At 36.6% G+C, this 1,153,433-nt stretch overlaps 3 protein-coding genes and 2 pseudogenes across 5 annotated transcripts; all 5 read left to right on the forward strand.

Moving 5' to 3' along the window:
- The first annotated feature begins 78,021 nt into the window (after positions 1–78,021).
- On the forward strand, positions 78,022–803,387 carry Mdga2 (MAM domain containing glycosylphosphatidylinositol anchor 2). 2 transcript variants are annotated; one of them, XM_041658245.1, is made up of 17 exons: positions 78,022–79,651; positions 396,158–396,297; positions 474,668–474,842; positions 542,877–543,073; positions 557,139–557,271; positions 583,111–583,380; positions 622,726–623,055; positions 649,562–649,855; positions 708,680–708,949; positions 733,164–733,312; positions 761,313–761,490; positions 763,290–763,310; positions 768,194–768,349; positions 768,777–768,935; positions 784,188–784,318; positions 796,193–796,298; positions 797,871–803,387. In XM_041658245.1, the coding sequence occupies exons 1-17, from the start codon at positions 79,579–79,581 to the stop codon at positions 797,957–797,959; spliced, it is 2,871 nt and encodes a 956-aa protein (XP_041514179.1). In that variant the 5' UTR covers positions 78,022–79,578; the 3' UTR covers positions 797,960–803,387. The 2 variants fall into 2 exon arrangements, with proteins under 2 accessions (XP_041514179.1, XP_041514180.1); XM_041658246.1 differs by lacking the exon at positions 708,680–708,949.
- LOC121452454 lies at positions 488,599–491,692 on the forward strand (annotated as a pseudogene).
- LOC121452261 (oxidative stress-induced growth inhibitor 2-like) lies at positions 776,871–778,280 on the forward strand. The gene has a single exon (XM_041658247.1). The coding sequence runs from the start codon at positions 776,914–776,916 to the stop codon at positions 777,535–777,537; it is 624 nt and encodes a 207-aa protein (XP_041514181.1). The 5' UTR covers positions 776,871–776,913; the 3' UTR covers positions 777,538–778,280.
- Positions 803,388–927,696: 124,309 nt separating the features above from the next.
- Positions 927,697–928,341, forward strand: Rpl10l (ribosomal protein L10 like). 2 transcript variants are annotated; one of them, XM_041658745.1, is made up of 2 exons: positions 927,697–927,780; positions 927,886–928,341. In XM_041658745.1, exons 1-2 carry the CDS (start codon positions 927,697–927,699, stop codon positions 928,339–928,341), a joined length of 540 nt encoding a protein of 179 aa, XP_041514679.1. The 2 variants fall into 2 exon arrangements, with proteins under 2 accessions (XP_041514679.1, XP_041514678.1); XM_041658744.1 differs by having other exon boundaries at positions 927,697–928,341.
- Positions 928,342–1,046,647: 118,306 nt separating this feature from the next.
- Positions 1,046,648–1,057,042, forward strand: LOC121452509 (annotated as a pseudogene).
- Positions 1,057,043–1,153,433: the final 96,391 nt, after the last annotated feature.

The raw sequence follows: 1,153,433 nt of genomic DNA on the forward strand, positions 1-1,153,433 counted from the left end.
TTATTTTATTAGGTTAAATTGTATTCATAAATTCCCCCAATGCACAAGCACCCAAGGGCATAGTAGAGTTGATACTACTATATTTCGACAATACATTTCTAATTTTACTGTATTCCTATTATTCAGGATACCTCTTAAATGCATGCATAGAAGCATATTAAAAAAAAGTAAAAATTCTTGCTTATCTCTGAGTACAAATACATGCATACTCATTAGTTAAGGTAAATACTCAGTGATTAAAATACTGATTGCTCTTCTGGAGGACCTGACTCACATGGTGCCTGAAAACTATCAGTAACTCTAGTTGCAGGGGATCCAATCCCTCTCTTGCTTCTCTAGGCACTGAAACTGTATGGTTTACAGGCATTCAGGAAGACAACTTATACACATGAAATTAAGTAAAATAAAACATATTTTAAAACATCTGATGAACACAAAGTACAGATTATAGTTATATCAAAAATAAAAGGAAAGGAGACAAATTTTATTTTGCTAGGTATGTGCCTGGTACTGTTACACCAATACTTGCCTTAAAACTCTCAATACATTTTTGAAATGGGTGGTTCCACGATCAGCATTCAACCTGAGTCAGACACTAGTAAATGTTTGTTTCAAAATAGGCTGTTGTTGATTTCTAATTTTATATTTAAAGGAGAAGCATTGTTATGGCAGGATCAGAAAGATAAATAGATGGGGTCTGACTTCAAAGACACTAAGTTTCTTCTAAAATCCCAGAAAACGGAGTTCAGAAGAGAGAAAGTCATCAAATAATAAAATTCTCTCAGGGACCATCAAATCAGCTCTTGGCCAGAGAGAATGGAGTACAAGCACACTGGCAAACTCTCACCCTGGTCATCTAACAGTGAAACAACTTGAGCTGGGATTGAAAATTACCAAGCCACTGATGCCTGTGGCTTGGAGAATCAATCAAATGAGGTATAAAAATGCCTCATATTAGAGCCAAGGGACTCTTTATAAAATAAACTTTGATTAAAATTCAGCCTAGAAATCAGCAAGAAGCTTGACTATCCCCCAGCAACACTCAAGGCAATGAAAGAGTTGTCTGAAATTTATATACGCAGCTACCAGATAGTGAAGAAGTAGGAAGACCTGCGATTTAAAGATACTGGATTGCCCTAAACTACCACATGTTTGGAAAAGACAACATTTTTTTTTCTTTTCCCAAACAATGACCTTCTTAAGCTACTGTCTGATGACAGTCATTAGGAAAGTAATTAAGAATCAGATTTAGATAGGTGAATATACGAAATTCAATCTAGGTATAATAAATCTTTGGAATGTGTATGTCTTAAAAATAAGGCTACATATTTGGATAGCATCTTTTATTGATACCATTAAATGTAAATATTTGAATAAAGTAATTTTGACACTAGAATTTATTATATAATAAACCACATAGTCCCTAGAAACAGATATTTTGTTTTATAAAATTTAAAACACACATTTAAGCACAATATATAAAACCAAGTGAACTAAATTATGTGAAAAGTATCCTACATTTTAAAAACTCTTTTAAATATAGTTTTGAGATAATTAGATTTCAAACCTATCTTCTAAGAAGAATTCTTCCTTCCCTCCCTCCCAACCTCCCTCTTTCCCTCTCCCTCTCTATTCCACGAGGTTATATCACCATACATCTCAGGTTGGCCTAAACTCTCAATCTGCACATCTAGAATGCATCAACCCCTGTTAAAAACCCAAGACCCCACAAAGTTGCCTGAAGCCAGGTATTGTGGATTCCAGAAGAAAAGCAGCTGACCCTTATTTCAGACACCCCTTGGATACAAAGACACAACGGCCCAAAAGTTGTCTGAGGAAAACTGTTGACCTCCTGATGCATCCTTCTTTCCCATTCTTTAGCCTTATCTACGAAAAGCCCACCTTGAATCATGCAGTCTCCCTTCTCTTGAGTTGTCATCATTGATTGAGTCCAATGACCTCACGCTCACATGGTCAGAGCTAGAGAACCTCTCTGGTATTAAGTAAAGCCTGTTTTAGCAGTTTGAGGTTCACCTTTATTGTTTTCCTACACGCTTAATTCTTACAGCACTTGCTCAGCCTCCCCGAGGACTGGGATAATCAACAGGTATGACCATACTAGGCTTAGAAGGTTATTTCAATAAAACAAACAAACAAAAAAAAAACTTTGCCTCTACACATCTGCTTCAGTACTAAGCGTTGGTGTTTTCAAGTATGATTCTACTACAACATGTATGCCAACATAATCAGTTCTAATACACTGTCAGTACTTGTTTCTTTTTCCTCATAGATAGAACTTTGTCTAAAAAATACTATTAATTGTACATGTTTGTGAATCTAACTGAAAATTTCATTTTGGAACTCAGGGGAATTTTCTCATACATAACAACAACAAAAACAAAAAACAAAGAACAAAGGACTTTCATTTCCTTTACCACTGAAGCAGCTCCTCTTTCATTATGTGGCTGACTGCAATCAGCATTCTGAGTTCCAATCAGTGTTACTTAAGATTAGTTTGGTATGTAAAGCACAGGGAGCCAAGGGTAATAAAAATGACTGTTAAACATGTACGTTTTACTCTTAATTGTAAAAAGATTCTGACAAAATTTCCATGATTGGAGCCGCAGTTTAGAGAATTAATAAAGCACATTCTTCCATGATGCCAGGTCACTTTAAAAGCTTCCATTATAGGCTGGCTGTGTGATAGAGAAGGATTGCTTTAGACATGGTCATGTTAGCTTCGTTCTGGAAAACATGATGAGAAATAAGAGACAAAGAAACAATTTAAAGTTGAATATCTCTGGTCAGAATTTCATAATTTGACAATAAGAATCCACTAGGGTTGACATACATAGGCTTTATTCTAAGCAGTCATTAGACAAAATAAAATTTGTTTCTACCAGTTATACTGATATATACTGATAGTATACCGATTATACTACTTTATTTCTTCAAATTTCTTCCTTTTGTAAACTATCAAATGACTCACTGCTTCAGCCACCACAAACTCAGAGGATTTCAATCAATAGAAGGATGAAGAAAGAGCTATCCTCACATACTCTCCCTTTGTACCTAAGAAAATACTGTTTTCAACTAAACCTCGGGGTATTTGTATTTGCAACTCATTGGGCATAACTATGTCTCATAAACACCTGTAATAGCAAGAACAGAACATATGTAAAAGCAAGGACAAATAAAGCAAAATGAATTTGCCTTGCATAGCTAAGTCCAACTAGTTTTAACTACTAGCTTAGGAACATTGGCGTTAAACTGAAATTTCAGCTCTGTTCATAAACAAAATTTAGGAATAGCTACCCGTTAAGGCAGTCATAGTGTTTACCACTGTAGCAGTATTTTGCTGGTATAATGTATAACTTTGATGGAATAGATACTAAAATAAGAAAATAGCAAAAAACTTTGTAAATAGTATAAGAACTGAAAATATAGCCCAGCCGCAGTGGTGCATGCCTTTAATTCCAGCACCTGGGAGGCAAAGGCAGGGAGATCTCTGTGAGTTTGGTCAACAAGAGCTAGTTCCAGGACAGGCTCCAAAGCTACCGAGAAACCCTGTATTAAAAAAACAAAACGAAACGAAACAAAGAAACAAAAAAGAAAATAAAATTATAAGTGAGAAAATATATTTCTAAATATTTACTGAAAAAGATGTTTATATATGTTATAGACTTTTCAAATTGTGATAAACCGAATATAACATAGAGATAATATGTGACATAGGTCAAATTTTTAAAAAAAATAAGTCAAATAGTTTTTGAGAAAGTAAATATAAGAGAAAATTAAATAACCTAAGAACTCATCTTTGGAATAAACATGCAAATAAAAGCAACAGAAGATACATGATAAGGCAAAATTAATTACCTTTAGTGAACTTAGGACAATTTGAGAATTAAGCATATTAACATAAATTAATACATTCTTAAATTGATTCAACCCTATGACCATGACCCTAACTTGCAGGCACCTGTAGAACACAGATTTCTGTGCCTCTTATAGACAGTGATATGACCTAAATTCCTACAATGCTGAACTGCCAACACTCAAGGAGTCCAAAAATTTATGAATGTCTTCCACATACTTTTGAGAATCTATAGCCAGCTATCTTCTAGCTCTCTCATAAACTTGCCTATAGCCTACCTAAGTGGTGGTGATTTGAAAGCCTATTCACACATCCACACTGAATGTGTTTTTTTCTAGTTTGTTTTTCTATTGCTGTGTTAAACACCACTACCGTAAGCAAGCTGGGATGAAATGGACTTACTTATTTTACAAGCTGCGATCCATCATTGCGGGAAGCCACGTCAGGAACCAAAGACAAACAATTGAAGCAGAAACCATGGAAGAATACTGCTTAGCAGCTGACTCGAAGGCTCACATTCAGCTAAGGCTCACTCATGCTCAGCCACCTTTCCTATACAGCCTGCTTAGGGATCGTACCACTTACACCTGGCTGCGTCTCTCTATATCAATACAAATCAGGGAAATATCTCACAGACATTATGGTGGGTCAATCTGGTGGACACAATTCCTTAATTGAAATTTCTTCTTCCCATTTATGCCTAGGTTTGTGTAAAGATGAACTAGACTAACAAGTACCTGCCTCATGACCGAACAAGTACAACTGAGCGGACCCCAAACCTTAAAATATGGGTTAACAGAAAATAGAAATTTAAAATTCTACCTAACAAAGGTGGGACAAACCAAAGACTCTGCAAAAGTCCAGAAACACATGTGCTGTCACAAAAATACAGGACACACACACACACACACACACACACTCAGAGAGAGAGAGAGAGAGAGAGAGAGAGAGAGAGAGAGAGAAAGAAAGAAAGAAAATATGTTCCTTCCAAAAATGTGGAGCTCCCATAATGAAGTTCCCTGAGGAAAACAAATTAAATGATATACAAAAAAATGAATACAAAATAGCAATTGTGAAAATATTTAAGAAACACAAAAAGGATAAAAATAAATTCAGTGAAGACAATTAGTAATAAGTAAACTGATGAATTAAACAGGAAATAATTTGAGTTATAAAGACAGCTTAATAAAAAGAAATTCTGAGGGAAACTGAAAATAAATCTTGAAAAAAAAACTCAATGAATGATATTAAAATCTCAAGGTAAAGCCAGTTTAGAATGTTACAAGTGGAATAAAGGATATTAGGAAGGATAAAAATGTAGAGGAACTGAATCACTCAGTCAAATGATAAAACTAGACAAACAAAAGCAGTAAACAGAATGGCCAGGAGTAAGCATATATTTGCAATTTATATACATATGTAAATTAGGTTAATAAGATTCTATAAAGCAATGTCTTTAGATGATAAAAATATTGATAAGTGGTAAGAAAACTTTTATTATAGTGAACACAGAAATAATGTCTGAGATAATCACTATTAACCACATACACTATAACTCAATTTGTTCCATCAAATATAATTTAAAATGATGGGTTTCCCTTGAATATGACCTTTACACAGTTCCTGAAACTCAAATCAGAGAGATTGTACAGATTACAAATAAATAACTAATCCTATAAACAACAAATGCCAATGTGTATCAAAAGATTAACATTCAAGCATTATGATGAGGCAAAATTATCCATGTTTTTCTTTATCCCCCCACATATAAACAAAATCCATAAATCCCATTGATACATATTCCATGAAATAGCTTGAGATAGAGCTACTGTTCAGAGTAGCTAACTCCTCTTGGAGAAATTGTAGGGATCATTTTAAGAATGAGTATCAGTTATCCTGAGCTAGGGCAGTTAACCAAATTATTAATGTTAGAAAAGTTTATTGTAGACCCAATAACAACTCTAAGGCAATTTTGAAAGAATAATTTGTTTTTATTTTATACGCATTTGTGAGGGCCTGCACTTGTGTCCGTGTGCCACACTCATTCCTGGTAGCCAAGGAGGCCAGAAGAGAGTGTCAGGTCAACTAGATCTACAATTTCAAATGGTTCTGTGCTGCTGTGTGGGTGCAAGGAAGAGGAAGTGGATCCTTTGCAGGAAGAGTGAGTGCCCTTGGTCACTGAGCCATTTCTCCAGTCATCTACACCAGTGTCTTCAAGTTGAAAAAATTATTCTGCCATTAGTCTGGAACATTAAATATGTAAATTCTGAGGAGTAATCAAGGAGAATTTCCCCAACTACTTAAACTGAGAAGCATAAAGGTATTTCAAATAAAAGTTTGAGCCACAGAGTGATACAAATAGATCAGTGGGATAAAACAGGGAGTCAACAAAAAAATTCACGAGAAAGTGCGAATTAGATGAACCTTCAAAGACAAAATATGTATATTATGGCTTAAATGTTTTTCCAAATCTCATGTGAAGATTGAGGCTGTAAAAGTATTCAAATTTGGGTCCCTTAAGAGATGATTAGATTACAAGGGCTCAGATCTCATGAGTGAACTAGTGCCTTGTAGGAACACATTAGACATTGTAGGAGCAGAGGCTGGACCAAAAGTATGTGGTTCAACCCAAATATGTGCTGATTCAATCTCTACCATGTACACCACCCAAAAATATTCTTCTGAGAGAGATAGAACCTAAATCTTGGATTTCTCTTCTCCAGAACTGTAAGCCAAATTAAGTATGGGTGTGTGCGTGCCAGTGTATGGCATGTGCAAACACACGTGGACTTGTGTGTGTGTGGGGGAAGAAGAAGTAGAGGCCAAAGGACAATCAGTGTGATGTTCCTCAAACAATCTTACATTTTTGAAAGGTTCTCAGAACTTGCCAAGCAGTCTAACCTTGCTGCACTAGGGAACTGCAGTGTTCTACCTGACTGTGGTCCTCCAGCTCTTCAGATACAAGCATGTACCATAAAATTCACTTTTTTAAAAAATTTTATTTGTTGAAAAAATTTCCACCTCCTCCCTGCCTCCCATTTCCCTCCCCCTCCCCCCACTCCTCTCCTCCTCCCTTCACTCCAATCCCCCTCCCTCTAGAGCCTGAAGAGCAGTCCAGATTCCCTGCCCTGTGGGAAGTCCAAGGTCCTCCCGGCTCCATCCAGGTCCAGGAAGGTGAGCATCCAAACAGGCTAGTCTCCCACAAAAACATGGCCTCTCAAGAGCAAACTCAGGACCTCATTCTTGTAAAGCACGCAATTTTCAAACTGAGCTATCAGATGGCCACAGATGAATTTTAATTGGTTCTAAATTATCTTCTTTGTAGTATTCTGTCATAGAAGCAGAAAATGAACAGTGACAATTTGTTCATAACATAGGACTAGTGTGACTAAAATTTTAAGGAAAGTATCCATTATATCTGTTCCTCACACTGTAAGCCAGATGTGAGAAACATAGACAGTGAGACACTAAATACTTCAAAAACAAAATAGAACATAAATTAATAGAATAAGATATATCAACTATTCTGAAAGTATATTTTCTAGATTTAATTTTATCAGAGATAATGAAGGAATGCAACAAATGGCTATAAAGCACACTTGTCCATAGCACATTGTTGGAAAGCTCAGAAAATCTTGGAAGTTTTGAGACATCATATTTCTCATGCATGTGTTTGTTTATTCTTTTTATTGAAACTTGACAATTGGAGATTTTTATCAGGCATTTAAAATGCAAATAATGTTTTCTTTTTATATATTATAAATTTTTAAATATTGATTCATATATTCATTCTACTTCTAGAACCAAAGTGAATAATATCTTTTTAAAAATAAATACCCCATATCATTTTATCACAAAATATATACACACACTCACATTTTAAGACTTTTTGTAGTTTTTACTAAATTATTTCTCTTTCTGATTGAATTGTCCTATATTTGTTTTATTATATAATGAAACTTACCATCATAAGCATATTATAAATCTGTGAGATAATTTTAGCATACACACATTCATTTCAGAATTTATATGTGTCATGCATGAGAAAAATGGGCCATTAAATTCATGCCCTTGGAACATCTTCTTTACTGAGTCAAGCTGAGGTGAGAGAATTGTGGAAAGCAGTCACATGAGCTAAACCCAGAATGTTAGAATAAAGCCAAAAGTGCACTGGGAACTGAGCTAACTAGTACCATTTACAGAAGGAACCTGGTTCCAGCACATATTTCTACTTAACCATTCTGTGGAATGCTGTTCATATAAAAAAAATAAGTTGAAAGAATGGTGTTATTGGTAATGTCCTCTAAATGATAAAGCCCCCCAACCACCTGCTCTGCTCTAAGCAACATTGTTTAGTCACTCTATGGACAGACCTAGTGATCAAGGTTCAACCAACTGAACTACAGGGTCTAGCCATGCAGCACATGCAGATTGGCCGATGATGGGAAATTCCTGGTAGACTCTATGGACAGACCTAGTGATCAAGGTTCAACCAACTGAACTACAGGGTCTAGCCATGCAGCACATGCAGATTGGCCGATGATGGGAAATTCCTGGTAGTATAGTCGCCAAAGAAACCCTGCAGTACATTGATCTCAGCTGGTCTTGTTGCCAGTGAACGTTTTACTGACTCAGCAAGTTGACCTCTCCTGTTTGCTTCCTTGCTAGCAAATTACATTTAGTCTTTTATCTCCAGGACAACCTCGGGGTGTTTATTGTTATTATTATTGTTTTAAATTTTATTTATTTATCTTTTTAGATTCCTGACAACTTCCTCCCTGCCATACTTCAGCTGACCCGTGAAGAAGTAACTGTACATCTTAAGAATGGTAAAGCTGGTTTTTCTTTTATTAAGGTTACTTGTGGATAAATGGCAGTTTAGGATGAAACCTATTCACATGCTTCACCTTATTTCTTAGTTATGAATACTTCTGTTGATATGTGCAAATTGATGAGTGTACTTGTTAGGGTTTTTTTTTTGTGTGTGTGTGTGTGTAATCTTGACACAAACTAGAAAAATGTGGTAGAGGTCACACCAGTTGAGGAACTGACTCCAAATATTGACCTCTAGACAAACCTATGAAGCATTTTCTTTATTAATTATTGTGGTGTGAAGACACAGCTCACTAAGGGTGGTAACTCCCTGGATGGGTGGTCCTGAGTTATATAGGAAACAAGCTGAGAGGCTATGAGGGCCAAGACAGTAATCACTGTTCCTTCATTGGTCTTTGCCTCAGTTCCTGTTTCCTGGTTTCTGTCCTGAGTTCCTCTTCTGACTCAGTATATTCATTCATGGTACACTATAAATCATAGGATTAAATAAACCCTTTCCTCCCCATGGTGTTTTTAGTGTTTCTGTTTTATCACAGTGATGATGATCTGGTACTCCCTTCTGTATGCTGTGAATACCTTTGTTTAATAAAAAAAAAAAAAAGGATTTTTCATAACAGTGGGACACATCTGTTCCTGACAGTACCAAGCTACTTCAACAAGATGATGGGTGTTGAAGATGCTCCTAATAGAGTTTGTTAGCCATTTGGGCAAGAAACTGCTCTTGCCTGGACTGCTTGATGAACTAGACATACAGGAACCATATAAAATAATTGCTAAATTTACCTAAATGAGAGAGATCCTTTGGGATTTCTGCTTCATGAAAGAGTCTGCTAGAAATTCTTCAGGACACAGAAGAAAGTGACTGACTGCCAATATTGGCAGAACAGTCTTTGAAATTTCCTGCTTCATAGAAAAATCTGCCAGATACTAGTGCCAGTAGGCTAAATATGGATGCCCCAATGGTACAGAGCTTTGAGTGACTATCTCTGTCATTTCTAGAGTTTTGGAACTTACTTACAATGCACTTCCTGTTTAATTAAGTAATATATCCTTCTGGAGTCTTTGATGGAGTTGAATAATTTATAGTTATAGTTTTCCTTAGTTATGATAAAAGATAAAGTAGATAGAAATATTGTAATTGTAATTATTGTTTGATACCAGTTTTGTTATATGTAATTTTACTATGTTAAAGTTAAAGCCTTCCTTTTTATTTAAACGGAAAAGGGGAGGTGACATGGGATTCCCCTCTGTATGCTGTGAATACCATGTAGGCAGAAGCAGACACATCTCTGTGAGTTCAAGGTCAATCTGGCCTACAGAGCTAGTTCTTGGACAGCCAAGGCTACACAAAGAAATCCTGTTTTTAGAAAAATCCAAAAAATATAAAAAGTAAAAATAAAGAAGTGTGTATTGTCCCTTCAAATGATTTACTTAAAAAAAATTCTTACAAGTGTACCAGTTGCTTGCATTTCAGTTAATTACAGATAAAGTCATTGACAACCAAGATAGGCATAAGAAAAACTAGCATATGGGGATTTTAGTAATGTCACCCACTTCCTGAATGCCTCTCAAGCACAAATAATAAAATACAATGACCACAGATTTTTTTTATAAACCTTTTGGCAACTAAATTTATTTAGACTTCAGATTTGTTGAAAATAAGAAACATAAAATGTTAGAAACTGAATTTTTAGCTTAGTTATTTGTAGCTCTACTGTCTTAATTTTTGGAAGAGCCACTTAAATTTTTTTAGAATGGATTTTATTTTTTTCAGATTCTGGTATTTCTTTTGTTTAATTGATCTATATATTTTTCTCCTGTACCCTCCCTTCCTCCCCACTCCACTTCTACCCTTCCCTATGACTCCCATGATCCCAATTTACTCAAGAGAACTTTTTCTACTTTCCATGTAGATTAGATATATGTATAGGTTCTCTTTGTTGTCTAGGTTCTCTGGGGTTGTGAATTGCAGTTTTTTTTTCTTTATTTTGTGTCTAAAAGCCACTTATGAGTGAATAAATATTATATTTGTCTTTCTGATGTGAGTTACCTCATGCAATATGAGATCCATCCATTTGCCTCTAAATTTCAAGATATTATTATTTTTCATGCTATGTATACATCATGTAAATATACTCACATTTTCATTATCCCTAGAATGGATTTTATTTTTATCCAGTCCATCCCTCTTTTTCCAGTTCTAAACCAACATGTTCTTCTAACTTTATATATGTATATGTATGTGCATGTGTATATTGTGTGTATAATATTCATTTAACTCGGTGAGCTCTGTGTCCTGCTCTCTGCCATGGTGTGTTACCGATTTGGAACTATATGGTTTGCTGTATGCCCGACATCTTTCAATTTCTCCCTGGGCATGGTTTGTTTTCCATTGCAGGGTAGTGTTTTACTTACAAAGTGTCTTATCTACACCAATAACTTTCCATCTGCATTTCAATAAGCTCTTGCTTTCTGTGGCATCTGGGCAACAAAATGACAGCTTCACTCTTGCGTGGACTTTGTGTTCTCTGTGCTCTCCTCAATCCTCTGAAATGTCAACATTCACTCTCTTTTATTTAAACCTTTGCCAATAAACGTTTCTCAAGTATCTCAATTTTAGCGTGCTTTCTTCTGGTTAAAATCATGGCTGAGAAATAGAGCAATGAGGATGTTTAAATTCTTTAGTAATTCGATTAATTTAATAATTTTACATGCTCATGTCTTGAACTTTAAGGTGATTTTTATCAAGATATTTTGAGGCTACCAGCTCAGTTTTTTCAATTTATGAAAACTGTTCATGATGAAGCTAATTAGCAAGGTCAGTTTTCATTTCTTAGTCAAGAATAAAAATCATAAATAAATTCATTTATTTTGTTGAAAAACTATAAAATTGTATTATATTTAATAAAAATATCAATTATGTATTATTAAAAATAAGTTTTGTATACAAGAGCAAGTTTGAATTTTGCAAATTAAACTCTTATACATATATAGTTGGCTGTCCATTCCAGTCATTAACTTAAAGCAGCTGAGAAGTCCGCACTAAGCCTGTGCAAGAATGGACTCAGGAATAGATAAAGGAGAGACATGTGACACTCTGTCTCTGAGTGCTGAAACTACCAAGTTCTGATATATGTATGGAGAGGGGAGACCTTGCTTCAGTTGTATATTTCATAGATGCCCTTCAGGCTCCAATGGATAATTCCAAACCAGTGGTCTCATAGACATCCTCTGATACACTAAATGGGTCACAAAATAGAACCAAAAGTCAGGAGCTTGGTTAACAGAGTGTTAGGAATGGGAAGGTTGATAAGGATGGGGGTAGAGAAATAAAAGTTGGGGAAAAAATAGTCAGGATCTCTTGTATACAAGTATGAAGCTGTCAAACAATAAAAGTAATAAAAAGTTGGCTGGTTTTTGAGACGTGATTTATGACTATTGTTTATTGTATATTGTTGATAAAAGTCATTTAACTTCCTTATTTAATGCAGTAAGGCCATAAATCTTTAAGAAATATCATTTGCTCATACACATTTTACCTTGATAACTTTACTATAAAACATTTTGGTTACATTTTAAAAGATCTTTATTTCCTGACCACATTGATTCTGTATTTTTGAAAATGCTTACCTTTTAAGAAAGGATACTGAACATAGCTGAAAGACATTGTTTAAGTTCAGATCAGGATAACAGAGGGAGACTAATGTTTTCATTGTCCAATAATGTTTTTATGTTTCCCTCACACTTTAAGAAATCTCATTGAAATATGATGCACTCTTAGTTAGTTGCTGGGAGTTAGAAAAAAATGTTCACACAAATTTTGCCATAATATCAATTTTTCCATATCAGATTGTATTTATTCTATTGTGCAATAGGTCAAATATTTCTTTCCAATGAACATTTTGCATGTCTCATAAAGTTTAGTCATAAATGACATATTTCTGACAGGAGTAAACATGAACCTCCTGTACTGCTATGTAGTAACTAAATCATTGCAAACTAGTCACTCTCCTTTAATATCGAAAGATTATTAGACAGTGTGTTTTCCTGATGAATACTACCTCAGAACTCTTATTATATATTAAGTGGCAGTCCACTAGGCAGACACTACAGTATGGAAGCTCCAGCTATCTCAACATTTGAAATTATGGTCTGTAGAGAGTGTTTCTAATTAGTAGATGTTTGCTAAAAAAGAATGTACTTTGAGCTTCAGAGGGAAAGTATTTATTAGAAATATTTGGATATTGTAGAACACATCTGTAATTCTACCACTCAGAAGATGAGGCAAGAGGACTGCAAGGTTATGGCCAGCATGGGCTTTACTAATAGACTCTGTCACAAAAATTAATGAATTAAAGTATATTGATTCAAATATGCAAACTTAACTTGATGAGTGGATATTTAATCACTTCACGACCTTGCATCTGAGTAGTAAATTTCTGCATATTATTTCTTTGTAATAAAGTATACTTGTACCAAGAATTTATTATAAATGATGTTTATTTATTGTAAATTTATTATAAATGATGTTCTGGTTGGGTTTTTGTCAACTTAACACAAGCTAGAGTCTTTTGGGAAGAGGGACTCTCTATTGAGAAAAATCCCTCATCACACTGAACTGAGGGCAAGCCTGTGAGCGTTTTCTTGCTTAATGACTGATAGAAAAAAAACTACCCCACTGCGGGAGGTGCTTTCTTTGGGCAAGTGGTCATGCATTATAAAAGAAAGCAAACAGAGCTGAGCAAGTCATGAGGGAAAAGCCAGAATGCAGCATTCCTCTATGGCGTCTGCTTCAGTTCCTGTCTCCAAGTTCCTGCCCTGCTTGCATTCCTGTTCCGACTACACTCCTGCATGTACTGTTACCTGGACTTCTAAGATGAAATAATCCCTTTCCTAGCCAGGTTTACTTTGGTCATGCTATTTTATCATAACAATAAAAGCGCCAACAGGGCAAAAATTGGCTCCAGATTAGTGGTATATTGCTGCAACAGATCTGACCTTCTCTTTTGAGTATAGATACCATGACGTTATTTGAACTCTGGGCTAGAAATGCAGGGCATGCTCACGGCTCATGCAGATGTGCTATAAGAGCTTAGAAGTTAAGAGTGTTGATTATCAATGTGGACAATGGAAGCCTGACTTGTGCAGTTTCAGAGGGAAGCAAAGACTATCAGAGCCATTTATATGATATTTTGAATTAAGAATCTGTGGTTGTGGTCATGTGGAAGTGAAAAATTGGCTACAGTTGGCAAGAGAAAAAATCCACTAAAGTGAAACCGTTGCTTGGCTTGGACAGCTCTTGAGTTTCTGGTCAGCTGGGACTGAGGAATCAGGTGTACTTAGAAGAGAGCATCATATTTGAGGCAATTATCTGGGAAATGTTTCTACGTGAGCTCATAGAAGCTGTGGTCCAGAGGAAACCAAGGTTTACTCTTAGTGAACAACGAAACTTGGTTAAGAGTCTTCCAGGGAGTACTTTTTTTTTTTCCAGAGGGGAATCTCTTTTTTTTATTGACAAATATAGATAAGTTTATAATGTTTACATAAAACCAAAAAGACCCAAATTATCTAAACAAATAAAACATGAAACAATAGAAAGAAATTGATAAATTTAATTGCAATTCTAGTTATCTTTCTATAACGACTATGAATTTGTGTTATCTGTATAAAGGAATAATACTAGATTAATGAGACAGAAAGGATACAACAAAGATAACTAATGTATCCGTTTAGTCAGTTCTATAAACTTTATAGTTCTTATATCTAGATTTATCTACATTATTTATTTTGAGTTAGTTTTACAATTGTACCTAGATAGGTCTTATAATTTTATATTCTGTAACATAAACCCACTATGGAATGATATGAAAATTTATATCAGAGAGTACTTCTTTTGAAGCCACGAAGAGGTCATAGAGAGCAGCCGGGGCTTGGTACCCTGTGAAGCCAGGAGGAGTCATTGGTGAGGGAGTGACCTCAATTGCAGTAGGAGCCTCGGGGTTGAAGGCATCGTGGAGAGAAGTTGAGTCTTGGCACCATGTGGTAGGGTGAGAATCTCTGAAGACAGACTAACGGTGAAGGGAAGGGAGAGTCCAGTTACAGCACTTTAGAGACGCTGAGAGAAAAATAGCAGCTGTAGCAAGGAGTCAGACTTAATTTAGGAGACGGGTTCGTGTACTTTGGGTGGCAGAACGGGAGAAAAAGAACCGAGCCGCCAAGGCCCTTTCTAGGCAGATCCCGAGTCCCAAAATCTGACGCTGACGCTTACACTGCTGAGCTCCTGTTTTGCTTTGATCTGACTCTAACTATGCCGTGATTCTTCCACATTGCAATAAGAACATATGTGAGTTTCTTTTTCCTTTCTTCTCTTTTATGTTTTTTAAAGAGTCCACAGTTGAGAGACTGGATATTTTAGAGAGGATTTACACTTTGAAAGAGACGTCAGATGTTTTAAAGACACTGAAATTTTTAAAGTGTTTGAATTTTTAAAGACTGTAGGGCTTTTAAAACTTGGAATGCATTTTCTATTGAGATAGTGATATCACAAGAACATGAGCTCTTAGGGATAAGTGAGAAAGCAAAGTTCATATTTAATAGTTAAGTGTCATGTGTCAAGTTCATAAGGGGTCAATTATCCTGTATTTGGTTTGTTTTTATTTGTTTATTCTTCTTCTTTTTTTTTCTTTTTAAGTTGACACAAAATAGTCACTTGGTAAGAGGACATTCTCAATTGAGCAAGCCATGAAGAGCAAACTAAAAAACAGCATTCCTCCATGATTTGTGCTTAAATTCCTGCCTCCAGGTTACTGCCCTGACTTCCCTCAGTGATATACTGTTACTTAGATATATAAGATGAAATAAATCCTTTCCTCCTAGTGCCTTTTAAGCCTTCTGTTTCATCAGAAATAATAATCCTAACTCAGACCAATATTAAAACTGTAGAAGCATGCCAAAGAAAATCATCTATGCTGCCTATCCAGGCTTAAAAGACACCCCTATAGGGTGACAAAAGATAACTTAAGGGCTATCAGATGGAGAGCAATTGAAAATGTAGTCAGTAGTTTTGTGTATCTGCTAGCACTAACACCCATGCTAAGCATTTTCCACTTATTGCTTTAAATAAAATTTAACCTTTGATGATATCAGACCAGTATGGTTATTTGTTGGAATACCCATTTGGAAGCATGCCCTTTTAACACATATTCTCTGGAGGCAGAGATGGCTGCCGGGATGAAGAGGTTCTTATTCTTACATTAAGTTTTCAAATTTGATGATCTTTATATTTTGATACAATTCTATGATACTACCTACAGGTTCTAGGTGTTGACTTACTTTAATTGCAAAGCCATAATTAGACAAAATACATGTTAATTGCAAAACCATAATTAGACAAAATACATGTTTCTAATGGTCACAATAATATTTTGAAATTTCTCCTACTTAGAGATATACTGCTATGAATCATATAGGTATAGTACAGAACATTAAACATATTTAAGGAACCCGGTAAAGAACTTTAGTCTAATATTACAAACAGGTGCTTAAATCATTGCATTTTGATGATAGATCAGCAGTAGAGAAATGAGGGGCAAGACAGAGAAGAGGCAAGAGAGAGAGAAGGAGAGAGAGGAGAGAGAGAGAGAGAAAGAGAGAGAGAGAGAGAGAGAGAGAGAGAGAGAACAGAACACAGAAACTGAAATTAGAAAGCCATCAACATTCCAGAAAGTAAAACATTTTCATTAACTTTCACATGTGTAGGCAAGGTTGTGTTATTTAACATACTAGTAAGGAAACAAATGGTTGTTATGGATGGTTGTTCAGGCCTTTTTCGGGGGACACAGAGCTGAGCACCTCTCCACCTCTCACCCATATCTCTGGGAAGCAGTAGCCTTGGAACATAACTCACTCCATCTGTGTGATATGTTTTGATCCTAGCAGTTGAGGGACAGCAGGCGAAAGACTCTGAAGCCCTGGAGAGCTGGAGCAGTCAGACAGCAAAGCAAATAAATATTCAACACAAACGATTCCTTCCATCTCCTCTGTTGGTTTCCATGATGTGCTGTGAAATGCATGTCATACGCTATACGTCACCTGACATTTGAAGCTGTTGCAGAATCTGGCTGATAGTTTGAACTTTTGTGACTCCACAATATTCGTAATAATATGCCTTTGATACTTTTTTCATTTAATTACACTGAACAACTCTGGCTATCTGATATGTTAAATTTTGCATGACTCATCCTGTATGCACAAACATGGTATCGGTATGAACATTTCTCCAAAAAAAAAATACTAAGATGAACTTTCAATAGATGCTGTCTTCAAATTGCTGATTAGCTGTTCACTTGTTATTGTTGCCTCTGGGAGTTTTTGTTGTCGATGTTGCTATTGTTTTTGTTTTTCCCGTGTATTTGTTGTGATAAATGAGAAGAGAATCGGGTGTTCTTACTTCACACTTTTGTAGCCTGCTAGAGTATTCAAGCTGTAAAACGGATATGATGTGGCAACCTTAGCATTGATAAGGGATCTGTATAAGTCTCTTAGGTGCTCATTTTTACTGATATTTATGCAGCAGATAAATATATTCAATATTTTTAGGGTATGCAGATTGAATTATGTGAAATAAAAATTCTGCTTTCCGAGTCATGAAAGATTGATGAGTTAATGACTGAGAAGGAAAGGGGAAAGAATAGCTGTAAATTATAGGTTGGTGATGGTGTGTAAAGGAGTAAGGAGCAGGCGTTAGGACTGGGTTCTCTCAAGTCATTTTCCCGAATGAGCTTGCATATCTGCAAGCGTTCCTCCAAGTATGCGTGATGAAACTGTGGGGAAGACAAGAGAGCCCTGCTTTCTAGGTTCATGACTGAAGTTCCTTGTCCAAACAGAAGGCTAAATATAAAATAGGAATATTAAGTTATTCGATAGGTAATACAACTTTATTTATGTTTTATTTAAGCTTTATTTATTTTAATTGTGTATGTACGCAAACCTGAAGAATGTGTGTGTGTGAACGCAGGCGTGCCTGCAAGCATGCGTTCGTGTGTGTGTGTGTGTGTGTGTGTGTGTATGTGTATTTGCATGTAACATGTTTATCTGTGTCATGAAGATCAGAAGGAGGCATCAGGTTAGAAAACTGTGGGCCTGGGAACTGAGTCCTGGTCTCTGCAAGAGCAGCAAAAGCTCTTAGCAGTTGGGCCATCTCTCTCCAGCCCATAGACATCTTTAGAAAGAAAGGTTTAACGATATGTGGAAAACCTATTTCATACTAAATCATTGACAAGTTGTAGAGAAATATGTCCAGATAAAGATGGTATGATGAAATAGTAATAAAGCAGGCAAGGATTTAGGAAAACATGTTTAGTTAGGTCCTTCTTATGTTCCTGTGCGACATTTCATGCAATATGTATCTCCAGGTCAGGTCTTATAACCTACTTTTAGGGGAAGATTAAATGTGTGTCGTGTGTCTACTTCAGGAGCAGAGGAATTCTTTCTAGTCAACAGAGTCCGTTTCATGTGTGTGGGGTCAGGAATGAGAAAAAGACCGAGGAAACAGTCAAGTTCTGTCAATATTTATTCTTTAGGTAATGTGATCCTCAACCACTGCATGAAGGTGGATGTATTTCATAGTCTGTGTACGTCCCAGGTCCTGCACATTGAAACAGGTGGAAAGGAGATTTGAGGAGACAGTTGTGAAATGTAATTAAGGATATTGTCAGCATCTCTGAGTCATATCAGATGCAGGTATGCTTAGGAATGCTAGCTCTTGTCATCATCAATTCCCTTCTCCAGGGTCACCATGTAATATAACCAGCTTATTTGAATTATCAATCCAATCACGAACTCCAATTCTTGGGATTTGGATTTAGAAAAATCTAATTTTGTTCAGTTAAGTGTATTTTTTGTGCAATTCATAAAATTTGCATCCAAGACTGTTCTCCCATTTATTCTAGTCCTCAATGCCTGCCATTCTGGTTTCAGGGAGTAGATGTGGCCTTCAGGAAGTAATAAGAGTCATGTGCAAACTGGGCAACATTTGGCAGATGAAGAGACTTGTGAAGTCTTTGATGGTGTTGGTACACAATGCCTTTTTTGGATTTAATTAAGGACTTAATTTTCTTAGAAGTACTCTTCTGATATCTGAATCCAGATACATTACAAACAAAGCTAAGTCCTCAGGAGAAAGTCATGTGTTTTTGGTCTATTGTATTCCTAACCTGGCTTTATGCACATATTGAAAAACAATAACAGTTATGAAATTTTAAAGAATTACAAAAACATCTTCACTTGTGCATCTGCTCTCTGATACTCAAGGCTTAATAGTCAGTGTTTTATTTTAGCTAGCAAGAGGCTTGTGTTTTTAAAAAACAGAAAAGATTTTTTTGTGCTGAATGGACGGAGTCCACTTTGCCTCTTTTCAGTCTTTATACTTCAAAGTGAATTCATTCTACAGATTCCTCAAGATTTCCAGGTGATTAAAAGGTGAAATATTATGGCTCAGTGCATCAGATTATGGTCGGAGCCCCGTGTGAAGTTGTACTTCACTAATAAAAACACTTAACATATTTTATAATTTCTCAAGTTCTGCTATTTTCTCCATCGGGGGCTTCAAAGCCACATTGACAAAAGAAACTCATGGGGTCACTGTACAGGAACACTGTTGGCAAGGAATGAATTCCAGTCAGTTAGGCTCACTGAGATATGGAAAAGAAATGGTGGCGTTTGGCGAGAACTAGGGCTCTCAGAGTTAGAAAGAATTGGGTTGTTTGTTTGTACCAGGCAGGAAAAATCTGAGGCTGAGGACAAAGAAAACTGAGTTCCCCTTTATGCGCTGATATAACACAATAACCCTTTTCCCATAGAAGCAAAGGGCAGAAGGCTGACGCACATGTACTCAGTTGTAATTCCAGAAAGTTTAGGTCTGCCATTGCAGATAAATATGGCTGTATAGCCAGAAAGGCTTGACCAACCTTCTAACATTGCCACATGACATGTCATCTAAGGTCACATCAGAAATATTATAGTTAAGTCACACATACCACACACACACACACAGAATTGTGAAAAAATACATGTTTTCACTGTCTGCGTTGGTTTGGCTTTTTTAAAAACATCTTATCTTGGAACAATACAATTTGTATCATTTTTCAAATCAGCTTCTTCAACTTAGTAATATGCATTTAAAGGTTTTATTAATTGAATTTACAATTGAGATCATAATTAATTACATAATACCCCTTCATTTATTAATTTCACTTTTGGTAAACATTGTATTAAAAATTATGAATCTTGTTGTCTTTCTGCCTCAGTTTCTGCTGTTCCCTTAATGTTGGGTTGAGGTCAGTTCTTACTTGCTTCCATCCAATTCCAAGCTTACCTGCGTCTCATCGGATCAATGTTAATGGATCATTTCTAAGAGATCATATAATATACAGAGTTTTATAAGGTATAGTCCACATTTTCTTCCTCTTCAAACTTTGTATGCATTCGTTCATGCTGTGCTTTTTTGCAATCATGAGCATCTGGTTATGATGCTGACTCTGAGCAGTGACATTCTTCATCTTTGTTCCAACTGAGGTATTTCAGGAAATATTTCTAAGATTTTTCTTAGCTCATTATTACTACAGTAAGCTGCCAGTGGTCATTTATCAGATTAAGGATGTGTCCTCCTTTTTGGCTGGGAGGTTTTATCAGATAACATGCCACATTTTTAGCAGCATATTTTTGTTACGAGACTGAGCAATATTTACCATTAGCCTGTTATTGGATATTATAAATGATTTTCCAAGACTAAACTACTATATCATTTTGTAGGCTTGATCTAGACCTCCCAGTATTTTATTTGAGATGTGCTGCCTTTCATCTGTATAAATTTTTCTTATTGCATTAGGATGTAGTATTTACATCAATACTTTATTGTACCAAAATTTGATAAAAAATAGTTTCATTTTTTTAAGTTCACGTGTTTTGTATATAGTTTAAATAACTTATTTCATAACATTTTGATGTTTTTTTCTGTAATGCCATTGATCGTGGTGTTTATAAGTAGATCATTAAATTGTAGTGCGGTTACTGCAGATATTTCTCTCCATTTTAAATGTTATGCCTCTACATAGTCACTCATTACTATTTTATTTCAAAACTTTTATTCCTAGTTTATAAATCCTCTTTTTCAATAAAGTCTTAGGCAGTGATTTGTGTCCAGGAGTGTAAAAGAGAAAGAGCAGAAGAAGGAAAGAAAAAAAGAAGGGATTGAGGAAGGGAAGGACGAAGAAGAAATGGTCTGTACCGTATGCTTTGGGGAAGGGTAATGAGGTCTTGACTTAGGAACTTGTGCTTGCCGGGTGAGTACTATTTATCAATGCACTATATTCAAGGCAACCTGTTTACTCTGATTTTGAGACACTCTATGTAGTAAAAGCAGACCTTAAACCAATAATATTCCTGCCTCAGACCCCGAAGAACCTGGGATTAAAGGTTCCCATAAGCATAGGTTCAGTTTCTATTACTGAAATTTTAATTGTTGTTGAGGAAAATTCTTCCTATATTTAATGCCTTCAAGACATAATGTTATCTATTCTCAAGTGTATGTTTTTATCTTCTCTGTCAAAAATTAAGTGGGTATGTCTTCTAATTTTGTTCACAAGTCATCTATCCTGTTCCACTGGAATACCTATGTGTTTTTGTGGTCTGGCACGAGGCTATATCTCGGTGGCATACTGTGAGTTTGTTTGGTTATTCCTGAAAAAAATAAAAACACAACTAGCATATGATCCAGCTATTTCACTTCTGGGCACATACCCAGAGAAATCCATATTCTACTACAGGTATATTTGTTCCCTCATGTTTATTATTGCTTTATTTTTGTTGCAAATAGGACCAACCTAGTTGTTCATCAAAAGGTAAATACATAATGCATAATGCTACATATATAAAATGGAATATTCGTCAGCTCTAAAGAAAAATAAAGTCACAAAATTTGCTTGTGAATAAATAGATATATAATGTTAAGTAGAGTCAAACTATCATTAAAGAAAAAACACCCACTTATCTCCCACCCCATATGTGGATTCTAGGATTTTCAGGATCATAGTATACCTACTAAGAATAAGGGATATAATTGTTCATAAGGAATAATCCCATGTACTGGGAAATGAAATTTCATGTTTATAGTTCAGTTTCTGAGTCAGGCACTACTACATTGGAACATTTAACTGGCCATCTGTTGTTCCACCATGTCACCAAAAATGGCTTATTGCTGCTGTCCACGTAGAAGAGTTCTATCAGTGGGAGGTGTCAGTGCAATAATCCGATGACTGACAGATGAATATTGGAATAGAGTCCATGGTATTAGATTCACAGACATGCTTCTTCACATCCCCATGCTTACTATGTTCATATCCTCAACAGCCTACTAGCATTTGGGAGATTATTAACTGGGCAACACATTCTTGCCACTGGGTTTCTGGTGTGTGGTCCTTTCTTTCATATTTACTTACAATGATCACTGCAAGCAGCTGTATTATGTAATCTGAAGTATGTGAACTGTAAGATCATCCTCAGATATGAAACATATTGTCCTTTTGATCTGAAGAGGATCTCCAAGTGTGTTGGTTCTGTTCTTTTGGCAAGGAGTACAACAGTAGATTGTCTCTTACTTGTATGTGGTCTATCGTGTTTTACATCACCAGGATTCTAAATTTCATTAATTGGACAGGAATCATCCTTTGTAACATAAGAGAGAACCATTTGGTTTTTCCCTTGCTGCTGTATCAGCATCATTTTTCTCATTAAATTATATTGACAAATTTGATAAAAATCCATGGATTACATATGCATGCACTTTTCTTGAATATATTGTTCCATCAATCCGAATGTGGATCCATATGCCAATACTTCACTCTCCATAGTGTATTATGATATGAATCTTGAGATCAGATAGCATAACTTCTTCAACCTGACTTTTAAAAGCACTCTGATGATGCCAAATGGTTCACATTTCATTCAAGCTTTAGAATCTGCTAGTCAATTTACATAAAAGTATTACTGATATTTTAATCAGAATTTAGTTTGTTTTGTAGTTCACGCTGAGAAAAATTTATTAGCAAAGATGTCAACATGTATACCTATTTTTAGGACTTATCCAATTTCTCCTGGTTTGAAATTAATATTGTATATTTTAGTATTTATTTTTATTTTATTTTTATTTTACTTAGCAGCTCTAACTTCTCACATTTTAATGTTGGTTCTCCTTTTTTTTTTTTTTTTTTGCTTTTCGAGACAGGGTTTCTCTGTAGCTCTGGTGCTTGTCCCGGAACTAGCTCTTGTAGACCAGGCTGGCCTCGAACTCCCAGAGATCCACCTGCCTCTGCCTCCCAAGTGCTGGGATTAAAGGCGTGCGCCACCACTGCTCGGCGGTGGTTCTCCTTCTTACAAAACATATCATATTATAAGTTAATAGTTTAGGAATATTACAAAATAATTTAAAATTTAAAAATCTTATACTCACATGATTCTCTTTCCTGCCTCTCAATCTTCCTTTTAATATTGGCATTCCTTTCTTTCCAAATGTTATAACATATTATTGTAAGTAGGCAATTAATTCCTATGTATTTTTAAAATGAAGATAAATATTTTAATTAGCCACACATATAAACAATATAACCCCATTGATTTCTGGTTTGGAAAGTTTCATATGAGAAACATCCTAATCTTCTAGTTTCACTTATTCAGTAATTAACATATAACTTTTATCCAGGTATTTTTTTAGGGGAGTGGAGTATGTTGGGAATGGTATACTCGTGCCCATGAAGGCAGAAATTCATTGCCATTCATCTATTTTATTTTATTTCCCCTTGTTTATCGACATATGGTCTCCTGAATCTGAAGTCCTACCAACTTAGATCACAAGCCCCTGAGCTTCTCTCGTCTTCTCTTCACCAGTGTTCGGGTAGCATGCTCACACCAACAGGCTTTTTACATGGGTTCTGACAGGTGAAACTCCAGTCTTCATACTTCTCCAGGAAGCACTTTTTTTTAGACTGAGACATACATGTTCCTTTGTCCACCTAGATAATTTTAAGATGTCTTCTTACTGAATGTTTCAATTTAATTGTTATGTTCTTCAATGAAATGTTGTCCTTACTCTTCTTGTAAGACATCTGAGTTTTTAGAACTTATGCATTTACAGGTTTTATTAAAGAATGCAATGATTGCAGAGTGGGGCTAATGATTGCATTTAGTGCTTATTGCACGTTAAATTGACTTGTTCAATTTGTTTTGCATTCTCCCCTGTGTCTATTTTGGATGGCAATCTTGAGTTCACTGGTGTTTTTCCATTTTCATCCATGTGAACTTTGAAGTCAGCAATCTTTTAATTTATGTGTTCTATTTTTAGATTTTTTTCACTTTTCTTCAAATCTGTGAACAACCATGAATTTTTTTAAGTTTTTCTCTTCTAAGACCACCGTATTTCAATTTCTGTTTAACATTGACTATGACTATTGATTTTTCTCGTGGTTATGCTGAAGAATTTTCTGCTACTTCTCATATATAGTTTCTCAAAGGCATCCAAATTCTGGGGACAATATTGCTGGTTATTTGAACTTTTATTTTCCCCTTCTTAAAAATGTCTATCTTCAGAGACCCACATTGGAGCACCGGACAGAAATCTTAAGGTCCAAATCAGGAGCAGAAGGAGAGAGAGCACGAGCAAGGAACTCAGGACCGCGAGGGGTGCACCCACGCACTGAGACAATGGGGATGTCCTATTGGGAACTCACCAAGGCCAGCTGGCCTGGGTCTGAAAAAGCCTGGGATAAAATCGGACTCGCTGAACATAGCGGACAATGAGGACTACTGAGAGCTCAAGAACAATGGCAATGGGTTTTTGATCCTACTGCACTTACTGGCTTTGTGGGAGCCTAGGCAGTTTGGATGTTCACCTTACTAGACCCGGATGGAGGTAGGTGGTCCTTGGACTTCCCACAGGGCAGGGAACCCTGATTGCTCTTTGGGCTGACAAGGGAGGGGGACTTGATTGGGGGAGGGGAGGCAAATGGGAGGCGGTGGCAGGGAAGAGACAGAAATCTTTAATAAATAAATAAATAATAAAATAAATAAATAAAATAAAAAATAAATACATTGTAAAAAAATGTCTATCTTCTTAATCAAGCTCAGAATTGTAGATCATCAGGATTTCTGGAAGGCCTCTTTTTAAACTTTTCTTGTTTATGATTTAAAAGCTCCTCTATCTAAGAAGTGTGTTAGTGCTCTCCAAAGGTCCAACCCCTATAATGCTGTCAGCTGTCACTGGATGCTCTGTAATGGCCCAATCCCTGGAATGTTGTCCCTGGGTGTTGTTCACAGCCCTGTCCCTGCAATGCTGTCACTGGATGCTCTGCAAAGGCTCGACCCCTGCAATGCAGCCCTTGGATGTCCTGTAAAGGTCTGAGCCCTGCAATGCTGCCACTGAATGCTCTGCATAGCCCTGAACACTACAATGATACCACTGGATACCCTGCAAACGCCTGACCCCTGCAATGCCGCCCACTGGATTCTCTGAATGTTCATTGTGTTGAGGATTATAGGAGATGCCTTCTAGCTCTGTTTGAACTCTGGGAATTACTCAGCTCAAATCTCTCAGCCCATTGAGTTCTCCATGAATGAACAATTTCACACTAACCCCCATGCTTGAGGGAGTCCTGTGTACATTCTAGGAGGTCCTCCTTAAGATATCTACTTTCTCATTGGTAATCTGTTCATAATTCATACTGTAGGTACCTTAGCCTTCCCTGGCTAGTCTGTTTCCTCAGTCCAGTGAGGTGAAAGATAGTCACATGATTATTTCCCTTTGCCTTAGATGATTCTTGTGTTATCTATCACAAAATTCCGAAAAAAATAACTCAAAGTATCCACATTTGTTACATTTTTAATATTGAAAAGTTCCATAGTCAGAAACAGAATAATGCATCTATTCATTCTCAACAATATTTTGTTATTTACTGGCTTTGTGACTTTACTTATTTACATTCATTTTTCTTCCATTTCTGGTCATTTCATCATCAGAAGCCCTTAGAAAAATTTTAATTATGTGTGTGCTACCTGTTGTTTCTTCTTGCTTGGTCACAGCACCTTCCTTGATTTCTCTCATCTCAAACTTTAAATCCTGAGTTCACATTTTGCTCTAGGAAGAATCTGTGTTTATTTCTGTTAGGAGTTTAATGTAGTGAGAAATGGGACCAATTGCAGATATGATGCTAAGATACTAGGGTCAGATGCTTTAGTATAATCTCCAGACACTAATAGCAATATTTTCTCAGTCTACCCACAAAGATTCAATTGTGTATTGCAGGGACTTTAATTCCATTTTGGATTCAGGTTATATATCTTTTGCATGTTTATTCTATCTTTTTTAGTGGGTGTACAAATAGATGTGTTTATTTCCCTGTAAACGATAACACATTGAAATGTAGATTTTCATGGAAAACCCAGTAGTTACTTACATAGTTTGTTCTTTGTTAATTTTGAGGAACTTCTTTCTGTCTTTTCTGCTTGGTTTTATGGCAGTGTGTGTGTGTGTGTGTGTGTGTGTGTGTGTGTGTGTTTGTGTCTGTTTATGTGTGTTTTTATGTGTATTTATATATGCTTTTATGTGTGTTTTTGTATAGAATTTCATTCATTTTATCTTCCTCTGCTTTTAGAATATTAACATTTATTTCACTTATTCTTTGAAGAAACACATCTGATATTAAATCTATCATATTTTATCTGTTTCCTTATTTTCTGTAATATTTTTATACCTCAAATTTGCTTTAATGTTTTTCAAATTCCTTAATAGTGTGTCCGTATTAATTGATTTAAGAACTAGTTGTCTTCTTTTAAACAAACCTTTAAAGAATATAATTCACCCTCTTTCATTCCATATCCACTTGCAATATTTAGCAGGTACAGGTTGTTCTTAAATATAGTTTCAAGCCTTCTTGGAAGCGTCTTATTTCTAGGTTCTTGGTAGATAAAGAAGTTGCTAGGGGCAGTCTATGGATAGCACCTTGGGAAGGAAAAGTGTGGAACTTCTCATCCTGCTAAGAATGGAATTCCTTGTGCCTTTCCAAATGTGTATGTTGAAACTCTTACCCCAGTGTGATGGTTTTTAAAGGGGATGTGTTTGGAAGAAGATTGAGTCATGGAGGTAACACCTTCATGAACTAGACTCATTTTCTTTTTTTTTTCTTTTTTTTTTTTTTTTTTTGGTTTTTCGAGACAGGGTTTTTCTGTGGCTTTGGAGCCTGTCCTGGAACTAGCTCTGTAGACCAGGCTGGTCTCGAACTCACAGAGATCCGCCTGCCTCTGCCTCCCGAGTGCTGGGATTAAAGGCGTGCGCCACCATCGCCCGGCTAGACTCATTTTCTTATAAAGCACAAACAAACGAACAAACAAACAAACAACCCAGTGGTGGCATAGTGCTACATACATAGAAATCCCAACACTCAGGAGCCAGGAGCTTGAGGAACAGAAGTTCAGGGTCATCATCCATATGGGAGGTTCAGTTTGGGGTCAGTTTGGGGTCAGTTTGGGGTACACAAGGCCTTGGATCAAAAAAACTAAAATCAGAAAAAATAATCAGGGAAGGAAGGAAGGTGGGAAGGAAGAAGGAAGGAAGGAAGGAAGGAAGGAATTAAGAATGAAAGAAGGAGAAGGTAAGACCCCAGAGAGCAACTATATACCATATGAGTATAGAGAGAAGGCTGCTCTCTGTAAATCAAGAAATAACTAAACACTGAATCTAGCAGATCTTTACCTTCCCAGTCACTAGAATTGTAATAAATGTTACTTAAGCCATTCAGTATACAAAGTTTGTCTGATTGCCTAGACTGATTAAGACATTCAGTTTTAGGGAATGCAGACATGACAGCTGGGTATGGAGTCATCATTCCGGGCATAGATATAGAAGCTTGTTTGGCATGTCAGAAAAAGTAAATTGTCTTGCTGCCAGTGTAGAAATCTTTTATTATCTGTGGATATCCTATATTTCTTCCATTTATTAAAAGTCATAAAAACATATTTGAACTGTGATTGATTTGAAATTTTGTCAGCACTACCTACATCCTAAGTACACCAAAGTAATAAACTGATACATGGGAATATTTTTCCATCATTTAAAATATTTTCATTTTTAAAATTTCTCTCTGGCCTCTTTTCACACGTATCTGCATTTAATGCTATTTACTTTTTATTGTAATCAATTTCTTCTTTTCTGCTTTCTTCAATTTAAAGCTACTTATTTTGCAATCTTTGGGTCAAAGCTTTATCCAAGAAATAGAAACAGTGGATTTGTTTATAATAAGGGATTTGTGTCATATGTATTTGTGGGTTTTGGGCTTAAAGCTTCATGGCCCTATTGTTTCTGTTTTTAGTACAGAAGACATTAGAACAAGCAAAGATGGGGGAAAGATGAGTGAGAAATGCTGATATTAGACATGAATAAACATTTAAAAGCTTACTGGAATTCATGCCATTTCCACTGCTTCCTAATGTTCATTTCCAAGATGACACAGTCTGCTAGTGTGACTAGTAAGAGCTGCAAAGTACCTGGCTCAGAGCACAGAAGTATTGAAAGAGGCTATGTGGCAGGATTTTGGAAGGAACCATGGAAGCCCCTCTTGTTTTCCTAGGTTCAGCTGATTTTAGCTATCCTGCCCTGAATTCTATCAGTGTTCATATAGAATTCCAAAACATAAGGAAACAGAAATCACCTCCTTCCTGTGCACTGAGTTCAGGCATCATCGAAGCTGGGGTAAGACGATCAGTGTTTACGCTACTAAGTAACAGTTAAATAGTATAACCTTCAATTCTCCATGTAGTTCACGGTTTGTTTTCTTTTTCTTATTAATTTTGTATTTTTAAAAGGGTTACTTGAAATATAAGTAGGCAGTTTTGTCTTTGAATGCTTACCAACAGCATTTTACAAATCTTTTCTCTTAGATGCATAATAGGACTTAGTGATATGAACATAATTTGACATCATTTCTTTCAGATTGAGGATATCTAGGTTATATGTACATTGTGTGTATCTGTGTGTGTGTATGTGCATGCATACTCAACTTCAGGTGTCATTCACAAACTTTTCTAACCTTTTCAGATATCTTTAGACAGTTTCTCACTGGGATCTGAGGCTGTTTGACGAGGCTAGAGGCTCAGTTGGCTAGGGAGTCCTAGGAATCGAGCCATTTACCCCTCCCCAACTCTGGGATGTAAAACATGCTTCACCAGACCTAGGTTTTATACATCTGACAAGGACTAAATGCAGATCTTCACGCTTGCAGGGCAAGCATTCTACAAACAAGCTATTCTCCAGTCTCCTAGTGGTAAAATTTTCTTATGGCTCAGATATTCATTGCAGTGTCTGTTAGTCTACCTTATTTTGTCATACCTGTGATCAAACTCAAGGCTTCTGATCTGTTAGACAACTGTTTTTTATTTAAGCAACATTCCCAGTTCTTCTGACTTTTTTTTTAATTTATCGTTTTTCATATCTGATCACATGAAGATATTCACCATATCTAGTCTAACACATTGTCGGAATGAGAACTCCTGATATTATCTGATTACAATGCAGAAGTTGTCTATGGAAATAGATGCTAAGTTTTCTATCATTAAATTAGGATTGTTCTCAATAGAGAAGAATTTTTGCATGAGACCACACTTAGAAGCATTTTTAATGAAAAATATTTTAATATAATATAATTTAATTATTTCCTATACAACAATTCCTCCTAGATTTTTTTCCACCTCTCCATCAACACAAATTCAAGCTTTTTGTCATTCTCTTTCCAAAAAATGAAGACACAAAAACAAATGAAAAAGCCAAGAAACACAAAAATAAAAATTAAAACGAACAAGCAAAAGAACAATAAGACAAAAATTTCCAAAACAAAGAAAATGAATCCAAAAGTCCACAGACATACCATTAAGTTAGTTTTTTGTTAGTCAGCTGCTACTAGCCATGGAGTCTGCCCTGATGTATTATTGATTTCCTAGTGAGACTAAACCAGAGAAAACTGAATTTTCTTTGCCAGTATCAATAGCAAGTATCTTCTTCTTAAGGATGGTCTTTGCAGCTGTTAATATTCCTTCTTTGTTCTATATATTTATATTTGAATTATATGCACAAAACATTTCTTTTCTGGTCCAGTTTGATGTTCCCTATAGTACTTAAATCTTTTTTTTTTTTAATTGAGAAAAGGAAAAAAAAGTTTCCCCCTCCTCCCAGCCTCCCATTTCCCTCCCCCTCCTCCCACCCTTCTCCCCCTCCCCCAACTCCTCTCCCCCTCCCTCTCCAGTCCAAAGAGCAGTCAGGGTTCCCTGCCCTGTGGAAAGTCCAAGGTCCTCCCCACTCCGTCCATGTCTAGGAAGGTGAACATCCAAACTGGCTAGGCTCCCACAAAGCCAGAACATGAAGTAGGATCAAAACCCCGTGCCATTGTCCTTGGCTTCTCATCAGCCCTCATTGTTCGCCATGTTCAGAGAGTCCGGTTTTATCCCATGCTTTTTCAGTCATAGTCCAGCTGGCCTTGGTGAGCTTTCAATAGATCAGCCCCACTGTATCGGTGGGTGCACCCCTCGTGGTCCTAACTTCCTTGCTCATCTTCTCCCTCCTTCCCCTCCTCATTGGGACCTTGGGAGCTCAGTCCAGTGCTCCAGTGTGGGTCTCTGTCTCTATCTCCATCCATCACCAGATGAAGGTTCTATGATGATATGCAAGATATTCATCAGTATTGCTATAGGATAGGGTCGTTTCAGGTTCGCTATCCTCATCTGCCCAAGGAACTAACTGGGGACATCGCCTTGGGCTCCTGGGAGCCACTCTAGGTTCAAGTCTCTTGCCAGCCCTAAGGTGGCTCCCTTAACTAGAATTGTGCTTCCGTGCTCCCCTATTCAGCCTTCCTTTATCCCAATCATCCTGTTTCCCCAAGTTCCCCCCATCCTCCCCTTCTCACTTTTCTCTCCCCATCTCCCCTTACCCCCAACCCACCCCACCCCCAAGATCCCACTTTTCTCCCCGGCAATTTTGTCTACTTCCCATAGGCAAGAGGATAAGTATATGTTTTTCCTTGGGTTCCCCTTCTTATTTAGCTTCTTTAGGTTCACCAATTGTAGACTCCGTGACCCTTATTTATGGCTAGAAACCAATTATGAGTGAATACATCCCATGTTCATCTTTTTGGGTCTGGGTTACCTCACTCAGGATAGTGTTTTCTATTTCCATCCATTTGCATGCAAAATTCGAGAAGTCATTGTTTTTTACCGCTGAGTAGTACTCTACTGTGTATATATTCCACACTATCTTCATCCATTCTTCCATTGAAGGACATCTAGGTTGTTTCCAGGATCTGGCTATTACAAATAATACTGCTATGAACATAGTTGAACACATGCTTTTGTCATATGATTGAGCAACTCTTGGGTATATTCCCAAGAGTGGTATGGCTGGTTCCATGGGTAGGTTGATCCCGAATTTCCTGAGAAACCAAAACACTGATTTCCAAAGTGGTTGCACAAGAAGGCATTCCCACCAGCAATGGATGAGGGTACCCCTTCCTCCACAGCCTCTCCATCAAAGGCTATCATTGGTGTTGTTGATTTTAGTCATTCTGACAGGTGTAAGATGATATCTCAAAGTTGTTTTGATTTGCATTTCCCTGATTGCTAAGGAGGTTGAGCATGACCTTATGTGTCTTTTAGCCATTTGAACTTCTTCTGTTTAGAATTCTCTGTTGAGTTCAGTGCCCCATTTTTTAATTGGGTTAATTAGCATTTTAAAGTCTCGTTTCTTGAGTTCTCTATATATTTTGGAGATCAGACCTTTGTCTGTCTTGATAGGGACCTTCTTTAAGTTAAGGAAATTTTCTTCAATGATTTTGTTAAAGGTATTTTCTGTGCCTTGACCAGGGTTTGTTCTCCTTCCTCTAGCTCCATTATTTGTAACTTTTATCTTTTCATAGTGTTTTAGATTTTCTGAATGTTTTTACGCCTGTATTTTTAGATTTAATGTTTTCTTCGATTGAAGAATTCTACTATTTATCTTAAGTGGTTTAGATTCTCTCTTTCATGACTTATCTGTTGGTGATGTTTACCTCTGATGTTTTGTTTGACATTCTAAATTTTTCATCTCCAGTTTTATTTCAACTTGAGTTTTCTTTACTGATTCCCTCTCTATTTTTGTGTCTGAAAATATTTTCATCATTTCATCCAGGTGTTTGTATGTTCAAGCTCTTTTTCTAATCCATTTATTCACATTTTCTTTAAGGTCCTTGAACATACTTATGATTGCTGTTTTGAAGTCCTTGTATCAAATTACATTTTTAGAGGCTATTGCAATAGTATTACTGAATGTGGGAGTGTTTGTAGTGTCTTGGCTGTTCATGATTGTGTTTTGTGCTGGGATCTAGGCATCTGGAGTTATGATATTTAAGGTGTTTTTAGTGAATATATCTGGTCTTATCTGGTTGTATAGATATTCTGTTCTTCCATAACGCTTACCCACCTTGGATCCTAGACAGGTGTGATAGCTATGGGGTCTCTGGTAGAGCATGCACCTTCAGGTCTGCAGGTGATACTAAGGAATAGAGTTGAGCTGGAGGGAAAGTAAAAACCTGGGGGAAACATGTCCTCTTCCCCTGCTATGAGTTGGAGTCCTTAGGGAGTGGAGTAGGAGAGGTTCCTGCAGGCATGCTGCTATTGGATTAAGAATAATTCTCTATAGGCTAGATTGGAGACTAGAAAGGTTGGTGAAAACCACCAACCTTTGTCCAAGCCCTCTATCGCCACTGGGGTGATCCTGGTCCAAAGTGTTTTTGGAGATCAGCAGATGACTCAAAGGAATGGAGATGGGCTGGAACAAAAGGTGGAGAGGTGGGTGAAAAAGAGCTAGTGGAATCCTGGGTCCTCACTAAGAGGCAGGGGATTGAGTTAGGATAGGAGGAGGTATTGCTGGAGAGACGGAATGAAAGTGGTGTTATTCTGAAGATAATACTTTCAGAAGCAGTGACTCTTCAGGGCTTAGTAAAGGCACACAGAACAAAACTTTCAAATTTGCATCTAAAATAATTTCCTGTAGTTTGGCTTAATGTTAAAACTTATTCTTAATTTTAGACAGTCATCTATCTAAATCTCACTAAAATAAATATAAATTTATTTCTGCCTATATTGTGGAGCTAGTCAAGGTCATTATTTTTTGTAGAGAGTTCACAGCACAGGTGAGAAGTTGCTTCATCATCCTAGATTTCTACAACTCTAAGTTGAATGTATTATTCTACTTTATGTCCCATGAGGATTTGGGCAAAATAAACACTTCTTCGAAAAGTCACTAAATATTCATGGAAACTTCTTGGAATCCTCTTCCTTTCGTAGCTAAGGACCTTAGGTTTTTTACTTTCTTATCTAAATTAAAAACCATCAATTGAGTCTTTGATTTTAAAAAGAAGATATGTATCTTCTTGATCCACTAAATTGATGCAAATCCACTTAGCAAGATTTTTCTCGTTCATTTTAGTTCTTACTGCTTCCAAAGATGTCCTGGTATTCAAAATATTCAGTGACTCCCAGGACTGGCTAGGCAACAAAGACTGTGCTACTGTTATAGAAAATTTCTTCACACCTAATCAAAATTACAGTTTATAATGGCGTCAATAAAATATTAATCATTTTAGTAAACTTTCTAAGATAAACCAGACGTATTCGGCTGAGGTTTGGTTTTCAAATTGTCAGTCATCAAATTAGAACTGATCAAATAAAATGATAAATGAATAAATAATAAATCAAGAAGAAATTTTAAGATTAAACTTTTTTCGACCTAATTCCTGGGTCCTGGTATAAAGCAATCTAAAATAAACTGGAGACACAGAGTTTACAAAAATGGAACAAACATTGATTATTCAAAAGCAAGGATCTGGTCACTACAGACAAGTAAGTTTGTTCAGGGGGAAACAACTGTGGGTACATTTAAACAGAGGAGTTTTATTTTGTGCTATTTTATTTAGCTCAATAGTGGTAAGACCAGAAAAAAATTATTTTTAATGCCATAAGAACATAAGCACATTTTTCCCAGCCTAAAATGTTTGTACTAGCAAGTTATTTTTTTTAAATTATCAAACAAGTTTTTATGTGAGCATACCATATACACTTTCATTTAGAGTTTACTACTTTAAATTTTATCTTTAACTTATGTTTTGACATAAACCATTTTCAGATATTCAATGTGAAATGTTTATCATATGTAGACACACAGGAACCCATAATCATATTCACAGTAGTAAACATACCCATTATCCCCAGACATTTCTCTGCCCTTTGGGATGCCCCCTCCTACTTCACACCCCTTCACAAGGAACCATGGATTAATTGCATTTTCTAGGTTTTTATGTAAATCGAATCCTAGGATATGAATTTTTTTTGCCCAGTTTTTTTCACTTAGCATAATTGTGTTTAGATTTGTCCATGTTGATGTTTCTGTCAGTAGTTCATTGTGTGCTAATGCTGAGTGGGAAACCTTTTAACAAATATACTAATATTCGTCTATCATTTCACCTACTGGTGAAAAATTAGATCATTTCCAGGTCAGTGGTATTACAATGATGCTGATAAGAATGTTGATTCATGACTTCATGGATGAATACCTTTCTTATTAGTTTGGATAGGTTTCTGATGTTAAATATTTATTTGGTTGTTAGTTTGTGCTTTGGTTTTGAGACAGCATCTCAGCATCATGTATGTGATAGGCTGGCTCTCATTTCACTGTGTAATCAGAGACTATCTGAGTCTTCCTGCTTGCACTTCGTGAGTGCTGGGATAACATGTGTACACTATCCATCCTTGTTCTAGCTCTTAAGCTTTAGAGGGTATCTTGTAGCTTTCATCAGATTCTTCATAGAGGAGTAGCTAATAATAAAAAAGTAAACTTTTTTCCTAATAAGTTTTTGTGCTTTTTTGTTTGTTGTTCTTTTACCACTAGCTATAACGTGCAGGAGGGTAATGTTAATGAGAAATGGTAGAAAATGTAAATATTTTCATCTTACCTTTTTTTATAAAGAGAAGCAATTGATATTTAATGATTAATTATGATATCTACTGTGAATTTCAATGCATAGAATTTTGAAAGGCCTTAGGTCTGCTTTTATTCTAATCACTAATATTTCTTATAAGTCATTATTCCTTTGGCTTTATAATAGTGATGTTCCATGGTATCAGTTGAAAACCATTACCTCCCAAAATTTAGAGTTCTTTGAGGATTAATATTAATATATATGATTTATATTATTATCTTCCTTTAGTATTTAAAGAGAATTCACCAGTAAAGGCATAGGAGGGCAATCTTTCCATTTTAAAGGGAAATGTTTGATGGAAAATTCAATTTCCTTACATTATAGGACCACTTAAGTTATCCATTTCATTTTCAAGATCTTTGGTAAATGATAGCTCTATAGGAATCAGTCCACTTTATTTAAATGCACTTACTGTTCCTTAATACCTAAGAACCTTAATCCATAGAACCAATTTTCTTATCCACCTGTTGTTAACTTCTCTCTCTCATCTATCTCTCATCTATCACTAATCATCTATTGATCATCTCCCCCAATACACAGACTACTTAACCAGTATTATAGTGTTCTAGTTTGCTTCCCATCTCTGTGATAAATACATTCTAAGCAAAAGAAATTTGGAAAAAGAAATGGTTTTATTTTGCCTGTCCCAGTCCATCACTGAGGGAAGAGAGGGCAGAAATTCAGCTAGGAGCAGAAGCAGGAACAAGAGAGGGCAGTCGCTTAATGTTTTTCTCATGTGCTTTTTCTCAGCTTGAACTACCTTCCCGGGTTTGGCACCACATACAGGAGTGGTGTGCCCCCCCCCACCTACTATTAAGATAATTCTCGACAGATATGCCTTTAGGTCATTCTGATGGAGGTAATTCTTCAGTAAAAGTTCTTTCTACCAGATGATTGTAGTTTGTGTCCATTTAGGACAAACTAGCCAACACAGTTTGTCTAGAATTTAGCCTGGTTAAGGCCTTACCAACTCAGTGTGTGAAAGCAGGATTTACAATGAGCACAATAGAATCATTAGATTTGAGAGATGTCTCAAAAGTTCTAGATGCTGATTCTATGTCAGGCTGGCCCCCAGAGCGGGTTGTGAGGAATTCTGAAGTCTCGTTTAAAGTAGGTTGAGAATGCTGGAATCTAGCCATGTTCACCCACTGTTTTTAAGGGATTCTCAGAGTTGAGCTGTGAGAAATAGCCTCCACAGTCTGCTTAGTTCTTCAACATCAGAAGATAGTTGGCTCCTTGCATGGTTCATGAGTTATCAGGCAGAATCCTTATGCTTAAGACTGGGGAGAGAAATCCTTTATATGATGACAGCCAACTAAATATAGATAGGCAGAGTCTTGTGCAAGGGTTGCCTTTTTGTTTTATTTATTTATTTATTTATTTATTTATTTTTGAGACAGGGTTTCTCTACACAGCCCTGGCTCTCCAAAAATTACTCTGTAGACCAGTCTGTCCACAAACTCACAGAGATCCACTTGCTAATGCCTCTCGAGGCAAGGATTGTTTTAAAAGACAAGGTTTGAGATATTTATAGAAAGAGATTAGTCGGCCAAATCAATGTATCACAGAGATTCTTGCATTTCAGTATTCATTGCAACACTATTCACAATAGTTAAGTTAAGAAAAAAACCTTGGTATTCAACAACAGAGGAAACCAAATGTATAACTCAATAAAAAAAAAGTTTAAAAATATAGTTACCTGCACAATGAATTTTTCACCAATAATTAATGAAATTTTATGCATGAAAATGGACTTAACTGGAGATAATCATATTAAAGAATGTAGCCAGTCTTAGACAATACTGTTTGCTCTCATTTGTGGGTGCTACATATAAATGCATAATATATGTACTGATGTCATGGACATAGAAGCAAAACTATGTGACAACAAAGAAAGGGGACTTACAGGAGAGAGGGGAAGTGAGAAGAGGAAAGATAGGAAAGGGGGATATGCTCAAAGTTCATGACATGTGCAGGAAAATGGCCTTCTGTAGACTATATAATAAAACTTAATAAAACATAAAAAGATATTACCTAGAATATATAAAAAAAGTCCTCCGATGAAACCCCACATCTAAGTATAATCAAAGAGCTCATATAAAAGGAACTAATAGAGATATTTAGAGGCCAACAGATATTTTAAAACGTAGGACTCAAGTCTATAATATATATAATATAGCCAATCCTTTGTGCCATAGATTTAACCACCTAAAGACCACAAATACTCAAAAAATTGCAAATATGTTGAACATATCAATTTAGGCTTTTTTTTTACATTTTGCTATTCCCTGAGAGATATAGCATAAAGAGACAGGATACTTGTACAATGTTGTGGGATAATCTTTTTGTTCACGGTGAAGATGTGTCTTTGCCAAAGTACCTTCTAATTGACTTAATGTAGAGTTGAATGTTAAATAGCTAGGCAAGGGATATTAGAGAGGACTTCCTGGCAGAGAGAGGAACATAGAGGGATATAATTAGGCATTCTGGAGCTACCAGCCACACATGAAAAGTAAATGCCACTAGGCAGTAGCAGCACACACCTTCAATACCATCATTTGGGAGGTAGAGGCAAGTGGGCATCCGTGAGTTCGAGGCCAGCCTGGTTTACAGAGTGAGTTCCAGGGCAGCCATGGCAGCTACACAGAGAAACCCTGTCTCGAGAAATCAAAAATAAAAAACAAAACACAAAAAAAGAAAGGAAGAAAGACAGGTAAAAGCCACGTGACAGAGCATAGATTAAAAGAAACAGGTCAATTTGAGTTATAAGAGCTAGTTGGGAACAAACCTAAGAGAAAGGCCAACATTCCATAGTTAATTATAAGTCTTTGTGTCATTATTTGCAGGTAGAAGGTCCCAATGAGAAAGTACTATTACATATGGTTCCCAACATCCAGCCACATATATCCACATAAGGTCCCAGAAAGTCAAAAGGCAACTAAAAGAATCAACTTCTTGATATGGCTTCCATGTGACAGGCTAGGCATACCGAGGCGTGGCTCTTTTAAGAGGCTCTGATGTGCAGTTGAGCATTTGAGCAACTAACACTCATAAAAATAAATAAATAAGACAGTTTAAAGTAATAAAGTCTTTAAGGAAAGAATAAAGTAATATAAAAATAAAAATAAGCTATATGAGGATGGGCAATAATGACTCCTGGATCCTGTATGTTGCTTTCTTGGCTTTTTTTTTTAATGCAGATGAGTGGAGGACAGATGCAGCTAAGAGACATTGGATTGTAGACAAATGCTAAATTAAATCAACCTATATATTTTAAGAATATCTTACCTTCAGCACGAAGTCAGAAAATACATTGTATTGGGGGAGAGGTTATTCTTTTATTATCACAGGAAACAAAATGTTATGGATTTCTTCAAAATTAATAAAGATACTATCAGATCAAAGGAGACCTCCTGAAAATCCTGGCTACAGACGAGAAGGAAAATAAAAGAAGAGCTACCAAACAGGTGACATGTAAGCTGATCCCTCTTCATGGGAACAACTCTGATACCAGATGAGGCATGAAAGATCTTGTTGGCTACAGTGACCACATGACTTAGTATTATACACCATCCATTCATATGGCATCAATGGAGGTTTGTTTTATAGTTTGATTATGCAGTTCAAGCAGATTTATAAAGTCGACAGATGTCCTTTTATTTGTTCATAAATAAAACAGAGAATCATCATTAGCTGATTTGTACATAGCACACATTCCATACCTGTGTTGATGTAGATATGTATGGGACATTTTAAATTTTGCATACTTTCAGAACAAAAGGACCAGCCATGAATAAAGTCAAGAAAGGAGCACGGATAATCCAACCCCTCAGAATCCCTCTGTTAGAGTTTAAAAAATGTCAGCTTGGCTAACTGAAATGGTCCAGCCTCACAGACTACTCTAAAGAAGACTTCAGATAAGCGCTGCACTTTCCCATCACACAGATACTGGACAACAGCTAATTCTCCCAGACCTGACCATTATCTCAATTTTCTCAGGGTCACCTAAAGATGCTATTGCCTTCAGACAATTGGAAGTCGTCTAGAAAACAAAACACCTACATTCCCAAAAAGTTAGGTAGGCATTTTTTGTTTGTTTGCTTGTTTGCTTGTTTTTGATATTCAGTGGATTATGGATGTGTGTCATTTTTTAAGGGTTGGTTGCAAATTGTCACTGGTCATGGTCAGGGAAGAAACTAAACAAAAGAGATTTTCAGGGATCTCATTCTGAAAAGGAAAAATGAGGGAGAAATGGTAGAAACAAAAAAGGTTCATTGAATCTCCTTTTAAACTAAAAATTTTACAAATAATTTACATTGGTATGGATTTTTGTATATTGATACAAATTTAAGATTATTTATGTTATACTGTATATATGTTTCTGCCCTTGTTTAATATATTTTTCTACTATGATAAAATTCATTGTTAGTTTGTTCTAACGTAGTGTATTATGTTTCTAGAGAAGGTGTAAACCATGCGGAAATCCTGAGATGTTATATAAGGATTTTGATATTGTCAGGCACTCTGGGACCAATGCTCTTAGATACGAAATGACCACTGTGCTGAAAAAGAGGTTCAAAATCTTACAGAAAAACAAATCAATTCAAGGAAAGTATAAAGCATTTACAAGTGAGCATGGGGTCTGAAGAAACCATGAAATCGGACTTAACCCTTTGTTGTTTGGAAAGGCGATTGCAGAAATACTGATGGTATCAGCACTGCACAGGCCTCCATAGATTGCCATCCACTCTGTTTATGGGAACTCAGCAACACCAGTGCTGGATTATTGTATGACAAACCTTAGGGAAATCAGAGGTAATGTGAAGACAGCAAAACAGGACATACAAATTGTAAAGAACATGTTATCTTGGACGCGAACCTTTGATTATATCAAATTTTGGTACTGGTCTTTCTTATCAAAGGTGAAAAAATATATTTGGCAACTCTTGGAAGTTTCCTGTGATCTTCTTGTCTAAACAATTCTCTTCATGGAATTGTAGAGACATGTTCAGCTCTATGATAACTAGCAAAGCACTGAAACAGTTTCCTTTCCTGGTTTTAGAATCATAAGACTGTTTTGAAATAGAAATACCAAAAATTATAGATACCAATTATAGATTCAGAGTGTCTACATGATATTGCATTTTAAACTTGTATAGAAACATTTTTAAATAATATTATCTTTTAAACAAACTAACCTAACTTAATTATAGGAAAATAGTCAATTTATGTGTTTAATCGTTGGGCTATTAGCATAGTTATTTCCTGTTAAATATAAAAGAGACCCCAAATGATTGAGCATTACCAGGCCAATTTTTAATTAAAGATTATTAAATTTTTAGCTTCACAGATCTGTTTAAAGAATCAGGAAGTGTCAGGTAGTGGTGGTATACACTTCTAATCCAAGCACTTGGGAGGCAGAGGCAGGAGGACCTCTGTGAATTCAAGGCCAACCTGAACTACTGGTCTACAAAAGCTAGTTCTAGGACAAACTCCAAAGCTACACAGAGAAACCTTGTCTCAAAAACCAAGAGAGAGAGAGTGTGAGAAGCAGGGGGGAGAAGTGCCTTCATTACTTACCTCATGAACATAAAAACTCCAGTTCCACCAAAAACACCACTAAGCAATACCTTAGCAGTGGGAAGATGGAAGAGTGGACACTAAGAATCTCTGCAATGATTTTTTTGCTGTTATTCTGAATCTCACACTTTATACTAGAACTATGCTTCTCTTTCTTAGAATACTTATTCTAAACATTTAAAAAGAAAATCTTCGTGTTTTGTTTTCTAATCATGACTTCAAGGTATAGCCAACTCGCCTCTAAAGATGATTATTGTTTTCTTTGGGAAATAAAACAAAGAGGCCTTTCTCTTTAGCTATACACACAAACTGTCATCTAATTTGTATCGAATTTAATGAGAAATTACTCAATGTGTTATAAGACAATCTGTTGTTAATGAAGAATAGCAATTTCTGTTTAATGACTATTAAATGGCTTTATTGCCAAAATGCATCATTAATACTCATTATTACATTGGCGTGAATCTGATACACAAACTACATTAATTGCTTCCTTTTCATCTCTGTATTTTCCCTCTCCATCACTGCACACAGGTAACACCCACAAAGAGCTGATTACATACTGGCCAACTTCTCTGAAAGAAATGTCCACCACAGCAATAGCATCACTAAAGCTGCTCTCACTGAGAGCATCTCAAAAAACTAATCCCAGAAGGTGAGAAAGCAGATAATTTTTAAAATTTATCCCTGGAAACTTAAGTTTACAAATGAAAGCCAAGGCACATTTTTGCCTCCTTCCCCTCAGAGTAAGTGAGAAGGCTAATCACAAAAATATGACAGACATTAAGATGACTCTGACATGGGACATTATAGGTGCCAACTGGCAGAAAGCTGCTTCCAAAGTATGGAGGTCAAAGTGAAATGAAGCTTAAATACTAAATTATTTTATTTCTATTGTGCTTCCTTTGTATTTATTATGTCTCAAAATTTATTTTAGAGATGTCATACTTCTGTAAAAATTGAAAACAGATGTGATACCACCATGAGAACATAAGTACAACCAAAAACAAAAAAATATGATGTCAGAGAATTAACGGGAAGTTCATCAATGCATACGTTATATAGGAAGAGTAAAAGAAGATTTTCCGTATACTGACCAGGAGGTATTCAGGTCACCCACATCATCCTCAAGATTAGAATAAGGAAAAGGGAAAAGAAAGGCAACACTTAAATTTCCACCTCTACATTTCTATTAAGTGATGGTCTATGCAGCAGGCTTTAAAAAGGGAATGGTTGTAGGGGCTGAAAGGATTGCCTAGTAGTTAAGAGCACTGGCTGCTCTTCGAGAGGACTCAGATTTGATTCCCAGAGTCTGAACAATGGTTCATGACCATCTACAATTATAGTTTCATGGAGATGCTTGTGCTTTTCTGGCCTTTGTAAGCACCAGCTAGGTACACACACAAGTGATGCGCAAATACTCACTTGAGTGGCAAACACTCATCTTCCATGACACAGTATGAAAATTGAACAATATATTCTACTCATGAAAGAAATTTAGAAACATAAAAATGGAAACTAAGACCACAGCAATCAAAGGTGTAACGTTTAGATGATTAGTTGTTTGCTGGAGATTTCACTTGTGTTCTCTGGTTTAAGGCTTTAAATAGTGTAACCGCGATGGTGTGCGGAAATATCTGTAAACAGTGGGATGCTACTCAGTCAGGAAAATACTTAGCATGCAAGTATGAGAACCTGAGAAAGTTACTAGATATAAGATGTAATTCTATTCCACTTCCTAAGATGTCTTTAAAATTCAAATTTCATGATCAATAGTGAAAAGATTAACTAGTGTAAATAGACTATTTATGTACCCCTGCATTATTACAAACAGAAAGCATTCACAGGGAGATTGGCATTTTCTTGGTGGCAGAAGAATCTGTGCAACCTTTCTGTGGTACTTGAGGTGTGGAGGAAACTATATCACTTAGGAAAACTAGAAGTTAGCAAATGAATTACTCTGAAACTGGACTATCCTACGTACTTGCATCTAAATTACTAGCCTTCTTCCCACCCTGCTCACCTGTTCATTTTCATTTTTCCAGTGTTTATATGTACATATCAAAACAGCTCAAGGCAAGAGGAAGTTACTTAACTTTTAATAGAGATTCGCGTTCCCATTAAAGAGTATAATCATTAGTTCCCCCCCCCCCTTTTTTATTTTTGAAAGCATGGGAAAAAAAAAGCAGAAAGTGCTTTCACCAAACATCAGATATTTCTCAAAAATCAGCACACATAGTCTTAACGATTTGGGTTGTAGCTTTGTTTAGCTACTGTTGGGCCATTTGGATTCTCAAACTGTATCTTGGATGTGTCACCTCAAACACCAGACACTGTTTACTATTCATTGCAAGAAGCTCATATCCGGAATCCATGAAAATGTGAAGATGATAGGTTTGATTCAGTTGCATATTTGTACACAGACTTCTGTGTTTTTCCCAAGCAGATGACTATTTTGTCTTCAATGGTTATTTCAATGCTTCAGTGTGACATGTCAGCTTCTCAAAGAAATTCTTACGAGGTACTTTGTGTTAGCCAGCTGCAGAAGTGTTCAAAGAATTTGAGTGGGATTTCTTAGTAACAGTTACCATCATCTCAGATCCATATTGTTCAAACGTTAAATTCATCAGCCACCGCTTGAATATTATCTTGCTTGAAAAATACCTTGTTCATGATTTCTCCCCTGAGTAAACAACATACCACCGGGACTTTGGTTACACATATCTGTGACATCAGCCATCAGACTCGGCAACAAACTGTGACAATGAAGCTAAAGATAAACCTTTAGGAAAAAAAAAAGCATTAAAAGCCTGTCAAACATCCATTAAGTACCGATTCCTCTGGGAGAGATGCATTCATAACATCCAGTTCCTGACATTGATTAGAAGCATGGGATCTGAAGGCAGTTCACTATTTGTTAGCCCCAAAATTACACTCTGGAAAGATAAACAGCATCTGGCTGAATTCTCCTATCACGAGTTCTTTTAAAGCCAGGCCAGAAAGAGAGATTCTGCATCTTATTTCGGTGTCCAACATGCTGCTAATTTCTAATCTGCTGCAAAGACCTGATTAGTCAATGAACGTATTTTGTTGATCAAATCTCCCCCAAACAATGAAAATGCAAACGACTTTATTTTGGAAACGATTGAAATTGTCTAAAAGATGTACATCTGGCACCCCAAACATTTCAACTCTCATCAAACTCTGCCTGTCCTACTTTTTGGCCATTCCTGCACATGATCATTCCCAATCTTTTTGGAAATAACCAAAGGACTAATTAGGTCACTTGTAGCTTGGCTTCCGGGCCAGTCCAGGATCCCAGCTGGAAGTGCAGGCCCTTAGGAGAGCAATCACCATGTCTAACACTGCTGCTTGGCTTTGGGGATGATTGACATTTCAAGAGCTGAACAAGCTTAACGTTGAATAAAATGCATTGAGGCAGAGCTGACACTAGGAAATGAACACATTTGTTCTACAAATATTTGCCAAGCATTTGCTATGTGCCAGCCATTGTGCTAGGTGCTGGATATAGAGAGAATAAAATGAAATTTCCTCTGTACAAAAAACAAAAACAAAACACACAGCCTATGCATTGAGACAAGTATGTAATTTACAATATTATATGGTACATGCTATCACTGATCCTAAAGTAGGGGGTTGCTAGAATATAAAGTAAGAGTCTGAAATGAATTTTAACTGGAAAAGGAGAAAGGTTTTGGAAGAAGAATAAATACACTGGCAGTATGAATATTTCTAGGAAACGGTAAATAAGAAAAGACACAAGCCGATAGGACACATGGCACCTTATTAGAAACTGAAACACTTAATATGCCTCATAAGCTCATCACCTTGAGTCTCAGTGCCATAGTGTCTGCTTCTGACTTTCCCTAGGATCTTAGAAATGATCCCTATTCATTTATTGTTGAGAAGGGGGATGTCCAAATCATAGATCATATGGTACCAAATAAATTCCCAATACATGGGTTACATCTTTTTATGTCTTTCACCGGTGGAACCTATAGACACCCAACTATCAAAAGCTGTCACCAGTACTGCGGGTTCCCCTCTATAACTTGACAATAACACCCCATTGCTGAAGATACCACATTCTTACGTCACACACATGGAGAAATCTAGCTGGTAGTCCACTGGAAATTTTACTGCGACTTGCTAGCATTCATTGAGTTGGAAGGTGTTCCATATGCTCGCTCTGGGAGGAGAACGGCAATCATCAGGCTCACACACTAGAAATGCTCTAAGATACAATAATGACATACTTGTGATATATGCCCACTGGTGCAATAGTTGCATGAATGCTATGGAACTGACCAAATACTTTTTAATTGGTTTAAGGACTGATCTATGAGATAGAACATCTGACACTGTCCATAAAGCCAAGAACCTTAGACTAGATGCTATGGGCCTCTTTCATGGAGTAGATAGCAAACAACACGGAAACTCATAGATGTATCTTATGCTTTAAATCTTCAGTTCTTTGTTTAAACCTTTCCCTACTCCAAGATCTTTCTAACCCAAACTATGTTTACTTGGCTATGCAATAATTGTACAGTTCTTATACTTTATTAAAATTTAAGTCTTTACTTTTACAAGACTCATGTAATTAAATGATCCCACCTCACTTTTATATATTACCATCATGACAACCTACAGAACACTGTATATTAATAGATGAAACAAATAACACTTGCTTATTTTGACTATACTTGTTTATTGTTTGTTTACTTCAAAATTCCATTTCTACTAAATGTTTTAATTTTCATGGTTTTTATGATATGAAAATTATCTTATTGGTATATGTGTATTTATCAAGCAAAGGAACATTGCCCTAGGATTCATGCTTACATTTCAGTATACCATGGCTATTATATGTCTTTATATCTTCACATGTTAGTCAGTTTTTGACCCAAAGTGAATATTCAGAAGATAGGTGTTAGTTGTTGAATAGATGCATGAAGTATAGAGAGTTGTGATGGGCTGGACGGTAGATGTGAGCAAAAAGCCATTTCATAAAGGCCATTTAATGCTTACCTAGAAATTTAAATCTCACATGAGAACAAAGTGTAAAAATGAACTGCTTAAAAATCTGACATAATAAAAATTTACATTAAGGTTGCCCAGCTCAAATGTCATATGAAATCAAAAATAAAATAAAGAAAACAACTGAAAAATTCTATTGGAAAATTTTCCACATCTATCATGACATCTTTGAGCTAAATGTAAAACATGCTAGCATAAGAATATAACTTTTAAGAACAAGGAGACAAGACACCAAGGAGAATGGATGGCCCAGATGCTCCAGCATTTCAAAATGCCTCTGTTACAGTTTCCTCAGAATTCTACAACCAGAATAAATTCAAGGCTGCTGGCTAAGATGATACAGGCTCACAGAATGCTCCAGTCAGGACTTGCACATAATCCTAAATTTCCCCAAAGTCCCTCAAAGATTACCAGCACACCAGTCAACAGGAAGTAGTCTATAAAATTATGCCCACATTCCCAATATAATGGTTTGTGGATGTTTATTATCATTTAAGGTGGAGGTTGATTACAAATTGTTATATTACTGGTCATAGTCAGGAAAAAGGTAAACAAAGGAGTTAAATTCCAAGTTTTTTTCTAAAGGAAAAAGGGGGTTCATATGATAGAATAAAAGGCAGATTATTGAATATACTTTCAAACTAAAAAAAAATGATAATACTATTGAAGAATGCTCTCCACATTGGCCCTCAACATTCATCTGGCCCTAAAGTGCTTGTAATACTATTTGTGTCAATATTTTTTTGTAGGGAGCTTCAAAGAAATATTTTGAAACTTTTAAGAACAAGGAGACAAGACACCAAGGAGAATGGATGGCCCAGATGCTCCAGCATTTCAAAATGCCTCTGTTACAGTTTCCTCAGAATTCTACAACCAGAATAAATTCAATTTACTGTCTTTCCTCTAACTTACCAGTAATTAACTATATTTAGAAACTGGCTTAATTATGCAAATTGAATTGCTTTATTAAATCTGATGTAGATCATATACAAATTGTAACATTTATATGGTGTTATGGGCCGTTTTTCATTCAACACTTTTTCATTCAACACTGGGAAAACAGACATCTTTACAGCTTATCTATTTTGAATATTACTGTGAGTATGAAGAAAAACTTAGAAGCTGGGCATGTGGCCCACGTATGTGACTCCGCCTCTCTAGAGACTGATTCAAGAGGGTTTCCAGCTCAAACATCCTTAAATAGTAAGACCATTTTTTTTGTTGTTCTTGCAAAACAAAAGTTTAAGAGAAAGTTGAATAGATATTTTTTGAACAGACATGTTTTATATGTTTTTGTTTAGGAGACCATGTATATTGTTGATTCAATATAGTTACTGCGTCAGAACAGCACACCAAATATACAATATAACTAAGTATGGAAAACACACTAATTTCCAGAGATTGTTTTAGTCTTCAGTGTCTTGGTTTCTTTTTATCTGTCTCTTAAATGTCTCCCAGATTCATCAGATAAAAAACAAATAGGTGCATGTCCAAGGTACCCCTTCCCAAAGAAATTTCTCTTCTGTTATAGATATCAGAGCTATTGGAATGAAGCTTCATGCAACTAATATTTGTTCATGTCTCATAAAAATTCATAAGTATGGCCCGGAGGTGGTGGCGCACGCCTTTAATCCCAGCACTTGGGAGGCAGAGGAAGGCGGATCTCTGTGAGTTCAAGATCAGCCTGGTGTACAAGAACTAGTTCCAGGACAGGCTCCAAAACCACAGAGAAACTCTGTCTCGAAAAACCAAAAAAAAAAAAAAAAAAAAAAAAACATAAGTATTCATATGTGATATGAGAAAATAGAAAACTAAAGAATGGAATGTCTAATAAATACTACGCAAAATTATGCAGCCTATATCCAATGAAATAAAGAAGTAAAAAAATTACATAGACAAAATAGAACATTTGAAATATTTTTAAAAATAACTACTATTAATTGAAGAAACTGGTGGCAAACAATATTTTTAATTTGTGCCTATTTTTAAACCAAATTTCTTTATTTTAAATTTGCATGAAATTAGCAAAATATTATGACTAAGGATTATCACATCCTATAACTTTATTTAAATGTTAAGAAAAAATGTTTCATTTACAAATTTTATTTGTACCTTCTTTATTTCACTTGACAAAAGTGGATCTATTGATTGAAATATTGACAATATGACCGTGAACTCCTTACGTAATATAGCATAATATTTAACCTATAGTTCAGACACAAAACAAATTCAGGAAATAACATCTTCATGACATGCTGGGGTCAAAGTACCCAAATTCATTGTATTTAGAGTTATTTCAATGATGGATTAATGAACACTAATGACCTTAACCCCCTCTACAGAAAATTTACATATCAAAATAAACAAAAAATATTGCTTAGAATATATTATATATTTCAAAATTCTATCTCTTTCATTGCAAATATAATAGTTTAATCCAAGTTAATTAATAACAAGTATTATAACATTTTAAGAAAAAATTGGTTTGCCAGAGTACTTTTAAAACTGTTTTAATCAGATAACTGTTTTCCTATGTGTATATCAATTCTCATCTTTTGATCCATAATTTATGGTTGAATTTTAAAAGCTACTAGAAAAATCTATTGATATGTGGTTTATTTTGAAAAAATGCAGATATATTATGAGTAAATAATATTCTCAAATATATGTTATCAATTAACAGACACAGTTTAAAAATATAATTACTATATAATATTACTAAGAGCAATAGTATAGTTTTATGTTCTAGGAAAAATTTTTTCAAATATGTTTTTTTTCTTTTATTTAAAATTTCCACCTTCTCCCCTCCTCCCATTTTCCTCCCCCTCCCCCCTCCTCCACTCTCTCCAGTCTAAAGAGCAGTCAGGGTTCCCTGCCCTGTGGGAAGTCCAAGGTCCTCCCCCTCCATCCAGGTCTAGGAAGGTGAGCGTCCAAACAGACTAGGTTCCCACAAAGCCAGTACATGCAGTAGAATCAAAACCAGTAAGACAGAATAATGTGTCTAAACTCGAGCGCAATAAAACTACTACAGTATGCCTGGATAAATGCAATATAGCTGAAACACAAGACAAGAACTTCCAAATAGATGCTATCAATATGTTCAAGGTTCTTAAAGAGGTTATGTATAATTCCATTGATAAGATCTATGAAAACACAAACTCACAGTGGAATGAAATGATAAACACTGTTGAAAAATATGAATATGGAAGTATAATCATAAAAGAAAACCCAAACTGAGGGGAAACTGGAAATGAGGAATTTAAGATATTGAACAGGAACAACAGAAGAAAGTTTCACCAACAGAGTGTAAGTGATAAAAGAGAGAATATCAGTTATTGAACACATGATAAAAGAAATAGATGTCTTCATCAAAGAAAATGTTTTTTTTTTTCAAAAAACCTAGATACAAAACATTTAGGAATTCTGAGACACCACCAAAAGTTCAAATCTCCAAATCATAGGCTTAGGGGAGTGTTGCAGAATATTCCTTTCTACTCTGTGAATATGTACCACTGTGACTGATTTAATAAGCAGTTGAATTACCATTAACTAGGCAGAAAGAGTTTAGGCAGGACTTCTGGGGACAGGAAGGACTCAGAAGAAAGAAAGGCAGTCAACAGTCAGACAAGGAGGAAGCACAATGGGCATTACACAGTAAAGGTAACCCGGTCATAGAAAAGAATGTAGATTAAAAAAATATGGGTGAATTTAAGCTATAAAAACTATTAAGGAAGAAACCTAAAATAAGACAATGGAAGAAGTCAAACTTTTGTTATTTACAGATGATATGATAGTGTACATAAGCGACACCAAAAACTCTACCAAAGAACTCCTACAGCTGATAAACACCTTTAGTAATGTGGCAGGATACAAGATCAACTACAAAAAAAAAAAAATCAGTAGCCTTCCTATACACAAAGAACAAAGAAGGAGAGAGGGAAATCAGAGAAACATCATCATTCACGATAGCCACAAATAGCATAAAGTATCTTGGGGTAACTCTAACCAAGGAAGTGAAAGATCTATTTGACAAGAACTTTAAGTCTTTGAAAAAAGAAATTAAAGAAGATACCAGAAAATAGAAGGATCTCCCATGCTCTCGGATTGGGAGGATCAACCTAGTAAAAATGGCAATTCTACCAAAAGCAATCTATAGATTCAATGCAATTCCCATCAAAATCCTAACAAAATTCTTCACAGATCTTGAGAGAACAATAATCAACTTTATATGGAACCCATTCTTGACAGGGAAACCAAGAAATATGCCAGATAGCACCTAGGAAACAGACCTTTGAAACACAGCAGAACTGATATAATTATGAACTCATAGACATTGTGGTAATATCCAAAAGGCCTATCCATGTCTGGAGCACATGGGATTGTAGTTCTGAGAGAAGTGGACACAAGACCGCAGTTCTAACCCGGAAGCTATCTCTAATTGATAATGCTCACAAATAAACAGAGTCTCAGTGGGGATACAAAACACTATTAAGAGCTGGCCCCATGCCCAGATGTATAGGGCCAACACAAAATGAACTCTTGGACGTATTTGAAGGCTGTTTGTAACATGATGTTTTATCCAGGGCATGTGTTTATTTTTTATCTTACAGGTCCTTCACATGTATGTCATGGTTCCCAGGTGTGTGTTTTCATGGGATTCTTGCATGTATGAATATGTGTGGTCTGCTTTTTCTTTGGGTCTTTTTCTGGCATTTGTCTGTTTGTTTTGTCACATTCTGATTTACTTTATCCTGTCTTATATAATTATTATTCTTTAGAGTACTGTTCTCTAAGAGACATAGAGAAGGTGTGAATTTGGATGGGAGAAGAGCTGGGGAGGATCCTACAGGTGTAGTGGGAGGGGAAAATGCAATCAGAATAATATTAATGAAAGTAATTATTTTCAATAAAAGAAAAAATCAAAAAATAATAATTCTGTTATTTAATAAAAACAGTGAATACACTTTTCCAAGAGAATTAACCTTTACAGTCAGTAATTCTAAATAATCAATTTTAGATCGATTTTTTGTGTTTTTTTCCTTGATGAGGACTAAGAAAGAGAGTCTAAATTGGATAATCATGCTGCATTAGAAAGTTTATATTCATGTTTTTAAAATAAAAAAAAATGACACAGGAGGAAAGGCACAAGTCTTCAGACAGACAGTGCCATGATGCTTCTTTGCTTTGGAGGGTGGGGCTAAGGATTGAACCTATGACCTCATGCATGCTAGTCAGGAAGACTGTGCATATGACAAATATATGTGCATCTGTGCAAGAAAACATATGCTATAGTGTCTCCCATTAATTTTGGAAATAACAAAATATTAATTTGTATAAAAATATTAAATTTAATTTATTTTTATTTTCAGTTAATTCAGATGTTAGTGAGTCATGGGATACTGGAACTATAGAGAGCAAATCTCTGTGATAACTCCATGATCTCACATGAGTGGCTTTAAGAGTGTCAGGATCTTAGCAAAGTTTATTTGACGTGCAGTAGATGTGGTTTTCGTAAGTGTGCAAATAAATACTTGTGAACCTTAAAATTCAAAAGATATGAAACAAATGGGAAATATGTGGCTTTCAAATGCATTTGACTTGAACAAATGAAGGTTGTTCAAAATATTTTTAATTATTTTTCATCCGTATGTGCATTGGCAAGAGAGATAAAAATAGTGACCTATTTATCTTCTGCCCTTAAATAGATTGGCAATCTATTATAACACATCTATAAATGAATATCCACGGTGTTCTCAAGACCCTCAAAGCTTGGGTGGGGAAACTATTTCCTTAAAATCAACAACAAAAAATATTGCTAAGTTTCGGTCCTCTTCATGGTCTTGATTTAAAGTACAGGGATGATTAAGGAGTTGGAAAGGGTTCTGGAGAGATGACTGGGTTTAAGTTCTAGATTATGGATCCTTATAAACCATGTCAGGGCCAGGAGGGCTTGCCAGCTGCCTGTAATTCCAGCCTTGGAAGGGAGTCTAAAAGAAGGCACATCCTCTGCCTTTGTGCACATACACGCAAACATGAATGCACACATACAAACACACATGAAAAAAGAAAGGAAAAATTCTATAAAGTATGTTTCATTCATAAAAATATCCACCACAAACCAAAGTATATAACTGAAAATGGTGTCAGATAATAGTTCTTAAAAAAAAAAACTGTGGCAAATAAATAGGGTTTTGTGGTTTGTATAACAGGAGCTCATTACAGGGAAAAGACGTTAAGATTGATCTGTGCTACAATTACTGCCTTACTGAAGGGATCATTCTTCTTTACTGGATTTTGTTTTTATCTGTACAACTGAGGGAAATGATTGAGCAAATAAATCATGCAGGAGCTCGGGAAAAGACTAACTGTGGAATAGACTTTACTTTTAGAGCTGTTTGGGACTGGACTGTATGTTCAACTCGCCTGATATTCGTCACAGCCCAGGGTCTATCCATGAGACAACATACGCTTACAACACACACACACACACACACACACACACACACACACACAGCCACACATGCTTATAAACACAAAAATAGATGATGATAGATAGTGAAAGTGAGCAAGAGAAAAGATAATTGTGGGATTTCTAAATTATTGCTTAAACATATTCAAAATTTGGAAACTTAATTCAATTCATTCTGAATTACAAAATCTGGTATATGATAAAGAAGAATTGTATTACATAAATTCCTATAAAAACATCTGCCAAGGCAATTTCTGAGAGTGTTAAGTCAGAGCCTAAAGTATAAGACATTAAGAATATTTATAATAAAGCATTTGGTAGTCGATTTTAAAATCTCACTGGAGATTCCGGGGTTTTTATTGGTTCCAGCAGCAGCAGTTTTAGACCTTGCCTATGCGTATAAAAACAAAAGCCGGGTTGATCAGTAGCCGTGAATTTTTCACCTTCATGACTCAGATGGTCACCTCCATCGACTATCAGCATAGCTGGAATCAGAACCAAGGCCAGCTTCGTCTGACAAGGTTCTCACGTGCTCAGCCCAGTATCTCAGGCCCTTCGCTTCTGCCGTAGAAACTACTCAGACTTACTTTGCCCTCCACACATTATCGACATTCTTCACACACTTCAGAATTACTGAGCACGGTAGAAAAAACTGCTTGCCTACTTGACAGTTTTGACAACAATTCAGGGCACAAGCCTCTGAACATGGCTAGGAGGAATTGTCTAACTTTAGTGGTCCTATGGTAAAAGCTGCCAGGGATTATCCTGAAGAGCTAACTGAGCTGAGAAGACTCAAATTAACAACTGGTAGCACCATTCCTAGGGCTGAGGTCCTGAAGTGCACTGTAAGGACAAAGCTAACTGAGCAACCGCTTCCTTCAGCGGCCACACCATGATTTCCCTGGCACGATCAGCTGTATCTAGAAACTGAGGCATCTTAACCCTTCCTCCCTTACCCTGCTTTTTTCAGAGCATTTTAATTGTAGCAACAGTAAAAGTAGCTGATACACGGGCACAGTGTTTGATTCTCCATGTACCCCAAGAAGCTAAAAATATCTTCGTAGTGTAGAGGCCATTTAAGCAAATATTTGTTGAATAAAAGAAGCGTATCCACCTTCATAGACTGCCATAACAAAATATACTGAATGACTCACCCAATAGAAATTTATTTTCTCTTGGTTTTCATGGCTGGCAAGGCAACATCACGGAGTCAGTAGGCTTGGGTCTTTCTGAGGCGTCTTTCCTTGGTTTTCACATGACTCTGCCACTCTCTTTCTGTGTCCCAACATGATCGTTTCCCTCTGCAGCTGTGTACACAAAGTAGGTAAGTACCTCTTACTTACTCTTCTTTACTGCACACTTTTCATATTAGATTAAGGTCTGCCATAAGAACATCATTTGAAATTAATCATCTCTTTCAAGGCCCTATTTTCAAATACAGCCACATTCTGAAATTCTGTCGGTTAATTCTTCAACATATAGATGATCTGCCAAGAGCTATGAGCATTTATCTCATTGCTAAAATTTATATGTTATAACTAGATAGAAAATAATACCTTATTTCTGAATAAGTTCTTTTTTATCTACTTACTCCCTAAATAATAATCAGATGCAAATAAATAACAGAAGAAACTAAAAAGCAATAAACTTCAAAAGAAATTTTTTTCCCTTTCATTGTTCAAGGACTTTATTAGTTTCCTTAAATCTCCTAAAACTCACTTCACAAAGTGTGATAGATATGCGGTCTTTATAAATATTTAATAATGAATATAAGTGAAAAGGGAGAAAAGTGAAGGGGTGCCTAAAGTTAAGGGCAACATCATTGTTGGATTTAGTTATATAACAAAGGATATATGTACCTGACTCCCATACTCAATGATGGTGATGTTTCAAAACTGTTATCCCTTTAATTAAGTGGTTGTTAATATCAGATAAAAATAAAGAAAACAAGTAAAACTCTTTGCATAGTGCCACAGCAACAGAGAATATTTAATAAATGACAGGGATCACAAAGCAGGCTGTAAAAGAAGCTGAGTACTAAATGTTAACTTACTCAGGTGGGTGTATGCTAATAAATATTTGGCTTGTTTTGCAAATACTTGGCATCCTTTTCAGACTAAACTATCAGACCAAATCATCACCTTTTTCTCCTTCATATCTATTATCAGCCTGCCTGTGACTTGTATGTGTTGAATGTTCCTCTGTGAGACCATCCTTCATATCTATTATCAGCCTGCCTGTGACTTGTATGTGTTGAATGTTTCTTCTGTGAGACCATCCTTCAAACATATTTTTAGAATGATTGTGTTTCAAAACCCCTCTACCCTCAAGCACACTCATAGTTTTCCTCAATTTTAAAAGAAAAAAGGCAGTTTCCCACAGTCATATATTTACCAAATTCCCCGCAGTTGCATAAAACTTAGCCTGGCATTCTCACTGTTAATCACTGACCAGATTGAACTCATAGAATCCAATTAAAGATCCATAATAATAAAATTATTAAAGAGATACAAGTTTAAAATAAATACGCACAATTTTCAAAAACACATTTTCTGTTTTTTTTTCTTTTACTTTTTTACAAAGGAGATGCAATTTCAAATTAAAGAAGATCCTTTTGGACAAATCTGCAAAACGTAGCTATTCTGTGTTCCATCCAAAAGAATTGGCTTTACTTCTCTTCTTGCCTGATGCTTTTGTTTTAAGATACAGTAACCCAAAGGGAAGACATGCTCTTCTCATGGGTGTCAATCACCAATGTGGGAAGGTATGATACTTAGGGCAGCATGACTGATGCTGGCATGAAAGCAGAATTATGATGATTTGAGAGATAGCACATTCTAGACTTTGGTTCAAAAGTTAGCAGAATGTTTCCATGAATTTTTTGAATTACTAAGCCTATGTAAGTCAGGTGTACATGCTGTGTTCCTCCTTTATGTTTGCTAATGCAGGTGCTTCTGCATGCTATGTGTGTGGAGATGCCAGGGAGGCAAGAAGAAGGGGTCACATCCTTGGGGGCTGGAATTTGTCAGTTAAGCTACCTGGCATAGGTTCAAGCAAATGAACTCACATCCTCTGGGTGAGTAGGACACACTCAGTCTCTGAGCCCTCTTTCCAGAAAAGCCAAAGGCTTGCTTGCCTTACTGGAATAAATGACAGATACTAGATAAAAGTCTTGAATTTTTAGAATTTGAATTAACTGTGAGAATTCTCCAGCTGATTAACTTTCCTCTAGGTCACATGTAAGCTTATTATAATTTTCCTAAGGAACTATAGATTGTAATTTTAGAGCAGAAAATAGGAAAAATTATTCTTACACAAAAACTGTTTATATCTATGACTAAATTAACAAAAAGGCCCTTGGCAAAAAAGAACAGTCCCAACATAGGTAATTTCACAAGCGATGATGAAAAATTCTTCCATGAAGTTGTTTTAAGGAGCACATTTCCCATAAATCAAGTGTTCTTTTCCATACTTAGACCTACGCCAGGGCAAATTTTAAAGAAAATAAAGAATGTCTGCTATCATCATTTGAAATGGTTGCGTTGCTTTAAAAATGCATTTACTTTCTGTACATACCCTTTCATCATCGTTGATATAAGAATTCACTCTATCTTTCTGCAGAAACTGTCAGACAATATATTCTCACTGGAGACTATTTATTCAAAGTCTGAACCTTGGCTGGCTGTGAACTGTGTGTAATGCTGCTGCTACTTGTGATATCCATGGCCTTTATTATCCCTGGAACACTTTCTTAAGTTTTTGAACTATCATCTCAGAATCACTCAGTGCTCTGGCCTCTAGTAATCTGTGCCTTCATGGAAAATTTCTCTTAAGGACAATAAAAAGAACAAGTGAAAATATTCCAAAGCCAAAGGAGATGCTTCTTTGCCCATAAGAGATGTATATCCCAAGATTCTTAAGCAGAACTGGGAATGTACTTGAATGGGAGGTATTTGAACTGATAAAGTCCGTCATTGGACAATGCCCACAAGCTATATAAAATATTGTTTTGTTTCTTAATGTAAATATCGAGTGATATGATGTTGCTGATTAAATATTCATGAGAATATATATGGTGGATCGGTATGAATATGAATTAAAATCATTACTTAAAATATTAAGTTTGATTATCTGAGTCTGAGCAAAGGACTTTCTTTTTATCTAAACAGTTTCCTAGTTTATCCATTGCTTTTTATTTCCATGTCTGCTATCTAGAGTTTTGGATTGAGTGAAATAATAGCAGTCAACATTATTGGGCATAGAGATTATAAAATAATCTTTTTCGACTGATTATGCACTAAAAATAATTTAATTTCTTTCTTAATATGTTAATTACTATATAATACTAGCTGTATTAAATGATAACTATAACATAAAATCTAAAAAAGGAATTGAGAGATCGAGTAAAGGTATTTCCAAACAAAAACATATAGTAAATATGAACTAATCAAAACTTGATGACACACAATATGTGGATTCTCATGCTGAAATAAGATATTTTATTCAGACAAGTTATGATATTAAACCTTTAGCTGCTTATAGTCGTTCCACAATTAATAATGTACAAAATACAGCAAACCAAATATAGAATCTAGTATATTTATTTATAGCTTGTTGATTTACATTTTCAAACTTGTTGGAGTGTTTATTATCTTAGTTATAATTTATAAACAAATAATTTGATTTTATAAAATGTTTGTAAGGTACTATATTCCTATCACATTTTCTTTCTATCAACACAAAAAGCTGTTTATTTTCTTTTTATTCATTTAAGAGAGTACATACGTACATACACAAACCAAAAGAAGAATTGACCTCCACATCGAGCTGACTTGTAGTGATCAATCTGTTTCCTTCTTACAGGAAAAGTCTACTTTTCATGATGTGCCACATTTTACCCAGTTGATTTAGATGATAAATTTAATAGTTTCCAGGTGGTTCGTTCTATTTAAGCTTCAGATGTGGAAAATAAACCTTTGACATCGTTTTTATTAATGCAGATTTTTCCTATAGTCTGAGTTTGATTACCTTTAATGTCTTCACTACAAGCTGGGCAATTGCGTTGCTGATGCAATAGAAGTCATGTTGTAGAGCACATGAGCAATCTCTGAAAACAATGTGAAGGCCTATCAGAAGCATCTCAAGAGGAGTTATAAATTTCACACTTTAACACTCCCCAGCTTGAAGGCCCCTGACCAAGTAGATCAGTTAGCTCCATTATAAGACCACCAATTCGATTTTTAAATGAGAATACTGAGGCACTTGTGAAACTCTTCCTGAAAAAGACTGAGGCAGAGTGGGGATTTTTTTCTATTTTATTCTTGTTAAAATCTGAAAATAGAATTGAATATAAATATAGAATTGCTGACATAAATTACCGAATTTAAAGGATACTGAAAATTAAAAACTCATTAAACAAAACAAAATCTTCATGGGAAAGCCTCATCAACAAAAGAGGTCACATAGAAAACTTAATGTCCATGTCTGTAGTAAGAGGCTGCTTGTTCATTTCTGGTTGCCAAGACTCAAAATAAGCACACAGAAACTGTATTAATTAAATCACTGCTTGGCCTATCAGCTCTAGCTTCTTATTGGCTAGCTCTTACATCTTAATTTAATCCATTTTTTATTATTCTGTGTATCACACGTGGCTGTGGTTTACCAGCAAAGCTTCAGTTCGACTGTTCCCGGCAGTGGCTACATGGCGTTTGCTTGACTCTGCCTTTGTTCTCATTCAATTTAGTTTTCCCCATCTACCTCTATTCTGCCTTGCACAGGCCCAAGACAGTTTCCTTACTAACCAATTGTATTCACGACATACAGTGGGGAATCCATATGTCAGAAGACTTAGTGGAAAAATTTTATCACTTCTAAAGCAAAATGTCAAAGTGTGAAAAGATATATGAAGGGAATATATAAATGCTTTAGTCACTCTGAAAATCCTAACCTTTGAATTATGAATCTCAGAACATGCTATGGTGATTTGAGTAAAAATGCCCCCATTAGCTTGTATATTTGAATGCTTGACCCTACTTGAATTGAATTAGGAAGTGGCAAATTGTTGGAGGAATTGTGTCAGTGGGACTGGGTTTCGGGGTTTCAAATGCCCAAGTCAATCCCAGTGTCATTCTCATCCAGCTGTTTATGGATCCAGAAATAGAACTGTCAGATACTTCTCCAGCACTACATCTGCCTATTTGCCACCATGCTTCCCACTATGATGAGAATGGACTAAACCTCTAAATCTATATGCAAATCTCAATAAAATTCGTTCTTTTTATAAGAGTCATGTTTATGACTGTCTCTTCATAACAATAGAACATTGACCAGTACAGAAGCAGAATGCAATACACAAAGCACAGCTAATGTTTTTATAACATCACAGAAGCAAAATTTTCAAATATAAAGAAAGAAATGCCCACATAAGTTCAAGTAGCTAGAAAAGAAACTGGCTATATCATAGTATCATTAAAACATGTTACAAATCACAGAATAAAGAAAGTTCATTGAATGCTTTTAGAGAGAACAAGTTAGAGGAACTTTGAAGTCAGAAATTCTTTGAAAGACCTATTCTGAGTTTGAGGGCCAACCTAGAATATTGAACCGAGCAAAACTACCAACTAAAATTGAAAGAGAAACAAAAAAATTACAGAATAGAAGGAATTAGGACCGCTAAATCAATTCTATAGAAGATGTTTTATTTCTTTCAGTTCCTCTTACTTTTGGTATTTTGTGATTTGAAAACTAAAAACTTGAGGGTATGAGGAGATGACACACAGGATAAAATGTTTGCCTTTCAAATATGAGAGATATAGTTTTGATCTGCATATCCCAGATGAAAGCACATGGGGTTTGTGGTCTGCTATAATTCCAGTACTCATTGGGCATAAAATAAGAATCCACAGAGCAAAGTATCTTGTTAGGTTAGTCAAATCAAACTGCTCACACATCAGACCCAAACACATGCACAGAGACACACACATAAAATTGAACTTCATGAAAAGTATATGAACTGATTTTTTTAAAAAAATGGCAGTTTAATAGCTTAAATAGGCTTGTAATGACTGGCTATGTTTATGAGGTGAATAAACCAAGATTCCACTCGGCAATCAGGTAAACAAATTTAACAGGATTTTTTTTCTCTGAACACACTGCTGTTAGACTTAACACACAATAGAAACTGAAGTTTTCTTACGGAGGCCAAAACTCAGTCTCTGGACTGGCTCTACCATCTCAGACAGAGATCTATGTCCCAGTATGGCAGATATAACTAGGGTCACATAAACACCAGCTTTGATGTAAGCCTGAGAAATACCTACCTCTTCTCCAGAATCCGTGTAGTCCCCTGTTAATATGAGACACATGCTTTCCTACAGCCTAAGTAGCCAACCAATATTTTCCCAATACTAAGTAGTAAATTGTAGGATCCCATTTGCTGGGCACAGGAATATACCCTAGGAATCAATGGAAACTGTGACGAGGTAAACCAAAGCAGCTCTGTCCCCTGAGCCATCTGCAGACAGGGCTAGGGGAGCAACTCCAGTGCCAAGAAAAGATACAGACAGGCCTAATTCAAAAGATCTATATTCCATCCAATACTGTACAGAGCTTGTTACAGCAAACCTTGTATATGTGTCCACTCCAGCAATAGAAAGCAGACACATTACTGACTATGAGCTGAATACAGTATTATGTTGGTCTTGGGTTATACACTTAGGTCTGACACAACTTTATAGCTATGGTGGCCACAGTTTTGGCACAGGACTCTGAATTTGATTCATCTCTGGTGACTCTGAAGATGCTTGCTGTCTCCAGTAACAGTTTAACCTAACAGGCAAGACATTTAGACCAGAGGCCCAGTAAGAGGAATATTTGATAAATTTAGTGTTTCAAAAAAATCTATTCACCTGATTCTGAACAGTACATCACTACGGTGTTTGGGAGAAAAGGTGAGGTTGGATATCCTTCTAAGTGTTGGGAGAAAAGGTGAGGTTGGATATCCTTCTAAGTGTTGGGAGAAAAGGTGAGGTTGGATATCCTTCTAAGTGTTGGGAGAAAAGGTGAGGTTGGATATCCTTCTAAGTGTTGGGAGAAAAGGTGAGGTTGGATATCCTTCTAAGTGTTGACACAACAGCATGCTCTTGGGAAATCTGGCGCCTCATCTAGTGCTGAAACAGTAAATGTAATTATATTTCCAGAAAATAACAACAGTGTTCTCAAATTTTCTGAAAACATAGAAGCAATGTCAAGAGTAGGAGAATTAGAATAAGTACTTGTTGTGCCAGTAACCAGATAACATACAAAGGTATCCAAAGCTTTGGAAAAACCTCGACTTCACTGATTTAGAAAATGGCTGGACAGCAATCAATGGGAGAGAACTAACAAAATATCACTATTATAGGCAGAGTCCTCTCTCAGTATATCTCAGTTTTCCCTTTAGGATGATTTCTCTGAGAATCTATATTCATGCTGGTAGTTCACATGTAGCTTCTTAATTTGAGAGGCTTGGATGAGCTCCAGTACTGACTCCAATCTCCCATCCACGTGAGAGAGCTGTGTTGCACAGTAATGGCTCATAGTCATCCAAGCAAAAATCATCTCCTGCTCCTTGTGAAGTCACAGAATCGTGACCAACAGTAATGAAGCATGATGTGATGTTATTCTGATAGGGAGGGACAGAAACTTCTGTCTACACTACAAAGTCGTGGAGTGTTTTGCTGTATAGTGATAGACACTTAAAAGCAGTGACATCTCAGGATACAGAAGACATTAGAAACCAAAATAGCAGTTTGTACAGAAGACTGTGTTAGGAAGATCCATAAGTAGGCAAAGATTGAAACATAAATACTGATACAAAGGGTATAAAAACAGCACAGAAAATGGTTCTTTTGCTAAGACTGGAAAAATAGAAACAAACTATTATGATTCCACACAACAATATGTAGAGATCCCTTATAAAAATAGCTATATTCCTCCTTTCCCTCAAAGTGAGGGTACACACCCTGTTGGAACATAAATGAACCCTCAGTTCATTCATAGTTCTATTAGATTTACTTTGAAATATATAAAGTTATATATTTTAAAAGGAAAAATTACGTGGTGTGTGTGTGTGTGTGTGTGTGTGTGTGTGTGTATGTTACAAAGCAAGGAAGAAATTTGCAATCTTGGAATAGCTGTCATCCTAAAATCCTTGCAGTCTGTTGCTACAGTGTCTTTTTCCCACAGAGCAAATGCATCCCTTAAGAAACGTGATAATGCTTTCATTGTCTCTGAAGTAATTAGCTATGAATAAGTAATCTCACTTCTATTTCCAAGGGCTACTTTATATTTTAAATGTTCTTTGCTTTCTATGTTAAGCAGTTGTAGTGTTTCATCTACTAGGGAAGACATTGTTAACAGGTTTTAATATTTTTTGAGACAAAAATCACACCAAACTGTCTAAGCTGACTTTGAATTTACTCTTATAACCCATGCAGTTTGTGAACTTACGATCCTCCTATACTGATAACCCAATTAGATGCGACTGCAAAATTATGCTACCAGGATTTCATCTAATATTTCAGAATGTTATTTTGTATTATAATATATCAAAATTCTTAGACGTATTCAAAAGACTTTTCAGTATCCTGAATTCTAGGAATAATCTTCTTTGGTCTATTATGTAGCAATGATACATAATTTTCCATAATAATTAGGAAAAAATATTTCACTTAGTAGAATATCTCTTTTGTCTAGTCATTTAGAGGCACAGGAAGATGCAAATGTTGTTAAGAATCTAATCTACACAAATATTTGAAATCTTTATGTACTTAGAGATAAATATCAAAAGATAAAGAAAGTGGGAGCTATAAAAATATGATCAAAGTGTATTATTGATAATGTATATAGTAGGAATAGAAATGATAGGAAGGAATTCTTAGATCTTCATAATGAGGCACTGGCAGAAAAACAGATTTAGAAGAAGCATGAAAGGACAATAGGGAATCATGTTTGGGGCCAGTCTTAGTGAGATATGCCTGTAGTCCCAGCATTGGGAAAACAGAGGCAGAAGGATTACAAATTAAAGGCTGACCTAGATTACAAAGAAAGACTAAAAAAGGATAAAGAAGAGGTAAGAAGGAAGAAAGGAAGGATAAATAAGGAAGAGGTAAGAGAGGAGGGAGGGAGGAAGGGAGGGAGGGTCGGAGGGACAAAGGGAAGGAGGGTGGGGGAAAGGCAACAGGCAGGTCAAAACTAATTTGGTATAGTAAATAAACAAAATGAAAATTAAGGCATGAATATGGTTCTATTTTATCACCTAAATGGAATAATTCTAATATATGGAAAGGATAAAAGATCATTTTCTTACATTTTTAAAGATGAATTGATTAGATGAATTGATAGGCTACTGCTTTTAAACTTGATTCTTAGTCAAAGTCCATCCATGGTCTCATATTCTTTCAATCCTATATATTCTCAGAAGAGAATACATGCAATCAGTGTTTTTTCCTGAGAGAAACAGGTACTTTGAGACCAACAGTCCATGAGGTTCGAGGATGAAAGTAAAGATCTGTGTTTGATATGTGAGGTAAACAGCAAACAAACCTGCTTTTTAACTTCGGTTCTCAGAGCTATTATTCTGCCATATGTAGAAGAAGAATAATATTGTTTGTGATTTAAGGAATGTGATAGATTCTCTGATATCACATGATTTTATAATAGTACCTTGTAATACATCATAAATGACTACTCAGCAAGACATCCACCCACTCCATCCAACTTTTTAGGTCAATCACTTTTAGATGACACATTATGTAATAAGCCCAATTAAATGAGTAAGATCACTGGAACTGAGAAATTAGTTGCTTGATCATATTCAATGCTGAGTGAAATCTCATCAGAGTGATTAAAGAACTGATTGCTAAAGATGGCACTAGATGAAGTATGTATATGGTCATGCAAGGATAGTTTATTTGCCGCAAGTATCTTTATCATGTTCTCATGAGAAAAAGACAAAAATTTCAAGTTACTTTCTAGAGGTGTGCTAACCAACATGAGTAAAGTTACCATAAAGGCAATATATTTTACAAGTTCGTAATGCCTTGGGTCATGGCATTAAAAACAACACCCTTGGTAAGAGGAGGTTCCTTCCATCGGTGTGCATATTTCAACTCTAACTCTGTGGATCCTCTGAGAAACGAAGCTGCTGATATGCACAAAGATATTTGTCTAGCCTATGATGCAGCCTATCCTCTAAATTAAATGTCCTTTGACATGCATTCAACATGGAACAAAAATGATGTCATAGTTCATTCCCTTTCAGAGATGTCCATCCACATACTTCTTTTTTAATTCCTTCTAAAAGACCACCTATTTCTATATTTTAAATTTCTAACTATCCAAACAAATTGCTAACAAGTAAACATCCCCAGTACAATTCTTTGTCTCCTTGCCTGTTAGTCCATCCTAAAAAGACAGCAAAGCATACTGTTCCAGTATATCTAGTATAACATCACACTTCACTGTTGCCATCCAGAATGACCACAGTATAGTATTACAAATCTCTAAATCATAAGAATTTCTCCATGAAGCCACCATGCAGGCTAAAGGAGATGGGGCAACTCAATGAGAACTGGTTTCAAATAAGAGAGATCGATTTGCTTATCTAATTTCTGTGTGCCTATGGAACCTGTCTGAGCCAACTCTCTTATCTATTTCTCTCTACTTGATATATTGACTTTGCTTACACTCATACTTGAGCCTGGGAGGTCAGAGACATTGAATTGATAATTGATAGCTCATCTTTTTGGTCTCCTGATATGTCAAGAGAACATTAAGTCCTTACCAGTGCCAATCACAGAGTCAGAAACTGTTTCTCGAGCAGAAAATGGTTGTCTGCCAAAGAAGTTATCAGATCAGTTTCCTGCAAATCCCCTGAGAGTCGTACTATGGTTTTTCTCAGGTTGATTCCACTGAGAATATTCTCATTTGCTCCAAAAATTCAAATGTCATTAGATCACCTAGACTGTAAGTCCCAAGGGGAAATTCATACTGTACTGAAGCTCAGACTCATTTCTGGTACCTTATTTCTCTCTGGGAGATCAACCACCGAAGCAATTAGTGTACAGATTAAAGTAGGATGCAAAAAATGAACTGCATTTCTTTTCAAATTTGCAGTGTCACCCCAAAGCACCTATCCTAGGTTTTGTGGGGGGAAGCTGGTTGGCAGTGTTGCAGTGTAAAGTATAAGATAGTGCAATTCACTCTGAAATGTGGATCTTGTGCTCCAGACCACTGGACTCTCAGGAATATCATAGCAATATTAATTAAGCCCAAAACTTTATGAAGTTTATCTTTGACTCTGATTCACATTACTGAGGCATCTAAAGTGTCCACTATGTTCAGCTCTTCCAATCCACTGTGAATAGTATCATCAATTTACACATTGATGTTGATTACATGAGCAGTGTAATATTTTTCAAAGGTTCAAGGTGATCAAGACTTAGAGACTATAGTTACAGCAGGGCAATGATCAAAGTCTAGATGTACAACTACTGAAAGGACTGTTGGGTGTGCCACAGAAAGCAAACTCATTCTCTTGATGGTCCTAGCACTTCTCTGGTGAACATCTGCAAATCAGATCCCACACTGAAATATCTCCAATAGGAGCACATGGCCCAGATGGTACCACATTTGAGAAGACCTCTGTTGGAGTTTCCTATGAGTTGTACATCCAGAACTGTCTCAAGACTGCTTGCTGAGATGTGCAAGCCTCACAGAATATTCCAGTCAGGACTTGACCAAAATTCTAAATTTTCTTTAGGTTCCCATAAGATTATCAGTGCCCCCAATCAGCAGGAAGTAGCCTAGAATCTACACCCACATTACCCTTAAATGGATTATACATATTTGTTTTTCTTTAGAGTGTCAGTTACAAGATGTTAAGGATAGTAGTCAGGAAGAAAGCTAGACAAGGGAGATTAGATTCAGAATTTTTGTTTTGGAAAAAAAAACGGGGAGAAATACTGTGGGACAATGGTCTTACACGCTGTAAAGATTTGTCACTTGTATTGGTTTAATAAAACACTGATTGGCCAGTAGCCAGGCAGGAAGTATAAGTGGGGTGACCAGAACAGGAGAATTCTTGGAAGAGGAAAGGCTCATCTGCAGTCATCACCCATAGGAAGGAAGATTAGAATGCCTCACTAATAAAAGGAACCAAGCCACATGGTTAACACAGACAAGAATTATGGGATAATTTAAGATGCTAAGATGAAGGAATTAGTTAATAAGAAGTCTGAGCTAATAGATCAACCAGGTTATAATTAATGTAGGTCTCTGTGTGTTTCTTTGTTTCTGAAAGGTTGCAGGGCTGGGCAAGATAGAAACCTCTGTCCACACAAGTCTACATGGAAAATTTCAACAAAATAACAAAACCAATAAAGGCAAATTTTACAATTCAGTGTAGCATACTGAATCAGAGAGTTAACCTTAGAAAAATTAAAAGTTTTTTCCATGCCAAATTTAGTCAATCAAAACTTCAAAACAATCATTACTGTATTTATAAAATTTTTTAGAAAGCATTTCAAGCATACAATAAAACAAAAATTCTCCAGTCAGTGCATTATTTATCTGTTTGCAGGCAAACACTAAATTCTTCAAAAAATATGTGAAGCTAGAATAAACTAAGTATTCAGTCTAACAAGGTAAGACTGGAATGCCAAATATATCTCAAGAAATCAGAAAGAAGAAAAATTACAAATGAAAGCCAAACCAAGAAAATTAATTAGGAAGTAAGAAAAGAATAGTCAATAAATTTATTTGAAAACTGGTTGTTTGGAGTACATAAATATTAAAAGCTCATGTAGCATGTACACTGATGAGTGTGTAAGTATGTGCATAGGTATGTGTGTATGTGTACATATGAGCACACACATATGTATACACATAAAAGATAATAAATATATTTTGAGAATGAGAAAATGCTGTAAACATGTATTTGCTCAAGTAAGAGGCTTAATAGATTTTATGTGTGTTATCTATGAAAATATATTTTAGTCACTGTTAGGAAATGCATGAACAGACTAACAGAGAACATATCCCAGAGCCTGCAGATCTAGAAGATTAACAAATTATTAAATTCTTTTGAAATTTTATGTAATAATTTATTTGATACTATGGAGATTATTAAAGTCAAATACCTAAGGACTACAGTATAAAAATAAATTTGATAAAAGTTTTAAACAAGTACAAGACATTTCTGAATAAAATTATGAGGAAATTCTATACATTATGAAATGCCTAGTGGATTACTACAGCCATATTTTCTTCATAGAAATATTAAAATACCTTAATTTAAGTTCTCTCTGCCTCAGGTTCCTTATCTTGAGACTATGATGGGTACTAATGTATTTATAAGGTGGCTCTCAATGTTGAAATATTGTAATGTATGTAAATGACTGAGACAGTTTATCATATAACATCTCAGTGAAGTGCTGTCATCCATAAATGGCAATAATTATTAAAATTAACTTATTTTAGTTAGTTAATATCCATAAGATGTCTTTGAATCAAAATATAATTTTGAAAACTCTTTCTCCTCATTTTTACCCAAATATAGAAATTTAAAAAATTGCGTATGTGAAACGATACTGTTCTTCTTGGAGTTTTGTAAATAAGTGATATATTTTGTATATGACATGGTATGTTTTATATGTATGTATGTATAATAAATATAAGTTTAGATATTGGTCCATACCTTTGGAAGAAGCCTCCTACCTATCAGAGGCCATGCCAGCTCCTTGAACACTAAGTAAGACTTGCCCTTACATCACCCATTCCCACCCTTAAGAATCCCAACCACCTCTCTTCTCCTTGTTATCATATTCCTGCCTGTGGCGGACCTCTTGACCGGAGAGACAGAACAACCACCACATCAGGATTCCACTCAGATCACGCTTTACTGGAGTACCCTTGATTGATGGGGAGCATGAAACAAGAGGGGCAGGGAGCGAAGGGGCAGGGAGCTAAGGGGAGAGACAGCATGAAGCGAAGGGGAGGAGGGCTCTTAGGCAGCTGCTTAAATAGGGAAATGGCACACGGGTCGCCCTGTGATTGGCTGCCACCAACAGCTGACACCAGACCGCATTGGGATAGGCTCAAGGATCCTCATCCTCCGAGCATGCGGGAAGCAGGGGACGCGCAGCTCTCAAAGGCATAGCCAAATATGGAGTTGTTTATTTCCAACAAGACAGGATGTCGGCGCCATCTTGTAATGGCGATCCTGTTCGGCTCACTACACCTGCCTACACCTCTGTCTAAAGCCTCCTAACCCGAGGTCAGGTCAACATCCCAAATCCCAGAGAATCCTTACCCAGATCTATGGTCACCCTTCTGTTGGACGAAAAGCCATTTAGACCAAATTATGGGTGACCCTCTACTCAAACATGGGCCACTCCATCTAGAAGACCAGAGAGAAAACTGAAGTCTAGGAAGAAAATAAACATACAACAAATAGAAGTCCAGAAATTGGCATCTAGAGCTAAAATCACTCCAATTCTACATACCTTGAATGTCAGAGTAAGAACACAATCAACAACATCCAGGAAAACATGTCACCACCAGAACCTAGCTGTTCCTCTACAGCCAGACATCAATATTTCAACGTAGCTGAAGCACAAGTAAACAACATTAAAAACAACTTTTTGAAAACAGTAAAGGTCCTTAAAGAAGAAATATATAAATCCCTGAAAGAAAGTTAGGGAAAGACAACAAAACAAAATTAGAAAAAAATCAATAAATCCCTCTAAGTGTGTCAAGAAACCAAGAAAAAGCAAACAACCAGTTAAAGGAAAAAAAATAAGTATGTTCAAGATTTGAAAATGCAAATAGAAGCAATAGAGAAAGCACTAGCTGAGGAAAATCTAGAAATGTAAAATCTAGAAAAACAAATAGGGACTAAAGATACAAGAATCACCAACAGAATATAAGAGATGGAAGAGAGAATCTTAGGCATTGTAGACACAGATATACTGGTCAAATAAAATGTTAAATCTAAGAAATTCCTAATGTCAAACTTTCAGGAAATAGGGACACCATAAAAATTCAAACGTAAGAATAATAGAAACAGAAGAAATTTCTTGTCTCAAAATCCCAGAAAATACTTTTAACAAAATCATAGAAAAAATTTTCAAAACCTAAAGAAGAACATACCTATAAAAGTAAAAGAAGCTTAGACAACACTAAATTGATTGGACCAAAAAAAGGAAATCCCCTCTCCACATAATAATTAAAATACTAAACACAGAGAACAAATAAAGACCACTAAAAGCTGCAAGAGAAAAGATCAAGTAACATATAAAGGCAGACTTTGAAATCTATAGTGCCTGGACAAATGTGTTGCAGATTATGAGACCACAGATGCCAGCCCAGACTACTATACCCAGCAAAACTTTCAATCACCCTAGATGGAGAAAGGTATTACATAATAAAGTCACATTTACATAAAATATATCCAAAAATTTAGCTCTACAGAAGGTACTAGAAGGAAGATTACAACCCAAAAGGGTTAACTACACACATGAAAACCAGACAATAAATAATCAAAAACCCAAATAACCCAAAGAATGAAAACACTAACAAGCACCACTCTCTCTCTCTCTCTTCCTCCCTTCCTCCTTGCCTCCTTCCTTCCCTCCCTCCCTTCCTTTCTCTTTCTCTCTTCCTCTACTAATAAAAACTACAACAAAATAACAATAATCAACAACCATTGGTCATTGATATCTTTCAAAATCGATGGACTCAATTCCATAATAAAAGGACAGGCTAACAGAATGGATGTGAAAACAAGATGCATCCTTCTGCATACATCAAAGATAGACATTACCTCAGAGTACAAGGTTGAAAAGAGATTTTCCAAGCATAAGGTCCCAAGAAGCAAACTGGTGAATCTATTCTAATATCTAACAAAATAACTTCAAATCAAAATTAATCAAAATATATGGAGAATGATACTTCATATTTATCAAAATAAAAAATACCAAAATGCTATTTTATTCTTAACATCTATGACCGTGGCAATTTGAAAGAAAATCACCCACAAATAAAGTGCTACTATTAGGAGATGTAATTTTTTTTTTTAAAGTAGATGTAGTCTAGTAGGAGGAAATACGTGACTGGGGGGGATGAGCTTTGAAATATCCTTTGCTCAAGCTAAGCTCAATGTGGTAGACAGTCTACTTCCTGTCACCTGTGTAGTAAGATGTAGAACTCTCAGTTCTTTCACCAGAACCATGGCTTCCTGTATGCCACCATGCTTCCTGTCACGATGAAAATGGACTAAACCTCTGAATTTGTAAGCCAGCCTCAATTAAATATTTTCCTTTATAAAAGTTGCTGTGGTCATGGTGTTTCTTCACAACACTTGAAACCCTAGCTGAGAAAATGCACCTAATTCAAGGACATTCACATTTGTTAAATATAGGTTATTATTACTTCTATGGAGAAGCTAGCAAAGTCAATGTCATAGAAGTAAATAGTAAATTATTGATTATCAGGGACTGAAAAAGGTTTTAAGGTGAGATGTTGAGAAGACGGATAATGAATGAGTCCAGGGTTACAAATGATTAAGTAGGAAGATTTCTAATGTTCTGTAGCATAATGGGATAACTAGTTGACATCTGAAGGCATATTATAACACAAGGGAATGGCAAATAATTGAGGTGATGAATAAGTCAATTATATACATTTATAATGCACTTATATTAATGTATTAAAATATTATACTATATTCATGAACATGTAAATTAGTTTATATTGCTCAAATTAAGATAATTTTTGAGAAAAATGCATCTGGTGAGGATGTTTGCTCTGTGATGAAAATATGGTGTGGATAAACCTGCTACTTCATATTCAGTAAGTTTATTATTGTACTTGGGGATAAAAATACAAAGGTTTCTCTTCTTGTCAGCAAGGATCAAGAAAACAGAGAAGAGGAATTGGAAGAGTGTGAACTCTTCCAGGCCACTTATAACCAATGGGCTCCTCCTAGGTCACAACTGACACTCCTTCTTCTGTGTTTATTTGAATATAACAGGACTCTTCACTCCTATGCAGAGACAGTTTTACTTCTTTTGAGATTTGTTTATTTTTTTATGTGTATGGATGTATTGCCTGTCTGTAGAACTCTGAACGTGCCTGAGTGTTCAAGGTCATAAGATCAAGGATCCTGGGACTGGAGTTACAAATAACTGTGAGCCACTCATGGGTGCTGGAAGTAGAGCCAGGGTTCGCTATGAGAGCAGTCAGCATTCTTAAACTCTGAGCCATCTCCCCAGCACTTCACCAAAGTTTTAACATGGACTAGGAGTCTTTGACTTTAGTTGTCCTGGTTCTTTGTAGCTTCTCTAGATAGTTATTATTTTAATGGTTTATTAAACTTTCTTCATTTGGGATCTCATGTTATACTGCAGTGAGTAACATAAGTTAAAGATGTGCAAGCGACTGTGCTACAGACACTATTTGATTTGCTCAGACTATGAAAGGCAGACTCTATAATGACCTAGATAAAATGCTCCCTGGAGAACTGCATTCTCTGGATGCCTCGGACAGAGTACCAATGACTGTTTCATTATGAGTGTGTGTAAGGCTCTGCATGTGCTTTTTCATGGATGTTGCAACATATAATCTAAATCTAGGTGACTTAAAGCAATGCTAGTTTGTTTTCTTACAATCATGGAAGGCCAACCATGGAAATTAAGCCATCTGAGAACCATGAGGAGTCCGGTTGAAGAGAGGAAGGGGAGATTATATGAGCAAAGGGGTCAAGACCACGATAGGGAATATCACAAACCCTGCTTACCTGAGCTAGTGGGAGCTCACCAACTCTGGGCTGACAGCTGGGGAACCTGCACAGTATCGAACTAGAGCATCTGAATGTGGTGACAGTTTTGGGCCTTGGGCAGTCTATGGGACCACTGGCAGTGGGACCAGGGCATATCCCTAACGCATGTACTGGCTTTTTGTAGCCCATTTCCTACAAAGGGATGCTTTGCTTAGCCTTGTTACTGCGGGAGGGACTTGCTCCTGCCTCAACTTGATGTGCCTGACTTTGTTGACTCCCCATAGGAGGCCTTACCTTTTCTGAGGAATGGATGGGAGTTGGGTGGAGGTGGAGATGGGAGTGTATGGGAGGAGGTGAGGGAGGGGTAACTGTGATTGGTATGTAAAATGGAAAAACAACTTTTAAATAAATAGTTTTGAGAGAGAGAGAGAAAGAGAGAGAGAGAGGAGAGAGGGAGAGAGAGGAGAATGGGTCTTTAAATTGCAAAAAGAAAAAAAGGAAAGAAGAAAAAAAATATGAGACATATGGTCAATACCATGTCACAATAGAATCTTACTTGCTACAGTGATATACACATTAGTCGTAAATTATAAGAATTATAAAAACAAAGTAGGCTATAAAGTAATTGTGTTCACCAGCTTTCCTTTCTCTCTGAAGTTGCTGGGAGTCCTTTCTGTTTTTTGACTGAAAGATTTGTCGCTTCCATCTTTACCCCTGCTGGTGAAAGATTTTTTTTTTCTCTGTGTCTAGACTTCTTAGTCTTTTAGTTTCCTTGCGTTTTCCTTGATGATCATTAAACCTGAAGTGCTGTGAACACTAGGCAAATACACTCCAAATAACCTACACTCCTACTCCTCTGCCCTCTTCGCCAAGAGACATCTGCAATTCTAGAATAAGTGCACACTACCTTAGTTTGATCTCATCCTAACTAACCTTCCTCTGCTACAAATTTATTTCCAAATAACATCAAACTCTGAGGTTCTGTGAGGGACCCAAATTTTGGGGGGTGCCATCTAGCCCAATCTTCTTGTCCTCTCCCACACTTTTCTTCCCATGCTTTTTTCCCCTTCTTGTTCGTTGAGAAACATTGGGTGACATGTTTGTTAGTCTTTGTTATCTTCGTCTCCTGATTTCTTCCCTGGATGTTTACCCCCAACCCGTGATGGTGGAGACTTTCATGTTTTTCCATGGAACACACTCTTCACCAAGCCGTGCACTTCTTTTGATCAGCTCCTGTATTGCCAGGACAATGCCTGCCTTTTGAAGGCCACCCTATATGAATAGTTCATCATAGTCCTATTTGCAAGTATATTTATAGAGGATTAGGATACTTATCATAGTTAATATTTAGGAAAATGTTTCTCTATTCAATGTATATTTGAGTTACTTCTGATTCCCTATAACACTTGTTATTCTAAGGCTTTTTGTTTATTAAAGTTAAGTATCCCTTCAAAGAAAGGACAGAAATGAGGGGGGAAGCAATGACAACACACACACACACACACACACACACACACACACACACACGAGGGTGGGGGGAACTCCCAGACTCAACATTTAAATGACTTAGATCTCTGTCAGAAGATTCAAACAATAGTGTCTCTATAAACTAGAGAGTGGAGGAAAAGGGAGCTTTGAATGGGAGGATTACAGTGAGAGGAGCAAGAATGGGAGAAGATGTATATGAGAGGAAACAGAGAAAGGGAAAGAGACATGTTCTTTATATTTCTAGAATTTCAGGCGCAGAAGGTTTCTTTGAATCATGCATTATCTCTGATACAAATGTCCCCAAACTGCACATGTGATGCACTTCAGTGGCTGAAGGGCTGGAGAAGCCTGGGGCTGAGAGTGGAGGGCATTGTGTAATTCTGATTCCATGGTTGTAGGTGAAGATGTGGGCTTCAGCTAGAGCAGGTAAGTGGGAAATGCTCCAGGTTCAAGTAGAGACAGTCCTGGGTGAGGGTGCAGGAGAACAGTTTTCCCCGGGACCACCCAACATAGAAAACTCAGCAATTATGTTTGAGCCAATGAACCTGTGAGCCCTTGATCTTGTTCTTTGCACCTTACAACCATAGATTCAGGTGAATAGGCTTTAGCAAAATAAATAAACTGAGGGAGAATGTGAAAAGTTACATTTCTCTGAGTATATGCCGTGATAGCAAATCAAACCCATTGTCTGTTTTGGAGTTAAATTTCCTTACCTTTATTTTCTATCACCTAAACATTTATCTGTACATGGTTTCAAATCTCATGAAATTTTTTTGTTAAACTCTATTTAAGTCCTTTATGCCCAATCTGTGGGTTAATCAAATCACTTATTCATTAGAAATAGTGGAATTATTTAGGTTTTCAACAGAATTTCCGATGTTATTTGGATGTTGGTTTTTAATCTGCCTTTAATCTGGTTTATTGATGGCCCTAAAGTCTTAGCTCTTTTTCAAACTAATGTGTTTTTGAAGCTAGTAAGTCAAGCACAGTGATATGCAGAAACCTCTCTTTATTAATATTTAAGCTGTGGCGTTCTCCAAGGATACAACAGGAAAAAGAACACTTGAAAAAAATAAAATTGAAGCAGAATTGTACTCTCAATTTTTTCAAGTTTTCAGGAGATCTTAAGATAGTCCTAAGTACTGCCCTACCAAAACATTTTAGATAAAGTGCAAGGAAATCTCTAGGATTCGATATGAACGGACAGAAGTAGGGCAGGCGAGCCTTAACTAAAACAAGGAATATAATGCTTAACCCTAATAGTTACACAACTGGAGATTAGAAGATGTCAGATAGGTAAGATGAAAATCACTTGACATTAACCCACACATGAAAGCTCTCACGTAACAAATATTATCAGAACAATAGCAAAATTAATTACTTCAATGCCCCTTGCCAGATTCTGAATATGATACCTCATAGATGCTATTTTATTTTAAGATCTTAAGATGTTCTTCCTCCTTCCGTTTTACATGACAAAGATGTTAGGGTCCCACTGTATAATTCACACCCAAAGTATGCGTATATCAATGCTGAGTCCTTTTCTTATTTGCTTTGTTCTCTTGCCCTGCACAGTACATTTATTTATTGGACTCTTATTATTCTGAAACTATTTCATGTACTCTCAAGTCAGAATACAAAGAAGACAGAATTAGAATTTATCTAGGACAGGCTACTAAAACTGCCAAACCATAACATCTAAGGGTAGGCTTCTAATCATGGGTTCAAGATTATAATTGGTATACAACAGAAATCTAGAGTAGGGCACAAAATCCTGGATATCTAGAACTAAGGACTAGAATGCTTGACTTTCAAAATGTATAGCATATAAGACAGCAATACTCTTTGCCAAATGAGTGAAAGCTCTCCAAATTATGCTACTGCTTTTAAGTCAAAAACAGAATGTGAAGAGCTTCAAAATTCTTGATTTTGTTAGCTAGCCAGACACCTCTTAGCGGCAGCCACAGTGAAGATGGAGGCACTAGCCCTACCATCTGCATCCTGCCAGACCACCAGGATCTGCATATACGTCTCTTTCCCAGGCACCTCTCTGTTTTTCATTTTTCTTTTCTGGACTTAGGATTTGCTCTGTCCAGGAATTTTTGTTTGGTGTTTTGTTTCTTACTCAGGCTAAGTGTCTCCCTTTGGATTGTTTTAGTTCAGGTCATTTAAGGGGAATTCAACTTAAGTCCTTTATTTCCAGTATTAGCCCTTGCCGTTCTCATTCTCTTTGTTCACACTAAAGTCTTGTTCAGGGTCAATTCTCTTTCCTCAAACCAGCCATTATTTCATATCTAACACTGTTAGGTAGATCTCACTGCTAAAGTGTCACTACTTGCCACCTGTTTTTGGAACCAGCAAGGACATCACCAATTCAATGTCGTGCTTTTTGTCTTCATTAGTCATCTGAGATCATCAGTAGAATGTGACGTTGCTCAGACTTTTAAGACTGGCATCTATTACTAAACGAAAAGAAAGAAAGCCCATTGAACAGGAATTTAGTAAAAGAAAAATTTTATTGGTGTAAAAGATTTTGCGAATTAGAAAGTTAGTTCCAGCATGTGGATTTTATCCAACTTTATTGTAATCTGAGCTATCTTTAAGAAGATTGGCCTTCTGGTCAAGGGATAGTTGGGTCTCAGGTGTATGACTGAGCTACTGAACAATTGAGCTTGCCAATTTTTTGGAAATACTGGAAGTGAACTTAAATGACTAAGGTAGGGGTTCGGATTTACAGTTAACTAGGCTAGCTGACAGCCATGCCAAGCTGTGTGGGGTGAGAAATCTGTGACTCAGAACATTAGAGCAAACACGGTTAAGTATGGATTTTGTCTGTGAGTAAAATTCCCAAAATATTTCATGCAGATCAATAATGATTCTTCTTATCCCTGTTTCCTTTTTTTGTAATCTGGCTAAGGGAGTATTGTGGATTGGAGTTTGTGTGCTATAACTGTCTGCCAGAGGAACAGGAAGTAGGATAAATATAGTATACAAGATCTAGTATTTGTATTATGATAAGAAACTAGATTGGAAAAAATTAAGACAGATTTGCCCTTGATGTTCTGCATTTTCCATTCTCAGACCTATTTCTAGAATTCGTATTTCATTTTTGGCTTCCTTACAGTACAGTTCATGCTGGACTTGAACTCACTGTCATCCTTCCTCATACTCCTGAGTCCTTGGGATTGCAGGTATATGCCACCAGGTCTGTCTTTCCTATCTAATATTTGTCCCACCGTCTTGAGTGGTTCCTGTGAGCCCCTCATTGACATTGTCTCACTCACACTATTTAGGTTGAAACATTATGCTCATATTAGAGAATAGAGATGGAAGTATTAGATATTAAATGAATACTTAATGTTAATGAAACTGTCGTTAACAAACATGCAACAGTTGACTAACATAATTCAAGCTGTCAGGGAACAACCACTAAGTATTTTATGATGCATCATCACACTCAGTAGTGTCCACAATTGTACAGGATAATGCTGACTGGCTCAGGCTAGCCGTGTTATGGAGAAGGATTACTTCAGGTGTTAAATTCCATATAACAGATATATTCCATACATAAATATAAACACAAACAAACAGGTGATCTAAGAAGTGACTCACACTGTTTCTGCAGGAAGTTCCTCTACACGGGCTACATCCAGTGTCCTGTTGTGGATTCGGTAACAAGTTCTCCGGCTGTTGTCTCTGGTATAGTACCTTCTATCTGCTAGCACATCTCCTGCCTGCCTTTCAGTTTCAGCTCAGGCTCACCACCTGGAGGCCTGAAGTAGCCAGTGCTAAGGTGTGACAACATCAAGCCAGCTTGGTCAGTGCAGCCTGAAAAAAAAAATGTTGAATTTCAAGAAGAAACTAAAGCTTAATTAAATAAGCTGACCAATTCTCTATATGTTTTTATAGGAAAGTAAAAGCATACATCAAGACTAGTGTAGCTTTTCTTTTTATGTCTGTAAAATACAATACAACACATAATTGCATGCAAAATTGTCCCTATTCTGTGTTCTAAGACTTTTTGGAAACCACTGGCAGTGACAGCACAGCCTGTCTCTTAAGAACCGAGTGAGGGGAAGAGTCATGTCTGCTGGTCCTTTATCTGTTATTTGCGACAGTGTCACAGTGTAGCTGTACCTTACCGTTTCACAAATTTTAATTCAACGATTCAAATAAATAGAAAAGGACTTTTTCCAAACTCCAAAACATTCACTGAGAAATTGTCGAGAGCTTTATGGTGACTTTAAAACCTATGCAGAGCTAAACATTCTATAGAAATAAACTTCCCATGCCCACGGTCTGGAGTGTGAACAGCCAACCACATCAGAACCACACACAGTTTTCTGGGTTTCTTTACCACAGGGACAGACTGACTGAGCAGGATGACACACTGAGTCTATGATTGCACAACGAAGGGTTAAATATGAGTATAAATACGGAGGTGAAGTACAGGATTAGAATAGTACATAGAACTCAACATAAGATGTATCCTGAGCTTGCATGTAAGAGAAAAGCACTCCCACGAAACCACTGTGCTGCAGTGTATAGGAACAAGATACTTCTAATAGGAGAAAATCATAAGGCTCCCCTCCACCCGAAGTGACCAGTAAGTAAACTTCAGTTTTTTCCTTTCAGAAATACCGCACATTGAATTTTGCTTCTCAAGTGAGTTTCACTCCATCTCGTGAAAGCTGTCTCTCTTACATGAAGGGTTCTCACCCCTGTGAGCCATCCTTGGGAACCCTCTGAAATTCATGGTTCTTCATTCCTTGTAAACCGAGAGAGATAGCGCAAGCTCATACCCTACAAAAATCGTATTCACAATTCACCAAGGGAGAGAAGGCTGGTGAAAATACTGAGGGCTATTCATTTCTAGTGCTTGGGAGTCCTCCCCCTCCCATTCCTCAGCACAACTACCGCGTGAATAGAAGGACCCCGCAGTGGCAGTGTGTTATACCAGTTTATCATGGAGACCGTTAAATGAATACTGTATTTGAGGTTTTCCTGATAATAACTTTTTCACATGTGTAAATGCACATATTTAACCATTTCACTCACTTCCTTACCATGTTTGAGCTAAGGGGAATGTAGATATTAAACACTACTTTGAGTAAGAAACATACCAAAGCAATTCAGATGATCTCAGATAATCCCCCATTTCATTTTGGTGAACTAGTTCTACACTTGTTCTAGTGTAAATTAAAGATGCTTGGACTTTCTCATCATTTTGTAATAGGGAAATTTTTAAGCACCTCAGAGCTGGTGCCATCTCATAGACAGAACCCTCAAAAAAGAAGGGCTTTTTCAGGCACTTAACTTTAGGGGGCAATTAAAAAAAACCGACCCTCTCTGAACTCTTGGTGTTCTTTCCTCCCCCGCGGACTTCCTCTGATATGATGACCATATTTCCACTAAAATATGACAGAGAGCGAAAAGCATGATGCGGCTTCCAATGCCTTGGCCTGTTCTGCCCTCTAGCCAAGCTGAGCGGATCCTGGAAGACCTTGGATGGTAGGAAGGGAATAAGGTGTCCTGTAATTACCGCGTGTCTAAGGACATAGACGGCCCTTCCCTTCCCTTTCCTTCCGCGTGCAAATGGCAGCGGCGGCATCGGAAATGAATTACCAGCCCTCGCCCCCATGGAGCTAAGGAGAACCAGGGAGGGCCTCAGCAGGGTAGAAGAGAGACTGGGTGCTGCTGCCCCACGGAGCCCCTCTGCGCTGTCCATGCTGATGAGCTCTAGGGCTGACCCCGAGCGAGCATAGCCGAGGAGGACTCCGGGAAGCAGAGGGGGCTCAAAGGAAGGCAGCCGAGCCGCGCACTCGGCTTTGACGTCGCCGGGCTGCGGCTAGCAGCCTCGCGCTCTCAGCACGTAGCGCACAACGTGACCACACACAGCCTTCCTCCCTGGCAGCCGGGCCGCCTGCGCTCCGCGTCGGCCGCTTCTCCATCCTCCTCCTCCTCCCTCCTCTCGCCTCCGCGGAGTGCAACCCCCCAGCGCCAATCCAGGGATCCCGGGCAAGCATAGGGCCCGGGGCGCTCCTCCGCCCAGCTCGGGCATCTCTGCCGCAACTGCGGCCCGCGAGGCAGCCACGCAGCTGGGGTGCCCTCAGCGGGCGGCCGTTCCTCCGTTCTGCTCTGGATGCCAACACTCCGGTAGCCCGGGTGGGGAAGCCCTTCTGCGGCTCCCCGGTCTAAACTCCCGCCAGTCCCGACCGCCCCCACCCCCCTCCACTTGGCGGGGGCGGCACGGAAACGAAGAGGACGCGCGGTACGGGTGGGCACGCGTGGACGGTGTGCGGATCTGTTCTTCGCTCGGCGTCTTTCCTCTCCTACAAGTGGCGGTGCTCGGACTCTGTTCTTAGCTCCGGGGATCGGTGCTGCAGGCAGGAGCACCCTTTTCGCTGGCGCGGCGCTCAAGGCTGTTGGGGAGAGCCGTGGCGGTGGCAGCAGCGGCTGAGGCTGGTGCCTGGCGAGCTCCAGACGGGCACTCCGCTCCCGCCTGGACCCTTTCGCCCTCCTCTCTCCTCCTCCTCTCCCTCTTCCCCATCCCCCGTTTCCCACTCCTCCTCTTCCTCCTCCTCCTCTTCCTCTCCCCACTCGGCGATGCCAGTCTGTGTCGTGTAACAGGATTGGCGTTGCAATGGCAACTGATGGAATGGGGGAAGGCAAGACAGCAGGGCTGGGGGCTCCGGACTGCGGGCGGGCGAGCCGCTGCCGCTGCTTGACGCTCCTCTGGGGACCTTCGCGAGTTACTTTGTAAAGGCGAACCCGGTCGAGGGAGCCCGGCTTCGTGGCTGGGTCAGAGGCCACTTCCTGCTCCCCCGGCTGTCCAGCGCGGTTTGCATCGCGCGGCGCCCCCGGGGCCCCTGCCTGTGCCTGCCGCTTGCCCGCGCTGGGAGCCCGGAGCCGCTTCCCCGAAGAACACTTCTCGCAGCTCTGCTTCCCATCACCGCCCCCTGCTCCTCCCCGGCGTCTGCGATTTTCCCAGGCGCCCGGTGTGAGTGCGGCTTGCGTGTGAGTGCGTGTATCGGGGTATTGTGTAGTGGGAGTGTGTTCGCGCGTGTACTTGTGTGTGTGCGTGTGTGTGCGTGTGTGTGTGTGCTTGTGGTGTGTGTGTGTGTGTGTGTGTGTGTGTGTGTGTGCATGAGTGTGGGGTGTGTGGGGCTCCAGCGCTCTGCTCGCGGCCGCCGCCAAGGAAGGACAGACGGACGGACGGAGCTTCCTTCCATCGGGAGCAGTTCCTGAGCACCTCATCTCGGCCCGGGCACAAGTGGAGCGCGCCTGACTGGCCGCTGGCCTCCGGAAGGTTCCACTGCGTCCCCCTTGGGCTGGATATGTTTATGTTCACGTGAAGATGGATTTAGTGTACGGTCTCGTGTGGCTGCTGACAGTCCTCCTGGAAGGGATCTCTGGCCAAGGAGTGTACGGTGAGTGGAATCGCGACGCTATCATGACCTTGTGATTCCTAGGCAAGATAGGCTGCTGAGCTAAGATGCACGACTCGCGCCGTTCTGGGGCCCCTCCTGGCGTGGCATTTGATTTACACTTCATCACGTTATTGGGAGCTGGAAGGAGGCAGCGAGCGCGCTGCGGATTGGGCTGTGAGCGGCTCCCCAGGCTCCTCGACTGGGGTTCTGAGTTGGGTCGGGCCAACAGCTTTGCACTCGCGGGAACTAGTGGCTTTGCACTTGATTTATCCCCGCGGGGGAACACGGGCTCTTGCAGTCTTGGAATTAATAATGGTTTGGCTGCTTGCAAGTCGCGGTGTCACTGCCACGGTTTCCCCTAAATGGAACCTTGGAATGTGACCCTCTTGAGTCCCTTTCACATTCCCATCCCTTAATGCCTGGGAAGTCCTGCTCCCTGCAGGTGCTTTCTTCCTTTCCATGTTTTTACCCTTAAAAAAAAAAAAAAAAGAAGAAGAACTCTTTTCCCCCTTTCTGGGAATGCCTACAGGACTTGCTTTTCTGGCTCAGAAAATGGGGTGACAGTTGAGTTGTATTCTGCACCAGCCGTTGCCATGAGCACTGACTTGGGGAGGGGAAATAGCAGGCAAGAGCCTCAGTGCCAGACACAATTAAGGGACATGTTTGTGTGAATGGATGAGCAAATGCATGAATGAACCAAAGATGAAGTCCGCGCGTCTCTGCTACAGGGCAGGACACCACTCTCTACAACCAGAACAAAATCTCAGCTTCAGAAAGCCCAGATCCAAGAGACTTGGGACCTAGGAAGGGCGAAGGGTGAGCTTATTAATTGGAAGGCTTTTGAAGTGCTCCTAAACAAACCCTGGTTCCTTTGCCTGTCAGCAGTTGGCACTCTTGTGTTTAGTCACCTAAGACTCTGACTCTCTTTTTCTCTCCCTCCCTCTCTCCTTCTCTCTCTCCTCTCACCCACATCTCTCATATTTTTCTTGGCTGGCTATAGTAAGTTAGAATTAGCCTTATCTTCTGGGACAAGCTGACAATGCCCCAATACAAAAGGAGCTTTTGTATTCTCAAGATATATATATATATATATATATATATATATATATATATATATATATATATATATATATTCCAAGGATACAATGAAAAAAGGGAAGATTTGAGGACAAAGCAGGGCCAGACTCCGTCATAACACACACCCTCATGTACTCAGAAAGTGCATGGAAAACTCATGCTTCTGTATTGCCTTAGATTCATTTTAGGCTAGGTCAGTAACTACCTGGGGCGAAAACCATGAGGATCTGTGGAAATGCCGGCAATTTCCCTTCTTTCTCCAGAACTCCAGAACTGCCTGCAGAGTGGTTACTGGAACCATGGACTTGAAGTCCTCAAACTCCTTGAGAACCCTATAGTGTGCAGTGGGTGGATGAGTGCAGCAGAAACCAATGAGCCCTTACTTTCTCCTCCATCTTCCATCCTGGGCAAACAGCTACATAGTGTGTGGCTGGGGCGCAGGGGGCAAAAAGGGGTGATCCTCAGCTGAGGGCTTTAGCTCTTCCTGTTGCCACTCCCTTTCTTGTCTTCTAGTTTTGTTCTAGGCTTGAGTCAAATCCCTTCTTGACTTTCTCCCACCTCTGAGCACCTTCATTTCCCCTGTTCTCCACTTTCTCCTTGCCAAATCAAAGCCACTTCTCTCGCTGCAGCAGAATCCCATGGTGGTCAGTGTTGGTTTTGGTGAGTTTAAATGTAGGAAAGAAATAGTCAATTTCCCCAACACTTGACTGGCACCAGGGGGCGGGGCCTGAAGAGAACTAGGACTCACTTAGAGTTCTTTTAAGGACTCTGCTACACTCTCTTTTGCCCTGAGAAGGAGAGAGAGGGAGGGAGGGAGGGAGAAAGAGAGAGAGAGAGAGAGAGAGAGAGAGAGAGAGAGAGAGAGAGACTAGAACCTGGGATTCTATCTAGGGTCAAGGATTGCTGGAGAGAAGAGCAGTTCCCCTGAGTTCTTGTCATCTCCTGCCCAATTTTGTCTTCCTTTCTAATTGGCTCAGACCTTTCCAGCTGAAAGGAATTTTTGATTTGTTTTTAGAAATATATGAAGTATGCCAGGTGGTGGTGGCACACACTCCTTTAAACCCAGCACTTGGGAGGCAGAAGTGGTGGAGCTCTGTGATTTGAAGCCAGCCTGGTCAGCAGAGTGAATTCTAGGGCAGCTAGGGCTTATACAGAGAAACCTTGTCCCTGGGGTGGGTGGTGGTGGGATAGAGAGACTCAGAGGAGGGAAGAATTCTGGAAAGGTAAGAGAGGAACTTTTCATTTTCCTGACACTCACTGTCTTTTGGGTTACTTAGACAAGCCCCCTGTTGGTCAGAAGAATGAGGTTACAACTTGGCAGGGTAGATAAGCAGGAATCAATAATTTAAATAAGCCTTGCCTATGTCACTTATCAGTAAGGAGGATGCTTTTCCATTACTGAGTTGGTCACTATGAAGAAGAGAGTGGCCTTTGTTTCATGTTATTATGAATGGGGCTGTTAGTCACTTAGCTAGAAAGACAGTTGGCCTTGTGTGGAAAATATTAATCAGCATCTCTAGCCATTATAAATGTCACAGCTATTAGGTGGGTGAAAATAGAACATTTATATATTACTTTTCAGATCTGTTTTATGGATCATAGGAGGTAGTCTTTCAACGAATGAACCTTAATCATCAGCCTAAACTTTGTCTTAGAACTTTTTAAAAGTGAGGGAGTCAGAACTCTCAAAATTCCTGCATCAGAATCTCAGAGAGTGGGCTTCAGCAATTCTTGCTTGTCACCTCCCTCCTGGTGACTGCCACAAAGTCCACTAAAGCCAGAGAATTCTAACACAGATTTACATTTCATTCATTTTATTTTGTAAATCAAGACCTTTCTTCACATAAAGTGATTTCATTTTTATGTTTTAAGTTTTCATGATAAAGAGAACACTTTATATTTAAACAGTTGGAAAACACTTTAAAGGGCGTGGATAAAAAAGGACCTAGATTTTGCACAATGCTATGAAATATTTTGAACATTTTACATTAAGATCTTTAAAAAATTATGAGAACTTTAAACACAAACTTTGAAAGAGTTTGTCTGCTATAATAACCTGCAAACCTGTAAATCCACCATCCCTTCATTTAGTCACAAATGTAAGGCCATCCCCACCACATGCAAAATATTATTATTTTTTTTTTGCGCTGTATTTTAGTAACTAGCAGCAAAAGGAGATTAAAAAGCATTTTCTGGCTAAACTGTGGGATTCCACTTCCTGACCGAGGAAACCTGAGCATAAAATTCAGTCTTTAAGTCCTAGTAAATTGAGATATTTGTTTTAAAGTATGGATTATATCATCATGATGAAGAAAACCTTCCAATTATTTTGTCATTTAGGCACAATAAGACTTAATTAAATGTAGAGGTTTTCTTCCCAAAAGTAGTAGCTTACTGACATCAATCTTGGGTGCTGTTTTGGGAATTAGCAGTCCATTATCTACTGCGACAGTTGATGGAAAGATACTGGCCCTCCACGGATAATTCTGATGGAATTTTATTTTTAAATGGGGTTGCCCTTTAAATTTATTCCAAATTTTGAATCTTATGTAACATTACACTATATAATTACATACACTCCTGGAAGAAAAAAAGTGCAAAAAGTTTCCAGTATAGTAACACAAGCATGTGAACTGTTTGGGATGGATATCTAACTGAGATAATACTATTTTGGCTTACTTGCATGTTTTTTAGTGGTTAATGTTTTTAAGATCATACCAACTTGAATTTTACAAAGTTACTTGCTTTAAAAAAAATTATCCCAAATACTGTTAGGAGGTTAATTTTGTTTCAATTCTAAATGGTCATTAAATGAACAATGACCTGATACCTCTTTTATCAGGAGTTATTAATTTGGTGAGTTCACTCGGCATTGTGCTCAGGAAATTTATTAGATATAGCATGAAGGGTCAGGATGGCAACCCCAAAATGTTAGGTGATTCCTGAAGTAATCTGACCTGTATGTTTTGAAGCATTTTCCTGCCTAATCATGTTTTTTTGTAATTATTAATAATGATTTTATACACACACACACACACACACACACACACACATATGTGTGTGTGTGTGTATTTACGGGCCAAAAAGTTGAAGAAAAATTGGTCCATTGGCCTCACTGCATGTGTACTTGTAATCATCCTTACCTTAACTTCAAGGAGTTTATTTAGTCTATCTTGATTATTGCATTAGCACAAACCAATCAACCAATCCCCACTACAAATGGAAAGTCTAGGTCTAGATATTTTTAATGGAAAGAAGTCAACTACTTAGTGCCCTGAAATAGTTAAAACACTATCTATGCAAAGCTTCCCAGATCAAGAGCCCTAAGTAGAATTTGTTCATTAAACACATGTACTTGACACATTACCCATCTATATTTACCCATCTCAGGTCATATCAGCAAATCTCACACAATTTACACATAACAGTGTAGGCAGTAGCTGAGCAGAAATGACTTGGCAGGATTGAGGGCAAGGAGATAAGTAAGACAGGAAGGTTCTGGAAGAAATTTCCAACTGTCAGTGGGTTGAAGCTGATAGACACATTGATTCCAATGGACAAGGCTGCAGCTGAAGGTCGACCATTCCTTATTCCCAGTCCCATGACGTTGCCTGCTCATAGCAATGTTATCTCAAGGTATGTTGTTTAGGGTTCCACTGCCGTGTAATGGATACTGCCTTTGATTGAACCATTTGAAGTCGTCAGCCAGTGGAAGAGGAGAGTTAACTTTTTTTTTTTTTTTTTGTGACTTAATCTGAAAGCACACGGCATACAATCAGGCTTAGACTTCACTCTCCCCTATCTTCAGCTACTGTCCATAGGTGCTCAGAGAAAAACACCACCGAAGAAAAGGATCTGGGGTGATCTGCTTATCTTGGAAATTTGGGGGGTACTTTTGGCATTATTTGGTGGCTACATTGGCAATATTTCACGTGGCAAACAGGCATATAATTTTACACAGTGACATGTGCTTATGTCCTCTATGTCCTCCCTGGGTAAGTCTTACAGATGACTCTATGTAGTTTAGATCAAGCAGGTCATACACCAAGGCCAAAAAGTACTTTATAGTGGATAAATTGATAATGGTGGCAGGTTTCAGACCACTGATGGTCAGAGGTGAAGACATAGAAGTTAGGTAATTCTTGTAAAGCCACGACGCCAAAGAAATCACATGAAGGCATTTTTTAATCATCTTAATTTCTTTGATGAATTTTATTTATTTTGGTTATAAAGCTTTATGTTTACTTTGTATGTAGTTTTTGTTTTGTACTGTAAGCCACCTAAAAACTTCTGTGAGAAACCAAGACAAATACTATTTTTTTTAATGTGGGCTTGGTATTCTTCATAAAATGTGTTATTTTAATATAATTTGGGTAGAGTTTATGGAGATGTGATTATGCCTGGGTCTCGTGGGTCCAGTTTGTACCTGATTTAGAAAGAAATAGAAAGTCATGGATTGCTTTCCACATATAGAGGTGAGTCATCACACATTCTCTGGCCTGGTCTCCCTACTTCTGGAAGATAACAGGAAGAGTGGGGCTCAAGGATTGTGCCCGTACAGGACTGCCAACAGCAACACATCCCAGCTTCATCCTGCAACTGAGCTTCAGAATCCTGTTCCTTGTCAGTTTATGGGGTGATGCTGGTGGGGAGTAAAGTCAGGGATGCTTTTCCTTTCCTTATTATTTCCCTAGATTGGTATTTTGGAAGAATATTCAAAGACCTCTGTTGAATGAATTTCAAGTATAAATATGTGAACGTGTTTGCTCATTATAATTGCGATTAACTGAATGGTCTCACAAAATCAATTTTTTCTTGTCTTTGCTTCAGTGACTGTCAATGTAAAGATATCACTGGGAGTAGACTGAAAACATTATCACATTCGTAAAAATCTATCCCACTTTTCGTTGTCAAATCTAATTTTATAAATATTGACAATGTAAATTCAAAAAGTTGTGAGAAGAGACTTAATATATCATTAAGTCTAATCTAGAACAAATTATGACAGATAGTCTGAGATACTATGCTGTGGGTGAAGTTTATTTTTCCAGGTTATGGCTCTTCATTATGAAATATTTTCTATTCAAAGTACAAAAACATTTCATGCTCCATTATCAAGGAATGTACTCAGTTCTTTTGGGGGAGGGAGTTTATTCCAGTTCAATTCTGTTTTCTTTTCTAACATTGCATAGATCCTGTGTAAAGTATCCCCTTATTGATTTCTTTCAACTTTTTTAACACATGATATTATTTATTATGTTAATTTAAAAACATTTCATTTTCTTTCTTACTGGTATCACTTATTGAATTAAGATAGCTATTTATATTTCACAGCACAGACCATATATTCTTAAGGAACTCACAATCACAGAAGACATATCAACTATTAGAAGCTTAAATTTGCGATCTTATATTTACTGTTGGTTTATCATTTAAATACTTATTATGGAATAGTGAATTGTATTAGAAACATTCAGAAAATTTATTTATTCTCTCTGTAAGTATTCTGTGTCTACAGTTTTGCTCAAAGATTGGATATTTCTTATTATTAATGAAAAAATCCATATTAAGAATTGGTAGTTGCCAGATAGGATCACATTAGAGACATTACAATATCATTAAAGAGAAATTATTAATATATAATTTTCTCACTGTAAATAGACTTTGGGATGTGCATAAATCTGAGTGATTTGGTGGCGTGGGAAACATGCCTCAATGGAAGAAATGAGTTGGTTCTCAGTGAGTTATCCCAGAGCTCGAACAGACAGCTTCTACGCAGCTGATATCTAAAATGAATGAGTAGGAAGTAAAAGCTGTTAGAGAAAAATCTATGTGGCCTTTAAATAATGTCAAAACAGAGAAAATCATAATTTCTTTTCCGAGATAACTAACACTTTGCTCAAGTGTATCAAAGCAGGTAGGAAAAGAAAAATGCCTGTTGTTTGACTGAAAGATGTTTTCAGGGAATTAATTAATTAATTAATTAATTACCTGGTTGGTTTCCTGAAAAGAAGGATGGGCAGATAATAGGCTACCGAAGGGAATTAGTTTCTCTGGAGGAGAGTGTTTTTCTGATTGTTAATTGTGCCTTATAGGACATGAGGAAAGTTAGGCTTGACACTAAGCATTGCTGCATTCCGTTTGTTACCTCTGATTGTATTTGTGAATTGTGTCTATCTACCTTGGGTAGATGTCCTATTCAGAAGGGCAAAGCTACTGTGCATATTCTGGGAAAGCACAGAGACTGTTTCAAGAAGGTATATGACATACATAAATTTGCAGTCCTGAAATTTTGTAGAGATTTAGCCTAAGTATGGGGCAAAGGCAGTCCATAAATCAACATACCTGCTATGTATGGTCAATGTAGTTATGTGGCAGACCGTAAAGTCATAGATAAGCAATAAAATTTATCGAGGGGATAAACTAATGGAAAACACAGACTAGGACTGTAAGAATTGCCCTGATGATTGGTTTAGAAAGGAAGAACAACCACAGATAGTTGCTAGAGGCAACAGAAAGTTGCTGTGCCATGGGTTGCACCATGAAAACACGTTAGCATGGTTCAAATAAAGAGGGAAGGAAGAACACTGCTACCTGACTTTCAGCTGGAGGGAAAGTAGCACAGAAAAAAAGTAAACCAGACATGGGTGCGTGACAAACCCAAAGAATTTCCTCTAAAGTTTACCTCCATTACGAAGAGGTGACTGTCCTCTAAAGCTTGCCATCATCCTCCAAAATTTTGAGCAGCATTGGTGAAATAAAGTGTCTGAAATTTACTTAGCTACATTATGTGCACCAAGATCCAGTCAGAGTTGGTATTGTATAAGCTGCCGAGCCCTTCTTCATACCGTAGGAGAGTTGTCTTAGTTTCTGGGAGTTTCTGAGCTCTCCCCAAATCTTGGCAAGTTCTTGAAGCCTACACCCAATCCTCTTTGGAGTTGGAGTAGAAACAGCTTTGCAAAGGTTCTTTAAAATGCTGAAGAGAAGTGTTGTTCAAAAGCAACAGAGCATGGGCCCGGGAAAGAGCTAGAATATTGTGTTCTTTTCATGTAGAGCCACCGAGGTGAGTTTGCTGGTGAGGGAAGATTGCTCCATGGTGCTGCATCACCTCTTTTCAGGGCAGTCTGCTCAGGTGGGAACCCCACAGGCAATGGGGCTTTCCTCTCTGCTCACTCTGTCACCCCAGTTTCCATGGGAAGCACAAAACGGGGCAGTGTGGAGAGGAAAGGCAATAACAACCAAGGGTTTGCTTGTGGTGCCTTTTCTTATTCATGGGACAGAAAGGAGCAAGTGTTGAGAGTTTCCATCCTCTGAAATCTAACTGCCAGTTAAAACCACTGGCAGTTGAACCACATCTGCCAAGAAGTTTTTAGGAAGGACTAAGAGATAGGAAGCTCTTTTTTTCCCCCTGAAAAGCAATTTGATCTCTCAGTCTATCTGAAAATGTCTAAAACTTTTTATGGTTATGGGTAAGTTTATATTCTTACGTCAGTATATGTGGTATATATACAAAATATACAGTATATATCTTGTTTTAGTATCAAAGTCTATAAATATTAATTCTTTTATTTTTATTTTATCTTTTATTCTGAGATTAATTGAAAAACTGCAGTATAAACATGATTAACTTGAATGGTAATAATATTATGGATATGATAGAAAAATATTTATAATTTTAATTTAAAGATTAAAAGAGGCAATTAGAGAAAATAATTACAGGAAAACCACAGATTTATTAAGGACATCTGATTTTGATTTAAAAAAAAAACAATATTGATTATTTACCCAGATGTACATACAGTTTTTCTTAAAAGTCAATAAATTATATTTAATTGAAATACTAAGATAAGATATTATTTATCTTTAAGCCATTATAACAGTCAGATACATGTAGAAAGTTGTTTTATTCAGCATGCTTTTAAATAAACATACATATGCATATATGACTGTAACAAGAATTGGTGATAAAGGAGACCATGAATTTGAAGGAGTATGTAGGAGGGTTTTGAGGATAGAAAGAGAAGAAGAAATGTTGTGATTATGTTATAATCTCAAAAAAATGAAATAATTTTATTTCTTAAAAATACTTGATTTCTGTTTTTCTAAAGGTGAATTATTCTCTTTTAGAACTCTTATTTATATTCATAAAATTAATGAAATGCATAGATCTCTTGATTTATGATTCCTAAATCTCAGGTTACCCATCTGAATACTAGAATATAACAGTTTTTAGTAGAATTTTATTTAGGACTTACTGTGAACACACAACAATATCATGACTTGTGAGGAATGTCTTCATTTTATGAAATGAACAATGTTGAATTTGCATCAGCAATTGAGCATGTCTGTACAGTAAGACTAAGTTATGAAGAGACACAACTGTTAGGTAGGTTTTGAGTTCATTGCCCATCATGTCTCAGATCTCAGAATTGGTGAGCTTCTATCTGAAGTATTGCCAAGAAGCAGCATGACTAATGTTTTCATATTGCTTTGTGTTTGTGTCTTTCTGCACATTCTTATGTAGACATGTACTGTATGTTTTCCTTATCCTTTGAGCCTTCCATTTCCATTATTTTCCAAAAATTTGTTTATTTTGCCATATGTATGTGTGTGTGTATGTATGTATGTATGTATGTATGTGTTCATTGATTGATGGGTGGATGGATGTATTGATTGTGTATATGTGTCTGTGTACAAGCCACACTCGGCGCTCAGAAGACAGCTTGCAAAAGTCACTTCTCTCCTTCCACCATGTGGGCTTCAGGGGTAAAACTCAAGTTACTGGTCTGGGTAGTATGGATGCTTACCCACTTGTTTATTATGTTAGCTTGTTTCTATTGCTTCATGTTTCATCTTAGTGTATCATTTCTGTGCCTCTCCTTCTGACATAAATGATACATTCCTTTAAAAAAAAATTCTTTTGTGTTTTAGCTCCCAGTCAATTAGACTTCAACCTTTGGGTGATACCATTCTTCCTTTGTGCACATTCACCTAACTATATATGGTCCATCTAGTGTTGGAGATAGACATCCTTCCACTATGACCATTCTATATTATATGGTCATGTGGATAGTGATGTGATTACCGTAAAGACTGGGTTAGAAACTGCAGAGTCGCTTCTTGATGCAAGGATTGTTCATACTGGACAGCAGCCTGAGTTACTCACCCTCACTCAGGCTGAGTATTCTCTGATAGTTTCCTGCCTCACTACCACATTCCTCCAGCCATTGCACCTGGCATCCAAAGACCCTTCCTTCCTGTTCACCATGATCCTGCTTTTGAACCCGTTTCTCATCACATTATTTTGGATAATGTTTCAAAGCGCATTTTCCTGCCATTATTGAACCCCACTTGCTAATGCCTTAATGCTTTGAGATTACTTATTGGGAATGAAACGCTTTGATACTCAAATGTTTAACCTCTCCAAGGGCGGAGAACTAAAAAATTTTTATGCACAAACACATTTGTATACTACAAAAATATTACTGTATTTTGTGTAGCATCTTTTCTAAAATAGATTCACAAAAATAATTCATAAAATACAAATGCGCAGAAGACAATTTAGAGACATATGCCATAGTCTTTCCTCTTCTATTTTAGTAGTCGAGGTAGAAGTAGTTCTCAGTCTACAAAGTACTGTTCTTTTACATCTTAGTTTATCTTTAGAGAGAAATGTGCACTTGGAATCCAGAACCACTGCCTGGTCAGAGGACCCTTTTTTCTATCAGTCAGAAGTTTGTCATGCTCAAACTCTTGTGAGTTTGCAGTTTACCAATCATTTCTGCAGTCCCCAAAAATACATCTACAAACAACTTGAGCAACTTAAATTATCATCCAGAGTAATTGTAGCTAATTTAACATAGAACACACCATTCTTTAAGGATAAAGTCACAGATACAAAAGAAGTGCTGTTACAAGCCACATCCTGAATTAGAAGTTTTATAAATATTGCACATCATAACCTAATTTTTGGATAAAGGTATTTAAAATATGAAATTTAAATTAATGAGGTTTTAATTATTATTGTAAAGCTTCCAGTGACTAAATTTAGAATGGAATATGACATGTATATAAAAATAAGCATTTGTTTAAACCAAATGAATTATGAAAGCTATACTCAGATACATGAATGCTTAGATTTCTTGTATTTAAACCATGCAAATCTTAAATAATATGCAAAATATAACTTGAGTGCTAACTTTTAGCTTTAACCAAAGACACACACACACACACACACACACACACACACAAAGGTATCAGCACTTCATAGCATGAAACTTTTATTCTTGGAGTTGAAAGATTTTTTAAAAAAGGATTGTTAAAATTTATTTTTGAACTGGTAGGGTATTTTAAGCCTATTCATAATTAGAAAGTATAGCATAATAACCTATAAAAAACCTGCCTCTGTTATGTATTTTGCAGATGATATCTTCTTCCATGTAAAGCAGTTGCATGTGGTTTTATATATAAAAAAATCCCTCTTGTCAGCTGTAAGACTTCATTTTCCCCCAAGCTGATGAACAATCACTGGCCCTGGAAAGATTGATAGTTAAATGTCATATTTGGCCTGATTTCTGCCTTGAGTTCCCTCTGGGTATGGCTGGAGCGCTTTTCACACCGAGTTAATTGAGGAGACTATATCAGTGGATTTCTTTTCTTGAAAATCTTGTTGTGCAGAAGAACGTTGATTACAAGCTCGGCCCTCCCCTTAGCTAAGCGAGTTCCTCAACCCTCAAAGCTTACAAATTAGTGGAGCTTAGAGATTTGTTTTAGGTGTTTAGCTACAGCCTTGCTGCTATAAATGTCATTTTCCCTGCGCTTTTGAATGCAGTTACTGTGTCATGTAGTATAACCCTGTGCCATTTTGACTATTGTGTGATTGATACAGAAACGGCTTCCATAGGAAACCGTTCCTAGCGAGAACAGGAAAGGTATTATGTTCAGCTTCACTGCCATGCATTTCTAAGCAGCTGATGTTTGCTTTAACTCCTAGTCACCCGTAATTTCCAGAGGCGATTAAGTCACTCAGAATGACTTTAACTCTTATTTGAATCTCTCTGTAAGAGAAGTACCCTGAAATTTACTGTAGAGCCATAGTTTATACTTGGAGGTTAATGTTTTCTAGTACAACTAGGTTCATAGTGTACTTCAAAGTCAGATTCCCTTTTTTTGTATTTTAAAAACATGGAGAAGTGTTGCCTTTGAGAATTCCTTCTCCAAAACAGTGACGGTTTTGCACTTAAACCAAATGCTTGAAAGATGTGGGATATGATGTTTTTTTGCACACTGAACAGTGTGGTAATATTACAGGGTGTAGCCAACCATTATTTTCTAAACACACACTTCAAATTCAAATGCAAGGGTATGTGAAAGAATAGAGTAAGAATGAATCAAATGTAAGTGAAGAGGACTGGTCTTTTTTATAGTTTTACTGCTTCCTGCATCTGAGATTACTTACAGAACAGTACGTATGCTTCTTATGTATTGCTTTCCTTTAAGTTTACGCACTTCACAAGATGTTAGACCCATGCTCTGTGTTGGTTAATGTTGAACAATGACTTTAACACTGAGTCCATAAAATTGTATACCTAATAATTAAGTGTATCTCAGTAATGATTTTTCTTACATCTGAACATAACATGCTATGAATAATTAGCAAAAAAAGCAAATTGAATGTCTATAAAAGCTATAATAGACATTTGTAAGCAAAATAAATGATGAAACATGTTATGCATTTGAAAAAAGATGGGATATTTTTGCTTCCAAATCTAAAAATCCTAGGTTTTCTTTTTCTTTTTTTCTTTTTGGTTTTTCGAGACAGGGTTTCTCTGTGGTTTTGGAGCCTGTCCTGGAACTAGCTCTTGTAGACCAGGCTGGCCTCGAACTCACAGAGATCCGCCTGCCTCTGCCTCCCGAGTGCTGGGATTAAAGGCGTGCCCCACCACCGCCTGGCCAATCCTAGGTTTTCTTAAAGATGGTTCTTAAATTGACCCAAAAATACTTAAATTTGGAGTTCTTTCCATTCACTTTCATAATGTCATCTTTCCAGAAATTATTATAGCATTATAGAGCTTTGCACAATTAGGGCAAGGCAGAGTGCAGTGTTTACATGCCAGATGTTTGTTTCCTCAGGGACAATTTATCTATACTATTTTACCGTAAAATTACCTAGCAAAGAATCTTTTAAAGAAAAGAGAGCTTTGAATAAAGAATTGAATAAGGTTGACTCATGATCAGCTGCAAGAGGGTTTTATGTAGAGTGGTTAGGATTCTGGATGCCTCTGGCCATCAGTTGGAAACTTCAATGGCCTGCATTGGAATTGTCAGTGGGTTAACTCTGAAGGACATGAGCTACTGGCCAGCATGCCTTTTCTGATGCCATTTGTTATTCATTTGAGTAAGGAAATACAGACAGATATATATGTCACCTTCATACCAGGACCTTCTAAAAACCACCAGCTTCAATTAGTCTTGCTTAAAGGCAGCTCCTCCATTTTTCTATTTGTTTGTTATAAAGAACTCAAGATGGAAAGGCATCAATGGACGGAGAGTTTGGGATGCCTACTGTTTCCTTTTGGGAGTCCTAGAAAACCTAGAACTTCATAGACAGGAAACACAAATACAAATGTGGCTCACTGGGAGCAACTGGGCCCATTTATGCATCTTAGTTCATAGATAAGAATATTCCACTCCACATTCATCCCACATCTGAAGCCAACCTAGGTGGACTGGACTGAGACTTGGTAGTTTTACTGAGCTTCCCAGGAACAAGAAGTATAAGTTGAGGGGAGTTAGTCATTGCATCATGGCAGATGGTCTCCTTGACATGTAGTTTTCGTGATCAGTTTCTTCTGATTTGTTTTCAGGCTCAAATGTATCGTTTTCACCTAATAATGACAGATTTCTGCAGAACTTGCCTGATCTTCCAAACTGACTGACCAAACCTAACTACTTTTGGTGTCATGGTTTCTTAATAGCTTTTTCTCAGGCACTCTTCCTAAAACAAGGCTCAGTTGCACACTATCAGTTGCTTCTAAATGTGTGTAGTTCTTGAAAGTGACTGAAACTTAATTAAAACCATTAGATATATTTAGGTTTTTTTTTTCTTTTTGGTACCAGGGCTTGCCATGAACTCTATGAGATATATTTACCCACCAAAGGTAATTTTAATGTCATAGAGTTTGTGTTCATAGATGAAAGCAGTAGATTACTTCAGGGAACCCTGTACTTTATATATAAAGTTGTTGATGTACATAGCCTCTCCGTTAGTCATTATTCCTTCAGTGGTATTCCATGAACAGGATAGACAGGGTATGTTCTGAACCCATTTAAACCTGTTGGATACTGTACTGCTTTCTTTTTTATTGGCAGTGTAAGATGTAATAATTAGTCTTTTCTTCCTCTTTAAATTTTATATTCATTAGTCTTTGATCTCCTTGTATGTCTGTGTGAGGATGTCATATACCCGGGAACTGGAGTAATAGGCAGTTGTGAGCTCCTATGTGGGTGCTGGGAATTGAGCTCAGGTCCTCTGGGCTCCTAAAACTTCCACTACCATTGTGTTTGCCTTACCATGGCTTCCCAAATTCTTGACACTTTGGACTTATCTAATTAATGCTATAAATCTGTAGATATAATATAAAGTAACATTCTTTTTAATATCTTGTAAATATAGTACATATTCTTTCATACTATATTATTATAGTAGACAAAGAAATTGATTGAAATCTTGTTTCTGAATAAGAGATGTGTGCTATTGTTTTTACCATAGGAAGGAGTGTTCTGGCTCTTATTTATAGGTGTGGGCATGAATGGTTTGTTAGATAGATTCCCATGAATCTTGAATTAATCTGTCATTGCAAAGATAACAAAGCCACCTTCTACCTATTTTTGGAACTCTTTACTCATGTGACATTTTTTAGTATCCATCTGCTTGTTCTAGTAATAAGATGAGCAACAAAGTGGAGGGCATATGGATACTAAAATATCTGCTTCTTCAGGTCATTAGAGTTGTGGTTATTGGTGTCTATTACCCTTGAATGAAACACTGGATTTTTCCTGCTACTTGTTTAATGATGGAAGAATAGGTAATTAAGAGAAGTGCCTTCACTTTTGTACCGCTTTTACTATGTAGCTTCTTACAATAATCTTTCAGCGTTGTTGTTGATCTCTGTTGCTTAGGAAACTCAATTTCCCACCATTGATGCTAGTCTCATTAATAGAAAACTTAAGAGCATTCTTGTGCTACCTGATACTTTTATTGCTTGTTATGTATGTATCCTGAAAGTTCAGGTTTCTTTGTGAATAATTTATAAGAACTATATAAAATTTTGTTCTCAGGAATAATAGATGAGAAGGATATTGGGCACATTCACATATTCTGTAAATAAGCTTCCTTATTCAATAACAGTCGAGATGTTCTCATAGTGCTCCATGGTAAAGGGAAACTGTAACATCTCCTAACAGAAAACTTAATTATTAGATGCTTCTTTATGACTGTGCTTTTTCCTTAATAACCACAAAATTAAGATCTCAAGAGCTCTACATTTGCCCTGTTAAACCAGTGATTCTCAGCCTTCCTACTGCTGCCACCCTGTAATACAGTTCCTCATGTTTGGTGACTCCCAACCATAAAATTCTTTTGTTGCTGCTTCATAACTATATTTTTGCTACTGTTATGAATCACACTGTAAATATGTTTTGAAGATTGAAATTTGCCAAAGAGGCCTTGACCCACAGGTTGAGAATCACTGTCTTAGACCCTCTAAATACCATGTCTGTCTGATGTTTTCAAATTTACATAGTATATTGAGATTTTTTTTTCTGTTCCATCTTCCCACCTTCCTTTTCTACCCCTACCCTCTCATGAATCCTTCTTCTTCTAAGACTGGTATAATTATTTAATATGATTTTTTCTAGTTGCATCAATGTTCTTCTAAAGGGCATAACTTCATTCTTTTTTATAGCTGAAAATTCTCATTTTTTATGGATATCACATTTTCCTTACCATTCATCTGTTGTTGGGCATCTATGTGGTTTCCGTTACTTGGTTTTCATGACGGATACTATAATAAATATTAATGTGTAAACATCTCTATGTCTCTCTCTTTCATATTTCTAACTAGAGAGCTCAAAAGAGTAAAAATTAATACTTTAAAAATAAAGTTTTGATTTTTTTTTTTATATAATTTTTTTTTATTAAGAAAAGAAGAAAAAAAAACATAAACAAAAAACAAGTTTCCACCTCCTCCCAGCCTCCCATTTCCCCCCCCTCCTCCCACCCTTCTCCCCCTCCTTCCACCCTTCTACCCCTCCCCCCACTCCTCTCCCCCTCCCTCTCCAGTCCACAGAGCAGTCCAGAAAAAGCATGGGATAAAACCGGACTCTCTGAACATGGCGAACAATGAGGGCTGATGAGACGCCAAGGACAATGGCACGGGGTTTTGATCCTACTTAAAGTTTTGATTTTTACATAATACTTTCTCTTCATATGAAAATCCTGCATCTTACAAAGTCACCCACCTAGAAGACTCGCTTGATTGACATTACACTGTTTATGACTGTAAAACCTGTCCCTCATTTTGATTATAAATAAAGTTTGAAAAATGGTCCTCAGATGCGCCAGTGTGATCACCATGATTGATTCCATATTTATGTCTATGGCTATAGTAATCCCTAATAAGTCTTCCTATCTCCTGTTTGAATGACTCTCCAACAACTCCATATGTCAAACCAAATAACTACAAAATAGATTTTTTTTCCTTTCTCTGTTGTGTGTAAAAACAAAACAAAAGAAAACAAGAAACTATTCAATGGTTCCCTTTGCAATGCAGACAAAGGCAAACTTTACGATCACTTTTGGGCATCAGGCTGCAACTTACTTTTACTGGTGTTTTACATAGGATTTCATTACCCACATTTAAGAATTGATAATGGAGTTGCAAAGCTTTTCATTCCATTCTGTATGAGCTGTAGACTCTTCCCTGTGTCCAATTTTTTGCATGCCCATGCATTGCTCTAAACAAATCTGCTCCAGGATTTTCCGGGTCCTCCAGAGAAAAAGAACCAATGAATGAAGTATGGGCTAGTGCATATGTACACATGTGTATGTGCATATAACTAGTGAATATTTCATGTATATGAGAGATGGTTAGTTCCAAGATCTTCACGTTGCCAATGGGAGGAACATCCATGGTTTATGGTACCCAGAAGACTAGTTTGAGATACTCATAGAGATAGGACGTTTAAATTTGAGTTTATATATAAGAATAACAGTGAAATTGAACCTCAGAGACACACAGGCAAGAGGTATTCAGGCTTATTTGTGGGAGATCAGTCTCTTATTCTATTCAGCTGACTGAATGAAGCTTGTCCATATCAGAGAAACTGTGAGGTAAATTTGCTTAACTTTTAAAAAATGTAAATGTAACTCAGATGTAAGCTCCGAACTCATGCCTTATTCATCCTTGATGTTTACAGCACATAGAACCTAACCTGATACAACACATTTATTTTGCATTTACTGGAGCTGTAGAATGATTGGATAGATACCCGAATAATTTTTTTTTTAGGTTTGATCGTCAATAACTTATTTTTATCATTCTTCTACTAGGAAATAAACCCAAGACTATGAGAGCTAATATAACACTGAGATGTAGTCCCTGACCTTTCATTTGTAGATGGGGTCTCACTAAGTTGGCTCCCATTAGCCTCTTATTGTGATTGATCTTTTAGCCTTAGTTTTCCAAGAAGCTACAGTTACTGGTTCTTTTCAATATTCTTGAACCTTTAGTGATATTTGAGGTGGTAATTAAAGCCTCAAAATAACATGACAATAGAAGTTTTATCTTAAAAATTTTAACGTATCCATTTAGAAAAGCAAATTCCCTAGTCCACCTATTGATACAAGTTCAGCTAGACTCGTAAATTTGGAAGTAGTCATTAAATATTCAATGTGCACAAACATTTTATGTTACTAATATTAAGCATTTCTAATATGCTGCTATTGCAAAATAAGCAAATGTTCTAGGTTCATATAAATCAGAAAGCATACACTGTCATTTACAGTAGTAATACAACATGCTATTAATATCCTTTGAGATAAAACTACATAAGCTTTTTTCATTTTTATGTGCATTCTTAAGAGAATATGCATTTAGAATATAGTTCAATAAAGAAGCATTGAATGTATAGGAAGAGATCATAAAATTAAGTGATCATGAGCATTATTTTATGTCCCATTTCACTGAGGTCAAAATTAAGTTATAAAACTTATTCTGCTGAATATATTATTATTTTATTTTTCTTATCTTCTTTTCCCTTGCCACCACTTCTACTTTTAGTTCTTGGTTGCCATTGTTCTTTTCCTGACTTTCCGGGATACTCACATGTCAGTCTGTGAGCCAAGCTTTCTTGTATTTCAGTTCTTCACGGTTTAGCAGTTAATTGCTTTTTTCATTATTGGGTGCAATTGTTCATTGCTGAATTTTATCGTGAGACATTATGTACACAGCACACTACTTTCTATACATGTAGGAAAACATATGAAGAACTATAAGAAGGGTCTTTGTCTTCATGTAATACATGTTGTCTCTGGCATGACAAGGGCATTTGTCATCATGCCCATAATCTATTTAGTGTGAATGTTCCTCTATGTATCAGGTAATTTGTTTAATAAATTCTTAAAATATTGTTTAAGTAGTATCCAAGAATTCACAGAGCCAGATTGTATAATTTGTAGAAAGACAAAAATATGAAGCTAGTAAAGCCCAGAGTAGGCTCCAGCAGCATCCTGTCTCTAAAGCTTGCCCCCAAGACTATTTAGCAGTGGAATACAGCACATCTTGGAGAAAAACACATACATAATGCAGGAGTGGATATTTGAAAATACATACAATTTAAGTGATCAGTCACAATGTATTGTTTTTATTGTTTAGTATTTAATAGGAATATTTATGTGATAACCATCTACTGTGGGATTAAAGACCAAATTAGATGAAGACAGAGATACCATGGTGTTTGAAGGTGAGTGTATGCTTCAAAACATCTCATACTTAATGTTCTAGTGTCTTAAACAATGAAGAAACATGTTTGGGACACATAGGAGCACACTTTCCACATATTTCCACACTAATATTACTCTCCTGCATGCATAGGTAAATTAAGTGCAAATTCAGGTGGTGTGGTTGCTTTGTCTACAAGAGAAGACGAGCAATATTTGCAGTGTTTGAAGACTTAGTTTGTCTCTATATTTAGGTTTTAATCATGTAAGATAAAAAATTTATGATTTCCACTCTCTGAGCCAAATAATAAATTTGAGTCACATCTTAAATGAATTACGATTTTTTATATTATTAACTTGTAGTTCATGTTACTATACATTATTATGGAGAATGACACCTCAAAATGGTGTTACAAGGGTGCATACTGGCAAAAAAGTGTAAGAATTCTTTTGAATAGGCCATATACATAACTTCTGATATATAATGCAGTTAATAGAGGACCTGTGAGGACACATTTAGAAGTTGGGATGCATGCGACGCACTTAAAATGATTTGGATAATTTAAAGTTTGTTTAAAAAAATCTTTGAAATGTGAAGCTCTCATTTCAGAGACAATTACCCAACTCAAACAAATTAACCAACTAACAAACAAAAAGAATAGAAAGGACAGAAAATAAGAGATAGAAAAAGCAAAGCAAAGAAAACTTTTCTAACTTATGGTTTGTGTAGTTTGGCAGTGAATAAAATAAGCATGTTCACTAGAGACACTACAGCACCAGAGCTGGCAATTAGGGCAAACGGTGCTTTCCACAGTCAGCACTCCTCTGAGAAGATGAAGAACTTCCTAAGTCAAGCGACGCTTCAACCCTCCTCTACAGCACAGTGTTCTAAAGAGCTGGCCCAGTGAGCACGGAAAATATAAATGTTATGCTTAGCTCAGTGGACATATGCTAACATTGTGGAATTAGAGAGCAAAACAATGTTAAATTGTTTTACATAGATTTTCTTTTTTTTTCATGTAAAATATGTTTTATTGTTCTTTAAAAGGGTTCAGGGTTTGGTTTTAAATCAGGCTGCACACCTTTCAAAAGTCTGACATTTCTCACCATGCCAAACTGGCTTTCGCTAGCAATACTTCATTAAATCCAAAAGAAAAAAAAAAGTTTTAATTTTGAGGAAAAAAAAAAGTCCAGTTCTGAGAACAATTAACATTAGTCTTATTTAAAGCAAAATGAGGGCTGTTTTATGATGTTTTATACACCCTTCTCCTCACACAGAACCATGAATGTAATTCTGTCCCAGGCAGGATCTGATACTGATGGACACCTACATGCACACACCCTCATAGGAGCACACATGATTTTCTATGATCAGAATTTATCCCTAAATACAAAATGGCACCATATATTGCTAGGCTTATGTCAGAATTTGTACTAAGTATTGCAAGACATTAAACAAGCTGTTTAACAATAAGAATCACACTGTGGTTGTATGAGCCCTTTATATGCATTTTTATGTACATTCCGCAAAGAAGAATACACTAATTCTGGTCTTCCCTAATTGATTAAGATGCTCAAGAAAATAACAGGTCCAAGTTCATAGATATTAGAGAGTTAATTTATAGAAACTCCTCAAATATGCATGCAAAATATAGTTTGATATTTAGATATGCATTTGAAAAGTGAAACAGATGTATTGATTTATATAATTGCATCTTGCTATTTGACGTAAAACACATTGTTTAATGTTATAAGACTGAGAAAGATAAGCTTAATTTTTATATTGGTTGTTATTGTCGATTTGTTTCAAAACATTTGATATCTACAAATAAGTACAAGGGTATAGTCTGGTTAAATCTTGTTTCTTCTGTTAAAATTTTAAATTAGAACTACTATGTTAGGTTTATGGAAACAGAAATTGTGAGAAAATAAAGACAGGTATACATAGCTTGCATTAAAGGTTTGTATGAACATGGTCCACATCACTTCTGTAACCATGGCATATTAGCTTCTCAGTGCCTGTATGACAAGTCATAGCAAATAACTTAAAGCAACCAGGTATAATTTCATGGTTTTGAGGCTGAAAATCTGAATTGAGTCTTAATGTCAGTCTTCATAAGGTTCTCTTCTTTCTTGAAGCTTTTGGGAGAAGCTGATTATTGACTTTGCCACTCTGAAAGATTGCTTGTATGTCTTTTTTGAGGGGGGATGAAAACATTTATTTTAATTTGGAAATGATACCTTTGAAATCTAACAATACAGGCAAGTAGTAGGCAGGTCTTGTGTCATGGTCTAAGAACAAAAAGGACCATGATATAAACTGTGGAGTCATCAGTACATAAGGTCACATTATACTGAGAGTTTACCAGAGTCAATTTTATACAACAGTGTTCTGGAGAAGATTGTGCTGTATCACAGGAAGTAGAAGCAGTAAGGTTAGCGAACGGAAGGACGTGGGGGATCAGCTCTGGAATTTGAAAGATCCTACACTCCACTTCCAAGCTACTGAGTCACCATTTCTTTGTGGAAACAAGCAATGCATGTGTTTAAAAGATCTGTGGTGAGCTCAGAGACAAGATGAAGTCTGATGTATGTTTTTGATTTAGGATCCCCACCTCTCCTTTTAAATACAGTCTAGGAGTAGCATTTTCAAATCTATTGTCCTAGTCTGAAACTCCTCCTCAATCCATATAAACCACTTTGATTATATTTAGGCCTTCCCCATAACCCAAGAGCATCTTCAAATCTTAAAATACGTACTGGGGACAAGTTCTTTTTCACTATAGAAGGCACATATTCTGGAATTAGCTGTGGAAATCTCCAAGGGACCTAGGTGCTGCCCATCACAGTCAGATCCCAGAATGTAGGGAGAGCATTCCCCTATGAAGTATACGCCCTTACTTTTCTTGGTATGCTGGTGCAGATGCTCTGGTGAAGTGGATCAAGCCGAGCTGTGAGAAAACTCACCTGCTCGGCACCCTGATCAATCCAATGACCTTTTAATAGCTCATTTCCTTCTCCTCACTATGCAAATTACACCCAACAAGGAGAGCCCTTCCTAATGAGCTTTCAGCTATTACTGTATTTTTAAAATTGATTCAATCAGTTCCCCTCTCAATTTTTATTTATTTCTCCCACTTTTAAATGAAAGTGAGCGAGAGACTCTAAACTGCTGCTTTTATTTCAGCACTGTTTGCCCCTAAGTTTATCTTCGTGAGCAAAATGAAAAGTGAGACATTTTTATTATTCAATCAAAAGAAGATTACACTGTATAAAGAAAACAAAAATTACAATTCTTTATATTTTATGTGCACAGTAGAACTCTCAAGGAGGGATTAACTGCTCCTGTCAGATAGGTTAACAGTTGATGCCTGCTTGTTTTTTTACGCCTGAATAGGCAGTCATAAAAAGATGCAAGGTTTCATTTCAGTAACTAGCAAGCTGTTCCGTTGCACTTAAACTATTTCTAAGAGATGAGAAATGGGAGCTATTGAGAAGCTATTGCCATTTCTGTTTGCTTCAGTAACCTCTTGGCAGTAAACCTGATGAACTTGAGTAACTCATTGATTTACATGGTAAAAGTGGTGAATTAACGACTTTTGCATAATTTTAAAATATGATTGATAGGAAGCACCAGGCATGCTAAAGCATCTTTAATCCATTTGGTAGACATACTCATGATTTTTAAATTTATATTTTATTGTGGACGTTTAAAATAATATTGCATAGGCTCTATATTTTTGGCTATTTGTTTAAGAGTAGAATATAATTTCCCAACATCTTTCAACCAATAAAACAATATTAATAATAGTGAATGCTTGAAAATTGCTTATTTTTTAAAAGCATAAAATTTTTAATAGCATGGAAAAATAAATTTTTGACAAAAAAGTATGTGCTGGTTATATCCTTATATATGTGCACATGTGTACACCCATACATATACATATGTATAAACATACATATATTCAAGCATATAGATATATACCCCCACATATATATGCACATACATACACACACACATGCATACACTTCTGCTCTATTGACTTGACAAGTGAGGAGATTATAGCAAAGAATAATCAAATCTATTTTCCACCACTAGTAAATACTTTTTGGGTCAAAAACTAATATATCTCCAGAATTAAAGTGCCCAGCATAAATTGAATTAGATCTTTTACAGTAAAAGCACAATCTTAATGAATTTGCAAATCACTAATCTCACTTAAAATTTTCCTTAGATTAAACTTACAAAATGGTCTGTGTTCACTTGGTTGCAGCTGGGATGTAGAGCTTAGAATGTTTAAGACTTCAGGTAGTTGTTTATGGGTGGCAGCCACGAAGAGTTCAGGATGCCTATACCAGTGATATGAAGCTGTTATGCTTAGCGGTATGTGTGTGGTTGAGTGAAATGTCAGTATTGTTTTTGTTTTCGTCTTTTATTCTGGTGTATCTGTAGTATACTCTACAAAAACAAGAACTTTCTCGAAACCCTCCCTCACAGTGTCACTGGGAAGGTGCTGAGCTTTTGTCCTTTGAGCCTGTTTGTGATATTCATAGGCATCTATGTTTGATTAACACAGGCAGTGGTGTTCTGCTTCCTGCCTTTAAGGTTCAGTTCTATGAGTGTGGAAATGTTAAATTGAAATAGTCTGTTAAGATAAGTAACAAAATCATCTCCATTTTAGCGTTGAGAGAGCTGAGTAATAAGAAATGGGCAAACGGCCCAAGGCCACCATGAAAATAAGGTGTAGTCATTGGATTGAAATTTAGGAAATTCTGTTTCCAGAGTCTTTTCATACACAAGTAGTTCAGATTCGAAATGTTTCCTTCGTGAGAGAAGTCTATCTTCTTGACTTCAGTTCAACTCACAGTATTTTTCTAAATTCTTATTCCAGTTGGGAAAAGGTAGTCTGAATCTTACCTCTTTTTGTTTCTTTTGGAGTTTTATCTTGTTCTCATAAATGTACCGATTTTTCTACTCTTGTTCTCTCCCCTGCTTGTTGCTCACTTACTCTGCCCTTCCAATCCTTCCACTCCCCTTTGCCTTTTCTCCTTTTTCCTACTTCTCCTCTCTTCTTTGTATTTTCAAGTGGGATCAAGAGACAAATGGACTGGTTAATGAACTTATATACTTCAAAACTGGCAGCTAGTGTGGCGGGCCTGACAAAACAAGACTGAAATATTACAGAGAAAAACTTTCCAATTATTTTATGTCAATGACATCGTTATTACAAATCTTCAACCTAAAATGTATTGCAAAGGATTATATACTCATGATGATAGATATATTATAATACAGACACTACTTATCAGCCTTTCTATTGACCTTTTATTGACACTGGTCTAGACTTTTCCAACTCTTAGTCATCTTTCAATCTCTTATTAGACTGTCATTTCCTTTCAGTTTCTTGCCCTGTATTGGTGTCCGTTCTCCTCCTCACCATTTCTGTAGTCATATAATCTCTGATGTATTTTTGTTTCTCTAAATTGTATTGTTGTATTCACACTTAAAGCAAAATATGTGAAATGTCATTAAACTTATTCACTGATTCAGTAAATACAGTTTCCAAGGGTGCTGAACAAGAGAAGAAATGATTGATACATGTTGTGAAATAAGATTTTTATATATTGTACAGAACACCCTTTAACTCAGATGTATTAATTTAAGAATCAAGGTAGTTGTATTTCTATATGCATATGTGTCTTTTATGCATGTAATATAAAATAATAATTAATGAAGAAGTTGAAAGACAGTGCGTATTAATGAGGGAGACTGTAGGGTAGAAAAGATGTTTAAAAAAACTACTTATGTTGACATTCTAAAAACAAAATTAAAAAATCAAAATAGTGGTCTGCATCTCTTGTTCCTGAACTTTTTGGCTTAATTGTCAACATATCAAATGTAAATATGCTTGATTTATATTATATGTATACATATATGTTGATATAAACAATATTTATCTTAAAATAAAACAAAGAATGTGTACTATATTTCATTCACTGAGAATTGGAGGAATAGTCTTTCTTGCCTTGAAAAACAACTTAATCATTATAAAGACAAATTAGAGATTTACTTATTTTTGGGAAATGTTTGAAATGTAACTCATAGGCATAAGGCATCTGTCTAATCTATGTAGTCATCTAGAGAAGATATACTCTGGCTTCATCAGGCTTATGCTGTGATCTCATAAGAAACATGCAGAGAGAAGGAAAGCTTGAAAAAGGTTGTTTGAGTGAGTCCTCATAGATCAGAAGTATGGGCAGAAGAGGATATTTTTGTCTGAGGGGGAGCATAAGCACTAAGTCAAGTTGTCTGATACTTGGTGGACTATAAGTGGGAAATCCATAGAGTAAAGAATGAAAGATGATGTCTGAAAAAGAAATAGGGTCCTCATAGGACATTGTATAATGCTAGGAAAATGGTTCTTTATCATTCTAGAAATATACAGGCGGCCACAACATACTTTCCAAAAGCATTATGATATGGTTAGCTTTACAAAGGAAACAAATAACAAACAAAACAACAACAAATGTATAAAACACCTCTATCAGTGCACAAGGAGATTTCTAGGACAAAACTAGAAGAAAGGAGGACAGTTAAGAAAGCATTTAAGTAAGTCTAACAAGAAAAAATAAGGTCATAAATGAACATAACTGTGACAGCATCAAATAAGGGTTTATTTGCTGAGGACACAGCTATAAGATGTTTAGAGAAACTAAAAACTACATGCATGTTTATGGCAAGGCAAATTCTAAATGTTGTCTCTTGTGAGTTCATTTTTCAGCATGTAGAATACAGAACGAAATATCATTTTGTATGGCATTATGTACGTAGAATACAGAACAAAATGTAGAATACAATATGTAGAATAAAGACCAACTATGTAAAAAAAATAAAAAAGAACAAAATACAGAAAAACAATAGGTAGAATAGAGAACAAAATATCAATTTGTATGGCATTTACATTTAGGGAGGTGAGATGAAAATAGATGAATTCAGTTTTGAGCATGTAAGTAAAATGCTCAAAGGCACTCAAAGTGAAATGAGCATGCCATTGGTTTGGGTAGACTTAAGTTCTGGAGGCAAGGGAAGGAAACTGCTTAGATTCATTCCAAGTCATCATCATTTACCCAGCACATTTTCGCTCATCTTTCTTCTTGTGCTAAGTACTGTGCTTAAAGCTAGCGATTCAATAATCAGCAGTGATTTCCCGAATTCCTCAAGGAGCTGAGAGTGAATTAGTCAATAAGGAAATCAGAGATGGTCCAAAAAGGGGTTTTCTGTTGTGACTAATATCACACATGCACATGAACTTTTAGGGAGCAATAACGTTTTGATGTGTTGGTATTAAAGCAGGCATCCTTGAATGAGACAGAAGCAGCAACCCATGACAGGAATCGAATGGGAAAAAGACATAGAAATAAAAGCATAACATGTGATATGAAATGCCATAAATGTCTTAAGAAGAAAGACAACAAAAACACATTTTCATTCAGTGGCTAAGAGGATATTGATGACCCCTGAGGAATCAAATGCAATTATGAGTAAAGATCAACTTGTAGTGGTTTGATGGGAAACGCAGAAAAGACCAGAGGTCACAAGTGATATATACACAATCCAAACAGATACCATCCCTATTGTATGCAAAGGGGAAGTAGGCAGAGGAAAAGGCTGAGTTTCTTTGTTGAGTCAGAGTGGGTCAATGAGTGACGTGCCAGGCATGATGCAGAATATGCAGAAGGAATCCTTAGATAACACATCCCTACATCTTGCTTTCTGTTTGTATCTAAATGTCATCAAAAAGATAAAAATAGTTGTCCTCTTAAAGGACAATTTGTGGGGCAATGAAGACAACAAAATTTTTTCTATATATGTACACACTGACAAAAGTATACATTATGTAGTAATAAGTGTTCTAAAGACAATAATTAAGATGAGAAGACCATAACTGAGAGAGGGCTCAGCAGTTAAGAGACAATGCTGCGCTTGCAGAGAACCCTAACTTGATGCCCAGCACTTACATCTAACAGCTCAAAACTGCCTATAACTCGAAGGACTCAATGATTCTGGCCTCTGTGAACAGGTGCACTCATGTGCACTTGCGCCCTGCACACACACACATGCATGTGCACACAAATTTAAAAGTAATCAAATTTTTAAAAGGGAAATAGCAGCTGCTTTCTATTTAAATGAAGTAGGCATTTCGTCAAAAATCTAAATTATACAAAGAAGATAAGAGTGGAGCTTCTAGCTTGAAGGATCTTGGATGATCAGGACTCTAAAGAAAAAGTGTGTCTGATATTCTGAAGAAATGGCAAGAAACTCCACAGAACTGGATACAATAATAGATGACAGGACCTAAGACCTAAGTAATATCTGACCATGTAAGCCTTGGTGCCAATTGTAAATATGTTTGTGTGTATACTGAGGAGATTTTTCTGGAGCCATAGTGTCTGGACCTAGCGGTGGGACTGTCATTAGAAGGGTCATTCTGGGTGCCGGATGGAGACTTGACTATAAAGCATTGACCTCTGCTTGCAGAGCGCTCTTAGAAAGCACACGCTGTGGGTGAGAATGAAGATGATATAGTTTTCCTGAAATGATGAAAAGAGTCACAATTCAGTTTGAAAAAGGTGGCAAACATAATTGCATTTTATACAGTGAAAGTTGTGAGAAAAGTGGCCACGATCAACTTGGGGATTTTAGTCAGCAACTGTGAATAAAGTAGGCTGAAGAAAACCTTAGGTGAAATTCCTTTGGGTTGTCTAACATTAGGGTTACAGATAACAAGAGTGTGCAGATACTAAGCATTTGATGAATAAGTTCCTTATACTCAGCTTCATTCTTAAGAAAAATGGAGAGAACAAATTGGGTTGAGGTGTTAGGAGTCACTACACGCTTCCATTGATGCTATATACTGTTGCAACAAAGCTAGATATCTAATCGGATATCTTTGAAGAAATTTTCTCTGTTCCTCACCTCTACTGCTTAAATTAAATTTATTTTGAATGAGTTTGATTGGAAAATGGTTTTGATGTTTATAATTGAGAAATGCATTTGTCTGAGCATATTATATAAGCAGGCATGCTCTGTGGTTGTTCACAGACTTTCAGGCACCACCCTCTTCAATATTGGAATTAGAATTGTGTCATCTCATCTCCTTGGGTAACCACATAGATACTAAATCTGTGCATGTTGACATTCACCTAGCCAAGGCCAGTGTGGGAATAGAGGTATAATTTCCATGATAATAGAGTCAGGAAGAACAATGACATAAGAACAGTCAACATTTAGTATGTATACACATACATAATATATATATTATATGTGTGAATTATATATATATATTATATATATAATACACACATGGAAAACAGATCATGTATCAAGAAATATGAGACTTTGTTTCATCTAAAACTGTCTTGCAGCCAAAATTTTTTTTTTGTGACGACTTACACTGGTTTGTATTTCATGTAGCAGACTATTTGAGGCCATTTCAGTATAGAGATATGGATGTTTCAGAATGAGGAATTTTGCATTATTAGGAGTGGAGGTATGTTTCTTGGAGATTTTGTCACCCTTAACTATTATTTTCTCAAATATCTTCAAGAACATTGTTCATAGAAAATTTCTTGAAAAAATGTTTTATGTTAATTATTACAAGAGACTAGGATTATGTTTATCTCAGAAGAACACAGTTATGAAAATTGAGATTTTAAAATTAATTTGCTTTGATATTGATATGCCAAAATTTATCTTTAAATATTGTTTTATTGAAATTGAATAGTGTACCAGTGAAAATAAAATTATTTTATTTGTCATTTCTCTCTTCCCCTTCGTGTGTGTGTGTGTGTGTGTGTGTTTAAGGTTTGAATTTTGGATTTATTCTTTGGATTGCACTTCTTATTATGATATATGCTACCAGTGCAAATTTATGTCCTATAGAACATATAGACAATAACAGATTCGAGATCGTTGTTTCATGGATAGAAATAAGAAAATGCCATACTTAGAATGCTTAGCCTGTTGTACGTACGCAGGCATTTTAGTCACTTAAAGTTGTTGAGTTTGTATAAACATGCATGCATCTAGTAATGCTGAATTCCGGGGCCCAGATAGTTTCAATTGCTGTAACTAGCTCTGACTTTACAAAAATTTTCATGGCGTTAACTCTGATGATCACTTCACACCCAGCAATCAGCAAAAGCTCTCTCCTTTTGTGCAAAGGCATGATTGAGTGGTAATGCAGTTTCATGTGTTTTCCAGTCATACTCAGTTATTGCATCCAGTGGCTGTCTTTGTTATCTTTTTTCTTTTTTTTAATTTAGGTATGCCTATAGGATTATACCTATATTTCAGGAGTCTTTGAGTACAGAGGATCAAAGTCCTTGAAAGTATAACATCACTATGAATAGATCAGATGCATGATAAGAATCTATGCTGCAAGAAATGGCTATTACTGGCAAGCCTTATTCCCCGAGGAGCTTTTTCAAAAGCATTTCATTTGATATTACTTCCTCTTATTTGTTCATTGAGAATTTTTGAACTGGAAGCTTTTGAATGAATATATTGAGTGAAATTTTGTGTCTGGCCATCCTTCTCACAGATTATGTTTTGCATAAGGTGTGCTTATTTTTAGCTCTTCTAATTTAACACCTTCCCACAGTATTCTTGAATATTTCACAGGCTGCCTTAGAGGAAACCTGTGCTCCCTGGAAGACAACAATAGGTGTGGATATTTTTCTTGACAGAAAATCGTCCTGGTGAGGGCATGATTATTTCTGAAGACTGTGTTGCTCCTGACTTCAGGGACCATTGAGCTTTGGAGATTAAATGTTTTCTATGATGACCATTGTCCTTAACACCTACACTGTGGCGTTTTTGACAAACTCTTGCAAAGCTCTTTAAACTCTGGTGTCAGAGAACATCAAATATGTAACAGATAATGACAATTTGTAACATTTTGCATGTGGAGTTTACATGTATAAATTAAATTCAGTTTTTTTTTCTGTAGAAACCTTTTTGTGCTACTTACTTTGTAAAAGCAAAATTTATTAGCCAGCTTCCCTCTTAGATCACATGATGTGCTATCTTAAATTTAGGGTATGATTAATTCATTTTATTGTTATGAATTCTATTGCAAATTTATTTATCCTGTCTCAAGCAAAACTTGTGCTGCAGTTACTCATTACATTTTAATTTTGAGGAACTTGATAGGGAAATAAGTAACCCATTCAATGCTAAAAGTTCTAGATGAAAAATTATGAACACTTCCTCCTTTGTAAACAATGTAAACCTTATTTGTTACCTGTCCTTTTAGACTGTGTTATATCTTAAAAAAGGCATAATTCCAGTATTTGAGAAATTTTAGATGGGTATAACTATACAAGTAGCAAACACCACACACCTACGTCAGGTGCTGTTTTAAATGGTTTCCATCCATAAACTATGCAGTGCTTGCCACTGGTCTTCTAGCTAGGTGTTATATTTGATAGTCTGGACAGGCATTGCGTGAGAAGTACATGACTGTTCTTGACTTGTTTACTGTCATGAAGATTAGTATTGGAGGAGCTGGAAGACAGTCTCAGAGTCAAGTATCCTTGAACTCAGCTTTCTTAACAGCCACCTGCTCATTTGAAGTTGATTCAGCTACTATGGACTTAATCATACTTAGGAGAAAGATTCTCAGAACAGTTTGTCTTTTACCTAACACCTCACATTTCTTCAATGTTACAAAACCAATAAATAGAAATAGTTTGCAACCTATCTAGAATATAACTCAAGAACTCAATAATCGAACTCAAACAACCTGACACAGAAATCAATGAATATTTATAACTACAGCCTATGGATTAGGCACATGAGGAAGCTATATTATTCTTTTCTTGGAAGTATGGTTTCATAGAAATATGAGAACAATGGCTGGTGTTGTAGCCCATTGGTAGAACACTTCCCTGGTATATATCTAGCTAGTCCTGAGTTTGATCACTGCACCGCATGAACTAGGCATGGGAACCAAAAGGTTGCAATCCTTTCAATCCTCTGCTCAGCAGGTGGAGACAGGGAGACTAGAAGTCCAACTTCTAGTATTCTTCAACTGTATAACAAATTTGAGGCCAGTCCAGGATACCTGAGACCGTTTTATAAAACAGCAAAGACATAATCTCATGGATGACTTTTATACTATGTAAAGTATGAGAATATAGTTTATAAAGCTTTGACTACAGAAGACCAGATTTAGAAAAAAAATTGCAAAAAATATAAATTTAGGGTTTAAAATCATTGATTTTTTTAAAATATACTGGTAACAGATGTATATATTATGCAGAATTCATTAGGAGTGTTTACTATTATGCAAGCCTAATTCGCTAATCACTTACCTGCATTCATATTTACTAATTGCTGATATACATATAGTTAACCTATAATAGAAACCAATACAAAACAGGTGCTATATTTGTTATTATAAGTTGGCAAGATACATGTCAGCATTGTGATCAGGATTTTATTTTCATGGGTTGCATATACCTGACATACAAAATATCTCCAAATTTGAAATCCGGATGGTTTTTATATTTCCTTTATATTTTGAGAAACACTGTAATAGGCATCTGGCTTCTTCCTTCTCTCAAATTTTTCTTAAGGTGAACTTCCAGAAGAAGGATTACTGGGTCAAACTATACAAACATTTTTCCAAATTGCTTTCTAAAAGACATGCACCTTATTTTCTTTCTTAAAGCGTCCATTTACTGGTTAGGTACATATTGCTTTGTATTTCCTTGTAGAAAAGGACAAACAATCTGGTTTTCAAACCTTTAACCTTCGCAGTATTTCAACAAGGAGAGGTCCTCACCTAAACCTTTCCCCGCTTATTTTAGTTGGCACCGCTCCTCAGGTATAGAGGCAGGCATCTAGCAGTCAGACTTGAGAGTGCTCCCTGGGAGCTACTTTCAGGAGGAGCTGATGGAAGAGGACCTGCCCTGTGATGAGAGCTGGTTTGATAATAAAATTTCTGTTGTTTTATCAGTAAGATTTGTAGAATTCTGTAGCTTTCATATAACGTTTATATTATGTTTAGTGTAGTTCATTGAGGAGATTATTGATATATCCCCAATATTTCAAAACACAAAAATTCCTTCAAGTTAAAATCTGTGTTTTCTGCTTATATGCCTTCTTTATCTTTAAAAATATATTTGGAAACTCTTTAAAAAAACTTTTATTTATTTTTTAAAATGTGTTTGGGTGTTTTCCCTGCATTTGTGTCTAGGTGTCATTTCTTGTGTGTGGTGTTCACAGAGACCGCAAAGGGCACTGAAACTTTTGGAGTTACAGACAGTTGTGAGTCACCATGTGTTCAATGGAAATTGAACCTTGATCCTCTGGAAGAGCAGCCAATGCTCTTAACTACTGAGTCATCTCTGCAACCCCTAGTACTATTTATCTTTGAATTCATTTACCTTTTGCACATTACAAAAATGTTTATGACATAAAATATCATCTCAGATTTAAGACTCATCCCAAATTGAAAACAAATTACACTTAATGTTATAATTTTCCTGACATGTTTAACTTATACACAGCTACACATGCATACATACTGGGCAACGTGGTGCTTTGAAAACTCCAGCCCTGATGTGGTTGAAAAGGATTCCTTTAGTTCTGAAGCCCTTTGCTTTTATTGCAGTGTTAACTGGTGCTGGTAAAGCGTCATCCCTGTGCTCGGTGTCAGATGCGCAGTAGTAAATAAAACAGATATCATCTTGAACTGAGAGCAATTCATTATGTAGAAGGCTCAGAACAATAAAGCATAATATATAGAGATTGCATAAACTGGGGACACTGACGGGAGCTGTACGGAGGGCATAATCAGAACAGCTGGGACAGTGACCTAAAATGCTTTTATTCAGCGATGCTGTTCCAGGAGCTTATGAACAATAACAGTTATTAATATCATATACTCAGAAGTGGGCCAGCCTTTTTGCAAGCATCATTTCATTTAATGATCACAAGGTTCTATGACATAGTCATTTCTATTATCTTTAAAGAGAAATGACTGCAGATCAAGGAAGTTAGCCAAGTGCCTCTCCTTAGCCCACACAAAAAAGGGCAAAGCCCCAATCGGAGTTAATCTGTGTCTAAAGTCTGAGGAGTTGCTTTCTACCAAAATCCCAAGCAATGACTCAGGCAGTATCCATAAGGGGGAAAAAAGAGAAAACAAGCAAAAAGCAAACAACCATAAAACACTACTGCTATGCCACAGTTACCTTTCAGTATCATAAATTCAAGAAAGTTTAAAATCTTTAATGTTACATTTGAAGGAAAAGCCCAGATGAATCTAAACTGTAGGGATTTTTAGAGAAGAACCATCGAATTTGAATTTTATTCTGAAGGATACCCTTTATTTGAAGGGTGCTGTTAAGGAAATTCTTACACTTGCCCATCGCAATGTTCTTCATGGCTCTTGAGTGTAGATTGGGGTACAAAGAACAAATCTGAAGACAGAGAACCGGAACAGTGGGGATAGTAATCAAGGCATCAGATAGCAGCTGGCAGACTGGATCCAGGATGCTGTCATAGGACATAATGGAGAAAGAAGACTAAGGGTTGATGTTGAAGGAAAGAGTCTCCAGACATCCATTTACATTTCTGGGACTGAGCTGATTCATGGTACCATTCATTGCTTTTAGGAACTCTGGGTGGGAACAACGATCTACTGGGAAAATTCTGACTTCATTCTTGGGCATATTAAATGCAGAAGCCTGTAGCTCATTTAGAATAGGTTTTGTGAATCCACACTTCAGGAGAGACTCAGCATAGCATTAAGAGCTATTTTAGACCAGAGTGCTGTTGATGTGGGCTTCAGAGCCATGCACTACACACTGTGAGAAAACTATGCGTCCTTCAACTAAACCTAAAATATATTGATATTTAAAAGACAGGAAACCTACATCATAGCCAAGAACGACCATTTTCATCCAAGAAGAAATCCCAGTACGCTGTAATGTTGTATAGAGCTAGAAAGAAATTAGAACTGAAAAGCACAGCGTTACAATCTAAACTTTAGATTTTTGTAGTAAGGGAATAAGCCACCCAAGACTTTTATTGCTATATATGGCCCATATTTATAAAAATGCATAACACTTTATGGTATGCATTATAGAAGCAGTTTTCATTTTCTACAAGTACTCATTCCAGTTCACTAGACTTTCTATGATGTGTTCATTTCATAAGTACAGTAGTTAAGCAGCTAAGTGACTCCTTCAAATCTTGTGCTATATTTTATATGTGTTTGTGTTTTTAGTCTTCATAAAGATGGAATCTGTACCCTTTCACAACACATCATAGGTAATCCCTTCTTATCTAATCCAACTCTGTGCTGGGCCCCATGTTCTCAGGGGTTTCTTTACTGTGCCGCTTATACCATGACCAGCACATCAGTAACACCAGGAAATGCAGTACCTTTGCTTTCAGTGTAGAACGTTTGCATTAGAAAGCGCATTTTAATGAGATCGTTCCATTGATTTGTGCTCACAGTGAACTCTGAGAAGCTGAAGGGCTGAAGGGCCACAGGAGAATCCTGCGTTTCCCTTCTAGATGCTTCTAATGAACTACAAAGCAGAATCTTTGCTTCCTCAGAAGAAAGTCTCTGCTTTATTTTACTTGCTGAACTACCAAATATGCAAAATTAAGTTATAAGAGGAAATAATAAGGGTTAAGTTTGAGCTAGCTCGCTAAAACAACTGCAAATGTCAGCCAGATAATAATTTTATTCTAATGAGAAACATGTCGTCTTTTTGGGTAGGATATCACTTCTTAGTCCAAGCTAATTGCATTTTTAGTCCTCAGCACTTTCCTTCTGACTAGCTTGTTTATAAAGACGCACTTTTTTTTTTCATCTCAGGTTAATAAAAATGGTCACATTGTGTCAGTATACCAGCACATCCACCCTCTGTCATTTTCTTTCTCAAAACAAGGTCCTTTATAGCAATATGTCTCCTTTAAGAAATAATGTAGTGCTTAGTGATATTTTTAAAATGTAAAATCCATAATATCAGTCCATAAGCAAGTATCATTTTTTACATAGCTATTAACTAACTGCTGTGGAAAGAGTATGTGGCCATCATCTAATGACTGACAAAATTAGTTGATAATAATATGTACAAATTCACAATACTGATATGCCACAAGGTCTTTACCAACTTTTACAAATCTATGCAGAACAGGTCTTGCTCTTATTACACATAGATGTGCTATGAAGCAGATCTTGAGACATGTTCTAATGTGTGGGCCTCCCAATAGAGAAGGCCTTTGTGTCTGTGCCTGTAGAAGTGAGAGAGATAAGTGTGCACTAAAAGAGAGGTTGAGTGACAACACAGAGACCTGCGTCAAAAACTCTGTCAATAGGATGGCCCTTCAAACTTTTCCCAAGTGACAGAGTCCCACACTCCCACTTTTAGCAGTCTTCCTGACTCAATCTCTTGAGTGCTGGGATAAAATCGTCCGTCTAGATCTTTATAACTGAATGATTTGAAGGCAGTGCTGTTCTTCAGCTGAGGCAATCTACAAAGTGCTCACTCTGGGCTGCCATCAACTGGGGCAGAGAAATCTACATTTCTGATGGGAATCAGAGGGAGTGATGCATTGCCATGTGCCCACTTCTTTTCACAGTTTAAATCCAAAGCAATTTATGGCCTTTCAGGATGTCCAGATAAGCAATGGAAGGTAAATACTCCTTGCAATAGTTTAAATGTTTGAATCCATACACTTGTTGGTGTAATATTTAGTGAGGATAATAAATGAAAATTTCTTCACTGTGCAATTCTTTTTTTTCAGAAGGCTGAAGACAGACTTCATAAGCTCAGAAAGGTACTCTGAAGCTGTTGAACTCAGGAGACAAGGCTTGATAGTTTTAATGAACATGTGGTTTGCATTAAAAGAGAAACATATTTGTCATGAGGAGAATGAATTTCAGCATAGATTACTGACTGATAGAATGAATATTCATAGGATGTAGTGAGAATGCATAGGAGAGAATCTAATCAAACAGGGTGAATGAATGCTTAAGCAAAAGCTTAACAACAAGTGGGCAGTGTTATCCCCAGGAGAGGAAGGAAAAAGATGCTAAGATGTTGAAAAATGACATTGGAATTTATAGACAGGAGCTACATCTCTTTGTCAGTTTTCTGTTTACCTGTAATGAGCTTTATAGAGATGGTAGATAATCCTAGAACTAAAGAGGGCAACACCTAAATTTTAGGGACCCTGAGATTGAGGCAACAGACTTTTCATTTAAAAAAAAATAAGTAAAACATTGTGACTGCTACAAAGCATAAAAATGCCATCCATAAGAGTATAACAATGAGATAATCCAATCTCCTAGAATAAGTATTGGAGAGTTAGTTAAGATTAGAGAGCAGCAAGTCAGGCCTTGTGAAGCACACAGGTGATCCCAGTTTTGGTAAGCAAAGACGGACTGTTCGGGATTTGAGGTCATCTTCAACTTCTCAGTTCCAGGCTATCTGTCCTTTATGAGATCGTTGTCTCAAAACAAGAACAATGAAACAAACAAATAAGCAAATAAATAGCTAAGAAATGTCTCAGAAGATACAGGCCTTGCTTCACAAGCTTGAGGATCCACATTGGGAGTGCCCATATTCACTTGAACGCTGAGCACTGTAATTTATACTTGTAGCTCTGTTATTGGGGACAGAGATAGATTCTGGGGGGCTCTCTCGCAAGCCATTCTAGCTGAAATAATTATATTCCAGTGCTCTGAAAGACACTGTCTCAATAAATAAGGTAGAGAAATGAAGAAGATATCCGACATGAATGTCTGACTTCTGTATTGGCTTTCAGGGTCACTTGATTATAACACACGCACACACACACACACACACACACACACACACACACACATACACACACACACTCAAAGGGAGGAAAGAAAGATTTAGAAGTGGGAGATATTTGAAGAAAAACGTTAATAGTCTAGATAATTGATGTTCTAAAAACTAATTTTAAAGGAAAGAAAATGAATATGGATGAACACAATCTAGGTTTAAATAATCGTGTGTTTATTTCAGATGTTAGTTTTATTTGATATCAAAAGCTATTGAAAACTTCTGGTAGCATGAAACCACAGTCACACTGTTTAGGCACTGAAAATACAATATGAACTTAGTGTAGTAGTGACTATTTTGGCTGTTAGCACTGGTATGTGATTCATAGGATCCATTTCAGCATGTATGTTTTAGAAAGAGACAGTAAAACAAAACTTTCAGTGCTAAGGATATTGTATTTTGGAGCTAAGGGAAATTATTGTTGTTCTTATGATTATGGGTTTGAACCTCATTTTGGATAATCTATCTTCTTTACCTAGATTCTTATTGCAAATAAGGGCAATTTGATTGACTACCTTTTAATAAAGATCATTATAGTTCTCAATGAAATCATTCAAAGATGAATTAAAAATCAATTTCAGAAACAAACTCTGCCATAACCAGTTGTTGAAGGAGGAGACAAAGAATTCAGGAGCAATTACTTATGATGTCTTGTGAATTTCACTTACTAATTACGCCTTTTTTAGGAAAATAACTTAAAAGTCATGACCAATGAATTGGAACTTGAGAGCATATGTTGGTTTGTTATTATTATGATGATGATAACTTCACATATAAAGTTGATGAAAGTATAGTTGTTATGTTTATCATATAAACAATTTTATAAGCAAACGTAAAAGGTCTTTGCAATTGAATTATCACTCGTTTAAAAACTGGTAGTGTGGCTTTATCCAGGGCGTACCTTAGTCATTTTAATTCTATTAAGTACACACATTAAATGAAACATGAAATCATTATTGGGCACAATGATTGCAGGCAGAAATGTATGTTTCTCAGGTTGAGATCAAAGGAATTAACTGGTTTTGACTTCTACCACTTCATTGTGACCTCAATTTTAACATAAAATTAGAAACTCATAGGGAAATAGTTTGACATTCATCTTATAACCTGGGGGCTTTTTGTTTTTGCTTGTTAAGTGTTTGGATATAACACTAAATTTACTTATAGGCACTGGACCCAGTTAATCCCTTTGCTCTACTTATGGGTTTATAATTTGTTAAAATGTCTAGAGGTTTTTTTTTTTTTCTGGAGATTAAATACAATTACTCAAGTAAAAACAAGGACATTCCAACTTACTAGTCTGTAGAGTTGTTCTTTACATTTTACAATGACTAATTTTTTAAAAAAGCACTTATGTTATACAGGTAGACTTTAAATAAACTCAGTGTCTCAGAGAAAAAGGCATGTGAAGACTTCACATCACCTCAGGATATAAGGCACCTGAGCATCTTTTCCAGAACTAACCACAATAAGCCAGTCATGAGCCTGAAGTTTCTGGGTCAAATGAGGGAACTTCTTTGAACTGATGGCTAATTTAGCATGTACTGGAGTTTCATTTTGGATTTTGTTTGCTTCTGTGTTTTACCCAAGAGGCAGACATCAAAAGAATAAATAGATAGGGCTCTGAGCTGAAGTCTACCACAAACATACCTGAGGAATTTGGACAAGTTTAGTAACACACAAAAAGTAAAAGCTTAATTTTTCTATATCCTACAAAATGAGGATATTAATGCTGGATTACATAACTCAAAAAGAGCATAAGGATAGACAAATTAGGCATTTTCAATGAATTGGAAAATGTTTGAGTGGAAATGGCATTCTGTGTAAAGAGGTAATAATAGTCATTTCAGCATTGGCATCATATTGGTACTGATGTGATGTTTGTTGTTTTCGACTTCATCAAGACCACCAGTTCCCTCAAAACTTGTTTTTGTAACAGTGATCAACAGAAGAACACTTATCACCAACCTTTTATTTTCCTGACCTAGACATCCCATTCTAAAGAAGCAGCCAGACTTCAGTGCCTGATTTCTTGTCCATAGTGCAACCATCTGGCCTCAGAAGCTCCCCTAGCAAAAGTGACTTACCTACTGTGGTCAGTCTGTGTCACCGTAGGAAGATCACCTGACTCAGGGAATCAGTAGTCTCTGTTTTCTGATAGATGCACCTGTGGCTCCCCACTTAGCTTCTTTTCTGTAAGGCTTACTATCAACCTCATTTAAATTCTGAAGATTATCTTTGTCCTCCATCTCTATCCCTTTTTCTGACAATGGATGGTTTTGCTTGCTTCTCTTGGGAAATAATCAGAGATGTGTGTCCAGCCTGAATGTCTTTCTAGACCCACAAACTCTGTTTCATTTGCTTAGGTCTCAATTATGCATGAGATTACAATATAAAGGGAGCTTCTTTGACTCTTCTATTAGCTTATAATGCACTGTGCTTTTCCCCACTGGCAACTCCCCTGCATATTTCCTAGAAATGAACTTACAAAATTGCCTCATTCAAATATTTCTTCTTAATATTTTTTATTGTTTCTGACTTATCATTTAATTTTCAGTAGATATTCACTCAATAAAATGATGATATTGTTTTTCTTCTGCCCCATCTCCAGATCTTATTTTCAATATTATGACTCATAGGTAACCTTGTCTGTTTTCCTTTTTTAAAATTTTATGCAATACATATTGAAAAATTATGGCCATATTTTGAGGTATAGTGAAATGACTCTTGAGGAAACATGATTATATCCTTTAAAGTTCATGAGGATATTTGAAAGATACCATTGAGGTGATAGATACTTAACTACTGATGAATTGAATCATTTCTGCATAAAGTACCTGTGACTGATCAGTACCCACAATATCTCCTATAGTCATCAATGTAAACATATGGGATATTCTGGCTTTCTTTATAGAAAATTTGTATACATAATGTCAGATGAGCTGGACTCTCACTGTTTTTAAAAAAAGAGAGCCTATTTCTCACCATATGTGTGGGACATAATTTTGTTGTGACCGTTCCCTCCGGTCTCCTGTCAAAAGGGACATTATCTATTTGAGACATGTCATAATGCATTAGCAGATAATAGCAAGATATGATGTTCTTATAAAAGAAGAACAAGCAGAAAGTGACAGAAATATTTGTTGGTGAATTCTTATCACATTTCATTGGGTAAAACAAATTGCATGTTCAATTGTGATTCCCATGTTTTCTTGCATTGTATAAATAAAAATATTCTTTGTTATACGTAGGTCTGTGACCAAGAGAGCTAATATGAAAATAAGCAATAATCTTTTATTAACGAATAAAGGATGAGAATAAATCACCTGTGCATATGTGAGTATTGTCAGAAATGAGAGAGATAAGAAGAAGTGGCAAAAATATTTACTAAGAATGACAATCCCATGGTGTTAATAAAGAGTTTAGAGAGTTGAGAGGAAGCTGGGGATTGTAAATAAAAAGGAAATAAAGTTCTAATTTGCACCAGTGTGTGTTATGGGAAGAACTATTGGCCACTAATTAATGACAGAGGCCAGTAATTACAAGCATATATATTCAGTTAGAAATATTACATTTGACAGCCAGCATAAGGATGATGAATATTTCAAAGGTGGGACATTTTTAAGTACTTTTAAAATGCTTGCTATTTCTGTCCGGTGCTCCAATGTGGGTCTCTGTCTCTGTCTCCTTTCATCGCCTGCTGAAGGTTAATATTCAGGAGGATGCCTATATGTTTGTCTTTGGATTCACCTTCTTATTTAGCTTCTCCAGGATCGCGAATTATAAGCTCAATGTCCTTTATTTATGGCTAGAAACCAAATATGAGTGAGTACATCCTTGTTCCTCTTTTAGGGTCTGGCTTACCTCACTCCGGATAGTGTTTTCTATTTCCATCCATTTGTATGCAAAATTCAAGAAGTCCTTGTTTTTTACTGCTGAGTAATACTCTAATATGTATATATTCCATACTTTCTTCATCCATTCTTCCATTCTCAAGGTCCAAATTAGGAGCAGAAGGAGAGGGAGCACGAGCAAGGAACTCAGGACCACGAGGGGTACACCCACACACTGAGACAATGGGAATGTTCTATTGGGAACTCACCAAGGCCAGCTGGCCTGGGTCTGAAAAAGCATGGGATAAAACCGGACTTGGTGAACATAGTGGACAATGAGGACTACTGAGAACTCAAGAACAATAGCAATGGGTTTTTGATCCTACTGCACGTACTGGCTTTGGGGGAGCCTAGGCAGTTTGGATGCTCACCTTACTAAACCTGGATGGAGGTGGGCGGTCCTTGGACTTCCCACAGGTCAGGGAACCCTGATTGCTCTTCTAGCCGATGAGGGAGGGGGACTTTATAGGGGGAAGGGGAGGAAAATGGGAGGCGGTGGCAGAGAGGAGGCAGAAATCCTTAATAAATAAACAAATTTAAAAAATAAAAAATAAATAAAATGCTTGCTATTTTAGTGCATGTTACAGATACATGACTGAGTGTAACTTATTATTATTTTGTTTTTTTCAAGACAAGGTTTCTCTGTATCTTTGGCTGTCTGGAACTCTCTCTTGTAGAATAGGCTGGCCCGGAATTCACAGAGACCCACCTGCCTCTGCCTCATGAATGCTGGAATTAAAGGCGTGCACCACCACTGCCTGGCCTGAATGTAACTTTTAACATTGAGTGAGGTTGCTCAGTTTTTCCAGTTATGATTGTGCTCTATGCAACAAATTGGTGTCCATTTTTTCCAACTTGGGATTTATGTTGTCCTTGTTGGAGTAATGATGTTCCTCAACCACCCTGACAGTACACACACATCTCCAGTGTTCTTCTGTTGATAAAAAGTCTCTTGTTTCTCTTTTACTTGTTTGTATGTTTAATTTTCATTTGTGAAAACCTCCAATTTCCTTAGAGCATCTTTGTTGACTTTCTGTTTGTCCAACTGGATCTGTGTCCTTGAACACAATGTAGTACACGCACTACTGATTATTATTCCAAATTGAAATCTAAATTACTAATATGCTTGAATCATACATAATGATTAATAGGATGACAAACATTATGTTGTTATTGGCTTCTTGATGTTTCATTTATTGCTAAAACTTGGCATCTACTTGTTGCCTTGGAATTCACACTCAATGACTGCTAAAGCTCATGAAATCAGTATTTAGCCAAGGATTACACTTATATTCATGAACCAGCAGCATCCTGTGAAACTAATTTATTTTCTTTTTTTTTCTTTACTTTAAGGCAGGGCCTCATGAGGTAGGCTTGTAAACATTGCTGATCTTGCACTCATGACAATTCTTCTGCCTCAGCTTCCTGAGTATTGGGATTATACCTATGACCCTTATGTTACAACCTTTTCTGTCACAAAGACATAGAGGATGGCTTTGGCCTTCAAAATTGAGTAGGCTATGGCTGTCTGTGGTCTTCTGTGGGTATAGCTATAGAGAAATACATTAGTCAATCCATTCTCAGTGTTGTGATTGGAGCAGTTGGAGATAGCCAGTTAAATTTTGAGTACATAGATCAGCATTGAAAAATCTGTTCCAATGCTGTGTATATGTGTGTTTACAAAAGGAGAACTGTTCATTAGATGACTGAATTTATGACTGGAAACAAAAAATCCACAGCCTTTGTAAAAGTCAGGGCCCTACTTGAAAAGGGCAGTATAGCTCCCTATTTTTGAGTGAGCACAGGGAAGACCCCACCATCTGTGTGGTGTCTTGAGAGATGCCAGGGCTATTCATTCTAGGATTCTATTTCTGCCATCTAGAGAGAACAGGTAGATCCCATTAAGAAAGGCCTATAGAATCAATATTGATGGATAGATAGGAAGCAGTCTAAAATAAGAGGACCAAGTAGGCATAGAATGAGGAGAAGAGGTAGTGGGAGGGAATATGAAGAAATACAGCTAAAATTAAGGGGAGTTTGAGGAGGAGGAATATGGAAGCCTAATGCAGTAGACACCTCCTGAGATATATGCATAAATATGATGGTGATCTAAGTGAAATTGCCCAGTAATGAGGGAGACAGAGTACCAGTTGGCCATCTCTTATCACCAACCAAAACTTTCAGTCCTGGGTTTATATATATTTAATTGAGTTGTTCACCAAAGGGACCACGGAAATATCCAAACAACCCGGGCTGTTGACAAGACTATAGGTTACTCTCTACAAGTTGACAGCAAGGCCCCATTGCTGACAACAACACCTGTACAACTCATTGAAAATAGTGATGTAGAGTTGGTTCCTACATGGAGGCTCTACTCCTCCATTCCAGCATGTTTGGTACAGAAAGGTACTCAGCACACTGTCACAAAAGAAATGTGAGTACTAAGCCAGCCACAAATACTTTATCTTCAATGATGTACTACCCTTCAACACGTGCCTGGGCAACAGTGGCACAAAGCTTATGGGTGTAACCAACCAATGACTGATATGACTTAAGGTCCATTCCATGAGATGGAACCCATATCCAACACTGCTTGGGTGATCAAGAATCTGAGACTACATAGCCCAAGGATTTAGGGCAGAACCAAATAATTGTGGTATAAAAGAAGAAAAAATGGAACTGATAAAGTGACTGCTAATGATATTCTGCTGTGCTCATAAATCAATGCCTTGTTAGCCATCATCAGAGCTGATGATTGATTCCTCCTGAAGCATATGGGTACAAATGAGACTTGCAGCCAGACATTATGCAGAGAATGAGAAACCTTGGAAATCTCATCTCTAAATGGGATGTTTCCATCAAATCCCTTCCCTTAAGATTCAGGGAACCCCACAAAAGTGGAGACAAAAAAAAAAAACCATAAGAGCCAGTGGGGATGAAGAACCACAACAAAACAAGACTCTAAATCAACAAAACAAAGTTCACATGAACTCACAGAGACTGAAGCAGTATTCATATGACCTGCATGGAACTGCACTAATTCCTCACACTTATAGAATAGCTTCTTGTTTCTTTGAATAGAATTCCTGAGAGTATGAATGAGTGGGGCTCTGATTCATGTGCCCTCTCTTGGGCTATTTGCATTCTGTTTGTCTGTCATGTCCAACTTCAATGTGATAGTTTTCATTTTATTTTATTTTATTCATTCATTCATTCATTCACTCATTCATCATCCTAAATATATCTAAATTCATTCACTCATTTAATTTAGTTATATTTACGATGACTGAATGAATTAATGATGGAGGAATGGATGAATGGATGGATAGATGGATGGATGGATGGATAGATAGATGGATATAAATCTAGCCACTAGGATGAACATTACAATAAAAATATCATTTTTATGGGATGGGAGATGAAAATTCAGTTTTCTTCAAAGGGATGGCATAGGAGTATATTAGCCACTCCAGGTCAATGGATTAAAAAAGCAAGAGAATCTGTTACTCTTATTGCAATTAACAAAAATAACCATCAAAATATGACCATTATCCTACTGCTTTAAAACCCTAAGAATACAGAGCATAATAAATATATGAAAATAATCTTTTTGATTAAATTGCTGGATTTTGGTATCGTTTCAGGAATTAAATTGAGTGTATATCCATAAATATCAGTATTTCTATTTCTTTGAACTTATTTTGAAGAGAAAACTTTTCTTTTTAAACATTTGCTTTCTTGCTTCTATTGGGAGCCATGAGTACCAGCCTCAGCACCCTCTAAGGGTCCAGCTAAAATTCTCTATGGCAAGAGAAAACTTGGCTCATTGGATCTGAGGGTAAATGGAATAAATCAACTCACGTATGTTACCTCTACATGTTTTTTATTCCTTTGGCAAAGAAACAGTAAAAGAGAAAAATGGGGGGGGGCGATCTCCACCAGGTTTCTAGCTTTTACAGGCATGGTTAAAAGAATTCCTTAGTCAAAGACAATGATGATAAGCATTTCAGAATCACAAAAATGGCAGGTAGAACCTGACAAATCAGCACTCCAGGAAGTGGGTGGCTCCACCCATGAGGGTTCAGCTTCAAAGGGGAAATACCTGACATTACAAACCATTAGATAAGGTTATTAAATGTCCCTGAACCCTGGACTGTGGACCCAGACCTGTTTGTCTGGTAAGGTCTTCCTGGCTTTTTGAAACTCCTACATGGGTCTGTTAGCAAGGGTAATAGTGGCAGACTGACTCTATGTAAATCTGACTCTTAGAACAAAGAGTGAATATTATTGCTCTAAGGCCTCATAGAAGTCATTCCTTTGCCCAGGCAGGAGGAGGAAGATACACTGATGAGGTATTTGGGGATACAATCCCATTTTAAAGGGAGAATCATAGCTTCACAAGGTTTTTACAGATTTGTCAGCAAGTTTTCCAGAAGACAAGTGTCCCTCAGCTCTGCTGAAGGGTTTTTTTTTCCATGTGAATATGTCCATATACACTTCCATATACACTTCCATATACACTTCCATATACACTTCCCATGGATTAGTCTAATAGATCTGCCAGCTCTACATTCACCTTGTAGTCTTGTGGGCTCTACCATGTTTCTCTCTTTTTCAGTTTCCCTTCTTAGGAAGTGAATGTTTATTTCTGTTATGTAGGAATTCACTGTTTTCCAATGTTGCGTTTTCTTTACATCTTTAATTTAATCTTTGTAACAAGTCTAAAGAATAATTGTGAAATTTGGGATTCTATTGGGAAAAAATATATCCCATTCATCTACTGAAGCCTTGGAAGCCACAACACTGTTCTTCTCACTCCCCTTTTTCTTCTAACTCTCCCATTTTTGACAGCCTTAAGTGTTGTTCCCCAGCCATTTCCCATCTTTTGTTTGAGGCAGTGGTTCTCATTGGCCTGGAACTTAGCTGGGTGGGCCAAGCTTACGGCATAGCAAACTCCAAGAATCTGCTGGTCTCTGCCTTCCCAGAGCTAAGGTTATGTGAGCACCATCGCCCTTGCGTTTTTACTCTCCTTCTGAACATCTGAACTCAGGACCTCAAAATTATGAGGCTTCACTTTTCTGGCCTAGAAGTTTCTCCCACTCTAATTATTTATCCTTTTAAGTAATTTACTAATTATTTGAAATAAACAGCCATTAGTTATGATTACTTTTCTATATTAAATTTATTGGCTTAATTAGGCTAACCCATGTAGTCCCATGGTTACAATGATGTCAACTGTCTTTGGTGTAGTACTTGAGTCGCTGCATCTTTGCTTTTAATAAGCAGTACCTTCATGGTGAGCTACCTGTCATTTAGAAATCCTGAGCCTGGGAAGCTGAGAAGAAAACCATGATGAAGGAAAAAAGTGATAGAGGGGCAATTCATTTCCTTCATAGGATATCAGAATAAAAGACACTCATCTTGTTCAATAAAGTTGACAATCTTGTGCCATGGACTGCATGATTCACAATTAGAGAAATGTATCTGCTCACAGTGATGAAGACTAGGAAATCCAATATCAAAAAGCTGCCATGAGATGAGGGCAGTATTTTCTCAAGGGCTCCAATGTGACCGGGGCAGAGCCCTAGGGAGCCTCCACTGCAGTGCAGTGGGATTGCTACTATTGATATAGAACATGTATAAGATGGACATTTGGACCAGCCTGTACCTATCACGGAAGTGAGTTAGTACTGATCACCTCAATGAGTTAGTACCGATTACCTCAATGAGTTAGTACCTATCATCTCAATGAGTTATGCTCTCTCATTCTTTCTTTCTTTTTGCTATATTTCTTCCTTCTTTCTTTCATTCATTTTAATTTTTTAATTCATTCTTTTTTCATATATTACTTCCTGACCACAGCTTTCTCTCCATCCATCCTTCCACTCCACTCCCCAGGTCCCCTCTTGCCAGATTCACTTCTCTGTTAAGAAATGAGTAGGTCTTCCAGAGATATCAACCAAATAAGTTATAATAAGACTAGGCACAAACCATCATATCAAGACTGGAAGAAGCAAGCCAGTAGGAGGAAAAGGGTCCTCAGAGAGATGCAAAAGAGTCATAGATACCTCCCACAGGAATACTAGGCTATGCAACCACAAAATATATGCAGAGGACCCACCTCAGGTCCATAGAGATACAATGATTGTCACTTCAATCTCTATGGTCCCCTATACATCCTACTTAATTGACTCTGTATTCCATGTTCTTATGGTGCTGTCAACCCCTCTGGTGTCTGCAACCTTTCCTTCCCCTCTTTGGTGGGATTCCCTGAGATCTGCCTACTGTTTGGCAGTTGTTCTTGGCATCTGCTCCTATCAGTTATGGGATGAAGTCTCCTATGATAACTGAACTAGTGACCAATCTATGAATATAACAGAATATCATTAAGAACTATGTAATTTACTTTCTTTCCCTGTCATGTTTGATCCTATCCTAGTCCTCTGTGCTATTCAGACTCTGGTTTATGACCATCTATGCCATATTAGGTGTGAGCTCCCTCTCCAAGTGTGGGCTTCAAGAGTACTACTCTTGAATATGTGAAAACAATTGTTCCTTTGGAGACCAGTAAGTTAGCTCTATCTTAGAGTCCTCTGCTTGTCAAGGGCATTTTGACAATGGAGCTCTGTGATTGAGCTATGGAGCATGGCTGGAGAAGATAGCAGATGTTCTCATTACTGCTGCTGTTCACTGGGTAGGTGAAAGATCACATTTTAATTTTGAGCATTTGAAATGATGGTAGTGAAAATGAAGGAGTGGATTTTGGTTTGGTTTAATCAACTTAAATTTAGTCAATGTGATTAAGGAACTTTGTATTGGATAGAATGGTTTTAAATGATACTTCAGGTTCTGTGCTTGTTTGGGGGTACAAATGTTTCTCATTAATATTCTATCTTAGAATTTACTCAAACATAAAATAATGTAACTATTTTAAAAACGTCTCAAATTCTAAAAGAACTGTTATCTTTTTACTATCTCTTTTCCAATGAGTAAATATTATAAATCAGTAAAGTTTCCCTTATCCCATTTGGGTGACAATCTCCTGAGTGGCGGAAGTCACCACAGATTGAAGACAGCACATTACAGTGAGCTTTGAGCAGAGCCAGTAACATAACAGGAGAAGGATAGGGAACGGTGTTGGAAACTCAGGTATTACTCAAGATGAAAGTTTTAAAAATTATGAAGTTTCTGCCTTAAAAACTCAAGTGGAAGAAGAGGTATAAAGAAGCAAGTTTAAAAACAATTGCAGCAAAAATTGAGTGCTGTCTATTCATGAGCAACCTTAGTGAAATAAAACCCTTCTAACTAGCCAATTCAGCATTTATTGTCAGGAACAAAGTCTTTGCAAGTGTTAGCAGTTCATCAAGGAGTCTCAGACAACTCGCAGACATCCATTCTATATCTCCTGCCAACTTTGGCAGTTGTTTCCCATCTTATTTTACTGTCTGCTTCATAATTTAGAGTCAAGTATATTTTTGCTGTAGCATAGGAATTTGTGACACGTTGTCTTATTCATGTCCCTAGTCATTTGTCTACACTCTCGTCCCTCACTCATGCTTCCCTAGGAATACTAAAATGCAAATAAAAAGCCTACACTTAAACACATATGCGCACTCATGAGGAAGATGGACAAACCCGCCAAAGAGTATCTTTAAATTAAATAAATCATTATACCCAGAAAAAAATAAACACATGCCAGTTATAGAATCCCCGTTGTGACCTAAAAATAACAATGATGATGCTAAACTTGAAGTATTTGTCACACATCAGATAGAGGCTGAATCCTTCCAAGATAGTGCCTGCTGTCACCCAACACACATTACAACAAAGTAGTATCACCAGCCCTGTTTTCTGATAGACAACACTAACACAGAGAGCCATTGCATCATAACAAAGCATTGGCGCTGTACGTGTTAATGTCATGCGATATAAAAATTGACTCATAGCTTGAATCTATTAAATAATTACTACATTTTTAACTTTATTTTTTAAGCACCAAAAAAAAAAAAAAACCCATGAGTCAGCAGCCTTGATTTGATCAGGTACAGTTTTAGAACCTTGTCCTTCAAATTTGCATTTATTCATTTATTTTACAAATAGGCATTGGTAAAGCACACTTTGTAGTGAATAATTTCCGTGAATGTGGAGCCATGAAACAATATTGTGTTAGAATTTATTGCAATTTCTCTTTGAGTTTGATAAAGGTGTACAACGTAAATAAAATGTGTATGTATGTGTACATGTGCATCAGTGTATATCTGCATTCCAGAGTGTATATGCATCTGTGTGCACACACGTGTTCATATGTTCATGTATTCATATTTGTGTCTCTGTACATGCATGTGTGTTGGTGTGTGCATGCACTCTAGTACTGACTCTATGATACATGTTTCTTACTTCATGAATCTATGTAGAATAGATGGAAGGAAAAACACTGGTTTATAGAGATAATAAACAACTTTTGGGCATTGTGAAAAAATGTTTTTAATAAGGGGAAACTTTAATTTAGGCTCTAAATGGCATTCATTGATTTCCTTAAGGGTGGCAAAAAAATACTGTCAACCCTCCAGCATAACTCTAGAACTTATAGTTAACAGAAAGCAAATATCATGAGAGTATTTTATGTTCAGTGATATCTGACGAAAAGCTGAGGAAGATTTCAACTGAAAGACACAAGTATCCAAATAAGAATATGAATATTGTACAGTATGATATGGAAACTCAACCACATGAAGTCTTTCTGGGCCAAAAAAATGGTCATATCTAATATTTCTAGAAAACACAATTTCATTCTTCTGATTCTTATCCTGTCTACCTTCCCTTCTGCAATTATCCCAGAGCCTTAGGTACAGAAGTTGTCTTGTAGATGTCTAATTGGGACTAAGTGCCACAACTCTGTGTCCTGATTGATTGGGAAATTTGTTGAGGGGAAGGGTGGAAAATCTTTCCAAGGAAAGAGAACACCAATTGGTTAACTATACAAAATGGTTGGCCCTGAATGCACACTTACAAAAAATATTATACAGACTGAGAAGGCTGTATTTACATATTTAGGAATATATATATATATATATATATATATATATATATATATATATATTCTTAAATACTCATGTAATTGAAGAAAAAAGAGGCCATGAATTTGAAAGAAAGTGAGTGGCATAAATAATAGTGTTTGGAGAAACAAAAGTAAAGGTTGTGTTCATATAATTATAATATTATATCAAAGATTAAAAGATTAACTTTGCATATTATATAGTGAATGAAGACAGAAGCATATTTTTCTTGAGGAATCAAGAAAGATACATTGTGTGTGAGTGTGTATTTTCAGATAGCATATAATTCTATATTATAGACTGCTTAAGTATTAGGTCTTACAGTTGTAGCTTTATTTCTGCTTAAATGATGTAATAAGTTTAGGTCTTCTTTTTTCCCTAATTTATCACATTATTTTTTCTATGTGTATTGTGTATGTATGTATATATGTGTGCATACATGCCTTGTGTGAGTTTCCTGTAAAAGTCAAAGGACAACTTTCAAAAGTCAATTCTCTTGCCACCATGTTGAACTGGGGATCCAACTGAGGCCCAAGGTAAGCTTGTGTCAGGTACCTGGTCTCACGTGCTGTCTTGCTTCTCAAATTTGTTCTTTTAAAGACTGTATTGTCTTCAAAATATCAATTAAGCAATTATCTTCATATATATAGTTTCCTGGCAAATGTTTGAAATCCACCTAGTAGCTTGCTTTATTTCTTTGACTTGATTCTTTGCTAATGTTTTAGGATGTAGCAATCAGTTAAATAGAAATATTTTAGACAGTTTGCCAAAATAATAAAAGACAGTATAATATGAAAGAGCTCTTAAGACCAGACATGCTGAAGTTTAGTAGTTCATGTGGAAGGTATTTATCCAGTAAAGGCTTCTGTTGCTGCTTTAAGGAAGAAGGATAACAGTAGATACCTAAGAATTGTTGGAAAGAAAATGAGTAAGCTATGGCAATTATCACAGTGAATAGCATAGGGAAGCTACTTAAACCCGAATGTAAGTGGCTGTCTGCAATCATTGCCTCACTAAAGCTTCAGGCTGATGCAGTGAAGAAAGCCAATATAACATCTGTTGGTCTCCAGAGCATGCATAGTGTCAGAGACCCACGGTAGAAGAAAGCCTGTGTCCCCTTGGACAGGCAGCTGCTGGAGGGGGAGCTCATGTTAAATTTTTTAGGGTATATTTAAGTAGCATAGCCCCTGTTGACATCATGTTTTAACTAGGTATGGATTTCATTTTGTAAGTTTTTAACCTGTGGAAATAGAATATGTCCAAAGTGCACTTAACTTTTGTGTATAACGTATTCCCTGTAAAAATCTATTTTAGTACCTTTTGTGAAAAAAAATACAGATAGTGTTTAAAAGCACCAAAATTAGAAGTGGAGAAGGCTTATTAACACTTCAAATCACAAAACAGTTACCACACTGTTTAGCATAGAGCCTGGTCTTCAGACTCCCCAAAAAGCTTGTTGGGCCACTGTATCATTCTGGTAGTTGAAGATAAGAGAAATGCTACAAAGCAGAGAAAGACTTAGTGTGGTCACACTGGGAAGAGAAAGTTTGGGTTTAAACAGAGAACAACACACACACAAACACGCACACACATGTGTATGCAAACATGCACGCGTGTGCACACACAGTCGTGTGTGCGTGTGTGTGTGTGTGTGTGTTAAGGATTCTTTGTCAAGGTGTGATTCCACTGTTAATGTCCCATCATTTTGTCAGACAGATTGATTCTCTAAGGGATAGATTCTTATCTTCAGGGGCAATTGTTTTCATTATTCGGTCTGTCATGTGAGGTTTTTCTCTCCCAGGAATTCAAGGCTATTCAAAGAGAAAGGTTGGGAACAATAACTATTTCTGTTTCCTTAAGCAAAAGAGAACACACACTGAAGGCAGGCAGGCTTTTATCCCACACTGAGTTTCCTTGTATGTTCAAGTTAAGATTAATACCTTCTAGCAAAATGAGCTTCTAAGAGACTCTTACTTAAATGTTTTTTTAAATATCCAAAAATGATTTTTAAAAATTCTCTAAAAGTAGTTTAAGGAGATTGTAGATACTCCACTTTAAATTTTAATTGAAAAATTTACAAGTATTGATTTGTTTAATTTCATCTTCATGTGTGTGTTCCTGTATTTATCTATACTATATGCATGTAGTAACCTGCAGTCAGAAGATAACAGATCCCCCAAAACTGGAGTTGTAGATGATTGTGAGCCACCACGTGGATGTTGGGATTTGAACCTAGATGCTCTGTAAGAGTAGTAAGCAGTCTTAACCTCTGAACCATAGCTAAACCATGAAATTCAAAATTTGCATGATAGTTACTTGAATTGTGGGTGTCTAGAGCAGTAAGTATTTTAACAAAGTCATTGAGGTGGGGCACAGTGTTGTACAATTTCAATTCCAACCCTTGGCAGACAGAGGCATAGGCAGGCAGATTTCTGTAGTTTTCAGGGTATCCTGTTCTACATAGTGAGTTTCAGGCAACCAGGGCTACATGGAGGGACCCCTGTCTTAACAATGATGAAAAAGTAAAAGTCATAGAATTTATTTTTAAATTATTTTTCATTATATTGTATTTTATAAATTATTCCAAAAATTCAAAGTATTAGTAATATAAATTAACAAGGAGTTATTTTACATGCTTTGTCTAATGGGGCTATATATTTTCCTAAACTGCTTATATTAATTACACACATTAATTCTTTATGTGGCATTCATTGAATATGGTACTTCATGATAGTCACTAATATTTGTTAATAAAGTAAGAAGACAAATACATGAACATGTGTTGTGTTAGGAGCCCGGCCGCCCGCCCTGCTAGCTTTACCCGAAATAATTACACGGAAACTGTATTCTTTTAAAAACTGCTTGGCCCATTTCTATCTAGCCTCTTCTAGGCTAGCTCTCACACCTGGACTAGCCCATTTCTAATAATCTGCTGTAGCCCACGAGCTGGCTTACCAGGAATGATCTTAACCTGAGTCTGCCTGGAGTGGGAGAATCATGGCGACTCCCTGACTCAGCTTCTTTCTCCCAGCCTTCTGTTCTGTTTACTCCTCCCACCTATGTTTTAACCTATGAGGACCAAGCAGTTTCTTTATTGCTTAACCAGTGAAATCAACAGACTCCCACATCAAACATGTACATCACATATGAAATAATATGTGGTAAGTACAATGGTGTAGTAACACTTTGGCACAAATTAAGAGAACCACAGATTTTAGATTAACTGTTCTTTTAGAGACATGAGAATTACGTTCAAATAGGAGTATCAAAGTATAATTCCCTCTAAAGGTTGTACTCAGGATCCCATGTAACTTTTATATTCATGGCTCTATGCTAAGGACTCTTTGCTGAGCACTTTCCTTCATGCCTGAGAGGTACTAAGCTGTGTTGCTTCCCTCTCGTTGGCCTTACAATGTAGGTTATCCCATGGTATTTTAAAAATATTCTGTGTTGTACTGTTGAACAAAATTGATCAGAGTGCATTGCCTCCCAGGTTCTCTTGCTTCCCTTGGATCTCCTTGTCTAGCTTAGGACATGCATCTCTAATCAGCTTATATTTGAGACGAACTTATGAAAACAGATGGCTAGCGTGACTCCACCGAACTTGCTAGTGTAGAGTTTTTCCCCTTCTCAGTAAATGCTTAGGGCAAAAACCGTGACTTCTTTAGTTTCTACCTAGACTGAATGACTGGGAATATAGCCTGACTGCCTCACCCAGCTTTCTGAGCTTCCACCTTGATTGCCTACAGTCTTTACTTTTTCTAATTCAAGACATGGTATTTGTACAATGTATGGAGTAGAAGTGACACAGTGATATAGAGACACATTAGGTAATGAACATATCAATGTAATTAGCATATACATCTTGTCCCGAGTTTATCATTTCATTGTAATAGGAACATTAAAAGGCCTTCTTCTAGCTGTTGTGAAATGTAAACTCTTATAATTTACCCCGTTTCCTGTGCAACATAGCACTAGCACCCACCACTTCTAAACTAGCTCCTGTCTCTTCACCTCTTTCCTATAGCTTATAGGAAATGGACTGTGATTTTTTTAACGTATATTTATCTTTTGTTTGTGATGTGAAATAACTTTTATCTTAGAAGGATAACCCTGTCTGAAGTTTTGTTTTGTTTTGCATAGTAGTATCTACAGACTCACATGCTTAGGCCTTTGGTGTCTCTCTGACATTCTCATATTCTCTCTCTCTCTCTCTTTCTCTCTCTCTCTCTCTCTCTCTCTCTCTCTCTCTCTCTCTCTCTCTTGTGTGTGTGTGTGTGTGTGTGTGTGTGTGTGTGTGTGTGTGTATTCCCCACACATGTGAGGGGAATGTGGGCATTAGAATGTTGTGGAGGAGTGTGTAGGTCAAAGGGCAACCTTGGGTGGTAGTCCTTGCCTTCTCCCTTGTTTGAGACAGGATATTTTGTTGTTTGCCAGGTATTTTTCCCAGGTTCAGTGGTCCTGGCTTTTGAGTATCTACCTGTCTGAGATTCCCTTTTCTCCTATAGAAGTGCTGGAATTACAGATACTGCCATTACATATTTAACTTTTTTTTTTTTTGTAGATTCCGGGGTGTCAAATTCAGGTCTCATGTTCATTTGGCAAATTATGTTAGACACTAAACCAACTCTCCAGCCCAGAACTTATTTCTAATAGCTGTTACTCACAGCTGTTGACACATAAGCTTTCTACACATTCTTCTTCAGATGCCCATGTCTACCATGCAGACTGAATGTTTTGTATTCTCTTCCTTTGAAATATCTCTTCTTAACTCCATCATTCTTTATTTACTTGAGTCAGCATGTAATGATCTTTGCCAACCACTTTGTTCTCAGTGTTTCTACCATTCCTATAGATGTGCATTCCCCTCACATAATGTTATTCATTATCATCAGATATTTATTAGCTATATCCTTGTTCCTCTTTCCTTTCACTTCTCAAATAAGCTTTATGAGAACAAAGACCATTTTGGTTCTTTTCACTGCCTGCTGTGCTTATAATTTTCTTTGATTATTATCTATACTACTGATAAGTGTGTATGAATTTGGCACAGCTGCTTTGGAAATCTATATTGTGATTTCTCAGAAAATTTGGAAACAACCTTCCTCAAGACCCAGCAATATCACTTTTGGGTATATACCCAAAAGATGCTCACACATACCCCAAGGGCATGTGCTCAACTATGTTCATAGCAGCATTGTTTGTCATAGTCAGAACCTGGAAACACCCTAGATACCGCTCGACTGAAGAATGGATAAGGAAAATATGGTGCATTTACACAGTTGAGTACTACACAACAAAAAAAGATAATGACATCTTGAAATTTGTGTGCAAATGGATGGATCTAGAAAACATCATATTGAGTGAGTTAACTCAGACCCAGAAAGACAAATATCATATGTCCTCACTCATAAGTGGCTTTTAGACATAAAGCAAAGAAAAATCAGCCTGATTTCGCAATCCCAGAGAACCTAGACAACAAAGGAACCTAAGAGAGATATACATGGGTCTAACCTATATGGAAAGTAGAAAAAGACAAGATCTCCTGAGTAAATTGGGAGCATGGGGATCACGGGAGAGGGTAGAAGGGGGGAAGGAAAGGAGGGGAGTGGAGAAAAATGTATAGCTCAATAAAAACAATTAAAAAAATAAATGCCAAAAAGAATGTATGAATTTGGTGATTGCAATCTATTTTGAGGGCCATTGTATATAAAAATAATTATTTCTCATGTTACTCTGAACCACTATAGTCTATGAGTTGCTGTGAGACAGTAATGAGCAAAAATGTGTGAAATATTAGTGTCTTGTGAGCCATGAACCAGTGATGAACAGAAGTGTGTGCTGGGCTCCTCTATGGCACCGTCCCCACTATGATGTCCAATAGTGCTAAATGGACAACAAAAATGTTTATTTATTGCATTTACACTGACTGTTTCTAACCATACCACCATCATTGTGGTGGTTGGATTGCAAAAAAAATATTTGGTAATTTAAATAATGGTAAGTATTTTAGATTGTGTATTTACCCTCATTAAATAAAACTAATTGATAAAATAGGAATAGAAAAGTTAGCCATCATGCAATCTAGAGTCTGGCTTCAATGCTTGATCTTGTCGCATTTATAACAACGTGTTCCCCTGGTGACAGATTAAGTCATTTCTTATATGTGTGAGATTAACCTACTCTCATTAATGAGATAACTATTGACTACTTATTTTAACAAAGTGAATTCTGTTTGAGTACTAACCAGGTTTCTAAAACACATATCTCATTCTCCCTCTGACCTACGTGGTTAAGTCAAAACTGCCTTTTTTTCTGGATTAAAGGCCCCTTCTTCCTTTACTGATCCTAATGAACTCAGCACTCTATAGCTTAGTAGGACCCCACCCTCTGTTTGCTTTTAATACTGATCATTGACTATAATTGGGCACACTGATATCTGCTGCTCAGTCATACAATATCCTGGAATGCTTTATGTTTAAACATGTACATCTTTCTTAATGTATAGGAAGTATACATTTGCAGTCCCAAGCATCAACAGATGGAATTATTAGAAAAAATACATTGCAGTGAAACATTTAGCAGAGCAAACATTCTACAGAGTAAAAGAAAACCTTTACCAGTTGAACATTAGACAAGTGACTAATATTCAGAATCTACAAAGAATTGCAGAAATTGAATACCAAGAAAATAAAATTAACAGTCAACAAGTAGGAAAAATGAATTGAATAGACACTTTAAAAACAAAAAGTAACAAAAATGGCCATTAAGAATTTTTAAAAGTGTTCAATATCCTTGGCTGTCAGGGAAATGCAAATTAAAATTGCATTAAGGTACTACTTCATCCTAGCAGAGTGGCTCTCATCAAAAAAAATCTGATAACAATTGTTGGAGAGCATGCGGAGAAAGAGAAATCCTAATTCACTATTGGTAGGGTTTCAACCTAATGCACTTGCTGTGTAAATAAGTTTCAATGTTTCAAAAAATTCAAAATAAAATATCATATGACCCCTTTATTTCACCTCTGAGCATACACAGAAAACTCAATATACAATAATATAAATATTTTTACACTGTATTCATTACTGATTTATTCACTATAGCAATGAATAGGAACCAATCTTCTATCCCATCAACAAATGAATATATAATGAAAATTTGATGTATTAGGAAAGTGGATGTACTTAGGATATATAATGCTAAACTAGTTCACACAATTTCAGAAAGATAAAAAACTTGTTCCCATATGTGAAATTTGTCTGTTTACATATGCATATATATTACCAAAGAGTAAGGACGTCACACAAGTTTAGAAACAACATTTATTTTATAATAAATGTCAAACACTTTGTTATCTGCTGAAGTTGCATTAAAGTAGAAAATCTTAAGCTGTTTCTTATACACTAATTTCTTATATGAAATTAACAGTTAATATAGACTTGACCTTTGATAGCCATTCCTGAAATAAATATCAACATAGAACAAATATATCTTAAAATAAAATTATTACCACTAATCACATTTTATTACAATCTGATTATTGTGCTGCATGCAGATTTATTTACTCAAACATACGCTTATTTTTATCCATTGAATTGCTAATAGAATGACAAAGTCTAAGCGATACAAAAACAGCAACAAATTAAGAATAATCCTCTGTGGTACTTGGGCATGGCTTTTGAGTTTGCACAAGATGCACACTTTCTGACTCACTCACAGCAGCTCTTTCTGTCCTACAAGCCGTTTCTTCACAGTGGGAAGCATATCATACCATCCGTTTTACCAGTGCACTGCACACTGTAGGGGAGGGCCATGCATTTTCAAACTGCTGTGGGTGGATCTGCTGACATCAGGAAAACAGTACCGTTAGTATTTTGTTTCAGATGAAGAACTTTGGCTGGAGGCTAAATTTTTGTGATTGCTACACTTACAAAATACACAATTGGCTCTACTGATGGAAAAAATAGGGGGTGGTTTTCTCCTGCCACAGCATGATGATTAATGAGCAAATATATGCATAAATTTATGTATGTGTATACATGTCTGTCTAGCTTATCTCTGTATGTATGTATGAATGTGTGTATGTGTCTATCTATCATCTATCTATCTATCTATCTATCTATCTATCTATCTATCTATCTATCCCCTGTGTATTTATCTATCTACAGAAATAAAACCTTTCATACTGAATCATTTTCTTTCCAATATGTATGATTTTAAAAGTTCATTCATTCTCATAAAAATCTACTTTTGATTTTTTTGTCCTTACAGAAACAAGAAGTAATTTCAGATTTACAACGATAAGAGATTAAGTATTTAGTATGACCAAAAAACCAACTCTGCATTTCTAAGTGGTTGATTTGTCCTATTTGTGTGTGTAGTGTATGTATTCTTGTTCTCGTAACACCCACAGCAAAGGACCCATTAAAAAAGGTCCTTGATCTCATAGACTAAAATTTAGTTGAGAAAAAAAAATAAGTAACAAACAAGCAAGGTAATTACAGTGAGTTATTTGTGCTATATATATTTTTCAGATTACTTTAGAGAACAATTACTTTGGGAGGGACATTAGTAGTCATATGTACAGCATTTAGTGATGACTTCTGTGTGATGGCACCATGAAGGAGGAGCCTCCCATAAAAGGGAACAGTAATGTATGTGTGCGGAGTAGGCACATTGAGGAAATCGAGTCCGCCACGAAGCAAGAGAATAGTGACAAGAAGGCAGATTGTTCAAGGTATTACTTAAGGAAGATAACTGTGGAACTGCTATAAAATTGTTATCTTTTTGTTAGGGGTATTAATCCCCATTTTGTCAGCCAGGATTTCACAAACTTCCTGTAGTTAGTATTGAAGATACTTGAAGAAATGCTGACAATTCTTTTCTTCATTCATGCCCATAGAATAGTGGAAACATTTGATTACTTGGTCTTGTTTTTTTTTAAAAAAAACCTATATTTAATTACTTTTGTGTATATGTATATGTATGGATATTTACATACATTGTGGTTCTCTTAGAGATTAGAAAATAATTTTGAGAAATCAGTTCTTTAATTTCAACGTGTGGGTTTTAGAGATCAATGCAGGTTGCCAGGCTTAGTAATTGTCTTTACCTATTAACCTAGCTTGCTGTCACTAGTTTAAATATTTAATAGGGCAATTTGATGTGATTTTCCCATTCTAGCAAGTGATATCAAGATCTCTGATATGCAGTCATGATAAAATCCTGTGAATGACACAGCACTGTTGCATTTTATGTCTGATGGTTGACTCACCATTCCCTGCGGGGCCATATGCCTCTTTCACTTAACGTATCATAGTTTTTTGGTATGTGAAATACTTTTAGTGGTAGTAAAATGTTCATTGTATTTGTGAACATGTGAAAACACAAGTTTTGCCATGTAACACTTGCTTATTTATACATAAAAAGTATAATGGCCTTCTTATGTTTTATTGCAAGATTCAACTGTTTAATTATTTTATTGTTATTTGTTAGTCATGAAAACAAGGTAATTCAATTAAATATAAAGAAACATTATGAGGAGCCGGGCGATGGTGGCGCACGCCTTTAATCCCAGCACTCGGGAGGCAGAGGTAGGCGGATCTCTGTGAGTTCGAGACCAGCCTGGTCTACAGAGCTAGTTCCAGGACAGGCTCCAAAGCCACAGAGAAACCCTGTCTCGAAAAACCAAAAAAAAAAAAAAAAGAAACATTATGAGAGTAACAAGTGTAGCGTTAATTTGTACAGAAATATGATGGAAGACAGAAACTGAAAATTGAATACGTAAGCTGTATGTGCTTATAATCCACCTCCAAATTTAGTGGTTTATAAGTCTAATTTAGGAATTGTGGTTTTATGGATTGTGTCATGATCCTTTTGTTCTCTGCAACACTCTTGTCATGATGAAGCTAGAATAGATAGATTAGCCATTATTGCCACATCCTATACAGTAAGGTCAGTGAAAGTACTGAGGAAAGCCAGTGAATGCTCTTAGGGTACTAAGAGGATGAAAATACAGTTCAGTTGGAAACAGAGCAATATCATTCTCTCTTTTACTTTGATAGGGGCTATGTAAATGTGAGGTCACTTTGACATCAAACTTATCCTAAGTTTAAAAGTAGAGTTGAGGAACCAAACTTGGTAAGGATGGTTGGAAGAGAGTTGGGGAAGAAAAGAGGAAGAGATGAGGAAGTGAAAAATAATTCTTGAGAATGCAAAAGTGGAAGCAGCTGCTAATAGGCCTTCTGTGTTTTACCCTGTTGTTGCTCAGTGAAATCAGTCACTCACATGGGTGTCAGCAAAGTCCTTGATGCTTTAGAGACTCTGGATATTGGACAAGAGAAGAAGAAAACAAAGAGTAAGGGGAAGAGGGCAGAAGGTTATGAAAAGTTTTTGTGGAGAGGCTGGGATGAGTTAGAGAATTGAAAGTAAACCTAGTCCAGGTTTTGCCCAATCATAGATAAGTGAAAGCGTTTGTTACTCAGCAGAGTGCAGGAGATCAATGTTTCCTTGGTTCAGAGAGGCAACCTGGCATAAGAGCACTTTATATGTGACATCAAATAGTGCCACTTCTGAAACAATATTTTGAAGAGTGATGATTTTATGTTTAGTGTGCATAATTTGAGGGTGTACTATGATATTTTTTGGCTAATACATGACTGTTTGGAAGTGTTGCTGATGGTGCTTTAGTTTGAGAAAGTATTCAAATTGACTCTGATAGTTTCATTAATGACTGGGAAAAGATTGTAAAGGCAGTATCAGTTAGTAGTGAGACAGAAGATTAGAATCTCTTTATTTAAATCATTGAAGACAGAAAATATGTCATGTCTGTGCAACTTGGCAGACAGAATGTATGACTGCATAGAGATCTTTGGTTGTGATTGCTGTTGAGATGTGACTCATCTGCCTACTCCCCTACATTGGTCAGATGGACTTACAAGGACAAGCAGCTCCTTGTGGGTTTGTGGAGAACACATGAATGAGAGTTTTACGGCAGATCTGTTTAATGTGCAACTTAGGATCTGTGTTGTTTTATTTCTTGCAATAAACATCAAGCTTTCCAAGTTACTGAATACCTCACTTGAACTCCTATAATGCATTCAATCAGAACAAAGTTCAAAAGAGTTATGTTGTGCACACCCTAACCTTTTGCACCGTCTAGACACTTTTATACAACACGACATATTCACAGTCTCTATGTGCAAAACTATGGAAGCATGGACTTTTGGGCATGCTAGCTTTTAGCCAAGGTTTCCCATTCACCAGGCTTGCACGCTCCAGATTAGACGATAATATTTTCCTGTCATCATAGCCCTTATGCAAGTACTCCACAGTTTCTGTTATCATTTTTTTTTACACATTAAAGGAGCAAAATGGAATTCCTGCTCTCACTTTTATTTTCTGGAAATAGTTTCACATAAAGAAGAAAATTAGCATATGCAAATTTCAACCTAGTAAGAGAGTACACAGAGGTGTCCTCTTTTTCTCCCGACTTTAGAGGCACTGTAGTTGTTTGTATTTTATAGAGCTCCGGAGTGCTGGAAACACGTTCTAAAAATAAAATAGAATTATTCTCCTGTTTTGATGAGCAATCCATCTGATCAAAGTTATTATTGCTTATGTTTTGGCATTACCTGATCTAAAAGTCAGCGTTCATTAAAGCTGCTGATGCAGGCTCCTTGTGCTGGGCTTCATGATCTCACATGTCATGTTGCTTGTCATAGACTGATTGTCACTGCTAAGCGGCCTCGTGAACAGGTTTGTTGGTTAGTTGGAATAGGCGATTAGCATGGTTAATTGATTAATGCCATCCTTTCATAGAAATATTAAGCTGATGGTACATCGCTGTAGGGAAAACATGTGCCACTTAGTTAAAATATTCCTTCCCCCCCCATCAAAGCAGTCACGGGTGCCTAAGGTTCTTTTTGAAGGAAACTTTCCTGGTTAATTACCAATTCTGTGTTGTTTTAGGCATTCTCTGTCTGAGTGAGTGAACTTGCTACACTACTCATACCTAGTTAAGTGTGATAACTTCAGGAACAAAATCTCAAAGCAGAACTCCAAGGCTGTAGGAGAGTTTCTTTTTTTTTTCTTCATGTTGCACAGATTCAGGAGACGTCCTTGGATTCAATGACAGTCTCAGTCTGAATTAATATCTGGTGCTGCAGACTAATCCATGCACTGACTTGCTTTCCTTCCATGAGCTAAATGTACACCAGGCTAGCACATCTAATCAGTGTGCACCCATGTAGTCGGCATTACCTCACATGTCACTAAATCTGGAAGTAAACCATCTTTACTCACATATGGGTTTTTTTTTTCTATTGCAACCATGTTTGTACCTCTGACAGAATGCTGCCATTTTTTCTTTTTCTTTTTTTAATAAAACCATGTATTTTAGTCTTTTGAGTAGTGAATAAGAAATGAGAAGAACTTGTTTATTTTAGAATAGTGAGTTCAATTATTATTTTGTTTGTTTGTTTGTTTTGAGTCCTGTCTGACTTTGCAGGCTAGGCTGAAAGGTACTTGACCTCCTCTGCCTCACCCTCCTGAGGGCTGAAATTGCAGGTGCATACCTTCATGCCTGCATTCAAAAAGGTTTGTTATTGTAAACGTACTTTATAATTTAAGGGTCCTCTCTTCTGTATTCCTGCATAATCTTCCAGAAGACGACTATCAGCTCTGGATAAACAAACTTAAAAATTTTCTTCTAGATCCAAGGGAACAGGTTTTCTGGAGGAAGTCACAAAGGTGGAGAAGATCCAGAGTGGACAAACAAGCAAAACAAAGTACATGCAAAGATGCCATCATGAATTCTATTACTTTGTATGCTAGTTAAAAACCAGAGTTCCAGGAAATGGTTCAGCAGATAAAGGAGTTTACTGCATAACCCTATTAACCTGACTTAGATCTGAGGAACGCACAGAAAGGGGAACAGAAACAACCAACTCCACAGAGTTTTCTCCTGATATCCTGTGATACATGTGTCCAAACACATACCTCGTGTACTTGCACATGTGTGTGCAGGCACACGCATGAACACACACATACACCCCACTCTCTCTCACACACACACCCACACACACACAGAGAAAGAAAGAGAGAGAGAGTTATTTTGAGTTTCAGAAGAATAAAAACGTTGATTTATTTTATAGTAGACTTACAACTCGTCAGGTTGATGATCCTTTATCTTCCCCTGTAACATGATGTTCCAACAGCCTCTCCTAGGTGCTTACTGTCATCATCTAAGATCTTCTTTATTTTGTTCATGGCACCTTGATGAATCAACATATGTAGGAGACAACAAATAGTATTCACCCTGCATCACAAAAGGAACATACATTCACTGTGCTGTCAATGTACAGCATGGCTGATGCTGAAGAATCTATGCTAAATTAAGATTCTTTGTGTTCCATTTTGACTTGATATCAAATATTCTGTCAGTCCGTATCCTTTGGGAAAAAAAAAACCCTGTGAAGAATGACTTGTGCTGTGGCTTCACAAAGCTCTGTAGTCTCTCAGACTTTTAAAAGATATTTAGTACTGCATATCCTTGCATGCTGAAAGAAAGTGCTAGCAATAACACCATGTAATTTTGGTATCACTAAATTTAAAATTTGTGTTAAAGTTGCCCATTAAGTCAGGCAAAACTTACTGGATGACAACTTTTTTTTTCTCAATGTTTGAAAATGGCTTTTATAAAAAGCTTTCAGACAGACGCTTAATTGAAAGCTGCCTTTTAGCTGTATGATGGGTATTTAAATTTAGATGTACGTGGTGTCTGTTCTTTTCTGTGATCTTTTTTTTTAACTTTTTTTTTATTGAGAAAAGAGAAAAAAAAAACAAATTTCCTCCTCCTCCCAGCCTCCCATTTCCCTCCCCCTCCTCCCACCCTTCTCCCCCTCCCCCCACTCCTCTCCCCCTCCCTGTCCAGCCCAAAGAGCAGTCAGATTTCCCTGCCCTGTGGTAAGTCCTAGGTCCTCCCCCCTCCGTGCATTTCTAGGAAGGTGACCATCCAAACTGGCTAGGCTCCCACAAAGCCAGCACATTACGTAGGTTCAAAACCCCGTGCCATTGTCCTTGGGTTCTCATCAGCCCTCATTGTTCGCCATGCTCAGAGAGTCCAGTTTTATCCCATGCTTTTTCAGTCACAGTTCAGCTGGCCTTGGTGAGCTCCCAATAGATCAGCTCCACTGTCTCAGTGGGTGGGTACTCCCCTCGTGGTACCGACTTCTTTGCTCATGTTCTCCCTCCTTCTGCTCCTAATTGGGACCTTGGGAGCTCAAAGGTAGATAGTTTCTATGATGTTTTATACACGGATTGACTGAGGATGTGGTTGTGGACCCCCAACCACTCTTATGTGTTAGGATGCATTCTTTTTTTTTTTGGACCCAACCAGCCTGAGACTGTAATGAAAAAAAGAAACTAGAATCTGGGGAATGGTGCAGGAATCATTTCTGTTAGATCCCAAAGGAACCTTGTAGTCATGAACTCACCAAGAATTAAGAATAATACAAGGATACTATCCTGTGACAATCACGCACAGTTTGAAATGGGAGAAACAAGGCTAGGAGTGAATCCTGTATGTTCGCAAACCACACATCTCCATTCTGCCAAGCTTAAATTTCCATCCTCTCTTCTTTGCACTGCTGTCTCAGACAGTACTCTTTTTCCCTTCGACACAGAGCAGCACACCAGCCAGTTGATCTGATAATGTAATTAGCAATGTCCTGGCCTGAGATACCTGACCAAAAATAAGCAAATAAACAAACAAACAAAAAAAAACAGGTTAAACAAACTTATTTATAAAATCCATTCCGCTTATAAATTAATATATTTTTATAGCACAGATTTGCAAAGAATGTAGCGGTAATAATCTGTTTCTCACATAGGGAAACTTCTGAAGGCAAACAAAATCAATAAAAGTCCATGCCTGAGCAAGAGGATAATGGACTTAAGTGAGCGACTCCTGCCTTGTTATTCCAAGCATGTTATGTCTTACTACTAGGAAGGGCGAGAATACCGAATTCAGCAGACTATTCAGGTGTGTGGAAGTGCTTTGAGCTCTAAGTATTCATGTCTTTGTGCCAACTTATGAATCAGTAATTATCCTAATATGATTTACTGCTATTAAAATGTAATGAAAAAAGTAACAAAACAGACAAAACACCAGCACTTGCCGCAGCTTCCCTCTGAATTTTTTCTTCCTTGGGTTTTTCTCGCTCACTTTGTTTCTGATAGAACACCTTGACAGATTCCTGTCAAGTTACAATAGTTGGCTGTGTGATGAAAAGCCTTTGTGCACTATGATATTATAAGATACCCAGAAGAAGGAAGGATGATGTTTTCCGATATGATCTAATGATCAAATTTAGCAGGTGATATAAACTTATGGGGAAAACATGGATTAACCCAATAGCGGTGAACCGCACAGCATCCATATTTTTTTCTACTAAACTGTGCAATGTAGTAAGGGTCTATTCTCCTGGCTCTTATCTTTTATGAGACGTATTTGAAATATACTTAAGTAGAGAAGACTCCAAAGATGACTGTAGCTTTTCAATTCTTCAAGTGTGGTGAGTATAAGGAATACACAGCTATTATAACTATTTAAAGAAAAACAAACTTAATGGCCGTGATTTCGCTATGAACTCATAAAATTAAAGTATAGCAAAGGTAACCATCAATAAACTGAAAAGGCAGCCTACCAAACTGGATAAAATCTTTGTCAACTATATATCCAACATATGTCTTACTATTAAGATGTTTTACTATTAAGATTCTAGATTAGTATCTAGAATATACAAAGAATGTACAAAACTAAACATCAAGAAAAGAACCAAAGTAATAATTGGGCCATGGAACTAAATGAAAATTTCTCAAAACAAAATTACTTTTCCTAAATTTTAAGCAGTCTATGAATTTATTTTAATGAAAATGTCACGTTTTTCTTAACTGCTTGCTTAGAAAGTTTAACCTTGAATTGGGCATTTTCACAATCTCACATCTTATAGTGGACGTGCTCCAGGAAAAGTTGATCAAATTTTCTCATGGAACCATCTGAAGTTAGTGGCTTTGGTGGAGTTTTCAGTGCCGCAAAGCAATGAGTCAATATGCCTTGGCAGGAGCCCTGTATTTTATTAGATACCACTTAATGCAAAGCAAGGTTCTTACAGAATTGGCTTAGGTACTGCATGTATTAGCTATGGAGACCAGTTCCCGATCTGGGCTCAACTCAGGCCTGTGAGTTACTTACTTTCAGAAACTAAAGAAGCTGCCTAAACTGTAATACTAAAACCTTTACCCATAGAAAAGAGGAATACAAACAATTTATCTTATAGTAGTATTTTAAAAATTCAGTAATCTCATCTAGAAGGGTATCTCATAGTGTCTGTATTAGTTAGTTCTTGGTGTCAGTAGTAGCAATGTTTTTATTGGGGAAGAGAGTAAGGGAGAAGAAAATGTGAATTGCTAGGCAATGTAGGAGATGATGAAACTGGAACTGGATAGAGATCAAAATCAAATTGCCCAATGATTCACAACCTTAGACACATGAAAGAGATCTATAAATAAGAATAGGCGTTTAAAATCACCTCTCCAGGATGACTCAGAGATAATGTCTGAGGACGGTGAGGAGAACATCTCTTTTCTGATTAAGGTTATTAGGGAGAATTGGTTGATTACTTAATTGATTATATTCACTTAATATCTCTACAAATCTTCTTGTGTTCTTTTTACTTAACTTTTAGATGAATTTTATTTAAAAACTATTAACATACAACTAAACATGTGTTCTATAAGTATGTTGGTGAATTTTGAGAAATACAAATACCTTCATAACCACTTTCTTCATCAAAATATGGTATAACCCCATCACCAATACTGAGTATTTTACTTTATAGCCAGACCTTGTGGCCCAACCAAAGCAATAGTTAAGCAACTTGTTATCTTTATAGATTAGTTGTGTGTGCTTTAAATGGTGTGACATAAAGGTCTATTCTTACAATTTGACTTGTTTCCTTTGATGTATGATTTATTTAAAGTCAAGTTTGAGTCTATAAAGAATATATATTGCAACATATACAAATACATAATACACACATATATTCATATATAAAACACATAATACATATATATGCATATATGTAGATATGTACAGAATACATACACATATATATGCACACACACACACACACACACACACACACACACACACACACACACATATATATATATATATAAAACCTCATGCAGAAGAGAATTGTCTGTTCCTTTAATGAAGTTTTGGAAAGTATCAAATAATAACAAAATTGAATCATGGGGCAGTGATCATTGTCGGCCCACACAAGCTTGCCTGGTGTGGGCACTGTCTCTGACTCATTTCAGGTGATAAGCTTTTAAGATGCATGGCTGAGGGTGGATCCCTTAGCATAATTAAAGCTTCCCACTTTATTATGCTGTCATGGCCCTGAGTCAGTCCTACATGTGTGCGTCCACATGGATGGGGATGTTTTGTGAGTTTCTCTCTCTCCCTCATGCCTCAGAATATAGCAGTTTTTCCAATTATTCTTTATTTTTGTCTAGTGTTGGGACCAGCCAAAACTACATGTTTGAAATGTTCTAATGGTCTTTTGAAACTGTAGATTCCTACAGTAAACCCTTACTGTGTCTAGAGTCATCATGCTTCTTTCACAGGATGCCCAGCTCTGTTAGGAGCATTCAGAATGACAGAGACGCTAAAGCTATGGTCTTTGTTCTGGAGAAAAATGTATGTGACCAAATGGAATCTGTAAAAGGAGCAGGAAAGTAGCCACACCTTAAAAGTAGGTAAAATTTCACTTGTAGGGAGTGTGAGGAATTCTCATTTAAAGACAATGGGTAAAATTAAGATGACGGTTGGAGGTATGTGGAGGAAATTGTAGACAAGCATAGCAATATTATACCATAGTTACCTAGAAGAATTACAATAGAAGTGACTTGAAAATAAAGCTTCTGTTTTACTCTGCTCTGTTCTCCGCATCTGGTGCAGTGCTGGCATCTTAGGACATATGTAACGTTTACCGTTTAGAGAATTGAAGAGATGAATGGAATCTCCTCACCACAACTGTACTAGAAAGATGAACCTTTTGATCAATTGTATGCACACAGCTAAAAACTACAGCCCTCCTACTCTTTAAATTATGAACATGGTTGGATGTCTTCTGAGAATACAAAGACCATTGAAGACTTTTCCTAACCTTGAGTCTAAACAGTTCTTTCTTCAGGGTGACTGAAACCCTCCCTTCCTCAGCCTAATACTTACTTATTTCTTATACTTTTCAGTTGTGGACATTGCTACAATCCTTTGGAGGACTCTGTAAAAGAATGTGGCCTTTCATGGGAAACTGGATTTGTTAATAGCGTCTAGAAGATATAGTATGTGCTCTAGTACTCATGATGGGATCTGAAACTAGGAATCAGCATCAGAGCATTAATTAGGAACAAGCTTTACTTTGAGGGTTAATTGTACTTTATACAGGGCTATTGTTTACAGTACACAGTGTTTCTAATTCCTTTTGGAGAGAAGAAATATATTGACTTTTGTTATAATAAATAGCTTATAAATTGTATTATTTTTTTCTACCTTTTGAATTTCACTAATTTGGGATTAAATTATATTTGGAAATGATTTTAAGTGGTAGACTGCTCTACAAGAAATACTTTGCAGTACTTCATTTCTAAAATAATCCAGCGGACCTTAACTAAACTTCTGCCTTAGCCTGGCCCAGCTTTGCATACAGTTCAATTCCTGCCAAACTTTAACAAATAAGTGTGAGAGCGTGGATGGCAGATCCCCAACCCCAGCAGTCAACCTAAGGATTTCTTCACACCAGGGATTAGCAGTTTTTCTTTGCCATAAAGACAAGTTCAGATATTCTGTTTTGTAAAACTGGCAGTAAAATTTAATGCAATTTCACAAAAGAGGCCATTTTTAGGGCTTGTGTAGTTTTTGTGCATTGCCAGTGTAATGATGAAATATCCTGTCTTGATTCAAAATTAGGTTATAATTGGGTTAAAAAGACTTTTTCCCCAACAGTTCATCATTATCTCTTGATTAGTCGTCATACTTAAAAATATTGCTTGGTGAAGTCAGTGGAAAATTTCCTTCTCTTGAGTTTAGGTAGCCAATAAATACATTACAAATATCATGTAATGTGATTTTATCCTAGGTTTTCTAATGTAATGCATATGAAAATATCTTGGTCTTGCTGATGTGTTGCATTACGTTAGTATTTAGCAAACAAATCAAATTAAAATATACTTCTATCTTCTGCGTTTTTAAGAATAATTAGTTATAGCAAGTATTATTATCACTGTAGTTCACATGGCTCCAATTCTCTTTGATAGTACTTTCATTATGTCTAGAATATACCTAACCTTATTAAACTCCAACTAATTCTTTAAGATCTGGTTGATGACTAAAATGTATATAGATTATAAAAGAAATGAAGGTATCTATCTTTCTCAAGATTTGTCTAAAGAGATTTTTATTAACAAAATTTATGCATGCAACATATAAAATGTATTAAAATTTATATTATACTATAAATTAGATTTTATATATTATGTATTATATTAAATAAAATTATAAAAGGCAAAATATAAAAATTAATAAAATAACAAGGTATTAGAGTATTAAATCAATGAATAAATGTCATCTGTATTTCCAAATACTATCAATGAACAACTCAGAATGAAATGAAGAAAGTAATTTAATTTATAATACTTTGAAAAATATCTAGGGTTAATTTAATAATGTGTGAAGATATGTATACCAGAACTATAGTTTTTAAAAACATTTTTAAGTAAACTACAGAAGACAGAAATAAACACATGGAAAACGTTTTATGTTTATAATTTGAAAGATTCCAAACTGTGAGACATATTGAATTGATGGTTTTATTGATTCAAAAAGACTTATTTTGCAAAATGTTGAAATTCTTCTCATTATTATCTTATTATTGCTATTACTATTATTATTTGACCACCAAATACAATTAGAGCTGACTATGCATCAATGACGTGGGAATATCCACAGGGGTCTGAAGAACATAACCGATGTCATAGTCCCTAAGGAATTAGTATATCTCTTACAAGCCTTCACCTGCCAGTATCTTCTCAGCTAGGATGTTGGGTTCCTACGTGGTTCATGATGTTGGAGAGAAAGAGAGGTAATATTGAGTGGATAAGATCCAAATGCACTGTATATATGTATTAAATGTCAGAGAATGAATTTAAAATATAAAATAAGGCATATTATTCCCTGAGATAAACTGTCAAACTTACTCTAAATTCAAAATGAAATCATTTGATATGTAACAGTTAAAACGATCTTGAAAAACTAAAATCGTTGTAGACTAATGATACCTGATGCTAATTTTACTTAAAAACTGTAGATGTCACAGTGATATGACATTAGGTAAATCACTAGATGAAATATGGCAGTATACTAACACTTGCATATTATTAGTATATTTACTTTTAAGGATTTGTTGACAAGGGTTCTAAGGTAATTACATGGAGAAACATAAGTCTTTTGAACGAATGGTTCCGGAACAACTGGATATGTTTATGGATATGAAACAGAACGATATTGGGCCTCTCTTTCTACAGGTCATTCACCTGACTCTATCTTCAGCACGTCAGTGCGCAATTGGGACTAAGAAAGGGCTGTGAACTTGCAGGGAGAAAGAGGAATTCAGAAATTGAAAATAGGCAAAGGTGAAGTAGAAATGATGCAAATATAACATTTATATATATATATATATATATATAAATTCTCAGATATATATTTAGTCTTGTTTTCATTGAAAATAGAGTGTTAATACAACATATTCTGATTATGGTTATTTTCATAAAAGGGGAAAGGAAAAAGCTATTTTTAGAAATCATCGTCATTACTGACTGGGGACAGAAAGTCCATCCTAACTTCAGGAAGCTTGGTTGTGCCACAGACCTGTAGACATAAGTCTCCGGGCTTTTCTGGGTTTTATCATTTGAATTCCTGAGCACTAATTGCCAATGTCAGACTGTTCACAGAGTAGGAGTGTCCCTCCTTTTTGAAGGATACTTGCCTTGTTCTCTAATTGCCCTTTACCTGCTGTTTTAAATTTTTGTACTCTTTGGAAGAGTCAACTCATACCATACCAGCATGAATTGGTAGGGGTGCCACTAAACAGTGGCTACTCTGCATGCTTACTTTAGTAGACATCTGTATTTTAATGTTAATATTTCTTGAGTAATATTGTCCATATAGTTGCTGTTTCTGCCTTGAAATATAATTGAAGATAATTGAAATTCTCTAGTGAACTCTGAGATACATAGTCTAAATGTATCTATTTTTTTTATTTAGGTGTATTTTATAGTAAGGACTGGATTGAACTTCTTACACAAGAAATGTCTGTGCTAAATTCATTCTTAATATGTAATCATTTTGTGTTTTTTGCATAATAAAGGTCTTCTTTTAGTATATCTTGTAGCTATCTTTAATTTTAGGACTAGAACTTGATTGAAAGGCAAATAAAAGTAAGAATTGTAATGGATATATCTTAAAGGAAAATACAATGTTAACATACACTTGAAAAGTTATTCAGTGTTTTTATTTGCATATTTAAAAAGTGCATTATTCAGGCTGGAAACATTTTAACCTTCCTTAGTTGGAGTGATCGGTCCCAAGATAGCCAATGGTAGATCTAGATATTTCAGAGAGTATTGTGTCTTATATTAATAAACAGTCACATAGGACATTTTTATTGATCACTAAAATACCTGGAAATGATTAATGATTCTATGTACATAATTGATCATATTCAATCATGGTTAGATATCCCTGTATAAATAAGCATTTTTGAAAGTATTTTAGAGTCTGGAGATAATTTTTGAAAGAATATTATATGTGATAAGGTACATTAAACTGGAAATAAAATTTTACTTAAATGGAGAAATATGATTTAGAAAATGCTTTACAATGCTTTTTTTTATAAAAATTCTGTATTTGTTTACTGATTCACTTCGTTTATGCTTCTCCCTTTTCCCACTCGTACTCCTCTTGTGTCCCAACTCCTCGAGTGAACGATCTCTTCTTTAGTGATTGTTTTATACGTACGGATGCTGTGCATATATACATTTGCCCCAAAACACATACAGAGAGACAGAACCTGTTCAGATGGTTTAGTATAGCTCCTTTATTATGTATGTAAGATTGAGCTAACCCATAAATAACAAGGGGACTCACCTTTCTGGAAGTTTAATTCTATGTCTTTCATCAGCCTTTTATTGCCTGGAGTTCTGCATCTGGGAGAGAGTCCCTGGGAGAGTTCTTCCAGCTGAGTTTGGCATGTGACCTGGTGTCATCACCACTCCTGTGCTGCACAGGCTACTACATCTTTTAAGGTTCTATAAAAGTAGCTTCTATGTCATACATAGAAGTCACTGTCTTGCAGAAGACACCCTGGATCTCTGGGCTTTAGAATCTTTCTACTCTCCCTTCCATGATGTTTCTGCAGCCTTAGGTATAGAAGCTGCATTTTGTATATATCCGTTGTCTATGGCCTGGTGCTTTGTGTGTTTTGACCTGTTGTGGATTTCTGCAATAGCCTTTTAAATAGTGAAAATAAAAATCTGCTTCCATCACAAAGGATGAGAGCTACACTTACCTGTAGGACAATTTTTTTGTTGTTGTGGTTTTGAAGTGCAGTTAGAAGCTATACTGATTTAGTGAAATGGTACTAGTAAGTTCTCTTTCTCATGGGGCATGGGTGGGTGGCCAGGTTTGCAATACCAGGCATGATTTTTTTTTTATATTAACTATGTCAACTGGAGAGCTTTTGGTTAACCCCAAGATATAACTGTCTTTATTGCACTATTGGGGATTCTTGACAAGCTGGTTATTGTTGTAGTTCAGAGGCTTTACCGCTGGCTAGAACTATTGATTGCTTATCTAGCTAGGCATCATGGATTCTATGAGAACTGGTCTTCTGGGTGGAGATTTCCGTATCAGTTCTATCAAGTCCTTTGACCAAAGTGTCAAATCTTTGGCAATTTGTTTTCTTTCTTTCTTTGTCTTCAACTTCTGTGAGAAAAAAAAAATGGGACAGCCTATTTTGTTTTGGAGTGCCTTGGATTTCTCTGACAAGCATCTCAAAGAGACGTATCCTGTTCTGGATATTTAGAGTATTGTTAATGGTTTATAATAGCTATAAAATTTATAATAACTCTTGTGGGGGGCATTATCATCCCAAATGCATTACTTCTTCACACACACACACACACACACACACACACACACACACACACACACACACACAATTTCACTCATATGTATACATATTTAAGTAAAAAGAAAATAATTTTCCAATATGGCTTTTTCACTTTTTCAAATCTTTTTAGTGGTATTCATCACTCCCTCTCTTTCTATGTATTTATTACTCTCCCTCTCCACTCCCAGCAAACCAATCTTTGTTTCCACTTCATGGCAGCTATGCCTGACTATCCTCCTCTCGATAGTTCCTTCCTCCACTGTGCTCCTGAAATAGAATATCATCAAAAGTTTCCTTACAGAAAAAGAAACAACCAACCGAGTAAAGAGAATGCCTGCAGAGTGGGAAAGGAATCTTTGCCAGCTATACATCTGTTAAAGGATTAATATCCTGAATATTTAAATAACTAAAAAAAGTTTCTAGAAAAACAAATGACCCAATTTGAAAATGGTCCATGGATCTGAAGAGAGAGTTCTCAAAAGAAGGAATATAAGTCACCAAAAAATACTGTTATAAAAATTGATGAATATTTTTAACAATTAGAGTTATTCAAATTAAAGTACTTACAGGTTTTATCTTAATCAGATCATCAAGACCAATATCAAGAAAAGTACTGACATCAAATGCTGGCAAAGATGTCTGGAGCGGTCCTTCAATAATTGTTAGTGGAATTACAATCTGGTGCAGGCACTATAAAAATCATTGTAAAGAATTCTCAAAAAAAAAATACCCGAAAAATAGAACTTCAATCTTGCCACTCCTTGACACATACCTGAAGATATCAGCATCCTAATCTACAGTCTAATTTGTTAGCTATGTTCATTGCTACTCTACTCCCAGCGAAAATTTAGATGTCCCTCAACTTTGGAATGGATAATGCAAATTAAGCTCATATACACACTAGAATTCTAGTCAGCTCATAAAAATTGAAAGTAAATGAAAGACCTAGAAAATACTATGACAAGTGTGGTAACCCAGGCCAATCAAGACATGTGCTATCTCTTATTTCAGTGAAGTTGAATACATGTCTGTCATTCAGACTGAAGACTAAGGCATTCTGAAGTAAAGGAACATATGGAACAAGCATGAATCAATAAAGAAGAATGGATGTTCTGGAACTATAAGTTTAGCTAGGCTGATCTGTGGGGCAGTGAATTTCAGCAGAAGGAAAGGAGGAGCTGTTAAATACATGTATTCACAAAGATGACCTAAGGCAGACTTGTATAAATTAGGACAATTTTGGCTTATGCAAGAAGGTATATTTAGGAAACATTTTGATAATAAAGCAAAAGGCTTTAAACTGGCAAACAAAGAGAAAGAATGAGGGTGACTGTTATTTTAGAAGCTACTGAAGAATTTCAGAAATAGGAAAGTCAGTGTCATGCACTCAGATTGCAAGAGCTCTTCTCCCTGTGCATAGCTTGTAAGCTTACTCTCATTTCTGTCTTCATACTGAGATTATATCTACAGAGACTAATATTATCCATCAGTTAGTGTTAATGAATATTCACTATGTGTCCGGATTAAAGGCTAATTTCTGATAAGAGAGTATTTACAATTTCACCATTTTCTTTTACTGGACAACACAGAAATTTAGAAATAAGTGATTTTTCAAAAGAGACCACATTTGATTTGTATTTGTATCACCAATGCACACTATGGTTGTAAAATAGAATTTCCACAATGGATGCTGTTTATTAGTTGCACAATTAATACATGTTTTTGAGTTAATGGATTACAATATCAAAACATTATATAAAAATGAATTGTTTAATTAATGGAGTTAGCATGTGTCGCTCAAGGAACTTGGACTTGAGAAGAAATGGACAAGACAATGACAATTTATCCACTGAGAGACTCTGAGAACGCATGCTATGGAGTTGTCAGAAAGTTACCAAATTGTTCAGAGTTTTAGTTTCCTCTTTAGTACAGTAGGGATAAATTCCACTAGTACAGTAATAATAAGTTCCCTTCTAAAGGCAGCTAATAATGAATTGCCTAAGAAAGGAATTACATTTTGGAGAAATAAATGCACTTTTAGAGTATTTTAAGCTAATATCTGAATAAAGTAATTTAAGTGAGGAGTGGGTAGTTATTAATAAACATGTATGTTTAAAACACTCATTCCTCCATTATTTTATTGATAGTGAAAGGAAGATGGTTTTGTTCCTAGAATTTAAAATATTCATCAATGTTTTGAGGTAGAGGAGATTCAACAAATTTTATTAAAAGATGTTTTAGTAAACTGTTAACTATGAAATACATTAAAATGGTGTGCCCTAAATCTCAGTAGATAAACTATATATCATTAAATGTGTTATGAAAGAATTGTCAAATGCAATTTGTCTACTGCAGCCAGAAGTAGCATTGCCTTTTTATCACTTGTTGGAGGCTGACTGCCCTTCAGAGCTCAGCTTAAGCATCATTTCCTGAGAGGTATGCTTGCTTTGATCATGTATTCTAGTGGAACTGCTTCCCTTTGCCTAACTCTTTCTGAAGTCTCCATATCAAAGTCTTCATTATCTACTTTCACCTAAGCCTTTTACCACTATACTAGCAAGTGCAGAGACTCTGTCTATCTTGTTTCTGTCTTTGGTGAATGACAGCAGACAAACAAACTAATGAATCCAAGTGTCTCGGCAACATTTATTGAACTGATGCTCTATGGATAATCATGGTTTTCATAACAAGATATTACTACTCATTGAAAAGAATAATGAGGCAAGCAGAATAGGGTGCAAAGTTGCTCATCCTAGTGAAAGGTTCCTGCAAATGAAAGACTAAGTGAAACCTGACATAGAAATTGAAATGACACTTTTTGAAATGACAGACAGGATTTTAAATAATGCTACAATACCAAAAGGCAATATAGAGTTACTTATTGAGACTATGAAGTAAGTTCAGAGAAAATTGCTGCATCTCCATGTGTAGTAATTGTTTTGGGCGGAACAGCAGGTGTATCACAGCGGTTTAGAGCTAAGTGCTGCATTCCACTGTGATTTAAACTAAATATATTATGTTCTCAAAAATTTAAGCAGTGATTTTATCCTAGTATCAGCACTGATGCCTATAAGGTTAAAATAGGCAACATTGTAATTACAGAAACAAAATATGGAATCAAAGAACTCATTAAATTTTCTTAAAGAATTATATACTAGGTAAGTCACAATTAGCACAAAATTTCAAAATATCTCCATTAAGATTTAATTTTTCAGTTAAAGAATTCATGTTCAGTCATGTATAAAATCCATAGTCAACACCACATTTTGGAAGCATGAAATTATTGTGATTCCATGCTTGTTTTTTTCTTCATTTTTACGTGAAAACTGTTAACTGTTGAGGTCCATCTTTGATACTAACATGTTAATTTATCTCCGTGGTAAGTTTACATCTTTTCCTTCTTCCTACTTCCATTTCCCATTTTCGACCAAACAACTTTAGGGCATCCTGTACTATGATAATGTGTCAATAATTAAAATGTAAATTACCAAAGGGCAACATTACAACAATCAGCATTTAGTAAGTGCTTACTGCATACCACATACTGGACTAAAGACTTTAAGTCTGTTACCTTATATATTCCTATCATAGCAGCATGAGACAAATGCAGTTCTGACAATTTTTGCCAATGAATGAGCTCACAGAAGTTAATTTACAGAAGGCTCCTCTTATTGTAAAGATTCCATGTACCTAGAGTAGTGAACAGATTGGGCATAAAGTAATGAACAGTAATGGGCAGATTGCAGGAAACAATTATAGAAACAAATTCCTGAAATGCAGTGAAGTAGGCTTATATATTAAGGATCCTCCCCCTCTAAGCTGTGGTTGCTCTTTCGGTTCACTGGCCCCTGAACATCCTATTCTCATCAAACTACAGACATGCTTTATACAAATGAAAGCATTTACCATGAATTTTCTCAGAGTCTATCATCATCATAGCCAACTGACCGTATCCAAGCACCACATGGGGAATGAAAGCATGAAACCCCCTCTTAGCGATGAGCATGGATGGTGCTGTTCACAGTATAACCTGCCAACGGTATAGCTTTCTGTATTCTGGTGGTGCAGGGCACACTATAATCTGCCAGTGGTACAGTCTTTTGTATTCTTGTGGCACAGGACACAGTAAAACCTACCAATGCTACAGCCTTTCCATATTCCTCCCACATTGCTCAGCTAAGCTTACTTTAAAGTTTATCCCCTTGATTTGCCCATATTTGAGCATAATGCCAATGCAAGAAAAAAAAATCCGTGGGTTTTAGCGAATCTCAATTCTCATACATACTAATTGTTTGTATAGTCATCTTTGATCAGGGATCGGTTTACTGGAAATGAGGAGCTCAAACAAGCTATAAATATAGCATAGAAGTGATGCCTCCATCATGGCCTAATCCTATTCCCCAGTTCTTCTCTGCACTACTCTTAAAAAAGAAAGGGGAGGCAAAGGTTATATGCTCACCATACAAACAATATATACCTATGAGAAGATTAAAAACTAAAAAAGACAACAACAACAAAGGAAGGCTACTTTTCCCTAATCAGAAAGTGGTCAATTAAAGAAAGAATAAGTGCACTCAGAGACAAAATGCCCACTATGGCTTCCCGCACTCTAAGCATAATAAAGGGATAACTGCTCTTCAAACAAATTTCTAAAGAAATAAAGGGCTTTGTGGCAACCTGGATTGGTTCCTGTTTCATATGATTCCATTGTGCCTGACCCAGTGATTGGACTTTGCTGATTTAGAAGTATTAGCATCCACTTTTCTCTTCTAAACAACACAAGTTGCAGAAATCCGCTCAGCCGGGCAACCACTGTTGACATGTGCCCTTTGATGTGTGGCCCGTGGTGAAAGCTTTTGTCACCAGGTTGGCTGAGAGGGCCCAGGCAGCATGGTGCAACAGAGGCATTATTCCTCATAATGGCAAACCACTAGCCAAGAACACTGGGGCCTATGGTTCCAACTTAAAATCTCAACAAAATGCAAATGCGTACTATTGAACATACACAATAAAGCAGGCCTTGCAAGAGACGTGCTGGCATTTTTCTTCCTGTACTGGAAATATAGACAGTCCACTTATAATCTTGTCTTTGCAGAGATTAGTAGCAGACAGAATATTTTCTTTCTGCACTTACATTTTCATAGTCACAGACCTTCTACTCCTACAGATCTTAGTAGTGAAGCATCCATTTTATAGGACTGTATTTTGTAAATATTAATATCCATGGTCCAAGTACTCTTGTTTTCTAAAATTCGTATACTGAAACTCGAATCCCAGTATGATAAACTATGAGGTGGGGCTTACGGATGAATAATACTGGGATAAAATAAGCCCCTCTGTGATTTTTACCCACTCTGTAAAGACTCATGCAGGGCAGCCATCTTTGAGGACTGGACGCTAATTAGTTACTGAACTTGCTGATGCATTCCTTTCAGACTTCTCAGCCTCCAGAGCTATGAGGGATATATTTGTTATATTCATAAATCACTGTCTAAGGACTTGTCTTATAGCAGCCCAGCTGGGCACAGCTCCTGCAGACGCCAACTTACATATGAAAGCTCTAGTTCTGGGGAGTAGAAAATAGAGCTGTGTTCAAATCCGTGCTCATTTGATCATGATGGAACTAGACAGAGAGAAACAACATCTTTGTATCTGCTTCTTCATCCAAACCATGAAAATAATGATTCCTTAATTTTTGTGCCTGCCAGGGAAGTTAGATGTGACTATACCTTCCACGGACATGTGCACACATTCGCATAATACAGTGACATATACGGTATAGGACCTTGATAGCTTTTGATTGTAAAGACTTTGCTTTATTCTAGACTGTGATAAATAGTGATAATATATTTGGAACATTGCTAGTTATTTCCATTCAAAGGTTTTGATTGCTGTCTCTTTTAACCAAAGTTGTTAGAAACAAGCACAATTAATGCTATCACCATTGTTTCGTTCCCAAGAATGTGCTCCCTTGGCATACGAGTGTACTTGTAAAGGCCAAGACATTAGAAATTTTTTTTCTAAATTTTTGAAGGTTTACACTTCCACTTAACAATCAACTGTATTTCTGAATCATTCAATTGTAAACTCTCTGGAGGTGGGTATTATTTCCAGTATTGTTGATCTACATAAATGCACTAATGTATTTCTTAGCTTGAATGATTTCAGATGGGACCCATATTTAGCAGTATAACCAAGACCAAGAACATGTGGCTAGATATGTCATGGTCCCAAGGGGAAAGCCTACTATTATTATATTAAATATATATATATATATATATATATAACATTAAAAATCTTAGTGTCTTGTTATGCTCATAGATCATGATGACATCTCTTTACACTCATCAGATGGTGAGGTTTTTTTTTTTTTTGGCTTGTTTTGTTTTCTTGCAGTGGATATTGATTAGCATAGAGACTTACAACTGTTCAGTTAATTCTAGAAAATAAGATATTTCAGATTTCTCAGCTGTAATGTAATGTATGTATCACATCTCTCACTTCAAGGCTCAGGGATCTTCCTGCAAGAGTTTACAGGAAGATTAGAGGAGATAGAGATGGCAGATGACTTTGAAAAGGCATTTGTCTGTGTGTGTGTGTGTGTGTGTGTGTGTGTGTGTTTGTGTGTGTATACAACAGTTGCTGAGAACTCACAGAGAATGTGACATCATGCATAAAACTTTTTAAAAGTCATATCAAACAAAATCCAAGCATGGTAGAGAAGGATATGTACTACACCTTCAGTTGAGAAGCTGCTGGCAAGCCAAAGTCGATATTCTTTAATGGTGTGACCTCTGGTATATAAATAATGCTCCATGATAGAGTCTGTTCCCAAGAATAGTTGTACAGTATGGATTGAAATTGAGGAGGGGAGAAGGAGAGAGGGGGTAGGGAGAGAGAGAGAGAGAGAGAGAGAGAGAGAGAGAGAGAGAGAATTGGGTAGATATTGGTAGGTGGGTAGGTATACATGTAGGGGTAGCCCTCAAAGGAGTTGGGGAAAGAAGAGGAGTATGGTCATAATACAATACATGAAATTCTCAAAGAAATAATAAAAATAAAATTCTTAAAAACTTGAATATGGACATTGGGGCACATACTTTTAATTTCAGCCTTATGGGAGGAAGAGACAGAAAGATCTCTGGGAGTGTAAGGCTAGAGAGATCCAGGCCAGCCAACACTACATCATGAAACTGTACTTCAAACAAATAAACAAACACGCTAAAAAGATATTGATTCCAACTCTATATTTTTATACATTGATGCATGTACTAGATAGATATATTAATTATTTTAAGGGTAAGATTCCTTTTCCATTGATCTGTTTTGGTTTTAATCACAGATATTCCACAAAACTGTAATATAGGTGGAAATTAATAATGTATTATAGATAACAGAAAGTAAATTGAATTAGCATTTTATTCCATATATAATGCATCAAATGATAAGCATCTAGCTAAACGAGGAACAGTCTGTATAACACACAACTTTGTCCTTATAAAGATTAGCCTTAAATATGCTGTTAATACATAGGACAGGGAATATATAACATATATATATATATAATATACATAGACATACAACCATACATATACAAGTTTTTCGGTAAATCCCTATTATTTCTTCCACAATGAATTCTGAAATCTAAAGATGGCTTTTATGTGCAATATATAAATTTAGATAATGCACCTTTGCGTTTTTGTTACATACATATTTTATATTTTTTCAAAATTAGGAGCACAATATTAAAATATAATTTTGTAAATGACTTTCTGAATAACACAACTAATGAAATTCAAATTGATGTCTTTATACTAGCCAATCTTGATCTCTGCTAAAATAAATACCCAGCCTCAAGAGGGAAGGATGACCCACAGTCCTTAAAACTTTCCTTCACATCCTTGATGAAACTGAATGCTTCTATTTTCCCACTAAAGTAATCATTTCCCTTCCAATTGAATTAAAACAGAACCATTAATCTTTTAACACTGAGGCAGTTGGGCCATATATTTTTACTGTTTGCTACTTTATTTGAAAGCATTCATGAAGATGGTGGAAATCATATCATCACCATTTAAAATAGAATTTCATTGTGATACTGTGTGCTTTGAACTGGATTTCTTAGCTATAAAATGGAAAGTCCTTCCGTGGTGTGTTTAAAGATGGATCCATGTACATGGTGAGGTGGTGCTCTCTGAAGAACTAATGTACAGAGTAGATTTTATAAAATGAGTGTAATGATTAGCAAACACTTTCTACCCCTTGGAAAGATGACATGGGTTCATAGATTCAGAAGTTACTTGCTTGAAACCGGCAGCTGGGGTGTTCAAGCAAACAAGGCCTGATTGTTTTCGATCCAGACTGACATGCTAGAGTGAAGAAATGTACTATGGTGATATGTGTTCCATGTCTGCATCCGTCTGCAGCAAGTACTGAGGTGGGGCCACATAGCAACCAGAATAGAGTGGTTTGGGTTCAGTTTCAGTTCAGCTCCATGCCTTGAAGCCAGTGTCAGGATCTTTGTTCTTTACCAGGGTCAGGGTTTTTATTCTTTATTGCCTCAGTGTCTTCCTTTTTAAAATAAGAAGCAAATGGCTACCACCTCAGAAAATTGGTGGTGAGCTTAAGTAACTAGTATGCCTAGGAAACTGACAAGTTTTTAGTCTATAATAAGCAATGAATAATTCTATGCGTTATTTTTACTCTTATGACTGAACTCTAAATAAAGATAAGGAACAGTCCCTATTTTTAGGAAAGACCTTAGATACTGCAGTTGTTGCGCTATGACTGAATTAATTAGAATTAAGTTACATTCATACCTAAGAAAACCAAAGCAAATTGTCCGGGAAAACAACAACAAACATGTTTTGGTGATTTTAGGCATGTCTTTGAACTGGCGTAAGAAACACAAAGTTGTTGTGATATGTGTTGTGAAGCCAGGGACATTGATATAAGTGCTGATATAAGGGAAGAAACCAGGCAGGAGAGAGGATTTGTGGAATTAGTTTATGATTAGGATTCATGCACCAAAACTTCAGCTAGAGACACAGGAAATGAGAATATAAAGAAATATTAACATGGCAGAGATTGGCTCATGATGTGGCTAGGACCAGAGATCCCCATCTCTTACAGAGACAGTTATTCTCACATGCTCAGGTATCTGCATCACTAAATATAAAATTTTCTGATCGTAATCGAGCTTGCAGAACAGCCCAAAGGCACAGATACCCTTTTCTTCCTTATTAGAAGTGGTTAATAGTAGCCTAATATTTCTGCTTTTACCTGGACATGTTATCTCAGTTTTGTCAAATCAAAGGGACAGGAACCCGTAGAGCTACATGCCTGTTTGGCTTCAAAAGCATCTGTGCATTCCATGGAGTTTCAATATTTGTCTCCTTATTGGTTTCAAAGTATTCGCATTTCATAGTTTTACCTTTCTGGGATATTTAAAGACAGCAGCATTCCAGAATGATGTCACTTGTTAATTTTTAGACAAGGCTAACAAACTCACGAGTTGTGAAACACTCCTTTCATTCAGTTTCCTCCAATCAGCTCTTCACATACTTGCTCTAAGCTCATTTTCTCTTGCTTATTAAGAGCAGCTGTGTTTAAGCAGCTGGCGCGCGTTGGCCAATAAATGCAGGCTCTATAGATATTTAATACCACTTGGTGCTTTATCAACGTTTGCAACCTCTAATTAGTTAAACCACAGAACACCCGACCACATTAGGTAATTATTACTTTCCCCCCATTTCTCAGCCTCGAAAACTGAGTATAAGAAATATTTGTTTTCTACTAGTGTTGACTTTGTTCAGGTTTTTGGTAAGAATTCTTGTTGAGGCTTCACTGGTGTGGCATCCCTGACATTTCTAAGAGATGTGATCTCAAAGCAGATTTCCTTTTTTATCTACCTCTTACAGTCTTTCTCCTTTACCATGGTATTCTCCAATACAATAATAAGCTGAAGGTAAAGGAGTTGTGTTGTAGATATATCAGATGGGACTGTTTATGCTGCATCCTGCTGGTTATATAAATATGAAAAGAAATTGAACACTATGTGTGAAAAAAAATAGTTCATTGGGACTCTGGAATTGATATGATAATAACATTTGTATTACCTTGTTACCTCATCAACTATGTGGTTATTCATAAGAAAATATTGTTCTAGGCCAGAAGGAGCTCTAGGTTTACTGTGCTGGGTTATCTATACAACAACTTATGCTTAACTGTTAGAAAAATGCTGGAGTAAGAAATATAAATTTGGACTATTGTGGGGGTTAGTATCTCTGTCCAAGAATAAGACTTACTTGTTTAGTACGGTGTTTGAAATTGAGAAGTCTATACTTCCATTATAATTTGATAGAATGGATATCGTTAGTACTTTTTGAAATGCATAATGAAGCAGAGAAACAGGCTGTTTAATTTTGTTACAAAAATATGTATTAAATTAGAGAAATAATCAGTTACAGAGAGTTGGTCATTGGAGTAATTTCATAGGGACCTGCTCAAAACAAACACCCAAAGAGTAAGCCATGGTAAATGAATTAAATTTAATCACCATGATTTCGGCTTGTAATTATTGCTTTGTGCTGTACTATAAGGAAATGTAAAAATAACCAACCACATTATAAAAGAATATAAAAGGGCATTGACTTAGAAAAACAACTGGGGAAACCTGATACTTCTGTAAGACTGGTTATCCTATTGCTCATTTGTAAGAGATGGTGCTGCTAGCTAGGCTTTTCTGGTCTCATTTAAGAATAAAAGTTTATTTAAAAAGTTTCTATGCATCACTGTATTTTCCAATGAGAAACGAACCTTTTCTGCTTTTTTAGTCTATCTCAGGTCCAGATAGATATCTCTATGGCAAGCATTGGTTTAATTTATACCTGGATGATTTGTTTCCTTGTAAATAAATTCAGCAAAAAGTTGAGTATTTTACTTAAGACTATTACTGTTTCATCATGGACCCATTCTTATTCATGACTGGGTTCAAATAAAAGAGTTTATGCAAATCAAGACAACTTTAAGATACCATCTTACACCTGTCAAAATGGCTAAAATAAAAAAACACCAATGATAGCCTTTGCTGGAGAGGTTGTGGAGAAAGGGGTACACTCATCCATTGCTGGTGGGAATCCAAACTTGTGCAACTGTTCTGGAAAGCAGTGTGGCGGTTTCTCAGGAAATTCGTGATCAACCTACCCCTGGACCCAGCAATACCACTCTTGGGAATATACCCAAGAGAGGCCTTATCATACAACAAAAGTATATGCTCTACTATGTTCATAGCAGCATTGTTTGTAATAGCCAGAACCTGGAAACAACCTAGATGCCCTTCAATGGAAGAATGGATGAAGAAAGTATGGAATATATACATATTAGAGTATTACTCAGCTGTAAAAAACAAGGACTTCTTGAATTTTACATGCAAATGGATGGAAATAGAAAACACTATCCGGAGTGAGGTAAGTCAGACCCAAAAAGAGGAACATGGGATGTACTCACTCATATTTGGTTTCTGGCCATAAATAAAGGACATTGAGCCTATAATTAGTGATTCTAGAGAAGCTAAATAAGAAGGAGAACCCAAAGAAAAACATATAGGCATCCTCCTGAATATTAACCTTCCTCAGGCGATGAAAGGAGACAGAGACAGAGACCCACATCGGAGCACCGAACAGAAATCTCAAGGTCCAAATCAGGATCAGAAGGAGAGAGAGCATGAGCAAGGAACTCAGGACCGCGAGGGGTGCACCCACACACTGAGACAATGGGGATGTTCTATCGGGAACTCACCAAGGCCAGCTGGCCTGGTTCTGAAAAAGCCTGGGATAAAACTGGACTCGCTGAACATAGCGGACAATGAGGACTACTGAGAACTCAAGAACAATAGCAATGGGTTTTTGATCCTACTGCACGTACTGGCTTTGGGGGAGCCTAGGCAGTTTGGATGCTCACCTTACTAAACCTGGATGGAGGTGGGTGGTCCTTGGACTCCCCACAGGGCAGGGAACCCTGATTGCTCTTCCAGCTGATGAGGAAGAGGGACTTGATCGGGGGAGGGGGAGGGAAATGGGAGGCGGTGGCGGGGAGGAGACAGAAATCCTTAATAAATAAATAAATTAAAAAAGTTCTGACGTCTCTGTAGATGTCATTATTATTGCTTGTCATAGGTATAAAGAGAGATATGGAGGTGTAGAAACACCGTGCTAAGTTGAAGACATACCTCTAACTCCAAATCATTTTATGGTTTATTGAATATCATACTGACAGTAAAGGCTTGAAAGTCACATTTAAAGAATATTTAAAAGACTTCAGAAAACACAGTGTTAAAAGTAACTGTTTCTTGAAATGGAAAAGCATTTTTCCTTTTATATTTACTAGCTTACAGGTAAATACTGTGCTATATTTGGGGAAAATATCAGCAATTTATGTTTCTTTACTAATATATTGGACAAAAACTGTTTTCCCTCATTTGTTAAATCAGATCAATACGTGGAAATAAATATAATTTTATTTAAAATATTTTTCATGTTCATCAATGATGAGATTTGTTTTGCTTGAAGGTATTACTAAACATTTCAGTCAGGTTTTTATTTGATATTTAAACTTGGCTTTATATTTTCTGATACTTATTGTTGATCCATTTATGAAGCTAATACTTTTGAATTTAAGACCTTATGAGTTATTCCTTGTACTTCAGTGGAGCATAAAACCAGAAAAGAGAGATCAGTATCTGAAATATACTTGTTGTGAGCCTCAATGGGATAGTTATTTTATTCCATTGAAATGGGATATAAGTAATGGAATTTCTGAAAAACTAGTGTAACCAATAAGGGGATTTCTTATGTCCAGAAGTTTTTCTCATTTTCTTTGAAAATAGATTTCTCTACCCACATGATATCCTGATTCTTTTTTCCCCTCCCTCTACTCTGCCAAGGTCTCCCCCATATCCTTCTGGAACCACCCCAATTTTGCCATCATTAGAAAATGAATAGGCTTCTAAAGGATAATAATAAAATGTAGCAAAATAAAAGGATAACAAGATTAAACAAAAGTTATTACATTGAAGATTGGGAAGACAAACAGAAAGAAAAGAGCCCAATAATCAGAGACCCACTCATTCCACAGTCAGGAATCCCTTCAAAACTTTAACTGTAAGTCATAATATAATATGCAGTAGAATTGATACAGATCCCATGTAGGCCTCAATCTTTGTGTCCATATGAGCTTTTTATCATTTTCATTAGAGGACCATGTTTTATTGGTGCCCTCTGTCCCCTCCACCTCCAGCTCTTACACTCTTCTTTCCCTTCTCTGTGATTCTTTGATCCCTGAGGGAAGGGATTAGATAGAGACATCCCATTTAGGGCTGAATGTTCCAAGGTCTGCCATTTCTCTGCCTGGTTGTAGGGGGTAGATCTCAGTATTTGTTCCTATTTGCTATAGGAGGAAACTTCTCTGATGATGTGGAAAAAAAGGCAACTGGGGATTGTGTCACCTTTTATTACTCTCAAAATTCATACACAATGATTACAAGATAGAATGAGGAATCTGGCTCGTGTCACTAGCTGCTCTGCCATCCCCTTTGGGGACCATCTCTCTTTTGCTGGTGTAGTAACCTTAATCCCAAAGGGCAATGGGGAAGTTCCAAGCTGAGACTGCCAGCTACTCCACCACCCAAAAGAGTAACCTTTGTTCTGCCCTGGTCGCTATGGGTCAGATAGTCCAAGGCCATGGAATACATGAGTACCCACTACAGTGTTCTGTGTTTTCTTTGCTAATAATTCCACCCCTTTGGTCAAACAGTCCCTCCCAATTGGTCAGCAGACCTGTGACAGAATTCTCTCAGTAGAAGGTTGAACAAGGTGTTGATCTGAGTGTAACAGAATATCAATAGTATTAGGAGTCATTTTGCCATTACTGTTATTTTGTTTGGCTTTGCCCTAGGTCACTGGGCTATCTATAGTCTCTGGCTCTTGGTCACACAAGTATTTTCAAGCATGGGTTCTATCTCAAAAGTGGGCCTTACGTCAAATGAGCCACTGCTGGGTTACCCCTATAAGTTTTGTATTACTATTGCCCTAGCATATCTTGCAGCCAGAACACCATTGATGTTTTTGGTTTGTGACCGACTTGTTTTTATCTATTGTTATTTGATACCTTGTAGAATACTGTCTTGTACCAACAATGCTGACACATAGGAGTGAAGGTTGAATGTAGGTACCACTTTAACTTCTTTATGATCAATGAGTTGTGTTGGTGTTATACTCGGCAAAGGGACCATGTTGTCAGTTTATGTTGAACAAACTATATTCTTGGCAATTGTCTGGGAGATAGGGGTTTCCCATGAGACCCCGTTGGCCAACAACTCAATTAAATGCAACCCAATCCCAGTACTGGAAATTTCATTTGGTGCCGAGAGATGACCAGTTTCTCCAGAAAGGTTTGAAGTTCAAGAATTGATGGACAGCTGGACCTCGTTATTAATAACGGCCTTAGTTATTATGAAGGATGGAGCATAAAAACTGCAAATTAATGACCTGCCTGGTCTGCCGAAGGAATTAAAATACAAGGTCTGACTGCTTAGGAGGAACCTCTCTCTTCCAAATTATAGAAATAAATGGACAAACTGACTAATTAATTAACTAAAAATTTTAGAAGCTGGGTTGAGCTAGCTCAGTGGTAGACAGCTTGCCTTACATATGTGAGACCTGACGTTCAGTCACTAGTACTGAAACAAGTCTTAGTTCTGCAGTAGACCAGACTGTTGGAGTTTTTGAGGTTGGTTTTCATGGTGGTTTTGACATGGTTGAGGGGAAGACTTGAGCATGTGTAGGGATGCGTTTACTTTTGCTGAGAGACAGAAAGCATGCTCTTCAACCTTGAGATGCCCCAGTCACATTAAAAGAGCTTTGTTGAGTGAATACCATACATTGATGCCCTGACCACACCAGCTTGAAATTTCTTTCATTCTGACTTTACTTTTAATAATAATGATAATGATAATAATAATAATAATAATAATAATAATAATTTTGAGCTTTTAAGTGTTATTTTGATCTTCTGATCCGTAGTCAGACGCGTTATCCATTGCGCCACTGGCCCGTCTAACTGTTATTTTGAAAATCAAATGAAGACATCAGAAATAAGGAAAAAGGAATTCGAATATTTTGCTTAATCATAAGTCATTCTTACATGGACTAAAACATGCAAAATGGAAGCATAAGGGAAGACAATTGATTCTAAAAAGATAAGAAAATTTCCCATTGAGACTTAACAATCATAAGTCTAAATAAAAGTCTTAAAAATATATTTTGTATTAGTAAGGTTAAATGTCATTTACAGTCTGTCACATGAAGATTCAATGTTTACTTTTTTAAACTCTAGTAATAATTTTAAATATGTCAACTCTACTGATATCAGATAATTTTGCCAGAATTGGTAGAATGACAATTTTACCAGAATGGAAAGACTTAACAACAGTTCTTTAAACCTTTTTCACTACTATTTTCTCCAGGGCATGTAAGCTTTTCTTGTTTGAGGCAGTTTCCATCCTTTGGACACTGGAGTCAATGATACCCATAATGTAGACATTCAGTAATCTGAGCTACATTACTTTCTGCACAGATATATTTAGAATATTTCTATGTTGGGTAAGGAATGCTGTTTTTGGTAGCATATTTTTGGTGAAATTTACTTAGTAGTTTATACCCAGTACTGCTGCAATCAATATTTAGATGCTGTTGTTACCAAAGCAAAAATTCAGAATGATTGCATTTTGTTAAGTCGAGATGATTCATTCTTGGCTCTTTCATTTTAGTGTTTCAAAAGACCTATGTTGAATACTTTGACTTACAGGAGTAAGGGAAGCTGAAAATCCTTAACACTCATACTCTTGGTACAGGTCTAAAATTCCCCAGAACAGCAGTAAGTGGATGACTTTCGTCTAAGTAGACAGCATGAGGTCCATAAAATCCACATGTGATTTGAAAACTTTTAACTTTAATAACCTTGCTTGTGTCATAACTCAGACAGGCTGCAACATAATCTTCACTATTAGAGCCCCAGCAGTATTGAAGAGCCCAAAAAGGAAGGGAAATGGGATTCTGCAGTGGTGACTGTGGACTGGAACCTTATTGGTTGAGCTAATAACAGCATAGCCAGGAGAGCTGGAGAATAGTACCTAGGTGCTTGTGACAGGTCTTCAGGCCAAGTAAGAAAAGGTTTTAGAAAATCTGACAATTTTTAAAGGAGCTCTAACCATTCCTGGATGCACAACCAAATGCTTTCCCCCTTGTTTCTGATAACTTTGATTTTCAAATATCAATCTTTTAACTAGCTGGGAATATATTCCAAACAAGTCACTCAGATTTTAAAAAAAAAAGGAATAAGAAACAAAGAACAGAAGAGTCAAACAGGTATATGACTGAATCCTTAACTAAAAGAAGCTGCTTGACTGGGTCAGTAAGAACAGGCATCTTAAGGAAATGAAATGGGAGGGGAGGTCGTCTCTGGGTTCAGCAAAGAAAATCATAACAACTCTCATCCAACAAAGTGTAACCCTGAGCCCTCCCACATATTCTAGGGACCCAGGATCTTCTAAGGCAAGATTCTCAATTATTCCTGACCCACAGAGTTCTTATCAAGCAGTTCCTAGTGTGCTTGGGATAGGCAGGGAAGGAAGATACAATTTAGCTACAAAGAGTTCCAGACAAATGCCTTGTCTGGAGTCCTCATAGGACTGCTGAACGATTGCAAGCATTTATACCTCAACCGGGGACAGCTTTATACAATGGTAAAAGTTTCCCTTTCATTTAAATTAGACCCTCTCATTTTAGATACGTTTGATGTTTTTTTTTTTTTTAATTTTAAACTTAAGACCGTATTGACAACATTTCATTGCTACCTCTGTCCCATACAGGTCCTCCCATGTCCCACAACCCTCCCTCAAACTCATGACTTATTCCCCAATTACTGTTTCTCACGCATACACACAGGCATACAAACAAGCATACATACACATATGTATAAATGAATACATCCTGCTTGGTATATATGGTTTTCAAACCTGTGTATGCTTAGTGCTGGCCACTGAGAACTAGTAACTCTACCAGGGAGTGAATCCTTAGAGAAGAATGCTTTCTTTCAGCAGTTATTATCATCTTAGTGTTTTCATTTGTGTAAATTGTCATGTCTCAATTTATTTCAGATAATTTTTTGGCACAGATTTGATAAAAAATAATCATACAAGGAATTGTAATACCATTGATATCTGAGTAGATGGTGTCTTTTAAAATATTTTAAAACAAAGCAACTTTTTTAAAACTTGTATCCATTACTTCCATAAGTAATAAATAATTTTACATTCCTGAGAAAAATATCAATGAAATTCCTTTAAAATTCTTTGGCAAAAAATATGTATAGATTTTAAATATATTTAGTAATTTTTAAGGAAAATGAAACAGATTTTCTGGAATGATAGGTGCTTCCTACCCTCCCTGGAAAAATAGTATCTATAAGCAGGAATGACAGCAAGTTTTATAATCAGTGATTTCTGGAAAATATCTTTGTTAAAATTATTAGTTTGTTTGTAATAAATTTACAAAGGGTTTACTACACTACCATTACATCTTTCGACAAGGAAACAGTTTAGTTTATACACACCTTATATAATACAACTATCACAGAGTTGCAAACAACAGTTTACTATAATAAATTTAAGAGATCTTTGAAAAGGAACAAATAAAGGGACATATACATATTCATTTTATCTCACACACACATAGTCACACACACAAACACAAACACCTTGAAAATAGGCTTATTACAAAATGATGCTCTTAAGGGCCTGCTTCTTTTGTTTATTTAGATCATTTATTTCTGAAATGCAGACATGTTTACTCATTATTTTTGGAATTTTGACAGTTGTTCCTCATTTTGTTTGGATACAAATATACAAACATAATGTGCTCCCCCAGAAAACTGCATGGTGTATCAGGAATTTTCAGTAAACACTGCTTCCTCCAGCTGCTGAGTTAAAGTCAAAGATGGTATTGTACAGTCTATCCTTAAATGACATTCTTCTAGGATATCAAAGTGCATTTTATTGCTGATTTTTTAAAAACCCAGGCTCACTGTTACAATAGATCTTTTAAATCAAGTATTAAAATTCTTTGAAGAGTAATTCTATTTTAGAAACCATTGCATTTTTGTCAGTAGGCATAAATAGCAACAGGTAGTCTGCTATTGCTATGAATATTGTTTCCTTAAGAATAGAAGGAGGGTTTCATTTATGATTGGCTAGGCTTTTTTTTTTTCTGGACTTTTTTCTTTGCTGCCAATGCTTCCATAGAATTATCTTTTTTTTTAAATTTATTTACTTATTTTTTTCTATTGAGAAAAGGAGTAAAAAAAACAAGTTTCCACCTCCTCCCAGCCTCCCATTTCCCTCCCCCTCCTCCCACCCTTCTCCCCCTCCTCCCACCCTTCTCCCCTTCCCCCCACTCCACTCCCCTTCCCTCTCCAGTCCAAAGAGCAGTCAGGGTTCCCTGCCCTGTGGTAAGTCCTAGGTCCTCCCCTCTCCTTCCATTCCTAGGAAGGTGAACATCCAAACTGGCTAGGCTCCCACAAAGCCAGCACATTACGTAGGTTCAAAACCCCGTGCCATTGTCCTTGGCTTCTCATCAGCCCTCATTGTTCGCCATGCTCAGAGAGTCCAATTTTTAAGTTCTTGGTGAATCCTAACTTTCAAAAAGTTAATGCTTTAGTCTGTTTTTAGAAAGTAGAAAATCAGGCTGATAATTCAGCTGTACATATAAACTAATTTTGATGAAAATGTGCATAACCTGAAATCCAGGTCACATAGTTTATTGGTTTGTACGTAAGCAATATATATATATGTGACAATGTGGAGAAGGGAATTTTACGTATACTAAAGAAGCAGTTGAAGCCAAATCAAACCTTTGATGAAGATCATTTGTTTGGTAAACACACAAACATGCACACCGGCACATATGAGTAGTAGACTTGGGTTGAAGGTTAAATATCCTAATCTTCTATGGTCTCTTGTACACTGTAAAGATATCACTCATATTGATTTAATGAATGTGGATTGGCCAGAGTCAGGTAGGAAGTATTGGTGTGGCAATCAGACTAAGAATTTCTGGAAAGAGGAAGGGCAAAGAATAAGTGACCAGTCATATGCAGAAGAAGCTAGATGTGAATGTCTCACAGAGAAAAGCTACTGAGCTATGTGGTTAAATATAGACAAGAATTATGGGTTAATTTAAGTTGTAAGAGAGAGTTAATAATAAGCATGAGCTAATAGGGCGAGCAGTTTATAATTAATAAAAGCCTCTGTGTGTTCAATTGGGACTGAACGACTGCAGGACCAGGCGGGACAGAAAACACTATTGATAAACATACTAACAACTAGATCTTCTGTTCATTGCATTGCCCATGTCTAATATAGAATGTGACATTGGTGGTATTCATGCTTGTTTCTTGATTAAAAAAGAAAGAAATGATTTTAATTTTACATAATTTAATACTGGCCACAATCCTGTCTCTGGAGGCTGGGAGAATGGATTGGTAGGCAAGATTGGTCCTGCAAGTGTGGGAGCCTAAGTTCAAAATTCCCAGTACCTACATAAAATGCCATTAATGGCTGCAATATCTACAATCCTAGCACTGGAGAATAGAGACGGGTATACCCTGGGAATATGCTGACCAGCCAATCTAACTGAAGTGGTAGGACCCACTTTCAAGGTAGTATGGTAAGGAGCAGTAAGAGAGAAACAGTCTATGTCCTTCTCTGGACTTGTGTACTTATAAACATGAGAACACACTTTTACAGCACACACGAACCTACACCAGAGACAGGGAGTATAGAGATAGACTTGGACGGAGTGAAAGAGACATGGAGAAAGAGAAACTGCACAGAAAAATTTCCTGATTGAATTGTGAATGTTGTCTCAAGTTTTGTAACACAGTGTTGATCCTGTTTTTTCCTCATCACAGTCTGCTTATATGCTATAATCCCTTTTCTCGTCTTGTGCTTCTTAAGATGTGGATAGAGAATGAACTTTCCTCCCAGCTAACTGATGAGCCGAGGTGTCAGAAACTTTTATAACCACAAGAATTTATGTAAGAGATTAGAAAACCAAACCTAGTTAGTTATTTTTACAAGGTACACTCAGTTTCAGATTTTTTTACATGCCCAGATAGATAACAGTTCGTGACCTGAGAAGTCTGGGGCCACTAGACTAATTAGAAGCAGGTCTCTACTAAGGTTGTTCCATCCTCTCACTTTTGTAAGTTTTGCTTTCAAATTTTGGGCTATAAATCTTCTACCTATCATGCTGCAGATGTTCTTTCTACCAATCATACTTATTCTGAAAAAAATTTAATTTACAACGGGTTCTTAATCTTCAAGTGTAGATTAGGTTTCTGGTTTGTTCTGTAGATAATAAAAAGACTCCAAAAAGCAGCACCTTCTCTCAAGAAAGCTGCATTAAGGTGCATGATTTGTGTGTGCTTGGTTGAGAGAATGACGTGCAATAAGTGTCTGTGTCATTGGCACTGTCAGCTCATCTATCACCATGTATTTCCTTATTTTGGAATAAATTTCAGGAAAATATTAAATACACAAAAGGTTGAATATCTCAGAAGATCTTTAAAAGTGAGAAAAACATTTTAAAATGTTCATCCACTGAGTGATTTATTTGTTTGCCTGTTTGCTGTTTGTTTGTGACCAAAGTACCTTGGTGTTACAATGTAGTGTACTTTTACTGGATATCTATTATGAAAGAGGAACTTTTTATTTTACACTCAGATTCACATCTCAATGATTCTGTGAACTTGGAATTCATGATTTCCACTCCATAGATGGCATCAGCTAAGGAAATATAACATCAACAAAGTTTTCTATATGGACAAGAGGGATTCAGAACAAGTCAATCCCTCTCTTTTGATTATCTCGCTTGGATAATGACATTTAAGTGGATAGACGCTTACAGATAAGAGGATACATGTTGTCCTAACATTTGGGATCCTTTTGCCTCAGTCTCCTGGTTTCAAAGATTGTGGATGGATTCCCCCATTTCTGGCTGAAAACGCACAACATACCAACACATGGAGATAAAGCTTACAAGATCCTGTCTGACCTGGAACATTCCATGAAGAACATGTAAGGGATGAGAAGCCGTGGACAGGTTTGGATTGCCTAGTGCTATTGTGTGGGGAGAAATGGAGAGGTAAATAATTGTTGACTCTAATATTTTGATTAGATCACACTGTTGAGTCTGAAATGCCTGTGGCTGGAGTTCATATTTGACTTAGTGAGAGGCAGGGCTTCATAATCTATACTGTATTGCACTTCCTTTGACAGAACTGACTCTGAAGCTAGAGTTAGGGCATAAACTAAGCTCAGGAGCCTAGGCTACTGTGTCTCATAAGTGAGCCTACTTACCTAAATTCAGCCAGGAAGATATCAGGGCTCTAACTCAGGTTTCTGCAGAAGTCTCTCAATAACAGAAACTAAGAGAACTTGAGGCCTTAAATTCAGGAACATTGATACATAAGGCAAACCAACCTTCCAGACATGGGAGGTGTTCTCTTCGGTTGCTATGTCTTTGAGGAGGTGCTTCTCAATCACTGTAGAGGGGAAGCATTCCCATGGGTCTTTCACATGCACATGAAAAGAAGATAAATGACAGAGCAATGTGTGTAGAAAAATCGATCTTACCCAGACACGTAAGATGGCGAACCTGGAGGGAAAGAGAAGTTAAACTAGGAACGCAGCATTATTTTAGCCATCTGAATGACTGCATTTTAAGGAAAGTCGAGAAGAAATAGAGAGATAGGCTCTCCTTTTCACAGACTCACTCGTTTTTCTTCCAATGTAGAAGTCAGTTAAAAGAAATCTTGGAATTTTGTTTTGAAGAATTGTTATTTGTCTTCTGAGAATGTAGGGTGATTATAATTTCTCATATGACAGCCGTGTGTCAACACTAAGTTTGAAACATCGTTTCCCACCACATATGATGAGCAGAATAAAATTGCTCTGCCTTTCCAATCAATCTTTCACATGTATCTGTGGACTATCTGCACCCTCACACTCTGAGTTTCATGAACATGAACCTCTAACAATTGAGAATGTTCCAGCATTGATGAAGATAAAGAAAGAAAAGATCAAATTTTCTAGTCTCAAATTCTAATGCTATTGTTAGGTTGCTAACCATAGATTAAAAGACTAGAACATCATTGCCTTCCATCTGTCTCATTAAGCCCCAAAACATTGACCATTCATTTTTATTTCCATCAGTGGGAAGGCACACACAGTATTAAGTTTGTTTCTTGCCTTCTGCTTTGAGGTAAGTGCTCTGTGCTCACAATCTCTTTTCCCATAACATTTAAAGAATAGAGCTTAATATTCATAAAGTATTTTTTTCTTTTGTTTCTTTAAAATATGTTTTTACCTGACTCTGTCTGTCATCAGACTTGCTCTGTGTCTGTGACTGATTCTCATGCCTTCACCTGCCAAGTGCTAGAATTATTGTATCACCATGCATGGCCTCAATATTATTTCTGACCCAGTTGAACACATTTAAATGTGTGGGTTGAACTTGAGTCTGTATCCTCTATGAGGAAAGTCAAGGAGAGAAATATAAACACAAGTAATAGAAAAGCATAATAGACAGATGGGTTGGGCTATAGAAGCCTTTGTTAGATGACTTTTGGTATCCATATTCACATCCACAAGCGAAAAAAACTGAAAGGAAAATTGCTACATCCATTTGAAATGAAAACTTCTAAGACTGTATTTAAAAATAGTTGCAATGCAGGGATGGTGGATTAGGATGGAACGTGTAAGATCGCAAGTGCTCACTAATGTATGAAACAGGAAGCCAATGTCTTTTATTCTGAGAACTAGAAAATTGAATGAATTCATTATCGAAACACCCAGGGATAAAAGTATTCTCTTCTTATGACTGTGCTTAAAAACAAATGTTCTACAAAAACATCTGTAATCAAATTAGCCTGCTTCTTGGAAGCTTTCCAAAAGAATGGTTAACACCTCAGTTATCTGCTAGACTGGCAGGTGGGCATTGCCATCCCTTTGGAAAATGTTTAGGGTTAATATTTGCAGACTGGTTGTAGAAGACAAGCTAATTTTTCCCTGTACTTCTGTTTATTTGAGGATATTTTCACCAGAAAACACAGTCAAAGCATGCCTGCACTTCAAAAAATAATCTTCAAGCTTTTTCTCCCTCTTCTTTATTTTTTTCTTTTCTACCCGCCAATTTTCTGTGCCCACGTTTGTATTTCTGTGGAATGAAATACAAACTACTAGGTTTGTGATATTCCCATCATCAGACAGTCAGATGGAAGAATGAAGTTCAGAGAAAGAAACACAGCCAAATCAATACCACCTGAAATGGAACTCCTCCCCCCCCCCCCCACTAACACTTAGCACACAAGCCTTCAAGACTCACGCACACTTCCATAATGGAGAGTGATTTCAGTGACTGAACCATCGGCAAAGGTAGATAGATTTCCTAAATGATAGCATAAAAAATGTAGGAAGGGTTAAAACAACAAAGCTAAAAGCAGAGATTATAAAATGACTATTTCTATCTTTCCATATGTCTGAAAGACCAAGGGGATATTTGGATTTCCTTTCCTGTATTCCTTTGTTATTATGAAAGCGGAAAATATTAAAATAGTATCTCTACTATAAATAAATAATTGTTGACCATCTTCTATGTAGAAAATACTGATAGATTCTAGGCAAATGATCGCATATATAACAATATTTAACCTTGTGCCTTATCCAGGTATTACATATGAGCCGGCATATAATCATTCTGAGTAAATGGAGAAAAGGTCACGGTGCTGTGAGAATAATTGGATAGAAGAATGAGGTAGCTATTTGTCCTCAGATAACTTGAATTCTAGTAATATGGAATTCCTAAATCATGCACTTGTATGTGTATTAGACTATGACCAAGCTACAAAATCTTTTGACAGAGAGGAATCAACTCAAGAAGTGATCACAATTCAAATTTCCCCTTGAGTCCCAAACTATATCTTAGACTGTTGGTGTTTTACACACATAAACACATTTAATCACAAGCAAATGCGTTCATACACACAGAGAGGACAAAGTGCTTCAGAATATAAAACTCTAGAGATAAAGGTAACACTTTCTTTTTCTTTTTCAGTGTTTCACTAGAACTTTCCTGTAGGCGCAGTAGAATTTGAACTTGAGTCGGTGAAACGATAAGAGATGCTCCAGGTTTATTTCAGTGGCGAACCCTGCATTTGCCAGGGACCTAAGTTTAGTTCCCGCCTCCTTGGCAGGTGGATCACAAACACCTGCTACTCCAACTCCAGAAAATCTGACATCTGGCTTCAGCAGGCACCTCCACGCAATAAGCAAACCTGTATAGACACACAGACACATAATTAAAAAAAAATAAAACGAACTAAATATAATAAATACCATAGGTATTTTAGACATTAGAGTTAATATTTTTATTAAATAATAATATAACTTACTTATTATGTAGTAGACCTTTGGGGAACAGAATATAACATACTTTATAATTTTTCAGACGTCTTTTCAGATTTTTTTCTAGATTTCTTTATCAGAATTTTAAAATGATAATCAAGTATTCTGAATCAAAAACAATTTTATTGATACTTGGAAGCAATAGAAAAGCAATGCATGCTATTCTTTGCCATGGGTCAGTTCCTATTAGGTAATAATCATGGCTGCCGAAAAGGTGTCTGTAGTCATCAGTTGCAAGCATACAGTGGTGATGTGGAACAGAGCATGCTGAGAGAGATCAGGCTTCACACTTTAAAATATGGCGACTAGGAAAGCATTATTTAAGATGGTGGTATTTGAATAAAAATCCGAGTGAAGTTAGGGAGTCAGTCTAAAGGCATGCACAGTGAGCTGAAGTATACAAAGGGACAAATAACCTCGTTTAAAAATCAAGGTTAGAAGTGCTAAGCTTTTGTGCACTTGGTCTTCCCTTATAGGACTAGGAAGATCTTTAGTCTTCCCATATAGAAATCTGGCTGTCACCTTTGATGAAAAAGACAAACCGGGCAGATGACTCAATGAGTAACTTGTGTTCTAATCTCTAGAACCCACGTAAACTTGGATATAGTAATATTTCTGCAATGCCAGGGCTCATATGGGCAGATACACATAGAATACGTAGTCTTCCGGCTAGCTAAACTGGGGTGCAGTGTGGCAGCCAGAAGAGATAGGGTCACAGGGAAAGTATGAGGAGGTGACTAACACCAGGATGGCAGCTGCAGTTTCTTTATGACCTTTGTGGGCTACAAGAGGCACAGTTCTGTATGCACAGAAACTTGACAATGATAGGGCCACCACGTTGGTACCAGAGCCAAAGGAAGCTTATGAGGACTGACATCAGAAACGGGAATAAATTACAAGTTTTAACGTTGAAATATTGTTTTAGTCTAATTTAAAAATTCACCTCAGTGACCATAACTATTTAGAAATGAAGTATACTTTCTTATTGGGGACCAATTTAATCTGGATCCTATTGTAAATGATACTTTTGTTGTTGTTTTGTTATTGATAGACAGATGGAATCTGGATCCTATTGTAAATACTACTTTGTTTTGTTGTTTCTCTCTTTTCCCTGCCACATATATAATTTTCTCTTATTTTTCCCAAAATAATCAAGATAGGAGATAATGAGGGGGACAAATCAAAACTTGTTTGTGCCACAGTATAACCATTCTATGGATGTGTAGACATTTCTTTTAAAAATGTGCTTTTAGGAGCAGAAGAAATGGTTAGTACTTAAGAGCATTTGTTGCTCTTGCAGCGGACATAGGTTTGATTCCCGGGAACCACAGGCTGGCTCACAGGTATCTGAAATTGCCTTTTGACATCTGAAGGAAACAATCCCACATGTTACTTTTCTGCACTTGCATGTGGACAGGACAAACAACCACATGTAAAACAAAATTACTCTCATGCTTGAGTTTTCTGAAGTTTTTGATTTGTTTTCTAACATATTAAAGGATAGATATGAATATTTTTAAGATCTTTGGAGATCTTTATCCATTCCTGTTTTGGAAGGGGCTTTAATTTCTGGGAGGTAAAAGGCAATAAAATTATGGAAATGTATGATCATAAAGAGAACCCTTCTTAAAGGATAAATATGATTGAGAAAAATGTCAAAGTGTACCAGAGACACAATTTTGTTAAAGCATGAAATTTTAAGTGTATCCTGGAGACTCAGAGCGGAAACATGCACACGGGAAGGTGTAAGAAGAAGCAGAAACATCAAGACTGTTCAGCTCAACTGCACATCAAGCCTGATGTTCAGCTGCATCTAGGAGAGATGTTTCGATAAAATAGAAATGCAAAGAAAGCAAATGTATTTATCCCCAGGCAAAGAGCAAGCTCAGTGTTTTCTGATGTGGTAATCAGAAATCACTGTATAAGTTAAAGGCTGGCTTGTGATCAAGTAAAAAGAAAAGCAACTACCTAAGCAATCTAAAAGCAGGTTGTTTTTCTCCATCACTTTAATAACATGGATTAAAACCTTGGCCACACTGGGTGAATTCTCCATTTCTGGATAGCTCAGCCTTTTTGGTACCTTTTATTTTGTGACAGTCTTCCCAACTTGCCCAGTTTGCCTTTAACTCACTGATTGACCAGAAAGGCCTTGAACTTCTATCTGATACACCTGCCTCATCCTCCGTAGTAGTGGTGAGGATTACCAGCTGGAGCCATCATCTTGATAATCAAGAGAGAATTTTGAATTTATGTTATGTGTTTGGCCTGTACGTTTGTGCACCATGTGCATCCCTTGGTCCTACAGAAGTGAGAAGAGGGTATCAGATCTCTTGAAACTATAGGTATGGACAGTTATGAGCTACTACATGTGTGCTAAGAATTGAACTTGGGTCTTTTGCAAGATATCTCTCCAAGACCTGAAATATTATTTTTTATCAGAACAAGTATTAATTTCTAGAGACTAGAAGATTTTTAAACTGGTTTTAATATAGTTTGGAAAGTATTACATTGTGCTTTATTGATAAAACATTGTATCTTAGAACACTCTTTCAATCAGTCAATATGTTTATCATTTTAACAGATACTTTAGCATTTATTTGAATACATGATAATTATAAATAGATGAGAATCAACCTCTGCCTAAAATGTAGCCAGGTTGGTTTGCTTCCTTCGTGTTTCAGCAGGATCAGTTTGACACAGTGGCCATCACGCAGTTCAAGTTGTGAAAGGATTTTAGGGAGCTTCTGTTACCCTCTTCGAGTGTAGTAGAATCCTTTTCAGAACTATAAATTCAACAAGGGAGTATTTTCTTTGTATGTTATCTGGTTATCAAAAAGGAGATTACCCAAGACAGAATTGGATATAACTTGTAATAGAGATAAAATTGTTGTTCCTTTTGGCAATGTTCATGCTATTTTAGGAATTCTTATTTACTTCTCAATGCAGGACAGTGTCTACTTATAAAACTACAGTCCCAGGAAGAATATTGTAAGGTAGGAACTTGTTCTCAATTTGCTTCAGAATAGTGAGTTTAAAAGCATAAAGGAAACCCAGTGAATGAGTCATATATTGACTTAGGAGACATCTGAGAATTGCAGTGATTGTGTTTCTCCTCCAGCTATGCCTGTTCTGATGGTTTGTTTACAGATGCAGTACATACAGATTTAAGTCGTGTGCACATTCTTTGCAGTCTAAGTGAGTTGGTAGTGGATTTCTATTCATAGAGCATGATTTTGTATTCTAGATGCTACTGATTTGAAAACTATTTGCATATAAGGGTAGATCCATAAACACACTTTCCTCAAACTTATAGACACAGTTGGGGGAAAATAAAATAATTCTATTCCCAAAGAATTTCTTAGTAAAGAAAAAAAAATATAACCTTGAATTTGTGGCATACAATAATTTCAATCTGTTTCTGCCCTCTTTTGACTAGTGACTCATACTCTTAGAGGGAAGGGGTGGGGTTAGGAAAGGTGCTGGCGGGCAGCTGTGAGTTCCAGTTGGAACATGTTGAGATTATAAGGAGGATTTAGAGGAAGCAGTCCCGGGCAAGAAACTCAATATGTATTGGGAGATTCATGGGTTTGCTTACAAGGTCAGAAATAGATTGAAAAGAGCATCTGTAAGTCAGTCTGAGCTTCTTCAACAAAATGCCACAGACAGAATGATTTAAAGAACAGACACATTTATCTTCCCACAGTCCTTGAGGCCAGAAGTCAGTCAGAAAATCAGTATGGCCAGTTTCATGATAGAACTGTCTTGGAGGAGTGTAGACCGCTGCTATTTGGCTTTATGCCCAAAGACACTTCTCTCTACCTGTATGGTGTGTCGTGGGAACAGCGGGGGTGATGGGGACAGATGTGACCGGTCAAAGAGAAAGGGATAGTATAATGTCTTGCCTCTGCTTAGGACACAGCACAGCCTATAATGTCAGAATTGCAAAGTCATCTTTGTTTCATCCTGTTGCAGTTGGATGCTTTCATAGACCCTACCTTCATATGGCACTGGCTTCCAAATTGTAGATTTGACAGCTCACTTCCATAAAAGTAGCCAAAGCCCATGAGTGGGAGAATCATGCATGCTTTAAGAATAAAGGAACAAGGCTCAAAAGAGAGTGTTTTGTAGTCCTAAATACAAGGATGAAGAAAGCTATTATGTCTGCATTTTTCAGAATCATCCTGAGAAAAGCCCTTCCAGTTTGGCAAAATGTAAGGAGCTCTCAATAAGCAGAGGCTTTCCTTTAATGAAGCAAATAAGAACGCTGGTCAAAAGCTTCCATCACAAATGTTTATTAAAAGATATTGGAATAAAACATAGGGTTACATTAGTCCAGGGGCTATTTAAGAAAAATAAATTTCAAAAGAAAAACTAGCTTTCTAACATTGTTTATCTATTAATCATCTTCTCTTTTGCTCCATAGTAATATGAAATTGATTAGCTTTCTGAACAGTGTCTATAGTTCACTGTCTATTTGCCACTATTAAGGGAAAATATTTTTGGAGTCCTATAAAAATGCTCATTCCATTTCCATCCATTTGCATGCAAAATTCAAGAAGTCCTTGGACAGCTGGCTTGGATCTGAAAAAGCATGGGATAAAACTGGACTCGCTGAACATAGCAGACAATGAGGACTACTGAGAACTCAAGAACAATGGCAATGGGTTTTTGATCCTACTGCATGTACTGGCTTTGTGGGAGCCTAGGCAGTTTGGATGCTCACCTTACTAGACCTGGATGGAGGTGGGTGGTTCTTGGACTTCCCACAGGGCAGGGAACCCTGATTGCTCTTTGGGCTGATGAGGGAGGAGGACTTGATTGGGGGAGGGGAGGGAAATGGGAGGCGGTGGCGGGGAAGAGACAGAAATCTTTAATAAATAAATAATAAATAAATAAATATTAAAAAAAGGACATAAATAAATAAATAAATTTTTAAAAAAATGGAAAAAATGCTCATTCCATGGAAGAGTCAGTGTTCAGTGCACCTAGCTCCAGTCAGGCTGCTTCTTCTTAGTTAGTGTCACTCACTCATGCTCTGAGGAAAGCCCTCTCACTGATTAATTTAGGAGAAACACACACACACACACACAAACACACACATCAACAACAACAAAAAAAAAACAAATTTTCAACATCAAACCGCTAGCTATAAATGTCAGCATAGACCTCTCTGAGGTGCTGCTAACATTCGTGCCAAGTAGGCTGGCCAGAAACTCCTAAAAGAAACCTCGAGGAAGAGATAATCCACAGGAAATATTTCTGCAATATCACCAGGAAACTAGAGGATCCAATCATATAGAGAGCTGAGAAGTTATCTGGATAGAAGTTTTTCAAGATTTGATTTCTTATCTCATGCTAATCTTGAAACTTTGCAGAAATAAGAATACTAAGAGTTTTGAAGTGCTGAAGTTTTGAAGGCGGGTCTTGAACGCATAAAAACATTGTATTCAAAGTCTGAGGGTTTTTTTTTCGTTCAAAGCTAATAAAAATGTATTTCTAATCATTTGTTCCTCATTATGAAAATGTAACAGAGACTCCACTAGATATAAATAATCAAGAATATCAATAGCTATACATTCTAGGGAACCATTAATCAAAAAGAGAGACAACCTAGATAGAATATGTGGGTTCTTAAATTGTCCAGTTTTCTACTTAAGGCAATCCACAAAAGAGAAGAAAAGAATATATATGCTTGAAAAGCTACCAGTGAAAAACGAAACTCAGTGTACTCACAAGTCAAAAACTTCATAGTAACTTTTATAAATACATTATTAAACTAAAGGAATATTTACTTAATAAAGTAAATGGAAATATAAAAACACTATGTGCAAGAGTTACTTATCTTGTTGCTGTGACAAAACACCCTATAAAGGCAATTTAGGGTGGAAGGGGTTTATTTTTCTCACAGTTCAAGGGTGCATGCCATGTTCATGGTGAGTCACTGGCAGCAAGAACCTAAGGCATCTGGTCACCCTGCATCCACATCAATGAATGCTGCTGCTATCCGTTTGTTCTTATTATTCAGTAGATGTTGCTGCCTGCATGTAGGACATGCATATGTGTGCTAGTTAATATAACTTAGAAAACGCTCGCACACAAGATCACATTTTTTTTTCTGTAATGACTTTAAATGCTTTCAAAAATCATGACTATCAAACTCTATCACATAGAAGAGACTATCAATAGATACTACTTTTTTTTTAGTTTATGTGTATAAGTATTTGCCTATATTTATGCCTTACTCTACATGCATGCCTGGTTCCTGTAAAGTCCTGAAAAAGACATCAGAACCCCTAAAACAGGAGTTACAGATGCCACATGGATGCTGTGAACTGAATCTGGGGACTGTGCTGGAGCAACATGTACATTGAACTGCAAAGCCACCTTCCATCCTCTACAAACAACATTTTAAAATATGATATGTGGTAATTTTGGAATTGAAAGTGAAACAGCTAAGATGAAAACATTAATAACTTATCTCAATAAATTAGACCTGGTACAGGCAATAAAACACATATATTAAAATACAGGTGAGGTGAGATTTTTTTTTAGTCTTTGGAAAATAGAAATGGAAATAAGAACTAACAGAGGCTCAAAGCCTATCAGATAAGGCATCTTTAGTTTTTATCAAGATACATGTATTCGTACTCTCAACAGAGAGCAGACACATAGAATATTTGAAGAAAAGATATCCACATCAGATTTGATGAAAAAATCTTAATCTGTATATCCAAAACACCAGAGAACTCTGTTTGAGAACAGCACAGTCAAACTGTCTAGTGTGTAAGGGTGTTACCTGAATGTATATATGCACATGCTTACAGTGGCTAAGGAGACAAGAAGAGAGCATTGGATCCCCTGCAACTGTTGTTACAAATGGTTGTTAGCTGATGGGTGATGGAAATCAAACCATGGTTCTCTGGTAGAATAGCCAATCTTCTTACCTACTGAAGCCTTTAAAGTAAACATTTAATACAACGTTATAAGGCACTGCCCATCCAGCACTTCCTCAGATTCCGGAATTCCCTGTTAGATTCACAGTCTATTTAACTAGGGAAAGTGACACCACATAGAGTATTGGCTTCAAAGTCACACACACACACACACACACACAAAAAAAAAAATGTTTACCAAGAACTTTATGTATAGGCAGGGAAAATTAATGCATTAACTTTTAAGGAAAATTAAGATTGCAAGATAAATCCAATTGAAGAAATTGTCAGCAGCTGTGTGAATAAAAATGGAAGCTATTAGAGACTTACTTAAAAGGGCATTGGACAGCAGCTAAGTTCTGCTTAACAAACAAAAGAATATGTAGTAAAGCACTTCTGCCTTCAAAAACAGCATAAGAATGTTTAACTTGTGTCAATATTTAAAGTGTAGCTATGTCATTTTAAAGCACAAATACCTACAATTAAAAGATATATTTTAAAAAAATTTATCAGCATGTCAAACAACAATGGCTGGAATAAACCCAAAACAATAAGAAAGGGAAAAATAAATTTTAGGGTAAAAATAAATGGTATGAAAATAGAAAAAAAACAATAAAAAAGGCCAAGAAAAGCAAAATTAGGTTCTTTGGAAGTGTCAAAAAATTAAGAGACCCTTAACAAGACATATGAGTAAGAGGGTAAAGTCGTAAACTGCTAAACACAGACTATGAAGAGTGGGCACCCTAAAAATTTTATAGAAGTAAAGGCTATTATCTGTTCATAATTGTAGCAGATATGTCTCATTATTGTAGCAGACAACTGCAAGGTTAGTGGCCCAGCAAGAGAAATTCATGTTTTGCTTTTATTTTATTTAAAACACTTAAATGGGACTCACTACTCCAAATCTGCATGTGTCCATTTCATAAACTGTGAGCTTGGGTGTGGAATCTTCCTTGCTCTCCCTTGTTTAGATAGGTCCATTTTTTTTTTTGCTTCCATTTTTCCCCCTCTACCTTCATACTCAGAAATATCTGGGAGAGTCAACTCTGGCATCAAGATAATGCTTCTCACTCTTCAGATGTCATCCCTTTTAATTATATTGGACTCAACCAAATAATCCAAGGTTGACTCCTATTTAAGCTTGGATAATTAGCTTTCTTAAGTCAGTTGCTCTGTCCTGTCTCCATTTTTCCTCCTCAGTTAAGGACCTAATGGTTACATTCACTCCAGCTCCATCACCCAGGAGACTGTCCTCATTTTAAGGTCAAGCAATTAGCAAATTTAATTCCATCTGCCATCGTTAGCCTTCTTTGCCAAGATACAGGTTCCGTAGATTGTGATTTGTTATTTTAGAGGCCCACGATTCTGCCTGCCAAAAAAATCCATGAATAATGTATGCTAACAAATTAGATAACTTAAGTGAAGCAGACATATCCCTAGAAAGATGAACACTGGAAATTATCTCAAAAGGAAGCAGAAAAATTGGAACAGATGTATAAGTTAAAGAGAGTTCATTTACATGAAAGGAATTATTTTAAACTTTCTACAAAAAGCTCAAGCATATATTGCATCAATGGTGGATAATGCCAAACTTTCAAGTAGAATTATTAAGAACCCTTTCTATTATGACCATGACACCACATTAATAATAATAATAATAATAATAATAATAATAATAATAATAACAATAGGAATACTTTGCATTTAGTTCTATTGGGATAATATTATCTTGTTGCTTCAAAACCATTTTACAGGGAAAAGAAAGTCCAAGGTCCTTTGCAGATAAGAATGAAAAATATAGTAAAACAAAAAATACTAACAAAGCCTATAGAGTACTCTAGGTGAATAAGGGCCAGTGTTTGCAGGCAGGGCTCATTAGAACTCCTTTGATTCATCTTCTACCAATCAATCAGTATTTAAGTGAATAAATGGTACCACATGACCATTTCAACAGATTCAGAAAAGCTGTTGAAGAAATACAAAACATTCACACTCTAGAGATAGAAATGAGATTTTTTTTGGGTCTGCACACTTGCAGAGGACCCTTACTGGACCACTCACAACCACTGCTGACTCCAGCACCAGCACATTCCATACCTTCTTATAGATACCTGCACTCATATGCCTGCTGAGAGTCTTGTGAGGAATAGAAAGGACGCATCAAAAGCCAAGACAAAGTTTTACGTAAGGTAAAAAGGATTTCATTTTCATTTAACACAAAGACATTCTTTCTAATTATGATTAAGTGCCAGTATTATTAAATTAAGCTACTTTGTTGTCTGGTGTAAATATATGAATGCTTTTCTGTCTTTCATGTCTGTGTGAAGTTATAACTGAGTTAGGTATTATTTAATAAATATGAGAACATGGACATCAACACAGAGCATGGCTGCATTAGGGCCTTGAATGCATACATGGATTCTGGTAGCAACCCTGACATCACCATCTCATGGTCGTGGGAGGCTTGATTGCCACCGTCACCACTCTCTTTCTTCAGATATACCTCTGTCTAGAGGACACGAGCCATTTCTCTCTCTCTCTCTCTCTCTCCCTCCCTCCCTCCCTCCCTCCCTTCCTCCCTCCCATACCACATCATGTATTTGCTCACCTTAATAGTGCCTGTCTACTTGGCACCAAGTGTGGGTGGCTTTACTTGTCCCACTCAGTCCCTACTCAGAGAGGAGTCCCAGGACTGATAGTGTAGCAGCAACAAAATGTCTTGAACCAGAACAATGACTCTTTGCAATTAACAGTTGCAAGTAAAGACATATGGATAAAGGGGTTTAACGGCATGAATCACTGAGTAACACTACAGCTTTCATAATGATATTAGTTTTTTTTTCCTTTTAAATTTTATTTTGGAGGGGAGGCTGCAAAGGCAGAGGACAGATACGAAGGAAGAGGGAAATAAATGGGATCAAGATACATGTTGTGAAATACAAAGAATAAATAAAAAGTTAAAAACGTTTTTATCCGAAACCTTATCACTCCTGTGAGGTACTAATTCCTGGTCAGTGTTTGTGTATTTTCACTTGGTTCTCATACTAACACATAAGCCTTCATTTAACTGTTATCAATGTTCAGACAATGTGGACTTGATACATAAAGACAAATAATTTCATGTTGGTTCGAATTTACATTACAGGGATGTTACTTTTAGGTTAATTTTAGACAAAAGGTATTGCTAGATGAATTAGAGAAACTGATATGTTTTTAGATATATTATTTTCACTGATTTCTAAAGCTTTAATCCCTTGAAATTTCTGTCAAGTATTTTTAAATGTTCTTAGTCATATTTTCACATTGATAGAATGTTCATTAACTCATAATAAAGCCATAGAGAATAGCACATGCATTAAAATTCTTCCCAAAATGATCATGTATGAATTGAATTTGGAAATAGTGTCAGTTGTGTTAATAGTAAGGGTATGTAACATTCAGTGGCCAGTACTCCCTCATCAATATTAAGCATATCAATTTATTCATATCTAAATAACACTTACGTGTGGTGGTTTGAATAGCAATGATCCTGTAGACTCATGTGCTTGAATGCTTGGCCCATAGGGAGTCCCGCTATAAGGAAGTTTGGCTTTGTTGGTGTATGTGTGGCATTGCTGGAGGAAGTGTGTGCAAATGGATGGAATTAGAAAACACTATACTGAGTGAGGTAACCCAGACCCAAAAAGATGAATATTGTATGTACTCACTCATAAGTGGATACTAGCAATAAAAAGGATATTTAGCCTATATTCATGATCCTAGAGAAGCTAAGTAATAAGGTTAACTGAAAGAAAAAGCCATATAGATCCACCTGGAAATTGGAAGCAAACAAGATCGCCTGACAATATTTGGGAGCATTGGGGCAGGGGGTAGAAGGAAGGAGAGAAGGGGAAGAAGAGGAGATAAGGTGAGGATTGGAGAGTACTTGAGGGAATGGGATAGTCGAGATAGAGAAAGGACAAATATGAGAGCAAGGAAAAAGAAATTTTGATTGAGGGTGCCATTTTGGGGTTAGCAAGAAATCTAGCTCTAGAAAAATTCCCAAGAATCGACAAGGATGAACCCAGCTAAAACCCTAAGCAATGGAGGAGATGGTGCCTTAACTGGCCTTGCTCTGTAGTCAGACTGATGATTATCTTAAATATCACCATAGAAACTTCATCCAACAACATTTGGAAACAGAGGCAAAGACCCACATTGGAACACTGGACGGAGCTCCCAAGGTCCATTGAAGAGTGAATGAAAGGAAAGAAGGGAGAATATGAGCAAGGAAGTCAGGACCATGTGAGGTTCGCCTACTGAGACAATTTGCCAGAGCTAATGGGAGCTCACCAACTCCAGCTGGACTGGGAGTGAGCAAACATGGGAACAGACTAGCCCTTCTGAATGTGGTTAAATTTGGGGCAGACTGAGGGGCCAATGACAATGGCACTGGGATTGTATCTACTGCATGTACTGGCTTTTTGTGATCCTATTCTGTCAGGATGTATACCTTGCTCAACCTAGCTGGAGTAGGGAGGCCCTTGGATTTCCCACAGTGCACGATGCCTTGCACTCTTTTAAGATTGGAGGGAGTGGGGGAAGGTGGTGGAGGGTATGGGAGGGGAATGGTAGGATGGGAGGAAGTCGGAATTTGGAGCGGTGTTTTTTAAAGTAATAAAATAAAAAAAAAACATAAATCTATAACTAACAAATTGAAATACACATCGCTAAATGTTTGTGAAATAGTTTGCTTAGTTTCTTTGTGAATATAGAAAAAAATCGGATTAAAATAAATAGTAGTGAGAACTTCAAACATTAGTCATTAAGATTTACTATGTACCTAAGATGTATCAGGGGCTTTAAAAAGCAGATTCAAGTGCATTGTCCTTTAGTGGTCCATTGACAGACGTGAAAGGACATCTCCAGAACTAAGGAGCAAAAGTTCTTCCTAAAATTCTAAAGTGATATGAAGATGCAGACACTTAGGCACACAGAGTTCCCCACCGCCGTTCTCTGCCAATGATTCCTTGTCACAACTAAACAGGTATCCTTGGGCTTTGGCAGATTTTCATTGTTGATGTCAAAGATAACTGATTTCAATTGGCAATGTGAATATAAATTCATATGAAGACAAATATACTTATGTGTGTGTATATCTCCAAATGTCTATGCACATTAATTTATGTTTATTGAGAACATATATTCAGATGTTAATATTACTCAAAGGAACTCCACATATCTAGTTGATGAATGTTTGAGTCTTCTAAGACTTAGCCATTATTGGGTATATTCTTGTATTTGTTAAAGGCTTTTGTTTATTAAATTTTACCAGTTCTATAATTTCTTATAAAAAGTAATCTTCATAAAGTATTTTTCTATGTTATATATATATATGTGCTCCTTTTCTGAATAATACACCGAGTCTGTGTGTATTAATTGAGCATACCAGTATCCCATTTGAGAAATAAATTTTGTTACCCTAACTACAATGTTCTTCTCCATTCCACCATTATATTAGTACTACAAAATGTTGAGATTATATTTTCGCTGTCTAAAAATCCCAAAGATATATGGTCACTGCATTAAGTCTTCGAAATACTGCATGTTTACAAGCTAGAATATACTGATCCTAGGCAAGTATCTCAATAATCTCATATTCTTTTTAAACTTTGTGATGTACTTGACAGATAGTGACACCAAAACCTATACATGCCCTCTTTCCCTACTCTTGTTTTCCTCAACAATTCCTTATCTGACACATGTCCTTGCTGTCATCGTCGTCGTCGTCATCATCATCATCGTCGTCGTTGTCGTCGTCGTCGTCGTCATCTGCACCCGATGCTCAATGTGAGGAATTAATATGTTTTCTTTTACCCTTTAAATGTTACGTAGTTTTAAAATGTTGTGAAAACATTATAATTGATATACATTTTAGGAAAAATATTTGTTGATAGAGGGTCACTCTTGTTAACAATACAATATTAGACATCATATTGCATAGTTCTTGTTTGCTTTTGATATGTGTAACCCTTTAATGTGTGGCTTCCAATTGTGCTGTTGGTGAATGCCAAATGATGAGCATACCCCATTTTTACAAACTGGAGTGTGTGCCCTGCTCCTCTCACACGATCCTTGCTCTTGCTAATCTATGAAAACAGCTTATTTTTCAGCCAACTATTGAATGATTTTACCACAGTTTAGAGATTTCCCCTTTAAATAGATCTATGTTGATTTACATAAGGTATGCACGTCAATCTATTTCGTAGGTTTTTACATTGGACACTTAAATATATCTTGAGGGTCATCATCACCTTTAAGTGGCATCATTCTTCCTCTTTTGTCCTTGGACTTGCACATTTACAAACAACAGTAGTGGCTTGAAATTAATTCATGACTGTGAAATTGGTCACAGAATTCTTCAGGTTTTGATAATAATAATACAAGGCAAAGATATTTCATTTACATATTGAATGTGATGTTTCACAGCTAAATAATTAAAATAATTATTCATCTAAAGAACCTAAAATCATAAGTCATCCCAGATAAAATATAGTTAAATTTTATACTCAGTTGTTTATATCCATTCCATTCTGTTTGCAAAATAGGTTAAATGCACTAAAGTTATATTTATTAAATAATCCTAATTTAAACCTGTAGTATCTTTTGTGACCAAGAGAATCAGCTCTCCCATGGTATTTTTACTTCTTTATATAGCTTATATCCCATTAAACTGTCTTCTGTGTATCCTTCCTTGCAGATCATCTAGAGACACTCATGTGATGTTTTTGCTCCTGAGTGTTGGTGTGTGGTGGAAGAGCAGTCCTCACAACTCTCAGCTTTAGAGGTCATTAATGTGTTGATTGGAAATTCAGGGCATGCTGCTTGATCCACAGTTCACCAACCCATTATGTAATAAATAAGCCAAGCTTTATCAGTAGCAGCAAAGCAAACACAAAGAATTAACAGCATAGCTGTTTGTTGTATGGGAAACTGTCTTACTAGGAAGATGCCTTAGACATCATAGATAGATATGTGTAGCACACCCATTCATTCAAGACTGAATTTAAAGTGACACTGATTACCTCATATGGATCTTTCTGACAATTAAAAACCTTCTGTAATTTAGGAAGCATATATTTTATTATAATTGTTAGCCCATGACTATACATTTGCAATATGCAAGTTGAACATTTTTACATTAGGAAAGTGAGTTAATGAATTGCAATTCATCCTACTAATGGGTTTGTAAAAATCAAAAGGCTTTAAACACAAATATCTGGTAACTTATTTTATTACTGATGGTAGTAACCCCTGTGCTTATTCCTTAACATACCTTCTAGCCTTTGTATTTTTAATGTGTGGATTTTTTATATTTAACTCATTTGAGTCTGCTTAGTCCCACAATTTTGTGCAAGCCAATATCAGTTTTTCACAATATTACATAGGCATAATATATAGTTTGGCTAAAAATTTCCAGATGAATGTAATAGTTATTAGATTCAATTAGATTGATGAAGTTAATCATGTTTGCTTGCAACTATTTTTTCTTTAAAACTTTCATATATTAATATGCTCTTGGACTGTTTCAGAGATGAATAGTCAGCTGATGTCCTGGCACTTTCATGGAAATTTCAGTGGATGAAGTCTTTGCACTATTCACTTTGTTGAGTGATAGTTTAGTTCTTAATCTCCTAGATAAAATCTTTCAAACACCTCTCTTTTGATGATTTATAGATTTCTGTGGAGTCTGGTAAGTAGATTAGATGATTTATGTCCTCAACAGTAGCAGAGTACATGAGTAAATGCAAGATATTTTTGAGCAATCTGAAAAAAATCATTTGGAGCGGCAAAACTAAGCAAGGGTCATTAAACTTATTAACCATGAGGAAAACGATGAAATTGATGATGTCCCCTGCTAAGAAATTGCCTTAAATACTCTGCTTTGGGTCATACCTTGACCGTTATCTCTCTTAAACCAGAGTTAAACCACTTGTCTCCCATTTCAAGACTTAGTGTTGATATCCAATTTAACACCTTAAAGCAATAGTAGTAAATCATAATCACCCAGAAGATAATTAACTTTTCCTCTTTATTAATCATTTATTAAAGAATTATTCTTAACTCCAGTTGTTATTTTATATATTTATTTTAATGAAGTCTGTGTTTTTATATCATGATAATACATTCCTTTTTTTAACTAGAAAATAAATAAGGTCATGGGTCTATTTTTGATATAAAATATACCATATTTACATCAAATCTTTGAATTACTCCTATCTAATGCCTACACATTAGTTGAACATAAACAAAAATAAGAATGAGATATTATTTTTATTTCAAAAGTTTAGAGACTTCACCTCATAAATGAATGTAAAGCTCAATCATGCCACAAGGAAATGTGATTAACTATGTTCATAGCAGCATTGTTTGTCATAGCCAGAACCTGTAAAGAACCTAAATGCCCCTCCACCAAAGAACGGATATGAAAAATGTGGTACATTTACACAATGAAGTACTACACAGCAGAAAAAATAGCGACATCCTGAATTTTGCAGGAAAATGGATGGAGCTAGAAAACATTATTTTGAGTGAGGTAACCCAGACACAGAAAGGCAATTATTACATGTACTCACTCATAGGTGGTTTTACAACATAAATCAAAGAAAAACAACCTACAAAACACAATCCCAGAGAACTTAGACAACTATGAGGACACTAAGAGAGACTTACATAGATCTAATCTACATGAGAAGCAGAAAAAGACAAGATCTCCTGAGTAAATTGGGAGCATGGGCACCTTGATGGGAGGATTGAGGATGGGAGGGGAAAGGCAGGGAGGAGAGCAAAGAAAAATGTAAAGCTCAATAAAAATAAATAAAAAAATAAATCTCAATAATTTTGTCCAATGCGACTGGGGATAGATGCTAATTTTTTAATTTTTTATATATTAGAATTTATTGTCTGTTTAAATGTATAATGGGGTCTTTGGATTCAACTATTTGAACACTTGGTCCCCAATGAGTGCTGGTGGTATTAGTGTTTGGAATCTTGGGACAAGAGTCATGACTAGTAAAGACGCATGCTAGGAAGGAGAATGGCTGCTGGAATTATATCACGGGGGACAGTTAAATGATTGTGGCCCCACCCCTTTAGCTACAAATCTCTTATTCTTTTATGCTAGTTCAGTGTGCCCAGCAAGGACCTCATGAATTCACCCTAGCTCTACTAAGCCAAAGCAAATTTTTCTCTCTTTAAATTGCTTCTGTTATGTATTTGTCACTGTAATTAAAAACATAAAACGCATACTAACATGCAAAAATGTTATATTTTCCATCAAGGAATAATATTAAATGCTACCCTGTTTACATTAAAGTGTGATCTGAAGGCAATGACAGTTTTGACTGAATTTACCCCAAATGGTAATCATCAATAAGGAGAAGCACAAGGAATGTCAAGTGGCCCAGCTCTAAGCAACCTTTCCTTCCACTGTTTGGTAGCTGATTAATTAACTAGGTTTCCCAGGAATTCTACAGAATATATAATCACTTGAAAAGTCTATTTAATTGCAACACTTTACAGAAATAAACATGAGTTTTCAAGCATCTGTTGACAGCATAATAACAGAAGACATTGTGAGCAGAATATCCCTCTTACTAACTTTTAAACAGAAACAACCACTCTTCTACAAACAAATTTTTGTTTCACAGTAAAACATTCCTTTCTTCCAACTGCTCATTTTGTTTGTGCAGACACAGAATGCTGGAACACAATGGGCACTGTGAAACTACACAATCCATTCTGTTAACCCAACATGGAACACTTTGGAGCAAAATAATTTTACTTCTCCTTCTCCTTCTCCTCCTCCTCCTTCTTCTTCCTTTTCTTCCCACTCGACCTCCTTTTATTCCTCTTTCTTCCGTTTGTTATTTTCCCTCCCCACTTCTCCTTTAAGAGAACGATGATAATGAATGAGAGTTTTGGCTGCTAGTAAACCTTATGTGGTAAAACAGATTTGTAGGTACTGTTTTTTTTTTCTCTTTTAAGAAGACAAATGAGCCTTCTGTGATTCTCCCTTTTAGGAAGAGATAGATTCTGGCTAGGTAAGAGATGAGTAGTCACAGGCACTAGACAGCACCCAAAAGAAGACTAAAAGGAAGTGGTGTCTAGCTTTACAAAGAATACAAGAGAGTGGTTTCCAGGGAACCTAAACACTATAAGAAAACTCAAAGTAGAAATTTATCTATGTTTTCACGGCAACTAAAGAGATTTAAGAGCTATAATTCAACTGTTGAGTCAAGGTTTCAAAGTAGATAGATGCTTCTTCTGAAATCTTACTTCATGTGGGTTGCTGGGGGCAGAAAGAATGAAGGATTTGAAGATTTGAAGAGGGCATGAGGCAAGGGTGAGGGTCTATTTGTCAGAAAGGGGTTGGGAACAGTAAGAATTTGAGCATCAGTTCAGAAAGAGAAGATTTTGAAACCAAACAAGGAATGTCTCTAGTGTGTCTGTTGGGGAACCACATGACTTCCTGGCACAAACAGGGTCTACGGTCTCCCTCCAGACGGATTTTATCTCACAGAACATTTTGGTTTTGTGCTGGGGCTTTTCTGGCTCTTAACTTGAATTACTGCTCCCATTTACAGAGTAAGATAATGTACTCCAAAGTCCTCTGTGTTGCCTGTTTTGAAAAGTCTAAAAATGACTACGGTTGATTCCTCTTCCTTCTGTGGCTCCAGATTTCAATAGAGCTGTCGAGTGGCTTTTCTCTTCAGCCAAGACACACATCCACTTTACCTAGCTTACTCTGCCTGGACTCACACACACCCACACACACACACACGCACAAACACGTGCGCGTGCACACACATACCCACACACACTGCTTGTTATAACAGCATTGGAATCATTTTCATCTAAAGTAAACAACTAGGAAAGGAGGCAAAACTTTTATTCCAGTAATGGGAAGACAGAGGGAGTGAGGTGATTGAATGATGTCTTTGAATTCAAGGCCAGACTGAATTCCAGCATAGTAAATTCCAGGCCACGTGGGGCTGTAAAGGGAGATCCTGTATTTAAGGGAGCGACCCATAGTCTGCCGTTAGACACAAAGTGAAAGTCATTCTATGCATATTCATTAGTCACTCATCTTGTCAGACACTGTTCTCAGATGTTGAAAACCAACAAAAAAATAATTCATTTGATTATATATTTGGATAGCAGACAATATCCAAAATAGTCAAATATAGAGTATATAGTATATACGGTATATAGAATGTTGTTGATAAATGTCGTGAGAAATTTATCAGTGAGTTGCTCTTTTTAGGCCATGTCATTAAGAAAAGTCACATCAAGAAGTTGACATTTAAAGAAAATGAGTAGACAAATCCTCTGACTCTTTGAGGGGAGATTGTTCTGGGATGAATGGGAAATTTGGTTCAGATCTTGTGGACTCACTAGGGTGATACAAGAGCCTCATATCTGCTGCACTGGGAGGGAATTTATCTGTCTGTGGATTTGTACAAAGGGTTTATATCTATAATGTATTACAGATGGTTATTAGAACCCCAAAATTCATACTGAATGAGAGTATGTAATAATAGATGAGAATCAGTTAAAAAAATGAGTTCATTCTCTAAGACTGTACCAGCAAACTGGGTGTAATTTAGCTCCAAATCTCTCAGCTACTAGTAAATAATTTGCTCTTTAAGTTATGTATATACTATACACTTCAGGTTTATTGGTTGTCAGAAAGCATTTAGGGAGGACCAACATTTGGATGATTATGTCCTAAGATGTGGTATTTCTCAGGATAAATATTCTAAGTCCCACCTAACTGACTTTTTAAAAATCTGCTACAGTATAATAAAAACCTTTAAGGTTTTCTTGAAATTGAGTTGTTAGTAGAGGACATTAAAGCAGGGAAAGAAGACAGTTTTTTTCCAATTCTGAAATAGTTTGATTTTATTTGTTGTGTTGAAAGAATATTGACATGCAGCTTCTGGTAAAATGCTCCTTGAGTTTTACACCCAAGGTAAATACTCTGGTTCCTGGTGTACTGTGTCTTTCCCGGTGGGAAGCTGTACACAGCTGGTATTCTGTTTTTCTGCTGACAAGTGGGCTCCAATGGGCTGTGTTCATCCAGAGCCAACCACAGACTGTGTGTACACTTGGGATGTGACCGGCATTCCCGGTCACAGCTGTACAGGTAGCAGCTGTAGATGATATCAAATGTAGGCAACACAGCAGAATTCGTCACTCTTTATTGAGCTATGTCATACCTGCTTCAAAGTGGTCTAGGTGCTGGACTTGAGAAGGTAGTGCCACCCAAATCAGTTGTTCCTTCCTCAGGAACTCTCCCCAGTCTTAGACATTTCTGTACATTTTCGCATTTGGTAAAACATATTTTGTAAATCTATTTTAAAGATATTTTGATATGATTAGTTACAATATATTAAATATAATTTATAATATTTATGCATATTACAAATATTGTAATGTATTGAAAACAACATAGCCATTACTTATTAAATAATTCATTATATGCATTATATATATAATGTGTGTGTATGTATGTGTATGTTCAAATAGTAGCATGATTTCTGATTCTTGGTTGGACCTTCAATGATCAGCTGGTGAGAACAGAAAAAATAACTGTAAAATTTTAAGACATATCACCACCTTTAATCCCAACACTCTGGAGGCAGAAGTACGTATATTCAGCCTGGTCTGAGAGTGAATTGCAGGGCAGCCTCAAAATAAAAATAAAAGCCAAAAACAAAACCAGATAAGACGCGTGACTTCCTTTTCAGGAATCTGAAGAACAGAATTTGAAAAGTCCAGTCAAAGGAGTAGAGATTTCTTGAGATCTCAGCGGGCTTCTACCATGACAGGTAGAAGAAAAGTTACAAGTGATATGAATGAAGCTTGTTTAGTTCACAAATTTTTGTTTAGTCAATAAATAATGCAAAGACAAGGTTGAATTCAAAGCTTTAAACATTGTTAAACAACTGCTATCTTACACAGTGACTGTGACTCCTGAAATAGACACCTTTAATTATAGTGTATGTAGAAGCAGAGATAATACCAATGTATTTTCCATATCTGTATGTATACATATATTCATATATATTCATTAAATGGTGGTATCTATGTAAGTATAGAATTGATTTGCAATTAGAATAGGGGAGGACTGGAAAAAGAAAAGAAATACAGACACACATACTATATCATGATGAGATAAGACCTGTGATGCAGAGAAGCAGAGTAGCATGTTATTGTGTGACTTGCTTTGGCAAAACACAGAGAAAAATCTATTCAGTTCAGAGGGGGAGCTGCTGAGAGTTCAAATATAAATTTCACTGAAGTCCTGCTAAGTGGACTGGTGAATTTATAGGGCTACTTACAAGATGTTAGGTGAGGGGTTACTTACTGGAATATGGATGATTCAGAGAGCTGATACAAACTGCATCCCTGAATCACTGTTATGTGACACTATCCCTGTGAAGTGTGAAAAAGTTTACTCATCCCAGTTAGAGAGCTGGTGACAGATCAAAGTAAGGATATCATCAAAGTCTTAGGATTATTGCAAGAATATAGGTAAGGGGTTACTTATGGGGAAAGAAATGATTTGCAGACAGTTACATAACCAAAGCCCAACCTAACATGGGTGTCACTTCACAAAAGGTGATAAAATGAAGTGCACCTAATACCTGCACGCAGGTCCACAGGTTGCATCTCGTCCTTTCCACTTAGTTCACCTGACCTGAGCCTCTTCTAGGCAGCTTGACAGCTCTCTTTCTGCTTCTAAACCTTTCAGCAGATCTGATTCTTCTAACCAGTTCATTTCGTCCCTTTTGGAAGCTCATCTTGCTGGATAATGACTCTCAATGGTCCTTATGACTATATGTTCTTACAGAAGAGGGTGGGGCAAGCTTAATGAGTTTTGTCACCCTCAAGAACTTCCTGAAGCCTGGGAATATTTTCCTTCCTGTGCTTAAAGAGCTTCCCTGAAGAGTGAAATGTTTTATTATCTCCTCTTAGAATGTGCTCTGCTTTAACCATATTTTTTGTTGCATGGTATATTTCTCTGATAGGCCCCTATTGCTTCAAGTTCTCTTTTAACATCCATGTTCTAAGGAGGTGCTTTCCTTCAAAATTGTAATTTTTAATCTCAGAGGAAACAAATATAAAACAATAACTCTGTGGTACTGACAAGCAACTCCAATAAATCTGAGGCTCTTTCCACCTCAACAATAATTGCTGCTTGTATAAATTTTGAGAGGATGCTTGTGAGTTGTCTTAAGTTTCAGGAACTTCTTTTTGCTTATGAATTGTTTATTTCCTGAAATTTATAAGTGTTGCGTACTTCCTAAGTTTTAAGGAGCCTCTCATAATGAACCAATGTTTCAATTTTGGAAGAAATTGCTATACAACAGATGTAGTAAGAATATCATGTGCATCTGTCAGGGAGAGTTAGAGACAATTTAACTGTGTGAAACACTGCTGTTAAAGATTTCCATGTGAGACGTTGCTATCTTGGCTCTTTGTATTAAACTTTCACCTGAATAAAAAAGATAATTTATGAGAACGCCTACGCAGGTTGTAAGACTAATGCACTTGATCTATGATTATATATGACAGAATATGTGCTGAGTACCATTTGCTAGTTTAGGAATGAACTTAATATCATAGACATTCACATGATACTGTTGGAATAATTTACTGACCAGGTACTATTGATTACAAGAAAAAAAGTGACAGTAAACCTGTCAAAATTTAGTAAGATATTGTGATGCTGAAAAACTTCTTGTTAAGTTCATTTCATCACTAACCCAATACCCAGCAAACATATTTGTGTTTAAGTAAACTGTGCATTCAGAGAGTCTAAAGAGTATACTGTTTAACTATCACTTCTCCCAAATAATTAACATTTACTTGAGCTGTTTAATTATAAGATAAATCATAGAGGATCTAAATCACTATTGTCTTACACATCAGGGCTAGTGGCACTGTTTTTCATTTAGCAATATTTTCCTTGTAGTAAAAAAACTATTTGAGGATAAAAATCTATTCACCTGTGCTGATGATGCTTATTATACATTATGTTATTCTTCGGTAGACTGGTTCCTCAAAATTTACTGATATGATCCATTCACCTGTTTCAGTCCTTAAAGAAACTGTTGAAATCATACCCTTGTTCTTTTGTAACTTAGCGATCCTGGAATTAATGTGCAATCTAAAGTAGTGAGGGGAGTTTAGACGATATTATTTAGCAAAAGATCAATGAATCAGGTCCAGTGTAAACAAAGGTTGGTTTAGTCAAATTAGCCACCTGTCTCTGAGGAATTTAAACAGTAACATGACAAATTTTACTACTGTAACCAGCTTTCCCCCCCTATTTTTAAATTTCTCTGAATTAGAGGAGGGAAAGAAGATAATAGCAGTCCCCAGGTTGCCTCTTCAGATTAATTCCTCAACTGCACAGTATCATGACACCCCTGCATCAACAGCTGGTGTATTGTGTGATTGTTGCACGTTAAAACTTCCTTTTCTAGATTCCACAGTTCTTAAATTCTGCTACACTGGCGTGACCTCTATTCCACTTATTTCTTCTCCATGGACTGTCCATGCTTTGTGGAATGATCTGTAATTCTGAGTTACTCGATTAGAATTAGTGCCACATTTTATTTCCTAACAGATGGCAAACAAGGTGTCTACCGCTGCTATGTAACTATCATTTGGACAAGATAATATATTCTTGGAATTTTGACAATTTTTTAGTAAGGCTATATGAACTCTTCATAGTGAGCTGTCAATATTGTTGATAATTTATCGACTAGATAGTCACTTTTTATCAATAGGTTCTTAGTAGCTTCTCATTGCCTTGTTAGAAAAATTTCACTTTACTAAATCTCTATTTCTTAAAGTAATATTGATATATTCTGGCTCTTAATTTTAGCATTCAAAATTGGTGGAATTTTGAGTAATGTAAATAAGTACTGACTAGGGTACTTGTGAACTCACACTCAGTGACAAAATGCTTGAAACTTCTTGATTCCAGCAGCATAAAACCACAAGGAACTCCTTCTTCAAAACAGGCTGAAAGAAGAGCTAGTCACTAGCTTGATTCTATTGTACTGATATTCATATTATGTTTGTACATGTAATACATGAGTGCATAGATATACTTCATAAATGCAAAACTACTGGCTGAAGAGCAACATACGTTGTGTATTTAATAATACATCTGTTTGTATTTCTTTTGCTAATTTCCATTTGCCTAAGTCCTTGTGGTAATTTAATTATTGGACCCAGTTGGTTGTCTTTGCCCTTCATCAACACCATTTGCATTTCCACAAGCTTGAGAGAGAAAACATTTCTTAACCTGCACAGAGCCGCACTATCTACATGCATCATTGGAACATTCAGAGATGTGGATACACCCAGAGCTTTCATTGAGTGATTGGCCATGAACTCTGTCCTTGCTACTGTCTCTGCTAGGTGAGCTTGTCATTCCAAGAAAAATGGGAACTTTGAAGAAGCCGTATAGCAGGCAAGATTAGCTGAAAGCATCTTCATTCCATCAGTTCCCAGCCCAACTGGATGAATACCTGAACACAAGATAAAGAACTGGTGCTTTAGACCATTGAGTTTGGTGCGATTGGTTATGCACCATTTCTGTGGCTGAAAACTTGACTCCTTCAGTGGCTTTATTATGAAGCTCATTGACTTTGCAACTATTGTGTATGAAATTCAAGATGAAAAATCTCACTCTGCCTACTTGATTTCCCCCCTAGTTGCTTTCCATATGCCCCTTCCCTTCTTTCTGTCTCTGCTAGGCGTATGAGATGCCACTGGTCCTAGGATCATTTCTCTGATTGGGATTCAGTCTATTGCTATATTGTTGAGTTTCACTCCCCACAAATAAGTCAGAACCACTCCTTGTACTTTATTCTAACACAGGGCTGATGAGCTGTGCCTAGGGTTTTGGAGGAAACAGCAAAGACATCACAACTACACATTCTTTCCCCTTCTCTAAGAAAACCAGCCCTTTCCACTGACTGCTAATGTAGGACATGACATTACTTCCATTGCATTTAAACTTTGGATTTTACTTAATGTTCCAAAATTAGGAGTTAACCTCAAAAAACTAAGTAACTGGCTTACATTTGAATGCTCCGGGGAGGAAAATGAAGCAGCTCCTTGAAGAACAAAGAATACCCGCTAAGAAGAAAATCCCCTTCTGAACAGTCGCAGCCAAACCAAATGATGCCCAGGCTTAGGTACAGCAGGCTGATTTCTGCTTCTATTTGTACATCTTCAGGAGTATGTGTGTGCCATTTTTAGGACATCTTGTTCACTAAATAACCCGTGTAAATGGCATGAATCAAACTCACTCGCCTGCTTTTCGTTTTACTTTTCTAGACATGCACTCTAATACTAGACTGAATGAATGTCACACTCTTCGCAATTCAAATAATGATAAATAAACCCTGCAGAGATAAACATGGTTTCATTCCAGTTTCTAATTTTGACTCTCAAACTGTGTTTTCTAGCATTTGACTGTATCCTTCTAGGACTGAAACAGTCAAAGAGGAGTGACAAGAGAGTAGATTTCAGATTATTTTCTACATATATTGATATATATATTATATATATAACATATATATATACATACATACATACATACATATATCGAGTATCTATGTAGGTAGATGTGGAGAGTATGAGTGGAATTGTATTTATGTAAAAGGAGACTATGTTTTGTTTCCGGCCACCCAGATCTAAATGATACACAGAAACTATATTAATTGCAACACTGGCCTATTAGCTCAGGTTTTTATTAACTAACTCTTACATCTTAAATCAACCTATTTTGATTATTTTATATTTTATGATGAGGTTTGTGGTTACCTTTATTTATTTATTTTTTACAGATGTATGGCATCTCTTTGACTCTACCTTTTTTCCCCCTACATTTAGTTTAGTTGTCCCATCTAATTCTATTCTGCTCTGTCATAGGCCAAAGTAACTTCTTTGTTAACCAATAGTGATAAAACATATTCACAGCATACAGGGGGGAATCTCACATCATATACATCCTCATATATTGACAATTTTCTTAGTTTCCTGTTGCTGTGATAATATTCCTTTGTAAAAGCAAGTTAAGGCAGAAATAGTTTAGCGCACAATTTAAGATACAGTCTTATCATGGCTGGCAAGCCAGTGTGACTGGGGTATAAAAATAGCTGATATCATCACATTCATACTCAGGAACAGAGAATAAAGGATTAATTCATACTAGTGCTTAACATCCTTTCTTATACAGCTTATTTCTGTGCCTTTCCCAAATCTTGTGTTTGGGAGAGATGATGGTAACTCAATCATTGTATGCCAATTTTTCTGGTTACAGACTGATTTAGTAATTTCATATAAGGTAAGCCAGGATAAGGGGAGCAGAATTCAATGTTTGTGTTTAATTGTGTTAAAATAATGCTGACTTCTCTGATAGGAAGACTTATATGACTGTTAGAGGCCCTCACAGGATGTACTCATGCTGAAGTCATGAGGGAGGCATGATATTGAAATTGTAACCATAGAATGGAACCAAAGATGCAGATGTTTCTGTGAAAATAGATCAGAGAACCACATAGCAGCATCCTTGACAATATCGGACTCCATAAAACCTCTAATCAAATAGAAGGTAGGATGAACTATTAGCTAAATGAGACAATTAATAAAATGTAATCATGTGTTTCTATTGTAAAGCACATTAATAAGTGTTTTTTTCACCCACACAAAGAAATATATTGTCTTATATGTGCTGGGTAAAAGTACTACTGCACCAGCAGTAACATAGATTAATGTTATGGATGGTGTAATAAATTGAAGAAGCTTTGGCTCCATTAATACCTGAAAATACAGTGGTAGAACAGGGGTGAAGAATTCTTGAAGCTAATCATCTCCAGATACTAACTAACAGATGGAGGTTTAAGTTATTAAAGATTAAGTCTAAGAATATAAATTTAATAAAGTACAGTTGACTTCTAGAGGAAGTCCAAGTGTTATGGCACAGATGTATGGTGGGAAGACAAAAATGAAGGCAAGAGAGAAGAAAAGGTCAAGTCACAAACTGTCTAGTTATAAGATGTAAGACGGGAGGCCTATTTACAATGCTAATTAATATAAGTGAATATGATATAGTATTGAATACTAACAACTCTAAGCTAAGTTGAATGTAACATGTAGGATAAAAACTTGAAAGCTGTTTGCTTTTTGAAAATTGTGCAGTTGGACAGGAATGTTTACAGAGGGAAGGTGCAGAGTTAGAATTTTTTTTTTTTGTAGTCCTTCTCCGGATTATAGTGTTAGAGAATCTGAATCTTGTTTTTCCATTCAACAATCTCTGCAGAGATAAATATTCTGTAATTTTGTTTTGTTAATGCTCATTTTTTGGTTTTTTTCTTCCTTAAATATTTTAAAGTTTCTATCTCTCTAAGCATATTCTAAATATAAATGCTTACTATGCCTGGAGCGACCTAATATATTTAACATTAAATGTAGATTGTTCAGATGTCAGTCAGGATGCATGACATAAAGAAGATGTGGTTCAGTCCTTAATTGTAAAAGGCAAATGCATTCTGTGTTGCAGGCCACATTTGACAAGTCTGTACAAGTCTCAAGTTGAAGGGGAAATCTCCTCAATTAGCATGAACTAATACTGCTTGGTCTGGAGTTTTAGAACGGCAGCAGTGACAGTGTTCTCCTACTGTCACCAATGACAAGATTTCATGTGAATCCACTTCTTAATCTTAACAAGTCTGTGTGGTAAAGTTTTCCTGTTGTTTTATCAAGGAAAGACTGAAGGTTTAATAGGTTAAGATGCTTCAAAACTAGATATATTGTATTTATCCAGTGGCAACGTAAAATCATCCAATGCTTCTTCCACTTCAGTATTTTAGCCTAGATAGCACTGGCTCTTGAAGGACAATGTGCACCATTGACATTTGTGAGCATGCAACATCCATTCTCATTTATAGCGTGCTGTTTGAAGTCTTGCTGAACAGGAGGTGCTATATCCAGTGTTACATCTTTAGTCCGAAGTGTAATGTTAATTTCCAGACATCTTTATCTCTTTTTGAAAATTAATTTTAGCCTGTCAAGTTAATGGAATGTACATTATGAGAGCTCATTAATTTTTTATTTTAGATAAGGTGACCCCTAAAAGAAAATTGGCCCTCTCTTTATTCTGCCTATCTTGTCTTTGTGGTTGTTGTTCCTTTGCATTTTTAAGAAGAAAAAAAAATTACAGATTCATGAAATCACAATTTATATAGTTTCTGTGAAGACCAAAAGAATGTTGATGATGAAAAGTGCTTGGGAGTGTATAAATATGTAGACACCATGCATGCCATTGCTTTGAGTGGTAAGACTTTGAATTTAGAAAGTCACTGTCAACGGCATGTATAAAGAGGCATAGTCACTGTCAGACAAGTTTTCCAAGTTTGTACAGTTCTAGTAGGAGAGGAAAGTCTCTAAAAATACAACTAAGCATTCTGGAAGTCAGGAGAGAACTCTTCTAGGGGCTACCAAAAGTAGGGACCAGTGGGGCCTGCTAGATGGCCCACAATTTAAAATCCCTTGCCAGCAAACTTGATGACTCAACTTTAGTCCCTGGAACCACTATGGAAAGATAAATGGACTTTCATGACCTATCATGTGGTCTACACACAGACACCATAATATATGTGAGTGTGTATGTGTATGAATGTGTGTGTGTGTATGCACACATGCACCTATACACTTAAAAGAAAGTAAATAACATTTAAAAAGAATTGGGAAAATGAAATGAGAACACTTTAGCATTCACTTTGCTAAAAATATATTTGTTAAACTTTACTAAACAAAATTTTTGCTATGAATCTACAAGGATGGGGTCATGGCAGACTTTTCTCTGGAAGAAGGCTTTTAGTAACTGTCTCTGCAAATTTTCTCGTATTAAAATTACCACCTTTGAGCTGCATAGACAGGTGCTCCTTAGGAAAGGTCTCAGCATTTTAGGGTTAATGATATCTGGCTCTATGGCGGAAAAGTTCATGAAATGGTTTCTTGGAATATATATTTTTACCTAAGAATGGGAGTTTGGATCCCTTTCTCCATAGTATATGGACCATTTAAAAAATCAAATGTACTGGAAATATTAGCTGAGCAATTGACACTTAGGGTATATTCAATCTTAGGGTATGTTAAATCAAGTTGGTCTAGAAACCCAATATATTTGTGGAAAATCAATGGCATTTAAGTAATGCTGAATGCTGGAGGAATATTCTTTCCTGGGAAAATGCACACAAATTGGTTACCCAAAACCAAAAGACCATCCATGAAAAACAGCATATAAGTAACATTATTCAGACTCTATAGGTTATATATATATATATATATATTTATGAATAATTAATTTTAAAAAGTATATGAATTTGAAAGAGAACAAGGAGGAGTGTATATAGTATTTGGATGGCGAAAGTGGAAGGGATAATCAAATAATGTAACATAATCTTAAATGCAGAAATTGTTTTTTAAAAAGATTTACTTATTTTGTATACAGTTTTCTGCCTGTATGCTGACCTACAAGCCAGAAGAGTGCTCTAGATCCTATTATGGATGTTTGTGAGATACCATATGGTTGCTGGGAATTGAACTCAGAACTTCTGGAAGAGCAGCCAGTGTTCATAACCACTGAGTCATCTTTAGTCCCCAGAAATAGTTTTTAAAAGTCAAAATATCCAATATTTTTATTAAACAGTTTGTTTAAAGCAAACTACATTTTCTTTTTGATGGCAGCCCATAGGCCATCAACTGTGTCAAGAAAAGGCTGAATATCTTCTTCACAGCCACTGTCTGTCAGAACTCCATTAAATGGACAACAAAGGGAAAATCTGTGTTTTCTGAGAACAGTATGTCCACAGAAGTTGCAGCTGCTGTTCCTGTTGAAGAGTGGAAGTGTAGTGTGCTCTGAATCAGTGGCTAGAATAGTAAACCAAGCCTTCCCATGAAGTAGTGTCTTGACTCAAGGCAGAGTTTACCTGCTATGGAATAAGAAGCATTCTTGTTAGAGACCAAGGAGAACTGGAGAAAGGGTAATTCCTTTAATTCAAATTTTAAAATTTCACTTATATTCTGGGGTGCATTTTGGGTAACAATCCGAGTATCTTCAAATTGGTTAATGACAAAGGAGAAAGGTATTCTTGGACTGCCAGGCAGTACCGCGCTTCAGTGGTGAGGGCTCAAAGGAAGCAATGTAATCTACAAACTGTAGTCTTTCTAAAGAGGATGCTGACCACCAATATTTTGTAAAAAAGGCTTTAAATGAAGAGAAAAAAAAAGTGTGACCAAAGTGCTCTAATTTAGTGTCTTGTTATTTCAAGTTTTCTACAAAAAGCACAATATACTCTTCTGAGGATCAATCAAACAAAGGAAATAGAAGGGAGACAGTGGACAGATGGCTCAGTACTTAGGAGCATTTGTTGCTCTTCCAGGGTAACTGTCTTTGTTTCCCAGGTCCAAATTCATGGCATAAAGCCACGTGGAACTCCAGTTCCAGGGTTATCTGTCCCCTTCTTATTACCTATTGCGGTACCATGTACACATGTGGTATATGGAAATACAGGTAGGCAAAATACTAATACAGCTAAAATAAATAAGTAAATCAAGAGAGAAAGGAAGGAAGGTAGGGAGGGAGGGAGGGAGGGAGGGAGGGAGGAAGGAAGGAAGGAAGGAAGAAAGAAAGAAAAAGTTGGTTAGCAGGATTTAGAATATGCTAAATTATCTTTTGGCCAGAGAATTAAAAAAGACTGAGAAAAAATGCCAAGAACAGATTTCCAAGAGACTTATGCAGTACTTGGTGAGAGCTTCTGCTTCTGTGTCTGGTAAAAACATAAGGTATAATTCAAAATTCCTTGTCCACTCTAAATCTCATCCTAGTACCCACAAGTAAGTATAGCTACAAACTCTCATCAAAGAAGCCTGTCTTTATAGTAAAATGATATCATCCCAGAAAACTACAGCCAGACACAATGCCAAAAGCAACAGATCATGGCACGCCCAGACATAACAACACACATCTAAATCTAAGGTTTAGGAAACTTGGTGAAAGAAGGGATGAAAGGACTGTTAGCAGCAAGAATCCTGGGAAGTCTGTTGTGAAGCCATCTCTCTTAGAAATAGCTTCATAAACAAGAATGAAACAATGCCAGTATCAATGAGCATGTGAGCATGGAAGGGGATAATTTTGTGAGGTCACATCCTTAAACAAAGAACTATAAGAAAATAATGGCTACTGGAATAAGGACAGTTACCACCCAAAGAGGAGTCTGTTGGTTGCTCAATGCAGAATGGTCAGCCCTGAAACCATATACGCACAAGCAACAATAAATGGACTCGGATTGTATTTGTATATGTTTGTACATGTACATACACACATATTTACATCCATCCATCCATACACACATATGTAAGCATATATAAACACACCACACACACACATATATATTATATATATATATTATATATATATATATTATATATATAATAGTCAAAGAAAAGAAACTGTCAATTTGAGAGCAGAAGGATGGGGCAGGTTTGAGGGAGGGTATCTTGCAGGTGCTGGAGGCAGAAAGAGAGGGAGAAAAATGATGCAAATCTCTTTCACTTAAAGACATATTTTAAAGGGTAAAGATAAAAAAGGAGACCTTTATTATCAGACCTTGAAAAATTAGAGGAACAAGCAAACAAACAAAAAAACTGCTCACATTTAACTTCAAAAACATGTATTTCATTAATTTTTTGCCACAAGTGTCTATACTTTTAGGGGCTGCTTATTTTCCTTTCTCATTACCCTAAAATGTACTAGAATTTGTTCCTAAACAGTGACAGAAAGTTCCATGACAATCGTCCTTAACAGTAACTATGGAAAGTTGCCATAGTTACTTTACCCAAACGGCCATGCTTTCTCCCTGCTATCAATATTCAGGCAGATTGATGGGACTTGTCACTAATGTTGGCACAAGGAAGATGAAGCCCACCTTAATTCTAAATTTTGTGAAAATGGCTTGGTGGATTTCTTCGTGTATTGTATTCTGGTTCTGAAGCAAGGATAAATAAATAGCTAGGAATAGTTATACCCCTATAACAACATCCAAACTAGAGACCTTATTTTGTTAGCACAATACTGTCTTGCTAGCATTTGCCTCTTAATAATGTTAGCCTTTAGTTTCTGAATGTGCCCAAGCCTCTTCACAATTTAAACTAAGAAAATGATTTTATCTTTCTGCTTTATCTTTCTTTTCCCTAATGTCACAGTTATTAAAAGAATAATTAATAGTCAATGTCACTAAGGTCTCTTATGGCTTTGTTATCCCCATTATTCCCAAAAGAGTTATATTTATCACCAAAGCTGATGTGGTGGGGACCATATGCTGGGGATTTATGTAATAAGTCTTTGTTATACTTGAAGCTCCTTCAATGTCTGCCCTTATGCTTTCTGAGTCTTTTATGTATTTTATTCTTCCAACCTCAAAGAAAACAGTCATATATTTTCTTCTCCCCTGCATTCTGCCCATACTACTGTTTTTACATGCAGTCTTACTTCATCAATAACTCTTTCTACAATGTGCGTAGTTCGAGATCCATATGATTCGTGCTGCTTTTCCACTGGTTTTCTATCTTTCTTCTGTGATTTCCAGTAACATTTATTTCACTACTTCTATCTATCAATTCCTGAAGGTGAATGGACAATAAAATAGTATATTCTGATGTAAATCTTTGTAGTTTATAATCTTTTGTAGTGTTTAGTTTGGATATTTTACAGTGAATATCAATTGCTTTTATAAGCTCCAGCAAAAAATTGAAGTTCTTCCCAATTAGAAACAACAATAAAAGTAATTCTTCTCAAGAAAATATTCTTTGATTCTTTCACAATCATGTCACATAACTTAACCTTCTTCCCTTGTAAAGTAAAGTAGCCTATACTTTAGTCAATTCAATGGACTGATACAATGTTTGGAATTTAGAAAATATTGGATAAAATTTTTAATCATCTCACTGCGTTTTGCAAATGTGCAGTCACAGATCAAAATCTTGGGAGATGCGGATGACAAACCACAAATGACAGGAATTTGGCTAATATTCAGAAAATAAAAGACCACTGTGTTGAACTTCAGGATTACTCTCTTATAGAAATTGTTTGTTTTGAACAATGCTGCAAGCCTGAGGAGAAAGCATCAGGCAGAACCATGGACTACACATGCTGATTTGTATAGTAAGAACAGCAATCAGGTCTGCAGAGAAGATCAGGCCATGAGGGTGAAAAAGCAATCTCAAGAACCGTAATGCAATGACCTGGAATGAGGGCCAGCTGTGGGCAGTTGACGACATGCATTTATTCTCACCAAAGGCTAAACTCTGCATTTAATGGAAGATGCTAGAATTCTACTTGTGTTCTGACATAAAGTATAATTCAGCTGTGAGAGACAGAAGACCAAGCAACTTTGTATTATTTTATGTACTGTAATTAATGTTCATTTAAAATTCCATTCGAATGAACAATTTATTGCAAACAGCAAGAATAAAGTGGAAACTTACTTAAAAGTTGAATGAGATAAGGGGATTATTAGGTATTCGTCAAAATTGATGATTTTCAAAAAACAGCAAAAATGAAGAGTTTCCAGAGAACTAGAATCTGAAAAATAAGACTGAATATTAGAACATGATAGATTAGCTGGCAACAAATTGGCAAATAGAGAGAGTAAGCTGGGCGATAAAGGACTCAAATGTCCACATTCAAGCTCAGAAAGAGAAAATGCTACAGCATAGAGGAAAACACACAATGTGTTGTCTCTAACATCATGTCTGGAATTAGAACATGAAAATAGGGTAGAATTGGGTATAAAATTTAAAAACTTGTAATTAAGTCACAGGTCCATCATCTTCAGATTTCCTCAGGGGTGGGAGCAGCGGCACTAGAAATATAAAACAAAGTAAACATTTTACAACACAGTAAAATTGCAATGAGCCTAATAAACAACGCACTTTAAATAGAAATCGGAGAACCTTAAAAGTGACCACACAATGTTTTAACTTTTCTCTGATTTGAGTTTTAGATCTGTAGAATATAATTGAAAGCTCAGATGAAGAGAGGGAAGGCTCCAGAGATCATAAAAGACCTATATTCAGAAATTTGAAAGTCATACAAATGTGAGAAGAGGGGGATCATTAAGCCCAGAATGTTTAAGAGAGACAGTTATAGTCGTCTTAAAAATTTGAATTTTCTCAGGGCAAAAGTCCATAACCTTCTTCTATGTAAGGACTGAAGACAACTGTGATGCAAGTTTCAAGAAACCAATTTTTGACTGAGCAAAGAAAATATAACAAATTGGTCTGAATAAAAATGGATGAAATAATAGCCACTCACTGACCTAAAGCTGGGATTTAGATGACCAAGCATTGCTTTTATAGATGGTATTCTTAAACTGAATGTGAGTTTAATGATCCCTCTTGGAAACTGCCTTATAATCCCAAGGTTTAATAATTCCATAATACACATTTTAGTGATGAATTGTTGTATTTTCATGACAAGCGACTTTCGATGTCTTTCATTTAATCATGAAATCAACAAGTATTATTGAGTGCCTACTTCATGGGAAGCCCCACTGCAGGTAGCAAAGCTACCAAGAGATGCAAAATGTAGTTCCTGACATCTTAATAACTATGAAGAGGAGAAATCCTTCTCTGAAGGACTCTGACTTATTCAGGTTTCTATGGTATAACTTAGGACAAAGGAAGTCAGGTCATACATTATTAAAATAGAGCTGAATTGTGAAAAAGAACAATTCACTAAATGGGTGTTTCACTTCTTTTCCAAAAGAAATTACATGCTGTTTGTTGCATATTAAAAGAAAAACTAACATGTCTCCTTTTCAGGTAATTCTATTGCACTCTACCTTGGTGCTCTAGAAGCCATGCTCGAGTGTTTTTCACTAAACAATCGTGAATTGTTCAGAGATTCCCAGTTTCTATTCTGGTTTCCAGTGTAATGATTTTTCAGGCATGGAATGATCAAATCAAGTCTTTATGTAGCAGCAGAAGAGAAATGGTCATGGTAATTTTCAAGTGCATTTGCTGTACTGTTAAGTTAAAACCCTCTGCACTTACTTCCTACTCCAAACATTTTCCATTACTAACTCTAATGGGTTTGAGAGTCCTTAATCCCATTGTTTTAATAACTCAGGCTACATGGTTGATTTATGCTATAATCTGGAGAGATAAGAATAGATATTTCCGACAACATGCCTTTCACGCCGAAGCCTGTTCTTAAAGCTATCATCCAGTGGAAAAGATGTTTTACATTTGAAAGCAGTTTCCAACTGTCAAGGTAAAAGACAATACCACATATCTCAGGTCTTTTTATCTATCCTTGATTTGCCCCCAAGCATCCATAAAAATATTGTCAGTTCCACTCCGTGAAGATTGTTTTGTGGGAAAGGCAACGTTTCATCTGTGATTCTGTGTTCCCATTTGATACACCTTTGTACCTGTAAACTCCTCAGGGAAGAGAGTGGCATTTTGTTTCCGTGACAAGCCAAGGCTCAGCAGTTTCAAATATGATGGATTGCAAAATAAAAATGTAGATGTCACCATGGTAGTTGTGTGTGGCAGGCTTACTACAACTACTCACTGCCAGGTCTGTACATAGGCAGGTGAATAGGCCTTTGGTTACCCACAGACTGAGCCTCCCTAGGGAGTATAGCAGAACTCATTCACATTGGCCCTACCTGTCTTCCTGAATGTCCCCTCTCTCTATCAGCCTTCAAAAGTTTCTTATGACCTTATACTTAGGCAACTTTATATTTATTCATCTCTAAATTAAATTGTAATTAAAATTATAGTTAATAATTTATAGCCAATATTAATTAAGTTTTAATAAAACCCTACTGTTGGATTTAATATTGATTTTTATACCCCAAGTTAATTTAGTGTTTTTGATAATCATATATTCTCTGCACTTACCAGACACTTTGTCACTTGAAAAAAAATAAGTAGGATGAATCAACTTATTGAATATACTTTAATCATCAACATTACAAGCATATGATTATGATTCTTATTGTCCTTGACCTCTGTTTAATTGACATACGTAAACAGGGAAGATGAGCTTCCTCCTATGTCAGGAACCGATTGTCTGTGTTTGACAACTATATAACAATACATACCAATACTGATGAGCTGAAGAAATTAAGCTTTGCAAAGGGCAGTCTTAATTTGGTGATCTGGAGCTTGGAAACATGGGCTATTCTGATATTAAGTAATACTCTGGCGTGTATAATGGGTGGCTCCATCTCCCTTGATTAGCCACAGCAATTTCCTATGCATATACGCAAGGATAATAACCAATTTTAAATCAAAACAGACTGAATTACCACCAAAATTATGAAGATACCCAACAAAGAATCAATCAATTTTGAGAAAATGAAATTCTGGCATCTTAATGAATAAACCAAGTTCTTGAGAAATACTATACAAGAATATGGGTTACAGAAATAGAAGATAGAAATAACTTTTTGAATGTAACAGTTACATTAAAATTAATGTAGGACTATATTGTTGTTCCTATTCCTCCACATTCAATTTCATATGCCTGTCTCTTGGCAGACCCTATTCTTTGTGATGAATGTTGTTTGAAACTTAGTGCATCACCCAGGGACTCACTGCCTTGCCTCTTTAAAACTAACCAGATTATACAACTTTTAATATTATCATTAAGCAAATGACAAAAAAGGAACAAAAATATTATTTAAATTATTTCAATTGGTTACTAAATGGTTAAATAGAAATAGAAGGAAACTGATCAATATTCAGCCCCCCAAAAAATGAATGACAAAGATAATTTATTTGGTGAGCATATCCAAGTGAATATAACATTTCTATTTATATCTGATTATACATACATATTATACATATCTGATTATTCTGGCTTCTCAAATATTGGATGACAGCCCTACACTGTTTTCATTAACCTATTTTACACATTCAAAACAAACATTTATACCGAGAACCGAACTATCACTTTATTAGTTTTCCTACAGAAAAGGAATGTGAATGATTCTGACTTTTTCATTTTAAAAATTAGTGCATGTGCTTATGTTTCAGTTTGTTATAGTATTTTAAGAAAGAGTGGATACAAAAGGAAAGCATGTTCTATTGATAACTCATTTAGGCTGGCTCAAGTGGTGCTTGCTTTTAATCCCAGCACTTGGGAGTCATGCGCAGGTGGATCTCTGTGAGTTCAATGGCAACCTGATCTAGTCAGTTCTAGAACAGCCAGAGCTACAGAGAGACCCTGTATTGAAAACAAAAGAAAAAAGAAAGAAAGAAGGAAAGAAGGAAGGAAAGAAGCAAAGAAAGAAAGAAAAAGAAGGAAGAAAGGAAAGAAGGTTGGTTTCTGTCCTGCTGGGTCCCACAGCCTTTCAGTCCCAAATAAACACACAGAGACCTAGATTAATTATAAACTAATTGGCCTATTAGCTAAGACTTCTTATTAGCTCTTTTAACTTATATTGCCCATAATTATTGTCTGTGTTAGACACGGGGCTAACACAGACAATAAATAGCACAGACAATGAACTTTAAATAACTTTAGAGAAGACTGAATATAAAGTTCCCTAAGTATAAGTTCATAAGAAACATATGAAGGCTGATACAGAGAGGGGACATTCAGGAAAACAGGTAGGGCCTATGTGACTGAGCTCTCCTATACTCCCTAGGGAGGCACAGTCTCCGGGTAACCAAAAGCCTTTTTTGGTGAAGCAGTCACATCTGCTTTGTGTCTGGACGATGACTGCAGACTGACCTTTCCTCTTCCCAGAATTCTCCTGTACTTGAAACCCTATCTCTACTTCCTGCCTGGCTATTGTCCAATCAGCCTTTTATTAAACAAATACAAGAAACAAATCTTTACAGGGTAAAACCATTGTTCTACAGCAGAATGAAGAAAGGAAGAAAGGAAGGAAGGAAGGAAGGAAGGAAAGAAGGAAGGAAGGAAGGAAGGAAAGAAAGAAAGAAAGAAAGAAAGAAAGAAAGAAAGAAAGAAAAAAACGAGCACAAACAGAAAACACATTTAGGAAGTGGAGACATTAAACAGTGGAAAGATAGAAGGTTTATCATGAGCATTTTATTTTTGAACATAAAAAGTATAGTATGCCAATGGCAATCAAGTTACAATTAAAATACAAAAATACTAAGAGGAGTCATTGTAGGATTTAGATTTTATATCAACCCATTTCAAATTTGAATTGCCTTCATTTCTAGCTTTTATATTGCCAAAACTGTTGGTCTCTCAAACTTCCAATTTTTCTACAAAAGAAGGCCAGTTATGGCTGGTCTGTTGGTGTTTGAGGACAGTGGTTGATCTAGGAGTTAAGGAAAAAAAATAGAAGGAACAATGGGGAACTATTGTACCTAACAGATGCTCTTTGACATAGGATGGGGTTGGGGAGAGGAAAGGGAAGGGCTAATTATGTAATTTCATTTTAATTATGATTTTTATAAAGAAAAATATTTTAAGTTTTCTTTTCTTGGGATGGACAATCATTATTGAAATCATAACCCTTTGAAGGCTGAAGTCATATATCCAGGAATTTGAAACCATCTAAGCCCTCTAGTGAGTTGCGGGCCAGGTTCTTTTGCAAACTGAGACCTTAATTTTTTTTTTATTAGCGTTGTTATTTTCCATCAATACACATTAACAAAGTAGTAGATGTCACTCCTCCTTTCCAATTCTCGTAACCCCTAGTCTATGTTCAGGTCAATATATCTCATCTGCACAGATGATAGAACATGCAGTACTTGTCTATTTGTCTGCCAGTTACTTCATTTATCAAAATGGCCTCCAATTTCAAGCTTACTCCAGTAATTATTTTATTTCATTTTTAATATTTGAATACTATCTCATTGTGTATATATAGCCTATTATCTTTAACTGTCTACTTTTTGATGGGAGCCTAAGCTGATTCCATGGTTTAACTTTTAGGAAGAGCACTATGTTGGGAGCTGTGAACCCCCAGATCCTGAATTTCTTGTAAACAAATTGTTTTCCCCTGATTTGAGTGCCTACAGCTGCTCTGAGCACGAGACCCTCAGGAGTTTCTGATGGCAGGGGAATGGTGTCTGGTGCGTTTGGCTGGGGCATAGCTATCCCTATATAAGATGCCTCTGAACACAATAAAAGGGGCATTCTTGGGGCATTCTGTTTCAAGGATAACCTGTGTCATTTTCTGTCTCTGTGTGTTTGTGTGTTTGAATCTCCAGCCCCTTGACCATTTTATGAACTATATGGAGGCACATAGAGCACAGACAGGCATTGTGCCCCACAGCACTATGATAAACATGGACAGGCAGACATTTTCACATACTTCACTTATTTCTCTCTCTCTCTCTCTCTCTCTCTCTCTCTCTCTCTCTCTCTCTCTCTCACACACACACACACACACACACACACATGCTTATGTATATATGTACATATCTGTACATATATATATAATATGTCTATCTAATTATGGGATTTTAAGCTCATCTCTTAGATCTATTTCTAGTTTATTGAAGAAGCTCCAGATTTTTCTCCATAATAGCTTTACTAATTTTATTCCTATCAACTTTGTTTAAATTTTTTAATTTTTTAATTGGTAGGGATCTAAAATTTAGTTGATTATGTCTCTTAACATTCTACATGAGTCAAAAATCCCATTTTCTACACATCTTTAACAAAAATAGTTATTTCATTGCTGTGCTTTTTAGATGATATTCTGCCTGATTGGAAAGAGATAGAATCTCATAGTAGATCTGTATTATTTTCATTTTCCTGATAGCTAATTATGCCAAGCATTTAAAATTCTTCATTGGTCTTGTTTTTCTTCTGAGAAGTGTCTGTTCAGGTCTTTCTTACATTTTCACATTGAATCACAGATTTTATAATTGTTACAGTTTCTGAGTTCTATATAAAACCTGGATTTGAACTCTTAGCTGAATAACAAACAGCTACCAAAACCTTTTTTCCCTTTTGTGTATTATCCCTTCTCAGCATTAAACTACTCTTAATAAATGCTGAGTCATGTAATTGTGGAAGTAACTTAGGTATCCTGGAAGAACAGTGTGTGAGTGCTTCGTAAAACAAAACTCCAGCTTACATAAACAAGATGCCTTGGGAGGTTGAAGCATGTCTTTTCATGAAATGGTGGAAATTGTTTTTGTGAGAAGCTATGTGTGTCATCCTAGGGGAAGTCACTAGGGGAACACAACTCTTATATCCATGATATATTGCTATCATTGAACTTAAACTAATGATCAAATACCAATGATCTTCACTCAAAATGAAAGGGTAAGTTCTTAATAATTTGCAGACCATTTTGAATTAATACTGTTTTATAAATATTAATAATTCTCTTTTCATTCTATAACACACTATTCTAGACTTTGGGGACTGCTGGGTCAGTATTAGCTTCAGTTGTATTCCTCTTTAACTTGAAAAACATCCATTGGAGTCTTTCATGTAACAAATCTGATAGTTTTTAATTGTATGTCCTGTTGAGATCCCGAGTTTCTTTAGGGTTTTGATGTGCACATTAGTTCCCAACATGTCAAGTGCTTAATTTAAAACTCTTATTGATATTCAATTTTTTGCTTGGCTGTGAGCTCATTTGTTTTAATGGATTGTTAATAAAATGTCAAGTCACTCCTGTTCTTTGTCCTGTATCTATTTTCTGACTATACTTACTTATGATCTGTCATTGAAAAAAAAATGACTGATATAATTTTAAGGCTTTGCAAGCTACTTACACTTTAATGTTCATATTATAGATTTTTACATTAGAAAGTTCATATGGGTTCATAGCATGCAGCTTCACTTACCATTGACATTAGTCTCTTCTGGGAAATAAAGTGTAGGCAATGCTTCTCATTGGATTGGATAAGAGCCCGAACTGTGCTTTTAGATGGTCATTACCAGGGTTTTAAGATTTTTTTATCACCCATTTTTCCCATAAATTCTGAGTACTCGAGCTTTGTTCTTACAAAAATAAGTACATTCCTTGAGTCTGAAGCATAATTTGACTTGCATAAAGGATGAAAAATACCATTAAAGAGAGAACATGTGAGGATGAATGTAAATCCTCATGGAGCTCACAGGTAGCATGAAGAATAAGCAGAGCATGCTTTGATGGTGTGGGTCTTAACAAGGAACATGACCAAGGGATCTGCCCATTTTCATATTTCATATCTAGAATAGATATATATGCTGAGCTGAGTGCCTGGATATGGTCTTTGCCAGATCAAAAATGAACAAGACTACAAAACATGTTTCCCGTTGTGCTCTCCTTGGCTCTGAAGACGCAGGCTCCCCTTCTGCTGGCAGGACAGATTGGAATTAAATGTTTTGGGGCTGGATTGGTTTTCAGGTTTCTCTTTAGGTAGCCTGCAGAGGACCTTCCTGCACCAAAGAACCTAGAACTTGGCTGTGAAGGCTTCATGCAGGCACCAGCTCCACCTCTCCATGTTCAGTTAGCTGCATGCATGTTGTCCTCTGCAATGAGGCCCCGCTGTAGGTTTGCAGAGAGCAAAACTGTCCTGGCATCATTCTGGGGTGTTTGAAAAATATCAGCAGGACCGCTTCAGGAAAAACAACTAAATCAAAGACCCAATCCCACCACTAGAAGACTTGCTTGACTACAGTAATAGACGACCAGTTTCTAGGTGTGAACCACTTTTATTATTCACTGTATGCAAAAAAGTCTTAAAAGAATTACACAATATATGCATATATGGTGTGTGTGTGTTTGTGTGTTAAAGTGGCTGAAATCACCTTTTCTCCAATGATAAATATAGAGAAGTAAAAACCTAATTGAGCTCATGATACTAAAAGCATTAGTGTGAATGAAATATGCGCTGGTACAAACTAATTTTTTACAGATTTATTTATTCATTGTATGTGTATGTCTGTGTGTCTGGATACACATAAGTGCCCAGAGAGATCAAAATAAGACATTGGATCTCCTGGAACTGAAGTTACAGGCGGTTGTGAACCATCTGATGTAGATAGTCGGAACTGAACCCAGGTCCTCTAGCAGTGTCTATCCTGCTGAGTCCTCTCTCAAACCCCACAGGCTGTAAAGTTTTAATTAACTATTTTAATCTGAAAGGATCTTAGCATTACTGTCCTGTGCTTTTGAAAATTCTACATAAAGTCAAAATGATATTCTGGGAAGACACATGGTAAAATATCAAAAAAAATACCTCTGATAAAGGCATTTGGATTTAGTAACATAGTTTTCGTTGTTACCAATGGGATAGGAATATCAGAAGAGAGAATAGAAAATAAAACTGTGGTTTGTCTCCTTTCTGTGTACCTACTGATGTGTGTTTGTCTGCTCTTCTTGTCATCAGAGCACATATACATATGAGTGGTGGTACAAATGACTTATGTGTCTCAAGCAGGTAGACTTCAAATCACTCTAAATGGTTTTTTCAACTTCCTTTTAGAAGAGCATGGATCTGGAGAGATGTACAATGTAACACATTATTAGACAGTATAAAAAACATAAAGACAGGTATAAAATTTAAAAAAAAATACAAGCACACTGTTTCCGTTATGTGTATGTTCTTTTCTGCTTTAATTGTTTATTCCTATTTGTTTTCTTGGTTTTTATGTAGATTGAGGAGAGAAATCCTAAACGAAAAAGCTTTGTCTTGACCTGTTCTATTAGTGTCACAGAACAGTATGTAACATTTTTATATATGTGTAAAATTTATATTTTATAATAATATAAAATTATATTATATTATTATAATGAAATTTGAATATATACTGCTTCAGAAATGCTTTACATCCATATAGATATTTTATAGTTGTACTTAGATTTTCCCCACTGAAATGAAATTTCACAAAGATCCTCTATCTCTGTGTGTGTGAAATCTGTTGGACTCATCCATCTGCTAGTCTACTTCCATAAATATAACTGTTTTATGAGGCTAGAATGTTCTGTTTGAGGAGACCCATTGCCAACTGCTAGGGAAGACTTCTCTCCTTGTCCTGCATGATGACATAATCTGTACCATGCTTACTTCACACACTGATGTACCTTCTGTCCACCTTACTGCACTAGACCGTGGTGGTGTTATTTTTATGATATTTTCTACCCAATTCCAGTTCACAACAATGTATACTTACATATGCTTACTATTTTTATCACAGCACCCATCATCTTAATTTGCTATAATATTTAGACAATTAAAAACACAAAAGCAAGGAAATATGAAATTATGCAGAGTAAGGCAAAGTCTCATTTGCTTAGTAAATAGGGATTTATGAAGTCCTATTTTTTAGGGGTTTAACCATGACTGCTGGTTCCAAACACTTGGGCTTCTTATTGTTCATATTTGAGTGAGGCTACAGCCTTATGTGAGGTAACTAGAAGTAGGAATGTCTGTGTGGCACGGAAGGTCACTCACTCAGCTGACTGGGGAGCCATCTCCAAGACAGCCCTTTGTGTCTGTACTCTAAGCATCCAGACAACACACATTTTGCAACGTGTTTTATATTGACTATAGATTTAATGTGTTTAAGTCTATGCAATTTACCTATTGAGAAATGTAGAAAGATAATAGTTTGGGAAGTTGACCTGCACTCTCTCTTCTGGTTATGTATATTAGTATATTATAGGATATATATGTGTCTGCACATATTCGAGCTCCATTATTGCTTAATTGCTTTTGCTAGATAATGTGCTTTGACTTTGTACTTTTACTTTGAGCTCTTGGGAGTCTTAAACTTGACTTACCTCGACTGTTGAAAGACATCCTGACTCTTCAGTCACCTGGAAGCAAGTTTCAGAGACTCATTTATTCAACCTAAGATGTCATCCATCTGATGCTTTCATTATCAAAGTAGGGTAAGCAGTCATAGGTGAAAATATTGGTTTGTATCTGTAAGTTAATTGTTGATATTGAAAGTATCCTGATTCTCAATCTGTGGTTCCTTCCAATTGTCTATTTTGTGGGAAATGAGTGGTTTTACATGATAACGTGTAATGCAGAAGAAAGAATGGCTCTTGATAAGTACTGTGGAGGTCTGTTGAATGAGAAAACTGAGGATTACTAGAGATATAATTCACCTGTGAGTCAAGTAGTTCTCTATTTCAGAAAAGAACAACTTAGGCATGCCAGTACACTAGAAAATGCACTGAGTCTTGAAATTGAGGTTTTAGAGCTATGGTTAATTTCCGCTGGTGCTGGGAATCAATCAATATTCATTGTCTTTCAGTCCCTGAGAATGGAGAGTACAAAGGGCAAGTAGCCTTTAATTTAACAAACGACTATGTGTCCTGTAAACAAAGACTGCACTTTTGTTTCCCTGCCAGCCAGACCCAAATAATCACACAGAAACTATATTACTAATAACACTGTTTAGCCAATGGCTCAGGCATATTTCCAGCTCTCTGTTACATCTTAAATTAACACATATCTGTTAGTATTGTCATGAGGCTCTTGCTTACTGGTAGTGCTGTGACATCTTTCTCCTTTGGCAACTACATGGTGTCTGGATGACTCTGCCTTCTTTCCTCCTCTATGTCTGCTTGGATTTCCTGCCTTAATATTTCTGCACTGCCATAGGCCAAAACAGCTTCCTTTTTAAACTAATGGTAAAACAGAATATTCATAGCATTCAGAGGGCCATCCCATATCAAAATCCAATATTTCTGATGGTTCAGTACTTGAAAGGAACATGTAGAATTTGGTTCTGTCTTGATCTCTGCATATATTACTGAAACACAATTAATGAAAACTCAGATATTGGGGTTCACCCTGAAGGTCAAAGAGGCAAAATTAGGCAGTCACTGGCTCTTACCACCACCTTAGTCCAAAATGGCGATCCTGCCTCCAGGAATCTGAGAATGAGACTAGGCCTAAGAACTGTCTCCTCTCATTTTACAATTTTCTCTAGTTCGGAAATTAAAGGTGTGCACTACTGGCATTAAAGGCAAGCACCACCCAGTTACTATGGCAACTGGTGTGGCTACTGGGATTAAAGGTGTGTGTTACAAATGCCTGGTGTGTAATGCTGATCATTGGGGCTGTTTTGCTCTCTGATCTTCATGCAAGCTTTATTTATTAAAATCCAAATGAAATGCCACTACATATTCCCCTTCAAACAAGACCTATATTTTATGTTTTTATCCTTGACTCCCTGTCTTATTTATCTCTTCACATTCCTAAGGAATTTTACTGAGATTTGAAGAATTTTTTTTCACATAGCACATAGATAGTAGATGCAGTGCTGTCTACCACCTGACTACAGCATGATAGATGCAGTCTATTCATTGCTACTCAGAGTAACAAAATTGAAATTCCAAGGCCACCACTAAAAATTATGATGCCCAAGCTGGTGTGGAAGGCATCCTAAATATTTGTTCCTGTCTAGTTCTCAATCTGTGCCTAGCTTTCTAGTCCCATATGAAAGTCTATGCGCTGGTTTAAATCCTAAAATAGACTCTTTTCTGTAAAAGGTCATCGTGATTACTTTCCACTGCTAACTGGCAGAGGCTCCTTTTCTCCTTCCCCCTTTTCAGCTAATCTTGTTTATTCAGTGAACTTTACAGGGAAATACAAAGTCATTATAGGCACAAAGGTGGAACTTTCAGGTGTATAAAGAGATAAAATATACTTAATTCATATTTTACAGGTAATTATGGGGTTGACTCAAGCTTTTCCTCACAGATGAGCCAGGTGCACCAGTCTCCTGGAGACAGAAGAGTCAAGGGGCAAATGAGAGAGTGGAGGGGACATTACTCTGCTGTGACCTTACAAACAAGTGTGACTGATAAGGGCTGGTGGGAAATAAAAGAAAATCACATTATCCTTGGCTTATCAGAAGAGACTCTCAGGACTCTTAGTTCTTCATTTTTAAGTATGCAGAAAAGTTTGCTTTGTTATGATAATAATATAAAATCTTATGATACTGTGGAAAACATTCCAGAAATATCCAGAGTTTTTATTTGTAAAACATGAGTCCCTCTTCTCAGGTCCTGAAAAATGTCAGCAGTAGGATAGAATTCGAGATGATGAATTTATTCTGGTATGACTTTTTGATAGAATTTTGTTTGATTCTGGAGTCCAGCTAGGATATCTTTCTGAAGAACTGCTTAAAGTAAGTAGCATATTTCCCAGAAAAGGGAGTATATATACGACATTTCTCTTAGACTGGAAGCTAAGATGCATACAGCACTCAAGGAAGGGAGAAAATGTATCAATTGTTTTTTTTTCAAACTTCAACTAGTAACTGTAGCAAGCATTCCATTCATTGTCAAAAACAAAACTAACCAAATCCACACTGCCTCTGAGGCCATCAGCAGTCACCTCACAGAAACGTTGTTTCCTTGTCATAAAGTTGGCAGCCAGTTGCTTTCCTGACAGACTCTGAGGGACAGTCCTCACTTGTGGTGTAGCATTCTATTTGGTGTTTTAGCTCAGGGACAGCAAGAGGCTGTTTTGCAATTACTGTTTTTCAAACATGGCTTATTCATCTTCAGCATAGCCCTTCAAGAGATGAGTAATCTAGTAAAGAGGAAAGGTACAAGAGAAATGCTTACTGAACAGATTTACAGAATGTTAATTTGGAGGAGCCACTTAAGATTCATTTTTGCAACATTAGAAACAGGTCAGTTCATCTTCAGCCCAGGGTGAGTGCTAGTGTATACTAATAGACTTTGAATTCCTTATATTTCAAACATTGGGCAACTAATTTATTGTTATTGTTAGTCTTCAAATTGCATTACAAAGTATATAGTCTTCTCTACTGGAATTTAATCCATATTCATTTGTTAGTCTTCCAACCCCTCATTTAGGGACAGCATGTTTTGGAAATTATTTTAATAGAAACTATTTGCACTATAATTTAGACCCTAAAATGGTCTGTCCCTTTCTACCTAGGTAGGAAAAGATCACTAATTCAAAGTGAGGAAAACATAAATAATTCTACTTTTTTTTTCAGTGTAGGAACTGTGACACAAAGTATCATATTACCACAGATTAATTGATAGCTCCAAACTGTGTTTGAAGTTTAGAAATCACATATTAGTGAGTGTGTTACGTTGGCCCTGATTTCTATCCATCCTTTGAAACAAGTCAAAGATGGCTACTGTGCTCACAGTGAACATGTGGACTTTGCATAGCCCTATCGGGACTGTGCTTTCTAGGAGACTCCGTCAATCATTTCAACATCATGCTGTTATTCCTTAAGGAAATCATTGGACTGTGGATTGAAATTAGCATTTCACAGCTGAAGTACTGTAAGTGTGGACCTTGGCCTGGGCTGAGATAGATTTATGATGTTGACAGAACAAGGCATCTCTTCATAAGTCACACAAATCTTTGGACCCAGAAAGGTCAATACCATTTCTGGAAATAAAATGGAGAATTTGATTTACGTAGGGAAACTTCACATCTTTATGAATGATTTTGAACTGTAATGGTTTGGAGGCCATATTGAATGTTTATTTCCAGTGGATTATTTTATATATAGCACATAGTTTTATTGGCTTTTCTAATTAAAGACAAATATAAACAATGGGAAGTTTTAAGGGCATCCATCACCTTTTGTTTCTGACAATTTTTCTCCGCTGTTAGAGAACTGCATCTTATGTAAACAGTCAAGAGTTTGCTCCTTAATATTTTTATGATTTGAGTACAGTTTGAAGTCCTTTAAAATAAATGGCATCATCTAAGACATTTTTCTGTGCCCTGTGAGATGGTAGCATGTGCCAGTCCTGTGACACTTTGTAAAGGGCTGAATTCTACTGAACCAAGGTTACATTGTTTTTCAAGTTGTTGTATTTATGTATTAAAATGGATTGAATATTTCATTTGGGGAGTGAGGGCTGTAGATAGTCTATATTCAAACAGAAAACACCAAGTGGCCTTTGTAGGGTTAGACCAGATAATATGTGGCTATAGCTTGTTCAGCTGCAGACTGTCCTTTTCTTGTCTGTCCCTTTCCATACTCTTCCTGCACATTCAACACAGTACAGATCCATGCTTGAGATGGAGGCTCCATTCGTTGAACTGGCATTTCCCCTTTAAACAAAGAGGAAATGTGTTCTACTGTGGATCCGTGGTCTATGTTGATTTTGTTTTCTTCATTTCTCATGTATAGTGCCTAATAGTTTTAATTACTACATTGATGAACGCATATTTTAAATTTTATAAAGATAGAATTCATGTTGAGGCTTATTAGATTTGTAACTATAAAATAGAACAAAAACATCAAAAAATTTTAAAAGCTTATGTTTTCACTAAAGCCACATAATAATTGAAAAAATATTAAATATATCATGGCTGTGTGTTAAAAGTATAAACTGTGATGCTCATTACTTCCACATTAAGAAACTGTTTCTTTATTGAATAGATGTTTCTTTTATTATAAAATAATACAGGAGTATTTTTTTTTTTTTTGGTTTTTCGAGACAGGGTTTCTCTGTTGCTTTGGAGCCTGTCCTGGAACTAGCTCTTGTAGACCAGGCTGGTCTCGAACTCACAGAGATCCGCCTGCCTCTGCCTCCCAAGTGCTGGGATTAAAGGCGTGCACCACCACCGCCCGTCCTAGGAGTATTTTTCTTATAAGCATATTTAGTGCTGACTTCATGGGACAGATTTTCTAAATTCATTATTTAAAATCAGTAGTGAGGTTCCTTCATACTACAGTTTGAATTGTTTTCATTAAATCATTAATTCATTTTAATGATGTTTATTTACAGAGAGCTTTCCATTCAGTAGGCATTCTTCCAAAATCTGAAGACCCCAGTTCATGAAATAGTCCTTGGTTCCTTTGAAAGTAGATTAGCAGATAGAAGATCTAACTAAAAACAGTGCGGACATCCAAAGCTACCATAATGGAGTAAAGACTGGGCAGTAGAGTTGTTAGTTCCAACTTGTCAAAAGATAGCTGTTGTGATCATAACAGTGATGTCTATGCTATAGAAATGAGATCTGAGCCCAGATCTAAGATATGGGAATAAATTCTTTATGTTTTTTGCTTAGTAGATGGGAAAAACAAAAAATCCCTTAGGCTGGAATATGCACAGGGAGCGTCAGAAAGAGGGTGCATTTGGTGGAAGGTAAGATGTGATGATATCAGAGAGGCAGGAGCCAGCTCTGGGGGAGCTTATCGACTAGTGCAAGGAGTTTGGGAAGTCCCTGGCTGGTGGCCCATTTATCCTTGCATCACCCTAGAGATAACAGCCCTTCACTGCAGAATGAAAGGGAAAGGACAATGATATCATGGGTTTCTGAGGCAATGGTTTTTCACATCTTCAGAGGGGGAGGCATCGAGTTAAAGTATAGAAAATAATTAAATTTGTATAAAACTCTTAAGATAATATCAAAAAGGTGAAAGTCAGGTAAGGGGAGCTACGTCCTGTTTCTAACTGTTCTTTCAATTAATAAATTAAACAAAAAAATATTTTCACATGCTTTACCTTGAATTATCTGATTCATTACTGCAGACTATCACTGTGTCTATAATGCACTGAGCCCTTCCTCCTATTTTCCAAAGGTTTCACTAGCTATATCCAAAGCTAGCCCTACCCATCTTAACAAAACCTTTACTAGTAATCTATTATTTTTTCCATGTTAGAGTCAATATTATTGTGTAGTACACACTAAATTCTTTCTCATCTAGCATTTTGTTTCTTCTTGGTTGACCTGTATAAATAACAAATATTGATGCTGTACCTGTGTGCTGTCCTCAGTAATTCAATTTTCTTCCCCAAGCCTGCTTAATCTACAGGCATCTCAACTCAGTTCTTATTCCCAAATTTAGTGCTTTCTTGCCCACTTTTATTATTTATATGTACATTTATACCATTTCTTCATATGCTGAACATGTCATGGTTTATGTGTTACCTACTAGATCATTAATCCACATTAAAAAATTAAAATTTAAAAATTAAAAAAAACATTCTTACCACCCTTATTTGAAGACTTAGTCTTCTTACCAATATTAACATTAATGAAATCAGTTTTTCTCCTCCTCCTTCTCCACTTGTTCCTCCTCTCTTCATTCATAGTGAAATAATCAGAAAAGGTAATGGTGGAAATAGGAATCAATGCAAGTAAAAATTTAAAAGACGTGTGCCACTAATTAATTCTTTATTGCTCAGATAATTAAAAAAATGCTTAAACACTAAAAAATCTCATAGTTTGTATGTTTTTTCAAGAACAAAAGAAATAATGACCCAGTGATGTGATTTCTTTACTATTACAGTTAAAGGTTTTGTTAAGACTGATAGTTTGTATTGTAGTTAGATGATTAATCGTTTTTAAGAAGAGACTCACATCTTGGAGCAACCTATCTTACAAGGAACGAATCACGGGTCAGGATATCAATATCTTGCTATTTTTGTTGTTGTTTATGTCTCGTTCTAGCTATTTTGTGTTAATTAGATAAATAAAAATAGAAAAACTACCAGTAGTAATGGATTTAAAAAAATTCAGCCTTAATATATTTTACAACAAAATGGGTTGATATAATTTTGAGGATGTTTAGTTTTAAAGAATCTGTGTCTAAATAAACTAAGCATGGCTTACTCTGATTTTTGATGCTATGAGCTAATACAATGGATTGAGTGATTTCTAAAGAATAGAGTTTTAATTGTTTCATAATATTGAGGACTAGGGAATTGGAGAACATGGTACTGGCATCTACTTGGTCACAGTGACCATTCTCTTGATGGGTGACAATGTGGCAGGAGGCATGACATAAGAAGACAGGACTAGAACCTCTCTGAAGAGGTCTTGGCTTCTCCTCTCTTAAGGTAGGATTACAGTACTGCCATTTTGGAAACACTCACTTATTGTATTGGCGGGGTGTAAAGAAAGCAGTGATGAACCACAAAGATGCACCTCCCTTCCCAATAGACGGAAGCAGTTAAAGGGAAATTTAATGGAAAACTAATAGAAAACTTTAGACACAATTTTGATTCACATATATACACTAGTGCTTTCTGAAAGTTTTTGAAGTGTTTTTGAGGACCATCTTATTTGTTATAGAACTTCTAATTTTGAGTAACTTTGGATTGTTTTTATTTGTTATTCAAAAGGATACTTTATCCTTACAAAATACCAAAATCATTTATTCCAATGGCTTGGGGATAAGATGAAAGTTCTGAATTCTTTTCTATAGACAATATTTAGCTTGGTAATATATTCTAGAGACCAACAGAATTAGGAATACAGACATTTGTTCCATAACATATGACTGAGAGTAGTAAGTGGGTCATAGGAGTGATGGTCTAAGTCTTCTGTTAAATGTTCAAACTGGAAAGAGCTACAGGAGAAAGCACTCTCTGCAAAGGTTTAGAAATGAAATCCTGTTGCAGAGGAGTACTCCTTATGGAGACGGTCTGCTACACATCCTCCCCTCTGACACTGTAGTGCAGTATCAGGAAGGCTTCTGAATGTGCAGAACCATTCCCAACAGAATTCTCTTTCTAATGTCAACACTATGTGGTAATCTGAGGACACAGGGAATGCTTATAAGCAGAGGTGTATAGATGGATGCCTGTGTGAGGATATGTTGGTCTTCCTTAGACCTGCAATCCCTGTTTTAGTCAAACCTTCAGTTTTCAGAATCTGTGCTCAGAGTCAAGAACAACCTGGCTAATCAGTTTGGTGATCTTAGGCCCAAATTTAATTTTCTTCAGCTACTGACATAATGATGGCAGAAACAAAAATTTTGTATGGATTATTTAAGCAACTCTGACAGTAAAGATAAGATCCATGTAAGCACTTTCTGGGAAGGAATAAAGAAATAAAAGAATAAAGCATTACCTTGATTACTAGAGAAACCTTGAAATCATTCCTACAACCCTTTCTTCTAGAGTCTGGTTATGTACAGCTCACTGGCCCTGCCTACTTCTCAACTCTTTCTTAGATCAAGCATGGGTCTGGGTAATCCTAACCCAGCTCTTTTGGTTGCTCTGCTTGGGACACCGTTTTGAGTGGCATTACTACTGAGCTTGTTTTCAGAATGATTTTATGACAAGGGTTGTAGAAACTGATGACTCAGTCTGTGCACTTGTTGACCTTTTCCCCTAAAGTTTACACATCCTGAGCAAAGTGGAGTTTGTTTGTTTGCTTTCCATATTTATTTGCAGGTCTTATTTCTAATTCTTGTTTCTTACCATGTTACACATTGGAATTTAGCACATTCTTAGTTTTAGGCTAATATTACAGAAAATTAGTCTTCTGTTAAAAGCACAGTTTTACATTCTGATCTTGACCTGTCCTCTTTCACATTATCATGTACAGTATTAATTGATTCGATGCTGTTGTCTAGCCTCATGGCAATTTGATGAGCTCACAGCTGTTAACAAAGTATTCTTGAGTTATAGTGAAATAGCTCAGAAAAACACAGTGGTACCTCACAGAAAATAATGGAAAATACAAAATGGCTTTTCTCTTATGTCTTCTTTCATCTAGCAAAGATCATCAAAGCAGGAAAAAGGTCTAAATAATTTAAAGCTGTCATAGAAATGCTGGATGTCAGAGATCTAGGTTCATAGCAGGTAATGCAAAGAGCTTACTTCCATCTCTCTTATGATTCTACACCATAGAGCATTGCTGCCACATGCATATTTAATTTCCCATGTCCTGTTAAAAATTTCTATACCATAAGATGAGGAGAAGAGAGACAAAGAAAGACAACCCAAGGCTAGTGATCTAAATCGAAGCAGAAAAACTATCTAGCTCGTGGTGCTTGTTCTTTGTCCTTGGATAAGAGCTTGCTTGCACAGCCATATTTATCTATGAAGAAGTTGCAGTAATAATGCCCCGATATGAGTGGCCAAGGGAAAATGGAGTCTTAAGAGGACCATTAATTGCATCTCATATTTTCTATTTCTTGATACCTTATTCTGTATCTTAGTCTTCAGTATTTTCTGTACTGTTTACTCATCATGCAAATCTTATTTTTTTAAATATCATCGTGACATCTGACCTCCAGTTGCCTAAGCATTTCATGTTCACAAGCTCCTAGAGAAAATATGGAGACTATCCTGATCTTTCTCGACCAGCCATCACAACTCACTGAACTCTCACAGTTTTACATTCCTCCATCAGTTTTATCACCACCAGGGGAGACAGAAATGTAAGTTAAAGTGAGAGGCTTATTGAAAATAAGGGATGAATTAGTCTATATGTTTCAAATAGTGGCATAAAATGCACTTTAATTTTGACTATGAAGGATTATAACAACCTTGGTAATTCTTTCGCACATTAGTTCTGTAGCAGGGATCATTCTTAAAACCACAGCTATGGCTGGAGTACCTCACATGCCTCCCTGGCTTCTGCCTTACAGTGCTTTCATGCAAGATATGATGGAGAAGTTATGCATTATATATGCACAGGAATATGATTCCCACCATTGTTTGTGATTTCTGTCAGAACTGGTGAAAAGTAGTAGCTTCTTTTCCCCAATTCAGTGCTCAAAAATAGTTTTCACTACCAGATAATGCTTATGCATCTTCCTGTTAAATGACAAACATTTTAGAATCAAAATGCAATAAACGTATCACTTGGCGACAAAACACAGAGTTCCTCAAAGAATTTAGTTAGACTGTCTTAGTATAAATTGTTCCATGAGTTTCTTTGACCTTAAACCACATTTATCTTAGTTTCATTATGGGGTAAGCATTTAATGCTGTGGTTCTCAGATCTGTAAAACAGCATCAGGTAGCTGCTAGGATTCTTGAGAGACACTTAGGACTGTATGTTTTATACATTTCATAATGTTCCATAAAGTCATGGAATCTCTATTCGTAGAGGACTCCAAGAACTAAATATTTTAAGTGGGATAGAGGTTAACCACTTTTTCAAGACAGTTACGTGTAGGAAGTAAAAGAGAAAAACTCAGTTCAGCCCTAAACAACTGCAATTTATCCATGATCCAGAGTCTGCATGGGAGTACTGAAAACCAATAGAGGACCAAATAAAGAAGACATAGGACAGAAGTCAGATAATGGGGCAGTGGTGGTGAGGAGCAATGACTCAGTTTGATTAGCATTATTCCTTATGGAAAAATGTGACTACACTGTGAATTTTTAAAAGGACACATAAAATATACTTTACTCTTGGACTCCTTGACTTTTCAGAAAACTTATTTGGAGCAAAAGCTCACCTTTCCTGATCATGACTAAATTTTAAAATGTCTTCACATTTCAAACATTATCTTTAAAAGGATGAGTCTGGCCATCCCACTGGAGATGGTCCAGTGGAGAAATGTCAGATTCTTTGGGGCATGGACTCGTTCCTAAGATACTCAAAGACTCCTTTGCTTTGTTTTGATTTTCAACTTTCCTTGAAATCTTAAAGTATAATAATCCCTTTCACTTCTCCTCTCTCTTTTTCTTTCCTTCTTTCTTTCCTTCCTTTCTTCCTCCCTTTCTTTCTTTTTTGCTTTGTTCTTTGAGACATGGTTACCCTGTGTAGCTTTGGTGACTATCCTGGAACTAGCTCTGTAGAGCAGCTGGCCTCAGACTCAGAGATTCACCTGTCTGCATCCCAGGTTGAGGGATTAAAGCCTTGCACCACCACTGCCCAGCTCAACCTCTTTGATTTCTAAGATGGTACACTGTAAACTTTTTATAAGGTACAGACGAACATTTTCTCAGGAAGCAATTAGAGATCATTCCTCAGCTATAGAAATGTGTGGCTTTAGATATAAGCATAATCATAAAATCAGCGAGTGGTTAGATGCTCTGCCTGGGTTCGTTGGTGTTGAACTTTGGTACTTTTAACAAAGGCAGAATGAAGTCTTTGTGGAAAGGAGAGAATATTTAAATTTAGTTGTGTTTATATTTAAACCCCAGAACTGATCTCATGGGCTTATTCACTTCTTTTAAACATTTCTTTTGGATCTTCTAAATCATGGCAATTCAGGCACATAGAAATTAACTTTCAGTACCCTTAATCCAGCTTTGGTAATTATGAGAATTACCCATTTTCTTCCAATTCTTTTACTCCTCCTTATTTTAATAGGTAATTGTACTAGGAATATTGCACATATTATTCCATGTGTAAATGCTCCAAAATATATTTTCAACTCTTGAGCATCGTTAAATAGTGTGTAGGTTTGCTGTGACTGCCACATAAGAACCTTAAAATGCGTAAAGAGCAGAAATTAGTGAGTAACATTTTAGGAGGCTGAAAGCCTCAAATTAAGAGGTTAATAGCCATGCTGCCCTTGAGAGCGCTGTGTAGAAACACCTCATACCTCTTCTCTTAGTCTAGGCATGGCTGTCTGTTTTAAGTGTTTCAGCGTATTTCTTCTATTTGTGTCCATCTCTCTTCCACTCTAATCCCATTTGAACCCACCCTAACGAATTCACATTGAGTTAAACTGACCTTATTTAACTCTACTTTGCTGTGCTTCTCTCCTAATGAGGCCACCTTACAAGGTTTAGAAGGTTAGGACTTCATACAATTTTATGATAATTAATTAATACTATATATGCCTAATCACAATGAACTAACAAATCCTTTAATGACATCGAATACCCAGTTTCTATTTAGAATTTCTTAAGTTTTATTTTCCTAAACTATGTTTGCTAACTTGATTTATTCAAACCAGGAACCACATGGTATGATTTAATGGTATTCACTTGTAATTCTTTTAAATGAAATCTTTGCATATATTTTTCTCCATTCGTTGTAGTTAATTGTTTTGAGACAAGGGTTCACTATCTAGCATTGTCCAGACTGGAACTCATGATTCTTCTGCCTCAGCCTTCCAAGTTCTTGGATTCCAAGTTCATGCACCACCACACAGGCTGTGTTGAACTGATACATGTAATCTAAAATTGCACGTGGAAATTTCAAAATGTTCCAATACTTATTTATAGGGTAGAGTATTTAAGATATGTTAAGCATATCACTACTTTTAATGACTTACCACTTGTTTATCTTGAAAAACTTTACAATAACTTGTTTTATCTTCCCGAAGTGTGCATCTCTAGTCAACCTGCTCCTACCAAAACCACAGCTTACCATTAAGTAATGAATCCTACCCTGCCTTTTTTTTTTGATAAATTTCATTGGTTTATCAAGAAACAAGCTTAATTATCCTATATGATTTTATCTGTTTTGTATCTGACTGCCCTGTTTCTCATGATGTCTGTTACTCATTCTGCTGACATGGATTGCCAGTGCACTGGCAGTTAGAGGCAGAGGTGGGAACACTTTCTTTGTCTTTAACAGAATATTTTTAGCACTTATTGGGAAATTTCATGTAATGCAATCCCATCACATTTGCTTCCCAATCCTTCCAGGTTCACCTTATCCCCCTTGTTTCCCGCAGCCCCAAATAGTACACAATTACAATTTGAACTTCCCAAATACTCCAATGAGCCCTGTAAAGATAACTGAGTCATTTTTTATCCCTTCCCGCCAGAAGCCAACAACTGTGAAGCTTCAGCATCTTTATCACAATTTTTAAGGACCATTTTCAATAGTTTTCTGCCTAAAATGTTTCTTTTTTCTTGTTGAAGAAGCCTTCGATGTCTCTCATTCTCAATTATGAGTCTGGAGTCTTTTATATCACTACAATAGATGCTTCCTTGCCAGTAACACCAAAGAATGCACAGATCACAGACATCAACATGAACTCTAGTGATTGCCCAGATTGTGGACACATACACGGCCTTTGACTGCAAGACTAATCGTGGACATTTACATGGCCTCAGGCAACATCATGTAATTTAAATATCAACATGGTCTCTGGTGGCAGATCAGGTCACAGACATCCACAAACAGCACAGTCTTCGGTGGCAGCACAACTGGTACCAACATGGCCTCTTGTGGATTCTCTTCTCATGGAATCAATGCCTTTCACAGTGGGCAGGTCGTCTCATCCCAATTAGTGTAAGCAAGGAAGAGGAAGAGGAAGAGGAAGAGGAAGAGGAAGAAGGAGAAGGAGAAGGAGAAGGAGAAGGAGAAGAAGAGGAGGAGAAGGAGGAGGAGGAGGAGGAGGAGGAGGAGAAAGAAAAAAAGAAGAAAAAAGAAAAGAACAAGAAAAAAGGAGGAGGAGAAGGAGGAGGAGAAGGAGGAAAAAGAAGAAGAAGAAGAAGAAGAAGAAGAAGAAGAAGAAGAAGAAGAAGAAGAAGAAGAAGAAGAAGAGCAGTGGAGGCTGAGACTTGGAGAGGCCTGAGGGCCTGAAGTCTTTTGGCAACTGAGAAAAGTCTGTCTAAAACCAGGCTGGGGTGCCTGGGGGCTTGGGCCATAGATGGTAGAGTGGCAGCAGGAGCTCAAAGGCTGGAAGGAATGTGAGTAGGGGTGTGCAGGGCCCATGAGTTCAAGGGGATCTGGGCCCAGATCCAGAAGCTGCAGGTGTTTGGGATCCAGATCAGAAATGCCCACAGACCCTCAGACCACAGGGAGATCCAGTGTAACATGGCCACTGCACACTGACTCCAACATCTTTACCAAGCATGCATGGCACCATGGAGGCACTGTACACACAGCTGTGGCAATGCTTTGTAGAACACAAGCCAGAGCCAGTAAGAAAGTCAGCAAAGAGAAACAGAGAGAATGGCTGTATCTGTGGTAAATGTGCCTGGGCACATCTGTAATTTCTTTTATCAGAATCTTTTAAAAATATTTGAAAATCAGCTCCAGGCCCCAGAAGGACCACTGAGCAACTCTTAAGGGCAGGCCATCAGTTCCAGTGGCCCAGCCCACACCATGGGGATGCTCACTGCAGGCACAATGGGCATACACTGTCACCCCTGCAGCTGCTATAGGGAACCTTTGATACTCACGTGTTTTTCAATTTATCATATTATCTGGAACCACATACTTCTAGTGTCTGACTTCAGTGACACCAAAATGTTTTTAGTGATTTTTAAATGAGGTTACTCTTATTTCAATATTATGTTTCTTCCTTCAACATTTATTTTAATGAAATTAATTGATAGACATTATCTCAACCAATTATTTAGTTAACATTTCTAAACAATGATTTTCTAATTTTATTAAAGGAGTCTTCCTCATTATTTTGATAAAAGGATAATCCATTATTGAGGTTTTCCCTTTTCTCTGAAATTTTGAAATAAAATATTGATCTTGAGTGGTGATTAATTGATGTACGAGCTCTGTTAGTATTATAATAGATATGTGAATTAAAAAAACTTGACATGTTTTGAGCATTTGTAATGTTCCTTTCCAGTATATCCAAATTTTTTCAGGATGAGCAGGCAATTTCCCTTCAACGGACTTTTAACACTGCTTGCAAGAACATGCCCTAAATATTCTTAAGTATTCTCTCACTATCCACACATCAGCACTTTTCTAGGCCATCTCCTTTAATTTAGTGATGGTTACTGTTTGGTTAACCTAGGCTAGGTGCTAGCTGTCACAATGTTCATTTTAATATAGTCTTATTTTAAAATTTCTTGCTTATATAGTAACATATAGATTCTTTTAGCAGTATTGAGTGTCTCTTATCTTTGATTTCTTATTCTCCATAGATAGAAAATAGTCTTACTTATAATTGCAATATGAAAATTAATCTAAACCTGAAAACAGTTTTATGTTACTGTTTGAGATTTTTAATTGTTCCTTCAATCATGGAATTAATTTTATATTTGGAAGACTTTTCAAATAACTGGAGACTGTGTAGATTATGCATGTTTCAAGTATTTTCATTATACTATTTTGTAACATCTGAAAAAATTAATGGAAATAGACATATAGATGCTATGATCCTTCATAAATACTTTATACATGTTTCATGTTGGCATATTTACCTATAATGGCTGCTATTCAATTTGACGTTTTCTTTCATCTTCAAGTTAAACGTAGACATAACCTTTGTGATTGAATGGAAAAAGACAAATACCAACCACAAAAGGAGAGTGTACAAACTCATGAAAAAGTATGCAAGGAAAACCTTTTTTTTTGCCGTACCACTGATTGTGGTCATCATCTTTGGAATATTCATTCTCTGTTCATCTCTGTTGCTTGAAACTCTAGGTGTGTAAGTTCTATATAATTCATAGTAAGAGAAAACTAAACTATAACTATGTTGATAAAGTTTAACAATGCACATTAAAGTAGATTAATTGAGTGCTTGCACTTTATAAAAGAAGAATAGGTCTTGCTTATGTCTATTTTGATTGTTGGTGGAAGGCATTACTTTGAATTGTTGTAAATCTGTATAAGCAGTAATATGAAAAATTATACTTGCATAAATGTTATGAAATCTTAGGAGATGCAATAATTTCCCATCAGTAGGAAACAGATACTCAATGTCCACAAAGAATGAAGCTCGTTTTTGATATTGCCAACAACTCTAAGCGATCATAGTCTAGCAGATAGTGGCCACTAGGAAGACTGCCAGAAATACGTTATTCAACTCTGTTCCATTACACTATGGCCTCGATCCAGCTAGAATTATTAGGAAGAAATATGCTCAAATAATGAACACACGCCTATGGTTTTAAGTATGAACTATCCAAGAGAAATGGAATAAGAGCAGGACATATTACAAACCCACCGAAAAGAAAAACCTACGTCATTACATGTAACAATTTGTGTGCTACATACCAGCTATTTGATTTATAAACTATGACTTTACAAACTTAAAATGTATCTAAATAAGTTAAGAAAATTAAAAATTTGCAGGGCAAAATACATGCTTGATCTACAGTGTCTTTATATGCTAAAATGCTATATTGAAATACCCATGGGAAGAACATTGTTTTTGAACTTTCAATCAGACAACATATTTAAAAATCTTTTTCTTTTGTTATATATAGGGTTTCTTTTGTAAGTGATACTGTAGAGAAAATACTTTCAAAAATAATGATTGTTTAAATAGTATTCTTATCTTTTACACCTTCAGAATTGCATATAATTGTGTTCTTTCTCAGTGAAATCTTGGTGGAAAGTTTTCTTATGCTGACTTGAAATGCTGAACTTTTTGTGCCTATAAAAATAAAAAGTTGCTGCAAGTATACATATTTAGTAACATCAGTTCATAAGGAGAACTACTTCATGATAGCCCAGATTTATTTGAGAATAAAGATTTTCATTGTTGAGTTTTCTTTAACATTTTATGCTTAAAATGTATTTGTTTGTCCTTGGCTTAAAATTTTATTGTAGGAACATTAACTCAAAGAACAAGTTGTAGTATAGAAAATTAGAATTGAGAATAGAATAACTGGTACAGAATACCACTGGACAGAAGATAAAGCAGAAAATTTGTATTTTGAAGATGTGGCTCTCTAGATATTGGTGAAAGGTTGGCAATCTATAAACAATATAATTGATTTTCTGCCTAGGGCCTTTATTTTCATCTATGCAGCTTTTGTTATTTGCCTTCTATCTTCCATGTGGAAAGATCTGGGTATTCATTTAACTTTCTAAAATGATATAGAAAATATTATATCTGATACTTATATAAAGAATGATTTCCAAGGCCGGGCGGTGGTGGCACACGCCTGTAATCCCAGCACTTGGGAGGCAGAGACAGGCGGATCTCTGTGAGTTCAAGGCCAGCCTGGTCTACCAAGGTAGTTCCAGGACAAGCTCCAAAGCTACAGAGAAACCCTGTCTCGAAAAACAAAAACAAAAAAAACAAAAACAAGAATGATTTCCAGAAAAATAATAAGAAAATCAATTACTATAAAGGATATTGTATTTTCCCATATATTCACACTAGCAATTCAGACATAACACACAGGACTATTAACTATAATTAGTCTCTGATAATTCAAACTATTTAGACTCCCAAATTTACTTGCACAATAATCTACTAATCTTATAAAAGACACTTTTTTGATAATACATTGTCACAACTTAAAGGGAACATTAATAAAGCAGTTTGAAAGGGAATGACACTCTAAGAACATGAGTAATAATATAATAACATTTATTTTGGTTTGGATTCCAATGTTTTGATTTAACTGCAGAAAATTCTATTCATAGTAGTATGTGTTGGGGAGATAGAGGCACCTTTATTATGTGGTTTCAAGAAAAGCCGTCACTTAGTCCGCATGGAGTCCTCAAGGAGGCAGTTGTTACTGAACAACTTAATTTTTTGAAGTTTCTTTTCTTCTAGTTCTGTCACATCTTTAGACTTCCCATTATTTACTTTTCATAAGTGTTTTGAAATTACCAAAGATTGGTTTTGTTAAGATAGATGAAGCAGTTAAACTTTTCTACAAGTGGGAAGGATAAGTAAATTTAACAAACATGAAACACGGAATTCTGAAAAATTTTCTATCAGTTAACCCCATGCCTTTGTTACTTTGCTGTTTCGGTGAAGAAAAACTGGGATCAAGACAATTTATAAAGGAAAGGGGTTGCTGTGGGTCAGAATCCGTGATCGTTATGGTAGGGAGCTCAGCGGGCAGACATGCAGGATTGGCACCAGATATTAGCTGAAGCTCACATTTCATCCATTGCAATAGAGAAACTGGAAATTTTTGGACTTTTTCGAACCTCAAAGCCTACCCTCAGTGACACACTTCCTCCCACAAGGTCACATCCACTAATCATTTCCAAATGATTCCACCAACTGGGGCCTGAGCATTCAAATATATGAGTCTATGGTGGTTGTTCTTGTTGAAACTACAGCACAACGTTCACTGGAGCTTGTGTAGGGTGAGCAGCAGGCACACCACACTGGACTCTTTGCTGTAGGCGCTCACTAAAAGCGAGAAAGGAAACAAAAGACCGTGTGTTTGACTCCTCTTCTCCATGTCAAATGTGGACAATTACTTTGGACATTTGGAATATTCAATAGTTTAAAACTTGGAAGATGATCAAAATTACCAAGTAGTATTATATCTATTGATAATTTGAAAAAAAAAGACTTTTCATTGTTGAACTTTTTCTCAAATTAACAAACATCTTTGAATTTCCCTACAAAATCTGTTTCATGCTCTTTAGGTGTTAATTGGTGACTCACTCCTTTTGATTTACATATTCACTTTAAAAGTTCTTCCTTTATCAATTTGAGGGTTGAACTTTATTTGACCTTGTAAAGCACACTTCTGTGTTTCCATGAAGAGAAAAACTAATGTGCATTCTTTTCCCTCTAATCTAGCCTAGAGAATTATGCCTTTAGGAATAACTAGATATTTATTTTAAGTTTCTGACCCATATTTTTGTATAATAATCATGATATATATTATAAGATCCAATGAGTGAGCTAAAACTTTGTAAAATTGATAAACTCAAAACACTGTAGAATGTATGAGGTAAATATGAATATATGTAAATTATATTCTATATTGTATATGTACCCATATATATCTCTATATATGTTTTCCTCCGATACATTTGTAGTAAATTAATTTTAAAACAACGTGGAAAATTTTATTTTTCACTAAGAGGCATTGATATGATTGCCAGTTAGAGAAAATTTGTTTACCTGTAGCTTTCTATTTTGATAGGAAGAGAACAGATTTATTATTCACCTGTAGAATTGTTTAACTAAAACCATCCAAACAATAGAGAAACTAAAATACTTTTCAGTAGCTAGACTATGTCCTGGACATTTGTCTGAATAATATCATGCTGTTTAGAAAATGGATACTCAGGAACTACTATGAGATGGAAATAGATGCCAGCCACTTGCTGCCTGCTGGGGTTTGCCAAGTGTGTGCGGAGAGTAAAGAGGGGTGTCTGTGGGAAAATTAGGCAGCTATGAATACGTTAACAGATGGAAGCCACTGTGAGTTTGACTTTGCAATGTTCTCACGAGCTTTCAGCTTTGTCTGTCGCCATCTGTAATTCCCAGTGCACACGTGGTGGACCTCGATGCTGTGACTGAGGAGGCTTAGAGCAGATGTATGCTGTGACTGCCTGAAACACTGGATTGTAGAGAAGTAATAAGAATGATGCCGGAGACTGAGGCTTTTGTGTGTGTGTGTTGAAGGTCAGTTTTGCACAGGAGAATGATGGGCTGAGAAGACTACAAAGAAACGAAAAGACAGCCCAGAGGTCCTGATCATGGTGACAGTGTATCTGTGTGAAGCAGGTTCTTGCTCCTGAGTGTTTGTTTATAGCATGAGCACGACAGGAACATTGCTGGGATGAGAGCAAAGAACCATATGGAGTATATGAAATAAATGGTTATTGAATGTAAGCGAAATGTTGAAGAGAAGCAAATAAAAATACCTTAATTTTTAAAAAACAAACAACAACAACAAAAACAGCTCCAGGGGTTTTGCAGAATTATGACAAGGAAAATACAAAGCCCATAAAGGTACATGCAATTATATTCTTTTCTAAAGTGGGGTGGGGTGGGGTGTGGAAGGCTTCAGGTATTTCTCTTCAGGTGCTATCCATCTTCGTTTTGAGACAGGGTCTTTGTCTGACTTCTAACCCACGAAGTAAATGACGCATATTGGCCAAATATCCCCTATCGTCCTCTTGTCCCATCACCTGGTGATGAGATTACAAACATGCCTAACACAACTGGCTTTTTATTATCTAGCTAGCTAGCTCTCCATCCATCCATTCGTCTATCTCTCTATCTGTCGAACCATCAGTCTGTCCATCTGTCTGTCCATATGTCTGCCTGTTTGTTTATACGTCAGGGCTTAGGAAAAGAAAAACACCTTACAAACTGAGCCATTCCCCTAGCCCACAATTTAAAGTTTAAATGGTGATTATCTGAAATAATGCAATTTTTTGAAGAACCCTTTTAAAAATAATTCTCTTAACTTTTTAAGCTTTAAAAGTATGTCACAAAATGTCAGTTCTATATTTAAAAATTCCTTTGGGAAAATGAAAAAAAAAATAAATGACTTTAGAGAAGAAAAAGTAAAATCAAAATCATGACAATGAAATTCTCGTCCCTTTCTTTTTTTTCCCTCTATCCCTCCCTGCTCCTTTCCTCCTTAACCCACTCCTGCCTCCTTTCTACACATTCAATCCTCCAGCAAATTTCAGTGCTTCACACGCGTGCGCGCGCGCGCACACACACACACACACACACACACACACACACACACACACACATACTCCAACCACTTGTTCTCCTCTTCTGGTGACAATACTTTGTCACAGAGAATCCCTATGGTCGCTAAACAATTCTCCTCGTTCCCACAGTATTCTCTGTGATTTATTAACACAGATAAGGATGGGTATTTCCAGACGGCAGGTAAGATGCCACCAATGAGTGAATGAAAAACGATTGAACAGAATATAAGATGAACAGATCATTCCTTTTTTGTTGTTCTTGTTTTGTAAGAGAGAGCCCAGGTTTGCCTAAAATTCTCCATGTAGCTGAGTCTGTCTTTGAATTCCTGGTCCCTTTTGTTTCTGTAGGTCTCAAATATTAGGGTTATAAGCACATGGCAAAACAGTTCTTTAATACATGTTTTCTTGTATTATAAGTTTGAAATGTACGTTTTCCCTATGTTTTATATAATAAATTAACTTTATATTTCTGATTAGAGATATGTAGATTCTTCAGTCCGATAGAACACTATTCAATTACTCTCTGTCTAGTGAAGAAGCTGAGACTCCATGAAAGATATCGTGGATAATACATACTGTGCCGCAGTTTGTTTGGAGTTATACCTTATTTCCAGTCTAATGCTCTTTCTATCTATGTGAACAAACCACCGTCCACAGAAATCTGTGCACTGGTAGCAGATGTGTCACATCTGGTACCGTGTGCCACATGTTCTATGGACTTGCAAACTGTGCCTCAGCAGGAACTTGAAATTTATTTTTGTCATTTTCAGATTGGGGTCATCTACCCCCTTTGTTTATATATTTATATACTTCCTGTGATCATCTTATTGCCTTCTACACTTTGGAGTAAAAGCATCTAGAGCTAGTGCCTCTGCCCTTGCTTACTTCCCATGAAAGAAGTGCCAGTGAAACTCTACTCTATTCACAGATAGGAAGTTATGAATGATTCTTACCACAACACCCGGGCAGCCTCTAGTGGCACCTGATGTGACTGATAGATTATGTGAGACAGGAATTCTGTATCATTGCTGCTATGCATCATTAGAATTGGGAAAATTGGGAGGACCGTCATCCTCATCAAAATTTATTTATTTATTAGGACAGAGTGCCTCAGAAGCCATACAATTTAGGTAATTTTTCAGAAATAAAGTGTGATTCATCTACTGAATTGCTTTTGACTTTTGTATTGCCTTGTTAACCTTTGAAAAAACAACACTGAAATGATATTTTATTAAAAAGTTTCAAAGCCAAATCTAAATTATTTCTTGACCATAAACATGACTCTGTTTGGGGTGGGCACTTGTTTTGTTTTTAGGTAGAGAAAAACAAACAAACAAAAAAAGAGAAACATAATCTCCCATCTGTGCTTAATTTACCTGATGAAAAAAGGACCAGAGCGTTTGCTGACTGGGAAGTAATTGTGTGACTCTGGGATAATTTGATTGCTTTTGTCTGTAGTTGAAGGTTAGATATTCCACAATCTGTCAAGACAGAGAGGCTTTATACCATGGTTCAGGATATTAGTGTTTCTCAGAATTCACTCATCTGGCCTTTTAATATGTTGAACAGAAACACCTTGTATCTATAAACCTTTTGCATTTCAGACAAATGACATCATTTACAACTCTCATTTCCTATAAATGGTTGTGTCTTGTTCAAACTATCAAAGAAAACTCCAATAGTCAACTCAGATGCTGGTTTTAAAGTCTCTAAGTTAAATTTGATTTTTTTTCCACCCTAGAAATAGTACAAGTTCTTTGCCAAGTCAGATTTCCTCCCACGTTTATTGCTGTGTGTGTGAGAAGTGGAGTATAGAAATAAGGCAGGAAGGCTGGTGTCTTTCCACTGCATCTTTTTAATTTAAGCAACTGAACCCTGTGGCCTTACACATGGGTATCTTTTAGGGATATTAGTTTACAATTCGTAGGAAGTTCCTGTATAAAGATGTCTTATTTCTCCTGGTTTCCCCTTCTTCGTTTCCACAGCCATACAATGTAAACAGTACCACCATTGAAATCTAGAATTAATTATTGCTATCAGAATGATTATGGTGTTTCTCATGTCAAGCTGCAAAAATAAATAATGATTTTTTAATTATTAAAGAAGAATTTATGATATGGCATTATTTAAGATTCCTATTTGAGGCAAAGTTCTTTTTTGGATTTCTTTTATTATTATTATATTGATGTTGTGTATGCATATATGTCTGAGTACCACATATGTGTCTGGTCCCAGTTGAAGCGAGAAGAGGACATCAGATACCCCTAGAGCCCACAGACTGTTGTGAACTGCCAGTAGGTTCTGGGAAGCTCACCCGGGTCCTCTGAAAGAGCAGATAGTGCTATAAACCAGTGAGCTCTTCCACCAGCCCCTTAGTTTGTTTCTGATAGTAGGTATTAGATGCCAAAGAAAATACTCAAGTTTCAGTTCTGACAGGTGGAATTTACCATCCCCTGCCATATAAACAGCAGTTACAAAAGTAACTATAACTTTATTAGTTTAAATAGGATAAACTCAAATCTAAGTTTTTGATGTTCCTTTTATTCTTCATAATATAAATGTTAGGAATAAAATTAATAATATATCAAACACCCAAGTTATATTTTGATACAAAATATTGGATTATTTGAACTTTCTACGTTAAATATTAATTAAATATTCTATTTATTTTGAGCAGTACTTATATATTCCTAATTTTAGTAAAAATATTTTTTGTAACTATTATTTTATTGGCATGATTATCACTTAGACTTGGCCAATGTATTCTAGAAATAAAATTATTTTGTGGAGGTCAATTTCTTTGATATATTTGACAAGACACTTAGTGCTAAATAATTTGGTTGAATTCATACATTTCATAGCCTAAATTCTGGCTGTATAACTTTAAGCACTGATATATTCAATTCTTTTCTCAAAATGCATACGTTCTCGTTGTATATTGCTTTTTTAAAATAATGTTCTTGTTATTTTGCTTTCTAATATGTCTGATAATAAAGTTTTGTAAAGTTTAATATGGTTCCAGGTTTTGGAAGTTGTACCCCAAGATTGTTGTTCCCACTGAGGCTGCTCCTGTTTCTAAGTTGTAAATAGTGGTAGCAGTAAAGAAGGAAGTGAAAGTGCTCATCTTATGGTGAAGAAAAACATAAGGGGAGGAGTCAAGCTAGGGTCTCACCACCCATTTCAACAGCGGGCTGAAAAGTCTTCACAAGTTGGCCCTGCTGTACCCAACTCTCGCAGATTCTATCTCTTCCCACTAATACCACTCTGGATATCAAGCCATAAACACATTCAAATTTTAGGCACATTTAAGGTTCAAATTCTGATAATATCATGAATTAATTGTGCACGAGCCAAAGTGTGACCAGTTTTTAATAGTCTATGTGAAATTTTGGATGAAAATGATTACATATGAAATTACCTCTAACTAATGAAATAGTTGAAGCTTTTATTCTTTAGAAAATCAACTTATTTGCAAAGTTTATGCTCAGTTTGCAATATAAAAATGGAATGAAGTTGAACAGAGGGAACAGAAAGTACATGCTGTTTGCGTAAAATCTAAAGTACTACGTGTGGAGGAGGTGTGCACTGCCGGGAGAGTAGAAATGGAGCACATGTGATGGAGTTCAGTATTGTGATAGAAGCTCAATAGTATTAGCTTAGGGAAACAGATGACTTTTAGGCTAGCTGTAGGCATTCGGGCTTGGGGAATCATCAATGTGTGCATATTATAGAGTATCTTCTGAAGTATATTGTTATAGTATGCCCTCTTTTTTTTTACTTGTGAAATAGTACATATTTTTCTATAGTTACTTAGAAGAATGTTCTGCGAAGATAATGTTTACTACCCTCTTTCAAACATTCTGTCATATTTGTAGAGCACTTTTGGCTTTAGAGTGTTTGTATTGTTGATGTGAGATGAGAAGTGAAGACAGGACAGCCAGATTGGTGTTTCCTAGATTCAACTTTGGGTTTTTAGATTATAGAATTAACAATGTGTCAGAGTTCCTGATCATGAAACCTTGTTATGGAAATGATTTAAAAACTTATTTGAAAATTAAGTCATTATGCCTAGCAGTGCAGATAGCCAGTTATCACCAAAATTTCTACCCATATCTCAGAAAAAAATGATGTTATCAGTGTCTAACTATTTCTGAGTTCATCTAAGGATTTGAATTATATGCCAGATTTTTTTGAAATTTTAATTTTAAAATGAAAAGCTGTTAGCACCAAGAGTGTGTTATTGTTACTGTTGGTTTTCCAGAAATCATTGTTTTAAGGGAAGAATTGGGTCCATTCCATTTATGAAGTAAAGTATAGAGAATATGACTTGCCAAAGAACACCAAAGGGGAGCCTCTATATAGAAGTTACAAGTTGAAAGGCTTCAATGCATGGAAATATTTCCAATGCTCTAAACCCATTTATTTTTTCTTATCTAGTAACTTGCCAAGCACGAGTTAAGTATTCTCTGCTGAATTTCTCATTTGCAAGTAGATTTTTAATAGTGTTCTCACCCTTTAGAGGACAGCTTCTAGTACTCATGACTCTTGGAAAGATGATACTCTTACATTTGAAATGACATGTGCAGATATATTGGCAGCTGGATGTAATAGCTTCTGCATGCAATCTCAACATGTTGGGTACTGAGACAGAAGGAATGCAATGTGTTCAAGATCAGGCTGGCTCCCTAGAGGGTTCCAGGTCTGCCTCGAGACTCTTTTGCAACACACATAACCAAACAAAATATCAGTCAATTCAAACAGTTTTTTTTCGGGCAGTTTATTAATGAAGTGTGAAAGAAATCAATGCTTGCTTGTACATAGCCAATCACTTTGCTGATTAAAAGTGTGTTTGCCGTGGAAATGTGCAGTGCATCTGCAGTATGAAAGGGACACCTTATACAAGAAACCTTTGCACCACAGTTTGCAAACCTAGGAGATGGAAGACAAAATGGAACATTTTAAGCTAAACATCTTTCTTCTTTCTTTCTTTCTCTCCCTCTCCCTCTCTCTCTCTCTCTCTCTCTCTCTCTCTCTCTCTCTCTCTCTGTGTGTGTGTGTCTCTCTCTCTGTCTCTCTCCCTCTCTTCCTTCCATTCTTTTGAGGTGGTGGAGGATATATGTAGGATTTTTTGCCTTAATCATCAAGAATGTCATTCCAGAGATTTTGCTCAGCTTAGAAGCAAAATCACTATATTTCAGCATCATTGTCTGTGGATTTTAGTACTTTAAAAGGAGTAAGCAAGGAGCAAGATCTAGTGAGAAGGAAGTGACAGAATTGACTCTGGTTCTAACCAGTTTAACAGTGAGCAGTTCATTCCTGGAAGGTGCAAAGTTCCCCTCTCTATAAAAGAAGGAAGTTGTCACCCATCACTACTCCGGATTATCATTCCACTTCTTACACATCCTTAGATCTTTCAATAAAGTTGTCGACTGGTTGCTTGATGAGATTGGTTGCTGTCATTAGTGATAACATTAATAATTGCAAACACATTACATAGATATTAAATTAAAATGCAAAACTGTATGCATATGCCAATAAATATATAATGAATATGTATTCTACTTTGTAGCAAAAATGTACATATAAGAAAAACACAAAATGAATTAAATGATTTTAAAATAATTGTGTTTTAAAAGCGGGCTTACACACTTTAAAAAAAATTTCTCTGACCATAATTACCTTTGATGTGCAGCTTCTAAAACTGAATAAAAATCATGTTTTCTCTTTTCTGTTCTACAGTATATTATATATTACTACCTTGGTTTTTATCCAAAAACCATTTGGATTAGAGTATACTGCAAACATTTTATTTGTGAAAACCTCGCCTTGTCCTAAAGAGATAGAAATGGTTTTTCAGCACTCATCTTCGAATTGAATAAATGTTATTCAAATGCTAATTTGAAGCTTATTGAGCACAAAAATTACTGTACTCACACAATTTCAAGTTTTTTTCTGCTGTCATTGAGGTTACTATTAAATTAACTCATAAATGATAGAGATATCAATAAAATATTATGCCTATTTCAAAGTTAGGAATTATTAGAAATTAATACCTAATATTAGTGGTTTTGTTTTAGCTGAATAAAAGGTTTATAACAGCTATAAAGCATTTTCCTCAAAAGACTAGTTATATCTCCCAAAATTAAGCTATTATGTTTTGATATTTAAAATAATACATAGTTAGATAAATGTATTTCTTAAACTTGTCTTTACACTAATTTTCCTTCTGATGTCTATTTAGTTGATTATAAACTTGTTTTTCACTCAGTTAAACTAGAGAAGGAATAGGGTGATGCTTTTTAAAATGTCAAGACAATTTTACAACTTTCTTACTACTCAAGGATAGAGCTCTTGAGTTTGTGTAAAAAATGGTACTGTGACAGCACACAAGGTGGTTAGTGATGGAGTGATAAAAATCCTCCTCAACTACTGCCAATCACAGGAACCCGAAGAAAACTCCAGAGATGCCTTCTTCCTCAAGTCTCTGTCCTGCAGTTATCTGAGATGCACCATGAAATAAACCAATATTTTATTTACCATGTTTTTTTTTTCTGTACTATCAACTTGTAAAGCACAAGCCCCAAGTCAATCAGTGCAACTTTCTTTCGTTTGTCTGTTCCTCGCCAGCCTGAGGTGACACTTGAAAACATGCACGGTACTGCTGCTGCTGCTGCTGCAGAACACGGATAGTGTGTGGCCTCCCTCTACTCTTTCTACTGTAGACTTTGGAGAGAAAGACCCATTTCCTTACTTGAGGTTATGCTTTTGGGCACGCTTTCATTAGTTAATGCTTATCTGGGTACAGAAAATAGCTGTCCTAGGGAACATTCTTCATTCTTAATCTTGACATGAATAGTAATCCATTAGCTGAAATTGCCTTAAACATGAGAAGACACTGTTTTATAGTGCAAAATAATGATCATAGTTAATGATAGCATACACCTAAAAAAAAATCAAAGCTGAGAGAAAGAAAAGGAAGGACCTTCTCTGCTTCCATTACAAAGAAATGATCACTCTTGCATAAAATGATGCCTCCATTATTTGAATATTAGCCATTGTATATCTATATAGAAAATAAACTTCACAATGTTCCGTGAATACATGAAATTATGTGTCACCTAAGATAAAAAGTTTGAACCACTCATAAAATCTGTTGTCGGTCACAGTAATGACCCTGAACCTAACAGTAACACTGTCTCTCATAGCACTTACTTGATTCACCTCATTTTTTTTTTTTATTGTCTGGGTAAGAGACCAGCGAAGCTACCCAGAAGACCTGTCTTACGTGTACTTTCATAGAGATTAGGTTTTCAGCTAGCTTTCTATTATAACATCAAGATGCTGATTTCTTTCTGAATCTAATTTACAATCATGTTAAAGAAGTCTATTAAAGGTAGCAGTATTTGAATATTTATATCATTATATCAGGTCATTGTATATGATTTTCACTTTCTCTCGAGTTTTCCACATATATAGCAATCAAACAGAATAGAACCATTTATTTCTAGAGCTTTCTCAATGATAGAAAATATGAGAAAATTATTTTTCTTATGTTTCCAGCCTTCAATATGAAGCAGCTTTGGCATTTCCAAGATACTTTTAAGTGATTATTATTTGCATAGCAAGTTCTCAAGATTCCCTATATTCTAAGACACTTTGCAAGAAGCTGAAGTCAATTTGAGAAGCAATGCACCTGGCGTTTATATTCAAAGAAGTGCCAAGTTTACCTAGAGTATACAGATTTTTAAAAATATATCCCTTTATCTAAATCTGAATTAAATACTGTTTTAACTCCTAAATTAAACCATGAGAAATTCATTTTTTCTTAGGTCAGGGAAAGCTTTGCTGGGGATAGATAAGCCTCTGGTTGACATTTAGTTTATCTTGATTTATGATGTATCTGTTAGAATTGGTTTAACTTGACCTCAGCTGCCTGTATTCATCATAGGGGAAAATGCTATTCAGCTGTGCTTCCTTGATGAGACTCCAGGAAGAGAAGCATATTCAGTTCTACTCTGACCAAGAGTTTATACATATAGAAAGGCAGAATTGGTGCTAGAGTGTCCACTTAGATCTCTCTGAGTATCCATCTATTTTGAAGCTGTCCTAAGAATATTCAGTTTCTAACTCAAAGAATGAACCTGTCCATCTATTCATTCTAGCTTTGAAGTATCGTTTTTTAGGTCACAAAGCAAGGCTCTACGAAACTGTACCCACTTTCAGGAGCACAGTTTGAGGTGAGCCTTGGTCACTGTCTCTACCTAGAAATATTTAAATTATTGAACTTTTGTGATGCTTTCTAGACTGCTTTCACCCCTTGGCTCTTCCTCTTTCCTGCATGTACTAACGTAACATGAACATTACTATTAATATTCGGTCTCTAAATGCTGCCACCCCTACCTCTGCCCATACTTATAGGACGGGCCAGTTCCCTGGCTTGCAATCTAGAACTTACTTTTGTCCCATGTTTGAGTGTGAGCAGTTCTACTTCATTCTTACCTTAAGGGTAGAGTTAAACTTTATTTTACATTGTTTTCTTATAAAAGCATTACAGAATTAAAATAATAAATAATACTAGGCAATGTATATGGTATTAAATGTGTGCCAAACTATATTCACACATTTCCATAAAGACATATGCGCGCGCGCACACACACACACACACACACACACACACACACACACACCACATAGAAACATACCCCTTATGAGACTGAAACAATTCCCTTCATCCTTCAGTTCACACATGAGGAAACAGTCGCTGAGGACTAGACACTTCAGCCCAGATCATATGACTACTATGGTGTGTGAGTAAAGCCCCACTCCGAGAAGAGCAGTCTCCTGCTGTCCTTTTAGCTACTTGTCATATTGAAAAGTATGTGTTGCTGTTACAATTACCAAATGATTCCACAGTTCATATGACTGAGGAAGAACATGCAGGTGATAGTTTCCCTCAGCAGAGCTTCATCTAGAGCCTACAGTGAATGGGATGATGCTAGAGGCAGGTTTTTCCACTTGTTCATTTCCTTTTGCCTAAAAAATTTGACATGTTCCTTTCACATTTGGGGAAAGCATAGATTTCCTTGGCTTTTGTTTTGATTTGTACTACCTACAACCAGTAGTTGATGAATAGCAATTCTTAGTCTTTGGCGAAGGAAAAAGAAGGCCTTCTCACTAAGAAACTCTGTCTTTGCTTTAACTGCCTACCTACCTTGGCTTCTGTTGCCTGTTGTAGCCTTTATCATAAATCTTTCTGGCTTATTTTGAGGAAGTAGCAGTTTATGATCTTGAGTCTGCTTTAGCGGACATTTCCTGCCGTCATGGCACCTCCACTACCTCTGTTAGTTGCAGCATCTTTGCTGAGGGTATGGTTCAAACATTTGGCCTTGTTCCTTAAAGTAGAAGCGGCACGCCCCCTCCTTCTTCCCCTTGCGTTGTCCCTTTACTTAATTCTACAGAGCAAATCGCAAGCATAGATAGTAGATGAGAACATGCTTGAAAAATGCACAGCAAATTGCAAGCATTGGTAGTGCATGAGAACATGCTTGAAAAATGACAGGATATGTATACATAATTTTATGTTGAAATGCATTCAAATCCTAGTAATATATTAGGACATTATATCTAAGAGTAATATGGTTATGTACACTGTCATGTACGCATGTGTATTTCAGAGGAGAAATTTGAAAGATTCACTTTGAAATAATATTTGTACGGCAGATAGTCCCATGAATAAACAATGAAACCTCATCCATTCTAATATATGCATTTTAATGACTATCAAACTCTCCTATTGCCATTCAAGTCATAGAGAGGAGACACGGTTTTGTAATAGAGAGGCAGGAACTGACATTGGGAAAACAAAACAATAGCAACAACCTACACGAAAAAGAAAAGCTGATTCCTCTCTGTACTTCTAGAGGATAACACCAGTGTCTTGTCTTTTTGTATTCTTTGCCCTCTGTCTCCCCATTTCCTCACCTCTTCCCACTCCCTCTCCCCATCTCTCATTCACTCATTATAAATATTCTCTTATTCTGAATATTCACTCTCCCTACTCCTTTATCTGCTCTCACATAGGTCCAAATGATTACATGTGTCCCAGGCTAAGCTTTCTAATAAGGATCACTGGGTGGTTATTTTTTCTTTATTGAGAAAAGTAAGAAGAAAAAAAAAACAACAACAAGTTTCCACCTCCTCCCAGCCTCCCATTTCCCTCCCCCTCCTCCCACCCTTCTCCCCCTCCTCCCACTCCTCTCCCCCTCCCTCTCCAGTCCAAAGAGCATTCAAGGTTCCCTGCCCTGTGGTAAGTCCTAGGTCCTCCCCCCTCTGTCCATATCTAGGAAGGTGAACATCCAAACTGGCTAGGCTCCCACAAAGCCAGCACATTGCTTAGGATCAAAACCCGTGCCATTGTCCTTGGCTTCTCATGAGCCCTCATTGTTCGCCATGTTCAGAGAGTCCAGGTTTTACCCATGCTTTTTCAGTCACAGTCCAGCTGGCCTTGGTGAGCTCCCAGTAGATCAGCTCCACTGTCTCAGTGGGTGGGTGCACCCCTCGTGGTCCCGACTTCTTTGCTCATGTTCTCCCTCCTTCTGCTCCTCATTGGGACCTTGGGAGCTCAATCCAGTGCTCCAGTGTGGGTCTCTGTCTCTATCTCCATCCATCACCAGATGAAGGTTCTATGATGATATGCAAGATATTCGTCAGTATTGCTATAGGCTAGGGTCATTTCCGGTTCCCTATCCTCAGCTGCCCAAGGAACTAACTGGGGACCTCGGCTTGGGCTCCTGGGAGCCACTCAAAGTGGGAAGTACCCTACAACAGATGGGTGGTTATTTTTATGGCTGTTGTTGGAGACTGCTTGTTTGTTTTTCGACCATCAGGCAGCTCAGACCCAAAATAACCACACTGAAACTGTATTAATTAAAGCACTGCTTGGCCTATTAGCTCTAGCTTCTTATCGGCTAGGTCTTACATCCTAAACTAGTCCATCTTTATTAATCTGGTATATCGTCACGAGGCTGTGGTTTACCTGGTAAAGTTCCAGCACCTGTTTCTGGCGGGGCTACATACTTCTCACCTACGTTGCTTTCTTTCTACCAGCATTCAGTTTAGTTTTCCCTGCCAATCATATTCACAGCATACAGAGAGGAATCCCACATCATACAGGTACCTTTTAGTTGCTATAAAACAATAGTATTCTTTCAAGGGGAAAGTGACAATAAGTACAAGAGTCTTACCATGTAATGATCAGATCAGGGCAATCTATCTCACCTCAAACTGTGTTAATTCTTAGTGTTGATAGCACTCTAAGTCCTTTCTGATAGCTACTTTGTTATAAGCAACTCATTTGAATGATGTACTTAATTCAAATAATTGCGAAGAACAAAACAGTTGATTTTTTCCCACAACTTAAATGCCATTTTCTTCTGAGTTTGATGTTCGGCTTTGGTCCATATTTGATCCATTCAGCTCTGGTGGGAGTTTGCCACTGATAACCAAACATGAGCAATCATCATGATCACTGAATTTATTCACGTGTGTGTGTGTGTGTACACGCATGCGCGCACGCGTGTTGAAATGTGTCTTCAGCTAAACCTGTTAGTTCATCTTGAAACATTTGCTCTAGGAGACACTAGTTGTTGCTATAGTATCCTTAGTTTATGTCCATTGATGACTTGTCTGAAGCCGTCCTCTGAAGGAGCTTTTGGCCTTTACACCAAAGTGTTATAGGGAACAGTAGAAAATGAAAATACTGTTACTAAGTAAAGAGTAGTAGGCGCTTTGAAGTTTCCATATGATTGTAGGGAACAGACACAATCAGTGTTGTGAGAACAATATAAAAAGTGCTTAGCCTACGCATCTGATTTAGATCAAACACGTTTGATCTCAGTTGTTACTTACTATGAGAAAACTTGATTGATCCTTCAAGATTCACACCCCCCAAACCTAATTCATTTTATTAGTCTTCATTATTATTCTTCATTAGGTGTTGTAATTGGATGACATTTGGTATTTCTGTAATGGATGGAATATTGTCTGTTACCGACTTTCACTTTTGCTTCTATGTCCCCCCTTTCTATACCAAAGTTATGTATTGTGATGATGCCAATGAAATTGCAATGGACAGAGCTATAAAAATATCAATCAGAGTAAGATGTGTGTGGGGCCAATTGTAGATTTATATGATCTGCTTAAAGAATTTGTAGAAAAACAAATTTAAATGACTTTTGCGGTAGGCTGAGATAAAGAAATGCAAAAAAATAATTTAATAGCATTTCAATTTAAAATTTAAACTTGCTTAAGCCTATTTTCTTTGAGTCTGTGGCATGTGGCAAATGGGAAGGTAGAGTTTCAAATAGCCCAGAAGGTCCTGGTATTTGACACGCAAATTAGGGTATACTAGAACTTTTGATTCTCTGCCTTCCACTCCAGAGTGCTGGATCTCAGGCTTGAGTCACCATCTCCAACTCAGTCATGTTTATTTCTAAAGAATCAGATAACTGCGGAAAATTCATGTTTTTCATATCTTAGATTTGATTCATTACTTCAGTACATATGAAACTGTGAGGTTTCTATCCTACCTTATCATTTACACCTCTAGAAACTTTTTTGTGTACACGTGGCACACGACAGCCATTTATGAATGTTTCAGATCTCCTAGTGAAGTTCAATGTCAAACTTCCTTCTTTTGCCTTGAACAGTGATGACTCATATGTTGCTTATATATTCAACAGTTTTCATGTGGGAAGTTGATGGATGGAGAAGTCTAGATAGCTCATCACTATCTACATATTCCAGACATAAAATGTAGTTGTGTTTAATCAATTACTTCGACTTTGAACATGACCAAATTTTAGCATGCATGGCTTCTTAAATAGCTTCACGTGTAATAATGACTTTGCTCACTGAACACAGCTTTCTATCCCTCTTGAGAGAGTCCAAATGATCTGCTCATAGGTGGGAACACTATAATTTTCACACAAATTTGTATTCTTTAATCATGACTTCTATTCTGGCAGAATTTCTTAATGTTGCAGAGTATCCCAGGCAACATTTATCATCCAGAAACTCTGGAGAAGCATCCATACAGAGCTTCCTGTGTGCTTCTGTCAGTGCTGGCTACCTCCGTTTGTGAGCATCCTTGAACAGCCCCTGGTTTTTATCAAGATGATCTTCTGCAAACTAGATAGAAAGGCAGCAAAGCAATTAGAGTTTATTAAGCTTCCTTTATTGGAAAGGAACATCACTCACCTAACAGTATTGTTAGCTGTTGAGTTATCTTCATGGCTTATATTTTTAATTAAATAGTTTACTGTCTTTAATCAATCGTGTGAGAATCTGCCAGATTAGAATTTGGGGACTTTGTTGCCAGCATGATTCTCATCTATTAGTTTCTTTTGTCATTGCTATTTCAGTCTTTTAAACGTGTTCTCCTATGAAATAATTCAAAGTTTTTTTCCTAGGAAAAGTGAACTGCTTTGACATACAGTAGTGTGTTCACATCAAAATAAGGAAACTGTGATAGCATATTGCTCAATAAACTGCTACCTTTGGCTTTCCTACGAATTCAGATGCTTTATTGTGCTTTTTAGTTTGCACTTTCCCAATAGTTCTTAGCATATTGTGTATGATATACATTTGAGCCCCAGAATATGGAGTCTGTGAATGAGTGAATGTTCACAGCAAGAAGACACTTTTCTGAAAATTAACTGTATCACTGAAAATTTAAATTATTTCCACTCTTCTTCACAGGGCTACTCTGTCTATAAAGTAAAGAGATGTTTTTGTTATTATTTCTAGGTTGAAATCTTATCAGGACTAAATCTTTTTAATTCTCTATCTTACTTCTATTTTGAGTGAGATTTTTGACCAAAGTTTGCCTTTGTGGAACTGTTCTGTTCGTTTGTCCTTGTTCCTGCTGTTTATCCCACTTCTTTTGTCCATACATATGGGTACCCCACCCCCAATATTTATACATGTATCTTTCATTTAATGGAATTTGGAAATACTCCATGAAGACCATGTTTAGTGATGTAATAAATGATCCTTGGGAATATTCTGCTGAGTCCCTATGTGGTTTCCACCCCCGTCATCCTCACTGACAGCTGTGTAGCATTACCATTGTGCAGGGAAAGTTCTCATGGTCGAGTTGTGTTTGATAAGCAGTTCTACACCTTTACAAACACAGTTTCTGCTCTCAACTTATAAATTCGAGGTTGAAGTTTCCTCTACTCCCTTTTAAAATAACTCAGATTACTGGCAGCTTCTTTGTGAAAAATAAATCTGCATGGAGAATGTACATTGTAGCCTTTCTAATTTAAGAATTTATGTTAAGTTTAGGGAAAGGCAGAGAGGGAGAGCCAGAAAAGAGTTATCTTGATAGAGGGAGCCAAATTATGAGGTTCGTGGGAAACCTGACACAAGGGAATTTCCCAAAAATCTACAAGGATGACCCCCAAAAGTCTAAGCAATAGTGGAGAGAGTGCCTGAACTGCCCTTCCCCTATAAGCATATTGATGACTACCTTAATTGTCATCGTAGATCCTTCATCTAGTAACTGATGGAAGCAGATGCAGAGATCCATAACTAGGCACTGAACCAAGTTCCTGGAGTCCAGTCACTGAAAGGGAGGGGTGATAATATGAGCAAAGGGGTCAAGACCATGATGGAAAAACCCAAAGAAATAGCTACCAAAACTAGTGGGACTTCACTGACTCCAGACTGACAGCAGGGGAACCAGAATACGACTGAACGAGGCCCTTTGAATGTGAGTGACAGTTGTGTGGCTTGGGAAGTTTGTGGGGTCACTGGCCACAGAGCAAGATTTATCCCTAGTGTATGGACTAGGTTTTGGAGCCCATTCCCCATAGAGAGATCACTTTCTCAGCCTAGATATAGCAGGTGTGGCAGAGTTTCTTGACCTTCCATGGGGGCCTCACGCTCTCTGAGGAATGAATCGGGAGTGGGGTTGGAGGAAGATGGAAGGAACAGGAAGAGGGAAGGGAGAAGCTACTGGGATTGGTATGTAAATCAAAAAAGATTGTTTTTAAAAAAATGAATAAAAAGAGTTTATTTTTAAAATGTTTCCTTTAAAAAATTATGTTAAGCTTTACCCTCACTATAAAATAACTGCATGCTGTCACTCAACTAATTGAATCACTTTAGTAGTGTGCAGATCCCTAAGGGACTTTTCATCCCTTAGGTCTCAATTTTAATGTGACATAGAGTGGAAATTATGAAAATGATACATGTCTTTCATAAACAGTTGGAATCAGATCAAGTGAACCTATTCACCATGCAAAGTTCACGTGTCTAAAAGCAGATTTAAATGAATAGACAGAGTCCTCAGGACATGTAAAGTCCATCATATACCATTTAATGGCAAATACTCACCGTGTGGAAGATAACCATCACTTAGTTCTGCTTCTTTCCACTCTTTTGAAAATAAATATGCTCCTTATTCTTTTGAAAAGAACTTCGGGGAGGTAACTGCCATAACTTGTAAATAATGGGTTTGTGCACCCACCAACTCTCATAATTTTAATATGGTAATTCATACCTTGAGAATTTCATAGGTGCATGCAATGTATTTTGATTATATTCACCTCTTCCCATCTCTATTTACTAACCCTGTGGCCATCTACACTCCTGCACCTTCCCCACTTCCTATCCCTCTTTCTTTCTGTGCTTTTTGAAAACACAGTGAAGTCAGTTTGTGAAGAACAGGAATGTAGAGTCATCCAGTGGAACATGGTCAACCTGCTATAGACCATACCGTTAAAAAAACTGACTATCCTCCCCCAGCATCCATCATCTGTACACAGCTCTGCTAGGGATCACACCCTAAAATATAACTGACTGCCTCCCCCAGCATCCATCAACTGAACACAACTCTACTGCTGGAGTTGCGTGTGTGATCTCCCTCTTCCACTCAAAAAGTTTGAGTGGCTTGAGCTAGGTAGGTCTTAAGTTGGTGACCTCACTTGCTGTAAGTATACAATTTTTTTAAAAGAATGAGTACATTGTTCCTATCCTATTTTGTCTGCTCCTGGCCTATCTCTGACTCATAATTTCCCACCATTCTGCAAAATTCTTGAGCCTTGGCAGAAGGAGTGTGATACAGATACCCCATTTATGGCTGCATACTCCACATAAAATTAGTTTTGACACTTAAAAAGTTTTGAGATGAAATAAAAATAGAAAATTTAAAAGTTTCTTCTTAATGTTTAATTTTACCTGAAGGAAATGAATTAATATCTGTATATTGCTCTCCTGAATTACCAACCACCCCCGCTACACACATGAAAGTCAATGGAAGTAAAATAAGTAAAGAAAAGTAATTAAAAATGAAAGCAAAGGAGATGTTTGATAGATGTATCACAAAATTATTTTTGAGAAAAGAAATTTAGGGTTAAACCATGACCAAATTATACGAGGAATTTTTCACTATTTAAAACAATGGATCACAATCTCAGTTATATTTATTTATTTTATTGAAAAAATTTCCACCTCCTCCCCGCCTCCCATTTCCCTCCCCCTCCTCCCCCTTCTCCCCTTCCCCCCACTCCCCTCCCCCTCTCCCCACTCCATTCCCTCTCCCTCTCGAGACTGAAGAGCTGTCCAGGTACCCTGCCCTGTGGAAAGTCCAAGGTCCTCCCACTTCTATCCAGGTCCAGGAAGGTGAGCATCCAAACAGGCTAGGTTCCTACAAAGCCAGTACATGCATCACAATCAAAACCCAGTGCCATTGTCCTTGGCTTCTCATCAGCCCTCATTGTCTGCCATGTTCAGAGAGTCCGGTTTTATCCCATGCTTATTCAGTCCCAGTCCAGCTGGCCTTGGTGAGCTCCCAATAGATCAGCCCCACTGTCACAGTGGGTGGGTGCGCCCCTCGTGGTCCTGACTTCCTTGCTCATGTTCTCCCTCCTTCTTCTCCTCATTTGGACCTTGGGAGCTCAGTCCGGTGCTCCAATGTGGGTCTCTGTCTGTCTCCATCCATCGCCAGATGAAGGTTCTATAGTGATATGCAAGATATTCATCAGTATCACAATCTGTTATTATCCTGTATGCAAAACCTTCATTGAGGTGAACACTAGGTATCTGCTTGTCACCCAGTCCTAGGACCTCTGCCAGTTTCCTACATGTGATTCTTCAGTAGAGTCTGAGCTGTTTTCCTTTTACCCATCATCACTAAGTCAAATACTCACAGACATCAGGGAGAATAGTGGAGCCTGAATTGTTGGTACCAACTTGCTTATAAAAGCATATTTCCAGCACATGTGGTTCTATAGAATAGTACAAGCAGCCTAAGCCACAGGGATTTAGGTATAAATTTTTCTGGTCAAAGAATTACAAAATATCTTAAATTCACTGAGACATAGATACTTCTCCTTCCCAGTTAAGGAAACAGTGGATAGCAGGAGAAAATATATTTCCCAACCCTTAGAGCATAATAGACAAGTTTCTACCCAGCACTGGGGAGCTGGAAGCTCTTCAGCCAGTTCTGCAGAAAAACGGTGTGTTTTCAGATCTAAAAAGCAGTAGCATTACAAAATGATTTCACCTCTCCTGTCTGACCAGACGGGTTATTTATCAACCCAAAAATAATTGAAGAAGTAAACGTATGACCTCAAATCCTAAGATTTTAGAAAGATGTGGCGAAAACCTTTAACATTCATCTTGGAAAATAATATGCGTATATACATGTACATACATATGTATACATACATATATTTCCTATGACACTCAAAGCACACCCAACAAAAGGAAAGGTAAATAAGTGATTCTATATCAAACCAAGAACCTTTTGCTGAGCAAAGAAAATAATCAACAGAAGAAAAGATTTCCTAAATGAGAAAATTATGTGCAGGCCATGTATCTGATGAGGCACTCATATTCTGCAAACATACAATATAATAGCAAAAAAACAAAACTGCCACAAAAATGTCTCCATTATAAAGTAGATAATGAAGGTAAATAGAGGTTTTTTCTGTAGAAAACAAAGTCCCAACAGGGAACTATTTCTCAGTATGCTTCTAATCAGGCTACTAGAAGCAGACAATGGAAGGGGATACAATTTAGTTGGTATGATATTAAAATTATTAAAAATTACCTCCATAAAGAGCAATAGAAACTTCACTGCATGAGGAAGAACGCATTTGTGAAAATAATTTGTTTTAGTAAAATGGATTATTTCAGAAATTATTTATCCACTTCAAAAGAAAAAAATCCATCAGTGTTCAAACCTGAATACTAATTACTTCTATATTCTTTTTCAGAAGGCATGTATCTTTTATGCCTAGTAGTGAAACACTTAGCTATTATGGTAGTTTTAATTTAAGTATCTGAGGAAAATCTAAACTGATTTTTATATTGTCTGTATTTATCCGCATCTATAGCAAGAGTTAATAGGAGTCCCTTTACTTCTTAAGCTCTTTCAGCATCATTTGGCCTATTTCTTAATGATACCTATTCTGACTGTGGTGAGCTAGTGTCTCCAAATAGTTTTAATTTGTATTTTCCTGATGGTTAGGGGTGAAGAACACTTTAGAAAACAGTTGTTGGCAATTTTTATTTAATTTTTCTGTTATTTTTAAATGTTCTATATAATTCATCTATTCATTTGTAAACTGGCGGTCTTATATTTTTATATTTAATTTCTACAATATTGTTTGTAAATTCAAGATAATAGTCCCCGGACTGAAATATGAGCAGTAAATCTTTTCTCCCATTTTGTGGGTTGCTATCAGTCCTTGGTCATATAGTTCTTTCCTACCATAGTATCTTGACGGCTATTCCCTGAAGGTTTTTTTTTTCTTGTTGCTGTTACTTGTTTGCTTGTAGAAGTTTCAGTGCTTCAAGTCTAAATCAAGATCTTTGATCCATTTTAAATGTATTTTAAAACTAGGTGAAAGTTATTAATCTACTCTCACTTTTCTATAGGGGGATATCTAGTTTTGTCAGCACCATTTCTAGAACTGGCTTTTCACAATGCCTATTTTTGCCATTTGTCAAAAATTTCATGAGTATATCTTTAATGGTTAATTTCCTGATCCTCTATTGTATTCTTTTCATCGGCCAGTCTGTTTTTATGCCAGTACTAGGGTGTCTTCATGAAGAAAGGTCTATAGTATAGTGTGAGGTGTAGTCCTAGGTTACCTCTAGCTGTGTTCTTACTCCTCGGATTGCTTTGACTTTTGTCATCTTTTGTGGGTCCATATGAATTTTTGGATAAATTTTCTTAAATCTGTGAAATATAACATCAAAAATTATATAGGTATTTTTTAAATATATAGATTAATTTTTATACTATACCAATTTTCATAATATTAATTCCACAAATTCAGGGATTTGTTAGTCTCTCATCATCCAGTTGGTGTCTCTGATTTCCCTTTTCAACGTTATGAAGTTTTCATTATATAAGTCTCTCTTCTTTATTTTGATATATTAAAAGATATTAAATATTTGGAGTAACTCTAAATAGATTATCTTTTCTTAATTGCTTCCTCCAAGAGTAAATTTTTGAATACTTAAAATAATGTACTTTTATATTGATTTTTGATTCTATAATTTTAAGTGTTTATTATATCTAAACATTTATAGTACATTCCATAAGGTCTTTTATGTAAAGGATCATGCTGTCTGCACATAGGGATAATATGCCATCTTCCTTTCTTATTTTATCCTCCTAATTTTCTTCTTCTTTAATTTCTATAGCTAAGACTTTCAGTATTCTGTCAAATCATAAAAGAAATAGTGGACATCATTATTTCATTGTTGATGTTACAGAAAATGCTGCCATCTTCTCTTTATCTAATAATGTTGGCTGTGTGTTTGCTGTATTTAGACTTTTTAAATTTTGATTTATGCTCTATGCAGTCCTTCTTTCTAAGACTTTTATCATAAAGGCAGACTAAACTTTGTCAAATGTCATTTTTAACATAAATTGAGATGATTATGTGGATAGTATCTTTAAATTTGTTTATATGCTGTATTACATTTATTGATTTACATAATGTTGAATGAACTTTCCCTTTCTGAGATTAATCCCACTTGCTCATACCATATAATCTTAATAGATTCCTGAATTTAGTTTATAAATATTATATCCTGGGGCTCATAGTTAAGATCTTAACTGCATCAAAGTTCCCCAGGAACTTACTTATTTGAATATTTTAAGAACTTCAGGTTTAGTTTAATATAACATACGTCCAGACATACCTAAAAGTTAGGAGTACCTTCAAATTCATATTGATTCAATATTTTATACAATATAAAGAATACAATTTGCCTTAGTATTTTCTTCCTTAAACATTTATATCTCTTATAATTGGGTGTTTATATCTTACAGGCATTCTGCAATACTGCTTTCATCTTCTGGTACCCTTGAGCAGAGCTGAATGAAGTATAATATTGTATTCTTATCTTTCCATTGGTGCTCATGTGAGCTTGTCAGTGAGATCGTCCCCAAATCCCCATTTATGAGACTCATTAACTCTTCTTATTCTTCACCTATTCATCTTTTTCATGAATCATTTTCTGCTTGGAAAAGGGTACTATTGCCTTCCTCCATCATTTTTCACTCTTACCCAGAAGTATGAGTTCCAGTTCTGAGTAGATACTGAAAGATACTTGCTTTCCTCTTACAGCTTCAGGTAAACTTTTAAGTACTCTGACCCAGGCAGGTATTTTATTAGGGGTTATTAACACACATCTCATGTGGAACTTTTTCCAGGCACTGCTCATGCTAAAGGTTGAGAAGTGAATATAAACTAAGAATGAGGAATAAATATAAAGCCATTTGTTACTGAGCATGTCTAAAGACTTATTTCTCATGAAGGTGAGATGAGAGACAAGTTTACAATAAAATAATGGAAAAATGGATAACTATTTTAATTGATACTTGAAAATATTAAGTATAATGGATGATATTGGTCTTATGTTTTGTAATATTAAAGAAATATTGAATTTGCAAATATAGCACAGACTAGATATTCTTCCTCCCTACAAAACTGAATGGTACATGGTAACAGCACTTGTCTCTTGTCAGCCACCTCTCCATCATAAATAAATATTGTCACAGTTTGGAAGTGAAGTGAAAGTCTAATATGAATGTCATCTGCTGTCAGACATCAGGAATTACAGGGCATACTGCCTATGATACAATCCCACCACCCTGTTGATAGGGAACAAGTCCATCAATTACACGGGTTGGCAAACAGAGGAATAAAGAGCTGTATTATTAAGGCCAGATCTCTCTATCAGGTCTCATTTTTGCAATTGTAGTAGCTGAGGGACCATATAGCCTATAAACTGACAAATCAAAGACTTCAATGGACTCTATGCTCTAATTTCAGCATGACATTTAGCATCTGTTACCTCGTCTTTTTTTAACTGTTCATCTATGTGACTTGATTTTCCATGAAATTAACACCAGGAGAAGCAGCAATTGGCCTTATGTCTCTATCTGTGAACACTGATTTATAGAAGTCTACACTGGATGTAAGCAAATAGCTCAGACCCTATAAAATATTTTCTGGTTTTTCCTCCTTTAGATCCTTCTGTGAACTACCTTCAGGCCAGATCATTATGCAAATATTCCTAAGAATTTCAGGTCTGCTCTAATTCTCTTACTAAAACAACTACAATGGGAGTGACTTCTTTAACGGCTATTGCCCTAATATTCTGAAGCTCTTTATTCTCTTTCTTTTGAAATGTACGTGACTTTAAATCTTATACATTTCAACTTGACCTATCGATAAGAGTTGGATGCTTAGGGAGGACATTCAGCAGGAAAGTAATCTCCAAACAAAAAGAGAAATCAGTAAAACAAACTTTGAGATTGCTCAACATTAATTTCAAATTTTATGAAACTGATTTGTAGTCTTTATCTTTTCTGACCCTATAACGCTTACGCGTAGTACCTTATCAAAAGTCAAACATTACTTTAAAATACAAAAATAATGAATTTATTAAAGATATTTTTTGTTTAGAGATTCTTCAAGATAATTTTCTCATGAAATTACTATTTTTTTAAAAAAAGCAAAGCAACTGAATTATAGGAAATATAACAGAGCTCAAATAACTAAATTCTAAAATAAGTTGTAACCTAGGTTAATTGTTTCTAAGTAGAAAAAGTAACTTTTACTTACTGTTATTTTGTTTTTACTTCTGTTGATACGTGTCTACAATAATAGAGCAGGTAATAAATGATTGTATTTTTAAAAGCCAAGCTAGGCAAAGTACTTTAAACATCACTAAAAGAGCAATTATTATAATTTTATTACCCAAACTTGGATAGCCTACCAGAACAAATTAATGTTAAATTATTGATGACGTATAAAGAGGATTTGCTTTCATTAATGTAACAACTGCAATGTGTATGTGAAGATGGTGGTATTCCAAAAATTAACAGATGCTCTCGAAATGCATTGTATCTCACTCTTTTTCGTATCCCCTAGAATCTTAAGATTATCTTTCTTAAATCGTGGGGGCAGGTGGGTGGACATACCAGATTCATAGCTATTAATGTTGAACTAATGTATAACCCATGTGTTAGTATTCCTTCAGAGAATGAGCCATAGGCTCTCTCAGGATGCAGTGAGTCTGAAAATACTCTCTGGGCTGGGGTTTCTTAGAGCAATTCTGTTATTAGAAGGAGAACACAAAGTTTGGTTATGTCTCTGGTCACTGCTGCAATTCAATGACACAATTGTTTGGGTCAACAGTATATCTAAGATCATCCAATCACTCTTTTAATAGCCTAAATGCTAGGAAATCAGGAAAGAGAGAACCTTTCAGAACACAGCTATATAAACCCAACCATCAGGACATAAGTTTTAGAGGATACTGTAAATCTAAAATGTGTGTCATAAAATGAGCAATTTTATTCACTACTGTCTTCATTCACATTCATTTGTATTGTTTCCTTTTCCTTTTTTTTTTTTGAGAGTATTTTTTTTTATTGAGAAAAGGAAAAAAAAACAAACATAAACAAAAAAAAAGTTTCCACCTCCTTCCAGCCTCCCATTTCCCTCCCCCTCCACCCACCCTTCTCCCCCTCCCCCCACTCCTCTCCCCCTCCCTCTCCAGTCCACAGAGCAGTCCGGGTTCCCTGCCCTGTGGTAAGTCCTAGGTCCTCCCCTCTCCGTCCATATCTAGGAAGGTGAACATCCAAACTGGCTAGGCTCCCACAAAGCCAGCACATTAAGTAGGATCAAAACCCCCGTGCCATTGTCCTTGGCGTCTCATCAGCCCTCATTGTTCGCCATGTTCAGAGAGTCCGGTTTTATCCCATGCTTTTTCGGTCACAGTCCAGCTGGCCTTGGTGAGCTCCCAGTAGATCAGCTCCACTGTCTCAGTGGGTGGGTGCACCCCTCGTGGTCCCGACTTCTTTGCTCATGTTCTAAGTAATACAACAGAAATTCTAAAAAAAAAAAAAAAAAAATACATGCTAGCTAATCCGTGCATTGGGTTCTTTCATCAAAATCTGGGGAATTTGTAAGCACATTGCAAATATCTGCATTGCAAGCTATTTGGGGACATTAACTGAGAAACTCATAACCTGCCCTCACATAGCATTCACATGGTAGAATTTCTCCACTCAGGATTGCTTTGTTTTTCTTTATTCAATTCTTTCAGAAATGTTTGTGTTGTTTGCTTATTTGTTTTATAATGCTTTGATCTGGACCAACTGAAAATGTCTTCCTGAAGATTGCGTTTGACTCTTAAATGTGTGCTATATTGAACATATCAAATGCTTTTAAGTATTAACTTGTCTCAGATATGTACCCAAAGAATTTTTACATTACTTAAGACCCTTCAAACTAACAAGTGAAATAGCTCAGAGAATTTCATTTTTCTCTTTTGTACAATGGCAATTCTTAGACCTTATCTCCTATTATCTTAGGGTATTTACTATTAAGTTTTATGTCAGAGCTTAAATGACCAAAAAAATTACTTTTTATTTTATTTTACATACTGACCACAGTTTCCCCTCTTTCCACTCATTCTCTCTCCCTGACTTCCATTTACCTCGCTCCCCATTACACATATTTTCTTTATTCAGAAAAAGGCAGGTCTCCCATGAGCTTGACCATAACACAGCACATCAAGTTGAATGAGAATCAAACTCCTCCCCATAAAGACTGGGCAAGGTAATCCAGCATGGGGAACAGGTTCCCAAAAGCCAGTTAAGTGTAAGGAACAGGCTCTGCTCTCACTGCTAGGAGTTTTACAGATAGGCCAAACTACACAATTGAAATGACAAAAATTTTATGTTATGCTGTGTTTATTTATGTAAATGATGATAATTAAATAAAATAACTAAAATTGGACACATCCAAATCTCAGTGCACTGAATAGCTAGCTTTTTAATGTACCCATCAGCCCCATGCATAGTTTATAAAGATGCATTGAAAAATTTTAGGATGCAAATGACTTACATTTTTGGTAGTATTATCTACGTTTTTCTGTTAGGTAGGTTGATAAAACTGCTTACCTCAATGATCCTTTATTTAGATTAATATTAGAATATGTTCTACATGAATTTCCTAAAGTAAATTTGGCTTATCTATATAATCTTCAATGGCAGGGAACGTTAAGGAGTCAAGAGATCTTTCTCCTTACAGAACAAAGGAGATGCTTGAATATTGCTTAGTCACAAGAAACACAGAACAACCTAATCTCACACTCAAGAATCCCAGAAATCATTAATGAGAGAAGAAAATGTAAATAAAATAGGATATTAAAAAAAAAAAGAAAAGAGAAGAGCATTAAGACAACATTATGAGACAGGGAACCTTAAAAGCTGCCATTGAGTTAATTTTTTGTTGTCCATCTTCTGCTGGCATGCAGCCTCCCTTAAGAGCAATTTAGTTCCCTAGTGAGACTCCCTTTGAGAAAACTAATTTTTTATTTGCAAGTAGTTATCAACTGGAGACAGCATGTGCCTTATGGATGGGAATGTGTTTACTCTCAGTGCTTGAACCCTATCTGTTCCGGATCCTTACAGGTCTTGTGCACACTGACACATTCTCTGTGAGTTCGTATTGTGTCAGTGCTACTGTGTTTAGACCTTCTTTCCTAGGGATTCTCCATTATCTCTGATATTTACAATATTTCTTCCTCTTCTATAGGATTCCCTGAGCCCAGAAAGGAGGGATTTGATTGACAAATCATGTGTTCAGGGCTGCGGGTTATAAGTCTCTCACTCTCTATACAATGTTTGGTTATGTGTCTCAGCTTCTGTTTGCATCTGCTGCTGGAGGAAGCTTATATGATGATAGCTGAGCAAAGCACTCATCTATGAGTATAGTAGAATGGCTTTAGGAATCACTTTATTCTTTTTTTTTTTTTTTCAAGACAGGGCTTCTCTATAGCTCTGTCTGTTCTCGGACTCATTATGTAGACCAGGCTGACTTCATACTCACCTGAGTGCTAAAATTAAAGGTGTGCACTACCAGAGCCAGGTAGTGTTTGGTTTTATCCAAGCATCCTAGACTACTGGTTCTTCTTCATTTTGTCATCTGAGCAGTGCTATGCATGCTCCGTCTCTTGGAGTGACCCTTAGGTCAAATCAGATATTGGTTGGTCACTACCGTGAGTTTTAGGTCACTATTGCACTAGCGTATCTAAAGGGAGATTCTAAATCAAAGAGTTTGTGAGTGGTTTGGCGTTCATGATTTGCCATTTGTAGTTCCTTTGTGTAGATCAACCTACAGTCTTTGCAACAGCCTGGGTTACCTGTGTTCTCCCATGAGACTGTCCAACAACTCTTTAGACATAAACCAAACCAAATACTGGAAGCTTCATTTGGTGACAAGCGATGTTTAGGTGTTTTGAAGTTGCTTAAGTAACAAGCCTTTCAGTTTTTACTCCATTAACATGCATTATGAATATCAATAGTAGGCATTGGAAACTACAGTATTCTTGGTTGGGTGCAAAATATATTTTCTTTTAGTTTTAAAATGTACTATTCTGATTCATTTTCATGACTGTGTTTCTTCTTTTGCCATAAAAACTGTAAGAAACTTTTGTTTCTGGTATATTCCATTGTGTGATGTTCCTGAAAATATCCCACTGCATGATCAAAAGGAAAATAAGAACCATCCCAAATAACAGCTGACAAAAGGAGATATAATTTGTCATTGGTATTTTTTCGTTTTCTTTTTAAACAATCTTATTTTACATACTAATCCTAGTTCCCTCTCCCTCCCTTGCCCTCACTACCCCCATCTTCTTGCCACCCTCACACATTCTTCAGAGAGGGTAAGGCCTCCCATGGAGAGTCAAGTAAGTCTGTAACAACACTTGAGGTAGGACCAAGATCCTTCCTCTGTATCTAGGCTGAGCAAGGTATCCCTCATTAGGGAATGGGCTCTAAAGAGCCAGTTTATACACTAGGGATAAATACTGGTTCCACCGCCCATCTTCCCACAAACTGCCCAAGTCACACAACTGTCACCCACTTTCAGAGGTCCTTGTTCCATCATATGCAGTTTTCCTAGCTGTCAGTCCAAAGCCAGCGAATTCCCAATAGCTTGAGGCAGCTGTTTCTGTGTATTTCCCCACCATGGTCTTGGCCCTTTTGCTCATAATATCACTCCTCCCCCTCTGTGACTGGACTCATGGAGTTCAGCCCAGTGCTTAGCTGTTGATCTGGATCTGCTTCCATCAGAACTGAAGGTTCTATGATAACAGTTATGATCGTTAATCTGATTACAGGAGAAGGGCATTTAGGTACCCTCTTTACTATTGCTTAGATTCTTAGTTGGGGTTATTTTTGTGGATTGCTGGCAATTTTCCCTGTGCCTATTTTCTAGTTAACCCAATGGTGGCTCTCTCTTTCATGGTATCTCTTTCCTCGCTCTCCCTCTCTGTCCTTCACACAACTAACCTACCCCATCTCTCATGTTGTCCTCCTTACTTCCCTTCTACCCTCCCCACTCCTCTACCAGCCTCCCTCATTCCCCCACAGTACCACTTTTCAAAACGATATTATCTTCTTCCTCTTTCCAGAGGAATCCATGTATGTCTCTCTTATTTTAAAATGTCATATTTATAATTGCTCTGAAAATAATCTTCTGTACCACTGATGATGCTAAGTGAATGATGTTGGTGTCTACATACCACTGCTGAGAAGTTACCTCTCGATTCCTCGCCTCTCTGCAACTTCCCGTCAATTAGAAATTGGTGACTCACCTTTTAAGTATGATTTAACTTTCTTGACTGTGAGTTAGTTAAAGGGTGTATTTCAAAGGACTTTACTCAGGGAAAGGAGAGCACAAAAGGGGAGCTCATCAGAGTTCTGATGAAACACAGCCGTAGGCTCATAACTGCTACTGCATGTTGAGAAGGTCCATGTCAGCAGGATAAAAATCATTTTCAAAAAGCAAAAAAAGGAGTTGCTTATTTGCAGATTTTCAAAGAAAGTTACAAATTCAGATCAGTGTGTGTGTGTGTGTGTGTGTGTGTGTGTGTGTATGCACATGTGTGTTTACTCTGTGTGTCTGTGAGTTGTGTGGGAGGGTGTATGTGTGATGCATGCATTTGAGTGTGAAGGTACATTAAATTCTGGTAACCTATGGAGCACACAGAACTTACTAATGGCTGTCTGTCCCTTGTTTACTCATTATGTTCCAAGGCCTATTTCTCCTGTGACAAGAAACTATTGCTCAGTGTGTGATCTCCCCAGTCCCAGAACTAGCTTTCAAAGTTTTTTTAGCATTTTAGGAGGGATGCGTAGAGGGAAATAGACTCCCTTACACAGATAAAAGACTTATCAATCATTGCCACAATTTTAGAAATATGACTGGTCTACTGCACATGCCTAAAGGTCAAGATTCTTGCTGACCGTCTGCTGCTAAGAAGGTAAAGAACAGATAGCAGTACCTCACGAAGAATGACAAGATAGCTCCTCCCCCCGATCATATTTGGGTTTCATCCAAAAGCACTTCTGATAGTGATGGAGTGGTTGCGTGTTTTCTTCCCACCAACTGGCTGTTCTCCAGTCCTCCAGAAACCAACTAAGTCTCTATCAATTAACTAAATACTGGCACTAATTACCTGGGGTTAGTATTGCATCCCACAATTTAGGGCTCAGTTGCACAAATTAGCCTCACTTCAGCTGTCAGTTTTAAGTCTTTGTAACAAGAAGATTTCTGACAGCTGGCTTACAAATTCAGGGAGTTGCCACCACCTCCTCCTGAGGTTGGACACTGTATTAAGATGGCTTAGACATCTCAGAAGAAATGTTGCCAAGTGATTATACATTATGAAGATCGGTTATCAGTTACAAGGTACACACGAGAGGTCCAGAGTCATGCAGTATATAGGATCTTCTTTCCCGAGGCCTTCTTGGTCTAAGACCAGTTCTCAAGCCAGGAAAGCTTTTGAGCCCTCAGAGAGGAATATCTGGAGGTTTCTTCATGTAGGCATATTATGTTATTGACTCAGCTTCTCCCACTTCCAGAAATAGAGAGAGTGGGTTTGAGAGAAAGTTCTAGACCTCGGTTCAAAACTCTATCTTGCTGGAAATCATAAACTATTAAAGGTCTAGCCAAACATCCTCTCACTGGAACATAAGAGGTCCTTTCAGTAGGAAGATTTTAGTGGGTCCAGCTGTTCCTCTGTGGAGCAGAGGGCTTCTTCGGTACATCTAGTCACTGGAGAAATAGAAATGTTTTCTATTGATGATTCTACAGATCTATAGTTGTACACTGAACATAACATATCATGGGAGGGGGGCACAGAAGTTTTAAAGGATTACTGTTTGACAAGGTTGTTGTTTGCAAATGGCAAGATACTGATGTAGACAGCTGTATTCTCTTGACCTCAGCAAGGTACTTCCTAGATTAACAGTGCCCAGCTGAGCTAGAACATGGCAGGGAGAAAGCACTCCACTGTGATAAGCAAGATATCCCCCCAAACTAGATATTTCCACTACTAAAATGATGATATTTAATATGTGAGCACAGCATGTAAACACTGTATTATTTGAAAATAATGGTAAAATATTTAGGGGTATGGGAAGAAGTAGTGAATGGGATGGAATTAGAGACCCATGAATAAAAGACTAAATTAATTTCTGCGTACATACTTTTGTATTTGGACCATTCAATCTAATGAGTAGAGTTGTGGTGGAGACTCAGTCATAGAGCATGAACAGAATGCTGGCTGGCAACATTTAAGTCTGCAGGAGAGGCAGGCTAAAATAGATGAGACATTAACATCTCTAACTTAGATTTAACTTCAGAATGTGTGTGTCTTCCAATCTGTGTGTTCCTGAACATCTTTGCTTTCCTTTCCCTTCATTTTCTTTTCTTTTTTCCCCCTTTGGATACCCAAGCTGCATTTATTTTATTCAGTTTAGTCCTGGGACTAAGCTACAAAGATACCAAGTGTAGACAGACAAATGCAGACAGACACGTAGAAAAAACTATCTTTCTGAATGTCACTTCAGTCTTTCAAGCCTTCATGAAAAGAACAAGTTAATGTTTTTTTTTTCCCTAGTCATCACAAATCTCCAACTTTTTCCAGGTTTTAGTCTGTTTGTTGCCAAATAATTATCATTTAAAAGAAACCTCTAACCTGCTTGTTTTTAATTTTTTTATTTCTGCTTCTCTCACAGTGAGTCACACTCCAAAGAGGGTGAGGCAATGCTTAGCTGCTTCATCAGCAGCTTGCCTCTTCAGAGTCTCATGACTTCCTTGGGGTTAGTGTACACCCTGGGTCAGAAGCTGACAGTCATCTTTCTATTAACCTCTGACTATATAATCTCCTGCTCATTTTCTATGGATGATGGAGAATTCCCAAAAGTACTTTTGTAGATGTTGTTATTTTATTAAATCAGTCCAGGACAACATGCACAAGTTCACATCTGTGACAAACTGTTTCTCGTAACACCAGTGCTATGCAAAAATGATTCTGTGATAATTAAAAAAACTGTATAAAATGTGGATAATGATTTTTCTATATTATTACTAACAGTGATTTAGGAAATTATGGCGACTTTACCGTTTGTATCCAGATTGAGGTGACATCGAAGAGGGGATGAGTTAGTGAGACTCTCTTGGAAAAGTAATTGTTAAATGATTGTGCACAACAGAAATACAAACTATGGACTTATGACATGAGCAAAGTATTGGCTCAGGCTGCCTTCCTTGTCTCTACAAGACTTATGGAGCTAAATTATATTTTGTGTCGTTGTGTTTTTCTTTTTATTTCTTCCCTGTCAACTGTCATACCTCTAGTATTATGTATAAAGAAATTCAATTTTATTTCTAACTCTTTGCCTTGCTTTTGCCAATTGTGCTTATCACTGTCTTGGCCCATTTACAAAGGAAGTGCCAAGCAGTGCTACCCGTCTTCTTGTGCCTTTCTCTTGTTCCCCAATATTGTCCTTCATTATATTATTTTCTCTATTTCTTATAGTCATCTTTTATTTGATTTTTTTTCTGTTTTACTATACTTTGTGATAAAAAAAAGAATGGAGAAAATGTATTAAAATGCAGTCTACAAAATTAGTTTTCCTAGTGTTTTTTTTTTCTCCAGAAAACCATTTCTTACCTAATTTTTAAAATGTTTGTGGGGATTTATTTTTCCTCCCCAGGAAAATCCATACATCTCATTTTGACTCTCCTTGCTACCTAGTTAGCAGAGATCTCCTGTAAAGTAGGGGCAGAAGGAGGGGGATTGAGGTATGGGAGCATGAGGAATCTGGTTTGGTGAGTTGGGGATGGACAAGAAGATAGATTTTTTTGTTATTGGATCCATCTGTGGGGTTGGGAAGAAGCCAGATGCCAGGAAAACTCCCAGGAATCCAAAAGAATGGCCCCAGCTACGACTCCTAGAAATACTGGAGAATACTTGAACTGGCTATGTCCTGCAATAAGATTTATGACTACTCTAATATTATCAGAGAGCATTCATCCAGTAACTGATGTAATCAGATATAGAGCACTGGGAGTTTTGTTGAAGAGAGAGAGGAAGGATTATATGAATCAGGCGAGTCAAGGTCATGATGGGGAATCCACAAGACCTCTGACCTGAGATCCTAGGAGCACACCAACTATGGACCAACAGCAAAGGACCCTGCATGAGACCTACCTAGGACCTCTGCATGTATGTAACAATTATGTATCTTGGTCTGTTTGTGAGGCTCCTATTAGTGGGATTAGTACCTGTCTTTGGCACTTGGCCTGGTTTTTGTGAACCAATTCCTCATGCTGGGTTGCTTTGCCCTGACTTGATGCAAGAGGTGGAACTTAATCCTCTTTCAAACTGATATGAAATGCTCTGTTGATTGCCATGGGAGTTTTTAAATGGAAACACAGGTAGCAGGGGTAGAAGGGAGGTGGAGGGAGGGAATGAGAGGAGAGAATAGAGGGGAAACTGCGGTCTGTATTTAAAATAAATGAAAAACTCAAAACAAACAAAATCGCTTGTTCTTTCAAATCATGAGAAAAATTCCAGGTACAATTTCTGATTTTAGTAGTTGCATTTGTTATTCTTTTACTAGATTTAAAACATGCATATTATTATTACTATAATGATGGTATATGCCTGTGTGTGTGCCACTTTGCACGAATGGAAGTCAAAGGGTTGTTTATCATTTTAGCTTGCGTTCCAAGGACTGAAGTCAGCTCATTGGGGTTTCCAAATAACCACTCTTACCTGACAAGCCAGCTTAGAAGTCCTGAGATTCTATTAAATTTCAAAGGTTGTACAAAGGATATATGAAGGGAACAGTTGCTTTCAGAGATTCTGGGATATATCCTGAACTAAGTAAAAGTCCATCCAAGTGACAGAAGATGAGGAAAGGATTGTCCCCCCGCCTGCCATTTCCTTTTCAGTACTTATTCCTTTCCTCTTCTTTTCCGTCTTTTCTGTCATGTCATTGTTCATCTGGATATTCATGCATTTTAAAAAGACACAATAGGTTATACAACATGATTAAATTAACTTTTGGTATATAATCATTTTGATATGTAATGTCTATCTTCAAATGAAAGAACTGAGATGTAACCAGTGGACCCACAAAGTAGTGTGTGATCCCTGTACTTTTAATGCCAAGCCCACAGGCCAAAAATTGACTTTTGGGGCTGAAGACTGTCAAATTGCCAAATGGTCTTTCCTTTTATCTAAGTGGTGAATGAACAAAGTTCTCATGTAAGATGACTCTGGAATATCTCAGAGGTCTTACATGTGCAATATAAGCAACAGTTTTAATATTCAGCAAAAATTTCAGGAATCAAGATTACCTTCAAGAGGGAACCTGATTCATTATTCAAACTTGCACGTATTAAGTATCTTGTGGGAGACTATGCTACATGAAAGAAAGATGAAGAAAATGCTTGCTTTAGTGAGATTATGATCTAGGAATTGTTAAATATAATTGATCAATAAAGGCAACCACAGGTCTCATGTAGAACATAATAAAGACATTATTGAAGGATATCCAAAGAACTTTCTATTCAGGCTTGGAGCTGTACCATGTTTCAGCCTGCATTCCAACACTGATATGAGACATCTCTATCAACCAGTAAGGTAATCCCTAGCCGAGTAAGAAGTGTCTTCTCTTGTTGGAAGCAGTTCAGTAACATCTCAGTTTTATTTCTGGATATATTTGTCATTTAAATAATATTGTAATAATTTGTATTTTCAATAGAGCTAATTGACATTGAAGTCAACTCAGGTTCAGTAGTGCTAGGGATGAACTTGCGAAATTGTAACTATATTTTATTTTATATATAAAATTATATTTATTATAAAACTAAAATAAGGCACAAAAATATAGATCATGGAGCTAAATCTGTAATAGGAGATTTTAGAACTAAATATACATAATATATTCACATATAAATATTCCATATATATACATATATATACAATATGGAGAGAGATTCATGTAAAAAAGTATTCCAAAATCAGGATATAATCATCAGAATTAGGATCACATTGGTATACAGACATATATAGAAAAAAAATGTTACACATATAGCCCAGTCACTCATGAACAGCAAGCCATTTCTTTTGTCAGACTGAGCAAATGTCTTAGGTTTTTGCTTGTGCATGTAGAAAGGTAGGATGTGACCATAACTAACTACAAGACAGAATCATGGTGAAGATAAGTGTGTTATCACAAAGCTCTTCCATTTACTGCTGCCTTACTGATTAGATTTCCTTCCCCTATCACAGACCATGCCCAACCAATTCTATGCTGGTCACAGTCATGTTAAACATGCTTCATGCTTTTCATGCCAAGCTTTTGGTTCTGTGATTCTGTTCACAGAGACACCAACCTGCTACATTCATTGAAATGTCCTCTCAGATCCTCAGAGAAGGCTTTTGTGGCCAGTCTGTCTGGATATGGATCTACTTTTTCACGTACTCAGCTGGGCTTTACTTCTAGTTCAGTTTAACTGGAATTGTGTTGTTCTGGCTTAATGGTCTTTCTGTCATTTAGACATGCCCTCCATACAGAGCTGGCAAGGTGGCAGTTGGGAAAACCTTTGCTTTGTAAACAACAGGACTGCAGGTCAGTCACTAGAATCCACTTGAACAATCCAGGTTGTTAGAATGGCCTTGCTGTCCTAAGACCTCAGAGGAAGAAACAGATGGGTCAGTCTAACCTACACAGCGATGCTAGACCAGGGGAAGTAGCTAAATAAAATAATATGGCTGACCCCTGACACACATTTACCCTTAATATCTGTGTACATGTGCATATGTACTACGCACACACACACACACACACAAACACACATATACACTCACAAAAGGGGGCAAGAAACTACAAGAAAGAGATCTTCAAGGACAGTATCCATTGCTGTTTGTTCATATGTTTGCAGCATCTGGATGGCATCTGGAATTATCTGACAGTAAGTTCAATGTGCACTGGAAAAAAAAAGTAAATGCTTATGAATCCCTTGGCATAGCTGTTTAACAATAAATGACTTAAAATGTGCCTCTATAATTGTGACCAGTTTATTACAATAAATTAATACACACTGCACTGAATTACAGGATAAGTACTGTATTTGATAATTTCTACAATATTCTCTTTTTTATCTTTTTCTCTGTACTCTACTTTAGTGCTCATCATTGTTTTTTGCTTGTTTATTTGTTTTTCCAAAGCAACCATCGAATCACTATGGTGGACTGGATTTCCTTGTTTGTTTCTGTTTTAATTTTTTGTGTTTATGGGTGTTTGTTTTGCATGCATCTATGTCTTTGTACTATGTGCATGCAAAGTACACACAGAAACCTCCAGAGGGCTTCAGATCCCCTGCAATTTGTGTTACAGACAGATGTGAGCTTCCATGCAGGTCCTTGGAAGCAAATCAGAGTCCTTTGGAAGCACAGCTAGTGCTCTGAAGTGCTGATTCCTCTTCCCAGCTTGACAAAGGTGTCTTACTTCAGAGAATGAATGCCCCTGGTTCTGATTTCTTCCAAGGCAAATGTGTGGCCACTCCTTTGAATTCTCAGCTTTTTGTTCCTGGGATAGTGTCTAACTAATAAGACTCATTGCAGCCAAAATTCTTCTACTAGTTGGTAAATTACAGCATGAAAACTTATGTGGTTGCTCTATAAATTACATATTCTGTTTTGTTACTCTGCTAGTCTGTAGCCATCACTAATCTGATGTATGGAAAAATACTGATACAATGGTGAGGGGAAAAGTCGATATGATTTATCAACATAACCATTCTATCACAAGAGTAAGATAGACTATATTGATGAAATATATAGCTATATATTTAGGTTGGCTGTTAAAATTAGTCTTTCTTTTAAGTTTTCTAACTGGTATTTTTATGTGTTTAAAATTTCTTGCTCCCATTAGTAATTTTACTTTTTAAAGTTTTGACATTATCAGATAATTTTATTACCATTTTTCAGGTTCTACTACTTTAGTTTTATATTGTGCTTGGATATAATTTCTTTAAAAATTTTTGTGTATTAATTTTAAATTATTAATTTTTTATTATCTGAAAAAATATACACTTAATGATAATAAGAAATATTCCCTAGTTCTTTTTCTACATTTTGAGGCAGTGTATTTTCTTCACATGTTTTGTTATGTTGTTCACTACCAGTTAGTACTTCTACAAATGCCTAGTCAAGGCTTTCAAAGATGTAAGTGTGCAAACGTTATTTTAGGTTTTCCTTACTTTTTCCACTTTCTTGCTCTGGTCTATAGTGGCAGTAACTACATCATATTATTTACCTTCTATCCATGAAACTTGGCTGTGAAAGCAAAATTTTTGACACCATTCCACAGAAGGGACGCTGAGAGTCTATTCCTTTGCAAATTTGTGTTTCTATGACCACCAGACAAGTGGAATATCAGTCACAGTGAAATTGTGACAAAGAGTGGGCCTTCATTGAATTCTACAAAATCTAGATTCCACCTTCCAAAAGGATCCATCATGGGGAACTTATTCTGCCTCTGCTCCCTACATTTGCTATACTGTCCAGCTGCTCTGCTTTCTATCATACTCTGCGTTTGGAAGGTGTTTGATTTAATAGTACTTGTTCATTTTTCTTTTATGAAAGGAATTTTTCATCAAGAGAATCCTGGCCACACGTATCCATAACTACTCTGTTCAGAATTCATACATCTCACTTCCTGGCACCCCTGAGCTTTTAGGTATCATTGTCTCTGAGTCAGGTGCTTTTGTCCTTCTCCTGCCATTGCTGTGCACAGATTGGACTGCACATTAATATAGCTGATGTTAGATAATTTCTTGAATTCTGTTTATGAAGTCCCCAAATCAAAGTATGACTTGCCATGATTGAACTATTACTATTAGTTGTGTCTCTGACATTATTTACACCCTTGTGGAGTAATAATTGATAAGTGAATTTTTTTGTATAACTGACACCCTGGGTTTCAGGAAGAAGAATCGTGTCTTTAGATCATTTGAACACAACTTCGGGAGCAATGGGCAGGAAGATGGTCTTGTTTGTGCTCTCATCTTTATGGGGACTCTCAGTAAGCCTGTGGACAGTGTGGTGGTATCATGCTGGCTGATATCACAATCTTGTATTAACATATCTCTTGTTTGTTGATGGTTTCTACTGCAAAGATTGTAGAGGACGCTAACATTTTATTCTGCTTTGGAGGAGGGAAAATGAAATTGCATGGTGATTTTCAAGGTTTTCTGCTTCAGGGTTCACCTTTCTCACTCAAGAAAAGACCCCGATTGAGATATCATGATATGACGATTAAAATATTTCTAGGAGTGAAGATAGCATATGGGAAGAAAGGAAAAAGACCCAGCTCCTCAGGAGTATAGATGCCATTGCTCGCAGATTTCAGAGGTATCACAGCAAGGGCATGGATCTTTTGTGTTTTTGCAGAGATCCAACTCATTGGCGCCTCTTTGTTTGCAGGTGAGGCAGCTTCATATTGCAGAGGGGCCAGAAGGGTGTCAGGGGGAGGCATCAGTTTGATCTCTTGGGAGCTGAGAGAGAGGGAGGAACTCAAAACCAGTGACTGTGACTTCAAAGGAATCTCAGCATGGTAGGGAGTGCAAAAGATGTGCTTAGAGCAAGCTTCCCATGCGCCTATGAGAAAGTTTCTACTTTGAATCCTTGCTCAAGCAAATCCTTGAGGAATTTTGTACCTCAAGCACTGACAGAAAACGGGTATGTTCTGTGCGGAACACTTATTGTAAAATAATGTCTAACAACACCTTGACAACAGCCTGTTTCTTATCATGTACCAACTGTTCACATGCCTGATACTGTAACATGTTCCACATCTTGGCCTTGGTGAACGTGCACACAGACACAGACACACACACACACACACACACACACACACACACACACATGTACACACATTTTCTCATAGCACACTCTCCTGGTCACTCTTAGGTCCTCAAGCACATTTTTTTGAACTTTGCTGTGTTTACACAATTCTGATTGAACAGTATATGCCCTTAAAAAAGCAATCATTATGCCTATAAAACCTCACCAACACATTATTTCCCTATACTTTTGAAGTATTGATAATGCTTGTGTGTTAATGAATCACCATAAGAATGGAGACTGGATCAGAAAAAAGTCAGAATGTTCATCCTAAACATGGTTTAGGAACCACACCCAGGTATATTCTGGACACTGATTGCTATACAAGCTATTTGATAAAAGGAAAGATAAATATAAATTATCCCACTATATAAATATATATTTATATTTATGCAATGAATATATATTTATATCCGTACACACTTGAACTATAATATTTAGGTCTATCTATAGTTCATTTGCTTGTTTGACTTAATACACTGTCCTGTCTATCAATATAGCTCAATACATACAATCAATTTTTTTATATAAAGGTTCTATTTATACCTGGAATGACTATTGTTATTACTATTATTATTAAAGCAGTTTGCTTCAGTAACTGGAGCAAGACAAAAGACCCTCATTCACTAGAGCAGCCTAATGGATAGCTAAATTCTGCAGATTATTTGCAAGTGAGTCAGCCTATTTACCAAGATAATTCAACTTGCAAATTAGTCATGTAGAAAGATTGAGTTGGCGAAGATAGAGTAGGCACATTTGCCCTAAAAATAGACACACTATGCTTGTTCCTAAAGCAGTACAGTAGCAGAACACAGAAAGAGACACAGTGAGGCAGCAAGAAATATTTTTTCCCTCTTACTCAAATGATCAATTCCTCTCCCTGGTCGAGCTGAGCATGCATTGCCAGGCTTCTGTGCCAGCTTCTCTCTGCCCTGGAGAATCAGCCATGGCCCATGCTAATGAGTCAGGCAGTAGCAGCACCAATTGCTCTGGTTCCCCTTTTGATTTTGCATTACTGACATTTCCTTCTTCCAGCTTGGGAGGTGCAGCTGCAGGAATAGAGCTGCTGCATATTTCTGGCCACTGTCTCCTTAAAATGGCATCCCCGTGCTGGAGAGAGAAAGTAGGCATGCTACTTCATAAGCATAAGAAGCGATTTAGAACCTGGTTAAGGGTATTAATTAAAATCCTTTGAAAAAATGCATGTGTTAGCCTGTAAGGTTGGAACACAGTGTTCCCCTTGTATCCAGTGATGCTTCTTTCAGGGTGTGCACTGAGCCTGGAGCTTGTTAGACACAGGTGCCACTCCTTTCCAGAGGGATGTCTAGAGAGATACTGGCTTCCATGACATCGTTGTGGATCTTATTTTCATCTTGTAGTGACAGTGAATTCAAATTATCTGTTTTAATTATTTTTTCTACTTTCAAATTTCCAGTATGGTAGGCAGTCAACAGTAGCTTAAGCACCAACAGTTCTTGAAGTGGAGAGGTCATGCCCAGCCTTGCCGTAGTGGTTTCAAATCACACCTTGAAGTAGAAAGGGTTGTAACAAGTGTGTCTAAAGAAAGCAAAATGAGTGGAGAGCATATCATGACTCTGTTTATGCGCAATACATTTCCTTATGACAGCAGAAGGTTCCTGACTACGAAGACTGGCACCTCCTGAGGAAAGGCACTGTTTCTATGGTGTGACCTTATGTAGTACTCAGAAAACCATGCCTCTCTTAGAGTGCAGCGTGATTGCTTGAAACACACAGAGGCTAGAGCTCATTAATGAGGCAGCTTCAGAAAATTAGCCTCACTGTGGATATGCTTGCATATTGCTGGACCAAAATACCAAAATTTGCATGTGTTTTTCCAGCTGTGCTTGTTTTTTTTTTTTTAATTTTAAAGATCAGCTGCAGAAAAAAAAAATACGATCATATTCTCAAATTAGGAGATGGCCCCAGATCCCCGATTATACCAGGAGGCTGAGTCATTTCACAGAGTAACTTCCTGTCATTTCTTGCCTCCACTCCACCCTCTACTCAGTTTTAGGTTTGGTAATCAATTTTCTTTACACACTGTGGGAAGACTTGGGTACAAACCTTGAGAAAATACATCTATTAAATAGATGTATTTCCCAGCATTCAGTTTAGTTTTCACCATGTAGCTCTGTTACCCTACAGCTCTGCTTAGGCCCAAAGCAGTTCCTTTATTAACCAATGATTTTCACAGCATACAGAGAAAAATCCCACATCATAAAGTATGGCTATAACATGATTTGTGGTATGCACCGAATACATATATTGAATCTGAGGAAGAGCCTTTAGTGATGAAGGCATATTCTGTCATGAAACATGACCAATTAGAGAGGGTTTGGGGTGGGGGAAGGGAGAAAAAGAATCTTAGAAAATATCTGGGTGTCTCAAGATGGGTCACTTGGGAACAGTAGATTTTCTAAGAAGAAATTGGAAACACTATTCGATGGGCTTCATTCTGCCAAATTCATAAAGGAATGGAGTAAAGATATATGAGCCCAAATGCATAGAAGGGGAACTTTCACAGCAGCTCAGTCATATGGAAATCAAACCATCTATCACTGTGTCGCTGGCAAGAACATAAAGGCATATGCTACAGAGTAGAAGAGTGAATTGGCAGCACTATTGCTTTTCATATCTGTTAATCTGCACTATAAATGACAATTCATGGTAACTAGAGAAAGTTTCAAAAATAGCCGAAATGCTGCTATGAATGCAATGGGAACCACACTCTGTAGGTCAGAAGCAGTATTCAGTCATGCAGCAGTATATAGGCAAGGGATTTCATGAGTAAAAACTACTGGTGTATAAAAGCACTGATTTCTGGGTTGTGTTCAGACTTGCAGCTTGAAACCTCCTTCAAAGCCCAGGCTCTGCATAACATGTGGGTTCAAGTGAAAATGTGCATAATTTAGGATATGACAGAAATCTGGGAAAAGTATATGGCAGACAAAAATACATGCATCGCAGAAATGCATTCAAGAAATATCTGGCAGAAAACAAAGAAAATCTTGGCTTTGCTAAAAATTAAGACACTGATAATTTTAGGGAGCTGCAGATGATCTTCCCCATGAATGATATTCCCCCAAAGATAGGTAGAGCAATGGTTGTATTGCCTGCATAAAGTACAGTTGTATTTTTCAGTGTTGGTATATCAGGGTCCAGGTCAAAACTTGTGTTCTTCATACTAAAACAATTTGAGTTAGAAGACAAGAATGGAATTAGCCATTTAAATATAAGGAACATGCGTATTCCACAAATATCTTAGTCATGCATTAAACCCCTTCACTATTAGGAGGTAAACTTAACATTTTGGTTACTTTTTAATTCATAAATGTAAAATAATTTACTATCTCTATGCACAATGAAAATGATATAAAATAATAATATTTGTCTCAGAAATATTCAGGAATTTAAATTTATTTCAGAATTATTTGATAAGATATGAGCTCCAAAGACAAATTAATCCAGGTCATGTTTATGTTCTGCTATTGAATGAATTAAGGGCAACATTGATAGCTCTAGTAGCAGAAAACATTGGTAATGGATTAACTATTTAAAATATATAAGTAATACTTTCAGTATAGCCTTCATATTGTGGCCATTGTATTGTGATCAAAAGTAAAAGTCCTATGTTCAAACATTTGCTTTTTGCCATCAAAGTTACCATTATAATTTGATTCCTTTTCAGATACCAAAACCCTCAATTTTTCTTTTTGAAAAGATGATTAAATTGTGTTCATTTTTGTATAGCAATGGTTCAGAATTAATTCGAGATTGTTCCTCGTGGATAACTGTCCTGATTTTATATTTGTCCACCATGATTAAATTTTCAGACATGCAGATACTTAGTAATGACTGATACTTGATTCTTGACCACATTGTACATGTGCTCTTGGAAGCTTCAACACTGTCCTGAACGGGAACATGTATTAGCTTTCTGCACAACTAGATGATATATTTAAATGGCAGAGAAAGCTCCATTTCTGCTTTGAATAACAAAGAGATGGTTCCATTTTTCTCATGGTGTTTATAATGCATGACTACAGCTTCATTCCATTTTCATGAAGTAACAACACAGACGGCAGCACCAGCCTCACATTTCAATTCCCCACTTTCTCTAAACTAGAATTACCAATTTCCTTTATTAAATGCCTTTCTAGAAGCCTCTTCAATCTGAAACTATTTCCATTAAGACATCAGGCTACTACTCTTTTCATAATTGACATTAGTCATCTTGATTATTTTATAGGGTATAAACATTTTCAAGGTGAACTTGAATTATTCTAGCTGTCTTATCCTCTCTCCATTTTCCTGCACTTTGATTTTGGGAGTACAAGTGTAGTTTCTCCAAAGAAACTCGGTCAGATGGAAGGTCACTTGCTCTTTGAATTCAGTGCTTTGTGTTTCCACAAAAAAGTCCTAATTAAAAAGCCAAGGACGGTGAAGAACTGTCTGTAGTTCCCAATGTGGCAACTGTTGTCTGTAAGGGTTCTGAGGCTAATAGTATCAAAATGCTTTTGATGAAAAGCTATTTATTGTGGTTATGATCATTTTATAATTACCCAAATTCATGTTCCCTCTCAAAAGTTATTTTCTATTTCCTGCCCTCTTTCCTTTGAAAAGGCAATTGTATATATAATCATTGCTTGCTGCATGTCTTTCTCATGTGCCCTTGAGGGCAGATCTCTCAGAACATGGAGACTCAAGTTTTTCCTTTCTATCTCTGTTTCTCTGGAATTGGCACATTTCTTAGTACACATTAAGTACTCTGAATAAAGAACTAGCAAATGAAATTAAATTAATGTTTTGGTCCTGATCTGCAATTAATTTTTAAAATAATCATTAATAAAATGGTGTTAACACCTCTTATGGTGATTACCTCATTCATGTTCCACATTAAAATATAAATTATTATTTCAAATTATAGTTTCTATAATGTGTTTCTTAAATCTATTAATAATGGTGCCCCATATATTTAATTGAGTTGTCTATATTTGTGGCTTCAAGACGGGGAGAACAATTTTCCAAATTGTTTCCACTTAAAATTTTCTTTTTCTCAGGCATCGTATTCATTATAAGCAGGGTTTTTTTTATGTCAGGAGTGTACAAAAATTTTAGGTAGTTACTGAAGCACTTATTTTTCTAAGCAAGTACACAAATCTTTGAGCCAACGGTAGTTTTATCTCTCTTTTAGCATCTATATACCAAATTGCCCTTCATATTATTAAGATAAATAGGAATCAGAAAGCATATATAGAATAATATTAATTCTTGTGTGAAGGCATAAGTGTAATTTTACTGATATATATAGGACAACATATACCAAAATTTTCATTAGTAGGACAAAATTTAAGCAGACAAAATTCAAACACCATATGTTAGTATTAGGTTTCTGTATCCACAAGGAAAGTGTGACAATTCAGTAAAGTCTTCTCTGAATATTAAATATACCTTTAAACCACAAGTTAAATTATCCCATAAGGAACCAAATTGCTCTATGAAATCTTTTATTGCAAAGGAAGACAGGTGCATAAGTGTATGAATGTGCTGTCATTGAGAATACTTGGACTTAATGAATATTAACTTTCCAGAGTAGTTCATGTATGTTCATTTTCTTTGGTCAATCAAATTAGTATGACAAAATGCCCCACCTTTGTCTAGTTTTCCCACATCATGCATTCCTTAAGGCAGAAACGCTCCAGATGTTAGTAAGTACCACTGAAGGAGTGTTTATTGACCAGTATGCCATGGAACATTCGCAGGCAGATTGAAATAGATCTCTAATGCCAAAGTTTTCAAGATTTCTGCCACTGAAGTGTGTCTGGGATATCCTGATGTGATGCTTACAGGAGAAAGAGTCAACTCAAGAGTGCTTCTGTGTAGCTAGGTACTGGCCTACACCCCATAAACAACATCATATGCAACTTTGAGCTTGCTCATATAAAAGTATTGTAACTCTGTGCTGCTCAGGACTTGTGATTGTTAGGATAAATATATCAATATATTTGCTTTTTGTAAAACTAAATTTAAAACCAAATTTAGAATGCTTTGAACTGGGCTCCCCCAGCAATTTCTTAATGGAAAACTTTCATTGAGTAGCTGATAGATGACTTATTAACAATGATAGTCACAAGCTCTTATTCTTTATCATTATTACTATACATACATTCTTAACACATATTAGAGTATATAGCATATATTTTATATTAGTGTATACACATGTGTAAGTACACACGAAATATTATTATATGTTATATAGTCACATAAAATGTATACATTGTGCTATGTTTAAATATATTTGATGTGTATATAGATGAGTTTCAAGCAATTTTATATTATATAAAATTTACTCATATATATCATGTATTTATATTAAGAATACATTTATATGTAAATATGTGTGAAAAAGACAAAATTGCCTATGCAATCTATCTAACTTCATTATGAGGTTAGGAATGATTCTGCCTACATGGGCCAAACATTCCCAGCACAAAGAGATAATATAAAAACATCTGAAAACACCTGTGAATTCTTCACACACAGTTCTGTCTTCATTTCTTCTTTTTAATAATAATATCTCTAGCTAAATATTTCTTTTTATTTTTTATTTTTTTCATTAATAATATCTCTAGTTAAATAATGTTTTTTCATTAATAATATCTCTAGTTAAATAATATTTCTTTTTGTTATTATTTTATTTTATTACTTTAAAAAATACCAATCCGAATTTTCACATCCCTCCCACTCCCTCTACACACCTTCCACCCCACCCCCTACAATCCTAAGAGAGGACAATGTACCCCGCCCTGTGGAAAGTACAGGGCCCTCCCTACTACATCTAGGTTGAGAAAGGTATATAACGAAAGAGAATAGGATCCCAAAAAGCTAGTACATGCAGTAGAGACAAATCCCAGTGTCACTAGGAGTGGCTCCTCAATCTGCCCCAACTGTCAACCACATTAGTGGAATTAGTTTGATTCCATGCTCGTTCACTCCCAGTAAAGTTGGAGTTGGTGAGCTCCCATTAGCTCAGGTAAACTGTCTCAGTGGATGAAATCCTCATGGTCTTGACTTCCTTGTTCATACTCTCACTCCTTCCACTCTTCAACTGGATTTTGGGAGCTCAGTCTAGTGCTCAGATGTGGGTCTTTGCCTGTGTTTCCATCTGTTGTTGGACGAAGGTTCTATGGTGATATTTAAGATAATCATCAGTTCTTGCTAACCCCATAATGGCTCCCTCAATCAAGGTATCTCTTTCCTTGTTCTCATAACTGTCCTTCCTCCATCTCTACTATTCCCTTCTCTCAAGTTCTCCTCAACCCTCCTCTTCTCCTCTTCCTTCTACCCCCCACCCCCCTGCTCCCAAGTTTTGTCAGGTGATCTTGTCTGTTTCCAGTTTCCAGGTGGACTTACATATATGCTTTTTTGGGGAGGGGGGTTCACCTTATTACTTAGCTTCTCTAGGATCATGAACTCTAGCCTCAATATCCTTTGTTTATGGCTAGAATCCACTAATGAGGGAGTACATACCATATTTGTTTTTTGGGGTCTGGGTTCCTGCCGTGGCAGCGCAAGCTGGAAGCAAGAGTCTCGGCAGAGGGTGTCCAGGTTGAATGAATACACAGAGAACGAGCTTGAGGTGAAACAGCTTCTCTTTATTGTCTGCTGGCTGGTTTTATAACATGGCACCAAATGAGGAGGGGGCTGCGAAGGGACTGTAACCTGAACCTTGCAGGGATCAAGGACCGGTCACCGTGCACTTAAAATTCCTACCTGTGGGGAGACCCCCCCACCTAAGACAGGGCATCGGGGGCGCTATGACGGGTAAGGGAAGGTACTTCTCTCGCAGGACCTAAGACAGGACCCCTCATTATAAAATAAAATAGGGGGAATTGTGGGAACTGCAGCCCCGAGTTAATATCCCTGCCCCCATTTGAGGTGCTTATCCGCAAGGAAAACAATAAATTCCCTCTGCTCCTGGAGCGGGGAAGGAAGGAATTTTAAGTGCATGGTGACTGGTCCTTGATCCCTGCCAGGGTCAGGTTACAGTCCCTTCGCAGCCCCCTCCTCATTTGGTGCCATGGTATAAAACCAGCCCATTCAGACAATAAAGAGAATCTGTTCCACCTCAAGTTCGTGCTCTGTGTATTCGTTCAACCTGGATACCCTGCGCCGAGTCTCTTGGTTCCAGCCTGCGCTGGTGCGGCAGGTTACCACTCTTAGGATAGTGTTTTTCTTTTTCTTTTTTTTTTTTTTTTTTTTGGTATTCATCTTTTTTTTTTAATTTATTTATTTATTAAGGATTTCTGCCTCGTCCCCACAACCGCTTCCCATTTCCCTCCCCCTCCCCCGATCAAGTCCCCCCCCCCCCTCATCTGCTCGAAGAGCAATCAGGGTCCCTGACCTGTGGGAAGCCCAAGGACTGCCCACCTCTATCCAGGTCTCCTAAGGTGAGCATTCAAACTGCCTAGGCTCCCACAAAGCCAGTACGTGCAGTAGGATCAAAAACCCACTGCAATTGTTCTTGAGTTCTCAGTATTCCTCATTGTCCGCTATGTTCAGCTAGTCCGGATTTATCCCATGCTTTTTCAGACCTAGGCCAGCTGGCCTTGGTGAGATCCCAATAGAACATCCCCATTGTCTTAGTGTGTGGGTGCACCCCTCGTGGTCCTGAGTTCCTTGCTCGTGCTCCGTCTCCTTCTGCTCCTGATTTGGACCTTGAGATTTCTGTCCGGTGCTCCCGTGTGGGTCTCTGTCTCTGTCTCCTTTCATCGCCTGATGAAGGTTAATATTCCTGAGGATGCCTATGTGTTTGTCTTTGGATTCACCTTATTTAGCTTCTCTAGGAACATGAATTATAGGCTCAATGTCCTTTATTTATGGCTAGAAACCAAATATGACTGAGTACATCCCATGTTCCTCTTTTTGGGTCTGGCTTACCTCACTCAGGATAGTGTTTTTCTAATTCCATCCATTTGCATGCAAAACTCAAGATGTCATTGTTTTTTTTTTTGCAGCTGAGTAGTACTCTTAATGTGTAGTTGTGTCGCACTTTCTTTATCCATTCTTCCATTTAGGGGCATCTAGTTTGTTTCCAGGTTCTGGCTATTACAAATAATGCTGCTATGAATATAGGTGAACAAATGCTTTTGTAGTATGATTGAACATCTTTTGGATATATTCCCAAGAGTGGTATTGCTGAATCCTGAGGTAGGTTGATTACCATTTTCCTGAGAAACTGCCACACTGATTTCCAAAGTGGTTGCACGAGTTTGCATTCCCACCAGCAATGGATGAGTGTTCTCCTTACTCCACATCCTCTCCAGCAAAGGCTATCATTAGTTTTTTTTTTTTTATCTTAGCCATTATAACAGGTGTAAGATGGTATCTCAGAGTTGTTTTGATTTACATTTCCCTGATACCTAAGGAAGTTGAGCATATTCTTAAGTATCTTTTGGCCATTTGAAATTCTTTTGTTGAGAATTCTCTGTTTAACTCAGTACACCATTTTGTAATTGGATTATTTAGAATTTTAAAGTCTAACTTCTTGAGTTCTTTATATATTTTGGAGATCATTCCTTTGATGTGGGGTTGAAGATCTTTTTCCATTCAGTAGACAGCCTTTTTGTCTTATTGATTGTGTCCTTTGCTTTATAGAAGTTTCTCAGTTTCAAGAGGTCCCATTTATTTATTGTTGCTCTTATTGTCTGTGCTATTGGGGTTATATATAGGAAGTGGTCTTCTGTGCTCATGCATTGAAGGCTACTTCCCAATTTCTCCTTTATCAGGTTCAATGTAGTAGGATTTATATTGAGGTCTTCAATTCATTTGGACTTGACTTTTGTGCATGGTGATAGATATGGCTCTATTTTCATTTTTCTACAGGTTGACATCCAGTTATGCCAGAACCTTTGGTGAAGACGCTTCCTTTTTTCCTTTGTATACTTTTAGCTCCTTTGTCGAAAATCAGGTGTTCATTGGTTTGTGGATTAATATCTGGGTCTTCACTTCGATGCCATTGATCAACATCTCTGTTTTTAAGCCAATACCAAACTGTTTTCATTACTGTATGTCTGTAATAGAGTTTTTCATTACTGTATCTCTGTAATAGAGCTTGACGTCAGTGATAATAATACCGTTGGCAGTTCCTTTATTGCACAGGATTGTTTGGGCTATCCTGGTTTTTTTTTTTTGATATGAAGTTGATTGTTGTTCTCTCAAGGTGTTTGTAGAACTGTGTTGTGATTTTGATGGGGATTGCATTTAATCTATAGATTGCTTTTAGTAGGATTGCCATTTTTACTATGTTGATCCTTCCTATCCAAGAGCATGGGAGATCTTTCCATTTTCTGCTATCTTCTTTAATTTCATTCTTCAAAGACTTAAAGTTCTTGTCAAATAGGTCTTTTACTTTCTTGGTTAGTGTTACCCCAATATATTTTATGTTATTTGTGGCTATTGTGAAAGGTGATATTTCTCTGATTTCCCTCTCAGCTTCTTTATCTTTTGTGTATAGGAGGGCTACTAATTTTTTTGAGTTGATCATGTATCCTGCCACATCACTGAAGGTATTTATCAGCTGTAGGAGTTCTCTGGTAGAGTTTTTGGGGTCTCTTATGTACACTATAATATCATCTGCAAATAACGAAAGTTTGACCATTATTATCTAATGAGGAAGCTCAACAGGATTAATTAATATAGATTAGAAACTAGAAAGAATATAAAAATCGGGGTTTAAATAGCAATAATTTTATATGGTTATTTTGCATTCAATATCAGATTAAAAATCTACCATATTTTAAAGATTTCGAAGCTCTATATCGAATAACCTTCTAGGTTTATTTGGCTAGGATTACTGTGTTTCAGCATAAAGAACATGAGTACCTGTTATTTGAGAGATAGGGTCTCTTGTAGCTCAGTCTGGCCTTGACTGTCATGAATATTCATCTGGGATTTTGACCATTTTATCATATTTACTGCATTTTTATTCCTACCACCCAAACTATAGGTATGCACTTCCACACGCCCTAAACTGTTGATTTTTGCTATGAAGATTAAGGTGAAGTAAGAATCTAATGTGTCAGAACGTGAAAGTGAAAGGGCACTTTTGTTTTTCTCTTCCATAGGGAGAATTTTTTTTTTCATTTGAACAGTTAAAATTTCCAACCTCCAATAAAAGCATTCTCTCAACCAACTTCATAAATATGTGCTATATTTAATTTAGCAGACAGCACAGATTGAGGCTAAGAGGTTCTTTGGAAGGTGACTGTTGACAGCACATGTACTGAGGACAGATGGGAATTTGATAGTGTTAGTGTTATTCCCCACTCAGTTCTTCAGGTGGAAACATTTACTTTGTATCCTCTTAGTTCATCAACACATCCTAATGGTTTAGCTTACACATGTTCAGTTCTCTGAGTTGTCTTGACTACTCAGATGTCTCCTAGCTGCTTATAGCTATGCAATGGGCTTCTGTAGACATAGCACACATAATGTCATTGTTTTATTTAAAATTTTCTTTATATTTTATAATTTAATGAAAATTTTTTTATATTCATTGTTTTAGCTGAAGCAACAAAACATTCATCCCTATTTCATCAAATTAATCTGTGAACTCACTGCAATTGCTACTCTAACCCTCTTCAGGGTCAATATGTTTTTTTTTTCTGTAGAAGTCTCCTTGTACAGCATTATTTCACCCCTAGGACAAGTAACCCTGACAGTTTCTCACCTCTTCTTCCCTATCTGTGGCAATCCCACACTTACACGTAATTCCTTGTTTTCCTGTCTTTCACACTAAAATCAAATCTTTATTATCTTGTCTAGTTTTCCAATATCATTCCAGGTATGTTGCTTAGAGGGGCTTAGTAAAAAGGCTTCTGAGGAGCAAATAAATTTTCCTATTATAGTTAATAAGATATATTGACACTGAGTGTTAGGATAGAGAATAAAGTGCACAAAATCTGCTTTAGGGGCTAGGTAGTTGATCCATGATTCGTATCCTGGCTGTTTAAGCCTGAGGATTTGACATCCAATAATGAACACCCAAACAAAAGTTGAGCATAGCCAAATGAACCTGTAACTACAGCACTGGGATGGAGACAGGGAAAATCTGGGTGCTTTCAGGCCACCTGGTATAGTTCAATGAGAATTGTTTCAAAAAATGAGGTAGTCGATGATTACGGAAGACACTTGAGATGGAACTTTGGCCTCTATATGTACATACACACACATGTAGACACACATTTACACACCATTTCCTCCCCCACACAGTCTCACTTGTTTTATAAAGATATGAAAAGTTTGAGAATTTGATATTTCAAAATACAGAGATACAGGAAATGACGAATGTCTTTAGACAAGAAAAAGACTATTTCTGGAGATTTTTCCAGGAGAGGGTGAAAGATGAGCACCATGAAAAAGACAAAGAGCATGATTGAAAGCAAAGGAAATACAGAAGACTTTTAACACCATGTTTGGGCTAGCCTAGCCGAAGTTGAACATAACTTCCTCAGTGAGGAAGAACTTGAACTAAATCTGCTCTCTCTGTGGTTATATTTACACATATTATGGATTTGTGAGATTCTTAGTTTTATTTAACAATATGCTATTCTTTTTTCTCTATTGAACTATTGAATGGGATTCAATATATGTTTATGATTAGTCTACATGATTGTCTCATGTAACATAGTGTTGTAAGGCCAACTGTTTGATGTTTGTGGATATAATACATATTTTAGAGAGATGAATAATAATAGAGACCTTATTTAATATATTCCTTATTTTTTGAGCTCACTTAACATGTTCTTTATATTGTGAAATTACTAACCTAGAAAAAACAAATTTGAAATAGCTAGAGTCAAATATAAACTTGATTCTGAAAATTAATCATTGCATCATCCAACCAGGATTTCCTTCTTTTGTGTTGAACTTCAGTAACAACTCATAAAAGAATCCTTTCTACTTTACTACTATAGGAGTAAATAGCTAGTTAAAACATAGAAAACAATTTTTAACCTGCAGTTATATGTGGAGAACCTAGGAATGCATATATTCTTTTTTAAATGTTAGGAGACCTTAATGGTCCTGGCATGGTATTTTCCAGAAAAAAATATGGTTACTTATTAGTAAAATTAGTTCACAAAATGTGATAAATGATTTGCTAATTTTTTTTGTATCCTGGTTCTGTGATCTATTATAAAGCCAAGAATCCCTTAGGAAAGTCACCCTGTGAATGGACCAACAAATTAAAAGATCTGATCTTAAAATGAAAAAAAAAAATCTGGTAAGATCAATAAATGTACTTTAGTGAAATCAAGGAATAATTTATCTTTCTTAAAATTTTAGCACCAGCTTATTTCTTTCCTATGTTGCAGCTAATCCATAGATCCTGACTAACTGCATAATAAATTTTAATCTTGACAAGTGCAAGAGATAGATCTCTTAATGATGAGAAACACCCCTTTCACACAATCTGCACTGAATCAAATGTTTAGCAGAAGCCCGGGAAGCTTGCCCCTAACTCACTCCTCATTGACACTTTCTCAGACAGGAAGACTTGCTAGACAATTGAAACACATTCACCATTGAGAAAGTGTCTGCCATCACTCTACATCCAAGTGAAGGACACATGGCTTTGTCATTTTGACCCTGTCTCTTGGCTGGAAAAAACAGCCAGGTACTCAGTTGCATATGGTTCTTCCTTCCTCTGAGAGTGCTGCAAAGGTAGACAAGGAAAGCAGAATGAGGAGGTGGTGTGTATTGGTGTGTGAACAAATAAAAAATTACCAGGTCGACTTGTCTTATAAGTTGCTTCATTATCCAGTTAAGTAGTAGAAGTGTTTAGAACACAGGAACTACAGTGATGTCTAAAACCATATGTGTATTATATACATTTTTTTCTGTGCAGCTGTAATTAGGATAAAGTTTTATTGCATTATCTTATTTGCATAACTGCAAAGTTTACATTATCCAGTATATCAAGATATTAATGGCAATGCAATAGAATAATTATGACTATATCATTATAAATTTTCTGGGTTTCTCCTTACTATTCTATATTTACCCTTCTTTCTTTAGTAAGAATGTTGAAGGATGAAAGAGAGCTCAGCAAAAACAAGACATTGCTATTATTGGGAGGCTGTATAAAGTCTATGACTTCCTTCAGGGGAACCTGAAGGAAACACATGAATACCACAACAATCTTTTAAGTGAGATTGCGGTAGAGTGACACAAGGAGGAAGCGCGTGTCGTGGGATTCTCTTGCAGACACGGTGGTGTAAGGCTGAGTGGCATTTCATCGTGCCATTCAGAGTGCCCCACCAATTAAATGTGTACCTTGCGTGGTCTTCAGAATTTCCAGCTAATATTTTCAAAGCACAATTCACCATCCTGGAACTGCAGGATGCAAAGTCAAGGACCAGTGGAGATGGACTACTCTAGTATTGATAACATCGTACTTGCATGTCTTTCCTTACATCTGATAACCATCTGTCTCTGCCTTTCCATTCCATTATCACAGCTCACTCTTCCTTTCTGTTCCACAGCCCCAATCATATTTATATATAATAGTTTATATTTATTGCCCACATTTCTATTAGGTTAAAGCTTTTTTATGGAGGAGTATTTACTTATAGTTCCAGATAACACAATAAAGCATTTTTTAAAAGAGATATGCAAAATTAATGGCAAAATAAACATTATATTGATGCTAATGACAGGGTGGCAATAGATAAACAATTTACTGACTTTGGTAGAACTAGGAAACATTGTCAATGTAAAATTCAGCCAAATTCTATGTTTTTCAAGCAGCCTTCAGTTTTGTTAATACTTGTTGTCATCAAACCTTTTTAAAATTTTTGTTGGAGAGAGTTTTTCTTTTTTTAAAGATTTATTTATTATGTATACAAGGTTCTACATGCATGTATGCATGCAGGCAAGAAAAGGGCACCAGACCTCATTACAGATGGTTGTAAGTCACTATGTGGGTTCTGGGTATTGAACTCAGGACCTATGGAAGAGCATCCAGTGTTCTTAACCGCTGAGCCATCTCTCCAGTCCAGCAAAATTCTTAAAGTGTCACACAATTCAAATATTACCTAACATCCACCAACCGGAGTTGACTATTATTATTTCAGTGGTTTTCAATACAACCCACTTCCCCTGTGCTTAAAATTAGTAACAAAGCACATAGAGAAATCAAAAGCTTACTTTTCTTTGCCAATTATTTTGTTGTGTATGCCCCTCCCCTTCTGCAAATATGGACTCTTAGTAACATAATTTAAAGCCCATGAATATGAAATGCCATACTTCAATCAACATAAATTGCTGAACAGCTAGGCAGTATCCTGTGTATGTATGTTTATGTCTATTTGCATTTTTTAAGAATTGCTTTCACCAAAGTATTAACTATTTTGCTGCAAAATGATTTTACTTTTTCTTTTATAAATGTAGGATCTGATAGTATAACAAAGCATTTTGTGTTTATTTTATTTCATGATTCAAAGAACCACTGTAATTCTGCAAAAATACAATCTGTGAAAAAAAACTAAAGGCACATTTAGCGTAAAAAAATCACTCTTCAGAAATGTAAGAGTATATGAAAAAGGGACAGGATCCACTGGGAATGGAATTATGATGATCAAATTATGCATAACTTGATCTGTAAATAAACTATTGACTATAATCTAAAGAAAAATCAATAACATGACTTCTTGCATACATAAAAACTGAAATAATAAATAAATGAGATAAAAGTAACAATTACTTCTTCAGTCAATATTTCATTAGTGAAATATAGAAAAACAGAGAGAAAACATATTATCTTTAGGTCATTGCTCTACTAATAATTGTCACAGAGCAGAACCTCTCGTGGAATTCAAATTAGTAAGCAGCATTCAGTGTGCAAAACAAGAAACCTATTAAAATATTTAGTGCAGAGGAATGGGGAACTGGCCCGGTGCATAAAGTAGCTGCTCTGCATCTTTGAGGGCCTCCGTTCAGATCCTCGGAACACATATTTAATCATGGCATTTCTTCTGGATTATCTATACAGACCCTCTTGCCTTGTAACTTCATTCGAGAAAAAAAAGCCCGTGTGAGAACCTGAGAGAAAGCTGTTCAAATGTTGCCTTCCTTGACAGAGATTCTTCCCTAGAAGCAGAACTAAGCTCTCCTGCACCCAGATTTTTTTCCCAATGGGACCTGTGTCTAACAGCACAGCCTTGAGGAAAGAAACACACACACACACACACACACACACACACACACACACACACACACATATATATATATGATTATTTATATATAATTTCAAACTGCATTTGTTGATGCAGCCTGTTTAAGAGCAATAGAAATTAGATAACGCTAACTACAAGAAAAAGAAAGTTTGTGTTAGAGAATCTTGGTGTCCTAATAGTCTCAATTATAAACTTGACACAGCCCAGAAGCATCTGAGAATGAAGTCTCCATTGACGGCTTGCCAGGATAATATTGTTCTATGCTCTCTTGGATAGATTAGTGTTCCCCCATTTTTAATTGATACAAAAAGGCCCAGTCCATTGTGAGTGGTGCCATTCCTAGACAGATACTCACAAGGTATGTGAAAAAGCCTTGTGACAGGCTAACAAACAGCATCATACTTGGTTTGTTTCTCAAACTCCTCATTCAGTTTTTGCCTTGGTTTCATTGAATAGAAGATCATTGCTTGTAAGTCAAAATAAACATTTCTGTTTCCCAATTTGCTTTTGGTGATGTTGTTTGCCATAGCAGCAGAATGAGATTACGGCACCGTGTAGAGCATGTTGAAAAGGTGATCTTCAATATAGATCACAGTCATGAACCATAATCAGCACATGATGAGCAAATATAATCTATGCAGGAGTCTCAATGATGAATGACCTCATGTTATATCATGAAAAGATAGTAGAGAAAACCAAACTAAAATATGCTTTGAAGATATCGGGGCTGTGAGAGCCAAAGTTCTTTCACAGATTGGAGGAGTGTTTGCTGAAGTAAAACCTAAATTCAGTATGGGGTCCAGGAATGTATCATATAGTATTAAATGGCATTAGCAATAAATCTACTGAATTCAATAAACAAAATAAAAAACAAAATCTATCATTTTTTTAATTCGGTATGATAATGTAGTCAATTTGCTTAATTTGTTTAATGGCTGATCTGTGGCTTTGTTATATTGTCAAGGGTGGAAGATGTGAGAATTCTATACTCCCTTTTAACTCATTCTGAAACTGAAATTATTTTAACATTTTGGTTGCTGCTGCTACTGATTCTCTCTCTCCCTCTCTGTGTGTGTGTGTGTGTGTGTGTGTACTAAGATATTATTTTCTTGAATGAGATCTTTAGAATTATATATCAATGAGCAATACCTTCATACTCCTTAACATTGATGAAAAGAATACATTGTTTCCTGGTCCTGGAAGACTCTAGATACCGAGCCCTTTCTGTGAATGGCCAGGTGTATGTCTTCTGTAAGTTTTGTTTCTAGCCATTTTGTTGACGCCCTTTCTTCTAGTACTCAGAGTTATTTATTTAGAAAGAATTATTAGGGTTCATGGTGATGTTTATCATCATTTTTGCCTTTGGATGATTTTTTTTCTATGTCTATGTGCCTCTGAAGTTAAGCAAGTGTTTAGTTATCTGAATTTTAATTCCTATTTGACACATTTCATTGTATAATACTGAAATTGATATCCTTGAATATGAAATTAATAATTTGAATGTCATTCATCATGCAGCCACTCCCAAGAAGACATTAACATTGAACCATAATCTTCAAGGACAAAGGATTTTCACATTTAAAGAAATGCACAAGGGAGGATAGGGGCTTATCAGATAAGCTAAATTTAAACTGCCTGATAATTTAAATGAGAAATTCTGTTTGAAGATCTATCGTGGGAACTGCTCCAATTCCCATATTACTTGACTGCTTCTCTGTGATTGCTCTGATTCTTTTCCTACTTCCGAAACTCTTAACTTTCTAAGCACAATCCATGATTCCTTCTTGTTCTCAGTAACACAAGATGCTTTTTTTTTCACTGTTTCCTTCAACATTAACAAATGAAACAAAAAGGAGGTGATTGATTATTGCTTGTTTTGAACAATTGGTAACTTGTTAATAAGAGTACAGTTGGAAAGACAAAGAAAATGTGTTAGTGAATCAAATCATGAGATATTTTTCAAGAAGATCATAATTGTAACAAAATCAGTTACTCAGGTGACAAAAGATTGGACCAGCATAGGATGCTTTATATAAGCATCTTCATTTCTACTCTTCAGCATCCATGCAAATTCAGAACTTCACTCTTTACTGAACTAATAGCTGGGATAGCTACAACTGTACCAAAAAGGAACATATTTCTTATGAGTTTCAGTGCTGATAAAGTTCTGAAAGACTTGGGAAAAAGTGAGGGATCGTTAAAAAGATGTATTCCTTGACAACCATTTTTAATGGACACATCTTGAGAAAGTTGATAGTCATTCTGGACCCGAGATGAATTCTTTATTTCTCAGTAAATAAGAGTAAACAATACAAATAGTGTGGGGATTCTCAGAACAATACACTCCCGTAAGAATCTTTTTGTCTTACTGTGCTTAATCACTGTGAAATTCAGTAGGAAAAGTAAACCGAGCTCCACCATAGTTCTTTACTAGCTGTGTAAGTAATGATGATGGGAAGACATTAGAATATTAGCAGAGAATCCTACTTTTCAGCGTGTGCCTGATCACTGTGGAATAAAGGGTGTAATGGGAATGAGCACAGAGTGAATTCAAACCGAGAGTGGCAATCCCTGTGTGATATTGGGAGTTTTGCCTAACAATTCTGAGCTCACCTCGGCTTTCACTGTCTAATAATTCACTGTGGTGATTAAATGTGATAAGTAATTGATAGAACATGTTGTTTACTCTCTTATGCAAGATTACAGTTTGGACAAGTATTAGTTTCCTAAACTTCTATATAAGCACTGGGTACAGCTATCTCAATATAAAAAGGTGATAAATTGACTTACCAAAATTAATCCTATAGTGATTGAAACTATTTTTCTATTTTTAATACTGTTCTCTTATATTTTACCTACAGTTTATCAACACTAAGAGAAATATTTAATTTATGATACTCCAAATGTTGAAAAATTTATTATGTAGACATCAGCAGCTATGTTACAAGTTTGAGACTCATAATTATCTTTACAAAATGAATGATTTGGTCTAGGAAAATAAGTAATGACCATGGGATGACAAGCTGTGGGTGTATGTGTGTTTGTGTAGTACAAATTTTAGTACAAGAAACTGAAGATATTATGGGAGACAGAACTACAGATATGGAACACATTAGAGAGAAGCCGGGAGTAGTAAATGGGGAAGGGAAGAAGCAACTGATGGGCGAGGAGCCGAGAATGCTGTGGTGCAGGGACACAAATCTCTATAAGCATGTCTAAAGATAACACAATGAAACCTAGTGTGTTGTATGTAAACCTCAAATCTTAATAACAACAAATAAATAAAAGAAAAATTCCCACCTAATACTTGAATGATGGAAATAGACCTAGTCAGGGTAAATGTTTTTTTCATCCAAGATACCTGTTTACTTCAGGTTTGTGTTTACCTGCTCCTCCAAGTTTGTGTCCTGACAGTAGTTTCAGTTTAGGGAGATGTGATTAGCCATATAATATATAATAGAATCATATGTAAGATATATGTAACATACGTATACAATATTTTCCTTACTTTCTCATTATTATGAGTCTCAACCATGTAACATAGCTTCTGATGTCTACATAATACATTTTTCAACATTTGGAGTTTCAGTTTTAACTTTTGCTCCTGCGGAAGCTAGAAGAACAAATTATGAGTGGTCAGGAGACAGGAGATGTATTACCTTGTTAGTCAAAAACCTGAAGAAAAATGCACGCTTCTTTGACTAGATTCTATAATTGGAAGGTCAACATCAGTACATCAGCTTTCATGCTTAATTCTTAACACATGAAGACCTGTCTCATACACACACACACACACAGAGAGAGAGAGACAGAGACAGAGACAGAGACTTATGTTTAATCTACGGCTGTTATATAATGTTGAGAATGCCTTACTGTGGAAGAGAATCTAGAATTTATGAGTTTGGAGATAAAAGTCAGAAATTATTGGCCTGGCATTTAGTAACAGGAGAGAGAAGGTGAGTGTCCTCCAAAGTACTTGTGGATAACTTCAGTGTTTTTTTTCATAATTTTAGTAATTTCATGGTAGTTCTATGATTTCAGAGGATACTTTAAAACTTGTCAAATGCTTTCTTACAGTAACGACGCCCATATGGTTTTCGCATACCTGCATTTTTGAAAACGTACATAATGAATTGGTATACCAATAGAATGAGGGCATGATTTAACGCAAAATCAAATTAAATTTTCTCAGTAAATTAGACACCCAGATATTTGAAGCAATGGGATAGGAAATTAACTTTAGACCACAGTGCCTCTTTATCCTCTTAATCAATAAAGGGCTTTAGACATCATGTTAGAGACTCTCTTAATATCTTTAATTTTTTTCTTCCTATCCTTACATCATTAGTTTGCCATGTCTGCTGGTATTCAAGTGCTTTATATGTAGGACTTGAAACTCCATTTTTTCACTTTATGCAGATCAACTATTTCCTCTTTCTGTTAGTTTGTGTGGTCTTGTTTTGCATCTTGAAAAACTGAAAGCTACATAAACCATACTTGTGCTTTAGTTTGTTAGTTTGGTTGTTTGTTTTTGTTTGTTTTTTTTTTTCCTTTCTTTTTTTTTTTTTTGCCTTTTGTTCAGGGTTACTAACGTTCATGAAATACATGTCACTCTAGGTTAGTCGTGAAGGTCCCTGGATCATGTTGGTTGTTGCTTGTGTTGGTTGGTTCTCTGTTATGCTCTCCAGGGAATCTGGCTTCTGCCCCCAAGTTTGGAGTATGGTTCTTTCAGGAATTTTCTCGATCTCACTGACTCAACTGATTTTAAATGACTTGCATAAAGTAACTTTTGGCCCTTCCTAGGCCCTTTGAAGAATAGATTTGAACATATCACAAGTGGAGCTTAGCTGAGATGTGAAAATGAACTTCATCCCTCTTATGTTAACGTCACACAGCGAATAGGTGCTTGAATTACAGTAGCAATGACTGAAAGACCAGGCAGAACAGAATCTTAGATGCAATCTTTGCTTGTATAGGAAGAAATTGTTATTTGGTTCTAATTTGATGTCTAGTCAGTTTGTCTTACTCTACTCTTGATTAGTTTATTCTTGAAACTGAAAAGCTTCCTTTGCATCTAAATTAATGTAAAACAAGAACCCAAAATATCTCCTCAAAGTATATGTTTATTCTTATTCCTGATAGAAGTAACAGAATTCTGTAATGTTATTTCTCCTTTAAAAACTGACTTTATCTCAGTTTTTCTGTCTTTATCATGTTTTCCTCCCATAAAGAGAAAATGAGAGTCTTCTCTCTCTCTATGTGTGAAGTGTGTGTGTGTGTGTGTTTATGTGTGTGTGATATTAAAGGCTTTTTCATTTTGCAACTACATAGAACAGAGCCACAACTACATAGAACAGAGCCGAGATGGAAAAGGGTGTTCTATAACATTCAGAGTCGTGCATACAATTTAACCACCTTGACAAATGTCTCTTTTCATCAGCTTAGAATTTTAATGTCTGTTTTTCATAGCACTGTTCAAGAAGAAGTGACATTGTATATTTAGGTGAATCGTCTTTGTTTTTTGGCTCCATGTTGCCCTCTTTCCACCTCCATGTTCCCTCTGCTCCCCTCCTACCTCATATGCCTTTTCTTTCTTTTCATTGTACTTTTTTATTCTCAGGGTTAATTTAAAGACCTTTTTTGCTAACTGAGTACCTAAATATTACTGAAATATTTAAATTTTGGATTCACAGTCGATCCTGACATACTTAAAATAGAACATCAGGAGTTATTTTAGACCCACTCTGTTTCTCTCCCTTCCCTTTGGAAGCCTTTATCATTCATCTTTGTCTTGTTACAAGAGCACATTACTATGACAGACTTATTTCTGAAAAGATTCCCTTGAATTGAAATGTCAGTTACCAAATTCACTTTGCTTAAGTGAATTTCAACATAGCATCATGATTATGAACATTGTATATTAAAGTGATTATACTGTATGTGTAAAAACTATATTATAAAGTTCATTAATTTACATGCCATTTAAAATTAATAAAATGTCAGTGGTGGCACACACCTATAATCCCAGCACTCCAGAGGCAGAGGCAGAAGGATCTCTGTGACTTTGAGGCCAGCCTGGTCTACAAGAGCTAGTTCTAAGACAGGCTTCAAAGCTACAAAAAAACTCTGTCTTGGAAAACCTAGATAGATAGATAGATAGATAGATAGATAGATAGATAGATAAAATGTATTGAGTTGTTAGTATGTATGTTTTCCATGAATGTATATGAACACAGGTGAATATTTTTATTACATCTTACCTTTTTATTCATTTCCCTGATTCCTAAACTACTACTTGTGCCATTTGAATAATAATAGTTATTAAGATTATCATACTTCATTGTTTTAAAAATGAAATTTTTAGTGCTGGAATTTTTTGCACCAGAAGTTTTACACACACACACACACACACACACATATATGCTGATGTTTTTAGTTTATCTTTCAAATTGTATTATCCATTTCTCCTTGAAGAGGATTCAAACTCTTATAAGTGTATCTTGCTCTACAGAAGTCAAACTCTTTCCATGAAAAGAAAAATAGATCTTCTGGCATTATAATCTTTATTCTCTTTTGGATTAACAAATCAATTTAACTTATATAGCCAGTATGCTTTATGGACAACACAATAATTTTCTGAATATTCTGATTTAAGGTGTCCTTTATTTACATCCTTACAACATAAATGGTGCTAATGTCAAATTATACCATGAATATGTAATTAATGAGAACCTGTGTGAGGAATATTTAATTGAAGCTTTGATCTGTGGATACAAAAATATGAGTATACTTAACCAAGAGAATAGAATAGTCCTCTCTTTTTCTATATTGATCTATTTTTAGAAGTATTGAAGTTATTTGTTTGTTATAGTTAGTGTACAGAAAAGTGTTTCCCTATGGCAATTTCATATAATCTTCTCTTTATTTGTTCTTCTTTCTCTCTACTTCTGTGGCCTTCTTCTCTTGTACATTGCACAAAAGCCATCCCTATCCCTATTTGTTTTACAGTGTATTCATTTATTGAACCTTTCTATCCTCTCCAAATGGCATTTTCTCTTGTTTTGTGAATTATATGCACATTGACAATTAGATCTATAAACAGTAATGAAAACTAAATTTCAGGATTCGCATATAAAAGAAACATCCTACAGGATTTTATGAATTTAAAATTTAAATATCTATTACTTATAATGTACTAATGTATGGTATTTTATAAAGTAGTCCAAATAGTCTAAGACAAAAAAAAAATAAAAAAAAAACCATTGGTACCTGCATTGGAATGTTTCTTAAAGAAAATTCTGAAAAATTTAGAAGTAGTTTCAAAATTGGAAATGACAGAACAGGGAAGATTTATTGGTATATGCTATAAGAAAGATTTGCATTTCTGCGAACAGACCACTAAAAGGGGTTCTAGAATGAGTCAGAGACAAAAAAAAAAATTGTGGAGAGAAGCTCAGCTGTTTCCGAGAAAATGCGCATCATCTGGATCTGGACATAAGAGAAACGTGGACAATACTAACCCAACTGACTTAGACGGAAGTGAAGAGCATGTTGTGAAAACAGTGGGGGAAAGGACATGGAATTAAAAAACCCCATAAGAGCTTAGCAGGTGATTCATATAGTTTTGTGCTTTATAGAAAGTAGGACTTGTGATACATGAATGGGTTACCTAGATAAAGAAATATCTACAAAAGTGATTAAAAATATAGTTTGCCTATTCCAAAATGTTTGCCTGTAAACATGTGAAAAATGAAATTGAAGATGGTCTTTTTTAATCAAATAAGAAGTAGGATTTTACTATTTGCAAATTTAGTAACTTTATTAATGTTCATAAGAGCGAGAAATTAGGCTTGATACGGGTGTGGCTAAATAATGAAAATGTATAAAGCCTGAAGTGGGTTTTACAGAATGATTTTAACTTTCATGTCACTGCATTCCTATGCAGTGTTTCTTGTCTTCCTCATATTGTTAGACCCATGTGAGGCACATGGTTTGGAGCATCCCTGAAGATATCTGACATTGTGAACCTTGCATGATGCCACTATTATGATGTGCACAATTTTTGCTCTGTGAGAATATGGCATGAGGTGGAAACTACAATTTGAAAATTAATTTTTAAAATTATAATAAATTTATTTCAAAATAAATAAAACAAACAAAAACTTGTGCAATTATTATGGAAAAGTGACTATAAATATTGGCATGCTGAATAATCTTAATCTAATACCAAAGAATTAAAGCACCTTTCTTGTTCCAATTGCCAGAGTCTGGATAAAGTCCCCTGAAGCACTTCATTGATCTTGTTCATTTACATGATGCTAAAAGACCATGTATTGAGGCTTTTTAACCATATTAATTAATAGGGTAACATTTATTCCGAATTAATTCTGGGATTATAGCGTCCAGAAAAGTGATGAGTTTTTATTATTATTATTATTTTATTGAAAAAAATTTCTGACTCCACCCAGCCTCCCATTTCTCTCCCCCTCCTCCCGCCCCTCTCCCCCTACCCCCACTCCTCTCCCCCTCCCTCTCCAGTCCAAAGAGCAGTCAGGGTTCCCTGCCCTGTGGAAAGTCCAAAGTCCTCCCCCCTCCGTCCTGGTCTAGGAAGGTGAGCATCCAAACTGGCTAGGCTCCCACAAAGCCAGAACATGTAGTAGGATCAAAACCCAGTGCCATTGTCCTTGGCTTCTCATCAGCCCTCATTGTCCGCCATGTTCAGAGAGTCTTGTTTTATCCCATGCTTTTTCAGTCACAGTCCAGCTGGCCTTGGTGAGCTCCCAATAGATCAGCCCTACTGTCTCAGTGGGTGGGTGCACCTCTCGTGGTCCTGACTTCCATGCTCATGTTCTCCCTCTTTCTGCTCCTCATTTGGACTTTGGGAGCTTAGTCCGATGCTCCAGTGTGGGTCTCTGTCTCTACTTCCATCCATAGCTAGATGAAGGTTCGTTCTATGGTGATATGCAAGATATTCATCAGTATGGCTATAGAATAGGGTCATTTCAGGTTCCCTATCCTCAGCTGCCCAAGGAACTAACTGGGGACATTGCCCTGGGCACCTGGGAGCCACTCTAGGTTCAAGTCTCTTACCAACCCTAAGGTGGTTCCCTTAATTAAGTTATGTGATTCCCTGCTAACCTGGAAACAACCTAGATGTCCTTCAATGGAAGAATGAATGAAGAAAGTGTGGAATATATACACATTAGAGTATTACTCTGCCATAAAAAACAATGACTTCTCGAATTTTGCATGCAAATGGATGGAAATAGAAAACACCTATCCTGAGTGAGGTAACCCATACCCAAAAAGAGGATCATGGCATGTACTCACTCCTAATTGGTTTCTAGCCATAAATAAAGGTCACCGAGTCTATTATTTGTGATCCTAATGAAGCTAAATAAGAAGGTGAACCCAAAGAAAAACATATAGTTATTATCCCTGAGATGGGAAATAGACAAGATTGCTGGGCAAAAAATTGGGATCTTGGGGGTGGGGTGGGATGGGGGTAAGGGAGAAGGGGAGAGAAAAGTGAGAAGGGGAGGATGGGGGGAACTGGTGGAAACGGGATGATTGGGGATGAAACAAGTGATGATTTTTATTGGCTTGAAATCACCCATTTTTTAACACAGTTATGTGCCTGAGTGCAATACACTACAATGCCTACAAAAATTCTTATCACATTAACAGGCTAAGGACTTCTAAAATAAAATAGAAATTTTCCAGAATTAAAATGTATAATGAGTTTTAAAACAAAATATCTAATCTTCTTTAGTATGCTAACTGTGAGCTTTTATGGTACAGATATATAATTATTTATGCTGTATATATAAAACATATTTTAAAGACGCTTTGATGAGGATTGAGGAGGAGGCACGGTTGATATAGTGTTTGCCATGCAAACATAAAGACTGATCTCAGTTTGAAAAAGCTAGAGGCAGCAGTGTGGATCTGGAAGGTTATCACTCAGAAAGTGAAGCATGAGAATTCCTTGGGCTTATTTGTTGGTCAGTATAGCTGAATTTTCAGCTCCAGTTTCAGCAAGTGACCATCTTTCTAAAAATAATGTGGAGAGCTGTTGAGAAAGACACCTGACATTGATATCTGTCCCCCAAATGGAAACATATATGTACAGACAAAAGTGCAGTAACAAATATATTAATATTTTAGAACATATGCTTATCCTAACTTTCTATTATTGTGAGATAAAGATACGTCATTCGGCTTGTCGTTTAGAAAGTACAATGTTTGGTCTCTGTTTCTTTGTTGCATGCTTATAGCCATAAATGTGTATATTAAAAGATTTATTCTTGTGCTAATTTATCTGTATTTGTCTCTAGTTTGATTTCCTCAATAGATATGTCAGAATAGCAGCATTAGTTTATTAGTTTTGAATGAACTAGATGCATCAAGTAAGCCATCCTGATGGAAAATACTCCAATTTATATGTAAATATATGCAACTATTAATATCCTTAACCAAAGATTCTTTCAAAAAATTGCTTCTTCCTTTTTGTGTTTTATTTGCAATGGAATTAAACTTGAATCTTTGCTGTGTTATTAAAGAGGTAAATTACATCAATTTTATGATTATTCTTTTGACTTACTTTTATGTCTTTTAAATACCTATTTTGCTGCATCTAAATTTTCTTTTGATCTTGGTTCCATGGTGTGAATTCAAATCAGTTCAGAATTTTGTAAATATTAATGATGTCCCAATGTTCAATGTGGTGCTCATACACAAAATGAAACCTGAATCAAAGATAATATTTTGAAAACTCCAACCTTAGTGGATTTTACATTCATAGATGCAAGTATATATGCACCGTATATGCAATCATATTTGTAGAACTCTGGCAACAATGTGGTTTTCTAGTTTTTACTTGAATTAATGAGTTAATAAATCTGGCCCAATTTTCATTGCCTTTTGCATGTGTTATTACATGTGTGCATAGATAATCCACAAACAAACAAACTTATTTATCAAGAAATGTATTTCTAGACACTGATCTATTGTATAACAAAGAAATTAATACCAATGACAGCTAACATTGGTATATAGCCTTATTATTATACTAGAAAGTAAAAATACATTTACGAACTCTATGTCATAAATCTGATGACTAGCCAATTAAGTGATAGTTCTGAAATGCAGTGTTGGAAAGGTTTAGTTATAAGATCAATTATGCCACATGAAGAGATTGGAACTCAATTATAGCAAGGTAATCTTTGTTTCTAGCCATGATAGAAGCTACAGTGGTCCTAAGACTGCAGAGGATTTACATCTGTATAATCAGCTGACTACAACTCTGAGACTATCATGTCATGTCAAAGCAGGTTTCTCCTCCCTACTCTAGGCCACTGCCCCCTCCTGTCTATTTCCACTGTGCCATTTTATTTGTCCATTCTCCAACAAACATTAAGACATGGTCTTGATCTTTTATGTATTCAGTCTTATAGTTTATGAATTTGAGAACTAGAGAGCCTGGATTGCATCCTCTTATTTCCTCATTTTTTGGAAAATAGATTCTTCTTTTATACAATATATGCCCCCCACAGTTTCACCTCTCTCCACTTTCTACTCTCCCAAATCTACTCCTCTCCCTTTATTTATCTTCAGAAAAGAGCAGGCCTCTGAGGCAACAACCAAAGATGACAAAACGAGATGCTAGAAGTCATGGCAAAAGCCCTTCTGTCAATGCTGGACCAAGCAATCCAAATGGAAGGAAAAGCAGAATGTAGTACTTAGGCATTGTGTTAAGGTGATGACACTGAAGACTGAGGTCAAGTATGACCTGTGTTCTTGAATCATTATGCATCTCTAATCTTAGTATTACCACAGATGCTTTAGTCAGATTTCTTCCTACACTACTTTAATATAATTTTGAGAATTACATTTATTTGCATTCAGATAATATGTGTTTAGTTTAGTTAAGCATTGATAAACTGATGAGTAATTTTGCCTTCTCAATTAAAAAAAATTCTGACCACTGCTTATAATGAATATGGTATATAAAAACATAGTTCATCTTTCTGTTTTACAGATACATTTTTGAAGGTCTATTACAGTATTTACTTTAGGAAGCTTGTTAATTTAACTTTGAGGCCTTCAATTTTGTTGAAGTGATAATTTTCAAGTCCTAGTCTCAGAAGCTTTGAGAATATTGAAAACACCTTCCTAATTCTTTTATTTAATTTTCCCATGTCATTTCTGTTTTTCTCATTGCTGTTCTTTTTTAAAACAGAGAAATTATTTCCCTGTTGAGAAATTCAAACAATAAATGTAATGCATGCTACAGCAAAAATTAGTAATGATTATTTAAACTCTATTTTGTTAAAATTTAGGTTTCCAATCTTGGAAATTTCACTGACCGCAAGTTGTTAATTAATCCAAACAAACCCAAAGAATTTCTGAATGCTCTTTCCTTGATGTCAAATGTTTACCCTCATTTAAGCATTTTGTAGCTGAGTTAAAAAAAAGTTTCATATTTAATAAGTGTTTAATTTTCTGGCTTTTAAAAATAGTCATTTCTAAAAACTTAATTAGTCTCAGATGCTTAGCTAGACATATGGAAAATAGTTCACGACCTTAAAAGACTTTTATATAATATTTTCTCGACAGAAAAAAATGTTTCTGAGTAAAATCAAATATTTTTTATGAGATGCTGGTTGTTTTTGTCACATTAATGAATTTCTGATGTATGTAATGTATTCAGAAAAGCATTGATTAAGGAAATTGAGTTTTGATTAGGATGAATGTAAAGATATATAACCAAAGACCTTTTCCTCTTTGAAATTATATGAACAACATGTGTCTAATGCATGTATACGAATGGCATTTGTAATCTTCAGGGCTGCTTTCCTGGGAGAATGTGGGAGGTGATTTGGTGGCAATGTGATGTTCTAGACACTTCTTTCATTTCATCCTGCCTCCTCTTCTAGACCAGTACCAAGATAGTTATGTAGGAACTGGAGAGATTGTTCAGTGGTTGAGCGATGTTGCTGCTCTTTAAAAGAACAACAGTTGCGCCATTGCCAAGGAATTTAAAACCTACTGTTTTTCATTTCAGATGAGAAAACTCCATTTCCTAGACTCTGCGGGTATGGTATTCACTTGATGCACATACAGACAAGCAAACACGCACTCGACACACTCAAAGTCAGTTTCTGCACATAGCTCACAAACCTAAGTAAACATCAAAGAGAACATCATATGTTTTTCAACTCCAAACATTCTAGACCAGTTCTGTAGAATGTTCCAACCCAAGGAAATGGGGAAGGCGACACAGTAAGATCTAAAAGTACCATTCTAGGGGGCCTCATTCTACTGATAATTGTTCCATATTTCTGAGATCTCCTCCCACTGGAAACAGAACTCAGAATATGTGTCTGACTTTCTCATCTAGGTGCCATCTACTTGTTTGATGTGGTCTACAGGGGGTTTGCTGTGCCATAAAGACATTACTCTTCTTAGCAATCTAAAGTGCACCCTCCATTCAGATTAGAAGCAAGTATGACAATGTTAATTTACCAGACTGTTACTATATTGTGTATTTGGGGTGATATAGTTAGTAACAACTTGTCATAATGTAAGAAATGTTCATTATTTTTGTGAATCCATTATTTTAAAGGCTTCATCACTTTCTGAGACTAATACCAGGTTAAAATCTTTGCTTATTCAAAATAATTCGAAAGTTTTCTTCCAAACTGATCCCAATTTTCTGTCTTGCCAATCTTTGGAGACTCTGTTCTTACCCTTGTAAATCCTTGCAAGTTAGCATCTACTCTAGCATTGCTCCAAACACTATCTTGTGTTTGGGCTATTAACACAGATCCTCTGTCTGAAGAAATAAGGAGAAATCAATGTTTTTGTAGCCTTACCTAGGCTTTGAAAGTTTTACTTTGCAAGATAAATTTCCTCACACTGGGAACTATTAGAAAGCTAAACCCAAAGTAATCTTTGATGGTCTCAACTGTTTGCCTTTTTCAGTTGTCAACTCTAAAAGTGCTGTTCCCAATGTGGAGCCATGCATGAACATAGAAAATGTTTGGAAAGATTCTTTGTAAAGGTGAATCTTTTGATTGAATTTAAGATTGCCTCATGTGTCATTTATACTCTGTTAGTTCAAGCTCTTTAAATCTTCCCTGTATTGTCTTCATGCTCCATGCACACAGAAGATTATGCATAATTATGTGACAAAAGGCACAGATTCTAAAAATAGAGCAGACAACTGTCAAAGTGATTTTGCTTTTCATAATTCAAGAAAGGTATTAGGAAGACTTTGAAATTGGACAGACTATTGCACCTGCCAAGTCGAGTACATAGCTGTTGCAGTAGGTTGATAGTTTCATTTCTTCTGCCATCAAGAGTAGGGGCAGTGTTTAATATTCCCACTCCCCTTATCTTCAAGAAACATGCAGATCATAAAAGACATGTCAGAAAGGGGAAATAAATGATTAATTCTCAGACATTTTAAAAACAACATACAACCATCTTTTTCATGGTTGAAGACTTTGTGGAACTCACAGATATGACAGAATATTACACTCTGGCAGTAATACATCAGAGTTTATGTTAATCACAAAAGATCCAAGTGCAAAAACATGAAGTGAGAAGAGACTTTATGTTTTACTTAGAACTAGAATTAATAAATGGAAGGTAAAGGGCATATCGTACTTCTAAGATTTAAAGACATTTTAATTACTTTGCTGCCTTGATAAGTCTGCATTTGAAGTATACTTGTTATTAATAATTTTGTATAAACAAAATATATCTATAAATTAGAGAAGATGTGCAAAATAAAATGCTTCAGGAAGTATTGTTTTAAGGTTGTCACTTAGCTAATTTTTGCTACACACATAATATTTTTTTTTCTATACTAACTTTTACATATAATAAAAGATTTTGAAAAAATCTTTGATTTGTTCTGTTGTTTGAGACAGGATCTTACTACACAGGCTGTCCTTTGACTTTCTATGCAGCTGACGTTGGACTTGAACTCTTGTTCTTCATGTTTATATTTCACCTGTGGGAGATTGCAGGCCTGCTGTAGCATGCAGGACAAAAGGTTATTTTTAATTTTTATCTAAAGTGGGCTGCAGTTTTTCATCATTGTTGTCCTGGGTAAAAATATATTATGATAAAGTGAAATAATATAATATTTGTTTTATGGGTAAGTAAAGACATTTAAATTCTTTAAAATATATGTGTCATAATCACTTCATCAAAATATGTGAGGGATACAAATGAACCAGAAGCCCTGTAGTAGTTGTATAAAACAATATAAAAATAGTTTTTAGAGAGAAAAACAAGTGTCTTCACACAACACTCTTTATTGCTAAGACCTCTAAAAGAGAACAGAGGAGGGAGGGGATGAGCAAATGGAGAGTAAAATGTGACCAGGATATAAAAATAATTAATTAAAAGAGAAAACACATGGACTTTGTATAAAGTTTGTATAACATAGTAGCCTTCAAAATGAGAATCCACTGAACTAGGAAGCCTGTGTATTTTTTTTCATACACATATGCATGTAGGTATGCTCATGTGTATATGTGTATGTGTATACATCTGTGTTTATGTAGCATATATGTTTGTATAAACACACTTGCAGGTACGCAGAGGCTAGAAATCCATCTCATCATGTATCTTCCCCTATATTTTTCCACTTTATTTTTGAGGTAGAGTCTCCCTCTGAAACTGGAGCCTCCGAGAGATTTGACCAGACTAGCCTGCTTGGAGGATGCCATTATCTGTCCCTTCCCACCGCTAGCCAGCTCTATGGATAAAAAAGAGGGCTACAGTGCTAAGCTTTCTACATAGGCTCTGATGGTAGGTTCTAAGGTTGCCTGTTTAACAACTTTAACCACAAAGTCATCTCGTTAGCCCAAAACTTTTACTCTTTGTACTAGCTTCACGGAAGAATGGATGGCTATGCAAATGTGTGATTGGACATCAGTGTGAAGTAATAATAAATGGGGAAAACATAGAAAGCCCTGTGTGTTCAGAGTCACATACTATGTGCCCTGGTGTCATAGCAAACACATTTCTTTCTTTGGGTACTGTGTGTGCTTTTGATCAATGTTCCAGAGTGCTCTTCTGGTCTGTTGCAGGAGAGTAGAGTGTGGGAGGTCAGGTGCTTCAGCTGTCAAATTTAGAGTTAGCATGTCCTGAAACTAATTATTTTAAGATGCAAAATGTCTCAAATTCGAACTTAATTTAGGTTGCCCAGAAAAGTTTTGACGGAGAGATGGGCACTGGGCTTTGAAAACAAATGACACACAGCCATTTCTAGTAGATGCTAGTGCCTGCAATCAGATGGAAGGCCCGAGAGCTAAAGGAAAGCCTAACCCATGCCTTGTTGTGGCTGGAGCACAAAATGTGTGGCTGAATTTATCAGCTGGTGATTCTCAAAGGGGACAAGCATAGTCCTTAAAATAATCTAATTTCTCCCCACACTTTAAAGAGTTGTCTTTTTCTTTGTTGTTATGTACAGTTGAATGCTGAAAATTTGATTTGCAGTTTCATGAAGAGTGAAGACATGTTTTTTCTTTGTTGGTGGTGGCAGTAATCGTGTGGGGAAAATAAAATGAAAACAAGAAATCCTGTTAGAAAACTATGCAACCATCAGAATAGTACAGGGAAGGAAGGAGTGGGGCCGGGTCAGTGGCAATAGAAATGAGAAGCTGCAGTTGAAGTTGTCGGTCAGGTGTCTTCTGCTGATGAATTGATAAAAGTAAGGGAGGGGAAAGACAGCAATACTGACCATGAATATATTCATCTCCCCTAAGACACAGGACAGAAAAGAGAAAACCCAAAAAGGCAGAACGATAAGGACAAGAAACATAATGTAAAGAGCAGCATTCAGATGTTATAATGCAAATCAAAAATGTTTTCAGGAAGAATGTCAAAAATGGCAAACATCATAATATAGGGAAGAAAGGGAATGTTCGATTGATTTAGGAGGCAGATAGTTGCAAAGACTTGACATAAGGAGTGGGGAAGTATGAGAATAGGTTTACAGTAAATGGTAGAAATGGAAGGCAATGACTGGGCAGGAACCTTCATAAGATAAAAATGAAAGAGTAATCATATGATATTTACTTTTCAATAATAGTTTCCTTATTGCTGCTGCTGTCTACATGAAACCTAAACAAGAAGGCTAATGTTACCTTAGTAAACAGGAAGTATAATATAAGCAGCTTCCAAACCCCTAAAATTGACTGAGACATGTCGTTGCCTAGACAGTCACCCAAAGTTTTTCTGTACCGTTGGGCATCCATCTTCAGCCTATAGGCCCATAGTATCTGGCAGACTTTTCCAAGAAGCAGGAAATTTCAAAGACAGGTCTGCCTATGTTGGCAGCTTGTTAGTCACTTTCTTCTGTGTCCTGCAGAATGTCTAGCAGACTCTTTCATGAAGCAGGAACCCTGAAGGATCATCTCACCTTTAGGCACGTTCAGCAGTCATTTCCCTGTGGGTCCTGAATGTCTATCTAGTTAGGCAGTCCAGGAAAGAACAGTTTCTTGCCCAATTGGCTAACCAACTCCATAAGGAACCTCTTCTATGCCCATAATTGTCTTGAAGTAGATTGGTGCTGCCAGGAGCAGATGTGTCTCATTGTCATGAAAAGTCATAAGTTGTTAAATCATTTTACATGCTATATTCTAAAGGTCTCTGAAAGACTTGAAGAATACCTATCTAACTGAAATATATCTCTATACATCTAGAAAATCTAACTAACATAATTGCAAGCTTTACTACTATAGATGAGTATCTATTAACTTATATTTCTTAGTTATACATTGCATTTTTAATTGAACAACACAAACACAATATCTTCATCAAGGGCAGAAATATCCATATACAGGCTAACATAATTGACATTAAATTTTTATCAATAAACCAAGATCTATACCAAAGCAAATTATTCATTTCTATAGCAAGTATCTCTGATAGTTTCAGACCACTATGAGACCAAATATATTGAAGAATGTTTTTTTCTTTTGACATGGACATTCAGGGACAATTGTAGAAATTAAGGGAATGAGGCTGAAAAATAGCTAGATCAAGTCTGACCTGGGCTGTAGAATAAGTTCAAGGCTAATTAAGGACTCTTAGTGAAGCTTTGTCCCTGTATAACAAGAACAAGAGATCTGGGGATATGAGTCATGGGTAGAATGTCTGCTTAGCATGTATAAAGACCTAGGATCAGCCTAAAGCACAAAGAAATAAATGAATCAATTGACAACAAGGTTGTGAAGAAATTAGAAAATATATTATCAGGCTGTTTATTTCAGTATGTGGTTTTTCTAAATAACAAATGGATAGCTTTAAGTGTTCTTTATTTAGAAATATTTTTATGTATATATGCTTATTCTGTCAACAAGACTATTTTTACCATGGCATCATGAATTCAAACTAGAAGAAAATTGTCAGAAAATGGAAGTAAGTCAAAGGCACATGCTATTATTGTACTATGGGTTGGCCATTTAGCTGCCATGGCTTAATTATATATTCTTGGTACCACACAAAGGGACTTGGATGGTAACCAGACCCACCTCCTCATGAATACCTTGTCTGACCACATCAGCTGACCTATATACATAGTGACTTTTCTTTCTTCTGCTATCCTAAAACCTACTTTTATAGCCTATATTTTGTCACTACTATGTATAGTCACACAACTTTACCTTTTCTTTTATAATTGCTGTACTTTCTACTGAACCTTTTATAAACTTGTTTTGGAAGTAATACACCATTTACTGAGCATGCAGGATGTGTTGGGCACTTAACTACACGCTTGCACACTTTATTGAATGTAGTACCGATTAGTGTGTTATATGAGTTCCGTGGAACAGAAAAGCATTTTCCCAAAGCTAGACAAGCCAATCTAGTCTGTAATGGTATGCAAAGTGGATTTAGAGTCTGCTTTAATCATGATAGGGTTTCCTGAAGCCTCCCAACAGATGGGATTAAATCTACCTTTAAGGTAATGGAGAAGTAGCTTCTAGAGAACACAGGGATGGAAATGGATCTGTGATTCCCTGTTTTTTTTTTCCAATCCTTCAAGTAGAAAGAAAGTATTCATGCTAACTTATGTGAAGAGGAATGTTAACTGATCTTTGCATTCAATTTCACATGTGTCCACCCATTTGGAAATTCAGTAGCATCTCTCAAGGGATCATGAATGGTAGAGCAGGTGTAATTGGATATTTGCCTAGGTAAACTGCATTTTCAGATTGGTTACACTGATCGAATGCTGCAAGATTTATATGACGGTGTCTCTAACTGGTAAATATTTGGAGTCTAGACATTTGGAGAAAGCTTTGAGATGTATGCTTAGTTTCTCCGTTATTTTCTAATTCAACAAGCTTTGGTGCTGGCTAAGGCTCTAACAACAAGTGTTACAGCTCTTCATTCAATCCATGGTGGACCCATTGCCTTTGTATTTTAAAAAGCAAATACGTGGTTTTATATTTATGGATTGTTCAGTAGTTCAAATCAATTTGAAATGTGTTCTGAAAATTGTCAGATATTTAAAAACAATATTCCATTTTGTTATAGATAATTTGCCTGTGATGTTATTTATTTCTATGAAGGTAAAATTGACAACTATAAATTTTACTTTTCAGAAAGGCCAATAGGAGTGGAATACTCAGCAATTTTGTTTTTTAAGAGCATGAATAAACACACTTAATCTTTCATACTTTCCCTAAGTCACTAACAAACATAACATTTCCGTGATTAACTCTACGGTATTTAGCAGCAAGTGTCCCTTTTCTAAGAAAACACTCAGTTCTGCAAAGCACTGAGATTATCTGGGTCACAGACAATTTTCCCTATGTCATGTACAGCAAGTCACAGAATTCTGTATTGTAAACCAGACAAAAACTTCAGGACCATTTGGATGCTGAATGTTTGTTGATTATGAATGTCACATTCATGTTAAAAGAAACAGTTATTTATCAACAGTATTTTATTTTTTAATTGAAGATATTTTTATAAATTAAGGGCATTGTTTTATTTTCAAATCAGATATATAGAACAAAAATATTGCAAATATAAAGTTAAAAATTGAAATAACTAAATAAGAGTTTCGTTTATATGCTTGTGTTTATGTATGTGTGTGAATTTGCATGTATATGTGTGCTGTATCTGTGTGGACATGTGTATGTCACGTAGACATGCATATGCACATTGAGGTAGTTCATATGTAGGAATATGCACATCTGCATAGAGAACACAGGATTTTGCCAAGTGTTTCCTCCAGTTCTCTGCATCTTAGCACTTGAGACAGTGTCTCTCTCTGAACCTGGATGGAGATCACTGATAAGATTAAGATGATCGGCCTGAAAACTCTAGGGTCTTCACTCTGCCACCCCAACACCAACAATATAACAATGACCTAACTCACTTGATTTTTACATGGGTTCTGGGGATTGAATGAGGTCCCTATGCTTGTATGTCAGCAGACTCAATGACCAAGCTACCTTCCCAGCCAACAAATAAAGATTCTTTAGAGGCAAACGTTAATGATACAGCATGCTCATTGATTCTTAGCCATATTTTTGAAATGGATTATTGGATTGCACAGCTAAAGGTATTCTTATATGCATCCTTCTGACTATTGAGTTTTGAGAAAAACATTTTTGTCACAGGTAGCTATTTATATTTATGAGTACAATTCTATAAAACATGTCTACTCTGGTTAACAGAAATTCAGAGCTGTAACCAACATTTTAACTTTTAAGAAGTTGGAGGAGTAACTTCTGGTCACAATTTATTCTCAGAAGTACTAGACTGAACTAACATCTCCCTCCAGAATTCCTTTTTCTGATGAAGAAATAAGAGTACAGACTCCCCCAGATTCACATTATTTCCACACCTCAGGCATCTCATCCCCGAGTGTGATCTTTATGTCCACTCAGACGTGTGTGCCTTCTTTCTTGATTTCAGAAACCTGACTCATCTGACAGTTTGATAATATTTTTGTGGCTGTTTAACATCATGAGTATTTCTGCAGGACTGGAAAGATGGGTCAGCAGTTATGAGGAGTACTACTTTTGCAGAGAGCCCAAGTTTTGTTTCCCATTTCCAATTCCAATGACTCACAACTCAGTCACCTGTAACTCCTGTTCCAGGGGTCAGACCTTTCCAGGCAGATGATCTCATGAAATATATACCCACATATAGACCTCCACACAAACCCATAATAAAAATAAAATAAAACCTATAATTTGATGATAAACTCAAGTAGAAATAATTAGTAAAGCCATGGGACTGTGTGTGCAAATTGCCCAGGTTTGTCAACATGTGAAGCTTAGATAAGTATTTACTTTTATAAGTTCTCCAGAAAGATGAATCAGCACTGACACTGATGGGAGGTGGAGCCACAGTGCAATACACATAGCCCCAACTTTTGCTCCAGAGCAATGGCAGAAAAACTCTTTTCCTGGCCCTTTACCTCAAAGTTCCAGAGGCATGATGGGGCATGTGCATCTCAGCAAGGGCTACCTGAACCTTAGCTTTACTGTTGGCCTGATAAATTGTAATAAATATCTGTATTTCTTTTGTTGATCATTATATATTCCACTTAAAGATATGTCTTGAAAAAAATACTTTTGAAGAAATTTGGCCAGTAGTCAAGATCCCAATAGCATTTAATCCCTACTGCAGCAAGCACTTAGAGAGTCTGTCTGTAACATCAGCAAAGTTTAGGGCCTACAGCATGCCTGAAACCTCCCAATGAAACTGAAACTGAAACAATACCAGTGCTGAGTGATTTACCTTGTCAAATAATAAACGCTAATGGTGATCGAAGTATCACTTGTTGAGAGGCTGCAGACTTCATCAATTGTATCTTTTCTTAATCAACTTCAACTAATGTATTTATTTATTTGTCTATTCATCCATTAGTTTAATGCGTGTGTGTGTTTATTACATGGAGCCTGTGTTACCCTTGATTTCATTATGTATTTGAAATTGTCCTTAATGACTGGCCATCTTGATTTTACCTTCCAATGCTGGCATACACTACCACGCTCAGTTCGCATCTTTTTCACTTATTGGTATGTGTCCTCTATTTCATACCCTCTTTTTGCGACCTCAGTGATTAAAGTTTAAATCTTTTAATTTTGATTAGACAACAGACAATTTAATTAAGAACAGGGTATGCCTCAACTTTGTCTTACAACATATCAGATGCGGCCTCCTTTAGCCCTCTAATCTTTTGATCAATGCATTTGAGAATAAAGAATAGTAACGAAGATTAAATAGAAAATAAGAAATGGCTTCCTCCTTTTCAAAAGGAGAATGGATCAAGAACTACGACTTGGAAAATAAATAAATAAAAATGCTATAATATCATTTTCTGAACTGTGAGTTGTCCTGTTGGGGTTTTCTCATCATAACAGCAGACTCACTTAGGGCAATGTTGAATTTCTGACACTAATTATGTCTACCTGGTTGTTTCCAGTAATTGGTTGACATTGCAAATTAGTAAAGTGTTTTCAGCATCGCATGCCTTTCTGCTAAAATGTCTTTTGGAGATAATCAAGATCAAATCTGACATTTTGTAATTGACAAGCCAAAGAAGATAGAAATGGGTTGTCTGGATTAGTGAGCTATATTTATATACCTACATTTGAGTAAATCAAGTGCAATTAACAGAGGTGTTAAAGTGGGGTGAAGTCAGCATGGAACCAGGGAAGCCACACAGCTGGCATTCAGAGTCTCTGAATTTCACAGACACAAGGCCTGAGAAGGGTTCTGCTTGCATCTCCTTTTCTTACAGTCAGTTTCATATTCACCTGCTTAGAGAAACTAGTTCAGACACACCGAGAGAAACTCCGCCAAATAGTTTTACAACACAGCACAATGGTCAAATGAAGAGAAATCCTACAGTAGATCCTACGGATATGTATTACAGTCAGGGGATTGGAAAGAACAAATCAGGGTAGCATTGTACTGTATTTAATATAATTATTTACTTTTACCAAGTCTCACCCAGAAATGCTTCTGAGAAGCCAGGAGGCACCTGTAAAATTTGCCAGAAGAAGGGAGCAGATGATTGTAGTCAGAAGGATATGCCTGAAAAGCACAGGAATTAGGAATTCTGTTTCTCTAAAGCACCATGTTATACTTAGAGGGCTAGTTGCTTGCGGATAGAAAGTTTAGAGGTAGGTGAGAGGAGGATTTAGACCTGAAAATATTCATCCTGTTCTATGGCAGGAAAGGGAGTTCAGCCAGAGAGTAGAGAAGGGCTGACAGCTGGAAACAGTTTTGGAGAAACTGCTGTCTTAAAAGTCAAGAGCAGATATGTCAGATCAGAACCTTGACTTCAGTATCCTGAGAAAAGGAGACTCTAATTGGTCACAAGGGTGATGTCATAGGCTTGAAGGGCTGGCCCTAGGAATACCTTTTAGAACAGGTAAGGTTAGCAAGGAAGTCAAACAGTCAGCCCCAGGTGAGAACAGTTATGAAAGTGCACAAAGGCACTCTTGGTTATATGAGAGGGAAAGAGCCGCCAACTTCTTGTTGTGCCATTCCATGAATGGAGGGTATTTTAGAGAAGAATATTTTACAGAGAGCTTTGAGTCTGATGATTTTCCAACTTAAAAACACAAATAGCAAAATAAAGAAACAGTAGTTGTAAAAACATACCAGAAATCTTTCCTGCATTTCAAATCTCTCATAAACCATATCCTTTTTGGTAAAGACCACATCATGAGATTATGGCACTGAGTCAGGGCATAGGGCTCTGCTGGATGTATTAGTCATCTGAGACTAAGTCAGGAAAATAGGCAGATCAACAAGACTTGAAGAATGGAAGCATACTGTATGAATCAGACCAATCACTGTGTGAAGTCAAGGGCATGGAGGTTCTACAATCAGCAACCTATATGTCATGCTTTCTTTCTATAGCATTAAATGCCCCTTCTACAGCAGAAACATAGTTTACTTGCTTGGAGAAACTAAAATGAAGAAATGAGAATCAGGGTCATTCCTGGAAGTAGGTATGTCTCGACCATTTAACATACTTAGGAATCAGACAACATACAGAGAATGAATTGAAATTAAGATTAATTCAATATATAATACCAATAAGGGCTGATGTTGTGTAATAAACTATCAAGTAAGTACTGTCCTTGATGAACATGGATCTTACTAAAGAAAAGTCCAGGTTTGTGAAGAAGTAGAGAATGGAGATATATTTCATAGATAAAAAGGGGTGGCAAACACCCTGAAAGGGTGACAAGTGCCAGGCATGGAAGAGATGTTAGGGAAGATGAGGTTCCAGGGAAAGTTATTTCATTTGAAAAGAAAGAGGTGAAGTGAGACATAAGATTGGAAAAATTCATTTGATCAGTAACCAGATGAGAATCATTAAAATATATTGACTGGGTGTTAACAAATATCAAGGCAATGTTTGTAGCTCAGTTATCATAGATACTTGACAAAAAGAGCTAAGGTATGGAATTATTCATAACGATTAAGATTTATTTTTATAGGCCAGTGATGCAATGTCTTCAAGCCTTGCCTTCCTTTCTTCTTGTCCACCTGTCTACCTTTGTTAAAGTTCTCCCCGTCTACAGCTTCAGATTTCTTGCCAGCTAGTGTTAACTTCCTGATTTCCATTATTGAAATACCTTCAAATGACGAGGTCAACTGTCAATCTCTACGGTTTAAAGAGGATATGGGAAGAGTGTTGTTTTAGTCATGCCAAGGAAAGTCTGGTAAACAATTTGCTTTAATATATTATTCTTAACATAGATTTTGTGGGCTGGTATTTAATATGTGGCTAGGTTTAGGAAAGCGATTCAAGCTAAGGAATAATTTGTGGCATAAGTGCTCTATGTCTCCAGTGTATTCAACATTCAACTAATGTTCTGGGGACATCTGGTAGAAGAAAGAAAGCCAAAAACTAAATGATAATGAAAGCAAAAGCAGAATTCACAGTGGTTGATGGGCAGGTCCTCAGGTTTTGACAGCAAGGGAAAGATAGAACCAGTTTGTTTTCATTTTGTCTTCTGGTTCACCAACAATAAGATGATAAAATCTAGGGAAAATTAGAATTGATTGATCATCACTGCATAGGCTAAAAGGAACTCTGTATATATGTTGCCATTTCTATGGTGTTGAAGCTTATGCTGATCTAGGTCAGCTTTTCCACACCAACAGGTCTAGAAATCAACAAAGGGCCTCTTCAGATATATACATATACATATACATATACATATATATGCACAAAGGTATTGAGTCTGTGTCTTTCCATTGCTTTCCATTTTAAGGGTGACTTTGAGCAGTGGTTCTCAATCTTCCTAATGCTATGACCCTTTAATGCAGTACCTTGTGTTGTTGTGACCCCCAACTTCAAGCTGTAATTTTGCTACAATTATGAACTGTAATATAAATATCTGTATTATCTGATGGTATTAGGCAACCCCTGTGAAAGAGTCATTTGACTGCAAAAGAGTTTGAGACCCACAGGTTTAGATCCACTGGCTAGAGCATCAGAGTTTGTCACTCAAGGGGACATTTATGTCATACTTTTTAATAATATTTGATATTGTACCTAGGGTTGTATTTATGGCGAAAAACTGCTGTGCTTTATCGTCAGTCATGCTTTTCCAATTTTTGTTTCTCTTTTTTGCCTTAAATTCACTATGTAGCTAAGAATGGCCTTGAACTTCTGACCCTCTGCAATTCTGTTTTCTGCGTCTTGGAGTTGCAGCCCTGTTTCAGCATTTCCAGCTTTTGGTGTTTGGTTGTAGGTCATCCATAAGTTTCACAAGTTATCATTGAACTCACGCGTTAGCCCAGAATGGCCTTGTATTTGCAGTCTAACTGCCTCCCCCTCCTTCTTAGCTAGGATTAAAAGTCTGTGCAAGCATGGCCTACAAACACAAGTATTAGTCAAAACAATGACATTTGAACCAAGAGTTTTGAGAACCGGTGAGTGTTTCAGTTTATGCATTGGAACAGAAAATTTAGAGTAAATCTCGAAACTTTAGTTTCCTTTCTTTTAGTTGTATCTAGTTGAGATTTCTTGAACTAAGAGAGTATAAGAACAAAAGAATAGAAAGGGCCATTCAGAGGGCATAAGAAAGAGCTAGAAGATGGTGAGTGGGCAGAAATACTGAACAGGTTCTACGTATTGCTCACAAGGATCAGAAAACAGCAGGAACAAAACAACTTTCTTCTCTGCATTCAGTCTTCAGCCACTCTTCCTAAGTGGTAGGGAGGGTTCTAAGGGTGCCGGGGCAACAGTGGAGACTAAAGCAACCCACTTCTCTCCATCTTGTCCCAAAGTACCTGTCCATATGTTCAAGAAAGGAAGCTAACTCCTGGATCAATTTGACCTATTTAAAAATACATGTTAGAAAAATCTTTAATCTTTCTTTGGGTTGCTGTAACCATTTCCTTTTTAAAAATAGGTATTCTAAAAATAGCAGCTCAGATGACAGAATCAGGCCCCCTCTGAGGGTAAGATTAAAAACTGGGATGCGCTGTGTTGTGTAGTCTACACATAGACTGGCCGAATTCACTGTTGGTTGTTATTATTGATCTAATTGGTTATAGCTGTTCAGGTTTGTCATTTGCCGTGACTACTACTCTTCTTTTGCGTATGAATAAGCAAAATCCTTTATGAGATCTGTAGCTAATAGATGGAGCAGGCAGCCTGCCTTGTGAATTCATTGTCACAAATACTCCTCTCCACTGGCAAGGGCAGGGATTCTCTAGTGTTCCGAAGTGGCTCACTGACCTTCGTGGTGGTGGATCCTCTTCATTTGAGGAATGAAGGGTAGCTGCCACAAGTGTCAGTAGTGTTGGTGGCATTTTTTTTTTCCTCTTGTGTCTTTAATCTGCTACTGTGGCTAATCAGCCCCTTCAGTCGGGTTCACATTTCCTGATGTCGACTCTGGAGAACTCAATCACCGTGCAGTTTTCACTTCGTTGCTACTTTTCTGGTGTGATTGCCTCACTCACATCTTGGAGGACTGGTGGCTGCTTTAGTGTTAAATTGATGGTGATAAGTGTCTCCTTGTTAACTGTGTATTTCCAATCAGTAGTTACATTCTTTTCTTTTAAAGAATCCACCATAATCAGTTCCAATGCTATCACAGTCATCACAGAAAAAAATATAAATAAAATCCACACTTACATAAATTTAAAAATTAAATTTAAATTGCTCTAATGGATATGAACTAGGTACTCAGAACTTAACCATTCTGAGTTCAGACAATTGTATTCTTTTTATTCTGTCTATAGTTTATGATAGTAGCAACTGTCCTGGGGTTTATTATTGATCTAGTGAAAGTAAACAGTTGCCTGCCTCAATTGCTCAGTGTTTTCCTTGGAGCATCTTAGGCCCGTTTGTTCTGCATGGGTCCACACAAGCTTAGCTATTCATTCTGTCTTCTAGAGAAGGTAAATGCATGGTTTTCTTGCTTCTGTCATATGGCAGAGGAAAACATGGGCAGCAGTGCTAATGGGTAGGAGTAGTGATGTTTGCAGGAAGAGGCAATGATGCTCTCTGGTCTCTATTGTAACTCTCTAAAACTTGGGAAAGAATGAAAGTGAGCTTTCCCTACCAGGATCTAATCATGTTCACACATCTATTAAATAGTAAATATTGTGACTTCATTTTTAAAATAATAATTCAAGTTCTGTTGTGGAAAATATAATCAAGTGCTTGGGATATGGTAAAAAGCTTCCTGCACTGTTATAAAGACCAGAGTTCTATCTTTACACCTTTGTAAACAAGCCAGGCATGGTGTTAATACGCCTGTGATCTCAGCTTGGGAGGAAAAGACTGGCAGGTTCCTGGAGTTTGCTGGCTGGCCAGTCTAGCCATATCTGCAAAATCCAGACTTAGAGAGAGATGCTGTCTCAAAGTAGTAAGGTGATAAATGACATGCATGCACACATACACACACAAAGGAAATTCACCTGGTTGCATTTGAGTTTTCGTCTGACAGCAAGTAAGACTCAAAATCTCTGCCAGAGTGTGCCACTGTTCGCATGTTTCTTCACTGCTTTGATGTCCTTTTTCATTATTTCGTGCTATTATTTCACCAGTACTGAGAAATGAATGCCAATTTCTAATCTTGTAATCTAGAACTATTCTTAGCAGATTCCATCTGGATATAGAAAGCACCAATGGTAGCGTAGCTGCTTCTGCTTGCAGAATAAAGTCGATAGTATCTGAAATATAATTCATTACAATTTATAGAAGTGTTTCCTATAAATAAGTAGTATGGTTTTGTACTTCTCTCATAGTATCCGATTTGCGCTCTGTACATGAGATGGAACACTATTATTTCTACCTGAGGCATTGTAAGCAGTTTGGGTTGCTTTGTCTTAAACCATTGAAGCCAATAATAGCTCAGGTGGACTTTGAAGCCCTGTCTGCTCACACCCAGAACAGTTTTACTCCCAACTAGAACACCCTGGTAAGGCATCTTTGAAATAACTGGAGGTATCAGACACATGCATTGGAAGGCCCCTCCACTGTTCCGGACTCAGCTTTCTTTGTGTTTCCAGGCTGTATGTTTCCCTGATCAGCTCTGCAGTGCTCTGTTCATCTAGTCCACCCCACCGGGCTTAACGCCCTCATTTGTTCAGTGACTTTCAATTTGTTTTTGCAATATTTTGTTCTCCACTGGAGAGTGTCTAAGTGGGTATATCAGGTGGGATGGAGCTACTGGGAGCCGTATGGAAGTACTGTGGCTCCCACCCAAGCAATCAGGAGCAGTGATTTCAACGGCAGCATGTGGTAAAGTTGCCCTCTTGAGCCACACTGCAGAGCATAAAAGTCTGAAACATGCAATGTCAGAGCGAAGGGAATGCAAATATTGGGAACCTGAGCAGCACTTCCTACTGCAATCCACGTAATCCAAGGGGAAACAGGAGCACAAAGTGGGGAGAGAATGCATGTTATGCTAAATGCTATGGGAACTGATTCTGGACAATTAATTTAGAAGAAAACCAAAACGACAAAAATATGGTTTTACTTTACATGCTGCCTAGAATTGAGGATTATCCCAAGACTTGACATTTCTCTGAGGCTGCATAGCAGAATTTTGGAGGCCTCTGAACAATGTTTCCTGTCTACAGTTCATAAGAAACTCTCAATAATCGAGTTTTAAAACTCAGTATTTTTGATGCTATTGGTGGGCTTTCTACATTGCTAACATCTTCCAGAATTTTTTTTTTTTTTTTTTTTTTTTTTTTACTGTGTGCTTACATGAGTAGCAGGCTTTATTTTGCAATACTGAGGGACGAAGGAACAGCTTACTTAGTAAGGTCCTTGCCACCTAAGCATGGGGGCCAGTATTTAGATCCCCAGAACCTATAATACGATGCCAGATGTGGCAGTGTATATACAATTTGAACTTAAGGGGTTAGAAGAGGAGAAGTGAAGCCCCATGGAGCTCCCTGAGCTGCACGTCTCCCTGAACCAGCAGGTCCAGGTTCAATTAGAGACCTTGTCTCAAAAACTAAGGTGGACCGCAGTGATAGATGGTGATACATGTCATCAACTTCTGGCCTCTGCATCTGCACCCAAACATGCCCACATATGCCTACAGAATAAGTGTATGCACACAAATACACACATACACAGACACTTTACACTGAGAATTGTTCTAAAATTAGATTAGTGTTCATGAGAAATTTGTGTTTTAGAAATTATTTTTACAGTTTAAATAGACAACAAGGTAATTGGATTAGTGCATTGCTTCTACCTGTGTAAGAAATATGTAAATATAGATTTTAAATATTTGCCAGGAAAAATTATAGGTGGGGTAGGGATAAAATACTTAGCCTATCTCTACATTAGGCCCTCTACTCCTTATTGCTATTCAGTCCTTTTTTTTATTAGTATGCTTTTGATAACTAACATAGGTTTTCTAATAAATAACAAAGCCCCCAAACGTATCAAAACTAAAAATGATAAATAAAAATATGAGATTAAAATATGGGAATGCGATATTTTTTGTGGTTTTTTCCAATTAAAACATTGCAGAATGCCTTTTCATTGATTTGAAGCTATACAGTGCTATTTTATCTTCTTGTTGATTCAGAAGCTTATATTACATTGAAAGGACTCCTGAGTGTGCAGGTTGCTTAGCTGGACGATCACATTGAAAGCAAACTGACCAGAGGAGAACACATCGAACATCAAATGACTATGGACTACTCGTTGTGCAAAGGTGTTTTGAGCAGAAAATATTGTGGGGAATAACATGCCTTTTCAATGTTACACATAAAATATATAAATCAGCAGGAACTACAGTAAAGAAGTTCTGAAAATAATTTCTAAATAATTGCTAAATAAAAAAATTAATAGGCTTCTATACCCTAAAAACTGCTGTTTCGGGGACTTGGAAAAGGAAGGCATGGCTTCCAAGTAGGATGATTATACCCTTGCCAAGTATGTAAAATTTAGATGAAGATAAAATGTGAAAATTGGGATAAGTAAGGTGTCATTTTTTAATATCCTTTAATGGAAAAGGGAATTGTGAAATGTAGGAAGACAAAGAAAATTAGGGAAAGAAGCTAAAAGCAAATATAAGTAGTGTTTTTTCTTATTTAAGAATGCCATTAGAAAAATTACAGAATTAGAGAATGCAAGTTATTTCCAATACTATGAATATGTGAATTTCGCTGAAACAATAGGAAGATGAGATTAGATCAAGAGAGATTTTAAAGGTCATGGTAAAGACATTAGAGTTTACTTGGTAACTTATTCCTGTAACTGTATGATAGATGTTTTAGAAGTGTAAAGACTTGCAGAGAGTAATATGTTGGCAGAGTTTGTTATTCTAAAAATAGGATCAAGCAAGGAGAAAGGCTTTGATTAAGGCGGTAGGTTGTAGGCTAAGTTAGGATAAAGAGAATGAACTCTTACTGAATGAGTCGCTTTAAGAGTCGGTGGTAATACCTGCCTTTAATCCCAGCACTTGGGAGGCTGGGACAGGTTTATCTCTGTGAGTTTGAGGCAAGCCTGGTCTATAAGAGCTAGTTTCAAGACAGGCTCCAAAGCTACACAGAGGAACCTTGTCTTGAAAAACAAAACAAAACAAACATAAAACAAAAATAAAGAGGCACTAGGAGAGTTGATTTTAGTGATGGCTAAGGCTAAGAAGCTGCCAAGAGAATCACAAAGCTGATATGATTTTCCAGTTTTGTAAGGGAGGGCATTGTTGTGGAATGGTTAATTAAGTGACCAGGTAAATGCTTAGAAAGTACTTAATTTGACCTAAAAACACAATCTTTTTACTATTTTAACTCACGGAAGAAACTGTGTTGTCTATGTGACATACTTATCTATGGGGTGGGCATACTGGATAGAGACTGTCAGGACCCCAACCCAGATTGAAAGCAGGGATATAATCATATCTAATTATATGTGTTGCGTGGCAGGTTCTTTCTTGCTCTAAGTAACCGTGTGGCACAGACTACCCCTTGAACTCACAGTAATTCCCCTGCCTCAACATTCCAAATACTAGGATAGTGGTTATAAACAGTGTCACATCTCTTTTATTGCTATCAATGTTATTTATGAAGAACAGCGTTGTAGAACAAAAAGTCAAGGAAAACAGACTCTAATTAGTAACAATTGACTAATCAACGGTTAGAGGTGAGATTCCAGGTTTTCTCTTAAATGGATCATATTGTGTTAACTGTTGTTCAGATGTTGTTTCAACTGTCTAATCACACCTGAGGAATCCTGAAGAAATGTCTACTGTTACTTTTACTATTTAGTGCTATGCTAACATTGTATTGACTGAAAGTATTAAATTGGAGCTTCTGTAGACCTCTACTTCAAATACAAGCTTGGCATGTAATTATTGGGCATGTAGGAAAAGTCAAGTGGCTCCATAACAAACTTTAGATCTTTCCACACAAAAATGGATATTTATAAAAATAATTGACAAGTTAAAGTGAAATGTCTATCCTCCCATTTTTCTTAGTTTTCTGTTTGCAATTTTTTTTCTGTCTTGGGACAATTTCAGTATAACCCTGACCTTACTTGGAACTTACTGGGTAGAGAAGAGTGGTTTCAAGTTCATGTAGATCATTTCCTTCTGCATCTTAAGTGTTGGAATTACAAACTCAGGATACCACGAGAGGATCTGAGTGGAAATTAAAAAACAGTAACAAATTCACTTACACGGGATTCCATCTGATGAGATGTCAGGATGTTCAGTATATATAATATTCAGTATAATGAGCATAGCACAGCATTTAAAGATTAAATGTGTAGCTTCAATGCTGCATAAAAATGTCATTGCCTTTTTTTCAGCATTATCAAGATACCATTTCATAATATATAATTCACCCTCTTAAGTAGACTATGGATACTAACAAGGTTATAAAGCTGTCAATACCATTTAATATTAGAAAACTCTTCCCAGTCCATACCCCCAAAGCAGAAAAATGACAAAAGACACTTCTTTTGTGTCATTTTCCTGTTGGTCCAAGAAGCTTAGTTAGCTACTATGCTATTTTGATTACACTTGCTTCAGGACATTCCTGGTGGAAGGCAATTATATAGGGGATCATTAAGATATACCACATATTATTCAACAGTTTCTAAGTAGATTGATACTTGATTCTTTCCAGTCTTTGAATGTTCTGAATAATGATGCAATGAAGTTTTGGTAATGAGTCTTTTTTGGGGTATATGCTTGTTATTTTATTAGATGTATAAGTAGGATCATAGAACTCTTCAACTGATATTGGAAATTTATTTAACATTCACATAATTTTTAAAATTGAAGCAACTACTCAAAAGTGGTTAATGCAATTAGTGTTGTTATGTTTAAGAAACTAGTATTTTTCCCTGCTTTTTTTCCATTAGATCCTTTAAATAATAAATATTTTATATGATTCACTTTTGCTATACTTTTAGACATAAATAAGTATATGTGTACCACATCTTATTTTTCTTTACATACATATATATGCAATGTATACATATGTATATATGCAAGCATATGCAGTTTGCGTGAATTCTCAAGATAGGATAATGATATTTGCATTCCCCTGTAATGCAAATTATTTTTCTCATTTAAAAACATGTGATTATTCCTTTGGGCTGAAATCAGTAGCTTGACTCATCCTTTTTAATAACAGATAATCCCATAAAATCATTGTAGTAAAAATATATAAACATTTCCCTCTCATTAGATATTTAAATTAAGTTAATTTCTCTCCATATTTTTCCTAACTGCAAATCTGCGGGAATCATGCTGGTACTTATGCTCTTCATATATAACACAACTATCCATATGGGCTAAATTTCTCCAAGCAGAATTACCTAGTCAATATTCAGCAGTTTACTTTAATGTATAACCAATTCTATTTTCAAAAATAGAAATAAAAATTCATAATCCAACCAGCTTCTCAAGCAGTACCTTCCACAATCACCAACACAGACATAACAAAATATTTAAATTCTCTATTTCATATGTATTTCAATATTGTTTTAATTTTCATTTCACTGACTACAAATATGAGGAAAAATTTTTATAAGTATCCTCTTCTGTATAATGGCAATCATTCCCTTTGTGCTTTTCTCATAAATCCTGTTTACTTCTTACAATTTATTATAATTTGTTTATCAATTGCATTATGAATATTTTATCAAGATTCATATTTTTTTGTTTCTGATATTCAAATCATTTGTAGTTTGAGATGTAGCTATTCTTTGTCATTTTCAAGTTTTATTTTCTCAGAAAGTATTTCATAACCTTCTAGAGATAATGTACTTCTACTTATTAAATGTTTTCCAAATAAAAATGTGTTTAAGCAAGATCACATCTCTAAGGTATTAAGTAGTACTACTATGCAGAAGAGATGTCTCACTTATTTTTTCATATTCCCTTGTTCTGTATTCAATCAGTTCAATAGTCTAAATCTTGAGTAATTTACATTATCTCACTTAGAATACAAAATGAGTATATATTTTTGACCATTTCTCAGAAGAGCATTAAAGTTAGGAATATATAATATTAACTGCATGTGACCCTCAGATTACTTCAGAAAGAGTGGCTTTCCACTTAGAAAATAGCATTGGCATTACATCTCCAAGCTGCTTTTCTCGGTCTGTGCTTTCCTTGGTTCTCTTCATATTAAAATGCACCTGGGTTTACATAATTATTGTGATGTTAATATTTTATGAGAAAATATATTAAATTCTGTTTTGAATTGAATACAATTTATTCCTGAATAGAATTAATGTTTTTGTTTAGATGACTAAAAATGATTAGTAATTATAAATAAGTAACTTGGGTGATTTGAAAATATGAATAATGCATTTAGGCTTAATATTCTTAAATATAAATGGCATAGTGTTTTCCTTCATCACATTGGGAATATCAGTGTTCAGCAGTAGCTTATGCTACTGCTTTTTAAATATCAAATTGTAGCAGTAGTAGAAAAGTAATACTTTTTCTTGACAATGTCCTCACATTCTCCACTCAAAAGAGAAGGTGCACCAGTCAGAACTCGATACCCATTGCAAACACAAAGCAAGAGTCCGAAGAATCCAATGACATTTCCCTCACGAAAGGTGCAGAGTGATACGAACAGCAGCTGTACTTAGTTGGGTGGTGGGTATTGGAGAATCAAGTTTTTCAGAAGTATTGACTATGGTGGATTTAGCACATCAGTTCATTTTAAGTAGCTTAATTAATGTGGTAATACACAACATCAACAAAACAGTTAGTTCAGCAGCCTGTTCTTTATCCAACAACTTTTTGAATAGGATTGCTAATTTGCTGATAAATTTCTGCCTAATTGCTAACAACAAAATTCTGACCTGTGAATTTATACAAAGAAAGACAGTAAAGGGCTCAACAGAATGTTCCTTAATTCATACACAGGGATCTGTTCAGCTGTTCCCACGGAGTAGCCATTTGTCACCTGCTGTGAGTATCTCCCCAGGAGTTTGCAGCCCTCTCTTTCTACTTGCACTGCCTTTTACCTTCCTTCTGCAAAACATTTGTCAAAACTTTACATTGCATTTTATATTTATTTGATATTTTTTCTTATTCTCAAATGTAAATTCCTCAAGGGGATAGGCTGTGTTTTTACCACTGGATGCTTATCGCCTATCACAGTCCAAACTCACAGTTAACAATGTACTTTTTTAATTTGTTATTTCAAAACTCAGTCATTCTGAATAGATCTGGTACATTCAGGGTTGTGTGACTGTATACCTTACTTTTCAAAATGAGGATGTTGCAAAAACAACTTTACCATTGGAGAGAAAGCAAAGAACAAAAATTCATGCCTTTTTCACCCTACTTGGATAAGGGTGTCAGAATTATTAATGACAATTTAAAACATCTGTTAATTAAATAAAAGAATTTCTTTTTAGTTTTTCAAGGCAGGGTTTCTCTGTAGCTTTGGATCCTGTCCTGGAACTAGCTCTGTAGACCAGACTGGCCTCGAACTCACAGAGATCCACCTGCCTCTGCCTCCCCAGTGCTGGGATTAAAGGTGTGCGCCACCACCGCCTGGCAAAAGAATTGTATTTTAGGAATTAGCATGATTCCTCACAAAGATCATAATGCTTATATTAGGATGTACAACATAAATGTCTAGATAGTTCTGTAGGCAAAATATCACAAATAAATTAAGAACTACAATCTTATCTATTAGAATGTCTATTCTAACTATTAAATAATTTATGTTATTAACTACAATGAGATCTTACAAATCAGGTCACAAAATATTGCTTCTATCAAAACGTTTACTTGGAAGTATACGTGAAAAAAATCTTAGTAATTCTTAAAGGAAATACAATTATCTCATGCTTTTATGGAAAATATTCTACCATAAAACTATAGTGAACACTGTTTTTCATATGTCACTGTGACACTTTTGGGAGGGAGATGTTTTTTGAGTTATTATCATAGAGTTTTAGTAGATGACATAAAAATCATTATATCTTAATAAAGCAATTCAGAAATGGTGTCAGTCTTATATATTATTTGATCCAGTACTTTTCATTTCAAAATCTATTATGTAATAGACATTTTGGCAGAAATTATAAAACATATATATCAATGTCTTCTTTACTGTGAATGAATGCTCATTATTCTACAACATGGACATGATGGTCAATAAACACACACACATAGATGCAATATATATATATATATATATATATATATATATATATATATATGGTGAGTGGAAGCAGAAGGGTTTCTGAACTCTCCTGGGTTACATTTATGTGTTCATTTGTTTTTTGGCCACACTCCCCGTTCATTTTGGAACAGGGAACCACAGTTGAGAAAATGACTCTATCAGATTGGCTAGTATGTAAGTCTGAGCAATATTTTTTACTTAATTAGTAATAAAGGAAGCCCTTTATTATATTAATTGTGATCAGTACCACTTCTGAGCACAGGCTCCATGGTTGTATATGAAAGAGGAATGAGCAATCTGTAGGGAGTAAGGCAGTAAACATCATTCCTTGATTACTTCTGCTTCAGATCCTGCCCTCAGGTTCCTGTCTTGAATTTTTTTTCCTGACTCCCATTTGTTATAGATTGTTAGCTGTAAGGCTATGTAAACCCTTCACTTTCCCAAGGATTGTTGGTCATTGTGTTTATAATAGCAATCCAAAGCAAACTCATAGCAAAGACATTGCCCTTTCTCAAGATAGCAAACAAACAAACACACAAAACAAACAAAACAGAACAAACAAAAAAACAAGTCCTCAAATTTTGCTTAAGAATTAAAAACAATAAGGACTATTAATTGCCATATGTATTTGTTACAGATGCTTCATGATATGGGTCAAAGAATATATTTTATATTTATACATCTATTGTACACTGTATCCACTTATTTAAATTCTATATTTTCAGTGATAGAACAATGAATTTATAATAAATATTTGGAACCCTGAATGATGTCATTATACATTGATTTTTTTTCTTTTTTTTATTGAGAAAAGGAGAAAAAAAAAACAAGTTTCCACCTCCTCCCAGCCTCCCATTTCCCTCCCCCTCCTCCCACCCTTCTCCCCCTCCTCCCACCCTTCTCCCCCCTCCCCCCACTCCTTTCCCCCTCCCTCTCCCGTCCAAAGAGCAGTCAGGGTTTTCTGCCCTGTGGTAAGTCCTAGGTCCTCCCCCCTCCATCCATATCTAGGAAGGTGAATATCCAAACTGGCTAGGCTGCCTCAAAGCCAGCACATTAAGCAGGATCAAAACCCCGTGCCATTGTCCTTGGCTTCTCATCAGCCCTCATTGTTCGCCATGTTCAGAGAGTCCAGTTTTATCCCATTCTTTTTCATTCACAGTCCAGCTGGCCTTGGTGAGCTCCCAATAGATCAGCTCCACTGTCTCAGTGGGTGGGTGCACCCCTCGTGGTCCCGACTTCTTTGCTCATGTTCTCCCTCCTTCTGCTCCTCATTGGGACCTTGGGAGCTCAGTCCAGTGCTCCAGTGTGGGTCTCTGTCTCTATCTCCATCCATCACCAGATGAAGGTTCTATGATGATATGCAAGATATTCGTCATTATTGCACTAGGATAGGGTCATTTCAGGTTCCCTATCCTCAGCTGCCCAAGGAACTAACTGGGGACCTCGGCTTTGGCACCTGGGAGCCCCTCTAGGGTCAGGTCTCTTGCCAACCCTAAAGTGGCTCCCTTAACTAAGAATTGTGGTTCCGTGCTCCCCTGTCTGGAATTACACTGATTTTTTTTAAAAAAAAATTTTCCTTACTACTGCTCTTGCAAAAGACTTCAACTTAATTCTCAGCACTCTTACTAGAGTTTCACAACTACCCATAACTGAACCTTAGAAGACCGAATGGCCTTGCCTGCAAGCACATGCTCTTATGAGTACATACATCCACATGAACACAAACATATATCTAATTAATATTTTTGAAAATAAATATGAGTGTATGTGATAAAATTGCAGGAACACAATGGTACCTTTTGAATGTATGAATTTTTAAGCAAGTTGAACTTTTAAGGTATTTCCTGTTATCATAAACCATAGAATCACATGTTACCTATCACAACTCTTTTTTTGACCTTAAAACTTTACCTAAAGGATTTTAACTCTTTGTATGCATAAGACAATTGTATGATTTAGTATGAATTATATCATTACATGTGAAAATGAAATGAAGTAACTGGGATTGAGTACTTAAATTTTTAGTAGCATGTACCATAACATTGCCATCAATTAGCACCCTGGCAGTGGGGATTGTGCAAGTCTGACTTTGAAACATTCCCAATTTATATTTATTTTTACTCTTTCCTTCTTTCTTTAAACCATTACTGAATTTCTTTCTTTCGTATCTGAAATGATCAGTCTTTATGCTCTGCAATGATTCAATTGCTTTATTTCTTTGTCACCTTCTGACCTAGGTGGCAAAGATATTAAATTTTGTGAAGACATTTTCATCAGAGTTTGTGTAATCCAGACCTCCAGTGCCATTTATTTTGGCTTTAGATTAATGCAGGACATTTCCATTTTATTTTTCTTGGAGGAGCATAGCTAACAGGTTACTTGGTATTTTTAGGAGAAAAATACAAAATATTATATATCAAAATCACCATTGCCTTAAATGTTCTACTTAGATAAGCAGTAAGAATATTCCCCAATAGAATTTTGAGACTTGCCATCTAGGACACTCTCCAGGTAAGGAAATTAACAAAAGCAAAAAAAGGAGAGTTGCAAAGGGAACTTACCAGGTCAGAAAGCATGTGTTTGTAACCATGGTTCCAGTTTAATTTGACTTGTTTTGGTTTTATATACAGGAAGGGAGATAATACTATATTTGCTGAAACGCCTTTGTCATAATAGTCTCTAAAAATGAACCATACTCCACTCCAACAATTTCTTCTGGAAAGTGATATTCACAAATATGAACCTGCGTTAGGTGACTGAACAAAGGGTAGTTCTGCTAGATGAGGAAGTAAATTTAATTACTTCTCAAATTTCATGAAAATTTCATGCAGAAATCTATGAGCATATAGGTGACATAAATTCTCAGTTGATTCCTTACTTCTTTATGGCAGATACAAGGGCAGACACTTTTAGTAATGCACCCCTATAGGAAAGATCTAGATTATTTTGAAAATGACAAAATGTTATGCCTGAATCAAAGACAGTTTGTCAAACTAAATATATGTTTAAAGAGGCAGTAGTGCCTCAAGCCTTTAATCCCAGTATTCAGGAGGCAGAGGCAAGCAGATATATTTAATTTAAGGCCAACTTGATCTATAGAGTGAATTCCAAGACAAGCAGCAGTACACAGAGGAACGCTGTCTTGGAAAACACAAAACAAAAACAAAAAGTAAACATATAAAAAAATTACATGTTAGTCTTAGTGGGCTATTTATTGCTACTTAAAAACATATTTAAATTTTTTTTAGATGGAGCAGGAGCATATATTTATCAAGCAACTTTGTATATCAGAGATATGCCCAACAAAATACAGATGTAAATTTTTTTACTAGCATCATACATTTATATTTTTTCTTTTTGAATTTTCTTTATGCAGTATATTTTGCTCATATTTCCTTCTCTCATACCTCTTTCTATTCCCCCACAACCTTTCTCTATACAACCAACCTTATGATTTCTCTCTCTTTAAATAATAACCCAGCTTAGAAAACAAAACAGGAAATAAATGCAAATTAGTACAAGTTCCCAAAATGAAAATAAAAATACTCAAAAAATCAATAAGACAAATATTGTCAAAACAACACAAAATGAGGTTTAAAAAGTCTGCAAAACTAACATTGAGTTCATTTTGTGTTGATGAACTACTACTGGCATGGGGTCTGCTCTGCCCAGTAGAAGTTCCTATACCCAGTGATTGATATGCCAAGTGACAATCCATTGGAGGAAACTGCCTTTACCTTTACCAGCAGGTATCAATTGCAAATAGCTTCATTGTTGGGATGGGACTTTGTTTCTACTTTTCTGTCTCTATGCTGGGACATAGTCTGTCTTGAACCTCTCCAAGTTTTGCTCATTCATACAGTCACAGTCTCTGTGAGGTCCTATGTACCTCTGTCTCGTTGTTTCCAGAAGGCAATCTGTCCTTGGACTCATCCATTCCCTCTGGCTCTAGTAATCTATTTGTTCTCTTCAGCATATTTCCCTGAACCTAGAAGGGAGGCTTTTGATAAACACATTCCATTTAGGACTGAGTATCCGACTGTTTTGCACTTTCTGTTCACGTTCAATTATGAATTTCTGTGTTAATTCCCATCTACTGCAAGAAAAGTTTACTCTGGTCAGAGATGAGGAAGACACAGAGCTATAGGTATAATAGTATGTCATTATGAGTCATTTTATTGCTCTTTAAATTTTTGGAATTAAATATCTATCATAGCCCTTCCTTCTCCCCTCCAACTTCTCCCAGGTACCCATCCCTTGCTCTCATTCAAATTTATGACTTCTTTTCCTATAAGTGGTTTGATATACACACCACACAAAAGCAGATTGTCTAGAGTTGAAATCTCAGCAGTTTTATTCTCCTAGTTAGAATGTCTGTTGGTGTCTTCCCCACTAAGGTCATGCTGATGAGACTTCATGGATTCAGCATCTTAGTTTTCTAGAAGACACCATCTAACAACAAATTCCCTGTTCTCTAGCTCTTCAAATCTTCCCCACTGCTTTTAACTGCTTAATGTACAGAGAAAAATAAGATAGCGTCATAGTATGTGGTTTCCTCTGAAAGTGTAAACAGAAGTGGGCTAAAAATTCCATCAGCATTCTTATTTAGCTGTCGAGTTTTTCTTTGATGACACATATGCATAGAACTATGCAATATGCCAGTCTGTAACACTTTTACATTTATTATAGTTCTGTTCATAAGTTCTTTTCATAAACAGATTTGATTTTTATTCAGTCATAAGGAAAACTAGTGGACAAAAGTCATGCAGAAAATCACTGCACGATAACAAACTTTGCTGAAATAGAATGTCATTTGAAAGCCTCACACCCTCAGATACGCTGAAGAGTGAGGACTGATGCAGAGACAGAAGAACTTACCAGCATTTTCTATCTTTCCTTTGGTGCTGGGGATCAAAGGCCAAGCCTCACACTTGGTGACTTGTGTTTTCTTACTAAACTACATCTCTGGAATATTAAATATTACTTCAAAGATCTAATGTGTTTCTAAAAGCAAAGAACAGCAAAAAAAATGAAAATACTGTCCTGACTTTGAACTTCTTAATTATACTTGAAACAGAAAGAAGCATTTTCACATCACTAAAAGTAAAATACATATCTTAACTGGAAAGGTTATCCTCTCTGGTCTATCACAGAAGAGAGCACTGATTGAAGGATAGCTTCCAAATATATCTAACTCAATAGAAGATTAGGAAATAGAAGTCCAATTGGCTGTTCTTAAGGCCTTCACCATAAGAGCTAAGGAAGAACTGGTTCGCCAGGGACAGATCCACAAGGGCTCCAAAAGATTTCAATTTCTGTAGAGAATTGTAGAATAGACTTTTTTTCATGGGCTTTTGAGGGAGATCAGAAGTGACAGATGTCTTGGTAAATTCATAGCTCTATTTTTTCATACCTCTCTTCTTTTTATACAACAGACATGAATGTGCAACTGGAGATGAAGGCCTGGTAACTGGGAATCTCCAGTCCAGTATTATTCTAAGGATTTTCCTGACCATGTCCAATAGCTTTGTAAAAGACCCTCTGTATATACACCAAGCTGTGGGAAGTAGAGGCTGAATGGCAAGAACGGCCCCTTGCAGAAGTGTGACTTATAGTGGCGTAAAACTGGATTCCACCCCTTTTTACTTTTCCCTTCATGCATAGTTATTGAGATTGCTTTTATGATTGAGTTCTTGGCACCTTGGCTGTAAAAAAAGATTTAGATAAATTAAAAGAGCTTCCGAGAAAAGCCACAAAAATGATGAAAGAGTTAGTAGTATTGATTTATGAGGAGAGATTAAAGAATGACTACTCCTTGGCGTGACACCAAATTAGGCCGTGGTTGCACACTGTGACTATAAATATTTGTAAACAGAGGGAGGCGGAAACGTTCTTTTTATTGGTCCAGTGAGGCAGTATGTTATACAAGATGGAGAAGGTCAGTTCTTGGCATAAATGCCCCTCCTTCTGGATTTTCTCTTTAAATATTCTGGTTGTATTTTTTCCTAGAAAAGTAAAACCATCATTTATTGTTTAGAAGTTACTGACTTCCTCTGGTTATACATGGAAGAGGAAAATAAAAATTTATCTTTGTGCTTTATCAGTGTTTGGACACTGTTATCTGAGTGTCTAGTTTCCTAGACCTCTGGGGTTCTCTCATCCAGTGCTGGTCATAAGTACCAACCTCAAAGATGAAGCATTGAGCTCTGAGACTCTCCTACCTTGGTGCTTCTACCTATGCAACTGCTATCAAACCTTTGTGTTCCACTCCATAAAGAGCCTCACTATTTATTATGGATGTCATTGTCTTCACCTTAGCAGCTGTGCACACTGTAGCCTACTGTCCCATGGGTAATCTTAAACAGACCACAAAATCAGGGTTGAGTACTGTGATGAACACTATTCAAATATGTAAAGACAGGCTCATCTTTCTTCTAATCCAGAAGATAAGAACAGAAAGAGCAAAGGACAAAAACTTTGTTTTCTTTCTACAATAGGATTGAGCTATTATTTAGAAATGATCCCATTCAATAGTGTAGAAAGCAAACTATAAATCTTTGTTAAAAAGGAATTCTATTATATACATATATAACATATATATGCTTCCATTAAATGAATATAAGCTGTTTCTTTGAATTTTTGCACATTATGTCATTGAAAATATCATAAGTGATTTGATTTTTAGAGGGAGCCATCAAACTCTACTTTACTCAGAAACTATGAATAATTCCATCTTGACTCTGCTAAGCAACTCTTCTCACATTGTTTATATGAGAAAATGAACTTTAAGACCCAACTTTGAATAGCAGGATGACATTCTCCTGAGGTCCAATTCCCTCATTGAAGCTTTGTGTGGGACAGATTAGTGTCAATTATGTTTAATTATCTAAATTTGCTTTAGAGGAAGGACCTCATTTGGTTGTCACTCACTGGAAGAACTTCACTCTAACCAGCAATATAATTCATGATTAACAAATTAGTATTTCAGTATTGAAAAATTACCTATGTACCCTCTCCTTGGAAGATGAGTCATACATATTGTAAAAGTAGAACTAATACAATTTAAAAATCACTTGAGTTATTATTTGAAATAAAGAGATGAAGTCAAATACCTAGAAGTGCCAAGATTATATTTAAAATTCATCTCTGAGCATGTGATTTGACATGGATATTTTTTTCTTTTTCCCATTTAATGTAGAATTCTTCGTACGTTCATCTTTGTTTTTTCAAAATCATTTGGCTTTTATGATTTTAAACCTCTGACTATTTACAACATCATTACAGTACATACAGAAAAAGAAGTATTGTTTTAGGAGAAGGAAAACAAAAAGCATTTCAAAATCCTTGGCGATGCCAATCTTCTCATATTGAGATTCAGCAATGATATAATTGATGCGTAGGTGTGCTGACCTATGGTATCTTCCTCCATGTCTCTCTCCTTTTATTATTGAGGCAGTGATACTAAGGAAACTCACTAACTCCTATTAGTCTAGATACTAGTTAGCACAAAGGATCTCCCTGAGATATGCCCACCTGGCGTTTGCATTGATTCAAGGTACACAAACTCTGCTCCTCATTATTGCACAAAAGTTTTTTATACAGAAACCATCTCTCCAAGATTAAAAAAAAAGATCATCTTAAGATATGCATGTGTTCAAAAAAGGCATGTGTGGAAAGAGAAGCACTGGACAGGAAGACGACTCAACTGATCATTGGGATATTCTGCGTGCAGGTTTTTTCCCGATTTCCTTTTCATTCCTTTATTTTTGTTTGTTTGTTTGTTTTGTTTTGTTCTTTCATAAGAACCTTCTTCTCCATCTAAACCTCTGGAGTCTTCCTGAGAGTTAAACTTCATACCTATTTTACCTATTCTGCATGAGCTGATGTATATATTTGAAGAATAAGGTGTCATTCTCATGTTATATGAAAAATGTCTTCATTTTGTAAGATGAAGAAACAGTGCTTGGCAGTAAATATTTTCATTTTCTTTCCTTAGAATTTAGAATGCAAGGAAATGTGATGGAATTTAAAGCAGGGCTCACAGAGGGAGTAAATAAAAGCTGACATTATATAATAAGATTTTTTGCTGCATTGTTAGTACTTCATTTTGTTGTTGTTGTTGTATCATATTGCTGCCTCCTAATTAGCCAGTATTGGTGTGATAATGAATGATTATCACTGATTCTTTCATTTGTGGCTCAGGGATTCTTGAAAGGAGTCGTCAGTCTCAGAGATTCATCTAGTCCCTAGCCCAGCATTTTAAAGGTCAGCAACCTCTCTCAAGGCATTGTGTAGCATAAGAGCTTTGGATCTGGGTAATGTGACGGAAGTCTAAGGTGGGCAGCAGACTCAGTCGTTTGGAAATAAAGGTAACAGCCTTCCTACTACATAAGATCAGCAATGGCAGTAGAGTGTTAAGAGCATATACTTTCTTACTGTTTGGTGAGTAGTGTATTAGCTTAGCTGGACTGCTTTAATATGCAGCTGCACACTGAATAGATAAAACAAAAGACTGTTTTATCTGTTTCTACATCATAGAGTCCAGGATGAAAGCTCTGGCAGGGTACATCTAAATCTTCCTTCTTGGCTGTCAGCGGCTCACCCTTTTGAATCATCTTTATGCAGTAGCACTTTTATGTATTCAACCCCTTGGGATGCTTGTATGTGTCCCAATTACCTACTTTTAATAACTGTACATTTAAAGTATACAACATGGTAATTTGACATAAATAAAACTGTAAAAATGACTAGAGTAAGGCATGTAAACACTTTTTGAGTTCAGATTGCTTAAATTTACATTTAGCAAATTTGCATTTTACAATGCAAACCTATTACTGTAATTTGGACACACATAGATGTTCACTACCAGATATATAGCATGTATGTATAAACCTACTATCAGAGGTATGGCATATTTGTGTGTCATCTGAGTCTGTGGGCAGCTCTTTGAGTGGGTTATTTTTTCTATTCTATTCAGAAACTTTTCATTTAACATAGTCTTGATTGTTTATTTTTGTTTATAGTTACTGTACTTCTGATACACTATCCTAAAACTGTTGCCAAAAATGTTAAGGAACTTGTTGTCTGTGTTTTCTTGTTGATTTTTTACATTTTTCAAGTCTTATGTTGTCTTTGGCAGATGGTATTAGCAAGGAATACAATTTTATTCTTTGAATATAGATAATCAGTGTTAGCAGCAACATTTATTGAAGAGGCCATATTTTCTACATTATATATCCAAATTATTTTATACAAAAATCCATTGGTCAGTTATGCTTGAATGTGTTTCCTGGCTTTTCATCCACTCACTACATGGCTCTACCTTCCTGCTTTCATTTCAGTGACATGATTTCTTGTGAGATAAATTAAAATTAGTAAATGCGATACCAATACCTTTTTTCTTTCTCAAGAATATTTTTGCTTACTTACCGTCTTTCATGGCACCTTGTAAACTATTTTAAAGGAATGTTTTTTTTTTATTTAATTTCTATGGAAACTCTCATTGGAACTTTGAAAGGCAATTATACAATCTGCATATTTCTTTTATTCGTATTGAGGATTTAGTGATAATTTTTGTCTATGAATGTTTAACAATTTTCCAGTTATATGTGTCTCCTTTGGTTTTCATTTCAGTGTCTTACAGTTTCTATTACACAATACTTATTCATTGTTACTATTTATTGATAACCATTTTATTCTTTTAGACTACACCAAGGATGGATGATTTTATTGATTTCTCTTTAAATGAGTCATTAATGTAAAAAAATGCAATTGATGGTCAAATGCCTGTCTTTTTCTCCTGCAATGGCATTACATTCATTTCTTCTAACAGTTCTTGAAGGTCTTTTTAAAGTTTCTGAGTGGATTATTCCCACACTAAGTAGTCATACAGTTTCTTCTTACTTTACAATTTGGGCACACTTTCCTGTCCTTCTTATTACTCTAGTCAGTACTTTGAGTTTGACTCTGAACTGAGATGATATAAATTAACTTTCTTGCATTGTACTTAAATAACAAAGATTTTTAGTTTATGCTAACAGTTATAAGATATGTGTGGTGTTTTTTAATAAATTAACTATGTTATACTGAAGGAAATTCCTTAAACCTTTAATTTGTAGAGACATTTTAGTAATAAAAAGATGTTGATCATTGTCATATATTTTTCTATGTAGATTTTGATGATTGTTGTTTATTTATGTCATCATTCATAACATAGATCACACTGCTTTGCATATGTTAAACCAGTCTTCCACCACAACATGAGTTCTGCTTTATTATGTGTTATAGAATTTGGTTTGCTGGTGTGTGGTTGAGAAGCTGGACATCTGTGTTTAATGAGGGCATTGGCTTGTTGACTTCTTTCTCTCTGATATTGTTGGCTTTGACATCAGAGTGATGCTGGCCTGAAACAAATGAGTCTGGAAGCGTTCCTATTTTTTCTATATCTTGGAAGAGTATTAGAAAGTTTGGTATTAATATGTCTTTGATTTTTGGCATAATTAATATATGAGCAGATCTCTTCCTAGATTTCTGTCTGCTTCGAAAGATTCACTACTTCAGTGTCTTCATTTACCCTGGTTTAGCTTAGATTTTTCTATTTCTTTCTTTGCAAAGGCAATAGTTAGATTGAATTAAGAGTCATACTAAAGAAATAATTTTAACTAAATAGTCTTAATTTCTCTACAAATACACAGATTTTGTGAGATAATGATGATTAGGACTTCATTCTTGAGGTCATAATTCAACCCATGGAGGCTACAGAAATTTTGGATTACCAATAAGCATTTCTTTAAGGGTATGACATAGCCAATGCAATCAAATAATATGCCTAGATTGCTGTTAAAACAGAGAATAGCTAGTTACCTTTCCTAGAAGTTCTCATCAATTTGAAAAGAAATTTTATAAATATTACCATTTTCCTGGAAATGTCTTTATAAGAGATGTAAGTAGTATCAAATATACAATATACATATTTTTGAAGAAATAATGTGTCAGATTTGTGCTGTGCATTTCATAAGCTCTATTGCATATAATATTTAGTTATCTTCACATTAGGAAGACCTCAAAACTGTGAAAAATTAGAATATAGTATTTTCCTATAATGCCTTTTAATTGTATGTCGTTGAATTCTATATGCATATTTGGGTATCTACTCATTTTTAGCTATAAAGTACATATATCTATAGGGTATATCATGAGTAGCTTAAGACATCAAAAGCCTTTACTAATTATATTAATCATTTGTATCTTCAAGTGTTTTGAGTGTTTCCTTGATTTTTTTGAACTACCTATGAAATTATGTCAGTAGGCAATTCATATTAATTCAAAGGATGATTATCTAATTTTTAGGTATTGACATGAGACCTATTAGAGAATGGCATAATGAATATAAGGATTTTTTTTCAGTAATATAGATGAGATAACAGATCCACAGTGTTTATTGCAGGCTGGCTTAGGAGTCCAGGAGGATGATTTTTAGACCTTCTGTCTCATCTTACAAATTTCAAAGAATTAATTATTCATGTTGTTTTCTGCATGATCATATATGAACACAGTATCGCATAAATGATAAATTCATTCCAATAATACAATTCTTGTATATTTATATTTTAATTTATGTGATGTATCTTTAAATATGTCATATGGCATAATTCAAATAATCCCTCAATATCTTTGCTTCTACATACAATTTAACCTATTCTTTTGTCATTTTCATGTTTCTGTGTACATTCAGTCTAAATGGAAAAGTATGATAACTCAATAACATTCTGAATTAGTTTCCTTCCCTTAACATTACTCCCATCAGACAAGTGAAAACAAATTTTATATGGAGCCAAGAAAGGTATTAATAGGTAACTCCTTAAGAGAAGGCAGATCCTCTAACAGATGTAACAAAAGTAGTTTTAGAATGTGATCAGAATATGTGATAATTGCTAGCAAATATTCAGAGGTATCCACAGACATAAGGTCAAATCTACGCTATCTTTGGTTCCAAAGTTCACACCGTCCCTCCAAAAACAATGTCCAAGCCAAGGCAAGTCTGAGTTTTGTGAAGCTGATATGTTTAACATAGCATCAAGGAACACATTGGCAGGGTGACAGGATCCTTGTGAGTACAGGAAATGTCAAGTGCCACCTTTAAATGGTTAGTTTATAAAAGGTATATTGAAAAAATGTCAGAACACTAGTTGTTTCTTTTATGTTGTAATGTTACAATCTCATTAAGGCTAGTCAGTTCTCCATTATGTGGAGATCTAAAATGTTCTCTTCAAACCTCAAAGTTATTTCAATCCAAGATGGTTATAGGAACTCTCAACATTACTATCTGTTTATAGTCAGCAGGTAAGAGGACATTTAAAAGTTCTTGTCTACTGGTAAGACCATTCATTTTTAGATGTCCCATGTGTCGCCCTTGATTATAGACTCCTGGAAAATCCTTATTTTATTTATTATGAAAATAATTAGCAGCAAGAGAGACTTGGAATTTCATTCTTCTGTAGTCTTTATAAAAAAATCTTTGTAACATACAAAATTAAAATTAAATTTGAAGACGAAAGGAAATGAGTGATTTATCAAAGAATGTGCACATTCTAGTCTAAGGTGAAGAGAACTCTCAAAAAGGCTGGGCTAAGTCTCAATATTTGATTTACATATCCAAATTTCTAAATTTTCCCAATTAAATAAAGGAAGTCATAGGGCTTGAAACATGCTACTTTTAATCATTTTCCAAATATCTGCAACTGGAGTCTAGTGTTCAGTGGACACAAGTCATGACACATGACTTCCAAAATTTATACTTGTGTCTAAGTTGACTAGAAACAAAAAGTGGCTTGAAAGAGAAATATTTTACTATCTTAAACAAATATTTTTGATAAATAAATCTTAACGAGTTGAGTTTTCTAGCTACATCTCTTCTTATATTTAACAATATTTTACTGATATAGTAAAGACAGGCTCCTTGCCCAAAAAAAAGTGGGTAACCTTTAATAGTACCTTGTTAAAAGGTCAACATTTTTTTTTAAAGTCAGCAATAGGTCTCCAGATCAATGATACAGTTAATATGAGTCCTTTCTTAACAATAAAAGGAGACTGTATTAATGAATCCCCCTAATGACAATTAGTGTAACTTCTTCAATAAGTTTCAAAATCTAAGAATGCTAAAGAAAATGAAGCAAGAACATTTCTACTGTGGAAAGTTGCTGCCATGGCGGTTCCCAGGGATGACAAGGGAAAAGAAATGATCCATGCCACAACGTGTCACAGAGTAGCAGGGTCACTCACCAATGACTCTGACATTAAGGAGAGAAGCAGCCTTGTTTTACCTTGTCTAACCTTGTCTACTTCATGTAGAGAAAACCCAGGAAATATACTTTGGTCCTGTCTCTTTTCCTGCTTTTCATATAGTCAGTGTCTCTCTTTGGGAGATTGCTACATGGATCCATGATCCTACATGGTCATCTCTTAATAATAAATTGAGAGGAAAAGAAAGAACTTCTTTAACTTAGAAAGATTAATACTGCCCTTGAAGCCCATGAAAATGCTTGCAAAAACTCGGCACTGGAATGTTTTTAATTTAATTGCTCAATACTTCAAATTTTGCATTTAGATAACAGGTTGTGTGGGTATACATGTGCATATTCATGTGTGTGTGCGTTATATGTTGCATTGTGTGGGTGAATTCATTCATGCAAGCATACATGAGTGTGCATGTTTGTGGGTGCCAGATATCAGGCTCAGTTATCATCCTATGGATCTACCTGGTTTTCAGCTGTTGCTCTAGGATGAGTGTGCAACCTTATCTGTTTTCTTTCTTTTTAACACAGTTTCTTATGATCAAACTCAGGTCCTCATATTTGTAAACCAAGTATTTTACAAGCTGAGCCATATCCGCAGGCCTAGATTGAAAAAAAAAAAGAAAAACTTAAAAAACATAATTGCAGTGTCAAGCATCACTTAAAATGCTATTTAAAAATTAGATGCCCTTAATTATCTCAAATTTTAATGAAATTATGTTTGTTAAGATCAAAATTTGATTTTTATCCAAACGTCATGTCTGTGAGGTCCATATTTACTTGTCTGTTATTGTCTATAAAAGCTTCCCGTTTTTACTTTCTCAGCATCTTTTTTCTCTTCTTCCTCCTCCCTGTTCTTGTTCTTATAGAAGAACCCAGGTAGTTGTCCTCAGAATAGGATCCCTCTATCAGGCCTTCAGCATGTTCATCTCTCCTCAATCCTCTCGCTTTTCTGCTCTGTCTTCTGTCCTCTGGGTAAGCAGTTGTTTATGTAAATACGAAGGGATTTGGGTTCAGGGTTTGCTGAGGCTGTCTCACATGGGATGCTGCCTACAAGGGATGCCCATATACCAACCACCAGTGACATAGCATCTGCTTGAGACTCCACATTTACCTGTAATATTTCCTATACCATCACTCCCCAAAGGAGGAAGCATTTGAAAGTGGTGACATTCTCAGACCTCAGGTTGTACTGCATGTGTGACTGGTATACTTTTATCTGATTCCTATTTAAGAACTGGATTATCACAATGCGATCTGGTGAAATTCAGTTCTATGTTGGCAGCAAGTTACTTTCTAAATACATCTTTATACTAGTATTTAAATCACACATTTATGTAGCTGAACCAGTTTTGCACATAACATATAGCAATCATTTTTTTACCACTACAGAGACAATAAGTGGAAGAGCAATGGTACTATAAAACTAATGTGTGTCAAACAACAAATATCTTCACTTAAATATACTCATTCAAAAACATATTCGAATTGAAGGCTGGTTTTTCTTTGTCTTCTGTCTAAAAGCCACTTATGAGTGAGTACATATTATATTTTGTCTTTCTGGATCTGGGTTTTCTCACTCAATATGATGTTTTCTAGATCCATCTATTTTCTCTCAAATTTCAAGAGAAACCAGCCTATAATTCACAATCCCAGAGAAACTAGAGAAGAAGGAGGGCTCTAAGAGACACACATGAATCTAATTTACAAGGGAAGTAGAAAAAAACAAGATCTACTGAGTAAATTGGGAGCATGGGGATCATGGGAGAGTGTAGAAGGGAGGAGAGAGGTAGAGAGGGAAGCAGAAAAAATATATAGCTGAATATAAACATTTTTTTAAAAAAATGAACAATAAAATCTAAGATGCAGCGCAATAGAGGAAGACACCAACAGAGTCTCACTGCACAGGCACACACAAGTTCACACACACACACACACACACACACACACACACACACTAATAATAAAATAAAGTGAGACTCTGTTAATAAAGAATTAATTTTAGAGAAAAAACAAGAACATTCGAACACAACATTTATCTTATGGCATTTTGCTCAATGTTTGATTCTTCAGTGACACAAGATTTAGAAAGTCTCTTTGGTATTGTAGGAAGTATCAAAACTATGAAAACTGGTCATGTTCTAAATGTGTTCTGCTTTCTGTAATTATGTACATTTTTTTCTACCAAATAAACATTTTATATATATATATATATACTTTCTATCATATATGTTTCTATATTTATATTATAAAATAAAATAATAAAAATAGTATGTATTTAAATATGTATGATTTTTACTATATATTATGTATCTTATTTTATTTTATAATTATGGGTATATATATAAGTAGGAAGTATAGCTTTAAATGTACATAAAACTCTACTTCCTTTTACTTGCTATTTTCTCTGTTTACTGTGATTGTTTACAAACATGCTAAAAGTTAAAACTTCATTGCATATTTAAAATAAATTAATAAAAAAGAAATATTTTCTTTAAGGCCTTCCTGGATTTGAAAGTGTCCCTCTGTGTAGCTAAACAAAGTGAGTCTGTCATTGAAAGAACCCCATTTATATTAGCAGAAAAATATCATAAAGTCCACTTCTGCCCAGCTGTTTCACCAGAGGGCCAACCTCTACTGGAACACACCTTCCAAATAGGCACTGTGGCCAAAAAAAAAAAAGTTTTTCTTTTGGTAACTGTACTTCCACAGATGGTAAAACATGCCAAATACCTTCTTCCCAAATTGAAACTGTTCTTATAATTGTTAGAATATCCTTCTGTCTGTAAAAAACATGCTTATTCTCAACTCCTTTCCTTCATTCATTTCCAGCATTGCTGAGGGTGAAAATGGAGCCTTAAAGCGTTCTTATTCCTTTGAGAAGAAACACAATACAGGACTATTGTTCATGTCTTTCAGACCAGCGCACCCCCTTCTATGACTAAATACACTTCTTTCTTGCGATATTCAGTGTATTTTTAAAATAAACCTTTATTCCCTCATGTTATAATTACTACTGAATCCATTTCAGTCTGTTTTGTTTATTGCCTAAAATCTCACTTTTGCCTTCTTTCTAGGATCCTACTCAAGATGTTATTTGACATTTTTCTATTATTTTATATTGTAAAACCATCTATTTATTCCCTGAATTCTGTATCATTGCATTTCCTCCATGATAGACCTGTACGTGCAATCGGCCTTTCAGAACCCTGTAGGAGCCTGTCCCATCCATTCTTTCTCTGCTAGCATCACTAAATATGACAAATGTAGCCCTTTACTCCTCATCCTGTTCTTCCAATGGCCTATTAAATTTCCATGCATAATTTGCACAGTATGTTGGTGATTCCAAAATTGTGTTACCACTCACAACCTCCATCTTTTGCTTTATGTTACAGGTATTTTAGACTCAGGTGGTGAAATTTGAACACACAGGCTTCAAAAACTCTCCTTTTCTTTTGTCTTCTCTCATACAGTATTGTTACTCCAAACTCATGAATGGGAAGAATATCATAGAGTACCACCCCGGCTGAGGATCAGTTGACAGTTGATGGTTGTGATAGTCAGTTTTCTCTAGGGACAGGGAGGGTATCTGAGACTGTATCCATGCACCTCCAAGCAGCACTAAGCAAACTTAATCGGTTAAACAAACAAAACACATTAATCTTAGAGGAAAAAGTACTGGGAGGTTAAGAAAAAATGAGGGACAAATTTACCAAAACATTATAATATGACTAATTTATGGCCATTCTTTGAGCTTCGTTTAAATTCTTCTTCAGTCTTACAGTGAAAGATGCTTCATGCTGTCGGTTCTCTTTGGTTTTATTCTCTAACCATTATCTCATTGTAAGACTGTGGGTGTGGAATTGGGTTAGTGACAACCCGGAATTTGAATCGACACTGTGTTGTCTCCAGCTGTTTCCTAGAATTTTCAGAAGAAGGCATCCAAAAGGAACCTAACCTTTGATATTAAATTCTTTGATTTTTCCTGATACTTCATTTGTAATAAAAATAAAAACAGTTGTTAGAGGTGATTTTTTTTCAATGAAAAATAATGGAAAAGTCCATCCACTCTTATTGCCTTAAAAGGAAGCTTGTAGTTCTTACCTCTTACATTGTAGCATGCATAAGACATTTTAATAAGCAGTTTTATTTAAGGGACAGTTTTGAGTACCATTTTACTTCCTTGTTGGAGGGTTTCCAGATGGGATGAAATCTAAGGAGAACCATCTGTTGAATATTTAGTATTCAGAACAGTAGAACCACTCTTGGCATGTTCTTATTTGCCAAGTCTTAGCTAAAAATAATTGGAGTTTTCCTTTCCTCATTTTTCTTTTTCCAAGGGCCAGAGATGTAAAAAAAAAAAGAAATGTTATTATTTATTTTTCAGTTTCATTCATGAAACATCAGGATGAATTTCAAGAACAAATAAGCCAAGACTTTTTTACTTTAGATTTTTCTCTTTTTTCACAAGATTTTTTAAAGCTCTGAAATAATAATTACCCATCGATTGAGGATGTGTGTCACACGTCTGCTCTAGAGTCCCATGTTAAGTGTGTGCTCTATATTGTGTAATATAAAGTAAAATTGTACTATGTAAATGGGTCTTAAACAAGTTTACCTTTATTTAAATAATCATCCAGTTTCCTAGCACCCATCTGCCTTAGGCAGAAGCTCTCAGATAGAAAAAAAAAAAAATTCCTGTATACGTTCACCTAATCCTGTTTTACAGGATGCAAAGTTTTAATTAAAGATATATTTGCAAAGTTACGTGAAAAATAAGACAAAACAGAATTAATCCCCGTTATATATTAGTAGGTATTAATTAGATTCACTCACCATAAGAAATAATCGCTTTTTCAAGAGAAAAGGTAGGACTTGTTTTTAAGGATCCAAACAGTCATTTCATTCAAACTGGTAAGCCAACAAAAGTATTTGCTGTAGCTTCCTCTTCAGAATATGCTCAAAGACCACCTCAAATTTGCTGCTTGGTGTTAGCATCCATTGCACATGTCTCTACTACTGAGAAAAGCTTTGAAGATCACAGGTGGAGGAGTTCATATTCTTTAATCATCTTTATTGACTGTAACTAGTGTTTAAGGGAAGAATAAACTATTTTCACAAATGACTTTGCTTTTGCCTAGCCAAACATTACAGCAAATGTGTTTGTTTTTATATTATCAAGAGGAGGTTCTGCTCACAAAAGACCATCAATTGTCTTCACCCTGGGCAATCTTTAACAATAGGATGAGAAGCAAAACATTTGTCCTGACAAGATGGCATTGTGAAAAATTCCTGGCTGTGCACATGCCAAAGCTAAAAATGCTACCCTCTTTATAAAATAAAGAACTCTCTTACCCACCAGAAGAAATGTTTTTGATAACTGCCAAGGATAAAGAAGGCAGAAGGAAATTGTGAAGGAAATGAGGGAGACAATTGGAGTTCAGCGTGATTGTGTGGTAAACATTGATGAGCTGTTTGCACTCGAAAAGGGGTGGCACTGACAACTCAGTATATTCTAGATGTGTGGAAGTGTGCTCTTCTGATGTCTCTGAGAATCAGGGGAAAAGAATCAGCTGCAAAGTGGTGAGTCCCATTGTTAAATTAAATCATGAATCGCCCCCTTTTTTCGAAACACGTGACTGTTTTATTCTGAAGTATTACATTTTGTCTTACCTAATTTCTTTTTAGCGCATTTATAAATGCATATAGCCCATATAATTATGTACTGCATAAGTATGCTGAAAAAGCAACAAAGACATCAAGTCCCCAGGAAAGCTTTAATATATCAATTAGCAAGGCAACGTGAAATTGCAATAAGTGTTAAACTCTTTTTTTAAGTGGGGAAACAACTTTCTTGTGTTTCTGCTGTTTTATTTAGATAGCGAATGTAAATGGCATCTTGGTTCCTTGGGGTCTGCCTGCTTTGTTAGACAAATGATTTCCACTCTGTGGCAGTTAATTACGCTGTATCAACTCAAGATAAATCTCAGAAGAAACCATCATGAAAGCCACTGGGAGTGGAATGACAATAGGACAGAAAGAAAGGGAACGTCGGTGTCTACATGAGGCTAATCAGTGACAATTTGGTAACGCTGAAGCAAGGAACACAGCTGTACTCTGTCAGGCCATGTTTGAGCTGTGGGGGTATGCAGCTCATCACAGAATCACGTCATCGTCTTCTCAGCAACCCAGTCACCTTGCCTTTCTGATGCAGGGCAACACTCAAGACCCACTCCTCTGTACCTAATGTATAGTGGGCCACCTTTTAGCCAAAAGAATTATCTAAAAGTAGACTCACCACCTTTTTCATTACACCTTCTAGTGCCTTAAGTATATGTGTTCCAGTGTGGCTTCAGTGTATAATTGTGAATCCCCAGGACTCCATGATGGTTGTGTTTCCTGCTTCCCCACCTCATGGCTCGACAGCTTGTGTTAAGTTCTCCCAAGCAAAGCACCCTTCCCTGCTCCTACTCTTCTTCAGCTAAACAGGTGTGCTTTCTACTAATTTTCTGTAAGTTTTAGATTTCAGAACCCTAGCCTTTATAGATACTTTTTATGGTCACTATAAATACAAAATATTTATGTTTTTATGATTCCTCCTCTATGCCACCCCAGCTCAGACACTTTTCAAGTAAAAAGACCACTGTCTACTTACAGCCCGAACTGTCTCAAAATATCTTCAACAGTCATCTGTTTTCTAAACTGGTGGGTCACTTGAAACACATGCCCGCCTCTCCGCACAGCTGGGTCGGCATTTCAGGCACTAATCCCTCCCCATGATGGAGTCATTCTAGGAAGTACGATACTACACTCCCCACTTCCTTCGTGGTACTCTCTCAACTTCTTATATTCTTAAGAAACAGGGTATTAATTTTATCTTGAGTTTGTTCATTTGAGATCCCGACATAAAGTAGATAGCCAGGTCCAATGCCTGAGACTGTCCTTTCACCTCTCCAGATGTTCTATGGCGCGCACCAGCCACAAGTTATACATGCAGATGTGCATGCATGTATGTAAATGATCATGTATTCACATATTCATGCAATACACTTTTTTTATTTTTATTTATTTTTTGTTTATTCGAGACAGGGTTCCTTTGTATAGTTTTGGAGCCTATCCTTGAACTCACTCTGTAGAGCAGGCTGGCCTCAAAATCACAGAAATCTGCTTGTCTCTGTTTCCCGAGTGCTGGGATTGAAGGCATACACCACCACAGCCCAGCTCATACAACATATTTTGAAAATTAAAAATATCCCACTTAGAAATTAGAAAATTGCTCAAAAGTTACTCATATTTCTTCTATCTTTAATTTGATTTCTTTTTAATTACTTTACTTCGCAGGCATGAAAGAGATATCAACTGAGACATAGACATTTCACTCTATGACATCATCAGTACTTGTTTATTGGTTATATGCTAGCATGGCCAAAGCACCAAAATCAGTGCATTTTGTTATGATTTATAGTATTTATTTCACTTGTATCTATAAAAATAAATTACAGCTCCTAAAAACATAGTTTCCCTATTAATATTGTTTTTGTAAAATCTACTTTTCTTTTGCCTCCCATTGAATGAAATGTTTTCTTTAAGATATTTCAAACAAGGTTTGTGTACAGGTGGATGAAGAGTTAGGGGGTCAGTCAAAGGAACTAAATGTGATTAATGCATAGAGCACAGGGATAAAGGCCTCACTGGAAATGACGTCATAACCAAGGCATCAGGTGTATGTGGTCGGTGAACAGCACATGTCAGCCAAGTCAGTATTTTCTAAGTTTGGTTTAAACTTATACAAGAAATAAGATCACATCAGGGACAATTCTACAACATTGAGTTTTGAATGTATGAATATATAATGCTCCCAAGCTAATTATATATTTTTAGGTCAACTGCAATTATCAGCCACTGGCGATGATTGTCCAATGTGGGAAAGAGTCTATCCAATACCCAACTTCATGTTTTTCAGAAAAGAACGTTCATGTTTTCTACTGCTTTTTTAAATGCTGAATACCATTTACTGATCCTCTTGGGCACTAATTATGTTCCATACCAGGATGTTTATATAGCTAACAGAGTAGAAATACTTCCTTTATTTATAGTTTTGTGAGGCAGAAGACTGAATGCAGAACCTTTCAACCTTTCAAATGATAGACATGTGCTCTTTTATTGAACCATACCCCAGCTTCAGTGAGAATGTTTGAAAAACAATTTGGAAATGAATTGATTTAGTTCTGGTGTCAACAAATGGCATTGTTGACACTATCAAAGAAATCCCTGGGGATTTGGTCCTGGATAGGCATAGATTCCCCAGAATGGTACAATCAGAAGTGGTGAGTATTGATTGATGCCACCTTTGTTCTTTTTCTCTATCATGAAACAATGGCTGAAAATCAATATTATTTATACTTTTGATTTCCCATTTCAGTTTACAAACTGGCAAAGACTCCACTCATCTGCACTAGTTTGTTTGGCACTGATATTTCTCATTATAAATTAGCCAGCAGGAAGTTTATTTGTAAATTGGGTTATGAATTGGTGTCTTGAGAGTTTTGTTAGCCAGAATCATTGCAATTGAGTATACCCTGTGGTGATCTCTGGTTTTGCTGACAAAATTAAATAATTACCTATAAAAGTGAGGACCCTAAATTTTGAGTACACAAACTATCTCTGGAAACACTTCAGGAGAGTTTGGCTATCAGTTCCCTGCAATCTATCCTTTCTCCTTCTTATATATTTCTTAGATCAACAGGAACTTATTACCTTTGCATCTAATTTCAGGATATATATATATATATGTATCATATTTATTTATATATATGATGAATTCTGTGATTTCTTTGGATGATCTTTTTAATATATAACAATTATCAAAAAGTTTAAATGTTGAAATTATTAGAAAAATTATCCATATGAATATGAGTACATAAACCTGCATTCCTGTGTTTATAAAAATATATTCGTGCTTTAATTTTTTTTTAGAAAATTAGCTTTAAAATCATGCTCTCAAGGGTCCTATGTAGCGTGATGTCATCGAGAACTTATTACTAACCATGTGGCCCATCACCTGCATTAAATCCCAATACTTGAGGTGGGAGCCGTAGAACTATATGAGTACACATTTTCCCCGGTCTTTGTAGAAAGTTCCAGTGAGGACAACATAGTGAGATGTCTGAAAAGAAAGTTATCTAAATTATATTTCTTGAGAAATACTAATTTAGTTAAATATCATTTGTAACTGAAATGTTTTATATTACTAAAACTTGATTAAGCTATCAAAGAAACTCCACATTCTCTTACAACTCTACCCTGTTTGTCCATTCTTTATAACCTACATAGATACACATTGCCTCATGCTTTGAAGACTAAGTAGTCAAAAATGAAAATGTTAATTTTAAACGGACTGTTCTTGTAAAAGACACAAATATATTACCCTTGATACATTTTAACCAGAAGCAAATGAAAAAGCTTTTATTTCTGTCTAAATGTTAACAGTTCGATATAATTCTTTTTATTTATTTGTGTTTTTTAGTTTTTGGTTTTTTGTTTTGTTTTGTTCTTTGGAGCCTGTCCTGGAACTAGCTCTTGTAGGCCAGGCTGGCCTCGAACTCACAGAGATCCACCTGCTTCTGCCTCCCAAGTAATGGGATTAAATGTGTGCACCACCCCCACCTAGCTTCCATATAATTATTGAAATTGGAAGCTTCCAATAAGAATATAGTACTATATTTAATAGTATTCTATTCGTTAAATTTGAAAATTGTCACCAGGTTGCATTGACTGCATACATACGAACAGTAACACATGCCCTTGCCCAGAATCATTTCTCAGAAATGAAGATACTCACTGTTTGATTTCATATATTTGTATAGAGTTCAACATCACAGGAATGAATTGTAGTATAGTTCTAAAATGTATCTTATGAATTGTAATGGCCCACTGAATTATTATTATTGTATTCCCATAATATTTTGATAAAGGATATTGCTGTGAATAGAAATTTGAGATACAAATCGATGTATACTATACAGCTGTGAGACTGATCTGAATGACTACTTCTGTTCACCAGTTGTTCAGACACAATTTTTTTCAGAAGTGATTGATGCCTGTGCATGATATAGACACTTATATAGGCTGCTATTATAATCACTCAATACTGTGGCTTTTTCAAGACAGAACCTAATGTTTATGCTCTGAAAGAACAATGAACAAGAAGTTTGATATTCTTAATTAATAAAAAAAAAGTAACCCAAGTTGCTAATGCATAGAAGTTCTTTTCTGTGTTTGTGAAAAGCCAGCCGAAGTTTGAGTAATCATATAACTGGGATGAGAGACTGCACGTTTCAGTAAACCATTTATGATGTAATCTAGATTTTTATTATTGCCCTTTACAACCAAAATCTAATAAATATGTCAAATTCTCCTCTCTTGTAGATCTAGAGAGCTTTATAATCTATGAGGCACTTAACAAATTTTATGATTGCTTAATCACGCCATAAATTTAAACAGATTAGTGAGGTTGAGACCATTCTTTTGTTCTTGGCATTGAACATTAGTAACAAACATGTATAGGATGCATGCGAAACATAAAGAGATTATATTGTAGGTTGTGAATGAGCTAAAAATCTGTCTAGCTAGTCCCTGTATTTTATAGCTTCATGTTGTCTATGTCTAGTGACATAAATAGAGTTACCAGGATGTACGCATATAATTTATACTCTCAAGACTGTAAGCTTGCACAAACTCTTTAAAGCCAAACATATCAAATATAATTAAGTATCACTCATTCTAATCCTTACGATCTAGTTTGGTGACAAGCTAATTAAAAGAATGAATAGATAATTAAGGAATCATAACTATTGAGACCTAAGATTGTCTCACCTATATTACTTAAAAAGAATACAGTAGGCACACCGATTATTTTAAGACCTTTTCAGAATGAAATTGCTCCCTTGCACTGTGCAATTATTTAACCAACTCACATGGGAAAAATTAGTGATTTAATAAAAAATTCAGCCTAGTGTTGTAATACATGTGAATGTGCAGGTTCAAACACATTATCATGAAGGTCTGTCATTTTAAAATATCACATATTATAGACTAAATTATTTTAAACAAAATATAGGCTATAATGGCATAGATTCCCCTTGATGTTTTCTATAATACAATCCTATAATAGTCCATAAAGTTGATCATTGAATGTTGAATACTGCATTATTCTCTATATAATAATGCAGATATATATGCAGTCTATATAATACTGCAGATTATAATGCTACAGAAGCTAGCCTCTGTGCACAAACAGGGAGCACTAAGAGAACTTAGTGGTTTGAAAAACAGAGCTTTTCGCGCTGAGGAGGGGGGGGGACTTAATTGGGGGAGGGGGAGGAAAATGGGAGGCGGTGGCGGGGAAGAGACAGAAATCTTTAATAAATAAATACATTTAAAAAAAAGAAAGAAAATTAATAAAGATTTGGCTTCAAAAAAAATAAATAAAAACAGAGCACATGACCCTCAGAGAGAATCTTGGTGGGGAGTATAAGAAGGAATTGAAGAAGAAGGAATGAGGGTGGTGCATAAGATCTAAACACATTATATGCATGAATCAAGTTTTCAAACAATAAAATAGTAATCAAAATAACCATGCTTTGTAAACAGTAAATGGCTAAGATCTTCAGAAAGGAAATAAAGTACCCTCAAGTTCTATGCATAATATAATGTGTGTGCATATGTATATATATGTATGATATTCAATGATCATATAGTATATACATATTATATGATTATTCTCAAAGCATATGCTGTGACTTGATTTAGTCTTTTGTTTACTCATCTTTCATTCATTCTTTCATTTCTTTTCTTCCAAGCTGAAATTAGCTCAGATATTTATTCAAACTTTCAATTCTTCTGCTACACTCAATGCAATAAATCTTTCTGGGGTAAATAAATACATTTTCACCACTTTCATCATCAACAGAACTACAAATGTTTATTGATTATCATTTAAAAATTAATTCTGCTTGCACTAGTACTAGATATATATGTAATGTATTACATTACAATTGTACTGATTTTACATAAATTATAGTTTCCATTGTATAAGAAACTACTTATAAAATAAAGCAATAAAGTCAAATGAGGCACAGTGTATTAAATATTAACCCACAGCATGTTAATCTGGATATTTATGTTAGTTTTTCTGAAGCTTTATTAATGACACTTTAAAATAAGTATTACAGTTACTGCCACAGAAAACATTAGGCATATTTCTTTTATAGTATCTACCTAAATGAAATTATTTTCATTTCAAGAAACCCATATTTCACCTATAATGGTATAGCCCTAGTGTGTGGCCAGTATATGAATGGTGGTCTGTGGTAATTTCTGACCAATACTACCGGCAGAAGAGGCAACCCATTAGTTCATTTGGTTTGTATTTATTTATTTATTTATTTATTTATTTATATTAAAAATTTCCACGTCCTCCCTTCCTCCCATGTCCCTCCCTCTTCCCCTCTACTCCAGTCCAAAGAGCAGTCAGGGTTCCCTATCCTGTTTAGACTAGGCTCCCACAAAGCCAGTACATGCAGTAGGATCAAAACCCAGTGCTATTGTCCTTGGCTTCTCAGTCAGCCCTCCTTGTCAGCCACCTTTAGAGAGTCCAGTTTGATCACATGTTCCCTCAGTCCCAGTCCAGCTGGCCTTGGTGAGCTCCCATTAGATCAGCCCCACCGTCTCAGTGAGTGGGCGCACCCCTCTCATTTCTGACTTCCTTGCTCATTTTCTCCCTCCTTCTGCTCCTCATTTAGACCTTGGGAGCTCAGTCCAGTGCTCCAATGTGGGTCTCTGTCTCTATCTCCATCCATCGCCAGATGAAGGTTCTATGGTGATATACAAGATATTCATCAGTATGGTTATAGGATAGGACCAGTTCAGGCGCCCACTCCTCAGCTGCTCAAGGAACAAGCTGGGGACATCTTATGCCATTTTTTTTTAAAATCAAACATTCTAGCATTCTTTTTTGGAAATTGATAGCTTCTATTAAGAGCAGTGCTGTTTAGAATGGATATTCTTGTCAGAATAGTCTGTGATTGCTGCCCTCTATATGTGCAGGCAATCGTCCCATTTCCCTTCAGTTAAGATAATTTTATCTTTTATCTCCAAATGTATTACACGCAAAAATGATATGTCCTAAAATGGACATGACCTCTCTTCCAAAGTTCCTAGCTGTCACTACGTATTTGATCTCAGACAGCATGTATGATTAGCCTGTTATGACTAATATGGCATTGTTGTCATGCACTTCTTGTCCTTTGGTTAGTTTGTTTGAAATCTTAGGCCTTCTCACAAACAACAATAGCACTGAGTTAATGACTCCCGGTAAATACCAAGATCTCAATTAACTGATATAATGCAGTTATTTACAGTACTAAAGAGAATGTGATCAAATGTCATTTTAGACTTTTTTATTCGAATCTATGACAAGTCACTTACATGTCGAATGTGAAAGTAATGCCGTCTTCAGAATGCCACTGCTCTATTAGGACGTGACCATTTCTTCCTTTAAAGGCACTCTCTTTTCTCATGTACTCCTACTGTTACTAAATTTCCATGCCTAAATCAGCACTAGAATTGAGGTGTCTGTGCAAGTCCTAAGCCCATTTTCACATCTCTCTTTCATCTCCTCTGCTGAGGTCATGATGACTTTCATGTTGTTTTTGTTATGGTAAATTCTAGTTTGATTCTAGCTTTTATTTTAATCTCCATGTGAAGTCTTAAAAGAAATGTATTAAATATTGGTGATTCAGGGTTTTGGATCTTTCCTTGGTTTCTGCTTTTATATTATATCTCGTACCTGTATTTATCAGTCCTGTCATTCCAACACTCGTGAAAAATCATGATGCCATCCATTAATTCCCTACAGGATCTCACATTTATAAAATCTTGTGTGCGTAGTTTAGTGTTTGCTCTCAATAGATTAAATACTAAATTTGTACTGAAATTTTAACACCCATATTTTTTATTTTAATTAAACATCACAAACAATTTAGCTATATAGTTATCCATTACACTCTGAATTTCATCCCCTTTACCTCCCACCAACTCATGCCTGAGTCAAATCAATACCATTTTTCTGGTCTTACCGAAGGTTTCCACCCTTTGAATATATTTTCATTACATTAGCCACAGTGACTCTATACGTATGCAGATATTAAACAAAAAGTTAAGTATAGTTACTATTGTGAGCTTTTCATCTTCTGAACAACCCCTTTGGCTGTTATTTTGAAGTTTCATTGTCTCTATATGAAAGTCAGAAACAAGCGCTCTACTAAGAGACTCTGGGACTGGCCTGTGACAGTACATGTGGTGAATGAAGTATGGGTTAAAATCTGCATGATCTTAACTCAGAACCCTGAACTCAGACATGACTCGGAACTGGATTCAGTATCCTGACATTGCAAATTTCCTTTCTGAACTTTTCCAACTCATAAACAAATAATTTGTATTTGTCAAAATCACCTGCCTTGGGTTTACAAGCAGGCCTAATGTACTTCAAATTTAAATAGATTCTGTTTCCTTTTCCTCTTCGGAGTGTGCTGTGGAGGACTCAGAAATAACGTAGATAGCTTTTCCATTGCAAATGCCACACCACGACTTTAACAGCACTCCATATCAGGGTAGACAGTGAGACACAGTTCCTGAAGAATTGGCCCTTACAGCTTTGCTGAGATGATTCCCTTAAACTCTGAGCAGTAGTTTCCTAGAGGAAAGTTTTCTACCAAAACTGAAAATATGTAGGAGGTCCCGGAAAAACTTTCTAGCATTATTGACCACTAAGAAATCATTTCAAATATAAAGCAAAATTATTGACATTAGTTATGTTTTTTAAAAAATACAGCTGGGCGGTGGTGGCACATGCCTTTAATCCCAGCACTCAGGAGGCAGAGGCAGGCTGATCTCTGTGAGTTCAAGGTCAGCCTGGTCAACAAGAGCTAGTTCCAAGACAGGAACCAAAAGCTAAGGAGAAACCCTGTCTCGAAAATCAAAAAAAAAAAAAAATACAGACTCAGAATATCATTTTTATTCATATGTGAAGTGAAAATAAAATATAATATCAATTCATATTATTGATTAAAATAGGCTTAGAGACATTTAATCATGAAATCATTTTCTCCTACTGTTAAATATTGACTCACAGTTTATTGCTCAAGGTAGAAATCAGAGAGATGAGAGGGGAAAACATTAGTTATCTATTAATAATAGTATAATTATAATTTTTAAGCTTTGCTTTTTCTTTAATTACTATATTATCAAAATCCATAACCAAAACTCATGATTGTTATTGAAACAACAATCACTATTTCATTTTTTTGAGATACCATAACCAAAAAAAAAAAAAGATTTTGATAGCTGAGGTAACATTGGATAAAAATATAGATATTTACTATTCAAACTAAGTATTATAACTACATATCAGTACGTAACTTTTTCTAATATAATTGGAATAATTAGATTTTAGTAATGAAATATTTTAAATGAAGCATTATAAATTAATTTAACTTCGGTATTTAAGTCTAAAACTTGTTGTTCTTTTGAAAGACATTTTACCTTAATATTTAGCTATCATAGTGTCAACCTTCCCCTTTTTTCCTTCCTTCTTTTCTTTTCCTCCTTTCTTCTATTGTATGTTTTGTATTGTTTTCAGTGTTAGGGGATAAACAGAGAACTTTGCCAAGTTTGGCCTTGATCTGAGGGGCTTCCCAAAAATTCCTCTTGAATAACTAGGATTACAATCGTGTACCGTGATGTTTTCCTCCATCTCTTTTTCTTGAGATTTTTCTATGGAACTTTATGACTTTGTCTTTGACTGAGTCACTATGATGACCGAGTTTCTGTCTTTGTTGCAAAAGATATATAGGCACTTTTCTCCTTAGAAAACTACACCTTCCTAGACCAGGATGGAGGGGGGAGGACTTTGGACTTTCCACAGGGCAGGGAACCCTGACTGCTCTTCAGACTGGAGAGGGAGGGGGAGAGGAGTGGGGGGAGGGGGAGAGGAGTGGGAGGAGGGGGAAGGAAATGGGAGGCTGGGAGGAGGCGTAAATTTTTCTTCAATAAAAAAAAATAAATAAATAAAAAAGAAAGCTACAGTTGCCTATATAAACTCAGATTGCCTATATTATTTTTGGTGCCATATAGAAATACTGTTTAGAAAAAAGAAACATGTCTGAATGTTGTTTCTGTTCAACTGACATGCTGTTTTCAAAGTGTCTGGGATAAGGCCAGTGGACACTTGCCCAGTTTCTGAATGCAAACCAATTGCTGATTAACAAATCTATGACCTTAAAGGAGACTCCAGAAATGACTGACCTCCAGGTTTCCAGCTGAGTAAACTGGGCTTAATGAATGTGATCACCTTTTATAGGATTTCACAGAGAGCTAAAGGAAGCATTAGAACTAACACTAAGATGGCTGAAATGAGCAAAGTGACTCCCGTGGTCAACCCTAACTTTGCTATGTAATATTTGGAAGGATTTCCTTATGTCTTCATGTAAGATCAAAGGATTTCATTTTGTCTTCTGTTTTTTTTTTCTGCCTTCTTAATTTAATTGTTTAACTTCTGTTCATTGCAATGTCCATAAATACTACATATTTAGAAATATATACCTGTGGCCAATGATTACAGTAGAAAAAGGAGTTACCTTAAAGTACCTGAGATTCAGAATTGGAAGCTACCTAATGAAAAGATTTACTCAGTAACCAGGAAGGTCTTGCTGATCTAGTTGCACTAATGAGTGGGTATAGAATAAAGCAAGAGTCTTTATTAATCCTATTATCATGTAATAAAATAAACTTCTCTCTTCATAGTTCTGATAGGCTAAGGTTAGCAAAAAGCAAACTGTGGTAAGAAGTATTCCAGACAAGCATTAGAAATAACCTCACAATAGAAATAAAATAAGCATCTTCAACAAATGGTGCTGGCATAACTGGTTGTCAGCATGTAGAAGAATGCAAATATATCCATACCTATCCCCATGCACAAAACTCAACTCCAAATAGATTAAAGACCTCAATATAAATCCAACTACATGGAAACTGATAGAAAAGAAAGAAGTAACCGTCAATGCACAGGCACAGGAAACTACTGCCTAAACATTACCCGAGTAGCACAGACACTGAGACCAAGAACAAATAAATGGGACCTCCTGAAATTGAGAAATTTCATGTAAAACAAAGAACATAGTCAATAAGACTTTTTTTTTTTAAAAAATAAGAACAGGTTCTGAAATTGTATAGATTTGTTCAATTCCTTAACAACTGTATGATTTTGAGGAAGTTACTTTATTTTGATGAGCCTTAGCATTTATCTATAAAGAGAATAAACTTGCTTAATTGAGTTGTTAATAAAACTTAAATAAGAATAATCATAAAAAATAACATCGCAAAATGTCACGTGCTTTGAAAAAATATAAGAAATATATCCACAGGAAGTATTTAAAAGAATGAGAATAAGCCAGGTGGTATACGCCTTTAATCCCACCACTTGGGAGGCAGATGCAGGCAGATCTCTGTGAGTTTGAGGTCAGCCTGGTCTACAGAGCTAGTTCCAGGACAGGCACCTAAACTACAGAGAAACCCTGTCTGGAAAAACCAAAAAAAAAAAAAAAAAAAAAGAATGATAATACATATTTACATATTAGGGATTTGAGGAAAAGCCACATTGTTATATTGTTGCAAAAAGTAACTGTTCTCAGTATGTGTAGACAAACACACTAGCCTCTGCAGTATGCATTTTATTTTAGCACCTTTCTGTTCCTTGTCATAATGACATGTATAGTAATTTCCCTGTTGACTTTTTTTCTTTTTCATGCTTCACACCAAACTGCTCAGGGCTAAGTACAGAAAATTGCATTTTTCTTTCTAATCTCAACATTTGATTGAAGAAATATGTCATTTTCCATTTTATAAAAAACGCATTTTCATAAAAGTAAGCTTTCCCTGATATTGAAAATAGCACTGCATTTTACTTTTTAATTATTTATTTGATTATGTACACAGCAAAATGAAGTCATCATTAATATTAACTTTTTTCATTGATCTTTAATAAAATCCTTCATGGTTTGATACTGCATCTCACAGAGTTTTCATTATATAGCTTTTAGAATCTCCAAACCTAACACATATTAAGAGAAATGGACTTTTTAAAACACTAACATGACTAGTCAGTTCCATCTGCATTTCATTAATTGTAGTTATCTTTTGATCCAGACATCATACAAACACAGAAAAAAGATCATAAATGTGTGATTTTTTTCATAGATATAACTTTAAAATTTTACGTTTTATAGATATGTAAATTTGTTAGATCAGGAATCCGAAACGATGTTCAAGAGAACTGTTTACATAACGTCTTTATTTCATTCATAATTTTTAAAAATATCAATTGCAAATAAATGATCTCTGTGGGACTTTGAGAAACTATTTAGATAGGCATTTCAGGCTCAGTGGGCTATAACTGATCTAGTTGCTGGTGGCCATAAGAAGGAATAATGCATCATTATGTAATAGATTAGTTCTTACTAAGGTTCAGTCCCTTAGATTCTAATTGAAAGCAACTTGGAAATAATATAATAAATATATATTAAGGATGCAATCTTTTCTTTTCAAAGACACAAACTCATTTCTGCCTTTCAAATAAATTTTATCAAATATTTATTTATTCTTATGCTATTCTGAATTATGAAGAGGTATTATGAGGTGATATGAAGTATATGTTCCTTTTTTTCTCTGTATTTGTTTCAACTTTCTATTAATGAGAGCATAGACACAAATGGCAATGTGATATCTCTGGTAGAAACTGTACTACAGGCTCATATATGCCAGATACGTGTGTGTGTGTGTGTGTGTGTGTGTGTGTGTGTATGTGTGTGTGTGTGTGTGTGTGTGATTAGGAAGAACTCCACTTTGGTGTTTGAAAAGAATATAAACTACACTAAAGTTTTATAGAAAAGTTTTCTGCTTATTGGTGGAAAGTGAGAAAATTACTAACATTCTCAATCAAAGAAGGAACAGAAGCCTCTGTTTTCTCATTCCAATCAATACAAATTGCTCTTGTCTTCTGCATGCTTCTAGTAGATATGCATCCTCCACATTTTGTTTTCTTTTCTTTTGTTCTTAAATTAGGCATGTTTAATGACATAAGCTCCTATAATTTATAAGTTTTTTTGCTTTGCAATATTTGCAATATGCTTTCTTTGGTAGTTCTTAAACATAATAAGAATTACAATGCACAACGGCTGCCATGCTACTTGAATCCAGTGACAGTGACAACAGCAGAGAATTAAAATCTTGCTTTCCTTGGCTTTGAATGTCTGTGGAATAAAAAAAAATCGCTCCCGTTAAATAGTTTATTAGAATGAAAACAGGTTGTTAGAGTCTTGTTGCTGGCAATAAATCTCAAACCAGGATGTTCTACAAAGCAGTAGACTAAACGAAATCACACTAGGCAACTGATCTTAGAGAAAACAGTTTCTCAAGTAAGAAGGATGGCCTTTATCTATAATTGAAGGCACAGCTGATGTCCTGTGGGCTGTTATCAAACCACAGCTATGTGTGGTTGTGAGTACAGAATGTCTGTATGCACAGGGTTTTAGACCTTTTTACGTTTGTTGCAATACTTGAAAATGGGAGCTGTGCATTTTACCTAATTACAAAGAAAGGAGGTGTCATATATCCCACAGTGTTTCTTGGAGCTGGGGAGAAGGTCAGCAGGCAGAAGTACTTCCTGCACAAGTGTGAGGACATGAGTTTGATTGTCATATGCCATCTAAAATTGTTTGGAATGCTACCACTCCTGCATAGACATGGGAGGCTGAAAAAGGAAGATCTAATAGGCCACTGAGGCTAGGTCACACAGCACTGAGCAACAGAAAGAGAGCATCTCAAAAAAGGTGGAAGGTGAGGTCTGACTACCAAGGTCAGCCAGTGATTTCTCTGTACACTGTGGTGTGCACATGCCCATGCTCACATTCTCATGAGAATACAACACACACACACACACGCACAGAGAGAGAGAGAGAGAGAGAGAGAGAGAGAGAGAGAGAGAGAGAGTGAAGAGGAAGAGAGAGATGCGGGTGGGTGGGAGGGATGGAAAGGCAAAGGAAGAGGTATGTTGTTGTTCAAGATTTATAATATAGAACAAGGAAACATTCGGATCTCTGAGGCTTGTGGCCAATCAGCTTCACCTGCTTGGTGAGCTCCAAGTCAGTAAGACAGTGTCTCAAGGTGCTAGAAGGCGGGAGTGGAGAGGAAGTTCAGTAGTTAAGAATGTAAGTTGCTCTTGCAAGGCACCCAAGTTTGGTTTCTAGTACCCATGTAGTATGGCTCACGAACACCTGAAACTCTTGCCTCCAATAATCCAGAGCTGTCTTTTGGATCCCCTGGTAACATAACCTCATGTGCAGACATGCACGGGCACACACACACACACACACACACACACACACACACACACACATTTAAAATAATAAAAATAAATTACTTTATAAAATTTCTAAAACTAAATTTTTATCTCCTGATCTCTGTAACCCTGAAAGCCTGATCTTTGGAGTCTTACAAAGCCTGTGCATCTTCCCTGGTTTAACATGTGACTTTGTTACAGAAAATACCTGGAATGTTGCCTTAGGCCTTTGAAATTTCTTCCCTAGTGAATAATGCACAGTCCATTAATAAAACAAATTAGGTTAATGGAATATCAAATACATAGCATTTACTATACAAGTATTTAATAACAAATTCAAGATTCCTTTAAGTTTTCCAACTTATCTATCTAGTATAATAATGTTATAAGTGTACGGGATGCTGTAATTCTCATCTGCCAGGTGTAGGGTTGCGGTGCTGTCTTTCACACAGTCCTAACTGGCTAGTTGTAAAACAGGTCAAAAAGAAGAAAATATGAAAAAAAATACAACAGCAACAATCAGTTTACTTGTTTGCCTGATAAACAAGATATTTAAAATTTTTATTTCATGGGTGTTTTGTTTTCATGTATGTATGTGTACCACATGCATGCCAAGTGTCTGTGAAGACCAGGAGAGAGCATCAGATACCTGGGAACAGAGTGTAGTAATAAGAGCGGCGGGGCTGCATCCCCAGCACCCCAGCTGCCCTCACGGCTAGCATATGCCCCAAAATAATTACACGGACACTGTATTCTTTTAAACACTGCTTGGCCCATTCTCTTCTAGACTAATTCTCACATATTAATTTAGCCCATTTCTAATCATCTGTGTATGGCACCCCAAGGTGCGCTTACTGGGAAGATTCTAGCCTATGTCCATCCTGGGTCGGAGCTTCATCCCAGGAGCAGGGCACGGTGTCTCTCTCAGGCATCTGCTCCAGAGAGGAGAGCTGTCGAGACTGACCTCACTCCTCTTCCTCCCAGCATTTTGTTCTGTTTACTCCTCCCACCTATCTTCTAACCAATAAAATGGGCCAAGGCAGTTCTTTTATTAGTCAATGACCTTCCTCCATCATTTCCCCTATTTCTGTTTAAACAAAAAAAAAAAGGCTTTAACTTTAACATAGCAAAATTACATATAACGAAACAGCTATCAAGTAAAAGTTACAATAATCTTTATCATAACTAAGGAAAACTATAACTATAACTAACTATTCTTAACTCCATCAAAGACTCCAGAAAGATACAATACTACCTAAGCAAACAAGAAAAAAGCAACTTTTAAAACTCTAGAAATTACAAAGACATCTCGCTGCCTGGACAGTCACCCAAAGTTCCTCTGTACCGTTGGGGCATCCATCTTCGACCTACAGGCCCATGGTATCCAGCAGACATTTCCATAAAGCAGGAAATTTCAAAGTCAGTTCAGTCACTATCTGTTGTGTCCTGCAGAATGTCTCGCAGACTCTTTCATGAATCAGGAACCCCGAAAGATCATCTCACCTTAGGCAAGTTCAGCAGTCCTCTCTCTGCGGGTTCTCTGTGTCCAGTTAATGCAATAGTCCAGGCAAGAGCAGTTTCTTGCCCAAATGGCTATCAAACTCCATAAGGATCCTCTTCGATGCCCATCTTCCTCTTGAAGTAGATTGGTGCTGCCAGGAGCAGAGTGTCTCATTGTCATGAAAACCCTAAGTTATTAAAAGATTTAAAATGCCATATTCTATAATCTTTGAAAAATATGAAGAATGCCTATCTAAAATATATCTACGCACATCTAGAAAATATTAACTAACATGACTACAAACTTGACTATTATTTATGATTATCCATCAACAACCTATATTTCCTAATTATACATTACATTTTAATAATGAACTACACAATCACAACACCTTAATCAATATCAGAAATACATATACATATAACTGAATTGACCGTAAATCTCTATCAATAAATCAAAATCTATACTAATGCAAATTATTCATACCTATATCATATCCCCCTTTAAATGTAAAAGAACATTTATAAACATTATTTCGGAATATGGGCGCAGTTATTTCTCTCCAAACTGCTTCCTGCTGAATGGGGGCGTCGTTAATTAGGTCTTTCATGGTATAACCTGTGTGCTAGTTTCATCTCAGTTGGCAGTTGAGCGAAGCAATTTTCTGAAGATGTTCACAACAACCCTTCAGGAGGGCGTGGTCCATCATACCAAATAGGAATAGAAGAAATGAACATCGTCTCATCCTCTGTGAAAACAAAATAAGAAACTCCTTTCCAAAGCATCATGTCCTTAGATCCAAATTTCAAAGTCAAGGTATCAAAATGTCTATGTTGGATTAGTTCAGCAGCATTTATAAATAAATATCTTTTAGCAGCTGTTGCTCCTTCCTCAGCATTCAAACAATTCAAAGAGAGCATAATAGCATACAGTATCAAGATTCTCTGTGTATTTTCCATCTTTGTTCGTTTTATTTTAACCTCTATTTTGTTTATTTTTACTTTTAACTTTTTGCTTTTTGAGATAGGTTCTCTGTATCTTTGACCTGAAGTAACTCTGTAGACCAGACTGTCTTTGAACTCTCAGAGATCCGCCTGTCTCTGCCTCCCAGGCATTCGGGATTAAAGGTGTACACTACTACACCTTGAACTCACAGAGATCTGTTTGTCTCTGCCTTCTAGGCACTGGGATTAAAGGCGTGTGTTACCACACACAACAACTCTCTTCCTTTTTTTGTTTTTTAGTTTAAGAACTTCAACTTTTAGTCTGCATATATTTTTAACACACTTTAAACCATTCAGAAATTTTCTCTGTCTTTGAATCTCTCTTTACTGTATATCTCTCTTTTTCTGACCACATGGATCTTTAATTTACCAAGCAATCTCAGTAGGACTAAAGGCGTGGCTTTGCCAGCTAGATCCAGTCCATTCCTTAGCTTTCCAGCCTCATGGCGGATATACAGGCTGTCACCATGTTTACTGCCACAACTGTATGGCATTTCAAGGTCCCTGCCAGCAAGTGAGCTACAACAGACAACACTCAAGTCCTCTCTTGGTAGCCGGCCCTCCTGCCTCAAACAGTCAGAGTTTGCCCTGGCATGATGGCCCAGAAAGCTGGCATTTTTAAACGGCAAAGCTTTTTTCCTGCTACGGCTGAAAACCAAAAAGCATGCGTTCAGCTTTTCATCAACACCGTTTTAAGTGTTTTGTGGCAGGACCTCTTAATGAGGTGCAGGCTTTGCAGCTAAAGCTGAGTCAGGAAGCTTCTCTTAGAAGAAAGCGCATGCTTGCCTCTAGCAAGCAGAGCAGACCGGAGAACACAGCAAGTCTAGTTGCCATCAAACAAATCGTAGCACTTTACTCCAAATGCTCTATTCAAAAGCTTTGTCTCCCGCAGGAGCCAGACAGAGATCGCAATGGCGGCACAGCCCCAGGAAGTTGCGCTTTAAAATGACACAGCGTTTTTTCTGCTACTGTTGCCGAATCAGGAAATCTCTCTACAGCACGTCACCAACAAACAGCAAAAATCTGTGTTAAACTCTCTCTCCCTTATTTTTAAGTCTTCTCAGGTTTTTTAAGTGGGTGTAGTCCATCACGTTGGGTGCCAATCTGTGCTACTTTCGGGGTGCTGGCATCGATCCTGAGTCCTTTTTAAGAACTGCTGGCGTTCATAACCACTGAGCCATAGCTAAAGCACCTCCTGACCATTCTTTTTCTTCTTGGTATAGTGTGGACATATTTCACACGAGTATTTGGTAGAAAGCTTTTACTCTGAAGGCATTTTGTTGCTCAAATACTCAACACATGAAAACTAGACAGAATCAAGAACGGAGGAAAAGAAAAGAAAACAAACAAACAAAAAGACAGAATGTGCTGGCCATATACATAAGAGAAAGTTTATCAGACAGACCTGTGCATTGGAAATTACTCATCTTGTCTGGGACTGGAGGCTGCAGAAATGTTCAATGTGATGCAGTTTTTCAAACAATGTATAGCACCTAGTATGGATAGACTCTGACCTTCAAAGCATAGTATTGGAGAATATTATAGTTTTACTTCCTAAAATTACAATGCATTTTCTGATATGGAGTTTTCTCCTGGTCATTTTCTTTTTTGTTTTATTTTAATAGAAAATTGTTTTCATATAATTTATTCTGATCACTGTTATCCCATCCCAAATGCTTCCAGAAACTTCCCACCTCTCTACCTAGCAAATCCTTGCCATTTTATCTCTATTTTTATAAAGAACACAAAAAAATCAAGCAAAGAAACAAAAAAGGAAGGAATAAACTACGGAAAAAATATAAAAAAAACACAAAAATAAAAAATATAATTGGAAACAATAATAAATATACAAGCAAAAGACAGGTAAGAAAAAAAATGCCCAAACAATGCAATATTAGACAAAAAGTCTACATAAACACCATTGAGTTCATTTTCTGTTGGCCCTCTATTGCTGGGCATAGTGTGCTAGATATTCCCAGTGACACTCAATTGGAAGAAACTGAGTATTATTTTTGGTGTTGCAAGCACCTGCCAATTGAGATAGCTTCTTGGTTATGATAGAAGCTCCTGTCTACTTTCCACAGTGGCTTGAACCAATGTTATCAATTCCTTATGACCCTTACAATATTTCTGCCTCCTCTTCTGCCCAGCAGCACCCTGAACCCTGAATGGGAGGGGTTTGATGAAGACATCTCAGTTAGGACTGAATGTTCCAAGGTCTCTCAATCTCTGCAAATTGCCCAGTGTGGTTCTCTGTGTTAGTCCCCATCTGCTGCAAGAAGCAGCTTCTCTGATGCAGACACTGATCTATGGGTGTAACAGAATGTCATTAGGAGTCGTTTTATGGCTGTGATCACTTATTTTTTATGCTAGCCTCAGCTAACTATGAAAGATTCTGTAGATGGGAGAATAAATAGGAGTTCACTGAGAATAGAAATCATTGTGAGGGGAAAATATCTATGTTTCTTCAGGAATTTATGTCTAAATTCAAATCGTCTTCCAGATAATGATTTAATTTATTCTCCTCTGCCTACTGTGAAGCGTTCAGACCGTGAAATTATAGAGATGTCAAGTGACGCTTAAGTAATCCCCTCAATCTTTCCATCATGGAAACAGTCCAGGAAAATGAATGTAAGGTTATTGTAGGGTATGCAGCATTTTTATTTGTTTGTTTTCCAGGAACAAAACCTGCAACAGTGTATTACTCTTTTATCCAGCAATTTTAGGCAGCAACACTGAGTCTAACAGCATTTGGTTCCTGCAACCACCCCTCTAGCTGCTGCTTTTCATCAGAGTTAGAACTTTTGTCCTTTGTTTACCCTGCTTGCCCTTTAGGATTCTTCCCCATATATGAAAATAGCATATAACGTCTCGGATCATGTGAACTGGCTATGGGTGACTATGTGAAATATGTAACCTTGAGTCTGGATTATTCAAAAACATTCCTATTTTACACACACACATGCCTATACAGGTTTTTATGTAAATATGGAATGTTCCTATTCATGTATGAATTTACAATATATATTATAAATAAATAATAATGGAAAGCCATTCTAAGTGTCCGGGGAAGGAAAGAAAACAATACTTCAGAATGATGAGTGTGTTACCTTGGTCTTTTTTTTTTTTTTTTTTTTTAATTTATTTATTTATTAAGGATTTCTGCCTCGTCCCCACAACCGCTTCCCATTTCCCTCCCCCTCCCCCGATCAATTCCCCCTCCCTCATCTGCTCGAAGAGCAATCAGGGTTCCCTGACCTGTGGGAAGCCCAAGGACTGCCCACCTCTATCCAGGTCTCGTAAGGTGAGCATCCAAACTGCCTAGGCTCCCACAAAGCCAGTACGTGCAGTAGGATCAAAAACCCACTGCAATTGTTCTTGAATTCTCAGTATTCCTCATTGTCCGCTATGTTCAGCTAGTCCGGATTTATCCCATGTTTTTTCAGACCTAGGCCAGCTGGCCTTGGTGAGATCCCAATAGAACATCCCATAGCCAGAACCTGGAAACAACCTAGATGCCCTTCAACGGAAGAATGGATGAAGAAAGTATGGAATATATACATATTAGAGTATTACTCAGCAGTAAAAAACAAGGACTTCTTGAATTTTGCATACAAATGGATGGAAATAGAAAACACTATCCTGAGTGAGGTAAGCCAGACCCAAAAAGAGGAACATGGGATGTACTCACTCATATTTGGTTTCTAGCCATAAATAAAGGACATTGAGCTTATAATTCATGTTCCTAGAGAAGCTAAATAAGAAGGTGAATCCAAAGACAAACACATAGGCATCCTCAGGAATATTAACCTTCATCAGGCGATGAAAGGAGACAGAGACAGAGACCCACACGGGAGCACCGGACAGAAATCTCAAGGTCCAAATCAGGAGCAGAAGGAGACGGAGCACGAGCAAGGAACTCAGGACCACGAGGGGTGCACCCACACACTAAGACAATGGGGATGTTCTAGTGTTACCTTGGTCTTGATTCACATTAGGAGACTTATCGTCAGTCATGGTCTATTCATGTCAACCTGTCAACAGCCTTAATGTGGTCACAGCGAGGCAGGGCTCTTCTATCATTGTAATGATGAGAAAGGAAACTCATCAAGCCTTTCTTTTGACAAGGCTTCCACAGTACAGTGTGTGTGTGTGTGTGTGTGTGTGTGTGTGTGTGTGTGTGTACAAAGACAAGATGTGCTGATATTACCTATCCTGGCTTCTGTGTTATTTTCTGACTCATTCTGCTCTCTGTGGGCTGGCTCAGTTGGGCTGGGCTGTGATTGGACTGGTAGACAAATGTAGAAGACACTTGCTGTAGCTGAACAGGTTGGGGAGATTATTTATCAGCCTCTCAGAGAGACCCCAGTTTTGTCCACAGCTCTGTACCCCTGCTCAGTTAATGGCTCCTGTCTGAAGCTCCATTCTAGCTACAATCTGGATAGATCCTGGCCTATGGCCTCAAGGCCAGATAGGAAAGGGCTCCCAGCCCTCAATACTCCAGTTACCTTCTGCATTGTTGCTGTCCTTTCTAACACCACCCTCTTGTCCATTTCCCTTTCATTACCATATCACCAATCACAGGTTTTAAGTGGGCAGTCTGATTCCTGACAGGACTTTGAATGATAAGAATCTCTTCAATGAAACAAAATTAATGATTTCTCTGTAGAGAGGTAGGAATAATAGATTATCCAACTACAGGAATCGATAGCGCTTAATGTCTCTATTTCTAAAGCCAAGACAAGCTGTAAGTGATTTGTCTGAATCTCTCCCACTTTTTCTTTGTGTTGGGCGTTTGTAAGAATAGCACAACTGTGCGCATGTACATGCTTCCTTTGTGCCCTATTCTCAAGAGTTTTATTATGGTTAGCATCTGAGAGGAACTGATACGGGCACAGTGAAAGAGAATGGCTTGAGAAGAAAGAAAATTGAGACGGGACACATTTATTTGCACAACCAGATGTATGGTCCAAGCCTTTATCACAGGCAGTCTGAACTGAACTAGGGAGATTAATAACTTGAGATCACCCTGGCCTAAATAGTTAGTTCTAGGCAAGCCTAGGCTACATAGTAAGGTTGTATTGTAAAACAACAGCAAAATAAGAAAGCTCACAAAGGCAATATGAACTGAGGTGGTAATAACTTACTGGAAAAGCCCAAATCTAAAGTACACCAGGCCTTCAATCCAATCCTTACTATCTCAGAATAGCAAGAACTTCCACTGGAGACTACTGTGGTTTTGTATTTTAGGTAAGATACGAGAATGCCTTTACCTCCGTCAGAGGAGTGGAAGATGCATTATGGAAAACAATGTGAAGTAAATTTGGGTATTACAGTACAGTGGTTAAGACAACTCATCACCTTTTTGAGGCTCAATTTCTCCTTCATTTTTTCAAAACAGGAAAATTAATTAATGCCTTTCTTCCAGACGTACTTTAAGAGACAAGTCTATCCATTTCTCTGTCAGTCTGTATACATAACCAGCGAATAGTCCTTAGCAGCTAATAAGCATAACAAACAAGCATAATATTATATTTCCATCAGTTCCATATAGTTTTTTTCCTTCAAATTCTTCATTGTTGTCAGATTAATACCTAATGTCCCCATGCACAGACTAGCTAAATAAACCCTAGCTCCCTTGTTTATAATTCCAGGTCTGCACGATGTGGCTTCTGCTATTTGTATGTCTTAGGTTGAACCCCTTTTTACCCAGTAGAGCCATTCATATTGCTGCACTGTGTCTTTCTTTCCATTTATCCTGTCCAAAGTGGTTTCTCTGTAACTTTATCTGATTTACTTTGAGGAATCTTCCAACACCCTCTGTTTCTCTCTTTTATTTTCAGAGAGCATGACCATAGTCTAGAAGCTGGAACTTCTACGAGCTGAGACTATCAATATATGAGCTGAATTCCTCGTCGTGTTCTGCTGCCATGCATTTAAATATTTTTCAGAAAATAATTATCCACTTCATCTCTGAATACAACATTACAGTTCCTTTCAAAGGATTGTGTGTATGCACATGTGTGTGATGTGCATTCATATATGTTTGTATTTTATCATCTCTGTGCAGATGGATCACGTGTGTGTGTGTGTGTGTGTGTGTGTGTGGAGATCAGAGGCCAATGTCTTCATGATCACTTTCTACCCTACTAATTTACATATGGTCTTTCCCTTGAACAAGGAGATAACCAGTTTGGATAGTCTAGCTACCTAGCTTGTCTCTGCCTCCTGGGGTTATAGATGAAGGATCATACTCATGTACCATATGTACAGGTGCCGGGAATCTGAACCTGGGTCCTCATATTTGTCAGCCGCCTGCTTTATTCTCTCGGTCATCTCTCTAGCTTTTCAAAGTAGCTTTATGTAAGAAACAGAATCCTAAGATCCCATGGAAAGTAGCAATGTAGCATCTTGGGTCCTGAGCCAAGAGATTCTGAGTCAGTAGTTCTCTAAGTGCTTATGCTGACTTTTCAGGGGAAATGGACTCACTGTACATCCCAGCCGTTATCTCCTTCTGTTGACACAATCGTGGTTTTTCATGATCAGTCTAGTGCCATGGGTATGATGGAAGGATGCGGTCAATCTATTGCACTGACTTATGATTTCAGTGTGGCTGAATTGTCAATTTCCTCTTCCTAATCAAGAGGACAGTAGGAAAAAAAATCAGGTTTTGACTTTCCAACCAAAAAAAAAAATCATACCCTTATCTTTCATAATATTTCTTGATTCACATCTCACTCTGGTTTATTTCCTTCTTATTCCCATGCTTTGGGCAGTTTTACTGCTAAATTTTGTTTCAATGCTGCAATATTATCTGGATAGGACATCAGACTTTATAACACTTTCAAATTTGCCAATTTTTGATTAACTTAATTGTTGTACATTTTTATGTGATCTGTTGTGATGTTTTGATTTGTGTGTGTGTGTGTGAATCAAAGTAATTATGTTTATTACACTAAACATTTTATTTCTTTATGCTTAAAATGTTTTTTAAAAGCCTGTCTTACTTTTATACATACATTAGATTGTGGACAACTTTATTTGATCTACTGTGTCAAGCAGAACACCATCATTTATTACTTCTGATTATAGCATTATACCAATTGGCAAACATTACATATTTATGAGATGTATCTTTCTATTTTTCCTAAAGTGTTTTCCTCAAGTTTACTATAACACATTTATTTCCCTTAATTTCTGCAAAGGTGTCCCAATGTTCTGATCTTACTCTCTTCCTTCCTCGGCCTCTCTACCTCTAAACAATAGCACATCATTTATTATTCTGTGTCATTCTTTCTTCTTTTACTAAGATAAAATAACCATCAAAAGAAAAGATTAAAGCTTACACTACTTTTAAAATTTCAGGTTGTTAAGAGAACATGGAAATGTGAACAATTTAAATCTAATATTCACTTATCAGTAGATGCATACTGTGTTTGTCTTCCTGGATCTGAATTACCTCACTCAAGATGATTTTTTTCTAGTTCCATCAATTTACCTGCAAATTTCAAGAAGTCATTGTTTTTTACAGCAGAATAATAGTCCACTGTGTAAATACCCCACGTTTTCTCCATCCATTCTTTGGTTGAGGGGCATCTAGGTTGTTTCCAGGTTCTGGCTATTACAAATAATGCTGCTATGAACATAGGTGATCAAGTGCCCTGGTGGTATGAGCATCTTTTGGGTATATGCTCAACAGTGGTTCAGATGGGTTTTGAGTTAGATTGATTCCCAATTCTCTGAGAAGCCGCCATACTGGTTTCCAAAACAGCCTTACAATCTTGCACTCCTACCATCAGTAGCCGTAGAAGTTTGCACTCTTTTCCAACATAAGCTGTTATCAGTGTTTTTGATTTTAGCTATTCTGACAGGGGTAAAATGTTGTTCAGTGTCATTTGGATTTGCATTTCCATGATAACTAAGGATGTTGAGCAATTCCTTAGATATATGTCTTTTAGCCATTCTGGGGCTAGAATTCATAGCCCCAGAGAAGCTAGGTATAAAGAAAAGCCTAAGAGGTACACATGGATAGCCCTGGGAAGGGAAAGTAGATAAAATGTCCTTGGTAAACTGAGGGCTGGTTGGCAGTAGAGGGGAGGCGATGGGGATGAGTAGATGAGGGAACAGGATTCTGGAGTAAGAACAGAGAACAATAAAATAGATAACTTGATAGCGGGAGCCATTATGGTTTTAGGGAGAAACCTGGTACTAGTGAAATTCCCAGATATCCACAAGGATGACCAGAGCTAAGACTCCTAGCAGTAGTGAAGACAGTGCCTGAAGTGACCTTCCCACATAATCAGATTAGTGATTACCATACCTGTCAGCATAAACCTTCATCCAGTAACTGATAGAAGCAGAAGCAGACATTTACAGACAAGCACCAGGCTGAGCTATGGGAGTTAGTCAAAGAAAAGAAAGAGGGATTATATGAGTGTGTGGGGAGTCAAGATTATGAAGGGTTAACCCACAGAGCCAGCTGACCCAAACTAGTGGGAGCGCACAGACTCTAGACCAACAGCTGAGGAGCCTGCATGGGATCAAATAGGTCCTTTGCATGTGGGTGACAGCGGCATGCCTTGGTCTGTTTGTGGTGATGCCAGCAGTGGTACCAGGATTTATTCATGGTGCAGGGATTGGCTCTTTGGAACCCATTCCCAATGGTTTGAACTCAGTCTTCATGCAGAGAGGGAAGTATTTGGTCCTGTATCAACTTAATAAACCAAGCTTTTGATTCCCTGTGGGAGGCCTTACCCTTTCTAAGAAGTGGATGGGAGTGGGGTAGAGGCAAGGTGGTGAGGGAATGGGAGGAGGAGAGGGAGGGGTAACTGAGGTTGGTATGTAAAATGAATAAAAAATTTAAAATTAAAAAAAGAAATGTTAAACAGTATATGCTAGGGTCTGAAGTAGATAAAAACAAAGCTATCAAAATTGCAGATGAATTGTTTCCTTTGTATTTTACCCGATTTTAATACAAAATTAAACAATTATGCAAAAAACTCAAGATACATAGTCCTGTTGAACCAGTGTTTTATTTTTGGTTTTGTTGTTGTTTTTCTTTTTCTTTTTTCTTCTCTCACTGGTTCTGAAACCAGGGATAACCATAGAATATACAGGTACCTGGAAAAGTTTGCACTGAAGAAATAAATTGGTCAGGTTTTTTTTTTTTCTAAATGGAAGTTAAAATTAAATTTTTCTGCCTAATTAGTTGAACATGCATTGTTTCTTAAAATAAAACTTTTATTAATTTATTCTTATACAATTTCATATATGTTATAATAGTTAGTGTTAAATGCCAACTTAATAGAACCTAGAGTCTCCTGGGATGAGAGTCATAATGTGGTATTGTGAGGAAAGAGCTGGATTGTGAGCATGTCTATCAGAGATTGATTTAACTAATTTACATGATATGGGAGAACCTGTCTTCTGTGCACAGCTCTATTCCATAAGCAGGGTAATGAGCACAAGCAGGCAAGCTTCAGAGCAAACAATCATTGCCCCTGCTCTTGAGTATGAATGTGATGTAACCTACTGCCTCAAGTTCCTCCTGCTATGACTCTTGCACACTGAGTACGCAACCTGTAATTACAGGTTAATATAAACCACGTCACATTTAAAAGTCCTCGTGTTTTGCCGCAGCAACAGAAAAGAAGGTAGAACTCATGTACATAATCTATTCTGGTCACACTTATTCCCTAGCCTACTGTGCTCCCCCACCCCATTGCTCCCCTTCTTCCCAACAATTATTCCTTATGACATTATATGTCTTTATAGTTGGTTCTTGTTTTTGCTTTGTGACCCATTGATTTGAACACGTACACATGTGAAGCTCTCCATTGAACCATAATTATTTAAAGGGACCTCATCTCTGAAAATGATGACTGTTCATTCAGCACCCCTGTATTGACATTAGTGCCCTTCAGTGGGTAGGGCCTCTATTAGGCCCCCTAATGAAAGCTCATTAGCTCAGACTATGTAGGTCCCATGAGCATAGCTGTAGTTGTTTTAAGTTTATTAATGCCAGGGTGGCTTCATGCCCGAAAGATGGCATTTCATGGCCCTACTTCCTACTGTCCTTACGACCTTGAAATAAATGGCCCATAGGAAGCATCATGTCCGATTTTTCCTAATCATGCTGTGAACTTAGGGAAGACAGAACCCTTTGTGCATTTAGGTATCTGTCACAGAGCTTTACCCATGTATTGTGTTATCTCTTCTCAGTAAGTGTTTGCTAAATTGAGTTGTACACAGAGACTGAAGATTTGCTTTTCTCAGAATCTCACTGATCCATGCTCTTGCTCTTATCATATTCCTTTCTGATACCTTCCATGTTTGTCTCTTTTCCTTCCATGCCTTTGACAGCTTCCATTTTCAAAGTTGTGTTACAGATCACTTTCATCAATCTAGTTGTTGGGACCTACTAGTTCGTTTTCAATTACAGGCAGTTTTTCTTTTTCTTTTTCTTTGTGTTAGAAATCAATAATTTATTTTTAATGTATCTATCAATCAAACCCAGCCATAAATCATTTTAAAATAATTATATTTGAGATATTTCATGGTATTCTCTTTCAAAGGCTCATCACGTGCCACACATCACAGATATCCTAGGAGAAGGGGCAGCATAAATAGAATTCATCTAACTCTTCATAATGTCTCTGTCTACATCTCTGACACAGCTAAATGAACCCTCTCTTTTGTATTTCTTGTGAAAACACTAAGTGTTTATTGTACTACCAAGATGAGGGTGGCGATGGGTTAGTAGGAGGGGATGGAAGTAATGGTACCAGACGTGATGGAAAAGGAAAATGGAAACACTATGATTAGTTGATGCATTCTGAGGTGATTAAATCCTCCCCACATCAGCACTGTCCCCATGATTCTGAAAAAAAAATAGTGCTTAGGAAGCAAAGAAAAAGTAATCAAGATTTCAGGAAAATGGATCTAACTGGAAATCTCAAGTAAATAAACCAGACTAAGAAAGTCAAATACAGCTTGATTAAATATATAGGGTTGGAGTCTTAGAACCTAAAGGAGATCATGTGAGAGAAGAGGAGATCTTAAGGGGGAACAAAAGCCAAAGGAAGTCTTAGGGGGAAAGTGACAAATATCAGGAAGGCAAAAGAATAACAGAGGAGAGGAAAGTGGAGGAAGCCCAATAGGAACAAAGTCCTTACGAAAATGCCACAAGACACAATGCTGTGTGTGCTAACTTTAAAAATGAAGAAGCTTGAAGTAAATAAACCTAGTTTTCATAGTCTAAAGTCAAGGTGAATCAAACAGAATGGGGGTTCCAACACGTGATCCAGCCCATCTGAGATGTGCATCTGCCTTGGACCTTTGAGAGTACATTGTGTTTTCTGGTTCCCCTCACATCAGAAGTCCTGCTCCCTCTACTCCATCTTACCCTGAAGGAAGAAAAGCACCAGACATGTCTATTCCATGGGCATTGTTTTTCTGCACTGAATACTGTGAGAGAGCTTCATTTTCATCTTCTTGTGAGAGAGCACTAAGTAAATTACATCGGAAAACTACTTTACAAATTGGTAGAGATCCTTGCCCACAAAATTTATATTTCAAAACTTATCCACAAGGTATATATTAGGGAAAGCAGCCTTTTGAATGCAGAAGCCCTTAGCTTACTGGTTTCTCGGCTGTCTGTGGTAATTCCTGCTGGGGATGTTTTAGAAGCATGTGCTGTATAACATATGGCATGTCTGTCAGAGTCTGTTTCTCTGGCGACAGGGAATCATTCCAGCTAGAAGGTTGTGAACAGAAAGGCTCTTCATTGGGGTATTTTGGAATCTCTCTGACTCTGTTGCTTTTTTTCCCTCGGTTCACTATTATTCTTGACATTGGTATTTTGGGGAGAAACGGAAAGCCAGTTTCTATCATTTTGTTCACCAATAACTAGCAAATACTGAGTGCATGCAGATGTAATATCATAGACCCTGAGAACTGAACATGATTGCTGAAAGGAATTGTTGAAGGTCTGTCACTAACTGATTGTATTATTCTGAATACGTGTGATCAGTAGCTATAGCCACCAGAGGAGATGTAATAACTAATGGTTTCCCAGGCCAAAAATAAATGACGAGAGTGGTGGGCATAGAGTACTGCAATGTCACCACTGCTAATTTCCGATCTCTATCGCCTTCTTTTTCACTTGATAGCCAAAAATCATTCTTTTGACTTTTGCTTTCTCTGGTAATGATAAAAAGCATTGTAGGGTTAATACCATTGGATGGTCCATGACTGTTAATTAGCTCTAATCGCCCCCACTGGGTCAGCGTCTAACCCAGAGGAAGGCAGAGAAGAGTAGAAGGTAATAACCGTCTCTGGTAGGAGAGAGCTGGCACTGAGCACTGACATTCTTAGCAGGCAGCGGCTGGGTTTCAATTACCAGCCTTTAGGGCAATCAATGTATGACAGGCAGAAATGGAATGCATCATTTGGGTAAGACATCCACTTGGAAATAAAATCTGCAGGAGCTATTACATGTGATGCTGCTGATGTTATGTTGAATACCAGCTGTGTCAAAAAGATAGTAATTAAATGACAAGAGAAAACATCAACAAAGCATCCCTTGCAGTCCTGACCTTGGCTAGGACCGTGACATAGAAAAACCCTCAAGAGCAAATTTCTACGATTCCTAGTACTTCTTATAGTGTCCTGTCCATGTATGTGACTATTTCAACTTCGGCGATAAGAGTAAAGGTAAAACATCTATCTAACTGTTTAGGAGGTGCAGCAGGCTCTTCTATCACTTAGTTTAGATTATTCTTTGCCCAATTCTGTTGCGTGTTGGGTGTATATTTGTCCTAGGAAAGTCAAAACTTACCATAGTATAAAATGGAGCCTTAAGCTCTTCTTCAGTGATGCTTTTAGCTAAGATGCTTTTAGCTATTTTCCCTGAGTACTTTTTATATTTTTATTAAAATTTTTCATTTATTTTACTTATAGACCAGTTTTCCCTCCCTCCTCTCTTCCAGTTCCATTCCCCCACCTCTCATCTGCCACCACACCTGCTCCTCCACTGACTCAGTTCAGAAATGGGCATGGCTTCTGTGGGAGTCCACAAAGCATGGCATACATATCAAGTTGAGCCAGTGAACAATAATGTTGGTACAGTGCTTCTTTGCCAAATGGTAGAGAGAGCACTTCCTCTCAAGGGTGGAACAGATACTGATATTCATGGTAGTCATAAAACCTTTCATCCATTTTTTTTATTCCTTCCAAGAAAAATACATGATTCATGGCTGTGAGAAAAAAGTCTCAGATTTTTCAACCATCCTTTTCTCTTGCTATACTAAAATTCAGACAAATGAAGAACTTTCCTTGGGAATCTCAACATAAAATTTTCTTTCTCTGTAGAGTCTTAGACTATTACTCACCATGCTCTCTAGGATATATATATATATATATATATATGAAAAAGAAGTAAGAAGGGAGGTGAAAAGGAAAAGGTTAAAAAAGGGGAGGCATGCAAATGGAGGGAAAATCAAGAAATATGAAATGAGAAAGGGAGAGTCCTGGGTATCTGGGGAAAAGGAAGCATGAGTTGATGTATTTAACAGCTTGTTCTTGCATAGCAGCTTAAACAGCACAGGGATTCATGTTTTCAGTGTTCTGGACATGATACCCTTGATAGCAGATGTCTCTAAGTCCCTACAAAATAGTCTTTTCCAAAACTCTTTAAGAAAAAAAAAAACTTTGTTTGTCAGTAATCTTCTTTGTTTTTCTTTGAGGGCTTAATCAATTAATTATACTAATTGTCTTGATGTCACCAAAACATTCTCCATGTGAATGTATGTCAAAACTCCCCCTTATACAATAACAATGTGTGGAAGCTGAATGGAAACTCTCATTGCAATGTGATGCCCACTGATTGGTCAGCCCAGAATCATGACCATAAAAGTAAAATAGTATATAAAGAATGGTGGTATTTGTGTATTTAGGAACTCTCTCTCTCTCTCTTAAAGAAACAGAGGCCATGAATTTGACAGAAAGGATAGGTGGAGTTGGGGAGTATGTGGAAGAGTTTGAAGGGATTAAAAGAAGAGAGAATTAATGTAATTATAATATCAAAAAGAAGAAGAAGAAGAAGAAGAAGAAGAAGAAGAAGAAGAAGAAGAAGACGACTAGAAAACCATTGTTGGTGGTCATTTTCAAAAGTACATGTACAATTTTATCTCAATTGTAAAATAAAGTCATGAGACACTAAATTTTATCATATTTAATCCATGTCAATAGAAAATATCTTAAATACTTATATCTATGTGTTGTACAAAGCTTTATATTAATTACTGAACAGTATTATTTATTTTGTCCTACTTCTCTAAAAAGGAATCTTATTTCTGGAATTGAATGATGCAACCTCTTTCCTAAATCCCAATTTAAAAAATACCATGAAAGCCCATTTGGCTATTTATCATTGTGTTTAATTTTTTCCTCCGTGTCTCTCATCAAATGAGTAGGGTAGAGAGAAATGCTTGGACTATATTGTCGTGGAGGTGTGATTTAAACTATTTGGCTGGAGCTTGCAATCTGAATTATTATGATGCTCATTCATTAACTTTATGTCATAATTTGATATACTAATGTAGGTCAATGACAAAACAACACTTAAAAGCACTGATAGCTAGTAGGAACACAGAGTCATGAGAACGTGTCAAGCAGACCTTTCACTGTAAATTAAAGAACGCTTGATGTATGTCAAAATAGCTCTGGAATTAGACCCTCAGGTCTCTTGTTCTCAGATTTTAATTAAAATGGAACTTTCATCTGCATAATACCATTCCCAGCTTCTGAAATTTCCTGAGTATATAGTTTAAGTGTTGAAGCTTCAAAAGGCAGATGCCATGCTATCATCGTTTGAATTTTTTTCTTTCTTTTTTTTTTTTTTGGAATATTTTTGACTTGTTTCAAGACTTTTTCAGAAACAAATGCACATTGTAGAGTCTGGGAATTCACATGTTATTTCTTAGATGTTAATTATTTTTACTGATGAGAAATAAACCTAAGGGATTTTTAGCTTCTCTGTTTACAAGTTTGCTAGTCACTCAATAACCATTCAACATTTTGATTTGTTTAGAAGTGGTTTGTGACATTAAGAAAATTAGAAATTATTGTCCGTGCTTACTTTTGTGAACTGTTAAGGTTACAGATTTTTTGAGTACTCACCAAGAGCAGTGGACTTTTTGATGATGTTGCTAACTTTCAGTCATGCAAGATCCTGTAAGGCCTCATTCAGTTATAGTAATTAAATCCAAATAAACTCATTGGTTTGACAATGTGGACAACTTGATGGAATTACTACTTTGGCATGTCATTGGTCCCCTCTCTAGGGTGAATACAATTTGTACACATTGTCAGGAAGAGTTGCACAAAATCTGTAAAACTGAATTATAATCATACTTTATGTCTGATTTTTATAGCTCTGTGATTAATATTCAGTGTTCCAGTTACAAGGAGTTGGAAAAAGGTGTAATCCATGATATATTCACATTCATGGATACATAGGGTTTGTGAAAGACAAGGGAATCTGTGAGAATGTTCTCTGATTCTTCTTTCTAAAACAAAATGATTAATAAGATAATGAGAGAAAAAAGTGAGTAAAACTACAATTGTGGTTTTATTTTTGGGTGACAGATTAAACTCATTAAGTATTAAGCAATCTATCAGATTAAAAAAGATGAAGAGTCCATAAATTCTGTTACCAATGTAAAGTGACCCAAATTGTACACAAAGAAAGTATCCCATGGTGCTTTAGAGAGCTCAGTATTAAAGAGCACTTGCTGTTTTTTTCAGAGGACCAGATTTTGGTTCCTGGTACCCAGGTGATGTGGTTTACAATATATATCTTCTGCTCCAGTGGATCCAGCACCTTCTTCTGGCCTCTTGAGGTACCAATCCATATGTGGCATACACTCAGGCACACAGATGAAAGAAAGACAGACAGACAGACACACACACACACAGACACACACACACAAATTAATTCTCATTTTAAAGAGAAAGAAATATAAAAATTATTGGTAAGAATAATAATATAAATGTGTGTCTAAAATTCGCATTGGAAGAATGTCAATGGTGATGATTTGCGGCATTTGTTTTCATGATATTGATGCAAGAACTGACTCCGTGTAGGACAAGAGGAAAAGGACTCATGCTGAAAACGCCAAGGGACTCACAGATGCTGATATGAAAGCAGACACCGTGGTTAAAAGGAAGGATTGGCTTAAAATGCCAACTCAAGGATAAGAAGCAAAGCTTGTAACGGATTGTGAAAAAGCTACACTGACTAAATATGATAAAGATAGGTAGGTAGTCAGTCACTCAGACAGGTTCTCAGAAGCAGTGCCAGTGCTGCTGAACTGAATGCCTAGCTTTGTAATCTGGGCATATTGTTCTTTTACATATTCTTGCTTCTAAGGTAGCCAATAGAACCAGTCAAGTTTTTAAGGATGGTTTCTGCCTCTGTCTGCTTTAGGAAAGAGACCACAAACTACCTTGGAGACAAGAAATTAACTAAGAATACTTTTAACTGCTTCTTGGTAGTTACGAGAAAAAAAGAGAGTTTTTTGTAAGGAACTACACATCAGATTCCTTCAGGGTTAACAATTAGAGATGTTGACTCAGTGACCAGAGTAAAAGTTTCAAGATCGATGATTAATGAAACCACAGATAGACAGAATGGAGTTTCAGTCTGCCTTAACTTAGTGTGGACAAAGTGAATAGCAACAGATCATCCCCTGGGTTTGCCCTCTATTTGTTCAAACCATGATAACCCAGAGAACTAAGCAATCTCATTTGGTCAGTTCTAACTAATCAAAATCCAGGTCACCAAAATTGCCTAGCCTTAGCTCTATTTATGCATTAGTCAACAGATAAATATCAGCAGATTTTCTTCCTCTCCTAGGAATCCCTTTCTCAATTTTCCTATGCGTTTTCCATAGTTTGTCTTTACCAAGAACTAGTAACAGGGTAACCAGGCGATGGTGGCACACGCCTTTAATCCCAGCACTCGGGAGGTAGAGGCAGGTGGATCTCTGTGAGTTCGAGACCAGCCTGGTCTACAGAGCTAGTTCCAGGACAGGCTCCAAAGCCACAGAGAAACCCTGTCTCGAAAAAGCAAAAAAAAAAAAAAAAAAAAAAAAAAAAAAATAGAAAACAGGGTAATAAATAAAATTACAAACAATGATCAAGCTCATTTTGGCTCAGATCCATGTCTCTCTTCAATCCCCATGTTCCCTATAGTGAATCACAAAACATATATATTGTCGTTCCACATTGTAGTAATAGGAGCGGCGGGGCTGCGTCCCCAGCACCCGGCAGCCCACATGGCTAGCTTATGCCCGAAATAACAACATAGAAACTGTATTCATTTAAACACTGCTTGGCGCATTTCTATCTAGCCTCTTCTAGGCTAACTCTCGCACCTGGACTAGCCCATTTCTAATAATCTACTGTAGCCCACGAAGTGGCTTACCAGGGAGCTTCTAGCCTATGTCCATCCTGGGTCGGAGCTTCATCGCGTGTGTCTGCCCGGGAGTGGGGCATGGCGTCTCTGCTCCACAGAGCAGAGCTGTCAGTCTGAGCTCACTTCCTCTTCCTCCCAGCATTCTGTTCTGTTTACTCCTCCCACCTATGTTTTAACCTATGAGGGCCAGCCAAGCAGTTTCTTTATTGCTTTTTATGTAACCAAGAGGAGGAGTTATAAATATAAGTTTTAGGAACTTCCCAAGACACATTTGTTTTCTTCTGGAGTCTCTCTCCCAGACATATAATTAGAATGAAATTGTTATACAACACACAGAGAGAAATAAAGACACAGGAAAGTCATTTACCTAGTGTCAATTAATTGTGCCACAGTGAAAATTTGAACATCAGCATGTATATTTAGAGTGCTCATTCACATACATGGTGCTTCCAAAATTTTTATACAGTCCATACCCTTCTCCAGGGTCTACTTTTGAAATATAGCTGATGTGAATGCTTTCTCTGCCAATATGTTTGGTAATACAGATGTAAGTTTCTGTATGTGCTAATATTCAAGTTAAATTTTTCACATATATGAAGTGGGTACATTTTTTCATTACATCTTTTTGAGATTTGTCTCTTTGATCAATTTACTTAGAGATAGACCCAAATCTGTGTTCATTATACAATTGAAATTACATTAGCAAACCCACTTCAAGAAAAACTGAGTTTACCCATCAAAAATGAATGTATATATTGCATTACAATTGTCTCAAAAGTAGTTTTGATTTATTATTTGTATCTAATGCAAAGCAAAACTAAAATAGTTAAATTTGTTTTCAGGGTATTTATGTTGTACTGTATTGAAAATATTTCATAGGCCACCTGTTCTTTGAAGTAGAGTTTGAAAAACAATAGCCTAGTTTTCTCAGAACTTGTGTTGGTGATTAAGTTTATTCAACTTGGTTTTCAATACAGACTTGATTTACTCAACTCTACAGGCTGAACTTAGAAGAATCTTTCATGGTAGAAATAAAAACTTACAATGGAGATCTGGGGTAGGTGTGGGCACAATGAGCAAAAAGCTTGCTTTGAAAGCACAAGGGTCTGCGTTTGATCCCAGAACCTAGATAAATGTTCCAGGCTTAGTACAGTATATGAAATATCACAACCTGAGAGGCATAATAAGTGGCTTTCTGGGGCCAGTCCATTCTGACTGATAAGCTGTAGGCCATTCAGAGACTCTGTCTAACAGAGAGTAGAAAGTGTTACTGAGGAAACCTATAGTGGTTTCTGGTTTCTACACAGACGCAGATTCAAGTAGAAATTATAGTTAAACAAACTTTTTTTTTGAAAGAATTTAAACAAAAATCATGTAACCTTTAACAGTAAAGGACTGTAGCTATAATAAATGTTAATTTAATTTTTGTTTTACTTATACAAAAGTGTCAAGGGACTGTCACTAGTCAAAAGGTTTAATAGAAGGAAACTGTTTTTAAAATACAAATTTCACTAAAAATGATTGCAAATGTTAAGAGCTATGAGTCAACCATTTGATTTGCTATTGTCATTAAGATGCTGAGATTTGTGTGAAATTGCCAAATTCACAGGCAGATACCAATACTCTTAATATAATTCATGTCTGTTCTTAAAAGTTATATTTGTGAATTTAAGTAGAAGTTCATATAAAATGTTTATAATTGAAATTGTTCTTGTCCTTTGATTAACCAAAGTAAAAAAAAAAAAGTAGGTGTACAGTTCTAGGTGTACAGACCTGAGAACATGAGTGACAGAAGACCTGGGAGAGGCATGGAGAAGAGGGAAAAGTGTTATCATGGAATGTTGTGCAGCCTTGAGTTGCAAAGACACTTACAGGATCAATTTCAATTCTCCACACTCAAATGAAGAAATTGCATTACTTGAGCAAAGAATTCATGCATTTCAGCACTCTGTGCATTTCTTTTCAAATAATGAAAAGTTGATATTTTAAAACATGAAAGTTGATTAATAACACTTACTAATTATTACTTATTATTTATTACTTACATCTTACATTGTGTGATTCGGACAAATTATTTTCTTTAAACTCTTATGCAATGACATCAAATAATTTAATAAACAATTCTTAGTGTTTAAGAATGTAGATGACAATTTTTCACTTTTCTTAATTGTATTCTCAATTCTTAAATCTAAGAGAAAACATAAAAAGTTTTGAGATTAGAATGCATTGTCCTTAAATAAATAAACATACATATAATGCCAATAAAACACATAAAATCTGTTTGTAATGTAAGGGAGAAATGCAGACAAAAACAATGCCTTGGAAATTCATTCTGTTGCCTGGCAGTGTTCATATATTCACATGGAAATAAAAATATGTGCTTCTCAAAGTGAGCAAGCTTTTAGTGCTTGTTGAATTCTGAGTCCTTATTGCCATCCTGGAGACTAATTGGACAGCAGTAGCTGTGCTTCTAGTTGGTCAGACTATTGTCCTCCTGGAATCTAAATGGCTAGAACTAGCTGTGCTTCTGATCGGTCAGTCTATGGGTGTGCACCATGACTGTACTTCTTCCTCTCGTCTGAGGTCTTTGACCCCATTTGATGAAGAACTTGTTCTCTTTGGAACTAGTCACAGACAATGAATGACATTTCTCAATGAAAAGAGGGAGTGGAGACATTGGCAGGCCAGATTCTGCTATTTCTGTCTGCTGTCATCACTTTTGGAAAAGCAAATTGAAGTTTTCGTTTTTGGCACATTTTGTAATAAATCCCATTTTTTTTTTTTGATGAGCTTGGCTGGGAGAAAAAAATATTCTTTCTAAATACCCAATTTGTGATTAAAGATGGGAAACAATGGGAATAGATTCATTCAGTTTAGTGTATGCTAAGGCTGTGTAGTAACTTCGAAAGAAGCAGAAAAGCTCTACTTTTAGAAAAGTATGAATATGTTGTTATACCTTTTAGGCCGAAACCTAAATAAACTGATATTATAAATACCCATGTCTCCTATTCCCTGTTTCTTACTGTAATGTGGCCTATCCTTCTAAATACAAAGATTGATCACAAGATAAATATGACTTCTGACATTTTGCCTACATTTGATGTAGAGGAGACCCCATCAAACACTTCATAATTGCATGGTCTTATAGATACTCAGACAGTCTCATAACAGCCTGTTCCCTTCATTGGGCCCACATGCAGGATGGTGCCAGGTGAGCAATAGGAAAGCTTCTTTGTGTTTATCTTAAATAATATGTATGTATCAAATATATATTATATTTACTTTTATTTATATTAAATATATAAATATATATTTCATTTTGAGGTGAAGGGAAGAGACCCATTTTCCAAAATTTTGGAGTAATTATATTTATTTATGATTTATTCTTAATATTCTGTAGGTCTGATTGAGAATATGTGTATGTAAGTATAGGTGCTGGCTTAGACCAGAGTCATTGGATCCCCTGGGTACTGACGTAAGAGATGGTAGGAAGATGCCTCAAGTGGGTGTTGGGAACTAAACTCCATTCCTCTAGAAAAGCAGTAAGTGCTCTTAAAAACTGAGCCATTTGTCCAGCCTCTGTTTTTATTTAAAAGGCAGTAATCCAGCCTTGACTTAGAGAGAAATCAGGATGTTCTAGAGAATCTAATATAAAATTAGGACCCACATAGAAAGGAAAGGAAGCTTTGCACTTTCTTACATGGATCTTCATGTTGGAGAACTCTGCACAGCACATTTGATGAATAAAATGTGTCATAGACTGAATATTGCATGGAGACATTCAAATATTTCTCCTGGGAAATTCTGGGAAGGATGTAGAACTGGCTAGGAAGGGCATCTTACTAGAAATAGGAATGCCTGGTGGCCAAACTTGAATGTGTCAGACTTGATTGGCTCTATTTCTTCTCTGCTCACCTGTCAAAGATCATCAAATGCTGAGCAAGGAAGGGGATACAGAAGCCTTACAGTCACGGAAATACAATTTTTTTTCTTCTACAAAACATACAAGCAAGTTTGAAACTTTAGCTTTAGATATTAATAAGTGACACTTATAGCTGAAAACAAATGTATATTTCAAAAAAATGTAGGATAACACATTTCTTAAAATTTGCTGACATTTGTTTTGAAAAGATGCATGTAGGTGACTTAGTGGAAGTAAATTTGATTAACACAAAATATTTAACATCTGTTACAATGAGAGCCGTTCACTACAACCATGAGGTTAGAATGAGCTTTTGATTAAAGTCTATGTGATCAATAGATTCTTACTTCTTCCATTCTATTATTTATTAAGTTAGAAAATTTAGACATTTTTCAGCCTAGGGAACAAGAATACAGTATTAACCAAATTTGGAGGGTGAGGAAAACTCGTAAAGAGAAGGGAGGTAAGCTCACAATGTCTCTAAAATTGCAGTTAACTCCAAACAAGTGAAGGGAACAAAAAAGAGCAAGTGAACAAAAGATAGATTTAAAACAATGTCATTTCCATTATTAATATATCAGAATATTGCCTCCTGGAGATGACTTAAATGAGTTGTATGTTAAGTGTATTGTTCCGAAAGGTCCTTGCAATGGAAACAGAATCAGGTCAACAAGGTTGAGAAGGATGTAAAAGAAGAACATGGTGGGGGGAAAGGAAACCTTACCAGAGTAGAATTTTTGCTTGAGCTGTGCCTTTATTAATACCAACGAACAGGACAGAAGGCAGTCAGCAGAGGGCAGGACAGCCAAGCATGCGCACAGCCTCCTTACTGATGCAAAACAAGAGCAGGCCTATTGATGAGAAGATAAGTCTGTTTTTTCTTGACTGTTTGCTTTTTAAATAGGAGCAAGATGTATCGTGTTATAAACTGTAGAGATGAATCCTGATTGCCCATTCTTTTATATAAGTGATTAGAGGGCTTTGGGAAATACCATCATGTTTGCTAAGAACTTTGCAAAAGTTGAACATGTTAAAGAATAAGAAGAAAGAAGGAAATAGACTAGATACGGAGGAAATATTGTTTTAAAAGGTGAAAGGAAGCTTCTATAAACTGCTGTGTTGGCAAATCATAGCATCACATTGGAAACGGAGATGTGTGGCATCTCATCCATCCTTCGAGGATGGTGCCGCATTTCTGCTGCACTATTTGGTTGCTTACTCCTTGTTTATTTGTACATTTTATAGCACTCGCCAGCAGTTTTACTTAACACTGCCTTCCTGTTTGCTGGACCAAGAGCTTTTTGCTCAGTCAGGTCTCACGTCATTCTTCTTTTGATCTCCCTTCTCTACAGACTGTGTATCGCTCAGAATTCGCCTGCGCCATCTAAATGCTCAAAGGCAATGACCTTTTGTTTCTTCTCCTCTTAAATGACAACCCTGTCAAAAATATGTTCTAGCGTCCCTTCAGGTAACTTCAGAAGCACACATTTGCCTTGCTTTTCTTCCACTCCTAGACTTTGTAAATCCTATCAAGTCTTTTTCCTTGCCTTATATGTCTAAGAGATTCCACTGATGTGTTCAGTACCCTTCTAAATTCACACACTACATGGTCTGCAATTGAAAATTCATTTATTTGCTTATTAAAAGTCCTAAGTCTTTATGGCCACCAACAGCTGCCTAGTCATTCATCAGTAACAATCAAGACTGAGATATTTATATCTTTTTTTGCTCTCCAACTCTGATTTTGTGTTTGTGATTATATATATATATATATATATATATATATATATATATATATATATATTCTGACTAGTCTGAGGGGGAATGCCAGTTAATGAAGGGTCATGGATATTAGGAATAACTAGACTAGACCAACAAGAACATGTTAAAGTCAGGTTATTATGGAAAGAGAGCTCAGATAGTTATTGGAAATAAGCAGCAGCAGAGAGAGGAAGAGCAGAAGCCACCGTGTCCCAGAAGTATTCTGCACATATGCTGCACTGGGGGGGGGGGGGAGTGGAATAAGGAGATCAATTGCCAGTAATGCTGTTTAGCTAAGTGTAAAATGATGTAGAAAATGAAATTCAATTTAGAAAAGACTATGACAGCTTAAATCAATGGGAAAATGGAGGGAAATTCTGAATATGATTGCCTTTGGTTTCATAAGAAAAAATGAATGACAGGAGGGAGAATTGTAAAACGATGTGCTGATTCTGCTACCTCTGCCTGGCCATGTGAGAGCAGTTTTCTCGCTCCCTGTCCCTCTGTTTCTCTTCCAAAACTCTCCTATTCTCTACTTCTTTCTTGTGCGCAGGGATTTACTGATCTACCCATTGCAGTAAAAAGACAAACAAAGGGGGTTGTCCTATCTCCAAACTGTGTCTCCCAGGAGATCCTCTATAGGCACCAAGAGCCTAACCTGAGTTGGTCTGATGGGGAGAAAACATTTTAGTGACTATTTTAATGGGACAGAGCAACTTTGCGAGGTATATGAAGGACTGAAGCCATCTGCTCAAATCTAAAGCTTTCATTGGGGGCTCCTAAAGCAGTGAGGGCTAATACCAAAATGATTGCTGCCTAATAACAGCATAAACTTTAAAGATTGTAATTGTTAAAGGAAAAGGCTTAACCTTTAAAACATTGCTCATCAAATCCCTCATTCTAGCAATTGGCCATGACTTACTCATAGGGTCCCTTATTTCATGCATTTCCTTCGTAAGTTATGTGCACTCTTAAGTGACTGAGTGTGCCTTCTATTAAGTTGTTTTTCTTAACATGGTACAAAAGATGGAAATTTATGCAGCTGTAAAGAAAAATGACATTGTGAAATCTGTGGGGAAATGGGGGTAACTAGAAGTTACACAGGGGTGACCTTGTTCAGATAAGCAAATAGTACATATTCATATCCCCTCCTCCTGAATCTTACTTTATATCCCAGGTTAACGGGAAGCTCACCATGAAGTTCATCTCATAGAGATCCACATCTGGAGGGTTGATATTGAAGGGGTGTGTATCTGATTGCATAGCCTACACACTGTCTTTCATATGCGGATCTCAGCTCTTAATGTTTATAAGCACATAGAAAAGTGGTGTGGCTGGGGCCGTGGGCTACAAACTGCAGAGGAGACAATGAGAGAGGAAAGAGGTGTTGTGAAGAGGGAAGGCAAAGCAATGAGACACATTTGACTGGAAAACAGGAAGAAGAACTCTAATAGGGGAAGGGCATGAGAGAGAAGAGAAGGGGAAAAGGAGGAGGAGACTAAACCAGAGCAAATTCTGTTTGAAATGTCATAATGAAACTTCATACTTCATATGCTGGTTAAATGAATTAGTCATTTGAAAGAATGATAGTAGCTTTCAGCTGAATTGTTCATTCTGGGGAATGGAGTGTGACGATCTTCTATCTACATTGTGTGTACTGGAACAATTTTAAAGGTTATTGATCTCTGGATTAAATTAGATATTCTTCACCTCGTTTTATTTTGAATAAAATAATTGCTTTTATCTTGGCAAGGCTGGATAGCCAACAGTGCCATCTAAACTCACTCCTCCTCCCTTCACGCTGCTTCAATAAAATCCTATCCATCAAGACCTTGAACTCTCTCTCTTTGTCACATCAGTCTGAGGCATTGAAAAGCAACTTTCTGGTGCCTGCAGGTCAATTGCTAGGGTAGAGGTGTCATACTGGAGTCAAAATTTAGAGTAGATTATTTTTTAGTGAATGAGCCACGTGCTCATACCATTCTTTCTGGAACACAACAGTGCTTGATTCCTGATATGTTTTCAAACAGACTGCTTGCTCTCAAGAGTGTCTCCTTGCTTGTGTGCACAGAGCATCTCTTTCCAAACTTAGCTTAAATGTCACTGAATTTGTGAAGCCTGTTGCAATGCCCTAGGCAGTTTTAGCTCTTCTTATCTTTGTTCCAATATAACTTTAAAATATTTTCTTTGGGTATACTACCTGTTCTGTTTAACCATCTTTTATTTTGTTCCCAGTCTGCAGCTCCTGTAGGCTGTCAGCTCTTTGAAGACATAGCTTCATGTATACACTAGTATATTTCATGTAGACACTAACCTTCATGTATAGCCTCAGCCTGGTATATCAGTGGATGCTGCCTGCAATGTGAGAGAAGAAATATTCTCCTAGTTTTTGATATTGGGAATTTATCTATGTTCTTTTGTCAACTGAATGAATTGAAATTGGTTTTAACTTTCAAAACCATACTTTAGTAAGATAAAATGTGTCCCTCTTTTGCCCTTTGAGACTGACCTCTTGAACACAAAACTAACTTAGTCAAATTAAGGTACCTGGTAGGATTAGTGTTATGAAAGTAATGGGATTTGGTTGACTTCAAAAAATTTGGATTAATCTGAGTCACATGCAATATTTTAACATTTAAGTTCATTGCTGAATCTATAGGGCAAAGGAAATCATAACCTTTGCTCCAATTTCAAGATGATAAATTGAAGCTTATTCCAACAAAGCAGAGGACAAAACCATGTTTTGATTTTATATCAGACAGAATATTTCATTTAATGTGAATAAATTCAGCTGATGTTTTAAGAGACAATATCGATGTCTTTATAATTTTGTAATGTTTACTAAAACGAAGATACTATTAATAACTCTGTTTTCTGAATTATGTGATATGTGGCAGATATTAAATGTGACGCTTCTCCTAGGACAGAGTACATGATTAATTTTTTTAAAAAAGAGTGTGTGTGTGTGTGTGTGTGTGTGTTAGCTATTTGACAAGCAAACAGTTATATTCAGAGGCCAGTAAAAGGTTTTGGATCCTGTGGAGCTAATATTATGGATAGGTGTGAGTCTCCTAACATTGGTACTGGGAACCAAACCTCAGGTCCATTGGAAGAATAACAGGAACTCTTAATATCTGAATCATCTCTCCAGGCCATGAAGTGCCTATCATTGTCTTTGAATGTTAACAAAAGAGAAAAATACAGAAGGCAATCCATGTATTCTGGGGAGAAAAAGAAGGTAAGAATTAATCTAAGAACTCACAATGAACATGGCTACAGAGAACAGTCAGGGAATCCTAGATGGGAGAATATCATAAGCAAACATGCTTCTAATCTCAGAGCTCCTTACTCAATCACTGGCAGGGAGATTCTGTAGAGAGACAACATCTTCACAGTTGTAGGTATCTGGAACTTGGAAGGGTCAGGTACGGGATAATGAACTGGGAAGACACTTTGTTGCATTTGAAGCAACTAGATCATTGATGTTAATCTAGTTATGGTGCTTGACTTCGTGAATACTTTCACAGTACTTCTTACTTATTTAGTCTAGTCTAAACTACTTTGGGAGTTATGAAGACTCCCAGTGTAATGACTCCAGATATAGCTTCAACAGACCAAAAAGCAAAAAGTGCAAAGGACCGGTGCTATTCGTTTTCTTGCTTCCTTGCTTGCTTTTTCTCATTTAGGCTACAACAAACATGACAGTTGATGTCCTGATGTTTTCTTTTTCTAACTTGGAATTAAGAATATTCATTTGGATGAGTCTAATACCAATTCAGCTATGCTTTCTCTGTAACTAACCCAAATATCCAAAATATTGACCTTTGCCCTGAGTACCTATAGCACTGAGAGTCTATCTAATGGTTAGCAGGAACATATGCTCAAAACTAAGTTTGGGAGAAAATCATGAGTTTTACAGGATAGGTGGTGCATTCGTGCTGAGAATGCAAAAACAATTACCTTTTCCAAGAATGTGCTAAAATATAGAGGAAAATAGTTGAAAATTAACCCTTATAAATGTCATGATTTGCCTACTGTATAATTTAAATTGTTTAAATAAAGGTGCTTATTTGCATAATGAAGCATTTGAAAGATATATCTTAAAAATAACAACACTGGGCATTTACTTGAAATTTAAACAAAACATAGTAAGTACAAATTAATCTAGAAAGAATGTCATGTAACTGTGTAATTAGATGTATTAATATATGTGGACTATCATTTATGAGGCTAAATTTAGCATGGGTATTTATTTAAAGAAAAATATCTATATTTTCCATTTAAGTTGTTTCTATTTTTGTTTTTTTCAGCATCTGTTAACTTTAACTTTTTTAATACGTGGATAATTATACAAGGCTGATGCCTTAAAAAAAAAAGTACCTGCCAGGATTAGAGTTGTCGAAATTGAATTCTAAATTTGATCACTGTCTGAAATAATCTGGAGAAACATTGCATGAGACACCAGAGCATACACAGCATCAGCAGTTTCCAGTGTCACAAGACCCCAGAAATTGTCTCATTATCTAGACAGAATCCAAAGCAATGGCTGAAGTTTTGAACCAAGCAATTCTATTGTCCAAAGAGACATTTGATTCATATAAGTACTATTATTTTTTAAACCAATAAAATGATGTAAAGTGTGTGGTTACTTTGGGGGGTTATTATTTAATTAAAGTATAATTGTATCGTTTATTCTCTCCCCTCTTCTCCTTCCAACCACTCCCAAAAATCTTGCTCTCTTTCAAATTGGTGGCCTCCCTTTTATTGCTATTGTCACACACACACACACACACACACACACACACACACACTGATAAGTCCACTTAGTGAGGTTTTTCTGTAAGTAGTGTGATTTTTGACCACTTTGTCTACATTTCCCCTTCTGTGTTAGCGTGTCTATTGATATTATTACTGTTTCAAGTCATGTTTGGCTACTTGGTTAAAAAATTTTCTTTGATATGTGTGGGTTTTTGCACGTGTGTATGTGTGTGCACAATTTGAGTGTCTAATGCCTGAAGAAGCCAAAAGAGGTCTCAGATACCCTGGAACTGGAATATCTGTGAACTATCATGTGGACACCGGGAACTGAACCCAGGTACTCATAAAGGCCAGCCAGTGAGTGCTCCCATTATTTGGTTTCTTTAAAAAGTCAAAGAACATTTATCTCTTGGAATATTTTCACTTAATGTAAAAATATATATAAGACCTAGAGAAGTATTTCTATAATGTAGTCTGAATAGTAGTACCATTACAATCACATCAATGGGGGTTAAAATGTAAAGTCCTACAGTTATTTTGCCATATTTCAGGTCATTCTGTGCACTAAGGAAAGGTATTCATAGCAAGCACTGGGGACAAGAATTACTCAGCTGGAATATTGCAAAAACCTTCTAGAAATGGCTTTTATTCCCAGCCAGCTTTGTAGCTTCTAATGATAAATAGTAGAGAGAAATTTGATTTTTTTCTTACTTGTATGCTTATTTTTTCTTTTTAATTGATTTTTATTGGGCTCTATATTTTTCTCCACTCCCCTCCCTCTCTCTTCCCCCCATCTTCAACCCTCCCCCAAGGTCTCCATGAATCCAATTTACTCAGATCTTGTCTTTTTCTACTTTTCATGTAGATTAGATCTATGTAAGTCTCTCTTAGTGTCTTTGAATGTCAAGCTTATATGCACAGAATACAGATATTTATGATTTTTTTGTTTGTTATTTGTATTTTGGTTCTCGTTTTTATTTTTTCCATCTCGTGGACTTATCTATCTTTATTTCCACTAAAATTCAGAAAGACGAAAAGTACACCCTTTTAGTTATTCATCTCCATGAGTGGCCTAAGAATCTAAGTGGTATATGTCAAAACATTACATATTAGAAATGATTTTCCCTTTAAAACATGATTTCCCAGAAGAGAACTTTTCATAAATTGAGCACAGTCTTTTTCGTCTTCTTAGAACCACCAATATCATTCTCAAGAAATATAGAACTAGTGATCTTTTTATGCCATTTTTTTAAAAAATCAAACATTCTAGCATTCTTTTTTGGAAATTGATAGCTTCTATTAAGGGCAATGCTGTATAGAATGGACATTCTTGTCAGAATAGTCTGTGATTGCTGCCCTCTATATGTGCAGGCAATTTTCCCATTTTTTTCAGTTAAGATAATTTTATCTTTTATCTCCAAATGTATTACATGCAAAAATGATATGTCCAAAAATGGAGATGACCTCTGTTCCAAAGTTCCTAGCTGTCACTGTGTATTTGATCTCAGACAGCATGTATGATTAGCTAAGGATATCTCATCCTTTGAGGGATTTTTGCTCGTAGCAGGTAATGCAACAAGAAATAGGCAACTCTCTTAAGGCCCTTTAATATTTTCCCACTATTGCATGGGAAAGTAGGGATGTAGACAGCTCTGTGAGTGTTAAATTATTCTTTAATCAAAATTTAGACTAAGTCATCAATAATTTGCTGTCATCTACAGTGTCTTCACCCAAAGACCACATTTTGTTTGTAATAATTTAGTGTTCTGTAGATGCTGTCAACTGAGTGGATATGCTGTCTCTAAGCATGAATATCCCTTGGGTCCTTTTGTGCACCACAGGATGTTAAGATGAGTTGACTAATGTCTAAGTCTTTAATTCGAATCTATTGTTCTCTAATATTGGTCATCTTCCTTTTGCGTTATATATTTCAGGTAAATCATTACTTACATTTTTCAAGTTTTGTTTCCAAAAGGAAGAGGCCTTCCTACATTTTAACAATCAACTTAATCATATGGCCTGTAGTGACATGGTTTCAGAATGCATCAATTTTTTTCCCACTGCTTTGTTCTTCTTTGTAATTTTCAGAATGTTGTAGTGACTATTAGATAAATTAGAAATGCTTTACCAAGAAAATCTCAAATCCCTTAAGAATGTTTGAAGTGTTAGGCTAATGGTTCTGGCTATCGTAGGATCTAATGTGAATTACTCTTATAAATGGGATAATTTATGTGAAGATGATTTACTTACGTTTTCATGTATCCTATGTCTTTTCTTCCTGATTCCACAGCTCCCCCGACAGTTCGGATCGTGCACTCAGGATTGGCCTGTAATATTGAGGAGGAGCGCTACTCAGAAAGGGTCTACACTATCCGGGAAGGGGAAACTCTGGAGTTGACCTGTCTGGTTACAGGACATCCACGTCCACAGGTGAGTCCTGAGCTGTGATGTTGAAGACGACATTGACTCCTCTTGGAATCTGAAAGTTCACATTTTACACAAATAAGCTAGAATTTATGTATTTGTGTGGCTGGGTGTATTGTTGGGGGATGCGGGTTGTGTCTGTGTCTTTATTTGCCACTCTAATGTAAATGATAGAATGAAAGATAGGTGTGATAGTTTTAAATATTGATCCAGAGTGCAAGAGCATAAGAAGAAACAAGAAATTTGGGTTTTTTTTTTATTGTGAGAAATTTAGAATGCACTCCCAAAAAAGGTGCGAAAAAGACAGCTACAAAAATGGCTCAGTAAGATAACAATTCATATGGCGATGAGTCTATTTTAGAATGTGAAAAGCCTGACTTCATGATGACATAATTGTACCTGAGGAAGCTTTGTTTTGAAGAATGTGATGCAAGGCATCACATGTACTTTTCCAAATCTTAACCATTTTATAAAAAAAACATGCATAAATGTTTTAAATGAACATTTACAGGTGTTAAATGCCTTTGGACTTTCATATTAATTAGCAGCACACTTCTTAAATGATTACCAAAGGACATAGTTGAGAAAATTAAAAGGTATTAAAATTATAAATAACATGCAAAGAAACAGCATTCAGAACCAAAAGATATAATTCTACATACATTATTATAATGTATGTAGAATATACATATGGTGTGAAAATGAGATTTGTATACATAATATTCAAGTGATTTTACTCATTAACAATTCTTATTTTCATAAACTTAATCTGACAACTTCAGAGTTCAAACAAATATTTAAGCATGGTAGAGAAAATAAGTTGATTTAATAGAAAAAAAGTTATATATCTTAAGTGCTTTGCTATAATGACCAAAAGTCTAGCTAACAGAAGACACAGAAGAGAATGAAATAAAAATTGGGGGGTTTATGATTTTCCCACTGCTTTACTGTCATTCACTTCTGCCACTCTTAACTTAAGGAACCCTTGATTCTATCACATGAACATATAAAACCAAATCTGTTACAGGATGAGACATTGAATAGGTAGGCTTATTTGAAGACAGATGATTAGATTATACAAGATAGATGAATAGGTTCATAGGTTCACAGGACCATAATTATGGCCGAGGTGACAAACTGTGTTTATTTAAATTAATCTTGTTGGTTTAGCCTAGAAGTGTAAAAATAACACAAAACAATGCCTAATGTTTTTTTTAATAAAATATTATGAGTAATTATATTTCTTATTAACAGAATATAAAGAACAGAAGTTAGCTTAAGAAAATTAAATTCTATTAAATTTGGCTAACAATAATTGAACATGATCTAAACAATGATTCCAAAAAAAACAAGCAAAAAACGGGCTAGATATAAAACGAGATATGAAACTAGTGTTTTTAGAATACATAGAAAAATTGAGTTCAGTGAGATAATTTCATCAAATACTTCAAAAACATATTTAGAGTTATCTTAAATAGTAGCTCAAGAAATTTTGATGTTATTAAAATGTATTTTTAATTAAAAGACCTTATATGATAGCTAGAATTAAATTCATAATCAAAATAGGTTAAAGTAAAAACAGTAAGATTGGTGAGAGACAGTTTCCAGCAAGATAACATTTCATCCCCGCCCCCCCCCAAATAAAAAACACATCATATTACGTGGCATTGCCGTGTTCATAGATTCTGAACTGTAAGCTTCACTTTGAAATGGAACTTCTTTCTCTCCCTGCCATCCCCAGATTGTCTGGCTGCCCTCTCTAACAGCTCTCCTTTCCCTTTAACCTTGGAATTGTCTGACACTGGCAAGAAGGAAGACTTTCATTTCAACATTCATATTTCACAGTGCTTTCCCATTCTCTAGCTAATCTTAAATGAGTTCTGGGAAAAATGATTAGGGAACAGTTTTTATTCTTTAATACTTCTGTTTAGGGGGTCCATTTAAATATATTTCCATTGCTAAAACCAACAACAATGATGACAAAAAAAGCGCATCAATTTTTACTTAGTTCCTAGAAGTAACTCTTGTGTTCTTAAGCTCATCCCTTGAGTTGATATTTCCTCTTTGAGATGCTTGACTGGGTGCCTTCTTTGCCAGCAGACTGTATTGAGAAGGCAACTGAACAGCTGGGGCTTGGCATTCTGGCCAGTGTCTAAAGGACATGCTATTGGCAGCTGCTCCTAAAGATGATTTTTCCCGGATGATAGCAAGGAGCTGGAACAACTTACTTCTGTATCCAGTCTGAAACCAGGGGTGCTGGAAATGAAGATCAGAGAGCTCTTAGTCATTTGTCACCACAGTTTTCAGTCTCCTACCTCTTATCATAGCTAATAGAATAATAGAAATTGCCCATTTCCAAAAAACATTACAGACTTTTAAAACTATATTATTTGGATATCTTTACAAGTAATCCAAAAGTAATGGTATATACAAGAGAAATCACATAAGGAAGAGGAACAGTTCACTGAAATGGATAGGAGGGTTACATTGTAACCAGAATACTTACATGATACCAGCCTTCCTCTCCTAACATAGTAATGTTGGGGAAATTATCAAACCTCTGTTTCATGTGTCTCAGGATTTTGTGTATATTTAATATAAAGTGTGGCTATTATAAAAGTAAGGTAAAATAGTTTTGAGTAGCATTTATATTATAAATATGCATACACACACAAACACACACACACACACACACACACACATATATATATATATATAATGTATAAACACAGACTTCATATAATGTTTGAGAAAATATAGCCTAATACAATTTAAGGCCTAGTTGTGAACATTTTCCTAGACATTAAATAATCTTTGCTAACAACTCTTTATATTCTCTCTTATTTTATTCTTAGTTTGACATGTATCTCTTTAGAGATTGTTGAGTTATTTGCTTAATTCATAAATTCCACTGTTGACAAATATGTTATGAATTTTCTTTCTGGGTGTTAGTTTTGTTTGACAATTAGTTTTTAAAAGAGGAATCATTTTAATCCAACTTTAGATTCTATAGCTTTCTAATACATTTTTTTATTTTAGAGTTCAAGGGTCTTTTATAGACATTGTTTGTTCAGTATGCCCTTGGTTCAGGCCAACCATTGCTTTCCTGCTTATGAATTGAAAGGTGAGCATTTCACCTTCCCATCTAAATTATTATGATCTCACTTATTCCTCATTTGCTCAGTGAAGAAAAGTCATTTGAGAAAAGTCATATGGAAGACTTCTCAAATGATGCTCTATGTCAGATATCTTAATATTCAATGCTTTCAGACCAAAAACAATTCTCAGATTCATTTGATCATATTTCTTACAAAATTCTAATGCATGCAGATGAAAAGTAGATATAATAGATTCAGTAAAGACATACATATACATACACAGACACATACACACAATGGGAAGAGTTAGGTTATGTTATTCTACCAGAAATTATCAGATATTACTTTTTTTCATGGCTTAGAAAATGCTATATGACATACTTTTTCACAAACCATATATATGTTTACACTGGATCTGTCTGTTTCTTCACATGAGAGAATTGCCAATACAAGTAATTTTTTTAAATGAATCATTTAAATTAATGATAATAGGATACAAAAAAGATACTTAGAAACTTACTTCCTCAATTACCAGATCTAGGCTACTTTCATATGCCCTACATAAACATTCACCTAGTTCTATCCAGTAGTGATTAATATTCTTACTAATTTCATATTTACATGTTTAAAAGTATCAGACATAACTTTTTAATGGTAGATAACATACTTCCAATACCTTAGTTTTTATTTATGTTTATGCAGTATGAAATATACTTCTATTGAATCAATTTTATATATTTAATAATGTGCTAATAGTTTTTCTCTAAATATGCTACCAACATTTAAAATTAAAACTCTTATAGTTAAAGGTCAGTTTTGCCTCATGAATAATTTGAATGTATTTATTATCTTTCCAGAATTCATATTTGTTTATTTCTATGTACAATATTTGTGCTTAGAATAACCAGTTATTATACATGTATATGCCTATATGTGATATATATGTGTGTGTATGAGATAAACATATATACATATACATATGTAATATTCTAGAAACATTCCTTAAAAACCTTAGCTAAAGTGCTAAGTCAAAGCATTTTATAGAACAATTTATGCTGATTATAATTTCTTCTAAAGAAGATTTACTTTTTCAGTTCACATGTTTTACACTTAAACATCAGAAAACCTCTGGATTTTACAGACCTAAAGTTTAGTACCTTTCTAATGGAAAGCCTCATAGATTTTAGGATTCTCATTAAATAGCTAAAACTCATGACTGAAGTTGGCATCAGGCTTCTCTCCCAGCTTGTTGCCTTTAAGTTCTTTCATCTTCACATTGGCACACAGTACTGCTTTGCTGAATAACCTTGAAATTTGAACTTTGAAAAGACAGCACGTCATGCAGAAATGTGTGAGAGCTGAATTGCAATCGAAAAGTTAGAGTTAGGTTTTAATCAGAAAAATTCAATGAAGTTTACAGACTACAAATAAGAATCTCTTGACTTCATTCTAACTAAAAAGAAAGAGCTCAGATTTCTGATTCATATAAAAAAACTAGACAAATGGATAAACATATTTTTAAAAACTGCAATCTGCCTATAATAACCAAATAAAATCTGTGAACGTGTGGTTGTAGTTCGGTAGTTTAGCCCTCATGTAACACACACACACACACACACAAAAAAAAAAAAACCACTTTTGATGTCACTACATTAAGAAAGATATCTAATAAATTTTTAAATTATTTTATTTTTGATATTAATATAATGAAATTATATTTCCTTCCCTTTATTCTTTCCAAATTCTAGCATTACTCCTCCTTCCTGTATTTCAAATTCATGACTCTTTTTTACTTATTGACACACATTATTTATCTATTTAGATAGATAGATAGATAAATAGATATGTAAATATATAGAGATGTACAGTCTTCTCAATCTGTATCATATTATTTGTATGTATAGATTTTCAGAGATGACCATTTGGCATTGGATAACCAGTTGATGTACTCCCTCCTGGGGAAGACTATTTCTCCTGATTTTATTATTTCTTATTTGCCTTTAGTGATATGTGTTGGAATGAGGTAACATTATTTTCCCCCCAACAACTTTGACTTTTCTATTGTCATCATTCTTGTTCAGTTTTTGTTTGGGCAGCCATATTGGTGAGGCTTTTGGATGTACCTTGTGAAATTAATAAGAAATTCCATCTCAGAGCTCAGAGCTACCTTGGCTCATAAAGTCCTCTGCCTTCTCTTCCATAATTTTCACTAAGGTGAAGGTGATAGAGTTGTGTTGTAGAATTACCTATTAGATTGTGATACAAAGTTCTATGCAGATGTATTAGAAATGCCTACCATGTATAAAAACTAAGCAGATATTAATCATCTGTGATTGAGTTGTAGGTACAAAATAATTTCTTCTATAAATATAATTTAAGCTATTACTCTCATTATTTGGTGATAGCAATTAACCATTAGACTTGTCAGATTATTCTCCTATTGTTACCCTTACATTATTAGCCTTGACCAGCAAAAACACTAGTGACAAGAGAATATTGAGTTAGGTGGTAAATATTTTGATGGTATTGAACAGGCCAGAAAAAAAAAGTTAAAATGGAAGCATTCTTTCTATGATCTGGACTGTATTAATCACAGAATACTTGGAAGCCTATTTTAATATGCTCTTATGATAATTCTTTGTCATTTAGACATCATGATGACTTATACAAAGTGATGCTGAACATCTAGAACAACCTCCACAGAGAAATCAAACAGACCAAAGAATCAGAGAAGTAGCAATGTTACCATTTCTTCTTTTATAAACTTGTGTTAGAGAGTTCACTGAGGCTGCTCACTATATGAAATGCATTGGTTAGAAGGACTTTGCCATCATGGGGATGTAGGAGAGACCTCCTCTATGAAGATGGCACTGTAGGCAATGTTGGCCTGTCTATGGGGTTGCTAAATACCTCAGGGTGACCACATTCTCAAATATCAGTGTTGGGTAGCACCACGTTGCCAATATTCTCAATATTCATATAAATAAAGTAGAAAGATCAGTATTAAGAGCCAGAGTGCTTTGATCAATAGGACTTTGTATTGGGCCATTGATTACAATACTTTGCCAGGTAAAATATAGGGACAGCTAGTTCGAATAGTACATGAATTACATAAACAGATGTGATACATTGAAAAAGTTGATTTTTTGTTTACTTTGTTTTATGTATATGTCCTGAAATACATATGTTTAGTCTGTAAACTACTACTTGTATATATATGATATTAGAGTAACCATCTAGTATTGGATAACTAATTTGGGAAACTCTATTCTCATCTCTTAAAAATATACCTGAAATTGAATTAAATCTAAGCATTGGAACTCTGATGGTTCATGCTTTAGGTATTTTGTGTGACGGAGATATCTGATAACAAAAAGACTGGCATAATTTACTTTACCTATGACATTTTCTCCTGATCTGAACTGGATCGTGTTAAGGTTCAGATAATGGACTTCAAAAACACAAAAGCAAAATAATTAGATAAACAAGCTAATAAACATTTGATATATACAAAAATTACATACATTATAATTTAATACATATATGCCATAACTAGAGATTAGCAATTAGTTGACATTTCTCAACATGATTTTTTACTTTTTTTTAGTGTTTCTAGAACCATGAATAATTTTAAACATACTAAGCTTAATGTCACTCAGGTGAACTTTTTCTCATGTTATAACAAACCAATTGACCTATTTTTATGGTTTTCTGTGTGTACTTATGTATATAATTTCAGAAACCCTTAGTCATTTGAACATACTCACTATGTTACAAATGTTCAGTAATAATAATAATAGTTATGTCTATCTCTCCTTGAAGAGTAGCTTGAAAGTCACCATAGTGGTGATATTCTTAAATCAAATTTATTCTCACTTATTAAGACATTTGAATTGACAAGATTTCTTTCATATGTCTAGCTCAGTGAAGTGCTCATTGGAATGACATTAAAATAAGAAAGTGAGAATTTCAACTTCAACTTCATTTTACTTAAATCAGAAAAATATAGGCAAGATGTTATACAATATGATATCAGTAGTCTAATTACTAACACAAGTGCTGATTGTAAGCTAGTAAAATTTTCCTAAATTAGTATCATCACAACCTTTGGCTGAAGTCCTCCGATTTGTTCCAGATAAATAAGTGAAGTGTAAAAGTTACCCTAAAATGTTAACGTGGTTACAAAGAAGAAAAGTGCTTACGAAATGGAATGTTTCCCTGACTGATAAATGAGGAAACACTTATTAAGAATGACTCCACTATTTCAATTTTCGTAATTGCTAATCTTTTCATTTTCTCTGGCTGTCAAGGTATTAACAAAGAGGTAAAAATGCCATTTATTTTCCCAATGGTTTTATCTTTTTCCATCAGCAGACATTGATTCTTTCTCTTTTTATGCTTCCTTGTGCTACATGAGGAAACATTATCCTTTACAAGCCGGTCTCTTCCTAGTTGCTTGCCTTTGGCACAGATCATAAAACGATGCAGGACAGGATTGAGCAGAACAAAATCCTTAGTTAATTAGTACCACTTCCTTTGGGCATCATAAAATTTGCACTATTTTTATGGCCAACTTAAAGCATCCAAGGTTGTGGTACATTAGTGAGGGTAAGTTATCTTATTCATTGTAATTAGAGTAAGAGACCACCTTGGATTACTGTGTAGTACATTCTTTTTTTCTTTTTCTTTTTTTCTTTTGGTTTTTCGAGACAGAGTTTCTCTGTAGCTTTGGAGCCTGTCCTGGAACTCCCTTTGTAGACCAGGCTGGACTCGAACTCACAGAGATCCACCTGCCTCTGCCTCCCAAGTGCTGGGATTAAAAGCGTGTGCCACCACCGCCCGGCTGTGTAGTACATTCTTGAAGGACTACAGGCAATCAAAGTCACAATACACATCGAAAATGGTTTGGAAATAAATAATTATTTGAACCAATATACAGAAAAATATAAACACATTTTATAAGATTGGTAAAATCTTTCAGATGAAATGCATGTTTCTGTATTATAATATTTTCCTAGGGAAATTCTATGAAAGTCCCACTAACTTTATGGTTTAAAACAACAGACATTGACCCTCTTATGGTTTGGATGTTAGGATTCTAGATTCTATGTGTCCATAGGCTACTTTAGGGGGAAGAGGTTCTAAGTAGCATTTTTTTTCTTTTGCCTTTTCCTATCTCCTGTTGACGGCCATCAAAACTCTATGTTCCTTGGCTTACAAGTGCATTACTCCAGTTTCTGTCTCTATCCCCACTTGGGTGTGTGTGTGTGTGTGTGTGTGTGTGTGTGTGTACGTTCTCCTCTTCTTCACATATACCAGTCATACTGGATTATAGGATCTTCACACTCCATTACTCTCACCTTAAAAAAAGTGTAGAAAACATCCCTCAAATGTCAGCCCAAATAGGAACCTAAAAGAGATTCTTTTGAGAAATGATGAAGGATACTTATGTAGATAGCAAAGCATTGCACTGGGACTATTTGTTCAGTAGAAACTTTGGTTATATTCAAAAATGATACAGGCAGGTCTAATGTTTAAAGGTGAAATCATGAACACAATATATACATGATTCTTGTAGCAAAGGATGGCATTAGTTTAAGATTAAATAGGCAGTTGTTTGTCAACTGTAGTTGGAAATCTATATTTGTTTGGTGTTTGTCCAAAGGTTGTGGTGCCCTTTCTGCAGGGTAATTGCTCTTCGTGGTCTTTTGTGATTACTTCTTAGTCTTACATTATGACTTCCTTGACAACTTTCTGTCAGCATTATTTCATCTATTTTTGATCATGGTTTGACATAAGTAGCTTTATTTTTATTGTGAGAGCTTCTTTGAGTTATGATTTCAAAGTTCTTCGAGGGTACATTATTCAACCCATGCTATATATAAATGATTTTTAGTGGCCCCCACCCCAGCAATGTCTTAGTGGGTAAATGTGTCTTTCGCTTAGCCTGAGGACCCATTTCATCACCATGTCCTACACGATAGAAGGATAGAAGCAAATCCTTCAGGTTGTCTTCAGACAACCTCACATACACCTCTCACAAATTATTAATTAATTATAAGATTTAATAAGATCCACACTCTTTCTGAACACATTATCATTTTGTCACAAAATTCCTTTACAGCATGGTGTCTAAAGTTGGTGATAACATATTATGAATATAAAAGTTGATGTAATACACCTTTGATACTTCCTATTTTAAAATGTGTTCTCTTGTAGAGAATTCTCTTAGTTTTTTTTTCTTTTCTGTGATAAGCACTATGGCCTAAAGCAACCTATGGAGGATAAGGCTTATCTGTCTTACACACTCTGATGGAGCTAAAGAAGTCATGTGGTAACTGCTTGTTGCCCCTCTTTTCTTTACATGCTCTTCTGGATTTTTATACAACTCAGGTCCACCTGCACAATGGTAGCACTGCCCACTTTGGCTAGCCCCTTCCACATCAATTATTAATAAAAAATATTTCATACACTTGCCTACAGGCTAGTCTAATTTAGGCATTTTCTCCTCCAAGATGACTCTATTTTGCATGACTCTACATTGACAGAGGCTAACCATTATAATGATAAAGGATACAGGATCCTAAAATTTTACTGAGTGGGCACATATCACAAGCATATATCTTTTGGGGTAATTGTTCAATATTTTAAGCATATTGCTTAACAGATTGCTTTTTTGAAAGCTAACTTTTGCCTTGTTAAGATGACTTCTTAAGATATAACTGTATACTAATCTTGCAGAGGATTTGAGCTCGGTTCTCAGCTTCTATTTCAAACGGCTTACACCTGCCTCTATCTCCAGTTGCTGAGGATCTGACACCTTCTTCTGACATCTATGGGCTCCGGCAAACATGCACATACTCAAGCACAGACACATAATATATATATATATATATATATATATATATATATAATCTTTAAAAATGCTAACTTGCATCTGTTTAAACATGTGCTATTTATCTCTGTGCACTGAGCATTTGAAGAGTTCTTTGAATCTATTGTATCTGGGAACTTCAGTTCGAATCATGTATATCCACACCTATTGGAGTATAATAAATGTGACTTTGATAGTCTTAAAGACTTGGAGCATCTTTCTATTGTACTACAATTCAACATTATAAATGAAGATCATAAGTATCCATGGCTAATTTGCAAAGTATCGGGAATAAACTGGAAATCCACTGATAACATCAGGCTACAAATACATAATTCACTGTCTAAACTATATGGAGGAAATGGAAGACTGGTTTTCATTCAAAAAGAGAAAAATCAATAGCAGAGAATGGACCAGAATTAGAAGATGCAGGCTTTATGATGTTTTGATATTTATGCACACACTGCTCACAATCCACACAACAGTCTTTCATTGACATGAAATCTTTACTTTTCACAATCACAATAAGTCATGCTAGGAAACTATTATGATGCAGAAGAGTGGGTTTCAGCTGATACAGAGTTTATGCCTTCTGTTGCATGTGCTTAGATTTCTTCTGCTTACTAGCTCAAATAAGGGAAGGCAACTGCCTAGCCTAACTTACAAAAAAAAAAAAAGCCAAATCAACATGTCTTGGGCTTATATATTTCAACATGAATGTCTCTCAGTGGATTCATAATGCATGCTTAATGTTCTCCTAAGAAGTGACTCCATTTACTTCTAGTCTCTAATGCCTACAATAGATCACTTAGAACTGAATTTGTAAAGAAGGAAGCATTCTGATTTTATTTAAAAAAATATCCAGTTTAGGGGCTGAATAGATAGCTCAGATATTAAGAGCACCCAGTACTCTGACATAGAATCCAAGCTCAATTCCCAGTATACACATCAGGCAACTCAAACTGCCTGTACACCATTTTGTAATTGTACCACATTTTCCTATTCCATTTTTTTTTTTTTGGCCAAGGGCATTTCGGTTGTTTTCAGGTTCTGGCTATGACAAACGATGCTGATATGAACATAATTGAGCACATGTCCTTGTGGTACCATTGAGCATCCTTTGGATATACCCAAAAGTGGTATTACTGGGTCTTGAGGAAGGTTGTTTTTTAATTTTCTGGGAAATCGCCATGCAGATATCCAAAGGGGCTGTACCAGTTTGCACTCCCAACAACTATGCAAGAGTGTTCCCTTTACCCCACAACATCTTCAGCATAAGTTATCATCAGTGTTTTTTACCTTGGCCATTCTTACAAGCAGAATATGGAATCTCAGAGTTGTTTTGATTTGCATTTCTCTGATGACTAAGGATGCTCAACATTTCCTTAAGTGTCTTTCAGTCATTTTAGATTCCTGTGTTGAGAGTTCTCTGTTTAAGTCTGTATACCAATTTTTTATTTGGTTATTTGTTCTTTTGATGAACAATTTCTTGAGTTCTTTGTATATTTTGAAGATCAGAATTCTGTCTGATGTGGGGTTGTTGAAGATCTTTTCCCATTCTATAGGCTGTCGTTTTGTCTTGTTGACCATGTCCTTTGCTGTACTACACAGCAGAGAAAAATAATGACATCTTGAAATTTGCAGGTAAATGGATAGAGCTAGAAAACATAATATTGAGTTAGGTAACCTAGACCCAGAAAGACAAATATCATATGTACTCACTCATAAGTGGATTTTAAACATAAAGCAAAGAAAACCGGCCTACAAATCACAATCCTAGAGAACCGAGACAACAATGAAGCTTACGAGAGACATACATGGATCTAATCTACATGGGAAGTAGTAAAAAACAAGATATCCTGGGTAAATTGGGAGCATGGGGACCATGGGAGAGGGTTGAATGGGAGGGGAGAGGCAGGGAGGAGAGCAGAGAAAAATGTTTAGCTAAATAAAATCAATAAAAAAAAAACACAAAAAAAGCCTGCAACTTCATATCAAGAAGTTCTGATGCCTACTCTGATCTCTGAGGGTGCTTCTCTGATATGTACACACAGACATACAGACACACTCAATCATGCACTGCTACAAACACAAATAATAAAATCAAAATTTAAATTCTCAGTTTAAAACTAGTAAAATTTAAGATTGAAAATTACTTAATCTGGAGGTAGACTGGAGAAGATAGCAGGCTAAAGGAATAAATTGGTATGCAAACTGAGCTTCTGCTAGCCCTGCCAGCCAGTGAAAGTGGTACCACCTACACTTGGTGCCTTGTTTCCTCACATAGCTCTGCACAAATAAGAATTCTTCTTGCTAAAGAGGGCACAATATGTTCTAATACTGGAATTTTTTTTATGCTCATAACCCTGGTTTGGTTGATACAAGTGAACAGATTAAGGACTGAGTTGTTTTTTCCAAATCTCATAAAAGGAAATATGAATACAAACAATCCAAAAATCAAGTTTGGTATTCATGATGAGAAGTCCAAATCTAGACGTAGCAGACTGTTCCACATGACATCTGAGCAAGCAGGGTAAAGTAAAGGAAAATTACAATCAAAACATGATTCCAAAATTTGAAATGGCGTTGAATATTGTCTTCTTTTTTTTTTTTCCAAAACAGGATTATGCTTCTGGGAAGCCAGCTCAGAAGCCAAAAAACATGATACTGGGTAGGAAGGCTTGTCAGTGGAGGCAGCTGAGGCTCTTTCATCTGCCATGGGATAAGAAGTATAGATCTGAATCTAAGACAAAATCCTCCCAAGGACATTAGTTACAGAAGCTTGATTTTCTGTTAACAAGATGATCATTTCCTCTTTTGACTGACACCTCTTCTCTTTAGATATATTAATATTAGTATATTCATTCACTTAATGGCTGAATATCAGAAGTATGTTGATACTGATACATAAATATTCATTCTTCATTGATTTTTGCACCTTTTTGTGAATTTCGCTTAATGAAGCTACTGTCCTTCTCTAAGGACAATCTTATTTCCTGTAAGTGTAATTCATTTAAGATGTGTGCATTTGATTATATTCTGTTAGAAAGACAATGCAGTTTTGATTATCCTGTTAACTTTTCTATATTTCACAAGATTTTGGAAAAATGCTTTTAAAAAGACGGTGAGAACAACACCACACTCTGTTGGGGGCAGAAGCGAGATGGCCACCAGACTATCAACCCCACATTCTTTCCACACTAGTTCCCATGTTTTCAAATATTTAGGTTTCTCCTCTTCTGTTTCTTGCATAACTTTTAACCTTGGGGAGTGTAAATGACCTTATTTGATTGGATAGTATTTTATTATTCTTATTCATTATGGACATACCTCATGGAGCTATCTGTAAGATATTCCTGTATACTAGGGATCACCTTCCTAATATGATTTCAGTAAAGGGAAAGCTGATGATTAATTTAAATGATTAACCCTATTAAAAAGGGATGTCATATTTGCTTTTCTATCTCTTTCTTATTTCCTTTTAATTCCACCCATGTCGCCACACATGACAGGATTTCACTCTCATTTATGGCTAAATAGCATTCACTTGCGCATGCAGATTACATTCATTTGTTATGAATTGCTCATTTGATTCTACTTCCTGGAGATTGTGAATTGCAACGCAGCAAGTGTGAGCATGAAGGCATCTCTTCATCACATTGACTTCATTTTCTTTCATAAGAGTGAGAAGCTTGCATCATATTAAAACTCTGTTGTCACAGTTTTAGCAACCTTCATGCTGATTTCTATAATTTCTGTATTCATCTACCTTTCTATTAGCAATGTACAAGTGTTTAGGAGAGGGTTGGCAAGGAAGAGTTAATAGATTAGAAACTGGGTAGTGGGTATCCAATAATGGTTAGATAGGAGGCAAAATTCTACTATTTTTTTCACACTGTACAGGGACTTTATTTTTGAGTCACTATTAATTATTTCAAAATAACTATAAAACAGACATCCTTCTGTCTCTGTGTTGCTTTTATTGGTTAACAAATAAAGAAACTGCTGTGGCCTGTTGATAGGGCAGAGCTTAGGTAGGCTGGGAAGCCAGAACTGAATGTTGGGAGGAAGAAGGTGGAGTCAGGAAGATGCTATGGAGCCTCTGCCACCAGAGATAGAAATGTTGAAAATTACTGGTAGGCCACAACCTCATGGTGATACACAGATTAATGCTGATGGGTTAGATTAAGATGTAAGAGTTAGCCAATAAGAAGATAGAGCTAATGGACCAAGCAGTGATTTAATTAATACAGTTTCTGTGCGATTATTTTAGTTCTTGGCAGCCGGGACGAAGAAGCAACCTCCTCAAACAAAACACCATTTTAAACATTCTGAAACTAAGAAATGCTGATTATGTTGATTTTGTTTTTGTATAGTATATGTATATATTAAATTACATTGTATTCCATAATTGCATATAATTACTAGGAGTTCACAAAACAATAGAATTTATTTTAATCAAAACTTTCAGACTAAAACCATAGAGTTATTGACATTTTAAAAGACAAAAACATATTCAGCTGATAAGAAATTTAGGAATATGACAATGATAATTGCTTAGCATTAATACATTTTAAACTTAGGGTATAGTGCATACTCTTTTTCTCTTTGGGATTTTTGTTTATAAAGTTTACTGTAGAAATCTGCATCCAGAATAGATGCTGGGGAGATAGCTCAGTATATAAAATATTTTTCTCCCAAGTGTAAAACCTAAGTTTGGATCCTCATCATCCACATAAAGCCAGAAGCAGTAGCTCCAGTCTGTAATTGCATGGAAGACATGTAAATCCCCAAATACTCTCAGGCTGGCTAGCCTGCAATGGGGACATCCAGTGATTGTCTCAAATAAGATGGAAGGCAGGAAGCTAAGTCTGTGTTCTGGTTCTATATGCCTACTCTAGTGTGTAAGCAGCAACACTCCCACATGAGCCTAGGCACACACACACACAAGCACATCACACACACAAACAGAAGAATTAAAATTGATACTCATGTCATGCATAGTTTTAAAAGAAGAATCACTGCAGGAGCATGGAAAATACATTTTACTCTAGTTATTGCATGCAAAAGACACAATGCAAGCTTTGAGCAAATTATTTTGAATTAGTTTCTATTGTTTTTAAAACCAAAACCAAAACAATTGAGTCTTAAAACATACCAAAATAGCACATGAATCGCTATGCCATCCATTTCCAAAGCCCTTTGTACTTTATATTTCTTAAAAATAGAAGCTTGGTTTAATTTTTATTCATTCCTTATTGATCACCATTATTTACAAACTTAGTAACACATTTCAATATTTTTTGCTAATTCCAACAACTTCAATCTAACCTATACAGTTGAAAATATCATTCAATGTATATAAAAGATTAATAGACAATGTAATAAAACATGTAGTTCCATATTATGATTATTTCATTAAATGATATTTCAAGTGTACCTGTTAATCATAAAGATAGAGATTTTTCTTGCCTTAACTTCTTATTTTTAGTTTGAATATTCAGAAGTATTTTTAATTTGCAAAAATAATTACACATTACTCATTTCTCTGTTCCAAATCTGTGTATGTGTGTGTGTGTATGTATGTATGAGTGTGTGTGTGTGTGTGCATATATGTATGAGTGTGTGTTTGTGTGTGTGTGTGTGTGTGTGTGTGCATATATGTATGAGTGTGTGTTTGTGTGTGTGTGTGTGTGTGTGTGTGTGTGTGTGTGTGTGAATATGCATCTGGAGGTCAGAAGACTACTTTATAGAGAGGACTCTGTCATGGCACATTTCTAAAATTCTAAGAATTTAACTCAAATCACCATGGCAGACATCCTTTATCCATTCAACTATATTGCCACCCAATGGATTTGGCATTTTATATGGGTAGAGTAACTAAATATCTGAAAACATTTGTCTATCAGATTTTCGCCTTCCTTTCTCTCTCTCTCTCTCTCTCTCTCTCTCTCTCTCTCTCTTTCTTTTTCACTAAATCTCTCTAGAATCTTAAACCACATTTGAATTTGCTATGGAGAGAGGATGGTATTGAACTCCTAATCTTCCTACACCTATTCCCCTCTTGCAGGGATGACATCATTCTTAGTATCTTTAATTTTAAGCAGCAATTTCAGTCTCTATATGAACTCTTTATGTTTATATTTTAAATAAAATATATAATGCTTTTGGCAAGATATAAGAATGTCATATTAACAGAAAAGTATAAATTAAGATGATGGTCAACGAATAGGAGAGGCAAACCTTTCAGACCAAACACGCATTATAATGATGTGGTTTTTAATAAACATAATGAAGGGGGAAAATTAAGACACTTTAAAACTTCCTGAACACTAGACCTAAAATAGTAACAGATAATATATGATCAGTAAGCATATGGGAGAAAACATAATCACATATATTCTTGACGAGACCAAAATTTATAAATGTGACAAATTGGAAATGAAGATTAAGAATAATGGATATATGACTATAGGGTGCTTCATGGGCTAAGAGCACTAGCTGCTCTTCCAGAGAATCCAGGTTCGATTCTTACTATCCACATGGCAGCTCACAACTGTCTGTAAGTCCAGTTCCAAGGAATCAGACACTCTCTTCTAAGCTCTGTGACAAGTGGTTCACAGACACACATGCAGACAAAATATTTAAGAACATTCAGTAAAGTGTCTTTGTTGTTTTGTTTTTTTTGTTTTGTTTTGTTTTTTTTTTGTTTGTTTCTTTCTTTGTTTTTTGAGCTAGGTTTCTCTATGTAATCTTTGCTCTACTGGAACTCTTTCAGTAAATCTGCCTGTCTCTGTTTCTCCAGTTCTGGGATTAAAGACCTGAATCACTCCTGTGAGATCAAGTAAAGGTTTTAAAATACAACAATGGACTTAGATCTTTGACACTGATGTCAGAACAGTGCCTCCAGCTTACAGACATGCTCTTGCATGTGCTGCAAAGGTGCATTAGGCAATATCTATTCATAAAGTTTTCTTTGAAAACTCTTGTACTGGTTTCATTAAGATGAATGCATCTTAAATGCCAAATTTCAGGGATCAAATAAGTAAATACATTAAATGAAAATAATATAACTCTTAAATCTATATTTTCTGTTGTTCAGTTAGAAAGATAAATTTTTAAATTACTGGAAACAAAGACAAAACTGTTGAACAAAAAAAAATTGCTAACATTTGTCTTTAGAATTCATTGGATATCCCTAAACGAATAACAGTAGTATATTCTACTACTCCACGTAAAATAGCTAGGATTTGTGGTAAGTCTATATCGCCATTCTTGAGTATTAGTTTTGAATTATGAACCATATGCCCTTTGTATCTTCATGCTCAGGTGAATCCCTACTATTTTTGCAATATAAAATATTCTTAATATTGACAAAGTGTTTTATTGTCATCCATCAAAGGATACAGTAGATGTGTTGGGGATGTCACTGTATATGCCGTATTAGACATTAATGTTAACATAGAAAATACTTAAATTGTAAGAGAAATATTTAAGCAATGGGCCATGTTATGTAAGGAACTTTTGTATTCATAGATTGTGGTATCTTTGGTGGCTTTGGGAAAGAACTACTTAGACAGTGAGGATTACAATATTAACAATTTATTTATTCAAAAATAAATAATAATCTCCTATAATTTGAACAAAAATTTCCTCACTTTACTATGAATTTTTCCAGTAAGCCTTTATGCTTAATGTAGACCTTACATGACTGAAACACAGTTTGAGGCCCAGTTTAGAACTGATCCAGAGACCTGAATGCTTGCCTAGTCTCAAATTGTGGTTTGGCACGGCAGCTTGTGGAGGAAGTGGGTCTTGCATACAGGATCCTGAAAGGGGGCAGTATATCGTAGAGTCATTGCTTTCTCATTTCTGGATTCAAACCAAGAATAGCCATCCATTTTGATTATTCCTCTCCTTCATATTAAATATGACCCTTATGGAGGAAGCTGTTCCTCTCACTTTTCCATGTCTCCTCTTCTGGACTGGTAGATGTTGAACTTCAAAATGTGATTTCTGTTTTCTATCCTCTTCAGTCATTTCAATTCTCCTTTTAAAAATCCTCTCTGTTCCTTCCCATGGTTGCTACCAAGGAATCTCTTGTGTGTGTCCTTCATTCCCTCTTCACTCCTTCTCTAGACTAGTTCAAGCTATCTCCAGGTCTCATTGCCACTTTATGGCTCCATTACAAAGAATCGCATGCTTTGGATCAGGTTCATTGTAGTATGTGGGCCTGCTGCTTGTTGGGGTTTCTGTCCTGTTCAGTTCCAACAGCCGGCAAGTCCCAAAGAATTTACACAGAGTCTATATTCATGATAAAGTGAAATATAACTTGACTTTTATAAAGAATACCTGACCATGTTTACATGAGAGACTTTTGTGGATTTATATACTGTGTAAATGTATTATTATGATTGGTGCGATCAAAAACTGAATGTCTAATAGCACGGCAGGAGGTATAGGCAGGACTTCCGTGCAGAGAGAGAGAGAAACTGGAAGGAGGAATCCAAGTAGGTGATTTCTCCAGCAGACTCAGAGCAAATCAGACATGATGGACTAAGAAGAGGTAACCGAGACATGTGGCGGAATGTAGATTGAAAAAAATATGGGTAAATTAAATTATAAGAGCTCCTTGAGAAAAGCCTAAGCTAAGGCAAAACTTTTGAAAAAGCCTCCGGGTCATTATTTGTGGGCTAGTGGCCCAAAGATAGTGATACAAGACAGCTTGTTAACAAGAGGCAAATATAGGAAAGATGCTTCTGAGAGCCTCAACTGGCACTCTAAAGTCAAACCACATGGCTGAAGAACTGTCTGCATGTCCAGGCTGCTGTAATGGAAGCATTCACATTGGTCCCTTGTTTCACCGTGAACATCCCTTTGGATCCTTCATACAAGGAACACCAAGCTGAAAAGTTTTTCTTCTATATAATTTTTCAATAAGACAGTGTTAGTGTAGTTGGTGTGGGTAATATATCAGAAGATATAAATTTTGGCTGCTGGTGCTGTGAAGAAAAGGAACTCTGTGTTGACAGGGGTCTCTGTTCCATACGCTCTATCTACAGATTGTTGTCATGAAGAAGTGGAACATTTCTTTCCTGAAAAATGCCATGACTGGGTCCTTGTCTACTTCACATCAACTTACTACGTCCCAACAAATTTGATGAAACATTTCATACTTGAGATGAATGCTGAAAATTTGCCTAAAATGAAATCTATTAACATAATGCTATACTTTGGAATTTCTACTGTTTAAGACAAGTGTAAGTGCTCTCAATATGATATCAAAACTTCAAATAACAGAATCAGCAAGATAAAATAGCTAAACTTCAGTTCATACAAATTAGAAAATTTTGTGTAAGAACTGAGATAATTTTTTAAAAAGTCAGTAATGCTTTGGCTTTTTCTCATACTCCTAAGTCAAAACTAGGCAGATTTCTGTGAGTGTGAGAATAACCTGGTCTACATAGCAGGCTTCTAAGCTAGCCAGTTCTACATAATGAAACCCTGTCTCAAAAAATGAAAGAGAAAAAGAAGGAAAAGGGGAAACATTTAAACAGAGCCTCACAGGATGAAAACAGCATTTACAAATTGCAAATGCTAAGAAAGATGGATCTAGAGTATAGAAAACGAACTTGCAATTTCATGTGAAAGGCTGACACAATTTATAATGGGAAAAATCTGAATCATCTCTCCGAAAATGTAGGAATTTTTGTGCCAATAAGCACAAAAAAATAAATACTTGCTATCTTTAGTCATTAGGAAAATACTAAACAGCTATTAAGAGATTGTTGTATTTAAAACATTTAAGAGTTTTAAAAATAAATATTATTAGTAAACATAGAAGAGGATATGGGGAAATTTGGACTCTCAAATATTATATGAGGGACCTTAAAATGTTGCTTCTACCTTGAAAAGCAATTTGTTAAATTTTCAAAATATTAAACAACTAATTTTGTATGATGTACAAAATCCATTCAGAGCTATAAACTCACAATATAGAAACAAGTTTACAAAAATCTTGTACACACAGGGCCTGGAGAGATGGTTCAGCACTTAAGAGGGTATACTGCTCTGACAGAGGATCCATTTTCCAAACCCGGAACCCCTATGTCTATTTACAGCCATCCATAACAGCTCCAGGAGACCTAGTGCCATTTCCTGGCCTCTTTGGATGCCAGGCCTGCATGGAATGTACTTACATACATGCAGAGGAAATACTCATACACATAAAATAAAAATAATATTTAAAAACTCTTGTCTACATAAGCGCTCATATATTACTTATAAAACATCAAAGTAGAAAGTCCCAAATGTATATTAACTGACAAAAATGGGCAAGCAACCTATAGCATATCTGTATAATAAGGATGGACTTTTAAAATGTATTAATATGTCAGTCACAAAAGTTCTGTTGCTCACCTTTTGTTGCTCACCCTGAGTTATATGAAATCTACAAAGTAGATATGTCCAGAAGAGAGAAAGTGGGCAGGTTAAGGTGTGGCTGGGAAGAGCAGGGGCAGTAAGGAGAGATGGGAACTGTCAAATGATGGTAGCAGGGTATCTTTTAGAGGCAACAGAAATGTTCTAATAGACTTCAGGCAGTTGTACAACCATATGAAAATTGTTAAACCCCAAATTGTAAATTCTAAGTTTATGGATCCTGTGGTTTCCAAATTATATTTAAGTATCAGCTCACTCAGTCTGCTTTATCTTTCAGTGCCTGAGGTTAAATATGGCTTCCAGAGAAATTACCTAAAACTTCAACTTGAGTCAATTATCTGTCCTTTTATTGCTGTATCTATTTATCTATCCTTTTATCTATCTTTTAATTGTATATATTTGTGTTAGCACTGTAAACACTTCATCTGTCCATCCTTAATAAAAATCTAAAAGAGCCTCATTGTCAGAGATAATTATTTATTTGTATGCTTGCCAATGCCTTGCATAATTTATGCCTATGTGATATACAGCTAGTCTTCATTGTCTTATCTCTTACTCTCAAATTTCCCTTTGAATATGGTTTCAGAATTTTAGAATGTTGAAAGGAACCTATGCGCAGGATTAATCCTTGCCTGTGTTTTATACAAGAACATAAGATTGGTACTTTTTATTTTATTTTTTAATATCATTTTACACTCCAACCACCCTCCTCCTGCACCCTTGACTCACCCACACAAACCTACCTTCCATCCACTCCTTCCAGCAAAGTCTGGCACATTAAGTTGGAGCAGGACCAAGCTCCTATTCCTTGCATCATGGTATCCTACCATAGGGAATGGGTTCCAATAAATTAGTCCACTGCCAGGGTCTCTTCAGATAGACCAAGTTCACGACTGTCTTCCACATGCAAAGGCCTAGTTTGGTTGTATCTTATTTAGAAAAAAAAAACCTGAAATGCACTGGACTGTTCATATGGTTTGATAAAGTGCACATCACCTTGAATTCACTTTTCTTTATCAGAATAGATATTTTATAATTCAGTGATGCCCCTGTGATCATTAAAGTTCCATTAAGACTCTAAAACATTGGTAATTAATTCTGACTTATCATTGCCTCTATATACTTGAAAGAGATGGACAGTACCAATAAAGCCTCATTATTCTGATATCACATATTTTTCAAAGTATTTTGTTGCTACTAATTTCATTAATAACAACACCATATAGCTTGGCATGAGTTTGACATTTGAACACTAAGTAACACTCTTAAATTGATTATCCATCCAAAATTGTGCTTGAGAAAGTAGACAGTCCTCAAACTTAGTGATTGCAAGATTTTTCTAAATAGCCTTTCTCACCCAAACCTAATTAAAATTTAATATATAAACTATATAATAACCTCTGCTTTTATAAGGAATTGAAACCTGTATTCCAAAATCAAAGTTCACCTTGAGCCTTGAAGAGTCTCCAAAGACTTCTCCTTTGAATAACAACAATGCTTTGATTGGCCCAAATATCTTGAAGATTTTTCTGCAATTAAAGATCTTTTTATGATTATTATGCTTCTATTTTGTGAGAATTTCTTACATGTGTACTTACATGAATATTTACATAATTTTCACCCCACACACTCCTGCCTCCAACTCCTTCCTTGTCACCCAGAATTTTATATACTAACTAATTGTATATGTGTATGTATACCTGTGGTGGGGGGAGGTAGCTGGTGGTGGTGAGTTAACTTTCTGTCGAGATTAAATTTATGTGTCATTACTAGGACCAGTATTCATCTTAGTTTTGCTTGATTAGGAGCTCACAGACTGAGCTAGCATGGATGGCCAATGAGCCTCAAGGTATCTTCTTGTCCCTGCTACCCAATCACTAGGTTTGCATGTGTGTATCAGGGTACTGGCTTTTTTTTTAACATGAGTTTGGAAGTCCAAATTCAGATTCTTATTCTTGCAAGGAAAATATTTATTGACTGAGATCTTCCTGAGCTAAGCTTGCTTAGCAGTGAGTTGCTATTGCATAAGAAAACAATGACACCTATCCAGTCATTTGTATCTGTATAAGATACTTACAGTGCAATTTAATTTGTTTGTATATTAGTATGCTCATTTCTTTACATGGCATCTTAACAGATTAACTGAGAAAAAAAAACAACAGAGTAATGGAAGCAGCTATACACTGAGCTGCAGGCATTTGATTATCAGTAATATCAAAATGTAAATTTGGACGATTAGTTCCATTGTATAAAACAAAGATTTTTTCCAATATTGTCATGACTTTCATTTATTAGATTTGCTTCTTCAAAACCTAAATTTAAGTAGTAGAGGAAGAGTAAAATTGCAATTAGCTTGGAGGTGGCTAAAAACCCTGAATATGAATTTGGGAGTGGACAAGGAGGTGATGACTGGGCATCCTGGTTAGAAGGATGATGTGAAATGTCCTCCTCATTTCTTTCTTTCTTTTCTTCTGTTTGTTTGTTTTGTTTTGTTTTGGTTTGGTTTTTAGAGACAGGGTTTCTCTGTAGCTTTGGAGCCTGTCCTGAAACTAGCTAAACCAGGTTGGCCTTGAACTCACAGAGATCCACCTTCCTCTGCCTCCCAAGTGCTGGGATTAAAGGTGTGTGCTCCTCATTTCTTCCTTTTTGCTTCCTTCTCCTCTGGCTTCTAACTTTTTCTACTTTTCTCTTGGTTTCTCATTTTTATTTTTGAGATTTGTAATATAATTGCATCTTTTCTCCCTTCCCTTTCTTCCCTCCAAGTCCTCCCATGAATTCCTCCTTGTTCTTTCTCAAATTCATGATTATTTTTCATTGTTATTGCATAGATAGATGGATAGATATCCATTCATATATATATATATATAAATTCACATATGTGTATATGAATAAATATATATCTACATACACTCATACATTCATACACATACACACACATCCCTAAAATAACCTGCTGATCTTGTATAATGTCATGTGTCTGAATGTTTTCAGGGCTGACCATTTAGTAATGGGTAACCAATTGGTGCGTTCTTCCTTGAAAAGCTTGTTTCGCTCATTCTTAGCTCATTCCTTAGTTGCCTATAGTTCTTTATATAGTGTGTTGGAGTCTCCTGGGGTTTTCCCTGTCCTCTTTAGCATGGGTGGTCATATTGATGAACTTTGTGCTTTGTAGCTTTTGATAGTCCTGGGAGATACAATCTCATGGCGAAGTCCCTGACTTTCTGGATCTTTCTGTCTTTATTCCTCCTCTTCTACAGTGTCCCTTGAAGCTTAGTTACAGGAGTGTTTTATAGATGGATCCACTAAGACTGTTTGCCACAAGTGTGTATTTTAGTTGGCTGTGGTTTCCTGTATTCTCCATCTGTTGCTTTTCATATACTTTATGTCAGAGGTTACCTGACCTCTTCTAAAGGTAGTACCTTCAGAGTCTTTACCTTTCATTTCAGTTTTCCCATAGGTGAAATAAAAGTCATGAAGCCTCCTTCCCAGGAGGGTCTAATGAAAACCATATGAGAGTAACTATACAAATTACTTACTCAGTAGGCCACCAACTTGAAGTCAGGGCTCTTTAACTATCAACAATTGATCTTTTAAAATTGGTTGTTTCCTCTACCCCTTTTTCTGAATCTTAAATTTTGTTTTGCTGTTTATGATATTTATTATACTTACTAAAGTAAAAGATGCTAACCATTTTTGTTTTTCCTTTTCAACGCTTCATTTTGAGTGTACTTTACTGAGATAGTTTTAAATTAACAGTTTATAAACAAAAACAAAACATTACTACTGATTGACATCTGGAGTGGGAGAACTGGCTTTACATAATATCAAACCATGTGTACTTAAACCATCAGAGACTTTTCAGCAGACTGAGACATTCCAAGGATGAAGTTCTAAATAAAAATTGCTCTCTAAGAGCTAGTCATTCACAACTGAGAAAGAAAATAATAGTGGAGATCTAATGTAAAATAAGGGACTACTATTTGAATTTGTGGTAGGAATACTTTTGAAAAGGAACCTTACTAAATTGTCTGGGCTGTCTTATAACTCTAACCAGCTGCGATAGCTTCCTGAGTAGCTGGGGCTAGGTGTATGCCCCCAAACACCACATCTACAAGCTATTTTTTTTCTTAATAGTCTATTGTTATTTATATTTTAAAGAGTCATTTTGAGAATAACAGAATATTATTAGGACAATAAGACTAAGCAAACCCTCATACCAAAGCAAGGTGAGGTAACTCAGTATGAACAAAGATTCCCACGAGCAGGTGAAAGAGTCAGAGACAGTCCCATGTTCCCTGTTAGGAGGCCCACTAGAATACCGAGCTAACAGCTACAATATTTACATAATGGACCTAGCATAGACCCTTTCTGCTTCAATCTCTGTGAGCCCCTGGAAGTCCTGCTTAGTTGATTCTGTGGGCCATGTTCTTCTGCAGTCCTTGACCCCTCTGGCACCCAGAATCTTATGCTGAGTTCATTTGATCTCCCTAAGAGCTTTTCTTTTTTCTGAAGGGAAATGGAAGTGGAATGGATCCTGAGTAGAAGGAAGTTGGGGTAGGGAAGGAGTGGAGGGAGATGAAACTGGGTTTGGGATGTAATGTATAAGAGAAGAAAAAAAACGAGTTCTTTGGGGGTTGTTGCTTAACATTATTAGACTTGCTAAGCATTAAGAGGGAGAATGATGTTCTGTTTTGCCTAAGATTTTAGCAGTGCTAGCACAGGGAGGAGATGAGGACTGTGATTTGTAGTTTGGTGCTGCTTGATGACTTTTCCTCGGGCAGCATTCCCAGGACCTATTCACATCACAGACTCTGCTCTGCACAGTCTTACTCTTCCTTTTTGGCACACTCTCCCTTTGCTAAAGGAACTGGCACCGCATTTTAAGCTTTTAAATTTCATCCACATTTTTATCTTATGGAGAAATGTCCTTAAACACACTTTTAAACAGCCAGTCAACAAACTTGACCATACAATTTCCTTTATCTTTGAAGATAACTGCCCTCACCAACTGGTAATGGGATAATAGAACAAAAATCATTGTGTTTAAATGTTGGACATAGGACTACAGAAGTGAAGCTCTTGTGAACCTGTGAACAGTGTAGTAGTCCTTACTCCTTACTCAAAGGGAAGTAGAGCTGAAACCTGGGACGAGGCCAGAAGTTAGGTGTGCATATAGCCAGACAGCAGAGTTCAGTATAATTTTTAAGTTCCTCGCCTGCCACTCATTTCAGAGCCTGTGAAGGGTCTATGACTTCGTAATTAACAGGGTCCTCACATGGTGGTGAAAGTTGTCAGGAAAGTCACAGAACGGTTCGTTTTTACATAATAAAATCTTCCAGGGATAGATTTTACCTTCTCTGTTCTCATTCTTCTAAGAGGTGGCCATAGGGGAAATCATCACCCAAGGAAATGAACCCCATGAGTTTGAAAACATATGTATCTTCCTCAGATCTTTTTATTATTTGGGATGTATACCTCCCAACACACACACACACACACACACACACACACACACACACACACACCACATGCATGCCTCAGTTAACAAAATACCCACAAGTGCTCTTATGTTCGGCCTATCTCAGACTTGATGAAATGGTACGTGAAGTTGTCTTAAAGTGTTTAACAGTCCCCTGCAAAATGCTGCAGCTAGTTTAGTCTTCTGTCTCTGCTGTATTTTGTCTTAAAACCAGTGTAAAAGAACATTTTTTTTTAATCTCCAGACACCTGTCATTTGAGCCACATGGGAAACAAGATGAGATGAAAGATGGGGTGATTGTTCCTCTTTTCCCGCAACAACAAGCAATACACAATATGTTTCATATTACTATTTTTTAAAAAGTAGTTTAGATTTGCTTGGCTGGCTAAATGACAACAACTTAGTTTCTTTCTCTCTAGCTGCGTAAATAGCACATGCTCCTTATATGGACATGGTCACCTACGCTTTTGCTTCTCATTCCTGCCACTTGATATGATGGACATTCTCTGTGGAGTCACTTCAGTCTGCCAGGCAAAATCAAGATTGCAAATCTATTGAATAGCAAACACTGGTACTCTGGAAAATGACTAGAAAAAAAGATTTTATTACCTTTTTTTTTTAAGCAAAAAATAACCTCAATATGGTGTTTAAGTGTCTAACATTGCTTAATGGAAAAAAATATGTGGTACAAACTAAATGAAATAATGATGTAAACTGTGGTACTCCTTCAAAAAAGCATCTTAAGTAGATGCTTATACACTTCTTAGTTTAACCCCACCAGCAGCCCTGCAACCTCAGAGCTTCTTATGGACATTCATATTCCTTTAATGGAAATGGCCCCATGCTGTGCTTTTGGTTCTCCAACTGTGGCAATAATAGTTAGTAATCAAGTTGTAATATAATAATCACAACTACAGGGAAATGCTGCCTGGTGTAATGGGTTGCACGAGGGAAGCCGTTGGTACTGTTCCAGGTTTCATTTCCGTCTTTCTAGTGTGTGTGGGAAGACTGTAGTCTTGTGGGCGAAAACAGCCCCTCAAAGGGGTCTTGTCAGACTACTTGCTCCATGTACTCGAGTTTTCTCATCTAATATTTACTGAACCCACAAATATGGCAATTTTGTCTTAAAATCTGAAAATGACTACCTTGCTTCCATTGTCTTGCTTTTTACTAGTATTTTTAGAAGCAGGCATTCACAGAATATATTTCAGATCTATAGCTTGTAATTTTTAAATTTTCTTGTAAATGTTTTTATAACAAACTGTTACATTCTGTGTGTCATGACTTGTCTCTGGTGTGTCTCAGTATTAATCATAGGCCCCGAAATGGTCCTAGTAAAAGTACAGCATCTTTTCATGAAGAAGTGAAAATTATAGTTGTTTTATGAAAGGCATATGTTTCAATCTTTTAAAAAATATCTCCGATAAGGACACTGGTTGCTGATGAAGCAGTGGACTAAATACTCTATATGCAGAGTAGCCTGAGGGAAGAGAGCTGGTGCTGATAATGGGCTGTTTCAGATGTTCCATGACTTTTTTTCTTTTGTAAGAATAAATATATAACACATCGTAGTGAGTGAAAATATATGTGCAAAGGTCTACTGTGCAGATAATTAGCTAAAGATCTTACAGATTAAACTTTGGGTAAGTGTGCCTTTCAGCAAGCCCAAATTGCCTTACTTGTAAAATGCCATCCCTTTGGATGTTTCCCTGCTCTGCTAGGACTTCTCTCTGCCTTCCTTTTGCCTGATTATTGCGCACAGTGGTCAGTCTTGCTTCAAAGCACCCTGTGAAAACTTTATAGACCCAAAGGCATCATTTTCTTCAACAGAGTGTAAGGATTTAGCCACCGCTGAGCTCACTCTGAAGGAGGCAGTAGGATCTCTGACTTGACCAGCATAAAGAGCTTGATGGGGGAGGGAGGAGAAGGAGTGGGAGGGACCAGGAGCAGGAAAGGAGAAAGTGCAGTGTTTTCATAAAACCCACAAAAGTGGAGAAAGATGTGTAAGGTTCAACTCAGAATGCCCTGTTGGACCAGTTCCAATACATCTCCTTGTTTTACCACACAGGAATTCAGACAAATCACTCTAGTTCTGTGGGAACACCTCTGTGTGTGGAATCTTGCCCTGTAGTCCAGCTTCTAGTTAGAGGAAGCACAAAGGCTGCCGATCCACCACCCCAGATGTTGCTGTTGGCTTCTTTTAGTCAATTTCATACCATTGGAAAATGACTGCACTGTTTCTCTATCAATAAAACAGATAGTTCCACTTACTTTGTGTTGAGCACTGCAAGCACTTTTCTCTCCAGTGCAATCATTGCAGTGCATTGCGGTGGCTGGAGTTTCTAGTCCACAGTTTACATGTGGACCTTGTAAACGGATCCTTTGCAGAGTCTAAAGAAGACTCTAGCATCAATTCTTTGGGTAGTGTAGGCTGTTTGAGATAGATAAAGTGCTGACAGTGAGTGTAAGAACCTCTCACGGGAATGCGGGGGGAGGGTGTCGTGGGGATGAATTCTCATGGGTACTATTAGAAGGGTGAACATGCTAGAACCATTATCACCTTGAAAGCTCCGGTTGTTTTCGTTATCATCTATACCAATCAAGTAACAGAAACACAGAAACTCTTATTTACCAGTGTTGTACTAGGCATATTGTCTCTTTTCTTCAGCCTTACAACAGCACTCCTCAAATCCCAACTCGGGAACTTTGTTTTTTGTCTAAGTTCTGCCCAATGGGTGTTAATGTTTGTACAGGCCATACACCTGGAAGCCAAAGAGTGACAGTTCCCTCCACTGTGTTTCCATCTGTACACGTTGGCTTTATTTGTCTGCAGTAAGAACACTCCCTATGGACAGAAGTATTGTTTCCGACAGTTAGGAAAATGTTCACCAGCTGTTTCATGGCAACAAGCCTGATCTCAGGCCAGATTAACAAATTTGTGGAGCACCAAGGGGGTTCTGCATAAGCCAAAAATGTTCTTCAAATGAAAGGCTGCTGCTTCCATTGTGTCTGTCAAAATCAAAATATGGTTTCCACTCCACCAGAGACTTCACTATGTCACTGAGTTCTGAAAACCATCTTTTCATAAATACCTTCAACGCTTTCAGATATACCCCACAGCAGCTGTATGATTTTCCTGGTAACAATGGCATAAGCGATTCTCCCAGGTACTAATAGCTTCAGGATATGCTTCCTGAGGTACCATATGCCAGTTTTCCATTACCCGGGAATAGCTCCCTCTGCAGGACAGCCATAGCTCAGGAAAAGCAACCTGGGCCTTGGGCTGACAATTAATGCATCTTAGTGACAGATCAGAAAAGAGTTGGGGAATTACAGAGATGGCAGGGAGACCTGCTTCATGATGAAGTAGTTAGTCCTCTACTGCCCTTCTTAACTGCACCCTTATCAGACAACACAGGGCAATGAAGAAACATGATCCCATGATTGTACACACATTTTCCCCTCTTGGCTTCTCAAGTGTCCTCCTGGTTTTCTACCCCTACTCCTGTCACCTAAACTACTATGATTGCCACCCTAGTCCTTGCCATTCCTGGGCTATCTACTTCCAGAATGAACCAGCTGCCCACACCCACGTCTTCCTCCACTTCATACGGGGTATTCTTTTTTTTTCTTTTAAATTAAAGGCTATAGATCAGATTTTCTCTTTATGACTGTTCTGAATGACAACTTGTGTCCCTGCCCACTGATTCTCACTAGACCAGCTCACCTCCTCACAGAATTCACTCTTTACAGCTGTGAAGAGTGTATTTGAAAGCAGTGAAGAGTGATGATGTCACATCATTATTGACCAGGGGTAAACTTTGAACCCATATTACACTCTCGTTATTCAATAAAAAATGATTACATAGTTTGACATCACATACATTAGAATTGCATCTAGACTTCTGATAGCATAGCTTTACTTTTAAGAAATGAAGGCTTAGAACTAGTGGTCACTGAAAACTAATTTCTTGATTATGGAGTTTCGGGATGAAATGTTTCTGAATTTGTTGTTTCAGTCTTGTATTTGTATTTTAAAAATATTTGATGAATAACAGATATTTGTGATTTTAGAATCATTTATTTAGTGAATTCTTTTTAAATTTCTTTCTCTATAATGTTGACAACATATTTCAAGGAAATAAAATATGTCACGTGGCCAGGCACAGTCTTTATCATATGGTGCTCCCTACATTAGCACACCAATGTTTAAAACTCAAGGCAAAAGAATGACTTACATTCAGTGTTCTTTAGTTAAAACATATTTTGACCATTATACTGAAGAACCAGAAAGTATGCCAATGATCCACTCAAGGGCTTTAAATTATTTAATTGCTTTCTTAGTCATAGTTAATAATAATTGTAAAGGCAAAAGCATAAAATATAGGTACCAACAATGAACAACACTGAACAGTGTAAAATCTGAAAAAATACCAGATTAATTTCCCAGATGTAATGTTCATTTTATTTACATTAAGTTTTTATGCAGAGTTACATTTCTTTGTAAGCAATAATTTGTAAAAACCAGTATTAGTCGAATATGCATACATTAAGAACATTAGCAATAGAAATTTATTAAATTGAATTGATAGAATTTCTATTTGTTTAATTTGTCCTGAGAATTTATAACACAGGAGGTATAGCTATCACAAAAAGGGAAAATGGGAGAAGAAATTAAAATGTGATAAAAACAAAATCAAATAGCTGAAACAAATTCCCCTAAATAATTAGCAGCAGTGAAAGATGCAAATGAAGTGTTAGTAGAATTTTGAGTTTAATTTAATCTCTTGAAATTAAGTTATATTCACAAAGAAGACATATTAATTTTAACTATATTTATATTGGTGTAATTGTGATTAAAAGCTTTGTTCTTATGTAAGATATGTGTACTGAGAGAGTGAAAATACAGCACCGGGCTGGAGAGATGGCTCAGAGGTTAAGAGCATTGCCTGTTCTTCCAAAGGTCATGAGTTCAATTCCCAGCAACCACATGGTGGCTCACAACCATCTGTAATGAGATTTAGTGCCCTCTTCTGGCCTGCGGACACACACACACACACACACACAGAATATTGTATACATAATAAATAAATAAATATTAAAAAAAAAAGAAAATACAGCACCAACCAAAATTTTCAGAAGATATTTATGTGGGAATTTGAAACATGAATTTTAATATAATGTAGAAAATATAAATTTAAAGAATTCTATTTTAATTTTTGCTGCATTTTATTTATTTATATTTTCATTTTTCTCATTATTTCTGTGTATGAGTGTGTGTATATACCTAAGCAGTGGTACCAGGCGTGTTTTCTAAAACAGGGTCTCTCTAGGTTGACTTCAAACGTCTTCCTTTTTGAACTTCTGATTCCTCTGCCTCCATCTCAAGCATGCTGGGGTTACAGGCATGTGCCACCAGGCTGGGTTTATAAGGAACTAGGGATGAAACCCAGGGTTTCCTCCGTGATGGACAAGTTCTCTGCCAACTGAGTCATATTCCATGCTCAAATTTAAGTATTGAATCTTTAGTCTTTTCTCACTGTTGGAACACAGGCCTTGTGAATTGTCCATGGTTCTTGGAATAAAAAAAGATGGCTGTTAAAATATTATTAAAAATTAAACAATATGAGCATCTACTTAGATAAGAGAGTAAAACAAAGACAACACTCAAAAGTTGTAATTTATTAATTATTTTACTAATCTTATGTTTTGTTGAACTTAATGAACATATCTACAAGGTAACAATGACACTTAATGTTTGTTAGCAAGGCTCCTGATACTATAGTCAATGGCACTATGTTGCCTACTCTAAAGCAGCTCCATCAGTTCTATGTATACACCAGAAAGTTGTCAAATGTTACAAATCAAAGATTCAGTTTTTCTTTGGTTTTGTTTGAAGAGTTAGTGTTAAAATGTTCCCTTGTACTCCACTGCACATCTGTGACCCTTGGTTACAGTATTACATAGAAAAATGCAAAATATTTTTGAAGAGAAAATGTCAGAATATTATAAAAGTTAAAGTGAAAAGCATTTATCAGAAGGATTGGTAATGCAAATCTCACTAATCAGTAAGAAAAAGTTGAAAACATTGGAGTTTTGTAAGAAGGTAAAACCTACAATGTAGGCCATTTTCTTCAACCCTACACTGTAGATCAGACTTAGGACATCGTGGCTGGTAAGGATTTTAAAGGCATGTTGGTTAATTTTCTCAGTACTGTGACCAAATGTCTGAAAATAACAACTTATAGAAAAGAGGGTGTATTTGAGATAAAAGTTGGAGGACATTTACCATGGTAAGGAAGGATTGAGGTGCTGGTTACATTATGGCCAGAGTTAGAAAGTAGACAAAGATGAATGCTAACACTTCTTGTCCATTTGGTTTGGGACTGAAGACTATTGGATGATGTTACCAAGTTCTGGATGTCTCATCCTCCCTCAGGTAAACTCTCTGCCTGATATACCTATAGTTCTTTCTCCTAGGTGAGTCCACATCAAATGGCATTGATAAGGAAGATTAGCAATTACAGGATGATCTTTGAGCATTACCAGAGAAGATAACTTTAGTATCTTCTGTATCTAACTGTAGTTCTAAAAACATGTTTTTAACATCAATTGCACATATTGTCAAGCCAATATCAGCCTACTTGGAGTAAAGAAGATTTTAAACACTTAGCTATTTATTATGTTTGTTTACATTTTAAATGAAGTTATCTATAGATTTACGTTCCTTTGCCAAAAATTTCACAACAGAATAAGTGGTGAGGAATTTTAATTTCATTGAGATTTTAGTCCGTGTGTTATAGATGGATCCTAGAAGGACAAATACAAGAATGCCGTCAGAAATATATCCCCTCTGCTATTCCAGAAACTGTGGTTATTAAATTATTCTGCAAGGGCACCTTGATATATAGAGTCTGCTTCCTGATTTTCTCCTTAGGTTTAAGAAATAGCAATAGGGGTACATTTTATAAGCTAAAAAATTGTTTTACTGTGTTCATGTTATATAACTGTTTCAAACTGAATAACACTGAAGACTTCGGCTTTTTCATAGAGAAGGGCTGGCTCACAATATCTTGCTCACAAGTTATTCCTTATCACAAGTTAGTCTTAATCATTAAGGTCCTTATTGTTATTAGGAATTTAGGATTAAATTGCTATTTTCTTCATGAAGGAGAATTGGAGCTGTGGCAGTCAATAATAAATGGTTAGAAGTAGGATAAAAAACATGAATTAATTTTTGGTCTCAGTGTAATGGATGGCTTGAAACATTGACCTTCAAGTGAATATTTAAAAAGGCAAATCACCTCAGACTTCTGAAAGGCGAATAGGACACTTTTGCTCTAAGAATGACCACCTCTATGAGATGAAGTGTGAGGCCTGCAGTGGGGTATAACATGAATGAGTATATACAGGCTAAATCTTTACACATCTATCAAATATTATGAAATTATTTTAAAAGAAATAACACTTCATTGTTTAGTCCACTTCCTAAAATTTTGCTAGTTAATGAGGATCCTACTGAAATATACATACATGCACACACACCACTACCCGTGGCAGAAACAGATATCTTTTTAATTCAGACAATGACTTCTCAGTAAGAAAAGGGTTTTATTTTGAGAATAGTTAAAAAAAATATTACTCTATACTATGTAAATCATTCCCTATATTCTTCCATTTATTGGTCATTTTAATGAGATTATAAGTTTGTAGGGAAAAACTAAACACAACAAAAAAAACCCTCATCATTAGAATCCAAACATTTGAGAGAATCCTTGAGCATGTGTAACATGAAGGAATAAAAGGGAAATTTTCTACTTACTTAAACAATTATGCGGCAACAGCTGTCCATGCTTAACCCGTGAGAAGATGAAGTGCCATCATCAACAGTATGGTGTCACCAGAATGATGCCTGCAACAGAAAGAGAAACGATGCTACCGAATTGACCTTCTTCCATAGTTTGCACCACAGCCTCACTGGCACCAGCATTCCAATTTTTCAATGAACTTGGAAGAGCAACTCATGCTGATAAAATCTACTGTGATTTAAAGCTACATGTAGAAAGATTAATAGCTTACCTGTAATGACTAATCTAAATAACTGGGTCATTTCATTCTGAATTTAAACATCATTGTTTTGCTGGAAAACAGAGGAGGAAGTCAATATGTAGTAGTAAAGCAGACATTTTGGTTCAACATATGAAAGTATGGGTTTTTCACAGTTGCTTCTGTTTCTTTCTGGGAAGGTGAGGTCCATGACACCAAGGTCTATCAGCTAAACATTGTGGTCCTTGCTTCCAACTTTCCAGGTCTGTTTTGACAATGGATGACCACATTTGTCTTTTTTTATTTAATTTTTTTTTCATTTTCTATACCAACCACAGTTGCCCCTCTCTCTCCTTCTCCAACTCCTCTATCTCCACCCTTCCCACCACCATCTACTCCTCAGAGGGGGTAAGTCCTACCTTGGAGCCTCAACAAATTCTGGCATACAAAGCTGAGGCAGGACCAAGCCCTTCCTCCCAGTATCAAGGTTTAGCCACATTGTCTTTTGAGTACATGTTGCTCAGAGCAGTCTCTATTCAACTTCTGACCTTCAGAATAGGAGCCTGAAGGCTGACAGGAAAAAATCATGATCAAAGGAGGGAAATATTAGAATTTTCAGTTTGCTCATCTTTCTTATTTTTCTATTTTATATATTCCTAGAATGATCAAGTATATCCAATAAATAAGGTACAGACTCAGTACCAGCCATTGCAGCAAGGACTTTAAACATTTGAGATAGTTATGGAATCCCAATTATTTATAGACTACTGATCACAGACTAGTTCATAATAGAAGACCTGAAGCTCATTCCTGGTTGTCAGGATTTTAGAACTGTGCTTTTTACCCTCATTCTACAGTTTTGTTTTGTTTTTTTTTGTTTTTTTTTTGTTTGTTTGTTATATACTCCCTGTGACAATCCAAGTGAACGAATGTATACACATTAGTGAGTGTTCTTTGTTAACTGAACCTTCCAGACAAACCCATTGGCCTGCTCTAGACTATTTTTTCTGATTTTATAAAGGATTTCACAGATCTTAAAGTGTTTGCTCTGATCTGTTGGGGTGATGCAATTTGAATGAAATGTTCTGTAAGTCCAGGTCCCTGTTTCAGTACACTACGGTCTGTGTCCATGTTCGGTCATCAATTTTCTGACACCACATCAATAATTTTAATGTTATTCTGGAAGCATTAATAGAGTGTCAATACTCTTCATGAGTACCCTCTTCTTCATAAGTAATGCAAAGGCTTAGTGAACAAAATGAAGTCGCTGAAAACACATGCAGAGAATTGAACCATTGTATTGCTGGTCTAGTTTTTTTTTTTCTCATTAGTTCCCATCACACAGGTGGAGACACAAGACAAGGATGCCTCATTTGTGGAAAGAGGTTAGTTTCTTTCATCTGAGTGTGCCAAGCACCCAGACACTTAAACATATACAAGAGAGCAAGATCGATTTAGAAAATAGCAACAAGTGTAAGAAGAACAAACTTTTATTAAAATGAGGTTGCTTCATAAAGGCATTTTTGCTACTGTACTTGGCATCTTGTTAATAGAAAAAAAAAGTCTTGCTTGGGCTATTTTCGTTCCAGTCTGCATGCGTGTGTGATTAGCAGTGTGACTTGGGCCATCTGCCTTCATGTCTGATGATGTAGCACACTCTCACTGTTTTTAGCAGAAGAGTCTTTCAGACACAATTCATGACATTTGATCCTGGCTTCCTTGTTGTGTCATTTTTTTTTCCGTCTTGATGAAAATCTCCAAGTGATCCAGATCGAATTTGACAGTCTTCCATCACCACAAGGCTAAAGTCAAAAGGATGTAGTTTGGAAAATAGAGGCGTCATAATTGTCAAAGATTCTGGGTATCAATCCCCCTCTTCATTTTAACTCTCAATTTTCTTATGTTTTAATTTCCAAGTTCAAGGTGTAAAGAAGCTTGAAAAACATGTTATTACGAAATATCTGTGAGTGTTGTGAGTTATAAGTAAGGATGTTTACAACCTCCTGATGGATTTTCCTTGTAACTATGCTTTTCTAAAGCTCAGAATCCCCTCAAACCTTTCATGCTTTTATTGTTATTATTATGGGATATGACATTAAAGCAATTTTCTTTTTTCCTCAACCCTCAAGTTACTCTTGTCCATATTATTAACTCGGTGGGCTGGAATGCTAACAACTTCAAATAGTCCATTGGTTGTCATAGTAACTGATACTAAAGCTAAACAAAATTGGTCTCTTGGGTTTCATTTTTAAATCATTGCGGGTATTTCCATCCTTTTTTAATTCCCTTGACTGACTGCCAAACTTGGGCTAAAGTGGGTTTTGAAAAGACAAGTTTGATGGACATGACCTACTGGCATCTAGTTACAGGTATCTTTTAAGATCTGTTGAGACTTGTTTCAGTTCCATCATCTGAGTGTCCAGAGAACTCCAAATGTGTGCTTGTGGAATGCCATAGGGGCTATAGACACAAAGTTCTACATCTATGAGCTGTGGGTATTCATTCTGTCTATTTTCTGGGCTCCTTGTTTTTTTCCTTCCCTTCACACAACTTTGCAACATTTTGTGTGTTACTAAAACTGTAAAACTTGCACTTCGATACTTAGAATGGAAGATGTCTATTATAAGAATCTTTGTAAGATTCCTGTATGGATGATGCTATCTGTTCTGTGCATGTGCATGCATATTCTATCTGTAGACTTTGTGAAGGTCCACTTTTTCCTTCATGCTCAACCCTCTCCCTTCATCTCTCTTACATTACTTACTTTTCTTTTCCTGTACTGCTTTAAGCTTCCAGAATTTCATTGCCATTCTAAGGAAGCATAGAGAGAAACAAACAATAATAAATAAACAGAAACGTAAGTTCTAACTAACTTTATATGCTAAATCATCTTTCATTCATTCAATCCAGTGCCTACATCTCAACTGTTTAATTATTTTTTGGGGGGTATGTCTCATTTTTACATAGCCTTATTTTGTGGGTCATCTTCTCCTTCATCTCCTTCTAAGAGCACTATTTTTTCCTTCAGTTATTACCATTAAAGCCTGAGTGGATTTTGTTAGCTCCCAGGTCTCTGGAGATGCTCTTCTTTTCTAAGTTACCCTTCCACCTCCAGCTTCCAGAAGAAAGAACACTATTATCAGCATCATCTCGACTGCTGAATATGCATGAGATGTTCTGATGGTTGGATCATCTTGTCAAAGTCTCTTACATAATAGATCAGTGGAGACACTATGTCCTCTCCCTTCCCAACCCCTAATTCTCAAACCAGCATTTTTTTCTGTCCTGAATATTCGACACGGATCACTTCTTCGATCACTTTCTGTGCTCCCAGATGCATTGTATTTAAAGTTTCTCTTTCTTATGTCTTCAAATGTCTTATCAAATCCATATCTTCTAGAGCCACTTGCATTATCGAAGGAATTACTAAGTAGAGAAAGAGACAATCTGTGGAGACTGAGTATATATGAACATACATGTATGAGAGGCACCAAGCACAATGTTAGACGTGTAACATTGAAATCTATTTCTGTCTATTTTCATCAATATCACTAAGGAAGGAGAGTTTTATCTTCAAATATGACTTAGAAATCCTGGATTAAAGAGACAGGTTTCTACAACAGGAAACAATCATGTATTCTTTACGTATTCATGGTGCCTGGGCACTCTGACTCTCTTAAGAAAAAAAAAAAAAAAAAAAACAAAGTCGGCATTTCCCTAACATGTTTACCGTGGATGTGTTTCAGGATTTTCATTAGTTAATGGTTTGTTTTATTTTAATGCTCTCTCAAAGCAGCAACCTTCAAGCAAGGACGTGTTGGGAGAAACAGTTACAAGAAAATCAACCTAAATACCTTTAAGCTTCACACAAATGCTTGCTGGAACTGATTCACCTGCTAAGGAGTTGATGGGATTTACATTTCCTTTCCCCTTCCTTGATAATCACTCCTATTCCTCCAATTCTCAGGGGGAAATGCACTTAGCAACCTTAATCTTGTTATTGAAACATTAGTCCAGAGTGAAATATCTGGCAAAGCACCAGACACACTGAACTTGTTCTTGGATGGAGAAAACATGAGTGACTTTCAGCTTTGTGTATCAGATGCTGCTGCAGGCTAAGTAATTGCAGTTTGACCTTCAGTAACCTTTAAGCTAGACCTAATGGGATAATCAGCTAACAAGTTATTGGAAATACGTTTTTATATAAGACAACACTATATGTTTTTTTTTCTTTCTGTTTCTTTGTAGAAAATATCTGTGATTTAAAAATCCCTTATTATTTTATAGGTTAGCAAGTTCCTTAGTTCTCAACAGAAAAATGAAGAATTTCATAACCAACATGCCAAATCCCCAGTATCACTAACAATAGGCAATGGCCATTGAAGCATGTGAATTAATTAGAAAATGTCTTCAATTAAGGGATGTATTTCTCGTCAATACTTCTCATATTTGGGAGTATATCTTTATTATTTGGCTCAATTATGCACTTATATAAATTTAGGTGTAATTTAAAAATACATCTGAATTCCAAAGTTGTGCTTATAATTGCTTCCCTGATAACTTTAAAATGGACATGTATTATTTATAAACAAAAATGTTTTAAGATATAATGCTGTGACTAAAAGAGGAATAAATTGTGATTCAAGAAAAATTTTAATGATTTAAAATTTCTAACTATTAAATGAGTACATATTTCATACATGATATTGAATATCAAATTTTTGTTTGTTTCATGGATTTGTATAAAGTATCTAACTGTTGTACCTAGAAATATCATTATCTAAAATGAACAATTATGACTAATTAAATTTATAGGAATACTTTTAGATGGCAAGTTTAAAATTTTGCAAAAACTACTCAGGTCAGAATGTTTTCAGGGTTATATATAAACAAAAATGCCATAAGACCCATGTCTAATAAAAATCTTTGTGAAGTATTTATGTGGATGTCGAGGGTTTTCTCTGGTCCTTGCTTTCTAATGTCTTTGTCTCCTTCTCAGGCCTTGTACCTACAAGTAGATATCTTGAGCTGAAAAGGTGACCAAATAGCAAACCAAATTATATAGTCAGTTTGGTTAAGTGGTGATATTGGTAGGTACTAGGCTCAGCTATTACTACAATTTCACTGAGAAGCAATGACAGACGTATTGGATACTGATTACAAAGTGTCCAATGAACAAAAATCTTTGGACTAGCAGAAAGTCTCATGAATAGATGCAGATCATTCACATATTTAAGGAAGACATTAAGAGTAATAACAGGAATATCTGGAAGAGGTGGTCAGGGTAGTTGGAACTTCCAATGGAATGTTTGGAGAAAGCCTTCATGGAGACTAAAACTTGAATGAGATAGAGCTTAAGAACACAATGTTTTTAGGCATAGGAATATCTGGGGCAAGCATTTCCTGAAGAAAAAACAGCAAGCCAAATTTTTCCAGGGTGAAAGTGTGTCAAGTATTATAGATAAAGTGACAGTGGGTATAGCTTTTTTGAGCTGTGACCAAGGAAGGGTAAGGTTGGAGAGGCAAACCAGTAGAATACCTAGGAAGTGAGAGATGGAAGGCAATCCTGGTAGAGCACCCTGTCATAAACAAAGGAATTTTCCTTTTGATTCTAAGATGGGAGCTCTTTGAATTGTTTTTTAACAGAAGCTATAAGCAAAAGCTGTGCAATGTCACAGAAAAGTTAATATTCAAACCTAGGCTGTGTCCACCAAGCTGTCAATGCAATTTTCTCTCGCCCAGGTTCACCTTTAAGTTTTTCCTTTCTTTTCATATTTCTGTTCTCATTCTTTCCCCTGTCTTCTTTTCCTTTTGAGACCCAGATATAATGAGATAATATAACTTTGAATTTTTTCATTAGTAAAATATTTTGCCCATTAACTTCTCAATGTAAAGCCAACCCAATTAAATTCTCTTGTAGAACTGTAATATTCTATTTATAATCCCAAGTAGAATGACTTGTAACAGACTGTCAGGGAATCTTTCAGAGTTAATATTTTTCTTAATATAATATCTTATTAGACAATGTGATGGCTGAGTGCGTGGTGGATTTGGAAAAAATAAACTAATAATTAAAAATGGACAGAGTTACTGGTAGTCTAGGTGACAGCAGAAAAGTGTCTGGGGTAGTAGAGAAGATAGAGTGTAATGAGAGAAAAAGCCATGTCGGGAACTGCCAGCTAGCAAAAACTTCTGACTGCAGTTGAGGGGAAGTGCCAAAAAGATATAGTTAGGCAAGTTGAGCATCGAGTAGTTTATTTTATAGTTGTTTGCTTGATCCCACTCCCAATTTCCCCTAGGTTCAAGCATTTCCTATGCATGCTCCATATTCATTCCAATCAGAGGAAATGTATTATATAGCTTTTTGTTGGGAATCAAATGCAAAAAGTTAACATTTACTTGGTAGTATCTTAGTCTTGATAATTAGAAATAAGTTACAACAGGTGCCTAGAACAAAACCAGATAATAACACACTGCGCATGTACGTGCATGCGCAAACACACACACACACACACGCGCGCGCGCGTGCACACACACTATCCTAAGTCTTAAATATTTTGTAGAAATCTTGCTGTGAATATTAGACTTCACACTAAAGGAAAGCAGTGGATGGTAAAGGAGTCACGTGTTGTAATGTCTAGGAAGAGTCCAGGCACAAGGAATCAAATAATTTACCTGATAGCCTAATATTACCTTGCACATGTGGGTAGGGCTATGCGAAGAAGAAACAGAAATATATCCAATTCATTACTTGACTAAATCAAGTGAGTTATATCTATAATATGAGACCTTCAGGTAAATCTTGATGGAGAAGTTCACTGCTCTCCTGACTGTACCTTTTCTTCTTTTCTTCAAATATTGGCATCGTTCGTCTGTCCTCGCAAGGCAAGGCAAGCTTTCTAGCACATCCACATTATTTGGCTGCCTGGTATCAATCCGTGTCTCACAGACATTCTTTCTTATGTTCACCTTTATGTCTGACATGATATTTGCCTCTTCTGTTTCTATCAGCACACGGTTTTATTTGTAAGAGACCAAGAGAACAAAATAACTATGTGGAGCTGATATATACATAAAAAAAAAAACTGACCTCAAGGCCGTGGCTTCAATATCTCTTCACAGGACCACTTCTTCTACACCTTAAGCAAAATGTTAGGTCATTGAAATTTGCCAGCTGGACTGTGTGCTCTGACTTAGACAACAATACATTTTCCTCCAGTGCTTGGTTCTCTTCTACAGGAGCTATGAAAGTCAGCATAGGGAGATTAAAGAAGTGTTTAAGACTGAAAAGAGAAATCCAAGTGGTAAACAGAAGATTGATTCTTGAAGGACTGACAGTTTTGTTAATAGATTATTGAAATTTTCTGAATGAACATCATATACATACACATACATGCATACATATATACATACATACACACCTGGACAAATATGTACAGGGGTGTATATAAATTTGTGTGTGTGTTAGATATATAGATATGTATATTAGATTATTAGGTGCTGGACACTGGATAGGCAAGGAGGTCCAGTAAAAAACGGCAAATGTATCATGAAAACATGTACATTTAACAATGTATTCTATGAGTAAATGCATATTTAAATACATTTTTATTAATGTAGCACATAAATAAAAAAGTCTGGAGTTGTCAATTGAATGTACAGGAATTTGTTTACTTAGTTCTAGTGAGTGCTTAGCATAAATTGAAAAGATATTGCTTTAAAGAAATATAACTTAACCACATAAAAATTATTATAGGCAAATTCTCTTTTCTACTGTAATATCTAGGACACTTATTCATTCATTAGCCATATTTAAATTCTCCTGTATTGTAGGTATTTTACTGGCTGCTAGGGCAGAAGGATTGGGAGGATATGAGTTTCTGCCTTCCATGGCAGACTTTTTTGGGAGGTACAGATACATAAAGAACTATTACCCGCTGGACATATATGACTGTAATCCCATCACTGGGAAGGAAGAGGACAAAAGATAGTTCATGGCTAATTTGCATGGTTAAGGTCATCATAGTCTACATAGCAAGTTCCAGGCTCCTGAGGGCCACAGATGGAAAATCAATCTCATGAAAACTCAATATAATAGCAATATAAAAGCAATTATACTCTAGACATATACTGCATGCTTTTAATCCCAGCTTGACAAAAGAATTAGGACTTTCAGGCCAGGCTGTGTTTAATAATAAACTCTGTATATAAGTAAAGACAAAAATAAGTAAATAGTAAATAAATAAATAAGCAATTATCAAATGCCCAAAGTATCAGCAAAGAAATAAAATTCACGAGCTTCTTCTAGAAAGCATAAAATTTCAGGTAATAAAAGTAGAAAGCACTGCAGTGATTTCTGACATTTTTATGTTCCAGTAAACTGTGCTTTGGAGAGAGTAATGATGCAGCTATAGGCAGAGGCCAAGCACTCATACACATGTGTGTGCTCTGTTACCAGTTAGACACAGTCTCCAGGCACTACATGGAAAGGATAGAATTTTGCCTGTCTGCGTGTAATATCCTCTAGACAATGCAATGTTTCATCAGTGCCTCAATCACATACAATGATTAAAATACAGAACTGCCACATCTGTGAGTTGTGATGATAGTCTTTAAGAGCTCCGTTTCTAGACAAAATAAATGCCGTATCAATCAAAATAGGTTTTGGAGGAAAAAATGTTTTCCTGAGTGCTAAGAAAGGAGCAGAGACGGTTATCAGTAAAAACACACCATGTAGAGTAGTGGAGGACACTGTGTAAGGCTAGCCATGAGCGAATGTGTGTTGTTGATAGGCATGGCCATGTCAAAGACTCCAAAGAAAGAGAAATGGCAAAGCCATTGTCGAGTGACCAAGTATGAGTGTTCATAGTGTTTTCAGAAAATGTCCACCAGAGCTTTCTTCCCCTTGCCATTTATTGCCTGAAGTCTGCTTGCTTGCAGTAACTGCCCCACTGAGATCAGATTAATGTGTCTCCTTGACCTAGTTATATGCCATAAACACTACCTTCTCATTTATAATATAGAGGTTATTGTATAATAACCTCACCTCTTTACTTTTGCAATAATTCTACATCTCTGTTCAACTGTCTATAATAAACATGCTGAGCTCCCAAGGTGCTCAGGTTTCTCCAGCAGAGATCCCTGACTATCTGATCCCAGCTTTTGGTCTTTTGGTGTGTTTGTCTGTCTTTTCTTCATTGTTTTGATGTCTCCAGTCAGGCTCAAGTCCTTGGACACCATGTGTGGACACAGGAACCTCTATCTTTTTTTTTTTTTGCTTTATACTATTTCATGTTTTCCTTCACAGTAGTCCTATGATTTGAGTATAACTATCTCCACTTTACTGATGTACAGTGTGGGGTTCTAGGGGAGAAAAAAATCACAAAGGGAATCACTTTAGAAATGGGAATTGGCTACTGGTTTTAGCTTTTTCAGTTCCCAACCTGAAAGTATTTTGTAGAATATAGATGTTGTCTTGCCAGCATGTATGATAAACTTTATTTTTATACCAGTGGGCTTATGATGCTAGAAACTAGCAGGACAAAAAGCAGTCATTCAGAAGAATATATATTAAGGTATATATTAAGTATATGTTAATTATACAAGCATAAGCTTTGCTGTAGTTGGGGGCAGAGCCTTTATGTTGGTCCCAAACTACAGGCAATGTGAGGATGTTTTAGGCTTTGTCTGGAAGGAAAGTGAGGTTTTGAACGAATGAGGTCCATAGTCTCACCTTTGTGTCTGGGTTCTGTCACAGCCTTAGAAGATAGACTTAGTTTGCCTTAATTGCTCCAGAAGGTAATGTAAGGTTCCTAAGTTCTGAGTGACAACTCGTCAAAGTAGCATTTTAAGCATGCAATTTTGCATGCCTCATAAGGAATGAGCATCCACTTGTCAAATTTAGGGTACTAGAATTTGAAAGTTTGCAATGATTACAGTAGATTTTGTCCAAATGACCAATTTTCTAAAATGTCTCTATCTTGTCAGACCCAGATCTCTTTCTCTTCTTTCTTCTCCATGCCCCTCTCCTTCTCTATCACACACATACTTTTAATACTCTCATAAATACAGCATTTTCTAAGGCTGACTCAGCTAATTCTATGAAAAAAATCATCTATGTTAAGTAATTGGCAAAAAATAATTAACAAACACCTTTCTCCTTGGCGGTCTGTGACTTTTCAGAGGATTGGCAAGAACTACCTTATTAGGGCCTCAGAACTGAACAGCACCTAATCATCCCCTGCTTCTACCTTAACTCTCTTGTGTCTTAGTAATACTTTTTTCCCTTATGTGTCTCTATTCAATATATCCTAAAACATGTATTACTTTAAAGCATGCTTCATGCACTTCTCTCCATGATTTTTGTAAAGTCTTTCCACTTTTTTTCACTTCTGCCTCTCCATACTCCTCTTCAGTTCCAGCTTGTACTTTCTCTTACATGGGAGATCCACAAAGATGGGTGCAGTCGCTGATGCTTCCTGAGTGATGACAAGCTCTGTGCTTCTTGAATTTTCCACTTATCCAGCTGCTCTATATCATAATGAAGATAATTTCACCGTGTCACTGACTCAACATGCTTCTGTAACCCAATTCAAGAACCTGAACACTGACTACCCAATATTCCTACCTAGTATAACATATATCCCTTCCGCCACACACCGTGGTTTTAGCTGAAATCACTCTGCCTTTGACTTCATATTTGACTGACAAGATTAGAGAATTGAATGTGCCCAGGTTGTTTCAAAAACTGAAAAGTTTAGAAAAAATGTTCCTACACTTCAGAAAGAGTATAAGAATGTATAAAGCATACAATATGAAAATATTATATAAACCTATTATTTTGAGAAATGAGGAAGCAACAGCAGTTGTAACTGTAGAGAACAAAAATAAAACAAATAAAAGTTGAATCACTCTAACACTTACTGAAATAATGACTCTTCAAGCAGGTAATTTAATTTAGAATATTGCAATATGTTAAATATTGAGGCTATATTTTTCCTAAAGATGATATATTTTTATTTTATTGGAAGGGTACCAACAAAATTGCCATGAACTTACAGGTCCTTTGGTTGTGAATTCCCCTGTAATATTAAAAATTGATAAAAGTCCTCTGTGATTATAATTATATTCTCATAATGGTTTCTTTCCTGTGCTAGAAGATTTTAAGTTCCACATAAAATTGATCAAAGCACATTACTTGCCTTTTTCTAGGCAAACACAGTTTTGAGAATTCTAACTTTCTCTCACATTAGAAATTAATAAATAATTTTATACAATGCAATGTTCACTATCCTCTTAAGAGAGATGCCAGTAATCAGGCATTTATCAATAAAATAAAGGTATTTTTCATCAACTCCTTGCTCCTGATCCATGGAACTGTCGCTTCATGACAGATATTCTTCTTAACTCTATGGAGCAATGTAGGAGCTGTTTTCTTATGAATTTGGGCTTGCACAATAACGTGGGTCTTCAGAGTCATACAGTGTGTCTTTTGTCTACCAGGTGGGTAGAAGGCTCATGTTAGGTTTGCAATGAAGGTTTAAGTGGTGACAAAAAGAAGCACTCAACTTTATGGGTGGGATTTCCTAATTCATAACTATATATAAAAGCTTGGATTCAGGGATCTGAAGAAACATAATAAATAACAGTATTTGGGATGGAGAGGCAAGTAAATCACGTGTTCAAAGTCATCTTCTACAACATTATAGGGTTCAAAGATTGAGACCCTGTGTGACAACATCAGTGGAAAGAGATGAATCGTAGATGGAAGTTTCTATCCTGCCTGGTCCCATAACCATGCATTCTCAAAGAAACACACAGAAGATTATATCAATTATAAACTGTTTGGCCTATTAGCTCGAGCTTATTATTAACTAGTTCTTACAACTTAAATCAACCTATAATTCTTGACTATATTTAGTCATGTGACTTGCTTGGTACCTTTTCTCAGTAAGGCTTTATCATCCTTCTTTCTCTGCATCTAGATGACGACCGCATCTCTGCTGTCTCCTAGGCTGGTTGTCCTGCCTATACTTCCTGCCTGGCTACTGGGCAATTGCTGCTTTATTAAACTAATATGAATGACAAATCTTTACAGTGTATTGGACCATTATTCCACACACAACTAACCATTGCAGAGCAGATCACATGCCCAACAATAGGCTTTCCCTACCTACTTTGCAGGGATCACTCTTTGGTCTTGGTATTTTAAACAGATTTTCCTAAATCTGCTTTGTATTCGAGTGGGGGTGAGTCAGCAATCTTTTAGTAGAAACAATTTTTTTCTTTCAAAGTTTTTCTAGTTTTCACATCCTGAAGTGTGAAGGAGTCCGTGGGCATGTTTCCTTTTCCTCTCGACCTTTCACTTTCTTCTCTTCCTTAAACTGCTGAACTCTTAAGTCTTTCCATAAAACTTTCTCTGAATAAGATGCTCTTCTGGGACACACAGTGTTTCCACATTTATTTGGAGAGGTCTATAGGGTAACTTAAAACACAAACATTTTAATTAATAATGTGATGCTTTTACTATTGTTGAGGGGGTAACCATTATTTTTGTCAGGTCAAATTGAGCTTCTTAGAGTAGAGATTTACCTCAGAATTACATAGAGGCATTAATGAGGTTCTTCCTGATTTCTAATGCTTCCCAGGGAACTGTAAAGTGAGCAAGCAAGCAGTGTGCTTCAAGATGGAGATGAGTGTTAAGCATCTGAAAAGTGGGGAACACTAGTTTGGGGCTATGATAAGCAGTACACAAAGAGTTAACCTTATTTCAGATACCACGGTGATTTTTATTTTTATTTTTAAAGAGAAAAATAAACAGCAAGCACCTTTTGATTCTTAGTATCAAGGCACTCGGAATAGAATTATAGTAGATTATGCCTAAAGTGAACAGCAGACACTATTATTGGATAAAGGCGATTCTAGGGGTGTCCTTTGATTAAATTCAAACAGGCAGAGTTAAGAAGAGAGAAAAGACCCTGGTGACTTGGCTCCCCAGTTAAGAGCACTTGTTGCTCCTGCCGGTGATCTGTATTTATCTCCCAGTACCTGTGTGGTGTCTTGCAATCCTCCCTCTGTAACTCCAGTCTGAGGACGTCTGATGTCTGTCCTCTTCTGACCTCTAAGGGAAGCGAGCACACAAGCGGTGCACATACACACATGCAGGTAGAACATTCACCCCACACAATAATAAATAGATATGGAGAAAAATAGGCAGTTCTGAAATGAGGAGTGTTGATGTGTGAAGCCGGTCATTGTGTCTAGGGTAGGTGGCTAAGGTCAGAATGAAGGGTCCAGGGCCTGGCGAATTAGGGGTTGAGTGTGGGAAGTTGGAAGCAGAAGGTGAAGTAATAAGGCTTGCATTTCTTCCTAACTACTTTGGCTATAACTTGGAAAAAAAAAAAAGAAGGGGTAGTGGAAGCTGATTTGCCAGTGAGAATGACAAGGATACAAAATATATTTCCAGATGGCATTTTGAGTGAAATATTGGCTATGGGAACAAGAAAGTAAGCAGGGAAGGATGCTGCTGAAATGATCTGAGAAACCGTGTGATGGGTAAGCCACATCGAAACAGGCAGGATTTTTAAAGTCCTAAGTGATCGGCACACTTACACATGTATCATAAGAAGACATTTGCCAAGTCTTAAGCATAATGTACATATTATATAAAATATAACCTATTATACAAAGAACATCTTGCGTCTTGCCTCTTCTTCACCTAACTGACGGGAAATGTTTCACAACTTTTCCGTGTGTCATACAAGCCTTAGCTTCATGTACAGTCATTTCTGCAGCCCCGAATTCAGAATACAGGAAAGCTTTTTACTGAGGGTTGGCTGGGAGACGTGGGTGGGACATGTGAGTAGGAGGTGTTGTGAATCACTTGGTTATATCAAATGCTTGATTTTGTCACACTGCCTAATCTGATTTTGATATTTTTAATCAGGGAAATAAGGTTAGATTTTAAACTTGACCTTGGATAAGATCCAAAAAAAGAACAATCATTTTTGTCTTTGCTTCTATCTTTATGAAGGAGGTTTTTCTGACATTCTGAATTAATAACAAGTCTGTCTAAATTAGATATAGGTTGTGCAAAAAGGAAGACTTCAATTACTTCAGGACAGGCAGTAGCTATTTTTATAAGAACCTGAATATCGTGAGCGCTGCATATTTGGGCCCTGTACACTCCTAAGGTATTAATGGTTAACTTGAGCGCAAACTTCTAAGAACTGGGTCAGAGAAGGGTTCCAAATGAATGGCATATAAGGTTCACAGTGGGTAAGGTGTTACATTTTACAAACAGGCACTGCATTTGCCTGGAGACCATGCTGAGCCTCACCACACAGCTTGGGGATTTCCTGACTGCCGTCTTCATTTTATTAAAATAAGAGCTGGTGGTGCTGGTTACCTTATTAGAAACATTTCAAACAAGTTGATTATTGATTTTGCTAATGAGGGAAGTCAGCGTTTGTTTTTATGGCCTTCCTGAAGATGCTGAAGTGGATACTCAATCATTTAGCAGTCGCTTATGGGGTGATAAAAAGAGCCAGTACTCAATCTGTCATCAATCCTCACCCAGAAACAAGAATCAGTATGAAAAAGGAGCATTAAGTAAACTATTGTGTTGTATTCGTTGAAAGAAAGCACTGGTTAGCTCTCCACTCTTTCAAGATGGCATGTGACTTTCAAACTCCTCCATCACCACTGGCTGTCAATCACTGTCTTCTAGCTTCAACCAGTGCAACCTTTTGCTACTAAGATGGATTGCATCACCCAGTCTTATCACTTGAGAACTTCTGTTATAAATCCATTATCTCCCCTCAGGAAGCTGTCTGCTTTATACCCTGATCTAAGACCACAATAAAAATTGTGCTCTCTCTCTCTCTCTCTTTCCTTTTCCTTTTCTTTTTTCTTGTCCTGGACTTTTGGCACTGTCATTGGAAAGGCCTATGGCTACCAGGAACATTTCTTTGGACGTTCAAAAATTCATCTGCAGTCTAGCAAATAAGAGATCACTAATAAAACTTGGAAATAAAGAAGAGTTCATTGTTCTTGACACGCATTACAACAAATAGGAAAGAGGAAACGGTGTGGATGAAAATGAGCTTTATTTATCATGTCAAAGAACTGTAGTAGAGACAGATTCTTCTTTGCACACCTCCACAGCAATGCTGCACAGGGAAACCTTGTGTTACAAGCAACACCCATCTCATTGCCTCTGATCTGTCTTTGCTGGAAAGATGATCTCTGTCATTCTATTCCGCCTTCATCTTCTTTTTAGGGACTGGACTCTCCAAAGACAATATCACGACTCGACTCTAATCTTAATCTCACACTCTGGTTTCATTTGTTTTAAATAAACTACCCATACTAAGTTTTTCTGTTCATTTATCAAAGATTTATGAAGAATAGAGAAGTCTACAACATCAGCCCTATGGTGTCTAAATAGATATTAAGTATTCACCTTTCTCATTCAATGATGCTTCAAGAAAAGATAAAAGCAAAAATAAATCACTCAATTTAAGAGATGTGGACATTGTCATTCCTATGATTATTTCAAGATATGTTTTAAACTATCTACTAGTAAAAACATATAAATAACTCTGGTATTGAGGCACAGGTCTGTAATACTCACACTTGGGTGACACAGGATCTGAGGGATACTGAGTTTGAAGCACCCTCTGCTACTCAGCAAGACAATGTCTCCAAAAAAAAAAAAACAAATCCTCACAAAGTAATAAATGCATTAATGGATAAATGTCTGAATTAAGGGATGGTAATCATCACTAATATGTGTTTGGACATGTCATAATATTAGTAGAGAAAAATAGTTCTATGATCATGCAGAAACATGATTTATGCCATTATTTACTTTTGAAATCTTAAGTCACCAAAATAAGCAACTTGAAGGCTAACTGATTTAATGAAGCTTTACCCTTTGTCTTTCAGGTCTCTTATAAATATCAAACTATGCTAATAATCAAAATGACAATGAGGATTTTGATTATTTCTTTATACCCTATAATCATACAGTTACATATTATAATTGAATGGTTAATTGATTATATATACAAACACTAATCTATTCATTAGATACAATTTTACCAATGATACAATGTGCAATAGTTGTCTGAAGTAATTAAATATTCAAGAAAATACTTCTTGGGCTGGAGAGATGGCTCAGTGGTTAAGAGCACTGGCTGCTCTTCCAGAGGTCCTGAGTTCAATTACCAGCAACCACATGGTGGCTCACAACCATCTGAGATCTGGTACCCTCTTCTGGCATGTGGTCATACATGGAGGCAGAATGTTGTATATATAATAAATAAATAAATCTTTTTTTTAAAAAAAAAAGAAAATACTTCTTTTTAAAGTGTTGAAGGAAAATGTACTGATCATTTAAGTCCTGGATGAAGTTCCTTTATAATAATTTGCTTTCATGCAAAAACATGCTGAAGACTCTTTGAGTATTGCAGAGGCACTTTGTTGCATCTTACAAAGTTTCAAATAATGGTTCATTTTAATTAAACAAGGCTTCTTCACTTTGTGGAGAATTTTATTTGCCTCCAGTCCCTAAATTCTTTCTAAATTATAAAATTTCGTGTGTTCCCATTAAAATCCATGAATTAGAATCCAAGCTCCCTGATTATATTTGAGTAGTGTTGCTCACCAGCAAACATGTCCATTGTCCTGGGCAGTTGGAGCTATGGTGTTTCTTGGTAGCTATGGTGATCATGATGCACTTCCTGGCCACAGGAGACAGTGTGATCCAAAAAGAGCTGCATTTGGGCAGAAGATGTTGATATGTAGCTTTGGAGTTCTGATACTAATTTTTTATTCCACTAAGCCTGGCTTTGAAGATGAATCTGATAGAGGAAAGGCAAAAATAATGGGAGTTTAAAGTTCAGTAAGTTACAAGTGATAGAATCCACTCAAACTTGTTTGCAAAAGCTACAGTAAAAATTTCTAAGTCTCTATGTAGGAAGAAAAATCAAAAATTAATGCCAATGCAGGTGACCACTAATAGAATCGCTTCTATTGGAATGAAAATTATCTTCATTCTGTAACTCAATAAAAATACTATTTATGATCTAATAAGTCAATAATTAATTCAATAGCAGTATGTTCCTTAACAATAAAGACTATGTCTTTCAACTATAGATAAACCAGATTCCTCACAAAATATATCACTTCTGTTTATTAATTGTTTTCTTAATTCTTGTTTGTATAATTTAGCTTCACAATGTTCATTCACAAGAGTCACATAAATGTATTTTGTTGTACCTTATGGACTTTGAATTGCAGGAAGGCATCCTAGCTAGCTAGAAGTAATATGACATGTTCATGAAAATGCTTGTATTGGAAATTATTGCATCAAGGTAAACAACCACTATCAGACAAAAAATCCATGGTCTCTCTCACATATGAATTCTATGCTTAGACATGTACATTTGTGTATGATTTACTCTAGCTATTTTCACTGAGCTTTGCTCAGCTTACATTCAAGTTGCTATTCTTTTTTTTTCTTTTTTTATTGAGAAAAGGAGAAAAAAAAACAAGTTTCCACCTCCTCCCAGCCTCCCATTTCCCTCCCCCTCCTCCCCCCCTACGCCCCCTCCTCCCACCCTTCTCCCCCTCCCCCCACTCCTTTCCCCCTCCCTCTCCAGTCCAAAGAGCAGTCAGGGTTTTCTGCCCTGTGGTAAGACCTAGGACCTCCCACCTCCGTCCATATCTAGGAAGGTGAACATCCAAACTGGCTGGGCTCCCACAAAGCCATCACATTACGTAGGATCAAACCCCCGTGCCATTGTCCTTTGCGTCTCATCAGCCCTCATTGTTCGCCATGTTCAGAGAGTCCAGTTTTATCCCATGCTTTTTCAGTCACAGTCCAGCCGGTCTTGGTGAGCTCTCAATAGATCAGCTCCACTGTCTCAGTGGGTGGGTGCATCCCTCGTGGTCCCGAATTCTTTGCTCATGTTCTCCCTCCTTCTGCTCCTCATTGGGACTTTGGGAGCTCAGTCCAGTGCTCCAGTGTGGGTCTCTGTCTCTATCTCCATCCATCACCAGATGAAGGTTCTATGATGATATGCAAGATATTCGTCAGTATTGCTCAAGGATAGGGTCATTTCAGGTTCCCTATTCTCAACTGCCCAAGGAACTAACTGGGGACCTCAGCTTGGGCACCTGGGAGCCCCTCTAGGGTCAGGTCTCTTGCCAACCCTAAAGTGGTTCCCTTAACTAAGAATTGTGGTTCCGTGCTCCCCTGTCCAACCTTCCTTTATCCCAATCCTCCTGCTTTCCCAAGGCCCGACCTCCTTCCCTTCTAACTTTTCTCTCCCCATCTCCCCTTACCCCCAACCCACCCCACCCCAAGATCCCAGTTTTCTCCCCGGCAATTTTGTCTACTTGCCTTAGCCAAGAGGATAACTATATGTTTTTCCTTGGGTTCCCCTTCTTACTTAGCTTCTTTAGATTCACCTATTGTAGACTCCGTGACCCTTATTTATGGTTAGAAACCAATTATGAGTGAGTACATCCCATGTTCATCTTTTTGGGTCTGGGACACCTCACTCAGGATAGTGTTTTCTATTTCCATCCATTTGCATGCAAAATTCGAGAAGTCATTGTTTTTTACCGCCGCGTAGTACTCTAGCGTGTATATATTCCATACTTTCTTCATCCATTCTTCCATTGAAGGGCATCTAGGTTGTTTCCAGGTTCTGGCTATTACAAATAATACTGCTATGAACATAGTTGAACAAATGCTTTTGTTATATGATAGGGCATCTCTTGGGTATATTCCCAAGAGTGGTATTGCTGGGTCCAGGGGTAGGTTGATCCCGAATTTCCTAAGAAACCGAAACACTGACTTCCATAGTGGTTGCACAAGATTGCATTCCCACCAGCAATGGATGAGGGTACCCCTTCCTCCACAACCTCTCCAGCAAAGGTTATCGTTGGTGTTTTTGACTTTAGCCATTCTCACAGGTGTAAGATGATATCTCAAAGTTGTTTTGATTTGCATTTCCCTGATTGCTAAGGAAGTTGAGCACGACCTTAAGTGTCTTTTGGCCATTTGAACTTCTTCTGTTGAGAATTCTCTGTTCAGATCAGTGCCCCATTTTTTAATTGGGTTAATTAGCATTTTAAAGTCTAGTTTCTTGAGTTCTCTATATATTTTGGAGATCAGACCTTTGTCTGTTGAGGGGTTGGTGAAGATCTTCTCCCAGTCAGTAGGTTGCCTTTGTGTCTTAGTGACAGTGTCCTTTGCTTTGCAGAAGCTTCTCAGTTTTAGTAGGTCCCATTTATTCAATGTTGCTCTTAATATCTGTGCTTCTGGGGTTATACATAGGAAGCGATCTCCTGTGCCCATCTGTTGTAGGGTATTTCCCACTTTCTCTTCTATCCTTTTCAGTGTGTTCGGGCTGATATTGAGGTCTTTAATCCATTTGGACTTGAGTTTTGTGCACGGTGAAAGATGTGGGTCTATTTTCATTCTTCTACAGGTTGACATCCAGTTGTGCCAGCACCATTTGTTGAAGATGCTTTCTTTCTTCCATTGTATACTTTTAGCTCCTTTATCAAAAATGAGGTGTTCATAGGTTTGTGGGTTAAAATACGGGTCTTCTATACGATTCCATTGGTCGACTTCTCTGTTTTTATGCCAGTACCACACTGTTTTCATTACTGTAGCTCTGTAATAGAGTTTGAAGTCAGGGATGGTAATGCCTCCAGAAGATCCTTTATTGTATAGGATTGTTTTGGCTATCCTGGGTTTTTTGTTTTTCCATATAAAGTTGATTATTGTCCTCTCCAGATCTGTGAAGAATTTTGATGGGATCTTGATGGGGATTGCATTGAATCTATAAATTGCCTTAGGTAGAATTGCCATTTTTACTATGTTGATCCTCCCAATCCAAGAGCAAGGTAGATCCATCCATTTTTTGGTATCCTCTTCAATTTCTTTCTTCAATGCCTTAAAGTTCTTGTCAAATAGATCTTTCACTTCCTTGGTTAGATTTACCCCAAGATATTTAATGCTGTTTGTGGCTATCGTGAATGGTGAAGCTTCTCTGATTTCCCTCTCTGCTTCCCTATCCTTTGTGTATAAGAGGGCGACTGATTTTTTGGAGTTGATCTTGTATCCTGCCACATTACTAAAGGTGTTTATCAGCTGTAAAAGTTCTTTGGTGGAGTTTTGGGGGTCGCTTATGTACACTATCATATCATTTGCGAATAACGAAAGTTTAACTTCTTCCTTTCCAATTCGAATCCCCTTGATCCCATTATGTTGTCTTATTGCTATTGCTAGAACTTCAAGTACTATATTGAAGAGGTATGGAGAGAGTGGACATCCTTGTCGTGTTCCTGAGTTAAGTGGGATGGCTTTGAGTTTCTCTCCATTTAATTTGATGTTAGCTGTCGGCTTGCTGTATATAGCTTTTATTATATTTAGGTATGACCCTTGTATCCCTAATCTCTTCAAGACTTTTAACATAAATGGATGTTGAATTTTGTCGAATGCTTTTTCAGCATCTAATGAGATGATCATATGGTTATTTTCTTTCAATTTATTTATATGCTGGATTACATTGATAGATTTTCGTATGTTGAACCAGCCCTGCATCTCAGGAATGAAGCCTACTTGTTCATAATGGATAATTTTCCTCATGTGTTCTTGGATTCGGTTTGCCGGTATTTTGTTGAGGATTTTTGCGTCGATGTTCATGAGTGAGATTGGCCTGTAATTCTCTTTCCTGGTTGAGTCTTTGTGTGGTTTTGGTATCAGAGGAACTGTAGCTTCATAAAAGGAATTAGGTAATGACCCTTCTGTTTCTATATTGTGGAATACATTAAGCAGTATGGGTATTAGCTCTTCTTGGAAGTTCTGGTAGAATTCCGCATTGAAACCATCTGGTCCTGGGCTTTTTTTTGGTAGGGAGGTTTTTGATAACAGCTTCTAATTCTTCGCGACCAACAGGTCTGTTTAGATTGTTCACCTGGTCCTGGTGTAACTTTGGTATATGGTATTTATCTAAAAAAGTGTCCATTTCTTTTACATTTTCCAGTTTTGTGTTATACAGGCTTTTGTAATATGATCTGATGATTCTCTGAATTTCCTCTGTGTCTGTGGTTATGTCCCCCTTTTCATTTCTGACCTTATTAATTTGCGTATTCTCTCTCTGCCGTTTGATTAGTTTGGATAGGGGTTTATCAATCTTCTTGATTTTCTCCAGGAACCAGCTTTTTGTTTCATTGATTCTTTGGATTGTTTTCTGTTTTTCTATTTTGTTGATTTCAGCCCTCAGTTTGATTATTTCCAATCTTCTACTCCTCCTAGGTGAGTCTGCTTCTTTTTTTTCTAGAGCTTTCAGGTGGGCTGTTAAGTCTTCAATATGTGCTTTCTCTGTTTTCTTTAAGTGGGCACTTAGTGTGATGAACTTTCCTCTTAGCACTGCTTTCATAGTGTCCCATAAGTTCGAGTATGTTGTTTCTTTATTTTCATTGAATTCAAAGAAGACTTTAATTTCTTTCTTTATTTCTTCCTTAATCCAGGTATGGTTCAGAAGTTGACTGTTCAGTTTCCATGAGTTTGTAGGCTTTCTGGGGGTAGCATTGTTGTTGAATTCTAACTTTAATCCATGGTGATCTGATAAGACACAGGTGGTTACTAATATTTTTTTTTGTAACTGTGTAAGTTAGCTTTGTTACCGAGTATGTGGTCAATTTTCGAGAAGGTTCCATGAGCTGCAGAGAAGAAGGTATATTCTTTCCTCTTCAGGTGGAATAATCTATAGATGTCTGTTAAGTCCATTTGCTTCATTACCTCCATTAATTCTCTAATTTCTCTGTTAGGTTTCTGTTTGATTGACCTGTCCATTGGTGAGAGAGGAGTGTTGAAGTCTCCTACTATTAGTGTGTGTGGTTTGATGGCTGCCTTGAGTTTTAGTTATGTTTCTTTTACATACGTGGGCGCTTTTATATTCGGGGCATAGATATTCAGGATTGAGACTGCATCCTGATGAATCGTTCCTGTTATGAGTATAAAATGTCCCTCTCCATCTCTTCTGATTGATTTAAGTTTGAAGTCAACTTTGTTAGAAATTAGTATGGCCACACCTGCTTGTTTCTTAGGACCATTTGCTTGATAAGCCTTTTCCCAGGCCTTTACTCTGAGTAGGTGCCTGTCTTTGTGGTTGAGGTGTGTTTCTTGTAGACAGCAGAACGTTGGATCCTGTTTTCGTATCCAATCCCTTAGCCTGTGCCTTTTTATAGGTGAGTTGAGCCCATTGACATTAAGTGATATTAATGACCAGTGGTTGTTAACTCTGGTCACTTTTTTAGTAGTAGGGTTTGTGTGTTTCCCTTCTTTGAGTTGCGCTGGTGAAAGGTCTCTAGAGTTATTGTGGGCATTGTTGGACTCCTTGGTTAGTGATTTTCCTTCTATAATTTTCTGTAAGGCTGGATTTGTGGCTACGTATTGTTTGAATTTGTTTTTATCCTGGAAAATTTTGTTTTCTCCATTTATAGTGAACGAAAGCTTGGCTGGATATAGTAGTCTGGGCTTGCATCCATGATCTCTTAGTTTTTGCAGTACATCTATCCAGGACCTTCTGGCTTTCATGGTTTCAATAGAGAAGTCAGGTGTAAGTCTGATAGGTTTACCTTTATAAGTAACTTGGCCTTTTTCCTTTGCGGCTCTTAATATTCTTTCTTTATTCTGTATATTTTGTGTTTTGATTATTATATGGCGAGGGGATGTTTTTTTTTTTTTTGATCCAGCCTATTTGGTGTTCTGTAAGCTTCTTGAACCTTCATAGGTACCTCTTTCTTCAGGTTGGGAAAGTTTTCTTCTATAATTTTATTAAGTATATTTTCTGTACCGTTGAGCTGCACTTCTTCTCCTTCTTCTACTCCAATTATTCTTAGGTTTAGTCTTTTTATTGTGTCCCAAATTTCCTGAATGTTTTGTGATGAGAATTTGTTGGTTTTGCTGTTTTCTTTGATCAAGGTGTTTATTTTCTCTATGGTATCTTCAGTGTCTGATAGTCTCTCTTCTATCTCTTGTAATCTGTTGTTAGTACTTGTTTCTGTCATTCCTGTTCGTTTACCCAGATTTTCCATCTCCATTCTTCCCTCGGTTTGTGCTTTCTTCATTGCTTCCATTTCATTCTTCATGTCTTGAACCGCTTCCCTAACCTGTTTGATTGCTTTTTCTTGTTTCTCTTGGTTTTCTTGCGTGTCTTTGAGCGATTTATTCATTTCTTCTACCTTTTTGTTTGTAATCTCTAATTGTTTATGGCAGTTTTTCACCTCCTGTTTAAGGTCCTCTATTATTTTCATATAGTTCACTTTTGAGTCGATTTCTTCTATTTCTTCAGGAGTAGGGTGTACAATTCTTCTTATTTCGGGATCCCTGGTTTCTGGTGGTGTCATGTTGCCTTTCAGATTGTTGGAGGAATTCTTGTATTGGCGCCTTCCCATCTCTTCCTTCAAATGGAGCCAGGAGAGGCCTGGTCTCTTGGTCCAGTCTTTGCTGTGATTGACTCTCAGGGTATATCTCTTCAGTGTAGAAGCAGGAACCTTTCCAGTCCAGATGGGATTCCTCAGCAACCGTCCTGATGGGATTCCTCAGCAACTAAACAGGGCCGCTGGTAGCCCAATGATCCAGGGCCAACAGGATGAATGGAGCAAGTGTGGGGGGGGTATCCAGGAGCGTGCAGGAAGCCTGGCACTGGAGCTGAAGGTGCCCGGCTCCCTTACAGGGGACCCTGAGGCCTGCCCGGTAGGCAGGCACTCACCGCTCTGGGTGGGTCGCCTTAGTTTAGGAGCTTAAAACTAAAGTTGAGCACTGGTCCTAGCATACAGCGGGGCAGGGTTGGGGAGGGGTGCTGGGGGTGCTGGGTCGTGCAAAAGAAAGACAGCCCTGCAGAAGGAGCTGGGGGAGGGGGTTTGTGCTCTCTTCCAGGACAGCCGCCCCTGGATAGCACACACTCACCCATCCTGATGGGATTCCTCAGCAACTCTCAAGTTGCTATTCTAATTTTGCTATTTTGTTTTTTTTTCTGAACATCATCCATTCCACAAATCTCCAGCAGTATATTGTATTGGAGTACTTTGAATTTTATTCTTTTGGGGGTTCAATTAAGAAAAATAATCTGGTGAAAAATGCATACATATAAGAAATTTTATAACAAATCAGAAATGTTTAATCAAGTATGCTCTCCCCACCAGGAATTAAAACACAACCATCAACTTTTATTTCATTTTTAGTAGTTTGACAATGTTCTTGAGTTAAGCTAGATCTTCATTTTAATACTAGAACGCAGGGCAGGGACTCTGGATGTAGATGGTGGGAATCCCATCTCCCCCATATACTAATATGTGGGTGCTTGGGAAAAATTGTTTTTCTAGGTTATAAAATAAAACACTTAACTGACATTATTTATCTTGAGGACCATATGTGGTATTACTAAAGCATGGACCAGGGTAAGGCCTTACTAAGTATTTGTAGTGGCATTTCATTTGTGTTATAATAAATAAAGCTTGCCTGAACATCAGAGAGTAAAACAGCCCCACTGGTTAGTCTTACAGATCAGGCAGCGGTAACACACGCCTTTAAACCCAGTAGCCAAACTAGTTTGTCATAGAAACTGGGCAGTGCATGCTTTTAATCCCAGTAGTGTAAACCTTTAAACCCAGCCCTAGAGAGGATTATAAAACTGGAAGAAACAGATCTCAGTCGTAATCTCATTTTCAGATTCCTGGAGGCAGAATCACCATTTTCACACTGAGGTAGAGGTAAGAGCCAGTGGCTGGCTCCTTTCCTATATGACCTTTAGGTTGAACCCCAATTTCTAAAATATAGAAGTATTTCCCACACTGGTATTCCATAAGTGTGCTGGGTTTATATTGTTTTTCTCTTTAAATGTAAGGAGTTCATTTGATTACCTTGTAAATGAATTAAATACAGCTTCGGTAGATTGCAGCTGTGGAGTGAATGGAACAGAGCAATTTATCTTTTATTACATTTCTAATACTCTGCAGTGTATGCAACACTGTTAATTTAGATTATATTTTATTATTAAAGACATTAAAGAAATTACTGCTTTTCTTTCAACAAGATTGAGAATGATGGTGAAAAAAAAATTCCCCTAAGAAACCTATAAAAGGAAGATGTAATGTTACCATTCAGCTGTGACATTTATAAAAGTCTTTGATTTGTAAATTTGGGGGGAAATCAATATTGATTAATAACAGTAAAGGTGTTAGTTTAAATCAAGAAAGCCTTTAAAGTTATAGAAGAAGCACTATAATAAAACCAAAAAAAAAAAAGTTGAATACCACCATCCCCCCACATTTAATCACAGTACCTCAACTAAAACTATGTTTGGAATATACTGTAAGTTGTTACAGCACTTTCTCTATGGAAAAATGACATAGTAATGATTTAATTGTGATATTCCACTAGAGGCTACTATCGTCTTAGTTTAATGATTTTTTTAAACGAGTAGTTTATTCTTCTTCTCCTGAGATGTTATTCAAATCTTTTAGATGACTTAAATTCAACATTTCCAGGGCATGCAGTTCTCTATTTATTTGAGAAGTTCTAGTTAACTATTGAACAGTATTTCTTTCATTATTTTGTGCTATGGTACAGAGCCTATCTTTTCTTTATAAAGTCTTCAGAATTAAAATTATATCTCTTATATTTTGCTTAAATTTTCATGATAATGCTGCACTTGGCAGAAGCACAGTAGCATAAACAAGACAGTTGTGATTCAGTGCCATAGAGAAGAGGTCTAGTTGTGAAGAATGCTGAAATGGCATTCATTTCCAGAGCACTGCTATGGATCCGTCTACAGTGAGGTATTCCTTCACTGACATCTGGGGATTTAAACTTCAAGATTATCTCTGCCATTTACTCACTGCTGAGGGTCTCGTGTGCCTAAATTGCTTATGTTTATGGTGAACACTTATATTACGCTTGGCAGACTGACATTTTGACATAGATGAGATACAGGATGACTAATTCCCAGTGAATGATGCAGAAGTGGGTCTCTAATGATGTCCCTTGGTAGACAACATTCCTAGTAGTTGTCACAATTCCATGCCGGTAGAACTAAACTTATCCTGTGTGGATCATTGTTCTGCATATCTTTACTCCCCTTTGCCTATGTTCTTTGGGTCTTTTCTCTGTACTATAACACACTCATTACTGTGACTTTAAACTGAGTCCCAAGACTCCACCATGATTTCCTGAACCTAAGTGTGATCTCTTAGTTTTGTGGAAAACGTGAAAAATAAACAAATGACTATGTTACCAATTCATCACTTAGAAAATCCTATTTAATTCTATCAGAAGAACTGATGGGAATTATGTTACACACCTGGGATTTCAGCTCTAGTGGGTAGAGGTTGAGGATCAGTGTTTTATAGCTAGCTTTGTATATAGCTAGTGAGTATAAGGCCAACCTGGACTCCATGAAACCATATCTCAAAACCACAACCAAACACATAGATGAGGAAACTAGCAAATGGAGTCTATCATGAGGCTAGTTGTTATTGATTGGTTTGTTTTTTGAGCAGTGGTGAGGAGTAGCTGGGAATTAAACCAGGGGCTCCATGCATGCTAGGCAAGTGTCTACAACTGAACTGTATCTCCGGTTTATAGTCTTCTTTTCTTTAGATATCTTCTTCTCTTTTCTTTTGAAATGTTATTGTATTTTAAAAAAGATCAGTACTATGACTTTTTGTCTTTATTTAAATCCTCTTTTTCATTAAGGTGACCTGGACTATAAAGTTTAAATTAAATTTCTAGAACAATATCATTGCCAATAATAGAGAACAGAAAGAATGTTAAGACCAGCTGGAGGATAGATCCTGTTATATATGTTATAGTTCAGATTCAGAACAAGCAACTGAATGATTAAATATGGGGTTTAGGGAAGAGGTCTGAACTATGGTAATTATTTTGAGTCATCCTTGCAGAAAATATTTAAAAGTGCTTTTCAGATGGCTGAGAATATGAATACTATGGAGAACGGTCACATAACAAGACACTGGGGCAGCGAGGGGTCACTAAAAGAGTAGAAGCCACCATGTGAGACCTAGAAGGAATGAGGTGTAAGGAAGCAACCAGTGCTTCCCATTTCATTGGCAAGAGGAAAAAAAGAACATCTTCATTTTCTCTGTATTTGTGTATTGATATGAAATAATTTGTTAAAAATAGTCTCTGGAAAAATTAAAGTTTGAATATTTGCATTTTAATCATGTTTGCTTTCTTTTTTCAACATGTACATATGTATGCATAGATGTGTATGATATAGATATATGTCTTGAGGGGTTTTTTGGTATTTTGAGACAGGATTTATCTGTGTAACAGTCCAGACTGTCCTGGGTTAGCTTTGAGCTCAGTGAGATCTGATGCCTCTGCCATCCAAGTGCTGGGATGAAAAGAGTGTGCCACTACTGCCTGGCTTGAGATATATTTTATAAATATGTCATCATCATTTCTTTTTACAAAATTATTTGATGACGAGTTTATAATTTTCGTATGTTGAACCAGCCCTGCAGCTCTAGGATGAAGCCTACTTGATCGTAATTGATAACTTTTTTGATGTGTTCTTGGATTCGGTTTGCCAGTATTTTATTGAGAATTTTTGCATCGATGTTCATGAGCGAGATTGGTCTGTAATTCTCTTTCTTGGTTGAGTCTTTGTGTGGCTTTGGTATCAGGGTAACTGTAGCTTCATAAAAAGAGTTTGGCAATGACTCTTCTGTTTCTATTTTGTGAAACACATTAAGGAGTATAGGTATCAGCTCTTCTTGGAAGTTCTGGTAAAATTCTGCATTAAAACTATCTGGTCCTGGGCTTTTTTTGTTTGGGAGGTTTTGTATGACAGCTTCTATTTCCTCACGACTTATAGGTCTATTTAAATTGTTCACCTGGTCTTGATTTAATTTTAGTAAATGGTACTTATCTAAAAACAAGTCTATTTCTTTTACATTTTCCAACTTTGTGGCATATAAGCTTTTGTAGTAAAACCTAATGATTCTCTGAATTTCCTCAGTGTCTGTTGTATGCCCCCCTTTTCATTTCTGATCTTGTTAATCTGTGTGTTCTCTCTCTGCCTTTTGATTACTTGGGATGGGGTTTGTCAATCTTGTTGATTTTCTCAAAGAACCAGCTCTTTGTTTCATTGGTTCATTGAATTATTTTCTGTGCTTCTATTTTGTTGATTTTAGCCCTCAGTTTGATTATTTACAGTCTTCTCCTTCTCCTGGATGAGTTTGCTTCTTTTTTTTTTTTTCTAGAGCTTTCAGCTGTGCTGTTAAATCTCTAATGTGAGCTTTCTCCATTTTGTTTGTTTGTTTGTTTGTTTGTTTTTAAATGTGGGCACTTAGTGCTATGAACTTTCCTCTTAGCACTACTTTTATAGTGTCCCATGGAACTGGGTATGTTGAATTTTCCTTGAATTCAAGGAAGACTTTAATTTCTTTCTTTATTTCTTCCCTGACCCAGGGGTGGTTCAGTAGTTGACTGTTCGGTTTCCATGAGTTTGTAGGCTTTCTAGGGGTAGAATTGTTAAATTCTAACTTTATTCCATGATGATCTGATAAGAAACAGGTGGTTTCTAAAAATGTTTTGTATCTGTGGAAGTTTGCTTTTTTATCGAGTATGTGATCAATTTTCAAGAAGGTTCCATGAGATGCTGAGTAGAAGGTATATTCTTTCCTATTTTGGTGGAATGTTCTATAGATGTCTGTTAAGTCCATTTGATTCATTACCTCTGTTAGTTCTTTTAGTTCTCTGATAAGTTTCTTTCTGGTTGACCTGTCCATTTGTGAGAGAGGAATGTTGAAATCTCCTACTTTTAATGTGTGGGGTTTGATGTGTGTTTTGAGTTCTAGTAATGTTTCTTTTACATAAGTGGGTGCTTTTATGTTAGGGGCATAGATATTCAGGATTGAGACTTTATCCTGATGAATTGTTCCTGTTATGAGTATAAAGTGTCCATCTCCATCTCTTCTGATTGATTTTAGTTTAAAGTCAATTTTGTTGGATATTAGTATGGCCACACCCGCTTGTTTCTTAGGTCCATTTGATTGAAAAACCTTTTCCCAACCCTTTACTCTGAGGTAATGTCTGTCTTTGTGGTTGAGGTGTGTTTCTTGTAAACAGAAGAATGTTGGATCCTGTTTTCGTATCCATTCTCTTAACCCAAGCCTTTTTATAGGTGAATTGAGACCATTGATATTAAGTGATATTAATGACCAGTGCTTGTTAACTCTGGTTATTTTGTTTATTTATTTATTTTTGGTGGTAGAGTTTGTATATTTCCCTTCTTTGAGTTGTGCTGGTGGACAGTTGTTAGATGTCTGCGTTATTGTGGGTGTTGTTGGTTTCCTTGGGTTGTGATTTTCTTTCTATTACTTTCTTTAAGGCTGAGTTCGTGGCTATGTATTGTTTTAAATTTGTTTTTATCCTGGAATATCTTGTTTTCTCCATTGATGGTGAAAAAAAGCTTGGCTGGGTATAGTAGTCTGGGCTTGCATCCATGGTTTCTGCAGCACATCTATCCAAGACCTTCTGGCTTTCATGGTTTCCATAGAGAAGTCAAGTGTAATTCTGATAGGTTTACTTTTATATGTTACTTGACCTTTTTCCTTTGCAGATCTTAATATTCTTTCTTTAATCTGTATGTTTTGTGTTTTGATTATTATATGATGAGGGGATTTTTTTTTTGATCCAGTCTACTCGGAGTTCTGTATGATTTTTGTACCTTTATAGGAATATCCTTCTTTAGTTTGGGAAAGTTTTCTTCTATAATTTTGTTGAATATATTTTCTTATTTCCTGAGCAAATGGAATACTGTTTTGCAAACCTTTATCCTAACACCTGTATCTTGTAATGTAGTCTTATTTTTCTTCTAGCAGTTTCAGAGCTTCAGGTTTGGGCTAAGGTCTTTGGTCTCTTTATCACTGATTTTTGTGTATGGTGCAGAAAGGGATCTAATTCCATTCTTCTACACACATTTATCTCTATTTCCAGCATCATTTGTTGAAGATGTTGGGTCTTCTCTAGTGTGTATGTTAGGACTCTGTCAAAATTCAGGTGTCTGTAGTTGTGCTGGATCATATATGTGTGTACTGCTTGAGTCAGTACTATGCTATTTTTATAACTATGGTTCTGCAATGTAACTTGAATTCATGCAGCATATGGAGGTCTTTTATGTTTCATTGTGAATTTTTGTGTTTTCTTTGTTTCCGTGAAGAATGCAGCTGTAACTATGATTGAAATTGCTTTAGGTTTATAATTACCTTTAGTGGGATGGCCATTTTTACAATATTAATTATACCCATCTATGATTATCGAAGGCTTTTCATTTTCTAATATCTTCCTTTGTTTCTCTTTTTAGTTTTTTAATGTTTTTGCTAAATAGTTTTTTATTAATTGGATAAATTTATATCAAAATAATTCATGTATTTGTTTAGCAATGGAGAATGAGATTTTCCGCTGAACTTTTTCAGTATGCTTGTCATTGATATAGAGGTAAGATACTAGTTTTTGTATCCTGTCATTTTGATGAAACTGTTTATCAGTTGTATAAGTTTTGTGATAAGAATCTTTAGATTCATTTATTTATAGAACCCACTATCTTCAAATAAGGAGACTTTGGCTTCTTCCTTTCATATCTGTATCCCTTTTATCTCCAGCTCTTGGCTCATTACTCTAGCAATGACTTCAACCTCTGTATTGAAAGGAATGGAGAGAGTAGAAACCCTTGTCTTGCTCCTGGTCTTAGTGGAATATTCCATGTCTATCTCTAAACAGGACATTTATATTGTCTACACTTAGGCTCAGGTTTTGCTGAGTAGGAGGCAGTACAAAGGAAACAGAAGCTGGGGTATTGGAAAAAGGACCATGTAGTTGGCTGTGTTTTATTCTACTCTTTTGACTCTTTAGTGGACCTGCCACCCAGATCCCATATAATCAGACATGGAGAATTAATTCTTATTCATAAATGCCAGGATTTAGCTTGACTTGTTTCTTGCCAGCTTTTCTTAATTTAAATTATCCCATCCACCTTTTGCCTCTGGGCTTTCCCTTTCTCTATTTCTGTAAATTTTGTCTTTCCTTCTTATTTTGTGCCAGGCTGTGAAGCTGGGTGGCTGGCTCCTTCTTTTCTCAATCCTTAATCTTTTCTCCTAGATTTCTCCTCCTATTAATTGTCTCTGGCTGCCAGCCCTGCTTATCCTTTATCCTTCCTAGATATTGGCTGTTTGAATCTTTATTAGACTAATCAGAGTCTTTATTGGACCAATTATTTTGTTTTAGACAAACAAAATAACACAGCTTCACAGAGTTAAATAAATGCAACACAAAAGAAGGCAATGCATTTTTGCATCATTAAAACAATATAAACAAATGTAACACAACTTAAAATAATATTTCAAAATAAGATCATATTGAAGGCATGACGCAGAACTTGTAAACACGATCTTATGCAAGTACAGTTACCTTTACTCAATCTGCACAAAACTGGTCTATGAATAGTCAGTCATAGATCTGGAAGGAGCTTATGGGCCTTATCCCACACTCCTGAACAACTGGTAGCTGACTGATTCTGGGAAAGAAACAGTCAATGCTTTCAATTGTGTACCAGGAAGTTCACCAAGCTCCATAGTTCTAAACCTGTTGCCTCACAGTTGCTCTTAGCTAAAATCATAAGCCTCAAAGGAAAGAAGCAGAAATGTAGGAAAAGGGCTTGTTGGGGAGGGGCCATAAAAGATGGGAGAGTAATAACAGAAGATGGATGCTTGAGTAAACAGAGTTCATTATATGCATGCATGAAATTGTCAAGGAAAAAATCTAGTCAATTAAAAGAAAAAAAGCTTATGTCATTAATCTGTATGCATTACTTTTCTATGGATTATACTATCAATTATCCATAGAAAAGGTGGACAAATTTTTCAGTTTAACCTAAAAGAAAGGTCATGTGGAATAGTTATGCACATTTATGAGTAATATATGTTGATCAGTTTTGAAAACTAAAAAAAAATAGTATCTTCTGTTATAAGCCTTATATAGTGTTACCAATAATCATGTCTTTCCTTCAAGCCTTATATAGTGTTAGCAATAATCATGTCTTTCCTTCACTGTTTCTATTTGTTTACAATCTCTCTGTGTGTGAGGGAGTGAGAGAGAGAGAAAGAGAGGAAGCATATAAATGCATTTCTGTGTTTGAATGAGAATGGGTATGTAAGTGTGTGTGATACTGTATATATATATATATATATATATATATATATATATATATATATTTGTGTGTGTGTATGTTTGTGATACGGACACTCATGTTTATAATGTTTTAAACCCATATATTATTTGTGTAGCAGTGTGTTTAATCGTGCTAGCAATTATAATCCCTAGCAATCTAGCAATAAAAAAAAATAAAAACCTAACACTTTATTCCTTGTACATGGAAACTTTCAGGTGAAATTTTCATCGCCTTGTCAGAAAGCTGTACTTCCTCTTGTAAAAGCAGAATTAGAAGCAAATGTCATGGTGCCATAATTCACTGCAGGCTGATACAATTTATTAAAAAATTTAACCTGTATTATCTAGAGTCTTATGCCATTCAGGAGTCTATTTATTGTACTAAATAATTCAGAGAGAACCTATCTCTGTATAATTTTCCCTGATATCACCATAAGAGAAGAGGGTAACCTTTATTTTCAATGCTCTAATGAACACTGTCTGCTCACAATTGCTACTGTAGATATTCTTTTATACCTGTCCAGGATGATGCTCCTTAAGTGGACTTTCAGGTTCAGCTTCTCATGTCACTGGTACCCAAATTTCCTGATAATTATGCCAACTCACATGATGTTTTCCTTATCTCATTGTTGGTCTTTTTCTTTTTTTTTCTTCTGCTACAGGATGTTTTTTTTCAGAGTTCAAACAATGTTGGGGCCAGCTCAGCTTTTGCTATGTAGACTGATCTGAGTATATTTGGATTCACTCATTGACAACCAATAGAAAGTAATTCTTGTTAATGGAATCTCATTTAGTGAGAATCAGGGAAAGAATGAAATCTAGGTCTCAGAAATGCTGAATTCTGAGTTCAAAGTGTCTGCCCAGCATCTGTGTGATATTCTTATTAAAATCAAACAACATAAGCGCCCATCTGTGTTTTAAGGTTTTGAATGTTCTCCTAAGATTATCTGAGTGAACAATTATCTTATTTAAAAATATATAGTCTGCTGTTTTAGTAGTATCTAGATATCAAAAATCAGAATAGATCGTTCTGTTAGGAGCCACCTTGCCTTAAGGGAGATTCTGTGATCTGTACCCTAAGCAAACCTCCTTTCTTTTCTTCAACTTAGGTAGGAAGTTACAAGAAAAAGTATGTCCTAAATGTAGTGCCTTCCTTTTTTTCTGTTCCTGTTATTTATGGGAAGATGGCTGATATTGTGTTGTTGTAACAGGATTTAAACACAAAAATATTGAAGAATACATACATCTGAAAACAGGATAGTCTCTCTGTCCCATGTGGAATTAGTAATTGTTTCAAACAGTCACTTCCTGTTCTTCAAAAGGTATAGAACCTCCAGATTTTAACAGATAGATTCTGTTCTCAAGGAGTTGCTTATTTTCCAAACTTTCTCGTAGATAAGCATTTTGATTCAACTATGCCCTATGACAGCTTCCCATTGTAAAAGATTCCAAGCAGGTATTGGATCTTCTATCTTTATACTAGGAATGAAATATGAATAGTTGGTGGGTTACTGCTGTTCTGGGCCTTGAACTCAAACAACTCAACAAAAGGAATATCCCCCACAGAGACCGAATTCCCAATTACTTAATGTCATGGGTAAGCATCGGCTGGCCTCACATCAGATTTGAGTTAACCAGCATAGACTATCTTTATCCTTGCATAAGTACCCGATATTGGATCTGAATTATTTATAGCTAGCTTGCTGCTTAGCTGTACTTGACACAAAAACCTGAATCTTAGCTCAAATACTATAGTTTTGTTCAAAATAAATTTATATTATTTAAGTGCTAGGGATCCAACACTGAATTACCCATAAAGCGTTATTTACCCTCAAGGCTACCATCCTACCTATGGCATCATATCATAGAAGAAACTCCAGGAAATTGTTGAAAATAAGAATGAGTTCTCTTTGACTCCTTGAACACTCTGTAGTTCAGCGCCCAGCAAACAAATACAATTACAGAAGTGCTATTTCCTCATTCATTTATCCTTTCTCACAGATGGTTTTTTATTTTCTCTTTTCCTCTATGGACTACATATACTGCAGTAATAGCTTCTTATCCAGAAATAGCTTTCTATCCCTTGTTTTCCCCATAAGGACTTTCTTTTCTATTTTGTTTTTAAACAATGTTTTCTTCTGTGTTTTCATCACCCTATTAAGCATATTTATAACTACAGTTAATTATATCAAGTTATCTATGCTATGTTTACTTTTAAAAATTAATTGGATTTTTGGTTATCAATTATATAATGAATTTGCAAGTATTTAAAGGTATAAGTAAAAGTCTATTATTCTATGAATGGAATACTTTATATACTTATAAGTTACATCTTCATTATATTTGCTTGTTTCCTCACTATTTTCCTTGTGTTACCAATTTTTCTAGTCCAATAGGAGACTCTTGAGATATCCAAAACTTCATTTCTTGCCGTCTTGTGTTTTAAAATTTTGCAAAGTGCCTCTCGTGGTCTTTATTTTACTGAATCACCAATAACAATAATTTTTTCTAAGTGTTAAAAAAGCATAATTGGTTTGCATTTTCTCTGACCACTTTATCCATGGCTTCATTCTCAGTAATGATTTCCAGTCTTTATTATCATATATGTGGTGTGTATGATATAATAGGTATATATATGGCATGTAACACATTATATATAATGACAAGATATATCTGTCCTCTAATTCTAAATGTACTCTAACAATTTATATATGTATATATGTATATATACATGTATATGAAGTATGCATATATATAAAATAACAGAAAATATTAAGTCATGAGTTTGAAAGGCAGCAACAGAGTACAAGGGACAATTTGGAGGGAGGGAAAAAGGGGGAAAGTTATGTAATTATATTATAATCTCAAAATAAAGCAGAAAATTATTTTTTAAAGAAAAAAGAATTCTCTAATTATCAAGTTTAGGGAAGTTATATAACAGAATTAAAGGTGAGGCAAATTTACAGGGAAATGTTCCCTTTGGATCATCTGTTTTATTTTTAAATAATAAATACTTCAAGGAAATAATCCTGAGTAGTAGAAAGGTCTGATGTTCTCAAATTTTTAGGACTTAGCAAACTATGTGAGATGTGAACAAGCCACTATACCTGCACACAATGGTCTGATAAAAGTTGCGATATCAAAGTAGGACTTTTGTTTTCAGGTAGAAGGAATAAACTTATATTTTATCTGAACTACTCATTTCTTAGTTTCATCTCTCTGACTCTATTGTAACAATCAAATACAGGTTTTGTTTTTGTTTCTTTTTTTTTGTTAGAGCATGGCTACCCTAGTCAACAAATCATTGCTCAGGTGTTCAGTCACCTACTTTAAAAAGTGAATCTCAAACAGAAATGTTACAATAACAAAGCAGAATTCAACCTTTTGCACATTTCTGCTCAGTCTTGGAATCTTTTTGTTTGTCTGTCTGTTGTTTAATTATTGAGATGAAGGTCTCTCTATGCAGCTTTAGCCTCAAACTTACAGACATTCACCTTACCTTGCTGCTTTTTAACTTGGACAGTAAGCCAATTAGTTATGGAAAGTAAGCTCATGGAAACATTGACTCAGAATGATTCCCCATTACTGTGGAGCTTTGCCCATCTGGAACAGAATGTTTATAGTCCTAGTACAGGGGAGAAATTCTGCCTTGCAGCATTGTCCTTTTCCTGGTGGTTTTGTGACGAACAGTCAAAGCGTGTTAAAACTAGCATTCCTGGGAGAGGAAGGCAAAACTCATTCTCAAGATCCCCCAGCACTAAGACCTATTAACAGTGGGCTAGCAATGAACATATGTAGAGCATAAAAAGATGCACTTTTCCAATATACAATTCTCATTTAAAAGTGAGACTAGGAAAAAGACCAATGATAAATATATAACTTTGAAATAAATAATTTTAGCTTAGACTTATTTGAATTGAAAGATAAGAATATACACACATAATACATAAATAAAACCTCTTCTTATGCATAATGCTATTTATGTACATGCGTATGTAAGTAGTATGTATATCAGTTACATACACACATAAACATATGGAAGTGTGTGTTGTGTGTTTTCTGGCTGACGCTTTCATATGTAATATCTAGTTGGTGTGCTCTTCTGTGGGTACTTTCTCTCCCACACTTTCATACCTTAGTTGATTATAGTTTTTCATCTAGGCTTGAACTTAATGAGCTTTCCACATCTACTTAGCACATCTCTTGGTGCCTTCTTGGTTCAGGTCATATTTCAGCAGCCATGTTGGTGAGACTTCATGGGTATAGCTTCTGACATTTCTAGGAGACAGTTTATTGGCAAACTCCAAATTCCTTGGCTTCTTACACTCTTTCTGCCTCCTTTTCCACAATGATCACTGAGCCTTAGTGCAAAAGTTGTATTTTGGATGTGTCTATTGGAACTAGGCTCTGCAACTTTGTATTTTGGTTGGTTGTGGTTTTCTAATATAGTCTCTATCTGTTACAAAGAGGCAGCCCCTTTATGAATGGTAGGGAATACACTTATCTGTGGGTATAAAGACATTTTGAATGGAGCTCAGTGGTGCTAATTTTATATAGCAGTTGTAGGTTCATCTCCTAGATCCTTAACTTCACTAGGGCTGAGTAGTTGGTTACACTTTCCAGTCCCAGACATGATTTGTCTTTTGTTAATGAGGTCCTAAATCCAATTAGAAAAATGTTGGTTATATGTATATATACATATATTTTTTTCTATGTAACGAGGGGCCATACATGCCTTAGGGATACATATCCATGAGGATAACTTCCAGAGGAGGGAATAAGGGTGGGTTGGGGGGAAGTGGGGGACAGCAGGAGGAAGGGAGGGAGAGGGAACTATGGTTGGTATGTGAAATGAATACAATTATAAAAATAAAAAATGAAAAAGAAAGATGTTGGTTACCACCCAAGGAAGCATACTGCTACTGCACCCTTAGGGTAAGTGTTCCATGCTAGTGTTGTTGTGGTTAACAGGTGTAGTTAACAGTTAGGTAAGACTGCTGCATGCTTCCTTCCTTCCTTTGGAATGTTGCATGGTTGCCTCAGATACCATGAAAGCTCGCCCTCACACAGGATGCCTTCAGGCCAGTTTCTACTCAGGAGGCCATTTTTTAATTGGCTTATTCAAGAAAATTGTCCCTTTATAGTGGAATAAGTGAAAATGGTCATTTCATTGTTTTAATTACCAAAGGAAGAAATTTTTAGTATCGTTACCATGCTTAGTTGTGTGATTACAAGTAAACATACATTACCTTAAGAAAATAGCTGGTTTTCTACTTTATATTTTGATTTTCAAATTATATTTGATTCACTTTCAGCTCTCATCAGCATTAGCTTCTGTGTGTGTATGAGAGTGTGTGTGTGTGTGTGTGTGTGTGTGTGTGTGTGTGTATGCACGACATGCTGGGTACGAAATACAATATCTGAAGCATACAAAGCAAACGCTGACCTTAGTTCTCAGTCCTTCTGTATCTACTCAGTAGGTTTGTTGTACTGATTCCCATAAATAGAAGAGTGAAGTAAGTTGTAGTTCGATCACTGCTAAGTCAATGTAAGGATGTTTGTGTCTATCACATCATTCATAAAATTTTCTGAAAGGAATTTTGACACTTTATTGTTGCCATCTTGCTAGCTTCTCACTGTTTCCGACTGGGAGATAAACTTTATTTCCTTTTGCTTTAATGAATACACTTGAAATTAAAATGCTAAGAAAATTTTCAGCTACAACATATTCATTTGTGTTTCCTTTTTAAACTCAAATTTTATGATCTTGCCATTCTTATTCACTTACTATAAATATAATATGCATGTAAATATAATTTATATAATTGAATGCTACCCTTGAATTTTGACATTCTTTATTATATATTCTGGTCTACATGAATAAAATAATTGGTACGTTTATTGAATTACTCCCTTTTCTTTATTCTGCTCTCATATATTACATTCCAAATGTTGCAACCCAAATTCTCCATCTGGGGATCATGATTGAATTATCTGTGCTCCAAAAGAATCAGGCAACCCTGCCTCTCTGCCTCTAAAACCTGTAGTTCTCATGGCCTCTCCCTTGAATCAGTTCCACCCCATGCAAGCAGATTACCTTCACGGTTGTGACATGCTCCTAGTGTCTTCAGTATCATGGGTCTCCAGACAACTTAGGTGTCAAGTTTACAGCTTCACACATTGGCTTTGTGATGTTCTCTCAGAGATTCCCATTTTCATTCACATCATTTTGCCTTCTGTTTTTTTGGAACCTTGTCAGAAGCTTACACCACCCGCCTTGATCTTGCTTCCATCGGGACTCTAAAGCCAGCACTGTGTGAATAATGCTGCCAGCTCAAAATAGAGGCTGCCCCCCCTTGGACCTCAGCTGAGTCAGTGTTTGTGTGCTTGAAACAACTGACTCTTGGAAATACTCCCCTCTGTTCTTTGCAAACAAGAAACCCCTATTGACATTATCAGTTAGACTTTCTCATTTCAAATGAATTTAAATTTTTACTTAGTGAGTTCTTTAATAGATGAGATGTTTCCCTCTTAACTTCACTCCTAGTTACCCAAAATAGAGCAGAATTCTCTTTAATAGTGTAACTTCTTTAATAATTTCAGCCACTTTTCTCAGCACCAATATCTTCTTTCTTTCTCTCCCACTTTCCTTTCTTTTTTCCTCTTTTCCTCCTTCTTTCTCTTTTATCTATCTGTCTGTCTGTCTATCTATCTATCTATCTATCTATCTACAATCTATCTATCATCTATTCACCTATCTCTCATATATTATATTCTGATTGCAATTTCCCCTCCCTCCTTTCCTCCAAACTCCCCATGCACTGTCCCCCAAATCCACTCTTCCTCCATTTTCCTTCAGAAAAGAACAGATCTCCCAGAAATATCAACCAAAGGCAACATAACAAGTTACAATAAGACTAGACACATACTTCCATATCAAGGCTGGACAAGAAAACTCAGTAGGAGAAAAGGGTCCCAGGAGCATTCAGAGAGTCACAAACACCCCTAGTCTGCTGTTAGGTGTCTCAAAATAAAAACATCTATCTACACAACCATACATATACACAGAGGAGTTAGTTCAGAATTGCTTTTTTAAGATTTAGGAGGCTTAGATTTGAAGTCTTGATCACTATAGCATTACGGTAATTTCTACTATTGATCTTAGGGATTGTTAAGACATCATTTTCTACATTTACGTCTCTGGTGCACCTGGAATTTATCTAAACATAAGAGGCCAATTATAGAACAACTGTTTCCTCCTGGTACATATACATTCCATTGCCTCCACACTGTTTTGTAAACAATCCTCCCTTCTGTCTATTTCTCTAAAATGCCCCAAATGGGATTTTTTTACATCTCATTTTATGAAACTGTTTCTGTACTCTTAACAAAAAGTGTGTTCCAGATAATGGCTACAAATCTCTCTGGTGGCTGTTTGTGATCCTTAAAGTGATTATGAGGAGAAAAGAAGACATTTTGTTTCTGTATAACTTTTACAGTGATGGTGGAAGGCAACCGGGGGTTGAGGATGTGTTGCTCGCTCAAACAAAAGCAAGACAGTGATGTCAACTTAAAACCGACTTCTTTTTTCCCTGACTGTTACGTCCTTAGCACAAAACAATAGTGATTTTAAGCATATCTCTAGTAAATCCTGAAGCTTCATTATTTTTATACTCTAAGTGACAAAATAATAAAAAAGAATTTATTGTTTGAAAAAACTGGGCAGTACTGTCAAGGAAAGGAATTTGTGTGGTTGAGTTTTGTGATGAACTAGCCCTTTCTTTCTTTCTTTCTTTCTTTCTTTCTATTTTTTTTTTTTTTTTGAGCCTTTGGAGGGATAGCTTGTTCAGCCTAGATATAGTGGGGAGGGCCTTGGTCCTGCCTCAAAGTGGTTTACTAGACTTTGTGTCTTCCCTTGGGAAGCCTTACCCTCTCTAAGGAGTGGATAGCGGTAGAGTGGGGGAAATGTAGAGAGAGCAGGAGGAGGAGGAGAGAGTGGGAACTGGGATTGGTATGTGAAATGAGAAAGATCGTTTCAAAAAGAAGTGAATAAATTTAAATTTAAAAAGGGTGATTACTATTAAATGTGTGGTGATTCAGACGTGTATTTTCTAAGCATTTTTTAATGAATTAATTGACCATGCACCATTTGTCTTAAAACAATTTACATATTTTCAATGGTGATAAAGGCATGATTTTAAGAAAAAAATTATAATTTGGGAAAGTCAGCATAATGGCTTTTTGACATTTAAAGGCTCCAAGGAGGAGATAGTTTGATGGAGTTGTTACATATGATCTTAGTTGTATCTTATAATGGTGAAGTTTGGTACTAGTAACTTTTTTTAAACCTTTGTAGCTCAGGGGGTATTTCTCAAATCACTAATATACAATGTTGCAAAATAATGCAGACTCAAAGACCAATTCAAGAGCAAAAATGATCCACGAATCTTCATATAATAGACTATAGAATGACTTTTGTTGTGGTTTTGGATTATACTGTGCAAAAATGTTGAAAAACTACCACTTGTGGGGTTTCAATGTAGAAGATTCATGATTCTCTGAAAAGGCTATTGAATAGTGAAGCCTTTCAGAATGAGTATCACTGTGGATTCAGATTTTCTTTGTCTGTTTTTTAAAAGGAAACATCTTGAATATGCAGAATTTGATAAGGAATTCTGTCTAATTTAGTTCCCGTAAGCTGGATACTAAAGAGAGTCATAGTGTTGGAAAGTATGTTACTCTTAGTTGTTTTTCTGATTAAAAGCCATACTGCTGGTAGTAGGGCATAACTTTCAGATTATATTTAAAATACAGGCTATTCAGATTAATACTATTTTATTTTAAACAAATAAATGGATAATTACTGTTGAAAAGTGTTCCATTGCATATATTTACCACATTTTTATTATTCATTCATCGGTTTTAAGGCATTTAGGTTGTTTCCATTTCCTGGCTCTTTAGGAGGGTGGCAATGGACATTGCTAAGCAAGTATCTTGTGGAGCATGTCCTTGAGTCCTTTGGGCATATGCCAATGAGTGTGGCATGTAGTAGATTTATTTTTAGTTTCCTGAGCATCCTCAACACTTACGTCAAGAGAGGCTTCAATAATTTCCATCTCTACCAATGAATCAGGGTCTTCTTTCCAAAATTTCAACAGCGTTTGTTGTCAGCAGTTTTGTTGATCTTAGTTATTCTGACTAGAGTAAGATTAAAAAAGTTAAAGTTGCTTTATTTTGTATTGCGCGTGGACACACACACACACGTATGTATGTTTGCATGTGTATCTATCTATGTAACAAAAATGATCAGGGAAAATAGGCTATCAACATGAGAGTAGGGAGAGCATAGGAGGAGTTGTTAAGAGAATATTTGGAGAAGATGGAGGGAGTAAGGGGGTGATATGATTTTACTCCAATTAAAAACTAATTTAAAAAGAAAAACATAGAAATAATTTAACAAAGCTCCAAAGAAGATAGGTAACAAGGAGGACCCTAAGACAGACATACATGAATCACTCTAAGAAGGGGAAATAGATGAGATCTCTTGGGTAAACTGGGGTAGGACTGGTAGAGGGGAGGGGATGGGGGATGAGAACATGAGGGAACTAGATGGGCAAATTGGGGAAGGGATGGACAGCGAGAGCAATGAAAGAGATACCTTTATAGAGGGAGACATTAATGGGTTAGGGAGAAACCTGGTGCTAGGGAAATTCCCAGGAATCCTCAAGGATGACTCCATCTAAGACTCTTAGCAAGAGTTGAGAAGGTGCCTAAACTGGCCTTTTCTCATAATCAGATTAGTGCCTACCCTAATTGTCATCATAGAACCTTCATCCAGTAACTGATGGAAGCAGCAGATGCAGAGATAGACAGTTAAGCCCTGGGCTGTGCTGGGAGTCTAAAGAAAGGGAGGGAAGAGAGATTATATGAGCATGGGGGGAGGGTCAAGATCATGATGAGAAACCCACAGAGGCAGCTGACCTAAGCTCCTGGGACCTTGGGTACTCAAGACCCACAAACGGGGAGCCTGCATAGGACTGAACAAGGTCCTCTGCATGTGAGTAACAGTTGTGTGGCTTGGCTTGCTTATGGGACCCCTGGCAGTAGAACCAGTATCTATCCCTGGTGCATGAGCTGACTTTTAGAGTCCCTTCCCTTTGGTGGGATGCTTTGCTCAGCCTTGATGTGTGTGTGTGGGTGGGGGGGGGATTGGTCCTGCCTCAACATGATGTGCCAGGCTGTCTTGACTCCCCCCGGGAAGTGTTAGCTTTCTGGGGTATGGATAAGGGTTGGGGTGGGAGAAGGGAGCAAGAGGAGGGGAAGGACAGGGAACTCTGGTTGGTATGCAAGATGAACAAAAATAAATGAATAAAATTAAAATGAGCAGAATAATTTGGGATCCTCAACAACTTTCAAAAATGTTAAGGTGAGCCGTGACCAGTAAGTTGATGCTTGTGACTCTGTATCATGACTGCTTTCCTCCTGCTCTACCCTGCTTCCTTTCTCCATTCTCCCGCACATGCTCATACACTGCTCCTGCTCTGTCGAGCCACATGTAGGGCTAAAATAATTTTGCCCAATGAAATTATGTATATTAACAGCTTATTTTTACAAATTTGAAAGACTTAGACCATATCTATAACTCTTTTAGTTCAGACCTTTCATATTCTGAAGCATTTAGTTTTCTGAATCAGCATTAACATTATTTTGAAACGTTTGCAAAAATTATTATTTAGTAACTTGAATTTTAGTATCTATTTTTAAATAAAATAAAAATCTCTACACAAAGACAAAACTGTCATTTATTTATTTAAAGAATCCTTATTTCCTTGCTTATAGATATTAAAATTTAAGTTAAGACAGAATTCTAAACTTTTCAGTGGAAACATCACCATCATTACAGATTTTAGAGATAACGTAATTGACAAACTACTTGGCTACGAATTTTACATTTACTTCCTATAGTTTTCCATACACATACCAAGATTTGAAAAAATATAGGCTACTTCTTTTGTCTAGAAAACATTTTTTTTGTTGCTTTTACGGTGCAGAGAAAACATGCTTATTTTCATCCTGCTAAATTATGATGTGAAAAACTTTTTTAAAGACAACTTAAAGCCATTATCTTAAAATGTTAGTGTGCAGTGTGTGAAAGTGGCGTGGCTACCGGTTATACAGCTTCGAGTTTGAAAACACTTACTTTGGTTTCTCCATATTTCCACATGCTTAATCTTATACAAATTTAAGCAGTGTGTTTGCCTTGGTTGCTTCCAAACTCTAAATATTTTTTTTTAAATACATGGGCAAAACAAAGAGAAAAATAAAACCAAACAGTTTTCATCTTCTATCTTGCAGCACTATACAACATTAACATGTGGCTTTTTATTCAGGTTTTATATATGATAACACACAAAATTTAAGCTGAATACCAGTAGTTATTGCTAGCACACACAAAATCTGTTGCTCACAGCTGTGTTCAAAAGAATGGTATTGTTTATAATGGACAATTTTAGATATTCAAATTGTTTTGACAGTTTGATAGGATTGCACTCTCTGAAAAGTTTACACATTTTTTTGAAAATAATTATTGATGTAAAGTGAATTCCAATTTTCAAAATAGCGAATCATTTGTGGGCTTATTAAAGCAAAGTCATTACATAAAACAAAACCCCTTTTAACCACCAGGTGTATGAAATTATACATAATCTCTATAAGCCATTATGGTAACATGCCTACATTATCTAAACCAAAGAGAAATTTTTAAATGAAATAATGAAGCATGTCCCAAAAGAAATGAGAGCCTATTTGATCCAAATCACAAAAATTGCCTTACAAAGTTCAGACATGTATAAGGAAATTTGGAATGCTCAGCAGGCACAGAAGCTGAGTCTTGTTTCTGTGGTGCATTGCCTGCAGTCTGGTGAGATGCTGAAGACCTCAGTACCATTGCTTCTAGCTGACTTGAACTCTACGGTGATGAGGTTAGCACCTGCGATTTTGTAACTCAGTTGGGGACATATATTTTAATTTCTCACTAATGCAATAGAAAGGCAGCGCAGTGGCTCCGAAAGCCAGCTCATCATAGGAAATAACTGCTGTTTGATTGTCTGCGGAAAACCAACCTAAAGTAACAATCTTTGTTGATGCTTGCTCAGATCAGGTGGACCAAAACAGCAGGAAGTGCCTCTGACAGATTCCAAGACTCGAGTGTCTTCAATGAGACTTTGAGGATTACAAACATTCAGAGACACCAAGGTGGCCGCTATTACTGTAAAGCAGAGAACGGCTTGGGGTCCCCAGCAATAAAGTCGATCCGAGTGGATGTGTACTGTAAGTAAATCTTAGCCAAATACTGTTCTGAATAATTTGCTTCCGTGATTAACTATGGTTTTCTGAAAAACAAACATTTTCTTCGGTGGTGAATGAAAATTTTATATGACGTCTGTTTTTTAAACGTGTGCTTCTGCACAGGGGTGGATGCATAGAAAGGGTGAACAGCAATGCCATAACCTCCTTCAGGTTCAGACCACAGCCAGCGTGTGCCAGCCTACCTGACATTTCCTTATAGATTTTGAAGACCCAAATCAGGCCCTGAAGCTTGCATGGCAGAACCTATTTCCTAACTTGCTCTGAGACATTTTTGAGAATAAAAATTTCACGTCAAGTTTTAATAATTTGTGACATAACACATAGTTAGCAGAGAATATGTAATATCCCACTAAAAAGTTGGTAAATATTATTAGTAATACCAATAGCCTCTTTGCATTTAGTATGTACACACATGCACATATACATTTTATGTTTACATGTGTGGTAGGCTGAATGCAATTTGCTCCCAAAAGCTTATTGGGAGTGGCACTATTAGAAAGTATGGCTTTGATGGAGTAGGTGGGGCTTTGTTGAAGGAAGGAAGTGTTGTGAAGGTGTGCTTTGATGTCTCATTTATGCTCAAGTCATGACCAGTATTTCAGTTCACTTCCTTTTGGCTGAACAAGATATAGAACTCTTAGAACTCTTAACTACCTCTCCAGCACCTTGTTTGCCTGTACACTGCTATGTCCCACCATGATGATGTTGGATTGAACCTTTGAACTGTAAGCCATCCAATTAAATGTTTTCCTTTATACGAGTTACCGTGGTCATGGTGTCTCTTTGCAGCAACAGAAACCCTAACTAAAACAACATATGGGTACATACATGCACAAACACACACACACACACACACACACACACACACACACACACACATATATATATGTATATATAAATGTCTTTATGTGTAACGCTGGTTGCCCTTGAATTTGCTCTTTAGACCAAGCTTGCTTCATGCTCAGATATCCACCTACCCTCTCTTCCCAAGTGCTGGGATTAAAGGCATGTGCCACCACAGTCTCGTAAGCATATATATCCTAATTAACTTTAAGAAGAAAGGATCATTCCATAATATACTTTAACTTGCTTGTTCATTTTACCTGTGTGCAGAGTCAACCGTTCTCATTTTTAATGCACCTTTTGTATGCAAGCACGGTTATCTGCATTGCCTTGTGAGGGCCCACACATCTCTCTGAACAGCACACTGTTTGCAAGTGGCCATGCCTGACCCCGAAAACACGGTGCCTCCTGGAGACTGTTGCCTGACTGCTTCATTATGTCACATTCTCCTACTTTTCCTTCTTTACTATGTTTAGAATCTTCTGCTCTCTTACTTCTTTCCCTAGCAAAGAAACTAAGCGCCTGCATTTAGCTCAGTCTGTTACACAGGTTCATCTGGAACACTTGTTGTTTTCACAAGAAATGGCATTTATTTTTAAGTCTCTAATATTAGATTGCATTTTTCTCTCCTTTAAGTAATTCAGACAAAATAACAAGTGGGGCGGTCCTGTTTTCCAGCCTGTTTTCTTTTTATTCCCCTTTCCTGTTCTTTCAACAGAGTGCAGGTGTTACATAGTTAGAGGGAGGCTAGAAATTATCAATGGTCTATTCATGGAGCCTATGCTAGGCTCATTTATTTATGGAGACAATAAGGAAGGAAGTAGTGACAGCAGCGTTTGTGATTCATCTTCCACAGTTAAGGACTTGTGGCCCTCTTGCGTATGACAGAAGCCTGTGTGCCATTCATTGCAGGATCTTTTAGCCCCAAGACATCCACTGACATGATCCTGGCAGGTTCATCCTATGTGCCACACTGACCTTCTGTGTATCCAGGTTGGTCATACCTGTTTACTTCCCAGCCATAGCCAAGAACCAACCCTCCACTTAGGTTCTATAAGGTTTTAATATATTTGTAAATAACTTATTTTGATTTAAATGAATTACATATTCTTATTTATTTATTGTACACCATTTAATTAAATGAACTTCTATTTTCTTGTTTATTAGGCCATGATATTTAAATACAAATCTCTAGTATCTTGAATACAATTCACAAATTTAAAATGTTCTCAGAGTGAATATATGGTTCCTTTTTTTTTTTTTGTCCTGTTGTGTTTGGGTAATGCTTGTCAGTTTCATATAAAATAGGTTGGTAGCAAAATGTGACCAGAAGCTCCTTAAGTAGTACATTTTAATTTTTAATTTATTCTTTAATTACTTTACTTTGTATGGACAAACATATTTTGCCCACAAAATTTGTTTGATTAGAATATTGCCTCCACTCCTGCCTGCTAGGGGTTTCATATATCATATGGTGTATGTATTGTATTTTTTTTAAATGAAGTACTATAAGTCCCGAAACACAGTAGCAACCAGTTCAATAAGAGTTTCTGACTACATTGATACCACAATGGACTTGATGAGAGTAAAATATGTGTCTTTGGGGCTTAATAACTCATATACAAAGCAGGAAATAACATTTGAAGAGTTTTAAAAGATTTTTTTTTCCTGTGGCTAAACCTTTCAATACCATCCTGAATTGCTCCTTTTACCTTTCTATTCAGAGTTATGCCTGAGCAGTTGATGCTGGACAGCTTCCCATGATGATAGCACTGCCCATTCCTTTCCCCAGCTCTTCTCCTTTATTAAAATGCCAATCAAACCCCTGCAGCTATGTTGTCTTCTTCCCTTTGACTTTCTTTGTTTTTTTTTAGATATAATTTAGGTTTTACAAACACCCAATTCTATATTATTTGAGTGAAATATTACTGAGATATGTGCCATTTTTAATTTATATTGTTTTCCTGAGCCTTTCTGATATACAGTCAATGAGACAGTCATCTAAATTTGAGAAAATAATACTAAGCTTTAGATTGTATTAACAAATGCAGCATCTCATTATGAGGGCTTTCCCAGTTAATGCCCACAGTTCCCATGATCAGTTCATGTAAGAACCTGGTAATTTTCCCATAATTATACCTACTTATAGGACTATGAATAAATTTCCTTTCATCGTAAATTTTAAAAGTTTTGAGCGATAAAAAAGAGGGATAACTAATCTATTTGTAAAATCTGTTTTCTGAATATAACTTCCAACAAAAGCCAGAGTGCATAGGTTCATGTTTTCATGTATGACTACACAAACCTCAACAATTTGTAACTGTCCATCACTGGTAATAAAAACATGGCTAACAGAGCAATGTTGTGCTTTCTTCCCACACTGTAACAAAATGCCTGACACAAACAGTTTAGGTGAGGGTTGTCTTCTGTTTAACTTACATCTTCAGAAGTTTCAGCCCGTGGTTGGTTGACCTCCTTCGGATAGGCAAAACATCGTGGTGTCCTCATGAAGAGCAGAGTGGTCTCTTCCCTCGTGACAGGAAACCAGTAAAAGTACAGACTGTAGTAATTTGGTTTAATAGACATGTTTCTTATACTAGGAGAGATGAAACTTTGTGGGACCTCACAAGAATGATGATATGCCTTGATATCACTTAAGACTTGGCAAACACCTACCATGTAGTCAGACGCTTTCAGGTTAGCCAGCCTTTAAAAGAACAGTGCAATACCTTTAAGTTTCTATATTAGAAGGTTAAAATGTAAATGCCCCCCACAGACTTATATATTTGAATGCTGTATTCATATTTGGTGGAAGTGTTGTAAAAAGGATTAAAGAGCATGAGGTATTGGAGGAGGTGTTTCACTTGGAGTGGCTTTGATGTTTTAAAAACTCACATATGGCTTAGTCTCTTATTTTCTGTCTCTATTTCCAACTTAAAAGAATAACACATAAACTCTCAGATACCACTCCAGTGCCGTGCCTTTCAGCTTGCTGGTTTGCTCCCTGCCACGGTGGTCTGGTACTTATCCTCTGACACAGTAAGCAACTCCCTAATTAAATGTATTCTTTTATAAGTTGCCTTTAGCGTGGTGTCTTTTCACAACATTGGAAAAGTAATGAAGGCAGCATATAACTTTTAGAACGTAAGTTAATGTATAGCTTTAAATTAAATGCTCTCATCCTCTGACCCTAGATAATATATGTGTGTATGTGTATGTTATCATAACCATTTACTAAAGTAGCCAAAAGGTTGAAAGCAGACTTATGCAATAAATATCCACCATAAATGTTATGAGCAAAATAGGTACAACTAATAATGTCTGTCTGCAGTATTGCTTACTATTTTGGATCAGTACAGGTCAGTAAGGCAATTTCTCCCCCTGTAAAACTCTGTTAAAGATGTCTAGAAAGAATCTCTAACCTTGTCCCCTTGCAATGTTTTCTGTGTTGCTCAGTACACAATGCACAGCCCTTTGTTAGGAATAAGATGGATAGATACAATAGATTCAGACAGGAGACTGCCAGGCATCTTACAGACAGGCTGAAGATACAGGTAGAAGAGAAAATTCAAATTTGAACTAGCTCTTGGTCAAATTAATCCAAGAGGAAGTGCCATGTTTACATTCCTTAAAGCAGCATGGGCATATTTTGGCCCCTCTGAGGTTATCATTAATGTGCGCACTGTCAGAAGAGAGAAGTAGCAGCCTGGAACAAGATACCCACAAGGACTCATTAGAGTGTCCTACATACTCCAGTGCAAACTTCCTCCTAACGTTTTCAGGTGACACGGCCAGCTGGACACCATGCTTTCAGTAACAAGCATTTGGGGACAGGCTTTATCTTTAAATCATAGCAAGGAGCTTACCTGATGCTTTGTAAAAAATTTTATATCTATCACTATAAGCTTAAAGTATGGTAATCATCGGGCATACAGAATAGACTACTGGAACTATTAACAGAAAGCACAAACAAGCTGTAGGGAAAGAGATGCATTCGGAACATGCTGCAAGGGTCAACAGTGAAGAATGCCTGAATAAGTGTAATAGCATCAGAACCTGATCTAACACAAAGTGGGAAGAAATATGTGGAGGATATGAGAGGATCAGTATATGAGTGCGAAATAATTCTTGTCCATGGAAAGCAGTAAGTAACCCAATGTGAAAGATGAAAAATAAAGCTATAAAACAGTGAAAAACAGTACAGCAGAATCAAATGGAATTGGATGCCTTAGGAAATGCCACCACTAAGCCTTAAAAACACCCATGCAGTCTGGGAGTAGTAGCACATGGCTTCAATTCAAGCCTAGTATGTGCAGCAGGTCAGACCAGCATACAAACATAAATTATTTCCTATGAAATTGGTGTTTCTGTGGAACTCCTAACAGTGGGAGTAGGGGTGTTTCTGACTCTCTTGCCTGCTCTTGGGAGCCTTTTCCTCTCCCAGCAACCAGTATGAGGTTTTATGCCTAGACTTATTGTAATTTTTAAGCAGCGTTTGTTTCATATCCTTAGGAGGCCTGCACTTCTCTGAAGGAGAACTAGGGAGGAATGAACCTGGGGAAGAGAAAAATGTATACCCTGTTTGTGGGAGGGTGAGGTTTAGAAGGAGACACTGAGGTCTGGATGTATTGTATAAGGGGAAAATAAAAAATAAACAGAAAATCCCACATAGGCAGTTATTTCATATGCAGCTTTTGGACTTTAAAGCCTGTCATGCATTTTTAATTTACAAAACACATGCATGACTATTAAACCTGGAGATTCCTGGTACTCTTGAATATTTAAATACAAAGATCCCACAATTCCGAGCTAACTTATCCCAAATCTTCTTCAGAAAACCTTATGCAGATTGCTCAGACTAGTTTTCTTCTTATACTTTTAATAAGTGGTGAAATTTGTTGGTATTTAATACTTGAAAATAGAAATACTTGCCCCATAGATATGTCATAAGTAAAGCACAGACAACAATTTAGGCAATGTTGGCACAACATTCTGACAATTAATAAGTATCCTAACTTTTAAACATAAACTCTTTCAGGGTCCTCTCTACTACTATGTCTTTATATTCTGGTTGTGATGAAATATTGTTAAATATTTGTAATTATTTAATATTTTATAAATATTTAAAATATTATGCCAATCACAGTATAGCACCATCAGATTCCATAAGGCTAAAAATGTGGGTATTTTTTATTACGTTGTATGGCTTCAGTGAGTTTCAGCTATTTAAGGAGAGAAAGAGTGTATGAATTTATTTAAATAGATTATAGCAGCTAAGTAGAAAGTATCGTGGCATCAGTTCCCACAACATGAAATAGTGATAGTGTGCTGTTGCCAGATAAAATGGATTGCCAGGAGGAAAAGGTTAGTAAGATGTCTTAGCAGGAGAGAAATAGTTTCAGAGCTATTCATTCCAGGCTGCTTTATATGCCTTAGTTCAGTTTGTGTCCTGAACTCTCTTTCACCGGAGTTTATGTAGCAACCCTCCTCAGGCAATAGGGACATAGTTTCCTTAGGAGTAGAGGGATGTTTGTTTTCTGGCCTCGATCATGAAGATAATATCTAACTGAAGGAAAAGAAGAGTTTCATTTGGAGCTTTCCTTAAATGCGGAATTTTCAAAGCTCAGTATTCCTTGGCTATGTCATAAAAGTACTGGATACAAAGAATACATTTAGGGTGCCCCATCTTGTCCCCGTAAAAGTAGAGGAGAAAGGTAGCCTAGAAAAGCAGGAAGCTGGTATTTGCATTGGAGACCTCATTAATAATAATGTCTTTACCTTGTGCCCCAGAAGACCCTTGCCTCAGGCACTCATAATAGTATAATCAGCTACATGTTAGTCAACAGGTAGATAAAATGTCAGAGTGCTCACAGCTCCTGACCTTACGAATGTTAAAATAAGTAAAAGTGGTTTACCGAAGTAAAGGAGAAAGCCAAATCCATTATACAGTGGATGAAATTTCTGATTAAAGACATAAAATAGATAACTGCAGAACAGCATACAGGGGAATACTGAATAAGATGCTGAGTTTTAGAAGGGATGAAGGATTAATTTGAAAGATGGCTTGTTAAATAGTGTTGAACTATTACTGATGATGCCTTAGACCTAATGAATAAAGATCTACTGGACGCTGTAGAAAGAGAAATTGCAGTGTTGTGACTTCAGACTTACAGATGCGTTCTCCACACCAACACATTGCTTCCTGTGTTATAAAAAGCAGTTTCATTCATTATGCCTCCAAGCTACTGTGGAGAAGGAAGGGGCATAGTCTACACAGGACGCGAGGTTCTGGATTTTGGTGCTCTCATGCTCCAATACGTTTGTCTTTTGGAGAATCACGAGGATATTTAAGCAGTTTTCTAAGAATGTGATCACCTGATACGTTTACCTATCTCCAGCCCTGACTGTGTTGCTCACAGGGTAATAGAGGTCATACAACTTGAAAGGTTAGGGTTTGATTAAAATTTAGGCTTAATTCAAAAAGAAATTGGATTTGGAGGCATTAACTTAATATGTTTTCATATGTGCAGACACTGTTCACAAATGAAACAAATCTTTTCAAATACTCATTAAACATTTGCAAGAATTCTTATTCCAGAAATATCTTCTTCAATCTCATTTCACTTACATAAATTGTTGTATTTCATTACATTTTTTTCAGTATGTATCTATGAGGTTTATTATTTATTTAGACCCAAGAAAATATTTGGAGAAGAGTGGCAAACACGCTGCCAATTTATTCTGCAAACAAAATTTACCTGTGTTAGAATTAGAAATTACATGATTAAAAATGATGACAGTGAATTTCCTTTACTTTCAATTTTATCGAACTCATCAGCATGAATCTTGGACAGAAAAGTTTAGCAAAAGATCTCAAAAAACTGGTGTGAATTATGAAGGCTTCCCAATGTCAGGAGGAAATCAGATCCCCAGGTAAATTCCACCAAGCATCATTTCTCTTCCACCACCCATCTTCTCCGAACAATAGGCCTAGGATTACAAAATCAAAAGGATGTTTGATATGGTAATTGCAATGTCTCTTGAAATGGGTAGTTCTCACACTAATAATCCTATTAATAAAATTCAGGACAGGATTTTGTAATTTTAGGTATGTCACACATGAAAGAAAAATGTTTTCTTGGCAGTGTTATTTACTGGAAAGGTCTGCATTAACCTAATTCCTAGACAGAAGTCTTAATAAAAGGCCTTCAAAGTAGACAAATAAACAGACAAACAATGATTTTAATGTGGGTTGTTTAAGTGCCATGGTCTGTTTTTGCTGAGTTTAATTTGCCCTGATAGAGTCCCAGAGGATCAACAGTCATCAAACCACCCCGAGTCAGTGGCTTCTCACATCCCCCCAAAAAGAAAGGGAAGATAAGGTAGATTTATTAGAAGCAAATGAGAACTGAGAACTCTCAGGAGTGAGAGGGACTTCAAGGAAGGATTAACTCCCAAGTTGCCAGGTGTTTTTTTTTGTTGTTGTTGTTGTTGTTGTTTTGTTTTTTTGTTTTGTTTTGTTTTGTTTTTGTCATCTTATATGGAGAGAATTCAGTGGAGACTTAGGTCATCTTTATTGTAACTTGTCATTTGAGCATGTGACTGAACTAATAAAGAGTCTACACCCTAAACATTCTCATCAACCAAATCTGAGAGTTCACATTTTTGTAGGTGAAATTATGTGTTCCCTGTGACCATCTCATGATCGATCCATAACTTGCCCTTGCTCTCTGCAGGGAGCTATCTCTCCTTTCAATGTCAAGTCTTTCTATTGCTTCTTATATAAAAGACACAAAGGGAGAGTTGCTTTTGGATCAGGTGAGCCTTCTCTTAATGAAGCTGATTATATTCAATTCATTATAAATCAAAAGTAGACTCTCAAGAGGTATTAGCGGAATGATACTTGACTGTTTCCAGAATCCCATAGGTGCATAGAATGGCAAGCAGATTTTTTTTTCTCCTATGTCCTGAACCTGATCTTGCTGCCTTCAGGTTTTCTGCTCAATCCATCTGATTCTGAAAATTCCAGATATTCTGTGATCTACTTTGACCTGAGGCACTGGAAGCCACATCCAAATAGAATCTGCCTATCCCCAATCTTTTTGAATTCTTGCTTTTTTTTTAAATACTCCATGAGAAGATTCGTTCAGAGATAACGCCAAATTGCAAGCCCTTTGCCTTAGAGAAAGTTTATAATGAGTTGAAGATTTGAAAAACACACACATGAAGAACTTTGCTGAAGTTCAGTTTAGTAAGTATATAAAAAAAGTTTGCATATTTAAAGTACTAACCCCCAAATTACATAAAACATGACATTAGGTCTTGTTAAATACATTAAAGACCATAAAATGAATAACTTTATTATGTGAGACTATGCTTACTTTTTTGTTATTAGTTGTATAAAATCTATTAAGTACTGAGCAATTCTATGAAGTAAAATTTGTAATGTTTTCCACAAACATTGAAGGCTATTAGCACATACATCTGTGTATATTTTGTTGTTGTTTGCCTGCCTTTTCCATAAAAGTTTTCCAAGCCCTGACTTAAGGATAAAATAACGTTATTGGCAATCATAAACGGTTAAGTCTATTGATTAAACTGATCGAAAGGTTCTTAAAATCACTGCTCACAGGAGTGTGGGATTCTTTTGCCGAAGGTTAAATGGCTAGCAGATGCTCCTGCTGAGTCGGGCAGAGATTCCAGATTGGCATCCAGTGTTCTCTAGTCAGTGCCTGAGTGCTCTGAACCTAGCTCTGCCCTGAGGGCCAAATCTGCGGCTGTCGACTCAGAGCTGCATGCACTCTTTACTACAAAAGTAAACCATAGAAAAAATATTACATGGAAACAAACGTGCAGATCTGAAAGGGTTTACACGCATGCACTTAATGTGATTCTTTTCACATATTTAAAACTTCTAATAACTTCTGAGCGACACAGAAGAGGAAGGAGAAACAAATTAAAGCATACATATTTATACATTTAATACTGGGAGCTAGCCAGCAGCAGGTTCTCCAGTCCAGGGGATATTATGCTACCTGATTTAAAATCCTCAGGTTCCCAAGCAAATCTGGCAACCTTTGCTTCTGTGGGTCAGTCAATAACACTGTTACAAGGGAAATCATGATTTCCCCTTTGAATGAGTAGTTGCCCTAATAAAAACTTCTAAACAGACTCAGAAGGAAGCTTCAGGACATTTTATTACTGCTTGAAAGAATACCCAACAGGCCTGGAAAGCTATACGTTTTTGGCAGCTGCTTGGAAGCAGGAGGTGGAGTCGAGGTAGATAGAAACCATGCTATTTTAGCTAAGGTCCAAGAAACCTGATAGGGTCACCCATGGAGGTTCGCAAACAGCTCAATCACAATAGGAGAGGGGTTTAGGGATAGAGTGAGAATCCCAGAGTGTAAGGGATAAGGTGTCCACACTTGGCTAAATTGTCAAACAAAGGAGAAATAGGAACAATTACATTTTTTTAGAATTCAGAAAAGCAGAGAAGTTTAGCAATGATGCATGATGTAAGTTCTGTAAGCAGCTATACCTGCAGCATTTCAGTATGTCATGTCTTCAATAGAGGCTAGATTTGTTATATTATTTTAAGCAGGAAGCCTAAGGATGTACATTTGTGATGCTCTTTTTTCTAATGTTACCAGAGAAGTGGAAGGTGGTGTCCAAAAGTGACGCAAGAGATGGGTCCATCATCAGTGGCCCCCAAGGCTTCTAATCCATGCAGAACTAGAACCGTATAATGAGTCACATCGTTTAAAATAACATTTGTTAACTAGTTTCATAAGATGTAAAGGAAAATTCCTTATAGAAAATTCAGATGCCATGGATTTATGCAAAATAAAAAGTTCCTTAAAACTGTAGTGGTCTCTATAACTTTAAGGTTAAGTGTATATGTTTTAATTAATGAATGAAACGTATTTCCAAGAATACCAATACTTCTGACATCACCATGATATTTCACACTCATCAATATTTCTAAGTTGTTGAGCTCATGAAACAGTAATAGGAATAATATAGGACAATGCTGAAGCATCTAAAAATTACCCTAAATTAATCTCTTAAACTCTACATGGGATAGAAATATCTACATCGCACTTGAAGACATTGGGATCTTTTTGTTGTTGTTGTTTTGTTTTTGTTTGTTTGTTTGTTTCTTGAGACAGGGTTTCTCTCTGGCTTTGGAGCCTGTCCTGGAACTAGCTCTTGTAGACCAGGCTGATCTCGAACTCACAGAGATCCGCCTGCCTCTGCCTCCCTAGTGCTGGGATTAAAGGTGTGCGCCATCACCACCCAGCCTGGAATCATTTTTTAATTGAGGATCCTGAGTTTGTCAGATACCTTGGAATATAAAAATCCAAGTGTCTCTTGACATCTCTGAAACATACATGTAATCAAGGCACATAGATGTGAATAAGTTAACAGGATTGGTTCATTTTAAACATTTTCAAATGTCCATTCCTTTGAATTACACTCTAAAAGCAGAAGGAAATATGCAAATAATGTACTTTATTAGTATCTTCCAGTTATCAGAGGGGGGAGGGGGCTAACTAGAGGCACTGTGTTTTCTGAACCCAACTCCTGTTTTAGTCTTATTCTAGTCCCTTGATGTTAAATGCCTGGTTCATGAATAAACTTCCTCCACATACTAGACGTGTTCTTTGATAAGAATTCTCCCCTTACATTTCTTTAATCCCTACCAATGACTCTCACTCAGTTTCTGTGTTCAGTACCGCTCTTGAATCTATGTTTCTACATCTTGTTTAATGAAAGTTTTGGTTTCTCTTCTTTTTTTTTTCTCCTCTCCTCTTCTTGATTTCTTACTCTCCCTAGGAAAGCTCTTCACCCCACATTTCTTGATCCACATGTTGTGGGTTGCCTGATCCTTAAGCACCATATGAAGGGTGCGCTTGCTGCTGCCTCCCCATGTGCTTTGGATCTGACTTCCTCTGTATGTTGCACACTGGGCCAGTTCTCAGTGTTTGCCTACACTTTGCATTCCTTGCTAAGTCCTTGATTTGTGTGATCATCTCTGAGAAGGCTTTGATTTTTATATTTTTATTAGAAGTTTGTGATCTGATTATTTGGCTCCTTTCATTGCTGTCAAAAATTTATTTTATGCGACACTGATGATATTTCAGAATATAGAGTTCTACCAATTTTACAAATTCTATGAGGAATACAAAATAATTTTGAAACACCAGCAGTGTCATGTAGGGTAATATCTATGATGAAAATCGTTTGTTTTCTGTAGTCTGAAGTTTATCCTGAGTTATGACACAGGTCAAACAAGACAAATGAACCCTACAGCTGAGCCTCCATCGCATTGATGGTGTTCATCACTTAAGGAGCCACAGGCAACACTGTGTGCTTCTGAGTGGATAGGAAAATACCTTCCCCATTCTTTTTTCTAGACATTTAAGTTTCATAATTACATAAACAGTGCTGTGGAATTATATTTAATTGTATATAAGGCATTATGGATGCATACATACATTTGTACAGAGTCATCATAATTGGAATGATTCATACCTACAGTTTTAGTTTGTATAAATATTCTATACACTTTCTGAGACTGGAAATCACCTTATGTCATCATGAAGATTGCCAATTTAGTGCTGAACTTGTAGTATACAAAACAATTTAGTGGTGAAGGGACTGATCAATTATTGAAAATACACATGAAAGTAAATTTATTTTTTGCTATCTTTCTCCAAATGTACATTTGAGAATTTTCCTCCATACCTCTCACAACTATTGCTTCTCTATTAAAAGAAATAGCTATATTTTTCAATGTTAAAATTTTGTGATTTCACTGTTTCCTATGTAGTAATGTCACAATAATAATAATAATAATAATAATAATAATAATAATAACAATAAATAATTTTGCATGTCAGGAAAGAGCCTCCATACAAATAAATCAGGAAACTACTTCAATTATTTCCAGAGTAGAGATGGTTAAGTAAAATATTGTCAAGAAAGAAATCTAATCCAAGAATCCTTCTATGTATTACCAGCTTTATGATTTCAGGCAAACTGCAATGCTCCTTAATAATGGATAGTAATGATATCTAATCTATGAATTCGTGTTATCTAATCAACACAATTACTTTTATGAACATTAAGCATGTGTTTGCTTCAAAAAACTGATAGCATTTTCTTCTCTTATTCTCATAAATACCAAAAAGTTCATAATGGTTATGGTTATGTAGTTATGACTCTGTCAGAGTAAAAGCTAAGTTAAAGAATACTGAAGAATAGATGCAAGAGACAGTGGAATTAATCCCGTTGCTTTTATTTTCTTAAGTTTAACTGCAAAGTACACACACATACACACACATAGTGTATATGTGTGTGTATCATTGTTTATACTATGGCCATCTTGCTAATAGTACTGAAACATGTCTGTTGTGGTTAGAATAGGAATAGCCCCACAGGCTCATTTATTTGAATGCTTGGTCATTAGGGAGTGGTGTTGCTTAACAGGGATTAGGAGGTGTGGCCTTGTTGGCAGAAGTATGTCACTGGGAATGGACATTTCAAATCTAAAGCCAGCCCCAGTGTCTCTCTCTTTCTGCTGCCTTCAGATTCAGATTGAGAAATCTCTGGACCATGTCTGCCTATATGCCACCATCCTTTCCACCATGATGACAATGGACTAAACCTCTGAAACTCAAAGCATGCCCCAAGTAAATGTTTTCCTTTATAACAGATGAAGTGGTCTTGGAGTCTCTTCACAGCAACAGAACACAGACTAAAACAATATCTTATCTCATGGTGTTTAATATACGTCACATATTACATCAAATATATCACATAAAGTAGTTCATATATTGCATCCTATGTGTACAACTATGAAAATGACCAGATGAGGAGCAAAGATGAACCTTATGGAACAGAAACAATATTTGATGGGATTCGGAATGTACTAGGAATATAAAAACAATTTGAGGCCCAAAGAGAAGGGTAGCTTTTATTCTCTAAGACTAAGATGTTTGGGAAGAAAATGGGGAAAATATGCAAATAGTAGTTTTAACATTCAGAAACGTTTGCTTCATTAACCTTTTCTGCATATGAAGAAACTGAAGGATATTTTTTTGAGAATATAGGCAAGGGCTGTGTGAGGGGTCTGAGGGAAATTTCTTCAGAGTTGGGGCTTACCCTGAAACATAGAGAACATATTTACCTGGAGGAGGAGGAGCTTGTGGAACTGCATTAAAGTTACAGTCAACTTACTGAAAATTAATACAAGGCAAGGCGATAGGAAGAATGTGATGAAAGTAAGACATTGGATGTGTGTGATCTTGAGGTTCAGATGGGACCTTGTGAGCATTGCAATGGTAGAAAGAGCTTCCAAGTCCTATACAGAAGCATTATGAGAGAACAAGGAGCTGGAGAAAATTGGATTTGACATTGGTGGAGTGAAACCACATGACTCAGTAGTCCAAATCATGTCTATAAATGAGGAATAAAAATATTCAAAAAGAAGTTGATAGGATGAACAGATATTAGATGTTGCATAATAGGTACAGGAGAAACTGCATGTGCACAGAAGAAATGCATAGCCAGTCTGGTATGTGAAACAGGGTATTTCAGTAAAGCATAGCCAATATGCAGAAATATTATAGAAATGTATTTTGTTCAGTTATTTCATTCAACTTGATTTTAGTCATCAATACATATTTCTCATTGCAGCTGACTACTTTTGTGGTTGATTTTGTTTGTTTTTATTTTTGTTTAGTTTTTTTTTTTTCTTTTTGGAGGATAAGGAGACTCAAAGTCTTCCTATGTAGCCAGACTGTCCTGAACTCTTTAAGGGTTGGAAGGTACAGGCACAGGTTTTGATACCTAGTCTATTGGGGTTTGTTGTTGTTTGCTTGTTTGTTTTTATTAAATATACCTCACAAGTATCATATTCAGGAACAGTTGGTGAGTATTTTAAGCTAAAGCAAAATTTATCATTCATATTCATCTTCCTTTCTCATTCCTTGATTGTAAATATTATTATATATAATATAGAAATGCAAGCATTGATGGGCACACATGTAAGTAAATCTTTTGAATATGCACATGCATGAGAGAGATCTACATACAGAGAAGTCTGGTTTGTTTTCAATTTCTGTTTTCATTATCTCATTACTTTCTTCTTCTCTTGCCGTGTTTTATTCCATCTACATATTTGTCCTGGATATTGATGTTAATAATATATTTGTGTTTTAGGCTACTAAGAGAGCATTATGATTATTACAGTTTTATTTCCTTAAAGATACATTTTTATTGATAATCCAGTACATCATCAAAGTATAACTTTGTATATAATTTGTACCATTCTGAATCTTCTGAATATTAAATTCATGCTTGTGTTCCTGGAAAGGGAACTAGATTATTATTGAAGTTAAAAATAGAGTGAAGAAAGACATTGTCCATATTTGCATGCATCTGCATGTTATAGTCTTGTCTCACCTAGTGTGATATCTGTGGGACCCTTTGCAGAAATCAAGAAGGTAGACTCCTGCTGAAGTGTTTTTTTTCTAGCCTCAGACACAGTCTGTGTGAAATGGGGGATTTGGAAGGCCTGGTTTTTAAAGTCTAGTCTGTTACTGACTTTCTCCTGCCACGGAGCATAGCCCTTGAAAATATGTGGTTTGAAAACATCATATTTCAGAGCAAAACTTTATTCTTAAACTGTTTTTGTTGTAGTAGGAGCGGCGGGGCTGCGTCCCCAGCACCCCGACCGCCTGCTTGGCTAGCTTAACTTATGCCCCGAAATAATTACACGGAAACTGTATTTTTTTAAACATTGCTTGGCCCATTTCTATCTAGCCTCTTCTCAGCTAACTCTCACACCTGTACTAGCCCATTTCTTATAATCTGTGTAGCCCACGAGCTGGCTTACTAGGAATGATCTTAACCTGCGTCTGCCTGGAGTGGGAGAATCATGGCGACTCCTTGACTCAGCTTCTTTCTCCCAGCATTCTGTTCTGTTTACTCCACCCACCTATGTTTTAACCTATGAGGGCCAAGCAGTTTCTTTATTGCTTAACCAATGAAATCAACAGATAGGAAGATGACCCTCCTCCATCATGTTTCTGACAAAATGTAAGCAGATGTCTTGTCAAGCAAGATAGGAGCCCATGTCAGACAAACGTATGACTATATCTAAAATCCTACTTGTGAATCAGTGAGTTATATTGGGGTTACTTACAAGAATATGAGTTAAAGGTCACTTCCAGGAGCAGAAATGGCTCAATCACGGCTGCACCAAAAACATACCACGTCAGGTGACATTCACTAAAGCTGAAAACCTGGGATACATTGGACAGCCTCCAGAAAGATCATCAGGTTAGGACAATGTCCTTTTTGCCTGTTTCATTTGGTCTGAGCCTCTTCTAGGGAGTTGGCTGGTCTTTGTTTCTTCTAGGCCCTTTGGTGGGTTTCTGTTTCCTTCAGCTGCAGAAAGCAGCCTGTCTGAACTTCTTTTAAAAAGCCAGCTTCTGTTTTTCCTGATACTACTGGGATGCAAGGAAGCAGAGGCTTGGGTGCTTTCAAGATTCAGCCTCACCTGTGATCCACTGCCAAGGCTGAGGAAGCCATTGCTGCTAGAAGTGTAATGGTTGTTAATATTGCTCTACAAGAGGTGCTGAAGACAGCTGACATCCATGATGACCTAGCATATGGCACTTGTGAAGATGCCAAAGCCTTAGACAGGAGTCAGACCCATCTTTGTGTGCTCACATCAAATTGTGATGGGCCTAGGAATGTCAAGTTTGTGGAGGCGCTTTGTGCTGAGCAACAAATCAACCTAATTAAGGTTGATGGCAACTAGAAACTAGGGCTTTTGTTAAATTGATCTAGATGGGTAGCCATGGGAAGTGGTTGGTTGCAGTTGTATAGTAGTTAACTATGGCAAGGAATTTCAGGCCAAGGATGTCATTGAAGAGCACTTCAAATGCAAGAAATGAATTAATAAAACCTTTGGCTCATAGGAAGAAAAAGGCTTGCCTGGTAGTGACCCTCAGCTCTTTTTTTTATTATTTATATATTATTTAAATCACTGCTTGGTCTATTAGCTCTAGATCTTCATTGGTTAGGTCTTATATCTTAATTAAAACCATTTCTATTAATCTGTGTATTGCCACAAGGCTATACCTTCCCTGCAAAGTTTCAGTAAGTTTGTCTCTGGCTGGGCTCCATGGCTTCTCCTTGACTCTGCCTTCTTTCTCCCAGCATTCAGTTTAGTTTTCCCCACCTATATCTGTTCTACCCTATTACAGGCCCAAAACAGCTTCTTTATTAACCAATGGTATTCACAGCTTTAGAGGGGAATCCCACATCACCTCCCCTTTTCTGTCTAAGTGAAAAGGAAGGTTTTAGTTTTAATATAGTTAACTTTAATGCTTATACATTCTTGGCTGGAGGGGCTTAGTGAATATAGTCAAACTTAGGGACTTCAAGAATCTGAGTTCTTTGTTTTCTTGTCTTTATTAGCTTCTCTATAGGATGTAGTGTTTCACCTCTTTTTAGAACAACCTTATTTTACCTCCATGTAAACATCTGGTTTTAAAACTCCCTGTTGTTTCACTCCCTTTTACATTCTGTCTTATTCAAGTTCCTCCAAGGTGGAAGGAAGTAGAAAATTTATTTGATGAGGCAGGTGAGAGGCCAATGGGAAAAGAGCTTGCCCAGTCAGTCTGATGACCTGTGTTTGTTCCTGAGTTTCCATGTACTTTTACACACACACAAACACACACACACACACACACACACACACACACACAAATAATGAATAAAATAAAAAGATGATCATTTATTTCAAAAGAAAATTGCAATGTTCAGATCATGGAACTCTCCAAAAGCCACCAGGAGGTTCGCACTTGTAAATAGAAGCAAAGAGCCTTCATTCAAGCTTAAGCTTGGATTCTCCATCATAAGCAGCAGTTGAGACTAGAAAGTGCTCAACCCAGTTGCAGTAGGGTTTTTATCATAGTAGAGGTTCAGGTGAGGGGATTTTCATGATTCAGGACCCTAATTGGCTGACATTTATCTAGGGGTCTTTTCAAAATGGGAATATGTGAATTAGTGGCATTTATTGACCTTCTGTCATCTTATTTAATGTTTAGAATGTTGGGTACTTTCCTTTAGATGCTGGCCCTCCCTGATGGTATCAGTTTATGGCTTTCCCTGGAACCCAGTGTTGCCTGCCATTAAACTTTAACTCAGGCCTGCTTTTTAGCTGGTTTTTATTAAGAGTCATGGCAACCGTGTGGCCAAGTTGTTATGGACCCATGTGACCAAGCTGTCTGAGTCCCACAAAAATAAGCTTAAATATTTTGCCTTCTTTCAACAAAAAGCTACTTTAGCTTTATGATAGTGACATAGAAAGGAATCATGATGCCTAATTGGATTCAAAGATACATAGTTGTAATTATTAGTCTAAATTAAGAAGTGAAAAATTATATAGACCAAGTTCTCTGTCTTATTTGAAAACCAAGTGAGGAATATTTTCAGTTTTTAAATAGATATGCATATATGCATAAAGGGAAGGAAAACGATATGCTTGCCTCCTTGGCTTCCGTTCTGTGGGAGTCAGCAAGTCCGGCATTATTATAAGCAATGGTGCAGTGAAACAGCGAAACCACTGAACTGGAAAACACCACGGGCAGAAAGAAAGGGTTATTTGAGGACCAAACTGCCATGGCTGTTTGTTGGAGAGCAGAGAGAACAGAACACGGCAGGAAAGCAAATGAATCTTATGACAGTCAGTCAGTGGTGGTGGGGGATAGGGAGTGGAAAGATGGGAAATGGCTTTCTGATAAACAGAAACATACTCTTGAGCTTCTGTTTACCCAACAGCAATACTTTTACCTTAGCAGAGTCCTGTTTAGGACACTATCGTTTTGGGAGCTGCCATAGAACTAACAGTTTGTCAAGCTGGCCAGCCTGATAAGTGTTTTGTAGCAGGCTTGTCTATATTCCACAGGACAGTAGACTGCTGATTCATGTTCTGGTTTTCATTGAAATATTAGGGAGACAACCATGTTCTTCTGGACACTCAAAGCCTTCATCTTCATCTAGGTGAAGATTATTCCTCCACGGTTGAAGTCTGTGTCTCTTGGTGTCTGCTGGTTAAAAATTAATACCATTCAGAAACAATTTCTAAGTTCTGATATCTGGCCAAACATAACCCAACCTAGCCACACCGAATAAAAAAAACTAATCACTTCACCTTTGCCAATCTCTTTAAGGGCTTCTTCATCCAAATATCTAAGGAGTTCTTTGTGAATGAGAAAACAGAACACTCAAGAAAAGATAAAAAATGATAAAAGATGATTTACTCTGAAGCAAACTATGAGCAACAATTGCTCAGAAACACGGATTTAGCTTGTTCTGAATTCACTTTCTAAAGTGATAATAGATCATTGTTTTAGCAGAAACACAGAGAAAATCATAAATTAAGGTGCTTCTCATGTACATCAGTGGAGTCCTTAAGTGGTAAGATTAAAACACAGAGGGAAAGCTCTGTTACAGGGCTCAGAGGCATCTGACAGCATAGCCTTTGTTTGGTGGCAGCTAAGTCTGCACATAGAATGTCCCTTTCAGGAACTTTCTCTTATGTCTTTATAAATGTAAATAGATTCATCAGCAAAATCATGACTGACTATAATGCCTGGGTTAAAAAATAAAAAAGAAAAATCTCAGTTCTTTGAAGCTTTTAATAAGCAAGCAATTCATTAATAATTAACACATTTTAAGATGAAAATGATATAAAAATTAGCAACATTCTGTGGTATGAAACAGCCCTCTGGTCTCTTTGATATTTTCTGTTTGTTATCATGGAGTCAGACTTGATCAATGGGAGGTATAATCAATTCGAGCCAGCACAGTTCTTTTGGTACATTCCACCTTTTCTCTCTTTTCCCTGTTTGTATCCTAAGAGCCTCATAAGACTAAGAAACAAAACAAACAAAAAGCTCCTAGCACCTCTATTTCTGAAACTGCTAGGTTTACTCACAACTCTGTAATATATTCTGAGAAAATTTTTTGAGATGTATTATTTAGTCTTGGAAAATTTCTTGCACAAGATTACTTAGGTGTACAAATTCTAAAGAGTTCTCAAATTCAAATGTACCCATACGTACTACAAAATAAAGAGCCTGGGTCTGAGAGCCGGCCCAGAGGGGGATGAGAAACAAGCTCACATTCTTCCTCTAAGACTTCTAAACCAGTACCTGAGGGCTCCACCTTTATAATCTCAGAGGCAATGCTTCTGAGACTTAGCTTTCGTATGAATTTGCTGAAATATATTCCATTGGTAGCAGCAGCTTTTATCATTATGTATTATTAAAATCATTATTTTAGATATCAGAAATACATTCAGTATTGAAAAGAAAGGGACCACCACTCCAACAGAGGTGTCTGGGGAGGGCAAACTTTACTTTTGATCAAGAGGGTGTGCTTTGGAGATGAACACACAGAGATAGAATGTGAATTTGGTTTTGATTCTAACTCAGGTGGCAGCTATACCTTTTCCCCATTGGCTGGAGTCTGACCTCACAACCTTATACAGTTGACTAGTCTGATTAAGCATGCAGTTACTGGACTGTGGTAGAGGCCACTACTCCAGATTAACAAATTCTAGAATAGGGCAGTGGGCCTTTGTGTAAACAAAGGTTTACTGGGTGAGGAAGAATGAAACGTTTGCATAGAAGTAGCCCAAGGTGGGGAAAATAAAATTTTAATTTCTTGTCATAACCACAAGGTTTATAGTATTGACATGAAAAGGTACATTTTGATATTTTTATGTAGATTATGGCATCTATATTGAACGTGTTAAATGAGGAAATGTAAAGTTCATTTGACTGGAACACAGTGAATGAATGAATGAATGAATGAATGAATGAATAAATAAATTAGTAAATAAATAAATGAATAAAATAAGGAGGACTTGACTGCTCCTAGGGGGAGGAGAAGGTGTATTGTAGGTAGGAGGGAGAGCAAAGCCAGGGGCAGAGGCAGAAACATCTGGGAGAGTCCAGAGTGAGCATGGGCCAGACTGAGCTAGGCCATGTCAGGAAAGAGAGAGGAAGCAACCAGAGGGGAGGATTTGGCCAAGAGTGGCTTGCTTGGATCACGAGACTGGCAGAGTTGAATGGGGGCAAAGGAAATAGGGGAAGGAAGCCCAGTCAAATACCTGGGCTGGAGAGTTCAGAGTAGGGGACAAGGTTTGCCAGTCAGGCTGACCCTGCAACAGGTAGGAATCAAGGGATGTTGGGAGAACCTGGTTCTGTTTTGATATGTTAATAGGCACCTGAGCTTTGTGCCAGGTTTGAAACCTAACAGATATAAAAAGTGAAGGGAGGACCAGTCAGGATCCTCTCTTTTTATTGAAGATGGTAGGATTTAGGCATTATGCTGGTCTGACACCTGGCAGGATGAACTCAAGCAATCCCCCGGTCAGCCCAAGGTCCTATGATTGCCACTACTTGTGTAATCTGTATCCAGGTGCAAAAGCTCCCCTTAAGATACAAGCTCCACCCATTCCTGCTCTCCTTTCCTACTGTTGTTCTGAAGAGGTAACCAGTTTTTGCTTCTCTCTCTCTCTCCCTCCCTCCCTCCCTTCCTGCCTTCCTCTCTTCCTCCCTTCCTCCCTCTCCCTTCTCAGGAAACTCTCCACAAATTCTGTATGCATGGAGTATTTGTCTCTCCCCAACTACCCCACTGTGAGGCCTCTCACCCTCTCACCATGCAAGGTCCCTCTCACACAGAACCATTACAGAAGATACTAAAAACAAACTACTGTCTGCTCTGTCTAATCCCCTCACTCACTCTCCTGCTACAGCTGCTTGTCATGTTTTCCATAACACACGTGACAAGTGCCACTGTTTACATGATGTGATCGATACTTTTAATAAATTTCTCAATTCAAGAGAAAGCCATTTAGTTCACCTTCATGTGTTGTAGCTCAATTTTTACTGAACTGTAGTCTCTAAAGCAAAAAACACATTTGCTTTTTCATAACTGCATTTAAAGCTTTTTAATTATTATGTTTTATTGAAAACAGATTTTTTTCCATGCCCTGTATTCTGATTAGAGTTCGCATTCGCCAGCTCTTCTCAGATCCTCCACACACCCCCACTCACCCAAATGCAGACACTTCTATCCATCGATAGAATATAAATAGGCATTTAAAATAATAATGAGAATGGTAAGATAAATGAAGATGAAAACAAATAAATGAGCATTTTAAAAGGAGCAAAAGAGAAAGCACGAGAAACACACATAGATGCTGAGTCACACAAATCCACACACAGATAAAACCCATAAAAACAAAGCAAAAGAAACACACACAAAGATGCTGAGGCACCCAAATTCACATTCAGAGAAAATCTATAAAGGCAAAACAGAAACCATAACATATAAGCAAAAGATCTGTAAGAAGGAAAAAATACCAAAACAAAGCACTGTAAGACAAAACCTTCCAAAATTGTCATTTAGTTTATTTTGTGTTGGCTATCTACTGGTGGGAGATACATGCATACATGTATACTCAATGAAGCTACTTTGAAAGTACTTCTGGGAAAAAGGCTTTACTTTTGTTGGTAATCAAGGACTTATATCCTTCAGAGTGAACTTGGGTCTCAACTGTCTTGGTCTATCATTGTTTTTATTTAATCAAACCTTTGTTCCAAAACATTGAAAGGCATTATTGTTGTTTAAATATTCCTTCAGGTCATGCTTAGATCTATTACCAGAATGTAATCTTAGTAATCAAATGGAATTATAGCTATGGGAAATATCTTAATTTTTTTCTCATTATCTCTTTTGAGATGTAGCAAGTGACTGCTAATGTACTTATCTTAAAAGCAACTTCAAGAAATTTATTCTGTTATTTATTTTAGTGGCTAAAAAAGTACTGTTATATTCAATTGAGCCTAATTATGTTGACTATTTGCCAAATATACTCTAATTAATTTAATTAATTGAAGTAGTAAGTCTTGTCACTGTAGTCTTCTATGAATATAATATATTGAAAATAATATTATAATACAGCATGGTTGGTAAATGCTATTCAGAGAACATCTGAATTAAATACCCCCCAAAAATAGCCCAGAAAATGAGTATAACTTCCTCTTTCTCTGAGCTCTGGTTTTGCTTTCTTCCAGACTGGATACATTAAAACCTTCTGCCATTCAGATGCTTACATGGTTTCTGTCTACTTGTACTTGTGAACCAGTGTTCTACAGCTTTCTAAATATTAACTGCATCAATTTACATAATTAACATACATTTCTGTTGTGAAGGAGGGGCTGTCAAACTAATAACTGCTTTCATTATCTTGGGCTTTAGATTAGAACCAAATGTCTAACCAAAACTGACATATGTATCAGTGACCAAAGATGAATTGGAGGATGCTGTCTTCACCTGCAGATGCTCGAAGAGTGACTGCAATAAACTCAGAACTATGTAGAATGGCATGCTTGTGAACTGTCAGGAGGAAGTATATGTGGTCATGTGGGTACTCTAACTCTAGGATTTGTAGATCCAGTTCTTAATTTCAATATAACTAGCTATGGAACACTAGTTAAGATACCAAATATAGAAGCAGTTGTTATTGGTAAAACACATATCTTGATACTCTGCTGTAAAAATGTTTAGATGAGTTTTATATAATGTGATAAGAAGCTTCATAGGGGTCAAGGGTCAGTGTTGTGCCAGCCATTGTTGTTGCTATGGCGGCCCTACCATCATTCTAAATAGTGCTAAGAGAAGGTGGCACTAGATTTTTGTAATTTACTCCATCAAAGAGGATTGAGTAGGCTTCTGTGACCATTTCAGGTGGCTGGAAGGCCAGGATGTTGCATGACAACCCTATGGATAACACCTCTCTTTGAACATGTGGGACTATACTGGTGGTCAGGTCAGGAGAAAGTGTTCATCAGTGAAAGAGACTATCAGTCTTTTTTCTTTAGTTGACTTATTAGAAATCCCCATTGTTATGGCCATTATGAGCATATGATTTATGTCCATCATGGCACATTTTTTTTTCTAATTCGTGTGTGTGTGTGTTGTGTATTGACACTGATATGAACTTCCAATACCCAAGTGATGGGATTGCAGGTGTGCATTAATATGCTTAGTTAAAAGAGAGATACTTAAAAACTGCGAAGATTAAATAAATACATCCTGTAAAATAATAATTCTGTACCCTTTCTTACAGATAAAGTAACTAAACAACATATTATGAAGATCTGTGACTATTAGTGTTGTATATTTTCCCAAAGATTTAGAAAAGTAATTATTTGTCTCCCGATCAGTAGAAAATATCACTAGATATATTGAAATTGTCTTGCTCGTATTATTAATTACTAACTTTCAAAATTCCTTATATCTGTATGTATACACATTTCAAACTTCATATCCAGAATCCTCACTAACCCCATAGCTACGGTATTTGCTTTCTCCACTATATTATAGAAGGCATAAGGAGTCACTTGCTTTTCAGTTGGGATAGCGTCTCTATGCATATTAGAGTGTTCTACACCTTGATTAACATCTGTGTCTTTCTGCCTTGGTATTCACTTGCTGTGGGTATATCACAGGTGGGTTCATTTTCCTCTGTTTGAGTCTGAAAATGAAAGCTAAAATGGATCTACTGCATCTCTCTGACTGCTGTACACCTGGAGATTTTTCCTATTTGCAGTCTGTCTGTTAATTGCAGAGGTTAAAAAGAAGAAGACATCCAGGCATAAGTAGTGTTGTTCAGGGTAGATGCGGCAAGCATAGATATTGCCCTTCCTTCCTTGGGTAATCTGGATTCATAATCTTTTAACAAGTGTTGGGCATAAACTTGTAAGGAGTTTCAGTTGAAATCATAAATAAAAGGTGTCTAGATCACAGACTACCATGAAACAACCAAAACTTTCAGACTCAGAGAGAAATATTGGATGCTGCAAAAAGTAAAATATGAATGCATATGTCCACATTTATGCAGAAATGAATGATTTATACAGAAAGTAAGTCTTTCTCTCTTGGAATGGAACGATCCCATTTTGTTTTATTTGACCTGTAAAGAAAACAATGTATAAAAGAAATAGTAAGCTAGTTGCCAAGTGTTTGCATATGGATCTTCACAATATTCTGAACTTGAAATGATGTGGGAAGTCCTTCTGTATATGTGTTGCTTTTCTTGGTTAATGAATAAAGTTGTTTCGACCAGTGGCTTAGCAGAATAGAGCTAGGTGGGAAAACTAAGGTAAAATTAAACTGAATGCTAGGAGAAAGTGGGTAGAGTCAGTGAGAAGCCATGGAGCAACCAGAGGAGAAAAAGACAAGCTGAGAGCCAGAACCTTGCCAGTATGCCACAAACCTCAATGCAGAATATAAAATAATAGAAATGAGTTAATTTAAGATATAAGCGCTAGCTAGCAATATATTTAAGTGATTGGCCAAGAAGTGATTTATATAATATAGTTTCTGTGTGATTATTTTGAGTCAGGGCCTCCAGGAAAGGAATAAGCAGCCTCTCCCAACTACATATAAATCTCTAGTCATAAAGAACAGTAGATTTACATAGACATATGTGTAGGGGAGCTAGTATGCACATAGGTCATGGTAGCCAAATGCAGCTGCTTCAAATATTTTTAAATTTTCCAGGTTACTTGACTCTAACACTTCACTTGAAAACTTCTTCTCTGAACCAGATATACTAGCTTCTAGGGCAAATATCAACTGACACATTTTGAATCATTTCTGCGAGTGAAAGTCTCCTAAACAGTTGAGCTTCTGTTAAGAAAGTCTTGAACCAAGTACATTGTCACAAACAAGACAGTGAAAAACTCAGTGCATACCCATGGGCCCAGTACTAGATTTCCCCACTGAATTGCATGAGCATGTCTCAGATTTCCACTGTGGATACGGGAGAGAATTGTTTTAGATAGTTCCTTAATCAGACACATGTTTCTCCATTTTCTGTTGATAAAATTCATTCCCTTGAGGAAAGAAGGAAGTAAAAAATACTCAATAATTTATATGAAATCATCATTCCATGAATAATATTAGACCCATAATGACACATAATGTTATACAGACATGGCAGTTCTGTAGAGACTTTCTTTACTTTTACATAGCCAAAGGTAATTTGCCATCCTGGGATCCTTTACTTTATATTCAATCTGTCAAACTACTTATTGGGTTTGCCAATGTTTGTGTATTTCTACTGACTATATGAATTACTGCAATGGATACATTTCCATGGAGGAAATATATTCACACAGTACTGTCCTGAGCACCTAACTCTTCAGCCCAAAGGGCACAAGCCTCTTCACTTATGTTGTCGATGTTAACCTGGCTGTCTCTGGGGTGGTAGCGCATACACTTTCAAAGACTAGCAAAGTGACCATGACAGCCACTCTATGAGACAAGAAGGAAGATGCAAGTTTCATTTGTTCAGAATCAACCTTAATTTCTTTTTGATGCTGTGACCGAGAATTCAAACTGACCTGAATTTGTCCTTTCCCCATTCTCCACACAATACTGTGTTTTAAACCTTTGCCTGCTGCATTCTCTGCAAGAACTCTACTTCCATGTTGTATCCCCAGTTTTCTTTCTAGTTTATATTTGAAGATAAATATCTTCTGGCAACTTAGTTGCCAGGCATGGCCTTGCCCTCACTCAGTCATCTTTAAAGCTGTAAATAAAAGTAGGTCATTTTAAGTTGTGATAGAGATGAAGATAATTATCTTAATATCTATAACCTGCATGATGAAGAGCAAAAATGGCAACACTACTAGAGTCAGTGGCTTTGGTTGCCACACTGAAATTAGTTTGAAATAAGTTCCCCCATTGCTTTTTTTTTTTTTTAATTATGACGCGGGAGTGCCTTAAGGATAGATAACAGCACCAAATATCTTTAGTGGCACTGGAACAGTTCTCTGTGTGTTCCTTTGTCAAGTCCCTCTGATAAGTGATAAATTTTATTGCGTTTTTGAACTGATATGTGTGTAAGGAAGGGGGGTGTAAAGGGAGGCAGAAACAAGCAAAAATAGAAATATTAGTAAAGAGAAAAGAAGAAAAGGGCAGAAGGGGGGACAATAAGCTGAAAATAGACTCAGAAAAATGAGCTGTTAGTTCTCCTGTTTGTTAGTCTTTAACTGAAAGCATGTCCAACTGAATGAGCAAACTTGCATCAGCAAATGTTTTTGTTTCACTGGATATGGTGGTTTATGTCTTTAATCCGAACATTCAGTGGGGAGAGACAAAAGGACCTCTGTGAGTTCAAAACCAGTATGGTCTTCAAAGCAACTTCTAGGACCAACCAGAACTGCATAGTGATACCTTGTCCCTGCCAACTGGCCCACAAATTTTCTTGTTTCTAATGCATGTACAATACAGACACAGTATGGTTGGGTAACAGAAGGAGTATAAACACAAGCACCTCAGATTAATGTATTTCTTACCTGAAGTCTAATACATTTTCTGCATAAATAGTTCTCATCTTGTTTGGCTAGACTCAATAAAATACTGAAGTGGTTGTGGCCTTCAAAAGAAAGTAAGGAGATATGTTTGTTTGTTTGTTTGTTTGTTTTTGTTTTTAAATTTTTGCTTTGTCAGTCAGGCGGTAGTGGCACTTGCCTTTAATCCTAGGACTCCAGAGATAGAGGCTGGCAGATCTCTGTGAGTTCAAGGCAGAACTGGTCTACAAGAGCTAGTTCCAGGACAGGCTCCAGAGCTACAGAGAAACCCTTTCTCAAAATACAAAAAAAAAAAACCCACAACAACAAAGTAATCTTTGCTCTGTCACCTTAGAAGGTAACATGTGTCAATCATCTTTTAAAGTCCAATCAGAATAATTGTTGTGCTGTTTTTGTCTTTTATTGCAAAAAATATATTTTTCTATTCCATACCTTAGTTTATAGTACTTTCCTAATAATGAAGGCTTTGGATTAAGTAAGAAACATTCATCACCTCACAGTTTTTCATGGCTAGGTTTGTGTTCAGGGACTAACATAAAGCTCCTACTTACTGTTACCAAGCTAGCATTTGTTTTCAATTCTGACTCGGGGATAATCTATCCAAAGATAATGTATGTTGCCTGGTTTCAAGACACCGCTTTCAGAAAGCTGGAGAGAGAGCAGGAGCGGGCACCCAGGAAGAAAACCTCAGCATCTTTGTAACATAATTTTTGAGGAAAAATCCTGTAAGCCATGATGAATTTATTATGTTAGTGAGAAGTGTCAGTAGATCCTTACTGAACAGAAGCTTTTAAGGTTGTCAGTTTAACCAATTTGAATAACTTGGCTATTGTTTGTCTTATTTCTCGACCACCGGGAGTTGAATAGTGTATAATCACAGGCAAGTTCCTAATGTTTCTATTATCCTTCCCGGTTGACAGAAGGGAAGGTCTCCCTATATCATAGAGGTGCTAGAGTTAATAAGGTCAATATGTGAAAAGTATGCATAAATGCAATGTGATGGATACATCTTCATTGTGTTCTTAACAATTTGCTCCGTTATTTAAACTAATGATATTTTTAGACTTTTCTTCAATTTCTGAGATTATAATATAGTTACAATATTTTCCCTTTAGATCCTACCTCCAAACTATTCCATACACCTCTCCTTTCTCTGTTTCAAATGTCTTGCCTCTTTTTTCATAAATTTCACAAATGTAATACTGATATATTCCTAAATATAGTCTATGCAGTCCACATCATGCTACTTATATAGTGTTTATTGGGTTGACAGTTTAGTATTGCTGGGTCTTTCCTGAAGAAGACTATTTCTCCCACTTCCAGCATTCCTTATTTGTGTGCAGTTCTTTCTGTAGGGCTGTGGCCCTGTGGACTTTCCTGCTCCACTCTTTAGGCAGGCCTACCTGTGAGGCATTAACTTCCTCAATTATGGAATCAAAGATATACAGGCTGAGCAAATGGATCAAAAGACAAGCTTCTTAGTTTTAAACATAGTTTTACCACTTCAAAGTCAATGGAGGACGAATGTATTCTAAACAAATAGGACCAGGAAGGAAACAAATTTTGCTATCCTAATAGCTTACAAAATAGAATTCAAGTGAAGAAAAGATGCTTATTATTGTTTAACTTTTTGTCTAATTTTCTTGAGAGTATCCATATGGTATTATTTTTATTAATGCATGCTTTTGACTTTTTTATTTACCTAAATCTTCATGATGTTCTGTTATGTTTACATTCTAGGACTATCCCTTATAAAGAACACATTAGATTTTTTTGAAAAAGAAAATTCCTGGGGGCTGGAGAGATGGCTCAGCAGTTAAGAGCACTGACTGTTCTTCCAGAGAACCTGGGTTCAATTCCCAGCACCCACATGGCAGCTAACAACTGTCTGTAACTCCAGTTATAGGGAATCTGATACCTTTCAATCAAAAACACATAAAATAAAAATTAAATAAATTTAAAAGAAAATAAAATTTCTTTATTGTGACATTCCATTGTTATATTTAGCCACAATTTGACACACTTCCAACATACTATTCAAATCCTATTTTATATGATTGTCTTAATTTTATCTTAGTGATTTTATCCCTTTTGATTACTATAGTTTTTGACTTTAAAAGGGTTTAAAATTCATACTTTTTTCTTACTTTATTTTATTTTTTTCTTTTTTTATTGAGAAAAGAAGAAAAAAAACATAAACAAAAAAAAACAAGTTTCCACCTCCTCCCAGCCTCCCATTTCCCTCCCCCTCCTCCCACCCTTCTCTCCCTCCTCCCACCCTTCTCCCCCTCCCCCCACTCCTCTCCCCCTCCCTCTCCAGTTCACAGAGCAGTCCGGGTTCCCTGCCCTGTGGTAAGTCCTAGGTCCTCCCCTCTCCGTCCATATCTAGGAAGGTGAACATCCAAACTGGCTAGGCTCCCACAAAGCCAGCACATTAAGTAGGATCAAAACCCCGTGCCATTGTCCTTGGTGTCTCATCAGCACTCATTGTTCGCCATGTTCAGAGAGTCCGGTTTTATCCCATGCTTTTTCGGTCACAGTCCAGCTGGCCTTGGTGAGCTCCGCGTAGATCAGCTCCACTGTCTCAGTGGGTGAATGCACGCCTCGTGTTCTCCCTCCTTCTGCTCCTCATTGGGACCTTGGGAGCTCAGTCCAGTGCTCCTGTGTGGGTCTCTGTCTCTATCTCTATCCATCACCAGATGAAGATTCTATGATGATATGCAAGATATTCGTCAGTATTGCTCTAGGATAGGGTCATTTCAGGTTCCCAATCCTCAGCTGCCCAAGGAACTAACTGGGAACCTCATCTTGGGCCCTTGGGAGCCCCTCTAGGGTCAAGTCTCTTGCCCACCCTAAAGTGGCTCCCTTAACTTTTTCAGCATGAAATAGCCTATTTTTTTGGTTTTTTGGAGACAGGGTTTCTCTGTGGTTTTGGAACCTGTCCTAGAACTAGTTCTTGTAGACCAGGCTGGCCTCGAACTCACAGAGATCCGCCTGCCTCTACCTCCCGAGTGCTGGGATTAAAGGCGTGTGCCACCACTGCCTGGCAGCATGAAGTAGTCTAAGTTAAACTTTTAACAACACTTCAACTCAATAATTCATTCCATGGAATATTAAACTTGTATAAACTATGTTAGTGCTGGCAATTAAGCTGTGACAAAAAACATGCCGCAGCTTCCAGACCCCGTTTTTTTAACTATGGAAGGACACATTTTGTGGTTTGTGTACTGTAGCATCTTTGGAAGGAGGAAGGAAGAAGGGAGGGAGAGGGGAGAGACATGCAGACAACTAAGAAAGAAAGAGAAAGGAGAGAGCTTAGGAACTTCAGTGAACATAAATTCAATGCGTATCAGCCACCGGGTTATTTAAGTTACTTAGAATAGCTACTAATTTATATCAGTATCAAGTTATAAGATTTGATGTTATATGTGTTTATTTTTAATGAACAAAATGGCCAGAAATGGTTCTGAGAGATTTCAATAGCAGTCCAATTTGCAGCTGGTTGATTGTTTTCCTTACTATTATCTTCAAAGCAATTTTGTATGGATAAAGATGTTTTGTCTAGCTTTTGAGGGAGCATTAACTACTAATACATGTTCATTAAAGAATATCAAGGGAGAAGAATTTAAGTCAAGAAGATATATAACACAAAATCAGGGTAAAGTTTTCAATATTAAGCAATTCAAAAATGAATAAATGCTTTTGATCTAGATTTGTATATATATAAACATGTGTTTATAATATGCTATTTGTTTAACATATATTAAGTAGATAGATGATAGATAGATAGATAGATAGATAGATAGATAGATAGATAGATCAAGTAGTATTCTTTTCCACCATGGGATCATTTAGGAAGGAGATCTAAGAATTTATTTCTTAAGGGGATGAATTATAGAAGGCTCTTATTCATGGGATTTTTCTCCAGGTTGAAACCTTTGCCATTACATATGAGTCAAGGGTGCAATAGTATGGAGGGCTCTAGAAACAACCTTTGAGGTACACAGGTAGGAGAGTTCATGGGTATGATCGCCTACATTTTAATAGAGTGGATTCCAAGTTTGAATTTTAGTATAGAATCATACTGTAATACCATTTTAGTTCAAAGACAAGTTTACTTACAATGTTATCTTACAATTATTTTGGAGACTTTACATTTTTAAACCCATTTTTATATGTATGAGTGCTTTGATTGCAGTGAATATCTATGTACAATTGACTTGCCTGTTCAGAGCATAGATAAGCCCTGAGAGGAGAATATCAGGTGCCCTGGAAACTGGCATTAGAGAGGGTTGTGAGTCACTAAGTGGGTGTTTGTAAACAAGCCAATCCCCTGGAAGAAAAGCCAGTTCTTTCAACCATTGAGTCATCTCTCCAGTCTCGAGATTTGGTGTTGTGGGGGAGATATGTGTATTTTGTGTAGTTCCTAGCCCAAAGAATGTAATTAATATGCATGCCATTGTTACTACTACATTTCCTGTAGTCGCTCCTACTCTACACAAAAGTGTTTCAGCATGACTTAAAGGAGAACTAGAAAAAGAGCCTGCCAGATTGGGTTAGAAAAATGAAGTCCTGGACAGCTGATGAGGCATCTGACAATACTCATTAAAATATGTAAACATTATTTTTCTGGTATCAGTAAACTGTTGTAGTGTCAGAATTGAAATATAGAAATTTCTTGTTCCATTGGAAAGAAAGATATTTGGAACAATCTGAAATGTAATACTCGTTTCATGAGACAGAAGTGATGGGTATCTAAACTGTGGTATGCAGAATGTGGAATGTGCCAAGATTAGAACTGTTTCAGCTTGGGTAGTAAAAGAGTAATGACTCAAAGATGACCATGATGTAACATAGTAAATTAAATAAGTTTACCTCCTTTACTTGTAATAGTAACCACAGGAAGAAAAGGCCCATAGAATAGAGAAACCATTGGGGAAAAATGAATTAGATTTAAGTTTCAGATTTCTATTAACAAAAAGTATATATATATATCCAAAAACTGGATGCTATTACAAATTAAAGTTAAAATCATAGTACTTAGCATTATTAGGTTTACCTACCTTCACTTGTGAGGCTCAGATGTGTAGGTTAGGAGTTGAAGGACAGCTTGCATTACATAGTGAGTTCAAGGCAGTCTAGAATACATAGAGACACATTGCCCCATGCTTCTCACCAAAAGTGAATCGAAGTGAGAAAAGTGAAAACATGTGGATTATGCAGCTACATTGGAACAGCAAGCAGTATAAGAGGTCACTAAAGCTGAACAACAAAAGGGGACTGATTTAAGAACGATTGTTGAAATAAGGAGCGGCGTGCTGTGTCCCCGGCACCCAGCCACCCCCATGGCTAGTTTTACCCGAAATAATTACACGGAAACTGTATTCTTTTAAACACCGCTTGGCCCATTTCTATCTAGCCTCTTCTAGGCTAGCTCTCGCACCTGGACTAGCCCATTTCTAATAATCTGCTGTAGCCCACGAGCTGGCTTACCAGGAATGATCTTAACCTGCCTCTGTCTGGACTGTGAGAATCATGGCGACTCCTAGACTCAGCTTCTTTCTCCCAGCCTTCCGTTCTGTTTACTCCACCTACCTAAGGGTGGGCCTATCAAATGGACCTAGCAGTTTCTTTATTGCTTAACCAATGAAATCAACAGATTGATATATGTCACTCCCACATCAAACGATTGTTATACAAATTGCCACTACGTGTTTCAGGTCTGGTGAACTAAAGCTCTTTAAATGTGGTAGTGTTATTTTTGTGTTTATGGAAACTATGGACTGTGACTGTAATCTTTTTCAGTTCACGTTAAAGTGTTCTCTGTGCAGAAGGTAAGAATCGCATAGCCTGAGCCACCTGTACAGTTCTGAAATCTAGAAGGCTAAGATCAAGTTGACTGTGGGGTTGATTGCTGGGGTAGTCTCTGTTCCTCACTTGAAATCAGCCAAGTTCTCACTACCTCATATCTGGGCCTTTGTTTTATGAATTTGTACTTGTGAAGTCTCTTCTGCTTCATATATGACTTTATTCTTTCTGGAGTCAGATTCCATCTGCAGGACTGCCTTTAACCTTAGTGGCCTTCATGCTGATCTGTCTACAAACAAAATCTCACTGAGGATTAGGCCTCCTATACATAAAGCTGAATTTATAGTGAGTATTCAAAAGTCAATTCATAGGAGCATTGATATCAAAACAAACTGAAAATTCAAACACAATCCAATCATCAAATTTGCTTTAATAAAACTTAGCTATGATGTCAAATTCTGCTAAGTTATCTCCCCTGAGAGATGTCAGAGTAACTGTCCTGAATCTCAGATAAACAGAACAATCAAAATCACAAGGCAGGTGCTTCTTCCCCACACTTGGAACATTTCCTGGCATAGATTAAGACATAAGCCATTTAGTTTGAGATGAACATTGAACAGAAAATGACTGTCTGATTAGTTCACCAAAAATTAAATGCAGAAAATCTGAGGCTTTTATAGCAAGTTTAAAAATCATCTGGTTTCAACATAATACAAATAGAAATGAAATAAAGATAGAATATAATTGCTTTTCCAATGTTGTAGTTACTTAGAGAAAAATGGTTGGGACCTCAGTCCTTCCAAGTTTTATTTAACCTACATTTTTCTATGATCATTGGTACTTTAAAAGATAAAGATATAATGTGATTTGCAGGAAAAGAGTATTAAATGCAAAGAGAGATAAAGGAGAGAAAATTATAAGAGATACCATTTTAACAGGAAAGAAGTTAAATCATTGATTAACATGATATCTGAAGTAAAATATGGACCATAATCGCTGAAGTGGACATGAGAGAGTACACTTTGTAAAAATCGCAAGTCAGGATTCTTTGACTGAGAGAAAGCTAAGCAAGAGAGACTGAAGGAGTAAAGAATAGAATACGACAGTGAGGCAGTGAGGGAAAATGAGCCATCCATTAGAACGCAATGAATTATATTGATAAAATTAGTAAATGATTTTTCTCCATCTTAAAACAGATAATATTGTCAAAAGAAGGAAGTATCAAGGTTAAATTATTTTAAAATATGATTTGTGATTAAGATAAATAAAATAGAATATTTCAGTATTTTAAATTTGTAACTACTCAAATATATAAGTACCTAATTTAAAATATTTAAATTTGACAGTTCAAAACTATTTCACAGCACTTCGTTTAGAATTCTTCGTCCATCACTCTGTTTGTATGAAAAGATGGTGCTGGGATCAGTAGTTTTGTGTGACATACATGATGTACACAATTACATTAAATAACCAAACACACACACACACACACACACACACACACACACACACACATTTAAACCTCTATCTCAGTACTATATTAAAAGCATGCGATTTTTATAAAAAAAAACTGCATTAATATTATATACATAAGACTTGAATTATCTAAGTATACATCATAAAATGGGAATGGGTTCTGAATAGTACAGAAATGTCACACAATGTCTTCACAAATATATAATACTTTGTTTAAAATAATAAACAACTGAATAAAATAAAATGTTATGAAAACAAAATATGAATATTCAGCTTTGATGACTTTAAAGTATATGGAACTATGCAAGGTAAATCCAAATAGACAAATATCATAAAAACAAATGCTATTCTTATCTAAAGATAATACTGAGTAGAAGTAATGAGTTGAAATTAGATATTGAAATTAGAGCTCTTGTTTATTTGATTGCCTTACAGTTTTTAATTATAGTGCTTTTTGTGAATTTGGTTTTTGTTTGTTTGTTTTTGATATTAGAATTTTTGCACAAAGACACTCCATATGTTTTCTTATGATATTTGTGTGCTAGCACTTGGCAAAATCTGAAAGTTTTTTTAGCTGAAGTTCCTTGTAGGTAAGCTCATGTTCCATTGTGCAGGTTGTTCTCCTCTAAGACAGGATCTGGTGGGCACTGACTACTTGGATGAATACTCTTAACTCTTGCTCTGTTTAGTATGAACTGCTTGTACTACCTGAATATAAATCATTGACCAATCCTTCCAGTGTTTGTATTGTTCCCTGTGTTGGGAACAAAGTAGTGACTCTTCACTTTCCTAAGCTTAGCTTAGGGTCACTCTCTCCATCTCTTCAGTCAAAACCATTGTAATTTATTCCTGAGTCCCTGGGTAAATTTGGGGAAGTTTTGTACATAATCTTTTTTTTTTTTTTGATTTTTCGAGACAGGGTTTCTCCGTAGCTTTTGGTTCCTGTCCTGGAACTAGCTCTTGTAGACCAGGCTGGCCTCGAACTCACAGAGATCCGCCTGCCTCTGCCTTGTACATAATCTTATATCTCTAATAAAGCATCTCAGTAATTTCCATGTGACCAGTCACAAAAACGTATTTTATTTTTGCCTTCTTTTCCCCCTGAATTGAATTTCTACCTCTTTGAAGGTGGAAATATTCTTGGATACTTTCCTGTTTCTGTTAGCTCAATGCCTGGAACACAAATTCCGGACGAGAAATATTTTAACCAGCGGTTACATGAGCAACACATTTTATAAGTTCATTTCTTTAGAAAACAGGTTCAGAGGTAATATTTTGTAATCTCAGATCTCAAATAGGGTCAGTTCCAAATTAAATATCAGTTATAAAGCTTTAGAAAATGTTGGTATCAGTCCGGTAGTTTTTGCCCAAATGAAGATGCTTCTGAGTCCACCTCAATTATGTAAAATAGCAAGAGAGCTAGAGAAGGCCCAGAAATTTGATGAGTTTTCTACTGTGAAGCTCCTAAAGCACACGTGAAAATGACAGCCCCATGTCTCTTATGTTTAAATGCCACAGTACTTCTGTCATTAATTTTAATGCTAACGAATTCCTTTGTTTCAAAAGAGAGCTGAAACCCTCCTGCTATATCCTTCCGTTGTGGCTCATAAACAAAATATTCCCAGAGTTCATTCCAAGGGAATTTTCTCTGTGACATTAGTAGCCTTGAAGGAGAACTGATGCAAAGTACTCCCGTTGTAGTTTCTGATGGTGTGGCTCAAAGGCAAGTGCTCTCCCACTATGCTATATTGGCAGTGCCTAAATATTCCTATTAATATTGCTCTGAAACAGTTTTAAATCAAAAGTAGTAAAGGTGATGTAAAATTTTATTCTTGGGTTCTTGGCACACATCTGTATCCCAGTATTTTGGACGGAAACATGAAGATCAGGAAGAGTTTAACATCACCCTTGGTTGGCTACATATGTGTTTTGAGGCCAATTATCTCTCAAAGAGTATAATATATACATGTGATTGATACATCTTTTTTTAAATAAATATAATCACAACAGAAATTATCCTTTTGAATAATAAAAATAACTTTCTGTGAGTTGTATTCCTTGTCATTTGTAAAAATAGAGGATAATTTCCTTAAATTGTTTGTAGTTCTTCCATAATTACCTCTTTCTCAGGGCAAGAACATAAAACCTCCTAACATTCTCCCATTGAAATTAAGATTTCCTTAAATTTTTCATAGTGGATCCAACATGATGATTCCAAAATGTTACTATTTTCACTTGAAATTTCATGTATACACTACTCCAAAGGTTTGTAACTAACTGAGCTTTAGGAGTACTAATGCAAAAAGAGACTTTCTATTTCACTCTACTCAGATTCCTTTAATCATATACATAGTGGTTAGAAATGACCCATAATCTTGTCATAGCTTATTGCTGTCTTGAGTGTAAAAGTCATCATGAATTTTTGTTATAAAAATGTCCAATTCTGTAAGACTGTATAAGAGCAAAGGACTGATTTAATTATTATGCCCAGGACCATGAACCACTAGCATATGAAAAGCATATGACTGGGGACTTTGTACATACTTGACTGATGCTGTGAGGGTCAAGCAGTATGTTTGTATCAGACGTCGTCTTTTGCTGTGTATTCTCTGTACACGTGAAGCCACTCTTAACTGCGTTACCAAACATTTGCAAGTTCAGGATAGTGAACAACATAATCAAATTCTCTTCATGCTGTTTATTATATTTTTAAACTGCTCAGCCTCATCACTTTTAACCTTGGAGAATACAAACCAACAAAACTAAAGTTGTTTAGAAACTTACCTGTAGAAAACATCCTCATGTGGAATGGTGAGACTTTGTGTGCAATTTTGTAGAATGTTTTATCTGTTTTCTGTTTTAAGATTATAAGTGTGTCTAAAGCAGTTGCAAAGTCATAACAATGAATGTGGTTCCAGTAAGTATATGTGAATATTTCTCTGTGGATAAAATATCTGTACCATTCAATTTATTGATTATTGCAGAAACATATTTGAAGTCAAATTATATTTTCTTGAATCTTTTTAAATTATTATTCTCTCATACATTACATTGTGACTGCAGTTTCCCATCCCTCCACTTCTGCCTGCCTTCCCACTACCTCCATTCTCCCTCAGATTTGCTCCTCCTCCTTTTGCCTTTGAAAAATGATCAGGCCTCCCAGGGATATCAATCAAACATGGCATAACATTACAATAATACTAGAAACAGACCCTCATATTAAGGCAAGAAGAAGCATCCCAACAGGAAGAAAAGGATTCCAAGAGCAGGGAAAAGTGTCAGAGACACCCCCACTCCAACTGTTAGGAGTCCCACAGAAGCACCCAGCCACATACAACCATAACTTACATTCAGAGGACCTAGTTCAGACCCATAAAGGGCTCATGATGTGATTGTCACTGCAGTATCTGTGCTTCCAAATGAGCCCTGCTAAGTTGATTCACTGGGCCCTGTTCTTGCAGTATCCTTGATCCTTCCGGCTCATATAATACTTTCTCCCCCTTTTCTATGGAGTTCCCTGAGCTCTTCCTCATGTTTGACTGTGAGTGTCTACATCTACTTTCATCAGTTGTTAGATGAGGCCTCTCTGATGAAAATTGGGTTATACACTCATCTATAAGTATAGGAGAATATCATTAATAATCATTTCATTGACTTTTTTTTCATTCGTGTTTGTTCTACCCTGGGTCTCTGGCCTGTTCAATCTCTGATTCCTGGCTATCCAGATAGTGTCAGATGTGGTCTCTCTCTTGTGGCATAGACCACATGTTGGGCCAGTCATTGAATGGCCACTCCCAGAAGTTGTGTGCCACCATCAATCCACCAAATGTCCCAGGCAGGACAAGATTGTAAATCAAAGGTTTTATTATTGGGTTGATGTCTGAGTCCCACTTCTGCATGCTGTGCCTGGTGTAGAAGATAGATGGTTCAGGCTTCATGGACCCCACTACTAAGGGTCTTCACAGGGTCACTCTCATAGATTTCACAGAGTTTTTACTGCATTAGGTTTCCACAGAACCTCACAAATGCCCCCAATTCCAGTTGACTTTTCCAGTATTCTTTTCCTCTATCCATTTGCTGCTAAGTAACGACAAAGGCTGAGTGGGGTAGGGGAATAGTGGGTGGTGGAGCATAGTTAGATATCCCTGGAAGGAGAAAGAGAAGATTTTATGGGTGAACTGAGGATGGGTGGGGATGAGAACAGGAGGGATTTTCTTGAATCTTTACTGTCACCTCTTGGTCAAGGTGCTTAGCATCACAGAACAACAGATATAAGTTTTTCACTTTCAAAATGGTAATGAGAAAAATGAGTGAGGTAGTTCCACAGGTAATGATTCTTGCTCCAAACTGGATGTCCCTTGTTGGAAGGAGAGAAGCTTGTCCCAAGAATTGTCCTCTAACATCCAAATAAGTTTCATGGAACTTTTTGTCCAATAACACACACACACTCACACACACACACATAATAATGAACATTTTAGAACTGTAAATGGCAATAAGAGGGCCTAATTCAGGACACATTCTTACAAATTGGATATAAGGTACAATGTGTGTATAGCATCTAGAACATAATGGGTTCTTATAAATTATAGCACATAATTTAGCCTCCTGATTTATGATCTTCTCGCTAACAATTTCCCATTGTCAGGCATTTCAAGGAAGCCCTCTTATTGCTGTTGTAATTTTCTCTCTTTAAATTTATTTCTAATTACCTGAGTTTTAGTGATTAAACGAAGATTGGAATTGTGAGCAAGTAATTAAACACCGAGCATGATCATAAGTCAGAGGAAAAGTGCCACCCACCAACAGTAAAAGTCCTTACTCCCTTCTTATGGTCAAAAAAGTTTTGTTTCTATATATGAGTAGTAGAATTTTATAATTTTTTTTGAAAGAAAAGGAAAATTAACCCAGAAGAGTTGAAGATGGCCTCAGAACAGGGTGGATTTTATTCCAGGGCATTGGGTAGATTGTTTTCATCAACTTATTTTTGGTGGGACATCATGACAGTGTGAAAGTGAGTAAAAAGCCTAGAAATATTTTTAAAATTAAAAACATCTAGGTATGTCTTAACCACATATAGGCAATACTTTTTATTTTCAACCATAACATGCACATTTTTATCACAAAATTATAAAAATTGTCCAAGAATACCTATAGACACAGAATTCACAGGGCAGCTCACAGTCAACAAAAATGTAAGCAAAGATAATGCCATAAAATTACCTGAAATTAATCTGTACTGCTGTAACAACTTGATATACACCCCTTCGTCTACCATAGTAAGCTCAAATGCTTAGGTATGTGCCCAATATACAGTTGCAATGCTGTCATTGGCTGGGAACCATTAGAAAAATTCTCATATTTTCAAAAAATCGGACTCTTGTTATTTTTGACTACATTGCATCATCTACAGTCCATGCAGCATGCAAAGTATGCCATGTTGGCCTGTATATATTATTGTCAAGGTTTTGACTAACATAGTATTGAATGTTAATAGTATATGGGGAAAGCAATTTATATCTGTATTTTGAGTGTTCTGAAAGTTAAAACCTTTAATTCCCATGTGATTCAAAGTAAACAATATCACTTTGTGAACATATTAGTATTTGTTTAATAATGCATCCCTTGGGCTGGATCTGAACTGCTAAGAGACATTTCTACTGCACTATAACATTTTAAAATTTTGTATGTTTTTTAACTTAATTATATTTAATTTATACTTGTTAATATTTTTAAAAATTGTCAAGCTAGTTCGAGACCAGCCTGGTCTACAAGAGCTAGTTCCAGGACAGGCTCCAAAACCACAGAGAAACCCTGTCTCGAAAAACCAAAAAAAAAAAAAAAAAAAATTGTCAAGCTGAATTTCATTTAATAAATCTGAGATCTAATTAATTTATTGAACAGCAAAACTGAATATATTTTGGTTTTAATACATTAGGGAAAAGTATTTGTATATGATTTTTTTCAGTTTTTCATAACTCTTGTATAAAAGCTTATAAAATATCTTAGTACATAAATCAGTATTTAATACTTCTTTAGAATTTAATCCATAAAGTCGTTTGTCAGTAATAAAGTTATGTTCTTATTAAATAGTAATTTACCTTCATGTTACTAATGTTTTACAAATCTTTAGCAAAAAATGATGACAGATGTTTTCTGTCCCACCTGGCCTCACAGCCGTTCAGTCTGAAGGAAACACACAGAGGTATATATTAATTATAAACTGGTTGGCCTAATTACCTGCTCTTACTAACTTTTATAGCTTACATTAACCCATAATTCTTGTCTGTGTTAGCCATGTGGCTTGGTACGTTTTTTTTAGCAATGCATTCTCATCTTGCTTCCTCTGTGTTGGGGTGATGACTCCAAACTCCACCTAAAACAGTACAAGCAACAAATGTTTACAGGGTAAAAGACAATTGTCCCACAGCATTCTCCCTCTTTTTTCAAAACAAAACAAACTGATTCTAATCTCCTTTGTTTAGCTTTTTCCTTGACCATTATCCATAGCAACTTGTATTCAACACTCTAAACATCCATAATCCAATTTTTGGGGGAACGTGGACATAGTTTTCCAGGCTACTTTCTGCTGATTGGGGATGCTGATAATCTTATGAAGACCTAATGAAAATTTAGAATTATGATCAAGTCCTGACTGGAATAGTCTGTGTGGTTTGATCATCTCAGGTAGCAGTCTTTGAACTGTTCTGGATGTAGAACTCAGACATCTGGGCCATCTGCTCATATTGGAGATTTCTCATGGGGTCTACCTTGATCAAATCTGATTTTTCTTAACCCAGAATGAATCCACAGCTTCTCATTTCCTGTGGAAACAAAAACAAAACCTCTTCTCCAAAGTAACATATCTTTTAACATAAATTTTAGAGTCCAGGCATTTTCAAAATATATATGCTGGATTAATTCAGAAGCATTTATAATCAAATGTCTTTAGCAATTGCTGCTTCTTCCTCAGCATTCAAACAATTCAAAGACAAAACAATGACATACAGTATCTTGACTCTCTGTGTATTTTCCATCTTTACGTGGCTTTATTTTAAATTCTATTTTTTTCTTTTTCTTTTTAATTTTTGGTTTTCTGAGACAAGGTTTCTCTGTGTAATCTTTGGCTGTCCTGGAACTCACTCTGTAGACCAGCTATCCTTGAATGAACTGAGATCCACCTGCCTATGCCTCCCAAGTTCTGGGATTAAAGGTGTGTGCCACCACACCCAACTACTCTCTCTCTCTCCCTCTCTCTCTCTCTCTCTCTCTTTTAAGAACTTTATCCTTTTTCTTTTCTCTCCCAAACATACATATAATTAAAACACGCTGTAAACCATTTAGAGTCTGTTTTATTTAATCTGAATCTCTTTAATATATATATATATATATATATATATATATATATCTTTTTCTGACCACATGAGTCTTTAATTCACTAAATCATATAGCTAGGATTAAATGATACTGTATCCACCCCATTCCTTAGCTTTTGGAGAGTCTAGCTTCATGGCAGAGATACTGGTAGGAACCATATTTATTGCCACAACTCTAGAGTTTCAGGGTCCCTGCCATCACCAAGAAGCATGTTGTCAGCTATTCATACACCCCATTTAAGTGTTTTTTTTTTATCAAGGTCTCTTAAAAGAGATGCAAGGTTTTGCAGCTAAAGCTGAGTGAGGAAGCTTCTCTAAAATGAGACACACTTGCCTCTAGCAAAAGAAAGCCCACCTGAGTAAATGCTAGTACCAAGAAACCATGCTTAATTCTGTTCATTTATGTCTATAATCACTTACCAAGCTCTCTCAGGCTTTATGTGGATGCGATTTTCCATGTTGGTGCCAGTTGTTGACAGAGGCTTCTGTGCTGCCTGTTTCCACAGTCATTCAATCCCAAAGTGGTCTACATTAATTATAAATTCCCAGAATTCTCCTATACTGGTTGCCCCACCTATACTTCCTGCCTGGATATTGGCCAATCAGCATTTTATTAAACCATGCAAGTGACAAATATTTACAGGCTACAAGACAGTTGAGTAAAGACATCATAATTACATTTTCAACCAGTAGGTGAATTACATAATTATATAAATACCAGTGCATGTTGCAAAACTATGGAATATATATAAATGCTCTGGAAGTAATGTCTAATTTCGAGTTGTGGAATGTAATACTTGGTCATATTGTTGAATGCATGAGTAAGCTGAGTTTTCAGTGAACTTATTGTGCTTGTCTTGATGTATGTAAATAAAATGTGAGTTACCAGGTGGTCCCTCTTCTTTTACTATGCCTGTTTAGAAGGGAACTGCCTACAACTCAGCAGCTGTTGCTCTCATTCTATTCCTCTGGGCTTCTTATTTTATTGTGAGAATATTCACTGATCTTTCTCGTTGTTTAACTTTCTCTTTACCAGGAATTCAAAGTGGTGCTTTTCATAACTAATGACTGAGAGGTCTGACTCCAGCTACTTTTATAAGACTAACTTTGGAGAGAGGTTAAATTCGCCATATTAGTATTAGTAAGACCACAGCAAGAATGCCAGCAATGATTTAGCTCGTGTAATCAGTAGATTGAAATGTTTCTGTACTCAATTTCAATAGGAAAGTGTTCCATTCAGTTACTTTTAAAAATAGTTATATGTTTGTGTGTGTGTGTGTGTGTGTGAGAGAGAGAGAGAGAGAGAGAGAGAGAGAGAGAGAGAGAGAAAGCCATATCTTCACTGGAATGAAAACTTACCGGCTAAATAAAAAAAGATGGAGGATTTGTATTCACAGTGTGTTTCAACAGTGGGGTTTAGTAAGGCTCTGCTTTTGGACATCCTGCTAGTTATTTATGTGTGTGATTACAAACTTCAGACTCCCTGGCATTGGCAGCTGAATGTTGGGCCTGATGTACTGGACATGCAGCTAAAGGACCTGAGATTTTGACAAGAATTCCCTTATTTAGCTATGTGGATTCCTGAAACTTCGTTCTTAAATTGATTATTAGGATAAGGAGCATTTGATAATCAGTGGAACTATAGACAAATTTGTTTCTTCAAGCATTTGGTTGTTTGGATTTGGTTTTTGCACAATCATGTTTATGCTGTATTTGGGTGTGAAGGATTCTCTACGTGAGAATTCTCAGGTGAGAGTCTTTAAAAGATTCTCAGATGAGGTTTTTGTCTTTGAGTTGTGGCACTTCATGATTTTGGTTTTTTTTTAAAAGTTATGTGCGAATTATCTATGGGTCTGTGTATACACAGGTGTGTGTGTGTGTGTGTGTGTGTGTGTGTGTGTGTCTGTGTGTGTGTGTGTATGTGTGTGTATACAAGTGTCTGTCCATAGAGGCAGGAATATGGGGTCACAGGAGGTTATCAATCACCAGATATGAGAAGGGGCTCTTATCTGTTCAGCCATTTCTAATTTCATAGCTTTGTTTCTTGCTTTTTGTTTTCATTCTATTCTAATTCATTTTGAGGTTCTTTTGTCCTTCAAGTGTTGAACGTTAGAGATATGGGTAAATAACTTCATCTAGGTGGTACCTTATTTTGAAATCCGTGCTACTAATGAAACTTTCTAGAAGGAATGGTACCTTACATTAAATTTTGGCAAGGTCCGATTAACTAACAGATTAAAAAATTCAGTGATTGCAGAGAAGGTGAAATGTTGCAGGTTCAGAGGCTAATAATAATTTACCTTCAACTGTTGATAGCTCCTAAGTGAGCCATTACCTTCCCACACACCTATCCTACCTAATTAACATCCGTGCGTCTAAGTGATGCTCATAGACCCAATGTTTCACACACAGACCCAAGGCCTATAACAAACATTTCTCCTATCTGAAGTTTTCACTTATGTGTTAGAAAATAACCCTGACTTATAACTTTCTTTCTTCTGTTATTATTAGAAATTCATGCAACGTTTACTATATTGGAATATGGAATTGTGGGTAACCTAAATTTGTACTTCTAGGCGATGGTTATTGGTTCGTATTAGTCTGGAGAATAAACTATCTCATATGCCTGTTGAGGGGACAGTTGTAGTTTTCAGTTGATGATGGTCCATTTTTCCTCCATACAATACATTTTGATCATATTCTTTCCCCTCCCCAAACTCCTCTCAGATCCTTATAGTACCCCACGTGCCAAATTTTATGTTCATCCTCTCACTTAAAGAGAAAAGAAAGAAAAAAGCCAAGGTAATAAAACAAACAAACAAACAAGCAAACAAAAACAACAAGCCAAAAAATCAAAACATTACAAAACACACATACAAAAACCATAGTATCTATTTTGTGTTGGTCAAATACCTGCTTCTGGACATGGAGCCTGCCCTAGAGAGTGGTTGTAAAAGGCAGGAAGTCTCCTCTGGAACAAACTGAGTTTCCCTTTCCCAGCAGGTGTCAGCTGAAAGCTACTTCTTGGTTAGGGTGAGACTTTGTGTTTATTTTCCATTTCCCATGCTGGGCTTTTGTCTGATTTGTACCTGGGCAGGGCTCATCATGCTTATGTGCACAGTCTTCCTGGGCTTGTAAGTGTACTGCTACCTTGATTGGAGGGGTTTGATAAACATATCTTGCGTAGAACCATGTGCTCCATAATCTCCCACTCTTTGCAAACTCTCCAGTATTGGATCTCCATTTTAATTACCATGTACTACAAAAAAAAAGCATCTCTGATTAAGTCTGATTTATGAGCACAGCAATATATCATTGTTCCTCAATTTGCCACTGAGACTGTATTGTCTAAGAACAAAAATTACCAATACTTGGATTATACAGAAAACACATCATTTTTGTTACAAGCAATGCAAGGTGCATTTTTAAGGAAATATTATATATATATAATATATATATTTATACTAACTTGATAAGTAATGTATGTGTGTTGACTAAGAAAAAATTCATTGTTAAAATACTAAGCAGAGTGGTTTATAAAATTTGAAGAAGTCAAAACATAAAACAGAAAGTGTGTGTGTGTGTGTGTGTGAGTTTGACCTTTAGTCAACAATGTCAATATTTTTTATTATTTATTTAATTTTATTTTATATGAATGATTGATTCCCCTGCATGTATGTAGGAGCACCGCATGCATGCAGTGTCCATAGAGGCCAGAAAAGGAAGTCAGATCCCCTAGAACTAAGTATGAAATTCTGTGTGTCTTTATCTCTCATATTTCTCATATATTTTGTTCAAGAGAGAATGTGTCCTGTGAGTAGTTAGTGTAGAAAGGAGGTGTCAAAGAAAGGGGAGGAAAAACCAAAAGTCTTAAGTAACACCTTCCCCCTTAGGCGCTCAGGATATCAAGCCTCAACAAGTACTCAGCTGTGGTGAATGGAGACCGTCTAAATTGCAAAGTTCACAGGTCTTTTTTGTTAATTATTGAAGTGGACATTTTAATTACAGAAGTGGGATTGTTCTTGTGACTAACTACAGGGAACTGAGAAACTGTGAAATGTGTCTAAAATTTCAACCAAAGGCAGGAGAAAAAAATAGCTCATCAACTAGGCTTAGGTCAGGGGCCAGTGGGAGAGGAATGAAGCTGACTTCTGGCTTCCTCTTATCAATAGTGCTAATTAAATGCAAATGGTTGATGTAAAATCGGCTGATTTAAATTACCTTCCTTTTACCTATATAACACACAAAAGCAACAAATAAGTGAAGAAATGTGTACAGTTGAATTTTATAAAAGGCCCTAGCGAGATTAGAAAACAATCTGGAATGGTAGTGAACTTTGGGAAAGTCCCGAGTCTTTCCTTAAACCTGTGAAGACAGGGAAGCCACATGTGCAGCCAGTGCAACCTGAGCTGTCACTCATACTAAACAGCTGGTACTGACATAACAAAGTCATCTTGTGTCCCAGGCAACTCAGCATTGTTGCTGCTTCACCATGTACCACTGGAATATATCTGCCACGGCAACAACTTCTTTACGTCAGTCTTCCATTATTTATTACTGATGTTGGGTATGTGTAGTTGCCAGAGTCTACAAATACTCCATAACTTAGGAATTAGGAGACTAGAGGGAAAACGTATGATAAACACTCAGTCTATGAAAATAGATTTGATAAGTACAAACTAAAACAAAACAACATTGAAAAAAGTAGTCAATTGCCAGATTAGTCACGTCTTTACAAATATTGTTTACTGAGAAACAACAGTGCAGTAAGATGAGTTTCTGAAGACTCTTTGATGCCTCAGACATTTCCATCTGTGCATAGCAGTTTCACCTATGACCTCTTAACTATGAAGACTTGAGTATATATCATAGCATACTACATATTCACAGCCTCCACTGCAGACAGCAAAATCAAGCCACATTATTTCATACGGTTAAATAGCAAAGTGTCATTGATTTGATGGTTATTTTATAAAATCAATTTTTAATGCCATTGTGCACAAAAAATAGAATGCGTTTTTCCTGGAGCCTTTGAAATTTACTTTATTATGTCATTGCGTCTATAATATTATTATCTTTCCATTTAAATGATATCAATTTCCACTGGCATACACCTGTATGCCCAGACAACTACACAGCACATACTTGGCCACCCCACATTCATTAGTTCTCTCTCAATATACTCTCAGTATTGTGGCTTGTAACTGTTACAGAAAGTCACATTAGTTTTTGGCAAACCCTACTTAAACTGAATTAAAGGTTCACTACTTCCCTCCACCACAAGTCTTTGCTTTGACTGAGACCCTCCTGGTCCACAAGCTTCATTCCTATTTTACCTCCTCTCCCACACCTTTGCTTCGCCAATACTTCCTTTGTTTCATTTCAAAGAATCCATAAAATGGCTACCCCTTCCAAGGCTTCTGCATTCTACTGCATTTACCTGAAATTCTTCCCAGTGACATCGACCAAATTCACCTTATGCAGATTTTTCCTTGGGGAAATGTTCCATCTGTTCACCTTTCATGCCTCATATTACACAATGCCTTGTAATTCCATTTATCATAGGAGAAATGTTAACAAAATGTTTCTATGATTTATTATTTACTGCTTATATATTTCAAAGGAATGCAAATTTTGTAAGGGCAAAGTCAATACAAATTTTCTTTCACCCCTCTTTTTTATCAAAAAAGAAATGAATAGGGTATATGATATACTGATTAAATTGAAGTTGGGTGATGATAGAAAGAAGGATAGAAAGAATATTATGAAGAACAACTGTTATTAGATGAGAATAGTTGCATGATAAATAGAAACAAACATATCTATTTATTCAACCATTAGACTGGATTTGGATTTTTTTAAGTTTATCTTTTTCATATTTTAGTAGTGCTTTAAAGCTATTTCTGAAGGAAAAATATTTAACCTCTTATTTCATTATCTGCAAACTTGTAACTCAAACATTAAACATTTCTAGTGTTGGTCAGATACCCCTTTATGCAAAATTGGTTATTTGTAGCACCAGATTGGAGCATGCTATCATACACATGTATTTGTGTTTAAATATACATTATGTAAGAGGAGATTCTGAATCTTTTCAAGGTGACAATATTATCCATGACAAGTGAGCTTGTCAACAGCTAATATATCACTTAAGCCATAAGTTTCATCCCTTTGTCCCCATAAACTCATGGTCATCTCATAATGCAAAATCCATTTAGTCAGTCAATCCAATTCCAAAGGTCCCTATGGCTGCTAACAGCTCTAACATTGTTCAAAACTGTAAGTTTAGAGTCTCATTCCTATACTCAAGAGTACAGAGTAAACTATTTCTATTTTCAGTGGGAGCAGTGGGAGCATAGCTCGCAAAGACAGTATCAAAACAGGGCCAAAAGTCAGCAAGCAAGCAAATCTTGCAAACCCAAATCCTCCATCTGGGTATCGTGATTGAATTATCTGTGCTCCAAAAGTATCAGGCAGTCCTGTTTCTCTATCTCTGATACCTATAGCACACTGGCTCTCCCTTGAGCCAGTGGCACTCCTTGAATGCAGGTTTCTTTAGTGAATGTTACATGCTTCCAGCATCTTCAACATCGTGGCATCTCCTGACAACTTACGTTTCAAATGCACAGCTTCCCACATAGGCCTCTTAATACTCTTTCCGGGACTCTCACATTCACTCACATCTTTTGGCTTCGTTGCCTTTTGCAACCTTGTCATTGATGGAGGAAGGTCATTGGCTAATAAAGGAACTGCCTGGGCCCATTTTATTGGTTAGAACATAGGTAGGTGGAGTGAACAGAACAGAATGCTGGGAGGAAGAGGAAGTGAGCTCAGACTCCACAGCTCTCCTCTTGGGAGCAGACGCCTGAGAGAGACGCCATGCCCCGCTCCAGGACAGACCCACGCCATGAAGCTCCGACCCAGGATGGACTAGGCTAGAATCTTCCTGGTAAGACCGGTTCTCACAGATTATTAGAGATGGGTTGATCGGGATGGACCGGTTCTCACAGATTATTAGAGATGGGTTGATCGGGATGGACCGGTTCTCACAGATTATTAGAGATGGGTTGATCGGGATATCAGAATTAGCCAGTAAGGGCTAGAGCTAAAGGGCCAAGCAGTGTTTAAATGAATACAGTTTGTGTGTTGTTATTTCGGGTAAAGCTAGAGCTAGCCGCGTGGGCGGCCGGGTGCTGGGGACGCAGCCCCGCAGCCCTTATTACTTCATGTCATAACCTTCCCCTACCCCACCATGTTCTTGCTTCTGTGCGGACTCTAAACCAGTACTGTGGAAATGATGCTGCCAAGTACGGCTGCCAGCTCAAGATGGAGGCTGTCCCCTTGGACCTCATTTGGGTCAGTGTCTGTGTGCTATAATCAAATGACCCTTGGAAATACTCTGCAGCAGTTGTTTTCAATCAAGGAACCCCTTAGTGACATTATCAGTTAGACTCTTTCCTTTCAAATGAATTTGAATTTTTTACATAATGAGTTCTCTAATGGGTGAGATAGTGCCCTCTTAACACCACTGCTAGAGACTCAATATAGACAAGGGACTTTCTCTTTAATAATCTAGTTTCTTCAATAGTCACAGCCACTATCTTGGCACCAATCTTTCCTGTTTTCTTTTGTTTCTTTGTTTATTTATTTTTTCTCTTCCCTATATCACATCCCAACTGTAGTTTCCCCACTCTGCTCTCCTCCCGTCCCCTCCTCATCACTCCTCCTCTCCCCCAGATTCACTGCTCCTCTTTTTCCCTTCAGAAAATATCAGTCCTCCCAGGGATATCAACCAACATGGCATAACATGTTACAATAAGACGAGGCACAAACCCTTATATCAAGGCTGGACAAGACAGCACAGCAGAAGGAAAAAGATCCCAAGGGCAGGTAAAAAGAGTCAGAAATAGCACCTGCTCCCACTGTAAGGAGTTCCACAGGAACACCAAACAACACAAGCATAACATATATGCAGAAGATGTAAGTTCTGATCTATACAGTCTCCCTTATTGTTGCTTCAGTCCGTGTGAACCCCTATAAGTCTTGGTTAGTTGATTCTGTTGACCTTGTTCTTGTAGTGGGTGCCCTTGGTCCCTCTGGCTCCTATAATTCTTCCTCCCATTCTCCTGAAGGATTAGCTTGAGTGCATCTACTCCTATCAGTAGCTGGATAAAACCTCTCTGATGTCAATTATACTAAACTCTGGCCTATGATTGTACCAGAATACCATTAGGTATCGTTTTACACACACACACACACATTTATGTGTATATATGTGTATGTATATCGAGTCATGTTTGGTTCTATCCTAGGTTTCTGGGCTATCCAGTCTCCAGTTTCTGGCAATTCAGGTAGTATCAGGAGTGGGCTCCCTCTCATGGGAGTGAACTATACAACAATAGCAAAGAGTATAGGGACATTCTCTCTATAAGAAATATCAGCCTTGTCTGTTGATATTCCCCTTGCTCTCAGACAGGGAAACTTACTATTCCCACACTTAGGAGACTGTCTAAATTTGCAGTTAAAGAACAGCATTACAGACCCTCGTGTATCCTGTAGCCAAAAAAAAAAAAAGAGAGAGAGAGAGAGAGAGAGAGAGAGAGAGAAAACATGTTAAGTAACGTATGTCTATTGAAACAAGATGTTTGCCTCATGTAATTAAGTACAAACAAAATTAAAATCTAAGTTGAATATTTAAAAGAATTAATGTGCTAGGTGTGGGCCCTTCAGGGCATGAACATATATTATCCACATGTGCACATTCAAGTTTGTGGGGACTGAAATCCATACGTTTAATTTTTAGCAAGCTTTGTAAAATTCCAGAAGGGATTAAATTAAAACTAAATGAGAGTAAAGATAATCACATAGAATAATGCAATAATAATTCCAAAATTAAGAGGAAAATGAAATGATATAGTAAAAAAAAATAGCAAAGAGGGAATTTATTTATATCCAAGTTCCTATTTTTTAAGACCAGAAAATAGAAAGACTGGGAATTCTTTGTAAATAGTAATCCTATGGCCAGTGATAATGCTACTGACCTTGAGATGAAAGAAAACAAATCTCCACTGGTATGTAGAGTTTCAGTGAGTGCATCACTCATTACTTAAGCAGCGGACAAAGCCTAAAAAAAGACTGAAAGGAAAGGAAAATAAGGACCTCAAGATGGCAGATCCATTGTTGGGGAGGAAGGTTTCAGAGAACTGTAATTAAATCTCTGGGAGTTGGTGTATAGAATGTGTTCAACAGGGATCTAAATAGAAATTGGAAAGCTGTGAACTTCCCTAAGATAGATAGGCAGAGAAAGAGAAGAAGAAGAAAGAGGAGGAGGAGGAGGAGGAGGAGGAGGAGGAGGAGGAGGAGGAGGAGAAGAAAACAGAAAACCTAGGTTGTTGTTGAATTTAAAGAAAGGGAATATATATGTGTATATTTCCCCAAAGGTTTCCTGTCAGAGGCAAGGAGTAAAAGTCGGGATCAAAACTTGCCATCAGGGTTATTTCAGTGTTTGTCATTGACATGAAGAGAAATGGGAGAATCAAAGTGAAAGACATTGGAAAAAATTATCTCTTCTTGAGTATATTATTCATATTTTTAGGGTCAAACCTTAAATTCCAATAAGTAAAGATTTGTAGAACACAAGTTCCAAATATAACATACTGTATAATAGCCAAGTGATTACTAGCTATATTTTAATTTGATATTCAAAACAGATCTTGATTACCTCTGTGTTGAAGGGACATCAGCAATGAACTAGTGGTTACCTTGAAGGTATCTATACAGTGTACAGTTTAAGCTCTCTACAAGTAAATGTTAAATTCAGTGGATAATATGCAGCATTTGTTACTACTAATGAAATAGAAATTAATGTTCATCTTCATTATTTATAACGGAACACAAAGTATCTAGTAACAGACAACAGAATCAAATGGAAAAATAGGAAAACACAAATCTTGGCTTGATAAAATTCAGGGCAAATGGAACAACATTTAGAAGCATTTGCTTTTCTTACAGAGGACCCAAGTCTGATTTCTATAGCTTGTGCCATGGAACTCTCAATCACATGGAATTCAGGCTCCAGGGATTCCAACACACTCTTCTGTTTGAGTACTCACATACTTGTGATATATACATATTTAAGTGTTTAAAAATAAAGTCATAATAAAAAAGGAATCTGAAAGTGGCAATCCTCTTACAATTCTAGTGATGTAGGAAAAGAGCAAATATTTGGCAGATTTGTAATAAAGAGACATAACCTTAAATTAAGCTCTGATTTTTAAATACAGAAGAGATTATAAAATTAAGAGATAATTCATGCTGGTCTTAATGGCAGTGAAAAAGTAAAACATAAATGGTGAGATACTATCCTGCAGCCATGCCAGGTGAAAATATACCTCATTAAATTATTTGTTTATTTATTTATTCTTCTCTCATATATTATATCCTGAAAGTAACTACCCTCCCTCCACTCCTGCTAGCCCATCCCCACTCCCCCCATATCTACTCCTCTTTCTTTTTCCTTTAGAAAAGAGCAGGCTTCCAAGGAATATCAAACAAATATAGCATTACAGTTTGCAATATGACTAGACACATACCTCATATCTGAACATATATAGGAGGAAAAGGATCCCAAAAGCAGACAAAGTAGTCAAAGAAAGCCTGCACCTGCCCTGCTCCCATGGTTAGGAATCACACAAGAACACCAACAGACAAGCTACACAACCATAAAATATATGCAGAGGACCTAGGTTAAATCCAAACAGACTCCCTGAATGTTGTCCCAGTCTCTGCGAACTTGAGGTAAAGTAATCAACTTTTTTTTTTTTCGAGACAGGGTTTCTCCGTAGCTTTAGTTTCCTGTCCTGGAACTAGCTCTTGTAGACCAGGCTGGCCTCGAACTCACAGAGATCCGCCTGCCTCTGCCTCCCGAGTGCTGGGATTAAAGGCGTGCGCCACCACCGCCCTGCAAGTAATCAACTTTTATCACTGCACATATCCAGATGAGTTTCTGAATAAAAAATGAGCACAAATATAATACAGTCTCAAGGAGGAATTTTAAAAGTTTTGTGTTTGTGCATTTGAATAAAATAAAATACTCTAGACATTAGCTCTAATACAGGAAGCAGAGAATAACCAACAATGTGTGAAATTGAACAGCACCAATGAACTAGGATCCAAGAAGCTGTCTTAGTAGAACTTGAAAGCTAAAAATCTTCTCGGTCACATTGCATTTTACATAGGAACAGACAAATTCATATAGCACAGATAATAAATCAAAAGGAGTGCCTGTTATGTGGGAAACTTTAATATACAATAAAGCTTGGGCTCAATTCCCTGTCAAAGAATGAACCATTAGATAGGGCTACTGAGTCTATACACTCATCAGAAACAAAGAAATAAAACAAATCTAACTTATTAGTCAATCATATCACATTCAAAATTCAATTTTATATGTAGTAAACCTTCATGTTCAGTGTTGGAAAAATCTAGCCTTATTTCATGAGTCAAACAATACAAATAGAGGCTGTCTATTATTTTGTTCATGAGAACATCTATTAAATTAAAATGAAAAAGCCTTGAATAACAGTATTCTGCTGATATTTTTTTAAAAGGATAATTAATCCAGGTGAAATAGAAACAAAGGATATTCATAAGGAATTAGAAAACAAAAGTATAGAAGGCCATTTATGAAATCAAAAGCTATTCAAGTTCACAATAACCAGGAAAGTGCAATCTAAAATAGCAATGAGCTATCACCTTATGCAATCAAACACATAAAAATTCAGAACAGGAAAAAATATGACTGAGATGCAGAAAAAAAATGATGCTCACGTACTTTGCTGAGGCACATGTTTCTTTTGAAAAGGAACCTAGCAAAATCAGTTACAATGATTTGCATGCCAATTTTCCATTTAAAAAATGTCCTTTCAAAAATGTACATATTCAAAAACCATGAATGTGGTGCTGTTATAAATGATAATATATATCACAAATGCTATTAGTTACCTTCTAAAACTTAGCAGTGATAAACTATTGCTGAAAAAACATAGGAATCTGGAGAAATCAAGTACTCACCTGGAAACTTCATCCTTTGATATGCATAGGACCTTCCAGCATTATGCAAAATAATCAGTCTTCTTACCTTGCTGTGAACTCTGAGAGTTACTGCAATGAGTGTCCTGGAGATGTATATCCCATTTGTGCAATGGTGGCATGAACATTATGGAAGTAACCAATTACTTTCTAATTAGATTAAGGTCTCTTCTATAAGTTAAAACTCACATCGCTCACAAATACTAGAGAAGAGTACCTGTAGCTAGACAGATCATGGGTTCTAGAGATGAATCTACTACTCTTATTCTGCTCAATAACACAGTATTAAATCAACTCCTAGCAACTTCTTATTACACTCACAGATTAGAGGATTTCTCCAGTATCATCAGTGAAGATTTTATTCATAGTAGATGAGGATTAACACAGAGATCCACAACTAGTCAAGGTATAAAAGACAAAAACTGCTAAATGCTCAGTCCAATTGAATTTCTATATTACATTCCATATTCCCAATACCCAGGATCATTGTAGAAGAGAAGGCTTGTTGTAGGGAAGACGCTTTTTTGTTTCCTGGCCACGCAGACTCCCAAAATACTCACATAGAAAACATATTATTTAAATCACTGCTTGGCCCGTTAGCTCTAGCTTACTTGCTAACTCTTATGTCTTAATTTAACCCATCTCCATTAATGTGTACATATCCCCGAGTTCATGACCTACCAGTAAAGTTTCAGCACATCTGTCTCTGGCAGTGGCTCCATGGCTTCTCTCTGATTCCACCTCCTTTCTCCCAGAATTCAGTTTAGTTTTCCCTGGCTAGCTCTATTTCCTTGAGCTCTAAGCTCAAGACAGTGTTTTTATTAACCAATGGTATTTACAACATACAGAGAAGAATCCCATATCAAGGACAGAAAGTTTATAAGAACAGAAGTTATGGATGACTGCAAGGAAACACTACTTCCAGATACAGGAGTGCTCACAATGAAACATATGAACTCACAATGGCTGTGATAGTATGCACAAGTCCTGCAAGAGTTCAAGCCAGATCATGCCCTAGCATGGAAAGGGGAAGGTAGTCACTAAGTTGCACCAATAGCTGAGGATCTTTTAGCAATTTGGGAGAATAGTCAGTTTTCTCTAAGAATGTATGCCCTGCTAGAATGACCATGCTCCAGTGGAAGATCACACATACAATAATATAAGAAAAGCACAAATTGGCCAGGCGGTGGTGGTGCATGCCTTTAATCCCAGCACTTGGGAGGCAGAGGCAGGCGGATCTCTGTGAGTTTGAGACCAGCCTGGTCTGCAAGTGCTAGTTCCAGGACAGACTCCAAAACCACAGAGAAACCCTGTCTCGAAAAACAAAAACAAAAACAAAAAAAAAAAGAAAGAAGAAAAGCAGAAATTGGAGTCTTTGAGTTTCTAAGAGACAGAGAGCAAGAAAGAAAGAGAGAGAGAGAGAGAATAATAAAGAGAGAGAGAGGGAAAGAGAGAATATGAAGATGAGTATATAAAAATAGAGGTGGTTCTGGCAGGATTTGGGGGAAAAGGTGAAAATGATAAAAAGACCTTGTATGAAATTATCAAAGGGATAATGAAAGAATAGAAATGAAGTTAAGAGAAAATGAAGGAAATATACAAGAGTTATTACTACAGGAAATATAAAATTTGAACATTTCTTTCCCTGGAATGATATGTAGAACAGTATCATCAAGGATCTGTAAAATGTGTAAACACATGTATTTCTAAAATCATCACAAAAATTCAATGTATTCTTGTTTGTGCTAGTAGATGACTAACAGCAAATTTTCACACAAGAATGACTCTAAATCTTATAGCTCACCCTACTCCTGTAAATGTCTTGCTTTGAAAAATAATGTCTTCAGGAGCTCTGAGGAGCTGGCTATTAGTATTCATTTTGTCTGCTTTCTTTTATGAGTTACCAGATAAAATTAATTGCTATTCAAAAATCACCATGAAGGAAAAAAATATAAAATATTTCTTCTCAACAATTGTAGAAAATTCTTTTTTGTTTTATGAAAGCAAACATGCCTTTGAGTTGCTATCTACAGAAAATGCTAAATATTCATTGTTTCTGTTTTCTCACTCATAATAAAGTGTTCTGTTCTTAATGTCTGATATGTCTAAAGAAGACACAATTCTTTTGTTTTCTGTCTATTGAAGGCTTCAGGGTATGGCAATTTTATTCAGATTGGGTTAACTGACAGGCACATATTTGTAAGTTAGCACTATCTATTGTTGTGATCATTTATGCTGCAATTATTCAAATCTTGTCTCTAAACTGGTAAAATAATGTACTCTACTATTTACTGCCTTCTAGTATATTAAGTAGTTTTTTTTGTACACCCCTCAACAAAACAAAAACATAAAACCTGTTTGTGTATTTTCTGCGTAAGATTTCTAAGGTGTCTGGAACTTCCCAGAGGGAAAGATGCCATCCAATACAGTACTCATTGTATCTTTGCCATCTGGGTTTTCAGATTCATTTGGTTTAATTCAAAGATTGAAAGACAGAAAAATTGGACCAAATGGTGGAATAAACCCCTGTGGAAAACACACTTCTGCTGTGATTATTTTTTAGATTAATTGACTCCTTAACTAGCAACTGCACCCTAGAACTTCAGCTGTAAATAATAATTCATCCTCATAATGCATTGATTGGTTTGGCCGATACAGACTGGCAGTCAGGTTAACTGTTTCAAGTCACTGGAGTTAACTCATTAAATAAGTGTAAATTGCTTCAAACTGCCTTCTAAATACCAATGTTTATACTGTCAGCCTCAATTGAAGAAGCCCCTCTTTGCAGTAAATGTTTGGATTCAGGGACTCATGGCTGCTCAAGATGCTAAGACAAAGTGATGGTTGAGGGCCATTCTAAAAGAGGATATTCATACTACTGTCTTGAAGACACAGCAGCAATGTGTAACGAGTGCACAGACTATGAATAGCTGGAATATAGGGTAAAAACATATGAAATGCTTTCTTCTCAGCACTACCCAACCACTGCAGCCATGAATTCAATGCAGCCATTTAGTTGTGCTAGGTCTATACAAGATTGTCCTGTCCACAATCACTTATGGCTCAGAGAGAGCTCCTTACAGCTGAACCTTTGGTTATTGATGAGTTATCATAAAGGAGAAGCCATTGGCTTTGTTTATACTCCCATTGCAGAGCCATCTGGCTTCTAATAGATGACACAAACCCATGGCCACAAAAGTCCCTGGTTATTCAGTGTGTCACAAAACAAAACAGGAAAACAAATGGCAATTGAAGATTCATCTTTCAGGTCTATGGCCTTTTCAATCAAGAATAGTTGGTTAAGTTAACAGTACCAGGAATGAATTCCCTCCTCTTCAGCTTCTTTTAATTCCAATTAAATTCCAATTACCCCCAAGTCTCCAGGTCAGACACTTTGCGACTGGAGGAGTGATTTTTCCTGACATTCAACATGATCCACATTGAACTAACTCAACTTTTGTTCATAAATGGCCAAACACACTTCTCATTTCACACACATAATTCACCGAAAGCTGAAAACCAGATCATCTGCAAGTAACCCTTGACTTACTCCCTCTCCGGAGCACCACATCCAGTCATACAAATAGCTCATTCATTCATGCCTTCTTTCCATGCCTCTTGACAAAATCTTGTCTCAATTGTCTTATACAAGTTTGCATCAACTACCACAGAATCATCTTCCCATTCTGATTAATCTTCTTGTCATTACATTTGCCATATTAACTTTTCTCATGCAGAAAGAAGCTAGTATGTTATTTCTGAAAAAAGCACATATTCTCTAAAGACAATGTAATTGATTCCCTATTCTATGCGTGGAGATAGTAATGCTTCAGCATATTTTCATCTCGCAAATGTTCTATAATATTATATAGCCTCCTCTAGCATAGCTATGTATACTTTACATAAAATTCACTCTGAAATCTTACAAGTTTATACATGCTATTTCCTTCTCATATTTTATTCTCCTAATTTGCTTCACATATCATTTTGAAAAAAAAATCTTTTACTATTGTTTTATTCAAGACACTTTTATTTTCCCTTATTTTATTCTCTACAGAAATTTTAACAATTTTAATTTTAGTGTTTTCTCATCTAACTCATTTTCTTGACTTATACATTGCAGGGTGCTTGTAAATTAGGTAGCTTTTATAATAGTGAGTATATTTGCAGATATGTAAAAGTTGGCAACAAAATAAAAGATATAAAAATGTAGATAAATGCAGTTATTATAGTCACCCTAATACATGGAAGTTATGAAGTATTAATCCTTATAAAACTTATTTTTGAGATAATAAAAGACAAATTTTCTGTGAAGATGACATGAGTTACCCTTCTTGAAGTTTCTTCTGAAATAACTCCTGTCAAAGCATACACTTGACAAATCTTAGATCCATCACTGTTAGTTTGGGATTCCTACTCTGTCTTGAACACTTGCATGTCCCATAGCATGCATGTGCCATAGGAACTCAAAAAAGGTATGGAAGATAAAATTGGACAAGTAGCTCATTCTTTAAACAACACAAACTGAAATATGTGGGAAGTTCTGAGTGCTTTCCAAAATCCCCTTCCCTTTTGTCTAATGCTGGTTAGAGTCTTGTCCATACTATAAATCCTCCTGACGGATGAGTTCTTAATGTGAAGGAAGATAGCACACATCAGGCATCAGATTCTTATTTCTTGGAATGAATTTAATCTGCAAGGGCCTGACATCTTTAATCAAGCAAAATGTTTCAGGAAAATTACTTCAGTTATAAATGGTAAACTGCCAAGTTTAAGAGTAAAAATAAATTCCCTTAAGTAATTATTATGATATATATGGGTAGCCTTGCAGAAAACTGACACTGGTCATATCACTAAGAGATTTGTCTTCCTTAAGATTGATTTATTGGGTCTTTATTGGGTATTTAGGTAGCTTGTATTGGTTTGTGGAAATAAAAATCTGACTGAAGTAAGGGTCCTACACACATATGGAAATACTTAATAGCAAATCTTAGAAGTTATATAATTTAGATATATTTAAGGCACAGTTTTGCATATCCAATAATGCATTTGCTAACTCACATCATTTTATAAACTTGAAACACTTATCCACAATTAAATGACTTAACTGTTTGTTTGTTTGTTTGTTTGTTTAAATCACATGCTTTTTACTTTCATAAATATCTTTCCTGTGTAAGTGATTATAGTTTCTATAAGTTCAAGTTTTTATAAATAGCCTATAAAATTAATATGAATACATTTTAAAGAAAACTAGCTCCTTGAAATGTTAGAAAGAATATAATTTATTTGACCTCTCAATCAGTTGTGTTCACCTAAAAGATCTATTTATTGCGAGACTGAGCTTTCTTATAACTGAGCATCTAGTGACTTAGAGTACCCCTTGTTGAAAAATTGTGCAGTGGCTTTGCCAGGTCCTCAACTCAGGACCTCCGTCCCGACTACCTGGATCTTTTGTAGTAATACATCATAATTTAATACTTCCCACTGTCTAATCATTGCTTAAGAATCATCTGTTAACATGCAACCAACATTGATTCATGGGGAACTTTGGTTTTGTTTGTTTATATCTTTCATTGTTGTTGTTTTTTGTGTTTTAGGGGTAGTTGTTGTGGCATTTTCTCCCAGCTTTTGAACCAATCAACTCCAGGACATTTTCATGTTAGGCAAGCAATCCTACATTAAGTACTCTCACATTAACTATACTTGGGACAATTCTTAATATGTTTTCTCAATGCATGCTATTATCAAAATATCAGAATTCCCAAGTATTCCTACTTTGTGGTCTAAAGAATTTGCATTTAAAATGTATTTAATGATGCATTGCCCGTCAGTCACCTAAGCAATTGCCTGACACTCTGAGGAAACCTAAAGGCCCAATGGAGACAATGTGGATCCTTGAATGAATGCTACAGTGAGCTGCATGGAAAAACTTCACCTGTGGAGAGTAGGGACATCAGTGGAAAGTAAAACACCATAAGCGCAATCTCTCAGGAGGAATTCAGGGGAAAGAAATAATTCTAAGAATAATGGAATCAGTTTCTTCTGCACTCCATTCATGCCATGCTCAAAAACTTCATGAAAGGATGACTTCATGATTAATCACTACTTGAGAGTAGGGAGAGTAAGTGACAAAATATGAAGAGATTTCTATTTGGAAGCATAGTAGAGGGTCAGACGAGAGAGAGAACTCTGTTGAAAGTAGAATGTCAAGCTGGCAATTTTTGAAGTCAAAAGTTCCGAAACCCTAGATTTCCTTAAGCAGTCTAGGCTTTAGGGAAGTAGCCTGTTTCTTTCAGGAACTCCAAAGTCCTTCTTCTTTAAAATAATACAGAAAATTCTTGACTTTAAGGAAATAGATACTGATCAGAATATATTGTCTGCTTTCAATCATGACAAGAAGATAACTGCATACAGTCGCTCTATGGCATCACTTTCCCAGATAAGGAAATAGTTACCTGCAATCTTAGCACTCAGAAGCAGATAGAGTACTGCTGTACAGCACAAGTCACTCTGGTCTACACAAAAAGATGCACGTCAGCTGAGGCTCTATAAAGTATCAGGACCCTGTCTCAAACAAGGAAAGAAACAAATGTACAAACCAACAATAAAATTAATTTTCATTTAAACTGCTATGTTTTTAAAATGAGAGGGAAAAAGAAAACTGTTATTCAAGAAGAATGGAGCAGGAGTTATTTCAGTGTGTATGAAATGAGATTCTAAGACTAGGAATTAAATGTGATGGAGAACAAAATTGAATGAGCTTGTGGACAGAGGCGATCAAGTGAGATTGAAAACTAAAAGCTTATTGACATGTGAGCTCTCTGGCATGACGAGCTCTTACCGCCTTCGGAGGCAGTGGGGAAGATAAGGTTCCTACTGAGCGAGGTGAAACTGCCACCATTGCAAAGCAGAGAATTAAAAAAATATATAAAAACAGATTTATGGGCTTGCCAAGGTGAATGGCAGATAAGGCCCAGAAATAATAATACCTGACCCTATTCTGTATAAATGTATAGAGGATGCTCCACTGACTAAAGCAGTAAGAATACACTCATAAGTGAGTCATAGACATCATTGAGCATCTCATTGCTCACAGTTCTTTCTAGACAATGTTGATGGAAGGAGATACTAATATATAATTGGATTTTGCATGATTAGTGTGCATGACAATTTCTCAAGGTCATAGGTTTCAAATGATAGTGCGTAAATGGCACAGCTCGATGAGTATATTCGTCTACGTTAATAGCTAATTGGAATGCATTCAGCACTCTAGTCTCACAAAAAAAAAGTGGAGATTCTTAGGATATATTATCCCTGGGGAAAAAGTAAGCAGATAACCACTCAGTATTATACAGTATATATGGTTAAATATATTAAATATGTATAATTAAAAGAATGAATATGGACAATTAGAAAAAAAAAACTGTGCTTCCTGAGGTAATTTCACAATGTGCTTATATTGACCAAATGGGCAACTGAATTACTCTGCGGCATCACCCCAACTATTTTCATGATGAGCCAGTCACCCAATTCTTTCTAGGAAGAACATGCATCCATTTACTTGGAAAATAATATGCTGAGGAGAGGAAACCTTGGCACATTTTAGATATGCCACTTGCAGGATCAGTGTTGGTATGGACATACAAAATTTTTCAGTGTGCGTGTTGTCATAGTATTATCTTGTCACAGTATATCCCACATCACCTGGAAATGCTGGCTTTGTAGAAGGATAGAATGGCCTTTTGAAATGTCAATGTAACTTTAAAGATAGAATCCAGTGAGGAGAAGGTGCTTTTTCTAGACGGTAGTGAAATTCCCAATCACTGATCAGAATTACATGATATTTTCTTAAGGATTCATGGGTCTAAGATACAATGGGGGACCTCACTTACTACCATCACATCCAGTGACCCACTGAAATCGATACTTCTCTTCCCACAATGCTAGGCTTTGCCAATTTTGAGGCCCAGTTCCCAGAAGAGGAAAAACTTTTATTAAATGACACAGGAAGAACCCCATTAATCTCTAAGCTATGGCCATCAGTTACTTTAGCCTCCTGTATCAAGAAACAACACATAAGAAGAGGCACTGTCCTGAACAGACAGAATATACATTTCACAGAAGTAAGACATGGCAAGAAAGCAATTCAGAATGTGAGGAATGCTCACTTATCCCAGGGAGAATTTTTTTGGCTTCTCTTTTCCATATTTGGTGGTAAATAAAGCAACTCATCAAGCATGACTGAGAAAGGTATGGTGACCAAGATCTCTACTTCCTCTGCATAAAAGCTCTAGTGACCACACTAGGAAAGGTGCCCATGTAATACAATATATGAGGCCAAGGTGTGAGAATTCTTGAGAAATAATATTACAAGGAAATGATGGATGTGATCCCCCCGTAGATTCTTGCAGAAATTTCTTCCAGGAAATGAGACTACCCAGAATCCTAGGCTTTTTTCGGCTAGAGCCATCATATCTCACATGTAGGTCTGAGTAATTATTTTAATTAAAAGCCAGATTTCCTGCTCAGGATTGCAGCTCTTATTCTTCTTACTGCTGAAAGTATTGCAGCTAATGATCATCAACAAATTCCCTTTCTTGGAATCATTGCAATCCAAACAGTGCTTGTGCTTTCAAAAATCCTATATCCTGGTGGCAAAAAAGAATTAATTGAACCCCAATGTTGGTTTAGAAGGTGTTACCCAGTACACTTACTATATTAGCATATCTCCTCGTTTCTTATTTCTGACACCTACCTATGAAAAATACTTTTATTCAGTATTTAGTAGTATGTAAATTATAAATTAAAGAGAATATATACCCAAATATATAATAAGATATATCAAAGTGATATATTGTATTACTTAAACAATATGTACACACAGCATACATTCAGAATGCACATATATACTTACTTATGCATAAGTATTTATAACCTACTTCTAATTGATTTGCTTACATACATCTTTCTCAGGATTGCTGATTTTCAATTTAAAGAGAAAAAAATTCATGGGTTTTTCCAATAGAAACTCTGCCAATAGACTATTTAGAAAGCTGTTATCCTAAGATTAAATTCTTAGAAGGCTAGTAACCTATGACCCAAATTGCATGCAGACCAGGATAATAGATGTATAAATGGGTGTTCAGATTTAGGTCATTACTATCCGAGCCTGATCACATTACCCCCAAACAAGAAAAGGCCTAAGAATACATCTGAAAGGGGTTACTAGAGAAGATAACCCTATTATTTAGGTTTGGATATCAATGTCCCCTTAGGCTCCTGTGTTTGAACACTTGTTCCCAGCTGATGGCACTGCTCAGGGAAGTTGTGGTAGCTTTAAGAGGTTGAGACTTTCTGGAGGAACTATATCACTAGGGGCAGGCTTTTCCAGTTTTATATATTAGAGCCTCATCTCACTTCTTAGCCTCTCTCTGCTTACCATGAGTGAATGAAATGTCATCAGTTTGCTTTCTTTGAGTCACGAAAACTGCACATTCCTGCTCCATGTTGAACAGTGTCCGGTCTGGAACTGTAAACTCTCTTAAGTGACTTTTGTTAGTGTGTTTCATCACAACAATAAAAAGGAAAACAATAAAGCTATTAACTCTTCAGAGTCTGAGGAGCTGCCATGGTTATGTCATCAGCCGGTGGTTACCGCCCAATTCTGAGGGAAAGGTTTTTAACAAGCAAAAAAAGAAAATGTGCACAGTCACATAAAACCTACTTCTTTATTCAAGTGGCGAAACTGAATTCAGTTCACTAGTCTGCTGCTGGATTAGGTTTATGTGAAGAGCTAATCATCATGTGAATATTTCATAGGATTGGGAATCCCCAGAATCCCACCTGGTTAACATCAGACAGCACAGTGTCTGCATGGACAGCAGAGTGAGTTTGATCTGACAGTTCTTAATCTTTCACAGAAAGCAGCAGTTGTTCTGTAAATCTACAGTACTAAAATTAGAAGTCTGTGAGGTAGCTGTGAAAAGATGCTAATGTTGAAAGAAATCTAAGAGAAAATCTTAGAACGTTGCAAAACAAGAAATCAAAGTAGGAATGTCATGTAATTCACATTTTTTTAAAAGATTAAATTGAGGAATTTTGCATTCTGCCTTCTTTTCCCCCCCCTCCATCACTAGCCATAACTTCACTAGTAGTATTGTGTTTTTTATTATTTTATACATCAAACGAATCTTTTTTTAGGAGCTGTGACTTTCTTAACATGACATGTCCCATATGCTCACATCCCCCTTTACTATGCATATGTATACACTGTAGTTTTTCTCCAGGCTTTCACTTGTCATCTGGAGTCCTTGATAGCCAGAACAAATGGTCAAATGCTTCATTTGTACTCATTCATAATGAGTTGAGAGCATATAGGGTTATGAGATATCGGCTGGAAAAACCATGGAATCAATAGCAGTTATTAAGGAAAGACCCTAATACTAACTGATATCTATTGATAGTAAAGGCTAAATTGTGTTGACTGTTTACTTTGTGCCCATGTTTTTTAAATTAATTCTTCTCTCGTATATTGCATCCCAACTGCAGTTTCCCCTCTCTCCACTCTTCCCAGTTGCTTCCCCTACTTCCCCTCTCCACGGATCTACTCCTCCTCCAATTCCTTTCAGAAAAGATCAAGCCTATCATGAATTTCAACCAAATATGGGATAAGAAATTACAATAAGAAAAGGCATAAACCTTCATATCAAGACTGTACAAGACAACCCAGTAGAAGGAAAAGGGTCTCAAGAGCACGCAAAAGTGTCAGAGACACCCCCACTCTCACTGTTAGGAGTCCCACAAGAACACCAAGCTAAACAATCGTAACATGGGTCCGAGCACAGACCCATGCCAGCTCCAGGACTGCTGCTTCATTCTATGAACCCCTATTAGCCCTGCTTAGTTGATTCTGTGGGTCATGTTCTTACGGTGTCCTTGACCCCTCTGGGTCCTACAATCCTTCCTCTGCCTCTTCCTTGGGGGGTTCCCAAGATCCAACCCTCCCAGAAGTTCTGAGCCACCATTATCTCAATACATCCTGCAGGGAGGACAAATTATAGATCAGTGGTTCTGAGGCTGAGTTGTTGTCTTAATCCCTCCATTGGATCTTGCTTGGTTATAGAAGATGGCTAGTTCAGGCTTACTAGAAGTCATCACTAATCTCCACTCATAAGATTCAGGATGTTTCCACTGCACTAGGTTTCCACATCACTGCCCAATACCTGGCAATTCAGGTCATCTCTCCCAGTATTCACTCCCCCAACACTCTCTACCTGGTCCCTGTGATTCCCATCCCACCCCCCCCCCCCAGTTCACTTGCAAAATCTATTCTCTTTTCCCTTCCCAGGGAGATTTGTGCATAAGACCTTGATCCCTCCTTTTTATTTAACTTCTCTAGGTCTGGTGATTATAGTATGATTATTTTTTACTTAAGAGATAATATCCACTTATGAGTGAGTACATACCATACTTGTCTTTCTGGGTCTGGGTTACCTCACTCAGGATGTGTTTTTCTAGTTTTAACGATTTGTATGCCAATTTCATGACACCCCGTTGTGTAAATGTACCACATTTTTCTTATCCATTCTTCTGCTGAGGGACATTTGGGTTGTTTCCAGTTTCTGGCTATTATAAGTAAAGTTGCTATGAACATAGATGAGAAAGTGTCCTTGTGACAGGACACTTTAGGTATAAAGGACAGGGGCATCCTTTAGGTATATGTCCAAGAGTGGTATAGCTGAATCTAGACATAGATAAAGTCCCATCTTCCTGAAGAACTTCCATATTGATTTCCATAATGGCTGTGCAAGTTTGCTTTCCCATCAATAATGGTAGAGTGTTCCCCTTCCTCCATATCTTTGCCAGCATGAGATGCCACTTGTGTTATTTTTTTCTTAGCCTCAAATTATCTACATAATAGAAATAAAAGGAAAAATGCCAAATTTATTTTATGATGTCACAGTAACATTTATTCCCAAAGCAAAGAAAGAAAGAGAATTACAGACCAGTTTCTCTCATGAACATAAATGCAAAAATACTCAATGATTACTCCCAAACCTAATCCAAGAAGACATCCATGATCAAGTAGGCTTTATCCCAGAGATGCAGGAATGGTTCAATGTAAGAAAATCAGTCAATATAATCCACTGTTGTAGGAGGCTGCTTGTTCGTTCCTGGCGGCTCAGCCCTGAAATATTCACACAAAAACTATATTATTTGCAATGTTGTTTGGACAAGAGCTTAAGCGTATTTCTGACTAATTCATATCTTAAATGAACCCATCTCCATCAATCTGTTTATTGCCATGAGGCTGTGGCTTACTGGATAAAGTTCATGTGTCTGAATCCAACTTCTTTCTCCCAGCATTTAGTTTAGTGTTCCCCATCTAGTTCCACCCTGTCCTATCAACAGACCAAGGCAGTTTCTTTGATAACCAATGGTATTCACAGCATACAGAGAGGAGTTTCACATCAATCCACTGTATAAATAAACTGATAGAAAAAAAAAAGGTGATCACCTCAGTAGATGCTGAAAAGTCTTTGACAAAATCCAATCCCCTTCATGATACAAGTGTAGAAAGAGTAGAGTAAGGATAAAAAGAAAATACCTCAACATAATAAAGGCAGTTTATAGCAAGCCTATAGCCAACATCAACCTGAATGGAGAGAAACCCAAAGCAGCAACACAAAAATTAGGAACAAGATAAGGTTGTGTACTCTGTCAAATATATTCAATATAATACTTGACGTTCTAGCTAGAGCAATAAGGCAATTGAAGAAGATCTAGGGGATATATATTGGAAAGGAAAAAAATCAAAGTAACTATTACTATTAGCAGATGATGTGATAATAAACAGAAAGGACTCAAAAAATTCTACCAAAGGACTCCTAGAGCTCATAAACACTTTCAGTGAAGTGACTGGATACAAGATTAACCAAAAAAAAAAAAAAATCAGTAGCCATTCTATATACAAATGCCCATGTTTTATGATCTCTCTCATTTATTCATTCTCAGATCACCTGAATAATATAATATCATTTTACGGTCAAGGAATATCACTAAAGTTAAATAGTCCCTCAAAGTTATACAGCTGAAAGAATGCTAAGTGTGTTGTGATGGTCATTAATAGCAAGGGGTTGCATCATTCCTAAGAGGCTATGCTGACTTGAGTTCAGTTTTAGAGTTTTGATCTCTCTCTCTCTCTCTCTCTCTCTCTCTCTCTCTCAACCTTTTTGAGATTTTAATTTTTTTTTTTTTTTTGATTTTCGAGACAGGGTTTCTCCATAGCTTTTGGTTCCTGTCCTGGAACTAGCTCTTGTAGTCCAGGCTGACCTCGAACTCACAGAGATCCGCCTGCCTTTGCCTCCCGAGTGCTGGGATTAAAGGCGTGCGCCACCACCACCCGGCTTGAGATTTTGATTTAATCACAATGTTTTTCCCTTTGCTTTCTTCTTTTCAAAGCCTCCCATATAACCTTCCCCACTCTCTTTCAAATTCATGGCTTCTTTTCCAATTTATTGTTTTTAATTGAAAATATTCATTCATACAATAACAATAAATGTATGTACATAGGTGTGTGTTCCTAAATATAATTTAACTGAGTACATATAATATTAGTACTGTGTATTTTCAGGGATAGCCATTTAGATTTTGTTCAATTTCATGAAGTCTTATCTAAGTGGCTTCTGGCAAGATAACTGAAAAAAATGTAAGAACTTCTATACTATCTTAACAAATCTGAAGAAACGGTCAAATTTTAAGATTTTAGGTTGAAATTTTCTTTGTTATTGAGTTTGCTAAGCTTAATCACGCACTCCGAGCGCCACCGTCAGTAGAAGCTTGCATCATTGTTCAGGGCATAAGTTTGCAATAGTTTAGAAGTTGTGCATGTTGTAATGTCACTTGCTTTTTTTTATTTCTTTTAGACTTGGATGATCCAGTAGTAACTGTTCATCAAAGCATAGGTGAAGCTAAAGAACAATTTTACTATGAGAGAACGGTGTTTCTCAGATGCGTGGCCAATTCCAACCCGCCTGTTCGCTACAGTTGGAGACGTGGCCAAGAAGTGTTGCTTCAAGGATCTGACAAAGGAGTAGAGATTTATGAGCCCTTCTTTACCCAGGTAAGAGATTAGGAACACTGTTCCTACCCTAACAACAAAATTATAGCTATTTGGGAAGATTATTCTCCTTATCTACTCTTTTACAAAACAATATATGTTTGATTGAAAGACCAGGATACCAGCCGGTGGTGGTGCACGCCTTTAATCCCAGCACTTGGGAGGCAGAGGCAGGCGGAACTCTGTGAGTTCGAGACCAGCCTGGTCTACAAGAGCTAGTTCCAGGACAGGCTCCAAAACCACAGAGAAATCCTGTCTCGAAAAAAAAAAAAAAAAACCAAAACAAAACAAAAGACCAGGATACCAAGATATAAACGATAATTAGTTTTATAAGTGACAGTTAAATTTGAAATGCTGATTCCTGAAGTCATATTTCTTCATCCCTGCCGCGCACAGCGCCCCTATGTCTGCGCTCTGTGCCCTGGCACCCAGTTAACCGAGCTTCGGGCAAGGGGGCTGGAGGTTAAAATACCCAGACACACAGAGACAGAGAGACAATGACACGGGTCATCCTTGAATTCCCCAAGAATGCTCCTTTTATTGTGTTCAGGGGCAGATTATATAGAGATAACCACGCCCCAGCCAAACGAACCAGAAACCACTCTCCTGCCACCAGGAACTCCTGAAGGTCTCGTGCTCAGAGCAGCTGTAGGCACTCAGATCAGGGGTTACAAGAAATTCAGGATCTCGGGTCTCACTGCCCCCAACACATCCCATGTTTACCTCAGTGCTTTGTTTGTACTGCCGACATCACAAAAGCCAATGAGTGCTGAAACTAATATGGCAAAGAGACTCTGTGACTCTGCCTGCAAGAATGAGCTAAGGTCTGATGAATCCTGAAGGGAACAGAATGTGCACACACACACTTTAGAAAACAGCCACTGCCACTGCCAGGTGTCTTTATTTGATCCCTGGACTACCATGTTTGAAACTCTGCTTGAATCCAAAGATTATGGAGGATTGATCCTGTGGCAAATACTAGTTTTATAGGACTTTACAAATGAGGAGTTGCAAACTAATCTATTTCTTCAAAATTATGCTAACTGATGAAAATTAGAGTAGATTGAGACATTTGGGTCTAATTCTAACTTTCAAATGCATGTTCACAGTACAGAAAAAAAAGTGATAAGGAGAACATTTTTATCTGCAAGTTTACTTAACAGTCACTAACAACCTCATTTGTAGCTGTCAATTGCGGAAAGAAAATTGAAAGGACTATGATTTTGGAGCCATCTTGTAATGGAAAGAAATGTAATTGATTAAGCTTACTTATTTTACTATGATAATATTTTGTTAGTTTTAATTTACAAATTTATCAATCTATTTTTCTCAGCATTGGAAGGTAAAAAAATGTATACTCTAATTGTACAGAACTTTGTGGTATGATCAGACCACTAATTATTTGTCTACCTATCAATGTTGCTTTCGAGTTAGAACTAATTATATGTTATAGACTTAAAATATTACCTAAGTCCGTATTTTCTTTGTGTGATGATTGTGTTCTTTCATGTTGCTATTCTTTTTTTGTCATCATATATGTATCATCCTTCTATTAGCTTCTACAGACATTTTTCCATTGACTGCAAAGAATACTTTATGGTTAACAATCTTTAAATATCAACAAGTTTTATATTAAAGTATGTCTTAATTCATGTTCTGATCTTTGAACAACAATCTGTGTATTCTATTTAAAAATATACTTCTCACAATTTTAGATACGAGAAAGTTCAACAATAAGGTGATAGCACCCATCAAGGACATTCTAGTTACAATGTAAAAGAGTGAGGAACACAAAAGAAGTGCAAAGTCACTCTTGTGATTGATATGCATACTCCTAAAGTAGAAAAATAACTTTATATATGAGGACTTAGACATTAATGTAACTGCCCTGCAAAGGTCCCATCTCCCAATACTGTCACAGTAGCAGTTAAATCCAGCTTCCTTTATGTAGAACAAAGACAAACCACTGTAGATTTCTTTAACTCTATTGTCTAGGACTCCTATAATTTATAAATGAGGAAAGGTAACCTTAATTTGCCATGTGCAAAGTATGGCAACATGTTTGCCAAATGTAGAGGTGTTGAGGCAAGGATCCCTCTTCCTAACATGGTTGATGTATAAGGAAGGAGTTAAGGGAAAGAGGATTATAGTGCAAATAAAAGCAAAAAGAAGTTAAAATGGAAGTTAACAAAATGGTATGGGAGCATGCAAATGACAGAGTAGCATCAGAAATAATAACGAAGCAAATGACTCCTTAATGCTATTCTGTGCCTGAGATACACTACACAGTAATTTCTCTATGTGGGGAAGAGTTCATTGTGAAGATGGGAGGACATTCTGGGACAATGCTGGATAAGGAATCAGATGAAAGTTCATATACTTTTAATGTTAGGAAATTAAACTTCTGTGAAAGATATTAGATTTTCAATATTAATACCATTCAATAATATCTTACTTCAATAAAAATAATTTAAGAGATGATGAAATGACTCTATCTTGTGTGCCTATGCATACAGGCTAATAACAACATCAATTTGAACTGAATATTTATTTCACAATCCTCTTGTGAAACAAATTCTTATTTATAGTTTCTTGCACTTATTATATCCAAAATCAAATAAGCGAGCTTTTTTTGAGGCCAGTGTGAAATCTCAGTCACATAATAAGTTTAAGAGGAATAATTCAAATCTCTACTCACTTAACAGTGAAAAGGAAAAAAGCATGTGTTTATATGTATCTGTTTGTTTGTAATATATTTGAGGTATTAATTAATATAAATTGAGAAGTATGCTTTGCCCAGTAGCTCAGGATAGTATATATGTGTAACTATATATGAAACAATATTTTTAGTGGTCTACTCTGTTTTGAAAATAACTTAAAATATCATTTCAGGTTATAGTTATTTTTGGTTTTTACTTTAGAAAGTCAGCATTGGAACAGCCTGTAAGCTAAGCTGAGATTGCTCGTTCATTTCCCAGCCACCCAGACATGAATAATGACACAGAAACTATATTAATTGCAACACTGTTAAACCAATAATTTAGGCATATTTCTAGATAATGCTTACATCTTAAATTAAACCATTTCTATTATTCTCTGTATAGCCACAAAACCAGTAAGGTTCTGGTTGGCAGCTGGCGTTTTTCTTCTTTGGCAGTTACACGGTGTTTCTTTGACTCCACCTACTTTCTATATCTCTGTTTGGATTTCCCACCTGGTTTTATTCCTCTAAGCCTTTGGCCAAAACAGCTTTTTAAATAACCAATGATAATAAAACATATTCATATCTCACATCATCTCTGTTTTTCTGTCTAAATAAAAAAAGTTTTAAATTTAACATATAAAATTGCATATAAAAATATCTGCAACATTTACAGTTATAATATTTATATCTACTTTAAGTTTTATCATAACTGAGGAAAACGAGAATTCTATCTATTCTTCAACTCCATCAAAGACCCCAGAAGAAAATAATATTCCCTAAGTTAGCAGGAACTGCATTGTAAGCAACTTCCAAAACTCTAGAATTGACAGAGATACCTCACTGCCTGAACAGTCACTCAAACTTTTTCTGTAACATTGGGGCATCCATCTTCTATAGTGTCTGGCAGACCGTTCCATGAAGCCAGAAATTTGAAAGACTCTTTTACCTATATTAGCAGTTTGTCAGTCACTTTCTTCTGTATGATGCAAAATATCTGTCAGACTCTTTCATAAAGCATAAACCCTGAAGGATTGTTCCCCTTTAAGCAAGTTTAACAATCATATTTCTATGAGTCCTGCATGTCCAGTTCATACAGCATAACATCAAACAGTCCAGGCAAGAGCTGTTTCTTGCCCAAACAGCTAAAAACTCCATAAGGAGCCTCTTTGATACCTATCACCCTCTAGAAGTAGACTGGTGCTCCCAGAAGCAGATATGTCTCATTGTAATGGAAAGCCTTTGTACTTAAAACATTTTAAATGCCATATTCTTTTAGTCTTCAAAAGGTTTGAAGAATACCTATCCATCTGAAATATATTTCTATACATCTAGAAAACTTAACTAACAGGACTACAAACTTGACTATTATTAATCTGTAATAATTTCTTAATTATACATTACATTTTTAATTGAGCTGCACAATCACAATACCTCTCCCAATAAAGAGCAGAAATATACATATAACAAAACTGATCTTAAGTTTGAACCAATAAGCCCAGATCCATACCAAAGCAAAGTATTCATCTCTATAGCATATCCTTTATTTAGAAATTGAATGTGACCATTAATCACTTATACTCAATGTCCTTGAAATGAAAAATAAACATTTAAAGCAATCATTTTGGAAATTTGGCATTGTTCTCTCCAATCTGTTTCCTGATGATTGTTGGGCTAAGCATTTTGAGGGTTATGAAGGCCTTTTGGGGGGTCTTGTTCCACCAAACCACATTAGTCTGGAAAGGATCCACAGGTTGTCATCTTCTGTGGGGAAAAAAAGCAGTACCTCCCTCACAAAGCAACATATCCTTAGACCCAAATTTTAAGTAAAAACACCTTTAAAATATTTATGTTGTTTTATCTTAGCGGTCCCCAGAATCAAGTCTCTCTGCTTTCAAAAAATTCCAAGAAAACCCAATAATATGCATAACCCAGACTCTTTGTGTATATTCCATCTTTATGTGACTTATTTTTCTTTACTTCTTGACTGCCTATGCTCTTTTATATTACTTTTACTGTCTCTTTAAAGACTTTGTTTTGTTTTGTTAAAAGTATTTGTTTTTTGTAACTGTACTCCTTTTCTTTTCTCTTCCAAGCCTATATACATTTTTAAACACACTATTGACCAGTATAGAGTTTATTTCTGCCTGAATCTGGCTTTATTGCATATCTGTAATCATTTTCTGACAAGGATCACTTTAAAATGGTAATCAGTGTGGTAATGGTAAGCAGTGGCCTTGTTTGCTGGCTCAACCTCTCTCAGCCTTCCAATGTGAGGAAGGTAGCTTTACCACCAGCTCTAGAAACCTGCTCACCACTTTAACTTTGCAAAGGAGCACACAGCACATAAACCTTTTTTATTTGAGTAAAAGTTAAATTTGCCATGCAGTGCACTGAGTGGCCTAGAAATAGCTCTGTGTATGGTGTATTTTTTTCTAACTGTTCAAATTTCTATTTTTTCATGTCCTTAATCTTGCATGTCTTTCTTTCTGTCTACTTATTTTTATAGAGTAAAGTTTTAGTAATTTTTTTCTAATTTATTTTTTTCTTTTTCTTTTTGAGGTGAAGTGATAATTAAGATTGATTTATATTCTTATTAAGACTAATGATGCTGAAAATCCTTTTGTATATCTATTGGATATTTGTGAGTCTTCTTTTTAAGGATACCTGTTTTACTATATAGATCATTTTTAAATGAAATTATTTGTGGCTTTTATTTTTGAGGGTTTGTTGGTCTATTTTGCTATTTATTTTTTTCTACTCCTTTTATAATACAGACATCCACCCCTTGAGATTTATATTTGAAAATGTTTTATTTATTAGAGTTATATTTCTTGAGAAATATATTTTTGGATTGTAAAATCCACATTTTAAGCAACAGACTTTTTTTAAAAAAATTAATGAATATTCAGGACCCTATATGTCATAAGAGATACAGAATACTATTTCCCTTGTGGTCCTTAGGACCTCATGTAAGAAACATAAACCAACATGTTCACTGGAAATCTACAACAAAGCACCATGTAGTGGGTTTTAAACAGATGTCATAGTATACAGAAACAAAAATTGTTCAAAAGAAAGATAATTCACTTTTAATTGGTGATGTCTTACTGGACTTTAAAACAATAAGTTAAAAAAACTGTACTTCAGATAATAAAGAAAAAAATATTATTAGATGAAAGGTTCATTTAATAGCAAAATACTAGATTTCAGAAAGTCTCCCCCCAAAAGTGATGAAACTAATTTTATGGTAATAGAGCTTATTTGAGGAATGAATATAATTTTGTTTAGACGGCCTAAAGCCTTAATTAATGAAGTAAGTTTTATCTGAAATGGACTTTCAATGAAGAAGAGGCGTTCATTATTTTGTAGCATATAAAAAGCATGATGAGAGAGGGAGTGGTGGTAGAATAGAGAATGATTTGGGTAAAGGATCATCTAGAGTAGGCAGAACATTACCTGAATCAGAATAAATCAGTGTATGATTATTTGATGGTTTGTGAGATTTATAAATGGAACATATTATCTTTGGAGGCTGTCAATTAAAAAAAAGAATGAGTCAAAAGCACATTTATCATTTTCTTAGGAATGATAACTGTGAAAAATGGGTGATGGCTTAAATTCTGAGTCTGGGTAACAGAGAACATACTAGTGATGGTCACTGGGACAGTAGCAACAGCCCAAAAGAAAGTGAATCAGAGGATACAGAGTGACCAACCAACTGTGAAAGAGAGTTTGTAGAATTGATATTACCTAGAAAGTCAGCTTCAGACAGTTCCCAAAGAACCTGAGATGAGAATAGAGTTGAGACATTCAGGGAGAGGCATGGAAGTAGTGATGCAAGGAAAAAGACAAGGGAATCTAGGGAGAAAGAAAATCAAATATGGTAGGAAACAGAAAAGTCAACTTCTACTTACTCTTAATTGGTCAAGGATGAAGTGTGTGTGTGTGTGTGTGTGTGTGTGTGTGTGTGAGAGAGAGAGAGAGAGAGAGAGAGAGAGAGAGAACCTTAAAAATAGAAGTCATTGTACAACTCTAAGAAAAAGACATTAGAGAACCAGTACTTATCAAGAGGGAAAAAGAAAATAAAATGCAAAAATACCCCAGTATCAAACATTTCAAGCAAAAGGACAAAAGAACATTATAAACAACAACAAAGCAACCAAACAACAAAAAAACTTGAAAGAGCTAGAATTTAGTAATATTATTGCTGATTTTTCAAGTATGATATCTTTTTCTTTTGAATCAGCGATTTATTGTGTATCTATACATTGGTGCTAATTCATATTAGGATAATGGGGAGGTTTCACTAGAAGTGTACTTGTACAAGATTGCAGATGTAATTTGTATCACAGACAATGAAATGAAAAATTACATAGAAGGAATTAGATTTTTATAATTATAAATATTCACACATTGGGAACTGTAAAAGACTGCCTAAAGTGTGTGGGGAAAGAGAAAGGTATGGTTACATAAAATGATATGGCTTACTGTATATTAACAAAATAAAATATCATAAATTGTACTAGTGGGGTTAATTTCAGTAGACTCTTGAGAAGATAGTAACCAGATTAATATGAATTAAAGATAATGTCTCACTGAGTATATCCTTATGAAGTATAATTAACTCTGTGTTGAATCAATTTTTTGTCATTAATTTTGGAACTAAGTCAAACTTTTCCACACTTTAAATATATTTGAGAACTATTATTATATGACTGGCTTCAGAATATTGGTTTCATATAATTAAAACTCTTAGAGAAACTTAGAGTTTGTTACTATTTAGAATTTAAAGTCATTTTGTATAAAATTCTAAATATATATATATATATTTAATTCCATACATTTATATTATTTTTGTTGTATATTATACAGCTACATACAGCAATATACCACTTATATTTCCGTTGATTTACATTTATTTCTTTGCTAAGATTAAAGTTTCACTTGATTTTTATATTTTTGTATTTAATGAAATTTTCTTTCCTTTCCATTTTTTAATCAATGTAATCTAGATAAGTTTTTACAAGAGAATAATGCTTTTTATTGCACACACAAATATGGTCTTATTGTGTGTAACTGAGTGAAAGCTTTTTGTTAACATGTGTTTGGTGTCTAAGTGATATTTCATTAACATCTATTGAATTCAGAACAGGTGCCAGCCAGGCAGAAAATTCAGCAGACACAATAAATACTGAGCAAAATCAAATGAACTGAAAGGTAGATGGATATGACAATTTGAATTTAAAAGAATTATTAATTCTAAAAGTGCATTTTCTGTGCTAATTCTGTGATTGCCCTCATGATACAGTATTGAGAGAGATGGTCTAACATGATTCTTGGACTTAGGACTTTACTGGCAATGCAAGGGAATCTAGAAAAGTTAAATCCATTGCCCATATGAATGTAAAGATAATAGCATGAAACAGAAACATAACTCATTTGGAAGGATTCTTCCAACAGGAGGAAACAAGCATAGAGCTACTTTTTGGAGCGGTAAAGAGTGTTTGCTTCCAAGGAATAGATCGAATTAAAGAATAGGTAAATATTGAATAAGCAATAGGTAAATAGACCATGGAAAGAGGACAATGGATGAAGCTTAGGATATGAGATGATGAAATGAATAGAGACACGATGTGTTTATTTGTTAAAGCTACACTAAAGTATTTATGTAATTTTGCATGGAGGTGGAAGGAGTTGTTTTCATATTTAAAAAAATAGTAAGTCTACAACCCTGGTAGCATATACCTATAGAGAAACCTTGATCAGAAAGATTGTTTCCAGCTAGCCTAGGCTATATAGCTAGTCTCTCTCTCTCTTCATCTCTCTGTATATTGGTACATATATAAAAATAACAGCTTTTATATAAAAATTATAGATAGATAGCCAATAGATAGATGATATTTATAGCTAAGAGATTAAAAACAATGAAAATAACAACTCTGTAAAGGGATGGACCTTCAGTTAGCTTGGTTATGCCCTTATGTCACAATGTAAGGGTCTAAGAAAACAAACCATTGTACACTTTAAAACCATAAAATTGTTATTTCTCAGTTAAACATCATTAATGCTGAGAAAATCATTGAAATGTCTATTTGTTCCCATACATCCTCCAAGTCTGCTACATTCCTTTAAGAGTTTGTTAGGGCTGGGCGGTGGTGGTGCACGCTTTTAATCCCAGCAGAGGGATTAATTAAAGGCAGAGGCAGGCGGATCTCTGTGAGTTCAAGGGCAGCCTGGTCTACAAGAGCTAGTTCCAAGACAGGAACCAAAAGTTACAGAGAAACCCTCTCTCGAAAATCAAAAAAAAAAAAAAAAAAAAAAAAAAGAGTTTGTTAGTTGAATGAACTGTCACCATATTATATATGAAAATAAGTAAAAAAGAATACTTTGAAATGGAACATGTTTAAATGCCAACAAAAGAGCTAGCTGAAGGAGATTCTGAATATGTGCACGAAAAGTAATGAAGACTAAGATGTGTTATTAAAGGACAAAGTAATGTTCTAGAGGATAACACATCAACTTCACTTTAGGATATGTTAAGCTTTCAATTTCTGTGAAGCATCAAAAGCACATGTTGAGACAAAATTTTGGGTAGTGAACGACAAAGGAGGTGAAGGATTTTCTGAACTAATGAGACGAGTAGAACAATAGAGCTTGTAGTAGAAATTCAGTAACACAAAACGCCACCTAAGGAACTGGTACAAAGTGATGTTAGCAGTGGAGCTGGAGTCCTAGGTGACACCATTACCTGTTTCCATGAGTAGAAAAAGTAAAGATCTCTGAGCAGTTAATATCTTAGGAAAGGGAGTTAAGGACTGACGGGGTGACTGAGCAGTCTTTGCTGCCAGGTTTTATGATCTGAGTTTTAGCACCAGGCTTTAAATGGTAATAGGTGAGTACCAGATTCTTGTAAGTTGTCTGGAGTCCATTATACACACACAACCCCACATTTAAACACACACACACACACACACAAATACATATACATACCCTTCCTTCCTTCTTTCCTTCTTTTGTTCCTCTCTTCTCTTTCTCTCTCTCTTACTTCCTCTCTCTCTCTCACACACACACAAGTAAATAAATAAATAAATGTAAAATTTAAAAAGTAACCTGGGTCAACTAATTTAAGTGTAAAGTTTTCTTTCTGCACAGCTGAACACATCTTTTGAAGGCATCTTATGTTTGCAGCGTTACAGCTATGTGTCACAAGTGAACATGTTTATATTATAAAACTATATTGGTTTCTATACATGCTTGTGCAAGATCTTTGTTTTAAAAAAAAAACAATGCAAAGTCTTTCCTAAGACAAGGCAAATAATTCACATGACTTAGCAGGGAGGCAGAGTGATTAGACTTCATGTTTTTAGAAAGGTGAAAAAATGTGGTAATTACGTGGGGTGATAGGAGTGTTCATTATTGCAATGATTATTTCACAATATGAAGCATAAAATAGAGCTTTGCTTATTTAGTTGAAGAAAGGGTTATATGTATAACTTGTTTAAAATTAAAATTGGATGTGAATGGAAGGATTGTTAGCACAATGCTCTGTGCACTGTTGTAGAGCCCTATCCCATTTGAGGAAAACCAGGCTGAACATCTATTGGTATAAGAGGTCCTCTTGTATTTGTGTTGCTTTCATTGGTTGAATAAAGAAACTTCCTTGGTCTAGTTGATAGGGCAGAACTCAGGTAGGCAGGGAAGACAGAACGGAATGCAGGGAAGAAGGGCAATGTAGCAGTTGCCATGAAGCTCCTGTCTGAGACTGACGCTGGTTAGGATATTTCCGGGTAGGCCACGACCTTGTGGTGATACACAGATTGGTGGAAATGGGTTAGGTCAGGATGTTAGAGTTGTTCAAGAAGAGGCTAGATATAATGGGTCCGGCAGTAATTTAATTAATACAGTTTCTGTGTGGTTATTTCGGGGGTTAAACAAGCTGGAAGGTTGGACATGGCCCACTCCTCCTACAACAATCCATGTCTGGGTAAGAGGCTTACTTGGGCATTCTGTGTTAAGCCACTGAGTAAGTACTTCAGTCCACACTGGCATATTGGGTGGATGATGATTTGAAAGAATTAATGAGGTTATTTATGTCAAGCAAATATAACAACAACACATTGCCATTCACAATGTAATATCTGAAATAGGAAAATTCATATTGTGAAAATTCTCCCACATAGGAAGTCATGCTATTTTATCATGAAAACTACATTCCTTAACCGAGGAAGTATTTGGAGGGGAGAGAGGGGAATTTTTTTACTAGATTAGAGAATTCCAAGGACTCTAGCCTGGACTGAGCAGGAGAAACATTTCCACTATAGATGTCTGTTCTCTTTACACTTGCATGGTTTCATCCAATGTTTCTACAGCCCTGCTCAGCAGGAATTCTTTGGTATTCTGATCATTTCTGAGTTAGAGAGGTCTGCACCACTCCAAATTGGAAGAGCTGCCCCTGAGCTTCTGAGTCAAAAAAAAAAAAAAAAAAAAAAAAAAGGCAAGGAGAGAAGAATCGAGAACATCAGAAAACTTCCTCCAGCCCAGGTTGAGTCTGGCATCTGCTATTGCTCCATCTACACCAAATATTTATGTATATAAGCATAATGACCTCAAATTAGATTTTCCTCTCCAATTTGTTCTAAAACCAGCATTTCGTTCGTTGGCTCTTCTTCAGAAGCCTTTTTGGTAATAGTGTTTCCTGCTGAAGTCTGCATAGACTGCCGTGTTTGTTGAATAAACTAAATTATTAAGTGTACTGTTCAGAACTTTGCATGATAATTTGCATCAATACCGCCAGAAGTAGGCTTTCCTCCCCTAGGAAGCAAGTGTGCCAAGAAAACATTATGAATTTTCATTTTTATCTTATATTTTACCTCGAGACATATTCTAGTATCATGCTTAAGATTCTTTTTTTCATTTAAGACATGTCCTCCTAATAATATGATTTAATACCTTACAGTGGTGTTGAAAAGAGGCTGCTAGTTAGTTCCCAGTTGCTCAAACCCCCAAAATAATTACACAGAAACTATTATTTAAATAACTGCTTGGCCCATTAGCTCTTGCTTTTATTGGCTAACTCTTACATATTAATTTAACCCATCTCCAGTAATCTGTGCATCACATGGCCTACCAGCAAGGTTTCAGAGCATCTGTTTCTGGTGGGGCTACATGGCTTCTCTCTAAATTCTGCCTTCTTTCTCCCAGCATTCAGTTTAGTTTTTCCTGCCTTCCTCTATTCCCTGAACAGGCCCAAGATGGTTTCTTTATTAAGCAATGATTTTCACAGCATACAGAGAAGAATCCCTCTTCACCTCCTCTTTTCTGTTTAAATAAAAAGGAAGATTTTAATTTTAACATATTAAAATTACATAAAACAAAACAGATATCAAGCAAGTATTACAGTTACTATACCTATAACTATAAATTCTTCAATTCCATAAAAGACTCCAGAAGGACATAATATTACCTAAGTAAACAAGACGTGTATTATTCAAAACTCTAGAATTAACAGAGACATCTCGTTGCCTGAACAGTCACCCAAAGTTCTTCTGTACTATGGGGGCATCTGTCTTCAGCCTACAGGTCCATAGTATCTGGCAGACTTTTCCACAAAGCAGTAAATTTCAAAGATAGTTCTGCCTATAATGGTAGTTCGTCAGTCACTTTCTTCTGCATCCTGAAGAATGTCTGGCAGACTCTTTGATGAAGCAGGAACCCTGAAGGACGATCTCACATTTAGGCAAGTTCAGCAGTCATTTCTCTTTGAGTCCTGCATGTCCAGTTCATCAAACAGTCCAGGAAAGAGCAATTTGTTGCCCACATGAACACCAACTATTTGAAGCCTCTTGAAGTAGATTGGTGCTGCCAGGAGCAGATAAGTCTCACTATTTTGAAAAGTCCTAACTTCTTAAAACAATTTTTTTGTCCTAACTTGTGTATATTTTTTCTTGATTTTTATTGAGCTCTACATTTATCTCTGCTCCCCTCCTTGCCTCTCTCCTCTCCTACAACCCTCCCCCAAGGTCCCATGCTCCCAATTTACTCAGGAAATCTTGTCTTTTTCTACTTTCCATGTAGATTAGATCTATATGAGTCTCTCTTAGTGTCCTCATTGTTGTCTAAGTTCTCTGGGATTGTGTTTTGTAGACTGGTTTTCTTAGCTTTATGTTAAAAAAAATGTATGAGTGAGTATATGCAACAATTGTGTTTCTGTGTCTAGGCTACCTCACTCACAATAATGTTTTCTAGCTTCATCTATATTCCTGCAAAATTTAAGATGTTGTTATTTTTTCTGCTGTGTACTCCATTGTGTAAATGTATCACATTTTCCTTATCCATTCTACAGTCGAAAGGCAGTTAGGTTATTTCCAGGTTCTTTCTATGACAAACAATGCTGCTACGAACATAGTTGAGCACATTTCCTTGTGGCACGATTGAGCATCCTTTGGATATATACCCAAAAGTGGTATTACTGGATCTTGAGGAAGGTTGTTTCCTAATTTTCTGAGCAATCACCACACTGACATCCAAAGGGGCTGTACCAGCTTGCATTCCCACCAGCAAATGCAGGAGTGTTCCCTTTTCCCCACAACCTCTCCAGCATAAATTGTCATCAGTGTTTAAGATCTTGGCCATTCTTACAGGTGTGAGATGGAATCTCAGAGTTGTTTTGATTTCCATTTCTCTGATGACTAAGGATGTTGAACTTTTCTTTAAGTGTCTTTCAGCCATTTTAGATTCCTCTCTTGAGAGTTCTCTGTTTAGGTCTGTACCTCATTTTTTTATTGGATTATGTGTTCTTTTGATGACAAATTTCTTGAGTTCTTTGTATATTTTGGAGATCAGACCTCTCTCTGATGTGGGGCTAGTAAAGATCTTTTCCCATTCTGTAGGCTGTCATTTTGTCTTGTTGACCATATTCTTTGCTTTATAGAAGCTTTTCAGTTTCGGGAGGTCTCATTGACTAATTGTTTCTCTCAGTGTCTTTGTTACTGGGGTTATATTTAAAACATTTTAAATGCCATATTCTGAAGGTTTCTAAAAGATTTGAAGAATACCTAACTATCTGAAATACTTCTCTGTATATCTAGAAAATCTTACTAACATGACTACAAGCTGAACTATTTATAGATGTTTCTTTATATTTCTTAATTATACATTCACAATACCTTAATCAAGAGCAGAAATATATATATATATATATACACACACACACACACACATATATACATATACATATAACAAAATTGACCTCAAATTTGTATCAATAAACCAAGATCCGTAAAAATGCAAATCTCAATAGCACATGTCAATTCATTCTTTCTGGTTACCACTGGTCTTTGCTGATGGCCTCTTCTACCTTTTCAGGGTGAAACAAAGATCTTAAAGCTAAAGAATCTTCGACCTCAGGACTATGCTAACTACAGCTGCATTGCTTCAGTGAGGAACGTGTGCAATATTCCAGACAAGATGGTATCATTTAGACTTTCCAATAAAACAGGTACAAAATCATCACTGTATTTTATATGTTTGTTTTCTAAAACCAGTTTTTAGAAACCTTGTTAACCTTCTTCCAGGCCAGTTAATGGCTACAGATGAAGAGAGTCATAATTTCCCCCCCAGAAATGTTTGACATACCTCTAAACAAGGAAAAGTAACACAAAGAGACTGTGTGATGTTACTAAATATGGAATAAAGAAAATCTAATATTTTAAAATATTGTAGTCATAAGTTTTACAAATTAGCCTCTGTGCCATTAAAAAGAGTTTTGAGGTACATTGGATATTTCATGTAAAACTTTACCATCTTATTTTCTGAAAATATCTTATGGTTACAAAGCTAAATAAGACTCATTTTTGCTATTTTTTTAAGTTAAAAATGTAATGGGTAAATTCAAGCCGGTTTCATCAGGAGAGTTCTTTTGTACAAGAAAGAATTAATGTGTTGAAATGTCTAAAACATCTAGAAAATACATTGTTTCTTCTCCCAGCAAAGAACTGATCAGCAAATTCCAGCCAACTTATTTAGTGAAAAGATTTGAGTTTAAGATTTTATAGAAATAGTTTCCAAAGTACATTTGTACTTTTGATTTGTATCTGTTCCATTCATTTGTATCTGTTCAAACAAGTTGCTAAAACTTGAAATGACTATTCTTTTATTCTTTCATTTATTCCTCAATAATTTTTCGAGATCCTACTGTATGTCAGAATTGTTGTGTGACAGAATATTGGCTAAATGGCCTTACAGTAGAAAATGCTGTATTAACCACAGGGTGAAAGTCAGTCCAGGCAAATGTAAAAGTAATGTGCGATGAAAAGAATCAGCTTTACTAACTAATAAGGGTATAAAATACTTTATAGAAAATATTTCAGAAGTACCATGGACACAAAAATTGTTTAAGGACCAAAACATCAAAAATTAAACTTTGTTGCCAAAGTCTAGAGATTTGCTACTTCACAATTCATGAGGTGGGGAAGACTGACGGATATTAGGCTTGAAGAGTTATTTAGGATGACCAGCACTTTAACTGGCTTTGAGTTACTGAAAAGAAATTCAAGCTGAAGTCAGAGTGTTTTATTAGATACAAATATGATGTCTTACTTCATCGACAATATTAGAGTGGAAAGTGACAAAATCCTTAAAGCCCATTGAAGCAGCTAGTTTTTTTTTTCTCTCTCTTATTTTTTAGGCTTGTTGCTAAAATGAGTGTTAATAAGAAGAGCAATGGCTACTGTTTTAAAAGGGCAAGGTTTTTCCATATTACAAATGTTCTGTTGAAACTTTCAGCATTCTGTAATTTTTCCCCCACACTAAAGTATATGACTAATCAGAAAAAAATGATAAGCTTCTTCTTTATAAATCATGTTTAGGTAGATCATCTTATGTTGGTATTTATTACAAATGAGTATTGAAACTGTGGAAAAAGATTGGGGTTATAGTACTTGTTTAAGGCTTCGAATAACTGCACTCAGAGGCATCATTTGCCTGACCTTTGAGAGGTCAGACCATTCATGTGTACTTCTTTCCCATCTGACTGTGCTCAGATTTGGGAAGGTTTGTGCATTTCAGGTACATGAAATCATAGTAGCTTCCAAAGTGTATCCAAAGTAACTCAGCTCAGACCATTTTCATGCAAGTGCATATGTAAAACAATAAGCCCCACTTACTGTTCTTCTGACATGAAGAGAAGCATGAAAATAAGGGACATAATCAATATCATCAGGTATTCTTTTAGAAACTGTGGGGGTATACACAAAATAGGAAACCTCTGTTTTGCAACGTATTATGGAATATATGCACACTTTAAAAAGATAAAAAGTATATTGTGAATGTTGCCATAGGTCTGGTTAATGTCCTCTGTAACAAATACACTTTTAAAAAAGAAATTTGGAGATTTTAGTCCTAGTAGAGAACAAACAACAAACAAGTATAAATTTACTATGAACGTTTTATGAGAATCCCTGTGGTCATTTGAACTTGTTAATGAGGATCATTCTGAAGGCCTGCTTATACAATACTCAAATGGCAGAATGAGCTAATATAGAAACAATAGCTTCATTGATAATTGTTATTCAGAGTTCTTATAGCAAAGCAGTTTGAACGTGAGTAGAATTCTGGTTCCGTTCTATACCTGTTGAAGCAGGATTTTGGTGTGAGACCTAGGAATATAGAATTTGAAATAAGTTTAAATTATTGTTTTGGATGAGAAGATAATGTCATTGTTATCATAGTATTTTAATGAACTCATTCCATTCTGTACAGATGAGCTTTTGTTAAAGAAATCAAGTTGCTAGTGCATTTACCAAGAATCATTTGAAAGATCATAATCATCTACACATTACCCAGAAATGGGTTGTCTTGACTTTCTCAGAATGAATTAGCATTGCAGTTCAAGTCCAAATCAAGTTAAGGAAAATATTCAGTATTTTTTTGACCCTCAGTGATGACATACTATAAAAAACATGTCTTATCATAGTATATATTGCATTTATCCCAATTTTCCTAACCCTGTAATGATCATTCATACCACGTTATATAATTAAAAAGTAACACTTTTATTTATCCCGGTCACTCATACTGACCAAGTGACACAGTCCTGTAGATGATTCCAGAGACTGATGATTTTAATCTCATTTTGAAGAAACATCACAGTAGTCCTTTTCTGGTAAACTATTGGTGCAATTTCATTTCTCATAGTTGATTAAAATAATCCACTTAGATTTGTAAATTTATAATCTCAATAAATATATGTGTATTTTGAAATGATCATAATTATGATAACTAAGAAATTATTTAAAATATGTACTACAACATAAGGGTGCATAGGAATTATGATAAATTTTTCATTTATTTTAATGTATTTCAAGCACTTATATGTTGATATCTCATGATTTCAATGGAAACTAAGAATTAAGTAGCTTACCTATATTAGGATGAAAAACATGTTTTGTACCTGCCTGAGAGGTGATGAAGAAGCCTATAAAGAAACAAGACAGGTGGGGCTAACTTCACTTAATTATATAGATTCCTTGATTTAGTCTACACAGCCTAAGCATTTATAAAAAATTACATAATTAAGGTGCCTTCCTTAAAAGTGGGTTACATCCAGAAAGGAATATGATACAAAGGTGATATGCAGTAAACAAGTAGCAAACTCCCATGCTCCTCTGTGGCTGCTCTTTCTCCTCCTCCTCTTCCCTCACCTCCTTCTTCCTTGCACACCCTTGCCCATCTCCTTCCATCTCTCCCTCTCTGTCTCTCTCCTCTCTCATTCATTCTCTGCAATCTGTCCCCATCAATTGTAACAGAATAAACAGATTTGAGAAAAGCTCTCTTGCTTTTGTTTTCTGCTATTGTTATTATTTAGTGTAACTGGGAGCTCACTCACAGTCAGCCACTGCTGTGAAGTGCAGTATAAATCACAGAATAATCTGTTTTTTTTTTTTTCATGGTGGTCTCTTTAGTTTAGAGGAATGCAGCCTACATGTCATAAGAAACAAAGTTGTTATGTTATTTTAGTTGTAGGAATTTAGTAGCCAAAGTTACAAAACAAAATATATAAATACTTCTTTGTATAATATGCACATTATCAGAGATGCCAATTTAAGGTCCAGAAAAGTAAGTATTGGAAAGTTTGCTCTTACAGATACACACTGACCTTAGCCACTTTCCTTAGCCATGTTGCTTCTTCCCAAGTTACTCTATTCATCTGGCCATCACAGAATCTAAGTGATAATTATTGATGATTAGAATCTAGGCATGCTATCATACCAGCTGTCATTTTTATTAGAAAGATGGATTTTATGAGATGCAACTACAACAGATAGGATGTTGGCCTGTATCAGACTTCATGGGTTGCATTATTCTGATGCCACATCCTGAAGGCACAAGCAGCAGAAATGCATATTGTCATGGTTCTAGAGGCAACAAATTGCAGGATTAAAGTGCCATCTGTCTGGTAGGAGCTGTCTTACTGAGTTGTCATGGTTTTCCTATCACTGGGTGGTCACATGACTTTTCCTCTGTGCTATGTGGAATGAAAGCTACATATACATTATTCATGTAAAGACATTCTTTAGATCAGCGTCATATTTTTTAGACATTAGTTAACTTTTGATTTATTCCTTTTGGTTCATTTCAAAATAGAATTCTATTGTGAGTCTTTATACCTCTACATATTTTGTTTTGGGAAAATGGGGAGAAAGCAAATTCAGGGACGAATGAAGGTTGAGCCTTAAGAGAGACAGACATGATTTTATTATGGTACTCTCATTATTTTTTGAAAGCAGGGTAAAGACGCTAATGCTATTATATGACAGTGAAGTATGCATTTTTCTGGTTATAATTTTGTATATTTCTAAATTTAGTACATGAAAGACTAGGATAACTTTTGCCTTTTTTTTTTAAGCTTTGAGCACATTAGGATATTGGGAGCAAGTAATTGATGTTACCGGGAATAAAAAGGCTTTATCAGCATATATGCTGGTGTTTAACAGTAAATGTTGTTAGACTGTGTTTGGCAATAACATGTTTTCCTGGCCAGTCATGGTGTTTTGCACCTACAATCTTAGTGCAGTAGGATTATGGAGAGTTTGATACCAGTTTGAAATATGTAATGAGTATCAAGTCATAGAAAACTAAATGATACAGCCTGTCTCTCTCAACAGGCTCTCCAAACTGCTTTTCTGTAAGTGTTTTCATTTAAGAACATAGGGTGCAAATTCTGGTTCTTTAAGTCTAGAGACATTATTTGGCTTCTGTTTTTGATACTTCTTAAAATCAGAGATAAGAAAGGCAAAAAGTAATCATATTGTTTGCTTTTATAGGTAGGAAATCTAGATATCTAAAACATAAAAGTATTTGGCACATAGAGAATATTAGTATAACTTAGAGAATATTCCCAAATACTAATTATGATAGAATTTATAATCCAAATAGTAGAAGAAAATATATGCTTGCAATCATCACTGAAGCGAAGATGATTAAGGAAATGTCATACTCCTGTGGTTGTTTATTTCAACCACCAGTGACTAAACAAAGTTTATAATGCTTCATGTTCATTATTAATAGACTACTTTCTTACAAATAAACACTATTTCCCAGAGAAATCTGAGGGTATAAATGCTATGTGGGATATATTTGTATGTGACCTATGTCATTGATTCAATTTTTAAATATAAAATATGACTTCCTGAAATAGTTTAGTTTCGATGGTCAACAGAAAATAGTCTCAAAGCTATCTTTGGAGATTCTTTGTCATGTAGTGTTGTACAAGACTTTTCTTTCTTTCTTTTTTTTTAAATTTTATTTTACATTTTATTATTTTGAATATATTTTATTTATATATATTTTTTGTTTTATCCCACAGGTCCCTTGCATACACATACATACACACACATACTCATATAAAATGGCTTTTTGTTTAGTAGTAGTTCTTGTTGTTGTTGTTTTTCAAAACAGAGTTCCTGGCTTTTCTGGAACTCGCTCTGTAGACCTGGCTGGCATCAAATTCAGCTCTTTTTCTTCTGTTAGTTTGTTTTGTCCCCTTCCCATGTGTTAGTTTTTGTTCTATCTTAATCTATTTTATTTTATTATTATCCCTTAATCCTGTCTGTTTTCTGAGAGACTAAAAGGAGGTGGACTCGGATGAGAGGGGAGGTGGGAAGGAACTAGGAGGAAAAGCAGAAAGGAAACGATAATCAGGATATATTACATGAGAAAAAAAAATAGTTGCAATCTAAGACAGAAAAAAAGGAGTTTGTAAAACAAATAGAGGAAAGCAATAACATTGTTGATACACAGTAGATCATCCATCTAACTGCTTCCTCATTTCCTAAGGTAATCAAAATGAAATGTGCCCCAGACTCACTAATGCAGCTTCAGATACAGGAAAATATAGATGATGGCTTCACTGTCAATTGGGGAGAAAAAGTAATGGTCATTATGAGGTTTCAACTTTGCTCTTCCTGAGTGTTTCCACAGCAACAAGATGACCCAGATTTTCCAAAATTGTATTACCATAGTAACAGAAAGTTTGCAAGTTGCTGGGTTCTCGCTCTACCTGTGTAGCTTGTCCTTCCAATGAATTTTTTACATTCCTAGAACTCAAGTTTATTTTGAGACTCTAAATTCTTACATAAAGCATCCCTCATCAACTACCAACTTTCCCAGTAGATACTATAAGTCAGAAATTGGACGGTAAAAAAAAAATACAAGGTCAAAGAAACTTTATGAATCAAATAAGATGTATTAAGACAGAAAGCAATGATATGAATGTTCTTTCAATACAACATGAATATTTTAGAGCACCATCAAATAGTCTGTTTTAAGAGGTGTCTAAATGGTCACTTATTATGTTTCCAGTGTAACTATCTTTAATTTAATATGTTACTTGAATTTAATTATAATAAAACACTATTTTTGTTTATTTATTTACTTACTTAGGGGAGAACTTGTGTTCCCGAGTGCACATGTCTGGGTCAGAGAATAACTTGCAGGAGGTGGTCCTCTTCTCCCGCCACTTGGGACCTAGGGATAGAGCTCTGTTTTTCAGGCTTGGCAGAAAGTGCTTTTACATGCTGAGCCCTCCACCTGGCCCACAAAGCATTACTCAGAAAAACCTTCAGAAGCTTATACCGTTCTGTTGAATAATGGTTTCACGGAATTAGTGAGGTAAATTCAGCGCCATTTACAAATATTAAGAATATTAATTTATATTTTAAAAGTGAAATTTGTACAACATGGTTTGACTCTTTTCAAATTTTCAGTTTCTAACAAATCCCTTGAAAGTCATATTAAGCTTCTGTCCTGCCTGCTGATCATTAAAAGTACACAGAGTCTGTCCCCCCTATGTTAGTCCAGACCTGTCTTTCAGCCTGGGCTTTGTCATCCATTGAATATTTTCATCATTTGGGAGATTAAGAGAGTAAAAGGAGATATCAGGGAAAGAAAAGGAAAGGAAAGAGCCAGATAGATAGATAGATAGATAGATAGATAGATAGATAGATATCGAGGTTTGTTTTGGGGTTAAACACATTAATCCTCTCAGGGTATTTCCATATCTCAGGTTGCATGTGTTATTATTTATAAACACATGGGGGGGATCTGTCCCACAAGGGGCAGTGGTCCCATGATTGGCAGTGGTGGGTCACCCAAGGCCTCTGTGGTGGTGGTGGTGGTGGGAGGGGGGGCAGCTAAAGGTTACCTTAGTGGGTGGAAGACCAGGACCTGTGAGAGTCAGACAGATACATTATGCAGAGAGAGAGTTTGGGTATAGAGTTTATTTAGTGAGTTGTTTAGGGTAAAGAGAAGGGGTAAGAAGGAAAAGGGGTGAAGAGGAAAGGGGTGAAATGGGGGAAGAAGGGAGAGGGGCAGTAGTTACCTCTTCAGAAGAAGGACAGGAAGAGAGAGAGAACAGGCTGGGGAGGAGGCTGGGGATCTGCTTGCCTCAGGCAGAAGTGGGGGTTGGGAGTGGGTCGAACTTGTCTCTTAAAGAAACAGGGTACCCAAGTGGCACAGAAGGTTAGCAAAATAATAGCAGATGGAAGTTTTTTCTGTTTGTTTGAGATCTGGATGTTTGAAGGCCCAAATGAAAAATTTCTGAAGAAATGGGATTTTCTATTTTTAAACAATCAAGGCAGAGGCAGGCGGATCTCTGTGAGTTCGAGACCAGCCTGGTCTACAAGAGCTAGTTCCAGGACAGGTTCCAAAACCACAGAGAAACCCTGTCTCGAAAAAAAAAAAAAAACTTCTGTGATAACTTCTGGTTTCCAGAGGGGTTTGGGATTTTATAAATTACTGACTCTGATGAGGAAGATGCAAAACCTCCCATTTTCCCTTCCTTTTTTCCTTCATCCCTTCTTTCCATCCTTCTCTCCTTTTTCCTTCCTTTTTCCGTTCTTCCCTCCCTTCTTTCTTTCCATCCATCCTCTCTTCCATCCTCTTTCTATCCATCCTTTCTTCCCTCTTTCCTTCTTCCCTCCTTCCTATCTTCTTCCTTCCTTTCTTCCTTGTTTCCTTCCATCCATCTTTCCTCCCTTCTTTCTTTCCACCCATCTTTCCATCCATTCTTATTTCTAATTCCTTCTATCCTTCCTTCCTTTCTTCATTTCTTTCCTGCCTCCCACCCTTCCTCCCTCTCTCTCTCCTTCCTTCCATTTATGTTGTTGGGGGTTTTGTAGTAATTTTTTGTCTTTGTTTTTATTTTTTGGAGATACATCCTCTATGTGTGGTGCTGACTGATGTGGCTTACAATTCACTCTGTAGATAACCCATTGTCAATGCTGGTTCATATCATTAATTTCTGCTAAATTGCATTGATAATATGATCAGTTGGATAAGAATTGATGAAAATTATGTACTATAATATTTCACTTTTGTTGGTCAACGAGCAAAAGCAACAACAAAATTTACAGGAATGATAAGTAGCAAGAAATGATGTACTACTGTCTATTGATCCTTGACCATTAAGAACCTTCCCTGAAAAGTCCAAGCTTACAGAATTTAAGAATATTGATACCTGATTTTTGTCCTCTTTCACAAGGGTATTTTACCATTTGAAAAATGGGCAACAAATCACTTTTGAATTAAATGCATTGTTGAAAGAGTCTTTGTAAATAATGTTTTCTCAGTGACTCTCATTCAAAACTCTTTCAGGGAAGTGTTACTCCTACAGAGAAGATATGTGACTGCCCACTGTTGTTTTCCACCCATAATATCAATTTTCCTCAGGAATTGCATGCCATTATGATATTGTGCAGATGATTGAGATTACATGTAAACTGTTCAGGCAAATCATGATGACAGAAAGGAAAGCTATGCCATGCATAACGCCATCCTGCCAAAGGACTTCTCTCTCTTCTTTCTTCAGTTGTTCGCTTGCTTATGAAAAGTATCAATGATTCAATCTACTAATCTGTACTTCCAGAAGAAATATTAATTCCCAGCTATTTTGTCCTAGCTTCTTTTGTACATAGATGGAAAAATAAGAAAAAATATTAGATTTTATATATTCATTAAATGTAAATTCCCTAACACCTGTGTGAAGTAGGCTGAATGTTTCATTTCGGTTGTGCTGATTTCTGTAATAGAGAAAGCCAAACATATTTTCAAAGTTTCTTGTAGGTAGCCATATCCATCATCCAGTTACCCACAAAATTGTCAATTTTATTTCTTACCAAAATAGGGATTAATGTTTTACCAGAGAACACTTATAAAATACATTTTACAAACTAAAGTTGAGGCAAAATTCAAATAGAGTTCCTTTGAGTGAGCCATGAATATATTCTCTTCTTTAATAAACTATCATGATCAAAGAAATATACTTTTGTTGTCTTTATACTAAATATTTGTGTTTTTCCAGACATTGTCTGCTTAGCAGTAATAATAAAATTTATGAATAACATGACTTTCTGTGGTCATGAAATCTCTGTTAAACACACATATGTACCTACCAAAACTCAAAGCTTATTCTGTGTATGTGTGTTTGTACTTTTAGTTTCCATGAATATTTTAATTAAGTTGAGAAGACCCCATATTGAAGGTATGGTATACCCAGTATACACAGGTTATAAGGAGAGTGATCATTTGGAAGATGGAGAGAGTGAGCAGGCAAAACATCAGATACATGCATATTTCTTCTTTGATTGTAAGTCAGGGTACCCTTTTTATTTCATACTGTGGCACCTGTTTCTCAAAGCATGACAGTTTTTTAAGCTATTCCCCTAATTCCTGGTTTGGAAAAAGTCTTAAGAACTGTACTTTTATTTATTGGAAGAAAATAAAAGCATGCTCTTCTTGTTGCTGTTCTATTGCTGTAGAAAATAGGTTTCTCCAATTGTTCAGTAGTATGCCTTAGTTCATGTATTGAATGACAATACTTTACACCCATTCTTTTCAGTTACTCTGCTTGAGATGTTGCATTTTGCTACTTGGGCATGCTGTTGACTGGTGGTTCAGTGACATGAATCTCCAATAAAGTCATCAATATAGATTACTGGTAGACACACAGTGTAATGGGAATATATTCACTGTCTCATTGCCTTCTTTCTCTTTTAATAAGACTTAATATGAGATTAGAAAAATTATGAAGACAACTAGGCATAAAATGTTTAATATATATGTGTGTGTGTGTGTGTTTGTGTGTGTTTGTGTGTGTGTGTATGTCAGTTTGCTTGAAATTGCTCCTTCGGTTTCTACTTTAGAAACTTTGAGCAAAATGCTACTCTGATTTGGTAGAGGAAAATATTAAATATAGATACAAGTTAATAAGGTATCATAAGTATATACACAATATATAATAAATGTGTATGTTATATATAATACTTTTTGATACATATATATTCTCTATATAAAACATATTAATCCAAAGTTGATTTTCAATATATTTATTTGGTTAATATGTAAATCTCTATATGCTATTATATATATGTTGCTTTTATACATATGTAAATCAATATATATAAGTATTAAATTTTTTATACTTCTGTGCTAAAAATAATGGCTGGTAAATGTTAACTCTGCAAAGATATTTCTGTAGCTAATTAACCTAATAATAATGAGAAATGTAGTTTGATAAAATAACTACTAAATATGCTGTAACTAGAATGTGATAGCTTTTTTTTTCTAGTAACATTGGGAAAGGAGATACTGACAGAATATTTTCTACGTGCATTTCTGTTTAGAAAGGAAGTGAATTAAGAAGTGATTTAATATTTGATCTTTCATTGAAAATTAAAGTATTAATATGATTTTATTGCTCTTTACTTTCTCCTTAAGCAGGTTTCCATTTTGTGCAGCTTATATTTTTCCTCTGTGTGAAGACAGTGCTGTTCATTTATTTGAAAACTAAGTACCTTCCTTATCACATAACAGCACAGTCCTAAAACACAGAACAATATATGTAAATATTCTGTCTGAAGCCCCGAGATAAGAGCTACTTAAGTGTGAAACTTGAATGGACTCATTTGAACTCGACCTGTGATAACAGAACTAGACAGCAGTTAGTAGTTTCTTCAAGTCAGCATGATGCGTTAGTGACATGGACTACAAGGTGCATAGTTTAAATTTGCCACCTTATCCAGTGAAAAGCACAACTTTGTGATTTTGTAATCCAATCCATTAAAGCGACTCCACCTACATACAAAACTGGAAATCACAGTCTTCTCTTTGGTAATTTTATTTTTTAATTCCACTTGTAAATGTGTTATATTTAATTCGGGCTAGGGGCAAAAGGCAAAGATGATATCTGTACTCTGACATTTTTTATATGTATGTGTATGTATGTATATTAATATATATATTATTGATGAGTATAAGTACAGTGATACGCTACAGATCTGAGAGTTGGTTCATTTCGCTTGGTTAATGTTTTATGCCCAGGTTATGAATGTCCCACTTCATTCTCCCTCAAGCCCTGGCTACCACTGTTCCACATTATGGGAATCTGATTGAATGTGTTAGATACTATTTATAAGGAAAATTATATACCATGTGTATCTTACATGCTTATATTTCTAATCAAAATGTTACATAGTTTTACACATAATATAATTTTTCATTTTGAATGATTGATTATGTCATGTGCAATGTTTGTATTTACTATATCCATTCATCTTATATAATTTAGTTTTTTTCTGATTTTTGGCTATCATGCTGTAGTTAATGGTCCTAACATCTCTTCTTCTTGATGGGATTTTCCTGAGTACTATTCAGGATCCTACAAACCATGGCAAGTTAACCTGGAAGTTACATTTGTATTGATGATAAGTCTCCATGCTGACGCTCGCTGCACTTGTTTTGCACCATTCTCAAAGTGGAAGTGAATTTTTACAAAGTATCACCATCCTACTACATGTTAAAAAAATAATTTCTATCATGACATGTATGAGTGATGTCATAGAGTTGTTTTTAATTTTTCATTCTCTAATGCTTGATAACAATGAGCATGTTTTGCCAATGTCCATTATCCTTTGTATGTCCTCTTTGGGAAAGTGTTAATCATTTTTTGTATATTTCATTGGATATACACATATAATATGAGATCCTCATATGTTTTAGAGACTAACTCCTAATATCATATGGAATACAACTATTTTCTTTCTGTTTATGAATTACATTTTTCTCCATGGTGATTTTTCTCTTTGGTATTCAGAAATATTTCAGTTTGATTTGATCTGTGATGTTTACTTTCCTTTTCTTTTTATAAAGCAATTTAAGTGTCCATATATAAAGCTTTTTGGACATCACCTCAGATACAGTAACAGCTCTAATCAGCTTTATCTATTGACACACTCCAGGAGAACAGGATTTTTGTTTGATTTGTTAGGACATTTTTCAAAGCCCAGGCCAAATCCGGGTACACAATTGATTCTTAGTGAATCTATATCAGCTTGGCATTTTTTCTTAAAATAATTTATAAATAGAGAACTCCATCAAATTTAAAAGTCTCTCAACAACAGAAGAGCTAAGAGACACCTCTAAGGTGGAGAGACACCTTAGTGTAGTACTTATTCAGCAAGGGATTAATATCTAGAACACACAGGAAGGACAGGAAGAGTAAAGGAGGACTAGAACGTGATCAAAGTGGGCTTAATGCCTAGACGGAGGAATCGTAAGCAAGTCTCTTACTTTGCCCAATTAATAATCACTAAGAGAAAATATGTATGTTCACGTTTTTCACTGAATCACCTTATTCTGTTGCTATCACTGACAAGATCGTTTAGACTCCTCGAGTGACTTTTAATACTTGCTATATTGTGAACCAATTTATGCATTTGAGTACTGTAAGAATAATTATGTCCTAAGTTGCGGCTTTGTGCCCCAGGGCTTTCTTTATCAAGGCAGAATATGCTCCAGGCAGGCCTCCTTAGAAACTAACTAATTTACTCCTTGATTAGAGAAAAACCCAGCGCTCTGGAGAATTATGAACAAACCACAATCAACATTCTATGAATTGAAGTTATGCAATTATACAGGATTCAAAATATAACACTGAAATAAATTAGTCCCAGGATAGGTAATCAAAGCTATAACATCTTTATCAAACAAATATTTAAGTAATATGAGAGCTGTTTTTGATACTCCCACAATTAAAAATATAACAGCTAGCTGTAAGATCAACACTAGTCTTCAATTGTTCTATTTTCTCACTGATGTTATTCACTTAGAAAAGTTATAATTCTTTCCTGACACTGACTTAAATCTTGGTATCTCATTGTAATTACCTACATACTAGTTCTCCAAAAAACATTATGATCCCTTTATTTGATTTCTGAGACATTACTTAGCTTAATTGTTGTATTTATAAGCAGTAATCTTCAGTAATATAACTGAAAAATTTTTGTGTTAAAGATAAGACCTATTCATTTGTTGATCAAAATGTAAAAAATTATGTAGAAGCAATTCTTTGCCATGACTATTAGTAATATAATATATGTGATTTATTTCAAGAATTGGTGAGTTTTTATAGTTGTCGTGTGTGTTTTGGTTGTTTTGTTTTGTTTGCTGCTTTGTAAATAACTCATGTTACCTGCTGGCTGATTTGTTTGTAGACAAAACTTGGCTTCAAAATGGTAATCCCCTTCCTGCCTTAGCCTCAACAAGTGTGATGAAGACCAGTGTGTGCTTCCACACCTGGCTCAGGTCTCCATTATTTTTTTTATCCGTGAGAACATCATTAACTGCTTAATGCTTTGTTATATCCTCTTTCATGTGCTTGTGGTACATAAATAAATAAATAAATAAATAAATAAATAAATAACAAACATATATTGCTCTTGTCACCTTGATGTTCTATTCCTAATGATGTCACAGTGGTAGACTACTACAATCATTCTTGCTCCTGAAAAGGAAGAATTAAACCAGTCACCTTGTTAAAAGCTGCGATCATGATGAAGACTAGACGTTGATATTTAAGCATAATAAATTAGTTGATGGTTTGATTACTAAATGAGTAAGCCATAAAAGTGAACTCCAGGCAACAGAAACAGTGAATTCCTCCTCTGCTTGTGATAAATGTAACCTTACAATATAGCCTTGCTCTGCTAGTTCCAGTATCTCCTGTGTACAACAAGTTATTTTCATGCATCAGCAATATCTTAGCTGGAAATATTTAAGTTGAGAATTCTTTCAGTGAGTGCTAGTCATCATAAGTTTTTTGATTCTCTTTTGAACTTGAATGAGGCCAGGTCTACCAAGAGCTTACAGGGTGAAAGGGAGAGGAAGGGACTGTGAACCAACAGAGGAAGCTACATGCAATACTGAAATTTGTCTTTATAGTGCCTTTCCAAATTTATAGAGACATCTCAGGACAATAGATGTTTCTAATGGCATAGATAATTGACTGTGGCCATTTTTACTTCAGTGAGCATATTCAGGGAATGAGGAAATGATCTAACAATATGAGGTCACATGAGACAAAGGGAGTTGTCTTCAAGGGCCTCATTATTCTGAGTGTTGAGAAACTTTGGGTTGTTTTTTCATTGCCATATTACAGAACCTGATAATGTCCTATAAATGCCCTATAAATATGTACTCAGTTAAATGAATAGGTCAGGTGTTTCACTAGAAAGAAGCAAGATATTTGAAGGCATACAATCACTGATAACAGTAATACCAGCAAAAGATACAGTAAAAGCACCCTCCAAGTTAAAAATAATCTAGAGGCTCCGTTACTTGAGATTTGTGTTGTTATAAAATTGATCACTTTCTGAATCCTTTAATGCTATTTTCTATGAAGAAAAAAGGATTGTTTTCTTGAACATTTCCAGAAACCTCTGTCTTATGAATATGATGATAACAAAAACACATGTTGACTTCAATATCTCTAGCAAAGGTTCACACCTGCATTAAGTACTATTTACAGGGATGAGTTAGAATATTGTAATGTCCTTGGACATCAATTCAACTACACTTCCTCAGTATGCTATCTTCCTTTGCTGTCCTGAGCATCAGTCCACGAGTGGATGGTAATATTGAAGTAATAAAGTCATGTAAATGGGCACGATCCCTTAGTGTTTACAACTTCAAATAGATTCTCCCCTCTTTATTTTGTGAAGTGTTCATTGAAGTTTCATTTCTCCACACATGGCATGAAATACACATGGAGAATGAAATCTGCATGAAGTGACTGAAAAAGCAGACACATCTTCTATACTTTCCCACCACTTTAAAAACATCAGGTTACAGAACAAAAAGGGGAAGTTAACAGACTACATGTGTTAGTGTTTGCTACCTCATAATGTTTTCTCATTCACTTCATCTGACACCTACCTCATGATTGATAGCAGAGCCGACCTCTCTGTTCTTGTTTTTTATTTTCAGAATTAAGCTTTGAGGGAAGGAAGGGGGAGAGGAAATTAAGCTTTGGATTGAATTGACTGAGATGAAGCTAATAAATATATTTAATATTAAATAGCTTAAATACAGATTTATCTTAAGATATTAAAGCTCTTGTTTTCAGACCTATGCTAGACCCTGAAAAATAATCACAGAGTCATAGCTGGCCATTGTCCTTAACAAGTTCATATTATTATTCATAATTTACTTCCATATGCCCCAAGTAACCTTTATGAGACTACTTCCTGGATGTATGCACATACCTGTTGTTTCTTCTTTTTCATCTTCACTTCTTCAGAAGGTTCAACATCTATCCAATTGCTCCATCATTAACGCTTCTCTGTATCCTTCCGTGTGTCCTTGCACTTGACCATCAAGAATGTCATCATTCCTTCTTGACCAGCTTGTCTTTCTATCTGAATGGCTTTCCTAACCTTTCTATCAGTCTCCTCGAAGTTTAGAATGTAATTGAAAGCATCACATCAGAGTTACCATGTTAATTTACAGTGCCTGCTTTTAATTCCCGTATTGCTGCTTTGGCATCTTAGCCATAGCAAATGATTTGCAGCATTCCAGATTAAAGTCTACATAAACATTTTCATTTTATGGTAAAAGACTCAGAATGCCAAGAAACATTGATTATCGTGAACAGGAATTTACTCTCTTCCGTCCTCTTCTAAGTATGTCTTCCCTCCTGGGAAGAAGCATTGATGAAACCATCTCATAAACAATATGGCTGCATCATTCTTTCTGAGGAGAGGGAGGATAATTTTGCTTTTGTTCATACACCTTTCAATTTTGTCACATAGCAATAGTTGCTGCAATTGAAAAATCATTTGTTCCTTCATGTCTCCCACCCACATACAATGCCTTATGAATCCTAACTGTGCACTTATCATGCACATTGGCTGTAGAGTTTACAGTGTGAGATGTAACTAGCAAATGATTCTATCTCCCTCCTCACATGGTTTGGAGAGGATTGTATTTTCACTGTGACATTCGATACATTTCTTTCACTTTCTTTATTTGATCTTTGTCTTTTTCCCTAAAGGATGCACTTACTGGCTTCCTGTTGTCAAATCTGAACTGTAGGTATCATGACTTTTGCTTTTTTGCCATTATTAAAGAAAGTAAAGGTTCTCTGGGAACACAAACAGCAATGCTGAGACAGTAGACGATTAAGCCAGAGGACGACTAAGTGATGAAGGGGCCAGCAGCATACGCAACATGGATCCACTAGACAATGATTAGTGATGAATCTGACAGAATAGGCTGCTATAAATTCATGCTAGTTAAAATTATATAATTGAAATCTAATGAACAAATTTATTTATGGAGTTTTTCATTTGATATTTTTTTTTAAATGTTGATAACCTTGGGAACCTAAAACCTCTAAAAGCAAAACAACCAGAGTTCTTATTTGTAACACAATCTTAATTGGTCTTATTAAATAAAAATCTGGAGTCGAATATTAGGGATTTAAAAGCTGAAAGATCAGAGAAGGACATCAGCCAATCATTGGAGTTCTTACCTCCCTGAATGCTCAGACCCAATAGACAAAATCCCGTCTCTACGAATTCTCTAAGGCTAATTAGTTTGTCTAGCTTCGCACTCTGATCTTCAGGTAAGCTTTATGTGTTAAAGCACAAACAAAATATCACTGCGCTAATTTACTTGCTAGTTAGCTTTTACTGTTAACCTCATGCAGCCTTTTATTACTTGGAAAGGGAGTTTCCAGAGGAGTCATTTACATCAGATAGGCCTGTAGGGTTGTCTGTGGGGATTACCTTGCTTGCTAGCTGGTATAGCAGCCTATTCTGAGTGACAACAGTCCCTAGGCAAGAGGTCCTGCACAATAGGAAAGGGGTAGCCAAGAACAAAAGAACAAGAATCCAGGCAAATATTCTCTCTTTGCTTTTGACCGTGGATGGCAAGCTTTATGATCCTTCCTTAACTTCTCCGCAATAATGCACCAGAACCTAAAATGGTAAGACTAATAATCCCTTTCTTGTTTGAATATTATTGGGGGGTCCGGGTAATTATCACAGCAACAGAAATAAAACTGAAATAACTGTCCTTCTGCAGAAAATCTTTCTCTGGTTATCATGAACCTGGGAAATTAAAGTCCAGTGATTCATAGATGCTGAAAAACCCTCCCAGTTACCATGATCATTAAGAGAGTTCTGAGGGGCAAACTCTTGGTTGTGCAGGAAAGAGCCGGGTTTCCCACTCCAAAGCCTGATTATCACAGCATCTTTCCTGACATTTCTCCATTTCTAGTCTCTTCATCTTTGTCAATGCTCCTTGCAGTTTCCACCTAAGAATGACTTCCAGGACCCACTTCCAAGGATGAAAATTAGAAACATAATAACAGGGATAACATTTCTATCAAGGAATTCTTACTTGTTCTTTTTTTCTTCCTCGTCAGTTTTCTTGTGAATCAATCCACTAATTAATTCTCAAATTATTTGCATCCAAGGAAACACATTTTGCTTGTTGAAATATGTGATAGATGAATGTAATAAGTAACAGCTTGTGGTCTTCAAATTATAGCCTAGGGAGCAAACTAGGCTCTAGTGTTAGGATTAAATATCCCTGGTCCATGGAAGTGCAAAGTCTATGAGAATGTAGCTATGAGGAACAATGTATCCTAGTTTCAGGTTTGAAAAGGATGCTTATGCTCATGCTTTCCTCCACTGATGGGTTGCAAAATAAACAATACACCCAAGACAGTATTTCTCTTCCTCACTCAATCTACTTTAATCCAACTAAAACTAAATGGTTAAGATTCCATTCAAAATCTTTGTTTAATCTCAATAGAAAATTTCACTAGTGACAGAGTTGCTAAAATTCAAGTGGACATGATTCTCATATAATTCCAGATTTAAAATAATTTTTTTTTCTAATTCTCAATTCAGTTTTATGTTTTTATTCAACTGTGTATAGTGCCTTGATTTTAGAAATTTATTGCAGCCAATTTACCATAACCTGTAGTGTGAGAGTATCCCTAAGACATTTTTATTATTTTGTCTTTTGATATGATTGGGGATTGAACTCAATCCTCAAAACTGCTAGACAAGTGCTTTTCCACTAAGCCACACTTTCAGTCCTCCCTGAAAATTGTGATAGATGTATTTACCCGAGAGAGTTTTCCATTTTACTGTCTTGGAGACTTCCATTCTGCCTGGTATCTCTATTTCTCTCACTCTTGAGAACTTTGAGTTCTTTCCCAGGGTCATGAGGATACTGTGTCCTTGACTTTTAGCCAGCCACACCCATACTGTCAAATGTGAGAAAGGATTCAGGGTCCCACTTGCTGTGTAATATCCAATGTTAGGAGACAGGCATATGACATGGCAGCAGGCCTGTCATCCTTCCATGGATCTCTTAAGTATCTCCTGATCATCTCAGGGGAAAGAATTGCTTTTCTTTACTAAGAAAAAAGTTTTGAAAAGGATATGGGACGAATTTATTTCCCCAGACATGCTATAATGAAGTTTGACTAAAGTGTTGGTTGGCCACGGTGGTGTGCAAATCTATAACCTTAGATCTTGGGAGGTGGAAGCAGAAGGGTCAAGAGATTAGAGACAGTCCTGAGCAACATGACAAGTTCCTGAATCAGAAAATGGGCTTAAGGTTTATAAGACACTGCGTTGAACAAAATTGTTTAGAATTTTGGAAAACAGAAATGCAGATTTTGTTACCTCATCTCTCTTCCCATTCCCTATTTACCTTTCTTCTCTTACTCCTCTTTCTTTCTTAACTTTATCTCCTCCTATCTCTTCCAGAATTAAAATCTCAGCTACATATCCATCTATGTGTCTATCACCTATTATCTGTCTGTTAGACTTTTTTTTTATCAGACTTTCATCATTTTAACTCCTGAAGTTAACACCTTAAAGAAGGGATGGTTTATCTTAACTCTCAGTTTCCAAAGCTTCAATCAATCATGGTAGGGAGTGCCTAACAGAGCAGAGCATCTCATATCAAGATCAGACGTAAGAACAGGAAATGATAGTATGGGTATGATATATAACAAGATAGGGGCAGAGATAAACTTCAACAGAGCCCCCACCCCAGTGACAACTTCCCGGTCACCAGCTTCTTTAGTTCTGCAGCAGTTCCTGGTGTCTCCAAAGTCACTACATATAGCAGTGTCAGATGAAGACCAAGGTTGCCATATGATGCTGTTAGAAACATTTCACATTAACCATATTATCTTTCCTTCTTCTCTTCTTCTTTATCTTTCTCATACTGTTCCTTTTTTTTTATTCTCCTTTTCCTCCCTTCTTCTATTTGTCATATATCATCTATCTGTAAGCTATCCTGTATCTACCTATCACCTATGATTCATCTATGGATCGTTATATTATTCATCAATTTCTGCAACATTTATATTCTAGTTATCATCAAGTACTTGTCTATCATCCATTATGATCCTCCATCATCTATCTATCTATCTATCTATCTATCTATCTATCTATCTATCTATCTATCATTTATTTATTTGTGTATCATTCATACTATCTCCATCACAGAGCACATAATGTATAATGTTATATTTAGCTAAAAGAGGGGTCCAGTCTCCATAACTGTGATAACTACCTTTCATCATTAAGTTCTGGTACATTATCAATCTGACATCTTGACTGGCACCATAGTTAGATGTGAACACTGATTACAGGGAGACTGTCTACACATGATGATGTCACTTTATTTTTATGTGCTTAGATTAGAGCACTCTTTTGACAATTTATAAAGCATGGTTTGAATTTCTTTGCTCCAGACAGTGAAGTTTGGGCTTTGAAACAAATCCCAGTTGGGGTCTGCAATGTAAATTGTTAGCATAGGAGGGTGGGGACTTCAGCAAGTACCCAAGAATCTCTAAGGATCCAAAGGCCTTAGCAGGAGCTATAAAAAAAAAAAGATGTAGATGTTATTAAGTCGTTTAAGTGATGTTTATAAGGAATAGATGATTTTGCTCTCAGATCACCAGGGGAAACAAGAAAGAGTGGATAGAAAAATATAAGAGAATAAAACGAGCCTTTATGTTGTAAGAAATAGCACGTTCCTGTCCTTGAGGTGGGGAGTCTGATGTAGAAGTTGTTTCCCTCTATCTTTAACGTGCTGAGGGTCAGTATTCCCTTAGACACAGAATATGTTTCTTTCTGAAACAAGGCTATCTGCAACATTTGTTAATATAAATGTTTAACTTTATTTCTAGGATTTCCTTTGTTTATGTGTTTTACATTGATGGTTTTTATTTGAAACATAGTAATACTACCTATTTATTGGGCATGGGCTTAATTCTACACATTTTATAATGTGTGTTAATATATAAAATCATATTTATTAGGTACATTTATTAAATATTTATTAAATCATGCATTAAATATACATTAAATCAAGGTATTATCTATTTCCTCTCAAACATTTATTACATTTTTGTTCTGGGAAGTGTCAGGTTCCCCATCTAGGTCCTCTAAAGCATATAGCAAATGCTCTAGATATGTTATATAGCTGTCATCCAACTGTGCAGTAGAACCCTAGAATTTAGTCCTTGTCTGATTGTGTTTGGGAACATACTATATTCAACTCCCCTCCATCTACTTCACCTTTTCTAGACTTTAATGACCACTGGTTGACTTTTTATTCTATTAAATCAATTCTTCACTTCCCCATCAGTGAGAACATACCTTATGCCTTTCTGTGCCAAGTTTCTTTCCTTTACAATAACTTCCACCTCCCACTTCTGTTAGCATCTCAGAGAATAATTCCATGCTGTCTTATTTGGGTTTTCTCTTGCTCTACCTCCAACGTTGTGTTTATTAATTGCTTTAAAATGAGGCAAAGTAATCTGTCTCGCATACTAAGATGAAGAAATGAAATATATGGCCCTGGTTTATAAATAAGGGCATAGTTTATTTTGTTTGTTAGTTTGTTTGCTTTGAGATAAGGTTTACGGTAGCCCAGTCTTACCTCCAACTCTCTGCTTATCTGAAAATGACCTCAAACTCTTGGTTATCCTACTTCAACCACTGAAATGCTAGAATTACAAGTCTCTGTCGCCATGCCTAGCTATAGATGTGTGTTTTAGTGGTTACCTCATCAATACAGGTAGTAATTTAGACCTCACACTCAGTTAGGTTCATGATTTAATTCGGTGGGCTTTATCTGTCTTCGCTTCCTGGATATTCATATCCATACTGATATCACAGGAGAAACCTCATGATGCATGACCTCAAGGGCTGAAGGGCAGGATTACATACAGGAAAGTGCTGAAGAACAGCACATGCCTGCAAGACAAGCATAAAATATCTCTGAGCTCTTACAGTCAAATGAAAACAAATTTTGAAATACAGTGAGTTTAATTCTCTAATAACAGTGTTGTAAAATAAGATTGATACAGGCTCATGTTTCTCAAAATGAATGACTTTTAATATGCTTTGTGTGCTATGGTACAGGACCTTTAAAAACTACAACAGATCTTAAAATACCCCTCCCACGTGTAATCAAAGCAATTATTGCTTATAGACATTTTGTCTCTTAGCAGCCACACTGTGTGTCAAGCTACAACTAAACCTATGTGATGGACATAGAATGGATGACACTATAAAACACTTCTCAGTGAATCTTGGGTAGTAGGTATTAAAGTAAGGATGTCATATTTATACTCTCAGTCAAAAAATAGTTTTGTCCTCTGCTTTAACAATGCCAGGAAAGAGGCACTCGGAAGTGAAAGAACTTGCCCAAGTTCACAGTCAGGTCTTTGCGTAACTATCATGCCAGACTCCAGAAAAGTCAGCGGTAGGACTGAATTATGGTTGAAAAGTTTCATTTGTAACTTGGGAAATATATGCGATGTGGGGAGAGCTAATGAAGTTTAGACTGAATGTGTACTGTTAAGATAAACACAGCCATGCCAAGGACCACAGTGACAGATCCATTGGGTGGAAAATCCTTTTCCAGGTCTGGCTCAGCAGAATCGCAAAGCCTTTCCCTGGACTAAGTATGGGTATTGATCAAGAACTTTTGACTTTTAGCTAAAACCATGGTATGCAGAAACTATCAATCACAACTTTCTCTTTTTGAATGACATCCTGGCCTTCTCTTCTTTCATGCTATGTGTAATAAACCCGCTGGGGTTCCTGGCTGCCATCAGTGCATCTCCATCAGAGATCACAGCTCATTCAGTCCACCTCTTCTGTGTTTGGCTCTGGGTTCCTCATTCCCCATCGCTCTAGTTAGAGCTGTCCCTGAAGCCATGCAGGCCTCAGCCACAAAAGTGACATGAAAGCAGGAAGTAATGAAACACTACAGCTAGGCATGGTTCAGCAAGGAAAAGCTCTTGCCACCCACCTGACCACCTGAGTTCAATCCTCTTGCACCACGTGATGAAAGGAGAGAAATATCCCCCTCAAGTTATCCTCTGGGCTTTTTATTGGTGCTACATACTACACTGACCAACAAAATACAGACGTACACACACACACACACACACACACACACCATTACATATTAGCATGTGACGTTTGAATATCAGGTAAAGTTATATTGCCTGTAATCCCAGACCTCAGGAGCAAAAGACTCCAAAAATGGAAATATTAATGTCCATTTGGTTACACAGTAAGATAGTTAATTCCTGGATTAAATAGTCAGGTCCTGTCTAACTGAAATAAATTATGAAAGGCAGAACCTCCTTTAGAATGTTTGTATACAACCCCTAATTAGAAATGACCCATTCAATCTAAAGTCTTTAAAGTTTGCTGTTAAAAAATCGAGTTTCTTATATTAAATAATTTCTGTGCTATGGTAAGCTATCCCTCACTGTAACATGATTCAACTTATTCTTAAGAATCACATGCAATTCTTAAGTAAGACCTTATAATTGTAAAAGATAGTTCATGAAATGTTACATGCTAATGCACATATGTCAAAAGTTCCACCCTGTAATTTCCTTGAGATTTATTTAACAAATACATTTGAATAATATTAAGGCTACAGAACTGTTCACCCTCCTATAAGCCTTTTATATAGACAAATATTTTTTATTTAATGTGAATTCAGTGTTTCTGTGGTCCTAATATACCTTAGTAAACCTTGACTTGGTTACTTTTAGCTTAACTTAAATTCATGCATAACACATTAAACATTGTTAGTATTATATATTAGGATTTATATAATAATTTTATTATAACTAAAACGTTCTAGGCTTGTGCTATTGACTTCAGCAAGCATTCATTTTGCCTCTTGACAGTAATACATTTATAATTAAGTACAATGCATATTTTAGAAGATTTAATTAGTGACATCTTCCATTCGTTAGTTTAATATTTAATAATTCTTTGATACATTTTGTTTTCCCCCCAACTGTGGTGAGTTTTGCATATCACCTTTACCATATGTATTTCCTAGCATCTTTTTAATAATAAATCTTTATACTTTAATGTCAGAACATCAGAGGAGCTGATGTTGTGACATTTTGAAAATTCCCATGCTATTTTAATGATGTTAGAAGAACCAGGAGGCAACAAGGATGTTTGAAAATGCCATATAGACTCCCTGTTTCTCTCATGAATATTTAGTATGGAATTATTGCCCTATTCTTGCTTTCTGTTTCTTTTCTTTCTTTCTTTTTGTTGTTGTTGTTGTTTTGTTTTTGAGTCAGGGTTTCTTTGTAACTTTGGAGCCTGTCCTAGAACTAGCTCTTGTAGACCTACCTGGCCTTGAACTCACAGAGATTTGCCTGCTTCTGCTTCCCAAGTGCTGGGACTAAAGATGTGCGCCACCACTGCACAGCTTATTTTGTTTTTTGATTAAACATACAAGTTAACAAGTTTTAATTCTAAACTGCATCTCTAAACTGAGATTAATAATTTTTTAAATTAAAGCAATAACATTGAACAATTTAAGTCTCTCTCTATAAATATATATGTATAAATTACATATGATATAGGTTTTATTTTGTCATAAAATATTTCTGAACATATAAAATTGAACACCAATAAAATATATGTTCCCTACTTCTATTTATGAAAGTGTTGTGTACACTTATTCTGTGCTGTAAGTAGAATATGCCCTGTATGAATGTCATATTTTTTTTATTTTTTTATTTTTATTGATTTTTCGAGACAGGGTTTCTCCGTAGCTTTTGGTTCCTGTCCTGGAACTAGCTCTTGTAGACCAGGCTGGCCTCGAACTCACAGAGATCCGCCTGCCTCTGCCTCCCGAGTGCTGGGATTAAAGGCGTGCGCCACCATCGCCCGGCTTGAATGTCATATTTTATGTTCTATATATAGCTTCTAATTTCAGTGTTTGGTGAAAAGGTGATTGTTTTTTAATTTAGTGAGTGTTTGTTTTTCTACTTTTAACCTGGGAAATTCAGAAGACTTATTTTTCACTGTGAGAATTTTATGATTTAAGCATAAAAGAAGTGGTAGCCTCTGGATTTCTGCTGGGACATTTGTGGCTGTTTCTTTCTGACTGTTAAACTTGTGCTTGTGAGAACTCGCTACCTAAACCATCCTGACTCAGGGTACCGCCTTAGGCACATATTTTGACTCCATATGAACACAGACTTGAATTGGCACCCGAAGAAGTGCAGTCAGTGTGTGTAAAGACTGTGAGGATTTATGCTCTCTATCGCTAGCTTAAATTCAGGTTGAAAAATCAATCATCTCATTCCTGATTAATCCAAAAGTGAAAAAAATCATCCATCTATGCCATGAAAACACAAGGACTGAACAACTACAAATGATAGAAAAAGTAGCTTATCACTGAGGAGAAATGGATGCTGCACTTGGCAACTTCTGTCACTTTTGTTTTCCTCGTGATAGAACAATAATTCTGGGAAATGAACATTTGCATATTCTTGTGTGACCTTTCCGAGGGTGGCCTGAGCAAATTAGAGCATTGACAACAGCTCATAGAAGATATTCAATTCTAGCTAAGAAACCATGAGTCTTCTGGAGTGCCTTATGGCGGTATAGATGGTGTAAAAACATCTGTACTCCTGAGAGCCACACCCAGGGTTGGGGATTACTAGTAAAGGCTGACTTCATGGAACTTTCTGCACAGATTCCGGGCAGTGAAAATGAAGAGTGTCCTCTCCTACCAGAGACTGAAGAGGAACATTGTGAAGCTTCTGGAGAAGCTCCAAAATTCTTATGAGTTTCATGACTTTTCTGAACCTGATGGGTTTGATTAATATCCTAAGTCTGGAGACATTTCATGAGGGAATGTTTCAAATCTGAGGGAGTAGCTTCAAAATATCACATCAAGCATAAAACATTTAATGATGTTCTGTGCATTTATACTGCTTAAGCGAGGTACAGAAGTATTAAACCCGACTCAAGTTTGAGTAGTACCTTGTCTTTTAATTAAAAAAAGGAACAAAGTTTAATTTTAGCTGCTCAAACATTGAAGTATATATAATCTTGTTGTTGACTCCCAGTTGCAGCATCTCTCACTAAATGTGTGTATGTCTTCTGTTTGTGTCTTTTAGCATCCCCGTCAATTAAGCTTTTGGTGGATGATCCTATAGTTGTAAATCCTGGAGAGGCCATAACATTAGTGTGTGTTACGACAGGAGGAGAGCCCACGCCCTCTCTCACCTGGGTCAGATCCTTTGGGACTCTACCTGAAAAGATTGTTTTGAATGGAGGGACGCTTACCATACCTGCCATCACCTCAGATGATGCTGGTACTTATAGCTGCATTGCCAATAATAATGTGGGAAATCCTGCAAAAAAATCCACCAACATCATTGTGAGAGGTAAGTTGGTCTGAAGAGGAAATAAATATTGTTATGTTTAATTTAAAAATATTTTCTCAGATATTGACTTTGTATGCCAGTTATTGAGAAAATGTTTACAAAAATTGGATAATATGTAACAATATCTAGAATCTGAAAAATCTTAAATCCTAATGATACTTTATTTGCATGAAAGAAATTTACAAAATACTTACAATGATGTGTTGATTTGTACTTATATAAGTAAAACATAATTAATAAAGTGTTATGTAAAATATACATAGAGCAAATGTCAGTTTAGACATTTAATATTTTGTAAACTTCATGATTTATCCATATTTATAGAACCTCATTTATGTGAAGGCTTTACATTTTGATATATAGAGAGTTATATGTGTTCTTATACTTAAAAGATTCTACTTACATATACTGAATATGAAATAAATATAAAATACAATGATAATTGCATGATGTGGTTTGGAAAGTATAAAAGTAGATATGAAAATATTAAGTTCTTTTCCATTGAGGTTATTAGGAAATATATAAAGACATTCATACTCACTTGAGTAAGGTGTCAAAAGACCTCATTGAAACAAAGATTTGAAAAAGTCAGAAAAAAAAAGAAAAGCTTATTTGAGGGACTAGAGCACAATATGTATGAGCTCCAAAATTGGCAGCAACAGGGAGATTGCTGTGATGGCGACTAGCTAATATGTTGATGGTGTATATAGCCCCACTATTGGAAGAGATAAAGGAGTTAAGAAGAACTTCAAAGAGAAGTTATGTTCTTTGTGTCATAGTCGCTTAACATGGGACTGGATAGGGATGGAGATGAACAATGAGATGTCACAGGAGCAAGGAGAGGCCCTTTGCACACAACAGATTATTCTGTGAGTGAAACCTAACTAGCTCCATTGTCATTAATGTGTGGTATTTTTGCGAATTATTGTAGTGATTTTAGTGACCCCAGCTCATCGTATCCATGTACAAAGATGATAGATGATAGAAAGACACTCCTTGACAAAATTATACTTTTAAGAAAATGTAAATTACTATAGTGCAAACCAAAACACTGTGGTTTTTGGCCTCAGCTGTAGAATTGTTAGCCATAGTATAGTCAGTAACTGTAAGGGGTTCAAGCCGTCACTTCGTGTATCATGATAAAATGAAATAGTACCGATAAAACTACCAGAATGCCTCTTCATGGGATTAAAATGGCTAGACCCAATAATCCTGAGTTGATTATTAGTACTATCAAAGTGAGATTCTTTTTTTAATTTAAATAACATTTTCCCATTTATTTTACATACCACGCAGTTTCCCCACCCACCACCCACCTATCCTCCTGTCCTCTCCTTTTTTTCCACTAGGGTTTGTTATATTGAGGAGCCAGAATCTATCATCCATCATACACCGTGTTTAAAAATGAAAGAAATGGGAGCAGAGGGGGGCGGAGGATGCCGTCAACAGTATTTATTTTCTGTCTGTTTGTTTGTGTTTGTTTTTAAAACGCCTATATTGTCAGGGAGATGTAAAATAGTCTGTCAAATCGTGATGTCAGATTGACATGAAAACATTGTAACACTTAGCCTGAAGTGTCACAGATCCAATAGTGAATACCTTATTATATTGTTTTATCAAAGAAGCGAGTTCACTTGAGAAAAAGCGATGAGTTTAATCTAGTTTACAGAGTACAGTCATTTATAACACTGAATCCACGGGCAGACAAAACGTCATTGTTTTTCAGGCGTCCTCCAGGAAAGAGGGAATGCGCAGCAATGCACCCTACCCGTTTCTTGCCCCTCCTTGTCATCATTAAAAAGGACATCTCCCAACTCTTACCTAAGTAACATGAACTAAGTAAAGCCTTAACAATTATTTCTCTGTTACACAATTTCTTTGTTCTTATTTAACTTTTCTGGAATGAATATTTGCATTATCATACTATCTTACCAGTGGGACTTCTCAGTACTGACAACATTCAAATAATCAGCAAATTGACGTTGTGTGTAATCTTACTGAATACAATAATTGTCTAATGGACACTATGTTAATCTGGAGAGAATACTATACTAATTCCAAGAATCTGTCTTCTATCCAATGGCAAGAAAGTAAGCTTAAAGAAAAAGATTTTCTCTTTCTATTGTTTTTAATAAGTTATTCCCTAGACTTTTGAATGTGTATAACTCCATAGGGTTTCAGTTTCCCTGTATCACAGAAGAGGCAATGTAAGGACTTACCTCCTTTTGTGAGTGTCTCTAACTAACTGGGAATCTGTAGGGATATCAAGGATATATTCTTCTTAAAACCAGCATTTCAACCTGTGAGTGTCTACACACAGAAGAATATATAGAGTTCAAAGAGGAACAAAACTTCAGACACATTCCTGAACTCTTGATTTAATCTTTTCAGTTTTTATTTAAATGGTTGCATACAGAATATTTTGATTATATTTATCCCCTTCCCCAGCTCTTCCCAGTTCCTCTCCACCTTCCAATTGATCCAACTTCAAGACTCCCATCACAAAAAATAAAATCAAAACCAATAAGACAAAATAAAATTGCCTAACAAGCAAAACTTAAAAACAAATGCCTACAACACCAAAATTAATTAATTAATTAATAATTAATTAATATTGAGTTTATTTTGTGCTGGCCAACTACTTCTGAACATGGGATGCCCTGGAGTATGGTCTAAACACTCAGTGACACTCTATTGTTTCCTTTTGCCAAGAAGTATCAATTGCACATATTTTCTTGGTTAAACACGGAACTCCTTGTCCACTTCCACCTATCCATATTGGGACCCATCTGTCTTAAACTTGTGTAGTCCCTATGAGTGCTGCCACAGTCTCTGAGACTTTATATGCACGTCAGCCCTGTTGTGTCTGGAGGACAATGTTTCCTAGGCTCGTAGAATCTGCTGCCCCCTTTTCTACATAGATCACTGAGCCTTGAGCAAAGGGTTTTGATGGAGACATTGTAGACATTGATGTAGAATTGAGTGTTCCAACATCTTTTGCTCTTTACACATTGCCCACTTGTGGATCCTGTCTTAATTTCCATTTACTACAGGAAGAAGCTTCAATGAGAAGCACTGGAACAAAACACTTACTTATAGAGATAACATGTCCTTAGGAGACATTTTGTTGCTATATTCCTTTAGCAGACTAGTAGTTTTAGGTTTTTCCCTATGCTCACAATCTATCTAGTCTCAGGTTCCTGTCCTCTTTAGAGTGCCAGTAACAGGTATATGTTCCGTCTCATGAAATGTACTTTAAATCCAATAAATAAGTGTTTGACCACTCCCATAACATTCATGTCACCGTTGCTCTAGCACTTCCGCTAAAATCAGGAACAAGACATTTTCTTTAAAGTGAAAATGTTTCAAAGTAAAATATGTGTGTGATTTATATATATTGTTTTCTATATGCAATGTCTCATTCCATAAATATAGCCAGCACAAACTGAAAATGAATCTCATGGTTTACAATCTGAGTAGAACATTTATGACTAAGGCAGAAATGCTTCTCAAACGATCCTTAAAAAGTTTACAGTGATTGAGGAATATTTTCCTAAGTCAAGCAAGAAGCAGTTGCCTGATAAGTGTGAACAGAAAATTATGTTGATTCCAAATCTCATCCTGGGTGGCTGAGCTCAGTGCATTCCATACTCCTACTAGATAATGTGTTATTTCCATCTGAAGTTTTTTTGTTGTGATTTGCTAGTTTTAGAAATGTCCACACTTCTTCTGTCATGATTAAGACGCTATTGAACAAGCATGGAAATAATATATTCAAGAAATTCTCAGCGTATTTTACTGTATTGTGGGATGTTTAAATTGCTACAGTGCTTTCAAATCATAAATGTATATGGGATCCAAAATAGCATCAAACTCTAGCTGTGTTTCCTTGGATGCAGTTCAGGTCCGGAAACTGGCAGTGAGAAAAGAAGATGAAGTATGGGTAACTTTTCTTCTTTCCCTTTGTCAGTTCTCCACTCATCTCTCCACCATCCCTTTCCCATACCTTCCTAATAGAGACCACCCTTACAAAGAGCTTTTCCTTTGATCCCATGCAGCCTTAGTGGTCTCAAGAGATACTTTTCTCAATAACATAAACATCTGTGTACACTGAGAACTGTTCAGTTTGTTGTGGGTGTGAAAGGAGGAAAGAGGATGGAGAAAGAAGGGAGAGAAAGGGGTAAAGGAGAGGTGTAAAAGTGACCCAAAATATTATAAGTATGTACCATGTGTAATAATTTGTACAATTAAATACATGAAATAAAATTCAAAGAAAACTATATCCTCTGACGAGACTCTCTAAAGAAACCATTAACATGCAACATTCTTGAACATTCCATTATTTCAGCGGATTCTCTCTTTTTCTCTCTTTCTTTCTTAGTAGCATCCAAATAAACGCGGCACGACATAAGATCATTTTTGGGGACATTCACTTCTATATAGTCAAAGCATTTAATATTAATTCTGTAAGACCATGAAAGTCCCTGTGTGATATCTCCATCCATTGAGTATTGGAGTCATGAAGGTATGATTCCTTCTAATGTTTGTTTTTTGAACAGCCAGAGTCTATCACCAGACCTCACCAAAAACATAGTTTTCAGTATCAAATGAGTCAAGCACAGTGGAGAACAATTTTTCCCAAACCCGGAGTCTAGAGAGATCTTCCACTGGACATCTTAAACTTTGCAAAAGCTTACATATCAGTAGTTCTCATTGTTCTATCTTTAATTAAATCTATTATCTGACGTTCTTCTACTTTTTAATCACATATTCAATCTATGAACTAAAGAATGAGGTATTTTCTATGTGTTTTGATAAGTTGATAAAACACTTTTTTGTAGAATTTTCTGGATTCCAATCTTTGGTAAAATGAGTCAGGAATATTCTACTCTTTAGACTAATGATGATATTAAAAATGAGGAAATTGACAGTGAGTTTGTACTCCTGAATGTGACCGACAAAATCTCTCCCTGCCTCTACCATCATAAAATTATTCGACCATATCTTCCCACATTTGATACCATCTGATACAATCATTGTTCTTTTCATTAGCATATCTCCCTTGGTTTGCTAAACTAATCTTCACACTAATCTTCCTGTAGACACTTAACCACAAAATCTGGCAAGATAGACTATGCTGAGTCATTTGGTTTATGTGTTATTTAAGAAAGAAGAGAAAAATAATAACTTAGGGCTATGACCTTGAGTAGAAATTTTACTCTAATTTATTCTCAAAGGGTCCATTGTCATTAAAGGATCAGTCACTGGTTTGACGCTTTTGGGAGTCGAACAAACCTGAGAATGGAGCAGACTGGAAAGTCTTTAGATAATTGCTGGTTTGCATGATGTAATCCTCAGATAACTCATTTAGTAGTACTGAGTAGATTGTTTTTATAAAAGGAATATTGCAATCAGCTCTGATTAAAAACAAAACAAAACAAAACAAAACAAAAACCTTCAGCAAAGGAAACCTTAAAGAAAAGTTTTATTCTGACTGACAGCTTATAGAGGATCTATGACCACTTGACTCTACTCTCCGTGGGCCTCTGGTTAAACATAACCCCAGGGCAGAAGCATACATGGAGCCATATGCTGCATGGAAGATGACAGAACTAAAGGTAAAACAACCCCTTTAAGGACACAACCCCAGTGACTCACTATGTTAGCTAATTCTGTCTCCTAGGTTCGCATCTCCTAACAGCTCATCAAAGCACGCTCCCATCAATGGATTCATTCATTGACAGGTTCAGAGTCTTCATGATCGAAGCACTTCTCCAAAGCAGCTAAGCCTCTGTAAAGCACATAACACTTGGAAGGAATTGTCAATATAAATCAAGACTAAGACGGCAGCAAATGCTGTAGATGCCCTTTGATGGACAAAGTATCAAATAATTTACAGACAGGCTTTAATGCTACAACTGAATTCAGGGTGCTCTGTAAGCTATACGCTTCAAAACATCATGTTTCCTGGATGCTTCAATACTCATGTTATGTCTAACTTTCTTCCTAATCTCTTAATCTTTTATGAATCCATTTCCTGAATTTTTGTAAAGTAGCAATGTAAAACCATCTTCCTCTTTCCATTTCAAAATTGTTTAAACATTTTGGTTGATCATAATCTATTTTGGTGACATAATTATATGATTTCAATATTGAGTTAAATTCACCTTTTCAGAGAAGGTCAGTATGTACTAACTGGGGACTGAATATACATTTCCCTAGTTGCATAGAAATATAGTGTAACATCACAGAACATCATAAACCCCATTTTTAAAATTTAATTTAATAAAATTATCTATTTTATAACAATGAAATAAATAATAAAATGAAATTAAATTTAAACAAATGTTAATATTCTTAATTCCAGTTTATATGAACTGACTTCAAAATTTTATTTTTTTAAACTTATTTATCCTGAAACAATAATTGAAAGATACATTAGCACAGTAAACATTTCAAAATATTCCTCTTTATATTTATTGGTGGGAAAACTTATCATTATAAACTTCTATGGCTAAAACTATTAGCTTTAAAATTCACCAGTTCTAAGTAATAACAGCCACCTGTACCAGTTATGTATCTGCTATGTACCAGATAGATCACATGCACTAAAGGCATTAACATTTTAGGTTTATGGGCTAATGAATTGACTCTTGGTGTTTTTGCAGAAGATGTGAATCCACGTCCCAGCATACAGGACAAGTGATTCAAAACCAACTGTAAATCCAGCTCCAGAGGATCTGATATACTCTTCTGGCCTCCACAGACATCTGCACATGTCTGCACACATGCACGCATGCACACACACAATTCTCAAAAAATATGAGATTATGAGATAGAAATATGAATATTTTAAAGAAAGTAAAATTTAGCAGAGATCTATTAAGCAATTTCTCAAATCAAGCTGCATTTCAGCAATAAAACCAAAAATCATAACCAGGCTTTGGACCACTGACATAACAAAGGTAACTTTCAAAATTTAGCCAGATTTTCACCAATAATTTACTTTCTCTAAAATATTTGAACTGAGTGAGGTCAATATCTCTCTCTCTCTCTCTCTCTCTCTCTCTCTCTCTCTCTCTCTCTCCTGCTCCCTCTGTGAGTTTCACCCCAGGAGTCTCCAAGTCATTTCGGGGCTGTCCTCTACATTTGAAGAAGAAGTAGACCTTAGAGGCATACTAGCAACAAGTTGAGTTTGGGAACATATTCCCTTTTTACTTACTAAAACAACAAACTACAGTACTATTCCAAAGGGAGATACCTTTGGAATATACAACCTCTTTAAATTAGAGCATGTTTGGGATTTTGCTTTTTTTGCTTTGTTACTGTTGTTTCAGGGGTTTGTCATTCATATTCTTTCTTCAGTAACCCCAAACATATGTTTATTGACTTTTTCAGTGCTAACATGAAATACACAAATTATTATTTTTTAACAAGAATACATTGTGAAGGACTTGGCATTACAATGATTTTTTTCCAGCTATCTTGCAAGTTATTGCACAAAAAAATTAATAATTTCTTATAATTAGATCAATGGGATCACGTAGAGAAAGATACAAAAAGTATTTATACAATCAAAATGTTAAGTATAAACACAAAAGAAAATGAGCTACTCTAAATATTCATTAATTGTGTAAGGACAATGACCAACTCTCTACCAAAATGTTAGTACTCGTTAGTTGGAAATGTGTTAGATAGAATTGAACATATTTTATGCTTAATAAAATTAATGGCAATTATTTCTAATATTTTAATTATAGTCAGTAGAATGTTACACAGATCCCCATGGTTATCAAATTCAGTTTTTAGCCACCAGTATCTTCATTTTATGATCATTATTAATAATAGAACATCTAAAATTATACAAATACCGCCTTTGCTGTTCCAAATCACACTGCCTGTTTGAGGAATGACTTCCCATAAGGCTATGCGCAGCAAATACCTAATCTCTTTTCTCCATTTAATATTCTGTGCTACATAAAACTTTCTTCCCAACTTCACCACACACACACACACACACACACACAAAAAAAAAATACCAGAGAGACTTATTTTACATTGTTCTCTAGCTCTAAAATAATCTTAGTGTTCTCTTTTTGAAGATTGACTAGAGCCATATCAATTCTAAAAATGATTAGTTTTATTTGCTGCCATCTGATAATAGCTTGGTTTTAGGATCTAAATTTTTTCTTTGTTCATTGAAATAATATATGAAGAATCTCACAAAATATGTTCTCAAAAAAGTTTCATTTTTGATATTGTATTACTCACATTTACTTTTGCATTGCTATTTTTATTCTTAAATAACATATTTATATTTATTTGTATTATTAAAATTTAGCCTCTGGTCTGTGATGGCACACTAGGGAGGGAGAAGCAGGTAGACCTCTGTGAGTTTGAGGCCAGCCTGTCCTATAGATCAAGTTCCAGGATAGTCAGGGTTACACAGAGAAACCTTGTCTAGAAAAATCAGAAATAAACCTGTCACATCCTGCTTACAGACAGAACCTCTCTTATCATATTTATACTGAATAACATGAAATATTTCAATTTCTAGATGCTCTAAAAATCAACAGTCTGAGCCATAAGTCAGATTCAGCCACCTCTCCTCTGTATGTCAATTAAGAGGATCAGAATAAAAGTGGAAAGCAGAAAAGAGATTTTTCCCAGTGTGGCAACACTGTAAAAGAAAAAGAAGAGATTCAGTAATTACTCCAAATACAATTTAGGGATCCTGAGTGTGAATGAAGCTTAAATGGATAATGCATGTATTTTATTTCATTTTGGTTTGTTTATCTAAAAGTATGGTTGTAGCATTTAAAATGGTTCCAATTTTTGTTTCTAGTTTTTTTTTTTTTGAGACAGAGATTCTCTGTACACAGCTCAGCTGTGACTGTACTGGAACTTGTTTTGCAGACCAGGATGGCCTCTAATTGACAGAGATCTGCCTGTCTCTGCCTCCCACATGCTGCGTGCTTATAAAATTATTATGAATATTTTTAAAATATGGTAATATGACTCTGTGTGTAGAGACACTTTGCCTAAGGCCTTGGACCTGAATTTGATACCTGTGATTCACATGGTGAAAGAGAACCGACTCAGGCAAGTAATTCTCTGACCACCACAAACACACTTACACTCACATACAGAGAGAAATGATGAATGACAGATAGGCAGATAGACAGATGGTAGATGATAGGCAGATAGATAGATAGATAGATAGATAGATAGATAGATAGATAGGAACCTTCCCCTATATATTTATGTAAGTGTAGTCACATGCAAAAATACCAATACACATGCAAGCAATTTCTCTCTCTCTCTCTTTCTCTCTCTCTCTCTCTTTCTCTCTCTCTCTCTCTCTCTCTCTCTCTCTCTCTCTCACACACACACACACACACCACTCTCATATATATGTAAAAGAAAAATAATATTATTTTGGCCCAGCCATGGTGATGCACACCTTTAATCCCAGAATTCGGGAGGCAAAGGCAGGCAGATTTCTGTGAGCTCGAGGCGAACCTAATCTACAGAGATAGTTCTAAGACATTCAGAGCTGTTACACAGAGAAACCCTTTCTCAAAAAACAAAATAATAATAATAATAATAAATGTAATAGTCTGTCATTTATTCTCTATAGAATTTGTTCAAGGATTATGTTTTATTTCTTCAGAAATATTTCTTTTTCTCTTTCTATTTCATCTTATGGCAAGTAGCTGGCATATTTTTATTCTTTGAGTCCACTGGAGATTCGGGTTGGTTTGACAATTCATTCATAATCATTCATACTCTTCCTCCCTTCCTCCTCCACCTTTCTCAGATCACCCTTTTCTCTCCCTTCTCTTTCATCTCAAAAGTTTTATTCTGTACCCCCAGATGGCTGCTAACTATCTATATAGACATGTATCCCATGCTGGCCTCCAGTTTATAAAGATCCCTCTGCCTCTGTGTCCAAAATGAAGTGAAGACTGAAGGCCTGCACCATCCAGCTGATAATGGTATCTGTTGACATCTCTTACCCCTGCTCTCAGAGCACCATTTCTCAGAGAATCCTAACTACAGGATTATTTGCTAAAGGCTTTGCTGGGCACTTCAACCTCTTGCTAAATTACAGAAACAAGAAAACAACTTGGGAAAAAAAAAACTGTTTCAGTGGGTGTCCCCATAATGGTCTAGACCTTTTTGCTAATATGCTCATTCCTACTCTTCAGCTGGACTTTGGGTGCTCATCCCTGTGCTCCACTGTGGGTCTCTGTCTCTGTTTCCATCAGTTCCAGGATGAAGGTCCTTTATGTAATTTAAGATGGGCATCAATCTACTACAGGGCAAGGCCAGTTCAGGAACCCTTTCCACTATTGTGTTAGCTGGGGTCATCCTTGTGGATTACTGAGAATCTCTCTAGTTCTAGGTTTCTTGCTAGCCCCATAATGGCTCCCCCAATCAAAAAATCTCCTTCCTTGCTCTTATCTCTGTCCTTCCTCTATCTTGACTCTCCCTTTCCATCAAGTTCTCCTCCCCCCTATTCCCTTCCTTCCCCCTTTCACCCTCCCTTCTGCCCCCACCCCATGCTCCCAATTTTGCCAGGTGATCTTGTCTATTTTCCCTTTCCAGGTGGACCTATGTATGCTTTTCTTAGGGTTCACCTTATTACTTAGCTTCTCTAGGATCATAAACTATAGGCTCAATATCTTTTGCTTTACAGCTAGTATTCACTTATGAGTGAGTACATACCATGTTCATCTTTTTGGGTCTGGTTTACCTCACTCAGGATAGTTTTCTAATTCTATCCATTCGCATGCAAATTTCAAGATGTCATCACTTTTTACCACTGAGTAGTACTCTAATGTGTAGATGTTTCACATTTTCTTCCATTCTTTGGTGGAGGGGCATCTAGGTGGTTTCCAGGTTCTGGCTATTACAAACAGTGCTGCTATCCCAGTCTTAAAGACTATCAATTTACAGGAGGTCCTCAGCTAGAAAGATTTCATGCCCACTTCCCCTCTGCACCCTGGGATTCTGTCTGCCTTGAGCCTGAATGCCCCACTGTGTCTCAGGAACACTGTCTCCTTGTAGTCACACACTACCTCTGGATCTTGAGTCTTTCCCTCCTCTCTTTCACAATGATGCCTGAGCCTTGGAAGGAGGGGATTTAATATATATGTCTCTTTTATGGCAGAGCACATTGTCACACATTCCCTGTCCTATGACTAGTTGTGTGTTTCTGAATTAATTTCCATCTATTACATAGAAAATCTTCTCTGATGAGAATTTAGAAATACAATCATCAGTGCGGTGTAATTATAAGTCATTAGTAGTCAGTTTAATAATGTGTTGATTTAGCAGAATAATTTTTCAGAATAAAAATTATGATAGCATATAAAAATATTGAAAACACAATGAATTTTCATGTTAAAGACACAAACAGTGTAATTTTATGATATAGTAATTAACAACACATAAACAATAATTGTAAAATGGCTCAATCATCAAACAATGAAAATTAAATTGAGCAATAAATTTCTATTCTTTTCCTTTTATTATTCAACATTTCTTGATTTCAGGTATTGTGTGCATAGAAAAGAATATGCTAATTGATGTGTATTTCCCCAGTGACAATTTAGAAACGATTCATAGTTACTAGCTAATATGTGATGTAATTTTGTGTATAATTCAATCATGTCAGTTAAAAGACTTTTTTTTTCAAAAAATAAATTCAGAGTATACCCCTTTCCTGACTAAGCTATAGTAGAATTTTGTGAAAAATATATTACTTTCTGAAAATTGTTCTGACAGAATTTAATATTTGAATAGAACAATTTGATTTGTATGATTTGATTTCAATAAGTTGTCCTATGCATCACTTCCAAACTAAAGATAATATGGCATAAACAAAGTAGAAATGAGGTTAGAATACATGTCTGATGAGGTAATTTTTAATGGAGATACAATTTTTGTGAGTCTTGAAAGAGTGCCAAAAACAAACTTTGTTTTTGAGAATTTTAAAAATAGTTTTTACGATGGTGACTTGGCGAATGATATAACATACCAGAAGGAGTTTACATGAATAAGTTTCAACATTTGGAAGATAAGGTCAGACAGAGAGGTAAATCTTAAGACAAACTTCAGCAGACCGTGAGTGAATGGCACCTAAGAAACACTGAACTCTTCAGGAAATTGAAATAAAAATACAAGAAAAATGTAGGGATGTAGGAAAGATTGGTTTTTACATAATAGAGACTTGAATGCAAGTAAAGTTTGAGTTAAGCAAGCAGGGAATAAGTAGAGAAAATATTTTTATTAATTCTTTGATGATTTATATATTTTAATATTTACCTCCCCTTCACAAATCCTCAGAGATCCACCCTACTTTCCTATACACTCAACTTTGAGTTATTTTCTTGTTTGTTACTTTATTATTATTATTATTAATCCATCAAGTTCAATTTGTTCTGTCCAACTCTTCATGTGTAGGTTTTCCCCGCAGTGTGGTCCACCTACCAATAGTCCCACCATTAAAGGAAACTGACAGCTTATTCTGCCTCCCAGCAGCTGTCAATGCCAACAACTCCTCTGCTAAGGGTGGGAGTTTGTGCTCAACTTCCTCCCTCTGTGCTGAAGTTTTGTCTGACTTGAAGTGGCACATGCTACTTCACAATCACTATGAGCTCATTTGTGAAACTTCCCTATTTATCTGGAAAGTAGCTTTCCTGAAATCATCCACCACTTCTAGTTCTTACAATATTCTGGCCCCCTTCCAGGATGATTTCTGAGCCTTGGATGAAGGAATGTTGTTAGGGATGTCCCATGTAGGCACTAGCATTGACAGTCTTCTATTCTGGAAGAGTGGAGCATTTGAGGGTCTTTGTGTTAATTGCTATCTACTGCAAGAAGTTTCTCCAATGAAGGTTGGAAGATGTATTGTTCACAGCAATAACTCATTAGGAATATTTTAATACTATTTTATTTAATAATATTTTAATTGCTTTAGCAGAATAATAGTAGTATTTCCCCTGCTAGGGGCTAGGGCTTGTGTAGCATCAGATTTGGGGGCCTATTAACAGTCCCAGGTATGAATTACATTTTGTGCAGTGGGCTTTCAATTCAATCAGCAAATGATCAGTTACTCCCATAACACCCATATTTCTGTTACAGCAATGGGCATGGCTTGTGAGAGCCATCATTATTATAGTTCTCAGGATTTTCAGCTGAGTGAGATTGCTTGCCAACCAGCATGCCTGGGACTGGATCTGACTAGAGGTAATGAAGAAATGATAGTTATACTAAATAAGTGATAGACACAAATATTCAAGAAACCTGGGGTCAGTTAGGAATGCATGCTTTGATGCATGCTCTGATGGATACATATCTATTACTGCAGCAACATAGGATCTCATCTTGTTTATTATGTACAGCACAGGGGGAGGAATTAGCTGGTCTCAGTAGGAGGTTTCTATGGGGGAGGAGTATCACTGTATAAACATCCAGTGGGAGGAAGCTAACATTACTAGTTTTCTGTTGTTGTGGTTTTGTTTTGATTTTTTTTTAAATATTTAAAATATTTCGATCATTTGTAAACACTTGTTTGTGTTTGGGTAGAGGAAGGTTTGCGTTTCTAATCCTGGCCCAGGGGAAAGGCATTGCAGGTTTGTATGGATCATATTCTTCAGTCCTTGACATAGCTGTCTCATATCAAACAATACACATTCACTCAGAACTTCATTTGTTCCTCACGATTGATAATGACTTGTAATTCCAGTACCATGCAGAGCACCTTCCAGCACTATGAAGTAGGTAGTAGGCATAAGGTTTGCTGGTGAGTATCAGCTTAGTTCCTCTGCTTTCTATGACTCAGTTCTGTGGCATCTTCAGCAGTAGGGTCATACCATCAAGTTTTGGGTAGTTCCCTGAGGGTTGGGAATAGATTGTCATGTTTGGCACTCATTATGTCAAACTCAAACGACACAAGCAAAGAAAGTGCCAGAACAAGATTGATCCAGGGCTAGACCCATAACAGTTGACTGAACAGAGGAAAGAGGAGGAGAGGTATCAATCAGATTTACTTGGCATGGAATTCCCATTGGACTTTTATACATTATGTTGTTTCTCTCACTGAAGTTGTTGAGAGTGACTTTGACACAACTAACATGCAGCTTGAGCGTGTAGCTTTGAGGACTATGAAATCAGATGCTGAGAGTTAAGGACATTGGAAAGGAAACATAAAACACTGAGGAGCAAAAAACCACCATAACATTTGAAGCATGTGTGTTATCTGTATGCCTTCCTAGGAAACCCAAGATACCTTCCAAACTGATCTGTACTTAGCATAGCATGACAGTACATAGTACTATTTTACATGAAAAAAATTGACCAATACATCTTTACAGTATTAATTATATTTTAATTATAATTCATGATAAACTACTGCTTATTTGAATAGAGCAATGGCTCTGCCTTTTAATTGGTCGGTTTGCATCTTATTTCCAAAACAAAAAGTAGATAATAGAAATTTGCAACAATCTGTAGTAAAATCCAGTAAGCCTTGGGAATAAATAATTAGTAAATAATGTTAAAAGATTGACTATCTCAAGATTTCCTTCATAAAATGTATTTTTAAATTATCCATTAAAATGTACACTTCCTTACTAAAGTTAAAGTCTTCCAAATTTCTTGTGAAGGGAAATTAAGTTGTTCTGTTTTTTTCCTACAAACAAGAGAATAGAAATATTTTTAAGCAGAAATTGTTAAATTAAGTATGAATACAATTTAGGCTTATTTTTGCTTTTGTGGGTGTCAAAGATAGTCAAACTTTGGTTTAGAATTGTATTTTCCTTCTTTGTCTGAAATTACAAAGACTCTGCCCTAAAGCCCTAAAAATGCTTCTGTTATATAATTGATATTCACTAAGTGTCAGTTTAATTGAATTAAAAAGCCTGTAAGCATTCCCCTTTCTATCATTCCCTGTGTTTGATTGAATTCTGGGTGACCTGCATATAGAAAAACAACATTTGACCAAAATAACATAGAACATTGGACAATTCATCTTTTGTCAATATGTCCTAAAGCTCTTATTATTGGCATCATTACAGATTTTTAATAATACTTTCCATAGTGAGACGACATTCAAAGGGATATTTTTGTCTGTCCTTGTCACTAAGACTTTTATTGGCAAATTTTAAATAACTATACCAAAATTTTATACTTATATATTTACATGTTAAGTTCACTCAGCTGTGTTTCATTACTCTATATCATGTAGAAAGCTGAAATGCAAAGTAAAAACTTAATTCCATGATGATCTACTCTATCTTCTAAAATATTGAGTTCATGAAATCACATAATTTTCTTATCAAAGAGACACATTGGAAGGATGAGCACAACTAAACATATTTTTTGAGCAGTAGTGTCTGCATTTCTCAATAGGCGAAGGCATTTAGTTCATATCATTTCAATCATTAAATAACTTACACAGTAATATAGCACAAAATCTACCCAAATGGTTTAGCAGTAACACCAGGGATTTCAATATGGAGGTATTTTCAGTAAAGACCTAGTAACAGTTGAACTTCAAACACCTCCCAACTTTTCTCATCTTCTTCTCCTTCCCTCCCTTCTTTCTTCTTGTTTGTAAATGAATGTGAAGAAGATGAACTTAAAGATCTAAGTTACAGATTGATGTTCACTGGGGCCAGATAGAAGGTGATAACTGAAGTCATTTAATTAATGCACAATTTCTGTTGAGTTCCTTTGACCAGCAACACATCTCTAAGCTAAGCATGGTTATCTGGGGGAAAAGGGCACTTTGGGATTTTGGAATCTAAAATATAAAGTGAGAAGGAAAAGAGAAACGGGTTCAGAGAAGTGTCTTGATGCATGCCAAATGCTGGTCAGTCTTTAGGGATTGCAAAGAGAACAGTGCCTAAGTTTTTGTTATTTTCACTTGTTTGTTTTGTTTTATCATGATACTGGGTCTTGGATGTGTTAGTCAAAATTTTACAGGTTACTCTCTAAACCTGAGTATAAATGATGGCAGAGGTTCATTTATGACAAGGGCTACAGAAGAATAAAAAAATCACATTTAACATCAAAAGTAGATATTTCTGTTTTAAAAAAGTTTATTTATTCATTTATTTATTATGTATACAGTATCTGCCTGCATGAGCACCTATATGCACACTTGCATGCTAGAAGAGGGCACTAGATCTCATCATAGATATAATGATAGTTATGAGCCACCATGTGATGTAGTTGCTGAGAATTGAACTCAGGACCTCTGGAGAGCAGCCAGTTCTCTTAACCTCTGAGACATCTCTCCAAAGAACCTTCATCCAGCAACTAGTGGAAACAGAGATAGAGACCCTCAGTGGAGCAATGGGCTGAGCTCCCAAAGTCCAGCTGAAGAGTGGAAAGAGTGAGAATATGAGCAAAGAGGTCTAGACCATGAGGGAGACACCAAGTGAAATAGTTTACCTGAACTAATGGGAGCTCACAGCTCCAGCCAGACAGGGAAGGAACCAGCATAGCACCAGACTAGGCCCTCTGAATGTGGATGACAGTTGCATGGCTGTATTCTTACTGCTCTAGGTAAGACTTCAAACAATGAATCAAACAGGTGAGAGTGGACATTTTTAATGTTCCTGATATTAGCAGAAATGATTTGAATTTTATATTTGTTTAGCATGATGTTTATTGTGTACTGTCAATATGATGCTGAGATATTTCCCTGTATCCCTAGATTCTCTATGACTTGTATAATGAAAGGATGTTGGATTATTGAAGGGCTTTTCTGTATCAAATGAGATAATCCTATGATTTATGTCTTTAAGTATATTTATATGGTGATTTATCCTTATTATTTACATATGAGTAATCATCCATTAATCACTGGAGTGAAGATGACTCAGTTATGTGAATAGACATCTTGATGTGTTCATGAATTTGGTTTGCAAGTATTGTTTTCACAGTTTTTGCATCTATATTTATCAGAGAGATTGTCTTATAATTTTTGTTTTTGTTAGATCTTTATGTAATGAGTTATCAATTTAGCACTAACATTATAAAAAACTCAAAAGTATGTTTTCCTTTTTTTATTTTACAGAATAGTTGGGAGTCTATTAATGGCAGATATTTTTAAGGTCTATTAGAATGATGTTCTTAATCCATCTGGTCCTGGGATTTTTTTTTCTCGTTCAGATACTTTTAATCACTGTTTCATCTCATTGATTGTATAGATTGTTTACTTCATCTTGATCTAATTTGCTTCTTGATTTGTTCCTTAGTCCAATTATCACTTGGTTATTTTGTCTTTTCTATTGTTTTTGATATCCAACTTTATTCTAATGTAGTCAGAGAGAATGAAAGATGTTACTTCAATTTCTCTATATTGTTGAAACTTGCTTTGAGACCTTATATTTGGTTAATTTTGGGAAAAATTCCACAGAGTACTGTAAAAAATATGTATTTTGTAGTGTTTGGGTAAAATATTCTATGGATATTAGACACATTGGGTTTATAATGCCATTTACCTCAATGGGTCTCTTATTTTTTTTTTCCAAATGACATAACTGTTGATGAGAGTAAGGTTTTAAAGTCATCCACTCTCTCTGTTTTTGTGAATCTTTCATTTAAACCTAATAAATATTTCTTTTATTAAATTACATGCACCTGTATTTGGTGTGCCTATACATAGAAATACACTATCCCATGGGTTTATTTTGCCTTAAAAAATATGAAATGCCCTTTCTTATCTTTTCTGATAAGTTTTGGTTTGAAGTCTATTTTGTCAGACACTAGAATAACTACATCAGATTGTTTTAAGCTCTAATTTCTTGGAACACCTTTTCTGCATTTTTACCCTAATGGTGTCTATCAATGGGTAAGGTATATCTTTTAGAGGATTCAAAAAGGTGAGCCTACTTTTTATTATTATTATTATTTTTATTATTATCATTATTATTAATAGTAGTAGTAGTAGTAGTAGTAGTAGTAGTAGTAGTAGTAGTGAGCTCTAAATTTTTCTCTGCTCCCTTCCCAATCTCTCCCTACTTTTTAATCCAGCCCATAAATCTATATTTCTTTCTTGGAACACTGACACAATTAACATTTTTAGTTTAAAATTTTATTTGAGTTTTTGTGTATTAAATAATTTATTTACATTATTTTCATTCTTTTTTCTCCCTTTCTACCTCCTCCTATGCCCCTAAAACTCTCTCAAATTAATTACCCATTTTTTCTTTGGGTGTGTGTGTATTGACCTGTTGAGTCTATTTGCTGTTGTGCATATATAGGTAAGTTTCAGACTGCCACTTATGTTTGTATAACAAGCTCTATTGGGGAGCTTGTTATAGAAAACTGATCATCTTAGCAGCTATAAACTGCAGGTAGTTCTTTTCTAAGTTGGAGCTTTGCAAAATTTCCCTGATTCACAGTGTCATGTCAAGAGATGAAGCCACTATGCAGATCTTGTGTAGGCAAGCAAGTTGTTGATATTTTATGGGTACAGCTTCCCTGCCATTTCTTGATGACCCTGTCTTAGGATGCAATAGGAGTCCTTGTCCTCTGACTCTTTAAATCTTTTCATCCCCTTTTCTGCTATGTTTCCTGGTCCTTATGTATAGAGATTAGATTATAGATATATCAAAGGGAGTTTGTCACCGCTTGAAGACTCTTAGTATTAAGGATTAATTGCTGACATTTTGTTTTGTGATTTTTTTAATTGTCTTTTGATTAACAGTCTAAAGTTGATTTTTACCTGTGCTCTCTTAGGAATGTTTTTCCTTTTCCTCAGATTGAAGCATTCCTTCCAGTATCCACTATAGAGCTGGCTTCGTAATCATAAATTCCTTTATTTTGTTTCTTATCATGTAAAGTTTCTTTCTTCTTCAATTACAACCAATGGCTTTGCTGGGTAAGGTCATCTGCTCTAGAATTTGTGATGTTTTACAACCTGAAGAACATCTGCCCAAATCCTTTTATATTTTAAAATCTTCATTGAGAAATTAGGTGCTATGTTATTTTAGTGAGTCTCTCTTTATATGACACTTAGTTTTTCAGTCTTGCATCATTCGATATCCTTCCTTTGTTCTGTTTACTTACTATTCTAGCTATTTTATGTTGCGTTGAGTTTCTTTCCTGGTCCTGTGTATGTAGTACTCTATTTTCTGGGACACGGAGAAGTCGCTCAGACTTGAAATTTTCTTCTATGAATTTGCCGGAAATTGTTTTTTTTTTTCTATACTGTTGACTTTGGTGTCTTCTTCTACATTGCTGTGACAGATATGACCATGTTTGAGGGAGGATTGTGGAAGAACTTTAGAACTTTGGGCTAGAAGACTCATTGAGAGTTCAGAGCTTTGCAGGATGTTCTTTAGCATCTTCGAAGATGCTAATATGGATATAAATGCAGAAGATGAAGGCCTGATGTGCATAGTTTCAGTGGGAAATTTAAAAACTCTGTCAAGGCCATTTGGTATTTTGAATTAAAATCCTGTGGTTCTGGTTAGCTGGGGCTGAGGAATCAGCTGTGATTAACAAGATACTCAAATTACTGAAGTGAAACCTTTATGTTACCGGGACAGTTGATGCTGGTTAGCTGGGCGCTTAGAAATTAGCAGTGATTAAGAAGAAACAAACATCACTGGTGAAATCTTTGGGTAAGTGTTTTTTAAGAGCACAGAAAAGCTGTGATCCAGAGGTGATCAGGTTTGTTCTTCATGTTGGCAGCCAGACTTGATCATGTGTAAGGATCACCCAGGTGGTACTGGTTTTAAAGGCATGAAAGGGACATGGGGAATAACTGATGCTTGGCACTGTGAGAGGCCATTGGTGCAGGTGCAGCCTCAGGGGCAGTCAAAGGATCAGGAATGAAGGGGACATGCAGAGAAGATGAGGGTGGGCACCATGAGGAGTGCCTGTGAGAGGCTGTTGGTGAAAGTGCCGCCCAGTGGAAGCAGAAACTCCAGCATTTTGAAGATGGCAGTGCCATGGGATGACCACTAAGAACGACAGCAGCAGTAGAGTGGAGCCAGCCAGATTCTGGAAGAAAAGTTTTGTGTAAATTGCAGAGGGCAGAGCTGTAGAAATGACCCAACCTCTTTGAAGGAGTTCAGAAGATCGGGAGTGGATCCCAGACATTGAACAGTTGGAATTTTGTTTTGCTTTGATTGTGACAGTGTTTGAATTTTCCCTCTTAAAGTAAAAATATATTTTACTGCAGTCCATAGTCTGAAAGACTTTGGATTTTAAAAGAGATTGGTTACTGAAATTTTAATGTGTTACAATTTATAGAGACTGTGGGGTTTTTAAAGTTATTTGTGTTCCTAATGTGAAATCCTGTGGATGAATAAGAAAGGAAGGGTTATGGCTAACTAGTGATGTGTGTGTCATCTTGACAAGGGTCAGTTGTACTGGCTGGATTTATTTGTCAACTTGACCCAAGCTGGAGTCGCCAGAGAGGAAGAAGCCTCAGTTGAGGAAATGCCTCCTTGAGATCCAGCTATAAGGCATTTTCTCATTTAGTGATCAATGTGGGAGGGCCCAGCCCATGGTGGGCGGTGCCATCCCTGGGCAAGTGATTCTGGGTTCTATAAGAAGCTGACCTGAGCAGCCAGAGGAATCAAGCCAGTGAGCAGTTTCCTTCCATGGCCTCTGCATCAGCTACTGGCTTGGGTTCCTGTCCTGTTTGAGTTCCTGCTCTGACTACAATTGATGAGCAGCAATGCTGAAGTGTAAGCCAAAAAAACCCTTTCCTCCCCGATTTGCCTTTTGGTCATGGTTTTATGTTGCAGAAATAGAAACCCTAGCTAAGACAAATGGGAACCTGTTTTGAAGGACACAGATCTATTGTCTCACTTTTCTTGTTGTTTATACTTTTATGATGGGAGCAATTCTATAGAGTTAGGCCATTGTTATGGTTACTTAGTACGGATATCTTTTTCACTTTTGTTTGATGAGTACTTGAATCACTGTTTCCTGTTACCTCAAGTTGTCTGGATGTGGACCTACTAAATTATGTTGAACTTCGGTCTTATAGGTCATTAGATTGGTCCCAGCTCAGCTAGGTCTAGGTCCAGTTTGGAAGAACAGGACTAAATTTGTGTAGTTTTATGGCTCTCAACAATCGTCCTCGGAACTCTCTGGAATATCACAGTGTTTTAAGGTGTCCCTTCACTGGGGTTGTAGTGGAACTGAGAAGTACCACCTGGGAAAGTTGTACAGGATATGGAAACCACAGATGTCAGTGTGGAGTTACAATGCGGGTAAGAATCACCTACTTAGGTGTGGCACAGAGAACACAAAGTCCTGAAGTGACAGGAATGGGAGTCTCCACCTGAGGTGGCCCATAGGGTACCCTGTTCTCAGGCAGCAGGAGCCTCAGACTTCTTCAGAAATTTTTACTCTAAAATATATTAACATTTATGAGGAAAGTCTGTTAAATCCTTATTAGGATATATAAAACCACTAATAGATGAGCTCCTGGTTCTGACATAGTAACATTATTAAAAACACAAAGGGAACCAATTGAAAATTGAATGCAGTAAAAACAAAGGCAAATAGCATGAGTATGAGAAGTTGTGTGTGTGCTCATTATGAAATGTGTGTGTCTTCTCATAGAAGGAAAACAACCGATTTGGAAAGAAATTGTTTGTCCCAGTCCTAGCATGACAGTGAGACATGAAAGTTAATGGATAATGAACAAAGTGGTAGAAAATGAAAGAAACCACTGCCGCAAACTAATACAGACGCCATTCATTGACAAAAAGACTTTTTCAGTGCCAGTGAGAAGGATGCCCAGTACCAAACTGTGCAGTTCAGAGCAAGTTTTACTCCAAATACATGAACGTTTAAGTCTGTAGTCTTAAAGTTATATACATTGCTTATCAACTATATATGTTAAGATCTTGCTGTAAATTCCTATTAAGTTGGTAATATTTACTTGTAAAAATGGGTATGCAGAAGTGTATAGAATACTTCTTAAATAGGCAGTTAAGAAAATAGTATCTGAAGGATAGAGAATTCAGCAGTTAAGAGCACTTGCTACTTCTACAGATGTCACCAGCATCCACACAGTGACTTACAGCTGTCTATAACTCCTGTTCCAGTTGGTCTGGGATGCTTTTCAGGCATCTATAGTCATGACATATGCGCACACTATGCTTACATACACAGGCAAAACACTCTTAAATAAAAAATAAGAAGAAAACCTAGAAAGATAAAAAAGAAAGACTATAGTCTCTAGGTATATTAGTTCTCTTTCCCTGTTAAAGTACCATGACCAAAGGCAATTTATAGAATAAAGGTTTTCTTTTGGCTCGTGGTTCTGAAGGGAGACTTGATAATGGCAGGGGAGCTATATCATGAGGTGGCCAGGGCTTCAAGATAAGGGGTCATGTCTCACAGGACATCCAGGAAACAGAGCAAACTGGAAGTGGGTGAAGCTATAAATGCTCAAATCCTAAACCTAGTAGTGCATTTCCCAAGCAGGGGCAGAGGCTTAATCTCATACCTTCATCACCATTAAAGGGCTAATATTCAAATACCTATGCCTGGGCAGGACATTTCTCCTTCAAACCACTATTCTGGCTCAGCTATTCCTACTGATCTTCTGTGTTATCACCATGAATAATAAGAAGGAAACAGAACATAAGAAGCTAATGTGCTAGCATACTATTAATAACCCAGATCAAAGGACTAGATCCAGATGCTTTAATTCTAAGAAAAATTGAAATAATGGCCTCATAAATTCTAATTGGTTTGTCTTCAAATTTGATATAAGTCACTAAACTAACTTTCCACATAGTATGACATTTAATAACTATCTCCCATGTTATGCTATATCTATAGATAAAATTGGTAGCAAAATGAGGAGTTTATGTTCAAAATGTCTAGAAACTAATTCTCTCTGGGCTACACATACACAATGCATACCCACAGTTACATATATGCATGTGTTGAAATAAGTGCTCCCTTAATGAAACATCCCATATTACTTTCAATACTTTGTGTGGTATGAGCTCTCATAGGTTAATATGGGGCCATATAGTTAATAAAATGGAATCTAAGTATTATCTTAAATCATATAAAGTTATAGATATTAATGGTAAATTGCAGATGATATATATTAGATGACCCCATATTTGTTACTCCCCTTTTGAAATACATACAGAATTATTAATTCAGAGAATTACAATGTCTTTTTCCGTTCTAAAGTATTTTTCAAAGTGACTGATCATGTGTTTTAATTTGACTAAGAAGAATATTCTACAATACGATTTTATAAGGCTGTGAAGCAGTTCACAAAGGCATGCAACATTTATCATGTTCCTTCACTAATTGGCTTCCACTGTGCATGGAGGATTAATCTATTTACTTGACAAATATTTTATTGAGAAAGTCAGTTTCCCAGCTTAATTTTTATTTGCCATTTTGTGGAGCCTATGTCAGTATTTGATGATGATTTTTCCTCTTGATAATTTTCAAAAGGTCATAAAACGTCTGTTTAGATTAACATGAGAACAATCTTCTTGAGATGTAAAACATTAGCTTTAATACTTTCACCACGAGAACAGATTTCAAACCTGTGTGTATAAATTAAGTCAACCTGTTGCTGTTTTTATCACCTCATGAAGCACCTGCTTTATAAATAAGGACAGGATAAGGAATCTCCATATATATGCTTTAGTTTTATTATTAGTTCATATTCTATCTGCCACATAAATGTATATATGCATGGACATGTATGTTTGATACACTTTGAGACATTTGAGCATATATTGATTACATACTGTCATTTTATAAAATATCTTTCAGTAGCATTCCATATGTACTCAGCATATAGTTACTAAATATGACTTTGGCACCATATTATTTCACCTGTAACTCAAATGCAAAGTTTGCCAGTCGCCTTGCAATTGACAGAATTGACTAAATTGTTTGTTGTTAATGCTCAGGCCACAGACATTGATGGCAATAGCTACTTGGAAATGGCTTCAATTGTATCCTCAGTGAACAATGTCTCCACAGAACTTGTCCCTGTTGTTTCTTATCATGAACCTATGTAACAGCTCATTTATTTGGAAGTGAGTGTGCTCTCAGCAAGGCAGAAATAAAGACTGGCTTTGTTGTTGTTTTTAACTCGAGAGTTCAGAGAATGTGTACTATTTGGAAACTTAGTTATGTGGAAAACAGTTTTCCAACCCAAACCAAATAGTGGAATTGCATCAGTAGAATTGCTTGAAGTGGAATTTAAGTTTTTTCTTTTGGATCCTACTTGGGCACACAGCAAAGTAATGCGCCATTCTAAGGAAATGAAGCAAAAATGGAGAATACTGCAGACTCGAACTAGTAAAGAACAGAGCAGAACAAGATAGAATACGTGGAAGAGGATGTTACTGATGAAAGGCAGCAAGGGAGAGGGGGAAGGGAAGAGAAAGACAGAGAGAAAAGGACAGAGACAGAGAAGAAAGGGAGTCAAATCGTGTCCTAAAAGTGGCGATGCAGTGATTTAATTGTCCATATGTTCTGAAGCACTGTGCCACACAAGAGCCCACACGGGCAGCTGGAAACAAGCGACTAGCACTGAGCTCAGACCTGCAGTTCTCCTAAAGTGACACCTGTTCTGAATGACAAATAATGGGTGTGAAACACATTCTGGAGGTAGACCTGAGGCAAGGGGAACTCGGCTTCAGAACAAAGAAAATGGAAATAGGACGTTAGACGAGAAACTAGAGGTCAGGTCAACCTGTCCCTGGCAGCTGTGTGGAAGGGGGTGAATTCTTTGGAATGTGTCCAACAGTCGTTTGAGATAAGTTTTATTCTGATGGCAACCAAACCATGGGAAAGAGCCTCAAAAGTGTGTGATTTGCTTTGTGACGACACTAGGCTAGGAAAAGAGAATGGAAAGACTTCAGGGGATAGAGAATTTGAGGAAAATCTTTCTGTATTATTTTAAAGTCGTAGATTTGCTTGTTTGTTTCTTTGAAGTTCCTAATTGTTTAAGGGACATTGTTGCAAGGGACTCTTCCTAGACCTGGATGGAGCGGGGAGGGCCTTGGACTTCCCACAGGACAGGGATCCTGACTTCTCTTAGGACTGGAGAGGGAGGAGGAGGAGGAGTGGGGAGAGTGGGAGGGAAATGGGAGGAGGTAGAAATTTTTAATAAATAAATAAATAATAATAAAACAAAAAAAGAATTCAAGAAAATTAATGGTTTTGTATGTAGACCCAGACTTGAATTCATGAGAAAGATTAAAAAGAAAGAACATCCTTGCAGATATGGCAGGGAGAGGTAAATTTTTGAACTTACAGAGGAGAAGGTCTTGTGGAAATTTAGTTATGTGGAAAACAGTTTTCCAACCCAAAACAAATAGTGGAATTGCATCAGTAGAATTGCTTGAAGTGGAATTTAAGGGAAAATAAGGGAATTTGCTGTTTTGTAAAAGCAACTGTTACTGTGGTAAGAAGTTTTCTATATTCACACGAGGTTGTCACACCTGGAATATCTTTAAGTAGCTGGGTATCTTCTAAAAACCTTAATTCTCAGACACCGTCAAGTGCAGGAGAATCCTCTGATTTTTAGATAATTTTATATTTCCCTTACTTAAATATTTCCTTTCATATTAGCAAGCACCCTCAGTCCCTGCCTTCATATAATCCCTCACCCTTCCTTTGCCACTGATTTATATTCTGGGAGAACAAGAGTTCTTATAGATATATAAGCACTCAGGAAACACTGGGCAGAAGATAGTTGACATGCAGTAGTGTTTAGTTTATATCCACAAACTCAAAGTTTCATGGATCAGTGTCACACTTTACTATCTCTGCTGTTTCTAGGTTAGCAACATCTCCAACCAGGTGCCACCATTGGCAGCAGCAAGAGCAACCTTTCAAGGCAATTTTCCGAGACTGTAACAATATGAAACAAAACTCTATTTGTGGATTTCTCCTTGCATCAAAATTAAGTCTGAACCACTTAGTAACTGGACTATACTCATTTGTCCGACATTATAAGTAGCTTACAAGATGAACAGATAGATAACCAGCTCTGAGATGTTCAGTCTTGATCAAGGACGTGACCAAAAGAAAATAAACTGTTACCTTAAAATGACCACCAACCTTATTATTATTTGGTGAAAAATAATTAGAAATATTTTTTTTGCCTCAACCTCAAGTTTTTGTTATAAACAAAGAAAATATTAGACATTAGTATTTCTATGTTCAGTTTAGACCACTTTACCATTCATATTTCCAGAAGCCATTTCTTGACACTATTTCATGTGTTATCATCTAGAGAGTATATTCTTGGGAGCTTTGAAGAGTAAAGAAATATGTATTCTAAACACTGTGTGTGTGTGTATGTGTGTGTATGTGTATTAAACAAGGAATCACTATGTAGACTTTGATTTTCCTAGAACTTACTGTGTAGACTAGGGTGGCCTCAAATCACAGAGATCTGCTTGTTTCTGCCTTCTTCTTTCTGGGAACAGAAGTGTGTACCACCACGTTTTGGTTGCTCTTTTTAGCATATGCCTTAACAAACTGATAATTTTTCTAAGCATGGTAATGTCCTGCAGCTTTCTCCAATGGCCCCAAGGTTTTAAAGAATGGCAGGTAAATGCTTTTTAAGGCAGAGATACTCCAACAACAAACTATTAAAAACATGAAAAGCTGGACAAAGGATCTGTTCTGGGGAACAATCTAAATATCTCCAAGGGATGCCTAGTGATGCTTCTACCTCTGCTGCTGATGCTGGGAACATTTGAGAACTACTATTCTGAAATACAGATATCATTATTTTGATTTCTCAAACTAGCTGTAATTTTGTACGTGACTAACAATAGAATCTAATCAAGTAATCACTGTGAAAATGAACTCACACCATCTCTTATAACACAAGTCATTGATTCCAGTGGTTACAAGTTACTAAGAAATGGCATACTTAACAACACTCTAAGAGTACAAATATTTGATTTATCATGAAGCATTTGTAAAAATGTTTCTTCTTGATGTTCTACAGTTTTCAGACTGTGAGCTTTATAGAGATGTAAAAGTACTTTAATTAGTATATATTAATTGTACAAAGTAATAATTTTACAATAAAGTTACAAACTTGTATCTAATGTACTATAATCTTTTTCATCTCTCTGTGGCTCAGTTTGTCCCCCTCCCTTACTCTTTTCCCATCTACAATGCTAGCCCACCTGTTTACTATGAAACCTCTCCCTAGATTGCACATATGAGAGAAAACACACGCTATCTCTATTTGTAAATATGGCTTGTTTGGATATGAAGTTATATATTTATCGAGTTTAGTTTTCACAGGAACCTCTTTTATCCTTGTCTAAGTATGTTCTCTCTACCTCTTTAGAGTCTAAGTTTTGATCTGTGAATTTATTTACTTGGTAAGAGTATGTGAATCTTAAGTCATTACCACCTACTTCACCTTTGTGAAATGGCTTCAATTGTATCCTCAGTGAACAATGTCTCCACAGAACTTTTCCCTGTTGTTTCTTATCATGAACCTATGTACTGTAACAGCTCATTTATTTGGAAGTGAGTGTGCTGAGAGCATACCATATTTTTATTAATTTGTTGAGAATTTCACTCATTTCCTTCCAGACTTAACTGCTTTCCTTACCCACCCAGCCATGTGACCTCTATTTTTAGTTAAACTTTTAAGGAAAAATTATCATGCAACATATTTTGATCATACTTTCCTACCCTGAGTTTTCCTCCCAGATTTATTACTCATCCAAATTTATGGATTATTCTTTCTCTGTCTCTAAAAAAAAGCAAGAAATAAACCAAAAACCCTAAACCAAAATCAAAACTAAAAAAGGACAAAAAAATGCCAAAAGTGCCTAAACAAAGCAAACTGAGACAAAATGTCTACAAACATACCATTAAATTAGTATTGTATTGACCAACTAATCCTAGATATGGGACCCGATCTAGAGTGTGGTTAAAATGCCCAGTGAGACTCCATTAAAGAAAACTGATATTTTTATTTGCCAGTGGGTATCAGTTGCAAATAATTTCTTGGTTAGAGGTAGGAACTGTATTATCTTCTTCCTCTCAATACTCTATGGATGCTGTGAGAAGCAGCCTTTAGCAGCTCAGGGAATGAAGGAGATCCATTGAGTCAGTGAACACTCAATTTGACTTTTTTATCCAAGGGAGTAAAACAATTCTTTGGGGTAGTGAGGGGGGCTATCTTAACTCTTTAGGGCTGACAAAAATGGGGAAAAAACATACGTACACCTTTAGGGTCTCTCTATCATTTTCTCTCTCATCTATTTTTATTCTGAATTCTATCCAGATGTATCCTTCTGTCTGTCATTAGTTTTTCCGTTACAGCTTATATACCTTAACAAAATCTCTCAAACATTATAAAAACTACTACATGGTTACATTCTATCTTTCACATGGACTATTACAATGAATACAAGTAAAAACAGCTTGTTTTCCATATCCCATACATGATTAAACATTTTATGTATTACAGAGAAAATATAAGTTGTCCCAAGATTCCATATAGATTCATACCCAAGCAACTAGCTAGAGATTAACAAAATATAAGCAAGTAAGGTATTTTTCTCAGTCACTTCTTTTACTGTCAGGCTATATTTTGTGGTTACAAAGGAAGAACCAGTCACTTTATTTATTATTTATCTTGAAAGGGAATCATATAAGAAATCTTAAAGAAAATCACAAATCTAAACTTTTATACATGAAAAACAACCAGTCAGCTCTATTTTACATCTTGAGTACATACCCTCATCAATTGTTTTTTATATCAGGAAGCTGAGGGCAGGAATGTGTCCAAGGAATTGATCGTCACTCTGGATCACCAACCCATCCTAGCAAAAAAGGTACTTCAGTCAGCAATAGCCAGACTGTTATTTTTCTTGTTTCTTGTGATGAGTCCTTCACCCAACTACATGCCTTTCTAAACTTTAGACTTTTTCCCCAGGTTTTACACCTCTAAAACGATTAACAATGTCCTATTAACCTAGCCTTATGTCATTTTTAAAGCTTTGCTTTAGCTATGATGAACACCGAAACTCATGTACACATCTCTCAGAATAAGATTGAAAGAGCTTGAGCTAGTTTAGCTTTTGGGACATAATTGTTCTCCTTAATCATTAACCTAAACCACAGTCTAATAGGCTCCTCAAAAGAAACTCATGAGTCTTACCTTGTTCTTATCTTCTATCCTCTGCAGTTCATTTTATCATAGGTAGAGGCAAAACCATGTCTTTTTTTTTTACTTACATCAGTATCCCAATAAACTAACCTTATGATAGTCCCTTACTATGTTTATCAAAAACTCTCAATCATCAGAATTCTACCTAAGCTATATTATTGTATAAAATCATTACTTGTTAAACAGTACAGCTTAAAATGAAATCATCTTCATAGTAATCCACAGTAAAAATGCCCAGGAGAATGGGATATTTTCCATGAGATAACTCACACTACATTACAGGCAGTGGGGATCTCCACACACCCATTCATACCATGCCAGATACCAGAGAAAAATGGTAGTGACAAACATGTAAAAGCATAGCAGCAGCAAGAGACTTTCTGGAACTCGGACCTCTGGGCCTTGCCTATCTAAGATTCACCCATCAGAGCTTTCCTTCCTGGTGGGCCAATCTCCCAAACTTCAATTGCCACCTGCTGCTCCTCTGAAATGGCCACCAGCAACTCAAGAGCAACAGAGAATTAAATAATAAACAAAGTTTATCATTTTTAAAAAGTATGACATGAGAAAAATAACCCTTTAAACTCTCAAACACTCTTTACTTACATGATTTTCCATCATTGAGCCACTTCCAATAGCATTGTGATTCTACTGGTTTATGTCTGAGTGGGTGTGCACATTGTGACTGTAAGCATTTTCTTTGACATTTAAAACTTTCTCATAATGAATTTCCTAACTTCATCCTAAATCTTCTACTTTAACAGTTCAGAGAACTTAATTTGGTAGTATAAAATCAAAGTTACACTTAATACTTGCAAATGCGAGATTTCCTTAATTACCACTGTGATAAAGGGCAGGTATAGAACTCAATGACAATGAAACAAAAATAAAATAATAAATAAATGGTAGGATAGCAAATGGAAAGTTAGAGAGAAGATTGCTGTATATTATTATTAAGCTATCATTCTTTGTCTCTTTTCTCTTTTGAAGTTAGGGCTATACCCTATACAGATACTGGGAAATAAGGCCAAGAACCTATAGTCAGAAAGAAAACCATCAAATATCAGTCATCCTGAGGGAGGGTTCTATGGTGTTGACTAAGTAACACAAACATTTCATCTGTTTGTAGTGATTACTTAATACATGGCGGTTATTCTTATTCCTGTTTTACAATGCTAAATGCAACAATAGATTTAAATCTATTTCCTTTGTATTGAAATGGTCATAATATGATTATAACGATTTCGTATTAGGAAATGAAACAAAACAAATAAACAAAAATAGTAATTCCATGTTCCTGAAACCTAGGCAGCAAAATACATTGAATACTAAGAAATATCTGTGTGTTTTATGCTTGTGTCAAAATAATTCAGAAACAACATTCCTTGCTCAATAAGACTTATTTTACATTTACTCTTTGAGATTCTAAATGAACGAGGGAGCTTGACATTGGAATTGTGATGCAAATGAGCAAAATCCGTTTATTTATGGTTTGTATTTTATTTTATTGCTATTTATTTGTTATTTAGTCTTCTCTCATATGAAACATCCTGATCCAGCCTTCCCTCCCTCCTCCTCCCAGCTCCCCTTCCTGGAGGTCTCTCTTCCCCAGATGCATTGATTCTCCATTTCCCTCCCTCCACCACCAGCAGCTCCACCACCCTCCAGTGATATTTTCTTTCAACCAAAATAGCATAACAAGATGCAAGAAGACTAGGGACAAACCCTCATATTGAGGCTGAATAGGCTTCCCAGAAGGAGGAAAAGGGTTCCAAGAGCAGGCAAAAGAGTCAGAAACACCTCTTTTCCATTGGTAGGAGTCCCCCCCAATAAAACAACAGCAACAACAATAACAACAAAAAACAGAGAGGTGGGGTGTGGTGGGGGGTGGGGTGAGTCCCAAGGGGCTCTAACTTGTTTATCTTCTCAGGTGTTATCTGACAATGAAAAAATGTGAAATGAAAGATGTAAACAATGCAAAAATGTGAAAGAACTAAAAAAAAAATGGCATGGTGATAATCAGTTAAAAAGTCAGTGCTAGCCTTGGAGTCCTTAAGGCCAAAGTAGCTCAAAGAATACCTTTGTATAGCCTGTCAACGTGAATGAATGCATGACAGAGCAGTAGAGGCAACTGGTGCCTAGCCATTTCTTCAAGAAATGGACCATCAGCAGAGTAATCAATGGGCCGCTGGGTAAAGAGATGTATTTAAGTGTGGGCTAAACAAATTTCTTGTCTGATTAAAAAAAATAGCTTAGAAAGAAAAACTATTGAAATTTTGGAAAAGGATAACTAGAAGAGAATTGGATGTGGGGTACAGTGAAAGAGGTTGGCAGAAGAGTTAGTCATTTAAGAAGAGAAAGACTTTAACTCTAGAGACAAGAAATCAAAGCATGAAAATAAAGCGTGACATCTAATGCAAGGAAAATGTTTTAAGTAGGAGTACCCTCACTATTTCCCTTTTCTCTTTCCTTTATTCTTTTGTTCCTCCCTCTCAAAAATAATTATTAAGTATACGCAAGGGAGCAGTTAGGCGACAGTGCTGCCTATTTATTTACTTTCATTCTCCCTATTTGGGCTGGTTTTCCAAAGCAGTTCCATATATAGTAAATATCTATTATTTTTAAAAGAATTTCAAAAGAATTATGCTATCCCAGAAATTTCTAGTGCCAGATCATTGAATAGCTGTTTCCAAACCTAATTTTTTTTTAACAGCTTAGTAAGATATCTACTTAACTTTGGTCATGTTTTTGGCTTCTAATTGCTTAGGGGCATTTTAAAATTTGATGGAAATGTGAATTCAAAATACTAGGTTTGAACATCAAAGGCACAGCAAATGGTGATGATTAATATGCCCCTATTTAAATAGGCAGTGATAAGTCACTAGGCTATGCAAAATACTTTTTATATGGTAGTCATACTGTGAAAATATTCTTTAATATGTTACTTATGTGGCTATTTTGGTAATTTATGAACATTTTATGTTTCCTCTCAAGATCAAGCTGAAATAGAAAGAATGGAAAATCATGGTGATAGTGATGATAAAGAAATCTACTTTTTAGGCTTTTCAAGGAAGGGCCTGCTTTAAAAAGCATGATGTATGTGTACCTGAAGTATTTTTCTTCGCCCCCCCTTTAAGGTACATCTATGTACAGTTGTTTTATGGAGTAAGAAAAGTCAAACAACCATTACAATTTAGCCACACTTTGATTAAACAGTTTGAATGACTACTATGGTGATTAACTTCAAATAAACCAACAAAATAAGCGGAGTTTTGATACTTTACAGTGAATAGAACTCCGACTACCTTTCGCCATCTAGTTCTGCGTTCAGGTGATTACGGGTGCTCTATTAGGTCTGCTCTAGGAAATGGGGTAGTTTTTTTTGTTACTGCCCTGCTAATGAACTTACACTTTAGTGGTCATTGGTTGGCAGTTTGAGTGTCAAAAGGACATGAATGTATAATGACTGGTAGTTCATAAAGAAAATGAAGAAAACAAAAACAAATTCTTCCAATCCCCAACTATCCTACAACATCAATCCTTTTCTACTCTGAAATCATAGATTTCATAATACATAGTATAAATAAACTTAGATTATTTCTTTCTCAAAATTTAAGACAGATTTTTTCTGTCAACTTTGTATCAACTCTTCTAACTTTACAACTAAATAATACAGTAATGTCTTTTTAAGGCTACTTACATATACAAAATTTTCTATTTCCGAGATATGAGCAAACTAAAAGTTACTTTGTTAAAAGTATTGCAAGTACATTGATTGCCTTAGTGCAAACACATTTCTTAGATAGCTCTGAAGTGTTTGATGACTTCAGTGAAGCATTTGATACTTGAAATAAGAAGTCAAAATCTATTTTTTGTGTTCTGATTATTTTTTATCATAAATTTCATTTCCCTGTATCATCTAACTTGTTGGTTATTTTGTGATGTTTTCCATGAAAGTGATTGAGACATCAGGAATACAATACATTTTTAAAATGCTTCCATGATTCATCCTATACCACCCAGTTTCCTCACTTGATTTTCTGGAGCATAAGACTCAGAAATTTTTAAACAAAAAAAGCAGAACTTTAATAGGTACAATCAACCTCCAGGAATGTGGCAACATGCTTGCAAGAATATTCATAGCTTTGAATATTCACTTCTCCACAAAAGCGAACTTTACTGACACACTCACATGTCATACATCACTATAGTTTGTTTTAATATAACTTTTAATAACTTTCTGAAGTAAAGTTTCTAAGTGTCTCTTTTCCTCCATCTTTCTTCAGAGTTAGTTATCTGCTCTGATTTGATTATCAACTCTGACACAAGTAAAGAGCACTCTGGCCTGAAATTAGGTCCCCTTTTGAGAATGGACTGTTTGACAGTTGATGTCTCATGATATGTATATGTATATATATATATATATATATATATATATATATATATACATATACATACACCGAGGACCCATGATATACATGCACCCAGTCAGAAGCTACACTGGAATTAGGGCTTCTGTGTTAGTCTTTTCCTCACCAAAATCCCTGTATTAGTAGAGTTTGTCATGTATTGTTGAATCCATGTATTGTTGAATCCTTGCCTATGCATATTCTTAGGTCTCTTTTTCTATCTCATCCCCTCCCCCACCATGAAATTCAAGAGTTCAAGACAGTAAAACAAAATCAAAGAGAACACAGACATTGCACACTGAATGTAGCTGGAGTTTTGCATCCCACCTACCAGTTACCTAATAACCATTATGGAGACTTAATATTAATTAGAAATGTTCAACAAATAACTCAGACTTATTACTAACCAGCTCTTACAATATAAATAAACGCATTTTTATTAATCTATCTGCTGCCATGCAGCTTATGGCGTTACCTGTTCTCCATCATATTTGCTCCCTCTCTTTCTTCTTCCGAGCATTCTCTCTTCTCTGAAAATCCTGGCTAGCTATTTGCCAATCAGCATTTTATTAACAATAAAAGCAACACATTTTCACAGTGTGAAGAAGAATTATTCCACAAGAACTGAATGCAAACAATTAGTATCTGCAAAACAAATTCTTTGAAATGGCCATTTATATTAAGTCTAATGAAAATTGTTGGCTAAATATATAAAATAAAATAAAAAGGAAATCATGTTTTGATTCGGGACAACACAGAAGAATGAAAAGAGGTATTGCTCTGAAGCTGTTCATCATCCCCTAAGGCAGTGGGTGCCTAATTATAAAGGAAGAGACAAAATATACAATTGTTAATTCTATTTCATGTCGTTGCTGATGTAATCAATTTCCAACCGCGTATTCAATTGGCATCTGGTGGGGTTGGGGTTGGAATACACCTCATTTCTCAAACAAATATTTAATTCTCTTTAGCAGAAAATAGGAAAATCAATGCTTTATTCATTTGATGCTTCTGTTAATGATTTTTGTGTCTATTTTTCTCAGTAACAGTTTGTAAAGTTTTTTATCCAGAATTCCACTGAAATTTAAGAGAAGGTACATCTGGAAAGTCTTTTCACTATTTGTGTTCATTAGTTAATTTATGTACTAGGTGTTTGACCTTTACATACATCTGTGTACTTTATGTATGCTCACAGAGGCCAGAAGAAGCATCTTATCCCCTGGATAAGATGTTAGAAACGATTGTGAGCTACCATGTGAATGCTGAGAATCAAACCTTGGACCTCTTTATAATCAGTCAGTTCTCATAATCACTAAACTAACACTGTAACCCTATCTTTTTACTAATTTGGCAATTTAGATTGGTAATTAGAGGCTGCTCTGTCTCAATGTCTTTATGAAATAAATTCTTAGCAGAAGTCCAAGAGCAGACAGCTGATAATTTTCATTTCCAAAGAGATACTTTTCCAGTTGCTATATTTATTGTGTTATCTCCATCCGTTGTTTCAATTGTTATATTAGTACTTTTTATCTAACTTACGGAATAATGAATCAAAAAATCTGTGTTTTGATCTTTTATTAGTTCTTCTAGACTTTTATAAAATGTGTTTGGATGATAAATGCCTGCCATCTCTAAACTCTTTCCAGATTCACTTCTTCCACACCCATTCAACTTTATGTCTTTTTTTTTTCAAGAGCACTTTATGATGCCCATATATTCTTGTACATGTGACCTGATATTGGAGCATGGCAGACTTATTAAAGTCTACACTCATATAAAAAAATGACTCTCCTCTGCCAACAGTTGACAACTGCCAATAAGCCCTAAGTAGGGAGTAGAACTTCGAGCTCAGTTCCCCTCTTCATGCGCTTAGGATGGTGTTACAGAATTTTCAGTATTAAACTAAGAAATTATCTATAGTCTTTTAAGTCGACTGGACAACTACTATACTTAAGCACTTATCTCAGATTGATTTGAACAGGTTGAACTCTTAAATGATAACAAGAAATGGCTTTAAATTAGCATTGTTTAATCAACTAGAATTGTTCACTGAAAAAGAGAGTGTTTAATTGTAAATTAAGGGACCTGCCTCACAGTTTATTAACTAAATTAAGCACTTTATATTTTCAAAGCTCAAACATAATCGCTAATAGTGGGTCTCTGAGCAAGCCTAGTACTATTTTTATACCTCCTATTTTTATGAAGAACACACTTGACCCATAAAAATTAGATAACCTATCTAGGGCCTCACAGAAGAAAAAAGATAGTTACAAGTTGCTATTTACACATGCTACTTTACAGAACTAGTCTCTTAGCTCTCTGAACAAAGTGAGGTAGAAAATCGAATAAATTTTAATCTCCCGTTAGTGTGGAAAAGCATGCCTCATGTCCACACAATTATATTTTATTTTGTTTAGACTATTTCTCTTATGTTTCCATAATTACTTGTTTAGATACAGGAAAATAATAAAGAAACACAAAATGATTGCCATGCACTGAATGACTCAAACTCTTATTCTGATATTCTTTACCTTGATTTGAATAAACAGACCAGTTTGTCCTTTTTTCTTTTGATTTATGTATCCTTTAGTATGATTGGCTTTGGCTAAAACGTTGAATGATTTTATACAGAGATCAAATATCTTTTGCATTAAATTTATTCTTTTAGTAACTTATTAAAATATGTGTGATTGTATTGTTATAAAATACTGCAATTATGTATGACATTTAATCTCATTGTAACTATATAATCTTTAATCTTTTTACTTAGTCTTTTGCAAATAACTTTTTCATGAGTTAAACAGCCTGTAGCATATAATGTGAATATTGATTTCACATGTTTTATCAGGGATTTTTTATTTTGAGTTTAGCACTTTCAATTGAATTTGGCTGAGTAATGTAAAGTGACTCTGGTGTCAATAATACTTTTAATTCATTTCCATGTAAATCTCTGAACGGCACAATAGTACTATGTGTTAAGTGGATCCCAATCACATGAACACCTAAGTGGGTTTTGCATATTTGTATATGTCAATCAACATATCACTTTGTAAAGAAAATTGTTCTTAATAGTATCCAAATGTACCCTCATATTAGTTGAAAGTTATTTATTAAGTTGATACATATAATTTATTTTTTTCACAATTTTGCTTTAAGTAATAACTCCATTTAAAATTTGTATGTACTTTTAAGGTGAAGTAATGTTTAGAAATAAAATGATATAGATGTCATTACACTAAAAATTAAAACATTCTTGGTATTTTTAATGTTTTTAAAGAAGAGCTATTCTCTGACACCCTAAACTGGATTATGAGTAGAACTATTACTACGTTTGAGTTATATGTACACAGTATCTTGTACCTAATATACTAGCCAATGTGACCATGTTTTAAATTACGTTTTCCTTCTGGAGAAAGTGGATTCAGCTTCAGTGCACATTACTCTAGGTAGTAGCCTACCTCAATGTATCATTAGTTTGCCCTGTAGTAACCTGCTTATAAAGATAGAGTTCCACAGAAATGAGATTCAAGGATTTCATGTTATTATGAAAAACTCAATAAACAAAAATATTAAATGTGCTGTAATTATTTGTCATCTGATTTTTCATTAGCATCAAAGCTACATTTAAAAAAAAACACTAATTTGTGAAGTTCTTTTGTGTAATTCAGATTTCCTGAAGCCTATAAAGCTTTTCATATGTTTATGTGCCTAGTTTCCCTAGATTTATGCATCATAAGAATGTGATGAAAAAATTGTAATTACGAATTATTGGAAATGAAGTCATCATACATTTCCACAGGGTCCTGATGATTTCTGTATTGTTCATCTCAAATGAATTGAGTGTCTAGTCATGGAGAAGGACCTTACAACAATGTACTGAATACAAAGAGGAATGGGAACACTGTTTTTCATGGTTTTCTCCTTCTCCAGAGACACAGCGCATAAAAGAGAAAACTCTTAAGATGAACAAAAAAGGAACTTATATGGCTTGTGTTTTCAGATTAAAAACTTACTCATCTCTTGTTCGATCTGTGCACATGTGTTGTCCTTGATCTTTCCAAGAGTAACTGAAGGAACTTGTGTTAGGTTCAAGGAAGTCATGCAAATGCTGTTGTGTAGCCTCTTATGTTTGCAGGTCCACTGTAGACACTTGACTTCTGATAGTATCCCTGTGCTTGTAGCTTCGAGGTTAAAAGTAGATGTCCAATATTTTATTCTGATACAACTCCACTGTATAAATTAAACTTCATATGCAGGGAGGCCAAGATCAAGTTGAAGGAAAACACAGAAAATAATGTTAAACAAATAGTACGTCCATATGAGAAGCAGCTGTAACAGAAATAGTTTATTCCCTTTTGGTTCTACACTCTCAAGCCAAGTTCAGGCCTCTAGGAAGCCATAACTCCCACCCCAGCCACATTCAGTCCACCATAAGGCAAAATTCAATTATTGCTATCACTGACCCTGGACCCAGAATTTCTGTTGTGAGGACAGAGCATGGCAGGCATTCTGGGTCATCTGCAAGGAGTTCTATTAGTCTTCTCCAAGAAAGAGTCAACCTTGTTTTAACTGAACCATCTGCATACTGTGGGATTAGGAGAATGTTTTGCAGATGTAGTAGTTCCCCCACTGCCAGTTCATATTTCGTAAGTATCTAGAAATGATTCGTAAGAATAAATGGATTCAAGTCTTACTAAACCAGCTTTGGTCAGAATGTAGATATGATCCCAGAGGAAGTTTCCTTTATCTTAATATGAAATTTGTACAGCATGTGTAATATCTTGGGAAATTATGGAGCTGTGATAGCATAATATAAAAAAGGTATTAGGTTAGATGATCCATGTTATTTTATAAACACTAATGCCCTATGATTTTAGGTAAACTGTTTTCATTTCCATGATTCATTTATTTTTTTTTTTAATTTGTCGAGACAACATTTCTCTGTAGCATTGGAGTCTGTCCTGGAAATAGCTCTTGTAGATTAGCCTTGAGCGCACAGAGATCCGCCTGTCTCTCCTATGGTAAAAATATTTAATCCTAGTACAGCATAGTTAAATACAGTTGTCATAGTTAGCTGATGTTGCCATTGCGATCCACCTAGAAAGAGGAAACTTCAGTTGAAGTGTTGCCTACATTGAATTGGCTTGTGGACGTGTCTATGGGACATTTTCTTAAATGTTGTTTGAGGTAGGAGGGCTCAGGCCACTGTGTGTGATGTCATGCCGGGGCAGGTAAGTCTGGATTGCATAAGAAGAGTTGCCAAGCAAGCCAAAGGGAGCAAGCAAGCCAGTAAGCAATTCTGTTTTCCATGGTCTTTGCCTGAGTTCCTGTTCTGGGTTCTTGCTTCCCTCAATAATGGCTTGTAAGTGTAACAGGAAGTACAACCATCCTTTCCCCAAGTAGATTTTGGTCAGTGTTTTACTCCCCAACAAGAGAAACCTACCTGGAGCAACAATTGTGAGTAGAATTCAAATAGTATTTTCTCTATTAATGTCAAGCATTATCTGATGTATAGAAATCGATATTGAGGATCTTTAAATGGGTTCACATTTAGATTTTTTTCTAGAGTACCTATTAAAATTTATAGTGTAAATAATAAAAAATTAGCAAAGAAGCATATGCTCATCCTATTTTGCTTTGCTTTATTATTTCAGCCCAGACACGATTACCTAGAGTGACGGAATCCCCACAATCATGAAGGTAACACTAACTCCTTGTGGAATTTTTATGTTTTAGCCTTAAAAAAAGGACGATTTTGGATCACTCCTGATCCTTATCACAAAGATGACAACATCCAGATTGGGCGTGAGGTGAAAATATCTTGCCAAGTAGAAGCTGTTCCTTCTGAGGAGTTAACATTTAGTTGGTTTAAAAATGGTCGTCCATTAAGAAGTTCTGAGCGGATGGTTATTACACAAACTGACCCTGATGTATCCCCCGGAACAACAAATTTGGATATCATTGATTTAAAATTCACGGACTTTGGGACTTACACATGCGTGGCCTCTCTGAAGGGAGGAGGAATATCTGATATCAGTATTGACGTTAATATTTCCAGCAGTACAGGTAAGAGGCTCGCTCATGGTGCCAAATGCTTTTAAAATGATTTGAGTTGGGTGAAATCATTGAAGCTAAGAAATCATTACTTTTGAAATCAAATCTAAATCCTACCATCCTAAATATCTAGTAAATATTTGAATTGAGACATTCCTGCTTTTCTTTTTATTTCAATTTAAATGGGATTTTATAAAAAACTGTAAATAAAATCAGTAGCAGTATAAAGTAAAGTTTTTCCCAAGCTTGAAGTAAAATCGTCCCAGCTTTTTTTACATTAACCACAGTCCCCATAGCATTAAAAATCATATTAGTAAAGTTTAACCAGCCACTAAAGCTGAAGCATTTTTCTAAATTTAAAATATAATGAAACTACTTGTATCTAATGCATGAACCTTGAGAAGTAATTTAAGAGGGTTTAAATAAACATACATAAGAAATGTGCTTTCTACTAAAGGAAAACTTTTCTTATAGCTGTTGCCAGGCAGAACTTCTTATAGAATACCATGGTAGTATACCCTCACAGAGAAAATAGCCAATGCAAAAATCTATTTTAGGGGAATTCTTTTCAAGTTAAAAATGAGAGTGTGTTATCCTTTTCTGTTGTTTAAAGTGTTCTGTTTAGATGAGGGGAAGTCCAGGGTTTTTAGGAGAGGATGGGCCAGGTTAATTCTCAGGGTGTTTTAAAGACCTGTGTGTACTTTGCCAATATGTTACCAGATTGTTTTAACTGAAGATTCTTACACAGTGCTGGGTGGAAACTATAAATTGAACTCATAGAGCTTCGTTACAGGAGAAAAGCTCCGCATTTGCAAGTGCTGAACAGCTGGCTTCTCCTTTCCAGTCGGGCAGCATTTCGATTCTTAGACATGTTTGATTTGCGTGCAACTGTGTGCCTTCTCTTGGTTCCCATGGAAGTTCACGCCGGATTGGTTTTACTACGTAAAGTCTGTATGAAAGGCTGAAAATGTTCTCTTGTGTTTTGTAATTCTTTGTTCTAAAGTGTATCCAGTCTTTATCTGACACATAGTCTGTGTGAAGGAAGTTAGAATGGTAAAAATAATTGGATTTGGATATGGATCCTATCCTAGCTTAGGCAAAGCCTCTTTCTATCTACCTGATCTGTAAATATTTGAACTAGTGTGATCAGATAGATTTATTTATCATTTCAATGGAAAACTGTTGGTACATATTTATTCAATCAACAGATATCCATGAACAGCCTACATCAGTATGGTAGGCATCATTGTACTAAGTGACATCCATGGATGATTTCCCTGTAAAAGTAAGAAAATTTCCAAGGTCATTCGCATTTATTTTTGAAGGGTAACTCAAATTTTTTACCCATCTATATCACTCTACATTGTTTGTTTCTCCTGTTTTGTTCACTCATCTCTTGTTTGAGAACTCATCAGCATGCGCACACACACACACACACACACACACACATACACAGAGAGAGAGAAAGAGAGAGAGAGAGAGAGAGAGGGGGGGGGATCACTGCTTTTACTTAACAGAATCATTTGAGAAAAACATGGTTTATTGGCTGTTCAAGATAAACAAAATAGATCACAGAAAAAAATGAGATTTGTAAAATTATTACTAGAATATGTTCTGATATTCACTTAAATACAATGTCTGCAACTGGGTGTCTGAGTCTTAAATATTGTGGATGACAAAGTAGAAATGTTCAACCTCAACTTATAAAATCCCCAGAGATTCTAAAAGAAAAATTCAAGTTGGCCACCAAACAGGTTTTTATTCATGAAGACCCTACTATACATTAGAATATTTGTAATAAATTATCTCACTCTTTGTTTGGTTTCTAAAGGCCATAGCACTAGAAATAAGAAGCAGTGTTATGAGTTTAAGAAACACACTCTGCCTTTTCTTTCCTGCCACACACAGATCTGATGCCTTCTGTGAGGAACTCTGTGAAGATTAGATTTTGTCTCTACTGTTCATTGTAGTCTCAGCATTAGGTAAAATACATGGTACATAGTCAGAACTCAATATATAGTTGTTTAAAGCAACTATAATCTAATTTATGAATCTAACACTCTACTGTTACTGTCTTTTCTTATTCTATCTCGGTAGTACAAACACTGTTGCCCTTGTTATTCTTTCTCAATTTTCAACTGATATGACAAAAAGTTCTTCAATAGATATGTGTATAATTTGATTTATACACATATCAGGACAAGATGGATGTTCTACTTTGTCTAATAAAACTAAAAATGTAAGTTTTTTTGAAAATTGCTAAGGTATTAGTGTGCAAAAAAAAATCAAAGCATTAAGCCAAGTTCAGGAACAATGGATTTTATTTGAAAACAGAACTATTATATTCTTCAGTCTGGAAACCCAGAAAATCACATTTTGAGAGAAGGAAAAGAGAAGATAATCTTAAACTAAGAAGTGTGTCTCTCTTCATGCTGAAACAGTCTTGTTTTTCATATTACCTCCAGTGCAATGACACACCAGGGTAGATTATACAGGTCTCATGGATGACATTTTGGGATTCTACTCATAGCATTAAAAACATTATCTCCACATTATATAATTCTGCACTGAAAATGGCACTTGAATATGAAAACAGATATGTTACAAGGCAGAGTTTGACTAAGGAGGTTGCACAAGCTGTAGCACAGAAGAAAGTCTCAGACTTTGTCAATTTAACAAAACAACTGAGAATAGAAAAATTTAAATGAATTGGTTGAGTGGGTAAATCAAAGAAAATGGAGCAATTGTTAATGATATAAATAACAGGACATGTGGTTCCATTATAAAAAGCCTGTACTACAAAAACGACAATCACAAATACCTACATGCCTTCTCAATTTGGGGGTTTCTTAATTATCACCATTTGAGAAAGTTTAACAGTGGCCAAATGGTCAGTGGTTTTATTATAGTTAAGCATTTTTTACGTTAAATTTACAACATTTTAGGTTACATTTTTAAATTCATTCTAAACTTTCTGAGCCTGGAATTACACAGGAGTCTACCATAAATTCTCAGTTGTTACTGTGTTTTAAGAGGTGTATACATGATGCTTAATAAGATGAGGATTTGTTGCCCTGAGATCTTTCTGCAATAGCCCAGAAATCTTTCTTTATTCACAGACCCATAGTCAGCATGTGTGTTTGACGATACTTAAGACTGATTGAACTGGAAAATAACCCTGAAGGCAACCTGTAGTTTGCAGAATTATTAATGGTATTATTAATGGTTTTAAAAGACAATGATGTCGGAAAATGAGTTATATTTAGTTATATTAAAACTCTGGAGCGGCTATGTCTATTTCAGGGTTATTCATGCATTTATAGGATACTAAAAGCTACAATGTACATGACATTAATTATATATTATTTTCTAATTATTTCAATGTTAACAAACACGCAGAATGTTCTGTAAGTTTGCACATTATTCTTGTTGTAACCATTTGCTGTTTTCTCCATTTAAATAGCCATTCATTTCCAATTCCATTACTAAATTCTTTCTGTGTTGGGCTCTATACCATATGGAGATGATTCAAACAGACATTGCTCTTAGATCATGCAATGAAGAGTACCCAGGAGCATGATATAGTCTGCAGTAGGCAGATACTGTACTTGAACTTTGACCAGATTTCTTTAGATGCCCTGAGTGCTCTTGCAGTGTAGACACAGGACAGTCTCAGAGAGAGTTTAGATTGGATTTGAATCTTAAAGGAAGCAGAAGAAGCAAACAGACGATTGGGAAAGTCTCAGAAATGGGAAAACTGCTATTTATGTCATATTTATAGCATTGGCATTGATCTGAGAAAATCACGATTGTTCATTCAAGTCTTAATATGTTGAAACTATATTTTAGGCTAGACTTCAGGTAACTTAAGGTATTTTATGTGCACCACTGTAAATGTCTCCATTGCAGATTTAAATATATCGAATTCTAAATGTCACTGTTCAATTTTGTGAGCTATAGATTCTTCATGCACCTCCTAAAGAAAAATACGAGCAAATTTAAGCCTAAATTATCAGCAGCTCAAATCAAATTCTGAGAATATCATTAAAGAGCTGTTCTTCCTTTCTGTGAGCATAATTGGCAGAGTAGAATTTTTGTTTTCTTAGGTTTTTCTTTAAAACATCCCACTGCTTCAACCCCTCACTTCATAGTGAAGGCGCTGGGGCTGATGAGCATGCACGCGTTCCTTCACAGGACTCAACAAGCGTATGTTTATAGTAAACTCAGAGATATGTATATCAGGCCTTGAAAGTTAAAGGAAAATCGGTTTCCTTTGGAACTCATGGTGAGACATGTGGTGAGCAAATACAGACAAGGACTCAGCACGGGATTGCATGCCTGTGTTCCTCTCTTAGTCAGAGTACAAGGGAATTTTATGTGGCAGAAAGAGGTACAAGATTGTGTGGGGTAATCAAGATACAGAGACCTAAGTGCACAAGCCCAATGATAACCACCTGGAAAGGACTTCACAATTTCAGCTTGCTGCTGGTCATCTAGTTACTCTGGAAGAGAGCAAATGTCTGCACAGGTACGATGATAGCGCTGGTTAGCTTGGGGCTGTGGTGCACAATGAATGAGAATCAGAAGCGAACATGAGAGCAAAGAAAAAACTCATTAAGCCCATTTCATTGGATATGTTTCTTTGTTGTTGTTGTTTTTTCTATTTAAAAAGGAAAGAAAGCGGCCTAGGGAATTATTCTGATTAAAAGTGTATTCATCCAGAATGACTGTAGTGAGGGTTGGAGTTCTTCCGCTAAAAAATTTGAACTCTTACATCCACGTGAAAAATAATGCTTGAGTCATAAGAAAACACCTGCAGTTAAGATTTATAAATTTGTGCCCAAGTCAGTAGACAGAGAAAAAGTAATTTACCTTCTTTATTCCCAAACATAAAATCTATGAACTTTGAACTGATGCCAGAGCCAAGGACTGGTGAAGAGCTGGGTAGCAGTTGTCAGCTTCTCTAGCTGTGCATGTGGTTCAGATACAGCTATTCTACTCTGCTGAATATTCTACTGATTATAACAGCTAAGCTAACCTTAGTGAATAAACAGGCAGAGCTGCACTAAAACTTTCGTTTTCAAAAGAGGGAACAAGGATATGTGCCCAGCGATCATAGTATGCTGACCTCTAAGATATAATATTACAACCTTATTTATTAAAAGGACAGAACTAAACAGATGGGCTATGTGGGATTGCTAAAAAATTAAGTTGAAATACTATTTACCTATGAAAACACCATCACATCCCTTGTAAAGATTGATGCAAAACCTCAGACTTCCCCTGGATTTCCTTCAAATGCACGTTTTACTGACTACCTTGCTAAGCTGACTGCTATCTGCTAGAGTGTCCACACTGTTGAACTAGGTATGCTGCAAATATTCCGGAGGTTTTTTTATGATTGCTCAAGTCCTCAGGCTTTATCCATGACATGGAATTTTTTTCTGCTGCTGATGTTACACTGTTTATAACTCTTCCATCCCTCTGTTCATGTTATTATGTAAGAACAGAGAGATGTAATGCATACATGTGTGCACGCCCCCCACACACACATGGCTTAAAAGACATATTAACAAAAATTATTAGCTACAGCATTACTAAAAGTGAAATAAAAAATTAACACTTTTGAGGCCATGTCATCTTTTTTTTGGATGGCTGACTGACCGCTTCCACATCATCCTCAGGCAGGATTGCTTTCCTGCAAGTTAAACTCAGTCCTTAAGTCATAAAGATTGACTCTTGTATTATTTTCAGGTAGTTTTACTGGACTTAAGTCACCACCTGTGATCTTAGCAGAGTTCAGCCACTCACCCTTCATAAACAAATTAAAGGAACCAAATTAATAGTGAAAAATCAAAAAGGGAAGATTCAATATGGCCATACAGTGAAGAAGGACAGAGACATCCAGTGGGAGTCCTGACAGAATTATGGGTTTAAAGGAAAAGCAAACTGCTCGATGGAGCAGTCTTTTACATTGTCTCCGTTCCTGTCTCTCCTATAAGACCATCTGTCAAGATGTAAATCTTCATCTAATGAGAAGGCAGTTTCCTCCTCTGGATGCCCTGAAGGTTCTAGCTTTTCCCTCTCCCAGCAGGAGTTTCCTAATAAAATACTATTTTTGGGGGGTTCATTCCCTCGATTTTGTGATAACCAAGGAAGAGAACACCAAGTACGTCCTTTGAGCATTTTAATTCCTACCAGACAGAGCATTTTAGTTCCTATTAGTTTGTTATACCATTCCTGGGTGAATGATAATGCTTAGCCATGGTAACAGTGGGACGATTTTCTCCTGCAAACAGTAGAGCTCCTTCTGTGGCCTTTCCTGTCTTCCTCCTTACAAACTGACCTCTTCTCCAGAGTGAAAAGGGGCATAGTTGCAGAGGGTAAGACCTGAAGAGCAGCCTGAGCTCAACTCTACCTATTAGTGGTAGAGTTTTAAGAGGCCATTTTGTTCAGTGAATTTCCCAGGGAGCCACTGGACTACAACACTGCTCTTACCAAGTCTCTACACATCCTTAAGTATGTGCACAGACTAAAGAAATTTTCAACTCAGGGTACAAACCGAGATGCATCGTTTTCATCTGTCTTTTGGAAAGAACAGTATGCATGTCAATCAGTGTTACAGAGGATCGTTATATAATTCATATTGAGCTACATAATCTTTCCAAGAAGAATGTCTTACTGTTAGCATTGTTTATTTGAGGAAAAGGTTTTGTTTCATAAATGTCTTTTATTTAAAATCTGAAAGCTCTGTATTAAAATTTAAAATGCTTCCAAGAATTATTAAACATTTATCAGAGTTCTGCTGACTTGCATTAGTCTTGTATAGTTTAGTGTGGGGTACAGAAACAAATCAAAAGTAAAAGCTGGATGGCATTTACCTGCATTCTGGGTTTGAACTGGTAATATAGTTGGCTACATGGTAAATAAAAGTAGCAAATTTTTCTTAATATTTTAGTTTTATGCCAGTTTTTCACATAAAATATTTTATTTAACCATTCTTATTGTAGATCTGCTGGAAACTCCTAAAGCCATTGTTCCATTTCTTCTGTTTTTTTCATTCGACTTTCAAATGGTCAAGAAAGCATTGAATATTTTAGAATAAAAACACCTTCTAAAGGTTTGCTAAGTGCCCTGTTAAAATGTACTGAATGATTTAAAAGACATTGCTAAACAACACAAAATAAACGTCGGGCATGGCAGGACAAAACACTTTAGCTGAAAACACACTAACGTTTTGGAATGTTCTGACTCAAGACAAAAAATCTCCCACAATACTGAGCACAGTATATGTGCCCTGGAAAGCAGATGTTGAGGAGCAGAGTTAACTGAAAATGAAAGTGATAGGAAGTGGTCAGTGCCATACCAAGAACTAATAAGTGTCTCACAATTGTAGAAATAATTAATGAATGCAGTTCACAATCAATCAAAATATTTGCTAAATAATTATAATAAAAAAGTGGCAATGGAAAGAAATAAAATTCCATAGACTCTAGTTAATAATATTCCAGTGTGTTTACACTGAATTCCCTTAATAACTGACAAAGTGTGACATTTGCTTTAATGTGTTACCAAAGTTTATGAAAATGCACAGGACAATGCCTGACCCTGACCAGCAGGAATCCTGAAGGATAGTTGGCCACTGACCTGGATTAGGAACGCGACACTCCCTTTGAAACATAGAGAGGAACCTTGTAAGGAAGAATAGCTTTAAGTAAGATTAAGAGTCCTCATTTGTGAGAAGTCTAGGGACAGGGACCCAGGAAAGGTCCTTCAAGAAAATCCCAGGGAAAAAGGGAATTCCTGACTGTATTATAATATTTGAGGTGGGTTAGGGAAGGGTCTATGCTTCATGGTATGGTTCAGCATAGCCTACAAGTAGCATCATAGGCCATCGCAGATCTTACATGAAATGGCAGTTGTATTAGCTATCTTTTCAGTGGCACTTATAGGAGTGACAGGGAATTTTAAACCAATTTTATTTGCAAATTGTGTTGAGAGACATGGATCTCTGTGAGTTTTAGACCAGCCTGGTCTACAAAGAGAGATCCAAGACAGCCAGGGCTGTTACACTGATAGACCCTATCTTGAAAAAACAAACACACAAACAACAACAAAAAAAATTGGCCTGTGAACTTTAGTCATTTTTACATATTAATTTTTGTCCATAAAATCCCTGCAATTATCTGAAAACACTCAACCCTTCCAAATATCAGAATGAAGTCTTTACCTTAAAAGTTATAGTTTAACCTATAATTTTAAAAAATAATTGATGAGATACAAGTAATCATGCTTAAATTATGCTTTCTATAGGCTTGGTCCTTTTCTTCTTTAAAACTTTTTAAATTAAATTTTGTTTATGATGTGTGTGGTGTGCATGTGGGCGTATGTGTGTAGGTGCACATGTATGTTAAGGCCCCGCATTGTTCTTACTTTTTTATAGATTTCAGTCTACTTTTTAAATTTTTGGCTTACTTCCTATTGAGGTAGTATCCCTCCTTTAACCCAGAGGTGCCAGTTTGAGATAATATAGCTAGCTAGTTTGCCCCAGGAATCACCGTCAGTTCCTCCCTAGTGCTGGTATTTCAGGCTGCTGCCTCTGGCAGGATTCCATGTAGGTACCAGGGATGAGAATGCCAATCCTCACGCTTGCACTGCAAACACCTTGTCTGATGCAATCAGTGGGGACACAGGGAGCACGTGGATTATAAATAGCAAAATGCATATTCATCTAATAAGGACTGAGAAATTAGTTCCACAGTTTGCATAAAGTTATCCTCGCCATCAATTACCTGGGTTAACAATAATTATGATAGTTATCTTAACTAGCAGATAAGGAATAAGTCTTTCCCTCCATTTATTGTGAAGAGTGGATTATAAATTAGGGTTTGTTATTTTAAAGTTATCGTACCAGGACCCCCCCTGGCTTTTCCTAAGAGGAGAACGAAAGGTTTGAGGAGTGGTATTGTGAATTATGAATGTGATTCAGCTTAACAACAAACACATTGCTGTTCTAACACTAGGCCACTGTGAGGGAAATGGAAAACTTTGCTGAGTGCCTCCAGAGTTCGAAGACTGAACCTGTTTTCTGTATAAGAGCAAAATCTCTCAGGATTCAGGCTACAGGTGGAACAGTTGAAGCCTACAGACAATTTGTTGTTTCGAGATGAGAGTTTATGCTGTAGTCCATTCTAGGGTGGAACTCGCTACACTGTTTAAAGTGGCTTTGAGCTCCTGGCACTCGTCCTGCCTCAGTCTGCCAGATGTAGAAATTACTCACAGGAACCACCCACCATACATGGCTTCAAAAACCAAAACAGAACTTCCTTTATATCTGTTTGTTTGTTGTGATGCTGGAGCTTTAGCCAAAGACTTATGCACACTATACAAGCCCTTTACTGAACTGTCTCCTGAGATTTTTAATTTTTTTTTTCATGTATTTCTTTTATGTGTATGAGTGTTTTGTGTGTGTGTGTGTGTGTGTGTGTGTGTGTGTGAACCCCATGCATACAGTTCCCAAAGAGACCAGAAGAGGGCATAAGATACCCCTGGAACTGGAATTAAAGATGTGAACCCTGATGTGGTTGCTGGGCATTGATCCTGGGTCTTCTAGAAAACCTCTTGGCCACTGAGGCCTCCCCTGGAGAGTTAAGTATTGTTTTGTAGTTGGCAAAGTCAGAAGTCAGAGCTATGCATTTCAAGAGTTACAAGACAGAGTATAGAAATAAGATTAATACAAAGATACCCCTAACACATTATTGTGCAAACACATACATTGGGTTATTTTTTTTGTTAAATAACAGTAAAATTTTGAAAAGATAATAGAAAAATATAGAAAATCCTTAAAATGTAATTTAGGTCTTATAACAAGAGGTTTCATATATTCTGAATATTTTTAAATAAATTTTAAAAAATATAAGTGTGTTTCAGGCTCCATGTCTTGTTTCATAAAATGTTTAAATCCTTTCTTCATATTTTAGTTTTGTCTGTCTGTTTGAGTGTGGAGACTGTTGTTTTGTTTTGCACCAGGATCTTACATATTACTGGTTACTATGTACTCATTGTATAGATTAAGATGGCCTCAAACTCATGGAGATTGGCTTAATCCCTAAGTGCTGGGATTAAAGGGAGATTCTGTCATGTCCTGCAATTATTTATTTTTAGGTAACTAAAAATAAACACGGAATGACTCACAAATTTGCATAAGGTCCTTGGACAGAGAACATGGTAATGTTCTCTATTGTTCTGACTTAGTGTTTTGACTCCCACAAAACAACCACAGTGATTTCTGACTGTCTATATTGCTGACATAGTTTGGAACATCCATTATACACTGAATTCCTTAATATCTTTTTCTTTATGGAGAGTAAACGGGAGCTCAGCAGTTCAGAGAACAGGTTCACACTAAAGTTATCTCCTACCATGAGCTGTTCATCTCAGACACCGAGTGCAGTATTGAGCTCACCTCATACTTTAAGCTCACCTCCTTCTCCTTCCGTACCTCTGGCCATTCTGATTGGCATGCCTTTGACACAGGCCTTGTCCGGGTCTCTTTCTTTGGACAAGTTTTAGGATTCTGCTGAGGATGGAACAGAAAACGACGGGGGTAGAATGCCACTCTGGGGAGTACTAGGAAGGTAGAGCCTCCAAGCTAGTCTCTTATGCCACTCACATAGTGAGCAACCTTACCTATTTTCTTCAATGGATATATATTAAACCATCATGAGTGTACCACTCAGCCATCTCACTAGCCCTAAGGGTTGGGTTTTTAAGTGCACCTGTATTTGGAGAGTGTATACAGCTGTAGTTTAAATATCAGCAGTATTTCTGGAAAACTTAAAGTACATTGATATCTCTATCAATGTATGTTTAAGATATTGTTTTAAAATTTCTTTGCATCATCATATTAGGCTTTTAAAGTTTATGAATGCTACTTAGGCAGCATATAGAGTGAGTACATGTCTCAATCTTCTTAAATAATACACTGAGGGTTTTGAAAGCTGGATAACACATACATGAAATAGAGACATAAACATTTTTCATAAGTATGATCTTTAGAGTATTTATTACATTAAAAATTCTAAGCTAATCACTAAAGTTAGAATGCGGGACACATTTTATCAGGTATTGTGGTTTCACTTACATTTTATTGAATACATTGATTTATTGACAGTTTCATTTGTGTATATGGTACATTCAACTTACCACTCCAACAGTATGTCCTGCCCTTTTGTTTTGGTTTGTGACCCTCTTATTGTAAGTCAAGCAGTCTGAGTGGCCACGGGTTTGAAACTGTCTATAGGAATCAGCTGTACTCTCCATTTGGTACTCAACTGAAGACGACAATTGCCCAAACCTTGGTTCTGAGAGGGTAAGATTTGTGAGCTTCTCCCCATCCATAATTGTCTAGGAAGAGACCCACTCTTTTGCAGGCCCAGTGCAAGGCACTCAGTTGTTTTGAGATTGTGTTTGCAAAAGGATTTCATACCCTGAAGATATAGTATTTCTCATCTAGAAACCACAGTTTTGGAACCATGTGTCATTTTCCTCAGGGCTCCTCAGTAGTGACACAAGAGGTTGGATACAGATCAATCAATGGGCAGAATTGCACTTGTCACACAAACACCAGTGGATTGAGCTTTCTTAATGAGATTTGGATCTACAAACAGGTACCATGGGACAGGTAATTCTGGTGGGTATACAAGTTTGAGAAGTCTTCTAATATGGCTGACTATGAAAACCCATTGGGGAACAGTTCAGGTTCAGGACTGTATGCTCCACAAGGATGGATAGCAAAGGTTTTCAGGGTACAGGAAAAGCTGATAAGACTAGGTTACTCCCAAGTCCATGAAAGTCAATATTTCAGAACTCCCAAAGTTTTGTAGATCCTTCAGTACCAATGAATAGATTAAAATTTGTGAAAGGAAACCTTTTAAAGAGATGGTTTGCATATTACAAAATACATGGGAAGTTTAAAAGTAGAAAAAAATAAGATGGCAAGTGGACCAATGTCTTTTTCCAAAATGCACTTAGCATGAATTACAAACGACTGTAAAAGTTACATTAGTAGTACACTTTTACCAAGTCTGTCAAAGTAATATTTCTAAGCAATATTCTTCAGTTGACATTTTAACAGAAATCTTCTTGTTTGAAAATAAACTACAACATAAAACATACCTCACAAACCTTAGATCAGAATGAGTCGCCACAATCGATGGCATTATATACACCTCAGTGTGGTTCTGAAATTGGGTCCATATTTTTAGAGCTGCATTCTGCACCTCTCAGAAACGCAAAATGCATCGTAAGATGCATGCTTGCTGCCATGCAATATTTGTTAGTGAGGACTCCGTGTGTTATATGCAAACTCTCCTCCTATTTCCTTTTAATTGACCAGTCATCAGCCAGCAGATCTGTTAATTAAACCTCATTTGCTCTCAGGAACATGTGGCCGAGATCTGAGGAGGGAACATTGCGTTCGCTGGTCCTTTCATTTTACTCTTGATAAGGCATAAAGGAGCCAGCTCCGTCTCATGTCAAAATGTTTATTAGGATGGCAATCGTATCTCTTTCCAGAGAATCAGGCATTGCCGGTGGGGCACAATCAGGGCTGTAATTAGGGAATTTGTAAACTACAGGCATTGTCCGCAGTGATCATTTATAAGAGGCCTAACAATGTCACATGGGTTCTATAAAGAGACAAAAGGCCTTTTCGTGGTACAAGTAAATTGATTTTTTCTAGCCATTCTGGGTTGAAGAGTTTAGTGGTGTGAGCAACAGTTGCTGCAGAAAATAAAATAAATTTTAGATTGTTTTGAAGCATCTCTTTACCATGCTTTTACAAAACATGTTTGGTACATGATTAATCGTCTGCCTTCCTTTAAATTCAGAATTCTTTCACCATTGGAAAGCAGTGCCATAATTAACATGATCACACAATTCCCATTCACTTTCTAGTCTGTGCTTTTCATGGCTACACCCTGACCTTTCTGGAAATGGACAGCCCTGACATTTTGTCATCCTCATAAGGGAGAAATGGATCTATTTAGGGATGTCCAGACCTCATTACTTCAGAGAAAAGGAACAAGAGCTGGATGTCTATGTAGCCTGCCATTTATGATACTATCAAGACATAGAAATCAAATTATTGCCCATAATGGCTGACAAATGTAAGCTTCTTCCCTTAGGATGCCTTTAGATGTGCCTCTAGATACTCGTTGGGTACATTTGTATCCTCCCCAAGATGTTATTTTCCTCAAAACAGCCTTACAGAAATGTATAGTATCTTCTCAACTCCTTGAAATGGCAAATGTGTGGATGTGTCCGTGTGTATTTGTGTGTGTGTTTCTGTGTGTATTTTTTATTTCTATAAACATTTGTGTGGTTGGATGTGCACCTATGCTTAATAGTTGAGATATCTGGTTTCAATAAAATATGGTCTATATCCTTAATATAGAAATGTGTATATAAAAATAAAGCATAATATGAAATAGTATGGTAAACATATCAGTGATGTGAAGATGACTAACATGTACTGTGTAGTTACTATATCTAGTGCTTTTCCTTTATACGGCATATACATGTAGAAAACACATTATAAGTGTAAAAATGTGCAAAGTAGGTATTATTGTGTTCACTCTGTATAAACAGAGGGTCAGACTAGATAATGTTCCCCAAGTTACCAGTTCTTGAGGCTAGGCACTCAAACTAAGACACATTTTCTGTAAGTCTATTTAGGGGCACTTCGCTCTGCAGTGTACAACATTAGCTTTAAATTTGTACTAAATGTCCCTCTCAGCCATCTAATTTGAAGACGAGGAAGCAAATGCCATCTTCCCATTGGTAAGATTATGCATTTTATATGTGGTGAGGTTCTTTGTCTAAGCCAAACTTTTAATCTAGCTTTTAATTTTTAATTTCTTTCAAAGATGTATTTTTATTCTTGTATATATATATATATATATATGTGTGTGTGTGTGTGTGTGTGTGTGTGTGTGTGTGTGTGCTGTGAGTGTGTATTTCACATGTATGCAGGTGTTCTCATCGGCCGGAAGTGTGTGTGTTGGTTCCCTAAGAGCTGAAGTTTGATGTGTTTTTGACTCACATGATATGAGCTCTGGGAAATGAACTTAGATCCTCTTCTGGAAGAGCAGTAAGTGCTCTTAGCCATTAAACCATCTGTCACAATCCTCTAAATTTTTAAACTAATATAATTAAAATTCCTGAAAACCCTCCATGCTCATTTTAAGCAGTGTTTTAATTAATAAATTATTATGAACAATCGCAGCTTCTAAAAAGTCCCCATGTTTATCATTTCCCATGATACAGTGTAATTCTTGATGTTGGTGAGGGGCCTAATACTTGCCTCTTGTCTGCACTCTTGAATGTATTCACCTACGGAAATGGCTAAAATACTTGTTAAATTAGTAAGTCTAGCATAGGCTACATATTTTTATATGATGTCCTGCAATTCTTAGTTCCATGGACTTTCTATCAGACTAGGGGGAAATGCTGGTACACACACACACACACACACACACACACACACACACACACACTCGCATGTACACATTTGAATAAATCATGGGAGCCAGGCGGTGGTGGCACACGCCTTTAATCCCAGCACTCGGGAGGCAGAGACAGGCGGATCTCTGTGAGTTCGAGGCCAGCCTGGTCTATAAGAGCTAGTTCCGGGACAGGCACCAAAGCTACAGAGAAACCCTGTCTCAAATCGCCCCCCCCAAAAAAAATAAATAAATAAAAATTAAAAAAAAATCATGGGCATCATTTTGAAGAATAATTGAGCCAGAATGCAAATGTGTTATGGGCTATAGTAGTTACAGGAACTTGGCACACACACACACACACACACATTTTTTTCTTTACTTACTGTGAAGCCCTGACTGACCTAAGCTCCCTATGAAGATCAGGCTGGCAGTGAACCTGCAGAAAACCACCTGCCTCTACTACCCAAGTGCTGGGATTATAGGTGTGTGCCACATGCCCAGTTGGAACTTCACTTAGCTAACATTTTATCTATAAGAGTATTTTTTTACCCTCTTAAATTTGTATTACATTCTATTTAGAGTAAAGTATTTTATAGTCAAATCATGTGAGTTTTTACATATAACTGTAGTTTTCTATTTTTATCTTCTGTTATTTTACAAAATCTCAAATATACCAAACATTTAATGAAGCTTCTATAGGAGCAATAGGTTGGGGAACAAGACTCTAGTTCCCAGACATGCATATGACTTAATGTTTCTTTATGAAATAATCTTTTCATTCCTCCAAATTATTTTCAGACATATCTGCTATGTTGCTCCTGTGAAAATCTGTTTTTAATTATTGAAATCATCACGTACTTCTGCTCTTTCTTTTAAAATTTCATTCTAAATCATAATTTGTGGTTACTAAATTTTTCACATAATTTGAGTTACTAGCTAGCTTTAAAGACTTTTTCCTGGTCCACAACCAAGAGAACCTAGACAACAAAGAGGACTTTAAAACAGGCATACATAGATCTGTATAGGAAGGAGGAAAAGATAAGATCTCCTGAGTAAATTGGAAGCATAGGAGTTGCGGGAGAGTGTAGAATAAAAGAGGGGAGGAAGTGAAGGAAGTAGAGAAAAAAATGTATAGCTCAATAAAAACAATAAAAAAGAATGCAAAAATTTGTTCCCGTTTATGTGCTTTAAGAAAAATAAAATTTGGCTTGTGAGTCTTACCATCCATAATCAGGAACCACCAATTTCTTTTATGGATTTCAGTGCAGAAGAAACAAACCTGAGAAAGAATTTGAGAAAGAAACAAAGAAGTTAATAAGAAGTTTTCAAAATAGAGATTAATATTAATAACTCAACAAATATTCCATCAGAAATGCAAGTTAGATCATTAAATTGTTCAAAGATCTAAATGGCTCAAGATACTGGAAAAGTTAACGAGCAGTGCCAAAATTGACTTTAGCCATCTCTGAGACAGCAAGCACAGGTTCTGAGTTTATTTGCAGCAAGTCTTTTGGCTCATGTAGCAGAAAACATTTGAATGCGATGCAGAGAATGATGTGCTGGTTTGTTCTTACACTTTGTGTTCTGTGGAATCCCTCAGAGACTATTCTTGTGCCATAGCAACACCTGCTGGGAGAGGGAAGTTGGAACAGCCATATCAGATGCCTGCCAAACCAGCTTTTCCAATGAATGGCACTGCATGCCCTCCATCTCCAATACCAATCCTTCAGAATTGCTACTTCCAGGATACTGCTGCTCCCCATATGCTCCAAACACCTAACAATTCTATTATAATAAGATTTCCTAACTCTTCAAAAGTAAGCATTGTGTATGTGTGTGTGTGTGTATTATTGCCCTTTAACCTTCTCCTTGGAATTTCAGAAGTAGATCCCGGGGTATTTTAACCTTCCGTGTATTTGCTTTCTTTCTGCTTTGTTCTGAGATCTGTAAAAGACTATCAACGTTTTATGGTTAGCATCTCCTAATTTATTAAGGTGAGATGCTGAAAAGTATGCGCCAGTGCAAAAACAAAAGGCAAGTTTTATTTCCAGAGTAGGGCAAGGGATGTATTTATTCTAATTCCTATCACAGTTAGGAACAGTGGGCGCGCCATCTGGTGTGAAGACATGTTATAAATAAGTGCTTGTTCATATGTGAACAGGACTCTAACTGATGCAAGTCTGGGAAGAGAGGACTACATCAGCACTCTTGTGTAGATCAGACTAGCTTTTTATGGGCTGCTAGATGTGGAAAGTCATAGAATAGGCAAATCACTCAAAACTAACAAGTGCTTTCTTCCTCACTTCAATGTATTATTTTTTTACTTCAATGTATCATTGTTGTGACCAAATGAGAGTAGTAATATTACTACTAATATAATAATATATATATAATATAAATCCATTGTTTTCAATATTTTTAATCATTAAATAATAATTATTCAGTAGTAGTTTGCCTTCTTTGGTTGTCTAGTAACTTTGATTTAGGACTATATGTCAACCAGGACATTACTAAATACCTCTGAAGCACCTTAAAAAGTCACAGGGCATGAAGGTTACTGAAAGGATCGAAGACTTTGGTTAGAATATTTCAGTTACATCTGATAGGATTTACACATTTTCTTGGTGATAAATAAAACAAATTAGAAATAATAAAATTCAGAGACACAGAAGATGAACAAAGGATACAGGAATTGGAAAAAATGAATAGAGAACATTTAAATGGAGGTGAACCATTGCATGGTATGGTAGGTTTGAACTCATTCATGAATGGCAGTGAGTTACAACTGAGCAAACTTGTTAGTTAGATATGCAGACCAGTCCTGTCATAACCAAATAGGGAGTTTTCACAGATGTACTTATTAAGATATGCATATTAATGCATAGTATGTAAGATGGATTAGAGTCAGTAAGATTTAGACATTTCATCTCAGAAAATGGGATATTAGTAGTATACACATTCAGATGGTAACATTTTTTAAAGATCAACTCAGAAATGATAAAGGATTTTTCAGGAGAAAGATATTTGTCAATTTAATTTTAGTAACCTGTTTATAAAGTTAATGATGATCCATAAGGCAGTACAGAAGTGAAATATGCTCTCAAATACCTGTATCTCAAGAAAGTTATAGATAGATAGATAGATAGATAGATAGATAGATAGATAGATAGATAGATACAGAGTTTCACTGTGTAGGTCTGGCTGTCCCTGGACTCACTCTGTAGGTCAATCTGGCCTCAAACTCACAGCAATCTTCCTGCCTCTACTTCCAAAGTGCTGAGAGTAAAGGCATGCACCACCACTGCCTGGCTAGTTCTGAGTATTTTTAAATAACAGTAATGCAAGGAATCGTGATGCAGGCCTGTGATTCCATTTAGAAACAAGAAACAGAGGGACAATGAGTTCAAGAGCAGTCTCAACTGACTAGCCGGCTACAGTGATATATTTCCTTAATAATAAATGAATGAACGGATGAACAAATATGTAAATAAAACAGTGACCAGAAAGTTCTAGGTCCTTCTTTTCCTCCTCTCTTTACAAATGAAGAATTGTTACCAGCAAGCATCTGGTAGCAATATTTATTTCTTTAGTAATGAATGGCCAGTCATTTTCCAGGTTTACATCAGAAATTGTTTGAAACCAGATGTGGTGTCAAGCAGGAAGCATATATCATCAGCAAGTCCATATGTAAGTGAAGGAACATTGATCCTATCTGAATATTTTCACCCCAAATAGCATTAATGTCTTTCTTACTATATTCCAGCATGTAAGTATATGTAAGTATTTACCATGCTGAAAGTGAGCCAAAGTTATTATTTTAAAAATTACTGCCAGGACTTAGATGGAATTATTTTGAATTAGAAGGAAATGCTCTGATTTGTGTTGAACGTATGTATGACTCTCTCTCTCCCCCAAGTAATCATTAATCCTGTGTTCTTATAACTTTGGTATATTAAAGCAAATTTACATAATCTTAGTGAGTTTTTTAGTATATGCTGTAAAGTGAGAGGCGATCAGAATTTTTCAATCCTATAGAATAGTTATTTTCAAATAGGTATTATGGCAATAACATGTTTATGACCTATGTAGAATGTACTATTTTGAATGGAAGAGGATCAAGTAGATTTATAGTATATGTGCAGATGGTGGTACTTACCCAGCAGCTTCTTTTTATAACCCCACAGCCAAACATTCTATGTCATTACTAACATCCAATTTACAATTAATGTAAAGGCATAATATTTAGTCCTACATTAAATGTCTGTGATTCATCAAACCCCAATACTGAGTGTGTATCTCTCTCCTTCCCTCTCTTTGCATATATATCCCAGAATACGGTAGCAATGAAAAGATTGAGTGTAAAATAGCATGAATACGAAAGAACTCCCTGTGATAGAATATCTGTCTTCTAAAAAGTGTAGGGTATGAACTTTGAGCCACATCAATGCAAAATTAAATCCATCAATAACTGCTGCTTGAAATAGGATGTTGTTCCCTTCATAGTCTAAGTCAGATATAAGACTCATATCAATAAGACATAATTTTTAAACATAAGTGGTAGCTCAGAGCGCACACTGGTCTTAGAGATGACCAAAATTCTGTCCCCAAACCCACCCTGACTATTAGTACAGCTTTGTAACTCCTGCTACGGAGGATCCATCGCTCTCTTCTGATCTCAGGCACCAGCACCAACATAACATGAGTATGTAATTAGATGTAAATAAAATATAAATACTGAAAAAATGATACTTTCACTGTTTATAAAACTTTCTATTGTTTTTGAAGAGGAAACATACATGCACACAGTCACATGATTTCATTGATTTATCTCATTATTGCCTTTGTGTGTGATACTAGAGACATAGCTTAGTGCTTTGTGCATGTTGGGTAAGGGCTTTCCACGAACTAAATCACTAGTTCTCATTTTGATTATTTACATCTGAGAATTTATTTTACATTGGTCTTTCTTTTTTCTTATCAGGGCATTTCTTGAATTCTTACCTATAGAGGTCCCTTCAAGGAACTCACTATTCCTTTAAAATCTTATTTTCTTGTAGTTTTCTTTTATTTTAGTATCAATTATGCTTTCTAGTCTAGAATATACACATCTAATATAAACTGATTTTCGTAAAACTTCAAGTGTAAATTAATTACTGGTGTATTTATTTCAGGAGTCTTTATGGGTCTGGTAAGCCAACTGTAGAAAGTTCTACGTGCTGCATTTAAAATAGAGTATTCCTTTCATCTTCATATTCTTTTTAAAGTTCAGCACCTGCCAGGAAGTGCACAAGCATATCTGATTTCTTTTCACGTTATTATTATTTCTGGGACTTCAAATGGACCTACGTGTTTGGAATAATGAAGTTTTCCAAGTAAAGATTGAAGAGTTGATGCCTTCTGTTTCCTCCCTAATACAACACAGAAAGTATTTCCCCTTTTGTTTCAGTCACTGTGTTTCATGTACAGTCTGTGATATAAGAGAAATGTTGTCAGAAAGCCATTTTGTTTGAGTTGTAGGTTTTATTGTTTTATTTTGTTTTCTGTTGTTGATGATGATGTTTTTAATGTTTGGAAGAAGAAACAGGTCTTGATCAAGACCTTCCCAGTTCCTCCCACTCTAGCCTTTCAGTATATGAACCGCATCAGAAAATATGCCTATATTTTTATTTTCAGAGACTTTTTTAATAACAAATACCTCCTAAATAAATATGTTTTACAAGATGCAGGTGCATAAGACTGCTGTCTTTTACTTGATATACTTTTATTGATAAACAATAAATATTATAATTCATATAAACCATCTTAAAAATCCATAATGCACTTAATTATGTGCATTAAAATTGCCTCTCCTTTGTCTATTTTAAAATTAGTTTGGAGTGCTGTTTTTTTCTATACACATTTTAAATTAAAGAAAACAGAAAAAGAATATGCAGGATAATTTTTTAACTCTCTTAACTTTGAGACGCCTCTAAATGGCAAGACCTGCATTATAAATCTACCCAAACATTATTTTTTCACAATTTCTACTTATCTGAGTTAGTAACTTCATATTTTTTATCATTTTTCTATCTGTTGCTGTTAAAAATGCTCATGACTCATGTCTGTTTATTTCTATTATCTGATTTAGTCTTAGATTTGTAATTTTCTGCCCTCCCACTTTCCACTGATTCCCCTTTCTTCCTTTCTCAGTTATTTCATGTGCTGTTAGAATGGGCAGCACAGTTTACCAATAAGAACGTCAAGACAGTGGCTGCAAAGGGGTTTCTCAACCCCCCAAATATGGGGGAAATGCTCAACAGAATCCCAAGATTGAGAACAGGGGCAAAGGGCACCTGTTTCTCCTAGCCAGGCAGAATGAATTTCTAGGCCACAGAAAAGGGTGAATTCTCACCAGAAGTTGAAAGTAGTAACATCTAAGGTGGCGTGGGGGGGGGGGGGGGGATGTTCAGTGATGAGAGTGTTGGTTTGTAAGTATGGGCAACAGAGTTTGGGTCCCTAATACCTGCATAATCCAGGTGTGTGTATGATGACAACTCTGGGTTCAAGTGCCTCCGTATTTATACAAAGGGTAGGGAAAGATTGAAAAGGACACCTCCTATCAGCCTCAGGCTTGCACACAAAACACACACGCATTCATACACACACACACACACACACACACACACACACACACACACGTGAGCTTGCACATGTGCTCTTATAGTAATGTGAACCCAGGTACAGGGAAACACAAATGAATAGACATTGCCTACACATATACATAGAGAAAAAAGTTAATACTATTTGAACTGAGTTTTAACATGTAGGATGTGCAGAAGTGCTAGAGGACCCCAAGAATGCCCCTGCTTCTAAACATGGGGGAACCAAATAAGAAATAACTGAATGTTCAAGATCACTATGGTCATCGAAACCTGTAGAACGTGGGTGTTACTCTGTTGTTCAGAACACCATCTCTGGAGTGATTCATTTACAACATGAAAAATACACTTTTCTTTTTTTATTTATTTTGCATAGCAAACACATTTCCCACTCCCGCCTCTCCTCCCCCTTCCCCATTACCTCATCACATACCCATCATCCACTTCTCAGAAAGGGTAAGGCCTCCCATGGGGAGTTTCCAAAAAGTGACATATCAAGTTGAGGCTTGATCCTCATCCCTGAATCAAGGCTGAGTAAGGCACCCCATCACAATAAATTGGCACAAAAAAAGCCAGTTCATGCACGAAAGATAGATCCTGGTCCCACTGCAAAGGGTCCCACAACAGACCAAACCATGCAACTGTCACCAGCCTGCTTAGGGCCCAGTTTGGTGCCATGCAGGCTACCCAGCTGTCAGTCCAGAGTTCCCAGGTCCCAGGAGCTCAGATCAGCTGTTTCTGTGGGTTACTTCCTCATGAATTTGACCCATCTTGCTCATAAATCCCTCCTCCCTCTTCAACTGAACTCCTGGAGTTCCACCTGGTTCTTGGCTGTGGATCGCCACATCTGCTTCCATTAGTTACAGGATGGAGGATCTATAATGACAATTAGGGAAGTCACCCAGGAGATTAGAGGAGAAGACTGGTTCAGGCATCCTCTCAACTATTTCTAGGAGTCTTCATTGGGGTCCTCCTCATGGAATTCTGGGAATTTCCCTAGCACCAGGTTTCTCCCTAAACCCATAATGGCTCCTTCTATCACGGGCGAGTTGGGGGAGGGACTGAGAGGGAGAGCAATGAAAAACACACATTTCTTTGAATGAGTTCTGAATATAGATTGCTTTAATATTTCACATTTGTATGGAACCTTTCATATGCTAATGTTTCACAAATATTGGGGAAGAGTAAAAACTGAAGCAAAATGTACCATAACAAAATTGACAATAGTTGTATATTTAAGGAAAATTACTGTTCTTGTCATGTGAAGCCCCTGCAAGAATTTGCTTTCCTCCTTGACTCTCCCTATTCTGTTTCCTCCCTGTGTCACTGCCTAGCTATCTCATTACCACAATTTATTTGCTACATATAAAATTTTTTACTGAATTTATATTATGTATAAGATTGTCTCCTGGATGCTGACAATACAGTGATGAAGTATGTGTGTGTTCAGTCTGGAAGCTCTTGTTTCTATTTTGACATGTAGAATATGCTGTTATAAAATACACACGGATAATAAACCAGTAACTGTTGTGAAGCACTTGATGAGCTGTCATCCCCTGTAGTAACTGGTGAGGTGGGAGAAGAAACCCTGTTTGGATAAAATAGAGTTTGTACCACACAGCAGCATGCTCCACTTAACAGTAGCACTTGCAATTATCCACACTGCTTGCTAACATGCTGTTCCTTGTCAATACTGATATTTTATCTATGTTTATCGAAAAATGACATCATCATTTAAAAGCCTTTATCATATTGTACCATGACAGTTCCATGAGTGAACATATCTATTGTACTGTTTTCAGAATTTCTTAAAACACTGCTCTCATGAGCAATCTCATGGAGGTTTTTGGACTTCATAGTAACCTGAACAAATGTGTTTGTGGTGAAAAAGCTAATGACAGGGCAGCAGAAGAATTGGGAGAGTGAAACCCTCAAAATAGAGACACTGCAAAATGATGACTTTCCTGGGATGTCTGCCAGTAGTTCTACAATAAAATAATTAAATAGGCAGGTATGGAAGATATTTTAATGCATATGCTGTGTATATTATACACATGCATATGTAAACATGCTCATTGGGATTAGATAGTACTTAGAAGTGCAGGCAAAAGGATATGAGAAAACTGGGAAATCTATCATTTTATTTAGCAGATGGCATGTGTTGGTAATTAACTATTAATTTAAGAAATGATTGGTATTTGTGTTTGAAGATTTGGAACACTTGGAATATTAAAATAGATTCCTTTGTAGAATCAAAGAAGTTGGAAGAGATTAGAATATCTACTGTTATCATATAAGACAAGAAAGAGTAACAAACATGATCTCCCATGGAAAAACTGATAGTAATAATTCAGAGTTTGGTGTCCAATTTTAGGATATAGAACTTTTAGTCTAAGCAAAAAAGGGAAGCTTATAGATGTTCAGGGAAATCATAAGATATTTTTGGTCAAAAGAGATGTTTATAAAAATTTAAAGTCCTTAAGCCAGTGCAGTTTGCACTCCTGTAAGCCCAGCACTTGGAAGCCTGATGCATTATGATCATGAGTACAAGTCGAAATAGGATATGAAGCAAGTTTCAGAGCAGCAGTGTGGCATAAAATAGTGAGAACCCTTCCCTAAAGCAAAGCAAACAAACATTTTACAGAATAAAAGAGATTACAAAATGTTTTAGGTGTTTGTTGCTTAGTAAAACTTGAAATAATTCATAAAAGACCTATTTTTAAGCTGACAAGAAAAAAAACTGAATTCCGTTTTACTAACTTTAATTAGGCAAATTAAAAGATGAAAGATTTTAAATCAATGAATAACAAATGTACAAAAGTAATTTTCATACTATTCAACATAGTGAAGTTTTAGGAAAATTTTAGGTAGTCAAGCATTTAATTATAATGGCCTAATGTTTTAAAATATTTAAATATTCACTATATTAAATCAAGATACAAATGTTTGCCTTTGACTCTGTTCTCCTTCACTTTCTACACTGTTTCCATCATAGGATGAGTACCCTCAGGACTGATACAAAAAAGTCAAATAATTAGTTTCAAACTTTAGAAATTAATACACAGATTGGTTACACTTAGCCCACATTTGGGGGCTTTACAGAGTAAATATTTAAAGCAACAGCAATACATTACACAATCTTTTAAATTATATTTTTTATGTAATTCACAGAGAGTAATTGAAGTTCAGATACATACTTGGATTGATATAGCTTATATTTATTTTCATATGTATTCAAAAATATTCTAATAGAGTAGATTTTAGTAGGAAATAATATAGCATAAGGAAAAATTTTGTGAAATATACATCAAAAAGTCACTTGTATTTCTTCTGGCCTCCTGCCGAAGAGCAGTAATTGAAAGGGATTTTGTCCATGGTCCTGTGAGGTTAGTGAGTGTGGGTGCTGGGCAAGGAGCCCACAGCTCACTTGCAAATATACAACTCCTTAGGCCCCCTAAAGTATCACGTCAAATTGTCATTGTTTTCATTTCTGGTCACTCATTGATTTTGTCATCCTGAAACTCAAAGTTTCTCCTTGGGTGAGTTTTGACATTAAATATTTGCTCCTTAGGATTATTAAGGGAGTTGAACACAATTGTAAATCCTCCAATTGTGCTTGGCACATAGTAATGACATCATATGTGGTAAATGTTAAGATCATTTTTGTATTCTATTTCAGTTACTCTCAGAAAAGGCAAACAAATATTACAGTTCCATCTGTTTTGTTGAGATACATGGCTTAGAATTGCATAATTTTTTGTGGTTTGCTTAAAAAAGAAAATTCTTGTAATAAATTTTAATAGTATCTACAAAATAAATTATTTGAGTAAATCGTTTAAGAATTACGTTTTTATAAATGTTTTCATTTTCAGATTAATTTTGTTGAGATCAACTCCTGTAATGTATATATTTACTTCAAGAAGATGATGATTACTGATCATTTATCTGACTTGTGAGATTCTGTAATGTGTATCATATAACTAGTTTTTTATAACTTGGAGTAAATGGAGAAATTAAAATAAGAATGTATGTGTGAGACACTTGAATGCCAAAATAATTTTGGTATTTCATTAATATCTCTAAATTAATGTCTCTAAATGTAGTAAAAAACATTAGTTGAAGAATAACTTGAACTTGTTTGTTTTGCTACCCTGAAACAGGAATAAAGTAAGGCTCATAATCTCTAATGGGAAAATAAATCTTCCAGTTAGCCTAAAGTCTGCAACTCCTTCAAAAGAATTGCAGCATTAATTAGAATCATGTTTCTATCCACCCTATCTCTAACATTGAGCATAGCTCATGTTTGTGGACACTTTTCTGCAGAGACCCATTTAATTTCAGTCAAATACAATTGCATTATTAATGCAAATATGCTCGTGTGATATGGAGTACTGTTTCTGATATTGTTTGTAAGAAAAATTGTTGTATTTCCCACAATAATCATGTCTTCCATTAAAACCTAACATGAGTATACTTCAGCCTAGTCAGCTACAATCCAGCGAAACCATTCCAATGTCACACTGCGTATGCTCAGTACAATAAAAAATTAAATTCACTTTAGGAATTTTATACTGCCAATATACATTGAAAGATTCTTTGACTGTCTTTCATAAGAATAATTTTATAGAAGTAGTAGTAATATCTTGCCAAGAATCCATGTTGCTTCAAAATACAATTATTTGGAATCTTACAAAATTTAAATTTCTAAAAGACAAATGTGGGGGAATATAATGATTATCTGAATGTGACATTAGTCAGCTGTTCTATTAAATTCTCACCAGAGAGAAAATAGACCATAAATCTTAGCCCCATTTCTCAAACTTCTAATTTTCTATCTTGGGTTTGTCTTTTTCCTACTAGTTCTCCATGCTGTGTTGTTGTCACGTGCTCATATGAGTAAAATGAAATAATTTAAAACTGAATTTATTATTTCTACCTCATTGCTATTATTTTGATTGGCAATTTTCTATATGACTGATAATAACTGTTAGAAGAGAGTTGTGTTTATACGTGGTGGCCACACTTGCATCAACTTGCTTGTTCTGTTTAAAGCAAAGACTGATGGCCCAGTTAAGGGCTAAAAAGACAAAACATTGAACAGAGTTTCCTTTTATTGACCATGTGTCTTCAAATGTAATATTTTTCTTATTGTGAGAATGTATATAGTCTTTATTTTAGAATGTACAATGAAAGTTGTACGATTATTTTAAGTGACAGCATCTTCCCCTTATTTCTGTGGTTCCTATATTTTATGTCACCTGCATTGTCAAATTCTTTCGACCAATACAAATTGTTTCCTTATGATGTTCTGTGACTGAATATGTCTTACAAGTTTATACTAACCTTGAAAAATTTTCTTTTTCCCATTTCAAGTTCCACCCAATCTGACTGTTCCACAGGAAAAATCACCTTTGGTCACCAGAGAAGGAGACACAATAGAACTTCAGTGTCAAGTAACTGGGAAACCTAAACCAATCATCCTTTGGTCTAGAGCTGATAAAGAAGTCGCAATGCCTGATGGGACAATGCAAATGGAGAGTTACGATGGGACACTGAGGATTGTGAATGTGTCAAGGGAAATGTCAGGGATGTACAAGTGTCAAACCAGCCAGTACAACGGATTCAACGTGAAGCCAAGAGAAGCCTTGGTCCAGCTCATCGTGCAGTGTGAGTAAATTCCCTTCCCTTTGGTTTCTCTGGGGGAGCAAAGGAGGAGATGACAGCACCTTGGTTTGAATAAAAGAGGTGATTCTTGGCATTGGATACGTATAAAATGAAAAAAAAATCAATTACTGTCCAACTTATATGACAATTGCCATTTATCTGGGTATTACTAGCTTTTAGAAAACAGTTCTCTTATATACACATTATGATCATAATGATGTTTAAGACTAGAGAATCAACAAGTATAATGACTAAAAACCATCTGAGCACATATAAAGCAAGATAGAGATGAAAGGAACTGTTAATCAGGTTACTAAGCTCTTTAATTTTCATATTTCTTTTTTTCAATAATTGCATCCATCTATTTAAAGAATCCCTTTGCCTAAATTTGAATGTCTGATCTTTGAAATGGTGCTTTTGCATGTATGAAATTGTTACAGTAGGTTGCACAATTATCTAGTGATAGCGTTAGTGAGGATCTTAGGTGCTGAATTCTGCTAAATTACCTAACAGATAAGTGCTTATTTATGAGCTAAATAAGATAATTCTTGAACTGTTTCTATTGAAATTGTGGCTGTGTTTCTTACAACAACTGCAGACACTATGGAGTTAATATTTGCTCTTAAAATAATTAAATCAATAAATTTAAGAATTAATAAAAAACTGAGCAATATCACTGGCACTGCTTGCTTTGAGAAAATGCCGAAAATCAGCACAAGATTTTAAAATTTGATCTTATAATAGCAGATAATGAGAACGATTGTACTGTTGTTTCGATGGTGACAGGACTGTGATTCAAAAAGATACCAGTAGACATGAGGAGAATTCGGCTCTGTTGGTATAAGTAGAAGGGTATAAGGAGCAGGGATAGCAGAGTACTGGCCGTGAGAGAATCACCCAGAGCCCTGTGTCCATGCCCTGTCAAGTCTGAAAGCCAAACACCAGCAGCCTTTCCAGGTCCAGCCACGGATGCACTGTGTTTCAGGAGTTTCTTTACAAAGATTTAGACTCTCTCTGAAGAATATGATTATGTGTTTGAGAATTTGCCAAGTACAAGCAACTGGCAACTTTCTAAATACTCCTGAGAGAATCAGTTCATGTTCAGGCAGCATCATCCCTGTCTGTGGACATATACTCCATGTCTACATAAGAATTTCTCCGACAAAACTAAAAGAGCAAACATTTTAATTTTTTCATTATAAAAGGATAGTTTTGCCTAATTTTGATAACCGCGATACGTGTAATATTATTCATATAAAATATAAAATACTATTCTACCGTACAAACATACACATGCACATGTACATACATGTTCTGTTCATTGCACCCTTTACAGGAAATTCCATTATTATATATCACAAGCTAAATTTAATTTATCTATATGTATGTGTGGGTGTTATATAGACATGTGGCCATATGTATACACAACTAGCCAGACACATGTGTGAGCATGCACATGTAAGTCTGAGACTGACTTTGGGTATCTTCTTCAGTTACTCTCCAGTTAAATTTTAGACAGAATCTCGTTGAACATGAAGGTCACCTATTACATAGCATGGCTGCCTATGGGTCAGCCTGTCTCTGACAACCTGGTGCTGGGGTCACAGATGAACAGCTGACATTTATATGGGCGCTGAGGATTCAATCTCAAATTCACTCACAGAGCCACCTCCTTAGCCCAGAAACTCTTTACACATGTGTATTCCAAGCATGCTGTATTTATGCTATGGCTAATTACTAAAGCTGCTAAATATATGCGAATGCCAGTTGACAAGTATATAAATATATGTTTAAATTTGAAAACAAATATAAATATAGATACATACATGCTTCCTATTTCTGGTGAAATTGAGGTGCCAGGAGTATCTGAGGACAGGATGACTAGTGTTTTGCTAAATGGATCCTGCTGGTATTGAACTCAGGGAGATCTACTGCCTCGCGAGTTTTAAGACAGAAATTTAATTAATGTTTTCAGTACTTTCTAACTTGTCATGCCAAGTAATGACTTACATATGGTGTTTTCATTCAGTCTTTTTTAGTCGTCTTTGTTCCTCTCCCCGTCCCTCCCTTGCTGGTCTCTTTCCTCCCCTCAATACTTTCTGCATTTGTGCCGATGTACTTGTAAGTTTTTTGTTCTTCCTCCACTGCTCCCTTAAGATTTCTTTTCTTCTCACCATCTTCTTCTAATTCATGACCTACAAACACACAAGTCTGGGATATGCATATGAGAGAAAATTTACATTATTTGGTTATTTTTTTGTTTTGTTTTGAGTCTGGATTATTTTGCTTAACATAATGACTTTCGTAAAATATTTCCTCTAGATGTTGTAATTTTATTTTTGCAATAAAATGTCACACATATTGTACTCATTCATTAATGATAGTCTAGGCTAATTCTATTTCTTAAATAATAAATAGTCTTTCAATAAAGTGTAAGTGTAAAGTTTGTTCTTTCTTTTCTTTATGTGTTACATTGAAATTGAGACCTTTGGGCATACTTTCAGGAAGCAGCATACGTGTGTCATTTGGTAGTTTTATTTTCAGGTTGAGAAATCTGCATATTAATTTCCATGATAGCTGCGTTCAATTATGTTTCCTCACTCTTCTTTAGCATTTGTTATCATTTCTTTGTTTGCTTATTTTGTTTTTGATTTTTTAAACATTTGTGGCTTTTTTGGTTGTTTTTGTTTTTTTCCAAGACTGAGTCTTGTATTGTAGCCTGGCTATGCTGGGACTTGCTTTTGTAGACCAGGTTGGCCTCAAGCTCACAGTGGTCCTCCTACCTCTGACTCTTGAATGCTGGTATTAAATGTGTACACCACTATGTCCAGCCTTATTTTTATTTTTATTGATAACCTTTCTGACCAAGTAAAATGAGATCATAGAATAGTTTTAAATTACATTTTTCTGAAAGCTAGTGATGTTGAACAGTTTATAAGTGCTCACTGGCCATTTTATTTTGTCTTCTGAGAGCCTCAATTGAAAAACCCATGTATTGGTGGGAAGATTTGAATTTTAAGTGTTTGGGTCTTTCACTTTTTTATGTGCTGTAGTTAGCACCCCTATGCAAACATTGGCTTCCTTCCATTCTGTAGAGTGTCTCTTCATTGCTGGTTGTTTACTAGGGAGAAACTTATACATTTCACATAATATTTGTCAGTTATAGGGATTATTTCCTTTGCTATTGTAGTACTTTATAACAAAATACCTTACTAAGCCAATATCTTGAAATTATTCTCCTATATTTTTCCCATAGTAGTTTTAGTGTTTCAGGTTTTAAATTAAGATCCTTGATGCATTTTGTACGGACTTTTGTGCAGTGTGAGAGACATAAACCTTGTTTCATTTTTCATGTTGATGTGCTGTGTTCTCATTATCCTACCACCTCTGATTGAAGAAGATGTCCTTTTTCCATTGTAACTTTTTGACATTTTCATCAAAATTTAACAAGTGGTAGTTGAGTGGATTTAGTTTGGAGCTCTTTTCTATTTTATTGCCTACATTTTCTTTTGTTCTTCTGTCTTTGTCACTAATATTGTGTAGTGTACTTTGAGATCAAGTATTGAAATTCATCCATCATTGCTTTTTTGTCTAGGTTCCACTCCTTTGGTTATTTATAGGATATTATCTTTCCATGCAAATCTTAGGATTATGTTCTCTAATTTTGTGAAGAAGGTCACTGCCACTTTGATTAGAATTGTTTTGAAATTGTGGATAACTTTCACTAAATGGCTGACCATACAAAATTAAATCTGCCAACCTGTCAACACTGCAGATCCTTGAATATTCTAGTGCTCTTCTCTGCTTCCTTTTCCACATCTTAGTGTTCTCATAGAGGGGCCTTTCATTTCCTTACTTGGAGATGTGTGAGCTTGTGGCATAATCAGGATTTTTTTTTATCATTCTTCGTGGTGATTATATATTAGTTATGCTTAATATTTCTTTTTTATTTTTTTTGATTTTACTCACTCTATGTCATTATATGTGTTTCCCTGGTGAGTTGTCTTTTATTTTTCATGAATATTCCCTGCTTCCATTTAGGATAAAGTCCTACTGTAGTAGCAAGTATCTTTGGTGTTAACTTGCACTAGAAACATGTGTATTTTCTTTGTCTCCCCAGTAATATTCAGAGATAACACAAAAAGAGTTCAAATTGAAAAATTGTTTATATTCCTTAGAGTTAAGGGAATTAATAATTAAGTGGTAAAATGAAGATGGAATTGGAAAAAGAGAAAACTGGAAGTAATTCATGAACAGAAGGGGATGTATGTACTGTAGGGGCATAAAAATAGTACTTGTAACTCTTATAGTATAAGAAAAAGAATGAGAATAAAAGGCCAAAATGATGAGTTATGAACTGAAACAAAACTACACAAAACTAAACAATTGAAGTACAACAATATAAATGAAAATAAAAATAAGGAATAATAAAATGAAAGATAATATAACCTCAGTCACTTCCTTCTTGAGATGACTGAATTGCTTCCTTCGTGTCTTCACTTGCAAGGAAGACTTTTAAATTCTGTAATGGAAGGAAGTTTTCAGCATGCCTTCCAGAGCCCTCTTTTAGAGACCTTGTCTCAAGTCTCGGATCCTATTTTCAATACCCTGCTAACTAGTTAAGACTTCTCATGATGAAGGCTCTGAAGGGGTGTGAAAGGACCACTACGTGTGTTTACTGTGTAGTTAGACTGTCTTTTCCCAGACCCTCATGTGAAACTGATCAGCATACTGATACCATCCCCTGTTGTTACTTGCCCAGATACTGTCAGGATTCTTTCTTTGTCGACTCAGTCTTGGGTGTGTGTGGTGGTTTAAAAGAAAATGCCCCCCAAAAGGATTGGCATTATTAGGAGGTGTGGCCTTGGTGGAGTAGGTATGGTTTCATTGGAGGGAATATGTCACTGTGGAGGCATGTTTTGAGCCCTCATATATGGTCAAGCCATGCCCAGTGAATCAGCTCACTTGCTGTTGCCTGCTGATCAAGATGTAGAGTCCTCAGCTCCTTCTCCAGCACCATGTTTGCTTGTATGCTACCATGTCTCACCATGATGATAATGGACTAGACCTCTGAAATTAAGCCATTCCAATGAAATAAGAATTGCTGTGGTAATAGTGTCTCTTTACAGCATGTACAGTGTCTATTTGAAACCCCAACTAAGATAGCAACTTTCAGCCGGGCGGTGGTGGCGCACGCCTTTAATCCCAGCACTCGGGAGGCAGAGGCAGGCGGATCTCTGTGAGTTCGAGGCCAGCCTGGTCTACAAGAGCTAGTTCCAGGACAGGAACCAAAAGCTACGGAGAAACCCTGTCTCGAAAAATCAAAAAAAAAAAAAAAAAAAAAAGATAGCAACTTTCAGCTTCCAACTCCACAGCCTGTGACACACCAACTGTCCCTTTTCTGGCGAGGTTTCCACAGCCACTGCTTCTTTCTATCTCTGGAGCTCAGTCAGTCTCTTTGCAATTAGTCATTGCTTTCCTGTTCAGTGGATTTTTAAGTGAAGGGACAGTATCTGAAAAACTAAACAGAGCAATAGAAAAACTTGAAGAGCCGTATCTTTTCACAGTCTGTGTACTGTATACTTTCTAAGAATAATCCCTGTCACTTATTCTCAGTCTCCTGAACAATGCAATCTGGTATTATTTCTTTGTCTCTACCTTGGCTTCTGTTCACACAAATTCTTCAAATCCTTCAAGTATGTCTAAGTCCTTTTCCATCAGGGGGAATCTGGAGCCTTGAACGCTGAGTTAAAAAAAAAAAAAGAAAGAAAGAACGAAAAAGTCAACCACAAAGCATTCCTCCCTTGCGTTGTTTGGTCAAGGTATTTTATCACAATCGATGATGAGTAGCTATGACAGTTGCCTGCCACAGAACTCTGCTGGATCTCTGTCTATAGAGCTAGTGTGATCAGCACAGAGATAATATGTGAACTGAACATTTATTTCAATAAAGTTAATTGTTTCTTGCGATTTTTAGTTTCCACTCATAACATAAATTACCTTTATGAATATTAAAAGGCTGCATTAGAAGCCTGAATGACAAGTTCTAACTTGGTTTTAAAATGTATAGGCAAGGATGGTCTGAACACTCTTCACTGGGTGCTGCTCCAGTATTCCCTTCTGAGGGAGCACCCATGTAGAATCTTTTTTTTTTTTTAACTCACAGGGTCTTGATTTTACAAACCTACATTATAAAATAGATGTGCCTCCTGGTGAGTGTCTTCCCTTTTCTAGTCATTAATCTTCTTGTTTCCAAACAAGGGGAAATATTTGCATTTTTCATTAGTGCTTACAGTCTCAAACTAGCCTAGATTGGGTTTCTATTGCTGTGAAGAAAAACCATGGCCATAATAAGTCTTATCAAGGAGAGCATCTAATTGAGACTGGCTTAGAGTTCATCATGGTGGGAAGCATGGCGTAGTGTAGACAGACATGGTGCTAGAGAAAGAGCTGAGATTTCCACCTCTTTATCCACAGTCAGCAGAAGGAGAGCATGTACAAAACTAGGCAAAATTTGTATATAGGAGACCTCAAATCTATCCCCCACAGTGACACACTTCCTTCCATTCCAAAGAACAGTGTAGAGACGACAAGCTCTTTTTGATCATACATCCTCAGTTTTCTCTTCCCACTTTACAGTGTACTCTGCCTGAAAGTGGGTTGAAAAAAGCTCCTGGTTTCCTAAAAAGATATTAATACATTTAGTGCACATTTTTTTCCTGTTTTTAATGTTAAAGGTTGTTAACGAGAACTCTACATTTTTATACAGCATTCCTTTGTTTGGATCAAATGGTTGTATTAGCTCTTTCGTTGTTTTCAGTAGTTATTGGAAGCATTAATCAACTGAACCCTGAGGCAATGTTAACATTTTGAAAACCTTAATATTTATGTTTTCTCCCAGCCTGCCCATGGCCTCCTCCTTGACCCTAAGACCTTTTGTTTACAAAAAGGAAACAATTGAGCTTATAGGATACCATTCAATTTGAACTCTATTAATAATTTATGGAAATATTATCTCAAGTCAACATATCCTATAGATTAATATACATATTGTACTTAGCCCATTTATGAATTTCCCTTACTCCTAAGTATTTGAAAAATTTAAGTTGTTATGTGTGCAAATTACATTTTCTGGCAACTTTACAAGTTAATTTACTATAGCTAAACTGGCTTCTGATTCTCCTGTTTTGAGTTTCTTCATTCTTCTGGAGAATAGAACAATTGACAACCTCCTAATGGATAATGAATACCTTAGAGGCTATCCATGAAAACAATAAGGGGCTCTCCCTCTCTACAGACATCCTCAAAACAGAACAGCAAGCCTGTGCTTTAGACTAAGCATCACCTGGAAAAAGATGAGATCATCTAGCCTGTGGCTCCTGGGAAGAAAATCAGCACAGTTTCTCTTTCTGCTTCAGCCTCTGTTGCTGTCTGAATGGAGACTCAGGCAGAGATTGCTTAGGGAAACTGTATCTATTAGAAGTGCTTTATTAAAGCATGTTTACAAAATTGGAACAGGAAAAAGCTGGGTTTAGCAGAAAGATTAAATGTAAAGCTTAACCCAGCCAAGATTTGTGTTTCATCAGCCCAGTCATCTAAGTACTTCTGTTTAACACGATTGTGTAGAAATTCAAGCAGTGATCACAACATCACGTATCTGCAAAGCTTCCTTACTTGAGCCATTCAGGTATGGCACGAAACTGAGTGCTTGTGAACTGGAACATTTATGATCTCTTTTTCTGGGGAAATGTCCCAGATTTCTCCCTTTTCCATTTCATGAAAATGAATTTTCAAATAAATGAGCACAAACATATAATTATCAAAATTCTTTTTTTGTATTCATTCATAATATATCAAAGATCTTTCTTTCAAAATGTAGAATTTAGGCATTACTAATTACTTTTAGAGTCCTTATAAAATATAAATATAGTAACAATAAACCATTAAAATATATCACAGTAGAGAACAATAACATGTCCCATGAACAAACCTTTATGACTGATCCCAGCACTGTAAAAATAAAAAAGCAAAAGAGCAAGAACAACAACAGCAATGTGTGTGTGTGTGTGTGTGTGTGTCTCAGTGAGTGAACAGTAAATCAATCAAAAGAGGAGCACTTAAAGAACTACCCTGTTACGAAAGAAATTCTAACACCGTGGCAGGTGATACTCTTACAGAGAACTCCATCTCCCAAGGAATCTGGCTACATAGAATTTTAGGTTCTATTTTTTTTTTTTTTTTTTTTTTTAGTTTTTCGAGACAGGGTTTCTCTGTAGCTTTGGAGCCTGTCCTGGCACTAGCTCTTGTAGACCATGCTGGCTTCGAACTCACAGAGATCTGCCTGCCTCTGCCTCCCGAGTGCTGTGATTAAAGGCGTGTGCCACCAACGCCCGGCTAGCCTCTATTTTCTTAAGATCTTAGTCTTCATTGACAGTCTGCTGTTTAATGCAAATTTGATTATTATTGTACTTTCTTTATATGAGTATTTTGATTCCATGTATGTCTGTGCACGACATGTGTGCCTTGTGCCCATAGGCTCAGAAGAGGGTGCTGAATCTCTTCTAACTCAACCACATATGAGCAATTATGTGGGTGCTGGCAACTGATCCTGGGTCCTTTACGAGAACAAGTGCTCTTAACCACTGAGCCATATGCCCAACCCACATTGTAATATCTAATGCCAACTGCAGATATATTGATATATATATATGTATACATATATATATATACATATATGATTGTATTTTATTGTACTCATTGGTTTTCAAATTGTGGTTAACATATCCTGCCAGCTTGTTATTAGTTGTTGGAAGAAATGATCCTAGTTTGCTAATTGTAGGGTTTTGAGGCATCCCTAATTTCCAATCTTTACATTTTGAGACTGCAACCCTTTCTATGTCATGACTACAAAGCATATCTTCACGTATGGTCAAATATTCCTGAACTGAACACAAGAACCCTAGAGCAAGAGACAGTGCACTAGTGACGACTCCTGTGCCAGGAGACAGAACTTCAGAGGGGATGGAATCTGGTGGAGCCCACATGCTTAGACCTGCGGCATAGACACCATTTCCAGAGGCCTTGAAGAGGCCTACCAGTTACGAGAGTTACTTCACTGAGTTCACAGCTTTGTGACACCCTCTAGCAGGAGCGTCCTCACTCAGAAGCAGTTTTCGACAGGAGTCATGGCTGACATTCCACCCTTCTCATGTCATTAGGGCATCAGTGCTAGGATCCTGCAGAAGGGAGTTCCAATGTGGAGGACCAGATCAGAGCTTTCTTCTCACTTCATCCTTCTCATTTTCTTTGCAATCTCATCTGTCAAGGAATCACAGCAGGTCTTTTAGTGTACCAAATTGTTTTTGTTTGTTTGATTTTGTTGTTTTAATTTAATTTTAAATGGGAATTTGGCCCCATTTTTATTTTCTACACAAACAAGTATTATTCTAACAAAGTTATTTGTAACACAATTTCAGAATAGAAATTGTCTATAAAGTTCTGTCTGTATTCTTTCTTGTAGGTCTTTTGGCTATATATTTGAATCTGAAAATCTATATCTTACACTGTCCCATCAATCCATTCTCATTCTTAAAAAATCCCTTATTTTAATGGTGTACAAGTCCTCCTTTGAACCTTTCAATATTGTAGTAAACAAAGGCAAAAGTTCTTCAAATTGAAACTTCTGAGTTTAAACAGGAAATGCATTGTGAAATTTAAAGAAATGCCTCCTTAATTAAAAACTTGATACTTGCTTTAAATGTGAAAATTACTTTCTCTTTGATTCAAAAATATTTGCAACTTTTTTTTGAAAATGATTAAGTCTATTATTATTATTATTATTATTAATCTTAGGGATTGAAGCACAAATTGGTTTTCTTGAAAGCAATCTAAAATGTTAGAGCCGTTTATAATTCTTTTTATTACATTATTTGTGTGCTAAGGACAACTTGTGAAAGTCGCTGTTCTCCTGTAGTGGAGAGCATTGAACACAGCTTGGTTTGCTGAGCCATCGCTTTGACCCCTGAGTAGAATGTTTAGAATGAGGAGATAATGATACAAAAATAGTAAAGAGAGAACATTTTGAAAGTAGAGAATTGGACCGTGTGTAAGAAAAATGTGAGGTTTCTCCTCATTTATCTGCATGCCATAGCGGGAACAATCGTGCAGTCTCCTTTTGTGCAGTTTCAGCTTCCCTGTGTCCATTCTTAGCATTTCCCCGCATTCCTAATGTCTGAGCATATGAGCTCATCTAGATTCCAGAACTTCCTAGTGTGTAGCAAGTGGTTACTGATGTGGAGCACTACAACTCAGGTAAAAGATAGGAATTATTTCACTAGGCAATAGTTTTACATCAGGTGCTCACATGAAACCCCAACATGCAAATATATCAACCAATCATCCCCTTAGTACATAGATGAAGAGGCATATGGTATAATACCACAACCATGACTGCATATTCCACGTTTCTATACCCTTTACTATCCACGTCTCCCTGCATGTCTCAGTGTTAGCTCCGTACAAAGGACATGTTTGAATCAACACTTATTCTTGCTAAGTCAGTCTTTCATCCATATTTTTTTATGACAGCAAAATATATACGGATTCTATTTTCATCCTATAGTTATGCTTGGGTTTCTATTTTCTCCTCCTCTCTAAATCACATTTTCTTCCTACTGTTTCCTGATCCACACTCTCTCAGTTGGCGATGTAAAGGCTTATCGGCACTGTGCAGATCCTCCCCAAAATGTGTGTGTGAGACATTCAGCTGGCTTCTGCAAAATGTCAAGATAGTTTCCTGATGAACCTAAGATCTGATATAACTAAAATAAAACTTACAGTACTTCTCCTGAGTTATTTTTTCTCTTCTAGGAACTCATATTCCACCTACCAGGACCCCTCTCATTGATTCCCAGGTTCACACTCATCATCTCTTTTCCTGACCCCCAAATATGCATGTGAAAATGGGTTATCACTTCTGGAATTAAAGGTTTTTCTTAATGTACAAATTTTTACAGTCCCCATAATTTCTCTAAAATACATTTTTTTTATGTTTGACATGATGAAAAAAAAATCAGCCAACAAACAAATACAAATTAAATATGTTGATGTTTGGAAAGTTTTTAGTTTAGTATTTAGTATGAAGTCAACACATCCATTATTCTGTATCCTCTAAACTCTCTCTGAGTATATTCCGACTTCTTGATTATAATTTTCAGTTTCAACATAAAAATGTATCTTCTGTAAGCAATTCCTACCATTTTCTCCCTCACAGATGTCCTCTTTTCCCTCACAGCACCGCTCACCAATGTTCACCCCTTTATGAGGAGGAGGACTTTAAATTGCAAACCATAGCACTTCCTTCAACTGTTTTAGGGAACAAGGTTCCTTTGCTTTTCATCCTAAGACTAATGGCACCTCCCTAGAACCGGCTTGACTTGGATAGACACAGATATGACACAGAGGTAGAAATGCAAGCATTTATTTTTTTCTCTCTGATAATTCTCCATGACTACATATTACCCAGGCCTCCGAACTAACAAGGCCTTCTATCCTTTGTAGAGACTATGTCTTATGTTGTAATGGAGGTGAGCAGTTCATTCGCTCATCGTCCTGTGCAAACTCGGTGCTTCTGACACCTCACCGTTTGTCATACATAGAGCTGAAGTCACGTCCAGGGATCACATTCTTCATCACAGTCAAGGCGTCACTCAGATGCCATGTCTTCCACGGTGCAGTCTGCAGTCACCTGCAGTTCTGTTAATAAAAGTGTGGTACCACACGTGCCGTTTTTTGACATGAACTGAGAAGGACTATAGGAAAATAATGAATACATGAATGGGGAAATCTGAATAAATGGGATAGAATCTAATTTTGCAGAGAACTCTAAATTTTTGCATTGCCCATTTTAGTTATGTAGCCTTCCATTGATCTCCATCTCCTTCCCTCCACGTATCAAAATAATCTCCAAATAAACTCAAGTTCAAAAATTGCTACCAAAAACTGATTTACAGTCAACGTATGAATAACAAGATGTGTGTGTGTGTGTGTGTGTGTGTGTGTGTGTGTGTGCGCGCGCGCGTAATAATTTCAGGAATCTCTAGGAAATTGCATGCTTAAATTAAGAAAGAGAAATTAAGCTTCTTTGCAATACATTTTTAGTATAAAAATTAAACTCAGATATGTTACAAAGACAAAAAGAGTAAAATCTACTTGAAAATTAACAGCACAATTATATACATTTGTCTTTGCTGAATGTGGCTTCTAAAGAAAACGATTGCACAACTGAAAAAAAAAACATTGGGATGGGTGACAAGGTTTAAATTCCTGGTGATTAATTTTAATTTATAAAAAAATTTACTATATTCTTCCCCTTTGTTTGTTTCATGATTGATTCTCATTTAGAATAAAAATGGTTACTGAGTAGAACCCTAAGTCCATAAACTTATCCAAATTTCATGCACACAGAACTCTGTAATTTTCCAATTAATTGTTTCTAAAGAAGATGAATATGTGATCTTATTAAATATAGTTTGTGAAGTTCATTCTTGATGTAACCAAACATCCACATAAATACAAACAGAGAAATATGTTGTAGTTCTTTGAAAATCAGCTTGATTGACTGCATTTTGGTTCCACATCTGTCCCTGTGTAGATATTTTCTGGGCTTATCTGAAGAAAATAAAATTTACCAAGGAAGAAAAAGATCCTGTTGTCTGCAAATTAGTGTGCCTTTCTTCACTGCCATTTCACAACAGATGCTCCGTTTTCATTTACATTTCCTTTTTCTTTAGCAAGTACCCTGCTTTGAAAAGTTTGTAACTTTTTTTCCCCTAAAAACATCCTGTTTTTTTTTTTCTTTTCTTTTTTAAAGTTCTGCTTCCAGTGTTTTAAATACATAATGCAAATTTGTTTGGATAAGAATATTAGTTTGTTCAGGAAAGACACATTGACATTTCCCTGCTGCTGAAAAGATTTGGCTTAAAGTGACTATTCTAAAAATATCTTGGCCAGCTCTCAGAGTCTGGGGAAAACTTTTTTCTTGGGCAGTTTTGTGTGTGTATGTGTGTGAAAGAGAGAGAAAGAGAGAGAGAGAGAGAGAGAGAGAGAGCGCACATAAAGGTCAAAGAACAACAACTTAGGAACTGTTTGTCAGGCATGCCGTCTACCTTGTTCATATCAATTTTATATTTTTGTTCATTTGCTATTTTGAGTCAGCATGTCTCATGGGCCTGAATCTGGGAGAGTGGCTAGTCTGCTTGCCAGCAAGCCCTGGGGATGTATCTGCCTGTCTCCACCTTCCCAGTGAAGTGGTAATGAGAGGTGCCACCATGCTTAGTGCTTTTAGTGGGGGTTCTGGTTTCATACTCATTGCTGCTTGTATAGCAAGAACACTGCCAGTGTTCTTTTCCCAGTTAATAGTCTTTCTTTCAGGAAGTTGCTCCCGCTTCCTCTCCTCTTTCTTTCTTCATTCCTCCCTCCCTCTCCATTCCATCCTCCTTCCACCACATTCTTTTCTAAAGCTCTATTTCTTATTTTTTCCTTCCCTTTCCATTTTCCTTCTCACCCTGTTTCACACACTACACACCCACACGATGTCCTCCACCTCATGCATGCTTAAATATAGATATGCATTTAGGAGATATGGTTAGAATTCATTGCCCATTGTTTGAAAATGGAACATACCTCAGAGCTCGTCCCTTGTAAACAATCAGGCTTGATTTCTGAAGAATTCAAGGAGAGGTCATCATCTTTGCATTTTTTCATGCCTATTAAGATGGATATCAGGCCCATAGTCATTCTCTAATTAGATCTTCACCTTTTTTAAAAAAATCTGGGTACCAACGACTATAACCCAGGGTTTATTAAGAATCATATTTGAGGGGGCTGCAGATAAGGCTCAGCGGTTAAGAGCTCTGGCTGCTTTTTCAGAGTTCCTGAGTTCAATTTCCAGCAATTGCATTGTGCAACACGACCATCAGTAACGAGATCTGGTGCCCTATTCTGGCATGTAGGCATACAGAACACTGTACATATAATAAATAAATCTTTCAAAAAAATTACACCTGCAAGATCATTTTAAAAATGAATCCTATTTGATCTAACACTGATATAATTACTTACAGTGTTAGTTAAAGACCCATATTGAAAACACCAATGGCATTTTCTTTATGGTGTGTGTGTGTGTGTGTGTGTGTGTGTGTGTGTGTGTATGTATGTATGTGCATCACATTGGAATTAAAATTGCCAGTGCTTTGCATTTTCTACATTTTCACTTTTCTACTTTTGTTTTTGAGAAGGGAATTGCAAAGTTAGGCTTATGATTTTGATAAAATTCAAAGATGAGTCTGAAATCAAAGTTAATGGAAATAAAATACATGTTGCCTCCCTTGTAACAATAATAACTATATATATGTTCAGTAGTCATGATTTTCTAGAATATTTCCCCATTTTAGCAAGCAGATATTATTTTGAATTCTATTTTCCATGAAAGGGAATGTTTCAAAATCTTTTACAATTTTAAAGGTAAGAAAACACTGAAATAACAATGAATTAAAACAAATTGAAAATTGTTTCTGATTGTAACTTGTCTCTTATGTTTTCTATGACTATTTTGTGTATTTCCTTATTTCCTCAAGATCAGCCAGAAGGACTATCCTTCTTACATTGTAGGAGCTCAGGATACTGACATTGCACTGAATCTTAAGGTGGTTACATAATCTATGTTGTTAAGTAATTGATTCTTTCTGTTCCAAGGTAATAACAATATTGTATTTTCACCGAAAGCAGTATATAAATCAGATAACTCCAATAAATTATGTCAATAAATGTTTACTTTTAATTAGTTTGCTCAATAAATATTAATTTCGTCAATAAAAATTTATCAATTTTTCTGCTAGGCTAAGGGAATCCACATGAGAATTAAAGGTGATCTATGCTCTAATTTAATGTTTAAATAGACAAAATCCCACTAAACTAAGATTCACGACAGACAGCTATGTGAGCATCACACAAAGACTGAAAGCAGAGAGTCTGTAGTGTCCGCTGTGAGCCTTTACGTTCATGTCTGTCCATATTAGCAGGGGGAGTGAGGACATTTACAAACATTCCCTTCATCATCTTTCTTTGTTTTCCTCTCTAAACTTAATCTGTGTGCATAATGACTTGGGGAAGTTGCCTACCCTATCACTGCCTAATATTTCTGAGATTGACTTATGGCTCCCATTCTTCCTCCATATCATTTAAAAGTCTCCAGTGTTTTAAACAACTCCTCCACATCATCTGTCAACAACTGCAATTTTCCTCTCCCATAAATTTCGCTGTTGGTCATAGTCTCTTCTCATACTCCTCCGCTGCTGGTTTAATCAGGGGCTAAGAATCTGAACAGATTTCTGAAAATAACCTACCCATTAGAGAGAGGGTAAAGCCAAGAACATGGAGAGAAGGAGCCCCTCTAAAGGTGGACAATCAGTCAGTAGATAGTTGCCATTCATCTTTGCCTCCATGAATAACTTCTCTCCAGTAGAGTGTCCAGCGCTCACCCAGCAACATCTGTACTTCCTGAGCAAGCCCTGGAAATGGCAGGATGCACAGGTTTGTGTTAAACGCTGTGCAGTGGTGCATTTGTTCTCATGATTACCATCTTCTCTGCAGATTACCCTGCCACACACAGACCAATTGTTAAAGGAGTCATTCTAAATAAGAAGCCAGTTATCACTCTCAGCAAATTACATTTCCACAGAATATAGTAACTTTGGTCTTGAAAACGATAGATGTACTTCCTTTCTCAGTACTGGTGAATATTACATTACTCTGAATGATGTAGTGGTGTGTGGACATGGGCATGTCTTTGTCTATATTAGTTGTGCACATATGCAGGAAGAGTGCTAATCAAAATACATAAGGGAGAATGAAGGGATGAAAAGCAGAGAGCAATAAATGCCAGAAATATTAAGTCTAAAATCCAAGATAGAGGCAAAAAAGGTAATATCAAAGCAAATACAGATATTTTGTCACGGATGCCCCTTTGAACAGGGTAACGCTATGCAGGTTTCATACCATGCGTGTGAAGTCCCTCAGAATTCAAAGGAAAATTCAAAGGCAGTATTGATTTAAGAAAATGACTTATCCACTTGCCAGATGAGAGGAGCAGGGCGTATTTCTCTTACACCGGAGGACAAAAGAAAACTTCTTTTAATAGCTCTGTTGTTTTGGTTTTTGATTTTTCCTCAACTTTATGTGAAACTCAAAATCAGGAGAATTTTATTTTGTTTTCTTTTCTAATAAAGAAAATTGTGTACATTTATGTAGATGCTGCAACTTTAACCTAATAGGTTAGGAAAATCCCAAGATATCCTTCCTTGACTCTCTCCCTGTTTCTATCTTCTGTTTCTGTATGTCCTTTATAGCTGGACAGACTATGGGATTAAAAAAGTATTTTATTGATTATTATATGCATTTGTTACTTAATTTATGAGATTCTTCAGATTATTCTCAGTAGAAAAATACAAATTAAAATTCAATTTTAATTAAATAAAAAATACTTTATTGTAGTTATTTGTGTGTGGAGGTGTTTTGCATAAGTGGATGTCTGTGATCCATGTATGTGCCTGCTGCCTGTGGAGGCAAGGAGATGATGTCAGATCACCTGGAGTTTACTTGTGGGTTCTGAGAACAGAACATGGTCCTCTGCAGGAGCAGCAAGTGTTTAAAATCTGTTGAGCATGTTGCATGAGTTTCAGGACAGGCTCCAAAGCTACACTGAGAAACTCTGCCTCACAAGAAAAAAATAACTTGCCTTTATGGGAAGCAAGGAGTATGAAGTTAGGAAAATGCTTTTCTTTGATAATTCTGAAAAATCAGTTCTACAGATTAAAAAATCAAAAACCAAAGAACCAGAATCCTTGAATTAAAGAATTAGAGGTCACCAATTTGAAAGATCCCAGAGGAGGGAAAAACATTGAGAGCTTGAAGGTAGGAAAGGAAAGAGGAAATGATGCAATTATAATATAATCTCAGAAAATAGCAAAATTATTCTATAGAAGTGAATCACAATGGGTGAATAGAAATCAAAACAGGAGGAAGAGGTGTAGACATGTGACAGCTTCTACCTTTCCTGAGTGAGAAGCTGCCTTGCAGAGTAAAGGTTGAATTCTCTAATTGATCCCTAGGTTCAACTCAAGTTAATGTTTTGATGACACATTTTACCCAACATCTTGCCAACAATGTATTGCATATTCACCAAATAAAAGCACCAAAGGACCTTCCCTGCTTACTGGGGTCATTTGCAGTTGGCGGCCCTTCACAAAGGGTTGGTATCCTTTGCTCATCTTACTCCCCACTCTAATGGTTTTAGCTGGCTTCTTTTGTTCCTCTAGCTTCCTGAAGTTCCGCCTTCCTGATGCGTTTATTTATTTATTTTTTGTCTCATCTTCCTCAAACTCTTCCTCATCTTTGAAGTACATCTTGTACACCATAGTCTTAGATCACAACCTCTTTCCTTCTTTTCCAGCTTAATTTATCTTGGCCTCAGTTTGACTAACTTAGCAGTTCCTTGTTTGCACTGTGTCATAAGCAAATCACAAACACTTTAACTTGGGCTCCCAAGCCTGTCACTGGGTCCAGAGCGTCTTAGCTATGGCTTTTCTCTGTCCCCTCCCCACAGCCTCCATGGTATTCAGTTTTCCTGTCGCCAGTTATTGTCATGCTTCCGTCTACTTTTCTTTTGATGACTATTTGTTCGGTAGATTTCTCTTTGTCCTTCACCTGACCATACTACACACAGCTTCGATCAGGATAATTGATTTGAATCTTCCCCTGAGGTATGTCCTAATGCCTCTAGACTTACGTCATCAACAAGAGCATCAATAAAAACAGAAACGGCATTTGTGGAAAGCTTTATAACGAACATTACAGCAAACTCTTGGCATGCACCATTTTATTTAGTCTTCATGTTTTTCTCAGATACACATCACAGGAACTCAACTGTGTGCATATTGATATTGTGTTCCTTTTTTCTATCCAGAAACTAAGCTTATTTAAAGTTTCTAAAGATGAGGTGGTTATTTATTTGTCCTTGAACTTTTGAGTACAAAGAATTCAGTGCCAGATACTACATTGGTATCAGAAAACAATACAGTAAATGATTTAATGATGTGATAAATCAATGGTAAGTGCTCGCCTGAGAATTCGGCTTCGGAGGACATCTGAACTGATTACCATCTGGATTACAGATGTTGATTCAATTGATCATTTTAATGTCAAGTCCAGTCCATTTTATGCAGTTCCTTTTAACACCTGTACTCAGTTAAATAATGCATCTCGGGGATGCTTAAAGCGATCTCCATCTTCGTATTTGACTTTTAACACCTGTACTCAGTTCAATAAAGCATCTCGGGAATGCTTAAAGCGATCATCATCTTCATATTTGACTTGATGCTTCACTACTCTGTTATTCCCCTTTTTCAAAACTTGTCATTATGTGTTATAAATTCAACATGGTCATGAATCATGGAGTTTGAAAAAATTCAAAATTTTAAAATTCACAAATGCAAATGGCCTAATAATCTGATAACAGTATGAAACAGAAAGATGTTAAAAATAACGTATAAGCTGTGCACATTGGCATCTTATTAATAAAGCTTAAATTGAGAGAAATAAAATAATGGTAAATGTTTATACTTGTTTGCTTTTCCTCCTTTAAATAGTTTGCAAGGAAATCCCATTATTTGAACTACCAAATTATTATAATTATTGCATGAGATTACTATTATTAAACATATATTATTTATGTCTTAATTTTTAATATTAAACTACATGTATATCATTTTAGCTTAATGGTATATTTTTAATTTTCCTGGGATCTCTTAACATACATTTTTCTACATTGTCATATAACTTTAAGTAAACTGTTAAAACATAACTTTTCTATATCACAGACAATTGCAAATATTTAGTTTTCAAATTATTGTTTGCTGAGGGCATGACACTGAACCAACTTTTGCCACTGTGCTAGAATATGAAGTTAATAGACTATGCACACGCACCTACTGTAAACTGTGAAAGTTCAGTTTTGAAAAAATGTCTTAATGAAATATTCTATAGGATGGATCTAACTTTTCGCTTCAGTGGAATCATACTGCTACACGTGATTCTTCCTTTCCAGCACGTGCAGAGAACACAAAACATTCTTCGCTGTCTTCACTTCCTGATACTGTGATAAAATAGTCCAATAAAAGCAAGATTTCAAAGCTCTTGCCCGCGTTTTATACAATGAAGCATGTACAACAGGGAATCTAAATGTATGACTCACACTTTATCAAAGTTGCCATTACACAAATAGTGTTCATAGTTTCCTACGATTTGATAAAAGAATTCAGAAATCCTATGTCCTATAGGCCAACTTTTCTTCCAGTTCAACCTTGTACTGATAGATTTTAAACCGTTCTTTCTTAGAGAAGGGTGGATATTGACTAGCTTTTTATGATTGGGAGTGGATCACCAGAGAGATGAGTTAATGTATCAAAATTCCACAATGCCTAGAGGGGATAGTAAAGGCATGTAAGCGGATTCTTAAAGCACATGCAAGGTGGTTCAACTGAAATCATTTGGGCTATGCTACAACTACCTCATTTGAATTTTTTCATATTATGTTAGTGTTGCGCTATTTATTGCAGAAAAAATAAATGTAAGCTTGAACGTATAGTTGCACTATCAACCTGACTTTGGGGAAAACTAATCTAAGGGACTGTATGCATTGTTCTAGCTAACATTATTGAATTTTGTATAACTAGCTCATTAATATTGCACTGAATTTTATGAACCAAGAATAGTCAGCTAGGTGACAATCACTGACAATAAATTGGCACTGGCTTATTTGTGATCTGTGTGGTCAGAAATACTCCTTGCAATTCAATGTTACGTTAAAAATAGACATGAATAGATAATAACCTAGTTTTTGGAATAAAGTTTAATGGTTAGGCAATTAGAATGGGTTCAGGAAAACGAAATTTTAGAACAATTCTCTTTTTAAAAAAATTATTTATTTATTTATTTATTTATTTATTAAAGATTTCTGTCTCTTCCCCGCCTCTGCCTCCCATTTTCCTCCCCCTCCCCCAATCAATTCCCCCTCCCTCATCAGCCCAAAGAGCAATCAGGGTTCCCTGCCCTGTGGGAAGTCCAAGGACCACCGACCTCCATCCAGGTCTAGTAAGGTGAGCATCCAAACTGCCTAGGCTCCCACAAAGCCAGTACGTGCAGTAGGATCAAAAACCCATTGCTATGAGGATCTTAGATATTCTTAAACCCATTACTAATGAGAGAAGGAAGAAGTTATTGAAGGGAGGCTGAGACTTGGTGGAAGGATCTACAGTCACGCTCTGGAGCACTTGATTCCTGTGAATTATCTCCCAGAACATGACTTTGCTTTACCCGAACTCCCAGAGCAGATGCTTGATAGATAATGACATCATATCTTAAGAGATTAAGTGACTTAAGTAAATCATTCACCTGATTGCTGACAGAAGTGGGACCAGAATATTTGGTTCAATGATAGATTTCACTTTATACTGCCAAAGTACATAAAATGTTTAAATATTTAAGTCAATATAAAAATGGCTTTTCATAGTAGATATCTAAAAGGCACTCTGTATCTTCATTGTGTGTAGTCCAAAGGATAGAAACACAAAACACTGGAATGGCAGGACTTTGAACAAGGGAGACCAGATCATATTGGCTGGCAAAGAATAACACTCTCAAACCACGTTCAGAGGGGAGTTGGCTCAGGTTAGATGTTCACAGGAACCAACTGCAAGAACAACACTGGCTAGGCTCTGGCATTTTCTCTATACCATAGGTTAAGAACTTGCTTAGTTTTCACTTGTTTTCCTACTTTACCTTTTGATTTTTCCCATTATGTCCTAATGTTTAAGAGGACATCAGTTGTTTTTATTCCTTTAAAACACATGTCTTGAAACATCATTTTCCTGCCTGAATATTATTTTCATAGGATAAAATTCTGGGCATATTTATTCATTGTGGAATTTACAAAAGCATGATTATACAGTGGTCATTTGCTGTTTGCAGTTGATACTCAGTAAACAAAAATATTGAATTGTAGATATAAGCAAGAGTCTCACATAAAACACACTTAGAAATTTCATGCTTTGCAAAATAATTTTCATCCTGTTATAATCTACTCTGTGCTCCATTTATTCCTTTCTATCATTATTGAAAATGAACATAATTGAATGCTTTTAAAATTTCATTTACCCAAAGTTAATATAACTCTAACAAATAACCCACATCATTAAAATGAATGTATTAGCATGATAGGAAAAAAGCTCCAATATATATTAAATTAGCAAATGATGTTATATTGTCATATAAAGGGAAGAAAGATGAATGATCTGGAAACATTAAAGCATATCAGAACTTCCCCTGTGTATTCACTTCCCTACAGGTCTTGTTGTATGGTGCAAGCTCAAAGAGAAGCTAACAGACTGTCTATAATTATCATAGCAACGTTTTCCCATGTTTTGTGTGGATGGCATGTGTCTGTATATGATGTTCAAATACGTGGGCTCATGGTGTAGGTCAATGCATGTGGAGGACAGAGTTTGATGTTGGGAGTCTTTCTGGATCATTCTCCATCTTATTCATTGAGGCATGATCTCTCTGTTGAACAAAAAAAAACTTTCCCATATAGTTAATCTGGATAACCAGTTTGTTCATTGATATCCTGTCTTTGCCTTATAAGGATTGCAATTACAGGCGAACTGTCCTAACCAGAATTCACGTGAGTTGTGGGGATCAGAACTTGGGTCTTACACTTGCAGAGCAAGAGTTTTAACCCTAGATATTTAGTAGTATTTTTAAATTTTATTTTTGATATTATAATATATTTACATAAGTTTTCCATTCCCTATCCTTGCTCCAAAGATGCCCATATACTTCTCTCTATCTTTCAAATTGTGGCTTCATATTTTCATTGATTATTGTTACAACTGCATATGTATATGCCTAGATACTCTTAAATAAACCTTGAAAGTCCATATATTACTTGTATGTATGTTTTCAGGGCTGGTTATTTGATGTTGGATAACAAATTGTCATGCTCTTTCCTGAGGAAAACTATTTCTCCCACTCTTATCATTCCTTAGTTACTGTAGTGCTTTGTATGGGATTAATGACTTGTGTTCTCCCCTGTCTAGATAGTAATCCTTAATGCTCTATAATCTTTCATGCCTTACTTCTCAGGGTAGCCCTGCATCTTCATTAAGTACTCCATGGTTCCCCACTTCAATATATACTACAGCATCTCCTATGTTGATGGAGGCCCACAAAGAGCACTTTGCCACTAATAGATACTTTCCGGCTTCCTCAGTATGAGACTCATCAAACTGTCATGATTCATGCCTCAGTGGGCTCATATGTTCCAGGATCGGGGCATGTGGATTAGAAATGTTAGGCAGAAAAGAAGAAACAGACAGAGATGCAAAAGACAAGGACAGAGACACAAAACAGAGTCCGGAGAACAACCCAGTGAATACTAAATTAGCCTGCATTTATTTTTCATAGCTTTATATACCCCAACCCAAATGGGGGGTAGAAGGCAAACAAAACAAACAAACAAAAAAAAAAAACAAAAACAAAACTGCTTTACCATGATACAAAGAACAAACTGAGTAATTACCAATTCAATACCCAAAACATCAAGTAACTATATCCTAAGTTAAGTATTCTGTTGTTTAGGCAGGGAATGCAGTAACCACATCTTAGGCCAAGCATTCTGTAGGCAGCCACACCCTGGATCAAACCTCCTATATTAACCTTAAAGGAGCAAGAATAGGCCTGAACTCTCTGACCTTTGATCAAGGTAGACTGAATCCACATCTATGGGTTCCAACTTCAAACAATCCCAGCAAATATTGGTGGATATAACAATTTTCTAAAAGCAAGAATTTGAAAATCAAACAACAAAAGAGGAACATTAACACTGCTGATCTATCAGCTTACAACAGAGGTAGACACAGGGTCATTAACACTGCTAAGCAGATCAACATAGCTGATCTATCAGCTTACTACAGAAGTAGACATATGGTAGACATGCAACTGTGCAATACAGTAGGATGACTTGATTCCTGGGTAGGTCAATCAAATTTCAAATTACAAAATGGAACAAATAAATAGAATGTGATGCTGGTATTGGGAAATCTGAATAATAGGACAGATGAGACTGACACTTAGATAGACAACTGATTATCTCCTAAGATGTCAGTGAAATTTACCTTACATAGCTTTTTAAATAAATTGTATCTTTACAATTGCCTTTCCTTATGTGATGGAGGAAGGTCATTGGTTAGTTAATAAAGAAACTACTAGGCCCTGATAGGTTAGAACATAGGTTGGTGGAGTAAACAGAACAGAATGCTGGGAGGAAGAGGAAGTGAGCTCAGATGCCATGCTCCCCTCTCCCAGGCAGACAACACGATGAAGCTCTGACCCAGGATGGACATAGACTAGAATCTTCCCGGTAAGCGCACCTCGGTGCTACACACATTAATCGAAAGGGGCCAGGCAGTGTTTAAATGAATACAGTTTGTATGTTGTTATTTTGGGGTATAAGCTAGGCAGGAGGCCAGCGCTGGGCTGTGGGAAGAGGCCCGCAGCTCTTACTACAGAATGGCGCCCAACGTGATAGCAGCAATTTCTCGTGTCTGCCCTGGGGATGAGCTGCATGGTGTCTGTCACTTCCTCTTCCTCCCAGCATTCTGTTCTGTTTACTCCACCCACCTATATTCTAACCTATCAGGGTCAAGCAGTTTCTTTATTAATTAACCAATGACCTTCCTCCATCACTTATGCTTAAAAGTGATGTTGGAACTAACCCTTGAACTATACAAGTATTATTTTATACAAGTATAAAAGTATTATTTTTACTTCATTAGTTTTAGATTATCTGGAAGTAATTTGATGAGTATCTCACTGCTTTTATTTTTGAGACAGAGTCTCTCACTGACTTTGGTATTTGCTAAGGAGTCTGGAAAAAGCCTACCAGTGAGCACCAGGGGTCAGAAGTCTCCACCTTCCCAGCCATGGGAATACCACTGCCTACCACTCTCACCTGGCAGTTTTTACATAGGCTCTGGATTTGAATTAAAAACCTGAAAGAATTTTTTTGGTGGAACCATTTCTTGACCCCTAGTTTTAATGAATGAAGTTGAATTTGCCATTTCTTCCTTTCATAGGCTGATTGGACATAATAGTTAAGAAATCGACAACCTCGAATATTTTTCTACAAGTTGTATAGTTTCATATTTTATTCACAACAGCACATCAAACACAATCATAAAGAAAAGATAAACCAAATAATGTTGAAAATCCTCACAAATTTCAATTATTTGAAACAAACATATTTAAAATAAGCTTCTAAGTAATAGAATTTTCAAAAAATAAAAATATGCAAATTATTTCAGAACTCAGTGATTGGAAAGTAATAGCCATACTGATATTTCACTAAAAACTTCATGACTATCTGCAAAACAACAATGAAAATTGCAACCCAGTAGCACTACTCACAAATTATAACAGCTGATGCTGAAGGGCTGGTCCTTCCTGTTCTGTGGCTAACCATTACATGGTTGTGTTTTAAAAACCTTTATATCCACTTCACCTCTAGATTTTCCTCCTAATTCAGTAAACCTTATAAGAAATAATAGATGATCCCACTTATTACACATTGCAGAACACACCAATTACATGGTAGAAGGTGGATTGACATGGTTCTCTGCCTTACACACACACACACACAAACACACACATGCACATGTCCCCCCCCACACACATCATTCCATTGACACTTGCTATAAAAGTGTCTTCAATTTATTTACCATTACAACTGCTAGGAATAGTTTCCTGAGCAAATTACTATGTGCTTTAGGTAGCTGCAAACTGTGTCTTTCCACTGGAATTCCATACTGTATCTAGGATATGTACTAGTGCTGAATAGTATATTATATTTTATCTCAGAATAATGTGTTATTTTGAGGAAAAAATTATGTTTTGTGTACTTTTTAGGGTTATTGTTTAAATGACAACTTTTGGAATACTTGATTTTTATATTGAGTAGGATTTGGCCTCCCAATTCATTATTTACATTCCCCCCTTTTTTTATACAGACACATCCTGAATGAGTTAGACTTTCAGGCATTTTTATAACTCAGTTTTCAGTCATGTGTGGCTTGTTTTCCTATGTATCTCATATATTCATTTTCATTTTGGTTATTTTAGTGATCAAATTGCTTATTGGTCTCAATGTCTCTTTTCATCCGGTGTGTGGCTTTAACTGCTCATTTATTAACACTTATTTTTTTTATAGAACTCAATTTCCCTTTAAGATATGCTACTATATAAATCTCTAATAAAAATTCCTTCCGGTTCTTTAGTTATGCTCTTTTACTCAGCTAAATTTATTGTCCACATTTGCATATTGCATTCTGTTCCTCCACTGTAAAATATTTGCTTATATTTTTCCCAATCTGTTTGCTTAACTGATATGAATTTTGTTTCATCTTGTCCTTGACTTGGCAACTCAGAAAAGACAATTCTTTGTTGTGACAAAAAGCGTTGGCTTCTACTGTTTGGAGCCAAATAATTTAAGCACCATACATAATGTAGACGGATGAATTTCTATTTTAGTCTTACTTAAAATATCTGGAAAAGCTAACCAATTTTCTTTAGAATTCATAAGAAAAAATGTGCTATTATTGTTTGTAACATTAACTATGCCTACTTTAATAGCTGAAAGAGCATCTGACCTTTAAGCATTATTTTCTTCCATTTGTTTTCACTTGGAAGACTATGCATGAAAAGTCAAAAACTAAAAATGCAGTTTATTTGAGGAAACCAAGAAAAAGACTAGAAGTCTAGGAAATTGAGTCTCTTTCAAGATCCATTCCTAACTCATTTGTGATCTTAAGCAATTCACCTTATTGCCTTGTAATTCATTTTTGAACTTAGAAATTACAGAGGCCTACATGATCTCAAAAAATTACTATGAGTCTAATACTCTGAAAATACTGGCCATCATTTTCGGAAGGTCTTTGGTAGACAAGGTCAGCATCTCTCATTTTTAAAAAAAACTGTCATTTAAGCATCATTCTAAAATAGCTGATAACAACCTTCTCAGCAATTTAATTCACAAAGCTCCTGTCCACTTTATTATGTACTTTACTTTGATATTTTCACAACTTCCTGGAGTCTGGACAAGAAGGGATTTTCTTTTTGGCATGCTCTCGAGTCAGACTTTCTACGCTTCAGCTTCTTTGTGTGTTAACTATAACTGTGTCGAAGTCAAAGCCTTGTGAGAGTTAAATATACCAGGGAGAGATTAAGTATCACATAAATGGAAGCTTTAAATTTTTATATAACTTTATATGTCTAACAGCTTAGCTACTTTCACTTATGTAATTGCAATTGTTTTCAGGAAGAATAGCTAATGTTGTAAAGAGTAAGGGTCTTGGCAAAGTTTGTAGGAAACAGGCAGCCATGCTGGGGTTCCGATCTCGGTGTTTCATATTTGCCATCATTAAGTTCTAGCCATTTTTGTCTAATGAGTACAAATCATCCTTATAAAACTCAGCCACCTACAAATGTGTGCAGGAAGAAAAGCAGTGTGGCCTTGAACTTCCTAATATGTTTGGTATATATCACTTCTCAGCCATTTCTTCATCAACTCAAATATTTGTCAGGGTGACCAAAAATTTAAGAAGGGATGTCATACAAAGCAAAGTAAGAGGTGGAAGCCCAATTTTGATTTCTAAGCTGGCAGAGAAAAAAAGTTATTAATATGTTTTCCCCTGTTCCCTTCATAATCACCTCAGCCAATACTTAGAGCCTTTAAATAATGGTGGATTTGTACCTATTTAATCATTCTTATGAGAATAAATTCCCCTTCTCGAAAATGCCTAAATCATATATTACAAAGCAAATAAATACCAGTGAAGTTTTTCCAGACTTCATTTATATTAAAAAATGCATATTTTACTTTTGAAACATTAGATGAAAACCCATTAATCTTGTATTATATTGGGTTACCATGATGTATCTATAGTTTTGTAAAACCTTCTTAACACTTGGCATTAAAAATTCAAAGAAAAAGGAGGTATCTGCATATTTTTTGTATTCTGTTAATGCTTACGACCTCAATGATTATAAAAATCAGGTCTCTGTTACATTAATCTTGAAACTTACTGAACTAGCATTTCAGTATAAAATGTATTTGATTTTTTATAGTTAAATAAAATTTCAAACTGCTTTATTTTTAATATTAAAGAGAATATTTTGACTAGAACTAGAAAATAAAGATGGAAGTAATGAGAATCCCCATAGGCTAAAATGATTATTTGTATCCATAGTCAATTCTGCATATTGTTATAGTTTATTGTTTTATTGACCGTTGATCTAGGAGACCATATCTTTCTCTAAATCTCAGGTTCATCACATTTCCCATGTGGAATAATTTATATCCCAAGAACTCAACAGTAAACAGGACAGTAGTGAACAAGCATGCCCGTGAAGGTATTAGTTCCCTTACATACTTTTAACTACCTTGAAACAGTGAAAAAAAACCCAACAAGTAAAAGCAAATAAGTGATGTCACATGCACATTTAATTAGTGGTGGTGCAGAGCAGATGGTTTTAATTTATTATTCACAGCTGATAAAAAAGAACCTTGTTATACCTTCTGGGAAGCTTAGTAAATGGTTTTTATTATTTTCATTTTGCAAAAAAATAGGTCCACTCATAAGGAATTTTGCATGAGTACCCCATCTCCCATGGGCCTGTCTCATGTTGTGACTAAAGTTTAATGACTTCTACCTTGCACATCTTTTGGCTGGTTTTCACATACGGATAGCTTGACATTGCTCATGGAATTGTAAGATATTAACAAATCTATATAACCTCTATATATTACTCAGTCTAACGATGCTTCCCCAGTTTAATAAACTGTTTTTCAATGCATATGTTTATATAACCCTAGTAATTGTTCAAAATGCCTCTTGAGCTCATTCTTTCCTAATTCTGGCTTGATGCTTATACATCTCATATGCACAGAAATCATTTCGTATGTCTCATAATGCACAGCATTTCACTTTTCTTATTAAGGGTTACCCCCCTTTTAATTTTTTTTAAAAAGAGTTTCTATGACTTAGAAAACTCTGTTAACATGGCAAACACCATACCTTTTCTGGTCTCCATTTTTGCAATTTTCCCAATTGATTCAAACTTTTCATATCATACTCAGCAAGAATGATTTAAAATAGTCAAATTTCTAAAAAATATTTTTTTCTTTATAAAGAAGCAGTATACACAAGATGTATACTTTTTGCCCTCTTAATTTGTAGGGTTCCACCAACATTGATTAATTTATAATACTGAGTTTGGTCACCCCTAAGTAAAATCCTCACTTCACTTCAATTTCTTAAAATTATTGTCTCTCACAGATGCATTCTCCATTGATAAAAATGTCCACAACTTACCTGATGAAGGCCACAGTCCTGTGACAGAGCTAGGTCTTGAGATCCTGAAGGTTCAGTTCTGTGAGCTCTGGTCAAGCTCTACAAGCATATGGTTTCCGTTCTACCCAGAGATATTTTTCTGGCATATAATTCCTCCCATGAGCTTTCTGCCTTCCCCTCATTCTTGAGATGTTTGAAGATGCTATTCCTGCTTGTTAGATTTACTCAGAATTCATGGGCATGAAAGTAGGGGACAGGCAGGAAACTCATTTATATAAGGATGTTTTTAAAACCTACCAAGCTTTTCCTCATCTGAAACTATCTCAGATAATGATACATTTCACTTAAGTTAATTGAGGAACACATGGAGTGTTCATCATGAACTTGCCCTCTACTAACACTCATGTGTTCAGTTCTTGTCCCAGTTACTCTGACAGTAATGCTGGTTGAAACCCATTCTGCATACGAACTGATACCCACAGAATAGACTCTGAAATTTCAATCATTTTAGTTTTGGATGCTTTTTCAGGGTAGCAGAAAGAGAGTGGAAAATATCAGAAATGCTACTAAGATTATTCATGCAATCCAAGATTGGAGAATTCAGTGTAGTCGGTGTTTGGAAATTAGGTTTGGTATAAAACGAGACTATCCAGAGAGTTTGTAAAAGCCAGATACAAGGAACCTTTATAAACTACCAATTAAAACCAAGGATATTTCAGGTTAGAATACAAGCCTTTGTCTCTGGTTCTAATGGACATTGGCTTGGCAGCCTGCAGAAGAGAATTCAAAAGAATAAAATGTATTAAACAAATAGGAATATAGTTTTGTTACTTTAAATGAGTGTTTTCTTGTTTCCCCAAGTCCTTTCTTGGATAGTCAACATCATCTAGTTTACAATCTCGAGCTCAACTGGGAATATGATTTTACTCCTAATCATTTCAGAAATACAGGTCTTTCTCTGGGTTATATCTGATAAATATTGAAGTGGAAATTTCAAATCTGAACATTTTATGTGAAATAGGTTTAATTTGAAGGCATTTCTATTTCAAACTTGATTTTAAAAAAATCTGGTCATAGTTCAAGAAGCAGGAAGAGACACATAGGGCACCAGCAGGACCTCACTGAACTGTGCCTGTCAATGTTAGTTACTATGTATTTGCTCTGAACTTCTGTCTCCATATTTTTGAGTTTTTAGAGTCTGTAAGTACACACTTGCAAGCACTTGTGCATGTGTGCATGTGTGTGTGCGTGCACACATGCGCGTGTGTATATTTATCTTTTACCTTAAAGACATCTAAGCATTCTGGCAAAGAGTTAAAAAAACAGCAAAGTTTGAGGACTCAGCCTTTGCAGACCTGCCTCATTTCTGACTCCACAGTGATGAACAGACACACCTCCATACCACTTAGAGGTTTGGTGATTTGTTAAAAAGACTCAGAAAATTCCTTGAAAATTACTATATTTAAAGTTGCAAAGTATTAAAAGGAGAATATACAGATTAAAATCAGCCAAAGAAAGAGACACATGTAGTACAATTTGCTAGAGTCTCAAACTCGAGACATCAGTTGCTGTTGCTATAGAATTAAAATATGTCCTCTGCCAACATTAATTGTGACCATATCCAAAGATAGTGCGATAGTGCCAATGAGGAAAATCTGATTTAAGGGCGTCATTGAAGTTCCATTTCACAAGCTTTTGTGCCAGCTGAAGTCAGTGTTCTGGTTAGTGATAGATTATCACACAAAAGGTTTACCCTAAATCACTTGGGTTATCTTCCTTTGTGACTAACTCTTACTCTAAATCACATAGTTGATCTATGTGGCATGCCATATCCCAACCTAACTGTACTATCTGATAATCTCCCACTTGAAATAAAAATAAAGATGCTATGTACTATCTCGTAGATTTCCACCCAGAGGCTTAGAACAGAAATGAAACCTCCTTTGAGTAAAGCTAGTTCATCTTCAGATAGATTTTTAAAGCAGAAAGATGAAAAGATATAAAGAATTGAATAGAAAAGACAGTTTAAAATGATTCTAGTATAAGACGGAATGGTTACAAAACAGGGAATATGTAAATTTTATATAGTGTTTTATTATCAATGATGTAAATGTACAAGATTTTCAATCAGTTATTCAGCATCATGTATTGAGGATCAAAGAAAAAAATAACTAAGGGATATGTTGGTTTTCAAATGTAGATATTTGTTTTTTTTTATGATTCCTATTTTTTGTGGATAAGCAGGCTATGCCATGTTTATTTAAAAAAATTCTATTTTAGGAAATTAGTTTATTAATCATTGTAGTATTATGGTAATAAACCATCGTCACCCTTTCTTTATAACCTGTTTACATCTTTTTTCATTGTGGCTTCATCCCTAGTGTATAGAGTGGATTTTTTGTTAATATGTGAGCTGGTCTGTTTTTGCATGAGTATTCATAATGAACTTAAAAGATAAAGAAAACTATCAAGTAAATATTTATACCTAACAAGGGAAAAGTCTATAAAGGTTTGCAACTTTGAGCAGATGCTTTCACATTCATTTCACCTTGACAATATTAAATGACATGTAAGTGATTAGATTTAGAAAGGCCTATCACTGTGCTATTAATCACCTTCTTGTGGGTTTCTTCAATCACGAAGAATGTTATGAAATCTATTTTTGTCATTGACTGAAGTTTGTGAAGTTGAGCTCAAAATTCAATTTCCTTGCATATCATAGGTAAAACAACTGATGTTGCTATACTCACTAAATATGAGTTTTTTGCTATGTACTATTGAGTTTTATCAATGGAGCATTGAGGCTATGATACAACTTCTGTGAAAAATGCACCAATCAATGCTCAGAAAGTATTACAGCAGTTTTCTTTTCAAGAATGAAAAATACTCCACATATGAAAGTTTGCATAATGCACAAGTTGGAAAGTAACCACTACTATTACAGTGTGTAAGTTGTTACCTAAATTTCAGTGGCATTCTATTATAATAAAAAGTATTATAGTAATTGCACCCCCTATACTTACAAGAGTTAAAAACTATCATCTAGTTATTTTTAAAAGGAATATGCATGAACTACTTCGGGTAATTTTGCTAGACTTCTATTTATACTTTTTTCCTTTTGAATAAAATAGTTTTAATCTCATAGTAGATATTTTAATAACATCTGTCAGTTCTAAATTACAAATTCCGAGATTGCTTTGCAATGGAACATCCCTCTTCTTCCCTTGTCTTGCTTGTGCTCCCTTCAACAATTTGAATTATGTGAAGATTTCTAGGCTCTGTCATTGGAAACAATTTCATTGCCATGGTGTGTCCCTCAACTGGTGCTAATGGATGTTCTTTTTCATATTATAACAAAAAAGTTATAGTTAGGTCTAGCTTTTATTGCCAAATCATTAAATAGATTAGAAAAAGATGTTCTCCTACAGAGATAACACAGCTGCATTTTCAGAGTCCATGATGAAAACCTAACCTATACACAAGGCTCTTTTTTGTTTCTCAACTTTGGATGTGATCCAAGAAGTCCTATACTGAATGGTATGTTCACAGATAGACTTCAACATTGCAGTGTATTAAAGGAACACAAGTCATTAACAGTTTATTTTAAACTTAAAAGTTTATAATTTAACTTTTTCATTATCTCTTCTGGTTCTCAAGAAAAACTATGACAAAATATTACATTTTAGTTTCAGTGGACGTTTTGCGGTTTAAGAGTTTTTCCTAAGTGACATTCAAGTCTAGGAAAAAAAAATGTCAATGGAAGCTGAATGATTTAAAATATTTTTAGATATCATTAAGTGAAAAGGTAGTGCTTGCATCTGTGAATTTACTATGTATTAAAATAACAATTTGCCATCAAGGCCCAAATATGCAAGCTTATTACTTTGAATCTTAATACATAAATGAAAAAAGGGGGAAGGGGCATGAGGAATATTTGAGGTAGTTTCCTTAGTGACAGCTGGAAAGTGTAAGAAGAAAATGTTTTCCAAATACTCAGATGAGCATACCACTACCTTTCTCCTTGAAAATAACTACCAAAAAATTTTATTTACATTTCATCAAGGATTTGAATAATCCCTGGGAGATGAACTTTCTGGGGTGGAGGATAACTTTGCTACTATGATCCCCCTTCCTGGTGTTCTTATTGATGTCTGTGACATTTCCAAGGGTATTTAGATAGAAATATAAAAGCAACAAGGAGGGAGCACATTCAGAGTAATAAAAAATGCTGGCTATGTGACCCTAACGAGACAAACTAAAAATCAACATTGCTCATTCCATATTGAAGGATCCGATAGAAACTAGAAATAAGTCACAGAGTGTAAATCTTAATTCAATGCATGCTCTTATATTTGTAGTCATAATTCTTTGTGAAAAAGACCATCAATCTCTTTTATTCTTCAGACTATATATGAATGTAGGCAGATACGCACACCTGTAACTCCATACCTACAAAAATGCTGATATTATAGAAGGTATAGGCTTATACCTAGAATTATGTTTACAATAGTTTGAGGTGTTTTCCCAATAAAAGGTGCATTTTATTTTTTGACTATATCTTTCACCCAAGATCTTTATTCTTAGTTTTTTGAATGATATGTTTTAACTGCAAAAACAAAGTCATCATTTCCAACAAGATTTCATGTATTACTATAACCTCAAAAATAAACAGAACAGTTACCTTCTTTTGAGATAGTCATCAACCTGTAACAACAGGTTTGTTTTCATCATATCTCTGCATCTGTTCTGTTGTTTCTCAGCACTTTTGTTTGTTAAAACATTTCACTAATTCTCAAGAGATGAATTATGCCTGCAACATTTCAAAACAAACATTACTATAAAATCATTTGTCTAAAAATTTAATAAAATTAGTATTTTAATTACCAAAATAAACAAGCCTAGAAATGTTCCTAATTCCGTGGGTTTATACTATAGCCGAGAAGTCTCATAGGGTTGGTGCTAGGTTAGGCATTTACATCTTAGAGTAAGATCATTGAATTTATGTAGGTTACAATTTCTTTCAGATCAAACCTGTGAGTTAAACATTATTATTATCTTTGTTTTACAAATGTGGAAATTGGAGTGTAAAGGAAGTTATGATCATATATGTAAAGCACATAGCTAATAAGACGTTAACGTAACTGCTCTTAGTAATAGCGTACTACACTGAGAACTGACATATTAGTCTGTCCTGAATGAGCAGCAAATGTTATTACTGTTTCTATGAAATCTGGAGCTTCAACTTCCATTCACTAACATGAGTAAACAACATGCTTGCAAATGAGTAGTGGGGATGCCATTTCTGCTAAACTGAGCTGCTGATCTGCCAACATCAAATTTTTCTTAAGATGTTAAGCAATCTACAGTGTTTGTAATAAGTAATGTATTAGGAGTCTCTGCCACAAGTCTATTAGTTTCTGCAAGTTTGTCTCCCCAAGATGCTGCCACCTTTAAGAGTTAACTGGAAGTGTATAGAGTAGCTTTTAACAACAGATGACTCAAGCCGATGTAGTTTGTTTCTATCATCATTGTTCTAGCGTCACCTAGTTCTTTCCACAATGAAAAAGATGCATTGTGGCAGATTATCACTTACCAAGACCAAGATAGATAAATAAACTTGCAATAAGGGTCTGGAAGTGGGATCCAGGGTGAGGTGGGGGATTCACTGTGATCTTGGAAACAAGGGCATAAATTACCAGGCTGTTAAACACATCGCCTTCAAGTATTCTGGGAGGAAGATAAGCTTTGCACTCCCATATAGCCCAGCACACTACACAAAGAACTCCAGGCAACCATGGCATGTTGAGTGTAGGAGAAAGAGCCTTCTCTAGGGAAGAACACAGCAATAGGTGACTCAGTATCAACAGGTCGGCTTAGGAAACATACATATAAATAACATTATACAGAGGAAGCAGGCTTATTTAGAAACATATATGCAGATATATATACATATACATATATATGAAATTAATGAAAAAAGAAGTAATAGGATTACTTATTATTTTGAGATAGGACCAAATTAACTTGCCTAATAGGCTTTAATCTTACTTCCAGTCGCTCAGGCAGTTCTTTAACTTGGTAGTCTCCTGACTCAGCTTTATGAGTAAATAGAATGAGTGACATCAGGACAAGTTCTCCCTTTTGGAGGAAATTTAGTATTACTGATACCAAAGTTCATAATCCAGTAATAGGCATTTTGTAATGGAATAAATAATATACTTATGACGTGTTCAAAACATATAACAGGTTACTATTTTTATACGTATTTGGACCTGTTTATAGTTTTGCCTTTCTCCATATAGTAATACTGTTTTCATACAGAAATTACATTTGAATTGAGGGATTAGAAGATGAGGAGTTTGAATGAAAGAATCAGAATAAAAGTAGAGAAACATATTCAGGGCAGAAAGCAGGTGCAGGAAGAGTAGGCATGAAGAAACAGGTAATGAGTCAGGAGTGTTGGTGTTTGCCATGGTGGAGAGCTCACAGGGAGGGACTCCTCTGTTTGATCCTTGTGTGTATGTGTATGTGTATGTGATTGCATGTATGTGTGTATGTGTATATATGGGAGGGTGGGTATTCTAGTGAAAACCAAAGGGACTAACCACCAAAAAGTGATGAAATCTTACCCTTATTTTTTCCACTGGTCTTTTCCCAAAGACTAATCCCATAGTACTGTAGGAAGAACTTTAATCATTTACATGAAAGAACTGTCATTTGAAAATAAAGATAAATAAGTTTCTTGATCCAAAATGCATGCTTATTATATGTCAGGTATCTTTGTTATATTACTTTGTGTTTCAGTATCAGGAACTGCAGCAGTAAGCAGGCATACACACATGTACATATGTACATGCACACTTCAGTATATGCATACATACATGACTGACACAATTTTAGAACTATTTTGATGATTCCAAATCAAGCAAGGACCTCATTGGGGAAAGTTTCTATTAATAACCCCTAATGTTCATTTCCTAGAATGGATCTAATAATCAATATGTTCTCTAACCAGGCTTTCTAGGTTATTAGCAATAGAAAAATCAAACTCATTTAACATATTAGGCTAGGAAGTATAGATTGTATTGCTTGCTTCTACTGATTTCAGGAGTAGATCTATCCTTCACAATAAAACAGTTCAGCACATATGTTTTGAGATACCCGAGGAGTGCATTATGAAAGATATAAGTAGCGTGATGGACATCTACTGCTACCTTTTTTATAGATGAATTGTGTGGAAACTTTAAATCCTTAGGAAATGGGTGTATTGAAAATCCATTAGTAGCTTATTGAAGATTAGCTACCATTAAGAAAACTTAATGATGTTTTATTTACAACATGGAGGACTGAATTCAAGCTTTGTGCAAGCTATCTACATAGCCAGCTAGCAGAGTCACATGCCCAGATCTTAATCATTAACTTAATCAATGTATAGGTGAGAATGCAAAAACAAATCTAAGGGTTTTAAAAGAAGGTTAACATATTCAAGGAAGATGGTTAGGATCGTCTGGGATCTTGTGCTGGCAGATTCACAGGCTCTTTCCCTTCAATACTGTTTTTCAGTTTTATGTGACCATCAGCGTTGCACAAAGCACCCCATTGCTTTATAATTAAGTGGAGTAGCTCAACTTCAGGTAGAAGCCCTGTGGAGGCTTTGTGAATACAAACAATAAAGACACAGATGTGCAGGTACCTCCTAAAACTTACTGTACAAAAGGCTTCTGTAGCCATTTGTGCATAATTGAGTTCTGTATGTGACATTCTTCTTGAAAGGAGAACAATTGATATCTTTGAGCCATCTGCTATTTTGTGTCTGTGCCAAGTGCCAACACCATAGGCAAAAACAGAGGTTAGCGAGCGGTGGAGTGCATTGTTACTCACTTGGAATCTAATTCTTAAGCAAATCTCTCCAGGATGCAAAATATAACAAAATACAATGACATTTTTAGTAGACAAGGATAGTGCTAATAATAGTTGTCTTTTCACAAGTCACATGGAGCAACCTGCGAAAATAAAAAGGCTTGTCTTATAGTCTTGTAATCCTTATAGAGAAATTTCCCAATTACCAATAGCTGATGTTGACTCTCAGTAAGGAAAATAGCAGTCACCTTGGTGCAGCAGAATGAGTTCTTGATGTTGCTGGTTCTTATTTTAAGTATACAGAACCTTTTCACAGAGTGCCTGATGATGGAAATTAGGTAAGGTCTATTCACCTCTGTTATTTCCTTGATCAATATATCTTATCACCTCTTGTAAATCACTGATGTTCAACTTTTTAGCACCACAAAACACTTGTTAGGAAAGATGACCTGTTCATTGTTTAATTTTAATAGTGATGTGTGTGTGTGTGTGTGTGTGTGTGTGTGTGTGTGTGTGTGTGTAGTCTGCATACTTCCAAGTTTTCAATACATTCAACTAAGGGAGAAATGAACCACTAAGGAAACCCTACATTTCTCCCAAATTTACATCTCAACATAACATATAACATAACATCTCAACATTTTAACGGGAGTCTAACTTGAGTAATGAAGTTAAGCATGAAACAATGATTGAATTCATGTAAGTGCAAAACCCTTTTCACTCAGTCCAATTCTTCTTAAAAAATTTTCTTAAAGAAACATATAGTAAATGTTATGTACTAGATTTGTCAAAAATAAATAATAAGTAGAAAGTAATGTTGATTATATATACTGTATATATATATATATATATATACTGCATATATATATACTGTGTTGAAATAACCACTTTTATAGTCACTTTGACATCTTTCATTAATCTTTATAAAGTTTCATTGAATAAAGCCAAGCTGGGTAGCACAAACATGTGCTTTTATCTACTAAGAAGAAAATTGGAAATATCCAGAGTTCAAGACCAATCTAAGATCTGAGCTATATATTAAATCATAGGCTAAACTAAACTATATGAAACTCTGTCTAGTCTTTGATAAAAAAAGAAAATAACTCATTCATAAAGACAAGGAATGTCTATATATACAATTTCCCAAATATATACAAGGTAATTTAGTTCCTGCCTTGGTTTCTGTTATCTAATCCAAGATCTTTGAAACACTCAAGAAAATTTTGTGCATTGTCAGTTACACCAACATATAAAATAGCAACACATGAAAGATTTGCAGATAATAAATCATAGAGAAATTTGTTTTATAACAATACATTGATACACATATATTTTATCACTCATCAATAATAAAAGTATACTTCCATACTAATAAACTGTATAGAATTGTTTATGTTTGCAAGAATTTCATCATGTATGAGTATTTGACACTGTAGGGCAAAGAGAGTCTTCCATGTTTTCCAGAGCTGGTTGATATATTATAATCATTAATGTTTTAATATTAAGATTATTGCTTTGCTCATAAATGTAGCATAAAAGGGCAGACATATATTTAGTAACCTTTTATTAATTCTAATGTGATCATCAAACAAAATTGATTTGACAGTTTTTAAAATGAAAAGTCAGCAACACTGACAGCAATTTTTAGAATCTAACATTTAAAATGATTACTTGTTGGGAATTAAAAACAATAGTAATCTTTATTTTTCATAACTACCCTTTATATTTCTGTAAGAGCTGAAGACTTGGCATGTACTGTGAAAACATCACAGATCATAGCATACAATAGATTCCAAAGGGGGATGAGATACTGTAGGCAGGGTTTGTTGGCTCCACATGGGTGGGTGGAGGAGGAAAGTGCACTTGGGTATTGAGAACCAAGATTATAGTGAAGCCACATGGGCAACACAGGTGAATACTAATAAAATTGCTGTAGATTCATTGCATGTTTGATTTTGCATTATTTTTGATTGTAGTATATTAATTACTGTTGTCAAACCTTTCATGACCCTATGTGGGTTCTTGACCCCACAGTTTAAGAAGCTGGCCTCTAACCTATTAGCTTGAGAACCGGGTTGAGGCTTTGGGATAACTAACTATAGATATGTTCTTTTCTTCTGAGTTGAGCTATAATTCCCAAAAGCCATAAGGAAAGATAAAATGAATATGAAAATAAAGCAGACTGATAAATATTGATAGAACAAACTCCACTTAAAATAATATTTTAAGGTAATTTTGGCAAATACCAATTCAGAGACTTCAGGATTAATTGTACCTTAGAATTGCTTTTCTTAATTTTGACGTCAAGTTTTGTCAGTGTTAGGATAATTAGATGCATGGCAACAAGAAAAAAATGGAAAATGGGGTTATGTATAAAACTTGTATTTTTGATAAAATTACAGCATGAAAGTAGTTTCTAGTTCTTTCAGAGTTAGCAATTGGAAGTGTTTATATTCTGATTTATATTATGATTTCATTTGTGTTCTGTGTGTTTTGATTAATATTTACGTATCTGTGAGCTGACAAAGTATACTTTTTCTCAGCATTCTTAAAAAACATGAAGCATATATTTAAAGAAAGCCAAGCTAACCAAAGAAATGCCCTGTAATGTGCTCACAGATTTTTGTTGCAGCCTTGTCCCTATGTTAACCTGACACCAAAATCAAAGGCATTTTTGGAAGGTCTTCCTTAGAAAAATATAAGGAAAGAACAAGTCAATGTTTAATAGAAACCCATATTAGAAATAGAAGTAGAACAGTTATTTCCTAGAGATCATAAATTTTGACTGCTCTACAACAAATGCAGACTTAGAAATTACTGTCAGTTATTCATGTGAAAAATAAGACTCTATCTATAGTTTGGTGTGTTTGAAACAGAAGCAAGACTGAGGCTATATGAGCTGATCACCATAGGGATTGAAATGTGGAGTTCTCCTTAGATGCATCCAGTGTCAGTATGTGAAACATACTGACAAACTTATTAGAACAGCCTGTTCCCATTACTAAATACTGCACCATCAAGTTTATACTTAACAATATCAACAATTATATTAATAAGTTCATATTCAGATTCCTTTCATTGAGCATATTAGCAGGTGTGATGAGGAGAACAATTTGTTGGATGAAAAGAATTAGCAGAAATTCTCATCTCCCTTGCTTTTGAATGATAAAAATAAGAGCTATAATGGTAACTGTAGTTAAACTCACATCTTTCTCTTTCAGCATGTAGTTCCCCCAAGCCTGAAGGTCTTGAAACTGACGCTATGCTGTTATCACTGAAAACCTGGTCTAAACCAAAGGGACTCTGCAGTTCATTCCTGCAGAGCCCAAAGACAAACCTCTAAACCTGCTATTTGAGACATGCCCAGTTTTTATGTTTTGCGTGGATTTGTTTTGGACAGAGTCTCATCGTACAGTCTTGTAATGTCTGGGACTTGATATTTAGAGCAGGCTGGCCTCAAACTCATAGAGATCCTCCTGTCTATGTCTGAGTGCTGGGGTTAAAGGTGTATGATATCACACCAGCTAAGATGTGTCCACTTTATCTGGGTTTACAGGAATCTTCTGATTGGATGTCTCCGAAAGTAAACTTAAAGATATTCATTTTCAAATATGTTAAGTTGACATTAAAAAAATCTGGAGATTCTGTTTATTTCAGTTATCTAAAGTATGAAATATAAGTCATGTTATTTAGAAATAAAAAATTTCACAACCATATTGAAAAATCATTCATCAGAAAAAAATAGAATTATTTTAAAGAAAGTCTAATAAATAGTCAATAATAGGCTTCTCATATTTAAATTGATAAAAACTAAATTAAACAGAGTATTCCATACCCTTGTAGATTTTTTCCCTCATGATGTTGCCTAAAAGTATCTCTCTATAAATTTTCACAGACTTATGCTATATTTTACTTTAAAAATATTTTAGACTTCTATTTAAATGAATGGATTTTTAGCTTTAAAAAAAAACACATATAAAGCCGGGCGGTGGTGGCGCACGCCTTTAATCCCAGCACTCGGGAGGCAGAGGCAGGCTGATCTCTGGGAGTTCGAGGCCAGCCTGGTCTACATGAGCTAGTTCCGGGACGGGCACCAAAGCTACAGAAAAACCCTGTCTCGAAAAACAAAACAAAAAACAAAAAACACGTATAAATTAATAGGCTAGTTTATAAATATTTCAAAATGTACAACAGCTAAATAATTTAGGGAACCTTGGTAAGGTTTAAAAATAGAGTCTATGATTATTCAATTTGCAGTTTATATATCAGTACTTATATTATGCAGTAACTTGCTTTTACTAGGGAGCCCAAATTACATGACGACTCAGACAGATTATGACAAGTGAAGGTTTTTGCACCGGCATGTTGGACTACGCTCAGGTTTTCAGGAGCCAAGTGTAGCACCTAGAATTTAGAGCAAGGAACTTTTAAAGGGGAAAAAAATAAGAGACAAGAAAAGGAAAGGAAAAGAAATAAAAGAGAACTGACACCCTGGTATTGTGCTCTGCAGCTGCGGACCTACGTTTGCACAAGCAGTCAGTTTAACAGAACCTATGTTATCTGGGGCATCTTGACCTCAGGTTTGTAGAACAAAGTTGGTAATTTTCCACGGGATTCTCTGTCAAGGAGATCAAATTCTAGTTAAATCAGAAATGGCCTCAGCAAGACACAAGACGAAGGAACTGCTGGACTGTCTTTCCCCGTTACAGTATTATATTTTATATATAACATCTGTAGAATAAAGTATACATATTGAATGAAAACCTGACATACAATAAGAGAATAGTTTTTATGTTTAGATGGTTTTGAAAGGAATGACTGACACACAAATTTGATTTTCTGTGTATTACATGTTATTGACTTAAGACATTTTGTGTTGTGTGGATGTTTATAATCTATCGCTTACATGGTTTCTGCCTTACTATCTCTATGATTTCATTCATGGACATGTTCTTATGCTCTTATGAACCTGGAGGCCATTGAAAATGGACCCCTCCTTCAGGGTGGCTGTGGACCTTCCCCAGCCCCCACCTTTCTCTGCTAAATACAACAGCCCCTGCTTAGAATTTAAGCTACCATATAAAAAGGTGAAAATAGCAGGACTTTGTTAAGGCAAATCACTTTCTGCTCCTCATTTTAGGAATGTAGATATGAGTTCTACCTCTGGCTTTGGGGATAGATCATCACATACTATTGTCTTCTCATATAAAAGTTTTACTACTGTCTTCTCAAATATGAGTTTATCTCACTGGGCCTGTCAATCATCTGGCCCCCAAAGCCAATTCACTGTCAGGAGCACTCAGCCTTCCCAGGAGCACCTCTCCTCTCCCATGCAGCACTGCTGAGCCTGCTGGTTTTTGCTTGACCTATTTCTTCTTGCTGTGCATGGTTGTTTGACCCTCTGAGTTTTCCCACCCTTTCTCTGAAGACTTCCATCCCTTAGAGCATGCAGCATCTTGCCAAACTCCATCAGTTAATCTACTGGTATGGGAGGTCCTTCGGTCTGTGTGTTGTTTTTCTTGGTTAATGAATAAAGAAATTACCTTGGCTTGTTGATAGGGCAGAACTTAGGTTGGCGGGGAAGACAGAACTGAATGTTGGGAAAAGGAAAGAGTCACAGAGACAACATGGATTTGTGGCCAGAGGTAGATATGCTGAAACCTGCTGGTGTCTATCCCACCACTCAAGTCAACTCACTCTGGTCATGTCTACCCTGGACTCTCCCAGACGTCTTTGCCTCTGGATATGCTCTGCCACATATCAATAATAAACTTTCTCCTCCACCATATGTAGAAGCTGTCATGTCCTTTTGTTTTTACTTCTTTTTTTTCATTCAGCTAGGTTATAAGAAACTGTGGTCACTAATATTCTCACACTAACATTCTATTCTAGTTAAATCTGAGCAGGACTACTATATCATGCCCTTCTTCACCTTCACTTCAACTTTCGGAAATCCCATAAATCATCTCAAGTTTAGTATTTAAATGTTCTTGTAATCATGCCTAATCCTCCTATGCTAGACCATAAACTGTGAGATGCACTGTCTATTCTTTCCTACAATGCCTATAATACTAATTTAATTACAGTAGTGTTAAAATTGTAAGCATATATATTCTTGTCTTTCAAACTGTCTGTGTTCAGTACTGTGATTAGTTAGACCTGTCAGAATGTGTGTGTGTGTGTGTGTGTGTGTGTGTGTGTGTATACTGTTCAGAATGTAGTATTTTCTTAATGGGTAGAAAAATATGCCACCTACAGCTACAGTTCTCTAGGATCTCAATACATATTTGTTTATTGACATATGTATGTGCTGGATTTGTAATAAACTAAGGTTCTTTAAAATCAGACATGGTCAAAATTTTCACAAATTTGAGATGCATATATTTTCACAAAGAGACATTGATGAATGCCGACTTATATGTTGATACATATGATCAATACATTTTATATACAGAAAGTCTATGAAACTATCTTGCAAATTTTGTCTATAAAATAAAATTATCATTCCTCAAATACTGAAATTGTATGTATGTATATATACATATATGACCTTGCCTTTGAGCCATTCTTTAAGAGATATTTTTCCCATTTAGTAGAGAACCTATCACTGTTCCTAGTGTTTTCACTGGTGGCATCTATGTGTTCTCAGAGGCCACGGGGCAGCAGCTTCCCGGTCACCAGTGGCTCTTAAAAGCTGAAGCTGCAGCACCACAGACTTCAAGGGGAAAGCATTTATAACACACTAAAGAGTGATTTTCTTCTTTGGTCCTTGCTCTTAGACAGGATTTAGTGGTAATGTCTGTTGTCTTTGCTAGACTTGTTGATGGTTTAGGGTTATTTAGAGTCCACCAGCTAGCAACTGCTCAACAAAACACTGCTATCTAAATTGCTGCTCATAATTTTCTCTTTCATACAAATCCATTCAGCACCATGCTTGCTGGAGTCTTGGCACCTAAGGTAGATAGTTTTTTCTTAAATTGTAACAAAGAACCCTCTTTGCAGTATAATTAAACATCCCCTATGTATGAGTGGTACCTGAGAAATTTTTTATTCAGTTTTTATCTTGGTTAGAATAGGGAAAAGAGAACATTAATACTAACAGCATGTGGTAACCATATTATGACATAATTTTACTGATATTTAAATTAGAATCATTTGGCATTATATCCTTGCTTTGTTTTGTTTTGGTTTTCCTGTGGGAAGTTTCATAAATAAATACAAATTGTGTGAAGGATGCCTTCATCTTCAAAGAAAATAAAACACAATAATGATAAACAAAAGACACTCTGAAGAAAGCTATTAGCTGTGAGCAAAATAATGAGGAAAAATAGTCCCAGAATGTCTACTTTCCCTGTGGGTCTTATCATTTGTTAGCTAATCACTGAGCTGAAACAACATCTGATACTCTTTGGCTTAATATTTGACATTTTAACGCCGGCACCAAGATTCTCGATAAAAATTTGATGGTTTCCAAATCATTCCCCCAATTTCTATATAAATTGAGGGAAAAAAGACCTTTATTTCTCGAGCGCCAGCTAAGATAAATGTAAATGATCTCTGTGGTCTTCACGTGTTTTGTAATGGTTATATGGACTTATATGACATCTGTCTACAAAAGGATGAATTTTCTAAATTAAATAGACCTGCGAACGTATGGAATGGTGAGTTATAGCCGACTTTAAGGAATAAATGTGTTATTTTTAGCTACATTTTCCTTAGGCCAACATTTTCCAAATTGAAGTTATTATCAAATTAGCACTTCATTTAGGAGCCTAGAAATGCCACAGATTGTCTAACTTTGACTACTGTGAACAGAAACAAATTAATTGCTTTGCTTCTGTTTTTGATGTATTAAGATTTTTCTATCTTTTAAAAATAAAATCACTCTTGTAATGATGTCACGAACAAAACTTTTGCACATCTAAATTAAGGTAGCCAAGCAGGTGAACATCTGGCCTGTCTCACAGTGCATGTTTCTCAGTAAACTTCTATATGGTTACAACAGCCATTCTGAAGCCATGGAGCTGAACTTGGGGCTTTATGATTTCACTTTCTTTTTTTTTCATATATGCTAGGATATAATTTATTCATAATTCATGGCTCCCATTAAATCTCCATCTAGTAAAATATTGTCAAATAGCATATGTAATAAAAACTATTAAGGTCTCATTGATAATCTAAAATTGTTGCTAGACATATTTATCTACCAGCTGCTACCAGAAAACATAATTGAAATTGAAGTTTTGTTTATATTTTCTAAATATTTTTATTTGTTTATTTTTTACTGAAAATATATTTTTATACACTATATGCATGTTTTTGCTGTTTCTACCCCAACTCTTTTTTATTATTATTATTATTTTATTAAGAAAAGGAAAAGAAAAAAAAACAAGTTTCCACCTCCTCCCAGCCTCCCATTTCCCTCCCCCTCCTCCCACCCTTCTCCCCCTCCTCCCCCCCCCCCACTCCTTTCCCCTTCCTCTCCAGTCCAAAGAGCCTTATGATTTCACTTTCATTTACATTTATCTACATACAAGAAGAAATCCAATACAGACATTTAAAAAATAGTTTTATATACTCTTACGCAGCCCACAAGTCCTTTTTCCTGCATTCTAGTCTTCCTTCTAGTTTATTATTACCTCTTCTTGGTTTCCTTGGTGAATATTATACTGCATCAACAATTACAGCTATATAGATAGAGATAGACCTAGATAGAGATAGATAGATGATAGATAGATAGATAACTACATACATACATGCATGCATACATACATGCACACATACATGGACACATGATAGTTAGGAGACCAGTATCTTCAAATCATAAAGAACATGTGATTTTTCTTCTCCAACCCTAGAAAATCTCTCTGGATGCTGAAAATTCCTCAAGATGGAGAAATTGATAGCAGTAAGCCTCCTACCACTATGGCATTATTCTGAACATTTCCATTGACTTAAAGGTCTTCTATGTTTCACCAGGCTGCATCTCCTTAATCCCCTAAATCCTAGGAACAGCTAGACTTTTTACTGTCTTCATGGGTGTTGCTCTTTCAGAGTACCATGCATACAGAGTTATTGTAAACATGTATCTTTTCAGCATAGCCTCTTGCCCTTTTTAATGTGTGTTTAAACGTGCTCTTTCTGTGTTAGTAATGAATAATTTTCCATTTGTCTACTTGAACCAAAGATAGTTTGTACATTCACCTATTGAAAGGGGTATTTATGTCTTCTAAGTTTAGTAACGAATGAAGGTCCTATAATAGCAATATGTAGGTATTTGTGCAAACATGGAGAAATGATTATGGAATTGCTGTAGTAGCTAACAAGACTGTACCTAGTTTCTAAGAAAATGCCAAATGACTCCACTATTGGTTCTTGGTTTTGTTTTCTCAAAAGCAATGCAGAATTCTCACCGTGGCTCCGCACCCTCTCCAGTATTGAGTATTATCAATGGTCTATATTTCAGACATGTTAATAGGTGTGTATTGTTATCTTTTATATCTCTGATGTCAAGGAAACCTTTTATTTGTATCTTATTTCCAGCTGTCTGCCTTCTCTGGTAAGGTATCAATTCATGTTCCTGCTTGGAACTTTGACCCATTTTAAAAATCAAATCACTTGTCTTCTATTAGCTTTTATAGTTCTTTGTATGTTGTGGCTAACTGTCCCTTATGCCACATCTCTTGGAAAACATCTTCTTTGTGTGTCCTTGGTCTTTTAATTTTTCTTAACAGTGACTTTATGAAAGAGGAGATTTTAATTTTAATAAAGTATAACTTATTATTTCTTCTACAGAACATACCTTTGATATAATATCCACAAGCCATCACACTGAACCAGGTTATGTACTTATTCGCATATGCTATTTTCTAAAATAGTTTAGCTTTAGGTTTTTAAATTGTTACTTTGCATTTGAACCAAATGTCTGTAACCTGGAATATGTGTGAGGTTCTTGAGAGCATACATACTTGAGGGGTTGTCTGCAGGTGTCAGACAGAAGTGAACTACAAAGAGATGAGGATGGACATCCGGTTCAGATTGACTTCATCAACCTGAATCAAAATTTCTAAAGCCTGATATTAGGTGGTTTATTCCCAAAGTGCAGTATAGCTTAGAAAAAGTTTCTGCTTAGAACAATCCCAGTGTACAAGGAAGCATAATTACAGGGCACATGCCATTTTTTCCCAAGAGGATTGGTTCTAGAGATAGGCTACCTGTACTATCTTAAGGGATTAAGGGTCTGTCTGGCCTGGTATCAGTCATAGAGATAGGGTAAAGATCATTTGGGCTACTAGCCACTTCTGGTCCTGATTGTGGGAGCTTGGGGAAACCTCTGGCTATAAGGGGTCATTTAGATTACTAACCACCTCTGGTCTTAGTTGTAAGAGCTTTATATGTCCTGACTCAACAAATAATACAAATCATCAGGCTATTTATCACTCCTGATTCTCAGCTTTCTAGATGGAAGAATAGGATCTTCATGTTTCCCATTGGAAAGCCAATCCTGTGTGTTTAAGATTCCTGGTTTCTCTTGAGATCTGTGGGTATAAGGACCTTCTTGCCACACTCCCAACACTTACTTAAGAGAAGTCTGTTTACCTATTTAAATGAGAGATCATGAGGCTGTTTCTCAAAGTTGTTTTTGGGAAAAAATAAATATAGGCATGGGAAACGTGTGATCATATTAATATAGAAGAAACTAACCACAAAATGCTACAATTTCATTTTTCTCCTACATTACACTAGAAAGATCCTAGAAACTTTTTGACAATTATTTGAAACAGAATTTCCCTACTGCCTTTAAACTAAGAAAAGAACAGATGACAGATGGTTTGTTGGGGCAGACTTTTGTTTTTAAGAATAAATGGTAATGTATGTCTGTTTAGTAGTGAACATTAACACCAAATCATTAGTAGTTTCCTGTTTCTACATTGAAGTGCTCCATGGGATAACCATTCTTTTTCCTAGAGTGTTAAGTCACAAAGACTGTTCAACAGATATTCAATCTCCATCCTTCAACCTATTAAAAGTTTAAGAATAAGTTCCATTAATGTTATCAATATTAGTTTAAAGATTTCCATGAATCACTACTGGGTAAACAAATTTGAAAAAACAAAACAAAACAAAAAAAAACACAGACTCTTACAGAGTTAAACAAATCACTTTATTTTATTTTCATGCCCATTTTTAATTTAAATGCTTTCATCATATAATATATAAAAATATGAAGGCTGCATGGTTTTGCATGTTGTCCTTGAGCATGAATCATGCTAATCTATGTATCATTTGAAGTTGTGCATATGTGCTGCTGAAGAGACCTCAAGATATTTTTGATTCTTTAAATAGATAATTATTTCTTTTATAAAATAAAGGTACATGTTACTTTTACCTGTAGTACTCATCGAAAATTGGCTGTTATAGCCCACAATTCATTGCAGAAGTTTATTTTTTATGCAATGTCAAAAGAACTTGCAAAATAGTCTCAGATCCCTCTGTTAAGAAATAAAAGCTATCCCATGCTTTTTCAGTCACAGTCCAGCTGGCCTTGGTGAGCTCCCAATAGATCAGCCCCACTGTCTCAGTGGGTGGGTGCACCCCTCGTGGTCCTGACTTCCTTGCTCATCTTCTCCCTCCTTCTGCTCCTCATTGGGACTTTGGGAGCTCAGTCTGGTGCTCCAGTGTGGGTCTCTGTCTCTATCTCCATCCATCACCAGATGAAGGTTCTATGGTGATATGCAAGATATTCGTCAGTATTGTTATAGGATAGGGTCATTTCAGATTCCCTATCCTCAGCTGCCCAAGGAACTCACTGGGGACATCTCCTTGGGCTCCTAGGAGCCACTCTAGGTTCAAGTCTCTTGCCAACCCTAAGGTGACTCCCTTAACTAAGATTTGTGCTTCCCTGCTCCCCTATCCAACCTACCTTTATTCCAATCATCCTGTTTCCCCAAGTTCCCCCCATTCTCCCCTTCTCATTTTTCTCTCCCCATCACCCCTTACCCCCATCCCACCCCACCCCCAAGATCCCAATTTTTTCCAAGGCAATTTTGTCTACTTCCCATAGCCGGGAGGATAACTATATGTTTTTCTTTGGGTTCACCTTCTTATTTAGCTTCTTTAGGATCACCAATTATAGACTCCGTGACCTTTATTTATGGCTAGGATCCAATTATGAGTGAGTACATCCCATGTTCATCTTTTTGGGTCTGGGTTACCTCACTCAGGATAGTGTTTTCTATTTCCATCCATTTGCATGCAAAATTCGAGAAGTCGTTGTTTTTTACCACAGCGTAGTACTCTAATGTGTATATATTCCACACTTTCTTCATCCATTCTTCCATTGAAGGACATCTCGGTTGTTTCTAGGTTCTGGCTATTACAAATAATACTGCTATGAACATAGTTGAACAAATGCTTTTGTCATATGATAGGGCATCTCTTGGGTACATTCCCAAGAGTGATATTGCTGGGTCCAGGGGTAGGTTGATCCCGAATTTCCTGAGAAACCGAAACACTGATTTCCAAAGTGGTTGCACAAGTTTGCATTCCCACCAGCAATGGATGAGGGTTCCCCTTCCTCCACAGCCTCTCCAGCAAAGGCTATCATTGGTGTTTTTGATTTTAGCCATTCTGACAGGTGTAAGATGATATCTCAAAGTTGTTTTGATTTGGATTTCCCTGATTGCTAAGGAGGTGGAGAGTGACCTTAAGTGTCTTTTGGCCATTTGAACTTCTTCTGTTGAGAATTCTCTGTTCAGTTCAGTGCCCCATTTTTTAATTGGGTTAATTAGCATTTTAAAGTCTAGTTTCTTGAGTTCTCTATATATTTTGGAAATCAGACCTTTGTCTGTTGCTGGGTTGGTGATTGTAAACAATGAGGGCTGATGAGAAGCCAAGGACAATGGCACGGGGTTTTGATCCTACTTCATGTTCTGGCTTTGTGGGAGCCCTTTCCACAGGGCAGGGAAACCTGACTGCTCTTTGGACTGGAGAGGGAGGGGGAGAGGAGTGGGGGTAGGGGGAGAGGGGTGGGAGAAGGGAGAGGGAAATGGGAGGCTGGGAGGAGGCAGAAGCTTTTTTTTTTTCTCTTTCTCAATAAAAAATTAAAAAAAAAAATAAAGAAAGAGGTGCTGTGGCATCTAAAGGAAGTACCCAGAATGCAGCAAAAAACCCAGTAGATTGTGAATCATCTCCCTAACCTTTTCTTCCTGAAATGTGCCCTACAGCAAACAACACCTTCACTACACATAATAAAAATACATACTGTGTGCTTTAAAAAAAATGAAATAAAAGCTAATAGAAAATTTTTCATATGCTATTCTGCATCCTCAAAAATTAGACTGGTTATATGCATTTGAACATTAGCCCCGACTTCCATTCCAAACACTAGACCAGACATCCTGAGCCAATGTTCTTGAGCCAGTAGTTACATAAAAAAAAAAAAAGTCTAGGCTCAGAACTATTTTTTTATTTAATGGGTTATTACAGTTAAATTCTTATTAGTTTTCAAAGGTTATACTCTTACCTTTAGACATATTCACTGTTGTACGAGAAATGTATTCATTCATTTTCACAGAGTGGCACACAAACTACAAATTTGAAATCCATTGCTAACATTTGTTTTCTTCTACAAGATTAGCCCCAATGGTTTCATGCTTCCTTGAGGATTTTCTGTTTCTCACCATTGGTGATGGTGTGATTGGGTCAACTTCTATTCATGGTCCTCTTTGAATGAACGAATTCAACCAAAAGAAATTGGTATCTGTTTTCAAAATAACAAAGCACAAATTGCAATGGAGAGAAAACATCCTGAAATAAAATTGCTTTGATTGATCACTTATTCTGCCAATAATATTTTTAATGCTTCTGTGTTTTAGGCACTTCTAAAAATATGCTATTGTCTGTCATAAGGGTGTAATCTTTGTGCGTATCTTAATACCTAGCATTGAGTGAACACTCTGCAGCAGCAAGTGTCGTTTATTTTAAGAGCATTTTGAATGACTTTGAAATAGATACTTAGATAAGCCAGGAGTAACTTATTTACTCATCTCAAGAAACCCTACTTTTGGCATTGAAAACACTTACATTGATTTATATAGTATTTTATCTATAATTTCATTAGTATTCAATATTTTAATAAAAATGCTGAAGAAGTCCTTGCATCATGAAACACTGGCTCTATTCAGTTAGCTCTCACATTTTTAGCACCTGCAGATTCTTTCATGTTTGCTGTCTTCTCACCATCCATTTCATCATGACTGCAGAGTTGAGTCTTCTAACTAGGTGAACCCAGAGAGTGAAATGCAGGGCTCATTAGTATCTAGTATGCTAAAGGTGAGCCTTTCATGAAGAGAGTTTCCATAGTTGGATTTCATTGGGTCATAATGAGTGAACCTCCTGTTTCAAATGTGCTAGCTTTCTGAGATAAAAACATCCTGGAATTCAAGTCCCTTCTGGCAGCCTTTTAAACAGAAGTAATGGATGCAGCAATTTGGGGATGCTTTCCAACTCAGTCTATTAGACTTTATAAAATCATACTGAATTGGAAATATTTTAAACGAAATTACAAGGTAGCCTTGTAAGCCATTAGTAGACTACCCTGAGTGACTTATTTGATGCAATATGCTGACTGATTTCCCTCATAAATTTCCTGCTAAATTATTTTATTTCCCAAACTGTGGTTTATCCCTTTCACTGTCCCTTCCCCTTGTTTTTTGTTTCTTGTCATTTCAGCCCACTAAATTCAATCTCCATTCTCTGTATCAAACTATGAGGTTATTATTGTTTCCTCATTGTATGTTTGTTTGAGACAGGGTCTTATTAGATGGCTCCTGCTGGCCTGAAACTCATAGCTCAGACTGATCTCAAATTTCAGTAATTTTTATGACTTTACTTCTAGACTGGTGGGGTTATTGGTGTGCACCCCCGTGTCTTGCTAAAATGAAGGATGTGTGTGTGTGTGTGTGTGTGTGTGTGTGTGTGTGTGCTTGTGTGTGTGTGTGTGTGTTGCATGCATGAGTGTGCACGTACGTGTGCAATCCAGGACAGGGCATTGGGTGTCTTCTTATGTCACCCTATCTTACTTCCTTTAAACATCCAACTGAAACTGAAGCTTACCAGTTTCAGCTAACTGGATCAGGTAGCTCTTGGGAATCTGATTCTTTCTCTTATAAAGCTGGAGAATGAGTCAAGCAAAGTTTTTGTGTTGGTAATGGATATTTGGGCCCAGGCCCTAATGCTTGTTGATGACATCCTTCTCTCCAATGCCTACATTTTTAATGATAAAAGATGTGTGTGTTTCATGGCATTGTTACAACTTGAGAAATAAACATGATATCAAGGAGATTAAAAGAAGCATACTTCATTATAACCAGCTCTGAAAATGATCATGAACACTAAATTCTAAAGTCATAAAATCTAAAAGATTAAAGGGATCTGCTATTGGAAGCAGAACAATGATCCAAACGAACACATTAGGGAAGAAAAGAGTACATTTTTGCCATAGATATTGACATATACTTTTATTTTGATTGGCTTTTGTCTGGTTTGGGCATCAGGGTAATATTTCTTCATAAAACCCTTTTGAAAATGTTCTTTCATTTTTTTTTTATTTTACTGAATAATTTGAGGAAATTTGGTATATGCTGTCCTTTGAAGATCTGGTAGAATTCTGAACTGAATCCATGTGGCCCTGGATTTTTATTTGTTTCTTTCACATCTTTGTTTGCAGATTTTTAACTCCTACTTCTATCTTATTAAATGATGGGGTCTGTTAGAAGTATTTATTTCATCTTAATTTAGCTTACCCTTAGCCAAGAAGCTATTGGCAATTGCTAGCTGCTAGAATGGAGAGAGTGCATTTTCTTTTAAGAATGTAGTTTCCGGTGAGTTGATGATGCTACAGTAGAAGACCACTCATCCAATAATATATGGTCAGCACCAATTAGGCTTGACACATGTTAAAACAACAACACCCCCCTACCACCACACACACACATACACACACACACACACACACACACACAAATTTGGGTGGGTAAGGAAGTGAGGAAGGTAGATATGGGTAGAATTGAAGGATGGTTGTGTGTGATCAAAACAGTTACAAAATTATCAATGAAGGAAGTCATTTTCTAATAGGGAAAAATTAAAGCAGAAAGAAAGGACAGAGCCATCAGTCTCCTCCAGAAACTACTTTCTTTACATGCATCATAGAAAGAAAAGTTGGTCGACAATGTAGCCAGAGACGGAAGTTACAATACATTCTCAGCACAGTGAAAAGGTGATGATTAGTGGACTCAATAAGATGCACTCAATAAGGACACAATGTGAGGAGGCTTCTTTTTAGGAGCAGGTGCTTCTGACCTAAAGATAACAAGAGAAGCCATGCTGGTCTGCTAGAAGGCATTGCATGGACGGCTTGTGTTCTACATAACACATAATGGTAGAGTGGAAGAATTTCAGTGAAGTGCTTATAAGTAAGTCCATCAGATACTTTTGGTACAAGCTATAGAAACAACCTTCCTTTCTAATCATAGACACTGCTCATGGGCTAAAGGTTATCTGCAGTTTTCTCTTCGTTTCTTTATTTACACACTTCAAATCTTCTGCTTATAATATATTGGCACCATGTATATTTACTTTCACAAATTATTTTGGAGCTAATTTTAAAAAAAACTAGATAGTTTTAGATAAATGCGTCTTTGTTTCTTACTATGATGAGACAGCTTATTATTTCTGCTATTTAGAACATGCAGCAGTTGCATCTGAAGAGATAGCTCAGAAGGTAAGAGCACTTGTTGCTCTTAAAAAGAACCAGGACTCAATGCTTAGCACATACCTGGTGGTTCACAACCATCTGTAGCCAAGAACTCACGTGATGCATATACATTTATGCAGACAAAACACTCACAAAAAATAAAATTAATAAATCTATTTTAAAATGTAACCCTTTCATTTGTCTAACATCTATATTTTGAATATCAACAAATCACTGATGATTTTTATATATTCCTCTTTAGTAGTTATTTTATTCCAGCTCCATGAGTGATTTTACATAAAGGAGAAACCAATTTTGCATTTTATTGACTATTTACACACAGTCTAAGCACAACTTAAAACCTACAACTTGAAACTATCCCCATTTTATTAAAAACACGATTTCAAGTAGCCTAACTGTCCTTAAACTGATCTTTCTGCCTTAGCCTTTCAAGTTCTGAGATTTCAAGGTGTGCATTTATGCCCAGATCTTATGGGGCTTTATAGTCATATGTCCTCTTGACTAACAAGACATATCTGAGCACAAACAAAAATGGAATAGTCTACACAGCCTTTCCAGTTGGCACAACACACAAATGAGAAATGCTTCCTAAGTCCTATTAAGAACATCAAAATGCGTATTAAAATGCACTTCCGTGAATTTGTGGGAGGGTGGTCAAACCAGCTACGTTTTCACTGAGTACCTTTGCCGACTTGCATAAATAGGAGGTCTGGTTGTTAATATCCCTGAGTAGCGGGTAAGGAACTTCAAATCTATAATGTTTATAGGTGAGGATCTCCACTGTAAACATTTGTAGACCCTTTCGGAAAAGGAAGGAATTCAAGGATGAAAACAAAGATAAAGTGAACAAATAGTTTCTACACTTTCACTTTCAATAAAGACAAGCAGAACCAGGCCAGCTGGCCTTGGTGAGTTCCCAATAGAACATCCCCATTGTGGGTGAACCTCTCGCGGTCCTGAGTTCCTTGCTCGTGCTCTCTCTCCTTCTGCTCCTGATTTGGACCTTGAGATTTCTGTCCGGTGCTCCAATGTGGGTCTCTGTCTCTGTCTCCTTTCATCGCCTGATGAAGGTTAATATTCAAGAGGATGCCTATATGTTTTTCTTTGGGTTCTCCTTCTTATTTAGCTTCTCTAGGATCACTCATTATAGGCTCAATGTCCTTTATTTATGGCTAGAAACCAAATATGAGTGAGTACATCCCATGTTCCTTTTTTGGGGTCTGGCTTACCTCACTCAGGGACAAGGCCAGCTGGCCTGGGTCTGAAAAAGCCTGGGATAAAACCGGACTCTCTAAACATAGCAGACAATGAGGACTACTGAGAACTCAAGAACAATAGCAATGGGTTTTTGATCCTACTGCACGAACTGGCTTTGTGGGAGCCTAGGCAGTTTGGATGCTCACCTTACTAGACCTGGATGGAGGTGGGTGGTCCTTGGACTTCCCACAGGGCAGGGAACCCTGATTGCTCTTTGGGCTGACGAGGGAGGGGGACTTTGTTGGGGGAGGGGGAGGGAAATGGGAGGCGGTGGCAGGGAAGAGACAGAAATCTTAAATAAATAAATAAATAAATAAATAAATAAGACAAGCAAATGGCCATTTTCAAACTATAATACAATTAAAGATGCTGAAACCGAGAACTTCATATCACAGCCTCTATCATTTAATAGTTCAATAGACTTGCAGCCACAGGCATTGTGTAATTGCAAGCATAGCTGCTAATATTTATTTATGGAAATGAATTGTCTCTGCAGAAAAAATATCAAGGTGATTTTAAACTTCAAAATGTAGAAAAGAATCAACACGTACAAAGTGACAGAAATATAATGAACTCTAAAGGGAAAGCAGTAGGAATATGCTCCCCATGTTCTTCACTATCAGAAGACATTTCTATATGTAAATAGTTACATTAAGAACATTAAATATAGGTCTGACCATGCTCGCCAGCATAATAGCTGTGCAGAATTGCATAGAATGTTTATAGATTAAATCCGAATTATTGAACTAAAACACCAGAATACACTTAGCAGATTAAGTAGAGTTATAACAAGAATTAACAAATTGTGTTTACTCAGATGAATTTATTAATACTAATACACAGGAGAAAAACAAAAACAAACAGAAAGACTTTAGAGAATAGTTTTTAAAATGTAGAAGATATAGGAGAAAAGTCATCAAGTAAGGGTTTAAAGAAGACAAAAGAAGTTTTGTTTGAAGCGCTGATGATGAGACCTTTTCAAAATATCACAGATGAAAGACAAATTTGAACTAAAAGCTATAAGCACATCAAATTGAAACCTCCAATTAAAAAGAAGCTCATACCTATACACACTACATGGAACCATAGACATCAAAGACAAAGAGATTTTGAAAGGAGCTAGGTGGAAAAAAATGAGCTCAAAATGGAAGGCTTTGAAATCAGTTTTCTACAGGATGCACGGTCATCCAAAAACAGTGGAGCTGTGTGTTGAAAGACAGAGAGAACTGCTAGTCTATAAAATTGTGTGCCTTGGAAAATTATTTTAATAATGAAAATATGCTTTGCATATAAATATCATATAGATAAGCAAAGATGTGCTGGGAAGCTCAGAATAGTGACTACAGAAACAAAGGAAATGATCGCAGGTCTGAAGACTTAATAAATTAAGGAACACACAGCTAATGAACTGGGTCATAGAAATGTAAGCATTGCAGCTGATGTGAAATAGAATTTCCAAGCAAGGGAGAATTAAATTCATGAGCTGGTAATATATGTCAGGATATGAGTTAAAGAAGGAGAAAGTTTTCAGATTTAGTTTTTCTCTAGATCCTTGGCTATGGAATCAAAATAATAGGAAAAGTGGGCAAATCCCAACTGGCAGCAAGAAAAGGGTTGGATAATTATTTAATTCAACAATCAAAGAGAAGGCAATAAGAAATCAAAACTTGAAAACAAATGCAAAATGAGAACAAACAATTTTATCCAGATGTAGGTGGATGAAGTACTGAATGTCAAGGGGATAGGTTGCCAGGCTCTCAGAAATGATGGAGGATAGGCACAGGCTGGTCAGAAGGAGCCTGGGAAATGTAGTGACACTGAAGCTTCAGAGTAAAAACTAGTCAAAATGTGAAATGCAAATACTAGATAAATAATGTACGAGTAGCTAGCTACATTACTATAGAAAATAAACTCTTAGAAACGAAGCTTTAGAGATCACGATGAGTTTACAGTAATAAAACCTGAACTCATGAAATTTAAAAGGGGTATATTTTTGAAGTACAGTTAAGAAATAGGTATAGCAAAAAGAAGATAGAGTTACAAGAGAAAAATTTAAAGCTACGAAACCCTTTTAGATGATGCTAAAACTGGTCAAGGTTTACCCAACTAAAATAAGTAGGCAATTGCTCAGTTAACCAATCAGTCTTGCCAGACATGATCTGACCAATGAAAACACACTTTCACACTATACAACGTTTCTTCTCCTCCCTTTTCCTCTGAGTGGAAGAGCTATATCCTGTCGTACAGAAGCACCAACGCATGTGGAAGACTGAGTCTATATGAACTTTTGTATAACCATGAGTCATTAAAATAAAGATTCAAAAGAAGAGATAACCAGAAATAGCTTGTATGCTTGGAAATAGACAGATTAGTGACCTAGGGGATAATAGGAGGAAGCCCTTGCTCCCAGTGTGGCTCACGTGTGCAGAGAATCAACTGCACACTAGATTCCCTTTCATTTCTTCCCATCTGTAGAACTAACCTCATTGCCCACCCCATCGAAAAAGCAATCACCTGTTTTCCCACTTAGTTCATAGAGAGTTGTTCACCTTTTTATTCTTTCTTTTTTAACCAATGCTGTCATTTTTCTGCAACTTGCCTTGTCCTCTCTGCTTCGTGTTCTCTTTTCTACTACAGAATTTTCTTACTAATTGGTAATATTATGACTAATAATTTGATCATGTAAGTCTTTTATTTTTTATAATTATCCTAACACTGACTATAAACCTAACTCTGTATCACGAGACTGAGGTATCCTTGAACAGACTTTCCTGCCTTGCTACTGTCATTTTCTCCAGAGTCATGGTGGCACTTTATCACTGATTCTGTTGGTGCCTTTGAATTCCTCTGAGCATTCTTTCCTCACTGGATCCTTTAAACGCACCCTTCTCTCATACCTGGAAGGTGCTTCATTATGGCATACATATGTCTTTCTTTTTTACAAGACACAACACAGGCACTACCTTTCTTAAAACACCTTGTCATTGTTGTAACATGAAATATATTAATGCATTTTCTTGCATGTAGAAAAAAAATCCATAGTGCTTTTATGGAAAGGATACAAAGAAAAAAATGAATAGATAAAATCAGAATAGATAGAGAGGCTTACCAATGTTTGCTGAAAGGAATAAGAAAGACCATTCAGTAGACTGATAACAAGAAAATAGATTGAAACTACTTAACAGGCAACATAGGGTGAGAACAATTCCAGACTGACAATAACCAATTTCCAAAACCTGTGATCAGTGTGAAGTAAGAACCGTCAGGTACAGCTGTGCCATTTTTGTTTTTCGTTTTTGTTGTTTGATGTTTCTTTGTTTGTTTGTTTTTTTTTGTTTGTTTTTTTTTTGTTTTTTTTTTTTTGAGACAGGGTTTCTCTGTGGCTTTGGAGGCTGTCCTGGAACTAGCTCTTGTAGACCAGGCTGGCCTCGAACTCACAGAGATCTGCCTACCTCTGCCTCCCAAGTGCTCGTGGAGCTGTGCAGTTTTTATACTGGACAATTTACAAGAGTTCCATAAATGTCAAGTTAAGGGTGGAGTTGCCGAACATTTCATCCCTGTAGGATTTCACAGCTTCCAGTGACATCATCCACTTCAGAATGTAACTTTTATCTGGAGGTTGCTAGATGGTTAAGCAAAGGTTTGATTTTGGGTGTTTAGCAATGAGATGTATGTATTTTTATATCCCTGAAATAGGGTATTGCAAATTTCATCATTAAAATCAAAAATATAATGTAACAAATATAAAAAGTTTTAATTACACAAAATATGTCAAATAAGTGTGCTGTTACAGTGGGATTAAAAGCCATTTTAAAGTTTGGTACAGTTTGCAAAATGTCCTTACAGTTTATGGATTGTGGATTTTCAATAAAAGGAAATCAAACCTAACCATTTAAAACACTGATTTATAAACATTTCTTACTTATTTTATAAACTAATAAGAACCAGACCACAGACTGCGCTCAACAAATGATAATTATAATTTACAGATGAAATAGAAGACTTTCTACTTCACAGTCTCACGCTAATGTGAAGCCTAGATTTTGTTCACGCATCCATAGCTTCATTGGTGCCTGAACATGATGTTTTTCCTGGAACCAGCTAGAAGGAAATAAGAATTTGTTCTTGTTGTTGTTTTACCTGTAAATGTTTGTTTTTTTCTTTTTGTTTTGATTTTTGTTTGTTTGTTTTTGGAAAGCAACAAGTCTCTTGACTGCCCACTCTGAGAAGACCTTATTTCCAAACTCAAGATGAAATTCTTCCATTTTTAGACATACTTCACCACCTTCCTCTTATATTCACCCACTGTAGCATATGTCCTTACCCCCCCCCCCCCCCGCATAACAGAATAGCCCAAAAGAGTTCTGCTTTGAAAGCCTCATCTTTCATCTGTTTTAACGTATCTTTCCCCAGATCCCCCAGCTGTGGAACCAGCATTCTTGGAAATCCGTCAAGGACAGGACAGAAGTGTGACCATGAGCTGCAGGGTCCTGCGAGCTTATCCAATACGAGTACTTACCTATGAGTGGCGTTTGGGCAATAAATTATTACGGACCGGTCAGTTTGACTCTCAGGAATATACAGAGTACCCTGTAAAAAGTCTTTCCAATGAGAACTACGGAGTCTATAACTGCAGCATCATAAATGAAGCCGGGGCAGGGAGATGCAGCTTTCTGGTGACAGGTAGGATACTAAATTAATTTGATTTTTTTAACAAATGATTTTAGAGCAACAGACCTTGAACTTAATGTAAATGCTGGTTGAAATCGTTTCGGGAATAGATAGGTGTGTAAATTTGTGATCTCACTGTTGTAGTTGCAGCTTCTATTCGATTATTTTCAGGGCAGGAAGGTCTGTCTTTCTGGTGAGAACAATGTCTGTGCCTGTAAAATAACATAGATACTTCTCTGAATTCAGATGAAGAGAGGAAGTCCTCCTGATCTTGTTTGTACATTTCAGTAATAACACAACTGATTGTGGTAACTGTTAGTTCTGAGATAAAATTTCAAGCTATGACTTGTGGTCTGGCTCTCATTTTTTATTAGTAGTAGCAATGCTTTGTTTTCTTACTTAGTTATTATCTTTTAGTGTCCAAGGATTAGTGTCTGAGTTTGATCTTGGCTTGTCACATGTTCTCAAATATTTCATGGCAGAGAAATAAATGGTATACTAAGTATGACAAGTAAGGAGAAGTACTAATACATTTTTATGCTGTTAACAACTGTATATTCATGTTGTATAGTTTTAGACCCTTATTGAAAGAATTATTCTGATATTCTCCATGCTATGGCAAATCTATTTTTGTGCTATTTTTTTGAGCCAGAGTTTTGGAATGTATTAAAAGAAAATTACCTTTTCAATGTTATTTTTGTTTTATGTAAAATTCTATTTAACAGTTAGAACTTTTGTGATATTGAAAAAAGAAGCTGACCCCTGTGTCATCTCTAAAAAGCTATTGTTAAAAAAAGATGAAAATATTCCCGACTGAAAACTTGTTCATTAGTGAGAAATCTGGTTGTTAAGATTTGATTTTGAATAATCTGTTTGTACTGGGTAGTTTTGTGTATCAATTTGACACAGGCTAGAAACATAAGAGGAAGAAGCCTCAACTAAGGAAATGCCTCTTTGAGATCGAGCTATAAGGCATTTTTCCATATAGTGATCAGTGCTGGAGGGTCCAGCCCACTGTGAGTGGTGCCATCTCTGACCTGCTGGTCCTGGATTCTATAAGAAGGTGGACTGAGTAAGCCATGGGAGGTAATCCTGAAAGCTGCTCCCCTCCATGGCCTCTACATCCGCTCCTGCCTCTGGAATCCTACCCACTTTGAGTTCTTATCCTGACTTCCTTCAGAGATAAACAGCAATGCTGAAGTGTAAGACTAATAAACCCTTTCCTCTCCAGTGTGCTTTTGGGGTATGGTGTTTTGTTGCAATAATAGAAACCCGAAGACATTCTCTAAAGCTGGGTTTCCTTTGAACCAATTTTGCTTCCTAAAACATAATATTAGATTGATGAAATTTCTTGGCTACCAAGGAAAATAAAGCAGTCTTCTCCACTGTACTCTCCTTCTTTTGATTTAACAAGCCTTTATTATGGTTCATATCAATAAAATCCTTTTATCATTTGATTCTTAAAGTAGACTATTAACACAAAGCCAAAATTTCCTACGACAATGTGTTTAGCTTGGGAGAAGGAGGGAAATGTCAGTGTAGTGAAGTTAATAAGGCCTGGAATGTTGTCTATTATTCAAGAGGAGATTTGCAATCAGCTAGTTTACTGATAATCTTTTTAAAGAAGTGTTTCATGTTTGTTTCTTTTGTGCACTTGTGTGTACTTGTATGAGGGTGTACTTTCATGTATGTGGAGGTCAGAGAACTTCTTGCAGGATTCATTTCCCTTAGGATGGAACTCCAGATGTCAGGGTTGGTTCCCAATGACCTTCTATGCTGAGCCATCTGACCCAGTTAGTCAGTCTCTACGTATTGCTTTCAATAGTAATAGGAATTGTGTAGAGGCAATTACTTTTCTCATGTTGACACAAATGAAGAATCTGATTTTCATCCATTAATCCTTTTAAAAAAAAGACATCATAAAATTAACTGGAAGCTTTTCAACTCTTTTGGCCTTAGATAATTTCCAATTTTCTAAAGTGATACTGTTCTTTAACTGACTGTCAGGCTTAGGACCATGCTGCTTCTGTAAGGTTTTCATTTGTTCCTCCTTATGTGATCCAAATTCTCTTTGAAAAGTAGAGGACAAGCTGAGACTAGAAGAAACTTTAAGCTCCATTCTTCCACCTCGCATCCGTAGGGTGCAGCAAGTGGATTTTGATAACCATGGAAAGGAATAGATTTGTTATGAGTTTCCTCACAGGGGGAAAGGAAATATCCACAGGCATTATTTTCTTTTTGTGGTGTGTGCTCTTCAAACTTCAGGTCAACATTATTGTTTCAAGATCTCCTCACAAGATGAAGTGTTTAAAAAAAAAAAAACAGAAAAGGAAAAGATCAAACTTTAAGTAAAGTACAATCGAGGGAAATACATGGGGGAATAGGCATTTTCATAAGTGCCCGTGGAAAAGCTTTTGAAAGACAGTATAGCTTTCCTACTGGATTATATAAGAATTACCATCCCTCAGGAGTTAGGGACAACTCAGAATTCTTCTCAACTAACATGAGACAAACAAGGGGCAAAGAATCTGGTGGTGTTGACCATGTTTACGTGTGGGGGAATTTTTACAAGCTTTTAGGAATAATATGACACATTGGTGTAGTAAAATTAACTCATTTGTAAACATGAACTTTTAAGTTGCTATATAGATATTTATATATGTATAGGCATGCTTTTATATCAGGACATAGACATTATATCTATATCTTAATAAACAGTTCTATGCCATGATAGCAGAGAGATAAAATGGAATTTTACATAATACTATGATGAAATTGTTCAACTTATGGAAAGTATTCTTAAGTGCTTAAAACACCTAGAATCATTGATGACATGACTTAGTATCTTTCTGTATTTGGTCCTAGCACATAATTTGACCCAGGAAAGATGGTAAATCTTTACTTATTAAATAGATCGGTGAATTAATAAAAACACTTTTTATTAAAAAGGAGAAAACTAGAACTGAAGCAGGATTAATAAAAACTCATTCAGAAATTGGGGTTCAACCTGAAGACCCAAAAAGCAAAGCAGCCCTGAGAGCTGCCTCCTCCCATTGTATACTCCTATCTGGGGGATTAAAGGTGTGCACCACGGAGTTAAAGGCATACATCATCTGGTCTCTATGGCAAAGTGGTGTGGTTACTGGGATTAAAGGTGTATATTATTACTGTGTGGTCTATAAGGCTGGTCAGTGAGGCTGTTTTACTTTTCTGATCCTCAGGCGAGTTTTATTTATTAAAATACAAGTAAAGTGCCATTACATAGAGTAAATTCATGTTTTAATTGGGAAAAGAAATGGTTATGAACAAAGATAAAGAGTAGGTCAGGTTGGAGATGAACAACGCATTTCACAACCTGCTCATGGATGACAGCAAGGTTGTGTCTATAGACTCACTTGGTAGCTCAAAACTTATACCATACTCTAAGAAGAAACGAGGGATAAGTTCAGACGTTTCAGAGAATATTCTGGCTATTGCAGGAGGGCTCTAAATATAATTGTCCGTATTCTCACAAGGGAGAGACAAAGTGAACTCTGAGAGATAAGAGGACAGACATTGAGTATGAGCTATTGTAAGCACAATCCCAAGAAGCTCTGATGTCACCTGGACTGAAAGAGAAGAACCTGTGCTCCTCCACTGCCTCACCAGGAGGGGGCGCTGTGCTATACCACGGCTTCGGGTTTTGTTTGCCCTTCAAAGCCAGAACACAGACACAGTAAACCTTAAGTCTTCAGTATGTAGTGCGTTTGATGGTGGCCGTGGATAACTAATACATGTATCTCATTGATCACTTTCCCAAAGAATTCTCTTTAAAATTGCAGCAAGGCAAAAAGGACTGCTGTGTCGAGTGTCTTCATGACGATTAGTCAGATTTCTCACGACTCAGGAGAGCTGTGCATTCTGATTATTCTCGTCTTCAGTAGCGCTAATGGGACCAGGTCACAACTAGCAGCCAGTAGATCAAAGCAACCTGAGAGATTTAACCTACAGATGGCATCCGTTTTTATATATTCGTTTATGTAACTCATCAGCAAAGAACTAGCAATATTCTCGGTGTTATAATGTCATCAAAATTTCATCAGATGATCAAGGGGAGAAATCTCCTGAAGCTTAATCATTGAGATGGGAAAGAGTCTATTAGCCAATTTTACCAAGAGTACCAGACATGAAAAAGTACATGGTTTTACTTCTTTTCGAAGAGATCGATCCTGTTACTTGTAATAAAATACAACATTGGTTTATGAGATCCCAAACGATTTATCAAATGTTCTGTTTGCTACTCCTGCATACTTAGCAATCAGGATGACAGGTCTAAGTGATTTCTCGTGTTGTTTCTAGCCATTTTCTCTCTGTAATTATTCAATAGTCTTATGATGGTAAAACTGTTTAAATTTGCATATGTGAGGGAAATCAGACTTTAAAATCACACATCAAAAAGAAAAGCTTTCAGTTTAACTTTTGATGAGCTGTTTAAATAAAATGTAGATGATGGTATCAGAGGAAAATATAAGCCTGGGTATTTGTTACTCTACTTTATATAACATAAGAATTAAAAGTAACATTGTTTTCATGTTTAGCCTAGGAAGGGAAAATAGAGCATCCTCTGGTTTCTAGAAAATACATTCAATTAAACTTATAAAAATTAGGAATTTAATATTTGGAAATCATTTTAGATTTTTTAAAAGAAAAACATAAAAAATAAATTACCCTTTTCAAAAAATTATCCAATACCAAGTAGTCATCCTGTAACATTATAGAGACTGAGCAATATGTTTATGTGTGTAGGCATATATATATATATATACATATATTATATAATACTATATTATTATATTATATACACAATTAAATAAAAAGAGACAAGAGGCCATGAATTTAATGGAGAGCAAGGGTAGATGTAATATGGGAGGGACTGGAAAAGGAAAAATGATGTAATTATATATTAATTAAAAAGTTGTATGTTAACACTAGACATGCAGTGTATTCTTATTGGCATAAACATTTTTATAGTTGAGTATGAAGACTATGTAACAGGTTCTTAGCTGAGGAAAGTTTTACAATCCTGAAAGTATTTGATAAATGTTTGTGGGTAAATAATGAATGTTGTAAACAGATATTTCCTATCCTAACTGCCTGATCCCAAATAACCAACTCAGAGGCTGAATATGAATTATAAATTCTCCACCAATAGTTCAGGCTTGTTAATAGCTAAACCTTACATTTATATTAGCTCATTTCTATTAATCTGTGTATCTCCCTGTGACTTTACCTGTCCTCTAGCATGTCTTGCTTCCTGGGCAGCTTGCTGGTGTCTCCCCAATTCTTCTCATCATTCTCAGTTTGCATTTCCTGCCTAACTTCCTACCTGAATACTGGCCTGTCACCTTTTTATTAACCAATGAGAGTAATATATATTCACAATGTAAAGAAGAATTGTTCCACAGCAAAATATGATATGCTAGATTAGATACTTCAACTAGAAAAATATTTTCCAAGTATTTGCCAGTTCTATAACTGCATAATTTTCTTCCTGTATTACTTGTGAGGACCTCATTGTCTTTGGGATACTATCATAGTACTTTATCTGAGCTTTTCCACTTTTGCCTGCTCTTAATTCCACATGTATATTCCTGGGATTTGCTTTGCTAACAATTTCTTCTTACAGTTATGTGAGAAATACTGGTGCTCTTTATGTCCTGTGAGATACAGAAGTGTTTCATTGCCATCATCCTTCAAACCCTTCACTCAAACCTCACAGAAAGTACAAGGAATTATCCCTACCTCAATTCTACAAGACACTTTAAAGTCACTTCAAACGAGATAACCGTATATGAAAGGTCAAATCTCTTTAGGACTCTGTTCCTTTGTTTTGCTGACACTTTATTGTGAGTTACTAATCCTGTGTGTTCTTCTACACTGGCCTTCATGTACTGTGATGATGTTGGCACATTAGTCAGTTGGCAGCATATAGGCTGTGATAACATATTATTTTGTAATTCATATAGTAATGTATTAATTATCCAGAGCATCCAAAGATACCAATAATCTCCAAGTAATCATAACTTAAATGGAATAGAAAATTATTTCACTCTGGTTGCTACCTGATGTATTAATCCCTAAACTCGTGTAAAAACTCTGCTGCAGAGTTCTCTGAACTATGGCCTGTTCTTTCCTATTGCTCAACCACCATCAAATCCACATCCCATTGCCTTAATGGCCTCTGGAATTCTCATAATTTTCCCTCATTTGAGATGAAAGTGAAATCTAATTCTTCTTGAGGCTTTTCCAATAATTGTATATGCCTCATTATTGAAAGTGGCTTAATCATTGCTATACCTGCCATAAATGTTGTGAGTACTGACTTTATTAGGAAATGAGTAAGTAACACTCCATCTCTTGTACGTGTTGAAAGGGTCTATCTTTGAAAATATCGCAATGAAATTAATCAAGTTTGTAAAGGAAAGTCTTGGATCTTCTGGTTTATCTTTGTAATTACTCTGCAGCTGTCATTAATCAGTTATGTATTACTGTTTAGTAACAAAATCCTGGGCCTTCCTGTCACATAGGAGCAGACACACTTAGTATCAGATGATGTTTAATGATAGGAAGTTCAACCAGAGATTCTTAGGAGATTTTACTGATAAACTATAGAAAACTCACTGTGCTACTTCTCATTTTTCATATATAAATTTTACAGTTAGAAGCAATACAAATCTAGCATAACTTAATTTCTGAATGTCAATACTCTAACATTTCTCTGTTCTGGAATATACTAAGGAATGTGCTACTATCTTGAAGTGCAACGTGAAGGAACTCTTTCCATACTTCTTTGTTTTATTAGAATACTGTCCTTTTTAGGTGGTGGTGGTGTGAACACCTTTAATCCCAACACACAGGAGGTGGAGGCAGACAAATCTCTGAGTTCAAGACAGCTCGGTCTACAGATAAGTTCCAATATGGTCAGGGCTACACAGAGAAACCCTGTCTTGAAATACAAAAGAAAAAAAATGACATCCTTGTGGCAATTGAATATTAGAGACTTTGCTATACACTGCCTGGGACCAGAGGTCATATTTAGTCCTGGAAAAATGCTTGCATAACCTAGAAGCTAAGTCTCCTGAATGGTCATGTGATTCAGGAACCAGCAAGAGGAATTTTCAGTTCAGGCACTCCAAAATAGAATCTGATACAATATAGCAGAGTCACAGAGGTGTCTTTCAGTCACCTTTGCCATATCATGTTAGATTGGGAAGAAAAAAAATCATCGTTTTCTATTACACTCAGTAGTAGAAAATTATCCAAAGGAGTATTTGAACATCATCTTATCATCTTACAGTTCGCCTACCATCCATAGCACCATTTCCCATCAGGGATGCCATCCGAATACAGTCATCTCTGAGTAAAATGCTTGTGTCTAGTGTAGTATTTAACTAAAGACTTCCTTCACAGTCTAATCTCTTTCAACATTCATGGTAAACAGGCTAATAGCTAGCAAGAAAAGTGCAGCTGTGACTATTTAATTTTCTCTCTTGTTTGGAGTATTTGTTTAAGGATTGTGTATCCTTAACTTTTCATTTCGCAAATTGCAAGATTGATATTAAAACCACCATTTTATTCATGTTCAGTATCAGCATATCAGCTACTACTGAACTGAAGAAATAAAGGTAGAGTGAGGTGTTTTAAATAAAGGAGCGAGCTAAAGCACCAAGGATAACTGGGGACAGGAATGCCCCCTAAGATGGGTTAGAGGGTTTTATAAGTTCGTTGCCTGGGAAAGTAATGGGGAAGAAATAAGACCAAAGCAAATTTAATTCTCCATAAAGTTTTAAAATTTGTTCTTGCTTTACAGTTCTGCATTTAATGAAAAATGACCAGATGAAAATATATCTTGATGTTTGGCATGACATCTTTTAGCAGTATTCTGTTGAGTTTATAATTCTTACAAATAAATTAAAATGAGCAATTTAAGGTTGTTTAAAAGCTATTCATAACTTGTAAGAAGGGTGGAGAATTTAAACTTTGAAAATAAATAGCAATTTCTAGTTTTATTCATTATAATAACTCTAAAAGAAAAAAATCTTTGTCAAATATTTTTACAGGGCCAGAATTCAGATTAACATTCTGGAATTCTATTTAAAAAGGATAAAATATACTAGTCAGTCCAAGTGTTTCTTCCAATACCTGATAGATTAGATAACTATTAAATAGAAAATAAGAATACTTCTTAGTAGTTCTTAAAATACAATATTCCTTCATATATGATGTAATTTCTTTAGAAAAGGTGGGACCATCAGATTTTGAGTAATGGAAGTTCAATGAGTCTGTGATACAATCACCAATGTTTTTTAGAGATGGCTTAATTGTAACTGTTATAAAAAATACTAAAGGAATTAATTTTTTTTACTTTTTTTTTATTGAGAAATGAAGAAAAAAAAAACAAGTTTCCACCTCCTCCCAGCCTCCCATTTCCCTCCCCCTCCTCCCCCCCTACGCCCCCTCCTCCCACCCTTCTCCCACTCCCCCACTCCTTTCCCCCTCCCTCTCCAGTCCAAAGAGCAGTCAGGGTTTTCTGCCCTGTGGTAAGAACTAGGACCTCCCACCTCCGTCCATATTTAGGAAGGTGAACATCCAAACTGGCTGGGCTCCCACAAACCCATCACATTACGTAGGATCAAACCCCCGTGCCATTGTCCTTTGCGTCTCATCAGCCCTCATAGTTCGCCATGTTCAGAGAGTCCAGTTTTATCCCATGCTTTTTCAGTCACAGTCCAGCTGGTCTTGGTGAGCTCTCAATAGATCAGCTCCACTGTCTCAGTGGGTGGGTGCATCCCTCGTGGTCCCGACTTCTTTGCTCATGTTCTCCCTCCTTCTGCTCCTCATTGGGACTTTGGGAGCTCAGTCCAGTGCTCCAGTGTGGGTCTCTGTCTCTATCTCCATCCATCACCAGATGAAGGTTCTATGATGATATGCAAGATATTCATCAGTATTGCTCAAGGATAGGGTCATTTCAGGTTCCCTATTCTCAACTGCCCAAGGAACTAACTGGGGACCTCAGCTTGGGCACCTGGGAGCCCCTCTAGGGTCAGGTCTCTTGCCAACCCTAAAGTGGTTCCCTTAACTAAGAATTGTGGTTCCGTGCTCCCCTGTCCAACCTTCCTTTATCCCAATCCTCCTGCTTTCCCAAGGCCCGACCTCCTTCCCTTCTAACTTTTCTCTCCCCATCTCCCCTTACCCCCAACCCACCCCACCCCAAGATCCCAATTTTCTCCCCGGCAATTTTGTCTACTTCCCTAAGCCAAGAGGATAACTATATGTTTTTCCTTGGGTTCCCCTTCTTACTTAGCTTCTTTAGATTCACCTATTGTAGACTCCGTGACCCTTATTTATGGCTAGGAACCAATTATGAGTGAGTACATCCCATGTTCATCTTTTGAGATATCATCTTACACCTGTGAGAATGGCTAAAGTCAAAAACACCAACGATAACCTTTGCTGGAGAGGTTGTGGAGGAAGGGGTACCCTCATCCATTGCTGGTGGGAATGCAATCTTGTGCAACCACTATGGAAGTCAGTGTTTCGGTTTCTTAAGAAATTCGGGATCAACCTACCCCTGGACCCAGCAATACCACTCTTGGGAATATACCCAAGAAATGCCCTATCATATGACAAAAGCATTTGTTCAACTATGTTCATAGCAGTATTATTTGTAATAGCCAGAACCTGGAAACAACCTAGATGCCCTTCAATGGAAGAATGGATGAAGAAAGTATGGAATATCTACACATTAGAGTACTACTCAGCGGTAAAAAACAATGACTTCTCAAATTTTGCATGCCAATGGATGGAAATAGAAAACACTATCCTGAGTGAGATATCCCAGACCCAAAAAGGAATTAATTTTTGATAATTAATCTAAATTAATGTGGGTATACCCATGAATTATAAAATGTATTATTTAAAATTATAATATAGACTAATGAGACTACTGTTATTACTTTAAAATATTACCAACACATGCGTAGGTATTATAGATTCAAGTTTCTAGATCATTTAAAAATATCCTTTCTAGAAAACATCATGAGGTACACATATTTCCTACTATATCTGAATTAGAACCTAAGCTAATTTTAAAAATTATTATCACAGAAATAATATGATATCTTAAATATTCTGTTTAACTATTTTTTATCTTCTTTATAAAAACCTGGATTTTTCTCCAAGCAAAGATGAGTTCATGTTACAGTGTCAAGACACTGGACTTGACAGAATACAGTAATGATAACGACTGAATTTAACAATTAAGGTCAATTTGAAAGTTGTAATTACCAGATCTTAATATGTGGGTCCAACATACAAGAATATCTGTATGACAGACATTTTTATTCAGAAAAAAATGATTACTATATCTTGAAACTACTGAGACAAAGAGAGCCAATAATTTATATATACAGAAACAGAGCAAAAAAACATGAACTTCAGACCCTCTACCGTGGACTGTCTTGTTTCACTTCTAAAATTCATATGTTAAAGCTCCAGCACTATGGGAGTTTGGGGCTCTTAGGAGGTAATTAGGGATGGGAGGACACAGGGTTCATAGTTGCTGAATACTCAGAATCACCAAAAGTCCACTGGGAAGAGTGGCTTCGAGGTCACTGCTTACACCAATGAATGCTGATGGAGTGAGTGAGGAGAGGGCACACCTTATCAAGAATTTTGCAGAGCAGTAAAAATTTAAGCTGAGGAAAACTCAAGATATAAAGATTTAGTAAGGAGAGAATAAATGTTTGACAAATTAGAGGACCCCAGGTTTGTGCAGGCTTTCCTGATCATGTCGTTAGTGTAACAAAGTCAGTGACGTTTGAAGCAGTGCTTTGCTAATCTCTGACTGTGGCTTTATTAATCTTGACCTTGATTATGAGCCTGCCATTAGGTACTGCCTGGTGTCCTAAGCACTGAGAATTAAATTTAAATTAAGTTCTCTTTACTCTCACAGCTCCCAGGAGGAAGCTGCAGTGTTCCTGGTCATCTCTTTGTAGAAGGTAGTTCAAGACAGAGATAGGTAGTTTGAATTTTTATTTTTGTTTTTTTCCTTTTTTATTACTTAAAAAATATCAATCCAAATTCCCACTCCCTTCCCTGCTCCCAATCCCCTCCCTCTCCCTCCAAGACCCTCCCCACACCCTTCAAAAAATAATTCTGTTTGGCCAATTGCTTAAGCATATTTCTGGCTAACTCATATCTTAATTTAACCCATTTCTAATAATCTGTGTATCACCACGAGGCTGTGGCTTACTGGGCAAAGTTCCAGCGTCTGTCTCCAGTGGGGCTACATGGCTTCTCCTCGACTCCACCTTCTTTCTCCCAGCATTTAGTTTAATTTTCTCCACCTAGTTCTGTTCTATGCTATCAGGCCAATCCAGTTTCTTAATTAACCAATGGTATTCACAGCACACAGAAGGGAATCCTTTTACTTAATTTATACATCATTACAGCAATAAAGAATATAAAAAGATGCTGAAGCTTCTGAGAATGCCTATATCCTTATTTAATAAATATAGCTAATGAATAAAAGAGATAGGTAGTTTGGGGCAGAGACAGGTATTTTGGGGGTAGAGACAGACTTATCAAAGGCCATACTTACTTACAATTTAGTATATTACAATTAGTTGCATTAGAAGCTATGTATTAAAATCATAAATATGTAAAAAGCAATAGTACCTACAATGTATTTCCAAAAGGGGAAATGTCTCACTACAGCTACCTATCCTGCCCACCTTGCTTCTTACAGCCTGCTTTTATCTTACCAGCATGAATCTTCGAACATAGTCAGTTCCAAGCATCTTTGTGTTTAATCATTAGTGTGGCTGGCTTTGCTGTTTTAACTGTTACACTCCATTTTTACCTTCCTATCCTTTCCCCCTGTAGCGTGGTGGGAAGCTTGTCATTTTCAGCATGGCCCATATCCTTTCCAGTCTAAAACAAGTAAATCCCTGACTCAACAGTGAGTTATAATAAGTAATTGTGAGTCCATATTTAGAGCATTGCTAACACTAAAATATGATAATATTTGGGAAGTGGAATTAATATAGACCTCAGCTGAGTGTTATAATATGAATTATAACAGGAACTGACAGATTAAAACAGCATGATTTAAGCCATAAAAGGATTCTTAGGAAGTTTATAAATAATATATAAAAAAAGATCGAATATATTTGGGATATTCAAAATTGTTCAAGAGTAGGACAAAAGATGAAAAGAGCTTTGAAGGAACAAGATGACAGACAAATTCAAGTATTTTAATGATTTCATTAAGGATGAGTGAAATTAGCACCCCAGTTAACTGTCAAAAGCTGGTAGATTGTGTTCTTTGAAAAAAATGAATTACAATACATATACTGTGATATCCCAGAGTCATACCTTAAAAGCAAAGATATAGGCTGAGTATGAGGGATATATAATGGGAAAACTTGAGAGAACTGACATGTCTGTATAATTATTTTTAAAGTAATTTTAAGGTAGTGAATAAGAACAGTTAAATCTCATTTAATAATTTGAAAAGGATTCTACATAAATGTACACATAACAATAGAACCCAAAATTCAAAAACTAAGAACTGTACTTGGATAGACTACTATAAAATTATAGTTGACTATTTTAATATTCATATATCAAAAGTTGGTATAACATGTAGACATAGAGTTGTCAATTGTTTTAGAAATATGAACTACTCCATTAAGCATATTCAACTGGCTCATATTTATAGAGCACTGTAACATCTACATGGAATGCTCAATGAAGTGGATGCTGTATTAATTAAACTACTTCTAAGATTGGAAGGAATGAAAAATTAGTCATTCTAGATACCAATGCTATGCTGGAGGTCCTTGGAACTTAAGAATCAGAAAAGTATATGACTTGGAGAGAAAGAAGTAGAACTACATTTTTCCTTGTCATGTCTTTATAGAAAAACTATGTAATATGTAGTAAAATAAATTTAAATTAATAACATAGTTTAAGAATGGCATAATATAAGATTGTGTGAAATCAGTGATTATTTCTGTGCAGAGTATCCCTTAGCATTTGTAGGGGATTGATTTCCATGGCCCCACAGATACCAAAGTCTCTGAATATTCAAATTCTTCATTCTGAATGACAGTATTTGCATAAAATCTCTAGATGTCCAATTGTACACTTCAATAACTCGTTACTTACAATACCTAGTGCAATGTCTAGTACAATGTATATGATATGTAATAGCTGCTAGCAGTATTCTTTAAGAAGTAGTAACCAAAACAGAACTCTATACATGTTCAGTACAAACACAATTTTTCTTATACATGTTTAGGCCATGGCTACTTAAGTCTACATATTCAACTTATGAATACACAGGTATGGGTGTAATGACTATTTTGAATTTTCAGTGTGAAAAATTTACTTCTAATGAATCCAAATAGAAATGAATTCAATAAAAAGTATGTAACACACAAAATGAGAATTCCAAAATATTTTTTTAAAAAATAAGTTAAATAAAAATATTCCACATTATTCTTTGTTCACATTCATGGATGGAAAGAATAGATATTACTTTGATGTAGATGTTTTCCAAACTTCTCTATGGTTCAAAGTAATCCTAATAAAACTTCCTTTGTTTTGTTTAGTAGGAAATCAAACATTTATTCTGGACTTTATATTATATTTGGATATGTGAAGGAAAAGTTAAACAAAGTTATACTATCTCACTTGAATGCCTTCTGTAAAGTCAATTTAATCAAAATAGTGCAGTTCTGAATAATGATAAATAAATGCATCATTGAGATAGAATGCAGAGTGCAGAAATAGACTTTTAGGGTTACATCCCTAGATTAGTTGACAAGTTAAAAACACCAGCACAATCTACTGGAGAGCAATAGTTTTCTTGGGGACAGCGGAGGTAGTTGAGTATGTAAATGCTTGATGAGTAAGTATTAGGACCTAATTGTGGATCCCCCAAATCCATTTATAAATGACAGTGTGATGGTAGGGATCTGTAACCACAGGACTCCTAGGAGCGCACTGGCCACCCAGTCCAGTCCAAACAATGAATTGCAGGTTCAAGGAGAGACTTGCCTCAAAAAGTAAGTTGGGAAACAAAGGAGAAGACTATTCTTACATTCACCTGTGGCGCATACACATACGCACACACACACACACACACACACACAGAGCTATTACTTTAGATATATTGTACTGGAACAACTGGATATCTATATTAAAAATCCTAAAACAATAACTCACATTACGTGCAAGAATAAAACTGACTACAGATCTAATTATGAGTAAAAATTGCAATGTTCTGTAAGAGGAAATCAAAATAAATTTGCAAATATAAAGACTTTTCAAAACCAAAACAAAGATCAGTTATTAAAAAATTAGACTTTAATAAAAATGCAGGCTTCTGTTGGTCCAAAATACTAAGAAATGAAAAATCAAGAAACAAAGAACCTAATATCTCAAGTATATAAAGAATCCTTATAACTCAATAAGAAAATATATAACTTCAAACTGACAAAAACCTTGAGTAGACATTTCACAGACTGGTATATAATTGGTCAATATCTATATGAAAAAATCATCACTATTATTGTATATCATAGAAAAATCTTTATACCACATTTGTAGTAGTAGGGGCGGCGAGGCTGCGTCCACGGCACCCGGCCGCCCCCAGGGCTAGCTTTACCCGAAATAATTACACGGAAACTGTATTCTTTTAAACACCGCTTGGCCCATTTCTATCTAGCCTCTTCTAGGCTTGCTCTCACACCTGGACTAGCCCATTTCTAATAATCTGCTGTAGCCCACGAACTGGCTTACCAGGAATGATCTTAACCTTCTTCTGTCTGGAGTGGGAGAATCATGGCAACTCTCTGACTCAGCTTCTTTCTCCCAGCCTTCCGCTCTGTCCACTCCACCCACCTAAGGGTGGGCCTATCAAATGGGCCTAGCAGTTTCCCTACTGCCCAACCAATGAAATCAACAGATTGATATATGACACTCCCACATCACACATTGAAGTCATACCACAAGCAACATCAATTATGTTTACTAAAGTTTAACTGGCTGGAAATATCAAATGTTGAACAATTCAAATAACTAATTCTATCACATACTTCTGGCGATAATGTAAAATGAGTTTAAGAAATACAAAACATCATGGGCCCTTATCAATTGACTTAGCAATTACCCTAGTTGAGTATAGAACACTAGTGAAAGTGTATGTCTGCTCAATGTCTGGGCAGTGTTACCTGTATGTAATAGCATCAAATTTTGAGAAAACAAATCTCTATCGCGAGGTGAAAGTAAACAACTTTTGATACATGCATTTTACTTAGAGAGACTCAAAGAGCTAGTGAGACCTACAACAGTATTAGTGGTGTTCACAGCAGTATGGTTATTGAAAAAAGTTATACTTGTAAGTAAATTAATATTTTAACAGATAACACTAATCTTTAAAAACAGAAGAAAATAATTCTTGCTTCTCTAAGACTCAGATTCTTAAAAGTGATTTCAAAAGTTCAGGATCTATGTCATGAAGTACAAATTATGAAATAATACATATTTTTTCCAAACTCATGAAAATTTGCACTTGAAATGTGTGCAAACGGGAGATTAAGGCTATAACTCTACGACAAAGAGCTAGGGTAGCTTCCACGAGGTCTTGAATTCAATCCCCAACTCTGTAGTAATGAGGTGTGTTACAGCTCAGTGGAGCACAACTGAGTACATGGATAATATGCTATTCACCAACTTAATTGCCTTGAACACAGAAAATGCTTCACAATATCTACGATAATAGTGTATATAAATTTGAAATCTATATTTTGCTTACAAATGATGCAAAAATAATTTGTCTAATACGCTGCATCCATTTTCCCTCCGAACCTGTATCAAGCTACTTCTTTTTAGGTACTTTAAGTGGGTCATACTTTGTGGTATTTTCCTTCCTCAAGATAACTGCTATTAATTTTTTCTTAGTTATGTGCCTTGTTTCAAAAGACAGAATGACCTAATAAATCAGTATCAAAAGACATATAAAATTTAAATGGGAACGATATGGATCAGATTGTATGTGCTCACCATTTTCTAGGTGGACAGTGTCATTGCTGTTCAGATAAAGGGCAAACAGGTATCGGCAAAACTAACAAGGGTCGGGGATTCCAAGCTTTTTCTCACAGCTTCCTTTTCTATTTTGGAGTCTGCATGAGATAAACGGTCTGAAATCTCAGCTTCCCATGAGAAAAGAACATATATTCATTAGTGTCAATGAAGAAAACAGCATTAACTTTTTAAATGCACAGTGTGTGTGTATGTGTATGTATGTGTGTGTATGAGAGAGAGAGAGAGAGAGAGAGAGAGAGAGAGAGAGAGATGCCCTTTCTTTTTTCTTAAGGACCACTTTAGCATTAAGTACCTCAATAAAACACTACCAAGTACAAGGATGATATTCACCAACTAAATTGGCTTGAGCATAGGCAGTGCTTCATAAATTTTCATATTAATCATGTGTACAGGTCCTGCCTTGTGTTCCTCCACTCACTTCCCTCACTGATGTGCTATAACCTGGTATAACCTGGGACTTTTAAAATGAAATAAAGCCTATTAATTTGAAGTTCTTTCTCTATCCTGTTCTGAAAATCATATTCACAGATGTAGTAATTCTTCGGAGTTGTAGTTAAATTGACTCTATGAATTCGAGTTGTTCGTTTTGGAGACAACGAATATACCTAGAATGATTGTCACATGGTGTCTATATTCACTTTCAATTGCTATGATAAACACCATGCCAAGAAAGCATCATTGAGAGGAAACGGTTTATTTCATCTTAGAATCTCAGGTTATAGCCTATGACCGAGGATGTCAGAGTAGGAACCCAAGGCAGGAACTGAATCAGAGCCTTGGAGGAACGGTATTTACTGGCTTGCTTCCACTGCCTGCTAAGCTCACTCTCTTATATAACCGAGGTCCACCTGCCCAGGTGTGGCACTGTCCAGAATGGACTGGGCCTCGTCACGTCACTTATTGATTAAGAAAATGCCCCAGAAACGTGCCTATACGCCAGTCTGATGGATGCAATTCCTCAATTCATATTCCTGCTTTCCAGATCATCCTTCTTTGTGTCAATTTGACAAAAGCCAACCAGCAGACATAGATATAGAGTGGGAATAAAACCAATAATTGAAAGAATCAAAGGACATTTTAGATCAGTGAACTCACAGCTGCCTTCTAAACCTCCAATCATCTGCTTAATCACCTGGCACCTGTCCGTCATCCTGACGGATGTTTAATGGATGAGAACACTGTAGACCGTGTTTCCAGGGCATGCGAGAAATTGGACACAAAGCAGTCAGAGAGAGAGAGTCTTGTGTCATAGTTCAGAACATGATGTGTGTTCTTTTTCCACTGAAGAGATTGTGTGCATTTTTGTGCATGTGTGTAGTGTGTACATGTGTTCATATATGTGTGTCTGTCTGCCAGTGTGTGTGTACTCACGTGTGCATGTTGGGTAGAAATGTAAGTTGAAGAAATTAATAATAGGTTTTTTTTCTTTTATAAATTCGATTTTTGGTTTCAAAACAGGCTATAATCAAAGTCTTACAATCTCATGTTACCCAAGGGGAGATTTCTTGTTTGAGAAATCTACTCACATTATTCTAATAAGCTTTGTCTTAATTTTAAGATGCCATCAAGGCAATAATTTCTATAAGCCCTGGGATCTAATTTTGGCCAAACAACCATTTCAAAATCAGAGCCAAACCAGAGAACGCCTTAGCACAGGGAAAAGAACTCTTAATTTGAAGCCCTTTCTTTATCCTGTTCTGGGAATCGTGTTCACAGATGTAATTATTCTTGGGAGTTGTAGTGAAATCGACTCTAGTAATTCAAGTTACACGTTTTGCGGAAAACAAATGTTCCTAGAAGACAAACAGTATGGCTTCAGGACTTCTCTGTAATTCTTAGGAGCACACATCTCATTCCCTGTCTGCATGGCCTTTGTGGCGTTCATCCTCAGGGATGGAAAAACCGCCCATGGGTGCAGCAGCAGCCCCTGCCAAGAAGTTAATGCTCACACCATGAACATTCAGTTCTCTCAGTCTGAGGGTGTTTAGGCCAGTTTATCCATCTGTTACCTCACGTGCGTGTGCACACCCAAGTCCTTCATATGAATGCAAGGCTTTCAGGTATATTGCTACCAGTCAGTTTTAAGAAAGAGTTTTGGAGAAGTCTGAATGCATTTATTGGTTGCTTATTACATATTTGTTATTCCTGAGTTAAATGTTTAATAGTATATGAATAGCTCTCATGGACAGATTTGGTCAGTCACTCTATCTCATTAAAACTTCCTGAGTTGATAACGCTTTTAGAAAATGATACAATATGACAGGTACAAAAAGTCCCAGGTACACAATTATAATTTGTGTTTGTTTCTTCCTTACAGAGGGCAGAGTAAGCGGGCCTACTGCCTTTTTCATTAGTGACTGTAGCATTATTGCAGGTTATTCGCTAGTTTCTGTATATAAATTAAGGACATGGAGGAGGGGTGTACCTTCTCTGTATAAATATGTCCTATTTAGAAGGCAGCTGTGAGTTCACTGATCTAAAATGTCCTTTGATTCTAGGACATATTTGATGATAATTGTGACAGAGTCTAGATTTTTATCCCTCATGTCCAGGTAGGCAAACAAAATCAAATGTGAGCAACCATACCCAGAGGTATTGAGCCTGGAGTAGAAAGCATCTGGACGGTGATCCAGATCAATTTTTTTGATGTCATAACTATTCACTATATTCTCCTGTTGCTTAAGATAGATCCTCTATTTTGCTTAATGCAAATTTGGAACCTAACTTGAAAATGAAGTAATTCTAACTTCAACAGATATTTTTTCCTTTCTTCTTCTCTTTGGTAGAGGACTAAGAGTTGCATTTTGTTTTGTTTTGTTCTTTGTTGTTGTTCAGTTTTTTGTTTATTTGTTTGTTTTATTTGGATTAATTGTTTAATTTTCTGAGACATGGTTTATCTTTGTAACAGCCTGACTGTCGTGGAACTCACTCTGTACGCCAGACTGGCCTCAAACTCACAAAGGCCTACCTTTGCCTCCTGAGTGCTGGAATTAAAGACATGCGCCACCTCCACCCAGTGCACGTGTTTTATTGTATGTTCTTTGCATTATCCGGTGGGTCTGTCACTACTTTCCTCATTATATAATTGTATGGTGACTCTGATTCACAATCATTTTATGAATGCTCAGGACCTACTGTAAAAACACAGGCAGAGGCTAACAGCTTCCATTATTTTAAAGTTTATTCTTTTTTTTTTTTATTGAGAAAAGAAGGAAAAAAAAACATAAACAAAAAACAAGTTTCCACCTCCTCCCAGCCTCCCATTTCCCACCCCTCCTCCCACCCTTCTCCCCCTCCTCCCACCCTTCTCCCCCTTCCCCCACTCCTCTCCCCCTCCCTCTCCAGTTCACAGAGCAGTCCGGGTTCCCTGCCCTGTGGTAAGTCCTAGGTCCTCCCCCCTCCGTCCATATCTAGGAAGGTGAACATCCAAACTGGCTAGGCTCCCACAAAGCCAACACATTAAGTAGGATCAAAACCCCGTGCCATTGTCCTTGGCGTCTCATCAGCCCTCATTGTTCGCCATGTTCAGAGAGTCAGGTTTTATCTCATGCTTTTTCGGTCACAGTCCAGCTGGCCTTGGTGAGCTCCCAATTGATCAGCTCCACCTTCTCAGTGGGTGGGTGCACGCCTCGTGGTCCCGACTTCTTTGCTCATGTTCTCCCTCCTTCTGCTCCTCATTGGGACCTTGGGAGCTCAGTCCAGTGCTCATGTGTGGGTCTCTGTCTCTATCTCTATCCATCACCAGATGAAGGTTCTATGAAGATATGCAAAATATTCGTCAGTATTGCTCTAGGATAGGGTCATTTCAGGTTCCCAATCCTCAGCTGCCCAAGGAACTAACTGGGAACCTCATCTTGGGTACTTGGGAGCCCCTCTAGGGTCAAGTCTCTTGCCCACCCTAAGGTGGCTCCCTTAACTAAGAATTGTGGTTCCGTGCTCCCCTATCCACCTTTCCTTTATCCCAATTCTCCTGTTTCCCCAAGTCCCCCCTCCTTCCCTTCTACCTTTTCTCTCCCCATCTCCCCTTACCCCCATCCCACCCCACCCCCAAGATCCCAATTTTCTCCCCGGCAATTTGGTCTACTTCCCTTAGCCAAGAGGATAACTATATGTTTTTCCTTGGGTTCACCTTCTTACTTAGCTTCTTTAGGTTCACCTATTGTAGACTCCGTGACCCTTATTTATGGCTAGAAACCAATTATGAGCGAGTACATCCCATGTTCATCTTTTTGGATCTGGGACACCTCACTCAGGATAGTGTTTTCTTTTTCCATCCATTTGCATGCAAAATTCTAGAAGTCATTGTTTTTTACTGCAGCGTAGTACTGTAGCGTGTATATATTCCATACTTTCTTCATCCATTCTTCCATTGAAGGGCATCTAGGTTGTTTCCAGGTTCTGGCTATTACAAATAATACTGCTATGAACATAGTTGAACAAATGCTTTTGTCATATGATAGAGCATCTCTTGGGTATATTCCCAGGAGTGGTATTGCTGGGTCTTAAAGTTTATTCTTAATCAGGGTATTATCAGTGTTAGTGCTGTTTGCCTTGAATTTTAATAACATCTTGTTATATTAATCAATACCCATTTGAGAAATTTTAGATTTACTATTTTTGGTTTGCATTTTAAATGGTCTCCTCGCTCTCATCCTAATAATTATCTCATTTCCCATTCACATCATTGTTATAATGGAGTACCCGGGAAAATAAAAATTGAGGCATATAATAAAGTTTCCCCCAAAACATGTGGAAACTGTGTGGATAATTTCAGAATAGCTGAAATATAAAGTGAATGTTCAGCAACTAATTTTATCAAACATGCTTCTTCATAGTTCAGGCCTAGGCTATTATGTTCTTTTTAGCATAGGTGTTGTTCCAGGTACCAAACTGGGTACTGATGATACAGTGTCCTTAGAAGTGTCTAGTTTGGTAAAGAAGATGAGAACTGCATGTGACATCCATAAAAGACTCTAGTCAGTTTAGAAATGTTATCCTCCTCTTGTTCACTCAGCATAAAGAATAACTTTGGCATCAATAGAAATGTTAATTATTATTTCACAGATGGCCAACAGTTCCTCTCTTTCATTCTCTAATACACAAATTCGCCAGTTTTAATATATTTTTGTATCATTTTTATTTCCTGTTTCTATTATTGAATGGCTAATACTGCTGCAATATTAGCCTCTCTTCATTGACCTTCCTGTCCACATATAGTGGGATGCATGTTTGTGTGTTTGTTTTGGTGGATTTTGAAATTAGAGTCATTTGAACAGGACAGGCATATATGTCCCAGCCAGTGAGACCTTGGCTTTCCTGTGTACAGCATCAGTAGCAGACGATATTTTTTTATTCATAGCAATATTCTTACTCCTTAATGGCGAGTGGCAGTCTCTTTCTAGAACACAACATGGCTGAGGTTCCAGCTTCTGTTGACATTCTCACATATGGTGACATCACTTATTCAGTAGTGTCGTCTTTCTGGGCCTAAATATTCAACTCAAATGAGTATAAAAGCCAACATTTCTCTTGTCACAGATTGTTATTCATTGTCTTCTTTAAAAAATCTGTGTTCTTTGACTCCTGAACAATTTTTATTTGTTTGTTTGCAAGCTTAAGCATACTTTCACAATAACATTTGCTGTAATATATAATCCAACATCCTTGGGCAGACATGTGAAAATAATTAGCGTTTTAACTAGCTATGTCATCTCAACAATTCATCACGGTTTATTCTGGTGGGAATTTTACTTTTCAATATTTTGGAATATAAAGCGAAATGGACCTATATAAGTTATTTGATGATCCCTCAACAAATTAAATTAATCTGATATCTCTCATACATATTCAAACATATTCTGTAATCCTCTCCTTTGCTAAGGTAAATTTACATATTTATCTTCCTGCAGCTTCTTTTCTGAAATATTGACTTTACAGAGCATATATTTACTCTTGCCCACTATCACTTCCTTTCCCCTTTGTTTCTGCATATATATGCAATGTTACTTAGCACTAGAAGTCAGTTCATATAACCTAAAGCATTTTAATGCTTTAAATGCAAATAATTACTTCAGTATATTTATTTGTAGCTTTATGTTTGAAATTGTATTTGAAAAAAACTGTATTATCATTTAACAGGATTTTTTTGCAAATATACTGTTCATTTTGTTATATACATTATGTGCAAAACTCTGAGTACTACAATTATTTCTACCTGTATATTTTAAGAATGTTGTAAAACCTAAGATCAATATATTAACATGCATAGTGCTTCTAAAAAAATGATTTCCAAATTTAAATAGTGGATATACATGTAGGTCAGCTAATCTAAAAATTTCAAACTGGAGCATGCATAAAAATAAAACTAGAATATAAAAAAAAGTAAGAGAAAATCTTTGCCTTCTCACAAGAACTAGAAGGAAGCACAGGTTCTGCAAATAGAAAAAAAAAAGTTGGCAATTCTTTCTCCATTCAGCTAGCAGATGTCATGTTTGGGTGTCAGAGCTCAGAACTGCATGCCTGCCATGGCAATGTGGCATTTCTCTTACACATGAAAGAGAATAAATATAAATCAGCAGAGAAAACATTTCATATGTGTTTTTAAAAACTATGAAACATCTATAACAATGGCAGAATTTATTACTAACAAATAGTATTTGTTATACTATTTATGTCTCCTCTGTAATTCTTAGACTGCATAAATTAAAAGGGAAGTATTATCAAACTCTATTTTTAATTTTGAATGAAAAATATTACTGTGTTAATTATTTGTCTATATCATTTTCACCTGCTATCGATATGTCTGCTTAGCTCAGCATTCCCTCATCTGTCATAGGAGCTATTCAGTTCATCTCAAAAATTTTCTCACACACTGCTCCAAGAAAATTATTATAAATTCAGTTCATTCATAGAGTGTTTTCACTTTTAGTTAGTCATAAACCAGCATCAGTTTATTGATACCGTAATCATCATAAATTGAGCAGATTAAAACAATGAAATTTTTTCTCATTGAATTGTAGGGTCAGATGTTCAAAATATGTCTATGAATTGAAAGCCAAGGCCAACGCCATGAAAAAAGTAATTCTAGATGTCACAGGACAATTAAAAAGAACCTGCACACACTATTGATGCTAAGACTTTGGAACACATTACCAGAATTCAGATATTTAATGCTCCTTCTCTAATTTTACTAGCAAACTAAAGAACATATTCTTTTCTTTCATATTTTAGCACTGGGAAAGTTGTTCTCGGTAATGCATATTTTACTTAATGCCTCCAGTTTCACTTACTTGTTGGAAGTTAGTGAGCTTGATAAAAGTACTCTATATCGTTTCTTCCAAATTTCAGAGCTTTAAGTCTTAATTTTTAGACCTACTGACCACAAGAAGAAAAAAACAGAAGGTTTTTTTATCAGTCTTCCCCCACCCGCCACAAGGAAATTGATAATGCATCTCCCACCACACATCTTTGATGATACTTTGTCTTTTAAATTTTCTTTCTCTGTCAAGTTTGATGGCTCTTCCCATTCTTTTTAGCCTTGTATCATTTCTCAGAAGTTAATCATCTTTTCTCAGTGTCTGAAATCTCTTCAGTAATGCCCTCATTCTCAGCACTCTAGTTTCTGAGTAAGCTTTAAGCTAGCAAGACCATCACTCCAATTCTTACTGCTCCCCATTCCAGCCTAGTTAAATCCCACTATATACTTGGAATATCCAATTTATCACTCAAATTGTTAATAAAAAAAACCTTATTCTTCCTGAACATTTCTCCAAAAATTCAATCTTTCAATAGCTCTCTGTTTCAGCTGGGAGAAATTTTATTCTCAGAGTTGCTTAGCCTATAACCTTGGCTTTGTCCTTGATTCTCCTTTTCTTATACTGCTACTCAAGTCAGCCTTTCATGTTTCTATTTTCAAAACCAATCAGGAAATGGATTTTACTTTAACAATATGAGTTTTCGTGTAGGAGAGTTCCTTATGACCGGCAAACTGTAAAGTGGCAACGCAAGAGAGCGGTGAGTTTGTTGAGGGTCTGATGTCCCAGCAGTCATGTTGAGTCACTTTCTCTTTTAGGGAAGGCCTATGCCCCAGAGTTCTATTATGACACCTACAACCCTGTGTGGCAGAACCGACACCGAGTGTATTCCTACAGTCTACAGTGGACACAAATGAATCCTGATGCCGTGGATCGAATAGTTGCTTACCGGTTGGGTATTCGGCAGGTAAGAGATTTAGTATCTGTTTTGATTTTGTTTTTGTTTTCTTGTAATCTCTTGTTGAGACTTGGTTGCTGTAATTTTTTATTCATATTTTGAATGTATTGCAGAATTTATTTTATAACAATATTGCTTTACAGAAACTACTCAGAATTAATTACTAATCTTTTAAATTAATCTATGCATTTTTATCATTGCATAAACCTATTAAAGTAATTCTCTAAGAGCCTATAGAACAGTTATATTGCTAGATGTCTTTGAAAAATTATATTATACAACAACACAAAAGGAATTTAGGATGTTCTGGTGTATATTGGATTGCATGAATTCATTGCCCTTTGTCCTAAAAGGCTATATGCCATACATATTTTTACTTGACATGTCAAACAATTTACAAAATGTTTTAAAAGTTATTATGTGTGAAGAATATAAATAATTAAAAAAATTTAAAGGTAATAAAGTAAATTATTCTAATTTAGCTGAAGATGTATGAAATGGTTTATATATTCTTTACACAAACACTGTAAACTCAATGCTTGTTGATATAAGTGACAATTTTGAAATTATATGTAGATCTCCAACTTGTATCATGTTAGAGACATTTTCTATGTGGATATGTCTATGTGGCAAAGTATTTTTAAATGAAACTATGAATCACATATAGATTTTTAGTACATGTCCCAATTCCTTAACTAAAATCACAGAATGAAAATCTGAGTTAGGACAATAAAAGCAAAACTTTGCTTGGAGATCAACACTTAATCCCTGTCTTTGCTAGGGTTTCTTTTGTTGCTGTGGAGAGACACCATGACAATTCGTACAAAGAAAATATTTAAATAGGGTGACTCACAGTTTAAGAGGTTCAGTCCATTCTCATCGTGACAGCATGGCAGTGTGCAGGCAGACATGGAGCTGAGTGTACTACATCTTTCAGGAAACAGGAAGTCAACTGAAAACCAAACTAAGGGAAGCTTGAGGAAAAGAGAGCCCACCCACATTGTGACAGGCTTCTTCCAACAAGGCCACACCTCCTAGTAATGCCACTCCCTTTGGGTGCCATTTTTTGCAACCAACCAGAATCCCTATCCTATCAACCTGTCCAACTGTTACCATAAAACTTTTTATCTTTTTAACATCAATGATAAGTAAATATCTAGTAATGTAAGGTCCAAGGTAAGATTCATTATATATTCTTATACCAGACTTTTTCTATTGGGCCACCAACTGACTCCCAAATCATGACACAGAGACTTATTATTAAATTTGAATATTTCACCTTAGCTTAGCTCTTTTCTGGCTAGCTCTTTTAACTAAAATCAACCTGTTTCTCTTTATCTGCATTTTTTCCTCAGAGCTTTTTTATTTTTCTTTCTTCTGTATATTTTACTTTTTCTGTTTCTTGTTTCTGGCTGCCTGGCAGCTGCTGGCTCTCTTCCAGCCTCTGTCGTGTTCCCTCTCTTTCTCGTTTTCTCTTCCTTTTTTTGCTCTTTCTCTCAATTCTCAATTCATCCTCCTACTTATTCTCTCTGCCCACCAGCCCCACCTATTCCTCTTTGCCTGACTATTGACTGCTCAGCTTTTTATTAGACCAATCAGATGCCTTAGGGAGGAAAGGTGAAGTGTATACAACACATCTTTACATACTTAAAGACACACCCTTACATCATTAAACAAATGCAGCATAAACAAATGTAGCACACCTTTACACAATTAAAGTAATATTCTACAGCATAGACTCATCAGTATTGTTTTTAATCTTTGAGATGGAAAATCATACAAACACGGGGATATTTGATCCCTACAGCATACTTATCTAGGTTCTCACAGGTCAGTGATCACCTGACCCCAGACCATTCAGAACCTGTCACTTTCATTATCATCACTTTTACTTGGATATTCCCAGGTCCGTTTATAAATCATGTCCTGCTTCTTCCAGCTGTGTACTTTTCCCTAATGAGACTGATAAACATGAAACATTCAGACCAACACACCTTTGTCCTCCAGCTGATAGTTAGCATTTCTATAGCCCTGCTTTCTAAGCAATTACATTTATTTATTTGGCGTGTAAGCACAGAAATGCTCATACAGAATCATGTATGAGGAGGTCAGAGAACAGTTTGCAGAAGTCACTACTTCCATTCTGCCGCATGAGTGCTGCAGATCAAACTTAAGTTGTCAGGTTGGAGACCAGCACCTTCACCCACTAAACCATCTCATTGACCCCTTTCTATATTCATTACATAGTTCATATATAAAAAGCATTATTTGGAGCATCTTAGAGCATTCTTGTTTTCATTCTTCATTTTCTTTTTAAGTCCTTACACATTGTTTGTTCTTTCATATTATTGTCTTATTATGCATTCATATACAAATGTATATATTGAAACATGAACACCAAAAAATAACTTCTTTATTATTATTATTATTATTATTTATTCATTTATTTATTAAAGATTTCTGCCTCCTTCCCACCACCGCCTCCCATTTCCCTCCTCCTCTCCCAATCAACTCCTCCTCCCTCATCAGCCTAAAGAGCATTCAGGGTTCCCTGCCCTGTGGGAAGTCCAAGATCTCCCACCTCCTTCCAGGTCTAGTAAGGTGAGCATCCAAACAGCCTAGGCTCCCACAAAGCAAGTACACTCTCTTTTGGCCTCTATGGGCGCCAGGCACAGACACACATGCAGGCAAAATGCCTACAGTTTAAAACAACAACACTCAAAAAACAATAGACCTTTGTAATAAATCAGAGAAGAACACCAAAATTAATTTATTCTTTGGCTCTTTGGCCAAAAGAGAGTGTTAGATCCTCTGTAACTGGAGCTATAGAAGGCTATGAGCTACTAAATGGGTCCTGAGAATCTAACCCATGTCCTCTGGAAGAGGAGGCAGTGCTCTTAACGACCAAGTCTTTGCTCTTTCCACACAAATCTTTTTCCAACGTGAAAGTCAGTTTATCTTCAGCTTTTGACTTCTTCATTGTACTTTCTTAGAGCAAACAGAAAAATTTCTGTTACAACTGGGGGGCTTTCTTCTTAAGTCAGTGGGATTTGCCTAATTTTTCTTATTCTTTCTCTTGTATCAAAACTTGTGTCCCTACCTAAAGTTCCTATTATATATAAAAGTCAGAATCCTTTCCTATAAATAAAGCTAAAAGGAAAGCTAATTGCCAACAAATGTTTTCCTTTCTTCAGATAAATGTTTGGGAGAGGTTTAGGGCTGTTTACTTCATACTCATGGTAAAAGCCTCTCCTGCGGAGATTTTTCTGGAATGGCTGTGATTTTCCCAAGACACTAACCCCCTTTAAAATTTGCTTTTCTAAAATGAATGCACCCACAGAATCCACACTGATATGTTTCTGAATCACAGTTCTGTTATAACCACCGAACATACAGAGACATACATTTTCTCTCCACTTCACTGTTCCTTTGCAGCAAGTTCATTAAACAGTGTTCTATTCTGCTTCTTTCCAAGATCATTCATACAGGAGATGTGTATATAAATTTCCCTCTAGTACACCTTTGAAAATAATGAATTCTAGACACCTCTAGCTTCCAAGTCTAGACAGCCTAGTCTCATCATTTTTAGTTATATAACCCTGAGCATGTTTCTGAACGTATCCAAGTCCTGTCCAATAAATTGAATGGAACAATATCTTCCAGTGGACCAGTACTCCACTTAGCCATAGTTCAAGTGCTCTCTCCCAGAGCACTCCTGGCAAGGCTTTGTAGGAGTTCCTATACTAATTGGCAAGATGGTATAATTTTTTCCCAGTGCTTATTGTAGCTCACGTTTTTGTATTGTGTTTTATTAGGCATGTCATACGCCCCGTGCTTCTGTGTGATTCCCAGCCTTTCTTTTGAAATAAACTACTATGCAGACATTTTCTCATCATGCCTTTCTTATTTTTATTTCAACCTCATTATCCGCTGTGAGATCCATTTGGCAGGCTCACATTTGTTTCATCCACTTTTACTCTTGTTAAAGCATTCTTGATCAGCTCAGTCTGCACAGCTAAGGCAGTGCGGCTGCTGCAAATCATATTTCTATCAAGTGGTGTCCAAACAGCCAATCATGTTCCCTGCACTGTTTTGAATCTGTTGCCCTATCATACCATTTTTTTCCTCTGGCCTTACTTGTTACTAGATTATTTTTATATTTATAAATGAAGTAGTTTTTTTTTTATCAGAATCTGTACTTAGCCCTGACTGTTCTGAAACTGACAATAGTTTCAGATAGACAGGCTGACCATAACTAACAGAGATACAACTGCTTCTGCCTCACAGTGCTGAGATTAGAAATGTGGACCACCACACATGGCCCATTAATAAACATTTTATTCCTGGTGTGATTACTATGATACTTTGTCTTGGCTGATAATTTTACCCAGGTTTTCCATCTTGCTGTAGAATAGACACAATGTTTTGTTTTGACGTTGTCTCAATATAGGGTCGTGTTCTTATGATCTCAGCCAGTGTGAAAAGACAGGTGGTGCTTGTCAGAACAAAAATATGTGTGCATGTTTCTTCTCTCACTTCCTTGTTCATTACATCCAAGTCTCATGAATAGCCTGCAGGCAGAACACTCTCAACGACAACATTGCTCTTGAAGCTCCACTTATGGGCAGAATTCTACCATAACACAAATCATTTCATAGTCAACAAAACTCATGAAGTGCTTGCCCGCAAATCTTTTCTCTTCAATTATAGAGAAAAGTTATTACTATAAATAAGGTTTATTTTCATATTATCTCAGAAATGAAAGTTTATTTTCCGGTTCAAGGGAAATAGCGTACTGACACTTTATTAGTACAAAATCCTATTATTTTTAAAAATTTACTCATGAAATCTGATTTTATTACCACTTTCATGAAGAATGTTTGTAACTATTTGTGACTTTTCCAGTTAACTCACTTAGTGCCAAGATTGTAGCTTACAATTTCGAACCTTCCTATCAACTCATCTTCCCAAATTCTATGCTTGTATCAGTGAACCTTTATTCCTAAATGTAATAAATGTAGCTTGAATAATCTTGAAATAAACATATTAGAAGTGTATCCTAAGAAATTTTACCTTTTAAAATTTATGTGAAGATACATCTTGGGATAGAGAGAAGGCTCAGTGGTTAAGAACACTTGCTGCTCTTCCAGACTACCCAGGCTTGATTCTCAGAACCCACATGGCTGCTCACAACTATCTATTAACTGTAGTCCAGTAGATTTGACAGTGTTTGGCACTTACTTTCCTTTATGTCCTGCTTGTCCAATTGGGACAGCATACAGTCAGCACTGGAGGCAAGGACATTCTTGCCCAGTGGCTTTCTTTTACCACAAAGAAAACTCCATGTGGAGTTTCTTTGATGCCCATTATCTTCTCTGAAGTAGATTGGTGTTTCTTTAAATAGACATGTCACATCGTAATAAATAAATAGCACCTGTGTTATTAAAACATCTTAAATGCCATATTCTATAGACCTCTGAAGTGTTTGAAGATGAAATGCCTATCTAAAATATATCTTTGTTTGACTTTGAAAACTAACCTGTATATTCTTAATATCCTAAGCAGTTGGTAATAATAATTTTCAAGGACTGAAAATTTGCATTACATCGTTAAATGAGTTGTATAGGTATAATACCTTGAACAAGAGTAGAAATGTATGTACAGTATGTTCTAACAAAATTAATCTCAAATTTGTATCAATATACAAAATTTGCATACAATATACAAAAGTTCAATCCAATGTAAAACATTTAAAGTAGTTGGTTTTTTTAAAAGTAGATGCATATCTGTATTCTCCCTTATTTCTTTCCAGAGTAGATTCAATAATCTACCCTTTTATCTTATTATGGTCTGTATATCCCTTTTTCTCTTTTCAAAAGAAAAACTCTGAACCTAATCTCCTTTGTTCAATTTTCCTCCCGGCCGTAATCAATAACAACTTTTAACCAACCCATCTAAACATTGATAAATATTCATAACCCATTGAAGGACCAAAAACCATCCACCCTACCTCTTGGGAATGTGGGTTTTTGGGTATCATATTCTTAAATCTACTTCCTGCTGTTTGGGGATGACAGTATCATTAGGGGTTCCTGAAAAGAAAAACCTGTGTTAATTGTCATGGCCTGGGGGAGGTAGTTGTGTTATTTATTGTCCAGTGTCTACATGATGAGAAGTTGCAGGGCTGGTCTCAAGTCCTGGTTAAAGTAGTCTGTTAGACTAGATAATCTAAGCTATCCAGCTCAAAATCGATCTGAGCAGTTTGCAGTCCATCCAAAAACCGGTCTTTCGATGGTGTTTTTCAGCTTAGTGGTTTTATCATAGTCATGAAGGAAGCATTTTTAGGGAGCCCCATTTTCCTTTTGGAGACTTTGCAGGTCGCTGTCAGATATGCACATATTTATTTGCTCATCTATTCAGTCAATATAGTAAACTAGTCATACAGTACTTTCCAGGAGTTAAAAAATGATATATTATCCTTAATGCATCGCTGAAATGTGTTCTATAATGAATATATATACACACACACAGTGTCCTGGTTAGTTTTGTAGCTATTTTGATGCAGCCTAGAAAATATGACAGGGCCAGAATAGGTTAAAATGATCCACAGGGCATTTTCCTGATTGATTACTGAAGTTGGGGGAATTCAGCACTCTGGGCAGTGCAACCCTGGATAGGTAGTTCTGGAGTGTGTAAGAAACCAAACTGAGCAAGAAGGAGGAGCAAGCCAGCAATCAGTATTTCTCCATGGTTTCCTTCAATTCTAGCCTCCAGGTTCCTGTCTGGACTTCTGTTCTTGATAGATTGTAAGCTGTGAGATGAAATAAAAGCTTTCTTCCCTGGGTTGCTTGCGGCAACATTTCATCTCCGCAACAGAAAGCAAGCTACAACGTACAGATTTAGGAGCACTTGGGACAATACGTTTGTAGGTTAAAACACAATTTCTGAGATAGAACCGTTATGAATACAATAGGTTTATTCCTGTCTTTTCTGTTTTTAAAGGACTTTTATTTTTATTCCATGCATATGCCTATCTGTGTATAGGTGTGTGCATGGAAACGCAGGTGCCTGTGGATGCCAGACAGCAGTAGTGAATCCACTAAGATCAAGTGAGAGGGAGCTGTTAACCACCCACATGGGAACAGGAATTTGAACTCTGCATGAGCAGTGTGTTCTTCAACACTGGGCCATTGTTTAAGCCCTTAGCCACATTTTTCTTTAAAAACAAAAATCACTGATCAAAAACAGTAGCATATATATGCATCTATTTAATGTTATAGTTAATTATGAGATGAAGTTATAACAGAATTAATTTATTCTCTTATATGTTAATATTATGATGGCTGAGTGACTATTGTTCCCACCAGGCTAAGCATTTTAAGAGTGATTTTATTAATCAGTTCTTTGCTAATCCCTGTTTGCTGAGTATTTATTATTGGATTATGTTCTGTTAAACACAGTTTTGAATTTATTATATGTATACATGTATTTCAATATGATAATTAAAATTAAATGTTGCTAAGTATCTACTTTAATATGTTTACTGAAGAAGTAAGAAGAAAGATTTAAAAAATAAGCAGGTGGTTGGTTGATTAGAGTGAATGACATTTTCATACTTCAGTAACTAAAATGAAGAATTTTGTGTATGGGACAATAAACAGGTATAAAGAGAGAATGGCAGATGAAATTGAAGTACTACTGGGGTCATCAAGATGTTTGATTTAAGCTATTTATCTAGATTTTTTATTGAGAAAGACAGAGAAAGCAATTCAAGTGAGTTACTTAATGCACACCCAGGAAATTCTGTGGATATTTGTCAAATAAACCAGATTCTTGAAAGCACAAATATAATCACCATTTTATGGATTTATCAGAATATACGATGCAGATCTTAAGTCCTATCTTACAATAGGCAGAGGCCACAAATATTTGAAGTAAGTAATAATGATTTATATTGGAGTTTTGATATTAAAGATAGAGGTATAAATAATTAAGTAAACACTGAGCTTGGTCAGATTTGAATAGTGTTTGAGTTCCGAGGAAACACGTTGAAAAAAAAAAACAGTAGTGTTTCTATTCTTCATCAATTACTCAAACTTTTTATTACCTGTTCTTGAAACAATCACGAATAGACATGAGAAAGGGAGCCTGAAATACAGAGAAATGGGGGAAGCACAAAATGATCCCCCCAGCTCCGCAAAAAAAGAAAAATACATGAGCCAATCAGTAAAAGTGAAGTTAATGCTGTTCTCCAATAAAGAGCACCATATCTTCCCGCCTTGTTCCTGTAAATATCAACTCCTATTTCACCAGTGGGAGCACAGAGATTGATTACAGATGTGCTACATCTGTGTTCATCTGGCTTCATATGGAACCAGGGATTCAAACTCAAGCCTGCACAATTAGGGCTAAGTGACTTATCCATTGAGGTCAACCCACAATATGTACTTTACCCCCAAATTTAAAGTTTGAAAAGTCATAAAACTTCAAATATCAATTGCTAAAATCAAGTGGTTTATTTAAAAACTAAGACATTGAATAGCAGTAAAACGATTATGTGCAGGTTTGAAATATCACCAGATAATGAGTTTCAAAACTAATTAAAATGATCTGATTTATACTGACCATCATGTGATCAATATTTGACTAAATACTAACTGATACACACATTTGCTTGAAAACTACTAATATATTATAACTTGAAGTAGTAGTATGTGGTTAGTGTAGATTCCAATATTTTTTTGTTGTTTTCTTCTTTTTATAGTTATATTTTATTTTATTTTATTTTTTTTTTATTTTTCGAGACAGGGTTTCTCCGTAGCTTTTGGTTCCTGTCCTGGAACTAGCTCTTGTAGACCAGGCTGGCCTCGAACTCACAGAGATCCGCCTGCCTCTGCCTCCCGAGTGCTGGGATTAAAGGCGTGCGCCACCACCGCCCGGCTATATTTTATTTTTTAATAAATAAAGCTTACTTGAATATCAGAAGGACAAAGCTAAGCCTCAATAGGTCAGGCAGTGGTAGCACATACCTTTAATCTGAGGGCTTTGAAAATAGAGTCAGGTAGATCACTGTGAATTCGAGACCTTACTGGGCTACATAAAATCAATCCCAGGAGGTGGTGACTCACACCTTTAATCCAAGCACTAGAGGGAATATAAAATGGGAGAAGAGAGAGAAAGACTCTGTCTGATTTGTGTACTTAGTCTGCAGTCACCCCGCCTTGGTCGAGGAAAGACTTCTCTAGTGATTTGACTGCTTTGCTTTTCTGGTTTTCAGACTGAAGTTCAATATCCGACTCTGGGTTTTTTATTATTTGTGCTACATGTTTTGTTTTGTTTTTTGAGACACGGTTTCATTGTGTAGCCCTTGCTGTCCTGGAACTCACTTTGTAGACCAGATTGGCCTTGAAATCAGAGATCCACCTGCTTCTGCCTCCTGAGTGTTGAAATTAAAGATGTGTGCCACCATCATCCTCATGGATTCCATCACCTTAATCTATGTCAAAGAAACTGTCCAATAGACTAAGAATTGACCAGATCATTAGAAAACAGGTATCCATTTAATTGTTTTTAAGAAAAAAATAAACCGTAAGAAGTTTCACATTCAGACTCATAGCTATCATATGTTCTAAGGCTTTCACAGTATGTGAGATGTTTGTTTGACTAGAAGTTCATTCTCCAATTGTGTATTTTATTTATGGTACCTGTTTATACCCTTAAAACACTGCTTGCTCAGCAGAAGTGGCTCTCAAGATGCAATGCCCACAGATGTTCTCTAAGGCTTGTTAAACTAACTGCTAACTTATTGCACCTGGGTTGGACTTTTATAGTCCTAACAACTTCTAGCATGTTGGGGAAACAGCTAGTTGGGGCCAAACTGGGATACATGTTATTTGGCCATTCTACTATGAGAAGACTGAGCTCAGACACCATTTTTGTCTTTCTTTTTAACAGACATTCTTTTATGATGTCAGGTATATAAAATTTATTTTAACATTTATTTTAGCATTGAGTATATGGTGTCAAAAGCTTTTTGTGAAGTAAATGAATTTTCAATTTTTCTGGTAATTCTATGGCTTTCATTCGTTTTCATTCTTTTCTTTGCTTTTCTCTGTGAAGCTGAAGTTGGGATGCTTGGTTGCATGCATGCTTAGCAAGTTCTACACAACAGAGCTGCACCCCATCCATTATTTCTAATTTATTACCAGATAGATGTATTTACTCATTATAATTGAAATTGTGCTTGTGATATCATTTATATGATCGATTAGGTATTTCCAAAATGATTGATGGAGTTATGTTTTAGGAATTAACAGATAGTCTGAGAGCTAATCCTAATTCAAAATTTTCTTGAGATAATTTCTGTAAGGACAATGTATGTATTCATTAATGTATTCATTCGGATGTGTTATATCAGAATAATGAAAATTAAAATCACAGAACTTTCATTTTTTTATCTAGAAATGCTAACTGAGGCTAACACCATAATTATAGGGATGTATTTCTTGGTATATAAAACAAGTCCATGCTCCTTTTTTTCAGTGGAATTTGTTCAAAATTATATTATATAGCCAAAAAAGAGATGTAGTAATTAATCTCTATATTTAGCTAGGTCTGTGTGTTCTCTTATTATTTTACATTATGGTCATGAAAACTAATGTAAACCTTGAGAAATTCAATTTTCTTTTCCATCATGAAAAGTTATATAGTGTTAACCAAAACGTGAAGTGGATTCTTTGTCATTATTAGAGGATACTATAAAATATGATGGTCGTAGATGGATCAGTAAAAATAGACAAATAGAAGAATTTGCTGCTGTAGGCTGTCTATGAACACATTCCATGGCACTACTGTGGCATTCACATGGGGAAAGTGCTGAAGTAAGAAACACTGCCTCTCTAGAAAACTCCTTCCTAGCACATACAGAAAGCCACTTACAGAAAGCTAGGCTTTGTCCCTCAAAGTGTAAAAATTCTGTATGTCATCAAAATATGTTGAAGAGTTCTGAAATTCTATTTGAGAGAAAATTTTTCAAAAGGACATTCTGAAAACACACACATACACACATCTCCATATCCTGAGGGCAGAAAGACATAAAAGCACAATATGAAGGATCAAATGAGGGTTCTTTACATTTGTGTTTTAATAACAGTAAAAAAAATATTGAGTAAGTTCAAGATAGCAAGAGCTTATTTTATTGATAAATATATAAAAGTTATTTCTCTGTTTTCTGTATAATTCTGTATTTTTTGGACAGTTTTAAACTGTTTTCAGACTAATCACTTCTGCAGTTCCTAGTTTTAGCACACTTGTGTTTAATGAACTTCGTGCATTGCAGCAAACAGTACCTTCACCATCACTAATATCAAGGACATTAATGGGGGATTATGGCATGCTGTTAATGTTTTACCCTTCCTATTAATTAGATATACTACACTGCTTCAGAACTCAGCAGTTTAGTATACTAACTATCTTGAAAACCAACCTTATTTAATTGGTAAGAAAACTGCCTACCTCTAATTTCTTGGAATATCCATGAACACAGCAAATTAGTGATTAAAGGTCACTATCTCATTGCATGTGTGTTTTATAAATCATTTTACGCCCTAAACCTATGCGATTCTTATTCTAATGTGTCTTAATACAACTTGTGTGTGTGCTAGAGTTTGAGAAGCCTAAGACATGAGAGTCACGCAGTGGGATGCACGCCTTTAATCCCAGCGCTTGGAAGGCAGAGGCAGGCAGATCTTTGTGAGTTCGTGGCCAGTCTGATATACAGAATGAGTTCTGATTTTCAGTTCTTTGTAGTTAAATAACCTGTTTGCTGGAAGATTTTGGAATTTCTTTCCATTGATTTTATTAAATTATTGTGTTTGTGTGTGTGTTCCCTACCTTGATGCACACCTTCTAGTTCTTTACAAAAATTTTGATAAAGTCCTTTTGCAGTAACAAAAAATTATGTTCAAGTAACTTAAACTGACCACAGATTGCATAGAAATATGCAGGGAAGTTAGTTGGAGCCCTCCAACATCAACCCCATTGTAAAGTCCTGAACAAACTTGGAATGTTACAAAACAAACAAATACCAAGAAGTTAACAGTAGAATGAGCTCCAGCATGCCATCATAATTTTCCGGTTGTACAATATTCTATTTGGTATGTATGTGTGCTTGCTTATACAGATAATGTGTATGTAAAATCCCACGGAGTGGTATACGACAGAATAATCAAGATTCTCTATTGTGTCAATACATATAGACTGTCTTATATTATGTCATTATAGCCACATTCACCCCCAACTTTGAGAAACCACCAATTTTCTCTCTATCTCTATTAGTATCATTTATTTTAATTATTATAAAATTAACTAAAGTAATCACCATCTTTAGATGACATTAGGGAACCAGTCTAAATTCCTTGAGATTCATCTATAAGTTGTGGCAAGTGTTGGCATTCTTTTATTAAGATTTAAGTAGTACTTTGTGTATGAATATGCCAGTCTTCTTAGCTCTTTGAAATGTATTTAATTTATGCAAATTTCTCTGTTTTGTCCAGATCTGGGGTAACTATAGGTATCCATTATATAAACTGAAGTTCAAATGGTAGTTTTTCCCCACTACTTTAACTTAAGGATCAGAAAGAAATTGAGTGGTACAGATGAATTATTTCATAGCACAGCAATCCCCCAGCACTGCAGATAGACTCGACTCCTGCCCGTGCCTCTTCAGACTTTTCCAAGGAAACCTAGGTTTTAGCTTTGGGAAGGCTCCTTACACCTGAATATTTTGAGAGGAGAAAATACTCTCTGACTGCCAATTTGCCTGTGTCATTATCCATCTGTGACCTTTTATCTGATGTGGTCATTTTGTTCATTTGTTTCTTCAAAGGAAAAGGCTGAATAATGACTGATCTATACAATGAAGGGAAAAACAAAACACTATCTGCTAATGTGTCTCTTGTTTGTAGCATGACCTTTTTTCCATTAGGGGCTGCAATTTTCCTCTAACAACTGTCAATCTTCTTTTATGATATCTCTGCAGTTGGATCTGGAGAGAATAAAAAAATACTGTTATATTTCCTTCTTTCTCTTAAGAAATTCATCGTGTACAAATAAATCTTACTTGTGCTTATACTGAGCTAAAATTCTTACACTCTGGTGAGATTTTCATTGATTCCATCTGCTTAATTAGAATTATTGACACCTTTTGTTCTTAATTAGTTGTCTGACCTTGATAAAACATATTTTCTGCAAGTGTTTTGTCCCCATTCAATCACGTGGTCTTGCTTTCAATTACTTGCATTTAATCTCCTTTTCTGTCTCCATCTTCCTTTAGTTTTATTTTGTAAAGGAGCCATCACATATATGTGATGTATGCAGTTTTTAAACACTTAAAATATGTGGATGGATAAAATTCTTAAAGCTGAGTGCTATCTCCCCATTTGAGAAACATTTATTCTTGAGGCTTCTCAAATCAGACAGTTCTAAGTCTTAACCTGCTGTGTCTGAGGCTTCATCCTCCTCTGTGCCACCCACTGAAATGAAGGGGCATTGTGGATCCAATTGCTCAGACTGAAAAGAGCCTCCCTGTAATTCATTACTAAAATCCATTTTATCAGTGAGTACTGAAAATTTTATCTCTTGGAAGTCCCTTACTGGTTTCATCTTTGTTTGCTAACCTCTTTAAATTTTCCCAAGTCATATAAACCTCTTTTGGTAGCTCTTATACCTTTCTTGTTTAAACTGTTTACCTTAATTAGCTACAACTTTTTAAAATGCTATGATTTTTCTTACTAATTATACAAATTGCATATATGAAGAATTGTGATCTATGTTTTGGAAATTACCATCATGAGTTTATCTTTGCCTTTCTAATTGTAATTGTACATGCTTTCAAAACTATGCAACTGAAAATTTGCTTTTTACAGCCTCTGAATGTTAGGTTGTATTAAAAATGTTAGCATATTCAGAGACATTAAATTTTCAAATATTTGCTTTCAAGACATTTGTGTTTTCTCTTAAGAAAACTGAAGTTTGGAACATATTGTGAAAATTTATCTTAATTTGGGTAAAGAGATAAGGGTTATATTAAATTAAAATAAAATTTAAAAATGATGATGTTGCTCAGTAGTAAATTGCTTACATAAGACCCAAGTCAAACACAAAAAAACATTTAAAAATGATATTTGGATATAGAGAGTTTTAACTAGGGAGTAATATTAGATTACATATTTAACAAAAGATGAATAAATTATGTTAGTAAAGAATAATAATATAGGTAAGAATTTCATGTAAAGATGAATATGGATACCATATGAAGTTCTATAGAAAATATCCAAATGTCTATATCATTGATTGTATCAAATATCAATATATTTGGTACCATTTAGAGACTCACTTATTGCATGTATCTAAATTAAACTTGATGCGCTCTTACTATTTCAATAGTCACCACAGAAAGGCTAAGAAATGTTTTTAACAATGATCTTTTGCAAAAATTTGGAGTTAGTCTCCTATTATGAGAAGGAGATGTTGCATCTGTGTACGGCTCAGTAACAGGTGGGCAGATTTTAATGGAAAGTAGGTGATCATTTTTTTAAGTTTTCAATAATGATTTTGCTTTTATTTGTGATTGTATAAAGGGATTCGAAAATACAAGGCTGGAGAGATGGCTCAGCAGGTAAAAGAACTTGCCGAGCAAGTATCCAGAGTTCAGATCTCCAGTACCCATGTCAAAGGCCTGTGTCCTGATGCCCAGACCACTGTGGAGATCCAGATGCAGAAACAGGACCACTGAGGTTGATAGCTGGCAGCCTGCCTCCAGGGTCAGTCAGTGATGCTATCTCAAAGAAAGAGGCAAAATTATGGAGCACAACATCTGGCCTCTGCATGCACCCACACATACGTGATGGAAGATAAATGAGACAGAAAAGCAGACACAATCAATTTCAACAGCCTGACACTGCTTTATTGGAACAGGGGGGCATGCCAATCCTTCTGTGGGATGAAGGTTGAGTGTTCTTAGAAGGGTTGTGGTACACACACACACACACACACACACACACACACAAACACAGTGAGAGAGAGAGACAGAGAGACAGAGGGACAGAGATAAAGATAGAGAGGAAGAGAAAGAGTGAGTGAGGGAAAGAAAGATGGACAGATGGGGAGGGAAGGAGAGAAAGAAAGAGGAGAGAGCAACAACTAAATTACAGCTACTTCCTATGGTTGACTGGGAACAGGGTGTGTTGTTTCTGATAGCTGGGCATATGTTTCTGTAGGTGGAGTGGATCACACTAGGGATTAAGCTATTTTTTATAGGTAGGAGCTACTGCCCAGAATACTCAATTCCTCCTGATTTGAGGGTATTACCCAACACATTATACACACATACATGAACACAAAATCTACAATGAATTACAATATTGTGTAAGTTTAAATAACTTACATATTTTGATAATTTTATTTAATAATAAATTTTTACAGTGAGGAATTGTGATCCTCTCAAGCTTTTTGAGAATCTTGAAGTATAGTTTTGTTCATCTTAAATTTACTACTCTTGAAACCTTACCCAATATTGGAACATATCTCAGACTCACACAGTTAGGATAGTCTCAATGAGAATTGCTCTTTGTAGAGAAATGATAACTGCCATTTCTCAGCCTAGACATTAAGAGACCATGTAGAATCCTGCTCACCTCATCAAACCATCTGAGCTCAAAGAGGAGAAAAACGTGTCATGAGTTACTTAATGGACCAAGATAATGACACACATGTGTAGTAATAAGGGCGGTGGGGCTGCGTCCCCAGCACCCCAGCCGCCCGCACGGCTAGCTTATGCCCAAAATAACAACACACAAACTGTATTCATTTAAACACTGTTTGGCCCATTCTCTTCTAGGCTAATTCTCACATATTAATTTAGCCCATTTCTAATCATCTGTGTATGGCACCCCAAGGTGCGCTTACCAGGAAGATTCTAGCCTATGTCCATCCTGGGTCGGAGCTTCATCCCGGGAGCAGAGTGGGGCATGGCATCTCTCTCAGGCGTCTGCTCCCGAGAGGAGAGCTGTCGAGACTGACCTCACTTCCTCTTCCTCCCAACATTTTGTTCTGTTTACTCCTCCCACCTATCTCTAACCAATGAGAGCCAAGCAGTTTCTTTTTTATTTAACCAGTGACCTTCCTCCATCACGCATGGAACTAACCATGAGTCCAACCACAACTAGAAATGAGCCAGATTCTGCCAGGTCTGCACCAGTTGACTTGGACAGCCTGTACATAAGGAAGAAATAAATGTATGTGTATGCCAAGAAGACTTCTTGGTTGTCTGTTATATTGTATTGCTTGGCAATGGTTAATACAACATTGTGTTATTTTTAGTTTGATGCTTCTTAAATTAGCATTTTTTCTTCTAGTTTTTAAATGGAAGACAATATTAACAAATATTAACACAAATTAGAAAAATTATCTAGAAAAATATTTTGCAATATAGACAGATGAACTGTACCATCTACTGTTAGCAATACTATATATACCATTTAAAGTTGCATATGAGTGTATAATATTGGAAAGAGAAAAATAACAGAAATGTCTATGAAATAGATGTGAATTTCTACTTTACATAAGCCAGTTTGGACAGCTGCAGCTCAAGCCAACATGCTGCCTCATGGGAGCATTGAACAGACACAGGTGGTGTTTCTGGTTTTGTTTGTATTTTTGTTTTTTTTTTTAACCTTATATTGTTGTGTTGTGTCCATGTCTTCTGATGCTTGAATTTACCTGTTGAATCAAGACCTCTAAGCCATAGTTAAGAATAAAAGCAAAGCATTAAAAATATAAAATCAAAAATTTCTCCAAATGTATGAACCCATCCCTAGCTGTTTATGAGTTCTCCACTTTCAAAACCACCACCCAGCACCTCCATCCACATTGTTCTCTATTTAACGAGCATGAAGACCGAGAATGAGTTAACCACACTGACTTATAAATGCAAACCCATAAAGGTTTGATTCTCCTTAATCATAAAATCTAGAAAATTCATGATTTTATATTTCTGATAATATTTAAGTTATAAATATTCTGTGGCTCTTGGAAAAATTCACGGAACTTAACAGTGTTTTAAAATGTGTTCATGTGAATTTCACATGAGTCTTCTGTATTCTGTGTGCTCTTTTCCTGGTGTAAGACACAGATTATGAACAAAGATAGCTCATGATGGTTTCACAGCTTTCTTCATCGTGTAACCCTAAGTTAGACGGTTGTGGATTGATTATAAATGTTATCAACCCACATTGTTTAGTAGCTTTCAAAGTCAGAGAATACTGCTGATATTTTTATTCTAAAATTCAGTAATCTATGCTAATCTCTATTTCAACACCTGTAGTCACTCTTTTTTTATTTTTTCTAAGCTAAGTCCATAATTTTCAGCAGTTATCATGTTACTCATTGAATACAATAGTATATAGCACTATATTTAAATTTACATAAATGTATATTTACTCTACTTTATAAAAAGGCACTAACATGAAATCTCTCCCTATGAATGCTGTGTTGATTTCAAGTAGTTATCCATTCATTACTATCAAATTGAGTCAGTCTAGTTAGACTTAAGAGATATTGCTTATACACTTAGATATATCTTCTAAATGAAGTTGAATAATTTATTTAACGCAGAGTGGATATTCAATAATATTGACCAGCATTATAAATAATTCTGTGGATTGGTCATCACCACAACAATTTGAAAAAAATGTGTAAGCTAGATAGTAAAGATGATTCATGAGAATCCAAGACTCGTTTGAACGTCTGTCTGTGGTACAGCCTGTGAAGGTGGAAGCCACAGGCAGCATTTTCAGGGTGAAGCTCTATGGCCATAAGCACTAACCTAGAATTTAACACAGTGTTCCTCTTACAGGTGTAAAGAAAAATACTTATTATTCACAAAATAATTAATATAAGTGACTATAGTCCATCATATACCATTGAGACAGAAAGTTAATCCAAACTAAAACCTTTAAATAATTTAAACAAAAACGTGAAACTATACATTTCTTAAATGAATAGCTGCGTCGCTTCATTTCACCAGCTCTCCCAGGTTGAAATGGAAGACCGGCTCCAGTTTAGACTGACGCAGACTTTCACCTGTGGGATGCAATGACATCAAGAAAGTAACAGAACTTGTGTTCTTTTTTGGCTAGATAGGAAGCAAGTTTTTTTTTCTGCTGTAATTTTCCAGAACCTACTAAGAATGTTTATTTTTACTGTTATGCATGGACTCTTGCTTGCAGTGATTTTGTTTTAACAGATGGGCATCATAAATACCTGGTTGAGGGTATGTCAGGTACTCACAACTTATTTCCTAAGGCAGGGTGAAATTGCTTAAGTCCAGAATTCTCAACTATCATCCCAAACTGCAAATTCGTAAGTTGTGAAAGATGATGCAAAATATAGCATAGACGAGCACCCTTAGCGGATGAGTGAAAAAGAGGAATATTTTCTCTCAAGCACCTGGGAAGCTGAGATGACAGGAAATTAGAAGGGGCCAGGTTTAATACAGTTTGCATGAAATCACACAGGAGCATGAGAAAAACTCACTTTCTGGTTAAGTTCTTAATTGTGCAAATAACAGGCCAGATGTCACATTTCTCCTTAGAAATTTAATCACAATCACAAACAGGTAACTGATTTATGATGATCTGTCTTTAATTTTATTTTTTTTAACTTTTCCATGATGTAAAAGTATTAGTCACACTGCAACCATGAAATTTTGAAGTTTCCTAGTTTCCTGAGCTCTTACTGTGCTGCCTTGAACTCTGGATTCTGCTTGAGAGTAGAGAGCAGCTCCCTCTCAGCCATGAGGCCCCAAATGAGACACAGCTGCTCGGTGGTGTTCTGGTGTGTGTTGCTGAGCTGTGATGGGCATCTTCTACATACTATACTTAAAACCAAATTTTACTGTTGGTTGTTTGTTGTGACCCATTTTAGTTTGCAGCTCGAATTTGTCTGCAACACCTAAGAATGGTAAGAGGTAGCCCTTCCATTAGGCTTTTGCTGTTATAGAAGTTCTGGCTTTGTTCAGGGTTTCAAAGTCTTTGTTCTTCAAAGGTCTGCTCTACTTTTGTTTGCATTGTCCTAGTGCTACACTTTTAACTGTGTCGCATCCAGTTTTAAGTCCTCCTTTTCATTAATCTGTTTTGCCCATCTTCCCTTCTTTCCTTCCTTTCTTCATTCTTTCCTTCCTTCCTCCCTCCCTCCCTCCCTTCTTCCCTCTATCTCTTCCTCTCTCCCTCCTTTTTTTCCTTTCTTTTTTATTTTTACTGTGTCCAAGTAAGGACATTTTTCTGACTGTCACAGAGGAGTTTTCTGAATGAGTAAATGCATTGCATTCCACACTCCACTAAATACATCCTTGAAGAGACTCTGCAAGCCTTCCCCGCTTTTACCTGCTGGAATGTTTCCCAGCTGCTGCCTGCATCAACACTTCACACACCACTCCCCTCCACCAGATAGCAATCCCTTGCTCAGAGAATCACAGGAGGAGAAAGGCCTACCTGCCTGGAAGAATGAAACCATGGGCATGCCCAGTGCTCTCTTCACTAAGGCTTGTCACAGCTTCTCCTTTTATATTATAATCAAGTAACTCCTGCTGAAAGACATATAAATGAAGAATATGAAGAGCAGGATTTTTCAGACATTCAAATGAAGGTCCACAGCAGCTCTCTACACAGGTTAAAGCATTATGTTCTGGGATGGAAAAAAAAGCTTCAGTGATTAAGAAATACTTTTTTTTTTTTTTTGTAAAAGACTGAGCTAAAATCCCAGCACCTACATGGAGGTAGCTTACAACCACCTATTATATCAGTTCCAAGAGATCCAACATTTGGCCTCAACAAGCACCCACACATGCATAGCTCACGAATGTGTGTACACAATCACGAACACACATACACAAACACAAATAAAGCTTTAAAAATTTTTGAATTTGTATCTAACTGTTGAGAACTTTAACTATGCATATGCGGATGTTTCAGCGTAGGAGCTCCTTTCTACCTGCGCTTTCCATTAAGACCACAGCATGAAAAGGTGAGGCTCAATGGCCATGATTGAGAACCAAACAGTAAACACACATGAGCTTTTAACAGATTTAAGAAATCCATGCAGAACAACAACCTGAAAGCCTAGTCATTAAATCCAATGGAACCTGTGCTGGAGGGAATGTGGAGAAGGTGTGGTCAAGAGGGCAAAATGTTGAATCGCTTTGCATCAGAAATAAAATACATTGAGAAAAATTCCCAGTGCAAGCATGGTGTCCCCAGACATGGTTCAGAAATATATTACAAAGGAGAAGTACAATAGGTAGATCAGGAAATCCATTGCACGCTTCCAGACATCTCCCAAAGGAAGTGAGGTCTCCTATAGAAGCTCTGGGTCCTGCCTGCATAGGGAGGGAGTCTTTAGTAGCATAACAGAGGAAATAGAACCAGAATTGGAGGGGTGAGGGGCGTGGTACCTGGCATCACCTGTCTCACCAGTTCTTGAGATGTTTACAGAATATACAAAACACTTAAAAAGTGTCTGACATGCTGCTGTTAAATGTGCAGGGCCTGTGGGTTCCCTAAGAAATCCATGGATTGAATAAATTGTTGAGCAAGGTGCAAGGCAAGTCCAACTATATAATAAATGGACTCTGCCTGCTAGAACAAGTGGAGACAGTACGGATGAAGTGGAGGGAGTCTTAGAACAGTGTGTCTCAACCTGTGAGTCACGACCCACTTGGGAGCCGCATATCACATATACGGCATATCAGATATCTACGTGACGATTCGTAACAGTAGCAAAATTCCAGTTATGAAATAGCCACAATACATTTTTATACTTGTGGGTTAGTACAATCTAAGGAACCATATTAAAATCAGCAGCTTTAAGAAGATTAAGAACCACTGTCTCAGAGAGTAACAGTGGAAAAGTAGAATGACCTTAAGACAGGCTTTACACTGTCTCTATTTCTGCCCCAATTTACCTTCTCTGTGGAGTACTCAGTCCTCAGCACAACTGAATACATAACTTACATAACTGCAGGTTATTGATTCCAAATTTTAAATCTACTCAGTTTACCTTGACATGGCAGGAATTAATTATAAGTTATCAGCAATGGGGTAAAAATGAGGTTTAGAAACATAAGGATAGTCCTGTTTAGGGAGGAGCAATGTGCTACAGAATGCATAATTTCTCTAATTGCCTCCTTTCTAGTTCTCCTCAATTTCATGTGCAACATTATTCTGAATATCAAACTGGTACCGGGAAGTATTACACACATTTAGGGTAGATAATTTCAGTAGCCAGAAAATTATGTTTATTCCTTCTTCAAAAACTGGAAGATTTTAGTTAGGTGTTGAAGCATACAGAGTGTTGACATCACTTCCTAGTCTATGTCTGCTAAAATGATTTATGTATACTACAGCAGTATTGCACCTTTCAATTCTGACATAAATCTGGATCCTGAATGCTTCCCAAGTGGTATTTTTATTCTTGCAGTCTGATTCCCATTGAAAGTCATCAATAGCATCAACCTGGCCATGGCCATGGAAATGCTGTAAGCAGTAGTAGATGCTGCTGTCACACCCCAGGAGATGGCAGAAATTTTAATCAGCAAATTTTGGTGCTTTCTTTTGAGGGACTAGGTGTGAAACCGTTTATCAAGATAAAGTTGGCTTCCACACAATGCTACTTTCCTCTAATAGCGAAATAATAGTCAAGCTTCCAAGAGGTGTGACCACCAAAAATGAATAGGCCCTTATGTATTTCTTGGAGAAGGTCCTGTCAGCAGTAAGTTAGATGAGAGTATGAGCAAAGTTTGATATAGAACTTTTCAAATATTTATGGGCAGTAACTCTTAGTAAACTTCCTGAAAAACAACTTTCTTTACAATGTAGATGAAACAACAGTGCATCTGAAATCCGTGGAATCCATCTTATATTTGGGAGTATAAAAATTATGGCACATGGGCACCATAGAGGTTTTTAGCTTTGAGGAATAAATTTTTTAATTTTCAGGAAAAAAAAATGAATACAACTCAAGATCATTGTGTTAAGTGAAATAAGCCAGTCTCGTGAAAACAAATGTTGCATCTTTTCTCTCATAAGTAGAAACTGAATGGGGGTATGAAATTGAGAGTGGGGACACTCGGGATATACAAGGGAAGAGGCATAGGAGGATGAAATAGATGAATAGAAAAAGTGACAAATGGATTAATATAATCAAAGCACCCGGATGGGTAGAAACACCGTAATGATATCACTAACTGTGTACCATCAGCGTGTGCTTGCTTACAGAAACGTAAAGGAAATGGTTTGCAGTGTGAAATCTCATCGTAGAGGTGTATTATTCTGTGAATAAGTGTAAGAATGTGTGGATTATACTCTGCAATGTCCGTATATTTAAAGCCAGCTATTATAGTCCCTTGCAGAATGACTGGTGAACGCAAATAGCAGTTCCCATGGAACACAGTGTCGGTCTTTCTCTCAGCTAGTCACATTACAAGGGGAACAATGGTGTGGATGTGCCCTATATTCAGTTAAAGTACCCATATTTTCTTTTAGCTCTCTCTCTTCCAGTCCTTTTCAGTGGAGTTCCTGAGAGTGTTTTCAGGTGTTCACCATCCAGATGGAATGAGGAAAAGATGGCAGCATGATTTCATTTCCTGCTTTCAGTTTTAAGTCTGTTGCAGATTTTTGTTTAATTTGCTTAAAATATCTAATTTTGTTGCTTTGAAAGCTAAAGGAAGAATCTAACATGTTTTTTTTTTCCCTTCTGAGACCTGTTCAGCAATAGCTATTTAATAATCCCATGTGGTATAAATTTAAAAAATAAATAAAACCACAAACCACAGTTTTTAATTAAAAAAAATAAAACCACATTGTGAGAACTTCAGGGCATCAGCTCGCTCTAAGATATATGAAAGGAACATATCTATTAGGCAAAAGGAAATGGATTTTGAAATCAACATGAAAAAATTTAACCCTTACATTTCTGAGCACACAAGAGCGACAAATTGGAGCTTTTTCTGGTTATATGGTGTGGATCTGTTATTTCCAACTGCTTCTTGGTTTCAGTCTCAATAAGTGAGTGTAATTGTGTATTCCTATGTTTGTGAAAACAATACTTTCCATTTGTATAACTTGCACAGCTAGCTGATATGCAATACAAAGTATTAATTGCTTACACTTTCAACTGTTGAACGGTATACTTTCATGACAGCTTCAAAGGAAAAGCTTGGATCTGAAGGCATTGCTTTTTAAATTCACAGGTGAGGTTAGAGACTTCAGAATTTATAACAACATTGCCATAGCCACACCAAACGAAATACTTGAGCACAGCCTTTGTTGCACCAACATACCTATAATCTCTCCCTCTGGCTGTCCTATGATTAGGGTTGTAATAAGCTTACATGTCCAGAAGACTGTATCCTGATTCAGCTACTATCATGCTTGCATTTATACATTAATCTGGAGGAGTTAAGTTGATTTTATCTACCTTTTGAAATAATTACACCTTTGCCTTCCGCTCCTACATATAAAACTTAATATTTAAAGACATAAGATTGCTATTAACTTTAAGTTATTTTGAAGAAAAATTGGCCCCCGAGATATTTTAGGAATAGCCTATGATTTTATTTTTACACCTTATTTTCTTATGCTTATGCCATTTTCTGTTTCCTATGTTATACTGTCACTGAGTATAAGAACTCACCTGTTAAAGCTGTAACATTTTTAATGCCATACAAACTTGGAACAGTTTACATACCCAGCAGGGCTATATGCTTGCAGGACAGATGGTTACAGACATGTGTTTTTGCATGTCTTGTGCAGACAGACACACCGCATCATTTTTTTATAGCCACATTTTTTCAAGTTCATTTGTTCAGCAAACTTCCTTAAAGAATAATTTCCCTTTCTAGAGTGCAGGGAAGATTTGATGTCCAGTATAATAAAGATATAAATATGTTGGGCAGGTTTGGTTGTTTTCTGTTCTATGACATAAGGATCTTACAACTCAGCATCCTTCAGACATACCAAAGCATATACACCATCAAACAGTGATTTGCTACCCCATGAGCTATGGAACTAAGGGAAACCAAGGCTATCAAATAGCTTATCATAGCTGTCCACTATGTCATAAATCCGGAGTCAGCATTACCAGAGTCCTCTGAGAATTCACAGCACTTTTGCAGTCTGATTTGTTAGGGAGGTGGAGTTAGCCTCACTCCCAATTCTTACACATAGTTTCTGACATGCTTGAAGTTTCTTATTGTTTTATTGCTACACCAAACTTTAATACTGTTTCACTTTTTAATATTTTAGCCTGTCTGATTATGTGAAATAATGGGGATTTAATTTCTATTTCATTGATTCTTTGTAAGGACTTAGCTTTTCCTAATTAATTAGTTATTGGAGTTTCTTCATCTGTGAAATACCTATTATCTGAGTCATTTTGCTACTGCATTCTGTTTCTTGTTTACTTATAAGAATTTTAATATATTCAGGTTGCTCAAAGCTCAGGCTTATACATCCCTATATAATGTAGAATTCTAAGGAGACAAGACTTTCAAGATATGTGATTTTACTATTTTTTGAGTTTCATACAATGCATTTTGATCATGTTCACCCCTACTTCTCCAACTCCTAACTCTTTTCAAATTCACCCCTACCTCTAACTCCTCTTAACTTCTAGTATTTTTTTTTAATTAACCTATGGGGTACAGTTTGTATTGGCCATATATTTTAATGGTGAGGCATTGACTTACCAGGGGCTAGAGACTTTAAGAAACACCCTCCTTCCCTAGAGCTATCGAATGTCCATCGTTCCTCTGTCAGTGGTGGGGATGGGAAACACCTGCACCAATCATTTTGGAATTTGATTGAGATCATGGGCTCTTGGGCAGGCAGGCATAGAGCCCATGTGAGTTCATGAGTTCAGAGGTGTTGTCATTCCCAAAAGACACTGTTTCCTGTGGTGCTCCCAGATCTATGGCTTTACAATCTTCTGTCCCTCTTCTGCAATAGTCTCAGAGCCTTGAGAAGGGGCAGGCCATATAGATATTCTATTTTTGGCTGAGTACTTCACTGACATTCAATTAATTAATTAATATTGATTAATTAATATTGATTAATTAATATTGATTAATTGTAAGTTTCTGTTTTAAGCAGTCATATTTATCTCTTCTAGTTTATCATTTTATTCCTATATATTTATTATATTTAAATATAACTGCATAATTTTTCTTTTTTTTCTTTTCTCCAAGTCCTTCCGTGTACCTCTACCTTTTATCTTCCTCTGTTTTTTTTATTAATTGTTGTTATGTGGTGTATATATAATATATATATATATTTATATACTTCTAAGTATGTAAAATAAACTGATCAGAATTTGGCCATTTGGTAGTGTATATCCAACTGATGTGCTATTCTCTAGGAAAGACTATTTCTCCCACTCCCAGAAATTCTTTGTTGTCTGGAGTTCTTTGTCTATGATAGGACACTGTGAGAGTTCCCCTTCCATGTCAACACATTCATTAGTGTCATCGTTATTTAGGTCTTGTTTAGGCAGTCATTATGATGAGATCTCATGGGTGTGGTTTCCCTGACAGTTCTAGGAAATGCAATCTCACAGTAGACATCCAATTTTGTCTTTTAAAGTTAAGTAGTTGAGCTTTCTGAGACTGACTTCTCTGTGTAATACTTAGATAATGATCTTATGTGTGCTTTTATTTGTACACATACCTCTTCAATAGCATATTCTTTTATCTCTTCTGAATACAGCTCCAAGAATTAAATATAAAATAATCTCTTCTTGATTCATCTATTTTGTTTGTTTTTTGAGACAAAATTAGAAAGAAACATGAACATATTAGAGCTTTTCATTTTTAGAAGTTTGGCAATAGAAGTATAAGAACCATAGGAATCCAAGTTTTATAGTCAGGACTAATCCACCTTCAGGGAACAAATCAGTTTTTTATGAATATAAGTAAATACACACATATATAGTACATGGATACAATATATATGTACAAATATATCTACATATAAGGAATCTATGCATATGTGTGTACAGAGATGAGAGAATTGCCATGTAAAACTATGTAGAAACATGTAAATCCACATTAGTAAGTGGAATTCTTATTCAAACAATTGTTGCACTTAGCTGCTCACCACCAAGGCAAATCTGTACTTTGATTCTTAACATTTTGAGAAAAACAAAAATAAAAACCTAAGACCAGTGGAAACTAAGGAATTTTCTCTACCTTTATCTGAGCTATCAAAAGGTTTCACAGTAAAACAGTGAATAGCCTTGTGAGATGCCCTAGGAGCATTTCAGAACAAAGGTATGCCTCTAAAAGACTATATTTTTGCCTTTAGCCCCAAACATTCCCCAGTGAGAAAATTTTAAGTCACATGATCAGCACATAGTAAAGAAATATATCAAGGGCATATATTATCACAAACAAGTGTATATGTAATATATATGGGCATTAGCAGAAAAATATTTTAAATAAGCTATGCCTATTCCCTGTCATTTTCTAACATCTATGTTATTGGATTTAAGAAGAATAAAAAAAAATCCATGAGAGTTAGATAAGTCAGCAAAATATGTTAAAATGATAGAAAACCTCAATTTGCAACAGAAAATAAATCTATAATTACCTATTAAGAACTTTAATGAATAGGATGCAATAACTTAATTAATAAATTTAAATTAATAAAATTTAAAATAGATGTTATTTGCATGAGGGAAAATCAAATATACATATAAGAGGAAAAGTGGGAAGGGGAGAGAATTGAGAGACGAGAGAAAGACCAGGTGATTTTGTATCAATGCAGACAAGTTCACAGTCTCAATTACTAAATGTTTTCTTGTTTCTGTTTGTGACTACTAGATATGACTCAATATTCTCTTCTCATTTCAATCCAAAATAAACAACTGCAATAAATGAACATTATTAATAAAGCATCTTATAGATTTAGGTTCAGTTTCATTCATACGATTAATCAAGTTATTGTTTCTAGGCAACTAATAGGTTCACTATAAATAAATGTTGAAGCTTGTTCACTGTTTCTCCATGTAAAAGAAACCTATAACCCCCCAAAACTAATCATAAAATTATCCAAGCATCGTGTTTAGTGTAGAATACTGTATGATGCTAGTTCCTATTTTAGCTTGCTACTATAGTGTTTTCATCCATTTTGCTTCACTGCAACAACTTATTTCAAAGTCACTGATAGGTGCATACCCCTGAACCTAATGGGAGACGTCTGCGTTTATCCTATTAACTGCCAATCAACATTCTATGGAGTCGCCCTCTGGTTACTTGTAAATGGATCCTTTCCAATGGCATTTACTGGATCACTCTGGATCATTTTGTTATTTTAATTTTTTAATTGTATCTGTAACTTTTGGAAATCCTTTTATAGTGAGTTTTATTTCAGTCTTCATTTTCAATGTTTTCAATGGACTCCAAGAACTAAGGAAATACTCATCACTGTGTTAGAACTCTCATACCTACAATTCACCCTGAAAACTATTACGTATGCAGTATGTACATTTATTGATATGATAAAGAAGTTACAGATGTTTAAGAATCTCATATACCATCAATAATTTATGTTAAATGGAGTTACAAATATCCTTTTTCAAACATCAAATGATGGTCTTTGTTTGAATGTTCCAACTCTCAATATAAAATGATACATTGAAATCAGCTGAGTCTAGTTAACTAACCTCTGATAATTTTCAGCTATCAAGAAACATCTGCAAAAGACTTTATAAAATATTTGGATATATAAAATATATAGAACATGAATATATAATAATAATGTATAAATTATAATATGTTTGATAAACTTTTAGTTTGAAGTTAACTAAACATCCAAACTACTTTTCACTTTCTTAGAACAAAGCAAATAACTTTAAATTAGATGCTAGAAACATTATTATACAATCATTTTGATTTCAGGCTGGACAGCAGCGGTGGTGGGAACAGGAGATTAAAATAAATGGGAATATTCAAAAGGGAGAACTGATTACATATAACTTGACTGAACTGATTAAACCAGAGGCCTATGAAGTCCGACTAACTCCTCTCACTAAATTTGGTGAAGGAGATTCAACAATTCGTGTAATCAAATATACTGGTAAGTAGTTTTTTATTTTACAAATATTTGTTTGTGTATGAAATGATATGGAATATTTATTTTAATACAGTTCCACATGTCGTGATGCTCTCTGATCATAAAATTATTTTTGTTGCTACTTCATAACTGTGTTATTTCTACTATTATGAATTGCAATATAATATCTGATATGCAGATGGTCTTACACAATCACTGTGGCAAGGTTATTTGACCTCCTATAGAGTTGGGAACCACAGATCTACATGTTCTTGTGTAAGGGTAAATGGGCTTATTCTACATGTTTGTATGTATTGCTTCTTTAGGAATTTGTAAGTTAACATGGTGGCTAATCAGATGCCAGGGAAGTGATAAAACAGAAGTCGCACAAGGGATATTACCAACCACTGTATTACTGGGAAGACACCACAAGGCTGTTACCTCCAGAGCAGAGTTTGCTCCCAGTGATAACTGATGACTATAGATGCATTGACACATTCCCTTTACACTGTAGTGTAGAAATATTTTTGTTACTTGTTAGTAAAACTTGATATCTTTATTTCTCCCTTCAAGAGAAATCAGATAGCATTTTTATGGAAAGCATAATTGTTTTGCTCAAATAAAGATTTGTTTTGTGCACAAAACGTAAAAAAAATGTATCTTGTCTCTTAAGATATGTTAAATCTATGTTTAGAAATTTCTGTATGTATGTATGTGTGTGTGTGTGTATGTGTTAATGTAATCAAACACAGTGATAATGGTACTGATTTATTTCAGGCATATGACATGATTTCATAATTTCATTGTTTTTATATGTCATCATTTTCAGTAAATGTGGGTTTAACAAAAATATAAATATAATCTCTTAAATAATTGCTTCCATTCTTAATTCATCTAGATCATAGATTATTTTATCCATGACTTCAGTTTGACTTCTGGGTTTGTTTAGCACTGGTTAAGGTATAAAAGTTGAGCAATGCCATTTCTTTTAAAGTGGTTGACTCCCTTATGCACTTTAACACTGAATGTGTGGCCCGTTGAAGTTCTTTTTTTTTTTTAATTTTTTTTATTGCGAAAAGAAGAAAAAAAACATAAACAAAAAACAAGTTTCCACCTCCTCCCAGCCTCCCATTTCCCTTCCCCTCCTCCCACCCTTCTCCCCCTCCTCCCACCCTTCTCCCCCTCCCCCCACTCCTCTCCCCCCCCCCTCCCTCTCCAGTCCACAGAGCAGTCCGGGTTCCCTGCCCTGTGGTAAGTCCTAGGTCCTCCCCCCTCCGTCCATATCTAGGAAGGTGAACATCCAAACTGGCTAGGCTCCCACAAAGCCAGCACATTAAGTAGGATCAAAACCCCCTGCCATTGTCCTTGGTGTCTCATCAGCCCTCATTGTTCGCCATGTTCAGAGAGTCCGGTTTTATCCCATGCTTTTTCGGTCACAGTCCAGCTGGCCTTGGTGAGCTCCCCTTAGATCAGCTCCACTGTCTCAGTGGGTGGATGCACGCCTCGTGGTCCCGACTTCTTTGCTCATGTTCTCCCTCCTTCTGCTCCTCCTTGGGACCTTGGGAGCTCAGTCCAGTGCTCCTGTGTGGGTCTCTGTCTCTATCTCTATCCATCACCAGATGAAGATTCTATGTGTAAAATGTACTCCATCCCCTAAAACAAAATGGATTCAGATGCAATTATCCACTGCCATCATTGGGATTGGAAGAAACCATAGGATTCTGTGTTATTAGAGTTTTGTTTATAAATGACATCCAAGCCTTACTCACATTTTTCTTTTTCTCCCCCCCTCCCGCCCCCACTTTTTTTGGCTTTTCTTTCAGCACCTGTAAATCCTCACTTGAGTAAGTATATTATTTTCACTTAGAAAATCATATTATATTACATAGTGTAAAAAACTGGATTACATATACAAAGATTAGGTAAAAAACTGTTCTTACTTAGTATAAAACAATGATTTCAAAGCAGTATAATTGGCACTGTGTCTGCACTTCAAAGTTCACAGGATATGGTTTTACCAGAGGATAAAAACAAAGAATTTGAACTGATCATAGATGGTTATATATTTAGCTAAGTTAGGAAATATGGAGTCATTTCCCCAAACTTGCTAGAATTCACTATTCTATAACAACAGCATTCACTTTGGTTTCTGTGGGATACCTTTCATTTTGTGGTCTTCTTTCTTTGATTTCAGTCTTGATTTGCTGTCTTTTTCTTAAAGACTAAGGTTACTTATTAAAGCCATTTACTATAGTAATAATTATTATTGCTAGTACATATGTGGGCATAATGTATGTATACAATGTGTGTGGCAGGGCACACGTGTTCCAATTTGCATCTGTGGATATCGGAAGACAACTTTACAGAACCAATTTTCTACTTTTACCATGGTATCCTGGGTTTTAATTTAAGTCACCATGCTTAAGCTACAAAGTGTTTACTCCATGATCCCTCACCCTAACCCTTGATTATTTAAGATTGTTTTTTCTTATACATGATATTATTTTACTTCAGCATTGTATTTATTAAAGACCATGTTTCACTATATAGTCTAGGGTGGACTAGAACATAGATTCATCACTGCACTGTCTTCGGTACCACCTAAGTACAGGTATTTCAAACATGCACCAACATACCTGGCCACAAATTACTAAATTTATGTAAATTAAATTTCCTGCATATTTGATCTTGAATTTTGAATTCCGAATTTTTGCTTTATGTTAAATTTTATAAATACATGATGAAGAACGGTGTTCATATACCTGAAAATTAGTCCCACACATAAAAACATCCCATATTCATTACCTAGTAGAAGCAACTTGAGTGGATCAGGACTCTTTTCTCCTGTCATAAATATGGATACCATCTGTCATGGCAGGAAGGTGTGACTCTGGGATCTGAAGTCAGGAAACAAATATATGAATGCTGGCTCCTTTCTAGATCTCCCCTTTTTCCTTTTCTTTCACTGATCCCAGCGTATGAGGTGGTAGTACCCTCATTCAGGGTGGATTTGCACTCTTCCATTAAACCTCTGTCTAAAAACCCTGAAGAATATACCAAGATGTGTTTCCTAGGTGATTCTAGACCATGTAGCACATGACAATTAACCATCACATACCGCTTTCTCTGTAAACCACATGAAGTAAAATGAGGATTTCCTAGGAACTATACATTTCCTAATCTCAATATCAGTCCTTGAGAACTCTTGATTTTTTTTTAAATGTAAAGCTACATTTATTTCAGGTATTAAGGGACTGCAAAAAAAAATAGGTTGATACATGTAGGTCATGGAGTTCGAGTTTCTTAGTTCTAATCTGTTATTTATTCACCATTTTGGAATAGATTTGGGGAAATAACGTAAAATGTTGGAGATCCTGTAATGTAGAATATTTAAAACCTCTTTGTGTGTCTTTGTCTTAGTTATATTTCTATTGCTAAAAAGAGACACCATGACCAAAGCAACTGATAAAAGAAAATATTTAATTTATATTCTTGGTTCCAGAGGGTCATAGAGTCTATAACTATCATGGCAGGTAGCATAGTGGCAGGCAGGAGCAGCAGCTGAGAGCTTACATCTGATCTACAAGCATGAAGTGGAGAAGCATGGCACAGCTGGGCATTTGAAACCTCAAAGTCCACCCGCAGTGACACACCTCCTACAAGACTACACCACCTAAACCTTCTCAAACAGTTCCACAAACTAACAATGAAACATTCAAACATATCAAGCTATGGTGGCCATTTTCATTCAGAACACCACAGTCTCTAAATTCAGAAATTCTTGCTATAATCAGAAAGTTAGTAAGACTGAAAAAGTAGTCAATCTTACACATCTGACTTTGATAAATTCCCAGACTTTTTTTTCATCTTTGTGAGATCATTTAAAATCCAGTATTACACTGACTTTTGCTATTTATGTATCTTAGTGAATATGCATTATCTTTTGATTATTCTTTATTGAATAAGCTTTATATGAACAATTTTCTTTGCATATATGGGTAATTATCTAATTTAAAAGTGATAGACTAATCATAAAATTATTTTTTACTATTAAAAAATTACTTTAGTACATCATCAATCCCAGCATTTTGGAGGTACAGGCAGAAAGATCTCTGAGTTTGAGGCTATCCTCATCTATACCTCAAGTTCTAGGATGGCCAGAACTACACAGAGAAATCATGTCTTGAAACACAAAGCAACGACAAAAGAAATCCATGTTAGTTAATTTTTAAAAAGCATTCTCACCAAGTGTCTTTTAACAATTGTTTTTATTTGATATGTATGAGTACTTTGCCTAGATGTATATCTGTGTACCATTGTGTGTCAGTGCCCTCAGAAGATGGAAGACAGCCTTGAATCTCCTGGGACTGGGTTTCAGATGGTTGTGAGCAGTCATATGCAAGCTGGGAACCAAACTGGGTCCCCTGGGAAAATAGCCCATGATCGTAACTGCTGAGCCATCTCTCTAGCCCCATTGTATTTAATTTTAAAAACATATAGCATAAGTTTTTGCAAGAATTCTGAACTACATCTTACCATTTGTTCTTTGACCTCTTTTTGTTCATAAGTAAAATATGACACTAAACAGCTGAAGACATTTCAGAACAGTCTCCTTTGGGATCAAAACTCTCAAGCAAAGGAACTATGTTCCTAAAAGACATCAGAAGAAAGTAGCATGTATATTGCCACACTACTGTCACAAATGTTATACTTTTGATTGACAGCATCCTAAGATAGTGTCTTCTTTCATATAAAATCAGTACCAAAAATATATGCCTAGAAGATGTTATGTTGGACTAGAAAAATTGTCCATTGGTTAAGAACATTTACTGCTCTACCAAAGGAGCTGAGTTAAATTCCCTGTACCTATTTTAGGTAGTTCATAACTACCTGCGTTCCAGCTCCTCTGGCTTCCATGAGCACCACCACACTGAAGGTACACACACACATACACACACATACACACACGCAGACACACATAAATAAAAATGTTTTTTAAATAAAAAAATTTATGATAGAATATTGTCCTTCTAGAACATATCAATCTATATGGAATATAAATAAATATACAGATACACAGTAATTACTTAATCTGACAAAAACATATTCCCTATTTGTAAAGAAAAAGACTTCACTTAACTCAGGTATATGATAGGAACCAAGTTCCTTCTTCCTGAGGATGCCTAAAGGAACTACCCCTTTGCAAGGGTGCTAGAGACTCCACTGTGCGAGTCTGGATGTTCTTTCTTTTGAACGTCAGTGAAGCTGGAGTCTGTGTGCACTTTGTTTTAGCAAGCAAAGCTGACTGAACCAAGGTTTGATCATTTGAGATATTCACAATGAAGAGTGGAGATTTTGCAGAGTCCTTACTTTGTTGAGTGAGAGAATATGCACCACATTTTATATTTTTTCAATTGGTTCATGGAGCTCCTGTTGCAGATGGAATATACCAGCTCATCTGTGTATACGCTTGTTGAAGCAGGGCAAATCCCAGTAAGAAAATCTTCTGTTGTAGAATTACCACCACCCAGCCCAGCAGTGGTGGGGCACGCCTTTAATCCCAGCACTTGGGAGGCAGAGGCATGTGAATCTCTGTGAGTTCAAAGCCAGCCTAGACTACAAAAGCTAGTTCCAGGTCAGGCTCCAAAACTACAGAGAAACTCTGTCTCGAGAGACAAAAATAAATAACTAGATAGATAGATAGATAGATAGATAGATAGATAGATAACTTGCCACCACCCATATTTATGGCAAGTTGAAAAAGTCTCTCTCTTAACTCAGCAGATGGTGAACATAGAAAACTCCCAGTCCTTCCTCAGGGTCTACATAAAGTTATTTTATAAAATTCACCTCAAGTGGATCTTACACATCTGGCAGACCCACATTTAACTCAAGCATGAAAGATCACTGCTTTAAAAGCAATTTACTGTCGCATTGCCCTCAGCAAACGTACAGCTTCACAGATGTGTGTGTAGAAGAGCCTTTCTAGAGGACAGGGCATAAAAAATTACACGCTCCAGGTGTACATGTTTAGGTGACCTCCAAAGTCTCATTTTCTTTTGTTCCTTAAGATAAGGCCTTGTCTGTAGTAAAGGCTGGCTTGGGATTTACTGTACGTTTTAAGTCATGATGGTCCTTCTACCACAGCTTCCTTGGTGCAGAGATTACAATCTGTGCCACCTCTTCTCTTTTAGAAAGCTTCTTTCCTAATTGACACTTTTGCCTTAACTGTTCCAATGCATTAAAAAAAAAAGTTAGGAAAATTCTCCAGGAATAAGTCGAACATGAATTGTTGTATTATTTTGAGTTTCCTGGTTTCTTCTAAACAAGAGATTTGGACCTCAATTATATAGTAAGGTATTGGTTTAATGTAAAATAAAGTATTGTTCTTAAGGGGGGCTATAGGGAACATGAAAGAGAGAAGTAGAAAGGGGATGGTATATATCCAGGGTGTGGGAGTGATATGATCAAAAGGCATTCATTGTATGCTCCTATGGAAATGCCGGAATGCAGCCCATTACTTTGTAAAATTAAAATAAGCTAATAAAATCATTACTCTTTTACAACAAAATTATAATAGTTCTATATTTAGTGATAATTGTGCCATTAAGTCTGGGATATCATTACTATGCTATTATTACACTGTAATATTTGAAATTTTTCTGATAAAATGTTGCAATGCTCTATTTAATTAATATTTATTATTTTAATTAAAATCTATTAACAGGAGAGTTTCACTGTGGATTTGAAGATGGTAATATTTGTTTGTTCACCCAAGATGATACTGATAATTTTGACTGGACAAAACAAAGTACCGCGACAAGAAATACGAAATACACTCCTAACACGGGGCCCAATGCAGATCGCAGCGGTTCCAAAGAAGGTAGGAGGGTTTCCAGAGTTGTGTGCAACTGGAGAACTGGAAACGTTCTCAAGGCAAAGTACAAGTGCGTCGTGAGCTATGGATTTGAGAATCATAGAGTAAAATTTTATATCTCAGGCATACTAACAGAAATTCAGATAATGAGCAAAGATTATGGTCACTAGTATTTTTTCACATCTTAGTAATAAATGTAGTTGAAAGATCAGATTTTGCACTAATTCATCTCTAAAATTATCATTTCTCTCAGTTCTGCATGTGGTTTTTTTTCTGTAAAAGTGATTAATTATATGGAACAATGTAGATTTTATAAATGAGATGTAAACCGTGTTATCAACTTTTACTTTGGATCCAAGCTCTGAAATGTCACATGGATATTTTCTGTTTCTTCATAAGAATGTGCTTCAACACTGGCTTCTCTGACTTCCAGGTTTTTATATGTACATTGAGACATCGCGACCCAGACTAGAAGGTGAAAAGGCTCGACTTCTCAGCCCAGTATTCAGCATAGCTCCCAAAAATCCATATGGACCCACAAACACTGCCTATTGTTTCAGTTTCTTCTATCACATGTATGGGCAGCATATAGGTAAGATAACAAAATGTTCTATTTCCTGTTCGACGATTCCAATAAAAGTTCACTCACTCCAAGAAGACAGCTTTAGTCAGAGAATACCATAATTAAGTTTCATGACTTGCCTACAGATTGCTAGGCAAGACCCCACAGGCGTCCTCCCATCACACAATTCAGACACTCAGACAAGAGCCTGCGACTGTGAGTACCATTGCCCTTCTGGATCCTGAGTCAGGCAGCCCGTCCCCTTGTGAGTAGTAAGGTAGAACTAACGCACTCGCCAATCATGAAAGCAAGGGTGACCCTACAGTCTTGATATGTACTGACAGAAACAATGTGGATGTGCATAAACTACTAAACTTGTCACAGAGTGCATATCCCAGCTACCATATTGTTTAAGCTGCTACTCTCACTGTAAAAGTGAGCATCACAGCCCATTGTTCACAGTGAAGAAAGGTGAACCTCATGAGGTTAGCGTAGTTGGATCAACCACGCTGTTCACTCACTCTCGTGTCGAGAAGTACACCCGCGTTCTTCTCAGTCCAGCAGCAAGTGACAAGCCTGGGTAGATAGCAAGTAAAATGAAAAGTGCCGCAATCTGAAACACAACAAACACAAGGAATACTACAGTAGAAGCACACAGAGCACACAGTCACCTTAAGACTTTGCAGAAATCACTCTGAATGCATGTTCTTAGCCCCCTCATATGCAAAATGGGAACAATAATTCCTGTCTTTGGAAGCTCTAGTTTGGATTTATAAGACCATAATCACCACCTTCTCTGATGTAACAGACAATAGTCCCCTGTTCCTTCAATACCCAAATAGTCATGGTAGAGGGCACTTGGTTGTTATTTCTTTTAATTTTCACAATAAGCATTTGGACTTGTTAAGATAATTGCCTTCTATCTCAGATAAAGACTCTGAAGTACAGATCTTTGGTTACCATGCCCAACACAAAGCAAATAGTGAAGACATAATTCAACCTAGGAAGCTGAACCCAGTCACTGCTCTGCAGGAAGTCTTATTGGGGGGGGGGGGTCATGAAATTTGAGCAAAGTATGCGACAGTCACTTGGTAGTCACAGTGATTTATCACAGACTCTACCAATCAAAAGCCAGCATTTCTGACTATGGAAGTAAATACTACAAGGATGACTAATATCATTCGGGTATGAAACAGACACAGGAAAAGTACTATGAGAGCTTTGGGATGAGTGACCATGGTCTTACTCTATATTAACTATGAAATGAATGATTTATCTCAAAATTATTACTCCCCTCATTTATTGTCAGAAGATATTAAGAGTGGAATTAGCTCAGATATAATTTTTTTCAGTTTATCTTGTCTATTTTACTTACTATCATTTCAAAATATATTTTTAAAACTTCCTTTAGCCTTTCATAATTTACTTAGATAAAAAAATCAAGTATGTCATAATATATATATACATGACAAAATGTATATGCATTTGATTCGTGAAACCAGCACTTTCGTGATTCCATTTTAAATTGTCTCTATGTTTAAGGGATGCAAACTGCTTCTGACAAGCATCTAACTTCCACTTCTTTCCCTTCACTCTTAGCAAATAATCATCAGTGTTTCCCCTGCTCTTATTCAAACTATCAGTTCAGTGGCATTGTTTTTTTTTTCTGAGTAAATTTTTATCATTTGAGCTTGTTGTCATTTCTCAGTTGAATCTGATGCTCAAAAGTAGCAGATTATGTTCCAGGTTTAATACGTGTGTCTTCTAAGCAGAGAACAGGCACAAAGTTTGCTAAAATTTTAAATACATATACTTGTCCTAGGCTCTGCATTAAACTAGAGCCAGCTGGAATGTAGGCATGCCTGGTTTTGTCATATTTTCTTTTTTGAGTCTCACAAATACTGCATTATTTAGAAATGGAAAGTTTGGGCAACCCTGAACTGAGTTTGTGTTGATATAAACACACAGTTCTCCCCTCAAAGAGGAGATGTTGTTTATTCTTGGTTCAATATGAGTGACCCTGGCCCAAGAACACAGATTTAGATTTTTCCATATTCCTGTCCCAAAGCCAAAACAGTTTGATGATGCCTTTATAGTAACAGGACAAATCAAGGTACTTTAAAAAACATTTGTAGAAATATTAAATGGTGGGCTCTGGTAAAGCAGGGAAGTCTCTTCTATTGGCCTCAGACACCCTCTGATAGCAACTCTTGACCCTTCAGTTGCTTATAAACTAGGTTTCTGTTCATACATACCCAGGGACTGATCTGATTGCTGTAAGATATTAGGTCATGTAAGAGGACAGCAATAAGTGGCTATTCAGAGTAGTGTTAAAGATGCTCCAAGATGATTCGTCTGTGGGCTTGCAACATCCTAAATTCACCACATATTTGAAATTCTGCTCAGTTAGTAGCCTTGGCAAAACGATCAGTGAAAAGTGTCTTTCTTGTCAGGTATATTCTGCACATTTCTGAGTCCTATTGTCCTACAGCAGGAATTCTATCAGTCCTTCTGCTTGTGTTGAATTTTGCTAACAATCAAAATATTTGAAATTTTCTTAGTCTTATTGTATCTGTTTTAATGATCAATGGTCCATTGTCTTTGATGAAATGACTCTATTTGAAGTCATCAGAAACGATGCTCCCAAAGATGGTGCCCTGCCTGCTACTTTGGCAGGCTGTTCCTCCTCCATCTATTCCTCTCCTCTAGCTTCCTTAGGCCACGAGACCCAACTCGTGACTGATCTAGGTCAATCAATAATCCTAAAGTGGCCTGTAAATGTTCAAGTGAAAGGTTCTCATGCCTCTTGCTTTTTACCAGAATTAGAAGTGATAGAGCCTAGAGAGAAAGGCTTGAAAAGAGCTCAGGTAGGTTACACTGTGCTAAGCTTGTCGAAGCAAACCACTACCACGTTATCAATGCAGAAAGAAAAAGCCCCTTGAGACGTCAAAAGTTCTGCTTCATGAGCTTACAAATTCCATGTAAACAATCTGGGCTTAGTGCTGATTCATAGTCCGTTAGATCAAACCAGGTAGAGCAATCTGTTAGGTCAAAGAGGAACACAGAATGAGACTTTAATTCTTTCCAACTCTATAATGACTAGGAGCGTGTAAGGAACCAGTAAAAGGATTTTGAGTTATGAGATTTAAGGTAAGAAACTGTCCCTGTAGCACAATGACAAAAATCATAGTTCAGCGTGAAACTAGTGCTGGTGTAAAAATGGCAGCATGTTTTTCAGAGGATTTTTCAAAAAGTGAATAAGGAAGATGAGTACATTGAAAGCAAGCTTTCAATGTAGAGCACTCAGGGTTCCACAGAGTAAAAATGCATGAAGGACTTTCATAGCTAGAGAGGTTAATTTAGCACCTGAATTTAAAGGTCAGAATAACACCCACATTAGGACTAAAGAATTAATAGAGCTGGCGACTTCACACTGAAGCCAAGGGTCACATACCATCCTGAGATTCCTAGGGAGATTATGAATTTTAATTTTACTGTCCCTGTGTTCTATAAATGGATTAAGACATGCTGAGTGGTAGCACATGTGTTTAGAAAATAGTTTATTGAAGTTTTTAAACTCACAGTAAAGGTCAGCTATAAAAAGAAAAGCTAGTCCTTTGAGAGTATTATTGCTCAATGACAATGCACCTGTTCAGCCAAGAGCCGATAGTGAAAGGTAATTTTCTGTCCACTATCTATGTATTTATACACCCGTACTGGAGGACATGAAAAAATGTAAATTTGGTGCCCAGGAACAATTGTTTCATAAGTCTACAGCTGACAGGCTACATTTTGTCCAATGCTCTCAGTCAATTGAAGTTCTGGAAAGGATTCACCACAGATATGTGGCTTCTGCCACAGGAGGCGCCGCTTCACAGAAATTAGTTTATTAGGAGGAATACGCTATTCTGTTGCTGAAGAGGCTTTGAAGAATGTTGGAATGGCAACAAAGAACGTAAGCAATCAGCGTCTTAAGCTTAGTCAGTAAAAGGGTGAAAAGTTTTGCTTGGATTGATGTTAATTTTGAGAAGATTCTACTGTGAATCAAGGGCTATCAAATAGCCTTGCTTTCTGCCCAGAAATCCTCTGTTAAAGAAAACATCAATCATTGTGGCAAACTTTGCTGCCCTCTATTTTAAGACATTGACTTTGCCACCCAACTTTCTAAAACCACCATACTGCTCAGTTAACAGCCATCAAGATAGGTTCTTGTGCCAGCAAAAATTTCTGTGCAGGCTCGTGATTGTTAGTGTACTTTAGCAATAAAGCATTTTAATTAAGATATAGATTTAATTTAATTAGGGTATAATTCACAGGCAAAAAAATGTATTACATACATAATTAACTGAAATATAATATAAACATAAATGTCACGTACTTTGGGAAAGCAAGGAAAAAGACATACACTCTGTGTGTTGGCATTCACCTTATTGGAATAATCAAGAATTGAAGCTGCATCATCTTTGAGGTATGTTTACTATCTTGGCACATTAACTCAGACCCCCATGTATCTGTAAACTTAATATAATTACAGTGACTCATTTTGCAAATAATATTAATGGTTGTGTGGATTCCTTTTAAAAATACGATTCCAAAATGAGTTTTTTCTGGATGTGTCATATCCCAATTTCATTTACTATGTTTTGATTAATTCTGATGAAATCTTGCAATCTTAACTGGATAACAGGTAACATATTGAGAATCAGCAGTTTCTAACAATACAAAAATAAAGAGATCCACTTAAGTAAAATCTGATATCTTATGTTTAGCCATTGCTACATGATTAATTTACAACCTGTTAAAAACAAACAAAAAAAAACCACCAAAAAACTGTGATTTAAACTGAACTATTCTCTCATGGTGTCTGCGGATCATGAGAATGCACATAGTTTACCTGGGTATCCGGGACTCAGTATCATTTTGTGAAGTTGTTATTAGTATAACAAGAAAGGAGCCAGGTGGTGATGGAACATGCCTTTAATGCCAGCACTCAGGAGGCAGAGGCAGGAAGATTTCTGTTAGTTTGAGGCCAACCTGGTCTACAAGATCTAGTTCTAGATCAAGCTCCAAAGTTGAAAAAGAAAAAAAACAAGAAAGGAATCCAGTCTATTTTCAAGAATCAGTTTAGGAGGCTCCTCGTTAAATTGCCAATTATATGTAGCCTTCAGACCTTAGGATGCTAATGCTTTGCAGGCTGTTATCCAGAGGATGCCTTTGGGTTTGGGAGTGAATATCTATCTCTACTGAGCTGTCCTATATCATGGAGCTAGTTTCCTTCAAAGCAAGTAAGAGATAACAGAGAGAGAAAATGAATGCTGAAAACATTTATAAAGTACTCACCAAAGTGGCTTTACATTGTTTTGATTTATTTTAATTATCATAACTAAGCCCCTACCCCAGAAAAGAGAATTGCAGAAGAATATTCATATTAGGTTTAGCTTATAGGAGCAATTTAAAGGCTGTCTGCCAGACTGGTACAATTGTGGGTTTGTTAGATGCTTTATCAAAATTGATTGAGAAAAGAATTTTCCAAACAAACACCCTATTTGCTATGGTTTAAAGGTTAACGTATATGTAGATGATGTATGTATATAGCTTGATTTCTGTTGCTGGGATAAAACACCCTGACAAACTCATTGCAGGAAGATAGGACTTATTTTAGTTCACAAGTTTAGATTATTTTCCAGCCCTGTAAGGAAGCGACAAGATCAGAATCTTGAGACAGCCCGTCACATGACACCCACAATATCAAGCAGAGAGAAAAATATCCATATATGCTGATTTTCTTTTTGTTTATAATCAGTTCAGTTTCTCTACTCTTATCCTTACAGTTTAGAATCCCTGGCTAAGCAAGTGTCCCCTCACAGTAGGCTGGGTCATCCTATATCAATTAACTTCTTTAAGATAACCACCTAATAGACACACCTACAGGCCAATCTGATCAAGACGGTCCCTCATTGAGACTTTTATCCCAGGTGACTCTAAGTGATGTCAAACTGACAACTAAAATTAATCATCACGTTGCATATATATATATATATATATATTAACATTTCTGTGTCTCCTAGTGAGCTACTTTTTAATGAACTAATTTTTAGTGAGATAATTCTTAATTAATTGAAGGAACCCCTGAAATCCTAAAGAAACTTTATTGCATTAAAATCACTAAATATGGTAGAAGTTTGATAAATAAAAAATATGTGAGCTAGAAGCTTCACACTGTCTCAGAAAATTAGAGGTAAAATACAGAATACATTTATGAATAAGTCCTTTGATTTTGCTGAGAATTAAACAAGGTTCTGCCTCTGGAAATCTTATTTCACTGTGAAGGCACAGAGAGGAAAGGAAAAAGAATTAATGAATGAGTTATTCTTCTGTGATTATAATAACCTCAATGATGAAGAAATGACAATTAAGAGATGTGGGCACACAGAGGACCTGATTTGAGAAAGAAAAGTTAACAGATACTGTAAGTCCACGGGGAAGAAATTTTTATGAAAAGGTAGAAATGTAATACCTCGATAATAGAATTAGGCCTAAAGAAGGGACTTAATTCCAATTTCACTGAGGTGAGAAAAAAATAACTATGTAAGAACATGGCTTCTGATGTGTTTCTGCTACCAAGAACAGCAGACAACGTGAAAGGCTCATCTTCTCTCTAAAGTAAATCTGAAGTGCATGCTCCAAGAGTGGACAGTTTTAGAAGAAAGCAAAATGGAGTCAAACTTGATAGGTGGAGAGGCTGGAGCGAGGACCTAAGTCCCTGGGACTCTGAAATGTGTCTCAAGCTAGGAAAGAGAAGTTCAGTCAAAATCTTATGACTTCAAGCAAACAGTGCAGACTGAGATTCCTCATTTCCACCCTCTCCCTAGCCCACGATGAAATTCATGCTTTAAAACTTGTAACATAAAAGCCTCAAGAACTTATCCCTCCGTGGCCTCTCACACCTGTAATCTATAGCTGTGGAGGGCAAGGGTGCCCATGTATCGCAGACCAACACAACACTGTATACTTAACCCAGTATTAGACATTTTTAAAAACTTTATTTTGGAACTCAACTATGCAGTTCTTGAATAAGAGCTTCGTAGATGGCAATGTTGTTCCACAGTATCTTAAGACTTGGCTGTACAAGCAAGGACAGTCTGTTCTACTCACATTCAAAACACTTCAGGTTCTGTGGAGTTTCGTAGCCTCTGACCTTCTTCCTGCCAAACTGTGCTTCATGAGGGCTGCAGAAGCAGTAACGCTTCCCAGGGCATGGCAGCCTGAGTAGAAATATTAGATTAATAAATAATCTATAAATGCAATAAATATTCACTTACAAATAAATACATTTTTAAGGCTATGGGATAGAGTTAACACATTTTCTCTTTCTTACTTATCTGCCACCTTTGTATTTCCCTTCAGATTACAGCTGAAGGACAGCTTCAGGGTTTGTTGTCAGCCCTCCCTCTCCGCTCCCTTTGTTTTCATGGCTCCTGCTGCAAATACCTGCATTTGTCACATTGAAACTTGTCCCTCTGCTGTCTTCCCGAGAACAATAACCAAGATGTATTTATATGTGATTCTTGAGAACAAAAAGTGCTTAATAGGTTTAAAAGATGGCCTAAAGTAGCTACAGTGCCTTTTGTTTGTATTAAAAGAATAACAAGAGAAAGGATAAGGAATGCAGACAGGAAGTGGAAGATAGTTCAAGAAAACTTCTTGCATTGTACAAATAAGAAAATAATGTGTTAATTATTGTCCCCCAGTGAATTTATATCTAGGGCACTGGTGAGTAACACAAAATATGGGGAAAACTATCACATGTGATGTAGTATCACAGGCATATTATATAACACATTTTTAAATAAAACACACACATTCATAATCCATTTGCATAAGAAAATTAAATTGTCCGTTGCACCGCCCCTGCCGCCGGCCGGGAGGAGCGGAAGCGGCCTTGCAGGGACGGACTTCCCGCGCCGCTGAGCCGCGGTGCAGGACGCCCGGAGGACCGGCGATCTCCATGCCCGTGTGGTGCTGCCGCTGCTCCCTGGCTGGGCATCTCAGAGACTATAGTGATACTGAAACGGAAGGAGAGATTTTCAATTCCTTAGTGCAATATTTTGGTGATAATTTGGGGCCAAAAGTTAAAGGGATGCCATTGGTTGAAGAAACTTCTTTACTCGAAGATTCATCAGTGACTTTACCTGTGGTAATAATTGGAAATGGACCTTCAGGAATACGCCTGTCGTATATGTTGTCAGGGTACAGACCATATTTATCACCGGAAGCCATGCATCCAAACTCAATCTTACACAGTAAGCTAGAGGAAGCAAGGCATCTCTCCATTGTTGACCAGGACTTAGAGTACCTATCTGAGGGTCTGGAGGGCCGGTCGTCCAATCCCGTGGCAGTGCTGTTTGACACGCTTCTTCACCCAGATGCGGACTTTGGGTATGACTACCCGTCTGTTCTACACTGGAAGCTGGAGCAGCACCATTATATCCCCCACTTAGTTCTGGGGAAGGGCCCGCCTGGTGGGGCGTGGCATAATATGGAAGGCTCTATGTTGACAATCAGCTTTGGAAATTGGATGGAGTTACCTGGACTTAAATTTAAAGATTGGATGTCAAGCAAACGAAGGTAAAAGACCACCTCACTGCCTCTACTTTACAGACTTGAATCTTAGAAGAAAAGATAGTCACTGTGCTCAGGAAACCCACCAAAACCAGGTCCATCCCTCTCTGGTGTGACCTAACCACAGAATGAAGCTTGTACACTACCTCAGTCTCTTGTACTAAGTGATATGGGACATGTTCTCACCACTGAAGTATTTCACTTTGGTCACATCAGTTTAGTAAAGCTTACATTACAAGATAACAGAAAAGGTTCCACTGACATGTCTACCATCTTCTAATGTAACATGAAAGTGAACATGGCAGAGTAATTACACGTGTAATTTCTGAAATGTTATGCAAGGAATTTGAATAATGCTTCAAAGGAAGTAGTACCATATATAGATATAGATACAGATATGTCCCCACCCAGGGGAACCAAGTAGCTAGTAAAAGGGAACTGTTTATCCTTAATGCAGTTTCAGAACCTTGGAAACTATGACTGTTGTAATAACTTATTAAGTAAGAAATACATTTAAAATATAATACATATGTATGTATATTATCATCTATCTATCTATCTATCTATCTATCCATCCATCCATCTATCTATCTATAATGAAAAACAAGATCACAAAGCCCCCAGAGACAATATTACCACACAAAAGGAATGGAATTTGTTCGCTTTATTTAGTAAGTTGAAACCTTAAAACATCTGTAATTTATATGTATTGCATTCATGTATCCCACCTGGCCTGAAATAAATGTTTGCTAAGAAAAAAAAAAAAGAAAATTAAATTGTGTCCAAAATGTTGTGATTCAGATATGCTGTCTTATGATGATCTAACTTAATGTAGAAATAGCATTTAAGGATATGGGGTTAATGTCTTATTATCTTTCTCTTTATAAAAAGTACCTTGAATTATTCTTTTTTTTTTTTAAGATTTATTTATTTAGGGCACCAAATCTCACTATAGATGGCTGTGAGCCACCATGTGGTTGCTGGGAATTGAACTCAGGACCTCCGGAAGAGCAGTCAGTGCTCTTAACCTCTGAGCCATCTCTACAGCCACTGAATTATTCTTTCACATGAAGTGGATATTAATTTTTTTGGACTATGTGATATGCTGCAATTCTAATATTTTAAAATAGTGATATAAATGTCTTTGTACAGAAAACAGTGAAAAGTGACTATATTTTGACTGGTTTTTGGAGATTGCCTTTTGTTTCTAGTTTTGTTCAGAGACAGTATTTCTCTTAATTGTATGGGGCACAAGTATATGATCACAAATAAATTGGACACATGTAAAACATACTATTTTTATATTTTTCTCCAGCTGGAGAGATGGTTCAAAGGTTAAGATGGCTAGAGTTGGGTTCCTAGCACCCCCAGCAGGTCACTCAGAATTGACTCTAGTCCAATGTCAAGAGATTCAATGCCTCTATGTCCAGCATTTGCACCTATATCAGGGTGCAAATACAGACAACCAGGAAGACACAAATTTTGAAAATATGAATAAAATATTAAAAAATTATTTTACATTGGTGAAATCTCAAAATTAAGTTCCATGACTATTTTAGGAACTACAACAAGATGCTAAAAATTTTTCATTTAAATATTAAATAATAGCAACTATACTGTAGTAATTTGGTAATAACTGGTATCTGTTAAGAATAAGTCAATGACTGAAATGAAAACCTGTTTGTATTTAACAATTGATAGCATCATATGACATTCATTCAGTAAACTACCTTCTTAAATGATAAGTATTGAGAGTAGGAGATATGGGTAGAGTCTAGCTATTTTTTTGCTTCCTATGTATAAATGTTATTAAAAACAGTTATCACAGACACTCTGATTAAAAACTACAAGTAACACTTAATGCCATGCATTTATTTTTTAATACTTGTTTTGATGTTACATACAATCTCTGAAATTATCTTTCTCTTATATATTATATTTAAATGTTATTTTTATATTAATTATATAAAGTGTTTTGTTAGGGCATTTCCGTACTTGTGTATAATGTGCATTGCCCCCAGCCACTTCTTTAATATGCATTGAAAATGAACCCTTAGATGTGTTTAGTAGAGCCCAGTATATTTAAACGAAGTTAAGTATGTGATCTACAGTAGAAAAATAATACCATTTCATCAATAGAAATAATGGTTGAAAAAATTAACTGGTTTTTCTTCTTATCCAATGTAACAAACATTTAAACTCACTTTATTGGAAGGACTTTTTTTTCTCTTGATTACTTCATTCACTTACAGAATTAATCAGGACTAATTGCATGAGGTGGGTGCTTAGTCCTATTTAGAGTTTTATAGAAGATAATAGAGAATTATGGCAAATGCTTCCTATTAATCAAATGGCTTTTCAGGGGTTTAACATGATAAACTACTAAATTAAAGAAAGTATATTCAACCAAATGTATAACAGGCCTATACTGTGGGTGAACAATAAACACCAGGATAGCCACATTAACTTAAACCTTTTTCTGTAAAGTTAGAACAAACAGCACCCATCAGTAGAAGTAAGTAAGAGAAAGCAGAAAGCAAAAAGTGGCAAATGTGAGAATCAGAACACACTAAAGTATGAGAATGGAGAACACTGTTCCAGGAGAGGGTTAAAAATGAAGAGCCAGAAGATGCAAATAAGAAACCTGAAATAGCGCAGTAGAAGGCCTGAACAGAGCACCACCAGAAAAAAAAATGTGGTATAAATTCCGCTAGATGCCAGAGGCATGGTAATGACAGGAGAAATTGACCTGACTTTTTGGCTTAAGATATTGTTGCAATTGCATGTTGAAAAATACTATCAATGCAGCCATCTCTATTCAAGCAAGAAATAAGGACTTCCTAATTTCTCACTTTGTATGTGTGCATAAAACAAATGATGCTAACAATTGCCTATCAATATACATAGATCTTGCCTGGAGTCAGATAATTTTCCAGCATTCTCATCTTTCCAAAGGATGTGAAACTTCAATGAATGAATCTATGTTACTGATTATAATAAAAATGCTATCTATATGCAACTGATAGCCAGATCTTAGAATAAGCCAAATTACAAATTAATTCACACAAACTTCTCAATTGCAAGTATCTATGGTAAAGATAAATATACATTTTAAGATGTGTCATTAAATTGTTTCTTAAAACAGCTAATATAGTTTATAGTTAAATAATCATGAGACAATTATGTGAAGACTTAAAGATGACAACTAGGTAATCATGATGGTAAATAATGTTTATGAAAATTGTGTTTATATAGTAATTTAGATGAAATGATATTAAATATAAATGGTGGATATTGCAAAACAAGAAGCCCGAATTTCAGTCATTATCTGTAATATAAAACAACTAAGGTCATTTAGCCTTTGATAGCTGGGAGTCAAGGAAGAGAAATCTATGATTTATATAGTTATTTCTAACTTTTATTTTAGAATTACGTAACATTAGATCCTTCAGGATGGCTAAGTTCATATATTCTGACATCTGATGCCTACTCAAGCATAAACCATCTCTCTGAGGATTAAAAATTGCTTTTAAAGGGTATTAACACAATCCATCATATGCACGTTGAAATTTTTACTGTAATAAAATAATAACGTGCTGAATCAGCTCTGCTGCCTCTAACGGCTCCCAAGGAGCTCTCTTTATTCTGTTGCACAAGTTCTAATTTTGTTGACCAAGGTAACCTAAAATAGGGATAAATGTCTTTTGACAGCAGGTTCTGTCTTAGGAACTAACATGGGAAATGCTAGGGGGCGAGTCTTTTTTTTTATTTATGAGCTTTTGGCATCGTCTCAGAAATATACCAGCTAAGAAACAGTTTGTATTATTCTTGGAGACAATAAGATAATTGGAGGCACCTATGTAAGAAGGTATTTAAATTTTAACACAGGTGGAAGCCATCTTTCAATAAATTATATTATCTTTTTTCTTGTAAAACAAGTATTTTCCCTTTAAATATTACCTAGCCACAATTAATTACAGCTCATCTTGTTTATTCTAAATCTTATTTTAACTCTGATTTGATTTAGATCGCTACTGTTTATATATGGGCATAAATATTTTTCATAGAAAATCTATTCAATAATAAAATAACAGAAATAAACAAAATAACTAAAATGTGAATTTAATGTACATATTGAATATTAGTTAATTAAGAAATTGCAAAGATGGTCACAGCAGGGTGTGTCTCCTAATGAGAAACGCTCTATTAAACTCTGGGACAATGTCATGCAATTTTTCATATAATAATATCACTGTTAGTTTTTTCTTCCTGTCACAAGACATCTAAAATAAATAACTTGGGAGAGGAACGATTTGTCTTGGTTTCTGATTTAAAATCTTCTGTGTAGGGTCACTTGACTTTGTGTTTGAAGACATGTGGTAAAGCAGAAACATGAGAGAGGGACAAGCTGGAAGAAAGCTACTCACCTCATGGTGGCTTGTAATCACAGAGAGATGGGGAGAGGAAGGGATTTGTACAAGCCATCTCTTTCTGCAGCGGACCCCAGTGACCCACTCCGTACATCCAGACTCGTATCTGTTAGTCTCTTTCCTCACCTTCCAGTAATTTCATCACATATGAGTCATTCATATATTAGGTCAAAATTCTAATGTTCATTTACTCACTTCCAGTAATTCATAACTCAGAACACTGCACTGAAAACTAAGTCATTGGCATAGATGCCATTGTGGGGCATTTCAGATCTAGCCTGGAACACTTATTAGTATATAATAATATGTGTTTCACTAAAGTAAATTATAACCTCAAATTCTTACAGGTTTGTAGCCTTCGCTATTTGTTAATTATAATTATAATGATCATATCTAAAAATTAGTACCAGTCTTAATATTTAACTAATCCATTTATCAGTATGTCAACAAGATCAATTCTCTTTTAGTTTAACCAAAATACTATGTTTTGCTTCCATATGAAAAAATGGAAGGGAAGTACTAAACGTGCTCTTGGGGGAAATATGCTACAGGATTGCTTTACATTGCAGACAAAGGCATAAAGAATTTGAGTACGGAGACGAAGAGAGAATACGAGATCCGGGTGGGAGAGTGGAAGAGAGTTAGGGGCAGAACACAGAAGCATATCTGTTGAAAAAGATGCACTTACATTTAAGTACATTGCAGTTTTTATTAATATACATTAAAATATGAAATTCAGGAAAGAAAAATGGTGAATGATAGAACAAAGAGTGAAGAAAAAGCAGAAACTAGATACGAAGAGGTGAAACAGAAGTAATAAAAGAGTGTGGGAGATAAACTAGAGTAGCTGGATAATGGGTGGACTCATTAGAAACAAAAGAATCCGCAGTGTAGAAATTAAAGTACCAAACGATAAAATGTTTGTGTGTAGAAATCTGTAAATATCCATTACATTTAAAAAGAAAATATAGAAATTCTTGAAGTAGTATATGAAAACAAGAAGAAAGGTAGAACAATAAAAATCCGCATAAGTTTATAGATGAATAAGCATACATTATTTTCACCTATAAAACTAAATGAATAGACCTTAAGACAAAAGAACTTTCACTATTATCGTGTAAATTGTATTCTTATAACATGATCTTTGTTTAGCATAGTAATGCAATATATCATTTCAATGCAGTTGGTGTTCTTAATTATCTCTATTCAAATATTGATAGCATCATCAAAAGACATAAAATTTAAACTCCGAGTTTATAGCCTGCCCCTGCTATTTTCTTGTTACATTACTTAGGGAAAATCACTTAAGCCCTATAACTATTCTCATCTGTAATGTGGGATAATAGTTTTTGCAATAACTACTTTATAGAGTTCCTGAGAAGATTAATCCCTTAGATGCACAAGTCCCTAACATACATTACATTGTATAAATTCTATTATCATCATTACTTTTCACTTTTCTGTACAAGACACAAAATTAGACATATTAAATGATGAAATAAAAAGCTATCTGTTTTATATTCAATATTTTAGATGGAAAATACGACTTAGATGGAAATAAATGATATTTTATTTTTAAAAATAAAACAGATACTAAGTGATAATAGAAGTCAAAATGAAGGCCAAATTAGTGTGGGGTCCATTGAGTACATGAGTAAATACTGTGTTGCCTCTCCACTGCTGACAGAATAAACAGCAAACCACAAAAAAAACTGGGCTTAAAATGGATTGATGCATTTTACCTTACGGTTCTGGAAAACAATATGCAAAATAAATACTCAAACATTGTGGTGTTAAAATCAAGATAACAATATCGTTGTGGGGATTCTAGGGGAAAAAATCTATTTTCTTGCCTCTTCTAGCTCATATTCTTTGACTTGTAGCTATATCCCCTATCTTCAGGAGGAGATAACATTCATCACTCGCTTGTCTTCCCTCCTGAAGCAAAATATTCTTTTTGGTCATTTAGAACCTACTGAGATAATCTAGGACAGCCTGTCCACCTCAAAAACTTTAACCTTCACTGCAAAGACATTTTAACAATATAAGGTATCATTTAGTTTCTAGAAAATAGGACACACCATGATAGCAAGATAAGAACAGAAAGAGAGGAGTAGACACTAGAATGTTCTACAGGATTTAATTTTAAGTATTTATAAATGTTTGGTTGAGGAGAAACAAACTTGAAGCAGACACAAATATACAACATCAAATTCCATTGTTATTTTAGGTGTTTTAAATGTCTATCTACGTTTGAAAGGGCAGACAACAATAGAGAATCCTCTATGGTCTTCAAGTGGAAATAAAGGACAACGATGGAATGAGGCTCATGTTAATATATATCCAATTACTTCATTTCAGGTAAGAAATACCTTTGTTCATTGATTGCTGTGTATTGCATGCAACACTAAACACATATCCTGAAGAAGCAGCAAATAAGATGGTGATACTCAGAAATTCTATATGACATATAAAAATCACATATTTTAGTTTCTCTTCAGTTTGAAAAACTATTTTATGAAGACAAATGCATCTTTATTATGTTCCATGAAGTAGCATACAGAAAAATAATCTATCAAAACTCAAGGTACTGTGTGGCACAGTATATAAGTATTTAATTTCAGTAGTTGGGAAGAAGAGGCAGTAGATCTCTGAGTTTGAGACCAGCCTGGTCTGCAAAGCGTGCTCTAGTACAACCAGCCTACACAGAGAAACCCTGTCTCCAGAAACGAACAAAATAACTCAAGGGATTTGCATAGTCTTCTACTTTCATAGAATCACTTGCATGTATTTTGTTCTCGGTAGAAAATTATACAGATTTTCACACAAATAGAACAGAGTGTCAATATACCAATTTGTTGAATAATTCTTGATCCAATTTCAAATGAATTTGTCACCTCACTCATTTATTACTTTAATCAAAATCAGAATTTTAAACAAATTATTTTTCTTTCTGTTTGAAGTTAGAATTCAGCTGAATACCAAAATATCATCTACAAAGATATCAAAAAATGTAATGACTTGAGGTTTTTAAGTGAAATAAGAAACTTTAATAATCACTGTAAAAGATGACATACCCACAAGATATTTTAATAGTTGGCAGCATAGATTTGTGGTTTAAGTAACATTAACAATATATATATATGTGTGTGTGTGTGTGTGTGTGTGTATGTGTGTGTATATATATATATACATTTGTAGCTAACATATACCAAAATGTTTTTATTTCTATAAAATAATAAAATATCTTTAAAATCTAATTACATTTAATATAGTCTATAACTTTATCCTTATTTTGAAAGGACTCAAATCCACCTAATGATATCATGCATACCTGGTATGGCATATATCTAAGGGTACAGAGAATCAGAGTGATCCAGTTATACAATTTTTTCTTGATAGAATCTCTTTTCTCACAGTTTGTAAAATAATGACTGTTTGAGACGTTAATCTTCTAAACCTAACCAAGTTGGTAAAATGAATGAATTTCTTCGCAAGAGCAGAGGGTATAGAATTAAATAAAACTACTTGGAATAATATACCTACAAATGCAGCAGAATTGCTTTGCATCTATGAAGGATAATACAATGCAAAAAACTGAATAAACTTAACCTGGGAAAACAGGATTCAGTGTTCAACTAACATTAATGTGTGTGTGTGTGTGGTGTGTGTGTGTGTGTGTGTGTGTGTGTGTGTGTCTGGACACTGAAGATTACTTTTCTAAAAATATTGACATACTCTACATATTTTTCTTCCTACATGGGCTGCCTTTTTATCACAAATGATTAAATTAAACACATATACAAGAAGGATTTAAGTTATGATAATGTTATAATCAAGTCAATTCTTTATTGACATTATATCAATTTAATAAACATCTGTTAAGTACCTAGATGATAATTTTTTATTTCTCTAGATATTAGTTGAAAAATATGTGAGCTCCATCTTTCTGTCTGTCACACAGCAGGCATAAAGATTTGGTAAAACTCTGGTAAAAGATGCTGGACGCTACCTGGTATACAGGAAGGAGAGTGACGTCAGGATGTACTTATCTTTTCATGACTGGAATCTTGGAAGCAGGCATTACTGACTAAGAATATTTGGCTTACAGAGTGTTGAATAATGCCTGAACTACGGATTGGTTTATATTGTAAAACGGGGGGAGAAAAGACATCAGATTTAGGAACATATATGGTTACTTCTGACTTAAACAAGTTAATAAAAATGCCTGGTTTGGGGGGCATTTTAAAGATATGTAGAAGTTGTTGGAATTATGTTACATATCTGAAGTTTTGAAGAGACAGGTATAGATATGTCATCAGATTATATCTCTTACTGAAAACTGCCTGAGCTGGGCGGCGGTAGTGCATAACTTGAATCCCAGCACTTGGGAGGTAGAGGCAAGCAGATCTCATTGAGTTCGAGACCAGCCTGGTCTACAAAGCAAGTCCCAGGACAGCAAGAACTGTTATGCAGAGAAACCCTCTTCAAACAACATAACAAACAAACAAAAAGAAAACTGCCTGAAAAATTGTTATTAGCAAGGAAAGTTTTAAATATTAAAATGAGCAAATCAATGATGTAACACCATACAAAATCAATCACTAAGAACTGTGACAGCCATACTCATCCTAAGTAGTATCTTAGAGAAATTCAAATAGTCATAGAACTAAAAAAAAAGAGATAAACTCAAATCATAAAACAAGTAAATTACTTGTAGAATGTTCTTTCTTTTAATATAATTTGTAAAATTATATTTTCATAAGAAATATAATTTCTAAATCTTACCAAATAAAGTAAATATTTTTGTAATTAATATAACATAATTGACAAGCTTAGGTTTTTAGTTAAGTCACAGCTATACAAGTTATATTTTATACAGGATACAGTGTCCACTAGAGAATTCTTTTGCAATGTTCAGTTTCCTTTAATGATTTCTATCTCCATGAAATGTTAGGTACAGGTTTGTTTGTCTTGATTGATGGCTTTGCCTATATGCTGTAAGGTCCCCTTCCAAGGAAAGTACTATTCAACTATCTCCTCACTACCAGGGTCCATATCCAGTATGACTCACAGTCCACCTGCCAATTTAGACCCACTCAGCAAAAAGGCAGGCTCGGCCTGGAAAGACCTAAATTCCAGAAATGGAGCTTCTGTTGTTGGTTCAGAAGAGAATGACTCTAGTTTTCCCATTCCTGTTTTGTGATTGCAACCCATGAAGGCTGGGGTTAGCTCTTCAGGGAAATAGTACTCAGCATACCCACAACATACCTATGGGGATCATCCTTATCAAAATGTTCCCCAAAATATGGCACCACAGAGAGGGTGTCCTCATTGGAGTATTTACGATTAAACTCATTCCACATGAAGATACCCTTGTGAAGGTGAGAGAAGGGGCCCTAGCCTTGGGCTCAGTTGCCAGCGCTTACTCACGTTCACCCATCTCCTCAAAAGCTGAGGCAGCTGCCTCGTTTTTTCTTTCCACTCAGCTCTTGGGCCCCACCTGAATTATTAGTCCATACATGGAGGAAGGGGTGAGGATTAAGAAAGAAATAGACAAGAGAAAACAGATAGACTCTGGAGGGCATCCAGTGAGTACCTTAATCTGCCCTAACTTTAGTACTCAAACTTTTTATATACTCAAATCCAAAAAAGAGGAAGGCAAAAGACTTCTTTACCCTGATACAAAGAACAAATAAATGTAATTACCTCCTCATGTCTTAAAATATTAAGCAACCACACCCTAGGTCAAAATATGCTTTTGTCTAGGCAAAAATTCTATAGCCAAACCTTAGGTCAAGCATCTTGTTGTATAACCTTGAAGGAGCAAGAATACATCTGAACTCTCTGACCTGTAGTTAGGGTGGTCACTTCCATAGGCCCCCACACAGTGTGGGGCTTTTCTTTTCTTGGGGTATAGTTTTAAAGCTGGCTCTCTGCAAACTTCTTAGCGTCAGACTGGGCTACCTTCTCACATGGCTTTATTTACACCAAGAGAGCGCTGAAATGGGTCTGGTTAATGCAGGGAAGAAACCAGCCTTTGGTACTGGGTACCACCTGGGGAAAAATAGGCTCTCAGACCTGTTTATAGAACCACAGCAGGTTACAGACAACTGTGTTACTAACCAATGTCACTCGTTTGCCACCATGAAAGCGCCTAGGTTTCAAGAAGGCTTCCAGCTGCCTCATCTCCCCTTGGGTGTCTGCATTTTCAGTGGCCTATGCACGATGCCCAAAGTGGGGAAAACTGAACGATGTCACTGTTAGCAAAACTCATGCACCACCAGAGCTGCTGCCTCTGGAGTACTTCTTGGCAGCTCCTCATTGCTTACATAGTCGGTAATGCTGTTGCTCGCAAAGACACAGAATCCATTGTCACTCTCAAATGCTGGTACCCTCCTGGCAGGAAATTTTCCAGAAATTCCAGGGCACAGTAGCTTGGCAAAGGGAAAGGGGTGGGGCAGAGGGCACAATGATCTCAGCCCCACTGTACTGAGCAGGGAAGGCCTTCCAGTTTTCAGAATTTTTGTACAAGGTCCCATCTGCCATGGTAATTCTGCAGAAAGTGGGGTAAGAAATTTACATGGGAGCACATGGAAACTAGAAAAGAGAATAAATAAATAACCATCTTAACTTAAACCCATTTGATATTGAGAGTTAATTGAACTGCCTGCAGGACAATATTAAATTATAATACGATTTATTCAAATAGGCTTTTTCTTCTATCAGTTTTTCACATTAAGAGAAGTATAGAGTTTGCTTATTAGATGATACTTTTGCAAGAAAACCTAGTTCATGACCCAAAAGGCAGCATGGAGACCATAGATAGCAGTTGCCCCTGGAACAGGAGTGCTAAGGAGAATCTTATGGGGACAAGAAATGGAAGGCAGAGAACCAGGTCAGAGATTGAAGTTTTGGGCTTCCAATGACAAGTCTCTTTTCCTGCTGATCTACTCATCCACTGGACCCAGTTTCTCACAATTGTTGATTAAAAGAAGGAAGTTCAGGATATTTTCTTATCAGAAATCAAAGAGGTGGTTTAAATTCCCAAAAGAGGTCCAGGTTCAATACCCATGAAAATGTGTTTCTGCAGCTGCAGAGATTTGTGTAAAAGTCACAGAAACGTATAAAAAGGAATGTACAAAGAGATGTCCAGAGCTGTAAAAACTAATCAAACTTCCTCCATAGTGGTCTAGGTAAGCCTTGGAGAAATTCTCTGTGCTATATTCGGCTCTACTTCTGATATAGAAGGCAGCCTTGGTTTGTTTAGTTGGTTCTCCATGTACTTTCCATCCCTTGGGTTCCTTGGACGTTTTCATAGATTTATAGCAGTGGAAAGCACCTACTTGGATCTGCTATCAGTTTTGATTGGCCTGAAGGACTTCATTTGACATTTCTTCAAGTGTGGGTCTGTTGAGGATGAATTCTTTTCACCTTCTGTACTTTTAAAAAATTGCCTTGTTCACCTTCATTTTTCAAAAAAAAAAAAAAAAAAAGGAGAAATCGTTTTCTCTAGGCATAGCTTAGTAGTTTTTCTTTTAGAAGTTTCTGGATGTTCTTCTGTCGCTGTCTTCTTCCCAAGTAAGAATCTCCAGTGGCACACACATTTATTTTTCTCTCTATTCTGCAAGCTTTCTTCTCTGAGATCATTTAAGACTTTCCTCTTATTGTTGGTTGTAAGAATCTAGACATTGATATGCTCTGGTATGCTTTTTTTTTCTATGTACTTCTAAATTACTAAAATTCCTGACCCTGTGGGTTCATCATTATATGAAAACTGAGGATTGTGTGGCTGATTTCTTCATATTTCTTTGTTACCCATTCTGGCTTTCAAACTCCTCTTTGAAAGTTTGTATTTTCTTTTCTTTTTTTTTTTCGGGGGGGGGCATTGAGACAAGATTTCTTTGGGTACCTCAATTGTCCCAGAACTCGCTCTGTAGACCAGGCTGACCTCGACTCATAAAATTCTGCCTGCCTCTACTTCCAAAGTGCTGGAATTAAAGGCATGCACCACCACACCATCTGACATTGTGTTTGATTTTGAATGGCTTATATTCCACCTGTACATTCAATGGTCATTTGTTTGTTAATGCCTACTCTGGATTTAGCCTCTTTCAATGAATTTTTCATCTCAGCAATTGAACACTTCATCTCTATAAACTCAATGTTAGTCTTTTTACAAAATATTTTTATTTCTTTAGTCAGTGCCATGAAGGTAAATCATGATTAACTATTTGGAGTCACTCTCTGTAATGACACATCTATTTCAATCCTTGTTTGGTTTAATAGATGAATTCTTCCTTTTATAGATCATTGTTTTGTTTTTCTTTGAAAATCTAGTAATTTGGGTGGTAGGCATCATGAATTTGAACTTAGGTACTGAATAGTTGTAAGATTTTTGTAAATAGTGGAAAGCGTTAACAATGATGTGCTCAAGTGACTTAGGAACAATCTATGCATTTTAAGAATTTAAGATTTATTAAAGAAAACCACCTTTTGTCTTCCCCTCCCCTCTCTCTCTCTCTCTCTCTCTCTCTCTCTCTCTCTCCTTTTCTTCCTTTCTAACCCCCACTATATTTTCTTCTCCTTTTTAGTATTTTCTGGTATTGTTTATGCCTGACCACATATATTTTTTTTCTTCCTATTGTGCTTCAAGAAAACATAAAATTCTAAACCAACTTCAAATCTTTTGTCAATCTTACAAATGTGACTTGACAAACAAATATATCAAACCCAGCTATGGCTAAGTGAAGCAAAAGTGAGTAGCATAGTTTAAAGGCTATTCATCTGTAATATTTTAAAAAAGAAACTCTAGCTGCCTTTTTCTATGGGGGTCTCAATTTAGTCTCTTCTTGTCAGATTTTCTGCCAGACTTTGAACTGGTTCTGATTACAATGATCTGAAAACTCCATCAGGGCAAGTATTGAGTGACTTGGTTTTCATTTCTCATGTATCTATGATTATCATTATATCAGGGTCTGACTATTTCATTTAGTAATTTGTGTGTTTCAAATGAAAAAAAAATAGTGTGATTTCCAGTACTTTGTTTAGGGTAGAAACCATCAGAAGTTAAAAATTAGGTCCAATGTATCTTTAGCTAAACTATCAGTGAGAAAGCAAGATAAGTAATAATTTTTAATTATGAAATTTCTGTTCTTTTATTTCACAATGTATTTTTAGATCTATTGACTAAAATGTTTATTTCATTAAAATGTTTCTTTAATTTCTTTAATCTTAATTGTGCAAGAAAATTACTCATACTTTGACATAATATAGTCTTAATTTGCTTTATTCTTCTTTATTGTTACTTAGAATTATTTTAAAAAAGTTTTTTTTACTTTGAAATAATTTATATAGAATGAAGAGTTTTAAAATGCTTTCTGTAATGTCATGCCTACCAAAAAGCATTGTTACAATAGGAGATACAAATATAATGTCATGTAAATTAAATTGTAAAAAGTTATATCATTCAAACATATAACATTTGGAAGTATTTTTAAATCATGTGCAGAGCATAATTTTCTCCTTCCTTTTGGAGTAAATTAGCTATAAATGATGTCGAACGCCTCTTTTACTTAGATTCATTTAGTTTTATTTGACTGAAAATTTAATTATGTTGATCTAAAAACTCTTGCAACATACACACTTGCCTGTTCTATTGAGCATCTTCTGTTTGCTTCATAAAAATAAAATTGTATTATACCAAATAAAGGTATTATTATATGAATATTACTTTGCAAGCTTTCTCATAGACTTAATTTAGCACCATCAATGTTTTAATGATATTTTCATTACATATTTTGCTATATTTTCAAGGATTAGAGTAAAACTTATAAAAACATAAGCTCAATACATTTTAACCTTATAAAGCACTTTATATTTTATATACCATGTGTCAAGGAAAATAACTTACTTCTCTTGTTAATACTGTAATTTGTTTGAAATATAGTCTATTTTTTCCAGGAATCACGTGTTAAAAGACAGTATGAGACAATACCATTTGTAGTTCACTAGTTTTGCCAAAAGTGATTAAAGATCTTTTACTCTTGAATCAGCAATTAAATATTTGGATACAGATTTCAAAGAAATTTAAATGTAAGTAATTATTACTAAATGATGATCATGTTTTCTCAACATGACGTTAGTGTCTAATAATGAAAAGTTATCTGGAAGATGTCACTATCACTCAGGGACATATTCGTATGCAGCTCTCAAACTGACAAAGTGAGCCAAGTTCTAGGAGGTTTATGCAGATGTTTGGAATTCACCATTTCAAACACTTTAAAGGGCAGCACAGACAGCTCATAGGTTAAATACATACAGGTCTTGCAGAGGACCCCTAGTTCAATTCTTAGCAATCACAACAGGCAAGTCACAACAACATGTAACTCCAGCTCCAGGTTCTCCAATGCCTCTGGCCCCCATGGGTACCTACACATTGAGAGAATCACATAAATAAACAGAATTAAAAATAGGAAAGTAAAATTTCTGAATAAGTGCGTCCCATTTAAAACTCACAATATGCTCTGGTTCTCTGTCTTCCCAGCAATTCACGTCTTCGGTTGTTATTTCAGATTAGAGGCTCTTCATGCTGACACTCAGCAAATTGAATAGGTAGCATTGTGAAGTTTGGGTATAGCTTCTCCAAGGAAGAAGTCAGCACTCTCTGCCTGCTGGCAAGTGTTGCCTCAGATCTCTTTAATTTTATTTTTTCTTTTTATTATATTTTTATTATTTAAAACAGATTTTTAAAGTTAGGTACATTTTTATCATATTAGTCCTTCCCCTAAGTGCTTCTAAATCCTCTCCCTGCTTCTGAGACACCCACCCAACGTTAATTTCGTTATCAATAATTAAACAAAAATCTAATACAACCGCAAAACTCCCCCCAAAACCAAGAAAAAATACCTCCAAAAAAAAAAACACTGAACTGTAGCCAAATAAAAGCATACAAAAATCTGTGGAGTCCATTATCGATGATCTCCTAGTCCTGAACATGAGGCGTGCCCTGAAGTGCTTAATATACCTAGTTGAAGAAAGTTGTTTTTTCCCTTTCCAGCAAGCATAAGTGACAGTTTTCAGATGTTAATTTTTACCCTCATAGCTACGTTTCCATTCATTCATTCATTTTTGAAAAATATAACCAAATAAAATATAAGAAGAGAAAATAAAAACTGTCATGTTGAAGTCAGACAAGATAAAGCAACAAAAGGAAACACTGTTGGAGTGACCAAGAACTGGAAACTAGATAACCCAGGGACCTAGGATAAAACCCACTAAAACTTGTCTAAAAATAGAATGAAAATGTAATGATAAAATGACTCCTAATGATGTGCTGCTAAACTCAGAGACCATTGCCTAATTCAGCCATGACTTATCTTTTACAATGCCTGATCATAGTTCAGCAAACTAGAACAAAAACTAAAAAGAAGCAGCGAGCATGATGAGAGTGGACGTGTGAAACTGGATGGGAAAAGCCCACAAAGCATCAACCCTACAAGAAGAACTGCAGGCAACTGAAAAAAGCTAGGAGTAGGAGAGGTGGTATTCTCCAGAGAAGAGCACACAAATTGGTTGCCCAAGGCCAAATGAGCAGTCCTGAATACATGCATACAAATAACGTTATGTGTAAAGAGCAGGTTATATTTAGGTGTGTGTGCATGCAAAAACAGTCATTGAAAGAAGACAAGAATATGAAGAAGAGGAAAGAGGGGTACGTGAGAAGGTTTACAGGGAGAAAAGAGAAGAAATATAATTGTATTTTAATACCAAAAGTAAAAATAAGCAAGCAACCACGCCTTAGAGGAGCTTTCCGAGACTATAATAGCTCTTTGTCCCACTGGTTTGAGTCACAATAATCACAGAGTTACACATAAATATTAACAACATTTTACACAACTATGGATACTTATGTCAAAATTAACCAGCTAGAACACATCATTTTCCTTTTCTCTAAAATTAAAATGACTGAGCAACAGTCATTTTAGTGTCAATACAGTGTCCTATATAACACTATATTCAAGTATTTATAATACATACATAAAATAAAAATCTATTCTCATGACAGCACCCTACCTTAATCCAACAAAGTGTGGCTTTTTTTAAAAAATCAAAAGTAGAACATTTCTGCTTGTGTGGAACTAAACAAATACTCAGTGAGACTCTCAGAGCTGGCTTCGGATGACACTTGGTTCCTATTATCATCAGCAAAGAGTCAGTATCCCATAATTAAAGAGAGAGATGGTTGGGGAAATTTTATTTATTCTATCATTGATTCTGAATAAGGTGAGGATCTGTATCTAAGGTCGTCCAAAATATTCACATCTCCACCTCTTTGTAGTCATGTCCCAGAAAACTTCAGACTTAACATTCTAACTTCAGCAGTTTCTCTTTTTTTTTCTTTTTTTAATTGATTTTTATTGAGCTCTGCATTTTTCTCTGCTCCTCTGCCTGCCTCTTCCCACCCCTTTAACCCTCCCCCAAGGTCCCCATGCTCCCAATTACTGAGGAGATTTTGTCTTTTTCTTTTTCCCATGTAGATTACATCTATGCATGTCTCTCTTGGGGTCCTCATTGTTGTCTAAGTTCTCTGGGATTATGATTTGTGGTTCATCAGTTTCTTATTTCAGAGCATATAATTTAGTTCGTTCTGCCCATTTGCCTTGAAGACTCAAAATTCTTAAACTGAAAACTTGCTTCTGAGTGTTTGAACTTTAGCCTGCCCACTTGCTTTCCCTTCAGTGATGCATGTTATTTGGGATGTTTTCCAGAGATGGCTTTGTGCAGTCTTAATTATCATGAATAAATACTAAGGATAAATAGGAAATGGTATTTAAAAATTAAATCTGTTAATTAAGACTTCACCAAACATTTCCCTTGTGAGTTGTGAAGACTCTGTCTACCAGACTGCTTCTAAGTGAAGAGCAGGGAATTAAGAAAACGCTTGAAAACCAATGTCCTTGCTTACTAATTGATGTAAGGTGTCTCTCTGTATGCTGTGAATATGTTTTATGACCATTGGTTAATAAAGCGGCTGACTTGGCCAATAGTTAAGCAGAATAGAGCCAGGCAGGACATCCAAACAGAGGTACAGGGAGAAAAAGAGCAGAGTAAGGGAGATGACCGACAGCAACTGCTGGGGAAGCAAGATGTGAGGTAACAAGCTATGAGCCTTGTGGTAAAATATAAACTAATAGAAATGGATTAATTTAAGTTGCGAGACCTAGGTAATAATAAGTCTGAGCTAATAGACCAAACAGTATGTAATTAATATTAAGCCTCTGGGTAGTTATTTTAAAAGCGGCTGTGGCAGGATGAGAAATTTCCAGTTTCAACTAATTGGAGATTTTCATTGATAAAATTATCATAGCATACAAAGCAATGTTGATCAGCTTTTCAAAGGTAGCCTAAACTCTCTAAGAATAATCTTAAATGTGTCTTCAGTGAACTGTTTTCAAAGATGAACCAAAAGTAAATGCAAACCTTTCTTACTGCTCAAAGTAAATTTTCACAAGCAAATAATAGTAAAATAAGATTATTTTCTAAAATGCATGCAACTGTATTACCTTATGCTAGAGTTGTTTATTAAATTGTTGTTTCTTTAGAAAGACCAAATTAATATTTTATTTCAAAATTTCAAGAGTACAAACAACATTGGTTACATTTTAGAACCTATTTTGGTTTTTGTTTTTGTTTTTTTTCTGGAAGAAAGAGATAGCTTGAAGACTAAGATGATAATTCTAAAGATCTTGTTTCCTTCAAGAGTAATTAATTAAAGTTATCTAACCATTCTTATTTGTTATCATAGCTGGAATTTTTAAATGAAGGCTACCTGATATCACTCATCTGCCCTCTCAACACTCATGCACTGGGCCTCCATGCTCGACTATTGTAAATACTGGAAATTCAAAGGCTAGACTCAAATTGATGATATTTATACACATAAATGTCTTCATGTTTTAAATTTATAATTTCAAAAACATCACAGCAGGATGTCAAAAGGTGAGTATAAAAGCATGAGGAACCTGTGCAGTGTACCTGCACATCATCAACGCATTTTGACCTGGTAGGGCACCATTCTGCTCTTGGCTTTAAATATATATATTTAAATTGTAAAATATAACTTATTCCTTCCTTAAGATACTTCTGGAAGAGTTGGGCGACGTGCTTAAAGGCAACTGAGAAAATATGTTTCTGTACAATAAAACCACTCTAACAAATCTATCGTATTTTTAGCTAATTTTTGAAGGTATTCGAGGTCCAGGGATAGAAGGTGACATCGCCATTGACGATGTATCAATAGCTGAAGGAGAATGTGCAAAGCAGGACCTAACAACTAAGAGTAAGTGTCTCTCCTGTGGAGTCTCACTTGATGTGCTGAGGAAGTGACATAGGAACTATGACAGTAATATGTTTCCATTTCATACAAAAAGTTATGGTTTAGTTAAAACTTTCTTATTTCTGCATGTAAATCATCCAAGGTATGCTTCAATCAAATGATTAAATGCCATTGTTGCCATATTTGCAGCAACATAAAGTGATAGTAATGTCTACTTAATTCTATGTAAGACTAATGCACCGTGATATTAAAAACAGATTTAAAATATATTTATTTCTGCTATTTTGTCAGGGGTTTAGAAAACTTTACTAAAATATTTGGCAAATCTATACACATAATACTCACATAACCAAGCTGTTTTTAACTCCAAATAGCTGAAATATACTGTTTAGATAATTGCAGTTATGTGGGAATTTAGTGTGTATATTTTGTATTGGAGTAGCCCTACTTATTCTGACATAATCTACTTCATATTTGCTTCACAGTCTTGTTAAATAGTTTTGTTTTTATCTGCAGAACAGTTTGTATATTTTACTTGAATGATATCTTCAAATTTCAATTTTTTTTATTTCAGGTCCATTCTTAAATAAACAGGAATATTTCAAAAGAACTAGAAATATGTGTTGCCTTGGTCCCTAAATCTTCCTCTCATTTTTTTCATTTGAAAGGTGTTTTCAGAATCATATTTTGGAATGCATTTCAACTGCAGGATTTTCTTAGACTAATCTGGAAACTTTAATTCTATGAGCACACAATGAAAGAGTAATCAAGCTAAATTTAAACAAATAACTCATCAATGATGTAGCAAAGTTAAAGGTTTGAAAATATATGTTTCTCAAGTCTGATGTGCACCAGAGCCTTTTGAACTTAGCATATTTATCGAAAAATTATTATATTCTAGATATTGAAAGTCAACTATCCAATTACAGCTTAATGTACAAAAATGACTCTATTATTTAACATTGTAAAAAACAAAAACATCAATAGGTCGTGGTGCCTTGTTATGACACTTAATATTTAAAATACACTCTTAGCAACAAATACCTCGATTTTCACTTCAGAAAAGATTCTGCTGCACCCACATGAACCTAGTTTGCCCAGAACACACATATACACATACACAATGTATTCTCTTCAGAGACTGTGGGATTTCATTTTGCTTTCGGAACAGTTATCAACAATGCTACCCTTACATTAAATGAAGTTTATATCCATGTTGCATGCAAATGTTACATTTTTACCAAAATTAAATGCATTGGATTTCATAATTTAAATTAAACTTTCCAAATGGGGACGATAAGAAAAGAAAGCAGAAGTGGTGAATATTCTCGTGTCCAGGCTTTCAAATTAGTAAATACAGAGTAAAATGTGTCTACCATATCCATAACTATAAATCTAGGCTGTTGTCCCTTCGGCTTGCCTTCGAAATAAAGCTGATATGTAGTGCAAAACCTATTTTTCCCAAGTGCTTTTTCATGTGTTCAATTTATTAGTTCAAAAAACCTGTATGAGTAAGTTTGTGGAATGTTTATGTCCTTAATGTCTGTTCTGGGCACTTATCTTCCTTATCTCTAGATTCCGTGGATGGTGCTGTTGGGATCTTAGTTCATTTATGGCTTTTCCCCGTCATCATCCTCATCTCTATCTTGAGTCCTCGAAGGTGACCTTATCTTGGCAGAGGCTATCAATGATTCACCAGGCACTGGCATGAAGAAAGAGTCTTTGTAAATGGACACAGAAAAAAAATAAACAAACTACCAAAGATTCCTCCACTGACTACTGACTCAAAAATTAATAATAAAAACAGCATTTTTTAAGCACTGGGGATAAAAAGACATCATGGAAATATAACTTATTCCAAACTACATATAGAAGATAATCTTGCCCTGGGTACAGAAGAGACCTTCAGGTGCTTTTGTGGCTAAAACGATTACAGCTTCATCTGGTTGAACTCTGGAAAAAGAAAAAAAAAAAGAAAGAAAGAAAAAGAAGAAGAAATAAAGAGCTATAGAAATCCTCGTCAAAGCACAAAGTCATGGCTGGTTTTGTTTCAAATGAATAGTTTGCTTGTTACCATGGAAACCTAATGGCCTGCCAACAAAAACCTCACTGTAAACAGGGTACGTGGAGAGCTGGCATTTATTTTCCTTTCAAGAAGGTTTTATGTAGAGAATTAAATAAATGTAGGCCCTTTTACCTTTGGCTGTTACCCTTCATTGAAAATACTCCAAACTCAGAATTATTTAAAGGTTTCATGTTTCTCCCCCCTTACCCCACCCCACTTTTACTGTTGTTAGTTTGGTTTTGTTGTTGTTACTGTTCGCTGTTCTTTTTTTCTTTTTCTCCCTCCCATGGCTAAGCTAGATAACTGTGTGATGTCTCTTTTTGCATGCACTACTATCCAGGACAGTAAACCTGGGCTTACATATTACACAGGCTTATCGGAGTTTGCTTGCGGCCACTTGAACACCCAAACTACGTCATCTGTTCCTATGAAGAAACCAAACCACCATCTTTTATAAATTGCCATGGAAACCAAGTGCCTTCAATGAAACAAGCCTGAATAATTATCCACTCAGAAGCTTGCACTGCAAACAATGGTTTGTGTAGAACTAGTTTGTAAACAGACGACACAGCCGAAACGTGCAAACTCCAGGCGAGATGCCCCAGCCGCTTCTGAAGAAGAAAGGACCCGCTGCTGCAGAAGCCCATGCGGACAAGATTGTTTGTTTGACCTCCTAGACAGCCATGGCCTTTCGGCTTATTGTCCATAGAAAGGAACTTCCACTGAGACCAGAAATGGGAGCAACACTTTTTTCTTCCAGGTTATTAAATGGGTCAACCAGAGCAAAAGGTTCTTGTGATAATGCCTAGCGCAGAAGGTGGTAAAACACAGAAGTGATTTTTTTTTACTCTAACCTCCATTTGAAATGAAATTGGCCCTGCCTTTAGAGGAAACGAGGAAATGGTTGAGATTGCCGTGGGGACGAACTCTGCCGCGGAACTGGGCCTGAAAAATCCGGCTTTATTCTAAACTCTGAGGGTAATATGCCTCTGCCCTTTAGTCAGACTCCGTGCAAATTGTGAAATATTATTTTATTATTTTAACAAGATTAAAAAACACTTTTACAAAAAAACAAAAACCTGTAAAAATGATTTTGAGCTACCTGAGGACAAACCATACCTTTAACCAGCCAGTTTTCCAATGCATTGTAAATTCCACTTACACCTGTTGGTTATGAAAATTTGAAGATCTTTTTCCTTAAATTATCTCAGCTTTTAACTTCATTTAAAAAGACTTTTGTCTAAAGAAGAATATTATTATTATCTGTTCTTTCCATACCCCAGGATTTAAAAAATACTGATTATGCAAGAAATTGGGATCTAAGTATTAAATTGCAGTATTTGCAAATATTAATATAAAAAGCACAACAAAATGTAGTAGAAATGACAAAGCTTGATTTTTTAAAACAACTGTAGAAATGTTTGTGCAAATTCAATAATTCAATTTAAAATATAATTTTACAGCTCTGTTCAATAAAGCCTCTTTCCAGGTAAGGTATGATAAGCAGTACGTGTGTTTGTTGGGCAATATTCACTTATCACTAAAATGAGATTAGGTATGTAATTTACTGGTTATGTTATCTCGGGATAAATCTTCAGTGCTTCACACACAATTAAAGTCTGAGGAAGAAATTTTAATAGAAACACCCAATGCACTTTCCTTTATCTGTAATACGTGTAGGAACTGTTGTACCTCTATAGGTAAAGAATGAACTAAAGGCAATTTGAAATTTAATGTTTAATTTTATCATCAGTTCAAAGGGGGACATATCAGAAAACCTAGGTAGTGATAGAAGCAAGCTAACCCAAATCCTTTAAATTGAACAAAAGGAACAAATTACTATCATAATTTATTTGAATTAAGTAGTCCTATTGAATTTTTTTCAAAAATTCAAAGGTATTCTTCTATTCAGTCAAACCAAAGATTTCAAGCAAATGATATATGGGCACTTAGCATCTGAAAAATGTGCATTTGCCTTTATTTCCACCATGTTGAAACTAACCACATCTCTTCACTGTCCAAGATTAGGAAAACTCAATTTATTTATTTTATTTTGCTATGTTTTATTTTTTACATTCTTTTTGAAAGAGAGGCTTAATTTGTCATCTTCTTTCAAATCTTTAAGTTGGCTTGAGTGATGATTTTGCGAGTAAATGTAAAGGAAAAAGACCCCAAAATTCAGATTATTTGAAAATACACATATTCTTTCAAGAAAAATAACAAGGTTTTTCTTTCCTCTAAGTTATCCCGAGCCAACAAGCTGCTGCAAGTAAGAGATTCAGTTATATCATTACGCATTTATCAAATACTAAATGAATTTTTCCCAAACTTCCGCATTGTCAGAAAACACACTACTGAGTTCATGAGAACTGGCTGGTACTTCAAAATTCATTTTGATTAAACTTCTAAGAAGACTGTGAAGGACAGGGAGCAGTCAGAAGGGGAAGCAAACAGACTACTAAGATGACAATAAAATGGGTTTCTCACATGAGATCTGCATCCATTAGACAAGCTATCAGAGAGAACCGGTGTTTTGACTTCAGATCAAATGCTCAGTTGCTGTCATTGAAGGCAAATGGCCAAAAATGTGGAAGCTTTAAAATAATTTGGGAAAGTGAACTGGAAATTTTGTGAAATCACCTTGTCTTTAATAGAACTAATGATCACGAAACCCTTAAAGCACCTCTGTATCGATGGTGTTCCCATTCCTAACACTGCTATGTCTATCGGAAACTGGCCTCAACAACAATTCTCCTTTGCCAATTTGATAGTGTATTAGCCTATGATGGAGCTAAGCCAGTAGAGTTGATGGATTTTTTTGTTGTTATGGTTTGCTTTTTGTTTGTTTGTTTTTGTTTCAATGGGAAAGCATCTAGCCATCAGGTTTTTGTCTTCTGGGAGACACAACATACTGTGTAATCTCCAATTATTGACAATAATTGATCCCTATCAATCAGAAGCAGGACCACTTTTCTTTAGTTAAATGATGTTCCTTTACCAGTTAACATTTCTACAAACGGGCCTATTTTGATTGCATTTAGCAGGATTTCCATGTAGTGAAATGAAGGTTCACGTGGGAGCTGGGAGAACCTGAGTATGAATATTCACCACATTCACGAAAGTTGCCAGAAGTGCCAAACAATGTGAAGTATGATCTTCTTTTCTTCAAACCTGAAAGTGAGAAAAAAAAATCACAATTATAGGATGTCTAACTAGTCATGGACTATGCAGTTTATAACCTAATTTCCTTTGCTTTTTTAAAAGATCAGAGTCTTCTCAGATGCGTTACAATCATACCTGTCCTTACTTTGTTTCCTTCCGATTTTCCCACCATCTGTTCTCATAGTTCCATTACGGATCACATGTATTCCTGTTCTACTGTGGTCCCTGTCACCATGTGGCTTCTTGTATTCAGTAGATCAGAGGTTAGCTCCATGACTGCATTTCCTTAAGAGAACTGATTAATGGGCAGTTATAATGTCAGACAGTGTACCTTGGCACGAATGGCCTTCATTTCATGTCTCCCATTGATTTGACTCGGCAGAACAATGAACTGTTTCTGAGTAAGAACCTAGATAGTCGTTATACCATGTACTATATAATGAATATAATTCCACTCTTGACTTTCATACTTGGAAATATGAAGAAATATAAATTACAATTGTACTAATTTTTCACCAAACATGAAATTTATCTTAAGTACTTTATAATAAACTTACCTGTCAAAAACATGTGTCATTTAAAGAATAATTAATTCATTTAGTTCTGTACTTAAGACTATAAACTTCAAAGAAACAATTATTTTTCATAATCAATTTATGTTTTTATTGATAATTTTAAAGCTGGTGAGAGACTGATCTGATTTTGGTAAATTTTCAAATGATTCTCCTAAATACATGTTCTTTATCGCAAAACCTTTTTTTTTAAAATGTGCCTTTCAAATATGAGGGCCACTCGATAGATATTTAAAATGGAAAAAATTACCTTCCCCCCAAAAATTCTGGTTGATGATTACTTCCACTGTTTCAGCTGTGTCTCAACAAAGCAGAAGGTATACTCTTCTTGCAACTGGGCAGTTGATGTCAATGAGGAGTTATTGCATTTTCTGTGAAAACAATAAAATCATAGGGTTCAATCCCAAGCTATTTCTTTTCCTACAGCATTCCCTTTGTGACTAACCCATTTAATTCATTTTATCTAGTGTTGTTTTTAGAATGCAATATATATCATTTTCTACTCTGTGTTAGGAGAAAAGCTACTACAAAATTGATTTTTTTCAAAGCTAATATAAAAATGACTGAATATTCATAGTATGTATACATATAATTGTGTCTGTTATTTCATGAGTAAAGAAAGAAATAGAAGCTTGACACTCTACTGTGAAGTACATCAGTGAGGAACAGTCCTGAGCGGGTTAATATCTGCCTTGAAATAGAAGTGAGAGATAAAGACAGGCAAAGCTTCCACATATTTCTATATGGATTGCTTTATGAGCACATGTTTATTTAAAGCTTAATAAGTTTATGAGTGGTGGTTTCACTACCCTGAACCCATGTGAGAATCTCAAACTGGAATCCAAAATTTGGAGTTGGGCTGAGGTTAAACTCTGGGTAGAAACTGCAATAGTTTTCTCAAGGATATATTTACAACTGATTGAATTTAATTTCAATTGTACTAATTTTCCATAAGTTGATCTGAAATGTATTCTTATTTTTCAATAAACTGATGGGAAATTCTATGAATAGGGATAAGCTTGGTAGTTTTGCTTGTTTTTGTGTGGCTCTTCATTGTTGCCCTGGGTTTCCAGGCTATCATTTTTATTTCTTGAGTCTCACCAGTATATTTAAATGTATAAGTTTAATCAAATATGCATTGTATTATATTTCTATGAAATACGGTTTACTTTGAAGACCATAAAGTTTAGATGGAACTTAATTTACATTTTGATATTTTCCTTCTTCCAAATAGTTTCAGATAGCTGTATGTTATTTTACTTTGTTTTTTTTCAATAAATGAAATTATGTTAAATACTCTGTTAGTGTTTGGGGAAATTTTCTGCTGTCAATAAGCAATTACGTTTAAAAACAACAACAAAAACGACATTTCAAATGACAATTAAATTGAAAGTGTCATCGTTTCTTTCACAATGAAGAAGATTGTATAGACTCGTCACCACTGTGAGCATCATTAGACCATCAAGATTTGGGTTGATTTTGACATCCTTTGTGAGAGATTGTTTACATGATTGGGATATGCCATTAGACACTACAATCTTCGTGACCAAATGCGATTTAAGAATTATGATGTGGTGCAGTACCTAAGCTTCCGTATAAGGCACGGAATTACCGAAGCTTGATGATGCAGTGATTTCAGTCTGGGTGCTGCAGTAATCGCTGGTTGATAATGCTAACGTTATTCGGGGAGGTTTTTGTTTTTGTTTTTTTTTTAATCAGATGTTCACCAGGACACTGTCAGACAAATGTAAATCTTCCCAAAGAAACAAATACACTGTCCCACAACGATCAGTTGGAATCAGAGTTTTAGCGGAATTCTGAAAACTAGCGCAAGATTTTACTGTCTATTCTGCTTAATTTTTCTCTATCTTTGCCACTATGCCTCAAAGTAAACCCTTGAACATTAAGGAATAAATATAATTAACATTTAACCCAGTTAATTGTGTTTAAAAATCAACTCCCTCCCTATGGTTCCTCCACTAGTGTTCTATTACTCTGCAATCTCCATGAGCTATTTAAATTTAGTAACATTTTATAGAACTAATCCATTTTTTTGTTTCCTAAAATACTAGGAAGTTATTCCTTAGTTCTATTCACTTTTATTTCCTTGAAGAAATTGTAACCTTGTCTATGGGAGGCTGTCTATCCATGTCTTGCATGAGGTAAGGTGTAAGTCTGGGCTCAATGAAAGATATAACATGATTTATTACTGATTGAGTTATATTTGAACTAAAAATCTTAAAAGGCTAGAAAATATTCAGAGCTGTTATTTTTTAATTATAAAATCATTGAAACTTCATAAACAGAAAATATGACCTGTATGTTAGGAAAAAAGCAAGAGAAAATCCAATTACTGCAAAAGTTTTGTTTTTAACACAGATATCTGGTGTTTCTTAACTTATCAGGCACTCATAATGTTTTTTGTTTGTTTTTTGATAGAGGGTCTCTTGTAACTCAGGTTGGACTCAAAATTTCTGTATATCTGAGACATTCTTTGAACTCTGGGTTTTCCAGCGTCCGAATAACTTAATGGAGGTATTTTGTGTGTTAATATTTGTTAAGAAATAAAAGTTAAATTAAATTTAAATTGTAAGCAAGCACCAGAAGTGTGTCAAAGCACAAATGCTAATATTTTCTTTGAGAAGAAAACTCACAGTTAACCTGGAGAAAATTAGACTAATTGAATATGCTTTTGCTAGAATCCCAGAGTAAACATGGAAATAATACTTTATAAGGTCTCTTCTTTCAACTGTAGTTTATTAGTTAAAGATTAAGTGGTTTTTGCTTGCTTGTCTAATGTTCCAAATACATCTTATTTCAAAATCTAGTTTCTTTCCACATCTTTTGCAGTATAAATGTCCTGGTCTCCGATCACCTAGGAAAACGTGAATGCAATATACAGCAAGCATTTTCAGACATGTTTGATAATTTAAATTGTAAAACAACATTATAAAAATAATAGGATATAACCCAGGCATGGAGGCTCACACGGAATTTCAGTTCTCAGGAGGCTAAACACAGGAAGATCACCACAATTTTAGGTCACGCTGAGCTACATAGCAAGTTCCAGTACAACCTGAACTACATAGTAAAACCTCTTCTCAAACAAAAACCAAACAAAAAAATCTATATATGGAAAATAATAAATGGTATAAAATGAGAAACGAATAGTCAAAATCAAAACAGTACTGAGCAAAGATGGCTAATGATCTTTTAAATTTGTTTCTGTTTTGGATTATATAGCTTAATTCACTAAACTGCACAATTTAGCAATGCAGTGAAAGAATGTCATCGTGGTATTATGCAGCAATAGCACAGCGCTTAATCATTACGTAAATGGTGGGAGTATTTTGTGTGCTAAAATTTGCTAATGAAGTGAACATGCATCTTCGTTTTTGTTGATTAAGTTTTTATAATAATATAAAATATTTCAGTGGAACTTTGCTTGTGTCCCAGAAGCCCTTACAATATTGAGGAACTGAGGATTCTAAAGCTACTAAAGATACCATTCTGATTCTACAAGCTCATTTTTTACTCACTGGTCCAGTCCTTTGCCCATTGCAGTGGTTTCTCTGTTTTGTTTTCTTTCAAGTTACAAACATTCTCGCAGACAAATTAGTGTCTACTAACTGAGAGTAGCAGTTGTCTGTCCACACAGTCTTGTGAGTTTGAAACTAGAATGAGAAGACAGTGGATATTCTGGCAAGAGTGAAGGAACAAGGGGTAAAAGTATAAAAAGAAGAAAGGCAGACAATGTCAAAACCATGTTCATGCCATAGTTGTCCCAAGGGAGATGAGACTGCCTACCCAGGTCAGACAGAGAAGACTGGGTGAGATGCATACCAGGCTATCAGGTATTTGAGAAAGCTCAAGCAACAACATGGTGAGGCTTGTCATGGAGAAACCCACAGTGGTTCCCAGAGAGAAGAAGGGGGGAAAGGCTATAGATAATGACTCTTATAAGGAACTAAAACACAGTATCCATGTCAGTAGAAGGGAGAGAAAGAAAAATTTCACAGCCAAGTGCTTTCAAATAGGTAGAGGAGCTAGAAAATGAAAATAAAGTATCAGTGAATTAAATAAGCTTTAAAAAGATTTGTAATAAGTGTGTTTGTGAAGATTTGACCACATGCACATCTTTCTCCTCTTCTCTTAGGCCCACTGTAAGGTCAGCAGACCTTGCCCTTCCACGGTGAGTTCATAGCAAACTGTAGGCTACTCTAGAGTACATTTTATTGTAATATTTCCTTCATTGAGCAAGTTCGCATTGAAAACTACTTCTGCTTGTTCATACTCTACGCCAATTTCTCATATGACTTTTCCTGTCCTTATGCCCCCACAACTCTGCCTCTCTCCTCTGAAACAGGGAAACCAGCAACAGTATAATTTGGTATTCCAGGCAGCTGAGAGGCAGAGCACAGCTGTCTTTGTAAAGCGCTTAAACAGCTTTGGAGAGCTAAGGATGCCAAAACATCCACCAACATTTACTAACTCTTAATGTGCTGATGGTTTTTGAAGAAAACAGTGTAGTACTGAAAAGCACCTTGCACGCATTATGTTTGGAAATGAGCCTTCTGAGTTATTTCCAATTTCTGCAATAGCATGACTTACTCAGACACATATGCTATTTACATGACTTGCCATGTCCCACGTGGGCATCTCCAGAAGCATTGCTTCATCTGCTGTAACTCTTAAAGACTAATCACTCACACTCACTAACTCTGTGAATACTCATACAATGATGACATTCCATTTTCAGCACTAGGCCTCTCATGACATCCCGAACACAATTTTATTTGAGATTTAAAAGAACTGTGCAATAAGCATGATTCTATGTGTTATTATCCAGTGCGCCTCTGTGCAGTAGCAAATCCGAGTTACTCTTTGTACAACTAAAAATAACAAAACCCTTGCGTTTGTTACAGTAGGAAAATACTACCAGTTATGATAGGCAGTCTTATTTTAGAGAGGGTGAGTTGTAAACAAAAAATGAATTATAGGATTACTGAAGTGATGGGGCAGGAGAGAAGTTTCAGCAATTAAGAGGGATTTCTATTCTTCCAGTTACCAACACCTACATTGGACAGCTAACTACTATGATTCTAGCTCCAAGAGATCCAATTCCTTCTCTGGTCCCTGCAGATACCTGTACTTATAAAGCATTCACTCAAACAGATGCACACACAGACACACTTAAAGCAATAAAAATAAAGGTTTAGGGAAAGATTAATGAAGTATGAAATTAGGTATAAATTGATCAGTTATTTTATTTGAACCTTAAATGAAACCTCTATGACCCAGAATGTGGCTGGATTCACATTTTAATGTTAAATATAATCTCAGAGAGAAACCTTGAAAATGAAGACCCCACGGTTTTAGCATCAAAGAGATGTTGATTTAATAGAGTTGGAGGAAGGGGAGGAGCTATGCTTTTAAAAATGGCTTACTTAATTCTCATACTCTCATATTGAGCTAAGGAAGACAGGCAGCTCCTTGAAACTCACTGACCTGTCAGCCTAACACAAATGTGTGTGCTTCAGGTTCATGGGAGACACTGGTGGAGAGTAGAAAGGAAATAGACTGGTGAAGTGTGATTGAGGAAAGAAAGTATCCATCGTTGACCACACATGCATGTACACACAGACATAGAGTCACACATTTATGCTCCTGGACACACACAGTAGCAAGTACATACCTTAGATACATAAACACAGCATTTACTAAGACGTTAAATGAAAATAATTCTGAGCTGTGTGATGTACAGTATTAGAATCATCAGATTCTCTACTGGCTATGATTTTACCCACAGTAGCTGCATGACCTTGACTAGAGAGTTTAAGAAGTTTTCTCCAAGCTGGGGCAGTGGGTCACCTTCCAGTAATTGGAAGTATGAGGCAGGAAAACTGTTGTGAGAACAAGGCCTACTCAATCTTGGTGTGTGTGTGTGTGTGTGTGTGTGTGTGTGTGTGTGTGTGTGTGTATGTGTGTGTATGTAGTTTAATATCCCTTACATCTGTTTCTTGCATACTTTCCTTCACTTCCCTCATCTCAAATAAGGAGAAGATGTCTAAGAAGTTTATTGCATATTTGGTTTTATAAACACCTAGTAAGTTTTCCAGGGATTCCTACCATTTTATATTACCAGAAATGAATGAGTACTACAGTTTCAGTATATTCTCAGCATTTGTGGTCATAGCTCTTTTATTTCAATGATCCCAAATTTAATTTTCATTTGCAAATGAAAAGAATGTTTTTCAGTCAAAGGTCTAAGAGTCGAGAGAGATTTCTTCATGACCAGGCACTACTTAAAAGTGTAGTTAAAAATGTTTCATAAATACAGCCACAACCAAATGCACCAAGCACTCCACTCCATTCTTGCTACCTGCCACCCTCAACCATTTGCCCACAACCCGGTTACCCCTCACCCTTCCGTATACCTATTACCCAGCTTCCTTTTGACCCAACAATACTCTTCCCACTACCCAGTACTAGCTACCCTCAGCTTACTGGGCCACAACCAATGACCCACCCTATCCCACTGCCCTACACAAACTACCCTCAACCAGAGCTTGGTATTGCCTGCCTTGGGGATGACTAGCTCTGTCTCATTTGAAAATTTCCAGAGTTCTCCAGCAGAGTCAAATTCATTGTCCTGGGATTAAGAGCAAACTTTTATCAGTTATTTGGTTTTCTTTTCTCACTTCCTCATATCTCTACTGGAACCTCCTGGAATCACTATTCAGATAAAATTCTGGCTTTTCATTTCAAGACAGCCTTGGTAAATCCAAACTGAAAACTCTGGCTTATTATAGAAGGGAAGGTCAAAATTAAGCTTTTAAAGACAAGCTGGCACATTTTATTCTGCTAACATCTCAACATGCTCACTATATATAGTCTGGGTAAAAACATATCTACCATTACATGTTTTCTGACATAAGCTGTTCTGACTCCTCTGTCCTCCTGTCTGGTTGGATTTGTCTTGTCCTCCAATCTTTGCTCCCTTCTTCCAGTATTAAACATGTTAATTCTGTAGTTTAAAAAATTGAGGGTAGGAAAGGAATAGATGAAATGTTTCATCATAAAAGAAGAAATTTGGGCATGTGGCAAAGTCTGGTCTAATTCTTTACAAGACTAGGGTAGGCTGAAAAATATAGCTTTGAATTTTCTAGACAGAAGCCAGATGCAGGAAGAACAGCACACCTCCCTGATCACGTCCTAGAAATGGGCTGATATGATGGAGCAGAAAAATTAGGGGGACAAAATGCCACTCATTGCCGCCAACTGCACACATTGACCAAGGAAAGCAAGTAGGTTAAACAATCAAAATGTGTTAGTATTATTTAGTACTTAGTGAAGCACACTTAATTGAAATTTTAGACTGGAAATACTAATTGTTCAGAAAAGAGTGATAATCACAATTGAAAGTTATTGGAGATGACAACATGTGCACGAACAGTGGCAATAATGAACACTGTATGCTAGAGGAAATACTGATTTCTGTGACAGGATGTAATGGGCATATCCTTTAAGAGTTTTTAGCATAGTCCAATAAAAACAATTTAAAAAAAAAGAAATCTACACAAGTTAAGATATTGAATAATTTAAAAAGAATTTTTACTTGTTTATCCCCCTATACACGAATTATTTGTTGATCCCAACTATAGGCTTTCCCCTGTGCTTATTCATTCTGGGAAAGAGTGCACTGAACATGAACGCAGCCCAGAGCTGTACTACATTCTTTTCATCTGTCTGGCCCAGATAGCAGAGTTGATTTGGGCATGTGCTAATAACACCTATTCTGTGGACTCAAACGCCATCTTAATTAGCTATACATACCAAGATAAAACCCATGGATACACTCTGCTTGCTTCAGCCAACTGTCTGAGCAGTTTTTACAGTCAAAAGTGAAGCCAAGGTAGATTGTATGGATAAAATGAGGTTTTCACTACCGTTATTCTTATTTATTAAAGATTCACCATTATTCTTTGTTTTCCCTGCCACTTCTCCAGTTTCTCTTACAACTAGAATGGCATAGTCACCAATAAATTAGCCTTGATATTATTCATTGTTCACCTTGTACACTCAATCAATTATCACATCTGGTCAATTTTGCTTTTTGTATATAATTTAAATGTATTTTCAAATTATCCATCTCCAATGTGCCTGCTATAGACCGAGCTACTATGAAATCTGCTAAGATGCAAGACTTCTTGTTGTAGATGTCTACATCCTATTGGCTGTATCATACCTCACATGTAGAATATTTGACTGTCTTAGAACATAAGAAAGTAAATATTTGTTTCTTGATATTTTAATGGCATCCCATTGCTCACCAAATAAGGACTTCATTATTAAAGTAATAAAATGTCTATATGATCTACCTTCCACCATTCTCACTCATGTCATTAGCTCTTTATTTTGTTTTCAGATACTGAGCTTGCCTGGGTGTCTCAAATATGCCTTCTGTAACATTAGCACTTTTGTAACTGACCCTAAACATGGCTTCACTTTTGTGCTTTCATTGAATATATGTGCTCCTCTGGGACCCCTACTTGAGCATTTATATCTAATCAGTTTATTTAGTATATGCATCCTCAGTTTTCCCTTATTACGTTTCTCAGAAGTTTGATTGAAGGCTGGCATGTTTTATTGAGTCCCCACCTATTACAGTGTGAGCTCCGGGAAACCAGGAGGAGCACATATTTGCTGCTTAACCATTTATTCACGTATTTCTGAGCAACACAGTGTCAACAGTGGTGTTTGCCTCTTTAGAATCTCTGAGAAGCCAGTTCCAAAAAGTTCCTTTGAACTTTCCCTTCGGTCATGTTTTCTCTGGTGATTAATTTCATCACCCATCAGTTATGAGATTTATAGCATCAGTATATGTCATAGTGCTGTATAGCTTCCCTGATAATACAGAATTTTCTCCTGTTTCTCCTCATGCTGCCTGTTCTTCTAACCCAACTATGGTTATTCCAAAAGACCTGTGTTAACTTTTTCCCACCCACTATAAGAGTTTTAGCCTCAGTAGATTATTTCCAAATTGAATTTGTTCTCCTAGTCTGTAAATCTTGAAACACTGATAAGAGATTAGTCCCTGAATTGAGAATCCTAATAAATAATTAGCTTCTTCTTTATACGTAGCAAAAAAACAGTTCCATAATCAATGTTGTGTTTTCAATAGACTGCTTAAATAACCTTAGAACTGTTTCAGATTCCATCATTAGAAATAAAATGAAACACAGAAACACAAGTTTTCATCCAACAAAGTGTCTTGTTTGTAACCTATATGTTTATACACCAAACAATAAGTCAATAAGTGCACGGACAGATCTCTGATAGTCAAGGTTGTAAAAGTATCTGGATCTGAATTATTAGAAAAAATGCTACAGATAGGTTTGTTTTTAATAAAACACAAAATAAAATCTTTACATGATTCCAAAAACAAACAAAGACAAATGTCATCTTGAATTCTGAACTTCTCCCAGACTGCCTTGTTAATATGGTCACCATTACTCCTGCTTCTGCCTTCCAGTAAACTATGCTCTACTGTTTGTAAATCCATTGAGTCATCTTTGCCTCCATTTCCCTCGTATCTTCAGTCTAATCACTGTTTCTTCCATTTCTGATGTCTTCAAACTTTCTGAACCCCATTCTCTCTACACAGAAATTCGGACTTTGCAAGACCATCTCAAGTCATGTCTCTCCTCTTATGTCACATTCTCAAATCCATCACCATAATCTTATCAAATTATCCTCCTAAATACAGTCCCATTCACTCTCTTACCAGAACTATGAGAACATGGCACCTCAAGCCTCCTGGTTCCCTCTCAGGGATCCTCACTGTCTACCTATTACATGTTTATTATAGTACAAATGCCTACATGTATAACCACACTTTAAAAAATATTTGTATTTTGCTAAACTACTATATAGTGTGCTTTTACAGAAAAGAATACTATCCCTGGAAAACATACACTCTATCTAAATTCTTTGAATTGGATGCAAGGGATGTCTTCTAATTTAATGATGTCTTCTAGCTTATGTTCCTGGGTCAGGGGGAGATCTATTCATTCTTAAACATTTATGTCAAATGTTGGCTTTTTAACTGATAATTTTGTTAAAATCCATGTCACCTTTTAGTATCTCTTTTACAAGATAAATATTTTGCTTTATAGTATGACTAACTGGTCCTTCTTATTTCCTTAATAAAGACTGTAAGCTCCTTATGAGCAGGCACTATCTTCTACTTTATGTTCCCTGCAGTGACAGCATCAGGGATTAGTGTATACTAGGTGCTCAAATAACATTTGTTGAATTAAATTAAATATATAGGAAACCAAACGAGTAAAAATGTGTATATACATTTAAAAATTCAAGAAACAAGAAAACTTTGTATATCAGAATGTACAGAATAAAGAATTTATTGTTCCTGTTGCATCACTTGTTTTATTACTATATTTAATATTACTCATATGTATAGGATTTAAGTACCAACTTTTTAATAAAATATCAATATAATGTTTGCAAGTGTTCTATAAGATAGAAAAACAATCCTCATTTGATAGATCAGTTAACTTGAATAGAGATTTTATTATTGGCATATATAAGGCAAGGCAACTATTGACTGATCTAGAACTCAAACCAGGGGATTTTAATGTCTATCGTTATAACATATCCTCAACTGTTCCTAGTATTATTTGTTTACAGATACAAAATGAATTACTACATTTGTGGTATTTGAAAGTTTAAGTCAGTTAACAAAGCATATTATGTTCTATAGAACATAATGCTGTATATTCTAAACATGAGAAGACTGATTGACAAAAGAATGAATGCACTTATCAGAACTTATCATGTATATACTCATATGTGTGTTTTATACACTACATATATAATGTGCACAAATATAAGTACAATCATTTAAGTATCATATAAGTATGTGGGTGGATATATGTATATATATGCATATGTATGTATGTATATATATTGGTCAGTATATCAATGAAAATTGTAGTCACAGATTCATTTCAATTTTCTTATAATTATAAATAAAATTTTTACTCATTTTCTCAGAGGCTGAATTAATCTCCTGGCAAGGAATCAAATCTGATATACTGCATAGTTATTCTCAAGAAATAAAATTCAGGAACATTTCTTTTCAACAAACTTAATCATATTCGTGTTATTTTAAGAATACCTGTAACATGAGCACAGATGGGGCTCACATAACTGCAGTTTTTTCAATTACTTCAGTGTTTTTTGTGCCCAACAGTCTGTGCATGCATAGCACCAGTTGAGATCCCATGTAACACCTACCCATTTGAATGTGGAGTGACATTAGAAATTGGGCAAAGAAGACATGGGATTCAAACCTTCTCATCTCCACTCATCTTTACCACTGAACACATGTTACAGGAAATAACTGGAGTTGTCATGGTACTGACATGAAATACCTAATAACAAAAATCTATAAAGGTTGTTTTTTTCTGACACACTCACATTGATAACCTGGTATAACGAATAGGCTTGAGCAAAAAAAAAAAAAAAAACAAAACAAAACAAAACAACAAAAAAAAACACCCGATCTTGCTGAAGAAATTACGTAAGAGCAAATGTCCTGACTGAAATGGAACACCCTCTACTAGAGGAAGCATGAACTAATAACTGTTCAGTAACAAGCAAAACATTTCAAATTTTAAAATTAATTTTAATGCTATTTACTGTGGGATAATGTTCTTGTCCACTGTAAGGAATTGTCATTTTATTGGTTTATTAAAATGCTGATTAGCCAGCATTCGGGCGAAAAGTATAGGTAGAGTAGCAGACTAAGAGAATTCTGGCAAGAGGAAAGGAGGACAGTCAGTCACCTGTCAGACAGAGAGCAAGCAAGATGAGAATGCCTAATTGGGAAAAGGTACCAAGCCACATGGCAAACATAGACAAGAATTATTAACAAGGGTTAATTTAAGTTGTAAGAGCCAGTTAATAATAAGCATGAGCTGATAGGCCAAACAGTTTATAATTAATATAAGCTTTTGTATGTTTCTTTGGGATTGAACGGCTGTGGAACTGGGCAGGATAAAAACTACAAATGAGCATTTTCCCCTTTTTGTCTTTTCTAAACAAGAACTCTCAATCTAATCTCTTTTGTTTATCTTTTTCCTGACCATTATCCGTAATATCTTATAACCAACACTTTAAACAAAGACAAACATCCAATATCCAATTTTGAGGAATGTGAGCATAGTTTTCTAGGCTACTTCCTGCTGACTGGGGGTACTGAAAATCTTATGGGGACCCAAAGAAAATTTGAGATTATGGTCATGTACTGGAGTATTCTTTGAGGCTAGATCTTTTCAACCAGGCGTCGTGAGACTGTTCTAGATGTAGAATTCAAAAGAAATTACAATAGAGGTACTCTGAAACATTGGATCATTGGAAATTTTTCAGGGGGATCTTCCTTGATGAAACCTTATTTTTCTTAACCCCAAATGAACACATAGCCTCTCATTTCCTTGGAAAAAAAATACATCTTCTCCCAAATAATATATCATTTGACTTAAATTTTGAAATAAAGGCATTATCAAAATATGTAAATTGGCTCAATCCAGCAGTATTTATAATCAAATGTCTCTTATTAGCTGCTGTTCCTTCCTTAGCAGTTAGACATTACAATAATATAAAATATCCAGACTATCTGTATATTTTCCATCTTTACATGGATTATTTTTTTTTATTTTGCTCTATTTCTTTTTTTTTGGGGGGGGGGATTTTCTCCTTTCTCTTTTCTCTTCCAAGCCTACATATATTTTTAAATACACTATAAACCATTTAGAGTTACTTTTTTCATCTGAATATGTCTTTACTATAAATTTCATTTTCACACACAAGTCTTTAATCTGCTAAGCAGTATAGCTAGGATTAAATCAGCAACTTTGGCAGCTGGCTCTGCCTATTCCTTGGCTCTTAGCTTCATGATAATGGTACTGGTGGGAGCCACATTTATTCTTACAACTATGGAGTTTCTAGGTTCGTGACACCACCAAGAAGCAAGCCACTGACTGCTTATAAACACCATTTAAGAGTTTGGTGGCAATGACTCTTAAAAGAGCTGCCATATAAATTTTGCTGCTAACACTGAGTCAGAAAGCCTCTCTTAAAGGAGTCATACCTTTGTTTACTGCCAGGAAACAGAGCCTACAAGAGTAAAAACCATTACCAAGAAGATGTGCTTGACTCTGTTCTAGTCTGTCTAGAATCCATTTTTAAACCTCCCTTGGGCTTTATATGAAAATTCTGGCAAACATTTGGGCCCCATTTTTAGGTGGGAGATTCTGTCCCACCTAGTCCCACAGTCATTCAGCCCCAAAGAAACACACAGAGGCTTTTATTAATTATAAACTGTTTGTCTTATTAGCCCATGCTTATTATTAACTAGATCTTACAACTTAAATTTACCCATAATTCTTGTCTATGTTTAGCCATGATGCTTGGTACCTTTCCTCAGTAAGGCATTCTCATCTTGCTTCCTCTACATCTGACTGGTGACTGACTCCCTTTACTTTCTTTTTCCAGGATTTTCCTGGTCTGGTCACTCTGCCTATAATTCCTATTGGCCAATCAGTGTTTTATTAAAGTAATACAAGTGACAAATCCTTACATTGTACAAGAACATTATCCCATAATTATTTACAATAATTTTTAAAGTAGGCTTTACTATTGAGAGAAGACAAGATACATTTCTAACATAAGTCAGACTTTGCCAGTCAGTCATGATGGGCTTAACTTTTCTGCCTCTGCTTCTTTCCTCCTGAGATTGTTCCTCCTAGCATTCATTAATTCACCAGAAGTACATGGCATCCTTGTGTGAGCTAAGGTTGCTGCTGAGCTCGGGAAATACAATTGTCCACTGTTAAGTTGCCATCAATTTGCATATGCTTTTGATTTTCCCATGTTTATAGCAACTTTGAGTGAAAAAACGAAGAGTAATAAATGTTTAATAAAACATATATGTGTACATGGCCATATCATTATTAATTTTCACTGCCTACCTAGTAAATATATTCAACTCACCTAGAGTCTCCAAAGGTTGATACCACTTCTGTGGTGCATCACAGGATGTAAGAGGATCATGCTGGAAATTTCCTCAAACTGCTACTAACTACTCATTTAGAGTATTAAATGCCAGTATCCAAAATAAGATGATCAAACAATGAGGAGAAACATTAACTCTGGAGAAAAAATGCCTTGAGGCTCTGTGAAGGTTGATAGTTCAAAAGGCCATTGTGTCTTTCCAATCAGATACTTTGCAAAATGATAAGCACATGTTTTAAAGATAAGGCCTTAAAAATTTTTGAAGATAAAAGCAAATTATCTTTTTGTGATATTAATTCTGATCTGAAACATAAACTTAATTTAAAAAAAGAAATATTCTTACTATGAACTTGATGGAATCTGTGATGCTTTGTACTCAATTGAGAATGAAGCAGTATTTAAAGAGTCTATGATTAAATATGTCCATTTTAAAAAGAGGCACTACCACCTTGATTTTCCTTACCCTTAAGTAAGATAAAACTTATCTCATTAGCCTCCACAAAGCAAACCTTCCAGAACTGACTTACAAGTCCAAGAAAGAATAACTTAGAAATGAAATTCTTGCATTTAAAGAACCATCTCAGTTCTGCTATAACTATGTTCTGTCTTTAGTCTATAAAAGATCATCGAATTGCTATAGATTCAGAAATTTTGTGAACATTTGCTTTCACGATATCCTTATAGACCACTCCTCATTTTCAAACAATTACTAAATCACAAATATACAGATGTCTTTTTTAACATAACAGATGCATGCATACCTCTATCTATTCACTCATGAAGAATAAGGCAATAATTATAATGAGATAAGCTTTTAGCCTTTCCATAGATTCATATTTGTTTGCAACCAGATGGAGGTCAGAAGACAACTTGAGGAGAAGTTAGTTCTCTACACCATGTGGATTCCAGGTACTGAAATTAGGTGAACAAGCTGTGGCAAGTAACTTCACCACTGAGCCCTCTGGCCAAACCTAGCAGAAACCATTCTATATTCTAAGAATGCAGTAATGGAAATAAATAAAAATACTTTTGTTATGAGATTTTTCTAGATTTAAATTCTGCTACCACCACCAGAATTGTATTATATGTTAAACCATGGCAAGTGTCATGGAGGGGGAAGGAGCTAGCAGAACTCTTAGGAGAAATGTATTAGGAATTAGGGGAGATCATTGTCATTGACATGTTTGAGAATACTTTAGGAAATAGATAACAGGCTATATTTTTTTAAAAGAAATGGAGAAATAAGCATTCATTCTTTTCTAAAATCTGATTGGTATTACCTAAATCTTCATGTTTTCTCTTTTTCCCCTAATGTGTAGGATGCCACAAGAAAAAATTAAAAATTGAAGCAAAGAATTTTAAATATATAGAACTTATTAAAAGTGAAATCACTTTGAAATGATGAAAGAATTCTAGAGTTAGTTATAATAAAGAATTTTTAGTTGTATAATTCTGCACTGTTAACTCAAAATGAGTTGTATTTGCTTTTGTCTACGTCTCCACTCTACTGTACACCATGATTTTAAAGAAACTTTTATCCCCCTTATTTATTTGTGTGGATGCAAATGTCTAAGCCACAGCACATGAGGAGAAATCAGCCCTCTCCTTTTGCCATGTGGTTTCAGGGATTAAGCACAGGTCTTCCGTGTGGGTGACAGGGACCACTGCTCGCTGAGCCATCTCGCTGGTCCTTGCTCTACAGTTTTTAGAAGATAGATAAAAATGAACATGCTTTAGAAAGCTCTTTCCTTCAAAAAGACAAAAATCAGTAGGCAAAAACAAATTTGAAGGTATGCTGAATTATAAATAGTTAAATTATTATCTTGCATTTGAAGTGTTTGGAATTTGGAACTTATATATTGGCTGACTATAAATTTCTTGTCTTGGCAACTCATTATCTACTCCTTCATAGTGGTTACATACTGTATCCAAGCCTTCCAATTTGCCAACCTGCTGTATCCCTCTAAAAGGAATACTGGGAGGGGGGGAGGAAACTGTGTGAAGATTCATAATTTTAGCTCAATTTGACTTCTCTATATATACAATCTTCATTTATTTTTAGATTTCCCTTCAGTCTATATTTTCAAATAAGACATTCAAACAGCCAGAGAGATGGCTCAGTAGTTAAGAACATATATTGCTCTTGGGGAGGACCACAATTACTTTCCCAACATCCCTATTAAACAATCCACAGTTCTTGTAACTTCAGCTCCCAGACCCTCTTCTGGCTTCCATATGTACCTGTACATCTGTGGTACATACACACGTGACACGCACACACACAGACCCACACACATACATGAGTTCCACATCTGTCCACAAACACCGAGACCTCCATGGCTCTGGACAGAGGAAAAAGGAACAATAGGTCAAACACACATCTTTGGTTTGATATGTAGGACAAAATTGCTATGATTGAATCAGATTGCTGTACTAAACCAAGAAGAACCAGGCTGAAATGTCAAAAAGCATCTTCAGAAGCTAGTGGTCTATAGCTTAGAGCAGTATAGGTGCACTGGTGGGACAAATAAGGCAATTTTATCTTTCTATTTGATAAGAAGCAGCTTTGTTTTTGTTTGTTTGTTTGTTTTGTTTACAAATCTATAGCAGGAAATCTATAAATACGAAGAAGTAACAGAGTAATTTCACTTCAAACTGCAAAGCTGACTCGGTGTCTTTATACATTGCACTAAATGGCAATATATGGACCGACACCGTATCTTTAAGGATTACAGTAACTGCTAAGTGGTTTTAAACCTCTGATTAATCTCGGATATCACATCAATTTCCACTTAGGATTACAGAGGCTGTTATACCTTTGCTTACTAAGAACTGAACAGCAGGAAATCAGGGTGTCTGAAAATATTTGCTGAATTTTGTTGAGCTTTTCACGTTGGAATGTAGAGACCGAATCTTATCTTCCATGACAACGACCAATGCTTCCGAAAGTGCAGCTGGTCAGAGAAGTTCCCCTCTGTGATCAGTGCATCAGGAAGGCTGCTGCCACAAGAGACCAAGAGACAAGGGTTGACTGAAATGAGCCCTAAGTCAGGTTTATTTACTAAAAGTACTTGCTTAGTAGCAATGTTTGCCTTTAGTAAGCAAAAACTCAGTGCAACACAGAAAATTTCACCATGACTATTTGTTCAATTGAAGGTAGATGTTGAACACTTGTTATTCTGTTTAAAAATCTGATAATCCTTATATTCCATGAAGTTTCAACACAAGCTTCTCAGTTATCATTATGAAAGTGTTGTCCATAAGCAGTAAAGAATACTATTTCATTTGTATGACTATTTGCTCACACTATTGAATTCCAAATAGCAAACAAAAGTTCCATATTTTTAAGTTGTATAATACAAGGCTCTCTCTCACATACACACACACATATGAATACCATTATTAATCGAATCAAGGTATTACATCAGGTTATATAGTTACCATCTTTATGTAACAGAATTTAAACATCCAGTTTCTTGATAGTTTTAAGACTACAACTGCTGTTATGCATACATGACAAGCTCTCTGAAACTTGACAGCTGTTTACAGCAGAAACTTTCTGACCTTACATTTTCATTTCTACAAATGCCTTATAAATCTTTTTCCTTTTCTATGAGGATTTAAAAAAATGATAATCCCATTATGTATAAGAAAATGGAAATACAGCATAAAATGAAGTATGTGTATGGTTTCTCTTATTGTTTGGAAGAATCAGCTTTGCATTTTGGGAAGCAAAGCCATTGACAGTATCTTCTGAAATATCCATTATTTAACAGTGTATGGCAGAGAGGTTTATTATAAATTGAAAAAGGGCCTATATAATACTAATGGCTAACCATGTAAATCTTTGGGCACAAATTCTTCCTTTATAATCATTACTGTGAAAATCTGAAAGCAAATGTACTGCCATCACTGGCAATTACAAGTGCCAAGTTATTAAGTGCATTAAGGATTTTAGTCTACTGGAGTCCCACTTAGTGCATGAGGGGAGCAATTTGCTAAATGGACTCAAGTGGCCTGAAAGATCTAATGCACCCCGCAAAGGTGTGCACTCCATCACTTTATTACCATTTGGATCATCTGGATATTCATGAAAAGAAAGTAATGAAAGTGAAAATTTGTCATCAAGAAAAGAGAAAAACATGCCAGAGCGTAAGCAATCTAGGAATTAGAATTTCTTGATCAGTCAGGGGGTTTTTAAATCCTTTTCAAGTTAGAATATTAACTTTGTTAACGATAATGTCAGAATTGTAGTTGACAAATGTAGTCTTCTTCAAATGCTCAAGATTTGAAGTAAGAATTATCTTGAAATCTCCCTGCAAATAAACACTGTAATGTTAAAAAGGTTTAAGAGTAGAAAGGTAAAAAAAAATCAACATTATTCTATTAACAAGCATGAAATATATTGCCATTATAAAATGGATCTTAATTTTATAAGAATATGCAGAACACAATGGTACAGACACAGTATATATAACAAATAAATAATTTTGATTACTAAGTTTTCTAAGTTCATATTTCAAAAGACTTTAAAGACAATAATACATATAATCCCTTTGAATTATTTATGAAAATAATTTTACTCTAAAAATTATTGATTCAGAATCTTGTAATTGATAAGGAAATGGTGAACAAGCGGCCTTCCCTGAGCTGATGCCCTGGATCTCATGACATCTGCCTCCAATTGGTAGATGGTAAATAGTAGTTCATGATTTTTTGATTTGTTTTGTTTTCCAATGAGTTTAACCAGAGAAATCTACATAGCAACAAGTATAGAACCCAATAGGCTCATCAGGGAATATATAACTAAAGAAAATGATCTCTTTTCCTCCAAGATTGATCAACTGCTAAAAAGCTGATAGTTCATCAGAAAGAAGCACAGACTCTTAATCCATTTCCCTACCTATACATGACTGTTAATAAATTGAGTCTTGTGCAGGCCCAGCTGTAGGTTAGCAAAGCTGATGAGTTCATGACTGTAATGGCTGAGTCATGCCCTTAGCACACAATCTTTCTCCATATCTTCTATTCTTAGATTCTTTTCACTCCAGAATGTTTCCTAAGCTTTAGAAGGTTTGGCAATTACTGTTTAGGGCTCAGAACTCAGCCATTTCTTATTCTCAGCACCTTGTAAAGCTATGAGTCTCTGCATTCACATGGTTCACTGCAATGTAAGACTTCTCTAACCAAGACTGAGAGGAGCATTGATCTATGGGTATAAATATAATATTTAGAAGGTAGTTTAATACCATGCCACATCACAAACAACAGTAATAAGTTCCCCTCCTAAGACTTATGATCACCCAATCATGAAGTTTGACCAGGTTTACAGTACTAGTCAAGCAGTGTTCAAGGGGAATGGACCTCAGATTTCACCTTAAAAGGGAGAAACAAAAATTTATTTCTATATCTTTATGTGCACAACACCTCTCAAGTTTTTCTATTATGAAGTAGAAAATTCAACTTTAATCTTTGTTCATTCAAATACTACTGAGGATGCTTGCAGCTTTTACATTGCCCAGCATTGTGAGTTACTTCCCTGGATTGTCATTCGTATTTTTTATGAATGATTTAATTTTGGAGGAGGTTGGCTGTGGAAATGAGTCAGTGCTGTTACCAATGATTCATTTAGCTGATTTCTATATATCCTTTAATAAACCCATGTGATAAATTCTCTTACTTTGAAAATAAAAGGAAATAACTTTAAAATAAGAAAAAAAATGGGGATGAAAACACAGTGACTCATAAGAAGACAAAGGGGTGGGGGACCACTATCCTTTTCGGGCTTGAGAACAATTTCAAATGTTGAAGTGGTTTGGCAGTCCATCCTGTCTGTTTTTCCCACCTACAGACATCACTTCATCATGAGAAATAGAGTGATATCCAGCCCATCATGAGCATTCCACTTCAACTGTGATTGTCTCACACTAGGAAATGAGGAGCACAGCCCAAGGCAGTGCACAATGTTGGGTTATGTCATGACCAAAAGTGAAAACAGGTATTCTCTCTTACTAATAAGCCAAAGCTAATGAAAGGAAACACACCTTTCTTTGAAAGTATTGGTTAATGTGAATAAAATAATATTTTCCTTTATTACGATTTATATTTATTTAAAAAATGTTAATTTGTAGGTGTATGTGAATGCATGGGCACATGTGCGGGGTGAGTAGACCCATGCATGCATGTAGTGGCCCAAGACGAAAGCAGAGTCCTCCTCTAACATTTCCGCCTACTCTTTGCAGCAAGATCTTTCTTTGAACTAAGGTTTGCATTTACTCAGCAAGGCAAAAAGCCAGCAAGCCTGAGTGATTCTCATCCCTTTGTCCTGCGCACAGCTGCGATGACAGGCATGCAGAAGATGCTCTGCCAGTTACATGGCAGCTGGGGTCTGAACTTGAAAAATATTTAGCAAGTGCTCTTTACTACCGAGATAGCTCTCCAACTCTAAAACCAAAATAAAATTTTAAAATATTACTACTATAGTACTACAAAACTATAAATGTATATGAATAAGTCTATCAGAGAACTAAGAAGATTAATCACTTTAAAATTTTATGATGAGCCTTTTATTGTAGCAACTAATAGACTTTCAATAAACATGGATACATAAATAATTTTAACAGCATGTAAAATAAATTATTTATATTATGTATATAAATATGTGTAGAAAACGTGACAAATAAACAAGAAATACAAACATATGGAAAGAACAGAAATAAATCAGAGCTTATGATCATTTTGCATTTACTATGAAAAGTTTGAAATCCAGAGGAACGTTGTCACTTTCACTCTCTGGCAACATTTTAGATGGAAGTATTTAGGTAAATTTATGAAGATGGCATAGATGAGGGAAAAGGTACAAATAGAGGCTTTAAAAATGGGGCAAAACGCACTGAAAATAGTAGCATGTAAAAAGAGGAGCCTGAGATTTCATGTCACATTTTTTTTTATTTATTTCTCTTCCAAAATACCTTAATGTGTGATCCAGACTGGCGTCAAATCGAAGTGATTCTTCCGTCTTAGTCATTGTAGTGCTGAGGTAGACCTGTGCCACCTGTGTTTGCTCCTGTTCCTGGAAGAAGAACACCAAAGGGACAGAAAATTGATAATGGGGGACAGTTAACTAAAAGCAGAGAAGTGTGCATCAGGAGATGAAAGGGACACTGGAGGACTGAGAACAGCAGCCTGGGCTGAGGCTGGGAGTCTCCAAGGCAGAGTCCCCTGGATGGTTTCTGTTGGGAAACAAAGACAACGAAGACATTTTTGCAAAAGACTTAGGCATAGACAAGAAGTGGAAGAACAAAAGGAGCATGGGCACAGGGGAAGGGCATCTAGGAGAGCTTTCTAGGAGACCAGCGACCTCAGAGTCATGAAGATCAATGGATTGTTATGTTTTCAGAATATGTGCAATGCAGAACAAATTTTTGAGAGTAGGAATGATATTTAGTCAGTGGGAATACGATTTTGAATTCTATAATTTGGTAAGGCAGATAGTAATATCTGTGAGTAATTTTCCAAGTTAAATAGATTCTTTATAACTCGGGTTCACTACAGAAGCATCATGCCACATTTTACTGAGTTATACTTTTGCTAGGGCTCAGGCTGCAGTACAGGCAAACTGCACTATCAAGGGGAACAGCTAGCACAAAGGGCCTAGAAGTAAGATCTTCCAGACCTATTCTCCCCTTCTTTCTTCTCTTTCTTCACCATAACAAGCCACAAAAACTAGAATTGCTCTTCCCCATAGTGCATCTTAGTCATTAGAATTCAATTCCCCTCAAAAAAGATATAAAAAATTCCCTGCCTTTTATAGAAGAGCTGGTCTTCTTCAATCTCCATTATCTCATAAGACCCTCCCTTCAGAGTCTTGTACTTGGAAGGATGGAACACACGGAAAGACAGAAGAGAATGACCTGGCCACTCTGGGTTTCCCTTTACAATCCACAGCTAGATCACACCCTTTTGTTCAGCCCCGTGCCTACAACAATGTACATTTTTTACTACACTTGAGCCTAAAATCAGCACCCCAGAGGCCCAATACATTTATTATATACAGCTCAACAAGGAGGTGGGGGTACTACAGACAGAGCATTTTCAGGGATTTTGCACTTTCAAGGCTTGATACATCATGTATAAATTTTGCGTAGATAAATTGAGAATGTTTTCCTCACCAGGTGGTGGTGGCACAGCCTTTAATCCCAGTACTCAGGAGGCAGAGGCAGGCGGATCTCTATGAGTTCAAGGCAGCCTGGTCTATGAGACAGGCACCAAAGATAAAGAGAAACCATGTCTCAAAAACAAACAAACAAAAAAAAAAGAATGCTTTCCTCTTGTTAATAGTTCTTTGTCAATTCGATCCCAACTCTAGTCAGGAACGATGAAAATACTGAAGAAACTTCTTTCTCCTGACATTATTGAGTCGATGTGATTTTGCAATATTTAATTGTTCACTTTCTGGAGATGGTTCTATGTGACCCTTTCCCATTTTGAGAGTCAGAATATGAAAATTTCAGTATTTCCATTTTTAACTAGATAATGTTTGTGTACAGTAATTGAATGTGTTCATCTGAAAGCAAAGGGACTAGCATAATAAGAAGAAAAGTGTAAGCTCCTTAAGCTAATATCTGAGTGAAAAAATGCTGCTTCAACGGTTTCATTGATATCCAAATATTATGTTTGAATCAGGAGACACATATCAGGCTTCTAGAGCTGTTCACAGAGTTCCTATGCTCACCACTATCTCTCTCAACTTCTCATTAAAGCTGACAAGAAATTGTCAGAAAAATTAAATAAGATAAATTGTCAAAACTGCTTTTTCTAAAAAACAAAGAAAAAGGCTATCATTAGACTTTAATTCTAATATTCACGAGGCTGGTTTAAGAAAAAACTTAATACTTGTCCTCCATGGGGGTCTCTGGGTTGTGAAGAGAACCCTGAGCACTTAAGTAAAACACTGACAAATGGTCTCTTTCCCAATTCCTGGAAACATCTATACAAAGACTGTATGTTGATCCAAAAATTAAAGAAATGGGGCCACTTAAAATTTCTCCAAGTACATGTTTCTCTGTCTAATCCTTGCACAGTGACTTGACCTGATTGGATTGATAACAGAAAGAAGACAAGAAAAAATATATATACATGGACACACAGACCCAGAAAAGCAAGGATTAGATGCGCGGGGCTTATTGATGAATGGCCTCTGCACCCCAGAGGCCCAGTACGTTTATTATGTACAGCTCAACAAGGAGGTGGGGGTATACAGACAGAGCATGAGACGGGGTGTATAGTACACAAGTGAGTCAGGGAGACAGATCTCGGACATCTCAATAGGAGCAGTCTCTGTAGGGGAGCTGTCTTCCGGCTGTAAACACATAGAAGGGAAAAGGTATGGTGAACAATTTTTGCACATACTATGCACATCTGCACACAGACCACAGAAAGGCTTTGCTATCCTTTGAGCCTCACTCAAGGGGGAAATTTTTGCCATTTTTACATTGGTCTGAGGCTATGATCGTTGCCACAGCCAGCTTATGTCAACAACACACATTTACTCAGGACTTCACACACTCAGGGCTTCCTCCACTCCCCACAATTATCCACTATATATATATATATATATATATATATATATATATATATATAATTTATCCATGTTAATATTCATTTTATGCCTAAATGTCAAAGGGTGGCAAATAGGACAAAATTTGAGGTTCCCAAATGAGTATGGTGCGTAGTCAAATTCTAGAGAAGTGTTCCATTGATTTTTTTCCCTCTTGTATTTCTTTAGGCTTCATATTCAGTATTGTTATAGATATCAATAGACTTTTAATTAGTCAGTTTACAGAGTAAATAACCCTTCCCCTATGAGTGATCAGTACTATCAGTACTTTAGCCTGTTAACTACTTCATGAATCATAACGTGGACCTCATGAATGACTGAAAAATATGGGGTTCAGGGTGACAAGATCTAGGTTTCAAATTACGAACTTCACATTTGCTAACAAAGACAAACCTGTGAAATTTTCTTAAAAATACCTTTAGTTTCATCAACTGAAGAATAGGCATAATGGCATCTCTTTTCTGTGGATGTATCTCGGTAAGTAAAATAAAAAACATTTTGTACTCATCACTAAACCCAGCACGTAGTTACTCTACGTGGTGTTTAGTGGCAAGCTAACTGTAAGCAAATGCTAACACCAGTGACTCTCAACCTGTGGGCTGTGGAACTCTTTGGAAAACTTATCTCCGAAAATATTTACATTCAATTCATAACAGTAGCAAAAGTACAGTTATTCAGAGCAAAAAACTAATTGTATGACTGAGGGTCACCACAATATGAGCTACTGTATTGAAGGGTAGCAGCATTAGGAAGGTCAAGGACCTCCGCTACCAGAAAGACAAAGGAAATAATTTGCAACCTTCAGCAAAAGCTTTTACAGTGTCTTTAAAAAGGGAAAAAAAATACCAAAGAACTTGGAAAAAAAATCTCAGCTTTTAAAATGCCCAAGAAAATTCATGAATGATAGAAAAAAAACAAGGTTTGTCTATTGATATGCAAATACAAACATCAAGCATTAATCTAAAAAGCAGCATGTTAAATTTTACTGAGAAAATTTTTAGAATAATCAGGGTAAAAAATAAATAAGAGAGTTGAAGCTGCATAAAATTTGATTATGGGACAAGACACACTTTGAAATATGTGGAAAGCATCACCAAGGGGTGCTAGGATTTGGGAAACTGAGAGAAAGTAGACAAAGACTGGAAATATAGGTGGTGAATAACAGAGATGTCTCAGAATAGCAACACAACAGAAAAGAGTGCTGACCCAGGCAATAATGTCTAAGGTTCAGGTGTCCTCAACCTTGGGTTGAGCCCCTTTGGAGGTCTCATGGCAGATATTCACATGACGATTCATAACGGCACCGTAATTACTGTTATGGAAGTAGCAATGAGATCAATTTATGGTCTGGGGTCATCCACAATATGAGGAATTGTGTTTAGGAGTCCACAGCGTTCGGAAGGTTGAGAACCACTGAAGCCAGGACTAGGATGGGCCAACTGCCTGAGATAAAACTAATTACTATTGAGCAGCAGAGTCATTGCTGGTAACTGGGTAGATACTAGCAACCTTGAAGGTTTCTGAGGGTGGCATCCTCTTTCAAAAGCACTGACTTGTTCAATGCAGAATAGAAACTGCCTAACTCTGCTAATTGCCTCAACACAATGGGATGAAGTCTTGTCTTTGGCTCTTGGTGGAGCCATGCCATATTCAAGTGCCTCCGCCACTGTATCTGGTGGATACTTTCTGGGAAAAAAAAAAAAAAAACGAAAAACAAAGACAGTATTATCTTTTCTCCTGAATGTGGTTGACAGTTGCATGGCTGGGGCAGACTGAGAGGCCACTGGCAGTGGCACCGGGATTTATCTCTACTGCATGTACTGGCTTTTTGGGAACCTATTCTCTTTGGATGTATACCTTGCTCAGCCTAGATATAGTAGGGAGGGCCTTGGACCTTCCACAAAGTGATGTGCCTTACCCTCTCTGAGGAGTAGATGGGGTGGTGTGGTAGTATGTAGAGGGAATGGGAGGAGGGAAGGAGTGGGAATTTGGATTGGTATTTTTTTTTAAATCTAATAAGTTAACAAAAAGAGTTAATATAAATAAATTTGCCAATCACTTGAATATGCACACAACTCCTAGAAAAGCTGTCTGTTTTAGAAACTTTAAGAAACAGTATTAAAAAATCTACCTGAATATGTAAACAAATACAATGGTGTCACAAATTGGGGATTGGAAAGCCAAAATATTACATACTGTGCACAACAGAGCACAAAAGGAGAGCGCAGCTGCCAATGTTGGCCTGCTTTCCCCCAAACAAAGGAAGACTCCTGAGCATGATCAGGGTCATCACTCAAGACAAAATGTGGCAGGAAAGAACACCTCTATATGTTTTGAAGTGATTTCAAAAGACATTGCAGGTACTCAAAAGGAAAGGAAAGCTGATGGTCGCTTCTGGCTTATGTCACTAGTCAGCAAAAATTATGGTGGCTCTGAGAAGAAGGAGCCTGGAGCTGGAGAGGTGACACCGTGATGGAGAGCTCTTGCTTCTGCTGCCAAAGACCTGGGTTGGTTTCTACCATACACTCCCTGTGGTCCACATGCCCCTGTAAATCCAGTTTCAGGATATCTGATTTCCGTTCCTGGCCCCAATGGGCACTGTGCACACATGTGAAGCGTGAAAACTCGCATAGGAAGAGCTGAAACACATGATCCAGCTGACTTATCCCTTTCTTCCCAGCAATCAGAGCTTGCTTACACTATGTGTGATCAGAACTTTTAACGAGCAAAGGAAAACGCATGATTGAAGAGAAGTTAGAGCAGACCAATGCCTCAGTCTGGCCATTGACTACTCCCACATTGTGACAACGTTTTCCTGTTGCATGGTTCTTTGGAGGTCACACCTGCTTGCATCCCTTGAAATTGCTGCAGTTTTCTCTGTAACTCTGGCTTCTATGTTGTGATGTGGATGTTTCAACTGAGTTGTTTCCCAGAAGTCACCAGGGCCAGGAAGCTAAAAGAAAGTCAGAGCAAAATTTTGGTAACATATTTTGGTATTTCTACTTGGGTGTTTTTAGATTGCCTTCATTTTCATTGTGGTAGAACTCTTTCACCTTGGGGAGGTGGTATGGTTCCTCTCCCTTAGGTTTAAAATGTGAGCTATCCTTTCTGCTCACACTCTCTCTGGTCTACACAATTCTACACCTGGCCAGGGCCATGACCTTCTTATGTGGAGGAGCCAATGACTCATGTTCATCTGTCCTTGCCCCATCCAGACTAACCTAACAACACAGGCAACTTTTCCCATGATCCTCAGGTGTCACTTGTGCATCTCTTATATCAGAGTAAAGAATTAAGGCTAGACCTCAGGTGGTGAGGTTCTTCAGTAATGAAACAATTGTTTTGTATTAAAATACTAAAACTGGTTCCAGATGAAACCCTTGTGGGCAGAAGCTACTGATGCACTGTTACCAGGATGAGTGACTCTTTTTTTTTTCCATCCAATTTCTCCAAAATATTACAAGAAGAAAATCCATTTCTCTACCTGAGAAGTATTTATATCTTTACTATGGACAAAGCAAACAAACAAACAAAAAGGAAAAGAATGAAAATTGGTCCCCAAAAACAAGAGCAGTCAGTCAAATGAGATGAGATGCGGGATCCATGAAGCTTAGGGAAATTACTCTCTGCTGACCAAGGTAACTCTAGAATTAGGTCACTTTTGTGCGCCAGTCATATCCGTGCTCTAAGATGCATTCGTTTTTTTTTTCAGTCTGTAAGCAGCACTAATGCAAAATTAACTATTTACAACTATACACTTCTAGACTGGATACAGCAAACCCACAAGCTCCCTTCAAAAGCAGACATCATGCAAAATTTTACCCATACCTGTGTGTTTTGGAAGCTTCTCTGTCATGAAGAACCTCTACTTCTGCTAAATACATTCTTTCAAATCTGCTCTGAGTAAAAATGGATGGATTTAGTGAAAATGTGATATATTATCATAGTGGAAAAAAAATCCTTTGGAAGGCAATCATGAAGCCAGGGTTAGTAGGCCACACCCGTAATCCCATTATTTTGGAGGCTGCAGCAGGAGGGTTAGGATTTTAAGTCTAGACCATCCTACATGCATAAATCTTTCTAAAGAATGAAAGGTGTGATTCCCAGCATTCATACGGGGTTGTTCACAACTGCCGGTAATCCCAGGTCCCAGAAATCTACCACCCACTCTTGAAGGTACCTGTACACAGGTTCATATAGACATGTAAAGACACACATATACGTGATTCAAAATAAAATTCTAAACATTGGCATTAACAGTTAAAATTGTATAGCATCATATCAGCAACATAGCATGAGCTAAATATTTAATTTCAGCCAATAATTGCTTCTATGACCACAGTTTACATGTTCTTGTCTTAAGTCAAAATATTTTGAGCTCATGAAATACTGCTTTGTACATGAGAAAAGTATAAGTCTCTAGAATTACCATGCCATAGACTTTTATTTCATTATCCAATTAGTGGAATAGTCAAATGTAACTGAAAGGGGCTGGCAGTTAGCCAACATTCAAAGTGAAAGAAAGATTAGGAAATGACTTTCTGTCTTACGTCACCTTCCTGCGTGTACTGTCCTAGTGTGTAAGTCAGTGAGAGTCACAGTTGTCTGTCCTGAAGAGTTTGAAGAGAAGAAGGATTTCGTTCTATCAGTTTCTACCATTTTCTAAACAACCTGTGATAGGTGAAGAAATTAAAGCATGTCAACTTAATTGAGGGTCAAGTGCAAAGTTTATCCCCTAAAAATGATTATGACAAGCTGTTCGTCTAATCATCTCAAGGAATAGACCAGTTTTCCTATAATCATATCTTTGTTATCTGTGTAGAAATTCATTTGAAAAGCAGGACGTACACTAAAAAGATTCACTTTATAAAGTTAATACTTCATTTTTCTAATCAATATAAAGAAGAAAACAAGCCAGGCGGTGGTGGCGCACGCCTTTAATCCCAGCACTAGGGAGGCAGAGGCAGGCGGATCTCTGTGAGTTCGAGGCCAGCCTGGTCTACAAGAGCTAGTTCCAGGACTTAAACCAAAAAGCTACAGAGAAACCCTGTCTCGAAAATCAAAAAAAAAAAAAAAAAGAAGAAGAAGAAAACAACGTTTAGTTTTCTTTTTTCAGTTATAATGATGACAGGGTTAGGTTACATTATTATCCAAGGAACCATTCACTAATTAATAAACTCAGAAATGTGTAATGTTACGAAAGGCTAATTTTGTAAGTGCTCTTCATTGCCAGCTTCCCTTGAAATAGCACCTTAAATATCTTGATGCTGGCTTTACCAGTGCCTCTGAAGTACATAAACTCAATTTATAACAAGAAAGAAAGAGCATAAATTTATTTTGAAGCAAATTAACTGTCCAATTCTGAACAAATAACAAAAGCATATGTGTATGAGAGGAAACAAAAAATAAATAATTTAGGTTAAAATAATTTCATGTCAATCATGGGAGAAATTCACTCTTCACAAGGGTACAAGTTCACAGGAAATTAAATTTCTAGTAGTTAAGTGGTACAGCTAGATTCCAAATACAATACTGATTAAAGTAATTAATTGTATGGCAAGTTCAGAAATGAAAAGTCAAAACTGCATCTGTAAGTAGACATCTTCTACAGTGATCCTGTCCTCCCTATGTCCTTAATGCAATCATAAAGTACTTTCTATGCTACAATATACTGTGTGGCGCTTTCTTCTGCTATTTGAACACATTTTAAACTAGTGTGAACATTAATGATCTACACCTTCTATTCTGTGAATTCACTCTGATTTATAACTCACCTTATGTTATAGTTAAAAGTTTTAACATAAAAGTAGAAAGCTGTTGTATTGTTTAAGAGGTGATAGTCCTATGCTGTACTCAGATCTGCCAATATTGTCTATCCCAACTCTACTGTGTATCCTTTTCTCCAACAATCTCTCACTGCACTTTATTGCTAGATATGCCAGCATCTCTATCAGCATCTTTTCAATGTGTTTAGCTTTTTTCTTAAGAGATAACACTTGAACAAAATGAAGTAATTTTCAATGTACATGCTATACATGCAGGCTTATGTACATAATTTTATATGTTAAGATTTATCATTATCCTAAAAAAAATCCTCACCTAAGCCTGCCAAGTAAAATCCTATTTCAAGTTTTCCCAAAATAGTGCTTCTACTATTTTGTTATAAATTTTGATGTACATGACATGTGTCTATCGTATATGTGTGTATCTATATGTAAATGTGTATATGTGTGTATCTACATATATATGGTCCAGACAGACCATTCTGTGAAGCAGAAGGTAAGCCTAGATTGTGTTGGAGACCCCAGGATATTAGAGACACCAAAGTCATAGAATGCCTGCTGAGAAAAGCTATAGAGTGTGGAATCAGCCCAAGAGAGAGAAGTGTGTAGTCAACAAAGCTGAACGGAGTTGGAGTCAGGAAGAGCACTTTGACATCAGACATGGAGATGCAGAGTTTGAATTTGCTCAGCTGGTTTTAGGTCTTACTTTGTTCCAATATTTCCTCACTATGCTCCCTTTCTTCCCTTATGAAATGTATATCCTGTGCTATTGTATATTGGAAATATGTGATATGCTTTTTTAATTTATTTTATAGGAGGTTACAGTTAACAGAGTGCCTTGAGTCTCAGAATGGAGTTTGAACTTTTAGAAAGTGTTGAGACTGTTGAAAGACTATGCAGTCTTTTGAAGTTGAAAAAATGTATTTCTGTATTATGATATCTGTATATATATATATATACAAGTATATATGTGTATATATACACATATATATTTGTATATATATATATATACAAATATCTCATGGGTTATCAAAAGTAATACAGATGATACACACACACACGCATATTTTTACTCAGGTACATACTTGGGTCATCTACAAGCTTATATGTCAGTGTTTCATTTCGTTTGCTGCCTAGATTTCACTGTAAGCATGTTCCACAGACTGTGAATTCTCAAATTGGTACACACTTGTCGTAGTTATACATTTGAGTTATTTTTTTCAGACTAAAGATTGAACCAACTGGCCTGCACATGTATAACAAACATTCTTCTTACTCCTGAACTACTTTTTCCTTCTATTTTATTTTTCTATTTTGGATCATTTATTTTTCTATTTTGGATCATTAATAAGAATCAATTTTTAAAAATTTGCTAATAGACACTAAGCCCAAGGACTTTAATATACTATGAACATATTCTCCTGCTGAACTACACTCCATTGATGAGATCATTAATTTATTAACATTTCAAGGATTTAATATATGTTTATTTTCTTTTTATCTCCCAGTTCCTTGATGTTACCTTTTAAATACTAAAGTCATTTATTAGACAAATTTTGTAACTTATGTGCCTAATGGTGAACCATCCTTGCATTCTTTACATAACTTGTGTTTTGTGATGGTAAGAGTTTTAAAATTTTAGTCCATTTTAGGAAATTATGTGGTAAGATTTCATTTGTGAATATTAACATTAGTATTTATGAAATTGGTCTAAAACAATGACAATTACCAACACCTTGAAACCAGCCTCCACATAGTCTAGTCAAAATGAATTAAGACTTGGAGAAACTGATAACAAGACAAACACGGACAAATTTATCAACGCTTGAATCTAATTGAGAATACATGGATTCCTGGAAATGGTACTGTACTTTTAATGTTGAGCAGAATAGGTAAGCAAAATCTGTTAAAATGTTTATGAGTATGACAATATAATAAATAAAAGTAAGAGTTGACTCTTCTAGCACAAATACTTCAAAAGTGATAAAATTTCCATAATTAATTTGACTTTGTTGCTTCTTATTTATATGCTGGTTATTAACATAAAATCATTAATAGCAGGTATATTCTGTCCTCCATTGGCATCAATTACATCCTAGTCTGTTATCTACGGCCTGAGAATTATTTAATAAAAAGTAGGAACGTTAATTGTCATGGCTTGTTCCAACATTTGTCTTTGGGTTTTACATTCATTACAGACATTGAAAATTACGATCAAGGGACCTAGTAGTAAACTGTCTTGATGACTTATCATCATATTCATAAATTTGCATCTCTCAAACTGCATCAAGTACTTCCTTTTAAAGTAGTGGGTGACTGTGCTGGAGAAACAGCTTAGATGTTTTTTTTTTAGGACTTATTTTTTTTATTTAAATTTATTTATTTATTAAGGATTTCTGCCTCGTCCCCACAACCGCTTCCCATTTCCCTCCCCATCCCCCGATCAAGTCCCCCTCCCTCATCTGCTCGAAGAGCAATCAGGGTTCCCTGACCTGTGGGAAGCCCAAGGACTGCCCACCTCTATCCAGGTCTCCTAAGGTGAGCATCCAAACTGCCTAGGCTCCCAGAAAGCCAGTACGTGCAGTGGGATCAAAAACCCACTGCAATTGTTCTTGAATTCTCAGTATTCCTCTTTGTCCGCTATGTTTAGCTAGTCCGGATTTATCCCATGCTTTTTCAGACCTAGGCCAGCTGGCCTTGGTGAGATCCCAATAGATCATCCCCATTGTCTTAGTGTGTGGGTGCACCCCTTGTGGTCCTGAGTTCCTTGCTCGTGCTCCGTCTCCTTCTGCTCCTGATTTGGACCTTGAGATTTCTGTCCGGTGCTCCCATGTGGGTCTCTGTCTCCTTTCATCGCCTGATAAAGGTTAATATTCATGAGGATGCCTATGTGTTTGTCTTTGGATTCACCTTCTTATTTAGCTTCTCTAGGAACATGAATTATAGGCTCAATGTCCTTTATTTATGGCTAGAAACCAAATATGAGTGAGTACATCCCATGTTCCTCTTTTTGGGTCTGGCTTACCTCACTCAGGATAGTGTTTTCTATTTCCATCCATTTGTATGCAAAATCCAAGAAGTCCTTGTTTTTTACTGCTGAGTAGTACTCTAATATGTATATATTCCATACTTTCTTCATCCATTCTTCCGTTGAAGGGCATCTAGGTTGTTTCCAGGTTCTGGCTATTGCAAACAATGCTGCCATGAACATAGTTGAGCATATACTTTTGTTGTATGATAGGGTCTCTCTTGGGTATATTCCCAAGAGTTAACAGCACTAATTGTTCTTCCAGAGGTCCTGAACTCAGTTCCCAACAACCACAGACTGGCTCACACCGTCAATAATGAGATCTGGCGCCCTCTTCTGGCTTGCAGGCGTATGTGCAGGAAGAACACTGTAAACAATAAATAAAGAGATCGTTAAAAGAAAACTAGTGGGTGATTAACAGACACTCACAACTCATAAAAGTGCCGGGAATAAGAAACTGCAGAGTTCTTAGCCTCTGAGACGGATGGGACATCTACGTCACATCCATCTTCCCAAGACTCAGGGATAATCCTGGAAAGGGGGATGGTAAGCTTATGAGAGCCAGAGTTAATGGATAGCCACAACAATACAGAACTTTCCAGCAAAAGCCAGGCAGTTGCACATATGAACACACAACAGTTGCTACAGCGCACATAGACCTATGCGTGCTGAAGCCAGAATCAATTCCCACTGTGAAGTGGGAGGTGGGCATGACGTCCCACGGCTAGTCGAGGAACTGCTGGTAATTGGTAGTTGTAAGGATAGAGGAGCTAGTTTTATTCAAAGGCGTTACGCCTGACAGACAGACCCATCCTCCAATCAGCGCTCAAACACTAAATCGTACACAGACAGCACTAAGTTGGCTAAAATGGGAGGATTAGACATGACCTCATTGGAGGATGTGTGTCACTGGGAGTGGGCTTCAAGGTTTCAAAAGCCCACTTCAGGCTCCCAGCTTCTTTCTCTCTCTCTCTCTCTCTCTCTCTCTCTCTCTCTCTCTCATCCTTTGAATTAGGATGTAGCTTTCAGATAATGTTCAAGTACCTGCCTGCGTGCTGCCATGCTCCCTACCTTGACGATAATGGACTAAATGTCTGACATTGTAAGTAAGCCCCTAATTAAATGTTTCCTTTCATATGTGTTGCCTTGGTCGTATTGCTTTTTCACAATTTGCAAAATAGTAACAATAAAAACACAAAGGGGAACCTGGGGCATGTAGTGAATATGGGCAAAATACAGTATATGAAATTCACAAGAATTAGTAAAAAAATAGTAAGCACTGTTCTCTGTGCTGGGCATTTATCATCAGCCACAGAAAAGTATTTAAAAATGCCTGTTCACACAGAGAATGCATTTCATTAGTGATAGGTATAGGTTAAAGATGTTAAATAAACAAATTTTATGGGAGTTTATAAAATAAAAATTGGTTCAGAGAAAATGTGAATTAATAGAACTGTAATTGGGGTGGGTTTGTGAGATTGAAGTTTGAAGTAAGAAAGGACCCACAAAGTGTAACTTTCTAGCAAACTCTAAGATTCTCTATTATAAAGCATACTTATCTGGATATGAATTGACCTTTTTCATCCCCCTATGTAAGTCTCTGTTATTCGTGCATTAGATATTCCTCATGACAGTTTTCACATTATTGCTTAGTCTCTGCTCACCAGGCATGTGTGATTCCTGCTACATCCTTTAGAATTCATGGAAAGATAAAATGCAGGAAACCTGATTACAAGCTATATTACCAAATTTGCCAATGTATTTTTAGGAACAAATTTATTTAAGTATTGCTTTATCTATTGTACAGAAAACTTTGGAGTCTTGCTTTCTGTGTAACTTTTCACTGTGTAACTACACAGCTTTCCATATGGGTAATTTTTTTTCATGTAAGATAATTAAACAGAAGCCCACTAAACAATGGATTTGTTATGAAATTCACTATATGAATAGTATAAGCCATTCCACTATGGCCATTTGACAAGCTCACCTAGCAATTTTACAGGAAAAAACTATATATATTTAAAAACTATCTACTACTTGCTTAGTATTTTAGAAATTCTAAAACAGTTACACATTTATTTCCTTCTATGTTTCTGGCTCTATATTATTAAAGATAATAAATAATGACTTCAAGAGCCATTCACATTTGTTTGCACACATTTTTATTGCCTTACAGTTCTGGTAATAAAAAAATTGGCACTAAAAATTAAGATCGAAGGATCTGGGAGAAGTTCGGAGAATAGAATGTCAGCTGACAAGCATATGTATCTGAATTGGAATCCATAAAATTGATAGCCTCTATCTGTAATCACGGTGTTCCTAGGGTGAGCTAGGAGGTAGAGACGAGATACTCTTGGAAAGCTTGCAGGTCAGATATTCTGATGAATGTAGCATCAAATACAAAGATACTCTGCCTCAAACAAGCGGGAAAGCCATACCTCAGGTCATCCTCTGACCTCTGCATTATCACCATGGTATGTGCATGCCCACACACAAATGTATACACATGCCATACATATCAACACAAAAGAATATTTAAGAATTAAGTTTAACTGAATAGTATTCTCATTTACACATCATTTTGAATGTGTGTGTTCATTTATAACATATTGCACATTTTCAAATAAAATATTACACAGTATTCTTGCACAGGAAAAATTTATGCCCTGTCATTTTACTTGAATCTATAAATTGAATTCAGTTTAAGCAAGAACTACATAGATAGCTTTTTTTTTCTATGTTGATGCTATGTTGAAAAGGATTGAAGTATTTCTGCTGAAGTAGAGGTGATGTTCTTTAAGAAATTTGAAAATATTAAAAAAGCTTCAGTGTTAAAGAAGACAAAAAGCTCTCAAGTAAATGAATGATGGCTTCTTTTTATTTTATTTAAAAAGCACAGGTCAGGAGCTGGAAGGACGGCTTGATCATTAAGAGCACGTGCTGCTCTTGCAGAAGAGGGTTCAATTCCCAGCACTCATAAGGCAGCGCACAGCTGTCACTCATTTCCAGATCTGATGCCCTCTTTGACCTCCATGATCACCAGGCATGAATGTGTACAAATGTGTGCATGCAAACAAAACTATACACAGAAAATAAAATGATAAACTTTAAAAATGTGCAAATTAGGCCGACCATATAATCACTAGTTGCTAGTGAAAGCACATGAAACCACAGATGAGGGAAGAGAGAGATGATGCCAAGGCTAAAAATCATGCTCTAATAGACGGAATTCATATTGCAGCACCCACACCCCGTAGTCTGTGACCTCCTGTGTGTATCTCCAGCTCCACAAGATCTGATACCCTTGTCTGGCCTCCATGAGTACCTGGACTCACAGGAACACACTCAGCACACAGAGACATACACATAATTTTAGAAATAAATATCTTTTTAAAAACACTCATAGTCATATTATGAAGATATGATATTAGGAAATATTCAGAGGTATTGCAAGTCTGTACGAGTCCAGTCAAGGGAAATGAAACTAAGAAAATCTGGATTAATGCCAGATATTTATTGGAAAAATAAAACAAAATCAAAAAAAAAACCACTAACTTCCTAAACTAAAAACTTACAACAGAAGAAAATCAGACGAAGGAAATTAAAGCATATTAAAAATTTAGTCTAAGTCTTTATATGGATTATGGCCCAAATGATCAAATTGCTAAAATATTGGACATCTGTAAGAAAAGAGGCCATTTGAATGCTAACAGAATATTTTATAAAAGTATTAATTTTGATAGTGGAGCAAAGAATATTAAAATCGTTAGTTTTTAAACATTACTTTTAGCTTTTTATATGCACGTGTCAGGCTGTGTCATGCAGCCTGCTGAGGCTGTATACCCTGCCACTGGAGTTACTAGCTATTGGGAGTAGACAGATGTGAATGTACTCATGCAGGCTGCTGAGGCTGTATACCCTGGCACTGGAGTTACTGGCTATTGGGAGGAGACAGATGTGAATGTGGGGATCTGAACTTGGATTCCCTGCAAAAGCAAAATATGCTCGTAACTGCTGAACAACGTTACCAGCCAAGGAATCATGTATTTTTAAACTTAGAGAGACATGCACAGAATATTTTCACTGCAGTTGCAAAAAATCTGAACAAACAGGTAAGAGTATCAAAGAAGGGGGGTGCTGAGATTGGAATTTGCTCACAGCATTTATTATTTCATTTTCCTTGATGTATAATAATATTAATGTGAATTAATTAAAGGGTTCATTTGTGCAAAGAATCCCACGTGTTTTAAATGTGAGGTGCTCAAATAGGGGTTGAAATTATGCTAGTTGTGTATCTCAAAAGCAAAAAGAACAGTTTTGAACAAATACAAATTTAGAAAAAAATTTGTTTTGCATCATTGGCAAAATAAAACTTCCCTTTAATATATTATCCATAGTGAACTATATCTCAGGAATGTTTATCATCATATAACAAAATCTCTATCAAATTTGATCATAATATAAATTAGACTAGTTAGAAACGGTTATTTACAACAACATATACATTTGAATATTGTAATTATTAATCGCATTCATTATGTGATTTGTTTGTAAGATGTGCATATTTTTGTTCTCTAATTAAGGTACAAAAGAGTGTTCGGTCCTTTGAATGCAGCACAGCTCTAATTACATAAATAGCTAGATGAGTTATCGGTTGCTAGGTAACAGTATTATCATAAACTCCATAGCTTTAAAACAACAAATATCAGCACATAGATTCTGTGTCTTAGGAGCAGGTACACTGCTTTATCTGGGCCATCTTCTGAGCTGGAATTAAGGTTTCAGCATGAGATGAGGCGTGGTCTGATGCATTTTAACTCATTTGATTATCTGAGCCATACTGACACCCAAAGAGTTAATTCTTCTACAGGACCACTGTCAAGGGTTGTTATCGTGGATACCACCTTAGAATCTTATCTACTATCAATGATGCCTACAAAACGAAATAAACATTTAGAATAAAGTATAGAACAAACTTCTTTTTGGCTTATTACATATGAATTTGTCTCACATTAGAGAGATGTTTAAAATATTTTTTATATATTCATTGTGGAGCATTACTCTTGATGTTTTTTTTGATCTTATTTATTTAATAAAAAGATGTTTGGTGTACAAAACATTTTAACTTCCAATGACTTTTTAAAAAATTATTCTTGTGCATGTTTTATCCACTCATAATCATGATCATGAATTTTTGGTTGCTCTGAGAGAACACAATATTAAGCATAGATGTGTAATAATGATCTTTAATATCCTTATTTATTATAAGCAGCTCATATTCGCTCATACTAATCTAAGAAAAACAAATGCAGTTGCATTTAATAAAATGACATCTCGTTCTTTGGCTATGTCTTCACAAGGAAAGAAAAATATATAAAGATCTATCAAGTACAGCAAAATTTCCTTGGAGAGGTCAAAACCATCTGTTCATACTTCATTTCAGTTTGCTTATGAGATGGCATATGCCGCTCTGGCATCATTTGCATACACTCATAATTAGCTTTAGTATTAGACAAATTTGAAATAAAACAGTCCATTTCAAAGAGCCCTTCAGTGATTGTATACATACCAAAATATAAATCTTCTACATTGCTCCATTTTCTAGCGCAATTAAAAATTGTTCTATATTAATTCTTAAAAGACTAACTAGCAATCTAGTTTCATACCACCATTTGCAAACATGAAAGGAGGCTCTAGATTAAGTTTTCAGAAAATATTTTTAGCAGCAAAACTGATTTTGTATCTGCCACAATTGGGAAAATTTCAAAAAAACAAAAATGTGAAGCTACTTGTTGAAAGTCATTAATACAAGACAATTTCTCTGTCTGCGTTATGCACATACACATATTCACGCGTATTCATTCAGGTACACATATGTGTATTATATGTTACTTTGAAAGACTTTGGGGCATTACTGCACCCCCCTGCCTGGGAACCAGGACCCTGGTAACCAACCACGCATGCACTGGAGCTTTGAGTACTTTCCATCCCCATTGTAGTCTTTCTTCAATAGACCCAGACCCTGGAACTGGGGTGAGACGACCCAGGTGTTCCTCCTTATAATCACCATGACATTGATCAATTAAAGTTTGCTGACTGTTTAATGAACTAGTCAAAATAGTTGACAAATGATTTCTAGACTTTCCCTTTGATTCTGTACTACCCCCTCCCTAATTTTGTGGTTTTTCCTTTAAAAGAGCTTGTAATAGACAAAGCAGGGGTCCTTCTCCTCTAGAGGCTGAGGGACCTCTGCCTTAGCAGAATAAAAATTCCTCTTGCTATTGCGTCAACTGTGCTGAGATCATCTCTTGGGGCGACCTCCTCCTTGGTGGAGTGCTTTAGGGCCCAACAGCTTCATCCTTTTAATGTGTCTTTACCTCAGAAATAACCCCTGTAGGTCACTATTCATTGCTGAGGTTTGAACAATCACTGATAGTCCTATTCTATGGATGGAAACAGAGACGGAACAACCTGATCCAAGTAGTCCCTATCCTAAAATATGCTCTCCTCTAGGGATAAATACCATTACATACTAATAATATGTAATAATAATAATAATAATAATAATAATAATAATAAATACCATTACATACTGCCGACCAGCTGACATTTTCCACACATTTCAGAATGTCGGTTGAGTCTTAATGAGAGAATAAACCTGAAAAGTGATGATTAGAGCAGACAAATGAGAAAGCAGTCAATACTGTTTTAAATAAATTTGTATTAAATTAAAATTGTCTGAATTAACTAAATTTAAATATGCATTGTTAAATAAATGAGACAAATAGAATGACAATAGCATCGCAATTATGAATAACAATGCTGGATATAAAATTTAGAATACAAATACAACACTATGTGTAATTTTCTTAGCCTTTTCATAACTAACCTTTCGTTTAACCTTGAGTTATGTCTGTTAAAAAAATGAGTTTTGTAACTTCAGGAAACTCAAAAATTTGAAACTTGAAACTAGACTGTATTGCAGTAAATATTCAATCAGAAGTTTCTAGCAGAAAGCAGAGGGGCAAACCACTGTTTTCTACCTCATTTGGGGCATCACAGCTCTGTTTCAGTATGCTTGTATCAACTTATGAGCCTCTAGCAAAGAGAAATAATAAAACCTTTGCATAGCCTGCAAGGGCAACTGATTCTCAGCTTCAACTGGTCACCACCAGAAATGCTACCAAACTTTTCCATTTACTGCAGAGCAAATATTTAGTTAGAATCTTATTTTTTGAAACAAGGTCTCTCACTGAACCAGAATTTCACCAATTTCCTATGCTAGCTAAGCAGCAAGCCCTAGAAATCCACCTGTCACTGTTGTCTCTGGCTTGGGATTGTAGGTGCATACTGCCACACCCAGTGTGATCCAAATTCAAGTTGTTGTGATTGTGTGGAAACTACTTTACCAACTAAACAGCCTCTGCAGGCCCAAATCTTATTTTCAAATGTTAGTCCATAATCCCATAGTCTGCCAAATTAAAAGAAAGGCAATTCCAGCTATGGAATATTGCCCCTGAAGGTATAGGTCAGGGCTTTCTCAGAGAGCCCACAAACTATTCAGCCAATTGCTGTGTAAAATGCCAATGCTAGAGATGCTGTGGTCACAGGACATGAAGAAATCAAGCTGGTATTGACCAAGATGATTCTCTCCTATTGGCTAGATTTTATAGTATTTGAGTTGCTATGTAGTTTGATATGGGGGTAAATGTCATCAACAGTATTACCCATCTGAAACCATGGAGAGAGTGGCAGGATATACCCATTTGGACAATAATGACAGAAATAAACCATTGTTTTCTGATTGAAATTGAGACCCACACCACAACAGGAAATACAGGCCTGATACTATAAATCTAGCCAAGAGTCCATGGTGAAGGAATTTATTCCTCGGGGATAAACATGTTACTATTATTTTGGCAAATGATACAGAATAAAACTGATCTGTGAATTTCTACTTTTATATCTATAGGTTAGTAAAACTCTCAGTAAAACTTTCAAGCCCTGCCTGCACAAAACCAAGCCATGCAACATCGCAACACAGAGGAAGGAGCACCTCAAAAGCCTCCATCCATAGCTGAAGAGCTGTGGACAGCTCCTGGATGTGCGGGAGGAAGAGTCAGTTTTAGTAAAGGATGTGTGTGGCTCCTGGTAAATCAGACAATGTGGCAATTCACTCTTATAAAAATCTCTTCTCACGTTATAAAAGACTGGAACTTTTTCTGGACCTCATTGCCAGAGTTAATAACATACCTTGAGGTTACTTAAGACTTAAGACTGATACCCTACTGTGTACTCGGCATGTTTGGTTAACATTGATGGGAACAATGTACCTTCCTTGCCTTGGAATGCCCCTGCAATCTACTTTGAAAACCTAAACCGACTGCACTTCTGCTGTCATAAATTCTGTACTCTTCCCTGTCTCTGATCCACCAGAATATATCCATATGTGTTACGCATGTGCTATGGTAAACATTTGTTAGAAACAGAAAAGATAGAAGGCGAACAACTGTATTAAATGAATATCCACCATAAATGTGGATGGAACACAATATATAGATATCACTTAGGAAACAGGATGTTTGTGGTACTGTTTGTTTCTTAGTCAGCTGGAGTCAGTGGCTTAATCAATCACTAAACTCTGCTAGAGATTTCTGTGGCATATTCCCTCTTCCTTCCCCTTGTTCTTTTTGTGCTATTCATTAGGAGAGAGAGTAAGACATTTGTTAGGGACAGACAAAGGAACAGGGAGAGAGTCACAGGATAGCCTTCAGGGAAGCATAGATTCAGATTCATGCAACTCACAAAAAAGAATGAAGGAAGACACAGGAAGAATGAAGTAGAGAGTTCAAATCTGGCTTTGCTCTTGGTTAAAAGACAGAGGGGAAGGACTGACTTTTTTTTCTCAATTACCACCAACACATTAATGGTGGCTCTGACTTTATTATTTATACATTCAAACTGACCACAAACCTGGCTCCAGAGGATTACACTTGGAGTATGTGGATAGCAATAATGAAACCCAGTGGGGTTGAAATTAGGAGAACAAAAAGAGGATGTGACATTTGGGGAATTGGAAAGTGGGGTAGAACTAAAAAGAGTTGGGAGCGTGCAGGTAAATATCCAAACACATTTTATACAAATGTGAAATCCTCACATAATTTTTTGTTACATTTTAAAAATTTAAGATTAACTACAAGAGTTGGGGCAATGGGGAAAGAAGCAGAGGAGGACAAATAAGTTTAAAGCACATACACACACTTACATATGTATATATGTGTGTATATATGAAAATACCATAAGGAAGTCCATTACTTTGAATTCTAATTTAAATCTTTAATAAAATAAATATATGTGAACCCTGCCAACTTATCCGGAGATTGTATTTGTTCCCAGAACATTAGTTTATAGTAACTTTTCTTTTACTGTTTTTCCAGCTATGTCTTATTTCAAAGTTAGCAAAGTAGTACATGTTTTTTTTTCATTGAACACAGGAAAGATTATCTTCTTTGCATTAACAAATACTGTCATCTTTCTTATAAACTGTGCCACATTTCCTGAGTTTTAATCATTGGTTTCTCATACTATTATATGTAAGGTTATATATTAACTAAGATTAATGGTCGAGAAACATTGTACTCATTTATAGCTATTATGTAATAGTAGAAATTATACTACAATTTTTGAGGTTTTTCTGAAATATTACTTGGTTTTACATTTATTCATGATATATTTGGACATTATTTTTGTTGTAGGAAGGCCACTTGTTGGTTCTGGCCATTCAGCCCTAAAATAATCACACAGAAACTGTATTAATTAAATCACTGCTTGGCCCATTAGCTCTAACTTCTTATTTTCTATCTCTTACATCTTTATTTAACCCATCTACATTAATCTGTGCCTCACCACGAAGTCGTGACCTACCAGGAAAGTTTCAGCACATCTGTCTCAGGCAGCAGCTCCATCGCTTCTCCCTGACTCTGCCTTCCTTTCTCCCAGAATTCACTTTAGTTTTCCTCAGCTACCTAAGTTCTGCCCTATCATCAGGCCCAAAGCAGCTTCTTTATTAACCAATGATAATCACAGCGTACAGAGGGGAATCTCACACCATATTGTGGTTCTCCTAAACTTACTACATAACTAGTAGTGGAATCACAAAGATTTTAATTCAATAACACCAAAAAAAAGACAAACAAACAAAAAAATAGAATGAGGGATGAGGGACAAGAACAAGAAAGGCCAGCTTATGTTTTAGAATATGAAAAACATAATGCTTGATCTGAAAATGTAAATAAAAGAGAGAGCACCTCCATAGCAGAAACAAGTAGAACAATCACACCTGTAGAATGTTAAAGGCCCAGAAATCATTAAGGAGTAGGAAAGGGTGAGAAAAGGGGTAAAAGCTGGGAGGGTCGTGTAAAACTTTATGAGAAACAGTTAGACCTCTTTTATCTCTGTAAGTTTATTAAGGACAAAAGTCAAGATTCTGTCTTTTCTGCAGAAGAAATAAAACCAAATAATTTATGGCCTGGGAGGATGTAGCAAAGTCCTGCAGAGAGGTGAATAACTAGGTGACTGTACAGTGGACACTTGTTTCCTCCTCTTCCAATCTCAGATCACCCCACTCTATAGCTAAGTATACAAGTCTTTAGGTAAGAAAGAGCAGGATTCATTACTACAACCCCAAAAGAATCCTAGGGGTGAAGCGTACCTCTAGAGAGTGAAACAGTACTGTGGTGTGGAAAATGTCGTTGAAAAACTGAAAAGCCACCATGACCTTTCTCAGACATTGTGTACTTCAATATTATTTTCAGAGGCAAGGTCCAAGGATGGAAAGGAGTCAAGTAGAAATAGATATCAAAGGAGGACATACAGTATTGAAGACCAAAAAAGAAATGAAAGGAGACAACAATGACAGAAGCAAGAAAAAGTCCCAGAGTGGAGATATGAGGAGGGGAAAATGCTCAGTGAATAGGAAGCAACCTTTCTAAAAGAAACATGTAAAAGTCAAAAATACAGCCAGAAGAAGACCCAAAAGATGCTAAACCTTGAAATGAACAAAAACTAACTAGAGCTCCAGTCTAGGAGACCAACCCTGGGAAACAAAGTTTTCAGAAATGACAAACAAAAGAAATAAATTGTGATATCAGGTGAATATGGGAGCAGAACACCGATTGGCAGATGCCCACTGTAGACATTAGTAAACCAAGAATATAGGTGTAAAATTTTAGATAGCAGGAACAACTAATGTGTGTGTTCACAGGCATACACTCATGTGTATGGTAGTGGCGAAAAGACAAAGAAACCCTCAAAGGCTGAGGGATTCAAATTCCATTGTGGTTTGATTGAGAATGGCCCCCATAAACACATGTTTGAACAAGGAATGCAACTGAACCAGGCATTTTGATGTGGTTATACATGTGTGGAGACCCCAGAGACCATTGCATGAAGTTGTAAAAGTAAAGTCTTGATTGTGTTGAAGATCTCAGGATGTTGTAGGTGCCAGAGCACAGGGATATCTGCCAAGAAGAGCTACCAACAGCCTGGTGGAGCCAGCCAAGAGATAGATGTGTGTTGCACTCAGCAAAGGTGGAAGGGATGGGCCATCTCAGTCCTTTGAAACTGCATATAGAGCTGCAGGTTTTGGACTTTGCCCTGTTGGGTTTGGTCTTGCTTTAATCCAAGACTTCCTCACTGTGCTACCTCTTCTCCCTTTTGGAATTATAAGGCATATATTCTGTGCCAAGATGTGTTACAGACATGTAATGATTTGCTTTTTGATTTTAACAGGACTTACAAATAAGTGATTTCCATGATTCTTAGGTTAGGCTTTGGACCTTAAAACAATGTTCAAACTTTGAAAGACGGGTGGGGGGCACTTTTGATATTGAATTAAATGTATTTTGCACTATGATCCAGTGCAAGTCTATGGAGGTGGGGGAGAAATGTAGTGTTGTAAATGAGAATGGCTGGTGACCCACATGTTTGAATACTAGGCCTCCAATTGATGGAACTGTTCAAGAAGAATTAGGAGGTGTGGGCTTGTTGGAGGAGGTGTGACACTGTGGGTGGGCTTTAAGGTTTCAAGAGCTTTAAGTGTCATTGACAGTGCCTCATGCTTGTGGATCAAGGTGGACACTCTCAGTTATTGCTCAAAGTACCATCCCTACCAGCCTGTCTGCCTGCTGTCTGCCTGCGTGCCACCAGGCTCCCTGTCATAATGGTCATAGGCTATAACACTCTACAAATGCAAGCCATAAATTTAAATACTTTTCTTTCTCAGTTGCCTTGGTCATTATGTATTATCATGGCAATTGAAGAGATTCCTCCAAGAAGTTTTAGATGCTAAAATACAGTGCAATTACAAATACAAATTATTATTGATAGAATAATCAGCCTATAAAATATGTACATATTTATGCATATGATCAAATAGGCTAGGAGGTAAGCAAGACCAATTGCCACTATGTCTTGGGGGTTGTATTTTCTGATGGTCAGAGTACCCCTATGTGCTCAAACACATTTGAAGTTTTGGTTAGGTTCTTTCCACTATATCAAAATCTAAGATGCCAGACAGCTCTTCTAATTGCCACACTTGAATACTAGTGAAGGGTCTGAGTCTGCAAAACCCAAGTGCATTATAACCTCACTTGTACTGTGTATTTGACATTCTTTCCCTATGCTTTTCATGCCAGGAGAACACCCTTTACGTCCATTCTAGCATGATTCGGAAGGGAAACAGGGTCATCTTACTTAATGAATATGTGACACACATAATAAATATTCATTAAAATCTTTTCCAAATCCACTACAGAACCCAATGGGCTGATAACTCATCCTTCAGGTAACCTTATTTCAATTTGTCTCTGGAGTGTGCCATTTTGTCTGCCAATTTGTCTCTGGAGTGTGCACACTTTGTTTTGCTAAATAAACTTCTGCTTAAGCTGTATATATATCTTGGCTGTTAGTTTTTTTTTTTTCTCCAAGAATAAAAGAGAAACTTCCACCTGGCGAATTATTACTGAATAACATAAAAAATGAATCAAGCTACCTTTTAATGTATAAGGCTTCAGAAATGCTCTTTCTCATGAAGCTCCCATATGAGGACCGTAACTTTGGTAAACTTCTCATAGACTCTTAAGAACAAGGATTAACACAAAAGGAATAGTAGGACCTTCTCAAAATAACATTATAGGGCATTTCCCCTGTGACAGTGTTGAACACAACTGGTGGTGATCAAAATGGGCAAAATAGATTATCAATTGCTTATCAAAGCAAAAATAAAAATGATCCTGGGGAAGCCAAAGAAGGAAAATGACTCTAGAAACTCACAAGAAGCAAGGAAAAAGGGATAGACTGTCTTTCACAATCTCAAAAATAACCCATTTGGTTATTATCCTTCTATTGAGGGCCAATGTTTGATTTAAACTTTAGCAATATTCCTCTTACAAATGTGAGTACCCTTGTGTTTGGGGCATAGATGTTAAGAATTGAAAATTCTTAAATTCAAATTAATAAGTTTGGTGAAATTTTCCTTTAATAAGTATTCTTTCTTGTATATTTTGATTCATTTTGGTTTGAAGTCTATTTTGTTAGATATTAAAATGACTACACCAATTTGTTCACAGGTTCATTTGCTTGGAACATCTTTTCTCAGCCCTTTACTCTAATGTCTATCTTGGATGTTGTGGTGTGTTTCCTGTATGTAACAAAGGGATGGATCATGTATTCACATCTATTCTGTTGTCAGTGTTTTTTTCTTATATAATTGAGTCCATTGATACTCAGAGATATCAGTGTCTAGTGATTGTTCATTGCTGTTATTTTGTTGGTAATGGTGTGTGTGTGTGTCCCTTCTTTTAGCCTTGCTGACATGAAATTATTTATTTCATATGTTTTCAAGAGTAGTTAACCTTCCTGGGTTGGAATTTTCCTTCTATTATCTTCTATAGGGCTGGATTTGTGGATAAATACTGTTTAGATTTGATATTATCATGGAATATCTTGCATTTTTCATCTATAGTAATAGAAAATTTTACTGGGTATGGTAGTCTGTGCTGATATCTGAGGTCTCTTGGTATCTGCAACTTATCTGTCCAGGCCTCTCTGCCTTTTAGAGTCTTTATTAAGAACTTATGTATAATTCTAATATGTCTGCCTTTATATGTTACTTAGCCCTTTTCCTTTGCCATTTTAATATTCATTCTTAGTTCTGTATGTTTAATGTTTTGATAATTATGTGGTGTGTGGACTTTCTTTTTCAGGTCAAATCTATTTGGTGTTCTATAAACTTCTTATACCCTTGTAGGCATCTTTTTCTTTAAGTTAGGAAAGGTTTCTTCTATAATTTGTTGAAACTATTTTCTGGTTTTGGGGTTGTGATTTTTCTCCTATTCCTATTATTCTTTGGTTTGGTCTTTTGATAGAGTTTCTTTCCACCTACACTTACTTCACTTTTTGCTGTTTTGTATTATTTCATTTAAATATTCAATAATTAATTAAAATTGAATTTATATGCTGGCTGACTTAAATGAAAATGGCCCCCAGAGGTCCGTAGAGAATGGTGCTGGCAGAAGGTGTAGCCTTGTTGGAGGAAGTGTCACTGGAGGTGGGCTTTGAAGGTTTCAAGTGATCAAGCCAGGCTCAGCTCTCTTCCTGCTGCCTATTGACCCAAATATTCAACTCTCAGCTGCCTCTCCAGTATCACATCGGTCTGCATGCCACCATGCTTCTGCCATGATGGTAATAAACTAAACCTCTGAACTGTAAACCTTCCCTGGTAAATGTTTTCCTTTATAAGAGTTGCCATGGTCATGGTGTCTCTTCACAGTAATACAAACCATAACTAAGAAAATGTGGCATAAAATTCATAAGTTTGATTTTACAAATTTGTAAATTCCTAATTTAGTACAACTGTAGAACATCCAGCTTAAGATATTTTGATGATCCTCATAAGATTTTTTGTGTGTGTGTTTACTTGAAGTATCTCTACTCTTTTGTCAGCTGTAAGGAACATCAGGGTGTCTACATGTTGCCTATTCTATCTATAAGTGTAAATATTTTTTGTTTGTTTTTTTGAAGACAGGTTTTTCTGTGTAGCTCCAGCTTTCCTGGAACTTGGTATATAGATCAAGCTGCCCTTGAACTCAAAGAGAGTCACTGGCCTCTCCCTCCCAAGTACTGGAATTTAAAGTGTGAGCTACTACTGCCAGGCTCATTTTCACATTTTTTAGTGAAAATACACCAGGTGCTTTATTGTATATTTGGCTTTTTCAATTAACATTTATTCCTGATATTAACTCTTCTTGTAGCATGTTTCAGTATTACATGTAGCATGTTTCAGCACTAGTATGTCCTTTCATGCTGAATTGTGTTTGATTGTGGATACATCACTTTTTGTTGTAAGCGTTTGACCTTTAGAAATCCCGTTCCTATGAACATTGAATTCATTTATTTATAAGAATGTGTCTTCATTTCTTTGATTTCTGCAAAATAAACTCATTTTAATATGTTTATTGGAGGAAATCTGGAGAAAATAGAAAGTGTTTTATTTTTAAATTTGGATAGTTTCTTTTGGGGATGGGTAGGCTTTCTTTGACTCATTGATGTACCTTTTAAAATTGGCCAAGTCTCTAGTACACTGTTGGATGAAGCAGCATGACTATAACCCCCATGTCCATGTATAGATTTTCTTATACATTTTAAAATCAGTTTGAGGAGCTTCCTTTGTATTCCCAATTTGGTAAGTTTTTAATCTTAAAAGGAGTTGCATTTTGCAAACTTTTGTCCTTTATTGACTTAGTAACGACTACCCCAATTATTTGTAGGTCTAAAAAGCTTATAAATATATTTGAAAATAACAATGTATAATGATATTTGTTTCTTTGAATGTTTTTAGTTATCAGAATATTATATATTTTATTGAGAAATCTGGAACATTGAGTTCTTGTGTATGAAGTGAGAGATAAGGTAATGTAATGTAGACATAATATAACTTTGCTTTATATACTATATAATTAATATTTTTTACTTGAAAGCAATTTATTTATTCTATTGAAAGTGATTTTAAAGAGTAGCTGGGTCAATGGTCTTAAACTGAAACTTAAAAGTGTTACTACTATATTTGAGATCTTCTTTAATGTCCATCAGTTATTCTGTCTCAGTTTCTAAATTCAGGGTATAGATGTTAAGTACAATATCATGACATACTTAACCCAGAACACGTGGTGTACACCCCAGGAAGTTCTTACCAAGCAGTATAACAGCAGTCAACTCGGAAGGTGAACTGAGGGTTTTTATTTTCCTCTATGAATCTGAAATTTTGAATTGAACCTAGAACATTCAAACACCTCGAGAGAGTGTGATTTCAAAGAACAAGGAGAATGAAGCACTGTATTTCCTTAGCTGTTTCTTGGTTTTCAAAACAGATAAAGTTGATTCATATCCCCTCTTACAGAACTGATATGTCTAGCTCTCCTATCTGGCTGGGCCAATACAAATGCTGAATCAAGTCTTTCAAATAACTAACCAAACCTTTCCACAGTAGTCTGGAGTGTGTAGTTTGAGCTTGCTTCTGTATTATAAACATAAAACATATTTGTCCTTAGTTTACTAATTTCCTTATATTAGGAAAATATTTCAAGGAAGGACATTTTATTCATTTATCAATTGAGTATTTATGATACATTACTAAATATTACAGAGAGTTGTTCAGTTCATGATGATTTTCTAATCATCATGAATTGAACCTTCACAGAAAGATCTATCCTTACGGAAATACAATTGCCACCCTTTCTTTGTTTTCATATTTATGTATGAAATGCCTTTTCAACAATTTATGTGAAAACTTAGTATGGAGAAAAGTTGAAGAATTGACCTTTATAGAACTTGTTACTTTTGTAACAAGGGGAGTATTTAAGGTAATGAGTAAATGTAACCATAGCTAACACATCAATATATTTAATTTAATATTTATTTATATTTATATTAGTATATTTATATAATTCTTAAATATAGCTTAAAGAAAGAGAATGGCAAACTGGTTCATCTATTGCAAAGACTGGGAAAGCTAAATTTCTTACATGCTACATATCCATGGATAGATGAATTAATTTTGTGAATTTGTACAAAGTATAAGGACTAAATTATAAAAGGTAAATCCCATGCATTTAAAATGAGTCTAAAAATTCTATATTTTCCCAAGTAGACTGTTGTTGTCTAGAATTATTATTGTAGCATTGGATTTATTCATCCCACATACAAATGAATGATCACAGCATTCCAAAAGGATTGAAAATAAAACTGAGATTTTAAATTCCAACTATTTTATGGCTTCATATTGGTACAAGAGACCCGAAATATTTAATAAAATGGTCTTCATAAAATGTAATTATGAGGTAGCAGACTGGCTGCTGGGTGAATCAATAATCTCATTTTATGTGAATACTTACATTTGAAGTCTTTTACCCCAAGCAGCATGTCACATTCAAAAGCGACATTGTTCCATAAAAGTCATGATAATTATACTGTGCTTCTTAAAGTAGTTGACGCTGTACATAAATCCTTCCCAGAAATCCATTAGTTTCTTCTGTCTGTTAGGTAGATAGCAATAAAAATCCCACAGGCCATGGGACTGACGGTGTTTTCTAATGGTTTTGACTGATAGTCTTCAAAAGAGTGAACTTTAAAGATGATTGTGGTTTTATTTCCTAAAGGAATAAAAATATCATTTCTATTCCTTTTTCAATTTTATCTATGCTAAATATGAATCATTTAGTAGATGCCATGTAGGATGGTAGCTTGCAGTGATCAAAGAAAATGTGTATAATACCCATAGATCACTAGAAAGTAGGATTTTCTCACACTATGTGCAAGTAAGTACAACAGTTTGAAATTTCAAACATTTATGAAAGTAATATGCTTGTTCACAATAAGTATGAAATTACTTATAGGAATAAGTAATTTGTCTTCTTAAATTATTTCTCCTGAGTAGAATAAGTCACAATTAAAGAAATTTTCATTGTCTTTTGGTAACAGACAGTTCTGTATTTTAGTAGTCTAGACTGCTACCTTGTATGCAGACTCTGTACATTGTGACAGAGAATGAATATTTTGAGTTTTTTTTAAATGAGACATCATCTTATTATTTCAGAAAAGATTCATCAGAATTTAAGTATTTCTTTTTGATGTATCCAACCTAAGTGTTCAGATCCTCAAACAATTTTAGTTCATCTAGAAGTGATGAGAGTTTATGACTTAACGATATAGCAAATTAAAATTTAATAATAACTTTTAAATCTGCAAAGGAAGAATATAGCTATCAGGGAAACAAGCGGCTTCATGTACCTCCAGACTCTATTTTCACTTTTAAGTGTCTTTTGAAAGAAAATAAAATTGTGATTGGAAACTGCTTGCCACACGGGAATATGAGAATTCCAGCCTTTCTAATTTGGACGCTATAATTTTTACCATAAATATTTCTGGAGAAATATTAGTGTTTCCAACTATCTATGTATTTTTGTGGCTAGTATTAGTACTCTACTTTTTCAGAATTACAATTCCATACTTTATGGAGCCAACAGTTTTGATGGTCATGGTATTCTTAAAAATTTCACAGTTAGAAACAAGGCTAAAACAATCTCATTAAGCATCTACTCAAAAAGATGTCTTAGAACATGTCTCATGAGTATACGTCTTCGTGTGTTGATCTTTATAGTTTGTAGTTTCAAACAGAAATTTCACCCTGATATTTTATGAGGAGAATTGCCTGCAATGTACAATGTTAGGTAATTTTGTTCTACAAACAGGTAGTCGCTTTACACCATTGACATAGGGTTGTCCTATATTTTGATTCTGTAAAATGAAGTAATGAAGTACATCTTTAGAATAAGATACTAGATGTGTCTCTTCACAGGGAACTTTACTGGGGCATAAAATAATTTCTTTTGAGAATTTTTCTATCAACAAGAATAGTTGTAGTATGGGTTTTATTTCTATCTAAATAAGATACTTGCTGTCTTCTAGATTAAGAAAAAAATAATCCAAGAAAAATCTGTGATAAATTTAAAATTAGAAAACATCTACATAAAGTATTTCACTAGGAAATCGACTGAGATAAATTGTTTATCCGGTTACTATATTCTTTTTATCCAAAAACTATCCTTAGAGCTACACCTAAAACAATATGTCTGTTATGTTTGATTTCTTCTGATGTATTGATCTGCCTTCAGAAAGTTTGCTTTCAGTAAAGCCTTGACAAAATTCTACTTCTCTGATGTTTGAGTTGAATAAAACTGTCACTGTGTCTCAGAACATTAGTGTGTCGTTCAAATCATCAAATGAAATTTTAATAGAATCATTAAAACACAGTTACTCTAAAACCTCCCTCTCTTATCACTACAGTGAACCTTGGAGTCTATTTTCTATGCATAGGATGGGGGATACATATTTTAGGTCCTGTTTTTGTAAAAGCTAGTCTGATCATAAAATGATGTGCCTGCTGAGATGTTAGAGGGACACTGTTGTGTGCGCGTGCCTAACTCACAACTCAGACTTCCAGACAAAAGAACCCTGCTGTCACAACTGAAGCCCCTCCCCCAGGAGCAGCTCTGTAAGAGAGAGTATGTTTGATTTCCTCCGCAGGAAACCTTTCTGAGGTTTACAAATAAGGAATCTTTTCGTGCTTAACTGACATTTAGTAAACAGAAATATTCTTAAAGCAAGATTCTACTATTTTGTTTAAAATGAAATATATGGATGTTACAAATCAGCACACTCTGTAGACTGTCTAGGAAGATGTTACTGTCTCCCATCACCTCTCCCTCTCCTTTTTCTAATAATTTTGAAAAGTTTCTGTACTCTGATAAGCCTCTCCACCGACTCAGAAATACAAACCAGACCAAATGAAACCGAATTAGAAAAAGCCCAGGTTTAATGGATAAAATGCTCACAGATGATTTCCATTCTCCTTCAGAGAGGAGACGGAGAAGAAAGACTGGAAAACCACAAGTCTGTCTTCTGGGGGGCAGTTTAAATACTCTGTGGGAGTGGTCTTGAGCATGTCTGGAGGAGGGGTCATCATTTGGCAGGCTTTCTGAGATGCAACAAGGTTTGGAGGAAGATGGGGGAGGAGGCTAGGGGCAGAGCTGCCACCAGAACATCCCAGATGCTTTGGGTATTGTTCCGGTGGAAGTTCCATGCTAAGTCACCTCCCCTGGGAGTTGTCTTAGTCCAGACCCCACTCCTGAGACTGGTGACCCAAATGGTGACCCCTCCTCAGAGATGCTTAAGACCATTCCCCCAGGGTGTTTAAACTGCCCCCTCCAGAGAACAAACACATGGTTTTCTGGTCTTCCTTTCCTGTCTCCTCTCTGTGGGGCTGGAAAGTCATCTGAAAGCATCTGTATCCTGTAGGAGGTCCTTCTGTTTATGTGTTGCTTTCATTGGTTGAATAAAGAAACTGCCTTGGCCTTTTGATGGAGCAGACTTAGTTAGGCAGAGTAGACAGAACAGAATTCTGGGAGGAAGAAAGCAGAGACAGACGGACACTGGTTAGACTCATGCTGGTAAGCCACAGTCAAGTGACGATACACATTATTAGAAATGGGTTAAATCAAGATGTGAGAGTTAGCCAATAAGAGGCTAGAGATAATGGGCCAGGCAGTAATTTAATTAATACAGTTTCTATGTGATTATTTCGGGGGGTTAAGCTAGCCCGGCCTAGGGATGCAGCCCACTCCTCTTACTACAGTATCCTTTAAACCTGGGCTTTTTCTAATTCGATTTGATTTGGTCTAATTCAGATTATTGTGTCAGTAGAGGGGCTTATGGGTGCAGAAACGTTTTATCTGGATGTCTCACCAAGGGGTTTCTGTTCTCCCAGTGGCCCAGCGCCACCTGTTGAGAAAACATTCTTCTTCCATGCGCCTGCTCTCCATCAGGCTGAGATCCGCTTTGTCGGGGGGAAATTCTTATTTCCAAACCATCGGCTTAGAGGCCCAGAGCCTCATGCAATTTGGGGGCTGCCCTGTGAACATGTAACATGGTCGCAGCAGGCTCCCGATCGGTTATCGGGACAACAAGGACCTACCTTGTCTTGTGGGATCCCTTTTTTAGGAGACATCCTGTTCAAGAGTTTTTCTCATGCCCCTCTGCTTTTTTGTTTGTTTGTTTGTTTGTTTGTTCTGACCCAAGGTGTACCATAGTGAACTGAACGTATGGCATTAAATTTCAGGTCTGGCATAGATTTGCAAAATGGATACTTACAATTTGAGGCCTGATCTCCAAATGCCCTGGGCTGCCTTTTACAACATCTTTTGAATTGGGGCTATCTGACATGGTACATCCTTGACACCTACAAATAATTTGCCGGTTTGGGAACAAGTCACTCCATACCTGCAGGAAGTAATCAGACTTGAGCTGGCTCCCCTATACCCAAATGTTTGGGTGGAAGTCTCACCCCAGCCCTTGGCATCCATATATCCAAATAGTGTGGAATGTTTGTGGGGAAGTTCCATCCCAAGCACCCTCCCTGGGAGTTGCCTCAGTCCAGACTCCACCCCCGGGAAAGCCCACCAAATGATGATGCTCAAGACCACTTCTACAGGGTATTTAAACTGATCCCCCAGAGAACAAATAGTCTTGCTTTCCTATCTCTTTTCTGCGAGTCTGGAAAGTCATACAGGAGAGTTGGTATCCATTAAACCTCGTTTTTTTTTTTTGTTTTTCCAATTCAGTTTGATTTGATCTGATTGGGATTATTGCATCGGTGGAAAGGATATTGGGGTGCAGAAACTTTTCAGGTACATGCCAGGGGCTGGAGTGAAGCTTCCACCAGAACAATTGTAACACTTGTTTTTGGTGGAAAAAAAATCAATTGTCCCTGAAACTAATAACTACTTTTCCCCACTGGTAGAACACGTAGCACTTTCCAGCCCTGTGAAAGCTGGAGGGGACGTTTCCCGGTGAGCATCAACTGATTTCTCAATGTTCTATGACTCAAGCATGTGGTATCTTCAGCAACAGAGCCTTACTGTAAAGTTCTGGAAGGTCTCTAAGAGCAGTGCCAATAGCTTAAGATGTTTGAGGAATCAGTGAAATTCATTGACTAACAAAACAAATACAACTTGCTTCTGGCAATGTGCCCATTTGTTTGTTAGCCTGTGGTTTTCAGTTATCATTGGGGCATGATAATTTGTTTTTATGCCTTGGCAGCTATGCTATGTCCCCCTAACCTGAAACTAATAAAAATATGAAATACATGTGAGCCATAGATTGACTAGGCCAAATACCATTGAAATATTTTATTTTATTTTTTGGTTTTATAAAACAGGGTTTCTCTGCGTAACAGCCCTGGCTGTCCTGGACCTCACTCTATAGAATAGGCTGGCCCTGAACTCATAGAGATCCTCCTGCCTCTGCCTCCTGTGGGCTGGGATTAAAGGCATGTACTACCACTGCTGGGCCGAGGTGGGGTTTTTTTTTTTAAGGAGAATGTAAGAACAATAGTGCATTTGATGGCTCTGAAGTAAGAACCAGATACCCGACAAAGTTGCACATGAGCTGACTCACAGTTTATATGGGTCCAGAGAAATAAGAGGGGCATAGCTGTACAAGTTGTTGGCTTCACAGAGGATGGTAGATAAATGGACCAACAAGGAAAGGGGTATGGATTGTCAAGTGGAAGAGAAAGAAAGTACTTGACTAAAATGGCATATGTAATATAGCAGATATGTGTATTGATTGATTACTGGTTAATGATAGTCATGCTGGCAATACTGTTTAGCCGAGAGATGATTTCTAGTATAGGAAGTGGATGATTCCATTTAAGCTATTTTTTTATCTGTGTGTTTGTGTGCATGTATACATCCGGTAGTTTATATTAAGTACATTTTGTAGTAATAGTTTTTCAAATGGCATTCTCAGATTGTCTTTAATGTTAGTTATCTCTCTCTCTGCATTTCCTCCTCTGCTTTGCCCTTGCATCCCCCACCTTGTGTAACTTTTTTTGCTCCATTATCTCCTTTCCTCCTTTTAATCACTGTCTACTTTATTTCATCCATTTAAAACAGCACCTTCCCCCCCATAGGTACCTTACTAATTTGCTGACATCTGTATTTATTTCAAAATAAAAATAAGTTTGTCTAAATATTCAATGTTAAGATTCCCAAACGAGGGAAAACTGCAGTGTTTGTCTTCCTATAACTATGTTACCTGACTCAGAATGACTCTATCCAGCTCTATCCATTTATGTGCAGATTTCATTTATGCTAACAATAGGTTAATATTCTATTGTGCAATATACCATATTTTATTACCCATTCATTCACTGATGGACATTAGACTGTTTCCATTCCTTGGCTGTTGCGAATGAAGCAGTAAAGAACAAGGATGAGCAAGTGTCTCTGTGGTTGAGTATAAGAGTCATTGGTATAAGCCCAAGAGTGGTACAGTTGGATCACTTTGAATCTCTTTCTAGTTTTCTAAGGAGGCTCCACACTGATTTCCATAGTGGCTTCATCACTTTGCACTCCCACCAGCAATGAATACGTGCTTCTCTTTTGGCGAATCCATGCCAGCATGTGTCCTCATTTAAATTTTGGATCTTTGACATTATGACAAAATGACAAGGGTAAGATGAAATCTCAAAGGAGAGGTTCTTGACTTCCTAAAATATATTATTCCTTCTAAAGATAAAACAGATGTGAGTTGACTTTCAGCAATCTTATCAACAAATATAAGTATTTATGTTTCTTTTGCACATTTCTACCTTTGAGGGTTTCTTCTATCATAATAATGATTTTCAATCATTTTCTCTTTCTCTCCATAAGGTCACAATTTATAGAGCAGTATCTCTTATCCATCATGCGTTGCTTTGGCTTCATGGGTTTTGTTGTCAAAAAGATCATATTATCTTGAAGGTCAAAGACTGGCTGCCATAATTTAATAAAATACTTAAAATTATTGGTTTGTTGAAAAGAAGCATATACATTCCTGACTTGCTAAATACAGCTTTTCAGAGTTGATGTGTTTTATGTCTAAACATCTGTTTCTATTTGATGAAAAAGCTTTTTAATTGTCAAAGTCATAAGATAGTAAAATACCCGGAGGTATCTTTTTAGGATTTAAACTACAGCGATCAATTAGTTTATTTTCATGTTATTGCTCTGCTACTCTGGAAAGTTCTTTTTTCTATATTTCTTTTATAAGAAATAGGCATTTCTCAACTTCAGCTTTAAAATTCACAAAAGATGCAGGTAAGGTGACTTAGAGGGTAAAGGCATTACCTAGCAATGTCTGTTGACGTGAATTCAGTCCCTAGGACAGATATAAAGATAGAAGAGAAGAATCAACAGAATTGGCCTTCATATGTATGCTTACTGTGCACCACACACAAGGGTATTATTTTTAAAATAATGGGATTTCTCAGATTTCTGCTACTATATAGATAGAGATAGACAGATAGACAGATAGACAGATAGACAGACAGACAGACAGACAGACAGCAGACAGATAGACAGATAGACAGACAGATAGATAGGAACATCTATAGCATTCTCAAATTCGTATTGGCGTATGGCATTGTGTGGTGGATAAAGGGCCAAGCTTGGCCAAGTGCCAAGATCAATGACTGATTCACAGTCCTCACTAGATTGTCGTACTGTGACTCCACACAGTGAAAGGATATAAAAAGAAAGGTACAAATGATGAAATGAAGATGAAAGCAGCAGTCTTTCTGATGTAGTTACACAGAAATAAGCACACATCTCCACCAGCCACTGAAACAGCACATGTGAAATATTATCTGTAAGGGTGGCTCGCTTTCCTGAGATTGGAGTCTGGGTTAGTCATATGACTCACCACAATCTCTAAAATACCTCAGAGGAAGTAAGGTCAGAAATAAAAGTGAAAATAATATATGGTCAGAAAAACTAAAATGGAAAAATAAAAACCACATAGTACATACAGTTTAAATCCACACAATGAAATATTAATACTGTTATCAGAGTGTCTCTTTAAGAAATTGCCAACAGAGTTTCCCCCTAACGGCCAATATGTTCATAGTCTTTCTAAAGATTATCTCACACCTGGTATGTTATATTCTATACTTGGGAAGAAAGGGACAGTTCAAGTGTCAACATCTGTATGGAAAAATCTCATAAGTTTTATTTTTTAATGCTGGAGTAATAACTGGAATCCTACATTTATACAACATTCTGATTGTTCAATATACAAAATTACCCATCGATCCTGATTATTACTAGTGCTGAGATGATACTTCAGGAATGAGATATAGACCACCAAGGTAAAGACAACTAAACATAAAAAATAATGTCTACTGAAAGAAACAGTTAATAAGTGGACCTCCTAAAACTGAGAAGTTTCTGTAAAGCAAAGGACATGGTCAACAAGACAAAACAACAGCCTACAGAATGCTAAAGATCTTTACCAACCCCACATCAGACAGAGGGTTGATCTCCAAAAATAAAAATAACTCAAGAAATTGGTCATCAAAGGAACAAATAATCCAATAGAAAATGGAGTACAGTCCTAAACAGAGAACTCTCAACAGAGGAATCTAAAATGGCTGAAAGACACTTAAGGACATGCTCAATATCGTAAGCTATCAGAGAAATAAAATTCAAAACAACTCTGAGATTGCATCTTACACCTGAATGAGGAAAATCAAAAACACTGATGACAACTTCTGCTGGAGAGGACATAGGATAAAGGGAACACTTCTCCATTGCTGGTGGGAGTGCAAACTGGTACAAGCGTTTTGCTTTTCAGTATGGTGATTTCTCAGAAAATTAGGAAACAACCTACCTCAAGACCCAGCAATACCACTTTTGGGTATATACCCAAAGGATGCTCAATTGTACCACAAGGACCAGTGAGGCATGATGCACCCACAAGTGCAACTGTGGCACAAATGCTATGGAGGTGACCAGCTACTTTCTGGTTGAAGTTAAGGCCTAGTACACAAAAGAAAACTCAAACTTATTACTGTATATCTGGCCAAGCCCTGATGGTTGGGAAGCTCAGCAGCTACAGGAGAGAATTCCTCCTATTCTGCTAACTGGACAGAGCATCAAACAACTTTCTAAATTTGTATATCTCTATCCATAATTGGCCCTCAGACCTCATCAGAGAAGTTTCTTTGTGCAGTGGGGGGCAGTGGCTAATGTGCAAACTCACAACCAACCATGATACATTGTGAGAAATTCTCAAAGAATTAATAGAATATTATACTTTAAAAATAGTGTTTTAATTCTCTCTGTGAAAAACAAGAGAAAATAGTGTCCTTTTTATTAAAGGAACCACTTGTAATTCTAAGTAGTTTCTCTTCTCTTTGAAATATGTGTTAATCCTTTTGAAAATTATCAGGGCCTTTGTCTGTTCTATGACCTAGGAACTGTCCTTCAAAGTTCTGGATATGATCCCTTTCAACCCTGCAACTGACAAAGGTTTGATCTCCAAAATATATAAAGAACTCAAGAAACTAGACCGTAAAAGGCTAATCAACCCAATTATAAAATGGGGCACTGATCTGAACAGAGAATTCTCAACAGAAGAACTTCAAATGGCCAAAAGACACTTAAGGTCATGCTCAACTTCCTTAGCGATCAGGGAAATGCAAATCAAGACAACTTTAAGATACCACCTTACACCTGTCAGAATGGCTAAAATAAAAAACACCAATGATAGCCTTTGCTGGAGAGGTTGTGGAGAAAGGGGTACACTCACCCATTGCTGGTGGGAATGCAAACTTGTGCAACCACTCTGGAAAGCAGTGTTTCGGTTTCTCAGGAAATTCGGGATCAACCTACCCCTGGATCCAGCAATACCACTCTTGGGAATATACCCAAGAGAGGCCCTATCATACAACAAAAGTATATGCTCAACTATGTTCATGGCAGCATTGTTTGTAATAGCCAGAACCTGGAAACAACCTAGATGCCCTTCAACGGAAGAATGGATGAAGAAAGTATGGAATATATACATATTAGAGTATTACTCAGCAGTAAAAAACAAGGACTTTTTGAATTTTGCATACAAATGGATGGAAATAGAAAACACTATCCTGAGTGAGGTAAGCCAGACCCAAAAAGAGGAACATGGGATGTATTCACTCATATTTGGTTTCTAGCCATAAATAAAGGACATTGAGCTTATAATTCATGTTCCTAGAGAAGCTAAATAAGAAGGTGAATCCAAAGACAAACACATAGGCATCCTCATGAATATTAACCTTCATCAGGCGATGAAAGGAGACAAAGACAGAGACCCACACGGGAGCACCGGACAGAAATCTCAAGGTCCAAATCAGGAGCAGAAGGAGACGGAGCACGAGCAAGGAACTCAGGACCATGAGGGGTGCACCCACACACTAAGACAATGGGAATGTTCTATTGGGATCTCACCAAGGCCAGCTGGCTCTTAGAGCAGATGAGGGAGGGGGACTTGATCGGGGGAGGGGGAGGGAAATGGGAAGCGGTTGTGGGGACGAGGCAGAAATCCTTAATAAATAAATAAATTTAAAAAATAAAAAATAAAAAAAAGAAATGTAAGTATCAAAGAGGACAGTATGGACTTTCTTCCTTTCTGTGGGGGGCTGCTAACTTCGGTGGGCTTCTTATCCCAGTTGCAAATGCACCAGTTCTTATGAAGATAGCAGAAGGTTAATTCCCTTTGGATGAAACCAATTAGCCCTCCCAAATGGATACCCAACTACAGCATGGACCGAGAGTAAGTTGCTTGTGGTGAGTAGTGTCCTTGAGTCTTAGGAGAAAATTCATTATTCAACTAATCCAGAACAGGGTGCCAGATACATGGAGTAGAATCACTAGTGGTTATGATGTGCTGTGCAGGTGCTAAAATCCCAATTTGGATCCTCTGCAAGAGCAGTGTGCTCCCTTAAAAGCACAGAGCCATCTCTCCAGTCTCCTGCACAGACACTTCATGGCTTACATGCAATCATATTCTGACTTCTGCTTATTGAAAACACTTTTTCTGTCTTTATTGCTTTTGTAAGAAGGTCTCTGAGTTTCGAGAAGTTTTTATTTTTTTAATTAAGTCCCCTAAGCCATAACCACATTAACCCCGATGTACACTTTTTCTTTCTGTGTCTGATGGTCATCACATACAGCTTGTGTCAAAATGTTCTGATCACATCCTATCCACACACTTGTCAGTTCTCACAAGGTTTCTTTGATTAACCTAAGGTTCAAATTAATGACTTATACAAAATCTGCTGCTGCCAATGCTAAACATTTTTAATTTAGCAAAACAAAACAAAAAAAATGGCTTATCTTCTGACATTATTGCACTTGACAGAAAGAGAAAGAGTGGATCTGAATAGCTCAAGAAGCTATGCACATTTAAAGAGACGGGAAAGACTGAATGGTTTGGCACAGAAGACCCTTTCAAATAAAGTGAATGCCTGTGTTTCACATCAAGAAAGACATTTTATATAGAAAGATTCTATGTAGGAGGGAACTGGCAAATGATGGCACTGAACCACCAAGTGTGGTACAAAGTTTGAATGGATGCACCAAAGGAAAGCACAGACGACAAGGTGTTAATGTCACAGACCTTCAAAATTCAAACCAGGTTCCCTGGGAAACATGCGACAAGGTCACTAATATCTTTTTGAAATGTTTTGAAGTCTCAATATTAGCCCAGAAATATTTTCTAATGCTTGACATCCAACAGTTGTTACCATGCATGCATATAATCACCCTTTGCAGTGTCAAGTAGACAAAAACAGAAACTAAACAGCGTATCTCTATTAAACAATCTTTGAAAATTTTCTCACCAGGTTGTGGTTTGAAAGATTTACATTTTAGGATATTTTTAACCTTGGAGCTTGATTTGCACAAATTACTAAACCTCTAATCTCCAATTTGAGAGTAACAGTTTCTGAACTGGTTTGTCAATGTCTTTTTTTTTATTTATATATAAACATATAATATGAGGGATTAGGTTTCATTATGCTACCTTCAAGCAACAACTGTCTTTGTTGACTTTCTTCTCCTCTGGATCATTACTGTCAGGCTCCTTTCTACTTTCCTGTCACAGATGTCAAAGGTTCAGTTTCTGAGAACCCGTGTTGCTGTCTCTCTATCTGCGTCTGTCTGTGTATTTTAACCTCCAGCCCCTTGCCCGAAGCTCTGTAACTGGGTTCAAGCGCACCGAGCACAGGATCTCCCCCCTAAATTTTTTATAAAACAGAAGACCCTCCTGACCACACAGCCTTTTGGTCACTTTGATTGAACCTGTACGCAGGAGAGAGTGACAGCATCTCCTTAGGAGAATACTGGCTTTTAGGGAATGTTCCAGGTTGTTTTGTTTTTTTTTTTTTTTTTTTTTTTTTTACAGCAACAGAGGTTATCCTTGAATTCCCCAAGAATGCCCTCTTTATTGTGTTCAGGGGCAGATTATATAGAGATAGCCACGCCTCAGCCAAACACACCAGAAACCACTCTCCTGCCATCAGGAACTCCTGAAGGTCTCCTGCTCAGAGCAGCTGTAGGCACTCAGATCAGGGGAAAACAAGTTGTTTACAAGAAATTCAGGATCAGGGGTCTCACTGCTCTCAACAGAAGGAACATTGAAAGACTATTTTATTAACCTAGAAATTGACCAGAATTAGCCATAGGTGAGAACAGACAGTGTGATGAATCACTTTTTTGTAATTTTGTTTTTAGACATAGTTAACCCTTTTGTCACACTCAAACTGTAAACTCAGAGCATCTTGATACAAACCCAAAAAGAAGCCAGTAGGGTCTCGTTTCCATTTCATTTCATTTGTCAACATGGAGGTGGTGTACTTCCTTGTAAATATCTTTGCTGAATTGGTGTCTTAATTTGAAGCTTTCCAGAACCATACATGTAACTTTTCCCTTCTGAGCACTTGGAAAAAGCACTTCTTCTAGTGCCTCCTTTCCTGAACAGAGGTCTGCTAAGCCAGCAAGGTGGCCTTCTTTCCTCCATCTTTCTGAGACAATTTGTACCTTTGGCCAGATTCCTGTGTGTCCAAATGGAGCTGTGGCAAAGTGTGAGATTGTAATTCAGTTTCTTTTGACAGAAAGATTAAATCTCATATTGGTTCCAGTCTGCAAGAATTTTTTCATGTACAGAAACATGAACTCCATGGACCATGCTGTGTAACACTATTACACACATTTCTTGATGGTAGCAATCCACAGTGTGATCTTTTAATCATAATCGTATTGCTTTTTTTTTCTTATGTGGGGTAAATGTTTCCTTTTACGTTTTGTTTCCTTTTTAGACTTTGTACCTCCCTGAAGACATCAAGGCCACCAATAATATCTACTCATGTCTTCTTTCTCTCTCTGACTCATCTGACTTTAACTGAGTATAGGTACAAGGAAAAGATCATCCCTTTAGAGCAGTATTGCAATGGTTTCACCAGCACCTGACTCATCTAGTAGCTTTTAAACGCAGACATATTTAGGCCCTGTGCCTGAGAATTTTGATTCAGTAACTCTGTGTGTGCGTGTTCATGCTTGTATGTTGGGGAGGAGTGCACATAAATATCTGAACATGCATGTGGCAAACAGAGATCAACTTCAGTTGTTATCTTTGGGTGTCTTCACCTTTTGGGGGAGATATGGTCTCGTGCTGGTCTGGAGCTCACTGATTAGGTTACCCTAGCTGCCCAGCAAGCCTCGGATTCATCTTTCTCCACCTCCCCAATGCTGGGATCACAAGTTCATGGCCCCATGTGTGATGGTTTTAATGAGAATGTCCCACATAAGTTCATATATTTTCATGCCTAGTTCCCAGTTGATGAACTGTTTGGAAGGACTAGGAGGTGTGGCCTTGTTGGAGTAGGTGAGGCCTTTGAGGAGGTGTGTCACTGGGGGAGGGCTTTGATGTTTTCAAAGATTACAGGAGATCCAGTCCCTTTCTCTCTCTGTCTCTGTCTCTCTCTCTCTCTCTCTGTCTCTCTCTCCCCCAGTCTCTCCCCCTCCCTCTTTATCTCTCTCTCTCTTTCTCCTCTCTGTATCTCTCTCTGTCTCTGTGTCTTTCTCTCTGCCTCTCTCCTTGCAGCCTACTGCTCCAATGCCATTCATGTCTCCTTCCTGCTATGGTGATCATGGACTAACCCTCTGAAACTAGAAACAAGCCTCTGATTAAATGTTCTTTTATTAGATTTGCCTCAGTCATGATGTCTCTTCAAAAGAAAAAGAACATTGACTAAGACAACACGTGTGGCTTGTGTGTGTGTGTGTGTGTGTGTGTGTGTGTGCGCGCGCACGCACGCACCCATACGCTTGGGTTTTGTCACTTGAACTCAGGTTTTCATGCTTAGGAGCAAGCTCCTTAACATCAAATTTGGACCTTTTCAAGCTAGGTGATGGTACTGTTGTTTCCAGCTGATTTTCATGCCAAGTAATCAGCACTTCAGATGACGTTTCTCTTCAGCTTGAGTAACACTGTCAGGAGCCAATGTGTCAGATAACACTGAATTTACATAGACAGAATCCAAAATGTAGGTATCATTGCTTATATCAGCTTAAAAATCTCCCTTCTCACAATAAAAACTTAAGCATGAATCTTTTTATTATTTTAATAAATGATATCTGAAGTATGGTAAACATCCTTTCATTTTAAGTGTGAGATGGTATGAGAAATGATGAAGAATGAATTAAAATTTAAGTCGTGGGTTAGAAGTGCAGCTCTTTAACTCTACTGCACACCAGTATGGCCCACCAGTCTACATCCTTTATCTCTGACCCTCTGGAACTTCCTTCTGAGGACCTGTCACTCAAGAATGACTTGCTTGTCCAGGTCAATCTTGTTGAGGTAAGAATTGCCTCTAGCAATTCATTGTGCATGTGCAACAGTTCTTTCCATACGTAGTAGCTATCTCTGTCTGTCTGCCTGCCTCAGTCTCTGTCTCTCTGTCTCCATTTCTCTATCACACACACACAAATGCACACACATACACAAATACACACATACACACACACATGACTAATGTGTGCATGCAAATTCATGTGTGTGGGTTGGAGCATGTGTGTTCATGCATATAGAGGCCAGAGATCAACCTCGGGTGTTATTTCTCATGTGTTGTCCACGATTTCTTTTTTATTTTAATTTAATTGAAAATTGATTCTTCTCTCATACAATATATGGCAACCACAGTTTCTCCCCCTTCCACTCCTTGCAGCTCCTACCCCACCTTCCCTCTTGTAAGTGCTACAGCTCAGAAGGGAAAGGTGCCCTGGCCATAGAAGCCAGTGGATAGCTACAGTACTGTTCTGGTGGGGGATGGTCATGTCTCCCTGTCTTCGTGCCCTCCCCCAGTTCTGCCCCCTTCCCATCAGGAATGCAACACTTCAGCTCCTCCCTAAGAGATCCATTACGTCTCTGCTCCACTCTGCTAAGGGGGATTCCCTGCAGAAGTGCAACAGTTCTGTTCCTGCTCCAGTGAAAATTGTTGCTTCTCTGCCCTGCTTAACTCCAGCAAAAGGTCATCACCCAAACCCCATAGAGAGTTACTGGCAGTGAGGAATCCAGAAAAGTGGCTGCTTCTGCCAGGGTGGAAAAGACAAGTCCCAATGAAATAGATATGGGGCTTCTAGGGTTTCCTAGGAACCGAGTTGATTCAGGATGAAGATTTTTGAGTGGAAATTGGTAGCATTTCGATCCCTGAGTTTAGTCAAGCTCAGAGATTGGCTAGATTTTCTATTCATGGATTGGTTGATTTTTTGTGCTGAGTTGCTCAGGGGCAGAGTGTGTTTCTTTGGCTCTGGTTTCAGGGCCAAAGTGTGTTTCTTTCACTGGCCCTTTTTAACCTTTTGACTCTGGTTTCAGGGTCAGGGTGCTTTTAGTTAAATGGCCCTTTTACCTATACCTCTCCCCAGGATCCACTCATCCACCATTTCCTCTACAGGAAAAAAGCAGGCTTCCAAGAGACAACAGTCAAATGGTAAAAAAATAAGATAAAATAAGACAAGTATCTTAGGGTTTCTATTGTTCGGAAAAGACATCATGACCAAAGCAATGCTTACAAGGGAAAACATGTAACTGGGCCTAGCTTACAGTTCAGAGGTTTCCTCTACTGTCATGGCAGGTGGCATAATTATCTTGTTTAATGATTGCTGCCAATAGTCTCATCTTTTGTATTATGTCTAGTTTAGAAATTAAACTTTATTATAAATGTGCATGTATAGGAAAGAACATAAAGCATGTACAGGTATGGAATATATTTTCCTTGGATGAGGGTGAAATGGCCCATTTGTTCAAGCCAACACTGAGTGTTCTACTAAACTGATGTATTTTCTCAACCAAAATTTTTCTGCCTTTCCTTTGAGTGCAATCAGCTTCTCAACAGATTCAGAGCTGACGCATTTCAAAACATTATTAAGTGGCCATTCAGTTCCAAATATCAGGAACCTATATAACTTTTTTAAAAGTAATTTCTAAGATCACATATTTTTCCCCTTAATGTGTTTTCACAGTGGAAAATTACTGTTTGCGAACTGGAAAAAAAATATTTTTTTTTAGTAAATCATATCTGTGCAATCAATTTTTTCAACCATTTGTAAAAGTTACTCTATTTTACTAGTAATGATTGAACGTTACAAAAATACCAGTAAGGACTGTTTGAAATACCTACAGCTAAACTTTAAATTCAAAAGTATCTTTCAGCTCCTATAAATCATGGTATTTATTTGAAATATTATGTAACAAACATTAAGGGTTTATTTAGCATTATGTCATATATTAGGGAATGTTAAAAGTTGGGCCAGACACAGCAAAGAGATAGGAAAATGCTTTTGCACATCAAGTTTTATTGTGCTAAAAGAAATTATTTTCCTCCTGACTGCAGAGTACAGCCATTTTTCAGAGGTGTTATAGACAGCTTTGGGGCCTATTTGTTAAGGAACATGATTGGCATTGACAATGTACACTTAAACATTATGCTTCAGATATTTTCTTATATAAAAATTGATGCTCATTTTCCTTAGCCCAAATCAAATAACTAATAGCATCCTCCAAAGCTCAAAGCTTATTAGTTTAGGGGTCAAAACCTATAATGCCTATAAGAATAAAGCTGATAAATTAATGAAACATGAGACCCTAAAGGATTCAGAAACTGTAGTGAACTAATGCCACAATATTGTTATGAGAGCATATAAATGTTTTCCTACTACACCCATTTTTTGTTATTGAATAGTGACTTGGAAATACCAGAAAATTTACTTTAAAATAATTTATGATATAAACCACAAAAAGGCACTGAAGGGATATAAACTGCTGAGTCCTCAGATCTGAAACTTTTTGGTAACATAGACAACTTTGACAGTCTGGTGAGGATCATGAATCTCTTCTAGAATAAGATCTTAGTAACACATAAAATAGATTAAATGAGCTGAAAAAGAAGCAGTTAAATTTAACTATAAATAACACCATTAATAAAGATATACTTGTGCTTTAATATATAAATTAGCATGATGAATGGAATGTCCAAATATTATTGCAATTCCAAAAGAGTGATCATTTTTTGAGACATCAGGAACAACTGTGATTTGACATTAAAATATGTGCTTTTTAAATTAGTAGAGGCCCAGAGTGCTACTTTTGTTTCTTGAATGTATAAATAATACAGAATATTTAACTAATACTGAAATTGTTAGTTAGTTTCTCTAAACTCACTGACCCTTTGAATGTCACTGAAAGGTTTTTACGGAGAAGAAACCTGGACCACTTCCTCTCCTAAGTAATTCAGGAAACAGTACGACAAGGAAGAAACACATGGAAGTATCACAGGCTTGATGCTTTGCCTCAAAAGTAAGATTGTACTAGTTTGTCTTGGGCTAGAGGGCATGCATATAGTTTCCTCAATTAGGAAGGAGAAGCGTTTACGCAGTGAGTTAATGTTTAGTCACAGAACTTACTATTCCTTAGTCAATCATGAAAACTGAAAGTTCTCTTCAATGTAAATAAAGGCATAGGTAAACACTCCAATGCAAAACCATATGAGGTCCATGTAAATCTGATTTTAAATGATGTGTTTATTGTTGGAATGTTTCTGTGTTTTATGTTTTCCTAGCACATATCACCTAAAGTAGCTATATCTGAGCATTGATCTATTCATTATCCTCCTGTAATTATCGGGAACTAATACAGGATCCCACAACTGGGCAATGGTCAGAGAATGAGAGACTTTAAAAAAAAAATCAGTCCTAAATGGAATTTCTTCATCAAACTCCTCCTCGCAGAGCTCTGGGAGCTATGAGGAAGAGGAGGTGGAACTATTGTAAGAGCCAGAGGGAGTGGATGATGTCAAGAAAACAGTATTGATGCACATATGAATGCATAGAGACTGGCAGCATGCACGGGGCCTGGGCAGAGATAAGCTAGATGTGGTCCCAGCATGGTAAGTGGGAAGGGGACACAAATGCCCATTCCCTAACCCAAACACTGCGTGCAAACGACAGCCATGACGAATAGACATTGGTCACAGTACATTCCTGTCCTTGGAACTTGTATGACAACACAAGAAAAAGAAAGATGCATGAGAAAAGACTTGAATTTATTGGTTGTAGGAACAAGCCAAAAGAAGAGAAAAGTTATGAACAAACTGAACTTGCAATAAGCTTGCTTTTGAAATAACGGAGGAAAAGGATGGATGACTAATAAATGGCATGAATGAAATAACAATATTTTATATAACGAGGAAAGAATACTTCATTCTATATTCAAAAACCGATACTTCACAGTCAATAAGCATCCTACAGTTTTGCTGCTTTACAGAGGATAATGATTTTCAACTGGTATGAGTTTAAATAACATTGTTTTGAGAAAAATGAATGTGTCTAAACATTTCAAGAGGCTTAAAACACACTATATCTTAGGATACTGAAAATGTATAGGAAGTTTTACTTCTAAGATAATTATATAGAAAAAGATGTATTTGATAATAAACATTCACTTCACAATTTGGGAAGAACAAAGAGCCCATTTACTTGCTAAGCTAGAGGAAATGGGCTCGCTGCATTATAACAGGTGTTATGTGTATGCCATCAACTATTTTGCAGATATTAGGTAATGCTAGTAGCTTATATTTAACTTAATTTTGACAAGAAAATGAAATTATGACATTTATATAATAGCAAGTCAGCTATAATGCCATGTTTTAAAATTATATATGCATATGCATTATGTACTTAAGCATATATACATATATTCTATACATATGTACATATGAAACCTTTATATGCGTGATGAATAGATATATATGAATTGTGAAAAACAGTTCTCCATGAGGTATTTTGGGAAAATTCATGTAACTCTGTTCCTTTGCATTTACTAAATTCCTATCCTAAGGAGACATTACTGCCATGAGTAACATGAGAAAACATCTGAAGAAAGCACACATTAATATGATAAAAGTTGATATAGTAGATCTGATACAGCATTTTTATGACTGATCCTTTTGTAGTTACTCTAAGGAATTTTTTCTCAGTGCATCTTTGTGAAGGAATAAATCATAAAATAGATGAGTATGTGATACCATAAGACCAGAATCATCAATTAAGAAGTGTGATTTAGGAGATGGGAAATGGAAACCGACACTGCTGGGACTGTTTTTAGCCATAAATAATATGTAATTTATGATTTTTAAAAGTTTGATGTTTGTTTTGAGGCACACTGGCAGAGAGAGTGAATTTAATATCATGCACATCTTCTAGTGATACAATGACCTTTTTAGAGTAGCTTCTGATTTATTTCAAGAGAATATAAACCAGTTAAACTTTTATATCACAGAAGCCACTAAAAGTTAATTATACAATAAATATTCTTTCCTTGGATCTAATTTAAGTAGGCAATCCTCATAAATGCTGTGTTTATATCTATATGATGGAGGAAGGTCATTGGTTAAGCAATAAAGAAACTGCTTGGCCTCATAGGTTAAAACATAGGTGGGAGGAGTAAGCAGAACAGAATGCTGGGAGGAAGAGGAAGTGAACTCAGACTCGACAGCTCTGCTCTCTGGAGCAGAGACGCCATGCTTCCCTCGCCCGGCCAGACGCACGTGATGAAGCTCCGACCCAGGATGGATGTAGGTTAGAATCTCCCTGGTAAGCCACCTCTTGGGCTACACAGATTATAAGAAATGGGCTAGTCCAGATGCGAGAGTTAGCCGAGAAGAGGCTAGATAGAAATGGGCCAATCAGTGTTTAAAAGAATACAGTTTGTATGTTGTTATTTCGAGGTATTAGCTAGCCAGGCGGCCGGGGTGCTGGGGACGCAGCCCCGCAGCTCCCTATTTCAACATCTATATTTCTTTTATTAATGTGAAAAAGCTTACACAGATCAATCAGATGATTTTGAGACCTTCAAGATGTGAATTTACTAGTGATCCTATATCATTCTTACCTCTTACTTATATGCCTATACCATATGTTAACACTGAGAAATTTCTCAGATGTTTAAGTGTTAATGAAATCTATGATTTTCAGGTGTAGGATTTGATTACATCAAATATGCTAGCAATATTGCTATGCTTTTAATTGAATGCAAAATAAATGTTTAGAAAATATAGAATAGAATGCATGGTATCACTTCTTGAAATATTATAAAGGTGTGTATTTATATTGCAAGCTGTTAAACCTATAATCAAAGACATCGAAGTGCCTCAGTGGTAAAAAATGTTCCTGCTAAGCCTGAAGACATATAATTGGAGATGTTAGAGAATGAATACTCAAGAGTCATTTAGATAAAATACACCTCAAAGGCTAAGGCTCTCTCTACCTTCTCAAAGCAGCTGTCACCTGATTTCATTTTAAAATTTGTTCCTTCCTTTTGAAAGTGTCTGTTCAGTCCGGTGCTCCAATGTGGGTCTCTGTCTCAAGGTCCAAATCAGGAGCAGAAGGAGAGAGAGCATGAGCAAGGAACTCAGGACCGCGAGGGGTGCACCCACACACTGAGACAATGGGGATGTTCTATCGGGAACTCACCAAGGCCAGCTGGCCTGGATCTGAAAAAGCATGGGATAAAACCGGACTCTCTAAACATAGCGGAAAATGAGGACTACTGAGAAGACAAGAACAATGGCACTGGGTTTTGATCCTACTGCACGTACTGGCTTTGTGGGAGCCTAGGCAGTTTGGATGCTCACCTTACTAGACCTGGATGGAGGTGGGTGGTCCTTGGACTTCTCACAGGGCAGGGAACCCTGATTGCTCTTAGGGCTGATGAGGGAGGGAGACTTGATTGGGGGAGGGAGAGGGAAATGGGAGGCGGTGGCGGGGAGGAGGCAGAAATCTTTAAAAAATAAATAAATAGATTTAAAAAAATGAAAGTGTCTATTCTATTTGAGAACTTGATCTTCAGGAAGTCATTTCTTTTTTTTTAACTTTTTTTTTATTGAGAAAAGAGAAAAAAAAAACAAATTTCCTCCTCCTCCCAGCCTCCCATTTCCCTCCCCCTCCTCCCACCCTTCTCCCCCTCCTCCCACTCCTCTCCCCCTCCCTCTCCAGCCCAAAGAGCAGTCAGATTTCCCTGCCCTGTGGTAAGTCCTAGGTCCTCCCCCCTCCGTGCATTTCTAGGAAGGTGAACATCCAAACTGGCTAGGCTCCCACAAAGCCAGCACATTACGTAGGTTCAAAACCCCGTGCCATTGTCCTTGGGTTCTCATCAGCCCTAATTGTTGGCCATGCTCAGAGAGTCCAGTTTTATCCCATGCTTTTTCAGTCACAGTCCAGCTGGCCATAGTGAGCTCCCAATAGTTCAGCTCCACTGTCTCAGTGGGTGGGTGCTCCCCTCGTGGTCCCGACTTCTTTGCTCATGTTCTCCCTCCTTCTGCTCCTCATCGGGACCTTGGGAGCTCAGTCCAGTGCTCCAGTGTGGGTCTCTGTCTCTGTCTCCATCCATCACCAGATGAAGGTTCTATGATGATATGCAAGATATTCGTCAGTATTGCTCTAGGATAGGGTCATTTCAGGTTCCCCATCCTCAGCTGCCCAAGGAACTAACTGGGGACCTCGGCTTGGGTATCTGGGAGCCACTCTAGGTTCAAGTCTCTTGCCAACCCTAAGGTGGCTCCCTTAACTAAGAACCGTGCTTCCGTGCTCCCCCATCCAACCTTCCTTCATCCCAATCCTCCCCCTTTCCCAAGCTGCCCCCCATTCTCCCCCTCTCCCCCCTCTCTCCCCATCTCCCCTTACCCCCATCCCACCCCACCCCCAAGATCTCAATTTTCTCCCCGGCAATTTTGTCTACTTCCCATAGCCAAGAGGACAACTATATGCTTTTCCTTTGGTTCACCTTCTTACTTAGCTTCTTTGGGATCACCAAGTGTAGACTCCGTGACCCTTATTTATGGCTAGAAACCAATTATGAGTGAGTACATCCCATGTTCATCTTTTTGGGTCTGGGATACCTCACTCAGGATAGTGTTTTCTATTTCCATCCATTTGCATGCAAAATTCGAGAAGTCATTGTTTTTTACCGCAGCATAGTACTCTAATGTGTAGATATTCCACACTTTCTTCATCCATTCTTCCATTGAAGGGCATCTAGGTTGTTTCCAGGTTCTGGCTATTACAAATAATACTGCTATAACATAGTAAAAATGGCAATTCTACCAAAGGCAATTTATAGATTCAATGCAATCCCCATCAGGGTCCCATCAAAATTCTTCACAGATCTTGAGAGGACAATAATCAACTTTATATGGAAAAACAAAAAACCCAGGATAGCCAAAACAATCCTATACAATAAAGGATTGTCTGGAGGCATTAACATCCCTGACTTCAAACTCTATTACAGAGCTACAGTGATGAAAACAGTGTGGTACTGGCATAAAAACAGAGAAGTTGACCAATGGAATCGTATAGAAGACCCGAATTTTAACCCACAAACCTATGAACACCTCATTTTTGATAAAGGAGCCAAAAGTATACAATGGAAGAAAGAAAGCATCTTCAACAAATAGTGCTGGCATAACTGGATGTCAACCTGTAGAAGAATGAAAATAGACCCATATCTATCACCATGCACAAAACTCAAGTCCAAATGGATTAAAGACCTCACTATCAGTCAGAACACAGTGAACCTGATAGAAGAGAAAGTGGGAAGTACCCTACAGGAGATGGGCACAGGATATCGCTTCCTATGAGTAACCCCAACAGCACAGACTTTAAGGGCAACATTGAATAAATGGGACCTACTAAAACTGAGAAGCTTCTGTAAAGCAAAGGACACTGTCACCAAGACAAATAGGCAACCTACTGACTGGGAGAAGATCTTCACCAACCCCGCAACAGACAAAGGTCTGATCTCCAAAATATATAGAGAACTCAGGAAACTAGACTTTAAAATGCTAATTAACCCAATTAAAAAATGGGGCACTGAACTGAACAGAGAATTCTCAGCAGAGGAAGTTCAAATGGCCAAAAGACACTTAAGGTCATGCTCAACCTCCTTAGCAATCAGGGAAATGCAAATCAAAACAACTTTGAGATATCATCTTACACTTGTCAGAATGGCTAAAATAAAAAACTCCAATGATAGCCTTTGCTGGAGAGGCTGTGGAGGTAGGGGAACACTCATCCATTGCTGGTGGGAATGCAATCTTGTGCAACCACTTTGGAAATCGGTGTTTCGGTTTCTCAGGAAATTCGGGATCAACTTACCCCTGGACCCAGCAATACCACTCCTGGGAATATACCCAAGAGATGCCCTATCACATAAGGAAGTCATTTCTTACTTTGAGTCAAATTTCATCCCATAATAATTCAAATATATTTGCCTTAAATATATTCAGATATACTGGACAGGTTTGCTTATATTTGCAAATGATATCTTCTCAAACGCTTAAAAGTATTTACCATTGTCGCTGTTCTTTATTCATTTACTCATTCTGGAAATTTATTGATGTACAATTGGCATATAGTAGCTCCCCAACAACCACTTATTCCTCACCCCTTACTACCTGCAATAGACAAGGGAGATGAGTCTGCGTCTTACCAGCTGCAGCACTCAAGAAAGTGGACCCTGCTCCTTGCCTGGGTAGCATAGTAGAGCTGACCCTGTTGGGCAAAGGCATAGGTGAGCTGGCCTTGAGAGGGTGAGAGAGGATTAGCTGGCCACACCCCACTGATCTACCATATGGTGGTGAGGGCAAGGGAGAGATGCCCTGTCCCCCTTGCTCCTACAACCCTTACCAGCTGCAGCACTTAGGAAAGTAGGCCCTGCACCTGTCCTGGGAATTACAATAAAGCTGACCCTACTGGCCTACTGTCTATCAGTGACAGGAGGTTCAGGTGAACCCCCTAAAAATGTGAGTGTGGAAAATATGGCCCTATCAGATATCTGATATCTGATATATTGGACATATGGTGGTGTAGGTAAGGGAGAGATGCTCCAACCCTTGCCACCTGTGACAGATAGGAGAGCTGGCCCTGAGGTTGTAAGAGTGGGAGAGATGTCCCTACACCTCGCAAGCTGCAGCCCTTGGGAGTGTGGTTCCTGCACCTTGCCTGGACAACACAGTAGAGCTGGCCCTGATGGTAGAGGGGTGGGAGAGCCTATCCTGAGGGCATGAGAGCAGAAATGGCCCTGCCCCTGCTCATCTCTTCAAGGCAGGGGTGGGAGTTAGGGGGTGGGGGGGACTAGCCAGGGCAATGCTGGAGAGTTCACCCTGGTGGTGAGGACAAGGGAAAGCTGGTGGGCTGACCAACCCGACAACTACTTAGGCACAGAACCAGGGCTATGAGTTGTTCTACCCTAATATCCACCCCATCTGTGATCTGCTGGAGCATGTGAAGGGACCGGTCCTGCAGAACCAAAGTGCAGGATCCCTACAACACAGGGCAACAGCAGGATATCCAAAAGGATCAAGTGAGGGCTCAGTATGGGTGGTGTAGCAGAAATGAGAGGCCTGGAACTCTTTCTAGTAAAGGTAAATAAATAAAAAGAGTTTTCTTCATGACTAACTGTGTCACATGACAGCTTCCATGATGAAGCTGATTTTTCCTTTTTTTCCTTCTTATTTTCTTAAATTTTGTTTTATTTTGTTTCGGGGGAGGTTGCAAGGGCAGAGGGCAAATATGAAGGGCAGGGAAATGAGAAGTGTGTCTCCTTCACCTTCACTGAAGGCCAGAATGTTTAAGCTGATTCTTGCTCCTTCAAGGTTATTGACAAGAGGTCTGACTTAAGGTGTGACTACAAACAAGTTGTCTTGACCTAGGGTGTGGTTACTTGGTGTACTGGGTATTAAGATGGCCACAGAGGTGGATCCATTCTACTAGGACCAAAAGTCAGAGAATTTAAGCCAATTCCTGCTCCTTCAAGGATGTGGCAAGAGGCTTGACCCAGGAAGTGACTGCCTACAGGGTGCTTGGTCTAAGGTGTGGTCACTGCACATCCTGCCTAAACAACAGAATCCTTAACTCAGGCTTTAGTGGCTTGATGTTTCATGTATTGAAGCAAGTAATTGCTCTGTTTGTTCTTTGTATCATGTTAAAGCAATCTTTTGCCTACTTCCCTCCTTTTATTGGGGTGTATAAGCATATGGAAAATAAACATGGGTGAATTCAATATTCACTGGATTGCCCTCTTGGTTTCATACTACGTCTCTGTTTTTCTTTCATATCCCTCTTTCTCCTATCTGACATTTCATATCCATAAAACCCTACCCTGGAATGTGTGAACCCCATCAAGGCTGAACCCCGACAAGATGCATGATGTGAAAGACACAAAGAATAAATAAAAAGAAAGTGAAAATAATCATTTGAGGCAAACAGAAACCAAAGTTACCTGTCTTTTACCTTAAAACTAACTCTATTAACAGGCCATTTTAATTCCAGTCATCTTCTCACTAATTGGGTTCTCCTGATGTTCAGACAGAAAGTGCTGTGTAGGTAACTTTTCTCTCGGCTCATCAAATTACTCCTGAGTGCTAACTACTCATCTGCAGTCAGAATGCTTCATCCAGTACAGCATCTATATAATCTGACTTGAGCATTAGAACCTTATAACTTTACACGAGGCTGACTGTTGAGAAGCTACTCCGTTCACCAACAGTCTGTCTGGAGCCAAAGCCTACCAAATAGTTTCAACTCAGTCTTGAACACTCAGACATTAAATTAAGTGGAAGTTAACTCAAGATTTTATTTTCTAGTTTGAAGTTTATTTTTTGCCATATATTATTCAACTAAGTTCTTAATGTGAGAAACAGTACTAACACCAGATTTTATAGTAATAAGGGCACTTGATCTCAATGAATGGACACCTTATGTATGTGGGAAAACAAGAATTTATCAGTGATTATCATATGTCTATGTTTGTGCCTGGTTAGACGTTAGCTTAACAGTTGGTTTCATATTTTAATTTGTGTTAATAAGGAGGAAGAAAAATGAAGAAAATGTTTGAATACTTTAAAATTTGGCAATATTTTTTCTGCTTTGGAAACATCACTTATAGAATCATGCTAACAATAACACAAATCCTGCTATATTCAAATATTGGTATTCATTAGGCTTTTATGTGTTGAAATATACTTTGTGACTTAAAATCTCACAGGATAAGTTCTTCAGATACCACAGTGATATAGCATTAAAGAATGAGCTACGGCCACAGTCACATAGTTATAGACAAATAAATGGGACACTTTTTTTTCTTTTTTTTTAATTTATTTATTTATTAAGGATTTCTGCCTCCTCCCCGCAACCGCTTCCCATTTCCCTCCCCCTCCCCCGATCAAGTCCCCCTCCCTCATCTGCTCGAAGAGCAATCAGGGTTCCCTGACCTGTGGGAAGCCCAAGGACTGCCCACCTCTATCCAGGTCTCCTAAGGTGAGCATCCAAACTGCCTAGGCTCCCACAAAGCCAGTACGTGCAGTAGGATCAAGAACCCCACTGCGATTGTTCTTGATAAATGGGACACTTTTTAGACAAGTAAAACTGATACTGTTCTGAGATGTTCCTGGATCTGAAATTATGAAAGTTTTAGATCCAGAGAGATACAAGATTAATCTTTTTACAAATTGCATGAGTTTAGACTTAATTTGTTTATCCTCTTTGCTATTATGTAATCCTTTGTATTATATAGAATAAACTCTACCAATCTCAAGTTATTTGGTGCCTACTTAAGACACGTGCATTAAAAGAGCAAAGATTTTGACTGTTCTGACGGGACACTGCAGGGCTAAGCACGGTATAAGCAGTAGGTTTTAGTTTTCATTCTGTTTCATTTTATTTTGTAGTTCATTGCCCTGGGACAACTGCAAACTGTTTAATTACCCTCCTGTCTTAAGCTCTGGAAGTCTCCCGTTTGTTCGTCACCTATTATAGACTGAAGTGTTGGGTGATATCCCTCAAAGAATGTCTCAGAATTCAGAGCCAGGTTTCTACTTAAACAAGCTTGGGAATTTGAGAATTATACTGAAATCCAAACGAATCAAGATGTTTAATTTGGACTGCAGATGTGTGTGGATGTGAGAGTGTGTGTATTCTTGTGCCTGTGTTGCAGCTTCTTCAATATGTACCATTAAATTCTGGTCTTAGTCAATAGCCACAATGTGCCAGGAAATACACAGAATGCTTTCTTTGATGTAATTGCCTTTGTTTTATTTCTTTGATCCCTTGTCCTGTTGTCCTCTTCCTCAACTTAATGGACTAATTTGAGGTCATCTGGAGAACTACTTGATGGGAATATAACACTCATAGCTGCTCTTCTCTTTTTTTTTAGCTTCAGAGTATCTTTGTTCAGTTGAGGAGTTCCATTGTGGCTGGAAACATTTCATCTTTTATTCTGAATACTTTACCTCTAGTAACAGATTTTTTTTTCTAGGCTGTATGGCCTCTATTCTCTCAACATCAGTAGTATCTTTGATCTCTGGAGGTTTTTCTTTTTTAAAAACTTAATACATTTACCCATGAAACACATGTGTACTTCCCCTCACTTCCTAACCCCTGTTCTCAAGCTGCTGGCCATCAGTCTGGATCCAGACAAGTGACTATTTTTCAGTGCATAAAATAGGTTTCCCTACACATGCCTTATATTATGAGGAGTTTCATAGCTTGGCTTTATAAATCATTACTTATTAATGTAATATGATAAAGTTAATAATAACATTTTAGTGGTTAAACTAAGACAAAAATATTTTTTGCGCTCATAATATTCCCTTGGTGCAAGGGAGCATAAGCACTATTTCAGCTAAGTCCTCCTCCTTTCCAACTGTGAGGCTGCTATACCCGAGGGTTGTCTTGCTTATTTGTTTGTTATTGTTTATGTGTGTATGTGCATATTTGTATATATGGGAAATTTTTGGAGTTTGACCATAGAGCACTAAGAATACTAGGGAAGAAATATTCTAACACTAAGCAATACTCTCAGCCCAGGAGTTCTCCTTAATATTTGGTAAAGAGGATGTGAAAGGAATGGTCATTAAGAAAATTATGCTGATGGTCAGGCAGTGGTGGTGCATGCCTGTAACCCCAGCACTCAGGAGGCAGAGGCAAGTGGATCTCTTTGCGATCAAGAACAGCCTGGTCTACAGAATGAGCTTCAGGATGGGTCTCAAAGCTGAAGAAAGCTACAGAGAAACCCTATCTCTAAAAACCGAAAGAAAGAAGGAAAGAAAGAAAGAATGAAAGAAAGAAAGAAGGAGGGAAAGAAAAAAATTATGCTGGGTGAAGCTCAGACAGCTTGTATTGCCTATACCACTACTTTATTTTTTAATTTATTAGATTTCACACTCCCTCCCCTACTCCCATTCCCTCCACACACCCTCCCACCCCACCCCCATCCAATCCATCCACTCTTCACCTGGACTTTAGGAGCTCAGTCCAGAGGTCCAATGTGGGTCTCTGCCTCTGTGTCCATCAGTTACTGAATGGAGGCCCTATGGTGATATTTAAGATAATCATCAGTCTGATTACAGGGCAAGTCAAGATTGGGCACCCTCTCCTCTATTGCTTAGGGTCTTAGGCAGGGTCATTCTTGTGGATTTCTGGGAATTTCTCTACAACCTGGTTTCTGATAGTCCTATAATGGCTTCCTCAATCAAGATATCTTTTTCCTTGCTCTCATCTCTGTCCTTCCTCCATCTCAAATATCCCATTCCCTCAAGTTCTCCTCAACCCTCCCCTTTTCCCCTCCTCTTCCCCTTCAACCCTCCCTTCTGCCCCCATCCTCCTGCTCCCAATTATGTCAGGTGATCTTGTCTGTTTCCAATTTCCAGGTGGGTCTATATATGTTTTTCTTTAAAGTCTGTCTACATACACCTTGCTGTGATGCACCTTAGGGAAGGTCACCTAGTCATATGGCTCTAAAGAAAACAAAAACAACCCAGTTTGGTTCTCTCCCACCCCAGTGATTATAACGCACAGACACAGCTTTATGTGACTTGAATTTTGACAGGAAAGCACTGGAATATGTGTGATCATGTGGCTGTCAGGTTAATAATGATTTTTCAAGGGCTATGGAAAAAAAGCAGTCATTTTAAGAGTAAAGGAAAACTTCTCTTCAATTTTAACTTTAACAGAAAAGACTTGAGCATTGTTTCCTCAACCCAATTTAATTTCTATCTAAAACAATTTATTGTGTTTGTTGTATTTCAGTATATTCTTGGCTAGTTCCAATCTATAACAGCAAGGAGACAGATGGGGAAAAAAAGCATTCACTTCTCTGTTATTGGCACAATCCCTGTAAAATTGATTGGTAGGCTAATCTTTAGGTAATATTGGCAAAAGTTAGGCAGGAAATAATACCTTAACATCAATTATATTAATATTTCTCAATGTTAATTTCACATCTCAAGTGTCGAGTTCAATAAATCAACTTACTCTGAAACACCAAAACATTGTTATACATTTCCAATTTACTCTGAAAGCTCTTTAATGTAATTTATATCAAATCCAGACATTCTTAGAGTTTGCTTTTTATAATTGACATGCCCTTTGGTAAAGTCTAAATCTTACAAATTGCTAAGTCTCAATAAGTAAGGTTTCACAATTCAGAGTTTAAACAGCTGTGGTGTATATGAATGGTTTGGCTGCATCTGTAAGTTTTGCATCTATTATGTTCTCATTTTGTTTTTGTGACATTATTTTCTGCATAATATAGTGTAACCATTAGTTTACCCTTTATATAAGATTCAGGTTTATAAATAATCTAGAGATGGTTCCTGCATACAGGAGGATTTACATAGGTTATATGTAAATACTGTTCCGTTTTATATAAGACATGTGAACATTTATGAGCTTCAGTGTCTTAGAATCTGAGCAAGATTAGCTCCAGGGATATGGAGGAACAAGTACAGTTGTTTATGTATTTTAAAAGATAATAATTTTTAAATAAAGCAAGTGGAGATTTGGAGCATGTTAGCTCTCAAACCAGACTGAGCAAGTTTTGTGAGTTCAAGGTTATATAGTAAGATGCTGTCTCAAAGACAGAAAAAGGATGGAAGGAAGGAAAGGAGAGAGGAAGGGGAAAAGGGAGAGAGGAAGGAATAAAGACAGGCAAGCAACTCGAGACTTACTGCATCAGAGTTGGTACAGGTTTGTTTCACAGTTTAGATGATTACCAATATGAAGTGAAAAAATAAGCCTAGCTCCTAGTTCCACAACAAAGTCAGATTTCCATAGGATCCTAACACTAAAGACATGCATCTGCCTATTGAAAAGCAATTAATGCTTGGCATGTACTCTCAGTGGAGCAACTGTGAAGTTAGGTGGACACGAATCGCTTCTCAGATGATGGACTCCGCGGGACTGTGATATGCAAGTCTGCCGAAAACTCGGTGGAGACCTCCACTTGCCCCGCCCCCCCCACCCCCGTGTTTGTGCTAGGTGTGCTATTACCCAATTCGCGAGCTTTGGGCAAGTGGGCTGGAGGTTAAAATACACAGACACACACAGACAGAGAGACAGCGACACAGGTCATTCTTGAATTCCCCAAGAATGCCCCCTTTATTGTGTTCAGGGGCAGATTATATAGAGATAGCCACGCCCCAGCCAAACCCACCAGAAACCACTCGCCCGCAGTCAGCAACTCCTGAAGGTCTCATGCTCAGAGCAGCTGTAGGCACTCAGATCAGGGGAAAACAAGTTGTTTACAAGAAATTCAGGATCTGGGGTCTCACTGCTCCCAATACAAGTCAGAGGAAACAGAGAAGAGAGCCCTGAGGACTCAAGTCTTCTTCTTGGAAGAAAGTTCTTATTCTAAGAAGGAAGGAGAACCCAAGGGATTGGAAGTCCCATGGAGGAAAGGAGACAAAGAGCAAGGTGGAAGAAAACGAGGGCTGGAATTCAGATCAGAGCGTTAGAGACAAGGGAGCAATGAGGAGAAAAGGCTTCAGAGACTCCCAAGGGAACCCTCTTGAGTCTTCTACAAATTCCCATACCAAGTACACAGGGTGCAGCACAGAGAGGCTATGAAAAGAAGAATTTCAAGGAAACAAGCAGAACAATTTTCTAAGCTTCCTCAGACACAGGCAATACTCATATTTTGACCAGCCTGGGCGAAGATTAAAAGTCCAAATCATTCCTTAAAAGAAGGCATGAGTCAACATGGAATGAAATCTGTTTCTATTCACACAAACACTCAACTTTACAAGTTAACCTGTAAAACTGATGTCAGTGTCCTGTAAAGGAGAAGAAAACATGCCCTGTAGGGAGCTGGTAAGATGGTAGCTTCGAACTTGAGCTGGGTGTTCAAAACTAAGCATCAGGACTGTTGGCACTGTTTTATTCTCTAACAGAGCTTCACAAAACTCCCTCTTCCTTCATGACATTTTAGTTGGTAGTTGGCTCTCTATTTGTAAAATATGTTCTTTCACATATCATGCTAAACTAAATTAAAATAGTTTTAGTGTTCAAAGTTTATGCTGATCAAATGTAGAATATAATTTTTTGTCCACATATTCTTCCCAGAAAAAAATGAAATATGAAAATACAGGTTTAGGAGGGCTGAAGATATAACAATGTCGTAGCGGAGGTCTTGTCTCTCAAGTGCGAGGACCAAGGTTTGAAACCCAATTCTGTCAAACATACAAGCAAAAAAGAAAACAGAGAGAAGAAAGGAAAATGCTAGCCTTACAGGAGCTTCTTTTCCCATTCATATATAACTGATTTTATACTTCTACATTGAAGATAGTCATAAGCCCAGGAAATCACTGTGTTTTAAAAGGAAAAATAATAAAGTGTAATTGACATTGTCATTAAATTCTAATAACAGAAGAAAGGAGTAGGCAAACTAGGTGATTATAGTTTGCATGATGCTCAGTGCTTGGTTTTGTTAATAACTCTGTTGAAAGAGCCCTCTCAAATTTTGCCTTTTATCTAAGGCCACTGCCTCACTATTGTGGCAGAGGTGGGTAGTTGTCCACTTCTTTGTTATAGTGACAGAGGTGGGTAATTGCACCACTTCCTCACTAAAGTACAGAGGTAAGAACATGCACAATTTCTCAGTACCGTGCAGAGATGAGCAATTGTACCACTGCACAAGGGGCGCAAAGGATTTATTATCTGGCTCTCACAGAAAAAAATAGCTAAGCTGGGTTCTTAGTTATCACAAACAATTAAGCATTAACTTTTTATTACTTAGTTTACTGTTTATTTTTCCTTAGATCAAGACTATATGTGGCACAAGAATGGTATAATTTCAGATCTTAAGTTTTATATAAGAAAGTAGGGCTGGAAAGATGGCTTTGCAGTTCAAAGTACAATGTGCTCTCACAGAGGACCTTAGTTCAAGTCTAAGCACCCAAGCCTAGCAGCACAAAGCCATAGAAAACTTCAGCTACAAGTGTATTGGGAGGCCACTTGTTCCTTCCCAGATGCCCAGACCACACAATAATCACTCAGAAACTATATTATTTGCTATACTATTTGGCCAATAGCTTAAGCATATTGCTAGCTAGCTCTTATTTCTTAAATTAATGCATTTCTGTTATTTTATATTTTACCACGAGGCTCGTGGCCTTCTAGTAAGGTTCCAGTGCATCTGTCTCCGGTGGCAGCGACATGCCTTTTTTTTTGACTGGGCCTTCTTTCTTCCAGCGTTCAGTTTAGTTTTCCCACCTAGCTCTATTCTGCTAAGCCACTGACCAAAACAGCTTTATTCATTAACCAATAAAAACAACACATATATGGAAGAACTTCCCACATCATACAAAAAAGTCTAACACCTCTGGCTTTCAAGGAATCAGAAGTCACATGTAGTACATACCCATAAAACAACACACATGAGTACACAGAATTAGAAACAACAAAATAATCATTAAAAAGGGAATTTATGAAGACTCTTAAGTAAACAGGGATATAAATTTTAACATAAATATTTAATGTTCCCTGAGCAGAAAAACAGTTGGTTCACTATACTAAATTTCCTTCAAAACATGGTGGTGCACACCTTTAATCCTGGCATTCTGGAGGCAGAGGCAGGCTATCTCTCTGAGTTCAAGGCCAGCCTGGTCAACAGAGTGTGTTCCAGGATGACCAGGATGGTCATACAGAGAAACCCTATCTTGAAGAAAAAAAAATAGAAAAGATTTTTTATAAAATCATTTGTTATAAGAATTAATAATAAATAACTTGGGAATAAAGAGATGTCTCAGTTGTTACGAGCACTGGCTACTCTTCCAGAAGACCTGGGTTCAATACATAGCACCCAAATGGCAACTCATAAATGTCTGTAACTCCAGTTCCAGGAATTCTGACACCCTCACACATATATACATGAAGGCAAAACACCAACAAATATAAAATTTACATATATATATATATATATATATATATATATACTAAAAATAAATAAATAACTTTATTGCACTTCCGATTTAAATAACAAAAATTGAAGATAATTATTGAAGGCATTTCAAGTTAGTCCTAATAGTTTCAAGTAATATTGCATCAAAGAAAATCATACCCTTAATATAATATTTGAATTACATAAGACCACCTAGTAAGCTTAGTATATGTCATATTTCAGAGAAATAAGTTGCTTTGAGCTTCCTCGCCTCTTAAAGAACACAATGTGTACATTAGGTACAGCCAAGCTTGTCAGTATGACAACCTACATTCATGTTCACAAAGTTGCGAGTATATTTAAGTTGAAAATGTCTAAGATTCAAGCATTGTTACATTATGACAAATTCATTCTTTCATAACCAGATATTACATGTGAAAACAGAGTTTGATATGAAATTTTTTTTTCCTTTCCTTTGCACTTAAGGCTTTACAAAAAAACTTTAAACTTGCATGCAGACACATAGAGGGGAAAAAGTTCCTTAAGTGTCATTCTGCAGAAGCCATTCAACTGTCTCCAACCTCCCCGGAACTGGGATTACAAGATTACACCCTCACACCTGGATTTTTACATGGGTTCTGAAGCTCAAACTCAAGTCGTCACGATTGCACTCCAAGCCCTTTCCCAACTGACCCGTTTCCTTCGTCCCAGTTTGCAGTTTTGAGGAGAAATGAAATCCACAGTGACCTGGTAAGAATGACCCTGACCCTGTAGCACTGAGAAGTCATCTTGTCTAATCACCGTCCCTTGGAGATGAAGTGTTAGACAACACAGCAAACTCATGGGTCCTGATATGCCCAGCCACTCTTCCAAGAGCCGACCATATAACAGTTCATCTCTGAAGCAGTCTGAGGGTCACACACAGTGTTCTGTGAGGAAAGCACTTGGAGTTCCTCTTGTGTTTGTAAGGGTAAAGTCAGGGGGCTACAAGGCTCTGGGATTAGAAATTTCTTTGTGCAAAATCAGAATTTTAAATCAGAGGTGAAAAACACATGTTAACCATTGTTCCTCTTGAGAAAAGGTTAACCATTACAAGAAAAGTTTCTCTTGACAGTTTAAAATTTTCCCTGCTCTCACCAAAGTGTACTAAAGTTGTGCTTGCACAGGATAAATAAGTTCAAGAGCACTGCTGAACTGCATGACTATAGTTAATAATATTATACCAAAGACTTGAAAATTAATGAGAGATTGTTCAACGTGTTCCCCACAGACCCCATTCAAACCATAAATATGGGAGGAAATGAACATGGTGACAAGCTTGACTTGCTCTTTTCACCATTGACGGGGATAGTTTTAGGTCAACTTTACACAAGCTAGAGTCATCTGAGAAGAAGTAACCTCAAGTGAGAATCCCTTCATAGACTGGGCTGTAGGCAAGCCTGCAGAACATTTTCTTAGTGTCTGGTAGGGGAGAGCTCAGCCTATTGTGGGCAAAGTCATCCCTGAGGTGGTGGTCCTGACTTCTGTAAGAAGCAAATTGAAAAAGCCATAAGGAACAAACCAGTAAGCATCCCCTCTCCATCCGGTTCTGCCTCCATGTTCCTGATCTGAGTTCCCAGGATGAGGGACTACAAGCTCTATGATGACATAAACCATTTCCTACCCAAGCTCCTCTGGGTCAAGGTGGTTTATCACAGCAATAGATACTCCAACCAACGTGGCAATGCATTATTATAGTAAAGCATAGTATGGCATACTCTAAATGTACATGTTATATTTTCGGTCGTTTACACTGCAATAAAACAGGTAAACACAATTTATCTGTCGATTAGTCAAGTATTGGGTAATGTCCCATGTTAATCATACATCTACAACACTGATATAAAGAACCTTAGGGAAAGGGTCAGTGTGTCAACCATAGCATTTCTGGCTTCATTGAGAAGGGATTTGGAAGGTTGATTATGGTTTGCACATATTTGTGTAATTATTAAAAATATCGTTTTGTCTTAGTATGAACATTAGTCAGTTGCTATCTCTTTTTGTAAATACTGATTCAAAAAATCTTCATAATAATAATTGTTCCTAACACATGTAAAGGTAACTTTTGACAAATTTGCCAGGATTAATGAATATTTATGCCTCAACCTATTATTGATTAAAACTATGATAGCAAAAAGAAACAAGATAATTTAAACAATTGTAAGAATTTTATGTAAAGCATTCATCTAGGAGACAACAGACTGTTACCACACTGATGTCATTTGGAAGTACAAGTCACATGCACACACACACACTCCCTCAGACACTAGGAGACCAGAATCAGCCCTGTTTTAACTTCTACTTCATATTAATTCAAGCATCACTTAGCACCCTCTAGAAAATGCCAGATAATTTGAAAGAGTATATAATGGTCATGGTATGGACTGATATGTAATTTTCTTGAAGGACCCATTTTCAAGTACTACATTATCACACTTTTCCTTAAAATCATTTTCAAGTATTTTAACTCAAAATCAATTCTTAAAAGGTAACACTATAACTAAAATTTCTAGGTAGAAAGCTTTTAAAAGCCTCAGTAATGATCTGCTTTTCAGGAACATAAGAATTAAGAGTAAAAAAAGTAACAATTTATTGAAGTACCTTTTAATTTTTGTTGCATATTAATGACAATGTGCAGACATATTCAATTTTCCAGGTTTCTCTATGTCTTGTGGAAAGAAATCACAGAAGTTTGCCAAAGACCAGCAGTGTGTGTGTGTGTGTGTGTGTGTGTGTGTGTGTGTGTGTGTTTGTGTGTGTGTGTGTGTGTGTGTGTGTGTGTGTAGGTGTTACTTCTTAATATCTTTATGGATACTCATGGCTTGCTAAAGGATATAATTGTGTTCTGCAAAAAGTTTCTTTATGTGAGTACAAACTTTCTAACATTTCTAACAACTCTTCTGCACAATTTGAAAGCTACTACTGATTTATAATTACAGAAACCTAACCAGTATTCCTGAAAAGCAGAAAACATAGATTCCGATAAGGAAGGAAAAGACAGGACGATAATTTATGGGAAAATTTTAAAAGCAAAACCTAAGACAACTGTAGTGGAACCGTAAGGAGAGAGATGGGCACATAGTAACTTAGCAGGGACCCTAAACTTAAGCTCTGGTGGATGATTACTAATAAAATTGATCTATTTTACAGCTAGCTGGCATCATAGAGTTTGCTGCAACAAATGCCCTACACATTCACCAAAAGGAAAATGAAAGAAAATTAAAGAGACTTGGAAAGTGTATCTTAGCTACACAAATTCAAGGCTGAAATACCCATACAAATGGAATATCCCGTGAGTTTTTTCCCTACCTCTTAGGGATGCCAGTGTAAATTTAATGTTCTGCTTACCTGAACATACATAACACCTGGGAAAAGAGGTGTTAGCTTGATTCCTAACTCTTTCAGAGAATGTACAGCCTTGCAAAAAGAATGGGTTTTGTTCTCCATTCAGCTGTCAGTTCATTGAGTGGTTTCGTGCCTCTAATGGAAGCAATATGTTTTTATATCTAACATGAAAACCTATGAAATTAAGTCCATAAATTTCATACAAGTCTAAAATTCAATGCATATATTTAAAAAAATTGTTCAAATAAAGCATCTGTTCTATAAATGCCCACTGTGTATTTTATTTACGTGACTACAACTTTTAGGAAGGTAATGTAGCTTTTAATAACCAGTGGTTTCCAATCATTAGTGATACCAAATATTTATAAGATTATGGATTTTAGCTATATTTTGATTATACTCATGAAACCAGTATTTGTGTTATAATCTTTGCATATAAGTAAATATTGTATAGGTACACTTTTGGGAACAAGATTTAAGACTCCCACAAATAGGCACATTGTTTTCTGAAGACAAGCAAAAATAGAATAACCTTTGCCTACTCAGTGTTGAAGTGGAAAAGAGAGTGGAGGAACATTTCAGTCAGCTTGATCTTCTACACTGAGATATCATAATCTCAATGACTCATATGTAAAAGAAGTTAATTTTCAACCTTCTGGAGGTTGGGCATTCCAGATCAAAGAACAGGAGGGTACAGTAACCAGCAGAGTACTTCCTCCTGCTTCATAGATGGCCATCACTTTACCGCATGTCCACAGTTTTGATTGGCAAGGCAGATCTTGAGGACTGTTATGTAAGGACACTAATCACACTCATCAGAATTCTGTCCTTGTAACTTGAATCAGCTCTCAGAAATATTAGCCAATAATACTAATATTAGCAATAAGGCTGCCTTGAGGATCTTGATATTAACATATGAGCAAGGAATCAATCAGTCAGTCCTATCTGGAAGCAAACTAACAGTTCATCCCAATGTCACTGCTTTTAAAATATCCAACTGGTATGGATTTTTCCCAATGTACATAGTTCAGTACTTATGCAACTGTTATTCAAATCCTATAAAAATTATCAAAACCTCTAACTGCTTCAAATGGAAAAAAAATCTTGGCCCAGAAAGTATTTCATTTTTAATTTAGACTTGGGTTCACATTTATGTTGTATATTACCAGAGAGGACAGTTTCTGAGCCAGAATGTTCTGACAAGAGAAGTGAAGAATACCTGTGGGAATGGTAGGACAGTTGATTCAAAAACTAATACAACAAAAACCTAGGTGAAGATGATTATTAAACTAGGAACAAAACCAAAGTATATCATTTTCTATATGTCTAATTTATAACTTAAAAATGACACAGAAAAAGAGAAAAACATGCAACAACTTTCCATCACCTTAAAAATGGCATGCCCTTTTTATGAACCCTCACCCATTAAGTGAAGCTGAGTTCTGCTTACGTGCTTTCTAAAACACTAAGCATGGGAAGAAAAGTACCTTTATTGATGTATTACATTTCTGTTGTTGCAATAAAACACTATGCGCAAGGCAACATACAGAATGACGAATCTATTTGATGCTATGGTTTCAGAAGAATAAGAGTCCATCATGTATGGAAGTATGGCGGCACAAATCAAGCATGGGGGATGGAGCAGGAAGCTGAGTGCTCACATCTTAACTGCAAGCATCCAGCAGACAGAACAACCTGGATGTAGGTGAGGATTCTCATGAATCTCAAAGCCTTCTGGTAAGTCTGCACCCATTGAAGCTTCACAGACAGTGCCATCACACATGGACCAAGAGTCCAAAGGTCCGAGACTATGTGGGATTCCCCTCTGTGTGCTGTGAATACCGTTGGTCAATAAAGAAGATGCTTTGGGCCTATGGCAGCACAGAATAGGACAAGGAGGGGATTCCAAGCAGATAGAGGAGGAGAGAGTAGGCAGAGTCAGGGACACTCCATGTAGCTGCCAGAGGAGAAAGACGCCAGCATGCCAGTACCTGTAAACCACAAGCCTCATGGTAAAATATAAAAAAATAGAAATGGATTAATTTAAGATGTAAGAGCTAGTTAGAAAAATGCTTAAACAATTAGCCAAGCAGTATTGTAATTAATACAGTTTCTGTGTTATTATTTTACATCTGGGCGGCCGAGAACCATTATAATTACAATCTCAAAAAATTAAGTTATATCTACTACTTCTATATGACTTTGAATTAAATTAAAAATTTATAAATATAATTCTGTAGATAAGTACATCTACAGAACAAGAAGAATGTTACTGGGCAAGAATAGTTGAGCTAAAAGAAAATCTCATTTTGAATAAATTAGTTAATTTCCTGATGTCATTGTTTATAAAAATGTGTTGATGTAGGTGTCCAGTAAGGAAAATCACTCCAGTGAAGAAGTCAGTATAAAATGAAGGTAAAAGTTTTGATTTGGTGCAAAGAACAATGTTCTTCCTTTGACTACTCAGACATAATTGTTTCACCAGAAAATTCAAAGACAAACAGTTGTCTTCAAAGGCAAACAGAAAAACACAAGTATAACTGCCAAGTTTGTCACTTTGATACCCAGGCATGTCTTGTTTTCCTCTAGAACGTGTGTGTATACAATTGTAACCAAAGTGTGGCGGTGAAATACAGACCCCCATTAAACAGCACACTGTTGCTTGTGACCTTGGTGATCTCAAATTACTTTTTACAAAGTAGTTTCAGAGGCTTTCAGTTTGTAAGAAAACCATAGTCTGTGTTAGACGTGGGTGTCCTGCAGAATGACTGGAGTGTTTATCACTGAGATAGCTCTAAAAGTTAATGCTACAGAGCAAAGGGCAGGTCTGGCCTGGACGGTTAACATATATATCAACTTGACTGGGGCAGGGCATAGCAAGATGGCTGGTAAAATAATGTTTCGGGGTATGTCTGTGATAGTACTTTTGTTAGTTAGTTTCAGATACTAACATTTGAATCAGAAGAACAGAGATCTAATTGGACGTGGTGACTTATATTGCTTATCCCACCTACCTGCGGCTCTGTAGCAGGAGGGACACAGGTTTAAAGCCTATTGAGGCCGTAGAAGGTATTCATGGTGAGGTAGGGCAACTTAGCAAAGTCATGCTTCAAAATAGCAAATAATATATTTTAAAAAGGTTGCAGACGCTGTTCAGTAGCACAGTGAAAAAAAGGGATGGAGAAGGACATAATTCATTCCTTTTTCCTAGAGAGAAGGCATGCACACTGTGTCCATTAGAGTCAAGATACTTTGGTCTTCAGGGTCTGGGACTTCCATCAACAATACTCCTTAGAGCTCCCAAGTTGGTAGCCCTTCAGTTTCAGTAATAGAACTCCAAAATTGGTTTGCTTTGTCCTTAGGCCTTCAGATGCAGGTTCAACTCCACTTGCCTTCCTGTTTCTTGTCCTGGATAATTACGTTAGCCAATTATTATAATAAACAGATTCTTAGGTGCCTGTATATCTCACTGTTTTTGTTTCCTTGAATATTCCTAACTTACACACTGTTTGTATTTCAAGGTTTAAGGTTCTGAGGCACAAAAGGATTATAATGGTCTTTAAATCTGGAATCAGGAATGGAATGTAAGCTAGTTGAAGTAGATAGGAAAAAGGAAGAGGATACTTAATGTACAAACAAAACATAAGATTTTGTTGTTCAGTGTTTGAACCACATTTACCATAATCCTGACCATCTTAATTTGGAACCAATTTATGTCATCAAAATATTATCAATATAGTAGCATTAAGAAGTGCAAACACTGGCACAGATTATCTTTCTTGTGACACTGGTCAGTACTGTAGGAGAAGTGGGAGGATGGATTGTTATAAAGTGAGCCAATATCTTTGTCCCATCTCTGTGGGGATAAAGCCATAAACACATTTTCCTATTCTGCTTTTCCACCAAGTAGGACCAGGCTACAAAATCCTGATCATGAGCAAATTAAACATTGTGAAACAGACTGTGATAGAAAAGGTTCAGTGTTCACTTTTCTAAGTTTTGCTCACTCTATATTTATATTTCTAAAACCTAGAGTAATTTTCTTCCCTGTACATGAATATTTGCTATGCTCATTCTGCCTAAAGTGACAGTCATTTAAGAGCCCTATGTTCGAATCTCATTCAAAAACTAAGAAAGTTCAACTTTCATCTTTCCTAGGATATTTTAAAAAATCTTACCACTCTCTTTCTTCTTATTCCTGTGGTGAGCCACAATTACCTGCAGGAGCAATTTGAGTTTCATACTTCGATTCCAAAACATCTACCACTATTTTTTAAGGTACATCATGTATTTGATTCATTAAATTAGTTGAAGCCCATTTCTGAGCCAAGTGAGTTGGTAAATTCTAATCTTGTAGGTTGAGGGGACCCTGCAGGTGGTCACAGCAGGCAGGGAAGTGAGCTGTGTAGAGATGAACTTGAAAACTTGGATCAGATTGACTTCGTCCCCCTGGATCAAGACCTCGGGGAATGGTGCTAGGCAGCTCATAGCCAACGTATTTAAAATACAGTACAATCTGGACAATACCTTCCTGGGGTAATACAAAACCCTGTGCATAAGGAAGTGTAATTATGTCAAAACTCAACTCCAGGTCATTTGTTTCAAGAAGATGGATTTTAGAGGTAGGCTACCTCTAGTAGTTTAAGGGCCTAAGGAAGGCTCTGGATTGTTTGTCATACAGATAGCATAAAAGTTACTTGGGCTATTCACCACCTCTGGTCCTGATTGTGGGAGCTTGTTCTAGAATGGAATTCCTCAGGCAGAAGAACCTGGGAAGGGAGACTGAAACTGGAGAGTCTAGTTTCAGGGGAAAGCATGGGGTAGTCAAGGGAAGTAAGCATTCCTTGCATTCATTTTCAAAAATTATCAGCATTGTTATAAATCAACACAAGGCCTCAAAACAATGGGGATTTTGAACAGTAGAGGAGCTTGTTATGTTTCCAAGTTGACACGAAACTGCTGATTTCTTACACCCAGTGCTTCCCAAGGGCAATAAAGAAATATCCCAAAAATCACCTGAAAGAATTTTATTTTTCCTGTTATAAATCAGCTTAAATCAGTATAAATTTTCAACATTTCATAAGCTGGAGACTAGCTTCCTCTTTGATGTTTATCAGTTCCACAATGTACACAGATTAGGCCTGATGACACTTTCTGATCATGGACATGACAGCAATTGAAGTTTAAGCATTTGGGACTATACCTACTGAGATGATTGGAGAGGAGAGTTAGTAAGCCACACTCTGATTACTTAGAAGCAACCCACACACCCCGAGTAAACAGTGAAATGACTTAGTTTCTTCTCCTCATAAGGAACAGCTAGCATTCTGCAGTGGCCCACCATGGCAGAACCGTCAGAATGGTCTAGAAAACCCTCATGAGAAACAAAGAGATATGAATGTCAGGGGCTTAAGGAAAAGTTTGATGACAGGAAACCAAATGGTGTCTGAACTGAGTAAAACCAAGGCAGCAGTTGATAACACTCCCACAGGGTAGTCACTCAGTCAATAAAGAATATCTGAAAACACATCCCTGCTATGTTTCCAGACATTTAAGAGGATTTGCTACGTGTGAACTAGAAGGCTCTTACACTATGTGCTGTTTGCTCACAGTACAATAAAGCTGAATCAGCCTAACATTCCTGATGGGACTTTGGAGTGGCAGTTAACAGGAAATGGCAGGTTTTATGGCTCATTTTAATTTAAAATATATTTAGTACCTATTAAAATATATGTAGGGAATAAGATAAAGAATAAAATTTATTTTCTGTTCTGTTGGAGATTACATTTGGGAGAACGTAATTTTATCATAATACATTAAGCAGAATTACAGCTAATTTAATAGTTTAATCAAGTAAAACAGAAAAATGGATTTTTCATTGAAACTATTAAGGCTTACAACAATGACCACTGAAAGAGAAACAAAGGATATAATTTTTAAGACACGAGAAAAATAAAATGGGAAATAGGCATCTTGAGTGTTTCTCTTCAGAACTTGTGAAATTACATCAATTGCTCCTGAACTATACTTAGTGCTAGAGTAAAGCCATCGAAGAAAAAAGAAAAAACTGCAAAACCCTTCCAATTCCTTGACTTACTCTGAAAGTCACACAGTTCAGTCCCCCAGCACAAGCCCCTCTTCCGTCTACACAGGGTACGCTGCTAACCGGGTTATTGTGAATGACAGGTGCCATGTGTCACGCTTATTCCTATAGTGATTCCCTGACACCTGCATTCTTGCGGGTCCTTCCAATTCACAGCAGACGCCTGTCCGTCTATCTCTATGCTGTTTGCCTTATTGTCTATTTCGCATGCTATGCTTCAATAAAATGTTTCCATCATCTGTAAAGTTCAGTTTTCAGTTGTCGCCGTGTTTCGTAGAGAACCAGAAGACACAGGCACACACTGACTCTCTAAAATATCACCAATGGCGGCTTCCACGAATGGCAAAACTTCAAAAGCAACCCCTGCACTCTAACAAGTCATTTTCAGTCTGGGTTATCTCCTCTAGGACTGTGGCATCGTTCAGGAGCGGTGTGCCTTCAGTCTGCAGCGCTGCAAACACACCTGCATCCCTCCATTTCTCGCATTTTGCTGTATTGCCGGCTTAGAGAAGAAATTCTTCCTTAGATACTCTCAATTGTCACATCACCATTATTTAGACTTGGTACACCGCATTATTTTGACTGATGAGATCTGAAAATAGATTTATTGGAAAGTTTCTCACAGGTGTTACTCTTCCTCTAAAATGATGCATAAAGACAGCCTCTTCCTAACTCTGGACATTATGACAAAGGGATGTGGGGAAGTCATTCTGGAACTAGGAACGGGCCAGTTAAAGAGGAAAATCAGTTCATTTAGTACCAAATTATGGGGTCTTAAGGCATGCAAAGATAGAGAGCAAAAAAATCCATAAGTCATGCAGATAACACAGACAAGGTGTTCTTATTGAGATTTCATCTGACAAGCAGAGGAGAGCCAGTGCTGATCAAAGGGATAATCAAGCCCCTTCCTCAACAAAGAGAATAACTAGGTGTTATTGATTTCTGTGGAAGGCTAAAGTTAGATAATTATTCACCTGTCACAGGCATAGTTTTGAAAGATTATTTTTTCTTCTGTATAAACACTCTGACCTCCAAGTTTGATTGTTAATGAATAGTTAATTTAGTTAAAGGACAGGTGTCTTACCCCCAAGAATTACAAAGTTACTCTTTCAGCTAGTATCATATTCTTTTATAAATGCCATGGCCTCGTGGTTTGCTTAGCCTGGACTTTAGGAATAGACTGAGTTGTCGTGAAAACACAAAGACAGCACGGAATTAACACATACGAGGTCCAACAGGAAATGTGCCAAATTAACCTTGTATTACAACTTTGGACAGAAAGGGCCAAGTTAATATTATATTACAATCTTGACAGGGCCTCACTGGAGGAAGTAGATAAATGGACTTTTGCCTTAGCCAAAGTATCTGGCCCTTTAAGTCTTTTTTTTTTTTTCTGTTGCTCTTTTTGAACGCAATGAGATGAGCCCCTTTGCTCCACTCTGCCCCTCCATCATCATCTTTCTCATCTTGGGCCCCAAAGTAGTGTCACGAGCCATTCTTGTACTGAAACTTATTCACTAGTTATATATAGCCCCTCTAAGTACAGATTTGACCTTATTAGGGTAATAAAATACTCCTTTTTTCATTACTTTTTTATAAGTAGATGAATATATTTTTAAAATTGTTTCTATAAGAAAATCAGACACAGCAGAAATATTTCCTCAGACACAAGTAATCTGGTTGGCTATAGACCTTACCTCCCTATTTTCCAGGAAGTTGGAGGAAAGTTAATTGAGTTGGCTTAGGCTCAGTGAGAGCCCTGCAATGTTCTTTTCTAGCTTGTGGCTACAGGCATGCCAGGCTGTGTCACTACATTGATATGTGCTAACTCTCATTCTAGGCATTGCCTGTGGATGTCACTTCATATAAAGAAACAATGGTATTTATTTTCTTCTATCAAGTATGCCCCTTTCATCCAATGAGGAGTATTTCTTGGAAGAAAACAGTTCCCTTGTATCTCACTATAACAAAACCTACCCACAAACAAACCAACCATTAGCCTAAAACAATGCATCTTTTCCATCCAGGCAAACAACCATCTCATTCAGAGACCACAACCACAAGAAAGGGGCTAGCTCTGTGGAGAAAGGTGGCCCACTTCTGTGAAGAAAGAATGATGGAATATTTTGTGGGTGACCAGCAGTGGCTGGCACAATGAGTACAGCCAAGTGTTATAAGAAGCGATTGAGTGATCTTTGAGAATGTTATACATATTTTATTATATTCTGCTTCTTCTGCGGCAAAAAAATAATCATCTACATTTGCTGACTTTGGAGATAGAATGAAGAGAATGAAGCCAAAGCAGGGATAAATGGCTTATTGATTATTTTAGGCATGTAGCCAGACCTTTGAAAAATGGATTTCTTTGATGTTTGCTGCTGTTTTATACTGAGATCGGCCTCTTGCTAATGGGAGGTCAGACTCTTGTGTGGGGGCAAAAGCACACTCTATGGCTTCAGGAGCCATTTGAAAGTTATCAAGACCATAAAATAAATCCTTGAAATCAGTTAAAAAGACAAGGAGAATGGATATCATTAAATCTGATTTAAGAGTATTTTGGTTGGGCTCCTCTGGAGTGTAAATATCTTAGAGAAATGATCCCAACTTAATGTTTTTATTATAATGTTTATTATCTTAGAAATTCACCCCAAATATACTGTAACTCAATGAACTCCACCAGGCAATATATAATCATTTCCATAACTTTTCAGAGACTTACTACTTGATAGAAGCAACTTGATTTTTTGACGGTTGGAAGTGTTTCTATTTTTATTTTCAGAGAACATATCTTATGGCAGAAGAAACGTTTGAAAAATCGTGGCTTCCAATTCATGTAGACATGCCTGTGTACCAAGGGAAGAGCTCGTAATGGTGTGCCATGGTAGCTACAGCGCTGGGCTGTGCACAGCTGCTGAAGGACTTTTGTCCATGACTTGTTTGAGGGGAGAGCATCGCTTGGCTTGTTTACTGTTATTTGAGTTATACAGTTTTATGAGTGGACGATAGGTTATAGGCTTACATGTCCAGAATGGGGAAGACTTTGAACCAATGGGAACAAAATGTGTGATGAGTATTCAATTATCAGTCAAAATTCTTACTTACTTCATATTGAATTTCATTCTGTCAAACTGTTGGTAACAATTGTCTTTCTTTAATAAAGAGGAAAGTGCAGTCACCCATATACTAGAACACTCTTTAATAAAGAGGAAAGTGCAGTCACCCATATACTAGAACAGTGGTGGCAGGGGAGAATCAGGGACTTAGGTCCAGTAACAACTCAGATTTGCATTGTTTCCATGCTTGAATTCGCAGAGCTGGGCTCTCAGCTATGGTTTCCAGAAGGGAGCTCAGTTCTACAACACTCTGATTTTAGGGGAGTAAAGTTTGTAATAGCCGTTCCCCCTAAACGGCTCTTAAGACTATATTATCTTAACATATCTTATTTTATAGATTTCTTTTGCTGTGAGAAAATACGTGGGAAAAAAAGGAAAAAAGTTCTATTTTAGCTCATGATTTTATTCAACCTGCTTATTTATTTTGGCTCCTGTGATGAGGAGGTCATCATGGGAGTCAGTGGGTGGTAGAACAAAGATGAGTATCTGTGATAACCAGTAGGCAAAGAAGGTCCAAGGCCCTGTATCCCTTTAAAGGATATGCCCCACAAGCTAACTTCTTTTACTGATCCTACTGAAGATTTTACCTCCTTCCAATAGCATCACAACTGGTACCGAAGTCCTTACTTAGGACTTTGGGTTCATTTTGGCTCCAACTGTAATAACAACAATGAAGCAGATAGTATTTTGTTATAGCAGCAACAAAGAGTCATACACTGTTTCTGACTTGGGATATACAGTACCACCACAATTTATTAATAATTAGATGCCTTATGAATATTGATTTAAATTCTAATACAGTGATTCTCTACCTTCCTAATGTTTTGTCCCTTTATTCTAATTCCTCACGTTATGGTGATCCTCAACCATAAAATCATTCAGCTAGTACGTTGTAGCGTAACTTTGCAGCTGTTATGGATCATAATCTAAATATCTGATATATAGAACACCTTATATGTAACCCCCATAAAAGGGTCATTTGTCACCAAAGGGGCCACAACAGATGGGTTGAGAAGCACATTGTATTCATTTCTTACGGATTTGCTGGTGGAGGCAGTCTCAGTCTACCTCTGGCTGCTCTGGAACTCCTCTTCTTCCAACAAAACATCAAAATTTCCTGTGCACTCAGAAACTTCTAACACCTTCCTCTGTGTTCCTTCAGTTGCGGCCCACTGAACACTTGGATTAGCTGCATAGACTTCTTTATCAAAAGGGGCCTTATTTGGCCTTTGTCAAAATTTATTTCTGGAGGTCACCCCAACTCAAATGCTAGTGTACTTCTATTTCTAAGAAATCTCAAACGATACGATTATTAAACAACTTTGGATACAACATTGGATTCAGCTAACTAAAACACTTTGCCTAAAGAAATATGAAGCTTGTTTCCTCTATTCTCCAACAGACTCTATTGCTTATGTCACCATTTTCTAATAATAGGCTTTTATTTTTGATTTTGTTTTAAAATTTATTTATTTTCACATATATAAGTGAAAGTACACTTCTGAGTTATATTTGTCTATATAGCATGCCTGGAGATGCTAGAAAATGCTGTTAAATTCTATAAGGATATAATTACAAAGGGTGTGGACCTGTGGGTGCTGGCATCTGAACCTGGGTCCTCTGCATAATCCACAATTGCTCTTAACCACTGGACTATCCCACCAGCACCAACAGCGTTGTTTTCTGGGTGAATACAGCGAGACAAGAAGGAAGACCCTAAGAGGGCTTTAAGCAGAGTCTCTTACGTGGTTGGCAACAGTATCACAGCTCTAAAATGGAAGGTTTTCTCAAAATAGTCCTAAGTGTGAAAAGGTAGCTGGATCAAGGTCTCACAGACAAAGCTGGTAAGGACATTGGACCGATGGGAGATTGCAGATGGTTGTTGGGAAATGTTGACTGCTGGCACTGCAGCCATTCCGAGGAAACTGCACTTTGGAGAAGAGTTGTGTGAGCAGACTGCAAAGGAAGAAGGAGGAGGGCAAGGTGATTGGACAAGCAGACAGAGCTAAGACGCTGCTGTTTCACCTCCGGTGTGTGTGTGGGCCTGACTCAGGACGCACAGCTGTTGGGGAGAAAGAGAGAGAGTCCATAATCAACATGTTTTCAAAATGCGTGACTAAACCTCAAAATGTTAAGAGCAATCTAGACAGACAAGGAGATAAATTTGTGTCCTATGGAAACCGCATTTGGCAAATTCTTTTGTTTTTCTATATATGGAATACTGTCACAATCATATTTTGTACCTGCCTTACTGTGTGCTGTAGTTCATGTGTTCCGACGTTTCAGGAAGTCATTGTGATCAAGGCCTAGGACATATTTGCTTTGATCATTTCTTTTCAGTAGTTATTTTCATTTTTCTTGGACAATGCATTGTATTATATTTGACAAAGAAAAAATGTTCCTTTGAAACATCAAAATTTAATAAAAAATAAACAGCTTTGTTTATGTCAATACATAGGATTAGAAATGACTCCAAATACTATACTGAAAAAGGAACTAAATCAAATAATTTTTTATATTCTTCTTTAATTGTATAAATTTAACTGCTCAGAAAATTCATTTATTAAGTTAAATAATTGTAATGTAGGAAGATACATATTAGAAAATTTTAAGACATGCTTTTTAAAAACTATGCTTCTAAAAGCATCTAAAAGCTTTCTCTTTAGGCTTGAAACTTGATTTTGTGCTATGCCAACCCATGGATTAGAAGATGGAAATGAGGATAGAGCCCAGAGATATTTCTTTCTCATCCACTTTTGTGGAAGAAGAAATTTAAGATGAATTTTGGCTTTATAATTTTCTTTATAATGAGGAGAAACTCATTCCCATAAGAAGGAAAGAAGTGATCATTTCTAGGCTTGCAGTGAAACATTTCAAAAGCTTACCCTGTGTAGCAAAAATATAATCCTAAAATTGACAGTTGATAGATTTTCCAAATGCCTCAGCATATGGAAATCCATCAGGAAAATGACAGGAAGATAAAGGAGAATGTTGCGCAGGAATATTAGTGAAGATTGAGACGTGTGCTAAAATAGCCATCATACTGCTGAGAACATCATTAGCGCTATTAACCAACCAGTATGCAATGCCAAAGCTGCACACTTTGAGTGATGGATTAGCAAGTAACTCAATTCATATGTTGTGCACTCGCCTAAAAGAACAGAAATCATATAAAGCTACTGTAAAGTACCAAGCTTTTTATAATCGAGAAAGCTTGTATATTTAATGCAGTGAAAAATGACGGTGTGTAATTCCAGTTTAAACGACGCCGAAAGTCCTAAGTCAGAGAAAGTAAATAGAACACAGACAGGAAAAGAGACAGCGGGTAGGGGCAGCACCTAAGCACCCGTTAGATCTGCCATTCCTTTTATTAGAGTACCTGACCTTAACTGCACAGTAGGCGGAGACCAAAGGACAACCATGGAGAATACCACTTCTTCTTTCACCCTGTGGATCCAGGGACCCAGTTTAGGCCATCAGTTCTGGCAGGACCTTTACCCACTGAGTCATCTGATCAGCCCTTAACTGGATGCTTGCTATGCCTTTGTTCCAAATCCTGTATACTCAGTAATCATTACCACAGAGACATGACACTACCGGTCTGTACACTTTGCAAATAAGGACTCCCATGCAAAGAGACAGTTAGCTCTTCCCACGCTACACATTCGGAAAATGCTAGAACGTGACATAGTCTGACTCCAGGGCAGGCTTTTCTGTTATGCTTTGTTATTTCACCATCCTATCATGGTGGGTCCAACTGTGGCCAAAATTATTTTCTTAAGTAAACTTGAAAGGAAGCATAGGCACAGAAAAAACACGCTTGGTGTTCTAAATTAATTGCAGTTCACTACTCTGTGTGTTGCATGATTTTTCCAAGTGGTTTAGACAAACAAAAAACAAAAAAAAAAGTTGAGCTATACTCTAAAACAATACATTAGAACGTATTAATTTCTTAAGGAAGGTAATAAGAAAGATAAGTAAGGTAAGAAGTATAAGTTTTGTAAGGAAACATGAATTTCTTAGTTACACTAGTTGACCAGGGCAATTTCTATATAGCCTACTCAGTTCACATTAGCACTCTGCTATGTAGACCTGGATAAGCCTTTTAAGTGTTGATGACCTCATCTGTTCAATAGGAGGAATTATTTAGCTTTTTTTTTGTCAATTTGCTTGTTTTTATAGTTGGATGAATTAATGGAAGTTTAACACAGTGGGGTATCTGACAAATCATAATTTTAAAAGCATATTAATTAAAAACAAGCAGCAAAATATGAGGTCACTTTGCTTTTCTGGTGAAGTAAAAATGGGTATGAAAATAACCAGGCTTATTTATCAGGCAAATAGCATGGTGGAAAGTAGCATAGTTCACAACTTTCACCATTTATACCATTTACTATTAAAAGTACTGTAATCACAATAATTGGTTAAGAAGAGTTTTAGACCATTGAAGTATTGCTATGTAAGAAGTATAAGCATCACTTCACTCAGTTAGAGTTGAGAATAAGTACTTTTGCAGCAGAAAGAAACTGTAATTTAACATTTTAGGTTGTAGTGAGTGCCTAATTACTTAAAGACACAGGAAGACAACCTAATTACCCATCAACAGGGGCCTTTAATAAATAAGCAGTTTGCATTGGCAGTTGATACTTCTGTAGGTTATACTTTGCTCTTATGTCTTTTAAATTTATTTTCAATGTAACTAAACCTGCACATATTGGCAACAGCTGACAGAGTATTATCAATTTAGTATTACAATTGTCCTGTGTTTTGAACATTTCATTGTTTGAGTTGTACTAAAGTGAAATATTCAATATTCTTCCAAATATTGTCCTTTTATAAAAAATAAAAAGTTTGTGCAGCTGGGGTGGTAGTGGTGCACGCCTTTAATCACAGCATTTGGAAAGCAGAGGCAGGAGGATCTCTGTCAGTTTGAAGCCATCTTAATATACAGAGTGAGTTCCAGGATATCTAGAACTACACAGAAACCCTGTCTCTAAAATGTTTATACCTTTGTGGTTTATGCATGTGTGTATGTGGAGACCAGAGGATGAGGTCATATGTCTTCCTCTTGCACTCACTACCTTTTTTTTTTTGAGTCATGGTCTCTATTGAACCAGTAGATTATCAATTTTGTACAACTGACTAGCCACATGACAATGCCTGACTTATTATATGAGTACTGAGAATCCAAACTTAGCTTCTCATGCTTACAAGGCAAGCATTTTTCCCTCAAATATCATCTTGGAGAGATTTTAATTACGTGAAAATTGTTCCATGCATAAAGTGGCCTCTAGCATACACTTTAATAATTATTTCAAACACCTTGCTTTTTAGTACCATTAGGGGAAGACCAACTTTCATAATTAACTTCAGTTTCAACTTAACATAGTTCAGAAGAGGGAACACCAATTGAGGAATTGCTTTTAGTAGTTTGACCCGTAGGCACGTCTGTTGCACAGTTTCTTAATTACAAACTGATGTACTGGGGCCCAGCCCACTATGAGCAGTATCATCCTTGGGCAGGTGAGGCTGGGTTGTATAAAAAAAACGTAGCCAAATGAGCTAGAGGGAGCAAACCAAGACAACAGGGTTCCTCTGTCAGTTTTTGCTTCCAGCTCTTGCCTTGAGTTTCTGCTTTGGCTTGCTTGACAATAGATAGGAACCTATAAAACAAGTTAATGCGTATTCATCAAGTTGTTTTCATTTAGAGTGGTTGATCATTGTAACAGAAATCAGAATAAAACATTGACTGTTTTTAATAATAAGCCAATGATTTTTATTCTTGCTTCCTTAAAAGAGGTTTTTTTTTTTCAAGTAAGCTTGTGTCTGAGTTTGTTGCTTGCTTGGTAATGAAGTTTAGAGGGTCAGCAAATATGAATCTACAATTAATAGAATTTTTAATATTCCATTATTCATAAACACAGTTTAGCCCTATAGAATGATTCAGTAGTTATAAAGACAGAGCTTTCAATTTTCTTTGAAGAAAAAAATCAAAAAGTACAAGTGTCAAAATGAAAAAGGTAATAAAATTACATTCTGTGCTAGCAACTGCCTTTCATTATATAATCAACATACAAAAGTTGTTTCACAAAGGGCAGTTGTAGTGCATGCCTTTAATCCCAGCACTTGGGAGGCAGAGGCAGGTGGATCTCTGTGAGTTCGGGGCCAGGCTGGTCTACAAGAGCTAGTTGCAGGACAGGCACTAAAACTACCGAAAAACCCTGTTTCGAAAAAACCAAAACCAAAAAAAAAAAAAAAAATTGTTTCACACAAACAAAAAGAACACTAGCAGGCTTGGACATATGGACAATGCATTAAGAAGTATGACTCAGGGCTGGGGCGAAAATTTAGTCCAGAGTCTGCATCAAATCTGAGGACTTGAGTTCTAATCTCCACCTCCTATACAAGAGCCAGGAATAGTGGCATCTATAATCATAGTACAGAAGGTCTGGAGATAGGAGGTGGGGGTCAGGACCAACCAGTATGGTCAATCAGTGAGAGAGCAGAGTTAAAGACTCTATCAAACAATAAGTTGGAAAAAGAGGAAGATGACATCAACATAGGCCTTCAACCTCCATACCTTACAAGCACATTACAAGATGAAGAAAAGCACACATAATTTACACACACATATACACCAAAATAAATAGATAAAAGTTAGCAAAAAAATACAGCTCATCACTAATCTGCTTTCTCTGCTAATTCTTAGTTTTAGATGAATATAAATACTATAATTATATGTAACTTTGGTTTTAAAATGCCAAATGTTTTATTAATTTAAATAAAATAGGCAGGAATTGAATGCTTAATAAAATGGTATCAGCAATTCATGGCATTAATGATTAACATTGGTGACATATGGTTTATATTTATCTTTTAGTTCAAAAATGTGATGAATGAAAATGCTTTACTTGAGATTTGTTGTTATTACGATGTATACAGTAAATTTCCTGTACTTATCACTGCACTGTTTACTTATTTAGCTTAGGAAGATGCCCAACATCTCACCTAGATGTTACCAAGTTCCAGAAGAGAAAGAGCAGTCCCATGCAAGAAGGGAGGATATAGACTGTGAGCATTTTCCTATTGCATCTGGAATGTATCTTTAAAAATTTTTTTTATGTTTTTGGTTTTTCAAGACAGAATTTCTCTGTGTAGCCCTCGATGTCCTTGAACTCACTCTTGTAGACCAGGCTTGTCTTAAACTCATAGAGATCTACCTGCCTCAGCCTCCTGAATGCTGGGATTAAAGGCATGCACTACAACTCCCATCAACATCTGGTGGGAATATATCTTTATTTGGCTTAGAACTCAGTATAGTTAGAAGGTTTAGTGAACTGACTTTTTGATCCATTCTTCCTTATGCTTAACAGTAGTAAGAACAGCACAACGTATACACATGCCATCTAATTCTATTATATAGAGAGCACCGCCAGCATTTTGGTTAATGTTCTTACTGTCATTATACCACATACTAGCATGTGCTTGTGTGTGTCACATACACCTAAGACATAGAACACACATAAAACATTGCTTTCGTTGAATCTTCCCATGAGCAAGACTGTAAGTGAGGACTGAAAAGAAAATAATTTTATTCGAAAGGTAAGCCCAGAAGACTTGCATGAAGCTTGCAGGTGGAAAGAAAGTCCACTGCATGACATTCATAAATCAGTTTTCACAATAGAAGAGATATGCTATCATGTGGGCACCCTTTAGGAAACTGGAGAGAACACGGGGGAGAGTCAGCCCATCCTACTGAATAATGAATTATTATTGAGCAGAGGCCGAAAAGTGTGAGCCTATTTCCACCTTGTCTGAAGGTCGGAGAGTATTAGCAAGCTCAAAGTTGTTGACAACATTGCGGCTACACACTTCAGCCTAGGGTGTGGTCTCTTGGGGTTTTTGACATTAAGATGGCCAATACAAATAGATCCACTTCACCCGGCCAATGGTCAGGAATCAAGCATACTTCTGCTCTTTCCCTTGAAATAGGAGGTTTGACCTTGGAAGTGGCTGTCTTTAGGATACTTGATCTAGGGTGAGTTCATTGCCTAAACAGCAGAATTCTAACGACTTCATGTCTCAGAGTACTGAAGTAAATAGCTGTTCTAGTTGTCCTTTGTATCATGTTAAAATAGTCTTTTGTCTTCTTCCCCCTGTTGTGTTGGGGTATAAATGCATATGAAAAATTAAATGCAGGTGATTTCAATATTCACTGGAACTCCCTCCCTGTACTATCCTATGTTTCTGTTTATTATTTACAGTCATGTCTTCATTCTCTTTACTTGTTTTTCTAATCCCCATGTCTCTATCCTGGTAAGTGATATCCTTGTCAAAGCTGGTGTCTGACATCATTGACCTAAGGTTAATCTTGAGCATAGTGAGTATTCCTTCAGGCCTATTATGCAGGCCCATGGGGCAACAGATAGCTCCTAGTCCCTTGAAGAAATCAAAGGCAACTAGATGGAAGACATCTATAAGCACTCAGTATAAACACTGCATATTTACTTTCTTTTTTTAAAAAAAGTTTAATCTAATTCAATAGCTTTCATATTGGTATAGCCTTATCATTTTCATATAGCTAACATCCTTATCAATATATCAGCATTATAATTATAACACTGTTATACTGTAATGTTTTCCATTGTATAACTTTTACATTTTCACAAATTTCCTATTTTAATCAAAGTAGAGGAAAAAAAAACCCTTTCTCTTTATAATGAAACCTTGGAAGTAGAATCATGAGTTAAGAATTTATGCTTAATAAGTTTTGGCTAATATTCCTTATTACCTGCTCTTAAAAATAATATTATTCTATAGCTAAACAATAGAACAATTGTATACCTGCTTCATTATGACTTTCCACTGTATTTTAATAAACTTTATGTAACTTAATCTAGGATTATTTCTATTTAATTTGCATTATTCATCAATTTCTATGACTAAGGACCAATTGCCCATTTGTTCTTCCATCATATTACCCCCCCCCCTTTTTTTTAATTTTTGAGACAGGGTTTCTCCGTAGCTTTTTTTTTGGTTCCTGTCCTGGAACTAGCTCTTCTAGACCAGGCTGGCCTCGAACTCACAGAGATCAAACTGTCTCTGCCTCCCGAGTACTGGGATTAAAGGCATGCGCCACCACCGCCCAGCCCATCCTATTATCCTTAAAGATGGTATGTTTCAATTCTATGCAAGCCCAAGAGACAGATACCATGTTACCAACCTCAATGCCACAGATGCCACAGACCCTTTGACACTTACTTTCTTATTCAGGAAGTCATTATTAATGCTTTCTCCACTTGATTTTTCTAAAACAAGAGTATTGATCTTGTTGATTGGTCTTGCTTACCCTAGCATGCTTTCAAAACTTTAGTTTAAGGAAAGAGACCAAGAGATATAGTATAGGCACACACAGTCATCAGTCAACCAGGAAGACACAAAACACAATGGCTGTTTTCACGCAGATGTATGTGAGCTTGCTGTTGTTTTTTGTTTTGTTTTGTTTTTCAGGCAGGGTCTCTCTGGGTAGCCTGGCTTTCTCAGAACTTTCTAGAAGACCAGGCTTGCCTTGACAGAGATCTGTCAACCTCTGAGTCCCGAGGGCTGAGATTAAAGGCATGTGCTTCCACACTTGGCCTAAAAAGTGTTTTATAAAACTGAATTTAATTATGCACATTTAAAATTAGGAAATGTTGAATGTTATTTCCCTAGCCATTGCACAAAACGCTGCTTTAGAAGAGGCTCTTCATGAATGTGGTGCCAAAACATTTCTAGCTTGCTGGTGACGACGGGGCAGTGCCCCACTGGGTATTTACAAACGGCACTGAAGCAATAAATCTTCCACTGTATAATCTGAACAACCCGAATCTCTCCTAAGTGTTAAATGCACATTTTAAATGAAATATATTTTCTCAGTGTTTCTAGGCAGAAAGCCTCTGAATTAAAGACAACATATTATACCACTAAGACTGGCTAGAGAGATATGGTTTAATAATTATCCTGTACTCCCAAGGAGCAATTTTATGGCTTTGAGCTACAGAATCTCATATATCCTATGACGTTAAGGAAGTTTTCTGCCAAACGATGTGATTAACATTCATTTAAAAAGCCATGCGTTCTACTAAACAGGTGTAAGGTCTGATACTACTAACATTAAGCAGACTTGGCTAGAGGTCCTTAGAGTTTGGTTAGGTGCTCTTTGTGGCTTTGCTCTGCCCCTTGAAACTAAATTATGTAAATGCCTTTTGAACATTGGCTCCAGGTATATAATACATAAGATAAAACTTTTAGCAGCCTGGCAAGCTAATGTACGGTTACTTATGTATTTGTGACCATCTCAGTGGGCTAGCATCCTCTATATTTCTTGTAATTCCAAAGTACAGAGGCATATAGTCCAAGGGCATATATGACTTAGTAATAGGTGTTCCACACCATTTGTATTTCTTTTTGTCTTTTTTGTTTCTTTTTTCTTTCTGGGTCTTTGGTAGTCAAACATTTTCAGTCAACATTGAATTTTTAAATTGACTTCTTTCATGAATAGGAACTCTTTGAAGCCATTCCTATCCTAACACTGTCCTGGAAGTGGCTCTTGTAGATCAGGCTGGCAAGGGGAAAAGACGGAGAGGGAAAGCACAGGCAAGTTCATTTTTCCAGTGCAAGCCTAAACAGCCTATGGGAGTGGTCCTGACCCCCCCTCGGGAGGTGTCAGGGGTTGGCAAGCTTTCAGGAGGTGGAGTCTGGGGCAAGGCAACTCCCAGAAGGAGGGAGCTTGAGAAGTCTTCTGCTACATTGGTGCCCTGAGGATGAATGCCAGGGAATGGGGTGCCGCTTGCAATCAACTACATCTTGATTTTAAACCAGCAGTTTAGGGCTGGAGAGATGGCTTAGTGGTTAAGGGCATTGACTGTTCTTCCAGAGGACATGAGTTCAATTCCCAGCAACCAAATAGTGGCTCACAACCATCTGTAATGGCATCTGGTGCCCTCTTCTGACCTACATGGAGGCAGAATGTTGTATACATAATAAATAAAATCTTTAAAAACATAAAATAATAAACTGTCAGTTTGGATAGAGTAGTTTGCCTATTTGTGTCCATAATTTAAAAAGAATAGACAATCATTTTTTAAGAACACTTTCTAATAGTGGTACTAAAAGAACAAAAAAGAACAAATCTCATGTTCTCACACTGTTTGCCATCGCAGATTTTGTAACTAGCTCCTTAATCCACATTGCCGAGGAAAAATTAAATTGCTAAAGAAAGCTGCACTGTACATGAGAAAATACACACAGAAAGTTATTGCCAGTTAATAGTCATGTTTGAATATTTTCCTAACTAACTTGTACAGAAAGATTCAACCTTGAGGTCAGAGGGAAAGTCCAGCTGGACCAAGAGTCACAGGTAGATGTGGTTTACAAGCTCCTGTCAAGAGGTAATGTTCTGAAAAGGAATACATTAGCATGAGCTGAACACATTCATTCCTGTCAAAGAGTGTCGGGGACCAGCCTCGACAAAAATACCTCTCGCCAGGGCAAGGACATGAGGATTAGAAATATAGTAAAGACTATGAAGACGCAAATGAAAATAATAAAACAGAGAAACATATAGGATAGTATCAGGAAGAAATTTCTGTGAGTACTGAAAATCGCCAATGTTTATTTTCCAACTGCTTAAAATACCCTCTACTCCAAAAGGAAGGAGTAAGACGAAAGACTGCATTAACATGATACAAGGAAATGAACAGACCTGTTGAAAGTCACAGGCTACATTCATAGTTAAACATTCTGTTGCTAGAACAAAACAAGTCACACTTACACCCTAGACCAAAACATTCTGTAAGCAAACCACTCCCTGGGTGGAATACCAAGTTATCTCCATAAACTGGAACTTATTTGGATCCTTAGACTTTTGTTTGAGGTAGGAATAGATCTATTCCTGGAGCCTAAGGGCTGGCAATTAGCCACAGCTGTTGACAATAACCTTGTGAGAGGAGAACTCTCTGAATCAACATCTAGGTGGGACCTTTGTTTTGAGGTAGAAGCACAATAAGCTTGAAGGAACTAGAAATAAGTCACAACTCTCTGACCTTTGGTCAAGGTAGAAATGGCTTTTTGGGCCTCCACAAAAGAGAAAAGGTGTCTATGTAACTAAATGGGTTAGAAAATTATACAAAGACTCAGAGAAGGTTTCCATTCCACTCACTGGTAATAAACACAGATTCAAGCTGACTCAATTTGCTTCCTAGGAAGAACGCTGAGTCTTACTTTTCCAGGCCAAGGTTTGGAGAACTGCACAGATAAAAGTATGTATATGTGCCTGAATTGTTATTAATTATTAAAGATGTCAAGAGATTTTTTATTTTTGTGCTTTATCAGTGATATCAAAATTTCTGCCAAGGAGGTATACTCATTGTAAAAGAGGATCACCTCTACTTATAGACTGTGGGGTAATGGGACAGGTCAGCAAGGAGGAGAGACTCAGGAAATAGAAGTAATGAAAAACTAGTTTCCTGATAATTTACCTGAGTGTCACTACAGAAACATGGAGGATGGAGGATCCTAACTAGAGATTCATTTTCATTTATTTGTATAGGGTTTTCCTGTGCCTATGAGTGTGTGTGTGTGTGTGTGTGTGTGTGTGTGTGTATGTGTGTATGTGTGTGTAGAATGTTGAAATAAAAGCGGCAGGGCTGCATCACCGGCACCCGGCTGCCCACATGGCTAGCTCTAGCTTATGCCCCGAAATAATTACACAGAAACTGTATTGTTTTAAACACCACTTGGCCCATTATATCTAGCCTTTTCTCGGCTAACTCTCGCACCTGGACTAGCCCATTTCTAATAATCTGTGTAGCCCACGAGCTGGCTTACCAGGAATGATCTTAACCTGCATCTGCCTGGAGTGGGAGAATCATGGTGACTCACTGACTCAGCTTCTTTCTCCCAGCATTCTGTTCTGTTTACTCCACCCACCTATGTTTTAACCTATGAGGGCCAAGCAGATTCTTTATTGCTTAACCAATGAAATCAACAAATTGATATATGACACTCCCACATCAGTAGAATACCATGGTGTACGTGAAATATGCCCACAAGGAGGTAAAAGGACAATGCCCTGTGGTTAGTTTTCTCTTGTCACCTTGTGAAAATTCCTGAACTGAAATCAAGTTGTCAGGCCTATGTGCAACTGCTCTATCCATGGAGTCACCTCATGGTTCCCAAAACTTAACTTTACCCCATCTGTATTCATCAGCTCTATAGTACTTTAAGAAATAACATAGTTAGTTGTTGACTGAGGTTTCTGTCCTGACTGGTCTCGAAGCCGTTCAGTCCCAAATAAAAACACAGAGGTCTACAATAATTATAAACTGACTGGCCTATTAGCTCAGGCTTCCTATTAACTAATTCTTATAACTTATATCAGCCCATAATTCTTGTCTATGTTAGCCACCTGGCTTGGGACCCTTTTTCGGTGAGGCAGTCGCATCTTGCTTCCTCTGTCTCTGGGTGATGACTGCAGACTGATGGTTTTCTCTTTCCAGAATTCTCCCTTTCTTGTCACCCCACCTCTACTTCCTGCCTGGCTACTGGCCAATCAGAGTTTTATTAAAAATAATATAAGTGACAGGATAAAATACCATTGTCCCACAGCAGTTATTCAGGTTATTTTTTTTTTAAGTTTTATTTTGGTCACAATTTTGCCAGCTTCAGTCTACAAGGTTAGCCTCCTACATTTGTGCCATGATAAGGCAAAAGCATTCACTTTGTAGCTAGGTCTCAAAGGAAAAGAGGAAAGGGGTATGATTCCAATATCCCCTTTGAGGCATACCTACAAGGGAAAGAATCTGACGGCAGGCCCCACTTTTACAGAATGCTCAAAGAATGAGTAAAAACATAAAAAAAAATACCCTTTACCCCACCCCATAACATCTTGCTTATGGACTTTTGGAAGACACGGCCAATCCACAATCCCACTTAAGCTGAAGTAACTATTACTTTCTTCAAATTTTATATCTCAAGTATGAAAAGCAATTATGAGCATCAAAGTGTGTTGAGTTTTTACTCATTTTTCTTCATGTGCACACATCTTATCTCTCAAATTAGATTTTCCTCACAGCTGTTGCTCCCACACATGGGGAATGCAGCAGAGCAGAAGTGAGCCTGTGTCACTCGTTAGAGTCTCCTTTAACTTAATATAAAACTTGCTGATTTTAATTCAGTCAGATGATCAACTAAAGAAAACTGTTATGAAGTTCTGTTGTAAGGATCTACCTACACGTTGGATCCCATAGCTTGTGTTCTGTGAGTTCTCAAAATTTAATTTATTTTACGTGGAGGCTAACTAACTTAGGTAAAAACCTATGAATTACCTAACATTAATCTTAAAACTGGAAGTTTTGTTCAGTAAGTAGAGAAAGCACTCAACACTGAGATGAATCAAACTTGGAGGTCATACATCCATGTGTCAGAATTAAAGATGGCCTGGCATACTTGTCTCTGATTGTACAAAGTTACATTTACAATTAGTAATATGCTAGATGGCAAAAAAAAACCTTACTGTATCACTTCCTAGGAGGATGAAAGTACATTCATGATATAGTAATACAATACAGAGGAGTATTACAATATATGAGTAACAAGAATTAGAAATTAATATGCCATAAGATCTATGTATTCAGAGATTGTGTTTCTAAACATTTATACTGTTCATCTGTAAGGGCCAATTAACTGTTTTCTAACTATTTATTTCAACAAATTCTGTCAGTTATGGAGTTGATATAGATAATATATAAATTCTGATGGGACTGGAGATCTGGCTTAGGGCTCACAATACTCTCTCAGAGGACCAGAATTCAGTTCCTACAATTCATGTCTAGCTCACAAACATGTCCAGCTCCAGAGAATCTGAAGCCCACTTCTGGCCTCTGCAGCAATCTACACATACAAAAGCAAAATAATATAATACATGCATACACACAGATAAACACACACACACACAAAAATACATACAGAAAACACAGACACACATACAAATGCATGCACACACACAAATAGATGATTATATCCTCTTAAAACAATGTTTTATGAAAGAATGGTTTGAAATTCTTGGCATTTTTCTTCACAATTAATGAGAGTCAGCCTAAAGAAATACTAAAACTTGATTAATAGTATTATTTCATACTATCATAATTAGTGATTAATAATTCATTTGTTTACTATTTCATACCAAAGGATTATGCTTTGATTTGATGCCATTTTTAATTATTTAAGACAAGCTCAAGGAAGAGATGATTCTATTTATTCTTGGGTGGGTGGGAGGACTACAAAATTTGTGCCACAGAGTTCTTCAAAACAGTTTTCTCTTTTCTTCAAGATATGCACATTGTTTGTATTAGACATTACAATGGAAAAAGAGTGAATAAAACCAAGCCTACCGACACAGTGATACAAAATTAGCAAAGACATTTCACTTCCTGCCACCAATATTGTTATAACAACTCAAATATATTTTTAAATATTTCCAGTGTATACTATCATTTTACTTCTAAAATTTTTCATTTAACTTTTAAAAATTTAAGGGAAACTGACTGACAGTTCAGTCTACACAGATAACTACAACACAGTGATAGATAGATAGACAGATAGATAGATAGATAGATAGATGTGTACAAGTATTTTCTCCCAGTTTATAAGCTTCCACATCCATGGCAGTGATGCAACCTATCTAATTTTCCTTCATTATTTAAGCTTTTGGTATTATTGAACAATCACATAGTTTCTATTTTCTTATAGTATTCATACGCTTTTAGGTTTTCCATGTTGGTATGTGTCCCATTTTGCGGTATATTTTAAAATGTTGTTAAAAATCTGGCTTTATGCCAGGCGGTGGTGGCGCAAGCCTTTAATCCCAGCACTCGGGAGGCAGAGGCAGGTGGATCTCTGTGAGTTCGAGACCACCCTGGTCTACAAGAGCTAGTTCCAGGACAGGCTCCAAAACCACAGAGAAACCCTGTCTCGAAAAAAAACAAAAAACAAACAAAAAAAATCTGGCTTTGTTTGTTACATCTGCATAGCTGATGTCCCAGCATCATTTGTTAGGAAGACGTTTTCCCCTATTGAATTATCTTGTGACTATTTTGCCAAGATAACAGTATTCTATAAATACAATGAATAATTTAAAAGCCATCTTTTTTTTTTTTTGCTAAACCACAGATACTTTATTTAATGCATCTTATGAAATAAAACTACTACCAAGTTCCGTTACTGTTTTCACAGTTTACTCAGAAGTTTAAAAGTTAAAATGCGGCTGTTTTCCCCAAAACAAAGCATCCCCCACCACACAGGCTCTACCAATATTACTTTTTCACCCATGCTCACACGTTCCTGCAAACACACAGGGTTTGGTAATACAAAGCTCAAAGCCACACATGACCTTCTCCTTTGCACTAGCAGTGCACTGAATTAAGGAGCTAACACATCCAGCACCCTTACCTAGAGTCAAGACTTCCCTAACATTTCTTTTTCTTCATCTAAGACTTGGACACCAAAACAGTTTTGCTTACAATTTTACGTCTTCTCTTCTCTGAATGGCTGAGCTAGGACAGCTGATCTTCAGCTGACCTTCACAATGTCAAGACTGGCAGAGCGCAAGTCCCAGTTGTAGTTTGGCCTGACACTGACACTGCAAGTTACCACACAGGTGCAAATAATGAAAGATGGTAACTCCTTTCTTCCTTCCTTCCTTCTTTCCTTTCTTTCTTTCTTTCTTTCTTTCTTTCTTTGTTTTGTTTTTTTGAGACAGGGTTTCTCTGTGGCTTTGAAGCCTGTCCTAGAACTAGCTCATGTAGACCAGGCTGACCTCGAACTCACAGATATCCGCCTGCCTTTGCCTCCCCAAGTGCTGGGATTAAAGGCGAGTGCCATCATGGCCCAGCAAAAGCCGCCTTGATAGATAGATAGATAGATAGATAGATAGATAGATAGATAGATGGAGGAGGGTCATCTTTTTATCTGTTGATTTCATTGGTTAAGCAATAAAGAAACTGCTTGGCCCTCATAGGTTAAAACATAGGTGGGTGGAGTGAACAGAACAGAATGCTGGGAGAAAGAAGCTGAGTCAGTGAGTCACCATGATTCTCCCACTCCAGGCAGACGCAGGTTAAGATCATTCCTGGTAAGCCAGCTCGTGGGCTACACAGATTATTAGAAATGGGCTAGTCCAGGTGTGAGAGTTAGCCGAGAAAAGGCTAGATAGAAATGGGCCAAGCGGTGTTTAAAAGAATACAGTTTCCGTGTAATTATTTTGGCCATAAGCTAGCAGGCGGCCAGGGTGCTGGGGACGCAGCCCTGCCGCTCCTATTACTACAGAATTGAAAGCGTAAGTCACAAACAATGCCACACCAGTTTGGAATTATGATTAATAGGGTGGTATTTATTTAAAGGGGAAAAAACTTACAGATCACCGTCCCAGACAACAGCCCTCTGCGCAACCAGGAAGGGAATCTAGTCGCCGGCGGAGCAGGAAGTGAAGAGAGAGAGGAGAGGGAAGTGGCTGCTTCTTTAAAGGGAGAGAGACCACGCCCCAATGGGCTGGTATCTCAGCGGCTATAGGCTGGAGGAGCATAAGGACCTCCTGCAACAGATAGATAGATAGATAGATAGATAGATAGATAGATAGATAAGATAGATAGATATTACTTTTTCTATAAAATCAAGCATGCCCATCTAACGAATTATTCATCTTAGCTATTCTATTTTTGACTCTAGAGTTTTCCATTCATTTAGTTTTTAAACTATTGGTAGTTTTGTGCTTGTATATAGCATATAACACATTCCTTCAACTGTCACTCAGCCCTTTTTACACCAATACTTTCTGTCTGTTTACTACTAGTCTCTTTGGCAAGCATGATCCCACTTTTCCCTTTAGTTCTTTAGACACTATTTGTTTTAGTTTCTGAAGATATTTGTTACTGTAGCATTAAAGCCCTCCTTGATTAGATAAGTAAATAGGCTTCTTTGGGGATAATTTCTTGTATCTGCTTTTCCTCATTGGTCTATGAACAATACTGACCCCTTTCTCTGAGTTTCCAATTTGTATTTTTGTTAAAAACTAGACATTTCAAAATTATGTTACATGGTAATTTTCAAATGCAGATCTATGTCTCCATCTGTTTTTACTGGAATTGGTTGTTCACATGTTTTTGTTTTGTTTCTTGTTTTTTTGTTGTTGTTGTTGTTGTTTTTGCTACTGCTGATTTTGACTAGTGACATCTGAGATAATCTGTGTGTGCATGGGGGGTGGTCTGCACACATATGCAGATGTGCATATCTGTATGCACATGAAGGTTATAGCATGACCAAGTATTTTCATCTATGGCTCTATACCCATTGCCTTAATGCAGGGTCTCTTAACCGGAAGCTGCCCATTTTGGTTAGACTGGCTAGACAGTGAGCTTTCAGGTTTGTCTCAGTCACTCAATGCTATAATAATGGGTATATATGAAGCCATGCCTAAACATTTTCTTAATGCGTGCTTGGAATTAGAAGGCAGGTCTTTCTGCTTATCTAGTAATCATGCTTACCACCTGAATCCCCCAGGCCAGATCCTGAGGTCCCAAGTAATCCCTTCAATAATGCATTCTCTATTGTATATGTTCACTGAAAACTGCTCAGTTAGTTGAAAGGCATACTGTTGGGAGAGAAAATCGAAACTCCCTTGCTTGTTCCATATCGTATGTTTTTCTACTCTTGGCTGCAGGGTTCCATTTCTGCATCTGGGTATCATGTCAATGACCTATCAGTCGGTAGCATTACAGAATGTTCAGCTATTGTCTTTCAGGACCTCAAACCCAGCCATAGAGAAGAGATCAGAACTTTTGAGAAGTTCTGAGCCTCTGTGTGGCCCTGTACATGAACATGATCTCTAGACTCCTGGGGTCAAATCAGAGATAATCAAATCTCCCTCAATATAGTTCATCATCAATATTTTTCTTTTAAGTTTTTCAGGCACTTTTCTGCATAGTTCTTTTTCACCCTAGGTACATTCAAAGTTAAACTTCTGCCACTAACTGCTTGAGCAATGGGGCTTTGCCCACTGAGTCAGCTTTGAGATACACCAGTTAACAGTCCCATATGTGAGGGTTTCAGTGGAGGCCCAAGCATGGTGAACAGTTAAGACTTTTACAGTGATGCACCGCCTTTGGGAAGCCACCTTCCTTACCTGACCTGTCCTCTAGTGGTGCTGTGCCTCCTGGTGTCCAGGATCACCTTAGAACTCAAGATAGGAAAATGGGAGTCAGGCTGGTTAAATACAGGACTCATGGTCTTAATGAGGAGAAGCAAGTTCTCTAGAATAGTTCTTAACCCCCGAGTTCAAACCCAGGGCCTCATGTGTGCTAAGCAAGTCATCTGCCTCCAGGCTGTACCTTATCCCCCAGAGAGTTAAGTGTAGGAAATTTGCTCCAGGTGAAACCCAGAAAACAGCCAGAGGTCACTGCAACTGGGTGAGGACTTCTCCACCTGTTTGCAGTGACCATCTGGCAAACTACGAGAAAATCCCCAAGCAAACCTGTTCTGACTGAGTGTATTCATCTCCAGGAGAGTTAGTAATGATAGCCATGGATTGTTTTATTGCAGAGGTCCTGATTCACCATAGTAGATTACTAGCTCGGACTTGGTACTGGAGGTGGATGCTATGCTTCCCAGCTCTGAATGTGACACTGGATTGAAAGCCCATTAGTTTAAAAGACTGTGAGAGCTGATGGAATTCTGGAGGGTTCTGGCAAAGCTTTTTGTGGATACTGAAATTCTTTTTAAAAAAAAAAAGATTATGAGAATTCAGAAGAAAGAAAGAGGTTGGTGTGTCCTGGCAGTAGATTTAATGTTGTTGCAGTAGAATAGAAAATATGTTTAATGAAGTAGACATCCAGCAAGAGAGATTTCAGTCAACGTGCTAGAAATGCCACCTGGATTCTTCTAGTTGGTTGTAATAAAATGAGGAGAGAGATTAGTTAATGAACAGATGGTTAAATATAAAAGAACCCAAATTAGCATATTTCAAAAATAAAACTGTTCTTCCTTCCCAGATTTTCCAAATAGAAAACAATTTTCTAAATCAGAAATAACTTTCAGGCAAAGATCAAATTCCAAGCACTGTCAGTCAAAAACAGGGCCAAGAAAGTGTGACTGCGAAACCCTTTGTTAAGACTTTGCAAAATATTAACACTGCTCAGTCGCTTTCAAAAGTCCTCTTCAAGGAGCCTAAGGATGTGCCTTACTGATCTCAATGAAGTACTATGGTTTCTGAAATTTTAACCTGGGTTCTTCCCATATACTTTGGGGGAAATCTAAGGTAAAGAGAACAGCTTACCTCACAGATTTGAGATTAGATCTTTGGCTTGTAATAAGACCACAAATACAACTCAGGGCACTGAAAGAGTGCTCACTGTAATTGAATCACTGAAAAGACCACCACGCAAGATTACAGCATACAGAAAAGTAACAAACACAAAACAGGGCCTTGTGCACTGGGGCTTGAATGAATATAAAGCAAACAAATATACTCAGGTGTAAGCACAAGCTATTTTGTTTTTTTTTCTTTCTTTTTTTTCTTTTTTTTTGTTGTTGTTTGTTTGTTTTTGTTTTTTGAGACAGGGTTTCTCTGTAGTTTTAGAGCCTGTCCTGGAACTAGCTCTTGTAGACCAGGCTGGTCTCGAACTCACAGAGATCCACCTACCTCTGCCTCCTAAGTGCTGGGATTAAAGGCATGTGCCACCACCGCGTGGCTACAAGCTACTTTTGGTAGGAAATGACAGACTAATCAAATCTAAGAGCCCAGAAGCCATGGTCAAAATATACAGAAGATTCTGCCCATGAGGCATGGCTGAACCATTCAAAAGGAACTAGTGAATACACATGGACATTCATGCATCCTTGAAAGTAGAGTGTGTGGAAATCTTTCAGTTTTTCTTCAATGCCTGTGTTGTCTGCTGTCCTGCTATGGTTAGTCTCTTATCATATTTTAGAAGTTGGGGGTCTGGAAATTTAATTCTTCATACATGAATCCTCATATTGACATAAAGAAAACCTTACACTTGGACTTCATGTAGACTATAAACATCTGTACTTCAAAATGGAACCTAAATCTAGTATAAATGAGTGGAGATTCTTCTTTGTTGTACCTTTCTTCTTTGAGAAATGTAGATTGTATCCAGGCATGGGTTATGATGGCATTAGAATTTGCCTAGCAATCTTTAACTTTGATTATGCTTTAACTGTGAAATAAAGTCTAGTTCTTCTTCCTTGAATATGCATTAACACCAGCAGCTTACATACAGGGAATAACACTGGATATGAAGCTGTGTTATCTCTGTGATCAGGTGCCACAGCCACAGACCTGGCTGCATTTCTTGTGGTGTTACTCTCAGGGAGCCAATGGGGTACAATGAGGAGTCATGGGCTATTCTGACCGTAATATCAGCTGAATTACACTGACCAGTATTAATTGATAAACATGTAAGCGCTAGAGTTTAAGATGATGCTAGGCTCAACTATCACCCTGTTGTGACATCAGGAGCAGCTCTTCCTTCACACTTTCATTGAGAACAGACAGCAGTGGGGTTTTGGTAATCCACAGGTCAGTCTAAAGGGAAAGTATGGCATCATGCATTTGATTTTAATAAACTATGTTCATGTACTAAGTAGTGGTGTCAATGGATGGATGAGTTCCTGCTAGTTGGTCTGATGCAATTTCTTCCAAAATTGTTCTGACAACTCCTGCCGCTGACTCATTCAGTTCTCCTCGGTACTGGGAAACAAGATAAATGGAAAAGATGAAACGGGCCACATCCCCTACTAAAAAAAAAAAAAATAGATCTCATCGATTCATGATTTCAAACTTATTCATTAAATAACAGAGAACAAATAATGGACTGTAAAATAAACGCAGTGAAGATGACAGGAGGTATTTTGCAATCAAGAACCAGAAAGTCAAAACAAATTTTGAATTCTATCAATAGCTTAAATTAATTAAATAAACATTTTAATTGACGTTAATAGGCTCTTGGATGATTTTAAAAACACTACAAAATTCAATTAATGGAAAATTGATGAATTTTTTGAGTTCATTAGAGAAAAACATTAACTTTTCTAGCTAATGTGACATGAGTACCGATCCAATGAAGGAATCATTACTCGACACAGAACAGCAACACGGCCTTCCACGCCTTGACAGAGAGAGGTTTATTGTAATATGCAAAACTAACAGTCAAAAATGAAGGTGGAGTTTTCTCTGTGATCTTCTGGCTACTGTGACCTTTAGTTGAGTGGAGGGCCTCCACCTAAGTTGGTACTTCTGGTATAGAGAAGGAGGTCTCTTCTTGAATTGGGTGTTAGCACACAGCAATGAGGAGGGAAGGACAGGTAGCATGGGACCTAGAAAGTGAGGGTGTGTCCCTGAGCAGGTAGCTTGAGTTGGGGGCTGGTGTTCTGGAGGCCTGCATGGCCTCTAATACACTAGGGAGTATTCAGCAGAGCTGAAGACTGATAACCGGGAAGGAAGGAGGTATTGGGGATAGCGTTTACAGGGAGGGGAGCCTGGAAGAGGGGAAGAGGTCTGTGGGTGGGTGGCCTACCTGGATTTTTAGTGGCTGTTGTGGCCTCTGCTCTAGCAAGGAGTCTCTACCTGAGATGGGGATGGGAATGTGGCAAAAAGGAGGGGATAGTGTCTAAGGGGGAATACCAATAAAGTGGGGGAGGTCCATGTGTGGGCAGTCTATCTGGTCTTCTGGCAGGCATGGCTTGTATTCGGGCAGTGGAAGATTGCTGGAGTTAGGAGCTGGAACACAACGGCATGGTCAGGAGGGACAGCTGAGGATTGGGTCTGTTGAAAGCTGAAGCAGATGCGATCTTCAGGCAGAAGGCATAGCTGATGGTCTGGCCAACATGGCCTGTGGATTTACAGTGGGTGTCTGCCCGAGGGAACTGAGAGAGTCTAATTTTGATTATATTTTTAACACTGTCTAGTGCAAATTTTATGTCTCCAATGGCTGGCTGCCTTGATGTAATATAGAAAGAAGTATACATACCTCATACATGAGGCTATGGAGCAGAACAGATCCATGGAGAAAAAGGTTATCAAAGCTACATGCATGCTGCCTGCTTTCTTAGAACTTGAACATTATCTGACCATGCTCAGCCACAAATACATCATTTCAGGGTATGCACTGTTAGGTTCACTCAGGAACGTCTCTTCTAGTTTCCTTATCTCTGAGCAGCCAACTAGCAGTGCTAGAGTCCACTAACACTGGCTCACATACACAAACTGTGTACTTCTCTAGGTTTGTGTTGAGTAACATCACTCCGGCATTTTAAATGGATAATAGACTATTGGTGTCTAATAAAACAGCAAACACTGTACATTATAACTTTCTCTTCCTTACCCCCAAACTCCCATGATGAGTTAATGAAAAAAAAAGAAATAAACTGTGTTCTAAATGTATTGTGTGTGTGTGTTTGTATACATATGGCGAGGTACACAATTGGAAAAGAGAGGACAACATGCAGGATTCTTTTCAGTCCTTCCACTATGTCTATCCCAGGATTTGAGCTCATAGTTTCTGCTAAACAGCCTGGCCACTGAGCATTCAGGATTTACCTGTTTCTGTTTCCTATTTCCCAGGGCTGAATTACAATGCATGCCACCATGCCTGGCTTTTACGTGGGTGCTGGGCATATAAATTCAGGTCCTCATGCTTGTGCATTGTTGCGAGCTAGGTTCGGTTGGAGATTGTCCAGAGCCCTGAGGATGAGATGTAGATATTATTCCCCTCACCTGGACATAGTCATACACGGTAGGCCAGCTACGGACTGGTGCCAGAGCCTACCGTCATTTCCCCTGCATGTATGTGGTCAAATGTTCCAGACACTGAGATGTCAAATGCTTTGTGTGCCATCCTAGAATATACCTTGCTAAAAAGGAATCTGAGATAGCCTGAGCTCCCTGCAGCCTGTTCCTAGCTTTAGACTCTTTCCTTATGTCCTCCCTGATTTGCTCTGGGGTCCAGTCAGGAACCCTGACACTGTTGGTCCGGGTCAAGTGGCAATGGAACAGGAACAGAAGTAAGAGAATACCTGTTGACAAGGTAGGTACAGCCCTGAAGTTTCAGGTTTAGACGAAACACGCCTGGCCTGAAGGAAGAGGCAGGACAATCAGTAGTAAAACTTGGTAGAAGATTCTAAGGAAAACTTGATTCGTTTTTTTCAATTGCTTTACTCTCTGCCTCATTCTCCATTATGTCATGTGTCACCGAAACACTCAGCAAAAAATTTTGCTTTTGTGCAAAAGATAAAAATAACGAATCAAGAAATAGGGATAAAAGGCCCTGAGGACTCGGAAGCTGTTCAGCTCTTGAATTACTTTCACTTCATGAGGCCTTAGGATGAAGAGGAAGTCTCTCTTTTTTTTTTTTGATGATACAGTCATAAAATCACACAAAAAGGCTCTGACCTGCTTGGCGGAGTCAAGTGGCCCTCCTCTTTTATCCTGTAAGGGGACTGACTGTTAGATCTCCAGTTAAAGCCTTCTGCCTTTCTTTTGTAGAATCTGGGCAAGCCTGGGCTCCCTAATAAAGTATTTTGGACGGAAAAGCCTGCTTGTTTTTGTGGATTAATTCCACTATAGCATGGAATTCTTCCTCAAGGGACGAGGGGGTGACTGGTTGAAGCAGCCACAGGAGTTTGGGGTGTGGGTGTGGGGGTGTTTCGGGGTGGGCATGGAGAATTGACTCAAACACTTCACAGAACGAAGGACTAAGCTATTTCCCACCTTCAAGTCCGCTTTCTACCCCCACTGCTGTCCTTTGTTTGTACACATTCAAGTTTTCCCAGCTCAAATATCTAAATCTAATTCCCCCCACTGTCTCTTGGATGGAACTGAGTTAATGATCTGCCTCCTTTTCAGAGCTATTGCCAAATTGTCCTGCATGTCTGAGCCCAGAAGGGACTGTGGAATGTGGGATTCGGCTCTCTCGCCATCAGATTCACATTTCTTCGCTTGGTATGTTACCCCAAATCCCCGGCCCTGGGTCAGGCCAACACCCTGTCTCTGTAACAACAACAAAAAGAACCCTAAGAAATTGGGTCTAAAAGGTAAAAAGCTAGTCCCATGACTCCTTGGCTTGGAGCTGCTTGCACCATGCCCCATCCAGGACTGGGCCGATAACTTTTCTTGGGGACTCCACCCCACCCTCGTCTCCTTAGCCCCTCATCTCTTCTGCACCCTTGAGAGAATTCTCACCTATGATTCCGACCTCTCCATCCGCTCTCTGTGGGTTCAGCCTTCTTAAGCTGAGGAAATGTTCATTTTATAATTTTAATGTTTTGTTTTACATTTGACAGTCTTGAAGGTAGGCTCTGCTGGGTCTCAGTTCATTATTACTGCCGCTGCTTGGTGTCTCTAGGCCCATTTTCCTCTGGGAGAGATATTCCTTCCCCCTCAGTACGCCTTTGTGCCACACGGCAGCTTTTGCGTTTCTAAATCTAACAATACACTGACTAAAGATATCTATGTCGTTTCCCTTTCACAATGAAGAGTATAAAAACACAATCCCTACAAAATTATGTTTAAATTTAGTCTTGTTTTATTAAAATGCCTCATGTATGATTAAGTATCCCTAGTCAGTCTACATACGGATCATGCTTTGTTTCTTTGCAACATGTACTTAGCCGTGTTGTAGAGTTGGCACTCCTGTCGATGCCAATCTGGGCTGGCTGCCTTAGCAGTGGCGGCGGTTGGGACTGAAGCTTACGTCATCACGTGCACGTGCCTGCCACGGCCAGGTCCTAGCTTGGAGTTGCATGGCAAAATGTGCCCCGTGAAAGGCCCTGGCCACCCCTGATCGTTCTCTTTGTCTTGTTCCTTTTCTCTCCTCCTCTCTCTGTCTTGTTCACTCTCTCTTTCTCCAGGTTTCCTCTGTCTGTCTCTCTCACATCCGCACTCAGAGCCTGCCTTTCTCTCTCTCCCCCTCCCCCAATAAACCTCTTACATTAGATCTGTTGCTCATGGCCTTAGCAGCTCACCTTGGCCGGCCTGCTAAAGGTTGCTTTTCAACTGATTTATCACTATGAGTCCCTAATTGACTTCTAAGTAGATGCATGGGTAAGCTAACAGTAGTTAACTTGGCCTAACTTCATTTTGTTCACAGCAAAACTAGAGCTAAAAAAAAAATATAATAAACAATGATACAGGATAATGGCCTTGAATCTTCCTTTAAAATAACTAGCGTGAATTTCTAAATTTAAAAAAAATGTAAAACTATTTTAAAAAACAAGATATACATAATGATACGGTTCTGGTCAATGTTGTCCTTGATCCTTATCCCAGTTCTGGCTCTACAATATGGTCTCTATCACCCAGATAATAGCATACATCTGTCCCTTTACATATGTTTTATATATACATGAATGTACACAGAAATACTTGGATCATACATTTCTCATGGGCTCTCCCCTAATATACCTAAGGCAAGGTAAAAGCGTATACAAGAAGGATGTCAGCTTGCCCCTGCTTCTCTCTCCACCTTCCGACTGTCTTGTAACTGAGGTGGCTATGTGTAAGAATACGGTAAAGAAAACATCCCTCCTAGTTTTTTTGTAGGACGCCATACTTCAAAGCCTAGAATTAGCACAGGCCAAGTAATCCAGGGTGGGTTACCTTTTGGATGTTTGAAAAAGTTTATTAGGTAAGCCTGATGGTGACACCACATTCTCTGTTAAGAAATTCTATTAATTTTGGAAATGAAAGGCAAAATCAAGGCAGGTAGAAACACCTAGTATCACATGGACTCTGATCGGTCATTTTCTTACTCTTACCTCACAGATTCGTCTCTTTCCTGAGCTTACAACAAATTCTGGGCACTACACATTCATAAGGTAAACCATAGTAAACCACGCTCAGGGTATCATCCTTTCGCAGTATTATAAAGTACTTATCTTATGTCCTTGCTTACATTTCCCATCTATTCATCTTAATCCAGTCAGTGAGAACATTGGTGTAAAGTTCCTCAATAGCCTCACTAACGCTAGCCAGGACCCCGGATTTGTAAGATGGCTGAGTCGTGATATGTGAAGTTCCTTAACAATCCCAGCAGTCTTCTTTTAGTTTAAAGGCTTCCTGTTCCTGGTACCCAGGGCCTTCCCATATGTAGGCCACCATTTATCTGTTCCCGTAGAATTTAACATTAGTCTTCCCTGACTGCTCTCCTCTGTCTAGATCGGCACTCCACAGTGCCTCAGGGGTTTCTTTTCCTCTTCCCCACATTTATCTAAAATAAGATACCAAGTACCATTTAACTCCTCTCATTATGGAAGCCCAAGGTGGAGACAGCATACTGTTTTAATACCCAGGAATATAGCGAAGAGTCCCAGACCACCTGACTGAAAGAGGGATCAAAGTGTTATGGTATGGAGTCACTCGGAGACTCACCATAACCATAAATAAATTTTAATAAGAGGCTTTTTATTTGGGTATCGGCATCCAATGTGGAGCCAGAACTACCCCTGAAAGTGCTCCCGAGATGCAGACCTTAGTCATATCAGCCAGCTCTTATAAAGGCAAAAACCACAAGATTATATACATGTATTTTGTCTAGATGTAAGCAAGGTCTAATTTTAATCTATGTCTTATAGTTTCCCTGGTCATCTTTATGAGCAGATTAAGCAAATTTGATTACAAAAGCAGAAATAGCAGTTAGTCTTATGACCTACTATCTTGCTAGAACAGCAAAATTTACAAGCTCAGTTAATTTAAGAATAGTCTTTTACCATCTATTCAAAAAGGGAAGTGGGGCTGAAGAGATGGCTCAGTGGTTAAGAGCATTGCCTGCTCTTCCAAAGGTCCTGGGTTCAATTCCCGGCAACCACATGGTGGCTCACAACCATCTGTAATGGGGTCTGCTTCCCTCTTCTGGCCTGCAGACATACACACAGACAGAATATTGTACACATAATAAATAAGTATTTTTTTAAAAAAAAGGGAAGTGGGCTCTTATGTACAGCCTGTACAAGTGAAGGCATGTTTGTGCTTTGATCCCTCAGGTTAATAAGTCTGAATTTTTTTTTTTTTTTTTTGGTTTTTTGAGACAGGGTTTCTCTGTGGCTTTGGCGCCTGTCCTGGAACTAGCTCTTGTAGACCAGGCTGGCCTGGAATTCACAGAGATCTGCCTGCCTCTGCCTCCTGAGTACTGGGATTAAAGGCTTGTGCCACCACCGCCCAGCAATAAGTCTGAATTTTAAAAGCAATGTTAAACACACACACACACACACACACACACACACGAGTTTCAAACTTCTGTGGGAAAATTCTCTATACTCCAAATTTTAATTATTGTATCCTAACATGGGTATCCTATATTTATATATATCCTATATTGTTGTAGACAACAAGAATTACTATACAGAGTGTTTGCTCTTCTCTATTAATAAAGGGAAAGTTATGAGGATAAATTTACACTGGGATTTTGTTCCAGGAGATAATGGGTTTGTGAAATAACATAAATAATTAAAAAATTATGATAAAAACCTGGAAAAATTCAAACACTGTTTGCAAATTCTAACTTCTCTTTCTCAGCTACCTTCTGTTCCATGTCTCAATAATCTTACAGAAATAAAACATCAGGATCAAAAAATACTCATCAGTTAAATGAAAAGATGGTTTAGAATATATTTTTTATAGTTTGTAGCCATTTTAATATTAGAAAACCAATAGCCTTAGGTTAAAACACTCAAGTGGCATTTCAATCAATTTTGTAGATCCCGTATTTAGAAAAAAAAATTCATTTCCTTAGGCCAAGTAAGTTTCATATTTTAAAATAACTACTGTGTAATAGGTACTGTTATTGAAAAATTAAAAATTCTGCAGGATCCCCGGCGGGGCGGGGGGAGGGGGGAAAGGAGGGAGGGAGGGAGAAGCTAAGTTCAGCCTGCCTCAGCAGGTGGGGGAGGGAGTGGGCGTGGCTTGTCTCTTAAAGAGACAGGTACAAAAGACATTTTCATTACCCTTCCATGGCTCTTATCTTCTGAGCCTTACTTCAGCACACATGCCAAGCCAAACACGTAGATAAAGCAGGAAAGCTGCTCCTCTACTTAAAACAAAAAACGGATCTACAAAGCTCAGTGAGATATGAGCTCAGGAAAGCCGATTATTATTTGGTTATTATTTAGTCTAACTGCAAACCAACCTGACATTTTATTTTTGGATTTTCAAGGCAGGGTTTCTCTGTAGCTCTGGAGCCTGTCCTGGACTGTGCCGCCCAGGCTGGCCTGGAACTCACAGAGATTCCCCTGCCTCTGCCTCCCTAGTGCTGGGATTAAAGGTGTGCGCCACCACCGCCCAGTATAGGTGACTTTTTTAACCTACTACAAAGCGTAAGGTCAAAGCCCCAAACCCAAGATGGTCAACAAGGCTGTTAGGGTGATGACCCCCCCCTCCCCGGCTTTCGCCAGCCTGAGAAAGCCCACACTGAATCCCCACCCCCATCCACTGAGCATGCGCAGTGCAGAGTGACCCCCTCCCGCGGCTGGGCGGAAGGGTTTCTCTATCCTCAAGTCCTCCTCGAACACTCTATGGTCCCCGCGAAGCTTTGTGGGTAACAGATTTCTGCCCGGGCTCCATTTTGCCGCCGGCTGTGGACTCGAGCTCCTGAGACCTCTGCGCTCCCGAGACTTCTGCTGTCTGCTGTCGCCATGGGTCGTCGCCCAGCTCGCTGTTACAGGTACTGTAAGAACAAGCCGTACCCTAAGTCTCGCTTCTGCCGCGGGGTCCCCGATGCGAAGATCCGCATCTTCGACCTGGGTCGGAAGAAGGCGAAGGTGGACGAGTTCCCGCTGTGCGGCCACATGGTGTCGGACGAGTACGAGCAGCTGTCGTCGGAGGCCCTGGAAGCCGCTCGCATCTGCGCCAACAAGTACATGGTGAAGAGCTGCGGCAAGGACGGCTTCCACATCCGCGTGCGCCTGCACCCCTTCCACGTCATCCGCATCAACAAGATGCTGTCGTGCGCCGGTGCAGACCGTCTCCAGACCGGCATGCGTGGCGCCTTCGGGAAGCCGCAGGGCACCGTGGCCCGGGTCCACATCGGCCAGGTCATCATGTCCATCCGCACCAAGCTGCAGAACAAGGAGCACGTGGTCGAAGCCCTGCGCAGGGCCAAGTTCAAGTTCCCTGGCCGCCAGAAGATCCACATCTCCAAGAAGTGGGGCTTCACCAAGTTCAACGCCGAGGAGTTCGAAGGCAAGGTGGCGGCGAAGCGCCTCATCCCCGATGGCTGCGGAGTCAAATACATCCCGGAACGTGGTCCTCTGGACAAGTGGCGGGCCCTGCATTCCTGAGGACTTTGCTGGCAGACAAGTAGCACAAGTGATGGTTATGGTTTGAATGTATTTGTTCCGTTTATAGCTTATAGGACGTTAGTTTGCATAGTATAGAACCTTTAGTTGGACAGTGCCTGCCTTGTTTAAGGGACAAAAAAACTGCGGTTTAGAGACAACACATTTGCTATTTTGAACCATCTACTTTAAAGTTTTGGAGTGAACATTTGTTTAGTGAAGGCATAAATGAAACAGTTATGGATTCAGAGTGCTAGAGGAGTTGGAAGATCTGTGTGGAATTATATTTCGAGTGTATCTTTAAAACTAACATATCTAAATTTGGCTGTTTTGCTATAAATTTGTCAGTATTATTTTTAGATTTACCTGTAGCCTCAGGTTATCAATCTTGGAACAGTTGGGTATACTGAAAAGAGTTTTTCTAGACAAGCCTTACATTGTCCTGCACTCAGGAGACAAGATCCAATCTTTTCTTCATCACAGAAAGGTTATAGGTGACAACAGAGTTCATATTGCTTGTGTTTGGGTCCCGGTAGAATCAGCAAAGAAGAGAAAATGACACTAACTCAGCCATCTGCTCTGAGGGGGCCTGAGGGAGCATCTGTAATCTGTTGCTGTTTGCCCTGTATTAGAGTTCCATTGATCACACAGGTGCTTTCTGTTTTATTTAGAAATGATATAACCTAAAATTACTGAGCTTATGCTGTTTAGTTTGTGGTTAGCGTACCTGGTCTTTGATTGAGACCGCTGAATCTTAATCCTGGAACTTCAGCCTCCGGTTTTCCTCCACTAATGACATTTTCAGAGGAAGCCGGATAGGGGGACTAAAGTGCATGGTTACATTGCTTAATGTTTGCGTTTATATGCCTTCCTTAGTCAAATGGCACCGCGTCTGACTTGTCCCTGTAAGTTACTTGTGTGTTTTATACTTAGTTGCTATGACAATATTCATGTTATAGGTAGTTCTCAACAGATAACAAGAATTCATTAAAAAGGCTCTAACAGAAGTACTTACCTGTTGTTTCACTGAGTGCTCTGAGAACATCATGTGCACTTAATAAAGGGAAACGTTAACCAGATAGTTTGACTCCTGCGCAGTCCTTTTTGAATTTTGTCAAACTCTCAGAAATTAAAATTGTCTTAAAAATTCAAAAAGAAACAAGCAATCAAGCCCTTGCTTAACTATTTATTACTATAGCCATAAAATTTTGGGGTCGTTCTTTTTGGTTTCAAAACTCCTCAAACATGTTAAAAAGAATCATAAGACTTGGAACTCTGCCTTCAATACATTTATAAGAAGACAGTTACGGATAAGAGTTTTTTAGTGTTATGTTTGGTTTTGTTTGCTCTCAAGATTAATAGTAATGTTTGTGCGTACAGATGTGTGGAAAGAAGAGGAGGGATCTAATAGCTCAGCAATAGTGCAGAGTGTGCAAGGCTTTGTCTCAATTTGTTCCCCAGCATCACAAAAGAAATCTACAGTACTTTCATGTTAAAAACTGGTGGGTAGCTCTCAGCTTTAGGGAAGAGGACTTTGCACAAATGGGTAAGATACTAAGACTAGAAGTCTGAGCCTGGTGGTGGTGGCACACACCTTTAATCCCAGCCCTAAGGAGGCAGAGGCAGGTGGATCTCTGAGTTCTAGGCCAGCCTGTGTTGAAGGGAGCTGCGGACTGCATTCCTGCAACCCTGCTCCTGGCCACCTGGCTAGTTTATGCCCCAAAATAACACACAATCTGTATTCATATAAACACTGCTTGGCCCATTTCTGTTAATGTGTATAGCACCATGAGGTGGTGACTTATCTTGCCTAACCCATATTTAGTAATCTGTGTGGCACCAGTCTTACCGGGAAAGGTTCAGCATGTCTGACCTGGCGGCTTGCTTCAACGTGTCTGCCCTGGAGAGAGGTGGCATGGCGTCTCTGAGGCATCTTACCTCACTTTCTCTTCCTCCCAACATTCTGTTCTGTTTACTCCACCCACCTAAGGGCTGGCCTATCAAATGGGCCAAGGCAGTTTCTTTATTAATTAACCAATGACCTTCCTCCATCAAGTCTGGTCTACAAGAGCTAGCCACAGAGAAACCCTGTCTTGAAAAAATAAAACAAACAAACAAACAAAAAAAGACTAGAAGTCTGCCTTGGACATTTGGGTTTTTTTTTTCTTTTGTTTTTTTTCTCAAGACAGGGTTTTTCTGTAGCTTTGGAGCCTGTCTTCTTGGAACTAGCTCTTGTAGACCAGGCTGGCGTCCAATTCAGAGATCCACTTGTCTCTGCCTCCCAAGTGCTGGGATTAAAGGTGTGGGCTACCACCGCCTGGTTCTGCCTTGTGGATTCTACCTTAATTGTGATGTTTTGTGTTGTTGTGTGTGGAGCTCACCAATTCTTATTCTAGCTAACTAGCATGCCCCAGGGTTCTCCTGCCATTTCCTCTCAAATACTGGCGTTATAAGTGGTTTTCTTTGTTTTGGTTTTTCGAGATAGGGTTTCTCTAATTTTGGAGCCTGTCCTGGAACTAGGTCTTGTAGACCAGGCTGGCCTCGAACTCACAGAGATCCGCCTGCCTCTGCCTCCCGAGTGCTGGGATTAAAGGCCTGTGCCACCACCACCCGGCCTATACATGGTTTTGACAGGGATCCTGGGGGTCCAAGTCTATATGCCAGTTCTTGTGTTTTTTGTTCAGCAAGGCCTTTAAACACAACCATGTTCAAAGACCTTACCTTATTTTTTGAGGTAGGGTCTTACTGTAAGGTTTTAGAGCTTGCTAAATAAGCTAGACGATGTGGGCAGCTCACCTCCGTGCCTGCCAAGCTTCACCAGTGCTTGAATTACAAACAGGCCACCACTCCTGGCAACTTCCTGGATGCCAGGGCGGAGCTCCTGTTTTCTGATTACAAGACCAGTCTACTGGGTCATCTATCTGCTGCCATGTCTAGTTAGTTTTTCTACAGTTTTGCATTATAAGTGATCACGTTTTTCTAATTACATTTTTATTTCAGACACTGGGGTGGAGGAGTCATATTTGAGGAGGACAGAGGACAATTTCTAGGAATTAGCTCTCCGTCTACCCACTGGGCCATCTCTTTTGAAATAAATTATTTATAACTCCTTTTCCATTAATGTTGATATAAATGTAGTTTCACCAATTGGTTTTCTTTGAAAGTTTTTTTTATGTTCCTAAGCTATGATTTTTTTTTTGATATTTCTGATTTCAAAGTTTCAAATTCTTATTTGAAAAATTTGATGTCAGTTGGACTCAAGAAAAATTGTATTAAGGTTCTTAAAATTTTTATTCAAAGTGAAAATTTAATTTAGAACCTATATTCATGTGTAACAAAACAGCTATTTACTATTTGGGTAATAGTAAAGCCAGGGTCTGCACAGATTTCCATGGCTCAGGTTGCCACCAAAGGCCACACAGATGTCTGGTCTGGGCAACAGCCTGTGGCTATGAGGGCATCTGAGGACCAGGCTGTCACCAGGGACATCCTAATCTGAGTGTTCTGTACATCTGACAGCTGGGGCCATGTGTCATCGGGTAAGGATTGCTGTAGACAGCCATGTCAGCAGCCAGGATCTGAGTTAATATACTGGATTCCTGTTGTCATGTGGAAGACAGATCTGGCCGGCCACCTTGGACCACATTGGTGTCCACAGACCATGTTGTACCCAGGGCCATGCTAATCTGGTTGGCTGGTGCTGCCTCCCTGAGCCATGGAGACATCCAGACACAGACAGCTGCCTAGAGCCACGTCTGGGTTTGTGGCCTTGTGGAGGCCAGGATCTGAGGTAGTCTTCCTGGCTCCAGTTGCCACTGAGGGCTCTGCAAATGCCCAGGATTTGGGCAGCCACCCGGTACCATGTTGTTGCCCAGGGGCTGTGCTGTTGCCGACAGGGCCATGCTGATCTAGGTGGCCTATGTTGTCACCTGGGTCATGGTGGCGTTCAGACCCAAGCTGCTGACAAGTGCCGTTTCTGTATCCATGGTCCTGCTATAGCTGGGGTCCATGGTAATGTTCATGGCCCATGTGAGCATGGTGGGGTTTGGGTGGTCATTAGAACCGTGCTGTGCCAAGTTAGCCCCACCCTTCATTGGCCTTTGGATGGCTGGCCCTGCCCCTGGATACTGCAGCAGGCAAGGTGGCCCTACCCCTCAGGGGAAAGTTTGTCCAGGCACTAGAGAAAGATGACCCCACCCCTCACTACAGGCATGCACTGATGGTGAACCTACCCCCTTGCCATAGCTGTGTACCTCACCCGAGAAGTACACTAGAGCTGACCCTGTCTGTGGTCCTGTGGTCAGGGATACAGGTGAGCCAACCCTAAAGGCCTGAGAGCAGGAGAGCTGACTCCAACACCTCCCCCCCCCCCACTTGTCTGCTGCCCTTAGTCCTACCACCTGTGGCAGGCGAGTGACAGGCCCCATGTGAGTTAGAGAGCTGTTTCTGCCCTCACCAGCTGTAGCACACAGGAGGGTGGCCCTGCACCCCGCCTAGGCAGCAAACTAGATCTGAGCCTGTTGTCAGGGGCATGAGTGAGCCAACCCTGAGAGGATGAGGCAGGAGAGCTGACCTGCCTCCTATTCCTACTGCAGCAACCAGGAGAGAGGGGTTATCTATTTTTTAAGATTTATTTTAAATAATATGTGCTGTGTAGGTGTGTGACCATGAGTGTTTGCGCCTTCGGAGGCTACAGGGCAGATTCCCTGGGGTTGGCAGTTATAAAAGACTGTGAGCTGCCTGCTGTGGTACTTGGAATAAACTCAGGCCCTCAGGAAGAGCATCATAAGCTCTTAACCAGTATGCCATCACTCTACTCTTAATTTCTTAAATTAATTTCATGCAATCCTAACATAACAAGCTGATGTCTTAAACTCATTTCATAGATGTACAAATAAAAGGTAGTGGTTTTAGTTTATCCCAGTGAGGGTATAAGTTTAGATTAACATCTAGTCTTTTTATAATAGTTTTCCTTCCTATCTCCTATAAACTGTGGTGATTTTTAAATTTATAATTGGAGGTTTAACTTTTGACCACAATCATTATTTTCTATACTATTTGCCTTAAAAATAGCATAAAGACTTATTCTTTCGATTTTGGGAGTGTGTGTGTATGTGAAGTAAGTGCAGGTGCCCACAGAGGCTAGAAAAGCCTGTCAAACCTTGAAGCCTTGAAAGATGTCTTCATAGTTAAGAGAGCCTGACTGTCTTGCTGAGGACCCAGGTTTGGTGTCCAGTACCCACAACCATCTGTAACTTCAGTTTAAGGGAATATGACCCCCATGGGTACCAGGCACACATGTGGTGCACATACATACATGCAGGCCAAACACTCATAAAATAAATCTGAAAACAGCTTTTAAAAGTAACAGCACAACTCCACATGCCTCACAAATTTTAGTCAATTCATTGATAAAAAATTAAAAAGAAGATGAATGTGGAGGACTGTGGATCTGGGAGGAGTTAAGGGAGGAGAGAAAATGAAGGTCATTAAAATGTTCTGTAGGAATAGAAAAAACTTAAAAATTAATTAAAAGCTGAGCAGTGGTGGTGCACACCTTTGATCCCAGAATTCGGGAGGCAGAGGCAGGCGGATCTCTGGGAGTTCGAGGCCAGCCTGGTCTACAAGAGCTAGTTCCAGGACAGGAACCAAAAGCTACGGAGAAACCCTGTCTCGAAAATCCCAATAATAATAATAATAATAATAATAATAATAATAAACATTAAAGGTATTTTTTAATCCATCAAACCAAGTGCCAGTATTTTCATAACTATGTTGTAAATTAAGAGGGAAGACACAACTAGATGATGGCATCATTCATAAATAATACTAATGGTGGCGTGAACTCTAAGATATGTGTTCACAAAATCATGGCGTGAAGAATTTTGGAATTTGTTTAAAACAAATGTATTATGTAACTGAAAAAAAAAACCATCAAAAATTTGGTTTAAAATGTAGCCACATGGTGCTTTGCATGTATTAAGGACATAAAATTGATGCCAATCTTTTAACAGTTGGCACTGGTATTAAGTTTACATCTGTTCTTGTCTCAGTGCTACTCAGCTCTTAGCTCTTCTGAGTTATCTCCTTTAAAATGATTTCGTGACTTGAATGTTCTGTGTTCCAGCACACCCTCTTTTGTGGGGAGGGGAAGGGTTTCTCTGTGTAGCCCCGGCAGTCCTGGAACTCACTCTGTAGACCAGGCTGGCCTCAAAAGGAAAGAGATCTGCTTGCCTCTGCCTCCCTAGTGCTGGCATTGGAGGTGTGCACTATCACCACCCAGCCAATTTTGTAAATTTTATGTCTGATTAATTTTATTTTGTCATCTACCTTATGAGTTCCTTTTGAGAAAAATTCATCTCTATTTTTACTATTTTTTACATGACCCATTGTGGAGATTTGCCTGATCCTGCCCAGACATGAACTCTCATGTGCTACTTGTTTCTTTGTTCTTTTTTTTTTTTCATTGTATGATCAGCTCACTATTAAAAGCATTTCTTTCAGGCTTCTTATTAGAATACAGCTGTTTTTCACAGACCTGCTCCATCTGAAAAGTTGAGATTGAGTCTAGTTACTCTTTCATGGGGTTTTTGTCATTTTTCATTTAGTCTTTTCTCTGAGGGCTAGAGTTCAAGGGCTGAATAATGCAATCCATCTACTTTACAATATCCTAGGGATGGAAGGATGGCTAAGGGACACAGTCTGATGGATGCTAGGTCTTGACTCCTTAATATGTCATGGGATACCCTCTACTAATACCCGGCCAGCTCAGATGTGTAGTCTATGCCCCTGATGTGGTGTATTTCTTATACGTGGTTGTGGAAGCATCTTTTACACAGAGGTTTGGTTCTTACAGGAGCGTTTTTCCTTTCCATCTCTGATGGGATATACAGAATGCAGACTGACAGAAAATTTTATTTTAAATCTCTGAAGTGAAACCAAACCAAATCAAATCAACAAACAGGATTCAATGCTCGTAGAGGCCAGAAAAGATGCCAGAATCGAGAATTTATTAATCACCCTTCTCTTTTTTTCCGTCATTTTCTCCTATGGAATGATAACAAAATAAAATACAATTGTCAGGGACCACCCTCGACAAAAAATACCTCTTGCCAGGGTAAGGGCATGGGGATTTAGAAATATAGTAAAGAATATGATGACACGAACAAAAATAATTAAACAGAGAAACATATAGAATAATATCGGAAGGGAGCTCCAATGAGTACTGAAATTCGCCCACATTTAATTTCCAACTGCTTAAAATACCTCTGACCCCCCAAAATAGGAGTAAGACCAAACTACATTAACATGATACAAGGAAATAAACATACCAATTGAAGGTTGCGGGCTACATCCTTAGTTAAACATTCTGTTACTAGAACACAAGTCACACTCACGCCCTAGACCAAAGCATTCTGTGGACAAACCACTCTCTGGGTGGAATCCACTGTTATCCTTTTAAGGGAACTGGAACCTTAGTTGGATCCTTAAACTTCTGTTTAAGGTGAAAACAGATCTACTTCCCAATACCTGAAGTACAAGGTGTGGATATTAGCCACACCTGTTGACAATAATCTTGAGAGAGAACTCTCTGACCCACAGCTGGAGGGACCTTGGTTTGACTTTCCTTTTTTGAGAATTCTCTCTTTAGATTGTTATCTCATTTTTTAATTGGGTTAATTGTTGTCTTGACATCCAGTTGGTTTATTTATTTTTTTTTTAGTTCTTTATGTAAACATCAGATGTGTATTTGGAAAAAAAATCATTTCCATTTTGTAGCCTGCTGTGTTGTATAAATGATGAAGTCCTTTGCCATGCAGGAGCTATTCAGTTTCATGACGTTCATTTATGAATCGTTCTTCATATCAGTGATATCAGTGTTCCATTCAACAAGCCTTTTCCTAGACCAATGACTTACTCTTACTGCAACTTGATACACTGTGTTTTGTTTATATCCATGGGAGACTTGACCTTTCCTGAACAGAAACAATGGAGGAGTGCATTAGGCGTGGGAACAGAGAGGGTGGGATGGGGGAAGGACTTAGAGAAGGAGAGGGATGGAAAACTGCAGCCAGAGTGTAAAATACACTTTAACAATGTACACACACACACACACACACACACACACACACACACACACACACACCATTCTTTGCCACATTAAAAAAAAGTGAGTTGCACCTCTTCTTGGTGGGTTTTTTCCTCTGATGAGGATCTGATGAACTTCCCTATGTCTTCTGATTACTTTTGGTTTGATATATTTTATTAGAATGGCTACACTGGCTCTTTTCTTAGGTCTGTTTGCTTGGGCTATTTTTTTCCATTCCTTTATTCTGAGGTGATATCTATTTTTTGTTTGTTTCTTACAGAGGGACAGTAAAGATCTGAAGATCTCCTACCTGCTTCCCTGGATGGTACTAGCTCAATTTTTTTTTTGTTATTTTTTTTTTGCATTTTAATGTTCAGTTTTAAATGACTCATCAGTATGGTCAATGCTATGGTGTTTAAGTTGAAGCAACAATTAATTCTAAGCACCATTTCCTGAGAGCACTGACTGATGGAACAGGGGGACACATTAGAAAGATATTGTCTGGAGTTTTTCCTGCATGATGCCAGATTATGGCTGGGAATGAAATCACCACTTACCTATTCTGTCTTCAGTGAGAGAAAAGATGCTCAAACCCCCTCCAAAGTGATGACAAATATATTCCCTAGAATCTTCATTTGGCTACAAGTGCCTGGGATCCAAGCGTTAGCCTGTAAAGATAAGTTACATGTGAAAAGGAAATTGAATATTACCAACACTTACATCATGTTGTCAATAACCTAAATCAAGGTATGAATGAGAAAAAATCAGTAAATTATAGGAAAAGACAATTTTCCCATTTTTGAGCTAAGTAGCTGAAACCATAAGTATGGGTTATACTAATGGAACATTTAACAGACTTGAGTGGGCTGGATAATAATTTTGATAATTGATAGTGACTAAAAAGTTATGGAATATGGTTTAAGTACTGCTAAGGAAATATACTGGAAAAAAGCAATAGAGTTTTAATAAAGCAAAGTTGGTAGTTATTCCAAAAAAAAATAAAAATTTCATGTAAATTTCTTCTGTCAAACTTGTTCCATAACTATTTTGATGAATATCTTTTAAAAACCATTTCAGCAAATATCCAAATCATTAAAATTTGGAAGCATATTAAAATTGTAGAAAAATGAAATCTAATTCAACACAAAGAAGCCATTTAACACCCCTTTGAAACAAATTCACCCTCTTCTACTCTGCTTATAAAAACGCACTAAGTCTGGGCAAATTTCATATCCATATAGCTCTAGGCAAACTCTTCATCTATGTGGGTATGCAGATAATAGATATCAATATCTAAATATGATATTATTATGTATTTTAGTTATACAGCTTTGTGCTTCATTATTTGTTTTGTTCTAAACCATTAAAGGAAAGACTTGTATGATACAGCAATTCACATCCTGTGGCCAAGGAATCAGACAAAGGGAGAGGGTCTCTGTCAGTCAATGAACTTTAAGATGTAGAACCAAGTTAGGGCATGACCTTTTGGGTACCCAGAGAAAAATGCCCAGGCAGCCTAGCATTCTCTCTCTCTCTGTGATTCCTTTGCTCAAAGCTGAGCTTAGACTTCTCATTCCTGTTTCATGAGTTTGCACCTTATAATAAAGAAAAATATGATTGGTCTATCTTTTAGTTAGCCTGGTATTTCTTGCCCTGCGTTAATTCAACAGTTGGCACCAAATTGTGGGGCTCAGGTCCCCCGTGGCTACAGTCAGCCACCACCATGCTCTGCCTGGTGCATTTGGGTATTTGGCTAGCATTCCCCTGTGGCATCCCTGAGTAGCTGCTAGCCTTAGTACCATCCTGGAGCCACTCCGGGTCCCCAGACATATGCGCTACTGGTACACTGCCGCTTGCTTGTGGGTTCAGCTTTCCTGGCTGCAGAAGCTCAGGCAGGGTGCATGCTTCCCCAGGTGTCTCTGTGGGCATTGCTGCTTTGCCGTCCCTGTGTAGCTGCTGACCAGGAGCACACAGTCTTTGATTTACACTGAATAACTGCTTTTAATTTGAGCATATTTTTCAGTAAAAACCAATTCAAACTGTTCAAGCTGGCCACGTGGCTACAACTGTGCTGTGACACCTACTGGCCGGTAATGGTTATTGCATCTACTCCAACTCCTCACAGGTAAGATTTATAAGGCCAAATTTATAATTTATAATTGAGTCTGCAGTCGTCACCCAGAGAGAGAAAGGAAGCAAGATGCTAATGCCTCACTGATGAAAGGCCTGAGGAGCAACCTCCATGTGAGTGGGAGTGGATCCAGAACAGGGATGTGTATAGAAACAGGACTGAGCCAGCGACCTAGGCCAGAGCAGGCCTGAGAGAGTGAACTCCATAGGGGCAGAACTGAGCCAGTGACCTGGGCCGGAATGGTCCTGGGCCAGTGAACTCCATGAGAGCAGGAGCAGACACAGACAAGGGACATTAGAGGAAGCAGGACTGGGCAAGCAACCTAGGCTGGAGCAGGCCTGAGGTGGCAAGCTCCTTGGGAGTGGGGCTGAACTGGCAATGTAGGCTGGAGTGGGCCTTAGATGGCAAAATCTGTGGGAGGGGAAGTGAATTGAGACCAGGGACATTTGTGGAGGCAGGACTGAGCCAGTGACCTGGGATGGAGCAGGCCTGGGATGGCAAAATCCACAGGAGCAGGACTGAACCAGCAACCTAGGCCTGAGCAGGCCTCAGACAATGAACTCTGTATGAGTTGGAGTGGATTCAGACCAGGGACATTTGCAGAAATAGGACTGAGCCAGCAACCTTGGCTGGAAGAGACCTGAGACAGCAAACTCCACAGGAAAAGGTACAGGGGAGCAACTGCTGAGGGAATGGGCCAGAGCCAGAGACCTCTGTGGGTCCAGGTGTAAGTCTGGGACCTACAAGAGTGTAGGCAGGAACCAGAGACCTCTGTGGGTCCAGGGCATGAGTCTGGGATCTTCAAGGGAATAGACCTGAGCCATGACCCCTGTGGGTCCAGGCATGAGTCTGGGACCTCTAAGGGTGTAGGCCTGAGCCAGGACCTCTGTGGGTCTGGGTGTGAGTCTAGGAACTCCGAGGGAGTAGGCAGAACCAGAGACCTCTTAGGGTCCAGGCTTGAGTCTGGGACTTCTGAGGGTGTAGGCCTGAGCCAGGGCCTCTGCAGGTCCATATGCATACAAGTCTGGGAACTCCCAGGGAGTAGATCTGAGCCAGAAACATTTGCAGGACCAAACCCAAGCCAGGAACCTCTGCAGGAGCAGATCCCGACCAGGGACATGTACAGAGACAGGTCTGGGCCAGCAATCTAGGCCAGAGCAGACCTAAAACAGTGACTCCATGGAAGTGGAGCAAACCCCGGGAGCACTGAGCAACTTCCAGGAACAGGGAGTGACCAACGGGATGACTGGTACTGTGGCACTGACTGCACCGTGAGGAGCAACAATCCACTGGCATCTGGAAGATTGATCAACAGAGTCACAGACAGCCCTAACTACACCAATTAGAAGAAAATATGAGTAGACGAAGAAAGAACACACACAACACCACAAAGAGCAACATGACATCAGTAAAATCTGTGACCCTACAACAGCAAGATATGAACAACTAAATATAGATGAAGCAGAAGAAAATGTCCTAAAATATAACTTTAGAAGAATGTTTTAGACCCTTAAAGAGGAAATGAGAAGTTCACTCAAAGAAATGGAGTAAAAGACAAAAAAATAGATGACATCAACAAATCCCTTAAAGAAAACCAAGAAAAAGAAATCAAACATATGAAAGAAACTATTCAAGACATAAAAACTGAAATAGAGACAATAAACAAAGCATTAGCCAAGGGAATTATAGAAAAGAAATCTAGATGTAATTACAGTCATGAAAATCATGCTGGCTTCATGGGTAAATATGTCAGATAGAGAAGGACATAGATTGTCTGTGGAAGGCACCTTAAAACATTGTTTTTTAAATCAAATCCTTCCCACTAATATTTCTTCAGTATATGTGGGCTACTTTTGCAACATTTTGCTTCCATGGGATCAAAATCAGAGAATAATATTGTATTACATGCTGCTTTTTTCCCCTCTGTATTGGGCTTTATCCCTGGTAGGCTTAGAAACTAGAGAGAAACAGTAGAGTGGTAGGCAGCTGTAAGTCATAGTGATGGAGCTACTGGTACACTCTGGGAGTCAGATGACCTTCCAGGGATCCTAACTGTTATCTCTTCCCCAGCTGCAAGTGATCTTGGGAGATGCTAGGGCAGTGGTTCTCAACTTTTCTAATGCTGCAAGGACCCCTTAATAAGTCCCTCATGTTGTGTGACCCCAAACCATAAATTATTTTGTTATAACTTCATAACTATAATTTTGCTACTGTGATGAATCACAATGTTATGATTATAATTTTGCTACTGTTAGAATAAAAATATTTGATATGCAGGAAATATAATGTACAACCCCTAAGAACCGCTGTCCTAGAGTACATAAAATATAAAAGATTTAAAACAAAGTAAAATGTTGATTAAAAGCACAGCTCCATGATGCAGCTTCCACTAGGTTGTCATTCACAAGTGGATGAGTATTAATGGAGATGCGAGTGTTTGGAAGATCTCCCATACCCCAGTATGTTTCTTTTCAACAGAGACTTGTGCTGAATACCAGGAAACTCATAAATTTCATCAAGTTAGATTTTGATGAAATCATACTTTGACATTGTCATTGACTCCCATTCAGCATGATGAGATGCCTGTTTGGCTCTCCCCAGGAAGAGTTAGTACAACAGATGGTCAGTTTTCAGGTACTCTTTAAAATGCTGGCATGGATTTTGTCTTACCTAAGTTTGTAATCTGAGGAGTATTGTGAGTTCACTGACAGTCTTCTTACAAAGTAGAGACATTCTACAACCACTGGGTCCCCTTTAGAGGGTTTTAGTAAGTTTTTCATTATTGGTTTGCATCTCTCTGTTAAGATTTGCTCTTAGCAGTCTCCAACTTTTTTGTTGGTTATGAAAAGATGAGACTCTAAGCACCAGGCATCATGGTTTATGCATACAAATCTCCGCAATTCGGAGGGTGAATCGGAGTATAATGAGTGCAGAGACAGACCAGGGAAGAGCTGTCAACATAGAAAGACCTGTTTATCTACCTAAAAAGATTTACTTATCTACATAGGAAGCCCTATTCCCTCCAAAATTCATTTTAAATAACCTTTGATCAACTTTAGTAAATCTTTCTTCTAATTGTCTTACCTCCTTAGCATAAAAACATTTCATTTTCATTAATTACCTTTTTCTTTCTGCTACTTTTATTTACTTTTACATATTTTTTCTTCTCTTAATACAATAAGAACTTAATACAATTTGAATAGAAACAGTAGTAGTAAAAAGTAATCTTATGAACATCGTAGAGCATATATGTAGAGGTAAGCCAGACCCAAAAAGAGGAGCATGGGATGTACTCACTCATATTTGGTTTCTAGCCATAAACAAAGGACATTGAGCCTATAATTAGTGATCCTAGAGAAGATAAATAAGGAGAACCCAAAGAAAAACATATAGGCATCCTCCTGAATGTTAACCTTCATCGGGCAATGAAAGGAGACAGAGACAGAGACCCACATTGGAGCACCGGACATAAATCTCAAGGTCCAAATCAGGAGCGGAAGGAGAGAGAGCACAGGCAAGGAACTCAGGACCGCAAGGGGTGTACCCACACACTGAGACAATGGGGATGTTCTGTTGGGAACTTACCAAGGCCAGCTGGCCTGGGTCTGAAAAGGCCTGGGATAGAGCCGGACTCTCTGAATGTGGCAGACGGTGGGGACTACTGGGAACTCAGGAACAGTGGCAGTGGGTTTCTGATCCTACTGCACGGGCTGGCTTTGTGGGAGCCTAGGCAGTTTGGATGCTCAACTTGCTGGACCTGGATGGAGGTGGGGGTTCCTTGGGCTTCCCACAGGGCAGGGAACCCTGATTGCTCTTCGGGCTGAGTGGGGGGGGGGCTTGGTTGGGGGAGGGGGAGAGAGGTGGGGGGGGCGGTGGCCGGGAGGAGACAGAGGTCTTTAATAAATAAATAAATTTAAAAAAAAAAGAATTAAAAAGAGGATGTGAAATTAGCGGGGACCCAGAAGGGATTGGAATAGGGAACTGGAGGTAAATAAGTTCATAATTTATATGCATCTATGCAATTATCAATAAAGAAATAAATTAAATTAAACAAAAAAGTAATCTTATATTAATCCCGAATTTAAAGAAATTGCATCTCACTTCTTATCACTACAGATATTTCTAGTCTTTATAATGGAAACTCTCCTTAGGGATAATAGAAGTTTAAATTGTTTTCAGTTTTGCCAGAGGGTTCTTTTATTTATACTTTCTTTCAAATTAATAACAAATTGAATTCATCAAATCTTTTCACAAACAAATGGGGTTAGCTTTCCTGAAGATCAGAGTATGGAGCTAAACTACTAGAGGCCAGGCAGTGGTGGCACACATCTTTAATTCCAGGACTCGGAAGACAGAGGCAGAGGGATCACTGACAGTTCAAGGTCAACTTGGGCTACACAAGATCCAATCTGTCTAAAAGAGAAACAGAGCTCACACAAAGGTGATTGCAGCATTTGGCATTCCGAGTCTTTAATCCCAGCACTAGGGAGGTGGAGACAGGAGTGATATGGCTGGGTGGAGAAAGAAATATAAGGTGGAAAGAGACAGGAGACAGACAAAGTCTGAGGTTGAGTGGAAAGAGTTTACAGTCTGAGGATGCAGGCTTAGGCAGTTTGAGGATGCTTGCCCCTTCGATTGGAGCTTCAGTAGAGGTCAAAAGTCTCTCTAGTGGCTGGCTGCACTGCTTCTCTGATCTCTCAGATTTCACCCCCTAATATCTGACTCCAGGTTTTTATTAAGAACAAATAATATCGCTAAGTTTTCTCTACTCCTCCTTTTTTTTTTTTGTCTCATATAGCACGGGATGGCCTCCATGATCATGCAATGTAGCCATCAAACCTTCCTATCTCTATTTTGGAAGTGTTAGGATTACAGTAAGGCAACACCACTGTGGATCTCTGCATCTGCATCCCTCATCTGCTGTTTGAAGGTTCTATGATGTCATTAAAGATGGTCATCAATCTGACCACAGGGCAAGGCCACTGCAAGCATCCTCTTCACAATTGCTTAGGGTCTTAGCTGGGATCATCCTGGGAATTTTTCTAGTGCTAGATTTGTTGCTAGCCCCATAATGACCTCCTCAATCATGTTATCTCTTTCTTTGCTCTCCGTCTCTCTCCTTCCCCCATCTGGATCATCACATTTCTTTAAGTTCTTCTCCCTCCTCTTCTGTCCTCCCTTCTCCCCCCCACCCCCATGCTCCCAATTTTCTTTGGAAATCTTGTCTATTTCCCCTTCCCAGAAGATCCGTGTATGTTTCTCTTAGGACTCTCCTTGTTGCCTAGCTTCTCTGTGGTAGTGAACTATAGGCTCATTATCCTTTGTTTTTGTTCTGATAATCCACTTATAAGAGAGTACAAACCATGCTCCTCTTTCTGGGTCTTGGTTACCTCACTCAGGATTTTTTTTTTCTAGATCATCCATTTCCATGCACATTTCAAGATGTCGTTTTTTATGGCTGAGTAGTGCTCCATTGTGTAAATGTACCACATTTTCTTTATCCATTCTTCAATTGAGGAACATCTTTTTTCCCCCGGTTCTGGCTATTATGGATAATGCTGCTATGAACATAGCTGAGCAAATGTCCTTATCGTATTATTGAGCATCTTTTGGGTGTGTGCCCAAGAATGGTATTGCTGAGTCTTGAAGAAGGTTGATGATTTTGATCTTAGCCATTCTGACTGGTGTAAGATGTTATCTCAGTCACTTTTTATCTGATTCTTTATTATCTTCATTAGGACACTTCCTCCAAAGCTTCCTCATTTTTTGGAATAATAATAAACCCATTATTTAGTATTACTTGTAGTATTTCTGCTTATCTGGGCTGACTGTAAATTATATAGGAATGATCATTAAAATCATAAAAAATACTTAGTTTATATATGTTCTGGTTTCATTTCTCCCATTATTATGATAAAACCCTGACCAAAAACAATTCAGGAGAGGGAAGGGTCTATTTGGTTTATAATTACAGGTCACAACCCATCACTGGTAGAAGTCAAGGCAGGAAGTCAGGGCAGAAACTTAAAAGCAGGCTTGCTTGCTGTTCCACACTGTTTCACCTTTGGCCCAAGAAGTTGCTTTTCAGTCAAAGCATGGCAGGAATGGTGGAGTGTGCAGATTTTTGATGACCACTGTTCAAAAACTGCCAGAGCATTCAGCAGAGTGAGTCCAGATGTCCCGGAGAGCAGTTAGGAAGAAAATGAGACATCACATAGGGGCTTGGAGAATCTCACCAAAGAAAAACAATTCTCTCTCTCTCTTTTCCATCTTATGGTATCCTAAATGAAATCTCAATGCATTCTTGTCTTTTTATAACACACATACTCCCTCCCCCCTACACACAGAGAGAGAAATGGGTTGACAGGAAAGAAAATAGATCAATGTAAGCCATTGATAGTTTTCTACACTTATTTATAAAATCAGAATTAGACTATTCTAATGTATGACTCTTATTCTTGTATAAATATTCAATCATAATGAAGAAATGAAAAATAGATTGGAATAGATTCAAAGAAGAAACACATTAATACATCAGTAACATTAAAATGAATGCATAAAGGGAAACTAAATTGACTTCATTCACAGTGGAGAAGAGAAGACAGTTGAATGACTATTTGCAAGGTAATTTGTATATTTAATGGAAAAAGTTTTTAGTTTTCTTATAAGTCATATGCAATTTATATCGGTACAATAGCTCCTAGAAAAGCAAGTTGCATATAAAGCCTAAGGCTGTGCTAGGCACAATGTATAATATTTGATGGTAAGAATAATTTTTCCTCAGTCTTTTAGTCATCTTCACTTAGATTTTCAATAACGTCATATTTATTATGATTGCACATATAAGATGAACACTGCATTGTTATCATTCTCCCAGTTTGTTGTCTCTTTGCAAACAATCAGAATGCTCACATTTGCCATTTCCTGTTGTATTTCATGTTCCACTCAGTGTGCAATATGTATAGCCTCATTTTGTTTCCCCTTTTCACGCACCTATTAACTGTGGAGGTTCCTTGTGCAAGTGAAGACTTTGCCGTGCTCCAGAACAAGTGGACTGGAGGAAGGAAGAGAATCTTCCTTTGCTGGACAATTGATGCATTTCGAGAGCATAGTCATGATTACTCTGTGCTGTGCAATCTTGGGTGCTTGATGTTGTGGTTTTTTTTTTTCTTTTTAATGGTGATAGCCCTATGCCTGCTACACTTGCAGCTTCAGCTTCAGAGATTGCTCTTACCTATCATTATTTGAAAGCTTCTTTTATAGATGAAGACATTTTAATTTAGTTTGTGGAAAAGGTTTTGGTCCAAGCAATTATAGTCCATTTCTGAATTTTATTTTAAGTCACTATTAAGTAAAAACACATTTCACTAATTTGTTTTTCATATTTATGGCAGGAATCAGGTATAGAAGCTGACTGGTGTGCAGACAACTGTTTTACCTCCTAATCAGCGTCCGTCTCACAGCCTTCTACCCGAGTGCTTTATTTTGTTTTTAGCTGGCTTTGTTTCTCTACTTGTTGTCTTCACCATTCAATATGTATCTGTTGTTGTCCTTTTCTTTTTTCCTGGGGAGGCATTTGTATGCATCTGCACAGAACTCATGATTTTTACAGATTTTTTCCTCATATTCATCAGTTATTATTTGCTTAAATACTTGAAGTCCTGGGTTCTTCTTATGAAAAGTTCAAGATAGAGTTTAAACTAAATAATTCCTGTAAAATACTTAATATGCTGATTACAAAATATTTGTTATAATTCTACACTGACCCTATTCCTTTACTTTTGGTTTTTTTTGAGATCATCAAACATAAAATTCCTACTGAGGAATGTAATAATGTTGAGATTTCTAGCTAATAATTTTTAGTGATTCATTACAATATTGCCTTCTTATCCATGGGGTATGCATTCTATAAACTTCAGTGGATTTCCAAAACAGAAAGTGGTAGAATATCTATCTATCTATCTATCTATCCATCCATCTATCTATATTATGCTACATATACACTCCTCTGATACTCTGCCAGCAGACCTGATAATAAGATAAAGTGAAACATGAGAGGAAGGTGTGCACAGCATGAACTTCAAAGATAGAAAGATGATTCCTGCTCCAACAGGAATAGGACATAAAGTTAGGATATAAAACTTAAATAGTTAGTGTCTGGAATTTTGAATTTAATATTTTCCCATGACTGATGACTGCGGACAGCTGAAACTGGAAGGTGAAGTCGCCAATGAAGGAGCCTGTGCTCTCTAAAATTCTGTCACATCAGTTCTTCGATTTGTTTTGAAAATGAGGTCTCTAGTGATGCAGTACATTACCATCATCATTGTCAGCATTTCACTGTTAGCCTGTTTTGCTCTTATGTTAACTGAATATCTATTCCTCTTTATACTCCACAGTGGGCCTGACACTCTCAATGAGATAGATGAAGTTTTAGTTCTCAAACTCTGATATTTAAGGGCACAGAATAAATATACAAATGAATAACAATGAGAACAAATAAAATGATTTCTTTATAGGACATTTTAACTGTCAAAGGATGATTATTGGAGGGAAGTTTCATTTGGTAAAGAGGGAAAAGTTCTTCAAGAAATGGCCTTTAAGCTGAGATAGAAAAAAAAAATAACCATGAGCTGAAGGTGTACCACAGTTGAAGACAGAGGGAGCCAATCATCTATCGCTTTGCAATTTAGTTGTGAGCTTCCAAGAATAAATCAAAGGCACCAAAAGGTGAAACAATTGCCCACAGGTAGACAGCAAACTTGAGGTGTGTGGCCCCATTTGGCTCTGTGTTGACTGCACTGGTCACCTGGGAAGGTCAGGAAATATGGGGTCTGTTATGTCTTCTAACGTTTGAGCAAGATGATTTTTTCTCTGTGCTCCACGTCACCATACTAAAAATGTCAAATAAAATATTTTTGACAGAAAAAAAAAGTGACAGGTCACCACAAGAAGATTTGTAAAAAGAATGAAGTTCACTAACATAAAAGGAGCATTTAATCAGGCAGGAAAATGTCACTGCAGACTCTTTCTGAGACATGGTCATCCCAAAGGATGATGGGTGGATGCTGATACTGGAGAATCCAGAGCCACACTACACACAACTTTGAAGAGACACGGACACTTCTTCATGTAAAGTGCAAAGTTGCTGCTAGGTTGTAGCTAGGGGGATGCATATGAAAGCAGCAGTGGACAGGGTGGATTAGGAGTGAATACAGATGCAAACGTGGAGGTTGGCATTGAGCCTAAGTTTCTGTCTTAATAGATTACTGGAAGAACATTTCTCCATCATGGCAGATACCGACACTTTGTTACCATATTATAGTAAACAGAAAATGGGAGTTTAAGTTTTCAGGTGCAATTTAAGTTTCTAATTATTTGATTTAAAGATTAGGACATTGTTTGGGGTTATCTAGTATTCTTAAAACATCTTTAAGTTATGAGAGAAGCAGAAAGTCAGACTCAGTTGGTTCACACAGGACCAATTGTCAGTTTCAGGTCTGAAGAAGCAAAGGGTTGCTTAGAGGCTGGAAAAGTCAAGAAAATGAATTCTTTCCTATCACCTCCAAAATGGAACCCAGCTGTTGACACTATTATTTCAGCCAGTTTAGAACCACATTCTGAATTTAATTGCAGACGTGGAAGACCATCGGTTTGTTCTGTCAATGTGTATGTTGACTTCTTTTGGTAGTAACAGCGGACATTACAGACAACTTGAGAATAGGAGAAGGTACGTATGGAGGACCAGGTATTTGGTGTGAGGTTTTACGAAACATGCTGGTGGGTGACATAGTGTTAGCTTGTAAAACCTGAGTGAATCAAAATTCACCTTTGGTAGCTGACTGACATGGGAAAGACTATGGGAAAATATCAGCATTGGAGCTGGAGATAAGGTATCGGTTCTGCTTCTGGAATGTTGTATGCAAATTCCTTAATGCTCTTCAGACAGAAAGAATCCACCACCAACAAAACTTTGTGGAAACCAAAATTCTGATAAAGACACTGGGCGTAAACAAGGTTACAGTTAGGAGGTTGGCAGAATGGAAGAATTTTCAGTATAACAGATATTCTAGGCTGCAAGTCCTATGTTGTCTGTGGCACAGATTCTTCATACTCCTTCTGAAATAGGAAAGCAGATGTAGGAAAAATGGAAACAAACAGGCAGGCTGTGTTCCCATGAAGGTATATTTAAGAAATCAAAGTGCAAGCCCATTCTCTGAGTGATGTGCAAGAGACTCTCACTGAATTTATTAGAAATTTTCTTTCCTTTTGAAAAATTTTTACTGCCTTTCTTTTTGAAATACTCTGTAATTCTGCAACTCTGACTAGCCTGAAACTATTCAATAAGTAGGACCATGCTGGCCTTGAACTCACAGAGATTTGCTTGCCCCTGCCTCTGGATTCCTGGGATTAAAGGCATGTGCCAACACAGCTGACTTAAGACTTCAGTTTTTACTAAATACATAGTAGCTCTTAGGAATGGCACTTATTTTAACAGGAGATGTTAAACTTGATTATAATGTTAGTGGCCAGATAATCCAGTGGGTTGAAGATGTAATTCATTGGTCATGGGCCAAAGATTTCTGACACATTTAAAACACTGAGGTTTTTTATGTGCCTTTTCTTGTCTGAGCATTTACAAACTTCCTGAGTTTCTTTGGGAAGTAAATCCTTAATTTTCTAAACTAACTAAAATGTTGGATGTAGTTTAGGCTTGGGGGAGTTTTAAATCTATTTAAGTAATCCTTTATTAATTGTCAAATTAGGTTCTTCACCAATAGTTAGTACCAGAATTGGGGCTTTGATCTAAATCTTTTAACCCCAATCACTCCATTACCGTTTTTTTTGGTAATAGTTTTGTAACAGTATTTGTAGTTGTAGTTTGTAATAATATTGTACATGTATCTTGTTATTGCTAAGAATTAAGTATTTCTGAGAATGCAAAACAAAATACAGAAATTCAAATATGGCCTTAGTAATAAACGTGAGATCTCATTTTTAAAATCACTAGTCCCTAGTTCCTACACCAAAATCACTAGTCTCTAGTTTCCCACACCAAAATGAGGGATATTTCAAAGTGGAACTAATAATACAATAAGCACTTCTATCCCATATAAAAATAAAAATGCATTTGCTTGCATTCTGTGTAAAAAACACGCAAGTATAAATCAAGCTTGGTGGGGCACCAGAAACACTGAAGTACGTTTCAAGTACAGTTTGCCATTTTAAACTGTGCTGTGAAACATTTTTCTACTTACCCCATTTGTTAAAAATGTCTTTGCTTCTGAACTCTTCCAAATATTTCTCTGAAAAGTCAGTGTGCACCCCAAACACACTTTAATTGTATTTTTTATAATGAGATTTATAATTAAAAGGTGTGATTTTCGATTTACGGACCATATTAACCTAATTCTGCCCAAATAAACTGTGTACAGGTGAATCAGGGAGGCTGATTACTCTGCTTGTGATTGCACGGATATTACAGAGAAGCGTGCTGCATCTTAGAAAGGTGAGGCTGGTTTCTAACCCCACGGAGACTGACAGCAAGAGTAGCTTGCTGGATGGGTGGAAACAACAGGGCAAATCTGCTGCTTGGCTTCTCTCTGTGCCCTTCCACACACAATATGCCTTCCTATGTATTGTGGGTTAGGAAATAATACCTGAAATAAAGACTGCAGTACCTTGCCAGTAGAATTATTAAATCAATGACATAGTTTCATATATTAGTTTTTCTATTTTAAAAATATTTATTACATTACTTAGTGAAAAATCTTGGCTTTTATATGTGGGTGTTTTGGTTGCGATACACATCTATGCACTGTGTACATTTGATGCCTTCAGAAGCCAGAAGATGCTGGATCCTCTGGGATTGGAGCTACGGATGATAATTAGTTGTCATGTGGGTTCTGGGAAACAAACCTGAACCAGGTGGAAGAGTGGCCAGTCCTCTTAACTGCTGACACATGTCTTTCAGCCTCAAGCCATAGCTTACTCTGTGTGTGAGTTCCATGTGTGTGTGTACACTCACACACACTTGAAATCTTTGTACGTCACAGGTCATATTCCTTAGAGCTGGAGTAATAGACAGTGGGGAGCCACCCAATCTGGTTGCTAAAAACTGAATTTTGGTTCTGTGTGTGGTGTGGGAAGTCCTTCTCTCTATGTGTTGCTTTTATTGGTTAATGGATAGAACTGTTTCATCCATTGGCTTAGCAGAATTGGGCAAAGCTGGAGTTCCAAGCAGACAGAGGAGGGGAGAGTAGACGGAGTCAGAAGAAGCCATATAGTCACTGCTGGGGATGGATGATTGCCCTGGAGCCTGCTGAAACTTTGCCAGTAGGCAACGACCTCGTGGCAATACACTGATTAATAGAAATGGGTTAAATTAAGATATAAGAGTAAGCCAGAAATATGCGTAAGCTACTGGTCAAACAGTATTACAAATAATATAGTTTCTGTGTGAATTTTTTCGTGGTTTGGGCAGCCGGGAACGAACAAGTGGCCTCTACTAACATGTGTGAGATTAGTACACATTCATAACCACTTAGCCATCTCTCCAACCCCTCTTTGAAAACCCTTAACCTAAAGGATTTACGATAGTATGCACTTTATCAGACACAAAGATTTATGCATATCTAGCACACAACAGTTTTCCTAGCATTTGATGTATCAAAAGAAGTACCAAGAAGTTCGTGTCTGTGGTTATTGCCTTTGCTAACACCAGAAGTATAACCTCTGGATGTTTTGGAGAAAATTATAATATTAAAGGAAAGAGATTTTCATAACATGAAATAAGTTTTCCCTTTAAGCATATTTTAAAGATTTATTTTTATTTTAAGACTAAGTGTCTGAGTGTGTGCAGACGTCTGTTTATGGGTGGCTGTCAGTTGTTACTGTGCCCAAACAGACTGGAAGAGTCTCAAGGTGGAGCTAGGAGGAGGTGGTCAGCTGCCTGTTTTGGGTGCCAAGAATTTGACTTGTGTCCTCTGTAAGAGTGGTATACACGTTTAACTGTTGAGCATATTTCCAGCCCAGAACATTATGAGTTTATAAACAGACATCTGTTTCAAAGACACATTTCTGTTTGTTCATTGTAACTAAGATTGACAAGTGATGGCGTGGCAGAAACCATACAACAGGACTCACATGGGAGGTATATTAGGAAGGGAGTTGGAGACAGAGTGGTGGGCCTGTGGAGTTGGGGGTTGAGTGGATCTTAACTTTTATGAGGGGACATAGTACATGCGCACAGGGAATGGCTGTAGCTGATGTGGTATCTTGCCAGGTCCCCAAAGGCAGGCCAGTGGAAGTGCCTAGATACTAAAAAGCACATGCACACTGAGAGTGTTCTTAGTGGCTGCAGTTGAGGACCCAAGGGCAGGCCAGCAGAATGCCTGAGTGCCAACAATAATGATGTGATTTTTATTAGAAAACATATTTGGAATACATTTTAGTTAAAATATAATTACATCACTTCCCCCTCCCCTCTTTCCTTACTCAAATCCTTCCCATCTCTAGATCAGCTTTTCCTCTTAGCAATAGAAACAAGGAACTAAAAATCGAAAGAGCTAAGGAAGCAGGTAGGTGAGACTCTTCCAGTTTAAAAAAAAAGTGTTAAGGATGTAAACAACAATAATAAAACACCCTAGCAAGTCATCCTAAATTCTTTGCATTTTCTGATTGTCGAACAAAGAAAGGTTGAATTATGATGGTGAAAAGGTGACCCATCTGAAAATGAACACACACATGGGCAGTTTGGTTTTGATTCTCCAAAAAATCCTGATCAGGGTATTCCAAAAGTGACTAAGGGGCCACTAGAAATCAGATAAGAGTGTTTGCCTGGAAATAGCTAAAACGGAAGGAGCAAAAATGCCAGCTAAGCAGAGAAGGCAGAACCATTGTTCTTGCTCACACTAATGGTTCGGCAGCTTCCCAGCCCTCTAAAACTCCCTGTAATCACGCTTTTTCCTTTGCTACTCTCTATCACCCTGATGGCCAATTTATCCACGGCGGCATATTTACAGGCCTGTTTACGGAATTGAAATTCTTCACCAGTGCTGATGCTACACTGCCTCCGAGCACCATAGCGTTAATTGAAGCTGCATGAAAGAACTGATGAATGGCTTTTTTGCTCACAAGGAAAGCGGTGCACGGCAGAATTTCAGTGGAGGGCGTTAGCCAATACTCAGCTGCCGGGATACAAAACTGCTGGCTGTTACAGTGTTATCTTTTCCTTCCAAGCTTAAGTGTGCCTGATTATTATTTTCTCTGTCACATTTCCTTGACCTCCCCTCCCCCCCCCATTTTATTTACTGTAATCAAGGCCATAGAGTGGGCAGGGATAACTCAGACATAGATACAAACTTCAGGGGTGTTAATTTATGTCGTAATTCACATTTTGTGGTGACTTCTGACCAGTCCAGTCACGACGGATTTGTACGTTCCAGAATAGGGGCGAGTGGATTAGAAACGTTGTGTAGGAGGAACAGAGATGCGAAAGAACTACAGAGACATGGGATAGTCCTGGGAGGGCAACTCAGTGAGTACTGGATACCGAATTTGCCCGTGTTTAATTTTCATATGCTTTTATGCCCCAATACAGAAAGAGGTAAGAAGGCAAAAGATTTCTCTAACATGATGCAAAAGAAAACCAGAACTGTTACTTGCTTCAATACTTGAGACATCAAGCCATTATTTCCCTAGTAAAGCATTTCATGATTTGAGCAGGGTATGCAGCAGAGTATTTCCTAAAATGGACCTTTCTCAAAACATTTATTTCTAGTGTTCTTTTGTTAGGGTTTCAAAGTTTGATGATCATTCTCTTTTTTCCATTAATTTTTTTCCTCTTCTAACTGAAGGGATTTCTTTTCTTGTATTTCTATATAATAAAAACAAAGCAGAAATTACTCTTATTTCCCCTTCTTCATTTTTTTATTAGTAATGTGCTTTTAACCTTGACCTTTCAAATCTTACCAAGTGTCGGAAGGTTGCTAGTAGAAGTGATCTTTCATGCTTAACTTTATTATCTACATGACTAATTTATATATCTATATGTCTATATATCGATATCTTTATATCTATCTGTAGCACAAATTCTAATTGTTCTTTATAATAAAAGCCCAGAGTCAGCTATGGGGGGGGGTGAAAGCTGAAGGATCAGAGAAGCAGAGCAGTCAGCCACTAGAGAGTTCTTACCTCTACCAATGCTCAGACCAAAGGGGTAATCCTGTCTCTATGAGTCCTCAGACTGAATACTGTCTCTACAGAACCTTGGACTGTATGCTAAGACTGAATCCTCAGATTGCATCCTTTTCTATGAATCTTCAGACTGCACCTGAGTTCCTGTCTCTTGACGTCTTACATTCCTCTCTCTGCCCAGCCATATCATTCCTGTATCCACCTCTCTAGTGCTTGGATTAAAGGCATGTGATCCCAGAACTTGGAATTTTGTGTGAGCTCTGTTTCTCTTTTGGACAGATTTAATCTTGTGTAGCCCATGGTGGCCATGAATTTACAGAGCTCCATTTACACTCACAGAAAATCTCCCGGTGCTGGAATCAAAGGTGTGTGCCACTACTGCTTGGTTTCTATGTCTAACTAGTGACTTAGCCCTGGAATTTGATCTTCAGGCTAGCTTCATTTGTTAGATCACAAACAAAATATCACCAGACCATCTATCTTTCTAACATCTATCTATCTATCTATCTATCTATCTATCTATCATCTATCTATCTATCTATCTATCACCTATCTCCTATCTATCTATCTAGCTATCTATCTATCTATCTATCTATCATTCATTTATCAATCTGTTAAGCATTTATTTAACACAGAAATTTTGGGTTATTTATATTTTTTCTGCTAAATAACACTTTTCTGCTTTGTATGTGTATTTTGATTTTTTTCCTTGTCTCTATACTTCATAAAGTTTTGATTATATTTTGATTTATTACCTAAGGCTCTAGTTTTAGTCCTTACTTTGACTTTGTTTAACCTTATTCTAACTACTTACTTACTGTTGTGAGCACGAATTAAAAGTTGTCCTAATTAAGCACTGAATTCTGTCTGTCTGTCTGTGTGTCTGCCTCTCTTTCTATATGCGTGCATACCTTACACATATAATTAATATACAATTTAAGCCACATGTATATAAGCTGTCAGCTCATTATGGTTGCTTTATTCCTTTGACCACTACCCATAATGCCAACGACAGCTTTTGATTTCTCTTATTTTTCATTTGCCTTTTCTACATCAGAAGAATGAACCTGGAATAAAGCACTTAATGAGTTGCACTAATACACCACTCATCGATGTCAGAAGTCCCAAGGATTCTTTGCAATGAAATTGTTCCTCGAAAACATTTAATATTTTAATTTCTATTTTGTATTAGACATCATATAAAGATGGATAAATAAAAGCTGTATTTGGCAAAGGTCTGCTAAGTTTAAGATGTTGAAGAATAAATTGTTATCAAGAAAATCAGAAGTTTCTATATTTTGTTAAATATAGAATTGTTAAATATACTAGATAAAATATGGCGAATTATATTTTGTACATTGATAATACCAGAAAAATGGTTCTTAAAAATTCTTTCTGAAATTGGTGAGTATTATGTTTACTAGTTTATATGTCACTGTTTGAATATTTTCTTTTATTTTTTTAGCTGAATCAAATAAGTTTGATTCCTTTCCTTTTCACATCACATTTGCATTCTGTTTGGTGCATCATTACATCCATTTTGTTACTGTTGAAGCATCTGTGGTTCTATATTACTATATATTAAAACAAAATTGTCATAATTATAGGTGGTATGGAGACCCCAGTACAGTACCCTGTGATGTACTGGGAATGGAAAAAGAGCTTATAGACTGGTTGCAGCTACAAGAAATGAATGTAAATGCGATAGAAAAGATAAATTTCTAAATCAAAAGTATTACTGTGATATTGTTAAAAAGTTGCTTATCTCCTAATCTACATGGGAAGTAGCAAAAGACAAGATCTCCCTAGCAAACTGGGAGCGTGGAGATCAAGGGAGAGGGTAGAAGTAGAACGGGGAGGAAGAGAGGGGAGTAAAGAAAATATATAGCTCAATAAAAACAGTTTAAAAAGCTGCCTATATCTTTTATTTAGTCTTTGTTTCAGATTTTTAAAAAGGATTATACATTTTCTTTTATTCTTAATAATATACTAAGGAAGACATAAGGTGACTTAGACTACACCACTCCTTGTTCCAGGTTCAAGGCAGGGAGAAGAAAAGGGGGGCGTGAGGCAGCAGGCCTTCCTTACACTCTTGTTCCTGTGCCATTTTATGTATCCACACCTCTACAGAGTCACCAGCTCTCCTATGATGCGACGTCCATACACAAATACGACATATGCTTTGCTTTAAATTAGAGATTATGAGCCGGGCGGTGGTGGCGCACGCCTTTAATCCCAGCACTCGGGAGGCAGAGGCAGGCGGATCTCTGTGAGTTCGAGACCAGCCTGGTCTACAAGAGCTATTTCCAGGACAGGCTCCAAAGCTACAGAGAAACCCTGTCTCGAAAAACCAAAAAAAAAAAAATAAATAAATAAATAAATAAAATAAATAAATAAATAAATTAGAGATTATGAGATTGCATTTGCCACCTACAATTTAAAAATGGAATGTTTGCATCTACTAGGTATGACACGACTGGTTCCAACTTTGCAGGGGTGGTGCAGAACTCTGTAGGTTTTGGCACACAGTCTCCCAGTGTAGAAGACAAATGCAGGACTCCTCACAGTGAGCCAAGTTGGGGAGGATGAGCAAATACCCTACCTGCTTGTGGCTGAATCTTCAATTATGTTTACACTGAAAGACCTTTATTCATTTATCTCAAGCATGGTGGGATTTTAGATCACCCTTGTTTATTAACAAGATTGTGTATAATGTCTACTATGACCTAGTATACTAAACTCTTAGAGTTATACTTTATTTGAAAATTCAGCATACCTTATAGCAATTGCTGAAAAGCTGAAGCATAATTATTAAATATCAGTTTCCTTAAACAATCCTGGAATGAGATTGTTCAAATAAAATGTGCAAATGTTAGTATTTTGTTATAGGTTCCACACACATACATATCAACCCTACCATCAAAACCATAAGTCCAAAGGGAAACCTAAGCCACTAAGTTGTTAAAAAACATTTTAAAAATGTAAATTTTAAGAGGAAAATAACACTGTATACAACTTCTGGTGATATCTAAAAATCACTAATACTTGGTAAGTTCCTATAAGTTAATTAGATAAATTTAATATTGTATGTTAAAATGGAAAGTGTGACAAACCAGGAAAGAAAAACAGATCTCCATATGAACATAAGGAAAGTTTTGCTCATATCCTATTATGCACATCCATTTATTTTTATCAGCAGGAAGATATGATTAAAGATATTTGAAGTGTGAAAAAGAAATTTCTATGACCAAAAATTCAGGTAAAAAATAAATATGCCCTTATTAACTATTAATAGATATTTGTCAAATATCCCAAACAGAATATACCAATATTTCAACTATGAAATGAATAGAATAACAGTCAAGAATAAACTAGAATTAAGACTATAATTACTCTCTTTAAATATGATTAATTTAAATAATTCACTGTTATATTTATCAAATGATTGTATCAACTCAGTACTTACATGTATATAAATATTGGCTACATAGTTTCCATTATGAACATGTTTTTCTATTGTGTGGGAGAGTACTCTGATTGGTATTTTAATACAATTTATACATCTTTTGCATATACTTTTTGTAAGAAATGTAACACGATTTTTTCCATTTTTACGTTTATTTTTATAATTATTTAGTTATTCATTTGTCTATTTATAGATGGGCCGATACACATGACATTGTATGCTTGTGGTGGTCAGAGAACAACTTGTGGGAGCCAGTTCCCTCCTTCAACCATGTATATTATGGGATTGAATTTGGGTCATCAAGTTTGGCAGCAGCCTTTACCAGCCGAACTATCTACCCTGCCCTGAACTTTACTTCCTTGACACAATTTCTGGCTATTCAAAACTTTAATAGAAGTTTACCTAAGAATACAAAAATGTGTGAAGGATTATAGAGTAATATGAGATACAAGACCATTTTCACTTATAGATAAGAGAAATTGAAAAACCGCTGAGTATTTCCTAACCAAAACTGCATAGAAAAGGTGATGTGTCAGGTTGAAATACATAATTAACTAATACATATCTATTTGCCTGGACTGTACATGGATAAGAATTTCAAGAAGATTTAAGTTGAATTTTCTCACATCTGTGCCGTGAGTTTTGTTTGAAGGCCTCCACATAAACTAAAATGCTTTCTTGTGGTTAAGCAGCATGGTACTGTTTGTAAAATATGTGTCAAGATCCAGCCGGGAAAGGGAAAAATAAAGAGGAGGGCAATGGCTAGAATAGCGCCCCTCCCAACTGGTGCATGCGTTGTTTAGCAGCGAGCTAGTAAGCAATGTGCCAAGCCGCTCTTAATGCTGTGCCTTACACGTGACTCAAGTCCAACATCCAAACCAGGATCCATTTCAAAGCATGAGAGCCTGGGTCAAAAGAGGTGACACTTACTGGAGAGCTGTGGTCACTCTCCATAAGACACGGACACTGGGGTGCAGACCAGGCAGTGGCATGACTAACCCAGGAAAAAGGTCTCTGTCATTTGCTGTATTGTAAGCCTAAAGTGTTGCTTGTAGGAATCTTGAGAGTTTGACTTGTGTTCTCAAGTCCTGGAGTTAGGGACCATTTTCCACAATGAGCTATCATAGTTTCACCAATGTAGATAGTATGCAGGAGTTCTCTTTTTTTCATACCTTCACCAGAACCAGGTACCTTTTCTCTTTTTTAAAAAGTCTGTGTTCTTGGGCGATGTGATAGGTCAATGCTGTTCTGATTTGAGTTTACCTGATGTTTAGTTCTTTTTAATGCATTATGGTTCTTTGAAATATGCCTTTGTGGTCTTTTGTCATCTAAAAATTTGAATTGTGTCATAATGACAGTCCCCAAAATCCAGTACCTAAACAGTTGTCCCCTAGGCCTTTTTTTCTGTTAAAATAAGCAGATAAAACAGCTAAGACAATGTGGTGTGTGGAAGATGTGGTTCAAGGTGGTAAAATTCATCACTGTAAACTGTATGCCTAGGTTTAAATATAACACTTGAGTTACACCCATGTGCAGTCAATGCAATTAAACCTTAATGGGGGGGTGTGTGAAGAGGTCAAGTGTTCACTTCAAAAGACATAAAAATGTTAAAATACATATAGTTTAGACTCTGACTCTTACAACAAAGTATTCAGAAATCTACATCCAAAATGAAAGAAAAGAAAAAAGAAAGATTGAAGAAAAGAAAAGAAGAAACTTTTATTTTGCATTGAAGATATGCCAGGTGTTTCTCAAGTTGGTAATACCATCTCCATAATTGTCCTACAACACATTTGTTATAACCTCCATTTTACAAGTTAAGACTTTGAATGTTTCTAGAGGATTTGTTCCCTGCTAGCACTGTTCTAAGAAGCAGACACTGGAGGCAAATTTAGAACTTTCTCAGTGGAAGATTCAGGGATTTAATGGAAGTTTCTTGTGAACGTCTTGTACCAACTCCAAATAAAGTCCAAATGAAAAATCAAGATAGTTCCAACAATAGATTTAATTCCTGATGATGGCTGAAAGTCCTGGTTTCAGAGATATCTCTGTACTCATTTTCATCTCTTCAATATATAGGCCCTATGCCTCTGAAGGAGACAAGGATCACAACAGAACTTGAAATACGTCACACTTCCTAGAAACTAACCCATAAAAGTTTGGAAAGTCTCTGGACAGTAAAAGTATATTGCATATAGTGCTCTTTTTCTTAAGCTTACAAAAGATCTAGGAAAGTAAAATTGAAGTATAAAAAGGTTTAGGGTTTATTCAAGAACACAATTGTCTGTAGCTTAGTGGCTCGCTCTCTGGTACATACTTTCATTAAATACAATAATTTTCTTAAATTAAAAAAAAATCTTATGCTCCTTCAAATTGCTTCACTGAGTGTTTCCATCTCAAGAACAGCAGGTGAATGTGAATAAGTTCAAACCTATTTTTATTTTCCAGTAATCCCAAATGCCTGAGTTTTGCTAGCTAATAGCATCCAAAAACATGCTGATCTTGGCAGTAATGAGAGCCCTGAGAGAGACCAGGCTGAGCAAAGGAATACAGGGCTGGGCTTTCATGGGGATGTTTAAAAGCAATCAATGAAAACACAAAAACTTTTAAGTTTATCTTACCCTAATTCCCAAACTTTGAAATAGCATGTAAGAAACAAATTAATCCAACTTCCCTTTTTTTCTGCAAAAATAAAAAAAAATGCACTTCAACCCTTCCCAATGAAGGGGATATAGCAGCAAGCACAAGCCATACACTCTAAACTAAATAAATATGCACTGACCATATTTCTATATATGCATAGAGATGTAAGCCAGCCACAAGTAATTAAGAAGCTGTGCACTAGCAAGCTATTTCCTCTGTGAAGTTTACAATTTCTAGACTGTTTCTCTTCACATGGTGCTGCAAATATGGGGCTTGAATTTTGTATATATGAATTTTCCAATTAAACACAGTTAAATAAAGATTTGATTTGTTCCCTGCTTCTTGAGAATGTCCCCCAAATTCAGTGTCATGACGACGGAACACTTTCTTCCTCATTTTGATGTTGGCTTGTTCATTTATTTTGGGCACAAAACACTTTGATAATTACAATATATGATCCATTTTAGAATGAACTAATTTCCCACTGGGCTGTTGAATGGATGGTTTATATTGTTGGCGTTTGCTCCATATGTAGCCTGGAACATGGACATTCTGCACCTTGGATATATTAGGATCAATCATGCAGGGAAAATAGCACGCTACCCTTAGTGGCAAGAACAGTATATATTTTGCATTTTCTCAATTTTAACTTTTATTTTTGTGGGTTTTTTTGAGAATTCCATACATGTATATAAAATGAAACATTATTATATTTACCCCAGACTTCTCCTCTCCACCTTTTTATTACTAGTCGAGTTAGTACCGCCAGTATGTTCATGGGGTGTGGGGCCATCCTCAGGAGCACGGGAAACCTCACGGTTTGAGCATGGACACATCCTCAAAACTGAATGATTGTCCCTTCCTTGGCAGCTGTCAACTGCCACTAACTCCTCAGTAAGGGGTGGCCCCTGGGAGCTCTTCTACTCCTCTCTGGCAGGGTTTTGGCTGTGATAATTTTGTGCTAGTGTTGTGCAGGTAGTCACAGTTCCTGTGAATTTAAGAGTGCAATAGCCATGTCCTGTGTGGAAGACCACATCCCACAGCACTTCTTCCTATTCTTTGATTCTTAATGTTCTTGACATTTCCTCTTCTGTGATGTCCCCTTAACACTGATCGTTGGAGGCCTTCCTATAGATGTAGTTTTTAGGACCAAGAATTCAGTATCTTATTCAGAGCACTATGAGCAGTTACACCTCTCTCTGTCGACGGCTTCTCACAGCAAAAAAACCTTCTGTCATCAGATTGGGAAGAGCCCAAGTTTATGTGTATAAATATAAATATTTAGGAGGCAGTTGTACAGAATGGTCATTTAGCCAAGTCATGACAGCAGATTCTATTCTACGGCCTATGGGTTTCATAGCCTTAGGTCTTTGAACAAAACTATAGTACCAGACATGAATTCCTTCCCGTGAAGAAGGCCTCAATCCAATAAGAAAGTATTTAGTTATCATATAACAGCCCATGCCATCACTGTTCTAATGGGCACCTCTACCCTGGTTGGTTTATATTGTACTATTCAGGTTCCAGAGTTGTATAAGATCAATGATGTCTGTTCTTACTTAGCAGACTATATAGCACCTTCCAACAATATGGAAAGTAGGCACAGGAAGGATGCTTCTTTGTCAGTTGAAGATTGGTTTCTCTGTGTCATCTGGTCCAAATATGTGGCATCTTCCGCCATAAGATCTTACCATGTACTTACAGTGTTTAACCAAGAGCAATGGCAGTGACCTTTGTTGATTCAGAGTCCCCTGGGATCTCAGTGATTGATAATCTGTAGGAAGGCATCCCATGCCAAGTACTGCACTTTTCACTTATAGTCCTTTTTTATTTCCTGGGAGTGATCTCGTCCTCCCAGGTGAGGTAATTCACTCAGTCTCTTTTCAAAGTTGTATTTGGCATTAGCTAACTATTTACACACACACAGACACACACAGAGACACAGAGACACACAGAGACACAGAGACACACAGAGACACACACAGAGACACACAGAGACACACAGACACACACAGAGACACACACAGACACACACACACTTAGTTTCTGTTTCACCCCCTACTGTGCACTCCTCCCTCTGTCTCCACTTACCCTTACTCTTAGCACTCAGTTCTCTTCTTTCATTTCACATGTGTCCCACTATCCTTCCACTTTTGTTTTCTGTTTGAAAATTTGGCTGTGAGATAATAAGTTTCCATATGACTTTTCATACCTCTTATCTTTATTCAATCCTCCCCTTCACCTCCTGATTTCCCCATACTTCATGACCCTCCCTGATTAAGCCATTCTACCCTAGTCTTCCATGTCACTGTCTTTATTTTATCTACAATGTTCTCTGTCACTCCCTTCAATCTTTTCCTGACCCAAAAGGCTCCTTCCTAATTTCTTGGCTTCGGCTTGCACTCCCAGTTAAGCACACGCAACACAACATATTTCAAGTCAAGATTCACACATGAGAGAAAATATAAGGGATTGAGAAAAGTGGAATTTTAACATGCATAAAAAGATAAATTAGAAAAAGAAGGAAGGAAAGAAAGAAAAAAAGAAAACAAGGGGAGAGAGAGAGGAGGGAGAGGGAGGGAAGGAGGAAAGGAGGGAGAGAGGAGGAGGAGAAAAAGAAAGACGCTACAGGGCTATCTTTCCCTGTGCACAATACTCAACTCCAAATAAATAAAGGACCTCAAGCTGAGAGTGGATGTCCTGAAATTGCTAAACGACAATGCAGAACACAGCCTTCAGCTTACAGGTAGAGCAGAGAACTTTCTGAGTAAAACTCTGGTAGCACAGAAAGTAACACCAACAACCAACATTTGAGGTCTCTTAACACTCAAAAGCTCTGTACAGCAACAGAAGCTGTGAGGTAAATGGACAGACAGCCACAGAAATGAAAAAAAAAACTTTATTACCTATTCATCTGGCATATAATTAGTGTCTAGGACATTCAAAGACATAAAAAGTAGCCAAACATGAAGAAAATAAATAAGCCAATTAAAAATGAGCTATAGAACTGAACAGAAAATTTTCAAAAGAAAGAAGAAATGTAAATGGCTAGGAAAACACTTTTAAAAGTGCAAGCATTTCTTTTTAGCTACCAGGGAAATGTAAATCAGAATTATTTTAAAAGTCCATTTCACTCTCATCAAAAATGCCTTCAGAAATACAAATGAAAACAAATATTGGCAGGGATGCAGCGCAAAAGGAAGTTTTATTCACTGATAGCTGGGTGTGAAGTAATGCCACCACTTAGGAAAACAGTCTGGAGGTTTCTGAAAATCAAATTGCCATTTGTCTCAGCTATGCTACTGCTAGGCATATACCCAGTAAACTTTATATTCTAATACAGAGGAACTTGAACATCCATGTTCATTACTTGACTCATAGTATCTAGGAAATGAAATCAACCTAGATGATCATCAGTAGAAGAACAGATAAAAAATACGATCGATATGGACATGCAATGGGATATTACTCTATCTGTAAAGAAAAATGAAATTATGACATTTGCAAGTAAATAGATGGAACTGGGGAAAATTATTTTGAGTGAGGTAACATAAGCTCAAAAAGAAATATTTTGCATTTTTGAATGCATAGTGGGAAATTACTCAAAGGAAAGTACTTTTTTTCTTTGACAAAGATGATGACAATGATAATAAAAATGAAAGTTGTCTGTGAAAGACATATATGAGTTTTAGAAATGAATATTTCTTCAGTAACATATAAATAGTTACAGCAAGTAAAAATATACATAACCGTAAAGGTCATGACTAAGTAAATGTTACAGCAATGGGCAAACACAGCATTTCAGGTAAGAGCATGGAATCTCATACTTGGTGATGAGAGAGAGAAAAGTGAGTTCCTAAACTCATCTTATAGAGGGTATTTCAGGTGATGCCCAGCCCTGTGGATAGGTGACTGATGGCTTTTTCTCTTTTACAGTCAGCAGGAGAGTGAGCCACAATCTACATGGAATGCTTCAGAAGTCAGGGCAGTTTAGAAACTCAAAACGCTGCTTCAGTCAAGTTTTATTTTAATTGCCATCCCATCTTTCTAAATAAAACCCAGACTTTTCTTTGTACCCTTCTCTGTTAGGCATCAAACATTTAAAAATGTACTTACTTTTATCAAGTAATCTGCTACGATAGAGTGATTATTACTATCTCAGCAATAGTAAAGAATTCCAGTGTCTCAATCTACATAAGAAGCGAAGTTCAGCACCATCAATACTTTATGAAGTAGTCCAGTCGGAATTAGGCATACTCTAAGCAAAAACATGGAGAAATTGCAGGGGAAATTTTGTGTCTGAATAGTTGTAAATGCAATATGTTTATGGGAGAGTATACAGACAGGAAAAGACACATAACAATACTTTCTGGACTTATATTTCAGGACTTTTGGGAACATTCAAACTGATCTGTGCAAATTGTCGTTCAACTCAACAATTGATTAATAGATATTAATAAATGTCAGGAATCTCTCTGGTATATTGATGGACACTGTGATACACTGATGAATCCAATAGACATCCAGCCCTATGTAGTGTATATATTAACAATGAAAATGAGATAATGAACATCCAAATTGACAATATAATTCAATTTTTTTAGATTATTAAAAATTGGCAAAATGTTGGGAAAATTGTGAACTCCTTACATAGTGAGGACAAATTAATCTGTGAACTACAGAAAGGTATATTTGGAGTCCCAACTTTATATTGTTACCAGAAAGAGGGAGAGACACACTAGTACTATTGATTTCAGTGCTAGCTACAGAAGTTCCCATCAATATGATCTTGCAGTAATAACGCTCAGAGTGAGAAAGAGAAAGGGAGAGGGCTAATGGAGGCTTTGGCTCAACCAAAATTGTATGTGGAAGACAAGTGCACAGAAAGCACTTATGACACAGGAAATCCCGAGGCATATGAAGGTAGTCAGGGCAGAATTATAAAAGGAAAGTAATAATAACAAGTTTCCATCTCCACATTAGACACAAGAGAAGGCAAAGCTCTGGACAGTTAGAAAAGCCGATTAAGCGTGAATATCACATCTATCTGTCCTGCTTTCTGTACCTTCAAATGCCTTTTGCACCTCAACTCATGTTTGGGGTTCAAAGATGATCAAGAGTTTCTCACATGAGCACTAGCAAGGAACTCAGGACCGCGAGGGGTGCACCCACACACTGAGACAATGGGGATGTTCTATTGGGAACTCACCAAGGCCAGCTGGACTGGGTCTGAAAAAGCATGGGATAAAACCGAACTCGCTGAACATAGCGGACAATGAGGACTGCTGAGAAGTCAAGAACAATGGCACTGGCTTTTGATCCTACTGCACATACTGGCTTTGTGGGAGCCTAGGCAGTTTGGATACTCACCTTACTAGACCTGGAAGGAAGTGGGAGGTTCTTGGACTCCCCACAGGGCAGGGAACCCTGACTGCTCTTTGAGCTGAGGAGAGGGGGAGTTGGTTGGGGGAGAGGGAGGGAAATGGGAGGCGGTGGCGGGGAGGAGGCAGAAATCTTTAATAAATAAATAAATAAAACAAAGTTTCTCACATATACATGTGCACATGCACACACGATACACCACGGTTTTATTCCCTTTAGCTCAATGCTGACTATTTAAAATTTCCTAAACTTTTGTCTCTTTGTCTTATACTGTGAATTGTAACTACAAACAAAATTTCTCTAAGGGGATGAAGTTAGTGCCATCATGTACCTATGTCACCTTGAAACTGCAGCACTATTTAACTAGTGTTTTGTTATTATATAATTAAATATGCAATTTAATGCAAAATAAATCATTCAGAGGGCTTATGAGTGGGGATGTAACACATTTCTGGGCATATTCCCTTGAAATTGTACCTAGTACAGCATTTTCAAGTTGGATGACAATAAAATATTTAAGTTCTTGTTTTCTTTATGATTTTGTAATAACTTACGGTAAACAGAGAGAACTGAACTGACCATAAATTCCCCGGTGGAATTTACTTTGCTATTTAAATAGCAGTCATCAGTAATGAAAATGTGCAATTAGATGTTGGCTTACATGGGTTTTGCTTTTGTTTAATAGATAAGTAATTTAGTTATATGAAAGAATATTTTTTCATTCCAAACTAAATTTTATATCTAAATAATTTGATTAGGAATGAAATTATTATTTGATTTTAGATAATATATAAATCTGTTTGTTTATCTACATATCAGAAGAGACAGTGTAGTGGTATATTACTCGTATTTTGATAAATAAATCTTGCCTGAAGACCAGAGGCAAAGCTAAAGCCACTAGAGGTCAGGCAATAGTGATACACACCTTTAATCCCAAGATTTGGGAGACAGAATCAGATGGATCTCTGTAAATTCAAGGCCACCCTGGGCTACACAAGCTCAATGCAGAAATAAATTCAGGTGGTGGTGGCTCATACCCTTAATCCCAGTTTTAGAGAGTCACACACCTTTAATCTCAGCACTATAAAATGGTGAATATAAAATGGGAGGAGAGAAAGGTTTCGTCTACTTAGTTTGCAGTTGTCCAGCCTTGGTATAGAGGTAAGACTTCTCCAGGAACTTGGTTGCCTTCATTTTCTGGTTTTCAGGATGAAACCCAATTTCTGTCTATGGGTTTTTATTATTCATGCTACAAGACAGTATAGCATAGCTGCCAAACTTTCTTACAATGGCTAGTGAGAGAATTTGTTAAGTAAGTATTCTTTTAAGATTATGAATACCAAATTATTTTTATTTCTGTGAAATTTTAATGAACAGAATCACACAAAACTTATTTGTATAAATGATATTGTTTATCATTTATATGTTTATTTTTTGTTAGAGATTTTAGTTATTTATTTCATGGAAGGAAGAACATCTGATGTCATGTGGTCTAAGAACTTCTCAGAGCCCAGGATTGGTGGGCACCTGTCCATTCAGGCTAGTCCTCTGTAAGTAACATGAAACTTATAATGCCATTTACAAATGCCCGTGTAAATTCTAGAATATGTAATGTGCAGCTCTTTAAAATTCACACTGAAAACAGAGTCATCTATGACAGTGTTAGTGAGTGGTGATTTAGATAAGACAAACTCTTTAGACGCAACAATAAATTCTACCAGCAGCTGAGAGTCATAACAAAAATGTCATGGTGTCAGGTTTGATATTTGCCACATGCAGTGTTCCACACAGTGGGACCTCATGTGCTTCTATTTCCTATCAATGGAATGGGGCAACAATAACTTAAAATTGTTATAAAACATGAAAAATTTGGCATAAAATTTAGCAATGGATCTGGAATACTAGTTATTTATTTAGCTTTTCCTGTTAGAAATACTGGTTCCCCAGGCCTTCTTCTAGCAAGAAACTTTCTACCTGAAAGAACTTCTTGTTAATTGAAATATAATGCTAATACACTCAGAAAGCAACAATGTTTTTTATTGATAAGGAGTTCACCCAAATCATTCTTTCCAGGTTAAAAACATAAAAACGAAAGTACTGGAGTCCTACATTGTGTGTTCACCTCCAGAAGTACCCCCTTTGTTCCAAGGACTGCAAAGCGACAGAGGCAGTATAGATCCTAAGTGGAAGGTCCAGCTGGGAGATCAAGGTTGACACAAAACCACAGTCAACTAATGAACTCAAGAACTCATAGATAATATCATAGAGAAGTACCAGTCTTTGTGTGTCTGAGTTTTTCCCATATTAGAATCCGACCATTTTCTGGAAAATGACAATTCCATTCTTTATAGTGTTTATATACCATACTTTCTTTACCACTTACGTGTTGATTTGAGCCTAGGATGATAGGTAAAAGATTGTGTGGGGGGAGGGCAGGCAGAAGAAAGACTAGGGGAAGATATGGGACCAGAAAGAAGAAGAAAAGGAAACTGAAAGGAGAGGATGGGGTGGGGATAAATAGAGGAAGAGCATATGATATATTTAAATTTTCTCTAGGACACTAATACTATGTTCAGTGAACAGTCGCCTGTCAAAGCATTTTATGTTATAGAAACTTTAGGAGTCTGAAAAAGTCAGAAAGGAAGCTGAATTCCCCTACCATCGACATAGGATATCGATGTTCACTACATATGAATCAACAAAGGAGAGAGATGGATGGTGGGTTGCAGAATTTGATGGGATTGGCAGAGATGGTGTTTTGATTGCGGAGAGGATCACACAGTTACTACACAGCTTTTATCCAGACATCTGAGAAGATGTGATGCAGAGCAGGCACTGTGAAGAAGTGTCCCACTGGGAGACAAAACATGGATGAGCAAATATTCCGAGTGTTCACAGAGAACACTGTAGGTGCTGACTTGAGTCACTTCTGAAGGATCTGAGTGAGACTACTTGACAGTCCTTGGTGAGGGACACTGACTGCATCTTGGAAACACAACTGTACAGCAGCCTTCAATCTGGCAGCCTCCCCAGACCCTCTCTGCTGGGACCTTCCTCCGACACGACCTGCCAGGTGTTCCTTTGGAAGGAAAGTTTGAGAAATTCAGTATGCAAATTCTCTGGGGTGGTTTTTTTGGAAAATTAATAAGTGGGGGAGTTAAAGTGTTAGGTCATGTCATATTCGCTGCCAGAGAAATTAGGTAAAAGTGCTAATCTTTAACTCTTGTGTATCAGAGATGTGTTTTCTGTCCAATGTCATGTCCCATTGAGCCTACTATAAATATAGATCAGTAATATTTAATTTCAGTATGCCTCATCATACCCTAAGATTCCAGAAATCCTCTATGAAGAAGAAAAATTAAACCCAGGGAAAGCTTGAAATTAGAGAACACATTTTTTTCAAAATTACTGAACAATTTATTAGCATCAATACACCGTTTATTTTATGTATTATAGTATCAAATAAAAAGAATTACTGAGATATTCAATAAAGTTTATGGTAAGTATTTATGAAATGAATACCTTATAATAAACTTAGACTTAGATTCAGATATTTTTAACTAAGCAAGTACACTTAAAATGCAGATTTGGAATTTGTTAATAAACAGCCTCAAAAATGTTAACATTATTTCGAGACTATTTAGCTAAAAATATATTTTGGAGACATAGTCTCACTGCGTGTCCTTGGTTGCCCTCAAACTTTCTGTATGAACTAGACTGGCCTCGAACTTACAGAGATCTTTCTTTTCTGTCTTCTGAGTGGAGTGCTGGGATTAAGGGCATGTGATACCAAGCCTGGATAGTTTTAATTTCTTTAGTTCTATTATGAAACATAGATGATGAGATTATTTCTTGAGATTAAAGACAGCTGTGGCTTCATGCTTTTAATAATAGATGTAGAATTACATTGCTTATAAATTTCATTTTGGAGTCATTCAAGGCAGTTTGACATTTGATATGGTCAAGGCTTAGATGTACATTAATGATGATATATTTATATTTAATATCCTTCTTATATACTATTCAAAGAGCTAAGAATTTTTGTATCTGTACCGACTCAATTTTTCACAAGTAAATCTTTGAAATTCATGGTTTTATTACTCTCAATACTATTATACTGGATTTTTAACTTGTCATATTGAAACCAATCTCCTAAGTTTCTTCACCAGACTGATCCTCTTAGTTGAAAACACAGAGCTTTAAGAAGGAATTTTAAAAAAAAAGAAAATATAGAAACCAACTGATAAACAGAAAACTTAAAAAAAACACTCCATTTCATTTCTTTAATAAGTATTTTATTCTTGTTATTGAGACTTTCATACACAAAATGTATCTTGATCAATTTGACTCTTCATGCCTCTTATTGACCTCCTTTCCTACACTACCCACTACGACTCCCTCCCAATTTCATAACTTTCCCTCTCACTAACTTTTATTTTTCAGCCCCACCAAGTCCACTTGGTGCTGCCAGTACAGTCTGTGCATGGGCGTTGGACCATCTACTGATGCATGGGTAACACCTCAAGGCTCACATCTCCAGAGACAATGAACTCTTCTTCTACCTGATATCAATTATAAATCTTCACCTCAGCATAAGGCTTTATGACTTCCTTTCCCCGCCATGCTAGGTGGTATGTCTCCTGAGCTTCTGTATGTCTTGTGCATTCTGTTGCAGCTACTTTCTGTTCATACATGCAGCTGCTCTAATGTGTCTAGAAACCACTGTTTTGCTGCAGCCCTCCACTATCTCTGGCTCTTACAGTCTCCTCTTTCAGGATGATCCTGACCTCTGAAGAGAGGATGTGATATAGAGATGTGCCATTTGGGTCTAGCACTCCACGATCTCTTAATTAGTTCACTCTTAATTTGTCAGTCACTTAGTTCAATTTACTAACAAATGCTAATAATTCTACCTTGGAAACATTGGAATCTAATCAAGCCTCAACATCTCCACTCTACTTTGGTTCTGGAGCTATTATTTGACTGTCTCTCTCTCTCTCTTTCTCATTATTGAAATTAATTACTAACCTTCTGCTCTTAATTTATTACTTGCTTTTACTCTTGTCTGCAAAGGTCTTTGTTTGTTTATGTTTTCCAATGTAGTCATGGTTCTTCTATATGATAACTCAGACAGTGCCCCTTTTCTACTCAATGTTCTCTAGTACAAACGCTAGTGTTTTCTACTGGATTAAACCTCAGACCTTACAATAGGCAGTGAGAGCCCGCCCGGCCCGGGAACTACACTGGCCATGTTTCATGTTGTCATGCATACCTTTGATGAACTCTTGGCCTGGAAGGACTATTCTTCACTTACCATTCCTTATCAGGTGTTTTCTTTACTGTTCTTTACTGTTTCTTTCCCTGAATTTATATGGAACACCCCACTAAGACTGTGAAGATATATCCCTGCCAGCAAGTATTAACCCTGTTTTATTTTTACTGCAGAGGATATATTTAGCTTTGCCAGAGCAAATGTTGCAGTGGGCAAAATTAAATAACTAGAAAGGATTTTATTGCAGCAGGGGACACAAACCCTCCAAATTGCCTGAATTCTATTTTACTGAACCAAAAGCCTCAAGAGGTTTAAGAGTTGAAGTAGGAAGGCTCTTAGGCCAGGATTGTATACAAATTGGTCTTACCCTAAAGAAAAACACAGTCCCTTAAATCTTCATGGTAGGGAGAAGTTTTATAACATTAGCTATCAAAGCCAGGCTCTACCCTCCCATGGAAACCTGGAGGCAGTGGCTCTATCTTTCTTCACAACTATATTTCAAAATATGAAAAAAATTACATTTCAAAGCAAGATAGTGCTATGTTGTAAAACAGTCAAAAGGCTATGAGAAGATTTATATCTCTAAGAGGAAGAGATAGAATTTACACGTTTACGTTTTCTGAAGTAAATGATCCAAGAAAAGGAACAGAGAGAACTCTGTGCACAGGCCATGAAAAGTCTGTATGTGAGAAAAAAGTGATCGAAAGCCTAGAAGGAAAAAGTCAATGACTCCATCTTTTATTGCCGTTTAGCCTTCCTTTGGTCTATGCATACCATACAGATGGGATATCTTCTCTGCCTTATTCACTGCTATTAAAAACAAAGAAACAAAAAGCCAAGCAAGGTGGCATGTGTTTGCAATCTCTACACTGAAGAGGTACAAATAGGCAGATCCCTGGGACCCTTCTCCAGTGAGTTTCAGACCAATGATAGACCCTGTCCAATAAAACAAAAGTATGTGACTCAACAATAGAAGGCAAAACTGAAAGACCCCCCCGCCCAGCTTGTTAAACAACTTAGCACCGGTAACACCATTTTACAAGGCTTGTACTGAATATTCAGGGTTTGAACAAAGGGCAGTTTAGAAGCTGCCAAAACGAGACAGAGACACCTGTGGCTGGACCGGGGGAGGAACAAGGAATACCGAGAATATGGCTGGGTGTCGTCTGCCCCAGGCGGGGAGAAGACACTCTGTCTGCCCTAGATAAGAGCCAAGGCAGCCCATATCTGAATTCTCGGGGACTAGGGACCTTGTCCCGACCTGAACTCGGCCACATTCAAACTAACCAATAAAAACCCTGTAACTATGCTTCTCGCTTCTGTACCACGCTTTTTGCTCCCCAAAACATATATAAACCCATTACCCTGACCTGGAGGCGCACAAGTCCTCTGAGAGACTTTGTCGCCCCAGGTACCTGTGTATCTGAATAAACCTCTTGCTGTTTGCATCCGTACAAGTGGTCTCGCTGTTCCTTGGGAAGGGTCTCCCCAGAGGAAAGACACTCTTGGAGGGTCTTTCAAAAACAAAACAGCTTCATGTATGAAGCAGATGGAATTATGACATGTAGGCAAGTACAATAAGGTAGTCCCACACTAGCTCAGAATGGAGTATAATAAAGGGTTCTTTGTTTAGGGTAGACTCATAGATCAACAGTCCTCTGCATGAACAGGGAACAGGAACTGAATCCAGCAGCCAAGTGGGTGTGCATGTTTCTACATCAGTTTCTATAGTACCCAAGGCCATGCCCAAAGTGGGCCAGCATCTCAAAGGCCATTGGATGAAGGAGTTACCCCAGCAAATATACTTGAATAGCATTTCATACTGAAAGCCCTTGGTTTTGAACACAAAAAGGATGTTAGACTCAGCAAGGTTTATCAGATGTCACATAAGTAGTTAAATAACTTCTTTTATTTTATTTTATTTTTTCCATTTTTTTATTGAGAAAAGGAGAAAAAAAAACAAGTTTCCACCTCCTCCCAGCCTCCCATTTCCCTCCCCCTCCTCCCACCCTTCTTCCCCTCTTCCCACCCTTCTACCCCTCCTCCCACCCTTCTCCCCCTCCTCCCATCCTTCTACCCCTCCCTCCACTCCTCTCCCCCTCCCTCTCCAGTCCAAAGAGCAGTCAGGGTTCCCTGCCCTGTGGTACGTCCTAGGTCCTCCCCTCTCCGTCCATTCCTAGGAAGGTGAACATCCAAACTGGCTAGGCTCCCACAAAGCCAGCACATTATGTAGGTTCAAAACCCTATGCCATTGTCCTTGGCTTCACATCAGCCCTCATTGTTCGCCATGCTCAGAGAGTCCAGTTTTATCCCATGCTTTTTCGGTCACAGTCCAGCTGGCCTTGGTGAGCTCCCAGTAGATCAGCTCCACTGTCTCAGTGCACCCACGTACATAAAAGAAACATTGCTAAAACTCAAGGCAGCCATCAAATCGCACACACTAATAGTAGGAGACTTCAACACTCCTCTCTCACCAATGGACAGGTCAATCAGACAGAAACCTAACAGAGAAATAAGAGAATTAATGGAGGTAATGAATCAAATGGACTTAACAGACATCTATAGAACATTCCACCCAAATAGGAAAGAATATACCTTCTTCTCTGCAGCTCATGGAACCTTCTCGAAAATCGACCACATAGTCGGTAACAAAGCAAACATCCACAGTTACAAAAAAATATTAGTAACCACCTGTGTCTTATCAGATCACCATGGATTAAAGTTAGAATTCAACAACAATCCTACCCCCAGAAAGCCTACAAATTCATGGAAACTGAACAATCAACTACTGAACCATACCTGGATTAAGGAAGAAATTAAGAAAGAAATTAAAGTCTTCCTGGAATTCAATGAAAATAAATAACTTCTTAAATAACTAGAAATAACTGTCATCTCCCCTGGTGCTGTGCTAAGTACTGAACAGAGTCCTCGGCAAGTGCTGGAACACAGTCTCATGTGGCCCAGGACCACTTGTGTCACTGTGGGGTTCTCATTGACTTTGTTTTCCATGTAATTTTAAAAACCCGTCTCCTGGTTCTCAGAGAAAGGACAAGCCTAGTCGGAGAGAAATTCGTATTCCCACTGTCATTTAACACTATCTCTAGGAATGAAGCCACTCTATTATCCAAACCCTAAAACGCTTATCATCAGAACAGTCACACTTCAGCCGTCAACAAAGGGTTAATCTTACCGATTCCCTCTTAATTGGTCTTAATTCTTAATTCATGAACTATAAAGAGCTTTAAAACCAGACATACATTTTTTTTTCTCCTCGAGAAAAGAAGGATTACAACACAGTTTGACATACCATGAAAAATTCATCAGCAAAATAGCTTCTTTTCTACTAAAAACAAAAAGAAGTCAATGAATTTTCATTGCCTTGTGAAATACTTAATTGAAACTCCCGTCTGTCCTCTGGAACCCTCTGGAGGAAATTTATGTGAATGATGAATAAAACCGCTAAAATGACACAATTGGATCTGCAATTTAGTTGCCAAAAAGACCTTCTTCTAGTGCTCTGTGGCAGTGCAGACATCTCAAATCTACATCTTAAAAGGTAGACACATGGACTACTTGAGTAGTCTAAACTTCTTTTATATAAAGATTATATAAATGATTTCAATTCTTTGCATTTTAAGAAACAAAATGATATCTAATAGGTTATAAGAAGACATAGAGAAACAAATTAAATAAAGCCACCAGAAATAAATGAATTTTTTATTAGATATATAAATCTTCTGTTCTTTTATTAAGTCCTTCAAAGATTTATTAAATTTTCCCTGATTTGAGAAACACTGCAGAACTGTAATAAAAAAGATGGATGGATTTTAATTCAGTTTTTATAATGATCCAATGGGTTGATTGTAACATTTTGATGTAGAGGATATAGAGATAGTATAAAAAAAGATTTATTTTTAAATTACATTTTTTGGGAGTTATAGTAGGTTTTTCAGCACATTTAATTGTCATTAGACACAGAGTTTTCTCTTTAATATTTTACTATCAATGATCAATTTTTAATTCCAATGAATTACAAGGGGTACAGTTACAAAAACACTCTTCAAAATGCATCTGAAATAAATCACATGAAAACATCATGTTCCTGTTGTGTGTACACCTACAGGCACATTCAATACATAAAATAGTGTTCTGTTACTGTAATTCTATTTTTGAAAATGTTCTTTGCTGTGGTGCTCTGCTTATTCAAGGCTAGAGTACAACATCTCCATCTTTTTAGATGATGCTTCCATGAAGCTCATCTCTTTTTCTGTCACTGGCATTTTGATGTGTTTGTGGAGATATCAGCGTGTCACAAAAATTAAAAAGATATATCTATTTCAACTTTCTTCTGGGGAAGGTAGCAGGTTGCCATGTACTTTGGTTTGAGATCTCCTCTTCTTGCATCCAACTGGCTGCCAGTACTCATGCTCCAGATGCTCGCAAAACTTCCTCTTGTCTTCACTTACTCACTGGGCAGATGAGTAGAAAGGTATCACATGCGAGGCTACTATGGTAGGTGCTGAGCTTCAATCTTCTACTCAAAAAATCTTCAACTGGGGCACATAGAAAGAAAAATAAGCGAACAAACACGTGACTATACATATTACATGCTAATAAGTGCATTCGGACTAAAAAATTAGGAGAGACTGTCACACAAGATGTTAATCTCTTGAAAAACAGCTTGTGTGATTACCAAGACAAAATGAAGATTTAAGTGGTATCTGTACCTTTTTTATGAAGCCAGTAGGGCTAGGATGAAACGGCTGATAGTCATCAATAATAGAGCTTCCAGTTCTAAGCTCACAGCTGCTGAATGGGTTTTCCTCCCAGTGCAGGCAGTCAGGAGAGGAAGAGTGTTGAGCAGCCGTGTTAATGTGTAGTTTGTATTTCTAATGATGGGTTGAAGTGGTTTTTGGGAAAGACACTTCAAAAGTACAAAAGTGGGAGTCAGGGATGTAGCTCGGTGACAATGCCCTTACCTTTCATGTGTGAGACCCTGGGTTTAATCTCCAGTATTGTTTACAGAATGGAGCCATGCACTCTCCTCTTGCTGGTAAAATCACTGGCGCGCTGTTGGAGACTGATAACTGAGAATTACTTCACATATCAAGTCTCCAGAGAGACTTGGCTCAAAAGCTGATGAACCTGTAATCGTACTGTAAGCCCATGAAGCTTGAATAGGCAGCCCAGAGAGCAAGGCAGCTCAGAAAGCAGTGCCTCCTGTGTTCCATCTGTTTCACATAGATCAGGGACCACGATTAGAAACTGGGCTTCACTGAAGAAAAAGTGTATCTAAACATAGAAAAAAATTAGAATTATAAAAATTTGTAAATGGAAAAGAAAGGAAAAAAAATCCCATTGAGCCTATAGGCTGAGTAAATTCCAGGTCTAACAACACTAACCCTAGATTTTATGATTTTAAAACAACAAAATGCAAAAAATTATAAAATATATGAATAAGTTAATGTTTCATAGACCTTGGGAAAAGAATTTTTAGCAAGGAACAAAATTTAAAGTGTTCCTTTACTTAATTGTGTACTTCTTACTGTGAAAGAGCTTGGGAAGTCATTTTGTTTCTAAGTAACAACTGATTGAGGTTCTGTATTTGGATTATAAAATTCTTGCTCTGATTAAATTTTCTTAAACAGTAAAAAATAAATAAAGCACTGGTATAAATTAAGCTTTATGGCTTCTGCTTGTGATCCCAGCACTTAGGAGGTTAAAGGAAAAGAACTGTAATGACTTAAGGGCCACCTGAGAGGCTCTGTGGCTTTCCCGTTGGCTCTGGCTACATAGTGAGATTCTGTCTCAAAAAAAAAAATAAATAAAACATAATAAATAAACAAACAAAAACAAATAAGTAATAGAAAGGAAGGAGAGAGATAAAGAAAGGAGAAAGAAAGAAAGAAAGAAAGGAAAAGAAAGAAAAAAAACAAAAGGATCTGAAAAAAAAATTCAAAGTTTAAGGCTGAAAATTACCTAGCATATTGATAGAATTGTCTGAGTTGGTAGACATGAAGGTGATAAAATATGGTTGGATCTTGAGTATATTTTGCATCTTTGTTGACTGATTAGACTTGCAACGTGAAAAATATCCCAGTGATCACACTAACTTTGAAGGATGAGCAGCAGAACCGCTGGAGTTTGCTACTAAACAACGAGACAGATTTGGGAAGATCACTGTGAGGTTTTCTTTGGATATAGTACCTATTAGACCTCTAGGGGATTTCAATAGGGATCTGCGCAAAATAGAGATTTAGGTAATAATAGTAAAAACTTTTATTCACTAGACCTTTAGCAAGATGTACTAGTTCTAAATTTTTCCTTCTCTCTGTCTTTATAAATTCCCATATTATACTATGTCACCAATTCAGAAAGAATGGGCTACAAGAAACAAGTTTAAAGTGGAAATTTACAGTTCAATCTACTGAGGTATACGTGAATTTTTAAAGACACAGACTGCATGAAGTAAAAGTAATGGACAGAGCATGAATGATAGCTATACCAAAGCTTAAAGGCTAAGTGGAGCCAGTACTGCTTTAAAAAATCATTGACAATGTTGACTCAGAGAGGAAGGGGGAAAAAACCCCAAAATTTTGGGAAAAAGCAATTGCTTACAAGCAGGCATGTTAGCTTCAGTTCCTTTAAAGGAAGAGTCTGAGATAAGGATTGAAAAGAGAAAAAGGAAAGAATGTATTTAATGGGTTAACATATGGAAAATGGTGCCTTGAGTATAATACATGGGCAATAAATATTCACAACCATTTTTTCTTGTTTTTATTGTCACTATGTCACATCAAGAGTCACCTGGTAAAAGGGAATCTCAGGTAAGGGGTTGCCCATGTTAGATTGGTCTGTGGTCCTGTCTGTGGGTAATTGTTTTGATAATTTGTTGGTATGGGTGGGCCTACACCTTTGGGTAGGTAGCCTTGAGTCCTAGAAGAAGCTGCCTGAGAGTGACCCAGAGCGAGTGAGCCAATGAGCAGCACCACTGCCCCTATGGTTTCTCCACCAGGTTTCTGCTTCTCCTTGTTCTCAGTGATGGACTATGACCTGAATGTATATGCCAAACAAACCCTTTCTTCTGCAAGTTGCTTGTGGCCATGCATTTTTTATTTGTTTTTAAATCATAGTAACAGAAAAGTAACTAACTCAGTTTATTGTTGCTGATCATTCATAACAATGGAATTGAAGAAAGATTTAGTTATTCAGTATTCAACTAGTTCTGGAAATTGACTTCTTTACCTAGACTTTTAGTAAGAATACTTTGCATTCTAAATCAGTTTCTTACCCCTCTTCAATAATGTATATTGTGATATGTGATATTTTCAGGTAATGAATTGGAAAAGATGAGTGGGTGATGAGAATTTCTGAGATTTGCCGCATCTGAAATAAGTTGAATCTACTTACTTGCCCCAATAATTCATTGTTGGTTTAAAAAGCCTCTCTTTGTATGTGTTTTCTGACATCTGAGAACTCTCGAATTATCCCAATGGGATGTTTTGGACTCATTCTGGTCCATCCCTCAGATCCTTGCTGTCAACTTTTATGGTAGGCAAACAGATGGTCTATTTCTAAGCTGAGCGTACAATTCAGAGCTTACATCTGAGGAAGGAAACCTGTGGAGAAAGAGAGATCATTTCCTCCAGCTCCCGTATCACTGTTCCACGAAAAGAGAGGTGGCCTGAGATGCCTGCCCCATCAGTTTGCACACATTCAGGAACTTAAGCCTAGTTATTTAGTGTCTTGCAGCTTTCTGCCACATTCCTTACAACACAAAATGTACACAAGAAAAGACCAACTTCTGAAGTTAAAAAGAAAAAAGAAATGTTAATACCATCCAAAAAACCAGGGGATAGCCATTAGCAGTCTGACATCTGACTGAGAATTAGAACTGCAAAGAGAAAATGAGTTGTTGTCTCCATGGGATGAAATGAAGCAAGGAGATGCTGGATCAAAGTTGACTGAGAAACAATGGCTGCAGCCTGTGAAGGAAAGTGGAATTAAGTTAAAATAAAGGTACATATGGAAGAACACTAAAGACAGAGTCACTGCCTTATCACATGATTGGCTCTTACACATGGGGAACCAAGCGCCACCCAAGCTTTATATGAATCCCAACCCAGGTGACAGAGATAATAGAGAAGAGAGGAAATTCAGATACTGAAAAGTAAAAGTGGAGCTTCAGGTTTATTCTGGGAGTGAAGTGATCATGTCAATTTAGGATGGATGGCATCTCTGGCCATAAACTGAAAATATGCTTCATCAGGTTTATAGAACTATAAATATTAAAATAATATCTAGACATTCTTGATTTAGGAAACAGTGACATTAAATCAATAGACAGACTAAAATATAACTATACAGATGACATCAATATAAAGAAATCAAATAAACATAAGAGAAGGAAATAAACTAAGATAACAAGCTCATTAAATGGGCTTCAAATATATGCCATTGATCCCTAGGTCTCATTATTTTGCCTCTGTATAAGCAACATACAACACAGACACCAAGTGAGAATAAAACGGAGTTTATTTATCTGGGACTGATTTAAACGAGGCTATTACAATAAATAAAGACCATTATTTAAAAAACCTAACCAAAAAATGAAGAAGTGAACGAATGTGAGGTGTTGGTTTCTAGAAAGACTATTAAATATACTAAAAATGAACCTGTCTCAAGGCAATATGCAGACAAGTATACCCTAGTTATCTGTCTTTCGGGGGAGTATAAAACTTTCATCAACGAGCTGGGCATGGTGGCATATGCCTTTAGTCCCAGCATTTGGGAGGCAGAGGCAGATGGATTTCTGTGAGTTTGAGGCCAGCCTGGTCTACAAAGTGAGGGCCACGACAGTCAAGGCAACACAGAGAAATCCAGCCTTGGAAGAAAAAAAAAATTCATCAATTTAAACAAACTTCTAGAGAAGAAATAAGCTTTTATTTTTCTTAAGGTATAAATGTTAGACTTGCTCTCCATGTTGTTGAACTATAAAATAAGCATCAAACATAGGTGATATTATACTTAAGTATAAGAGACAATACTCTCTCAATTTTTAGTGTATTAATTCTAACCTATTAAGATTAAGTGAAGAATTACTAATAAAAACAATAAGATGAGTGTCGTTGTAACTGTAAGGATTAATTAAATGCAAACGTGAACATAGTGTAAATTTGATTTTATATCACGTCAGTGTAGATGTGGTGAAGTATTCATTTATTAAAATAAGATCACTGTTCATAAGCAGTTGAATAGAAGTTTAATATTCAAAAAGTCAGAAATATAGTCATATTGTCTACCAAAATTTATACTATAAAATATATTATTAAAATGAAGCAAGAAAATATGTCTTGAGGATAAAAAGAATAGTTTTATTGCTCTTGCTCTTCAATGTCCCCCCAGGGGTGGAAGGTAAGTTCTTGTTGCTGAAGACACCAGTACTTTCAGACATAGAACCCATAGGCTTCTGAGCTTTACTGACCCAAAAGCCTTCTCTCTAAGGACTAGCTTTCATGGTACCAGAAGCAGCCATGCAAGTCTCCAGAGGAGGGACCAACCAACAGTCCTACACAGTATGATGTCTATGAACCACTCAACAGCCAGAATGGCAGATAGCCTTAAGGGTACAGTGGTGGCACACACACCTTTGTTGTAGCCAACAACTCTCTAATTGGACTTACAACATGCTCAACAAGAGGAAAACCATGTCTGGTAATGGAAACCTAGGCAAGTACTCAGTGCCCGTGAAGTTGTAGATCTTGGAGAAGAACCTACAATGCTATTAAACCAGCATAATCCCTAACTATAGTCCTGATATTTGTCCTAAGATTGACAGACAACTGTAGTCCTTATTCATCATCAAGGAAACTTCCTTTTGTGACCCATGGAGAACACTACAGCAAACTACAACCAATCAAAATGCAGAGTTATGGACACCGGTCTCAATGGATAGACATATGTTAAACACCCCCACACCTAAGGCTAAGAAAATATTGAGGAAAAGGGGGCAGAAAGATTGTGAGACTGCATCTCCTAGTAATGTTAAAAGCTACATCCCTAAAGTCTCACCAACATGGCTATCTAAATATGAGATAAATGAAGATGACACCAATGAGCATGCAAAGTGTTTGGGAGATTGCCCATGAGACTTCAACCCTACAAAGAACTCCAGCCAACTAGGAAATGCTGAGTGCAGGGTAAATAGTCTTCCCCAAGGGTACAGCACAAGCAGTTGGTTATTTTTATAACAAGTTATATTTATGTATTTAGGAATATATTTGAATATACTTTCACAAATATGTACGTAACAATAAATAATGAGAAAATGCTACGAATTTGAAAGAGAAAACACTGGAGAAAAGAACTGGAAGGGACAAATGTAATTATACCTTAACCTCAAAAAATAAAAGAAACAACTTTAAAAAGAAACAGCCCTTATTCAAATGCACAAAACTCATTAGAACATGTTAGTCTAAATAAAAGATTACACTTCAATGTAGAAAACATGTTTAATTAAAATAATGAATTATTGTTACAAATGCCTACCTGTGCAGAAATTATAAAAGCTTCCTAAATCAGGATTTATATCAATGTATGTCATCTCCCAAATTAATAGAATGTCATATTCTTCAGGTACCCCAAATACATTAGTTGATTAGATTAGATATCAACACAGTGAAAAAGTTCAAAATGTAATGCAAGTTAGTAATGAAAGTGTTCTGGAGCAGATATTAGAATACTCAACTCTATAATATCTCCAAACTCGAGCCCCCTACATTGACTTATTAAGAAATGATCCTGAGAACCATGCACAAACACAGGATAGGCTCTGACTTGGACACAAACTCACAGACACAAATATATTTTTACAAAGGCTCCAAAGCATCAGCAGAAACAAAAGAATCGAGTCTTAGTAAGACAAGAATATTCAACCTCAAATGTAAGTAGGAGCAGGCTGTAGCCTATTTCAGAGCCTTGGATGTTGTAGTCCAGGAACGCCTGCCTATGTTGCACATGACTGATACTACCTTGTGTGGTGGACACTGTGCTGGGGGAACTCCATGTTAAATGAACAGCCAAAGATAGATGTCTGTTAAGGAGTTAAACTTAGCAAAAACACTGAAGACAGACCGCAGACAGCTATCCTTTGTCTAGTCTGTTTAAACTTTAAACAATCAGCTCTTCTATTGCCTTCTGAGTTGATTGCAAGACAGTTCAGGGTGTTGGCAATCCCATCCTCCCAGTAAGGAAGAAATATTGGCTGTCATATATTAACTTTTTCTCTTTTAAATTCATTTGCATTGCTTTGTGTGAATTTTGTTTTGCATGATTAAATCCTATGATTTTTCTCCTTTTTCTTCACCAATTATGTGGTTTTCTTCCTCCTTATTGTTTCTCCTAAATTTAACCCCATATACTTTTCCACTGTGCTAAGTATCTTTTTCATCTGTGTTAAAATAAATGGAATTTAAATATTGCTAAAAATCAAGGCAATATTTAAATTCCATTTATTTTAATATTATCTAAGCTTTTTTGTCTTATAATCTTGTTGTGGATTTAATTGAAATACCCATTTTATTTTACTACAGTTTAGTAATTTTTTTGGCAAATAATTGCTCCTTTTACTGCTTTTTGATTCTCCCCTGTAAACAGTAGTGGGGACCATATATCCAGTGAAGACCATCCACTCTAAAGACCCATATCAAAGTTTAATAGAACAGTAGAAAAAAGATTGAAAAATGTGTCCAGCCCAAAAAATGCTTATATCACAACATAGAAACACTGAGAACATTAGAAATCAAGAAAATAAGCAAATATAATATGACTAAAATCTCAAAATGAAGATTTCCTTAGCCAGGAAAGTTAATTTTAAAAATCAATAAAGAATTAAAGACATTTCATGATAATCTCAAATTAAAGAATTTCATGTCCAAAAAACCAGTACTTCAGAAAATATTAAATAGAATCTTAAACACAGAAGAGGAAGAAAGTCATTCTCAATAATTACAGCATAGAGAAATGATAACTATGGATAACCATGGCTCTTCTTGGAAGAAATAGCTCCTGTGAAACAATTGCAAGGCCGTGAAAGAACCTGGACACATGAGGTCCCAGTGCCATTTAATGTCCATAATTTTATTTTTCGGAAGGAAATAATGAATCAAACATCAGCACAAAACAAGCCTTTTAGTCAATACGTGGAGATTGATCAAGTTGATCATGGAGCCTTCAATGGGAAATCTATGAAATAATGACCTGCACAATAAAGGAATGCAAGCAATCTATAAATACTTCAACATGAACCGGTTTTCCCTAATCAAAAGTTTGCATAATAAGACCCTGAGAAGTCCCTTAAAAGCACATAGGACCACAGGCCTCCACGATTCAGGATACCTGAAACTGTGCCCAGGTAAGTACACCATTAGAAAAGAACAAATCCCACAACTCTTAGGTTGTGATTATTAAGCATAATGCATTGAAAATATGGATCCATGTTACTACTTGAAAGCAGAAGTCAATAACAAAAATTCAGATGATTAAAGAAGAAGAGTCAATATTCTGTTGACTGTCAATATGCTAGTGAGATGGCTCAGTGGGTAAAGATGCTTTCTGCAGTTTGAAAGTGGAAAGAAGGAACAGCCTCCTGAAAATAGTCCTCTGACTTCTGTGTCTCCAGATATGTACACACACACACACATACACACACACACACATACACACACACACACACACACACATACACACACATACACACTAATATTAATTAAGTTGAAAATAAGTCCAGGTCCCAAAGAGAAAACTCAAAGTAATCCAAGATAGATGCTGGAATCTTAAAAAAAAAAAAAAAAAAGGCTAATACACAATGCAGAAAACAAGATGATAGCTTGATTTGGGTCAGGCTGACAACAAAATGTCAGAGACTGGGTGGATCATACACAAATAATACACTTTTGTTTAATAACTCTGGCATCTGCTAATTCTAAAGCCAAAGTTCATTTCTTGTTAAAAGCTTTCGGTCTGGTTTCAGAAGTTTCTACCTTGTTTTTATGATAAGAGTTAGGTCCCCTTCGTTTGAGGGTTTCTCACTGGTAATTGAACTCCACTGGCCCCTCTCCAAATGCTATCACACTGAGACTTATGCCTCAACATACGTATTTTTAGCACTGTAGGGACATAACTTCATCCCACTGCATAGTATAACCTGAATTTTCAGTTTAATTCAATCAAATACCGGTTCATTAAATTTGTCTGTCATTGCTCAATAAGTTGTAACAGAGAGTAAATTTTAGAAGTGACTTTCGAATTGAAAACAGGGCTGGGAAATGTCAGAGACCAGCTTCAACAAGTATGCCACTTACCAGGATGGGAGCATGGGAGTTAGAAAAATAAGTAAAGGGAATGAAGACACAAGTGAGGATAATAAACAGAGACACAGGATAGTACCAAGAGAGAGTTCCAGTGAATATTGAAATCACCTGCATTTAATTTCCACTTGCTTAAATACCCAACCCCTAAAGGTGGGAGTAAGATTTAAAAAAAAAAACTGCATTAACAAAATACAATGAACAGACCAATTGAAGAATTTTGGGCTAAATTCTTTGTTAAACATTCTCTTGCCAAAACAAGATAAGTAACACTCACATCCTAGGCCAAAATATTCTGTAGGCAAACTCCCTGGGAGGAATCCATAGTTATCTCTCTAAGGGAGTAGGAACCTAGATGGATCCTTAGACTTTTATCTGAGGTAGAAAGTCTACTTCTTAATACCTGAAATACCAGGTCTGGCTATTAGCCACACCTGTTGACAATAACCTTGAGAGAACAGAATTCTCTGAGCTAAGTCAAGGTGGAATGGAGCCTTGACCTTTGTCTGAGGTATCAACAGATCTACTCCTTAGTACCTGAAATACCAGCTCTGGATCTTAGCCTGTACCTGTTATTTGAACTGTTGACAATAACTTTGAAGTAACAACTAAATTCCAACTCTCTGACCTTTAGTTAAGGTAGAATGGACCCATACTTACAGGCTGTCAGGGAAACAGAGCCATAGTTGAAAGTGGGGAAATTAAGAAAATACAAGGGAAAATAAACATGAAAATTGTGAATTTCTAAGAAAACAAAGAAAAACATAAAAGCAAGAAGGATGAACAATTGCAAACTATTAAAAAAGGACAAAATAGTATCAAACACATTTGTTAAGAGACATGATATAAGCAAAGATGAAGATTTTGGTTGCATGGAAACCGAGGGAAAGGAACCTCATTGAGAAACGAGAGATACAGGTGAGAGCTGCTTGTGTGATGGTTTGATGGTTATGAAAATGAAGGCAAGAGAGGATGTGTGTGTATGTGTGTGTGTGAGTGTGTATGCTTGAGTGTGTATGATTGTGAATGTAGTGTATGTGTATTTAATTTATTTTTAAAAATTATTTAATGTTTTTTGAGATTATGATAAAACTTTTACCCTTCCCTTTCCTCCTTCCAAATCCTCCCATATTAATTTTCTTGCTCTTCCTAAATTGTTACATTTTACTCTTGTGTTTATTTATGGATATGGATATTTCTAAATGCATTAGTACACCATGCTCAGTAAGTTGTATGCATGTTTTCAAGACTGTCCATTTGTTTTTGTTTTACCAACTGATGTCCTTTTCCCTAGAGAATATTATTTCTCTGCTCTCAGGATTTCTTGATTGCCTTCCTAATCCCAACAGGGAACATCTGTAAGAGAACTCCCACATCTAAGGCTTGGAGATCTTTGCAGAAGGGAAGGTAGGAAGATTGTAAGAACCAGAGGAATGAGGAATTTGAGGTGAGATCATGTCTCTTAGAAATGTCAGAAGCTGCACTCATAACATGAACTGAACATTGAAAAACTCAATAGGCATGCTAACATAGATAAGAGGAAGCCCAGAGAACCTCAACACTATATTTAATTTTTAATCAAGCAGCCATATTTTAGAATTTTACTTTGGGCCCTTAATTCATCATTTTGCATGTATTATACCTATAAAATACTTCATGAGTAGACCAATGAGGCTTTTTTTAAATAGAAGAGACATCTTTTAAATATATTTATGGTATTCTAAAAATAAATGTCACTCTATTATTCAATCAACAAAAATAAATTGTTTTTCTGACAGTCTGAATATTCAAGTGTAGTTTACTTTGACATAAAACAAATGCCAAGACACTTTAATTGTCCATTCTGCTTACACTTGAAAAGGAATTGAGTAATGGCACTACAATTATGGAGTGTTCTGCCTGTCACTCAGTCAGCTCTGCTCCTGGGAGAAAATCCCATACATGGGCTAATTCACATTCTCTTTCACACCTTTGCAGCACTTATCCTCACTTTGTCTTCCCAAAAATTCTCTTGGTTCTCTATTTGATCAGTGCACAAATGCATACACAAATCAGCTCTCACACCCTTTGACAACGCAGTATTCTTTTTTTATTATTGATTTTTAATGAGCTCTACATTTTTATCTCCTCTTCTCCCTTCCCCTCCTCTCCCATGGTCCCCATGCTTCCAATTTACTCAGGAGATCTTGTCTTTTTCTACTTCCCATGTAAATTGATCCATGTATGTCTCTCTTAGGGTCCTCATTGGACAACACAGTATTCTTACACCATGTTATGCGTGTTTTTCTTCTCATAGAGAGCTACAGACATTAAATAGTTTATTTCAGGCTCACAGAATGGAAATAAAAGAAATGACTCAACACTCCAGATAAGCTATTTTTAAAATGCAGGGATGGCTCAGCAGGGAAGAACATCTCTGTTCGTGCAGAATACCTGTTTCAGTTCCCAGAACCTCTGTGGTGGCTAATAACTACCAGCAACTCCAACTCCAGAGGAGATGGTGCTGTGTTCTACCTCTGGTGGCTCTGGAATGCACGCAGTTAGCATAGATATATGTCAGCAAACACATACATGTGGAATAAAATAAATATATTTAAAACAGTAGCTCATGGGTATGCTTTTATTCCATTGCTGCCCTGCATACATTAATTATACTCTCTAAGAATGATGTATCTAGGCACATCCAGTGCAACACTGCAGAAAAAAAGATTTATTTTATATTGTAATTAAAAACAAGACAAAAGTTAAAGATCAAAAAATATGTAGCATTGCAGTTATATCATTAGTTCAACAGGACCTATTAACAATAGGTCCCCTGCATAGTCTGTGGGATATGTATGGAGAAATATTCCATGATATGATATTGGAAGGATTTTAAAAATAGACTTCTAAATAATTTTTAAACTAGTTTATGTGTAGTGTTGAGCTATTCATTCCTTTTATTGCAAATCTGTGAATCAAAACATATGTTCTAATCACAACAGGCTTCCTAAGTGGAGTGTTCTGTTCTGAGACATGTCTGAGCTCTATAGAGGAATCTCCCCCTCTTTTTCCTACACTCTGAGAGGAGGGATGATGCTGAAGAAAAAGTCCTTTTCCCCAACCCCATTTGTATTTGAATAACTGTGTAATGTTTCTTTAAGGAAGTCATTCCTTTTCTTTCTTGTTTTATTATAGTCTAACTAGTCTGGTTCTCTATTGATGATCCTAAAATATTCACAATTGTAATGAATTGCTTTAATATTCATTATATGCCATTTTTAGTAGTTTTATTAGGACTTCAAGGGAATTTTTCTTCATTTTTGTTGTTTGCTTGATTTTTTTAGATTTTTGAATCTGTAAGTTTTTTATCAAGTTTACATATTTATACTATTGTTTTGTATTTAGCGCTACATTTTTCTCTGCTCCCCTCCTTGCCTTTCCCCTCCCCCTATTGTTTTCTCAAACATGTATCTTTTCCACTTTCTAATGCTGCTTCTGCTTCCCTATCTTTAAAACTAAGCCCTCAAAAGTCTTCCAGTCATGTCTCTTATTAGACCCCAACTTTCAAGATATTTTGATCCAAGTAATGTTCTCTTTTTATTAGTATAAATGTAAATAAAATTAAGCACTAATTTTCTGTTATTGATCTTTATATTCTCTAGTAACTATATAGTAATTAGAGATTATTTTTTTCAGCCAGAGTTTTGGAATGATTTGTATGAAGTCTTTTGTGGTGTAAATGCTGAATAAATATAAGCTTGTGTTAATAATTACTTTTAACTATTTTCCACTCAAGATCTGTGATGTGGGATTCCTCTCTATATGCGGTGATTACCATTAATTGATAAAGAAACTGCTTTGTCTATAGCATGGCAGAACAGAGCTAGACAGGGAAAACTAAACTGAATTCTGGGAGAAAGAAGGTGGAGTCAGTGAGACGCCATGTAGCCCCCACCAGGGACAGATAAGCTGGAACCTTCCCGGTAAGCCACAGTCACATGGCAATACACTAATTAATAGAAATGGGTTAAATTAAGATGTAAGAGCTAGCCAATAAGAAGCTAGAACTAAAGGCCAAACAGTGATTTAATTAATACAGTTTCTGTGTGATCATTTTGAGTCTGGGCAGCCGGGAATGAACAAGTGGCCTCCTCACTGCAGATCTGTGATGTGGGATCTTCCTCTGTATGCTGTGAATATGTTGTATTTCTATTAGTTAATAAAGAAACTGCTTTGGCCTATGGCAGGGCAGAATATAGTTAGGCAAGAGAACTAAACTGATGCCGAGAGAAAGAAGGTGGAGTCAGGCATACTCCATGTAGCTGCCCAAGAAGCAAGAGGTAACAAACCATGAGCCTCATGGTAAAATAAAAAATAGTAGAAATTGGTTAATTTAAGATGTAAGAGTTAGTTAATAAGAAACTTGAGCTAATGGGCCAAATAGCATATGATTAATATTAAGCCTCAAAGTGGTTATTTCATAAGTGACTTTGGGAACAGATATGCAGAAAGAACCAAGTCCAAGGAGACTAGTGGGAAGAAGAATATTTGTAGCTACAGATCTGTCAGGCTTTCTTCACTTATGTATTCAATATCTAACACGGTTTAGTAATCAATAAGCCATTTGAGTTCTGATTAGAGAAATGAATGAACTTCTGGCTATTTGAGTAAGAACCTCAGCCAAGTGTACATACAGAAACACAGAGGGCATTGTTATTGAAGAACTGCACATTTTTGTTGGTCCTCATTCCAGAGCCACATTCTGCTTTTTCTTTTCCTGGGGATGCTGTGCTGAAATTCTGTTCTTACCATGAATTCACATATGACCAAGACTTATTTCAAATGCAATCTACACATGGTAGAGAACAATCATTTAATAAACCAGAATGCCTAATATGGGTGGGGGGAGGATTGGAGAGATCACTTGACTGTTAAGAGAACTTGCTACTCTTTCAGAGGACCTGACTTGGTTCAGGCAATTCACAATCACCTGTAACTCTAACTCCAGTGGATTTTATACCTTTTTGTTGTCTTTGTAGGCACCTGCATATATGTGCCAAATACTCACATAGACACACATATATGTACATAAAAAAACCAGAAGAAAATAAAAATAACTTTTAAAAAGAAGGCCCATAGTTGCAACCTGTATAAAACCATAAGACAAATAAACACAGATACAGACAGACACATACAAATACACAAAGAAAGAAAGAGAGAGAGAGAAAGATAGGAGGGCAGTGATTATTAATCTGGGTCAAAGGACATACTTGAGGCATAACACGGATTCAACCTTTCTGATTATGCTTGGCTTATATTCACTCCTCCTCTTACACTTTACTCTTTCCTGTTGGCACCTGACTCCTCTAACACAGTTCTTGTTATGATTTTACATCACCTAACTGTTAAAATACTCATGTGTGTAAAATACAAATCCATATGACAGTGTCCTAACAGTGTAACTTCTCGTACTATAACTCACAGATATCACTATTTCATTAGAAAGCATAAACTTGCAGACTATTTTGAAACAATTTTTTAACTTATTACAATTCGACAACGTGTGTCTTCTATTCTTAAAACAAACTGTATCTTTAGTCTCTAATTTAATAGCCTTATAACTAATTATTATGTCCCTGGTGAAATCTTGCAATTTATAAGAAAAAAAGTTAAAGAATATAGTCATGGACATTATTCATATCATTAATGACAGGAAATTTTTTTCTAATTAATTATTAGAATTCACTGTGCACAAATATTCAAATAATTCTAATATTGTAAAAGGATGAAAGCATGGCTAATCTTCTATTTCATACTTAACTTGTTTATGAATCTTAGGCATCATGAACTATAAATTTACCATTTTGATTCACCAGAATTAAAAAAGAACCAAATTAAATAGTCATTAAAACGTTTTGAAATGCTCCATTATTACTTATATATATATTTAGAAAATAAGAAATGCCCCTTAAAAAATTCTTTAGTATAGTATTCACTAAAAGAATTTCATGATCAAAATGTACTTCAATTTTCAAAGAAATTAAAACAAAGGTCATTATTTCAATAGAATATTATTACCTACTTCTAAAAGGAAAGAAATGGGTCCATTGAGGACTACCAAGGACACTGAACAAAGTCAAGGACACTAGCATTGCCAAAGAATGGAATGAGGCTTTCAAAGTACTCATGAGAGATATAAATGCTACAAAATAATCATATATGAAGTCAATTATCTTACAAGGACCTGTGGATTAAGACCCCTTATGAGAAAAAGGAGAAATATGAAACATACTTCTGTATCCAGAAACCAAAGGGTTTGACCTTGGAATAATAAAAGAAGATGAAAAATACCTTGCAACCTTGCATTAAGAAAACGAATCATTCCATTCTGGCCAAAAATAAAATGTCTTGACCTACTCTTTAAGAGATGATGGAGGAATTGACAATTAAGAAATAACACAACAAGCAAGAGGAACATAGAAGAATTAAAATGGAGAAAAGCAGGTGAAACTCAGAAAACATGTCGAGACAAACATGAAACCTAAATGCTAGTTAGTGGTGCCTCACTTGAGGGACTGTGTCCCTGGGGGTGAGCCTTGAGGCTTAAGAGTCTGAACTCAAGTCCTGTTAATTTCCACTTCTTGAATGTAGATGAAGTGTGCCTAACTTCCTTCTCATCACTATGCCTTCCCAGACATAATGGACTGTAGCCCTAAGAACTATAAGCCCAAACAAACCCTTCCTCATTTGTATTCACCAGGGTATTTTATCAGAAATGGATAACAAAGCTAAAACTTCATAAAATCAAAAGAATTCAAAGAAATAAGTATGGAAAAAAAACCACATAGAGACAAACTGTAGAACCAAAGAAGATTTCTTATCTGTGTCGTTTTAATCGGAAGATGTATTTGTGACATTTAAATAGATTTGTTTATATGCCTTTTCAGGTAGCTAATAGACATCAGATTACATAATCCTGAAACATGTGTGCCTGAAAACATGCTGCCAACTGCCTATACACAACTCCTTTATTGTTTGGCATTCTTTTGGATGGTATTCTTTTTTTGTACCTTTATTCTTTTTTATTTTGTTTAATAGCCAAAGGCAGTATATAATAGCTAAGATCACAGGCTGAAATTCTCATCTCCTGTCTTTAGTGAATTTTAACCTTGATCTGTTTACTTTCTTTCTTCCTGCTTTAATGTTCTTATTTTTTTAAATGAATTTTATTGAGCTTTACATTTCTCTCTGCTCCCCTCCCTGCCTCTCCCCACTTCCATTCAACCATCCTCCAAGGTCCCCATGCTCCTAGTTTATTCAGGAGAGCTTGTCTTTTTCTACTTCCCATATAGATTAGATCTATGTAAGTCTCTCTTGTGTCCTCATTGTTGTCTAAGTTCTCTGGGATTGTGGTTTGTACACTAGTCTTCTTTGCTTTATGTTTAAAAACCACCTATAAGTGAGTACATGTGATAATTGTCTTTCTGTGTCTGGGTTACCTCTGTTAAAATAATGTTTTCTAGCTCCTTCCAATTTCCTGCAAAATTCAAGATATCATTATTTTTTTTTCTGCTGTGTAGTACTCCATTGTGTAAATGTACCACATTTTTCTTATCCATTCTTTGGTCAAGGGGCATTTAGGTTGTTTCCAGGTTCTGGCTATGACAAACAAAGCTGCTATGAATGTGAGCACATGTCCTTGTGGCACAATTGAGCATTGGATGGTATTCTTTTCAAAGGTGTTGTTAAAGAAACATTGCACTGATTAAAATACATACTAAAGAAGACTTTGCTCAAGACTGCTACAATAGAAAAAAGGTTAATGCAGCTCTGTTTAAACAGGAGATGACATGAACCTATAGAAGAATGTTGAATGGTATGTGGTCAATGTCATTAGGGTAGTGTCTGATCTTCTGCAGAAACTAAAGAATAGGGTTATATCCGCTCTAATGACTACATTATGAGTGGATCTCAAAGGAATGGTTTGTACATCCTTGAAAAAAAATATTACTGTTCAAGGCCAGCCTGGAATACAAGAGCTAGTTCCAGGACAGGAACCAAAAGCTACAGAGAAACCCTGTCTCGAAAATCCAAAAAGAAAAAAAAAAGAAAAAGATATTACTGGATTCTAAAACTGTCAAAAATATTATTAGAGTTACATTCCAACAGTGCCAAGAAGAAATTTGCAAATACAAGATACACACATACACACATGCATACCTATGCACACTTGTGCAATTATATAGATGCAAGCATGTGCATATACATGCATACATACATACACATGAAAATAAAGCTCTATATACTCAGAAGAGTGAAAAATGTAACAAAAATTGAAATATAAAGAGCAGCGAATTCTGGCTATCTAGTACTCCCAGCTTTTTAGCTTTAATGTACTTTGAGGTCATTTAATTTTATCAGATTAGTCTTCACAGATTTATATACTGTTTCTTCTCACCTGGTGGGTGCTAAATGCTGATTTAGAATTATTCTAACTGTAGTGTGAACCCAACACAGAATATTCCTGCAAGCTCAGAAACCCTAAAATCTGAAGATTTACTTTTCAAATCTACTAAATTCCTCTTAAACAAGGGACATTTCATTCACTTTCTATTTGTTCTAGCTTTTATTTCATTTTTTTTTTGTGTGTGTATGAATTCTGGAGATGATAGTCAGCCTTCCGATGAAGTCTCTGATTCGTCTGCTTCCCATCATGGGAAACTCTTGCAGACATACTGGTCATTTTAGAAATTTTGTGATGACACTTGATATTCAATACTATCTGGGACTTTGATTTTCCATTGTGACATATCATTCCTTAGATTAGATTATTATAGAAGATTATAGCTTGGCTAGCTCTTCATCAAAACCAAATCCCTTCTTGTTCTTGGTTTAGGCTGAATTGTAATTTGATGTGGTTTGTGACCAGCCTTTAGAGCTGGAATATGTCCTTGTTGCCAAAAACCTTTCAGATGTGAGAATAACTTATATATTGGAAGTTTATAGGTGTATTAAAGGCTGATGATTTTTGTTTTAGTGCCTAAATTATTGGTGAATGTCAAGACCCGCGTCATTGCAAGAAAAATTTATTTGACCTTGGGATCATGGGATTTCGTTCTGAAATAGATGGAGATGGATTTACACTGTTTTCCTTGACAACAGATGTGAGTGCATTGCGTGCTTGGTGAAGAATGAAAATGGGCAGCTGGTAAGTAGGAAGTCATGGGGATTGCTCTCAGATAGGGATAACTGTCATGTTGAAAATAGACATGAATGGTAAGGATGGAAGAAAAGAGCTGCACAGACAACTGACATCTTATTTCCTACTTGTGAAGCCTGCCAATCCATTGTGAAACGCTGCCATAGCCTTCAATGTAAGAACTCAATTTAAAAAATAACAAAATGCTTAACCTGGGAGCAACAAAATGTCTTAACAAATAGCAGTCATGAGATCAATCTTTGGAGCCTTGCACATTCTCAGAAAGGAGTTATATGAGATCACCAAGATAAGAGCTGATTTGTCTTGGTAGCTATGATGCCTGACAGTCAGATTACTTCTGTGTGTTTAAATGCCACGAAGCTGAAGGCAGGCTGTTCCCAGTACATCACCACCTAAAACAAATCATGGCATATCCTACACACAAACACTAACAAAATGTCTGAATTATAATACCAGTTACACTGTAGTTTTGATTTCTTCTCAAGAGCTTTTCTAAAGGGTTACAAGAAAAAATATCTGAAAAGTGAGCTAAGATTCAGATTTGAAATATGGGAGAAAAATGATAACTTTATTCAGCAAATATATCACCCACCTCACAGATATTCATAAACTCTCCTGAATCATTTTCATCTGAGGAACCAAAACCATATATCATAACTAGTGACTAAAATTTGTTTCTTAGAATCGTAATATTCTTCTAGCACTCTTCCTGTTCAGATTTGGTCACTCAGTTTATTCTTACCAATATTAAGTATGGTGACGTTGTATATATTATTTCAGAAGCAAGCTTTGGAGGAAGTGAACTTCTCTTCTATAGTCTTTTACCCGTTCCATGGCTTAGCTGGGGTATGTAGGGTAAAATTAAAAGTCTTTACAAACTATCACCAAGTCTCCCTTCAGTCCAGTTATCTGAAAACTGTGAAGGAGAGATAAGACTCAAAAATCATTTTTTTCCTGCCCAGGAATACTCTAGAGGGCACTATCTCCACTTATATTCACTGCATTGTGTGTTTTGGTGTTTGTCTCAGTAGTTTTAGTGTTAGCCCAGTGTTGGTGTTGTGCCGCTGGGGGAAAGCTAGCCCTCACTTGTATTATAATTGTCACAACTGGGTAGAGACTGTCTTAGTTAGGGGTTCAATGGCTGTGAAGAGACACCATGGACTTAGAAACTCTTATAAAAATATTTAATGGATGGCTTATACTTTCAGAGGTTCAGTTATCATCACAGTAGGAATGTGGTGGCATTCAGGTAGACATGGTGGGAAGAAGAAGCTGAGAGTTTTACATCTTGATTAGCAGGCAATAGGAAGTGAACTGGGATACTGCATATGACTTAAATGTATGTTTGACCTCAAATCCTTCCTTCACAGTGGCATACTTTCTTTTTTAAAAAATTGATTTTATTGAACTCTACATCTTTCTCTGCTCCTCTCCCTGCCTCTCTCCTCCCCTTCAACCCTCTCCCATGGTCCCCATGCTCCCAGTTTACTCAGGAAATCTTGTCTGTTTCTACTTCCCATGTAGATTAGATCCATGTATGTCTCTCTTAGGGTCCTCATTGTTATCTGGGTTCTCTGGGGTTGTGATTTGTAGGCTGGCATTCTTTGTTTTGTGTTTAAAAACAACTTATGAGTGAGTACATATGATAATTATCTTTCTGGGTCTGGCTTACCTCAGTCAATATGATGTTTTCTAGCTCCATCCATTTGCCTGTAATTTCAAAATGTCATTATTTTTTTTCTACTGTGTAGTACTCCATTATGTAAATGTAACACATTTTTCTTATCCATTCTTCAGTTGAGGGGAATTTAGGTTGTTTCCAGGTTTTAGCTATGACAAACAAGCAGCATACTTTCTTTAACAAGGCCATAGTTACTATCAACAGAGCCACACCCTCTGATAGTGGCACTCCCTAATAATGCCCTAAATAGAGCTTATGGGGGTCAATTACATTTAAACTAACATAGGGACATTTCTACCAAAGGCAATTTATACATTCAATGTAATCCCCATCAAGATCCCATCAAAATTCTTCACAGATCTGGAGAGGACAATAATCAACTTTATATGGAAAAACAAAAATACCCAGGATAGCCAAAACAATCCTATACAATAAAGGATCTTCTGGAGGCATTACCATCCCTGACTTCAAACTCTATTACAGAGCTACAGTGATGAAAACAGTGTGGTACTGGCATAAAAACAGAGAAGTCGACCAATGGAATCGTATAGAAGACCCGGATTTTATCCCACAAACCTATGAACACCTCATTTTCGATAAAGGAGCTAAAAGTATACAATGGAAGAAAGAAAGCATCTTCAACAAATGGTGCTGGCACAACTGGATGTCAACCTGTAGAAGAATGAAAATAGACCCATATCTCTCACCGTGCACAAAACTCAAGTCCAAATGGATTAAAGACCTCAATATCAGCCCGAACACACTGAACCTGATAGAAGAGAAAGTGGGAAATACCCTACAACAGATGGGCACAGGAGATCGCTTCCTATGTATAACCCCAGAAGCACAGACATTAAGGGCAACATTGAATAAATGGGACCTACTTAAACTGAGAAGCTTCTGTAAAGCAAAGGACACTGTCACTAAGACACAAAGGCAACCTACTGACTGGGAGAAGATCTTCACCAACCCCGCAACAGACAAAGGTCTGATCTCCAAAGTATATAGAGAACTCAAGAAACTAGACTTTAAAATGCTAATTAACCCAATTAAAAAATGGGGCACTGAACTGAACAGAGAATTCTCAACAGAAGAAGTTCAAATGGCCAAAAGACACTTAAGGTCGTGCTCAACTTCCTTAGCAATCAGGGAAATGCAAATCAAAACAACTTTGAGATATCATCTTACACCTGTCAGAATGGCTAAAGTCAAAAACTCCAAGGATAACCTTTGCTGGAGAGGCTGTGGAGGAACGGGTACCCTCATCCATTGCTGGTGGGAATGCAATCTTGTGCAACCACTGTGGAAGTCAGTGTTTCGGTTTCTCAGGAAATTCGGGATCAACTTACCCCTGGACCCAGCAATACCACTCTTGGGAATATACCCAAGCGATGCTCTATCATATGACAAAAGCATTTGTTCAACTATGTTCATAGCAGTATTATTTGTAATAGCCAGAACCTGGAAACAACCTAGATGCCCTTCAATGGAAGAATGGATGAAGAAAGTATGGAATATGTACACGCTAGAGTACTACGCTGCGGTAAAAAACAATGACTTCACGAATTTTGCATGCAAATGGATGGAAATAGAAAACACTATCCCGAGTGAGGTGTCCCAGACCCAAAAAGATGAATATGGGATGTACTCGCTCATAATTGGTTTCTAGCCATAAATAAGGGCCACGGAGTCTACAATAGGTGAACCTAAAGAAGCTAAGTAAGAAGGTGAACCCAAGGAAAAACATATAGTTATCCTCTTGGCTAAGGGAAGTAGACCAAATTGCCGGGGAGAAAATGGGATCTTGGGGGTGGGGTGGGATGGGGGTAAGGGGAGATGGGGAGAGAAAAGGTAGAAGGGAAGGAGGGGGGACCTGGGGAAACAGGAGAATTGGGATAAAGGAAAGGTGGATAGGGGAGCACGGAACCACAATTCTTAGTTAAGGGAGCCACTTTAGGGTGGGCAAGAGACTTGACCCTAGAGGGGCTCCCAAGTGCCCAAGATGAGGTTCCCAGTTAGTTCCTTGGGCAGCTGAGGATTGGGAACCTGAAATGACCCTATCCTAGAGCAATACTTACGAATATCTTGCATATCATCATAGAATCTTCATCTGGTGATGGATAGAGATAGAGACAGAGACCCACACAGGAGCACTGGACTGAGCTCCCAAGGTCCCAATGAGGAGCAGAAGGAGGGAGAACATGAGCAAAGAATTCGGGACCACGAGGCGTGCACCCACCCACTGAGACAGTGGAGCTGATCTACGGGGAGCTCACCAAGGCCAGCTGGACTGTGACCGAAAAATCATGGGATAAAACCGGACTCTCTGAACATGGCGAACAATGAGGGCTGATGAGATGCCAAGGACAATGGCACGGGGTTTTGATCCTACTTAATGTGCTGGCTTTGTGGGAGCCTAGCCAGTTTGGATGTTCACCTTCCTAGATATGTACGGAGGGGGGAGGACCTAGGACTTACCAAGGGGCAGGGAACCCGGACTGCTCTGTGGACTGGAGAGGGAGGGGAAAGGAGTGGGGGGAGGGGGAGAAGGGTGGGAGGAGGGGGAGGGAAATGGGAGGCTGGGAGGAGGTGGAAACTTGTTTTTTGGTTTATGTTTTATTTTTCTTATTTTCTCAATAAAAAAAAATTAAAAAAAATATTTGGAAAAATCATACATTAATGGTTTAGATTTCAAGCATTAATTTTAAACGTGCACCTGGATTGTATTTTTTTACATTAATCATATTTATAGATATAATTTTATATCTTAGGGTAAGCTAGTAAAAATATCTATATCTAATCATCATTGAATTGCTTAATTGGAACTCTATACATAATAATAAACATGAAATTTTCAAAGATCTCTCTCAATGAGGATTCACAGAGGAGGTGATATTCTGAAGGCAAAAACTGACACATTAAGGCATCACTACCCTGGGCTGAGAAATGGCTCGGTGACAAATAATGTATACAACTTTTGAAAGGGAGATGATCTTGGTTCTCAGCACCTACAACAGTAGGTCACCCCTTTTTACCTCTAGGAAATTTGACATCTTTTTTTGACATCTGACACACATTCGTGTGCACATGTATGCACACACACAGAGATGTACATAATTAAAAATAAAATATGCCAAATTTTTAGGCATGGTGACCCAGGCTTTTAATTCCAATAGTCAGAAGCAGACAGAGGCAAATCTCTGTGAGTTTAAGGCCAGTGTAGATGACTGTGCATATAGTCACTCAGGGCTTCAGGGCTATATGGTGAGGCTCTCCCTTCACTCTCACCCTCTGTCTTTTACATACATACACAGACACACACACACAGAGACACAGCAGAGACACAGACATAGACACGCACACACACACACACACACACACACACACACACACACAGAGAGAGAGAGAGAGAGAGAGAGAGAGAGAGAGAGAGAGAGAGACTTTCCTATGAGAAAGTTGGCCTGAGCAAGTTAAATAAGACAATACATGGAAGTTCTTGCACGGTCTCCCACAATGATAGATGTGTCTATCAATGGCCAGCAATGAAACTGGAAGTATCTGTAATGAGCTGGGAGGTGGTGTATGACACCAGGGACAACAGGGCTGGAGATGGAGTCGGTGTTCTGTCCCTGTTATTTTGCAAAGTTCTTGGGGTGTGAACAGTCTATCAGTTAGTGTTGGTGGATTACTATTACACTGGGGAAGCTGTTTTTTCTCTAGATCTTCCAAGCAAACATTATTCAAGATAATAAATCAACCTATTAAACTTTTAATTTTAGATCGGGTTAGTGGTGGTGGTGGTGACATTGAAGCTCAGCACAGCTTTTGAATCATTAATAGATGACCAAAATATCAATAGAAATATTTACTGAATGTTCAATCTGATAATCTTTTTATATAAAAAATAGGTGATTTTTAAGGTATTTGTTAAAATGCAGAAGTACTGTTGCTGTTTTGATTAAATCTGGGATCACAGTAAGCAAGCAGTGTATCACTAGCCACGTGCTGTTTACTCATTTATTTTTCATTTTTATTTTCAGACAGAGTCAGTGTCAGACAGCTGCCCTGACTGGTCCTATCTGCTACACACACAAGTAGACCTCAGACTTGCAGGCCTTCTTCCTCAGTCACCAAGCATCCAAGATTTCTTTCCTGAACAGCCACACTGGTCAGACTCAACAGTGAGACAATTTGGTGTCCCTCCAAAGATCATGACAGTTGGTATGTGTATAGCTGAGTGCCTTGGAAATTCCTCATGCTGGGTTCCAAAATGTGTCATTTTGAATGCCTTACTAACAAGCTCAGAGCACCCAAATATGTCAGTGTCACATTAGGAAGTTAATGAAGTACTTCCCTTGATATTTTACCAAGAGCTAGCCCAAATGTGAATTGTCTACTTCTTTCTCCCCTTGTCTTTCATCCTTAATCCACCGCATGAGTCTGAATCTGTGTTTGCCTGAATGTTGTTATGTAAACCTGTCTGTCCCTGACTCTGTGTCTAGATGATCATGCCCCTGCATGTCTGCCCCTAACAAAGGCTTTGCTCTTTCTTTTACTGAACTACACAGAAATCATCACATGGGGGATGAAGAGGGATACTTTACAGAAATCGTTAAGAGTTCTAAAAGTGATAGTCACTGACTACAACTGACCCCAGTAAACCCAAATAACAAACAGTATTGCAAATATCATTTTTTATCAAGCAATACGCAAATGCTGCATTCAATATTCATGGTGGATATTCATCTTATAAGGCCACTTCCAGCCTATTTTCTGTTTCCAGCAAATGATTTCCATAAAACATGTACAACACACCTACATTTCTGGTGGGTCAGGGGCAGTTACATAATAAGGCTACAACTATTCATTAGCTTGGGTTATTTTTTCTATTTATCTTTTATTGAAAATAATTTTAGAAATTATTTTGTTTAATTGATTCTTTGTGGATCTAACATCATGCATTCTGATCCCACATGTCTCCCTGAACCCTTGTATCCTCCCTCTGCCCAAGCAACCTCCCCAGAAAACAACGCAAAATTTAAAAGAAAAACCAAGAATCAAACATTAAAAACAAAGAAAAAGAAGTAGAAGAATCTCACCATGAATCTTTAGTGTGTCACAAAGTTTGCCCATTAGTCCATTCCTCTTTACTGGCTAGTGTTCATTGCCGCGAGTCTTTGGGATCATTGGTCTGGCTCAAGGCCCGTGGCTTCAGCTACACCACTGATAATGGGCTCTCACTGAGGCCCCTCTTGGGTGCCCTATTGTTCTGTGTCTTGGAGATTCTGTTGTTTTGTACCTGTAGTTGTTCCTGTTCTCGTGCTCCAGCAGTTCATAGATAACATGGATGTTGGGGTTGGCCAGCTCAGCCTTGGTTCTTGGCCTGGGTGGTAGCTGTCTTGGTCAGCCCACCAGCTCTCCCTCGCTTGTCACTACTCAGGTGATTTCTCCAGCACTGCCTCAGTTACTCACCCAGTGCTACGTGAAGCAAGGAGCCAGTTCTGCTCTCAGGTCTTTATATGGGGCTCATTCACACTCACAACACCAGTACCAGCTGTACTGTTTGACAGGGAGGTACAGGGCCCTTTCTTCTGATCGCTTTCAGGGACACACAAACAGAGTGGCAGGATCAGCTCCCTTGCTTTCCTGCCTTCAGATCCAGCTCTCCTGTGCACCAGACAACAGAGCCAGCTCTTGTTTGCTGCCCAATCAGGGTGTAGGGCCTGCTCTCCTGTGTGCTGTAGTCAGTGAGGGGCAGGGCTAGTTCTCTCACTCTCCTAATCCCAGGGCCAACTCTCTTCTCTGCTGCAGGTGGCAAGGGACAGAGTGGGGAGGACGTCTTTTCCTCATCTGTGCTACTGCATGGCAGACAACAGGGACAACATTAGCTCTTCTGCTCTCACAAATGCCTCACCTGCATCCCCTACCACAGCATCAGGACTAGTCCTTAATAATTATCAATAGCTTTTCATTTCACCTTAAAGAATGTTCTGATGTGGTCAATATATGAATTATATTGTGCTTCTGCCCGTTATTTATTCTCCAAGAACGGAGGGAGGACTGTGATGGAATGGTCTTGCTTTTTCCTGTTGTGTTCCCAAGTTTCAAGGAACATTTCATTCTTCAGAAGCTTGATGTTGGGGTTTTATTTTCTTCTAACATCATTTCAATGAAACAACTTCTGCAATAGACATAAATAATACTTAATATGGTAACAGAACCTGGTTTTGCCTTAGGACAACAAGTCAGTCAATTGTTTAGAAGCAGGAAAGATGGATTTTGCAATGATGATATAGCTTAATCCTCCAGTTATATGAATTAAAAATGATACAACATTATCCTTTAGGCTGTTACACAGAATTTAGTGTTCTTCTTGAAAAAGGAAATAAAGGGCACTATTGCTGTCTATTCCTCAGAGCACTGCCATAAACTACATTTTAGTACCATATTTTTATGTACATAACTCCAAGAGTGGAATAAGGTAATAGAATATAAGATTTTGAGTTATTAGGATGAAGGAAAAGGAGGAAATGCTGTGCATATGTACACATGTCCATCTAAAACATAAATATGCTCATAGTATATAATGTGTATAATTATATAGAAACAACATGAAAATGTACATGTTCACTCACTTTTAATGTTTTATATGTGTGTATCCCTCCATTGCTGTATGTAAGTGGTAGGATTTTTCACATTCTTAGTATGGAATATTGAAAGAAGAGAGGTGTCTTGCCAAATATCACATATTTCAGAGCTAAAATTAAGAATCCATTTGACTCCTAGAAGCTTTGTTCTTCGAAAAAAAAAATTTAACCTCATATTCAGATATACATTTAATATATTTGACTCAAATGTGCAATCCATTTTCTCTCCTCCAATTCCTTTTCTACGTCTTCACCATTTTTCATTTGCTCTTTTATCATTTAATAAAAACTGATTCTGATTCTCTTTCCCAACAGCCATCAAATAGCTCCTCAGATAGGGGTTGAAACTTCATCAGCTCCTCCCCAGATCATGCTGGGATTCTGACTTACTTGATCTTGTTTATATAGGACCAGCCACTGTAAGATCTTCTGTTCAGCTACACAGTTGTACCAAGGAAATACTGTTGTGTTAGAGGTATCAACACTCTCTAGCTCATAAAACATTCCTTCCCTCTACTCTGTGATGATCTGAGCCTGACATATAGATGTCTCGTTTAGAGTTGAGCACTCCATATTTTATTCTTTGCACTATGGCCCATTGTGCATCTCTATATTCATCACCATGTTTTTCAAAAAGAAACTTTTGATTTAGGGTCATGAGATATACACACCTATGCTTATAAGGATATATGTCCTATTAGCAGAATGATAGTACTAGATTTTGAGGTCCTATGACCTAGTCAGCCAAGAGTGTTTTGATCCAGTTCATGGTACCAACCACAGGTTTCATCTTGTACTGTTGACTTTAAATTTAATCAGGATGTGGTTAGTTACTCTGATAGCATTCATGCTAACATTGCAGGAACTGGTGTAACTCACCAGACCAGTAGTTATTATAGCTCCTAGTATTCACACCTGGGTCTCCCCTGGTTGTATGCTTAAGATCTTCCAGCAACATGAGATCTAGATAATGGTGAAGAAGCTTTCAGGTTAGGGCCTGCTCGGTTTCTCTATGCTCTGTGAGTCAGGTGTGTTTTGTCTTTAGCGACAGAATCTCATCATCAGGAAGAAACATTTTTCCAAATCATTAAATAATGATCACTGGTAAAAGGAGGTTCTTAGGAGCAATTGAGGTGTCTCAACTCAGATGTGCATAGTATGGAGACCTTGAGTACTAGACAACTCAACAACCTACAGAACCATTCCAAGTCAAAGGCTTCTGGGACCTTTCCCTGCTGGATTTGAAGAATGAACTGGACAATGAGGACTACTGAGAACTCAAGAACAATGGCAATGGGTTTTTGATCCTACTGCACGTACTGGCTATGTGGGAGCCTAGGCAGTTTGGATGCTCACCTTACTAGACCTGGATGGAGGTGGGTGGTCCTTGGACTTCCCACGGGGCAGGGAACCCTGATTGCTCTTTGGGCTGACGAGGGAGGGGGACTTGATTGGGGGAGGGGGGGAAATGGGAGGTGGTGGCAGGGAAGAGACAGAAATCTTTAATAAAAAAAAAGAAAAAAAAGAAATTCAGAAACTACAGAAGGATGAATTTTAAAAAAGAATTTATTATAAGTTCATAGGTGAGAGCCTAAAAGACAGCACACAGAACTCCTGTGTACTTTGTGCTTTTCAGGAAAAGGGAAGGAGCTACAAAGTCAGGGGCCTTTTATAGGATTCATGCCGGAAACTGAGATGAAGCATCAATATGAGAATTGACCAGTCCAGGTGGCCCACCCACCAGGCGTCCAGTTTCAGTCAAGTTCACTTGAACAGATTTTGGGAAGTGATGCTCATCCAGGTGGTCTGAGTGGAGAAGAAATATAAGAAGCCTGAACACAGGGACCACTGCTTCATTTCAGCTGTTCTGGCCTTGGGTCTGGACCAAAACAAATACATTTCTGGATACTTTTGAGGTCCCTACCCTAATCTTCTTGGTCAGTGTCTATCTCCTGTTCTCATCATAAGGAAAATATTTAAAAAATCAATGCAGGGAAGATGAGAGACAAAGAAAAATGAACCATGCAATGTCTTTTGCAAACATATCAAACCAGAGGATACTTGGCTATCTATTCAGAAACTAGTGCAAGAGTGAACATTGCTGAATCCTGCCTGTACCAGCCCCTTCTTGTCCCCACTCCTCCCCAATATATTGTACTCTACTATATTTACTGGTCCTTGAACTTTACAGAAGCGTACCAAGTTTACTTTGTTTCATAATATCAGTTGTAAAAGTCACCAGCTTCTGCATAGAAAGAGTCATTCTGCCACATTCATGTGAAGCATTTTATTAAAATTATATCATCATGTATATTGAAAAGACCATCCTGCTGATCAGTGTTTGAACTGATATAGTTTCATGCTCCTGAACAACGATATTGTTGGAACATTTATATGAATGCCTTGGCCATTCAAATGCAGTTCCCTTGTATGTTGGCCTAGGAGTAGAATTGCTGAACTATAAGAAATCACAGGGCCAATGACTTAATCCGTTAGTAAGCTCTGTCATTGTCTTCCTTTTAAAAGTTACATGCATTTATTTATTAGTTTGTTTGTTTATTTGTTTATTTTTGTGTGACCATTCATGTGTTTGTGCCAAAGCATTTGTGTGAATGTCAGAGGAAAACTTGCAGGGGTCACTTCTCCCCTTCCACCATGTTGGTCCTAGGGATCAAACTCAGGTCACCAGGCTTTGTAGCAATGACTTTGATGTCCTGAGCCATTTGGCTGCCTCAGAGTCTATCATTTTCTTAGCGCATGGATCAGGATCCTCACACGAGCAAGGTGACTTTTCTGTCTTCACATTCTCCCCCATGCTGGGCATTTCCCCCTCTTTTAATCTTAGTACTCTGGAGGCTGTGTACAATATTGCAGTTTTAATATTCATTTCTCTGATGACTAGTAGAGTTGAGCATGTTTATTGGTTATTTGTATATTTACTTCTATGTAATATCTACAGTAGATTTTATTAACTTTCCTTAATTATTTGGAGTAGTTCAGTATGCATTGTGGATACGATATTTAGGTGTGTGAGAGAGAACTGGAATTTCAGCTCTCATCCTTGAATTATAGATTGTACTTGCTAATGAGATTTTTAAGTTTCCCAGTGAGATCTTGAACTTCTAAGCTAGTCCCACAATTATTTAAATGAACTTCTTGTAAAAACCTCTCACATATATCAGTATATGTCTCCCTTAGTCTGCTCCTCTGGCTGAATCATACTGAGTACAGTGTCATCCTTCAGAATGTAGAATTTACCATATCTTTTCAATTTGATAAAAGTTTTAATTAGGAATGGTTGTTGATTTTTATAAATGCTTTTCTGAATCTATCGAGATCATAATTTGGCTTTATTGCATCAATCTATTAATGTGATGAACAGTGACTCTTTAATAATGACCCACAATTTATAATAATTCCTAGAATGGACCTACCTCACTTGTTGACAAGAGCCTGTGTTCTTTTAATTTTTTTCATTTCTTTTTTTTTATTTTCTCATACACTACACCTCATTGGCAGGTTTTCCTCTCTCCATTCCTTCCAGCCTCCCTCCATACCTACTGTCTCTCAGATCCACTCATCCTCTGTTTCAGAGAGGAGCAGGCGTCTCAGTGATAGCAACCAAACATGGCATGACAAGTTACAGTAAGACTAGGCACAAACCCTCAAATCATGGCTGGGTGAGGCAACCTAATAGGAGGAAATGGGTCCCGAGAGCAGGCAAAAGAATCAGAGACATTCCCACACCTAGTTAAGAGCACCACAAGAATACCAAGCTATACAACCATAACATATATGTAGAGGACTAACTCAGACCCATGCAGGCTCTGTAAATGCCACTAAAGTCTCTGTGACACCTATGAGTCCTACTTAGTTGGTTCTATGAGCTATGTTCTGGTATCCTCAACTCCTTTGACTCCTACAGGTTTTACTCTGTAATCCACCCTCCCAGAATTCCCTGAACTCGGAGGGGAGGAATCCAATGGAGTTCTCCAATTTGGGTTTTCTCTACCTAATGTTTGGCTGTGAGTCTCCCATCAGCTGCTAGAGAAAGCCTCTCTGATGACAATGGGGCTAGGCATCAATCTATGTGTATAGCAGAATAACATTAGGAATCATTTTATTGCCTTTTTTCTATCCTATGCCTTTGAGCTGTTCATGTTAGTTATTATTATTATGCCTGTGTATGATGTATATGGGTGAAAGTGCACCAAGCTGCACATGTTGAAGACATTGAACAACTTTGTGGATTCAATTCTTTCATCTTTATGAGGCTCCTTGTAGAGCACAAAATGTGCTTGTGTTCAGACAAACACTAGAGAAGTCAGGAAAGTTAAACCTGCAGGTATCCTTCAAAGGAAGGTGTTTATCTTGTCCTCCTCCTGGAATGCTGTCCTCCTGGAATGCTGGGAATCGATGTAGTTTACAATCTCATGAATCCTTAAGGTCTGATGAGCCAGGTTCTACCCATAGCTTCCAGAATTTCTGTTTTATTTATTCCAGATCCTTCCCCCCTAAAACCTTGAGCATGACTTCTAGACTATAATACTCATTCTTTTGAGAGATGTCATCTGTACTTTATACTGCCTAAGTGACTTTGATGTTATCTTATGGACAGGAATTATGTTTACCTAAGTCATTCTCCCTAAACCCTTACCTTTAGCATTGTTTCTAAGTTTACAAGCATCCATCTTACAGGTGAAGCCATATGGACTTTGCTTTGTTGAATTCATGGGGTTAAACTAATCTCTATCTAAAATATTTTTTTCCAAAATTCTGCTATGGATAAAAATTGCAAAAATATACACGCTGATGTCAGACTAGATGTCCAGTATTAAAATCAGGCTACACTGAGTCCCATCTTATTTCCTCTGAGATCATTTACCTGCCTGCTGTAAAAGCTTCAGGAACCTTTCATGGGTGCCAGAGACTGTGTTTTGCTACAGAGTACCTCTCAGACCCAGAATCTGTACTACTGAATAGTAACCAGTAATTTTCCTTAGTTATCAATGTCCTTATTAGGTGTCAGTGAAAAACGTAGTCTTATAAAAATGTTAATAATGTTTCCTCTTTGGGAACAGAGTCAATGAAAGAGGATTTGAAGATTTGTATCATTTCCCTTTTATTTGTACTTCTTCACCAATACAGTTATCTAGGCTTGAACTTTCCCATTTTTTTTATTACAGTCTAATAAAATTTTCTGAGCTATACCCTCTGTACTTCCTTAACAAGAGATCATTTGAGTGAGTTTTTTTTTCTTGTATTAGTTATGGAACTTATTTATTAAATAGTGTTTCATTTTCTTTCTTTCATTTTATTTTTTTATTTATTAATTTTTTGAGATCTCTTTTTTATTCATTCTTTTAAAAACTATTTTCTCATTTTACATATCAATTCTATGGCTCAGAGGTTAAGAGCATTGGCTGCTCTTCCATAGGGGCTAAGTTCAATTCCCAGCAGTCACATGGTAGCTCATAACCATCTATAATGAGATTTGGTTCCTTCTTCTGACATGCATATGCTAGAAGAACATTAATAATAATGTTCCATTTTTAACTATAATATTTTTGGCAAAAGCTATTTTTAGATATGATTTTATAGTGATAGCCATCTTGATGATTTATGTTTTTATTCCTCTGGCTACTTTGAAAGTATTTCAAACAAACTATTTCAGGTTTGTTCATTATTTTGAACATGTATTTAACTTTGACTTAAAGTTCTACAACTGATTTTCTGCATTTTTTACTCTCTCAGTCTTATTTTCTTTTAAAAGATTTCTTTATTTTTAAGAATATCATGCATGTATACAACAAAATGAGATTACACCTATAGCCACATATTTCTCCCCTCAAAAATCTCTCCATTTGCTTACAATATACCTCTCACCCAACTTCATGTCTTTTTTATTTTTAACTCACCAATCAGTCTGGTTAGTGGTCCCCATTTGCACGTGTGTGAAACCATTCATTCAAGCACGGGAAGCCTATGGGTAGCTACTACCTCCTCAAAACAGAATGATTTCTCCTCCCCCAGCACTTGTCAATTGCCAATAACTACTCAATCAGTGTTGGGCCTTGGGGATTTTGGCTGGCTTGATCTTGTGCAGGTAAACACAGCCATCATGAGTTCTTGAGTGCGAGAGGCGTGAATTTCTTGTCCAGAAGACAGAATTTCATAACACCTCTTCCCATCTTTAGCTCTTACATTCATTTTGCCTCCTCATCTAGGACAGTACCTAAACCTTGATGATAGGGAGAGGGGATTAAGATAGGTACCCATTTCGACCAAGCACTCAAAATCTCATTCCTAGCACTTTGACCAGCGATGCATTTCTTTTTATTTTTTATTGATTTTTATTGAACTCTACACTTTTTTCTGCTCCCCTCTTTGCCTCTTCCCTCCTCACTTCAACCCTCCCCCAATATCTACATGCTCCAAATTTACTCAGGAGATCCTGTCTTTTCCTACTTCTCATGTAGATTAGATATTTCTTTATTGACTGTTGTCTAATCCAAAAAGAAGCTGCTCCAAGGTTTGAATCAGTCTAAGATTATGGGTATAAATATAAATACTCTGAAGGAAATTTTGCAGCATGATCATTTAGCAAAATAACAATAAAGGATCTACCCTCGGACCCATACCCACCTGGGCCATGAGATTTTTTACCTGTATTATAGTACCAGTAATGAAATTCCCTCCATTCAGAATGTGCTTAGTATTTTGTGTTGCACCAGAAGGCATATCTTGTCTGCCAGGTCTATACTATAGCATTCATGGCTCAGAGTTCAGTAAGACCACTGATGTTTATTCTCCATTAGCAACCTGGATAGCATGTTCTGGCAATATAAAATCAAGCCAGTAGGAGTAGAGTTCTAGGTTGGTTTGAGGCTCATTTCTCATTATCATACATACATGTATAACGTGAAGTGTCTTCAGCAATTTTTGCTCTACCTTGCATTGGAAATTAAATTTAATAAATTTTAATTCAATTTTCATCCTGCAATCTTTTGTTGTTTAATTTTTCAAATATAACCCTGTATATTTATTAGTTCCTTTAGAATTTTGCCTTAGAATTTTTGTTCTATTGTTATGAAGAAAAACTATTACCCAGTAAGTCTTAGAAAACATTTACTTAGGGTTTTGCTTACAGTTTCAGAGGTTTAGTCCATGATCATCATGGTGGGGAATTTAGTGGCAGGAATATCTGGCACTGGAGCAGTATTTGAGAGCTACATCTTGATCTGCAGACTGAGAGAAAAAGATTGGGTCAGGCATGGACTTTTAAAATGTCAAAGTCCTCCTCTAGTGACATACTTTCTCCAACGAGGCCATACCCCCAACCCTTCTAATACTTTAAAAGAGTTCCCCTAAATAGTCACTAAGCTTTCCAATGTATGAGACTATAGGGACCATTCTTATTCACACAACCACAATTTTGAACATGTTTTGATAAGGTTCACCTTCCTCTTTCACAACTTTTGACAGATTCACTCTCTTTTCCATACCCACCCAGTTTAATGACCCCCCCCCCCATCAAGGACAATTTATGCTCTCTAAATACTCCTGGATTTCTGTCTGTTTACTGGATATGTTAGGGATTCACTCTTACAGAACTTACCCTTTCCCCTCCTAGCAGCTACCATTGCCAATTGCTCCTTATCTAGGGTGAGACTTTACCACATTGTCATCTCCTTCTGGGATTTGTTCTGTTCTGAGCTTGCACATGTCTTATGCACCTTATCATAACTGCTGTGACTTCACACATACAACTTCCCTGCTGTGTCCTCAAGATACTGTTCTCTTATAGCCTTCCACTGCTTCTGGTTTTTTACATCCTTGCTGCCCTTTCTTCAAAAGTACCTCTAAAGGATTTAAAAGTGGGGTGATCAAAAGATACATCTCTAGCACTAAATTTCCTTTTGAACTGTCACAGAGGATCACGGTGTGGCATGAAAATACCTACAGGACCAGAAGTTACAAGAAGCCATGATCCGGAGTGTATCTGGGGCTTTCTGGTTCCAATGTGTTCTGGGAGATTGCTCCTCATTCAGGGAGAACAATTAGAAGACAAGGCCAAGCCTCTCTGGACCTTCTGTTGCCATGGTTATTCTTACTTAGTGGTTATTTTTAACTCTTCTCCTAAAAATAGAAGCTAGATCTCCATGCATTGTCCTTTATCATCTTTTGAATCTTCTTTACCAATACATCCTACTTAAGAGAAATTACTTCTGAAGGTCTGTGCCCTTTATCATCCAGGCCAGTGCACGCTACCAATTCCATTATGCTTTTCTATTTGACCCTAGGACAATGTTCTTTCAGTTTTAATTCTTTAGGTTTGTCCAACTATCATTTCAAAGATTGATTTCTAATTTAATTTCAATGAGAAAAGAGTTTTAGGCTTTATTGTATTTTAGCTCATGGTAGATCTTAATAAATCTTTCCAATAGTTGAAATGTTCAGTAGCTCTGCTGACTTCTGATCCTGTGCTGCACATGACAATTACATCTGTAGGAAACACAGCATGTAGACCTCGTTCCCTTGATCCGCCCATCCTGCCAGAGATAGTGAGGCCGTGTGAAAACCACCACCGCAACTGGAGATTGCTTCCTCCTGCCTCTGATTTTTTTCATATTTTGGTCCTGAGATTGTAGGTATATACAAACAGAGAATTATTGTTGAATTTTCCATTGAAATAAATATTCTCATGTTTATGGAATGCCCCAATTTTGCTTAGATTTCTTTTCTTAAAATTTATTTCTCTTTCTTGCATGATTCATGTGCTTTTCTCTTTTATGTTTTTATTTCCAGCCTCTTTTTAAAGATTTGTTAACGATTTATATTTGTAATTATGTATGAAACATAAATGTGGGTGCCTGTGGATTCTGGAAGTGGGTGTTAGAGGCCCTGGAGCTGGAGTTACAGGTCTTTGTAAACTGTGGGTTCAGGGAACTGAAATCAAGTACTCTGCAAGAGTGGCAAGTGCTGTCAATTACTTAGCCATGTTTTCAAGCTGCTATTTTCAATTTCTTTTTTTCTAACTAGTTAAAGTATGTTTTCTGTAAATAAACAATATTACATTTATTATTTTTCTTCTCCAGACTATAAAAGCTTTATTAGTCATAATGGTGTGTGTGTGTGGGTTCATACATGTATTATACATCAGTATAATAGCTTGGTGATTTGTTGTCCATTGTTTTGTCTTTCTTATCACTTTTTAAATTATTCTATTTCCTCCATTAAAATCTTAGAGATGTAGAATATCATTCATCAATAGTTATCTTACAGAATATAACTACACATGCTTCATTTTCTATAGTTTTTCACCATCCCTTGAAATTACTAAAATCTTACCATTTAATTCCATTTATCCACTATAGAATTCTTTGCATTTTTTACACTTTGCTTTCTTAATATGCTTTAAATATTATATTGCTGCTATTTCTTAAAAGTCAATATGAAGTAGAAAATTTGCTAGATATCTTATTTGATTTTTTTTTTGTTCAAATCACTCATTTTACTGGGCCTAAAACTGAGCACAACAAAATGAAGTGATTTATCCAAATTAATACACCTTGTCTTAGCACAGCCAAGATTTGAAACATCTGAATTCCAGTTCAGTTCTCATCTCTTTATAAATAGCAGTTTCAAATATTTTGAAATTGAATCATAGCTTTTATATCTATTGACATAGATATAATTATGAATATAAATACAGACTAACATTCAGAAGCAAAATGTTCTTTTTAGCAGCTACTATTGGAACAAGAATCATCCTGTGTGCCTTAGTGAAACAAGAGTCTTCACCAAACAAGACATATTCCTAATGTATTTTATTAAGGATTTGAAGATTATTCCGTCTGAGCTATCCTCTTCTGACAGGTTAGTTGGTTAAGTTGGAAGCATTTGACAAGCAACAGGGATACAAGGTCATGCTCAGCTTCGTGTTATGTCTTGAATGACAAAATGAATGTCCCAAACATCCGGTGCCTCCCATGCATTAGGAAGAAAGATGTGCTCTTGTAACAAAGAGGGGAAAACAAACACTGTTGCATCAACACTCATCTTGTTATTTACTTCTTTTTGTAAACAAAGAGCCCAGTCCATGCCCATGTGTACCTCTTCACATAATTACAACTTACAACTCTTTGTCCAAAGTAGTATATAATAAGTTGTATATAATGTTTTGATTTGGAGCCTTCTGCATTCTGAGGGTAATTGTTCTACAAAACGCATATGAAGGGATTTGCATGCTTTATCCAGGCATTCTGTCACATACCCATCTAGGTCACAGATCCAGTTGAGATACTAAAATGATAAGGATTGATATTTGTCCCTTATAAAGAAATTTTATTAACACTTACTAAGACTTACTATAGACTGGGTGTTGGGTTTCCTTTGGCAATACCCAGTTCCAAGTCATATGTGTTAATTAGAAGATATATAACCTCAGGGACTGTGCAAATGGTACAGTGAGTAAGGGTTCTTGTTCTGTAAGCATGAGGACCTAAGTTCAAATCTTCAACACTTACATGAAAAGCTGGACATGGGGCATGAAGAGATGGCTCAGTAGTTAGGAGCACTTGCTGTTCCAAGTTTGGTTCTTAGCATACTTGTTGGATAGCTTACAACCACCTGTACCTCCAGCTTCAGGGGGTTTGATAGCCTCTTCTGTCTCCATGGGCACTAGCACCCAATACCATATTACCACCTGCATATACATACTTTAAAATAAAATAAATATATTTTTAAGTTGGGCATGGTTGACATTAGTGGAAAGACAAGGTGGATCCGAAGAGTTCACTGACCAAACAGCCCACTCCGACATGATTTCCTTTCAGCTCAGTGAGAGACGCTTTCTCAAGGTAGTAACATGGAGAACAAATGAAGACACCTGGAGTCCTGGTCTAGCCTACATGGCCATTCATGTGTACACACCCCCGTGCACAGAACACAGTATTTAGTTCTTTGTTCTTATCCTGAATACAATGCAGAAAAGAGCACCAGAATTTTTCATTCAAACCTAGACATTTAGTTGTAATTTTCAAACACAGATGCCACCATATAGAAGCAGGTCATTTCTGAACTGTAAGGTCAAGGAACCTTTTGTCAGAACTTTGTAATCTGTTGTTTGTTTTTCTTTTTCTATGAGGAACTCAACTATTTAATTGGTTATGAAATAATTTACTGGCTATAATCTGGGAAGGCATAGTGTACTTCACTTGTGAAGCTCTTTGTTTTAAACTGAGTCTGGGATCCTCAAATATAATATATTTATGGGTCATAGATGCCAATGCTGCTTGCTAGTGAGTGTGCACCACCTCTCTAGGCAAAGCCTCACAATTAAATGCTGTCTATAGCAATTCTATATTGTCTTCCCACTATAGGTATCAGATACAGGTGTATTTGAAAACTAGGTCTTTCAACTTTTAGAGATAAAAAATATCGAATTGTCAAGAAATCACCTCAAGGCATTGCTCTGTAGCTGCTACTCTATCTAACAGAGTTTGTAACAGGCGCTAATCTAACGTAAAACAAAAGTAAGACAGCAAAGTTACAAATAAAAAATAAACCCCATTTTCTGGAAAAGCTGTTCAATATATTTGAAATAAATTGTATTGAAGATAAAGAAAATAAAAAATAGAAGGTCACTTACAAGGAAATCTAAGAGGGCATTATAGGAATATTCTCCTGATATAAACAGTATTAGGGACTCATATAGATGCTGATCAAAAGGCAAGAAAACAATGCTGATGGGTATTCTTCAAGGCAGAAAAGCTGACTGATATTTAAAGATTACCTGTAAAGACTACAGAAAAAATAAGTTGAAAAAATAAAGAAAAAAAGAAAGAATTTCCTTTAAAAAGTTATTGTATTTTCAAAAGTACAGTAAAAGGGATTGTTGGTTGCCTTCCTGCCATTGCATTGCAATGCCATGATCAAATTAGAGGAGAAAGGGGGCTATGCTAGGTTACAGTTCTTGAGAGGATACTGGATACTGTTAGTCATGGTAGAAAAGACATGGCTACAGAAGTATGAGCCTGGCCTGGCAGCAAGGAAGCAGAAGGATCATATTTTATCCATGCACAGTAACCAGAAAGAAAGAATAGGAAATGGGACAAAGCTCTAAGATCCCAAAGCCTGTCTAAAGATATATACTTTTTTCAGCAAAGCGTAGCTCTCTCCTGGTTCCATAACCTCTCCAAACAGTGCCACTGACTGGGGGCAAAGTGTTGCAATACCTGAGCCTATGCAGGTGGTGGGTGTTTCTTAGATTAAAATAACTTAGTGGGAGAATGTATACGTGTGACTCATATTTTAGTACAAAGTTCAACTCAAGATCTTAGATTACACACATATTCCATGAACACATTGAGGTTCTATACTGACGTTAGAGACATGTTAATTCAATATCAGTATATTGTAGAAAAGGCATAAGTTCCTGGAAGGAATGTCTCCCTAAGGCCAGAGGACTAATTAGTAAAAGTAAAGCTATATTCTATGCTAATCTGAAATAATTTGCCAATCCTTTAAGATTTTATACAAGAAAATTATGATCTTTCTGTGGGACATATCATGACTTCTGTCTTTGGGTACTAGATAGCCATCCCTTCCTAGTTGATATTGTTTTAACCAAAACCATCATTTTGATCCTTGAGTTCCTGAGTTCTGTTATTTTCTAGGAACTGGGTTATCTGCTGTGAGTCATACTGTTTATCTTAAGTAGAAAAAAAAAATCTCAGTAAAACCTGTAATGTTTCAAGTAGCCGAATGGGGGATAATTGTGTTATGTATATTTCCTTACCACCTGCGTTCTCTACTCTGAAGTTATAGATAGAAATCTGCCAGCTACATTTTCCAGATTTCCATCCTGGCTTGCTTTGTGATATATGTGTTCAGCTAATCTAGATCCTCAGCAGGTAATTTGAGGGCTAGGAGAACAGAGATGCTTTTAGCTTTGGCTATAGTGGTTGTTGTTGCTTGCTGTTGTCAATTGCTTCTACTGCTAGGGTCGAGATGAAACAAGGTGACTGAGAATTGTCTGGCTCCTATCTGTGTCTGAATTTCGCTGCTTGTTCTCAGTCCTGCTTTCCATTGCAATTCTCTAGCAGTTTTGAGTCTTGCAGTGCTAACCTCCAGTAGCCTAGCAGGAGATGCAAGCTCATGAATATTATTCCCGTATTACTGGAAGACTGTCAGGTACACCTCCCTCTGCTGTTCTGCAGGTGCCTTTGCTACACCCAGCTCCCTAATGTTGTGTAGTGATTGTCTGTTTAGATTTCACCATGTTGGAAACACAGTGCTTATTTCTGTTTCTTACCTGTACCTTGATTGATAAAATTTCTAAAACATAATGACATGTTTACTTCTAGGAGAGAAAAAGACAGTGTTTGCATCCACAACATTTTCATCTGAGAAAATCAACATCTTTTGTAAGTTCAAGATGCCAAAATGCCCATAGAAGAAGAGGTTTTGTCAGCATACAAACAAAATGCTGCAGCTTTATCTTCCCAGCAGTATAAGCATTCTTTCCTCTTAGGCAAAAGTGATTAAGTCTATTTTCTCTTTGTTGGGGATATCCATCTAACACATTTCTCAGTGATGTGGATTCAAATGCAATTAAACCTGAAGCTCCCTGTAGTAATGCTAGTCAAAATAAAGTCTATGGACTGACCAGGGTCAGGCTACAGACATTTTGCAGTCTTTGAAGAAGGAGGAGGAGGAGTGAGAGAGAGGGGTGTGGAAAAGAGAAAGAAATTTTTTTCCAGATGAAAATGAATGCACAACACCTCCCTTCAGAGAAAATTCATTTAAACAAATAATTATTTGCATATGTCATAACCTCATTATTATAAGACTATTAATAATATGCTATGAAATAATAAATAGGCCTACCATAGAAAAAAGAATTACAGAAAAAAATTAGGGTAATTCTTACGAATACAAAGAGTACCATATACCGCTTGCCTTTCCTCCCTCCCAACTCTCCCATATATGCATCCTTGCTGTCTTTCAAATTTGTTCCCTCTTTCTCTGTGGATTCTTATTACTTGTGTATTTGTACACACACACACACACACACACACACACACACACACACACACAACTTGTTCAGGCAGTTACTTCTATGAATGTTTTCAAGGCTGAGCATTTGTTATTGGATAACCACTTGGTGTGCTTTCCTACAAGGGAGACTATATTTCCAACTATCAGCACTCCTTAGTTGGCTAGAGTTGTAGATGTTGAGACTCCAGGGCTTTTTCCTTGTCCACTTTGAAACTTGATTTCTGTTCTTGTTCAGCTCGTATTTACCCAGTGCTGTTTTATAAGTATAGCTCCTGAAGGTGGTCTCCCAGTAATGTCTGAAGTTAGACTGGATTTCCTTAGAAAAATATCTTTGGGGCCAATGTGCATTTTTATTTTGGGGGAAAGAAAGGCCACAATTATTTATGAAATAAATACCACCTGAAAATAAACAAATGCTTACAAATCCTAGCGATCCTGAGGCGTGACTACCAGTCTCAGAGAACAATCATATTCCTTGTTCCACAATGAAGAAAAATGATGGGGTAAAGAGTAAAAATTTGAACAAGGGTTAAAACAATGACAACTTCTGAAAAGTCTAATGAAAACTAATTCTGCTAGACATGAAACACAAGATACAGAAAATAAAGTCAGAGAACAAAATTGTAAGAGTTATCTGCAGTTGGACAGATCTGTGAGAAACACTGGGTTGGGAAAGCTTGAAGACATCAGAGAGAGGAAAAAATGGAATAACTAATTTCTGGGAAAGAAGAACAAAAACTAAATAAACTATTTTAAATATTTGATGAAGGCAATTCCCAACACAGCTTCTGAATAAATAGGAATAATTTAGTCATATTAGTTCCAGACCTTAGTAGAGTGGGAAGTTTCTTCCCCAAATTTCATTCTATTACTTAAAAAAGATTTTACTTATTTTAATACCTGTAAATAATAATTAAACTATTATGATTCTCACAATTTCAGTCAACTATCTCGGTCTGATATCTAGTAAAGCTTGCAGAAACAAAACACCAACATCATACCTTATGGATGCAAACTATTGGAAAATCAGCATCAAAGTTGAATAGAAGCCAAGTTTATTACGATATTTAATGCTTCTGCTATTCCTTTGTACTCATAGATTCCTTTATAGGAAACTTGTTCCAGAGGCTGAATACAGAAGATATCTGTGATGCTAAAATAATTGCAGCCCATTCTATAACCTCAAACAAATAATGCTTTTGATTTAAGATTGTTTAATCTCAAAGAGATCAGTATAGAAAACAGATTAGAAACGTGGACGGAGTGCTTCCAGACAGAGACTCCATTCAGCTCCGAAGCTAAGCAATGGCATCTCTAAAAAGATGGCTTCGTGATGGGAGCTGGAATCAAAGACATGACTGCATTCCTTTGAATTTAAGTGAGCCTTTAAATCAGAGGGCGAGGGTATCAAAAGCAGTCCTTTGTGAACGACTGAATATGAGCCAATGCTAATTTTATATCTTTGCTCTCCCAGGAAACATATAATGACGAGAGTGAAAAGAAAATGAAACTCTTCTTATATTTTAAAATCAAAATCCATGTAGACAGAACTGCTCTGTCGCCAAACTTGTCTTCAATGCTAAGATACCGAGTTCACACAAATCACCACCACAAATATAACAGCAAAAATAAAATTCAGCAGCCACCATCAATATTTACTGAGTGAGCAGTGTGAGCCACAGATTCTTTTAAAATATTTTGCATTTGCTAATTTAGTCTTTGAAAACATTGCATAATTTAACAGAAAAAGAGATGGACCAATGAACATTTATGCTCAGAGTCTTTGAGCTGAGTAAAATGTGGCTTCTCTTCATCATTAGAATGGCATGATATGATATGTCTTAAAGTTTTAAATAATATTTTATGCAATGTGTGCCCATGAGCATCCATGTTGGTACCCCAGTTCATCTGTAGGACAGAGGGCAACTTGGAAACATTGGCTCCCTCCTACAACCATATGGACTTTAGAGGTTGAAGTTTGATTAGCAGGCTTGGAAGGAAGCACCTCTAGCCACTGAGCCATTGTGCCAGCCTGTGTGATAATGTATTTTGCAAAGCCATTCGCATAAACCAAGCATCTAAACTGAGAAATAAAACCAAAATCACAGAAAGATATGCATTTGCTACTTGTTATAGAAACAAAGCTCTTTCATACACAATGGCCTTCCACAGAAAGCAAGACTTCAAATTTGTTAGGTGTCTTTGTAAAGGCTTTTAATAACACTGGTAGACTAGAAGTAGAAAACAATTATAAATTAGGAGGCAATAATTTTACCAAATTAAGTACAGCATGAGAACAAGGAGTATTTTTTATGTTTGGGCATGAAATTTACTATGTTTCCATGCAGCCACAACAAACTGTAAATCAAAGATAGTGTTTTAGCTATTAGGAGCAGGGTAAATCACGTGTGTGTGTGTGTGTGTGTGTGTGTGTGTGTGTGTGTGTGTGTTTTCTCGTGTTTAACCTGAAAATATTACTAAAGGGAAAATTTTCAGAATCGATACTATGAATAAGTCTATGGGCCTGTTTCTAAATAAAATATTGTTAACTGAAGAAAATGACTTAGAATTCAAATAAAATTATTCCAAAACCTTGAAAATTGTTCAAATAAAATTAAACAAATGATTAAAAGCCCAAACTAATCATGAAAGTGTACTGACTCTGTAAGAATGGCTGGCCTGTCACACTTGAGTCCAGGTGTAAATTTGCTTCCTGAACTTAGACTGGAGATCTCCACCACAAGCAGGCAGGGACAACAGGGCAGGGCTCTTTTTACTATCAGATCTTTGCCAGTAAACATTGCATCTCTGATATCATCAAGGTGTCACTATTTGCTGCTTCCTTAAGCTATGCATGGCAAAGGATAGATTTCAGGTCAGTTGGACCAACATGCTCAAGCTCATTTGCTATCTACTTGTGACATTGAGGCTCTAGCCAGGCATCAAAGACCAAGAATTCTAGGACCTCAATGTCTTAATATCCCTTGGCACAACTTTATCGGAATTTGTGTGCTTAGGACACTGTTCCTGCTCAGCACTCTATACATAAAGCAAAGAAGCCCCTCAGAAAGAAGATGACCACCATTCAAGCTGTAGCTCTGAATCCCAGGAATTGACATGTTGGCTACAAGGAAAGATGTGATAATGGCAAAGATGCTCAAGATGGTTTTAATAGAAACAGAATGTGGGGAATTTCTAGGCTTAGGGAATTCTCAGATACAATGGGAGCTGCATGGAAATCGAGGAAAGGATGCTGGGGACTCTGTGACAGCACTGAGCTAAGTGGTTGCTGCTGTACCCACTTACCATGGGGTAAAATTGCTAAAATTTATCCTTGGGCTCATGAGGGAATCCTAATAAATGAACTCAAAGATTACTATGGCAATGCAGGAAAAAATTAACTGGCTTTGAACACACAAAAAGCTATGCTTTATGGATATTTGGGAGAAAAAGATTTAAAAAATGAGAATTCTTCGTCAAGGGAGCCACTTTAGGGTGGGCAAGAGACTTGACCCTAGAGGGGCTCCCAGGTGCCCAAGCTGAGGTTCTTAGTTAGTTCCTTGGGCAGCTGAGGATAGGGAACCTGAAATGACCCTATCCTAGAGCAATGCTGATGAATATCTTGCATATCATCATAGAACCTTCATCTGGTGATGGATGGAGATAGAGACAGAGGCCCACACTGGAGCACTGAACTGAGCTACCAAGGTCCCAATGAGGAGCGGAAGGAGGGAGAAGATGAGCAAGGAAGTCAGGACCACGAGGGGTGCACCCACCCACTGAGACAGTGGGGCTGATCTATTGGGAGCTCACCAAGGCCAGCTGGACTATGACTGAAAAAGCATGAGATAAAACCAGACTCTCTGAACAAGGCGAACAATGAGGACTGATGAGAAGCCAAGGGCAATGGCACGGGGTTTTGATCCTACTACATGTTCTGGCTTTGTGGGAGCCTAGCCAGTTTGGATGTTCACCTTCCTAGATATGGACGGAGCAGGGAGGACCTAGGACTTACCACAGGGCAGGGAACCCGGACTGCTCTTTGGACTGGAGAGGGAGGGGGAGAGGAGTGGGGGGAGGGGGAGAAGGGTGGGAGGAGGAGGAGAAAGGTGGGAGGAGGGGGAGGGAAATGGGAGGCTGGGAGGAGGTGGAAACTTGTTTTTTTTTCTCCTTTTCTCAATAAAAAAAATCAAAAAAAATGAGAATTCAATTTGAAATTTGGAGAATAATATGTATGGATAATTTAAATAGCATATTCTGAAATAATCCATGACTCTAAGAGAAAATACATATTGTAAATGAATTTTTAAACAATAATAAATTACAGGATAAATGAAAATACAGATAATATGTAAGAATCAATAAAACACAAGGTGCACATGCATTAGAATGGTGTTTTTTAATAATGATGAAATGTTGGCTTGTCTGTGCCAAAAACAAACCATGAAAATATTGTACAAAGCAGAAGAAGAACATTGCACAGACAATGCATTTTTAATGGGTCTGTTTGTCTTACATAACTATTATGAACTGGCATAGGAACACAATATAGATTAGTGATTGCCTAGATCTGGGGTGTTAGCATGAAATGGAGAATGACAGCTGATAGGTACAAGATTTGTTTATTTATTTCTAAAATTTATTGTTATAATGGATGCACGATTCTGAATATGTTAGAGCTTACTGAATTGTATTGTCTAAATGCTTAAACTGCATGATTTTACAATATTTTACAATGTCAGTACTGGGTGAAATTGTAAATTTTATAGATGCATTAGGATAGCTATTATGGATTCTACTATAAATAGCTCAAAACTATGTATTTTCCACAATACATATGCTGTGCTTTCCTAATGTTCATTTGTAAACTAGCATACTGAATTAAGACTTCTCATTTAAAACATAAAGATCTAAGTAGCATAAAAAACATATAATGGTGTCAGACTATGTCACCCTTCAAATGGACTGAGATTTTATGGGGGTTATTATTTGGAATCAAATAGAGTTTACATTAGTAAGAAAATAGAGGAAACATAACAGTCCCACTGGAGTAATCCTAAATCCTTGGACTCTTACTTCCCCTTTTTCCCATAATGCTAAGATTCAGCCTTGGGAGAGCAAACATGAAGCAACTGTATAAGCCACTAATAAACTAATAAACTAATAAACTGTGCCCCTCAAAATTCATACAATGAACCCCACTTAACAATGTGATAGCATTAGGAAGGAGATGGGACTCCTGGAAGTAAAAATGGCATAGTCATGAGAGGGATTTTATACTCCTTATAAAATCAACTTGACAGATTCTATAAGTGCTAATTAGCCCCTTTCTATTGACTTAAGGTTAAAGCTGGAATCATTCTCTGTGAGCCACAGAGTGAGCTCTCACAAGGCAATGAATTACCAGCTTCTAGATCTGTGAAGACCAATTGTTATTTACCACCACTAAAGAGGAAAAGATACTTTATCCTTGATGCCTACATATACTAAAAGTCCTGCAGTCAGACATTAGTGCTCCAACTGCAGAAATGACTGATCTCTACCCCCTGATCTAGATGCCAGAAAATATGACATTAATAGTGATGATTCAGTTAATAATTGTATACCATACACTACAAGATTTTTAATGAAAAATTATGGGCTAATGAAAAGGATTCTGTGAAGCAATTTTAAATATTCCTTTTCCAAAATATGAGTTAAATGGCAACAATGTAAACTGCAAATGGGATTTAACTGTAACCCTGAACCACCACCCTGGGAACCCCAGCTGAGTACTCCTGAGTCTGGCCGCTGTGAGCACATGCTGCTCTTTCCACCCTTTTCCATAACTGACTCAGGGTTACTGTGTGCTAATTGGTAGGGACAGCGCATAACAGCGTCTTCTTAGTGGGTGTATGTAGAGGTATATATTATACCAAGATTACATAAACAAGAAGCAGGCAATGTGGAGACAAGGCTGGGTCCTGAGCAGGGAAGTTTGGTAACATATCCACAACAGAGGGAATTGGTGACATAGGCACATACCCTCAACAGCCTCGACATATGAAAAATAGTACACAAATATCCTGTGACTTGGGAGTGAAATACTGAGAAAACTTTAATAAGGTTTGTATTTAACCTGAAGCTATAGCTAACATAAGGTTGGTTAAAATCAGTATAGAAAATTAATATTCATATTTGCACTTGAGGGTGAGGATGTGTTCAAAATGGAAGCAAAATTCTGAACTTGAGTATGTGAATCTAATCTACATGGGAAGTAGTAAAGGACAAGATATCCCAGATAAATTGGGAGCATAGGGACCATGGGAGAGGGCTGAGTGGGAGGGAAGAGGCAGGAAGGAAAGCAGAGAAAAATGTATAGCTCAATAAAATCAATTAAAGAATTTAAAAAATTCCGAATTTGGGATCATGATCAAGAAAAAGGCAATGAAACACAATGCTGTGATTCTTGTGCTGACGAAGCAGTTTTCTTTGTGAATGCTGTGTCAGATGGGACAGCCTCCAAAGACAGACCTTGGAAAGAGTCCATCAATAGCACAGTTTACTGGTAAAGCCTTAATGGTAAATATAAGACCTGGGCCCAAAACTGCGAGTCAAACAGTAAGAATAAAATAAGGTAGAAGAGGAATTGTCTACCCATACCTATAGCCCTCTTTCAGTGTCAATGAAAACTAGGAACATCAAAACAAATGTGAAAGACACCAAGAATAGCACACATAGGTCTTTTGCATGTCTGTGCAGCAAGTGTATGCCTGGTGTCTGGAGAAAAAAAGAGGGTGTCAGATGCCCTGGAACTGGAGTTACAGACAGTTGTGAACTGTCGTGTGGGTGCTGGGAATCAAACCCTACCCCTCTCCAAGAACAAGTATCTCTTTAACCTCCATTTTAGGTTCTTAAAAATATTTTATTTTTAATTATATGATGTATGAATGTGTGTTCATGTTTATAAGTGTAGGTGCCCATGCAGCCCAGAGGTGTTAGAGCCCCCTGGAGCATAGGTAATTGTGAGCAATCCAATGTGTGTACTGGAACCCGAACTGTAGTCCTCTGGAATAGCTCTTGTTTGCTGAGCCATTTCTGCAGCTCCATGTTTGTTTGTTTGTTTATACCCAGAGGTTAGAGTTATTGCCAGTGGGATGGTAAGTGTGAATGACAATATTCCCAGGCCAGATTTAGATCATCTATGCCCTGAAGACTGCTATGGTGGGAGAGACAGGATCTCTTTTAAGGGGCATGATCTTTTGCTTTAAGCCTATATATTTTTCTATTCTGATAATGGAGCAAAGGGGTGTACCAAGACTGATGAAAGACATAAAAAATATCGCTATCCTATTGAACATTTATTTACTTTTTTAGTCATTATATGAGGGGAGGGGTCCTTTCTTGTCCTTGATTTCCTTTAAATTGACGTTGTCTTCCATTAAATTCAGCATTGTAAATGGTATGCAGTTTTGTTATATAGGCTAATATATCTGTAAACTGTATGCAGTTGTGTTATGCAGGCTAATATATCTGTAAACTGTATGCAGTTGTGTTATGCGGGCTAATATATCTGTAAACGGTATGCAGTTAGTTGTGTTATGCAGGCTAATATAGCTATAAACTGTATGCAGTTGTGTTATGCAGGCTAATATAGCTGTAAACTGTATACAGTTGTGTATGCAAGAGAACTCTTCCTGCTGTTGTGGTTTATAAGGGAAAAATGCTGGTAAGAAGAGGCCTGAGGACCAGAACATTGAAAAATTCAAATTCAGTCATTTGTTCATTTGAGTTTATTCCCCATGCATCCTGGAAATGAGAGAATAATTTCCCACTGTTATCCACGAGGAAGCTTATAGTGACAATATTACCCTCCCTCCTCTTACATAACTGGAACACCACTAAATGACTTTAAGATGACAACTGACTCCCAGTTTGTAATGTTTTCTGTGCTGTGCGACCTGCCTCTTCATTTTCAGATCTGTGTCAGGTACTGAGAAATGTCTACCTAGATGTCTCTTTATTTCTAGAAGTGAAAAACCAGAACATCAATTGTAACATGAGGTCCTGCTTATTGGGGTTTCTGTCCTGCCCAGTTTCCATAGCCAGCAAGTCCCAAAGAATCACACAGAAGGTCTACATAAGTTGTAAAACTGATTGGCCCATAGGCTTCTTATTAGCTCTTATAACTTATATTAGCCCATTATTCTAGTATATGTTAGCCACATGGCTCAGTACCTTTTTCAGCGGGGCAGGTCACATCCTGCTTCTCCAGTGTCTGGACAGGACTGAGGAGGAATGGACTTCCTCCTTCCCAGAATTCTCCTGTTCTCATTGTTCTGCCTCTGCTTCTTGTCTGGTTGTCCCACCTATACTTCCTGCCTGACTACTGGCCAATCAGCATTTATTTAAAACATAATTGACAGAATACAGAATTGTCCACACCATTTTCTCCTCTTTTTTTTTAACACAGGAAAATATCCATAGTCCAATTTTTTTTTGGGAATGTGGGCATAGTATTCCAGGCTACTTCCTGTTGGTTGGAGCCACTGATAATCTTATGGGGACCTAAAGAAAATTCAAGGTCTTGTCTGTAAACCTACTTGCCCTGAAAATTTTGGGAGGATTTGTACCCCTTTATACTTTTATTATCTTATTTCTAAACCAAAATTCATAGGTTAATGAGACAAACATGATCCCAAACAGCACAAGTGTTCTGACTTGGTAATAAAGAATAAAAGAACATAATGAAAAAGCTTTCTCTGGAAGTGAAAAGTGAGAACTCCAAAGCACTTTGGTGACTTTTGTGAGAATTAGTTGATCTTTGAGTAAAGGAGGTATGTTCGTAGGACTTCACTATATGGAAGATTGGCTCAGAGTCCCCCACCGTGAAGTACTAAAGAATGACAGCATCTCAATGGCTGCACAATTTCCTGTATAATGAAGTTGTATAATTCCTTTGCTCAGATTGTATTCAGTTGCAGCTATCTAGTAATCATAGCCTTACCCCATAGTGGGCATCTACAGCCCCAATTATGGCAATTCACTTATTTCTGCTTTTGCTTTTATGTCTAATGCTGTTTTCAGTGCCTACCTACTCTCCCCTCTACCACTCCCTTTTATGGCTGTTAGTTACCTATGCTTTCAAACTTTCCATTCCTCCTTCCTCTTTTTTTAAAAAAAATAAAACAAAATCTTTAATTGAGTGTTTACATGCACACACTCATGCAAAAGTCAGAGGATTACTTGAGCAAGTGAGTTCTTTTCTTCTGTCTCTTAGGTACCAGGAGTGAAACTCAGCTTACGAGGCTTGATAGCACATTCTTTTACCCACTGAGTCCCCTACAATTCCTGATTCTTAAGTCTATATAATTCTCTTCACACTGAGTTTATCTATTAACTTTCAACCCCCACCCTTAAAAGATTTTCAGTTCCTCCAGTCTGCCAATAGCTATGGAAAAGTCACATTTGATAATCTGGACAATTTCATTCCATTTATTTTTGTTTTGTGAAGAACTAGATGCTGGTCTATTATAAGAAGGGCTGCTTGTTCATTTCCTGGCCACCCAGACTCCCATAATATTTACACATAAACTATATTATTTAAATCACTGCTTGACCCATTAACTCTAGCTTCTTATTGTCTAACTCTTACATATCAATTTAACTCGTCTCCATTAATCTGTGTATTGCCTCATGGCAGTGGCTTACTGGTAAAGTTCCATCTGGCTCCGGTGGGGCTACATGACTTCTCTCTAAACTCTGCCTTCCTTCTCCCAGTATAATATTACCCAAGTAAACAAGAAGTGCATTGTAAGCAACTTCCAAAACTCTAGAAATGACAGAGACATCTCACTGACTGGACAGTCACACAAAGTTCTTTTCTACCATCAGATCATCCATCTTCAGCCTACAGACCCATAGTATCTACCAAACTTCAGTCACTTTTCTCTGTGTCCTGCAGAATGTCTGGCAGAGTCTTTCATGTAGCAGGAACCCCAAAGGATCGTATTACATTTTAGAAAGTTCAGCAGTCATTTCTCTATGGGTCCTGCATGTCCAGTTTATCACACAGTCCAAACAAGAGCAGTTTCTTGCCCAAATGGCTAAGCAACTTCATAAGGAGACTCTTTGATTCCCAACTTCTTCTAGGAGCATATTGGTGCTTCCAGAAGCACATGTGTCTCACTGTCATGAAAAGTCCTATGTCCTTAAAATATTTTAAATGCTATATTCTAAAGGTCTTTGAAAGATTTGAAAAATCCCTATACATATGAAATACATCTCTGTATAACTAGAAAATCTAACTAACATGACTACAAGCTTGACTATTATAAATGACTCTCTATCAATCTATATTTCTTAATTATACATTACATTTTTAAATAAGTTGCACAAACACACCTTAATCAAGAGCAGAAATACACATACAATAAAATTGACCTTAAATTTGTATCAGTAAACCAAGATCCATACCAATGCAAATCTCTATAGCATATTTATAAACAATATTTTGGAAAATGGGATAGTTCTCTCCTCACTGCTTCCTGTTTTTTTTTGCTGAGTGAAGTAATTTATGGAGATGTTCATGGTGACCTTTCAGAAGCTCTTGGTGCATTAAACCACACTAGCCTGGAATGAATCCACAGGTTCTCATCCTCTGTGAAAACAAACACAGAATCCATCTTCCAAAGCAACATATCTTTAGATTCAAATTTTGATGACAAAATATCTTTAAAGTATATATTTTAGTTACTTTGTTCCTTGACAGTCATAAAATTCAAAGAAAACACAATGCTATACATAATCTAGACTCTGTGTATTCTCCATCTTTACATGGCTTATTTGTTTTAAATATATTACTTTTAAATATTTGTTTTATTATCGTTAATCTTTTATTCTATGACTGTACTCTGTCTCTTCAAAGACTTTGTTTCATTTTTTTATAAACCATTTACACCTTTTTATAACTCTCCATACGCTTTTCCTTCTCTCTCCCAAGCCTACTTACTTTTTAAAATCACATTGTGTCTTATTTAGAGGCCTTTTTTTTTTAAATCTGTCTTCATTGTGTATTTGTAATTATTTTCTGAACAGCAGTGCTTCTTAAAATACTAAGCCCTTCTTATGAACGTAAGTGGTACCATTGCTAGGGAAAATACAGCACTACCTGCTTGCCCTGCCCAGTCCAGCATGGTGGAGCTGTTTGCTGTCTCTGAGAACAATGCTCACAGCCCCATTTTTGGGTACATAGCCTGTCTATGTTGCCATTAAGCAAATTGTAGCACTCTGTTCACAAACCCCATTTAAATGCCCCCTACCTAGATCTCCAGAAAGAGTCAGAGTTCGGGCCAGCAGTATGGCCTAGAAAGCTAGCATTTCAAAACAGTGGCTTTTTTTCTGCTACCACTGAATCAAAAAACAAAACAAAACAAAACCTCTCTTAAAGGAGGCACAGCATGCTGCCAGCAAGAAAAGCCCATTCAAGAAAATAAATGCAACTAAACTTTGTTTTTTAGTGTCTAGAATTCCTTTTCAAGCTTTCTCAGCTTTTAAGTGGATTTTAGTTGGCCACATTGGTGTGTCAATTTGTTGTAAGAAGGACTACGTGTTTGTTTCTCGGCCACCTAGACTCCCAAATTAATCACACAGAAACTATATTATTTAAATCACTGCTTGACCCATTAGGTGTAGCTTCTTATTGGCTGACTCTTACATATTAATTTAACCCATCTCCATTAATCTGTGTATTGCCACGTGACAGTGGCTTACCAGGTAAAGTTCCATCTGGCTCTGGTGGGGCTACATGACTTCTCTCTAAACTTTGCCTTCCTTCTCCCAGCATTCAGATTAGTTTTCCCTGCCTACATCTGTTCTATCCTGTGAGGCCAAGTCAGTTTTCTATATTCATTAGTGGTAATCACAGCATACAGAGGGGAATCCCACTTCACTGGTCCATGTTTATAAGAGGCAAGTCCTCTACCACAGAGTAATATTTTCTGTCCCAGGGCTCTAAGTTTATTATTTTTCCTAAAAAGCAAACAAGAAAATGCTACATTCAATTTTTACCAATTAGTTTTTTATCAATTAGTTTTTATCATATTGTTACTAATGCTCTTAACCACAAAGACTGATAGTTCACAATACCAATGTATCCTTGCTTGTAAGACGTGTAAGAAATAGCAGTGACTGAGAAGTAAGAATAGATGGGATTGCTCTTTGTTCTGTTTTAATATTGTTTAAGTTTGGATTTTTTTTTTCTGACAGGTCTTTACTCTGCAGCATGTGCTAGCATGGAACTCATCTATAGATCAAGCTGCCCTTGAATTTGTTGAAATATTATTGCTTCAGCCTCCTACATGCTGTCATCTGCTTCAAGCTCCTGTGTGCTGTGATTATAGGCACAAGCCAAATTTTCAAGCTGGAATTTCTTAAGAGAGAAAGAGGGTGTGAATTTGAAAGAGAGCAAGAAGAGGTATAGCAGAGATTTTGGAGAAAACAAGCGAAGGGGAGATATAGTATCACTCAAAAAACAGAAGAAATAATTAAAAATTATCAAAAAATAAGAAATGACAACATAACTATAATTTTCTAGAAATAGAAACAGATTTGAAATGATCCCAAATCCCAGGACCATGGAAACATCTTTCTTACACTGAAGTGCAATCAGCTGAAATGCAGAGCGAGGTCAAGGGTAGGAAATACTATGAACTCTAAGCTGAGAGAGATCCTACAGTCCTGAACATACTGCAGCTAAGCACATATTGTGAAATGAATGGAGACAGTGAGGAGAATCCAGAAGGTGTGTGGAACAAGCTGCCCATACCATACTGAGTGTTGTTGGTAGAATGTAAGGAGAAGCATTCTTTCATGTCATTAAACATCCACCCAAACTAGATTTAAACTATTTTAAAGGCTTATTGGGTTGGTGTCTGAGAAACAGATTACTGACCTTTACAGATTTAACTAAAATACTCAATCTCTTTTTTGCTGTTTGTTTTCAAGGGAAAAAGTAAAGACAATCAGCAACATTTTGCTGATACTATTCTTTATAAAATCTAGGATTAAAACTGAGGGATACTCTTTACTTCTCATTTTAAAAGTCTAGTAGAGGCCATCAAGAACAATAGCTGATTATGCATCTTGCACCTTTTAAAAGTCGTGTTTGCAATGGGTGGAGTCTAAATGGAGTTCTTTGTGATCTAGCCTACTAGGGAAATAGCTCTAAGGAAGTAGACTTGTGCTTAGGACCTACTCTAAAATCTGTCGATGTGCTCTGCACACCAAGCCAGGCTTTTGTTTCCTCAAGAGAAGAGCTTCACTTCACTTCTTCAGGGATTCTGAAAAGTGATCCTAAGTTATGAGAATTCAGGGACTGTGATCAGGCTCACATTGCAGAGGCCAGGAAGCAAGGTTATGCATGTGATATGTGTCTGCCATGAGTCTAACAAGGAAGGAAAGCAAAGTGCAGCTGTAGACGTGTGTAGGCAGGCAGCAGCCCATGTTCCCCAAGGTCCAAATGTGAACCTCATTAAAAGGGTCTCAAGTCACCTTGTAAGAAATATCAGCCACAGGGATTTCTAGATATTAAAGGAAAGATAAGGGATGGAGCCCAGCTAAAGGAGACAGGAATGAGCTGCGCTACCCTGAAGTTGGCCTACATCAGACACATCATTGTAGCCTCTGTCAGGTAGAAAAAGGAGCTGGGAACTGATCATCTCTTACACAGACGCCAGATCTCAAATGGAAACTGACACAACTAACTAGTTACGTTTTAATGTATTTTTTAACGTTTGTTCTAAACTAAGTCTCTTCCTGTCAGAAACAGAGGCAACTTAGCAAAGAGAAATCAGAGTGACATGGTAGCTGGCCTTCCTAGGCCTTATGACCTGCTGCCCACTGTCCAGTAGCACACTAATGCTGTGCACTCCCCAGTAGCACACTAATGCTGGGCAAGGTCCAGGCTTTCCCTACATTATTCAGGCTGAGGGGCTCCATAAGAAAGTCAGAGATTGGGAATTGTCAGTAACTGTGTGGGGTTTAACGACTGAAATGAAACTCTTCCTACAACTAATAGGAACCTACAGAGTTTTTACTAAAATTCACATTTCAAGCATGAAATCTGTTCTTAAAGTGACGTTAACAAAAAGTTCAAAAAGTCCCTTTGGCCTGGAACCTAAGGAAATCATCTTTTGCTTGAAGACAGTTATATTCTGAGTTACTTGAATTTGCTTCAAAGTTACACAGCAGAAAAGAATGCTATGATTTAAATGTGTGTGTGCGTGTGTGTGTGTGTGTGTGTGTATGAATTATATCAGTGTATCTTCTTGATGATGAGACAAAGGATCAATTCTGGCAATTCAGTCCAAAATGTCAAACTAGATGTCTGGCACGAGATAAGTATAAACAGCTTCAGCATTGACTGAATTTTTAGCAGTTATTTGAATGTCAGAAAGATCAAAATATGGAATTTGGTGACCTAAAGCTTTAGCCAAAAGGTTGTGTTTTCAGATGCTTCATATTTTATGCATTATAGATTAATTTGCTAACTAAACCATTTCCCCTGGCCTAGCCTTTTAATAATTCATAGGCAGCTCACTGAGTGCAGATGAGTTCACAATTAGTATCGGACAAATACTTTAGGACTCTATAGCATAGTGATTATTTTGGAACAATCACTTACAAAGATTAGAGTATGTCATTCATCTAGTCAAAGCTACAATTAATTAGCATATTCTTTTTCTTCCCACAAGCTACAAATACCACACTATTGTCTTTCCCATGAAGCAGGTAGTATTTTTTTTTTTGGATGCCTGATGCAATCTGGCTGATTATGCGATTTGCATTTACATAGAACAGTACAGAAGACACCAGCAGTACTCTGACACACACATTTCTGTATGATGTGACTCTTTGTACTCTAACTTTTATCTCATAACTTGCAGAAAATATGTGTAAGTTTTATCGCTTGTAATCTCCGTTGTGTCCTGTGTTCTGTTTTTCTTTTTGAAGTCTCTCTTGTCAAGCTGGCACTGTGTTTTTGAGCATTTAGGTGAGGAGAATGCAAAGAGAAATATGATCACTTTCTTCACAAAATAGTCAATCTTATTGAAATGGCAAATGATTATAACTTAAGCATCTGTGTATTAAAACAGGTACATATGTATCTACAGAAATAAGGGCCACATTTGGATGCTGTCTTGGAATGCTTCTTAGAAAGGGTTGACGCTGGACCTATGCTTCACACCACGTGGCCCTGCCCTTTATTATAGAAAACCCAGATTTATGCCTTGCAATATTGACTAACGAGTTTGATAAATCTAGTATCTCCATTTCTAATTTGTATTCAGCTCATGTAATATTGCCTGTTAAACGTTCTACTCAGTTCTACTGAGCAAACACATGGGCTTGAAGAGGAGTCTTATGACATGAGGCAATGCTATTGCATGGGCAGGTTAGACTTGCTGGTGAATGTGGATTTCTTTTCACAACTTTAGAGAAAATTATGTATCCTTTGCAGATATTAACCATGGCAAAGCATAGTAAACTGAGATATAATCAAACAAATATGGTTACATAATTTAAAGATGATTGTATATGATAAAAAATGAGGCTACCCAAACTTCAAATTTGTTACCCCAAAATTTATTTTGATCATTTCATGAATAGTGTCACATTATATAAAAATATGTATGGCTTTTAATATAATAATCAAAAACTAAGCCACAAAATTGCGCAAATAAAATTATATTACTTTTGTGATTCTATGGTTGATTTTAAAAGATTGAGTCTTTCAACAAACTACATGGTGATTTAAATTGCGCTAAATATTTTGGTTAGAAGGAATATTAAATGAGCAGTAATTGGATCAACGTTCATAACTTCATGTTCCCAGAAGAGCAATTCTTATTCAGAGATGAAGCAATTTATATAAAAGGCATGAGAAAACCAATCAGGGAAGGAGTGGAGAGATGAACAGGATTGGTTGCTTAATGTGAAATCTGCAAAGAATCAATAAAAGTTAAAAAAATGTAGTAAAGCAATTTCATTTTTCCATTTATATTATAGACTATATATTGTCATTTCCCTCTTTACTCTATGAGAACAATTTTTAGGATTACCTGAGATTTTGAATAAGAAAAAATGTCATTTGAGATTATAACAATGACAGTAAAGTAAATATTGGCAGGACAAAATCTTCAGCCATTTAGGCATTCTACTTCACAAACACAATTGGTCTCTTCATTGACTCGAGGCTCAATGAATTTTATTATCTACATTCCAGCCCTGTATGATTTTCTGGTATTTTATATTTTATATAGGGATTATGCTGGATCTTCTTTTATCATATCTTATTATTGCTGGCATCCATAAAAGTTATTATTTAAAATCCCATTTAAAACATTTTTGTTAGTGTCATCTTTTATTCTCATATTTATTGAGAATTATATACAATGCATTTTGATCATATTCATTCTGCTTATCCAACCCCTACAAAATCCACTTTCCTTCTCTAACCACCCAGCTTTGTGTGGCAGTCCCAAAACGCCTGCTGCACAGCTACACAAGATGTATGATATAACAGTAGAGAGAGGGAATGCTGGGGCAGAAACATGTAAGCAGGGATGGGAAACAGGGAACTGGGGAAAAGGGATAGAGAGGGATTACTCAAAACTTAGGTGGTGTGAAAAAGGTCATATGGAAACTTTCTGCTTTGTAAACTGTATGTAGTCAAATAAAGAAAACATGAATATCACTGGAGAGCATTATTTTTTTCCTCTTCTGCTTGCATTTTATTTTGCTACTTTGATTATGTAATCCAAGAATTATAATTAATTAATCAGTAATAGACAACGCAATCTGCTATGTCTCTACTGCAGCAGTCTCACAGTCTCTAGGGGGATTTTTTGCTAATGATGAGGCAAACAACCAAAAAGCTAATGTTTGGTTTCATACTGTTTTCTTGCTGGTAGAAATTGCTTTCTAAGAAAATAGCCTGGATATGTTTACGTCATATTTCAGACATTAGAAAGATAGGAGGAAGGGATTCTTATTACACAGTTATCCTGACTGTAAACCAACAACACTACCTCCTGAGTGGGAGAAAGTAAGCAGACTAACACCTACCTCTACTCAACAATAACCTTCATTAGCACAGTCCTCAGCTGACCCAGAATTGACCCTGGTGCTCTAATTACCTCCCATTTAAGTATAATTATGACCATACAGTAAGTGAAGGATTCATAAACTCAAGTGAATTTAAATACTGAGCTGTGGAAATGCAGATTTTTGGAGCTTAGACTATACTAATATGTAAATCCATAATGAGTTTCACCTCCAGAAATAGAGGTTATTTCCCCCTCAAAGTAATTACTATCATTCTGGCTTCATAAGTATGTATTGTTAATGCATTGTAAGACAGACTGATTCCAAAATTTACTTTCCTCTTCTACTTTATATCCTCACCACAGCATTTTTATATCGATCTAGTCTCATTTTAAAAAAAATGTTCCTAATTTTCTAAAATGCAGCTACAACTGACCTTGTCAAGAATTGTCCTGTTTTTCTATAAAATTTTTAACTGGTAAAAGCATACACAAAGAAAAATAGGCTGTAAGCAGTGATTCTGTTCAGCCTGTTCTACAGGATCAGCAAGACTAAATGACTTTCTACATCCCATAAGTCCCTATCCTAAGCTTATTCTTTCCAAAATGTATTCAGTGAATGCTGTGAAGAAATAAAGAACTTACAAATGATATTTATTATATGATTGTTCTCTAAAACCCCAAATCATTTGAAAACCTAAGAATTGGGCATAAATCTGGAAGTTGAATTAAGAAACACGACTGCTTATTGTTGTGTTGGTGTGTTTACTGTGAGATGTATATATAAATGTGTTTTCTCTCCATTTCCATTTAAGATATTAGCATGGCTTGGCCATGAATAACCTATATGCTTTGACTGACATATTAATTGTGACTAAGTCAGCAAGCTTATCTTGTTCTTCATCGAAACAAACATATTTCCTAAAAGCCTTGTAATATCTGATGTATATTTAAGAAAATTATCACACTAGCTAATCGCTAATTATAATTTTTATTTTGACATGAAAATAATGATCATGTAAAGAATGATTATGGAAAAAAATTATAAGTCATCTGAGGTCATTTTTGATAGAATTATTAATTGAAAATAAAGAAAGCACCTGAATTAAAACAGGCAGATAGGATTCTCTTGGCTCAAATCTCCAATCTCATTTTCTTTGACATTGAAACGTTAAGATAACTAATTAAAATTTCTGTATACATATACCAGCAAGCTAATTGTGTTTGCATTCTAAAACTGTGGTCTCAATTTTAGCTCAGATGTGAAGCCCATAGACTTCATCATCCTCTACTCTCTAGCAAAATACCCGACAACAAGGTAAGACAAGCTATATTAAAATTGGACGGCTTCTGTGTATTTGAGATAAATGAATGTTAAAACTGATAAGGTATCTCGTGGTGAGCTTGAACATAGTGGGGGGAAGGTGTTGACTGAAATATCAATAATGATTGATGCCACTGCATGTCTGACTCACTGACTTTATTTTGCTCCCTACCTGTAAGAAAACACATTCAACTACAGTACCCCCATGAAGCCCTGCCCCAAGTCAAAACCATCCATTAGAAAGACATGTAAGAATCATGGAAATTGCAATACTATGTATTTTACTATTAATTTTTTCTTTTGTTTTTTGAAGGATAAAGTTTTTATTCATATATGGCCTTATTTTCATTACACGCTTGAGATATCTGTTTTGCCAGCTAACTAGCTGTTTTCCCTCTTTGACTTATTACCTAGAAAAGAATTGATTAAATAGGCTCATGAATCACAGAAAATCAAAGGTAAAAAAAGACCACTTCTGTAACCAATAAATTGTCACTTAGGGATTTCTTGGTTTTTATCACCAAAAATGAAGGGACTCCATGAACTTCAAGCCACGCAGTGTTTACAGTTAGATATATTTACAATGGGGACTAAATTGAATATTTAGATTTTATCACAAGATTATAAAATACTTTCTTAGAAATAATGCATTGAATTGTATCTTGAAATGTGATCAAGCAACAACTTCTCATCCTAAAGTTTAAATTTTATGTCCCTTGAATTCTTCACTCCAAACTCTCCTGTAGCTCATCTTATTTCTGAAAATGTTCAAATTTAAAGCATTTTATTCAATTTGATAAGTATTTTATATTCAGGTTAAAAACAAAAAAAAACCCCAATACAAATAACCAAACCCCCCCCAAAAAAACCAACCAAACAAACAAACAAAAAAATAAAGCTTCCGAATCCAGAGTTCCTGAGTATAGTCTGTATAGTCATTATTCTTTCTAAAACCTATGAAAGGTATTTTGCTTGATGAATGTTATTAATTGTCATATTATTCTTATACATATGGTATCTATAAATTAATATTTGACAGTGAAGGAGGTAATGGTTTAAATCAATGTTTATTTTTTTGAATTTTCCATTTATTTTAACCTATAGTGCTCTTTAATTTTACTTCCTTGTCACTTATTAAATTTATCACAGAATGATATTTTCTTGTTTAGAATAACAATCAGTACAATTTAAAAATAGTAGCTTAATAAGTTTTATAATTCTGTATCCCATAAAGCTTTGTTTTCTTTTGAGTTTTTTATATTTATTTTTAAGTGAAATTAAAATTCAAAATATTGTCTGGGATCTGTCAACTCTTGTAAATATATAAAAATGTTTCAGCTTGTCTCACTAGGAAATAGAAAGGTTAGTAGAAACAAAACAATGTTTACAATTTTAACTTAATTTAAAAATTTATTTAAAATAGCTAAAAACACAAAGTCATCAATTTTCCTGATGTACTTTCTACATTTCAGATGTTTTATTATTTTCCAAATTTTAAAAATTGCAGAGCTATGTATTTAAATTTGTTAGCATAAATCTATAGGACCAGCAGGACATGGAAAAGAATCAAAGTGAACTTAGTATTCAGTAAATGTGACTTTTAAAGTTACCAGAGAAAATGTGCTCTTTATTGACTGGAGTTTAGATATCTGATTATATGTTTGGGGGGAAAGCATGAAAGCTAAGTATCTAATGAAATTTTTCATATCAAGAATCTTATAGACTCTAGAGTTACAAAAAGGAAAGCACAGCATATTAGGAAAACAAATGCTTTCATGTTTTTCATTAAATTTAAAATTTGCGAAGTTTTCTCATTTTTTCAATAATCTTATTGAAGCCTAAAAAAATAGAAATGGACATGCTGTGAAGAGGGAAATTTGGGGATTCTGGGGAAGCCAGAAGGAGATACTAGAAGGTTGATAGAATTAAAACTCTCCATTACATATGTAAGAAAATTGCAAAAAATAAATAAAAATATTGAAGGGCTATACATATATGTGTGTATAATATAGTAAAACTTGTAATATTTTATAATTTTAAATTATAACTGTTTATGGAATAAAGGAATAATGGAGTAAAACCTTTTTCTAACTAAAATAATGATTTCCTGCCCTAAAACAATAAGAATAAATTATATACAATATATGTTTATAACAATTAGTAAAGCAAATGACTCTCAAAAATACTAAGAAAAATGACCTAGAAAATTTTAGTTTTTAAAAGACACTCTTCAAGGAAACAGATAGGTTAGCAGAAGGCTTTTTCTCTACTCCTCTAAATCCATTTTCCAATTTGCACCCCTTTCTCTATAGCAAACCACCTACTATGGCCCCTTCCACTCTTCCCTCATCTCCAGGGGATAAGAAAGATCTTCTGTCCCAAATTTCCCTTCCCTCAATTACTGCTTTTTCCTAGTCTGAAACACACCAGACAGTCCCTGGGAACCAACAAGCTTTTCTGACCAGAAAAGCAGGTAGGTTAACTCCTATCTTCACATCTCCTTCCACTCCTCCAAATCCAGTCCTCAAGTCTCATTCCCAGCTCTTTGATGTTGGGACTAATTGAGTCCTGGCCTTCAGCTGCTCTTCCCTGTCTAGAGCCTTCTAATTGAAGTTACTAGAAGCTGTGCCTAGCCTAGAGGATCAGAGGATGGGATTTTCACCCATTGGCCATTGACTACAGGGTATTTAAGCCTCCATGGTGCTATTAAAGAAGGGCTTTTTGGTACCAGTGTTGGAAGGTCCGTGTGTCGGTCTGTCTCCAGCCCCTTGCCCGAAGCTCGAGAACTGGGTTCTAGCGCATAGGGCACAGATGCGGCCGCGGTGCGCAGCACTTTGACAGACCATTTGTTATGGTCTCTCCTTACTCTCTTCTTCAGTCCCACGTAGACTAAGCAGATACTTGTGAATACCCTGCCTTTCTCCTCCATGTGGAACCAATAAGTGTCCTTCCACGGGGCATCCCAATTCCTAAAGCCAACTCCTAATACCTAGAAAGACAGTTTACTTGGAAGTCCAATTGGCCACACCTATCAGCAATTTTCTACTGGTCAACACATAGCCACCACATTATCCTAAGAACCAGATAGGGCAACAGAAACCAAGGAAAAATTCACTAGCCAGCAGAAGCAAGATCATATCTCAACACCTGGAATAATAATCATGTCTAGATACCAGAGCAAAAGTATAATCAGTAACTTCCGAAACACTATGCCTCTACTAGAATCCTGTGCCCTACTACAGTAGATACTGAGAATTGTAACATATTTGAAGCAAAAGACAGGAACTTTAAATTGCATTCGAGAATATAATAGTGGTCTTTAAAGAATATGTGAATAAGTCCAAAAAACAGTGCAAGCAAATGAATAACACAATTCAAGATTTGAAAATGGAAATAAAATCAATAAAGAAAACCCAAAACAGGAGAATTCTGGAAATAAAAATTTAGGAATGCAAATGAGAAAGTTGCGGCAAGTCTCTCCGACACAATACAAGAGTAGCATTGAAAACACGATAGAAGAAATCAATACTTCAGTCAAAGAGCATGTTACACCTAAAAAATTCAGACACAAAATATCCAAAAAATATGGACATCCTGAGAAGATAAAAATCTAAGAAGGAAAGCCGGGTAATGGTGGCACACGCCTTTAATCCCAGCACTCGGGAGGCAGAGGCAGGCAGATCTCTGTGAGTTTGAGACCAGCCTGGTCTACAGAGCTAGTTCCAGGACAGGCTCCAAAGCCACAGAGACACCCTGTCTTGAGAAACCAAAAAAAAAAAAAATCTAAGAAGGAGAGGAATAGTGGAAGGAAAGAAACACAGGTCAAAAGGACAGAAAATATTTGCAACAAAGTCATAGAAGAAAATTTCCTTAACCTAGATATGATGCCTACCAAGGAATAAGAAGCATACAGACACCAAAAATACTGGATGAGAAAAGAAATTTCCATTGGCACATAATAACCACAAGACAAATGTGCAGAATACAGAATATTAAAAGCTGCAAGTAAAAAAGATCAATTAACATATGAAGACAGAGTTATTAGAATAACACCTGACTTTTCAATCATGAATCTAAAAGACAGAAAGGCCTAGACAGATGCTAAGCAACCAAAGATGCCAGCTTCAATTATTATACTCCCCAAAATTTTCTATCACAATAGATGGAGAAAGACTGGCGTTCTATGATTAAAAAAAAAAACATACTTAAGCAATAACTGTCTACAAATCCAGTCCTATAGAAGGCACTAGATAAACCTCAACCTAAAAGGGTTAACTACATCTAAGAAAACACAAGGAATAAATGATTCTAGATCTACAAATCAACAGAGGAAGCACGCACACACACAGAGCCCATATTAGAATAAAATAACAGTAATAAACAAATACTGTCATTAATAACTGGCAGCATAAATGGTATCAATTTCCCATATAAAAAACACAGACTAAGAGAAGGGATGCAGAACTAGGATCCTTCTTGCTTCTGCATCCAAGAAACATACTTTAACATCAAAAATAGACATCACCTAAGGATGAAAGGGTAGAAAACAATATTCCAAGAAATATTCTAAGATATAAACTGGTGAAGCCATTTTAATATCTGACAAAATAGATTTCAAAGTAAACTAATCAGGAGAGATAGCCAAGGACAATTCGTACTCATAAAAGTAAAAAAAAAAAATCCACCAAGACAACATTGCAATTATTAACATTTATGCATCAAATATTCCAAAAAATGGACCTAACATGCAAACTGGTGAACCATTTTAATATCTGACAAAATAGATTTCAAAGTAAACTAATCAAAAGAGATAGGCAAGGACAATTCATACTTATAAAAGTAAAAAGTCCACCAAGAAGACATTGCAATTATTAACATCTATGTATCAAATATAGGTGCACCCAAGTAAATAAAAGAAACACTACTACAGTTTAAATCACACATATTGATCCTCACATATACTCGTAGTGGGAGACTTCAATACCCAACTCTGGTCAATAGACAGGTCACCCAAACAAAAACTAAACAGAGAAATGCCAGAGCTAACAGAAATTGTAGATAAATGGACCTATCAGATTTACAGCACATTTCTTTCAAACACAAAAGAATATACCTTCTTTTAATAACCATGGTACAGTCTTCAAAATTGGTCAAACACTCAGACACAAAGCAAGTCTCAACAGATAAAAGAAAATTAAAATAACACCCTGCATCCTATCTGATCACAATGGATTAAAACTCAGCATTGCAAAGAAATTAACAAATTTAGACAGGAAAAGTAGGATATACAACAAAAGACACCAAGAAATCCTGAGATTCATAAAGATATACTTTTAAAACTTATGTTTAATTAAATTGGTAAATCTAAAAGAAAGGCACAATTTTCACCATACATTCAACCTACAAAAGTTAAATCAAGATCAGGCAAGCAATTAAAACAGATCTACAATCCCTCATGAAATGGAAGCAATAATTAAAAGTGTCTGAACCAAAAACTGCGCAGGGCCAGATGGTCTTAGTGCAGAATTCTACCAGACTGTCAAAGAAGTTAATGCCAACACTCTTCAATTACTCCACAAAATGAAAACAGAACATTGCCCAATTCATTTTATGAGGCCACATTTATTCTTATACCCAAATCACATAAACACACAACAAAGAAAGGGAATTACAGACCAGCTTCAACTATGAACATAGATGCAAACTTTCTCAATAAAATACTTACAAAATTAGTACAAGAATACATCAAAAAAGATCATCCACCATAATAAAGTAGGCTTCATCCCCCAAATGCAAGGATGGTTCAACATCTGTAAATCAATAAATAAAATCTACCTTATAAACTACCTGAAAGCTAAAAGGATATCATCATTTCATTAGCTGCAGAAAAAGTCTTTGACAAAATCGAACGCCCTTCCTGATGAAATTCCCAGAGCAACGAAAAATGTAAAGAACACACTTCAGCATAAAAAATAGCAGTTTACAGAAAGCCAATAACCAACATCAAATTAAATGGACAAAAATGAAAAGCAATTGCACTAAAGTCAGGAACAAGACAAGGCTATTCACTCTCTCCATACATATTTAATATAGTGATTGGAGTCTATTTCAGCAATAAGACAGCTGAAACAGATGATGGAGATACAAATAGAAAGCAAGCTGGGCGGTGGTGGCGCACGCCTTTAATCCCAGCACTTGGAAGGCAGAGGCAGGCGGATCTCTATGAGTTCGAGGCCAGCCTGATCTACAAGAGCTAGTTCCAGGACAGGAACCAAAAGCTACGGAGAAACCCTGTCTCGAAAAATCAAAAAAAAAAAAAAAAAAGCAAGAAGTCAAAGCAGATGATGTGAGAGTAAGCATAAGTGAACTTGAAAATTCCACAAAGAAATCCCTACAGCTAATAAACATTTCAGCAATTAGCTGGATACAAAATTAACACACAAAATCAGTAGCCCTTCCATATACAAATGGCAAACAGTCTAGGAAAGAAATCAGGGAAATACCACCTTTCAGAATCGCCTCAGGAAATATAAAATATCATGGGGTATCTCTAATAAAGCAAGTGGAAGATTTAGGAACTTGAAGATGGAAATATATCTCATGTTCATAGTTCAGTATGAGTAATATAGTACAAATGACCATCCGACCAAATGCAAACTACAGATACACTGTAGTCAGCATCTATATTCCAACACAATTCTCCACAGAATTGAGAAGGCCAATTTTCAGCTTCATATGGTAACATGAACAAAACAAAAATCAGGATGGCTAAGGCACTCCTATATTTTCAAAAGCAGTACTGGAGGTATCATCCTCTCCAATCTCAAATGCGCAACAGAGATATAGTTATATATTATGTTGGCAAAAAACTGACATGTTGACTTAGACATAAATCTAAATACATATGTGTAGTGAGCCGGACAGGATCGCCATTACAAGATGGGGCCGACATCCTGTCTTGTTGGTTATAAACAACTCCATATTTGGCTATGGCTTTGAGAGCTGCGCATCCCCGCTTCCCGCATGCTTCCCGCATGCGCAGTGGATGAGGATCTTTGAGCCTATCCCAATGTGGTCTGGTGTCAGCTGTTGGTGGCAGCCAATCACAGGGCGACCCGTGTGCCAATTCCCTATTTAAGCGGCTGCCTAAGTGCACCCCGGCCCCTTCGCTTCCTGCTGCCTCTCCCTTTAGCTCTCTGCCCCTTAGCTCCCTGCCCCTCCGGTTCCTGTTCCTTGTTCTCCTGCCCCCCTCATTCCATGCTCCCCATCAATCAAGGACACTCCAGTAAAAGCGTGTTCTGAGTGGAATCCTGGTGTGGTGGTCATTCTTTCTCGCCGGTCGAGAGGTCCGCCACACATATGGACACTGTATTTCTTATAAAGAAGTCAGAAATAATCAATAAAAACATCTTCAATAAATGGTATCGATCAAACTGCATGTCTATATGTATAATAATCTACATAGATCCCTACTTATCACCCTGCATAACACTCAACACCAAATGGACCTCAGCATCAGACACATAAAATCTGATAGAAGAGAAAGTGGAAAATAGCCTTGAACATATCAACACAGGAGAAAATTTATTAACAAAACATCATTAATGGAGGCACTAAGATCACTAATTAGTAAGTAGGACCTCATGAAACTGAGACATTCTTCATGGCAAAGAAAGTTATTCTGACAATGAAGCAGCTTACCGCATGGCGAAGGATTTTTATCAACAAAACATTCAAAAGAGGACTAATATCCATTGTGTGTATGTGTGTATGTGTGTGTATTAAAAAATACAACCAAATTAAGAAATGAAGAACAGATGTAAACAGAATTCTGCAAAGATGAAACTCAAATGGTCAAAAACACTTTGCACTTAAAATGTTTAACATTCTTTGTCATTATGGAAATAAAACTCAAAACTACTTTGACATATCATCTTACATCCATCAAGAAAACATGAAACAGCTCATGCTGGTGAGGATGCAAGGAAGTGAATACTCTTCGTTGCTGGTGGAACTGCAAAATTATATAGTCACTATGGAAACCTATATGGTATTTCCTCACAGAGAGTGGAATCTATCTACCTCAAGATCTAGCTATACTGTAACTCTTGGGCATATTCCCAAAGGATTTTTCATTTTTATCACAGAGACACATGCTCAACCATATTTATTGCTGCTTTATTTATAATAGTAAAAAATAGGAAACAATCTATATGTTCCTCAGCAGAAGAATACTAATGAAAAAAAGTGATACATTTAGACAATGGTATTGTCAGCTGTTAAAAAATTGAACTACAATGGCAATTGGTTTTTGATCCTACTGCACGTACTGGCTTTGGGGGAGCCTAGGAAGTTTGGATGCTCACCTTACTAGACCTGGATGGAGGTGGGCGGTCCTTGGACTTCCCACAGGGCAGGGAACCCTGATTGCTCTTCGAGCTGATGAGGGAGGGGGACTTGACCGGGGGAGGGGGAGGGAAATGGGAGGCGGTGGTGGGGAGGAGGCAGAAATCCTCAATAAATAAATAAATTAAAAAAATTGAACTACGAAATTCATGGGTATATGAATTTCTAAAAGAGATAACCCAAATCCAGGAAGACAAGTCTGGTATGTATTTCATTATTGTGGATATTAGCTATTAATAATCCTCAAGCTACAATTCATAGAACCACAGATGTTAAATATAGAATAAGAAACTTGGAGAGGAAAGATATGTTTTCCTAGGAAAGGGAAATAAAATAGATATTTATGTGTAGACATGGGGTAGCTACTGCACAAAAGGACCAAATGTAAAGGTAAAAGGAAGAGGATAATGAGGTAGGGAATATGGGGATACGCCTAAAACTAATAACCAGTTGAAGTGTAGTATGAGAACCTAATACAGTAAAAGCTTTTGATAATATAAACATTTATTAAAGCAGTCTAGTCAAGTAACTAAAGAGCCAAAATACCAACTAGCCATCTCTTGTCACCAAATGAAACTTTCATTATAAGGATTGGGTTAGAACAAGTGATTTGTTAGCCAGTGTGGTCCCATGGGGATTCCCAAACAACTGATATTTTTGCCTATAGGTTGTTCTATACAAACTGATAGCTAGGTCATATTAAAAACAGCCAGCTACAAAAGTCTTTAAAAAAGGAGAAGTCGAGCTGGCACCTATCTAAAGACTTTACTGCTGTGCACCAACATCTTTCATACAGGAAGCTACCTTGCACACTACCAAAAGAGATATAAACACCATTACAGTTACAAACCTCTTGCTGTACAATGGTGTCCTTCCTGTAAGACTTACCATCCCAGGTCCACTCCTGCCTAAGTTGCTGGCTAGCCCTGCTTTTGTGGAGTTCACTATCTCGGGCCTGCTCTGGCCTAGGTCACTGTCTCAGTCCTGCTCCTATGGAATTTGCTGCTTCAGTCCTATTGTGGCCTAGGTTTCTAGCCCAGTCTTGCTCCTGTCGAGTTCCTTGCCTCAGGCCTGCTCTGGCCTGGGTTGCTGGCTCTGTCCTGCTACTGTGGTGTTCTCCTGTTTGTTGTTTAAGGAGAAAATGAAAGGGTGTGAATTTAGTTGGGAGATGAGGCAGGGATGATTTTGAGGATTTCAAAGGGAAACTATAATCAGAAAATATTGTATGAAAAATATCTGTCTTCTATAAAGGAAAAATGCAAAAGAAAGAGTGTGTAGTTCTCTTGAAAAATACCCGAGTTAGGTTCCCAGCACTCATATCAGTTGATTTACAACCACCTACACTATACCTTCAGGTCCAGAGATCCAAATTCCTGGCCTCTACTTATAAGCACAACACCCTCTTGCAAACACATACAATTAAAAAATAAAAATTAAAAACAAGATCTTAAAACAAATTGATATGAAAATGTTGAGGTAAAAAATTAAGATTTGAGCATGAAGTTGAGTTAGGTTAACAGTTTACATCTGATAAACTGATTTATATGAAATTATAAATCAGTCTAAGGCAATTTTATGATATATAAAATTACGCATGTTGCTGTGTAATCAACTAAGCACCAAAAATATTAAAGTTCATTAAAAATGCAAAACTGAAAAGCTTTTTATATTGCTGACTATTAAACTAAATTTTAGAGTGCTATCATAACAGGTATGCAGTAAGTTATTAATATTTATTAATTTCCACACAAATTGCTGGCATTACTTACTTCTCTGTGCTTGAAATTGTTGTGAGTCTGATCTGTATGTCTCATCACTACAGCCCTGGGAACTGGTTATATGAATCAATGATGCCTGGCAAGGCTACCATCTAGTGGTGATTAGTTTAAATTTTAGACTGTTAACCAGGACCATTTATAGTCCCAAGGGAAGAAGGCTAAGGAATCCTGCAACAGCAGCAAAATGTGCGCAGATGAATACTTGAGTGGGAAAAGCATGAGGCTCTAATAAATGATGCTATAGTCTGTTTCCACACTTTTAACTTGTGAGCAAGAAATATTAACAATATTGTTTCTCATTTGTGAAAGAATGTATTATTTTTATTACTTTATTGGATTATTATATGGCATAAAACTGTTCAGGTCATTGTATGACAGAAGGTTGAATAATAGTCGTTAAAAATACGTGGGAATAAAGCTGGGCAGTGGTGGCACACTCCTTTAATCCCAGCACTCAGGAGTCAGAAATTGGCGGATCTCACTGAGGTTGAAGGCAGTCTCATCTACAAGAGGTAGTTTCAGGACAGGTTTCAAAGCTACAGAGAAAACCTGTCTTGAAAATACAAAAACAAAACAAAAGAAAAAATAGGTGGGAAGAAGGTGACAGGCAAAATCAGAAACACATATTGAGGCAAGTTAGCCAAAAAAGACCACCCAATTACCTGCTTACGCACACTACTATCAATGTTTCCCAACCAGGATTCTTCAGGGAAAACTTGGTAGTGAGATTTTGGACAGCATATAGTTTGTTTAACAATGGCTTCTATGGCCCATCTCACATCTCATCTCAGACCTTTATGTAGTTGGATTTGGGCAGACCTCATTAGACTTTGCACTATATACAAAGCATTTTAAAGAATGACGTTATACTGGTTTTCTCAATTAATTACAGCAAATGTCAGCATGGACAGCTTGCAAGAGCTAATTGAATTTGACAGGTTAACATGAGTGTCCTTTTTCTGAATGCGTTAGGGAGTTAGGGCAAGCAAAAGGCTGCCCAAGATAGAAAAACTAATCACAAGTGAAAAACGCAGAGTACTCATCACTAGACAGTGTGGAAACACACCTGTAAGTGAAAAGGCTATGTCTGTGAGGCGCCATGTCATTATGCCTGGGCAGATAATTTGTTTCTGCTATGAGTATTTTATTTTATTAGCATAAAATTAGCATAGAGAACAGTAAGTTTCCTTATAGCATTTTTCAGTCATTCGTCTTTGCTGCCCCACCTGCCCCACTTTTTGCCTGTCTTTCTTTTGCCCCCTATATGACCCCACCCTCTGCTAAGCCTCCTCTCACCTCACCCCCATCCACTCACTCTGCTTTTTTGTGACAGACATTCTACAATCCACTACCTCCATCCAAGAACTGTGTTTCCCTTCACATATTCTCTTTTCCACTATGATGAAGATGCCAGATATTTCTAAACTAAGCTCTTTAGAATTTTGGTGAGGTTTTTGTATTGTGCTAATATCTGCACAAAATGAAAAGAAATTACTATTTCATGCTTCCTATTGGGGGTAGCCAAAAACCATGACCAGGCAGATGTTCAAAATTAATTTCATTTTCTTACTTCCCAATTTGCCTTTGTCTCATTTCCTGACATCTCAAAGACTTGTTAAACAGTAATATTAGAACACTCAATTTGAGCCAAATACAGTCTTTAACCTTTACATTTTCGTTCATAAGTTCTCCACTCACACTTTTTAGTGAATTCTATTATTCCTGTTCCTCACATGTCTTGGAAATCTCCACTCATTGATGTCTATGGTTCAGATTCTCACCACGTTATCCTGCTTAATGATAATGTTAAAAACCTATATTAGATAATCTTGCTTCTAGTTTTTTTCTTCTTCTATGTTCTATTGCCTTTGAATCCATCTTCACCACAGTTTTATGATTTCCCCTAAATTTAAAATTCAATTGCCTTGTTGACAGCTATAAAAGACTAAGCACTGATTTTACATGAAATTAAATTGCTTATTCAGATTTAAACAGGTATATGTGGGCTCGAGGTTACTGCACTACATGGTACAACTCTGGAAAGGCTTTCAAATGTAAATAAAAATCAAATAAAATTCTAATGAGATATTTTATTTACTCAAAGCATGGGGGAATAAATGAAATATGACTGCAAAACCAGAGGAAGATGGAAAATAAGCACATTGGGACTGGGGAGATGTCTCCGCAGTGAAGAGCCCCTGGTGCTCTTGCCAAGGAACCCCAGCACTTGGTAAGATGGCTTACAATTACCTATAACTCCAGCTCAAAGGCATCCACACCCTCTTCTGGCTTCACTCATGGGCTCCTGACACTTGCAGAGATACACGCAAATACATATATAAAATTAAAATGAAGCAAATGTATAAATACTAGAAACAATCCAAGGATAACAGCATCTGTATTGAAAGCATAAGTTTGGGCTTGATCTTTCGATTAGGGATATCGATGCTAACCTATAATCTCAGTACTTGAGAAGTGGAGACTCAGAATATTTATAGTTAAATATTTCAACTACAGACAGAAGAGATTTTGAGACTGCATTAGGAGAAAGAGCTAGAGAAAACATCTCTCAAGGATGTACAATGCAAACAGTTGTTCAAAGAAGTTGAATGGCTTGAGGAAAGGTAAGGACATAACATAATTTCTAATCATTTTAAGAGAATTAAATTATATAGTCTGCAATTTCTGGTCTGTGTAAAATTGAATTAGAATTGAATTATCCCATCCACTGACAGAAAAATCACTAAGTGTTTGTCAGTGAGATAGTTCAATACATAAGAGCATTTACTATGTAAACCTGATAAACCGAGTTGAAAGGAGAGAAACAACTCCTGGAATATGTCTACTGCCTTCCACATGTGCATCATGATGTGCATAAACATATACACAAGGTAATAACAATAATCACACAAATATACAATAAAATCATCTAGAAATTATGAACAATGATAAAATTTGTTTACAGTAATAGAATAGTTCAAATATTTAAATCCTGGATTTGGGAGAACATATTTGCTTGATGTACATGATAAAAGATAAATTTTATCAACCAACAAGGAAAGTAAAACAATCTGGTATAAATGAAAAAGGTTTGACAGAAACGTCTGATAAAGGAAAATATGCAAAGGTCAATCAATAATAAAAATAAGCAAATGGCCCACCAACTAAAAAAATCTGTGTCTGATCATTAGACCATTACCAATTTAGGGAAATACAATCCAAGGTCACAATGAAATGTCATAAGCTATGAAAAAGACTGGAAAATGGCCATTATTCAAGGTTGATTGGCACTGGAAAAGCAGACACCACAATGCATTACTAAAGTTCTCTGTATCATGTAGCAGTTTTGGGGAGAGATTGTGGATTTCTGATTAGCTAATACCCAGAAGATAGGAACTGAAATACCCGCAAAACAGGTGGACAAAACTTTTTATAAGGTTTATGTAAGGGCATATCAAAACTAGAGTCAACTGAAAAGTGTATCTGCCGGAAAGTAGGTACATTAGTGGAGTCGGAGGACCTTTTGTCCACGTGTTGCTTTTATTGGCTACAGATAAAGATATACTCGATTTTGAATTGATCTAGCTATGAGTGAGTTAGTTGTTTAACATTCATACTAGTGAAACTGATAGGGAAAATCATTTTTTTAAGCACAGAATTTTGCTATTTTAAATCATATCAGCAAAATTTATTATCTTCCATGGAGATAAAATATTCATATAATATTTAATGGAAGATAAAATGTAACCAGAAAGCTATCTAAATGAAGGAGATTTAATGTAAAAGTTACATAAATAAAGAATGTAGCGAGGGTTGTTGGCCTTCTAGAAAGGGGTTGAATAAATGTCAATGTCTATGTTGTTAAAGTCACATTAGGCTAGATGTGTTTTCAAATGTAAAGCCTTAACATCTTAATATTAACTAATCGAAGGGATTAATGTGAACCTACAACTGAGAAATGTAGAAATAAATTATCAATATGAACATATAACTGAGAAATGCTGGGATAAATTATCAATATGAACATGGATAATGAATACTACAACCAAATTAAGGGGAAATGCACTCCAAAGTAACTGATAATTTAATCTAAGTGAAATATGGTATGTTTAAAAGTCTTTATTTTAAATTTTTCATGGTCAGTCAGAACAAGTAATGTTGTTACTACGATATTCTAATGTGATTTATTTTGCATGATTTTTAACATAGCTAACCCAGGAGGAAAAAAAAAAAGGACATTTGCAAACTCCCAATTTCACAGTGTTGAAATTTGGGGACATCTTGAGACCTCAGCTCAGACCAGGCACTTCTGTTTTAACAAGCTCATTGTAAAGAAACAAAAGTTAGGATCCAGTTGCTATTCAAGCAGCAGCCTTTCTGTTTGAAGAGATGCTGGCACGCACCCTACCCTGACAATGTTGGTAAGTCCCTAGTTCCTAGACAATCTTGACGCTGAACTACCTTACCTAGGAAGCCTGTTTATGTCAAAGCCACAAAACCTCTTGCCCATTCTCTTTTCTCTTTCTTTCCCTTGAATCAGAAGCTGACTTCAGATTCCTGCTGCAGGACTCCTTCTCCACCCTCACAGAACACTCAGAAGAGGCTTACTCTGCCACAAGAGCTCTGATTTCTCTCTTTAGAGGCCATGCCATGCTGTCTGTCTTTGGAACTAAGGCCTGAATTCTCCTTGGAATTCCCATGATGTTGCCTGTCTGTCTGTCTATGTCATTAAGAACGCTTCTAATAAACTCCTTCTCTTCTGCAGCGATTGGTCTCAGTGCCCTCTTGAAGTCCCCTCAGTTTCCACAGCCCAGGAGGTGAGTGCAGGGATTTCAACACATGTGAGAAGTTGTCTAAAATATTCTGCTAGAGCTTAGAGTGAACTTAAATTCACTTTAAGGCATAATGTTTTATACTTATTTATTAGCACATTTATTCATTTTTTTGTGTGTATAGTCATTCTTATGCCAAGATGTTTGTGCGTAAATCAGAGGACATCTTTGTGAAATCACTTCTCTCTTTCCATTCTACGGGTTCTGTGGATTTAATACAGGTCATTGGGCTTGGTAGCCTTTGCCTTTTCCTACTGAGCCATCTCACTGGCCCAAAGGACAGATATTTGAACAAATCTGTGGAATGAAAGTATCCCAAGTAAAGCAGAACATTTTTAGAACTTAATACTCCTTTCTCTATTCTACTGCAGCACAAATAAGAGGAAAATGGAAGACTGACTAGAAATATAATTTTCCAGAATGTACTATCCAGCAACCGTAGAAAATACGAACATTGCTATTATACTAATCATTTGTTTATTAACAAATATTATATATAAAATCATGTGGTTTGATAAAAAAACATGTCCCCCAGAGAGATTTCTGGTTGGTAGATATGGAGACGTGGCCTTGCTGAAGGAAATATGTTGTTGGGTTAACATTTGGTAGCATATAATCTTGTTCCACTTCCTGTTCTCATCATACTTGTGGCTGAGAATGTCATATCTCAGCTTCCTTCCCCCCCTTACTATGCCTGTGGCAGGCTGATGCACCTCCCGAACCATTGTGAACCTCTGTAACTGTAAAGCCAAATAAACGCTTCCGTTATAAGTTGTCTTGGCTATGGTGTTCTATCACAGTAATGGAAAAATAAGTAATACAACAATTAATCAGTACAGATAACAGATAAGATATTAATAGATAAACCATTATAGTGAGATACATTTTCTGGAAGAGAAAAATTCACTTATTTTTATCAGCAGAATCACAAACACATACATAATTCATCAGGCCCAGATGTTTATATTTCTAAATTCAAACAATTGTTATTTCCAGCATTAGATAACTGTTTACAAATACAGGAAATCCATAAGTCTGTGCAGTGTTTATATGGAAATAAACTTGGCATTGATACCTACATTGACAAACTATTAAGAACATAAAACCAAAAAAAAATGTCTAAATATTCTCACTGATCAAAAGCAGTATAAATAACTATCAGAATGAAAATTTCATGCAGAAGACCATTTAACATTTTTCTTTAGGAATGCAGTGGTACAAAGATCATCTATTGTTAGAACACCCATTTATGTAATTCATCATACTGACTGAAAGACAACACACACATTGTAAGTCCTATTCTAGATTTTCAAAACAGTGGGAGAAAAACAAAAATATTTCTACAGATAACAACTGTTTGCCTATAAAACATAGGATAATTAATTATAGAATTTATTCCATCCAAACACTTTCTAGAAACATTAGCATAAAACAAAATAGCTTTTATGCATAAATCTGAAAACATGTTAGAAAATAAATAAACAGAAAATATGACCCTTTATACATTTCATAATGTTTCAGGAAAGCAAAATGAAAAAGAATGCTTAGGAAAAATAAGAAGCAGTAGCAAAGCTTGCAAAACCTACGTAATGAAATAACATACCCATATCAGTGATATTAAGAACAGACTCAAACAACTGAAAATATGGCAATATTGTGTGAGACTGAAAGTGACAGTTTACAGTGCGTCATCCTTCTTTTATATAATGTTTCCCAGAATTCCACACTCTCAAGATTCCACCTGGGATTGGCCCAAATTGGCATCTGCTGGATGTTGGGAATGCAGAATTGGAGGGTCTGCTCTAATTCTTTGATGGTCGTTGCATGAGGTACTGGGATGAACAGGTTGGTTCCCTCTCCTTACCCCTCTATGTTCCTTCTCACCACTACTCCTGCTTACAAGCAGCAAGGAAGCTATCAACTCATGTTTGGGCAGGAAATCTCTTAAAGTAAGAATTACACAATGTGGACTCTGCCCTTGCTGACCGACCGTAATGTCCTATGTTCATATGGCAACTATTAAGAGCTTCCCGGAAGCTCTCACGAGAGCCTACCATCAGACCATTTCTTAGTAGAAATGGTTACTGTCTTATACTTAAACTGCCCAATCTACTTTTCCTATCCTTCTTTCCTCATTTATCCACAATTGTGCAATGTCCCAATCTCATAGTTACTCCACATCCCAATCCTCCTGGTTAACCTCCTTCTGCAAATTCTACTGATGTTTTATAAGCAGCGATGAACACCTCAGGATCTTATATAGTTCTGCTTTGTAAGATGCGGCCAAAGGTAAGAGAAGCAATTATGTTGTTTGTAATTTCACCAGATTTCCTCAGAGTACAGATAGTTCCATTTTATACTGCTCATTTATGGAACAGTAAACAGTTCTGTTTCCATAAATATCAGATGCAATTTGGTACTATAATTATACAATTTAATAAACCTTATTTTAAGTATAATATGGATTTGGAAACTTTGCATTGTGAAGCAAATAATCAGTGATGGAATTGTCCTGCTGATAATTAGTAAAGGAACCAAAGTTCATTTTTACAAAGGCTTGATAATTCTTTTTTCCTTAGATAATTTAAACAACAGAAAATCTCTTGTTAAGCCTACTTCATTTTTACCCTTGGCAGAGTACATTCCTTTGTGATTTTTCAAGGTCATAGTTAATACACAAAGAATACTACCTTTCTTTCACCAGGGGACATAATAAATGGTGGATTTACACTTGAAAGCAACAGCTTTGGTTTCAGTGAGGGGAGAGTCAGCTTCCTTCTTCATATTTCAATTTCCAGTTCTTTGCAGTTTCCTCTCCCAAACAAGTGCTCATTATCACAGGGAGGAAGACTTGTCACATGCGGTGACAAATTGTTTCATTTCTTTAAGACCCAGCCTTTGTATTTCACTCCATATGCTAATGAAAACACATCTTTAATGATTAGGAGAAGATGAAATCTTTACCTACCCAGAACAGAAAATTTCTGTGTTCACAGGTTTACAGACCAACCCCATACTGAGTTGCCAATCCAGCTGCTTGAACAATCAGCTCCTTTTAATCAGCAAATCATTGTGACAACGACAACATCAACAGCAGTTATTTGGCTTTTTGAGGTTAGTTTTCACAGATACTTTGCATATTCACAGTTTATCCTTGGGAGAAGTCTCCTACCCAAAGGCTCAAAAAAAAAAAAAAAATGGCTTCTATGTAGTCAAAGCATTTCACCATCTTTCTAAATGAGAGTAAAGCCTCCGCGCTTATGAATATGCTAATTTATGATTGCCAATTGCTCATTCACCAATTAACTCTCTTCCAGTAGCTGCACCATAACCTGTTAAGATGACAAAGCTAAATCTGCTGCTGAAGCTAATAATGAGGAAATAGTTTGTGTCTCAGAAACAGATCTCTAAGACAAGAAAAAAAAAAAACCTATCTTCTATCAAAGAAAAAAAACTATTTAACAATAGTTTGGTTATTCCCTGGCTTATGAACTATGTATTTCAGTCTAGAAGGCATAGTTAAAGGTATTAAAAGCAAACATTTCAAATGCAGTGCTATGGTCTGAATATGAAGAGTCTCCACAAAATATCATGTATTGTAAGCTCGGTCCACAGCTGGTGTAACTTCAGAGATTGGGTCAAGACAGCATTAAGTTCTACAATGGGCGCCTTCATTGACATTTCCATACTTAGTGGCCTCTTAGAAATTATTCCTCTTTAGAGGAAGTATATTACTGGACCATATTGTGATGGGTCAGTCTTTTCTTTGGCTCTTTCTTGACTGTTAGTAGGTGACCAGCTTTTCTTTTTCATGCTCTTCTGCCACGTTTTGACTATGCCAAAGATCTGAAAGCAAGGGAACCCTGTGAGCCTGGAGTGAAACCCTTGAAGCCATAAGTCAAAATGAACCCTTCCTTCCTTCACTTGTTTTCTCTGGAATTTTGTCACAGAGAAGAAAATGTGAGGAACACATGGAGAGTATGGGGATAATGGGTTTCCTGTGCTTTAGGAAAGTACAGGTGAAGCTTGACCGACACATTCTTCAGCTTTCCCTTAAATATGTCCTTTCTGCATCCTGTAGCAATCATCCCTAGCTCCTGGATGTGTCTAAGCTCCTATGTTTTTGTTTTAAGAGTCATGCCAGATTAGATAGAAGAGGCTAAATGCCAAAATGACCTGTAAAAAAATTAAACAGAGCTCTCATTCCTTTGGAATGGTGGCTAATGGCTAAGGGGAATTTAGCGCTTCCCACATGAAGGCACCTTGAACTGGGTGGCTCTTTTATGTTATCTAAGTGTTTGTAATAATCTCATGTCAGATTTTATTACTATAACTCTGTATGTATTTCTTTATATCAATTAGCAATGTTATAGTCCTTAAGAATGAAAGACACCTAATCAATAAGATTCTATCTACAAGAAATGGAGGTTTAATTAGTGAATGAAGTTTTTGTAATACATAAAATATTTACCATTTCCTAAGAAATCCATTAGTGAAAAATATGTCCAGTGTTTGAAAGTAGGCATTATAAGTGACTGTTTCCAGGTAGTCTTAGATTATTTGATTCACTTTAATGGTGATAACATGATTTTGAAATTGCTATGCAATTTCAGAGAAATGATGAACACGAAACTTTCAATTCTTTATAATTTGAGAATAAGTAGAAAGACAAGGGGAACTGATGACATGAGAAAAATGAATCCAATAAGTGAAAGGAATACTGAATTTACATGCCACAGTAAATGAATGTCTCGTATTTCATAAGAAAACCAAAGCCTTGAGCTGACTGGGGAGATTCATTGTTGCAGTCTGGGCACATGGATGGCAGAAGTAGGATGGTCAGGAAGCTTGTGCTCATTTGTTTTTACAGTCATTTCAGCGCCACACTGGACAACACAATATCCTTTATCAAGAAACGCTATTAAATAAGTAAGTAGAAATGTAAAAACTCACAAAATTATTAGTATAGATATTTTCTTCTTCTTCTTCATCATCATCATCTTCATCTTCATCTTCTTCCTATTATTATTATTATTTGCAAAATATTTCTTTTATTTTTAATCACGTAAATATGTTTGGGTATGTGCATGTCAGTGCAGGTTCCTGAGGAGGCCAGAAGAGGCTCAGAAACCCTGGAGCTATAGTTACCACCCTTTGTTGGCCCTCTGAGATGGATGCTGGAAACAGGACTCAGGTCCTCTATAGGAACAATAGGCTCTTGTAATCACTGAGTCAGCTCTCCAGTCTCACAAACTTTCAAGAAGCAAAAAAATAAAAAGGACACTGATAATTTTTGCAAGTTAACTTTAAAAGGTAAAGGACTCCACAAGACTTAAATCTTTGATCATTGTTGCATGAATTTTTTTATGATTGTTACCAGATAAGTTGTTTTGGGAGTATGATAATAATAGTTTACAGAAGAGCAATACAAAGTGTTTTATTCTTATTGAAAGTTCTTTGTGAATAATTGCCAGTCTGCCAAAACAAAGGGAACTTGGTCTAGAAAGTAAATTGCTTGTATTTGTAAGAATTTTTATTTTGACCAATAGTTATTTTCAATTTAGCGAGACTTTCTGGATGAAGATTTAGATAACAGTACAAGTTCCTTATCCTGCTGAGAATTTTGTTTTCCAGGAACCAGAGGATCTACAAGGTAAGGCAGGGAGCTGCCTTGCAAGTGTCTTGTGCATGTTTTAAATATTTTGCTTCTGAAAGCATTCATGATTTTGATATTGAATATGAATAAAGAATTTCATGAGATATTAGACTACTTGGTGGTGAGCCAAAAAAGAATCAAACCAAAACTACAATATGTCCTTCTGCGAACTCCACCAACTAGTTTCAGAATGAGTGAAATGGTAGCTCTACACAAAAGAAAAAAAAAAGCTTATTCTAATGGAGCCTGAAAATGGTACTTCCTTGGGGGAAAAAAAGTACCTGAGAATTTAATAAATTTATAATATTGAAAAGATAATATCTGCTGTTTAGCCCAAAACCCACTAAAAAATGTTCTTGTAAACATTTTTTTTGGTGGAGGAGTTGAGTAGCTGACTCGGTAGTTAAAAGCTTTTGTGGAACAAAGCTGAGGACAAACTAGAAGCAGTAGTGCCAGGTTTTGATCCCAGAACACCCCTATGGAGAGATGGGAGGTGGAGACAGCAGACTCCATAAGAGCAAACATGGTTTCGGCATCGGCAGAGATGACCTCATACAAGATGGAAAGACCCCGTCTCACACAAGGACAAACAACCAAAGGTTGAACTCATATATCCACATGGGAGGTTACCAGAGAATCTGTGCTCTTCCTTACACATGAAAAGGTGCCTACAAAGACATAGAGATAGACAGACATATACCTAATTATTTATTTTTAGAGATACACAATGGAGAAGGCACAGAGATAAAAAGCAGATGCTGGAACTAGGCCTCAAGAAAAAAAAAACAATAAAAATAGATTTCTATCTTCAAACCAGCTTAGTGGCACGATCTATGGGATTTCAGCTAGCAAGACTCCCGATGTGTGAGAAAATAAACTTACAGTTTATTTGAACCACATGACACATGGAAGTTTGTAGTTAGTTATGACATCAGAGGACTGATATGAAGACTTTCACATTCATTTGGAAACAAAAAATCTGGGGAAATTAAAAGAATTATAAACTAATTTATGGATGCTTAAAAGAAATCCCACACTAGCTCAGAACTGAGTATAATAGAGGGTTATTTATTTAGGGGTAGACTCATTGATTACAGTCAAACTGGGAACAGCAACCGAATCCCATAGCTGGAAGAGAGGTCGGACATGTGCTTTCATTAGCATATATAATATAAGAGGCCATGATCAAGTGGATGGGTAGCTTAAAGGCTACTGGCTAAAGGAATTCCTGCAGCAACTTTCTTAGGCTGTGCCTCAGTAAATGCTCCCCGGAGTGAAGTGGAAGCCTTTAGGGTGATGTCCATCTTGAGAAGTCAGTGTCAGATTTCTCTGGATATGACTCTCTCAGTGTTGAATATATCTGAAGGAACTGTCAGACCAACACTGAAATAGCAAACTACCATATCTACAAGATCCTCTTCTGTGTCAGAGGATGTGATGGGAACTCCTGAAAGCGACTGTTTTGCATTCACTGAAAGTCACTATAAAGCAGAGCTCTTCAGGATACATGTCTTTTGCTGTGAAATACAAGAAGCTATAAGCTGGATCCTTTACAGTTTTGCCACTGCCTTCTGCCATACTGCCAAGCAGACCCCACACTCAGCCACTGCCATGCCACAGAGTCCAGACAGTGACATCTTTACCTTCTCTGTGCCTTTAGAAATAAAAGAAGATGATAATAAATGTTATTTAAGTGCTGTTCCCAATGAACAGCAATGTTTTAAACTTCCACAGAATTGAAAAGAAGATTGTCATCTGTGTGCAGCAAACAGCTAACAAATAACTTGCCGTTGAAAGGTGCTTTGGTCTTCTCCTTAGCCCATAAAAAGATGTCCAAAATAGTGATAAGCATTTTTTGAACTTGGAGTCTACGGGCAAAAGTTCAGATGGAAAATGATATGTTCTTACTGGAAGCTGGAATCCAAATCCCCACATTTTCAAGTTGTGAATGAAGAAACTACTAAAAATAAGGTGTTGTTCGTGACAACAGCTGTGGATTTGTTGATAACAGGAGTAGAGGGACCTGTTTGTTTTCTCTTGGAGATGAAAGTTCGAGTTTGCTCACCTAAGGAAAGGTGGTTCTGGCCCTTCAGCAAATGCAGCACTACTGAAAATCTCTTTCTGAAACTGAAGCAGAAAAGGCAAAAGGAGAGGAAGAATAATGCTACCAGTTTATATGAAGTTGTGTGTTTGGAACGTAAAAGAGAGAGAGAGAGAGAGAGAGAGAGAGAGAGAGAGAGAGAGAAAGAGAAAGAGAGAAAAGGAGGAGGAGAGGAGAGAAGCTACAGCCAATCCTTTAGCTCACCTGCCACAGTCTGGATCTCAGAGATCCATGATCCCCTTTCCTCCAAAAGATAATGACGACGAAGATAATGATGAACCTCTCTTGAGTGGATTTGGTGATGTATCCAAAGAATGTACAGAAGAAATTTTTGAAACATTGGGAAAACTACCATCAAAATGGCATTTAAAAGATATTTAACCATTCATGAGTTGAGCCTTATTCTACTCATGACAAGGCTTCTGTTGGAAAAATAAGTGTCTCTTCAGACCCGTTATCTACTCTAATAGTGAAGATTTTGGTTTAGTCTCCAGAAAAGGAGATGAGACACCATCTACAAACAACAGAAGTGATGATGAGAAGACTGGACTCAAGATTATATGAAGTAGAAGTGAGCAGCTGCTGCAGAAAGAGCTCACAGAGTGCTGATGGACCCTCCTATAGACGACCAGCTAGAAGAAAGTTCACAGGTGGATGCTGAAGGAGATGGGCCTCTTTCTAATCAACTCTTGGCTTCATCCTCCATTATCCCTGTGCGACTAGTAGGACTTCAAAAAAAAAAAAACCAGAGATGAGTTTGCCAGTGGAACCTGGACAAGGAGGTTCTGAAGTGTCAAATCCTTTCACACCAGTGGCTGATGAGGATAGTTTTTTTCTTAGTAAACTAACTTACCCATGTAGAGACAGACATGTTGATACTATAGCTGCCTATTCATATCTGGCTGGATCTCTGGAATACCTCAGCTGTAGTAGCTTTAATTGGTTCCGTTATCTTTTTTTTTTTTTTTTGGTTTTTCAAGACAGGGTTTCTCTGTAGCTTTTGGTGCCTGTCCCGGAACTAGCTCTTGTAGACAAGGCTGGCCTCTAACTCCCAGAGATCCGCCTGCCTCTGCCTCCCGAGTGCTGGGGTTAAAGGTGTGTGCCACCACCGCCTGACTGGTTCCTTTATCTTACAGCAATACTAACTCATAACTTCTATTCAGGGCATATCTCTTTTTTTTGTAGTTATTTTTATTAATTGGAACAAGTTGTCTATAAGTATCAAAAATACAACCCTTAGCAAGTGAGTGATCCTTCTGCCAGCTGGACCACTGCCAATCACTGGATTCTATTCATCCAGGAATTACTCTGACACTTCCCATCTCAGCATCCTTCCTGGGGGCAGACTCCATAGGCCCAAGTACAGCTCACATCAGTAAAAACAGAAGACTCCATAGGTACAGACTTTGGCTTTACAGAAGGTCAGGTCGGATTTAGGTACCAATGGCCCCACAAACACATTGGACCTGAACACTCACTAGTCACCATAATCCTGGGCCACCTATGTCAGAAGATAAGATAAGAAACATAAAACAAAGGAACAAAATACCCCTCAAACAAGGACAAATGCAAGAATCAACACCTAGATTTATAATGATCCCAAATTCAGATTCCTAAATGCCAGGATAAGAGCACATTCAATAATGGAAAGGGCAATATGTTACTCCATAACACACTCCAGAGAGAAGAAATAGACCAGCAGATAAAATGAGTGATGGAACCGGTAGAGATGCTTGATCCTGTTCTGAAGCCTTCATTACCGGAAGGTTTCAATTTTTTTTCTAGGCCAAAATGATTCTTATTCCGATGCTGTCATGAAACAAAACCATAAACATTGATGCATGTTCAAACAAAGTGTGGTCTGCTTCATTAAAAAGTGCTTAGTAGCTGAGAGTGTACACTCAGCTGCCTGTTTGCATGTATGATTCAGAGCCAAAGCATAAACATGAATCATAAGGGGAAAACAACTTGAGGCAGTTTTCTTCTGGAATACAAAATACACTGCCATCCATGAACTCTTTTCTAGAATTTCTGAATGTATTATGCAAGATTTAAGCAGATTTCTTCTAGCTCAACTGCTGTAATTCTATAGATAATGAGAATCCTCATTCATTGTATTAAGATCTGTCACCACAATAAAGCCAAGTATGCAAAATGCAAAGGTATAATGTTTTTGGAATTAAACCATTTTATGTGACATTGATCTGATTTCAGTTTTTAAATGTTATTTAGTGTGTGTGTGTGTGTGTGTGTGTGTGTTGTGTGTATGTTCATGACAGGGTATGTGCATGTGGGTCATAAGACAGCTTGCAGAAGTCAATTCCTTCTTTCTGTCATGAGGGTACTAGGGATAAAATTCAGCTCATCAGATCTACTGGTATCTTCTTATCTACTTAGCCATCTTGTTAACTCTGACCTGATTTTAAAAAGCACACGTAAGGGGATGAGGAGAAGATTCAGTGGTTAAGAGTGCTTGCCGCTCTTGCAGAGGGCCATATATTAGCTCCCAGTTACTCATGTGGTACACATACATACATTGACATACATACATTCACATGAATACATACACATATGCACGTACATACATCCATGAAGGAACTCATATATAAACTTAAAATTAAAAAAAACTTTTTGAAGAGCACATTTAAATATTTATTTTAATTTCCAGAAGCGATAAATTATTATGTGCTTGCTAAATTTATTGGATTATGAAATTCTTTTCTCAAAATGTGTCTAAATAAATTTGATAGCCCACATGTTTGATATTGACTGTAGCACATTTAAAAAAATGTGCCCTGAATAAACACCACCACTATGTCCTTAAAAACATAAATTTGCACTACCTTGCAGATGATCTCAATGAATATTTACTAGCTTGATAGTATGCTTGACATAGACACAGTGGTCTATAATTGCAAGGAAATTTGAAAAACAAACAGAAACTTACATTTCATAAAATGATACTAATTATTATATGGCAATTTTAATAAGTTTTATAAATTTATTGAAATCATTTATTGTGCCTTTGTAATTATTTGTAGACTCAAAAATCTACTCAATTTTGTTGTATGAAGGCTATTCAACAGAATTGATCAGAGACTGTCTTGTTTATCTTCCTTTCTTAAGCCATCTATGGTGCTGATTTGAAATCCCTTTAATGACATTATGTGACTACATTGGGCAATAATATTTATGTACAAGTTTTTCAATTCTTCTGGCTGACAAGGCCCATGTCCTAGATTGCGTCTTATTTCCCTAATAAAGACTGTGACCGAAAGTAACTTAGGGAGGAAAGTGTTTATGTGGCTGATATGTTCAGATCACAGTCTATCCATGAGGGAAGTCTGGGCAGGAACTCAAGTAGAACAGGAACCTAGAGGAAGGAACTAAAGCAGAAGCCATGGAGAAATGGTGCTTCCTGATTTGTTCTGATGGAGCCATTTTCTAAGTTCTGTGGTCTCTCTTTTCTCACTCTCCCTTACACACACACACACACACACACACACACACACAGACATATCTTAATTTTAAAAATAATATATTTAGACTCATAAGTAGAGATAAACAGCACTTATATATTCAAATCTTTAAAATAATTTTAGCTAAAGTTTTGGTTGGTGTTTTCCTGTATCATATATATATATATATATATATATATATATATATATATATATATACACACACATACATACACACACACACACACACACACACACACACACACACACACACACACATATATATGCGATAGACCAGCTCAGTTGGGGCACTGGGACCGATGAGACAGGGCCTCAGGAAAAGGTGGGTAACGAGCCGACGGATGACAAACAGACACATGACTCAAAGGAATTGTATCTAAATGCATCTTTACTAGGCATGAGACTCATCATTTATACAGAAAAAAATTGCTTAAAAGCATGTATTATTTTTTCATGCGATACAGATTATTCTTAGAATTATTATATCATCAGATGTATTATATACATCAGAATAGAATCTCATCAGACAATGTCCCTGGGGTGAGTCTGCGGTTGGTCATGCTAGACATGGCTTGGCATTAGTTTAGATATAAATCTTTATCTAGGCTATGAATTCATGGCATTTTGAGCTAAGGGCAAGCGGTTGTGGTTAATAGTCACACTGTCTACAGTCTTTTTATATTTCTGCAATCTATGCAGAACTTCTTCTTTCCTTCTCCTTCTCCATATTTCTAACTCCCTTTCAAACCTTCCCCCAAACCAATCTCAAAATGTTACAGGCACTTATCTCTCTCTTCTGTCCTTATCCCATCTTCACTAAATCTGTCTTAATTGCTTGATTAAGTTTGCCTTTTGTTCTTTATTTACCAAGCACCACATTAACCTGGAAACCTTTTTGCCTTTAATGTTAACCCACCTTCCTCCATTAGCATCATATACTCCTGTATATGGCAATGTCTCATCAGTAGACTCTGGAAACTTCAACATATTATCTTCCCTTTCAGAAGAAACAAGACTGTGTTCCTTAGAACATAAGCAGGTAATGCCAAAGGTGCAAGGGCTCCCATGCAGGAAGCACAGCACACACACACCTTCTCTGCGGGCACTCTTCCTTGAAGTTTGTGCCACAGCCTCTGGGAGAGATCCCACAGACTCCACAGGAGGTGGCGTGACACATACACTATACGTATGTACATATATAAAGAGTAAGAGGTATGCATACTATTTTAATATCTGAGATCTTCCTTACTACACAAAGCCTACATTTATTTGTCACATGTGTTTACTACATTCTATGATTATTGTCAAGGTCACTTGCTGATTATTCTTGAAGGATATACTTAACTCGGGAATAACCATCGGACAAAAAAAGAAGTGGATATGATTTCTTTCTGTTTCCTGAAAGTACTCAATTTTTCCCTATCAAAACAGCAGATCCTATGAAAAACTATTGTTCCGTCTCCATATCTTCTGTCATATTTAAGAAAAGAAATCTTTTCTAGTCTTTAATGGTTAATTATTATCTCAAAAGTTCTCTTTCTTTGAAAGCTTGGAATACCTTCAGATATCTTAAAGGAGTCTTTCTGATCTGTAAAATATACGATGAGAATAAGACATGCCTTGTGCAGGTACTAGAAAAAGAGTCATAGGAGAAATTATCTAAAACTGAATCTACTTAGGTTCACTGTTAGGCAACAAGCCACAGCAGAAAGACTGTACGTGAATCCAGCTTCCGGTGGGAGAAAGATGTTGTTGCATTGGCAGGCAGACCCATGACTTAAAATCTGTTGGCTCTGGATAGCTGCCTCCCCAGACAATTCATTGGCAACTTTAATGCCTCAAATATTGTTTGCCTGGTTCTAAGCAATCTTAGTTCACCGTCAATAAAATTGCCTTTATACCTATGTCCTTCACAAACTAGACTAGCAGAGAGGTAGGCTCCTTTATCAGTAGAGATAGTTACTCTGTAGCCACAAAGGAAAACAAATACAGATACACTTGGAAATTGGAAACAGACAAGATCGCCTGACAAAATTGGGAGCATGGGGGTGGGAGAAGGGAGGGTGGAAAGAGAAGACAAGGGGAGAAGGAGAGGGAGTGAGGAGAACATGAGGGAATGGCATGGTCAAGTGGAGGAGGGACAGAGATGAGGACAAGGAATAAGATATCTTGATTGAGGGAGCCATTATGGGGTTAGAAGAAACCTGGTTCTAGAGAAATTTCCGGGAATCCACAATGATGACCTCAGCTAAGACCCTAAGCAATAGAGGAGAGGGGGCCCTATCTTGACTTACCCTGTTGTCAGACTGATGAATATCTTCAATATCATCATAGAACTTTCATCCAACAACTGATGGAAACAAAGGCACAGACCCGCATTGGAGCACCGGACTGAGCTCGCAAAGTCCAATTGAAGAGTGAGAAGAATGAGATTATGAGCAAAGAGACTATGATGGGTTCACCCACAGAAACTGTCTTCCTGAACTAATGGGAGCTCATCAACTCTAGCTGTACTGGGAAGGAACAATCATAGAACCAAACTAGACCCTCTGAATGTGGGTTGACTGTTGCATGGCTGGAGCAGACTGAGGGGCCACTGGCAGTGGCACCAGGATTTATCCCTACTGCATGTACTGACTTTTTGGAAACCCATTCTTTTTGGATGTATACCTTGCTCAGCCTAGATATAGCAGGTAGGGCCTTAGACCTTCCACAAAGCAATGTGCCTTACCCTATCTGAGGATTGGATGGGGGTCGGGTGGGAGGGTGTATGGAAGGAATGGGAGGAAAGAAGGGAGTAGGAAGTTGGATTGGTATGTTTTTTTTAAAGTCTAATAAAAAGTCTTGTAAATAAAAAAGTATTGCTGCAGAGAGAGGAATGGAACTGACCCATGTGTAATGAACTGTCCCATCCCAGAAGTCCTGAACAGTCCCTGTCTTGCTGCTTTGTGATTTTTAAAGTGATCTACATTTGATTACAATTAGTGTAATTACCATGCAACCACAGCAGTTACACCTGGAGAGTGTATAATACTAAACACATTATTCTTCCACTTGTATATGCGTATCCTGAGGCATTAGTACATTGGCAATTTCGCTGAGTTAAATACTAGAATTACAAACAATTTGTTCTTAAATGTTCAGAAATATGTAAATACTTGGCTGTATTTAAATGTTTCATTGAAGTTTAAAATTGATTAGCTATAATTGTATTTTAATCTTCTTTTAATGTGCTATTTTGAATACCTTTGGAAAAATACACTGAGGTATGGTGTTAACATTTTAAAAATTGCATTGCCTTATATTTTGATGAGGATAAATTAACTTCATAGATTTTCATTTACATTTAATTTTAAATTTTTTTATTCAGTGTTACTAATGGACCACAATATCCAATATCTTAAATACAGATCAAATTGGTTTTATTAAAATAAAGATAGGAAAATATTTAATAAAATAAATATCACAAATTAATTGTGTATTTTAAATTTCATCTAAGCATTTCTTGTTCACCAACAAGATACCCTCAGGTGCATATATAGATTAAAACTACAAGCCTCATTTAAAAATTATCTTCATGAAAATGTGTTTAGTGAAATATATTATCTGTGTTTGCAAAATGTTCAAATATGTAGTACAGAAATATATGTATATATTATTTTTATAACAGAATTGTTAAATGTAAGAAATGGATCTGGTATGCCTTTAATTGCTATGGCTTTTTTATCAGATGGTGAAATAAAAGTTATAACACATATTTTTACACAGACACAAACATGCATACACACAAAGAGATTTAAATGATGTTATTCTACTTGTGGTAGCAACGCTCCCCTCAAAAGCAATACACATTCTAACATAATCCTCAGTAGGATGGATGAGAAACCACCTTCTGAGTTGTTGACCAGGGGATCTCAAAAGATTCCCCAAAGGATGTAGAAAAATTGCTATTGACCTTGGTTGCCTCCTAAAAGTTAAAGAAAGTCCACATTGCTAAAGACACACAAGCACACACACGTATTTCTTACTTTGGTTTCAGAAGATTAGGATTTAGGACTGTAGGATCTGACTGGAAAGCCTCCTCCTGAAAACTAGTTTGCCTAGTATCAGAAGATGATACTGTAGCCACCAAGAGAAAAGAGCAATCAACAGTCCTACATATCCTATGAATCACAACTATGATAAACGTAGATGCCCTGAGAAAAGCAATAGTGGCATTTATAATTTTGGCACTAGTCTACAGCTGTAGAATTAGACTTACAGTTCACTTAACAGGATGGAAGTTATTTTTGGTACTGTAAACCTAACTAGCTACCCCGTGCTAGAGAGATCATGGATCTTATAGGAGAATGTCCTACTGTCCCTTACTCGAATTACTATAATTCCTAACTAAATTCTAAACATTTACTCTAATATCCACAGATAAGTACTCCTCATATCCATTATCAGGTAAGTTTATTGTTGTAACAGAGGCTATTACAGAACACACAACTGGCCAAAATAGAGAGAACATTGACCATAGGGTGCCAACCCAATTAAAATTTCTATAATACAACCCCTGGACTTAAGGCTCAGGGAGAATCAAGAGTAGGGGTGAAAAGATTGTAAGAGCCAATGTTCCAGAAAGTGTTCTTTGAGATTATGTCTTCTAGATGTGTTTGTTTATTTTGAGAGATGAACACCTTTTTTTTCTATTTACTTATATATCTATTTATTTATTTTTGTTTGTTTGTTTTCTTTTATCCCAACCACAGTTTCTGTTTTCTCCTTCTCTCCTAGCTGCCCCCGCCACCATGTAGTATGAAATATTCTTTCTTTTTTAGTTCTTATAACAGAATTTTTAAATGTAATAAATGGACCTGGTACACCTTTAAGTACTATTTCTATTTTTCTCAGATGATGAGACTCCTCAGTTTCTCTTCAGATGGCCTCCCATGGCCATCAACCAGGTATATCAAGTGGCATTGAGACAAGGCACCACCTCTCTATTAAGGTTGGACAAAGCAATGTGATAGGAAGAAAGGGTCCCAAAAGAAGGCAATAGAATCAGAGACAGCCCCTGATCCATTGTTAGGCAACCCAGAACAATATCAAGCTACCAAACTGTAGACCCTCTGTAATCTAGATTTAACAGGAACAGTACACCCATGAAATCACAAGAATATGTTTACTAAGCAAAACCTAAACAATGACAATGAAAGCTCAAATACCAATATGAATAGGGGAAATCTCATGGGTTCCCAACTTAAATAAAGAGGTTTAGAGAATTAATCACATTTAAGAAAGGGAGAATTGGTCTTTCCCAGGGATGAACTCCTAATTGGTTATCTAAAGTCAAGTGGACAGTCCTAAAACTGCATACAAGCAACCCTAAAAGGGCATACGTACACACTTGCGAGACTAAGTAGACCCAGGTGGGAGGGATTGCAAGTATAGGGTTCTAGAGGGAGTGGATGAAGAGGATATAAGATGCAAATACATTTTAATTAAGTAAAATATACTTTTTAAAAATGCTTGGACATGTTTTCTTGGATATTGAAGCCATTGTAATGTTTCCCAAAAGTGTCTTTTCATTTCTCTTGTTATAAGCCTTTAGAAATATTCTTTTTCTTGAGTGAGGAAGGTCATATGAGATGGTTTGAAGGGAAGGTGAAGAGGGAAATGATATATTATTATCTCAAAAATTAAAAAAAAATATTCTTTTTCACATTAATGAATTGTGAATAAATTTTAACCTGTTATCTTCCAGATTGATAGTAACTTAAACAATAATTTTGTATCAAATTTTATGCTTGAGGAATTTTCACTAAGAGCTTCTTTTGGTTCTTTGTTGAAACATCTTTTACTTGATTCCTTCATTTGTACATTTGGTTTTGGATTTCTGTATTTGACTCTATATTCTTTCTACTAGTCCATCAAATGCCATTAAAGTGCCAGTCACAATCCTGATTTCGTTTGCTTCATTGTCACTTTTCATCATATATATGCATGTATATACATTCATATATGTAATGATTATATATATTTATATATGATTACCTTGATTACAGCTGTTCTTCCTGATAGCATTTTCTCTGGCAAATACACAATCAGTTCACTCAGGGCCCATCAGTTTGGGTAATTGTAGTTGTATTTGTGACACCACAGACGTTTAGTTTTGACAAAAGCTGTGGTTTATGCAACTATCCTGATAGGCATTTTTGTTTTGTTAAGCAAATGATCTAGTTGAACTCAATTTGTAAGCTATTATTCCTGAATATGAGAGAAAAACCTCAGTTTGATGCCTTAATTTTTAGTTAGGCTGCTTAGAGTTCCTGCTGCTTTGGGACCATTGTACAATGAAACACAGTTTATATTCGTGGCATGTGGCTTGCTCCCTCTGTGTTCTTTCCAGAAATGTTTGACCACTGGTTTCTGTGTTTCTCACAATTGAACAATCCTGTGACATCTGTGCCTCCCATCCTCTCTGCCATATTTTCGTGCACTCTGGGTGCTCCAACCATTGCTAAGCTTGTTACCTTCAATTTTCCTCCAGTCTAAAATGTTAAACAATTAGAATTTCCCTACTTATTAGTCCTTCTTTGCAAGTACTTGAATCTGTGTTTTCATGAACTTTCCGGTGCCACAAAATAGATACGTGTGTTTGTTTACTTCTTTATAGGTCATGTTGAATCTTTAATTTATAATCATATGTACACCAGTTTTACTACTATCATTCAGATCAATTTAATTTGAGGGTCACATATTCATGTCTAGAAAAAGCAGGTAGGAAAACTAGTTAAGCATAAGCAACAGACCAATGAGGCTTCCAAATATCTTGTCCCAGCAGATCCTAGCCATGTGTCATTCTGGTCCAGCATTGAAAATCCGCTGATTTATAAAGAGAAATGCAGAAATTCAAATGTTGGTAAGATTGTTCCAAACCGTTTGATGTATTAAGTGGATCGAACCCACCACGTCCATAGGCTGAATTTGACTTATAGAGGAAGAGTCTGAAACCCTTGATTTAATAAACTAATCCCATATGCTTGGCTTATTAGTGACATAAATGAAATTTCCAATTGAAGAAAATGCTACTAGGACATAATAGTTAACAGGAGAGGATGAGGAAAGAATAAAAGTGAATGTATGATGTGACTAGCATCAATTAGTAGACAGGAAAAGGCAGCTCTGTAGTACAATAGCCAGAAGGCAATCCCTGGAGTGTGTGTTTGAAAATGACATTTGTTTCCTTCTTTTCATTGTGATTTTTGTTTGTTTAAATCCACTACCTCACTCCTAAGGTTAATGTTTATGTTTCTGGGACTCGGTCTAATAGAAAGTTTTCAGCTAAACTAAAAGCAGATTTTATTTAAAAGTTTTTAATTTTACCAATGATTTTCTAAAGTGGTGCTTCTTATTGCAAAGTTATCCTAAATAAAAGTAAAATTCAATTTCTAAATTCACAAATGTCTTCTTATATTAAACAGGAAACATCATTTAAGATGTCTTACTGATGTCTGACTCAATATTCTTACTACTTGCCAAAACATTATCGTCCTCAGTACTTAACAGTCGTCACACAGTGATTTAAGGCATTTCTTCTGACTCAACCATATAATTAATAGCTGAGTTAAAGATTTATAGGGTGAAAGAGTTTGGCAGACTGGGAGTGAGATGAATTTGGAATTAAAATTTTTATCTTGTGTCTTTCTTACCACTTTAATACATTAGTCAAGCTACCAAATATCTCTGAGCCTCAATTTACTTCTCTGGGAGCAGGGATTATATTTTCTAATGGACTCAAATATAAAAAATACGATAGTTTTAAATTGAAAATGTCTAATACACCTTTTATACTGTGATATTAAAGTATTTATTAGTATGTAATTTTATGAAACTGTTTCTGTGAATTCTTTAGTGACTAGCAAGACAAGTAAGACATCCTTGAAATTTACTGGAATTTGCTTGTTAAATTTTCTCCTCCACAGTTCAAGGAATGTTAAGTTGCTAAGAATTCTGGAAAATTTATATTTCCAATCCTAACTGTACATTTTATTGACTAATTTTATAATATTTATAGTACATGTAAATTCAGCTTCAAAAGAATTTTAAATAGAAAGAACAATGGCTAGTTCATTGAAAGAACTTCCTGTGCCAAGAAATACAGACATGTAGAATAGTCTGATGTGTCCCTCTGTGACATAACTCTATGCTCACCACCGTCCCCTGACAGTTACTAAGACGAAGATTACTGACAGTTTGAGTTGTAGAAGATCCTGTATTAAAGGAACTTCAAGGGATAGGAAATGAAGTTTACAAACCTATGCAATAAATGGAGCATAAGATATAGCAGAAAACTGGCTAAAACTTGAAAATATCAAGATGTACAATCTCATATATGAACACTCAAAACAGGTCTTTCCAATAAATTCTTACTTGCTTATCATTAAAAACTTACCAAAGCCACAACATTTAAAATAATCAGGTTCTTTTTTTTTTTAACATTTCTCTCAGCTCAAATTTATTTGACCAATTTTCTTTTGGGTTAGTATTTCAGAATAGTAGTTAATGATTCTTGTAACTACCAACTGCCAAATATGAACTTGGAAAAATCCTGTAGTATGATTTTATAAAGTGCGTTTAACTGCTGTATCGTTTGATTATTTAAGATGAGTAGATTGAAGCTCAAAAACATAGGTGACCCATCTAATGCGCTATCTAGTCTAAGGCTTCCTCGGTCTTCATTAAATAGCACTGGCCGCTGTCATGAACTTTTTTTTCTAGTCTCAGCATTTTTACTGGTTTTACTGTGCTGCAGTGTAGCCTTAAGAGTTTTATTTAAAGATTTAAAGATGTTGGTCCTTCAATTTGCTTCAACCTCATCATTAAAATTAGTTCTCACATGACTTCTTCCTCCTTCTGGTAGCTCTACGTCTTCATGAAAAATGAATATCCATACCTAAAATCATCAAATGTCCTTCCTATGCTGGTATTATCTCCCAGGCTCTTGTTTATAAGGATCTAGACTAGAAGACAACTATAAATCTAAATAGTTTCTTAAAATTTTTATAAAGACAAGTTTGAATCATCCAGGAACTCAGAGTAAGGTAGTCTATGTACTGATTGTACAGAATTCATTATCATGGAAGACTTTAATTTTCACAACAGCGAGTTTTTAAAGTCCACCAATACAAATGACAAATACTTCCAAAAATATTTAAATGGTTTATTAGCTATTTTTATTCCTAGCATTTAAAGTTACATATTTCATTTTTAAAATCACTTTAATAATTATTAGATAAACAGAGGTAGCTTAACACAAAAGTTACCTAAACTCATTTTCCAGGTGTATCCATTAGCAATCAAACAGCTATATTTAATTAAGAATGAACATTTAATGTGATTTTGTATTTAGAGAAAAGAGCACTGTTGTAAAATTTATGAATACTGCAATATAGAGTCATGAAAGAGGAGATTTTAAAAAATGAAGAGAAATTTTTATGTCTGTTATATTCCAAACAGTGTGGGTTTATAGTGAACACTGAAAGTTAATTTTATTACTTTTTAAAATGTCACTTTACATATTCAGCTAATACTTTACTTGCTGTGCTTTGCTCTCTAACATATGAAAGTAAGGTGACAGTGACATCTTTGATAGTCAGCTATAATTCATCTGCCTTACTATAATCAAGCATTTTATATGTTCTGTGCTTTCTTTACATTCAGAGCATTAAAGTCTTTTTTTCCTCAGAGTTCCTCTTTGTTTTTAATTGCAAAGAGCTAACTCCTGAATGATACTGTCTACAATGTCTATATCCCAGACACATAGCATGTGTATGCACGTTTCTTGCACTGTCTATCTGAAACTCCCAGAGAGCAAACCACATCCTTTTTGCAGCACTGTGGACTGAATCGATATTACAGGGAGAACTGTAGGAGGGTCAGGTTTTAAAACGGACAAGCATTAGCATCCTCTCTCAAGACTCATTTGTCCTTTAGATCAATTTTACAGAGAAAAGCAGCATGCCGAGATGTGGAGACAAGGTTAGGATTGTTTCTACCATGACTTTCTGTCAACTGCAGGCATTTTGCAATTCCCATCAGCAGCAAACTAGATATTATTGAACATATCCCATTTCTTCTGCCTTCAAACTTTATTAATAGAATTCATACAAACTTCAATTAACGTGCAAAACTTAATGTACACAAAGCTTTTATAGTCTGTTTTTTTATATTTTATGATACAAGAAATCTTAAATGATAGTACATAAAATCACTTACAATGCTAAAATTGATTTTAAGTAATATTAATTAATTTTATTTTTTGAACTAACTAATTTAGTTTTAGTGTTTTCACAAAACATTGTATTAGATAGTTACCTTCTTCTTGAGACAGTGTGACATCTTCCCTTAACCAAAAGAACTTCCAAGCAGTCCTTAAGTGGATACTTTGATGTCAGGAAAATTAGAGCCATATTTATGACCCAATATTAGGAAATATTATGAGATTCATTTAAATTAATGCATTATACCTATGAATTTTACTCATAATCCACTTTATCCATCTCTTTTCCCTATACTAAATTATTATTACATCTTTATGTGTTTTTCATTATATAGCTTATACTATTAAATTATCTTATACTCTCTTTAGGATGAGACATGTTATCTGTAGTCATCTGGTTTTAAACAAGATTTTGAAAAGAACACATTATGGAAAAGGCTGAATCTCTTAAAAATGTTGATGGATAACTGCATATCGTAGAGAATACTGAAGTTACACCCTTATTTCATTCTGCACACACATCAACTCAAGCAGACCAAAGCTTCCTGGTAAGACCAAAGCCTGAAAATACCAGAGAAAAGCACAGCAAGGGCACCTCAAAATATGGCACCAGGGACCACAGATTGGTAGATTTTGTCAAAAACTTGATGAATTTGGAAATGTATCCTGCATAGAGCTGCCCTGACCTCTATCACGTTGACATCAGCCTGTGAAACCAGGAAGAGCAGAGTCCTGCTGAGCTTTACCAGTCTCCTGACTTACAGAAACTATGAATTAATAAACAAGTTCTGCTTTAAGCTATGTGTGTTGTATTTTATTGTAGTAATGATAGAAAACTAGTATATATAGACAAGGCTTTTCTCTTAAGTCTGGGCTTTGCCCACTAACAAATGATCTGGGAAAATCTAAGTATATAGCTCCATTAGAATCCAGCAACTCGGCCACTCATTATTACCTACACCTTGCGGCATTCTTCAGATTGACGACAAGTACTTGGAACAAATGACCTTCCCAGCCACTAGCAGATAACAGTTTTATTTACTGGGGAGCTTCCTCTGTTGAAAATTAATGCAAGTCTGAACTCCTATGGCTATTTCCTATTTCAATCTCTCTCTCTATCTCTCTCCCTCTTCAAACTGAAAAAGATCTCTATCTTATTTTATTCTCTTGTTGTCTTACAGCAGTTTTTATACTAAAAATTATCCACCATCATATCAAATGTTTATATGATATGTTGCCATGCTTTAAGAAACTATACACTGTTTAATAGGTGGGATAACCTGTCCTGTAAAAGATAAACAGGGTGAAGAAAAGAGGAATTGATGTGTTTAAGAGTAATCTCTAAACTCAAAGAGAAGTCAAAGTAAACATTCCTAATGAGTGTGCAATCCAAGTTTCTCTGAAGAATAATAAATATATTATTAAAAAGATTTACTGTTGGCAGAGGCTGTTAGTTTGTTCCCAGCCACTTAGACCTGAAATAATCTCTCAGAAACTATATTATGTGCAATAATGTTTGGCCAACACCTTAAGCGTATTTCTAGCTAGCTCTTGTATTCTAAACTAACCCATCTCCATAACCTGTGCATCACCAGAAGGTCCTAGCCTACCGGCAAAGTTTTGGCAGGCTCCTGCAGAGGAGACTGTCTCCAGCAGCAGCTACATGGCTTCTCCCTGACTCTGCCTACTCTCTCTCTATATCTCTTTCAGGCTGGCTTTACTCTGTTAAGCCATTGGCCAAAAGATGCTTTTTTATTAGCCAATGGCAATAACACATATTCACAGCATACATCAACTCCCACATCAATTTACCATGTGTAAGGTTAGCAGCAGACATGTATTCCATGCCATTTAATATTCATAATGCTCTACATGTGATGGCTAGTTTTATGTCAAGTTGGCAAATGCTAGCATCATTTTGGAAGAGGGAATCTCATTTGAGAAGCATCCCTTCCAGATGAGACTATTCACAAGCCTGAGGTATGTTTTCTTGATTGGTGTAGGAAGACCCACTTACTTGTGGGAAACGTCAACCCTGGGCAAATGCTCCTGGGTTGTATAAGAGAGCAGGTTGAGCAAGCCACAAAAGCAAGTCATTTAGGGCATTTTCTGAATGGCTTCTGTTTCACTTCCTTCCTCCAGGTTTCTTCCCTGTTTGAGTTCCTGCCCTTGACTTCCACGATGAACTGTGATGTGGAACTGAAAACTGAAAGTGATTCCTTCCCAGATTGCTTTTGGTCATGGTATGTCATCACAGCTGAAACCATGACTACAGCACTGCAATATAAAACAATTAGACTACTCAGAACCCTATACCATTGCCGTGTCCAGCAAATTTATTGTCAGCACCTAACAGAGAGATGATAACTTAGCTCAAATTCCGTATTAAACTCCAAAACCTACCCTAAACTGTATGGTATCATGGTTAGAACCCCTCATGCATGACAGCATTGCATTGCCTCTGCTTCACTCTCTACATACATGGAAGTGCACATACATATTCATAGACCCTGTCAACTCACCCAAACGAGTCCATCTGTAGTGTTTACCCATTTCACAGATGGTCAGATTATAACTGCCATCTAGGAAAATGTATCCTGTGTTCTCTAGAAATCATCTGATCTACAATTTACTACAATGAGAATCTCTGCTACAAGGTAAAATCCTCTCTTTAAAAATTCAGCCTAAGCTGGCTATGGTGGTGCATACCTTTTAATCACGGCACTCAGGAAGAAGAAGCAGGTAGATTTCTGTGAGTTCAAGGTCAGCCTGCTCTACGTAATGAGTTCCAGGACACCCAGGGCTACCTACATTCTGTCTCAAACAAACAAATGAACAAATAAATGTTTAGCCTAAAATGTATCAGTGCTATTTAACTTTATTGCACTAACGTTATTTTCTAGGAGATTATAGATTTAGGAAAACTCAGGTATGTTTTCTTTTGTTCTGTTTTTATTTTACATTCTATACACATGTACCTTCATTCCCATTTTGATGCCCCTGTTTTAGGTAAATCTTCAGCAAACATCCCAATGTCATTGCAGCAACCGTGGAAACAGAACAATAGGGACTAGTGATCTATGATAGGTTTCCTCGCCCAGATTACACAAGGGTGACGTTCTCTGAAACTGACTTTTCCTCTCAGTGGTGGACATTGTGCCAAGCATGCAAGACTCATAGGTGAGCAATTTGCCAGCCAAATATTACTGCTTCCACACCCAAAGTTCAACTTCATGGTTCTTGGATGTTCAATCATAACTGTGATTGAAACAGCTATTTTCTTGTCCCCTGACTTATACATTAAAAAACCAAATTAGATAAAACATCAAAAAAGATGAAAAAAGTATCAATCTCACTTTTTTCATTCTTAGTTATAATAACATTCAGGTTATTTCTTATTTAGATAGCTATAAGATACCATCTTATTTATTTTAAATTAAATAACCTGGCTGGATTCCTTAAATTGTCAAATTGAAGATTACAAAACTGTGTATCTTTTTATGTATCTTTTTAGTCTTAAGCCTTCCTTTAATTTTTTTTTCAGAAGTTAATGGAATTGAAAGGCTCCTGTTCTGCACTAAAGAGCTATGGGACACCAGCAATTTAATAAACAAAGGATAAAAAAGTTTTAAGTATAATTAAGTTAAACAAAGCATGGGAATTTCAATTCATTCTCACAATTTATAGTAGTCAATGAAACGAATATTGATGAATGTTTAGATTTATTGTGTACACTGTCTTATATTCAGGCCTAGACTTTCTAAACAGACTTTCCATAATTCTGAGCACTGTCAAAACTTTACCACAAAACTCCATCTCCCTTTAGAGAAGTCAATGTTCCACTGTGAGGCTAATGTCTTGGCATTTAAATGTTGGCTTTTCTATAGTATTCTGAGCTTCTTTTGATGTCTTGTAAAATAATGCATTTCAGAAACTACAGGAAAGTATTTTTTCCAAAGACATTGAGAAGCATTGATGAGTGTTATGTGTTATGGGAACTGTATCACTGGAAAACTACTTGTGAAAACTGCCCTCCAGTGAGGTTGGGTTGTGCTGGTGTAAAGGAAGAATGAAGGTACAACCAAGACAAGGTTAGAAGGAATAAGGGAAATGCTGTCTCCAATTTTAGCTCGCAAAAAATCACCAAGTTCAGAAGTATACTCCATCGTTCTAACTTATCAGAAAAAAAGTATTATATGCATACAAATTTGTATGTATATATTACTTAAGTATTCACTCTTATTCATGAAATTATCTTTAAGATTCATAAGGCTGAACTCACATAAAATATATAACTAAACCAGGGCCTTCACACCCCTGAGAAATTCCTAATTTATTTCTCTTCCTTATTTTACTTAGATTGTTGTCAGAAAGATATGCCATTCAATTTTATGTTCAGATCATTTCATATAACAAATCAATAAACAGACATTTAGTAATAGGTAATAAGGGATTATTAGAAATAATTATATATAAAGTAATACTATAATAAATTAATTGGTACATATTCATTGAAAGTCTGTAATCTATTTTATAATATTTAATGAGCATGAAAAATTGAGACACTCTACATTTTATAAACCAAGTATGGAATAGATTTTCAGTAAAAAAGTAACCTGGATATTCAAATAATTTCATAGAAATCAACATAAATTATGAGACAATAGGAAATGATAGGTAATGTAAATAGGATTACAATTGCAGAAGCTTCTGATAAGAATTCATTTGACACACATATGTTTCATTACTGAGAATTTATTATATGGAAGTATGAGTTGGAAATTGGTGTGATGGTGATCTAGTGTGCAATGACACTGATTAATAAAAACATAAAATGTCAGATCTTTAATAAGTATTCTTCAAAAAAAGTAATTTCCAATGGGGCAAGTTTTAGCAAAGTATCATGACTTTGTTAATAGAATTTCTTAGCTGTGATCATTTCTGTTTCTAAATTTAATAAAAAAGATGCACCAGCAACTCAAAAATTTTAACTCAGAGCTGCAGACTTTTCCTAAGAGAAAAGAATCACAGGATTATTGTACAGTAGTCTATATAATGGCTCCAAATTGAAAAAGGAGTTTGAACTGTCAGAGAAAGGGCAAATAGTAAAGTACATAGTCCAAACGTTATAGATTCCACTGAAGTTTCTCACTTCAATGTTGAAATTGATGATACAACACACCTGAGAGTGGATAAAAGGTTTATTATTCATGTAATAGTGTCTCCCATTGGGAGCAAGGCAGAATCCCATATTGGTTAGAAAATGGCTTGAGAAACGAACATGGGTTTTTATGGTAGTAAGAGGGATGCCTTGCTGAGAGATCCTGTGGCAGCCTATCAGAGACACATGGTTTGAAATTCCTTCTAACCTCAAGCAAAGCAGGTAATCAAAAATCAGTCAGTATTTGATGTTTGAATAAGAACAGATTTCAAGGTCCATCATTTATCTCATTCCTCTTTTTAAAAGGGCTTTCTTTGATTTAAAATTCCAAGAGAAGTTTGAACATGATTTCTGTAAATAGAGATGTGCTAGCTGACAATGCTTGAGCTAATATAGGAAACATATACAATGATATACGATGTGCTGCCCAGTGAAGTGATCAATATGTCTATATAAGTATACTTTTTGGTATTTGCACAAAAGCAAGATCACCTAATGGCCCATTTCTCAGAACATAACCACGACTTTAAGTGATATATGACTTTATGTGTGCTTTTTGCTAAAATAAAGGTGTCAATTTCATTGTGTAATGAAACATAACCTGAAATCTACCCTTACAAGTAATTTTAAAGGAGACAGAGTTATTTGGGCTCAAGTTCACAGGAAGTTTAGTTATTTGGGCTAAACATCATGACAGAAGTTGTTGGAGAGACCCAGGTACTCATATCATCGTGGAGTTGGGAGGAGAAGTAAGAGGTCAAGGACAATGACAGAAAAGAGGGCGATGATGATGAAGATGAAAAAGATAGGGTGAGTGAAGTCCTGGATAACTTATATTCCTCAAAGACACATCCCCAGAAATCTACTGGTTTTAACTGTACACTATTTCTGGAAGTTTCTGCCCCTCTTCAAAACTGCCATAAAATTATAAATTTAAAATGCTTAGGTCATTTAAATGATTAGATCAAAGCCCTCATGATCAAAAGACCACTATTTCTGGATGTGCCTAACACTGTTGAAATGTCCATAAAATTATCAATTATGAAATGATTAGGTCAAAGCACCCATGATCAAAATGACCATTATCTGGCAGTTAAGACTTAGGGGAATCACATCATCTTCAGACCAAAGCAGGTACCAATTTCTTCATGCTCACACTCTTGAATTTTTTTGTTACTATTTTCTAATTACTAATAGTTACAAATATTTTAGCACACAGAGGTAGACACCTTGTTGTCATTTTAATAGGCATTTCCTTTATGATTAATGACAAGGAATAATTTTTTACACACACCTATCTGCTTTTCTATGTCTTCCTTGGAGAAATGTCCCAAAAGTCCTTTACTCACTTGTTTTAAGTTGCTAAAGGTTTGTTTGGTTGTTTACTAGGGGAGATGCCAATACATTTTAGAGTGTAGCTCTTAATCATATGTATGTTTCTGCCTTACAGAAAATAGTAGAAGGAAAAATCACAAACCAAGGAAGCCAACAACACCCATAATAACACAAGCATCTAACAAGCCTCCACCAGCACAACTCAGAGAAGGGAAGCACACAAACACTACCACCAGAAAAAAATCGGAGTTAACAAGCAGTGGTCATTAATATGACTTAATATCAATGGACTCAATTCACCTATAAAAAGGCACAGGTTAAGAGAATGGTTATGAGATCAGGATCCAACATTCTGCTGTTTACAAGAAACACACCTCTAACTCAAAGACAGACACTACCTCAGAGTAAAGGATTGGGAAAAGGTTTTCCAACCAAATGGACCAAAGAAATAAGTGGGTGTGGCTATACTAATATCTAACAAAATTGATTTCAAACTAAAATCAATCAGAAGAGATGGAGATGGACACTTTATACTCATATCTATGCCCCTAATATAAAAGCACCACATATGTAAAAAAAAATTACTAGAACTCAAAGCATACATCAAACCCCACACTCTAATAGTGGGTGATTTCAACACTTCTCTCACCAATGGACAGGTCAATCAGACAGAAACTTAACAGAGAAATAAGAGAACTAACAGATGTAATGAACCAAATGGACTTAACAGACAGCTATAGTACATTCCACCCAAACAGAAAAGAATATACCTTCTTCTCAGCATCTCATGTAACGTTCTCAAAAATTGATCACATAATTGGTAACAAAGCAAACATTCATAGATACAAAGAAATTATAGTAACCACCTGTGTACTATTGGATTACCATGGAATGAAGTTAGAATTCAACAACAATTCTAACCTCATAAAGTCTACAAACTCATGGAACTGAGACTATTGATCTTGATTGCTCTTTGCTTAGACCAAGTTGTGCAGACTGGAAGAAGCACTAATGAGCATTTAGCCACATTCCTTTTCTTCTCCCCTTCCCTGTTTGTCTTTGTGATTCCTTGCAGCTCCTCTGCTTTTTCCTTGGATTCTCAGGAAGCTCAAAGACGTATTCGACACATTTGTCATTAACTTGGTATTTGTGGTGGGGCTTGAGAGCTGTTATTTGCTATGATTACTTCTTGCTAAAAACAGTTTTCTTTTCATCTATTCTTACTCATAGCTAAGAAAACTAATAATAGACTGTGGGTCCTCTCTTTGGAATAAGCAGGATGCTAATGTATACACTCATAGATACGTATGTATACATGAAGACCACACATATGAAAGTGTGTTTGCTCTGGTCATACTCCTCACCCTGCAGTAAAATACTAGACCATTATCTTTTCCCTCTGCTTGAAAGACATTATCAAACACTCTGCTTTGCTCTTTCTAGGATGCCATGTTATGTGAGAAAAGTCTTGTCCTGGAGCACAGCTACATCAGCAGTTTTACACTAGAAGCACATTTTGTACAGTGAATCATTCAATGTTTCCCCATTGATAACTATTTGGATATTGTTAGTGCATGTCTATTTTGCTTTTTATTCTTTATAAATCCACAAAGTCTATCATGCACTATACTCTTTGAAGCTAATTTTAATTTATCTGTCTGACACACTGAGGTAATGAACTGAAAAAAAAAAACTTTGTGGTCACAATACATAAAAAAACTGATAAAGAAGCAAATGTGTCATTGTAACCAGATTTGAATGTGTCCCTTGTGAGTAGACGGGGCATTGCAAGCAGTTACATTTTTTTGCTCTCTCTGCCTGTAGGAGTGGCATCTTCACTGTCATGTAGTGTCATGGAATCGAGAAATGACCATGTTCATCTGCTTATTTAACCAATGAAAGTGGCATCTAGAGTTCTAGCGATGAAGAAAGTTTAAAATTTGCACTTGGAAAGATGCTACAACATAGCCATTCTTTTTTTTTTTTTTTGATTTTATATTTGCCATCTATTCTTGTTTTTTTTATTGAAAGAAAAAAAAAAGAAATTCCTGCCTCCTCCCAGCCTCCCATTTCCCTCCCCCTCCTCCCACTCTTCTCCTCCTCCCCCCACTCCTCTCCCCATCCCTCTCCAGTCCGAAGGGCAGTCAGGGTTCCCTGCCCTGTGGAAAGTCCAAGGTTCTCCCCCCTCCATCCAGGTCTAGGAAGGTGAACATCCATACTGGCTAGGCTCCCACAAAGCCAGCCATTCTTAAATGTGATTTCTCACCCCCACTTACACAATCAGCCTGTGCTATTCATCTGTAGGTTCTCCAGCCAACGCACTATTTTGCCTACTGGGCAAGCTCTTTTTTGCCATTTTTTATTGTTTTTATTGAGCTATACATTTTTCTCCACTTTCTTCCCTACCCTTACTTCTCTCATGATACCCACACACCCAATTTACTCAGGAGAGCTTGGCTTTTTCTACTTTTTATGTAAACCCAGGTATGTCTCTCTTATGGTCTCTTTGTTTTCTAGATTGACTGGGTTGTGTATTCTAGGCTGGCTTTTTTTTGCTTTTATGCTTAGAAGCTACTTATGAGTGAGTACATATTATATTTGTCTTTCTGGGTCTGCATTACCTCACTCAATATGCTTTTTTTCTAGATCTATTCATTTGCAAGCAAATTTTAAGATGTCATTATTTTTTTTTACTACTGTGTAGTATTTTATTGTGTAAATGTACCACATTCTCTTTATCCATTCTTCATTTGAGGGGCAACTAAGTTATTTCCAGGTTCTGGCTATTACAAATAATGCTGCTGTGAACATAGTTGAGCACATGTCCTTGTGGTCAGATAGAACATCCTTTGGGTATGTACCCAACAACAGTACTACTGCATCTTGAGGTAGATTGTTTCCTAATTTTCTGAGAAATCACAATATTGATTTTCAAAGTGTCTTAAAATTTACACTCCCACCAGCAATAGAGGAGTGTTCCCCTTACACCACATCCTTTACAGCACAAGCTGTCATCAGTGTTTTTGATCTCGGTCATTCTGACAGGTATAAGATGGTTCTCAGAGTCATTTGGATTTGCATTTTTCTGGTGGCTAAGAATGCTGAGCATGTCCTTGAGTGTCTTGCAGTCATGTTGAGATTAGTCTGTTGAGGGTTCTCTGTTTAAGTCGTACCCCACTTTTATGCTTTCAATCATTATTTCTTTACTTATATCACAAGAGAACTGCCAGCTCTTTGCAGTTACAAAAATGTATTTAAAGTTTACCTTTGTGAACCAACACCAGTCATTTCAGAATGATAAAAGTAAAGATATGTTATTCATTTGTGAAATAATTTGTTGATTAAAAATGTGTTGATTCATTCCTTCAAAATTATTTATTGATTTTTCTACTTTCTGTTATTCAAGCTTTAAACACATGCAAGGAAATCAAGAACAGTGACATGACACACAAATAGCTTTAATATAATATGTTGTTTAGAGTTGGGGATGAAGATGGGGAAGTGTCTATAGGCACTAGGTACTGAAAGATATTATTCTTAGTATTTTGATCCATGATCAATCAAATTCATGGAAGAAGAAACTTTCAAATCCCAAACTTTAGAACTTATCTTTTTTGTTTATTGCTAAGTAGCATAGAAAAATGTACAAGCAATCAGTGTGATCTCTTATACAACAATCAACTATACTTGCGATTCATAGTTTATCTGTTGAAAGACGGTTGTACATAGTTTGGCATTCATGTGAAGTTTTGACTATTAAAATCATAATGTAAAAATTAGAGCAATTATCATTCTGAAATTGAAAATATTTATTATTTCTTTGTGATAGGAGTATTAAAAATAATTTCTTTTGCCTGTTTTGAAATACACATTGATTTTACTCCAGTCCCTCCAGTGTGCCTCAGAACGCCAGAGTTTGTTCCATTTTTTTTTTTTAGATGTTACATTATGGCTCTTGGTCCACACCTCCCTGACCTCCTCATAGTCCAGGATTACAATAAGTTCAACATATAACTAATCGTTTAAAAGACTGAACAAGTAAATTGTACAGATTACTTCAAAACCCAGATAGCACTAGCAATTTGTCTACCCACGTTGTCTTAGAAATAATAACTCAGTCCCACATACATCACTCAATCTCAGTTTTATTCAGTTAAGACTTACTGTATATTATCTATCATTTTCCACATTCATGAACTAAACAGGGGGAAAGTACTCAATAACCAAAGGAATATGAAGGTGAGTAAAACACATGATTTCTGGACTTCAGAAACTTGGTCTAAATGGGGAATCTGGCAAGGAAGCAGGTTCACAGAAATCAGTGTTATACAACACAGTAATAGCCAGTGTAGGAATTATTACCTGCTGCTGGCATGTAAAATTTTTCATCTACACTGATATATTAGTTATGATCCATAGGACAAGGATGGATTAGCCAAGTAACGGGAAGAGTTGAGGGTCAAGAGCATTTCTGTGATGCACAAAGACAGATATGTGAGGGTTATCATGATTTCTGGGAAAGTAGTTTAACTTAATACTTCCAAAAGGTAGTTTGAAGTAAATTGCATGGGATTAGAGACCAAAGAATAATCTTGTATTTTTAAGAGTAATTAACTATTTATTAACTATTTAAGAAATGGTGAGATGAATCTAGGATTCTAATTTTTCTATGCTGGCTGTAGAAAAAAATGTTGAAATATTAAAAAAAATGTATGAAGAGTTTTTAAATTTATTTTCTTTTTTTTTTGAGGCTAGAAGAATATACTGCTACTAAACTCTGAACACATGGGAAATAAAAATGTGCATTGTCCTCTATTCATATTATATCCTAAGGGTGTAAAAACCAAATTGCAGTTATACAAAGAAATGTCCTATTTTTTAAAAAATCATAAGGGCTGGAGATGCTAATTTCCTAATTGCTCTTGAGAGTACCTTAGGTTCAATTCCCAGTACCTACATGGTGACTCCATTTATAATTCTAGTTACAGAGGATCCAATTCCTTCTTATAAAGTCCATGGGCTGCTGTAGAACATGGTACATACACACACATGTGTACATATATAGGTATATATGTTTACACATTAATTAACCACATGAATAAATAAATTTAAACTTGATGAGTTATTTAAGAAATTATTAATGCTAAGTCTGCAGCTAAACCAAAAATAATTGAGCAAAGAAAGAAAAACAGAAGGCTAGATAACACATGAATTAAATACTAAAATTCAATCCAATGAAGAGAAAGTAGATGTTTATTATTATTATTATTATTATTATCATCATTATTACATATTTTCTGTAGGCCTGATGTTTTCTAATATAATAAAACCAACATCAAACGGAAAAAGTGAAAGCTATGAGAGACTAATATGATCATGGTAGAAGTGGGCAGGGTAGAGAACACTATTCTGAACATCCACTTGTGGGTTTTCTAGGCTTTGTGGAAAGGAATTAGCTCAAGGACTTAGTTTGACACATACCTTTAGTTCCAAACATCTTCTTTTATTTTTGCTCCCATACCTATGAAAGAAACGAGGCTGTTTATTGCATCTGCACAGAAGTGTATGTCATGACAGTAAGCCCCGTCTCCAGCCTACAAATCTATCTTCAGGTGACGCTGTGCCTTACTGTTTCATTTCTTATAGTAGTTATGGGAAGTTGGGCTTTTGGTTGGTAGAGCATAATGTGGAAAATAAGTATGCACCTGTTACAGTGATGTTCTCATTATAGTGAATTGGCAGTACAGTTTTAGAAGACACTACTATTCAGTTTGCTTCAATGGAACTGGATAGTTTTCATTAAAAGAAACTTTATTGAGGAACATGTGACAAAATCCCTCACTTCTTGCTGGCAAGTGATAGCACTCAACTAATAAATCAATTCTTCAAAATAAAAAACTTGTGACATAAACTTGAGATAAAGTTATGCTTAAAATGTAAACAAAATAATCATTTTGAGTGAGGGAACCCAGACCCAGAAAGACAATTATCACATGTACTCACTCATAAGAGGTTTTTAAATATAAAGTAAAGAAAACCAGCCAGCAAATCACAATCCCAGAGAATTTAGACAACCATGAGGACACTAAGAGAAACATACATGGAGCTAATCTCCATGGTAAGTAGAAAAAGACAAGATCTTCTGAGTAAGTTGGGGGCATGGGGACCTTGTGGGAGGGTTGAAGGGGAGGAAAGCAGAGAAAAATGTAGAGCTTAATAAAACTCAAAAAAATCCTTCAAAAGCCGGGCGGTGGTGGCGCACGCCTTTAATCCCAGCACTTGGGAGGCAGAGGCAGGAGGATCTCTGTGAGTTTGAGACCAGCCTGGTCTACAAGAGCTAGTTCCAGGATAGGCTCCAAAACCACAGAGAAACCCTGTCTCAAAAAACCAAAAAAAAAAAAAATCCTTCAAAAATGTAAACAAAATGAGTCTAGGAGTTTGAAAATACACAACATGTTGTTTCTCCGAAAAGGACTAAACCCACTCACATACTAGAAAAGACAATGATTTCAAGAAGAAAAGAGGATGCCCCTGCCACCCTAGATACTGAAAACTATGCTGCTAAGCTCTTTTATAAACATTTTTAAAAGTTAAACTTATTATTAAAGATAAATGCATTAAGAACTGCCAATCATACGTTGTTTGTATGAGACTAAGAATCTATAAAGAAAATAGAGTTGCAAAAATGATGGTAATTTTAAGTAAAGTCAATAACATTAAAATAAGCGTCATGCACTAGATAATGTTCTCATTTAAATGCACTCAACTTACTTTCACTTTAAAATGATATTTTTTTATTTCATTCTCTTCCCTTACATTTACCTTATACTTTTCCTCACAGATTACAGTTTTTGAATATTTTGAAGAATAGAACTGACTTTAAATTACAAACAAGAAAGTTTTCTTAAAATTATAAATGCATATATTCCTAATTAAAGTCCAAATTATAAAGGTCATATGAACTCAAAAATAATATAGATGGCATTGGGTCACACCATTAGAAAAAAGCCACAAACGTTCTCTTGGTTGGGGGCAAAGTTTTTGGTGACTTTGAGGATTCATGTTTGAGGAGAAGGCAGAGGATTCAGACTGTGCCAGAGGATTTTTTGGAAATAATTTTGAAACATAGGATATAATATTAGTATTTATAGTGAAGGCTAAGTTTGCCTGGATAATTTTATTTTCTATGTATAATTAAGATAAAATAGTGAATTAAAGATAAATAAGAAACCTGAAAAAAATTCAAGATGGAACCTAAGACACAGACAGCCATAAATGCTCCTTGTCTTTTGGGTTTCAAGAAATGAAAACAGAGTTGCAAATCAATAAGTAGACGGATACCAAATGGTTAATCATGTCAACCCTACCTCTGTGTATGCCTACAGATATATTACACACATCTGTATATATAAAGAGATATGTCAACATAACTTTAATCATTAAAATAAAATGGAAGACTCTGAATAACCAGTTTTTAAAAGGTAGACATTGAAGTGCCCGAAGTCAGGAAATACATGACTTTCAGCATTCTTTTAACACATGAGGGATTCTAATAGTGTCAAATGACATAGTAGGATTTCAAAAATGTTATCAGTATCGTGAGCAAATTTGTGTGTAATGCATATTATTATCTCCTCATTATCTCAGAAAATAAAATCAATTAGGCACATTTTCTTTTAATGCAAATGCTACAACAAGTACTTCAAATATGTTTGTAGGGTGCATAATTATGTAATTGTCACTATCTATGAGAGGCTTTAAAAAGCTATTGTAATATAATTTAGTTCCATGATGTCTTCTAAGTTCTGTATGAATAAATTTTGCTCCTTTCCTAAATGATATTGCTAAAATCATTTTTAAAGAGTTATAACGAGTTTTCTTCGATTGTAAACTATTGCTCTGTGAGGAGAAATCACTGAAGTATGTATCGCATGTGCATCAATATGTTGCCCTGACTGCCTCCTGCATGCCACACTCTAGTAACCATGAGCCTTTGACTACAAGGACTAATTGCAGTTTATTGAAAATGTCAGCGAGCCAAAACTTCAGTAAATCAAATCTAGGCCCGTGGGTGGGTTATAACACCTTCTGCATCCTCTTAACCCACTGACGGCTTCCACTTTCAGCCAGGAAAAGTTACAAATGGTCTCTTGACTATCTGTGGCAGAAGAAAAATGGTTCAAAAAGACCAGATGATCCTGTTTTACAACTGTCGCCGTGAAGATTAAAACCCCTACTTCCAGCAATGTACAATTTCATGCTATTTCAGGGAGTCTGACCCTGAACTGAACTTCTTCAGCCTGTTCAATCTGAATTTATAAGAGCTAGTGACAGTCAGCAGCACATAATGGAAAAAAGTAAAGGAGAGACAGCTGTTTGCTTTCACAACTAGGCTATTGATAATGAGACAGGAAAACTGTGGCATGTTGGATTCAAAAGGAAGTGGAGCCTTAACATTTGCAAAGGGAAAGATCCTTGTTTCTTGCTAATTTGAGTCAATTGCTGGCAATTGAACCAGAAGTCAGTTTGGGGACCCTTTTCTTTGCAATGCTGAAAGGCATGTGACCCATGACCAATTTTGAGTAGCTGATTGTCTTTTGCAGAACATTAGAGGCTGTATCATGCTATTCATCTCCTTGTGTATGACACCATTTGATGGACATAGGAACTTCAGAAGAAGTAAAAGGCAGATTTCGAATGCAATGCCATTATTCCCTTGTGAGAATACACTTTGAATTACTGTTCTACTTACTATATTGAACATTTTGTGTTTGAAACTTAAGTATCACAGATTAGGAAATTTTATAGTACTTAGTACATTTGTACATTTGTAGCTTATGTTCGTTCTTTTTGGAGTAAAATTTCCAATATGCTTATATATGAGTATACTGAATATTCAACAAAATGACTCATTTCAGTAAACTATCACAAAGGCAAATCTCAAATGACAAATTTCACTGAATTTTGTAGCTGCAGAATCTTTAAAATGCAGTATTTAATTTGGAAAAGAGATAACATGATAAAAACAACAGCAACAACAAAAAAGAACCACTTCACTTTTGAAAGTTCAGATGCATGCAGCAATTTTCTTTGATGTTTGGAAATGCAAAGACCTCCATTCACAGTATTTCCAAAGCCGAAATCTTCCAGTTGAAAGGAATTTTGAAGCTGAGTTCATTTAAATATAAGGAGTGAGAGACCAAAGTGAAAGTGCTGTGTCTGAAGACTATGAACCAAATATTCTGTCTTAGTGATAAACTTTAGAATTTTCCTGCCTGGTGACCATGGAAACATTCACAGGTTCGACACAGGTACAATCCAAAACTCCCATGCCTAATCAAGAAGCTATCTCCAAGAGACACCCACTTGAAAAGAAAAATTATTTTTTTCTGACAGATTCTCACTGGGTATACAAACCACCTAAGAGCAGACCCCATACCCAGCAATAGAAAGTCAACACAAACCTAAATCAATGGTAGTCTTAGACACAGTTGAATACAGTATTCATGTACAGATCCTCAAAAAAGGGAAATTTAAAAAAAAATACTTGTTTTGTAGTTTATAGTGACAGGCTCAAGAGAAAATTCTCTTGATTTGAACAGAACCAATCACAATCTTGTAATAAAAGTTGATATATAAAATTTAATGGTGCCAGCCCTTCTCTTACTATAGAATCATAGATGACAAAGAGCATACAGTGTTGGATGCAGATACTCTGTCCTTCCTGCATCCATGCAAACATGAGAGAAGAGAAACAAGACAGGAGAATCTGAGAAATCAGTGATAAATAAACATTCGGAGAACTGACCTCACACACCGCACTTCTTTCCGAGTTCTCTAAGAATCACTTTGACTTTCTTTTTATTATTATTTATTTATTTATTTATTTATTTATTTAAGATTTCTGTCTCCTCCCTGTCACCGCCTCCCATTTCCCTCCCCCTCCCCCAATCAACTCCCCCTCTCTCATCAGCCCTAAGAGCAGTCAGGGTTCCCTGCCCTGTGGGGAGTCCAAGGACCTCCCACCTCCTTCCAGGTCTAGTAAGGTGAACATCCAAACAGATTCAGAAGGCTGCTTTCAAGTAGGGTGGTGGTGGCACATCATATCTTCAGTCCCAGCACTCAGGAGGCAGAGGAAGGTGGATCTCTGTGAGTTGGAGGCCCGCAAGGTTTACAGGAGCTAGTTCCAGGACAGGCTCCAAAGCTACAGAGAAACCCTGTTGTGAAAAACCAGAAAAAGAAAAAGGAAAAAAAAAAAAGATGCTGCTTTCAAACTGACTTTTCTTCTTCTTCTGTCCTCATGCCTTTCTTTTCTTTTCTTTTCTTTTTTTGAGATAATTTTTGTAGTACCTTAGATATTCTTGTATCCACGAAGCAAAACATAGTTCTATTTGATTTAGAAACTGTCAGACCATTTATGAACTCAAACCTTAAGTTTAATCAAGAGAAAACCAGAATTAATTCTGTATATCATGCTGAAACATTTAAAGACCATTGCTTTCTAAAGCAGGTGTACTTGAACTTTTAAAAAATAACTTCTCAAAGGTCCAGGTAAATTAACATTTGTCTGTCTTTCTGAATGCCATAATTTTCTTTTACCTTTCTGTTTCTTTTCATCTCTCTTTCCTCCTCTGTACTTCTCTCCATTTTTTCTTTCTACCCTGAAGTAAACTCCAGCTCTTCTCCTATCAAAGTAAATAGTCAACAAAAAAGCCATAGACATTTAGAGGATGATACATTTATTTCAGCTACAAAGTTATTTAAAAGTATGATAGCACATTACAGGTAGGAATCTCAAGAGATTACTGAGAGTTTGGAAGCAATTCTTCACAAACCAATGCCTTGAAAAGGTGTTAAAATACAGCCTACTTGTGTGAAATATCTGCAAATACCAAGTGCAGATATAGCTACTGGTTCAGACAAGGTAAACAATCACCCAACATACAACTGAAAAGTGTGTTGGAAGTTTTCTGTGCTTTTGAATGATGCTTTTAATACAAAATTAATTAAAATGCTATTGTAGTCTAAATTCCTATTTATATATTATGGGAGAATTTATCTCTTTAGACATAAGAATGAGTTCAAAGAAAAAGTTTCTAACTGAATGATTATCCAGTTATGTTAAAGATGAAATAGCATATTTCTGGCAACAGAAGTTTGCAACAAACTGTGTACTGTTTCATGAAACCAAAAAAGTTCCTGTGGAGTGATAGCAGAATTTTACCACAAAAACCACAATGGGTTTGGAGGAAAACAGAGAAATAAACAAGAAACTATGGTAGTTGTGAGGGGCGTGATGCCAAGTATGTAAATTTTATACCTTTGATGAACATACATTAAATACAATATGCACTGACAAGAGGAATAATAAAAGCAAGGAATGGCAGGTCGGTGGGTGCAGAACCAAACCCATGAGATTAGTTTGATTAGTTTGAAGAGATCCTGTCACATTATTTGAGGTATGCAAGAACTTTACCTACAAGGCTCCTTTCCCTAGCAGCTCTATAAAGATTCCCAGTTTCCCAAGTGCACCAAAATTGCTCTGGAATTGCTGAGGGCTGTAAACCGCCTAGACTATTAAGTAAAAGTAATTAATGTGACTGTTTCGTCAGCATATAAAAAAATATGGACCATATAGCAAAAGCAAAGGATGACATATATTGCTTCCTACAAGGGAATCTGTAGAGTAACGCAACACTCAAATCTGAAATTGTTTTTATGCATATGCTTTTATGGCTTACCACTTGATATTAGTTAGTTATTGTTCTATATCTAAGTGCAGGGCCTTCTGAGATTTTCCTCACCCACACTAGCATGTCAATAGTAGCATTGGTCAGGTCTTATTTAGGCAGCCAATGTTTGAGAGTTCATGGGTACAGAGATTGTATAGACACAATCTCTCAGCAAAAGTCCTGGTCCTCTAACTCTTATAAGATTTTCCCCTTTCTTCCTTGACTCAGCTCTAAATGGAATCACCAGGCTGTTCTTATGAATTTATTCTTATATAGGTAACAATAATAATTAAAGTAAAAGAGGCCATGAATTTGAGAGAAACTAGGGAAAAGGAACTTGGGAAGGGCTGATGGGAAGAAGGGGAGGTACAAAATGATGTCAATATAGACCACATATTTAAAATTTTAAAATAAATTTAAAAACAAAAAAATATTTTAAGCCTAAGAACAAAAAACCTCCATATCATATTATATAGTCACAGATATATACAATATGACAAAAATTACCCTTTCTACTTCATCCCTACCAACATTGTATCTTGTGATTTCTCAGCAAAGGACACACTGTTTTTCAAGAAGTCCATATCATCAGTTTGTGATTAAACATTTGATACATTTGTAAATGAAAGCTCAATGACTAACTTTTGTCGAATATGTTTGCTGGTGCACAGCTATGTTTGTTTTGTTTTATAGACTGAGATCTCACCATGGTAGCACAGGTTTCCCTGGAACTCAAGAGCCTCCTGATTTCCCTCACCCCTGCAGAGATTTCAGATGTGTGCATTATGCTGATTGTCTAAGGAGATAATTTAATACAGGAAATTGATTGCACGTTGCTTGAAATACTGTGGTGGGGGAGGGATGATCATATCAACATAGACACAATTCCTAGGGCTGACAAAAGAAATAAAACGCTTGGGCTGGAAGCAGATGGAACCATAGGACTCCCACGAAAGCTGCTTGCTTAGCATTTTCAGGATAAAATTTGTTTACTTTTCAGCATCTTACCCAACCTAAGAAGGAGACTACAGATGAACAAGCAATAGCAGTGATTGTCCACCCCTAATGTTCCGATTCCTTGATCTCCTCGATGCAATGATTTGGTAACTGACTGAGGAGTAACTAAGAAGCTATCATGATCACCATCTGCTGATTTAAAGATCCCTCAGCCATTATTAGAACACTGACAAAAAAAAAAAAGAGCTAACAAATAGCAGCAAGCAAATCTTCTCACCTTCTTGCCACCCAGTGCCCTTCATGGCACACAATGTGTGGCACACTGAAGGATTTCAAATAGCAAGCAAGGGCATTTGGAATTTGTAGACGACTCGTTGCAGAGTCTTGGTCAAGGACAGCGGCTTTGCAGCTTAGGAAAAATAGCTTAACTATGGGCACATTTTAGTTAGCTGAAATCTTTAAATGAGAATATCAAGTAATAAAAATTTCTACGAATGTGAAGCCTTTGAAATATTTTAATTATCCTTTTGTTGGTATATTAGATTTCATTTTAACGTTGTTTTTCTTATACAAAATTTACTTGAGATACCTGGATCATCTCTAGGGTACATTAAATGCCACTGATGCCACTGAAATACTATGTGACTGGTGTCTTCACTTCCATTGTAGGGCTTAAGGGCCACATGATGGCATTTGAGAACTAAAGATAAACATAAAATGAGCAAAGCAAAGACAAACGTAACCACAGCCATGATCCAGAATCCATGGAGTTGTCTCCTTTCAGCCCAGAAAACATGAAGATACTACCCATCCTCATTCTCTTAGGCATACCTGACCCAGCAACTGAAGCCCCTCTACGGGAAGGTGTGCAAAGTCAACAAAACACTTGCTTCCAGTTTTGAGCAGAAAAATCAGTAACTCCTGTTCGACTTTGGCTCTGAGACTGTCAGCACAAAGCATTTCTTTTTTACTTATTTAAAACTTTTAAGAGTTTCAAAGCAGTACCAAGACTAAAAATGAATTTCTTTGGAGTAGGTAGAAGATAATTTTGAATGTCAAAAGTATTCTAAATTGAATCTTGTGATAATACACACATTTTAACTTAAATAATTTCAAGTTACTTCTTTTTTTTTTCAAGTTACTTCTTAATGATGGCAGTAGATCTATGCAACATTTGAAATACATCATTTTGTTTGCTAAAAATTGTTCTGTGGGTTTGGGGGTGAGGGGAGTTGGGAGTACTGAAAAGAGTGGAGGGAGGGGAAACTGTGATCAGAACATAGTAAATGAGAGAAAAATCTATTTTCAAAGGAAAAAAATGATCTGATCACTTAGGAGCCTGGTTTTGTAAATATGGTGATAGACAATGCAATTGCAAAAATAAATAAACTCTATAATTTATGTATACCATCTATGAATAGTTGAGGAGTAAAAAATTAAATGTGAAAATTACATGTCGTTTTCATGAAATACACACACTTCTGTTCACATTAATGAAAGTACATTACTGAAATATTTTGAGAAAAGCTTACCTCAGGTGGAAATATGCAGGTTATTTTTCAAGGCTCAATGTAGAAAAGATTTCAGAACTTTTTTAATACTTGGCATTTGAAGGGCCTCGTAGCCCTTAGGCTAAGCTTTGCTAGAAAGCTACTACCAGACTGGAGAAGAACAGTAAAATAAAGCTATTTTCTTCACACAGACTCTCTAAATTTATTTTTATTTAAGAAATAAAGTCTGAGTTACTGCACACATTTGCTTTGTGCAGTAAATACCACAAATGTTAAAACATCACCAATACAAAGCTTCCTCTAAAATGCCCCACAAATCCACTGGGTGAGGCGTGGTTCACATGTGCCCTTGCGTTGAGGCCCTGCAGCACCCGGGGTGAGCCTTCTGTGAATGCACAGCACTCTAAATAGAGCACTCAATGTTGCTTCTGTACCTTTGTCCTTAGGAATCTGATAGAGTTTCCAGGCTTCTCACCGTCTTATTAAAAATTAGCAAAGGCAATGTCAGCAGGCACACAACCTTACAAATGCATGTATAACTCTGTAAATTAAACATGCTTGGCATGTATGAATTATTTATTCCTGTTTGCTTTTAGGTGTCAGCAGGTGAATGCTCAGGAAAAGAAAGCAAATGAAAGACTTATATATGAATCAGGGTTATAAATTATATAAATCAAGACACTGAGTCAGGGAAAAGATAAAATTAAATATGTCTAAGCCACTATACTCTAAGAATTCCTTAGGCAAGAAAAGAAAATAAGAGAAAAATGAAAATAATAATTTTTGAAGTCTTAAGATTTCTCAGAAACATAAATATATAAAGTTAAATATAGTGCTTTTCTAAAAATATTGCTAAGGGAAACCTCAATAAGGTGTGTATTTTGGATATGAATAAATACAGTAATGAATATTTATAAGAATACCCATATTACTAGAGAACACATGCAAGTATACTTGGATTAAAAGGTAGCAGTGCCTGCTTGAACAGTTCAGAAAACATTGTTTGTGTGTGTGTGTGTGTGTGTGTGTTTGTGTGTGTGTGTGTGTAAGAGAGAAAGAGAGAGTCAGACAGACACAGAGACGGAATGAAAAAGCAAATGAATTAAATGTAGTTGTTGGGAAATCTGGATAAGGGTATACAGGACTGTGTGTATTATTATTTCAGAAATTTTTGTTATGATATTATTTCAATTTATAAAAATTCAAGTACTTTCTGACACGGGTTTCACAATGTTAGACTGGCAACACAGGAAGCGGTTTGAACTGAAATGTGAGCCTTATAGGAGGGAGTGTTATGAGACACCACTTTAAGAATTTATGACACACTGCACTTGTGCGCAGCTGTATGCCATTTCCTAATATTCTCGTGGCAACACACTACATGTGAACTAAAGATACTCTTTAGTTCTCATCAGTGTTGTGTGACTTTAATTGATTTCCCCTATTAATGACACCTTCTCTACTTGTAGCAAAAGGGCTTGCTAATTTAACAGGAAAAAAAATTCATAGCATTCTCATGTATTTTCCTCATTAAAATCACATTATGGGTGTAATGGTTGTCTTCAATGGGTATAATTATTAATAGGAAAAGTGCACATATTAATTTTAAACCTTAATGGCTGCAGAGCATTTTGACTTTCTAGAAACAATGTAGGCACACTTGTGTGAATTTCAATCCCCTTTCACCCACACTTATTAATAATTCTATAGGAAGCACAAGACAGTGTAAGACAGAGGTCATAGGAGGGGAGCATGCACACAGCTTGCAAATTTCTGCACTAATTTAACCTCAGCCTCTGTGGCAGCTGCTGCGTGTTATCACCTCAACAAGAACACACCACATTGGTATACTGTCCTTTGTGAAAATAGAAATTCAAAGGTTTCAGCATGATATTGTTTAAGAATATTTTATTAATTTTTCATTTCCAATTTCTTTCATTATTTTTCCCTTAGATCATGAAGCAGCTCCATGGGACCCATTTTGATAGTTTTAATTCTTTGAAAGCAAAAAAAAGTAATATTAAATAAATAGAACTGTTAAATAGATTCATTATCTCATTTCAGTAGTACCCAATTATCCCTGAGATATTCAGTCAGCCTCCAGGTTCTAATATTACATGGAAAGGATCTGACTCGTGAAAACAAATTCTTTGTCCCCATTAATTTTGAGCTCCCATGTATCTCAACAGGAGATAGCAAGAAGAAAAGGATTTCAAACCCACAGCCATTCTTTAAATCCTGAAATTGTCACACAAAGAGCTTAACTATATTTCAAATATCTCAAAGCTTGAGTGTCTAATCTATAATATGCACATGTAGCATTCTCTAAGGTTTCTGTGCTTTTTTGCTTGGAGATGTTAAGTAAAATGAGAAACCCAGAGAACATAACGTCAACTACGTTATATCAATTTTATGTTGTTACATATAAATTCACTAGATAAAAGCTACTCTAAGGATGTAAAGAACAAACGATGCAGCCTAGAATGTTCCGCTGAACTGTAGAATTTTAGATAGCTCTTGAAATGATACAACTTAGTTAAGTCAACCTGGAAAGAATATATGGAGATTGCGTGCGGTGTTTTAGAATTGCAAGCAGACATATTTACCTGAAGCAGAATGTTTCAAAGAGGAAAGTTTCAGGCTTGCTTGGAGAGATTTTAATCCTTCAGTGATGTAAGAAACTGGGCTTGTCCATACTTCCTTTTGATATGATGGTTACCTCATAAAAGAATGCTTAATGTAGATCGGTTGCAGCAATACTTACAGTATAATGTGGAGACTTACAGATGGGGACAGTGTCAGTCTTCTGAGGTCTTGAGAGGCTACCCTGCCCCAGTAAATGGTGTCACACTTATGTGTGTACACACAGTGCTATATGGACTTAGTGATTACTAAAGAAAGAAAGAAAGAAAGAAAGAAAGAAAGAAAGAAAGAAAGGAAGGAGAGAGAGAGAGACAGAGAGACAGAGAGACAGAGAGACAGAGAGAGAGAGAGAGAGTACATGCAGTTGTTAATGGAAAGTGTCCTGAAGTATAAAGGAGAAACTGGAGGAGATGGAATTGGACATGGTGGGTGTGATCCCAATAGATGAATTGTTTGTGTGGGTATTGACAAAAATATTTTGAAAATTAAAATGTGTCTCACAGGAAAGCAGCTAATTGCTTAGTGCTAGCTCATAGCCTAGATTGTGAGAGTTTGTCTTTGCTATTGACAGGAAAAAGCAAATATTAGAGAAGATGTCAAATTATTACATATTATAAATTTATTACATCATTATCTAGCTTCGATTTTGACACTATAGCAAAGGAAGCATCACAGATGTAGTGATTTGAATGAGCCCCATATGCTCATGTATTGGAATACTTGGTAGACTGATGATGTCACTCTTTGGGAGATGCTATGCAGCCTTTAACAGGTGAAACTTTTCTGGAGGAAGCCTACCACTTCAGGCAGGATTTGAGAGCCTATAGCCTCACCACATCCCCAGTTCTCTTTCTGTGCTTTGTGTTTGTGATTAAAGACACAATGTCTCAGCTTCTCACTCACGTCACAGCTGTGTTGCTTCTCCCTCCATAGTGAAGGCTCCCTCTGGAATCATAAGTCCAAGAAAAACTCTCCCTCCTACAAAAAAAGTACTTTTTTTGGTTATGGTATTTTGTCATAGCAACAGAAAAGCAACAATACAACGTGTAATTCTAAAAATTTTATATTGTTAAAGAAATGATAGAAAGCATGGGTGATATCAATGTTTTGATTAGATAAGAAACATATTAAAGATGAATTTAGAGTGGATTGTCTTTATAGAAATGCCCTGGTGATGGTTTTCTACATGATCCTAGAGCTTGAAAGAAACTCTTCTGAAAACATGAGTAGAATTTCAGCAAGAACCAAAGGTTTCCATGTTGGGGCTTATGCACCAGTTGCTATCAACCATTTGTTGACATACAGAGGAATTAGCAAATGCAAAAAAATTGTATAGGTAAATTAGTCTAGATAAAACAGTATAAAAAGCCCAGAGTAAAAAAAAAATAATTCCTACATGGCAAGGAGTGATAAGGTCTTAATATCTATCTTTCAATGTTTAAGATATGCCAATCAATTACTGTGACATACACTATCTAACTCAATACTTATGAGATTTTTTTCCCTATGGGAAAATACTTTCTGTCATTGATATATCTCATAATACATATTTCTGTTTTGCAACAATTTAACACTACAGGCATGAAAACACTTTCTGCTCTTTCAGAGGACCTAAGTTTGCGTTCGAGAAACTGTGTGTCAAAACCATTTGGGTATCTAGTCTCAGGAGATCTGATACCCTCATATGGCCTCCTCCGGCACAGCCTACAAATGCTGCAAAGACATGCTACAAAACACTCATGCACATAAAATAAAAGGAAACAGAAAGAAATAATAATTTAACATAAATACTGAATGAGAGCAAAATTGCCCCTCTGTTTCATTCATTCATTCATTCATTCATTCACTTTGCAATTCTGCCTGGCCTGGAACTCACTGTGTATTTACAGAGATCCACCAGGCTTTGCCTCACAATTGCTGGGTTAAAGGAGCCAAGGCTCCTCCATCTTTTCATTTCGAGTGAACGTTGCCTTCATTCACAATAAGGCAGATTCAAGCAGGGATATTTAATACGACGACATAGAAATTTTACGTTGTTCTCATATCTACCATTTCTAGCTATTGTAAGTTGAAGACTAAGATTTAAGAAGTAAGACTGAATTTCCAGGAGTTGATTAGTTATGACCTATAACCCAATTTTCTGAAACAGGCAGAAGTTGTCTGGAGTTGTCTCCTCCAAATCCCCTCAGTATTCCTACTGTAAAAATTTCCTTCTCTAATGGGAGATAGAATTTCTGAGAGAAAGCACTGGTCGGGAATTAAGGGAATAGATATGATTCCTCTGCATATTTGGGGAGTTCATACGAAAATCTTAAGGGTAAACATACGGCAGTTGTATGTAGTTTTCAATAACAGCAATTGTTTGCTAACTGCTTACAAATAACTGCGGTGATGTTCTAAATGCTTTGTGTGAACTCTCTTCTTTAACCCCACAGTTATCCTATGGCACAATCATTAATATCAGACCCACTTTACAGACTTCGGTTGGGGATTCTGAAATGGAAAGATACACAGTATGGCTTCAGAAACAGAATAGTTGACCACAGCTGTAACAAGTCATTCATTTTCTTTCCTTCTTCACCCACAATTTTTTTTTTCCTTTTCTTGCACTTGAATTGTGTCTGAAGGAACACTATCTCAAGCTCTCCTTCAGGGAGTATTATTCTTGTCACTTAGGTATATCAAACCATGTGTTCACACTTCTCTGTGGGCACAAAAGCGGTGAGCATTTCACCTCTACGTCTCCAAATTCATTACCTATGTCACTAATAATAGACAAAAATGACATTTCAATCTGAGTTTGTTGTTTTTTTTGTGTCTGAGAGTCTGCCTTTGTTCCAAATATTTTATTACCAATACAATATTAAAATCCCATTGCATGAAGCATGCTCTTTATTAAGAAGTTTGTAATAACCCTCTGAGTTAGTATATGAATGACATAGAGAGGCATAAATAAAAATTCATAACTTTCTACAATGCTGAGATAGCCTCAGGCTTCTTAGAGCATTAATTTTGGTTGTTTTTTGTTCTTTCAAGGGAGACCTTAGAATTGTTACAGTACCCTAAGTGTCATATTCTGAGAGCACTTGGTGCCTGAAATACACCCTGCCATTATGAATCTCTGATCAAAGAAAGGGGGGGGGGTAATTGCAGTGAGAACAGTTGCCATCAATGACAGCAATGCAAAAGACATTTCTTTTAAAAATTCATCTGAAGATGTTTTTCGTGGCAGTGGGTACACATTTATGCTAGAAGGAAAAACAAACAAGGTTAATATACAACTCTGAAAAACACAGAAACAGAAATCACACAGGGATAAGTTCAGAGACCACAGAGCTGCTCGTCAAACTTTAACTCGAACATAGCAAAAGAACAAAGCACATTTAAAACCTTGTGCTTAATATCAGAGGTGCTTTTACCATCATTTTTCTTTTTTTAATATTTCTTTCTTAAAATAATGTGGATTTTTGGATTTTTAAAGATTACAAAAATATATTATATCTCTTTGTGTGTCTAATGAGTATGTAAATATGAGTGCAGAGGCCTGAAGACGGCTTCAGGATCCCATGGAGTTGGAGTTACCAGAAGTTGTGAGCCATCTCACATGGGTGCTGAGATCAGCACTTAAATCCCCTGCAGGGTCTGTAAGTGCTCTCAACCTCACAACCACTGCCCAAGCCCAAATAATGTGCACTTATTTTCAAAGCAGATTGTAGCAATTAACTCTTAGCATCAATTCACTCTTCTTCTTAATAAGCCCAGTTGCTCAGTTATTTCAAGTCGGATATCGTTCAAAAGTTTGCTTCACTTTGCATGCTGTTTTCTCCTTCTACACATCAATTTACACTGTCAAAAATAGTTGTCAAGCCAGAGGTGCCACCTTGGAAATTCCCTCTAGCAGCTGACAGAAACATGTTTTCACCAACAATTTAACAGGGGCCAACACCTGGCACATAGACTTTGCATTTGAGTTAACACAAATAAAATGCTATTTTTATTGAGCAAGATTTCCAGAAAAATACAGAGAAATGCTTCTTAAAACTGAAATATATCTAACATTTTATTTTAGCTATTTCTAGTATTATTATTTATCTAGACTGGTATGGATTAGTAGTGAGCGATGGTAGGTCAGTCTAGCATAATCCTAATAATAAAAATATTTTCAAATGTTTTATGAATAATCAGAAGCTGTTGAGTCAAACCTCAGAATTATAACATGTTAAAATACTTAAGGCTCAAAATGGGCCTTAAATTCCTGCTTACTACCAATTTTCATGAGATTATTGGTGAAGTTGTATAACTATTCACATCTTCATTTATAAAACTGAGATTGTAATGACCTTAATCTGATGGAATCATTGCAATGGGGTGATGTAATGCTTTTCCCTGAATTAAAACATTGTCGGCAGGATGAAGGAAGATGGCTAGTGAAAACACAATAGATTATACAACTCAAGGAGAACCGTATCTTAAAGATTAGCAAGGCTCCTCCCCAAGGCTATAGGACTAAATGATTGTGGGAAAGAAGACAGGAGACAGAGGTGCCTACAGAAGTCCCTGTGACCAGCCCAGCTGCCTGGAAGAGACTCTCAAACCTGTTGAGCTGCCTTCATACTGTGCAGAGAGCTCAAGGGTGCAGTTTTTATTCAATGTTTACATGAGTAAACCCTAGATGACCTGGGACTCACTATATAAACAAGGCTCAATTTAAGAAGAAGCCCCCTCATTTTCTGCTTCCTGAATGCTAAATTTATAACTTCCCACTCAATCTAGGTTTCATAATCACATTATGAGTAGAGACAAAAATTAGTGCTATTGTCCCTAAATAAGATATACTTCTAGGTATTTTGGAGGTAGAAACAAGAACGTCTGAAGTTCAGGATCATCCTTAATAATATGAGTTTAAAAACATCCTCAGCTAAAGAAAATCCTGTATGGAAAACAAAATACCAAAGGAAAAACAAACCAGGGGTTGTCAGCAGACAAAGAAGTAGAAAAAATATAAAAAAAAATACAAAATTATACCTTCTGTGACAATAGGTATGAATTCACTTAAAAATGTACAGAAAATAGGTACATAAATAAGGCTTAAAACAACAAAGATTAAAAGTTGTATGTACTTTAGTAGAGTAAGTAAGCAAAAAGAAGATGGCTTTTGTGATGGTAGAAATACCAGAATTTAAAATACAAAGCATTTAAAATTCACAATAAATAATTGATCACAGGTAAATACTGTAATATAATTCAAGGAATATTGAACAATCATACCATCTGTTTACTAGAGGAATAAAATTACTTGCTAAATTTTGTCACAAATTTATAATATCACCTACCAGTAAAATATAAATGTAGTGCCTCCATAGTATAAAAACCATTTATGAAAATAATATATCTAATATCATGATTAGCAGATGGAATACTAAATATTAATCTCACACGTATAATATTTGAATTAAATTCTATTTAATGAATATGAAACGTCTAACGACTGAAATCAGGGAAAAAAAGAACAAAAGTAATAAGATTGTATGGGAGATGTAAAATTGTACCATTTTATAAATGTCATGAAATGTCTGCCAGAAATTTTCAGGGATATAAAACTAATATAACTAATACTGAGAGCAATGCTGTTAAGTAGAAAAGAAATTAATTGGCCCTACTTCAAGCCTGAGGATTACAAGTAGCATGTCTGCTCTCATGATTGCTCTTTGGACCACAATTTACAGATTTAATGCTCTCCTGAGCAACATTCCAGTACAGTTCTTTATAGACCCTAAATCAATAATATTTAACTTGTAAAAAAAATAACTATTAACTTTGGGTAACAAAATCAGAGTTAACCTAACAAAGAACACAATATAGGTGTGACTTTGAGACAAAGCAGCAGAGTTTGAAGATATTAATAAGCAGTCATGAATTCTTCATAGATCTAAACACAAAAGAGGCTACCAGTGAAAAATTAAAGAGAAGAAAAAAATATTATTTGTTACTAGAGGAAAGTTGCTAATATGGCAGAAAGTTTGTCAAGACCATCAGTGACAATGGGTAGAAGACCACAAGTTTTCCTAACCAGTCATTTTATCTAACTCACAATAGTTGTATTTATCAGCATGGACTATATTATCCTTGAATGGATATCTCGCTATATAAAATTCATGAAATCTGTATAGTTTCTCAGATTCTCTGGCAGTCTCAATCATCAAAACAGCATGAATGTCCTGAAAAAAATTTTAGTTACTATAAGTCTATAATAAAAAAACCTGTCAACATCTTCAAAATACCAGTGTTCAAATGTTCAATATGTATGTATATAATGTAAATCAATGTTTTATTTACTGGAAGAAAAGTATCCAATATTTATCCTATACATAATTTATTTTAAAGGGGGAATGATAATAACAATAAGGGTCAGATTAAAGGCATTCAACTTGTCACTATTTTTATCTTTATGAATAAGGATCATTAATATAATATCTTACATAATACAATGAAGTTGAAATTTTATAAAAAGAAGGAAAAGAGATAAAGAAAAAAGAAAATTACTTTTTACTTGGCTTATTTAAAAGAAATTAAACTTAAAAGATCAATTATATAGTAATTCATATTTTATGGCAAATATTTTTACATTACTTCAGTTATATACAACAATTAACAAATCTATAAACTCTGATATTTATTTGGTTCCCAGTAAAAAAGACTTTTTATTCTCACTTGGGATATAAATGTCATAGAATCCTATCCTGAGGTAAGATATTATAGTGATTTGAAAAAATATAAATGTTTCATTACATTGTAATTATAGTGTGGAATTTGAGTGGAATAATATTCATATAAGCTTTTATCACTTTCGCTTCTAATCATGCAAGAGTGAGAGGTCACTGAGTTTGACTTGCAGATAAGTATAGAACCATAACACACAGAGAATAACTTAAGGAAAGGCCAAGGTCAAGACTTCAGAAATTAGAATATACTTGGGTTTTCTATCATTTAAACTTAGCAATGGAATTAAGAGTCAAGACCATTTTCAGAGTTTGTGAAAGGAAAAAAATGTGCCCCTGTCCTTTAATGAACTCTGCATCTGTTGGAGAAGTCATATTCATTGTCACACAAAGACCTGATACTCTGAGACTGGGATTGAAGAGCAAAATAGACTTGGAGGTGGTTTTAAAGAAATAATTTTACCTTGACCAATCTTCTAATATTCTGAATACAAAAATGTCATTTATCTGTAATCAGTCTGGCATAAATGACTTCCTTTTGTGGTTTTCTACTATCTAGAAATCAGGACATGGGAGAGAGATGTCAACATAATGATAATGATCTTGGCTCTTTGTTATGAGTGGACTTCTGGAGTTGGATGCCTTCATCTCACTGGAGTTCAATTCTGAGATACTGCTCTGTGTTCTTCAGTGCTCAGTGGCATCCCTGATCTATGGCTACTAGATTTGAATAGCTTATCTTTTCAAGCTTCCATTAAAACAGTATGACCTGTCCCAAGGTTTTGCCTAACATACAAAACAAAATTATCTTCAGTTCTTCCTTGGAAACTATTGTTTTATATTTTAAAGGGTGCATAAGGAAAAGGGCTGTCTGCTTTCCTTATTGACACACACAGATAATGTCACTGAGTTCTAATTTGAAGTAATTTCCTTATACTTGCAATCTGGATTAGTATTAGGACTGCAACAATGAATACACTTTGAGAAATAGAATTTGAAGTAGACTATGACTTGAACTAGAGTATAACACAAACTTCTGTTTGGAGACTGTTTTGATCAGTATTCTATTACTGCTAAGAGACACTATAACCATAGCAACTCTTATAAACAGAAGCATTTAATTGGGGCTTGCTTACATTTTCAGAGGTTTAGTCCATTATCAGTATGGAGGAAGCATGGGGGCAAGCAGGTAAACAGAATCCTGGAGAGCAGCTGAGAGTTCTGTATCTGAATCCATAGGCAGCAGGAGGAGAGAGTGTCAATGGGCCTACATTTGGCTTTTGAAATCTTAAAGCCTCCCTCTAGTGGCATACTCCCTCCAATAAGGCCACACCTACTCCAATAAGGCCACACCCTAAATAGTGCCACTCTCTGGTGATCAAGATTCAAAACTGTGAGTCTATGTGGGCCATTCTTATTCAAATGTTTACATTGCTGACAGTCTCCTTTATTTTCATATCCTTGTAAGCCCCTTGCCTATTCTTGGAAAACAAGAACTTCAGTTACTTCAATTAGCGCTACGGATTGAAATTTTTGATGGCAAGGAATCTGTTTTGTCTTGTGAACTGTGTACTCTATTTCATCATCTTGTCAGAGCTGTCAGGACCCCTCTCCTTGCTTCTTTTATGTTACTGTCAGTCAATAGTAATCAGTAATGATGCCTTTTCCCCTCTGATCCGTTCTTATAATTCTCACAAGATCACTCTAAAAAAATATGTGCCATTCATCTACAAAAAAGGTAAATCTTTATAATTGCAGGTGCCATAAAGAAATTATATAATACCCAATATGTGCATTTGTAAGATAGCTCAGGGGTTAAAGGCACTTGCCACTAAAGCTGAGCCCGAGTTTGAACCAGGAATTCATATCAGAGAAGGAAAGAACTTAGTCTTGCTAGTTGTACTCTGACATCTATAAAACAGAGTATGTTCATTCTTCAAAAGAACTTCTCAGAAAGAGGATCCAATTTTGGCAGAAGGAAACTTTAACATATTCTGTGTAGTTTCTGTATTATGTTAACTATATCTTTGAAGTAATAAGGGCGGCGGGGCCGCTTCCCCAGCACCCCAGCCGCCCGCTCAGCTAGCTTATGCCCCGAAATAACAACACACAAACTATATTCATTTAAACACTGCTTGGCCCATTCTCTTCTAGGCTAATTCTCACATATTAATTTAGCCCATTTCTAATCATCTGTGTGTAGCACCCCAAGGTGCGCTTACCGGGGAGATTCTAGCCTAGTCCATCCTGGGTTGGAGCTTCATCCCGGGAGCGGGGCATGGCGTCTCTCTCTGAGGCGTCTGCTCCGGAGAGCAGAGCTGTGGAGTCTCTGACCTCACTTCCTCTTCCTCCCAGCATTTTGTTCTGTTTACTCCTCCCACCTATCCTCTAACCAATAAAATGGGCCAGGGCAGTGCCTTTATTAGCCAATGACCTTCCTCCATCATTTCCCCTTTTTCGGTTTAAACAAAAAAAAAAAGGCTTTAACATAGCAAAATTACATATAACAAAACAGTTATCAAGTAAAAGTTACAATAATCCTTATCATAACTAAGGAAAACTATAACTAACTATTCTTAACTCCATCAAAGACTCCAGAAAGATACAATACTACCTAAGCAAACAAGAAAAAAGCAACTTTTAAAACTCTAGAAATGACAGAGACATCTCGCTGCCTGGACAGTCACCCAAAGTTCCTCTGTACCATTGGGGCATCCATCTTCAGCCTTCAGGCCCATGGTATCCAGCAGACATTTTCATAAAGCAGGAAAATTCAAAGTCAGTTCAGTCACTATCTGTTGTGTCCTGTAGAATGTCTCGCAGACTCTTTCATGAATCAGGAACCCCGAAAGATCATCTCACCTTAGGCAAGTTCAGTAGTCCTCTCTCTGTGGGTTCTCTGTGTCCAGTTTATGTAATAGTCCAGGCAAGAGCAGTTTCTTGCCAAAATGGCTATCAAACTCCATAAGGATCCTCTTCGATGCCCATCTTCCTCTTGAAGTAGATTGGTGCTGCCAGGAGCAGAGTGTCTCATTGTCATGAAAAGTCCTAAGTTATTAAAACATTAAATGTCCTATTCTGTAATCTTTGAAAGACATGAACAATGTCTATCTAAAATATATCTCTATATATCTAGAAAATCTAACTAATATGACTACAAGCTTTACTATTATCGATGATTATCCATTAACAACCTATATTTCTTAATTATACAGTACATATTTAAATGAACTACACAATCACAATACCTTAATCAAAATCAGAAACACTTATACATATAACAAAATTGACCTTAAATCTCTATCAATAAAGCAAAATCTATACTAATGCAAATTATTCATATCTATATCATATCCCCCTTTAAATGTAAAAGAACATTTATAAACATTTTTTGGGAATATGGGCGCAGTTATTTCTCTCCAAACTGCTTCCTGCTGAATGGGGGCGTCGTTAATTAGGTCTTTCATGGTACAACCTGTGTGCTAGTTTCATCTCAGTTGGCAGTTGAGCGAAGCAATTTTTTGAAGGCGTTCACACCAACCCTTCAGGAGGGCGTGGTCCATCATACCAAATCGGAATAGAAGAAATGAACAGCGTCTCATCCTCTGTGAAAACAAAATAAGAAACTCCTTTCCAAAGTATCATATCCTTAGATCCAAATTCATAATATCTATGTTGGATTAGTTCAGCAGTATTTATAAATAAATATCTTTTAGCATCTGTTTCTCCTTCCTCAGAATTTAAACAATTCAAAGAGAGCATAATAGCATACAGTATCAAAAGTCTCTGTGTATTCTCCATCTTTGTAAGCTTTGTTTTAACCTCTATTTTGTTTATTTTTACTTTCAACTCTTTGCTTTTTGAGACAGGTTCTCTGTATCTTTGACCTGAAGTAACTCTGTAGACCAGGCTGTCTTTGAACTCTCAGAGATCCGCCTGTCTCTGCCTCCCAGGCATTCAGGATTAAAGGTGTACACTGCTACACCTTGAACTCACAGAGATCTGTTTGTCTCTGCCTTCTAGGCACTGGGATTAAAGGCGTGTGTTACCACACACAACAACTCTCTTCCTTTTTTTGTTTTTTACTTTAAGAACTTCAACTTTTAGTCTGCATATATTTTTAACACACTTTAAACCATTTAAAAATTTTCTTTGTCTTTGAATCTCTCTTTACAGTATATCTCTCTTTTTCTGACCACATGAATCTTTAATTTACCAAGCAATATCATTAGGATTAAAGGCGTGGTTTGCCAGCTGGATCCAGCCCATTCCTTAGCTTTCCAGCCTCATGGCTGAGGTACTGGCTGTAGCCAGCAAGCGAGCTTCAACAGCCTGTGCTTGCAAACCGCACAAACTGCCTGCGTAAAAGAGTCAGAGTTTGTCCTGGCAGGACAGCCCAGAAAGCCGGCATTTTTAAATGGCGCAGCTTTTTTCCTGCTATGGCTGAAAACCGAAAAGCATGTGATCAGCTTTTCGTCAACACCGTTTAAGTGTTTCGTGGCAGGACCTCTTAATGAGCTGCAGACTTTGCAGCTAAAGCTGAGTCAGGAAGCCTCTCTTAGATGAGGCGCTTGCTTGCCTCTAGCAAGCAGAATAGAACCGAGAAATTGCTGCTACCAAGAAACCAGGCACAATGCTTTCATTTTGTTCAAGAATTACTTCCCAATCTGTCTTAGGCTTTATGTGGAAGCAGTTGTCCACGTGGGCGCCATATGAAGTAATAAGGGCGGCGGGGCCGCTTCCCCAGCACCCCAGCCGCCCGCTCAGCTAGCTTATGCCCCGAAATAACAACACACAAACTATATTCATTTAAACACTGCTTGGCCCATTCTCTTCTAGGCTAATTCTCACATATTAATTTAGCCCATTTCTAATCATCTGTGTGTAGCACCCCAAGGTGCGCTTACCGGGGAGATTCTAGCCTAGTCCATCCTGGGTTGGAGCTTCATCCCGGGAGCGGGGCATGGCGTCTCTCTCTGAGGCGTCTGCTCCGGAGAGCAGAGCTGTGGAGTCTCTGACCTCACTTCCTCTTCCTCCCAGCATTTTGTTCTGTTTACTCCTCCCACCTATCCTCTAACCAATAAAATGGGCCAGGGCAGTGCCTTTATTAGCCAATGACCTTCCTCCATCATATCTTGATTATTTTAGCATTTGTTTATTGATTAGATGTTTATCTGCAAAAATTCTTGAAGGCAGGGACTTACTGTGATGAATATCTATAATTTTCTATCTAGCATGTAGTAAGTGGATTTTAGTAAGTCAAAATACTGAACCTTTCTGCTTTAAAGAAATAATCTATTTCAATATATCATGAAATCTATCTAACAGAAAATAACATAATCTTCATCCTGTGATTCATAAATATCCTATGCCTAAGGAGCTAAGGATATCTGAGTTAGAGGATGGGTAGAAACACTTGGAGACTAACTGAATGAGCTTGATTGGAAAAGAAACAATTGGCAAACAAATTTGGTCAAATACTCAAACAATATATTAAGGGTAGAGAATTGACAGGATTTTGGGAATATTAATGATCCAAAGAGAAAATCAATGAACAAAACCAAAAGAGCTGACCAATTTAAAAATTCATGCTATTATGACACGAAAACCAAACTAAACAATGAAAAAATTCTGTAAAAGAGTATGAGCCAAAAAAGCTGTGCTTTGGAAATAGGTAGCACATGAACAGCCTTAGTAGTTGGTAGATCATTTTTGTCTTCTCCTGGAATGCTGTGTGCTTTGGCTCACATTATGTGACAGAGGACATGATAGAGATCCATTAGCCTTGCACCACTGTGACTTGGCACAGACCAACCTGTGCCTGTGGTGTTCCAGCCAATGACTTGGCAGTAACAGTGACAGAAGCTTTAGCCCAAGCAGGAAGAGTTGTGATGATCCTTTGAGGAAAATACAGTTCAGAGAAAACAAGCAAGATGGAAGAAAAGTAATATATCCCATGGAGTATCCAAGAATGTACTCATATACATGTGCTACCCAGATGTCACCAGCCTGTCTTGAGGACAGTTGCATTGGGAACCTAGGAAAAATGCGTGCATCTCATTTGGTTGCTGTTGAACTATCAAATAAACTTAGTAAAAACTGCATTAAAAGTGAGTAAAACTTTAGTCTCACAACATAGATTACTAATCAAAGCAGTGAGTCTAGTTGTATGATCCTTAAAACCCAAGTGCAAGAAACATTATAGAACTTGAAAGTTATCCACTTACTGTTTCACATTTTTTTAATTCAAGGATTTATTTTATTTGTTTAAAGTTTTAGTTCCATCTTAACTCTTTTTTTTAATTTATTTATTTATTAAAGATTTCTGTCTCTTCCCCGCCTCCCATTTCCCTCCCCCTCCCCCAATAAAGTCCCCCTCCCTCCTCAGCCCGAAGAGCAATCAGGGTTCCCTGCTCTGTGGAAAGTCCAAGGAACCCCCACCTCCATCCAGTTCTAGTAAGGTGAGCATCCAAACTGCCTAGGCTCCTACAAAGCCAGTACGTGCAGTAGGATCAGAAACCCATTGCCATTTCAGGTTCCCTATCCTCAGCTGCTCAAGGAACTAACTGGGGACATCGCCCTGGGCACCTGGGAGCCCCTCTAGGTTCAAGTCTCTTGCCAACCCTAAGATGGCTCCCTTATTTAAGATATGTGCTTCCTTGCTCCCCTATCCACCCTTCCTTTATCCCAATCATCCCGTTTCCCCAAGTTCCCCCATCCTCCCCTTCTCACTTTTCTCTCCCCATCTCCCCTTACCACATCCCACCCCACCCCCAAGATCCCAATTTTTTGCCCGGCAATCTTGTCTACTTCCCATATCCAGGAGGATAACTATATGTTTTTCTTTGGGTTCACCTTCTTATTTAGCTTCTTTAGGACCACAAATTATAGACTCAAAGACCTTTATATATGGCTAGAAACCAATTATGAGTGAGTACATCCCTTGTTCACCTTTTGGGGTCTGGGTTACCTCACTCAGCATATCACCATAGAACCTTCATCTGGTGATGGATGGAGATAGAGACAGAGTCCCACATTGGAGCACCAGAACGAGCTCTCAAGGTTCCAATGAGGAGCAGAAGGAGGGAGAACATGAGCAAAGAAGTCAGGACCATGAGGGGCCCACCCACCCCCTGAGACAGTGGGGCTGATCTATTGGGAGCTCACCAAGGCCAGCTGGACTGTGACTGAAAAAGCATGGGATAAAACCGGACTCTTTGAACATGGCGGATAATGAGGTCTGATGAGAAGCCAATGACAATGGCACTGGGTTTTGATCCTACTTCATGTTCTGGCTTTGTGGGAGCCTAGCCAGTTTGTATGCTCACCTTCCTAGACCTGGATGGAGGGGGGAGGACCTTGGACTTTCCACAGGGCAGGGAACCCTGACTGCTCTTCAGACTGGAGAGGGAGGGGGAGAGGAGCGGGGGGAGGAGGAGAAGGGTGGGAGGAGGGGGAGGGAAATGGGAGGCTGGGAGGAGGCGGAAATTTTTTTTCAATAAAAAAATAAATTAAAAAAAAAAAACCCATTGCCATTGTTCTTGAGTTCTCAGTAGTCCTCATTGTCCGCTATGTTCAGCGAGTCCCATTGAACCTACAGTTAGTGATCCTAGAGAAGTTAAATAAGGAGAACCCAAAGAAAAACATATAGGCATCCTCCTGAATATTAACCTTCATCAGGCGATGAAAGGAGACAGAGACAGAGACCCACATTGGAGCACCGGACAGAAATCTCAAGGTCCAAATCAGGAGCAGAAGGAGAGAGAGCACGAGCAAGGAACTCAGGACCGCAAGGGATGTTCACACTGAGACAATGGGGATGTTCTATTGGGAACTCACCAAGGCCAGCTGGCCTGGGTCTGAAAAAGCCTAGGATAAAACCGGACTCGCTGAACTGTTTCACATTCTTAATCACAAATCTTTAATTCATCCTTGGTAGGTGTGGTGAATAAAGTGGTGGCAAGATAGGATAGATAATTGTAAAATCCACACCCTTGTTTAAAAAAATCAGCTAGATAAGTCATTGAATTAGGTAGTCCCAGTGTTATGGTTTGCGCTCATTGTCAACACGACTGAATCTAGAATCACCTAGACCCTGTAAGTATGCCTGTGAGTCATTATCTCAATTAAGCTAACTGATGTAGGGAGACTACCCACTGTGTGTAGTACCATTTGTTGTCTGAGATCCTGGACAGTAAGTGGAGAAGAGTAACTGTGAGGCAGTGTGTATTCATTGCCCTCTGCTTTCTTAGCATGGATCCCACCCTTCTGCTCCACGGAGTCTTGCCTGTCATGATGAACTAATCTCTCTGATAAAGTCAATGAATAAATAAATATTTTTCTCCCCTAAGTTTCTTTTATCAGGATATTTTATCACAACAACATAAAAGTAACTTATACATTCAGGTAAAGATATATTCAAAATAAACTCAAATACAGACAACATGTTAATGACTTTTCATTGAGTTTTGGAAAAGGGAATGTTTGTGTTGGACCTAAAGATGAATACAAATCCAGGTAAACAAAACTCTGACAAGATAGAATGCTACTAGCCTCCCAGAAGAAACAATAAGGATCATCATGGAACAAAAGAGAGATCAGCTTGTTTCTCAATGAAGCAGAGAAGAAGAGGGGAAGAGAGGGGAGGCAAGTGAAGGGTAATGGGATGGGATGGAAGGGGAAAGAGGGGAACAGAAGGGAGGCAAGGCGAAGGAAAGAGAAAGGAGGGGAGGAGGAGGGAAAGAAAGGAAGGAAGAGAAAAAGTTTAAAAGTGATTGGGGAGGGGCAGATCATATTAGGATTTAGAGTTAAAAGTATAGGTTTAAGTCTGAGTTTGGTGAGAAGGCACCAAAGCCTTCTGAACCATCGTGTGTGCCTTGGCGACATGTTCAGGACTTTCCATGATCTTCAACCATAGTCTAGATGAATAACCAAGACAACTGATGTTTTCATCCAAAACTATGTTTCAAGTTTCCTCTGACCTGTAACTGGCAGTGATGTCATTGTGGTTTCTATGGCTTTTGCCTTTACAAATGCTATAACCTTGAGTTTTGGAAATAAGCCTTCTTTGGGGAAAAAGAGCCTGAACTCAATGACTTGCTTAAAGGAATCTTATTTGAACTCATTGGATGGTGGTCTGTAACTTCTCACCTGCACTAAGTAAAAGTATTTGAAAAAGAACAAGGAGGGTAACATGGGCTGGAAGAGGGAGTAAAAGGGTGGAAGAAATTATATAATCATATTATAACATCAAAAATAAAAAAAAGTGTTGGAGTGATGTGTCTCCATTAGTTGTATGTGCAGTAACTGGATTTAGGGTGTTCTGTGTGGTATTTACTCTAAAACATTTTAAAATTATCTGTAAAGTTTAACACTGAATAGTTAAGGGTACACACTATTTTTCCCTTATGAATATCATTACATTTATTAGTCATGTCAAGGGTTTAATGACAATGTTAGTGACTTAGTAATGTTGGCAAAAAGAAAATGAGTTGTAACTATAATTTCTAATTTCATAATCAGTCATTTATAATATGATTATAATGCTATAAAGTTCAGTCACTACAGAATATTTATAATAATTGTAATTATTACAGCATTAATTTTAAAGCCATTATTTTAATTGACTTTTTGTATTGAAGGTATATATCAAATCAGCCTTTTGTTATTTTAATATTGACAGAAGAAAACCAATCTTGACTTCAATAAATCTATATAATTCAAGTTAAGTCCAGGTCCAAGTTTAGGTCAAGACACTTAGGTTTTAATCAATGTTTCCTTATAAATTATAAGCCTAGCTGGGTGCTTGATTACTTGAATAAGGTAATATACCAGTAACGAATCCCCATATCTTTTATTGCAATATGAAATAAAGAAGTCAATTGTTTCTGTATTTGAAAAGATAAATATCAACATTTTCCATAATACAGTAAAATTTTCAGTTCCTTTCTCCATCCTCATAGAACTAAGCAAAGTTCATTCAGTCATAATTGTAATTCATGACTGTGATCATTATTCTAGACATAATGACTATATTAAATGTAGTTTTCTGTAAAAAGCTAAAGGCAGACCCAGAGAGATGACTCAGTGATTGGCCTTAAACAAAAAAAGTAGTGATAGTGATAAAAATGGCTCTTAATGATAGTCTGCTATAGTCATAAGTAAGTGAGTACCTTACTCAACAATCATCAGAGAAGCTTTATCCTGCAGTAGATGGTAACACATAGAGAGATCCACAGCCAGACATTATGGAGAGAGAATATCCTTCTCATACACAACTTTAAGTGGGATGGCTTTATAAAATCCCTCATCTCAGAGCTCAGGCAACCCCATGGAAGAGGAGGCAGAAAGAGTATATGAGCTAAGTGGAATGGAGGACATCCTGATTTTAAGGATGAACAACTATTTATAAAATTGAACTTCAATGTTATCATAAAATATGTTTAATATCACAGAAATCACATATAGGAATTATCTAAGTAAAGGTTGAAAAGATATATTTTGGTTTTCAGTATCCCAAAGAAAACAAAGAACAATATGTTTTATTCTCACATTGAAGATGGGAAAATTAAGAAGCAAAAGCTAATTAGAATTTGAGAAGTTCAGGTTTGTTTAGTTCTGAATATTAAAGGCACTTCCTGGGAGCACAGTCCTACCCTTGTGGCAATAGTACACTTGTCTACTTAAGGAAACCTCATCTCTACTCCAAAGTCATTAATGTCTTGATCCATAATTTGAATGTTTTATTTTGCAAGTAGCACACTAAATTGCATATCACACATACCAGGCAAGATACATTATAAACACACTTTCTAATTAGCTGATATGTTTTGTCAGTAGACATATAACAATAGAATTTAGTTTAAAGAAAGCATACAACTATGATTTAGGTTAATTTAGAAGTAGTCAAAGAATAATTTTTGTGCAACTTACTAAAGGCGTCATACTGAGCATTGAAAAATTAATTCACTCAATTAGGTACACAATATGTTAATAGCATGGCTCATTTCATCAGTTTTCAGTAGTCCCTCAAGAAGATATATAGAAAAATACATGTCTCAAAACCAATGGAAAGTGATGACCCGGATTTCTATTATTTAATTCACGGTGTGATCTCGTCAAGTCATTTGTCCTGTTTTGTCAAACAGGTTCACTTTAAAGATCCTGTGCCCAAGCAAATAGTGTGTTTTAATCTCTTCTTGTGTGTACCCCCTGAATAGATGTCATTTATTCCTCTTGTCTCCTAAATCCTGCCTACTTGAATGAAAATCAAGGCCACAGCCATGACCATGATGCCTTAACCATAATGATTTCCTAATATTGATGCCCTCACCATGACTCTAAACATGGTTTCCTCACAATGATTTACTCACAAAGACACCTGGCCCTAATTAACTTACCAGATGCCCTAACCCTAAATACCATGGCCAGAATGCCTTTATTATGATGTCCTCACTACAGCGTGTTCACCGTGATTCCTGGAGCTCAATAGCCTGATCATGTTTTGCACCATGATGCCTTTAAAACAATCGATCTCTCATCATGATTCCTTTACCACGGTTTCTTCCCGATGATATTTCTCTAAATATTCAAATTTAAGCCTCTATTCTCTTAAAAAATGATTATTTTTACGTGTATGGGTGTTTGGTCTGCACACATGCATGTATATATATTCCTGAAAAAAGCAGGCTCAGTAGTACTAAATTATTTATAACTTAGGGTTGACATTCTTAAGTTTACTAATAAGTATTCATAAAACTTTTTTCATTTATTTTTACAAAATACATCTTAGCTTTCTTTAATAATCTCTTAGTCAGTTGAAATCTCTCATGCAATTTCCATATAAGTAAATCTGAACTATGTATTGGCTGTGCTTTCTTTTATATATTTCTAGAGGACACTCAAAAATATAGCGCTCTTGAACTTTTTCAGTGTAATAATCCACAATACTGTCAATAAAATCCAGTGGTAGCAGAAACTCACTGGGAAATCAAAAATGATAAAAGTTTTAGAAAATGCAAACTTATCTTGCTGACTTTAGAACTTTAGGAAAGAGAACGAAGAAGACCTAAAGAAAAAAAATGCATTAAAATTTTACACCAGTGCAAGAAAAATGATCTGAAAGAATGATGAGGAATACAAGTTTTGAAAATAAAAATGTTTTAAGAGAGATGAACACTATAAGTAAAAAAAAACTTTAAGAAAAATAGTGAATGTAAAATTTATGTTGCAACAAAGCTGAAAAAGAATAATGGATGAATGAATGTATGAATCGCCTTATCTAAAATATAAATTTATTTAGTGAGATAAATATGAAATAGCACAATTGTAGCATTTATAGTCTACTCCAAAATCTGATTCTATTTTTACCATCAAAATAAACATAGACAAGTTAAAGCTCCTTTGAGACTTTTTATTATAAAAAATTAAATTTAATAGAAAATTGGTTTGCATGGCTGGATTTTCTTTTCCTTTTTAGTATTTATGTGTTATTTTTTATTTTACAAGCTGTATATATATATATATATATCATATGCATATATTACATATATTTGTATAAGCACTAGATATAATAGGTATTCTTTGAAACAATTGCTTTTAATCTTTGTAATATATTTACACATATGCCTATATAGCATGTGGATATATGCTTGTAGACTAACACAAACACTCGCACACACACACATATATGTGTATTTACATGTAAATCCATACATATACTCTGTATAATGTATTTCTAATAATGTAGTAGATATAAAATGATTTATGGGTTATAAATTATGATTATAGTTTAAGATATTCTTGCAATAAAATTTTAATGTTAAAATTGGACATATGCTGGGGGAAAAAGGACATAGCCTTCTCTTTCAGCTATCTTGTTTCTACTCCCGTAATGAATGGAGAAAATGCACTTTATGTCATGTGCTAGAAAGCTCCTGTGTGCACACTTTATACACACTCGTCCACACATGGCTTACCTTCACTTAAGTGGAAGCATGTTTTCCTAGCTTTACCATGCTCTTTCAAGTCACAGTTTTATATCTGCCATATTTTTTATATGAACATTCCTCTATCCACAAACATACTGTGGCATATATGTGTCAATCATTAAGGGTAATGATTCTTAGAAGAAGGGCAGATGATATAGTATACTATTAAAAGATTTGAAAGCTATTTGTGATTAGCTTTTAAATGAGTTAGTTAAGTTACTATCTTTTCCAGCGATTTGGAAAGTAGTATTCCTTAGCGTCTGTGATAACAGATTCACTATCAAATTATTTCATCCATATTTTTCAAAAGGAAATAACATTTTAATTTCTTAAACACAGATTAAGTTTTAAACAATTTATATTTTTGGTTGTGAGCCTAGCTTTAGTGACTGAGTCATCGTTACAGACCAAACTAGGTGACGATTCGGGAAATACTGCTGAAAAGAGAGAGAGGAAGCATTGTAGGAATCAGAGGGGTCAAGGACACCACGAGAAAACTAACAGAATCAACTAACCTGGGCTTATAAGAGTTCACAGAGACTGAACCTACTAACAGGGAGCTTTCATTGGATTGACCTAGGTGTTCTGCATATATCTTACCATTGTATGTAGCTTGGTCCTCTTGTGGGACTCCTAAGAGTGGGAACAGGGGCTGTTTCTGACCCTTTTACTAGGTTTGGGAACCCTACACCCCAATAGAGTGTTGCTTTGCTCAGCCTTAATACATGGGGAAGTGTTTAGTCTTACTGTTTCTTGATATACCATGTTTTGTTGATATTCATCGAAGACCTTCCCTTTCCTAAACAAAACTGGAGGAGGAGTGGATGGGGATTTGGAAGAAAGGAAGGTTTAAGGGGAAGAACTGGGAGGAGGATAGGCATCTATGGCTTCTTTAGTTAAAGCATATTACGTTCTTTGAAGACTTTGATTCCAGGCTGAGAAAAGGAACACAACAAGATGATTTAGCCATCTTTTGTTTCTAGAAGGTAAAAAAATGCTTTTAGACAGCTGATGATGCTCGAGGAGGTAACAGGGAACTGAAGGAGCTCCACTGACCTGACCAGAACAACCAGAGCAAAAAGCGAAAGAGCGGTAATACGTCCAGCGTAATGCAAGGAGTAAATTTTAAAAATGTGGCACTAGACCATAGTACAGGGAATAGTAATGCTATCCCTGTGTTCAACACACATGCATGAAAACTGAAAAATGTACAAGAAGGGAGAGTTCTGCATGATCGAAGAGAAAAGAAAATATTTAAATGAAAATTTTCTATTCTAACAGCACAGAAGTTATTCTCAAGTTTAAGATATTATACTGTACTTATGCAAATTTTGAGAAATGATGCCTTACCAGTTACATGAAGAGTGCCAAAGCACCTCCTGCCATGCAGTTACTAGCACAGAGTACAGAAATAGCAATTTTGCAGAGGACAAACCTGGGACTCACAACTGCAACAAATTGATGCTGTTTAGTTTCACCAAGCACAGTAACATGTTTCTGGGTGAGATGTGTCAGAACTACAGCAAGAGCATAGCATCGATGTAAAAATATGAAAATATTAGATGAGAGCAAATGGGGAAGCTGTCTAGGGGAAAGAGGCAACGCTGAAGAGCAGGGAGACCGAGCAGATGATAATCTGTGTTCTCTTGCAGAGAAGGAATGCACAGGCAGCCTACTGGTGCTATGCAGAAAAATGCATCCCTGAGCTTGGCTGGGATAACTACACCAGGAAAGGATGGGCATGAAAGGATGAGAAAAGCGTTTTCTTCTCTCACTTGAAAAATACATCAAAATTGATTTTTGCAGCTTTAGATGCGAGCTTTTCCCTTCTGCTCCCTTCTTGAAATTATCCTATTTTTTCAAGATTACTTAGAATCATTTTTTTAAACTTATAAAGATTGCCTTTAGATGTCTCAGAGGCAGACAGAGAAATCACCAAACATTAGAGAAAAGCCAGCTCATTTTCTTTCTTTTCCAACTTCAGAAGGTGAATTGAAAGTCACCTTCAATTGAATATTCACTTTCAACATCAAGGCCCAGTGCCAGAATCTGAAACTGGATTAGTCTGTATTAAATTAGAGTTAAGTTTTCCAAGGGCTTCAGATCCTTTTGGTAAAGATTTAATGAAAATGGTGTTAGGCTGAAGAATTTGGATAGTTTAAGCTTCATATAACTTGCTCAATTATTAAGATTTTACATGATGCTTGAATCAACATGAATTGTTTCATTGTGTTCTAGCTCATGTTCACTTAAGAATATGCAGTACTTAAAAGTGTGGAGTAAAATTTCCATCATTCATGTGGTAGATAACCTCATGGCATTTGTTAGAATTTGCTTGCAGATCTAGGCCAGATACACCTATTGAATGAAAAAGTCACAGCCTTGAGTAATATCTTTACTAACTTTCAAATTTATTTGTACTTGATTTGCTATGCTTAGTTTAGTTTAAATATACTTACCTTCTCAAACAGCCAATAATTCATGTTTTTTCCCACTTATTTTGCTTTACTTTATTGTTTGTCAGAAGTAGAGTCTCTTGCATCCCAGGCTTACTATATAGCCAAGAATGTCTTTGAACTTCTGATACTCCAATGCCTTTCCTAGTAATGAGATTCCAGGCATGTTCAACAACACCTGGTTCAGGTTAATGTGTTTCTGAGAAGCCAATGAGGCACTCCCTGCCTGTTAGGTGAGCAGTCTATCAACTCATCTATGACCTCACTCCTTTCTTTTTTATTAATTAATTTTTTTATTTATTTTACATCCTAATGGCAGTTCCTTTCCTTCCTTGCCTGCCATTTTCCCCCAGTCTCACCTCCTCCCCGACCCCCAGCCCCATTTGCTCCTCTTCCTCTGTTTCTGTTCAGCAATGGGCAGGCCTCCTGTGGTGTCAGCAAAATATGGCATATCAAGTTGAGGTAGGACTAACCAACAACTCAGGAGACTGCACAGGACTGGCTGAACCCCACTTTTTTTTCAATATTAGAACTGTTTTTCCAGTTCTGGGAACGCTGTGTTGTTGTTATTGTTGTTTCCAGAGGGATCACATTGAATCTGTAGGTCATTTTGTGTGTTATGTAAATTTAATGACATAGTTCTTCCAGGATGTTATTATCTAGACTCACAAAAGTATTGGAGTCATCTTCAATGTCTTTCATTCATGTTGTACAGTTCTTGTCCTAGAGGTCTTCCACTTTGGTTTAACTTACTTCCAGGATGTGCTTTGTTTGTTTCTTTGTTTGCTGTTTGTTCTGTTTTTCTTTCTCCTAGTGACATCTCTGGTTATCCTAGAACTTGCTTTGTAGACCAGGCTGACCTCGGACTCACAGAGATAGATACTCCTGCCTCTGCTTCCTGAGTGCTGGGATTAAAGGCATGTGCTGCCACCACAACGCCATATGAATTTTTGTAGTTACTACAAATGGACTGCTCGCTTCTCTAAAATCATTTCTGATTTTTACACATTTACTTATTTGCATGTTACTAGGAGTCTTCATTAGGATTTCCTTCATAGTCACCAGGAAGATCACATAGCACTAGGTTTGCACACCACCCCTTGAAATGTTCCTCCATTACAATTTATTCCTCCACATTCTCTTCTTCTACCCCACCCACCCCCACCTTATTCTAATGTTTTGTCCCTACCTGTACAAGTATGCATGTAAAAGCTATTCTGTTTCCCCCTCACAGCGAGATTCATATAACACTCCCCAAAACATTTCCTTTTAACTAACCTTTCTAGGTCTATGGATTGCAGCTTGCTTATCATTTACTTAATGTCTATTTGTCTATTTATAATATAAATCACATTTGTCCTTCTGGGTCTGGGTTACCCCAAACAGTATGGTTTTTCCCCTACTTCCATCCATCTCCCTGCAAAGTTCATTATATCATATATTTAAAAGCTGAGTAATACACCATTTTATAAATGTACCACATTTTCTTCATCCATTGTTTATTGGTGTGTGGATTTATGCCTGGGTCTTTGATTCAATTGGATTGATCAATGTGTCCGTTCTTATGACAATTCTATGCAGTTGTTATTATGATTTCTCTGCAGTTCAACCTGAAATTGAGTATGGTGGGACCTCCTGCAGTTCCTCTGTTGTTGAGGATTGTTTCAGTTATCATAGAAATTTGTTCCTTTTTATTAAATTGACACTTATACTTTCAAGTTCTATAAAGAATTATGTTGGTATTTGGATGAGAATTGCATTGAATTTGTAGATTGCTTTTGGTAAGATGGGCATTTTTACTAGGTTAACTCTACTGATCATGAACATGGCAGAGGACCTGGGTTAGATTTCCAGCCCTCTCATTGTGCTTTACAACCAGCTCTGGTTTCTGAGGATCTGGTCTCCTCTTCTGCTCTTCACAGACACCATCCCTCTATGAGGTGCACATGCAGACACTCAGACAGGACACTTGAACATGGGAATAAAATAAATCTAAAAAGAAAAATTAATGAAAAGTTGCAGTGCAAATAATTGTTTTTGGAATATATGCAATTCTTAAGATGATTGTTATATATGAAGAAGGATTTATAGATATTAAGTACTATTTCAGCAGACTCTAGATTACCTGTACAGAGAAGCTATAACAGTATCTTTGCTTGGGAATATGGATCTCCACTCTATGCATCTGGTGTGTGTCTAGATAAGAGAGAGAAAGTTTTGTTTGTAATCTAACCAAGCTTGCCTGAAGATCAGAGTGCTGAGGTAGCCACTAGTTAGCCATAGAGGCCAGGAAGTGGTGACAGACCTTTAACTCCAGCACTAGAGAGGTGGATACAGGAAAGGATATGGCTGTGGGGAGAAAGGAATATAAAGAGACACAGGAGCTCACTACATTCAGTCTGAGGATTAATGGAGACCAGATCTTTTCCCCTTTGGTCTGAGGATTTGGTAGAGGTAAAAAGTCTCTCTAGTGACTGGATCCTTTTCTCCCTGGTTGGTCAGCATTTACCATCATATCAGACTTCAGGTTTTTATTATTAAGACCAAGTAGAATTCACGCTAGAGTTAGTAGTAAACATATTTCCTCAACAGTGTTTTTTGACTAAGCAACAAAGAAAATAAAATAATTATAAGAAATGAACACTCTAAACGTTGAGATGAATATAATCTTCCATATAACTCGTGGGAACCTTAAATATTAATAATTGAAAGAGATTTCAAGTTTTTAAATAAATTTTTCATGCTAGAATGTCAATTGACTTGCACATGCACCAGTCTAGTGTGGGAAGTCACAGCTGCTATGAGCTCAAGTTCAAGATTGACACATAATTCCTGATATGGGGCTAGGTCTCTTAGGTCAAGATATTTACTGAAATAAATTAATTTAGCAGTTGCTAGTTTATCAATCCAGCTTAAAGAATGATTGACTTCTTGAAATGTTTGGCCATAATTGTGATTGTTTGAACAATTTCCATTGCCCCAATTGCTCCGCTACTAAATTCTACATAGCTAGAATTTCATTCCTGCTACTGTACTTCCAATCTGCTCGATTTATAGACTTGGTCTCTTAATCTTGAAGGACTAAAAAAAAAAAAAATAAGGTTTTCTTCTTAGTTAACCTCATAAGGAAATTATTTTGCATTCTAAAAATCATGAGAATCTTTATAAAGGTAACAGTTTATATAAACAGTTTATATAAACTCTGCATCAATGTCTATAAATAAAATCATTCTCATAAACTTTACAGTTTGAACGAGAATTACCAGAAATCCATTTTTTTTGTGGGGGTAGGGATAAATTCTATAGACAATGTATTGTCTACACAGTGTCTCACATATAAAATTGTAGTGAATTGCTGCCTTTCTAAAGATGGAGTGTTTCAATCTCACTGTGATAGAAGTTGAACAAGGCATAACAAGCACAGTGCTGATAAATGGGAGATGTGGAGGGAAGTAAGTTGGTCAGGAGATGATCACAGATGAAATGATGAAACATTACTTTCCCCATCAGAGACTTATGATGATTCTTTTCAATAAACAGATGGGTTAACCAACAAGCACTATTGACAGCTCCTTAGCACCCAAGGATAAAAACATAATGGGGAATTATGGCATATGGGGATGAGCCAGAAAGAACGCTGGTCAGGTAATCAGTCACGATTACAGCACCGCAAGTGCAGTACATCAACATGGTGTTCAAGTCTGGGACATCATAATCCAAGAACGAGACCGAGGAGATAAAGAAATAGTGCAACTATTTAAGAGTATTCTTTAAGCCCTAAACTGCTCTTGTCCTGAAATCAGAACTCTAATATTGATTCTAAGTCAGTTGTCTAAAGACAGTTTGAAATGGACATAAATGGCCTGCTTTGGTGAGAATTGGTTTCGTAGTTGAAGAGATTTGAGTTTGTGGCCATGAAAAGTAACTGATGGCTGAGAAAAAAACAGCAGGGTGGTGGGCTGGACAGTAGCCTGGAAAAAATATTAAAGTCAATTTATGCAGTAGATTTTTAAAATGAGAGACATATCATTCAGGCTCATATCGGAAGAGTAAATAATTTGATTCCCAAGGATCTCACAAGAAATTAAATTGATAGTAAGAATAAGTGTTCTTTTTTAATAGTATATATGTATAGTCATATATGCTAATATACACACATATGTCTATATGAGGCATATATATATATATATATATATATAGAGAGAGAGAGAGAGAGAGAGAGAGAGTTAGATTTTCGAGGCAGCTTAAAGACAGAAGGCAGAAAAAAGGTCAGTCTGAACTCAGCAGATGAGACTGTTTATAACAGCAAGGAACAGACATTTTCCCATGTGGAAAGGAAAGGCTGTGAAGGGGGAGGAGATAGAAATGGGGATTGGGGAATGGGAAGCTAAATTCACCCTCATGGGCTATTTGCAGTCTCTCCTTCCCAGAGCTGTTTGTCTGGAGAAAGTTGTTTTATCTTTAAAAACTGCCTGCCTAAAGTTATCAGAATACAGGTGACAGTGGCAATTGTAAAAACAATGGCAGCAAGCGAGAAGAGGATGGAGTTTCTTGTAGGGGTGGGGGTTTCAGCAAGCTGTAGGGGAGTGCAAAGTTCCTTGGCCAGGAACAGACAGAGTTTGTTCAAGGCTTATTGCAACATTATAAACTGATGACCAAACTCTCAAGCCACATCCAATTACAGTTGGCACATTTTATTTCTTACGTAAAATGCCTGATTATATCCAAAGATTGGGGATTCCAGGAGATTCTAGATAGGGAGGTGGGAGAGGGCAGAGGAATGTAGAGAGAACCTACCACTCAGAAACTATGTTCTCAGTAACACTTTAAAATCTCGTTCTTAAATTTTAAAAACTCAGTTCTTATGCTTGGAGTTTTCTAGCCACATAGTCATGGATCTATGCTATCATTAGCCAAGCAGATGCTTAATTTCCTTCTTTTTTGCTTAGTTGATAACTGTCCTTTAGAAAGAGATGAAGACTCCTCTGAAAGTGAGCAAGTTCAATCTTCCCAAAGCATATATTTTTTTTTCAGTTTGGAGCCGCTCTCTGCTATTAAGATAAGAAATAAAATGAAACGGAACTTTCAACCTTGCCTGTGAGGCAAGCTTTCTCCCTCTGATACTCTCTTTGTGAAATATAGATGTAAGAATAAAATCAATGCTTCTTCCATAGCAAAATCTGAATGAATGCGAGGCACCCACTTTCAGAAGCCACACATACTTTCAGCTTCATTCTAGGTTATATCATAATTAAACCCAAGAAAATGCTACCGTATTGTTTTCCCTTTATATGTTGTACATAATTTAATTTTTCTTAATTAGTTTACCATGCCTTTTGTTTTAATAACATAAACTTCATTCGTTTCCTACCATTTATAAAAAGGGAAAATAACCCTACAAAGTACATGAAATTTTAATAATTTCTGTTTCAAAACAGTAAATAGAATTCGACTTCATAAATATTTAAATTCTTCTTTCTTTTAAAAAAATGATCGGTTTCAAGCAGTGCTATTCAAGGAGGCTGCTTTATAGCTAACTTTATTTAGTTTACCAAGGATAAAAGGTTTTTTTTTTCTGAGAAGAGAAAATTTTCAGTCAATCAACTATCCTTTGTCCTGAAAAGATAAGATCACCAGAATTATATGCAGTGTATAATATGTGCATATTTGTAATATTCTAGAAAGGGCAACAGAATAGACAGCATACAAGGGTCTACACGTGAATGTGTATTGAAATTCAAGCTGTCTTTTCAGTTACGTTTTAGGCTTATTAAGGTATGAAAAAAAAATCCGAGAAGGCAGTTATCTCATATTTGTAGCAAGGTGTAGCTATTTTACACTTCTCTACTTGGATCTCAGTTGCCAACAACTTCTCATACGCCTTTAGCGCTTTCTCCAGATAATTAGCATTATCAAGTATACTCCTGGCTGGTTTTATTTTCTTCTAGAATTTCCTAAGAAGTAAGTGCACTGATCACCATCAGCACTCATTCTATTACACTCCAGCTATTCTGGTGCCTGTAATTTTACCTGCTTTCACTTTTCCAAACCAGATCCTTTGGTGTCAGCCACATAAGGGTGTGCTCGTAATATGATAAATCTCTACCTACCATTTCTAATACTGCTAATGAAGGAAAATTTGCACAGTGTTGGGCAATTATTAGATGCCATTCTTACACTACGACAGCTGGTAAAAGTTTAAAGACACATGGGAAAATACTGCAGTATCATGAATGTGTCCTTTAACTCAACCAAATAACACACATTCAACATAGCTTCTTGGCTACATCCCACAGATTTCTGAAGCTAGTCTCTCCAGAGGACTTCCACAAGCAAATGTGACAGTGTGTGTACAGCAACATGTTCCCAGACAGCCTCGGCTAACTCAGCTGTCACCAATCTTGCTTCTAGTTCCTGGAATAAAGGCAGACTATGCTGTGCATGCAACATCCTAAAATAAGGCCTGTCTCAGGCCTTCATACAGACTCTGCAAGTGTTCCCTATACAAGAAGATGTCCTAAAATCCCTGTTCTCCAGTTAGCACATGGTGCATAAAACTAAATGAAAACTTCCAGGGTTTCTTAGCTGTGACGACATGATGCCATGTATACATACAGAAGACTCTATCCATCTACTAAATTTAATTCAAATCTGTTTTCTTCCACTTACTACTTTTTTCTTAATGCTGTATTCCAAACATTTTTACCTTGCATTTGTATTTAGTAAACTAAATCAGGATACTCTGAATTTGGCTATGCTCATATTGCATTTGTTTGTTACTATTGTCCATTTCATCTTTTTTCACAGTTCAGCAGCTTGAAAATTTGGGCTAGATACATTCTGGCAGGCTTGGTTGACCTTGGCTTGGTGTGCTTGTGTATCTTCAATGAGCTCTGGCATGAAAAACAAAAAAAGGCTCATTTTGGCTTTACGTGATCTTTTGTCTCTACCCTATTAGCCTAAGAAAGTTTACATAAAATTGGGCATGTTTATCACTTTAAATATACTCAACAGCTCATCACTCCACTTTCCTACCTCTCTACCACAGCTTTTTGTCAAAGTTTTTATGAAGTTCATTCTACTAAGTCCTAAAAGTTTTAATAATTATTTGATAAAGACTTCATCAAGCATTTCTTTTCAAAGGTAGTCTTCCACCATCTTGTATCTAGGTCACTATACTTAACAACTTTCTCTATTATGTTTCTTGCTGATCCTCCTTGAGCTCCTCTTATGCTGGGGATACTCATAGCCACCCCTTCAAATATTGATGAGCCACAAATCACAAGTATTTGAGCTATTAACTTCTCTTTCGCTATTTATTCACTTTGAACTCCTGTCTCATTTCAGTCAGTCTTGGGACACGGAATTCTGGTGTCCTCCATGTTTGTGTCTCTAACTTAGACTCTTCAGTTGACTTCTATGTACACATCCAACTACCAATATATTCTTCCAGCTTGGACAGGTAACAGGCATCCTTGACATTTTAGAGATATACCTCCTTCAATCTTACAACTCAGATTTACTGTTCCTGAAACCTTCTCCATTTTCTTCTAAAGCAACCCCAGTGCTCCATTTCTCAAACCAAAAACATTGATGCTCACAACAACCTTTCATTTTCCCTCCCAACCCGTACCCAGTCCATAAGTATAGAGGGAAAAGATAATTGAATGAGAAGTGGACACTCATCTGTCTTAACAACAAAAAGAACAAAATACCATCTCATACTGACAAAAATTATAGTCTTGCAATTCTGATACAGATGAATATACGTGGCTGTAGTCACTCGTGCATTTTTTGAGAACTGTAAAGAATATTGTTTTCTTTGGAAAATGAAGTATAACTGTGCTAGAAAGCTAGAATATAAGTGAAGGATACAAGTGGTGAGCATCAGTAACCCTGGGGAAGGGTTTACATTTTATACAAACCATTTACTGAAGGACTTGACTCAAAGATACTCGGTAAATAGTTGACCTCAGCCTTTAAATGTTTTGGGAACACCTGAATATATTTTTAATATTTGTCTAGAATTATCTCATCAGAAGAGACACATACAATTAAAATTTGGATTTGGGTCAAGTTCTTTGGATATTATCAAAGTAGTTCCTGTAATAGAGTGTTTGTGAGTGATAGGAAGAGATCAACAAAGCTGATTCCTGCTGTATCGTATGGCATGACACCCTCCTCAAGTTCCAGACCAAGGACTTCAGAGAAGAGGGGGCACTGAAGTACCTGGTGATTGCTCCAGCTAAAGGTATATTTAGTTCTTCTCATTCTTTAGATGTGATGTGGGCTTTTCCTCACTTAATAGCACTTCTCAATTACACTTAACATGTTTTATATTTTGTTTTCTAAAAGAAAAGCCAATGAGACCTTAACAAGTTAGACACAAATGTAAAAATAAGCCAAACCATGATTATTGGAGTTGTCTAAGAAGATATATGTATTTATTTGAGTTTCCTCCTAAGGTATTTTTAATTGTTTTTATTGTGCTACAAGTTTTTCTCCACTCCCCTCTTTTCCTCCCTTTCTCCCCTTCTACCATTTCCCATGATGTTAACGCTCCCAATTTACTCAGATCATGTCTTTTTCTCCTTGCTATGTAGATCCTTATATGTCTCTCTTAAGGTCCTCTTTGTTATCTAGGTTCTCTGGAGTTATGGACTGTAGGCTAGTTTATCTTTGTTTTATCTCTAAAAGCCACTTTGAGTTAGTATATATTATATTTGTCTTTCTGGGTCTGGGTTACCTCACTCAAAATGTTTTTCTTTTTTTCTAGACCCATCCATTTGCCTGCAGATTTAAACATATTATTACTTTTTCCTCTGTGCAGTCTCCATTGGGTAAATGTACCACATTTTCTTTATCCATTTTTTGGTTGAGGGGCATCTAAGTTGTTTCCAGGTTCTGGCTGTTATGAATAATGCTGCTATGAGCAGAGCTGGGGGCATTATTTTTTTCATTTCATGCTTAATTATATAAAGAAGGCATTAAGTTGAAATGTTTTTCCACTTAAACCTATTGTTGCATAAATATTTATATAACTGTGATGAAAAGCTAAAAATCTTTAAACTTTACAATTAAAATTAGATGACAGTTTTGAAATTAAACTCTCAATTTCCTTACAACTTTGACACTTGCTAAGTTTGTTACTTAAGATAAACATAATCCAATGACATTTGTTGAAGCACTTCACATTTGTCCATGTTCAAAGCCCATGAAATTCTGAAAATCCCTGAGCTATAAAAGCCTCTGCTGCACTGGAGAAATGTGAGCTCCTGAATACATGTGTGTCAAAGTCTTTATTCCTTTTTCAAATAGGTAACATAGAGAATATTTTAAAGACATACAATCAGGAACAAACTTCTTTCATTTTTAGTACATTCAGGTATGTAGACCTTTTCCATGTTCACAGAAGACTTCTCAGTTTTCAGCAATCCTTAGTGCCATTTTGGCCCCTTTGTGCATGCCTTTTAGAACTTCTTTGTATGTGGGACTGAATCCCAAACAAGTAATCATTAGTCATGACACATTTCAATTATTCAAGATATCTCCACAAAGCCATGATGTGAATGATGGCAGGTTTATTTACAGAGTTAATCAGTTTTCATTATGGTGTTTGAAATAGCATAATCTCAGACAGGGCTGTCCATTTTAAATAGTACATGATTAAAAATATGGTTTATAAACAGAAACGGGATTTAGAGATTTTGATAAATATCAACATTTTTTGTCTTCCTTCCAGAAGGTAATTCCTAGTTATGAAAACAATAAAAAATTCTGCTTTTAATATCACTCTAAGAATTATGGCCTTCAGAGCATATTGAAAAGGGTTGGATTCTAATGTTTATATTTCAAAATGAGTTAACAAATGACAAAGAATTATCTCTGACACTTACTGCACCAAAATGTTTTCCTAGGCTGTTGACAATATGTTCAGTGAAAAGGCTCATTTGTCTATGCATCAAAGACTTATCAACTGAGTTAATTAAGCATATAGCAGAAAACATCTTTGTGGCAATCACTAGGTTGAGGATAACTGCATGTGAGAAATTTGATGAGCACCAGGAGGCCAATGTTCCCAGCTCCTACAGTGATTCGGGGTGTGTTGGCACAGTGGAAGTGGAAGAGGATTGTAGAGAGGAGCAGAGTAAGACAGTGGGGGAACTGGTTTTCAGGGCTCTATATTTTAACTAGAGGATCCATATAGACCACCATTTCCACTAATTTCTGCTGTTGGAGAACATGCTATGGCAATAGCCCAGTTGGTCTCTACCAGTAGATTTTGAGATTCTGGGGCAAGAAAAAGCCTTTAAGACTCCACAAACAATACCATTAACCACCTGTGAACAAAGAACATGCTGACAGAAATTTTAAATTTTGTGACATTCACAGGAAGCAGCAGTATCTGAAGCTTTGACAAGGTTCTTAAAAGGCTGTAATAATTAAATAATGTGCCTATCAAGTTTGAAGTCTCACATCCTGTCAGTCATATCACTTAGCTTCAAATAAATTTCCTTCATACTCATTTTCTTAAGGAAGTATATTTTATAAAATAACACTGGAGAAACTTCATTCCACAAAGTAATAAATACTTAGCTTTAGTTTTAAGAAAGTCATTATAAGATTCTTTCTCCTTGTATAAGTAGTATGTAAATATTATTTTTAGGGTAATATTTTTATTAATTATTCTAAAAATTTCACGAATTCACACAATGTGTTTGACTTGTATTATACCTTCCACTATTCCCTAATTCCTCCCATATCCACCCCATTCCACCATATGTGTGCATGGTGAAATAACGGCATCATTTCTTAGAACGCTAAAGCTTCCATTCTTTAATCATATCAGCTAACAGTGTGTGTGTATGTGTGTGTGTGTGTGTGCTTCTAAAAAGGCACATGAACCCTTACAACAAGCTTGACATTCTTTAGACATGTCTACTTAATAAAAAATAACATCATTACTGACAGAATTTAAAATAGTAAATACACTATTACAGGTCCAAATTATTTTATAATATTGATGAAACATTAAAAATAATTTTTAGATACTTTATGTCTTTAGGTCTAGCACATGTAAAATATGAGAAAACAAGCTTGGTATGGTGGGTCATGTTTTTAATTTTAACAGTTAAAAGACTAAGGCAAGTGGATTGCTGAAGGCATAAATCACAAACAATCCCACACCAGTTTGGAATTATGATTAATAGAGTGCTTATTTATTTAAAGTGGAAAAAACTTACAGATCACGGTCCCAGACAACAGCCCTCTGCGCAATCAGGAAGGGAGTCTAGTAGCCAGAAGCAGAGCAGGAAGCAAGAGAGAGAGGAGAGGGAAGTGGCCGCTTTTTTCAAGGGAGAGAGACCACACCCCAGTGGGCTGGTATCTCAGTCGTTATTGGCTGAAGGAGTGGAAGGAGCTCCTGCAACAGAGTGCCTTGGGTATAAGGAGTTCAATGACAGCCTGAGCTACATAGTGAACTCCAGGACAGTCTGGCCTATGATGTGAGATCCTGTTACAAAACTAACATAATGAAATGTCCTGAGGATATAATCATGCTTGCAGAATGTCTGATATTTGTCTATAGTTATGAGGACTATTAGATAGCTGAAGCCATGAAAAGAAATCATCACAACTAGTGAGGAGGCATGAGAGAAAATATAAAAATGAAATATAGATCACTGGGGAGATGTCTGAGTGGATTAGAACACATTCTGAAACAAAAAACTATGTGGGTCAGAGTTCAGGGTCTAGCACCCACTTAAAAGCTGGGGTATGGAGCTGTAGCAAAAACACACTTACAATCCCATGTATAGTAGAAAGGATGGTTTGTAGAGAGAGAAAAGATACTGGATATTGCTGACCAGAAAGCCTAAATCAGCAAATTAATAAGTGAACAAATACATAAATAAATATAATAGGATCTGCATTTTTTTGAGAGACCCTGTCTCAATAGGATTAGATGAAGAATGATAGAGAAGATTACCTGGCATCCTGAGAGGGCAGCATATTACACCTACCCTCAACTATAAACACACACACAAATACACACACATACAAATGCACACACAAATACACACACACAAATGCACACACAAATACACACACACACACACACACACACACAATGGAATACCTGAGATGGAATGGTTTTAGCAGGAATAATCACTAGGAAAATGGGGAATGGGAGGGTGTATGAGAAGATATACCCAAAATATGTATAAAAATGCCATAAGGAAACTTGACTCTAGGTAAACAGATTAAAAGTTGAAGCATGGAGAGCTGGCTTGGCAAGGTCAGTGGATTTCGGTTTTCAAGACACATAGCAGGTGTCTCCACAACCCTTGGAACTACAGTTTGAAGAAATATGACACCCGAGGAAACCTGTAACCTATCATTCATGTGTGTAAGTGAATACACACACATACATAAAAATGAAGTTTGAAGAAATATAGATGCAAATAGAAATTCTACAAATAAGGTAAGCATGCAAGTAATCTTCAGCCAGTTAGGGGCCTACTACAGAGGAATATAAATAAGCAGTGACCACAAAACAAATCATGTTGACATCTTGAGGCTTCATGATCCTTAGAAACTGTAAGACTCCAGGAAACACAGTAATCTGCACAGAAGTAAAGCCATCATTCACATAGGTCTTTCTTTCATCATGCAAAACCCTTCAATTTGTCATCCACTTGTACATCTGTCCCTTCAGTGCTAGCAGCCTTTGAACGTGAGTGTTCAGCCACCTGTAGTAGCTAAGTGGGCCACCATCCAATAACATCTCTGAAGGATTTTCTTTAGGTTCCCTGTTGGTTATTTCTTTTTCTGCATGGTACTCTTCCTGTAGTATCAGTTTCTATGTACCTCAGCAAATGATTATAGTAATGGCTATTAAGCTACACATTCTAAAATTTAACAACACTTTGCTTTATTTGCATAGTGTATGGACACATGGGTACATGAGTATGGAGGCCACAAGTTAATGGCAGATGTCTTTCTCAATTTCTCTTTATCTGATGTTTTGGAGACAAGATCTCACTAAACCTGGAGTTCACTAATTTGCCTAGATTTGGAAGTCAGAAAACTCCAAGGACCCTTTTGTCTCTGTCAAGGATTACAAGGACACATAGCCATGGCTGAGTTTTATGTGGGTGCTAGGAATGATGCCATGCCCTCGTAGCTGGTAGCAAGCACTTTGGAAACTTAGCCATCTCCCTAGAGGCCTGTTTGCTTATATAAAAGTCAAGGTCTCATACTGAAAGACCCCCCCGCCCAGCTTGTTAAACAACTTAGCACCAGTAACGCCATTTTACAAGGCTTGTACTGAATATTCAGGGTTTGAACAAAGGGCAGTTTAAAAGCTGCCAAAACGAGATAGAGACACCTGTGGCTGGGGGAGGAACGGGAATACCAAGAATGTGGCTAGCGCTGTCTGTCCCAGGCGGGGAGGAACGGTAAAGTCTGCCCTAGATAAGAGCCAAGGCAGCCCATTTCTGAACTCTCGGGAACTAGAGACCTTGTCCCGACCTGAACTCGGCCACATTCAAACTGACCAATGAAAACCCTGTAACTATGCTTCTCACTTCTGTACCGCGCTTTTTGCTCCCCAAAACATATATAAACCCATTACCCTGACCTAAAGGCGCACAAGTCCTCTGAGAGACTTTGTCACCCCAGGTTCCTGTGTATCTAAATAAACCTCTTGCTGTTTGCATCCGTACAAGTGGACTCGCTGTTCCTTGGGAAGGGTTTCCCCAGAGGAAAGACACTCGTGGAGGGTCTTTCAATACTATGATCCAGGTTATCCTGAAAGTTGCTGATGGTGCCCTTGAGCTTCAGATCTCTGCCTCTACCTCCACAGTGCTAAGATTGCAGATGTGCCTTGCCTAGTCCATGAAATGTTGATGCATGCTCAGAAAACAAGCTACCAATTGAACTGCATTCTGAGTCTGACACAGGTTGTAGCCTACAAGAAATATCCATGCAGATAAACTTCATCTGGGGCATGTAATACACATGCTTAACTTATACTTCAAGTGAGTGAGTTTTAAATATTAAAGTATCATGTTATTTTCCCATATTGTGCTATTTGTTTTAGTCAGTAGAAAGTTTCCCATAATTTGCAAAGCAAAGATCTCATATTCCAAGCACTCAAAATGCTATGAAATATTATGTGAGCTTTAATATTTTTTTTAGTTTATTTATTTATTAAAGATTTCTGTCTCTTCCCAGCCACCGCCTCCCATTTCCCTCCCCCTCCCCTAATTAAGTCCCCCCCCCCTCAGCCCGAAAAGCAATCAGGGTTCCCTGTCCTGTGGGAAGTCCAAGGAACCCCCCACCTCCATCCAGATCTAGTAAGTTGAGCATCCAAACTGCCTAGGCTCCCACAAAGCCAGTACGTGCAGTAGGATCAGAAACCCAGTGCCATTGTTCTTGAGTTCTCAGTAGTCCTCATTGTCCGTTATGTTCAGAGAGTCCGGTTTTATCCCAGGCTTTTCCAGACCCAGGCCAGCTGGTCTTGGTGAGTTCCCAGTAGAACATCCCCATTGTCTCAGTGTGTGGGTGCACCCCTCATGGTCCTGAGTTCCTTGCTCGTGCTCTCTCTCCTTCTGCTCCTGATTTGGACCTTGAGAATTCAGTCCTGTGCTCCAATTAAGCAGCATTATTTGACTGAGAGTATTTCAGCTCAGGAATAACTCCCATTTGACATAGAAGGGAGTGGTGGGCTTGTTCTTCCTGTGTTTTGTGCGTGTTTGTTTGTCCTGGGAATTGGTTACCAATGCGGCTGTTTACACACTTCCATTTCTTGCTTGTTTCTGTTGCTTAAAGCAATGGGGATGAACAAAGGGTTGAATGATTTGTCTTGAGCGCAGACCTTATTGATTGACCTCAAAAAATACATGGAAATTGAAAATCGTTGTAAACAAACAGAAAGAGACTTTGGAAAGACGTGAATATGTGTATTGATTTTGTACCTGGAAACTCAACTCTGTGGTCGTTTGTCAGTTTCACCTGATTCTTTGCCCCTGTACAAGAGGGGATAGCAAGTCAATTCCCAGAGGCCAGGGTCAGATAATAAACACATTCATCAGTGTGCGGCCTCATATTTCCATTTCCTGATTTTGAAAAAAAGAAAGGGCACAAGTAATAATCTAATCAAAGAATATGTAGACAAGTGTGAATTCAGAAAATTTCATAGATGTTTCCAGTTGACCCAGGCCTGCCAGGGGAGATGTGAGGGCTTCATTCACACTGTCCATGGGAGAAGGCTATGGGATCTGCCTGAAACTATAGCATCCCAGAAGTATTTCCGGCGGATTCCAAGAGTTTCCTTGGAATAGGTTCTTTACAAATCCGTAGGTGATTCTGCCCTGCCATTAGGATTGGGAACAGTTGATGTTAATCAGTGGAGAGCCATCTCAAGGTCTTATAAGCATAAACAATCTGATTCCACACATCTGGGAAGCTGACAGCCTAATGAGCTCCCAGCTGAGGTCCAATCCTCAACAGCTGCCACACACCACAGGCCAGGAACCCGCAGTGCTGCTCCAGAGGTTTCCTTCTTCCTCTAGGGAAGGCACTACACTCTGCTGTTTCCAGAATACTGCACTACTAGAGGCGATTATTAGGTTATATATCTCTCTATCTTCCCTCAAAGGCAATTCTATTTTTAAAATTAGAAATTGGCACCGACAGTGTTTATCATTTAAAGGAATACTGTATCATTTAGATACAGACATTAACGAATTCATTAATTGATTCATGGTATTTGGTTCCCAAGAAGCATGGGTGAAGTTATAAGTCAAAGGTTTTTTGTTTTTTTATTTTTTAATACCAATATCTGTGGAAAGGGTGGGCAGGGCAGGGCAGGGAAGGGAAGGGAAGGGAAGGGAAGGGAAGGAAAGAGGGAGAGAGGAAAAATAAGATGTGGCAGGGAAATAGCAGTCAGGGATGCAGTTTCACCAAAGGCCAATCAAGCCCACACTTCCCAGTGGCTCCTATTTGCTGCAGGGGTAGGCCTTTAGACTTGGCATTGAACTGTCACTGAGAGGCTGCATGTGGCCCTCTTTTCAGGTTGTATCTAGAATGCTTCTATATTTATCACTAAGATGGTATGGAAGGTTTTAACAACACAGGAAGTAGATGATCAGATGCCACACCCATTTCTCCCTAGTCTCCCAGGGTTGTGGCAGCTGTCCTTTCTTATGACAATGATTCGCCTGCTTCTTCTCAGACACTGGCCCCCTCCCATATTGAGTCCAAATTTCTAGAGTTCCTGTATCAATAAGCCACTGAAACTCATACTGTGTCCTTAATGAACTCGGTGTGTGTGTGTGTGTGTGTGTGTGTGTGTGTGTTGATAAATAGGACCTTTATTTCAATAGCATCCTGCTAACAGTGGAAGTTAGTTTTTTTTTTCTACTTGCACATTTACTTTGTTATGGAAACAAATGGGGCTCCTGGATTATAGGAGACTATTACCACAGTATTTAGAACCCTGGTTCCCCATGTATTACTTTTCTCTACTAAGGTGATGAGACCTATATGGTGAGGTTTGCAAGTGTACAGAATGCCATTCTTTCATCACCTGCAAATCCTAAAGTCATCATTTGGGAGCTTAATTGGGCTACAAACTTGTCAGCTGTTACGCAGTTCACTTCAGCAAATGTGATATACTAAGCCCATATTTAAACAGCTTAGTTATTATAGAATTAATAAATTCATGTTTGGCTCAGAAGTGAATCCATCCATTGTTTGCTGGAAAAGCGGGGACAGGCCAGTGACACTTGAGCAGTGAAAGAATTCACCAAGATGTAAAAAAGCAGAAGTAGAGAATTTATTAGATGTAGTGAGCTACACGAAATTAGCATAGAAGTAAGGAGAAATTGCATGCACATTCTGAGCATTCTAACAAGCTGCATTTAAGGGGTGTGGCAGTTTGAATGAAATGAACCTCAAAGGCCCATATATATAAATACTTGGCCCCTACTGTTTGGTAGGTGGAACTAGTTTGGGAAGGGTGGCCTAGTTGAAGGAAGTGTGTCACTAGATTGAGATTCCAAAGTCCATGTCATCCTGAGTCTGTCTGCCTGTCTTCTCTCTCTCTCCCCTTCCCTCCCTTCCTCCATCCCTCCCTCCTTCTTCTCTCTCTCCCCCTCCCCAATTTATACATATGGATGCAAAGTATTCAGTTACTGCTCCAGCACTCTGTATGCCCCTTAGTTGCCATGTTCCTCTTCATAATGGTCATGGACTCACCTTCTGAAACCCTAAACCCCAATAAAATTGTCTTCTCTAAGTGACCTTGATCATGGTATCTCACCACATCAGTAAAAAATAAGTAAGAAATAGATTTATCTATGTGGATGTTAAATTGCTCAGGAACAAAGAATTTGTTTACCCAAATTTCGTGTTCCAACAGGAAAGCAATCTCATGAATATTTAGAGTTTTACAGAATGAATAAAGTCATAGACTAAGGGAAGTTTGAAACACATTGGTGAGTACACCAGAGAAGCAGTTACAGCAAGATGTAAGAAGCTTTTCTAAACCCAATATGATGGCATTCTTAGGTTTAGGGTTAATGGATCTTCCTGATCTGCTAAGTTAAAAGATTCCAAAAGGATTATTTGTATTTATTAGGGACAAACTGTTCATTCAGACACAGAGATGAGGAAGTAATAGCTGTTCTGGAGGGCTAGAACTAAATTGAGACGAGGCAGTTAGCCTGTGCCCCTGCAACATTCGTTTCTCTCTCAGTACTGCAGTTTGAATCAGTAATTCAGTCTCTGCAGATACAGCTTCCTTCCAGGCTTCTCACTCTCAATAATTACTTCTAGACACATTTTATTATTAGATTTTGATGTAGTTTTTTTTATCAAAAACAAACGTCAATAGAAATTAAGGTTATTCAAAATAAATTGAAAACAACCCATCATATTACTCAGATCTCTAATTGTCTGAATCTATTTGAGCTGTTATAACCAGATGGCATAGACTTGATGGCTTTTGCGCAGCAGGCATTCATTTCTCACAATCGGGAGACTGAGAAGTACAGGAAGAAAAGAAGAAGGTGCTGGCAGATTACCTGATGATGTTTAATTCACTGACAGCCATATAATTGCTAACTTCACATATCCCCAAAATCTTAGAATGTCAGAGTTTCTTGCATAGTGTTACCGACACCACTTACAAGTCTCTAAATAATAGACTCTATCCAATGTTTTTTTTTATTACTTATTAATAATACTTGAACATATAACATTCACATCAAGGACATTTTGGTGAGAAGATATATGAAATGATGAAAATATAACAAAACAGAAACAAAATCCAGGTTCTTATAATTTTTTGTGTTATGATATAATTTCAGTTGAAGAACTACTCAAATATACCATATTTTTCTTTGCCCTTAGAAATGAATTATTCATTTGTTAGCTTTTTAATTTTGGAAATCAAATATTCTTCCAGAATATCTCAACTTGAGGACTAGTTTGACTACCACCAAAATGTTATAAAAAATGTGCACTTTAATCTTTAAGAGTAGGAAAAATCATTTATCGGAAAAATATTTTCTTTACACAGATTTTAGTGTGATTAAAAATTAATGTTATTACAAAGTAATAATTTGAATATGATCACATCATATGTCATAGAATCTTTGAATGAATGTCTTGGTCCATTTAGACTGCTATAGCCATAATCAAATAATATGGTGACTATTAATTCATGAAATAGCATTTCCAAACTGTTAGTTTTATAGCCCTAAGGTTTCTAATGTTGTTGTCTTTCTATTCACAGATAAGCCTGTGTGTCTGTCTGTGTGCATGATGTAGATTCATGAAACATATTGATATAAAAGTGGTTAGTTTAGGTAAACCAAAATGCTGAAAATTTACCATCATGCAATATAGAGAGTATCTAGGACTTATATGACTTTATATTTGGCATAATAACACAGTCTATTTTTGTAACAGTGATATTCCAACTTATAGACAGCCATTTAAATAGAAAAGTTGTTCAGGAAATATAAAAACATTTTCATCATTTGAAGTTATGACATATTTAAATTTCCATCATTGCATTTACAACAGATTACTGTAGTGCTCTGATTAAAATATTACTTTTGCAATAATAATTGCAAAAGGACTTTCTCTACAATAGAAGCATGGTTTTCCTCTCTCCTCTTGAGTGATTATGTATCTCTGTCTCTTTGTCTGGCTCTGATTCCTCTCTTTCTCTCTCTCTCTCTCTCTCTCTCTCTCTCTCTCTCTCACACACACACATACACACACACACACACACACACACACACACAAATACACACACACAGAGATCTATTTAATGAAATTCATTGACTAAGGCATTGAAGTACCAAAGTGTCATTATATTTCTATTTTTGGTGAATTTCAATCTTATTTATCAATAGGAAAACAGTATCATTTTCAGTTGTATCCATCTAGTAGTACTTAACAGAATAATAAAGGATTAAGTGATGTTGTGAATTGGACAAAAGTCTCGCAAATGGTAGAAAAGCCTATTACTAAGTTACATCATGAGCTATAATGGTGATTTAAATTTTGAAATAATGATAATCAACTAAATAAATCACTAACATGCAAAATAGTATATACCAATGGGCCTATGGCAACAGAAAGATTGTGTAGCATAGGAGATGAATGATATTTCACGAAATGTGTTTTGGTGTGGTTATCTCAATATATAGAACTAATCTCATACTGAAAAATAAATTATCAGGGTGTCTGGGAAGTCAGCCTACATACATTGCTTCTAATATTAATGCACCAGTACACCTGATGATGTAACTTAATTTTAAGTAGATAGTGACAGTATGATTTCTTGTAATTTTTTAGACATCCATACTGTTATCTAACTCCCTCCTCCTTCAGCATTTATTCACCCTGATTAGAGCTCAGTCCCCTTTACATTTCCCAAATCCAATCACTCGTACCCTGTTCTTCTCTTTTGTCCTTCTCCTTCGATGTCCAATATTAACTGTGCTTCCCCACCCTAAAAAGTCCCCCTTTTCCACATTTCTCTGATCTAATCATTTATACCGATATTCCCATTTTTCCTTCTCCCTCCATGTTCAATATTTACTGCCCTTCCCTACCCTAAAGAGCCCTCCTTTTCCCCATTTCCCTGATAAGGACATTTGTACCCTGTTATTCCTTTCTGAATTGTTACCTTACCCCCTACTCTGACAAAGTTCCCTTTTTATTTCCTGGTTTCTGTGGTAATCTAGATATGCACTGTATCTTAAGATTTGGAACTATGAGATTTGCTATGAGAGAGAACATGTGATGTGCTGATGCTATTTAGGTTGTTTCCATTTCCTAGCTATTGTGAATAGAGCAGCAATGAACACAGCTGAGCTAGTATTTGAGGAAAAGGACGTCAAGTCCTTTAGGTATATTCCAAGGAGTGGTATGTCTAGGTCAAATAATAGATTTATTTTTACCTTTGTGAATTAATTTTGAGTCAGTGAATTCTCCACACTAATTTTGACAGTAACTGCACCAGTTTACAACATCACCAGCAATTACTGAAGGGCCCCCTTTGCCAGTACCTCCTCCAACATTTATTTCCTATTGCTATGTTGATGTTTGTCAATCTGACTGAGGTAAGATGAAATCTCTAAGTTGTGAATCCATCAGTTGTCAATACCTCTGGCTCTAGACTATGGTTAGCTAGGAGACTTTTTATTACTATTTCTGTCTCCTCAGTTGTTATAGGTCTGTTTAGGCTTACTTCTTCTTGATTTAGTATGGTGGTTGTTTGAACCCAAAATTAATCTATTTCTTTGTTTTTTTTCATATTAATGAAGTCCAGGATTATTTGTTTTTTTTCAAATACTCACAATAATTTTAATTTCTTTCGTGTTCCTTGTAATGTTTCCCTGTTCATTTCTGATTCTGTTAATTTGGGTCTTCCCATTTTTTTCCTTTGCTTAGTTGGAACAAGTGTCTGTCAATCTCGTGGTTCTTCTCAAAGAGCAAGATCTTACATTTGTCTATTTTTGTATTTGTTTCTTTGTTTCTAAAATCATTTCATTGATTTCTGTTTCGAGTTTTGTAGTCCTTGCTTTTCACTGGGTTTGGATTTCATTTGTTCTTGTTTTCAACCATTTTGAATTTTAAGCCATTTTTGTACACTTTCTAATTTTTTAATGTCAGCAAGTAGAGGTAGAAATTTCCTGTGTAGGACTGCTTTCAGTGTTTTGTGAAGGTTTTGTTGTGTTTCATTTTCATTAGTTTGAGCAATTTATTTATTTCTTGATTTCTTCTTTGAACCATTCATCATTCAGTAATAGGCTGTTTGATCTTCATGAATTAATATGTATTTATCAGGAATTTGTTTGCTTCAATTTTAAGTTTTATTGCATTATAGTCAGATAGGATACAAAAAATGATTTTAATTATTTTTAACAAGTGGTTTCAGATTTTTCATGTTCTCTATTTTAATGTCTCAAAAGCCTCATGACTTTCCAGACTCAAGTTAATAATTAGAGATATGTCCATTAAATCCTTGAAAGTGGTGGTGTCCATAGCACTATGTACAAATATTATCAAAACCAATGGTTTGCCACAAGTACGTAAATCCTTCTCAAGGCACACCAGTATGTTGTAATCCTAGGCTTGGTCAGTACTTGCTTCAGACTGACACTTGAGATCAGGACTAAGATCAGGATAAAGATGCCACATCTTCTGGCATCTTTATCACTTCTCTGTTGTACTTGCTCTTTCTGGTGGCACATGTTGATAGGATTTGCTGAAGGAGGCAGAGGTAGGAGGATCAGAAGTTCAAGGTCTGCCTGGAATTTCAATTATTTAAAATTTTTAAGGATTTGTTTTATGTCCCAGAAAAGCTTCTGTGTGTGGCTGAGTATAATGTGTATTTTGTGTGTGTGTGTGTGTGTTGGGTAGGATATTCTGCAGATATCTGTTGGCTCCATTTGATATACGATGTCATTTAACTCTTATGATCTTGTTTAATTTTTTTGTTCAGATGACCTGTCTATTGGAGAAAGTAATGAAATCACCTATTAAATGTTAGTTTGTGTTTTAATTAATAATTTTTTAAATGCTAGTGTTAATATTTAAATGTTAAAATAAAATGTTTATATATATATACTACTTCCCAATTACAGTTGAGAGAGAAGTTTTGAATGAATCATGAGCATTGATTAGTAATAGCCCAGAGCAAGATGTCTGAGGAATCATCAGAGCAGTATGCTTTCGTTTGAAGAGACACATAATCGCTGTTGACCTCTGTTATGAATCTCAATGTTTATCCTCTGAATTTCTTAGGCTCCTGCTAATGAAATATCATAGCACTCTGCTATGTCCTACCCATGATGAATCACTCACTTCTCAAGGTATAGAGAGGGCACTGTCATGGAGCAAGATCATATGAATGACACACAGGGGTGGAGGGAGGGCACTGTCTGGAGCAAGATCATATGAATGACACACGGGGGTGGTTTAACTTTAAATTGTCCTTAAAGATTAATGCCTATAATTTTGACAGTACTAATAACACAAATTATCAAGATATTTAAGAGATATAAATTAAGACCTCTTTGTAAAAGATGGAATACGAACAAATACTCTTTTTAAAAATATCAAAATGTTTAGAAGCACCCAATATTCTACCCTTGTTTATAATATCCTGACAAATAATAGTAATGAATAATATAGTTATTAAATTCATGTCATTATGTGGCTTTCTCGTTCTGTTAATCTTGTAATTTCTGAATGCAAGAATTTAATTACTGTCATTTTTCGATATTGTATCTTACTGCCATTTTGTTCATGTCTTAAGCAGTTATGGAGTTCCACTGAAATATCCTTTAAAATATTCTTGATATAGAAAAAGATCTAAATAGAATGTTTTTGAAAGTTAAAAGGAACTAATTGCTGATTACTTGTCCCTTTGAAGTCTTTTGAAAACAGCTTTTAATACTTGCCGGATAAGCCTCAGCTTGCCCAAAAGGTCAATTCGGAAATTAGTCACAAAGTGGCATTTCACATCTAGGAATCTTTCCTGGAAATTAGAAGCTGTTTGGAGAAATTAAAAGGTTTTGTGGAAATGGAAGCTGGACTTTAAGTGTTTTAGATTTTGGAGCAGAGTGTATGGCAATTCTCCATTTTAAATGAAGATGCTGTTTCGGAAAGGAGTCAGAATAGATCAGCATGTGCTAAACAAGCTGTACTTCAGCTCTTGCAGGAAACAGTCGCTTACCTGAAGGTAAGCCTGAATTTTCAACAGTTTTATAATTGCATATAAATATATATTATGCTTGTACTTGTGGCTATATTTATGTCTACATTCCATATTTTAGGGTGAAATAATTTTCCACTCAAAGGCCAGCAAGGTAAAACTAAGAGTCTAGAAACTGGAAGAATTCCTGACTGTCAAGTAATCATACTGACAAGAGAAGCAGCCACAAAGAGACATGGAAATGAGAGCAGTGCAGCAGGAAGGCGGTGTGCTGGGTCTCCTGGACATAATGCAAAAAACAACTGCTCAGTACCCTGGAGGACACACAGACTCAGCAGGCCTTGCTGGACGTTGAATCTCAGATGCAGAACACAAGACAGCTCTCTGCTTTTCCTAGCTGGAATCTGGGGATCATCATAGAACATAATTAGCTAGAGAATGAAAAACAAAAGGCAAACAGATTTGATTCTCTCACAAAACAAAATCTGTAATTCACAAGAGCAAGAGGAGTAAAATTTGCTAGCTGTAGCATTTTAAGAAAACACAACTTTGAAAAAAAAAAGAAAATGAATAAGATGTGGTAACTAGGGGCAGGACACTCCAAGCTCAAAACAATAGCTGAGGTAGGCAGCGGCAGTGAGAAGTTCCCAGTGCTAAAATGTAGGGACACTGGACTGTCCAAGACTAAAATATAACCAAGCTGTTAGAAAACACCACTCCCCTGATATTTATAAGGCTGAGGAATGCACCCTGAACACCATTACTGTGTGTTCCTGCGAGAGCAGCAAAAGGCAGATTCCATGGAGGTCTGGTGAACTGGAGACTGGAGAGTGGGGGAAGAGTAAGATGAAACCAATACTACAGGCCTTTTAGAAAATAGTGGCGAAATGACTGTTAATGACATACTGCTGCCGTCATAGATCAGGCCTTTACTGGCCATCATCAGAGAAGCTTCCTCCTGCAGCAAATTGGAACAAGTACAGAGACCTACAGCCAGACATTAAACAGATAGTAAGAGACCTTAAAACACTCAGCTCTGATGGGATGTAGCCTTCATCTCTGGGTTCAGAGAACGCTGTAGAAGAGGAGGCAGAAGGGATGTAAGAGCCAGAGAAGATGAAGGTCGTCAAGAGAACAAGACCCTCTAACTGAACAAGCCTCAACTGAGCAAGGCTCCTATGAACTCACAGAGACTGAAATAGGAAGCACAGAACCAGGTCTTTTACATACCTATTACAATTTTAGTGTTTCTAATGGGAATCCCAAGTGTGTGAACAAGTGTGTCTCTGATTTCTGTGACTTCTCTTGGGCTCTTTTCCTTCCATTGGTTTCCTTTGTCCAATTTTGATGTGATGTTTTTTTTTGTTTGTTTTATCTTATATTTTATTTTGTGGTGTTTTGCTATTATTTCTTAGAAGCCTGTTCTTTTCTTTTTTATTATTTTATTTTATCTTCAAATACTCACAGAAGCATTGTTTGTCATAGCCAGAACCTGAACACAACCTAGATGCCCCTCAACCAAAGAATGGATAAAGAATATGGCACATTTACACATTAGAGTACTATTCAGTGGTAAAAAACAATGACATCTTGAATTTTGCATGCAAATGGATGGAATTAGAAAACACTATCCTAAGTGAGGTAACCAAGACCCAAAAAGATGAATATGGTTTGTGCTCACTCATAACTGGATACTGGTTATAAACAAAGGATATTGAACCTATAGTTCATGATCCTAGAGACGCAAAGTAACAAGATGAACCCTAAGAAAAAAATATATAGATCTACCAGAAAAGTCAAAATAGACAAGACCTCCTGACAAAATCGGGAGCATGAGTGGGTGTGGGGGAGAAGGGAGGGTGAAAGGGGAAGAGGAGGGGAGAAGGGTGGGTGAAAGAGGAAGAGGAGGGGAGAATGGGAGGGGGAAGGAGAACTTGAAGGAACAGGATATCCAGATGAAGTACAGAGAAGAGAGCAAAGAAAGAGATATCTTGATTGAGGGAGCCATTTGGGGGCTAGAAAGAAAACTGGATCTAGAGAAATTCCCAGAGGCAGAGAGTGAATCCTGATGAGAGGAGGGTAGGTAGGGACTGGAAGGAGTAGAGAGAGGGAAAATTGTAATAAGGATATATTATATGAGGAAAGAATAGATTTTCAATAAAGGAGGGAAAGAAATATGAAAACCTATGTCAGGATCCTCTAGAGAATAAAGCCAACAGAGTACATATATTTTAAAGATTTATTATAGAGAATTGTAAACATGACCTGGGAGTTGGGCAAGTTCCAAGATTTGTGTGATGGGTTGACAAGATAAAGACTCAAGGAAGCTGATGGCATAGCTCCTGCCTGACTCTGAAAGCTCAAGAAATAGGAAAATAAACAATAATATTTTTGAAGAACAGCCTAGGAAGAGGCTTGGGAATGTAGCTCATTTAGTAGAGTGGTGTCTTACTATGTATGTAGCTCTGGGCTACATATCATTAGATGTGGTGAGAACACCTGTAATCCTAGTACTCAGGAGGTGAGTTCAAGAACGCTGCTAACTACATAGTGAGCTTTAGGTGAGTCCAGGGTGATGGAGGAAGGCCATTGGCTAATAAAGGAACTGCCTTGGCCCATTTTATTGGTTGGAAGATAAGTGGGAAGAGTAGGCAGAACAGGACGCTGGGAGGAAGAGGAAGTGAGCTCAGACTCGACAGCTCTCCTCTCGGGAGCAGATGCCTCAGAGAGACACCATGCTCCTGGCTCCTGGGCAGAAGCACGCTATGAAGCTCCGACCCAGGATGGACATAGGCTAGAATCTTCCCGTTAAGACCGGTTCTCACAGATTATTAGAGATGGGTTGATCGGGATATCAGAATTAGCCAGTAAGGGCTAGAGCTCAAAGGGCCAAGCAGTGTTCAAATGAATACAGTTTGTGTGTTGTTATTTCAGGTAAAGCTAGCCATGTGGGTCGCTGGGGTGCTGGGGACGCAGCTCCGCTGCCCTTATTACTACAAATGGCGCCCACGTGGACAACTGAATCCACGGAAAGCCTGAAAGGGCTTGGGAAAGAGTAGGGCATGTTTTCTTGATGGTGACAATTTCTCGGATCTACTCTGCTTGCTAGATAGAGGCAAGTGGGTGCCTCATCTGAGAGAGGCTTCCTGACTCAGCTTTAGCTGCAAAGCCTGCAGCTCATTAAGAGGTCCTGCCATGAAACACTTAAATGGTGTGGACGAAAAGCTGAACGCATGCTTTTCGGTTTTCAGCCGTAGCAAGAAAAAAGCTGCACCGTTTAAAAATGCCAGCTTTCTGGGCTGTCCTGCCAGGGCAAACTCTGACTATTTGAGGCAGGAGGGCCGGCTACCGAGAGAGGACTTGAGTGTTATCTGTTGTAGCTCGCTGGCTGGCAGGGACCTTGAAACGCCATAGAGTTGTGGCTATAAACATGGCTGCAGCCTGTATATCCGCCATGAGGCTGGAAAGCTAAGGAATGGACTGGATCTAGCTGGCAAAGCCACGGCTTTAGTCCTACTGAGATTGCTTGGTAAATTAAAGGCTCTTGTGGTCAGAAAAAGAGAGATATACAGTAAAGAGAGATTCAGAGACAGAGAAAATTTCTGAATGGTTTAAAGTGTGTTAAAAATATATGCAGACTAAAAGTTGAAGTTCTTAAAGTAAAAAACAAAAAAAGGAAGAGAGAGTTGTTATGTGTGGTACACACCTTTAATCCCAACACTTGGTAGGCAGAGGGAGATAGACCTCTGTGACTTCAAGGTGTGGTAGCACACGCCTTTAATCCTAATGCCTGGGAGGCAGAGACAGGCAGATCTCTGAGAGTTCAAAAACAGCCTGGTCTACAGAGTTATTCCAGGTCAAAGATATACGCTCAAAAAGCAAAAAGTTAAAAGTAAAAATAAACGAAATAGAGGTTAAAACAAAGCTGCACAAAGATGGAAAATACACAGAGACTTTTGATACTGTGTGCTATTATGCTCTCTTTAAATTATTTAAATGCTGAGGAAGGAGCAACAGATGCTAAAAGATATTTATTTATAAATGCCGCTGAACTAATCCAACATAGATATTTTGATGCCTTGACTTTGAAATTTGGATCTAAGGACATGATGCTTTAAAAAGGAGTTTCTTATTTTGTTTTCACAGAGGATGAGACGCTGTTCATTTCTTCTATTCCGATTTGGTATGATGGACCACACCCTCCTGAAGGGTTGCAGTGAACATCTTCAGAAAATTGCTTCGCTCAACTGCCAACTGAGATGAAACTAGCACACAGGTTATACCATGAAAGACCTAATTAATGATGCCCCCATTCAGCAGGAAGCAGTTTGGAGAGAAAAAACTGCGCCCATGTTCCCAAATATGGTTTATAAATGTCCTTTTACATTTAAAGGGGGATATGAAATAGATATGAATAATTTACATTAGTATAGATTTTGCTTTATTGATAGAGATTTAAGGTCAATTTTGTTATATATATATATATATATATATATATATATATGTGTGTGTGTGTGTGTGTGTGTATGTGTGTGTGTGTGTGTTTCTGATTTTGATTAAGGTATTGTGATTGTGTAGTTCATTTAAATATGTACTGTATAATTAAGAAATATAGGTTGTTAATGGATAATCATCGATAATAGTAAAGCTTGTAGTCATGTTAGTTAGATTTTCTAGATATATAGAGATATATTTTAGATAGACATTCTTCATGTCTTTCAAAGATTACAGAATAGGACATTTAAATGTTTTAATAACTTAGGACTTTTCATGACAATGAGACACTCTGCTCCTGGCAGCACCAATCTACTTCAAGAGGAAGATGGGCATTGAAGAGGCTCGTTATGGAGTTTTGATAGCCATTTGGGCAAGAAACTGCTCTTGCCTGGACTATTGCATAAACTGGATACAGAGAACCCACAGAGAGAGGACTACTGAACTTGTCTAAGGTGAGATGATCTTTTGGGGTTCCTGATTCATGAAAGAGTCTGTGAGACATTCTGCAGGACACAACAGATAGTGACTGAACTGACTTTGAATTTTCCTGCTTTATGGAAATATCTGCTGGATACCATGGGCCTGAAGGCTGCAGATGGATGCCCCAAAGGTACAGAGGAACTTTGGGTGACTGTCCAGGAAGCAAGATGTCTCTGTCATTTCTAGAGTTTGAAAGTTGCTTTTTTCTTGTTTGCTTAGGTAGTATTGTATCTTTCTGGAGTCTTTGATGGAGTTAAGAATAGTTAGTTATAGTTTTCCTTAGTTATGATAAAGATTATTGTAACTTTTACTTGATGACTGTTTTGTTATATGTAATTTTGCTATGTTAAAGTTAAAGCCCCCCCTTTTTTTTTGTTTAAACCGAAAAAGGGGAAATGATGGAGGAAGGTCATTGGCTAATAAAGGAACTGCCTTGGCCCATTTTATTGGTTGGAAGATAGGTGGGAGGAGTAGGCAGAACAGGACGCTGGGAGGAAGAGGAAGTGAGCTCAGTCTCGACAGCTCTGCTCTCTGGAGCAGACGCCTGAGAGAGACGCCATACTCCCAGCTCCCAGGCAGACACACGCCATGAAGCTCGACCCAGGATGGACTAGGCTAGAATCTTCCCGGTAAGACCAGTTCTCACAGATTATTAGATTTGGGTTGATCGGGATATCAGAATTAGCCAGTAAGGGCTAGAGCTAAAGGGCCAAGCAGCGATTAAATGAATACAGTTTGTGTGTTGTTATTTCGGGGCATAAGGTAGCCGAGCAGGCAGCCGGGGTGCTGGGGACGCAGCCCCGCCGCTCCAATTACTACACCAGGGTATATAGATTCTGTATTTCAAAGAAGAAAGAGGTGGAGGAAGAAGAACAGGAGGAGGAGGAAGAAGAGGAAGAAAAAGGAGAAGGAGAAGAAAAAGAGAAAGAAGAAAAGGAAGAAGGAGGAGAAGAAGAAGAAAAGAAGAAGAACAACAACAAGAACAAGAAGAAAGAATCCCAGAATAAAAAAACAATGTTTAAATTTGACTATGAACACAGTTAAAAAATCTGAAATCCCACCTTAAAGTACCAAACAAAAAAAAAATTACCTTTTTGCTTGTAAAGGTTTTGGCCTTGAACTATAGAGATGATGTTCACCCATGTAAAGAGAAAACAAACAAACAAGAAAGAACTTTAGTATACGAAAAAAACAAAACAAAACAGAACAAAAATATAGTAGCTTCTTAACTCTCAAAACAGAACAAATTAGCCCCCACTCTCAAGCAGGGACATTGCTAGAAGAAACAGCGATCTGTGGCACAGAGGCTAATTATAGCAGCAAAGGTCTCAACTCTCATCCAGCACTTTGCAATACCTGGACTGAAAACCCAGCAAAATGAGAGAGGTATCACACACACTATTCCCAACCGAGATGTCTTTCATTTAAAAACAAGTAATTCGGCAGGAAAGAAAGAAATGTAAGGGAATGTGGGAAGGTAAAAAAAACAAAACAAAACCCTAATCCCAAAGTCTGGTTGAAATCCCTTGCCATCGAAAACTGAAGAATTTCAGCACAATTAACAAAGGGTTGCCTGTATAGAGGAAAAGAATATTTTATATAGGTTTATATCAACGAGAATATTAAAATAACAACAAACCGATTTTATTTTTAATGCACATATGGCCTTATTCCATTTATAGAAAAAGCCTGCATGCAGTAATGTGGGAAAGGAGATCTGGGACAAAGTCAGGTTTGTTCAATAATTCACCCAATATAGAAACAAAACAGTTATGCTGCTGCTGCTGCTGCTGCAGCTGTCAACGCCTCTTCATTCCCAAAAAAGATTAGGGAGGTCCACAGAAGGTCATCAAGCTGTGACATTGCAAGCCCTTCACAGTCCAAGTGAGTGCATAAGACCCTTTGCCCCGCCCGATTTTATGGGGTCATTTATCTCCAGAGAAGACAATACCCATTGGGCTAAGTCGCCCCATAAAACTAACTATCCAACTGAGTTCCCAAAACAATATAGTTTTACTCTATCAGCTATATTCTATTCAATTTACCATTCTACCCCCTTGCATCCCCAAATTAAGGTTGGTAAGCAGCCTTTGTGATGTAACTTGAGAAGCCACTGAAACTGCGCCACTATACATATAGCTACCATTAAGACACTAAAGTTGGCACCAGCTTGAGAAGGCCATGTACACACTTGCATACAAACAATGCTTTCCCTAAGGAGCTTACTTGCTCTTAATATCCATGCTTAAATTGATGCTTGAAACTTTTCTTAATAAACTCCCGATTTGCTTCATACTGATAGCCCTGGTATTTATTTTAGGACACAGCCACAAATCCTCCCTTCATCTGATTAAGTCTCTGAAGAGATCCTCAGGCTGCTATAGGTGGAAGAATAGAGTTGTGCTTGTGGCTCCTAATCACATTGCTGCCGATGAACATAAGATTTTCTTACTACCACCCCCTCCCCATAGAAAAGGAAAAGACTGCATCAACATGGTTTACAGGATTTGAGCTGGTTATAAAACTATTATTCCAAAGTAATTTTGCACTCTACCTTATTAATACCTACTGAGATAAATGTTTATGTCTGCATTGTAGTTACACTAAAAGCATCTCCACCCATTTGTCACAATATCTGTGTGTCTACAACTATTAACATAGCAGAAGGGTAAAATTGCTACTACCAAAGAAAAGACATGAGGAATTAAGGACATCTACATTAGAATTTAACTTAAAGTTAATTATCTTGAGAAAATATTCAAATTACATTGTTAGTAAAGGGTTTCAATTCTGATGTCTTGTATGTTTCATGGGGTCAATAGTGAATTAGGATGTCTATGTCTGGGTGTGTTTCAAAACTCCAGTGTGTGTTAATCCTTTTATATGCTGTTAATAAGCAGATTCTCTTATAGAATTAGGAGGAAGTATTCAGGACTGGTCATTTACAACAAGTTTCAAGATGCTGTGGATTCCATTTGAAGTTCCAGTAAACTAGAATATTGCATGCTTGCCAACAATGGATGCATGTATGTGTAACCTTCTCCACCCCCAGGCCTCACCAGAGAAAGTGCTGCTGCCGGACATCTGCAGACAAATTAAGTCATAATAAATGCATGGAGCATTCATTGTTTTGGCTTTCAATATATTTCTAGAGGACATCCCACTTTGTATCATCACATTTAATAATCATTAATTCTAATCCAGACAGTTTATTTTTGTACTGTGAAATAATATCAATAAATTTTAGCAAAGTTTCTATTTTTTTTAAAAAAGAACTATACCCCAAAAGGCTCATTCATAAATGGTCAGGCAAATAATAGATCTGAAAATGCATTCAGAAACTGTATTAAATAGGCTAATCATGTTATCAGACTTCCCATCATATCACCTTAGCAAGTAGCGTGCGATACTTAAAGACTTATTCATTTAATAAATACTAGATTTTAAATGAATGAGTCATTACAAATGAACTTCTCCCTGAAATATCTACTTTCAGTTGAGAAATGAAGCTTTTTCGAGGGATAATTTATTCATTGGTTATATTGTGTATGGTTTTTACTTCAGAACATAAAATGGCAGCTTATCATATCTGAAGTTAGAAAAGAAGTATTTCTTAGTTTAATCTTCATTCAGGGCAAGAAAAAACAAACTACTTACCTGGTCGACATTATTTCCTTAATTTGATCATGTAAATTATCTTGCAATTTTTAATGCTATAATTGAAGAGTTTTATTTGTTTACATAAATTGTTTTATCCTGTTTCCTGTAAGACATTTTTCTTATTCTTCTTTATACTGTGCATATCTATTTTATCGTTAGGATAGATTTCTCTTGGAACTTTATCTTTAAATTTTATTTTTTATTTTCATTTGCTCCTTATATACTTTCAAATAGCTTTATAAAATGATTTTAGATATTTTATTATATAACTTTTATTATCTAAAGAGATTGGTATGAAATTCTCAAGGAAAGCACTAAATGGAAAGTAGAAGTGAGTTCTAGTTTCTGCACAAGGTCTGTTCAGGCCTCTGTTCACTGATGACATATCTTCTTAATATGAAAGCCAAGTTCCAGGAACCCACTAGGTTTATTTTTTTAGAGTCTAGCTTCAAAGTCATATATTTACTGCTTTAGGTGTTTAAACAATCCTGTCATCTCAAGCCTCTAATTTAGTCTATAAATATTTTTAAGTGAATACCTAATTAAATATTTGCTAGATTATCTAATGGTTTTTAAAAGTAAACATTAGGAAATATAAAGAAAAATACTAGATGCTATTATGTAAGTATTAACTCAATATCATTAATTATTAAGCTAAGTCTTATGACTTTGAAAAAGTTCATGTATATATCTAATTTACAGCAATAAGCTATGGCATCACTACTGTTATAGTCTAAGTATGATTTATTATTGCTCCACAAAGGTTCATGTGGAAGAATCTTGGTTCCAAATATAATGCTATCAGAAGGTGGTGAAACCTTTAAAAGGTGAGCATTAGAGATCTCAATCACTGAAGAATGAGAGCAGAAGACATTTTCCTTGAGGCCTTTGGAGAATGCAATTGCAAAATAAGTAGGTCCATTTTCATTCTCTGCGGTAGTCATTGGAAATTTAGTTAGTTAGTTAGTTAGTTAATGTGTTTGGCTCCTGACATTGCTGTGGGATGGGTGTGATGCAACCTAGCACTGGTGCTCACCAAAGAGCCCGTGTTATACTGTATGGACTTTAAATTTTCAGAACAATGAGATATTAAACATCTTTTCTTCACAAATGATCTCTACTTGGTGTTTCATAGCAGTGATGAAATGCTGACTAATATACTATGTTAGAAGTTAATTTAAAAAGATATTTAGAACAGTTGCATATATAATATGTACATATTATATGTATGTACATATGTATTATATGTTATACCATGAAAGTACACACACACACAAAGACTAATCAAGAAGTGATGCCTGGTTTCCCCTCCCCCTTTTGGCCTATGATAGCATCTAAATATGTGTGTTTGGATTATGCCAAGTGCAATGCAAACATTATTTCATCAGTGTGTTCTTTCCATTGCATACTTCATAGCATTACATATACACCCAGGATGCATTTGCATAATTACTGTACCAACAAAATTACTTTCAGGTAAATATGTACAAACCACTTTTATCCTTCAAGAATAGTGATATCTTCATAAACTGTTTCAAATAACTTTCTAAATTCTAAGGCTCTCAGGATTCCTTATATTCTTCATCAAGTAAATGGAATTTCTCCTTCTGAACTTAGCTACCACACCTAATGGAAGAAAATTCCACCATTCATTCATATGAATAATTATAATTTACATATGGTTATGTCTGGGCATTTTGACACTCAGCTGATATGATTAAACCTCACGTTTATTTCACCTGCAGTGCTTGTGGTACATCACATTATATACTGCTATTGTGGAATAAAGTGTATAGCAGCAATTCATTTTTTTCAATAAAACAAATAGCTAAAGTCTAAAATGCTTGACTAAGTAAAATTCCTCAGATTACCACTGGATCACTAAAAAGCTTGTGATAAGCAAAAGTGCACTGTGACCTCTTAAGGGGGAATTCCAGGACTTTCCAATTGCTTTTTCAAAGATTAATTTTATTTATGTGTTTGGGGGAGCGTGCATACACGTGAGTGAAAGTGCCCACATAGGCTAGTACTGTTAGCATTTTGCAGTGTGAGCTCATGGCATGAATATTGGGAACTGAACTCAGGACCTCTCTAAGAGCATTTCTTTCATACTCTTAAGCACTGAGCACTCTTAACTGCCCCAGCCCAGCTTCCTCACAATTATTTTAACTCATGAAGCCTACTGTTACTTTAGAATATCTTTCAACACTGGAGCAAAGTGGAACATAATCTTGAGAAGATGACAGAGAATAAGAATGAGAAACACAGTGTAAGTATTAGCAGTCATTATTTACTTCAATAAATAGTGGAGAACAAATAACCCATTAAAAGGAAAATACAGTGTATTGACACACAAAATAAAGTAAAATACAAGTATTTCTACAGTTTGAGATTCCCCAATCCCAGTACATTCTATGTTATTTGGCAGTACTTATGAATGGCGTTGCACTGTGGGCATGAGAGCATAGATCTAAAGGATGCAAAGCTCTGTCTTGTAAGACAGAGTCAGGCCTGGAGGACTGAATTCAATTCTGTGCAACATTGTAAGAACAAACTGCCAACCAATCAGAATAAAGAAGTTAGAACAGTTACATGGATTTGAAAATCTGAAGTCAAACGAATTAGAAAAAGTTTCTTTCGTTTAACGTCCTACTGTAAAGAAGGTTCAAGACACAGAAATTAACATTCTACTTTAGTAAAATAATTAATATATAACAAAAAGATCTGGTCTTTTTATAAATGAATTGAAAGTAACGTAGATCAATTCCAACCTAATTTAAAAAAACTAAAATTAAAATGCAGAGTTAAATCATTCAAATGCTCAAGACAGTGCTTGGGGTACAGCAGATTTTGCAGGCAGGGGTACCGGCACCGGGCAGGCAAATCTGTATCTGTGTCTTGCATGCCTAAAGGTGAGAAAGTGCAGGTCAAATGCAGAAAACATACATGAAGTATATCTCTAACTTTAATGCTCTGTAATTTCAAGCTCAGTACATAAAAAAGCCTCCTATTTTTAATAAATAAAAACGTGCAAAGTTTCTGAGTAGGAGGAAATATAATAAGCTCATAAACTAGCCATATTTGCCCCATATTCATCTAATTTAATTAATGAATAAACCACAGTGCTAATAAACATCAAAGCCCTAAAATACCCAAAGCCTCTGAGCTCATGGCCAAGTAATGCATTCTTGCCTGTGATTTCAAGTGTCCTTTTGTAAAAAAACAAGTCACATCCAAATTGTTACGTTTGAAGTTACCATTGAATTCAGTATCCTTTTGAAATAATGGGTGGTTTGGTGTATTAAAATCACTATCTCAAATAACTGGACACTTCTATAAACATTTTTAGACATATAAGCATTAAACATTAGACATTTATATAAACAAAGTTTGGGTAAGTCTTCAGTCATTCAGGAAACTATCAAACTCAGTTCTTATGAGAAAACAAGCTCAAAAAGAAAAAGTATGCTCAATCTGTCTATTACATGAGTGCATAGGCAATGTGGTGGTCTAAATGCAGGTACTTTGAATAAAGCAAAATGCAGGAGAATAAATGAGTAGATTGATAATTTTGATTACACACAACTTAAAAAAACACATATTAACTACATAAATAATACCTGAAGAAAAGTAAAATATCAACTTAAATTGACACCAATTATTTGTGAAATGTATAACAGACAAAAGTTTAAAATTAATGAGAAGCAGAAATCATGAATAAAGCTTTCTGTATTTTTGTTCAGATGAGCTAACAAGCACCAGATCTGTTTGCACAATAATCATAAACATGATGCAATGCCACTTGGGATATTAGGTATCAGAACAGAAAGGTAACTGGCCTCTAGAAACAGGAATGGAATGAAGTGAGCCCTTCCCTGTCCCAGCATACATCCCAGAGTAAGTTTGTTGAGAGTTTGAGAAGAAATGAACCACATCAGTGAAAAATGCAATTTAACAGGAAAAATAGAAAAACAGCAAGAATTGAAAAACAATGTCAGTATACATGACTTCACTGACAAAGAATACTTCATTGTATCGCAGAAGTAAATATAACTTACAAAGATCTCCAGAGATTTCATCACTTTATAAACATTCTGCCCACATACAAGCCTCAGTAAACATGAAAATAAGAACTCTTACAAACATTAGCAACCTAACTCCTGAAGAATTAAAATGATTTTTACCCTTGTAAACAGGCTATAGGTTACAAGATGACTAGATAAAACTGCATTTAATCAACTTGGTTTCTATATTCCAACCAAAAAAAAAAACTGAAATTGATACAAAGATTTTTACTAGTACTAGAAGAACAGGAAAGATGCCTACATAGTTAAGAAAAGGACGAGTAAGATAGTTGATGATGATGAGAAAATGCTACTTCAAGAAATTAAATACCTGTGTTTAGGGAACTTGCTTCATGGTAAAGGGCTTGCTGCACAAGCATGTGGGCCTCATTCCAAACCTTCAGAGCATAAGTGGTTGTAAATCTCAGTTTTCCTCCTGTGAGATAAGAGGTGGGTATGGGCCAACAAACATGGTTTCTGTAATGGTAAACAGCAATAGAAGACAGGATATCAAACAATGTAGAAAATATGGACTGATACAAGAGGTTGTTCTATGACCTCCACACAGAAGCCATGGCATACGTATGCCTTAAATGATTTTTAGATGTATACATACATACATACAAACACATACTCATGCTCGCATGGCCAAATGTGCATTCAGGCCCAAGGGATTGGGCACACACATAGGTATACAGGCAAAGCGAACTGGACTCATTGAGTTATAAAAAGCAGACATAGGATGATAGAAATATGTTACTGAAAGACCCTCACCCGCTTGGGTGCAGGCCCAAGAGGGAGAAGCCCCACGGCTCAATTAACCAGTCCAGCAGATGCAAGAAGCAAGAGGCTTTATTACGATAGCGCCACCGGGTGTCTCTAGTCTCCAAAGAGGTAGAGCACCCCGAACAGCAAATCCAGTAACTTTTTATAGGCAAAAACCACAACATTATAATAATGGGTATAAAGTACAGAACAATTGGTACAACAATTAACATTTTGGGTCAGTTTTAGGCCATAGCTATTTGTTCCTTCTATTTCCCAGAAATACCATAAAAACCCCAAACCCTGTCCTGGAAAGTCCCCAAGCCCTATCATGGGTGCTAGGTGTTTCTTGGCAGGCTGGTGGTAGGGTACTGTGGTCAGGGTGCAAGTTTCCTAGCAGGCTGGTGATAGGGTACTGTGGTCAGGGTGTGAGTGGCAGTAAGGCTGTTTTGCAAGTTTTTTTACTTTTCCATTGCTGATTGCTATCTATCTAAGGCATGTGCTAAAAAAGCAGCTGCAAGCAGGCTTTTTGAGTTGGAGTCTCACAGTTACATGTTAAGAGCATTTTCTGTACCTTCACTAGACCAGAATTTGATTTCAAGGACTAATGTTGTATGGGGCAGGGAGGTAAGACTCACAACCACTGTTAATTCCATCTCTTAGGTTCCCCACATCCTTTTCTGCTCTCTGAAACTACACAAATATACTTACAAAGACTCACGTGTAGAAACATAAACTTAGATGATATTTTAAAAATACAATTTAAAAATGAAAGATGATATGAGGTTGGGAAGAAAATATGGCAAAGTATT

The sequence above is a fragment of the Microtus oregoni genome, unplaced genomic scaffold (assembly GCF_018167655.1).
Source record: "Microtus oregoni isolate MIOR12 unplaced genomic scaffold, Mior012 000009F_ref0000495, whole genome shotgun sequence".
NCBI lineage: Eukaryota > Metazoa > Chordata > Mammalia > Rodentia > Cricetidae > Microtus > Microtus oregoni.

What these genes read in the sequence shown, in the direction of transcription:
- Mdga2 (XM_041658245.1), top strand. Translation starts at nt 79,579, where the DNA reads ATGGATTTAGTGTACGGTCTCGTGTGGCTGCTGACAGTCCTCCTGGAA. An exon ending in ATGAGCCCTTCTTTACCCAG is followed by an intron (nt 543,074 to 557,138) that starts GTAAGAGATTAG and finishes CTACCTTTTCAG; the next exon opens with GGTGAAACAAAGATCTTAAA. An exon ending in TCGTGTAATCAAATATACTG is followed by an intron (nt 761,491 to 763,289) that starts GTAAGTAGTTTT and finishes CTTTTCTTTCAG; the next exon opens with CACCTGTAAATCCTCACTTG.
- LOC121452261 (XM_041658247.1), top strand. Translation starts at nt 776,914, where the DNA reads ATGCCCGTGTGGTGCTGCCGCTGCTCCCTGGCTGGGCATCTCAGAGAC.
- Rpl10l (XM_041658744.1), top strand. Translation starts at nt 927,697, where the DNA reads ATGGGTCGTCGCCCAGCTCGCTGTTACAGGTACTGTAAGAACAAGCCG.